We start from the raw sequence: 848,727 nt of genomic DNA, 5'->3' as shown, positions 1-848,727 counted from the left end.
TTTTTTAAAATATTTTTTATTTATAGATTCAGAATCCTCAATCCCATGACAAGTGAAGTACTGATAGCAGGGGAAAATGAAGTGGCATTTGACTTTTAGAAGCCAAGAGAGTTTTAAGAGGAAATGGTTAAACAGTAGTGTTGGAAGATATAGTTACAATGTAATTTGAGAGATAATAGGAATTGGTGTTCTCTAAACTGGAATTGTCCTTGTGTTGGTGTGATCTGAGGTGAGACGAAGTTCTTTACTAGGTGAAAAGGAATGAACACACATTTCTATTAAGGCAAAAAGTCTGAAGACTGAGAGTCTGAGGAACCTGAGGGGTTATTTTTATGCATTATTAAATTTAAAACATAAACCAGATGCTAAAATCATATTGTCTTTGATCTGGGAGAAGTGAAAGACAACAGCCTAGTTAAATTTTATAGCTACACTTCAAGTAACAGGAATCAGAAGATGGCAAATTAGTGTTCTAGAAATGATACTGGCAGGTTGAAAAACCCAGTGGGAAGATGGTAAATAAACGACTATCTGCAGAAGTGAGAAAAGGGATAATTAGAGTGGGAAGTTGGAAAGAAGAGGCGGGAAATAAGATACAAACAGACTAAGGCAGTCCATAGACAACATCTGACGTTAGAGTTAGTCCCATCTGGGTTTAGAATCATAGCACTGCCTCTTATCACATGGTTTTAAACAAGTGATTTGTGAAATGAGGATACTAATTCTTCCTTTGAAGTGTTGTTGGCGTGACTAGATGAAATAATGTATACGATAAGCGTTCTGTGCACATGTGTTGGAAAAACGCATGCTGAATGCATGTCTGTTATGTTTTCAATCCTGTGGCTGAGCTCAGTCTGGTTTGGTGCCAGACATATGAACAGATAATTATCAAATATCGGGCCTCTTGGAGAAGCCCCCAAAGCAAACATGAGCGCTTAGTATTAGTTCTCTTTCCTTTATTCTTTGAGGTGATGGCGGTGGGCCGATGCTGGTTTGGGAGAATGAGAGCAAGAGAGGGATGAGAGGAAGGCGGAGACTACAAGTGGGGGGTATTTACGCCCTAGTTGTAAGGCAAGGTGAAGTAGGAGCATGTGTTAAGAGTCTGGAGGTGTCAGATCAGGGAACAGTGAAGACAGAGAGTAAGTTGTTTCAGTGACAGGAGTAGGAGGGTAACACGCAGTAGAATTATATGAAACTGTGGATTCTGGCAGTGTTTCAGACTGAATGTTTTTGTGCATATAATTTCATAAAGTACCTCTTTCCCTAAATCACTTCAGTATTCAAGGGCCTGTATTTAAGTGGCATCAACCTGGGACAATAGAGTGGCAGGTCTTTTAGAATTCTATAGTTCAACGTTGGACAAAACACAACAATCTTCCTCTTCAAACCTCTCTAACACAAAACATACTCTTCCATCACACTTATGTTCCCTTTCGGTTTTGATATGAAGTGGGGGTGAAAGGAGAGGTTGAATTTAATAATTGTTGTTTGAAAAGGTATTTTTAAAAATTATTTTATTTTTTAAACTAGAGAAATAAAGCTATCTCTAATAGAGAAGATTCCAGTATCCTATCAGGAACTCTGGGAAAGTATTTCTCTCTTTGAGTGTCACTTTCCTCATAAAATAGGGGCTTCAGTGATCACTAGATAATCTCACAGGTCACCTGAGGCTCCGAAGTTACGCTTGTAGGGATGCATTTTTGACATGGATTTCCTCTCTGTTGCAACCTGGTAAGAAGAGGAAGTCTTCAGATTCTGGGCCCACTTGGTTTCCTGCAGGGGAAAGCCTTTTTCTTTCAAGAAAGCTCCTGGGGCTTCCCTGGTGGCGCAGTGGTTGAGAATCTGCCTGCTAATGCAGGGAACACGGGTTCGAGTCCTGGCCTGGGAGGATCCCACATGCCGTGGAGCAACTAGGCCCGTGAGCCACAACTACTGAGCCTGCGCGTCTGGAGCCTGTGCTCCTCAACAAGAGAGGCCGCGATAGCGAGAGGCCCACACACCGCGATGAAGAGTGGCCCCCGCTTGCCACAACTAGAGAAAGCCCTCGCACAGAAACGAAGACGCAACACAGCAAAAATAAATAAATTAATTAATAAACTCCTACCCCCAACATCTTCTTAAAAAAAAAAAAAAGAAAAAACAAGAAAGCTTCTGACCACAGTGATGTAAAATTCAGTTGTAGATACTAGTGGTGATGTCATGAGTTAAGTCCTGGGGGTGCTGCCAGTCACACCTGGGCACTCACCTTCCAGTACCTCTTCCCTAGAGAGTCTGAATGACCTCTTCCCAGCTCCTACCACCTCTCTTCAAATAATGACCATGGAAATTTCCCCATAAGCTCTGAACATACAGGAAACTTTTAAATCACGAATTACATATTGAATCTTTACTATGCAAAAACATCATCCCAGGCAATGTGGAAAACTGAAGACATATAACAAATACCATAAATGACTAAAATATGATAAACACAATGATGAATTGGTCAGGATAGGATAACTTCTGTAACAAATAACTTTGAAATCTCAGAGACTTGATACAATAAAATCTCGTTTTGCACTCATAATTTTCCAGTGTTTATCAGTTTCCATTAAGACATTTAGCACCCAAGGTCCTTCCACCTGGTGACTTTCCATACTCTAGAATCTTGGACACCCACTGAGATCCTCTGAACCCTACTAGCAGATGAGAAATGAGAAAGGCAAGGAGAATTATGTGAGAGGTCTTTTGGGACTAAGCTTCAAATTGGCATATATCCTTCGGTCCACATTCTACTGGTCAGAGCCCAATTATATGGACCCACCTAACTGAAACTGAGATGGAAAATGAGGTTTAGCTACATGCCCAAGAGGAAAAGGAAAAGAGGCTGATAAACACAGCATTCCCAACCACAACTAAGATGGAGGTAAGTCAAGTACCATGGAGAACTGTAATTGGGAGTCCACATCTTTTGAGAAGTGATAAGGAAAGCTTCAGGAAAGTGGCAGTTTCTCAACTGGGCCCTGAAAAGTCACAAATATTTCAACTGCTGCAGGTTTTATGTCTTAGTGGGAGACGACTAAGGATAGAACTGGAGAGTTCGGTCCTGATCAAGGATGGCTCTAATTTCTAAGTTAAAGGGTTTATTTAGCCATCTGTAGACAGGAATCCAAAAAGTTTCTTCCCCACATGATTTATTAATGAAGATATTATAAGTCAGACTAGGAAGGCCATTATCTTCATTTACCTGAGAATACTGTTATATTACCACTATCTTTAGTTGTAAACTCACAAAGCAAAACCTCTTTTGTTTTTCGGGTAGAATAAGAACAACCACATGGGTCAAGTTTATGTGGTTACTCTCAATGGTGCAAAATATATGCAAGATTGAAAAGAAAAGTCTGTGTGCAAGGTCAGATTCTTGCCTTAGGGCCCACACTGTCCTTGTGGACGAAAATGCTGCACTAGTGTAAGGTACGTGCATGTACACCTGATCATGTGTTATCCCACAAAGCCATGCAAACACAGAGCACTAATTTATACCAGGGTTAGCATCATGCGTCCTTTCACTTGTCTTTAGAACTTTACACCTCCCACTCATTATAATGAAAAACCAAAAGTTCCAACTACAGTTAGGCTCACGTCTTGTTCTTGATATGCTGGAGGAGTATGAAGAGAAATCCGAAAACTGTTTTGCAAGTTTTCTGCAATTTCTAATGCAATCAACATTTAAACTTGCTTAATTTCCTTTTAACGCAATTCCATTGCCTCTCTCCTAAACATTATGTGGAGTCACTTTTTGTACAAATCTACGGATTTCAATTTAAGACCACTGAAACTTTATGGGGTTTTAGTTCAATTAAAAAAAAAAAAGATTTTTCCCTTCCTTTGTAGTGGTTCTAAAACCACTCTAGGCTGCTGAATGGTGAGCTCAGGATTTGCAGAGGTCTGGGAATTGCATTAAAGGGTAGAAGGGACTTCCCTCAGGCACAGCATTTGTTCAATTTACACATGGAAATAAAATACCACAGTGAAAATCTTCGTTTTTCTACTTTTTCTTGTTTGATGTTTGCTTGAACAGATACATTCTATAGCCTTTAAATTTCTAGATGAACAAAACAGTCCAGATAGACTAAATCTTCCAGACTAAATGCTTATCATTTAAAAACAAATATTTATTTATTTATTTGGTTGCACCGGGTCTTAGTTGCAGCAGGTGGGCTCCTAAGTTGGGTCTCCAGGGCTCTTTGGTTACGGCTTGCCGGCTCCTCAGTTGCGGCACACAAACTCTTAGTTGCGGCATGCATGTGGGATCTAGTTCCCTGACCAGGGATCGAACCCAGGCCCCCTGCATTGGGAGCACGGAGTCTTATCCACTGCACCACCAAGGAAGTCCCTAAATGCTTATCATTTTAAATTGTCCACTAGACCAGTGTTTCCGAGCACATAAATCTCCTGCAGAGTCCATATGAGAACACTCGGTGCTGCCTTTCTGAAATGGGACGTACACTCGCCAGCTCTCCATAGTTCTTGACCAGTCACTCTACTTATTTTTCACAACTTTCTCTCTTCGTAAGCATTTTCAATTTGCTTGCACCAGTACCCAAAATTACTTTTATCATATTCCATGCTGTATTCTAGTTATCAGTGTACTTATATCTCTTTACAGTATAAACTGCTTTCTGACAGAAACTATTTTACTCATCTCCCTATTCTTGCAGTATCTATCAGTGTCTTCCTGCAAATGATTAAAAAATTCCCATTTGTAGAGGTCTATACATCATAAATTCAAATATTTTCCCATATTATTGCCATTTTTCCCACAAGAAATATTTCACATCTTGTTAACATTTAACCCAGTGCGGGTAATTTTGTTCCCCAGAGGGCATTTGGCATTGTCTACAGCCTTTTCTGGTTGTCACAACTTGTGGGCCCAGGAGGGATGCTAATGACATCTCGTGTGTAGATGCCAGGAATGCTGCTAAACATCCCACAATGCACACGACAGCAGCACCACAACAAAGAATCATCTGGCAGAAAATGTCAGTAGGGCTAACGTTGGGAAACTGAAGTTTAACCAAAGGAATAGTTTGTTGCACAATTTTTACATGTGGGTGCCAAAGATGGTCTGTTACTTAATTTAGAATAGTGAGTCCCTGAGCAGCTTGTGGCAATGACAGAATTAGCTTCACTGGGATTTTTAACCATTCCTTGAATGCGTAATTATACTGCTCCCCCAAACAAATGCAACTTGCGCATATTATTTCCTTTAAGCCTTCCAAATTTGCTTTTAAGGTTCGCATCCTCTACACAGGTAGAATGGTAAATATTTAATCCAATGAATTATACATCCCCAATGTTTTACTATTTTGAGATGTAAACTTACACCTTGGCATGGAGCCAGAATTCCTAATTTTTTTATCAATTAATACATAAAACATGAACAAATTCAATTTGTTATATCATAGTAGCAAATTATGTTCTTTACCTTAATTAGAAGTTTCATTCCTCTTCTCTGTAGATTGACAATATCATATTCCTTGGAAACCATAATACACTGAAAGAAATTTTCTCAAGATAGCCACATAATTTAGCTTGTTTTCTTTTAAAAAATGTAATCACAGTTCAATCATCCATTTTTATTTTCAGAAAACAAAAAGTATTTTGAAATTTTCCCAGCATTAAATTTTCTCCCTGAAAGACTGATGTGTGTGATGGGAGATGGGAAGGGGTAGGTTTGGTCTTATCACTCCAATGAAGACTGGCATTCATTTAGCCAATCTGAGTGGCTAAGAAGGAAACGTTCTTTGACAGAGTATGGTTCTTTGGTTACATGTATACCACATAAAGTCAAAAGACTACTTCTATATTTAAATCATATGCTAATATATGAGCTTTTTAATGTTTTGTTTTGTTTTGTTTTCAACAGATAAGGGAACTGTCAAACATTCATAAGTGGCAACCATTGGAAAAGTGAAGAAGCTTTTGGCGCACTTGGGAAACCCATGAAAAAAATTATCCTTATGATCAATGCCTCAAACTACTCAAGAAAACAATTATTTGTCATATTGAAGATAAATATATAAATGCTTCAAGGATACAAATAAAAAATTGATAAATTCTAATGGGACATACTGGGGAGGTCACATTAAAAGTTTCTACTAGGCTAATTATAATATTAGCAAAATCACTCCAATGAACTGACTCATATTTATGTTCAGGGTTATTTAGAAATATTTCTGCCTGGCCCCTTGTATTCCATTTGACCTCGACAGCTTTTTAAAGTAACTTGGTACCAATTATAATTATTCTTAACGTATTAGCATGGAGGGTCCCTCTACTGGAGTAGATTTAACAGTGCAAAATGAATTAAAATATGACCACTGTTTTTTCCTACAAGCAATATTAAACTTGTAAATGTTTTAAACTAGTTCATCATTAAGACTAGCAAGTATACACTTTCCTATGAAAAACTACTCTTCTTCACTAACAGGCCAGTAGAAGTGGGGAACAGGAATAAGCAACACACACACCTGTACACATTCCTCACCCTCACCTCCCACATTGGCTTCTGAATTTTCAATGAGCAGCAGAAAAATGAATGATTATAATGTTCTCTTTATAGTCTCCTTTGCCAGGAGTGAAGAAAAGTATATGGCTCTGAAGAATTTATTATTAAATCTCTTTCAAACAAACATTTTACTATGTCTAGGTTTCCAGGAATTTGTTAGCAAATAAAGTCATTTATCTTATTTATTAAGTTCAAATATTGACTTAAAAGATATACACGACTTACTACTTTAAAATGGAAATGGCCAGAAGGGGGTATATCTCTTCCTTATTATTAAACTTAAGTTAAACACAAAGCAACTTTCAAGTCATTTCATCTTTTAATCACTTTAAACTTTTTCTCTGCAGCAAAATCAAAACATGAATATTAAGATCCTGGTTCAGAAATTACAATCTGTTTCAATAATTTAGATTTTATCATCTAAATAGGGGAATCTAAAACTCTTGACTAGCAATTCTGATTTGTAGTTTCAAAAATTGGGAGAAAAGTTTCACCCTAAATTTAGAATTTTTAAGCAACTTCCAAGTTATAGACTAATTAATTTTTGCCATCTCTAGTTTATAATCTCAATAAGAAAAGTGCTATGATTTCGCTAAACTGTTAAATCATAAAGTATTTAACTGACAACATGTAAATGCTATCACTGCTCCTATTGACAAAAATTCCATGGCCCAGTGTAAAATGCCCACGAATAGACTCTCGCTTAGCTGTCCAGCTCCCTTCCCTGACAGCACATCTTCCTAACCCATGTCCACTCATTCTGGACTACTTTTAAATTCCCAGAATGTTTGCGGCTCTAGAACAATTTCACCTGCCTGGAAAACCTTCCCTGCTTCATCTGTCTTTAGGAATCAGTTCAAATGATACCTCCTATGTTAAACTTCCCAGTGTTCCTAGAATACTTTGTACATCCATCTATTACAGCACTTATCAAAATACAGCAATTACTTGTCAACATGTCCATCCTTTCCCACTTCCCCCACCAACATACACACACACTCTCACACACATACGCCCATATACACACGAATACCTTCATCTGTGTATTTTCAACATCTAAGTGCTTAACGTTTAATTACAAAAGTGAACATTTTTGAGGATATTCTTTTACTCGTAAAACCCATCTGTTGAAAGATTTTTTGTTAAATGTGAGAGTTGAAGGAAAACGCTACAACGTCTACAAAGAGACTCTTACTCCTGGCAGTATATTAAATATTTATTTTTCTAAGACTAAAATAATTAATTAATTAGATCAAGAAGACTATTTCTGAGGTCTAAGGGCAAAGAGCACTAACATTGCACAAAACAAAGATGGTTAAAAATCTAAAATATGTGGAATTTCTTTAAAGGAGAAAAGAGCAAAAAAATGAACTGCCCTTAAAAAGAATGACTGTATGTTTATCAAACACTCAGCTTCATTTAGGCATTTAATTAAGCCATTTATTGCTTCAAATGTGTCACCATGAACATTGTAATATACACTCCACAGCAGTAAGGCCTCAATTTTCACCACCTATAAACTGTGAACCCACATTTGGATTTTTTGTGCCACCAACTGTTACACAAGTTTTGTACAACAAAGATTTTGAATGTGTATATTATAATACCAGAAATGCTCATATACTCCTTGATGTAAATGTCACAAAGAATATTAATAGCTGGCCACATTTTTTTGTTTTTTGATGAGGTAGTTCCATGATTGGCCCATTGTATAGATCTCAGATATGAACAGGTTCTACCCATTACTAAATAACTGCACAAAATTTGGGTTTACTTCTTTATACACACTTCATAAAATATTACATGTCTGAGCTTAAAATTTGTCAAAATGTTTTTCTGAGTGATTTAGTTAAGTAGTGGAACTCACACACTGAAAGGGGCTATAGCAGCTGGAAATAGGGATGTTCCTGACTCTGACAAGGAACTTTCTCTTAAAATAAGGCTGTACATAAGGCTTTTTCCCTTTGACCAATTCCTATAAAACAAATGAGTTTGGAAAAGTCATTATATACAGATTAAACAATACCACTGAGCATCTCCAGGCAACATGCTAATAAGTTAACTGAATACTACATTATATATTATTTTTTAAAGGTTTATAAAATCTCCATGAAAATACTGAGTATCACGAAATCATGAGTACCCACAAATGAACCTAACTTAGTTTTATGGGCTGTCCAGTTATAAAATCAGACTGCAGCAGCTCAGAATGATGGAATCTAGAAGCTGCAAAGAGACCTCTGAAATCCCCTATCTAATCCATACCCTTTGGGTAGCATTGCATAGATTTCATAGTTTTCTGTATAACTTCTAAGAGGCTCATAAGTGGTTTTGATTAAAGCAGAAATCTGATGGGCCCAGTAACTTTCAATATAAAAGAAATACAACATAATAAGTATTTCTAACGTTTTAAGGATTTTTCTATCGACCAGACTCGATATTATACCTTAAATAAAACTTCCACTATGCAAAATTTATAATTTAAATAGCACCTATAGAATAAAACCTTAGGAGTGCTTTATAGACATCCTGAAGCCAGTGTCACCCTGGTTTAATAAGGCCCAGAGTGACTAAAGATGTGAATTAACTGTCATACCAACATGTGGTAGAATCAAAAAGAGAACTGAATTTTAAGCTCCAATCCAAGGGTTCTCTTTACTTACGCTGGCCACACTGCCACAAGTCAGAACAACTACAATCATTATTTTCATTTTATCTGCTGTAGTTAGACTTCTTTCATGTCCCTTAGACTGAAGGAAAAGTCAGGGAGATGTTCTAGAAAAATACATTTGCATTTCAAATTTGCATTAAAAATGTCTTTCCCTTATTTTCATATCACAAATTCCAAGCATTATCAAAGAAATAACAGATTACGCAGCATTCTGTGTCCTGGGTCTCTGTCTTTTTTAGATTATGAACATCGGAAGTTAGTTGGAATTAAGAAATTTTCATTATTAAGTGTGAAGTATAAATACAAGTAATTTTTTAAAAACTTTATTTTAACACCTAATACAATTCCAATCTTAAGGATTACTTGCACAAAAAAATAAACACATTTGGTATAAAAATGTATCACTTAAACACCCTTTCCCCTCAGCCCCTCCCCCTCCCACCCTCATGAACTGCACTCTATCTGGATGCAGAAACATATAAAGACTAATGGCACAGATTAGTTTTTACCTACAGGAATTTCTGTTTATGTACCCAGGTACTCTAGAGGACACCAGCCCACTTTATCACATGAACCATTTCCTTCAGCCCGCTGAATTTAGTTTCACAAAGAAACAAAGCTTATTATAAAGGCATTTAAAAAACCATTATCTTAAATTCTTTTTAGAAGCACTGACTTTTTTTTTGTTTTGCAACCATTTATATACAGTGTTACGTAACAGCTCTGGAGTACAGTACATGCAGCAGAACATACCTGTTGAATATAAAATCCTTTTCTTAAAATCTTCATCGTTGGAATTCTTTGAAGTCTAAATTATAGAATGCCCATTACTTGGAGAAAATGGTTGAGGAGTACAAACGTCTGCATATGTTGGCCACTGAAATAATCCAAGGCTGACTGGAATAATATTCAGAGCACAGCAGGAGTGCATAAATAATTTACTTACATTATTAAAATACAACCCATAAAATTCAAGTTCAAGATCTTATAGGATTGTCTATGTAAATCCTTTAAGTGGTTGCCTGGAAATGCATTGTCTCTTCTCTCTCTTTTTTTCCTTTTTTTAAAGTCCTATATAAAATGTTGGAGTTTTTTTCTTTCTCAAATGAAACGACCACCCTTATTTGTGCCGACTGCCTCTTCTTTTCATGGCAGCAGTGCACTGTGGACAGTACCATTTTCCTTTTGGTGCTTCTGTCAATCCAACACATCCATAATGGAACCATTCTATGGGGCACTAGAAAGCAAAAATGCAAAGAAATAGTTTTTAGTAAAAGATTAGGAAGTATGTTAAAATATGCCCAGCAGACTAAATATTAATAATTAGAGCCATGGAAACAGAACTTTGACATCTAGGAGCTGATTTGTTGTTCATTTAGTCCAACTGGTAAGTTTCAGAGATGAGGAAATGGAGACACAGAAAATTGTGCATCTTTGTTAACTCTGAGGTTCATGTAATCTACTCCCATAATCTTAAATAATGAACAAAATTCACTAATTTCCGTTAAGCTGGAGAGTACATTGATACCAACTCACAAGGACAAGAAGAAGTGAGATGGGTGTCTCACATAGGCGGTAAATGTATTTTAAAGATTTTATTTAATATTCAGCCTTATTCATTTCCTCATAAAGTAGAACAAGCTGCTTGTAATTAAGACATAAAGGATTGCCCTGGGTTTCCTTTCTGGTGTATCTATTCCTAGATATGCAGAGAAAAGGAGTTCCACTGTGCAATATACTAAGTGGTTCTACACTTTCACAGAAAATCTTAGCACTTAGAAGAGCTCAACTGGGAATGAGAGGGATCAGAGAGAGTATGACAGAACTATTCACAGAACTCTCATCCCTCATTTGCACTAAGCGCCCCAGAAGACAGTTTACAATGGTCTTCTTGAAATGGTTTTGCAATAATCACAAACAGCCCACAGTGGTTCTGCACAGGGAGTGGAAGGAAAGTCTTTCTCTATGTGAACGTGTTGTTGGGAACCTGGCAGGTCAGGAAAGCACACATTTTCATGAGCCAACCCTGATCAATTTTCAAATTGTTTTAAAAATTTAAAACTCTTATTATTAACCTTAGGATCTTGACATTACTGATTAGTCCTCTTTAGAATTCAGGGTTCAGTTACCCCTCTGGAGGAAAACATGGACAAGAGGGGGCTGAGCTGTGTGACAGTTAAGAAGGGAGTGGAAACTACTAGACAAAAATATTCTCAGCATTCAAAACATATCTCTAACCCAAATTAAGCTTCAAAGAAAATAAATAGGAATTCTTTTCTTTCAAACCTTCTTTATTTTTTAATATCAGAAGTGGCTCTTATCAGCTGACACTAGCAGAGTACCTTAGGAAATACTACACTAACAGGAGGAAAATAACCCCCGTTAGAGCCTTCACCTTAGCACCATGCTTCCTGAAAGAATGTACTGTTCTAAAGTTCCAATTCTTCACTGTGATAAGTGAACTGAATTCTAGCAAACACAGCACTCTTTGGCAAAAGGGGAGGAGGGTGTTTCTAATTTTCATACAACATAGCACCTTTTGAGAAGTATAATCTGCACATAAAACTGTAAAATTAGCTTTAAAAAAGTTAAAATAGGGAATATATTAAGGCATACTATCCTATTTGGGGGAGGAATACTCTAGCATTATTATAATTAACATAACTTCAAACCTGTTTTCTTATACTGAGAGACACAGTAAACAAAAAAGTATACATTCTAGCAATAATAATCTGTGATTATTTCATTCCTAAATAGAAAAATTTAATACTTACATCTTGGTTATCGCAGCCCACCATCTCACCATAGGATACCTAGTTAAAAGAAAATTAAGTATTTTTGTTATGACTATATAACAAGCACCTAAACCCAAATTAATTGTCTATGATACTGTTAAGAAAATAGAGGGAAATACACTGAATACAACTGCATTAAGAAACAGGGCATATAGTTTTACACAGTTTACAGTTTTTTTTTCTGGAAGGTTTTTTTGGGACTGGGATGTAGGGGGAGATACACAGAAATTATGTGCTCTTTGAAAGTCTGCAAGAATTTGTTCTGTAGACTACCTCGACAAAGGAGCCAACTTTTTGGGTGGTTCCTTTTATAAAGATTTTAAGTTTCTTTCTTGATTATTTACATACTTAAGTTTTTTTTTACTTTTTCTTGGGTCAGGTTAGGTCATTTATATTTTTGCAGTCAATAGCCCATTTCACTGAAACTTCTAAACTTATTAGCTATTTATTATATGTCCTTTCTCATTTTTCTTTTTGCTGTTCTTCACTAGCACTTTACAGCACGACTTCCTAATTCCTGAATTCATTTAAGTTCTCAATGAACTGAATACGTTTTCAGATAGAGTTTATATTACTAGATGGCGTACTTCCTGATTCTTTGCATGAGTGAAAATACCTGTTTGCGGTTCTATGCACATGATGAACAACTTCTCTGGGTAACAATTTGCGGGGGTGTGGGGTAGGGGCCGGGGGCGGGGGCACTTAGATCTCTCCCTCAAAGCTCTACAGACATATTTCATCAACTTCTAGTTTTTAGTGTTATAGAGGGGAAATCTAGGGTGAATCTGATTTTGTTCTTTTGTCGGTAATCTACCTCTACTGCCAGGATATTTATAGGATATTCTTAATCATTAACGTTAAAAAATGTTTATCAGGTGACAGCAGACCTAGCAAACTCTTAAATGGCATATTCTTAAAAATTAGACTGGCAACTCACACTGTTAAACACAATATACTGCAGACAGATTAAAGATTTAAATGTGAAGAAATTAAAGCATATCAACAGATGAAAACATTTAAAAATCAAGACACATTTATAAGGGGTAAAGGGGAAGAGGCCTTCCTAAGGATGTAATCCATGGCTGAATTCATAAAGAAAAAGACTGACAGTCATTACTACATAAAATTGGAATTTTAGAATTAAAAAACTAAACCAAGCAAAATATTTATATGTGACAAAAATGATAGAAAAAATCAGCCAACACATAAAAGAAGAAATCAAAATGGCCAAAAAAATCCAATCTTACTAAGGTAAATTGAAACAACTCTGTGATTCAAAACTATCAAAATTGGTACATGGTTTTTAAGAGAGAATAAAATGCAGTGCTGGACAGGGTTTAGGAAACAGGCATATTCATCAATTTATTAATTTTGGTAATAAATTTTAGAAGATAATTTGGTAGTTGGTATCAAATATTTATAACTTAATTTTAATTCTAAAGGACTGTCCTAAAAATTAGATGTATGAAATGGATTACATAAAAAATGCCTACCATAATGTTATTTGTAATTTTTAAAAAATAAAACCACTAAAATAATTTATAGCTAAATATTGACTAAATAAGTTACAGTACAGACTATAACAGATAACTGTGAGAAGAAAAAAATGACAAGAAAAATCATGTTCAGTACACATGATTTAGTGAAAAAAGCCAGTTACATAAAAGGACATACCATGATTCCAACTGTCAAATTCAAATACACATACACCTATGTGTGTATCTGTGTACATATGTATTATGAACTGAATGCTTGTGTCCCTTCCCAAAATTCATGTGTTAAAGTCTTAACCCCCAATGTGACTGCCTGTGAGGAGAGGATAAAGGTTAAATGAGGCCATAAGGGTGGAGTCCTAATTCAATCAAGTTGGTGTCCTTATACGAAAGGAAGAGATACCAAAGCTCTCTTTCTTCACCATGTGAGGACTCAACAAGAAGGGGGCCGTCTGCAAGCCAGGAAGAGAGCCCTCACCAGGAACACAATTGGCCAGCACCTTAATTTCAGACTAGCCAGCCTCCAAAACTGTGAGAAAACAAATTTCTGTTGTTTAAGCCACCCAGTCTGTTGTATTTTATTATGGCAGCCTGAGCAGGCTAAGACAACATCCATGTGGGGTACATAGTAGTAGTACATAGAAATGTTTAATTATAGGTTATATCTGAGGGCCGAGATTATGGATGACTTATATGTTTCTTTATACTGTTTGTATTTACAGCAAACACGTCATTTTTATAAGAAGCAGGAGAAAAATATATTAAAGAAGCAAAGATATTTTTAACTGGAGTAAAAAGAACTCTATAAAAATGGAGTAGCTCTTTTTCCTAATTTATTCAGATTATGCTTTTATAGACCTATGTCAGATTTTTACCTGATTACAAATGCAGTATCGTGGTTCATTTGGGTCATAAGTCCAATCAACCTGACTGTTCGAATCAGATTCTGGTACAACTGTTGTCTGTTGAGAGATTTCTTGTACAACAGTTGATGACGAAGAACATGATGATAAGGAAGAAGAGGAGGAGGAAGATGATGACTGCTGGCTTGAAGACTTGTTGTTGTTTCTGAAAAAAACAGTATCAGTTTTATTTGCTCAGCATCCATAAGAAGTTACCTGAAAATAACTTCTAAGTAAGTGGTATGATATGAAATAACATTAAATGTATAAATTAATATTTAACACTCAAATAATCTGATAAACAGATTTAAAAGCACAATTGTTTAGAGCAATAAAACATTTTTCATAACAGTTTATTTTTATCTGAGATTTTTGTTTTCTGGAGAGCAAATATATTTAAAGGAAATTCTTTCAAAATATTTCAAAGTTTTTAGAATAAATTTTTAATCAGTTACTACTTACCATTGATTTAAATTGTAGGTAATACTTTTAAGAATTAGTATTAGTTATGGCTACCTTACAGACATTCTTTGTATTTTTAAGCAAACTGAATACTCTTCATCAAAATCTAAAATACAAATACACAGAAGCATTTGATGAAAATAATCATGACCATCAACTGACATGTGAATACTTACCTGTGTAGGACAGGAAACAAAAAGTGTTAAAATTCACAAGAAATTTACCATTATCCATATGCTAATAAATTTTAAAAATGCAAAAATTTATCATCGGCAGTTATAAAAAGTTTGGGTCATTAATGAATTTTTAAGATATTTAGCACTTTTGTGGTAATTCTACATTGATCATTCTTTTAGAGATTTAGTCACAGAAAGTACAGGAACCCAGAAAATACAACATTTACTTGCAGAAAATACATTTAAAGAATAAATTATGATAAAATTATGATACAATTCTTTTGATCGAGCATTTGAACTTTCACTATGTATGAATACCTAACATATGCAGGTACTTTGGAAAGATGGTGCCAAATGCTGTTCGGTTTTTATATAATCATCTTAAGAGTCTCATCTACAAAATCTAGGGATATTTTCATAATTTCAATTTTGGGGATGTAATACCAAGAAGTAAGACAACTTGCTCTTAATCAAAATGAAGAATCTTATTTGAAAAAATTTCCAGGAAACACAGGACAAAATAAGGTGTTATAAGCAGAAAAAGTTTCATAAAATGCTTTATCTTAATGAACAAAAGAAAGTAAAAAGAAGTCATTTATTAATAAACCCAATTTAAGACTCTAGAAAAATTACGGTCTCTTAGCACTTTTTAAAGACTTCATCCCTTTCAAAGTAAGTCAGTGTGAAGGAAATGTCATGTCTTCCCACCTCCCCAAAGTTCACCCTGACCCATCATATCATGCTGCCTTTGTTTAATATATGGAAGCCCAGCTGGATGCCAGGTAGTCTGCATACTTAGTAAAGGTACGGGCTACTGTAGCAATAAAACTTACTTGCTCTTTCTCCCGCTCCGTGAATCTGCTGCGGATGAGCTGGCGTTCTGTGTCAATGTAGTCATGAGCGCTGAAGATGATGAATAGCCAGCTGCTTCCCTGGGCATGGAAAACTCTTTTCCCAGCTGAAAGTCATTATTCTTAAATGCTTCATAACTGGCTTTTAAACTTGATGTTCTTCGTCCCTCTTTCATCTTAGAAAGACATTCATTGGTAGTATTAATAAATATAAGTATGTATATTTTCTTTTTCAAGTCTTACTAGTTACAGCATTACTTTGGCTTATCCAATATTATTTTGTTTAAACCATTATTTTCATCATTGTAATTTAAGCTATTTTATGTAAAGATTTAAGATCAGTTTTTACCTAGTTCTGAAGTAACTACAGGATGGGTATCTTAAGGAATACAGATAACCAGTACAGAAGTGAACAAACTCAAGGCAACCTACGTTCTGAGGCTATAGAGAAAGCCCTGGAACTGGTAGAAAGAATAAAGTATAGTCCTAGCAGGTGCTGTGGCTTACAGTCAAGAATATGGGCGTCATGAGCAATTACTATGAGAAGGGATCTGCATGAGGTTGTATGAATCTATTTTTTACTTTTCATTATCAATCAGGGAATTTCTGCATATTCATTTCATTAAATAAAATGTCAGATATCATAAAACTATGATTTAAAAATGAAACTTTACAATGCAAGAAAACTCTTTTTGTTCCTATCTAGTTGTTTCTATTTGAGTTTGCCAAGGATCCAGACAAAATTTAACATTGTTTCCAAACCTTTTTCCTTTTTACCTGAGCTGTAGCTTGAACTGCTTGAGCTGCTGCCATGGTAATTGCCCCTGCACCAGTTCCTGAAGACAAGGAGCCAATATTATAGGATGCCAGAGGCTGGGAGGAATTCACATTGTAAGCATTGTTAGAAGAAGCTGTAGAATTATTATTTCGACAACCTGTATAGAATTAAAGAAGCAATAAAAATGGTTAGAGAGAACATAAAGTTAGTGAGCTTAAAATATATTAGTTCTCAGCACAGATATAATCACTAAATTTAAAATTTTCATGTCACATTTTTACTTCTTTTTTCCTATCGTATACTTTAACCAGGTAAAGAATCTGTATAATTAATCTTAATTGCTGTCATTTCCCTTTAGTTTAACGCAAACAAAAAAAGAAAACAATCATATTTAAGATAATAAACTTACCTAGCGTATTTTCCTTAGAGGCATCTGATGTTAGGGTAGATAAAAGAGCTTCAGATTTAAACTTCTTTTCAGGTATATGATCTGTTGTCGTATGGTGAGAAGTTGGATTATATTTCCTTTCTGAATATAAATAAAAAATTCAATTTTTTTAAATTTTAGAGAACTATAGACAAGGCATAATATTGTACTCCATCTGGTTATAAACTGATACAGTTATGATCTGAGTTCCTCATGGAATACAGAACATTATGTTTTCTGAGAAGACACGACAAACAGAACTCTCTGTGTCACCTGTTTTAGTAAGAGCAGACTGCTTGGACATTTAAAAAACTTTAATAGGAAAGTAGTGAAGACAACCCATGATACACCATGGTTTCACATATAACATGAGGAGAATTTTGTTTTCAAAACATTAACTACAATTTAAAATAATTTTCAATCAATCTTTCTTTCATATCAAATTGCTCTGTCAAAAAAAGGCACTGATACGGTCATCTAGCCAGCTAGCATCTGACTAACCATTCATTTACTCACTAACTCACCAACCATTTGAGACTTTATTATAAGCCAACAGTAAGCTAAAAAATTGAAAAGCAAGGATAAAAAAGACAAAGAGCCCACAATCAAGTAGTTCACTGTTTGGCTTAGTTCTAACACTCCCTGGAGAGAATCAGGTATCTGTATGTGGTCAGTATACACTGCTACTAGTACCACATGTTCTTCCGCAATGAATTCCAGGGAAAACAGACTACCTGTTCCCAAATCAAATATGCTCTTCCCAAATGAAGAAGATAAATCTGCCAGTAATTGCAATGAAAAAAAATACATCTCACAGAATAAAAGGGGAGGATATTCGTTTCTCAATTGGTTGTGTAAAGCTAGTGAAAGAGAATACATAGATAATATAATGAATTTTTAATTGTCTTTAAAATTTTAGCTGTCCTAAATCAAACTTACTTTCCACTGGAGTATGTGAGTGAGCATGGTGATTGTTCACTGGCTGTGAAGGAGTATCTAATTCCAGAGATCCTAAAAAAAAAAAAAGAGAGGCATAGAGATATACCACATGAGATATCGCCACAGAACTTCTTTACACATCAATCAAATACAGGCATTCTGTACCCTTAACCAGCAAAGAACTGGCAAGCTCTGATGCCTATCCCTGTATCATTTTAGCCAAACACATTAGAGAGTCACCACTGCCAATTTTACCCTGAGCCAATCTGATTCTCTTTCTAAACAATAAGTAACCTATTTTTCAATATTCACCTTAAGTACAAAATGGGTCAAAGCACGCTAATGTCTGAGTTAGGGAATTCACGACATTTGGTACAACATAAGTGGATGAATGGGTATTATAACTCCATTACTGATCTGAAAAACTCAACCTAGAGTTACTGAGCTGAAGACCTTTTAATGGGAGAGTCTAAAGTATTAGGCAATGGGACATTACTATATGAAAGAAAATCCTTTGATCATTAAAATGACATGCGATAGTAAAGACTTCCTAAAAGAAGTTAGGGATTTTGTTTGTGAAAAGTGATGCATAGAATCTCTACCGCCAAGCTTTAAAATACTTTTAAAGAAATTTCCTGGGTTTATCTTGATCCCTTGAGATGAAATTATGGCAGGGCACAGGGTGGAGCAATTTTTACAACTTGATCTAATTTACTTTCATATGTCTGCGTCCTTACAGAGGATGCTTCATTAACCTTCCTGCAGTACTGAATAGGCATGGCTTATTGCTACTCACAGCTACCATCAGCATTTCAAAAAAATAAAATAAAATATTTTATTTTGCCTCAAAATACTTATTATCTTCAGATAGGGTCCCCCTGGAATAAAAGTATCACAAATAAATAAGATGATCATCTAAAATGATGGATCTATTTTTGAATACAAACATGCAACTATGGGTACCAAGATGGATTCATGTGTGGTTGCTGCCCTGGTTGACATCTAGTGAGTATATAAACAGAGATATATGTAACCTAACACTCTAAAGAAACCTTTCATCTGTGTGTAGAAATAGGTACATGTTGCTGTACCTATTTCTTGCTGTTGAAATGCACCAAGAAAAGAGATGCTTGAATCCTTTAATTAAATTCTACTAGAAATCAGCCATAATACTCACTTGATTCAACTAACATTTAGTGAGTGCCTACTCTGGGCTTAGCACAGCACTATCTGATTTTATGGACGTTATCTATTTAGGCTGGAAGAGCTAAATTAGTTAAAGAATCAGAGCTCATGTCTCCATTTTGGGGAAGTCTCCTGAGTTAAACCCTAGAAGTGATAAGAGTAAATTATAGCAGGAGATCAAGTCGAGTCTTGCAGAGAAATATTAAAATGGTTTCTTGCTGATAAGAGAAAGTTTAGGAAAGACTTCTTGAGAAAAAGAGGAAGTGTTGAAGAACTCATTAAAATCTTTCTTAGTAACGCAGCTGAGGGAAAGCTTTAAGGCAGTCCTTAAGAAGAAAAAATAACAACCTTCCTCAACACTTAAGTGCATAAACTGGCAGGGCAAAGTCAGAACATGTAATGCCAGATGGCTGACTTGTTTCTAGATGGTTGTATTCCTTTAAATCTTTGTTCCTACCACTCATCTTACTAGCATATATCCATGTTAAAAAATGGAATGACTTAATATGTTATTTTCATACAGAGTGAGTGGATGATATATTATCTCTCCAAGTATCCGTGACCCAAACAGTCCAACTGCTGGGGACCAAGCTATCCCACCCAGGTGCCACCGTCCACCAAGGAGCAGCACCTGAGAAGCCTCTGCGGAACGTGTGTCTCCTCAATGATGTGCACATGTACTGTCCAACATTGATGCAAAACTGTAAAGTTTACTTACGCCTCTCTAATATTTCTGTAATTCCAGCATTATCAGCTTCCAGCTCCATTTTAAACTTAGCCAGTTCCTGATCCAGCTTTCTCAAGTGTCGATCTACCTGTTTCAAAGAAGATCAAAGATAACCACCACAATTTGGGACACTATTAAAGTGTCAGTTTAATGAGGAAACCTAAATCTTTATTTCTTTTAGCGCATCTGCTTTGTATCCTTGAGCAAGTCAATTAACCTACACTGCAGGTTTTTAATCTACAACATGAGGGTGCTAGGCTAAGTATCTCCGAAGTTTCCTTGAATAAATTTTAAGTTTTAAGAAACCAGAATCGCAATTTGTTAGAAAATGTTTGGAAGAAGTAGGATATGAAAAGTAAAGCAAAGATGGGCGGTGGGTGGTACAGGAGGGTTGGTAACAGTTCTTAGTATGCCCTACAATTACTTTTAGCCTAATCTCCTACTTATAACAAGGCCATCCACACTGCCAGACCATAATAACTGTCACAGTAAGGAATGAAAGATCCTCAGTCTACAAACAAAGAGGCTCCTATATTCTATACATACATTTCTCTAAGGCAGGAGAGTGGACCATTATACTTGTAAACATTTATGTAAAGAGTTGAAACAAAAGGGTTTTTAGCCAGAAAATGCCATTCCACAAAGAGCTTGGTCAAAAGGGTTTTATTGTGGGCTTCCCTGGTGGCGCAGTGGTTGGGAGTCCGCCTGCCGATGCAAGTGACGCGGGTTCGTGCCCCGGTCTGGGAGGATTCCACGTGCCACGGAGCGGCTGGGCCCGTGAGCCATGGCCGCTGGGCCTGCGCGTCCAGAGCCTGTGCTCCGCGGCGGGAGAGGCCACGGCAGTAAGAGGCCCGTGTACCGCAAAAAAAAAAAAAAAAAAAAAAAAAGAGTTTTATTGTAATACTGTTGCCCTTGGTTAAGGTGGCAAAATTGTATTTTCTCATTCACCTACAGATCTCTGGACTGATTTCAGAAAATTTTATGACACCTCAAACTAGCAACAAGTCAATGTATTTTTAAAGCTTAATATTAAATTTTTTCAATACTTATTCAAATTTACTACTTTGAAGTGAAACCGAAAAACACCAAGTCTTGAAAAGTATTCATGTCACATTATTGTCAACATCTTTCTTTTTCAAACTCTAGTTTCCCTCTTAATCACTGTTATATTTAAGAGTAACTTTCTCACAAATGTCAAAATGCTATGATACACCAGAGGGCAAAAAATTTAAATAAGACTTTCGATTAAATAATGTGTATCTAAATGAGGGAGTGGGGAAGAAGAGTAGCAAAAGACAATTTGCGGGTGTTAGATGCCACTAATGTGTTTGGTGCATTGGAAGGTTTATGTTTTCTAGTCCTTGCTCTAATCTTTTGAGATAGGTTATTACTGTCTCGATTTCATAAGTGAAGAAACTAAAGCTCAGAAGGGTTAAGCAACATGCCCAAATTCAATAACTAGTGCATTATAAAAATGAGACTTAACTCTGATCTATCTGTAATAGATTGTGCTTCACTGTTTATACCTAACATTGCCCTCTGAACTTCCGCATGCAGAAGCCAATTTTTTAACTCAAAGTAATAGAATTCAAATTGAAAAAAAATAAGACTATTGTCTTATTATTTGTATTTTGTATATTAACAGTAATCATTGGGATGCTGGTTTATGATTTTTCAATAATTCAAGGCCCAATTTTCCTTCCATCTTCACACATAATTTTTCAGAGCTTGGTAGAAGTTGTAATTACAATATTTAAAATTCTATAGGGTCACGTATTATAGACACATGCTACTATTCAAAGAACCTGCAGGTAACTGAGCATCCTTTTTAATGGAAACTCCCTTCCAATAATAAAGTGTGAACACAGACCTGTTATTCAAGAATATCTCTTACATTGTCAAAATTTAATCTCAAGGGAAATCAGAAAAAATACTCATATCTAAATTCCAAGTCTACTTAATGCAATGAAAATACTCCACCGCCTTTCTTATCTACAACTATATTACTAATAAATATTGAGTTCCTATCGTGTGCTTGGCACTGGGTAAACAGAGAATACCTGAAGAATGAGAGAATCCCTGCCTTCATAGGAATTAAAATTTAGCTGACAAATCAAGATTTATGTAAGATTTTTAACACAGTAAAGGTATAAACAAACAAATAAAAATCTCCTAGATGTAAAAAATAAAAAACAGCGAGAAAGGGTAAGAAGTAGCACATAAAGAAAAAATATAATATTGGGCTATTGTAGACAAAGGAATTATGAACGAGTTAGATAGTGAAGAATGGATTGTTTTCAAACAGGTGGAAAGGAGTGATAATTAAAGAACTAAAGAGTGTATAGAGACAAGAAGACAAACAGAATTCTCAGAGAAAAACAAAGTCTGGTGTGACCTGTCATAGGGGCAGACAGTATAGAGAGGAAGTGTTAGAATCTCGGTTGCGGGCGGGGGGGGGATCGAGGTGAGATGAAGAAACCATACATACCTCCCTAACTCATTCCACCCCTGAATTTAAGAATTGCTTAATTATCTTTTAAGATAGCACTAATAATGTTTATTATACCTGAAAACATGGAAATAATGATGGAATTCCCAATATCAGATAGTTCAGAAAAAGCAGTGGAACCCAAAGAGTTAATAACTCGAAAAACTGAATTCACAATTAAAATAAACAGATACAGAAAAGCCTTAACCACACTGTGGTGGGGAGTTTTGTAAGGGAGCTTTCAATCATTCCCACTGGTAGGTAAAAAAGATTATGAACTGATTAATATTATAAGCAATTATCAAACAATGAGAATTCTTTTTATTCGATTCACCACTGCTGTACTAAATCAAATTAGGAGTTGGAAAGAAGTTGACCACAAGATTTAACTTAAGCTATAAAGCAACAGGATACTTAAACAGTATTAAACAGCAATAGCAAGAGCTGCACTGAACGTATCTGAAACCTATTATTAAGTGCATTCCCTCTACCTACATGATTCTGAATGGGTAAAGCACCTATCCTAGCTGAGCTCCATAATGGCCCCCCAGATATCAGGTGAAGCAAGAACCCAAGTTACCGTACCGCTCTACAAACACCTGACCCTGTAAGACTGATTTATAGTGGTAAAGAGGGTACTGATCCAATTGAGAGATTTTCCATTAACCACAGATTTCTAACACAAGGCCGACCACAGAGTCTAATTATTGATCTGCTCCCCACTTAATGTCAATAAATGCTAGCCACAAAAGGTCCTTATTCTACAACCCTAAATCATATCCTACAACCCCAAATCATAACTTCTTTAAATTTAGTGTCCTTTTTCTGACCTTTACAGAGACAAAGGAAATTCTGTCAACATTATTTGTTAATATATTCATGATCATAAAATATTTAAGTCACCCTTGGCCCCTCTGCATGAAACAAACAAAAAATCCTGACCCTTTAATTATTTTTGCATAGAGCTGTAATCCTTTATTCTTTCTCTTTTGTCTCTCCCAGTTTTCCAATGTTCAAATTTTAAAATGTATCACTTGATGGACTCAAACTGAACTGAATAAAGCTTTTTAAAAGTTTTTCCATGATTTTATGGCTTCCAACACTGTCAAATTCTAAAAGTTAGATGTCAAGTTTGCCTTTTCACAATGAGCACTCTGTCTACAAGGTTCTAAGTGGAAATCCATGGTAATAAGAGAGAAATTTCTATCCATGAAAAGATCTAGTAATAGGGAATCAGGAGGGTAAACTGGGGAATAAAAAGGAAACATGATGGCAAATCATTTCTCTGATGGTAAGTCATGAAAATGATTCTTCACATCCTGAATTAAATTTAAACTAGATGAAAATTTGATCCATCTTTAGGGTGAATCAAATACTTAAGGCCTTAGCACATAAACTACATCTAATCATTCTCCTAAAAGACAATAAGGATAGGAGACAAATCAAAAGGTCAAGCTCACATAATATATTTCCTTAATTAGAGTATCGGATGAGGAATTCTCAAATTTATAGGTAAAATGTGGGCCTGAAATATAATCATCTCAGGAATAAACCAGGATATAAAAAAGAAGCAAGTTCAAGGGTATTTAGCGCTGTAAGAGGCTGCTAAAACCATTCAAGCATTAACCAAGAGCTCAAGCTTTATCAGCGTATATATAAATCACCTTTACTAGGTATTGTAATCTAATGTGGCCTTATGACAGTGACATCTGACTGAGGAACACCAAAAAGTGTTTAAAGCCTATGAACATCAGGATTCTGGAAGGAAATTATTTTAATAAGATAGATGTTTTTTTAGTCTGTTAGTCAAATTTCACTAAACCCTCTTAAATAAAGCGTCGGTTCGTTCCAATGAACCCCTAGTTCCACAAATTTCTTCATTTGTGGATATTTATGCAGTCTGATTTTTTTCCTTAATAAATGAGGTAGTCAGTACAGTGCTGGTCACAGGAATAGAAAGCTTACTATTGATTTTAAAAGTAAATAAAATATTTTAATGAAAAATAATACAATTAAATACTGTGCTATAGAAAACATTGAGGGGCAAAATCAAACACAATTATATACTCAATTGCTGTATCTCAAAACCTGTAATAATAATACCTGCTTACTTGACATTTCCATAATAATATAATGTTTAAGCAAAGCCATACATACAATGTCCTCTAAGGTGTGTCCCACTCCTCTGTTTAAAATCTTTCACTGGCCTCCTCCTGCTCTTAGACTAAAAACACTGCTTCATCGGCTTTTAGGCCTGCGCGTGCCGGCCTCTGCCTGCCCCGCTCACACCCTCTTCTTTCCCACAACACACCAAGCACACTGGCCTCTTTCCTAGTGCAACCTGTCAGTCTAACCAAGGAGACTCAGACACTGCACCTCAGACACTGCACTTGGTCCATCACCTGCCTGAAATGTTCTTCCTTAAGCCTGTCACATGGCTGTGCTCTTTCTCGCTTTCCAAGTACTGCCTCAGGTGTCACCTCCTTAGACTACACTCATCCTGACTAGTAGACTCTTAAAGCCTCCCCCAGTGACTCACTCTTTCCCCCTCTTTCCACAATGTTTACTTCCTTCACAGCACTTACCAAAATCTCCAATAATCTAGTTTGCCTATATTCATTGCCTGTCTGTATCATTACTGCCCATCCAGCACCAGTTACCACGCATAGTTGGAGATCTATAAATATTTGCTGTATGAGTGAAAGTTATACTCTCCCACTAGGTAGAACTGTATAAATACAAGTACCATTGTTTACTGGGTAAAGGATCTATAAATAAAAATTACTGTATTTTTACGCTTACACTATATCCTATCTATTCACCTCTGAAGTACAGGGCTTTCTAAGCTCTCACCTGTTAAATGTTATAGGAATTTAATGAGGGTGCATAATTGATTTTAACATTTTAACAATTATTTATTCATGAGAAGTGATGCTAGTCAAAGAAGTAAAACAAGAAGACTTAAGTCTTAATACAATGAGTTCCAGGGCCTAGGAATTCTCAGATAAGAACAGACTCAGAGGAGAAGTTTGAGCTTGAAGAATAATTATTGCATAATTGCTAAAACTAAGCATACACATGGAAAAGTAATGGAGAAATGTTTCTCGGCTTGGGTGGTGAGTGTGGCGGGGAGGGGGTAAAACTGGCATCACAACAATGCTTTACCGTGTGGCATTTGGTCTCATCAGCCTCTGGAGTTGGGGCTGAAGATGAGAAGAAAACTACCTTTACATGCGAACCACTGAACAGAGTAAGAAACAATGCAGGTCAAAGACAGAACCCTTCAGAACAGCAACCGCTCTGAGTGATACCCAAGGAGACTGAGAAAGGCCACAAAGGTGGGAAGATAATAAATTAACATAAAGTCTCAAGAAGAATGGATTTTATATTAAGGATATCGTGGTCACCTGGAATAGCAATGGAGTCTTTAAAAAGGAAGAAGGGGGGAGTAACAAAAAGAAAAGGGGAGGGAAAGAAAGGGACAGAGATAGGAAAGAGTAGAGAAAAGACAAAAGGCAGTCTTAGAAATAAATAATGGGGGACTATGGAAAAAAAAAACAGGTTTAACTTGGCAGAGCTGAAAGGGAAGCAGTGGCTTCAGGAAAGTAGAAAATTTGATAGAGAAATGAGATGAAGTGAGTTTTTTTAAAGAGCGAGTGCCTACTATCTGCCAAGCTACGAGCACTCTGTGTGTGTGTGCGTGTGTGTGTGTGTGCGCGCGCGCACGCGCAGATATAGATAAGAGATATACAGAGACAGATATAGACATATGTATATAGATGTATCTATATTTGTCTCTATATCTCTGTCAAAAAAGAGAGAGAGATTGATTCAAATCTTCCTTTAAGGCACAAATTAATACTGCTATTTTACAGATAAGGAAACCGAGGTTCCAGGATTAAATAACTTTTCCAAAGTCTTACTGTCAGTGAAGTAGCTGAACTCACGTCTGCAAGAATCCATTATGGGTCCTTGCTTTTTATTACATTCATTACGTTGTATTAAATTTAATACATCACCTGTTATTCCTTCAATCTCTAGCCTAAATAACCTATCTCCCTCAAAGAAGTTACTAATTTTTATTTTCATTCTGTGTTTATCCATTACCTCTGAGTGAAATGCTTTCCCCTCAATACAATACCTGAATCCAGGCCCCCGAGGCTCTGAATAAATTCTGTTCAAAACTCATCTCATACTCTCCAAGAAATCAACAGTAACTCTGCTTGACTTAGGTCAGTCTTTTACCAGATCCCCTTAATACCCAACTGTATTAATCTTTATTTGTTAACATGTTTCTATACAGGCTCTCCACTTTACTTATGGGCATGTCTCTGTGGGCATGTCTTCCCAACTAGTTAACAGACGCCTTGAGGACAGGAGCATTTATAGCATTTACTCTTCATTCCTCCATTGTACCCACATAAAACTCCATTACACCAAGTACACAGTGGATGAAGAGTGTGGTTTGTAAACAAGAGATGGATACACACACACATTTAAAAAGCATATATTCGTTATATATATTTTTTCTAAATGCATGAAGTACTTTTAATAAAGGTGTAAAAAGTAGTAAAGTAAAATATAAACAAAAGATTGGAACCAAAGAGCTATATGATTTAAAAAGCAGGTAGTTTCTAAATAAAGATTGACACCTAGTCACTACATATGAGAAAGAATGTTTTAAACAAATTAGTCCTGGATTCAAACATAAATATCTTTCTCTATGTTTATAGACCTAATTCAAGACCAAAACAATTTAGAACATTTTTTGGTTTTCATTCCACAGTAAATCAAGCCACCAGCCCACTCTACCCTCCTTTAGTCAGTATCTTTAATGAAACTGTTTTCAGACTAACTGTATGAGCAAAAGAGTCTAGGTCTTTATATCCATTAGAATATTTTCACTATGTAAAAACAATTAAGCATTTTCTGTGGTTTTACATGACAAATGCTTTCTAGTTTAGTATAGCATTCACAATGTATACCAAATGGGATATGTACCTTTTATCTGTGTCATGCACACCAATGACATTTATATTAACATGTATCTGTTCAGTAATAAAACTGTATCCACACAAGACTACAAAAATAAGATATGAATCCATATGCTAAAGTTAATCAAAAGTGAGCATTTGTCTTCAGCTTTAACTTGCTTTGAGAGAGAATCAGAAATGAGTATTTCCTAAAGTATATACTTTGGGAGAAGATGCTTTACATTAAAAAAAAAACATAATTATACCAATTTGAGAAATATTGCATATATCTGTCTTCTTGGTGATTTCAATCTTTAAGAAGTGCTGCTGCTACTGTAAAAAACCCTGTTTTTAAAGTTCATTTAATCATGTTTCCCAGTTTTGCCACCTGTGCCAGTTGCTGAGTGCTATCTACTGACGTCACTTAATAGACAGCTGAGTGCTATCCATTAACACAGATTGAAATAAGTCTCTTCTTCATTTTAATCAGACTACCAAGAACTATCAACATAGTACTCTTACGTGTATTTTGTCACAGAAACAATCTCAAGATGATTTATCAGGCAAGTAAGCACACTCCCTTAAGAAGATAAGGATTAGTATAATAAACACCCATTTTTGCTAAAAAAACAAAAAAAGCCTAACATCAGCTACAATCTTATAGCAACGTAGATTTGGCTAAAATATAAGGTTCTTGACCTACTACTGACTGTGGACTCTCTGGCTCTCTTCCACAAAGAAACCAAAAAGTAGACACTGAACTCTGAAATTAAATGGGATCAAGAGAGCAATAATTCAGTTTAGTCTGTTCTTCCTATTACATATAAGCCAACACCATTTAAAACATAATCCATAATTCAAATACAGCATAGCATGCACATTAATTTTACTTACCAAGTCATATATCTGGTTTGCCAACTGTACCTTCTCGTCTGCATCCTCCAAAGCTTTATAGTAATCCTGAATAAAAACATTCGTGTTTCAAGATTAATAATTTAAAAATATGTGTATGCAGGACATATAACTGCATTTTTCATTATCATAGCTTGTTATCACTGTCAGTCATTATACATTAGCAATAAAAATCCAGTTAGGGATAGGGTGGGAACGGGGTAAGATTAAAAATTTTAGACAACAGCCAAGGATTAAAGGAAGATGTTCAGAATTCCTAGAAAAGATATAAATAAAAAATAAATATCATCCAAGTCTAGCCTTTATACTAGTACAAGTTATGTGAGCCAATGAATAGTTCTTTTTCTTCAAAAATAAATGTTATTTAAGATGTAAGACTTATCTAACTTGTAAAGAGTATTTATGCTAACCATTTTTAAAACTTGTTATAAAAGCAACTATTGAAAGGATTCTGACCTGCATGTCCATTGTTTCCAACTGTTCTATAATTCTCATTTTAAGCTAGGTATCAATTCATATAATCAACCAATACTTTAGATTTCTCCCCTGTATAAAGCAAATTATTTTTTAAAAATTCTATGAAGTTCCGTTAAGTATCAGACTATTAGGGTATATCCAAGCCGTGCTACTCCAAAAACCTAATAGGATAAAGGTATGATGAATGACTTTAGGATGCATATATGTGAAGTCTATACTCACACACACCTGGGCCTCCAGATATCCTCCAAGTCAGGACTAATTCTATAAAAGATTCTGAAGTTTTTGCTCCTAACAGAAATAACATTCCCCCCATGTGGTAAAATAAACAACACAACTAGTTTTCAAATTTCTTTCTCAGTTGATTCTTGAACAATTCTATGAAGGTTGGGGGTAAGGGAGCCATTATTACTCAGAGGTATTAAAGGACCTGTCCCACGTCACACAGTCAAATGGCACAGTCATGACCAAACTGAGGGTTTGTGAGTAGTTCTTCCACCGTATCCCCAAATAAACTAAATCACACCTTTAAAGCAAACCTTGAGGGGAGAGCTGATACCCATTCTAAACTGGAAGAGAGCTCTGAGTACTATAAAACTAACAAAAACTCAAAGAATTCTGTATTTCTAGGACCAACTGATGTACAAATTAAGAGTTTTAAACTAAATATTTTTTAAAGATCTTTTCAATTCTTAGGATTCTGTTCTTCTATGATTCCACCAACCTAGGTACCTAGCAATATATAAAATATGCTTCAACGTTGCTAATTTTCACCCCAGTATGTGGCCCAAATTGGAAGACAATACACATTTAAAGACAAGGCAACTTTAATTACCTTAACTACAACAAAACAAATTAAAAGAAAAAATGTACTTTTTAAATGGTTTTGTGACTCTCTAATGAGTCACTAATTATTGAAATAATTTTCTAAATTACCAAGATGCTTCAATGATTAAAAATTCCTGGACTTCCTTGGTGGCGCAGTGGTGTGGAGGACACAGGTTCGAACCCTGGTCCGGGAAGATCCCACATGCCGCGGAGCAACTGGGCCCCTGTGCCACAAATACTGAGCCTGCGCTCTAGAGCCCGCAAGCCACAACTACTGAAGCCCGTGTGCCAAGAGCCCGTGCTCCACAACGAGAGACGCCACTGCAATGAGAAGCCCACACACCGCAACGAAGAGTAGCCCCGGCTCGCCGCAACTAGAGAAAGCCCGCGCGCAGCAACGAAGACCCATCACAGCCAAAAATAAACAAACAAATTTATATATAAAATAAATTCCTATACCTGAAGCTCTAACATTTAATACATCATTTTTAATTTTATAAGTCACGTTTAAATTCTAAAGAGCTATTGATAACTTTCCCTCATTTTGATATCCCCCAAACTATTTAATTTTAAAATAGCTTCCTCAGAGGGTCTCAAAAATTCACAGATAAATCATCCAGAGTGTTGAACATACCTTTTTAATGGATGCCATTTGCTCTTCTCTCCACTCCGGTTTATTTTTCTTTGCATTCATGAAGAATTCACTGACTCTTTGTTCTAGCTGATCCATTGCATCTAGGACATAACATTTCATACTTAGATGACCAAACTCATACACTGAATATACATGCTTTGATGTGAAGAAAGAAAAAAATATCTGAGCACATACACTGTTTTACTTGGTCTGTAACTTAAATATGTCATGTTTTAATAATGTAAATATATGGTGCCTTAATTACCTTAGTAAAAAAAAAGCTACAATTTTCCCTACTGACTATTTTTGTTGTTACTTCTAAACTTCCAATAGTCAAAGTAGTCAACAATGTAGATAGATTCTATACCATAGCTGTTGAATAGTATAGGCTTGGGGTCAAAAACTAACAGTATAAAGTCAGCCAAATATGCTGAAACACGATTTGTTATTGAAATCACTTGATAATCCTCTCATTTATTTCAATAAGAAAATGTGATAAAAAGGTTTCAACCTCTTGCTATATACCATTAAGCACCCCATCATCTCATATCATGACTGAACGTGGTAGGTACAATCATTTATTCACTTAACGCACATTATTATTTGTTCTAGATAAGTTTTTCCTGAAGTGTGTGCTAAGAATAGTCATTTCATTCTATGTCTGCTAAAAAAGGAAAAATAAATAAAAGGGATTTTGTTGCTATATAAATTGAGGAAAACTGTTTTACTATACTGTTTTGGAGATCTGCAGTGCATAATAGTGCATTTCCTAACTTATTTGACAAAGAGATATCTTTTGTTAATCCATAATACCTATTCACTTTAGATAATTCTAATTATTGTAAAAAATGCAAGTTTAAAAAACCTCTAACTTACATTATCAAGTCCAAATTGCTAGAGGACTTAACATTTGTAATGAAAGCATAAAATAACAACTTCCCTTTATTGAATGCCCACTTCGTATCAGGTACTAAACTTTCTAATTTATCTGTATTTCTTTTAATCCGCAAGACAATAAAAATCCCTCAGAAGTGGCGATGTGGTCAAGGCCAATGAATAAGTTAGTAAAGCCCTAAAATGAACTCAGATCTGTCTGATGATAAAATCTACGTTCAATCCTGTAGAAAACACTACTTTAGCAAATATTTAGCATTTCAACTACATTAAAGTTAAAATGAATTTCGTGAGCAAGCTGGAGAAACAACACACAATTCAGACTTCCACACTGCAATCCACTGAACAGAAGGTGATTTCCGTGATGTATCACCTTGTATTATGCACCACATAAAACCGACAGGAGGCTAAGAAAAGAATATTCACAAACACTGGGTATGGAAGTGTGTGTGGCATGGTGGGGCAGAGAAGCAGGGGCGGGGGGGCAGGTTCTTAGCTACCTCAAGACTCCCGCACTCTGGAATGTTGTTTTCTGATCGCTTTCCATGATACTCCTTTCTTCCCTATCATACCCCAAAACCCAGATCTTCCCCCACCCCTACTTTTCTAAGAAGAAAACCTGTCAGCACAAGAAACTTATCTCAATCCTAATTCTATGTATACTCCAAACATAGCTGGTACACATGGGATCAAGAAACATCTGCAGATACACCCCATGAAGGCCAGCCATTAATATTATTCAAACAATTAAGGAATACTTACATTTCTCCAAACAAAAGGAGTGACACAAAGCCAACAAAGTACACTTGATTATACATTTTAATTATGTATCGTATATTTCACATTTAAAATTTTTAATATAGTATCTCTACAAGATAGTTGGAACAGCTATATTATATTCATTTCACAAAGGGGGAAGGTGTGTGAGGTTCTTTCAGAGCATGATGGACATACATTTGGTACTCAGCACTGTTTTCTTGTTTCGAAATTTTGCTCTAAGTATTTACCTTGTTATCTCCAAAGGTATTTATTCTTTACCCTCTCTGAATCATAAACTCTTTAAAGAAACTTCACAGAAAAAAAAGATCAAATAAATTAAATACTATTCTATGAAAGAGCAAGGTTATTTTGGGGAACACGTCTCCGGACTACCAAGCTATAAATGAAAGAAGAAAAGTCAAAATTTTTGTTACAGCAGACAAGAAGCTTTACAGTGAAATTTTATTTACTTTCTTATTTTGACTGAGAAACTACCATATTGTTGACAGTTGAGAATGTATCCTTTAATGTGTAACTTTTCAAATGCGACATTCCAAGTTCACCAGGGTCTCTAAAGAACTACATATAACCTGTGCTTCTATGTGTTGTCCGCTCTTGAATTTTGATTAGCATGAACTTCAACAAAAATATAAATGCTGAAATCTATGTTCTATACATGAAGTCTCAAGTCAAAATCTTCGCAACATGTACGCCGATGTGCGCTAAAACATATCTACATTCTCAACGAAAGTATAGAAACTTTTATTGCACAGTCACAAATTCGAGAAAGGAGCACACGTGCTCTAATGCCACCTTCTCTTGTAAAAGCCAGGAGAAAATTAGCGTGGGAGACAGAAGAGGCAAGATTTGGCATTGCCGGTTCTTTTGGACAACTCCTTCTGTACTAGCGAGTGAGCCGGAGGAGAGCCAAAGAGCAGAGTCGCTGGTGTCGATGGCAAGTAAGTCTGGCACTGAACGCGCGCAGCGAACAAGGGCAAACGCGTCGACTTACTCTGCACCTGCAGGTCCATCTCGCGCATCTCGGTGAAGCGGTCCCGCAGGTCCATTGGTAGCTGCTCAATCACTGTCAATGGGAGAGTCCGTCAGAGGGGCGGGGCCAAAGGCGAAAGTACGCGCATACGTCGCTACGTGCGTGCGTGCGTGCGTGCGTCGGGGGGGGTCGAGGGAGCCGGCAGCCCACAGCGAGGCTGCCAGTTACCGTGAGAAAGAAACATCCCCCGCCTCCCCCTCCCTCCCGCCATCCCGCCAGCCCGTCCACTCCCGCCCTCGCCCGCCCGCAGGTCCCCAAGTCGGGCCCGCCAGTGCCGCCCACTCACTTTCCAGATAGTCCTCTAGGTACAACATCGCGGCCCTCAGAGCTGGGGGAGCGAGGGGGTCCAAGGGTTTATTTGTGTCACTCGCTGTCGCCGGAGTTTTGTCCCTTCCAATATGGCGCCTCCGCTAGCAGCGCCCGCTCGGCTTCGGCGGAAAAAAAAAAAAAAAAGAAAAAAAAAAACCACTTTGGCTCCTGACAGCGCTTGCCTCACCGCCGCCCGGAGCGGTCATTGGCTGGCTGAAGCATTGACGTAGGCCGACCGGAGTCCGCCTCCGCGTCTTTGTGGGAAGTGTAGTTTTAGCACCTCCCCAGCAAACTTGAACACGCTGGCAGTCCTCCACGTGGAAACTACAAAAACCAAGCGCCGTTGCGAACGGTGCGCAACAGAATCTGAAATGCGGTGCCTCTGTTTATTTGTTGATATTTACACGGGGAATGACGGGAGTTGTATGCGCCTGCAGAACACAACTAGGAACAAGTTTTCACCTGTTTTTTACTGCTGTGATTCCACGCCCCGGCGTTTGTGAGTCATGGATTTCAAGTAGTGCCAGGCAGACGGCAAAGGTTCTAACGCTAGAATTATCAGCAAAGTTCGGGCAATTGGGATTGTTTAAAACAGAGCTCATTGCTGGAATTTATCTTCCGTATCCACTCCTAAAGATGTAAGTGGGACGATAGATTGGCTGCCATCTAACAAATAGTTTACACTCAGAATATGGAGTAAATATGTATTTCCCTTATTAAAAGGTGAACAAATATTTCTCAATAGCCTCTTATACAGTCTATTTTGCGGTCCGTCTCGTCTTCATTCTAATGTAATTGATCTATACATATACCTGCACCAGAAAAAAAGTGAGCAAGCAGAAATAACGGATGAAACCTTACTATCTAATGGGCTATCTTAGCAATAACTAGATAAAGTTGAGTAAAAAGCCTGTATTAGACGTCTGTAGTCCCGGGAGTTGTCTTTTTTTTTTTTAATCTTTCGACTACTCCCAGCATTTGTTCAACCGTGCTATATTTAGCCTTTCACTGCTCAGTTTGTTTCCTTTTTCTTTCAAACGTTTGCACTCAGTAGAGATTGGGTATTATTATTTTACAACTGTCTTAACTTTTTTTCAGGGAAATGTGTCTTTAGTTCATAATTTAATGTTCTGTTTATGTTTTTCAGATTGGAGTTGAAACACTTCATGCAACACTTTATCCTTTCTTCCTCCTTTACTTTTGAAACACTTTATCCTTTCTCCCTCCTTTACTTTTTCTTGTACTCAAGACTTTTTCACAGCTCTTAATCAGGATACTTACCTGTCATATTGATGAATATCAAAGGAAACGTACCTCAATCCTAATAAGAATTACCTAGTTTATTTTCTGTACTTTTATCTAAAATCTAGTGCATTGTCTTATTTCCTCCCTCCCGTTCTTCTTCTGGCTGCTTTTAAGATCTTTTTGATATTTTTGCAATTCACAGTGATGAATCTAAGTATGAATTCCTTCCTTTCCTCCCTTCCTCTTTCTTTCCTTAAAAAAATTTTTTTAACCATGCTTAAGATTTGAGAGGATTTCTAAATCTCAGGAATAATGCCCTGCAACAATTGTAGAAAATTCTCAGCCCTTATCTCTTTAGAGTTGCTCATTTCTTATTTTTCTCCATTATTTCTTAGAACATCTATATGATATCCATAAAATTTTCTCACTTTAAACTCCATTTCACTTAGTCTTTCTTTTATATGGTCCATCTCAAATTTTTCAAATACTTTTTAATTTTAGGAGTTCTATTGGCTTCTCTTTTTGAGCCATTTTCTAATTTCTTATACAAATTAAACATAGTCTATACTCTGTTAAATCCAATACTGAAAATTTTATTGGTTTTTTGTGCTGTTTGCTGTTTCTTCTAGCTTTTGCACATGGTGCCTGTTTCCTTGTGGGTTGTTATTTTGGACTCTGCACTTGTGTTTCTGGGGTTGTAACTGGGAATTCTTTGAGGCCAGAGTTAAAACTGAGTTTTCCTAGAGATTTTTAGAATTTGCTTCTGCAAGTTGCTTGGAGACACCATCAATCCTAGTACCAGATTAAATTCTCCACTTGAAGTTTATTGGATTGCACAGATAGATTGAATTTGGGCCTCAAATCCAAGTGGCTTGTTATAGATTCTCAGGGGAGACTTTTTCTTCCTGGGCTCCAAGGTCAAGACAGGTATGAAGCCCACTTTGGTCTCAATTATTTCTCAGGATAGTCTCATTTTTCTTCCTTCCTTTTTTTTCCCTGTGAGAATTTCTTCATTTCCTACCAGTTCATCAATGTATTTGATTTTTTTTTAACTCTTCATTTTTTGTTGTTTTCAGCAGGTGGTTCATTCAGAGGGGGAATGCTGTCAGAAATAGAAAAAATAGAAATCCATCATTTCAGTGTAAACTGAGCTTCTTCAGGGAGTTTTCCATATTAAGGAAAAAGAGATAATATTTGGTTCCCAATTCAGTCAATATACATACATACTCCTGAAAACTAAAAAATAATAAAACCTACACTCTATATATTTTAATTAATGAATGTATCAATAATTCTGTTGTTTTTTTGTTTCTTTTTTGTTGAGGTATAATTGACATAAAACATATTAGTTTCAGGTGTACAATGTAATGATTTGATATTAAAAAAAATTTATACAGTTTTAAAGGTTACTTTCTATTTACAGTTATTACAAAATATTGGCTATATTCCTCATGCTGTACAAGACATCCTTGAGCCTATCTTACACCCAAGAGTTTGTAGTGAATGTAATTCTTATTCTTAGACCATGTATCAGCTGCAGAAAATTGTATATGTACACACATGTGATAGCTTCTTACATCATTAGGTCATATAGTAGATACTACTTGGAGTAGCTGCCCACTTACAACCACTACTGCATTTCTAGGCAATGCTCCTAATATATAGGGATGACTATACCTGTATTACATTACTGTGCTAGCTGACCAGAGCTCATCAACTTACCAGGGACAGACCAAAGCTGGGCCTATTAGTTGCATTCTCTTAGGATTTGAAATTGGGAATGAAGAAACTTGAAAACTGAAGTCAGGGTGGCAGAACTGCATTAATTCCAGCACAGTAAATAGGTGGTCCACAGGCTCCTGTTGCTCAGATACCCCAGAGACGCTCTGGTTTTCTCCTTGCCTTTTTTTTCCCTTTCTCTGTCACTTTATCTAACATGAGTTTTATGACCTTGAGAAAGTTATTTTAACACTCTGTGCCTCTGTTTCCTGATCTGTAAACTAAAATAGCAATAGTAGCTAAATAGTAACTAAATTATAGGAGTGTTAGATTGAAATAATATCATCCAAGCAAAGCAGTTAGGTTAATGCCTGATAAATGTTATGATACAATAAATGTCAGCTTCCATTATCATCATCATTAATAGTGTTAAGACCCTTTGTAAGTTTATCCATATTGCAGATATGCTCCTTTGTGCTACTGTTAGCTTTGCCTTGTATCCCTGCTTATTTTGAAGCTGGACCACCTAGGACTCGACTGTTATACTGCCACTGTCATACCAAATTTAGAGGAGAAGTGGTTCGGGTAAGGCTATGTAAGAGTACTGCATGAAGGCTAAGTAGAGGGAATTAGAATATAGGGAAGAGATTCAAAGCGGATGCAAAATATGACTGTTACCAGGAGTCCAAGAGAAAGGAAAATTTAAATCCTTCATATAGCATAACCTCAGGGGAACCTTTGCCTGTGTCTTAAGGTTCTGCTATGTCCCTATCTTGCAAAGAAAACTATCATCTTGAAAACTTGCTAGTAAAACTGAGGGCTTCCCTGGTGGCGCAGTGGTTGAGAGTCCGCCTGCCTGCCGATGCAGGGGATGCGGGTTCGTGCCCCGGTCCGCGAAGATCCCACATGCAGCGGAGCGGCTGAGCCCGTGAGCCATGGCCGCTGAGCCTGCACGTCCGGAGCCTGTGCTCCGCAACGGGAGAGGCCACAAGAGTGAAACTTTGAAATGAAATATTTTCTTAACTTTGTGCCAAGCAATATATCCTCCCTGACAGGGATATAATATGGGAAGAAAGCAGAGTAAAATGCTGTCTTTACATGACCTAATTTTACATCTTTAAAATTCATTGAGTCACTTAATAGATAAGTTATAAGCAGTAGGATAATAGTCTTACTTTGTATATCAATGGAAGTTTCCAGCCTTTTCCACTCTCAATACTCAACTAAAAAGATGGCTTTAAGGAAGGTTCTACTTTCCTGACCTGGTTCCTGGGTGTTTTTGATGGGAGAATCTGGAGAAGAGGAGAGAGAGGAAAAAGACAGCAAGTGACTAGTGGGACGAGAGTTAAGGAGACTTTGCAGAGGGGATTGCTCTCTGGAGGTTCAGCACATGGGAGGGGGACAATATTGAGAAGAATGATGGATAACTGGCTCTGAAGCTGTCACAAGACCATTCCCCCAAGACAAATGGAAATTCTGGATAAATACAATAAAAAAAAGCTTGAAACCCTCAGGTGCCAGAAAAGAAGAGTAAACTCAAAGTCAGAATAGTGAGTAAGAATTGGAGCTGAAAGACCTAGAGATTATTGTCTTAAGGTGGTGGGAAACCCATTTTGCAGTTCTCCAAATGGAGACGGTCCACATCATGAAGTGTTAAATAACTTTTTTTTTGCATCACCTAAATTGTCTTCTTTAATCATTTTTTAAAGACAAGCCTGAGGTCATAGATTTGTAGGGAGCTAAAGCTAACCATCTTGCAAAAAGCCAGTAATCTCAGAGGACTGCTCCTTCTGTGAAACTGGGAACACAGCAAAGAAGCTTGCCAACCATCTACCTAGAATCATAAGTGAAAAGGCAACCCAGAGGAATTTAGACCCCAGACCTGCACCCATGCATGAGTGTAGAGTCCAAATTCAGACTCCTTACAAGGCGCAGGGACCCTTTAACAAGGTAGTAAACATTGGTCAGGCCCAGTGAAACAGGAGAGAGCTTATATGGAGACAAATACACTAATACCCGTTAGGGTTGCTCCTCAGGCTGGGACACAAAGAAGAGGAACTTCTGCTGGAAATGAGCTTATGCTCAAATGTAACAAATCACTTAAGGAAATGAAGACTCTGAGAGACTGTAGCAGATAGAATAAATAGGGGAATTCTAAAAATGCAAGTTTCGGATGTCATGATTAATGAAATCAATACAGAAAGTAGAACAAACAAGAAAGAGAGAAAAGAGAAAAATTTGAGGGTTGGTCTTGAAGTTTGAAAACCTGTTGCTAGGAGTTCCAGAGAGAACAGAAAAAAAAATGGAGACACTAAAGGCTACATACTCTATGACTCATACTCATGGAGGTGAAGTTTCTGAATAGGTAAAACTAATCTCGGGTGATAGACATAGGAGAGTGGCCACCTTTGCGGAAAGTGAGGTGCTTGACTAATCTTAGAACCCTTTGCTGACAGGGTCTGTTTCTCATGCACTGCGCTATTCCCAGCTTGCAAAGGCACTCAATTCCTACTTTTTGCATGAATAAATGGAAGCAGTATTGGGTATAGTAGGACTTTTCAGTCAGACAGACCTACGTTTGAACACTGTTACTTGCTCATATGACCTGAACCAAGTTGCTCAATATCCCTAAGACTGTTTCTTCACCTTTGAAATAAGAATAAGGAAGGATACTTTGCCCTGTTAGATTGTGGCGAGGCCCAAAGGATTAACGTATGAGTACCTAGCCCAGTGCCTGGCACAGAAGTGTAATTATGAAACAGTATTATTTGTAGAAGTGACAGTACCGTTAGGTAAATGGTCCAGTAAGTGCTATTCTAAGGGCATTACAATGGGAGCAGGCAAATAAGAGGGAGCATTGTCTTTAGAGGATTAAAAATAATCCTCACAGTCTGCTTTTATTGTCACAATGTGCCAGTGATTCTAAACAGTGTCAGTGATAAAATATTTCTCCCTAAAAAAATATTTTGTTGGTCTAAGTTCTAAACAACCTCTGAAGTTATGATTGAATTTTAATAACTGTCACCACATACTCCTGTTAAATAGTGGGTTGGAAATAAACATTGAAAGCATGCTGATTTGTGAAGACAAAGACACAGAACTTGAGTTATTTCAATTATGTAATTCTATATGGTCACTTGGAGCTTTAATTTGTATTTTAAATTTAAAACAGTGAAACTGTCTATGAACTGCTGGGGTAATATTTTTGTTTGTTAAATGCAAATTTTAGCTCATACATGAAACATATTCCTAAATTTAAATACTATCTTCAAAATTGAAATGTATTCTTTAAAAATTGTTAGTTTTCTCGTTTGATATTTAATTGCTATTACATTTTAATGTAGTTTTTTTATTACTGCAACATGCCAATATGTTTTCCCTTTTCAAAAATTGCTTAAATGTAATTAAAAGGGATTAATCCATTATTTTTTTCCTTTTCACTGTAAAATTAATTATTCATTACAAGCATGACTATATAATGAAGTTCAATAAAAGAATGTATACTGTCTGAATTTCTTTTCTGGCTATTATCATTATTTATTTCATGTAATGATTATTTTTGAAAATAATTTTCTTAAATTATTAAGAGGAGTATACTAAGAAAATTATCTGCTCCAGGTGGTAGATACACTGAGATGCTTACCTAGGGGCTTCTCACAGAAGGCAAATGTAAATGTATTTATACACAGTGGCATCATGGTCTATAACTATTTTCTGTGTTCGATTTTGAAATCTTACTAACATTCATTTTCATGAGACCGGTAATGTAAAGATAAATTATCAAGCATCTTCTCTTTGTGATACAACATGAAAAATTTCAGCGACTGTAAGGACTTTTAACATTGCTGGAAAACCTTCAAAGATTCTCCTTTTCCTTTTCTCCTTTATCACTCAGGAACTCTATGATATTGACAAGAAGCAGTGTTTGGAAAATTCAAGGTTTTTTTTTCTTATTTTTATTTAAATCTTGTTTTTAATCGTTTAAGGCCTAGGAAGTCTTATTTTGCTAGTAGGGGCAAAACATTTTTCTAAGCTCGGTTAGGGTATTCCTACCACTGAAGAAATAGAATGTGGAAATATGACAATACAGTGCTTTCTTACACTCTGTACATAAATATCTTACGAAACTCACTACACTACTAAAAGCCTGCCTCCTCCACTAATCTGGAATTCCTCAAGGGCAAAGACCATGTTTTATTCATCTGCTGATCCACAGATCTGAAGGTAATATGAGTTTAATAAAGATGTAATGCATTTTTGAATGAATGAATACATGAGTATCAAGCACAAGTTCATAAGTTTCCAAGTTCAAACCAGAGAGGGCAAGATGAAGTTATCATGACTGCTAACCACTAAGCTCTGTGAAGAAAATGGGATTCCAGTGGTCATTCAAGTAACTGGAATGGAATGCTGACGAGAATTTTCTAAATAGAATGTTTTCCAAAAATTCTCAGATTCAGAAGTTGATTTACTTCCAAAGTAGCTTTTAATTAGGCTTGCCTAGAAGAGTAGGCAGAGGGAAAGTGAAAGTAATATGGTAATTCATGATGCTCTATCTTTTAAAAAAATCATTTGGAGTTCTAAATATTAATTTGATGAATAAGTAAGACTCCTAGAGAACATCAGAAAGAATATTATTACAGTTCATTTTAGTAAACATTTATTGAACAGCAAATACCACTAATACAAAATATGGCCAAAACACAGTTTCCACTTTTACGGTATGTACATCTTGGTAAGAGAAGCAGATAGTTAGGTAAATACAGTGTGGTAGGTGGTTTAATATGGTCAAATTTTGAGGATGCTACTAGGTCATTCAGCAAGAGTAATTCATAACATAAATTTGATTGAGAACTGATGGTTTCTTTGATGAATGGTGAAGGTGTAGATTCAGCAAAAGGAAAAAGTGCTGGAGACCAATATAAAGATGTAGTGGATAAAATATCCACAGATTCAGGTATTTTCCAGCCATTATATATCATAGTTTTATTACTATATAAGTATTCAGGAATGCTAATCAGCTGATTTACACGGGTACAATCCTAACCCGTTGTTAAAATATTGAGATAAGATGTGTCACATTATATGCCATCAGGAAAATGCAAATTAAAAAGAGATACCACTATTAAAATGGCCAGAATCTGGAACAATGACAACACGGTGCTGGTGAGAATGCTGAGCCACAGGAACTCTAATTTATTGCTAGTGGAAATGCAAAATAGTACAGGTATAGCCTCTTTGGAAGACAGTTTGGTGTTTTATTATAAAACTAAACATATTCTTAGCATACAGTCCAGTAATTGTGCTCCTTAGTATTTACCCAAAGGAGCTGAACACTTATATCCAAATAAAAACGTGCCCGTGGATGCTTATAGCAGTTTTATTTATAGTTGCCAAAAGCTGGAAGCAACCAAGATGTCTTTCAACAGGTGAATGGTTTAATAAACTGTGGCACATTCAGAAAATGGAGCATTATTCAGTGCTAAACAGAAATGAGCTATCAAGCCGTGAAAAGACATGGAGGAACCTTAAAGGCATTACTAAGAGAAGCCAATATGCAAAGGCTACATACTGTATGATTCAAACTATGACATTCTGGGAAAGCCAAAACTATTGAGACAGTAGAAAGATTGGCTGTTACCAGGAGTTATGAGGGGGATTGGAAAGATGAATAGGTAGAGCACAGAGGACTTTTAGGGCAGTGAAAATACTCTGTATAATATAATGATGGATATGTCATTATATGTGTAATTATGCATTTGTCCAAACCCACAGAATGTACAACACCAAGAGTTGTGAACCATATTTTTACACTATGGGCTTTGGGTGATCACAATGTGTCAATGTAGATTCATCAGTTGTGGCAAATGTACCACTTTGGTGGAGGATGTTGATAATGGCTGTACACGAGTGGAGGTAGGGAGTATGTGGGAAATCTCCGTACCTTCCCCTCAATTTTGCTGTGAACTGTTCTAAGAAATAAATAAAATCTTAATTAAAAAAATAAATAATTTAAATACTTCTACTGGTTGGTAAGTAGCAGCTGCTCTGAGCCACCAGAATGTCCCATACTACCCTGGCTACCCGGGCCCTTCCCATTAGACTCTCTGAGTCTCCCTTATTATGTAGCTATGATAGAGTTATCTCACTCAGGTGGGGCCAGCCTCTGCTATATGCGTTGTTAATTATATTGGAGATCACTCTTGATACATAACAAAGTGAAAAATTGGGTTACAAACACTGTGTGGAATATGATAGTACTTTTGTAAAAAAAAAAGTGTATGTGGATAGATCCATACACACTTACAGACATATATAGATTTAGACTTGAATTACATTAATTAGTTAACAATAGTTATTTCTGAACGATAGTGGAATTAGAAGTGACTGTATTTTCTATATATATTTCTGTATTTTCCAAACTTTAAAATTATTTTATAATCAGAAATATATATGAAGAGAGAGAATGAGAGGGAAATGAAAGCAATCAGATTGGTAACCTATGTAGTGTGTTGTGTCTGCATCCCCAAATTTTTCCAAGTTCTATAAAACTGAGCAAATATCTGTCAACTATTTTTAGAATAATCAGTTTTATTCTCTAAAAACTTTCATGCTGAGTTATATTGCTATCAGTGTCAAAGTGGTGTCCAAGAGTCAAAATACCAAGCCAAGTCATTAAGCAAAGGAAACATTCAGGATTTTGAGTCTCATTACCTAGTCTCATTATCAGCCTTGGGTCAGACACATAAAGGTCAGGATCTGGGGGAAGCAGATACACAAATAGGAAATGAGGTCAGAACACAAGGAGGAAAGGATTATTTGCCAAGTGAAATCCTGGAACACTGGACAACATGCAAAATGCTAAGTTAAGGTCAGCTGAGGTAGCAGAAAAAACATTGTTCAGGCTTTGGAACTAATTAATAATAGAATTCTCACACTGTGTTGATAGTGTGATGATGGCTGGAGGGTGTGACGATGAGAGGAAGAGCACCATCAATGAACGTCATGCTATCACTTGAGCTGCCTTCTCATCTAGCTCAACACATGTGTTTTAGGACTGAACTGATGGCGTAAACAGGTAAGTCTTTATGTCATCTAGATTATAAGTGGACCCTTGGGAACAGATAACATTGTTGGATGCCTAGGGCCTTGATTCATAATGAGACTACATTACAGATATGATTGCTAAACAGTAGACCAGTGGTTCTCAACCAGGAGTGATTTTGTCCCCCCGGGGTCACTTGGCAACATCTGGAGACATTTTACTTGTCACAACTTGGGGGTAGAACTACTGGCATCTACTGGGTAGAGGCCAGGGCTGCTGCTAAACATCCTGCAATGCACAGGACAGCCACTTGCAACAGTTAGTAGGTCCAAAATGTCAAGTTTGAGAAAACCTGCTGCAGACTGATGCTGTAGTTGAAGAGTTCCCGACCTTCTTGGGTCAATGTTCCATCCCTATCAGTAACATTGTGGTCTCCTTAACCAAATAGTGTTGGTTTGAGAAAATCATACAGTAGAGGGCAGTGATAAACAAATTTTTATATTATATTATCATTTGTCCTCCATAGTTTTCTTCCTTTTTCTACTTCTCTAATCCCTAAAACAAAATAATAGCAAAAGCAGAAAAATAAAAATAAAGAAAATAATTTTGTATTTTTGAATAAAAATATCACCTCATTTTACACAAAAGTGTAGTAAAAATTTTAGAAGTTCCACAGATATAGAAACAATGACTTATCTTCTTAGTATATATCTTGAGCACTGATACCTGCAACTCTTGACTCACTAAAAAACAAACAAAAAACAACCAGTGGCATCTAAATATTAAGAAAATGAAATGTATCACCTAATACTAATGTATAATTGATGATACTATTTTTTTTGGTAGACTATTCCAGTATTTAATAACTTATTGCTGGGAACTGTCAAGTCCAACACATTTTACCAAAGCATATGTTCTTTTGTAGTTGATTTAATGAAATTCAGAGACATTTATTTTCTTTCCACTGGACTCTACATGTTCAAGGAACTTTTAAAATATATCTTTGTTTTTTCCAAATTAATAAATAGTCATCAAAAAAACCAAAAAGTTAAAGAGAGCTTGAGATAGGCCATTTTGTATATTCAACTTTACCCTTCCCCTTGGTAAAAATAATAATAATATTACTTATTCTTACTATATTTATAATAATAAAAAATCATGATAAAAGACCAGGAATCTTCCCAGTCTGAATCAAATCTATCAATATTTTCCTTGTGGTTTCAGAATTTCATCAGGTTGCAATAAAATCCTTTCCTATTTTAAGATTTTTAATGCTCACCCAAGTTTCTTCTAGTTATTTTAGGATTTCTTTCTTTATTAATATTCTTAAACAATCTGAAATTTGGCTTTGAATTATTATATGAGAAAGTCAATCTAAAATAACTTTTTTCTAAATGATCATTCAATTGTCCCCAAATTTTATAGACAGAAATAGAGGGGATAGATAATAGATAATATGGATTTTTGTTTTGAGTAACACCTGCATGTGGTAACAAATTAATAGTATAAAATAGCTTATAACACAATGCAATGCCTTCCTCAGCCCCCTTCCTTTCTCTGGAGGTAATTACTGTTTCTGTTTTTAATTCTTCCAGTAGTTGCCTTCAGAACTCAAAATTTCATGTCTATAAAGTTCTTAAAGTATTAATTTTGGATAAGATCTATTGCCTCTTCAACACAAAAGATGAGAATATAGAACACTTACACTCCCTCCTTGCTTCCAGGGTTTGATAAATAATTGTGTCATTGGTTATATTTGTAATGTTAATTATATACACTTAAAGTATATAACTATAATCCTAACTCCAACATCTTGAGGAAGCACCTATTGACTTCTCCCTTGGAAGATGAAGTTACTAGAGTGCCCACCTTATTTTCTATCTTACCTCTTCCCCTTCAATTTCCCACCTTCTGTAGCTATATTGTTACACTGTCATATTTGTTAATACTCTGTTTTGCCTTGTAACCAGAGACTAATATTTCTTCCATTGTCTCTAGGATAATTCTAAATGATTAAAAATAGGAAACATTTACATCATTAGCACCATGAAAGTGTTTTTTAGTTCTTAGGCAAAGAAGCTTTTCTTCTTTAGGGGTCCAGTGTTACAACCTTGGGGACAGTTGAAAGAAAGTGTTTTCAACACCACTTTATACATTCCATTAGGTGCTCAAAGTCATGCCATTTTTTACTGTGTTTTATATTTGGACCATTGATTATTTCTCTCTCATCTGTCTCTCTCTCCCTGTAGTTTCCAGTTATTTTTCTATTTTTCTCATGCTAAACCCTCAACCGCCTTTAATTTGTCATCACACTATCTCTCTTTTTATATTCTACTCTAATTGGTACTGGTTGTTGTCTGTGCTTACTGCACAGTTGTCATCCTAGAACATTCCTTTATTCTTACTGGTATATGAAATATAATTAATTTTAAAATATTGACTGTTATCTTGCTAAATTTACTTAGTTTTAGTGGTTTTTGTCTTGTAAATTTCTTAATATTTTCTAGGTATATAATCATGTCATTTGTGAACAAAGACAAGGTTATGGCCTGAATTGTCTCCCCCAAATTCCTAAGTCCTAATCCCCTGAGAATGTGCCTGCATTTGGAGATAGGGTCTTTACAGAGGTAATTAATTTAAAATGAGGTTATTAGGGTGGGCCCTAATCCAATATAACTGGTATTCTTATAAGAAGAGGAAATTTGGCCACAGACACACATACAGAGAAGACTATGTGAAGACACAGAGAGAAGACAGCCCCCAGAAGGAACGAGCCCTATCAACGCTTTGATTTTGGTCTTCTAGCCTCTAGAACCATGAGAAAACAAATTTCTATTGTTTAAGCCACCCAGTCTTTGGAATTTTGTTATAGATGCCCTAGAAAACTAACACAGACAATTTACATCTTCTTTTCTATTTTGTCCTCAGTTACACTGGGTAGAACCTCTAGCATAATGTTGAAAAGTGTTAGTAAGGAAAATGTTCCTGCCTCATTTCTAGTTGTAAGGGGTAAGTGTTCAATAGCTCATCATTAAATATGATGATAGCTGTAGGATTTTTGAAGGTAGCATTTACCCAACTGAGGAAGTTCTTCCGTTTTATTCCTAGTGTGTTGAAAGTTGTTTTTCAAAACAATGAATTGGTGTTGAATTTTGTCAAATACTTTTCCTAAGTCTAGTTATATTATATATGATTTTCCTCCTTTGTTCTGATAAGATAGTGAATTTTGTTGATTGATTTTTTTGAAGATTAAACCAACTTTGCATTCCTGGGATAACCCCCACCTGATTATATACTGTAGTAATATTTTCTATATTTTGATAGATTTGATTTGTTAATATTTTGAGGGATTTTTGTGTCTAAGGTTATGAGGATTACTGGTTTGTAGTTTTCTTTTCTAGTCTTTTCCATGTATATTTTGGCATTAGGATTATGTTGGTCTCCAGTGGGAAGGTCATGAGGAACTCAAGAACAGTATGCTCTTTGCTTTAACATTGTGCTGGAGAAGTTAAAAAAAATAATAGAAAACTCCTAAATTATTTGCTTAAGGAATTCCAAAAAATTTATAACTGTGATAAAATAATTTTATTTTTCTGATCTGTAAACTTCAAATTTTATTCTGCAATTTATAGGGTTGTAGCATCAGAAATACACAATCCTACCAGATCTTGTGAGAGTACAATTTTTTTTTTTTTCAAGAAAGAGTATGGGATGAAGAATAGGAGTGGGGTCTTGTGGGAAGTTTTAGATGTCTCAGAGATCCCCAATTCCCGAATCTTTCTTAGCATCCACTGCCAGAAAAACCACACCCTCCTTCTGTGGTTAAATGAGGACATTCCTGCCTTACTTGAAAATCCCTTATTGAGAATTCCTGAGAGAGTTACCTCTCAAGGGAATCTAATTCTGCTCATTTCTCACTGTCATCTCCTCTGATTGTCTTCAAATTCACAACTAGAATCAAATTCCAGCCTGACTCAGAGGCGAAATACAAAGTCAGACTCTCTATGACAACCTAGATGGGTGGGATGGGGGTGTTAGAGGGAGGTCCAAGAGGGAGGGGTATAGGTATACATATAGCTGATTCATTTCGTTGTACAGCAGAAACTAACACAACATTGTAAAGCAATTATACTCCAATTAAAAAATAAAGTAAGGGCTTCCCTGGTGGCGCAGTGGTTGGGAGTCCGCCTGCCGATGCAGGGGACACGGGTTCGTGCCCCGGTCCGGGAAGATCCCACATGCCGCAGAGCGGCTGGGCCCGTGAGCCATGGCCGCTGAGCCTGCGCGTCCGGAGCCTGTGCTCCGCAATGGGAGAGGCCACGAGAGTGAGAGGCCCGCGTACCGCAAAAAAAAAAAAATTAATAAATTAAAATTTAAAAAAATAAAGTAAAATTTAAAAAAAGAAGAGAGGGCTAATGTGCCCACATTTGCAACATTGTGCTAATTTATTCTGGAGAAAAGGAGAACAGAATTAGAAATGGATCGTAAAGATGCTAAAGTAGGAAAGGAGAAACAGTTCTAGGTAGGGGTGGATTTATATATATGGGTGCCTATAGACAAGCAGTTGGGAGTAGTTCTCTGACTGGTTGGCTAAATGTGTATTTAACAGTGATCGACATTTAATGAAGTTGAAATGCCAGAATTCCTTGATGAGAAGAATCTAAACTGAAGGAGGCAGGAAAGCTGAAATGGACTTATCAAATGTGATTTTCTCACCCTCCCCTTAATCATGTCTGCTTTGTGGACTAGAAGACCTTCCTTTTACTATGACACTGAGAAACATATTTATGAGGAGAGCACCACTAACTTTGAAAAAATACTCTAGGGAAATATTCTGTAAGCCAGGAATGCCGGTAAAAGATGATGCAGTTGGCCTGAGCTCTTTGTTTGCAATGGGGATGCTAGGACCCAAAGCAGCATGAGCATTCAAATAGGGCATTTAACTACCAGGGGCAGAATGAGCTTGGTCTTAATAAACACTGGGGCCTGAATGGCAATGTGAATGATCTAACCTGCAAAGACCTCTGGTGATGGCTAATTGTTGGTCAGGTCCTGGTGAATTAAATAGTTGGGCAGCACACTAAGGTCCTATTTATCCTCTATAACTAAAAATGCGAGGTCTGGAGAACAGGAGCTTGATCTGAACCCCTGTATTACGTTCCAAGACCTGAGTGGAATCCCTAGAATCCATTTAATGAAGAGGAGGTTGGTACACTAGAGAAGGGACCTCGCATCATTATAAATCAATGCCATCCATTTTCTAACTTTCCCCAAAGAAACAATAGGCACTTAAGGGAATACACTTAAGTGTATTTTCTGGGACTTTGGATATTTCTCTCAACTAATTGTTAATCTTTGGGTACAAAGAATGCTATAGTCCACAAATGAAAATAAATGCTTATAGAATTCATGTAATTAGTAGAGTTTTCAACTGACTTTGCCTCACAGTGGGCCCCATGCTACTCTGAACTCAGTCTGGGATAATTTCCCCTGTTCCATAATATAATGTTGAAATAGATATATTGAGCAAGTGGGAAAATCCCCATTTGGTAACAGCAGTACAAAGGGTCAAGTGGAAACTTTATGTCGCACCCTAAAACTTCCAATTATCAAAAATGATATACATTTCAGGAATGTCAGAGAGATGAATCCTACCATTAAAAATTGAAAGATGTCTGCCTGGGAAAATTGACCATCATCTCTCTGTTTGGTTATTGGTTTGTAGTGTGTGTGTAATAGAATGCTAACTAGCCTCTATGCTTCCCTCCACCCCCTTCCTCTCTAGGGTCCATTCTCTACGTGACTGGCAGAGTTATCTTTAAGATAAGGCCAATGATTTTTCTCCTCCGCTCAGAATCCTCCGATGGTATACCATTTCAGTCACAGTAAAAGACAAAATCTTGGGCTCCCCTGGTGGCGCAGTGGTTGAGAGTCCGCCTGCCGATACAGAGGACACGGGTTCGTGCCCCGGTCCGGGAAGATCCTGCATGCCGCGGAGCGGCTGGGCCCGTGAGCCATGGCCGCTGAGCCTGCGTGTCCGGAGCCTGTGCTCCGCAACGGGAGAGGCCACAACAGTGACAGGCCCACGTACCACAAAAAAAAAAAAAAAAAAAAAAAAGACAAAGTTTTTACAATGGTCTACAAAGCCCAGAGTGATTGGTCCTGTTACCTTTGCAGTGTCATTTTCCTCTGCTTTCTCACTTCACTCACTACACTATAGTCATGAAGACTTCCTTACTGTTCCTCACACATACCTGTCATGCTACTGTTGTTTCAGATCTGGTCTATTTCCAGGAGAAAGTCAGCCCATCCTCCAGCCCCTGGTATGCAGCTCTTGATCTGTGAAATGCTTTTTCTATATTTCAAGCGAGAACATCAGAAGTTCTCTTTCATCTAGAGGGGATAGCAGTGCACCTCCACTATCTTGCTTCAGCTCCATGCCACAATATAATCCATAGGGACATTGATTATCTCAACATCTTACTAGATATTACGCTGGCTCACGATATTAATGAAATAATGCTGCCAAGAACTGAATATCAAGAACTTACAGATATTTTAGAGTCCTTGTATATCAGACACCGTTTATGAACACCTTCAGAGCCTCTGGTGTCACCTGTTTCTTGTTCTAAGCTGTCTGAGCTCTGGCTGACCTCACCAGGGCACAAACAGACAGGTGCCTTGCATCTTTCTCACACAATGTGCGTCTTCCCTTTCCCCCAGACCGTGCAGTTCTTACCTCCAGCCCATGCTGCATGCCTCTTACTTCTTCCTTCTGCTCTGAGATCTTGCCTATGCATGCACACCCTGGAACTGCAGAGCATTTAACACACTATGAGGACAATCTTTGACCACGGAAACATGGAAACCACTGGATTTTTTCCACCTCCCAACCCACCAAGTGACTATCTGGAAATGCACTTTATACACTTCTTGAGAACAAGCAGTGGCCAGGTCAAAAACTCATCCTCCTATTGGCTCTGCTTTCTGGGAAACCCAAGCTGAGACAGTTGGTACCAGAAGTAACTTTAAAGAGCATGCCATTAAAGTATAATTTTGGAATTGGTTATTAGCGGGTCAGAGGGTGATGAGCGGTGTGGTAATAAACCTATATGGAGTATCATTGTGCTACTGAGAATGTCTCCTGTGATAAAGTCAGATGGAAGGTGAGATATTAGGATGGGCTGTGGCTGTGGAGTCTGAAGAGCATGGAAGCAATGCTAATTAAAGAATTGTGCAGTGGGGTGACGAGGTAAGGAGTTAGATATATCAATTCATGATATGGTTAATTGTTTGACAAAATGATTTGTGACTTGAAGACAGTTTGGAAGATTGGTAACAAAGGGCTTGGGGTAATGATCCAACACGTGAGAATATTTGTGTCTCATACGAATGTTCACAAAAGACCCCCACTGCAAAATAAGCTTTCCATAATCAGATGAGAAAGATGCTCATTTCTGTGGATGTCAGTCAGTTACTTTGCAGGTTCAACTCCAAGGCTGGCTTAGTGGGCACTGGGGCAAGGACAGAGATTTTGTTTGGGCTCAACAGCAAAAACTTTTCTCATCAAGATTGAGTTGGTCACTGCCACAACTATGTGTCAAATTTGACAGCAACAGGAACCAGATCTTAGCCTATGAGGCCCAGGCAACTTTGTGATAGAGTGAATATGTTGGAGATCTTCCAAGTTTGAAGTGGCAATAATTTTTTTCCTTAGAGAATAAAGTCAGTTTTGATTCATAGGATTCACAAATCTTACCACATAACAATCCTAAAAGAATCTGTCCCTATGGATTGGTAGAATGGCCAATTGACGATCAGATTTCATGTACTATCTGATGGGATATACTATCTGCTCTAAACCAGGGACCCATATATAGTGTTACTTTTTCAAGTTGTGAGTCCTGGAATGTAATTCAAGTGAGAGTGACCCTCTTCTCAAATATTTGATTTCCAGCTTTCTGACTCTGCTGGTTTAGATGTAGAAATTTATAAGATTTTAGAGGGTCTCTTTTTAAGCAGAGGTTTTCACTTATATGAGGGGATAATGTAATTATGTTGCATTATTTTAGGCTGCCTTTACTGATGTAATTTTCAGAAGTTCAGCTTTGAAAAAAGAGTGTGTGTAATGTTAGGCAGCTAATGCATTGGGCTGTGGTGATATTTGTCATATTTTTGAGTGCTCATTGAATGTACTGCCTATGTTTGGGGAATTCTTTATCTTATGGGAATAAAAGCCATGGAGATGATTGCTTTCACAGATTTCCTTACAGTGTGTGATCTCAGCTCTGCCAATAAGATGAACCCATAGTGGATCAAATCAGAAATTAGAAACTGATGATGAAGCCAGCACTGTGAGGAATTCATTCTGATAAATGTGATGGTGTCCACATCCAGTGCTTGCAGCATGCAGAGCTGGTGGTACAGTCTGCACTTTCCATAGTTAGTGGTGACTGTATATGTATGTTCAATTCAGTGCTGTGATTTTTTTTTTATATTGTTCTTAGTTGTGAAGCTTCTAGGCCTGGTTCAGAGGTCCTGCCAGACAGTTGGGGAGCTACCCAATGTTTCCTCTGATTAATTCATTAACTACCTAAACTTATCAGACCTAGTATCTATTGGTTTCAACCAAAAACCTTACTGAAACAATTCTTTTTCATTTTATTTAATTGTTCCTTTTCAAATTCTTGAGATTAAAAGATTTATTTCTATTCATTCTTATGTAGTAATGTATATGCATAATACTAACATTTCCTTTAAGCATTGCTTTATTTTTTCATTGTTATTACTATACATGGCAAATATTATAAAAATGTTGATTTTGATATCCTTTTACTCCCAAAATTGTTTTACCAGAGAATTTTGAACGTCTAGATAGTTGTGAGGATTTTATGTTGCTACTGGTTCTATTTTTGTTGACTTCTAATTTTCCTGATTCTGTGTTCTACATTTTAGAATTTATTGAATTTTTATAGCTTAACGTGTGGTAAATTTTTGTAAATGCTTAAAGGAATTTTTGAAAAGTTGTGGTTGTGTTTTTGAGGATATTGATTTCAATATATATTCATACTTATAAGTTCTATGATATTGTTACTGAGGGTCTTTATAGTCTTACTCTTTTTCTATCTACTTAATCTGACATATGCTAAGTATTGTTATTGTCTTTATTTTTCTATGTCTTCTTATACTTCCTACAGCTTTGCCTTTTTTCATTTTGAAGCTGTTATTTGGTTCATAAAGATCCTTGAGAGGTATTTACTGTGGATTGCAGTCTTTATTATTTTAAAGTATTTTTTCTCTAATACTTTTTGCTTTGACTTAATAATTGCCTAATATTAATATTGCAAATCTTATTTTTCCCCATATGATTAGGATTTGTTTGCTTTTTTCTTTCAACCTTTCTTGAATCATTTTATTTTAACTATGTATCTTATATCTGGTTGGTTATAATTTTGCAGGCAATCTAATAGATTATTGTGTTCTATTTCACTTATTAAATATATGTCAAATTTTAGTTCTGATCACATTTTTTGTTTTCTGTTTTTAGTGTTTCCTTTTTTTTTTTAATGATTTGCCAAGAAAAAGATTTAGAGTCCAATTTTAAGAGATGAAAAAATGGTTTGCTCCCTCGTCATGAGTTGCAACAATTACAGCTTAACTCTGGCTTTCTCATTTACATTAAGATCACTAACCATGAGCCTTTCTTAGTGTCAAATCCCCAGAGTCATGTATAATGTCCCCAGCTTCCTAACTCCAACATTTGATTGAGCATTTTGGATGTATTTCTGCTGATATATCAAATATAAGACATTATTTTCCCTTATGAGTCCTCCAAATTAACCTCTTCATGGAAGGAACTGCTTTCTTTCTCTCTCCCATTCACAATGCTTTCCACTTTAATGCCATCTGGTAGAATAAGAGTTCATGATGACCTATGTGTGTCCAAAATGTTCAAAGTTATCTTTTCCTAGTTTTTGTCCTTTTTCTTAAAGAGTTATTTGCTCAAATGTATCATCCTTCTCATTCCTTTAAGGCTCAGAACTTTAAAATCAAGGTTCATTAAATTATTTAAGAAAATCTTTAACTTTTCTTAAAATCTTACCATTTACATAAACTTAATAGGACTCATGCCTCTCTTCTCTCCTCCCTCCTTCCCTTCCCAGCCTGCATTATAAACACACACATGCACAGCTTGGTTTTTTAGGATTATGCAATCATACATTCTTTTCTCAGTAGTAAGCATGAGTGTTAACCATCTTCATTGCAGACTCTTAGAGATAGCTATGTCGATGCATGCAATTTGATGATGATAAATACTGAATAAGTAGTTCTTTATCATTCTTATGAAAAAATTTACTTTAAACTATGCATCTATTTTTAACCCAAGAAATAATTTATGGGTGGCAACGTATCTATTTCAAAATCAAGATTATTCATTACTTGGTTCACCAACAGGAAAATGGAATTTCCGAATACCTTCAAATTTGACTTTCAGCCCAGATTTAGAGAAATACACACCTTATCTCTTAGTTCATTTCATTTAGAGCTGAATTAGTCATAATTTCCTTTTTGTTTCTTTACAGTCTGCAAAAACATCATCAGCTATTAACCATTTAATTTCTATTTTCTCAACAATTTGTTTTGAATTAACTTACATTATCCTTATCTACTCTTGTTAGCATAAAGATCTTTAAAAATGATCAACCCTTAGACAAGTGAAAGTTAAGAAGATCAATTTTAACTTAACATTTTATTTGTGTGTGCAGTAAAAACCACAAATTTTGAAGACTCATCTTTGTAATTGTTTTAAATGAATTAAAACATAATGCAATTTTGAATCCCATTCCTGGGTATATATCTAGAGAAAAACATGGTTCAAAAGGATACATGTACCCCAATGTTCACTGCAGTGCTATTTACAATAGCCAAGACATGGAAGCAACCTAAATGTCCATCAACAGAGGAATGGATAAAGAAGATGTGGTACATATATACAATGGAATATTACTCAGCCTTTAAAAAGAATGAAATAGGGCTTCCCTGGTGGTGCAGTGGTTGAGAGTTCTCCTGCTGATGCAGGGGACACGGGTTCATGCCCCGGTCCGGGAAGATCCCACATGCCACGGAGCGGCTAGGCCTGTGAGCCATGGCCGCTGAGCCTGCATGTCCGGAGCCTCTGCTCCACAACGGGAGAGGCCGCAACAGAAAGAGGCCCATGTACCACAAAAAAAAAAAAAAAAAAAAAGAATGAAATAATGCCATTTGCAGCAACATGAGTGGACCTGGAGATTATCATACTAAGTGAAGTAAGTCAGACAGAGAAAGACAAATATATGATATCACTTATATATGGACACTAAAAAAAATGATACAAATGAACTTATATACAAAACAGAAACATACAGGCTTAGAGAACAAATTTATGGTTACTGGGGTGGGGGGGGCGGGGAGGGATAGATTGGGAGTTTGGGATTGACATGTACACACTGCTATATTTAAAACAGATAACCAACAAGGACCTACTGTATAGCACAGGGAACTCTGCTCAATACTCTGGAGTAAGCTAAATGAGAAAATAATTTGAAAAAGAATAGATACATGATATGTATAACCAGATCACATTGCTGTACATCTGAAACTAACACAACATTGTTAACCAACTATACTCCAATATAAAATAAAAATTAAAAAAATTAAAAATAAAAAGATGCATTTGAACCTTTCAAAAAAATACAATGCAATTTTGAAAGGTTACTTTTAGATCATTAAAATATTGAAATGTCTCCAAAGCCTGATTCTTATTCAAAGCTGTTGATAAGATATTGTTTATTGCTTTTATTGTTATGGCAATAGATTTAGAGATAATTTTTAACTTTAATTTTTCTCAAAACCTTTTATATTGTAGTGTCTTCAAAATACACTGTGATTTTTTTTCTATAACTTTTGTTGATGTATTGGTTTGTAGTATGTGCTTAGGAGTTGGACAGTATGGAATCAAATGCCTTCTCCATAACTCATTGGCTATTACTTAATCTCTCCTTGTCTCTGTTTACTTAGCTGGAAAATAGGGATAATAATAGTTCCTACTTCATAAGGCTGTTGTGAAGAATCAAAGAGTAGCTGTATATAATGTTCTCAGAGGAAGCCCTGACATGTGTAAGCACTACAGTACAGCAGCTACATTACTCCGCAGTATATAGTGTAGTCATTAAAATCATGGCACTGGAGCTGGGCAGACCTGGGAACCAATCCCAGGGTTACCTTATATTGTCAGTGTGGCACTGGCAAGTCATTTATTTGCTCTCTCCTCCAAGCTCCTATTTCCCTATTTGTTAAGTGAGGGTAATAACACATACTTGGCTACATTAGATGAAAAGTTATCATAATACCTACCATGTGGTAAGCACTCAATTAATGGTACCCAGAGACTCCAAATATGTTTCAGACAGTCTTTTATATATATTTTTTGACAGAAACCAAAGAGCAAGTTTGTGTGTTAAAGTGAAGGGAGGTGAAAGAAAGAAAGAAGAAAGAAAGCATGAAAGAAAGAAAGAAAGAGAGAGAGAGAAATAAAGAATGAGAGGGAGAAAGAGAGAGAGAAAGGAAGGAAGAAAGAAAGGGAGAGAGAAAGACAAAGAAAAACAAAGAAAGAAAGAAAGGGAAAGAAAGAAAGAAAGGAAAAAGGAAGGAAGGAAGAAAGAAAAGAGATAGAAAGAAAGAAAGAAAGAAAGAAAGAAAGAAAGAAAGAAAGAAAGAAAGAAAAAGAAAGAAAGAAAAAAAGGGGGAGGGAGAAAGTAAGTAAGGAAGGAAGGAAGGAAGTTAGTTTATATTCCATTGTATTTTTAGGTGTATAAAGAGTATAATTTCCTTAAGTGCCAGTCTGTGGAGAAAGGTAGGCAGGAATGAGAATCTCTTTGACTTGAATTAACACAACTCTGTGTTACTCTTTCCTTACTCCAAAGTTTAACTGGTCTAAATGTCCTCCTTTGTCCAAATACTAGTTCCATGCTGATCCTCACACCCAAGCCTGAGTTCATGCAGGGCAGGCAAATGTCTATGTGGGAAGGCTTTCCTTCCAAAAGTAGTTTCTTCATAAACAAGCCACCATTAAAATTATTATTTTTTATAAAAATGCCTATTCCTTGGGAGTTGTCAGAAATGAGTGTATTTTGGGAATTGTTTTATTCATTAGCTCTTAACAGCTAAGTGAGAGTAGGGCACTATACAGTTTGAATGAGAAACAGAGTGAAGAGTATTTTAAAAATCCAAATGATTTTTGGCGGGTACAATCCATTTATCTGGTCTTGGGAAGCTCAGAAAGTAACAACTAATTTCCTTTAAATTTAAAAAGGAAATATGGGGATATATGTATACGTATAGCTGATTCACTTCGTTATAAAGCAGAAACCAGCACACCATTGTAAAGCAATTATACTCCAATAAAGATGTTAAAAAAAAAAGAAATAGTAAAATACAAAAGGAAATCATTGTTTTGGCAAATACTTATATTTTGCAGACACAGCAACATAAAAAGAATTGAACACAGAATTATTGTAAATTTGTGTTAATTTACAGATCAAGAAATTGCAAACTTTAAAATAGTTCCTGTTTTACAATGGCTAAAAATAACCTCTTGGAAAAAAAGCTCAAACTCAGGACTAGAGATCAGTATAAATAGGAGCATGACTCACAGAAATCACATTAAAGTTCCATCTGAAAAAGCAAGTGGAGTAATTTTTATTCATATTTGTACTATATACACATTAGAAGAATTCTTACGATCATGACTAATTCAGAGGCTTAGGCTTCTTAGATTTCTCTCCATAAATTACTAGTTTCTCATCTGTACTCCCCCTCCCCCTATAGTACTGTGGTCAAAGCACAACATTTCCAATAGGATGTATTTAGGCATTTTTTTCTCAAAGTTCTTGCTGCTGATGTAACTCTGAGCTTGTGCCACAGATCTGAGTCACTGTCATAGTGACGCTTGTGCTTTCAATACTGAATGTTCCTAATTCAACCTTATTGCTCTGTCTGCCTCTTTACTATCTTAATAATGATTACAATATACATTATTTAGCTATTGTTTCACAACAAGTTAAAATTTTGTGACTTAAAACACCAGTAAACATTTATTAGCTCTCACAGTTACTTTGTCAGGAATTCAGGAGCTGCTTGATGGGCAACAATTCTGGCTCAGGGTCTCTCATGAGGTTGCAGTCAAGATGTCTGCCAGGGATACAGTCATCTGAAGGCTTGACTGGGGCTGGAGGATGTGCTTCTGAGAAGGTTCTCTCACATGGATGGTAAATTGGTGCCAGTTTTTGACAGCGAATCTCAGTTTCTCTCCACATGAATCTTTCCAAGATCCATGGATTTGAGTGTCCCTGCTGCGTGATGGCTGGCTTCCCTCAGCACAAGCAACCCAAGAGAACAAAGCAGAAGCCACAGAGCCCTTTACGAACTAACCTCAGAAGTCACACACTCCCACCTCTACCTTTCTCTGTCTGTCATCCATAGCAGCCCTGATTCAATGGGGGAGGAGAGCACACAAGGGACTGACTACCAGGAGAGGAGAATCATTGGGGGCCATCTTGGAGGCTGCTTACCACACAGTATAAGTATATGATCTGTTGGCCAATACTAGACACTATTTTATGTCTCTTGAACTGGGCTTTTCTATTTTCCAATAACTGTAGATAAGCCTGGGCCTGTCTTTTCGGCCTTAGTGATTTATTATAAATCCAGATTCTGGCTACTCCTAGTTTTCACCATCCAGCTAAACTAGAACCCAAGAAATGCAAGTCCTACTAGAACATACTTCTCAATTACATCATCCAGGAATTAGTAACCAGTTTTGACTCTCAGTGAATCATTTGTTGGTGAACTTACAGTATCCCTTGCCCCTTTTCAAGCTTAATAACATTACACTGGTCAGTGTAAGCCTTTTCATAGTCAGTAGGAGTATTATAAACTTCTCTTGGATAAAATATGTATGGAAATAAGAGAAAGAATATTAACTTCATGGAAATGTATATTATATGGTTAACCATAATGATGGAAATTTTTGTTTTTGCAGGCTGTACTTCTCCACTTGTTTTCCTTAAAATTATTATTTATCTGGGTTATAGAATGTGACTCTCTACCCCAGGTTTACTCTAGAGAACAAGTTGTACATGGAGGAGGTTATTGTTTGTTTTTGTTAAAAGTAAGTTTCTGGTATTCTTATTGATTGAAGTGTAAGTTTTCCTTGATAAAAAGCAATTGTACATAACAGTGGACTAACCAATGGCACATAGCTCTATAAGCCAAAGTACTTATTCAAGAATGTGGTAAAATGATAATTATATAACTGATTTAACCAAAGAGTGTCATGATTAATGACACAGATTTCTATAAGCAGAGGTATTTACACAAAGAATATTGTAATTCATATAATACTTTCAGAACAAAACATTGTTTTTTAATTCTCTAAAACAAAAATTACAATGAAAGGCAAATTATGTAAATGAATTATTTTGGATTTTAATTTGCAGAATTATTGAGCAGTTATTAAATTTCAGAACCTGAATAAACAGTAATTAATGACCTAAAATTGTTCTAAATGTATATTTTAGAATAAATGTACTACAATAGCTAGTGTAAACTAATTGATTCTTACAGTTAATTTTATTTACTGTAATTTTAATTAAAATCTCTTAATACACATTAAAGCAGAGCAAAACAAATTTTTTAAGAAGTAGGTCCCTGCTTTAAAGTTGGAATCCTTAGAAGATATTATTAAACTATATATCAGTGACTCAGTGAAATTCACAGGAGATAGCATTTCCCATTTAAAATTCCTGTAACAGCTCATTGGGCAAGCTATATAAGTTTACTTTTGGTAATTTCTAGTAAAGTATTTTTTTAAATTAATTAATTAATTTATTTTTGGCTGCGTTAGGTCTTCATTGCTGCATGCGGGCTTTCTCTAGTTGTGGTGGGTGGGGGCTACTCTTTGTTGCGGTGTGCGGGCTTCTCATTGCGGTGGCTTCTCTTGTTGCGGATCATGGGCTCTAGGCTCATGGGCTTCAGTAGTTGTGACACGTGGGCTCAGCAGTTGTGGCTCACGGGCTCTAGAGCGCAGGCTCAGTAGTTGTGGCCCACGGGTTTAGTTGCTCCGCCGCATGTGGGATCTTCCCTGACCAGGGCTTGAACCCGTGTCCCCTGCATTGGCAGTCAGATTCTCAACCACTGTGCCACCAGGAAGCCCAGTATTCTTGAAGAACACAAAATTAAAAATTGAAAAGGCTGGGGGAAAGGAAGTGAAATACTTTCCCTTTCCTTTCCATTAGCTCTAAGCTTGCAGTCTGGATCCAGCTGGTCTTTTAACAATTTGCCCTTTAGAGTTAGGAAGGTGATAATCAAAGAAAAGATCATATGAGAAGGTGGCCAATAAGAAGAAGTGAAGAAGAAGAAGGCAGTAAGCTCACTTGGAGCAATTAAAACCTGCTTAGAAGTTGTGCTATAGACTGAATGTTTGTGTACCCCAAAATTTATATGTTGAAGCCCTGATCCCCAATATGATGGGATCTGGAGGTAAAGCTTTGGGGAGGCTTTAGTTGAGGGATCTGGAGGTAAGGCTGGAGGTAAGGCTTTGGGGAGGCTTTAGTTGAGGTCATGGGGGTGGGGGCCCCATGTTGGGATTAGTGTTTTTAGAAGAAGAGGAGGAGATGGGAGCACTCTTTCTCTCTATCACGTGAGAAAGTAGCTATCTACATATCAGGCAGAGAGTTCTCACCAGACACCAAATCTGTACCTGATCTCAGACTTCTCAGCTTCCGGAACTGTGAGAAATAAGTATCTATTGTTTAAGCCACCCAGTATATGGCACTTTATGTGTATAGCAGCCGAAGGTGACTAATATAGGCAGATATCTCTGGGAAGAAGGTTCTATGTAAAGGGAACAGATAGTAAAAAGCCCTGAGGGAGGAGGAGTGTGCCTGGTGTGTTATAGTAACAACGAGGAGCCTGGTACGGAAAGAAAGAGAGTACATCAACCAATAACATCTCCTTAAACTTGATCAATCAAAGTGGCATCATTTAATCTTCTGCTAACCCAATAGTTATTATAAACCTAGTAAGGGTGTGACTATCACTCAGGGAGCAGGAGAGTTGGGGATTATTAGGGAAACTCTGTCCTCTCCATTCCAGGACACTTTCTTTAGAGGCCATTATGTTTTAATAACAACCACAGCAATTTTACCCTTAAAAGTAGCTCTCTTTTGTATAATGTCTTGTTCATTCTAAGACTCAAACTCCTCTCTTTTCTCTAGAAGAAGAAATCAATCTCTATAATAGTCGAAACTACATAACCATGTATGTAGTTATGAGCTCAATGAACTGATGAAATCCTTGTGTTTTATTTCCCCTGGACAAACATACTGGGGCCACTTTTTTTTTTTTTTGCGGTATGTGGACCCCTCACCGCTGTGGGCTCTCCCGCTGCGGAGCACAGGCTCCGGACACGCAGGCGCAGCGGCCATGGCTCACGGGCCCAGCCACTCCGCGGCACGCAGGATCCTCCCGGACCGGGGCACGAACCCGCGTCCCCTGCATCGGCAGGCGGACCCCCAACCACTGCGCCACCAGGGAAGCCCCTGGGGCCACTTTTAAAATGCACTATCAGCACTCTTTTAAATAACTCTCCAAGTTTGCTAACCTATCATAAGTTAGCCTAAATGCCATGAACAGTTTGCTTTATGACTTAATGTACCTAAAGAAAATCCCTTGACTCTTTTTTGAATATAAATTGCACTTCTAGCAAGTCCAATTAAGGAAATGAGGTTTGGCCAGGAGTCACATTGAGTTTGTGTGTGCCTCTCTCATTTTTGCATCCTTGCGATTGACGAAGTCCAGCTATAAAATTGGAGCCTGTCATCTTATTTTCCATGACAATTTGGTGAAGACGTGGGAGGATCATGAGATCCTGAGAACAGCAGAGGAGACATCAGGGCATCAGAGGACCAGATGTGAAAGGTGAAACTCCCTACTGTCTTACTTTCATTTCTTTCTCCTCGTTTCCCTGTTCCTGTCCAGGGTTGTTGAGGTTATTTTCATCCTAGATCTGATTTTTATTCAAAGATTTTGTTATTTTAGTTAAATATTATAAATTAATTCCATGTATCCAGCTCTTGGGAGACTGGCTGATCCCTACTCCGTGGTCTTTAAGGATCAAGCAATTCTGCAATTCTCTGACACCAATCGGGTGTCTTACAATTCAATTCTATTCTGACGTTAACCACCCAAAGTTAGCATCAGACTCCACAGATTTAAGGATTCAGTCCCACAAGGCTGCCCTCACCTCAGATACCAGTCCCAAGTCTTAAGTCCCCAGGTTAACTGTAATTTTGTCTCATGTGGCTGCAAATTGTGAGACTGTCACAACTCCCTATCCCATTCAGGCTCAATAATTCATTAGAATGACTCTCAGAAATCAGGAAAAGACCTTTCTTACATTTAAAGGCTTATTATAAAGGATACAACTCAAGAACATCCATATGGAAGAGATCCATCAGGCAAGATGCAAGAGTTAGGGGTGGCAGGGAGCTTCCATGCCTTCTCAGGGCACATCACCCTCCCAGCACCTCGATGTGTTCACCAACCTGGAAGCTCTCCAAACCCTGTTGTTTAGTTTTGTGTTTTTTTTTAATTGAGATTTTATTACATAAATGTGACGGATTAAATTATTGACCATTGATGATTAAACTCAGTCTCCAGTCCCTCTCCCTTGCCTGGAGGTTAAAGGGTGATGCTGCAAGTCCTAACCCTCTCATTACCTGGTTGAGTTTTCTTGTGATTAGTCCCGATTATTTGGAAGCCATCTAGGGCCCTGCCAAGTCATCTCAGAAAAAATCAGGTATGGTTGAAAAGAGCTTGTTATGAAAAATAAAAGATATGCATATCACTCAGGAAGTCCAAGAGTTGTACTACCTCTGTGTCAGGAACTAAGGACAAAGATCAAATATGTTTTTTATTATACCACACCTATGCATCTCATGTCTTTCCTATTAGACACAATAAAAAGTTAATCTGTCCTTAGGAACCAGTTTAAAGGGGCTCTTGCTAGCCAAATCTGGGAATGATAAATGACTGAGGAGGCAAAGTTAAGTAGAAATGTCAACTGTTAAATGTTGAAGGAATAATGAAGTTTGAAAGTAACCATTTGGCAACAATCAGTTCGGGCAAAAATCATCAATGGATGCTAGAACAAATGGGTACCAGTGTGATGAGAAATAGGACATTTAAGTAGTCGCAAAGTATCGCTGCCCAAATGCTAATCAGTGAAAAGAGAAATATCATAATTTTGAGAAATCTGGTAGACACTACCTAAACACATGACTGATATTAATACCAACAGAAATGAAGCAAATTAATATCGTATGCTTCTTGACATAAGGCTTTGGAAAAACCCAACATTGCTTCTGTAGTACTCTTGCCAAAAATGTAGAACCTGAATCTAATTGTGAAAGAATATCAGACAAGCCCAAGTTGAGGATATTTTACAAAGTAAGTGGCCTATAGTCTTGAAAAATTGTCAAGATCATGCAAGACAAAACAAAACAACAAAACAAAAAACTGCAGAGGATCTATTCCAGATTAGTGGAAGACTAAGCCTCAAAACTACATGCTTCAGTGTCACCCACCCATAAAGATATGTTGAACAGATACTGAAATTTGAATATGTATAAATGTTTGCAGTACTGTTTTAACACAGGAAGTTATCTGTGATGTACAGATGCAGGACTTATTCTCTCAAAAGAGCCCCTAGCACTATGACTCATAAAAACATAGTTTTTACAATTAAAAGGATGTTCAGAATTCTTTTATTCTCTAATTGTGATTGTTTGAATAAGTGCTTGCTCTACAATCAAATAAATAAAAAGTACTTGATTTTACAAAATGAAGCACTTATTGGTAAAAATACAAAATATTTGATTTTGATTTTTTTTCCTGAATGACTATATGTATGTATTTGTATGTAGTTAAAACATACATGAACTAAGTGGCTTTGATCAAGAGCTATATTTTCTAGCATGGTCTGAGGCTCAAAATAAATGTAGTTTTTAGTTTGATAAGAACAGCCCACAGGCCAAATAATAAATAAGTAGCTTAATTGTCACAGGTACTTTTTTTTTTTTTTTTTTTTTGCTGTACGCGGGCCTCTCACTGTTGTGGCCTCTCCCGTTGCAGAGCACAGGCTCCAGATGCGCAGGCTCAGCGGCCATGGCTCACGGGACCAGCCGCTCTGCGGCATGTGGGATCTTCCCGGACCGGGGCACAAACCCATGTCCCCTGCATTGGCAGGTGGACTCTCAACCACTGCGCCACCAGGGAAGCCCCACAGGTACTTTTTTTGAATGGCAGTTTTAAATCCTGCCTAGTAGCAAAAGCCCTGGTTGTTAAACAATAAAAATTATGGGCAGAGGTGAGGGGGAAGATGGCGGAAGAGTAAGACACGAAGATCACCTTCCTCCCCACAGATACACCAGAAATACATCTACACGTGGAACAACTGCAGAACACTTACTGAACGCTGGCAGAAGACCTCAGACCTCCCAAAAGGCAAGAAACTCCCCACGTACCTGAGTAGGGCAAAAGAAAAAAGGAAAAACAGAGACAAAAGAATAGGGACGGGACCTGCACCAGTGGGAGGGAGCTGTGAAGGAGGAAAGGTTCCCGCACACTAAGAAGCCCCTTTGCGGGCGCCGGGCGGAGACTGCGGGTGTCGGAGGGGGGAAGCTTCAGAGCCGCGGAGGAGAGCACAGCCACAGGGGTGTGGAGGGCAAAGCGGAGAGATTCCCGCACAGAGGAACGGTGCCTGAGAGACTTGTCTGCTCACCCGCCAGGGCGGGCGGGGCTGGGAGCTGAGGCTCCGGCTTGGTCGGAGCACAGGGAGAGGACTGGGGTTGGCGGCGTGAACACAGCCTGCAGGGGGTTAGTGCGCCACGGCTAGCCGGGAGGGAGTCCGGGGGAAAAGTCTGAACCTGCCGAAGAGGCAGGAGACTTTTTCTTACCTCTTTGTTTCGTGGTGCGCGAGTAGAGCGGATTAAGAGCGCTGCTTAAAGGAGCTCCATAGACGGGCGCGAGCCGCGGCTAAAAGCGCGGGCCCCAGAGACGGGCATGAGACGCTAAGGCTGCCGCTGCCGCCACCAAGAAGCCTGTGTGCGAGCACAGGTCACTATCCACACCCCGCTTCCGGGGAGCTTGTGCAGCCCGCCGCTGCCAGGGTCCCGGGATCCAGGGACAACTTCCCTGGGCGAACGCACGGCGCGCCTCAGGCTGGTGCAACGACACGCCGGCCTCTGCCGCCGCAGGCCCGCCCCGCACTCCGTGCCGCTCCCGCCTGAGTGCGCCAGAGCTCCGGAATCAGCGGCTCCTTTAACCCCATCCTGTCTGAGCGTAGAGCAGACGCCCTCTGCTGACCTACACGCAGAGGCGGGGCCAATCCAAAGCTGAGCCCCAGGAGCTATGCGAACAAAGAAGAGAAAGGGAAATCTCTCCCAGCAGCCTCAGAAGCAGCGGATTAAAGCTCCACAATCAAATGATGTACCCTGCATCTGTGGAATACATGAATAGAAAACGAGTCATCCCAAATTGAGGAAGTGGACTTTGAGAGCAAGATTTATTATTTTTCCCCCTTTTCTCTTTTTGTGAGTGTGTATGTGTATGCTTCTGTGTGAGATTTTGTCTGTATAGCTTTGCTTTCACCATTTGTCCTAGGGTTCTATCCGTCCGTTTCTGTTTTTCCTTAAAAAAATTTTTTTTCTTAATAATTATTATTTATTTTAATTATTTTATTTAATCTTATTTTATTTAATCTTATTTTATTTTATCCTCTTTCTTTCCTCCTTTCTTTCTTTCTACTTTTTCTCCCTTTTATTCTGAGCTGTGTGGATGAAAGGCTCGTGGTGCTTCAGCCAGGAGTCAGTGCTGTGCCTCTGAGGTGAGAGAGCCAACTTTAGGACACTGGTCCACAAGAGACCTCCCAGCTCCACATAATATCAAACGGTGAAAATCTCCCAGAGATCTCCATCTCAACACCAGCACCCAGCTTCACTCAATGACCAGCAAGCTACAGTGCTGGACACCCTATGCCAAACAACTAGCAAGACAGGAACACAACCCCAGCCATTACCAGAGAGGCTGCCTAAAATCATAATAAGTCCACAGACACCCCAAAACACACCACCAGACGTGGACCTCCCCACCAGAAAGACAAGATCCAGCATTATCCACCAGAACACAGGCACTAATCCCCTCCACCGGGAAGCCTACACAACCCACTGAACTAACTTTAGCCACTGGGGACAGACACCAAAAACAATGGGAACTACGAACCTGCAGTCTGCAAAAGGAGACCCCAAACACAGAAAGATAAGCAAAATGAGAAGACAGAAAAACACACAGCAGATGAAGGAGCAGGATAAAAACCCACCAGGCCTAACAAATGAAGAGGAAATAGGCAGTCTGCCTGAAAAAGAATTCAGAATAATGATAGTAAAGATGATCCAAAAACTTGGAAATAGGATAGAGAAAATGCAATAAACATTTAACAAGGACCTAGAAGAACTAAAGATGAAACAAGCAATGATGAAGAGCACAATAAATGAAATTAAAAATCCTCGAGATGGGATCAAAGCAGAATAAATGAGGCAGAAGAATGGATAAGTGACCTGGAAGATAAAATAGTGGAAATAACTACTGCAGAGCAGAATAAAGAAAAAAGAATGAAAAGAATTGAGGACAGTCACAGAGACCTCTGGGACAACATTAAATGCACCAACATTCGAATTATAGGGGTTCCAGAAGAAGAAGAGAAAAAGAAAGGGACTGAGAAAATATTTGAAGAGGTTATAGTTGAAAACTTCCCTAATATGGGAAAAGAAATAGTTAATCAGTCCAGGAAGCACAGAGAGTCCCATACCGGATAAATCCAAGGAAACACACTAAGACACATATTAATGAAACTGTCAAAAATAAATACAAAGAAAACATATTAAAAGCAGCAAGGGAAAAACAGCAAATAACACACTGGGGACTCCCCATAAGGTTAACAGCTGATCTTTCAGCAGAAACTCTGCAAACCAGAAGGGACTGGCAGGACATATTTAAAGTGATGAAGGAGAAAACCCTACAACCAGGATTGCTCTACCCAGCAAGGATCTCATTCAGATTTGATGGAGAAATTAAAATCTTTACAGACAAGCAAAAGATGAGAGAGTTCAGCACCACCAAACCAGCTCTACAACAACTGCTAAAGGAACTTCTCTAGGCAAGAAACACAAAAGAAGGAAAAGACCTACAATAAAGAACCCAAAACAATTAAGAAAATGGGAATAGGAACATACATATTGATAATTACCTTAAATGTAAATGGATTAAATGCTCCCACCAAAAGACACAGACTGGCTGAATGGATACAAAAACAAGACCCATATATATGCTGTCTACAAGAGACCCAGTTCAGACCCAGAGACACATACAGACTGAAAGTAAGGGCATGGAAAAAGATATTCCATGCAAATGGAAACCAAAAGATGGAAACCAAAAGAAAGCTGGAGTAGCAATTCTCATATCAGACAAAATAGACTTTAAAATAAAGACTATTAGACGAGACAAAGAAGGACACTACATAATGATCAAGGTATTGATCCAAGAAGAAGATATAACAATTGTAAATATTTATGTACCCAACATAGGAGCACCTCAATACATAAGGCAAATACTAACAGCCATAAAAGGGGAAATCGATAGTAATACATTCATAGTAGGGGACTTTAACACCCCACTTTCACCAATGGAAAGATCATCCAAAATTAAAATAAATAAGGAAACACAAGCTTTAAAGGATACATTAAACAAGATAGACTTAATTGATATTTATGGGACATTCCACCCAAAAACAACAGAATACACATTTTTCTCAAGTGCTCATGGAACATTCTCCAGGATAGATCATATCTTGGGTCACAATCAAGCCTTGGTAAATTTAAGAAAATTGAAATCGTATCAAGTATCTTTTCTGACCACAACACTATGAGACTAGATATCAATTACAGGAGAAGATCTGTAAAACATACAAACACATGGAGGCTAAACAATACACTACTTAATAACGAAGTGATCACTGAAGAAATCAAAGAGGAAATAAAAAAATACCTAGAAACAAATGATAATGGAGACATGATGACCCAAAACCTATGGGATGCAGCAAAAACAGTTCTAAGAGGGAATTTTATAGCAATACAATCCTACCTTAAGAAACAGGAAACATCTCAAATAAACAACCTAACCTTGCACCTAAAGCAATTAGAGAAAGAAGAACAGAAAAAACCCCAAAGTTAGCAGTAAGAATGAAGTCATAAAGATAAGATCAGAAATAAATGAAAAAGAAATGAAGGAAACGATAGCAAAGATCAATAAAACTAAAAGCTGGTTCTTTGAGAAGATAAACAAAATTGATAAACGATTAGCCAAACTCATCAAGAAAAAAAGGGAGAAGACTCAAATCAATAGAATTAGAAATGAAAAAGTAGAAGTAACAGCTGAGACTGCAGAAATACAAAAGATCATAGGAGATTACTAGAAGCAACTCTATGCCAATAAAGTGGACATCCTGGAAGAAATGGGCAAATTCTTAGAAATACACAACCTGCCAAGACTGAATCAAAAAAAAATAGAAAATATGAACAGACCAATCGCAAGCACTGAGATTGAAACTGTGATTAAAAATCTTCTAGCAAACAAAAGCCCAGGACCAGGTGGCTTCACAGGTGAATTCTATCAAATATTTAGAGAAGAGCTAACACCTATCCTTCTCAAACTCTTCCAAAATATAGCAGAGGGAGGAACACACCCAAACTCATTCTACAAGGCCATCTTCACCCTGATACCGAAACAAGACAAGGGTGGCACAAAGAAAGAAAACTACAGGCCAATATCACTGATGAACATAGATGCAAAAATCCTCAACAAAATACTAGCAACAGAATCCAGCAGCACATTAAAAGGATCATACACCATGATCAAGTGGGGTTTATTCCAGGAATGCAAGGATTCTTCAATATATGCAAATCAATCAACGTGATACACCATATTAACAAATTGAAGGAGAAAACCATGTGATCATTTCAATAGATGCAGAGAAAGCTTTTGACAAAATTCAACACCCATTTATGATAAAAACCCTGCAGAAAGTAGGCATAGAGGGAACTTACCTCAACATAATAAAGGCCACGTATGACAAACTCAGAGCCAACATCGTCCTCAATGGTGAAAAACTGAAAGCATTTCCACTAAGATCAGGAATAAGACTAGGTTGCCCACTCTCATCACTCTTATTCAACATAGTTTTAGAAGTTTTAGCCACAGCAATCAGAGAAGAAAAAGAAATAAAAGGAATCGAAATCGGAAAAGAAGAAGTAAAGCTGTCACTGTTTGCAGATGACATGATACTATACATAGAGAATCCTAAAGATGCTACCAGAAAACTAGTAGAGCTAATCAATGAATTTGGTAAAGTAGCAGGATACAAAATCAATGCACAGAAATCTCTGGCATTCCTATACACTAATGATGAAAAATGTGCAAGTGAAATCAAGAAAACACTCCCATTTACCATTGCAACAAAAAGAATAAAATATCTAGTAATAAACCTATCTAAGGAGACAAAAGACCTGTATGCAGAAAATTATAAGACACTGATGACAGAAATTAAAGATGATACAAATAGATGGAGAGATATACCATGTTCTTGGATTGGAAGAATCAACATTGTGAAAATGACTATAATACCCAAAGCAGTCTACAGAGTCAATGCAACCCCTATCAAACTACCACTGGCATTTTTCACAGAACTAGAACAAAAAATTTCACAATTTGTATGGAAACACAAAAGACCCCAAATAGCCAAAGCAATCTTGAGAAGGAAAAACGGAGCTGGAGGAATCAGGCTCCCTGACTTCAGACTATACTACAAAGCTACAGTAATCAAGACAGTATGGTACTGGCACAAAATCAGAAAGATAGATCAATGGAACAGGATAGAAAGCCCAGAGATAAACCCCCGCACATATGGTCACCTTGTCTTTGATAAAGGAGGCAGGAATATACAGTGGAGAAAGGACAGCCTCTTCAGTAAGTGGTGCTGGGAAAACTGGACAGGCATATGTAAAAGAATGAGATTAGAACACTCCCTAACACCATACACAAAAATAAGCTCAAAATGGATTAAAGATCTAAATGTCAGGCCAGAAACTATCAAACTCTTAGAGGAAAACGTAGGCAGAACACCCTATGACATAAATCACAGCAAGATCCTTTTTGACCCACCTCCTAGAGAAATGGAAATAAAAACAAAAATAAACAAATGGGACCTAATGAAACTGCAAAGCTTTTGCACAGCAAAGGAGGCCATAAACAAGACCAAAAGACAACCCTCAGAATGGGAGAAAATATTTGCAAATGAAGCAGCTGACAAAGCATTAATCTCCAGAATTTATAAGCAGCTCATGCAGCTCAATAACAAACAAACAAACAACCCAATCCAAAAATGGGCAGAAGACCTAATTAGACATTTCTCCAAAGAAGATATACAGATTGCCAACAAACACATGAAAGAATGCTCAATATCATTAATCATTAGAGAAATGCAAATCAAAACTACAATGAGATATCATCTCACACCGGTCAGAATGGCCATCATCAAAAAATCTAGAAACAATAAATGCTGGAGAGGGTGTGGATAAAAAGGAACACTCTTGCACTGCTGGTGGGAATGTGAATTGATACAGCCACTATGGAGAACAGTATGGAGGTTCCTTAAAAATCTACAAATAGAACTACCATATGACCCAGCAATCCCACTACTGGGGATATACCCTGAGAAAACCATAATTCAAAAAGAGTCATGTACCAAAGTGTTCATTGAAGCTCTATTTACAATAGCCAGGAGTTGGAAACAACCTAAGTGTCCATTATCAGATGAATGGATAAAGAAGATGTGGCACATATATACAATGGAATATTACTCAGCCATAAAAAGGAATGAAATCGAGTTATTTGTAGTGAGGTGGATGGACCTAGAGTCTGTCATACAGAGTGAAGTTAGTCAGAAAGAGAAAGAGAAATACCATATGCTAACACATATATATGGAATCTAAGAAAAAAAAATGTCATGAAGAACCTAGGGGTAAGACGGGAATAAAGACGCAGACCTAGTAGAGAATGGACTTGAGGATATGGGGAGGGGGAAGGGTAAGATGTGACAAAGTGAGAGAGTGGCATGGACATATATACACTACCAAACGTAAAATAGATAGCTAGTGGGAAGCAGCCGCATAGCACAGGGAGATCAGCTCGGTGCTTTGTGACCACCTGGATGGGTGGGATAAGGAGGGTGGGAGGGAGGGAGATGCAAGAGGGAGGAGACATGGGAACATATGTATATGTATAACTGATTCAGTTTGTTATAAAGCAGAAACTAACACACCATTGTAAAGCAATTATACTCCAATAAAGATGTAAAAAAAAAAAAATTATGGGCAGGAGGTTATTCCAACCAACCTAGTTTGCTAGGTTGCAAACTTTAGTTTGCCCAATGTTTTGAATGCACTTAATACTACTGAATTGTATACTTAAAAAATGATTAAAATGGTAAATTTAGGTTATGCATATTTATCACAAAAATTTACAAGTAGCATGTAAATATTTCATTTTAAAAAGCTTTAGGTATTTTCCCAATTTCTTTATTATTTGGAAAAAAACTTTTCAAAAGTCATGATCACAGATGTTGCTATGATCAACATGCTTTGTGACATAAAATCCCTCACGTCTTTGATGGATATAAACCATAATCCCTAGGAAGGCCAGTCAAGGAACCTCAGCTTGTGGCTGGCTCCTTATTCCTTCCTACATGTAGCCTTAGTAAATGACAAAGTGTTTATTTGGACCTTGACTGTGTGGTCCCATTCTCCCTAATGCTTTGTCTCTACTACTTCTGCTGCACCAATGTCTGCTTCTATTGTTTTTTACTAACTGCAGCCTCCTTGTTGCATTCATATTCTCAGAAAGGGGGTCAGGTGATCTCAGAAAGGGGGTCTCTACCCAAACTATAGCTTCTCTGACTGGCAGAGTTCCTAGAAGTTGCCGGGCCCGGTCTTCTTTGGGTCAGGCATTGATACATGCAAGATGTAAAGTTTTGGCCAGGTTTTCAGGGACATATGACACAAAGCATGGAAACAATTATGAAAAAACAGGTTCAGTCTATTTCACTGAGCATTAAAACAACCATTTTGAAGGGTTAATGTAGCATATATTGAATCACTGATACATTGCATGCATTGTATCAGCCAAATTAGAATTAAGGCTATCACTACAGATATGCCTAGGCAGGAGATATTGTGAAATAGTGCACTAAGTGAAACATTTCGTCAGAACAGCTGTGCTGGAAGGCAGAGTAATCTGTGATATTGGCTTCAGATTCCTAACCAAACTAAAGGTCTAAAAGAACAGTGGTAGATTGTGACCTGTTGCATATTTGTAAAATCTCACTTGTCATAATTACTGTATCTTATACTTGAAATATATTTCATCACCATCGACTGAAGCCATACTTTATCTAAAATGACCAGATAATATCACCACTACCAAGATCCTGGACCACAGCCAGTATTCTGGCATTCAGTGATCCTTGATGCAACCTAACACTACTGTGAACAGGATGTTGAAGCAGCTGTTGCAGTAAGCTGAAAGGGGACATTTGCAATCAGGGAGCAGAAGAAACACGTAGCAAATTGTACAGGCCAAGGTCAAGTAATGCAATAATGCCTTGAACAAAACATGATCTTTTTGATTAAGAGTTTACTTGAATAAGTGAAGGCAGACTCGGAAATACAGCAGTCATTTCCCAATAAAAATTCTCCTTTGGCAAAATTTGAGCATTTTAAAATTTATTTATATATTTATGTAAATTACCCGATATGTGCTTTTTCAAATTACTCTTGTTGATAATTAGGGAATAAGCTCAGGCTGAGTAATATTTCATTATATTGAGTGTATCATGCTTGGTGAAATAAGTCAGACAGAGAAGACAAATACTCCATGTTATCACTTATATGTGGAATCTAAAATGAATGTATATAACAAAACAGAAACAGACTCACAGATATGGAGAACAAACTAGTGGTTAGTGGAGAGGGAAGGAAGGAGGCGTGAGATAAAGGTATGGGATTAAGAGACACAAACTGCTATGTATAAAATAAATAAGCAACAAGGATATATTGTACAGCACAGGGAAGTAGAGCCATTATTTTAAAATAATTTTAAATGGAGCATAATCTATAAAAATCTTGAATCACTATGTTGTAGACCTGAAACTAATATAGTAGTATAAATCAACTATGCTTCAATAAAAAATAGAGAATAAGGTTAGGAAGAGAAAAAGAAGTCAACCAAATAGTAGAGAAAGTACACTTTCTTTTGCAATTAAGACTTGGAAAAGATAAAGAATGTTAAAGGAAAGAAAACTTAGTCCGCAGAAGAGGCATGTACTGGGTCATGTACAAGAAAAAACTGATGGAGATGAACGAAGGATATGGGGACAGGAAAGCAGGAGGGAAGGGATTGGCATGTAGATGTCAGCATCTCTAAGCCATCAAATCAGAAAAGCATTAAGCATTTGGGTAAAAAAATGTCTTTTCAATGTGAGATGGCAAATGTATTAAACAATGAGTGATACTGGCCTTTCTCCTCCCTCTTATCTACAAAAATAAATTCTGGCTTTATCTAGTCAGTTCCCCATCCCCTCACCCTCCACCAGACTTCTACTGATCTCCAAAAATGGTCCTGTCTTGTTCCACTTGTCTTTGGCGCTTTCGTGATGAACTATTAAAAGAAGGAATGTGGGCTGAAAGAGAACAATTTGAGTACTAGAGTGGCTTGAGGCATAAAAGTTTCATGGAAGTTTTTCAGAGGAATTTTGGAAGGAGGGGCACAGAAGCTACCATATGAGAGAGTTGCTGATCGGGGAGGGCGGAGAATTTTAAGCACTGCTGTAGAAATATGCCGCCTTCATGGACTTTAAGAAATACATGTGAAGAGCTTAAATTACTTTAAAATGGTCTCTTTGGTTGTGACTGCATTGCTGATCTGATCCTGGACCTCATGGATTGATAGTGGTTTGGGTGGCAAATCAAAAAAAACCAGTACAGATCAAATTATTACTTGCTTTCATTCATTGTCATTGATCTTACCCCTAGGGATAATAGATTCTTTTCCACTCTGTGTCGTGAACATAAAAGTCTAACAGCTTTAATTGGTTAATTTCTGACTTTGCTTACTCTTTTCTATTTTTCTCAACTCTAAATTCTCCTACACAGGAATTTTCAAAGACATGGCCTCTACAGTTAGGGAGCTATTTTTGTAGTTTTTGAAAATTTTTTTTTTCATAAATTTTATTGGTCACCTCAACCATACAATTCTCTCTTTCCACACCTGGATTTCAGACACAGACACATCACCCTACAAATAACCAGACTTGTATGAAGATGTGCCCACCTGCCCCGGTCCCCCCACTCCCACCCATCTCTGTCTCCTTTTTTCTCTTTCTCTTATACATTCACACACACACACACACACACACACACACACACACACACACTTATTGGCACAACTAAAAAGGTGGCAATAAGAAAGATTAAGAACACATTTCCCTCTGCCAAAGCCAAAGAGTTGATGGCAGTTCTTATTTGAACCTTACAGTTTTAGCCATTATGAAAAGGATCATGTGGTTTAAAAAGCAATTAGTGAAGGCCTGGATGCCCCGGCACAATGCACCTTGAATACTGCCTGAACGGAGTAAGCTTGATAAGAGACCTAGCTATAGCGAAAGAGTCTAGCTTCCAATGGCTGTATTTATGACTAATTGGATCCCAAATATGTAAAGACTGTTTATGCCATAAATGCTGCAGGGGAAACACAGCATTGAATAACTATCATCTGAGCCCTGCTGGAGAAGCAACTATTTGGAAGAGTGCCTGATCAGGTCCAGCCCAGAGATATTTGCAAGGTCTCTTCTCCAACAGCAACATCTAGTGTGGAGCATCCTTCCCATTAACTAGGTGTTAAAGAAAAACCAGACCTGGACAGTAGCTAAGGCCATAAAAACAGATTTTATTCAGAAAAACTATTGCAACTGGGGAAAGAGACCTCCGTATAGAACTGGCTCAATTCTGAATATAACCAGGAAAAGTGGGAATTTTTATCCAGGGAGCAAGCTGGGGGTTGCTGGATGGAGAATTACTAAGAGGAAATATCAGGAGCAAAGGGGGATTCTGGCTAAACTGACTTAATACGGTTCTTGGTAAAGTCATGCCGGGGTGATCAGACATCTTGGAGGATGATTGAGGGTGATAAGATATAGAGGATGAGGAATTCTGGTTAAACCAATTTCGCAGGATTCTTGCTAAAATTGAACAATACAGGGATGAAAACAGAAGCCCCAAACTCGACTTCTAGTTGAAAAAGAGCTCACAGAAGAGCCTGACTAAAGTTCAATCATGGGGAGAATCTTTGTCAGTATAAACTGGACAAGTTATCTGTATGTGCACCCATGTTCTGTGACCCAAGTGTTCAGTTCAAAAAGAGTAAATATCAAGGGCAGCTCCAGAGTTTGCCCTTTGCATTAGTTCCAAATACAAAGTCAACCTCAATTAAGTTTCCTTTGGGATTTTGATAATGGATATAAAAGTTTCCACAAATTCTGTCTGTAATGTATTTTATGAACACACAATTTGCTATTGCAAATTTCTTCTCCTTTCAATTCTCTTATGCAATTAAACCTTTCTGAAGATGGTGAGATCAACTGATCTGCACTATGAGAAATACTAACAAAATCCTATTTCCCTAGGTTTTTGCTTTTCCACGCGTGTAGACTAGTCAACCAAGATGAACTCTTTACTCTCTCTGACAAGAGTTTTTCTTTACACTCAAATTCCTAATTCTCCCTGGAACTCCCACAGTAGCCCCATCAGAAAGTTTCCCTGAGGTATGCTTCACAAGTTCAGTTCAATTTTACTCATCCTACACCCTCAAAGATACAGCCTCAGTCTTGATTTTAATTAAAAATCACTTTCAGGAAGATGATTTTCTACTATGACAATTAAGAATTTGTGGAATAACTTTAGAGAGAGTTCTTGTTCTTTTCTCAGCCTTGGGCAGAGGCAGAGCACTGACCCCTGCATCTTGGCTAAGGTATCACTTCAGCACCATCACGGCTTTTGGAACCCTTGGTGAGGGAGAGATATAGTGTCACAAATTATCCTTTTCTTCCCTCTTGAGAGTAAGCAGTTCAAACCCCAGAGACTTTAGGTTCTCCCAAATGAACACTTGTGGGGTTGGGGACATCTTTGTTCATCTGGACCAGAAGCATAATCTCTCACTCTTTGGTCATTCTTTTAATAAGAGTGTGTCTGTCTAGTTTTGCTTCCCAAGGCAACTTACCTTTCCATTAGTCTTCCTGTTTCCCCCATTTCCAATTTCCTTGTGTATATGATTTTTCTGGAAAGAATAAATGCCACCATGACACTTAATTTTGACCTCTATACCTCTATTCAGTGGGGAGCCATGCCACTCAGAAGCGCATAGTGTTTTCTTACACTGAATTTTGCTGGCTCACGTCAATATTTTCCACCACTTGCAAGGGTATGAGACCATGTCATTCTATTTCAGTTGGGTGGGGTTTGAGTATGAGGGCTTAATCTGATAATGGGCATCTTCTCCTCACCTCCTGGGATGAGGTAAAGGTTTTCAGGCTGTTACTGCAGAAGTAGGACTTGCGAGCCCTGAGAGACAGACCTTCCACAGAGTCCACCTATGTGAGGGATCCATGAGTTACTCAGGTCTACATTTCAGTCATCACAGAATAAGAGACAACTCTCTCCTCCATGATTAACATGGCATTGATGAATCATTTGCATGTATCCAATTTTCACTACTTTGTTAAACTTAAACAGAATATATTAGCATATGCTCTTAATATCTTACATATGATGCTCTTTTTTCAATTAAAAGATTGCTACTAAGTAAAGATAACTAAATATAGGCTTAAAAAGTCATAAAATGAAAATTAGCATTCCTATAAATTCATTTTTAGAAAAACTGAAAATCTCATGGATTAGCTCAATTTTTATAAGAAACTTTATTTTATCACATATTTTAGATTTTGGTGAAGTTCCCTTGGAATCAGTTTGCTAATGGAAAAACAGATGCATGATAATTTAATTTGATTTGAAATAGATCGTAAAATTTTTAAGAATCACAAGTGGAAATAAACAATAAATAAATCCACATGCTAGCAATATTTTATTTTAGTTAACCAAGTTAATTCAGTGATACATTTTCTTAAAACATGCTCAGAAGAGAAAAAAGATTAATGCCTGCTTAGGTATTATAAGTGATATAATAATATCACTGTGAGAACTCATTAAAGTATTTTTAAGTGTGCTTTGCTAGAAAGAATCATGCAGGATAGAATTTGGTATTATCTGCTCTGTATGTGTATGGATTGGGGCCCTGGCTGGCAATGGATCACACAGTCAGTTTAAGAAGGAGAGAAAAGGGTCAAAAATTCCAGAAATCTAATAACTGTCTATTCCTGATGGCCTCATTCCATGTTATCGCTTCTTTTCTAAAGTGATATTTCCACTTTCCTAACAGATTTATACAACAAGTGCTTTTTTGGTATATGTCTTTTGTATCTTATAGCAATTATTTGTGTTTTATATTAGTTTCTCCTGAAAGATTCTATTTTTCTTTTACTAAAATTATCATGTATGTTTAATTTAAATACCATTGTTAATTACTTCCCTTATTTTAAAAACCATGACGTAGGTTTGTTTGGTCTTTCTAATTTGAAAAATATTTTTAAAACTAATTATTTAATAAAATTGGAAACTTTTTGCCACTCTGACAAGAGAAGAGATTTATTTCTCATTTCATCAAATAATGAAAACTGAACAAATGCTAAGAGCTGCCAAGCCATCAACTCACTGCTTATGTTGAAAAAAACATACAACGTTAAAGAGGCAGACATATGGGCTTTATATCATGTTTATGTAGGCATTTGTGGATTAAATTCCAAAAATGTTCTGTCCCAAACCATAGTTATATCTTTCACCTTAGGGCAATCCATAAAAATTAATACGTTACGTTTTGGTAGAGTTAGTATATTCCACTTAATGACAGTATGCTTTGTAATTACTAGAAAATATTTTCCTTTTTGGTGGTGGTGGTATTTGTTTTTTATTGAGGTATAATTTGCATACAAGGCAAGTCATTCTTTTTGCATTTTGAAAAATGCACCACAATCAAGACAGAGTACAGTTCTGTCCTCCTCTCAAATTAACTTATATCCCTTTTGTCATTATCCTCTTTTACCAGACTGAATCCCTGGTATACAAAGCTTTGTTTCTGTCCGTATAGTTTTGCCATTTTTAGAATGCCATATAAATAGAATCAGAAACTATGTAACGTTTTGAGTCAGATTCTTTTTATTTAGCATAACGCATTTGAGATTGATCCACGTTTTGTGTTTATCAGAAGTGTATTCCCTTGAATAACTGGGTGGTATTCCATTGATGGGTGTACCATAGGTTGTTAATTCCTTCATCAGCTGAAGGTGATGTAGCTTGTTTCCAATTTTTGGCAATTATATAAAACTTGTATAAACATTTAATGTATTTTTCTTATCTTCCTAAATCTCCAATTGGAGTGAGGATGAATTCATAGAAATGGTAATGGTATAACAAGTCACTCCTACCAAAGCATTACAGTACAGTTCTTTTGGAGATAGTTTCATCAAAATGCAATATATTACCTATGATCAAGGTATAGGTAAGTATTTCTTGTGTGATATCTCTGTCATCTAGGAATTCTTTACCACAGTGACTTAGGCCTGATCCATTTGGGACTCAGTTGTCCTCAGATTACATAACATGTATATAAACTATTAAAATCATTCTATGTTTGCTCTTTAAAAACAATCAAACAATATGATAGGAATCAGAAGACCTTTAGCTAGGCAAGAGAGAATTTAATGACAAAGTGATCAGAGATGCATAAAATAAAAGAAGGGTAGTATATTCTTTTTCTAAGAGCAGTTGACCAAGACCAAAATAAATCAGCACTATATGTGTATGGGACAGGGTCTATGTCTTCTCAGCTATGTAGTACACCATATCATCTAGCGCTTTGTGCATAATGGTTTCAGTGAATAGAAAAAATAATGCATTAATATGCATATGTATATATATACAGCGAGACTCCAAGGAAGAAACATCAGTGTACCATACTATCCTTCACTCCACTTCTTTTCCCACATTAAGAAGTCACACCTTTTGACTTACTAAATATTTTTCTATTTTCTTCTTTCTATTTTAATTTTCCATGCTCTAATTCTACAGACATATACTAAGTCCAGGAAAAAAAGTGATATATTTTATTGTCTAAGTTTACAAACCTTTAACATGCCTCCTGATGAGTAGATTATTTTGGAGTTCTTTCACAGTGAAAAAAAATACAATTAAAAGAATTACGGGAAAGAGATTTATAAATGAAAGTTACAAAAAATTAAGATGCTTTGTGATATTTAGGATATATAATATAAATTTTTCTTTTGAACCTAAAGTTGGTATTTAATTATCATTAGTTGATATTTTCTCCCACAAAATTAATATTGAAGAAATATTTAAGAAGGGGAGCCAAATGAGGCACTTACATGGTCTACCATGTGCCTCAATATGACTTTGTTTTAGACAAATTGATCATTAAGGGAAATGCTTATAAGCAAACCAGCTCTAGATGAGTTACTTAGAAAGTCATTGATTTCAGGACCTGAGATTAATATTGGAAGTATTTATTACAAAAAATAATTATTAGGCCAAAATCACCTTGAGGAATTTATTATATAGAAATAAAGATAATCAGTTTGTAAATATTTGCACATAAGAAAATTTATTGAAAGATTTTTTAATGGTCAAAAACTGTAAAAATTTAAGTGTTATTAATAGAAGAATGGGTAAGTAAATTTCAGTACATCTACACAATGTAGCTATTCAAAAGTATGAATTCTATTTATAGACTCAGAAGGATGTATTTTTAAAGGAAAAAATCAGATTGCATGTTAATGTAAATATATACAATAGTGTTACTCCACTTTTTGTAAAACAATAAACAAAACGTGAATGAAAAAGAGCGAGAGGGAGAGAGGGGAGAGAGAATGACAGAGCGAGAGAGAGGAGAGGGAGAGAGTGGCTGTGAGTATATGTGTTTACACTGGTTTGAGTGGTCATGTGGAAATGCAGGTTATCCCTGTTACGTGGGTGGAAGGGTATTTAAAACATGGGGTAGGGCTTCCCTGGTGGTGCAGTGGTTGAGAGTCCGCCTGCCGATGCTGGGGACACGGGTTTGTGCCCCGGTCCGGCAAGATCCCACATGCCGCGGAGCAGCTAGGCCCCTGAGCCATGGCCGCTGAGCCTGCGCGTCCGGAGCCTGTGCTCCGCAATGGGGGAGGCCACGACAGTGAAAGGCCCGTGCACCGCAAAAAAAAAAAAAAAAAAAAAACATGGGGTAATGTATCTTCCTTTATCTTTGTATAACTTTTGCTTGGTTCCGTGGCTATAATTAGAATGTGTTCCTGTTGTAATTTACCGACACTTAACAAAATTAAAATTTAAAATCGCTGTCTGAGGAAACATCAGCTTCCTTATCACTAGCTCTTTTCCCTGCAGCAAATTTATGGCTAATCAAGGAAAAGTTCTTAATAACTGTCTGCCTTTGGTAATTTAAAGACTCCCCTACCTAGAGGCATGGTATGAGCGAGATGTCCTCCCAAGTTCCTTCTGGCTTGGCACATACACTTACAGTCATGTGGATATTTATTCAACTCTATTATATGAAACTATATGGCACATTTTAGCCCCCAATATTTTTCTCCCATTTAACTCTGTTTGTCTCTGTAGAATTAGTATTTTACAACTGAATCGAGTGAATGATGGACTTTCAAGAAGTTTTCCATGAATCTAGAAAATTTCCATGAATACATATATGTACAAATTGAGGTAGAAATAAAGATGATGTGAGAAAATAAAGAAGCTAGTTGCCATTTGAAAGCAATATTGTTTGCTAATCTGAAAACAACATTTATAACTATTCATTTGCTCCTTGATTTTGTCCCTGTTCTCTCTCGGTTCATTTTATGTAATACTTTCTTTCTATTTCAAAACTTTCGAAGTGCTGTAAGCAGCCTCCTTACAATAAAAAATTAACGTTGAGGTTAGGAAGTATAAGGCACTAGAGATACTTTTCCATAGCAGTTTAAATTAACTTAACCATGGAATGAAATTGAAGTATTCTGCAAAGAAAACTAGAGCAGTATTACTCTCTTCCCCATCACACCAGGGGACAACAGCTACACAACAGCAAAAATCTAGTATATATTTCAACCATTTCCCCTTCTGAAACTGAGCTTTGAGAGACAAGGATCAGACTTCTGTTTCATAAATACTCATGATATTCATGAATTCATAAATAGTCATTCATAAATATCATTTATCTAACCATATCCAGTAATTCAATAAATATGGATTAAAAATAACTCCTTGTAAACAACCCAAGTACAATAAACAAATAATTGCTACTTCAGCCTTGGATGACAAAGAGAAAATAAAAGTACTCTCCTCTTGTTCCTCCCTCTGCTTTCCAGGAAATTTACAGACACAAATATTCTCTGTGTGTGATATTCCTGCATGTAGATGTAGGCATTCCATTTAGTATGGACGAACGTGGGATGTGGTGGAGTTATCAAGTGGTGCTTGGTATATAAGAAACCAATTTAGAATGGTCTGTTTCTGTACGCCTACAACCATATGGGTTGGTAACTTACAGAATGGCTTGTTGGGAGACTAATCATATGGACACCTGCTCCACTCAATACTACATTGAGATGTTGATGAGTTAGTTTCTCTAAGCTCAACTTCATCATTGTTGATTGCAGCGCCTACTTCATAGGATTGCAAAGAAGATTACATAAAGGGTGGCTTGCAAAATACTCAGCAAAGTTCCTGGCACAAAGTCAGTGGTCTACATATGCTGGCCATTAATGATATAAACTATGTTCAGGGCCATTTCTTGAATCCACTGAGCTAGAAAAATGGTTTTATTGTTTCTGTATGCTTCCATTTTCTAGGTCCAGTAGTAAATTTAAGAAAATCGATTTAAGACCAAGGCAATTTAAACAAAATGATAGCTAATGCTCAGACCAATTAGACAAAGGGAAATTGTGACCCTGAAGTAAACGTAATGGAAAATGCTCTTCAGAACTGCCATGGTTCTTAAGAAGTAATCAAAGGTGAGAGCATCAAAAAAGAAAATAATAACCCAGAGAGGACTACTCTTGCAGCTTCTGAAAGACAGAAATAGCAATTGCAGGTAATTTTAAGCAATCGTTATTTTTTTAAATAAATTTATTTATTTTATTTTATTATTTTATTTATTTATTGTTTTTGGCTGTATTGGGTCTTCGTTGCTGTGTGTGGGCTTTTCTCTGGTTGCAGCGAGCGGGGGCTACTCTTTGCTGTGGTGTGTGGGCTTCTCATTGCGGTGGCTTCTCTTGTTGCGGAGCACGGGCTCTAGGCACGTGGGCTTCAGTAGTTGTGGCACGTGGGCTCAGTATTTGTGGCTCATGGGCTCTAGAGCACAGGCTCAGTAGTTGTGGTGCACGGGCTTAGTTGCTCCGCGGCATGTGGGATCTTCCTGGACCAGGGGTTGAACCCGTGTCCCCTGCATTGGGAGGCAGATTCCCAACCACTGCACCACCAGGGAAGCCCTTAAACAATCTTTAAATTCTCTTTCTTGAAACTGCCACTATGAGGAGTGAGGAAATTGTTATGAAGTACTTTTTTTACCTCTGCCTCCAATGGCTGGTTGTTGTGAATCAGGGAAAAGAGGCAGGAGAGGTGATAAGGTAATAGGAAAACATGGAAGGGGTGAGGGGAAATCTTTAACTTTGTACTGTTTTAAATAAGTTTATAACAGCAGGCTCACTTTTCTAAAAGTGCACAAGATTGAAGAAAAAGAGAAGGAAAAGAAGCAGTGTTTTGTTTTTTTTTCTTAACATCCTTATTGGAATATAATTGCTTTACAATGGTGTGTTAGTTTCTGCTTTATAACAAAGTAAATCAGCTATACATATACTTATATCCCCATATCTCCTCCCTCTTGCGTTTCCCTCCACCCTCCTTATCTCACCCCTCTAGGTGGTCACAAAGCACTGAGCTAATCTCCCTGTGCTATGCGCCTGCTTCCCACTAGTTATCTATTTTACATTTGGTGGTTTATATAAGTCCATGTCACGCTCTCACTTCGTCTCAACTTACCTTCCCCCTCCCCGTGTCCTCAAGTCCATTCTCTACGTCTGTGTCTTTATTCCTGTCCTGCCCCTAGGTTCTTCATTACGATTTTTTTTTTTTTAGATTCCATATATATGTGTTAGCAAACGGTATTTGTTTTTCTTTCTGACTTACTTCACTCTATATGACAGACTCTAGGTCCATCCACCTCACTACAAATAACTCAATTTCATTTCTTTTTATGGCTGAGTAATATGCCATTGTATATATGTGCCACATCTTCTTTATCCATTCATCTGCCAATGGACACTTAGGTTGCTTCCATGTCCTGGCTACTGTAAATAGTGCTGCAATGAACGTTGCGGTACATGACTCTTTTGGAATTATGGTTTTCTCAGGGTATATGCCCAGTAGTGGGATTGCTGGGTCATATGGTAGTTCTATTTGTAGTTTTTTAAGGAACCTCCATACTGTTCTCCATAGTGGCTGTGTCAATTTACATTCCCACTAACAGTGCAAGAGGATTCCCTTTTCTCCACACCCTCTCCAGCATTTATTGTTTGTAGATTTTTTGTTGATGGCCATTCTGACTGGTGTGAGGTGACACCTCATTGTAGTTTTGATTTGCATTTCTCTAATGACTAGTGATGTTGAGCATTCTTTCATGTGTTTGTTGGCAATCTGTATATGTACTTTGGAGAAATGTCTATTTAGTTCTTCTACCCATTTTTGGACTGGGTTGTTTGTTTTTTTGATATTGAGCTGCTGTTCCATTGATCTATATTTCTGTTTTTATGCCAGTACCATACTGTCTTTTTTTTTTTTAAACATCTTTATTGGGGTATAATTGCTTTACAATGGCCATACTGTCTTGATTACTGTAGCTTTGTAGTATAGTCTGAAGTCAGAGAGCCTGATTCCTCTAGCTCTGTTTTTCTTTCTCAAGATTGCTTTGGCTATTCGGGGTCTTTTGTGTTTCCATACAAATTGTGAAATTTTTTCTTCTAGTTCTGTGAAAAATGCCATTGGTAGTTGATAGGGATTGCACTGAATCTGTAGATTGCTTTGGGTAGTATAGTCATTTTCACAATGTTTATTCTTCCAATCCAAGAACATGGTATATCTCTCCATCTGTTTGTATCATCTTTAATTCTTTCATCAGTGTCTTATAGTTTTCTGCATACAGGTCTTTTGTCTCCTTAGGTAGGTTTATTTCTAGGTAGTTTATTCTTTTTGTTGCAATGGTAAATGGGAGTGTCTCCTTAATTTCTCTTTCAGATTTTTCATCATTAATGTATAGGAATGCAAGAGATTTCTGTGCATTAATTTTGTATCCTGATACTTTACCAAATTCATTGATTAGCTCTAGTAATTTTCTGGTAGAGTCTTCAGGATTCTCTCTATATAATATCATGTCATCTGCAAACAGTGACAGCTTTAGTTCTTCTTTTCCAATTTGGATTCCTTTTATTTCCTTTTCTTCTCTGATTGCTGTGACTAAAACTTCCAAAACTATGTGGAATAAGAGTGGTGAGACTGGGAAACCTTGTCTTGTTCCTGATCTTAGTGGAAATGGTTTCAGTTTTTCACCATCGAGGACGATGTTGGCTCTGGGTTTGTCATATATGGGCTTTATTATATTGAGGTAAATTCCCTCTATGCCTACTTTCTGGAGGGTTTTTAATCATAAATGGGTGTTGAATTTTGTCAAAAGCTTTTTCTGCATCTATTGAGATGATCATATGGTTTTTATCCTTCAATTTGTTAATATGGTGTATCACATTGATTGATTTGAAGAATCATTGATATTGAAGAATCTTTGCATTCCTGGAATAAACCCCACTTGATCATGGTGTATGATCCTTTTAATGTGCTGTTGGATTCTGTTTGCTAGTATTTTGTTGAGGATTTTTGCATCTGTGTTCATCAGTGATATTGGCCTGTAGTTTTCTTTCTTTGTGACATCTTTGACTGGTTTTGGTATTAGGGTGATGGTGGTCTCATAGAATGAGTTTGGGTGTGTTCCTCCCTCTGCTATATTTTGGAAGAGTTTGAGAAGGATATGTGTTAGCTCTTCTCTAAATGTTTGATAGAATTCACCTGTGAAGCCATCTGGTCCTGGGCTTTTGTTGCAGTGTTTGTTAATCAAATAAAATGTGCTAAGCACTCAGCTAGGTGCTTTGTATATACATATAAAATTTACTTCATCCTTTCATTCATCTCACAAAGATGTTTAGTCAGGATAGGTTAGGTTATCCTATAATAACAACTCTCAGTGGCTTAAAACAGCCTAGATCTAGGTAATTGTCAAAGGCAGCTCCTTTCCCCGTGACTGCTCAGACTTGCAATTCCATATCATATCAATACATCCTTCCAAAATTGAAAACAAAGATACTTCTGTAAAGTCTCATAATGCCACTTAATGTTTCGTCCCAGAAATGACATGTTACTTCCACTCACATTTCACTGGTCAAAGCAAATTACAGCAGCATGTGTCACTTCAGTGGGGAACAGAATGTAACTTCCTCATCTGCCTCAAAGCAGGAAAGCCAGAAATTCTGGTGAGCAGCATTGATGTCTATCACAAAAAGGGACTTCCTATTTTGAACGTAAGGAATCTGAGATTCAGAGATATTAGCAACTTAGGCAAAATCACCCTCTACCTATGTGATATATTGGAATGCAAAATTCCTAAATCTATATTCTTTCCATTGTAACACCTTGCCTCACATATATTCACTATCACATTGGTATCAATGTCACACACAGAACAAACATATTTTCTACTTACATCAAAGTAGAAGTGGGCATTATAAGTTATCCCATAGCCAGATAACACAGAGAACTGTGCCAATTACTTTAAAAACTATTAATATCATAATCGTAGACTTTGGAAGGAGTTATTCTTATCCAGTTTTCATTTTGAGATCCAATATTTTCTATCTTGCAGTGTTGGTATATTTTTTATTTGTTCTAGTTTTTGTTTCCAAAAGGACTTTAGCCCTTGTGTGTCCTGAAGGAACCTCTGTTGTGCACTTACTGCCTGGTAAAATCAATGGCATGCAGTTCAAAGAAAGTGCACCAATTAGGCTAAGAACATTTTCCAGATTCAAGGAAGCCTTCTCCACATTTGAGCTTGGTCTATGGATCAGTGAAGATAGTAGTTCAAAGGGACTAGTCAGTGTAGTAAAATAAGTACCCTTGTTACCCATTAAAATTGCCTTTGTAAATAAAGTACAGTGAGTTTCCCTTTGATCTTAGGAAGATAGTCCAGCATGCTATACATAGCACAAAGATGAAAGTAGACAAGGCTGCTTAAAATGAAATATGCCACTGAGTGATGTAAAGCTTTCAAACTCTTTTGACCAGAAGCAGAAGTAATCTTATAAGTAATGTTCTTGCTTTGCAGTATTTTCATAGGGCATTTGGCACTAATTTCAGGTGATTTTTTATTAATATGAATAAACAATGGGTACTGCTGTGAAAATATTATAGAACATTAGGCATAAATATGATCAATGATTTATGATAGGCTGCATAAATTTATTTCCATTTCTTGAAAGTTATATCTAGCTTTTGTATTATTTCATCAAGAATTCCTTGTCACTCTTCTCTCTGGTCAGGACATTACATTTTTTTAATTTAATAAAAATTCCTGTATATTCTTACATTTTTATCATCCCCTGGGTGGTTGACATGACTTGTCTTATTAGTGGTAGAGGATGGTGCATTAAAAATTAGAAAATAGGTAAAGTTAGATCGTTGCATTTTCCTTTTTAATGACTCACTCCTATCTTCTAGTAGATTTCCTCTGGTTCACTTCTCTCCTCAAATGTCAATTTTTATACTAGTTTTTAACAAATCCAAGCCGAGGTTTTTGCTAATATTTAGCTTATATTCTTAGCACTGGCATTTTAATAGACGTTTTGAACCCAAAGGAATGAATCTCTCTTGGAGGAATTTTTGACACAGGTAACAGATGGGGTGTAAGAAGTGGTCTGAGTAGGGTGCAGCAGTTGGCTCTCACTGGCTTTCTTGTCACCCATTTGGAAAGCTAACCCTGGTTGAAGTATATATATAATATGTACAATAATTCTTACTTCAGCTTTGTGGCAGTTTTGTTATATCATCTTTTTAAAAGTTTGTTGAAGAAACCTTATTTTATTAAATCCCTAAATGATCTATAAAGTTTGGGCTTTCCGTAATTTTGTGACTGAATTTCTCTTTGGCAATTAAAAAAAGTACCTATTTTTCAACTGGGTCATTAGCATAAACAATGTTTTCCATTTTTTGTTTAGAAGTTATTTTGAATAAATTCAAATTAGGGTCACATTTGATGATGTGCTTTCTGAAGATTAAAAGAAATTTCTCAATATATCTTTTTAAAAGTTAGAGGAAAATTATATATGTATAAACGTAGAATGATCAGAATTACATTTCTGTATCTGCAAGCCCGCTACTCTAGGTGGAATTATGGCCACCTAAAGATGTCCCTGTTCTAATTCCTGGAACCTGTGACTATCTGTGTTATCTTACATGGATAAAGCCACTTTGAAGATATAGTTAATCTTAAGGACCTTGAGGTGGGGACAATACCTGGATTATCCATGTGGGCCCAACCTAATCATGTGAGAGCTTGTAAGACCCTCTCAGACTGAAGAGAGAATCAGAGGGCAAAATGGTTAGAGAGATGGAGGAAAGAGTCTATAGACCACCAAGCATGGATGGTCTTTAGAAGTTGAAAAAGACAAAGAAATGGATCCTCTTGTAGAGCCTCAAGAAAGGCATGCAGCCCTGCAAACCTCTTGATTTCAACCTCGTGAGACCTGTGTTGGACTTCTGAGTTTCAGTATTATAAGATAATAAACTGGTGCTGTTTTAAGTCATTTAGTTTGTAGTCACTTGTTACAGCAGCAGTAGAAAAACAATACAGATTTTGGTACCAAGAGTGAGGTTTGAACCCATGTAGCATACAATATACCAGATATTATTTTTTCCTTAACCTGAGAAAAATACATGTTTAGGAATACAATTTAATAATAAATGTGAAAAAAATGCTACATATACAATTTTATTTAATAATTTTTATGTGCAGGAGTTATATTTCTTCTTGGTTCACAATGAGAATTGTGCTTTATTGATTTTTCTAATTACTTTAATAAGAACAATTCAGAAAAAACCCTCCAAACATAAACAAACCAAAAACATCTGAAGTCTCACCATCTGGAGAGATCTTCTATTGATATTTTAATGATTGTTATTTTATACATCTCTATTTTTACACATACACACTCATACATAAAATTTTACATAAATGGAATCGTTACACTTACCATTTTTATTCAGTAAATTATTTTTAATTTTGAAATGTACTATTCATATATAAAATACTAAAACATATAACTAGTGTATACACAGTAACAATAAACACCTCTGTACCCACAACTCAGATTAAGGAACGTAACATTTAACTGTACTTGAAAGTCCCCTGTGTTCCTTACCAATTGCATTTCCCCTCCTCTATTCCCAGAAGTAACTACTTTCTTAACTTTTATATTAATCTTCCCTTTCTTAAAAAATAAACTCAGCACTCATGTATTTATTCCTAAGCAATTTTTTTTAGCTTTGAAAAACTGAGCAGCAAGCCAGATTTATCTGTAAAAAGAAAGCAATTACTGCTATTAAATGAAGGTTCCCAAGAGCATGTAAACAGAAAAGAACCTCTCCGTCTCGTGGTGGAGTTTTATCTCCACAGAGTCTATTCAGTACTTCTCTTATGATTTGGGGTGGTGGGAGACAGGGTCATCCTTCCTGAATTTGGAGTTGAGGGAATTAAGATTGAAATATAATAACAGATCAGAGCAGAGACATGCAGAGTATTTTGAAAGGCAGACTAGCTTTCAGGCCCATGAAGCTTGACATCAACCTGATTTTTTATATTAAAAGAACTTAAAAAAAAAAAACTACAGGTGAGAAAAGTGATTGATCTTCAGGAGAAGGATGGGAAAATGAGAATCTTTCTCATGGGCTGTGCCCAACCTGACTCCATCAGAGGTAGAAGCTGTCCTGATCCAGGTATACAACCCTTTCCTGGCCCTTCAGCAGAGCAGAGCAATCCCTCACATGGAGGTGGGTATTGCCAGGGCTTGTAGGGCACTTATCTCCTATTCTGTATGTAGAATTGAGAAGGATTCCCTAAGAGAAACCCTGTTGGCCCTTCTTTTCCTTGTTTACTTCTTCCCACAGGAGAAGAAATGTCTTACCTAATAAGTAAAATTTGGAAGAGAAAGATGTCTCTCTTTGTCCCTATCTCTCTCTCTTTCTATATCTCTCTTCCCTATATGGAAACCAACCTTCCCATAGTATACACGCAATTTTGGTCTGTCTGCTTCCTTGTAGTCAGACACCTGGCTGTGGTGGTACCTAGGATTGAGCAGCTGTACCAATGACAATGTCAGTTGGTCTAATTCAATGGAGAAATATTATCAAGTGCACTTAGTTGCATAGCTAAAGCTGTGTCTTCACTCTAGCCTTTATCAGTAACAGCTCCATCTGTTTGACTCCATATTTGCCTTTCAGTTGGTACCAAACTTACAGGGTAGAAAGGGATATTATCTATTAGGCTCCTTTAAACCCTGGCAGGTATATCAGATTGTCTTGTGCTGGTGTCCTTAGTTATCCAAATCATATATTTAATTCCTCTTGTTCTGATTCTGTACTCAGCAAGCAGCCTTCAGATAAAAGCTCACCTCTTTATGAGGCTTGTTTATAGGAAAATAATGTGTGCACCAGAGGATTTTATGTGCACGGCTTCCTTACCAGTTCTGTTTCTCCTTGTAAATTAATACATTGGCATTTTGTTTTGACACTTTACTTTTGTGAGCCTGGTTAATGTGCATCTGCCCTTAAGAGATGAGTCTGTCAATAGGATGACCTTGGAAATTGTGAGCAGTAGAGTCAGACAAGGCTCCAAGACATTTCAGAATTTAATTTAATGTGTTTTAATACTGGGAAGAGTTGGGTGGTTTGATTAATGTGAGAAAATGCAGGATTGCCTTACAATCCAATGTCATTATACCTAGACGTGAATACATTTACTTGTCTTAAGAACTCAGGAAAGTAAAATCCAATTAAGAGGTATGGCCACCTGGGTGGGAGTTGGAGACCCTAACCTGACTTGAAAATTAGATAACGATGTAATTCACTTCTAATGGATATGAGCCACATGAAGTTTTCTTCTTTCACAGTGGAAGTCCTTCTTATAGGCTGCTACAATCTACAGGGTTCGGTACATTCCAGCCCTGCACAGACAGGATCCAGGTTTATCCCAGGACTTGCCTGAGGTCACTGAGCAGATTAGAAGACAGCTCCAAAAGTCATATGGGGAAATAACCCCTAAAATTTTGTGAGATGATATGTTTCCTTCGTGGGAAAGAATTTTTCATATCTGAAAGATTTGGAATTAATTGTAGGAATATTCAAGAGAACCAAAATGAAATATTAATTTTTTACATTAATTAATGTGTGTATACTCGCTAAATTAAGTATCTGTAATGCCTAAGAGGCATTACGTGTTAGAAAAACAGCTCAAGCTTGTAATATTGTTTTAAAATGTCTAAATGAGAAGTGATATAGAATCATGTGTCTAGACTGAATATAATCAATTTTATAATATCGGGTCAGCCAAAAAGTTCGTTGGGGTTTTTCCATGTGGAAAAACCCCAGCGAACTTTTTGGCCAACCCAGTAGTATTTGAAGATTTAAGAAAACTTGAAACCATTTTAAAAGTTTCATTTATTAATTTCCTAAGTATTCCTCAAATACTTGATTAAGTTTGTTAGATAATTCATATATGCATAGAAAAAAAATTGAGCATATTAAATGCATTAGTGCAGTTGAAAATGTTTAAAAGGAGTTTAATTAACAAGACTTATAACTGGTTCCAGACAGTAACCAAAGACCTCCTTTAAATGGACTGTGAAAACGTGTTAGCTTTCTACATGGGATAATAGGTTTATAAAATAACTGAAAACTGAAAAGAAGAACTAATCCTTTTTTACATATAACTATACTAAACTGAATATTTTTTTAACTAATAATCTATTAATGAATTTTTTTCCACATGAAAACCAATCTGGAGGAACCCAAATTCTCATTTAGTAGGAATCACTTGTAGTATTAGACACAGATCAAAACTGTGATATCAAAAAGTCGATGTCAGTGTCTAGATTAGGTAAATTCACTAGAGAATGCCAACCTAGAATGGCCCGTTGAGAGTTAGGCAACTGACCTTGAATCTACTACATTCTGACCACATTATTGCCAATTCCCTTCCTTTTCTGGAACATTTATAACTTTTTTAGTGCTTTATTAAAATACGCTGTTTCCTTAAAGTACTGAATATTTAAAATATGACATATCCTTGTGATTAAAGCACACACTTTAAGTAATCATTGGTTTTTATGTTTCTCAAGCAAGTCAGCTCTGGTAATAATGAAGACAGACTTGTAACCTTAATAATGGAATTTACCTAACTTCCTAATGACTTTTCATGAGTTTGCACTTCAAAAGAGCTTTTGCCCCTTCTCTAGGTCCTATTGTGTGATGCATGAATAGATCTCTAGTTATCAATGGCAAGAGCGTTTGGGAACCAGACAGATCTTGGTTTGAATTACAGTTCAGCCTTACACTAGATCTGAGACCTTGGGAAAGATATTCAACCTCTTAGTCTTCTCATCTATAAATTGAAAATGATGATATCTATCTTATAGGGTTGTTGAAAAGCTCAGAGATATTATACGAAAAGAGTTGGTACACAACTGGCCCTCAATGGAATAACAGATGTGATTTTTATAGGTAGTGTAAAAACAAGGGTGTGTATGTGTTGTTAGGTGAGAAAGGGTTAATTTCTGCAGTGGGCTGTGTGTGTGTGTATATGTGTGTGCAGATCAAGGACCGGCTGCCTTGACAATATGCTGCTGCGGTGAATCATGGCTGGCTGCCAAACAGAGGCTCCAAAGACCCTTGTGCAAAGTTAGGCGATGATCTGCAGAGTGTAAATGATACCCTGCAAAAACTCGAACTTCAGACTTCGTGGGATTGAAGCTCTGCCCTCATACAATCTCCCAGAGATCACATACCCTATGCCCCATTGGAGTGAGAAAAATCCCTAAGCCCAGCAATTGTCCCTATAGATTTTGGGTTGCCTATTTAATTCCTTAAGGTCTCCTTCACTCACCAGCCACATGCCCTAGTGTTCATTTTTTTCATACAGCCAGTAGATGCTTGTTTTTTTTTTTTAAACCGCGCCCCCCCATGATTATTTGAGGCAAAAGGTCAGACTTTAAAACTTGTGGAAACTATAAAAAGGGTTGTCTTCTACGTACTGTTGTGGCTGCTGAAATTCTGAAAGAGGCATTTTATATCAGGCTCCAACTCTAAACAATGTTAAAAGAATCAAATAGGATGATCTGAGAGAGAGAGAGGGAGATAGGGCAAAGATGGTGACAACATTTGGATGCAAAAAGACTGAGGTTTTTAAAGAGAGCTCTATGAAAGGGAAAAGATCTCCAATGACAGTCTTACTGAAATTCACTCTTTTTCAATTAAGTCTTTGTCTAAAGCACCTTTTAAATTGAATAACAGAGATGTGTATATATATATATATATATATATATATATATATGTATATACGCATGTATGAGTTTTCTGGCCCATTTTAATTTCAAAGACATGAAAAGTATCCCTCTGGTCACTCTTCCTTTAAATATAGAGTAGCAATATAGTTTAGTAAAAAGAATTTAAAATCTGAACTAGCTAGATCCATTTTGTAGTTATATGGAATGGGATAAATTGCTGAGCTTCTGGCGTGATCCACCTGGCTTAAAATTCTAGCTCTATCCTTTATCGCCATGTAGCCTTGGGCAAATTTATTTACCATCGGGAACCTCACTTCCCCTTTCTGTCATAATAGGACAGTAATTCCTACTGTATTTTTATGGAGAATGGATTGAGGGGAGCAAATATTAATGTGCCAAAGGCTGAGGGAGTAGTCCAGTTGAGAGACTGCACTTTGTTTGACTAGGTTGGTGGCAATGGGGACAGAAAATGAGATGGATTTGCAGTATGCTTTGCAGTAGAATTGATAGAACTTTCCATTAGAGTGAATACAGTGTCGATATAAAAGAATGAATCAAGGATAAAATCTAGATTTCTGGTTGAAAAATGGTTCGAATCAATGGTGATCCCACTTACTACTTGTTCAGAAGTGGTGTAGTGTTCCATTGCTAAGAGTTCCATTTTGCACACATGAACTTGACATAACCTGTATCTGGTTGGATGCTAGAATCTGCAGTTCCCAGTAGAAGTGTTCTGGCCTAGAGATGTACTTATAGGAGTCGTCAAGATATCAATGTAATTTAAAGCTTGAGAACTAATTGAGATGGTACAAGGGTAGGGTGAGACTGGCGGGAAAGAAAAGGAAGAAAAATAACAAGAAGGGGCAAAGTGGGCTCAGGAAATGCAGCTGTTGCCCATTCCATCATCTCCCAGTGCCCTGCAGGGAGAAAGAACTCTTGAAACTAATCCTGCTGTCTCCTTCCAGGGTTAATTTAGAGGAGTAGGGAGGGGACAGTAGAGACATATATGAAAGCCTTAAATAGAAGCAGCTGCTGACTCTTCTGGGTAGTAATTTGATGACTATTTATTTAGCTTCAGTGGAATAATTTTGTGGAATAGATGAAACAGTTTAAAATATTCTTATGCTGACTGTATATACCTTTATGTCTTACCAATTTTTAAAAATTGCATGGGTAGATTTACAGAAGGGCATTTCCAGGTAGAATTGAGATATTTTAAGGGTATAAAAAACTTGGGTATGCCATATGTTCAGTTTGAGTTAGCCCAATCAGTAAATATTACTGTTAAAGTTCTAAAGCACTATATACCTGTTAATGATGGGTGATCATTTCTATTTGTGCTTTCCACATGATTATAAAATAAAATAAAATTATATTGGCAATTTGCATCTATTATGTCTGTGACAGTAAGTGCTTTTTTTGTTTGGTATTTAATGGAAAGCAATCATTTAATAAGCCAATGAAAGTTTTGAATGATTATTTTATGAACTAAGAATCTTTTTTTCATTCTCCTTATTCAGCCTGTAAGCTTGGGGATTTTTTTTCCTTTCTTTCTTTCTTCCCTAAGGAATGAAAGAGTTGAAAATCTGAAGCATCCCTATTGTGGTCTGCGCCGAAGTTACTACGTTAAAAAACAAGTTCAGCAAGTTTTAAAGAAAAGACCTGTTAGTTAAGTAGAAGGCAAATATTTTCATTAGTGCTGAGTGGAAAAGGGAAAGTTTCATGTGACACATCAATGTTCGATCACTTCTCACCCAAAGCCCTTTTACCTCAGAGAAGAGGGAGAAAACAAAATAATGAATTCGAAATGAGGAGAGTTTACATCAGCAAAAAATTTTTTTTTTCACAAAATGGAGAAAGAAGAGATGGTGCTATTTTATTCAGCACCTCAGTACTGTTTCATGTAAAATAGAAACTCAAACAATTATTTTGGATATGTTTTTGATTAGGATGGAACAATTAAGAATAATAATTGAGAAGATGCTAAAAGTAGTAAGGAAGATAGGGAAAGGAAGTACATTCCTGTAGCCTGACCCATTGTGTGCATGCGGTGGAGATGAAAACGGCTTTTCATCTCCTGAACACCATCTCACACCTAGATGGCGCCAAGAAGGCTTCATCTACCTTCTGGAAGCGATATGGTGCCCTGACATGGTGGAACTGAACCAAGGCCTTTGGGATGCACCTCTGGAGGAAGGAGGGGTTTCTCTCAACAGTGGTCCTCATCCCAGGGAACTCAATTTGAAAAGGGGAGAGAGCAAAGCTGTCCCATTTTAGACTTGTCAGTGTAATTATTGGTGAGGAGAGTTGATCTCTGTTAGAAGTGCTACCTTCAACCCAGCGCCAAAGGAAGCTTGCCTCAGGAAACTAAATAAAATATTCAAATGAATATTCAAATATGCAAATGAAAATTTGCACAGGAAAATACTGGGGTCACAAACCGCTCTGATCGCGAACCTCTTAAAAGAATTGTTACACTGGCTGGAGGAGGACTGGCTCAGCCCTCCACATGCATATCCTTCTACTTCAACCAAGGGAGTAGTGGACAAAACCGTGAGAAGGGAGGCACAATGACAGGGCAGTCATGCCTACATCACCAGGAGCAACAGCGTACCGAAATGGAGCACAGCATTGGCAATGGAAGTTGAGTCACCATATTGGTGCCTGTATATAGAACAAGTTCTAATGATATCCAGGGACAGGGTGAGATAGGCTGGCCCTCGTTGAAGGAAATAAGTGTGTAAAAGCTTGCAGTTTAAAAACAAACAAACAGAAGACTACGGTTATCATATCACTCCTTCCCCTGCAAACATATTCTCTCCTATTGATGAAAAATGGCAGCATGTATTCCATTCAGAGATTGCACTTAAAATATTTAATACCATTATGGTCCAGACGACAACAAACTAGAATGGCTGTTCCATAGTTCCTGGAGGGCAAGTGCTGCCCCAGCCTTAATGCTTTATTTTCTAGATGGTCAAAGATTGTGGGAGTGTGGGCCAGGTAGCTGGGGAGCCAAGGGCTCAGAGCAGCAGCTATTTCAGAAGCATTTCATATTTTACTGACCAGTAGAGCCATATCCATGCTTGCCAGATAAATATAAACTCTGATGAAATTAGATGAGTTCCCAAATGTTCCCTCCCTCTTGAAAACTTGAATCAATGGTGTGCAGCATATTTTTTTTAATATATTTTGGTTCAGTAATGAATCTGAGCATGATTCCTTGGTCATTCATCAGGTATTTATTTTACTACACATTAATTTCGGTGATAGAAAAGATTTTGGAGCCACTTATTTTGAGAGTTACTTTCTACCTCAGATCTCTAATCAACATTGAATTATTATCAAATGGTTTTTATAGATCCAAATCATGATTTCATTTGTATATAGAAACAATGTTTTAGTGTACGCATGCACTTGAACTATCTTGGGACCATTATACGTAAAGATTCGGGAAGAACTCATTTAGCACAGCTTTTCTAAGCATGGTTTTTAAAAAGGTAATCAGCAAATAAACTGCCGACCATAAGTTATTGTTTAAAGTACTAATAGGAAAGATTGATTTAAAAAATTTTTTTTTGCCATTGATGCGACCAGGGGAAGAAACTGATTTGGATACGAGTCAACTCTGCCTGCCTATCTAAATGGAGTGGATATCCAACAGAGAGTACACACGTTAAGTTGCTTTCCAGCACCCAGGTTGTTTGTTCCTACCCTCCTACTAGCCCTCTGTTGATTAAGGGCCACATTTCCAGAGGACAGCAAGAACTCATGATCCTGAGAAACAGGATAGACTCTCAGTCCAACTGGGTTGCCCGGACTTTCCTTGGTTATGGAAGGACAGAAAAAATTATTAGGGAACTTGGAGAATTTTCTGTTTTGGAGAATTATAAGCAGAATTTAGTCCTATCTTCAGGTGTTTTATCCCAGAGAAAAAAAGGATGACTAAAAAAGAAAAATCTGCTGCCAGGAACATAGATAGATAAGTAGATAGACAGATAATTTTAAAGCATAGGCTTGGCTCATGGATGAGTGATGTGAGTGCAAAACCATCTTTGTGTTTCTGCTCTCTCCAGTTCAGCCACCTCATTAACTCTTCCTTTTCTGATTCTTCTTTCTTTCTTTTTTATTTCAACCTCCTCGCCTCTCTCCCCTTCCCCCTCCTCCCATACCCTCCCTTCCCCTCTCCTTCTCTTCTTTCTCCCCTCAATATCTCTTCCTCTTCTCCCCCTCCCTCCTCGTGTCCCTCCCCCTTTCCTGCTTCCTTCCCTCCCTCATTCCCCTTCTGTTCTAACTCCAGTCACACAATGCTTCCTTAATCCTTTCCCTCTTTTGACGCTTCAGCACAAGTAACCAAGCACAATGTGGGAAATTGGTCTGGGGGAGTTTTGTGGGGATCGGAGCTAAGGGTGTAGAAGAAAGATTTTATGATGTGGGTATTGTAAAAGGTTTAAAGTGGTAAACTATTCAGATCGTCTATAGATCATTAGAACAGAGTATATAAAAAGGGCACAGATTAAATTAAATGTGCCTTAGTGCTGCTAACTAATTAGACTAAGTAAATACTCATGATTTGTTTTATCATTTTTACATTAAGAAGATTTCTCAAATGGAGGATAATTACAGCCAAAGCCTAATTTTAACCATACTCTTCTGTTCTGATGCATTAATGATTTCTTTTGTGTTATAATTGTTGTATTCATCAGGGCTCGTTAAGTGTTTCCTTTTCAGTATTCATGTAGAGGATGCAGAACACAAAGTGGGAAGTGTGTCTTAAGAATGAGCCAGTTATTGAAATGAGTTTGATATTTCTAGTCCAATCGCTGCAGTTTTATTATCTGCATGGCAAAAAATTCTAAAACATTTGGCACTACCATTCGTTTTAGCAGAAAACATATCTTTTGAAAATCAGAACTTTCCCTCATTCTGTTCAATTGAGAATCTCAAATGTACTTATACTGAACTATAATTGATTACTGGTGTACTAATTATTTTGTGACGATTAAGTCATAAAAATCATATAATATTGTCATTTTTATCCTGTAAATGAAAGAATAATGGGTTAAAATGAATCATGATTTATGGTCTTGAATCTGAATGAACAGAGGAAATTAGTAACTACATTAGCACAGATTAATAAACTACAATTTTGCCTTCTATGAATGTCCAATGTTCAAAAAAATTATAAGATTAAGTATGAATGTGGGTGCATAATACAATTGTATGTTTTAATTCACAGCCACCTGCAAACTTGAAAGATAAAAGAATAGAAAGAAAGCAAATTTAACACTTAAAATTCTAGATATACCTAGAGGAGATATAAGTATTTGATTTATGTAACACAAGGACCATTTTAAAGCCTCTGAGAAGCAGGAGATTGTTTTTTGTTTTTTTAACCAAAGATAACATGTAAACTAATGTTGTAACTTTGAACTTTAACAATTGAGATGTGATTTGTCATAATAATATCAAAACGCTGAACTATTGTTATCAATAGAATTGAAGGACATTCTCCATATCAGCACTTTGTGTTTAGATTTAAGTAAAGGATGTTAGGTCATGAATATTTTGCCTCTAAAACACCTACTGTTGCTAGTAATTTTTGTCAGAACTCAAAAGGACAGAATTTTAAAATATGTGGTCCAATCGCTTGATGTTGGAACTATAATATTAAAATGAAAGAAGTTAATAGAATGTTAGGGATGAAAAACTCTTTCCACGTCTCCAGGTAGAGAGCTATTAAACAACTCTAGGCTTTCTGGCTCAGAAAAAATCTGGATGAGAACCTCAGTCTTCTGCTTCCCAGTTCACTGGTCATTTCACTCACCAGATAGGCTTGAAGTAGCTCAGAACAAAATTAGATTTGAAATATCACAATCTGCGAAAAGTAAATTTTCCTTCAAATATTTTCTCAGAGACTTTTTTCAAAAGGTTAGTTCAGTAATACTTTCATGACATGACCAGAGTTACTGATTTTAGAACCTTCACTACACAGAACATAGATGGATAAAACACATACATGTGCACACGCACGCGCACACTCCTTATGCAAAAACAGACAACATGAAATCCTTACACTAAAACTCATGCATTTTTCTAGACTCCCATTAGAGTATATTTCCTCTGACTCTGAGTTCCATTCTATCATCTTGCTTCTCCTGATTTTCTGCTCAAAGCAGATTAGAAGATTTCTTCCTTTGCTTTTGACAGGAAAGAGAGCAAGGTATAGGCAAGGGGAGAGCTATGTAGCTTGTTGCAAGCCTGCTACAACCAGCAAAAATAACAAACAAACCAACAAAAACGAGCCTGACAGTAAGGAGACAGTTATGTCACAAACTCACTCAGGAGTGAAGCTAATAACCTGCTTACTTCCATAAGCTGTGAGATCAGTCCTGAAAAGAGACTTTAAAATATTCACTGTTAAACTCATGCAACTTTGGGCCAAACGCAGAGACACAGAAGCCATCAAATCTTTACAGGTCAATATCAGAAAGATCTGGGGACAGTGCCCCAGCTCTAGGGGTTGAGGTACATGTCTGAGGGGTCAAGGCAGACCCAGACTTGCTTCTTGCGGGTTTTAGTATCCAAGAAGGTCAAACAATGTGTGTGTGTGAGTGTGTGTATGTATGTGTGTTGGAGGGTGGTGATGGTGGTGGGGAGCTGATGGGTGGGGGGATCTTGAAGGACATCAAGAAAATTCCAATTTGAGCAGGTTGGAGCACTGTAGTGGTTTAAGGGTCCATTCCCAATGGGTCCCGGAAAAGTAAGAAAGCAAATGAAATATAGGGAGCTAGGTCTAGCCTCTAGAGAAAGAGATTAAGAATAGTATTAGGGCCTAGCCAAGAAGATAGGGTTTAGGGAAGGATTTCTGACTCTAAATAAGAATCCAAATTGGAATGTCAGGTGGGGAAAGTAGGCAGGAGCTCATAATTAGTACTGGACCAGCAGTGTCGGGACAATAGCGACAGGCCACAGCTGGGGGACAAAGGGAATCTCAGAAGCTCTGGTAGCAAATAGGCTTGGCCTTCCTGTTATACCGTCTGCACTGCGACTTCAGGCTTGTTTCAGCACCAGAGTGGGGTTGAGAACTCAGAAGGGCATCAGGAACTTAGCAAGTAACTGCTAAGGAAGATAGGGGCTGGTGTCAACATCTTTGATGAAGTAGACAGGGGAATCCCTTCCTCCCTTCCTTCTTTCCTTTCTATCTTATAAAATAATTACTTTATCACCTATAGTCATTTCCTTAGCCTGTTATAGTTTTGCTCCCACCCACCTCCTTCTGCTGTTATTGGCCAACATATTACAATAATATTTCTATATGTCATGGGACCAACAACACATTTCATGGATATAATGTGTTGTTTTATATATATATTTTTGTTTATATGAAATGTATTTATATGTATAAATATAAAATATATCATTGAGACTAGAGCACTTAAAAACATTTGGCTTTTATCATTTATATCTTTTGATTGATGTTATCTATATGATGTGACACTGCCGTCACTCCTTCCTGTACTTCTCTAGCCGTACTTCCTTTTGTGCTGTAAGCATATTTATAATGGCTACTTTGACATCTTTTTCTGTTAGACCCAACATCAGGTCACTGTCACAAGCAGTTTCTGTTGTCTGCTTTTCGTCCCTGGTGTATGAGTCACACTTTCCTGTTTCTTTTCAGGCCTCAACATTTTTTTTTTGTTGTTGGAAACTAGGTATTTTAGATAATTCACTGTGCAACTCTAGGTTCTGGTCACTCCCTCCCACTTTGGGGCTTGTTATTGTTATTTGCTTGTTTATTTGTTGAGGGATTGCCTGGGTCATTTGAGTGAAGTCCATTTCCCGGCATGGTGTTAAGCCTCTCATGTTGCTCCTCAGGATGGCACAGCTCTGGGTGTGCCCCCGCCAGCCTGGGGTGACAGTGGGACGGGTAGGGCTCTCTTCTACTCTGTCCTTGACCACAGACAGCCGGTAAACTCCACGAATTGGCTGCTGTTGCCTATACTGTTTTCAGTAATGCCACCAGGCAAATAGTCCTCTATAACCTAATCCAATCAAAATGTAGCTTCTTGGAAGGAAATTTCCAAGGTCAGGGTCTGCTATTTGTTCTGATCCCAGAATGACTCCTCCCAGCTTTTTTTTTTTTTAGCGGTACGTGGGCGCGGCGTGTGGGATCTTCCCGGACTGGGGTAAGAACCCGTGTCCCCTGCCTCGGCAGGCGGACTCTCAACCACTGCGCCATCAGGGACACCGTCCTCCCAGCTATCTTAATCCCAGGTTCTCTTCCGAAAACTAGCTGTCTATACTCTAGGCTGTATCTTAATCTGATCTGCTAATCTCTTGCTAATTTCCTTGCATCAGAATTTCTCTTAGGAAAAGAATTGTCTGAAAGCTGAGACCTCTAGAGCAGAGTTTGATAGAAGACTATAAGACAGAAAAGATAGCTATGTCGTCTGCATGGGAAATGACTAGGAATTTGTGGTTGGAGTATAAACAGAGGGAGAGCAGCATAGCGAAGAGGGAGTCAGTCAACATGGAAACTTCAGGAAAAGTCAACCAGGAAGAAATAAGTAGTACTAGAATAGCCACAGGATTTCTAATATTTGTTTCTGAGTTGTATGTGATGCTGCTACAAAAATCCTCTCAGATTCTTTGAGACTTCAAAGGCAGCTACGAATGGAGGCTTGCACTGGCGATACTTTGAGAGAGAAGGGATCTTTTTCTGAAGGTTGTCGCCCTTGAGAGAAAAGAATACATGGGGTGACAAGGTGACCTGTAAACTGATTCAGAACTCTAGAAGGACTGTTTCCCATTCTTTTCCCATCTCAAGAATCTGCAGAGGGATGACAAGGGGAAAACAAATTTACCCACTGCTTGCGGGAAAGGGGCTCAGCCATTCTACTTCAACCTCAAAGGACAGCGTGACCCCAGCTAAATTTAGGCCCCTCACCTATGACATAACACTCATGACCACTTTAGGAGGTAGGTATACAGATAAAGAAACTGAGACCTATGGAGGTGAGGTCATTTGCTCATTATCACATTACCAGCCCAGCGAGTGAGAAGCCAGCATTCCAATCCGGGTCTGACTCTAAACCCCTGCTGTTGTTGGTTATATTATTCTTCTTATCACGTCAAAACCCTTCAGTGGCTGCCACTGCCTCTGAATAAAGGGCCAACTCCTTAGCCCAGCATGTAAGATCTTCCTTAATCTGGAACCCAGAAACTTTTGTAATCTTAATATTATGACTCTTAAAAGTAGAAACTAGAGGAATTTCTCTGGGACGATGGTTCTTGTTCTTGAGTCATGGTTTTCTAGGAGCCTGCGTTCATCTCTGTGGACCAGCCTCACCGGCTGGGCCTTGGCAGAGAGGAGCTAAATCACCTTGATGTGTTGGGGGGAGGCAGGTCCTCTTCTTGTTCTGGGAAACTTTTCGTGTTTTTGCTGCCCAACTCCTGTGCCACTGGGTTCTGTCTGTCTGCCAGGGCACCTGCCTGTTACCATTTGCTGGACCTCTCTGATGCTGCCATCTGTCTTCCTGCTGAGATTTCCACCTCGCCCTTGCCAATGCATTCCCCTCATTCTTGGTTCCGCTTGGCCGCCTGAATTTACATTGCCCTTTGATGGTTCCTCACTCAAGTTCCAGTCACACCCTAATTGATTGGTCTAATTTTCAGGTTCTGGCCATCCCCATCCACTCCCATAACTGAATGAGGCACGTCTGTGAAACTTTGGATGTACAGCAAATACATTAAGTTCATGGGATAGTTGGCGACACCGGCCTGAATAGAGTGAAGTTTGTGGAGGGGAGGGAAGAGGAGAAATGATTATAGTGTTCTTAGTACATGTGCAAGTTGGGGACCGTAAAAGGAAGAAAAGATCGAGACAGAGAGTAAACTTAACTAACATAAGCTTTCAGTTGTTACATTCTCATTTTTATGTCTGATCTAAGGAATGGATCTTGGGACCTAGTTAATTAAGTTAACATATGGTCAGTCTTGCAGCCCATGCTGGCTGCTGCCACATTTGAAGCCACTTTCTCTGAAGTGAGAACCAACTCATTTCCACCTTGGCAGACTTAGAAGTTTCCTTTCTGTGACCCAATGCTAAGGTGACTGGGGATCATAAAACACCATCAGTATAAAACTCACAAGGAAAACACATAATTCAGTTCCTACTAGTCATTTTGGAAGATAGGTATACGTTTTCTAAAACAAGCATATTACATCCCAAGTCTTTTTTTCTAGTCAGTTACAGTGAGTAATATTCCTGATAAAGCTAAGAAATATATTAAGATAATAGAAATGCTTGCTAGTTATTAAAACTACCTGTATGAGTTATGTATGGTTGACTTATGTCCCTGTCATGATATCTTTTCCTTTATTACTGTGAATACTAACCCTCTGAGACTACTTTCTAAGAGAGAATAGTGACAATACAAAGATGGTAAAACATAATGACAATTGTCATTGTCCTAAAGAGCTCCTTGCTCTTCTCAAACTGTTTGGTAGAATTTGCCTGTGAAGCCATCTGGTCCTGGGCTGTTGTTTTTTGGAAGATTTTTAATCACAGTCTCAATTTCACTGCTTGTGATTTGTCTGTTTATATTTTCTATTTCTTCCTGGTTCATTCTCAGAAGGTTGTGCTTTTCTAAGAATTTGTCCATTTCTTGCAGGTTGTCCATTTTATTGGCATAGAGTTTCTTGTAGTAATCTCTCATGATCCTTTGAATTTCTGCAGTGTCAGTTGTTACTTCTCCTTTTTCATTTCTAATTCTATTGATTTGAGTCTTCTCCCTTTTTTTCTTAATTAGACTAGCTAATGGTTTATCAATTTTGTTAATCTTCCCAAAGAAACAGCTTTTAGTGTTATTGATCTTTGCTATCGTTTCCTTCATTTCTTTTTCATTTATTTCTGTCTGATCTTTATGATTTCTTTCCTTCTGCTAACTTTGGGTTTTTTTCTTCTTCTTTCTCTAATTGGTTTAGGTGTAAGGTTAGGTTGTTTATTTGAGATGTTTCTTGTTTGTTGAGGTAGGATTGTATTGCTATAAACTTCCCTCTTAGAACTGCTTCTGCTGCATCCCACAGGTTTTGGGTTGTTGTGTTTTCATTGTCATTTGTTTCTAGGTATTTTTTAATTTCCTCTTTGATTTGTTCAGTGATCTCTTGGTTATTAAGTAGTGTATTGTTTAGCCTCCATGTGTTTTTATTTTTTACAGATTTTTTTCCTGTAATTGATATCTAGTCTCATAGCGTTGTGGTTGGAAAAGATACTTGATACGATTTCAATTTTCTTAAATTTACCAAGGCTTGGAAAAGATACTTGATACATTTCAATTTTCTTAAATTTACCAAGGCTTGATTTGTGACCCAAGATATGATCTATCTATCTATGTATCTATCCTGGAGAATGTTCCTTGAGCACTTGAGAAGAAAGTGTATTCTGTTGTTTTTGGATTTACTGTCCTATAAATATCAATTAAGTCCATCTCGCTTAATGTGCCATTTAATGCTTGTGTTTCCTTATTTATTTACATTTTTGATGATCTGTCCACTGGTGAAAATGGGATGTTAAAGTCCTCTACTATGATTGTGTTACTGTCAATTTCCCCTTTTATGCCTGTTAGCATTTGCCTTAGGTACTGAGGTGCTCCTATGTTGGATGCATAAATTTTACAATTGTTATATCTTCTTCTTGGACTGATCCCTTGATTGTTATGCAGTGTCCTTCTTTGTCTCTTGTAATAGTCTTTATTTTAAAGTCTATTTTGTGTGATATGAGAATTGATACTCCAGCTTTCTTTTGATTTCCATTTGCATGGAATATCTTTTTCCATCCCCTCACTTTCAGTCTATGTCTATGTCTTAGGCCAGTCTAGGTCTTTTGGTTGGAGCATTTAATCCGTTTAAATTTAAGGTAATTATCGATATGTATGTTCCTATTACCATTTTCTTAATTGTTTTGGGTTTGTTATTGTAGGTCTTTTCCTTCTCTTGTGTTTCCTGCCTAGAGAAGTTCGTTTATCATTTGTGGTAAAGCTGGTTTGGTGGTGCTGAATTCTCTTAGTTTTGCTTATCTGTAAAGGTTTTAATTTCTCTGTCAAATCTGAATGAGATCCTTGCTGGGTAGAGTAATCTTTGTTGTAGGTTTTTCCCTTTCATCACTTCAAATATGTCCTGCCAGTCCCTTCTGGTTTGCAGAGTTTCTGCTGAAAGATCAGCTTTTTAACCTTATGGGCATTCCCTTGTATGTTATTTCTTGGTTTTCCCTTGCTGCTTTTAATATTTTTTCTTTGTTGTTAATTTTTATAGTTTGATTAATATGTGTCTTGCCGTGTTTCTCCTTGGATTTATCCTGTATGGGACTCTCTGTGCTTCCTGGACTTAACTATTTCCTTTCCCATATTAGGGAAATTTTCATCTATAATCTCTTCAAATATTTTCTCCTTCCCTTTCTTTTTCTCTTCTTCTTCTGGGACCCCTATAATTCGAATGTTGGTGTGTTTAATGTTTTCCCAGAGGTCTCTGAGACTATCCTCAATTCTTTTCATTCTTTTTTCTTTATTCTGCTCTGCAGTAGTTATTTCCACTATTTTATCTTCCAGGTCCCTTATCCGTCCTTCTGCCTCAGTTATTCTGCTATTGATGCCTTCTAGAGAATTTCTAATTTCATTTACTGTGTTGTTCATCATTTTTTGTTTGCTCTTTAGTTCTCTAGGTCCTTGTTAAACGTTTCTTGTATTTTTTCCATTCTATTTCCACGATTTCAGATCATCTTTAGTATCATTACTATGAATTTTTTTTTAGGTAGACTGACTATTTTCTCTTCATTTGTTTGGTCTGGTGGGTTTTTACCTTGCTCCTTCATCTGCTGTGTGTTTTTCTGTCTTCTCATTTTGCTTAACTTACTTTTTGCAGGCTGCAGGTTCATAGTTCCCATTGTTTTTGGTGTCTGTCCCCAGTGGCTAAGGTTGGTTCAGTGGGTTGTGTAGGCTTCTGGTGGAGGGGACTATTGCCTGTGTTCTGGTGGATGAGGCTGGATCTTGTCTTTCTGGTGTGCAGGACTGCATCCGGTGGTGTGTTGGGGGTGTCTGTGACCTTTTTTATGATTTTAGGCAGCATCTTGGCTAATAGGTGGTTTTGCATTCTGTCTTGCTAGTTGTTTGGCATGGGGTGTCCAGCACTGTAGCTTGCTGGTCGTTGAGTGGAGCTGGGTCTTAGTGTTGAGATGGAGATCTCTGGGAGAGTTTTCACTGTTGGATATTACGTGGAGCTGGGAGGTCTCTGGCGGAACCATGTCCTGAACTCGGCTTTCCTACCTCAGAGGCAGAAGCCTGACACCTGGCCAGAGCACCAAGACCCTGTCAGCCACACAGCTCAGAAGAAAAGGGAGAAAAACTAAATAAATAAATAAATAAAATAAAATAAAGTTATTAAAATAAAAGTTAAAAAATAATTTTTAAAAATAAAAAAAGTAATTTAAAAAAGAAAACATAAGAAGAAAGAAGAGAGCAAAGAAACCCAAAACAAATCCACCAATGATAACAAGCACTAAAAACTATATTAAAAAAAAAAACAAAACCAAAAACAAACCAAAACAAAACAACAAGAAAACGGACAGACAGAACCCTAGGACAAATGGTAAAAGCAAAGCTATACAGACAAAATCACACAAAGTAGCATACACATACACACTCACAAAAAGAGAAAAAGGAAAAAAAAATGTATATCATTGCTCCCAAAGTCCATCTCCTCAATTTGGGATGATTCGTTGTCTATTCAGGTATTCCACAGATGCAGGTTACATCAAGTTGATTGTGGAGATTTAATCCACTTCTCCTGAGGCTGCTGGGAGACATTTCCCTTTCTCTTCTTTTTCGCACAGCTCCTGGGGTTCAGCTTTGGATTTGGACCTGCCTCTGCATGTAGGTCGCCTGAGGGCATCTGTTCTTCGCTCAGACAGGATGGGGTTAAAGGAGCAGCTGATTCGGGGGCTCTGGCTCACTCAGGCCGGGGGGAGGGAGGGGTATGGTTGCGGGGTGAGCCTGTGGTGGCAGAGGCCGGTGTGACGTTGCACCAGCGTGAGGCACGCCGTGAGTTCTCCCGGGGAAGTTGTCCCTGGATCCTGGGACCCTGGCAGTGGCGGGCTGCCCGGGCTCCCCGGAAGTGGGGTGTGGATAGTGACCTGTGCTCGCACACAGGCTTCTTGGTGGCGGCAGCAGCAGCCTTAGCGTCTCATGCCTGTCTCTGGCGTCCGCATTGGTAGGCGCGGCTCGCGCCCGTCTCTGGAGCTCGTTTGTTCGGAGCTCTGAAACCCCTCTCCTTGCAAACCCTGAAACAATGGTCTGTTGCCTCTTAGGCAGCTCCAGACTTTTTCCCGGACTCCCTCCCAGCTAGCCGTGGCGCACTAGCCCCCTGCAGGCTGTGTTCATGCAGCCACCCCCAGTCCTCTCCTTGGGATCCGACCTCCAAAGCCCAAGCCTCAGCTCCCAGCCCCCACCCGCCCCAGCGGGTGAGCAGACAAGCCTCTCGGGCTGGTGAGTGCTGGTCGGCACTGATCCTCTGTGCGGGAATCTCTCCGCTTTGCCCTCCGCACCCCTGTTGCTGCGCTCTCCTCCCTGGCCCCGAAGCTTACCCCCTCCACCACCCGCAGTCTCCGCCCGTGAAGGGGCTTCCTAGTGTGTGGAAACCTTTCCTCCTTCACAGCTCCCTCCCACTGGTGCAGGTCCCGTCCCTATTCTTATGTCTCTGATTTTTCTTTTTTCTTTGGCCCTACCCAGGTACGTGGGGAGTTTCTTGCCTTTTGGGAGGTCTGAGGTCTTCTGCCAGCGTTCAGTAGGTGTTCTCTAGGAGCTGTTCCACATGTAGATGTATTTCTGATGTATTTGTGGGGAGGAACGCGATCTCCACGTCTTACTCTTCCACCATCTTGAAGGTCTGTCTCCATTTATATCTTGTATTTTTTAAAAAAAATGATCCTTACAATAGCCCTATAAGTCATACATCATTAAGCGTGAGTTCAAAGAGGCTACTAGAAAATAGTAGTTTGCAAATTCATGTCTTCTGACCCAAATCCACTGTCCCAGTCCCAGGGCTACACTCTTCCCAGCCGTGTTTCCTTCCCTGCTCAGCTTTGAGTGTTCGGGAGATGAAGGACTCCACGGAGTCGCCGGCAGAGCAGCAGCCTCCAAAGTGCCGGCGTGATGAGTTATTGGCCCCTGTGACTCCAACTTCAAAACCCTGGCGAGGGGCAGAAGAGCCCCCAGAAGGGCACTTCTCCACACCGGCCCGCAGAACCCGTGGGACGGGCTGGGCAGAGTGGGGCACCGCTGCCAGAACCTGCTTTCTCATTCAGATGCTCATGCTCGCTCCTGGACAGCTCTCTATTCAATCATATGGTGTACAAAGGCAAATGTGGGTATAGGATGTAAGCTGATGGCGTGGGATGGAAACGATGTGATCTGGGTTTTCTTAGGGTTCTTCGCTGTTGCCAGGAGGTTCCTGCTTCAGTGGTTCTCTCAGGAACTAAGGGCCTTTGCTGAGTCGTGCCACAGAAATTGTTGGGTGAGAGCTGGGTTGTTTCAGCAGTGAATGCGAGAGAAGACGGCAGCACCCAGTTTTTTCTCTACCCCGCAGTTCAAACAAAAATCTGATTATTTTCTATTATCTACCCTCCTCTGTTTGGCCGTGCGCTTCAGAGAAGCGTCACTCCAGGCACAAGGAAGGCATCTTGATTGCTTTAAACCAGTCATGGCTGACCCATAGCCTTGCCAATAATCCATGCATACATCAGTATGTGACAGGGTTCTAGCTAATGAATCATAACAGATAACCTGCTGCAAAACTTCTGGGAGAGGTTTCCTTGATCATAAGGGAGAGCCATAGGTGGGAAGAGTTTCTTCCTTCTCTAGAAGAAGTGATAACTGCACGTAGTGCCTGGATTTGCACAGTTATCTTGTGAGTATGAGAAGATGTAGCCCAAGGACGTTAGTTGACACACTGTATATATCAAAAAAGCAAGCTGGAAAAAGAACTGATGTCATTGCTGACTGGATAGATTGCTATTTTTGAACACACACTGTTATGTGAAATTATATATTTACTTATATCATTATTGTAGTACTTTGAGTTGAATTTTCTAGTTTGCATAGGATTGTCAGAATTAGCAAATAAAAATGTAGGATGCACATTAAATTTGAATTTCAGATAAACAATGAATAATTTTTTAGTATGTGTTTGTCCAATGTTATACTTGTCCCATGTAATATTTGGGACATCCTTATGCTGAAAAGTTATTTGTTGTTGATCTGAAATGCAAACCTAAATGGGCATCCTGCATTTTATATTTGCCAACCTTAAGCTTGTAGTGAGTGAAGTCTACGTAATTCAGTGCCGAAAGGCTTTTCTCAGGTCTGACTGGGTATACTCTTTCAGAAGTAAAAGGTGAGAGTAGATTCGCCAGTCATAGTTAGAGTATACATATTTGAAATTCAGCCTCATATGCGCAAGAAGTAATAATAATTGCCGAGAATATTTTTATTCTTGAAACTTGTCAGTGAATTCCCACCAAGATTTGAAATATTATTGTAATGCAGATTAACAGTGGAAAGAGTCAGACCGATCTTAGAATCTCACTTTCTTTTCACTACCAGTATGGCCCTGGAGAAATCAACTCTCCGAGTCTCAGTATCCAACTGTGTCGTTATGAGGAATTAATAAGACATTTTATGAGAAGCATCTATGATGTCAGACACATAATACTTCCCAAAACATAATACTTCTCAAAACATCTTTCCTGTATTGATTGTGAAGGACCGTTGCAGGTGTACTGTAAGGGTATTATACCAAGAAGCAACAGAAATTCAGTCATCCTACCAAATACCTATGCAGTTCCTTCCCTCTGCACAACTTGAGCAGAATGAGTGCAGTAAGATGTAGACAAATGAGCTGCCTTGTGGAGTGAAGAACTTGTATTACATTACTGCTTAGCTAGCTGAGTTTTGCTCCTGACTGTAGGAATGACACACATGAGACTGCTCGTAGATAGTAGCTGCTATTGTTTTCTAAACTGAAAAGAAGAGTTTTGCCTTTTCTTGAAGGACAGGGACCCATCTTATTCTTAGTATCTTCAGCATGTGGCCACACACTCAAAGGTACACGAGTGACGTATACATGGCCAGAGAACTGGGTTCCTACTTCACGGGCAATGAACAGACCATTCCGCCTTCCTAATGTGTTATTCTACATTCAAACTGTAATGCCCATTTTGGGATTTTTCTATCCTACCTTTGTGCACAAAAACGTTATTCTCACAGAGAAAAATGTAGAGCCGACAGAATGACAGCTGTGATGTCAAGTCTTACTGCGCTTCTATGATCCTAGAGAAGAGAAGACTTAGAGAGGAGGGGACTAGAAGCTGCCCTCAGGGAGTTGAAGGACTGTCATATGGGAGAAGGATTGCTCCTGCTGTGGATTCCAAAAGGCAGAAGAACTAGAGCTGAGTGGTACCAGTTATAGGGAGGTATGGTCAGGTTTAAGCTATTAAAACTACCCAGTTCTGCAATGCCTCAAATGTGGTGAGGTCTCCCCTGCTGAGATGTTGATCACAGACTTTGATATACCATTCTTCAGGAATATGAGAACAGTAACTGCAGCTCTGTTTTCTTCTTAACTTCTAACATAGGAATAATCCCAGGTATCAATTCACAGGTGAGGGATTTGATCCAACTAAACCTGAAGAAACTCCTTTGCTAGTTTTAAGGCATCTGTAAAGTGTTAGTTGCAGTGGTTTTCAAACTTTGCTGCAGATTAGAATTACCCTGCAAACTTTGAAAAATCTGGATGCCCAGGCCACATCTGCAGAGATTCCAATTTAATTAGTGTGGGCTATAGCCTGAGCATTAGGATTTGTCCAAAACTCCCTAAGTGGTTCTAATATACAGCAATTTTGAGAATCACTGAACTAGTTAGAGAGTATGATTCTGGATTTTCGCTTGGGATCTGATTTAACGAGAGGTGTAAATGAGCAACTTTGAAAACTTCTCGTGGCTCTATATTCCTCATTTACTAAAAGCGGGTGGGGGTGGTGGGAGATGTACTTCTAAAGCATCTTCCTCTAAAATTTTATTATTCTAGGGCCTTTCAAGGTTTATGACTTAAAAGGTACTTCACTGCTTTCTAGAAATAGAAGAGGATCTCTGTTCGGAGACCTGGGAATGATTTGCACTCTTTCTGTCAGTTTTAATGGCAGTCATAGACTGCCCTCAGTGTGGGGATTTTTCTATCACTTAGAGGAATGTGTGGCACCAACAGCATTCAGATGGTGGGTGGTTTCAGCAGCCCTCTGCTTGTAACTGGCGTACACCCTCATTTGAGCAGTAACTGAGGATTAAAGTGGGTTTCTTTGCTCTTCTCTGTGACTCCAGAAGATACTCTGTTGCCAGAGGTAGTGTTATTTGGTGGATGACTGGACATTTGGCTTGGTATTTGGAGTCGATGGCTTTCGTGCTCTTTAGAGCTTGCTGCCTTACACACAGCTTAGTGACTCGCTTGCCAAGACTTTTCCTCCCATAACCCAGGACATTCAAGTTCTCTTTAGGTCTTAATTTTACTTCTCTCCACATGAGAGTGTGTGTTTCTTCGTCACCCTGGTCTTGTAGCAACTGACTCTAGATAGGCAGTGATGGACACAGGACTCCATTTTATTCCCCACCCCCCAAGGAAATTGAAGGAGGACTCCTATTATTAGGTTTTCTCAAAGATGTTTATATTTCAAGTAATTCACATTTGTCAGGGAAGTTTTATTTGCCACACAATGCACACAGAAGTAGTCATAGATGTGGACTATCACAAGGCATAAAACATCAAAATTCCACCATATTTTATGTCTGAAATTTCTTACTTTCAAAAGGGAAGGTACTTTTAGAAGTATAGTCTCCTACTATGAATACTTCCTGAATTTTTTGTTAAAAAAATTCAAAACCCATTACCATATACACAATTCAAGATAAATTACCCTGTTAAAGCTCAAACAATCCTATTGCGAGAAAATTTTTGAAACTTTGCGTTACTTGTGAAAGAGTTAAACATGTTCTTCCTATTCTGGCCGTCAGATCTCCACATGTCTACCCTGGGGTGTAAGTAAATGCTATTAGTGCACCATGGAAGTGGGAAAGAACTGTTTTTTTTTTAATCAGGGAGGGCAACAAAGCAATAAGAAGGAGCACAGGGCACCATGTTAGTGACAAATCGCAGGAGGTGGTTCTAGAAAGGTTGTGAAAACTAGTTTCTCATTGCAGGAATCGGGTTGGGCCACTCCTTCACCCCCCTTCTCAAACACAAATATTTTCATATAATAAAAGCCTGTTCCCTATGGTTATAACCCAGCCTCCCCTCCTCCGACACCACCATTTTTAAGGGGCTTGCTGCGCGGACTTCTCCAAAGTCCCTAGGTTTTTTCTCCCTCTGGCCCTTGTAGACGTGAGGCGTCCCTTCGGGGGCTCACGCCGCGTGAGGGGACCAGAAACACCCATTAGGATCCAACCCGGGCAGCCGGCGGCCCGAGCATGCGCTGAGAGTTCGTGCAGCTGGCCCTGGCTGCCGCCGCTGCCTCGTCCGGACTTGGCGAGGACTTGGGAGGGACAGCGGCGCTGGGAGGTGGCTTAGCAGAGACTTTCCAGCAACTGCTGCCCAGGACTTTTTTTTTTTCCCCCTTTTCCCAGGAGGCGGCGACGGCGGCGGCGGGGGGAGAGGAAGAGAAGGAAGCTTCTCCAGTTTGAGTCAATGCAGCCCTGCGGCTTTCCAGGAGGAGCGTCGCTGCCCCGATGAGCCCCCGCAGTGCGTCCCCGACTGTCCCCCGGCGGGATCGGGGCGCGGAGCCCAGCGCCGACGGTGAGTGGCCGCGCGTCTCTCGTCCTTCCTGCCCGCTGTCCCGCCAGCCCGCCGGCGGCGGCTGCCCCCGGCGCTGTGTGCTAAACTACTTAGAGTGCTGGCTTCGGGGCTCCCCGCCGCCGGCGCTTCCCCGCGCGCCCTGCCGGGGGCGCGCGCCCGGGTGGCGGGGCGGCTGACCGCGCTCGGCTTTGTGCTCCTCGGGCGGCTGGGAGAGCCGGGTCGCGGCCGGGGCCGGGCCGGGGGAGGGGGACGTGAATGACTAACCCGGCGTCTGCACAGCTGCACCGGCCCTAATTCCCGTGCGCCCCTCCCCGCTCCCCGCCCGCCGCCCCCGGCTAATCCATCATTCCGGGGCCCAAACATCATTTCTTGTGTTCTCCCGGAGAAACCCTAGTCGCCGGGCGGAATCCCAGCTCAGCGCTGCGCCCCCTCCAGTGCCCCGCGTTCACACCCGAGCTGCGGGATGGCGAAGGGGGTGCGGAGGCGGGGGGCCCAGGAACTGTCCAAGTGAGAGGAACACTCTCACCTTCGGTGTCGCCCGCGGCGTCTGTGACATCTCCGGGGGGGTGGGGGGACGGGAGTGTGGTTTCCAACCTTCGGGACAGTTCGGAGCAGAGCTCTTCCCGAGGAGGGGCGTGGACTGAGGGAGGTTTTAAAGAGCGTCTCATCAGAATTCAGAGGACACCGCCGCGTGTCCCCTGAGAACCCGAGTTTACTGCGCGCCTTCATTCATCCGGGGAGACAATCTTTTCTCTTCCCAGCAGGTGTTATCTGAAGCCTGTTTGGAACTTTGGGGAGTTTAGGTTACTATTATAACTTTAACAAATGATTTTCGATGAAGCGATGTCTCGAATGAACTAGGCTTCGGACCAGACCTGCACCCAGCTGACGGCTGGCAGAGGAGGGATGGGCTGGGGGTGAGGAGCGCGGTGGTGAGAAGTCCCCTGTTATCCTCCGCCCTCTGCAGATCGCTGCTGTTTTGCCCGTGGGGGTAGGATGTGGTGAAAGGATGGGGCTTCTCCCTCCCGGGGCTCACAATGGCCAGAGAAGATTCTGTGAAGTGTTTGCGCTGCCTGCTCTACGCGCTCAATCTGCTCTTTTGGGTAAGTCAAGCAGTCCACTGCACCAACAGGTGGGGACGGCTGGACTCGGTTTCCTATAGCCACCACATAATGCGCCAAAGGGCATGGCTAAGCATTAATTAATTACATGGGATCACACCCTCTATTTTTCAGAGAAGTAAATTTTGACCTTAAAATGCCTTTGATCTAGCTCAAGTTCCATTTGTAATTAGAAAAAAGAAATCCACCGCTGGATACTAGTGGCAGTAAAATTAGACTTGAAGTTAATCTGGGGATATAAATAAATGCACGTGCTTGTGCTTGTAGATAAGAAAATTTTGACACACTACTTAGGGAACTGCTTGTTTTCAGGAATTTCAGATAACTGTGCAAGCCATAAATTGTTTCCTTACGTCATCCTATAAAATCTGGTGGGGGCAGAAGTCTTACTATGTTTTTGTAGGAATTCATACCCAGATATCCTATCAAAAGACTAAGTAGATTTTTCTGGGAGATTCCATATAGTCTGAAAAGGTGGTTTCCGTGTAACTATTTCTAAGTTGGCAAAGCTTTAAGGAATTTTGTGTATGCTTTTGGAAAATCCCGTAACCATTTAAGGAAATAAAATACATAAAATTTAACAAGCTCATGGAAATCTTTATGCCCTGTGAGTTAGTGACTTTTTATGCATTGCACCCAGGCATAAATTTTCATTAAGTGTTATTAATAATCACATTGTTATTTACAAAACTTTTGAGGAAACTGTAAAAATTTAAACGTTGAATGTTGCTTCAGGAAGCTGTCCTGCTTAAGCAGTTAGTTTTTTTCCCCCAAATTTGTGTTCTTTTAATAATTTATATTCAAAACGTTCTGTTACAGTTTTTAATGAGTAATTTATTTATTTGGCTGACTAGCTGGCATTTACCAGCTTTTTTTTTTGTAGGGTTATGACATGTGGTCTCTAGAGAATGACATTTTGGTTGAACTACTCCTTATGGATGGCTCCATTTTAAGGTGACAAATGAAGCCTTACGTCAGGAAGTAATCTGAAAGATATCTAAACTGGCAACTTTTTTTCTCAGCATGAAACTTAAAGCATTGAGTAGTTATATTCACCACTTGGAAATATAAAATACCTAACTGATCTTGTTGCAGTTTTTAATTCTAAAAATGTACAAATTAAATGTACATTTAATTTAAGGTACAAACTTAATTTAATTAAGGTCATTAAATTACCTGCTTAGCTATAGGGTATTAAGATTTTGAACTTTGTTCCTTTAAAATGTGTGATAATTGTCACTTCTGTTTATTAGTTTTTCACTTTTCTACTTTATTGTTTTTAATTACAGAATCAACACATTTTTATAACTAAAAGGGGATTTAAGATGATCTGGTCGAACTTCCTTACTTTGGGAATGAGAAAACTAAGTGTAGGTTAGTGACGGGAAGCCAAAGGTCAGATGGCCCAATGGTGACAGTGCCGGGAGCAGAACTCAGCTTTCTTGCCCCTAGACGGTGCCTTTACATGGACGATTACTGTGTTCGAACCTTGGAATTACTAGGACTTTTTTTGTGCAACATAGAACAATGTTTTGGAAATTTTCTCAATAACTTGTATTATGTGTGTGTGTGGAGGGGAACCCAAATCACTTAACAAAAATATTACTCTTCTGAGTAATGACATTTGCTTAAAAATGCCTATTCCTTAAACTCCTCCAGGGCTCTTTGTGTCCCCAAAGAATGTAAAATGTTATTTCTTTGTTGTTATCCTGTACTTCAACATTCTCACTTTCTGTGTGTTCTGATTTATTAAAATTGCTTCCCCCTTTCTCCAGCCCTCCTCTTCTCCAAATATCATCTCCCCACCAACAAAATAATCCGAGTTTACTGCCTACTCAGCATCCCTCTGTATTTTTCTTTATTTTATTATTATTATTATTTTTTTTTTTTTGCTGTACGCGGGCCTCTCACTGTTGTGGCCTCTCCCGTTGCGGAGCACAGGCTCCGGACGCGCAGGCTCAGCGCCCATGGCTCACGGGCCAGCCGCTCCGCAGCATGTGGGATCTTCCCGGACCGGGGCACGAACCCGTGTGCCCTGCATCGGCAGGTGGACTCTCAACCACTGCGCCACCAGGGAAGCCCTATTTTTTCTTTATTTCATACAAAGATGTATTTACTCATACCTGTCCACGTATACCCATTCATGTACATTCATATAGATATTCATGACATTTTTTGTTAGGTTGTTTTTCTCATTTGGTTAGAGTTACAGGAGCGGGATTGCTATGTCAGAGGATATGTAATGATGACAACAAAATAGCTAACATTTATGTAGTTCTTACTATGTGTGCCAGGCACGTTTAAGTGTCTCCGTTTCCTAGTCTGCAAAATAGGAATGGTTCCTATTTTTTAGAGTTTTTTAGAGTTGTTGGGGAATTAGACTCAATATATGTGAAGTGCTTGAACAGTGGCACTTAATAAGCACTATCTAGGTCGTAGCGGTAGCAGTAGTAGCTGTAGTACCCGCAGTCGTTACTACTACTACAATAATGATGCTCACGAATAGTTTACTGTAATAAGTAGATTACCGGGAGATGGATGGATGAGTCAAAGGAATCCTTGTAGTAGTAATGGTTATTGTTGTGATTAATACTGCTACTATTGCTACCGCTCCTCCATTCCTTTGACCCAGTAATCCTGTCCTGGGAATCTATCTCCTAGAAATAGAAGCACCAATATACCTCATTATATGTACATCATATACATATAATGTTGCTGCCATCTTATGAAACTTTAAAATTTTTACCAATCTAAGAGGCTTAAAGTGTTATTTCACTGTTACTTTATTCTTTACCTCCCCCACTATCAGTGAGCTTGAGCATCACTTTATATAAACAAATTTTTATATGTTTTTTCGGTAGAATTTTTCTCTAGAATTTTTTTTATTCTTCTGTTCTTTTAAAGCACCTGCCTTTCTTGTCTTGATTAAGGTTTCTTTTTCTTTGAGATGATTTTATACAATTAAAATACCTGTCAGGAGTTTTTTGGAATTATATGAAATGTATATGCTAACTTTGGGGACATTGGTGTTATTCTTTCAAAGTTAAAGCAATGTTTGCAGATCCTATATTTCCTTACTTGTGCCTCACACACTCCTGGGCATCCTTACACTACTCTTTCATCTAATTCTCATCTAATTCTCGTTTTCCGCCTGGAAAATGGCGGGTGGTGGTAAAGAGAAGTTACTCAGTGAAGCTCATTAACTTGCCAGTAAGTAGCAGAATAGGGATTCAAAGTCCAATTTTTTTTTTCTCTAAGTGCGGCAGAAGTTGTACTATTGGAAACGGTGCTGAATTTATTTGCAGCAGAGAAATAAACATCTTCAGTAGGAAGGGATTAGCTGTCCACCTGCTCATTCCAAGTCCCCTAGAGCAGTGCTTCTCAAACCTCCACGTGCATACAGATCACCTGGGCATCTCGTTAAAATGCAAATTCTGATTCAGTATGTCTGGGGCTGGGCCTGAGAGTCTGCATTTCTCAAAAGCCCCTCTGTGACACTGTTGCTGCTGACTGCCCCATCTGGAGGAGCAAGGCTTTAGTCCTTGCTTTTAGTTCTCATTGGAATTAGAAGGAGAACAAACTAGTGTGGCGTGAACCTGAGCTCATCCTGAGTGTGGAGAGGGCGACTGTACTGGCCTCTAGTTTTGTGGGATTGAGACACCTGCACTCATTAACTGCAGGATCAAAAGCTGTATCCTTTTACTCTTCTCCTAGCATCTGAAATAGACTTTTTCTTGTCTATTTCTACTATACTGGTACCCTCTCCCCTTCTCTACCCAACAAAGATTTTAGGGAAAGAAAAATAAATCTTATTTGGAAAAACACTGAGGACCTATACAATTTTGTTTTTCTGTTCTGGGGGTTGAATATCAAACAGTGAATTTTTTTTTTCAGTAAAAACGTGTATCTTGCATATTTAATTTTTTTAAGTGGGAGGTATAGACCTGTCTAAGAGGAAACAACCCACAGAATATTCAAGATCACAGATGCACTGCATTCTTTCATTGCTGTGGATCCGGTCACCTTGATTTGCCATCTGTTGAAGTGGCTCTTTCACTTGTAAAGAAGCATGATCCCGGTTCAGCTCTACTGGGGCTGGCAGACAGATACTGGACCTTCGAGGTTTGTCATGAGTTTTGTGGATTTGTAACGGGAAAAGGCACATGAGACACAGTGCACGTGAGTAAACTGCCCTGAGAGCTCTTTGGAGACCATGATTCACATTCTGGCCACGATAGAGCAAGGAAATGGGTTATTTTTACTTCAAATGTATCACACTTTTACTTTTTAAATGCCATACTATTTCATAAATGAAAGCTTTCCTCCATTTTAAAGACAACTTCTGTGGCTTTATGATGTGAGTGTTTGCCATTCTTAGATGATAATTTTCTGCTGTTGGAAAAATGGATACATATGGTTCTTTTTGGAAATTCTTGAAATTGGTGAACACTTAACATTCATCACGTTTGTTTATTATTTTCTAAAAGTATAATATCCCACCTGTAGTTTTAAACTCTCTTTTCTCACCAGCAGATAAGAGCCATTGTCTTTCACTTACCATTACCAAAGAGTAGCAAGAGAGAGGAACTACCCTCGACAAAATACGAAAAGAAGCTTATAAAAGAAAGCCTAAAAAGCAGACAGGAAATCTGGTTCACACTTTTGGGATATATGCAAGCTAGATGAAGAAAACAGAAGACTCAATGTTCTGTTTGTTTTTCTCCGGTTTTCTATAGTGAACCTTAGGTGTCTGACCCCCGTAGTCCCTAAAGAGATTCTGGGCAAGTGGGTATTTGCATTCACACAGCATTTATATACTCATGTTAAAATACTACTTTTTATTTTTTTATTTATTTTTTATTTATTTTTTTGCGGTACGCAGGCCTCTCACTATTGTGGCCTCTCCCGTAGCGGAGCACAGGCTCCGGACGTGCAGGCTCAGCGGCCATGGCTCACGGGCCCAGCCGCTCCGCGACATGTGGGATCTTCCCGGACCGGGACACGAACCTGCATCCCTTGCATCTGCAGGCAGACTCTCAACCACTGCGCCACCAGGGAAGCCCTACTACTTTTTGAATTGTTGCTCTCCACCCCCCCACAATTTTGTACTATGAAAGGCATTCCAGTTTACTTTAACTCTTCCTAAGGAATAAAGGAGAGCCCTTCGAGAAATGTTAGTGCTTTTTAAAAATAAACATTCAATAAGCTTTAGTCTCAGGGGCAAAGCTAATACACTTTTCTTAATGCGGTTGGCTCAGCTGAGCAAAGACAGGCCACTGCATGCTTCTTAAGGAAGCATTTCGAGAAGGAGAAGGGCGTGGAGTCTTCCTTGGGGCCCAGCCCTGCTGCCAACTGGACTCACAGGCCCCTCAGGCATCGTTCCCCACTCAGAACAGTCACAGGCTGGGCCATTGGGCTGCACAGAAACTACGGTGTAGAATGAGGCCTTTCACCCTTCTTTTGCCTGCATTGCCTATAGGGTGACCAGATCATTTATTGTGGAAATCAGGACAATTTTGAGAGTGAAGTTATAAGGGGTTGTCTCTATTAATAATGATGACAGGACAACAGAGGCTTAAAGTGGAACCATCCTGGTCAGAGCAGGATGTATGGTCACCCTATCTGCAGGGCAACATGATCTATAAAAACTATTAGTCAGCACAGCTCCAAGGTGCTATTGATTTATTCATCCTTAATTAGTAGATGTTCGTGCTTAAATGATACCCATAAGGAATCTTCGGAACTTGTTTCAGCCATCATTTACAGTGCCCGTGCTTTCAGGCAAATAGTCTGATCTGTTTGCTTTTTTCTGCTGCTCCCGGCTCCCCCCCAGACCCCCAGAAGGGAAGCTGGTTGAGGCATGAACTGATTAAAAGGTGGATGGGAGCAGGCTTGGGAACTGAGACAGACATGTTCCTGGGAAGTACTTGCCTTGGACTGCTAGCCTCCAAATTATCAAAAATTGATTTACCGGGCTTCCTTGGTGGCGCAGTGGTTGAGAGTCCGCCCGCCGATGCAGGGGACACGGGTCCATGCCCCGGTCCGGGAGGATCCTACATGCCGCGGAGCGGCTGGGCCCGTGAGCCATGGCTGCTGAGCCTGCGCGTCCGGAGCCTGTTGCTCCGCAACGGGAGAGGCCACGACAGTGAGAGGCCCGCGTGCCGCAAAAAAACAAAAACAAAACCAAAAAACATTGATTTACCTTTACATTTTAATAAATAATAATTGGAATCCTTTTGTTTTTAAGAAAAAAAGGGAATTTTAAAAGCATCTGGTTCAATTTTTCCATTTTCATCATGAGCGAAAAGAGTTTCTAAAAGTTTGAATTACTCGTCCAAGTTCTCTGTAGAGACAGAAATGTAACTAAGTTCCTGGTCTCTCTTCCACATTCTGCTCTTTGCTAACAGATTTGACATAAAAAGAAAAGTTTAGGTGGCTGGCTTTAGACATCTGTCCGCCTTGAGCAGAAATGATTAGTGTTACTGTCACCTTATATAAGAATATATATTATATATGCCAGACAGTTGAAGGATGTAAATGTCTATTTTTTGACTGCAACCTTACTTCCTGGAAACTATAGGTATACATTTCATAATAAATTCTGATATAGGAAACAACTTGATTCTTGTTATTTTTTTTACATGATTAAATTCAAGCAAAACCAGAATATATCTGCAACACAGCAAATTTCATTTTTATAAATATTTGTTGAGAGCTAGCATTTTCTGAACGTTTTTTGCAAGACAGAAGGTGGCAGAGGTCCTGCCAAGTAGTATATTAAATATATTTCTCTAAAGTAATCTTTGTGTTATTTTCTAAATATTTCCTTGAACTACAGATAATATTTTGCAATATTGGAGAAGATGTAAGGAGCTATAAACCTAGTTACATGTGATAACTACAGTGTCCTAATAATTTAATCATCATGAATGACAGTTGAAGAATTATTTTATTTTAATTTGGAAAGTTAGTAGAAAATACCATTATTTGTAAGGAGTCCTGAATTGGTTGCATAATTTGTCCTTCTAGATTTAATAGCATTAGGATTAGTTATTGAAGTGACCTTGTCTCATTTTAGCTTAGTTCCTTGCTATAGCATGCACTGTATTTGTTGTTACTGTTATTATTTTCTCAACAATAAGTAAAATCACTCTTTGAGAATTGAACTTTCTCAGCCATTTAATGCGGCTGGAAATAAGGTCATAATAAAAAGCAGTGTATTTTCAGAATTGCTTGTTTACTGTGAGATAAAGCTTTGTGTTGATATTATTTATTTCTACTGATGTTCTCTGCACAGCTACAAGGCTTCGGTGACTACAGTGAAAAAAACAGCGGGGCTAAGTAGAATGCAACATTTGTAGTTTAAACGACTTTTGAGAACACTTAAGCCAGCTTCTGACCTGATATATAAATTTTTCATCATGTAATTCAGCAAGCATCTCTCTACTGGAAAACTTCCAGTGATAGAAAGCTCAGTTCTACTTAAAGCATCTCCTAATTTTGCTAAAGTTCTCCAATAGTTAGCTTATCTGGCAAGTTGAAATCATCTTTCTTTAATTATTTTCTCGTTCATTCATCTAATATGTATCAGGTCTTACTACTGGGCCTGGTACTCTACTGTGAGATGGGGCTAGAGGCAGTGGTCTGTGTCCTCTAGTGGAATGAGATGGGTGGGTAAAAATAGGAGACGGTAGATAACTGCTCTGTGAAGTCTAGACAAGAGTGTTGACTCTGGGTAAGGAGGGAGCTGGGAGGAAAACTTTACATTCTAGCTGATGTTTGAGCTGGTCTTTAAGGATAAGGTTGCTCTGCTCATGATATGGAAAGGCTGGGGCAGGATTGCATTCCAGGCAGAGGGAACTGCATGGGCAAAGCCATAGGTTTGGGAGGTCTGTGTGGTGCATATCAGAGAAGCACAAGCAGGACTTTTTTCATCCAAGGACAGAATGTGTGTGGGAAGGAGTTGGCAGGAAATAAGTTGAAGAGATAGGTCAAAGGGTGACTGAAGAGGGCCTGTGTGTCCTGCTGTAGAGTTTAAACTTATTCTCTAAGAGAGAGTTGGGGGAAGTGGAAGTGAGAGATGGGGAGGGGCCCCAAGGGGCAGCTATTAGAGCTTTATAAGCAGAATCGCTCGATCTGTGTTTTATAAAGCTAACTGAAGGGTGAATTTGAGGTGGAATCTGTGAGCTGGAGAGTTCTATTATAAGGTGATTGTAATTGCCTGGCAAGAGACTGAGGGCTTGAACTAGCCAGAATGGCAGGAAAGGGGGAGGAATTTATCAGGTGTGTTGCAGGAACAATCCGTTGGGCTTGAAAGCAATTAGATGTAGGACTGAGGAAGAGGGAGAGGTTCAGGCTGCTTGCCAAGGTGCCAGTGGATGTGACTGAAGCATTGATTATACCGTTTACCGAGACAGGAAAAACAGTGGGAGGGACACACAGGTTTCGAGAAGAATGAAAATGAGTTCAGTTTTAGAGATGTCAAAAATAAGAATGGCTATGGAAGTCCAATAGACAGTTCTATCCAGAGCGGCCTTTCCCGTCCATTTGTTAGACCTTCAAATATCCGAAGGTTACATCTATGAACTGATTTAAGAGTTGTCTCCTAAACTGAGAAAGGTTAAGTGAAAGGCCGGAAGTCAAAAGGAATAGGTAATATGTATAAGATAGTAACAGGGAATATGTGTAAGAATCCTACGCTTTTTTCATCCTGTGAATGCTCTATGAAGTTGAACTTGCTATTATAACATTTTATATAGGAGGAAACTGAAGCTTAGGAAAGATTAAATGACATACCCAAAGTCATATAGATGAAAAGGAGCAGAGCTGGAATTCAAATTCAAACCAAGCTTTTTTTTTTTTGCGGTACGCGGGCCTCCCACTGCTGCGGCCTCTCCCGCTGCGGAGCACAGGCTCCGGACGCGCAGGCTCAGCGGCCATGGCCCACGGGCCCAGTCGCTCCGCGGCATGTGGGATCCTCCCGGACCGGGGCACGAACCCGCGTCCCCCGCATCGGCAGGCGGACTCCCAACCACTGCGCTACCAGGGAAGCCCAAACCAAGACTTTTTGATACAATGGCTTCTTATGGTCATTGTGGTCAAGACCATATGCCTCACGATGACCTCTAAGACCGTGTGCTCTGACCCCTGCCTGGCTTTCCATTCTTGCTCCCTGCCGGTTTCCCTTCCTTGCCCATATCATGCTGCCTTCCACCCCAGGACCTTTGCTGTTCTTTCTGACTGGAATGTTCTTTTCAACCTCCCTTTCCCTAATGAACTTGATAATTATCTTTCAGATCTTAGCTGTCTGGAGAAGTCCCCTTGACCCCATGGAATAGGTCAGTCACCCCAAAAGGATTTTTTTTTAATATATATATATATTTTTTTTTAATTTATTTACTTATTTGGCTGAGCTGGGTCTTAGTTGCAGCACACAGGGTCTTCATGGCACGTGTGGGATCTTCGTTGTGGCATGTGGGATCTTTTAGTTGCGTCATAAGGGATCTAGTTCCCTGACCAGGGATAGAACCTGGGCCCCCTGCAATGGGAGCATGGAGTCTTAGCCACTGGACCACCAGAGAAGTCCCCCAAAAGAAGTTCTTACAGCAACTTGTATTATTCCTTCCTAGTACTTATTACATTTTGCAGTTACACATTTGTGTCTCTGATGAGTTGACTAACACTTGACTAACACGTGATCTCTTCACTTAGTAAATTTCATCATAGAATTGAGCTGGTGCCTGTCATTGCTGATCAGTATATATCTCTAGCACATTGCACAGTACCTGACAAAGAGCAGCTGATCAATACATATTTTTTTGAAAGAAAGAATAACTTCAGAACCCATGCTCTTAACTGTTCTACAGTACTAGAAATGTTTTGGAATATGCCGTTTTAAAAAATGACATTTTTGTTAGGAATGGAAGTACTGTGTATATAATGACAACCGCTGATACTAAATCATGCAAAATGAAGAATCTGATAATTTATTGATAGCTGTCTTAGAGCTATGATATTGAAAACTGGCTAAACAGCCTGCGAGAAATTAAAGGATGGAGAAATCAAGATCGGTTATTATTTCGAAGAATGATAAAGAGAGGGGAGAATTATTTATAACTGCAAAAGAATTAAGGTAATTAAATAAAATAGCACATTAGTAGACTTTCCCGTTCCCCTGAAACATATAAGGTATTTGAAGACCCACATATAGCCAAGTAGAGGGAGGCCACTTAGCCTCAGATTTAATCAAGCAGTCCATGGTCCCCTGCTAGCCCTGTGTGTTGTAATAGGTACTGTGATTATTGAGGTTTGGTAAGATCGACAGATCAGGAGACAGCTGCCATTGAAAAGATAGTCCGTTACACTCACAGATCCTAAGAGATAGAGTACAGGTCTCCTCACGGTGGGGTCCATTGCGAGGCAGGGAGAGAGGGAGACTGAGCAAGTGCTTTCATTGGGGCTTCTTCAAGGAGGAACTGGCAAGGCAGGATAAGTAGGTTTTGGCTAGTTTGAATAATTTCAGCAGCCTCTGTCCCTAGTTGTCTGGCATCTGGACCTTGCAGTGATTCGGGCATGTGTAGAGCGGCCTGGAATGAGAGAGCTCATTAAAGGGGTGGTTGGGAGTGTGGGCTCTGGATTGGTTGGTTTGTATTTGAAAATGAAAACTGTGGGCCCTGAAGAAGGACTTCTCACAAGGGCGGGAGGAAGGTGGCCAAGGCAAGGTGACTCAGGCATATTATCAGTTTGTCCAGACCAAGGTGTGTCCAGCATACGCATGTAGAACAGATGTTAAAGCGTCAAGTTTACAGAAGCTGGAAGCATGTTTAATACACTGTGGCTGATCCGCTGGGTAACTTTTATGAGGTTTACAATCTGTTCTTCATTCCCAACAGGAATGAGGATAGTAATAAGTGGCCTAATTCTCCTCTGAACTGTGATCCCAGGGTTCTTAACCTGTTTGAAGCCATTGAGCCCTGAGCCCTCATTCAGCAAAGAAAGTAGTTCAGACATTCAGACTGAGCCTGACCCCTACAGAGGACCTCCCCCTGCAACCCCACCCCTCCCTTGTTTTAAGGAACCCTGCATGCTATGCAGGTGCATCTCCTCGCTGTTTGGGGAATATAAGGCTCGTTTGTAAACTTGGAAGGCATTTAGTGACTAACCCTGAAGCTTAAAGATGAAGGCCTGGATTTGAATCCAGCCCTGCCGTTGAATCTGCAAGACCTTGAACAGGTTACTTCACTTTTCCGTGCTTCATGTCACTTTTTACAGTCTGTCATTATCTGGTTTACGTATTTATTCCTTGTGTTCTGTAAGAAGCTCCACAGAGGCTGACATCTTGCTTCTTTTATGCATTGTTGGGTCTGTACTCTAGCACAGACAGTACAAGGCAGATGGTTGGGGCTGAGTAAATACAGTAGTTCCCCTTGTCCTCGGTTTCACTTTCTGTAGTTTCAGTTACCCACGGTCAACAGTGTTCCAAAAATATAAAATGGAAAATTCCAGAAATCAACAAGTCGTAAGTTTTATATTGTGTGCAGTTCTGAGAAGCGTGATGAAATCTCCTACTGTCAGGCCCAGGACGTGAATCATCCCTTTGTCCACTGTATCCAAGGTGTAGATGCTACCCGCCCATTATTATAGAAAAAAACATTAGTATATATAGGGTTTGGTACTCTCTAAGGTTTCAGGCTTCCAGTGGGGTTCGTGGAAAATATCCCCCTCGGATAAGGCGGGGATCTACTGTATTTGCAACTGGATGAAGGATGCGTGAATTCACTAGCTGCTTTTCCAGGCAGGTGGAGCTCCACGTGCTCTGCTGACCTAGGAGCCCTTATCCAGAAAGCATGTTTACAGCCACTCCTTGAGTCAGTAAAGACTCATTCCTATCTTGTACGTTCATTATTTCAGCATTTACAGAAAACCTGTGACGTAATGGTAATCAATGTCCATCAAGATGCCAGAAATTATTAAAAATCAAATTAAGCTGAAATTCATTATACTGCACTTAAGAAGATAAGTATAAGGCAATTTGAGAAAAATTTCCATCAAAATAGGAAAGGCCTTCAGAACTTAGAGTTAACCTTCAGCTTTTAGAAAAGCCTCCCAGGAAGACTGAATGTGTTCCAGATAGTTGCTGTTTAAAAAAAAAATCTTTTTTTTTAAAATTATGGACAATTAAAAACATACAGAAGTAGAAAGCACAGTATAATTAATCCCCAGTTACCAACACAGCCTCCACTTCTCACTTAATCCCCATGCATCGGGATTGTTTATTAAACCATTCAGCATGTATCTGTAAAAGGTAAGGATTCTTAAAAAAAATAATACTATTGTCATATCTAAAATAATAAACAATAATTTATTTTATGATGTCAATATTTTTTATTTTATTTATTTTTTTATACAGCAAGTTCTTATTAGTTATCTATTTTATACATATTAGTGTATATATGTCAATCCCTATCTCCCAATTCATTCCACCAGCCCCTCCCCTCCACTTTCCCCCTTTGGTGTCCATATGTTTGTTCTCAACATCTGTGTCTCTATTTCTGCCTTGCAAACCGGTTCATCTGTACCATTTTTCTAGATTCCACATATATACGTTAATGTATGATATTTGTTTTTCTCTTTCTGACTTACTTCACTCTGTATGACAGTCTCTATGTCCATCCACATCTCTACAAATGACCCATTTTTGTTCCTTTTTATGGCTGAGTAATATTCCATTGTATATATGTACCGCATCTTCTTTATCCATTCATCCGTCAATGGGCATTTAGGCTGCTTCCATGACCTGGCTATTGTAAATATTTTCAAATATCCAATATCGCCAGTCTTCTCATAAATGGCTTTTTGTGGTTGGTTCATTTAAATCAGGATCCAAACCAAGATCCTGACATTGCCTGGGACAATCTCTGAAATCTCTTTTAATTTATAACAGTTTCTCCTTCCTTCTTTTTGTTCCACCTGCCAGCTTTTTAAATTGAAGAAACCAGATCATTTGTTCTGTAAAATTTCTTATATTCTTGATTTTGTTGATTGCATCCGCATGGTGACATTTAACAAGTTTAAATCTGTTCCCTGTATTTCCTATAAACTGATAGAGCTGGAGGCTTGATTAGATTCAGGTTTGACTTTTTGGTTAAATTAACCTCAAAGGTATCTCTGAGTACTTCTGATTGCATCATATTGGGGACATTATTATATCCAGTTGCCTCTTTTTATGATACTAAGATTGATCAGGGCATCTGGTATTTTATGTCAACCTTATCTCTCCATTCTCAAAGTCCCCCATCAGCCTTTCACACTTAATGCAGTAGTTCTCAGCCCTTACTACCCATTAGAATATCTGTGGAGCCTTTATCCACTTTTGATGCCCAGACCCCACTTCCAAGAATTGATTCAGGGTGGATCTGGGCTCAGTAATTTTTTTAAGAGTCCTGGTTGATTCTGATGTACAGACGGGACTGAGAGCCACTGACTTGATAATTTTGGCAGTCGTTGAAGATCTTTGCCAAGAGAGCCATTATTTCAGAAAAGATTATCCAATAGTGACATTCTGTCATGCTTTCTGTACTTATTAGCAGACATTCTTCCATTAAAAACTTTCATTAAGTCTTTGGTTCTTTTCTTTAGTTCGTATAGGAAAGATTGGATAAATATTGGATTCTTATCAGTTTTCTGAATAATGAGTTGAATATCCAACATCCTCCAAAGCTGGCTAATGAGTTTTGTTTAACGATTATTGTGAATTCATAGATTTTAGCATATTGGATGTTTTAAACCGTTGCATTTATTATTATTATGATGACTATTATTTTCATGCTCAAATTGTCTAACTTTAGCCAATGGAAGTCCTTTGAAGTTAGCTCCTGTGACGTTTCTGGACAACATCAGTAGTGTTTGATTGCTCCCTTGCTTTTACATATGACGTGTTTTAGGCTTATGTTGTATATTGGATAATTTAGTTGTTCTGTACAATTCCTGTCCTGAACTACCGTATCTAATAGTTCCGCTATCTGTATACTGTTTAGTGACATTCTATTTAGTAGCTATGACATGATTACAAAACAGAATGGCAGATATTTATAGTAACAGTAAATTTCAACAGGTGGTAAATGGTAATTAGGAAAAAACATAATGATTATGTAAATAAAATCCTTAATTTTTTATTATGAGTCCTGCAGAGCATGGTGCATAAATCCTTCGTCACCAGTTTGTATTTTTTTCCCCCCCAGTTAATGTCCATCAGCGTGTTGGCAGTTTCCGCTTGGATGAGGGACTACCTAAATAATGTTCTGACTTTAACTGCAGAAACAAGGTAAGCTTTATGATTAATGATTGATTTCTAGGGCTTCCCTGGTGGCGCAGCAGTTGAGAGTCCACCTGCTGATGCAGGGGACACGGGTTCGTGCCCCGGTCTGGGAAAATCCCACATACCGTGGAGCGGCTGGGCCCATGAGCCGTGGCCGCTGAGCCTGCGCGTCCGGAGCCTGTGCTCCGCAACGGGAGAGGCCACAACAGTGAGAGGCCTGCGTACCGCAAAAAAAAAAAAAAAAAAGATTGATTTCTTTCATCAGGGTTTCCTCAGACACTAGTTTCTAAGTAACATTGCCCTAGGGTGTTTAGACGGTAGTGCTCATCCACGATCGTTTGGACAGTTTTTCCTGCCCATGGCAACACTTGCATTTTCCAGCATATCATTAAGGTGTGCCACTGGTTCTGGAGGACACTTCTGGTTATGGTAATACCACTTGCCTGTCCTTCTGACAGTGTGCCAGCCATGTCATATTTGTGTATAAAGGACGACACAGCTACATTTCCTTAAGAAAATGATCGCCAACTTCTTCTTGCCTTCATATTCCTGAGCTAATGAAAACCAAACCCCAAATGTCATTTTCTTACCCAGTTTCAAGGATTGACCCACTAACATCTCAAGGGGCAAATTACTTAACTTCTCTGAGCCTCGGTTTCTTCATTTCTGAATGGGGATTGTATTAAATGCCACTCTGAATTTTCCTAAGGATTAACTGAGATACATTTCTATAAAATCCTTAACACGATGGAGCTTAGTAAGCACTTTGTAACGGTCGTTTTTTGTTATCTTAATTATTACTCGTACTGTTATGGCTCTAGTTAATAATTTTTTCACAGTCTTAGCAGAAAGCATTTCCCTCCCTTCATTTTAATTCAGACCAATTTCCCTTCCATAGCAGTGTTTCACATCTTTGGGAAAGGTCATTTGTTGGGGAGAAAGTGCACACTGCATATGGAGTCCCAGACCAGAGAAGAGTAGGGAGAGTCTTCTCAGTTAAGAAATGTTGAAAAGGGTTTCCCTGGTGGTGCGGTGGTTAAGAATCTGCCTGCCAGTGCAGGGGCACGGGTTCAAGCCCTGGTCCAGGAAGATCCCACATGCCACGGAGCAACTAAGCCTGTGCGCCGCAACTACTGAAGCCCGCACGCCTAGAGCCCGTGCTCCACAACAAGAGAAGCCACCAAAATGAGAAGCCACCAAAATGAGAAGCCCGTGCACCGCAACGAAGAGTAGTCCCTGCTCGCCGCAACTAGAGAAAGCCCGTGCGCAACAACAAAGACCCAATGCAGCCAAAAATAAATAACTAGATAAATAAATAAATTTATAAACAAAAAAAGAAATAGTGAAAAGTCTCATGTGGTTTCCTCAGGTTAAGGCTTCAAAGCTAATATTAGATCGACTTTTTACTGACAACCCCTATCTTATATTTTAAATGAGCTGAGGTAGGAAGGCTACCACTTGTATAAAAAACTAAACCAAACAAGACAAAAAATAAAACAAGCAAGCAAATTGGTGATTGTTCAGTGATTCTGAAATAGAAATCCAGTCTTCAGCTTTGAGGCGTGATGATTTAAAGGATTATTAACACAAGTCAGTTGTGTCTTGTACTATGTCTTGGGTGCATTTTGGTTGTATTTTATTTATAATATGACATTACTGTTCTTCTTTCAGGGTAGAGGAGGCTGTCATCTTGACTTATTTTCCTGTGGTTCATCCGGTCATGATTGCTGTTTGCTGTTTCCTGATCATCGTGGGGATGTTAGGATACTGTGGAACAGTAAAAAGAAATCTCTTGCTTCTTGCATGGGTACGGTGTTTATATCTATTCTTTATTGTGGTTAAAAAGACCAACCAGTAATGTATAATTGGTTCATCAGTGCACAAGATTACATGCTTAGGGAACTGTGATAGCGGTTCCCTAATCTGTGCTCATTGTTCAACATCCTGTGAGAAGGGAAGTGTTCTTTCCATGAGAGACGATTTCAGTACAAGTATTTGCTGTACTCAGAAGATGAGGTGCGGAAATATGTACACTATTTAATTATTTCACTCAGGCCATGTGTTGACATTTTCATCTGAAAGTACGAATTTTTTCTAGTGTCACGGACCTTATTACCACTCCAACAGCCCCCTCGGGACTAGAACTGAGACGTCATAATGGAACTCTCTTTCTTTCTCTCTTTTCTTGTTTTAAGCAAACCCACCACTTAAACCCATGTGGAAATTCAGGTGGTGAGGTAGCAAACAGACATCATAATCCCGGCACTGCCTTTACATAGGTTAGTGGATATGAGTCTCAGTTTCTATAGTTTTAGTGTTTTGTTTTTTAAAAAATTCTGGAACAGTTGGACTAAATTACTTCTTAAATTCCCTTCAGCACTCAAGCTCTATGATTCCAAAATCTATGATTATGCCTTTAATTCAAAAATTAGCAAACCCTGTTTTAACATTAAAAACTTGAGTCAATTAAAAATACAGTTTACAGATGGAGTTTTGAAGCTCATTGATTGTATAAAATATTATATGTTAACGGCCCCAGGGGGTTGAGGCTGCTAACATGTAATTGCAGACATATCAGATTCCTAAAAAGTAATTCATTGAGTATATTCCTTTCTTTGCCATAGTTCTCAATGGTATCTGTGCACTCATTTCTTGTAGGGAACTTAAAAAAAGGTGTTTTTATGGTGTGCTGATAAGCTGGATATCTGAGCAGAAAAAAAGCCCTGATCTGTAGCATTTGAAGATTTCTGTGATGTAAATACTCCCAGCATGGTCGATTTCAGGCTACCAACTTGCCATTACTGAATGCAGAGCTGGGGAGAGATGAGTACAGATTGGCTCTCAGGAGACAGCTCCTGCACGCCAGGGCTTGACTAGCTCCCGTCCCAAGCCCATTAAAACAGACTCTTAGTGTGAAGCTGAACTAAAGCTTTGCATTTCACAAGAACAACCTGTGTTAATGTATTACTTGGCTTCGTGGAGGATAACTCTTTAGGTCCATGATTGGAAAACAGAAAATGCTGCAGAGAAAGGGGACATGCCCATTGCCTTACTTCTGTTCACTTTGGTATACAGTGTTTTTGGCTGTATTTTATTTATAATATGTCATTAATTTTCTTCTCTCAGGGGAGAGGAGGTGGAAGGGTTTGGAACCTATGTTGCAATTCAAGAAATTTGGACAATAATTTAAACAAACTAAAGTACTTACTTTATATGAGACTTACAGTTTAAGGGATGGATAAGGTATTGAAACTCAAAAAAAAAATCTCAGAATCCTTTTTTAAAACCACAATCTTACAACGATGTCCTATGTATACAACCAATTTAAATATAGCTGCTGTTCTTCCTCCTCCCAACTGGTATGATTCTGGATGGTCCCTGGACTGTGGAGGTGGGGTGGGGTAGCATAGCGTATTTCATGGAACTTCAAAGACTTTTAGGAACATATTTTGAAAACCATTTACGCATTCCATTAGATTGCTTGAGTGCAAGTAAAACAATTTGACAAATAACGAGGTAATTTGGGCTCTCCTTGGGGCAGGATGAGTCATAGAGACTTGTGCATGGGAGCTAGTTTGTGATGTTGGAAAGAACCTTATGCTGCACAGGTGACATGGAGGACTGAGGTTCTAAGGGCCAGAAACTTGTTCATTCATTCATTCTTCAAACATTTATGGAGAATATAGGCACTATTAGCCTTTGCCATCAGACCAGTGTATACACCGTGGATAGGCAATTTCACTACTGTCTGACAAGACCTCTAATAAGATTTACTCTGAGTACTGAGGCTAGAGAAGAGCTCCAAGCTCCGTCCCAAGGGGTCAGCCTCTCCTCCAGGAGAATGACTGGCATAGATGGATACTGCTTTATCCCATCCCGCCCCTTTTGGTGGATGTACTCTTTTCCGCAAAGCAGCTTTTGGTGCATCGCTGTTCCACGTGTCCCTGGCTGCCGTCAGCTCTTGGTTTTCCTTCTCGTTGACTCTCTGTGGCAGTTTGTTCCCCATTCCCATTGGGCTGCCTGTCTCCTCTTAGCAAGTTCCTAGATGTTACTCTGTCTAAACCCAGCACAGCCTTCCTTTGCTTGAAGAATGATTTGTGGTCTCAGCTCCCAATTACCTGTTGCTCGTAACTGATCTGCATCTGATCTGCTTCTCAGGCAGTTTTTTCTCTGCCTTTCTTTCCATAGCCTCCTTCTCTAAACAGTTGTCAAATCCTGTAGGTTCTAGTTTTACAATCTCGGGATCCCGTCCCTTCTTTTCTTATTTGGAACGCCCAGGTTCAGGCTCTCCTGACTTTTTTTTTTTTTCCCTTAATTTATTTTACTTATCTTTAAATTTTTGGCTACGTTGAGTCTTCGTTGCTGCGCACAGGGTTTCTCTAGTTGCCGTGAGCGGGGGCTACTCTTCATTGCAGTGCGCAAGGTTCTCATCGCGGTGGCTTCTCTTGTTGCGGAGCACGGGCTCTAGGTGCGCGGGCTTCAGAAGTTATGGCTCGCGGGCTCCAGAGCGCAGGCTCAGTAGTTGTTACACACGGGCTTAGTTGCTCTGCGGCATGTGGGATCTTCCTGGACCAGGGATTGAACCCGTGTCCCCGGCACTGGCAGGCGGATTCTTAACCATTGTGCCACCAGAGAGGTCCCTCTCCTGACTTCTTGCTGAAACAGTGCAGAGCCCCCTAACTAAACTTCCTGCCTCTGTTGTCTCCTAATTTACCCCAAACCAGTGCTGCCGGTTAATACAATGCAGCAGCGATCACATTACTCCTCTGTTCCAAAACCTTGAAAGACTTCTGGTTGGGTAATGAAGTGTTTAGAGACACTTCAATCTTGTGTCAAGCTCTTCTGCAATCAAACCTTCATCTGCCATTTTTAGCTTTCTTACCTACTTCATTTTCTGACTGTTCTTTCCTGCTCTTACTCCTGCTGTCCCTTAGCTGGGAATTTCTTCTTAATGCTTTTGTTTCAGTACTACCAGCCCATTACAATTTGCCTGAAATACTACCTCCTGAAATTGTAATAATGACAAAGATGATGATGATAATCAAAGTAGTTAACATTTCTCATGTGTTGACAAACTGTAATGCTTTCAGACTCGTAGAGGTTTAAATGAAATTTTTATATGAAGGGCTTTACATTAATTAATAAATTTTGAGATAGATACTATAATTATTCCCATAATATAGATGAGGAAAGGAAGCACAGGTTGGCTCAGTGATTTGCCTGTTTGCATAGCTAGTAAATGGAGTATATGGTATTCAGATCATCACAGTCTAGTTCGAACAACATGTTTGCAACAACTTCACTATTTTACTCTGTAATTGCTGCCTTTTCTTAAATGCTTAAGTATCTTAGTGTTATTTAATTATTAATACTTAGTATATCTTAAGGATTAGGCATCTCACATTGTATAAAACATTTTCCCTATGATCTTTCATTTTAAACTCAACAACAATCATCTGAGAGAGATGATTACAAATGAGGTTCAGAGAGGTTCAGTAATATGTCCAAGGTCACTCAGCACTAGCAGGTAGAGCTTTGATTCAGACCTCTGTGTTTCTGACTGCCAAGCCCATTCTCATTGGGCCTTTACCGATGTCTCCAACAGACATGTCTCAACTTTTGAAGTCCAGTGCATTTCTCCTATTATAAATTTCCCTTTTTTTATAACCAGCCCAAACTGCCGGACTACAAACAACTTGATAATATGAACCATTCATCTTGCCTATTGCTTTAATAACTTTTTATGAAATCGAGTAGTAGACAGGAAATTAGAACAGTGTGAGTCGAAGTGGCCAGCACATCAGATAGGGAGGATGGTGTCTGGAAGGCAGTGAAGAGGGTGAGATTTTAAGGGAGGAGCCTGGCTGTTACATAGGTTTTGACAACAGTGGCCTGTTAAAGGGGTGAGCACTAACGCAGGATATGACAGGATGTCAGGTCTTTGGCAAATGTTTGCAACGAAACTCACATGATTTCTTCCTTTATGTCCTTTAGCTTTTTTTTTTGTGGTATGCGGGCCTCTTATCCTTTAGCTTTTTATCCTAATTTTTTTTTTTAATTAGGAGGTTCCTTAATTTTGGATACAAATGTTTAAATAAGCCCAATGCATTCAATCCAACTTGTCCATTTCCTTGTACTCAAAATCGCGCTTCACTTTTAAGACCTGTAAACCAGATTAGAGAAGAAAGCTTTTTAAAAAAAAAAAAAAAAAAAAGACCACCAGTATCTCTGAGAGCTGCCACAGCTCTTGAATGATTACTAAGAAAAGGTCTGGCAACTGGGCTATGGTGCTGTTTAAGCAAAAGTCAAAATGCCATTATTCATCAGACTGATCAAGAAAAAGTGAGAGAGGCTCAAAACAGATCTTTATAACTGACCTGCCTTCCCACGCTCACCCCTCCAACAAAACAACTGCAGGCTAAGAGACCACCTGTAGGAAAACATTTCTGGTGAACCTTGGTCATGAAGTCGACCCTTTTATTGAATTATAGATGCAGATTGCTAAAACACCCTAATTTAAGTTTCCTAAATAAACTACAGGACATCCAATAAAACTTGTATTTCAGATAGACGACAAATAATAGTTTCGTATAAGTTTGTCCCATGCAATATGTCCCATGCATAATGTCCCATGCATCTACTAAAACATTATTTTTTATCTGAAACTCAGATTTAAATGAGCATCTTGTATTTTTACTTGCTGAATTTGGCAACCCTGCTCTAACCAGATTTGTTCTTAATAAATATGAAACTGTCACAGAACAGCAACTTTTATATACATATAGGAGGATATTACAAGTAATTAAATTCTAATTATATTGGGAAAACAAGCCAAAATGAATAGGAAGATAAGCTTGAATGTGCCATGACTTTCAAAGTAATTTTGGTAACAGAAATTCCTTTTCTCTTTACAAGAGAAATTAAAGCTAAATGGAAATTGGTTTCAAGCTTTAGATGGGTACTTCCCAAGGCTTTTAGCTGTAGACTAAATGAAATTCATTTGTTATTGCAGTTCTACCTTGCTATTAACAGAGGCATTAGGAAGGCAGTGCCAGCTCAGGGGGAATGTAAACAGATTGAACAGACATGTTTACAATATCGACAACAGCTGAACGTCACCGTCAGGAGATCGTCATTTGTCAGAGAGTGATGCTAATATATGCTCGGCTGCCAGCAAACCACAACTTGTCAGGCACTCGTCAGAAATTAAGTTGCCTGCGCCTTACATGTTTAAGATCAGTACCTTGTATTTAAAAGGGAAGGTTTTCTTTTCTTTTTTTTTCACTTTTATTATCCCAGAGAATTTGCACATAGCTAGTGATTGTGTGGAAGCACTTTTAAAGCTTTCTTAAAATATCCAGTGGTTGAATCAGATTTGAAATGATTCTCTTAAGAGAAATCAAGTACGTTTTTAATGGCCATGGAGAAATTAACCATCCTCAGTTTTCTGTTATTTAAAATCATAATGCAAAACAGGAATATCTTTAAATAGTAGTTAATTTTCTACTGACTCTGTTTAAGTCTTTCTTTTAACTAGTTATACATTTAATAATTATACAGCTCCTTATAACCCATTAAGTTAAAATTAAATTATTAAGTTAAATATCTTTATTATTTGCTATTTATAGTTTTGGTTGATAGCCTAGCACCTTTATTTCTAAATCAAAGTCCATCATATCATTGATTGCACGTTCAGCATCTACCCAGAGTTTCACTCTGTTTTCTCAGAAAATACTTATAGCAACTTTATATGGTTAGACTTATTTTACACCTGAGGGGAAGTAGGATGACTGAAGATACACACCTGCTAGCTGCTTTCATTAGCATTCAGATTCAACTTATACAAGTCTATATGTGTTTCATTCCAACGCCCAGTGACTGGAATACATTTAATTAATTAATGGCACTATTTCTATAAAACTTAAATATGCTTCATCTGTAATCCAAGGTATTCAGTAGTCATTCCGTTTTTAAAAATATAATCTTTTAATGTCCTTATTAAGGAAGGAACTCTAAAAATTCGACCATCGTTCTCCCTTATCCTGTCCAAGAATCAAACAACTTCTCTTTCCCTTTCTGCCCTCTGTCCTTCCCCTCTCTTTCCTTTTTCCCTCTGTAAACATATACTGAGTACTCAGTCTGTGATAGACATGAGATACAAAGATGAAATGGGCGACTGCAAAGAAAATATCACAACACGATACAGTATTAAGGTTATAAATAAATTAGTGTGGGAACCCTGAACAAGGAGCGGTTGGAGATTTCCAGTAGGTTGGGCAGGAGAGTCTTTATTTGAGCTGGATGTTGAAAATGTGTAAGAGTTTTCTGGTGGAGGAGGGAAGCCACATGAAGAGTATGTGCAAAGATACAGAAGAGTGAAAGAACATGGCAAGTTTAGGCAAAACTTAGAAGTTCCGTGTAACTATGGTGTCAGTGAAAAGCGCATGAAGTAGTCCAACCATGAAGGTCTTTGTAGGAGAGTCTGATGTTATCCCTTGGACTATAGAGAGTCAATGGGTGTTTCCAGCATTTAATGAAATGATAACATTAAGGGCTGGAGGCATTGGGAAGGCTGGTTAGTGGTTATACCCTAGTCTTTGGAAGCCATGCATGGGGTCTAGACTAAGACTAGAGTTTGAGGACTGAGTGGAAGGCAGCTGAATTCAGCAGACTTTGCTGAGATAGAATTTTTGCACATGATAGTAATGTTTGTATTACTTGACATGAGGAAACGGGGTATTACTCAATATGTATGCGTTTTTCATCTAATAGAAACATATCCCTTCAATATATGCGTTTTATTTTGACATGTTAACTAGAATTCTTTTAGAGCTATAGCTTTAAAATTTAGTTGTTAAACTCACAAAAATTTCAAGCAGAGGAAACTGAAGATGACGTAGGCATTTCTGCATCCGGAGGCTCAGCTTGCACATCTCGGTTTTGTATGCACACAAAGCCCAGGACAGAGTTCCATTAACCTTTCTGTTTCTTCAGTGATGTTGGTTTGACTGTCTCTAATTATACCCCAGAAAAGCACACAAGCAGACGTCTCTGAAAGGAAATGTCATGATATTCATGCCCTTAGTGGTGGGTCTTTGTGACAGGATCTTGAGGGTTCTTTGGACTTTTTGCTTACTTTAGGGTTTGAAGTATGAATGGCTCAAGGTTTTGTATTTCTGACTTTGGTATAATTTAGGTATACTCTGTCATGGTACGCATTTTAAGCTTTGTTATATACTGTTTCTTATTATATACATTTGCAATAGCTTTGGTTAAATATAAGCCATATAAATCTATACCCATTGATTTGGTGAATATCCCTAGTCTGTTCAGAGTTCAGTGACAGATATTTCTCAGGCAGCACGTGCTCTGAAGGGGTGATTCTGCTGTGGATGCTGGTTACAGGTTCAGCAAATGCTACCTTGAGGTTAATTCAGCAATTGTGTAGAGTTTTTGCTTTCACATCTGGGTCCAACATCTATTGACTTCCTTTGGCCAAGGTAAAACAGTAGCTATTCATTGAAAATCATATCAGTGTCTAGATGACTCAGGAAACAGAGTTAAATCAATAGACAAGCAAATGACACGTAAAAGACGAGAGAATTAAGTTGCTTAAGCTATAATGAGGAAAGTAGCTTTCAGAAAACCTGTATAGAAAAATGATGTTGAATATTTACTTAATATGCAATATCTGATGAATTTGATGACTAAATAATAGCTTATGAATTAAAGGTTTTTTTCATGAAATTTCCTAAGTTAAAAACACCTACTTTTTCAGAATTGTGATCCATGTATTTCCCCCTTTATTCATAGCAGGGATTTTTTTTTTTTTTTTTGGCCTCGCTGCGTGGCATGTGGGATCTTAGTTCCCTGACCAGGGATCGGACCTGTGCCCCCTGCAGTGGAAGCACGGAGTCTTAACCACTGGACCAACAGGGAAGTCCCCATTTCCCCCTTTATTCAGTTAAAGGGTTATTACAGGCTCCAATTATGTGCTCAGATTAAGATGAATCTTCTCAGCTCACATGACAGAAACACTAATTTAAATTTTATTTAAAATGTATAAACACTGTAGTTGTATCACTTAGTATTCCTCTTAAGCACTACATTTGAATTATTCGGAAATAAGTGATTATCCCTGAACTTTCTTTAGATTACCATTATTTTAGTTTTAAATCTTTAAAATTTGGAAACTACAAGTTTCCGCAATATGGTTACAACTATGAAGACATTTTAGAAACATCTTTAAGAAAGTTGGAATTTTATTAGATGATACGTGCCAATGTAAGAATTGTTGCTAGTTAAGTAAAAATATGAATCTTTTCAGTGCCTCTTCTAGGAAACAAGCATTTAAAATATTATAAATTTTCAGGTTCTGTGCAGGGTTTACACAGCCGAGTTGAAGACACAGACTGATAACTTTTGACAAGACTTGGAGAAGTTTGCCTTTTGTAATTAAAATATTTTAATTCTAAAAGTTCTCTTTTGTGTTATTAAAGTAGTTTAAAAGAACTGTAAGGAACAATAGATAGCCTTGTTCTACCAAGAGCATTTAATAAAAGGACATGAGGAATCATTTGAACTGAGATCTGAGGGGGAGGGCAGAATTTGGGAGGCTGGTGATTCATGGGCAGAGGTGGGAGAAGGGCCTCTGCAGGGGAAGCAAGGGACTTTGAGGAATTGAAAGGCTAGTGGAGGGAGCAGTTGTGAAAAGACTCAGAAGCTCATGGAGTGCTTGGCAAAGGGCATGTGTAGGTCATTGGATAGACGTGTGCCAGTCTTACAAGGCTGAGACTTGGCTGTGTGACCTAGGGCCAAATTATGGAGATGTCTTGAGTATATCTTGTGCACATGCTCTGCAGTGTGAAGTTTTGGGAGCTGCAGAGTGATGGGATATCTCTTTTGCTACATAACCCAGGAAGCAGTGTCTGTTCTTGCTTTCCTCGGGGCCTTTTTCTCATTTACCTGGGAGAAGATAGCTACCTGGTCCTGCCACTCTGGGCTAAGGGGCCTTCACATTTAGAGAACCCTTTTTAATGATGGAAGAGAGAATGGAAGACGTATTTTATTCTAACAATGTGCCTTTACTGATGAAGGAATAAAGGTTTCCAGGTGGGACGGTCTAGCTAATGCTTTAGAATTTTTTTCCCAGATGTACATTGTAAACAACATTTTATTAATCTGGATGTATTTAATTCAGGTTTAATAGCAAAATTATAGTTAGTAAGCTAAAGTAGGCACCAGGAAACTGGGTGTGGGGCTAGGATGCCCTTAGGGAGACCAGCCAGCCAAGGGCTCTTGTGGAATGGTTTGAACAGTAGTTCTTTGGAATGCTGCCACAATTTCCCAGGCTCAGGGGAAAAAAACGTTCCATAAACAATTGACTAGTAGCAGAGGATTGTTGTAGAACTGCTTAACTTGTTTGAGAACAAACTTTTTAAGCATGTTAGAAGCACTTACCTACAGATAATGGATATGCTCCTTTCAAATCATCATTAATCTGTTTATAAAAGCAGGTCTTTAAGGATCTGCTTATCAATTTTCAATATTCTTATAGCTAAAATATTTGTTGTAACAAGCATGCATTTCTCTAAAATTGATCTGTAATTCATGCTATTTAATTCAAATTGTTCCTTCTACCAATTAGACTGAATTACTGATGTTTGGGCAACTTTGGTGACAATTTAGTGATTTTATCATTATTCACATATGGTTTTCTTTCCCTGAACATTAAGCATGACTGTGGATCAGCTTGTGTTCTTCTACTTTATTATTTTAACAAAGAAAATACATATTTTTGGTTCAGGAAGAAAGTGTTTTTGCTGGAATAGATTTATCAAGAAGAAAAAAAAGAATGAACCTCTTATTCGTGGATTTATAAAATTTAATGGAAACATTTCCCTTTAATACTCTTTTAACAAATAGGTTTGAGGTTTTTCTGGAGAATGTACAAAGGTAAGTTAAAATGTATATCTTGTCTGAAAATAAAGGTAAAACAAAAGAAAGTGATTTAGAAGATACTTTCACAAATATAGAATGATTCAAAAGTTATTGCAGATATTAAAGTATGAACACTCTTCCTACCTAATAAAATTCTTTAAAATTTCCAATTTCCTAATCTGTTGTCTTGTAAATGATGTTGTCCTAAAGACGCCGGTGGTAATGGACTCACTCCTCTTGTGTTTGTGAGGTATCTGGCCGCGTTTGCGTCTGAGAGGCATGAGTTGGATCAGAATTGAGTCTGGTGTTCTTTAACTGTGTTGCTTAGGATACTTCCTCTGTACTTTCCTGCCCAGGTTCTGGTGATGGGGACTCCTGTCTTGCGTTCTGAGGAATAGCCCCGTAATACATAGAAACAACCTCTTCCGAGACCAGAAACACCCTGTAAATCTTTTGCAATGGGGCCGAGCATGCAGACTTTAGCTGACCTGGCTTACAAAGCAACAGAAGCTATATACATGGTGACCTGTCTAGCGTGTCCAGTTGCTTTATTGCCTTACCCTTAATGTGTTACCTGTCACAATATACATCACTGCCCCCGAGAACCCGTGGCCCCTGGCTAAGTCCCTCTGATTTTGGCATAATACGTTTCTCTGTCTCAGAGTTTGAACAGCGTGTGAAGCAAACGCTTATTAATCTGAACTTCACCAACATCTTCGATAGAGAAACTAGCTCAACAGATTACCAGTGTAAATAAAATGGAAAAGGGGAGTAAATTAACATACATTATTACAAAGATTCTTCTATGTATTTATTCAAATGTAAGCATGAACAAAGGACCACAGCATACCGATACTTTCTTACTTTAGCTCACCTTTCTGCATGGGCTCAGGAATGCCAAGACTTTGTTTCTTCAAAAACTGGTTTATAGTTCTAGCTTTCTCTAAATTAGACTGAACTCATCTCATTTATAATTCTTAAAAGAAAGGAAATTTAATGCTGCCTTTTCTTGGAAAATTTTGTAAAGACACACAGAACATGGTGAATAGTTGGCCTTCAGAAAGTACCAAGCCTGTGCCTGCTATGACATCGTTTTGAGACTTGGCTAAAACAGAGGCTTTGTGTGGACGTGTGTTCTAAGCACAAGTGCTCTTGGACTGTTAGTAGTTTAGTCCCGGTGGATTCTTAACAGAATGTCAGCCGTTCCATTATCTTGTACAAATATTTGGCACTGGAATTCTCTTATTTACTAACTTTAAGTAATATAATATTTTTAAACCTCCAATCACTGGGAAAGGAAAAATAAACAACTGACATAGAGATACTTAGCACTGAAAGCTTGCAGAGTTTAGCATTTGACAGGGTAGAGACTGGAGTTTATCATTTATCATTTAGTGAATGCAGGCCTTTCATCAAACTTTTTGTTTATTAAAAGAGTTGGTTATGTAGCACGTAGGTAGGAGTCAAAAGGCACCGTGTTTTTAAAATATTCAAATGTCCAGTAAAGTATGTTATATTTTGAAATAGTTTTTATTTGTGGAGAGGTGAGTCTCAGGTTGTATTAATGTTCCGAGATAAGCAAATCTGACTTTTGTGGTTTTAAATTATGTTGGATGTTACTTATGAGAAAACAATCTGAGTTTTTAGTTATGAATTAAGAGACTAGCAGATTAAAATAACTTTTACAGTGTTTATACTTTTTACTTCTCACCCAGTGAAATATATTCTCACTGAGGAGGTTCTGTGATATGTGGTTTATTATCTGCTTTGCTCACACAGAGAAATTTATATGTATAAGTGTTTCGTGGAAGACATTACAATTTTGTGTTAATGTAAAAATTCTTTTCCAGTTGGCATTTATACAGGAAAACAGTTTGGAGAATAACTGTTTTGTCTATTTATCGTAGGTTGGATATAGGATTTTTTGTTTCCTTTAGATAGTATATATCGCAGAGTCCTCTATCCATAAAACTGGATATGATGAGGATAAGTTTTATATCAATAGAACATAGTTCCTATTAAAAAGCTCTTAGTAATTGAAAGTATCTTTTCCTATACTTCTCAACTGCTTATAAAGTTTAATATTCTCAATAAATTGATTGGCTTTGTTAGGGCAGATTGCTTTCTTCTTTTCATTAGATTGATAGAAGTTAGAAAGGAAAAATTTTAAATAAATCTATTTTCCCCAAAGTGAAAATTATTTGAAATATTTTGTACAAAACAAACATTACTTTCTTTGAAATTTTATTAAATCAATTATTAACGTACATAAGTAATACTTATTTCATTTATTAGTGTTTTTATGAAAGTTCAATTTAATGAACTGTTAAGCACTCATTGGCTATATGACATTATATTTCATTATGAAAATTGTAAGATGAATAAGAACAAAAGTTAATTTTACTATTAACTTCAAAAGAAGCTGATCTGACTGATTTAATGTAAGGTCAAAACATAAAAAGAGATGGAATTACTGAGATAAAGTGTCAAGGAGTTTGATATAGTAGTTAAAGCAGCATTTGTGGCTTTAATTAGGCATTATTTGGAGGAGCGAAAAAGGAATTTTTTTGCCATCCTTAAAATTTTGATATTACTGGTAGTCTTTTTTTTTTTTTTTCCTACTGAAAAGGTCAGAGATGGGAATGTAGGTGTTTTAATTCAAAGACAAGAAAGGTTTTGTAAATACCCGTGTGAACATGTACTTGTGTGCATTTGTGTTCAGTAGTGGAGGGGTCTATAGATGATGGATCATGAGGTATTGCTAACACCACTGCCAACATCCGTGATATAATATGTACTATGTGCCAGCCACTACTGTATGTGCTTTATGTGTATTGGATCATTAAATTCTCCCAACTATACTACAAGGTTGCCACGATTGTTATCTCCACTTTATAGATGAAGACACAGAGACACAGAAAGGTTAAGTGATTTGCCCAACTACGAAGTGGTAGAGCTGGGATCTGAATCCAGGAACTGTGCTCTGAAAAACTTAGTGTTCTGTTGCCTCTCAATGTACCTCGCTCCATTTTCTCTTTTCAAACATACAGCTAATGATATTTTTGTAATATGTTTTGGGGAATAACTTACACAATGTATATATATACCTTTAACATAATAAATGTACATACATACATTTGCACATACACATATATACCTATAAGAATACTTTATTTTTTACATACTTTTTATATACTTTTAATTTTGTATACTCACAATACTTGATTATATATACAAACGTGTGTTTCTTGAGCAAATAAACTAAATCCAAGCCTCCCTCCTTGAACGAAATTGCCCATAACATAGAGTTCTAAACTTCAAAATTTTGTGACTGAAGTGAATTCTCCAAGTTGGAAAATAATCCAGCTCGCATTGATTTGAGCAGACTGCCTGTGTGGTTTTATGAGCAATATTGGAGGAGACATTCAAATTTCCAAATAAGGTCTAGTGAAAGAGACCTCTGGGGTGAGGGGGGCAGGTCTGTAAATCACATTTAAATATAAACTTTTTGCATTTTGTTACGGAATCCCTATTTTCAGCTACTGAAGGTACATTTAGGAAAAGGATGACAGCACCTGAGTATAAGTTTCCAATTGCCACCCCCCCTCCTTTACTCCCAATAACCATGAAGTGTAATTGGGCTACTTATAATTTTCAGCCTTTTTGAATAACCTTTTCTGTGTAAAAAATATAAAATCCTCCAGCTACCAGCGTCTTTCTCTTGATTGTCGAGTCTTCGGGGCAGGGCTATTATTTGTTTTAATTTTATTTTTACTTTTATCAGAGTGCTTCATACACAAAATGTAGAGTCAATTTAATTCCAAAATACTTCTTACGAAAAATAGTAGTCCTCTACTTTTATCATTTTCCACTGCTAAGAAAGAGACAACTGCTTTCAGTTTTTTTTTTTTTTTTGCAGATTCCCTTGGAATTTACTTCCATATCTCTAAATCACATATTTATCTAACTCTTCTCATTCTTTTAGTTTTAAGCCCTATCCATTGACATCTGTGCAAGATGAGGAACTGGTATCTTTTCCTGCCCTCAGTGCCGCACCACCCTCCAGCCCCGCCCCATGCATACTTCCTCTCTCAGCTCGACACAGATATATTATCATTTTGGTTAGAACAGTGTTTACATGCTCATGACTATGTAAATGTTATTCACAGATGGGCCAGGTAAATTACCAGGTTTACTTTTTTCTTTCTGGAATAGTACTTTGGGTTTTTTTTTTTTTGGAATTCGTAACTCTCCTTGTTTTCTATGTTTTTCTGTCTAAATCAACTCTAAACTTCCCCTGGTGTACGTTTTCTCTTCATATATTCAAATATTTGGAGTATTCTATCGATGATTTTTTTTTTTTAAGAAATCTCTCAGCACGTTCTAGACCCACTCCAGTCTAGACTGCTGAAGCTGCTGCCGTCACGCAATACCCCCTTTACTACCATTCTGAGATTTCCTTTGCCTCCCTTTTGTTTTAGATCCCTTGTTTCCTGGAATCCAAGTCATTGTCCTACTCTGTTTAGTCTCTCATTTGAGGTAACATATCTTCCAGTAGTTTCCTGAAAAACATACATAGGAAATACATTTTTTAAAAAGCCTGCATGCCTAAAAATGGCTTTAAATACCCTTACAGGTTAATTCCTTTTTTTGTAAATTTTAATCTTATTGGAGTATAGTTGATTTACAATGTTGTGTTCGTTTCAGGTGTACAGCAAAGTGATTCAGTTCTACATATACATATATTCATTCTTTTTCAGATTCTTTTCTCATACAGGTTATCACAGAATATTGAGTAGAGTTCCCTGTGCTATACAGTAAGTCCTTGTTGGTTAACTATCATATATAAGTAGTGTGTGTATTTTTTTAAAATTTTATTTTATTTATTTATTTTTTATACAGCAGGTTCTTATTAGTTATCTATTTTATACATATTAGTGTATATATGTGTATGTTAATCTCAAGCTCCTGATTTATCCCTTCACCCCACATTTCCCCTTTGGTAGCCATAAGCTTGTCTTCGATATCTGCACGTCTGTTTCTGTTTTCTAAATAAGTTCATTTGTATCATTTTTTAAAAATTAGATTCCACATAGGAGTGATATCATACATGTCTTTCTCTGTCTGACTTAACTTCACTTAGTAAGATAATCTCCAGGTCCATCCATGTTAATTCTAATGGCTATAGAATTATAGGTTGGAAATCATTTTTTTTCCTTAGAATTTTGAAGACATCCTCCTGCTGCCTCTAGCTTCCAATATTTTATTGAGAAATCCAATGCTCTTTTGGTTTTGAACCTCTGCGGAAAAGGTATTTAAATTTGAACTCCAGTTCTGTTTCCCGTATTCTGCTTTATCCTCGACTATACCTAGTGTCCCCAGTCCTGAGACTCTGTTTTACTGGTTCCACAGAATAACCCCTAACTTCTTTACTGGTAGGGGTGGATAGTACCCAGCTACATAGTGTAGGGGAGGGGACCTGAGGGCTCTAACTTCTTCCTAAACAAGTTTTCAGCAAATCATCCTCTTTTTAGCCCTACTTTCATCCACTTCTGCAAGTACCCAGGGCTTCCAGCACCTAAGCATTTGGAGGGACTCTGTATGTGAATCAGGTTGTTCCCTACTTTCTCCACTACTGATTAAGCATTCAGCTTTTGGGGGACTGCTGAGAAATTTGCTACTCAACTGTTTGTTTTGTACCTTCCCAAACATACTTGCTGTTGTCTTCTTTCCCTTTTCCTTTATCTCTGGGTTTATGTCTTTTAAAATATCCCTTTATTGTTTTAGTGAAGCTTCAACAGGGAGAAGGGATAAGGACGTGTGTTTAATCTACTTTGTTTAGTGGGAGATCCTGGGGAGTGGGGGAGGTGTCAGGGAAGCAGCTCATTTTCATAAATGAATGTTCCTTTAACAAAAGACCTCCTGGAGATTTTATTCTTTTGTCTGTACACATATAATGAGATGAAATAATCTTTAATACGAGAAATGAATCCCCTTTATTTCTACTGGAGGATGCATTGACTTACAGGTCACCAAGGGTTAAATAGGAAGGTGGGATTTCATGCCTTTACGTTCCTCCTCAAATACATCCAGGGGACAAAGGGACTAGTTAAACTGTGCCATTCTTGCCATTCTGTGGCCAACGCGTTATTTAAAATAACAGACGAATTGATTTCAGTATTTTTAAAAAAGAATTTGGTTTCCCACCCTCCACGCCCTTCCTGCCCTCGTTTCCTAATAAAGATCTTTTGAAAAATACCAGCTATTTTCTCACTAGACAGGGATTTTACTAAAGATTTTACCAAATAACTTGTGGGTTTAGAAGACCCTTTAGAGCGAGTGACACTAACGGTCTTTAGGAGGAAATGAACAGTTTTACTTGTTGTCATTCTGCAGTCATAGTTACATCCATTCAAGAAATATTCACTGAGTACATGTTCTATGCCAGGCAGTATGTTAAGTATTTAAAACATAATATCTCTTGTACTCATGGAGTTTATATTCTAATAGATACTACGATATGGTTAATAGTGGCTACCCTTTAGGTAATGCTTCCTGTGGGACAGCACTCTACCTGGTTGAATCCTTAGTGCAACACTGCAAGGCAATTTTAACACTCTCATTTGACAGATGAGGAAATTGAGGCTTAGTGGTTTGCCCAAGGTCATCCAACTGGTATGTAAAGGAGCCAGAATCTGAAGCCAGGTCTATTTTATTTCAAAGCTCATGTTCTTCCATTTGTATAGTTGAAAAAAGTCAACAAAGCAATTTCACCTACAGTGTTTTATCTAATCTTCTGTTATCTAAATCAGTAAGGACACTCATTTCTGAACTGAAAGGTAATTATTCTCGGCTTGAGAGATTTGGTGAAAAAAAATCACTAATTAATTGCACCATTTTGAGGGTATATCTTATTATCAGCTTGCCTTACTTGATGCAGTTTTTGCATGAACATATGTTTAGGGATAAAACTTATTCATAGAACACAAATTTTAGTTTAATTACAGTAGAAGAACTTAGCTGTTTTAAGAAAGTCTGTATCAACTAATTTTTAAAGCAAATAAAATAGTTTGTTAATGCAAATAATTGCATTCTAAGTCCCTTGTATAAACACTTTCTCAGGCTTTATTTATTTAAAATGTTCAGTTGATAGTAGCTCAGGAAAGATGGGGAGAGTCTGCATATGGTTCCTTAACTATGTAAATTGTCTTATATGTTTAAAGGCACCCTGGACTATCATACTATAATCCTCCAGAAAGATACACAGTAAAACAGAGAGGCAATGTAGTACAGAAATGTGTAAGCAAAGTCAAGGGGAGTCAAATGTTAACAAGAAACTCAGAGCTCAAATTAGTCAGAGAAATTCAAGGAAACCTGAAATTGGTTTTTTCAGTTGGTAAGCTGATCATTATTTCCACTGACATTTATTAAATACCTGCTGTGTGACAGGTCCTGCCTCGGCACTGGGAATAAAATAATGTTTACGAACAAGATCCCTGCCAGCCAGAACCGATGGTCTGGCAGGTTAGTAAGCGCAGTGAATTGTGGGTGAGGCAGCCGACTGGTTTAAAAGCTGAAGCCTCTGAAGCTTGATATACAGGAGACAGAGATACCCAGACACACAAGGGGAAGGAGAAGGGTAAAATGGTAAAGAACAAGAGATGAGATACTGGAAAACAATGATGAAGAAGAAACTGCGGCACACTGCAGGGAATGAAGGTCAAATCCAGGAGGAAAGGGCAAGTCCATAGTGGATTGTATTTCACAAACGAGTTCAGAATTGCATTTGTATAATGCTTTACAAATTCAAAATTTTAAATTTTCCAGAACAATTTCCCATGTGTCAAATCAGCCTTGATGATAACAGTGAAGAAGACTTTATTTTTATCTTCATCAGACAGATGAGCAAACTGAAGTCAGGGCAGTTTAATGATTTTTCCAGAGATCACAGAGTGTGTTACTTCAGTCTGCTGACTCCAAATTCAGAGCTCTTTCCACTGTTCTAGGACAGCACTCATGGAGGAGAGGGGTGAGTTGCCCTGCAGACTAGCTTGGTACAGACCATCTCAGCAAACCACGTGTGTTGGGAAAGTAAGGGCTTGACAGACACATACTGACGTCATTAGGAAAGATATACACGTGTTTCAGTAATGCTGAGGACAGCAGACGGTTTTGTAGTGAAATGTGATATGTATGTACCCTACCTGCCATAACAGAGCTCAACGGGAGTTGTTGCTTAATTCTTCGCTGGCTTTGTTTTATTTAAACTGTGGATTAACACCAAGTTTTATAGATGCCTCACTCAGATCCAGCTCTTAAACTAGTGACTGAGTGATTCTCTGTGCAGTGATCAACACAAGGGTGACTAGGACTCAGAGCTCCCTGAAAAAGAAAATGTAGGCGTAGGGCTTCCCTGGTGGCGCAGTGGTTGAGGGTCCGCCTGCCGATGCAGGGGACACGGGTTCGTGCCCCAGTCCGGGAAGATCCCACATGCCGCGGAGCAGCTGAGCCTACGTGTCCGGAGCCTGTGCTCTGCAACGGGAGAGGCCACAACAGTGAGAGGCCCGCGTACCGCACACACACACACACACACAAAAATGGAGCCCTTTCCTGATCACCCAGTCCAAGGCAGCTCCCAGTCTCTTTCCATTGTACCACTCTGCTTTTTTTTTAACTTTTATTTTTTAAATTTTTTATTGAAATATAGTTGATTTACAATGTTGTGTTAGTTTCAGGTGTACAGCAAAGTGATTCAGTTATACATATATATAGCTATTCTTTTTCAGATTCTTTTCCCTTATAGGTTATTACAAAATATTGAGTAGAGTTCCCTGTGCTATATAGTAGGTCCTTGTTGGTTACCTATTTTATATATAGTAGTATGTATATTTTAACCCCAAACTCCTAATTTATCCCTCCCTCCCTTTCCCCTTTGGTACCCATATGTTTGTTTTCTATGTCTCTAAGTCTAGTTCTGTTTTGCAAATAAGTTCATTTGTATCATTTTTTTTTTTAGAATCCACATATAAGCATATGATATTTGTCTTTAGACAAATACTTCACTTCTGACTTACTTCACTTAGTATGATAATCTCTAGGTCCACTCATGTTGCTGCAAATGTAATTATTTCATTCTTTTTTGTGGCTAATGTTCCCTTGTATGTATATATCACATTTCTTTATCCATTTATCTGTTGATGGCAGGTTAGGTTACTTCCATGTCTTGGCTGTTGTAAATAGTACTGCTATGAACTTTGGGGTGCATGTACCTTTTCAAATTATGATTTTCTCCAGATATGTGCCCAGGAATGGGATTGCAGGATCATATGGCAACTCTATTTTTAGTTTTTGAAGGAACCTCCATACTGTTCTCCATAGTGGCTGCACCAATTTACATTCCCACAGCAGTGTAGGAGGGTTCCTTTTTCTCCACACCACATTCTGATTTGTTTTCATATATTCTTATCTATTCATATATTATGTAAAAAAAATTTATTGAGCACCTACTTTGTGACAAGGAACACGGTAAATTTCTGCCCTTGATAGAGCTGTCATTCCAGTGAAGAGGAATAATCAATAATCATCACTACCCGATCCTTCCACCCTGACTGGCACCATAAATGGAGCGGAGGATTCATGACAGCAGTGGAGTTGTTTTAGTTCTGCTGGAATTAGTGAACTTTCAGAGAACCTCTTCTTTCTCACCCTTTTACTGTTTACTTCTGTAAAGTGACCTCCGCAACTGGAGAAGTGGCAAGGAAAAGCACAAAGAACATGGCTGCAGTGGTCCCTTTAGGGCTCCAAAATTTATTTTATGATGCACGTTCTTGAGCAAGTCCTATTGTATACTTTTCACATTAATTTCTTCATTTGTAAAATGAGGTAGTCTTATCCATTGAGTGAATTAATTATGAAAGCATTTGATAAATGAAGCACCATCCAAACGACCCACTTAGGTGAGTATTGAATGCTGTCTGCCGATATCTCAAAATTTGCTGAAATTTTCCCCATCTGCTCTCAAGGGAGGGAGCTTCTTGAATATGTGCCTCCGTTTTCTTGTCCTTTGAATAAACAACACTGAATAATATTTAGCTTGTCTCTGATGACCATATTTTACTTTGAGTCTATCCTAACAGCATTCATTTTCTGTTCTTCTACAGTATTTTGGAAGTTTACTTGTCATTTTCTGTGTAGAACTGGCTTGTGGTGTTTGGACATATGAGCAGGAAATTATGGTGAGTTCAAAATGGAATATAACCACAGTCTGAAACAATATTCGTTCAGCCTTTTAAATCAGATACTCTGGAGTTGTTAGGCACACGATTATTAATTTGAATGTTCATGCTATCTGGTAACAATGAATACTCCCAATACTTCTGAAATGTAGCATTTTCTTTTCTGTGTCTAAAGCATAGTTCCAAAGCATAATTTGTAATTTTTCATTTCCTCTATTCCTATATATATCTTTAATTCCACAGATTGCTTAAACATGGATATAATAGACTGAAAATTATATATGTTCTAAAATAATTTTACCATCTTCTGAGTGTATAATAGGAAATATTCACATTTGCAACAGGACTTGAGAAAAGTTGAAAAGCTACATGAAAACCTTATAAAATGCTGACTGCAGCTGTACACTGATGGCTAGGAAACATGTACCTTCTGTTTGCAGGAAGCCGAACCATCTTCCAAATTAAGAAGTGTGTGTTAGAATGAATGAGAATAAGAGTTTCTTAACCTTAAGATTTTACCAGTCATGTTCGGTATACCACTCCACTTCACCTCTGCTCTATTGGGCATTATTACTTATTTAATGTTTGCTCACTTCATTGGTGAAAATTGGTGCATTGATTATCAATGAGGTTGAGCACTTTTGCATGTCTGTGAAGTCTGGCTGTTTTTGTGGTGGCAGGTCAGATTCTTCCACTGTGAGCTTCGTAGAGTAATTCTGTTTCAGGAAGATGATTTTTTTTTCCCCCAACATGTAGTCTTTGGACTGTCTACAGCAGGAGTCCACCAGGGTGATTCTTTAAAATGCACATTATAGGGCTCTAGGCCAGAGCTGCTAGATCGGAATAGAGGAAAAGGCAGGGACTGAGTATCTGCATTTGTGGCAAGTTCCCCAGGTCAGTCTTCAACATTTTAAAATTTAAGAGCTCTTAAGAAGCGAAGCAGATTCTTTTTTTTTTTAATTTAATTTAATTTATTTTTTATACAGCAGGTTCTTATTAGTTATCTATTTTATACATATTAGTGTATATATGTCAATCAAAATCTCCCAGTTCATCACATCACCACCACCCATGAAGCAGATTCTTTTACATTTGTTTCTGAGAGGCATTTTGGCAGTTGTGTAAGAAAATTGAAGACATCTCTGGTACTGATGCAGTTATTAAAGATTCTATGGTAAATCTGCTACTGTACTGTGACACTGTTTTGAATACTAAGTGGTAATTACAGACTAGTGGGTACTCTACATACTTCAATTTACATGTAAACGATACTTTGGCACTGCTACACAGCTGAACCCCTCTGAAAACACTCATGCTTTCAATGTGTGACAACTCTCAGTAAGAAGAGAGAATTTATGGTTATTTTTTTCTCTATTAAAAATTGAAAAGTCAGGGCAGGTTCTAACTAGTTTAATATAAAGTTAAACACTATCTTCAAAACAAAATCTCCTCTTACAATAGGAATGCTCTTGTTGTCTTTGAGAATCATATTTTCACACCATCCCTAGAAACTTGGCATATTAAGGGAATGAAAAAGTGATGGATTCCAGGGACTCAGCTTTGGTGTCTTACTAATTTTTTCTAATTTCAAAAAACACATGGATCTCCTTAACATTCAAGCAATGAGTAGTAAATTGTATAATTAATTCTTGATCTCCTCATCTCAGCTTTTGTGTTCTTCTTGGTAATTAAAAGGTTTTTAAAAATGAGTTTACTTTCTAGTGGATTTAAAAAAATGGCTTGAACAGTGTTTATATCATACTAATATTTGATAAATTTCCTAAATTATAAAAAGTTTGAAATGAATTAATTTAAGGTATTTGAAAGGAAATATTTTGACTCTAGTATAATTCTAAGGAACTTGAGGAAACAGAAAGGAATTGATACTTTTTAGATACTTGCTTCTATTCTGTGAAGGGGCCATCTGCAAGTATTTTTTTAGTATCACAATGGTACTAGATGGGTGTACACTGCCGTGCCTGCTGAAGGCATACATCACTGTTTTGCTTGTGTAAATCTTCCCCCATTAAGTCACCAGGATAAAACAAGGGCTGTTTAAAAGTGAAATGTGGAAAGTAGTCCTTTAGGAAAAACGTTTGTCAGAATTTTTTTTTTTTTATTATTGCCTTTGCACTAATAGCAACGTGAATGAAAAGTGCCGTTAAAGTTTATGAGCTGCGAAATTTTGCAGAACCCAGACTTTGCGTAGAATGGGCTTTGTGCTCTTCTCTGTTCCATGCAAGGAGCCGATACATGTGTGTTTTCCTTTATGGCCAGAGCACTGTATTTTGTGCCCGAACCTCAGTGATCACCTGTGTTTCTTGCTATATTTGGTTTCAGATCAATCGTGGTCACAAGTGGGAAACAACTTAATTTATTTTGGAAAATAACTTAAAAATAAGACTGTTCTAATAACCAAATCAAGAGATTGAGCATCAGGCAGCCTATTTTCCCATTATTTCTGTTTTTTGTATACATGTTCACCTCCCATTCATCATTCCTTCACTAGATGAAATCTGTCAATCATGTTAACTGTTTCAGATTATAAATTTCTAGAGAATTTATTTCACTTCTATTTATTTTATGTTCAAAAGGATATGAGATAATAAGAATTTATACTGCATAGCTTGAACTTTGGTTAGTTCTCTGAACTTTGCTGGAACCAGATGAACACACAGTATACCCAGTCAGCCCATTATTTAGGGAACAAAGTTGTGTGCCCAGGTGTTGGGGTGTTTTCTTTTGTATTGTACATTTCCAAGTAATAAAAAAGAAAATTAACAAAGGAACAAAATGAAGACTTTCTGTGGCTAGGAATTTTTAAACTACTATTGATATTGCTTTTTTTTTTTTTTTTTGCGGTACGGTATGGGCCTAGCCGCTCCGCGGCATGTGGGATCCTCCCGGACCAGGGCATGAACCCACGTCCCCTGCATCAGCAGGCGGACTCTCAACCACTGCGCCGCCAGGAAAGGCCGATATTACTATTTTTAAAAATAAGATTTCAAAATATTATGAATATTGAGTTAGTGTCAAATTTGCTTGACTTAGCCTGGTCAGTATTGCTCCATAGATCAGGTGTGGATGTCTGTCTAGTTTCCCAAGAGTTACTTTAATAACACACGTGTGGAGAGACTAGGATTTTTGTGACCCTATTTCTCCTGTAGCACTGTACACAAAACATAACATGATATGCTAATTAGATTTCTTGCCAACTGTTGTGTTGTGTACCTGAAGCTGTGTCATGATTAAAAACTGTTCAGGGACATGGTGCTAGGTACCTTAAGAGGCAGAGCACAAAAAAATGCTTTAATTTCAGAACAATTTTTCTAGAATTCTAGCATGCCTCTAAAATCCAACTTTTTTTTTTTTTTTGCTGTACGCGGGCCTCTCACTGTTGTGGCCTCTCCTGTTGCGGAGCACAGGCTCCGGACGCGCAGGCTCAGCGGCCATGGCTCACGGGCCCAGCCGCTCCGCGGCATGTGGGATCTTCCCAGACCGGGGCACGAACCCGTGTCCCCTGCATCGGCAGGCAGACTCTCAACCACTGCGCTACCAGGGAAGCCCTAAAATCCACTTTTTGAAAAGTTTACAGACTTATTCTAGAGTGAGGCTTGGCTTGAGCTGAACTCGTTCCCTTAATTCTTCTCCCTTTATTTTAGTACCATAATCTGCAGTCACTTCAAAGAACCATTTCATAGCATTACGAAATCAAATGAAAGGGCATTTTGCAGCAGGGATCGCTTGTTATGAGGAGCTCGGGTGTATCTACAGAACATAGAGCTTTACTTCTTTGTGATTTCCTTGAACTTGATATCGGCATTAAGTGATTTCGCATTATTTTGCTTAATATGAAGTACTTCCTCATTTAGTACAAAAATCTACAAGTAGAGATTGTTTGATACGTATTTAATAACGCTGAGCTTAATTTAAGCCACAAACAAATACAAATTTAAGGCAGTGTTTGGCAATGGCAGTACATTCCAAGTAAGTGTGAGTATGTGGACGAGTCTATGAGTGAGTGTATTTGTGTGAATCTGTGAATGTATGTGTGTCTGAATGTGGCTGTTTGCATGTTACAGTTGTTGATACTTTGTCTTTTCTATCGCTAGGTTCCAGTACAGTGGTCAGACATGGTCACTTTGAAAGCCAGAATGACAAATTATGGCTTACCGAGATACCGGTGGCTTACTCATGCTTGGAACTTTTTTCAGAGAGAGGTAAGTGCTACCTTTTCTGAGGTAGAGGGTATGGAATAAATGACACACTTTCAAAACAAGTGTTCAAAGCTTTGGCTTTGGTCATTTTCCCTGTGCTGAAAAGTTAAGCCGATGATTCAGTTACCACTGGTGTAATTTTTTATTGAGAAATACTTTAAGTAGCTCTATGCCCTGCTTTTCTTCCACCATTTCCGCTTCATTTCCCACGGTTCACATATATTTTAGAATCTTTTAAAAGCCCTTTTGCTAAACTAAATTTTCCTTTTTTAATGAGAATTCCTTGATAATTACCCAAGCTCGATTTGAATGGATAATTTTTCGTGACTTTTAGAGCTATCTGTAATTTAAGCATCATTTGAAAATTTAAAATAATGGGTCTTATTTGGAAATTAGGACTCAGCATATCATTAAAAGCATGAACTTTCTAGTCAGAAAGAACTTCGTTCAAATTCTGGCTCTGCTGCTTACTATTACATGAGCTTCTGTAATTTACTTAACTTCCTTAAGCTTCAGTCTCCTCATCTATAAAATGGGGATAATAAAAGTACCTATCTCCTCCAGGTGTTGAGAAGATAAAATGGGATCATAAGTTATTGTTAACAATAACATTACAAAGTTACGTGCTTTTAGCTTTTCTTACCTACCTTCCATATAGCACTGCATCCCATTATCCTCTCAGACAGGAACTATATTTAGATGTTTAAAATCTGGTGACTTGAAGTTAACCATTGATTCAAACTAAGTTCTTCTCCCAAGCAGTTTCCTTGCGATTGGAGTGACATTCCCAGATGACCAAGTCTGTCTCTTTCTTTTACTGGCATTTAAAGCTGGGCTCCAAAGCATTTGAGAATCAGGGTCTTGCACAATAGAGTTCCTGCTCCCTGCTCAGTTACTCTGTCTTGGATACAGGCAGAGGTTCAAGTCCAGGATAATCTCCAAATCTGGCTCTTTGTGTTACAGTTGTTGAGATGGTGAAAATTATCACTGCAGCACAGATTTCCTGTTTATTTAACTGCTTCCTGACTTTGTTTGTTTACTCTTCATTTGTACTAAAAACAACGTGAAGGGAAAATAAGTGAAGCGTTAGGGAATTTATAATAAGCTGTGTTCAGCTACTGCCCGGAGTGGAAGCTTCCTAGAGCTCTTTATTTTCTGACAGTTGTGATGTGGACCATGATAATCCAGGTAAAAAAACAAAATGAGTTTTTTTTCTAATGGTACAAAGAGGGCGCCACCCTAGGTCGATAATGTACAGCGCTACAAATGATAGCGCACATATTTTTAGATTGGTTGTATGGTAAGTTTCCTCCTTTACATCATAGGCTTATTTCACTCCAGAGGAGGTGGTGAAGACCTCCGGGCCTCCTGAAAGAATTTTTAAAAGCCCCTAGTATTCGTTTGCTAGGGCTGCAGCCATAACAAAGTACCACAGGCTGGGTGGCTTAAACAACAGAAATTTATTGTCTCACAACTCTGGAGGCTGGAAGCCTGAGATCAAGGCATCGGCAGGATTGCTTTTTTCCTGAGGCCTCTCTCCTGGGCTTGTAGACAGCCGAAGTCATCTGCCTGTGTCTTCACGTCATCTTCCCTCTGTGTCTGTGTTTAAATTTCCTCTTCTTATAAGGGCATAGGTCAGATGGGATTAGGACCACCCTTATGACCTTATTTTAATGCCTTCTGTAAAGACCTTCCCAAATATGGTCACATTCTGGAGGTTAGAACCTCACCGTGAATTTTGGTGGTGGGGCGGAAGGACACAATTCAGCTAACCACCTTCTCCCAAAATAAATTGTAGAGCAACCTTGTCAGGCTGCAGTTTTCCTGACTCCTCATTCGGTGCAGGTCTGGGCATGTACTTCACTTTAGTGGACTCTCACTTAAGCCCTAGTGATGTTTATTTAATACCTTTAAAAAAACTGATGCTAAGAACTGTATTTATTGATTGATTCTAACATAGAAGTTGGAGTATAGGCTTGAGAACAAATAGACTCCACCGCTGGCTGGTCTGTGATCTTGGCAACCTACTTGTCCTGTTCCTTAGAGCCTCAGGTTCTGCTTATGTAAAATGGTGGTGGAATTTTCCGGTTTGACAGCATGTTAGAAGAGTGGCCCCATCTCACAATGTGGCTCTAAAAGAGGCAGCAAGACTCCAAGGAGACGTAGACTATAGTCATGTGTGGCTTAAGAATGGGTTTGCTTAAGGGAGTTTCCAGGAAAATTTTCAGTATCAATTCCGTATCTTCTATTGATGAAGAAAAACAACCATGTAAAAAGCAACAGTATCTCAGTGACTTATTAAAATAAAAAAAAGCATCTGGCACAGAACATGCTATGCATAAGTTATTTGGAAAAGTCATCTGTGTGGAGCACCTCACTTCCTGAGAAGGCCAGATAAATGGGCTGTTCTATTGTGGACGGAGTGAGCATGTTCCAAGAACCGTCCTCCTGTCAGCAACACAGAAACACACATGACATTAGGAAATGAGAAGTAGGTTTCTTCTGCATGCAAGGATTTAAAAAGACTGACTTGGAAAGGTAGTAGTTTATGATTTTTAGAAAGTGGTCGTTTTACTACATGTATTTTTTATGGATACTCAATGATTATGTAAAATACATGATGTTAACTTATGTTTGACTTAATTGGTGATGTTTGTGGTATATTTGTGGATTTTAGAACACATTTGTAAGAGGGAAATACTAAAATTATTTTTAAAGTTTCTTGGAAAATTTTAGTATTACTCATAGCATCAGTATTTCATCATTTATAGTACTCAAGATGATTTTTTTCTCTTTATTTATTTATTTTTATTTTTTAACATCTTTATTGGAGTATAATTGCTTTACAATGGTGTGTTAGTTTCTGCTTTATAACAAAGTGAATCAGTTATACATATACATGTGTTCCCATATCTCTTCCCTCTTGCATCTCCATCCCTCCCACCCTCCCTATCCCACCCCTCTAGGTGGTCACAAAGCACCAAGCTGATCTCCCTGTGCTATGCGGCTGCTTCCCACTAGCTATCTACTTTACGTTTGGTAGTGTATATAAGTCCATGCCACTCTCTCACTTCGTCTCAGCTCACCCTTCCCTCTCCCCGTATCCTCAAGTCTATTCTCTAGTAGGTCTCTTGATTCCCGTCTTGCCCCTAGGTTCTTCATGACCATTTTTTTTTTCTCTTTAAAATTAGATATTGGGCTTCCCTGGTGGCGCAGTGGTTGAGAGTCCACCTGCCGATGCAGGGGACACGGGTTCGTGCCCCAGTCCAGGAAGATCCCACATGCCGTGGAGCGGCTGGGCCCGTGAGCCATGGCCGCTGAGCCTGCGCGTCTGGAGCCTGTGCTCCGCAGCGGGAGAGGCCGCAACAGTGAGAGAGCCACGTACCACACACACACACACACACACACACAAATTAGATATTTAAGCAAGTGAAAAAATGTAAAATGATTTTTTGTATTTCCTTGTTTCATTTTACGTAAGAAATTCAGAATTCTTTAAAGTTTATTTTAGTTGAAATTTTGAAATGGTGGATTGTGATATTTTACAATACAGTGTTAATCCTGAGCACAGGGTGATTTGTTGGGCTACATAATTTTCAAAGCCAGTCACTCCTGGCAAAATTCTTTTCCGTGACTGCCTGTACATAACCCTTGTTTCTGACTATATGGAAGAGTAACTGCCCTCTACCCAAGGGCAGAAAGTTTTCATAGTTAATTACTCTGAATCTAATCTACATATGTCCTGAAGCAGGGTTTCTAAACTTTGACCAGAGAAGGTTTTTGTTAATAGTTGGTGAAATGAGACTAAAAAGAAACAAAGACAACATAGTTTGTCTTAAATCCAACTTTATTGACACTAAAGACACATCATTTCTTCTGAGATTATGGTGATAGAATATGACAGCTTTTTTCAAGAGTCTCACTCAGTTGAATAAAAATTTGTTGACCAAACCTATGCTTCCATCTCAGAAATTTTTGGAAATGTTCTGGTTAATGAATCGAGTTGGGTAATCTCTGTGACGTGGGCTGTTGGCCAAAAATCTTTCTACAGAGATTGCGGAAAGTTTTAATATAATATTTGAATTTGTTAAGCAGTTAAGTTGGTAACTAGGCAATATGCAAATAGATTGATCAACTTTTCCCTAGTAGCTAGAGGTTTAATGTTAAATATAAGATTTCAGCTATTTGTTTTGTTAGTGTGTATTAACTTTGCTGCTATGTGATCACTTGTAGAGGATTTTACATTTGGGGGGAGGTAAGACTCAGTCATGCCTGATCTGTCTTCATGTGTTACGGGCATTATTGTTCAGAATTGTTCCATTATGGAGTCCTCTATTACATTTCTGTTGTCAACATAAAATGTGCACATATCATTAGGTGATGACAGAAGTGACTTTAGCTCTGGGTGCAAATATTTAAGAAATCTAACGTTCAGTCTCCCATAAGTTAAGAAAATATTTTTGTTGTTTCTGAGCCTGACCAGTCATTCTTTTGCAGTTCAAGTGCTGTGGAGTTGTCTATTTCACCGACTGGCTGGAAATGACAGAAATGGACTGGCCCCCAGATTCCTGTTGTGTTAGGGAATTCCCAGGATGTTCCAAACAGGCCCACCAGGAAGATCTCAGTGACCTTTATCAAGAGGTAAGGCCATATGTCATTAACTTATCATGGAAGTAAAGAATCAACAACATGCCAATGCAATTTTCCTCTTCTGTCTAAATATGAGGGACCCGAAAATTGTTTTCCTCTGAAATGTGGAGAAAGAAGACAAAGCTAAAAGTTAATATAAAAATCTGAATACTAATCACATTTTAACAAAGTAAATTTGGAAAGACTAGGTTTTAGAATTAACTGGATTTTGAACTGTATTGTCTAGAACGAAGCTCTATTGCCACTTCCTAAGAGCGCTTTAAAAACAGACATGCAGAGTGTGTGACTAACTCCGGACATTGGGGAAGACAAGGTTTGTAGTTCTTGAGCATAATGTGTATTTAGGGCTTCCATATAGACTAAAACATGGGGGCAGGGGATGGACAAAAAAACCAAAACCCAAAAAACCCCCAAAAACCCTTCTACTCTCCAGAGAAAATGCTGTCCTCGACTCTTCAGGTCCCCCTGCTGGCTAATATCAGTGATGTTAGTTTTAGCTGATTTAATGAAGTTAGGTGCTCAGTGGGATTAAAGTCAGTTATCAAGTGGCTAAGAAACTTGCATCTTTATGTTTTCCGGGAGAATTCATCAGAATCATCTGTTATTCCTTTGTTAGCAGAAGCTTTCCTATTCCTTCATCTTTAATGGTGATTTTCAAACTTTGTTAGCGGAGAAATCCTATTTTCAAATTAAAATCTAGAACTACACCATTCCAGTATAGTAGCCAATAGCTACAAGTGGCTATTGGCTATTCAATTAAAATAAAATAAAATAAAAATTACATTTCCTCAGTTGCACTAGCCACATTTTAAGGGCTCAACAGCCACTTGGGACTAGCAGTTCCTGTGTAGGCCAACACAGATATAAGACAGTTCCATCTTTATAGAAGGCTTCATTGTAGTCTTGATCTAGAATGGAAGCTCAAAATGTGAATCAGGTGGAAGGGAAGCTGCTCAGGCTGATGGGCTGGGATCATTTCCCAGATACATCACCAGTCAAGTATCTGGGTACCACAAATCATATTAACATAAAGTAACAGTTTATATCATTCATAATATAATACACACACACACACACACATCTGATTTTCCCTGGAAATACTGTCATTGTTCAAAACATCTTTTAGGCTGTCTGCCAAAGTCAGTTGTAGAGATGCTCGAAAATCAGTTGTATTAATTTATAGTGTAAATTAATGAATTTGAAAATGATGCTGGATTACCCACACAAATGTTTCATTTCATTCATGTCTTAGAGATGAATAACTTTTGACTGTTAAATAGTTCATCTTAGAGGACAAGCCTTTGCCACATTTAAGGATACCCAAAATTAAGTGCTTTGGCCTCTGAAGGCAGGCCACAAAGAGGAGTGCCAAATATCTTTAAGAGATTCAGAATTGTGTTAGTCTTTCTAGGGCAGGAAAGTACCACAAAGTGAGTAACTTAACAGATATTTATTGTCTCACAGTTCTAAAGGCTGTAAGTCTGAGATCAAGTGTCAGCAAGGTTGGTTCCTTCTGAGGCGTGTGAGGAAGAATCTATGCCTCAGCTTCTGGCGGTTCGTTGGGAATCATTGGTGTTCCTTGGCTTGTAGAAGCATCACCCAGATCTCTGCCTTTGTGTTTACATGCCATTCTCCCTGTTTGCATCTGTCTACAAATTTCCCTTTTTCATAAGGACACCAGTCGTATTAGACTAGGGGCCCACCCTTCTCCTGTATGACCTCATCTTAACTAATTATATCTGCAAGGATTCTATTTCCAAATAAGATCACATTCTGAGGTACTGGAGATTAGGGACTTAACATATGAATTTAGAGGGGATGAAATTTATCTCATAACAAGAATTGTTGAAGCAACTGAATAACTCAGGTGTTTACTTTAAAAGATAATCAAAATACTTATAGTCGTGCCTCACACTACTGGGAAGTATTGTATTTGGATGTTATCATTTTAAACATATTATGCTTAGTAGCATTTTGGCTTTGAATGAAAAGGAATATACAAGATATTGTATATTAAACGAAGAATTATTGAGTCAGTGTCTCTGAGTTCTGCAGTGATTATGTTACACTTTTTTTCTGAGTGAAAGGTAAATATTGGTTGGTGACTGTAGTAGGGATGGTCACCTAACAAGTTCACCAGTTAAAGTCCTATTGATTTCATAAAACAGGAAACCAAGCTTAAGATTTCTAAGATAATATTAGATGCAGATGTAATTGTGGATATTCAAATACATAACTTACCACTAGGTTTTAAAAAACAGATGATTACAGACAGACATTTATTTATTAAGATGTAAGCCCCAGGGAGAGCCTCCTCCTGGGATAATAAACCATTTTGCAGAAAAATCCAAAACCAAAATACCCCAGAGGATTACAGTATAGATGTAAGTGTTGACATGTGAATTGAAACCTATCCACTTTCCTAGTGTGAACTTAATCCTTTGTTAGTTTTTAGGAGTAGCAAGTCAATATGGGGAATTATTGGGCTACATATGTAATAATTTCTACTTTCTTTAGTGATCAACACTGGTAACATGATTATAACCAATATTGATCCTGAGAATGACAAAACATGAATGAATTTACCATATCTTCCCACAAAGTCTGAGTATGGACAGATTCACTTCAGTTTTATTATTTAGTTGAAAGGCAGTCAATTAAACATTTAATAAAATTTTTTTGTTTAAAAATGCAATTCACTTTTGCTAGTAGTATTCATAATGAGACACTTTAATTTCAGGATGTCTAGAATTGCTTGTGACATGAATTTTAAGATTAAAAGAGACCACACTATTGTGCAAGTGCAAATTGATGGCCCATATTATTTTAAAAGTTTTCTCATATTTTCATCAAAAGACTTTGAAAAGCAAGCTGACATTATCAGTGACAAGATGTTCTTTAGACAAACTTCCAGCAGAGACAGAGGTTCATTATATGAGAGTAATCTGCTTTTGCATTTTACAGTTAATAACAGATGCTGAGATTGGTAACATAGTGCATAATTATATGCATAGCTGACTTACAAAAGTGGATCACTTAGTAGCTTTATGGCAAAAGTACAATTAAATCCATCATTAAAAATAAGACTTAATTCCACTTTGCCCAGGAGAACATACGTTTCCTCGTTGCAGTGTGCCCAGAGATCATCCACCTGAAAGATGAGGGGTCTGAAAGGGTGAACAAGTGAGGGACAGCTGTTGGTATTTGGGAAATTTATTCTGAAGTAGCAAGTACTGAAAGGAGATATTTTAGAGGTCTTCAAAGTTCATCATTCCGAACAGGAACTAGACTTATTCATTGTTGCTCCAAGGGCCAGAAGTTACAGGAAGGAAATTTTGAATCAATAGACGGAAAACCTTGCTCATCAAAATCCGTCCAGTTGTGAGAAAGGTTCTCTTGTAAAGTCGTGAGTGTCTCATCACTAAAAATATTAAAGTCAAGGTCAGATAACTATGTCATTGGTGGGTAGAATGGATTTTTAAATTAAGAGTGAATCTGGACTAGATGAACTTCAAGGTCCCTTTTATCTTTCATATTCTGTAAGCTTAGAGATAAGAACTGACTTTCTTCCTGTAGTCTTTCTTCAGTAGTCTGAAATCAAGGAAATAAATCATTCTCAACCATCTGGTGGCCTGCATGGTCCCTGACCCATATGTCATATTTTATGACATATTTGAAATCTGTGAAAAATGACAGAGCGGAAATATAGCAACAATCGCACATTTTAAAAACATTTCCATCAGTGGTATTGTTGGGTTTGGCACACAGCCCCTCAAACATCCATAATGAGCTATCCACTTGTATAAAAGTATAGATTTAAAAGTATAGATTGTATAAAATCTTGTATAGAAGTATAGATTTAAAAATCTATAAAACTATCTCTGACCCTCAATTTGGTTCTATCCCATTCATTCATTCAAACAGTTTTGAATGCCTCCTGGGCTCCAAGTGCTATTGTGAACGCTGAAGATACCATGGAAAATGTTTCAGACAAAAAACTCTCCTCCAATATAACTTATGTTCTAGTTAGGGATATAGACATTTAACAAGAAAAAAACAGCAATAAAAAATCATTTCAGGTGGCGGTAAGCACTTTGAAGACTCTGAACAGGGTCATGTGCTAAAGAATGGCTTTATTGGTGAGGGAATTATTTAAGACAGGATGTTTAGGAACAGGCTGTCTTAGGAGGTGGCATTTGAACCGAGACCAGTTGGTGAGAAGGATCCAGCCATGCAAAGATCCATTGAAGAGTATTTTTTTAGCCTAGGGAACTGCAGTGTATAAGCCCCCCTGGAGGTGGCCTGGACCAACGATTCCTGACTGCTTCCTACCCTGCAGTTTGGGACTGTTTGTGTAACCACACTGTCTAAACAGTGGGTGTGAGACTTGGCTTCAGCAAAACCTCAGACTCAGAGTTTAAGTTGGTAAAATACAAGACTGAGATGCGTCTTTTCCTTCTTTCACCTGCCGAGTTTTCCATCATACCAGTTACTAAAGTTCTAGACTTGATTGGAGAATAAGACGAGAGAGAGAATAAAGAAGGCTGGTAGAAAAAAAGTTTTGGTAGAACAGGGACTTCTAACCCCTTGCCCATGGACCTGTGCTCTTGGATGGGCTTCAAGAGAAAAGTGGTATTGTTGAAATTGTTTTTGATATTTTACATGCATTTTTCAGTGAGTAGGATCTATAGCTTTCATCAGCTTTTCTTGGGGCTCCATACCTAAAAGTGTGAAGAACCACAGTTGTAGGGAATAGTTGCAGTGTTTGCTCTCAGATAGGAAATGAAGAAAAAAAACACCTCCTCAAAGAAACTGAAATGCCACCTCAAGAAAAATAAATGGATGTAAACAAGCTCACAACAGGCCCTACTTCAAATGGACCAACTCAAAACGTAAAACCAAGAGGGAGAGAGTCAAGTAAAATATGCTTCCAAAACCACATTTCTTTGTTTTGTAGTTAGGAGAAAAACTACTGTTAACAGTAGTTTTTCTCCTAACTACAAAACGAGATTGACTGCTTCTTCAGAATAGTTATTCACAGAGGTTATGTAAGGGCCGGACAGAAAGATGGTTTCTACGAAGCTGTGTGCCTTTGGGACACTTGTTCTTTGGATGCTTAGTCTTGGTATGTTCCATGGCATATTGGGTTTGAATATCAAATACTCTTAATAATTTCCTTTGCGGCAAATGATTTTGCTCCACGCCATTTCTGCCTCTTTAGAAGGTTGTTTATTTCTTTTCTGAGTAACAGAAAACCTCTACATACAAATAAAGAGCTGGAAGAGGGCAGGGGTGTGAGTGTGAAGGGGATGTGATCTTTCTGAGTCCTGACTTGCCAGATGAAGAACCCAGATGGTGATGGTGTGTATAGGTCTCCAATGCTCACAGATAGTAAATGGACATGCAGGGGTGCTCCCCCAGGTTAAAGCTGGGGGCAGCTCATGGTGACCATGTGGGATGGCTTGTCTGAGGTTTTTATTCTCTCAGTTGTGTATTAACCTTTCTGTGAGCTGAGAGTTAAGAATTCAGCCCTCACCCAGATTGGAGGTCCTTCCTCACCCATCTCCTTTGCACACTGCTGTCCTTGGCAAACGGTATTTGTTTTATAATCCGTGTACAGTTTTGGGGAGAAGTATCTCAGCTCTCAACACTTTTTATTAACACTCTTCCCCTGTCATCATCTTTGTTAGAATTAGGAAGGTGAGTCAGTACTATATGTCTGCTTTGACTAATAGAAACAACTTTTATTTTATAATTTTCACACACAACATCCTACACATAGAAATATTATCTCAGCACTTCTGAGCCAGAGGAAGAAACATGACAGAGTACAGTGGGTACAAAAGGACATGGTGGGGAAATGGGGGTGTGGCCTTATGGCAATCTCTACCTAGTTGTGGGATGGATTATTTTTCTCCCAGGGAATCCAGCTCTTAAGCTGCTAGTGAGATTCTTCTTGGGACCAAGTAAATTTCCACACCCCAAACAAACAAAATTAGGGGCAAGTGTTGAAAGAGAAGCCCAAGGCAGGAAGCAAGAGGTAACAGCTTAGGCCCCTGGCCAGGTACCATCCAGTTGCACTGATGTGAGGTTGATCACATCTGCATAGAAATGATCCTCACATCAGTGGCTAAAAGAAGAGGTAGGAATGAGATGATCTTGATTGGGACACAGGAAGGAGCCTGACACTGGGTGGGCAGTCCTTCATTGCCACTGTCTTTGCGATTGAGATGTGCAGTGAGAGCCCACAGAGCGGGTAGTAGTTCACTGGGCCTCCAGTCTTAAGGCTAAGCAGGTGTTAGCCAGTTGCAGAAATCATTTGGGGGGTATGGGGCCCAAAAGGGCATTTCAGGCAGAGGCAATGGTGCAGCGTTAGAGCTGGAAGCAAGACAGCACAGCGGGAGCACAGGCGTGAGGAGGGCTGGACAGGGCAGACGCTGGCTCACGAAGAGCCCTGTATATCCTGCTAACGCATGCATTTTATCCCGAAGTCTGTGAGTAGTTGCCGAATGAAGTGGCAAACAGGTTCACAAATTTGAGACATTGTTAGGAAAGTAAAACTGAGATCAGAGTTGCCATGGGATTCTGATTGATTAATAATGAAGCTCCATTCTCAGCTAAACACTCAAAGAATCTCCTGCCCAGATAGTGAACCATAGGCAGCTTTCAAGCCCAGTGGTTATTTAGATGGAATATACCTAAGAAGTTCCATTCTCAGTTTTCTTTTGTATAAAGGCAAAGACCCTCCCTCGTGCCTCTCTGCTGACTTCATTATCTCCTCCGTAACTGCTGGCAGGGATCAGGTTGACTCGGACTTGGGGTGATATCTGTTTTATCATCTGAAGCCCTGTAGGACGAGTTTGGTCTTGGTGGAGGGGGGATGAATCCCTTTTCTATTCAAGCTTCACTTGATCTAATCAGGCCTTGAACTATTCTGCCAGTTTTGCTTCAGGTATACAAATGCCTTCTTCTTTTCTTTCATTCTCTTTCTCAGCAGAGTTCAGTTGTGAGCTTCCTGTTACCTATTCAGTATTCAAGCAACTTTTCCTCTTGTGCTTTATTAGTAGAGACTTGCAAACTTTGCCTTTAGAAGGTACTGATATGAAAGCCATTATAATATTTTGACCTGAAAAAGTACTGCACAAAGTAACAATTTTAGATATGTGCTTAAAACATCATTAGGTCGTTGGGCTTCCCTGGTGGCGCAGTGGTTGAGAGTCCGCCTGCCGATGCAGGGGACACGGGTTCGTGCCCCGGTCCGGCAAGATCCCACATGCCGCGGAGCGGCTGAGCCCGTGAGCCATGGCCGCTGAGCCTGTGCGTCCGGAGCCTGTGCTCCGCAACGAGGGAGGCCACAATAGTGAGAGGCCCGCATACCGCAAAAAAAAAAAAAAAAAAAAAAAAATCATTAGGTCGGCATTGTGGAGCAGAAGTTGAGGTGAGAATTGGGTCTTGACGGGGGGAAATCAGGTGGAAAACTGTGCAGGTAATTCACTGTGAGGGATTGTAAGGGCTGGAATTCAGGTGTGCCACTGAGGAGGGCAAGGAGATGAATATGAAAGATATTTAAGAGGGAGAATGAACTGAATGATGATTGGGGTGGGTGTGGGGAGTGAGTGACAGGGAAGGTGCAAGGACAAGGACACCTGACATTGACTTGGACCCTAGAGAGATGAGAAAGCTGTTCATTGAGGGGAGTGATAGGATTTGATTAGTTCCATTTTGAAAATGCTGGGTTTAAGCTTCCTGTCAAGTCCTCCATGTGCAGAAACCCAGTAGGAAGTATGAAGCTCAGGAGACGGAACTCAGCCAGAGATCTGGGATTTGTGTGCACTAATTAGGAAAGTGCTGACTCCAGATACAGTGGCTTGGATGAGGTAGGACTCGAATTTCTCTCTCATGCACCACTCAGCTGGTCCAGGCTGCCAGGCAGCCCTGCTGCACAAGTTCACCCAGGGACCCAGGGGTGAGATAGCATCACCTTTTATGACACCTGTCTTCCAAAGTTGCCCCTGTTTTCCTCCAGTTCCAGTCAATTGGGAGGAGGAGGAAGTAGGAAGGAGAACGTCCAGTGCATGAAGCTCTGCCCTCAGCACCTCTGCTCACATTCTCTTGGTTCACATGTCTGTGCTTAGCTGCAAGGGAAGCTGGGAAATGTGGTCTCTGGCTAGGAGGCTGTGTTCCCCTAGAAAAAGCCACCTACTGTGAAGAGTAGAGAACAGCCTAGAGCAGGTGGGGGGACTGTCAGTTTACAGGTGTTATCAGTGTGTATGAGGCAATACATGCACAGGAGGAGGTAAGACCACACAAAGAGATGGTGTAAGGTATGCAGCAGAGGACAGAAGTTGGGAAATGGAAACCCATAAGGGCAGTGGAGAAGGCACCTGTTGTAGGTAGAGAAGAAATGGAAAGCAGTGTCCTGAAAGTCAAAGAAGGAGAGGATTCTAAGAATGAGTTTTCCTTAGTGAGGAAACGTGGTTCAGATGTTAAGGCTAGGTTCCAAAACTAGACTCTTTGGGTTAAACCTTCCCTCTACTCCTTATTAGCTGTGTGACCTGGGGCAAGTTTTAAACGTCTCTGTGCTTCATTTTTATTACCTGTAAAGTGAGGATAACCAGAGTACCCATCTCAAGTTGTTTGGTGAGTGAATTAGCATGTTTACAACCCTTAGAATAGTGCGGGTTTGTAGTATCCACTACAGTAATAGCTGAGAGTTAAAGTAAATTAGGGATTGAAAAGTACACATTGGATTTTTCAAATAGGAGACACATACACAACTCTGTGAGCAAGCATTTTATATACATTACATCATTTCAGCCCTAAAACATTTCTGTGAAGGTACAGTATTATTATTTCCATTTTACAGATGAGAAATGTGGGGCACAAAGAGGCTCGGTGACCTAGTCCAATTTCATAGAGCTAGTAAGTGTCTAAACTCAGATCTATTTGATTCCAAAGCCCATACTTCAGTTAGGCACTAAAATTTCAAGATGTGGAGTACATGGTGAGGAGAAGGCTGAGTGTTTATAGATTTTTTTTCCACTTCTAAACCTCAATTTTCTTGTCTATTAAATGAGATAATAATAGTACCTACCTCATTATGGTTTTATAAAAATAAATAGAGCTACTTAAGAAACCCTTAGCAAACCACTAGGCACATAATAAACACAAATCTTCAATGCATGGTGGTAGCTAATGACAATAACAGGAACTTGTTAACATATTTATTAGAGTAAATAGAAAAATTAGTGATCTATGATTAGATGTTTAACTAACCAAATTGCCCAGAATTTTGCTAGTAATACAGGAAAATACTCATTTTCTAGTTCTATTTGTGTTGGTTGAAGGTAGAATTTAGGTCAGTGTTTTGGGGACTTCATGTGGTTTCCCACTTTGCTTGTTTTCACACCTTCCCACTTCTTAAGGACAAATATTTAGGGGACAGAAGGGCCCAGTGAGAGACGTCTGATGAGGGCTTTGTACATGTTCTGCTCAGTGAGGCAGGGAATGCCTGCCCCTGGACCTCACCTCCCTAGGGAGAATACCACCTTCTGAGTTTGCTGAAGCTAGTTTCTTTATAACCACATATCTGGTGAAAATGACAAATGTTCAATAAACACAGTCATTTAAACTTGAGGATTGTGCTTCTCTAATGGGGAACTTGTGAGGATTAAATGAGATGTGAGTTTTTTGAGATACGTGAAGACTTTTTCTGCTGCATTTCCTATGTATGGGTTTGGCTAACTTTATTCTTAAGAGAACAGAAAATCCTGTAGTAAATTTTATTACTTGCTGTTGAATTTTATTTTTTTAAGGAAGGATTTATTTCCCTGCAGAGCTTATGATTATCAGTGGAGAACTTTTGTTCCAACCTCTTTAAAGCTCATGAACTCATGAACTGCTATCACTCAGCTTTCAATTTTAAAATAAATAGATCTGAATATTATATATTTGTACCTGGTAATGAACACGTCATTTCAAACTTGGGAGTTATGTTTATGATGAAAACTCAACAACAGGAATATCAATACTGGCATGTATTGGCACCTAGATTTTATTTATACTTTATCTTCATAAGCACATTAGAGGTCTGCCTAATTTTTTGATGTGCCTTGTGAATATTGAGTACCGAAAAGCCACGGGGGTTCTTCTAATTTTAGAAACTCATTTTGGAGACAGATCAGAGAATAATTTCAAGTGTATAATTTCCTCAAGTGAAATGAGGCATCCTGACATGCCTTCAAATAGATTCCAGGAAATATGGGGTTTAGTGATTTTTCTCTGATAAAAAGGTAGTGTTGTTATTTACAGTCGACCAGAATTTTAATATTGCAGCAAGTAAAGTAGACTGGCTAACTTGTCTTATTCATACCTTTGAATTATCTGAGGTTATTAATGTGGCTTTATCTAGGAAGAAAACATATTCAGGATAAATCACCTCAGAGTATTTTATTTTGAGAAAAGCAAATAAATGCAATTCTGTTCCTTCCTATTTTGAATAAAAAAACCTTTGTGAAATGGAATGCAGTTTTGAACTCTAACATTTCTATTTCCCCTTTTGACCCACTCAACAGAAATGTTTGTTTATGCAACTAAATATCTATGAACAGTACAATAGATTACAGAGACGTATTTCCATGTTTTCTTCTCTAGACTTAGTGTCTTGCTTTTCAACAAAAACTTCCGAGTTTACACTGAAAAAGTGTAAACCTTATGCGTGATTATTTGACTGGCTCAGAATAAGCTCACAACTTGTGTTCAGACTGAATTACTTCAAAGAGGGTGATGCAGAATGGACAGTAAACCCTGGAGCTGCTTCTACGAAGAATTTAAAGAGTGGCTGAGGCAGGCAATTATTTTATACACAGAAATCTGGAAAAATACTGTCTTCTCAGGAAGAGGAATATTCTTGTGGAAAGTTAATCCTTAACTTTAAGTAATTGTGTAAATAGTTCATTGGAATTCAGCATGATACCTACCTAGTAGGCTGCAAGTTTCTACAATGCCTCCTAAGTTACCAAAGAAATATCAAATTGTGTGCCATGTAGAGAGATTTGTGCTTTTATTTGTATATTTATACTTTGTATCTGTTTTTATTAAAGGATTTAATGCAGCATACAACAAAAGGATACAATGGATGAATAATACAAATAAGTAGCATTGGATAAGATAAATAAGTACTAAGGATGTAATGTGATTAATATAATTAACGCTGCTGTGTGCTATATATGAAAGTTGTGAAGAGAGTAATCCTAAGGGTTCTCATCACAAGGAAAAAATGTTTCCTCTTTTTCTTTTATTTTGTATCTATATGAGATGATGGATGCTCACTAAACTTATTGTGATAATCATTTCATGATATATGTAAATCAGATTATTATGCTGTACACCCTAAACTTATACAGTGCTGTGTGTCAATTATAGCTTGATAAAACTGGAAGGGAAAGCTACATAAATAGCAATGGAAAGTCAGGATGAAGGAAAGAGTAGCTAGATATGCTTAACGTGAAGGCAAATGGGATAACTGTGGTTGACTTTCGTATTTGCCCCTGAGCTTTCTGAAAGCCCAGGTGAAATGGCACATAATCACCTGCATCATTTTAATGTTGGAGGGCAAGTATTCTAATGTTTCAAAGGGAGCAAAATCCAAAAGTATTTTTTTCAAGTCGATTTTATATCTACTACTCTAAGTTATCTAGGAAAATATCTTCAATATTATTTTTCACAAATTTTGTAGAGAAATTTCTTATGGTGTTCTTCAGTAACATTAAAATACACTTCAGTGGAAAATAATATGCAGGGGCACAGGTTAATACATTCCAGCGTGGCAGAATTTGGTGGTCTGGTTTGACATTTTAGAGTACCTAGAGACATCAATTGATTTCATTTATTTTAAATAATCTGTAGATAACACCTCTTTCTGAGGAGTTCCTGATAGAGAATAATAACATATAATGTAATGAATTCCGATAACAAACTTAGTACTAAACTAAATACTAAAATTCTGTCTTGTTTGGGGGTTATCTTTGTAAACTAAATGAGGAAGTAATAAGACTGACTTATTTATAAAAACTGAGGCGTCTCACTAGAACCTTTGCTTTGAATAAACGACCCTTGCCCACCTCAACAGGGAGACAATCTTCGGGCCCAGTGAACTCTAAGGAGGCCAGGTCCTGACCGAGCAATATTGATACAATCCCATGTCCACTCTTCTGGTGGAACTGAAAAGCTTTTTTCACTGGCATCCAAACCCATTCACAACAGCCTGGATTGTCTTAATATTTCATTGCATTTTCTAGCTTTTTAGAGTTAGAAATCAGTTTTATTTTCAAAGGAACATTGACAAAATCAACACCATCCAGAAAGAAATCATCAGGATGATGAAGTGTCTATATTTGGAAAACATGACAGAGCTATAGGAATATTTAGCCTAGGGAAGCGAGTGGTTAAAGGGAAAGTGATGACACTTCAAATATGGCTCTCTACCTTATGGAAAACAAGTCACAAGAGCAGAATTAGGACTACTGCATCCTTATTAGGAAGACAGTTTTCAACAGGGAAATGCTTGTTAAGAATTAGTGTTGTCCACGTGTGGAAAGGGCTGTCTAGTGAAGCAGGGAGTCCTTTTCTTTAGAAGAGCTTTTTTTTTTTTTTTGATGGCTTTTGTGTGTGTGTGTGTGTGTGTGTGTGTGCGCGCCATACATTTTTGTTTCTTTGCATGTGTTATAATTCTTGTTGTTGTTGATAACTGGACATTTAAAATAATATAATGTGGCAACTTTGGAAATCAGATTCTCCCCCCTTCCCAAAGTTTGTTGTTTGTGTTTGTTCATTAATTACTTTTCTGAACTAATTCTGTAAAGTCTGTACTCGCTGTCCTGTGTGGCCACTGAAATCTTGGCTCACTTAGCTTAGTGGTCACTTAATGAATGAACTGAAGTTTCCTTTAGATACCTGGAACCAGTAAGTCTCCCAGCCTTTGCCAAGGGTGTACAGAGCCTCAAGGTTAACCAGAAGTGAGATCTTAGGGCCTTTTTAGGTCTTTCCTGAGCTTGTGCACAGCCCTGGGCTTGAGCAGAGCTCTACTCACATGTGTAACTTTCTAGATCCCCACAAATATGTTAGAGCTCTGCCAAACTCCCTATGGATTTCACATTCTCCAGTTTTTCCTTTTAAACTTTTGACTAGCCCATTGTGTGCAACTGTTATCCACTACCTCAGGCAGCCTCAGTGTTGAACAGTTACCTCTAAATGCTTTTGACAACTATCCCCAGGGGAAAAGGCTGTCGCCCTGGTTGAGCTGCAAGTCGAGTCAAATAAAGACAGCCTTGCAAGTGAGCTCTTCCAGGGAACCCCCAGATAGGACAAATAATGACAATTCTCTGAGAATGGGGCTTTGAAGGAGCTCCAGCCCTATTCTGTTGCCTTTGGTGGCTGCCAGACCACGGTTTTTACCATAATCGTAGGCTGTTTGTTTTCAAGGCTCCTGCAGAGCTGGGGAGGGGAGATGGGAATAAGGCAAATTAAAGTGCCACAAAGCTTTTTGTTCTTACTGAGGTTCAGGTGCTTTTCTTGAATAAATGCTCCCCAGATTGCTGCAAGTGTTTGGTTAATTTCCAGAGTTCTAAAAAAGTTGATTCTCACAATTTTTGCTAGTGCTTTCATTGTTTATGTAGGGGAGAGACTATTCAGAGACTATTCTCTGCCAGTTTTGTGGATGGCACTGTAGAAGTGCTTTTTAACCATATTTTTACAAGTTAGAAAGTTGAATTATTGACTTCCAAGTTCCCCTCCCACTCTAGAACATTCGGTGTTATCTAATATATCACATTCCCAAACCATCCTAGATGATATAATTTGCTGTACCTTATTTCTGGGTAAATGTGATTGTTTAAAATAAAATTGAAAGAGACTTTACCTGATGCCAAAATATGAAACACAGTAGACTGTAGCTTAGTTATCAATCTCTGCTGTGTTTTAGTCACAGATTAAAAAAAAATATTACCTTTTCTGCACATTCAGCTTAGAGTGAATTAGTCTAAAGGGGTGGGAGATCTTATACCAACAGGAAGAACTATATGGGTAAAATTTAAGCACCAGGGACTACTGAAAAGGTAGAAATCAAACAATAATTGACTTACAGCATTTCACAAGGTTGAATCATCAGCATATGTATTTCATGAGTAGTTTAGCTTTAATTGTGGAATTTATTATTATTACCAACATATTGGTATCGCATGCTGATTCTTTATCCATTAAAGAACCATCTTTGTAATAAATACTGAAAACATAGTTAAGGAATCAACTGAACAATGCAAAGCCATTTTATATCAATTTCTTTAAAGATGGATTTGATGATCTGGTGCTGCATTACTTAGCAATGATGTTAAATGATAAGTTAATATAAATTAATTTCCCAAATGTCTGAAGCTAAACCCTCTTAATTAAGTATTTTTGGTTGTCTCTTTTCAAACTATGTTAAAGATTTCTCTGCTTCGTGACGAGGCTCATGATCCATCATCTCAGTGGCAAAAATCTTTTTGGATAGTTACATCGCTCTCTTGAGAAACAGTGGCCGCCACCTTGACTCTTGTGGGCAAGGACTGTTTCATTAATACTCGGTGGTGACACAATGCTGTACTTTTGGTACTTTATACTCTAAAAAGGTGTTGTACTCCTTCTTGTCCATTAATACCTGCTTTTCATAGATTTTGCATCTCTTTTAATTTGTGCTTTCTAATCTTCTGTGGGCTGACGTACCAGTTACATCTGATTCCTACTGAGCTCTTACCATATGTGAGATCACATTCTAAATGTTTAAATGTGCTTGTTCATTGAATTCTCCCAACATCCCAAACAGGTAGGCACTATTATCATTCATGTTTTCAGATGAGAAAACTGAAGCACAGAGAGATTAAGTAACATTCCCAAAGTCACATAGTTTATAAGTAGCAGAGGAGGGATCTGAATTCACAGTTCTGACTCTACAGGTCATGATCTATATGGTGTCCTATAAGGATGCTTGTTGGAATTACACATAAGCATAAGAGTGAATGGGCTCTGATAGACTACCTGAGTGGAACTCTTTGAAAAATATTTGAATTTCGGAGATTGTGACATCTATTTTGGTTTCCCACAGTGTGTGTGTGTGTGTGTGTGTGTGTGTGTGTGTGTGCGCGCGCACATGCGCATGTGCGCGTGCACCCATGCACACACCGTGTGTGTGTATTAAATAGGTATGAAGACCAGAGAAGTGATTTTACTAAACCAGTGTTAAGTAGTATTAATTATAAATATTTTAACTTCCTTTTTGGTGAAATTGATGAAACTTTGCTAACGTTTTGCTGTTAATTTGCATTACATAGTATACCAAAAATGGTAGTTATTGAAATGGGTCTGTGACTAATTCTACATGATTTTTATTTCTTGACAGCAATGGCTTATGAGGGTACACTTACTGATCAGTGTCTTTGGAAATCTAAGAATTACATATTATTCATTCCTCTCCTCCAGTATAATGCACAAATTAGCAACTGATTCAATAGTCTTGCTTTCCTTGATTTAGTTACTTATGGAATCTGGGGAATAAAACAAGGAGGCAGTTATTTTAATAATTATCAGTTTCCTTTTATTCATGTGACTGCCTCAGCAGGGTAAGCACTGAGTCACTTTTATCCCAAACTCAGAATAAAAGCTTCAAAAAGTCGAGTTCTTGTTGGGAGATAATTTTCCATGGGTCTCTTGCATTTCTGTGTGTCTTACAAGTAGAGACACTGGCTGCCTTTGTTCTGGACTGTCTTTTCAAGGGTGTTTGCATAGACTGTCTAGTATACAGTCTATGTTTACTTTTTGTTTACTGTCTAGTATAATGAAGATTTGTTTACTGTCTAGTATAATGAAGATAATGTCTCTCTCCAATATGAGGGGCAGGTGCACTTACTGCCCATTATAAAATATTAGGGTTCCCTAAGCTTGGGGTTCCTTTCCCATAATGTAATCCTCTGTGTGTGCAGGCATCATCTGGCCTTCTTCATGTTGCCCTTGGGACTTGAGGAACTGGCATGTACCCTGGCTATTGCTATTGCTATAAGTAATAAAGCCCTTTGTCTCTGTCTTCTGCAACATCCATGAAACTGGCAGGCTAATTTGTTATCATCCAAATAGAGAAAAATCTCAGAATCTTCAAAGTTCGTGAATTTTATTATAATTTTAACTTTTTCTAGATTTTTCACTTTAATTTAGAATCAGCTTCCCTTTTGAAGGGTAAATTATCTTTTCTATGCTGTGGGCTCACTAGAGACAGGGCCAAGTAGCCTATGCATTGATCACCTAATAGGTAACTTATGACAATTGTTAGACCCATTCTACCTTCTTTTCTTTGCTTCCTCCTGCCCCCCATTTTCCTCCGTCATGACTCTTCTTTCTCTTAACTTTTTTTCCCCTCCTCTCCTCTTCTTTCAGAAATCTCTTCTATATCTACGACAGGCACTCCTTAGCCTTTGTAGTTAAAACTAAGCACAAAGGGAAACCTTGCTAATCTTTTGAAGTCAGCTGTCTCTAGCCTGAAGGGGAGCTAAAGGTACCTTTCAAACCCCTACCTGGTAGAATTAAAACTTGGTGTCATGATAGAAATTCCCCCATGTGTACTTCTGCTACAGGCAGTGGACAGAAGTGTGTGCACACATGTGCAGTAGGAGGAAGGCAACAGATTGATTTCCACTCACTGGCAAGCTTCAGCAACAGACTGGGGAAACATTCTTGATCTTTAAGGAAAAATGTCTGACCAAATGAGCTATAATCAAACAGTGAATGCAAATAATAATAATAATGACACATTATTTTCAAAAATCTCAGATCAGTCTGTATCAGGGGGTCATCCATCTATATGGCCTAAGCCCCAAATCTGGCCTACCGTCTTTTTATCTGTGAAGTTTCATTGGAACCCAGGCACATCCATCGATTTACATACTGTCTATAGCTGTGTCCTGTTACAGTGGCAGAGACGAGTGATAGCAGTAGAGACCGTGTGACCTGCACAGCCTAAACGATTTTCTATCTGGCCCTTTACAAAAAGAATTTTGCTCACCCCTGCTCTAGATGTTGTATTTTATACCAGTCTCAATTTCAGATTGTGGGGAAGCCAGCAGAAGGAGTAGACTCTTCAGAATCACATGGGCAGGCTTTTCAAAGAGTGCGCACCTCTGTCTCTCCTCCAGCTGCTCATAGGGGCTCCCTGTTGAGAGTCACTGTCTTCAAGTTTATAACTCAAGTCGTTTGGTTCCACTAACTGATACAGATGACTTGTTTTCACTATTTTGACCCACTGTAACACATCCAAAGTAACATTGACTGTGTTATTTCTTTTACAGGGTTGTGGGAAGAAGATGTATTCTTTTTTGAGAGGAACCAAACAACTGCAGGTGCTCAGGTTTCTGGGGATCTCCATTGGAGTGACACAGATCCTGGCCATGATTCTCACCATTACTCTGCTCTGGGCTCTCTACTATGATAGAAGGGAGCCTGGGACAGACCAAATGACGGCCCTGAAGAATGACACCAATCAGCACCTGCCTTGTCACTCAGTGGAACTGTTGAAACCAAGCCTGTCAAGGATCTTTGAACACACGTCCATGGCAAACAGCTTCAACACACACTTTGAGATGGAGGAATTATAAAGACTGTCAAAGAAGAAAACCACAAATTTATTTTATTGGACTTGTGAATTTTTTGAGCACACACTTAACTGTTTCAGAAGTGTGTAGAAATAAAAATGTTGCCATAAAAGGATACCCAAGCACATAATGTTCCAGCCTTTAGAAGAAAGTGGGAAAAGTATGTATATTATAAGGCACCACCTGGACAATAGTTGATGCCCTTTATAATGCTAAGGACTGATCTAATACCCACTTTATAGCCTGTGTAAGATTTTTACTGGACACAGTTATGCTTTGAGGTTTATGCTTTGGCATAGTTCGACCAGCATTTCTGCATCCATGTAAATGAGCCATGCTATTGTGGGATTGGAGCTACAGTGAATTTGATTCACTTCCATAAGCTTGCTAGTATATAAAGTTCCAAATAACTGCTAACATAGGAAGTTAGACAGTACTAATGACTTTTATTACTTGGTGATATATTCTTTTGAGGGTAAATAGGCTATACATAAGTACACTCTGAAGATTGGTGACTACCTAAACATGATTTTTGCTGGTTAATAAAAATATTCTTACTACTTACAAGAGCAAACTTAAACATTGTCTTAAACTGATCAGGGATATATGTGTATATGAGTCTGTGTTAAGTCTGTATAATTCAGTAGATTTCAGTTCTTATAACTTTAAGCATAACAATTGTGAAATGGATACATTCGTCCTGTTATAGAAGCATTGTTTTTAACCTTCCCTGTTAATAGAGCTTTAAAATTCTGTCTTGGGTTTATATTACATACATAACTATTAATTTAAATACTTAACCACTAATTTTGAAAAATGACTAGTGTGATACAAAGGAATCATTATAATTCAGAATGTAGTCTGGTCTCTAGGAAGTATTAACAAAAAAGTTTACATATAACTTAGTTCATTCAGCAAAGACCTGGATATTATCTTTCTGCCAAACTGAGACTCTTTTTGACACTAAACACTTTGTAAAGGAACTTATCTTTGCTTTCTCCAAACAAGAAGTGGCAGTCTCCAAGTCTCAATATAATTCTACAGAGAATAGTTTTCCTTTTCCCCAGCAAAAAGTTGAGAGAATCATAAAAATAAGTGACAATTTAGCTAGAGATTTTCTTTGCCTTATTTCACTGATTAAGATACTGTGGTGAATTACACAGATTATTAAATTTTTTATAAGAGTAAACTATATTTATTTGAAATGGGAAAAGTGCATTTTACTGTATTTTGTGTATTATGTTTATTTCTCAGAAAATGGAAAGAAAATTAAAACGTGTCAATAAATATTTTCTAAAGAGTAAAAATTTGTGTCTAATTTTTATACATTGTAAGCACTTTCACCGTTCAAAAATATTAGCGGGGGGAAAAATATGAGAAGAAATGATTGAATAAAGTAATAATAACTATTTCCAAAATCCAAAAGTAATCTATAAGAGTATGTGCCTTGGGCTTCCCTGGTGGCGCAGTGGTTGAGAGTCCGCCTGCCGATGCAGGGGACACGGGTTCGTGCCCCGGCCCGGGAGGATCCTACATGCCGCGGAGTGGCTAGGCCCGTGAGCCATGGCCGCTGAGCCTGCACGTCCGCAACCTGTGCTCTGCAATGGGAGAGGCCACAACAGTGAGAGGCCCGCGTACAGGAAAAAAAAAAAAAAAAAAAAGAGTGTGTGCCTTCACTGAGAAATGACAAAGAAGTGCCCAGTTACATTTCAAGTTTGGCTTTTGAGCTAATTGATAATGTAGCTGGCTGATACAATACAAACATATGCCCATTTAGGTCAATTTATATTCTCAATGTTTTCATATCCCAGTTTCTTAAAGTAATTTTTAAAAGAAAATGAGTCTAAGGAATACAATATTTGAAATCAACTGCTAGATTTCATCTCTTCCATAATTTAAATAAAAATTGAGTAGATAACTTGCTCAGTCAGAACCAAAAGCATCTCTTTTTCTAATTTCCTTAACAACTCAACTTCCCATAATTTCACTAAAATGCCCAAGTAATTGACAGCTGTGAGTATTATTTGAATTATTTGAATAATTAGTCAACTTTGGCTGCTTCTCTTTTGACATATAGTCACAGAAAGAACAAGCATATATTGTATTGAGCTCAGTAAAAAAAAAAAAAAAAGCCCAAATTATAAATAATGTCTACATTTAAAAATTTTTATTTTATTTATTTTTTATACCACAGGTTCTTATTAGTTATCTATTTTATACATATTAGTGTATATATGTCAATCCCAATCTCCCAATTCATCCACACACACCCCACCACTTTCCCCCCTTGGTGTCCATACATTTGTTCTCTACATCTGTGTCTCTATTTCTGCCTTGCAAACCGGTTCATCTATACCATTTTTCTAGGTTCCACATATATGCTTTAATATACAATATTTGTTTTTCTCTTTCTGACTTACTTCACTCTGTATGACAGTCTCTAGATCCATCCACGTCTCAATAAATGAACCAATTTCGTTCCTTTTTGTTGCTGAGTAATATTCTATTGTGTATATGTACCACATCTTCTTTATCCATTCGTCTATCGATGGGCATTTAGGTTGCTTCCATGACCTGGCTATTGTAAATAGTGCTGCAATGAACATTGGGGTGCATGTGTCTTTTTGAATTATGGTTTTCTCTGGGTATATGCCCAGTAGTGGGATTGCTGGGTCATATGGTAGTTCTTTTTTTAGTTTTTTAAGGAACCTCCGTACGGTTCTGCATAGTGGCTGTATCAATTTACATTCCCACCAACAGTGCAAGAGTGTTCCCTTTTCTCCACACCCTCTCCAGCATTTGTTGTTTGTAGATTTTCTGGTGTTGCCTATAAATTTCTACACTTTTGATATATTACCTGACTTAATACTGTCTAAAACAGTTAACATTAATTTAGACAACCATCTCATACACTTATACGCCTGCTTAATGGGAACAAATGACATTTATAGCAGTGGACTACAAAGGCCTCTTATAGTATCAGTGCACCTGGAATAATAAAACTGCAAGGGACTTTAAAAAGTGTCTTTAATATAGTAGAGTTGAGGGAATTCACTTTTTGGGTACGTTGCAAACAAATAACTGTTTCTTTGATACTTTTAAAAGCTTTCTTTTGTAAAAATCACCATTTCTTAAAGTAATAAGTTATTTTCAGACTGGTGAGAATAACTGACTCAGTCAATTCAAAGGGCCTTGGAGATTGAGAGATGACAACAGGAGACGGTGTTTGTCCTCTAGCGCTGTAAAATCTGATTGAGAGACACTCGTGCTATCCACCGATGAGATTAGTATAGGAACACTCAGCCTAGGAATATGAGATGGAGGACAGTGGAATGAAGGTAGCTACATCGAGGAGACCTGAGTCAGGAAGAGCTTAGCTAGCTTGTACAGAGTATTCCATGAGCCACTGACTCTGAGGTTAAAAAGTTACATTATTTGGGGAGCAGGGCCTGCCATTCAATGTGGTTAGACAGAGCATAGAAGGCTTGAAGAGATACCATGGGAAAGGAAATGAGTGAAATTTGGCTTTGGGGACTTTGTTCTGTAAATTCAATGGTGAGTCATTGAAGTATTTTCAGAAAGGGAAGTGATTTGTGTTTCTGCAATTTAACTGGATTAGCCAAGTGAGAAGCTGGGGGCAGGGGGACAGGTACATCCATTACACAGCTCTTCAGGGTGGGCCATCCTTTGGCTAGTCTAGGTAAGGAGCACTCTGGAGTTGCAGGACATTGGATCTTCTGGAGGGGGACTGGCTAGATCGCTGTTGCTGTGGTCCGAGAGAGAGACGAATCCTCACTAGGGCAGCACAAGTCAAAAACACAGTGCAGAGCACAGATGAATCCACAAAAAATGATAGCAGATCGATCTTGGGGAGTGTCAGATGAAAAGCGAAAGAACTGAAATGTCTAGATTTTGTACCTGGGAAATTGGCGATGGCATTAACGTGGACAGAAGACTGGAGGGGGAGCGGGTGTGTGGGAGGGTAATTAATTTGGTTTGGGGCATGCTCGGTTGGACCTGACTGCAGGACGTGCAGACGGAGGTGTGTACAGGCGGCTGTAAATTCCAGTCTGGAGCTCAGGAGAGTTCACTGCCGAGCCTGAGAATTTTTATGCATTGCTTTCAGATCTCAGGAAGCCTGACAGAAAGTGGGCTGAGAACCAAATCTTACATGAAGGGAATCTTAAGCAGCATGCTATAAGAGCTTCTTTTCGTCTCAACTCCCACTCCTGGAGGTGAGTCAAGGGAGGTAAAGAGAAATGCATACACCACTGAAGCTTCTGTGGCAGAAGGAGCCTCCTCCTTTAGAAAACATACTGCCAACTGCCATGTTGCCTCACCCGACGCCCCTTCCTATCATCCCATGATTTACAAGTGGATTTGTCTTTCCTATTAACTGAGTTATTTTCTCACGTCCGAGCACCTCCTAGAACCACAATGGAGAGTCTTTGGTATCATCTTGGAAGCTCATTTATTTTCTATTATAATGTGTGATTACAACCATTCTTTTTTTTTTTTTTTTTTTTTTTTTGCGATACGCGGGCCTCTCACTGTTGTGGCCTCTCCTGTTGCAGAGCACAGGCTCCGGACGCACAGGCTCAGCAGTCATGGCTCACAGGCCCAGCATGTGGGATCTTCTCGGACCGGGGCACGAACCCATGTCTCCTGCATCGGCAGGCGGACTCTCAACCACTGCGCCACCAGGGAAGCCCTACAACCATTCTTTATCTCTTGCATTCAGGGTGCCTACTAGGTGCCAGGCCAGAGGGTGCTAGGTGTTTTCCACATTTTTTTCTATGTTCTTCACAACTTTTTTTTGCAATCTATAGGCGTCATTAACCTCATTTTACAAATGAAAAAGAGGGACTTGGAGAGACTGAGGAAGTATATTTAACTAGTGAGTGGGCTCAATCTTCCTCCCTCTCCGTTTTGTGATGTGGCATCTTCACCAGCCTGTGGGGAAGCTCAGCTCATGCCTTACACAGAAAAAAAAGCCAGATCCTCCCACATGTGAATCAATATTTCCAGGACAAATTTGTCTCCAAATTCTGCTACTTCTTCCCACAAAATGAGTCTTTTGTCTATTAATTTCAATCTTCCCACTATTTCCCCAGAACAAGTCTAAACAATCTAAAGGTTTGTTTGAAGTCATAAATTGTTCTCCCTACCTCTTGTCTCCTCCTATTGACCTATTTTGCACACACAGCCAACTTAAGGTCTTTAATAAATTTTATTGAGGTTATATATATTTATATACACACACATATATATAACCTATTTTAAGTATTAGTTAGTTTTGACAAATATATATATATATATATATATATATATATATATATATATATATATACTCATAACCAAAACCACAATCAAGATATAGGACATTTCATCATCTCAAAAAGTTCCATCATGCCCCTTTGCTATAAATTCTTCCAATCCCCACCTCTAGCCCCAGGGAACACTGATCTGCTATATGTTACTCAAATTAATTCTTGTAAAACACAATTTTTAGCAAGTCACTTCCTTACTCAGATTCTTCCAGGGGTTCCCTGTTTTAACTAAGACAGAGCTTCCCAATTCGTTAGTGTAGAAGTCTTTTCTATAACACACCGGGTACATGAAGGTCAGAGGTGACTGGCCAGCCTAGGTCTTGCCTGGCTAAGGGAGGACTACAGGGAAGCAATAGTTCAGCACACAGGGTTGGCTGTAATATACAGTGACTTACACGACATAGAAGTGACTTTATATGTGTGTGAGTAGCCCAAGTCTTGGTTGCCTGAGGGTGTCAAGGACTCAGACTCCTCTCTGGCCACTCGGCTGTTCCACAGTGTTCTCATTCACCTGGTCTCAGGTGGCACACTCTACTTTCACAGTTCAGGCAGCAGGCTGGAGAAAAGTGGAAAGTGAAAGGGGAAGAGGCATGCCTCTTCCCTTTGAGGACATACCCAGAAGCAGAAGCGTACGCGGCTTTCATTCACATCTCATAGGTGGAGGGGTGGGTGGGAAATAGTCTTTGTTCCAGATACCCATGTAACCCGTTAAACCAGGAAATTCGATGACAATAGAAAGAGAGGAAAGTGGGTATTTGTGTCAACCAGCCATCTCTGCTGCATTCCTAATTACCTGCAGGATAAAATCTTCCACTTGAACTTATTCTTTCAACCCTATACCCTAAAACTTTCCCACTTGTCACTATACACTGCCAGATGAACCAACCATGGTTCACCCATTGCCTCTATCATCCCACACATCCCGTGCCTCCTTGATTTTGCTTGCATTGTGGTGCTTCCCTGACATGCCTTCATCTCCACAAGTTTACCTTGCACCCAACATTTTAGGTCCTAGCTCAGCAGCTACTTCCTATGTGAAGCTTTCCTCTACCACTTCACCCCACACCAATCTGTCCTCCTCTGAGCTCAGTATTTATTTGTTGCTAGTCTGGTCCTTGCATTTTCTATTTTATATTATTTTTCATTTATAGTATTAGTATTTTATCTTTATACATCTGGTCTCTCTTGAGAGAAAATATTATGCCATTTCATATCCCACTCAGCATTTTGCATAAGCCTAGACAGTGTTTCTTAGGTATGTTATAAATCTATTCACTGTGTATCCGACTTAATATATGCATGAATTGCGAGTTGGTTAAATGAATCAAAAGCTAGTGTCCAAAATGATTCCAAGAAGGAGGAACTGCTCTAAAGGAGGTCATCTGTTCTTGAGTGAGATAGGACACTGGGTTATCAAAGGCTAAGTACTTTTTAGCTATAAATGGATGTAGCTTGGATATGCAGAATGCATTTAGAGCTTGGCCAAGTCTTATAAATGACTGAGTGAACTATTAAATTGTACCTGTGGCCTAATAATATAATAGTGTCTTAGATTTATAAAATGCTTTTATGCCTAACCCGCAATCCTTGAACTTTTAAATCTACATTTGTTTAACCGGGAGTGTACAGAGTAAAAGCTGAGTACACCTCCCTGAAGAAATCTCTGGAGAGTTGGAGATTGGAGCAGATCACTACTAACGTTGCAATTTCCATGCATATTCCAGGAAGTAACTTTAAAAAAATATGTGGTATCGAAAACATTTTTGCTGAGTGGGTCAAAGTGTTTCATTTAGTCTTCTTGTAATTCCAAGGAAGTCAGTTTTATAATAAAGGTAAGGTAAGTATGGATCAGCAATGTTAAGGAACATGCCCAGAATTATATTGGGTTGGCAAAAAAGTTTGTCTGGGTAAGATGTTACGGAAAAACCTGAACGACATTTTTGGCCAACCCAATATGACCAGTAAGTGATTGTTGAGATTTTAACAGGTTTGTTTAAATTCAGAGTCCATGCTCTTAACTACTTTACAAGAGAGCTATTGTATTAACAAATTTCCTAAATTATTTTTAATTTCTTGGTCATGACATATTGTCAGTTTAATATATTGCTGAATTTTACTAACTTGTACTTATTCCTGATTTTCTGTGTATATTCAAAAGTTATACTCATTTGTTTCATATATGTGTGACACATTCATTTTTAAAAAATTTTAATTTACTTTTGGCTGCATTGGGTCTTCAATGCTGTGCGCAGACTTTCTTTAGTTGCATCAAGTGGGGGCTACTCTTTGTTGTGGTGTGTGGGCTTCTCATTGTGGTGGCTTCTCTTGTTGCAGAGCATGAGCCTTAGCTCACAGACTTCAGTAGTTGTGGCATGGGGGCTCAGTAGTTGTGGCTTGCAGACTCTAGAGCACAGGCTCAGTAGTTGTGGTACACGGGCTTAGTTGCTCCGCGGCATGTGGGATCTTCCTGGACCAGGGATCGAACCCGTGTCCCCTACATTGGCAGGCGGATTCTTAACCACTGCACCACCAGGGAAGTCCTGACACATTCTTTTTTGATAGATATTATCTAAAGGACAAGCTAGAGTCCTTTAAATGTATTTAATTAAAATTTTATTTTAGTTTAAAAATTTGGAAGGTATACACACTGTCTTTGTTTCTATAAGAAAAGAGATTCTTTAGTCTAACCCTATCAACATTAAGAGTGCAAAATAAGACTTCCACTTCCAGCCAAGATAGAATAACAGGGACCAAATTTACCCTCCTGCCTGAAATAAATAGCAATAATGAAATATTTGAAACACCGTTTTTAAAACACTGGACATCAAGCAATAAAGGATAGTGATCTATAAGAGACTGGTAACAAATGAGGTGAGTCCTGTGGTTTTCCCAACTCGTTGCCTTGAGAGAGCTTCCAAGATGTGGTGAAAGAAGGGAGAATCTAAGTAGAGCCTAGAGAAGTCCATAATGAGAAAAGGTGGAGCTCAGAATACCAGGAGACCAGGGCAGTAAGAGTTTGGAGGACACAGTGGTGGAAGAGGGAGATGCACAAACAAAAAGCTCAGTGGATATGTAGACTGTCCCCTTTGAGTGTTCAGAAGAGTACTGCTTAGCATATTCAAAAGAGTTAGAGTAAATGGTGCCTGGTGCCCACATAGGACTGGGAATTGTGCTGTTTCACCAGCAGACTAGAAAGCCTCATAATTCACAGGGAAGTGGGTGGAGTACTCAGAAAGTCTCACCTCAGTAGTGGAGAATAATTAGCCTTCGAATAAATATGACTCTACTGGCACCAAACACAGCAAAAAAGTAAGACCCTGGATTATCATATTATTTCCACATAATATAACTACATCTAAAACAAAGCTCAAGAATATTTAAGGAAATATAAATGTTTCCTTGCTGGAGCACTCAACAAGGGAACATTCATAAAATCTGATATTCAATCAAAGATTATCAGCTAAAAACAAGAAAATGTGACCCTTGATGAGGAGAAAAACATAAATTGAAATATATCCAGAATATATGTTAAAGTTAGGAAAGATATTAAAAGAATAATTATTGTGGTAGTCCTTGTGTTAAAAAATTACATAGAGCTAGGGAAGATATTTTTAATAAAGACAAATTTATAGAGATGAAAACTATAAAGTGTGACATGAAAGATATGCTGGCTAGAACTAACAGCAGATTAGCCACTGCAGAAGAAAAGACTAATGCATTTCAAGACATAGCAATATAAATTACACCAAAAGGAAGCCAGAGATAGGGACAAAAAATTAAAGATAGTGAAAAGTGCATCATCGAGCTGTGACCGGTTCAAATGGTCTAACATACATGTAACTGGCATCCTCAAAGGAAAGGGGCAAAAGCAGGATTTGAAGAAATAATGTTAGAAAAATTCCCAAGTTTGATTTTAAAAGATCCAAGAATATCAAAGGACCCCAACCTTAATATTCAACCAAAACATGAAAAAAACTACACCAAGGCACAGTATAATCAATTTGCTCAAAACCAATGATACATAGGAAATCTTGAAAGGAGCCAGAGGTAAACAGTCTTATGTAGAGAAGAACAAGCATCAGCATGACAGTCAAGTTCTTGACAAAACAATGTATGCAAGATGGCAGTGGAACAATATCTGGTGTTGAAAGAAAACATCATCAAACTAGAACTCTCTACCCATACAAAATATCTTTTCAATGGTGATAAAATGAAGACTTTTTCAGACATACAAAAGCTGAAAAAATCTATTGCCTGAAGACCATACTACAAGAAATGTCAAAGGATAATAGAGGGCCTACTGCATGAGTAAATATATAAGAACTTTTTTTTATTATACAAGGCAAGAAAAAGAAATAAAAGGAATCCAGAGTTTATTTGATGACCACATGATTGTCTCTGTAGAAAATCCAATGGAATCTACAGAAGAACTACTAGAACTAATAAGCAATTTTAGTAAGAATGCAAAATACAAAGTCAATATGAAAAACTAAATTGTTTTCTATATACTGCTCACAGAAATTGAAATTTACAAGTACCATTTACAATTACATTAAAATACTAAAAGTTAAAGATATTTCTTGGAATAAAAAAAGATGTGAAAGACCTATACATTGAAAACTATAAAACATTTCTGAGAGAAATTAAGGAATACCTAAGGAAATGAAGATATATAGCACGTTCATGAATCAGAAGACTTATTATTATTGTTAAGATGATAATTTACCCTCAATTGATCTCTTGATTCAATATAATCTCCATCAATATCCTAGAAGGTGTTTTTGTAGAAATTGACAAGCTAATTCTCAAATTCATGTGAAAATGCAAAAGAATTAAAATATTTTTTAAAAGTTGAAACAGAAGAACAAAGTTCGAGGATGAATACTACCGGATTTCAAAAAATATTATAATGCTATTAAGACTATGTGGTACCCATGTCAAAACAGACAAATAGAGCAATGAAGCAGAATGAAAAGTCCAGAAATAAACCCTACATATAAGAACAGCTAATTTCTGACAAAAGTGCAAAGGCAATTCAGTGGCAAAGTGCAAAGACAACTTAGTTGTCAGACTTAGGGACACAATTTCGTAGATACGGTACCAAAGCATATTCCTTTTCCTATTGTGTACCTATGGATATTCAGAACAATATCGGTAATAATCAAAAGAATTATTCTGAGTGAAAGAGGCCAAACTATAAATAGTGCATACTATGAGATTCAATTTGTATAAAACTCTAGAAAATGCAGATTAATCTGTAGTGACAAAAGCAGATTGGTGGTTGCTTTTGAGAGGATATGGAGGGAGGGAATAAAAATGGCACGAGGAAACTGTCATGGGGATGCTAGGAAATTTAGGAGGTGTCTTAAGCTCTGACAGTGTTTGAACCCCATTCCCCATAGGCTAGGTCTCTACTGGCCTGTTTGGACTGTGGTTCACTTCTTACCTTTCTCCTACTTGAACTGGATGTTCTCAGTCCTGCCCTGAGTTTTGCTGACATTTTTTTTGTTAACCATCTGAGCAATTTATGAACCCTAGTGTCTAGTCATTAATAGTTTATTAGAACTTTGCATAATTTCTCCTGCTTTACCTCAAGGTAATTTTGCCTGGACAGAGCTGAAAAAATCAAATGTTGAGACTGCTCTTAAGCTTGGTCAGTTAGGACCTTGCAATGATTCAGCGACAAGCTAGGCAATCAGATGCAGCATCTCTTCCATTCCTCAGGGATTTCATTATGCTCCAGCCCAGAACATTTCTATGGTGCTCTCAGAATATATTCTTTTTCTTATTCTTAAAAGAAGGTTTAACAGAAATAGGCCTATAAATAAAGATCTTTGATTGATCTAGTAAAGAAAGACAGAAAGCATCTGTTACTTACTGAGGAAGGAGAAAGTTCCCCGTTTTAGAATTCATTGTTTAAATGCTTGTCAAAGGTCAGCGTCCTGTAGCTCGAACAGTTAGAGGGGAAAAAATAGATGCATTTTCCAGAATTAAAAATTAAGCCTTGGTCTATTACCTTTTATACATAATGGACTAAGTATGTGAGAATTTAACTGCCCTTGTGTTGTTAAGTTCTCCACACATGCATAGCTTAGAAATCTATTTCCCTCTGGAAAGCTGTGCTCTGGCAAAATTGAAGAAAATTGCTGTGATGAAGGTATAATGTGCTATTATCCTGCTTGAGGTTCAGTATGAATCAATCTGACAATCAGATGTCTAATGATGGTTCCTAATTTCCTTCTATTCTCTCCTTGTTTTCTTTGGAATTCATCTTCTCATTTTTCTCTTGCCAAGTTTGAGACCAATTCAATTCAATTGAGTGAGATCCATTGAACATCTGCTATGTAGAATAAGTTGCTCTGGACACTGTGAAGACCAGAAAAACAAAATAAGTTATAATCCCTGCCTCAAGGAGCGCACAGTTTAAGTGAGAGATAGGCAAATGGACATGGAATAGTTAACCAGTGCCTGGTACAGTTCCTGGCAACTGAAGGTACTCATTAATGTGTGAATTGAATTAAAAACACTGAAAAATAGTTTAAGGCTAAATGCAAAGTGTGTGGTACAGATACAGGATTTCAGAAATAGTAAGGCATCAAAGTAGGCTGAAGTTTTGGCACATCATGGAAAAATTGTACTTGTGATGAGGCAAATTTTAATGAGAAAAAAATGAGAAGGATATTTCAGGTTAGGGTCATTATAAGGAAATCAAAGAGATGGGTGTTAGCATCTTGTGTGTCCACAGCAGAGAGAAGCCCTTTATGACTGGAGAAGATAAAAACACAGAAGTAGTTTGGGGTCAGATAATGGAGGGCCTTGTACAAATTTTGGACTGTATTCTGAAGATTCTGTGGACATGGAGAACCCCACATGGGTATTTATCAGCAGAGCCTTATTTTTGAAATCTGCATTTATATAGCATGGAGGATAGATGGAAAGAAAAGTACTCTGAAGGGTGGGAGAACTGAATGTAGAAATATAGAAACTGGGTAATGACATCTTGCAGTATTATGTGTCCAGCATCGTTGAGAAAAAAGAAACCAGTCATGGAAAGTAGAAAACAATGAAACTCACAAATTGTGAAGAAGAAATAAAATTTGACTTCCTGACATGGAAGTCAAAAATTCAGGAGAATACAGTCCCAGAGACAGAAGAGAAAGCTCGAAGGTGGAACTGATGTAAAAAAGATTTTGTTTTGGATTCAAATTTGAGATTGTCATGGCAAAGTCAGGATGATACAGGTTCTTAAAGGAGAAGCTCCAATTAGAGATAGATGTTTATTAGTGATGAGCTTAGAGCCTTGGAAACAATTGGATTGTTTAGAGCCTTGTTTAGAGCCTTGTTTGGGGCCTTGGAAACAATTGGATTCTGTTAACTCAGCAGTGTCTCTGTTTCCTCATTCTCCTCTGTTTCATGGGAAATAAGTCTGGAGATCATTCCTCAAAATGTCCTTATATGGCTTCTGGGTAGATTATTTATGATGTTCAGAAAGCTCAGTCTTCACTTATTCCCGTGGCAGCTGTAGTCTGACTTCTCACTGGTGGCCTCATTGCTGCGAGCAATCGCTTCTAAACTTCTGGTCACCTTCTGGCGTTACTTCTGCTTCCTCTAGCTCTCAAGTTGGGTACGCTTCTAATTCCTTGTCTTAAATCCTTTTCTACTCAACATTTCTGGACTGGAGTCCTCTTTCCTCATAAATTCTGACACAAAAGCACACTCCACGTGAGGAGATTATGAGCGATGACAGAGACTGAGCAGTATTTGTGTGTGTGTTGGAGAAGCACAACCAGTGAAAGACACAGAGAAGCAATGGTCAGGAAGTTAAGAAAAAAATGAGCACATCTTGTAAGAGAGGCTACTTAAGGGAAAATTGTGAGGAGAGATGTGATTTTTTTTTTTTTTAATCAGGTAAAGGGAAAAAGTAAAGAAAAGGGATTGCACGCTGAGAAAATGGTGTCATATTTGTCAAGGTGAAGGACAACTTGCAGGAATTCAGTTTCCCTGTATTAGTATTCCCACACGTTTAATTACAGGGTTAATGAGAATGATATTACCCAGATAGCAGGCCAACATAATGTTTGGTTGGACAAACAGATGATCAAGATCCCTGGAACTTGATTACCACAGAGAAGCCAGAGTCTTCAAAGCCCTGAATTAAGAAATGGAATCTATAGTACTACCCTGCCATAGAAAAGCAAATTGCTTCTTTGGTCTTTACTAAGTGGTCTAGAGAAAAAGCATTTAGCAGATTTCATATCAACAGGCTATTAATCACAGTTTGACCCACAGTGCAAGAGGCAACACTACTTGATTATAAAAGTCCACGTAAGTCTACAAAATCCACGTGTCTTTGGCATAGACCACGTAGGTGAATTAAATGGAGAGGACACTATCAAATCTGATAGTGGCACTCATCTCTGACATATTATCGGTGATTTTTGAAGGGAGGGGGCTATTCCAACCACTGTCATTTGATCCTTCCTGCTTTACAGTCCTTACTCCTCGGATCAAAGAGCTACAGTGGATATATTTTCTGTTGTTGAAGCATGATTTACATTCAGAAGCTACATAGGTAAGCACAGGTGAGTTCACACACCCACTTGGTCCACTGTGAGATGGACTCTGACTTTTGCATTCCTTTCTCTGTATTATAACCCATTTAATGTAGGTCACTGGCTTCCATAAGTCCCTCCTCTGAGTACTGGGATGCACAGGATCTCCCCAGATTAGTGTTAGCTCAGAGCCAGTTCAATAATCTCTGAAGAGTCTGGTATTCCTCTTTCTCCAGTGCACAGCCACACTAGTAAATGACTGCAGGTAGCTTTGGGAAACTCAAGGAAGAAGATTTACACAACTTTCTCGTGGTAGTGTGGCAAGGGGGATCCTTAAGGGAATCTGGTTCTCCTTTCATTATGGGGCCACATTTACAAACTGGCTCAAATCTGCGAACTGAGTAACGAATTGTGATTCTCCATGGTGTCAGCAAAAGTCAAGACTCTGCTCACAAGAATTAAGGATTCAAAATGTTTTTCTTGTATTATACAGTGTCCAAATATATTTGGTCTAGGAACACCAAAGATCTCTGTGGGTTAAGCAGAGATCAATTAGCCACTATCAAAGATCTCTATGGGTTAAACTATTTTGATTACTGCTCTCTAATCCTGCTGCCCGTGTGGATCGTCACCTCCAGCTGCCCCTTAAGACTGTGAATCAGGGAGCCCGTTTCAGAGGGAGCATCTCTCAACATCATCGCTGGCTTAAAGCACCCTGAGCTTTATAGGATGTTGATCCTTTCCTTACCAGTATATTTCTCCATGCATTGGTAAATGTAGTATTTTCTGAACACTCCCTTGCACTAGACTTATTGGGTTGGTGAAAGGGACACACATGACAAATTCACTCCAAATTCCTGCTTCCCTAAGCATTTGAATGTGTCCATCTACAATATACCAAAGACATTCTGGCATCTCAACTTCATTTAATTTGTGTGTGTGTGTGTGTGTGTGTAGAAAAACTATTGATATGTAAAGGGACAGTGTAACTTACAAATCGCAGGTAAGGTTTGTGCCTGAAAAGGGAAGGAGGAAATTGGAATCTGAAATGCTTCACCTGTCGTTTTAATGCTTCATTTCTTAAAAATATCTGAACCAAACAAGGCAAAACATTAACATTTGTTGGGTCGTAGTGGTGAGAACACAAGTGTTTGTTTATTCTTCCTATTTTTCAGTGTTTTAAAAATATTTTATATTAAAAATAGTCTAAAATCTCAAACAATCAAGATGAAGCCAACGGTTGCAAGTAAACATGTTTGTAGCACAGATCACATCACAGGGGTTTTGGAAAACTGATTCTTAAAATAAAGGCCCTTAAAAAGAATTGATTACAAAAAATTAACTTCTAAGAAGACAAAGACAAAAATAGATGCAATTTACGTTCTACTTTAAAATGTTTTATGAAGAGACGCTAATTCTCCATGTTTCTTTGATTAGTTAGATGGATCAATCTTGCCATTATGATGGTCTTATTCATTCATTCTTGGAGATCAGCAGCTTCCGCTAGGAATGCCCTTTTCCTTTATATTAAAGGTTAGGAAAGGAAAAAGCTAATAAAAAAGAAAAATTGAAGTCCAACGCCACAGTTACCTCAATAACCAAGCATGAGCACATATATTTTGCTTATACACACTTCATCTCAAAGTGTGGGTTTTATGCGGAAGTGGCCTTTAATACAATCATCTGCTTACCACTGACTGCTATGATTACTGTGATTCTTTCTGATGATTTTAACAGAGAGAAATGGGAGTAGAAACTGACGCTGAAAACTCTAGTTAACCCGACTCAGAACCGACAGCCCTTCCCTGAGATTTTCTGTGTCTTTAATTCGATAAAAATAGTTCAGACCAAGAATTATCAAAGAGGAGAAAGAACAAAGCTTCTAATAATCATTTATAAAAGAAAAATAGAAGAATAGCTGCATCAGGTTTATGAAGCTACATGGACACATTTCGGTAGAAATGTGTGCTTTGGAGTAAAATGTGCTGAGCTCATACAATATATGAACAATTTGAAAGAGGAGCATTCAGGGTCACCTGACTAAATGTATTCTATCCTCAAACAAACCACTGACCTCTAATCAGCTATTTCTATCAACACACCACTAACAGAGGGAGTAGACAGGATCGCCCTAAAACCTCGTCATTTGAAAGGGCTTTGCACACATTTTATTTTATTTTTTTTAACCCTCTCATCTCTCTGGGGGATGGGCAGAAGTTCATTTCAGAGATGTACACACTGAGGCGCAAAGGCTGGATACATTTCCCAGGTCTCACAGCCGGGTGGTGGTAGAGCCTGGGCTTCTGGGTTTTTCCTTTCCATCTCCCCGACTCTTCATTCTCCTTACTCTTTCCGTGTTTTCTTCGTCTTGACCTTCCAATTTTAGGGAGATTGGGAAACGTTTAAAGCAATTCCTTTTGGGAATCCTTCATGAAACACAGTATATTGACCCTATGGGGTTGTGTTTTATCACCAAAAATACTGATTCAGGTAGGTAGTACTTTGACCAAAAATAGCTGAAGGTGGAAGATGTTGCCCACACATGGATTCATGCCACAAGGGTTCATTTCTGTGTGGATAAAAGATGCTGTCAATTCTGGTCTCTCCAAATACGCTTAGCAGATATGATTTTTTTTTTTCTCTTCAGAGTAAAGCAGGAAGAACAGTAGAGGGGGAGCTTATTACACACAGTTACACAGCATTTTCTGTCTTCTATGCTGAGGAATTAGTTAACTATTGTTTCTTAACATATTAAGCACAAAACTCAGTGGCTTAGTTACCAAAGGGGAAAGTGGGGGAGGGATAAATTAGGGGTTTGGGATTAACATATACACACTACTACATACAAAATAGATAACCAACAAGGACCTACTATATAGCACAGGGAACTCTATTCAATATTTTGTAATAACCTATAGGGGGAAAGAATCTGAAAAAGAATATATATAAAACTGAATCACTTTGCAGAAACTAAAACAAGATTGTAAATCAACTATACCTCAATTAAAAAAAAAATGTAGTGGCTTAAAACAACGAATATTTATTATCTCACAATTTCTGAGAGCTGCTCAACTGGGTGGATCTAACTCAGGGCGTCACATGAAGACATTGGATGACAAAGCAGTTATTTGGAGGTTCGACTGGGAACAAAGTATCTAATTCCAAGTAGGTTTACTTAAATGACTGGCAACTTGAGACCAGCTGTCCACTGTCCTCTCTACGTCGGTCACCTAACAGCACAACAGCCAGCTTGCTTCAGGGCAAGCGATCTGAGAGAGAGTGAGAATGAGTAAGAAAACTCACCCAAGATGAAACTCTCATCCTTCACTGAGAGTTTCTTCTACTTTCTTTGCTGCCCCTCCTTCTCTGTTTGCCTTCAAATGTTGGACAGTCCCCAGCTACTCAGAGCTCTTCTTTCCGCGCACGCTCACCTCCCCAACACCCTCTAGTACCATGCTCCAAACCCCATCCCTAGTCTCAAAATTCTTATGTTTCTATCTTCAGCCCTGACCTCTCCTGGTAGTTCAGGTTTTATATATCCAGCTGCTCCTTCACATTTCCAGAATGATCACAAGAGTTTAAAACGTACCATGGCTAACAGAACTCTTGCTTTCAGAGTTCTCTCCCAGCTTCCCCATTTTCAGTAAATCCACCCAGTTGTTTAAGCTTTTCCCTGTCTCATGTCTAATCCCTCAGCAAGTCCTGTCAGCACTTTCTTCAGGGTCTTTCCTGGATCTACCACTTTCTCCATCTCCACTGTTCCCACTCTAGTCTGAGATAGCTCTCTTCTCATCTGGACCACTGCAATTCCCTCCTAAGAGGTTTCCCTGCTTCTTCTCTGATCCTTGTAAGCATTCTCCGGAGTCCAGCCACGGTGGTATTTTGAAAATAAAATCAGTTCTTGTCACGCCTGCATTTAAAACTCTTATAATGGCTTTCTATTCCACTTAGAATGATAAACCCAAACTGTTTGCTCTGACTTAGAATTTTCTACATTTTCTTGTCTCTGCCTACTAGCCAGCCACACGGGTCTTCACCATACACAGTACATACACCATACACATACACAGGTATGTCAGCATACACTGTGGGCATCTGTATCTGTGTTTGTGTGTGTTTGTGTGTATATGCGTGTTTGTGTGCATGCTCTGTGGGTGTGTATAATGTATGTGTATCTCGATATGTTAGTGTGTGTCTGGGAATGTGTCTTAGTGTGTGTCTGAGTATATGTACATGTATGTCTGTGTGTGTGTGCGCCTTCACGTGGGTATGTGGTGTGTCTGGTGTATACAGGGCCATCTTGATTGATAGGCAGATTAGGCAGAATAGACGGCTCCCTTGAGAAAACTCAGGGATCACAGATATCTTCTCTCTCAGTATTAATATTTCTCTAGAGATACATTAAGCTTAAGTGGTTTCTTTTCAATTGCAAATATCCTGGGAGTTGCATCCATCATCTGTATCTTCTTGTGAGTTATGATTAATTAGACTGTGTTCCACCCAGCACTTGCTGACAACAGCCAGAGGTAAGACTGGGTGCAGGGGTCTCAGAAAAGGAGACCCAGGGACCCTTGGGTGGTGGGTGAGTGGTTTGCTGACTCAGGTGACACCTCCTGAATTTTCTCCCTGGATCACAGGGACTCCTTCTCATCTGTAGAACTGGGCAACTCTGGGGAATGAGAGAGAGCACAGAGAAGGAATATAGAAAAAAAAAAAAAGAACAATGAAAAAGTCAGTTGTTCCCCAATTTTTCTGAGTGCTATCCGTGCCTGGTATGGTTTTGTGCCTCAGAGACTTCTGGGTGCTCTTTAGAAAGTCATTCCTCCTTTTATTCAGAACAATGGAAGGGCAAGCTTGTTCCCACTAGACACAGCAATTCCTTGGGGTCCACAAGAAGAGGACAGCAGGGGAGCATTTTCCGTCACTATTCCGTGTCTGTCACACAAGGGCACCCAGGGAAACTTTCAGAGAGGTGCCCGTTGGTGCCCCAGAGGAAGCCGTCCTGCTCCGATCCAGGGCCTTGTCCTTCCCTTTCCTCACTCTTTACATTTCTCCTCTCTTTCCTGCAACTTCAACCTTTATTTTTCTATCTACTAGATATTTCTTACCAAGACTGGAACATGTATTATATCCATTTGAGCTGAGAAAATTTAAAAAACACCTCCTTTTACCCCATATTCCTCTTAGAAATCAACTTCCAAAATAAGTCTTTATGACTGTAGATTGTATTTTTTGCTTTGTCTTTTAGAGGTGGATATTAAACGTAATGATACTGAATTGAGACCAGAGTTTTCATCCTAAGTGCTTCCTTGACAATTAGGCTTTTGTCGAGTATGAAACCTGATTTGCTATTTTTCATCGATGGAGAGAGAAACTTTATGGTGGTGTGTCCAATGAAGTCTAATTCTGGTATGTAATTGTTTCCCAAAAATTTGACCTAAAGAATCTACAGTCTTTTCAAATACAATCCTTTCAAAATATATAATACTTGGTGATGTCTAACTTTATTAGGCAGAGGTCCCATGTAATCTGTTTCCTTGCCAAAGGTTTTTAAAAATGTAGATTGTCAATTTAGCCTCTTCTAAACATAAGAGAAGTACAGACTCCCCGTTTACATTGAAATTGAATAAAAAAATAAAGATTATACATTAAAAAAAAAAATGTCTACATCTCTGAGCTGTGCTTTGGAGCCAAGCAGCTCCAGAATGTTCTCTCCAGTTCCAGTCTCTAAAGCAGTCTACGTTTTGCTCTCACCACGTCACATCATGTACTTTTGTTCAGTTCAGTGATGCCCAGTGCGGTGCCAGATCGCCCAAACGCTTTCTCCTCTTACCTTCCTAGACATTCCAGCAGCATTCAGTGGGTTGAGCCTTCTCTTCTCCTTGAAATCCCTCTACACTCAGCCAGCTTCCTCCTGTCTCTCAGGCTGCACTTTCTCAGACTACTTTGTAGCTCCTCCTAGACCATTCCAGGGACCCCTCTCTTATTCTACACTTTGTTCCATCCCCTTGAATTTAAATACCTCCTCTGTGATGTTGATTCCCCAGTGAATAACTCTGCAGCGAATCCTCTTTTGTGCCGTGTCCTCTGCTATCTGACTGCTTACTTAAAGACCAAAGGGAGAGATCTCTGGAGTTGTTCAGGCTTCAGAGTCGGAGTCAGCAAGCTGGGGTTCAATCCCAATCTCGCAACTTATTTGCTGTGTGACTCTGCGTAAGTTTGCGACAACTCTGTGCCTCTGCTTTTTTTGTCTATATATACTTTATAGGGCTTTTCTGATGATAAGTAAATAAATACATTTAAAGCACTTAAAAACTGTGCCTGGCATATAGTAAACATTTAATATTTACCAATTCTCCTTCTGACTGCTCCTTACATGATTCATAACATGTTCAAAGCAAAACTCCTGATTGTCTCAGCAAATGACACTTTCTTCCACTCAGCTACTTACATCAGAAATTGACAGCTTTCTTAGAATTTTCTCATGCTGACACCAGTTATTTCCAAGTCTCCTTGACTTTTTTTTTAGAATTCTTTTTTTTTTGATGTGGACCATTTTTAAAGTCTTTATTGAATTTGTTACAATATTGCTTCTGTTTTGGTTTTTTGGCCTGGAGGCATGTGGGATCTTAGCTCCCCAACCAGGGATCGAACCCTGCACTGGAAGGCGAAGTCTTAACCACTGGACGACCAGGGAAGTCCCAGGTCTCTTTGACATTAACTCCAGAATGTTCCTTAAGTCGTCCAGTTCTCTGAGACACCACTCTAAACAAGCCACACCTCGTGTCTCACTTGAGTTACTGAAATGGGTTCCTAATTGGTCTTCCTGCTTCTTTCCTGCCTTCTTCTCCGAATGATTCTTCAGCACACAGCAACTAGAGTGAGCTGTAAAAAGCACAAATTGGATCCTGTCATTCTTCTGCTCAAAATTCTTCATGATTTCCCATTGGATGGAGGACAAAATCCAAAATCCTTAAGTGGAAGGGCCTATAAATTCAGACATGTCTTCTGCCATGTCCACTTGCCAGCCTGTGTTCACTCCCCCTGTCACTCACTGTGGCTCATCCACACAGCCCTTCTAACGGGTTTTCAAATGTTTCAAGAGCTTTACTCCCTTGTGCATTTCAAGTTTGCTTCTAGGGACTGCCTGGAATGTTTTTCTCCCCTTTTTTGGATAATTCCCACTTCTCTCTTTTGAGCCCCAGTAGATAGGTCCTCAAAGAGAACTTTTCTGGACCTTGAATCTTAACAATTTGCAATTATATATTATCTGTGTCTTTATTTGCTTAATGATACTGTGATGATGGGAATCGTATTTGTCTTGTCTGTTGTTTTATTTCAAGTGTCCAGCAGAGCAGTGCTTAATCAGTATCTGTTGAATTAATGAAGTGAATGAATGAACTGCGGCTGATGCAAGTACTTCTTCATTTCAGGGACGAAAACACAATGCAGAGATAAGCAAGACAAAAGCTGTTCCTAGATCTGTTGCCTTTAAGTGATGAAATCCAGAATTGTGTGTTACATGCAGATTTGATATTATTTAATTTTACTGTTAACAAAAGGAGAGACTCTGCTGGAGGGGGGACGTGCACGGGCTTTGTAGCCGACCTGGGTTTAGTTCCATCTTAATCATTCACTGGTGCTGTGGCCCAGGCCTAGTTAGTTTCCTCGCTTGGAAAATGTTCTTCCTAACTCCAACTCCAAAGCTGCTGCAGAGAGTTGAAAGGAAGTGAATGGCTCACGTTGCCGGCTTCATGAATAAATATTAGCTGTCATTTTCACTGAAAGACCTTTATTTTGGCACTTAACTATGAAAGGGAAAGAAATAGGAACCAAGAATGATAAACTGTTGATTTCTTCAAAATACCCAGAAAAATTTCACTCCCGGATCATATAAAGGCCTGAAATAACAGGTAGTAGAAGGGAAATATTAAAACCCATGAATTTTACTGAAATCAAATAGATAGGTTCTTGGGGCTTCCCTGGTGGCGCAGTGGTTGGGAGCCCGCCTGCCGATGCAGGGGACGCGGGTTCGTGCCCCGGTCCGGGAAGATCCCACATGCCGCGGAGCGGCTGGGCCCGTGAGCCATGGCCACTGAGCCTGCGTGTCCAGAGCCTGTGCTCCGCAACGGGAGAGGCCACAACAGTGAGAGGCCCGCGTACTGCAAAAAAAAAAAAAAAAAAAAAAAATAGATAGGCTCTTTACATTCCCAAGGCAAATGTATGTGTGCTTCCCAGGCCTGGAATGTTCTGTGCATGTCTGGCTCCTCCTTCTGCAGGTCTCACATGCCTTTTCCTACAGGCCATTTCTTCAACACCATGTTAAGTATCCCCCAACTCCTCCCCACACCACCATTGCATTGCTGATATGAGCACTTTATACTTTTTTCCTGGTATGTCACTATGAACTTAGGTTGCTTAACTATCTATATATGTCTGCCTATGTTGGGTGCAAGTCAATGAGTAGACTATAAGGACTGAAAGGTAGCAGGACATGCCACCCCGGGATATGACTGTAAGAGTTTAGAACTTGCCACTCCAAGATACGCTGCTTTGGTATATTGATTATTCGGCACTATAGGCACTTGAAACACAGCAAAGGCAGGAACAGGTGTTCTCTGAACTGCCCTTATCTGCATAAAGATAGAGCCTCCAAAAGCAACTCAATTGTCATCACTTCTCCTCCCCGGGCATTTCTTCAACCAGCGGGGACTGAGTCTTGTCACAGAAGAGGAGACTAGAAGTCTGCCCCACATCCAGACACACTTTGTCATAAATGATCACCACTTCCATCTATTCTTCAAAGGGCCCATTTATCTTTCCTAAAAATCGTCTACTGTCCCCTAAGAGGCCTACATCCCACTCCCCGCTTTCCCTATTAAGATGGTATTTAATCCTGAATTCTAGGCCACTTAGGGGGTTTACTCATTTTCTCTGAGTATCTCACATATATACATGAGGTATACTGTTAAGAAACATCTTTATTTTTCTTTGCTTACTTTTCTCTTGTTAGTCTATGTTTTGTTACAAGGCGTCTCAGCCAGGAACTCAGAAGGGTAGAGGGAAATGATTTTTCCTTCCCTACAATACCAACAAGAACAGGATCTTGTCATTGTTTTATCCCAGCACCTAACACGCTGCCTGGAACGTACAATGTGCTCACAAAGAAAATGAATGAATAGAATGGTTACCTCTATAGCCTGAGAGTCATTATACCCCTTTGCAGAACTGCTTTTGTCACAGCTGAAGTATAATGCAAGAATCATTCCTTAAAAAACCCACTTCTTTGTTAGAAAATCTCTTGTAATGTATATAATTTGAAGCTATGGCCATTAAACTATACATTAGGGGGGCTTCACACAACTTTCTTGAGTTGCATCTTCACTGCTTAATATTCAGGATGCATTAACATTCCCTTTGAGTGAGGGGACTTTTCTTCCTTCCTCTGGGTGTGTCCACAGTTCTCCACAGTGTCATATACAATGACTAACGTGGACTGGAGAATGTGGGCATGTGTGTACATCTGTGAACCTTATAAATTATAAAGCCCAGAGAAAGTGGCTTAGCCCCTTGAAAAGTAGGAAGAATAAGGCAGGAGCTCATAGATACTTTTTTTTTTTTTTTGCGGTATGCGGGCCTCTCACTGCCGTGGCCTCTCCCGTTGCGGAGCACAGGCTCTGGACGCGCAGGCTCAGCGGCCACGGCTCACGGGCCCAGCCGCTCCGCGGCATGTGGGATCTTCCCGGACCGGTGCACGAACCCGTGTCCCCTGCATCGGCAGGCGGACTCTCAACCACTGCGCCACCGGGGAAGCCCCTAATATTTTATATTACATGTTTCTATTATGGGAAATGCACTGGATGCTTAAGTTAACTTATCTGACTTTCCCTTATATTGTGAAAAACTGTTTGTTGAGGCTGTGCTCTAAAGTGTATTTTGGTCGTTGAATATATTTTTCTCTGTTATGAGAAGAAATAACATAATTTTTCTCTGTTAGGAGAAAGGAAGTACAGCTAATTAAAAATGAACGATAGCCACTCTGAAGTTCATTTGTATTTAAATTTTGACTATGGTTAGGGATTATTACAGAAACATAGTTAATCAGAATCAGAGACACCATAAACTGAAGCATTTATAACCTCACTTCTTGACTTATGGCCTTAACATTATTCTCCTAAATTGAGTTTATTATAATCATTTTATCATTCATTCTAAATTTCGGTTGAGATGGTTGAGGGAAATGTCTTGAATTAATTTCAAATAATCCTACATAATTGATAGTCTATATCTAATAGTAAATAACTGCAGTGTAATTGAACTAAATTCTCAGAATCTTTGCCAATGACCTGAATTCTAGGTAAGATAGTGAAAGAAACTGACATGACGTTGAATTCTTCTGGTCTTTCAAACTCTATGTCTTCCAAACCATATACAGTTTCAGGTTCCTTCAGTCACCCATGGCCCCATTTCTTTCTTAGTCTCTCATTAGTGGGCTCGCGCACACTTGGATGAATAAATGCATTTTGTTTTAGATACTAGTGGAGCTGTCTGATACTATATTTATGTCTCCTTTTCAAAATATAGCTTGATTTTTATAGTTGAGTTTACCTGCTATATATTCCTACTTTGGAAAAAACAGAAATGAGAATTTTTATCCTTCTGTAAGACAATTTGGAGAAATTTTACTATTTCATGGAAGCAAATTTTTATAATTTATCATCATGTTCAGTAGGATTTGAAAATCATAGGCCACATGTAATATTAATATTTCTATACTTTTCTTTTTAATAATAATTGCACCTTAATTTTTCATGTAAAGAAAGTTTTGGACACAACATTGATACTCCCAATGAGTAATATATTTACCTTTTGAGAAATAGGAAAGGAAAGATTGAAGTGGAAGGTAAAAATAAATTATTAATAGGCCAGTATTATTTTGGAACATAAAACATGCAAATGATGAAACCCAAAGAAGTTTTATGACAGTTATATCCCAAGTACCATTTTAAAAGGTACATTAAATTTTCTACAGTTCAATATAAATGTCCGTGTTTACACCTTTCCTAAAGCTTTCTATTTTATTAGGAGAAAATAAAAGCTATCCACTACCTACAGAAAAAGTTTGGAATTCTTTGTGAGGATGGAAAAATCCAAAAATATTTTTAATCGTATCATATTAACTTGGAATACTGATTTATGCCATCACTTCGCCTATCTGAATATTTCTGTGCCTTATTTTGTATGTGGTATTAAATGCCAATAGGCATTTCATTATCATCCTCCAGAATTTTTGTCTGCAGGAATTTGAGGAAGATACAAAAGAGAATGAAGGGTGGGAATTGTGGTTTTGATTTTAATGCTAAAATGTTCTGTTATTATAAGCCTCTAGGGTGTGGACTATGGGCCAATTAGATGCTGCACATGTAACTACAGCCCTGATCAACAACCTTGAGAATTTTGGCAAGCCTTGCTCAAGAAGGGGAGTGAGCAAGAGATGATGTATGCTCTAACACATAATTCTCTCTGTTCCTGAAAAATTAACTCAATATGTTTGATATGCTGATACGGAGTTGTTAGAAAATCTTTGTCAACTAGGACAGCACTATATTTCCCAGCTAGGTTCCATTTTTATTTTAATTCACCAATAGTCAATCAGGAATATTGACTAATAGCACATTTTTCAAGATAAGAAAAAAACTTAGATCAAAGAAAATGGAAAGAAAAATTGATCGTCTTTGATAACGACATTGTAACCATTAGAGCAGGGATATAATTAGACTTCCTCCTACCTCCCATTTAAAAAAATTTCTCTTTTACTCTAGGAAAAGAAATAGCATCAATATTTCTACAAAATAGAACTCTGTGATTTAGTTTAAAATTTTATATTATTTGAATTAGGAAAACCCAGACGCATCCATTTTCAGTGTTAAAGTTTTCTCAACCAGAATGTGGCCAATACAGAGCTTAGATTAATACATGTAATTAATGGATTGATGCATGGAAAGTGATTAGCACAGTGACTGGCATATAGTTGGGACTAAATAAAAATTATCAGTCATTATTATTGTTATCTTTTCATGGTTGTTATAATCATTGTTACTTAGTGCTCATTTTGAATCTACAGAAGAAAGAACCTGTATATTGAAAAGAATGAATTAGAATTTTTCCTCTATGGTTTGTACATTCATTTCTTACGAGGTTGGCTGAGAATAAAAATAAAGCACGTTCAGTCCAGATTAAGCCCTATGTAATATTGTGTGTGACATTTTTACTTTTGAAATTTTTATATCCAGTGCCTCTGATAAGGAAATCTAACAGATTCATCAACCCAAGGTCAAGATCCGTGCTTTGGCTCTTTTAGCTCTCCCATTTCTCAGTATCAGTTCCTTACTCTGCTATTTTAGGGTTTCATTCTCTGTTGTACAGGGAGCTTGGGAGATCTCTGAGCAATTTATCAATGTTTAAATATTAGAAACTGATAATAGGTTAAGATAAATACCTTTTGGTGTTGTAATGTGTAGCTCTAACAAAGGAATTAACTTGATCAAACCAAAAAAAATGTTGGATTGTCAATTAGAGTCAAAACCCAAGGATGCTGCTCTATCACCTTGTAGCCCTTTTTTTCTAGGGTTTTCTTTTTTTCTTTTCTTCTAGGGTTCCTCCAAATCTCTGTCTACATCTTTGGTCCCACCCTTTAATACCCTTCTTCAGCCAGCCCCATGTTTTGGAACTAACATAGACCACCTTGGCCCAACTTTTTGGTGAGTGCCACTAATTATAAACTTCCCTTTCTTTCTAGACTTACTGCTCTGTTGTGCCATTCTCGCACACGTCTCAGTGGGAATAGTCAGATGAACTAGTTTGAGGTGTGGTGTTAGGATTCACGGCAGCGCTGTGTGGTACTCTTCCCGTAAAACTGTTTTAATAGCTTTCTTCACATCTTTTGAAACTATGGTAGGAAGAGCAGAGTGGATACTTGGAAAAGGCTGTGTTTTTACAATGCTCAAATCATTAACGTGAAGTTCTACCTCCTTTTCTGTTTGCTTTGTCTTGCTTTCCATTCTTTAGAAATACTCATGCGCTCTTGTTCCGCTCCCCTTCCCCCCATATAAAGAGAACCATACCCTACAGAACGAGGATTTTAATGACATGATGGGAAGATTTTAGAAAGTACTTCAAAGAACACCATCTGATGTAAACTCTGTTGAAGAGATATCTTCAGGAGATTAAGTAAGAAAATGACTGTCAATATGACAGAAGGGAGGATACCTGTCATGTAGGATTCTGAAGAGCAAAGTGAAGCAGAGAGTACTCCAAGCTGTTTTCCCCTACATAAGTCCTTGAGGAGGATTTGGTCTGGATTCCTGAATGCTATTTCTCCAGCACCTATCACGATCTCTAGTCCATCCTATGCACTCAATAACTAGAGTTATAAATAGAATGAACATTAGTTACTTATTGGATTTCCATAGAAAAACCAGAAAGGAAAATGATTAGGGGAAGAGGGAGACTAATCTAGTAAAAGAATGATTAGTGCTTGGAGAGAAATAAGGGAAAAATAAGGTGGGCAGTAAAGAACACAGGATTAGAAGGTACATTACGGATCTAATATTATTTCCTCTAAAAGCTTTTTGCAATATATATATATATAATAATTGTCTTAAGCAAATGTGGTGTTCAAAAGTCACAATTCCTTATAAGTACAAAATCTTACTTTTTGGAGACTGTTTTACCACCCTAAACACAGCCAGCTCAGGTGGATAACTTAATAATTCAAAAAATTACAGTCGCCTACATGATTGTGTTGACAGTTCTGATGAAGTTTACACAGTGCCGACCAATAACCATTCTTGTACCTGTGAGTTAATCAAACACTTTAATAACACCCTAGGGAAGAGGAGTTGGCTTTCTTATAAAACTCAGAGGAGTCATCTATCAAGAACCCTTTTTATTCTCTTGAGCAATGTTGTCGGCAGTCATTGATATAACTCCCTGGAGGCTATTTTCAGGTCAACTCTATAACTAAGTTGAAGGAATAGGGAGGTGTGTTGAACCTTTTTAATGCAAGATTGGCATCTCAATAAATCAAGGACTGTAAAGAAAAATAATTAATAAGAAAAAAATGGAGACTATCCACTCAAGAGACTCACTAGTTATCACTAGTTAAAAGCACCCTCTGTACTAACTAAATGACTTACTCTTTCTCCTTCTTCTAATAATCTCTTAACATTTTCTTGCTTTTGGTCCCCTGTTGAAGAGAAACCATCAGTATGTGTATATTTTAAAAAAAAGAATAAAAAATCTGTGTTTGTGTATAAATATAGATAAATACACACACACACACACACACACACACACACACACAGCTAGACAAATAAATCACCTGTTTCCATAGATAGAAAAGAGTCTTTGACTAAGAATCTAATTGGGTTCTGACCAAAGTTATTACTCCAGAGCTTCTCTTTGCTTAACTCAAGCAGTGGTGATCAAGAAGTGTATAAGTTTCAGGTATCAGCCTTACTTCTCTCTGGTCGACACTGTGCAAGAGGCAAGCGGCGTTTAGGGAACAGGCTAATAACTGTGGGTCACACATTGTAGAAAGCATTCTACTTGAAAATATCGTATATAAAAAACAACTGATTTTAACCCGACTATCTTTTTTTAAAACCAGTAAAACCTTGCAATACACTTTACATTATCATAGTTAGTAGCTATGGAGGTGTAGTTGCCAAGATATTTCCAAAAATGACTATTTAAAGCAGTGGCACTCTTTTATCTTTAAATGATATTAACTTCTCTATTGAAGTCTCTGCCTAAATTCCCATTGTTGGCAGAAAATTATTATCTCCACCATTTAGAGTAGATTTGTGTCACACACGATCGATGGGTTCTTTGAGTTTGTCCATGTTACAGGCTTCTCCAAAATATGTATGAAGAGTGTAGTACACCCTAGATTTTGGAAAGGAAGGAAGTCTACAAAAAACAGGGCAACAGTCAACCATGTCCTGTTCAAGCATGCACATGTTTTATTTAAGTATTTTCCAAAGGTCTATTTTTTCCAGCATAATGCAGATATTATGCTATCCTTTGAAATAAGATACACGAATTTCAAACAAAATTGTCAAAAACAATGACCTTGGTTACTCCATATGGCACACAGAAATAATTACATTTCACTTACAATACAGATGCACTTAACACAGTCATCAATAGTCATTCACCACCAACACAGTATATTTTTAAATCACCTAAAACACCAAAAAATTTTTTTCTTTTCTGAAAGTCTAAAGAAATTAATAGTTTTGGATAAATGATAAGTTGAAAAGGAGGCAGAATTGCAACAGAAATAATCTAACTGCATTTTTAAATGTAATATTAAGAACATGAAAATAGAACTTTTCCTTGGGAATCAAAAGACCTAAGTATTCCTGATTGAGTTTTCTTTAGCCTACTTTTTAAAAAGCTTTTCAACAAATACCATCAAAGAAGTTTCACTATATATTTGCTCTAGAAGCATAAAGTGACATGAGGCAGGTGTTAATATAATTATTAATATTCACGCTTCAGGAAGATTAGTAACCTTTAAAAAGACATACTAGGAATAAAGCCAGTTCTTCCCGTGAGATAGCAGAGTTTATCTGACTTTCACTCAGCAAGTGTTTATAAATCTACTGTGTGCAGAGCATTGTTCTGGAAGCTAGTCTAGAAAGGGGAAGCAAGAATTTCTGGCTTTACTTGAAAATGGTTGGATTATTTCCTCTTTATGATAAATTATGATAAGCATTTTAAAATCTCTATAGTAGAGGGATAATTATTAACTCTTTCCATGTATTGAAGCTAAACTTATTCCTTACAGTGGTGGTTTGGAATGAACAAAACTTTTCACTGGACATAAAACTTTTTTACACTGTCACGTGCAGACATGTCTGCTGATATATTTTAAAGGTGAAAAGATATCAAGACTTTTCAGTTAAATGTACATAGAGCTCAATTTTGCATCATCAAACTCCCGTCCTCCTGATTTAGAGGAGAAAATTGCTCCTTGCAATATGCAGGAACCTTTCTGAGACAAATCTGTGCTGCCTTCCCCAGTGGCGTAGAAAGCATGCTTTCAACAAATATTGCTGCATAAAGCACTCCAGTTTATCTCTGCATTTCAATTCACGCTAGTTATTCTCAAAATGTATTCGAGATCTAAAGCAAAATAAATAATACATCAAGTGAGGTTCTGGGATCACTGATCCTGTGATGCTAATCCCAGCCAATTCTTTTCATGAAACATACAATGATATATCCAGTATCTGGGCTTTTCCATAACAGCAAAAAGGTTAGAGATAATTCATAGATGTCAACTCCTTTTTTTCCTGATTTTTGACAAGGGGATTGACGATGATGATAATCTACTTATAAGATAACTTGTTGGAGAATACAAAAGTAGGAAAGTCCTTTGAACTACAAAACATTAGTCCAGCTGATGATGATAAATCCAATAGAAAGGTGCTATAGAAATACAGGAACAAATAATGCACTGTCACAGGAATACAGTGGACCAAAGAATATTACAGAAAAACATTTACGGCACAAGGGTTTTGGATTAAAAAGTTATCTAAAACCTGGCGACACGAGAAGTTTTTCTATGGAATGTGGCTCTTACTGTATCTAAGAAGATCTGGAAATACAACAACAGAAAATCCTGATTCCTGATACAACAGGTGTACAATGAATTATTGCAGTTGTAACAGTATCTAGGTGCAAGGTAAAACAATAATTAATACTGAACTATCTGAACACTTCAGATTTACTAGTGAGCATCCCCATGAGAAATACTGCAGTTCTAAAAGGAGTTTATTTGCACAGCCCACCATGGAACATGAACGATCAGCTTGTTGTAAGTACACAGAAATTCCCTCTTTCTACAAGTATAGTTTATCATGCCGATCCTGAAGACAACGTAAGGAAACTGAGATCACGGCTCCAAAGAATTCTAGCATGCATTATGATGGTTTCCTTCAGTCAATACAAACGTGTTGTATGAGGTTTTTTTTTTTTTTAATGTGTAATAATAAGCTTCATCATAGCCAATGTTCATGGTTTTAACAGGAAAAATTTTTATCAAAATGTTTTCCGTATTTTTTTGTTTTGCATTCAACTGGAACATTATGTTCAAAGATTTATTTTATTTATTTTATTAAAAAAGAGTTCTGGTCATAAGAAGCATCAATAGGCGGCATTTCATTGTGCTCATTCACAAAGTCAAAGGGCCACAGACTATTTCTCAGTTTGACAGGTTAGACTCCATCTAGAAATGCCTTTTGGTGGTTTTATTTCCATCTTCAAGTTTGGAAACTTTGTCTTTGTTTCACTACCAACGTCCTTGCTTTGTCGTTTTCATCTGCGAAACGTTTATTGTTTCTTCTTTCTTCCACGTTGGGATTCTTTCCACAGCCAGGGCTCAAATTCTCTTGGACCTGATTCCAATTGTCTTAGAGAGCAGACACTCTGACAATGTTGCCTCCTGAGTACTCAGGAGACTCTGGCCTGTCATCTCCTTCGGGGGTGGTTACTGGAGGTGTTGGGATGCTTATTATTGCTGTAGTCACATAAGGTTGTTCACAGTTTAGTTTAACACACTCTTCCATTTTGGCATTTAAACTGGATCGGCTGATGAGGAAAACACAGATTTAAGAAAGTGAGTTGTTTACTTAAAATCTTCTTTCCAATAACGGAGGAATACATGTTTTCATGTTTATAAGTAACATTTTAAATGGCTAAGAACAATCACCAAGATTAAAAAAAATGAAACACCAAACCTTAAGATAAATTAACGTGAACATTAGGGCATTAGCATCGAACAAATGTCTAAAAGCCAGCTGAATTTGGTTCAATCAGTGTTTCTCAAAGTGTTTTCTACAAAAATGCAGAGCAGGTGAGTTTTGGAAAGCCTAAGTTGAGCAAAGTAAAATAGTTTTCTTTAAGACAGGACCTCTGAGAGGTTTGAGATACCATCATGAAAGGGACATACCCTGTGGATAAACCTCAATTCTTTTGCCCACAGAATCTCTTTACTACCTTGTCTCTATGGGATATATGAGGCCCTTAAGGCTCTCAACTTAGTGACAGCCAAATATTAAGAACTCAAGTTAGTCATTACTAATACTTAAACATTTTCCCAAGTGGTATTCTTGCATGAGTTATATACTCTGTGTAGGGAGGGGGAAAGAGGGTAGGAGTAAGGAGGGTAGACATAGGAGCTTTAAACTACTTTTTTTTCCATAGAAAACTTAATTAAAATGTTTGTCCTAAGATTTTCTTTATAAACACTTCTTCATTCTCTACTTTGTTTTGGAATAAATGTAAAACAAGATACAGGTAGAATATCTTAGAGACAGAAATCTTTCATTGCTCCAACATTTAATATTGGAGCAATGAAATAATAATGGAATAATAATATTCCATTTAATCCCAGAGACATCTGATTTTTTTCCACAAAGACTGTTGGATGCCAACAAAGAAGTAGCACTGAATTAATAGATTGTTAATCTGAAAAGATGAGCTTTTTAATTTGAAGAACAAAGGAAAATTCGTTGGACAGAAATTGATCTTTATAATGATTTATCAGTTGAAATGTACTATTGATACTTATTATTACACATGTATGATTTTGGTCAAAACAAGTAGCACGTAAACAGAAGCAAAGGGAAAATACCAATAGAAAAATTTCACTTAAATGGTCCACAAACTCACCAGAGGTAAACAATTTCAGCATTTTGCTTATCTTTTTTTGATATTGGATTGAGTTTTGTGTTTGTTGAGGCCCCAAATACCTTTATGATCAAAATTGTATACTGATTCAAAAGATTCCTTTGGGCATAGTTTTATTTTTCACTGTGACATTAACTATGTTGAATATTTTTGGGTGCTGTTGAATACCTTTCAATCATATCAATGTCAATTTAATTTGTCTCTTTTGCTTGTGTTGACTATCATTTCAGGCCATGTGTGTTGACTTAGGGGACTCCTGAGTGTAGAGGTATCTGCTCAAGAAAAAGTTGTGAGGTTGAAGAGGTACAAATACATTTGTGTGTGCCTGACCTTCTTATCTTCTTTCTATTCTTTTAGTACTGACTCAGCTACACCTTTGACTCTTAGTGAATATTACAGTAGCTTAATTTTCCTACTTGTTTCAGACCAGTTTTGTTTCATTCTAGACCCGAGGAACTAGGATTTAATTGCCACAGAGGTGGCAACATGACAGTAGGTGGAGATGTGCTCCGAGAAGCAGCACAGGTGTGTTAACGCATACAGATTAATCTCAGGTACCTGTTAGATAGCGGGGTTCTCTCCACACATCTAATCTGAATCGTGCTGAGTTCTTGCACACTGCCTCGGTGGCTTCCTGATATGTTGGCGTTTGGAATGCGGAAAGTTTTTTTGTGTCGTCTTGAACAGCAAGTGCTGGTGATGCCTTGTTGTGAAGAGACAGAGGGACTGTGACTTGAAGGACGATTAACTGTTGCAACTTCCATGCAGCTTTCTTCAAAGACTTGTTCATCCACAAACTCGTGATTCTGTTCCATAGTGGTAAGAAATGTGAAGAGAGCACAGGAACACATTTTTAACTTAAAAAAATGTATTTATTGTTTTTCCTGAAGTATGGTTGACTTACAGTATTATCACATTTTACCTCTGAAAAAAAGATTTGAATAGTTTTCTTTTTAGAAATGAAATATGCCCACGTACATTTACATTATCTTATGGGTAAAAAAAATATCATTTTCATGATAATTAGAATATCAAAGCTTCTTGTTGGCCTTTGTGTGAAAGTAATATCTCTCTAGTTAGACCCTGAGATTGATATACACAGACTGATTTAGTATCCGTTTATAGACTAACTTTACCTTGAAATATCATTTATTAAGTTAAATATAAAATCTGGAAGTTATCAACTAAATATTAGAAACCCTCAAAAATGAATATAGATAATACCCGTGGGGAATGTGTAAATTCACATGTACTTTATTTTTAAACAAATTGACAGACTGAAGTTATGAGAAAGAGACTATTTTAATAGCATGTTCCAAGTTAGATTGTCTGTTATATATTAGCAAATATTTTCACATGGGATTGAAAATATTTTTTAATTAGAAAATGAGATAACTAAGACAATTCCCATTCCTTTAGATGCTCCTCTAAAATTCCCAGTATATAGAAAAATATGACTTATGAAGTAAGTAAAATAAGACTTATTCAATAAGTAAAATAAATTTATCAGAATGCATCACTTTATATTTGACCCAGAAGGGGTTAGCACTGAACTTTTGAGGTCTCCATTCTTATCTTTGTGATACATCACTGGCTGGGCCCATGATCTCTGTCTATGTTCCTCTAACCCAGAAGCCAACAGTGATGGACATCATCTCACATACCACGCCTTAGTGAAACACAGTGTAAAATCTGCTTTTAAAATATTTAATAAAGAATTGCTTCCTAAATTGCCTATGCCATACTTTTACCTCAGAAACATAAGGGAAAACATTTTTGGTCTGAACTACTGAGAATATCTTCAATTACTTTTTTTTTTCTTTGTGTGGGTGGGAATAGCCTTATAATAGAAGGCTTTGTCCATGCCAAATTTCACTTAATCATCTCTCATCCTAAAATATTAGTAAAACAACTGAAGGAATTTACTGGCTAATAGGAAAAATATTGTTTTAGTTACTCATTTTGCCATTTCTTTGCTGAGACAAGCATTTTGAAGTAAATGAAGTTTAACATTCTGTTTAGAGTCCAGAGGATAATATGATCAGCTGAGACAGAATTTCATGTTAAATATTAAATTTTATAGAAAAAAATACAGCTCACAAAGGAGTCACAATCTGTTTTCTTCTATTACAATGCACATTTCACATACATAATACAAGTCATAAGGCGTGACATTCTAATTTATCTCATCAGTGATTGAAAGGGAAGAAGTCATTCTGTGGCTGGTTAAGGTATATTTTTGTAGGTAGCTCAATTTAAACTATATTAATTAGTATTGAATAATTTTTGATTAAAAAAGCCCTAAAAGGTAAAATAGTCAAAAAATGGAAATAGAAAGAAAAAGACAGGGATACATACATTTGATTATTGTTATCATTTAACTTTCAAAGAGTTATCCTAATAAAGTATAAATCTTTATTTAAGATACTAATATAATCTGTTTCAAGCCCTCAAATAATTTTCCATTTATTACGAGATAAATCAAAATTCTTTACGTGCCTCCAAAACACAAGGTTATCTGGCCACTGCCTTCCTCTCCTGCTCTACTTGTGCCATGGTACCCTGTTTCCTCTGACCACCCTCAAGTTCTTTTACTTCCTCTTAGGCCAAGTTCCAGTCTTCCTCAGGTGCTTACATCAACCTTTAGCCCCTTCATTTCTTTGCCTAACTAACTCATAATGGTCCTGTGGTTCTTAACTCAAGTTCCACCAGGAAGCTTTGCCTGATCTGGTACCCTCTGGCTCCACTCTCTTTGCCCCCAGTCCACTGGGGCCCCATTTTTGCTTCCCCTGCTAGTTGTCCTTCTCCAGTAACATCCATGTTTGGTCCCAAACCTGCAGGCTCAAGGGGGGCAGAGGCCATACCTGACTTCACGGTGTATCTTGGGTCTGGCTCACTGTCTGGCACATAATAGACAAGTAATACACGTTGGTTGAAAGACTATAGAAGTATATGAATAAGTGGATGGACAGTATGGCAGAATTGAGAATACAAATATGTGTCTCTGGTGAGTGAACAAGCAGACTTGATTCAAATACGGTGAAAGTTTTATTCTGCTCTGTGGTCACAGACTGTGATCCCTTTTGACAAGCTAGCTAGAAAACAGATGCCTTTGTTAAAGAGGCGGTCCAACTGGGAGCCTACAAGTGGAGAAATGCAGACTGAATCCTCAGCCCCAAGGGGTATGCCAGTAATTAACTGCGTCATTTTCTTATGAGAACAGATAGTTTTTATGATCAATCTCTGTTTATTATACCTGTGAATGAAAGAAATGCTTATATTCACTTATTCTCTATTTTGTTATTACTATTGCTATCCCCTTTATCCAGATGTCAGGAACACTTAAACTTCATTATTTTTATTTCTGTTTAATCAGCATTTTAAGAATCAGGAGAAGATATTCTATAGGACTTGCAGTCAGCTATTGGAAGACAGCTTTCCATCTGCATTAAACTGATATTTTAGCCTAGGGTTAAGATTACCACTAAGGATAAAAACATGTTAATAAGTCTCTAAAATACTTTCTAAGTTGAAATGTCACTACAGTCTTTCAAAGTAAGTTCAATTACTGTGGATTTTTTTGGTTTTTAGTATATTTTGCAGTAATGCAGATGGGGAAATTGTGCTTGGATGCATTGAATATTCACAAAAACCAATGGGATTACTGTCTGAGTTGCAGGGGCAGCCAGTCCTGCCTTTTCCTTACCGTGGTTTTTTCCAGGCAGTGAAGCAGGTGGTGGTGCTGGGTTTCAAAGCTGGAGCCGGATTTACTAACAAAGGCTTGCTCATCCTCAGAGGACTGTTAACAGGGAGAAGACAGAAGGGTTTTCTATTTTATTTGCAAACAATGAGAACCTCAGCCACATATTTCCACAGAGAGATCTGGCCTATTTCCTGAGATTAAATGGCAGCATTTTATTTATTTTTTTAACTAAAATGGATCAAATGTAGAGTTGCTTTTGAGTTTGATAATCAACATTTACGTTTTCATCAAATTAGCGGTCTGGCCTTTTAGACTTGCCTCCATGAGTTGAAAATTTAATTTTCTTTTACTCATTCATCTCCCAGCTACCTTTGAAAGCCTGGGATAATAATATTTAATCTAGTACTTAGATAATCCTGAAACCACCTTCATGCTTACGTACACAAAAGCTATTATGTTAGTAAAGATGATTGGAATCCTAAAAATTAAAAGAGAGTTTTGAGGTAAAAGTAAAGTTTCTCAAATTATATTTCATACCATGTGAACTTTATAACACAGAATGGTGTTCCCTCTTCAGTAAGAAGTAAAACAAGACAGATGTCAACTCTCCCGCCGTCGCATCGCCACTCAAATGAACTTTAAGGAGCGTACATAATTTTGAAATTAAAAAAAAACCAACCTAGGTATTTGAGTCGTTGAGAATTTTTGACTTTTCCCAAGTTTCTGTGAGATAGTGCAGAAATATTGCCCGACCATGAATGGGAATCATGATTCACTGGCAATATTTCATAGCCCAGCTTCTAGCCTCCAGCCAGTAAGGTCCAGGGCGACAGGCATGGAATTGGCTATATATCCAAGGAGTCCTGGTTTGTTTTTGTGCAAATATGGTATTATAAACCATAATCTGTATACTAAACATACACAGTCATTGTATTCCGCCTGGGATGCCATTGTTAGAAAACAATTTTCGTGGATAGTTCTAGTAAAGACACATTTCTTTCCTCTTAAAAAAAAAAGAGAAAAGATGGTACAGGGTGAGGTTATTAAAAGATGACACCTTTGTTGTTTCATAGCCATTTTCGCAACTACCCACAATAAAATTATATGGTTTAGTAGAACTAAATCAATATTGCACCAATAATTTGAACATTAAAGGAAACGAAATGCTTGACTCGTACCTGCAGTTGGTTACTGAGTAAGCCATTCCGTTTGCTCTGCATGTAAGCGTTTGCACTTCCGCTTTTAGCTGCCCGGATCCTGGCCAGTCTGGCTTTCTGTAAGAGAAGAAGAAGCAATGTCCTATTAAGATCTATGACTGGATTTCTTAAAGCACTGAGTGCATTCTTACATAATCCTACTGTCGGCACACATATTTTTAAAAGCATGCCAGCTTCTCACATGTAACTACTGAAGAGTAAACTTTCACCATTGAAGTGCTTTATTTTAGTTAACGTTTATCAGTGAGATGGATGAACTACTTCGGAGTTGGGTTATACGTTTAAGAATTGTAATTAAGTCTTTACACTAAGATCACGTTATTTCAGTGTTGTTTCTGTCAATTGTATCAAGAGAAAAATAGCAGTACGGCTTCTATTTTCACTTATCCCAATCTGAGTAACTTAATGAAATGAAGACCCAGCAAACCAACAGCCAACTTCTTTTCATTTAAACTAATGTTCTTTTAAATTTAGTAACTAAGTTCCAGGAAGCTACTGCCTTTCTTTTTTTTCTTTCCTTCTCTCTTCCCTACCCCGCCCCTCCCCTCTCCTCTCTATTTCTTACCTGCCTCCCTCCCGCTCTCCTTCCTTCCTTCCTCTCTCCCTTCCTTCAGTCCTTCCTTTAAAGAAAACTATTCAGTTGTATCTGCATCCTCAAATATCAAATTCTGTTTTTGCAATTCTTTTGTTAAATTGACCAGTGTAGACGCTGTACAACATGGGCTCTCTAAAAAACAAAAAAATTTACCACTACCCTAAATTTATCCACTTTGTCTACTGGTTGGACTTCTGATATTCTGTTCTACTTTAAAACTGCTGTTGTATATCTGCCCCAGACTCTCATGGTATGAGTCTGGTTTTCATTTCCTGGGAAGCACTATTTTGGTGACCATTCTTTTCGTGTGACACATATAACGAGTGTATGTAAGGAAGAAACTGGAGTGGCTTGGGTAAGAACTTACTTGTAATGACTCCGTCTTTTCCCTTTCTAAACAACCCTGAGGAAGACTATCTCAGTCTCTAGCCCTGGAATCTTCTTTTTAATAAAACAATTTTAATTATCTAGATTTTTTAAATGGAGAATGAATATATACATATGACAAAAATTTTGAGACTACAATAGTACATGAAAAACAAGTAAGTCTCTCTGGACTTACCTACTCCTGTTCTTCAGAGTCAACCACTGGCAATATTTCTAGAGAATCTTACCAGAAATATTCTAGACATATAAAAGCAAATATATATTCCTATGTATATACGCATACATTTTTTTTTTTTTTTTTTTTGCGGTATGCGGGCCTCTCACTGTTGTGGCCTCTCCCGTTGCGGAGCACAGGCTCCGGACGCGCAGGCTCAGCGGCCACGGCTCACGGGCCCAGCCGCTCCGCGGCATGTGGGATCTTCCCGGACCGGGGCACGAACCCGCGTCCCCTGCGTCGGCAGGCGGACTCCCAACCACTGCGCCACCAGGGAAGCCCTACGCATACATTTTTACTCGGGAGACTATGCTGCACACTCTTCTGCACTCAGCTGTTTTCATTTAGTACAAGTGGGACTCCTCCCATATCTACATAAAGCCACCTCATTTATTTATGGTTGTGTAATATGCCACTGTACGAATGAGAAGCATCATTTAGCTAGCAGGCCAACCACAATTAACTTTTAAGGCATTTTTTGCTAATATAAGAAATGTTGCCTGCTTGGAACATCATGATGAGCCGATCTGCAGACAAATTTCTAGAAGCAGCATTATTCCTGGATCTAAGGGTGTGTGTGTTTGTTTTGTTTGATAGGTTTTACCAAACTTCCCTCCACAGTTGTACCAAGGTGCCCTTTTACCCACACCCACAGCATTTGACAGCAGCACCGAGATGTTGGAAGCTCGCAGAATAGCATTAAGATATCATCTGGCTTCAACCCCATCCCTTCTCTCTTCCTCTGTGAATTTCTTCTTCGTGTGTGCTGATTCCAGGTTAAAATAAAACTGTACATAGATCATAGTTATAAGTGACGGGAAAAATAGACAAGTTTCACTCTTGGTTGGCACGATAGTGTTTAGATGACTCAAAATACTGAGATAGTACTAGAGAATGAAGTTGGAAGGTAGAAAATGCTTAACTTCAAGCTGTATGGTGCAGCCAGGATTTCAGAACAGACTCAATAAAACAACGGGAAGTGACAAGCACATTTGGAAATGACTTAGAATTGACGTAATAATTCAGAAATAAGTAATATAAATATACATTTGGTTTCCAGAAAGGGGTATTGTTGAAACTTCAGTCCTAAAGTCTCACTGGGCTCCTGGAACATTCAATGTTCCAGCAAATATATATTTGCCTTTTTTGGTTCCCTTCCTCCCTCAACCTTCCCCTCCTCTTTCTTTCTTTTTTTTTTTGCAACCACTGCATGCAATTATATTGCCTATATCATAGTTACTAGTCTCACCTATGTCATTCTCCAAGCATTTAGCCTCAGTATTAGGAAATATTACTTTCTTTCATAAATGAAACATGTACATTACCCAAAAATACTGTCCAACAAAGGAAAATGACATATTTTCCATAATGGAAAACCTACATATTATGGCAACCACTACCACAGAAGTAGTTCTAAGTTTAGGGAAAAAGAAACAGTTGTTTTAGAGACAGAATAGCTATTTAGCTAAGTCATGTACTGTGTTAGAAAAAGAACCTCCCATCTCAGTTTCATCCACGACTTTTCTTTCATTTTACTACAGTACTATATGACTTAATTGGTTTACTTGGTCTTGTGGTACACCATGCCAAATGTCTGCTGAATGCTGGCCTTCAACCAGAATACCAGAAATAGTAGATTAAAAAATGGAAATAAGTATAAGGCACTAAAATGCAAGACACGGTAATGCTCTCAAGATATATTAAGCTTTGGCTAAGAAGATAATACTCATAAAAAGATAAAAGTCAAAATAAAGTCAAACAGAATTGCCAAGTAGAGAATAGAGATAGCAAGTGACGTAGGATTTGGGAGGAAGAGAGAAATGCCTATGAGTTGGTCTGTCAAGGGGAAGTTACATTGAGAATGCAGGACTCAGGACATAAGATTCAGAAATTTGAAGAGAGTAAGAAAAGAGACCGAATGTCTCCACATTCTGCCATTATAGTCTGGGGGTGTGTGTGTGTGTGTGTGTGTGTGTGTGTGTGTGTGTGCGCGCGCATGTGTAGAAGAGGATTTTTCTTCAGATACTGAACACTTGCTATTTTAATTGAAAAGAGCAAATGCAGATATGCAAGACTATCTTATTTTAATTGTGTATAAGGTTTTGCTTGAGCTTGGTGCTGTCAATGGGACTAAACATAAACAATTCTGGTCTAAAAAAGCATTTTGTAACATTTATTATTCAGCTTGACTGACACTTTTACTGAATGGACATCTTGCTTGACTGAATCAGCTGGTTATTTTTGCATAACTCTGATATTTGTCAAATCACCCAGTTCCAGATAAATCAAAACTATCTTAGCCTAACGAATGTTTATGGTTTTTTAAAAAATTTCTTGGGAAGGAAAATAGAAAATATCCCTTGGTAAGTAACTTATTTATTTCCATATCCACCTTTCTTTCTTAGATGACTATGTTCAGTTTTTGGTCACAGACTATTTACTGGACATATCACATTAGGTTATTATATTTGACTTTCTATATACTAGTAGTCACAATATTAAAATTCATTGCATTATGGCAGAAACTTAGAATACAGGAGATACTTTAAAGATAAAAAATTCATAAATCATGCTTTTCAATTTAGTGTACTTTAAAATATCATATTTATTTATTTTTACATTCTAAATTTATTTAGATAAAAAAGCTTCTAAAACATTCTAAGATTTTCTATATTGATTTGCTTGTTTCAGATGACAAAATTTAAAAAAAGAACAGATATTTTGAAGACTGGTTTATTTGAAAATCAGATTTGTACTTTGAACAGTTTTCATGCAGGTAGCTCTTTTTTTTTTTTGGCATTGAGAAAATGAACGATAGGTGGCTATATTAAAGAAGTTGTTTCTAGACTGGAGATGGATGGATGCTGGAGAGCTATGCTTTTTGTAGGATTTCTGTTATTTTTAAACGATGCACTTGTGTGTACCCAGTAGAGAGACTGTAGTGTGTGGGCAGAGCCACAGCTGTGGTACATGACAAGCCCTGATGGAGGCCAACTGTGGCCAAAATTCCTCCATCTCTGCTTGTGAAAGTGTGCCCTGCCTGAGACTACAACTGCCCAGAGGGTGCCTTGTTTATTGGATTATCAGTTTTATTTATTACTATTCTCTATAATAATTCGTTAAAGGCTTGATACCTGTCCAAAAATGGGGGATTCCATAAAGCAAGAAACTACAAGGCTAAAAGAGTGATTCTTTGCTAAAGGAAGCAGACCTCTGACAATGGATGTCAACAAATTCTCTGGACAACATGCTGTGTGACCACGTTGGTTAACCTGAACTTCCCCAAGAGATACTTTACGAGGTTTTATATTTTATACTGTATGAAGTATAAAGCATACTTTTTGCTTTACTAAAGAGATCACATTGTTCGAAAGCACGTTTAAAATCCTGTCCTAGAACTACCTACAAAGCCAGTTATGAACTGCACCAAAATCTCTCATGATATTTTAGAGTTATAGCCAATACTGTACATCCACTTTAGTCATGGTTATGAAAGGTTTTTTTGATATTAAAAAAATAAATCTATTCTTAAAGGACATGATACAGTATCCATGAAGAATCCTGGAAATCTAGCACCATAGCCTCAAGGAAACTATAAAAGAGATTTCCATAATTATTTTTAAGTAACAAGGGCCCTGACTCTCAAGGTGATTATTTTGACAAAGAATGGGGAGGGGAAGTGTGCTAACATTTAGTCAGTTTTTCTTTTTTTTAACATCTTTATTGGAGTATAATTGCTTTACAATGGTGTGTTCGTTTCTGCTGTATAACAAAGTGAATCAGCTATACATGTACATATTTCCCCATATCCCCTCCCTCTTGTACTCAGTTTTTCTGAGAGGCATCTATCTTAGTGTTCAAGTGTATGAACCTGGAAGCCAGATCCCTTGGACTGAGTGAGAGTTCTCCAATTTTTTAGGTATGCAACCTTAGAATTTCTCAAATCCTGGGTAGTTTAGAATTCTCATCTACGAAATAGGAATAATAATGGTAACTAACTTCTAGACTTGTTGAGAAGACTATATAAATTGTTAAAAAAAAAACATCAAACCAATACCTGGCACATAGGAAGCCACCAGTAAATGTTAAATCTTGTTAATATTATGATATGCTTATATACATTTATATACATTTACATATAATCTTAATCTTATTGTGATGTAGGTATTGTTTTCCTGCTTTCACAAAGGAGTATGCAACCTGTTTACTCTGAAATCAGTTCATTGATGTGAAGTTCAGAGAAACAGTAAACTGCTGGGCCCAAAATAAAACTCAGCTACTAATGATCAAATTTCTCCTACTTCCTGTGTCAACTATGTTGGACATCCGAGACCTATTTCGGTGCCCTTTAATAGCCCCTGTCTACTGGAAGCAGCTTGATCCCTGATGGACAGAGACTAGATGAATCAGATCAAGAAATCTGATTCTCATAAAATTTGCCAAGAATCTCTCTTTGGTTTTACTACTATCATTAGTGCTGTTCACCAAATATTTCTTTCCTTTTGTCTCTGGTTGCACAGGAGGATTGTCTTTCCCTGCCTGTTTTGAAGTTACACACGGCTATGTGACTTACTTTGGTTAAGGCAGTAGAGATGGAAGTGATTTGGCCCACTTCCAGGAGGAGGTTTGAGGAGTCAGTGTGTGATTCATCGTGTCCTTTTACACCCTGCTTGAATGACTAGAGATGCACATTGTCAAGATGGAGTTTCTATCACCAGACCAATCTGTAGCATGATGAAGAAATACTCCTTGTTGCTTTAAGCCACTAAGATATGAAGGTTCTTTTTTACTATAGTATGATTTAGCTTGTGCTGACTGATGCAACTATCGACCAAATCCAGAACACTGAATAGCCAGTAGGGGATTTTAAAGCTTACTATACAAAATGGGAGACACTAAATCGTGGTTGCACAGAACTGAATACACACCTTTTGTGCCCTCCGTTTGTCTGCTCGTTGATTTTGGTGGTAGATTCGACTGAAGTTGGATACAATCACTGGGACAGGCAGAGCAATGACCAAGACCCCGCTCAGCGAACAGATGGATCCGAAAATCTTCCCTGCTATGGTTTTTGGTACCATGTCACCATACCTTGGGTTAGAGAAAAAAATATATTAAGTCATAGAAAGTTATTTCTATCTGCTACAAATAGTTTTCAGCTTTAACTCAAACGATTTTTTGGACCAATGTATCTCTACTTCATGGCTAAAATATACATGGCTTAAGACTTCAATAAACTAGACATTAGGAATATCTGAGTATAAAAATTACCTTTCAACTTTGCAGAAACTGACTCTAACATTTACAAATTGCTTTGACTGGAAAATATTTTAAGCCAGATGATGTAATGAGAACTGTTTAATTTGTCCTTTATATCACATGACACTTTTCTTTACATTTACTTATAGTCAACATTTCCATGCTGAATGTTATAGTCTAGATAACACTCTTTTCCACTTAATTTTTTTCAACATTGGACTGGTTATGAAATTTAAATAGAAAAAGTGGTACATCACATTCCTGTCATCAGATATAATATCTTAAAAAAGTGAACTTTCCAAGGTCCCATTAACCTTCACTTGTGAAATCCAATGGCCATTTCGCCATGATGATCTTACTCAATCTCTTATTTGTATTTGATTGGTTTTCTCTCTCCTTAAAATACTTTCTGTTGGCTTCAACGTTAGCAAATTTCCTTAGTGGCCTTCTACCTCATTGGTTGCTTCTTCTCCATCTTCTTTTCTGGCTCCTTTCCCTTATCTGATTTCTAAATGTTGGAGTAATTTAGGTCTCAGCCTCTTATCTTCTCCGTATAAACCCTCTCCCTATGTGATTTTATCCAGTCCCATAGCTTAGAACTATCTACATGCTGCGGATACACTAATTTACATCGACACCCTGATGTCTATCTTGAAAATCAGACAGTGGGTTCTGCTCTGATTATTCCTACCGCTAGATGTTTAAGAACCAATTAAGACTTAAATTAGCCAAAAAGGAACTCTTATTTCCCTAGCTTCCTCCAGCCCCCTCAAATCTGTTCCTCTCATCGTCTACCACCTCTAATTAAACGGAACCACAAACCACCCAGTTGCTCATATATCAACACAGAAAGAGCCACCCATCTTTCGTCCCTGCATCTCATTTCTCAGCTAGTCTTGCTGCCTCTGACCAAACCAAACTATATTCCATCCGGGTTTCTTTCCTCAACCTCCATCTTACAATAATCTAACCCATCATCATCGCTTCCCAGAGCCATGGATATTGCTTCTTACTTGAACTTTCGTTTCTACATTTACCTCGTTAGAATTCATACCAATATAACAGCCAGAGTTATAGTTTTTAAAATGGAGATTGGGCTCTTGCTACTTTGCTTAAACCTTCTAATAAACCTGAAACTAAAATAAATCCAAACTCCTCACTCTTGTCTCCACCGGCTTACATCCTTTAGTCTCTGGCTATATTTCACGCCATCTTCCACCAGGCTCCCCATCCTCTGGCCACACTGGCCATCTGAATTTCTATCACATGTGCAGCCCCTAGATCATCATTATTCAGGTTGAGACTTCATTGTCTCCATTCCAGAAGGTATTTTCTGGCCATCTTCCCCTTAGTGGTATTCTTTTCCCCCAGTCTTTCTCTATAACACCTTCCCATTTGACTATCTTCATGGTACTTATTAACACATGAAACTTCCTAATTTGTTCATGTGTTTATTCTTTAGCTCCCCACATGCCCTGCTGACATGAGAATATAACCTTGATAAAGCTGGAGCTGTTCTATTTTGTATCTCACTAGCACAAAGCAAGTTCTTAATAAATATTAGTTAAATGAATATATTTTCTCTACCTTATTGATATAGAGTTCTTCTAAGAGTTCATTCCTGGAGAGGGGGTCAAGGAGGAGGTCTTTTTTTATTGAAATATAAGTGACATATAACATTATATTAGTTTCAGGTGGACAACATATCGATTTGATATATGCATTTTTAATCGAGATATAAGTGACATATAACATTCTATTAGTTTCAAGAAGGAGATCTTCTGATCATAGTATTGCAGAAGTTGCCCAGCTGCACCTCTGGAGCTCCAGCTACTCCCTGCTTGCTTCAGGGCTCCAGGGTGCTCAGCGCACTGAGAGTTTAGTCCTTAGAAACAGGGCACAGATACTGGAATCCAGACTTAGGGAGTTTGACAGTACCTGGGGATACACTGTATCTTGAAGGGTGAGCTAGGAAACGATCATTCTAATTAACATTGTTTTTTGTGGGAACACATTTATGTGTCAATATGGAGATGGAAGTTGCAGAAGAATTGGCCCAGGAAAGGCTGCTGAGAGTGACAGCAGGTTGTACTGACTAGCACTTCATTCTGTGACCCCGTTCCAGGCTCTAGTCCTCTGCTTTGAAGGCTCAGTGACTCATTCTTGTCAGTGTTTGATCAGCAGTTGAGCTAATTCACTGTAACTAAAATTCCCACACGGTTCTGGCATCAGAACGACAGTATTAATTTACAGTAAAAGAAAAAAAACAACCCAAGAACTGGAATGCTGCATCCACATGAAACAGGGTCTCTTTCCATAGTCCATCGGGGAAGCTAAATCATAATCTGAAGATGATGTTAGCGAGGAAACAGTCAAAACTAAAGGAAATTACAAGGTGAGTGTAAAAGGCTTGAGGTCCTTCTTACCATAAGGATAGGCCAGTGGAAGATCAACTTTTTATACAATGCTGCGCACATGAGCCAATTACCATGTTCACCACAGTTCATGAGTGCCCGGCGATAATTTATAAATATCTTCTTTCCTTTTGCACTGACTATGCATGAGCTCTGAAGAAATCTATAACACACATACTCCCCATATGTACATGCATACTTAAAAACAGCTTTTCAAAAAGGAGATTTGATTTTAACGTTTAACAGTTAGGATCTACAAAGTGTCTCTCAAAAAGGAAAGTAAATAAAACTCAACTATTTGTTATAGCCAGAGAAGATAAGCATTAAGTCCATGTATCGATAATTAAAGTAAACCTTTTAAAATAAATTAAATAGCTAAATGAATCCATCATATAGTTTTTCCTGCCTCTTTCTAAGAGATTTTTAAAAATTACTATTTATTAACTACTTTTTGTATTTTAGGCTCACTATGTCATCCAGTGGGCAAGGTCAGCATACTTGTGATTATTAGAAAAAATTAAGGGCTAAACTGAACCCAAAGTTCAGTAAGACTTTAAGAAGAGAGATTGGTAAACTCAGATGGCAGGTGATGGTGGTGATAGGGAGGGGGTAATCATGCCCTTAGAAAGGCCACGCCTAAAAGAAGAAGGGAGAAAATAGATTCTGAGGGATTCAGTCAAAGGGATTCTGGGCCAACTGATAAAGCAAGTTTCCCTGAGAAAGCAATTTTTGATGAGGTGCCTGGAATTCAACTAGAAAAATAATCACTGTAAATCCTTTTTGAATATAAACAGAGATTATAATTTGAATAAAGCCGAAACTGAACTCATTACTCAGAGGGGGGAAAATGGGTAAAATGAAATATCTCGTTCGTGTTGTAACAAAAGGGGAGAAAGTAAGGATATAAACCAGCTTGCTGAAAGGCAGCAAATTCCCATCTAGAAGGATCCATAAGGGGAAAGAGATAACAGATACAAAAGGGGTGGTTTAATGTCATATAGCCATGCTAATCTGCATCAAATACAGTTATATCTGTTATTTACCTTTGTCATGTTTGTTTTGTAATCCAGATTTCCTTCACAATCAAGAAAGTGAACATTTGAGATGACTGACCAGTACCGCAATGATTACGGTGGGAAGAGGCAGTGAGAGTACAGTGCTCATTGGTGGGAATCTCTCTCATCTTTCTACTCTTGGGTGGAAAGACAGATCTTTCACACATTACAGGAAATTAGGATGGTAGCCAAAGCTGAGGGAGATGGTGAAAGTACAAGGGAGAGGAACCAGCAGGATACTAAGGTAGTCCAGGCTGCCCTGGGATCACTCATGCAAGGACAGCCCAAGGCTTGGGTGATTGCAAAGGAGCACCTGCTGCCCCCTTCCATACACCCCTTGATACTGAATCTACTACCCTCTCTGCTCTTCTCCTTGGCCCCCTGTCCTTATTAAGATTCAACTGCTGTTGATATTTGTAATATTTGAAGCACATTTCATTCATTTGACTCTGTTGGAGAATCATGGAAAATGCTCAGTGTGATTTGTATCTGTTCTTACATTGTCCATTTGGTCTCTCTTCTCACTTGGGAATGACCTTGAGAATCGAAATGGGTAATTTTTACCTGCAAACTTGTAACTGAGCACAGAATCTGCTAGGGATGGGAAATAGCTCTCTGGCAAACCAGGTGCTTTCCTTTGTTCAACAAAGGGTCTTTTGACTAGTATTCAAACTCCAACTCGTAGTAAGAAGCAAAATAGCCTTACAGACCTCAGGAATCATATCTCTGAAATTCAGTGGAGGAAAGGCCTAGCACAGAAAACTTCATAATGCAAAGTGACACTTATCGTGGCCACATGATCATTCTGAAGTTTACGTATTGCCTACAGTACCGCCACCTTTTAATGATTATTCTTATCCTAGGCAACTCGTTTGCCGGTTGGTATTTTATTTTTTATCTATCCTATAAAAACACACCTCACTTTTCCCAACTCCTTATTCTTAAATTTATGCTAAGCCCAGCAGTATTATATATGCTACTCTTGTTTTCTTCAGAATTTAATATTATGCCTCAAGTCTTCAAAAATCCATTTTCCAAAAAGAGTTACACTAGAAAGTTACGTAGATGTGGTTTTGTTTCCACAGAGACATCTTTTTCTATATTTAAATGAAATTGATTCAAAGAGTATGAGGGGCGTCTAAAGTCAAATAAGATAAATCTTGAATTCTTAAAATTTAGAAGAAAACAGTAGAGAGGATAGCGTGATATAAAAGAAAAACTACCAATTAGTTTTACGTAATGAAAAATGAGTAGACTTGAGCTTTGTTAATGGAAGGGAAGCTTTCCCCATACTTCTACTCTTCTATCTTTTCCTTCTTTCTCCCACATTCACCATATAGAGTCACTCCAGTTTCTTTCTGCTCCTTTTTCACCCTGAACATCTGCCAAACTTTATGTTTATTGCTCCCTTTCCTCCTTACATCAGTTAAAAGGTACAATATGGAGGTGTCATTCACATAAAAATGTTAATTCTAAACATGTACTTACTGCCCCAAAATACTTGGTTAAAATTACATATTTTGCCATATGTTAAAGATCATATTGAGTGGAAGACCAATTTCTCAAGAAGAGTTTCAATTGTTGATTCTAGAAGATTTTAATCTCTAATATTATCCAAAAGTTTCATGCTAAGTACTTGAATTCTGGCATGCATTCAATGCCCAAAAGTGGTAAATCTGGTTAATTCAGACAATCAGATAGAATGAATATATCATCTATCTATCAATCTAACTATCCATCTTCCCAATTTATCAAGTAATACTGAAATAGGATAGAAAGTCTAAATAATTTTTAAGCATAATATGGTGTAAACCAAATTTTACTAATATCTACTCAAATTTTCCATTTTTGGCATGTCTCCAGAAATCATATGGCTAAAAACATTTAGATCTCCAATGGAGAACAATTTCCTTGACTGTTTTAACACAGTGTGAACACAATACTTCTAGCTTCTTAGTCCTATTCACACAGTTCTATTTTTTCTTCTCTTTTTATTTGAAGAGTATAAACGTAGGCTCATTGGATAAAGGAGAAATGTTATATAAGGCAAACCTCCCCAGCTAAGGCATGACTTTCCATCTGTGAAACTATTTCCCATGGATACCAAGAAAGAAAACAAAACCCAGGAATTTTATGAATAATTATAAAGGTAGAAAAGATCTTCGTATAACAGGAAGGAAATGCTGATTTGAAAATAAACCTTGAGGCTTACTGTAATTCAATCTCTTGCTCTCCCTTTTTCTTTTTTACAATGAAAAAGTCTTAAATTGCTAGGTATAAGGGACAGAGTGAATGGATTCTGTGCAGTTGCACTGAAGTCCAGGACATCCTGTACGTTGTATCCAGCAGGTGCTAGTTCAATAAATACTATATTTCGGCTACTACATTAGTATTAAAAAAAAACCCAACAACTTTGTATGGAACATAAATCAGGATTTGGGGTTAGAAGTATTTGAAAACTAGGTATCTGCTACGATTATGATATGTTTACATGCTCCCTCAACCCCATACACAATTCATAAGTTGAAATCCTGATGCCCCCTGTGATGATGTTAGGAGGCGGTGGGGTCCGGGGGGTGGCCTTTGGGAGATGATTAGGTCATGAGGGTGGAGCGCTCGTGAACGGGCTTCATGCTTTTGTAAAAAGAGACCCAACAAAGCTCCCTAGCCCCTTCTGGCACGTGAAGGCACACAGAGAAGGGCCGTCTGTGAACCAGGAAATGGGCCTCACCCGCCACCACACAGCATCTGCTGGCGCCATAACCTTGGACTTCTTGGCCTCCAGGACTCTGAGAAATACATTTTTGTTGCTTATAAACTACCTAATCTGTGAAATTTTGTTATAACAGTCCAAATGGACTAAGACATCTAATTAAATAATTAGATAAAAGTAAGCGACATGTATAATAACATCCTGGTAAAAGCACTTAGCTGATTGTGTGGTTGTGTGTGTTTGTATGTGTGTTTTAATTACTGATTTTGCGTTTGAATATTTCTCCTAGACCTGACTGCTAGTCAGAGAAGTCCGAGAAATAATTTCTTCTGACGTGGAAGCTGGATCACTTCTCAACTAATAATTCTACCCCTTAGGGTCTCAGTAGCTATGTTATTCATGAATTTTTCTGCCATCAACTTAGTATTCTAGAAGGATCACAGTTTGATGGATAATTTTTATAGTAGCTGCAATGTGTGCAAATAGCAAACAGCTTTTTTAAAAGTGTTGCTATATGACACCTGCTTATGGTACAGAACTTGTTTGCCAGAGGGGCCCTGGTATTACTTTGACACGGTAAAATCAATGTTTGCCTAAAAAGCTGCCTTGATTTTGTTTCCACCTCTTTTCCTGCAGGATCAGTCACTATACTATCCTAGCTGTGTGGAAAATTTGACCATTGTTTTTGATTATCTAACACATATAGTTATTTAGAGTATTCTCTGTCTTCTCCTGTTTCTTTAAATCTAAACCAAATTTTGAGCTAATTTTTTTTTTTTTTTTTTTGTGGTACGCGGGCCTCTCATTGTTGTGGCCTCTCCCGTTGCGGAGCACAGGCTCCGGACGCGCAGGCTCAGCGGCCATGGCTCACAGGCCCAGGCGCTCTGCGGCATGTGGGATCCTCCCGGACCGGGGCACGAACCCGTGTCCCCTGCATCGGCAGGCGGACTCTCAACCACTGCGCCACCAGGGAAGCCCCTTGAACTAATTTTTTTAAGTGTATTTTTTGTTTTTACTTTTTCCACTGTTCACAACATTAATAATCTTAGCATCTACTAAATGAAAGGGGCAGCTAGAGTAAGCCCTTATTCCCATAATTAGAGGTTCCTAGCCAGGAGTCCATGGATTCTTAAGGAATTCATGAGTAAAATCCAGGTGGGTCACGGAACTCTATGATAGTTTCTGTCTTCACAGGCATTTTCCTGAAGGTTGTCAGACCTTTTATAAAATTATTGAAAGTGTAATAGTCAAAATAATGTTTAAAATGTATAGTTTGAATATTTAAGGACATATCACTTTGTCAGTATAAACAGTTTGAACACACTGCACAAAGGAAATGCTGTGAAAATCCCAGCATTATTTTACAACTGCAGAAATACCAAATGCCCACTAGGGGGCATAAAAACCTAAATGAAAGTTTGGAAATCAGCATCTCTTGGTTTTCACAAGCTGAGGGAGAGAGAGAACTATTTCCAGAAAATTGCCTGTACTGATTCCTTATCTTTGCCTACACACATTCAATATTTAGGCTATATTTTGGGCATCTTATTCCTCTGGAAAGCTGAACAGGACAAAACCTCACCAATGTCATAGATTATCTATGTTTAGGGTGTTTCCAAAAAGAGGGAACAGAATTCTGACAGCATTTTCTATTTCCTGTAGAAAGATACGTACATTTCTGTAATGTGAAATATCACTGAAGCATTATTTTCAGTAAGGAGCCCTTTAACCGAGGCTTTTAGTGTAAAAAATTAGGGGGAATTAAAGGATTGGGTTTGTGTATAGAAAAGGGGAAAACTGAGGAAAGGACAGATTCTTTCGGCACATTTACTCCCATTTGTACACTAAGCTCTCAACACAAGATTTCAGGGGCTCACTAACTTCCTCCAGCTTGTGCCCTTTTCAAACACAAATTCTTTTCTGTCTTCTATTTTTTCTCTTGATTTTAGCCTATTAAATGATCAAATGAGACTTTAAAGGCTGCAAATAAACCATACGACCCTGACCCAATATCCTAATAAAACATTTTTTACCCAAATAAATATCATCAGTAAAAGCCTTTATAGTCTTCTTTAAAGAATGCTTTGTTATTTTCAAAGTAGTCTTGTCAGAGCCCCCATTCTCACATTTACTTTATTCTTCGTTTTTAAAAAAGTTATGAAAATATATGTACAATTGATTATTGTGAGGCATGCATATTAAAAACAAAACGACCTGGAGCTGGCTTTCCCAGCTGTGGGACCACCGGAAATACTTTCCCTTGCTCTTGGATCCTAGTCTTTGTTGCCTGAAGCTATCCTTTCACCCTCACATATCTTAGAGTCTGATCATGTCATTCTCTTGCATGAAAGCCTTCATTGTCTCTCCATCACCTGCAGGAAAAAGCGCCAGCTTCTTAGCATGATTCACACAGCTCTTCATGACTTGGCCCCCAGCTTCCACTGCTCACCCCCATACCCCTCACGCTCTAACTGGAGCAAATAACTTTCTATTACTGAAATGTACTACCTCCCTCCATTCCTCTATGTCTTTGCATACACTTTCGTTCTAGAATACTCTCCTTTGCATAAATCGTTTGGGTGAACTAATTTACTGTGACAAAGATCAGGCATCAGTTCTTTCTTTATTTATTGTTTTAAAGGCATTGGTTCTTATTTGAAGAACTTCTTGACAATTTTCTCTCTGTCCAGTAAGAGTAAAGCCTCCTTCTTCAATGCCTCCCATGCTGCTTGCAACTAATAGAGCACAATTAGTTTTCTTACAGGTCTTTTTTTTTTTTTTTTGAGGTACGCGGGCCTCTCACTGTTGTGGCCTCTCTGGTTGCGGAGCACAGGCTCCGGACGCGCAGGCTCAGCGGCCATGGCTCACGGGCCCAGCCACTCCGCGGCATGTGGGATCTTCCCGGACCGGGGCACGAACCCGTGTCCCCTGCATCGGCAGGCGGACTCTCAACCACTGCGCCACCAGGGAAGCCCTTACAGGTCTTTTTTCTCCCACTAAACTAGGAGGTCCAGGAGGTCAAGGATCACGTCACCATTATAAACCCAAGTCTAGCACACACCTTGTCCAAGTGCTGAGCAAATAGTTGAAACTCAATAAATGTTTACTGCTTAAATAAATCCTGCAGGGAGAGGTTTGATGGTAAACAATAAATATGGGAGGGAGTGAAGGAGAGTACACATTTCCTGCTCTTTTTCTCTTCATCAGATTTCCTTTTCTTCTCCACACCCAGCACCATCTCATCTCCTCAATTTGTCTAAATTCCTCTTCGGATACTTAGATGATATGCCCAGAATAACCCAGTTCTACACTGTCAATTAACCTTACTTTTTATACCCAGAGAAATTATTTTTAACCTACATGATTTAAAATGAACAGAGAAGTCAAGAGACCTGACACTTTTCAGTTCCAACCGGCTTTCCATTGTCACATGCTTAACCAACATGTATCTGGCCGGAATTTCAAAATACAAATCCCTTCAAATTTGACAGGTTTCGCAATCCTCAAGTGCCCAGCAATTTGAACACATATGACTCATGCTTCTCTGAATCTCACATATCATCCTGGGAAATGGCTAAGTCCTTCCACATCTCTCTAGTCTTCTCGAGGATGCTGCTAATATTAGATAGTGAGCATCAGCAATTCTCTGAAAATGTCATTGTTTGGTACCCATTTTTTTAAACAAAGTCCTTTCTGGTTATGCCCTGGGAGTATATTGGAGGAGATATGCTTATCTTCCACCAGAAGAAAGTTAATCCGTCTAGCAAGTCAAGGTCCCTGCAAATACCTGGTCATCTTGGCTCTGGGCTGATGGTACCAATTTCCAAATTCTTGTGTGTTCAGGTTTTGCATCCCAAGGGGTTTCATCTTCAACGGTCAGAGCTGCTCTCACACTGGGAACTTTCTTCAGTTACCTGCTGCAGCTGTCCTTTGAAAGGTAACTCTGTGGGAGGAAGCTCCCCACTGTTCCTGGTTCTAAGTCACTGCTGCTGCACTGCGGGCTGTCACCCAGGGAGCCAAATCCCAGTGCCATTTTGACAGTTCTGCTCGTAAGTCTGTTTTCTTATAACCAGCCACTGATCTCCTCTGCTAACACCACCAAAATTATTCATTGTTTACAATGCATTCAGACTCTGAAGTGCCTTTACCACTGGAAGAAGGAGGAGTTGGTCCCCAGGATTTTGCCTGCAGTGCCAGTTTTAGAGGAGAATTCAGTTGGGCTAAATAAAAGCATGAAGTAGAGATGTTTATCATGAAAGTTTTAATATTTTTTTCCACCTGAGTTTACACAGTCTAAAAACCTGTTAGCTGTTATAGGCCTCATGAGACCTTTAAGATGTCTTCAAGTATTTACCTATTTTATTTTGAACTGTACTTTAAAAAATACGGATTATCCAGTAATGACCTAACACATCTTGTTTCTAATTCCACCCAGGAAGCCTTGATAATTTTGCCTCCTATTACCTACTCTTTAAATTTTACAAAAAGGAACGCACGCAATTCTAATTGTACTGGAGATAAGACTTGCTTGTCTTGCAGGCAATTAGGTTCTGACTTGGCAGCAGCAGTGTCTGAGGGAAAAGGTGGCGCAGCAAACACAAGTTGTGTCATTTCTGTAGATCTAGAGGCTGTGAAGTCCAAGGTCAAGATGCTGACACATTTAGTGTCTGGTGAGAACCCACCTCCTAGTTCACTGATGGCTGTCCTTTTGCATGTCCTCACATGGCAGCAGGAGGGAGGGAGCTATTTGGGGCCACTAATCCTATGCATGAGGGCTCCACCCTCATGACCTAATCACCTCCCAAAGGCCCCACCTCCAAATACCACCACAGTGAGTGTTAGGATTTAACATAGGAATTTGGGGGGGGGGCACATTCTGTCTATAGCGTGATCTAGTGGCAGTTCCATGAATGGCCTGGCACCCCTCACTCAGCTGACCACCCTGGGCAGGTGCTGGGCTCCTCCTGTCTTGTAGTGAAGGTGAGAACCCAGTTTGGAGCTCACTAGCACCGAACAGTTTCTCACGAGGCATACAGCCAGGTCAGATGTCTGCCTTGTAACCTCCCTATCTATGCATCATTCTGCCCAGTCACTGACCAGGAAAGTCACTTCTTTCCTGTTAAAAATTCCAAAATTCTTTAAGCAAAAATAATTTAATATGATTATGCCTCACACAAATAGTCACAGCTGTTTAAATATAGTAGGAAGTGAGATTGGAGAAGCTGTGATTTAACCTCCCAAAGACAGCCAGGCACTTCCACTAAAATTCTGGTCTTCAATTTAACCTAGAAAGTTTCTATATCCTTAAACAAACTTTGTTTTTGATGAGAATCCAATGGCCTATAGTTACATTAAAGATGCTTTTGGAGAACAATTCTATTCTGTTCAGTGTGAGGCAAAGTTATTTTCTAAAATTGAATGAAGATACTATATTCATTTTGTGTTTAGATTCTTTCACCCCTTCTTAGGAGATTAAAGCATTGATTGAATGATCATTTTTTCTATTACCTATGTAAGTTAAGGCATATCCTGAAAAAACATAAATGAAGAGGGTCTTAAATAAATATATGTCTCTACCTCTATAGTCCTAACTGGTCAGATTCCTATATGAAAATTCTCCTGTGATAGGATCTAGCTTCAAAAATTTACAGTGAAACAAAAAGCTGCACCCGTTAAAACATAAACCAACTAAAAAGAAACTTCTATAAAACATTATTTTCCTGAAGTTTTATTTTAAGGAAAAAGAGGAAACAAATTATGTAAAAATAAGTTGAAACTAGAAATTAAAATTTAAAAAAATTCCAGAATATATCTCACATTCCAAACACACTAATACTTTCTTACATCTTTTTGTATGTTCCTATGTACTTAATTTTTCTGGAAATGAGGTTAGATTATAGGCACAATACCTTACTTTTAAAATAGTATTGTTTGTATTCAAGGTCTAAGCAGGAAAACAGAAAGGACCTCAAGTATTTACAACAGAATGGACTTAATGAAGGGAATTCTTTTTGGGGGTGGCGGGGGCAGGGTGGAGGTGGATTTGCTGAGACAGGACTGGAGTCTAACCCAGGGGGTCACAGCAGCCCGAAGGCATTCCACCATGAGGTTGCAGGGGCAAAGGAGGAGGAAGCTTGCTGAGCTCAAGGGCAGAGACCCTGATGGAAGCTGGGTCCTTACCAGGCCTTTGGGAAGGAAGAAGAGCCACTGAAAAGGGTTAACTGCTGCCTTAGAAGATGCAGAGAAGGAAACCTGGTTCCTCCTCCATCCCCTTCCAATCTCCCTTTGGCCTGCTTGGCAAAAAATCAGCTCACAAGCCAGCCTGGGAAATGCAGACCACTAGGGTGTAGCTAGTAAAAGGCATGATCCAACTGGAACCCAGGGCTTTTTCCCCCCAAAGCAGGTCTCTGCCCACTTCACCACAGCTCACTGCTAAGGTCCGTTCTGATTCCAAGATGTTATGACCCAGACGCAGAGCTGTTATTTGGTTGATTGACTCCAGAGCTCCCCTAAAAAGCAGCAAATTACATTTTACCAGAATTAGAATCCTGGTAGTGAGACTGATAGGAACTCTCTGGGTAGCAGTGCCATGTGTCATGCCATCTTATTTTTGGAAACATCACAAGCACATCAGGCTTCCTACCCTAAGGACTAAGGGACAGCTGGACCTTCTTCTAGGGCAGTCTTGAGGTATTTCAGTTTCTATCAAATATGTGTGTTTCAATCCATCGTAAATTGAGAATAAGCTGAAGAACCAAAATATCTGTTTTGACGGAGTGAGAAAAAAAATGCCAAACATAAAGCAATCTTATAAAGATGTCCAATTAGATCAGATGATTGGAAAATGTTCTACTTGTATGAAATTGGGCACAATGTGTAATAAAAGCTGGTCCCTTGTGGCTTCCAAGTCTTGTGGTAAGTGCTGACAAGAGGCTCTTAATTAGAATAAATCATTTCAGAGTTTGTATCCTTCAACAGATCATTGAGAATGCCATTAGTAATAAATTAAAGCATATTTGAAGGGCAGGTGAATAGATGTGAAACCAAATTACTTTCCAAAATGAATAGAGTTCCACAATTAGTTTAGTTGCTTGTCAGCCTCTTTGTTGCAGAAGTATCTGCTTTGGTTGTTGTTATTTTTTTGTTGTTTTTTATTCTAGTAATGAAAGTCTATAGCTAAACATGTCAGAGCCTAGCTGTTAGTTATAAATTTAAGTACAGAAAATATATTCTTATGTTTAAAGGAAAATATAAGATTGTGGATGAGGGTTTTGGCAATAAAATAATAAACGATGTCTGCTTTAAATTAAAAAGTACATAGTGGTCCCCTTATAGATGTCAATAACATGGAAAGCTGGAATACTCTTAAAATTTGACAACCTGATGTTTCTACCACTAATGAGAGTTTATAATAACTGTTTATTTACGGCTATAGAGTAAAGCCTTTACAACACAGGGCCTTAACCTCTAAAAGCAGTCACTATGTGATCAATGGTGCTTGATTCTTCACTATGAGAAAACGAGGCTGAAACCTGAAACGGCAGAAGTAACATTTCTTGAAATATTCCTTGAAACATTTGCTTGTGGTTTTATACATACAAATAAAATTGTCTGCTTGGATAAAAGCACCTGAAGTGCTTTTTACTTAAAGTAGTGAACTTCCACATATAAAAAAGAAAAAATAAGTTAAAGTAAATGAAGAAAGCTAAAAGCAAATATTCCTCTTAAATACATTTTCTTCCTTTCTTTTCTCTCTCCCTTTCTTACTCAAAAATTTATCTAGTTCCTATAGTGAGTGAGGTACTTCGATACTGATAATAAATTCAACACTTGGTTTTTTTTTTCTTCCCCAAAGATCTCACGGTTAAGGAAGGAAGTTAGAGCAATAAACAAACAACTGAACTCTCATTATCTCAGGTTTCTAAATACTTATGTATATTTTCTCTTACCTTCAAGATGCCTAAGGTTATTGTTTGCATTGAGCTCTATCTGATCTAACTTCTGCTGGAAACATCGTTAATTATCTTGTTTAGACCTCTACTAGTCACACTAAGGAGGAACGCCCCAATGGTTTACTCTCTTCAACCCTAAGTGAATCTCCTTTTCTCATTCTCAGTTGTTTCTGAACTATTTTTAAATGAGAGGTAAATAATGTCATTAGGTTGCCTATGTTGTTCCTAACATGCTCATTCAGAGCACTCTTTCTGTAAAGGGCAAGATGGTGATATTTTAGGCTTTGCAGGACATATGGCTTCTGTCACAACTACTCAACTTTGTTGTTGTAGTGCAAAAACAGGCCTAGATAATCCGTAAATGAATGAGGGTAACTATAATCCAATAAAAATTTGTGCCCATAAATAAAAACTTTATTTATGGGCCCTGCAATTTGAATTTCATATAATTCTATGTGTCAAGAAATATTCTTCTTCTTTTGATTTTCTTCCCCTAACCATTTAAATATGTAAATGCTCTCCTAAAATCCCAAGTGGTACAAAAACAGGAGATGGGTTGTACTGGACGTGTGGGTCGTGTTCTATCAACCTCTGACTTAGAGGGGCCATTCTTTGTGTAATCAACTCACTGCGGAAAGGTTAAGTGTTGTTTTCCTGTAGAAGAGTTTGAAACCATTCAACTAAATGTTTCCTCAATACTGTTAGACATATTTCTTCAAACATCTTGTAATTTTTTTTTTTTTTTTTACGCGGGCCTCTCACTGTTGTGGCCTCTCCCGTTGCGGAGCACAGGCTCCGGACGCGCAGGCTCAGCGACCATGGCTCACGGGCCCAGCCGCTCCGCGACATGTGGGATCTCCCTGGACCGGGGTACGAACCTGTGTCCCCTGCATCGGCAGGCGGACTCCCAACCACTGCGCCACCAGGGGAGCCCCCATTTTGTAATTTTTGACTCTAAAAATGTACTTGTGGAGGGAAGAGAGTAGCGGAACCTCTGTATCCCAGCTCATCTGCCCCTTTCCCATCACAACCCCCTCCATCACTACTGGTGTCAATGAGTGTAAAGCAGATGAAAGGGGAAACAGGTTGATTGTTGACTTGCTGTCTACTCTTTCTTTTCTTTCTTGGCCGCACCGCATGGCTTGTGGGATCCTAGTTCCCCGACTAGGGATTGAACCTGGGTCCATGGCAATGAAAGCCCAAGTCTTAACCACTGGACTGCCAGGGAATTCCTGCTGTCTACTCTTTACATAATATTGCTACAGAGGGTGGGAGGAGGATGTACTATATTCCAAAACCTCTGCTAAGTGTGGGAAGGCAGAGCTAAAAGCAGCAGTCCTTGTCCTTAGTGACTTCTAGTAGGGAGAGAGCCTGCACAGGAAATAACAAGTGACTACCACCATAATAGAAATAACTGGGGAATTCCTCGGGAGTTGAGTGTACTTGGGAAATACTTCCACAAGTATTTGGAAAGGAGGCAGATTGGAACTGAGTCTAGAAGAATAAAAAGGAGTGAGCCAAACAATCAAAAGAAAGGATATACGTTGTTAAGAGGCTCCCAGGCAACTCCTAGCAGCAAGGATGGTCTTCTGAGGAGGTGGAATAAGTCCCTGCCTCTGATGATGCTGAGATACCTTCCTGACAACTTCCTGTCTCTCATGCTCTTGGAATTACTTAAATTCCAAGACGAGCAACCTATTTTGCCTAAGAATTCTTCTCTTTGCTAAAGTACAACTATTCTCGAGAGTGCTAACACATTAAGCCTTTGAACTCATTTGTATCTCTTTGGGATTAAATTTATATATCAAATTGTTTCTTGAAGGCAGATTTTAATGGGGAAAGAAAGGTTCAAAGAAGGAAATAGGGCCCAGCAATGAAGCCTGCAGCATTGAAGTCCAAACTTGGACTGTTTGAAAGTTCTACCCAGGGCTGGTTGTGTCTAGAAAAAGCTTTTTTCATGAACTGACTTTTAAAGGGGCATTTGTTTGTCTAGCAGGAGTGAAGGGAACCAGCCATCATGCCTTAGAGACCCTGTATTGATCTTTGCAGACAAACCACTGAATAGGACTTGACTGCTACACAATGGAGGATTAATCCTTCTGCATAAGCCTACAGTGGGCGTGTCAACATGCATTTATGAAACCTTGCTCTGTGCAAAGAAGAGAGCGGAGAACCCAATAAGCCAATTAATGTAGGGAAGTCAAAAAGGGAATGTGGCCAACATGTTTCATTTTTCTTCAGTGAAACTCGATTCAATGAAATCAGAAAAAAACAAGTTTTAATATAACTTCCTAACTCTATTCATGGTTTTTAATTTACATGGTTTATACACAGTTTGATGCTAATTATTTTATCATTTAGAAGGAATAAGATGTGAAAAAAATATTTTTATCACCTTAGTGAGGCTTTCTTGTTGAAACATCCCAAAGATTACAGAAGATTTGAAATAAGAATGAATCTAGGTAATTATAAACTCCTGCTAGCCTAGAAATATAATTTTGAGTAGAATTCTGCTTAGGCTTACTAAGTGAGTAGGCAAGGAGGAAATTTATTTGAGTGAAGTCAAACAAATTTCACATCTAAAATAAAATGAAGTAGTTTTTTTAAACCAAATTGATTAGGTAAGATATAAGTTTAACTCCCTAATCATTAATTAATCACAAAAGTCAAACAAGTACACAGGTGGTTTTCAGTAAAGATAGCAAGTAGAGAACACATGGAAAGCTACATGTTAGCTTTAATGTCAAGTCAGAGAAAATTTTGGTGCCTGTGAAGAGTCATCACTACATACCTACTGAAACATGGTACCATTAATGAAAGAGGACGTGGGGTCATGGGAGTATGTGTTAATTTTAAGCTCTATGATCTTTCTCATGATATACGCAATGTGCTGTTTTAACTTCCTCCCAACTTTTCTACTCAGAAACAAATGTAATCTTGCAGTAATTGCAATTCCAGCATCCTGACATAGCAAGTAAGGGAATTTGAGGATGATTTTGATGAGTTTGTTTTAGCTGTTTTCATGCCTTTGTGTACAGAACATCCACTCTTCATATGGTGATGTCTTCTTCTGAGAGTAGGAGCATCTCACTCTCATGGGGTAATGGATCCAGATAAGAAGAGTAGCCAGCAGTTAACTGGACACAAAGAGGTAAGTGTAGCAATATTTTCTATTCTTTCATTAACTGGATATGTGAAGTACAAGTAATTTCAGAGGGGCAGAACCAACCTTGAAGATTTTCTTACTTTACCTGCTTACACAACTACCAATTTTTTTTTTCCCCAAAACGAACCTTAACAACCCTAAAAAGCCCCGCATAAAACAAAACAGAACAAAAACACAAAAAGCAGGGCTTCCCTGGTGGTGCAGTGGTTGGGAGCCCGCCTGCGGATGCAGGGGACGCGGGTTCGTGCCCTGGTCTGGGAGGATCCCACATGCCCAAGAGCGGCTGGGCCCGTGAGCCATGGCCGCTGAGCCTGCGCATCCGGAGCCTGTGCTCCGCAACGGGAGAGGCCACAACAGTGAGAGGCCCGCGTACCACACACACACACAAAAAAATCCACACACACACACACAAAGCAAAAGAGAACTAACTTTGGGACAACAGAGATCACCTAACTTGGAACACTCTGCCAAATCCCTGCCATGTGTAAGCAGAGAGACATGACTCACCAACGGGACCCACCTCCACCAACCAAGATCCTCTTGAAACAGTCAAGCTAGCTCAGTTATGAGAGTGCTCTGTCTCTAATGCTCCAGAAGGTGGATGCCCAGGAAAGCCTCAGAAATGAGTCAGAGGTCTATGTTGTATAGTTGGTCTGCACCGTCTTCGGGCTCCAAGTTCTCGATTCACCATCATTGGTTCTACTATCTCAGTAAGTCTTTAATTATCTCAAGAGCTATTTGATGTTTCCAAAAAGCTTTTCTGTGATTTAATTTCTATTCCGTTCACTTGAAATTTTTATATATGGCATTCTGCTCTCTAAAAATGGTGCACGTTATAAACTCAGAACAAGAAGAGAAAGATGTCTCAATTCCCAAAGGTTAGGAATGGCTATCGTGATGAGATTTTCCATTTTTATCTTCTATTTCATGATAGAACACACTCCTCCTCCCCAGGGGAAGGTTAAGTACCATAAGTATTAAACGTGAGCAAACTGGATAATACAGAAAGAATAGGCGAAATGCGTCCAAATATTGCTAAGTTCTTATGATTCCAAATTAATATACAGTTCTGGAAGAAAAGAGTTCAAAGATGAGAAATAACAACCGGTAAGCTACATCAATGTGATTAGCTGTTTCCATGGATAGCTATTTGCAGGCACAATGTTGGCTCACCCTGGGTTGTAATACAAACAAATCTATGAATTATAACTGAACATCTTTTATATGTTAATTGCATTGTGTTTATAACAACACATGTTTTTACTTACCTAATCAGATAAAAACAGTAATTTATTTCTTTGTCAGAACTCCTTTATCATCTAAAGGAAGCTTTATCTGATTAACTTTAGCTGGTAGATTAAAATTCTCGATGCTTGAACATATATTCTCAATGGACGCATGTAGGAAGGAAACGACTTTTTAGGAAGAAAACAAAAGTGAGTTTGTTTAGGAAAACTGAATGATTATAGGACTCAGAACTATATATCGAACATTTGATTTTCTTGTATTCATTATCTATTAGCATTAGAGATTAAATAATAATCAGTGTGCTCAAGAAAGCACTGTAATGGATCTACTACTGTCCAGATATGAGCAAAAAGCTTTTTCATTTTATAGCTTTCCTGAAATAAGCCATTGCACAGAGGGAAATGCTTGCTATCGAGCCAGTATTGTTACTGGGCTTTTTCATATTTGCTATGTCTGAATTTGCTTCTGGTATTCCAGTAAAACTAAACCAAACCAAAACAAGAATAGTGTATCATCACAATCCAGACTTTCTAAAGTCCCTACCCTCACATTTTAGCTGTGCAGTTCACATAACTAATAACGTTACAACAAAACCTCCCAATGACAGCAGAGGTCAACGAGCCCCAGTTGGCACTTTAGTTTGTTTCAGGAAAAATTAGATGCATTTAAATTTCAGATTAGCAAGAGATGACAGGATCATTTGAATGAGGGTTTATTGCGGAGACACTTGTCAGAAATCATGGCCATCTCTGATGGCACATTGCCAAGATTTGTAACCTACATGGATTTTACAAAAAAAAAAAAGTGTCTACTGTTACTCGTTATCAAACACTAGCATATTATGCCTCTTATTACTCTTTCCCAGTTGATGGCATTTTATTTGAAGCAACAAGATTGGAGACATCTCATTTTAATCTTGACAAGACAGGGAGTCAGAACTGCTGTGGTCAAGTTCAGCCCTGTCTCCTAGCAGACTTGTGGACGTAGAGTGAATAATCTAACCTCTCTGAGACTGTATGATTATCTGCAATATGTGGGGATGAGCATATTCACTCTTTCTGCTTGCTTCCCAATGTGTGATGGGAGGTTATTACTCTAAACCATCTCATCCAGGGGGACTCTGCTGTTAGAGATGAGTTGGTGCGTTTCATAAATCATATTTATACAAAGTTCATAAGCCCATCATTGGGTAGGTATTATTATTTACCCTTATTTTACAGATAAAGGAAAGAAGGCTTAAAGGGGCTAAGTAACTGCAGGGACAATCACAGGAGAAGCAAGAAGGGCTAGATGGGCCTGAACTCACATTCTTCAAGGGGCTTTTGCATGTGGTCTTTTTCCCTTTTTTACAAATGATGCTTTGCCTGCAGATGACATGCATGCTTATCAATGGCAGAGCTGAAATCTGACCCCAGGCATTCTGGAACTTGCAGGTGGAATCAATGTCTTTCAAGAAGCAAATGGAGGTAGATCCTGAATCCGTTCAGGAAATTTAGGTTCAGCCATCACTTCAGGGACCTGTAGCTGGTTTGTGAACTTCCAATTTTAGAGGACTATTTCTTTTAGTTTCCCTCTATTTTAATCAAATAAAATTTATTTTCTCAGGTGGAAATGTATTGCACTTTTCATTATGGACTTCTGTTTGCTCTTCTATCTAATATTCTTTCGTTCACTTATATTCTTCCTAGACTATAAAGCTAAGTTAAAAAATAGATTTCAGAAATCCAAAATTCAAAGGAAAACCACAAAACTGAAGTTTTCAAAAGCTAAAGAGGCTCCACGGATGCAAGTACAAATTAGACCCACCGTACTAAAGAGAGAGCGCTTTCTATCTCAGTCCTTTCAAGATCCATGTTGACAAAAAGTAGAGCAAGAAGCCCCAGTTCTGCCTGATCTCATCAACTGTTAACCATTTAAATAGGGAGGAAGCACCTGAGACATCAGCTATCAACTCTAGAGCATAAATACTCAGTCTTCTTAATTTTCCTTAAGCTTATGTAGAGTCTTTATTACACAATCAGCTCTTTTACTGTCCACTTTAGCTTGTGTATTTTTATTTTTTCATTTCTTGTGTTGCCTGATTATAGCCTGAAACTCAATAGAATTAATTGTGCTCCTAACTTTAAAAACAGACGTTGGTGAACCTGCATATTAAAATGAACCAAAATAAAAAATGAACTCACACTGAAAAGTCTGTTATGAATTGCTTTTGCCCAGAAACCAAAGCCTCAAGGAATAGAACCAGAATATTCTCTGAACTAAAGCTGAACAGAACTTGTATAAAACACAAAAACCATTTAAAATCTTTCACTTATTCCTAAAGAAATAGAAAGAAGTCGTGTCAAATCCTCAGTGACAAGAAAGGCTATTTAATTTAGGGAACCCTATTGGGTCCCTTTTGCTGGCATGACCCTCTCCCACGGCCTATCTGGTTCTAGCTGCTTTCATAAGAAAAACATAATTTCCTTCATTATAGGCCTTTGGTATTTCTTAAATTAAGTTTGGAAAAGAACATCTTCATAGCTAACAGACACTGAACTGTTTTCGGCTTCCTGGTAAAGTAAATGAAAGTCATTCAAATACAGTGTTAAATTCATTGCTTTACATATGCTGACCTTCGGCTTTATTGAATAAAGAATAAATGTTATACAGCATGTGGAATATAAACTTACAGATCTAAATGTACATAGGCACCATACTGATGAAATCAGTATTTTTGAATCCTTAATCAAATGCTAAAATCAATATCTTTTTTTTTTTTTTTTTTGCAGTATGCGGGCTTTCACTGCTGTGGCCCGTTGTGGAGCACAGGCTCCAGACGCGCAGGCTCAGCGGCCATGGCTCACGGGCCCAGCCGCTCCGCGGCATGTGGGATCTTCCCGGACCGGGGCACGAACCCGTGTCCCCTGCATCGGCAGGCGGACTCCCAACCACTGTGCCACCAGGGAAGCCCTAAAATCAGTATTTTTGATGAGAGGATGTGACATCTCTAAGACAACTGATGATTTCTTTGTAATTTTTATATAAGCATTTGTATGTTATATACAATATATAAAAAAGTATATAAATGTAATATATAATCTACATTTTATATTTTTGTATCATATATATGAACCAGGAAATATTTAGTACAAAATTTTCTAATTGTAGTGTAGTTTAAGGAACTATACTGTGTATTTATATCTTCAGATAAGTAGTGGCAGAAAAGCAGAAAATATGTAAGCAACAGTGTCGACAGCCTAAAAATGTACAGAAGAACATAGCTAACTGACTAATGTGAATTAAAAAATCAGACCAAGGGGCGAAAAGTGTACAATAGCTCTAGTTTGGTAAGAGCATACAGATATTATCATTATTGTATCTCTTGCTTTAGTGAGCGTAGTGAGAATGGATCAGGTAGGAATGCATGTTCTGCCAGCCCTGAGTGAAAATCCTACTGCTGCCATGTAGCCTGTGTGTGAATTACTTAACCTTGACGAGACTAAGTTTTCTTATCTGTCAAACAGAGCTGAAAACCTCAGTTAGTTAATTTTCTTGATACAGTCTAAGTACCAATCTTAGAATGGCTCCTTACGCCAAGACAGTCTCAAGTTATGATGATAAATAAGAAAACTTGTGTTTGGTATGGTTACCAGACCATTTGCCCTCAGAACTGGGGTTCATGTCAGGAGAAACTGGGGGAAAATGCAAAATCAACCCAGGCTCAAAGAACTGAGATGATAGTCGACCTCCTTTATGACTATCTCTCTTTTCAAAGGGGCTGAAGTGTACAACGTCCTCCTGGCTAAAATATTTGCAATTGCATTATTGTACAATTAAACTTTTATTCAATTTTAATAATGAGACAGAGGAGAAAATATTGCTTCACTAAATTACCTGCTCCCCGCTCAGATTTGAATATTTAATAGCTCAGTCAATGGCAAAGCAATTATAAATGTCTGCAAATAAAAATAATTCCTTATTCCTGGTGTGCAAACATATGTATGTGCCTTCCTTATCAGTTACAATAGAAGTTTGAAAAAAGACTTGGGAACAATTTGTCGTTCTTTCTTGTCCTCACAGTGTATTGAAATTAGGGATCTTTACCTTATTATAATTTGATTCATTACTGTGAATTTGAAGTGTGATTAAACCATCAGGTACAAAGCAGCAACACACAGTAGATACAGACAGCGCACAGGGCTGGCTTCATGGGTGTGTGACGTTGCATTTACACACGGCCACGTGCTCAAAAAGGCCCCCTGCTGGGTTAAATGTTCTGCTGCTGCCATCTTGAAATTCTTAATAATTCTATCTTTGATGTTGTGTTTTGTAAGTGCAATTCTGTGGGACGACAGAGCACACACAAGAGCGGGGGAGATGCACACAGCATGGGCATCTGCTGTTCCTTGCTGCTCTATTTGCATATAACACGTCCCTTGAGCACAGAATCCTAGTGGATCCACACTCTGTGGGAGTTCAGCAAGACTCAAAGCAAGTACACGATGAGTGTTACATCCCCGCCTGAGGAAGTGGGGAGTGCTCACAGCCCTGAAAAGTCACGCTTTCCTCTTGAAGCAGAATGTGGTTCGAACACAGAAAGAAGAAATGGCATTCTAAGAACTGTGAACAAGAACTTCTACCACATCCCTTTTTCCTCCTGTTTTTTTGCCGACCACTTAGGCTGAAAAGGATGACCTAGAAGGAAAGGGGAAAGATAGGGCAACCTGTAGGAATCCAAAACTTTTCCTTTCAGCCTTTCCTCACTCATCAGCAAGCCAAAGGTTGACAATGTTGGTGTAATGGGAGCTAATCATTGAAGGTACATAAAAACAACTGAGTTAGTTTTGTGCAGCGTTTCCATTATTCTTATAAAACCAAAATACACATGTGTATTTGCGTTATGAAATGCGGACTGTGTGATTTTGGTGTTTCTGTATAGAAGGGGAATATTCACATTTGCATTTAACTCTGATATTGCCCAATGTAAAGATGAACTATAAAATTTACGGTAATAATTTAAAGTTGTAAGTTTTCTTTATTTAGAACCCCGTTAAGTAGCAAATAAAAATTATGACAAGTGAAGGGAAACTGTGGAAGAAGGGATAAAACTTTCCGTTTTAACACTTTTAAGGGACTTTATTTCATGCTTTTTGAACAGGGGCTCGCATTTTTATTCTGCTCTCAGTTCTGTGAATTACGTAGCCTACCTGGCATGAACAGGGTAACACAGTGGTTAAGTACAAAGGCTTTGAAGCCACCCAGAGCTAGATTTAAATCATGTTCTGCCACTTAGCCATGGCCTCATTTTTCTAAGCTTCAGTTTTCTCATCACTTAATTATTTAATCAACCTATATTTATTGAGCTTACTGGGTATACTGTGAGGTACACAAGTGAGTTTCTTTACCTTCATAGAGCTTACATGGTAAAGAGGAAGACAGAAATTCAACTGATAAACAAAAAATAAGTGCATAATTACACATTAAGATAAGGGCTATGAGGAAAGACAAGGATATTTTGAAAAAGAAAATTGGGGAGGGTGTTGAGACCTAATTTATTTTGGGTAGTGAAATACTTAAGTTGAGACATAGAAGATGAGTAGGAGATAACTGGGAAAAGAGTTGGGCAAGGGAAGACATGAAAATACCTAACTCATAAGGCATCTATGAAGACTGATACACATGAAAAATATTAGGACAGTCCTGGCAATAGTACACAGTGAACACAAGATAACTTTATTATTATTAGAAGGCTTATACTAGTTGGTCTAGAAGGTGATTTTTAGCCTTATCCTCACTATCCATTCATATTAGGCAATGTGTGTATAAATATTTTTCTAGAAAATTCCTTCTCAGCATAGTCACTCATTTAATGATATTTAGCTGAACTTTAAGTATGGAATAGGATTCCATTCTGTTAATTCTCTCTCCTTGGCAAAGCTCTTTCTTATACACACATATCAATTTCTAATGAATTTACTCGGGAGGCCCATAGTTCATGGTCTGAATCTACATGTTGTCTGACTCAGTTTTGTTTCACTGCATTGTGATAGCATGCTTCCCTTTGGGCACAAGAGCATTTCAATTAAAGAAAGCCAGTGAAGGCCTTTCCTTCCTGTCTTTAGTTTTCTTTTACTTGTCATTGATTTTAGCAACTGTCATGAAAATGATAAAAAAAAAAGTGTCTTTCTTCTCTTTGAGTTGTCACTTTTGTCTCTCCCTTTCTGCCAGTCACAGAATTAGCGTCTCCCTTATGACTCTTTTATCGGAAAACAGGCTCTGTGTCTTCTTCCCTGATGGAATCCCAGGTCTGAGGTCAAGTTAGCTAGTTTCTTGCCAAAGCAGAAACATCTGGGAAAGGCTGGCAAATGTAGAACTATCCCTGAGCAAAATACTGTGATATGTGAGGGTGGTATTTGCTGTCACTTTGCCCCCTCATCACTAGCTCTCTTACAGTCTTCTTTCCTCTACCACCCAGAGCCTTCAAGCTGATGGAGCAGTATCCTACTGCAGCCCGCCTTGTCCCTCAGCAGCATCCTGAGTTCTTGACAACCCCTTGTTCACCCCAACCAGAGGCAGATAACAAAGCATGAACTTCAGGGCTCTGAGAAGTGTCCTACCAATGTGTTCACAGTGTCAAGTCTATATTTGTTTAATTTTCCAGAGTAAATTATTGTACCCACTATAGACTGGTGCTGCTGTCTCTTTCTACTTGTACTTTACCATCTTCATATTTCCCCTTTGGTCAGAAAGTGTTGGAGCACTTTGGGATCTGGTTAAAGGATTAAGTTGAGCATACACGTAGTTTGAGTTTCATGGGCTACATTTATGTGATTCATAGCCAGTTCCATGAATAGTTACTATTGTCATAGCTGTCCTGGTGTAGGAATTATTTCCAGAAATATACCTACCACCTCTGTGCCAGTCTCCCTGTACCTGACCCAACGGCACAGGGCTAGAATCTGTATCAGTATAGAGATGTGTTCTACTACATCTGGCAATGGAAATAGGTGGGTTTCTTCTAGATTATCCAGAAGCTAGTCTGAGGAAAATTCTTCCAATCATTAGATGTGTCAAGTGGTAAGCAAAAGATTAAGTTCTCATTAATGTCAAGTTAAAAGACAAGTTTTCTCCTGTCAGGGATAGAATTGATAACTGAAGGTACATTGCATCATACACTTTTAATGGGAATTTTAATGTAGAATTGTACTTAGTTACATTTCTAGAAAGACAGAATTCTTGCCTTTTTAGGAAACAAACCTTTAATAGTACTACAAACTATAAATATGTCTGTTTTATGCATCCCAACTATCAGTTAAATAAAAACCATATTTTGATCAACTATGCTACAGCCCAGACTGAATTCTGTTTATATTCTCTATGTAGAAAATACTACAAATACTATTCTTATGCAAAGAGGTGAGCAACAAGTATGCGACCTAAAAATGTAAGGCAAAAGTAGTATAAATGTGTGGTAAACAATTAATTCGTAGAAATATTTTCTGGATTTTGTGACATTTATGTTACTATTCAACTTTCTTAAAATGTATAATTTTCTATATTTTCATAATTCTAAATAAATATTTTTCTATGAAATTTTGCATTCATTTTGCATGTTTGTCTTAAAGAGTCCTCAAAACTATATAAGCTTCAGGCCCCCTAAAAGCTGTTACCATCCTCACTTCAACCCTATACATCTTAATCATCAGAAAATTAATGTTACGGTGACAAGCATTTTCTGTTACCCTTAGTACAATTTTATGGTGGGGTACTAGCCTCTGTTATATACCCGTTCCAAAGGGTCTTCTAATCTAACTTTATAAAATGAACAGTGAACTGCACAATCCCACCCTCTGGATTTACACTCTGGTCCACAGCTGGAAGTGAAATAGAAGTTAGTCAATAAGGAACCCTTTATGGGGATAAGAGAGACAGAAGGGGATTCCAGGGAGCTGTGTAGACTAGGGTTGGAATGGGTAAAGAGAGCAGAGAGAAACTGAGCAATACATCATGTGAGCAGAGAGAAAGGGGAGAGAGCAAGACCTTTATTCCTTTTCAAGTCCTCATTCCAACATGCTCTGTCTTGAGATCCATGGATCTCTCTGTAACGTTATAACATTCCTGCTTCACATCTCTCATTTATTGGGATTTGAATGACTCTCTGCTCCTGGCAGGGAAAAAAGTCCTGAAAAATCATCCTTCTCAATGAATTTGCATTTTACTGGAGGACTCTGAAAAATAATAGTTATGATTAATTGAACGCCACCAAATTACTGAATACTGACACCATCTCTAATCTTCACAATGTTCCCAGCAGGTAGCTATCATCGACATTTTAAAAGTGAGAAAATGACCTCGAGCAGATGAGTAACTTGCTAAATAAAGATCATGTAACTGGAAAGCAAAGCTGGGCTGGAACTCACCTTTGTCTGACTCTAAACTGCGTTCTATCTGTTATACCACACTACCTACCCGTGTCTAAAGCCAAAGGAAGTAATTTCTGCTGATGGAATTTTATGTGACTTTGAACACATGACTGTTGGATGTTAGAAGCCATCATTAGAGATCATCCAATTAAGTCCCTCATTTTTACATTAAGGTCATTGACATCTTACAAGGGATGCAGATCAAAGTTCCCGAATAAGTGTTGGAGCAGAGCCAAGAACTTGGGTCTCCTGGTTTCCTTCCATTAAAATTTACTTATTCTGATAATGTACAAGAATCCCAGACATAGCCCAATACTCCTTGAATAAAAACTATTTACCTTTGGTAAATTCACATCTAATACGTCACAGTTTTATTCCAAAAGAATAGATTAATAGGCAATATTCAAGAAATTTAAATATGAATTCCTTTAAAAAGTGATTTAAATTTTATTCCACATGTTCATTCATTTTAAAGGATTTACACTTTACGTCATGTAGATTATTTAAAAACTAGAAAAAATGACAGTAATACTTGCTATCAGTAGCACCTGCTGTGTTTTACATATATTATTTCTAATCCATGCATAATGTAGTATGGTATATATAGGGACAATGAAACTTAGATAAATTAACTGACAAATGGCCACCCAAATGATAAGGGCCAGAATAGGATTTAACCCAGATCTTGGTTGACTACAAATAGTAAATATTTTACCAATTTTGTTGAAGTTAATATACATAAGATTCAAAATGTGGGCATTTAGACATGGCTTATGTTATGCCCTTATTATTTTGTGCTTCTTGCTATCTGTGAAATGATTATGGCTTGCCATTGAAATCAACAGTCTGGTTAATAGTTTTTAAATATTCCTTGAATAGAAACCTTGGTATATAAATATTCAAGACTGTGAATTTTCTCACTGAGAAGGAATAGCCTTTGAAGAAAAAATACATTATAAGAAAAACAGCGTACCTGACCAGGGCTTTAAGATTTAAGAATCATTTCTGTATTTCAAACTGAAGTTCAAGCATTTAGAAGATTTATTTAAGTCCCTAGGGAAAAAAACACCTTGGGAATTCTACTATCCTGAATAATGCATCATCCAAAAATAAACCGGAATTTATTATGAAATTCTGCTATTTTAGAAGTGCCTTTTTCTACAAATTGCTACTTGGCTACGGTTGATTACACTGATATTGATTTTTGCTCTTCTCGAATAAACAGACAGAGGTCATGAAAGGTAATATTCTTTACCTAGACTTTTTCATTCAGGATCCTATTAGAAGGATAGACAGGACTGGCTAGTATTTGGCCAATAGCCATTATTATGTGAGGTGAAATGAATATAAATTTAGCAGAGTGCCTTGCATACCCTAAAAGCTCAGTAAGTTAGCTATTGCTATTTTTATTATTGGCTATAGAAACATGCCAGGGAAACCATCAGTGATGTGGATGGCTCCCTAAAATGAACACAGCATTTTGTCAAATGTTTCATGAGACATCCAAGTGTGCTAGGCTAGTGGTGAAATAAAGCTGCTTTGCGTAGCTACAAGATGGGATTTCTGGGTTTGGTTTGCTCCTGGCTTTTTGCCATCCATGTCAGAGCCCTTGTCGATTGCCGTGGAAATTTGATCTGACCTGCTGATGTGACGTTGCTGACACCACAGTGCGGCCAGGGCCACCTGCAATGTATCAGCACTTTTCTGGATGCAAGTTCCACATACCTCTAACAAATACCCAATTTCTCACTCTGGGGATGCACTTCCTTTTCTCCTTCCTGAACTTAGGCCCCCAATTTAGGGCTGTGTGATAACTGTGCTTCTGAATGTTACAGTCAATGAACGGCCTCACGTCATTTTCCACTTATAGTCAACCGAAAGAAAAAACTGGCAACCAAACACTGTCAGCATAGCCACATTGCTCCCAATAATTTTAACTGTAAAGGGTGAAAAAAATCAGTTCAGTATCCAGGTAATTATTCTCCACTAGGGTTCACCACCTTTGAAAGGCAGTTTGCCAAGGTCCTGAATATCACCATCTGAAGGGTGATGGCTAAATGCTGACTCCTGTCATGAAGCAGTAAGAATGGAAGAACACTGGCCTTGGATAGTTCCTAAAGGAAGTTACTGATGAGGGGTAGAGGCAGCTATCATTTTGGTGTTAATTTAATAGGCAGGTGGTGGCAGTGATGGTTGTATCCAGCTCATGTTCCAGTGAAAAGTGGCATATGTGAAAATTTGACCCATGGTCAGATATTTTTTCTCTATGACAGCAGCCATTCCAGAGTTTCTCAATAATGCCAACTTAGCCCCCCACTCACTGGACCAATTAGGACATCTAGATTCCACATTCCACATTTGAGACAAAGTTTTCCACTCTTTTCCTGGATATATTAGAATTGTGTAAACTGAGCCAAGACAAGAATAATCACAGAGTGAACTAATATAACTTTCCAGGCAAATGACTTAGGAAGAGGAGCTCTCCTTTAGAACATGACCAATTAGCCATCCTAATTTCCATCCTAAATTCACCTAGTGTCTACTTCACTTCTTGTCTCCTTCCCTGCTGGGCAGGGAGGGAGCTCTGGAAGCTTTTAATTTTCATTGTGAGTGGAATTGTGTGGCAGAAATTTCTATAAAGTCAATATAGCTAGTATACATTTTCCTTAGTAATAGAACTAGAACCCAAATTTTTACAATTGAAGTATAGTTGATTTACAATGTTGTGTTAGTTTCTGGTGTACAGCAAAGTGATTCGGTTGCATATATATATATATATATATATACACACACATACATATATTCTTTTTCATATTCTTTTCCATTATGTTTTATTACAGGATTCTGAATATAGTTCCCTGTGCCATACAGTACACCTTGTTGTTTATCTGTTTTATATATAGTAGTTTATACCTGCTAATCTCAAACTCCGAATTTATCTCCCCCCAGCCCCACTTTCCCCTTTGGTAACCATAAGTTTGTCTTCTATGTCTCTGAGTCTGTTTCTGTTTTGTAAATAAGTTCACCTGTATCATATTTTAGATTGCACATATAACTGATATCATATGATATTTGTCTTTCTCTTTCTGACTTACTTCACTTAGTATGATAATCTCTAAGTCCATCCATGTTGCTGAAAATTGCATTATGCCATTCTTTTTTATGTCTGAGTTTTCCACTGTACATATATACTACATCTTCTTAATCCATTCACCTGTCAATGGACATTTAGGTTGCTTCCATGTCTTGGCTATTGTAAATAGTGCTGCTATGAACATTGGGGTGCATGTATCTTTTTGAATTTGAAGCGTTTTCTCCAAATATAGGCCCAGGAGTGGGATTGCTGGATCACGTGGCAACTCTATTTTTAGTTTTTTAAGGAACCTCCATACTGTTTTCCATAGTGGCTGCACCAATTTACATTCCCACCTACAATGAAGGAGGATAGAACCCTAATTTTTTTTGCTATGCGTTACAGCCATTCAACTAGATACTAATTCAGCTAGGTATTACCATGTGCTGGTATTACTAAGTGCTGGGCAGTGAAATAAATGCAAATACGTTGGAAAGAACTTTGGGGGAATTTTCCTTAAAAAGGAAAGGGAATATCTATATTTTTCCCCTTTCTACCTTCTACTGCCTGAAACATAAATGAAATAGATGGAACACCAGCAGCCCTTTTTGGCCATGAGGACAAGGGCACATCTTAAGGGTAAGATGTGATCTAGAAGGAGACTGTGTCTCTCTAGACTTTGTGGAGTCACTGTATCAGCCTTCTATGTCCTACCTTTATTCTTCTTATATGTAAGGGTCAAAGGTACCTGGTCAAAATGAATCTTGATACAGATCATAATGGACACGACAGAAGGTTTTTTTTTTTTAACATTACATTTATTAGCTATTGTCTTCCCCTCTATGACTCTGCACAACCCTATGTACTTTTGTGTTTACTAAATATTTAATGAGCAAATGAATCTTAACCATCATAGGATAGTTTTGTGCCACATCTGCAGAACTGAAAACATTGATTTCAAAATTTGTTTGCTTCATTAACGACCTTGCCAACTTGATTAAAATTGTTGTCAACTTTTGAAAAATTAATTTTTTTGTTCTTTAAGTGCTCTTTTAAAAGTTTGCATGTTGACAAGGGCCATAATGTATTAATTATGATTTATGTCATGGTTGTAAGATCATATCTAAATGGAATATTGACTTCAAAAAAAAAAAAAACTAAGAGATAGCTTATTTATCATGTCATAATTTCATATCATGGCCATAAATAAAAATGTGACTTTGTAAATTGAACAGGCTATCACTCTGGGATCATGTCCCCCACTGCTTCCACAAGGCACAGTCCTACTTAGTGGGAAAGAGTTAATATGGATACAGATAACTTTGTGAGTGTCCTTTTAAAAAGACTTTTTAAAGAAAAGTCATCTTTTCTCAAGTGTAATTAGCCTTATATCAATTAGCCTTATATCAATTAATTATATGTAATTAGCCTTATCCATATCATATGAAGCTTCTCCCTTTCTACTGGCTCATTATTTGCAGTAAATATACATGAACAAAAAAACAAACAAACAAAAACAACAAACACTTCTCACCACTCAGTGAGACACTAAAGGACCATTTACTTTAGTGTCCTTTCCTTTAGAGATAAACTTCATGAAAGATTAGTGTAAACTCACTCTCTATCCTCACTTTGATGAGACTTTACTAATGTAATTTATCTTGATCAACCTTTAGCATTTGCCACTCTTTTTAACATTATCCCTGAAGCTCTCTTAATTCTCAGCTTCTGTGGGAGTTCTTGTCCTGAATCTCCCAATTTAGCAGCCACCCCTTACTCTCATTCGCTGTCTTTTCTCCCACCATGCTTGAAACATTGTTTTTCTTAGTATTCTTTGAGTTTTTTTCTCTCTCACTTCACATGCCACCTATTTTCTGATGACTCATAATTGTACATTCTATTTCCTGAAATTTAGAGTTGTACTTCTGTAATCCTTAAAAAAATCTACAAACCTAAGGCTCATCTCACCCACCTAAAGCTGCCTCTATCCTCTCCTCCAACAGTGTTTTCTCTTTTGGGTGATGACATCCTTATTTTCCTTCTCTATTCCTCTTTGCTTTGGAAAACTCATTCATCCTTTAAGATTAATTTCAAGTTTCATTTCTGCCTGGAAATGTTCCTGACCTTAACGGGGGATTTTCCCTCTCAGGTGCTCCTGTTCTTTGCCCCATAACACCAAGGCCTTACTTCTGTTTAATATCTTCACTCTGTTGTATTATTAAATTACTTATAAATCATTCTCACTCCGCTGTCAGCTCCTTTTGAGCTGGGCTTCAGGTTGTTTATCTCTGTCTTTGGGATCTGCTACAGTGATTCATACAAATGAACTCAAGGAATCCTTTTGAATAAATAAGTGAATGTTTCCTTAACCTTTGCAAATAGAGCCATAGTTTGGATACATTATTCACGGATTTCATCCGTTTTTCATTTGCTAGACTTTAATCATCTCCTATCTCAACTCGTCTTTTTTCTAAGTAAATTCCTATTAAGTTTACAGACTTTTTTTCACCTTAAAGAAATACCTAAGTGTATAGGAAAGAACTACAGAATAATCATAGTAGTATTTTCTTGTTTCCCTATCTTTTGAACCCAAAACAGAACTATTTTCTTGGTGGTGAGGGAGAAATACATGTCAGATTCTAATACCAAATTCCTTTTATACGGTAATTGTGATTAGAAACCTGACCTACTTATTGGGTCTGACACTAGGATTTATTCTAAATTTAGTCAATTAATCTACAGCCTGGCTCCAGTAGGTACTCACTAAATATCTGTTGAGTGATTTTATGCACAAATGACTTCATCCATTATTTCAAGTTGAGATAGCATGTGGACTAGCTCATAACTCATGGTAGTCATGAATAGCTGACATTTACTGAGGGCACAAAATGTGCCAGGCTCTGTTTCTTACTGTTTTATATGTATTATCTCATTTAATCCTCATACCCACCTTATAAGGTAGATAATGAAGATGATGATGATAATGGTGATGATTATCATTTAACAAATTGGGAAACTGAGTCACAGAGAGGTTAAGGAAATTGTCTAGAATATCACCACTAGCAGGCAGTAGACCTGAAAGTTAAGTCCAGCAGTCTGGCTACAGGCTGCACGCTCTTAAGTAACCTGCAGTAGGTGCTCTGTGATAAACAAAGGGACTCTCCATATACTTCTAAAGTAAATTTATATAGACGAATATGCTTGCCTAAAATATGAGGGTTATGGGTAACCTTAAGAATTATTCCTTGACCTTTTATCAGAGTATAAATATAGTGATATTTAAAAATCCACAACCACAATTGGGTGAACTATAAACAAAAGCTCTTCATTATTTTCTAAAATGTCCAGTAATTTTATTTGAGAGCAGTTGATACACAATGTTAAATATATTTCTTCAGTCTCAGGCCCTGCTGACTATATTTTACTGTTTAGTGGCAGGCTACTTCCACTTTAACTATATTTCACAAATTTGTTGATTGCTGTTCTTACCATTATCCTGTCATTAGCCTCTCAGCTTCTACTTTTCATTTTCTTGCAGTGGGTCCGTGAGGGTAAATCTATTGCTTCCTCACTCTTTTGCATTTTACATGCTTTCACGTTTTTATGAAACCTCTCTAAAGGATAATCTGTATATCACCACATGCATGACTTACATATTAGAGTATATAGGAAAAATTTATACTCTGCAAAAGCTGTTAAAACCTGTTTAGCATATCAGACTAAGAACTCTTTATTATGAGGTATCTTGGTGCTCTTTTTAAATATCCTGGAGCTCTTCATAGCTTCTAAAACAAATAATTATAATAAAAATTCCTCTCGCACAAAGATAAATCTAAAGGGGGATTATTTTATTCATCTAGACGGAAAAAGTATTAACTTTTTAGAGCCTGGCATTCTAAAAATCAACACTGGAAAGATGCTTAGTTAAGTAATGCAAAAATTATCAGGTGCAGTATAAAAAGTTTTCCTCTGATGACTTTACCTCATGGCAATCTCATTTGGAAGGAGAAAACACATAAACTATACCTGTAATTAGAATGCAAACTCACTCATTTATCAGCACTTAGGGAAGATTGATCCCCTCAATACACTCTCTCCCTATGTGAAAATGATAACATTTATCCTGATTCAGCAGTTCAAAGCTCTACAAAATAGAATATCCTCAAGATTTACAAAAGGGATAATGTCACTATTTGCAAATGTATATAAATGTATTTTTCAAATATTTAAGTAATTATATTGATATTGATAATCTATAAGCATTTTACTTACTCAACAAGCAAGACAATTTAAGGTTTAGATTCAGTTCACACAGCTTTGTAACATGACCAACTTCAATATGGAAAAATGACCCAGGAGGTCCCCATACGCTTCCATTAAAGTATTACATGTTGGGTGGGGTCTTTGCAGGCCCCTCCTAATTAGCAATGAGAATGGTTAAATTCAACTTGGCCCTGGCACTCTTAACAAAATGGTAATTTATATTCTAGCTCAGCCAAAATTTTTTTCTGTTGAGGAAAAAAAACATATATAGCGAAATGATTTCCTTTTACTCATTCACTACTAACCAAGAATGTCTGCAACCCATATGGAAAAGAGCATCACACTGGGTTGTCTAGGAAAAATAAAACCAGGTTTTTCTAAAAGTAAATTACAGTTTGTGTTAGATAGCTTTATGCAATAGAAATGTTGCCTGGGATAATGACAATTCTGGCTGCATGCCTTGTTTGATGCTCCCAGAAGTGGTTTCCGTTGAGACTATTAAGTAAAAGGATTGATATGATATAGAACTCCAGTCAGTGATGCTCCTTGTATGAGGATTAGTTGACTCTTCGATTTATTTTGGCATTTCATTTTACACCTCTTTTTGAAATCAACTCATGGCCTTGTGGTCAATCAACTTACATCTGTAAACTACTCAGTGAACTTCTACTTTGAAAAACTTTATATGTATTCTGATTAGTCTTAACATTATCTCAAACTTTACTAAAAATAAATAAATAAAGGGCTTTAAATGCAGAGAGGAGAAAGCAGAGGGCTCTGCATGGATAAGAAGAAAATGAAATTTCCATTTTCACTGTTTTTGTCATCATCATCATCATCATCAATAAATGTATTTATTAGGTTCACACGTGCACTTGCCACTTCCTGCTTTTTCTTCATTATAATTTCACTTGAAGGCAAACACATTTGGGGATTATTAAAAACATGCTAATACAGACAGTTTCATCAGTAAATGTTATAGGGGAAATTGGATATTCACATGCAAAAGAATTAAATGAGACCCTTATCTTACACCACCCACAAAAATGAACACAAAATGAATTAAGAACTCAAATGTATGACCTGAAACTCCTAGAAGAAAACATAGGGAAAATCCTCCTTGACATGGGTCTTGACAATGACTTTTTGGATATGATGCCTAAAGTACAAGCAACAAAATAAACAATAAATGAGTGAGACTACATCAAACTAAAATGCTTCTACACGACAAAAGAAACAATCAACAAAATGAAATGGCAACCTTTGGAATGGGAGAAAATATTTGCAAACCACACATCTGATATGGGACTCATATCCAAACTATATAAGGAACCCATATAACTCAATAGCAAACAACAACAGTGATTTTACAGAGATTTTCTTACTTGGAACAGCAAGTCATGTGATTTCTGAGCTTGCCCAATGCTGAGGTTTAACTTCACAGTTTGCAAGGGCAAACATCTCAGAGCACCCCAGGCATCATGATGGGTAGTAATATCAACAAGAAACAGAATTGCAGTGGTCCTTCTAACTCATTTTAGTCTTATTCATAATTGGAGGCTGTAGGACATAATTATGGAAAAGCATTCTATCATTCTACTGGAACAGAGGGCAGCTGAGTTAGGACTTGACATTATCTCTGGCCTGGCTCATAAAAGAAGAGATAGTTGTCCACCAACTTGAGTGTATATCTGGCTATTTCCAGTAGAAGAAAGGATTTCAAAGTCATCCTTAGTTATTTATAGATTGTGTCTGACTTAATTAATCCCAGGTACCAGACTGTACAGTTCTTATGAACATAAAATACTTTGTAAAGACCACCTGTGATGACCCGACCTAGATCTAGGTGTCTAACATGAAGGGCTGTTCTCTAAAATATCAAGCTGGGATGGGCCTGTCCCACCAAAAGGTAGATAGGACAGAGAGACCAAGTTTTAAAGTTTGGGGAAATGTAGACAATAATTGCATCAAGCTGGAGGCACTGGCACAAATGGGCTTGGGAAACAAGGCACCAACATGGGTTGCCAAGAGTTGGTTCTGAGTCTAATTCCCAGTAAGTAGGCAGAGAAGATTATTCCTGTCAATTTTCAAATGTTTTGATGTTTCATCTCCTTTCTGGCCTTTCTCTGTCATATTGCTACCCATGTTGTCCCAGGAGAGTAGAAAGGAAAGACACAGATAGACGCATTGGGGATTTAGACAGGACACTGTTCTAGCTGTCACTTTCTAGTTGTGTGACCTTAACTCTCTGAGTCTCAGTTTTTTCTTCTGTAAAAGAAAGCTATTTTACTTCCCTACTTCTTTCCTTTCTCTCCTCTTCTCCCCTTTTTTATCTCTCCTTCTCCCTCTCCCTCCTTTCTTTGCCTTGGTCCTCTCATTCTTTTTTCATTATCTACTGAAAACTATTTTTAAATCACTTCCCATTTGCTAAGGACTATGTTTGTCACTGAGGATATAAGTTGGTGCCTCAAAGTGGGAAAATGATCCCGGCCCACATCAGCTTACTGTTTAATAAATAAAAGAGACAAACATTAATCAAAGTAGGACATAGTGAGTGTAAAGAATTATAACTATTAAGTATAAAGCAGAAGTAGATGGTGTTATGAGAGTGAATAATAGGGCTGCTACTATCTTTTCCTTTTCCCCTTTCTATAAGTATAAACAGAAAAACAGACTATGCTAGAATAGAACCCAAAAAGCTGATAGAAAACGTAAATGCTTATGTGTTGATGAATTGATCTTGAAAATGCATGACTGCTGGTATTTCTGTATTTTGAATTTCTGGAATCAGGAAGTTGAATAAGTTGAATAAGAAACATATTTCTATTTTATGTTTGTATCTTATACTTCTTTGGATCATTTTTCTGGGATAGTAGTTGTTTTAGTAGACTTTCATAGGTTTACTCTTCCTTTGAGTAAGCTGAGCAGAAACTCTATGCTAAATCACATTACAACCACTCAATAGAAAATAAAGCTTCTTCCCTCATAGGAGTTTCATTGCAATGAATAGAACTGAGGCAGCTTCACAGTATGGAGTGCCCTGTAGGGGCTGAATTCTCTCCCAGGCCCCATGGCTTGGACAGAATAGAGCACTCAAAGTCCCCACATAAAAACTCCTGCTACAAAGTGACAAAATTCAGCAGTCTCAAGCAGCAAGACACTCTCTTATTGGATAAAATTCTCTTCTAGTTAATCCTAGAAGAGATGGGTTCCTTGCAGGAGGTCTTGGACTCTGGGATAAAATTAACTTTTTATTAAAGGACTGTGCCTGGGAAATCTCTTTTCCTCACTCGTCCTGTCTGTCAAGTCTGGGGAATTTGAATTCTGTCAGTCACATAAACATAATCTAGTGTGACATTTACTCTCATTATAATAAGTGACTACTTTATGGACAAAACTGGGAGAGAAAAAGAAAAGATAGCTTCCAAAGACCTTTAATAGAAAATTTGGAGTTAAGTGATTCACAAAGCATCATAGTTAAGGACCATCATTTCAGAAGTTACCCTTGGAGTAGATTAACGAGTTGTGGCGCTCTTTGTTGCACTAGGAGTTGGCCTTCATGTAATATATCTCACACACACACACACACACACACTAACAGACTCGTTATCTCTTCTCCAACTACCCATCATCAAACAAAAGAAAAATCTCTCGACTCCACTTCCCTCTCTGGCTGCCTCTTCGTTTCTCTTCTTCCTTCCCTTATAGCAACATTCTTTGAAAGATGCCATCCCCAGGGCATCTCCTTTCATTATTAGACTTTCTTCCCTGCCACTTCACCAAAGTTGCTCCTTTGAATGTCTTCTGAGTGGCTAAATCTGAAGATCAATTCACAGTGTTGGTCTGACTCGGTCCATTCACAGCATTTGACACAGATGAACACACGCTCCTCCTTGAAACACTTCCTTCACTCGGCTTTAGGACCCCGAGTCCTGCTGGTTTCCCTCCTAGCTGACCTCTGCTTCTCAGCCTCCACCTTGCATGGACCCCTTTGCACTGGAGTCACCCAGCCCTCAGGACCAGCACCACCTCTCTTTTATATGCATACTCACTCCCTTGGTGATCGTAGAGTGACTGGCTTTCTAATATTTATACTCAGATGACGTCCAAACTAGATCCTGTCCTTACATTCCAGACTCACACATCCAACTGTTCAGGTGTCATGTCGATTTGACGTCCAGTAAGCATCTCAACATTAACATGTCCCAAACTCCACTCTTAATCTCCCCCTCTGGTTCTGTTACTCCCTGCCTCTCCCAGTTTAAAGGTAGCATCATTCCTCTAGCTGCTCAGGCCAAAAACCTTGGAGCCATCCTGGACATCTTTCTCCTACACTCACTGTGCAATCTGCTAGCAAACCACGTCAGCTCAACATCTGAAATATACCTACTGTCCCTTCTCTTCTTTACATGTTCTCTGCCAACACTCTGGTCAAGCCACCATCTTCTCTCTCCTGGATTATTGTGACAGCCTCCCGATTGGTCTCCCCACTTGTGCCTTGTCTCTCATAGACAAGTTTAGTCTAGTAACCAGAGATCCTGACAAAGCAGATGCTAGAAATGTCTGATAGACTTTACTGCTCTGCTTAAAACCCTGCATTGTCTTCTAACCTCACTGTGGATGAAACCAAAGTCATGGGGATGGTCTACATGGCATACATCATCTGACACCCAGGTAAAGCTTCCTGCCCTCTCTGTACTAGTGTTACTCCCTGGCCTCCATGCTATTCTTTACCAACAACATACATGCTCCTGCCTCTGGGCTTTTGCACTTGCCTGGAATTCTCTTTTCCTAGATATCCAAGGCCTTTAGGTCTTCATTTAAATGTCATCAATACCTCCTGGGAGTTATTTGTGAATTTCTTTCCTTCTTAAGAAGTATTACCTAAAAAGGTAATATAACCATCTTTGTGTGTCTGTGTGTTTTCATTTAAAAAAGAATAAAGCCAATTTAAAAGTCATCCTAAAGAGGGTATTTTTCTGCATGCCTCACACTTGCATAATACATTAGCTCTTCATGGACAAGGACCAGGGAGCACCCTTGTCTATTGAACGTCTGTCACTGAAAATAAATAATATTTTCATTTTTGATAAAAAATTATTGTTGAAAAAAGAAATATTTTCTAATGTCAGAAATACATTAAAAAATTTATACTGTGATTGACAGGGTGCCAAGGAGAAGATCAGGAAGTAGGTAGAAGTATCTAGAAGTGTTGTTGATTTGAATAGAACACATCCCTTGGCTGATGGTAAAAGGGTTTAAGAGATGGGCACTAGTATATAACCTTCAAAATCTTCCACTCCCCTACCCTGGTACAGAGGGTCAGGAATCTTGCTGCTTAGCTGAAGGATGCTCTGGGGAATTACTTAATGGAGACTATTCCCAAGATAAAAAAAGCTGTTTAGTTTCCTACCTCATTTATTTATTTGTCCCTAGGGAGAATTAAAAAGGGACTGCAAAATGAAGTTGACTTACACAAATTCCATGCTCCAAAGAAGCACCTTATTACCATCTTCAAGTACCTTATCCAAGTAGTTTTAGGGAGCAAGGATAGTGATGATTTATGACCAAGTTTTCATATAAATCATTATTAGTAAATCAGTATATTGATCCAAAAATAAAGTGAGGGGCAACCTGCATCATAAATTTTATGATTTGAGATTTATTATATATATTTCAAGTAAATATTAGGTCTGATTTATACAGATGGTGATTTTAGATTCATAGTCTTTATAAACAAAAATACAGCAAACTACAAAATTAGATTATTGAGCTGGAAATATTTTAGTTCAAAGACAAAATTAAGTACCTGTTTCAATGTATGTATCCAAGGTACAAACATTTATAAAAAGGGGAACTGAATTTTTTGCAGTATTATTCACTATGATTCAAAATTGGTGACAAGCAAAAAGAAAATAATACCAGTGTTTCATGGTATTCTGTACAGTGCTGTTGAATTTTTTGTGTCCTGCTTTGCATTTTTCTTGTCCAGAAACAGAAAATGCAATGTGAATATCTGAGTTAGGCCCATCTCTGTTCATTTTTCAGCTCATGGTCCCATTTCTCATGAAATAAGACTCTGCAATATAATGACGCTATGTGTGGGTGATAACCATGATAAGGTTCTCTCTAGCATCTGGAAAAATGGTAAAGCAGAGGGGGTACCATTCGGAAGAGAAGATTGACTATGAGTAGTCTGCTTTTGGATACATCACTGAGTTATCCCATCTGCAAATGACCCTCCCTTTTTTTTTTTCATATTCTGGATCTAGCTATTGGCATACAGGAGGTAAGACTTCCTTTCCTCATGCTCTGTCTTATAAAAGATCTTGTTTTGAGAGTGCTAACATTAGGAAAGACAGACAAAAGTATTTTCAGAGTGGTGCAGGTATTTCTATTTTTAAAATCCTAACCAGGCTTGAGTATTATTCTTTAAACATTTTTTTCTTCAGAGATTATGTTATGGAATGGAGATGGAGTCTCAAAATGAAACAAAGACTGAGAATAACAGACATAGTTTTCAGAAGCTCAAAGATAAGGACAATGAATTCTCATTGCTCTATGGAGGATCTTCAGGGACTGGGAAGACCTCCAACTATAGAGCAAGGTTTGTCAAATTACAGCCCATGGGCGAATTTGGTCTACCTCATGTTCTTGTACAGCCTGCAGGCTGAGAACAGTTCTTAAAATTTTAAATGGCTGAAAACAATAAAAGAATTTTCATGACACAAGGAAATAGTATGAAATTTAAATATCAGGGCCTATAAAGTTCTATTGGAGCTCACACATGTTCATTTGCGTGTTTTCTGTGATTGCTTTCATGCTACAATGGCAGAGTTGGGTAATTTCCACAAAGTGTGTATGGTCTGCAAAGCTGGAAATATTTACTCCCTGGTGCTTTACAGAAAAAGTTCAGAAATTCTTTACCCAAATTGCAGTAGGATTCAGCCTCATAGTCTAAACTAAATGCAGAATTCTTTCCATACCTGCAATATTGATTTATCTACCCTTATTTTATTATTATAAGTACAATTAAATAACTGAACTTCAATGACAAAAGAGATACTTTTGAAATAAGTAAACTGTTTTAAAAAGGTGAAGTATTTTAAAAGGTATATTTCAATCCCTATTTCACTAACTATAAGAATTATGTATCTTTTGCCCTTAATATTATGAGAATACCTTGATTAGAATATTGCTTATTATAACTCACCAGTTAATCTTATTTGGAATCGAGATATTCTTACGTGGGCCTTCAGAAATGCAAAATGCTTGATGTAAAGACCCTCTAAGCCAGGGGTCCCCAAACCCAAGGCTGCAGGCTAGTACCAGTCTGTGGCCTGTTTGGAACTGGGCCGCACAGCGTGGGGTGATCGGTGGGTGAGTGAACAAAGCTTCATCTGCCGCTCCCCATCGCTCCCCATAGCTCGCATTACCTCCTGAACCACCCCCTCCTCCCCACCCCTGTCTGTGGAAAAATTGTCTTCCATGAAACCGGTCCCTGGTGCCAAAAAGGTTGGGGACCACTGCTCTAGGCTATACCCCTCAGGGACTAATATCTTGACCTTTGCTAGAGAGAAACTTTTTGTTTGTTTGTTTTTTGTTTTGTTTTTTTGGTACGCGGGCCTCTCACTGTCGTGGTCTCTCCCTTTGCAGAGCACAGGCTCCGGACGCGCAGGCCCAGCAGCCATGGCTCATGGGCCCAGCTGCTCCGCAGCATGTGGGATCTTCTCGGACCGGGGCACGAACCCGTGTCCCCTGCATCGGCAGGTGGACTCTCAACCACTGCACCACCAGGGAAGCCCTGGTTTTTCTCCTTTAGAAACAGATTCTAATAGGACAACACCTGAGTAGCAGGGGTGGGGAAGAAAAGTTCTCTTCCTATCAGAATGGCATCACCTTTTACTTTTTCTTAGTAGTAGAGAAATTTTAAAAAATTGGCTTGTCAGAATGTTCCTTCAAAACCGTTTTTTGAAAGAGCTTTCTTCCTTATGTAGAACAAAACATATTTTATCAGGATTCAAACAAAGCTGTGGAGTAGAAATTTTACTGCTTTTGTGACAGCAGATACGGAGTTGATACTGCAATGCTGAATGAGACCAGATTCTGCAGCGAAAAATAGCTTGTAGAGCAGGAGTTGGCTACACTTGCGTTTGGATATTTCTGTGTTCAGCTCTGTGATCATGCATTTATCTCAGAGCTCCAAATTCTGCCAACTGACACTGTGGCATCTGATATCATATCCACTTCCTAGGGCTCCACGCATATTGTCAGATTATTGTCCCAGACACGTAATCTGATGTGAGGGAAGTGTTTGTGAGAACTTGAACAGACTCCTGCATCGATGTCTGTATTGGCCCAAGACAGGTCTCATGACACAGAAAAACCCTCAGAGCGTACACATTCTTAGTGCTTATTTAACTGCCCAATTTTTAACAACCAAATCGGTAAGGGTGATGTTCCTTACAGTGGAGTGGGAGAGAGTTTCACCTTTCTCCTAGTCTTGGTTTAGACACACACAGGGACTCTACCTTTCTCAGTGCTCATCTATGTTGCTGCCTCTGGGCCTTACTAGTAATTGTGTCTGAGACTTAAGATCTACCAGAAGATATACCAGAGTAATTACCCAGAGTCTACCCAGAATACGTACCTTCCTGTGTGGCTTAAAGTTGGCTTGAAGTGCAAAACCTCTTATTTCTTAATGGGAATAGGATGAAAACTACTAAGCCATCTGCTACAGCTCTCATTATCTACAAGGGAAATTCACATATCCTATTATGATATTCTAGGAGTGCTTCTTGTAATTTTTTTCTATTAATCTATGACTCCTTAAAAATGACTTCTACTTACATGTAGTTGCATAAGCCACGAGGCCCCAGGCACTGAAATGCAGTGTGCTAACTTGAACTTCATGAAACATATTTTAGCAAAGATGAACTTGCTATATTTGAAGGCCTCAGGTGTAAGGCGGCTTCACGCTAGCATGCACACAGAGTTCAATACTTTGTACAAAATTAGGCCTTGTCTTGACAGAAGCTTTCTAGTTAATCAGCAATATCCCTTTTGCTTTTAGGTGATGATAAAGTACTCCATTTTCTTATTACAACAATTTTACTAAATAAAGGCTCTATTTGGAGATGGTCCCTATTATCCCAATGGCCCAAATAAGAAGCCACAGAAACATAAAAAAAAAAAAAAAAGTACAAGGTTATTTTATACACGCTGCAATGAAATCATCTGTGTTTACTTCACCATTCCTACATTACTCCATCTGCATTTAAGGTTTCAACTCTCAAGTCTGCTGAATCTCTGGAGCGCTACTTCCACTTCTAATTTCTTTTTCTTCTTAAAGAAAAATCAAGGGGATTTAACTTTTTGATTATTCAGAATTCTCATCCCCTATTTTACTAAAGTTTCTGTACTAGAACTTGCTTTTGTCGTTAACTATGCTCATCTGATCTTGTCATTGAATACACTGCTACCCTCAAATTTTCAATCTCCTTAGTCATCTTTTTTCTCTGAGCATAGAATGTCCTGATTGTGTTATACATGTTCAAATTGTGCATATGTTAAATAAGTTATAATATTATTTAAATAGTTTAATTATTCCTTTTGCTAAGTATCTTAGAAAATAGAACTTTTCACATTCATTTTGAGTATATGCTTCTTGCACTGACTATAAAAATGCTATCAGTATCTTTCCAATTAGTTCTCTTGATGCTATCCCTTTTCACAGAGGATAAAGCACTTCTGAGTTCCACAGATATCTTTCAACACCATACCCTACAGAGTTTCTTGGCCACACATCATTATTAGTGTGTCTTCTTGCTGACCTGTTTAAGAAATGCCAACTAGTATGTCCATAGTAGACTAAAGTTCCTCCTCCATCTCCATTTGCAGTGTCATCAACAGAGAAAGCAAATCAACAACTGTAGGACTTTTTCATTTATTCATCAAACATGCACTGAATGACAGACACTCTGTTTGGTGTTTGATATAAAACTTGGCTCAGATTGCTAGGGGGAGGAAGTAATTTCCTCAGTCAGTGTCTCTACTTTCAAGACTGGCTAAAAGTCAGAATTTAATTACATTTTTCAGGTGAAAAATTGCACTCGTATTCAATTTCTGTGGCAGATACTGGTGTTTCCTTTTTCTTCAGCCATACCTCTTTTTTTCTTCCTTAAAGAAGTCCAATTTTACTCAGGTATGGGATAATGTTTTTCTCTGAAAAAGCGGCATCCAACCAGTGTTTCATGAGATAAACCAATAGGTTGTCTAAGCCAGCCATGGCAATCCCATTTGTCTCTACCAATAATGGGTTTTGAGACGGACAAGTGAAGCAGTTTTGGCCAACAGGATAGATGGGGAGTCTTCTGGAAGTCCCAGCACATGGGAAGACTGGCCTTTCTATTCATCTGGAAGTTGTTCTATGAAGACACGGTACTTACAGCTCCTATAGTTATCTTAAAACCCTAAGTAGGGAAATCACCAACACACCAAATGAAGACAGAGCAGAAAAGTGGAATAAACATTATTAAGCTACTAAATCAAACACGGAATGGCCTAATCCTAGAACTCTTGTTAAGAGAGAGACAATAAATGACTATTTCTTAAAGTACTTTTAGCTGGGCATTGTGTTACATATAGCTGAAAACCTTAACCCGATACAGTTACAACCACGTTCCGCATTAACATAATCCTGAGTCAATGCTTCATTTCTGAAGACTTCTCTCAGCTTTAGCTGTATGATGTTGTTATAAAAGAGAGTGCTGTGTCTTTCAATAATCATTAAGATGGCTAATCAGTAGGACCAGTTTTTATACCATTAGCGGAGAGCTGGGATCAGTTTTAGTTGGTTCCATGGAGTGTTTGCGCTTTTCGTGTATATTGGTGTTTTATAGAAGGAACAGCACATCATAGGAATTTTAACCCATTTTACATGTTATTTCACTTCACTGTCCTAGATTTTATTTTACTCTGTATTCTACTAATTAGGAAAGGTGACCATTATTGAAAATGCATCTGAAAGATTGCTAATTTTTAAGTGTCCTGATAATAAAATTTACCGTGTGCAGCAACAAATGTACTGTATTATGGAGTTCATATTTGTTAATATTATCTTTTATTCCTCCTCATATCTCTGAGGGAAATAACTGATGTAGTGATAATAACCTACACTTGGAGAAAACATACAGAAATCTTGTGAAATTATGTTTACGTTCCTTAACTTGGAAAAAGGAAAATAAGGGAAGGTTACTATTGCACTGATGAACTGAATTGCTTCCAGCTATGATAACTTCTGTTCTAGCAGAGTTTGAGATTATATTTTTGAAAATGAGACAATAAAGTGCAATTAAAGCTACTTTACATTCATTACATTACGTAGGATTTTATCACTTAAAAAACAGTATTTTTTCCATTGTACAGTTATCTACTTAAAGTTTAACTGTGCCTTTTTGGGAGTTTCATTTAATTATCTCTAAGTTAGTATTAGCTGCTTAGTTGGCTTAATTAGGTTATTATGAGATAAATAAAACCTTTCATATGAACATTCAGTAAAGGGTATTTCCATGTATGGTATTAAAAATAATCCCCTATCTCTGATATCAAAACTAGCATTCACATACTCTTCCTGTGTTTTCTTAGCAATGCTGCTGACAAATAGGCTTCTTGATATTCAACAATAAAAATGTAAATAGTGAGAACCAAAAGACAGAGAGAAATTATGTAGCCCCAAACTCATTTATAGGATAGTTTGATAAAAATTGAGTAGAAGGAAGTTTAGTGACTTTCTAGTAAAATCATAATGCTTATGCCTTCATTTTATAGAGGTAGATATAGAAATTATTTGTTACTGATGCATTTTAAATATTTCTAACAGAAATGTCACCAGATGTCGGCACAGGTGAAGAATTGTGCTTGCAGAGTGAATGTGTTCAGTTAGTCATCTTCCCCATTTCTCTATCAAAGCCTTCCTCACTGATGATAAAAGAATCTGGAAGCATTACAACTGAAGGGATTTTATAATCCAAGTATGCCACCTCTACACCCTCTACACCTCCATCCAGAGAGGAGAAAACTAAAACATAGAAATCTAAGGCTCCTCAATTATTTAGTAGCAACAGAGGTCCTGGCACTCCTAATTTCAGTCCAGTGCTCTGAAATGAACAGTCCTGGGCAGTGAACTCGTTAGGGGCCACGCGTGACATCCAAATGCCACTTTGAAGTAAGTCTCCTTTGGAGAACTGTATGTTTATATAGCCTGAGGTGCACTAGCCATGAATACGTTGTTCAAAATGTGAAACTAATTTCAGTCCTTGAATGTGAACTATGGGGTTTCATCGTAAAGCACTAACCAGCATCGTATACCATTACCGATAGTCCAACAGCTGTGCCAACACATGGTACCATGCTGGCATATCACTCAGGGGCCTCAAGACCAAAGGGGACTTGCTTTTTTTGATTTAGTGATTCAGAGTTTATTAACTGTATCTGGATGACTTGTGCCTGAAATCCGTTTTATCTAAAATTAAACTTAGGGCTTCCCTGGTGGCGCAGTGGTTGAGAGTCCACCTGCCGATGCAGGGGACATGGGTTTGTGCCCCGGTCCGGGAAGATCCCACATGCCGTGGAGCGGCTGGGCCCATGAGCCATGGCCGCGGAGCCTGTGCGTCCGGAGCCTGTGCTCCGCAACGGGAGAGGCCACGACAGTGAGAGGCCCGTGTACCGCAAAAAAAAAAATTAAATTAAATTAAACTACTTATTCCCTACCTTATTTCTTCATTTCTTTATTCAACAAATATTTACTGAATGCTTCTTTGTGTCAGGCAACGCTCTAGAATGAAGGGATTTTCACAGCAGTGGATAAAACAAATTCCCTTCTCCCAAGGAGCTAACGTAGTATTGGATTAGACTGAAAATAAATTAATATTTAATGAAATGAAAGGCAGCAATAAGAACTCTGCAAAGTTAGTGGTTAGAGAGATTGCACCTGGAGAAAAATATGGACTGGTGGCCAGAGAAGTCCTCTGTAATATGACATTTGGTCAAAGCTCCCATGTATGTGGCACTTAGCATGTGTTATTTTGCCTTGTAATTTGTTATAGTCATTCATTGAGTATTTGCTATGTGCCTTCTGTTGTAAGGTATGCCGTCTGGTATCATACGTGGATGAAACAGTCACAAGTCGTTGCCCTCATGGGGCTCACAGTCCAGGATCAGAGATACAACATGTATACATAGTAATAACTAAAACAAGGCAGATAGTGGTAAATGTGGAAGAGAAATATTGGTAATGTGCTGAGGAGTTTAGAAGATGGAAAGAAAATGAAGGAAATGCTCATTTCTATTAATCTTGCCTCTTCCCCAACACATAGTAAGGAGGTAGGAATGATGTATTTTTCTTTCCTTGTATTTCAACTTCCTCACACAGTACCTTCCCTGTTTGGGTCTTGTTTGTACTATGGAAGTTTGCTGTAGATGATGACTATTCTCTGCATGTTGTTTCTTCTATCAGTTAGTGACTGCTGTCCTTTAAACTGTACTGTAGGTGACAACTATTCACATGTAAATGAATCATGTCTAAAACAAAATGTAGCTTCCTCTTTTAATTCTCTTGTATATGTCTACCTACCCCAATTTAAGCCATCTCCCACTTCTTCCTCTCTCCTGATCTATCGGTAGCCACATTATGAAGAGACGACTCTGGGTCTTCGTATCAATCTATGTAGGTATCAGGGGCACTTGAGCGATGCATGTTTAGGTGAGCAAATGAATAAATGATAGGACCCCTTCTGTGTATTGAATTTGGCATTATTTAAATCACTTATGAAATGGACATTTTTTTCATGATTAAATGGAGCAGAGAAATGAAGAAAATTTTAAGTTTAAAAAAAAGCTTTTAAAAGGAATGTACAGCTTGGATTTCATGGTTATTTTATTTATTTATTTATTTATTTTGCGGTATGTGGGCCTCTCACCGTTGTGGCCTCTTCCGTTGCGGAGCACAGGCTCCGGACGCGCAGGCTCAGCGGCCATGGCTCACGGGCCTAGTTGCTCCGGGGCATGTGGGATCTTCCCGGACCGGGGCACGAACCCGTGTCCCCTGCATCGGCAGGCGGACTCTCAACCACTGCGCCACCAGGGAAGGCCCTCATGGTTATTCTTAGTGGAGCAATAGAACTTCTGCTTCTAGTGCTTGGTTAGGCAGCAATTTCTTTAAGCAGGTGAAAAAAAAATAAAGGAACTAAATTAATTATGTGCATAAAATATGCTGTCCATGCCTTTAAATACACGCAGGGCTGTCTTTTGTGAGCCTTTCAAACCCCAGATGTCTCATTTTAAAAGGAATTCTTTCAGTTTCTCTTTCAGTCAAAAGATTAAACCATTTAAATTTTCTGAGGGAAGAAGCTCCCAAAGCCACATAGAAGTTTTTAATCCTGCCCTAATAGAGGGTGAATTTTCCAAAATGCCTGCGTCTAAGGTAAACAAAATCCATTAAGAAGTAGTTATTAAGCCCTATGGACAGAAAACAATATTAGTAGCCTAAAAATCATAGCTTTGGGGCAATGAAACTCATTGGAAGTAGAATACAGAAGCAGGAACAGAAAAGGCAGAGGGCTCCTTTAGTATAAAAAAAATGATTATGATGAAAAATATAACTAATTGGCATTTTCATTGTTTCTTTCAATAAGAAAATCTCAAGAAACTTTACGGGGCAAGAAGGGTGATAAAATGAAGCCTCAGGATAGGCTATCCGATGGAACAGGATGGAAATATATACAAGTACAGAAACTTCACTGTTTACGTAAGTTGTGTAACGGCCTAGTCATATATATATATTCTGTCTGTATATACTCGCTACCAGATTTAGTACTTTTGAAGGGCTTAAGGTTTAAAAGCAATAAAATTCTTTTAGAAAGTACCGTTACCTTACAAGTGTAGTTCTAAAGTCAAGTACAACTGGATCAAGTCCCGAAAGGTTTTATGCTTTGAATTAATACACACACACACACACACACACACACAAACTAGACTGTTATATTCACAATATACCCTTATTGAGATGGAATATATATACATAAATATGAAAGATTTTAATATATGTATATATATGCATATGTATGTATACACATGTATGTATTTCATATCTATATCTATAGATATGTCTATATCTGTATCTGTAGTGATATCGATATCAATATCTATATGGTGTAAGAGTTCTAGGGAATTATAATTATTTTTTAAATTAATTAATTAATTAATTTTTGGCTGCGTTGTGTCTTTGTTGCTGCGTGAGGGCTTTCTCTAGTTGTGGCAAGCGGGGGCTACCCTTCATTGCGGTGCACAGGCTTTTCATTGTGGTGGCTTCTCTTGTTGTGGAGCACGGACTCAGTAGTCGTGGCTCATGGGCTCTAGAGCGCAGGCTCAGTATTTGTGGTGCCCGGGCTTAGTTGCCCCGCAGCATGTGGGATCTTCCCGGACCAAGGGTTGAACCTGTGTCCCCTGCATTGGCAGGTGGATTCTTAACAACTGTGCCACCAGGGAAGTCCAGTTCTAGGGAATTAAAAACTGTAAAACTAAGTCCTATTCAATAAAATCCAACAGGGAATTGGAAATGCACAATATCTATTTAGCTGCTGGTATAAATGTAAGTGATGTTCTTGCTAAGATCAGATTCCCTTAACCATCTTAGAATTAATATTTAAGAATCACAATGAAGTTTAAATGTAACCCATGCTAACACAGTACATGTGTTCTATTCAGATAAGGCGTATTTTCAATAAATGGAGTGAAGGATCAGCCTTGGTCTCAATTCATTAAAGCCATCTATTGCACTGACAATTCAACAAAACGGTTCAGAAATTAATGATTATGTTTCCAATAAAACATACAGATGGAACGCTGATTAAACTATATGGACTACTGATTAGTTTCATGAACCCTAAAATAACGCTTGCTATACATATTCTTACTGACCTAGAAATAAGCTTGAATCTCCTTTTAAAACATAAGCCTACGTTAGTCAACTCAGGAATTAAAGAACACATTCATATTGAAATCTTTTCCTACAGAAGCTAGTCTTTGTAATATCTCAGCACTTTGAAAATGAAAATGAAAGTACAAAAATCACATATAACAACTGGAGATGATGTCCCAAAGACTGACAAACCTCATCTAATTTATGCTCTTCATGTCTCTGGAAGTTCAGGTTCCTATATTCTATCTACTGGATATTCAAATTTCTGTAATTTAAAGTAACATTTAGATCAGCATTGGATCTTTCATATATACTTGAATTCTCATCACCAATTATAGATGGCCATGGAATCTCAACTCAAGAGTGGACCCATCTCTGTCCTTAACTATTTCACAAAAACTAGCTGGACAGGGAGTCTTTGGGACTCACAAGGGGCCTGTTTCATCATCCTTTCCTGGATCTTATCAGTTCTTGGTTTATTGGCTTATTCTTCCTTGGAACTGATTTTTTTCAAGGTGACTGGCTACTGGCAGACCCTCTGATGTCAGTCATGTAATGTATTACATTTGTATCATCTTACATTTGTATTAAATGTATCATCTTGTTAGCACTGTCTCTGTTTTCACTAAATATCAAGTTGTAAATAAATTTTTTGACCAGGCCCAGTAGCTGTGATTTCTGCCTTTATTCAGTTCCAAAGATTGTTATATAGTCATCCTCTGCTCTTAAATCCTGGCAGCCTGATCACTGTCAGGGTCTCTGTGGTAAGAATAGCAGTTTTCAACCCACTCTGATCATGCATTGCTTGATTTTTCCATATTTGATTACCCACTGGATTAACAGAATGCTTATTTAATCAGGACCCAACGTAATTAGTTATGACTTTATGATTTCGGGTTTCTGTCCTTCAACAACAGAGAAAATTTGATTACTACAGTTAAATCCTTTAAAAGAAGATACCATTCTTAGTTCTTATGTAGTTTGATCACCCAGATTCTTCTTTTCTAATTTCTATCTTGTATCATCGAACAGTTGGATTTGTAAGCATTTTAGTCATTGTATTTTGAAATAGCCAGAAACACAAGGGAAGGAAATGTTGGAAGAAAACTAGAAAACAAGCCTGGTTACCATGGCAAATATATGCACAGTATTTCCTAAGAGAAATGTAAATAATTGATCAGGAATTTTGCTCACTTTTTAACTCATCTCTCTCTATCTCAAAATATATTTATCTTCAAGTGAATCAGATTATAATATCCAAGGCATTATTAAAGAAATATGAGTCTGTGGCCAATGTAGAATCCGTATAATCTAAAATGAATGAATCTGGTGTTAAGCCAAACACAGAAAACGCTACAGGTAACTCTACAACTGAGAAAGACTAACAATCCACACAATTTAAAGACGTCTAGAAACCAAGTTGATCCGATGCAGAGCCGAGCACAGTGAGACTAAGCGATTCCCACACTGCATTTAAACAAAGTGAAATACATCCAAACTATGTTTTCAGTTAATGATAAAATTCCACTTAATTGCAAAAAAGAAAGGGAAGCTTTTAAAGACAAGACTTCACACACACACATACACACACACAGTCAAAGAAAATCGTTTCAACATTGGCAACAGAAAAGCAACTGGCCAAAACAGTTCAATACAACAACCCATTTATTGAGCATCTCTAAATGCTAGGTTGTTTTTGCTGCTGAGGATAGGAAAAAAAGGAAGTGGATGCTACACTTAGATAACTTACAAACTAGTCGAGGGGTTGGCAGCTATATAGCTCATTATAATACTATAATAAATGAGATCATTGAGAAATGATCTTTGAGGTCGTTCTTATTCCTGACATCTACAGTTCCAGCTGCATGCCGATAGGTCTGAGATAGAAATAGGTCTGTGGCAGATGGGAAGTCTCGCTACGATTCATTCTTATACATATTCCAGAGTCTTAGACATATGCTGCATATAAGCATGCAATCACCACAAACAGCAGCCACTCAATAAGGAATCATCAGGTTAAAAACCATTGGAGTTAGCAAGCTAAAGTAGTGTGAACAGAGTTTAAAATTTGTATTGATTCTAATTAACTAGATAGATGAAATAGTTCTGATTTGATGAAAGATTTGTAAGAAAAGAAAGTCTTATTTCCAAAGAAAGTTGTAGGTTGGAAAAGTTTTTTTTTTTTTAAATTTCTAATCAAGGCTGGGATAAGATCAAGTCAGTAAACATCATAGAAATTCTGTAAATATCAAGAAATTGCTTTTAAAAGTGATGTATATTGAAGACACATTTATTTTGAAATTAATTTTATTATAAAGACACACTTACTATTTTACTTTTTTGAGAAAAGAAAAGCCCTCCCCCCATATACAGACCCCAGGTAGAATATAAGTAAACTGCACTAATATTAAATTTGAGGGCCTTGGGCCTTGCAGGCACGTGTGGTTGGCCACGAAACTAGAAGTTTATGGAACTAGGAAGATATACCAATAAATTACCTTTAGGATTTACCTATTTTTTAATAGAAGAAGGGAAAATTTAATAACTGGAGGGATTATGTTGTTTATCTGAAAATATTTGTCTAAAAAATTCTCAGACACATAGAATATAACCAGGTCTACTAACAGCTTTCCCTCAGGAAATTCTAGATAAAATTTAACATGCCAAACCTGCACTCATATATTCATTCCTTAACTTACTATTCTATCAATTTATATTGATTGAACTCATATGAGACCCTAGGATACAAATTCTTTTTCAGACTTTAAATTGAGTGCCTTAGATTCGCAGGTAGAGTCTATTATGGGACTAATATAAATAAAATACTTTCGTCTGTCATTATAGGGACACCTAGATTAGGCTGGCCTGTGGCAGGTCATTTAAATAAGGTGTTTTACAGGTGTTATCTGTGTTGCCTTGAAGGAAAAATCAGAGTTAGGCAGGTAAAGAAGGGAAGGCTGTATAAAGGCAGGAGGAATGAGTAAGAAACATTCAAAAACTCACACAATTCAAAATGCCTGGAATATAGATTGGGAAATGCAGATGATGTTGAATGTTGTCCCTAGGTCATGGAAGGCATTTAATGCCATAATGAGGACTTAGACCTTATTTTATAGTCTATGAGGAACCACTGAAGGATTTATAGCAAGGGAATGACATAATAAGATCTGCATTTTGGTAGGCTCATTCTGGCTGCAGAGCAAAGAATTGGTTAGAGCAGGACAAGACAAGACAGGAGACCAGTAAGGAGGTTGATGATGCATTCAAGTGTGAAGTAATGATGTGGAGTCGGATGACTTTGAGATCTGTAGACTTAACACAAATAGGAATGGTGGCTGAAGAGGCTTAATGTCAATGACGACTCTCAGATTTCTCGTTGGGCAACTGGTTAGATGCAGATGCTTACCACCAGTATGGGAATAAAAGAAGAGATGCAGATTTTGTGGGAAATAAAGGGAATTTAATTTTGAACATGTTAGTTTTGAGGAAGTTACAAAATATCCAGTTTGAGACAACTGGAATGCTATATATGTATGGATCTTGTATTTGTTTGACTATACCAGACTGGTTACTATGGAAAAAGGATGATGCATGGGAATTTTAGTATAGTATAAAATCTGAAAGGTTTCTCCCAGGTTCTTATGAGTGAAGCCAACTTCACAATTCATGGAAGCCACCAGTGAGAAGACTCTGCCTCTGCCAGTTGCTGTTTCTATATTCTACAGCTATATAGAAAAGCTCAGAGTTTGGGAAATCATTAAATTTTTTCTTGCCCTTCTCAAGTTAGAGATAGGAAATCTAGACAGCCTTTCAGTGGATTCTCTCTTTGTATCTCCTTACCTGTGGAAAAGCCTAGTAACTGAGATATGTAGTCAGATAGCTTTTGTTTTCCTATAGCCAGAGCACCAAGTTAGCAAATGATGAAAACAGTGTTTCACCATATCCATTATTTTCTCTGCTAGTTGTATAAATTTATCTAAATTCCATTGGTTCTAGCGGGTTAGAGAAACTCATAGAGCAACTTCAGAAGCCAAGTAAATGTAAGCTCTATATTCCTGTTTGTATGATAATTTGAGTGACCTTGGAGAAGGACATGGCTGAAACTCAAAAGATTTATTTGTAGCCTACACAGAATTCTCCTCTTGTAAAATTCATTACTATCACCTCCATTTTACACATGGGAGATAATGAGGTTAGAGTATCATTATTTGTTTCCTCTAGGAAATAAAGAAAGCTTACTAACTCTGTTTATTAAATCCTATTTAGTTGGTTCTGCTAAGATCCATTTTGAATGTCTTAATATTTTACAATTATTATGGCTTCCCTAAAAGAAAAGAGCTTTACCAATCTATCTACATGACGAACTAGAAAGAATGGACTGCTAAAGGTTTTTGAGAAGAGCTGTTTAGAAACAGGATCATCTATAAAACACTTTTAAAAGGAACTAATCAAATTTTGCAACTGGTCCTAGATAATAAAGAAAAATGCCAATGTAGTGAAAGATAAAAATGCAATGATTTGGTAGCTCTATCATCATAAATATCAATGAGCTCTGTAATTTTAATGTTGCTGAAATTGGCACTAGGGCATTATTGATTTTCTGCATCATCTAGTGGTTTCCTGCAAATACCTTTTATAAAAGTGCCTTATACATCTTCTTCATAGTCTTTTCTTGGGTCATATACTATCAAATCCTGCAGAGTACTATTCATTCAGCAGTAAGTTAAAGTCATCGAACATATTTCTATTAAAATTTTATTAGACTTGAACTAATATCCTGAAGCTGATACAGTGTAATTTTCCTGTTCAACCAGCCACCTGATTGCTTTATGTTAAGAAACATTTTAAAAATCAGGAACACTTCCACAAAGGGCTATTAGAATTCATTAGAATTTTAGTTTTTGGCATTTTTAATGTAGACATAATTATTTTAAAGGCATATTGAAATAGTGACTTTCCTTTCTCATGAAATCCCTCCTCTTTTTTTCCCCCAGTTCTTTTCACTTGGGCGAAAAAAGACATTCTCAGATCATGACCTATGTGAAATGTGTGTTAATTTCTGTTCAAGTCCCAGCTGCTTTACATCTTGACATAGAATAATTACTGCACCACACCATGTTAGAAAGAGAGAAGATAGAAGATAATTACTGAACTTTATGTTACTGTTGATGTGTGAAACTTTTCAACGAAGAAAATCCATTCATTTTGATGATATAGGCACACTGGTTAAATGTGCAACTTTGTCCCATGAAAAATTTATTCTTAACACATTTTTCCCCTAGTAAGCCATTATCTAAGAGTGCTTCAGTGAATTTTGATTTTATTTTGGGGGATATGAGACACACATATTTTAATGTGTATATTCTTCCTCTGGGTCACTTGGGCATAGTAAAAAAAACCTTTTTAGTTACTGACATATTTAAAGGCACTTTCTGCTTCTATTTGGGGCTGTCAGTATATAATAAGTTTACTTTGGCATTACATGTCATCTTTGGTATTCTATGTCATCATCTCACACCTGAGAAGAGCATCTGTGTTTTTCGTCAGGGAAAGAAGCTAAGGTCAAAGTGGAGTGACACGTCTGGGTCAGCTGTTTCTTTGTTTCCTTTTTTATTTCTTTCTCCTTTTTCGAAGTTCAGTTAAAGAGACAAGTTCGGGCATGTTCATGTCTGCTGCACAGAGACAGAAACTGGATAACCATGAAAAGGTTAGAGATATTTGGCTGAAGGGTTCTAATAATTTACATAAAATGGGAATTATGAGGTATTTCTCATGCTCTCCAATCTTTTCTTAAGACCACTCTTAGAAACTGAATAAGGGGCTAGAGGCCCATTAATCTCACCCAGTGTGGTGTTCCTTAGATTCTTATTACATACATGCATTCATCTGACCCAGGATGTTACTTCTTAGATTTTTACATATATACAGTATGCAGTTCACTTTTTTCTTTCTTATTACTATAATTCATTAATTGGAAATGAAGCTAAGATAGATAACATATTAACCCAAACCTGGATCCATCGATGGCTGCATGGATTCTGAGACCACTTTGAAGCTATATGCAAAAGACTTTCTATGTATGTGGCATCTGCACTTTTCTGGAGAGATCCACAGCTTTTAGTAGAACCTAGATGTCCCTCAAAGTTGGGAATCTTTGTTAATGGACCACATTCCTCTAACTAGCCACCATATAGGTTTTTCTTATCCAATTAAAAATGAGAAATCAAAGCCTATGCTTTTTGCTATAGTAAGAGTCTTATTCTACTAGGGGAAAAAGAGGCTAAAAGCTTAAAATTAACCTGCCACTTTATGCCTAATTAGTAGACAGTTGATTGGAATTCAGCTTGTGATGTATATTCTCCTCATGAAGGGTTCTGCAGGATTACTTAGGCTTCTTTCTCTCTTTCTTTCTGTTTCTTCCTCTTTCTCCTCCTACTCTTTCCTCAATTTTTCTTTGTCTCTCCCTCTGTGTAGCTAAAAAGTACAAATTAGAGACCTATTGAATAAATTTGGTCCTAAAATTTCTCTACTGTTAATTTCCTAAGTATTGGTGCTTTTTTGCCCCCTTGTATTATCCAGAGAACTACATATAAGTGGTAAATAAAAAGAGACATGTTGAAGCATTATCCTTTGATGTAGTTTGTTCTTAGATAAAGTGGAGGGACCTAGTGGTTAAGAGTTAGACTAACTGTGCTGACTTAACCTAGCAACATAGGGTTGGGTCCAGATAGTAGGCACTGGAGATGCTCCTGCAAGGACTTACACATACCTCACATTGGACAACAAACAGGAAAATGGGGACATTCTCACTTGCACATATGCTAATTTACCCTTGAGTAAATAGGGAAATAAAATTCCAACCTGAAGTTCCCAAGGGTGACCTAAGGTATCATTTATATTTTGAGGCCCTGTTTTATCAGAATTGCACTGTTCTAGTAAGTACTAGATTGTACATTCCTCAAGGAAATTACCTGCATCTTTTATCTTAGTATTTTTAGACACTAATGGGGTACCTGGCACATAGTAGGTATTCAAAATTGACTAACTACAGTTCTCCATCCTAATTGGTAGGAATTCACTTTATCTCCTTGCTGATGGTGGTCTTTTTAATCATTTCTGCCTTTTAATGTCACAGATCACAATGTTCTTTAATGTTCCTTTCCCAACACCCCCCATGGCATATTTAGATGTATAACTAACAATTTATCAGATTGATTCAACGTTAAAAATATTTTGTGATGTAATGCTAGACTGGCATTATGCAGTTGCTTGTGAATAACTGTCAAACCTGCCTGGTCTTTTAAAGTAAAATCCTTTCAAATTTCTCAGAGACTTGTACCCCATAATAGTTTTCTTAATAATTCTGTCCTCCTCGCCAGTATTATTTTCTGGTTGATTTGAAATTTTACTTGTCTAATCAAGAACTTAATATTTAGCATATTCGGTTATTTGCAGAAATATGGACCATATTTGAAATACTATCTGTAATTACTAATAGAGCAATTGCAGTTTTATACTTGATTGGCTCTGTGTGCTTCTGGATGATTTTCCCATTTGTTATTTTAATAATTATGCTTGTAAAATAAGACATAACCACAGAAAGAGCTAATCTAGTTTGATCATTGCAGAACTATTTGAAGAAAAAGAGATGGGCTGTGTTAGTCAATGATCGTAAAGAGAATGAAAAGTAAATGACTCCAGTGATTTCTTTTAGATTAATAAAAGCACAGAAAAACCTCCCAATTGCCCTTCTTCTTCCTTAACTAATTTTATGTTGGCTTTATTGCTCGCAAGTCCACAGGCAAACACAACACCTTTCCTCCGTACCCTCAAGGAATAAAAGCTGTTGACAATATTTGGAAGAAAATAAGGGTCTTGAATCTGTTTTTGTGCTACATAGGCATGCAACTCAGTAAACTGGTTAATGAAGAATTAACTCAGTTTAAGATACTGAAAAGTGTACTGACACATCAAGTAAAGTTGTGTGTAAAACAAATCAAGTGTGGGTATTGCCTAGGAGAGAGGTAGATGCGTTAGTAACGTCCAACCTAAATATCTGGCATGTTTTTTTTTTTTTGGCATGTTTTTTTAAATGTAGAACTATAAAAAGACAAATAATTATCAACTCATCAACCAACCAACTCATAAACAAAATCAGATTATTTCAGTAATTACTCAATAGATTATCTTATTATGGTGATACTCAAGCTTATTTCCTTCTACTCCATCATCCCCTTAAATATCCACCTGTTTGCTCTATAACCTGAGTGGCAAAAAGGAATTAAGTTTATGAACTGGAGTGCCACTGCCATCCACATAAAACCCAACTTTTCTGGAAACATCAGCATTTGGGGTCCCTGTGCTTTCAATTCTGGTTAATTAAAACATGGCTTCAAGAATCTTTCAAATAAAAAGCGGTAATCCAGAACAAATGATAATTAAATATGATATATTCAGTATCTCTAAAGATAGATATATTTTTTCAGGGCATGAGGCATTTAAAATGCTAAATTGGTAATATTTTGCTACTATTTGGTTTGAAAGTTACTGCAGAGTTTACCTACCTCCAAATATCTCTCCTACAGAGTTCTCTGGCTTAGAATAATTACTGAATCACTAATGTGATAGCCAAGGCATCTGGAAAGTCATAGATGAAATGGAATCAAAGCTTTACGGCTGCAACCAGGGGCTCATGAGTTCTATTTTCTCACCAGCATAATCGTCCTTGGCACATGATGACTGTACTTCTACTTGAAAACCTACAGTGACAGCTTATAAATGGTGTTGCTAAATATGTATTTCTTACGGCTTATATCTTCCTCTCTCTTCTTTTCCTTTCTTCTCTCCCTCCCTCCTTTTCTCCCTTCCTCTCTTTGTTCTTTCAATAAGTTATTGCAGAAATCCTACCATGAGTCCAGCAGTGTATTAAATTCAAAATACAAAGATAAAAATTTGCACCAGTTTGGTGAAGACTTAAGACATTCATATGATGACTTCAGACAAAGCTCTGATGATTGGTTTATAAACAATTTTGATCAAGGCAGGAAAATAAATAGTATGTTGAAAAAAAAGTAAAGTAAAAGTAGTTGTTTTTAAAGCAAGACCATTCATGATGATAAGAAGGCTGAAGAACAAACAGCCAACTAACAAAAAACTAAGACACTAATGCAAAAACAAAAATTGTCTAAAATTACGTATCCAGGATTCAAAATGTGTGTGTGTGTGTGTACATGCATGCATGTATGCAAGTGTACATGTATATGCTTGCTTGCAGGTGCCTTTATCGCAAAGGTGTTTAGTATTGAAATGAAGGCCACTGAAATAGGTCATCAAAGGTCATAGAGACATTAACTCACTTTTGTTCTCCTACGCAAACACTCTAGAATTATAGTTGCATCACTGAGCACAAATGCTATGAAATGCTCTGGAAATTTAAATTGTGGTAGATAATGGTGAGAAAACTAGTTGCTGACTCTTGAAAGACAGAGAAGAGGCTGCTCCTGCAGGTGAAGAGATATTGCAAAGAGTGTGTTTTCATGACAACCTCTTTCATAGCTGCATTAGCTTGGAATTTTACCCATGATCCAGAATTAAGTGAGAAACACATGTCACATTACAGAGAATTAAGCATGTACTTGTAATCATATACATATATATGTAAACACATTTTTATGAGCACAGAGAAAAGTGACAAAATATAAATATAGATAGGTTAGTATTGGTTAACTCAGAAAGAAGAGACTGGAGAATAGTGGGGATAAATGACTAAATTTTTTCTTTACATTTTGTATATTTTTATTGTTATATCTAGCTGTTTTGCTCTATAGTTAAAAAATTTAGCAAATTTAAAAAGTAAAAGTTTAGAAAATTTTTGCTGTTGTTCTTAAAGTTTTTTTATTTATCATAGATTAGCAAAATCATCATAAAATTGGAGGACCGTCATGGGGTTGTCATTTTTTAATTATCCCATTTCATAAAATTAAAAAAAAACTAAAAGCAAGTAGGGAAGGCATAAAATCAGTTTATGAAAAATCAAAAAATTGTTATTTTGCTCTTTTTATTATTAGTGAAATTTGATTATAAAGTGATTTCATTTGTAACCTCTCCTTTTCGTTAATATGGTTAATTGACGTGAAGTAAAAGTGGATTCCAGTAGTAAAAGAAAAGAAAAGTAGTAAGTGATTATTTCTCTAAGATAAGTACTTAGAAAGTGCTCCAAGAAATAAGAAGAGGAAGATATTAAAGTACTTCTAATCCATCATGTTCTAGCACATGTTACAAATGTACCCTTCCAAGTCACATTATATATCAGATAGCGGTCTAGAGGAACATACTTTTTCCCAGGCTGGGGTCAGGCCTGAATGGTTTGGAGAGCTTCAGAAGACTCCTGATTATCAGTAAAATAGTTCTAGTTATATGTTTGGTTAGTCACCCTTATAAACAAGTTGGGGCACCTGTTAAAACTTCTTTCTAGCCTGAACGCATTCGGATGAATCAGTCGTTGCGTTGGCTGACCAAGTCATTTAGTAAGGTAAAAGTCTTTGGAGTCCACTGAAGAAAATAAATAGGTGTCAGAAATCAGGATCAGGTCCAAATCTTTATTGTACCCTTACCTTCTGGTTTTAAATTTCTTTTTGCAGTTCTTGTGTTTCAGTGGATAATTTGGTACATAGGTAAATTTTATTTAGGTGGTTGAGTTATTTGGAGTAAGAAAGGTTAAGAGAATTTGAAGGATAACTTCATCTTCATTTAGAAAGAAGAAAATGAAGAATAGATATTTTTACTTGATATGTAAACTCAGCTTGCCTCCCCTCACATGTTATAAATATCACACATTTTATTTTACTTTTTTTGGTAAAGTATGGCTATTATAGGAACAAGAAGTAGAAAAAGCCATTGTGTAGAACTGTGTTGTAAGGAAAGAAATATAATCAGGTCATTGAAACATTGCTTATTTGGGAAATATGCTGGGCTACAGATAGGGCTAGGTTATACAGAATTTTCTGATAATCAAAATGATAATTGTTATACCAAAACTTTTACCTGACTAAAAGCAACAGTATTCTAAATGCTTGGAGGTATTTAGAAGAAGATTATAATGCTTATTCAATTAAATTTTACAAAAAATGTATGGAATATCTAGCCATTTTCTCTACGGTAAACACTGTATAGTAACACAGGATGAACATTCTATAGGAACTGTTCAAACAATGGGTAAAAGCTTATTAAAGTCCAGCCACAGAGTAGGTCGTCATTAAAAAACTCTTCAACGTATTATTTCATTTACTCAGGTATTGTAAGTGTAATGATCTGAAACACCATTCACCAAAGTCTTGCGTCACAGGATCTCGTAGCCTGTGCTACTCTCCTTTCTTCTCTTACCTTGTGTCCCTCACTCTAAGCCTCAGGAGCCTGTGGCCATGAGTATCATGACTAACAGCACCGCAGCATATTTTTGTGTTCAAAAAAATAATAAACTGCTTCTTCACGGCCAGTTTTTAAACAAATAAAGGTGTTTTGTCTCTGCTTCTGGGAGCAATGCAGATCAGCCATTTTGTGGATTAGGAGAGTCAATCCTCTCTGCTCTCCACTCCCCCAAAGTGATCAGGTTCAGATCTTTTGAACACACTTGCCTTTATAAACTGTATTGAAATTAAAAAGCATGATCTAAATATCCTTTGAGAAAGTTTACCATATAAAATAGGACTGAAAGACAGTGGTACTGAACACTCCTTCTCTTCCCGTTTTCTAGAAAAAAGGCCTGTTGGATGGTTCATTTTTAAATGGTGGGTAGAAAAAAGCTACATGATAGGAATGCATTTTTTACAAATACTTCATTCAATCAAATCCAAGAATACTGTATTCTTGCTCGAAATTACAGAGCCATTACAACATGTTCTTGGCTATGCTAATACCATTGATACTTTTGTATGCAAGCAAGCCTCCGTTCATATTATAATGATCTATGTTTGCACATTAGCATATAATGGTTTTTCAAGGCCACGCTGGCAGCCCTATCCTAATCGATAATAATGGCATGGTTTGAGTTTCTATAGTAAATTAAATCTAAACAAACTTAACATAAAAGTTATTTCTATTGAAATCCAACCAACTGGAAAGAAATAGGAGGCATGATACATAGGGAAAAGAAATGATCCATTCTTAACTGAAGATTCCTTTTCATATCTACTTTTGTTTTATTTAGAGAAAAGACTTTCTTCTTGATTAAGAAGCTTTCTTCACATGATCAGTCATTGTTTCTCTTCTGAAAATTAAAAAAAAAGAATGTATGCATTTTAATCAGAAGACTTTATGTACAATGCTCACTGCTTTTAATTTGAAGAAACACTTCGGGACCAAGCAACTTAAAAACAAAATAGTAGAATTTGAATAACATAATTAAAAGTATGCCTTGCCCATATGTTGTAGTAGAGGGAAATGTCTATAACAAGAAGATGTTTACTTTGCAACATACTATATCAATCATGACCATTCATAATATCTCACCCACAAGGAACCTACAGAATCTCTAGGGGGTGATAATCTTTCCTACTGATCTCTGAGGCAACTAGAAAATCCAAAAGTAATCTTTTTTGCTATATTTGCCTTGCGGAAACTCGTTTGCTGTTTAACTATAAATGACTCATTGGATTGACGTACAAGGACAGTTGCTAATTTACTTACTATTTTCTCCCCATGGTATGCAATCAACACTACAACATCTTAATCAAAGAAAAGTTTCACAATCGCAATTTAAATGTAGGAGGCAACCGTGCATTTGCCAGTCATTTTCCACCCTTGTATATACAGAATTTAAATATGTCACATAATTCCACATACAAATACTGCTTTGCAGGTGGCGCCTTTTACTGCCATGCTTGTTGGATTAGGGTCTCTGATCAGGGAGTCCATGTGGTGTGTCATTTTACAGCTATAGTTATAACTCAGAGTTGAGTTAGTGAAGAGTTTCAAAGAGAGAGCTGTCTCCCATCAGCTCAATTATAGGATATGTAGAGCTCAGATCCCCTCATCCTAGAGGTATAGACAAACCTTTTACATACTTTTGCTCAGATGAAGGCATGGCAGGACCAAAGGGAAACCGGTCTCTCAAGTTTGAATAATCTTTCTTTGCTCCCTTCTCTCCATTGGTGGCATATTTGCTTCTTCTCCCTTTCCATCATCTACCTTTAGGCACCCAGCACTTTCCTGTTTTACAAATCCCTAGTCTTAGCAAAAATTACCGCTATTGACTGAATGTTTATGTCACCCCCTCAAAAAAAAACTCATTATGTTGAAACAATCTCCAATGTAATGGTATTTGGAAGTGGGGCTTTGGGGGGGGTGATTAGTTCATGTGGGCAGAACCTTCATGAATGGGATTAGAGCCTTTATATAAGAGGTCACAGAGAGCTCCCTTGCCCCTTCTGCCATGTGAGGACACAAGGAAAAGATGGTCATCTATGACCAGGCAGGAGCTCTCACCAGACACCGCATCTGCTAGTGCCTTGATCTTGGACTTCTCAGCGTCCAGAACTATAAGAGATACACTTCTGTTATTTATAAGCCACCCAGTTTTTTGTATTTTTTTTTATAGCAGCCCAAACGGACTAAGTCGTTACTCATTCTGTTAGTCATATACTGAGGATTATTTCATACAAAGTCACAAAGGTTCCAATCTCTGTATATATTTCACCTCTCTTATTGGTGTTTAAGTTTGAAGGAAGGATTCAGTTTTGTTCATTTTTGTATTTTTTCAGTATTCAACACATTCCTGCTGCTATAGGGCCATCCCACAATGCCTATCACGTACTGCACTGGACAACTGTTGAATGAATGTGTATGTAAGGAGAACACCTTCAGGTAAAGCATTTTAATGACTTGTTACATAGCATTTTAAATGTGAGGCAATAAGAGGATTATAAAATGATTAGGAGAGTGAATCCTGGAGCAAAGGAAACACTTTGGCGTGCTGGGGCTAGGGCTCTGTCAAATAATCCCTGGCTGTTTGAAGGTAAAGAAGATTGGGACTGATATATACACACTGCTATATATAAAATAGGTAACTAATGAGGACCTACTCTATAGCACAGGGAACTCTACTCAATACTCTGTAATGACCTATATTGGAAAAGAATCTAAAAAAGAGTAGATATATGTATATGTGTAACTGATTCACTTTGCTGTACAGCAGAAGCTAAACAACACTGTAAATCAACTCTACTCCAATCAGGACCTTTTCTTTTAAGGTTTAAATGTTGGAGTATATGTTGGTGCTGCTGATATAGATAATGACTTACTTTTCACATAATATCAGGGAAAACAGCCATGGTTGAAAATGAGCTCTGGAAAACTGATCCAATGAAGAGAGAATAACATTAAAAAAACAACTGATTTGGTTACTTTAAATAATGATAATTTCAATCACATACGTGATGAACTGCTTGTCATTTATGTCTAAACCCCATGTCACCTAGTAGACATTATGTGTCTCACAAATATTTGCCAGAATAACTTGGTTTGATTAAAACAATGAAATCACTCATCTGATTTCATGTTTTGGAGATTATTCTGCATAGCAGTCTGCCACTAAACCACAAAAGAATACAAATACGTGAGCTGTTTGAGATATTGGGGATATAGAAGGAACAAAGCAGACTCAATTTCTTGCTTGTTTGGGGCTTACAACCATCACTACTGATAGCTCTTCCTCTTGAAAAACATTGCCTTTTGTCTAAAATATCATATGAGTTTGATTAGGGGTATTGATCAAATTCTGGTGGAAAATGGATTTGGTATTAGGTTAACCAGTATCCAGGCCATAAGAAGCTGAAGCATGAGTCTTAGCAGGATCCTTGAGAATGTGTTTTACTGGTCAAGAGGAAAACCAGAATATATAAACCTACATAAATCTATCAAATATTGAAAAACAGCCACAAGGAAAAGTACGTGCCTAATGAATATAAACTAAGAGTAAAAGCTTCCCATCTACCAAGAGCCAGCAACAGGCTCAAATGGGGGCCAGTACCATAATCAGAGAAAATCTGGTATGCTGTATATCAACGCCTGTTTTCACATCTGTTATGGGCAAAAATAATCTGTTTCTAATCACATAAGCTCAAATTATTTTTTACTGTTTTTGACAGTACCCTATTCAATTTTGCAAAATGGCCTTTGTATACTGGAGATGAACAATCTTCCCAGAATGAGCAGTAAGAATGCATGGAACTGAATTCCATTTCTATGCGTATCTGGTCCAGTGAAAATATCTCCTCTTGTCACGTGGCTATAGCTGTTTATTTCTCCGACATGACAAACTTCCAGAAAACAGAAGGCTTTTCCCCTCTGTGCAAGCACTGTTAAAGAGGTACTTCCCTCCGCCTTTATGCAAAAAGTTTTCTTGGGATGTGAGTTTGCTGCATTTGCATGTGTGGCCCAGAGGCCTTGTACAGTCTCAGCTGGATACGTCCCTTGGAAAGGGAAGTAGCTAACATATCACATTTTATGATGAGGCTGCCAGATTGTCGCTCCCCCATATACACCTAGTTGTTCTGCACGAGGGACTCCCTAGGGTGAGTGGGAGAGATAAATGAGGTGCTGAGGGGAATAATAATTTTGCACAAGGTGAAAGGATAAAGGAAAAGTGAAAAACATTCCTGCCTAGCCACAGGATAAGTCATATTAATTAGCCTGCGTATGACACAACTCCATAAGTGGAAATGAAATTTATGAAAAGAGAACCATAAAATGGATACACCTCATAGATAAATATTACTTGAATGCTACACTTCACAGCTTTTCCACATTGTATCAAATTACTGCATTATTCATGACCTTATTAAAATACATTATAGGTACACTTGGATATGAATCCTAAATACTTAATTTCAGCATGCTCTGTGTATTTAAAAATATAAGGAAAGCTCCATTTCTACCATTTCAGATTTAGACATTTGCTTTACAGTGACAAATGATTAAAGCAAAGAGTTTTCTGTGGTTCATTTGGTTAAATACCTATGAGTCAAGTCTAGTCCACAGTAATGTAAAGGGTCAGTGATGTGCATAATCTAAAAAGCATGAACACACTTTGGCCTCTAGAATATAACCTTAAGTATTTTCCACATGCTCACCTTCTGAATTTTGTTTGGTTTAGGATATTAATAAAATTTGTATTTATACCGTGGGACAAAAATTGGTCATGAAATGTCTCCCAAACATTGGTCGAATTTTGGACCAAGAGGAGGAACTGAGAAATGGAATATTGCCTGCCATATCAGTAAACAAAGGATGCCACAGCGATCAGAGATTGCAGCCACCTCCTATGGTGAGCTGGTGAGCCCTGAGGAAACTCAGGATGTGAAAACACAGGATACTGGCCCCAGATAGCTGAGGTGCATATCAAAAGAATGATTCCAGTGAGCCCAGACTCTTACATCTTCCCATACATAGAAAAACAGTACTTTCCTTAACTTGAGATATCTAGTTTTCTTTTATTCACAGTAATCTTTTATTCCTACTACCTGCCGTTTGTTACAAAACTCCTATATATCCTAGCTCCCCCCTCACCTCCTTGGAGCAATTTTATCAGGGTTACTTGAGATGCTGTCTCCCAGGCTTGAAGTCCTCAGTATGTCTGCTGAATAAAACATAACTCTCAAGTTTAAAAAAAAAATTGTATTTATAAATATACCCCAACTGATGACCAGGAAAGCCGGATCAGCCATGAAAAGAGATACATGCTAGTATGGAACACCATTTAGGTTTTTTTTTTCTTTTTTTTTTTACAGTACGCGGGCCTCTCACTGTTGTGGCCTCTCCCGTTGTGGAGCACAGGCTCCGGACGCACAGGCTCAGTGGCCATGGCTCATGGGCCCAGCCGCTCCGCGGCATGTGGGATCTTCCTGGACCGGGGCACGAACCCGTGTCCCCTGCATCGGCAGGCGGACTCTCAACCACTGTGCCCCCAGGGAAGCCCCATCTTAATCATTTTTAAGTGTATGGTTCAGTAATGTTACTTTAACAAACATCTGTGAGAAAATTAGTAGGTCATGAACAATTAGAATCTAGTATTAAACTGACTTTATGTACTTTTTCTAGAAAAACTTGAGCACAAGAGTTTACTGGAAAGCTCAATGCTCCTTTAAGAAATGTGTTTTTTCTGTTAACATATTCCCCTTAAAATATTGTACATAAATAATTTTATCAACAGACTAGAGTTATATTTCTTTAACATGTGCCTATATCAGCACTGTTTCTCTTGTGTGATGAAAGAAGTAATCACTATAGTATAATGATTATCTTTTTTTCTCCAAGGAGTAATTAGGAATGCAACCCTGAATAAGTAATGGTATGTAAGTTACTGCTGGCGTCCCAAGGATCCAGTAGCTTACACATTCTTCTTTTCAAAAGGTTTTTTCCTTTGATTATTATGCCTCATTTATGCTATCAAATATAGGATTCATCCCTTTTTTATAGCTGATGCTGCTTGTTTTGGAGTAAAGTAATCGAAGTTTATTGACTTCCTGGGGGAAAAAGTAATTTAAAGAATTTTTAAAATATTCTCCCTCTAGAAAAAATTCAAACTTTCTTCTACATAAATATAAAAATGGATTAACATGTATAACTCTTGTGAATTTACAGAAAAACTTCCCACCATGATAATTTTTATAAATATGGTTGGGAAGACATTCTGTGTTTTAGGTATCTCTTTTGTTAACTCATTTAATGCTTTTTGAATAGGTAATACATACACGTAATATCATGTTCAAAGAGAACAAAAGTGTATATAATGATAAGTGAATATTTCAATTTTCTCCCTTTCCCCAGTAACCATTGTGACTGTTTTTTGTGTATCCTTTTAGGGATAGCTATTAATATATAAGAATATACAGATGCAATATGTGTTGATCCATATTGATATTCAAAGCTGTATCTATATTTATATCCATAAAGTGATATCTTTCTGCACTAATGATTTTATACTACACACACAATTGTGCACTTTGCCATTTTTCTTGACGTTATATCAGTACATATTGTGCCATCTGATTCTTTTTAACCATTGTATAGTATTACATTCTATAAAACTGTCTGAATATACATTCATACAATGTCTAACATTTATCTAATAATTCAATAATCCAGTCCACTACTGTGTTGAACATTTATGTGGTTTCAAATTTTTTGCTACTATAACCACTACAATAAATATTCTTATACATGTTACTTCACAAATGGCCAATATGTCTGCACAATACATTTTTAGAATTAGTACTGATGAATCAAATATTCTGTGAATTATAAATTATGATTGATATTTCCAAGTCACTCTCCATATAAACTGTACCATTTAACATGCCAACACTCAATGGATACAAGTATCTATTACTCCTCCCATTCATAGAGTATTTTATGTTAAAGTACCATATCTCCAGTCAATACCTGCTTAATTAAATATGATATTTTTCATTCTGTTAAAAAACATTTTTCTTCCTGAAAATATCAAATAACCCGCATTCTTGGGGTCATCCTAGGATTTGAAGAAAGAATCAAGCACAACTTGCTATTAAAACTGGCTGTAGAACCATGTGAGAGATTTCAATCACTCCTGCCTTCTCTGTAATAAAACAATACAACTTAATGGAAAAGGGTATTAAAATAATTGCTAATAATAAACATTTTTGAGTGCTAACCATATACGAACACTGTACAGAGAATTCAGAATTGGAAATGGTTTGAGTACATTTAAGGCACAGTTTAAAGTTAGATAAACAGGGCTTCTCTGGTGGTGCAGTGGTTAAAAATCTGCCTACCAATGCAGGGGGCACAGGTTCGAGCCCTGGTCCAGGGAAGATCCCACATGCTGCGTAGCAACTAAGCCCAGGCGCCACAACTACTGTGCCTGTGCTCTAGAGCCCGCGAGCCACGACAACCGAGCCTGCGAGACACAACTACTGAGCCCGTGAGCCACAACTACCGGAGCCTGCTCACCTAGAGCCCATGCTCCGCAGCAAGAGAAGCCGCTGCAATGAGAAGCCCGCACTGCAACGAAGAGTAGCCCCCACTCGCCGCAATTAGAGAAAGCCCGCGCGCAGCAATGAAGACCCAACGCAGCCGATAAATAAATAAATAAATGAAATCTAAAAATAAATGCATAAATAAAAAATAAAGTTGGGTAGACAGAATAGACATAAAAACACGCCTTTTTTCAAGTCTATTGCTTGTTAACTTTCCCCAAGCAAAGTTAGTGCTTCTCTCTTCCCATAGATAATTCCCACAGTCCTCTGTTTATATTGTGCCCCTTCTCACTGTGTGCCCTTCTCTTTGTGTTTATTTACTGACCTCTCAGCAACCTTTCTGGACTGTGAGACCTTCAGGTCAGGAACTCAAGTTTTTGTACAGCCTCAGTATTTAGCATAACACTGGCTACATTGTAAGTGTGTTAACTATTGCTTGTTTTATGAATAAGTGGATGCTGAGCAGTATCTTTTTTATCCTCACAACACATCCATGATGTAAATAATATTATTGTTTTAGATGAGCTAATTGGCATGTATAAGAGATAGCTCATTCTAGGTCGTATGGCTAGTTATTTGTAAAGGCAGAATTCATGTCTTAAGACGTTCCGACACCAAATTCAAGCTTTGGATGAAAGACAAGATGCTGCCTGCTAGGGAACAAATGAACTAATGAAGGCATCTCTCAGGCCCAACTGAGATCCAAGTCCTGCAGAATCACTGAGATTTGGTCTCAAATCTTTCCCTTATTGGGCTTTGACTATTCCACTGTCCCTGGGGGTTCTTCTCCATGAAGAATGATTGAAGAGAAAGTGAGTTTCTGCAATCATCTCTGTTCTTGTGGTCGCCAAAAACACATCTTCTATACACTAAAAGTTTTCCTGTTAATCACTAGGAGAAAGAAGATGGGGGTAAAAATTATAATAAGATGAGGAAATTACAAAGGTTCTGGAAAACTTAAAAGTTGTCTTTCTTTTGTGGTATGATACCTTAGTCTCTTCTTCTCTCCAAACTCAAGCTATGCCTAGTTTCCTCTCTCTAGCAGAAGGAAATGAAATTAGAGTTGAGATAGACAATGAAGTGGTGAGCCTCCACACACCAACATTACGAGGTAGCTCATGGAACCACATAGAGATAGTACACCGCCACTTACCCCAAATATGATTCAATTAAGATCATTTCCAGAAATGTCTTCTTAGTTCTCAAGGTCTATTCTCTTGGACTACATGAGGAAATCTGGGCTTCTGATTCATTATCTCTACTACCACAGTCTCTAAGTTATGAGTTAACAATGGGTTTTCCCAATGTTTTTTGGTTTTGTTTTTGTAATCACTGAGAAATATAGACAGCTAAAGTCAAGAGGCATGAGGGCATCTAGAGCAGAAGCATGTCTTTCTATCCTTCTAGTTCTTTCTTCTTCTTGCTCTGATCCATTTCTCATTAGATTGCATTATCTGTGACAGAAGGGCTTCTGGATAATTTGGGAGGTAGAGAGGAAATGTATCTTAACACTAAAATTAACAGATTTCCAACAGCTTTGTTAAACTGGATTGAAACATATTATTCACCAGAAATAGGCAGAATCACACGAAGATTGATAAAATCAGAAATGTGTAAGGTGTTCATGGGGACCAAATGTTTTCCTTTTGAGAAGACTCTAAAAAAGAAACTAATTTTAAGGCAATGAAAAGGTGCGTTGAATAACTGATTGCCTTAAAATAATTTATGAACTCAAATTTAAAATTTAGAGAAAGGAAACAGGATACCAGTGAGAAGCAGAATGATGTAGATTTATCACTCATTAGTTCAACATGAACTTTGCAATGTGCACAGCAGTTTGGTGGAAATACAAAATTTCTTGCCTTCTTGGGGCTTATCTTCTGGATGGAAGAGGCTCTAAGCTAGGAATTAGGAGAAATGGATTCCAATCATAACTTCAAAAAAGACTCACTATATTAATCTAGGCAAATCACTTCATCTACCTCTAACCTCACTTTCAAGCTGAGGTTTTTCCTACTTATTTTATACAGTGTTGTTATAAAAATAGTGAATGTGAAAGCACTATACAAAGCCTATCAAGCTATACCAAAATAACAGGATGATATTTATTTTGTATTATTCATTATAGGTCAGTAGGCACAGCTCTATGAGATTTCTGAATCAACTATTAATTCTGAATTCTTACCCACATTGGTAAACCTTGTTAACACAATTAGATAAATGTCTAGTTGAGTGACCATCAAAATAACCAAAAAACCAACTCCACTATGAATTATACTGGCATTCCTCTTTGCCCCCATAACAGTATGACATGGCTAGATAAACTAGACCAGAATATCACAGTTAGAAGAAATCCTGAATAATTTCTACAGAACAAGAAAGTTTTAAAAATATTTATGAGCCCCTCCCCAAAATTCTGATGGTTTTCATTACTCTTTTAAAAGTTCACACGCATATATATGAAACCTTAGTCAAATGGAATTCTGGTGATTCATTTTTCTTTATTTGACTTTTATGAATTCATAAATATGAGACAATTTAATCTAAGTCCAATGTTGATTAACTTCCTTTATTTCTCAATGAAATATCTTTGCCCTTTGGAGGAAAGATAATTTATTAGGACTCTCTGTCTTTCTCTTCCCCTCTACCCCATCCTCCCTACCCCTCTCTGTCTCTCTCCAACTATTTACTTAAAGTAAGCATTCTTGGAATATCCTATTGTTTATCCATTGAACATTACTGGCTTACTTATCTTAGAAGATTTTTCTTCTTCTTTGTAATGAATTCCAATTTTTGACTATCTTCATAGGACAAAAAAGGCCATAGGATTAAAAAAAATCTTATCAGTGCTAATGTGTAATGATGCATTTCTTAGATAATAACATAGCTCTACATAAAATAAATCACAAGACTATGTATCTTGATTATCACTGAGAAAAGAAGTCTAAGTTTGAGTTCTACTCAATTATTCTGTCACTAATTAGCTACATGTCCTTGGGAGAATCCCTTAACAACTGTAGGCTCACTTTCCTCAACATTTAAATGAGGGGTTAAGATTAGTCTGTCATTAAGATCTTTTCTTCCAGTGTCAAGGAGTCTATGAAACTTCTTGTATTTATAAGAGGTGCATTTCAATTTGCTAAGTAAAAGCTTCATTAATGTGATTATTAATTTTTAATTATATTACTATCATCTCTTAATAAGAATTTGCTTTTAAGAAATTAAAATACAATTTACAGTGACTTTGTAGTATTCCTAAGAGATATAAGTTAAGTTATAAAAAACACAGTAGCCATAAATAGAAAATGCTATTCTGGTTATAGAATACATAGGTAAATTACATCTTAGAGTCGCTGTAGTGAACTGTATACATAGTGCATACGAAAGTCTAATTTTTCAGGGCTTTTAGGCCTTCTAATCATCATGGATTTTGTTATTTTTAAAAGCTTGAGGAAGATATCAAATTTGAAATTTAAAGTCAACCCGAAGTCATAAATGTATATTGGAGGCACAGAGTTAACACAGTGGCCTAGTTCCTTTCCTCTCACACTGAGGTGTCCTTTGCATTTTTGCACTGTCTGAATTCCTCTCTGCTTGTGTCTGCTCACCTGTGTTGCTATGCCTTATCTGCTCCTTTCCACATCTCTCTTCTTTTTCCCTCCATCTTGCAGTGAGTGTGTTCTCGCTTTTATCCTTCTTGTCTGTCTCCCTACTCTTCTTCTCTATTTTCACGTCCTTCTAGTAAACTATATTCCTTAATATTTTTCCTTTTCTTCCTTCTACTTGCTACTCTGAATTTAGTTTTTACTTCCATTTCCATGGTAACCCCATAGTTGAGCCCCCATTTCTCTTTATTATCTTTTTAATCCCTCTTCTGTTTGATTTTTTGATCTGCACTACACATACTCATTCATCCCAATCTGTGATCATTATTACCTTTACTTATTCATTATTTTAATTGTAAATATTTATTGAGCCTCTACTATGGGCCATCAAGTTTTCTGCCTCTCTCCATGGAGACAAAATATTAGATAAAAAGACAGGTAATATAGAAGAGAAGAAAAAGATATTTTAGTCATATCCCTTGTTAGAAGTATGAAATCATTCATCCACTTATTTATTCAATAAAAAATAAAACATAACTAATAATAGTTTATAAGCCATTGCTAATATGACTCTACTTAGACATGATTGCATAAGCAAGGCAAGATTCCTGTACGCATCTCTCTGTATATACACAAAAGAACCATATGCATATTCATGAGCATATCTAAGTCTCTATATAGCATATATGTGTGAATAAAATCTATATATTCTGGTCAATGTTTCCACTAAATTTATTAAAAGTTGTGAGTAGATATCCATGTTAAGTGAACATAAAAGTATAAATACCAGATAGTATACACACATACACACACATATAGACAGAATTGAATATTAAAAGTAATGGAAACTTACAACAAAGTTAACCTGACAAATATTTGATGAAGTATATTAATAGTACTGTACTGAACAACAATTAGGCTTGAATGGTAAGCCCTTCATGTAAAAGAAAATAATTAGCCTTTATTTTTTCCACAGCCAAATCTTTCACCAAACTCTTGGCTTCTTAATTTGACTAGAAATAAAAACAGCTTTATTTTCAATATGAAAACAAACTGATTTAATTAGATAGCTTTCCTAACAAATCATTAATGTTTGTAAAGGGAGTGGGAAAGGTGAGAGGAATCTTGATGTGTAGGACACACAGAAGACAAATGGTTTTACCAGGCGTAAAATAAATATGGTGGCATGTGGTCCATGGGTTGTTGTGGAATAGTAGTATAGGCAGGGATTGTCTATGGTGATATATCCTCCTCTTTTCCTAAAAGCCATGGCAATTGTGATTTAAGTATTGTAGATTCAAGGTACTATCCTCACACCGGTAGCCAGCCACAGAGAACTGGGTTCAATGCAGTCAGGGCAGCCTGGGGCTGATACAGTGAAAGCAAACTCTATGCCCTGAAGGTTGACATGATGTTTAACTGAAGGAAAATTAAGATCACAAGTCTTTGAATTCAGATACACTCAGTCAATGGGGAGCATCACTGTATAAGGGTAGAGCTGGAAATGGAAAAACAAATCACAGGGGAAGTCAAGTTCAAAACCTAGCAGTATAGAGATTATTACTTCACAGTGCCTCAGATAAAAGAAATACTCCCAACCTAATATCTTCAGTGAATACTTTGTCATTTAGGCTATTTCTTAAAACTCTGTGTATCTGAGAAATGAATCTGAAAGTTTAATAAAAAAAAGGGTTCCATGAGCTGTCTTTCCATAAGATCAAACACACTTGAGTAAATAAAATCAAGAAGGAAAGTTCAAAAAGCAAAGTTAGGCTTGTATTTTGGTTATCAGAAAATGCACTTTTCTTACTGTTGTCTATAGGAATACGGTTTGCACTAATTCAGTCTTGAATCTTTTTGCTGAGATGAAAACAAAATGATTTAATTCTTTCCCCACTGGTAGGATATCTGTATATTCCCTTGCATTTTGCTTTAAATAGCTTCCGCATTTAGAAACTGAGCTCTAGTTTCTTCCTTCCTTTTTTTTTCCCCCATAAAATGGAAGCTATGCAGCTATTCATAGTCTTGGAGTGGGAAAAGTTTATTACTGCATCACAGCAAAACAAATCTAAAGATGAGAGTTGAGACAGAAAAGAAATCACAAGAAGCAAAATTGAGAGTCAAATACCCAATTTTAAATAAATCACAATCAACAAAATCACAAATAGAGAAATAATTTTTTAAAAAGATGTCTTTGGCCATGATTGCATCTAACAGTGAAATAATTCTGAGATATTGAGAAAAGGGAAAAGAAGGAGCTATCATTGTGGAAGGACAGGAACTAGGCAGGAGTCAGGCCATGGAGATCAAGGATACTAACGCCATAGGATGGTTGTTGTGGGGTGAATGATTTTCAAGTTTCTTTTCATCGCTTATTTGGAAAAAGAGTCACTTCCTGGGCTCTGTTAAATGTGTCACAAATGGCTGTAAGAAGAAAATCTTGGGTCAGACTGTTATGGGAAATGTCTGGCTTGCAAAATAATTCCAGCGGATCTCATTTTAATTTCCTACTGCCACAGAAGTGATTTCATGGTCCAGGTCTGCACAAAAGATAACAAAGCCACATCCTGGTGGTGGACGCTTACATGATGGTATCTATTTTCTCACCTCACTAAATGTGAGGGCTTCCAATTCTTCCTAAAAGAGAAGGAGAATGGACCTTGCTAAGTGTCCCTTGAGTTTATGGCTTTATACAAATCAATGTAAAATATCCAGCCATTGGACACAAAACCCTATATTAGCATGATATTTATCACGTGGCCAGCTGACAGGCAGACTTTTATAGCAATGAGGCCCGGGGCTACAGTTCTGTTCAATCTCTTTATTTAGTTGTAAGGACTGGAACTACTTCTGAACTTATGTCTGTTTTACTAAACCAATTTCCTGAGTCATTTAACAACATATAACAAATGTCCTCTTGAACGCAGATCACTGCAGTAGGCACAAAGAGATTGAAGGCAGATATAGGACATATAAGAAGTTTACAGAGAGACAGAACAACTTCACAGGGAAAAAGCAAACTAGCAACACATAAGCTGGTGTAACTGTGAATCCATTCAACAAATATTCATTGTCTATCATGGTCCACATACTGTTAACTGTCAAAACAAACGTGGCCTAAGTAGATTCTAACCCTAGCCTATATACTTAGGACCAAATCCCAGCCAGTAAACACAACCACTATGAGGGTTTAAAAGAATTATCAACGAAAGTCATTTCCAGTCTAGGATGCACTAGGAGAGGGAATAAACATTAGACACACAAACAATGTCTGTAGTTCTCACTCTAAGTAAATCTGCTCTTAATTAACTCCAAGGATAGGATCTGGCTTCTGACAGTAATGAACAATTTACCAGTAAACAGAACCTAAAGCCATCATGAAATTATAAAGTGAATTTTTGTGATGTGCACATCCCTATCTTTGTGTGAAAGACAAACATTTTCTGCTTACAAGGAACATTTAATCTAGTTGAGACAAAACTGGATGCTGCCATCTTGACCAGAAATAAAATCTTTGCTAATGATTTCTTTGCTTTGATATATTTGTGCTAACATTATTTAGTATTATAGAAACTAAATATGACCATTTCCTGGCACTTCGTGCGTTTTGGGGGGTCTGGAAATTGATTTTTAAGTCGTTTATCCTGGCAGTTTCCTTGGTAAAGCTAACAGGTCTACCATTTACAGTACCTACCTTTCTAGAATCACCAAATTTTATTTGTCAATAGAGCCTGGCTGGAATGTCTGAGCCTCAGAAATGGAACTAAGTTCTAGTATGTGACTAATATATTTTTCAGTAGAGCTGAAAACAGGAATGTTCCTAATACCCATCATATTATCTTTCTCTACATATAATATTCTGAAATTCCTGTCCTAGCCTTGAAATATTACTCTAAACTCAAACTTGGTAGGTTGTGTCCCTATGGAGATTTCATTCAGTTTCTTAAGAACTAGGGTATAAGTGAGTTAACATTTAAACATATCTCACTTTAAAAACATACATACTTTTGCCAAGTTCATTTTGAAATAGTTTTTAGTGCGATAACAGGGAGAAATAAGCCTAGATTACTTATGTTTTTCCTAATAATATGCCCTGAAAATAGCTAATAAAAATAATAACATAGAAAACTAATATTATCCTACTTTTACATTTTATTCTTATTATGTTAATGTCACTCATGAGATTAAAACTGTATTTCCCATGTCTAATATTCTTAGTTCCTTACTTTGGCACAAAAAAGTATTTATATGTGAAATACAGAAAGGCTTTAGAGGATGGTGCCTTATTCAGTAAAAAATTCCAATATACAGTAAGTCCCCTCCATACGAATGAGCTCTGTTGCGAGAGCGCGTTCGTAAGTCCAATTTGTTCGTAAGTCCAACAAAGCCTAGGTACGCAACTAACACAATCAGCTATGTAGTACTGTACTGTAATAGGTTTATAATACTTTTCACACAAATAATACATAACAAATACAAAAAATAAACATTTTTAATCTTACGGTACAGTATCTTGAAAAGTACAGTAGTACAGTACAACAGCTGGCATACAGGGGCTGGCATCAAGTGAACAGGCAAGAAGAGTTAGTGACTGTAAGAGGGAGAGGATATGGGAGATGGTAGAGCTGAAGGATCATCAGCAATAGGAGACGGAGGGCAAGCTGCAATTTCACTCACGCCTGACGCTGATGGCACAGGTTCTGGTTCCTTGCTGGATCCAATTCTATCTACCCTCTTGAAAAAACGATCCAGTGATGTCTGGGTAGTACTGTACCGGCTACATCACCGCTGCTTTTACGCTTGCTTCTGGACATCCTGAGCTTGAAATAAAGATACTGTACTACTGTACTCTATACAGTACTGTACAGTGAAGTACACAAAAGCACAACCGCTTGTAGAGGATGCACTCACGTGACAATGTACGCCAGACATGTGAACTAACTTTTGTGACTGGACATGCGAACACATGTTCGCATCTTTGAAAGTTCGCAGCTTGAAGGTTCGTATTGGCGACTTACTGTATACTGCTCTTAATTTGTCATTCTTTAATTAGCAAACATTTTTTCACACTTACTATGTGCAAAGCTTGAGACAGTTGTGTCTGGAAGGATTTTTATGACAGATATTATGGAATAACATGCTTTGAAAGCTGGAGTGTGCTATACAATGGAAGTTATCATCTTCATAGAGTTGAAAATTTTATTATAAAAATTCTGATACGTATTATGGAAAAACATGCTATTTTGGTATCACGTAACATGCTTAAAGTCTTAGTATTTTATTTTCTAGATGTGTAATCTTGGCAAACCACTTAACCTCTCTGAGAACCAGTTTTTTAATCTACAATGACTGCTTCATAGAGAGATAGTTAGATTTAAATAGATAATGTATGTGAAAGTGCTCTGTAAATTCTGAGGTAGTTTATAAATGTTGATTATTATAATAAAATATGGTTCCTGACTTAAAGAGGTGGAATATCTAACAGAAAAGAAAAAAGCCTGTTAAAATGCATTGAAAAATTTTTAATTCTCCTTAAAGGATTTAATGAAAGTCACATAGTATTTTTATATACTAAAAATGTATATACAAAGGCATTTAAAAAATAAGCATTTGACATACAAATATTATATATAAATTGTATATGGTTATATTATATGTATACTAAAATGTGTATGCAATAAAAATGGTATTTTTTATTATATGAATGGACAGATCTGGTTGCAGATTTCTCTTTGACGGCAAGATCAATATCTTTGATCCTGGGATGTTTTTGTGATACAAATAGGGAAAGGATAAAAAAAAACCTGGCAATAGTCAGCTCTCATAAATATATAGGAAAAATGAAGCCCATTAGAAAGATGCTCTCAAGAGCAAACATCCAGAAATACTTTAATTACATTCTGATTCAATAATATTTTTGTTATATGAATTTAAACTAGGCATCAAAATCCCAGCACCAATAAGGACAGGGAAATTCTACAAGCTCTTACCTTGTTAGTGAATGACAATGGCTGATTTTTCAGGCTACATGTTAGTACGTGAACACGCTTCTTTCTTTTTTTCCCCCCATTATCTTTTATCATTATGCTTCATAACACAGAACACTGGTTATTCTTTCCAGGAAATATTTATAATTGGACTTTTAAGTATCAAATGGAAAAAAAAAAGAAAAATGCTCAGAAAAGTTTTAATAAGCTTCTCACTTTACAAGGAATATCCAATTCAGTGATGTAATGACATTAATAATGTCATTTCATTTCATTGTGTGGATATTAAGCAATGCCACTTTGAAGTTTTATCTATCAGCCCATTGCATCTGGGGGGCATTTCTCCTGGGATGCCCCCTCACAAGTCCTATTAAAGTCAGTGGGACTCAGGTACCCAGTGGAAAGAAGAGGCAGATACTTGGAGAAAATGTCCATTATCAATGTGATTTACACAAGCTCACAGATGAGTTTGGTCTCTACAAGCATGCCAGTGGGGGAAAAGCTTGGCTGGAAATCTTGCTTGCTTGTCTCCAGGGAATCTAGAGGACTCAGGGCCTTTTGGAATAGCCATTCCAGAAAGACTATCTCGTTTTATTTTCCCCACGTGTTCTCCTTGGGTTCAACATTGCAGGATTAGCTGGGGGCTGCCAAATGACAGCCCCTGAACGAGCTGATGCCAGATCTACACAGAGACTAGGTAATTGGATCTGCTAGGTTAACTAAGCAGTTGGCCTAAACGAAGCCCTGAGGACTTCAATCAGATTCCATTTTAATTCTCTGGATAATCAGATATCCTACCTTGGTTGTAGAAGGAGCATTTCTCAGCTCACTCTCTTTCCCTTGCCTTTACTCTATAATCCTCCTATGAGAAATGTAGCCCACATAGCAAAAAATGCACATCATATCACCAACCTGGTCCTTGGCTCGATGGCTCCAATGACTGGGCGGTATCTTTCAGAGCAAGAAGCCAAATGAAGGATTTACACCATGACCTATTAGTACTAACCAAATTCACAACACAATGAACATAAAACTTTTCCTCCTGTGAGACGTGTTTTTGCATTATAACGTTAGTCTTTCCTCTATGGAAATATACATTTATACAAATATAAATCACTTAAATATGTGGAACTATATACCGTTGATAAATAAGGTTTACAACGCCTCTTACGTTTATGATGTATTTTTATGTAACACAACCATTTAATGCAAGAGTTCAAGGATCCTATTGACATTTATTTTTCTTCTTACCATATATTTATTAAGCCTGAATGTAACATTCCCATTAACATCAAACACACGTAAAATATGAAATTGCTAGAGAGGGATGATGACACGTTTTAGTACTTTGATGGCGGTGCCAACATTTCATTTAGGATATTTATGTATGTCAACTAAAAAGGACAATAAATTTCAGTGAAGGCTCAATATATTACAAGACTTTTCATCAACACACTCCACAGGGTAGGCTAAAACTACAGAGGGAAGGAAGAAATACTGCTGAATAATCAATCTTTGAAAGCATTCAATGTTATTAAAAAAGTTACCTTTAAAATATCCGTAAGTCTGAAAAATGAATGTGGCGGAAGTGGTATGACGCGTATACGTGGGTATGAGAATTATATGGAACATTTACCTCTCTTTCTAATTTTTAGAATTAAGATTATTAGTTAAACAAAAATATATTAAAAAATACTATGGGATATTAGTGATGCTAGGCCGTTGACACAAACTCCACCCCTGCAGGTAGAGAAATCTCTTTGTGCGAAGCATTTTTTAGTTTCCAGAAACCACGCTTGCTAACTGGCACAGAATAAGCCTCCCCATGTCTCAAACACATAACAAAACAGGCAGACACACTTTTCAGTTTTAAGGGTCGGTGAGTTGGATTAGATACATTCTTTACTTGTATCTGCTACTGAAGATTGGAGTAAAGTTTGCTTATCTTTCCGCTATCCTGAGTGTGAACTGAATTGATGTGTCTAATATTTCAGCATTATAGACAAGTATTAACATGAATCCTTAAAAAAAACACTATGCCCATTCTGTTGCAAATGATCAAAATAATGAGAAGAATGGGAGAAGCACAGTTTTTTATCCCCCAGGGGGTGGAGTTGCACTGCTCCCCACTAGAGCTGACAGTAGCATATTTTAAAGCGAAGGGACAGAGGTCCATAGTTGTGCTTCTTCTTCCTTTGGAAGGAATCATTTTATTCCCCATAAAAAGACCAGCATTCCTGTTTTTCAAGCTTTGTTCTCTGGTACTTAAAAATGTATCATATTGAAAGGAGACGTTTCCTAAGATCCCACCACAAAAGCAGGCCTCCTGATTCCGTGCTGTTCCAGAGTTATTCTTTTTCACTTGCATTTGCTCTGTGAATAAAGTCAGAAAAATTGACACAATTTTCTCTATCTTCTGTTGCCAAGAAGGAGATCTCTTCCCCAAATCAATGCCGTCAAAGCTGCTGTAGGGTCTCTTTCTCTAGGCCTTATTTAATAATACCAAGGTGTGTGTGCATGCTAGCATTTGAAGTTCTTTCAAGTATAAATGAGGCACCACAGGAAAACTGTTCTATAAAATTTATTCTGGGAAAATGAGCTTGAAAACACTCTCAGCAGAATCTCTCTACAGAGGAATCTGGCAAAGTGACAACCTATATATTTTTGTTTTTCACTTTGGTAAATCAATCTCTCTCTCCAGACACACACACACACACACACACACACACACACACACACACACTATAAGCCCTCTCTCTCAATGGGAGTCATGACTGTAAATAATCTATACGTTGTTGGCACTTTTAATGGTCTCTTTCATTTCTATACAAGCCTAGAGCATGTCTGAAGCACCTGCTGGGTGCAAGTACTCTTGATTTCCAGAGAGAACTTTCCATTTTGAAGGAGAGGGAGGTATGTAAGCCTCCTCAGTGTGAAGACTGTTTACAAATGAGACTTATCATTCTCAAAATCTTAGGGAGGAAATGATTTTGTCATCACACTGAGAACTATACATATATGATCTCTATCCCTCTCCTAAGGGGTAATATCATATTCTGTCCAAATGACCCTTTTAGCATTTACATGCAATTTAACACTCAAGAGAATAAACTTGAAACTTGTAAAGTAAATACCTAGTTATCAGTTACGTAGAGAATCCAAATCGCTCCCCAAATTTTAGGGAAAATTCTCCCTTTTGCAAATTAGTTTCCTATTGCATCTATTATGGAACTGGAATACTTAGATGTACACTTAGGAGTTATCTTAAATCTACCATCCCGACTATGTCTGTCCCTCAGTCGGCTTGCGGTTCAGTGTGTCTTACAGATCCCCAATCTCTGGAGGCTCAGATAGAGAGGCAGTCACGGAGAGTTTTCACTGGAGATGTTTTACAGCTCTCCATTCATTTGTTTTGAACTTAAACAGTAAAATGAGAAAGATAAAAACAGCCCGAGAGCTTGTAGGCAAGATCCTCTTTACCAATACATGTCTAAGAAATTCCGAGGGAAGACCCTAATCCTAAATGTACCTGTCAAAATTTTGCTATGACCTTAACTTCACTGAAGCCATTTTATTCTCCTCTGCCACTTAAGCCAATATGATCTAATATCTCTATTTTACTGTTTCCTGTATCAGTAGTGTTTGTATTTTTGAAGGATGGTTGTCTTCCAGTGTCTGCTTCTTTATGCTTTATTTTAGCTTTGGGGGAGGCAGGCATTCCACTGGGTCTTCATTTTCAAACTCTCAGCCAAAGCCACCCAGGAGCTAATGTCTTCCACCTAGGTCCCAGAACTCTGTGATGGCTATCATATTCTCCAGACTATTGATAGGGATAAAGACACTTCAAGCACTTTAATTATCTTAAGAAGTTTAGAGAACGTATTTTCCAATTCTAGTTTAGTAAAAAGTCACCATAGACGGACTTTTTTCACCTAAACAGTGATTACATCAAGTTAATTTACTTATCCACAAACAATATAGGCATTGAAATGGCTAGATAAATTGTGGCTTCAGGTTAATGCTTATATCAGAAATGGACAGAAAAAAAATCTTTTCTGTATTTGTATAGTATTATTGATGACCAATAAAGGAATCATACTAGAGTTGTTTCTTATTCCTTAGGTGGACGATTGCCTAGAAATAGTTGAGAAATGCAAAGATTTTAAAGAAAAAAATTGACTAAGAATACTACTTTTCAAAGAGAGAGACATAGGTGAGGATGATTAACAGGTAAAAACCTTCAGTTACAAAATAAATGAGTCACAGGCATAAAATGTACAATGTGGGGAATATAGCCAATAATTTTATAATATCTTTGTATGGTGTCAGATGACAACTAGATTTATCATGGTGATCAATTTGAAATGTACAGAAATATTAAATCACTATGTTGTGTACCAGGAACTACCATAGTATTGTAGGTCAATTATACTTCAAAAACAAACTCACAGAAAAAGAGATCAGATGTGTGGTTACCATAGGCTGGGGGTGGGGGAAGGGGAATTAGATGAAGAGAGTCGAAAAGTACTAACTTCCAATTATAAGATAAATAAGTACCAGGGATGTAATGTACAACGTGATAAAGATAACACTGCTACAGGTGATAAATGAAAGTTGTTGAGAGAGCAAACCCTAAGAGTTCTTATCACATGGGAAAGTAATTTATTTCTTTAATGTTGTGTCCATATGACATGATGGATGTTCACTAAACCTCTTGTGGTCATCATTTCATGAGGTATGTAAGTCAAATCATTATGCTACAAACCTTATGCTTATACATACAGCACTGTATGCCAATTATATCTCAATAAAACTGGAAGCAAAACAGTATCCATTTCAAATCTTTTATCTGAGTCTGGTTACAACCCCTTGTACTTTGGCAGGACAGGTAGTATTAGCACCCATGTATTTTGGACTCAGTGAGGTTTTGGATTTATGCAACAAGTAAGAAACAGAGAAGGAACTTGATTTTCAAACATAATGTTGGGACTCTTTTTACTATCCTCACCAGTTTCTTATTTAATTCAACTCTTCTTCTGAAGTCTATGGAAAGAGAAAAGAAGCTAGATGGCAAGTTATGGAGACTCAATTCGAGAAATGAGACTCATCAAAATTTAGCAAACATTTTTTGGCACTTATTATGTGTCTTGAAATGTGACTTAACTATGAAGCAAATCTGGTTACTCACTTGGTCTAGACTGTACGTTCTTCAAGGGCAGACACCACTTCTTACTCATCTTTGGCTCAGAGAGTGAAGTGCTGGCATGGAATGGTTCACAAGGAATGCCTGTTGAATGAAATTACAGGGCAGACCTTGATTCTGGATGAATTGTCTTCTCTCTCCAGTTAGTTTACATAGTGGAGCCACAAAAATAGAACTTATAAGTGCCAGTTCTCCTTATAGTTCTGCAAGTCCTTAACAGTAGAGTATTTGGTTGTCAATTTGCCAGAGGTTGTATAGGCACTGGGTAAAAGAATTGAAGAGCTGTGCTATTACTTGGTGGATTACAGGGGAGAAAGCTGCCAGTTTAGATATCTTGCAAAATGCTTATTCCTGAATATTTTTTAACCTAAATGATGTTCTTAGTAGTTTACTTCACAGATCTTCAGACAGCTCTTTAATACATTCTTTCATGTCATCAAGACATTTTGCTAAAACTCATCTAGTTGCATTATTATCCAGGCAAAGCTGCAGCTATGTGGGAACTCAATCTCTTCATAAGTGAGAAAAGTGCAGCTTCATTTGATAAAAAGGAGGATATTGGCAAACACAGCAAAAAATCTAGTTAATCACAAATTTTAACCACTATCTAGTTGACATGTGCCTGCTGTGCTAATTGCTTCATTACTTAATTATGCAAAAAAAAATAGCATCCACAGCAAACACAGCCCGTGAAGCATTAGTAAAATACAAAGAAACATGCTCTAGACTCTTTAGTGCAAGCATAAATATTTCATAATGAGGAAGAGTGCTTATTATATAAAAGTAATGAAGATTTTGCAGCTAGCTTGAGTTCTTCCTTTCACTAAACCTCCATAATGCTATGACGTGCCCTGACTTCTGCTGCCTGTGTTATAGTCTTGTCCTGACTCCCAACCCACAAAGTAAGATTCTTTTTAGGGCATTGTTACATATCCCTTATCTAACAGATAATTTCTGATCACTGTGTATTTGTTAAATAAAAGAATAAATAAATAAGGAAGTGAATAAATCAGTGAATAAATAAACCCATCAATCAAGAGAATAGCTGTGGAACTAGAAGTGAGGCCCAGAAACCACTTTACTCAGACAAAAGATAGTAGCTTCTAGAACAGAAAGACCACAGCTGTGTTTTCAAGCTTATCAATAAATGCCTTTAGTCCAGGGATTGATTTTTAAATAAACATACCCATCCCTGGGCAAGCAAACGAATATTGTCATTTGAAGTCTTCCTGTTCCATTGCCTTAAATGTTTTTGAAACTCTTTAAGAATTGTTCTTGGAGAGTTTAAGACTCATCCAAGAAATTCAGTTTCATTATTTTTCTACTTTTTTCCCTCAAACTCAAAAACAATATTTTGTCCTTGCAAATTAGAGCTCACCATTCATAGCGCTTAAATTTGTATGGTTAAAAAATTCAAAGATATACTTAAAGCTTAAATACTTATAATTGTTGCAGATATTATGAAGAAAGTTTTTATCATCCTGAATATAATTTTTTTAAAAAGAGTATCAAGTATCATAAAAAAGGGAGGCATCCCTGGAATAAACATATGTGCTCCAGGGTGTCTATTCTTTTTTTTTTTAACATCTTTATTGGAGTATAATTGCTTTACAATGGTGTGTTAGTTTCTGCTGTGTAACAAAGTGAATCAGCTATACATATACATATATCCCCATATCTCCTCCCTCTTGTGTCTCTCTCCCACTCTCCCTAACCCACCCCTCTAGGTGGTCACAAAGCACCAAGCTGATCTCCCTCTGCTATGTGGCTGCTTCCCACTAGCTATCTTACATTTGGTAGTGCATATATGTCCATGCCACTCTTTCACTTCGTCCCAGCTTACCCTTCCCCCTCCCCGTGTCCTCAAATCCATTCTCTATGTCTGCGTCTTTATTCCTGTCCTGCCCCTAGGTTCTTCAGAACCATTTTTTTTTTTAGATTCCATATATATGTGTTAGCATACGGTATTTATTTTTCTCTTTCTGACTTACTGCACTCTGTATGACAGACTCTAGGTCCATCCATCTCACTACAAATAACTCAATTTTGTTTCTTTTTATAGCCAAGTAATATTCCATTGTATATATGTGCCACATCTTCTTTATCCATTCATCTGTCGATGGACACTTAGGTTGCTTCCATGTCCTGGCTATTGTAAATAGAGCTGCAATGAATATTTTGGCACATGACTCTTTTTGAATTATGGTTTTCTCAGGGTGTATGACCAGTAGTGGGATTGCTGGGTCATATGGTAGTTCTATTTGTAGTTTTTTAAGGAACCTCCACATACTGTTCTCCATAGTGGCTGTATCAATTTACATTCCCACCAACAGTGCAAGAGGGTTCCCTTTTCTCCACACAGGGTGTCTATTCTGAGGGAGGTAACAAACACTCACCTGATTATATGATCTCTGTCATATTTTCTTTTTTTTTCATTTGGTCAACACTGTCTGTTGTATTTTCAATCTTTCACATTTTAGCAAACAAGCTCACCCCTTCCCTTATGCCTACCAATATTTGTGTAGTTCTTATAATGTTCTCAGCATTTTTCTGGCTCTCAGGATAAAGAGAATAAGGTACTATCCCTGCCCTCAAACTTTATAATGAGACACTAATATCTTGCCAAGTCAAGGTAGCACCCACAGCCAATACTTAGTCCTTCCAATGGGTCTCAAGATGAAATATGTTGATTCCTATACTAGCCAACTGAATGTTTAGTATTGTTATTTTAGCCATTCATTTCTCTATTACATCACACAGTCAGTTTTGAATATCGGTATATTTATGGATGACATGCTCTAGACTCTAGGGCTACAGATGTGAATGAGACAGGCAAGTTCATAAAACAAGAAACTTAAATGTCATGACTATTTTCAGCAGGGAAATAAAAGGTATTAGATTCCCAATAGCAGGAAGATCTAACCCGGTATGAGGGATTGGGAAAGTCCTTGCTAAGGAAACGATGTCAACAAATAGATTTTGAGGATCAACAGGAATCATCCGAGTAAATAAGAGGCAAGACTATTTCAGGAAGAGGGACCAGCATGACGTGGTTGACATGTGAGGAAGAGGACCTATGAGGTAGTTCTGCAGCAGTTCCAAAGTCGCTGACATCCAGACCTGGAGGTGGGGGAGTAGCCTGAGGTGAGGATGGATTGGGGGGCAGCAAGAGTCATGGGGATCTCAATATGGACCAGACTTTACCCTATGGCCAGTGAGAAGCTATTACAAGGCTTTAGATAGGGTGGTGACATGGTCACTTTTGTAATTTTAAAATTTCACTTTGGTGGCAAAGTGAATAGGAAGGAGGTGAGCAAGAAAAAACATGAGGAGTCTCTTAGGAGTTACCACAAGTGCCAGATGAGAAATGATGGTGGCAGTAAATTATGCCGGATGGCTTAGGGAGCTAACTGGAGTTCATTTAACAGACTAGGTGAGAAACAGGATGTGGCAAGTGAGTTGAGTGCGATCACAAATATAACACCCAGGGCTCTGGATTGAGTATCCAGTGTATGTAGTACCGATTCCTGTGCCAGGAAACATGGTGAATGGAGCAGTTCAGTGTTGGTCTTATTAAGGAAGAAATATGTTTGAGACATTTGAGTAGAGATGAAATAGACAAGTAATACTATCCGATCCTTGGATCGAATTTTAGTGTGTTTACAGCATGCTTTCTCACTTAAACCTATACACAAAATCTTAATGTAAAAAGGCATTGTAATACAAGTATTATTATTCAATTAATATTTGTGGCTTGTGTAATACCCCCATTTTGTAAATGAAGCAACTGAGGCTCAAAGAGTTGAAAAGTGTTTCTTACCCAAGGTTGATTACAAGCCTAGAATTTGTAGCTTCAAATTTTATAGTCAATTGATTAGATCAATATTACATTGTCTAAAAGGAAAAGATTCTACAAATGTCAAAGTTCATGGTGATATTAGATACTATTTAGAAAGCTGACCTTATCTTTATAACCATATATTTACATGCATTTATGATAATTTGTTTTCCTTATACTCAAATAGCTTCAAAATGCTTGCCCAATGCTCAGATTTGAAATCCTTGCTATCTTACCCAATATAAAACTTGACATATTCTCTAGACAACATAAGGTTGACGTAAGTTCAGGCTTAGAGATTTTCTTGACCATAATGCGGAAGTTGCCATTTTGTCAGAAGAGACTACTAAGCTTTTTCATTTATACACCATATGATGAATTCAGAGTAGCAAAATAGTTGAAAACATGGGCTACATAATTAAAATCTCTGGGTTCCAATCTTAGGCCCTTAGTCTTCCAGTAATTTTGATAAAGCACTTAAACTTTCTTAACTTCATCTGTAAAAGGAGAAATAATAATGCTCATGAGTTTTTTTGGGAGAATTAAATGAGATAATCCAGATAAACCTGTGCTTACTTAAGTTTGACTCTAATATTACAGTATTGTCCTAGGAAATAATATGTCTTTTTTCTTCCAAATGTTTATTGCCCTTTCTTTTTTTTTCGCACAGGCTGCGGACGCGCAGGCTCAGCGGCCATGGCTCACGGGCCCAGCCGCTACCAGGGCACGAACCTGTGTCCCCTGCATCGGCAGGCAGACTCGCAACCACTGCGCCACCAGGGAAGCCCTATTGCCCTTTCTTGACCATCGATTAAATGCCCGCATTAGAGTTGGTTTCTCTCTATATGAATACATTGCAGCTTCAGGCCTTGCTTCAATATGCTTGAAAAGTGATTTTCTTTGCATTGATAAATAGTTTCCCCTAATGGATGAGTCTCTTCGGACCTACCTGCCAAATTTGCCGAAAAACAGAAACTTTATAACCAGTAGCATTGTTCTCCTTTCCACAGCTCTAGTGAAAGAACAATAAGTTTTAAGAGCAAATTGCCAATTAATTTAAATTGAAAAACAGACACCTTTAACCCTACCACCTCTTAATTTCTTTTTTCTCTGAGAAAGAAAGAAGACATTTCTCTCAATACTTGAAATAGCAATAAATCAAGGTTGTGTGATTTACATAGGATAATCAAGCCTGGAAGTGTGCTGTTACCAATGGAATTATTTTTCTTGTAGCTTGACTAACAGTTTAAGAATCACTGCAGGTTTTAAAGTCTCTCATTATACCAAGGTTGGAGATTCACCCTAATACAGTGAAAGAAAGTGAGCCCTTATCAGTCATGGGAGAATCTTGGTGTCTCTGAAGACAGACTGTAGACAACCAATCAGATAGATGCCGGCCTGTCTAATGGGGAGTCCTTCTAAGTTCACAGGCTACCTCTAAAGTTAGCAGAGCAGAATATTAACCCCAGATCCTCAATGTGTGATCCGTAGCATGCCATCTAAATTTCCAGGCCCATTTCCTGATCTGTGAGATGGTAAATAACACTTAGTGATGTTGTAATGATTTAGTGGGTTAATTTACCTAGCACATATATTATACAGAGGGCAATAAATAAATCATGGTTATTATTATTTAGTAAAATCAAATGAATAAAATAGACATGGTATGGGAAATTTTGGTCAAGTATACTTTTTTTTTCTCATTTTGTAATGAGTAATATGACCTCCATATTTCAGTAGTAAAAAAAAAATATATATGTATTCAGAATGTTCCTCTCACTCTTCAAATAATCCAGACAGAGCCAGTTTCTTGTTCTGTATGTAACGTACTTCACCTCTCTAAAGAAAGTAGTAACTGTAAGTTACAGGTTGTTGTCTCTAGCTTTAAAATTTCATTTATTTTAACTACTTTCAATTTCTTAGATGCAAGGTGTATACAAGACAGAATTATTTGTTTTCTGGAAGTATGCCCTTGTTTCCCACTGTTCAGCATGCGTGCGTATATATTGCTGAAATTACATCCTAATGATAGCAAATTGCAGAGCTATGCAATATTCTGTACCATTTTTTTTTTAGAAATAGAAAATTGGGAGACTTTAATAGCAGATGCTGCATCATGAATACAATTTACTGGAACTGCTCTTCTCTAATCATATAGAAACCATGTTATGTCCTGGAGAGGTTATAAAAATATATAGGAATCCATTTATCCTCCAAGAAAATTGAGGCCTTAGAGTAATGACAAGAACCTGCAATTGAGTTGGGAGCCCTGACGTCATGAATTGAGACAGTGTCCTAATGATTTGATTTTGCAAGTCCACAACATACTGAATACATGAATAAAATGAGGACAATACTGACCACATAGGGTACCTATTATTTGAATCTTTCTCTGTTATTCCTTTGTACGAATTTTTCTAAAGAGAATTTATACATTTGTATAATGAAGAGTTTATAATCCCCATTTCTAGGTTAAATTGAAAATAACGAACTATTGGTACTTGATGCTTTTATTAGGAACAGATAAAATGAACTATGTGTACATAAAGTTACTTTTCCATATTTTCTATTTGTAGCTATAAACGGCAATCTATGCATAGTGATGTGTAGTCCAAACAATAGTCATTCCTTTCCAATATCATCCAGAAATCCAACTCCATAAAGTAGTTAAATATGCTGTTTTAGAAAGCACTGCATCAAGTAGACTATGCAATTTTATTTCCTGCCAGAGGAAAACTCTAATGCTGATTTCTCTGTGTATCCTCCTAAAAAGTGAAAAAGACTCATGTGAAAGCTTGCATTTTTAATATGGTCTTTCACATTTACATTATTTTAAGCCTTTGCAAAGTAATGAATTTCAATAACTTTAGACACTAGTTTTGATTTAAAAAATCACTGGGCCACAAATGCAAATGTTAAGACTATCTAAATGCTGGGCTACTTTTTAGTATATTCGTAGTTTTAAGTCTAGACAAATATATCAGCATCTCAGAAAACAAGAGTTGGATAGATAATGATTCAGTGGATAAAGATTGTGAGAATATATTATTTAAACTTGCAAAAGTGATATTTTATGATACCCTATGTTTGATTCAATGTCATCTGAATGAAAAAAGGATCAAAATATTACCATGAAAAAAATCTCAGACATTTTTCAAGGTAATAGGCATTCATTTCCTCTTCTATCAGTAGTTTTGGAAGCAGTTGTTAGAAATACATCTAGTCTCTTTTAAACTGCAGATCCTTAAGGCTGATATGATCACTAAACCAAAGATTTTCTAATTTACAGATTTAGTTAGCAGATGTAGTTAGCACTATTCTCAGAGCATTAGCAGGCACATATACCTAATTTCAATTTCGTCCTTAAAATACTGTTGTAGTCTGCTTCTGCCAGGAATAATTTTCATATTAACACAACAACAAATGAAAATGCAAAATTTTAACTTAAAGATTTAAAAATTCATGTCATTTATCCTAGAAAAACATATTGTGAAAAGTACATGTGACTCAATAGCCTTTAAGAGAGATACCATAATTCTTATTCTTCTAGTAGTTTGGGATTTCCCTAATGATATAAGCAACAAGAAGCAATTTTACTAGTATTACATGGATATTTTTATTTACTAGGCTTTCCTAATAGTTCCTTTATAAAAATATTTAAAACAAGTTCTTATGAAATAAAAAATGTCTGAATTTTTGGTGTAACAGTTTCTCTACCATTCATGTCTGAAGGAATGGACTTTGTTGAATCATAGCTGGATATTTCTATAACTAGAGCAATGGAAATTGACACCTAAAATTTTGGATAGTTTGGAAAAAAAGAAAACTTCTTGCACATTAAACAAATGCAACAGCAACTTTGACTCCTCACATCACTGTCTGTATCACGAAGATTTTGTATCATGTTTCTTTTTTTTAAGACACTATGGTGCCTTAATCATTTCCAAAATGTTAATGAATTTGTACTGGCCAAAGAGTAACTAGCTCAGTGTATTGGGGTCAGTAATGCCTCGGTGTTCCACGTCATTATGAAAGTGACTTGCTAATTGCCTATCTACACATGGTTCAGTGCCGAATATGGCAAAACAACTGGTTTACCATACTTTGAGATCATCCCCCTCAATAAGAGAAATGCCACGATCATATACTAATTGTCTTTATCTTCTTTAAATGACAGTGCTGGCATTTCTTTCCTTTGGTGCACACACTCCTATGTTAATTATTGTATGTATACTGATGACGCCCACATTTATAACTTCAGCCCCAACTTCTCCCTTGAACTCCAGACTCATATATCCAACAGCCTAATTAATTTCCATTTAGATGCTCAATTGACATCTCAAGCTTCATATGTTCAAAACCAAACTTAATTTCCACCCATCTGTTCCAACACAGCTCCATTATTCCAGTTGTTCAGACTAAAAGCTTTAGAATCATCCCTTACTCCTTCTCTTTCTCACACACACCACAGTCCATACAACAGCCTCCAAATATACCTAGAATCTTGTCTAGTCCAACCATGTCACCTACCTACCCAATGGAAGCCATATAGCTCTCATCTGTACTACTGTAATCATCTTCCAACTAACTTGCAGCTTCCATCTTGGACACTTACCCACTGTGCATCATTCAACAGGCAGAACAATTCATTTAAAATATGTCTGATTATTTAATTTTCACCTCACTCAAAGCACTGATAAAATCAAAAGTTCAATGCATGGTTTACAAGGTCTACATCACTTGCTTTGCATTGTCTCCTCCAGTCCCAGTTCATTCTGTTCTCTTTGCTTCCTCTAGACCAACCTGAGCACTCTTTCTCATACTCATACATGCTGAGCAGTTTCTTGCCTCAGGGCCCTTGAACTTATTTCTTCTGTCTTGAAAATTCTTCTCTCAGATACTGCGTGGCTCTTTCTGTTTATTTAAATTATTCCTGAAATGACACCTTATCAGACACTCTTCATGAGCTCCTATATCACTCACTCCCTTACTCCCCCCATTTTTCTTAACAGCTTCATCATATTCATTGCATATTTATAATCTTCATCCTTTAACTAGAATGTAAGTCCCTGAGTTCTGAGACTTTGCTTTTTCACGGTAGTTTCATCAGCACATAAGAACAATGCCTGGCACAATGCAGGAAAACAATACAAATTTACTGAATTAATACAGAAAAGCCAGATGAAGTGATGGTGTGGAGACTTCTGTAATTAAAGCCAGATTTACAGAAGTTTCCTGGGGTGCTGTCCATTTATGTGGTGGCTGGACCTGGGCACTTGGGCTTATGGAATATGCTCCTTCTATAGCCTCTAGAATTCCTAGGAACATAAGGGAAAGAATTTTTCCCCTATAGGGACATGGTTAGTTCTGATTTCATTGATGTATTCTTATTTATGACACATATACGCCAAGGGAAATGGCATTCTTAGTCCCTAATTATAGGTATGCAGGTATACTTTGCTTCAAAATCTGACTTACTTACCTGGAAAAACAGTCATTAAAAAATTGAAATTACCTCAGAGGAGATTTCTGGTGAGGACAGGCACAGTTGGTTAGCAGCACCATAGCTAACACTGCCTCAGTGTCTGGTGATGTACATATTCCCTTGAGCCTGTGGAATGTCTGTACTGATTTGCTCTCTTTGTGTTTGATGCAGTAACTCTAAGAGTACCTGGGCTCTCTCTTAGTACCTCTCAGGTGACCCTATTGTTCAGAAAATAGCATGGAGTTTTGGTTTGCCTATGTGTTTGGTTTTATACCCTTAGCTTTCTCATCAACTCATGAGAGGAGATGATCAAAATCTCTGTCTTATTATCTGTCTTTACTTCTTTATACTGCATCTGTGTCTTGTTATATGGTTTTTCTCCTTTCCATATATTTGTACATTTGCTGCCATCAGTGCTTCTTAGATTAAATATATATATATATATATATGCATTGTTATATCTACTCAGGGTCAAAGACTCCTGGAACCTTTCAGGCCTAACAAACTTTTTTTTTAAATTTCTCAAATTACTAATTATTGTAGATTAAATAAAGTTTTAACTTTGGATACCTTAAGGCCTTTCAGCAAAGGCGATTGAAGCAGCAATTACTAGGTGTCTGCAAATAAATGGATGGTTTCCTGGCCTACTTATAATAAATTAATAGATGGTCTTAATATTATACATAATCTCTTATAAATGCACCTGCACAGTGGGTATATACAATTCTATATGCATGAAAATCTTTGATTAAACTATTTGGGACATTGTCATAACGTCCCATCTTAAACTGTAGTATAGACCAAAACATATCACTTTAATTCAATAGAAGAGATGAGCTCTCTGAGAAGCTTATTAATGTGACTGCTAGAAGGACATTGTCAAGTGAATCAAATTAAAGAACAATTCTTTTAGAGCTGAAATATACTCTAGCGGTTAACATTTAATAGGAACTTTACTTTTCAAATAAGCATTTGTTTGAAAAACTAACATAAATCAACATTAAGAGTCCTGTTGTAACCTTTTAAATCAAATACCTCTTTGTTAAAATAAACATTTCTTCTTTATCCATTTTTAAAAATAATCATATTAAAAGTAGGATGTTATTCTATGTTCATTTGCTTTTCTCTTCAACTAGTTGAAAAGACCCAGAAAGGCAGGCAATGTCTTCTCTGTGTCCCCGTGACAAGCACAATGCTGGACACATTGCAGATATTAAATAAGGTTCATGGAAACAGTGGATTCAATTTCCAGTCCCGTTTAGGTTCCTGCTGTACTAAGTGCTTACTCGAAGTTATATCAGAATATAATAGCTTTGTGGTGTATGATGAAAATCGTACTGTGCACAGATGGGAGTCGATGTTGACCAGCTCTAGATAAAATATTAGACAAACTGAAAGAGACAGAGACTTTGCTTACTGCATATCACAGCACCAGATGGGAACTTGGGGATCCTGAGCTAACAAGCATGAGGTTTTCTGTAGGAGAATCTTACAGAGATATATTTCTTTCGTGTACCACATTTTTCAAAGCATATTTACTGTGAGCTTCATTGGAACTTCCAAACAACATTATGGGTTGCATAGGGCAAAGACTATAATCTCCTTTTTAAAAATAGGAAGAAAATCTCACAAATAGAAAGGCAATGACTTGCCCAAGGTCACACAATGAATCAGCTTTCAAATCTTAAAGACAATTGCATCTTAATCTGCAGTGGAGGCTACTGTAATATTTATTTTTAAGTAAATTCCAGTATTCCAGAAGAGATCGGTGCCATTAATTATGGACTGATTTGGAGATATGCCAGTTTTTGATACTATTGTTGGAAACAAATAGTGTTGGTTGATGACGGCACTTATACTACAACTAGCCAACCATGTACGCTTTGCAAAATTCATTAACCTCAGGATCACCTTGCTTAGAACCACCTAGCTATGATTACTCTTTTAACCTAAATTTCATTAGAAATATACACATTAATATACAGAATGATAATTGGCATTGACTTTTATGAATCCTTGTTACATCTCCAAAGGATTAGATGACACTTGAAAAAAGAGGCCATACTCTTTCTTTTATGGATTCTCCACTGTAATGCTTAATGGCAAAGTGGGCTTTTGATAAATTTTTTATTATACATATAGTACATAAACTTACTCTTCTTAGAGTTTTATGTAGATACAAAAATGGATCAGGCAAATTTATAAACTATTTATTTATCAAGCAATAAAACAGAAAATGTGAGAAAAGTAAATGATTAAATATTAATGTAGACCACACATTTTTAATAGTGATATTAAATTTAAAGCAAAAACTATAGGCTAAATATTTTACCAGACACAGTAAAACTCTTAGAGGAAAACATAGGCACAACACTCTTTGACATAAATCACAGCAAAATCTTTTTGACCCACCTCCTAGAGTAACGAAAATTAAAACAGAAATAAATAAATGGGACCTAATTAAACTTAAAAGCTTTTGCACAGCAAAGGAAACCATAAGCAAGACTAAAAGACAACCCTCAGAATGGGAGAAAATATTTGCTAATGAAGCAACTGACAAAGGATTAATCTCCAATATATACAAGCAGCTCATATGGCTCAATATCAAAAAAACAAACAACCCAATCAAAAAATGGGCAGAAGACCTAAATAGATACTTCTCCAAAGAAGCCATACAGATAGCCAACAAACACACGAAAAGATGCTCAACATCACTAATTAGAGAAATGCAAATCAAAACTACAGCGAGGTATCACCTCACACCAGTCAGAATGGCCATCATCAAAAAATCTACAAACAGTAAATAATGGAGAGGGTGTGGAGAAAAGGGAACCCTCATACACTGCTGATGGGAATGTAAGTTGATACAGCCACTATGGAAAACAGTACGGAGGTGCCTTAAAAAACTAAAAATAGAACTACTATATGATCCAGCAATCCCACTACTGGGCATATACCCAGAGAAAACCATAGTTAAAAAAACACATACACCCCAATGTTCACAGCAGCAGTATTTACGATAGCCAGGTCATGGATACAACCTAAATGTCCATTGACAGATGAATGGATAAAGAAGATGTGGGGGGAGAGCTGTGGGGGGAGAGCTTTAAGATGGCGGAAGAGTAAGTCGCGGAGATAACCTTCCTCCCCACATATACGTCAGAAATACCTCTACGTGTGGAACAACTCCTACAGAACACCTACTGAACGCTGGCAGAAGACCTCAGACCTCCCAAAAGGCAAGAAACTCCCCATATACCTGGGTAGGGCCAAAGAAAAAAGAATAAACAGAGACAAAGAATAGGGACGGAACCTGCACCAATGGGAGGGAGCTGTGAAGGAGGAAAGGTTTTCACACACTAGGAAGCCCCTTCGCGGGCAGGCAGAGACTGCGCGGGGCGGAGAGGGGAAGCTTCGGGGCCAGGGAGGAGAGCACAGCCACAGGGGTGCGGAGGGCAAAGCGGAGAGATTCCCGCACAGAGGATCAGGGCCGACCGGCACTCACCAGCCGGGGAGGCTTGTCTGCTCACCTGCCGAGACGGGTGGGGGCTGGGAGCTGAGGCTCGGGCTTCGGAGGTTGGATCCCAGGGAGAGGACTGGCGGCGTGAACACAGCCTGAAGGGGTTAGTGCGCCGCAGTTAGCCGGGAGGGAGTCCGGGAAAAAGTCTGGACCTGCCGAAAAGGCAAGAGACTTTGTCTTGCCTGTTTCCTGGTGCGTGAGGAGACGGGATTCAGAGCACCGCGTTAAGGAGCTCCAGAGACCGGCGTGAGACGCTAAGGCTGCTGCTGCCGCCACCAAGAAGCCTGTGTGCAAACACAGGTCACTATCCACAGCACCCCTCCCGGGAGCCTGTGCAGCCCGCCACTGCCAGAGTCCCCTGATCCAGGTACAGCTTCCCCGGGAGAACGCACGCACGGCGCGCCTCACGCTGGTGCAACGTCATGGTGGCCTCTGCTGCCGCAGGCCCGCCCCGCATCGAGACCCCTCCCTCCCCCCACCACCACCGCCCCCACCCCCCCGGCCTGAGTGAGCCAGAGCCCCCAAATCAGCTGCTCCTTTAACCCTGCATATCACAGCACCAGATGGGAACTTGGGGATCCTGAGCTAACAAGCATGAGGTTTTCTGTAGGAGAATCTTACAGAGATGTATTTCTTTCGTGTACCACATTTTTCAAAGCATATTTACTGTGAGCTTCATTTGAACTTCCAAACAACATTATGGGTTGCATAGGGCAAAGACTATAATCTCCTCTTTAAAGGAGATTCCTCTGAGCGAGGAACAGATGCTGTCAGGCGACCTACATGCAGAGGCGGGTCCAAATCCAAAGCTGAACCCTGGGAGCTGTGTGAACAAAAAAGAGAAAGGGAAATGTCTCCCAGAAGCCTCAGGAGCAGCGGATTAAATCTCTACAATCAACTTGATGTACCTGCATCCGTGGAATACCTGAATAGACAACAAATCAATCCAAAATTGAGGCGGTGGACTTCAGAAGCAACAATATATATATATATTTTCCCTTTTTCTCTCTTTGTGAGTGTGTATGCATATGCTTCTGTGTGTGATTTTGTCTGTATACCTTTGCTTTTACCATTTGTCCTAGGGTTCTGTCTGTCCGGTTTTTTGTTTGTTTTTTTACTTAAAACATTTTTTTCTTAATAATTATTTTTTATTCTAATAACTTTATTTTACTTTATTTTATTTTATCTTCTTCTTTCTTTCTTTATTTATTTCCTCCCTTTTATTCTGAGCTGTGTGGATGACAGGCTCTTCGTGCTCCAGCCAGGCGTCAGGGCTGTGCCACTGAGGTGGGAGAGCCAAGTTTAGGACACTGGTCCACAAGAAACCTCCCAGCTCCACGTAATATCAAACGGCGAAAGTCTGCCAGAGATCTCCATCTCAACACCAACACCCAGCTTCACTCAACGACCAGCAAGCTACAGTGCTGGACACCCTATGCCAAACAACTAGCAAGACAGGAACACAACCCCACCCATTAGCAGAGAGGCTGCCTAAAATCATAATAAGGCCACAGACACCCCAAAACACACCACCAGACGTGGACCTGCCCAACAGAAAGACAAGATCCAGCCTCATCCACCAGAGCACAGGCACTAGTCCCCTCCACCTGGAAGCCTACACAACCCACTGAACCAACCTTAGCCACTGGGGACAGACACCAAAAACAACGGGAACTACGAACCTGCAACCTGTGAAAAGGAGACCCCAAACACAGTAAGTTAAGCAAAATAAGAAGACAGAGAAACACACAGCAGATGAAGGACCAAGGCAAAAACCAACCAGACCTAACAAATGAAGAGGAAATAGGCAGTCTACCTGAAAAAGAATTCAGAATAATTATAGTAAAGATGATCCAAAATCTTGGAAATAGAATGGAGAAAATACAAGAAACTTTTCACAAGGACCTAGAAGAACTAAAGGGCAAACAAACAGTGATGAACAACACAATAAATGAAATTAAAAATTCTGTAGAAGGGATCAATAGCAGAATAACTGAGGCAGAACGGATAAGTGACCTGGAAGATAAAATAGTGGAAATAACTACTGCAGAGCAGAATAAAGAAAAAAGAATGAAAAGAATTAAGGACAGTCTCAGAGACCTCTGGGACAACATTAAACGCACCAACATTCGAATTATAGGGGTCCCAGAAGAAGAAAAGAAAGGGACTGAGAAAATATTTGAAGAGATTATAGTTGAAAACTTCCCTAATATGGGAAAGGAAATAGTTACTCAAGTCCAGGAAGCAGAGAGAGTCCCGTACAGGATAAATCCAAGGAGAAACATGCCAAGACACATATTAATCAAACTATCAAAAATTAAATACAAAGAACAAATATTAAGAGCAGCAAGGGAAAAACAATAAATAACACATAAGGGAATCCCCATAAGGTTAACAGCTGATCTTTCAGCAGAAACTCTGCAAGCCAGAAGGGACTGGCAGGACATATTTAAAGTGATGAAGGAGAAAAACCTACAACCAAGATTACTCTACCCAGCAAGGATCTCATTCAGATTTGACAGAGAAATTAAAATCTTTACGGACAAGCAAAAGCTAAGAGAATTCAGCACCACAAAACCAGCTTTACAACAAATGCTAAAGGAACTTCTCTAGCCAGGAAACACAAGAGAAGGAAAAGACATATAATAATGAACCCAAAACAATTAAGAAAATGGGAATAGGAACATACATATTGATAATTACCTTACATGTAAATGGATTAAATGCTCCAACCAAAAGACCTAGACTGGCCTAAGACATAGACATAGATTGAAAGTGAGGGGATGGAAAAAGATATTCCATGCAAATGGAAATCAAAAGAAAGCTGGAGTAGCAATTCTCATATCAGACAAAATACACTTTAAAACAAAGACTATTACAAGAGACAAAGAAGGACACTACATAATGACCAAGGGATCAATCCAAGAAGAAGATATAACAATTGTAAAAATTTATGCACCCAACATAGGAGCACCTTAAAACATAAGGCATATACTAACAGGCATAAAAGGGGAAATTGACAGTAACACAATCGTAGTAGGGGACTTTAACAGCCCACTTTCACCAATGGAAAGATCATCCAAAATGAAATGAAATAAGGAAACACAAGCTTTAAATGATACATTAAACAAGATGGATTTAATTGATATTTGTAGGACATTCCATCCAAAAACAGCAGAACACACATTCTTTGCAAGTGCTCATGGAACAATCTCCAGGCTAGATCATATCTTGGGTCACAAATCAAGCCTTGGTAAATTTAAAAAATTGAAATCGTATCAAGTTTCTTTTCCGACCACAACGCTATGAGACTAGATATCAATTACAGGAAAAAATCTGTAAGAAATACAAACACATGGAGGCGAAACAACACATTACTTAATAACCAAGAGATCACTGAAGAAATCGAAAAATACCTAGAAACAGATGACAATGAAAACCTGACAACCCAAACCTATGGGATGCAGCAAAAGCAGTTGTAAGAGGGACGTTTATAGCAATATAATCCTACCTTAAGAAAGAAGAAACATCTTAAATAAACAACCTAATCTTATACCTAAAGCAATTAGAGAAAGAAGAACAAAAAAAACCCAAAGTTAGCAGAAGGAAAGAAATCATAAAGATCAGATCAGAAATAAATGAAAAAGAAATGAAGGAAACAATAGCAAAGATCAATAAAACTAAAAGCTGGTTCTTTGAGAAGATAAACAAAATTGATAAACCATTAGCCAGACTTATCAAGATAAAAAGGGGGAACACTCAAATCAATAGAATTAGAAATGAAAAAGGAAAAGTAACAACTGACACTACAGAAATACATAGGATCATGAGAGATTACTACAAGCAACTGTATGCCAATAAAATGGACAACCTGGAAGAAATGGACAAATTCTTAGAAATGCAAAACTTTCCAAGACTGAACCAGGAAGAAATAGAAAATATGAACAGACCAATCACAAGCACTGAAGTTGAAACTGATTAAAAATCTTCCAACAAACCAAAATCCTGGACCAGATGCCTTCACAGGCGAATTCTATGAAACATTTAGAGAAGAGCTAACACCTATCCTTCTCAAACTCTTCCAAAATATAGCAGAGGGAGGAACACTCCCAAACTCATTCTATGAGGCCATCATCACCCTGATACCAAAACCAGACAAAGATGTCACAAAAAAAGAAAACTACAGGCCAATATCACTGATGAACAAAGATGCAAAAATCCTCAATGAAATACTAGCAAACAGAATCCAACAGCACATTAAAAGGATCATACACTATGATCAAGTGGGGTTTACCCCAGGAATGCAAGGATTCTTCAGTATAAGCAAATCAATCCACGTGATGCACCATATTAACGAATTGAAGGAGAAAAACCACATGATCATCTCAATAGATGCAGAGAAAGCTTTTGACAAAATTCAACACCCATTTATGATAAAAACCCTCCAGAAAGTGGGCATAGAGGGAACCTACCTCAACATAATAAAGGCCATATAAGACAAGCCCAGAGCCAATATTGTCCTGAATGGTAAAAAACTGAAAACATTTCCACCAAGATCAGGAACAAGACAAGGTTGCCCAGTCTCACCACTATTATTCAACATAGTTTTGGAAGTTTTAGCCACAGCAATCAGAGAAGAAAAGGAAATAAAAGGAATCCAAATCAGAAAAGAAGAAGTAATGCTGTCAATGTTTGCAAATGACATGATACTATACATAGAGAATCCTAAAGATGCTACCAGAAAACTAGTAGAGCTAATCAATGAATTTGGTAAAGTAGCAGGATACAAAATCAATGCACAGAAATCTCTTGCATTCCTATACACTAATGATGAAAAATGTGCAAGTGAAATCAAGAAAACACTCCCATTTACCATTGCAACAAAAAGAATAAAATATCTAGTAATAAACCTACTTAAGGAGACAAAAGACCTGTATGCAGAAAATTATAAGACACTGATGAAAGAAATTAAAGATGATACAAATAGATGGAGAGATATACCATGTTCTTGGATTGGAAGAATCAACATTGTGAAAATGACTCTACTACCCAAAGCAATCTACAGATTCAATGCAATCCCTATCAAAATACCACTGGCATTTTTCACAGAACTAGGAACAAAAAAATTTCACAATTTGTATGGAAACACAAAAGACCCCGAATAGCCAAAGCAATCTTGAGAAAGAAAAACAGAGCTGGAGGAATCAGGCTCCCTCACTTCAGACTATACTACAAAGCTACAGTAATCAAGACAGTATGGTACTGGCACAGAAACAGAAATATAGATCAATGGAACAGGATAGAAAGCCCAGAGATAAACCCATGCACATATGGTCACCTTATCTTTGATAAAGGAGGCAAGAATATACAGTGGAGGAAAGACAGCCTCTTCAATAAGTGGTGCTAGGAAAACTGGACAGCTACATGTAAAAGAATGAAATTAGAACACTCCCTAACACCACACACAAAAATAAACTCAAAATGGATTAAAGACCTAAATGTAAGGCCAGACACCATAAAACTCTTAGAGGAAAACATAGGCAGAACACTCTGTGACATAAATCACAGCAAGATCCTTTTTGACCCACCTCCTAGAGAAATGGAAATAAAAATAAACAAATGGGACCTAATGAAACTTAAAAGGTTTTGCACAGCAAAGGAAACCATAAACAAGACGAAAAGACAACCTTCAGAATGGGAGAAAATATTTGCAAATGAAGAAACTGACAAAGGATTAATCTCCAAAATTTACAAGCAGCTCATGCATGAGCTCAACATTAAAAAAACAAACAACCCAATCCAAAACTGGGCAGAAGACCTAAATAGACATTTCTCCAAAGAAGATATACAGATTGCCAACAGACACATGAAAGAATGCTCAACATCATTAATCATTAGAGAAATGCAAATGAAAACTACAATGAGATATCATCTCACACCGGTCAGAATGGCAATCATCAAAAAATCTAGAAACAATAAATGCTGGAGAGGGTGTGGAGAAAAGGGAACCCTCTTGTACTTTTGGTGAGAATGTAAATTGATACGGCCACTATGGAGAACAGTATGGAGGTTCCTTAAGCAACTAAAAATAGAATTGCCATAGGACCCAGCAATCCCACTAGTGGGCATATACCCTGAGAAAACCATAATTCAAAAGGAGTCATGTACCAAAATGTTCATTGCAGCTCTATTTACAATGGCCAGGACATGGAAGCCACTGAAGTGTCCATCAACAGATGAATGGATAAAGATGTGGCACATATATACAATGGAATATTACTCAGCAATAAAAAGGAACGAAACTGAGTTATTTGTAGTAGGTGGATGGACCTAGAGACTGTCATACAGAGTAAAGTAAGTCAGAAGGAGCAAAACAAATATTGTATGCTAACACATATATTTGGAATCTAAAAAGAAAAAAAAATGGTCATGAAGAACCTAGGGGCAAGATGGGAATAAAGATGAAGACCTACTAAAGAATGGACTTGAGGATATGGGGAGGGGGAAGGGTAAGCTGGGACAAAGTGAGAGAGTGGCATGGACATATATACACTACTAAATGTTAAATAGATAGCTAGTGGGAAGCAGCCGCATAGCACAGGGAGATCAGCTCCGTGCTTTGTTACCACCTAGAGGGGTGGGATAGGGAGTGTGCGGGGGAGGGCGATGCAAGAGGGAAGAGATATGGGGACATATGTATATGTATAACTGATTCACTTTGTTACAAATCAGAAACTAACACACCATCGTAAAGCAATTATACTCCAATAAAGATGTTAAAAAAAAGATGATGTGGTACATATATACGATGGAATATTACTCAGCCATAAAAAGGAATGAAATTGGGTCATTTGTAGAGATGTGGATGGACCCAGAGAGTGTCATAGAGAATGAAATAAGTCAGAAAGAGAAAAGCAAATATTGCATAATAACCCATATATGAGGAATATAAAATGGTATAGATGATCTTATTTGCAAAGCACAGAGACACAGACATAGAGAACAAATGTATGGATACCAAGGGGGAAAGGGGTGAGGTGGGAGGAATTGGGAGACTGAGATTGACACATATACATTACTGAAACTATGTATAAAAAAGACAACTGATGGAAACATACTGTATCGCACAGGGAACTCTACCTAATGCACTGTGGTAACGTAAATGGGAGGGAAGTCCAAAAGGGAGGGGATATCTATATGTGTATGGCTGATTCATTTTGCTGTGCAGTGGAGGCTAACACTACATTGTAAAGCAACCATACTCCAATAAAAATTAATTAAAATCCCATAGGAAGTATAAACATTGTTATAACAATTGAAAATAGGTTCTCATTTTAGATTAAAAATATCACAGAATTTAAAGTGTATCTTTGTCCTTTCATATGTCCTTACCTACATATTCAAAATTACATTCTCTCAAAGAAATTTTGTAAAGGTAGCTTAAAACTTCTCTTTTTCAATTTGCAGGTAGGACAAAATATTGAAGATTTATCATAATCAGTAATAAAATGTAGCAATGAATCCAAAATTTTCACGTTTCTTATATTTGTTCTTGCTTTTCTCTAACACATTCATGATTCCCTCAAGTTTTTCATAAGGAAGTTATTATCATGACTTTCTTAGATTTCACAGTTCGGAAAGCTTAGATATGCTTCTGAATATGCCTTATTCCAATAATCTTTGAATTTCTTCATGATTTCTATTGAGTTTTCCACAAGTGAACTGTGAACTTTATAAATTTGATCAAAACTTGTGTTGCTTCTTTTACAATATAATAAAGCTGCTTTCCCAAACATGACTACTCCTATCATTAAATATATTATCAGACAATGCCATGTTCTCTTTTTACATTTTAATTTTTTATGAAAGATATCTGATTGGCTTCCTCCCCCATGGGTTGTTAGTAATTCCACATACTAACTGTTTAATGACAATATTTTTAAATATGAGAGAATAATAAGAATTGTGCCAAATATGAGTCTCCCAGTAGAATGCAATAAATTATTTTTGTTGTTTTTCCTTTTTGGTGGTAAAGTTGCTGAAGATTTCAAAAGTCTGGAGATGCTCAAATTCCGGAAGGCTGCACCATAATTAACGTGTCCTATTTGGTAGAAGGATCCATGAAACAAATTTATCTTGAGTCCGAAATATACTGATACATCTATCTAATGTTGTTCAGGCTTAGTTATGTGATTTAACATAGCAAAGGGAATGATGTGTAAGGATGTCTTTTATTTGATGTCAAATTTAAATCCTGGAAGCTTAATTGAATTGACAGTTAGAAGCTAAAGTTAAGAGCTTGTTGAATCTCCCATCTTCCATTTTCTCTTGAACCATTTTACACACTACCACCAAGAATAACTTTCCTAAAAACATAATGATCACCTTACAGGCGGCTCAAAAACTCTACATTTGTTCATTGCTTATTAGTCAAACATTTGCATCAACCAACTTGTTTCAACTTATTTTCAACCTAAACTAAATCTTACGCTTTGGGCACATTGGCTGTACTGATCTCAGAACATTCCTTGTCCTTCGCCCCTCCACAATTCGACTCACCTTCTACAAGCCTAGAATTGCTTGTCTTCCACTCTGACCATTCATACTTTTGTAATTCTTCAGGACCTGAGTTAATACTCATAAAGCTTTCTGCAGTTCCTTCCTCTGAGCACCTTAAAAATGATTGTTTCTGTAATTAACTAGACAGTTTAAATCATGTGTTTCGTGGTATCTTTTTAATTCAAGAAATATTACTGAATGTCTTCCATATGCAAAGCAGTGGTGTGAGTGCTGTAGGACCTTGGTACTCAAAGTGTGGTCAGAGGAACCAGAAGCATTGTTGAAAATGCAGAATCTCAGAATCCGTCTGAGAACTACTGAGCCCTACTGAGCCAGGGTCGACTCTTCATGGTAACAGGATCCCTCTGTGATTAAAGTTGGAGGAGCACCATGGTGGAGGGAGCAAATCATACCTGCCCTCACACAGAGCACCAACTAATTGTGGACCACTAAATAATCCAGGCAGAGTGAAAGTCGGCAGAAAACTATAAACAAAGTTCCCAAGGTCGGGGGATGCTGAAGGGAGAGATCACAACCAATACAATAATAGCTATGCCATGGAGTACCACTAATAATAATAAACACTTATTTGCTGATTCTAATGCGTATACTTGGTCCAATGCTAGGCATTTAAGATGTCTTGTTTCCAATCCCCGCAATGATCATGCTATGTAGTTATTAGGACCCTCATTTCACACATGAGAAAAAAGTGGGTTTAAAAAGATTATATACTAGTCAGCTATTGTCCAGGTCAGGATTTAAATCCATGGCTGTTTTCTCTGTTCTTTTTGACATTCCCCTGCCTAAACTTGTCATTTATATCACTACTCATACATTACTTTTCCGTTGAATGTGTTATTTTTCTCGAACTTGATTTCAAAGACTTTTCTGACCATTTTTTTTTGGCCCTTTTGTGCTTGGCTTGTTGGATCTTTTTCCCCGACCAGGAATTGAACCCGGGCCCTCGGCAGTGTGAGCACCGAGTCCTAACCACTGGACTGCCAGGAAATTCCTCAAAGACTCTTCAAGTCTTCACCTTTATGCTTCTTTGATTCTGCTGTAGGACTGATTGAAGGTACTAAATAAATATTACATTGGTATCTGAAAATTAACAATTCTCCAAAGGAGAATTTTTTCAATTTTGACAATATAGGACATACACTGGTTTGGTTTAGTCACAAATGTCTCAGTATAAAGGAAGGGGGTCTAAAGTGTGCATGTGTGTGTGTATGTGTGTGGAAACAGAAGAGTTATTTGAAAACCTGAGAGAATAAAATAATGACATTAGCCTGAGTATTCCATGATTCCGCTATGATCTCCTGAATACAGTGGGAGAGTAGAATATGTTTTATTAATGTATTTATTTGTTTACTTATTAACAGAAATGATGAGACTGTATATTTAATATTTACATTAATTATTTTGTTATTAATTAATTAATTAAATTACCTAATAACCCTTGGTAAATAACCTTTGGGTAAAAACTCCCATTCAGTCATTCCACAGAAAACCTGTCATATCTATTGGGTTGGCGAAAAAGTTCGTTTGGGCTCAACATCAGGCTCCCTCTCTTAAAAAAGAATCCTGTAAATGCAAATATATTAGTTTTCATGATCTCTAAACTTTAAAGTTGATGTCTTAATAATTAAACCATTCTTCTAGAGAGGCTTAACATACGTTGAATTCTCTTAAAACGAACTCAGACACATCAGTTCTAGGTTGTTTAAAATCCAATATAACATGGCAATAAGCCATTTACTTAAGTAGAGGATTTTTATTTTGGAATAAGTGGCAATTTTCTTTTTCTTATAATCTAGTACAGCCCATAGAGTATATCGTAAGAGTTTCCTTTATAACTTGGTCAGATCATAACGAATTAATTAAATAAAGAAATAAGCCTTTGAGAAAGCTAGCTTCATTCTCCAAAACAAGATATTCCTTCATTTTTTAATATAGTTGAATGCCATTCCTCACAGAAGTATCAGAGGTAGCAGAACTCTTTCAGAAGAGATGAACAAAAAAAGGAAATAACTCCACTCATAGCACTCCTAGACTTTCTGCCTTCACAGTCAATGGCAATTGTAAATGGAGATACTGAAATTTACCCCTTTAATCTTGTTTTCTTCTCGCATAAAGCTATGCAACATTTTCTCTTTTGTTCTTTTTATTCTGTTTCAAAATGTATTTTTCAATCACCAGCTGCCTACATGTTTTGAATTATTTGTACTGGGTGACAACAAATTTTACCAACTTCATTATTTATTTTTTTTAGAAAAAACAACCCAACACTTATATCACCATTATTTTATAAAAGAAATTACATTTTATATTAAAGAGCAGGTTTTAAATTGAAAAAATACTTTAATGAAAAGCTCACTTCACTGTCCGTATTGTTTAATTTTGCTCCCATGAAAACTGAAATATTTATCACAGACTTCAGAATGTATTAACCTGTATTTGGGAGTCTCTGGGTTAAGCAACACAGGCAGGTGTTTCAGTGATTCCCAGAATCACTGAAAAAATTGGCACTTCATCCTTCAATGTGTTTAACAGAAGCACAAGTGAAAGGTTAGGGGGTGACTTGGCAGAATGAGAGAGAGGCTCAAGGTGACAAGATATCACAGGGGTATGTTAAAGATCTCTTTTTTAATTTTACCCAAGGTTTGCCCAGGATCTAAATCTTTGCAAAGACGGTTTTTACTTGTCCAATAACATTCAACTTATTTGGATCAAGACCGTATGACTTAGCATATCAATTTTCCCTTTTCCTATCAGTGGAGAGAAGTAGCCTAACTCTTAAAATCATGAGTTTTTACAAATTCCTGGACAAAAAAATTGATACAAATTCACTTAGTTTTCCCAAGAAATTTTAAGTCTTTTGTAATAGAATGTTTTGGCAAAAAATACCTTGTAGGAATCTTTTTCTTCTGTATTAAAACCACAAATAATTTTGTCATGTTTAGTTTTCCTAGATTTAGTTTTGTTCCTTCATTTATTCAAAATACGTGAACAAAATATATTAACTGAACTCTGACTACTAGGAACTGTGCTAGAGATATAGCAGTAAGCGAGATAAACATGGTCCCTGCCCTCAACATTTACCCTGATCTCCAGATTATATTCCTTCATGGATAAGACCTTATAGATTGTAAAGGAATGAAAATGACTGAATCCCTCTCAAGAGTAAGAGAGTTTTTTGCAGTTAGAATTCTGCCAGTTTTTCATATGACAGAATGAGTGATAGTATTTAAATGAAAAACTCAAGATACCAATTTTTAAATGTTACTTAATTATTGTTTTCTTTTCATAATTAATAAAATTATTTCTGTACTTAAAAAATTCTCAAGAATCTCATCATTTGAGGTAATATAAACTATTTTTTTCATGTAATTACACAGAAATGTTGATTTTCAAGACATTAGAAGAAGGATACTCATATTGCCTAAATATTAGCTTTATGAATAACTTCACAGCTTGGTACATTTATTTGCAAAACAAATCCATTTCAGCCTCCTCTCTCCCACACACTATCTTGAATAGGGCAGATATGAATCTTGCTTTTGTATTTCTGTTTCACAAATTCATATTTCGATGTTCAGTTTTCAAAAGACTACAACAAGCCACGAATCGTCATGACAATAAGAAAAATAAAATTAAGGCTTCCTGACTGGTGGGTTAATGCCCTTTAAGGAACCATGTCATGTGATCATATTCTGGTTGTTTAGTTTCCATTGCCATTGTTACAAATTCTATTTCATGCCTGTGAATTATATTTTCTAAGTTTGCATGCACAAAATAATATTTATTACACACTGGTTGGTTTTCTGATTTCTTAAATTCATGTACGAACAGGTAGCTGCTTTGTTTCAACTATTCCATAGGCCAGGTGATGTTAGGGTAAAAAGTTTAGTCATGTTTTCATCCCCTGATATAACTATTTCATCCTTCAGTCATACGACAAATATCTAAGAGAAGAAATAGTAAATAAGTAATGACTTTCAACTTCTGGGATTCCTCTGGCAAATCTTCCTAAAATCACTAACGTGAGAACAGAGGATATCAGAAATACTTCATGGGTTTTTTAACTGATGGCTCCAGCCTGAAATACAGCAAAATGTGCTGACTGAAGTTCATTTAGACCAGATTAAACTGTAACTGAAAAGGCCTATCCTAGTCCACTGTAAATCAATCATTAACGTGATAATTAGAAAAAATATATACTAGGAGGAAGACAGTAAAAGCTCGCATTTTTTTCTGAAATAACTTTATGTATCCCCTTGTGAAACAATTGCAGTCGTACAAATGCTAAATGTTAATTATATTAATAATTGATAAACTTCAACACCAAATAATACATGTTTATAATTAGGGACCATAAAGTTAATGTAGCCATAATTCAGTTTAGACTCACTGAGAAACTATCCTTTTTTATGAGATAATGTTTTAGGAAGAAGACAGATTAATGATCATTGAGACAGAGAGCTTAGATGATGTCATTTAACTACAAACTTTTTAGGCTTTTGTGAACACAATATTATCTATTTAATTCTAAAATTTAAATAGAAAATATTTTCAATGTCGAAATGGAATTATGTTTTACAGAAGAGTCACTTGACTCATATTTGACTCATAGTTTGATTCTGCTTCCAAGATGGGAAAGTGGATACACTGGCTTAAAGCAATTCATTACAAAAATCTAGAACACACATTCATTACAATTTCATTATAAGGTATCACGCTGTAGTACAATTTCACTATAAGGTATCACGCTGTGGCGTACAAATGGTGATTTGGATGTCACCCAGAAGAATATAGTTGCTGGAAGCATCTTGCTATACCCGTTTCATGTATAACATGCCCCCAGGTCAGAGCCTAAGGGCAGTATGACAGTGAAACTCTAGAATATAAGTCATCCACATGGCACACCTAGAATATACAGCATACATCTTATCTTCAGAACATGACATTTACGTTGCTGGTGGGGTTAATATACAATGATTAGTGTGATCACTGGGGTTAGGTAATTCATTTTTGAATGATTAACCCTATGGTCAGTAGCATGTGCATGTTGTGCTCAGATGTTTGGGAAGAAAGAGACAAGGTGGAACTAAAAGCAGAAAGGGCTGAGAATCAAGGACACTGGGTGGAGCTAAGAACAAGAAGGGCTAAGAAGGTGATTAGGCATTAGGGTCTGAAGGATGCTCAAGTCTGACTCACCTTGAGAAACGCAATTTACAGTATAACCTAACACACACACACCCCTGAAACAAAGTTTCATGAAACTTTTACCTTTGTTTCCCCTATTTAAATAAGAGCGAAGATATATCCTATTTTATTTATATTTTATTCTATTCTCTTTCATTAAAAAGTATTACTGGTCCTTACAAAATAAGTAGATTTGACTTCGCTAATGAGTCATGATGTAGAGCTGAAAAGAAGTGACTCATTTTAATGAATGGCTCTTAATATAAACTACATGGATAGGTTTGAAGAGCTTATTAAAGTCACAAAATTATTTGAGGAGATGGTCCATATCCACCAGATCCTGAAATGGATTCATGACATCCCCTCAAGATAAAAGGTAAAATACATAGAACTATTTACAGTTAGAATAGTACACAGTACACATGTATTATACTAACAACTTTATATGCGTTGTCTCATTTAATCCTTACAACAGCCTTTACAGATTGGTACAAATTGTATCCAAAAAATTTTGTTGCATAGCACTCAATGGGAGAAAATTATTTTTTCCTTAAATTACTTAGTTGTTAAACAGCAAATAGGATTTTAATACAGGCATTTTGACTCCAGGCCATAATTTTTTCAAGCCTGTGAAATCCAGTAAACTTAACTTCCTCCCTCCCTCCCTTCCTTCCTTCCCACAAAAAGATTTATTCATAACCTGCTCTGTGCCATACATTGAGAACATAAATGTAACAAAGACTACCCTGACACCCTGTATAGCCCAATGAAAGATAAACAGAAGTCAAGGCTGAGGGACATTTCAAAACCACAATAAGAGTCAAAGCAGAAATAGACATAAATTGACCTTGAAACTAGGGCAACTTCTTTTGACAGTCTTTTGTAAATTTCATTATCCAGTGGGAAACCATGCTAGATTTGGCAGGTCAAGATCTGTAACCTAGGAATCTGCCACACTTAGCATAGCTCAGATTCTTGGTAGTAGACTGGTACATGCACCCTGGAGGGTCCTTTATTGGGACGAAGGTACATTCCTTTGAATGTTCACATGTTAACTCTAGGGTGCTGTTTGCAGTATTGAGATTAAATGCTGGTTGTTACAACCCACTGAGAAATCTGCAGAGTCTCTAGTAGTATCTCAGTTGTGGGAAAAGGGCTCAGGTGGTACAGAGCTGCAATTCTTTACCATAAGATTAATTTTATCAAAGGTCAAATTCTCCAGGTCTGGGTGTAACTCATGAAATTCACAATATGCCTTTCAATTTCTCTGACAATATGTATAATAAAGATTCAGAATTATAGCAAAACAGAGAACTCTTTACAAAGAGTCATTCAAGGCTAAATTGCTTTTTACAAAGGCTAAGAGAAGTCAACCTATTAGCTAAGGGCTTAGTTCCTTTTTCCATTTCACACACATAAATTTAGATAGAAACATCTTTGCAGTAGATGGTGGCTAATGCTGGTTGTAATTATTAGGAATACGTGGAATGAAGGTGAAGCATCTCACAGTAATTGATTCTAGTTAGTGTTATCTGTTGAAATGTTTGGTGTGATTTTAAAGTCTTACGATTTTAAGAAAATGTCAAAATATTTTGTAGAAACCAAGAGTCAATATGGGAAGCTACAACTACTTTCAATTATTCTGTAATTCTTCTTTTGTAATTGTCTTTTCAGCCAGTTATGAGCCATATGGGAAAATATGTCCATTTGATTTATAGTCCCTTTATAGGGACTATAATTTTATTAGTCCCTTTGTCTAATTTTGATCCTTGTTTTATACACCATATTTTGCTTATTGAAACTTTAGCTGTTTCTGAAAATTAGTTAACCTTTAGAGAAGAAAACTTATCATCATTTAAAAATATTCTTTCTAAAAGCTCTGAAGGCAATTTCAAAGGAAGTTTCTAGAAATAATGTCAATAAAGCTAGCATTTCTAGAGAAGATATGCAGCCTCCTAAAGGGATTGCTTTGAAGGGAAAGAATTTGTTTGAATATGTATAAGTTCTGACAATGTTGATAAAATTTCTTCTATGACAACATTACATTGTAAAACACTTAAAAATATGCAAAGGAGAGAAAAAAACTCTTCATCTCCATTGGGATATATTCTTAATGCTGCTGTAATGTTCATTTTAGCATAGTTTATATGACTTTCAAAAGAGTGTCTAAACCTCCCCAGGGGTCTCCGGGTGAATGTTCCTGTCATACAAACAGAGGGACGAAGAGAATTGTTTGGGTGTAGAGTTTGATGAGGCTCTACAAACACTGAAATTGGGGCGATATCTCCTAGTTCCTTGGCCATCACATGAGTGATGATGCTTCTCTCATTCTGAGAATGTTTCCAGATATCTCAAGCTTAATATGGCCAAAATATCTTCAACTCGTCTTTCCCATTCTTTTTCTTCTCAATCAATATACCCAGTTGCTGAAGTCAGGTATCTGGAATTACTCCCTTTTTCTAAACATACAACTCTGAATCTTCAGCAATTTATCCACAATAGATGGTCTCAAATCCCACAACTTCTTTTCATGACTATCTTTATGAGCCTACTTCAGATCATTGTAACAGTTACCCCCTAACTTCCTTCTCCTTTTCCACCTCCTTTCCACAAAACTGTATTGACACAGCAGCAAAGGGATCCTCTTACCAGGTAAATCTTACATCTAAGCATGAGGTTCTCTTGGAATTATCCTTTCAATTGTAGTTTATTTCACTTAGAATGAAATCTCAAGTCTTTGCCATGTCCTAGATGGCTCTGAATGATGACTCCCCTCCCCTCCTGTTTTCCCCTCCAGAATCATTTGAGCTCCATTATTTATGTTTCCCCTAACATTTGAAATAAAGTCAGAGGTACTCAGATGAGAATGACACTCAAGACCCTCCAAAATTACCCAGGATTATCTCTGTTCTATCACACCTCTTCAACAATAATGCATCTTGTGTTCCAATCATGTTGCTCTATTGAACTAACTTGTTATCCAGTATAATAACATCCCAGATATTTCTCACCATCAACCCTGAAAATATGTTTACCTCAATTCACTGAAAAACTCAACCTATGTGATTGAGGTAGAACCAAATTCCAAGAAGTAAGAACTCCCTGAACTTTGCAAGTCAGTGCAATTCCAGTTATTTTAACATGTCATCCTTGAACATCGAGTAGCTTCAAGGCAAAGGATTCAGTCTTGAGAGAAGGAAATGGCTCCTTTGGAAAAAGGAGCCCATGTAGCCTGATGCAATTTCAGATCATGCCATGAATCTATAATACTAGGAAAGCCAAGCCCTGGAGAAGCAATTATTTGCCACATTTTACTCTCTCCTATTTTCTAGTACAATAGCAGGGCAGTTAAAAAGGTGATTTATATAGAACTACATTCTGGTAACCACAGGCAGGATTTACAGGAGAAATGCTAAAGGAACAACAATAAACCACATGGAGAAGATCTTGGCTATCGGGAAGAAACAGCAGCACTTTAGCATCCTGTCACTCTGAGTTGGCGCTGCCCCTTATCAAATAAGGATGCGCCCAGGAAAGCTACAAGTGTCAGCCCCCAGGAAGACAATGGGCATATTGCCTTGAAATATGGGAGAGTACTTCTCCTTTAAGACAATAATACATTGGACTTCATTACTATTACTTCCCCGGGCTAGGCTAGCAAACAATTTCTACATAAGAATATCTTATAATTAGACCCTTGGCCTTCAGAATGGAGCCACACTCTGTGGGGTTTACAAACTACCTGCCAATCCAAATTCTGTTTACAAATGATCTTGGAGCCAGATTTCAGTGAAGGACTGTCAATGGCAAGGCCACTTTCTGTCACTGCAAATGGTTGCAAGTTTTCTTTCTTGAGGTTTGCATTTTCCAGCTATCTGCAGGCAGAGAGTAGACCAATTGACCTTTTGAGGTGCTGTGGTATGCCATTTTTCTGAATCACTGTGTAACAGCTGGTAGGTGTCCCCCAAACCCAGAGCATGGCCCTAAAAAGGAATTGAAGATTAAGAGAAACATCCAGTTTTCTACTATACAATGTATTGAATTTCCTCTCAATGTCTATGGCTATCTTTGAGCTTTTCCTATCAATAGATTCGTATGTACACTATTCTATAAAGAGCAGCTTGTCTGAAATTTCATTTATTTTACAATTTGAATTTATAAAATGATTTGTGAAACAGGGTCTGGGAATAACATGCAACCCTTTTCCAATTTATCAGTGGAAATTCAATTATTTTAACATCCTACTTCAAATGTCTAAAGAAGTAACTGAGTGAGACACATGTGATTATAGTGTTCATGAGTTTATCAAGTTTCGTATAGATTAAAAAATTATAAAGGCTAGTAACCAAAACTCATTACATATACGATAAGAAGGGCCTCATTCTTCTAGGAACTAACCTCCATGATTGAAACTCAGGTTTCTTAGGACTTACCTTTAACCAGTGAATTATAAAGACCTGGAATCTTAATGTGTGCATGCAGTAATTAGTCGGACTATTCAATGCAACACTCTGAAAGGGGTAAGATTTAATTATTTGAAGAATAACGTGAAAAAGTTGTAAAACAAATATTCATGTCTCACATGAAATGCAGTAAAACAGACATGGCTGTTTTATATTTCTACATATTCCTTCATAATTTATTTAGTACCTTATTTAGTACCTCAGCAGCTCATCGTACGTGTTATTTCTTTCACTGCTGAATGACTCTTAATTACTTTATTTAATGGGAAACACTACTGTACACAAAATGAGTGTCATGAGGAGACAGGGCTATGGAACAAAGTGTAACATTCGCTCTTTATTTCATGCACTATAAGTTTAAGGGTTTGGGCAGAGGGGATTTGAGAGACGAATTGTGGTGCTTTGTTCTGATACAGCTGCTTGTTCAAATTCAGCCTGAGTTGTTTATCAATGCTTTATATATAAATTCAGGGACAAATTAGCAACGGAGCAATAGCTCTGTATCTGCTCATTAGTAGTCAGCAACTCACAAAAGACACATCTTGGGGAGAGAGAGCTACTGGCTAAATTTTCTATAGGGCGGATTGGGAAAGCTGTAAGAACCAAGTCGCTGCATTCATTTTGGATCAAGCGCATTTCAGTGTTTGGAGAACCCCCGATGGTTGTGTGTCTTTTTGGTAAGAGAAAATTCAACAGAGCTGTTACGGCAGAGCCCCACCCGTGTGGTATATAAACACCATGGGCCAAAGATATCTTCCTATGAAACATCCTTTTCTCTTCTAACCTCCGTTAGCGGTTTACTCAAGCAAGCACAGGCAAGAGCCCTGTGATGATTCCAAGGTTTTGTAACCTTTAGAGGATGTTTTAAATATCATTAAAAGGAAGTCTTAAAAGGTCATCTTATCAGGCGACTCATCTTGGAACAAAGTCTGTTTTTCACTTTATTGTGGAGAACAGAAAATTAAATCTTTTTATATTCTCTCTTTCAGGTTTTAATCTCTGCATCTTTATTCATCTGTTCCTTTCTAACCTGAACAATTCAATCGGAGTTTTCTGGACACAGACCAGAGTTTTAAGAACAATTCTTTCCACTGCCCTTTCACCCCAACTCTAACCAAATAAATATCCCAAACCCACTTACATCCTTTCATCAAAAATTCATTTCAATGTTAACCTACACCTCCTGAAAATAGAGGGCACCAAGTCACAAATCTTCCATGGCTGGGCCAGAGGAGGTCTATGAACTGCTGCAAGTGGCCTTGAAAGTTTATGGTTGACTACCCCAGTTTTCTTTAAGATTCTGTTCTTAACATGAAGTTTTGAATTTATAACAAAACTCTTTGAAGATTCACATTTTAGAACAGCACAAAAAGGTACAATGACAAATTATGTGTATAATCATGAAACACTCTCTGAAAACTGTTTGGAATTTTTTAAGTAACAAAGCATAGAGGAGCCCAGATATTCGTCATCAGGGCAACCTTGTCTCCCACCGGCTTTCATTTAATGGCACGGTTCCCTACTTCCAGAGGGCGGCTGTAGGCTGCAGGACATGGTACTTAGTAATCAATTATCCTCCCTTAATGATAGAAGTAAAACTTAGATCATGTGTGATTTCTTTGGGATGGCAAGATGGGCGTTTTCAGAAATGATGTGAGATATGGCTTTTGATAGATGGGAGCTTGGAGTTCTAAGAACAGCTGAGTGGGTGAAGAGAATAAAAGGGCAGGCTGGTTCATAGTCCTGAAAATACACATGTATCTACCTAAAAAAGCAATAAAAACAAGGTGAGCAGATGAAGAGCATGCTGTTATGCTCCCCTTTAGTATGAAGACATACGTTTTATAAAAAAGAGAGAATGCAGCTTCCTTAAAAATGACATAAGCTTGGAATGACTATACCAAGCTCTGAAAATAGTTAGTTTCCTCATGAATAGTGATTTCATAGAAGTATAGCTCTCCTGGGTTTATTGCAGGGCAGGTAATTGATTTGTTTCCTCCAGAGCCTTGCCTCTCGAGCACAGTCCAGGCCACCACCAGTACAGGCATCTCTGGAAACCTTGTAGGAAATTCAGAATCTCGGGTCCCACTCCACAATGGAATCAGGCTCTGCATCTTATCGATATCCACAGTGATTCATGTGCATATTAGAGTGGGACAAACACTAGTCCAGGAGATTCTCTATTTCTCTTGCATTTGGGGATGGAGGTAGTTAAACCCAGCTGCCCTGCATGGAACACTTGGTTCTAGCACTGTGAGCTTTTCAGTTATTGAGGAGGGATCCGGCTTCTCATTCTTAAAGCGTTTCCAAGATTGTTCCATAATCCTCAGGGAGACTAAGAAGTACAGCTGGTTCAGCTAAAAGGTGCTATCGAGGCCTGCTTCATACTTTCATTATCCTTTCTGTAACTTCAAGTTAAGGGCAGGATAGTCAGACAGACACCTTCTGTGGTTTAGTCACACATGCCACTGAGTATCTGGGGCTTTGTATAAAGTAAATATGATAATATATCTGAAAGCACCTAGCACACAGTAGGCACTCAAATAGATGTGTGTTATTTGTGGGATAATTACTGTACTCATTTTAAATTATTGCAAAACAGCATTTTATATTTAAACATTCAGCATTCCTATGAGCAGGATGTGGACTTCACAAGTCCAAGGTAGAGGATTTTTGTATTGCTCTTCATTTATAGTCAAAGGGTACATGGAAGAAGGGCAGACTTATGGGCGTGTGACCTGTACCATCATACAGGGTCCTGTGTTTACAATGGCCTTACACTTGTTTTAAAGCTCAGCTATGACTGTCTTGAAATTTAAAAATAATTTCTGTACAAGAGGCTCGGCATTTTCATTTTGAAAATTACATAGCTGGACCTGTGTGGAAGAGATCTAGTGGTAAGCAGATCTTTTAAAATTTAACCAGAAATCCTGGCCTTAACTTCTCCCGTTGCAAACACAACAGATGGGAGAATTCTTCAGAAATGGCTTGTACTACAAAATCCTCAGTGTCTTTAAGCTTCAAAAGTTCACGAAACTCAAACACAGAAGTTTGGGTTTTTTTCGCACAGCAATTATAGAAAAATAGCGGGTGATGTCAAGATATACATACTATACGCATTAGCCTTCCCCAGTGTTGGTTTGACCACATCAGTAGATCTGTTTCTGGCAAAGTCTGACTGCCAAGAAATATATTTAGTCAGTTCCCAAGACTACTCCAAATCATGTGAACAGTTGTGTCAGGGTTGACAGAGGGCTGTGCAACCCTCTCCTTCTCATCAATGAAAGTAAAAAATGTTAGTTAACAATTTCAGTCAATCTAATACGCTCTAAGACATCACAGGGGAAATGGAAGCTTTATTATAGAATCTGTTTCCCTCAACTTAATATGCTATGGACATTATCAAAGTCCTTAAGACAGTGATTCAGTAGCTGTTGTATTATTGCATTCTTAACCATGTAAGAAAAACATTCAGAATATTATGAACTGCTTTGCATGACCAGCATGGTGTTCTGAGATGATTAACCTGCTGAAAACCGAGGTCATATCTAAGCCTCAGTAGGAAAGCGTCCCACAAAGAGTCAGATTTCCTTTGTGTAACAGACAACTAGGCGGTGTACGTGTGACTCCTTAGAGGGTACACCAACTAACTGGTCAGTTACTTGTTTTTGTTTTTGCTGTTGTTCTTGTTTTGTTTCGTTTTTACGAAGGCAGTTTAATCGTGAAAGCCAACCAGACCTTTGGAAGTCTGGCAGATTGACGGTATCAGACACTAGTTCAAGCTGTGAAGGAATTTTTCCACTTGGTGTTTGGAGGAGTTGCTGGCCATATTTAATGTTAACTGTTAAATTTTCCTAGTCTTCCTGATGATGTGGCTGAGTGAATAAAGTACTGGAAACCATATAACTCTGGAGAGCTGGGAGTAAAGAATAGAAAATTGTGGGAAGCCCAAACAGCAGAAGTGAAATGACAGAAGAAAACAAAGCAAAAGGACTGTGAGGACTGCTGCAGCTCAGCTTTGGATTTCTGCAAACAAAAGACGAGAGGCAAATTAATCTCTTGTGCTGGGACCAGAGGTCCTATAAATTAGGTTGGAAAACTAGAAGTGCCATAACCAAGGACCCTGTAAGTAGACAATGTAGCAACACCATTAAAAACCTTTCTATGGGCTTCCCTGTTGGCGCAGTGGTTGAGAGTCCGCCTGCCGATGCAGGGGACACGGGTTCGTGCCCCGGTCTGGGAAGATCCCACATGCCGCGGGGCGGCTGGGCCCGTGAGCCATGGCCGCTGAGCCTGCGCGTCTGGAGCCTGTGCTCTGCAACGGGAGAGGCCACAACAGTGAGAGGCCCGCATACCGCAAAAAAAAAAAAAAAAAAAAAACCTTTCTATGTACTCACAAATGGCAGAAATGCCTGGATAATTTTATCTCTGTGTGGTATCCTGTTGCCTGGGACTTTCAGTTGTGCTTGCACATGTAATGAAAGATTGCTCGTTCTAAGAACCTCTGAAAAGCAAGTAAATCTAAAACAAGTAAGTTATAAAATCATCAGGAGGCTGGTGTCACCATCCCCTCTTCATCCTGCAGTCTATGCTATTTTAGATTTTATGTACAATTTTCCATCTTTCTATACTGCTTTCCTCTTGATTCTGAATTATACTTGATCACCGTGTATCCTTCAATTAAATTTCTCAGATATTATAGACATATGAACAATAAGTTTTCTGGAGTGTAGATCTAATCATGCAATCTTCAACAGCTCTATGCCTCCTACAGAAGAAAAAAAAAAATCTACATTGCTTAGACTGGTATTAAGTGAAGTCCTTAGTCTAGGCTTAATATTTCTTTAACCTTATTTGTCACTATTTTCTTTCAGATAGTCTAAGCAACAGTCAAGCAGACCTACTTCCCTTTTCCTGTCTGGGACTAGTGTTTTCTTAATGTCCATGCCATTGTTTCTACTGCTTCCTTTGTCTGAATCCCTCTTCCTCCATCTTACCCATTTCACCCCTACTCATGCTTTGTCCAAAACAAACAGTACAGCCTCTGTGGAACCTTGCCTATTTAGTCTCCGAGGTGAGAGCAATATTCCTTCACCCTTATTTTGAAATCCCATTATCTGTATCCCTTTTAAAAGATTTATCATGTTTGACTTATATTTTAGTCACACACATGCCTTATTAATCACACTGAGAGTAATCTTGTATACACTAAAAAGTGCCTTAAGCATAGAATTCACTGAATACATAATGAAAGAATGAATTTAATGAATGAATATTTACCTGGGATAAAGGGACAAACAGATAAATAATAACATGGTTTATGAGAGAGTGGATGGAACTAGAAAATAAAATTGGAAGTCTGTAGGTTTCTTACCCTATAGATATGTTACATTGAATATTCAGTAATATTCAATGAATACTCAGAAATATTCAATGTTATCCTTAAGATTGCATTAATGTCTCAGTAAAACTGGAAGAAACCATTTTCCTGAAAAAGATTGCATTAATGGAGTGATGGCAGTGGGAATGGCAAGGTAGAACTTCTGAAAACCTCACCTGCATAAAAGCAATGACAACACTGACAAAAATGATCAAAATACACTCTTACAGAAGTCTGGAAATTAACCAAAGGCTTGCGACAACGTGGAGAGCATTTATTCAAAGAAAAAAATGGTTGCATCTCCATAAGAAAAGTGAGGTTTACATGTTTTTAACTCACCTATTCCCATTCTGTTCTCCCCAGCTTCATAGGAGTCTTTAAAACCAACAGCCCTGTAATCACAGTGAAAGCTAGCAGCCTGACAGGAATGCAGGGTTAGTTTAACATTTGAAAATTAATCACTGTAATACATAATATCAGTAAATAAGGGAGCAGAACACATGATCATCTCAACAGATGAGGAAAAATATTTGGAAAAATCCAACACTCTTTCATGATGAAAATATCCTTCCAACTAGGAAGAGAAGGGAACTTGCTCAACCTAATAAATGGAATCTATGAAAAACCTATATCTAACATCATCCTTAATGGTGAAATACTGAATGCTTCCCCCTAAGATCAGGAAAAATATATTTTACTGGAGTTTCTAGTCAGGGCAATCAGATAAGAAAAAGAAATAAAAGGCATCTAGATTGGAAATGAAGAAGTAAATCTATCTGTATTTGAAGATGACATGATCCTGTATACAGAAAACCCTAAGGAATACACACACACACACACACACACACACACACACACACACAGAGCCAATAAATGAGTTCTGATGATTGAAGGAAATAAGATTAATATGTGAAAATCAATCATATTTCTATGTACTAGCAATAAACAATCCAAAAACAAAATTAGGAAAACAATTCCATTTATAATAGCTTCACAAAGAATAAAATATTTAGGAATAGATCTAACAAAAGAAGCATAAGACTTGTACACTGAAAACTCCAAGACACATAGAAAGAAATTAAACACCTAAGTGAATGGAAAGGCATCCTGTGTTTGCATGGCTAAAATGGCAAAATTCCCCAAATTAATCTACAGATTCAACACAATCTCTATCAGGATCCCAGCTGGCTGCTTTGCAGAAATTGACAAGCTGTCCTAAAATTCATACAGAAATTCAAGAGACCTAAGGTAGTAAAAACAATCTTGAAGAACTAGTTGTGACTCGCACTTTCTGATTTTAAAACTTACTACAAATCTACAATAATCAAGACAGTGAGGTACCGGCATAAAGATAGATAGATGTAGATCAATGGAACAGAATTAAGAGTCCAGAAATAAATAAACTCTCACATTTACAGTCAATTGATTTTCCACAAGAATGCCATGGCAATTCAACTGGGAAATAATGATCTTTTCGATGAGTAGTGGGACTACTGGATATCCACATGCAGATGAAGAATGAAGCTGGACCCCTATGCACATTATATACAAAAATTAACTCAATGTGGATCAAATATCTAAACAGAAGAGTTAAAACAGTACAACTCACATAAGAAAACACAGGTGTAAATCTTCATGATCTTAGATCAGGCAATGGTTTCTTAGATATAACACCAAAAGCACAGACAACAAAAGAAAAAAATAGATAAATTGGATTCATCAAAATTAAAAATTGTGTGCTTCAAAGGACCCTATCAAGGAAGTGAAAGACAGTCCATGGAATGGGAGAAAATATTTGCAAATCATATATCTAATAAGGAACTTGTATCTATAGTATGTAAATAATGCTCACAACACAATAAAGACAAAAAACTCAATTAAAAATGGGCAAAGGATTTGAATAATCATTTCTCCAAAGAAGATACACAAATGGCCAATAAGATGCTCAGCATCATTAACCATAAGGAAAATTAAAATCAATACCACTTCACACCTAGTATGATGGTTCTAAGAAAAGATAAATAATAAGTGCTGATGTGGATTTGTGGAATTGGAACGCTTATACTTGCTAGTAGAAATGTAAAATGTTGCAGTCAGTTTGAAAAACAATTTGGCAGTCCCTCAAAAAGCTTGACATTGAGTTACTATACGACACATCAATTCCGCTCTTAATTGTACACCCAGGAGAACAGAAAAGATATGTCCCCACAAAATCTTGTATATGAATGTTAATACCAGAATTAATCATAAGAGCCAAAAAGTGGAAACAAGCCAAATGTCTATCAATTGATGAATGGATAAACAAAATGTGGTATACTCATATAATGGAATATTATTCAGCCATAAAACTGACTGATGTACTAATATAGGCTACAACATGGATAAACCTTGACAACATTACGCTGGGTGCAAGATGCTAGATACTAAAGGCCACATATGGTATGACTCCATTTATATGAAATGTCCAGAATGGGCAAATCCATAGAGACAAAATAGAGTAGTGGTTGCCAGGACCTTGAGGGAGGCGAGAGTGAGGAGTGACAGATAATGGTCTAGAGTTTCTTTTGGGGGTAATAAAGACGTTCTGAAATTAGATAATGGCTGTGCTGCAACTGTTTCAGCCCTTGACAAAGGTCACGTGGGGGACAAAATTGCCCTGCTGAGAACCACTGATGAGACCTATAGGTACTGTAAAAGATCTCAAGGAAGTATTATTAAATGACTATAATAATAAAAAGGTAGAACAAAAAACTGCACTGATGTCATTTCAAAAATTGCTTGCAGTTCAGGAGAAGAGCAAATTTCAACTGGATAGAGTAGGAATCATCTGCAAAATAACTTTCCTATATGAATAATAGGTAGTAACATTCTACCTATGTCAAGGTATGCTAGAATGATTAAGAGGTCACTTTTATGAATGTTTTTTAATAATTGTTAGATGAAAGACGATGCACCATAAAAAGATATTTTTCCTGTTACATTCTGTACTTGACACAGTACTAAAAAGTATTCACTCTGTTTTCCACAATGATTAAAGCATAAATATATAAATAAAAACAAATCAAACTTTTTCATATTCCAGACAAGAAAATGCAAGGAGCACCTGTTTCTACTTTAATTGCCAGAGAGAACTTTGAATCTAAATTGGATCCTCTGAAAGAAGAGATACCACCTTAGTTTAAAAATACCAAGGTAAAGGGCTTCCCTGGTGGCGCAGCGGTTGAGAGTCCGCCTGCCGATGCCGGGAACAAGGGTTCGTGTCTCGGTCCGGGAAGATCCCACATGCCGCGGAACGGCTAGGCCCGTGAGCCATGGCCGCTGAGCCTGCGCGTCCGGAGCCTGTGCTCCGCAACGGGAGAGGCCACAACAATGAGAGGCCCGCGTACCGCAAAAAAAAAAACAACCAAAAAAAAAAACAAAAAAAATACCAAGGTAAAAAGACAAAGAGGTAAAGCATCCTTATCAAGTTTCACTTAATAAGAATAACAGTAATCAGAATAATAGCACATAATACTTACAGAATAATAGTAATCTTTTACATTTTAGAATTCATTAAATGTCAGGCCTTGCACTGCCCATTTTAAATTGCATTTAATTACATGATCCTATTAGGTGTGGCTCAAGGGATCACTCCCTTTTACAGCTATGGAAACTGGGTTTAATAAGATTCAGGACAAACAGGCAAGAAGTGGTAAGACTGGGTCCTGAATTCAGGTTTATTTAATTACAACGCCCATATATTATACCAGCTTCCCACTAAATTTTAAAAACTTTCTTAAATCGTAAGAATCAGTGTACGACAAAAGGTACGATTTATTTTGCATTTCTTATTACATAGAGCTGAATCTTCCACTCCATCTCTGCCAGTAGAGATAAAATTCCCTATGATGAACATTTTGCAAGTATGTTTTTACACGACAGGGACCAGAGAAACTTTCAACACCGGGATTTGTTGTGGGTCTGGAGAAGGCCAGGATATGATGTCTGGCTCTACCTAAAAAGTCAGCACAGGAGGTGAAAGCCAGGGAGGCTTAATAGGTGTGGAGCCAAGATTGAACCTATGCCTGTCTCACTGCTGACCACTTGTTCTTTCTATGGCATCGTGTTGCTCATCACAACCCTGCAAAACAGATAAAACACATCAACTACAGGACTGGGCACCAGCCTCAAACCCTAACTGTGCACTCAGATCGTGGTATGGAACTCAGGACCACACTCACCCTTAGAAACGCAGACAGCCTGACTCTTGGAAACGGTCTGGCCTGGGGCTTTGACACATGAGCAGTCAGTCCCCTTGGATATTTGAGAAGCTGTTCTTAGAAGGAACACCCATCATAGTCTCCTTCTGGGTTGGGGAGCTGTAAAAGGTGCTTCCATGTTTGCTATTATATTTGAACTTCAATAGGAACCCATTAAATAGTAATCCAGATTCTATTATGCTTTAATTTTGTAAATGAAGAGATGGAGATTCAAAGAATTTAAGTAAATTCAAATAGGTCACAAGTCAACGAGTGGGAAAACGCAGGTCTTCTAGTTCCATTTGTAGGTAGTGTTCTCTCTGTTATACCAAGCTCATATGTAGACTACATCATTTTTTTCCAGGAAATGTTTTGCTCTATTATTTCTTTGTAGGTTAATAATTGAATCTCTCACACAATTTGTGTTGAGTTCATTCTTATCTCTCTCTCAGGGGTACAGGGAACATTTCAATAGATTTCTAAGAGTAATATTTACTCTCGCAAACTGTTTCTGAATCTGAGTATTTATTTCTATCTGCTCTACTTTATTTCAAGAATTCCTCTAAAATGTTTCCATAGAAACAACTGGAGAAGAAAATGATGAGCTTTGTAACATTCTCAGTGGATGTCTTTCTGAATTTGGGGCATTCATTCCTCAAAAGATTTGAGATGTTTGTTCTTTGAGGCAGGATAAATTTCTAAAGGGGATTCTCTTTACATATCTACTAGTGTTTTAGGTTAGAAACTCATACTCTATAATTTTAATGAAATATTCCAAAGACTGGAAAATATTCAAGCTCCATATTGTAGCTTAAGAGGGGTGCCCTCACCTATGTTACCTGCATCAATCCCTCTCTCTGCTCAGCATTTTCACAATTTCCTAATGCTGAGGTTGGGTCATGGGGTCCAGATGATAGATGACTGCAGGAAGCACATGCATCTGAAGTGGGATGACGAAGAAGAAAACAAACAAGGAAAATGTACACAAAACCTTGGTGGTGTACTTGTAGGAGAAAAGAGGTAACAGAGAGATGAATCCCAACACCAGGAATTTTGACACATTTAGAGGATCATTGAGGTCCAATATTTTTCCATGATAATACATTTAACACCCATGAATTCTCTAAAATGAGGAAATCTGATAAATGTAGAGGATGTTGAAATTTCCCCTTATTGCTGTTTATATGACTTTATTATTTACATCTGTACCACAAAAGACTTGAAGTGGAGGCCATAATTCTGTCAGTAGGAATGGAGCTCTACAGCTTTTGTTCAGTGCATAGGGAACAGCAATAACTAATGCTGTCTGCTGTCGAGTGTCCTAAATTATATGCTCTTTTCTTCACTGGACAGTTTTATATTGGAAATTTTTTTTTATCTACCTCTTCAAGGTGAGCAAATTGCAAAAATCACTGAATGGATTTCTATATTGGCCTCGCACATGAGCAGATGGACCTGTAAATTAGCTAAGTGAGGAGGGGATATGTGCTCCAAGGGATACTAAGGTTCACTGCTGGTGAGAAGTTTTCTTTTTTTAACATCTTTATTGGAGTATAATTGCTTTACAATGGTGTGTTAGTTTTTGCTTTATAACAAAGTGAATCAGTTATACATATACATATGTTCCCATATCTCTTCCCTCTTGCGTCTCCCTCCCTCCCACCCTCCCTATCCCACCCCTCTAGGCGGTTACAAAGCACCGAGCTGATCTCCCTGTGCTATGCGGCCGCTTCCCACTAGCTATCTATTTTACATTTGGTAGTGTATATATGTCAGCACTACTCTCTCTTTTTTCCAGCTTACCCTTCCCCCTCCCCGTGTCCTCAAGTCCATTCTCTAGTAGGTCTGCGTCTTTATTCCCGTCCTGCCCCTAGTTTCTTCAGAACCTTTTTTTTGTTTGTTTTAGATTCCATATATGTGTTAGCATACGGTATTTGTTGTCTGTAAACTAAACTAAAATGTTAGTTTCTCTTTTAACATGTAACTTCCTACTACAAATAGGCATATTGATCCTTCATATTTTTGGAACCAGTGTATCTTTGCTTTATTGCTTTCTAAGCATATACTGGCCGGTATCATACTTTTCATATATGAATAACAATTTGGCAATAATTTGGCTAATATTTAATTCATTAAAAAGTCCCAAAGTTAACATAATTATAAAAGAGTTCTTCAGGGAAAATTAGATACACTTTGCCTAATACTGTTGAGACATAGTGAATCTAAGTAAATAAAAGAGAGACAGGTTGCACTTATCAAAGACTATCTGGAAAAATTCATTTAATATCATTATAATGAAGAGGGTGAGCATCTTTACCTTCTGGTTTCATAAAGATTATCAAAAAGGCAAACATAAGGTCAATGTTAACAAGTCATTCATACCTTCATTCATTCATTCACTCAGAGATTACTCCCACTTTCCCTTAGTTTCTCTACCTTTCTCTCTCCCTCCTCTTTGCCTCCTTCCCTTTCCTCTTTTCTCCCTCCCTTCCTCCCTTCCATCTTTCCTCCCTCCCTCCCTCCCTTTCTTCCAGATCATATTATTTGAGTGCCTTCTATCTGCTGGGTCCTATAGGTACAAAGCTCTACCTTTTGAGGAACTCACAGCGTGGTTTTAAGAGAAACTCACTTGATCATTTTAAAGCTCAACTGTTTTTATTCTATGGCCTCTCAAAAAGGGGATTAAAAAATATCATTGAGATTGTTTTGACTTGGCAGTCTCTAAGCCCCAATGTATTCTTTGAGATGTTAGCAAGGAGAGAACAATTTCTTTAAAATGGATTTTTAAAGTACTGATTTCTATTATGAGTTTAGTGGGAACTGAAGTGAGATTACGCTGCTTGGTATGCAGGAGTCTTAGGCAACATCTCTCCCTAGAGGTACACTGTGGACTTCCGACATACCAACCTCCAGTTTGTTATTGAATGTTTGAGGACTTCTTTAACTCTCCCTGTATGTTTGGGGCTTTGAAGTATCTGTTCCACCACAGGAAGAAAAGAGTTGTGCTGTAAACTGTGATTTCCAAAAACCAATCTGTATACTGGGTTGTACTATCTGCCGAAGAATTAATTCAACAACTATTTTTTGCACCTTTACCAAATGCCTTTACTGTGGGCAACTTGTCCCAAATCCAGATATCATGAGATCTACTTCTAGAGTTTCATGTTAGCTCGGTTGGAGGTGAGATCCCCAGACCCATTTTTAAAAGCGTTTATAAGATAATCCTGGTGTTCATTGAGATTTGGAGTCCCTTGGGAGAATACCCTTATGTATTACAGTTCTAAAACCTCTGCCCTTTGAATTATCTGGTTATGAAAAGTGGAAGATCCCCATGCATCACAGAGAAGAGTGACAAGGCTGGCCGTTGGGTGGAGGTTACAATTCTTGATTAAGCTTACAGTATTTTTCACAACACGTTCTGCTGTATTATTTTATTTATCCTAACCCAATCTCATGAGGTGTATAGATGTACTGGTGTTGTCTTCTACTCCTGGAGAGGATAAACTTCTGCCTGAAGTTGCAGAGGCTGAATTAGAATCAGTTTTCCAGCTCCATGAGTGTGGCCCTTCCCACTGAACCACATTGTCTCCCTCTATAGGCCAATCCATTCTTCTGCTACTTTGATATTCACTGGTCAATAATTCAGAATAATGTAAGCTACAAAAGAGTACACTTTAATATTGCTACATGTTTTGAACCTAAAGTCTCCAAATATCTCATGAGCATTCAACAAATTTGAAAAGAAATGTTTCATTTGTAATCATAACTATATGGGTGGAAATCTGAGGTATAACTTTACTGAAAGGCATTGAACGTGGTTGGTGATGGTATATACTGGGGAAATGGCTTCTCATTTTTGACTTTTTCAAAGAAAGTGCATGGGAAATCCAGATGAAGCAGTATCATGTTAGGAAAATAATCAATCCATAATTAATTTAACATGGAAAGCCTGTATACAAATTGCTGTGGAGATTTTCTAGCAGTCCAAGAAAAAAAATATTTACTTTTCTTATGATATAAACACAGACAGCTTTTCAGAACCTTTCCTGACACTGAGACATAAGTAAAATTTCTCTTATCAAGCCCTCATAACAAGATTATTGTGAAGGTTATCATAAAGGTCATCCTAAACAATGATCTACATAATAAGTATCATTAAAAAATAGGTGACAGTGATATAACACCAAAATTTAATTTGGTAAAAAATTCTACAAAAAACAAACAAACAAAAGGGCTTCCCTGGTGGCGCAGTGGTTGAGAGTCCGCCTGCCAATGCAGGGGACACGGGTTCGTGCCTCAGTCCGGGAAGATCCCACGTGCCGCGGAGTGGCTAGGCCCGTGAGCCATGGCCGCTGAGCCTGCGCGTCCGGAGCCCGTGCTCCGCAACGGGAAAAGCCACAACAGTGAGAGGCCCGCGTACCGCAAAAAAAATAAATAAATAAAATAAAAATTCTACAAAAGACAAAACCACTACAGGTGGATTTGGGGCCACCTATCCTGAGAATTAGATGAAAGTTGTGATTGGAACATCTCCCTCCAAAAATATAGACACAATATTACAGTTGCAACATATGTAATGAAAAAACTTCTATGTAAAATGAAGGATCTAGCAGCACCCTACGTTCCTCACATTCAGAATCCCTCCAATAAATGAATGGATAGTTTTAATGTCCCATTAATATTTGCCACAATCAGGCTTTTGATAAGGAATAAAATCAAGGCTTTGAAGGCTGAAATCTCTGGCAAGAGTCATATTTTTTTGGTAACTGATCAAAGGGAGAAACAATCCACTGGCAGAGGATGAAGTTAAGAGCCTTTAGGAAAATTAAGGAACACAACCAACAGGTAAACTTCAGAGGCCTCTCTCTGACTAGAAATAAACAAAATGGCAATAATAATAATAGTAATCATAATAATAAAACCATATATTGAGCTCTTAGATGTTCTCACTCAAGTTTCCACTCAACTCTAGGAAGTTACTACTATCATAATCCCCATTCTAAATAGGAATAAACTGGGGCACAGTGAGATCAAGTAACTTGCCCCAGTTCTGACTCCAGAAAAGACACCTGAATTAACAGAACTCACTTGTAAAGTTTTCAGTTCTCCACTGGGGAAAAAATGATGGCAGTTATTCTTCCCAGAGAATAAATTATTTTAAAATAAACTGAACTCATAAATAATTGAACTCATAAAAAGCAAACTTTTTGTATTAAATTGGATGTTAAAAGAGTAACAATCATAAACTTTACTGCCTGCTGCCTTGTCCTAGCATTTGAGGATTTTAGGCTCAGGGAGCTAGAAAGCACTTCAATAGTCACTGCCTGTCCTCTTGCAAATGCTTTCACTTGCAGCAAATGGTTGTCAAATGTTCTTGGTCTTATGGCTTAAAATATCTACAGTCTCAGCTGCCACAATAGTCTACTACATTCTTCAATATGTCTATGTATATTATGTTATATATTAAATGTATATTTTGGTAAGAGTGTTAACAATTAAGTTTTAAAGTCAAAATTTCTATTTATTCTTGTGTTATGCATATTCATCATTCACCTCTGATGTTTATTTCACACCATGAATTTATCATATCATAGTCCACAGTCTAACGTGCACTTAAAATCTATTATCCATTATTTATGTTAAGTTCTCATCTTAGAAAAAAAGAAGATTCTCAAGCTATTGCATGACCGAATTTAGCTTTGTGCAAATAAACATTGCCTAGGCATGTGAGCCAGCTCCTAATTTTACGGTTAAGTATTTATCAGCTTTGGCCTGTGTCTTCCGAAGAATGTTTCTGGGCTGGCTTATGAGAAGGTGTTTTTTTTTTTTTTGCGGTACGCGGGCCTCTCACTCTTGTGGCCTCTCCCGTTGCGGAGCACAGGCTCCGGAAGCGCAGGCTCAGCGGCCATGGCTCATGGGCCCAGCCGCTCCGCAGCATGTGGGATCTTCCCGGACCGGGACACGAACCCGTGTCCCCTGAATCGGCAGGCAGACTCTCAACCACTGAGCCACCAGGGAAGCCCGAGAAGGTGTTTTTGATGAATGTTGTTGCTTTGCTTTGTGACAACGCACACTTTGTTTTGCTTTATGACATTTTAATTTGGGTTTTTCAAACTTAGTGCAAGAGATAATACTCTGAAACTCCACAACATTGCTCTGTGAAACTTTATTGAAAAAAAATACTGCCAGATAGGCAGATAGATAAATGGTCCCAAACCTAAAGAAATTAGATAAGGGTAATTTAAAACTATACATTAGACGATGGTATAAAATTAATTCAGTTCTCTTCCTGTTTCTGTCTATTTTGCTATGCCTTTTAAAGTTTTCATCTTAAGTGGTGAGTGAATGTAGTTTTCTTCACAAGCTTGTGTTTCCGAGGCCCACAGATGTCAAGAGGAGGGGGGAGTGACTGCAGCTGTGAAGCAGAATCAAGTTCCTTCCTTCCTGGTAAATAGCGGGGTGAGTAGTATTCTGCTTTGCTTTCTATAGGTAGTTTCCTATTAGATTCAATTTTAAGATGATGGGCCCAAACTAAATGGTCTCTGAGGTTCTGATCCTAGATTCTACTCTGAGGGATCTAGATTCTAGTCTGAGGGACCCATTCAGGAAAAACAAGCTCATTACTGTTTCCTCAAGAGCCCTGGGTACAAATCCTGATATATCCTAGAACTAAACCAGCCCCTGAGGCCCTTTGCTCCTGATGGAAGAATTCAGTCTCCTACCTATTGGGTTTCATCTGGACCACTTCACTTTTGACATATTTGATAGAGTTAAGGAGTCCTGTGTGTGTGTGTGTGTGTGTGTGTGTGTGTGTGTGTGTGTGTATTATATATACATATACATACATATGTAATATAAAGTTTATATATTTATATATTATATATACATAATTTTTTACATAGTTACCTCCCTCTATTATTTCTAGCTATGATAAAAATCAATGGTTACTATACATGCCCTTCAAAAGGACACACTATCATTTACATCATTTTAATTCTGGAATTTAGGATTACAAATGCAAGCTACAGTGAGATAGGGACTCTAAATTACCTTCTGTACATCTTTTAGAATATAATGAAATAATAAGAAAAGCACTTAAAATCAGAAATGCCACTAACTCCTCACTTTCCTTCAGTAAAAGTCTCATTAAATTTCATGTGAGTTTTATGCACATAAGGTCACCTTATCTTTGATAAAGGAGGCAAGAATATACAATGGAGAAAAGACAGCCTCTTCAATAAATGGTGCTGGGAAAACTGGACAGCTACACGTAAAAGAATGAAAATAGAACACTTCCTACCACCAAACACAAAAAAAACCTCAAAATGGATTAAAGACCTAAATGTAAGGCCAAACACCATAAAACTCTTAGAGGAAAACATAGGCAGAACACTCTATGACATAAATCACAGCAAGATCCTTTTTGACCCACCTCCTAGAGAAATGGAAATAAAAACAAAAATAAACAAATGGGACCTAATGAAACTTAAAAGCTTTTGCACAGCAAATGAAACCATAAACAAGATGAAAAGACAACCCTCAAATGGGAGAAAATATTTGCAAATGAAGCAACTGACAAAGGATTAATCTCCAAAATATACAAGCAGCTCATGCAGCTCAGTATCAAAACAACAAACAACCCAATCCAAAAATGGGCAGAAGACCTAAACAAACATTTCTCCAAAGAAGATATACAGAGTGCCAACAAACACATGAAAGGATGCTCAACATCACTAATCATTAGAGAAATGCAAATCAAAACTACAATGAGGTATCACCTCATACTGGTCAGAATGGCTGTCATCAAAAAATCTACAAACAGTAAATGCTGGAGAGGGTGTGGAGAAAAGGGAACCCTCTTGCACTGTTGGTGGGAATGTAAACTGATACAGCCACTATGGAGAACAGTATGGAGGTTCCTTAAAAAACTAAAAATAGAACTACCAAATGACCCAGCAATCCCACTACTGGCATATACTCTGAGAAAACCATAATTCAAAAAGAGTCATGTACCACAATGTTCATTGCAGCACTATTTACAATAGCCAGGACATGGAAGCAACCTAACTGTCCATCAACAGATGAATGGATAAAGAAGATGCAGCACATATATACAATGGAGTATTACTCAGCCATAAAAGGGAACAAAACTGAGTTATTTGTAGTGAGGTGGGTGGACCTAGAGACTGTCATACAGAGTGAAGTAAGTCAGAAAGAGGAAAACAAATACCGTATGCTAACACATATGTATGGAATCTAAAAAAAAAAAAAAAAAAGGTTCTGATGAACCTAGGGGCAGGACAGGAATAAAGACGCAGGCATAGAGAATGGACTTGAGGACATGGGGAGGGGGAAGGGTAAGCTGGGACGAAGTGACGGAGTGACATGGACATATATACACTACCAAATGTTAAAATAGCTAGTGGGAAGCAGCCGCATAGCACAGGGAGATCAGCTCAGTGCTTTGTGACCACCTAGAGGGGTAGGATAGTAAGGGTGGGAGGGAGATGCAAGAGGGAGGGGATATGGGGATATATGTATACATATAGCTAATTCACTTTGTTATACAGCAGAAACTAACACACCATTGCAAAGCAACTACACTCCAAAAAAGATGTTAAAAAAATTTCATGTGAGTTTTTAATTACATTAAGAACCATAGAATTATGTCCTACAAATTATAACAGTATAAACATTCAGCTAAGGAGAGGAGCACATGTGTTAAAATAAAAAGAGATAGTTTTCTTATTTACTGGGTGAAGCGGGTATCCTTTCTCTGATATTTTACTATTCAGGAGTGAACATGAATACAAAGATATTTTTAAAGTACTTGTAAAACACCCTTGGCTTCTAAACACAGGTCTCAGACTTTAGGGGATCTTTGAGTCTACTGCAAAATCTATAGGAGCTGTCTGTAGATTAGCATTTGTGAATACTGCCACATTATTTTTTATGTTATTTGAAGCACTAAAAAATTAAAGTTATGAAAAGAAATGCAACAGCACACAGTAGGAACTGTAATATGGACTTCATGCATTATTATAAAAGCAGTGTAACACTTCATGAGACTGGGACATTGTGAAGATAGAAGATTTATAAACCTGAAAGTGGTTGTTCTTCATCATTATATGGAGAGAACAGAGTGACTGATGTTACAAAAGAAACGTTGAAGAGAAAGGTTATCTCATCTGTGATTCACTTGATTTTTTTTTCCTTCCCCAAAGATAGATATATCTGTTAGGAGCTCTATTCACCTGGAAAAAAAAATCCTGTAAATCATTATGATATGCATTCCCCTGTCACTTATGACCACATGAATAAACCATTCTTACTGATTGTAAAACAGATCAAGAAGAATAGTATATAGCTGCCTTGAGGCTAAAATTTTGAAAAATTATGACACCTTTAAAAAAATAGTATTCCTAGTATCTACTTGTCTAGGTTAGAAATGGAATTTGGGAAAGATTTCTATTTCCCACGTTCCCCTTTGAATCTGTGACTCAACACATGTCTCCGCTAGATTTGGTGCATTTTAGAGAAACAATTGTGGGCTGAATTAGAGGTCTTGGAAGCTTTAGAAATGCTTTAGAAATTTAGAAATGTTTAGAAACATTTAGAAAATGTTTGACTAAAATTGCAAAACAAGATACCAGAATTCTGTTTGCCTTTACGGAAAATGTTTACAGCATTTGGGCATCAAATGTGTTTGATTTATAGAGCTAAAATAGTGAATATATTAAAAATGTATATATTCAGAGATTGTCCCCTTCTATCCTTAAGAAAAAAAAAAAGACTAGCTAAAAAGCCATGTTTGGATTTCAAGTAGAAATCTGAAGGTAATTTAATAATATGGTATAATATTGGATCTATTCCAAAATCAAAGAAGTCATCTATATTTATTTTGGGGGCTTTTTAGGTAGTTGGACTTGATTCTTTAATGAAAACAAAGTGTTATTTCATCATGATAAAAGATGTTGAAGAGACTTGAAAAGTAAGGGTAGTCTCAGCCTAAATGAAACCATTCAAACAGGGCTATGAATGTGCCTTTGGCAGAGATCTATAACATCTACTTAAAATGCTACCCCGGTAGGAAATGAAAAGAAGAAAAAGAAAAAATCCTCTGAAAGTCAGGAAACCATTGAGGAAGCAGTGAAAATCTCAACAATAAAATACTGAAATCACGAATAATATATTTTCAGCTCTTTGACAGTCTACAAAATGCACAATTGTACAGACTTATACAGTAGAGAAAAGGGAGACTCAATTGCTTAAAAGTGGCAGAACATTCTTTATCTGTACCTGACAATTTCTGATACAGGTTCAATTTATAATGATTTTGATAACAACACCATATCTTACAAGTTTAATTATGAATAAAGATTTTGGTGAATGTTAAGTGTAACCAAATATCGCTTTTGTCCATTGACAAGAGCAAAGACAAAAAAATACAACGGTGAGCATTTCAGTATTTAAATAGAGAAAATGAGAATGGAAAAGCCTTCAGCAAGAAAAATAAATAAGAGCAGCAACACTAGTTTAACGTTGGAATATACAGGCGCGATTTTCATAAGAAGGTATAATGCCATTATTTTGCAATTACCTGTCTTTTATGTACACACACACGTTTGTGTGTGTTTATAATCACTGTATGTTTATATTGTATGCTGTCTAAGATATTTAGAATCTGATCACATAATATATTGCGGAAAAAAGCTCATATAGACATCAGAGAGTGTAGCCTGTTGTATTTTTCTTGAGAAAGGATTACACAAGTGAGCTCAGAATTTATAGACTGAGCTGGACTGAGCCACATGACTGTTAAAGGATCAGTCTTGAAAATCTGCCATTTCAACCCAGTGAAACCTGGGAATTTTCTCATTAATGTGGACTCAACGACTAGGCAGTGATGGCTCAGAGACATCAGGAAGGATCATCTGATTTACTAGCGGTGAACATTTAAGGGATTAAGATTCATTACCATTGCTATCAAATCTCACTTTTGGTGGAGGTCCCTGGTTCCAACAGCTAAGCATTGATCTGTATCACTGACTACGTTTTGTCTTTAGTCCCCTGGCCCAGCTTCTTGATTCCCTGCCCTGCCTCCTGGAGTTCATTCTTTACCTGCTTTTATAAGTGGCGCCTGCCTTCTACTTGTTTCCTACTGTCCTTTCTCTCCTTCTTGTCTGGTGTGTGATCTCTTACCTTTTTAACTATACGCTACAAACTAACCCTCTTCCAGTCTACCTGAATTTCGGACCCTGGCTTCCTCCACAGAGTCCTGGCGCAGTATGCTCTCTGCATTCTTTCCTCTATTTATTCTGTCTGCCCAAGTCGTGCCTATGTAGTGAGCACATTCACAAACCTCTCCTTTCCCATATATTTTAAGAAATTCAAATTGGACGACATTAAACCTTCGCCAACCTTGGTAATATTCCTTACTTTCCCCTGTCTTTCCCCCTTTCTCTGCCTATGTTCTTCCCTCCATGTTTCCTTGTGAGTCATCTAAGGGCTTGACATGTTTTCACTGAGGTGAATTTATATAACTCTAATATTTCTCAGCACCATGTGCACAAAAAAGCAAGCATTAGTAATGTCACTATTCTACTTGGTCATTCCCAAGAAAGAGAGGCACACTATGTATGTATCAGGAACTCTGAGTTTGAAAAAAGCCCTGCCCAGCCCAAGTGCTCTCCTATGCTGCCATCCTGAAAAGGGTGTGCTCAGCCAGGTGGAAAAAGTCAGCTCTAACTCACACAAATATACCAAAGAAATCCTAGCTACCTGTGGGTCCCTTCTTTTTCTGCCACTGAATTTTTTTTTTTCATTTCAATGCTGATCATGAGAACTAATATGGTATATTTTTTTAAATTATAGGTGATTTAAAAAAAAATTTGATTTATTTATTTATTTTTGGCTGTGTTGGGTCTTCGTTTCTGTGTGAGGGCTTTCTCTAGTTGCGGCGAGTGGGGGCCACTCTTTATCACGGTGCGCGGGCCTCTCTATCGCGGCCTCTCTTGTTGCGGAGCACAGGCTCCAGATGTGCAGGCTCAGCAGTTGTGGCTCACGGACCCAGGTGCTCCGCGGCATGTGGGATCTTCCCAGACCAGGGCTCGAACCCATGTCCCCTGCATTGGCAGGCAGACTCTCAACCACTGTGCCACCAGGGAAGCCCCTAATATGGTATTTTTTAATAAGCCCAATACAACTGCACATTTTCAGCTTTTATTTTGTTTTAGTGAATATTTCATCTTTCACCCAGTGTGCCTGCACTTGCAGAATGCCTTGTACAGCGATTGTACATGGTTCACGTCTTGCGGATGACCAGTAAGGATTGTTGAGAGTCCCATTGTGTTTCTGTGAGAGTTTGGGGGAGTTGGGGTGAGTCCTTCTGGCAGGAGAATGTTCTGCAGGAAGCTAATTCCTAAAAGGGGCGCCTTTAGATTGCTCCCAATGTACTTGTTTCAAATACTAACATGTTCAATTTTTTTCACTGATAGTTTAGAATGACATTGAACGTAAAATCCATCTTAGCCGAGTCAATGTATTTCTTCTTTCTGTTAAGAGAGTCAGTTTGCCAAATTACAACATGAGTCACCTAAGAAATAACAGCAGGGATATCAGCAAGGAGACTTTAAAATGCGCTGTAAGAGCCACCTGAAAGTGAAACTAACAACGATCAGTAAAAGCCACGACTGAACACAATCAATAAGCGACCCAGGTCTAGGGGAAGTTTTGGGAAATGGATCTGCATGGAAGGCTAAGCTGTTGATACACAAGGGCAGCATATGTGCTATGAGGTAATTCAAAATGTAACGTATGCCCCTGAAGAGGCTAGAAAGCATATTTATATGAGTAAAGCGTGTGCTCCATATGTCTCTGTCAACTGTGCATTCCAGATATTTACCTCAGTTTCATGAGAATTTCTCAAGGGAATAAAAATTGATATGATTAACACCCTCTGAAATTCCATTGGATCTATTAGCCACTTCCTTTCCTCACTGACCCAACACTGTTGAATCCGATGACCTCCATGATGTCCTGTGGTTGACGCCTTCCCAGCTGAATTCTTTAGACATTAGTCAGGATAGTTGATTACATTTTTGTTTGATATTTTTTTCCTTCAAAGCTTAATGTCTTCCTATACTTCCCTGTCTTAATTTTTTTTACTTGTGTTTCTTTCACCATACACACACACACACACACACACACACACCCCGTGGCTGAATTTGTTCCCCCCGAAATTCATATGTTGAAGTCCTAATCTCAGAATGTGACTATCTGGAGATAGGATCCCTAAAGAGGCAATTAAGTTAAAATGAAATCATTTTGGTGGTCCCTAATCCAATATGACTGATGTCCTTATAAGAAGAGGAAATGTGGACACAGCAAAGTACAGAGGGAAGACCATGGGAAAGCACGGAGAAGACTGTCATCTACAAACGAAGGACAGAGACTTCAGAAGACATCAACACTGCCGACACCTTGGTCTTAGATTTCTAGCCTCCAGAACTGTGAGAAAATAAATTTCTGGTATTTAAGTCACTCAGTCTGTGGTACTTTATTAGGGCAGCACTAGCAAAATAATACAAAATATAATAGACACACACTTACACACATACATATGTCTTCGTGTGTGCATGTATAAACATAACTATTTGTATGTACGTATTTGGTTCAATTCAACAGTTCATAGTTCAGTTTCAAAAACTATACAACCTTATACCAATAATATAAAACACATTAGAAAAAATCATATTTTTAAACATAAATTTGGGAAATAAATAAAAATAGTCATCAAGAAGAATGCACCCCGATGTCCACTGCAGCTCCATTTACAATAGCCAAGACATGGAAGCAACCTAAATGTCCATCGCCAGATGAATGGATAAAGATGTGATACATATATACACTAGAATATTACTCAGCCATAAAAAAGAATGAAATGATGCCATTTGCAGCAGCATAGATGGACCTAGAGATTATCATACTAAGTGAAGTAAGCCAGACAAAGACAAATATCATATGATATTGCTTATATGGGGAATCTAAAAAAAAGATACAAATGAACTTATGTACAAAACAGAAATAGACCCACAGACATAGGAAACAAACTTATGGTTGCCAAAGGTGAAAGGGGGGGAAAGGGATAAATTAGGAGGCTGGGATTAACATATACACACTACTATATATAAAATAGATAAACAACAAGGTCCTACTGTACAGCACAGAGAACTCTACTCAGTATTGTAATAACCAATAAGGAAAAAGAATCTGAAAAAGAACAGATATATATACATATACAAGTATAACTGAATCATTGTGATGTACACCTGAAACTAACACTACACTGTAAATCAACTATACTTCAACAAAATAAAAAGGAAAAAAAAGAATTAGAGACCATGGTGATGAACGTGGAGTGGTCCTGCGTGTGGAGCATACTGATCACAGTGGAGATCCGAAATAAGGGAGGGAAGGGTACAGGATACTCCTTATCCATGCTCCTAACAGTGACTGAGTTCTTATCAATTATCATCATGGTCACAGGTACCTATTCAATATTAACTATGAGTAAGACACTCTGCTAGTTCTATAGGTTATACTGCAAATAGATCCTATGCTTTCTACCCTCCAGCAGTTTACAGTGAAGTTGGAAAAGAAGATATACACACACAAAACACACTCACATATGCAGAAAGAGAGAGAGTGCAATGAAAACCAGATAGGACGAGAGACGACAGACCACAATTAAAAGCTAAGAAAACTGTTTGAAGCCATTCTGAAAGTTCTGTGGGTTATATAAGAGCTGAAAGTGAGCCTGGAAAGGAAGGAAAGAAGAAGAATAATAAAAATGAAACGCCTGCTGGGCCAGGATTGGGGCCAAGGATAAGACCAAAATTGACCAAAAGATGAAGAGATGTTTTTTTAGGGGAAATTTATGTATTTGCTTGTTTATTTATAATCCTCTAAAGATTTGCTGAGACATTGACTTAATCCTTGGAAGTTTAGGAGTGGATAAGATCTCTGAGGATGAAGACATAAAGAAAAAAATGAGCACAAAGCTAAATACCTTGAGGGAAAAGCACACTTTATAGAATGGTTGGATAGAGAATACCAGCAAAAGAGGTGGAGAAGGGTTAGTCAGAGGGCTTGGAAGAGGCTCAAGTCCTCGCAGTGTGACAGAATCTAGCCTGTGGGAGAAGCAGCGAGTGGCCAATAATAGAAAAGGCAGTAGAAAGGTGAAGGGAAACAGACTAATTTAATGAGCAGATGATCATTTGTGTCCTTAAAACAATATCAGTACAGGATGAGAACAGAAGCTTCACTGCATAATATTAGAATGAGGAGGATATATATGATGGCAAAACAAAAACCCTTCATTGAAAAGTTTAGATTTGCTAGAAATAATTTTTAAAACTTGAAGAGGAGCTAGTGGGAGAAGGGTCACATGATTTTTTTTTTATCTTGATGAGAAAGTGTTTGAATCTTTGGATCTTTGAGGGGTAGCGAGAAGGGAGTGATTAACTTTGCTGCAGTGTTGGGGCTGGGAGAGGTCATGGACCAGGTTCTGAAAAATCCAAGGAGAAAAGGTGGGGAGCAATTATACTGTTTTTTCTAGATGAAGAGTGATATGTATTATCCTTAAACATTAAGGGGATCGAGGGCTTTCTTTTCTTTTCCTTTTACATTTTGATAAATTTTTAATATCTGCCAATTTTGGATTCCAGGCAAATAGCTTGCTGCTTGTTCACCATGCCTACTCTCTATCTGAGCAGAAATAAAAGCCACTAGGCTAAAGTTACAGAAACTAAAGCTACAAGCCACATTTTTCTTCTGTGAGGAATAAATGTAGGTGGAGCATTGCTTCTCTCCACACAGAAAGGAACTGAACCGTTGCTACTTCTTCTCCTTATTGTTGTATTTTATCCCTCTTTTACAATCTAATTATATCCCCATCAGGATGCATATTTCTCTCTTCAGTTCAATCCACACACTTTTACATCGTCCCTACTGGGGGCAAGACTGTGTTAAGGGCCGCCTATGATAGAAACTCTATCAGACTCAGAAAATAGGCAAGTGAGAAACAAACGGTAAACTTGCTTGTAGAAAGAGGAACTTAAACTGACTCTAAAAACTACAATCTGTTGACACTGTCACACTTAGCAAATTTGTTCAGAACAGCATGAATAAGCTTAGAAAACTCTGCTTCGTGAACACTACTCGTTATTACACCTGCTAATAAGGCATTGCATTAGGAATCATTTATCTTGAGTTTTCAGAAGCTCAGTTTCAAATTCCAGTTTAGCAGACTCATAGTACATATTTTACTGTATGTCATCTCAAATAATTTTGGAAATAGGTATCATATATGAATTATTGCAGTTGACATATAATACAGAAATTCTTTAGGCCAGTCTTCCCCTGAATTTAGGATTCCCTGCTCAGCTCTCCTTACATGAAGGTCATTTGGCCTTTCTTCGAGTGCTTTTACAGGTGGCGGGCTCACTACCTTTTCAGGCTGATCATTGTGTCAGAATGAAAACAAGCCCATACACTAAAGATACGGAAGTTATCTTCAGATTCTGGCTGCAAATTACAAAGCAGACAGCGTAAGATATTAAAGTAGTTTGTCAAACACAAAAAATGGCTTCTTATAATGGAAAAGAAAATCATGTCTTTCTTATTAACAGAACACAAGTTCTAAGAAAAGGTGAATTGTGAATGTATTCAAGAATCAACAGAAAACATTAGACATTTGGAACAGGGGCAGGTGTTTGTAAACAAGGAGAGACTGTCTGAATAATTATCACTTAGAAGATGCAGTGTCCTAATTTGGATTAGTGGCTTCTGCTGGCTCTCAAGTTTCAGGTCTGCTTTGCTGACTGTTTGTCTGGGAGAAGAAGGAGGAGGGAGCCTAGAGGGGAGGGGGGAGAGGACTAAGAAGAAGACGAGGGACAGTACACCTGTTTTCTGGACTAACTCGCCTCCTCTGATTCTTTTTCTCTAGGTTTTCACTGCCCTACTGAGGATGGTTATGGTCTCCGGATAGGCAAACCCTGAAGGAAATAGTAAGACATTAATATTTGTGAGAAATGGGATGGAGACAGTGGGATTTTCATGGGAAATGTTATCTGTGGGTATGGATATAATCCAGGCAACACTGGGGGCTTCTAAGACTCAGTCTTCAACCACATGTTTCTCAGTATCAAGGATGTCCAGCCTTGGGCCACTAAGGGCATTCCCAGATTTGCTGGCATATCCCGCGTCTAGGTCCCCTCCATCATTCTTTCAATGCTTAACTTTTCTTCTGCTCTAGCATACTTAGCACAAAAGGAAATTGCCCAATTTTATGCTATACTCTTTCTATAGTTTATTTCTGGTTTATTTTGGTTAAAATAAATGCTCTTTAACTTGAAGCAAAATTAGCAATATGTGGACTCTGTACATCTTTGGAAAAACATCTTGGTGGGACGAAGTGAGAGAGTGGCATGGACATATATACACTACCAAATGTAAAAGCGATAGCTGGTGGGAAGCAGCCGCATAGCACAGGGAGATCAGCTCGGTGCTATGTGACCACCTAGAGGGGTGGGATAGGGAGGGTGGGAGGGAGGGAGACGCAAGAGGGAAGAGATATGGGAACATATGTGTATGTATAACTGATTCACTTTGTTATAAAGCAGAAACTAACACACCATTGTAAAGCAATTATACTCCAATAAAGATGTTAAAAAATAAAGTGTTCGTTCTGGAGTGGAATTCTAGGGAGGGATAGTTTTCATTTTATAAGAACAAATGTAGATTTCATAAACTTTATTTCTTGAATGGTATATCTTATTACTCACCTTGCTGAGGACAGAAAATAATTACAAAGCAATTATTGGCTAACTGTAGGCTCATGGAGCAACCATAAGTGATAAGATTTAATGTGCTAGATTAGCATTTTTTATGGCAATATAAAATGAGTAGAATTTTAAGTTGGTGTTTCATTGCTTCACAAGAGGATTTTTTCTGAATGAATAAAAACTTATCTGAAAGGCTTTTTTCTTAAGAATACTAAGGATTTTTTTTGTTTTTTTTTAAGCGTCCAGGAAGACATAGTTAACTAAGTGCTGCTCAGCATGGGCTGAAATGGAGGCGAGTAGGTCTTCATTCTTATCCTTGCAGCCAAGAGAAAGTCACTTCACAGAATTGTAGGAATGACGTGTGTTCCAGGAAAGGCATAGTTCACAACTGGCACATTCACAATAAGTTATGGACAAAAATTAAAAGGGAAGAATCAAAATGACCTTGCGGCTATATTATTACTGTTCTTTTCTCTCTTCCCAGATTTAATGTTCAGTTTTTCTTAAAACATGAAAGAGATCATTTAAAAATCTCATTGTTAAAATTTAAAAAATCATCATTACATGTTTATATATTCTTCATAAGGATATTGGCAACATGATCCATTTTTTTTTAACAGTAAAACATTACACAATTGTGCACATCAGTCTTTATCAGGCTGTCATCATCTGTGGATTCTTCTCACTTTCTACGACTGGCCTAAGGATGGAGTAGTCTATTTCTTAGGAGAATGAAGAAAACAGGTTTAGAGGTAAATCTTCCATTCACTTATACAACTGAACAAAAAAGATACTTCATTTTTGTGACAGGATGGTGCCTGGGGCTCTTTCACAAGCTGCTAGAGGAAATTTACATTTGCAAACAAATTTTTTTGACATCCAGTTTGGCAATATGAATAAAGAACTCCAAAATTATTCATACTCTTTGAACTTGCAGTCCCACAGAATCTAGCCCAAGGATATAATTAGAGGTAATTAAAGGCACAAAGTTTTTCCTCATAACATTACTTATGAACACAAAAACACTGGAAGCAACCTAAATGTTTAACAGTAGCGTAAGAGCTAACACGTTTGTAAGATGTAACACTGTGCAGTGATTAAAATATTGTACTTTAAAATTGCATGATATTTGAAAATAATTTTGTCCTTTCTCTGTGTGCCACAATAAGTATGATGTGTTCCAACCAGCCACGACATAAAATTGTGAGACAATTAGGATGTAAAACTTTGTATACATCATGATCCTATTTGAGTAGTAGAGCAATGTATATGTACATACAGAAAGGAAAAGAAATTCACTAAGATGTGAAAAAATGAAGTGTACAATCTAAGAACTGCTAAGAATTTTAGACATGACTTTGTCAAACTCATTTATTTTAGAGATGAGAAAGCTGAGGTAAGAGATGGAAAAAGATTCTTCCAAGGGCATGTGAGTTAGGAGTATGCTTGTCCATAATGTGATGCCAGAGTCACAGCTTGCTTCTAGTCCAAACACAGCTTGAGACTCAGGGCTGAATAAGAGCATAATCTCCTGATTGCAGGTTCCCCAAACTCTGAGCACCATATGGCCAGGTGTACAGATTTTAAATTGTCAGAATCATTTTATAAGGAGACTCTTGATAAGGAGTTATTTATTTATTGAATATATCTCTTCATAAGAGTGAAGAATGGGAGCCATTCTATAGTAAGGATCCGCTCTATTTATAAGTAAGGAAATTTTGGATACTTCAAAGAAAAACATCTCTAGAAAACCACCATAATAGTCCCCCCAAAGATCAAACTATTACTGTTTGTTTTGTTCAAGTTGCAAAAGCTGATTTGAACAGAAAGAGTGAGAATGAGAGAGAGAGGAGTGAGTGAGCATGCTTGAGAGAAACAGTCTAGCACAGCGGTTTCTAACCCTAGCACCACATTAGAATCACCTAGAAGCTATAAAAATCCCAATGCACAGGCTGCACCCCAGCTCAGTGAAAACAATTTCTGAGAGTAGGACTCGGGCTTTGGCATCTGGTATTTGTTAATGCTCCCCAGGTGATTTAAATGTGCAGCCAAGTCTGAGAGCCATCAGTCTAGATGGCTCTCAAACTCGGCTTATCATTATTTTTGATAATTTATTTTGGTTCTTTGATACTTTGTCCTTTGCTGCAATAGCCTTTTACTCAATGCCCGGGTTCTCCATTTCTTTTATTTTTTTATTTTATTTTATTTTTTTGCGGTATGCGGGCCTCTCACTGTTGTGGCCTCTCCCGTTGCGGAGCACAGGCTCTGGACGCGCAGGCTCAGCGGCCGTGGCTCACGGGGCCAGCCGCTCTGCGGCATGTGGGTTCTTCCCGGACCGGGGCACGAACCCACGTCCCCTGCATCGGCAGGCGGACTCTCAACCACTGCGCCACCAGGGAAGCCCTCCATTTCTTTTAAATGTTTGGGTCATTGATCAGATATTGTAACTAAAGGCCTTCTTGAGCACATTAAGTGCCATTTTTGTTGTCATTTGTTCCTTCTCAAGTATTGTCATTGCTATTTTTAATCACCTTTCATTTTTACTTTCATATATGATATGTGGAACTTGGCTGTTGTCGAGTATTTCTGTTCACTTGCACGGTCACAAGACAGTTGACTGTGATTGAGTTCAAGCTACCTTGGTCAACATGCACCTAAAATCAATTCCTTTTGGAGGCAATTAAAAGGAAGTCCTTCAGATTTTAAAACTGAATACATTTAACTGCATTATAAACAACTGTCAACAGTGTTATTTTTGTTCATATTCTAGGTTAACTTCTGTGATGGAAAAATATAAATATTATTCTCTAGTGAAAGAACAAGAAAAAGTCGAGGATCTTAAGCCTTAATGTTTTCTAGGATTTACTTAGTTTTATTTTTTCCTCATTCTAAGAGGATCTTTAACTTGGCCTCACTTTAAATGCCTAATACTAGCACAGGGACAAAATTGCTGAGATTAAAGCATTAAAGCAATGTAAAAATATTTTTTAATGCCCAAATTTAAGTTATTTAAAATGAGAATAGTATACAGAAAATTGAAGATAGAATTTCTCACAGGATTCTAAATTTTCTTTTCTTGATTTAATTTCAGAATAGCTTCTCAACTTTAATTTATTTAAGTAGACTTTTACAGAACTGGTATCTTGCTCAATATGTGGTATCTCACTTGACCACATATTAAGGTTTGGGCCTTGTGACTGTATCAGACATGCAAAAGGCTCTTTCTTCTTCTCACAGGGATATTTATTTATCCTTGCAGGCTTGCATTTACATTACTCTCAAGTTGATAGCACCCAAAAGATTTTTTTTAATGAATGAAACCTCTATCCAAATGCCAACTGAAGATGTATTTTCCAAATCCATTCCCTTCATTTGTTATGAAAAATGTCCTTAGGTGCCCTGGACTACTAGGAGAAGGAGGTGGGTAAGGACAGTAACTGTCAAAATAAATTTAAGGGGGAAAAACGCAAGTGGCAGAACAACTGTTTCAGGAAAAGTCTTCACTTCAATTTGCAGTGCTATGGGAACTTCAGATGAGCAAAGCTTGGAAATCTGTTTCTTCTTGCATTTCTGGTAGACTTTCAACGTTTCAGTCAAACCTTGAAAATGATACTTGAGGCTAGCTTCCAATGAGCATTTTACAATTGCATCTGAAGACTGATAATGTGTAATATAAAACAAAAATGGAAAAAAAAAGTGAAGCATTACAACATGAGTGACATAGTTATTTTTCTTGTACGTGTAAATTTACCTGTTGTGGGAGATTAAAGTAATCAAGCTTACTGCTTTATCAGAATTTTTAAAGATAGAATTTAAATTATCATAATTTGTCACATTGAATAAGGCAATGTATTGTCTGATGTATACATAAGCATTTGTACAAGTAATAAACCACATATAAACCACGTAAAGACATTTCTAAACACGGCATTTCGCTTCTACGGTGATCCAGAAAAAACTAAAAATAGAGCTACCATATGATCCAGCAATCCCACTCCTGGGCGTATATCTGGAGAAAACCATAATTAGAAAAGATACATGTACCCCAATGTTCATCACAGCACTATTTACAATAGCCAGGACATGGAAGCAACCTAAATGTCCATCGACGGAGGAATGGATAAAAAAGATGTAGTACGTATATACAATGGAATATTACTCAGCTATAAAAAAGAATGAAATAATGCCATTTGCAGTGACATAGATGGACCTAGAGATCGTCATACTGAGTGAAGTAAGTCAGACAGAGAAAGAGAAATATCATATGATATCGCTTCTATGTGGAATGTAAAAAAATGGTACAAATGAACCTATTTACAAAACAGAAATAGGGTCTTCCCTGGTGGCGCAGTGGGTAAGAATCTGCCTGCCAATGTAGGGGACACAGGTTCATGCCCTGGTCCGGGAAGACCCCACCTGCTGTGGAGCAAATAAGCCCGTGCACCACAACTACTGAGCCTGTGCTCTAGAGCCCACGAGCCACAACTACTGAAGCCTGCGTGCCTAGAGCCCGAGCTCCACAACAAGAGAAGCCACTGCGATGAGAAGCCCGTGTACTGCAAGGAAGAGTAGCCCCTGCTCGCCACAAGTAGAGAAAGCCTGCACACAGTAATGAAGACTCAACACAGCCAAAAATAAATAAATAAATTTAAATAGTTTACAAAAAATAAAATAAAGAACTTAAAAAGAAACAGAAATATAGTCACAGATGTAGAAAACAAACTTATGGTTACCAAGGGGAAAAGGGGTGGAAGGATAAATTGGAAGACTGGCATTGACATATACACACTACTATATATAAAATAGATAACTAATAAGACCCTACTGTATAGCACAAGGAACTCTACTCAATACTCTGTAATGACCTATATGGGAATAGAATCTAAAAAAGAGTAGATATATGTATATGTATAACTGATTCACTTTTCTGTGTAGCAGAAACTAACACAACACTGTAAATCAACTATACTCCAATAAAAATTAATTTTAAAAAAAGGCGCTCCTAGACTTACAAGGTTTTGACTTGTGATTTTTTCAACTTTGCGATGGTACAAAAGCAATACGAATTCAGCAATACAAAACTGAACTGCGAATTTTGAACTTTGATCTTTTCCCAGGCTAGCGATATGTAGTAAGATCCTCTCTCATGTGTTCTCATGAAGTCACAAGGGTAAGTAATTTGAAGAAGATCTATATGTAGAAACCATACACTTCTACATTGTCTTTGCAAATAGTGATCGTGTAGAATGAATTGCGCTTGAAATCCATTCTCCAGTCCAATACCACAACCTATGCACCTAGATATTTACTACTCTCATATGAATGTAAAAATATTTTTGAACAGATGGTCTTTGTACGTTGTTTAAGCAATCAATGAACTGTATTTTAATTTACTTGAAAAAAAAAGCAGGCATTGTACTGATGAGAAAAATCAAGCAATAGCTCCATTCTCAGCTTCTGCCTAAGCCTATATGGTAAGAATCAGGGAAATCATTCTTTTTATTTACCCAAGTGACACACAGATGAAGGAACGCAGATAAACACCACCAATAAGAAACCGGTCACAAAGATAAAGCTGGGAAAATCCAGGTTGGGAAGCTAAGCATTTCTGCTCACTGGTGTTCCCCTTTCGGTCACTATTCCTTAGTTTTACCATTCTAATCAGGTTTCTGGGAGTAGAGATTAAGAGTGAAATGATGTCAGAGAGAAGAAAGAGGAAAAATAGTTTTGGTGAAAAACATAAACAGCAAAGCCATACAATTGTGTCTGGAGTACAAATGCCTGCCTTTGAGGAAGACTAGGCTAGTGGATCTTAACGTTGGCAAATCCTGGTTTATTTTTAATAGTATAATTGGTTTTATTTAGCCAGATGTTTAGGTGCTGCATATCGTGGAAGATGGTTCATTGAGAAAGAGTTATGTAGCTTCTAAAGAGAAGACAGATGTTGAACATGCAAAGGAACCCTAAGGAGTAGTTCCTTGCCATGATACTTTACGGAAAATAAAAACCTAAACCTGAATTGTTTCCTGTCCATTTTTCCAGGTAGAGTGAGAGAGGCATGGAAAGCTAGTCTGTCCTCAATTCAGGAACTGATTGAAAGAACAGCCAGACTGCCTTACGTTTTGCCTTTTTCTTTCTCTCCCTCCTTCCTTCCCTCCCTCCCTTCCTTCCACAAACGCGCGTACTGAATCACTGCTCTGTGCTTTGCACAGGGCTTCAAGAACTGTACCCAAGTTGAGCCAAGATTTCATTTCATTTATCTGATTTCAGTCTTAATTCATTTATTAAACCTAATAATGTTGTCTTTCTAAATCCTTTTCTCTATTTTATTCGTATTTCAGCTTCTCTCTTCAATTCAAAGCTGTAAAGCTAGTAGATTTATTAGTCACAAATAAAGGGTCAATATAGTAAATGCTGAGCTAGGCAAAGATGCTTAGGTACACACAGTCCATATACCTACCATACCATAAATATCTGAATGTGAGTGGCAATGGAGAGGAACGTACAAGCTCTGTTTTGGTGAAGCTCTGAGGTGGGGTGCGGAGTGGGTGTCGGAGGAACGGGAGTGGGTGTGGTCACAGAAACGCTAAAGAAGCCTAGAAAGGAGCAATGGGGTGAAAGTCCTTAGATTCGGCAAAGTTACAGCAGTATTTGTATCACAGTGGCACTTTTATTTTTCAAACCTTTTAACATTACTAACACAAGACATATTTAAGAAATACCAACTGTTTATACCACTTTGGACATTAGCCAGGAAAGGAAAAGTTACACTCGCTGTTAAGAACAGGATAGGTGTTGTTATATTTGTGAAAGAAATGCTGCTAGGTGATTGGAATTTTAAGAAATCCGAAGATGAAGGTAACAACGTGAGCAAACTATAATAGAGGTAAAACTATAATGAATACAGGAATGGTCAAATACTTAACTGAGAAGCATCTGTAGTGAGAAAGGTAATATTTATACATGAATATAGAAGAAGATATTATGAGATTTAGTAATAAATTAATTGTTTTGAGAGAGCACAAGAGAAAATGCAAAGATCACACAAAGATTAGCTGAAATAGAGAAAAATTGAAGGAAAGGGAGAAACTTAAATATCACTAGAATTCAATCGCCAATTTCCAAACATCTAATTTCCTTATATTATGCAGATATTCTAAAATCATATTCTAACAAACACTAATTATTTACACAAACGTTAAGAGGTAGGAGGAACATCAATTAAAACAAGTATTTACACACAGAGGGTGTAAATACTCTAAACATCCTTGATTTATTACCTAACAGAGACAGAAGTGGGAGTGTTTCAGTGATCTTTTTTTCAACCATCATTAGCATTTGTCAAATAAAAATGAATCTGCCTTCTGAAAGGTCCCTTGTCTCCATTACAGCTCAATCAACCTGTCAGTCTCATGGCCCAGTGCAGGCTGCTCTCCAATTACACATCAACCTCCACTGTCCTCTATCTCAGAATCTCAATGTATAAACAAGAGTTTACAAAAATCACTTTAGAGAGATATTATACTGTGGTTTACTGGAAAGATCATTTAAGCTAAAAAAATCTTTCTTTTTTTATTCTCCAAACTAGATTTTCTTTAAGTAACACCTGCTAGTTATATAATTGGCAAACGTAGGAAAAATTTCCCATACGACAGTATTTTATATTTACTGATGCAGAGTCAGTTTGGTTTTTTAAAATATCGATTGTGTTTCTTTTTCATGATGCAGGAGCATTCTGTGTAGGGGGGTGGGCAAGGGGTGGTGAAAGGTGGTAAACAAGCAGAAAAAAAAAAGGCTTCATTACTCCAGTCTGAGTTCTTAATTTTGATTTGTACTAATAACAACATCCCCCAAAGTGAAATAAGTGATTTGGGTTATTAAGTTTTATTTATAAATAAGGGGATGCAATCAGGAAATAATTAGGTAAATAATTTTCAGAGGCAACAATGAACAATTAGAAATCGTACTCTTAGGTATACAGCACTGGAGGGTATTCTGCTTCTCTTATCATTAATCCAGGAACTAGATTAATCAAGGAATCAAGTCTAGAATTAGAGCATCCACTTATTTGTAAAGGTTCTTAAGTAATACTACAGTTAAGGAAGGTGCTAACTAGAGCATACAATGTGGTCACCTCAGAAATATCTTTATATGAAAGAGACGTGCATAGCACGAATAAATTGAGAAATAAATGTACTTATTAATGCAAACTTCCTTCTGGATCAACTCAGAACTATGCCACCAAATTAACATTTTATTTTTTACTCTATTTACACTTACCCTATGCACTTACCCTTTCTATGCACTTACCCTTTCTATCTGCTGATGGTGCTAGTGAGAAATAGAGTGACCAGAAGTGAATGATGCATTCACTCATTCAGCCAGTTATTGAACATCTAGGAAGTGCCAGGGGAACCAAAAATTTTTAAAAAAAAACAAAACCCAAAACCAGACATACCCTGCCTTTATGCAGTAGATGAATAATCAGCTCCTAAATACCAAATAATTCATAAAAAACCTCATCATCGTTACCATAGCAAACACATATAGCACTTACTAAATTAACTCATTTTTTTCTCGTAACAACTCGAAGGGGTAGGTCCTCTTACTAGCTCTATTTTATTGGTAAGGGGATTAAAGACGCAGAGACATTTAGTAACTTGCTGAAGATAAAAAATTAAAAAATGTTAGAAACCAGACAGCCTGGCCCAGAATTCATGCGCGAATCCACCTCTCAACACTAATTCTAGTTGTTAAAATCCTGACTGTTAATTGTACTTTAAAGCCATATTTCCATGACTGGGACGTTTGTCACATCTCTTAAGTAACTCTTTTGGAAGTCTTGGGGTTTGGTTTTGATAAAACCTTTGCCCTAAAGTAAGATACAAAAGTGTTTTGAAAGGAATTGCAATGTCTTAATTTCTCATTCCTCTATAGTCATTTGAATTATTTGAAGTTCAATAAGACTTTTCTTCTTGATTAGTCTTTATCCTAATAATGGGAATGAACATTTTGCTAAGGATAAATAAGAATTTGGTCAGTCTCTTTAGAAACTCAGTAGTTCTAGAGTCAAATGATTTTTAATTCATCACAGAATACTTACGGAGTTTTAAGCCTGAGATTTTTAGTTTAATATAGAGCAGTCTTCACGTAACCCCACTAAATTTTCTACGGTATTAATCTTCCGTGTTAGAAAAGGGTTTATCTGCTGCCTGCCTCAAAGTCATTACACTTAGTTCCTCTACTTATGTTGAAAAGGCTTATGTAAATGTTCCTGGATATTTTTTCAATGCTTTAAATTGGAAACTGATTTGTATCAACCATTTTTCATGTAGGTCTATTTCCAAGAACATACGTAGGGAAGTCCTAAATTAATCCTTTACTCATGCATTGGTTAAATTCAGGAGCACTACATGCACCATTGATACAACCTATGTATAACTGGAAAGATGAAAGAGGTGAGTGCTAACCTGGTTTGATCCTACAGATTGTGATCTTATCAACAAACATCTAATTTTCTTCCCTAAGCATTGGCATGATGGTACACGTGATGTCAGTGCGCAAGACTAAAATCTGCAACCAGCTTTTCAGGCAGCAATATAAATCTTAATGAAAATGTTATACTGCGTAATTATTGTGTCAGGAAGCAATTATAAGCAATGCTTTATACTGGGAGGAGAAAAGCATTTACTCATTTTAGATATTTGTGTCTCTCTGAAAATATTTGCATATAAAGACAAGTGATTGCAGAAGTTTATGGGTTGTCCTCACCCTGGTAGCTAAAATTCTGAAAGGGCTCTACCATATTCCTGTCTGAAATGCAAAACTATAGCTCAAGCTTTGTAGGTATACCTGAAAGAGAATCTACTTCTGAGTTCGAAATTGTGACAAATTTATTTTCTTTTCAGATTGCTGGCTATTTTTCAGATGACAGATACATGGATTTCAAAACAACGAATATACTTGAGGCAGTCATTTGTATCAAGTGGAGGGAATGATATAAAAATATAAACTGGATACCATTTCTATTGAAATTTTGGATCACTAAGGAATTACATTAAGTATATACAATTTTACGTGGGCCTCTCACTGTTGTGGCCTCTCCCATTGCGGAGCACAGGCTCTGGACACGCAGGCTCAGTGGCCATGGCTCACGGGCCCAGCCACTCCACAGCATGTGGGATCTTCCCGGACCGGGGCACGAACCCGTGTCCCCTGCATTGGCAGGCGGACTCTCAACCACTGCGCCACCAGGGAAGCCCAAGTATATACAATTATATATGGCTGTTCACGGATCAGGTAGCAGAGTATGGTTATACCTATTACAGAGCTTTTATAAAGAAGAACCTTCATATTCTATGCAAAAGCATAGCAATCATTGTGACTGCTGAAGAGATAATAAAAGGGTTGGTTGCAATGGTCTTTGAATACAGATAAGCATAACAGGAGCAAGAACATGAGGATTATTTTATTGGAGTTTTTATTCCTTCAGAGACATGTCTGATAAGAGATGCACTGATGAAAACTAATTTCCTATTTCTAAAAATGCAAAACAGGCTTATACACAAACAAAATGTTTAGCATTTTTCAATGCACTCATCAGTAAAGCATAATCATAAACTTCATATATGAGCCAAGATCTTAGCCCACTGTTAGAGGTTTAGGTAGGAATGTAAATGTATTTAAATATATTTGTATAAGGTTCTCTATGAAAATCATGTGTGAAAAAGATGAATAACTTGAACATTCAGAAGAAGCAATGTCAATAACAAAAAAGAAAAATATATGGAAATGAGATTTGGGAACCATAAGTTTGTGTGTTTATGTGTGTGTGTGTGTGTGTGTGTGTGTGTGTGTATGTATATATTCTGTTCTGTTCTGTTGATTTGTTAAACTTCCCTGAGCCTCAGTGAGTCTTATAAAATAGTAATGGAAATTCTTGCTAAAGAGGTGACAGAAATATTTTAAAAGACATATTAATATATAGGTTACATTACATCAAGTAATTTAGAACAATGAGGAAAACAATGTCTCTTTTCCCGATTAATTCTTTCCCTTTCCCCTAATCCATACAATGTTCTGCTATTTCAGAGTAGATGAATACAAATGCCAAAGTGACACCCTCAACATACACATGTCAGTAAGAGAAAAAAAATTACAAGTCCCTAAACAAGAGCATCTTTTCTTTTTTTAGCTTTAGAAGTTCGCAGGGGCTCTTACTATCCATGACAGCCATCAGCTAACCCCTATGGATGGGTATTATGGTCTGGGAGCCCTCAATATTAAGTCCTTTGGGTGTCCTTTGATGAATAGGATGGCTTGTATACTCAGGAATTAGAGAATGATTCTGTAATCCTTGTGTTAAATCACTGGAAAATTGACTAATCATTCTCATCTTGACAGAATTTCTGAAAGTTAAAAATACTTGTCAACAATGCAGACTTTGATTTCCTAAGTAGAACAGAAGCAGAGTCTTGCAAATTCCTTCTCAGGTATTCTGCAAGGATATACAGTCATAGTTTTATTATTCAAAGAAGGAACACTGTACGAAGAGAATCCCAAGCCTCTTTTTCCTTGACTTAACAGACATGCAGTTCATTATGAAAATCATGAAATCTCAGGAACTCTCATTCTTTTCTAGAAAATGATCTATGATTTCACACCTATGCAGAAAGATTCTTACAAACAGAATTCCCTAAACCAACTGTGTTAGAACTTACCAGATCCTAAACAGGCTTTTCACAGAAAAGCTGTCAACACAGCTATATTATGAACTGATAATTTTATTCATTGCTTGCCATCGTTCTCTTGACTGGAAATGCAACCAGAGGGGCTGTTACAGTCCTAGAATGTCTATTTTTACTAAGTTTTATTCCCTCTCTTTTCTGTGATGGGTAGACTATAAGTAACATAAAATATATAATGCAATGATGCTTTTGAAAATATCCCATATTTCCTCCTTAAATTCAGATTAGCAACCATTGTCAGATGTAAAAATCTTTTTCTTGTAAATTAAAATGAGAATGTCATAGCCTTCAATCTGAAAAGCATTTTAAAGAGTATTTATTAGTACAATCTCCTTGCCCAGATACGGATCTTGAGGTCTACAGCTATGAGGTGCCTCGGACAAGGTCACAGAAGTAGTGACAATGCAGATCTCCTCGTGTCCAGTTCAGGTCTTTCCACTCTAATACAGTGCCAATAACAGGATAATAGTCACAGGAAAACGATTTTATCTTTGATCTGTGGGTATCTATTCATAATATATAGTGTCCTACTTAAAATGTAAGAGAAATGTATTATTTATATTATTGGGACTTAAATTGAGCATGAGTGAATGCAAATTTTGAAAATGAGAACCTCACCTCCATTGCAAGCATCTAAAAATGTCACTCTACATGAGCAGGCATATTCGGTAATATATGAAGTATGATTAAAAATAAGAATGAAGTTGGGCACATTTTGTAGAGAGGATTCTAAAGGATGAACTGATTAAAACCTGTATCAGAATCATTCGAGGTTCTCATTAAAATGCAAATTCCTCAGCCCTGAACTCGAGTACCGAATCAGAATTTCCAGCAGTGGGAATATTAATTATATATTTTATTATAAATCTTAGGTAACAGACACAGAAAAATTGAGAATCAGATGTTTAAGGCCTTATATAACTACATAAGGATTATTAGAGACAATCTTGACACTTCTCATGCTTTATAAAAAATACATTTATTCCCTTGATTTTTACATATTTTTCCTAGAATGCATGTAAAACCTCCTGAGTTAAAACTTCTAAACCACAAGTAATTCTATGGAGAAAACCTCAAAGAGTTAAAGTAATTCTGATGTGTTTGAGCTTAAATCTAATTCTATTACACCCTATTAAGAAATGTATGGCAGAAGTATATGTATTTATATCTGTGTTGAGTAACATCTTTATTAATCAAACAGCTCTAATTTATTGATGCAAACTCTTAGTAACCAGTCATTAATCCATGGACTACTATTGTGGTTTCCTCCAGGAAATCCTTTGACTGATGGGCCGTCAAAATGTGGATGGGAGAGCCCAGACCTGCAATATGGAGAAGAACATAGGGTGCTGTCTCAAGCTGATCATAAAAGCAGTTGTATCTATGGCATCAATTTCAAAATTGAACAAAAATGACAATATAGCACACATTAGATATTGGCCTTATTACTATTAACGAGTTCTAGATTAATTATCCCTTTTGATCTTTTCAGTGCTCCTGTGCTTTTATGGATGAGCAAACAGAGGCTTGCAGAGACAAAGTTATTTGTTCACATATTTTCGTATAGTATTATAGAAATGAGGATTTTTAAAAAATTTATTTATTCACGTTTTTCCTGTTAGTATACTTCTAAAAATAAAGAAGACACACTGTTTATCCCTGAGTAGCTACAAGTAGAAACATAAATATATAGACCAAGTGAGAGTAGCATTGACAACAGAAACTAACACAGAATTGTGAAGCAATTATACTCCAATAAAGATGTATAAAATAAATATATAAATATATAGAAAGGTGATTTTTTTCTATATAATAACTTTTTTTAAACATCTTTATTGGAGTATAATTGTTTTACAGTGGTGTGTTAGTTTCTGCTGTATAACAAAGTGAATCAGCTATACATATACATATATCCCCATTTCTCCTCCCTCTTGTGTCTCCCTCCCACCCTCGCTATCCCATCCCTCTAGGTGGTCACAAAGCACTGAGCTGATCTTTCTGTGCGATGTGGCTCCTTCCCACTAGCTATCTATTTTACGTTTGGTAGTGTATATATGTCCATGTCACTCTGTCACTTCGTCCCAGCTTCCCTTTCCCCTTCCCCATGTCCTCAAGTCCATTCTCTATGTCTGCGTCTTTATTCCTGTCCTGTCCCAAGGTTCTTCAGAACCTTCTTTTTTTTTAGATTCCATATATATGTGTTAGCATACGGTACTTGTTTTCCTCTTTCTGATTTACTTCACTCTGTATGACAGACTCTAGGTCCATCCACCTCACTACAAATAACTCAATTCCGTTTCCTTTTATGGCTGAGTAATATTCCACTGTATATGTGTGCCACATCTTCTTTATCCATTCATCTGTCGATGGACACTTAGGTTGCTTCCATGTCCTGGCTATTGTAAATAGAGCTGCAATGAACACTGTGGTACATGATTCTTTTTGAATTATGGTTTTCTCAGGGTATATGTCCAGTAGTGGGATTGCTGGGTCATATGGTAGTTCTATTTTTAGTTTTTTAAGGAACCTCCATACTGTTCTCCATAGTGGCTGTATCAATTTACATTCCCACCAACAGTGCAAGAGGGTTCCCTTTTCTCCACACCCTCTCCAACATTTACTGTTTGTAGATTTTTTAATGATGGCCATGCTGACTGGTGTGAGGTGATGCCTCATTGTAGTTTTGATTTGCATTTCTCTAATGACTAGTGATGTTGAGCATCCTTTCATGTGTTTGTTGGCAATCTGTATATCTTCTTTGGAGAAATGTCTGTTTAGGTCTTCTGCCCATTTTTGGATTGCGTTGTTTGTTTTTTTGATATTGAGCTGCATGTGCTGCTTGTAAATTTTGGAGATTAATCCTTTGTCAGTTGCTTCATTTGCAAATATTTTCTCCCATTCTGAGGGTTGTCTTTTCGTCTTGTTTATGGTTTCCTTTGCTGTGCAAAAGCTTTTAAGTTTCATTAAGTCCCATTTGTTTATTTTTGTGTTTATTTCCATTTCTCTAGGAGGTGGGTCAGAAAGGATCTTGCTGTGATTTATGTCATAGAGTGTTCTGCCTATGTTTTCCTCTAAGAGTTTTACAGTGTCTGGCCTTACATTTAGGTCTTTAATCCATTGTGAGGTTTTTTTTTGTGTTTGGTGTTAGGAAATGTTCTAATTTCATTCTTTTACACATAGCTGTCCAGTTTTCCCAGCACCACTTATTGAAGAGGCTGTCTTTTCTCCATTGTATATTCTTGCCTCCTTTATCAAAGATAAGGTGACCATATGTGCGTGGGTTTATCTCTGGGCTTTCTATGCTATTCCATTGATCTATATTTCTAGACAGGCTATTTTAATGTGGTTTTATAAATGTTCCAATGGGCTAAGTACAGGCTATATGGGGAGCATGTAAGAGATACCTAACTCAACTTTGGGACATTGTGGGGGGATTCCTGAAGGGGAAGACACTTAGGTGGACAAATTAAAGAACAGTAGTTATCCAGGTTAAGAAGTGGGAAAGGTGCAGTTAGAGTATTCCATGCAGAGGGAAGAGTTTCTGCAAAGGCTTGGATTTAGGAGTGTGCCTGGACTATCTGAAGTGGTACAGGTGGTTAAGTTTGGACCTGAATGTAGAGGTGAAAGAAAACAGAAAGCAGATCATTACGGATTTTGTACATCATGCTGAAGAATTTGGACTTCAGTCTTTTGGTGATGGCAAGACACTGAAGGAATTACATTTACATTTTAGAACGATCCCTACCCGTGCGGAGAATGAATTGGGGAGGAGCAGAATTGAAGGCAGTGTGACCAGTCTGAAGGCTTAAAAAATGATAATTCAAGTCTAGGTAGGGACAGTGGAGAAACAGATGATAGATTGGTGTAGCCTATAGAAAAGGAACAGAATTGAAAGGATTTAGTGATTGATGTGGGTGATGGGGAAACAAAGAGTAGAGAAGGGTATCTCAGATGCTGGGCAATTAAGTGAACAGGGTTGTAACCTGAGGCAGGAAATTCAGGAGGAAAGGCTTTTACAGTAAGAGAAAAGCCCTTCACTACTTTGGTATTTTTCTTCTAAATTATTCTTAAATTTACTCACTGCACATCCTTTGTAATAGTGGAAAGGGAAGAATGTTTAATATTTCTGAGAGTGATCTGCCTGTAACATGTCATAGTATTTTTCAGCCAGCTATTCATGAGCTCATGGAGCTTGACAGGCACTCCTTTTATTTCCTTCTTTATCACAGTACATGTATCCTTACAGAATTTTCAGCTTTTAAGACATAGCATTTTCTCAGAAAGGATAATTCTTTGATTACCAGGGAAAATAATTACATTGAGCTTTCCTCTAACAGGTATGTTAAGGTTCTATTTTAGAGAAACACTTGTAATATTAGAACCTCTAACTGTGGTAAACAATAAATGGCTTGGTTGAGATCTAAGGTAAACCAAGAATATACACATTTCACGTTGCCTGACATTTCAAATTTGTTCATATTGCAGATAGGCTGAAGTTTTTTTCCTGAATATTAGTACAGTTTCCAAATACTTTTTCACAAAGATACTTCATCTCATTGACTCTATTACTGGCATATAGTATATTTCATTACCTTGTAGTAATTTGACATATTTACTTTTGTTCACCAAATCATTCCTGATTGTGCCCATATTTGCTCAGTACAGATCTTCAGAGTCAAGTGCAGTTCCTGTTAATGTACATTTGTTAAAAGGTATCTGTTTTACTTTATGGTATTAGAGTTTGCATTTCATTTTGTTAATGTTTCAAATGATGCCAAATGTCCTTTAAGAGACTGTTTTATTTTGAATGTAGTTAAAAGCCTGTTTTTTATAAGTGAGAGAACAACTCACATCTTTTTATATAAAAATCAGGATGTTATTATCTACGAGAAAAAATCCTTTTGGGCTTACCTCAACCCCAACTATTTCTCCACTTCACAATAAATTTTTTTCAGCAAGAAGTCCGTCTCATCACTAATTCCTGACCACTGAAAATTCATGGTTCAACATACCACACAATGGCTTTTTAGTCTTTCACTCCGTACCTCCTTGTTATCAATTTCAGTGGATATATTTTCACCCTTCGATTCTATGGCTTGCCTTTGAAGCCGACACTGTGGAACGTGTTCTAATCTTTGAATTTTTAATACAATATTCTTACGTTTTATCTTTTCTTTTTGACTTTTCCATCTCAATCAATGTTGCTGGTTTATTTTCTGCTCTATTTCCTTAAATGTGGGTGTCTGTACTTCAGAGAATCTCACTTATCACTCAGTGCACCCTTTCTGAACAATCTTGGCATATCCATATTATCAGCTACCTTTGCGCTGATAACTCCCAGAGAGATAAATGCAGCCCTGACCACTATGTAAAAACATCTGACTCCATAACAGTTCCCTGAGTCTGTCCAAATAAAAAAAAAATGGCCATCTTTCTCCCTTCTTCATAAACCTATTTGTACTTCTTCACATCCAATTTACTTTAGAAATGCTTCCATCTGCTTAGGTACTCGAGGCATCGAAACCATCCTAAAATAGCTTAGTGATTAAGAATGTGGACTCTATAGCTGAACTGCTGGGGTTCATATCCCAGCTCTGTGACTTTGGGGAAGTTCATTATTTCTGAGTCTCAGTTTCCTCATCTGTAAAATAAAGATGAGAACAGTTATATGTTGGTTTCAGGATTAATTTTCATAAATCCTTGGAACAGTGCCTGATACAGTATACGTAAGTTACTATTAACCTTCACCCTCTCCACCTTCCTTGTGTGCCTTAAATCCAATCAATCTTCGAATTTTATTAACTGTGCTTCCTACTCATGTCTCCTTTTGTCCATCTTCACTTCTACTGCTGTCCTTAAGAAAAAGGACATAGCGGCTTTTAACTCTTTATTTATGGTGCCCAATGCATAGTAGGCTCTCAGTCACTGTTAAGAACTAACTGAATAAATGCATAAATGTTGGAAGATCTGGCTCTAAAAAGGGGTCTCCAAAACTCTTTTTTTTTGGCAATCACTGGAATATTTGTATATCCTCTAAAGGTAATCATTTTGAAAGATTGATCACTTGTACACAAACATATTGGTATATTTGTTAATCAGCCTTACTCTTTGTAAAGCTGCTGTGATATGACAGTACTAATGGCTGGCTTATAGGCTAATCAACATTTGACATAATAATTGACCATGTTGCTCCCTACTATTTTTGTAGCGTTGGGCAGGTCATATACAGTTTCTCTGATCCATTTTCTCCTCCACTAAAATTAGTAAGGTGGACAAGAATTATCCCAATGATCCTTTAACATTTATGACTTCAATAGATTTGAGCAACTATTCAACATTTCAAATATGAGACACTGAGAGAAACACATCATGTAGAAAATTTCAGGCAGGGGGATATTAAAATAATGATCTTGATTTCTCAGCCTGTTGCTTAGTTCAGTGAGACAGGCTGGTAGACAGAATTTTCTAAAACACAGCTTTTTAAATTTAATTCTGCAAGATTTCCCCTGTCTTAACATTCATTTGCACCTATTTCAAACACCAAACCCTTCTCTCTCACAAATGCAAAAGATTTTAGCTTAAGCCAGTTACCACATTAAAGTTTTGACCTTGAGCCCAGGAAGTGCTCTTTAGAAACGGAATCCCTATCATTTAAGATGATATTGGCTTTTAAAAATGACTAGTTCCAATATTTTATTGTCACTTTTCCCACTGGTTATTTGATTGGAGATTTTTTAAAAGGCATATATTTTGAATCAAATCTGATTCACCATTCCACTTCAAGTAGCAAGTCTTTTAAATGTAACCTTTTAAAACTACTGAATACCTAAAATTTCTTCTGCTGATTAATCTATGGCAAGCTTTTGTGTAGTAAAAATGGACTGCAAAAATGATTTCTGGGAACTGGGAAAAAGATTTTCCTGTGGAAATCAGGAGTGTTTATATCAATGATGAATTATTTATGAGTCAACCATATTAATGCTGAATTTTACCTGAGATCGACCCAACGATTTTGGCCCACATGCACTGTTTGCTTAAAATTATTATTTTGTGAAAGACAGTCACGTTATGATTTCAGTAGAGGAATAGGAAAGTCATTGCAGCTGTATCATGGTCCACAGAAAGCTGTTTTGAATGCAACATTAAATTGTTTATGCTAGCATTGTCCTTTATCTGAGAACTTTCTACTCAAAAGGACTGTGAATATTTCACAATACCTCCTTTGGCGATCAGAGTTACTATGTATTAAGGTGTTGATTCATCTTCTGATGAATATCATTAGACACTTAATTCATAAACTCAGATTTGGATGTGGAAGATTAGCACGTCGAGTTTCAAAGATCACAATTAACTAAAGCCAAATGCTAGTGCACAGCAACTTACTGTATCGCAGACTGGATTCCACCAAGCGCTCCAAATCACAGTTATCCCACGGTCATAACTGTCCATCAAAGTCTCAGTTCCAAGCACACTGTCCCACTTTGTCATGAGTATACTTTTTTGTTCCTAACAGACCATTTGCCTAATTTTTTTCGTTTAGAAAATACTGTCATAACGACCTATAAAATAATGAACTGGTAGTCCCTAGGGTAAATCTTGTCTTTAAGGGTGGCGGCTGATACTTAGTCCTGACTCCCTGGTCTACTCCTTTCTAGCTGTATGAGCTTGAGGAGACTTTCTAATCTGCCTAAGTCTTTGGTTTGTCATCTGTAGAATGGGAAGAGTACTCTTCAGGAGTAGTGCTGACCACTTGAAATTGCCAGATCGAAAGGGAGATGGCGTGCGCACGATGCCTGGCATATAGAAAGCACTCTGCTAACTGTAGTGATTATCAGTAGCAGTAGTAGTGTAGTAATAGTAGTAGTAGTTAGTAGTAGTCCTAGTGTGGTTATCATCATAAAATGGAATTCAAAGTTCTTTACATAATTTTTACTTAATTTTGCTTATGATAGCACGATGACTATCACTTCACCAAGGAATAAAGTTATGTGCTGAAAGCTAATTGTATTCTCATAAAAGTGACTCAATTTCTGAGGGATGTAGTAACATGTTAATGTTTTTTAACCAATATTTAGGTTTACGTGTCAGTAATGTAAAAGAAAAAAGAAGTATTTACTCTGTGACCTCTGGCTATATCACTTATCAATCATTTATCTATTCAGATAATTTATAAACCAAAGGGTCTTGGCATGATGTTTTGGACTACCTCCCTCCTTTTATATTATTGTGCCCTGTTGGATGCAATGATTTCCTAAATATTTGCTTTTGCTTCTCATCAGACGAGGCTGAGTCTACACAGACAAAGGGGATAGAGATTTTGAGGGAATGGACAGTTATAAAAAAAAATAGAAATTTAAGGCCCAAATTATCCTGCCAATAATGGACACATTCATCAGCTCATCACTTGAAAAACTCAGGGAACAGCTGACTCAATCTGTTTCACCATAGGACAAAAGACAATTATTTTCAATGAGAGAATCATTCAAGTGAAGATATTGTAAAAAACAGAGTGGCTAATTAGTTGTTCACATATATCCGACAGATCCTATTTAGTTCTTCCTAGAATTCCAAGTGATGTACAGCTAGATAAAATTAATTTACTTCTGAGCTGAAAATAAGGTGTTAATGTCCCCCTCCATTCTGGGAGTGAACAGTTAGGATGAGGATGCGTATGTGTGTAGGAGGAAAAGGTTTTCAGAACTGTGAATGTCACCAAGCACGCTATAATTTAAGGGTGTGATAGTTGTCCTTCTCCGACTGTCTTGTCCCGTTACCTATGATTGCAACGCCTCTCCTTTTGTGATTCATCAGGGCCATTTATATTCTCTCCCTTGCCAGTTTTCTAGTTATTTTGATTATTTAATCCTGCAATAAAATCTTACCTTATAATAATCAGATCATAACTTTTTGGAGGTGCACCCTTTGGTTGAGTTCTAAACTATATGAAAACGTAATGAAACATGCCATGAAAATCTATATGATAATTTTCCAAAAGCCTCTGAATACTTTGTAGAGCTAGGGAAAAATATTAATAGTAAAAGCATCAGGGGGAAACATTAATAAAAATTTAAGAGGCCTATATTGTTAATTTTCTCAGCCAGGACGCAGGAAGTTAGCCAATTAGGACAACTGCAGATATTCAATTCTTATATTTCTTCAGGAGTTTGGTACTTATAAACCACAGAACAAGAATTATTCTTTTTTAATTGCTCATTATTTCTTAGCTGCCTCTACAACTGCCGCAAAAACTAGGATTAGGCTGGGTCTTGACATGAAATTTAACGCAAAGGATTTTTACTGAGCACTTATTGTATTAATGGTCTGTTGGAATTCAGGAATAACAGAAAACAAAGTTCTGAACCTCTCAAGGAGCTTGGGCTATAGAGGTAGAGAGACATGCAAATCAATTAAAAATATGGGTGTACTCTAGTAGGAAAGTTGTAAGTATGTTATTAGTACAGTAAGTCGGTTATTAGGAATAAAAACAAGAAAAATGTAGGCATTGAGAGTTTTAGGAGTATTCCTTGGAGAAGACGGACTTTGTATTGGAAGAGGGAAACGAAGGGACATTTCAAGCAAGACCAACAGCATGATTAAAGGCATGGCAGAGAACCTGAGCTATTACTTATACAAATTGTTTTATTTCACCATTTTATATACGGTTTTAAAGATATCTATAAACATTTTTTTTTAAATGACACAAAATATTCTGGAAAGTATTTCTCATTGGTAGGAACAAGCAATGTGTTACCTCAAAGACAGGAAAATGAAACACTCGCAGCCAGCAAGTGCAAGATTCAGAAATAAAACCCTGGGTTACAAACTTCAAGAGCTGGGAACTTTTATAGATTAACACACTCATTGATTTAACAATATGCACAGTAACACCTGTAACATGTTAGTGAACAACAGTGCAAAATCTCCAACTGGGACGAAGATAACAGAGACACAGACCTCTACCCAAGGAAAGTCGGTTTTACGCAAAACTCCTTCCAGTGACTTATATTTCGTGTCTAGTATACAGGTAAATCTGTTTTATTAAATATTGTAAGTCTAGGTCATTTTCCAGCTCATATTTTTTCAGGTAATACTGTTTCTCTCTGCATTTGTGCAATAAATCCTCTCTCTTCCAAATCTGTGCTTTAGTAGCAAGTCCTCATTCTGCATCCCAATAAGGTAAAATGTCATAGTGAATAAAGCACTATAGCTACATATCTGATGAGATCCTAAAAGAACCTGCCAGAAAAAGACTTTGAAACAGTGATAAAACAGAAGCAAATTCCTGGGTAGCGATCCAGCTGTTCTAAGGGGAGAGCCTTCAAGGTGGCAACGGTGTCCACGTAGTCAGACCCCTCTGCTTTCCCCAGCACACGTCTCCATGCTCCCCGAGAACAGCCTCCTCGCCAGCTTCTGTTCTCTTCTCCTTTCTAACAATACACATAGAATCATGGGTCACCTTAACCTGGTTGAAATCAGAGGCTCCCTGTGTGTGTGCTCCGGCACAGTCAAGCCAACCCTTGATTTACAGATTATTCTTTGTAAAGAAGATTCCTCCTCTGCGGCTCACCAAGAAAATATATTCATTTTAGTGTTCATTATGCCCCTTCACTTTTGAGGCGTGGAGAGATAGGAGGACAACAAATAGTGTTGGGAGATTATTTTGGTCACTCTTTTTCATTTAATATCGATCTCTTTGAAGTCATATACAGTAAGTCCCCTACATACGAACCTTCAAGTTGTCAATGTCCAGTCACGTAAGTTAGTTCACGTGCCTGGCGTACATTGTCACGTGTGTGCATCCTCTACAAGCGGTTGTGCTTTTGTGTACTTCACTGTACAGTACTGTATAGAGTACAGTACTACAGTATCTTTATTTCAAGCCCAGGATGTCCAGAAGCAAGCGTAAAAGCAGCGGTGATGTAGCCGGTACAGTACTACCCAGACATCACTGGATCGTTTTTTCAAGAGGGTAGATGGAATTGGATCCAGCAAGGAACCAGAACCTGTGCCATCAGTGTCAGGTGTGAGTGAAATTGCAGCTTGCCCTCCGTCTCCTATTGCTGACAGTCCTTCAGCTCTACCATCTGCCATCTCCTCTCCCTCCTCCAGTCACTAACTCTTCTTGCCTGTTCACGCGATGCCAGCTCCTGGATGCCAGCTGTTGTACTGTACTACTGTACTTTTCAAGATACTATACTGTAAGATTAAAAATGTTTTCCTTATTTTTTGTGTTTGTCTTTTATGTACTATTTGTGTGAAAAGTATTATGAACAAATTGGACTTATGAACGTGCTCTTAGAACGGAACTTGTTCGGATGTAGGGGAACTTAGCGTACAAGATGATGGTATGAAGGAGTTTGTATAAGTAGTCAGCACTCTCTTGTACCTCACATATGTCCATTCAAGTTTGCCTTTAGTTCAATAACTGCTCAAGTGCCAGTCATTTCCAATGCTGTTCTTTTCAGTTTTAAACTTTCCCCTTGTTTAAACACTAGAAGTTATAATTCCTTAGTACTAACAAGATAGAATGTTAGTGCATTTTAAGCTATTTTCTTTGTCCATAAGGAAAACTATCTCTTTTTTTTGTTGTTTATGGGTATACTCATTTAACAACTATGTACTATACTAAAAGCCGCACGTTTTATGGCAGATATGCTCATATTCAGGAATACTGAGCAACTCAACTGGAAACTTAATCTGACTTAAGTGTTCCCTGAAACAAGTGTCATTATCTTCACAGTTGATTCACATTTTACACCTATTTAAATATGCCTTTAAATTTCATTTCTTTGCAACCACACAAAACCTCCTTTTCACTCAGATTTTAATCTCTACAGTTAAAAGAAGCTAAATCCTGAGCAAACAGTTGGATTTTGTAGAAAGCTCACTGTCTTGAATTTGTAAGAAGTTGACCTGTCAGATTTCATTTTTATGGAGCAGAAGACTTTGTCAATCATTGTTATTTTCCACTAAGAAAATATAAAGCAGGAAAAAATAATTAACATGTCCATGTTTTTTCCCCAAATTGCAAATGATTGGGCAATGTTATTACCATCACCCCAACCATGATCCTCCCCTAGTTTGTGAAAACCAATATAGGAAAGGGGATGGCATCACGAGCCACTAGGGGTCAGCAGACACCAGGAACGTGTGGAACCATTGTCCCTGTGAGGAGATATCAGGAGATAAAAGACCTGCAGATCTCTGGGTGGGTGTACAGCAATGTGGTTCCCTGGCACACACTTACCTTTAAATTCAGATTATAGTGAAAGAAAAGCACCATACCTCTAAATGTGGGACCAATCAGGACTTTGTAGATTCTTAGGGTTTTGTTCTTAGATCCACTGCTGCCTTTGAGTATGTAAATGAATGGATGGAGGAAGGAGATTAGGAGAAATCAAGAAAGTCAGGCAACTGCGAAGGAGAGAGGGCAACGCCTGTCATGTAAGAAGCAGCAGCTAGCTATGTTTCATTCTGCGTCTAACTCCAAAGATCCATGAGAACTTCTTTCTTCTGCTTTCTGTAATGCAGGGGCTCTCAATGTGTCCCAAGACTGGCAGCATCAGCATCTCCTGGGAATGTCAGAAATGTAAATTCTTGGCATCATCCCAGAACTACTAAACCAAAAGCTCGAGAGGTAGATGCCAGCCATCTTTTATAAATCCTCCAGGTGATTCTGATGCCAGTTGATGTTTGAGAACTGTGGCTCTGCCTGATAGTGGAGATGATGTGAAACTAGCCAGGAGTAGTGTAACTGAGCAGGATCCTATGGGGATCAGGGACAGACCGCCCCAGCCATGCTCTCTGCCTGCCTCTTGTCTGTAGAAAAGCTGTAGTCTCCCAGGCTTCCCCTGAGTCACAAAAGCCTGGCTCAACAATCAAGGACTGAAAGGACATGAACATGTAGGGATGAAAGTAGCAATTGGGCCAGGAGAACTGGTAACAATTTAAACAGTAAATCAGTCATACGGCAGTCACAGAATCTTTAGTTCCTCCCTGAAGTACACAGATGACAGTATCTAATGTCCATGCTTGAGTTGTTTTACAGATGTTAAAACCCCCAGCAAATGGAAGAAGTTAACTACATGATGACTATGAGTCCACGGCCACAAGACTGGCTGGAGCCTAAGAAGTGATAATGTTCATTTCTTAACACTGCCCTGTTACCTCACCATCAACCAATCAGAGAATTGCGCACAAGCTGATCGCACACTGCCACTCCCGTCCCTCACCTTGCCCTTAAAGACTCTTCCCCATAACCCATCGGGGAGTTCAGGTTTTTTTGAGCATTAGCTGCCCCGTACTCCTTGTCTGGTACCTACAATAAACACTGTACTTTCCTTCACCACAACCCAGTGTCAGTAGATTGGCTTTACTGTGCACGGGTAAGTGGACCCAAGTATGGTTTGATAGCAGTAGCAGGAAGGACATATTGTATTTACTCTAGAAGATCTAATTGAGTTAATTCTCTGAACTACAGTTACCTTAGCTTTGGGTCCAAAGCTACCTTTTACTCTTTGGTGTGTCCTTGTGGTCAAAACTGATTTTTGAATCCTTTCCATCTCAGCAGGAAAGTAGGCTAACTCTGTTGGGAGTAATAACAAAACACTAGTAATTCCCACATGAAGCACATTAAATGTTAAGGCCTGTGAGGGTGTGAGCTGCTTATCAAGGTCACAGGATGAGATGACCCAGAAGACCTCCAGTGTTTGCCTAAGCAATCCGCATAATAAACTTTTATTAAGGGAGAGAAGGAAAATTTGCAATGTCCAGGATGGGAGCTCCCATTCACACCGTTCTCTGAGCCATATAATGTGGGTGTAAAAAGCTGCTAGAATCTCCTTTTCTCCTCTACTTAATTCCAGCCCATCTCTTTAAAAATATCCCTTCAGCCAATAAATACTATGAGAATCATTTTCCTTTGCTGAGTGATCTAATCTCTGTGCTACAGGATGGTCTAAAATCATCCCCGACAGATGCAGGCCGTTTCTCTATTTAGAGATTGATTGAGATGATGATTTATCAACCTCATCAACAGCTGTAGCAGCAGAAACGGCATATTGAGTACCCAGTGGGCACAGTACATTGTAGTAGGTGCAGGAGCTGCACGGTCAAGGGACCTATAACTCAGTTGTGAAAGCAAAGCAGAGCTCTAAAAAATTTATAGACAAAAGGGTAAGGTGTTCAGAGGGGTTAATGGCAGGAATAGGTAATATGAGTTGTAAAAAATGTGGATTTTAAAATGTCCTCTCATAATTAGCTAACCCTCTATATCCAATGAATAAACACACTGCCCATTCTCTTAATCCAACAGAAAGTAACTTTCGTGAATTCTTTTGGTGCAGTAAAACTGAAATTTTAATATACTTGGATCTCACTATAATTTACATATGTGGGATTATAAGGAAACATTCCATTCTAGGATTTGCATATACTTATATAAGACTTTTATTTCCCTTGAGGGTAGAGAGTGATTGCAGTCTATTTTCTCAGAGTCTATTTCTCATTGGGTTTATTGTATCCTGTGTCAACCCAAGCTGTTATGATCCCCAAAGAAGGTCAAAGAGAAATGCATTGTAACCAGCACTAACATTCTGTCTCCTGGTTATCTGATGTCCTCTTGGAAGTGCTATAACTCCAGAGGCTACTTGAGGGCAAGGATTTTGTTTCATTCATCTTCACTTCTTCAGTATCTGAGCACAGCAAGTGCCTGGCACATAATAAACATCCAATGAATATCAGATGAATGAATGACTGGGTACACAGATTACAGGCTACAGCGAACAGACATTGCTATCCTTTATAGCTTAGACACAGTTTGAGAGGAGGAAAAGCAAGAGTGCCTTAAAAAATCTAGACCTCTCCTGGTTTAGCTAATAAGAAATCGTGTGGCTTTTACAATGGTATTCTGTGGCAATTTTTTTTTAAGTGCGAAAGCTAACTTACAATGAAACAAATGTGATGGTGTGTCTTCCTGTGCACTGAGAAAATTTGATGAGTTCTATCTCATAAAAAACCCTGACTCACAGGTACAATGTTATTAACAGATAGAAATACAATTTCAAATTTTCTCCACAATGTTACATCTCCAATACCTAGTACAGGGCCTGGCAAAACTGATCAATGAATGAGTAAATATATATGAACAAATAAAGGAAATTTAGGGGATAGGCAGCCATATGTTGAGCTTTTCACTACTAGGGGTTTTTAGGGATCTGCTTTGATAGATATGAATGGTTTATAATTGCACAGAATTTATTTTAGAAGAAAATTTTTATATGCCTACTGATGGTGGAAATCGTTCTTTCTTAAATTGTTCAAATATTTCCAAGTAACTATTCTGTCCCCTTTCCTTCCTAGAGTCTCCCTCTTGAACATAGCATAAAGAGGAACTTTATTAGAGTCCTGCCAGTTTATTAAAAATTCTGAATGGCTAGAAAAGAAACTTACAAGCTTTTATTGTACTTGAATATTGATTGGCATTTTTCAATCTTTGGTTCTCTAGAATAAATAATTGCAAATTCTCTTTATTCTTTACTCCTTCTTCCTTGTGGGCTTCCAACACAACACAATTCTGTCTTTAGAGCTGGTCTGCTGCTGATCATAAAACCCTAATTTAATCTTTTAAAAGGAGGTATTTCCATTTGAGAAGTGCTATTTCAAGGTTGTTTTTCCAACTCCATTCATGTGTTGGACTGGGAAAGTCCATAGGAAAGTGACTTATTACTTTGCCTCCCTCCTCAGAATTTGCTTTCTCTCAAACTGATAGGAAGAGTCCGCAAACATAAAAGGCAAATTGGTCTTACTCTACAGGCAGAGAGTTATGAAGGCATGTGTTATCCTGAAATGGCTCCCTAGAGACCTTGAAGAGCATGTGTGAATGCAAACGTGCGAGCTTCCTGTGGTTGACGACAAAGTGCTTGGTTGCAAAACCATTTCCTGTTTCTTAACATAAAATGGAATCAAGTACAGTCAAATACCATATGGCAAATCTGCAGATATATCAGCCCACAATGAGATCTGACCAATTGAATATTATTCATTCTGTCTCTTTAGTTTGGCCATATCTTGTGGGTCTCCCTGCTTCAAGCAAAATATGAAATGAAGTGATGGGACAATTCTAATCATTTTGTTCTGATCACCGGGCTAAGAGATAATCATCTCTGGCCAATTTCTGAAATGTCACTGAATCTTGTGTTACCTCATTTTTCTCCATTTGTAAAATGAGAATAGTCCTATTCACTGCATACCTTACTAAGCCAGCTGGTAATATACTTCGCTTTTTAGGGTATTTAAACTTTAAAAAAGAGAAGAAAATTCACTCCAATTTTAATACCATTCCCCCAAAAGGCAAGAGAACAGGTAGAACCAGTGAGAGCTGGTTATGGGTGGGTGGGGGGGATTTAAGAAGATGGGTGTCTTGCAATCCAAAAAATCCCTCCACAGAGGCACCTTCTAAGTCCAGCTCTGTGTGAGATTGGCTGTGCCCTTGGGGGAGATTGCTAAATTATCCATGCTTCCAACTACTCTTCCAACTCTCCTTTATTATCTTTATGCCCTTTATTATAATCCTTTTTGATATAGCTCTATGTTATTTGCCAACACTATAGAAAAAAACAAAACCTGACAGGACAAGAAAGGATGTCACACTTAGAATAGCTGAGGTGAAGAAAATAATTCACTGAAAGAAAGCATCTCCCTAGAAAGCATCCTGAGAAGATAATACTTTCACTTCTTCATGAAGCAGTTGCTCAGGCAACTCCCATTAATGGTAATGGGAGCTAATCGGTGAGAGGATAAACACCTTATAACACATTACATCTAAAACTCAGCAGGAACCGAAACACAGCTATTTTACTCAGTTAGCAGGATGGACTTTTAGAGTAAAGGGAAAACCTGCTGTTGAGTTCGCAATTCCTCCAGGTATAAAGGAAAGAAATTATTTTAAATGGTATTTGTATCTGTAACCCACTACAGTGCTCTAGCTATAATTTGCAGCAACATGTCAGTTAAGTAATAACAGATACACTATACTGGTGTTAATCAACACACAAACACCAAGTGTGCAAAGGTGCAGCCTTGGCGGCAGAAGTGTGCTGGGATGCTTAGAGAAAATGACTCTTCTCATCTCTCTGCTTTCTCTTCGTCCTCTTCCCATTTAACTTTCCTACATATTCCCCCTGTGTCCTCAATAGAAAATGGCTAATTTCTGTAAATGGTGACTGATCTATAGAACAGAAAGAGTTGTTTTATTAAATCAGATCATCAGGATAGAGGTCCTCTTAAAAATGGCATGCTTTTAATTTCCAGCATGGCTCGATTACAGTATAGTGTGAATGTGCCCTCCCTTTAGAGTCTCCACATCTAAAGCTGATGTGCTCCTTCTGCTTTCACTTCAAAAGGGTCAGCCCTTGTTTCTGTGGCTTTTGGCATCTTAATGGATGTAGGGTCAGTTTTCCCTGAGATACCAACCCTGTTAAAGTGCAATTACTGCAACTGAGTGCTTCTTTTGAATCCAAAGTCGAGTAAAATAGACGACATCTGAATGCCACAACCAAACAGAAACGGTGACTGAAACGAAACACTGCCATGTTGTCAATGAGCTAGACATCCGTCTGTGGTCAGTCCTCCCAGGTATGTCCCTTGATTTGCTTCCTGTCCAGTGCTTTCCACCTCCTTTGCCAGCCTTTCTGGTCCAGCCCTTTTTACAGTCTTCATCAGCATCATGTAGCCATGAGGCTTGCCACTGGTAACATCACCCTCCTTCTTTCTCACTGAAATATAACTTCTATATCAGTTCCCCTTCAGCAGGCTCTGGTAAAATGACTGAATCTGACAGCATACTTCCCAAGGGAAAGCCACAAGAGCCTCATTCCTTCATTTCTTTTTAATTCATTCATTCAACAAATATTTAATGAGCATGTACTGCTAAGGTACTGATGTGGAACCTTCCTTTCCCACTAAGAGCGTTATGGAGGCAAGACCTCCCTTGTTTGATCTCAAAGAAATCAGTCTCTTTGGGGAATACATGCTGGCTAGAAGGAGGAAGGTAGGCTGGACAGGAAGCCGTTTTGGAGGAGGCTGGGCTTGCAGATTCTCCTAACTCACTCCACACAGAAACTGACAACATCCACTTAAACTAAGTAAGACTGCTCACCTCCCTAGTAGTGGTGCTTTTAATTAGTTCATCTAGTCAAAAATAAGTTTCTACCTCCTCCTTCCATTCCTTCCCCCGCACCTAACAATTTGATTTGGGACAATTTCATTCTTTTTATTAAAAATTAATTTTTGGCTGCATTGGGTCTTCCCTGCTGCGTACGGGCTTTCTCTAGTTGCGGCGAGCAGGGGCTACTCTTCGTTGTGGTGCGTGGGCTTCTCATTGCGGTGGTTTCTCTTGTTGCAGAGCACGAGCTCTAGGTGCGTGGGCTTCAGTAGTTGTGGCTCGTGGGCTCAGAGGCTGTGGCTCACGGCTTCAGTAGTTGTGGCACAGGGGCTTAGTTGCTCCGTGGCATGTGGGATCTTCTCGGACCAGGGATCGAACTGTGTCCCCTGTAATGGCAGGTGGATTCTTAACCACTGCACCCCCAGGTAAGTCCTGGGACAATTTCATTCTGACACAAAATTTCACACTAGTAAAAAGTCACAAGCAAAGCAGACTTCCGCAAAAGCGAGAACTTGGTTATTTTTAATGAGTCTCCAGACTCCTCCTCTGGCTCCTGAACTGGGTGGTGATTACCCAGGTAAATGCACGCCCTGTTGGAAATCCTACCAGCCATTTCTCTCGGCCAGTTCTCTGGAGCACCCAGTTGCTGGCTAGAGAAACATCTTTTCTTTACAGAACTGAGAAAGCTGGAAAACGTTTTTAAGGTCATAAAGTTGCAACAGCTGCTTCCATACAGAAATGTGGAAACTGAGTCCCCATGAGCTTGGGCCTCCAGGCCACTGTCACACTTGTTTGTCACACAGTCTGAGGCCAGAGCTCTGTCTGAAATACTGCTGCTTCACTCCATCCTTGAAAAGCCTGTATCTAAAAATCCGTAGGACAAATGAAGGTGAACAAAGCTGACTGCCTCACATTCTTAATATATTACTCAAGTCTCAAGTCAGTATTCACATAGCGTCAATCATGTGATGACATTCTATACCACTGACAATACAAAGAACATTCAGGAAGCACCTGTTAGTCTTTTTTTGCACTTAAAATTAAACATAGAAGAACAGCATAATTCTTAGTTGCCTAGAGTTATTTTAAGTAAAGTGCTTTTTTAAGATGAGTGAATAATTTATCCACATCCTCAGGCTGACTTTGAAATCCACATCACCCCTAGATGTACTGGACCCTTTAATAGCAACAACAGAAAGAAAAAGCAGAGCCAACTGAGAGTTCTAATAGCTTCTATGGGTCTGCAACAAGCATATCCCTCAGTCTCTGCTTGTCATTTTGCCAGAGCAAAGAAAAAGGGAAGATTCTTTTGCAGTAAAAACTGAAAAGAAAATGGAGGCTCAGGGACAGTAAGACCCACAAAAATCCACTTTCCTAGAAAGTGAACTCACAGGCAGAACTTCTTCAGATACCATTAGAGTAGAATAGACAATGATTTCAATCATTCAGCTCTTACTGAAGTTCATGGTGAAAGCCCAAGAGATTTTGGCCAACTCCAATGCTGGCTAAAATTGATTCATTCACAATCTGCCTGTCTATCTTTGACATTTTAAGTCTCACTTTCATTTAACAGAATGAAGACTTACATATAAATAACTACTGAGCATTCAGATGGAGTTCTTGTAACTTCGTGTATATTACTAACTTAATTTTCAAATAATTGTTTTTACTCTAGTAGTGCCAGTGCTTACAGTTTATAAGTAACCAGTTTATAAGTTACTGAAGAACACTGGTTATAAGATGACTTATCATTTCTGACTCTGATAACAGATCTAGATTTCATGGGAAGAATGAAATAGAAGACAAAAATTTAAAAAATTATGAAGATTATTTTATATTGACTGAAAATCCACAACATGAGAGCATAAACAATGTTTAAGGACATAAGATTTGTATTTAAGATTACATTGTAGGGACTTCCCTGGTGGTGCAGTGGTTAAGAATCCACCTGCCGATGCAGGGGACACGGGTTCGAGCCCTGGTCCGGGAAGATCCCACACACCATAACTTCTCAAGCCCTCGTGCCTAGAGCCTGTGCTCTGCAACAAGAGAAGCCACCACAATAAGAAGTCCGCACCCCACAAGGAAGAGTAGCCCCTGCTTGCCGCAACTAGAGAAAGCCCGCACGCAGCAACAGAGACCCAACGCAGCCAAAGATAAATAAATAAGATATAGATAAATTTATAAAAATAAGATTACATTGTAGACAGCATGAAATACACATTATACTAGACACTAATGTAAAATGGATAAATTCTTTTATTGTGCTAAATATAAGTCTGTATTGTGTATTGTATTCCTATCCACGTACACAATTCTCTTTTGAGTACTCAATGAACTATTTATTGCCCAAGAGTTTATCAACCCAGCTGTCCAACTCACAATTTGGATACTGTCAGGGTGAACTTGTGGAAGGACATGTTTTCCAGGTGTCAGAAGGATTTAAAAGAGGACTTGAACTTAACAGTCAGAAGGACCTGGTGGCTTCTACTTTTGCATCTATGACTTAGCAGTCATGTGATTTGGGAAAATAAATGTTTTGAGTCTTGGATTTCCAATTTCAAATAGAGAAATAGGGAAACCATCCTTCTCTTAATTCCCAGGGTTAATAAGAGGACCAAGTGAAGTAATGGATGTGAATCACTTTGAAAAGTGCATATGAAATGATTTCTCTCTCACACATTGCTAAGTAGATCATCTCTAAAATTCAAGGAAAGAAGAGTATTGCTGCTGATGTCCCTATTTCACCCATCTCCTCCTTCCCAACCCATTTACACTGTTGCATTAACAGGATTAGAACTGTGCTCAATAAACAAGTCTTGAGACCCACTAATAAATTTGATTTTCAAAATAGAGATCATTACTTTCCGGAATTGTTGGATCCTACTGGGAGGCAGAGACAGAGGCCAGATAATTGCCATTTGATATTTATCTTGCCAAAATCTGGGGAAGAAAATTAAACATTTATATATATTGTGAATAAGTTATTGTATATTTTAGTTTTGTAGGTTTTATTTAAATTTCTTGAGCGAACTCTCCTGGTAGATTACGATTTTTCCCCTCTCTAAGCATATTTTTCAGTATATGGTCAGCTCAGAGAGTCAAGAAGCTAATAACCCTGGATTCTAAAAACAATGACTTTTGAGCTCTAATGGCTTGCTAGTTGAAGGAAGATTTATTTCAAATTTGATTTTTTTTCTTGGTAATAGCAGTTGCTGAATGAGAGGTTAGAACGTGTTCTTCATTTATTTCAGAATGACTTTTTTTTTTTCTGTAACTCTGAGTATTTTTTTTAAACTGCTTCAACACCAATAACTTCCATCTTGTTTTCAAAGTCATGCTTGCTAAAAACCCACATTTCATTTGTTAGTGTATCAATCCTATACTGGCTGACCTGTTACTCAAATGTTCAAATAATTCTGTATCAGTCGAGGCTCTCCAATCTTTTCTCTGAGATCTGGCTTAACTTCAATGAGGGCGGACTAGCAAGATGGCTATCTGCCTTGTTGTTCAATTCTACTATCTCATTCTCAGTGCCTAACTACTGCAGGGGTAGGTACCTAGAAATGCAGAGATTGATGGGTGGGAAGTAGAGGTAATTTCTGCACATAATGACAGCATGAATCAAGTTACTTTTGCAAGACATTTTTCCTTTCAAAGACATGTCTAGGATTAGAATCTAAATATTTAGTTTACACCCATGGCCATGTTTGATTGGATAGGAGAGAGGGAAGTTTATAGAAATGTGAAAAAATCTCTAGCTTTCAGAACCATGAAGGAACTACTAGTATTGAATATTCTCAGAGGCTTTCTATAAGTAAGCGTTATCTCTATTTTTTGATATTCAGACTTGTTCTTATTTCCAAGATAACTTAGGGAATTCCCAGCAGACTTATACAGAACAGCTCTAATCATCTCTTATCACTTGACTTCCCAAGAAAATCAGGTGATTTTGAACTCCAACTTTTTCAGTCACTGAGGAATTAAGAAATGAGCAAAAGTCATTGAGAATGAGTTTGTGGGAACATGTGTAATTATTATCAAGGACAGAAATGCAGAAGAGCAAAATTTGTCCTGGGAATTTGATCCTGACATTGTTAAATTGATATTGCAGATGGAGCCATGATTCACAGATTTTTTTTTTTTTTTAAGGATTAACCAATTACAAAGCCAAGGTCAAGAGGCCACTGCTAGTTTTAGGTTGATGTCCATCCTTTATGAAAATATTTCCAGTATCTTGTGGCTGCATAGGGATTATTAATTTATAAATGGCTACTAATTTAAAAATAGTTCCTTAGATAAAATTTAATTTAGAATAAAACAAATAAGATATTTTAACGATGATATTGCTTTTTTTGTAATTCCATTGTTGGAAAAATATTAAAGAATACATTTGGAAAAATATTAAATACATTGATGTTAAATGACATCCTTGCTCAAAATTGTGTGTAAGAGAAGGTTGTATCTATTACATGATAGAATCCAAGCATGAACCAATCCTTAGAATTTCTGCTAATCTTCCCAGCTGCAGTATTTTTGCTTTCCTGTTTCCTACTGCTCCTAACCTGTTATCATTTGCCTTAACATAGAATATTATCCCTTTAAGAAATTTATTTTTCACAATATGTTACTATCTCCATCAAAACTAATTTTTTGGAGGTGGCTAGTTCAGAGAGGACTAAACATTACCATATGAATGCTAATGTTTTTTACCTATGGAAACCCATAATTCAAATTGGTCATGGAGGTAGACAGCAATCACTAATATTTGCTTTCTCAGGAGTCATGTGTTCATCACTTCCTTGTCTATTGACTCAGTTTTTCAGATTAGCTGGTTAGAATGATGGTCTATCCCAACTACACATGCCACCAAAAAGCTCATACAAAGTCACACCTTTTTAAGAGATAATAATTGTCTAAAATGCAGGTTCTCATCAGAAATGAATAAGAGTCAGTTGTATTCAGTGATGTCTATCATTCAGAAGGCAGAATGGCTGAGAAAAAATTCCGAGGATTCTTTTCAAATTAAACACTTAAATGGGTTATGCAACCTTGACTTAAAAAGAAAGAAAAAATAAAAGGGACTGACAGATTTTTGAGAATCACAGGAGTTTCCTACATCCTATATACCAGACACCTATCTTTGGTTTTTAAAGTCCATACATTTGGACATAATTTCTACCACAATAAACAGTGTTATGTAGTGGAAAAAACATAAATTTAAAAAATCTAAACACTTTCTTTAAATTCTTGTTAAAATACTTAGCAGTATTTTGACGACTTAAGCAGCTGAACAAGTTACTTATCAGAATCTCATTTTTCCCATCTGAGAAATGCGAATGTGACAAAGAATTCTAGAATTTAAGGGTTTACACGCGCTCCTTCTTTCCCTATCTCCTAAAGCAGAAACGTGCTAGTCTTGTGTTGAACTGGAAAAGGATATGTAATAAGAGGACAACTGGAGAAGACAAAGAAAGGCTTGCCCTACTAGAGAAGAATGAAGAAATCCTAGGGGGCATGACACTGGACTGAGGAGGAGACCAGAGAAGTGGCCGGAGAGGGGAGTGGTTAGAGCAGAGCAAGGCCAGAGGGACTGATGTTGGAAGAAAAAAGAAAGAGATTGGAAGTTTTGGAATAACATAGCTTATAGAAAGAAGAATTTCTATAATGTATGCAATGGACACCACCTATAGTCTGCAAGAAAACTTTAACTATAGCTGTGATATTTTTCAATACCTTTAAAGACCAGTTTGAGTGCAGCGTGTGTGTGTGTGTGTGTGTGGTGTGTCCCTGTGAGTCATCTTTTTCTGGATGCAAATTTATCAAAATTGACTTTGGTTATGAGCAAGTAGGGTCAAATGGACAGGTTAACAGGGATACTCCTCCCCTTGCTGGACTGCTATAACAGCTAGAATTATTTATTACATGGCCTGACCCATAGCAAGTGAGCAATAAATAGAAGTCATTTGCTGCATCCTAATGCGAAGAGTTGTTACAATAGACAATATTTCAACATCGAGTCATGCTTCCCAAGCCACGTGCTCAGGCTTCCAAATTGTATCAGATGCTATCAATAGATTACTGGAAAAGGTAAAGATCTCTCTAATGTTATTTAGGAATAAAAGTATTCACTGGCTCCCAGAGGGGTCAGACACTGACAGGACACATTTCATTAAACAATCTGGAAACACGCTGAAGTGAACCGAAAAGAACATGGAGGGTTGGTTAGGGCATTTTACTTAGAACAATGTTAGAATTAGGTCTTAATCACTTAATGCTGTTGCTGTGTTAGAAGTTGGGACACTTACCAGGGTAATTTTACTATTTTTCTCACAGTTATGGAGAATCAACACCTTAGAAATCCTGTGCTATTTAGAGGGGAATAAAATGAGTCAATTTCTTTTAAAACTGCTTCACTCTCATAATACATGATAATCAGCTAAGTGAATAGTGTCAAGTGTTGTGAGTGTTTCTCCCAAAGCCAGTTATAAAACTGATTTTAAAACACTTAAAAGGTGTTGACACTTGAAAATGAAATAAAATTACCCAATGTATGAAAAGTGCTTACTGTAATGAATTGAAATCTAATCCAATATATTGATATTATTGTTTGATGGTTGACACTGACACTGTCTTTGATTTACTCATTGCCTTTCAAATTGGAGCGCTGAATCCTGAGAATCTGAAATTTTGGGTTCTATTTCTAACTCCATTAATGTATCAGGTTGTAATAAGCAAATAATTGACTCGTGTTCCTGATATCAAAGCATTTAAAATATTTAATAAAATAGGTCACAGAAACATCTCATTAAACCAAAAATGATTGTAAAATGATATGTGTTTAAGGTAAACATTTGGAATATTATCATGATCTTTCACCATAAAGAAAAATGCTAAATAGAAGACCCAATATGACATTGGTTATAAAATACTTTCAAATGAATTAGCCCAGATGCCTGTGAATTTATTATCGAATATATACATGGACATGCAATTTTGATGACTAATGACATAATATGGCCCATTTCTCTTTCCTCCTGACCAGAAGAATTATCACATCATGTTTATGCAAACCACCGAGGCCAAGATCCACCTGCTCTCAGATCATCTGGTGCTTCCAGGCTGTGGCCAGAGGCAGCTGGAAAGTAAGCTGACTATGGCCTGTCCTGGTGGCCGACAGCTGAAGGGTTTTATGAGCTTAGAGCATGCAAGCCTCATGCATGAGCTCAGAAAATCCTCCTCCAGTCTAAGGATTCTCAAATTTGAACTTGTAAGCTCTCCGGTTTTTCTATATTTCATGAGGTGCTGTGGCAGCTGGCTTTTGTGTGAGTAGATGATGCATTCCACACTCTTATCTAAACGGGAAATACTCTCACCTCCTCCATCATCTGAATAAATGCACTCAATCAGGACATCTCTCTTTTATAGAGCTTTCCCAGTGGTGGTTCTAATGATCAGCCAGGTTTGTTAACAACAGTTCTATCCTATAGCAGAGGTATGCAAAGGAGCTAGGGTTCTTCCCTTCCCCCACATTTAAGTTGAGATAAGGACAGAAATTGAGAGTACAGGTTTAGAAATTTAATAGCAATTTGATGAGTACTCATAACTTTTGAATCTACTATTAGGTAGTGTTTTATAGGTCTTTATTTTTCTATTAATCCTTTTAACTACATTTGAAAAAAGTATTGGGGGAAAAAGTGAAATAGAGCATAAGCTGGGGTGGAGAGAGAATAAATGAGCAATACTATTTTGAGTTCTACCATCTCTCAAGTCAGTAAGTTAACTATTTTGTTGTTATGAAATATGTTTTAGCTATATAGACAGACACTAACCAATTCAGTCATTGACCAATGAAAGCCGTTACATTTCTAGTTTTAGTGAAGCAGTGTCAATCCCATTCAAGGAAATCAGTTAAGAAAGTCGACACATTATTTTTTTAATTTAATTAATTAATTTATTTTTAACATCTTTATTGGAGTATAATTGCTTACAACCCAATCCAAAAATGGACACATTATTTTGATGAATTTGATTCTTATTTTGATTGACTTGCCTACTACAGTGGTTGAAAGTTGCCTGTGTAGACACAGACATCCTCCTAGGAGGCAGCTTTATCGGGTACCACTTCTCTTGTAGTTGGCATGCTAACGAAGTGTGTGAAATCTGAGCATTACTCCATATATGAATATTTATCTAAGCCTTTGGCATCATCCAAATGTCTGAGGCTCTAATTAAGAAAAACTGTAATGTCACTCCCAAATTTTGACATGTTTTGAAAACACAGACAAAACTAATATATCAACAAGGTATGACAAAAAGTTGCTATATATGGGTCTTCTCAAACCAGCTGGGGAATATTTAAGTAGTTATATTAGGACATGAAGCTTAAAGGCTATATGAAAAGTGCATCATTAATGTGTAGATCTATCAATGCCTATATACTCACATTAAAATAGCACAATTTATAAAAATAGCCTTAAAGAGATTTTGAGAATTTTGTATCACAAGGTAAGCTTAAATAGCATTTTACTTGTTACATAACACCTACTGCTGAAACATTTTACAAGTATATCATTTCACGTGATGCCTCAGCTATTTTGTTTTCTAACTCCCATTCTGTAAGCTTCACTATGGTGGACGCTTGCTCTTCTCGTCGAAGACATTTTCTTATTTTCATCTCTGGATGTGCCACACGTCTTCGAGTTGTGCTATTAAGACTTCAGGGCTAATAGGGATGCCTAGCTGTGCTATAGGACAGCTCAGGTCAAGGCTTAACAGACAAAGCTTGTTTCTGGGACCCCATCAGTGGGCTCCATTTTTGGTGACGCCTGAGCTGTATCCTCAGGCATTACATGGGGGACGCCAGTCAGCGCCTCTGAGAGCCTTATTTTCCCGTCTTCCTTCCTTGGTTCTGCTGCCCTGTGCTTAGTGTTCTTTGGCAGGATTTTCTATCAGATGCATCACAGACACCGGTACCCTTGTAAGGAATCATCACACCGATCATAAGCCCCAAAGCTCTCTTCAGAGGTGACTTTGGGCTCATAAGGCTAGAGGCTTCTGGCAACCAAATCCAGAGAGCTACCACAGATGGTCCTGAGCTCCCAAGGCAAATATACAAATTAACTGCTTATGAGAAAGAATGCAGTTAAAGATATGTGTATATGCATTCTGTAATATCTAGCTATCAATTGATAATCTATTTATTTGACTTTTAATAATAATCTCCCCCTTTGTTCTTGCCTATAAGATATGTATGGATTTATCTACCTATAATATATATAATTGATATATATATTACTTATAATTATTACATATTACTTATAATTAATATATTATATATAATTATTGTCTGTTTCACAAAATAATTTCAATGGATAACTAGCTTAACTAGTGGCTACATTGCCTGGAGCTCTCTAGCACATGAATGCATAAAAGACAAAAAATAGGGGACTGTATTTTCTTTTAAATTATCTTTCAGCTGTGCCACATACACACACAAAACCCAAGTAATTCAGCATTACGGACCATGCTAAAGTCTTCTGAGGATCACGGACTATCTCCAGCGGGATCCTTCATCCTGCTGTGGGTGGCACATTCATTTATATCCTATTATCATCCACAAACGATACAGTACGATTTTAGAATGGTTGCTCCATTTGTCAAAAATATGAGTATCAACATATTCTGTAAGAAACTGTGATGACTAAAAATTTAAATAACTTTATTAAAATCCAAAATGTTGGGAAAATAACTGTCGTGAATATTAGTTTGTGGGAAGTATTTTAGAACAGTAGGAGTCAGATTTCCAGTACATGTTTTGCAATAAACTATGTACCCTTAGGTAAATGATTTACCCTTCTCTGCCTCAATTTCTTCCTTTAAAGAATAAAGGTTTTGTAGCAAGTGAACTCTGTTACCTTCCAGCTCCAAAATAAACTCTGCTAGAAATAAATGACATGTCCTCATCTAACTATTGCACAAAACACCTATTAAGTAAAGGTTTTTAAGATAGACTACCAATAATTACCTTTGTTCAAAGAAGCCAGAAATCGTAATGGAACAGCAGAGAGGAAAATACTATTAAACCATTTATGACTCAAAGTATACAAATCATCAGAATAAGCCTGCATTCTGGAACTACGTATGCCAGATGAGACAAGCACATAGCATGTGTGCGTATTGTTATCTGTGAAAGGGAATAATGATGGAAGTAAGTCATGCTTTAGCTGCAGCAGAATGGAGACATCCAAAGGATGCAGAACAACCCATACTTCTCCAGAAGATTCCTGTAATAGTAAGGTTTTACTAGGATTCATCCACTTTCCCTCTTATTTATTGAGACATGTATTTCAACTGTATTTGTAGCAGTTACAACTCTTTAAAACCAAAGACTATACATAAAACACAGTCTTGCTGGAGTGATAGAATGACTTTCTAGGATACATTCTTCTTTAATCAGAACCCTTTTCATTTAAAGAATATTACATACCAAAGATAAAAAATAATTTCTTTTATCACTCTACTTGATCTGGTATGTTCCTGTGAACATTAAATGCTATTTTATAGTGGATAGTACAAGAGACATTTTAAAATTTAAACCACCTTTTTATTTTAGAATAGATTTAGATTTATACCCCTATTTACTCCTCCCCGTTTCGACAATTGCTCTTGCTAACAACTTGCATTACTACAGTACGTTGTCACAATTAAGAAACCCACACTGGTTAAGTGCTATTAACTAAAGTCCACACTTTGCTCGGATTTAATTGTTTTTTTCCCTGTCTATTTTCTGTTCCAGGGTCCCATCCAGGATACCACCTTACATTCAGTCATCGTGTATCCTTAGGCTCCTCTAGACAGGGGCGGTTTCTCAGATTTTCCTTGTTTAGATCACCTTGAAAGTTTTGAGGAATACTAATTGGTATTTTGTAGCGTGCCCTTCAATTTGGATTTGTCTGTTATTTTTGTTGTGGTTAGACTGAAGTTAGGGTTTTGGGGAGGAAGACTACAGACTACAGTAAAATGCCATTCCTATTATATCTTATAATGGTACATTCTATCAGTAGGACTTATACTGATGATGTGAACCTTGATCACATGCCTGAGGTAGTGCTTTCCATATTTCTTAAATGTAAGTTATTCCCTGCTCCTTCCATACTCTACTATTATGAAGGAAGTCACCAAGCACAGCCTATAAGGGGAAGGAATTACACTTCACCTCCTTGAGTGGCGTGTGTCTACATAAATTATTTGGACATCTTCTGTATAGGAGATTCATACAAGAGACATTTTAATATCCATTTTCTAGACTACCATGGAATGTTGTAAAACAAAACAAAGATTTTTTTTTCAAAATCTTTGAGCTACGAATGACATAGTGCATCAGGGAGATGGAGAATTTTTCTTGGCCTTACCATTCCAATTTTATGACGGGGATTTTTCAATCCTTTTTCAAACTAGTCACTTTCAAAAGGAGACCATTAATTATTCTGCATCAATTATTATTTAACTAGAGTTATACTATGGAATTGATATTCAAGCTATTAACTCCCCATACTTACAGTGGCTGAAGGACTGCAATGAGAGATCTGTGGAAACATTTATACGTCAGGATGGGGGGGACCATGGACAGATCTGGACAAGAGGAGTAAGAAGGGGATGTTGTAGACCCACTTATCCAATTACTATGACCTATCCTAGTTTTGCATAAAACCAGCATGTTTCACACTTATCTGAGGTTAAACAAATACATGTCTTGGTTTAATAGAAATTATTTTCAAACATTAGTAATGGATTTATGTGAGTTCATTTTATCCTTTAGAACAATACCAAAATTTCTTAAGGGCCTTTGTAGGTAGAGTTCTGAGCTTGATGCAGGGTATCTACTTTGTTTCTTTAGTAGTATCTAATACTTAGGGAACATAATTACTGAAAATTTAAAAACTATGCCAGAAATCCATTGTCAAATGTCAGATGAAAAAATGGTCTGAGAATCTGTGGTGAGAATAATCTCCAAAGGTTATGATGGTCTCAAATGGTTCATGAAGGAACTAAAATGTGAGCTGGACCTTGAAGGCATTACAACTTTGGCTGAAGGTGAAAACTTGCACAGTGCTTGAAGATCAGAAGGTAGACCTCTTTAGTTGGAGCAGTTTTAGCATAATAGATCAGAGAGATGACTGGAAAGTTGGTAAGTGCAGTAGACTTTGGAAGTCCTTGAATTCAAGGTGGAATACTTTGTAAATGGGTGGAGACTAAAGGTTTTAAAGATGAGCTGTGATTTATTTAAATAATGTATTGATATTAACCTTTGCTGATATGAAAATAATGAATATTTACCAACAAAAATATAAAACACAGGGAAGTAAAAAGAAGAGAGTAATATCATTTGTCAACTTTTCATCTGCAAACTACTGTAAACATGTACTTCATATCTTTCCAGGGGAATGTGGTGTGTGTGTGTGTGTGTGTGTGTGTGTGTGTGTGTGTGTGTGTGTGTTATGTTTGCATATGCATTTATTCTTAAGACATTATTATATATGACTATATAACAGCTTATCCTATATCTTCATTTTATATTGCCTGTGAGCATTTTCCTCTTTCATGACTATTCATAATTATTTTAGTGTTATTTTGCTTTAGAGGTGACATATAAAAAGCACATATATATATATATATAAAAATATTCAAATGTGCATTCTGTTCCATTTGTTTATCTTCATAACTGATATATTACATCTAACTTTTAATCATATTTTTCGTATTATTTTATACTTCTTTTCTGCATCATCCTCCCACTAAATTTCAGTAGTCTTCCATATCTTTTGTTTTTGTAGTAATTTGAAAGGACTATATGATCTTTTTATTTCAGCTAGTGGGCACTTTCATTTTTTGTTGATATGTCACAACTAGCTTTGTGACGTGGCTTTTTATTGAAAGAATACAGGATTTTACAACGAGGATATTATAACAATTTTAATGTTACATCATCAATTGTATTAGGATGTTAAAAATAACTATTTAGCTTACGTTTAAGTGATTTAAAGGCTTATTGTCTGTACTTTACAACTTACTTGGATGTGAGCCTATATGTTTTATTTATTTCTCTGTAGCCATGTTACATGTCCACAGGTATGGATATTTGATATATTTAAAGAATGTGGACATAGCTTTTATTTTTTACCTTAAAAGAAATAATGATGCATTGAAATCATAGAGAAAATTTCAGAAATATAATTGATGTTGGTACAATTACTGCATAGATTTAGCAAGAATCACCATTTTCCTTGCCTTCCCTCTGGTTTTTAAATATGAACTTAAAAAAATATGACTTAATTCCCACATCACATACATCAAGTGTTCTGTTTGATATGCCCATCGGACAGTTAAGCGGAATTCAGAGGAGAATTTTCAGCCTAAGGCTGGGAGTTTGTGCAACATTTAAAGCAATAACACTGGATAAGATCACCTGGAAAGTGAATACAGATTAAAGAGAGATGAGGCCCAGGGTCAGATAGCTGCACAACTCCAGCATTTCTTAGAAAGGGAAAGAAGACCCAAGAAATGAGATTAAAAGAGGCGCTAGTCAAATAGGCTAAAAACCAGAAAAGTGTCGTGGCATGGGAACCAAGTACAGAAAGCCTTTAGTAAGGAGGTAGTAAGTTAATGTGTCAAAAGCAACTATCAAATAAAATGAAGGCTGAGAATTGACTGAAGTACGCAGGGTTGATGTTACTGGGGACCCAGGAAAGAGAACTTGCAGGAGCAAAGTGGGCTTAAAAGCCGGCCTGTAGCCCATTGTAAAGCAATTATACTCTAAGAAAGATGTTAAAAATATATATATCAAGAGAGAAAGTAATAGAAACAAACATTTTGAGGAGTTTTTCTATAAAGGGTGACAGCTGGAGAGGGACTTTTGATCAAAGAAGCTTTTTCCCTAAGGTGGGAATATTTCAGAACGTTTGTATGCTGATGGGAACGATCAATTAACTGGTGCAGGAGAAAAGTGAGCAAGGACTTTGAGTGCATGAGAAGAGGTGGCATACAGATTAAATTGCTGGACTTCAGTAGTGTCAGGGACAGTTCACCCATTGAAACAGGAGTAAACAGAAGTATATGGGTATATGGGTAAAGTGAAGAAAGGCTGGTAGATTTGTGGTGGAATAATGAGAAAGTTATCATCTGATAACTTTTCTTTAAAGGATATAAAAGTCAAGGTAATCAGCTGAAAGAGTTAGGATGGGGGAGGAGACACTTGAGGTTTGAGGAGAGAAGAGAAGTTATCAAACAGTCATTTCACAGTGTGGGAGCATGGATTGACAACAGAAATGCAGGAGGATTTCTTGGCAATGCTGAGTCATAAATCTGTGGCCATAAATTTAACATCAATCAGTACAGCTGTTGGTTTTCTTCAACCATGTTCACTGCTCACTGTAGGCTGGCAGTAGGAGGAGAGATGGATTTTTAACTAAAGCTCAAGTTTGACAGGTGAGGTTGATAAGAGAAAAAAAACAGGCAAAGAACATGAGGGAGTAGGCAAGGGAGTGACAATTATAATAGTGAGTCATGTAATCTAAGCTATGTATAAGGGCAGTAAGGTTAAGTGGGGGTGAGGGACAGTAAAACATTAATAGTGTCAATGAATTGCAGGTTCCTATGAGACTGAATAATGGCTAAAATTGAGCTCATAGAAGGAAGATGGAGAGGTAATAAGCAGTGCTCAGACAGTGAAATATTTGAAATTGAGATTTTAGAGATGTTGCCTATGATGATTGAGATTGACCAGGTCTAGGAAGACCCTGGAAATGGGTTCATAAGGTGGGAGAGAAGAGCTATTCATTAGAAGACATGACCAAGGCTCTCAGTGTTAGATGGAAGACCCTCCTGGACTCACCAAGAATGATGAAAGAGTAGCGTAGTTGATTTCAACCAGTGATGACTTTGGGAGTGAAGACAATGTTACTTAGCACTACAAAGAAGGATGGTGGATGTAATCAACAAAAACCACATGCTTTGATTCGTTTGTTTCAGAAGAGAAAGGAATGGGTTGTTTATAGAAGCTGAGGTTATTGAGGATGTATGACATGGTAGACTTGGTCCTGATTGCTTTTTAGGGGAAGACGGATGGCCTCCCTTTTGAGGCCAGTCTCTGGCATTTTACAGTGGCGACTGGGGTAGTGTTGGTCATACTGGTAGCACAATAAGTGAACTCAAGTACTGCCATGAGCTGTGTTCAGTCCAAGGAGATAGGCAGCTCCTTTAAACTGAGTTCATCAATGGATAGCCCTGCACAAGAAAATGACTGCCTTTATTAAAACTGACAATGAAATAATCTTGATGGCATGGTGTCTCTTCTCAAATTTGGGGGTCAGTAGTCTATTTACTTAGGAAAGGCACTTTTGCTGCTAGCTTGATTTGCTCTTTGGGATTTTACTGACATAGTTGAAATTTAGCCAAGGTAATGGAGCATTTCAAATTCAACTGGAAGGAAAGCAGCTGGAGGGCTGCCATGAAAAGCTTTCTAGAAGAGAAGAACAGGGTGAAGGTGAAATAGCCTGGTGTCTTTTACATTCCAGTAATTCAGATACTCTGTTTCATTATTGAATAAGCTACTAGGAGAACCTCTTTCTCACTTAAGCTCAAAAGTAGACACCATCGAATCACAAATTTTAATATAACTAGCGCTTGTGGGAACCTAAGAGGGGCACATAAGAAAGGAGACAGAAAGCATGGCCCAGACTTAGTTTCAAAATGGGTCCATGTGCTCCCAGATAATCATTCATAGCACACATTGGCTGGACACCACCTTCACTGAAGTTCCTTGTTTGTGAAAGCTACCAACAGCCAAGGAGGAAAACTATTAAGCAGAGAATTTGCCCAAATATTGTTTTTAGGAGACATCGACTCATAATATTTACCTTTCCTGAATTGAATTCTGTATTAGTTGCTAGTAGAAAAAAAAATTATAGGAAGGGATTAGTTACAGAGGTTTATAAAGATGTTTGTCAATTTGAAGGTCCCCTGAATCCTATAGCTTTATTCTCTCATGTGCCACATAGGTCAATGTTAAGGGACACTGAAGTTGAGAACAGTAGTCAAACTGAAACAGGGGTTATCATTATGTAGAAATACATAATACTACCAAAGAGTTGGCAACAGAAGAGTGGAAAAATTTTGTAATACTGTAGCCATGGTTGCATAGAAGACAGCTATCATTTCAGGGCAGTTTGCATCCTCTTTCTGTTTCATTTACTTGTTGTGGGTTATCTCATTAAGGTGAGCCAATTTCTGTTCCATGTTCTGGAAGGTGCTGGCTAGTGTGAGTATATTAAGATGGAGAGAGTCCAAAAAAATAGAAGATATAGACTCCTATGACAATTTCGTTTCTTTTTAAATGACATATAATACCTTACATGACTACGAATTAATGTTTTGCCCAAATTGTACATTTAGATTGATTCAAGGACCCCAACTAAAATAGCTCATTGCTAAGGACCTTCTAAAATGGCATCAATTTGTTTTTCTTATAATGAATCACTTTTAAAACCTCTTCTACATATGTAACAAGTTTTCCTTTCCAATCTAACCTCTAAATCATTCTCCACAGCTAGGAAAAACTGAAACTTTAATTTTATATTGCAATTGAGTGTCTAAATTCTATGACTGCTGTCGTTTATAAAGAAGCTTTACTGATCCAATTTAAAGAGCTGTGTTTGTATAAACTACTGTGAAAATCATTCTTCCTTCCCTGAGGGTCTGAGAGTATTGGAACAATGTTTGTCTTTTAGCAGAAAAGTAATAAAATCACAGAGAAAAGTAAGTGTATCTGAATTGTTGTAATATGTTATTGTGTAGCACAATAGTAAAAGCCAGAGCTACATTTAAAAAATGTATTTATTTTATCACTTTCCACAGTTAGGTCACAGCAATTCTCTGTGATCAAAACAGATGGATAAATATCGCTTTACTACAAACCTGTCTGCCCCTTAGCATCCATTACTTGCCCTATTTCACAGATATGCCATACATTCATTCATTTATTCATTTAATAAATATGCCCTTATATTTCCTGCGAGTGTGGCAGTTAATGTAAAGATGTATTAGGCATTGTCCTGATGTTTACTTAATTAAGGGTCTCTGTGGAAGAAAGACACGTACACATAACTATAATAAGACAATGCAGAGTGCAATTAATGCTGCAGTAGAAGTTTAAGCAAAGAACTATAGGAATATAAAAAAAGAAGTCAATTTGACCAGGGGGAAGATGGAAAAAATGGTTTAGGGTCAGGTGGCTCCCTGAACTGGGCCCTGAAACGTGCATAGAGATTTAAAAAATTTAAAACATATTCGACTTATTTCTAGAAGAACACATACTAGACTGTAAACAGCAATTACCTGAGAGGCTAGTGGTAGAATTGAAAATGGAGGTACGGGAAGCAGGAAGCAGTGAAGAAGACATGCACATATTTGCATTTCTGCTCTGTTTCAAATATGCTTGAATTTATTTATTTACTTTGTAAGGGCACTTTAAAATACATAGGTATTTTAGAAAAGTTGAAAAAAACACATAAAGGTATAAAGAGGCAATAGAAAGCATCGCCACTCCCACAGTCATGAAAGAGGAGTGGGATCTGAATAGGTACAAATGGATGAAAACCATATCTGGTCAAGGAAACCTTGAGTTTTGAGGGAAAACAAAAATCTCATGAGTTCCACCTTTCTGGCATGTGTTTCCTACCAACGTTAAATTCACGTATCACTTGCTGTGACGCTTTCACAGGCCCAGTTCCATACGTAGGGCTAATGCACACCTAGTAACCTCGTTAGAAATGCGGTGTCGCTGAAGTCAGGAGTCTTGTTTTTGGCAGTTTTCGGGATGCCCTTGAGGCGAGTCCAACTAACATGCAAGAAGAAGTTATAAAAATACGACCCTTGAAATGTTTTATTGATTTCCAGGAATGAGGCCCCTAATGACCACTATACTTTGCTTGCAACATGTTTTATAGATGTTTTTATTAAAGTTGATTTAATTTCCCCCAGTTCACGTGTTCTTGCTAATTGGATCATTTCCCTCAGTTCCCAGAAGGCCATAAACTAGAGAATTTATCGCATACTGCGTAACAATATATATTCGAGTAAATATATCGATGTACCTTCTCTGCCAGCACGTTGTGCAGAGCTGATAAAGTACCATCATAATAACTCAGTGAATCTGATGTACTTCATCATATTATCACGAGCTCTATTGGTTACGAAAGTTAAAATGGTCCGTTGCTGTTATTATTGAGTTAAAGTCAAATATTTTATGTGCTCTTAGGTATCGAAAAGAGACATTACCTTCTAAAAATTGATTCTGGAGGGTTCAGCTTATTGTTCTTCTGACAGCGAATAAGATGTCAATAGAAATTGAAAGACAAAAACACTCAGATCCCTATTTTGAAAGAAAGAAGCATGTCCAGCATGAATGTCGTGGCATTTAAAAAACAAGAAGTAGGACAATTATAAATTTAGGTGAACATTTTTCTACAATAAATAATTATCAAAACATGATATTTAAGGGTTTAATTAAATCTTTCCCCGCTACAATAAGCTTCATTTCTAAGTCATTTATTTTATTGGTTTATAGGACACATGATATTTTCAAAAATAGAAAAAAATCGAAATTTGAGACTGTTTTTATCAAGTTTCTCAAACTAATTAAATCAGTTTTCTTTTGGGGTGCATGGGGATACTGAGCACTGTATTTGGATTCCTTTGTTAGGTACAATCAGAACAAAAGAAGGTAATAAGATATTTTCTTTAAATTTTTACTGTAAGGTAATGTTTACATCCTTGCATTTTTACTTTCAAGTATAATCTTCCTTCTGTATATGAGAAGACAACTTCAGGAGAGTTTAAGGGAATTATTTTCTGCCAAAGCCACATAACATTTATAGTTGGGATTCATTTCAAACATTTTTATTTAAGATCCATTTTTTCTTTTATACCGTGTTTCTAAAATGTGCAGTCAATATTGATTAGTTGAATTCTGAAGTGAATCAGAATCAGAAAGTAATGTTGGGTGCATTGTACATAAAAATTCATAAAAGACAATGAATAGATCACACTCATATGTCAGCATGGTAAGATGCATGATCTAGTGAGAATCTGTTGGGTCAAGAAAAGGCAGTGACTTCTGTTCTGTGGAGAAGGCTTTAGAGACCTTGGGAAATCCCAGGATTATGAGGGGAGATTATCATTTGTTAAAGGAGAAGAAAGGACAGAGAAGAGGACGCAAACATGCTTGTCTAGACTATGAGTATTAGAATAACACAGTAAACACAATTATGTTATAATGAGGTTATTAGCATGGGAAAATTGAAAACATTTCTAAAGGAGAAATCAAACAGGATTGTGTGCATAGAAACAAATGTAAGAAGTCTCAATATGGTTTTGCTGAGGTAGTATGGGTCAACAGGGCATTTATGATAGGTTTTCTTTTTTCACTCACTCATTTAGAAAATGATTACTGAATGGATAAATGGCATTACACAAGGCACATGGTGTTTACTTTCATTAGTAAGTAAAGACTGTATAATGTTAATGTTGGAAAATTATATGAAGGGTGTAGAGAGATTTGTGAGTCAATTCAAATCTTGCAAAAGTATGAATTCTCCAAGTGTGTGTGTGTGTGTGTGTGTGTGTGTGTGGTCCCCTGGGGAAAAGACTGGGATTTCCTGCCAGATACTTAATTGTGTCCTCAGAATTGTAAGCAGGAATTTTGAATTTATTTCACTTACACCAGCTTCTATTATGCTGATTTAAGATTATACAGTCATAGAATTCTGAATAAAAGTTAGTGCCCTGAAATAAAATAAAAACATTCCCAGAAAGTAAGGTAAGAATTCAGAAACTAATTAAAATTCTGGAGACTCAAAGGGGGTAAGTCTCATGCCTTGGTTCATTTTATGACTTAAGCCCAGAATCAAAAAATCTCAATTTCTATTCTGGTGCTCTAAATTTTAAAAGTTATTCCCCAAACCATAGTTTACACATATAATTTTAAAGTTTTTTTCAAGGGATAGCTTGAATTTGTACAGAATAGCAAAGAAACATCTAGGGAAAGATTTAGGAGGTGTCACAGAGTCTGGGAATTTATCCTATGTAAAACTAACAGTAATACCAATAGTAACTAACAAAAGATAAATGCCCTTTAGCCTAAAACATAGTTCAAGATAAATTATAATTATACCTCATTAATTTAGAATGACTAAAGAAGGAAATCAGGAATAAATGAAGGTTGTTAAGTATTTAAAAAAAAAATACAAGTTCCAAGTCATACTAGAGTGTGAGGTCCTCAAAGACAGGTATAGTATAAAACAGCTTTGAATACACTCCCCCCAAAATGTTGAATACACTCCCAAAAATGGGGATACATTGTATGCAGTCCCCAAAAAGGTAAACTTTATTAATTATCTCAGGATAATTTGGTACCCTAAGCTGGCTAACCCAAGCAATCTGTTGGCAAGAAAGCATCTCTTATATTTTAAGTTTCATAGAATACACATCAGGATATTGACTGGTCCTAGTATTATCAGAATAATTAAGAACTATACTAAAATTGTCAAAATAAATAAATAAACTACATCCTGAAATGAAATATCCATTTTTTTTTAATATTTGTTTACTTACTTAGTAACTTGCAAAAATTCAGCAATTGTCTCCCTGTCATTAGTGTGAATTAACAAAGCCCTACTGGAATAGCAGTTAGGATGGTAATTATGGAAAATGAAGTTACATTTCTAAACAAATGGAGGTTATGTACATATTTAGTACAGCCTGAAAACTAAGTTTCAAAGTAAAAGCATTTTAATATGTATTTTAAAAGCTAACATGGAACTGAAGCAAAAACTTTTAAAAGCAATGTAATTGTTGCCTATTTTATTTCACTACCAGGCTATACTCCTACTTCTCAGCTCTTGCTGCCTTATTATTTTTAGTACGTTTTGTTAGTTCCTTCTGACTTTGGCCTTTGAGGACATTAGCTGACTTTCTAAGTTTTGTAATTTCAAACAATACTGATTTTCAAAATTTTTCTGATGAAACTTCTATACTTTTCATATTTCACTCTTCCTGATGCAACACCTTTTTTTGGCTTACTAAGAATAGCAGTATTTTTACTTCTCATTGAGATGTTTCAAAATGTTGAATTGGTAACTCTGGCTTATGATTACTTTTATGTAAAAATCATGTCAGCTTAAAAAAATCTGTATATATCTATATCTTAAATTGCTTGTCCATGTAAAGATACACAAACGTACATACACAGACTACTACCTAATCAGATAAAATCATTAGTATTTTAAATATTTAGTTACTCAACAAAATAAGACTAATTTGTTCTGAAATGTCTGGAAATCTGCTTCATTATTCAAAGCACACATAAAATTTTGTCTCGCTGGATTTCTGCACAATACTCTTTAATGGCAGAAACCAAGCACAGTTATAATAGAACATAAAGAACATAGCTTCCAGTAACTGAAGTTACTATCTAACGTCAATAGCACAATCACAATACGGTTTACCATACCTGAAGTGTTATGGGCTCAATTTAAAGGACAGACGGTGACTTACAAGTATTTCACTGCTTCTCTTTTAACAATTTATTAAACATTATGGGTGAGTCAGGCTGTAAATGTCATGCCCTGGTCACCTTAAAGATATAAAATTCAAAGCCAGATTTGATGCCATGTGATTTTATTTTCTCGTTTTATATTCAGACCAGAATGTAATATTTGGGTCCAGTTTGGATTATAATTAATTTTTTAAAAATAAATCTTTCTCAAAACACTATAATTAATGATATACTTATAATAAGTCAAAAACTCTTTGGGGGCATTAAAAAACAATGAAGATGATCAGAATCTGCACACAGTCCTACAGGGCTGATGGTCTTTCTGGGACCTGAAAAAAGGATTACAGAGAACTGCCATTTCAGCTGAGTCTTCTGCAGAGGTTTGGACATGCGAGAGAACATCGCATCTGTGGGGCATTGCAAACAATTTAGCATGGCTATAGTTCAGAGTGCGTATGAGAGCATGATGGAGAATCAGTCTGGAAATCAAGGCAATGTCCAAATCATGAAGAACTGTGTAAGTACAGCGGCCATACATCTCAATTTTCTCAGGACAATAGCACTTTATACTTATTATCACAAAAGTAATGAGTAGCAATTCCTCCTTTCACTCAAAAAGATGAGATAAATGCTACGTCCACTCTACTTATAAGCTATAGTAAAGGTTTGGTGGTTATCCTATACGCAGTAGGAAGCGTATATTAATTCTTTAGAGAAAAAATTCTGTTTTCTCTGAAGAATTAATAAATCAGAGCCTTGAACTTTTAGAACTTTATAGACTAGTGGGAGAGATCAGATATGTAGACATACCTGTAAAATGAGATGGGAAGTAGTTTGCTTCCTAGAAGAACTATGGCAGTTCCAGGTTAGCCATTTCTTCCCCCTACATGAATCAGGGAAGACTATGCAAGATCTGTCATTTGAGGAGACCTTGAATGAAAGCTAGGGATTTGGACCTACATTTTCTTTGTATCTAGTGGTCCAGACAGCTCAAATTTACATATAGGAATAATTCACTAGTCTGGTTAACTATTATAAGAGCTATATATAACTATTATAAGAATTTAAAAACCAGTATTATATTAGCAAGCACACAATAAATTGGTGTCTTTAAAGATGTAAGTGCTGAAAACGAAGATCCATGGAGATTGTAAAGCTACAGTTTACACCATAGTGTCCCTAATTAGACAGTCAGATTGGTGAAATCCATACATACTCAAATCACTTCCTGTGTCAAGTCTTAGAAAAGTGCAGCTGTGCAGGCAGGAGAAATAAATTAGCATCAGTGATTAGGTTTATGATCCTACCAGCATTGCTGATGAAGAGGGGAGAAACAGACGGTAGTAAACCTTCTGAACTGTGTATCTGTTGCAAAATTTACAAGTGTTCTTGGCAATCAGGGTTGTTCTCCACCCTTCGAATTGTCCCTGACAATAAATTATTTTTTCATGGTCCAGTCTAATATAATAATTCGTGAAAACATGCCATGTCTAGCTGATGGTTTGTAGCACCAGAACTCTACGCCTTGCCAGTTTAGGATAAGGGCTATTTGGCTTCCCTCAGCTTTGCATTTGGCTTTGTGTTTTAAATCCATTTAAACACACAGCCTGCATTTAAAAGGCACTTCCTGGTACTCTAGAATCCAATGAATTGGAGACTGTTTTATCCTCCTCATCTGTATGGTTCACCTACATAGGCTCTGGTTTTTTTCTGTCTCTGGTTGCTTCAATTTAGGCACAATCTAGTGAAAAGTAGTATGAATTCGGAATAAAAATAGAAAAGACACGTATGTCTAAGTAACGAAGGCAAGAAGCATTACTGAAAATAGCAGAATACAAGGAATCCCTTTATTATTTAGTATGTCCACTAAATGAGCACTTTATAGAGATTTGCTTTATTATTCATGAAACCAGCAGTAAATTTACCAGATTTGAGAGACACAGAACCTGAGACTTAACCCAATGTGAGTTCTCTAACGTTACAAAGCAGCTCTATCAAATTGGGATTTAGAACATAATGAACCTGAATATTCATCACTTTTATTTACCCTCTCTGGTCCAGCACAGATGATTCTTAGTACCGTTATTCTAACTTACGCGGAACAACCACCTTTGCTAGGATTTGCAGCAGTGTTTGAAAGTGAACCACTTACATGGCGATCGTAACAAAGCACATTAGAGCAATTCATTTCTAAAAGCAGAAGAGGATGCGAAGAAGTCTTGTTTACCCTTCTGCTTCTTTCCAAAGATCACTTTACATATCTTATCCCATTGATCTTTCAATTTCTGTATCCTGGAGTGAGTAACTAAGGTAATTCCCTTAGCTAAAGCCTGACGAGATTAAGTGATCCACTCATGGTCATGCCATAAGTCCTGGGTTGAGGATTCAGTCTTTGTGCATTCTAATTCTGTACCCTACCCTGTGTCCAATTGGGTAGATTAACTTGGATTTTAGAATAGTGCTTAAACAAGGCCTTTTCTGAAAAGTCCAAATGAAAGCGAACATAGAGGACTACAGCAGAAAATAATTTCACTTCCTAACAACAGGCTGGGGACAAGAAGGGCAAATGGAGCTACAGAAGAGAGTGATCAGGAAAAGTGACAGGTGGAGTCCCAGACGAAAGCTGAAATAAATCAGAGTGGAGGCTGAAACTAGAAAGGGTGAGTTGTAACTTTGTGAAATGCAATTCCATTATCGTTACGATTTTACTTTTTCATAGAATAATAGAGGTGGACAGCACCCTGACAGATCGAACTTGCCTCCAGGCAGCTAATTAGCTGATGATACAGGACAGAGGGATGTCAAGATGCATCTCAGAAAATAGGCCTTTCTTCCAATTTACCTAATAGATTATTCTGCTGTTCTACTACCCCATTAGAAGTACACTTCAGGTGTCCTTATGTGTGTATACATATACAAACTACACACCTACACACATAGACAGATAGATATTATATTTATAAATTACTTTTAATGTTCTAAGAACTTTCACATCCTTTTCATTTGACTCTTGTAACAGTTCTATGAGGTATCTGAGGCATATATTATTATGCTCAATTTAGACACTGGGAAATTAATGTCCCAAAACATTAATTGAATATATTTAAAAATTCAATTTTATCTATTCCTTTGCTGCATGTGATCAATATCTAAATACTTTCACTATTTAATCAAAAACAGTGCATTAAAAATTTTGAAAGTCCAAGAAGGATAAAAATATTCTACAAATTTAAGATTATCTAATCATGCTTATAAAATAAATCTGATACAGGTAAAAGAGGCATGCTCAATTGATTTAGTAATCATTTCTTCCTTCTGTAATTCACAATTACGAGTGAAAATTAAAGGAAACATTTGGAATATAATCCTAGAAATGATTTATTGAAACTGACCACCTAACATTGTACTCTAAGGGAGAGTTTTTAGGTTTCATGCTTTCCAGAAACTGATAAAATATATTTTGGGGTGACGTTATTTAAATTAGAATGTATTCATTTTCCTTTCACTGCATTTATAGTATTCTTATGTTAGGGTGCTAAGAGTATAGATTTTGCTTTCATGTGCCTCAACATAAATTTCACAGAGCTTAATTGGTAGAAAACTATTGTCATTTAATGACCCTCTTTCCATACTGTCATCTGTAGACTACATTTCCCAGTCAGTCTACCTTGCAGCCAAGCTCGACCCTGTGACTAGTTACCACCAATGGAATATGTACAGATTATTCAGGAAGTGCGCATGCCTTTTCCATTCTCTTTATCTTTAGCTAACTAAATGCAGAAGAGGATGGTAGAATTAAAAGATAGATGGAACCTGGGTTCCTGAATCACTATATGGAGGAAAGCCACCCACCTTGACATGTGAGGGCCAAATAAACTTCTATAATATTCATCCATTAAAAACCGGAGATTATTACAGTTACCTTAACTAGTATACATATCCAAACTCTCTCTTTTTCTTCTTCTTTTTTTTTTAAAAACTGCTCTGAATTCTACATTTTCATCTTTCCTTCATTTACTAGCATCTTGTCACCAATAAAAAAATTAAATGTATAGTTGGTTCAGCTGATCATTTTCTAATACAATAAAATAACTTTAGCTTCATGTCTGTCTCATTATCTAGTTACTATCACACTATCACACTTCTTCATTCAGAAATTATCTATTCTCTATTCTTTTTCAGAAGCTTCCTTGAGCATATATGCTATTGTTGTTGTTTTTGTTTACTGCATTTTCTTTTATTTCACTGATTCATGTCTATTTCCTCTAACCTTCACAAGGTCAAGAACTCTCTTCATCTCTCTATCCTATTTAGGAAATGTCTGTTAAATGAAAACTTCTATTTTCATACATATAGATACATAGAGGTTTTTTTTTCATCTTGCATAGAAGCCAATGAATATTGGCATATTAAATTAAAAGCCACATTATAAATGACTGTACATGGTTTGGAAAAGGCCAGTTGACATCATTCAATGAGAAATTACAAAGTACCTGTGTTCAGTAAATTTTTCACAGTTCAGGGTTAGAGCTAAACCCAGCAAATCCCACAACTTAATTCTGTCACCACATTGAAAGAGCCCCACTTCTTAGGGCCATAGACACATCTATAAAATTTTATATAAAATCAGAATACTAAACTTAGTAATTTACATGAGCAAAACTGACAACTGAGCCAGCATATTCATGCTTTATTGCCATCACATTTCTTCCCGTAAACTTAATCACTTCAAAAGCCAACTTGGAATCAAAAGGTTTATTGGAAAAAGAACATAAAGACTTAACAACTTGTTGATTCAAATGTTTGATGGATTAGACTAAGCTACACTGATGCATTCATGCTAACAATAATTTATTTATGCAATAATGCTAACCTTGCCAATGAAACTATAATACTTGACGTCCAATGGCACCTTCATTTGCCATATTGTACCAGCAATTTGATTTTTACTTAAAGGTGCTTTTGATTTTATATTGAGCTAATTTATAGTATCACTTCCGTACCCATTCATTCATACATTCAAAAATATTTATTGAGCACCTATTACGTGTCATTGTTCTAAGCACCAGGTAACAAAGAGACCTAATCCTAGTGTTTCCATTATGTTGACAGAGACAGGTAATCAAATAATCACAAAAATGAAAGTATACTTACAAATTGATTTAAATGAGCACTGCAAAGGAATGAGTATTAGGTAAGTGCATATACAACACAAATAGGTCCTGAACTATAACGAAGATGTTGGAGCTGATATCTGAAGGGTAACTGGGTATTAACATCACAAACAGATTGGGAAGTAGTGCAGAGGGAAAATGCTGAGCAAAGGCCTGCCGTGTTTGGGACACTGTCTGAAGAACGATACAGTTGAAGAGCAGAGAGTGAGAATATGAGGGCCTTGGAAAAGAGCTGGAAAGTCTGGTGGGGGCAGGCTCTGCTCAGCTTTGTTATCCAAGTTTAGAATTTTATCCTTTAACCTCAGAGATAAGGAGAGCTATTAGAAAGTTTAAGCAAGGTGATGTGAGCAGATCTACTGAAATCCATCATTCTGACTGCACTGGGATGTGAGAAATGATTGAAGGAAGATGAGGTGACTGATGCTGTAGCCTGGACCAGTACTGGTAAAGATGAGCAGAAAAGAATGACTCTCTTATTGATTTCTGTGAGCAAAATGTCAAGGGTCAGTTTTTCTCCCTCATTTTCAAGATTTTTTTTTGATACTTCACTGTAAGCATAATGCAACAGCCATTGCTGTCCAAGCTCAGACTCCATTAAGCTATGGAATTATGTGAGAAGAAAGACTTCAATCAGACTCATAGGGTTTAAGAAATAGGTATGATGTCTATTTTTAATGCATTTAAATAAAATCGTACAAATTATATAACCATAAATTATTTGAAAATACAAAAGAAACTATTATTATAATTCCATTATTCAAAAAGCTATTAATATTTGTATGTATTCTCTTCCTTTTCAAATACTAAAGGTTTTAAGTTATTATAATAGCATGGGTTTTTGTGTATTTTCACTTAAAATCATAATCTTATGAGTTTCTATATACTTATAACTATCTTTCATACAGGTACATCATTTCTTATTGAGTTTGTATCCCAGAATTTGGGTGACCATATCGCTATTGCCTAGTTCACTTCAGAATCATAAATTGAAGTTACCATAAATGACACTGCAATAATACCCTTATGCATAACTTTTTCATATTTAGAAGTATTTCATTAAAATATATTCTAAGAATTGGGATTATTGAAATGACAATATTTGTTAAATACCATATCCTCTGCTAACTCTGCATAAATGGCAGAAAAAAACATTTAAACAAGGACTTTCCATTCATGTTGTAATTATTTTTATTCTTACATGGTTATTATTACTTATTCATCATAAAGAACTCTTGTTAATATGTTCATTGTGAAAGTGCACTTGCAAAATTAATAAGAATAACTATGACTTTTGAAAAAATATGTTCACCAGGAAAATATTATGATCTTAAATAATTATGATAATTTGTAATTTATATTCATGGCTTACCTGATAAAATCATTATATGTCTTAATGTTAACTTTGATTGCATAAATATTACATTAACTTCAATCACATAAGAATTTTAGAAACTATTTTAAATAAATATGAAGGTAATGAATCAGGCTTGAGTGTAAAAACTCTACATGTAAAAGAATACATTTTATTATTTAAAAAAATTTTATTTTGTCTGATAGCTCTGTTACAGAAATAACACTTTCATGTGAAAGAGAACTGGGGAAAAATATATACCAGTTTTCTACTGTTGCCTTAACAAATTACCATGAAGTTAGTGGCTTAAAACAACATAAATTTATTGTCTCAGTTCTCTTAGGTCTGAAGTCCAGGCAGGGTCAGCTGGTTTCTCTTCTCCTAATCTCACAAAACTGAAATCAAGGTGTTAGTCTGGCCTAGACTCTTACGTGGAATTATGAGGTATAATTCTGGAGAAGAATCTATTTCCAAGCTCATCCAGGTTATGGGCAGAATTCAGCTCCTTGTTGTAGGGCTAAGGTCCCTCTTTCCCTGCTGGCAGTCAGCCAAGAGCTGCTCTCAGCTGCTTAAGGCCACCTGGGCTCCCTGCCATGTTGGCCACACCCTTTTCAGACTCGCAACAGTCTGTCCAGTCAGTCTCAAGCTTCCAATCTCTCAGACTTCCTCTTCTGTGGCATTCCTTCTTCTTCCAGCCAGAGAAAGTACTCTGCCTCTCAAAGCTCATGTGATTAGGCTGGGCCTCCCTGGAAAATTCACGATAATATCTTTAATTTGAACAACAGCTGCAGTCTCTTTTGCTCCAAAAAGTGCCATATCCACAAGGTCCAAAAATTAGAGCACGAACATCTTTGGAGGCCATGATCTATCCTATGGCAAAGTGCTATTGTACTGAAACAAACTGTTGTTTTAATTCTTCAGCTCTTATTTACCTCAGATTCCACGTTTCTTATCTATATATTGATAACAAATATAATAAAATTTAGATTCACTATAACAATATTTTTCTACTTCATATCCACATGTTTGTAGAGTGAATGAATATAATCTGTACATATAACTTCATTCCTGAACTTTATTCTAGCAGATGGTTTAGTGTATTGATGAATTTTAGGGAAAATCTACTGAATTGAATTGAAATGCAGTTAAGAACTGTGATCATTTTCCAGAAGATACAAGGAAAGAAATTATAAGAAACTGTTGATTTAACATCTTATTCTTGGAATGAAGCCTAAGTTATTGGCTTCATTTTTTTCCTTTTAGCTACTTTAGTTTTAAGTAGTGAGCATTCACCTCAATGTCTCAACTGAATTTTTAAAATTCTTTCATTTATAATGAAAGAATAAATTCTTTCATTTATAATGAAATTTATTGAGACAACACTATGTATTCAGTCAATTTCCTATTCCTGAGAAAGAATCCTTGGATGGAAAGGGTAGTGTGGATTTGCCTTAGAAACATGTTACAGCAGAATAACAAATTCTGATCATGAGATAACACACACACACACACACACACACACACACACACACACAAGGTCTAGTATAATGCTATGAGATAAGGAAAATTCCCTGTCCATTTTTTAATCCCCAGACCTGATGCTCTTCTTTTGAAGAGAGAGGGCTACAGATTCCTAGTTAACAAACTCTTTCTTTAAGCATAGATGATTGTATGGTCTTGAGCCATGAAGACAGAGCCCAGAGAACATGCAACTAATAAATGGCTGAAAGCAGTATGCCCAAGGAGAAGTGTATAGAGAGGAAGGGAACAAAACATATGCTTGAACCTTCCGAGAAGACCTATAGCTCATACTAGTGTAAAATTATATATTTTAAAATTTTATTTATTTATTTATTTATGGCTGTGTTGGGTCTTCGTTTCTGTGCGAGGGCTTTCTCTAGTTGTGGCAAGCGGGGGTCACTCTTCATCGCGCTGTGCGGGCCTCTCACCATCGCGGCCTCTCTTGTTGCGGAGCACAGGCTCCAGACGCGCAGGCTCAGTAATTGTGGCTCACGGGCCCCGTTGCTCCACAGCATGTGGGATCCTCCCAGACCAGGGCTCGAACCCGTGTCCGCTGCATTGGCAGGCAGATTCTCAACCACTGCGCCACCAGGGAAGCCCTAAAATATTTTTAAATGAGCTATTTGACCAGCACATTAAGGTTTCAGGTAAGGAGAGCTGTATAATATTGAAAACTGATTGTGAAATACAAGAAGATTTATATTTAAATGCACTCCTGAGATGAATATCTTATAAGTTGTTCATGTTTAAATATGCAATGAAGACAGATAAAAAATGGTTAAATTTGACAATAGCAATGTATTCATAACAGCCACCCTTTATTGAAGTTATGTGTTAAATACTTGGGCTCCTAAATTTTTTTAATCTGAATAACAAATTTAAGAAATTTTGTACATTGAGAGGTTCAAATAAATAATTTGCCTAAGGTAACATAGCTAGTAAGTGAAGGAGACTGTATTTTAACCCAAATCCTGTACTTTTTTACTGTTATGCTGCACTGCTTCTTTTAGAAATCAGATACTAAATAATGATTTTGCTGACACTTCACAACTTACTGATATTAATTATAACTTGAACTTCAGCTATGGATAATTTGTGAACAACAGTTACAGAAATAGTTATAGAAGATGCAATTCTGACTCAACAACTATACTGAGAATAACATTTTCCTTATTTTCTTCAAAGAGGATACTGAGTATGTAATTAACAGGGTCTAACTCTCATCAGATTTAACTATGATTGTGCCTCCTGCAATACAGATCAATTCACAAAAATCATTACCTGAAAAATTGTGTGCAAATCCAATTTTGATAAATGGAATTGCTTTTTTAATATGCCACGAGGTTACATTAATAAAAGTAATTGTGTAGTCAATAATTTGTAAGATGAATAATCAATTCCTAGTTTACCATTGTTTTGTAGATTAGAACCTGACATACTAGACATAAAATTATTTCACTGGAACAAATGGCTTCCTTTGGAGCAGATAAAATTTTGACAGCTGATAATGCTGATTTCATACCTCTCAGACTAACATCAGAACCTCTTGAGTTTTATGTAGAATTTTATGCAACACTTCTTTAGTTGATGAGGAAAGATCTCATTGTAAAACCTTTCTCTCCATTAAAAAGCCTTCCTGAAGCTCTGAAGTGTAACATGTAACGGCCCACATGTTTGAGTGTATGTATGTGTATTTTGTATTAGTGGATGTGTATTTGTGGGTCAACAGCAGAGTTCCCATTTTTCTGTCAAGTTAAATACAGACTATTTATATTAATAGAGTTCAGCTGATTCACCCTCGTGAGCTCAATTTACAGTACTTGGAGAGTCAGGCAGTATATACTTAGGCTTCTAGCAGTAAATCATTTCTGGATGTGAGAAGCATAAAGATCATCACCTTGAACCTCAGTTTCTCCCCCAATGCTTCTATGCCTTATCCTATACAACCTCCTCCTTCAGCTGGCTCAGCTTTGGAACACCATCAGGGTTTCTTTCTTGGACTCTGCTCTCTCTCTTGGTAGAGACAGGAGAATGGGGTGAGGCTGGACTGAGAAACAATACATCTCTTGAGAAACTGAAGCAATGTTTGCATAATTATATAAACTACTAAAAGATTAATTTTAAAAAGAACACTTCTTGTCTGCTTTTGTTTGGATACATGTATTACCAGAAGCATACTCAATAAAATCCTAGAAAAATTATTTCAAGTGTCAAGGAAAAGAAAAACTAATTTTCTCTGATCTTCTTCTATAAAGAAACATTCAGTACTTACAATTGAAAAGGAAAAGGCTTTGATTTGGGGGAATTCACATATTCACTTATTCAACAATATTAATTGAAATGTGGAAGATCAAAACATGAATCATAGACAGATACCATTCTCAAGGATCTTAGGAGATAATACAGAACACTACATTAGAAAGAAGAAAATGCTAAGTATTTGAAAGAGGTATAATTAAAATGCTAAGATGCATTACTATCTCTCAGTGTCAAATTCACCCTCTATGCTATTTTGTGATGCTGAAGTTGGCTTCTCCTTTGCCAGATGGCTCCCTGATAGTTTCCTCCAATCAAAAGAGTAGACGGTTGAAGGAGGGAGAAGAAAGGTGCCACTTTACTGTTTTGCTTCCTGCTCCTACCAGCATCACCTCAGCAGTCGACTCAGAGCATCAATTTGTTCAGTAATCCATTTCCCTCTCAATCTGTGAAGCCAGCTGTGATGCCTCATTCTCAGAATTCCAAGTCCTCATTCTGTGGAGGGACCTCCTTTGAGTTCTTGAAGCATCAGCAGTAGCAGAACATGTCGCGTCCTGAAGGTGTGGGTCCCAGCCCCCTGGGGACTCCCTCCAAAATTCTAGGTTCTCATAATCCCAACCTCTAGAGCTAGGTTCGCCCAGCCCTAAGGGTGATATCTTCTCCTACAATTACTGTCTCTTTATAAACTCAGGGTTCCCCTCTCCATTTGCCCTCCCATACCTGTTTAAACAAATTCTTGATTAAATTCTCTCTGGTAAAATAACTGTAATGGATTGTTTTTCTGACTGGATCCCGACTGATACAGCAATAAAAACTGACAGAAAGGAGTAAACACTTCCAGATGCAGTGATCAGGGGAGGCTCCACAAAACATATATGTATTTCCACTGTGCCATGAATGAGAACTTTGATATGAGTTGAGATTGATGGTCAGGAAAATATAAGAGGGAGTGGCAGAGGCAGGAAATCAGGAGCCTATAAGGGGAAGACCATTAGGTCATTTTGGCTGGTGGGGAGGGTAAGCAAACAGGAAGAGTGAGAACAACTCAGAACTACCTGTCTCTTTTGCTGTGCAAAAAACACAAAGTACTGGCTGGAGGCCTTTTGCTCGTATAATATAATATAACAAGAGAACAATAGATTTTAAAAAATGGAACAAGAGTACATTTTCAGTAGAAGTGAACTTCCTGACTTCAATAACTCATGTGGAAGCACACATTCATTACCTAATTTGTTGCAATAAAGGTAAATTGTAAATAAGTTAAAATTTTTTATATGATTGGGTACTGGAATGTCCTATTTAAACACTTAATAAATATTTATATTAGATAGGACTATACATTATAGTTGACTTAAGTAATGCTTGATTTAATTCATAAGAATGAGGTTATCAGTCTCCTGGGCACAGTGTGACATGTATTAGTGGGGTGCTTATAACTTGGACATTTGCAATTTATATGTTGTCTTTGAGAAAACTGAACCATAACTTCTGCTTCACAACTGATTTCATGTTCTTTTGACATTTTTTTCATATTTTTGACAGTTACAAAGCGTTCTTCGCCTTCTGGGCTTTTGGTGTGGACAGGTAAGAAAATGAGCAGGTCACTGGTCATGAGCAAAACCATCAATCATACCAGGTTTTGACTGTGAAAATCAGATATAACTTATATTGTTCATATGTGCAACATCTTTTCAAAGGAACTACACCCCCATAAGTATAAGTATGCTATAGATAAAAAATATATCCTTTTATCAGTTGCTCAGTCCTTCCAGCATAAATCCCACCTCAAACGAAGCAACACGTGAGTACCCAAGGGCAGAGTTTGGGCCAGTATTATTAATGAATTCACATTTAAACGCTCATTAGTGAATTTAAATTGTTAGCAACAATACATTAAACGTTAGTCTCGGTGTTTTGCTAGAGTAACGGTATGGTTTAAATCAAACTGTCTTCAAAACAATTCCTGATGTATAGAGTAATTTTAATTTGTAGGACCTTTGGTTGGATATTTTCAATCACTTTATTGGTTTCCTAAAATAAAAATGTCCACATTAAATGTGATTTTTATCTTAAGGATGCATTTTCCTATACTTACATGTGCAAATATATCAACAAAGAGCTGGCAATTAGGAAAAAACGACACCCAAGTGTTATTATTAATTAAACTAGAACTAGGTTTCTCTGTATCTTTATACTCATCTACCTACATTGTATTCATCAAGCAAAGCAACTGGTTGATTCCATTAATGAAACTGGAGGGTCACTTCAGTGAAATAAATTAGTCTAATAACTTGTTTTTGCAGACATAGAGAACGGACCTGTGGACACGGAGGGGAGGGGAGGGTGGGGTGAACTGGGAGATTAGGTTTCACATAAATATACTACCATGTGTAACATAGATAGCTAGTGGGAACCTGCTGTATCGCACAGGGAGCTCAGCTCAGTGCTCTGTGATGACCTAGATGGGTGGGATGGGGTGGGGCGGGGAGGTCCAAGAGGGAGGGGATATATGTATACATATAGCTGAGACACTTCATTGTACAGCAGAAACTAACACAACATTGTAAAGCAATTATACTCCAATAAAAAAAAAATGAAAACCAGGCAAAACAACCAAAAAAACTGGAGTATCTGAGTCTATAAAAATGTTAAATTATTTAACCTCACATGGATACAACCTAAATCTGAATCATAAGTGGCAAAAAGAGTTTAAAAGTTAAATGAATTAAGATAATAAAAATGAATGTGTGTGTGTGTGCGCGCGTGGTGTGCGTATGTATGAAGAAAAATATTGATGCAATGTCACTACTGATTGCCTGCATTGGTTGGCTTCAAAGTCTTCCACAGTTAAAACCTTCCAAATGTGCATTTCTCAACACATGCTTCAGAATGTGTGTGCACAATCATTAGAATTTTGTGAGCTTCTAATAGATTAAGATATAAAAACCGGGTTTCACTAGAAAATTGCTCCATTCACCCACTTTAAAGAAACTTCAACAACATCTCAAAACTGTAATTCATAGTTGATTTAGACAGTCTCTGTCCTTCCGGCCTTTAAAAAAGGGAGAGAGAAAACCCTCACTAATTTGTTAAATTGATCCTAACATGCATGTATCATCTACAAATAACCTCATCAACATTCAGAAAGAATTACCTAAATGAACCTGTCTACATATTGCTCCTTATAATGAGCCCCTACAAGACTAATGACTTATTAGTGCCATGGGCAATGAATAATTAATTGGTTGATTCTAAAGCAAATTGTTAAGAGTATAATTGCTACCTTTTCCTAATTTCTGAAGGTTAGAAGAAGTTAATGTGATGCTAATGTAGCCCAATAGACTCAATAAATTTTTTCTGTTTATTAACAAATTTAAAAAATTTTTTAAACTAAACATAATATACACTAAAATGTTTAATATTTATATCTAATTAATCTTTAAAATCTAATATTTGTAACAAAATAAGCAACTACATACATCACAGATCTTTCTTACTGTTCTATCAGTCTTTATCTTCAATCTATATTATTCATCAATATCACTACCAATTTTCAATGTAAATAAAAATTTTGCACTTGCATTGTTTTTGAAATGCATTAATTCTTCTTTATCCTTTTGAAGGTTGGCGAATTCTCTGCTTTGAAAACTGAACTGTACTATGGGGTTGTTGATCTTCCTAAACACAATCAACTCTCAATTATTCAATGTCAATGAAGGGAGGTATTGGTATGAATAAATAATGGTAGTTGGTAATTCACACATCTGGGTTAGGGCGAAGGCAATTTATCTCAGGTTGCTCCAATCATCTGAATGAAAAGGAAGCATAACTGAAGAAATTCCACTGATGTCATGTTTGGGAAGCAGTGGGGAGGTGGGGCTGTTATCATATACAAATGGGCTGGTATGGGATCCTCTTCTGTTAGGGACATAAATGTTCTCAATGCTGAACAGCTGTATAGTAGCCTGACATTTCCATAAAACCCTAATTTAATATCTTTTAGGTATTATCTCCTCACTGAAATCTGCAAGATTGGTGTTATTATCCCCACATTACAGTTGAGGGCACAATCTCAAGAAGGTCAAAAACCTCACACACAGCCCCACTAATAGAAATGGCAATATCAGAACTTAAAGCCATATGTCTCCGTTGTGCAGAAATCGAGATATAACAATTTATTGTATTCAAATAATGTAGAAATCATTCTTAGGATGTATAAATCACCAAGGAAGAAAATAAAATACTGATGTGTATCCCACTGCATGCTGCATAAGGTATATAACACTTTTTAGATTCATTCATTCATTTATTCACTCAACAAATATCTATTGAACACCCATGATGGACCAAGTATATCTAGTAAACAAAAAGAACCTCTGCCTTCAAGAAGATGACATACTTGGAGGACAGGACAAATAAAAATCAAATAAAATATTAAGTGTATAATGATGTTGGATGGTGATAAGTCTTTTGGGGAAAAGCGAAGCATAGTAACAAAGATTTGCATGCATAGGATGAGGGAGGATTTGGTAAAGTCTAGGATGAGGGAGGATATGGTAAAGTCTCCTTGATAAAGATGATTTTTTGAGAAGAGATGTGGAAAAAGTGAGAATGAGACACAGGGCTCTCTGGGTGAAAAAATGCTCCAGAGAGAGGAACTACAATTCTCTGAGTTGCAGTGTTCTCAACACGTTAAGAAACAGCGAGGAGATGAGAGTGGTTGGTAAGGAGTGTGCAAGGGAATCAGTAGTTAGAAAAAGCTTTGAGAAGTTTGTGTGTGTGTGTGTGTGTGTGTGTGTGTGTGTGTGTGTGCGTGTGCGTGTGTGTACGCACGCACTCACGTGAGGGGGGCAGATAATAAATTATGTGAGGGCTTATAGACCATTTTAGGATTTGGGTATTTTTTTTTTTTTCCTGAAAATGGGAAGGAAGCCTTTGGAAAGTGTGGGTAGAGGAGTGATTCAGGTCTGCAAAGACTTCCTGGCTGCTTTGTGGAGAATTGATATAGGGGGGCAGAGGGTAAAGTAGGGAAAACTGGTTAGGATGACTATATCTGTAATTTGTGAATGGTATGCCCAACATCTTAAAATGTTCTAAAAATTAATACATTTCAAGCTACAGTTGTCAGCTAATTTTGAATGTGGGAAAGAATTTAGTGCTTACTAAATAGAGAATTTTCAAAATTCACGGAGAGGGCTGTTAAAAGATATGACATCAAATATTCCCCTCCCCCAACCAGTCTTTGGGAAATTGGCATCTAGTTAAATTGCATATATTTATCAATGAATAAATTGAGATAAAGTGCTTTAAGGACCCTTGGATTTATGTCCTTGAGTTCCCCAAACAATGTTTCCTTCAATAGTTTCATGCACTGACAAGATTCCGGAAGGTGGTGTAGGATGAGAATTTGGATCCAGGCTACCTGGATTGAAAACCTGGTTCCAATACTAAATAGTTCATGATCTTGGGCAAGTGAATTGAAAATTTCTGGCCTCAGCTCCCTCTTCCTCTAAAATTAAGAATAGTGCCAACCTCAAAGAGTTTGTTAAACGTGAACTTGAATACATGTAGAGTGCTTAGACCATTGCCTAGTTGTCTCTGGCAGCTAGAACATGCCATATTTCATATGCTAACATCAACCTATTTTGCTGAAAAGGGCATCTTTGAGGCCAGGAAATCAAGGCCTCTTAGCCCAAACGTTGGCGCTAGTGATGTATATACTAGGGAATTTCTTGTCACATAGGAAAACATAAACGTTAACCTTCAAACACTGAAGCACAAGACATGATAGAGGAGAAACAGACTGACAACCTGTAGGGTTTTATAACTAGATGGTCATAAATGATGTAAGAGATGTAAGAGAGAAAGTATTTTCACCACAACAGCTACCTCACCAGTCCCTGCTCCTGGGCAAGCGCTTGGTTAGAAGAAAGAACCAAAGGCTATCCAAAGGTTAACATATTGAGTCCTAGGTAGGTATTGTATACCTTACTGCAAGAATTGTAGGAATTATTTCCTGAACGAGAGGCAAAATCCATTTTAACTACATGAACATAAGTTGGCAAATAGTTTTGCAACTGGAAATTGTTTTTACATTGCATTGACATAACACAGAAAATGCCATTGCAGCCACTTATTAATATGTTGGGTGCACCTGACATTCTATGCACAAATATAATAAATGCCAATACACAACATCCAAAAAATTAAGATGCTATTTGATCTCCAACAAGCCATATGACCTCTCTAGTGTGTTGCCAAAAGAGGTAAAACATTCGATCTTTGTGAAGCTTGTAAACTGAAGTGAGAATTCCAGCCTAAATAAGATTCGTTTTGAATGCCTATCTCTAGACCACATAATATATATATATATATATATATATATATATTTTTGTGATACGCGGGCCTCTCACTGTTGTGGCCTCTCCTGTTGCGGAGCACAGGCCCTGGACACACAGGCTCAGCGGCCATGGCTAACGGGCCTAGCCGCTCCGCGGCATGTGGGATCTTCCCGGACCGGGGCACAAACCCGTGTCCCCTGCATCGGCAGGCGGACTCTCAACCACTGCGCCACCAGGGAAGCCCGACCACATAATATTTTAATGTATTTTTTTAAATGCACTTTTTATTTTAGAACTGTTTTACATTTACAGAAAAATTGCAGAGTATAGAGAGTTCCCATATATATTCCACACTCAATTTCCCCTATTCTTAGCATCTTACATTAGTGTGGCACATTTATTATAATTAATAAAGCTATATTGATACATTGTTATTAAATAAAGCCCATAATTTATTCAGATTTCCTTAGTTTTTACCTAATGTCCCCTTTCTGTTCCAGGATCCCACTTAGGATACCCCATTATATTTAGTAGTCATTTTTTTCTTGGACTTGTCTTGGCTGTGACAGTGACCCTAATATTTTTACATTATAAGTATAATTACAAGTGAAATAAAAGTTTTAATTGATTCATCCTTATGCTGATTTGAAAACTTCTTGGCAGAAACATTTCTTTCATGTTTTGCCAGTTTATGTCACATGCATATTCACAAATATGTTTTGTTTCTAATATTTTATCAATGGCTAGTATTTTATTAGTATCCAATATTTCAGCTAATCTTTAATTAGTGCCAGTCTCTGGAAACAGTAGGCTGGGGAAAAAGCACAGCTTGTTCCCTAATTTCTTTAAAAGGGACTATTGAAGGAAAAAATAAGTCATAGAAGGTAACTTGCAACCTGAAAGTGTGTATCTGGAAGAGGATAAAAGTGGATTCATCTAGTTTGCCTTGGTAATAACATTGGCGGATGCCACAAAATTGGCAGAAAATATATACAATTCTTGTGGCACAACAAACTTTCTATAGTTTGGATCAATGATTTTATAGACTGTTCGGAACAATTTTTAAAGTAACTTACAGAATTTTGGGAACAGCTAAGATGGGCATTTTTGGAACTTGAAGCATTTGTGATTTTTCACATTGATTATGGCTTCCTTTTACTTATTTTTTAATTCTTTTTATTTATTTATTTATTTTTTTGCGGTACGCGGGCCTCTCACTGTTGTGGCCTCTCCCGTTGCAGAGCACAGGCTCTGGAAACTCAGGCTCAGCAGCCATGGCTCACGGGCCCAGCCGCTCCGCGGCATGTGGGATCTTCCCGGACCGGGGCACGAACCCGTGTCCCCTGCATCGGCAGGCGGACTCTCAACCACTGTGCCACCAGGGAATCCCTAATTCATTTTTTAATTGAGGTATAATTAACATGTAACATTATATTCATTTCAGGTGTACAGCATAATGATTCACTGTATACATTGCAAAATGATCACCACAGTAAGTCTAGTTGACATCTATCACCTTGACCTCCTTTAAGACCAGTAGTGAAAGACTATTAGAAAAAGACTGTTAGAGCAATCATTTTGGGAGATATAATTTAATTTTTTAAACACAGCTTTTCTTTTCTTTCTACCTTACTAGAAATAAGTAGTGTATGGCAGCCAGAGGGCAGAATGAATGGGAGAATTATATCTACTGCTACTTTCCTTGAGACCATCTTTCTAGCAACTTCCTTTGAGTATGAAATCTTCAAAATCTATCAGTTCATTTTGGGTGTTATAAAAAATAATAGAGTTCTTGTTTAGAGTTTCAGATAATGTTAAATACTCGTTTCTGATTGGAAATCTCAGATCCCCAGAGAACAGAAATATATTACAATTGATTTTTTAAACAAGCTTTCTAATAGAATGTAAAACTGTGGATATCAGCAAAGGATATAATATTAATAATAGAAAAAGTGATATTTTAATTATAAGAAACAATTTTGATTTGTTCTAGAAACTACTTAGAAATTTTTTTAAAAAGGGAAAAAATCAACCAATTCTTTCTGTTGATGATTTTTATTTTTTAAAATAAAAGACTAATTAAAATCTTATAAATGTGCCTTGGTTTGCATTGTGGCTAATAAGGAAACAAAACTCTGAATTTCATTAAAATAATCAAAGTACCAATATAGACTCAATACCTCTTAAGAATTCTAAAGAGAACAAGCTTATCATTAAATTAAGGGTAATGTAGTTTTAAAATAAAATTTCAAATATTTGACACTTACCCCCAAGGAGCTTAGGTTGATGAAATGCTATTATGAAAATCAACTTCAACGTATTATATAATAATAATGCTCTGTTATGTCAAAAATGCTTTTTTTATATGTTAAGTATAACTAGTTTGGAATGCAAGTAAAAAAAAAAATCTAAAAAAGAAACCCAACAACAACAGTGCCTTATGTAACATAAGAATATATTTCTTTCTCACCCAAAAGTCCACAACTAAGAGGTATAGAGCTAAAAGGAGCTTCATGATAAAAGGGATGCAGACACATTCTATCCTGACATTCCATAACGCGTAGGCTCCCCTTCTCAGGTCACCTCACATTTCAAGATAACTGTTGAAGTATTAGTCATCAGGTGCACATTCCAACCAACAGAGAGGTGGAAGCGGAAGGGACATATGGGGAACTTTCTTATAAATTGCACATTTAAGACTTCTGCTTACAACCCATTAGCCAGAACTTCATCTCTTGGTCCCACCTAACTGCAGGAAGGCTGAAAGATGTGGTCTTTATTCCATGTGGTCATAAGTCTAGCTAAAAATCAGGGCTTATTAGTAAGGAAGAAGAAAAGGACTGACATGCAGGGTAACCAGCAAGTCTCTGCCCTGTATGTGGGTACAGAAAAATCAACAGATGTCCCCATTCAGCACAAATCTGGTAAATAAGTAGAAATCCTATTCATAAAAGGGTTTGTTATAGATCCAACATCTAAATCTTGCTCTCCTTTCCAAGTCCCTGCACTGGAAGAACAAGACTAAGAAAAACTATTTTCTTAAAATGTTTAATACATTTTATTAAAAGGTGAAGAATAAGGTCCATGATCATATGTGGTCTTACTAAATAATGTCAAATAACCATTTGAAAAAATGTTTAACTGAACTAATTAAGCCAACTGGTTAATTTATTACTATAAAACAATGTATACATAATATGTAACATATATAACTGCATAGATATAGCCTCTGATATTTGTCAGAAATTCCATCCTTACTTTCTTCTTATTTGTGGGATTCCTCAGAAAATGAATAAAATTATGATTATTATGATTCCTACAACAATGAAAGACTTATGCAAATAATATAGAAATTAATTAAATAAGAAAATTAAAAAGGACTAACCGATAATTCTATTGCGAAAAATTTGTTTACAGATAGTCTAGCTACAACTAAGAAATCTCTCATTCTGCATATTATTATCTTTGGGTATTTGTATCTGTTATCCTTAATCTAGAGTCTATATTTAAGGCTTGGTTTATAATAAATGAATTAGGGAATTGTTAAATTTCTTTATTAAAATATTTCACAGTTTTAAATATTTTCCAGATTACTGAATTAATAAGTACATTTCGGTTTCAATGTGTTTCATAGGCTAAAATAGAAATAAATTTTTTGTACATTTGAATAGCCTTATGAAATACGGTCTCAAAAAACATTTTCTATTATCTTCCACAGAGTTTCTGTACTCTATATATCTTTGCTGGATGCTCTTTCAAGTTCTTTTTGGCAAGAAATAGAGTACAAATGCACAAACCCATGAAAGTATCTAGTCTGTATGCAATCTATGGCCATAGAACAAAGATGAGCTAATTGGTCCATAAGTGGAATCTATGATCTTGGCATCATTTAGTACACTGCTCTAATCCAATTAACTAGCCACTGCCCTTGCCTATATGCTGCTCAAGGGCAGGAATCATATTTATTTTGTACCCAGAATCTAGCACATTTCCTGGCACATGAATTGAGCTTGATATTTATTGAATAAAACTATAATCCCATAATCTTCACTTTAAAAAATATCTGCTTCCTTTATGTATTTCTTCTTACTTCCAAATTTTGTGGGGAAAAAAACAATTAAAAAAAAGAATTTTGAAAGAGAAGGCAAGATTGCCATTTTTCCTTTTCAGGGATTCAAATCAACAATTAGTTTAAATTATTGGAAGCAAATATACTGTAGAAAAAACTTAAAATTCTTGTATTAAATTTAAAGAATAAAAACATTAAAAGGAAATTATCTACATGTTTTGATGAGAAAATAGATTTTAATGCCAAATGTGCTTTTTCCATACAAGGTCAAACAAGAAATTAGACGTTAGAAGAGCAAGTAGCACCCAGACAATGAATGGTGAGTAAAATTATACATGAGTAAGCAGGTCGGTCCTTATGACCCTACTCCAGTAGTATGTTTTTCTCATTTATCTATTATATCAACTCTGAGTCCAGAATTCTTACCACTATGCTAGCTATTCATATATCATGCAAATAGCTCCTTGGTTTTAGGTTGGCCTGGAGGAGGAACTGTCAAAGCAGGAGAGTGTGTAAGCTGACATAGGGCCAGGGGCAAGAGACTTTACTGAAACTTAGATTTTTGATTGACATGATAAAATTCCATTTTAGAAAAAACCAAAAATATGTTTTTTGTTATTTTATTACAAACATGCAGTTTCTCTATATCTTCCTAAGTTTTACAGTAAAAGAATAATGTTTTGGCATAATACTAAAATAAAAGCAATTGATTGAGATTTTCAGAGTTGTATTTGCAGCTCACTGCTTTACTTCAGCAAACCCAAGTTCTGTTTCTGTGTCTTGTTTTGTTTCTTTTGCTCTCTGCCCTGAGATTTGTTTTTGAAGATTCCTCAGATAGATGTCAAGAGGAAGAAGGAGCGGAAAGACATGTCTTTTATTTTAAAATAGTGCCTAGTGCTTGTTTTTCTTTCTTTCTTTTTTTTTTTTTGCTGTACGCGGGCCTCTCACTGTTGTGGCCTCTCCCATTGCGGGGCACAGGCTCCGGACGCGCAGGCTCAGCGGCCATGGCTCACGGGCCCAGCCACTCCGCAGCATGTGGGATCTTCCCAGACTGGGGCACGAACCCGTGTCCCCTGCCTTGGCAGGCGGACTCTCAACCACTGCGCCACCAAGGAAGCCCGCCTAGTGCTTTTATCTTCAGCCAGCTCATGCTAGTCTCTGCCTGACACATTTTTACTGAGTTACAAAAATAAAATAACGTTTAATGATGCTATTCAATGGTAGCTAGCAGAGCAGTTGTTTTAAAATTCGTGAGAATAAATTTATGACACTAAATACTGCCTGAGCATTTTTACTATTTTTTTTAATTGGGTAAAATGTTATCTTTAACAAATATTAACCAGAATTTGGGCGCTTTATTTTAAAAAGCTAAAGTGCTCTATATTTTATAATGGGACAAGATTTCTTAGTGTCTTATCCAATATCAGATGCTAACAATATTTACCTACTCACCTGCTAAAAAAGAATATATCAATACTTATGAGTGATCCAAAATTCTACCAGCAGAAGCAGTGATCATCAAAGTCTTACCACAAGTACAAGAAGTACATCTGTGTATTGTAATGATATTTAGAAATTAGGCCTTTGGCTGAACTCAAACCTTCTTAATACTTTGCTGAGCTTTCCGTAATTTATAGAACCACCCCCTAATCCTTAATTCAAACATGTATACCAATATTTTTTTTAATTTTAATGACAATTGTACCACATGGTCTTTAGTATGGCAGCCTGCCTAGAAACCGTTTCAGTAAATTACACACCAAGATGATCTACTCTTTGGATTGTCTCCAGAACAAAGACTGTGACGTATAATTAAAACCAACTAACAATTAACTGCCATCAAATATAACACAAGGGACAAGCATTGTAAATTTAGTTATTTACAATAAGAAGCAACATGAAGGCTTTTTTCAATGAGTGATAAAAATAGATCCATATTCTTGAGGTTATATTTTAAGGTTTATGCAAAATAATAGTTAAACAAGAGAAAGCGAACACGTTCCATATTTCATGGGGTTGAAGTAATCTTGTTAGCATAATAAGGAACTGTCTAAGAACTCAAAAATCATTCTGTTTATTGCACGTTTTGAACTAAAGAATTATTTTAAGAGACATAGTAATATTATTTTGGCATCATTACTAGTTATATAAGTGTGAGGGTGTTGAATGAGCTAAAATTATGTTTTTGTACACTATATTTGTGTATACCAAAAAGAGTTACCTAATTACTGTGATGTATCTTTCATATTTAATACCCACGTAAGAATCAGATCTTGAAGAGCTGAAAGAACAAGTGTTTTTCATTATTTATTCTTATATAACCTAGGGGAAAGACATAGGGAAGCAGCTATCTAATTACGACTGTTTTAGAAAGACAGAAGGAAGGAGCAAAAGAGTTTTCAAGGCTTTTTATATATGGATGCAGAGGCGGACTGCTGCGAAGCTAATGAAGCTTCAGGGCCCTTTCCTTGCAAGGGTCTTTTCCAAGGTCCCGAACTTAATTTATATGCCTTATTTTGTATTTTATTTCTATCGCTTACCATGGTTTCCTCCCTACCCCAAACTGTATAAGGCTGCAGGCTTCATAAAAAAGATACACCTGTGTGTAAATATGAACATCTGGACGTCTTTTCAGTTTTAACTAGCTGGGGACCTCAGGATCGAGAAGGGACTAAATGTAGAGGAAACTGAAGAATTATGAGCTGAACGAACGTGGACAAGTTTTCATCATCTTCACAAGCAAATATTGAGGAGGAGCAAAGGACAGCACGCAGAAAGGTGAAGAAAAGTGGGGTAGGAAAGGTGGACGAAAGGAAGAGAGTATAAGGGAGGGATGTAGAAGAAAGAGCAGAAAGCTTAAAAAACTTATGTGGAAAATCATTTGAGTCTTAGGGACTGAAAAGAGGACACACGAGTCTCACGTGTGTTCTTGGCCACAGCTTTCAACCCTCTCACTTTAGTTCCATCTTTTTTTTGGCCACGCCTCATGGCATGTGGCGTCTTATATCCCGACCAGGGATCGAACCTGTTCCCCCTGCACTGGAAGCACAGAGTCTTAACCGCTGGACCGCCAGGAAAGTCCCTCAACCCTCTTACTTTAGAAATGAATTTGTAATCTCAGGTTTTAAAACATCAACTCTGCAATATTTGTATGGATTATTGTTACTTTTATCTTGGATATGCCATTGAATTTTTATTTCATAAAATATGAATTGGAGAAAAATCTCACAATATTCATTCAACATGGGAACTTCCTCTTCCTCCTCTATTTTCCTCTTTGAATTCGATCCACTTTAGGATGCTTGCAAAGGAACTGCTAAGTGGCTGTAGTGCAGGAGATTACATTTGCAAGATGTTAAAATGGATTTCAGCGTAGACCCTAAGGCAATAGGTAGCAGATAAGTTAAGAGGATGTACCCTGCAAAAAAATTCAAAACAGATAAGTAAAAACTGAAAAACCAGTTTCGCCTTACCTACTTCAAGCACATGACATGGTTAGGAAAGGAGATATGAAGTGGTAGGTTTACAGAGCAGATTTCCTGGAGAGAGGGACTGTGCATGTCAGGACAGACAGCATTTAATGAGACCACTTAGAAAACCTTTATATGTTTCCCTGTAGATGGGAGATACAAAGAACCAGAGTCTGACTTCCAGCCAGGAGACCTAACAGGATAGAAGCTCGCTAACTGCTTTGGTGCTGGACTGAAGGAGAACGGCTGCTGTGTTGGAATTAACTTGAATTCCTACAGTTTGTTCAAGAAAAGGAACACAGAATCCTGTTTTGATAGGACCTCCTCAGCCAACCAAAGCCGGAAGTGGATTGGTGAATTCCTAGTTGCTGCTGAAGCAAGAAGCAACCAGCTGGAATAGAGAAACATTCGTCCAGACTGAGGGAACTTTAGATGACAGACCCCAGGTCAAGTGGCCCATGAGAGAATCTAAACACCTGCTAGGCTCAGGCAAGGTGAAGCCATGGTACCAGTCAGGAGCTCTACCTCTCCTCTCTGTTTGCCTCTCTCCATTCTTCTGCAACTCTGCTGAGGTCAGAAAATTTAGTTCACAAGATGGTGGAAAAAGGAGTGAAAGCTTGGGAGGAGGGAAGGAGATAAGAAAGGCAATATCTTACATTCTCTAAGCCAGTAGCCAACCATTATCAGGCCTCAGCTTTGGGAGATGAAAAACTTTACAGTTAAATCAGTGTTTTGATTATCATATAGAACTGATTGTTATATGGGACTCAGTTTGCTATTAAACAAGGTAGCAGTTAATGGGCTCCTTACATTACATTTCAACCACTGGCTAGAGACCTCCCCCCATGGAGTAAATTTTAAAATGATAGTAAAGTAAAAATAAAGATGCTTTTTGATTATATCACATTCATCCGGCTCATTCAAAGCACTGCTTACAAACATTTTATAAATTTTACAGATTGTTTTTCTGTGAATATCCTTTGTTTAATTAATTAACTGAAACATTTTTAAGGTACATGTTCTGAAAAACTTTAATTCTGTCAAACATTTTTCTTCTAGTCACCTGAAGTAAGTATTTCATGGAAAATTAAAATTTAAAAGTGAAGATTTAAAAAAATCTGAAACACCCAGGGAAATACAGAAAGCCACAGATGGAAATACATGATCTCATGTACAACAGTTGGAATTCCCTAAACAAAGCAGAATTGTCAGCATAGGCTGAATTTCTTATGTTTGTGTGTCTGTGTCTGTCTGCAGTTCCCAGCCTAGAAATGTATCAGAGAGCATGTTGACTTTAGAAGCTAAATAATTCAAGTAGATTTTGATTTTACATAAGTTCTTCACCTAACAAATAATTTTGTTGTTTTCTTCAAAATCCTAATTTTTTTTTTACAAAGATGATGCTCTGAAAGGGCAGAGGGCGTTTATTTACATGCCACTTATTTCTACTACACTGGCAGATGTTCAGTTTTTAGACTGGGCGTGGAAGAAATATGATAATTAAGTGCATTGTTCAAGAACTGAATCACACCTCATTCCTTTTCTGTATGCAGTTATTCTCTACTATAATGTACAAAACCTTAAGGGACCTGTCATATAAATATTTCTAAAGATCAGTCAATACCTGCAGCATTGCCATCCATCATTACTGAACAAGTTCTGTTTTATACAGTAATCACATAAATCGACTAACAAGAGATTATAATTCTTTAAGACACACCTCTTGGTCCTTGACAAGGTCATTACTGTGCTGTGAGGCTGTTCCCCAAGATGACATATGTCAAAGCAGAAAGACTCGTGCAACTAAGAAACAAAGAACACGGACTAACAGATTCTGGGGTAACTAATCTTACTTGAAAAACATACTGAAAACATGGCTTTAGGTTTTAGCTAAAATTTGATGAGTTCTCACAAAGCCTAGTGAATTTAGCATTGCATTTTTTTTTCCACACAAAAAGAACGAATTCTAGCCAGAAGTCAAATACAAATCTAACCATTATTTGTGGTACAAGAGAATGAAAAAGTGAACCAAAAGTCACATTATTTATTCACGTTTTGGCATTAGAGGAGGAATGTTCTCAGTAATAATACTTACACCACATTCATCATAACTCACAGATGCATATGTTTTAAAAAAATAAAGTTTATGAAATGAGGCAAAATTTTAAGTTATGTAATGATGAAATTCTGTTTTCCTTTGGAAAGTTGCATAACCTAGAGTTTTGGTTTTATTTTGCTATTGCTGTTGTCTGTTAGATTCTTTGGTGTAATCAGTTTGGGGTTTTTTACTGAATTACTTTAGGATATTTAAAGGTTTTTTTAACATCTTATCCAGAAAAATGTTTCTTTGGAAGCATTTCAAAGAAGTACAAGCACCTGGGAACTTCTAACACTGGGAATTGTGACATTCCTCACGAAATTTGCAACAGTGTTCCCAGAGTGAGGGCTTAGCACCAAGTCAGATATGCCAGAAAACACACTGTACTTTATAACTCGATAGGAGAAGTAATAAGCACTGATACTATAGCTACGGAAAAGCGAAGTGTTTAAGTACAAGAACACTGACTTAATGTTTAAGATGATTGGTGGAGATGATGGGTTAAATAGAGGCTGTACCTAGCAGGGCCCTTCCTTGCTAGCATTTGGTGAAGCACAGAATAATCAGTCATTTCCCACCTCTGGACTTTGTTGTCAGTTCGAATAAAATCTTCTTAACTCACACCAAAAACTGCCAGAAATGGTCAGAAACCTTCTCTGATCTCTGAGAACAGTATCTAATTTAGTAAAACAATTATCAGGAAACAGAGCGAATCAGCTCTTTGGAACTAAAAAAGTCCATGTACGAAACATAATGTAATGAAAATGCCAATATAATCCAGTGTTTATTTAAGTGTTGCTATATCTTACATCCACAACTACTGTATTTTTTGAGCATTCACTATGTGCCGGATACCCTGTGCTACATGGGGGCAAGTGGTGGTACCAGAATTAATCAGATAGGGATCTGGTGCTCAAAAAATGAGGCATCTAATAGAAGAGACAAGGTGAAGTCAGGATTCTATACCATAGAAGTATGTGCTGTATGATACACCAGACAAGTACATGTGGAAGGCAAAAGAGTTAGGCATGGATTTTAGGTGGAGACAGCATAAAATATTTTCATAATAGCATGTAAACTGGGTCTTAAAAGTAGGACTTGCTCTAACAGAAGGGTGTGTGATGGGGAGGGAACACGGGCAGAGGGGATTGGAGCAAATTGAAGGACATTCTAGATAAAGAGAACAATATGATGAAAAGTGCCACGCTACTTATAAGAACTTCTGTGATGAAAATTATTACTTGAAAATGGCTTTATGTTCTTAAAAAGTAAGGCTGCAATTTTTAAAATATACATTGTACAGATCCCAAATATGGCATATAAAATCAGAAATAAAATGTCTTTTTGCTACTGATGATAAAAATATGGAAATACGGTTTCTCCTTTGTTATGGAACTTTAAATATAAAATTAACAGGATAATATAGATTATTATTTGTTTTTAATTGAGTTGTAATGTACTTATGATAAAATACATGAATATATTTTGAACATTCATTAATTTCCATAAGTCTGAGCAGACTTTGTAAAATTTCCCTTATCAGAGAATCCATTTAAATACAGCTCAGTATATAATGAGGTTTTCCTCCCTTTGCTTCAGCTGAATATTTATTAGTATAGAAACTTGACATGTTAGGCAATTAGAATATAATTTATGATACATGGCTCACGTGGATGAACTGCTTCCTGCCCATAATTTTAAATGCAAGTCAAATCACAGATTTCTTGTGTTAGTCCCAAAGAAAAATTTTCCTATGAAGTGAATAGTATATTAATATTTTTACTCATATCTTCAAGTGATCATGCTGGAAAATCGTATCTAGAGCAATTCATTCGGCCTCCTTAAAAGCAATTAAAAAACACAAAAACTTTTTACACTGATCAGCCTAGGCCTTTTGAACAAAATTTATTTCCTGTAGGTAGACACTAACATGCTCGGGTTTCCAGGGTGCCTTTTAATATATTGTTCTCATCTGGTTTATTGAATGCTCTTTTAATAGCCCCTAGAAGCTACCGTGCCTTATAAGGTATCTATCTCAATGAAAGTGGTACCTGATCCTTACAAAATGTTGGTAAATGGACATCTCTTCAAAGTGATTATTCAATAAGAGTCTTCATGGCAAATTGCAAACATTATGAAGACCTTGTTTCTTCCTCTACTCTTGTTTCATTCATTTATTTCTCTAAAAACCTTCTTTTTAATGGATACTGTTTTGTGGCAGAGGTTGCTAGGTGACCTCTGCTACCCATACTAGTCTTCTCCCACTAAAGTCAAACCCCTGACTTTTACTTGAGTGAATATTTGAAGTAAAACTACTTTCCTGGGTTCTTCTGTATTAAGTTTGACTACGTAATAAATTCACGTCAATAAAATGCAGCTGGAAACGTCCTGTGCTTCTGGGCTTCTGGCTTCTGGGATCATTCCTTAAAACATGGTAGTGCTACAACCTTTGCCACTTTTCCCACTGTCCATGGATATTGAGTGTAATGGATGAAGCGACACTTGCCATCTTGGAAAGTGAGAAGGATGGTTACACCTGGGATGGCTGGCAGGTGCCTGAGTCCCTGCAGACTTTGTGGAGCAGAGCCACATTTACCTCCTGACACAAAGGAAATATAAATCTCGATCTGCTGAAAACCTATTAACATGATCCTAACTTAAATAAACACGTGAACCTAACCTTAGGGAATACAACTTGTTAACTCTGATCTTTTAAACATTCTGAGGATTCACCTTTTTCAGAAAGTTTTCCAAGACCGAGCAGTATCCTGCCCTTATGAATAATTTCATTTTCCAATTGTGGCCATATTGACCCTCCAAAGGGACCATAAGGGCAAGATGATCTCTTAAAATATACATCACATGAAGGGAACTGTGGGAGCTTGCTGGAAATTAATAACAATGCAATTAAAGAGATCTTGATAGAATTGGATGCTCTTATGTGCTTATTATTTTATCTCTAAATGTTAGCAGTATCCTTTATTTTCACTTCACATTTCAGTCTAGTTAACAAAGAGAATAATTAATCAGTATTTTTACATGCTACACATAACACTTAGCAGAGAAAGGATATTATCATAGTCTCAAATATATGACAGTTCTTGTAAATTATCTTTATCTTTAAAAGAACCTGGACAAATTCAAATGCCATCATCATCATCATTAAGCCAGATTAATAGCTTTTCATGAGGTTGGATAATGAATTTTCTTCGGCTTAACAAGTGATTGTACTAGGTAGTACAGGGTGTGTATACAAATTACCTGTAATTCCAAATGTTAGGGAGGCTAGCATCTTATAGGGTAGGTAAGACAAAAATAATTAAAACACAAACCAGAGTACAAAACCTGCTACAAAGTACAACAGAGATTTGGAGAAAAGAAAGGTAAGGGCCAGTGGGCAGGGATTAGGAAAAGCTTCAAGAAGCAGGTAGCAGTTAACACATCCACCTGCTGCGAGACAGTTTAGAACACGTGGCCTTCTCATCTGATGCCAACTGTGGCCTCAACTCGGACCAAGAGTGACACTATCAAGTAAGTCTGAGATTAGCGATCCAAGTCCTCCAACATCTATCTACCAAGGAAACTTCTCAGGGAGAGTGATGTTTATAGAACAGCTTTTGCCCAGGGAGGTCTCTAAGCCAGAGAAGATCTCTTTTCTTCTAACAGCCACTGGTCTTGCCTTCTTGATTCCCACAACCTTTGAAAATGACTCCTCTTACTTGTATTTAGTCCTGAAGCGACCTGTCTATATTGACCTTTTCTTTATTTGATTTTGCCTGCCTCTTGTGTTAATTCATCCCCTTCTAGCATTTCTTTGGCTATGTCACATACCTGCTGCCTGTCCCTGGTATACTGCCTGTTAAACAACCATAGGGTAGAATATTATACTTTCTCAAAGCCTAAGAAGTTCTTGTCCTTCTTGCTGCCTTAAAGACAGAGTTACTGATTGAGACTGAGGAAGACACTTCTCCTAAGGTGGGTGGAGCAGGACATGGGTAGAGTACTTAGGACTGTTGTCTTCACTTTTCTTTCTAGTAATCCACCTACCAATCTTGACCTCAGCCAGAAGTGAAGGTTTATGAGTGACTCTGAGCCTATGAAATTCAGGAAAAAGAGGATCTCAACCGAAAATCTACCCATGACAAATCTAAAATTGTAGCTATCTACCTTTCTTCTCCTTCCTGGGGATGGGGAAAAGTTAATGGCATTAAAATGCATTTGGTTGATCAGCCATCATGCTAATGAACGATCTGCATAGTTCTGGGTCAGTAACACTACAGCCCCAACTTTCCTGATTGAAAGGGACACAAGGACCTGGGCAAATTGGTTTGACAGGCTTGTTTCTTATCTCATAATGATAAAGAAGGTCTCATCGAGGAGCTGGATCATATTGAATTGGTTAAAATACAGTTATCATTCTGTCCTGCTTTAAAATATCCAAGAGTGGGTTGCTAATATTTTTGTTTTTGAAATGGAATGTTTGATCTCATGAATTTTCAAAACAACACTGTGCTTAAAAACAGCCCGCATTTTTCTACTGCTTGTAGAATAGGTCTGAATGTTAGCTTTTATAAAATGTAAACATGAAGGGTTTCCAGGTTAGTATACTAGGGAGAAAAAAAAAAAAAAAACTAACACGTTTTAAAGATTTGATTATATTTCCAAAGCATCCACTTATTTCGGCAGCTTTATTATTACTAATGCACATGATTTCAGGGGAGTAGAGAGAAGCTGAATTTAAATAACTACTTGTGGCAAGGCAGCACCAATTATACACTCCAGGGCTATTTATGTCCTCTGGTGATCAACTAGCAGTGGGAAGTCAAATTGACAACACAGTGGCGTAATCACAATTATGGGTCAAACTTCAACAAGCCTGTTTAAATGGTTCCATTAGGTTCTACTTGAAATACTGATTTACATATATTTTGACTATTTTCAGACATGTGATACACTTTAACGTGCAGTGATATAATCATTGCCTGTAAGAATGCATTAGTCTAGAGCACCGAAAAATAAAATGGCATGCCATGCACACAAATTCCTGCAGAATTTAAATTGCATTAGAATACATCCCCAACCATATTTTAGAAGATTAAAATATCATTTGGCTTCCACAGCAGGGCGATTTAGTGAGGAAATTTGGATATTTTTAGAATTGTTTAAATGCACTTTTCTTTGGAGCATTAATGTATTTTTAAGGTAAACAAAAACTGTCCATAAGCCATGAGATACTTTCCTATACAGACCCGTGCCTTATCGAATTTTTACTTTTTATGCTAGTCTGACCTAAATATAGCTTTTCCAGGTGATTTCTCTCTCCACTGCAACTGCAGCTCCTCTGCAATGCTTTCTAAATGTTGCTCTTTTTAGAGACACGTTTTCACGTGACATAAATATCTTATTTAAATTCTTTCCTTTTAAACATGTTGTCATAATATATAGAAAAAAAAGCATATGTAATGCATACTAAACTAAAGGGCATAATGATAATGTACACCTGAAAACTCATCAGTTAACTTAATGTCCAGACGTTATTGCTTCTTGATGCTACCTGACTGCTCCTTCTGGGTGTCATCTTCCATCTTCCCCACCAAAAGAAACAGCTATGCTAAGCTTTATTTTATGATTTTACTGCTTTAAGATGTAGCTTTTTCTCCACATATATGTGTCTCTAATTGTTTTGTTTGCTGATTTTTAAACTGTCAAAAAACTACACTGTTCTCTACATAATCAAATGATACCTTTTACTTATCTATGTTTCTACTATTTTATGATCCATTCCTTTTGAACGTAATTACCTGTAGGTCAGTAATTTTTATGGCTTATTTAAGATACTATTGTATAAATATATTGTGATTTATTTACCAACTGTATATTTGAGATGTTTCTTGTTTAACACTATTCTGACTACACTCCTATGAGTACAGGAGTATACTCTGGATCATATGTCCTGATACAAATATTCAAGAGTTTCATAATTGATGGTATCAGTTTCTACTCCCATGCAACATATATGAGTTTGCAAAGTTTCATATCTTCACTAAAATCTTGCCCTTGTTAAAATTCTTAATTTTCACAAATAATAGTAGGTGTCGAATGTTATTTTGTTATGGTCTTAATTTGTATTCTCTTATTTTTGATAGTATTGAGAATCTTTTTATAGGTTTATGGTGTTTCTGTGTTTGCTCTTCTGTGAAAAGAAAATGCCTGTTTATGATTTTTGCTAATTTTTCTATTTGCCTTTTTTCTTCTGCATTTGCATTAATTCTTTATGAAATCACATGTTGTCTCTTCAGATGTCTGTCTCCAGCCTATTAAACTCTAAATTCCTTGAAAGGAAGGATTGTACCTTCTTTGTTGTTATATCCCCAATGATCATCATCGTGGTTCAATTATATATTTCTCTCTTTTGCAGAGAACATGTTTCTTTTGCTAAAATTTCTTCTTAAATCATTAAGAAAAATACTAATCATTGTTCTATGGGATGCTTATAAGATGATGGGATAGGAAGGGTTTGGAAAGGAAACAGAAGCTTCCTTCTAAGCATATATATATGTTTGTATATATATACACATTATATACATATGTCAATGTGCATATATATATATATATAAAACAATGTATTAGTAGAGAGATGCTAACAAATTTTGGTGTGGAACACACCAGCTTATCTATAAAGTGACTTCAAGAAATCCATCTACCTTAAGACTTTCCTTCTAAATCACACATTATGTTATGATTTTGTTACTACAGAGAATATATAATTTTCTGTCTGCATGTGTATCTTACTTTTTAGTAGATCCTCATTCCACAAGAATAAGTAGAGATGGGAATTGAAATGTTCCAAGATCTAGAGAAATAAATTGCTTCTTATTTGATTGATGGCCCTGAAATAGTGTGGTCAGGAAAATACTGATGTCTGGAATAGACTTATACAAGGCATAAAGAAGACATTTCTCCATTTGAAAACATGAAATTGTAACTGTTATTTTGCACAGCACTATTAATAAAATTTTTGATTAGACATGATTCAAAAGGCCAAAGATTTAAATTAAAATTCCGACTGTTATATGAAGTTTCTTAGCATTATAGATATTTCATTAAAACATAATAAGCTATAATTGCTAGGTTGTAATTATTTACATTAATTACATAATTGCACTAATCACATAAATAGTGCCAATAGTAGTAGCACTTTCAAACATTTCCTAATTGCTTCTAAAATTTTAAATACATGAAATGAGAATTAAAACTAAAATTAAAATGAAAAGATGACAGAATTCTGAGATTTCATTTTTTAAGTGAGTTAGAGTGTTCATAGGACTTAAAATAAATCCACAGGTATTCTGCTAAGATTTTATATTATTCCTATGCATTTAACACTTAAAGATATGATTACTTGCTGTGAATCTTCACAGAACTTGCTCTGTTATATACTAGGAATCTAGACTATTATTCCCATATGCCTGAGGTGAGCCTTTTTACTATAGCTCCATGAAACATAAAAAGAAGTTACCTTTAATTATGAATATAGGCTAACAACCATAGTATTCTACCTCTTCAAAAGAAAGAGAAACCTTTCTATAATACTAGAAAAGCTTTCTTTAAGTTGCTAGAATGTCTGATATCATATGTCTGTCCTATTGCTGTAGGAATGACACATTAGTGCCTAGCCCACAGTGGGCACCCCATTGCTACTTGTCCCATGATTAACTGATACATTTACATTTCAGGGAACACAGTATTACCCAATAAGGAAGTTTTCTTGCTCCTCCGTGGTATCTTCAACCCAGTGAACTCAACACTTGGAATGTGATATGTGTTCATGTTTCTTAAACATGATTCAGAATCTTATTGTGATGAACGCATGTGAAAGTCTCTGCTTATTTTTTGATGATTTGGAGGTATTTTGTTAATCCTATATTAGAAGCCTGGGTGGCAGGTCTTCTCTCCTACGTCCTATCAGTGTGAAAGCATAAAAGAAGCTCTTTGGTCATTTGGTCTTTACTAGTCACTAAGCATCCACTAAGTCCCTCGCTCTGGTTTGTAGATGTGGCCTGCGTACTTCGTCCAATCATTCTCGGAACCTCAGTATAACTTCAGCAATGAGATGACAGATTTACTTGCTTTAGCAGTTTTATGCCAGATGGTGATGACTAATGCTGAACATGGAGAGAAATTTTATTTCCTGAGCTATCCATATTTGTTTTTTGTAAATAATTCTTCCATCCAATCACTCCAAATCTCTTTGTGGCTATTTAGCATTTTTGCAATCTCCTAGGGAGTGCTTAAGGTACAGACTAGAGCCACAGAGTTATGGCATAAAAATCACTCAACATCTTAGACTTGATGTGATCTGATACTGCTGCTTAACTCGTGGTCTGTATTTTGAGCATCTTCATTGTTTATGTGTCATGCACGCCTTTGGAATTTTGATGAAATATATGGGTTCCTTTTCTGAATAGAGTTCTAAAATGCATAAAATAAATACATGGGATTAAAACAAAAACCATTAATACCGAAGTTCGGTTATAAATGTATTAGAAACTAAATCATGATATGCTTTGTTATCAACAAATCAGATAAGATAATATCTAGGATTGCATTCTAATCACTACCTAAATCACAAAGTAGAGATGAGTTGAAACTCTATATGAGTGCAACTACCATAATGCAATATGATATGATGACACAGCAGGATAGTGATACTATTGTGTTTGTTGCTTACAAATATTTGACGGAAATGCTAAATTTGAGGAAAATTCACATTTGAGGAAATGATAAATATCAATGAGATTGGGAAAAAATGAAATAATTTTGTTTCCACCCAAGTTTCCAGACACTAGAGTATTACTGAAATCTCTGATTCTTGTTCTCCAAACCCTATTGTCCTCTGCCCAGGGGAGATGTGGAGACAGAGCATTCTGGTAACCCTCCTAGGGTTTAGGCTTCCAGATTGCCCTGACAAAGCCTAGGTTTTAAGTGTAGTTTAATGAAGGTGCTTCTTTGTTTACAGAATGACAGGATGAGTCGCCTCATTGCCCATTTTTTTTGCTCATCTGGCTGGCCCACCTATAAAGGTGGATGTTAGATTGAGTTGCCATCTAAAATGCTTTCAGGTATCTTCTGTATGTCTGCCAAAATTATCATAGAGCACACATAATGGAAATTTAGGTAATCTTTAATAATTTCTTAACTTTACAGGATCCACAATGTTTACTGCTTTAAATCTGATACTCCTTCTATGTCCCTTTGGGATGGGACAAGAAGCCTAGTGCTTTCTTTAACTACAAAAAATACCACCACTTTTCAGATTAGCACTGAGTCTGATAACGGTGTGATTGAGTGAATAACAGCAACTGAAATGAAAGCACTTTCATCTCTATTGAAATCGCTCTTAATGCAACATGGAAAAATAACTTTATAGAATATGCCTCGTCAGCAAGTCAGACGATCCATCAGGGATAGGGGGAGGAGATCTTTGTAGTGGATGTGGAATTTCTGTGAAAGTTACTTATTTAGAGCATGTGAGGATGACTTTTATTTCAGTTGGAAGTTTGTACCTTAACTTGTATAACTGTGTTAATTGTATAAATGCCTGTCTTTCAAAAGAAAAACAAGAAAGTGGGCCTCCCTGGTGGCGCAGTGGTTGAGAATCTGCCTGCTAATGCAGGGGACACGGGTTCGAGTCCTGGTCTGGGAGGATCCCACATGCCGCGGAGCGGCTGGGCCCGTGAGCCACAACTACTGAGCCTGCGCGTCTGGAGCCTCTGCTCCGCAACAAGAGAGGCCGCGATAGGGAGAGGCCCGCGCACTGCGATGAAGAGTGGCCCCTGCTTGCCACAACTAGAGAAAGCCCTCGCACAGAAACAAAGACCCAACACAGCAAAAATAAATAAATAAATTAATAAACTCCTACCCCCAACATCTTCTTTAAAAAAAAAAAAAAAAAAAGGAAAAACAAGAAAGAAATTCACTAATCAAATAGAACTATTATTCTATTAAGGTTATTAATCTTTAATTTGTATACTGTGTACATATAATATATAAATAATATTAACATATATAATTTATACCCATATCTGACTCATTCATATATCAATTAAAGAGAACTAACTTATAATATAGTTATAACAATAATAAAATGATCTACAGATATAAAGGTCCTTTTTATTATGCATGAATTAATTCCTATTTACGCTAAGTGTTTAGATATGATGTATTAGTTACACAAATACAAACTATTCTAGATGGGAGTATAGGATTATTTTGGCTTATGTTTAATATACAGAATATTAATATATATGCAGAAAGACAGAATTTATTTCCAGCAGAATGGTAATTTTAATCAGGATACTTGTTAACATTTAGCTGTAATTGTTGATTTATCCTAATGATCTAACATTCTATACTTTCAAATGGTTAGGGAAAATTGGACAGATTATTTAGAGTCACTTATTGAATTCGTGCTTATTTTTTTAAAATCTGGAAAATATACTTTGGCTTTAATTAGCATGTTGGATACCTAAAATAAGTCACAAGTGATTAAGTTGACTTTCCTATTAATATTACTTCTATTTAAAGGACAATAATGTTTTTTTAAATTTAATTTTTTTCAAATACAGAATAATGGACTGAAAAGACAATTCATAAATGGGAATACAGAATTAGTAAATAAACATGAAATAAGTTAAATAAAAAGCATGAGGATAACATTTTTTCCCAAATAAAGAAACCTATTTTATTTTACATTAACATACATTATTTTAAATAACATAATCTTCTACAAACAATATTTTTAAAGTATTAATACATAATTACAGAAAATACTTAAATAAAAGATTTACAAATATTTTAAACAATATACCCTTAGTCCTTCTATGAAAATAAAGCCACTGGTAGTACCACCCTGGCCCCCCTTTTTAATTGCACATTTTTTGTATCAGTGTCTGCATAATGGATAACTATTTTGATTCTGTTTTTGTACTTGATATGTAAAATCTTCAGATCTTTTTCATATTATTTGAAAAAAGGTCTTAGCTGAGGTGAAGTCTGGGCAGTTGAGGTGAGATGCGGTTTCAGTATTTTATTACCTTGCCTTTCCAAGAATTTCAAGCATAATGATGGTGATGCTGTCCCAACAGAGCTTTTATACACCACCTCATAGATGGGGAAGGCTTGGGGGGACTGTGCATGTCCCATGCACTTGGAACTGTTGTTTAGACTCTGTGAAGTTTAGTGACTTTGGAGATAGCTGAAGACATTCTATTTTTCTCCCTCTCTTTTTAAAATTCTATCTCATATCTTCCAGGTCCTTCATTTTTCCTGATATTCCATTTTTCAAATAGTTGTTCATTTTTCTCCTATTTGGACTTTGGTGCTTAGTTGTACATAGACGAGTGATTTACCTCAGTTTCTGATACTGAGAGCTAAATTGTTGCTTGCTCTAATATTAAGGGTATCCTTTTTTCTCCTTAACTTAAAAAACATGCCTTATTTCTAGTAAGATGTGTAGGCCTATGTGGCAAGAAAGCTAAACCTGTTAAAATGTAACTTATAGAATGGATACCAGTTTTGGTGGGAGCGAGGCTGATCGCCAGAGTTTTCCTGGACCATGCTTTTCACATTGGATTCCAGCAGCTTAGCGCATTGAGTTTTACAATTTATGGCTTTCAAAGCCGTTTGCAGCCCTGATCCTTCATATAGTTCCAATTTGCTTACATCAGTCAAAAACATTGAAATTGTTCTGTGGTAGCATGTTTCCTTTGTGGCTCTGATTTTTCAATAGTTCAATTCATTTAAATTGGGATTGAAAGTTAACATTGATTTTGCTTTTTAATGTCTAGCATTCCTCAAGGTCTAGTCAAATATATTTGGGCTTATTATATATATATTTAAAAGGACAGCATTGGTAGGCAGTAGTATTTTACAATTTCCCTTTGCATTGTCTCAATTACTGTAACTGATTCACATAATTTGTGGGTTAGCCAAACCAGAAAGAAGACAAGAAGCGAGCCAGACACAGAAAGAAGCCTGCCGTTTCTCACCATTCAGCATGGAAATGTTTACTCATTCTCTTTGTGTTCATTTCGTTGATCTATCTGCATCTGGAGTCCATGAATCTACATACAGGTTTTCTGATTCCATTTTGTGGAATGGAAACCTCTGGTCCTTTCCTAGTACCGCTGTTGGCTGGCTAACTCCTGCGCATCTTAACTTGTAATCAATCTGTCTTACCTAACTCTTCTACCTTCAGAAGAATTTGGTACCTGCAATTTCTGAGTGTTTCTTCTAGAGTTCTGCAGCATTAATCACCTTACACCCTCTGGCTTCTTCCTGTAGGCTTAGGTTTCCTGTTTTCTGGTCTTCTGAGTCAACTACCATTCCTCTCCTCCACTGCTGGGCTTTCAAAATTTCTAAGATATTTTTCATTCATCATTTCTCTTCATATTCTCTTCGACTTCCCTAGTTTTTTGCCTTTTTATTTTATATTATTATAACCTTGGTAGGCCTCCTGGATGGGGGAGAGCTAAACATATATCTTCACTTACACCAAACATATCTAAGTGTTAATTTCCAACAAAAATTTTCCCCAGAAATACAACTCAAAGGTTGTGTTAATAGCATTCAAACATATTAGATATAGTTTTCATTATCATATAGCTTATAATTAGCTTGTCACAAATTATTATATTAATATTTTGTACATCAAAAATACATTAACTCATGGGTGAATGAATTCAAATCATTCAGATCTGTTCATTCGTTCATTTATGCATTTAAAATATTTACTGAACACATTATATATATTAGGGGCTGGTAATACAACAATGAATAACACAAGGTCCCTTCTCTCTTGTAGCTTATTTTCTAGAGAACAAAGAAACATAGTGTGTGGTCGTAACACATGCTAGGAAAAATAATAAAATATTGTGAAGGGTCTTCAAGTTACTATTTCACAAAGAAGAACAGATAGCATCTTTGATGAGGTGGCAATTGTTATCAATTTTCTATTTTATATTTCCTAGTTGATTCAAAAAATTCTCTAGTGTCTTCCACACACAGAGCACATCTTTTGTCCATAGGGAATCCAGTCGAGGCAAGTCTTCTGTGGAACACCTCGAGGTCACTCTTCTGTCTGACCAAATCAAGGACTACTGTTCTCTTCTTTTGTGCTTTATGAAAAGCTATGGTCACATGTCATTGTTCAGATTCCGGTTCAGGCACTGTATTTCCATTCCCATACCTTGATATTTCATGTTGCCATGCAGTCAATTCTTTCTTGGCATTATTTGAAGGGACAATGGAGATTTTATTACTCTCGGATAATTAACCCTGGGCATTTTAGGATTTGAGATGTAGATGAGAGTTTTACAAGCTGAAGAAGTAATGTCCAGAATACAACAGAAATTTCATCATTAATACAATACAAAACTCCAGTTATTGTAACAAAATGTTGATGGGTGCAAGTATTACATTAAATGAAAGATTATTTTCTAGTTCATACAAAAATAAAAACATAAAAGCATAAACATTAAAGGTTTTCACAATGTTTCCTAAAATGCCTCCAAAGCATTTTTGTTTTAATTTTTCTTTACATATATATGTATATGAAAATGTGTGTATGTGTGTGTGTCTGTGTACACACATATACATACAACGTAGGTAAGCCTGGATCTTAGAAATAGGGTATGTTTGTGTATTTTATTTTACTATGAAGAAAAAAACCCCAAAGGTATAAAATTCTCATATTGATAGCTTTTTTTAAACAATACAACCTTGACAAGTTCGTAAAATAAAATGAGGGGGTCACATAAATGGTAGATCTATCTCTCAACTGGAGACTGCAAGAGCTTTATATTATATATTTGATATGTTCTATAAAATACATTAGAAAAAACATGAAACCACTTAGAATGGAAAAAGCATTAAAAGGTATAGTAAGCAAGTTCAACTGGGAATGTTGAAAAGGACCATTTTAATTTTAGGGAAAAAAGTATTTGTTGGAACGTATTTCAACAGAAATGCATTCCATATTAGAAATGTGTTGTGTTTTGGCGATGTCTGTTTCTCCTCCTATGTAATAAGCTAGATTCCATAGCTACATAAAAGAAAGTAGGTGTAAACCCTTTATAGAATTATGGAAAATAACTCCACAATTGGTGACCTCAAGAGGACAAGGGACACCTGTCCAACCCGCTGAAATCTTAGGATAGCTATGAGACCTTTCCAAATCTAGAAGCAGAAATGAAGGATTAGCCGATAATAAAAACTCATAATGAAATAGATTAATAATAGTCACATCAGAGTGTCCTTTGTCCACACCTGCCTTGCCCTCACTTCCTATCTCCAATAAATTACCTTGCTCCTCATAAATTTCTGTTTTGTCTTTTTTTAATCTTCACATTAAAACACTTTAACCATTGTTTTCAGCTATCACAAATTCAAACTGCTCCATGCTAAAAGAAATTTTCAAACAAGACAATAACAACAAAAGCATCTTCTTTGGATTCTTCTCCCCACTCAGATACCTGATCATACCCATTCTTCCCTCTTGTCAAACGTCTAGAAACAATATTCTATACTTGGTGTGTCTAATTCTTCAACGGATATTTACTTATCAGTAACACAAACAGCCTATATCATTTTACAAGTTGGCTGAAATTGCTTTCTTCAAGGTTACGAGTACCCTTCTAATTTTCAACTCTTGAGTCCCTGCCCTATTGAATGTATCTGTAACATTTTCTACCACTGTTTCTTTCTTTCACTGTTTCTTCTCTCCTTGGCTACTTTGACAGTGATGTTCCTAACTGGCTTCCTCTCACCTCTCCGAATCCTCTCAGTTGCCATTGCTACATTCTTCATTTCCCTTTCTCTAAATGCAGATATTTTCAAGAATCCTTCACCAATTTTTTGTTTTTAGCTTTCTGCTGTTCCTTTCAGATAATCTCAGATATTTCTATTGAAAAATATCACTTCTAAGCAAATAACTCTCATACCTATATGTATAGCTCTGACCTTTTAAAAAGCTGAGGGATACAGATTCATATTCTAGTTGCCTGTTGATTACTTCCACGTCTTTATCATTCAGCATCTCAAACTCAATCTGAACAAATTCTAAATCATCATGTTTCCTTTTCTTGAGATTTTCTCCTCAGCATTCCCCTTGTTGAAAGTCACACACTTTTCAAGATCTGATGCAAATACTACGTTCTTCTTAAAGTCTCTGATTGTGTCAGTAAAAAAGGCTAATTGAAATTTTTTTAAAAGTCAATTCCTAAATGAAATATAAAGGCTTTATTTCAAAAAGCCCTATAGCACAGTGGTTAAGAACCTAAACGTTCAAGTCAGACAGCCTCGGATTTAAATCTCAGCTGTACCTCATAGTGATGCTGTCAACTTTCTCAAACCATTTAACCTTGCTAAGCCTTGGTTTTCTCACATGTTAAATGAAGATAATAATAGAACCTAATTTAAAGGGTTATCAGTAATGTGACACTGTTAATCATAAGCAATTTATCACTGTTCTCAGAACACAAATACTCAATAAATGCCAGTGATGATGATGATGATGATGATGGTGGTGGTGATGATGATTAAAAATACAATGCAACTATTAGAGTATAGGGTATGCTCCCAAATGGCAGTTTGAGCTAGAGGAGAGCACCAGTAAAATAATAAAGAATAAAATAATAAAGGGTACGCTTTCTCTCTTTAAAAAGATTTCCTGGAAGTTGCCTAATTTTTGTTTCTCAAAATATAGCTGCAAGAAAGTCTGTGAAATATCTCCTTTTGTTGAGTGCAGGGCCATTGTGAATAAGGTAAGGAGAAAAATGAGTGGATCTTCAGGTAGGCAACTAAGCTTCACTGCCCCAAAGACTATGGTAGTTTCAGGTTCAGCAAGATTAGCCAATTAGACTTGATTATATCAGCTGTAGAGCTTACTTAATGCAATTAAGTTACCCTGTGATTACTTCTAGGACAAGAGCACTTATAGATAAGTTTACAGGTTAAACTCAAGAAATATGATGAGAGTCTTGTTTCACCGCTCCTTAGATTCACATTTAGAACTAATTTGAGTAGTGTATGGACTGCAACTTTACATGCTAAGTGAAATGGGAAATGTATGAGAATGTGAAAAAAAATCAATTTGGCCTTTAGAAGTAAGAAGAAAAGATTCTGACTTACAGATTTCTAAGAGCTTTCTGGACATAATTTTTTAGATATCTAAAAAATGCCACAAAAATTTTATTTTAATGACCCAAAAGAATTCAAGACATATTTTCCCCATATATTTCTAAAGTTAGGAATGTTAAAATTAGCACAGAAATAAGATAATTAAATCTGATTTCAAATATGACAAATGCCTGCATATTATAAATTTATGATTTTTTTTTTTTTGCGGTACGCGGGCCTCTCACTGTTGTGGCCTCTTCCGTTGTGGAGCACAGGCTCCGGACGCGCAGGCTCAGCGGCCATGGCTCATGGGCCCAGCCGCTCCGCGGCATGTGGGATCTTCCCGGACCAGGGCACGAACCCGTGTCCCTGCATCGGCAGGTGGACTCTCAACTACTGCGCCACCAGGGAAGCCATAAATTTATGAGTTTTAATGGTCAAAAGATATCTTTTAAAAACTTTATGAAAAAATTAAACATAGGAATCTAGAGTTAAAAATAAACCAAATCCTCATAAAATCATCAGATTCAACAGTTTTCATGATTTTGCCCCATTCGCTTCAACTACTCTCTCTACAATTTCCTGAAGTATTTTAAAACAAATTCCTATATCATGTCATTTTACCAAAATGATACCTTTTAGAAAATAATATTCAATCATTAATTGACAATGTGTCTCTACCATGTGTCTTCTAGCGGTTTGGCAACATGTATGTCAAAAGTTTTCAAATGATGCCTTATCAAAAAGGAAGAACACTTTGCAAATGCTTTGTCGTTTCTATTATGTATTCTTCCTTTATTGCAGGCATCCACCGACCTAAGTGTTAAAACACCTTCCTTCTGAATGGTGAAAGAAAATTTAGCATATGCACAGACCTAATTACAAACAATATTAAATGCACTCATTTAATCACCACATGAAAGCTGATATATATGGTCAAAAAATAGTCAACAATAAGACATGGTAATCTTATCAGTTTAAACCTTAAAGTCTTTTATGAATAAAGTTCTTGATAATTGAGCACAGAAATTTATGTTTTGGGCAGGTATCAGCCTTCATCACCATCCCAATACTACCATGTAATAATGGTTTATATATACTCCTTCTCTATTTGAGTACTGTATTCTGATTCTCTCTCCTTTTAGAGGGATAGTTATACAAACCAAATAGAAAATTCATGCTGAGAATTACCAGAATAAACATTTTAGAAATCCCTTGAAATACATCAGAATATATTTTAAAAATATTTTTTGAAATAACTCTTCCATAAAAAGTAACTACTAAAAAAAAGAAATAGTAACTACTGTTGAAAATAATGATATATGTTTTGAGGTTCGTTACAGGAACGCTTTAAGGAATAAAAAGTCCTTTGTAGTTAAACACATTTTTTCTAGTTCTTTTCTAACTTTATATGCTTATACTTCTTTCTTGTCTTTAAAGTTCACTAACTCACTAAATTAAAAAGTATTTCAAAATCAAGTCAAAGAAAATACCATTTTATTTCCATGGGTTGATAAAAACAGATTTTAATGTTTGATAATATACCTCTTTTTAAAATATTAGGTTAATTTTGTTATACAAGAAAGCTGAAATTTTATAAACACCCAGTATAATTTTCATCTTAACTTATTGTTATACAGATATGTATGATCAATGTTCTACTAGAATACATATAATGGCGAAATCTGAGTGGATAAGAGTGATCTACTAAATCTGTAATTAAAGTTGAAATATTACTTTAACTCTATGTTCTGTATGTGAAATGAAAACAAACAGAAATCTGTAATATGTACTCAGAATTTTTCTGATAAACAAACACCAATGTAGCTGGCACTAAAAGAATGTATTTTAAGCTTCTTAGGAAAAAAATTATGAGGTTTTGCTGTTCCTTTGCCTCTCGTTGATGAACTTGTATGTATGAAGCCTCACAACACATCTGTAACACTACAACTTTGAATTTTAAGTTGATATTGTCTGTAGTCAAGTGTGAGTCATGAATTTCAATGCATTTGTTTAAACTGTTCCCTATAGCAAAGATGCAGAAAATACTTATTTCCCTGGTTAGTATCAAATTCAAATGAATTATATCATTTGAAACAAGAAGAAGACTCTAAGGTACTATCCTTCCTATAAAAATGCATAATGAGGGAGAAAAATATTAATGGTTTAATACATTATTAAATTAGAGAGGATCAAGTTTCCTTCTATTTTACATGGATATAATTATAGAAGCCTCGTATGGTTATTTTCCCGGATTGTCTAAGAAAGAGATAAAAGATCCTGTCTCTGGAGTCTGATAGAAAACATTATAGCTAGAGGCCAGTACAAGAAATTGTTATAGAGTTGGAAATATGAATTGTTAGTAGGGCTTTTTCTCCAACTCAATTTTTTTCTTATGGCTGTAATTATACTATTCAAAAATATTTAAGCAATTCTTTACCCAGATCATAAGAGATTTAAAAATTTTTTAAGTTCTTTATTTTTCATATTACATCAGGAAAAGAAATCTTTTTTCACGATTCATTATCTAAGTTGAGGCTAAATTAATTTCCACTCTTTCCATGGGCCTCTGGTATAAAGAAAAAATGAGGACAGTAGCAGAATTTGGTGCCAGTACCATCCCTATAGTAAAGTGAAAATCTTAGTTCATTGACAAGGTTTTTTTTTCTTACCCGAAAATGAGCAGCCCTTACTTGTTGATATCAGTGGGGTAGCTAGTATGACTAAGTGATAATTTATAGGTGATATAAGGTAAATTTCAATGTATGACATACTGAAAATTTATGAGTGATAAAAGCACCATTTAAGAGTATCATATATAATATTACAGCACAGAATTTTTATGCTTGAAGAATGCTTTAACAAGTGCAAGTGTTTTAGGACAGATTTCTCATTTGGGCTACATTTAGGGGCAATTTTAAGAGCATAAGGATTATAAATGTAATTGACTTTATACAGTCTATTTCTTTTTTATTTTTGCTACAAATTGTTGATGAATTAATTGTAGTAAAGATAAACAAATGATTAAAATAACTATTATAATAATTATTATTATATTCTTAGCATTCACATAAAAGGGACAGAATCCACTTTAAGCATTTTGAAGAGAAAAGCTAGTGATGAGAGATAAATGGACAGGTCTGTGAGCAGAATTTTGAAAAAGAAAGCAATTCTTACTACTAGTTTTGACTCCAATTTATGTGTCTTCTAATAATTAAAGATACTCACGCTGATCTCACCTTACAAGTAGGGAGTCCAAATGAGGAATATCCAACAATGTTGCTGAAATACTCAGTAGGTCCTATATTATTCTAATTTACTCGGTGCTAGATAAATGCCATCCCAATTTGTCCCGCATGCTTGACTGCAGTGCCTTACTCAGACCAACTGCCTTAGTAAATAGTTTCATGCAATTCTTTCTCTCTTCTCTTAAAATTAAATTTTAATGTTCAGAATACCTCTCTAAGCTACTTAATACATAGCAAGATAGTTAGCATACAGTAAGATAGATAGCTTATAGTAAAGCAGTAGTATAGAGTGAGGTACTTCTAAACAAATTCAAGCTATCCTGTAGCTACTCTCTTACATATCTGTATCTAAACATTCATACACTGACGTTAGGTCAAAGGGAGAAATATGCTGGTGTTATAGAACAATCTAACTACTTCTCAAAAATGTCCTGTGGTAATAGCTACCTAACATACCGCTTTAGTCATGAGATGAGGCCAGCCCTGCTGGATGGTATTTGTGAAGGTTAAGGGCTGTGCAAGTGTTTCAAGTCCATTGTGATGCTCAAACACAGCAATGGCTCTCACTGTTTAGATATTTCTTTCTTTTCCTTTTATTGATTGAAAGTTTCCTCTTTCTACTTTATTAGGTTGTGTTGTACTCTAACGTAAGTCAGACAAATTTCTTTTAAAAAGAGAAAGAGTATAATGGATATTTTGAAAGGAGGAGTAAGGGTGCAATTAGTAAGGATATGTATAAAAGCACTATTTCTCACCTACCCCGCTTCACCCTTCCCACAGAGACACCTATATGCAAACCATGTACCAGAAAAGCAACAATTCAATATGAGGAAGGGTGAGTCAAGTCTAAAGTGTTAATTGACTTAAAGGGTTCATGGTATGAATAGAATGGGATGGGCTGGTTAGCTTCACATTGTCTAGTTTGCCTATTTGATGAAATAAAAAGTGTTCAATTAATTGCCACAAATTTGAAAGTATCTTTCTAGGTTAAGTACTGTTATAGACACTGAAATTATAGTAGTGAAGAAATCAGACAAGAATTTCTGCTTTCAGGAGCTTACACTCTAGTGACAGCTAAACACTTCTTGCTCTGCGCCAGGCACTGCTAAAGTTGGTTTACGTGTTTTAAATCTCACGACAAACTCATCAGATAGGAACTATTAACACAGATGAGAAAACTGAGTCACTGGGATTATTTCTCCCTAGGTTGTATGCACTCAACCACTTATATAGCTGAGGTCACACAGAAATAAAGATTAACATTCATAAAGCCACTGTTTTCTGAAACCTCATACATTCTTTTCTAATGGAATTACGTAGCACTTCTTAGGTTGGTTATAATGATGAACATTCACCTTTGAAACCTGTTACATTTTGCATCCTCCCATAACCATTTTCTGGCAGTTGTCAGTATATAATTTGAGGTACCAGGATTTGATTTGGTGGGAACTCTATAATATTTTGTCTCTTCTGTCTTTAATTTTAACCAAATTTAGGAAAATTGGTCAGATCTGTGTTAAGATGAACATTCAGCAATGTTATATCGGCACAATGTTACACAACGTATATAACGCCATATTAAACATTCTGTTGCTTACTATAATGCTATAAAAACATGAGGAAACTTGGAAGAGAAGAGCAAAATGACACTCATTCCGTCCATGCATTCCATTCCTCGTCCACCATGCTCTGTTATTTGACATTGGAACCAGTCATGTAAAGTCTGGGAACCTCAGGTTCTCCCTCTGAAACAGAGCTACCAGCAACCTTCTTCCACAGCAACAGAGCTGGTGTGAGGATCTCACAGGAAAAATGTAAATAAAAAGGCTTTGACATTTTTAGAAAGTATTCACATTTTCAGTTACAAATAATTTTAAAGAAAGGGATGGAGCATTTAGCCTATTCTGTAGCAAGCAGTATGCGAGATCATTACAAAGATCCTACTTAAGGGAGGAGGGAAGGAAATGACAGAGCAGCACCCTGTGCATATCAGTCCCTCAACAAATGTTAGTTCACTTTATCTTTTCCACTGATATACACTAGAATGTATTCCTATGTATTTATGTACAACTTTAAGAACCAAACTGAAGAAAACAGAGAGAAATATAATTACCTCTTGTTTCTTAAGGGCATAATGTTTAGAAACTCTTAATCCCTTTTTTCTCTTTTGCCTTTCTGAACGTAAGACTTTTCTGAGTAAAAATGTCTGGAAGGAATCAGCATTTCTCACAGCAAAATTTCTCAAAGAGTGAAACGGACAATGCTCACTTTGGGTGAGCAAGGTACATTTCACTGTATCTAAAACCAGGTCCTATAGGGTCAAAAGTGAATGCCCTGAGGAGAGAAGATGACAGAGGTCCTGATTGGCAAGGGCTAGAACGAGAATACGTAGAGAAGCAAATGACCTTGACATCCCCTGCCCTCCTTCCCTGGAGAAACTAGATGAAGATCACCAGTGTTGAGGTGGGGAGATGGTGGTTAGGGGATATTACATAGTTGAGAGAAGCAGCAAAGGGCAGAGAATGCTCTCGCTTTTATTCCTCATTAAGGACTCTGAAAAGAAGCCACCGCTCAGGTGACCCCACACGCCCCTCTGATGCTTTCACATGAACTTGGCAGAGCAGAATGGTCAGGCACTGGCAGACCTCCGTGTCCATGTGGCATCCACAACACCTAATTAGAAGCTGTGGCTAGGGAATTTGTGGGTGGAGGATGCCATAGAAAATAGTTGGGACAGTGCCTTTGTGGAAAGGACTGGGCATCACCGAAGCTGGGGCTGACAACAAGAGCAGCAAGACCATGGAGTGCCATCGTGAAGGGACCACTGAGATTAATGAGATATGGGGAAGGCGCATCATTAAACCACATCAAAATTACATGACTACAGACTTCAGTCAAGGATGACCACAGGAGGAGCATCAACTAGTTGAATAAAGAACACCACCTTGAGTCCCAAGGACCTGAGATCTCCTCCCAGGGATACTGAATCTCCCTTCTCATGATATGGTCACAAACCCTCCTCCTTCCCCCGATATACCCAGTGACTAGAGAAGGGAAGCAGAGTTACGGGAGAATAGCTAAAAGACTGAGCATTTCTATCCATAAAAGCTGAATGTTCCTCCACACTGTTAAAATTATTGAATTAAAAAAATACTTTTGGTTGGATTAGAAGCTTTTTTTTCTTATTAACCACTGCATAGGTTAAGCATAAAGGAAGCTAGGTTAATCATACACATAAAAAGAAATTACATTACCTCTAAGCATGAGTTGGTGTTGAGTGACATTTACTATCCTGATACAAAAATAACTGAGGGTGGAGGAAGAAGAACTATTATGTGTGGTGAGGCCCTTTGAAGGAGATGGCACTGGAGCAGCACACTGAATGGTTAAAAGACTGAGCTGAATGATCACAGTGGAGAGTCTTTCAGTCACAGAAAGTGCAGAGCCCCCAAGTCATGAAACCTGACCTGGATGCCTTCCAAAAATGTGCTTTTTGTTGTTGTCACCAGACACATTATTCTCTGTGAGAGTGGCCATGCAAGGTTCAGTCCTCTAAATTCAGCATAACCCATTGTTGCTTCAGATCACGTTCCATCAACCACCAGCTCAATCACAAGCTCCACACCCAGCTCTCACACGTTCCTCAGAGCTCAGTTTCCTCCACCCCTGAGGGCTGCATCTGAGCCTCAGCATTGCCTCCATGCAAACCTGGGGCTGTGTGCTGGCCCCATGCAGGCCCCAGGGCTGGTTGTGGCTGGAAAGCTCCACATTCCGGGTCCGCCTCCAGCCATCCTTGCCATCAGGGCACTCCTAACTGTCATGGTCTATATTTTCACAGATGGATTTATTTTTGGTTTTGCTTCCTAGTTTTATTAACTGCTAACAATCCTTTGTCAACTCTTACTGACTCCTTGTGGATTTCAGCCACATGCTGATTCCCAGGTTCACAGCTGTACCTTTTCCTGCGCGTCTTCCCTAGTGTTACCATTTGCCTTCACAAACTTACAATTATAGTCAGTTTTGGATTTTCTATTGTTCATAGCATTCTGTATCCTTGTGATTCCTAAGTTTTAAGAGTCTAGTTCACAGAGTCTAGTTATGGTTGTTCTAAAGCTTGAACTTTTCACAATACTCCAAGCTTCCTCCAGAAAGTTGAAACAAAAACACAACCTACCAACCAACCAACCAAGAACTGAAAAACAAACTATGTGTGTGTCTGTCTGTGTCCGTGCGAGTCTATGTGTATATGTATTTCAAGCCTCACAACAATCTTATGAGAAAATATATTATTATCACTATTTTACAAGAACTTGAGGCTTGAAGGTAAATTGCCCATGATCACAAGCTGATGACAGGGATTTGCTATTAGTGCAATGTTATTCTAAAGCCTACGCACTTTCCACTGTGACACAATGGACTTTTACTCCAGGTGCTATCTCTTCTGGCATTTTTCCTGGCCTGCTTTTCACTCATTCCTGAGGTCACACTATCCTGGCATATTCCTTTTAGCAAGACTCCCACCCACTTGCCACTTGGTAGCAATACAACCTCAGGTAAATTATATCACTTTCCTGAATTTTGTTTTCCTTATTTCTAAAATGGGGATAATAATTATAGTAATACACTGAGGGTTAACTGAGGTAATACTCGATGCATGATAAATGCTTATTCTTCTAGTCTAATTGTTGTTTTGTTATTGGCCACATGTTCTTTGAAGATTTTACCATTAATGATCCTCAACCCCACGGAAGGTATGTGATTCCTTTCCCTACATTTTGCTTTACTGAATATTACCATATTATTACAACTTTGCTCCAACACTTTACATTAGTCAATTTTAAAGAATATTTGACATACACTCTGATATTTTGTAACTGAGAGTAGAATTCAGTATCCTATCCAATAAGTTTAATTTTCAAAAGAATAATGTTCTCTTGTCATCATTAGTCTCCTCACGGCATAGTCCCTGAGGACAGTGCTTGTGAGGTTATAGTGAATTAAAGTCTCAGAGAGATTGAATAGCTTGGCTATGAGTGAAGTGGACAGATAGTGACAGTAAAGAGCTCAAATTTCTGGACACTCATTATTAGAATGCTACCCAAGTCAAAGAAGGTATACCCTGCAGTATCAAACGTAAGCGATTCCATTTCTGTGGTGTCAATATTTCATGCATGTGTTTTCTATTTAGGGATAATTTGGAGATATTTTTAAAAGAATTGTTTCTTCCAGTTAAACATTTAGAGGAATGTATAATTCCAGTCAAGACAACCATAAGTTGCTATTATTTGTACACCTGCCACAATAATTTATCTTTATTTTGAGGATTTATACTATGAAAAAAATAATGATGTCTTCAATTTGAGGACAGGTAGGCAAAAAAGATAATAACTTTCCAGTAGATTCTTAAGAAGTACTGCTAATAAATGAAGCTATGTAGTCTTTCCTATCATATTAAAACATAGTAGATCACTTAAAAGGTTCTTCATTTACGTGATTGAGAGATATATATATATACATATATAATGTGTGTATATATATATAGTTAAGTATGCTTTGCCTATAATTCAGTGTGACAGTTAATTACATGGAATTTTGATCAGCATATTAACCAATTCCAGTATCTTCCATGTAGGTTAATTGATGGTTTACTTGTAATTTCTAATGGTTTTAATGTTATACACACACACATTTTTCTTTTTTCTTATTTAAGTTAATAAAATGTATATGGGAAGTTATTAAGCCCTGTCACCAATTCACACATTGGCCTGTGAGGTATTACCAAGAACATTAATTCAATCCATAAATGAAGACTGGATGCATTTTAACTACATTCTATGTTACATATATAGTGTCATATAATACTACATGCATGATATTCTAACAAATGCATTGAGTTACCATGACATCCATCCCTCTCTATTCCCCCTTGTCCACTATGATGGTTCCATTCTATACCTTTTCTAGACAAGTTATCAATTCTTATAGAATCATAAACCCCTAAACTCTCTTAGCTTCGGAAGGGAAGTTAAAGGTCACCTAGTTCCTTCTCATCTCTACTTACCATTTTCTCTGAAAGCAAAAAAAAAAAAAGTAACCACCACCAGCCAAAAAAACCACATTCTCTATTTAAAAAGTTTACGGAAGTTGGATGAGAACTGAGGGAGGAATAGCCTATGAGGGGAAGAATAGCCTTTGCATGGTTAAGTTTGAAAAAAATGTTACTATGGTGTTAGATCTAGGACATAAACCCTCAATCTGTATTAAAAAAGCTGACACTAGCTCACCTAGGGAAGAGACAAATAGGCAAGGCACACACAATGCACTTATGTTAAAGTCCTTGTGCGTTGAGTGGAAAAGGAACTGGGGGCTTTCAGGGATAAATATCCCAGACTTCGGGATATTCCTAGTTGGCAAAAATTTAATTCATTTAATAATGTAAGTAAATTTTATCTCTTCCTTTTGAGTAGATGCAGCTGGTAGTGGTAGTGGTGAAATGGTGCTATGCGAGGTTTGAGTTTTATTATTTTGTGATTGCATGAGTGTTTCTCAGGAAGAGAGGTACTGTGTATACCAATTATCATACACGAGTATGGAAGGACTATTAATCTTGTTATTAATAAAAGGAAAACAATTTCAGATATCATGTCACCCTAGGAATCTATGTTCAACACTCAGTAAGAAAGTGAAGTGAAATATTACTACATCTCCTATCATGAGAGATCAATGACTAGTCATAATCTCAGATCTCAGAGTAATGCTCAACCAATATCTGTAATCTGTATAACGAACCAAAATGGCAAGTGTGATATTTTTACACTACTAATAGGACATAAAAATTCAGTGTTCTTACTTTTTCTTTCTTCATGAACCAGAGACAGATTTTTCAGCCTCTGATTGGAGTAATACCGATGCTCGTATCATGCAGTTATTTTGGTAGTTTTCAATTTAACAGACTCAGATCAGATTTATAAGTGTTTCCATCAGAAAAACACTCACAATTGGTCTAACAGAGAAGATGAGAGACATTTGTGCTGATCTATATTTCACCCCAGTTCATGGCCACCGTCCAGGGTCGCTAATTTGGTTTTTGACTCTGTCATATTCCACTGAACCTTTCTGGGGAAATAGCCTATGCATCTGGCAGTTAAAAACAGACAGAAACGGAAATGGGACTTGAGCTCCCCAATCCTCTTCTACTGAAATACAGCACTGACTAATGATGATTTCCCTAACAATATTAGTGTTGTTAGACTCTCCCATATCCTTTTGTTGAAGTTTTCTGGCACCGGGGAGCTAAGAATGAACACGCAGGACATACTTAATGCTAAAAAGCTATGCATCCACTAAAGGCATTTAGAATTCCAAAGTGAAAGTATATGTAGCACTTTACTGTGAACAGAATTTAAACATGCCACTCGTGGATGAAAACATGAATTCCATTTTAATTTCAAATACACATCTTTATAAGATTATATTCAGCTAATAACTAAACCTATTCCATTAGAGAGGTATGACAAAGATGAAGTGTCAAGCTTCACAAATGAGAGGATCTAATTCATCTATGTTTTGTGAATTACTCATGCTTGACATTTGAGGAATCTATACCAATGAAATGTATAATGGATCAAAAGTTAGTAAGTTTTCAATTTAATTTTCAAATATAGGGACTTAAGGTGTGGAGGGGAACTTTGAGGATAAGAGGCACTTCATGTGTGTGTCTGTGTATCTACATGCCATATACATAAGGATCTTTCCAGAATCTGCCATTATCATCCAGAGGCCATGTTTCCTAAGTAGGTTCTAATACGGAAACAAGTGGGATTTCATGGTCAGCAGTATCCCTGCTTTCAGTCGGGGATCAATGAAGAATAAGCCTGAAGCTGGGCCTATATCCTGTGCAATCTCATTATGACAGGTTTCTAGGAAATCAATCTGTCTGCTGTTTACTGCACATTTCTCAGATAGATCACATTGAAATTCAGCCCTAAAGTTCTTCAACTTTCATCCCGTAGAAGACAGCAACAGTGGAACCAATTCAATGTTAAAAAATACATAAATATGTAAATAAAATCGTGGCATATAGATAGGCTTGTTGCTGCTATGGCCTTTTAAATATCCATAAAAGAATACAATTTTCTAAAAATATCCTATAGAAAATTAAGTTTCCAAGTAGAAGTCACTTGATTTTTTTCTGGAAAGGAATGTTACAAGTATAAATTATGGAATATTCATGCAAATAATCAGTGGAAAGAGCCATTATTACAGTACTGTCTGGGGGGTGCTACAGATGTGTATCATGAATAAGGTAATGACATTAAAAGAAGGACACTCCTTAAACAGTGTTCAGACAAAGCCATCCTCATTTCCCTATCTGCTTTAGAGAAAATCATATTATAGCAGGGAGATTCCATTTGTTATTTACTTTAAAGCTGCAAATAAATTACTAATTGTCTTTCTCTTAGTCATCTAGCTGTGAAATGAGAATGTAAGAGAGAATTAAGTAAAGTACTTAGTTAATATTTGTGAGGGATTTAAATGGGAAAACAAAGAGAAAAATCCTAATAGACAAATGCTGCTTTCTGTACTTAGACGGAATTAAAATTTTTCACACCCTGGTTACTAAACCAGCTGCATGCATTCTCCCAGAGACCAATTAGTTTACAACACACTTTTTCTTTAACAGAGGTCCAAAGCTTCCAGATCGTACCTTGATGAATGTTTATATATATATATGCATAATTATCATTTATCAACACTAATGTTAACAGTGAGCTTTGTAAGTGGCCATTAAAAATTCTCAGTAAGGCCCGATTTTTCATTACAAAAATACTATAGAAGTACCTTTATGGATTTATGTTCCAGATGGTAGTACCATCTGGGAGCTAACTTTCATTGTCTAATGTTTTTTTGCTACATTTACATGTATTAGGCATCAACACCCACTTCTGGTTACAATCGTTTTTTCTTTCCTGAGTCAGTGCTTAGTAGAATGTGTTCTGTGTAGCTTATTATGAAATTGATCTCAGGTGTCAAAACAAAGTAAACAGATTGGGAATTTCATATTGCTAATAATAGAACAGCAATAACACAACCTCCATTGACCATTTCAGACGTGAGACCAGTAGCATCTGTGCTCTAACACATTGGCCTGGAATGTGTATCCTAAGCAGGTTGGGTCTGCCACTTGGTTCCCTTGTGAATGCAGACCTTCCAGATGGTGCTGATGAAACTTTATTTTCTTGAGAGGCTGCATTCAAAGAACACCTGATGGCCTCCAAATGCACCAGAAATTAAACTGCTAAATTTTCTAGTAGACTGATAAAAATGAGAATGACACGGAATGAACATTAACAACCACCACGCATTACCCTTTCCTTAGGGACACAGGTCCTAGTCTAACTCAGTCTTGAGAATCAAGCGACAGACGGATAGGCCCATCTCTTTTATTCCACATATTATGACCAAGGTTTGACTTATTTTCAGCCAAAATGTCTTCTAGATGTAATTCTTCCTCCTCCATCCCATGTAACTAACCTACATAATTCTCATCATGTTGTCATAGTCTTCCTTTCACCAAACAGTAGTAGGCCCCCCAAATATGCCCACATCCCAATCCTTGCTACCTCTTAGTATGTTACCTTACATGGCAAAAGGGAATTTGGAGAATTTTTTTTTTTTTTTTTTTTTTTGCGGTACGCGGGCCTCTCACTGTTGTGGCCTCTCCCGTTGCGGAGCACAGGCTCCGGACGCGCAGGCTCAGCAGCCACGGCTCATGGGCCTAGCCGCTCCGCGGCATGTGGGATCTTCCTGGACCGGGGCACGAACCCGTGTCCCCTGCATCGGCAGGCGGACTCTCAACCACTGCGCCACCAGGGAAGCCCTGGAGATGTTTTAAAGATCTTGAGATGGGAAGATTATCCTGGAATGTCCATGTGGGCCCAATGTAATCCCAAATATCCTTCTAAGATAGAGGCAAAAAAGTCAAAATCATAAGAAAGAGATGGGATGATGGAAGCAGAGGTTGAAATGATGCACGTTAAAGACAGACGCGGGATCGTGAGTGGAGAGATGCAGGCAGACTCTAGGAGGTGGAAAAGACAAGGGAACGGATCCTGCCCTGGAGTCTTCAGAAGAACACAGTACCAACAGGCACCTTGATTTTAACCCCATAATGCTCATTTCAGACTTTTGGACTCGAAAACTGTAAGCAAGTAAATTTGCATTGTTTTAAACACTAAGTTTGGGGTAATTTGTTACGGCAGCAACAAGAAAGTAATGCACATAATCTTTCCTGTCTGTGGGGTCAAGAGCTCTTTTCACAGAATCTTGAATTATTTTTACCACAGAAATAATCTGTAGAGAGGGACAATTTATTACTGAGGAAGAGTAAGGGAGCATTGCTTGAGCAATGTTCTCGAGAAGGTGAGAATGGCTGGAATCCAGGACACAAGTGGGAGGACTGTCTTCAGGTAGGAACAGAGACAATTGGCTTCCTTTTAAAACTATCGAATGATAAGAATATCACAGGCTATGATAGCATTGTCTGGCAGCCTCTCTCAGTTTTTCTCCAAACCCTGTGAACAGTATTACTCTTCATATTTTCCTCCTTCTTTCCTCTCTTCTTCCCAGTGATCCCATCAACAGACTGCTTCTCTTTCCCCACTGGATCTTTCAATATTCAGTCTTATCCTCTTCTAACTGCATTTATGCTTATTGATTATTTATTTAAAATGAACTCCTTCTAGAACAATGGTGCTCAACTGGGGATGAATTTGCCCCCAGAAGGCATTTGGTAATGATTGGAGATATTCTGGCTGTCACAGCTTGCAGGGGCTATACTGCTGGCATCCAGTGGGTAGAGCTCAGGGATGGCTGCTAAATACTTTATAATGCACAGAACAGCCCCCCGTAGTAAAGTTATGCATCCTTAAATGTCTATTGGCTGTTAAGAAACCCTGTTTGAGAAGACACATCATTCTTTAACTAACGTTATTAACACTCATTTTCCTCTAAGCCAACCCTCTTGAAAGAGTAGCCTCCACTCATATTTTCTACTCTATTTATTTCCCGTTAATCCTTTACTACTGCATGTTGATTTCTACTCCTATACCCTTATGCTCTCCTTTGGGATGACTTTCTCAAACCCCTGACTTTAAATACTCCCAATACACAAGTGTTGCTCACATCTTTATATTTAACCAGTTCCACCTCCAAACCTCAGACAAGTAGGTCTAAGGGACAGCTGGCTAGGCATTTCCTTTCTTCGTTTCAAACACCTCTAACTGAACACACACAAACTGATCTCATCAGTTTAACACTGAAATGTACTCTTCCTCTTGCACATACCACTTTCTTCCCCTCTTTGATATTTTATTTCTCTCTTCATGGTCCACTCATTATTCCCACCCACTTACCTGGCATATACGCTTATTTTTAAAAATTCAGTTCAAGTTTCTTCATGGAAATCTTTCTGGATACCTCCAGCTGCCCAGAGCTGAGTAAGATGCCCTTCCTCTGTGCTCATTCTTTATGTCTCATTGTATCCTTCTCTTGATACATCAGTTATACAGTTTGCCATATGGTATTTGCACTTAGCTGCATAGGAATTAAAGTCTATGACATCGCATAATATTTTCCCCTAAGAATCCAAGATGGGTATTACTTGAGGGTTTGGATACAACCACACTGGACTTTCCCAGCTGCCTTCACAATATGACCTTAACTTTAATGTCCCATTTCTCTGTCCTTTCTCTCCCAAATACTGGGGTTCAACCTTAGATCTGTAAAAAGACTTCTCTAACTTAGTGTTCAGAATTCTAGACTGGCCCCCATGACCTCTGCTCCCTGATGTTACTCTAGTGATTATGTGACCTCACGTGGCAAATGGGATTTGCCCTTCTAATTAAGATCACTCATCAGTTAATTTTAAAATAAGAGATTGTTGGACTTCCCAGGTGGCGCAGTGGTTAAGAATCCGCCTGCCAATGCAGGGGACACGGGTTCGAGCCCTGGTCCGGGAAGATCCCACATGCCGCTGAGGAACTAAGCCCGTGCACCACAACTACTGAGCCTGCGCTCTAGGGCCTGTGAGCCACAACTACTGAGCCCGCGCACCTAGAGCCCGTGCTCCGCAACAAAGAGAAGCCACTGTAACGAGAAGCCTGCGCACCGCAACCAAGAGTAGCCCCCGCTCGCTGTAACTAGAGAAAGCCCGTGCGCAGCAACGGAGACCCAACGCAGCCAAAACTAAATAAATAAAAATAATAAAATAAAATATGAGATTGCCTAGGTAGGTTTATTCTAATTATATGAGCCCTTAAAAAGTTATGAGTTTTTTTCTGGCTGGTAGCAAAAGGGAAAAGTCAGAGACATAAGAGGTATGAGGGCTTCAAATGCCATTGCTAGATTTGAAGATGAAGGGGACCCCATGAAAAAGAAGGCAGGTGGCCTCCAGGAGCAGATGGTGACCCCCAGGCCCACAGCCATCAAGGAAACCAGAAGCTCAGACCTACAGCCCCAAAGAACGGGACTCAGCCAACAACCTGAGTGGGATTGGAAACAGATTCTCCCCCAGAGCCTCTAGGTAAGAGCTGAACTTAGCTGACATCTTGACTTCAGCCTTGTGAGACCCAGAGCAGAAAATCCAGGCAAACCCCCTGGAACTTCAAACCTAGAGAACTGTGAGATAATAAATGACTGTTGTTTTAAGCTGCTAATTTTGTGGTGATTTTCTAGGTGGCAATAAAAAACAAATACCCTAAGCAAGCCCCAGCTCTCCCTTTATCTCAGTGAATGAATCACTCCTTATTCTACACCACAGTTCAAACAGCTAGTAGGATTCCTACATGTACCTGCTCCCTCAGCCACTAGCTTTTGTGTCCTAAAGATAGGTGGGCATTGTATATTATTCACATAATATCTAAGGAATAAATAAACAAAGGAGGTAAAAAATTTCATGTGACAGATAATTAGTTATACTATTAGTTTGGCTCTGTGGAAATAAACATTTATAACCTTAAAGAGGCAAATCAAACTATCTAACTAGCTTGTAAGGATAGACTCAGCCAGAGCCAGGATCCCTGACAACCCAATCTGATATAGCAGTAGAGCCTAAATGACAGCCTGGGGAAAACCAGGCAGTGCCGTGATATGCTTTGGGGTGGCTCAGTACACGCTCTTCTTGAAAAAACAGGCTCAGCTGCAAGAGGAAGAAATGAGAAACCTTTGCACTATCCAATGCATTCAGTCAGGATATTCCACTGCAATATCCATGCCTCAATTCTTACCCTTCAAGAATAGACTGGCATTATTTTCTATACACAAAGATTTCACGTGTGTGGTTAAAAGTTCAATCCATGACCAGCAGTCCTTTTCTTGGAGTAATATAATCAGCAATGTCACCTTCAATTCTGATAAACCAAGATATAAATGGTAAAAGAGGTTGCAACCAAAGATGCCTCCTTTGTTTCCTTCTGTAAATCAAATACTGTGGATCCTGGTAAATTCAACCTATAATTTACAACCCAGGAGTAAAGAGAGAAGACTGACAGCTGAATGATTTTGTTTAAACTATACAGATTAGCCACTTGAAAGAATGTGTCTCTCATTTTAGACTAGGTCATATCAAAATGGAAAAGAACAAGACAGAGTAACCCAAAGGCATAGAGGAATTCTGCTTATCACACTGTGTTGCCTGTAATACTTTGCAATACAAACTAATTTGAAGAATAAAAGAAACACTTAATGCTCATTTACACACCTATGGATCTGACTTCAGAGATTACAAATGTGAAAAATAAAACCCTCAAGTAACTTTAAAAGACAGCACTTTAAGGATATTATCAGTTACATTTACTATGAGAGATTTAAGAGAGATTTAATTAATATATTCTTCTAGATTATATTATTACAATTGAAAAGACATAATTCTTCTGTCTTGAAGGACACACTATATTGCCAACGTTTAAAATTAAGTCATGATTTAATTATCCTAGCTTGTATGGGAAAGATTCCGTTAAAAAAAATAGATACCAGAACAAACTAGTAAATTATAGGCTACTTTCACTGATCTCCACAAGACTTCAAAGGGGAACAAATAAGCTTATGCTGTGCTAAACTTTGAGATTTTGTGATTGGTAACTAGTAGTAGGTGCATGACCTGTCTTAGTCTGACATACAGATGGTAAGAAAATAAGTATGGGTGAATATATAAACAGAAAACAGGATTAAAGCAGAGCAACAAACTAGTGTACTCACTTTTTTTATATTCAGTATTTGTACACTCCACTGAGAATCAATTATAGTGATATGGTTTTTGTATTGTGGTTCTTATTTGAAAAGTTCATTTGTTTTTCCTTTCTTGTGCCTTTCTACTAGTTATATTCCTGTTTCATTTCTTTTCATGGAAAGAGCTGTATGATAAAATAGGGATTATGATTACTTAATACAGAATGAAGTAATAAGATAGATGATTATTGAAGCCAACCAGAGAAAGGACTCAGGGCAGAAAGTATTTACTCTTCTATTTCCTATAATGATATATTTTCAAAAGCATTTTAGGGGCTTATATAATCATAAGTATTATTCTATTACAACAGCACTATTAGAAATGGTAATATTTCTCCCTGACCGGAGACCCATTACAGTTAGGGTTTTCACTATCTACACTCTTTACAATGCTCATTTACCTGCAAATTTATTCTAAACAAGGCAAAGCTGACTGAATCGCAGAATCTAGACTTTATACCAGTGTCAAACGGTGAGTATTCATGTTGGACTTTCCTCTTTTAAAAGGTTGATACTCTATTTGTATTAATGTTATCATGTTTAATAAACTTGTTTATAGGATTTCATTTCAGATAACAAATTTTAAGTATCTGCTGAAGGCCTTAACTTTGTAGCCCACTGCACACCAAAAAAATCCACTTTTTGGGGGGGATTTTTTTTTTCTTTTTTTTTTTTTTTTGTGGTACGCGGGCCTCTCACTGTTGTGGCCTCTCCCGTTGCGGAGCACAGGCTCCAGACGCGCAGGCTCAGCAGCCATGGCTCACGGGCCCAGCCGCTCCGCGGCATGTGGGATTATCCCAGACCAGGGCACGAACCCGTGTACCCTGCATCGGCAGGCGTACTCTCAACCACTGCGCCACCAGGGAAGCCCTTGGGGGGATTTTTTTGTACAATACGTTTTGAAGTGTGCTAAGGAAACATCAGTGAAATTATGTGTAGAGAGATTAATCAATACTAAAAATTTGTCAGCATCTTCTTACACATCTCAGGCCACTGTGTGAAGAACTTAATCGTATTACTTTATTTCTGACATTTTTAATATCCTAAGTGCCTTAATTTCCATTTAGATTGATGAAAATAATTGTCTTTTTGGTTACTGTTAAAGAGGAATGCAAGTAAGGATCCAACTTTCTCTAGTACATTTTAAAATTTTGTGAATTTACTAAGCATGATTTGTTAGACCTGCAATGGAAAACTACAAGTACAGGAGTGGGAAGATTATGATTTTATAAAGGTGACAAAAGCAAAAGTAAATGAGGGCAGAAATCTGTTGGTTTTTTTTTTCAAAAAAAAAACAAAAAGGGCTTCCCCGGTGGCGCAGTGGTTGAGAGTCTGCCTGCCGATTCAGGGGACGCAGGTTCGTGCCCCGGTCTGGGAAGATCCCACATGCCACAGAGCGGCTGGGCCCGTGAGCCATGGCCGCTGGGCCTGCACGTCCGGAGCCTGTGCTCCGCAACGGGAGAGCCCACAATAGTGAGAGGCCCGCGTACCGCAAAAAAAAAAATAGCATTCTATATCACAAAAATAACAATTTCCATTAATCTACATACATATTTATAGTTTGCTTTGAAAAAGCATCCTGCTCCTCTTAGAAAACTGACAGTTAGTAGAAGTCTCTGTCAATTATATAACTTCAAATAGTAGCTCAAATATTTAGCAACCTCCCCAAATATCTAAAACTATACATGTGGTGAAAAGAATAACATCAATGAAAAGGAAACTAAGAGACAGAGCCAAGTAGGTTTTAACTGGGCATTGATGAAAGAATCTGTGTGTCTTAAAAATGAACCAGGAGGGGCTTCCCTGGTGGCGCAGTGGTTGGGAGTCCGCCTGCTGATGGAGGGGACGCGGGTTCGTGTCCCGATCCGCGAGGGTCCCGCGTGGCGCGGAGCGTCTGGGCCCGTGAGCCGTGGCCGCTGGGCCTGCGCGTCCGGGGACTGTGCTCCGCGACGGGAGGGGCCGCAGCGGTGGGGGGCCCGCGTGCCATTAAAAAAAAAAAAAAAAATGAACCAGGAGTGGCAGGTCGGGGCGAGGCATGGTAGCAAAATACCTGAAATACCCAGCTGCTTGAAGATAACAGCAGTGATGGAAGAAATATTGTTTCTTTCAATCTGAGAAAACAATGTAATTATAATTTACTCTAGGAGTCTTAGTGGAAAAGCACCTGCTTTCAGGAATATTTTCCACAAAAAGGACAGAAGAGAGTGACCTCAGTGGCAGCTGACCAACCACCAAGGCTAATTAGCTGCTATCCTGTCAGTGGTACAAATCATTGTAAGAGCTGCAGGAGTTCTTTAAACAGGGGTGCCTGGGGCAGAAGGTGCTAATGACACCATAACCACAAACAAGGAGGCTTGAGGCAGCACATTGTCTCCTACGACTTTTGGCATCCAGGAACAAGGAAGGTGCTGGGTGACAGCAGAACAAAAGTCAGACTTTAGGTTTAACAATAAAGCATGAAGTAGAACTTTTTTTCCAAGCAATGTATCAAAGCAGTAAAACAAACATGTCTCAATTATCTGGGAAGGTATTAATTTTTTTCCAATAGTCTATAAAAAAAGAACTGCTTGTCTTGGTTGAATTTGTAAAGAAAAGTGTCAAGCCTCTTAAATCTTTTTGTATTCTTTGTGCTTCTTTTTGTTTAGATTGAAAGAAAGTGGTCAGGGGCAAACTGAACCCCCAACTTAGGGTGATCGCCTCTAGTTTCTGGTTAGCCTGTAAAATACAATCAGCATCAGTATATAAATGCCTCTGATACTTCCACAGGCTGTTTTTAGCTTTTTTGGTAACTTACTTCCCTTCATGTGTTCAAAATGGATAATTGCTTCTGTGGTTTATATTCTAGATTCTAATTACAAATGTTAAAATGAAAAAAAAAAAAAGGTCTTGGTGTTGAAACAAATTCTCTTAAGTTTTTTAGTAACTTAAGGATGTCTTTGGGGGCTGAGAATAAAACTGGAATGATGAAACAGGAGAGAGGATGCATGAAGAGACGTCTGCAATCAGGATACAAGAAAGTGGAAAAAGAACCATTTCTGGAGTCAGGCTGACGTGAGTCTGGATGTAAGCTCCATCACTAGATAGCTGACTGTGGGCACACTGCCTATTTTTGTCCAACTTCAGTTTTTTAAACTGTAGTATGGGGATAATAATTTAGAGCTCTAATATTGTTCTTGGAATTAAATTATATTACAGCTTTGAAAGCTCCTAAAGGGTGCCTGGTCTATAGTCCTCATTTACTAAAATTCTCTAAGGAGAGCTCAACTAAGTCTGCACAGAGATAATAATGTTATGCTTAGTTATGGAGGAAGCTGGTGGCCTAGGACACACTTAGGAAAAGAATTTCCCTCACCTAAGTTTGAACAAGGAAAACATTCTCTTCTGCCTAGATTAAATTCTAGGATGAGAATCATTACCAGAGAGAAGCAAAAGGAAGGAGGCATTGAAAAAGAAACAAATAGAAGATGCAGTCTCAGTTTATTAATTGTGCTATTTCCGTGTTCTTTTATCTCTGATATTCGGAGGACAAGAAAAGAGGGTATTTATCTGGAACACAAGGAGGATTCCTGGACTGTGGGTTCATAGGGGTGAGGATGTAAATATGATGTTCAAATAAAAGATTCTAAAGTTAAATTACTATGAAAATAAATTCCAAGGCACAAGGAGAAAATGTTATGGCAGAAAGGGAAATCTGTATGTGTTTTTATCCTTCATTTGGGGTCTTTATTCAATCATGTACTGGACAAATATTTTTGAGTGTTTACCATATGCCAAGAACTTACTGGGTTTTAGGCACTGCAGATGGAGAACTAATCAGACAGACAGAAATCCTTGCTCTCATGGAGCTTACATTCTAGGGGAGGAGTATATAAGCAGCACACAAAATAAACAAGTGATGTAAAACACTAGACAGCGATAACTGCTATGGAAAAATGTAAAGCAAGGAAGTGGGATGGGGAGTGCCATGTTGGGGGTGGGAATAGTCACTGAAATTTTATATAGGGTGTTCAGAGAAAGGTATATGTGAGTAAAGCCTAAAGGAAGTGAAGGACCATGCTATGCAGATAATTTGGGGAAGAACATTGTAAGAAGAAGGAACAAACAAGAACCGAGTGAGATCAAGCACCCTAGGTAGGAACGTATCTTCTGTGCCGGGAGAACAGTCAGGAGGCAAGTGTGGTCAGACCACAGGAATGAGGGAGGACGTGGCCAGCGCAGCAGTGGTGGAGATGACAGGCCAAGTCTTGCAGGGCTTTGCAGGCTACTCTAACTACTGGGGATTTTCTTCTGGGAGAGACTGAGGGCCATTGGAAGGTTCTGAGGGCCATGCTCTTCCACTTTAATTGGTTCACATTGGCTGCTTTGTTTTGCAAAGACAGTAGGCTTTAGGAAATAATAATAATACTTTTCAGGGTACAAACTGAAGGAAGAGTCAACAGGATTTGCTGGTGGATCAGATATAAGGTGTGAGAAAAAGAGCACAGTTAAGGATGAAAATCCAAGGATTTTTCTATGTAGAAAGAATGCTCCATTCATTTTCTTGATTTAAAGTTAATAACTGGACAATTCTCAAATAATTCTGGTATATATTTTCATCTTGTCAGTCAGGGGTTCTCATTTTATGGTCCCATAGACCCTATCACATAAGATTTAAATTTTCCATTTGCCCATCACTCTCATTAGACACTGTTTCTCTTGGAAACAAGGAACATGAATTATTCATTTTCATTTTCTCAGGGCTGGTACAGGGCCTGACACACACTGTCTGGTTATGGTGAATAATAAGTGCATGAATAATAATAATTATTATCATTATATAATTATAATATTATATAATCACATATTATATTTTATATATTATATAATATAATTATATTATTATTACAATAATTATTATTATTCTGATAATAATAATAGAATAATAAACACTTTTATTCATTTTGGCCTTCTGGCATCTGAAACCATTTCTAAGTTGTGGGAAGACTCATCAATGAGTCTTGGTTGATAATCAAAGACTGTCTGACTTGCAGAAGGTAAACGTGTTAAATATTTGCTTCCCCAGCTTCCTTTGTGTCCTGGGCCCAGATTTGTGATCTGGGGTCCTCCTTGCAGAGACAGCCGTAGAGAACGCAGCCTGGAGAGTTAGTACACATGATGCAGGGGACGGTTAGCATGTCCTTTTCTTAGCTGCTCTTTCCTTATCAGATTAGTTCTGAGGTATGGCTTTGGGTGAAATTCTTGCTTGCTGAGTCCTATGCTTCGTTCTGTAAACCTCTCAACTGCACTATGAGTTACCCAATATCCTTTCATAACTTATTTCTCCTTAAATAGCCAAACTTGGCTTTGTTACTTGGAATGAAGAATCCTCACCAATGCAGTGCTCAATAAATAACCATTTAATGAAATAATAAATGTCACATCCCACTTTTCAAAATGTATATGCATTACCCTGAGATGGAATAGAAGATAGTGGTTTGCAAATCCCCACTTCTGTCTTCCTATTTGTTACTTGCAAAAATATGGAGGAGCATATTGAAGGGAAAGAATGCAGCTCAGGTGGGATTTGATAGGAAGTAGATGAGAAGTAATGGAAATAGTTTCTGATTTTGGGGTCACTGACAATTTGAAAACCTGATAAATTGTATGGATTCTTGCCACACAAAATTGCACATAAGCAAAAGCACAGACTTTTTTCATGCAGTTTTAATGAGATCAAATCCTTTGGCATCCTCTCTCTTTGATAAAATTTTATATAGCTTTCAATAACACATTTTAAAAGGTGAAATAAATACTAGACTAAATCTGTTCTTACAATGCTGCTTTACACACATAATTAACATGACAATAATTTCAAATTTATAGCTAATACGATAATCAGTTTCATAGTAATGAAATTGCATTTACTTATTGTGATATTCCCAGAGAGAAAGTAAACCAGGAAAACAGAAATAAATAGTTGAATTTCTCTAGGTACTATATTGATATAAAGATATTAATATTGTGAAAACTAAAGATAAGGGTACATGAATTAAAGTTTGAAGTGCTAAATCAATGCTAAAAATTAATACCAACTAAAGAATAGATTCTGAGATTTGTACAGATTATTAAAGATCATCCAAACCAATGCCATTATTTTATAATAATGGGTTTCAGAGAAGCTAGGTCAATTGCACAATGTCACCCAACCAGTCATTACTTATAAAGGAAATCCTTTCATTAGACCAGTCATTTTAAGACAAAAACATCATATTACTATTTGTTCAAATGAAATTTTATAGCCAAACCCATGCATGTGAATCAGATAAAAGCAGAGTTGAAGAGGAAGACACTGACGGGCCTGCCAGTCTTCTCCATGAGGAGCATGGTTTGAAGGCTCTGCACTCTTATCAACTCTGTCTTCTGGCATTAATATGCAATAATAGTTAAAAAATAATTGCCCTAGAGATACCATACTAAGTGAAGTAAGTCAGACAGAGAAAGACAAATATCATATGATATCACTTATAAGTGGAATCTAAAATATGATACAAATGAACTTATTTAAAAAGCAGACTCACAGACATAGAAAACAAACCTATGGTTACCAAAGGGGAAAGGGGGGAGGGATAAATTCGGAGTTTGGGATTAGCAGATACAAATTACTATGTATAAAACAGATAACAAGGTCCTACTGTTGGACCTTGTTAATATAGTACAGGGAACTATATTCAATACCTTGTAATAACCCATCACGAAAAAGAATATATAGATATATAGATATATGTATAACTGAATTACTTCTGCTGTACACCAGAAACTAACACAACATTATAAATCAACTATACTTCAATTAAAAATAATAATAATGGCCTATATGTGTGAAGGCTCCATGCTAAGTGCGTTCAAAAATCTCATCTCACTCATCTTTCCATCAAACCTATACAATGAGTACAAATCAAGGAGTAGAGCTATTAAGAACCTGCACAGGGAAATAGAGTGACAGAGCTGGAACCTGAACCCAGAGATATTTGACACCAAAGCCTGTTCTCTAAGTCACTAGGCTGCAAAGACCTTCAATTTAAAAATGTTATGCATTTTAATAGACTTTATTGTTCTGTTCTATATTCATATTTTTCTTGCCTCTCAAAGTCTGTAAAATGTGCTCTTAAATAGGAAGAAAATGATAAGATTAGAAAGTATTTTATCAGTAAAAAATCTTTTATTGATTTCTGTTGTAGTTTAGATAATCACAGACATAGATTATTATCCAGACAGTTCACAAAACAGGAAGAGTACTGGAAATGATTCCTTTGATTCATCAGTACATGTGGGCCTAGCCTATGACTTGCTATTTGGAACATTCTTCTAAGCCATTGATATTTCTAGAATTCTAAGTGACAACTAAGCATAGGAAATCAAGAGTTTAGACCCTTCTGGGGTTATGACAGCACCATGATGGCAAAGACATTTCATCTCTCTGAGTCAGTACAGATTGATTGGTAGTGATTATGTTGTGATTGATTAGCAAAGTCTGAAATGGTCTTGGAAGGAGAGGTGACATCACCAGAGCCATGTGTCTAGCTATTCTGTATAAACCTTATGTCATTCATTTGGGCTTTACCAGTCTACAGAGACACTGTAGTCGTTATTATTTAGTATTAGGAGTTTGTCAGTCTGTACTTGGAAGCTGTCAGGAATAACTGATATAAGCCTATAACAATATATTCAATCAATTATACCTATTATTATTTTTATTATTTTATTTTTTGTAAGAAACATCTAAATAAGCTACAAAACTTTTATCGATGTCTTACTTCTGCACAGAATCATATAACAAAAGTGCCTGTCATTCAAATTCCCCACTCTGTCCCCAGAGTTCTCCTAAATACATTTTTTTTCTTGAGAGCTGATGCTCCCTAGGATTTAGTGATTTATTGGACATCAAGGTCAGCCAAGCAGTCGACCCGTTTCCTCCTGTAAATTCCAACCAACTGCTAGCAGACACAGACAGCCACATGACAAGCCGATACAGCACTGGCTTTGCTATTGTCACATGCAACAACAGAAAACTCAGGCCTGCTACCTCAAACCAAATGGACCATTGTGATGAAAAAGTTCTGCCTGAGCTACAGGCACATAGGAAGCAAAGGGGATGGGAAATGCTTTGCTTGAGAAAAAGGCAAGAGAGAGAAGGAGAGAGGGAGTGAGAAGGAAGAGGAGTGAGAATGAGAGTGAGAATTGCAGACGATTGCTTTCTACTTTTAGTTAAAGGAAATTCAGTCCATTCTTGGGGCACGGCCCAGTGGATGTTAGGTTCCTCAATCTCACCAACAGGTAAGTCCCCCCATCTCCTCTTCAGGGAAGGCTAAGTAGGGAGATGTATCATAAACGTTCACTTTAATATCTTCTCTCCTGGACAGTGGATGAGAAGTCTCAATCTCTTTATGAAAATATGAGATGAAGGACATGTGCTCTATTCCAAACATGACCCCCAGCCTATGACTTCAGATGATTGTATACTCACTCTCAGACAAATTGTATGTCCTCTGTCTCTTCTCCTAGTACCTCAAAATCAGACCATGCATTCAAACCAGTAAACGTATATTGAACCCCTGTTATGTACTTAGGTGGAGAATGGTAGTTTCTTCACATAAACCAAACACATGTATTAAAGTAATTCATGCAATGGAATCTTCAGAGGACACTATTATGATGTCTCACTGTAGGAATTCTTAACTGATTTGCTTTTTCAAAATTTCATACTATAGAGAGTGACTGCAGTGATATATCTAAACCTCTGAATTTTGCTCAATGATCTTATTCACAAAAGGCTGAAACTGGCACTTCGTCATTACAATTTCAGACTTGAAATGAGCAGAGCAGGCTGCGGTGCTATGTACTCTGACATCACAGTTGTCAGGCACTGCAACTAAATTATAGAGTGAATGGCACGCTTATCTAAGGACTTTATTTTTTTTTTTTTTTTTTTGCTTCTTCAGTTGAAATACTCCCTAAGGGATGATTTTCTTATCTTAATGGTTTAAACATGCATTTGCTTCTATTAATGCTAATAAATCTAAGTCTTCACATCCTAGCCTATCACAATGAAGTTAAACTCGTAGCTTTAAATGAAGATGTATTTTTCAAATATTAAAAATGTTTAGCTGCTAATGAACCAATGTTTTATAAAAACAAGCAAAAAACTAAAACAAACCGGGAATATATTACCTTCTCTTACAGAGAATCTAAAATCTTCTTAAATGGTGATTGATTCTTACCTTCAATCTGTCCTGGGAAAGGCAGAGGGGCAATGTGACCAAATTTTTCAATTTGAAGGAAAGATTTACAGTTCTTCATGTATGATTGTTGATTTAGGTGAGAGGGGCCTGGTGAAGGTCGTATGACAGATGCTAACATATTAATACAAGTTTCAGTTCAATTTAAATATAAAGAAGGGAATGAAACTGAAATATACTTTCATTTTTCTAACAGTGACTATTATCTGATATGAAAAGGGCAAATAATTCAAATGAATCCACATTTCAAAAATTAAGGCTTTCTTTGCCAAATTTGCCAGTGCAATTTAGAACATTTTTTAAAACTAGTAATTCATGAATCAAGGTGGTGATCTAATAATTAGTAAAAAGTAAACTGGAAAAGATAAAAGTATTGTATCTATTTCATGTCGGGCCAAGAATAAAAAGTAGCTATACACTGGAAAAAAAAACAGTCTTATAAATACAATCATACCCATATGAAAACCTGAAATAACGTAAGATGCTCATAAATATTCAGATGGGAATACTAATCCTGCTAATTAGAAGTAAAATGTCATATTTTATGACAAGGTCTAAGAGTAGAAGAAATGATAGAGATTTATAGTTTCATCTTTTAGGAGGTTTTGAACTGCAGGTAACAATATCCAACAAAAAGTAACTTAAGCAAAAATATATATATATATATTATTCTCGCAGTACAAGACATTCATAAGAATGGAGATACAGGGTTGGTACACAAGCCTAAATATTTATAGCCACTGAGTGATTCTGTAATTCTCTTGACCTTCTTGTCAGTTGCAAGATGGCTACAGAAGCACTAAGCATTGCATCATCACATATCAATATCTAAAATTAGGGGAAAAACTGGGCCTCCTTTAACACATCTTTTTATTTATTTATTTATTTATTTATTTATTTTTGCCAGTGTAGAAAATTAAAGACCCAGAAGGCATTTCTTCTAATCCTGTTGGCCAGAACTAGGTTATATAATCCATCCTTGCCTTCAGGGAGACCAGGAAAGTGACTATCACACAGAAGGGCTCTCAGAAAGGAAGTGGGTGGGAGAGGCTTTGTGTAAGCAACCTACGGGGTATGGTATGGTAGCTATGATGTGGGCTGTGGTGCCAGACTTCCTAGCTTTGAATCCCAGCTCATCCATTTCCAACCTGTGTGATCTTGAGTAATTATTTAACCTCTTGGAGTTTCAATTTCCTCATCTATATAAATGGGGATAAAACAGTATCAAACTCGGGCTTCCCTGGTGGCGCAGTGGTTGAGAGTCCGCCTGCCGATGCAGGGGACGCGGGTTTTTGATCCGGTCCGGGAAGATCCCACATGCCGCGGAGCGGCTGGGCCCGTGAGCCATGGCCGCTGAGCCTGCGCGTCCGGAGCCTGTGCTCCGCAACGGGAGAGGCCACAACAGTGACAGGCCCGTGTACCGCAAAAAAACAAAACAAAAACAAAAAAAACAACAACAAAAAAATAGTATCAAACTCAATTAAGGAGAGCTATTACTTATAAAATATATGCTTACAATTTATATAGTGAAACACTGCATTATTTGATTAACTGCCCTATAACTTTGAATCTCTTTGAGTCTTTACAGAATTAGAACCAGGTACATCAAATTTTGAGAGATGCAGAATACATTAGAAAGGCATGTGAAATTATATTAATTCAATTTCAATGGTCTCTGATTAATAGCTGTATTAGACTCCTAGTAAACTCCAAGATATTTGCTTTGCCATCCCCCATCTCCCATAACAGTAGAAACTGAGTACAGAGCCAATTCATAGTTGGCCTATGAGTATAAGTGAGTTAGAAGCTAGAATCCTGCCCTAACTCCCCAACTTCATATGATAATATATTTGTATCTATAAATATGTAATATACAAATGCAATATTGCAACTCTTCCTTGCTTTAACATTGGAACAATTACACTCTAACCAAACTGAGATATTACAAAAAAGTATCAAATTCATCTCTGCCCTTAAAATGCCTATGATCTAGTTGAAGAGTCAAATTCAACATGAAACTAAATAAATGTAGCGCTAAATTCTATTGCACTGAATCTGGTTGTGAGAGAGTTGAGACAGCGATTAGGGTGGACTAAAAGCAGTATATAAGAATCAGGAGGTGATGGAGCTTAAACTGCTCCTCAGATGGGAAAGACAAAAGATCAAAGCCCCCAGGGCATGATGAAGGATGGCTGGGCATACTGACTAGATGGAGAATTGTAGAAATAAAATGAAATACTTATTTTGAAAAAGATTGAATTAATATTTACTGAATGCTTACTATGTGCCAAGCCAGAGTTAAATGATAAAAATGAAGAATCCAGTGGAAATGGTCAAGCAATTAGACTGAATGGCTGTGTTGGATTAAGAGAGGGAGAAGTAGATAAAAAACTGTATATGGATTAGTTAATGAGTCCCATTCTTGGTTATTCACTGATATTTAGGCATTAAGAGTCCTCTAAAATAATTATATAACATATGTGTTACACTGATATCCTTTTCCCTAATATACAACAAAATAGAATAATCATAGCAAATATATTTTGAAAGAGCATAATAATAAAACAAATGTGAGAACTGATTTATGTTTCTTCCAATACAATATCTACCATATTTATAATAAGATAATATCGATAATGAACATTTACTGGACATCTCCATGAGCTAAGTACTCTTAAAAGTGCTTTAAAGTTATTAATCTTATGAGGTAGAAATTCTAATATTCTCAATTAATCAGTAAGGAAACTGAGGCCCAGGAATGTTAAATTACTCACCCAAGATGACAAAACTGATAACCAGTAGAGCCAATCTGTGAACAGTCTGGTTCCAGAGACTGTCCTTTTAACCACTACTCCATATTTGATTTATGAAATTTAAAATGAACACAGAATCCAAGTATTGAAAATTTGCCAATATATAGTTCATCCCGAAATTTTACAGTAAGACAAATATATATTATTGTTCTTCAATAATGGATTTTCTTATTTGTTCACACAAAAAATTTGTTTTTAAAATTTCAAATTCCTACTAAGATGTTCTCCAAGTATGACTGTAATTTGTGTCCAAATTCTGATTTTCAAAGGGGAGTATCTGTTAAAGAGTATCGCAGTTTTTGCTTTTTATTTGGTGTTATCAAGGATAACAGAATCAATTTTACTGTAAATATAATGTATGAAGAAAGATGTTCAACATCAGTGCTCTAGTCATTCAGCCTGACATTTCTTTGTGAAGTGGGCAGAAAATTAAATTGCCTCAAATTAGAGGAGGAAATCACACACCACGAAAAGTAACATGTCCAATGACAGTTGAGGTCATGCTTCCACTGCAGTATGTGTGAATTTTACCATATGAGTTTCATTGATGGTAATGGGAATTGTGCAATCGCCCTTCTTAATGTGCTCTGAATGGTTACCCATTAACATCCTTAAAATACCAAATTTTTCCCGGCATTTTATGTTGGTTTTATAGTATGACATCGTTATTATGTATTTGTTTGAAAGGCTGAAGTTTACTTCCGGAAGTTTCCTTGGTTTTAATTTTTTAAGCTGTTCTCACCCAACCACCCCCAACCCCAACCAGCAGCCCGATATTCTAGATCTTGACTCTTTTGAACTGCTCCGGGCTTTAAAATAAGCACTGAAAATTAGAATCCATTAGTCATTTTTTCAGTGTCCAGATTTTTACAGCAAACATTTTCTGAGACCTATTGGAGACCCCAGTGTACTCTGCAGGGGTCCTTAGTAAATAAGAAAAATCAGATGCCTTTACTTTAAAGGGCTACTGTCTGGTAGAGAAGGTAAGATATGAAAATGGCAAGTCTAGGCAATAACTAAGTCAATATATTGCCTTTATGAAAATTAGTAAAAGGTGCTTCATACCTAGGATAGAAACTGCTAAATGTTAAAGGTCTAATAAGATTAGAGAGCTTAGATTTAACCTCTACCTTGACCTCTGGTGGGAAGAAGATGGGAGAGGTAGGGAGGGGTGACCTCCGGGAAGCGAGTAAGTTTCAATATCATTCATTGTGAGCCAGGAAGGACAAAGTTAAGTGGAAATAATGCATATAAAGCAATTAGCAAGCCTGCCTGGCATGTGTAGATATTCGATGAATATGAATTGCCTTGGGAATTCAAAAGGAAGGGGAGATCTCTTTGAACTAGGGATTGCGGTAATTTCATTAAGGCATCGTGAGTCAGTGTATGAAGACATAAGGGACATTTCAAGCCAAGGAAACAGCATGAATAAGGAATGAAGGCAGGAAGGCAAGTGAAGTTCAAGAACAGGTCTCACCTTGAAAGGGAGTAAAGCACTCCCACTGAAGGTTCAGAAATGGGTGGGGCATTTTCCTTTGTCACTATGACTGACAGGCGCTGTTGGCATGGACCGCACTAAAGCCAAGGAGGCTAAAGGTTCTTTAATTAGTGCCGTACAACAAAACCCCCTGCAAGAATGCCAGAAGCAATCCAGTTGAGGAAAACTGAAGGATACAGTCTATGAAACGAAGCAGTAAGAAATGAAGTTGGAAAGCAGGCTCCAATTTCATGCTGGACATCAGATGCCATGCAAATAAGTGTGTCTTAATTAGCAGACTTTTTGTCTTTTTCAACGGGGTGTCTTTGAAAGTTTTGTAATTGAGGAATGATATGATGAGTCTTTGAAAGCATTGAGAATAAGAAATATTATGATTCAACAGGAGGAATTTGGCACTCATCAGCAAGGTGAGTGAGTTGGGAAAAACTGGCAAAGGGAAGGTGAGTCAGGTGGAGTTTATAGGCAGTGAGAAGGAACAGGAGAGGAATAGCGGCAAAGCCAATTTCTCCATGGAAAGAGGCTGTGGCCCCAATCTCTTACTCATATTCTTTTCCTCTGTAGGAGAACTCATCTTCCCCCCACCCACCCACCCTTGGAAATTGTTAACCAGTGAGACATTCAAGTTTTTCTGAGGGCTTAGGACCTGAGAAGGGGAGGAAAATCCCATCTAATCTTTCAAAGCCAGAATTTCTTCTACCTAACTCTTTAGTCTGTCACAGTAACATTGCCTTGAGAGAGATAGTGGGAAAGCAAGCATCAGAAACGCAATTTCAGCAGCACGCCTCACCCTGATTAGCTGTTAAAAGCAAGCACAGGAGCTGCTGCTCTGGGGCTACACACCTGAGGTTGTCTGTCAAACCTGACACAGCTCCAGTGCTTCATGACTAAGAGCTACTAGCCCAGAAATACTTGGAAGTGATAGAGTGAGTCACACACACACAAGCATGCACACATCTGTATGCACAGTCTTATATACCCTTTCTCTCCCAGACCGAAATAAAGGTGGCCAATTAATAATCCTGAAAACATTTATGGACCTTAAATTTCTTCTTTTACTTTATCTTTAAAAATTCAAATAGCCTTAGACTATTTCTTCCTGAGTTTGCTTTAAAGCAAAAGGTGGAAATGATGGACACACACGGCCAGCCACACCAGCCAGCTCTGTACAGAGGGCACTGACGGCTATGTACAGTGTGCTCTTAGAACAAGTCACAAGACCATTTTGTGTTCTAGAAAATGTTCTGTGACTTCTTAGATGTGTGTCTATAAAAATTACTTGATGTGTGTTATATTAACACACCCAGCAATTAATTCCTTTCCAGCTATGCAAATCATGATATTCCATAGGTTAATTACATGTTGCTTCAAAAAAGATTTGCTGTTTTCTTTTTTCACTCTGCTGACTTTTAGGTTCCCACTTATTTTTTTGCATAGCATTTGGCATTTTATAAAATTCTTTAAAGTCTCTACTTATTATTTGCCTTCTCAATTAAAGAAAGGTTTAATTATTTAATCCAATAAAAGGAGGAGCTGAGTTTGCAACTCTTGGTTCTATATCAAGAGTTGCAAACTCAGATCCACAAATTTAAGACAACAGGTTGCAGAGGGAATGGTAGTAGACTAGGAAAAGCACACTGAACTAAAGGTATTGGCATTCAGTGCTATTAACCATCACCATGCTGGAGACACACAATGTATGTACTGACTGCATTAGATCCACGGACTGCAAGCCTGAGATCCCAGACCATAATGCTTCCTTCCTTCATTTCTTTAATTGCTAATGGGGGATCCACATAGTACAGTCCGTGGAAGATTCTCTTTTTTAGTAATAGGCAGCGTGCCCTGATGCTGGAACTTCTGAACTTCCTCTGTGGAATCTGGAAAAGAGCTGTGGTGTGCAGTCTCTGTTTCAATTGCAAGAAAGTATATGCCAGGGTCTGTGGTACTTTTTAACCAAGAACTAGGACTTTCCTTGATTCTGAATGAGTTTCCCTGGATGTCAGTTAACCAAAGGGAAAAGATAAGAAGTGGAAACTAGGAAGAACTTGCTTGGATATCATCTGGCTGCCAACCTGCTGGTAGTTTACACAAACTCACAACAATAGTCAAGGTGCCAGAAAGAAATTTACAGCCATGGGCAAAGTGTAGTAACCATAAATCTTGAGCACATACATTATTTTCTGATAAGCTGATTCCCTGAAGCACCATGAGATTTCCCCTAATTAATTTCAGTTCCATAACTAACCATTTGTTAAACTCACTCAGCAATTAGTTGTTGCCTAACTAGGTGTAGGAAGAATGTCTACAGGTTAATTACATGTTGCACAAAAGATAATTTTTTGTCCCATTTTCTCTGGGTTGCCTGTTAGATACCCATTTATTTTTACAAGTCATTTATTATTTTATAGACTATTATAGAGTTCATGTTTGCTCTTTACATAAAGAAAAAGTAAACAAAGCCCACCCTGCCATTTGTTTCCAGAATTAAAAGTAAACCCCTACTTGGATAAATGAGCCTCAAAGTCAAAGAGCTACTTCCTGAAGAACAAAATGAATAGGATTGTGCCCACTTGTTGTGCAACAAATAAAAGAAATATGTATTAAGGTCCTACTGTGTGCCACATACTCATATACCTCTGATGTTAATCATAATACTAAATTTCACACTAATTTCATTCTCCTAACAGCTTTTAGGCATATTTTATTAAAATAGGTGAACAATTTGTGTAACAGAGAAGTTACATAACTTGGACAATTTCACAAAACTACAAAGAAAAGACTCAAGATTCAAATGCAGGTCCCTCTGGTACTACGGAACATTGTTTAATTTCAAAATATCTGTGAAATTATCCTTTTATTCACTAACTAGTTTTGTCTTTCCAAAGCCAGGCAATTGGTTTGATGTATTTTGTCTTCCATGAAATTGCTAGTTGTAGTGTAATGTGAGGTGCTCTTGTATTATTTTATTTCCATGTGCCATCAGTGTGCATAATGGAAGTTGAATCAACAGCACAAAGGTTCTGACTACTTCTCACTCAACTGAAAGATTACTACAGACACAGAAAAAAGACACCCTCAAAATTTGAGCATTTTTGGTTACTTGCTTATTGAAAAACTGTCCTTGATGTTAAAGATATTTCTTTTTTGCAAAGATAGAAAAATTAGAGATATCTTCAGAGAATCCCGGAAAATGTAACCCAGGAAAGATGTAACCCGGAATATATTAATCCCGGAAAGATGTAACCCAGGAATATATTAAAGCTCACCAGGATCACAGAAACCCTGAGATTCAGAAAATATTTCTGCACTCATTTCAGGAGGATGCGTAGGCAAGCACAATTCAGTGTGCGAGAGGTCAGGGAGGGAGCTGGTTATACAGGGAGCTCTGGAAGCGCCTCTCTGGGATGAATATGAATGAAAATAAATGAGAGACAGAAGTTCTAAGTACACATTTGGGGTTAACTACTCTCCTTTTAAAACATTTTGTTAGTATTTTGTTACCTGCCTTCATTCCCTCAATTTCTGTACAGCAAAGTGAATTCAGAAACCTACAAGTAACTAAAGAAAACCTTGCTTTCTACCTGGATGAATAAAATGAAATAAATTCTTGCATTTTTGAAAATTGTTCACCACCTCTCATCTGAAATCACTAGCCATCTGTTTTAATTTTGTAAACAGCCTCATCTAAAAGTCAAATATTAAATTGTATTTTATTCCTGTTACTCTTCCTTCCCTAGAACATGAGTACAAAATATAATATTTGTTTTCAACAATTCTTTAAGGAGGACTGACCAAGATCACTGAGCTAGCTTAAGAATTTCTTTTTCTATACTGAGTCCCAACGAATATAATCCTATACTGAAAGTAAACATGATTCCAGGAAACCTAGAATTCAATTACAATTTGGTATGGTTTATTTGATGATATACCAAATGGAATTCCTTACTATCCAACACTCAGTACGTTTACAGGAGATTGAAAAATAATGTTACATAATGATGAAGGCATCACTATAAAATCCTCTGTGCCTTCTGAATCTTCAAAGATTGGATTATGTTTAAAATAGTATGAATTACGAATGTTATTTGTGCCATTCTAACTTCTGGTTTGAGTAGAGATTCTAAGAGGTAAATAAAAGCACCCCGACGGGCACACACACATTCTTTTTTGGCAAGGTAGCATGAAAGAGAGAACCTGGAAGAGGCTATGTAGGAAATAAGCACATTCAACCTCATTATCAGGTTTGTATTTTCCCTGAAAATCCGTATATAGGAAATACCTGGAGAATCAATGAGGAAGGTAAATTTTTATAATATAATTTCAGGAGTCAGGTTGTGGGAAAAACAGGTGAATGCATAAACCAAGATTTTAAATTCTAAAGAGGAGGCCTTGTCAGTACTTTTATACCCAGGTCTACCATGCCGACCAACACAGAACAGGGATTCAGTTAATATTTAGCATTTATTTGATAATGATGTATAAATGATTGAACTGATGTTGAAGAATGGAAATTCAAGTATTTCTCAGAATTTCATGTTAATGCACCTACTTTTATAGAGCCAAGATGCACCTGAGTTTGGAACTCAATTGTTCCTCCCACAATTGTTCCTTCCACAACTACCTATTGTAATTGGTAGGCTCTAGATCCTGAGAAAAATTTATTTCAATTATTTCCTTAAACATGGCACCTGCAACATATATTTGAAGCACAGTATACACTAACTTCCCCTAAAAGGCAATTCAAAGTTCAATGTCTTTCAAAACGTAATGTCTGCTTTCTTAATTAAGTGGAGGTTTGATTCTGTCAACCCGATATTTCATGTATGGGGCAAAGCAGTATCAGGTACGGCTATTCTGCTACTGACCTTCTTGAACTAAGACCCAGCCACCCTGAACATGATTTAAGTTTCTAGAACAGGGTTCTGACATGAATAAGAAGGTAAATAAACATCTGTGAATTGAGTAGTGCATGAATGTTATGGGGGAAAAAAAAGCTGCTTAAAACAATATAATGTGGTTTATAATTTCAATAACTATATATAAATAAACTGAAAATGAACAAAAACAAGCTATGAGTCAGGCTGAATGTATACAATAAAATCTGATTTTTTGTTTGATTGTTTCTCTAAGGAATTTATAACACTTTCACTTATAAGAGCACTAAATAAAAAAGTTGATTAACATGTCATATTTTTCCAGTGTAAAAATTAGGCATATGGAACTTCTCATTGTTCATTGTTAGTTTCACTATTTTGCAAAATATAATGATATAACACACAAGAAAATGTAATATAATCATAAATTCAAATCTCAGGATTGTAAGGACCTTAAGTATATTATTTATATTTGAAGCTATATATTCTCTTTTTTTTTTAAACATCTTTATTGGAGTATAATTGCTTTATAACGGTGTGTTAGTTTCTGCTTTATAACAAAGTGAATCAGCTATACATATACATATATCCCCATATCTCCTCCCTCCCTATCCCACCCCTCTAGGTGGTCACAAAGCACCGAGCTGATCTCCCTGTGCTATGCGGCTGCTTCCCACTAGCTATTTTACATTTGGTAGTGTATATATGTCAATGCCACTCTCTCAGTTCGTCCCAGCTTACCCTTCCCACTCTCCATGTCCTCAAGTCCATTCTCTATGTCTACGTCATTATTTCTGTCCTGCCCCTAGGCAGAACCTTGTTTTTTTCAGAACCTTTTTTTTTTTTTTTAGATTCCATATATATGTGATAGCATATGGTATTTGTTTTTCTCTGACTTACTTCACTCTGTATGACAGACTCTAGGTCCATCCACCTCACTACAAATAACTCAATTTCGTTGCTTTTTATGGCTGAGTAATATTCCATTGCATATATGTGCCACATCTTCTTTATCCATTCATCTGTAGATGGACACTTAGGTTGCTTCCTGGTTATTGTAAATAGAGCTGCAATGAGCATTGTGGTACATGACTCTTTTTGAATTATGGTTTTCTCAGGGTATATGCCCAGTAGTGGGATTGCTGGGCCGTATGGTAGTTCTATTTTTAAGGAACCTCCATACAGAGGTTCCATTTTTAAGGAACCTCCCTCACCTGGCAATTTGTAGACACAGTCCTGCAGGAGAGTCGGTGAAAGCTCATTGAGATTGAGTTTCTGCCACTTGATGGAACTGGGGCCCAGAATACAAATTAAGTTCAGCTAGAGAAAAATACAGAAAACGGTGTTTTTTGCATGCTTGAACACCTGAGCTTATACACTGAGACTTCTCTCTGCTACGAGTCTATGAATGACACACAGGACAACTCTTATTAATCAAATATTGCATTCTAATTCTTGTATTTACATAATCTACCTAATTATTTTTAACTTCTAATCTCTATTTCCTAACTAAACTACATATTATCATTATTTTATGTACAGATTACCCTTCATCTCTGAATCTTAGTACATATTAATATCTACCATGAAACTATTTGTCTACCCAGGGTTTCCTCTCTACCTTTTTTTTTTTCTTATACTCCCCTTAAGCTTGTCAAAGTGACGAAGGCCAATTTTTACTGGAAATAATGTAATCTTTTTATATGTAACAATAGTTTATCCATCTTAGAAGTATAATAAAGTTTGATGGTCTTCCCTTCTTTTATTGTTTGTGTGTCTCTTTATTTTAGTTTCAAGCACTGTAATTTTCCAGTCTGTGGTCATATGGTAATTTGTTATGGTCAACATTGCAGCCTTCATATTCCAGTCTTAGACCAATTTCCTAACATTTGCATCTGATTAGACCAGGTATCACAGGGCTGCAGATCTAAATCCTGGATCTTAATTTTCCTCAGTACAGTGCACAGTGCCTTAATGGGGCAGCAAACTCTGCTAGGGGAGCTGAGAAAACACTTCCACTGCCCAAATATTCAGATCGGCATACTCCACTGAGAAAGGGAAAAATGGGAAAGGGCAGAGATGATGGGCTCCATTGAGGCCAGCTATAACATGCGTACAAGGGAACTGTAGTTCAGTTTAGTGATTTAGGTCCCCTTTGAATTCTGTTGTTATTGTTGTTAATGTTATTATTAATGTCCAATTTAAGTTTCAATTGGTTCTAAATTGTATGAATGCACAATTCATTTTTCCTAAGGTTCTTCATTTGTTACAACCATCATTACCCTGCGCTTTATAATATTTCCTATAAAAATGAGATGATTTCCTTACTGTGTATCCAGTTACTTTTAAAGTTTAAGAAACACAGGTTTTCTAAAACATAATGTAAACTAGAAGGAATGGGAGGGTAGCTAGTCTAAAGTTTATTTTTTCTATTCTATATATGAATTTTAATATTCACGAGATAAATTATTCATGTTTTCTCCCTACAGATTAGATGTGAATAGTTCTCTACTATGCAAATATATCACATTTCTTTCTTTTTTTTTTAAATCCCCTAGTCCTATGAGTCTTAAATAGAAGACAATGTGTCCTCTGACATCTACTAATGGACAGTGATTACAGACTAGTGCAGGTGGGAAATGCTATTTCAGTGTAATAGCTCACACCTGGAAAGGTCTATTTTTTCTCTAAGATCTTTTTACACAGCAGTGAAAATAAACTAATTAGGTCAAAGCGTCACATTGGGACCCATGAGCTTTGACGGTCTCTCTAGTTTGTGTCCCCACAAGAGGCCACTGTCCAAAGGCAAACAAGCAATAAACTCCAGCCAGAATAGGAGCTCTTGGTTTAACCATTTCTTCTTTTAGTGTAGTTTCTCCTTCAATTCATTGCACGTGAATTCCTGCCTTGTTCACAGAGGAGAAAATTGGTATAGAGGGATAAATAAGATGCAAGAAAGGAAAGAGAAACAAGCAAGAAATGGTATTTTCTAGACCAATAGCCTCTGCTCAGACACAAGTACCATAAGGCCCTGCTTATGAGAGACAGTGCTCACAACCAGGGGTCAGGAGCATGATTCTTCAGCTGCCCCAGGCTTCTCTGGAAACTACACTGGCAGCACTGAAAGAGATAGAAATTCCAGGCTTGGACACACCTGCTTTTATTCCTTTGATAATTTCATCCACTGCACGAAAGGAAAAAAAAAAGACAAAAAGTAAAACTAACAAGAACTTGCCATCTTTTCTCTGGTAGATCCCTCCTGTGGTTTAGTCAAACTCTCCCAGGAAGCTTGGCTTCACCACCACCTTAAGGATACAGGTAGGGGATCTGAGGGAGTCAGACCCCCAACAGTATTGGACCCATTTTTATTTGTTTCACCAGTGCTTCTTCCAAACGCAATGAAGCAAGTTTAGCTTTGACTCACTGGAATCCCTTAACAAAATATTTTCTAGCCATTACTTCCCTTACCTATCTTTTGGGCACTTAAATTTCCCATTTGTTTAACTAATGGTTGTTGGTCATCTATATATAACACACCTGCATTATGAAAATTTATGGCGATGCAAAGATTTAAAGCATTCTAGGCCCTCAACAGTAAGCAAATAGTATGTCACACACCAAATCTGCATTTAACCCAAGCTTAAAAATGCATTTCTTTTAAAAATATTAAGTAAAAAACCATAATTTTTAAAGTAGAAAAATAATTATAACCTCATCACTTATCCTAACACTTCCTGCTTCTTTTCAAATTTTGTCTACTTGCATAAACCATCTTCTATAGTATTTTAATCCTGTCGTTATACTATAAGTATTAGTGCATGTTTGCTCATGTTCTCAATGCTGAACAATTTTGATGATCATAAAACGTCATATTTCTTCTACTGTTGAGTATTAGGTTAAAAGTTTTTTTTTACTAATCATCATTTTATTCAATACTCATTTACTGAGCATTTACTACATGCCAGGCAATAGTGCTGGTTATCAGGGATACAGTGTGATTTCTAAGCTCCAGAGGTAACAGTCTAAGTGGTAGACAGACTTATTTATAAACGAAGGATTAAATGCTGTGAGATATGTGCTCAGAGATCTGCTAGTAGATTGAACCATATTACAGTGAGTTTCCTGAGGGCCAAAAATAACCAAATAATACTCGGTTGTCCTAGTTCAACTGAATACAATATGTATAGAACCCCTGATGATAGGAGACAGACAGGGCTTCAGAGTAGAGGTAATAATTTGAACAGAGTTCTGAAGAAAGATTTGGATTTTACATAGCACACAGATAGGGAGAGCAGTGCTGCTGCGTCTTTTATCTTTTCTGATTCAGCTAGAGGACATGACACTCTCTCATTGTTAACAATGGCTTATCACTACAGCCACACTCAACAAGGGGTCCCACCTCTGGTTGGGGGATGTGAATATCTGAGAAGTGGGAGAGGGGCATGTACAGATTCCAGATGATACTGATTATTATTCCCTTCTCACCCTTCCCAAATCCCCTTCCTGCATCTTCCAAGAAGTCACAGCTGGAGATGCAAGACCCATCCAGCCTATGTGATTGAAGCTTGGAGGCACAGTTGAGGAGTAGCAGGAGATGGAAGTGGAAACAGGCAGGATCCAGATTGTGAAAGGCCATGGAAATCAGATTAGGGGATCTGGCCTTGCAACTGATGGGGAACCATGAAGGGTTCTGAAGTAGCGCCATGAAATGACTAAATTGGGACTTAGAATAATACGTCTGGGAATGATGTAGTGGACAGACTGACAAGGAAGGGACTGCAGATGAGACGAATGATTCTCCAGCAGAGACACAATGATGTTCAAGCTCACGCAACTGCAGAGGGGTTCTCCTTTTCAAAAATTATTGCTATAAAATTAATTATCAGGAATGGTGCTACTCAGTAAAATGTTACAACTATTTTCATTTCTCTTAAAAGCTATTTTCAAGTTGCTTTCTAAAAATGGTGACTGTATACACATACACATATATGTGTATGATGTGTACTCATGCATATATAAAAAGTATGAATGGTATTATTCTATTTTAAACACATCTCTACAAAACTGAGCATTATCCTTGCCACGCTAGACAAGTACATGTACATTGATATGATGTTTTCTTAAGTTATTAAGAAAAATGTAGTGTCTATGTCAAGAAGTGCAATAGTTCCAATGTACGTACATAACTGTAAACACACCTAAGGAAACACAGTATGCAATCCTGAGCAATCTTTATAGAGGCATTAATATGCCAAAATAAGTCTTGAGGGGACCTATCAGGATGGATGGAATAATAAAAATCTTGTCATCTGAGAACTGCTTCAAAGAATTGGTGATATTTACATTGGGGAACAAAATACTAAAGGAATAAGTAATGACTGTCTTTAAATATCTGAACTTCTGTAATAGTGAAAATATTAATGTTTTGATTGATTCAGAAGATGTTTTCTAGGATTCCTCCAGGATGGATGAGCATACATTTAGTGGAGTTAAATGTAGATTCATCCTGAGGCCATGTGCTTTAGGAATTAGAACTGATCAACAGGGGTTTATGTTTTGCATGAAGTGATAACCCTCCTACCACTGCATACTAATCTAAGTTCTCAGGAACAGTTCCAAATGGAAGGCTGTGTGTGTGTGTGTGTGTGTGTGTGTGTGTGTGTGAGAGAGAGAGAGAGAGAGAGAGAGAGAGAGAGAGAGAGAGGGAGGTGGTTATACTGAGAGAAACTTAGGGTTATGGGAACCAAACAATGATGATGAGGCTGAGTAACCCAGAAGCTTTCCTTCCCTCAAAGACTCTGGACAATTCTCCTTTCTCATCTGAGACAGGACTGGAAGATGACCCCTAAATTTTCCTTAAGTGCTGAAAAGGCAGAAGCCTCCAGATCTTACACCCATTCCTCACCCACTGACTCTGCTTTCAACAAGCTCACCAAAACCAACCCCCTTGATTCCACAGGGAGTACCTTTCTGCCCTTAGCTAACTGAATTCTCTGTTGTCATTGACACTGACCTCTCCCTCCTTGAAACTAGTTTTCCTGGCCCTTCAAAGAAAAGGTGTTTCTGCCTTTTTTCCACTGAACTATAAGCCCAGTGAAAGCATGGGCCATGTTTGTTTTGCTTATTTCTGTGTACCTAGATCTCAGCATAGCACCTAACAAAAAGTAGGTCTTCCTTGTCATTCTTCTTTGCCAGCTCATTTTTCTCTACGTGACCCTTAAATACAGGTATTTCTCAGGCATTTTTTAAAATCAGTTACTTGGGCTTCCCTGGTGGCGCAGTGGTTGAGAGTCTGCCTGCCGATGCAGGGGACACGGGTTCGTGCCCCGGTCCGGGAAGATCCCACATGCCGCGGAGCGGCTGGGCCCGTGAGCCATGGCCGCTGAGCCTGCGCGTCCGGAGCCTGTGTTCCGCAACAGGAGTAGGCCACAACAGTGAGAGGCCCGCGTACCGCAAAAAAAAATAAATAAATAAAATCAATTACTGATTTCTTCGTACTTGTTCTTTGACTTTGATGAATCATCTTCAGGATAACCGCAAGTTCTAAACTCACATAGCTAACATCTATGCTGATATTCTTAAGCAGTAGATGTTAAACTTTTTGGTCTAAGTAACCCTTTGGACACTTAGAAAGTAATGAGGACCCTAAAGAGCTTTTGTTTATGTGTGTTGTATTTATTGATATTGACCATGTTAGATTAAGATAAAAATTTATTGATTCACTAAAAATAATAGCAAAAATTCCACTGTGTATTTTAAAAGCATGTTTTTATGATAAATATCTTTGAAAGTAAAAATTTAGTGGAAGAGTGGCATTGTTGTACGTTTTGCAAACGTGTGGCTTAATACAGGCAGCTGGATGCAAGCATTCAGTCTTTTATGATACTCTGTCTTGGTTGAAGTACGTGAAGAAAATCTGGCTTCACAAAAATATCTATTTGAGAAAGGGAGTAGTAGTTCAACACCCTTATCAGGTAATTATGGATATTCTTCAGTACTACACCAAAACTTGGGAAGTGACAGATGCTTAAAAGTTGATTTCAGGGCTTCCCTGGTGGCGCAGTGGTTGAGAGTCCGCCTGCCGATGCAGGGGACATGGGTTCGTGCCCCGGTCCAGGAAGATCCCACATGCCGCGGAGTGGCTGGGCCCATGAGCCATGGCCGCTGAGCCTACGCGTCTGGAGCCTGTGCTCCGCAGCGGGAGAGGCCACAGCAGTGAGAGGCCCGCATACCGAAAAAAAAAAAAAAAAAAAAAGTTGATTTCAATGTGGAATCTGAAAACAGATTATTATGTAGTGAATTATGTCCCCCCCAATTTATGTTTGAAGCCCTAACCCCCAGCGTGCCTGTTTATGGAGATAGGGCTTTCAAAGAAGCAGCTAAGATTAAATGGGGTTATAAGTGTGAGGCCCTAATATAAAATGACTGGTACCCTTATAAGAAGAGGAGAGACATGAGGGATGGAGAAGTCCATGTGAGGACAGAGCAAGAGGACAGCCATCTGCCAGCCTAGGAAAGAGGCCTCAGGAGAAATCAAACCTGCTGGCACCTTGATCTTCAACATATAGCCCTCAGAACAGTGAGAAAACAAATTTCTGTTGTTATGCCACCCTGCTTGTGCTACTTTGTCATGGCAGCCCTAGCAAACTAATACACAGATCAGTGAAACTTCAGGACTCTGTAACACTAAAATCCATTGGTCCAGCTTTCACTTTGAATGGATCTGTTAGCTACGCATAATTTTGTAAAATCATAGACAGGTCATTTGGAAAATACTAATTCATTGAGGTACACAGATTTTCCAAATGTTGACATATTTCATTATACCAAATAAAAAAGTCATATTAAAAAGATATTCCAATCCCATCAAGAATGTCTTTATTAGATGTTAAGCTTACATTGACAGACACTAGTTTTGCAACTTTCTGATTTTTACCAGAATACATGAATTTTATTCTTGACAACAAATACTGTCAGTAGTTTTTCTTTAAGTGAAGGGCTCATTTTATTCAATTTTGATATGTCAGCCAGATGACCAAATCTGAACAATCAGTCTGTCTATCAATTGTTCTTTCAGGTAAAAATGGTGCTCCAAGAAAAAACTGGCTACTTCAGCTCAAATTGAGACAATCACACAAGGGTTTCTTTGCCTTCCCCCCTTCCCCCTCAAGACAATCTATATGCAGTGCAAGTTCTCCTTGCACACCTCCCATTAGGTAGCAATATTATTAAAAAATGAGTACCGAGGGGTTGACATTTATTAAAATTAGTAATTTACTGGCTTTTAAAGGTTTTTTTTGCAAGTGAGGAATATAATGACTACAACAGACTATTACAAAACTATCAAGAGTTTTACCCACCACTGCTTTTGCACCGTTAGTAAACCAACACAGTGAGAAAAAAGAAAATAACATCTTAATAATGTTATGAAATTAGATTTGATCTTGTGAATTCCCAGAAACATCCTGGGGAACCCTAGAGGTCAATGAATCTCACCTTGAGCTAGTCTCTTCCCTGGAAACCTAACATTCAAAAGATTCCACACTGAGCTAATTTTCCTCCCTCTAGGACTGAGCCTCTCCCTGCTTCCCCTCTCACTGGTAGGCACCGCCATGTACATGTTTCCTTAAGACTGCCATCTAGAATCATTTCAATTCCCTGTTCTTGGTTTTGTGATGGAGAATCAGAAGAATAGAGGTTAACAAATTTAGAGGCAAAATAGAGGACTTTTAAGAAATGTTACAGAGTCTTATGTGTGTTTTTTTGTTTGTTTGTTTGTTTGTTTTGCGGTACGCGGGCCTCTCACTGTTGTGGCCTCTCCCGTTGCAGAACACAGGCTCCGGACGCGCAGGCTCAGCGGCCATGGCTCACGGGTCCAGCCGCTCCACGGCATGTGGGATCTTCGCAGACCGGGGCACGAATGCACGTCCCCTGCATCGGCAGGCAGACTCTCAACCACCGTGCCACCAGGGAAGCCTTGTGTTCTTTTTGTAGTCCAGAATTAAAGGCAAGAAACCGAGTAAGTTATAAATTAATTTTGATTTTTTCTTTTGATTGAAAAATCCATCACCAATGCTCTTACTTAGTTCAGAAAACATCTCTCAATCAAATTATTTCAATATTATTTCAATGTTATGCACTGCACCAATCTATTCCTCCTTGTAGAGTCAGAGTTCATTGATTCACTTACAACTCTTTAATGGTTCTCCATTTCCCTCAATAAAAAGTCCCAAATGCTTTCTCATAGTTTAATACTTTCTAATTTGACCCTGCTTAACTGTTTCCTCTTTTGTCATTTACCACATCTACATCAAGCTTCATGATAAAGTCAAACACATCTTCAGTTTCTTCAATATGATATTCTTTCTTCCCAGATTCCTAGTCATCACATATGTTATCCTCTTTGAGTGGAACATTCTTTCTTTTCTCCTGATATTCACTTCCTATTCTTGCCCCTTTAATGCTATGGTTTCAACACTTCATCATTGTTCAATTCTGCTCCCACAGCGTCTGTACCTCTTTTATCACAGCATTTACTACAGTATATTGGAACTGATTGCTTTACTGTATGCAGCCCCTGTTAGATATTAAGCAATATGAGAACAAGTACTCTTAGTAGTCATCACACAATCAACTAAGGCAGTTGCCTGTTGACTTGGTTTTATAGAATTTTAATTGTAGAGCAGACGTTTAAAAAATGGGTTGATATCCATAATATAAAACATCAAGTTCAACCTGATAAATGTGCTTTGTTTTAATGCCCTAGGTTCAAGTGTTTATAATAGTCAAATTGAAAAATATAGCTCTGAGAATTTTATGATAATACAGAAGGATACTATTGGTACAAAAATGTATAATCTTGAAAGATTTTCAGACATGTCAAAGACTTAAAGGAGGGAGAGACTGATATAGGCGTCTTTTTCAATGATTAGATAACTGTGTTACCTCTATTGAGAAAAGAGTCACAGCAGCAATGGAGTTAAAAAAAATAGTAGCGAACGAAACAAGAATCTCAATTTTTTAAATAAAATATATCAGCATTATCTTTTTACTAGAGTTAAAGAATTCCTTGATACAAAGGTTCTTATAAAAATAAAAATGGATAAACATTTTCTCACATATTTTTATATTCTTAGATTTTTATGTTTGTTTCACATGTAAAAAAAATACACATTTGTTGCCAGCTTTTAATAATCCATTCACAACTCATTGTACTCGATACCAGAGCCTTGGCATTGCTAGAGTAGTGGGTGAAATGTTCATATGCCCAGCTCAGTCCTTCCCATTTGTGGATGTTAACGGTCTGAAGAGATTTCTCACGTGGAGACCAAAAATGGTCAGTCCAAGGTTCCAGCTAAAATTCGTCAAGATTGTCTGGTCTGCTGAATGATGTTTGAGTGTGTGGTGCAGACCACAGGGGCAGAGTGACAAGACTGCTTACAACAGGGTGTTCCTGAGCAGTGGCAGGGGATACGGGAAAAGGGCTGCGAGAAAGAACTATGTGCTATGCCCTAGGAATTTGGGATCTTTATGTAATTTAAATTTGTGTGAAATACTGGCAGATGCTGGTTTATGATCAAAACAGTAAAATGACACTAACTTAGGGAAAGTAAACATGAAACAAACAGTGACAAAGGCACTGGGAAACACTGGGGGGTTTGCTCTGAGACCACTCTCTACATCAAAGCAAACTTGAGAGAACATGACTAGCTTAAAATGCCAGTCTGGGATTTTTCTGTATTCACCACATACACTTGACAATGAAGACATTTCCCGTGGAGATTCTTCCACTTATCAGAAGTAATATTATAAATGCAAGGGAGACCTGCATATAAAGAGTACATTGCTCCTATGTTATTCTCCAAAGAGAGCAGTGTATTCTAAGGCTGCAGGAAATATGATTACAACATTTGAATTTAGTTTGGTTATTTAACTTTTAAGAGTGAAGCCCAAAATTAAATTGGTCATCAGCGTCTTGAAAATACAAAAATGTAAATCACTTTTCAATGTTATAGAAGTCTCTTAGAACACAGAGAAATCCTGAATTCTTTCTTCCATTTGATTTCTACTAAATGAATATCCTTGTCTTTATGACATAAAAGAGTGTTATGAAAATTAAATTTGGATAGGATTTTATATTTTGGGGAGGTTAACATATAGAAAATAATTCCAGTTTAAGGGAATATTATATGTATAAGAAATAGAATTTTTTATTTCTTCCCTTCATTTAGTGAAGCATTATAATTGCATACAAACCTAATTATGTGCTCTTTTCATTTTAGACCTGGGAGATATTTTCTCATTCATTTTTAAAAATACGATCAATTAGTGATACACCTAAGATAATTTACATATAAATAGAGAAGTTAGTACTATTTTCAGGTAATTCCCTTCCAAAATAAAATTGGCAAGTTATAAAAAATAAAAATGAGACAGGAATGGGGGAAGACTGTAAGGGAGAGAGAGAGGGACAAAAGAAAACCTGCTGAAATTTAGGAGGGAATTTAAAAAAAACACAAAAGAATGGTGTAGCAGATGAGGTGATTGAGAAGGTTGATTTGCTTCTCCCCACAAGCCAGGGGGAAGCATGATTCAGCACGGCAACAGGGCCAGGATTAATGTGCTTCCAGTACATCTCTGAAAAGAATGATGTGACTTCGGTGGATGGTGCAGTCTAGAATCAGAGGAAGGGGCTTTGCAGCACGCTCACAGCAAGATGCTGCTATGCTAAATAACAAAGGGAGAATCTGAGTAGAGTTGAGTTACAGAGAAAACCCTGTGACAGAGAATGGAAAATGTCTACAGTATAAAAGTAGCTAGAATGTACAGCAGTGGTAGGTGCAGATTAAATAGGTGATGCTGGCACTGGGGTCATCATGAAGGCAGAATTCATGTGTCTACTTCAGCTATTTCATCACTGTATGTCATGTCCCTTAGCATATTAATCCCCCCCAAAAAATAGCTGTTGACTGAATAAATGTTGAGAAGCACTGTCTCATGCAAGCATTACATATCTGTGGCCTTGGCAATGGTGTGTGTGTGTGTGTGTGTGTGTGTGTGAGTGTGTGTTATATCCCGTGTGTTCATTCCAATATCCTTTGCAAAGTGGCAAAATGTTCTATATAATGAGAGTGGATAGAGCAAGATGCATTTCTAACAACCTAGATCGAGGGGATGTGCCAAGATGTCACTGTTTATTACTGCTTTTCTCACTCCATTTGACGCTCAGTTTGCACCTGTTATATAAATATAAACATAGCAGAGCATAAGGAAAGGAAAAAGAATATACAAATATGCAATACAAAGAAAACTAATTATATACACCTTTGAAAAAGAACAGGGAGAGAGTAACGATTCTGAAGTTTCACTAGAAAAATTGAATCAATCTGTTCCCCCTTTTAGTAAACGCTGCCTTGAAATGTTTTTTTTTTTTTTCAAGACAAATCTATGATAACAGCAGATATTAACTGTGGAAATAAACTAGCAAAATGCATGTCACACTAAAGCACAAATATACTTAGCTCTGTCTTAAAGCTGTGGAAAACAAAGAAAGTCCTTCCCTAATTTGCCTTTAGATTAAGGGGTAGATTAAACCTGACTTCACAGATATCATCCCATAAGCCGGCAATTTATTTGTAACTTCATTTACTTTTAAACCTCTTATTATTTTCTTTAGTAGCTAGGTTCAGATTTCTTACACGGGTCTGATTTCTGGTCTCTACTTATGAAGTGGAGGATGAGGTCAAATCCAGCTGTAGGAATGCACTGTTTATTAAACAGGGGAACTATTTCCGAAGACATTGCAAAAATCTCCCGAGCAACTACATCTTTCTTCCTGTGGCATCTGTTGTTGGCGTCCAGAGCTAGGCTCATGACCATTAATAGAAGTGATTGTGACCAAAATATCCCACCGCTTTTATTCCTTGTGATTGTTTTGCATGGCAATGCCGATATCACCATCTTAATTAGTTGCCCTAAATTGTATGTGACAAACCACTAGATAACATATTTACTCCTTTCATACAGGTCTTACGCTGAGCCAGACTCTTTACATACTTTATCTCATGTAGGCATCATTCAGTTCTGTCAAGTATTTAACATCACCTGCAATTTGGAGATGACAACCTTAGAGACATTATTAACATGCACAGGGTCACAAATCCAATGGTGGCTGTGCTAGGACTTGAACTCCCAAGGTTCTGATCCCAAAGTTTCGTAGCTACTAAGCTCCACCAACTTGAGAGTCAAGTCCTGTTGAAATAACGTTAACTTTGTCATCAATATTAACATAAGCTGTAACAGTTTGTCAATGGCACAGCTATCGCCAGAACTTAAAGGAAATACAGAATAATTAATCATTTCCTCAGAAGCCTATAGGATAACCTACCATTTTAATATTTTTATCAAATGAGAAGAATTAAGAAAAGTGCCTTATTGTTAAACCTAGTATGAAACAAGCAAATCTATCTTAAAGGGCTGTGGGAATTAATATATCCAAAATTAGTATATCTTATTTTGCTCAAGTTGAGTTAAAACAATCTGACAGAAAATAAAGAGTAAAATACTAAAAGAAGCAGTTTGGTTTTGATAGCCAAATTTTAAAATGCCAGCAGTGTGTACCAGAACAGGAAGGGTTAGTAAACAAGGCAATAAAATGTAACATTTTGTTATAAAAGCCAGCAATGCAGCATGAGTGTAATGGGTTCTTCCAGAGAGAGAAATATTTCCTGTCTGTCATAGAGAGTAAAGGAAGACAAGTCAGCCCAGTTTCAACTGTGTCCCGTCTTCAATGGGGTAGATTCTTGTGCTCAGACCATACGGAGACTCTGTAAGCAGCTTTATGAGAGAAAAACAAACCAACCAACCAACCCAAGCATCAATTTAGGTGTGATCTGTAAGGCACATTTAAGAACACAGGATGCTCTTACTTTTGGGGTTAAGCTGAAGGTTTAGCCTGACAATTTACTTCTGATATATCCAAAGAACTGCCTCCGTCAGATTCTAGTGTCAAATCTAATGTAAAAGGAAAACCTTTCAAATAGCATTGAGCTGAATGATGAATAAATCATATTCACCAGCAACCCTTCCAACCATATGACCCCAGGTTAGAAAGAAAGGCACGTGCTACTTTTAGAGGAGGCAACGTGACTAAAAGGGAGAATTTTGTGAAACAGGAGGGTAAGTAAATGAATGTCCTCTGGTCTAAGGGAGGTAGTTGCGGGCAGAGAAGAGGTCAAGTCAGAGCTTGGACACCAAGGTCTCCATTTAAGGTCAAAACAATAGAGCAGATAGTTTGGGAAAGTCCCATGGCAGGAGATTTGCATCTTTCTTCTCAGGGTGTAGCCCATAATGATCACAAGCTTCTGAGAGAAGGCCTGTGTTCAGCAGGACACTGCAGCTACATACATGGCAGCAGTTCAGAAGTGTCTGTGGGAAGGATCAATGCAGACTGAGGGCTGGGACAGACTGCCTTGTAGCATGCTCCCTTGCAAACATGGAGTACCCTGAGCAGACACAAAACGGCATGAGGTGAACTGACTCTGCTACTCTGACTCTTGGAGTATAAGAAATTCCCCAAATCACACAGGGTCACAATGTGTACAGGGGGAAAACTGCTGAGTTGAGGGCCAGAGGGCTGCCATGAAGCTAGATTCACAGCGAGTGGAGTAACCAAGTAGCTAAGCCTACAGACTAGGGAACCCAAAGCAGGGGATTGGATGGAGGAAGGGTCTGAGCCTCAGGTTTTACGGCATCTGTGAAAGAAGTAGAGTCCAGAGAACCAGGTGGGAAGAATCAGAACATCATGGTTATCTCCAGTGGATAGTCTCAGCAACAGAGGCTACTAACAGGGAACACATGAGAACCAAAGAGGGCTCGAGATGCCTCAGTAGTCGCCAAAGGCCAGAGACCCACAGAAATGGGTACCCCATGCCACAGACCCACCATACCACATGAAGGTAGGACCAGAACCAACCCAGAAGCTAGCCCAAGGAAAATGGATCCTTTTCCAATTTCATAAGGATAACTGCACTGAGGAAGGAGGGAGAAGAGGGAAAAACAGCACTGAGTGGGATTTGGGATTTGAATTGATCACATATTTTCTTGAGATGCTTCAAAATGTTTTGAAGAACAACAAAAGGTTTTAAATAAGGAAAGCTTGAGAACCTTATATTTATTTTCTACCAGCCAGAATGGTAAGGCCCCTGAGGATATTTAGATCCTCACAGAACATAAAGAAGGTACAGATTTTGGCATATCTGCATCAGAGTGTGCAAAATTTCAACCATGGTACATATGTCAGGCCCAGATGAGAGGATCCACCCCTTCACTCTTTTTCTACATTTAGCATTTCATGAACTTAGTAATTTTCCTAAAGACTGTGCAAGGAGAATGTACTGAACAGCCTTCTGCCATGCTGCCGTCCTGCTGCATCTCCACAAGGAATTTCCCAGAAGCCATGCTTCTGACATGTGATGCCTCCACAGTGCACAACTCCTTAAAAAGCGGCTGCAAGTCCGTGGTTCCCACCACTTTCCTTGTGAGGAGTAGTTGTGTTGGGCTGGCTGGTACTGAGATTGTGGATGGAGGGGTTCTACCTTGCTATCTAGGTTGTAAGTAGACTAGCCTAGCAATTCAGAGTGTGGTACCTCAATAAAGAGGGAGCAGCTTGAAATGATGACTGGTATTCATATGGTCCTAACTAAAAACGGGAATGCTCTATAAATTGAGATCAAGGAGTAGGTGAGATTGAATGGTTCATGCCAGATTCTCATCAGGGTGTTTCCAAATGGTAAGCTCTAAACCTGGCTGAAAATTAACAATCACTCATGGAGCTCTGGAAAAAGACTCCTAGTCTCGTCATGGTCAGACCCAACAATATGGTAAAATGTTTAAAACACTTTCACATTGCTTTTTTGTGATGAACACGTCCAGTTCTCCAATATTCAAAATAGAAACCTGAGTTTCAGCACGGATGTCATGTGTGCAGGTCACTTCATAGGAAAGGCTGAAGTGTCCTGGCCACAGACAAGGGCTCTACCCTGTACTTCTATCTCAGAGTAAATTGTCTAAGCTTTCTGAGCCAAAGTTTCATCATCTCTAGAATAGAGGTAATTATCTACATTTACAATTACTATGACAATATGATAACAGTGCTCAATTCACACATAAAGGACATTGACATTATTGTTGTTGATGACTGAGCATCACCCCTGTTACCCACACCTGTCACTAACTAAAGTGGCAATACTTGAACTGCAAGTACTATGATTAGGAAATCTAACAGTGTCAAGTATAATATCATAACTTAAAATATATTTTGGTCATATCTTATTGTTATGTATTATTATTGATATATTTTATTTTTTATAGGATTGAATACTTGCCACAATATTAACAGCCATAATTATGATTGTTATTGTAAAAAGTATAGTATATTGTTACTGTTATAACAATATCACTCAGCACTCCAATTTATTCTCATAAATTTCTGTCTCACATAGCTCATGATTTTATGTATGCCAAATTATATAAATGCTTGATTCCTATGTTAATAGTTTTCAGAGGATATATTTGCCAGCCATCATTCTGAAGATGTTGTTCTCTTCCTTTGGTCTTTATAGTTTTTATTTTTTTAGTTTGAATTTGGGGTTTTTTTTTCCTTCTTACCTATACAGTACTCAGATAATGAAGATGTATCCCACCTCCTTAGTCATCAAGAGACAAGATGACAAGATTATGGATTTTGTTTCACCTGTCTACTTGCAGGCTGATCAGATGCCTTTTTTAGACACTTCTCTCTCCACTCCAGATGGATATAAACCTCTTCTACTGAAGCTGTCCTTGACTATTGAACATGCAGTTGTAGGTACGATTGTCTCCCAACTACTTACCTGAAGCTCATCTCATTAAGTACCTGGGAAACTGCTCTTTTAAGAGGCACCATCACCAAACTCTTCCTTTCCCCTTCTCCCCCATCAAGACCTATTTTCATTAATTCTGCAAATAATTGTTGAGCACCTTCAACCAAACAGGCAATCTTACCCTGAGTCTCTTCTATTGACCCACTAACTGCATGAGGTAGTGGGTTCCTGTATATAAATTCTTTGTGTCTCTGTTTTCTGTAATTTTAAATCTCTGAATATTTGTAAAAGTAAAATGGGTATGATGTCCACGTGTAAAAATATCTTTCTTGGAATGCAATATTAATCATTACTAATTATAGAGAACTTATTCGATGCTGGCACTAACTAACGACTTTACATGGATTAATTGTATATAGTACTCATAGCAACACTAAGGTAGATCTCTTTCGTTATAAATTTTTAAAAAGAAACAGATACATAGCTAGATTAGAAAATTTCTTAAGGCCAAACTGCAACAACCTGGCAAAGCCAGCACTCAAATTCAGAGAACTGTACTTTTACCATTATGCAAAACTGATGACCTTCAGTTCTTGATTATCTGCCCAGAGATCAGTTAGTAGGGGTCAGGAAGGAAAAAAAAAAGTACCTTTCTACGATTTTTTTTTTGTTGCTCAGGCAGTGAGGGTCACTGGGAGTGAAGTTTATTTAGGCCAGCCATGTTTATTTTTCCTAATCCAGTTTTAAAAACCTGACGATAGTGGAATTAATTCTTAGATCATGACTATAGGTTGTGGCCATCAGCTTTTGATAGTGTTTTTGATTTTAACTTTTTCTATGTCCTTACATACGTGTGTATATATATATACACACACACATATGTATGTGTTTATATGCATGTGTGTACATATATGCATGTGTGTAAAAATGTGTGTAAATATACACACATACACACACACACATATAGCTGACACTTGAACAGTGAAGGGGTGAGGGGAGCCTTCCCTCACACAGAGAAAAATCCACGTACTGTGGTTCCTCTGTAACCGAGGTTCAGCTTCGAGATTCAAACAATGGCAGATGTGTAGTACTGTTGTATTTACTATTTTAAAAAATCCACATATAAATGGACCCATGCAGTTGAAACCCATGTTGTTCAAGGGTCAACTGTATGTACACAACCTCCCACCACTGCCACTTCCTGCCTTGTCAATTGAGGTGTTACCAGTAGCCAAGAACACACTTTGGATCAGCTCCAAGAGAGGCTTCATATCGGATCCCACTGTTTAGTCAACTGCATTAAAAGGAGATTCCTTTGTATATACAAATGCCGGTAACACGTTGCCAGGTCAAATGGGATTCATCTGTGTTCTAAATATACTTAAATTTAACAGAAATCACTTATAACTAAAGGGTTTTCTTTTCTTTGACCAATCATTTTAATTCTGCTTCCTAAAAATGCAGAAGCTATGGAAAAGGCATTAGCAGCCCCTTCGGCAAATGCATAGCAGATGGGAATTCGAAGCTTAAGAGATGCAGGAGGAAAAAGTTGCCCCTCCCTTGTAGTAGACCTTTTATTTCAGGATAGACAGTGATCCAGGTTTAAAAATGACTTGTGGGTGATATATATAGGAAGTAAAATATGTTCCGATTTGACAATAGGAACAGTACTTTTTTAGAGGAAAATATAATGCAGGGAGTCACTCATATTCAATTATATATTTTTAAAAAGGCAGAAGGATTCAGTAGTACAGTGATAAATTATTTCACCAACAGAGGACTTGGGGAAGGGCTATCTGACTAAATATTCAGCAGAGAGCAAGTGTCAATTTAGCTAAGCAAGTGATTTAACTCATGATTTTGTTTTTCACTGAACGACCTGCCTTCCTGAATAAAGTAATGCCTCGTTTTAGCAATGGTTAGGATATTAAAGCAATGGATCTGTTTGGTGGAAAAATTAAGTGAAAAAAATAGTCCAACTCCTTGTGGGTGGTATGGGTGGGAGGCCAGATGGCATTCTCAGAGTTGAGTTTCAGTTACTCAAAGTTGTTTCTTTAACCTGATCGCTGCTGCTCAATTAATTGAGAGAGGTAAGCTGGGGTCAAGCATCTAGCCAGTGATTCTCAAGCCTGGATGAATATAGGCATCACATGGTAAACTAATCAAAGATTACCCATGACAGAGCCCCATCTGAGACCAATTTCATTAGAATCTCTGTGTGTCAGGCATCTGGGGAATGGGTATTTCTGAAAGCCATCCACTTCCTGTACAGGGTGCTTCTAATAAGCTGCTTGGGTTGAGATCAGTTGGTGTCTTGGATCTATATTAAGTCCAGTTCAAGGCAGACCTTTGTTGCTGAAAGTAGTTGGTTCCTGAGGTGTATCTTTTTATCACAAGATAAATTTTCCTTCACTTTTCTTGCTTATCAGGTTGGGAAAATAATAAAAGGTGCTTATGAATCTTAACTAAACACTACATTTTGTGAAATCATGGTAATTAATGTATGAGCCCCTTTCTTCATTATCACAGTGAGAATATAACCTTCTGAAAGGCATCCTTGTTTATAGCTAGATAAATGCTGCTGAGATCTTGGCATTAAGATGATAAAGTTAAGCTTCTACTCTCTCTTAATAGGATTTAGAGCAAAAACCAGAGATGAATATCACAACTGAGGAAGAAAGTAAAATTGACCTTTTGTATTAAATGAAGGACAATCTAAAAACAGTTGTTCTATCTTAAAACAAGTAAAATACTTCATAATCCAAATGAAATCTTTTCTTGGATCAGTTTTTACCAAGTGGCTATTTAGTGATTTCTTTTAAGTGAATATTTTATTATATTTCTGAAATTTATAAAAGGCCATTAAAAGAAGTCTTAGAATGCCCAGTGTTAAAGCTACACAGCAGGGCCTGGATACCTGGTTCAAAGGAATTAAGTTTATATTCACCATAAGCCAGATATTTTTCTTTCTTTGAACTTTGGATTCTGTGCTGTGCTGTTCCCACTGACACTGTAAATTAAAGGATAAAATGGTGACTTTCCACTCTGCTTCCCATAATGATGTATTCTTAGCTGAGCTTAGGTGAGAAATTTGAATGTTTCAGAAAATCAGATTGCTTTTTTTCCTGCCTGAGGGACTAAAGTGGCACAACACAGGATTGTATATCATTCCAAAAAATTTATACTTGCTTACAGTATTCGATTTTGTTTTAGCCTTTTATTTCTTCTCAACAGATTTTTCACAGCCACAATACTGGAGGCTGTTTCTGAAAACTGCTAATTTTTAGAAATAGACCAGTCAACCAAATTAGCAGGATGACTGAGGGAGAACTTTATTAGGGAGTGAACAGCCGTAAGGTCTCAATAAATCTCTTCAGTCATCTGAAAAAATGAAAAGCTTGGAGGGGTGAGGGGGATGGGACATGATTAGCTCAGATTTATTCTAACAACCAAGGAAACCAAATGTATGATTTTGTATAAGTCCCTTTGAAATTTCATTTCCACAGACTAAAATGTTTCTTGCCTGGGGGGGGGGCACAGTCATTTCCTGTGATTAACATGGATTTAAGGACTAGATGTCCTACTAGCAGAGTTTTTTTAATTTTTATTTTATTATTATTATTTTTTTGCGGTACGCTGGCCTCTCACTGCTGTGGACTCTCCCGTTGCGGAGCACAAGCTCCGGACGCGCAGGCTCAGCGGCCATGGCTCACGGGCCCAGCCGCTCCGCGGCACGTGGGATCTTCCCGGACCGGGGCACGAACCCGCGTCCCCTGCATCGGCAGGCGGACTCTCAACCACTGCGCCACCAGGGAAGCCCCAACTAGCAGGGTATTTACTTTAAAATACTTATCAGGCTTGCCCAACCTTTTCCTCATCAGAAAACTTCCTTAATATCTGCATTATCTATAGCTCATTATATTATTATTTTTTAAAATATTTTCCCTGATAGTCTAAGTCCCTTTAGTGCCAGGTTTATGTTTTTCCTTTGTGCCTGGCATAAGGTAGTTACTTGGAAAACGTTCATTCAATTGAAATAACGGCTGCATTATTCTTTGAAAGTATCATTTCACTTATTTTTTTAAAAATGTGGGTGACTTCTCTGATTATGAGATTTTCAAGAGCATAGACTGGGTCTGGTGTTAGACACTCAGTAAACGTTTGCTGAATTGGACTGATTGTTTCTCATGAAATTGATCATTATTTCAATACATACTTAGAGTTGTTAAACCAGATTTTATGGCAAACAGTTATAAGATACTGTGAAAGCCAACTGCAGGAAACTAATATTATCTAGAGTGTCAAAGGAGACTTCTTTGAAGAAGTGATATCTGAGCCAAGACCATAAAAACAAGTAGGTAAGGGTGGTGGTGGGATGGAGGGAGAAAGGCAAGGCAGGGAGTGGGGGGTACCTTTGAAATAGAGGCAAGAGTATGTGAAAGGCCCTGAGATAGATAGGGGGTTGACACATTAAATAAAAGCCAATGTTGCTGGAGCACAAAGTGGGGTAGAATAGTTTTAAGCCAAGGAAGATTAATAATTCAAACTATTTCTGGCTGTTATAGAAAAAAGAGAGAGATCTGAGAAAAGATATGAGCAGGCCAGACAGGATACTATTGAAGCAGTTCAGGCAAGAGAAGATGTACTTGGGTGTGATAATGATGGTGATGTTGAGAAGAGTGACTCAAACATATTTGGAGCCTAAATCAACAAGGCTTGCTAATGAATTGAATAAGAGGTGAAAGAAAAAAAGATGTTCAGAATGACTCTCAAGTTTCTGGTTCTGTAAACAGGAAGATGGCTGTCCGTTCCATTAAGGGATGGAACATAGGAGGAAGGCTGTATAACTTGTATAACTGAGTATGTATAACTTGGAACATGTTGAATTTGATGTGCTTTTTTGAACATCTAACTGGTAATATCTAGAAGACAGCTGATATACTCCTCTGGAGGTCAGGAGAGAAATGCGATGGAAATATAATCAGAGTCACTGGTATGAATGACTGGTTTTGAGCTGAAGCCATTCACTGGGTTAACTAGCCTAGGATGAAATATAGAATGGAGGGGGAAGGGCAGGCCTCAGACTGAGCCTATAATATCCCAGGATTTAAAAGAAAGTAGAGGAAAGTGGGCAAGCAAAGGTCATTGAGAAGGTGGGAACAGAGAGGTAGGAGGAAAACAACACAAAAAATTATGTTGGTATAGGAAAAAAAAAAACAAGAAGGAAGGTGTGATCCCATAAGCCGAAGACCCAAAAATTTTGACTGGATTTAAAAACATGCCGGGATAAAAAGTGGACAGTGTAAATGCAGGTGGGGTGTCATAGCAAGGTTTGAGAAAGTTGCTATCAAGAGGGTTTTGTTTCATTTTGTTTTTTCTTGTTTTGGCTAGGTTATGTACAGGGAATGAACGGAGTAATAGGGATGTTGGAGTTTTGTAGAGCATAGAGCAGGCTTGAAATAATCTTTTCAGAAGGTGGGAATGACAAAATGTAGTAGGATTACATGGCAATGATAGTCCCGTTGAGGTTAATCAACACACACTAATTATAGTGGCATTAATTTGACGTGCACTGTTATTGTATCTGGCTGAGCCCAGCTATACAGATACAGGCCAGATAAAACAAGTAGTTGCCTTCATCAGGGTTTGAGGATTTTCATGATCAAAAGGTGAAAGCCAGTGGAGCAACGGAACCTGGGGTATTGACATGAACATAGTGACATGATGATCCATGCAATTCAACCTAGTTAAGAAGAAAAATGAAACTAGTGGGAAAGAGTGGGAGCAGCTAAGGAAGAAAGAGAGGCCTCTGATAATGACAAGGTGTCAGAGGCCTCTCCTTCAGATGGGGTGAAAGAATGATCATACGGGGGTACTTCAACAATCAAGCTGATGAATGAAGAGAGGACAATTACAGTAACATCAAGGAAACTGAGGTGACGATGAAGTGGAAAATCGTCCTATGGGGTATACTTCAATATTAAAGGTGTACTCACAAAGTAAGAAGCTTAAATTAGTGGAGGTGATATGGTTTTGAGGGGTAAATATACAGCACGGTTGTGAGACTGACTGCCTGAATCATAGCAGAAACGTTTGTGGGAGATGAGGAGGTCAAAATGAGGCACTAGACTCTAGCAACTAGGGTATCACACCAACATGCACCAACCCATCACTGCAAGCATTGGGTTGCAAAACACCTGAAAGGATGCTCAACATCACTAATCATTAGAGAAATGCAAATCAAAACTACTGGCTTCCCTGGTGGTGCGTGGTTGAGAGTCCGCCTGCCAATGCAGGGGACACGGGTTCATGCCCCGGTCCGGGAGGATCCCACATGCCGCGGAGCGGCTAGGCCCATGAGCCATGGCCGCTGAGCCTGCGTGTCCGGAGCCTGTGCTCCGCAACGGGAGAGGCCACAACAGTGAGAGGCCCCAGTAACGCAAAAAAAAAAAAACAAAAACAAAAAACTACAGTGAGGTATCACCTCACACCGGTCAGAATGGCCATCATCAAAATATCAACAAACAATAAATGCTGGAGAGGGTGTGGAGAAAAGGGAACCCTCTTGCACTGTTGGTGGGAATGGAAATTGATACAGCCACTGCGGAGAACAGGATGGAGGTTCCTTAAAAACAGAACTAGCATACAACCCAGCAATCCCACTACTGGGTATATACCCTGAGAAAACCATAATTCAAAAAGACACATGCACCCCAATGCTCATTGCAGCACTATTTACAATAGCCAGGACATGGAAGCAACCTAAATGCACATCAACAGACAAATGGATAAACAAGATGTAGCACATATATGCAATGGAATATTACTCAGACATAAAAAGAAACGAAATTGAGTTATGTAGTGAGGTGGATGGACCTAGAGTCTGTCATACAGAGTGAAGTAAATCAGAAAGAGAAAAACAAATACTGTATGCTAACACACATATATGGAATCTAAAAAAAAAAAAAAAAGGTTCTGAAGAACCTAGGGGCAGGACAGGAATAAAGACACAGACCTACTAGAGAATGGACTTGAGGACACGGGGAGTGGGAAAGGTAAGCTGGGACGAAGTGAGAGAGTGGCATTGATATATATACACTACCAAACTTAAAATAGTTAGTGGGAAGCAGCTGCATAGCACAGGGAGATCAGTTCGGTGCTTTGTGACCACCTAGAAGGGTGGGATAGGGAGGTTGGGAGGGAAACGCAAGAGGGAGGAGATCTGGGGATATATGTATATGTATAGCTGATTCACTTTGTTATACAGCAGAAACTAACACAACATTGTAAAGCAATTATACTCCAATAAAGACGTTAAAGAAAAAAAAGAATTGGGTTGCAGAAGAAAACTGAAATAAGTGTGCTCAATAAATATTAATTAAATGATCCACAGTAGCAAAATAGTCAAATGGAGATAATGGTAACCAGAAAATTGGTGATTATTTTGTGACTGTTTGTGGGAAACTTTCTGGAATAATCCCAAATGGCTTTTAATCTAAGTGAAAGTAGAATAATCTGTTTCAACTATTTTAAAATGCAGTGTCTTAAGTTTCTGCCTCTGGAACCATATTTTCTATATAAATTAAGTATTAGAGTGAGTCTTTGTTATTGTTATTTTTAAAGCATGACACAATTAGACTCTTCTCAATATGAAATAAAAAAATATGAAGAATGAGAAAGGATGAAGAAGTTTTCCAAATAGATGATTTAATTCTGTATTTTCTATTTTTTTTTCCTAGCAGGAGAGAATTATAACCTCATCATCAGATTTAGTACAAGAGGAAAAAATTGAACTTCAGTCTAATAGACTAACTTACTGTACATGTTCTGAAAAAAGGAAATTGCCTTAGGAATTATCTGAAACATAATAAATCAGTTTAAGGAATAAAACAGTACTATATATTGTAATGCCAAAAAATCATCCTGGAAGCACTGATTTATCTAAGTCTTCCACAGAGAAAAACCCCTAGCTAGCCAATGTTAGTCACCTGACATGAAGCATTTATTTAAAATATTCAGATAGGGAATGTCAACTAACAGGTAGTAACGTGAATTTCTCTTTTCCTATCAAGTTGAAGAACTTTTCCTTGGTGTTTTATTGTAAACTGTAGTATAATGCTTCTTCAGAATTTCAAGGATAACTTACACGAAAAGGATCAAATTGCTACTAAAATATAATTTCAGTATGTTGTATTTTTTTTAAATTTGTATTTATTTATTTTTGGCTGTGTTGGGTCTTCGTTTCTGCGCGAGGGCTTTCTCCAGTTGCGGCGAGCGGAGGCCACTCTTCATCGAGGTGCGCGGGCCTCTCACTGTCGCGGCCTCTCTTGTTGTGGAGCACAAGCTCCAGACGCGCAGGCTCAGTAGTTGTGGCTCACGGGCTTAGTTGCTCCGCGGCATGTGGGATCTTCCCAGACCAGGGCTCGAACCCTTGTCTCCTGCATTGGCAGGCAGATTCTCAACCACTGCGCCACCAGGGAAGCCCCAGTATGTTGTATTTAATAGTTTGAGATTATTCTTTCTCTAGATATATGAGTGTATATGTATACATGTGTATATACATACTTGGGAGAGTTGAACAGTTACTGCTATTATACATCAAAGAAATGTCAAAAATTAAACACACATTTTTCTCTAATAAAATGCAAATGTAGAGACATCTGGACAAATAAACCCAGGAGAAGTTATGGTTTATTTAGTACCTGAAAATTCTTCTACTGTTAGTTATTTCCTAGTTGAAAAATTAATTTATCTAAATGAAATATTAATGTTTGATGCTATAGATAACAGTCTTCAATAATTCTTGAAATTTTTATTTTACTCAAATGGTACTTTACCATGTCACTGGATTGTTCAGCAGATTTCCATTAACTAGCCACTATCAACATGGTCAACATTGATGTGAATGTTGAATCTTCCTTTAAATATCCTACTTCTTAAATAAAGTCTTCTTAATTACAGTATTGGGAGGATGGTGCTACTAGTCACAATTCCTACTCTATCCATATCATATCAAACTTCTACTGCAGGAAATTTTCAAGCTTTTTCATGGGTTAGGATTTCAATAGAAGTAACCAAAAGCAGGGAATTTATATTTAACATGCGAATGCAGAATACTTGATCTGGTATAAAGAAGTACTGCCAGAGCTTCTACAGAAGTTGTAGATTTCAAAGGGCTGCTGTTTTAATGTTGCCTGAAGAATCTTAAAATGAAAGCATCAGGATGTTGGGTGACAATCCAGGATGATACTCTACTAGAAAGCAAACCTGCCAGAGTTTCCTGAAGAAATTAATAGCTCAGAAGGCATTTAGAATATATTTCAAACTACTATAGCTTCAGTGAATGCACTGTCTTAGAAAAAGCTAGCAATACAAAGATCCTTGGTGATCAAACAGAGTGGGGAGCTCAGGATAGAGTGACATCAGCCACATAGTTATTTTCAGGCTTAGAGGTGAAAAACAGAAACTACAGAAAAATAAACTATATAGGAGACCACAAGGAGTGGTGTAGTGCATGTACTATTCGTAAATTTTTCAAAAGGAGTAAGAAAAGATGAAGAACCAAGGTGAATCCAAATAAAAAAGTAAAGTCTTGGTAACAGATTACCTGCAAGCCTAGTAAAGTATAGTGAGATTCTTAAGCTCTCCCTGCAACCTACATGATAAGGAAATGGCACATCAAGACTTTGAAAACAGAAGAACAGAACTGAGCAGAACTTATGATAACCCAATCACAAGACAACCATTGCTGATTTCCTAGAGAGAGAGATGATATTAAAACTATGCTCATGACAATTCAGTAATTCTGAATTTAATTTTTAGTTATCTGTTTTATTAAACATGTAACTTCTCAGTGACTCAGTTATCCAGTTTATCCATAATTGGATTAACTATTGTAAATCAACCTCTTTTTGCTTGTCTCCTGATTGAGCAACCCCAGCGAAGCCTTCTCTTTAAGATTCTTTTGGACCAGGAAGAACATAAATTAAAAAAATAAAATGTAGTATGATATTGTTAGAAGTAAAATACATGAACCCAGCTTTACCTACTGACCATCTGGCTGCTAGATGGTACTCAGGCAGGGATAATTATGCCTATGTATAGTTCTTGAAAGATGCAATTGTTATATGAGTTGCAAAAGCCCTAAACTAGGTAACTGAAGAAAATAGTACAATCAAAAGAGATTCACAAGGCCCAAGTACTGCTACATCATTTGCTACTTACCATTTCCATAATACTGCGAGACACTATATTTCCAATCCTCAATCTCTTCTTCTGTAAATAATTAGTAATATAACCTATACATTATATGATGTTTGAGCATTCACTATGAAAATATAGAAGTAAAAAACAGGTATTACATGTTCTTTTCTTGCTAGTATATTTTCAAATACTTCTTCGGTGTCTGGTGCTCTTTCTTCCTCTTTTCTTTTATGTATACCTATGTATCCAGGGTCTTTTCTTTCTATGTATACCTCCCTCTCTTTCTTTTATTCACACATACATATAGTCACACCCAAAGAGTGGATCCGACCGGGCTAACTTGATAGATAACTGTAGTTAGAACAGAAATATTTCTTCTTTTTAACTTCTTTTAGCATTGTTAAATTTGAACCGTAAAGAATTTATTGGGGTCACCAATATCTGTATCTGAGGCTAAGTTCTTGAAAATAGTGATTGCAAGAAAATAAGTCAAGCTGGTCAACATACAACCAGGTATAAAGTAAGAGTAAAAACATGTGTGCTTTTCCCCGTAGGTACTGTCTCAACAATCTTCAAGGATAATGGACAAGTAAAAATTTAAATTAAAAAAAATACCATTTATGGTAGTATCTAAAAGCATGAAATGCATAGGAATAAACTTATAAAAATATGCTCAGGATATTTACCTTGAAAACTACAGAACATTGCTAAGAGAAAGTAAAAAAGACGTAAGTATTGGACATACCATGGTCATGGAATAGATGACACAATACTATTAAGTTGCCAATATTTACCAAATTAATCTACACATTTAATGCAATGTCAATTAAAATTTCAGAAGGGATTTTTGTAGAAAGTGACAAACTTAATCTAAATTTACACAGAATTACAAAGGGCCTATCATAGCCAAAAGAATTCTAATGAACATAATTGGAGGAATTGCACTATTTCATTTAAAGACTCAGTATAATCCTATAAGTGTAGTGGTATAGAAATAAGTGTCATATTAGCATAAAGACAGGCATATTCATTAATGGAATAGAATATGGAGTCCAAAAACTGACTCCTACACACGTGGTCAGATGATTTTCAATGAGCAAAGGTAAGCAATGAGAAAGGGTAGTATTCTCAACCAACAGCACTGTCACAACTAGATATCCACATTTAAATAAATAAATAAGAGGGAAAAAAGAGAATAATCTATATCTGATTCTGCTCCTCAGTGAATAAGAGCCCCAAACTCCCTGTGGGGTGTGTGTGTGTGTGTGTGTGTGGAGAGAGGTCATTGGTCACAACTAACTCATGAAGTAATAGGGAGTCCCATTTTGAGCTGAATACTAATGGAGTATAAAACAATTTCTAATACTGTGTTTGGATAATGCTAATCTTAATCTCTTTTGTTGTATATTATTCATTTATCTCAGACGATGTCTTTGGTGATCTTACTATCTTCACTATATGGTCTGTGTATCATCTCCCATGTCTTCACATGTTGTATCATGGCATGCAGTCACTTGCAAACCTTTACTCTAGATCAGATCTCTCTCCTGGGTTCCAGATATGTAAATTTGAATATCTCTTTGATAGAATCCTCTGGATACACTACTGGGACCTCAAGCCCAACACCCACCACAGATTCATCTCACTGTTTGTCTTCCTTCATTATGCCTGCCCTTCACCCCATTCTGCTCTTCTTTTGTTCCCTGAATTGATGACTGATACTGCTTTTCACTCAGTTTCCAGAGTTACAAGCTCAACACTCATTGTTAATTCCTTCCTGACTTTCACATCCCTTCAGTCATCAGGAGTTTAGGATTATATTCCTAAGATTTTTTTTTTAACATCTTTATTGGAGTATAATTGCTTTACAATGGTGTGTTAGTTTCTGCTTTATAACGAAGTGAATAAGCTATACATATACATATATCCCCATATCTCCTCCCTCTTGCATCTCCTTCCCTCCTACCCTCCCTATCCCACCCCTCTAGGTGGTCACAAAGCACCGAGCTGATCTCCATGTGCTATGCGGCTGCTTCCAACTAGCTATCTATTTTATGTTTGGTAGTGTATATATGTCCATGCCACTCTCTCACTTTATCACAGCTTACCCTTCCCCCTCCCCATATCCTCAAGTCCATTCTCTAGTAGGTCTGTGTCTTTATTCCCGTCTTGCTCCTAGGTTCTTCATGACCATTTTTTTCTTTTCTTAGATTCCACACATACGTGATAGCATACAGTATTTGTTTTTCTCTTTCTGACTTACTTCACTCTGTATGACAGACTCTAGGTCCATCCACCTCACTACAAATAACTCAATTTCATTTCTTTTTATGGACAAGTAATATTCCATTGTATATATGTGCCACATCTTCTTTATCCATTCATCTGTTGATGGACACTTCGGTTGCTTCCATGTCCTGGCTACTGTAAATACAGCTGCAGTGAACATTTTGGTACATGACTGTATTTGAATTATGGTTTTCTCAGGGTATATGCCCAGTAGTGGGATTGCTGTGTCGTATGGTAGTTCTATTTTTAGTTTTTTAAGGAACCTCCATACTGTTCTCCATAGTGGCTGTATCAATTTCCATTCCCACCAACAGTGCAAGAGGGTTCCCTTTTCTCCACACCCTCTCCAGCATTTACTGTTGGTAGATTTTTTGATGATGGCCATTCTAACCTGTGTGAGATGACATCTCATTGTAGTTTTGATTTGCATTTCTTTAGTGATTAATGATGTTGAGCATCCTTTCATGTGTTTGTTGGCAATCTGTATATCTTCTTTGGAGAAATGTCTATTTAGGTCTTCTGCCCGTTTTTGGATTGGGTTGTTTGTTTTTTTGACATTGAGCTGCATGAGCTGCTTGTAAATTTTGGAGATTAATCCTTTATCAGTTGCTTCATTTGCAAATATTTTCTCCCAAAAGACCCTGAATAGCCAAAGCAATCTTGAGAAAGAAAAACGGAGCTGGAGGAATCAGGCTCCCGGACTTCAGACTATACTACAAAGCTACAGTAATCAAGACAGTATGGTACTGGCACAAAAACAGAAATATAGATCAATGGTACTGGCACAAAAACACAACAGGATAGAAAGCCCAGAGATAAACCCACGCACATATGGTCACCTTGTCTTTGATAAAGGAGGCAAGAATATACAGTGGAGAAAAGACAGCCTCTTCAATAAGTGGTGCTGGGAAAACTGGACAGGTATATGTAAAAGTATGAACTTAGAATACTCCCTAACACCATACACAAAAGTAAATTCAAAATGGATTAAAGACCTAAATGTAAGGCCAGACACTATCAAACTCTTAGAGGAAAACATAGGCAGAACACTCTATGACATAAATCACAGCAAGATCCTTTTTACCCCACCTCCTAGAGAAATGGAAATAAAAACAAAAATAAACAAATGGGACCTAATGAAACTTCAAAGCTTTTGCACAGCAAAGGAAACCATAAACAAGACAAAAAGACAATCCTTAGATATTTTTGAACTAGACCTTTCTTGTCCATTTCTGCTGCCACTGCCTTGGTTCAGGTCCCCATTTCTTTTTTTTTTTTTTTGCGGTATGCGGGCCTCTCACTGTTTTGGCCTCTCCCGTTGCGGAGCACAGGATCCGGACGCACAGGCTCAGCGGCCATGGCTCATGGGCCTAGCCGCTCCGCGGCATGTGGGACCTTCCCAGACCGGGCACAAACCCGTGTCCCCTGCATCGGCATGCAGACTCTTAACCACTGCGCCACCAGGGAAGCCCCCCCCCCCATTTCTTAAATGAGTGATTATAGGAGCCTCTTGGTTTGTCACCAGGATGACCTTTCAAAACTGTAAACCTGAATATGACAATCTTCCTATAACCTTTCCTTGACTCCCATCACCTACTTAATCAAGAACCTGCACAATCAAGTGAAAACTCTTCAGTATGACTCTCCAGCCTCACCTTTCACCTCTTACCTATTCATATAGTACTGTTCAGTAATATCAAATTATTTTAAATTTCTAGCATATATGAAGGTGTATCTCTTATAGTTTCACAATGGACATTAATATATTAAGGGCTCTGTGAAGACCTGTTATATGGGAACTTGCTTACTTTTTTTTTTAATTGAGAAGTTCCCAAATATATTGAACTTCTAAATTTCACTCCTACCTTTACTCCTTCCCCAGGAGTAGCAATCACATCTCATAGGACTTTCTGAAGTTTTGATGACTATGATCTAGAAAATACTTATTTAATGGATGAAATCAAAATCACTTAGCCAGAGGATATGGGGAGGGGGAAAGGTAAGCTGTAACAAAGTGAGAGAGTGGCATGGACATATATACACTACCGAATGTAAAACAGATAGCTAGTGGGAAGCAGCCGCATAGCACAGGGAGATCAGCTCGGTGCTTTGTGACCACCTGGATGGGTGGGATAGGGAGGGTGGGAGGGAGGGAGATGCAAGAGGGAGGAGATATAGGAACATATGTATATATATAACTGATTCACTTTGTTATAAAGCAGAAACTAACACACCATTGTAAAGCAATTATACTCCAATAAAACTGTAAAAAAAAAAAATCACTTAGCCAGACATTCAAAAGACATTATTCCCCAACTCTCAGCTAATTTTCCAGCCTTTCCACTCCATACAGAAGCTCTTCATATATCCATACTCACTCTTATCTAAAAAAATCATTTTACTTTCTCATCTCTCTGTCTGAGCTCTGGGCATTTATCAGCCTAGAATGCCTCTCTGGCCCTGACCCATCCTTCATTATTCAGCTCAATTCCTCTCCTTGGTTTAATGTGTGGCTCACCTCTTCAATGAAGTGATCTTTTTCTATGAACCCCTTTAGCAATTATTGCCTAAGCCATTACTTTGCAATTAATCATGTACTACTTTGTCACATATTTCTGCTATTGACTAGAAAGTTATTTAAATTTTTAGCATGCATCTGTTTTGCTTTTCAAAAAATGTCTTTAAACTCTTTGACCTATACCTGGATTCTCTTACTGTTCACCCAGGGCAACTATATATAGCAGGCACACCATAAATGGCTGATCTTTTGTTGCTGCTTCTAAACCAGCAGAAGGGATTTACTAAAATCATAAGCTTTTATATTAATGCAGTGAAAGAGAATTTCAAATGATGGGGAATTTACATATTTTATGTTGTGCAAACGAGGCTGACTTTGAGATTCCTAGAAGAAATAATGCATATCTTAAAGACAGTGCTTTGAATTTTATTTGAGATAATTATTCTTTGACAGGGAAAAATAACCGTATTCAAGAAGTAAAGACAAATTTCATCCATTATGATTAAATATTGATGCATCATAGTTACTTCATCAGATATTTTATACCTCTCCTATTCCACTGGAGAACAAATCAATTACATTAAAATATTTTTCCTGTGATTAGAATTGAATTCTAAAGTAGCACCTTTCTGCCTCCTACACAAGACAAATACACCTACCAGAAAGCACACAACTGAAAAATGAAAGCTGCAAACAAATGAATTTTCCTTCATTTTTATCACTAACCAATACCTACCATAGCATGACAGAAACCAATAAACACTCAATGCAATTTACAGTTGCACTAGCATATGGTATTTCCCCAATAGCTTTCCTGATGTCTAAACCACTACCTTGAAAAGTACTGAATCCTCCTACCTTCATTCTACATTTAATATCTGTCACGATTCTGCCTTTAGAAAGACAATTTAGTCATATGATGATAGGTAGTTCGGTAACTACCTGACAAATCAGACTTTTAAAAACTCTGTTGTTCTCTTAATTTTGATTTGGAGATGACATTTATTGTTATGAACTTGTCAGATATAACCTTGTAATGGTGTGCATGTAGCTGATATATTTTAGTGCTTATTTACTCATTTTACTTGAAATATTTATGTAAATATACATGGAAATGTGTTCTTTATAAATCTCACATGAAAAATTATTCTGTATTTTTGGCAAGTCATCAGAATAAGATGCCATCTTTGAGTAAGATGTATTTTCCATTACTCTTCCTTGTTTCTAAACCCCAGTTGTAGCCATATCAGTCCTCACCACTCAGTACACCTGGACCTGCCCAACTATCAGTCACCCTTGAGGAAGGTCGGGACACCCCTGGGATTTGCCACACAAGGTACTAGCCGTGATAGACTTTGTAAAGTCGGCTTGAAGTAGCACATGGTAAATGTTAACTTAAAAACTGAAAATAACAAATGATGTACTGGACTTACTTTAACACAATCTTTATTACATGTTTTGGCCTTTAAAATGCTAAAGCTAAACTGGATATTTTTATTTCTGGTCCTTTTGAAAAAATGTGGATCCTCTGCTTTCTCAAGATAAGTTGTGAAATTTAGATGGAGGCATTTAAATCCCAAATCCAGCAGCTTCTCTCCATCATCTTGTTAACTGCAAATAAACAGCATTCAAACTTTGTTAAATTTGTTCCCAAAAGGGTTTTCATACAGTCAAATATGAATTTGGGGGGGGGGGTGAATGAATCCACTTACATATTACAATCTTATTTCAACTTTACCTATATAGAATGAAGTCCCTGATTTTATCTGCGGTGCCTATCACTATGCCTGGCATTTGTTATTTGATCCATCCATGGAGAGAGGGGGATACAAGAGGAAACATTCACAAAGAGCGCTGAAAAAAAACAAGTGTAATAAAAAACAATCCTATAGCTCTTTTCCTATATCACGCATTTCAAAAATGAATCTAAGAGAGGTTAAGAGAAACTCAAGTTATTGCTGGCAGAGCTGGGTCTAGAACCCTAGCCTGAAGCACAGGCTCTAGCCCCTATGGGATGCTGCCTCCCTGGGATATAAGGACTGACAGGAAATAAGCACCTCTTCCGACTCAGTGTATTAGCATACCTTTTTTTTTTTTCACAAAATCTAAGGGTTTTTCTCATTTTCCTTGCTTTATGCCATTTCCGCATCTTTAAAACATGTTTAGAAAATTCAACAAGCTATAAACAGTATTTTTTTATTAAGAGATGTGACATTAAGAGGTGTCACAAATGTAGAGAGATTCAGTGTTCGCTGTATTCTACCAGCCATGCTGTAAAGGTTAGAAAAGTGACATGTACTAATAAGACCCATGGCACTAATGAGAGGATCTGGTGCCACATAGTATCTTAAAATCCTCCCCAGGGTTCATTACTATGCCATGTTGATCATGTCATTTTTAGTAAATTCAAGAGTGACTCATTCCTGGCTGACAGCTAAGTGCAGATACCGTTATGTTACCTCTAAAGCTCTGTCAGTGAACTTGTCAGAAAATAAAGCAGAGCCTCCTTACTAGGAAAACATAAACGTCCAAACTTCCCAGTTTTTTGTCTTAACATGCTGAAATTTCCTGTATGCTCTCTACTGAAATATTAATTTTCAAGCATGGTCTGAACAAACATGCTTTACAGAAAAAACTCATCATTGTGCCTTCACACAAAGGCTGTATTATCCTTTTTGTCTTGGAAATAGATTTCTATTTTTACATTAGTTTCAACAATGTGCAAAAACCCTTAGCAATTGTTTTTCAAATATCCTGATATTTTTATTTATTTATTTATATGCAGAAGAAAAATTAAATGTCTATTTCCCTAAACAGAAAAGACATTTTTGTCACACACCTATGGTCACAAATATATAGTTCAGTTTGGGTTAATCTCTGAAAAGCAGAGCTTATAAACTCTTGGGAGCTTTGGTTCAGCCATCTTGTCATGTGGACAGTGCATGCGAGAAAGCCAGCCTGCCGAAAAAAAGAGAATCATGGAAATAGGGAGGAGACAGAGACAGAAGAAGGATGCATACATTCCCTGAGGTCCTGACCACTTCCCAGTTCTTGCATGCAATCCTGAGGTCATTCTGCACGCTTTGATTTTTCTGAGACAACTTATACTTAATCAGTTAACCATTTATTTCTTGTTTGCTTCGCATTGCTTTTCTACTTAAGCTTTCTCGGTTTGGTTTCTGTTACTTGTAAATAGAGTCTTATTTGGTACCCAGGCCTCAACTGTTGTTGGTGGTGGTGGTGTATGTGTGAAAATGACATGAGGATAGATTTGTTTTTTTAAAATAAATTAGACTGCCAGAAATAAGGCTCTGGTAGAATGGGACAAACTACAGATTAATGGGATGAAAAAATTATAGGTATCCATCAGGCTGGGTCCATCAGGGAAGATGCCTCCAGAAGTCAATGTACAAAATCTGGCAGGGTAGAATATTTTATCAGAGAGGTTTTACAGATAGATAGTTCATGGTAAAAGAGCAGGGAGGAAGGATATTGTGCAATCTCATAGCTGAGAATATGACTGCTCGTGGTGACTGAGATCTAGGGAGAATACAGTATTTAAATTTGGGGCTGTTCCATTTGTGGCTATAAATACAGATACCTTGAAAGGTGCTGTTACAACAGAGCTCATCTACTAAAAGTGGGTTATAAAATGGAGTCTGGTTGCAGAAAAAAAGGTTAAGTGCTTGAGTACAGAAACCCCATGGTTCTCGACCAGAGGCGATTTTGCCCCTTTGGGGATATTTGGCAACATCTGGAGACCTTGTTGGCCGTTACAACCAGAGTAGGAGATTGTTAGTGACATCCAGTGGGCAGAGGCCCCGGATACTTCTCAACATCCTGCACTTCCCAGGATGGCCCTGCACAATAAAGGATTATCTGATCCAGACATCAATAGCGCCGAGGCTGAGAAACCCTACTTAACCAATAAATAAAAACAAGTGGAATCTTTCGATACTTCAGAGTGAATCTCCAAATTCCAGAGTCCTGCTGATTCTCATCTGTGGAGTTAAATCAGTTTCAGATATTGAATAAGGGTTGTGGGGAGAGGAGCTTATCCTTGATTGAGTCCAGGTCCATTCCCAACTGGCACATTTAGTCACTGCCGTTATTTTGTGTGTGTGTGTGTTGTTTTTATTTTTATTAAAAAAAATTTTTTTCCAGTCATTAAAAAAAAATTTTTATTGGAGTATAGTTGCTTTACAATATTGTGTTAGTTTATACTGTACAGCAAAGTGAATCAGCTCTACGGATACATATATCCCTTCTTTTTGGATTTCCTTCTCATTTAGGTCACCACAGAGCAGTGGGTAGAGTTCCCTGTGCTATACAGTTGCAGTTATTTTTATATATTATATTTCTCAGCCTATGGCTAGCCTGCAGATACAGGATCCAACCTAACTGTACCTCAGTCGCCTCAGAGGCTTGTCAGTACTGGGTTCTCGAAGGCTTAAAGCAACTGCATCCTGACACACTAAGCCGAAACACAGAACTGGCACAGTGGCCTATTTCATTGTATGCCATAGCAGAAATGCTAAGCTGGGAGCACCATACTATAACAAGAATATTACAGAAAGAGAAAACATTTATAAGACTTCTAATTTGATGTCTAATAACTTGAAAAGTCAATGTAAACTGAAATAAGAAGATGATTCTATAATTTTCTTTTAAAAAGAAATACAGGAAAATGTTGGTGTGTCAGTGCAGAGGTATTTCATCTACCCTGGCTCTGCATTAGGCCTAGGAATGTGTATCTATTTGTGCTGTACAAAGATTCTGAACGATGCAAATTTCAGAGAAACATCCTTACACACAATCACCAAAACATGCGAATTCAGCAATTTTGTTTGACTGACTCTCCAGGAAACAGCATAAGAATGCTCCTACCTTTGACTCGAATACCCACTGTTTTAGTTTCCTATTGCCGCTGTAACAAATTACCAAGCCCTAGTGGCTTAAAACAACACAAGTTTATCATCTTACACTTTTGGAGGTCAGAAATCTGAAATGGGTCTCACTGGGCTACTTTCCTTCCTGGGGCTCTACAAGAGAAACCATTTTCTTTCACTTTCCGGGTTCTACAGGCTTCCCCTATTCCTTGGGCCACGTCCCGCTTCTAGCATCAAAACCAGCGATGATCTGAGCCCTTCTCAGGATGACGTCCCTCCGGTTCTTACTCTTCCGCCTCACTCTTCCCTCTGTAGGGAGCCTTGGTCCAACAGGACAATACAGATAATCTACTTATCTTAAGGTCAGCCCTTTGCCATGTAACATAACATTTTGATAGATTCTGAGGATTAGAATGTAGGCATCTTTGTGGGAGACCATTACTATTGCTACCACATTCGCTAAAAAAAGCATTTTACAAATAAGTAGATACAGCTTACTAAGCTGTATTAGTCACAGAATCAAGCTTTGGCATTTGAAATGGGATAATTACATCAGACATTTAAAAAAAGATAGCAAGCAAAACCTTGAGGCTTTAAAAGAATTTCATGATCTTGTAGAAAACTCATTTCTTAATACAGTCTAACTTCTGGAATGTTCACAAAACAAATGTAATTTAGGAATGAAGGATTCTCAGGATAACATGACATTATCAAATAGTTATTAACTTTATTATTGCCATAACATTAAGCATGGGATTTCTAATTTTATTAACCTTTTGATATGTCACAAAAATCCTGCCCACACTCCAGCTCTCCATCCCTAAAAATGTAATTCTCTTTAAAAAACTACAGAAGTTAAAAATACTCCTCCTTCCTACATTGGGAGTAAAATCAAAGCAAGTGCTATAGAGGACAGGGTGAATACTGCAGTCTTGTAGATGATCCTTCACATTGGTGATGAGGAACTCTGAGATGACATTTCAAAGATACTGACAAACTCAGGATCATTGATATCAATAATAGAGTTGATAGTTTTCTACAGAATGAAACTACCCCTTGGAAGAAGTATGCTTTAGCCTTTGATTCACTTATTAAATTTAGTAGTAATTTAGTAGAAGGAGTGCAGGAAATCACCTAACTGCCTCACACATTTTTAGGAGAAAAAATAAAAATGACATAAAGGTAGATCAATAATGCATTTTTCCGGGAAACCAAGAGATTTCCATCATTTCCATTCTATAGTGACAATTTCCCTTTCAATGATCACAAACCTGATGAACATAATGATGCCTCTAAATAGAAAAAAAAAAAAAAATACTCGATTTTTTTCTTTTTAAGACATCAAGGAAATAAACAGTGCATTTAAAAATGCTTACATCCTATAATAACAAAATGATAATGAGGACGACAATGAACACTTTAGCACTTAACAGGGCTTTCCTTTATCCACAATACCTAAGTTATTCTAGAAAACAAATACAAAAAACCAAGCAAATGTATCTTCTCTAAGGTACAAAAAGTTCATGAATTTAAATAACTATTTAAAGCTACAGAATAGGAGAGGCTATATGGTATAGATAATTGTCAGCTGAGTTGCATGAAAAATAAGGAGTGTGAGATGTGTGTTACTGAAAACAAATGCCATATATCTTACCTATCCTTTTATCTATCTATCTATCTATCTATTCTATCTCTCTATCTCTCCATCTATCCACTTACCTATCTATCTATCTGTCCCTCAAATGCATTTTGAGGTCCTGGAAGGCTGAGAACATGTCTGTATTTCTTACATCCCATACAGTGCCCAGCAGTAACTTGATCTTAGTAGGCAACATTGTTTTTGCTTACTGCATTCTGCAGTACTGAATACTGACATTATCAGATATAGTACAGTGATTAAATGACAAAGAGCTTTAATATAAATTTTTAAATTGCCAATTCATTGTTATCTAAGTTAAGTATATTCTATATTTCAAGTAATGCTTCCCAATTTTATTTATCACACTGATCTAATTAAACACCATTGGCCCAGAGTAGTGAGTACTGACTGGTTCCCTAACTCAACTGTAATATCATGGGAAGGTTTAGCACTTCATTAAAATTATAACCTCATCCACTGCTAGCTCAATCATCTAATAATTTAAAAAATGTAGACTGTGTAAGTAAACAATATAAAAAGATAATCTGTATAAAATTTTAAAAATTGCAGGTACATTTTAAGTCCATGGGAACATAAAAAAATGCTGGAATTTATTTATCAGAGTTTCCCCTGCTAAGCAACAAAATGAAGCATCTTTGGATGGTAATGAAAAATTTCACTCTCAGGTACAGTAGTATGTGATAATAATAACCTTAAAATAGCAACCAGCTTGCAATAACTGAAGAAAGAAACTACTGTGCCATTAATCCACATAATGTAACTGATTTGATATTGCCTTTTCCAATCTCTCTCACAGCTTAAGACAAAATACCATGTTCCAATTGAGAAAAAAATATTTAGGCCTTCCCTCGTGGCGCAGTGGTTGACAGTCCGCCTGCCGATGCAGGGGACACGGGCTCGTGCCCCAGTCCGGGAAGATCCCACATGCCGCAGAGCGGCTGGGCCCGTGAGCCATGGCCGCTGAGCCTGCGCGTCCGGAGCCTGTGCTCCGCAACGGGAGAGGCCACAACAGTGAGAGGCCACAACAGTGAGAGGCCCGCGTAACACACACACACAAAAAAATATTTATTAAAAAAAAACTTTCAGTACATAGAAAAGAAGCATTCATGGTTCTCAAAAGGTGGACTATACTGGGTTGTAAGATTACTACACTGTTCTTTGCTTTCTGTGTTTTAGTCAGCATCCATCTTGTGGGAAAGGGATGAACAGGGGAAGCTTCCTTAATTTAGTTCCTTTCATCTGAAGATTTCAAAAGCTTTGCTGATGGCTATTATTTACAGTCGCTGAATAAATGGGAGCACTGAGCCAATGCGAGGCTATAACCATTCTGTAAATGAATTACAAAGCAGTAGAATCTTGTTAAAACAAGTCGGAATGTAAAATGTCTTAGGCGTCCTGCTCAATTGTGAACTCATCTTCCATTTTTCTAAGCAACTTTCTCCATTTTAGAACTTTATTCTGACATTTTAAGATTAATAATGACCTTGCTCACTTGTTCACACAGAGTCATCGGCCCCTGATTGTTTTTAGAAATGTAAGCCAGCTAACGTGCTACCTATGTGCGTATGCATGAAAAAGTGGGTGGGGAGAGGGTGTATGACATTATGACATGAAATCTGAATGTGCTTTAGGATATAAATTGTGCAGAGGAAATAAAACGAGAGAAAAATAAGTCTTTAGACTGAAAATTGATGGAAAAGGAATGGAGGAAATTAATATTAAGTGTAGAGGGTTAGAATACCTAAAAAAGCAAGTCTACGACAAAGTAATTTTGGACAGGAGGCTACTAAGAGACATATGAGGACAGGAGTTGTGTGCAAGAGGCAGAAATGTGTGGGGCTAAAGATGGGGGGCAGAAAGATATGACTCCTAATAAATACAATACAAATTTTTCATTAATGAAATATCTATGAAGGCTTTTTCAAGTTATGGCTCCCACACCAGGCCAATCATCTGAACCACCTAAAGAATGCTCATAGATCAATTCCCATCGTGTGCTCCCCGGAGATACTGATTTATTAGATCTGGCTTAGAGTCCAAGAATTTGACCAATATTTTTCAAAGGTTCTGGGGAATCTGAAAGTATAAACACTTTAGATGATCTAACCTTCCACTATGACCAATACCTAAGAAGCCTATCCAACTCTGGGAGCAGCAGATACTTTGCTAGCTCCCATCAGCTAACACTGAGAAACTTAAAATAGGAACTGAGGAAGGATGGGTTTGTCCAGGTATCCAAAGCCACACTCAGAGTTTTCTGGTGTCAGTATGCTTGCATGATCTGTATCTTGAGATGCTCTTCTGTTACCTGGCCTAGATTTTTTCTCCCTGCTTATTTCTTGGACAGTGACCCCAGTGCAGCCCAACTGGAAGACCAGACTTTATTTGGATCCTTAGGCTGTCCTGCAGTCTGCCCGCATTGTCAAGTTTGTCTTTAGCTTTACCTGCTATTCATGCAAACCTCACAAATCTAACAGACACAGAATCAGGGAAAGTTTGAGCAAAGCCTTTCACCAGCGTGCCCCATGAGCCCCTCAGGACTTTTCTTACACTGTTCAGTCCTCACTCACTCTGACCCTCTCAATTCAGAATCAGTGAACAACAGCCCAATGATTTTGCAGAAGTTTACCTAAATCAAGAAGAGTTCTTAATCACATGAATGATATTCTATCAATGTTTTTAAAGAGTGATCTTTGCTCCTGAAGCAGAAACACTGGTGGCCTTGTTAAGATGCATGTTCTCAGGCTGCATAACCTATGGAATTAGAATCCATGTGTGCAGAAGTTATCGCTTTACATTTTAAAACTAAATTTGCAGGTAATTTTTCTGCACATGGAAGTTTGAAAATTGTTAGAAAACACAGAGGTCATTTAATTAATTAGATAATTATTTACTTTGTTAATTGATTCCATAAACAACAATTTATTGCCTTCCACGTGCCAGGTACTAGATAGGGTCTGGGAATGTAAAGATGGTTTGAAAAGAAAGTAATGCCTTCCAGTGTGGAAGACAGACAAGTCAATAGATGATGGAAATAGAGCGATTGGTGCTATGATGAATAAGCACAGGGCCGTCTAAGCATGTGGAAGGTTTAGATGTTTTGGAACGTGGTTGTCTGACAGCTGTGCACTATGATTACATGAGTTTGCTTTAATGGGGTGCCAGTTGTTTTCTGTCTACTTTATACACTTAAAAAAATCACAAAATGTTTAAAATTTTTCCAGTGAGACCGCAGTGTTTTTCCTTATTGTACAGCCCTTTTGCATTTAGACATTTTAAAATGGCATCATTGTTGATATAAAAAATTGTGTTCAGATGTAACTTTAAAAAAATCAAAACAGAAGAGCCACACTGAGACAACCAAAATGCTTTGACCTCTATTTTTGCTACTCAGTGAGGTGATTATAATGTTTTGAGATAATATAACTGAGTTGTTAGTGTTTCATAGCCTTCCTGAAATTTTAATTTACATAATTAGTTTGGGATAAATTACTTACCGGAAAAATACATACAGAAATTATTATGTGAAGGATGACAGTATCAAAACCAAATCTGAACTATCGATACATTATTTGTTACTAGGTTTTTCCAGATGTTTGAGTTACATGAGGTTTTAGAAAATATGGGACATTTTAATACAATACTTCCAACACTATATAAAGATTTAAGGTTTTATATCATATCACGTAAGTGACAGGACATCTAATATTTATTTTTTAAAGAGTAAAAGTAAAAGCCAAGTTTTTTCAAGTGCAAGAAGCCCATGATCAAACTTTTCTTTCTCTAATGCAATGTAAGCACCATGAATACACAACAGACTCTGCCCACAGAATCCACTGTGTTGTCAGGGAGACAATCTGGTGTGACAAGTGCTCTGATAGGTGCCACTGAACCAAATATACTGTGAAAATATTAAATATTGTGTTGTATACAAAATATTTAACTTTTGTGCCTCACCTGTGTAGAATGTACGATCGCCACCACTAAAGGGAATACAAGATGAATAAAGCCCTAATATCTAGTAAACTGGACGAGACGAAGACATATACACTATAATCTCAGTAAAAGTAAGGTAGATCTCAAGAGGAAGTACAAGCAAAGAGCTCAGAAAAGGGTGAGATTGACTTTAGATGGGGTGATAAATGAAGGCTTCATAGAGGGGAGAGAACTGAGATGAGCCTCAGCCTGGCTATCTAATAAATGTAAAAACAGTGTTCATTATTGCCACCTCTTATTGAATGCCTTCTATTGACCAGCCACTCAACTAAATGCTGGGCTAATAAGTTCTTATGAATAGCCCCATATTTGAACTAGATGTTACTCTCTTCATTTTATAAATGAAGAAACTGCAGTTATTAGAGTTTAAGCAATTCTGCCTAGGTCACGCAGCATTATTGAAGAGCCTGGATGCCATCCCAGGTATCTCTGACTTAAACCCATGTATTTTACGCCACACTGCCCTGCATCCCTGTCCTAACAACTGGACCTAAATACAAAGAAAAATCTGTGAAAAAATAAAAGGGTATTCAGATAGATCAGTGGTCTTCAGCTGTTTGGTGTTATAATCTACTAAAAGGAACTGATGAAAAACATGGAGTCTCTCCCTAGCAAAGTACCTATTAAACACATCGACTTACAATTTTTAAAAGTTTTCCCCTTGAATCTGAGATGAGAATCTGATGAAGACTATGGATCTTCATGTCTCCAAATTGTTGCCCATAAATTCAGTGCATTCACTGGCCCTCTCATGTCTCTGGGATCCCTGTACCTCAGGATTGGGATCCCAGGAGAGGATGGTACCCTAGAACACAGGCAGTAGAATGGTAAAGGAGCTTATTCTGTAATAAGGTTTCTTTGCAACCTCAGATCTTTACTTCTTCCCTTCTGTTCAACCAACACACCCAGTAGGTACGATAATCTAGCTTCTCTCCATTGCCACCACCGCTAAGCCATGGCCTCGATCAGGGGGCCTATTCTAACAGTTTCCTCATTATTTTCTTACTACAAGTTTCTCCTCCACTCTGGTCTATTCTCTACATTGCTTTATGGTATTTTTCTTATATGAACAGTTTGTCACTCTCTTATTTAAAAACCTCTTTTGCTAGCACAAATGACAAAAGTAAAAAATCAACAAATGGGACAACATCAAATTCAAAAGCTTCTACACGGCCAAAAAAAAAAAAAGTCAACAAAATGAAACGGCAGCCTATAGAATAAAAAATTTTGCAAACCATATTTTGAATAAGGGGTTAATATCCAAAATATATAAAGAATTAACATATATGAATAACAAAAAACCCAAACAAAATCTGATATTAACATGGGCAGACGAACTAATTAGACATTTTTCCAGAGAGAACATCGAAATGGCCAACAGGTACATGAAAAAAATGTTCAACATCACTAATCATCACGGAAACGCAAATCAAAACTAGAGTGAGATATCACCTCACACCTATTAGGACGGCTATTGTCAAAAAGACAAACAGATGCTGGTGAGGATGTGGTGAAAAGGGAACCCTTATACACTGTTGGTAGGAATGTAAATTAGTCCAACCACTAGGAAAAACTATATGGAGGTTCCTCAAATATTAAAATTATATCTACCATATGATCCAGCAATTCCATTTCTGGGTAAAAATCCAAAGGAAATGAAAACAGGGTTTTGATGAGATATATGCACACCCATATTTATTGCAGCATTATTCACAACAGGCAAGATATGGAAACAGCCCAAATGCCCACCAATGGATAAATGGCTGAAAAAGATGTGGTACATATATACACAACTGAATACTATTCAGCCATGAGAAAGGAAGATATCCTGTCATTTACGACAAGGATGGACCTTGAGCACATTGTGCTAAACAAGGTAAGTCAGACAGAGAAAGACAAATACTGTACAATATCACTTATATGTAGAATCTAAAAAAGTCTAATCTGTACAAAAGAGAGTAAAATGATGGTTACCAGGGGATGGGGGGTGGGGGAAATTAGATTGATGGTGTTTAAGGGTACAAACTTGTAACTAGCAGTAAATAATAAGCCATAGGGATCTAATGCACAGTATAAGAAACATAGTCAATAATACTGTACTATAATAATGTAATGTGATAAATATTGCCTCAGTGGCAATCATACTACAATATACAAATGTATCAAAGTAAAAAAACCTATTTCGCTTGCTTTTTACACTAATTATGGAACTTCTTATCAAGGTATGGGCCACTCAGTATTCCACAATGTGGGCCCAAATCATATTTCTCTTTCATTTAAAAACCAACCAGACCTGTGTGGGCCGCTGCCACCTCCCAGGCGCAGACATGGCGCTCGACCCCGCAGAGCCGCATCTCAGACGAGTCGAAAAAGATGTTTTGATCCCTAAAATAATGAGAGAAAAGGCCCGAGAGAGATGTTCTGAACAAGTTCAAGATTTCACTAAATGTTGCAAGGACTCTGGAATCCTTGGGGTAGTAAAATGCCAGAAAGAAAATTCTGCATTGAAAGAATGTCTAACTGCTTACTATAATGATCCAGACTTTCATGAAGAATGCAAAATGGAATACCTGAAGCAAAGGGAAGAATTCAGAAAAACTGGAATTCCTACCAGGAAAAGGCTGAGGAAGCTTCCCACAAGCATGTAGGCAACTATTCAAATGATACTCAGGAACGCCAATGTTCATGGAAATCACAGTCACCTGAAATGAGGGACTCAAGGAAGTGTGTTTGCTTTATCCTTAATAATGGAAATAATTTTATCTGAAATAAAGTTTTTTTTTAAACTTAAAAAAAAATAAAAATCAACCAAGAAAATACTTATTCATTATTTGAACTATATACATTTGTTTGTGCTTACTTTTCTTACTTTTTCCTTTACTTTTTGATAAACTCCTACTTATACTATTAGAGCTAGCTCAAGTAGCTTCTCTGTGAAGCCTCTACCAACTTCCCCACCCACCCACTCACTCACTCACTCACAGGACACTTTGTTCAGGTATCTCTTGCAGCCATGTTTTACAGTAATGGATCTATTTTATGTAAGTATACTCTGCAGAGGTGTAAGGCTAAGGGCCGTGGCCCACTGATCTTTGTATCCCAGTCATCCAGCACAGTGCCTGGAATATAGTGTGTGTTCAGTAAATAATTTTTTATATACAAAAGTGAATGAAAGATGAATGAATGAATAATCATTGAACAGAAGTTTCATATTATATCCAGGATAGTTCTCAATGTACATTTTTTCCTAGTTTGCTTTTACAAAATTTATTAGTGTTACTTTCAATTATCACTTCTACTAGGACAATGTCATTATTTTGTTGTTAAAGGAAGTTGCGCATGCGCGTGCGCGCGTGCGCGCGCACACACACACACACACACACACACATTTATCCCAGTACTGCTGCTATGCATTCAGAAAATGGCCAATTTTACAACCAGCTGGTTGACATATAATTGCTTATAATATATCTGGCAGGCAAAAGAGCAATATATATATATATATGTGTGTGTGTGTGTGTGTGTGTGTGTATATATATATATATAAATAAATTGTTCAAGCTATTGGAAGCAGTGATTCAGTTTTTAGAAAGTTGTTCACCATAAATAATTGTATTTAATCATTTAACTCTAATCTTGTTTAGTACAGCAATATTTTTAAACAGAAAAAACCTTGAGATATCTGAAATTTCTAACATGATAATATAGAAGAATATTTAATCATCTGGGGAAATGTTAATTACATACTGTTAAGTGAACAATGAGTTACAAAACAGGATAGATACTAGGATGAAAGACACTTGAGTAAAATATACATTGTGGAGTCTAGGAAGACATTTAAGAGAAAACAACACTGGAAAACAAATTTATTATTTTCCCAAGCACTAGCTGTAGAATCATGTGTTTGTGCGTGTGTGTGTATAAAACTTTAATAAAAACATGCCCCACGTGCCATAAAATGATTACAGATGTATGATAAATGCTAATTTTTATGAGAGCCCCCAGGGAACTTTAAATTATTAGTAAAAATACAATGATACCTCTTTATTCCTCCCTTCATTTTTTTCATTTATTCCTTCAGTAACCTATGGATGAGAGTCTAATAGGTGTCAATACTGTGCTAAATTCGTAATGACCAAAATGTTTTACTACCCTCATGAATCCCAAGTTCTAGCTACTAAGCAGTGCCTAAGAAAATAACCTATGTATTTACAAGGTATTATGGAAATTTACGGAGGTAGGAGGGGAAAGGGTTAGAAAATTGAGATGAATTGGAGTTTAAAGTTTGAATTAGGCTGAGTTGATGGAGAAGAAAACCAGTGCCTCAAAAGAAGCGGCAAGAGCAGAGGCAATGGAGGTTCAAAGGAAGTTTTGGGTGAGAAAAGTGAAGTGTCCTCTGTGTCTGGTTTTGTATTGACCCTAAGAACGACAGGAGATAACTCTGGAAAAGAAAAATGGGCAAAAGTGAACAAAACACACACTAACGGATTTTCATTTCATCCTATATAATAAAGAGCTAGAGAATGTTTTCATTTGTTAGTTTGTTTACCGCAGGATGTCTTTATTTGTTGTTTGCTTATGCAGTAGGTAGGTAGGTAGAAAGAAGGCAGGTAGGCTCGTTGCCTGGCTGCTTGGTTGGTGATTTTAGTAGAGAAATAAAACAATCAGAAATTTAAGAAAGGACCAACAGCAATAAAGATGAACTGACCAAAATCACCATGATAATCACTATGAACATCAATTAAATACTTAGGTAATAATGTTTATTCTGCTTTGCCTGTTTGGAATATACTGAGGACTTTGGGTGTCATATCAATTGTCATGATTACTTGAACACGCTATTAAGATATTCTCTGCATGTGTCTTTCACTGCCAATAAATTTTCCCTTTGTAAACAAAAGTTTTCAAACTCAGTTTATAATGATACAGCTGCCTCTAATATTGAAATTGGTTATTATTTTATCCTTAATGACATTTCTCCAACTTCAAAGCGGTTTTTAAATGACTGAATCTATATGTCTTTTTTCCGTTTCTATTTTTCTATAAACCACCTTAGTTTGTTCATATCGAGTTAAACAACAACAAACAAAAAAAGAAGCAATAGCTACAGAGCACTTTATACTTATTTGAAACCCTTACACATACAAATTACCAGGACATTATGATTATTTAAGTAAATCCATCTAACAGAAAGGCTAAAACTATAACCTGAATATGTTCATTCCATTGCTTGTCATTAGATTTTGGTCTCAGTCACCAAGTAAATAGATTAACCGAAGTTATGATTTAGTTGTTAAATAGCAAAATTTAAAGAAAATGAGGAGCACTGCGCAAATGTAGAAACTATTTATAGTACTACAACTGACAGCTTTAAAGTCCATGACTTGGCAGGACAATGATACAAGAAAAAGAAACACATCCTTTAGAATTTCTAACTTTTTATTCTGTATTGTAGTTGTAGTCGAGGGACCTTATATATAACAGTGGAATAAGGGAAAGAAATACCAACTACTGATTGGATAAGTGGAGAATCTGTTCAAAATATGTAGTCATACATGCCAGGTACTTTACTAATATTCATGGATATGTTTTGAATCTTATTAAAATGATATTTTCTACTTTGGTGAACTAGCTTAATGAAAAGACTCCAAATTTAACTTGAATTTTGCTAATTTTAGCTGTTAAAATAGGCACTTTTATATTGGCTGCTACGTAATCTCTCTCAACCAAGTGAAGAGTTAAGGTAATACCTCATTATTTATTCTATGGAGAATGAAATGTGTGCATAGATACAGGGCCTTCATTCCTAGGAACACGCAGATAGACTAAGAAAGAAAATCAGATAAGCAACGCAGGAACAACTCAGAAAGATTAACTTAAGGAAAATGGAAAATAATTAAATGTGGATAGCTTGGCTTTCCAAAGCCTAGAGGGACATGCTAAATACTGACAAAATACAACAGTAAAGTCATTTAGCAAGACAGGTCATTTGGTAAAATAACAACAATAACAAAAACCCATTAATGTCTGGTCTGTTTTATAATATGGTCATGGTATTCTGTGGCGTGTCAGAGATGAATCTGAAAGGTTCTTGCCCTTGCCATTTACTCTCCCTATGACTAATGGCTCACATTCGTTAAACATACAGAAATTATTAGAGTTATACTTAGACACACATACACATATGCACACACAAAAGCTAAATTAAACTCAGGAATACTGAACACTTACCTTCTAATTAACTGAGTTGCCTGGAAGTACCCTGTTTCCTGATGTTAATAAGAACTCACAAATAATAATCAATGCAGCCAGTTAAAAATACAAACTCAGGGCTTCCCTGGTGGCACAGTGGTTGAGAGCCCGCCTGCCAATGCAGGGGACACGGGTTCGTGCCCCGGTCCAGGAAGATCCCACATGCCGCAGAGCGGCTGGGCCCGTGAGCCATGGCCGCTGAGCCTGCGCCTCCGGAGCCTGTGCTCCGCAACAGAAGAGGCCACAACAGTGAGAGGCCTGCGTACCGCAAAAAAAAAAAACAACCAAAAAAAACCAAACTCAGTGAAAAATATAATTTCAAGTTAGGTGACTAATGTTCTATTGAATATATAATAATATAGATAATATAATAAAGTCTTATTATTAATGTTAAAATATAACTATTATAGCCATCCCAAAGAATAAATCATTTGGAGTTGTTCCAGGCTAAGTCAGCAGAGTGTCATGGACATTTAACATAAAAAACACTTCTTGACCCTGAGGATATAAATCAGAAAACTATTAGCTGAGGCACACTAGTTGATTCTGCGAAGCTCTACACACAGCCTCACATAATGTCCTCAACAATAAGGAGGAAAACTAATTGATCTTATAATTAATTTGACCAACACAGAATGTACATTTAGGTCAAAGAGTGAATATTGGGTTTGACATTGACCAACTTAGCTATCTACATGGATCAAATTAAACAAGTAATTGCTGGCATGTGGCCAGGTCAGACTATGGACTTGTACCTATTAATCTGACTGTATTTGGAAGTTCAGCTATTAATTTGGGTAATCTATTTACCTCAGTGTATGGCTGAACTTCTGGGATTTGCTCTGTTGGAAGTTGTAGGTGAACATAAAGGGTAGCCCCAAGTAAAATAGGCAATTTACATACGCGGAAAGTAGAAAATTTTGTGTAACTGTGGTTAGGGAGGAAAAAAATGTGATTTCTATGTCACTGGAAAAATTACTTATTCAATACTCCAAGCCAATGTTAACATTCCTACCTTGAAAATTAAATAAGAAGTCAAAGAACTGGAGCCGTTTTACTAGTTAACATTCACTTATATTGAGCTATATTGAGTTTGAAATTAAATATTAGAATAGTTACTGGAAACTGTCTCAAATACGTTTACTACGTACAATGTAAAATTGTACCTAAAGAATGTGGAATAATCTTTTAGAGTTCACCATACATTGAAGATTAAAAAAAAAAATACAAAGAAAGCCAAATTCTTTGCAGAAATAATGTCACCTCCATTGATATGTGAAACTAGAAAATCTTCAGAAATAAACTCCCGCATAGCTAAGCATCAAGTATATAAAGGTTAGAGGAGTTTTTAAAGTAAGAGAGTTTCAATAATAAGGAATCTAAACTTAGCGTCATTAATTTGAATGGCATAGAACAGCATGTTTCTGACAACCAAGTAGCCAAAGAACAATCTGCTTCTTTGCAGATAAAGCTAAAAGAAACTACTTCTCTTCTCATTCAGCCAAAGGCAGGTAAAAGCAACTTTTATCTTAAGACGTATATGAACATCTCATTTGATTTAGATGGTTTAAGTGGTGACTTGACAGCAGGAAGAGCTAACAGATAGTCACTAGAAGTCCCTTCCATTCCTGGTTATTTTTCCTCCTACAAGTTCATTATAGCACATAGTTAGAACAATTATTTATGCCCTAAAATAGAATATATTATCTGCCTATATTAATTTATCACACATCTCTCCCTTATGAAGTCATATGTTTTTTAAAGTAGTGTGAAAAGTTGCTCTCCTTCCAAAAATTTCACCATTTGAGATTTATGGTGATTAGAGAATTTTATATCTTTGGATTACTAAACACAACAGAATTGCAAGAAATTTCTAAGAATACATTTCAAGCATTAAAAACAGAAAGGAATGCGCCTGTTCACCATGTTGCCTGATGGCTTTATCTGGAGACATTTCAGTGAGGTGCTGAGGAAATCATCACATGAAAAATTTTTTAAGTAACCTAAGCACCAAAACAAAGTAATCGCCTGAAATTTCTGAATCTTAAATCTTCACAAATTTCCATAATCAAACGTCATAGGATATATGGTGTTTAAACAAACTATACGTTAGCAAGGTTATATTGATATATGATAAAGAGGAAAGAAAGTACATCAAACATTGCAAACATCACATAAAACTTCTGAGCAGTACACGTGTGCATTTCACCTGCTTAAAGAGATGTGAGAAGTCAATGCATTTCTTTGATACTAAGAAATTTCTCTCTGTGAAGGTATCTAAGATTAAGAGTTAAAGAATTTTGAATGATTTTTCAGTGCTTATTAGGTAAAAGTAACTAATATTCACAGTCTCTCTCTGAGCCTGGTACTATGCTAGGTAATTAACATACTGGTATCTGATTTATTTCTCCCAAGTCTGATAGTTGTGTACTCCTATTCCTATTTTTTATATATATTTATCTTAAGGCTCAAAGAAATTAAATATTTTTCAAGGTCACATAGTAAATTCCATTAGATTGGAAATGAACTCAAAGTCCATTAATTCAAAAGGTCTGGGTATTTTGGACAATTCAGAAAACAAAAGAAAATAAATTGAGGCTATCAAACTTCATTCTATTAACTTTCATTTTTCATATTGAGTATCAAACATCTCCATTACAGTGTTTGGAGGAAAAAAGTGAAAGCAACGTAGTATGTTAATAAATATGAATTTTATGTGATAAATAATATTTGCTTTAAATATGTATTCTTACCACTGAAATTGATATAGGAGAGGGAAGCCAGATTGGTAAATAGTTTAGGATTAATAAAATATCTCTGAATTCTATGATATTTGTATTCGTCAATTTTAATATCCTATATACAGTAGTTATGTTAAATGACAACATCAGCTCTGTGCCTGTGAACTAACTAATTGTAACATAAACATTACAAGAGGAAGAATGGTGCTTATGACAGTTCTGATGGAGCAATTCTAGAATAGCAAAAAAATCACCCCAGTAAGGAGATCATTTTCAAGGTCATTAACATCGGCTTTGTTGTGCTAAATATCTTTCTACATAAAATAGCCTGGAGAACAAATTAGATATAAGGACAAAATTAGTCATAATATTCATACAATAAATCTGGAAACTATTAATAGGTCTAACTTTGAAGAGATATTCTCTTTCAAAACATTCTAAACATTTTAAAAACCAAGTTTTTTGATATTTGATATTTTGGATATTTGATATTTGAATGAATGGAGAAGAAAGGGCAACATCATCCACTTCTAATCTATACAAATTTTAAATGTGAATTATCCAGGGAATGATGAATGACATATAAGTTTCATATGTAGCTATTATTGAACAAGTAAAAAAATTAGGAACAAAGACGTATTTATTGATACACAAAGTGAAGAAGACTAAAACTCATAACTATCTTTTGATTACTCAAATTATCTTACTTAAATTATCTTTTGATTACTACATTATTTAATATTGTATCTTAAACATAAAAATACTTTAATATCACTTTTGAGGGGAACTATGTAGCTTAGAGATTAAATTGAACCCCATCCAGTTCTACTTTGCAAGAACTGTGTGACCTTAGCTCAATTATCTAAGCTCTCAAAGACTCAGTTTTTGTTACCTGTAAAACAGGAATAATAACTGTATCTTTCTCATGAGGTTACCGTGAGGATTAAATTAGATAAAATATACAAGTGCCGACCATATAACATAAACCATACCACTAGCAAGTGGTAAGTTCCCCTTAAGTGATAGAAATTATTATCATTGTGATCAGAGTCATCATCACAAAATGTATCCCTATAAACAAGGAATATGTCACTTTTTAAACTCTGTGTCATGCATTTTTATATTTTCATTAGTAGGTAGTGAGACATCTTATATTTATGAAATCAAATCAAAGAAAAGTAATACAAAAAGTATTTGATTGGGGGGGAGGGATAAATTGTGAGGCTGAGATTGACATATACACACTACTATATATAAAATAGATAACTAATAAGGACCTACTATATAGCACAGGGAACTCTACTCAATACTCTGCAATGGCTTCTATGGGAAACGAATCTAAAAAAGAGTGGATATATGTATACGTATCACTGATTCACTTTGCTGTACACCTGAAACTAACACAACATTGTGAATCAATTATACTCCAATCAAAAAAAAAAAGGAAGTATTTGGTTTGAGATATTGCTAATGTGCTCACTTTTCCCTCATTAGTTAATGTAATCTTAAAGACTGTAATAGGAAATAATAATTTCCATCCATTTAATCAATAAGGACCATGAACATGAATTTATAATGAGATTTAAAAGTCCAAACCAGCTCTCTCTCCTTAATAGCTGACCAAAGGAATTTCTCTTGACTCCACTTCTTGAACTGAAACTTGAGAAATGCCAAGGGCTCCATATAAAGGTTTCAACAACCCAGGAGAGGTTTGTTTCTATACTGCACAACCATATAAATATAAATCTATGTTAAACATTTCTTATGCTTATAATTGTCATAAGCCTAAAATAACTAAAATGCTACAATTTAAACACAACAGAACGTAAAACCAATACAAATCAGGTTAATTCTAAATTACATTAACAAGTTAATGTGAAGGATGATTTTTAAATTTTATAATTTTTAGCACATAGCAAGTTAAGTAACTGCTACTTTATGGACCTTTTGAATTCACTAAGCCCATCCTATTGAACATGCTATGTGAAAATCATTCTCCCCTCACTTTCCCTACTGGACAATGTAAATTCATCTTTCTACTGTGTGGATTAAGGTCATTTGACCTCCCTTTAATGAAAATGTATTATTTATGTATTGTCTACTTCTATCTTTTCTCAGTAGCCCTAGACAATTAAATAGAACAACATAGAAGCAAAATGTTTGTACATAAAAATTTTAAAGTGAAGAGTAAAATCTAGCAGCAGAATATATATATTCAACAAGAAAGAGGCTTATATTAATTTATTTTAGATTATCAGCAAAGAGGTATCACTCATTCTAAAGCAGAATTATTGTAGAGAACACTCACATGTCTGAGAATATGCCCATGGAAGCCCATGGAAGCAGCTTTGCTTTAGTCCATCTGGATTGATTTCTATGGCAGAACCTTCACTGGGGTGGTTTTTGCTTTTAGTCAGCTCCCAAGGATTTAAAGTTTGCCAACTATCCTTTTATTTCCAAACTTCCTGGCTTGGTAATTTAATTCTGGTTCCGTTGTTCCCCCTCTCTGAAACTACAAACAGGTTTTACTCCCCACCCCATCACATCCCTCTCTTACCCCAATCTGAGTCAGAAACCCAGGCCTCTGCCTTGCTGAGAAAAGAGGATTTAACCAAGCACTCATTCATTCATTCAGCACATACTTATTGGGCACCTACTCTGCACACTAATACCCTATGTCGGCACTGGGGAGAGGGCGATGGATTATGCTGATGACAATAGGCCAGAATATTTCTTGCTAAACTCTCATCTGTATCAGCAGTTATATTTCACTGATCATAGAGAACTCTACACAGCTGAATTTAAAAGTTGGCTTTTATTCAATTCTATAAAAATACTTTTCCTGGGGGCAGGGGTTAATTTCTACATCACCATAAAGTTTTCTACTTTACCAATAATTTGATCGATTCCAGATGCTTTAAACTTCTATTTTTCCCAGAAATAATTAGTAAACACTTAAACAATAACCCATTCAATTAAAACAATTAAATATATCAAAACTTTAAAAATATAAACACATTTACAATAATCTAGTTCTACGGAAAACAGGCAATGGCCAGTTAACACAAATATATCAGAATTTTAGCCTAAGAATCTCATATACTTTCTTTGATTATATAAATGTATGCTGATGACTGTTATTCAGCTGTCATGATGGCCAAAAGACATTGCAAAATCCTCACTAGTGATAGTAATAATAATATTTGTAAAAATAATAATGTACTATCACCAGTATCCTATTAAGAAAGGATAGGCACTATTGGAGGAGGTTTATTTTTGTACCATAAAATTAAAACAAATAGAAGTTGCACTGCTTACTGAAAAAATAAATCCTCAACTGTTAAAGGATAAAAGTTAAAAGAGAATATTCATTTAGTCCAACCTTCTGGTGATCAAGGTTTCCCTATCTTTGTCATTCACAAAAGGACATTTTGAAGAATTATATTCCTAATCAATTTATAAAATACAATTGGGATTTCATGCTGCTTTCTTAATAGCTTGAATAATGATAAGACCCAGGGGAGAGGGGTACAGATACCATGTGCTTAGAAATTTAGAGCAAAAGTCCCCATTTGGCTTATGCAGTGACATATACGTAAAAATAAGCCACTCAAATGTAAAAATGATTAAAAAATAAAAACTCTTCATTAAATTGTCCATTAGAAAAGAAAACAATCATAATTTTTAGCATTTGTGGCAATTTTCCCAAGTCACCATCTTTACTTCCTTTAAGAGGCAAAATAAAGTTACATAAACATCAATTAATACCAAAATTCTTTGACAATAACTTGGAGAATCTCACAAATAACATGGAATTTTAAGGAAATATCACATGTATATTCATTCAATGTGTCACTCAATTATTCATATAACAAATATTTACTGAGAGTCTGCTATGTGGCAGACACTGTTTTAGCAGCTGGGAATCTAGCAGTAATCAAAATAGAATAAAAGTCTGTACTTTCAAGGAGCTTACATTCTAGTGGCGGAAGGGAGATGACAAACAAGACAACAAACAAAGTATATAGTAAATTAGACAGTGACAAGTGCCCAGAAGAAAAATAAAGCAAGTGGTGATGGACATGGTGATGTAGTTTAGTTAGAATGACCTTGCTGGAAAAATTACATTGAATAAAGAACTGAAGTTGGTAAAGACAGAAACATCCTTTAATTACTGTCATACTTTGATTGTAGATACTTATGAAAATGTTAAGTAGAATATAATTCCTCAATATTTTCCCCTCAATTTCCTTCAAGGAAATTTCTGAAAAGTAGCTTCAATAACGAGCAATGTTAAGACAGTGTTAAGAATGCTAAGACACTTCTTTATGAGGAGGTAAGAATGACCAGATGTTTCATTCAACAGTGAAATTTCTGGAAATGTCAGCATTTGTCAGTAGAATATAAATGTAAATGGTTTGTACTTCTTAGGTTAAAAAAAACTAAAAAAAGAAGACAGATCCCATAAAGATTTCTGAATTCCTAAATATAAAAGAAAGGGATGCCTTAATTCTAACTCTTTTGCCTTTTTAATAAGTATTGGTAACTGATTACCAAGGCATATTTGGAACTATATTTACTCTTTCTATTTGGGCCCTTTGCACGGACTGTTCAGGGCCACCTCCTGTGGTTTCCAGCTAGCCCTGAAATACCTGGAGACATCCTCGGTAACCCTGTGCTCTAAAGAGCTACTGGGAAGGGAGAGGCAAGAAGGTAGCAAACGCCAGAGGAGAAAGGTGTTGGCAAGAGAAACTAATCACCTGTGATGCATCAATTACACACGATCATATAAAACAGATCTCACAGGTGGATGTGGAACAAACATAAAAATAAATACGTTTAACTCTTGAGAAATATTTCTATATCCTGAACTATTCTAGTGTCCTCTTCCAAGTTGAAATCTGAGTGCAACGACTCCTGACGTAAACAATGTACAAATGCTTCTGACTTTGCCTGTCCTACCGTCAAACCTACATTTTAATGGCTGTGTCATTCTGACAGACTCCTGGGGCTAGACAAAAAAAAAAAAAAAAAAGGAAAGGCTTGCACTGAATTCTCAGGATCAATACAAAGCAGTGTCAAACCAAAAATAATGTGTGCTCCGTCTTGGAATACAAAGAAGGTTAGATGGAATCAGTATCATCAGGTGGTCACTGCACTTATTTCCAGGTGAGACCGAAAATAACTATGTGCTAGAATGAAAATAGCTCAATGCAGAACGACTGGAAACCAGTGCATAGGCCAACTGAGCTATAATTGTAAAGAAAAGGAGAAACATATGAAAATACTGGTATAGGACTGATGAAACTGTGTATATCAAGAACATTTTTCTTTCCTCAAAACCTTTAATGTTGTCTTTGGCTAGGCATGGCTCACAGTTCAGCTATTTCTAGAACAGTAAAGAGTCTACAAATGAAAACATCATATCCCTTGAAACTGTGCATTTTTTTCCTGTCTGAATTATTGGCTTTGATAGCGGTTTTTTACTGACTAAGAATTTGGAAGAATTGAGTAGTCTTTTTCTATGCCAAATTAGAAGTTAAATTTGCCCCTTTTCAGTATTCATCTATTTGCTAATTCTCCTTACATTGGGGTAGGTAAATATGACTGGTGACAACGTGGACGTTTTTGCAAAATTCATCCATTCAACTAATATTTACTAAGCACCTACTTTTTTTGGCCAGGCATGGATCTAGGCATGGGATATTCAGAGATACACAGGGAATTCCTGCATTCAAAAAACTCATCCTTACAAAATGGCAGGATCCATGCTTTACGTGAAGTTATGTACAAATATCTTTGTTTACACAAAGGGAAGAATAACTAAACAGTCTGCGAAGTTATGAAAGACTGCTAGTTTTCACTAAATACTCATTCTTTCTTCTATAAGAATAGAGTTTTGGTTAGGCATAAGGTCCCCTTGCTCAAGACTACACTACCAGCCTTCTCTGCAGCTAGGATGGCCATGTGATTAAGTTCTGACCACTTGAATGTGAGTGGCAGTGATATGAACCAGTTCTGAATTTTGCTCTCAAAATATCTGGGAGTGTTATTTTTAAGCAAAGATTCACTTAGCCTGCTACCTATATCGTGCCTAACATCTTCTAGGCAGGAAAATCAAAAGTCCTAAAAAGATTTTGTATGCCCGTGTAAAAGAGATTTAGATCAAGTCATCTAGTGGACGGTTTCAACTGGTATGCAGTATTCTGCATACCTCAACCAGCCCACCCACCACATAAGTGCACCATCTTGGACATGGCTCCTTCAGCCCCTAGTGGAGATGCCCCAGGTGATGCAGCACGGCATAAACCAGTTGTGACTGTTGAATCCTGCCCAAATAGAAGATTCATGAACAAAAAGAATGACTGTTGTTGTTCTGAGCTATGAAGTTTTGGGGATGGTTCATTATGCAGCAATAGATAACTGACACACATGTCCAATTTCAAAAAAAATAGTCCCACAAAAATTCACTGTAAAACTATAGAGCATGTTATTCAGGCATAGGAGTATCAGATGCACGCTGAAATTATGCGTCATGGATGGAGGGAAGGGGAGCCATTTGTGCTGATGGAGCTAGTAGTGACTAATACTGTAGCACTTTTTAAATATTTACTTTGTTGACAGTCTTTTGCTTCCTGTTAATATATTCATAAAAGTTATCAATAGACATATAACTGAGAAGACAGAATGCAATACAGATGGTTCCCGACTTCTGATGGTTTAACTTATGAGTTTTCAACTTTATGACAGTGTGAAAGCAATTAGGTAGAAACCATACTTCGAATTTTGAATTTTGATCTTTTCCCAGGCTAGCAATATGTGGTATGATACTCTTGTGATGCTGGGCAGCAGCAGTGAGCCGCAGCTCCTAGTCGATCATGAGGATAAACAACTGATACACTTACAACCATTCCGTACCCAGACAACCCTTCTGTTTTTCACTTTCAGTACAGTATTCAATAAATTACATGAGCTATTCAACACTTTATTCTGAAATAAGCTTTGTGTTAGATGATTTGGTCCAACTGTAGTCTAACGTAAGCGTTCGAGCACTTTTTTTTTTTTTTCTTTTGCGGTACGCGGGTCTCTCACTGTTGTGGCCTCTCCTGTTGTCGAGCACAGGCTCGCGGCGAAGGTTCACGGGCCCAGCTGCTCCGCGGCATGTGGGATCTTCCCGGACCGGGGCACGAACCCGTGTCCGCTGCATCGGCAGGCGGACTCTCAACCACTGCGCCACCAGGGAAGCCCGCGTTCGAGCACTTTTAAAGTAGACTAGACTATGATGTTCAGGAGGTTAGGTGTACTAAATGCATTTTCAACTTATATTTTCAACTTAAAAAGAAAGATGATCTAAAATGTAATTAAAGAGTAATCCTTGGAAAGCCTCCATAGAATCTTTTTAGTAAATATCCCCAAAGTCTTCACAATACTACAATATAATTCAATTTGACTATTGCTTAGCTGCTACTTTTTAGTTATATGAAAGTTAGGATGAATGATAACTAGACATATGGTGATCATTTTGAAATGTATACAAATATCAAATCACTCCTTTGTGTACGAAGAACTAACATAGTGTTGTGGGTCAATTATACTTCAAAAACAAACAAACACACAATCTCATAGAAAAAGAGATCAGATTTGTGGTTACCAGAGACAACTGTGCGGGAAGGAGGAGGGGGAAGAGTGAATGAAGGTAGTTGAAAGGTACAAACTTCCACTTACAAGATAAATAAGTACTAGGGATATAATGTACAACATGATAAATACAATGAACACTGCTGTAAGTTATATATGAAAGTTAAGAGAGTAAATCCTAAAAGTCCTCATCGCGAGGAAATATGTTTTTATTTCTTTAATTTTATATCTATATGAGATGATGAATGTTCACTAAACTACTGTGGTAATCACTTCATGATGTCTGTAAGTCAAATCACATACACCTTAAACTTATACAGTGCTGTATGTCAATTATATCTCAATAAAAGTGGAAGAAGAAAAGAGAAAAATACACTCAAGGAAAGAAACTTAAGTTTGCCTGTTAATGTTAATCATTAACTCAGAGTAGCAAAAGGTAAGAAGTTAACAGGAATTATCGGAGCAGATACTTCTGTTTCAAAGTGAAATTTTAGCAACATGTAGGACTTAAAAAAAAAAAATCACTAAGTCATTATGTTTGTATTTCAGTTTTATTAATGGTAAACATTATTATTTCATTTGGGACAGAAAATGTACTATAAATATTCTAAAATGAATAGAATGCTTTCTATGCTTGTACTCTCCCAGTAGCTTAACAAATTTACCATGTTCTTGTTCCCAGCATGGAAATTTATGCTATATAAAATTTTCATCTGTGTTCTTAAATGACCCAATCAATATCTAACCGATTAGGACTGGTCTCATATTCATTCTTTACACAATGAGAAGATTATCTGGGGAGAGGAAAAGAAGGTTGGATATTTTTAGACTCTAAAACATTTCCCTATTTTCTTGAATTAAAATAGAAAGAAAAAATGCTTTCTCCTAGTTGGAATATGCTTCATAATCAGCTACATATTCTTTGAACTCCTTAAGGAAAAATAAAAATGTGTTCAGCATGACAAAGTTGATTGGATTCTAGACGAACTATAAAGTCAAGTAAATAAATCATATAAAACCACTGACTATACTCTTATCTCTATAAATACAAAAATTATGCATTTGACTTTTGAGTTTTACCATTGTTTAGTTTTCCATTAAACCTAATAAGAAAGTGCTAGCTCCCTCCTTTCTCATTCTTAAAAGTTAACGGCATAGTCACATTTAAATATAAATTGTTTTTACCTACCTAAAAATACTTTCTAGCAGAAATAAAATTTAAATCTAATCAAACCTTACAATTACACATTCATAGAAACCATTTACTCATAATTTTGACATTCCTTGTTTCTTCATAATATTTGGGAGTATCTTATAGAGATAAGGGTAATTGAATCTTCCTCAGTTATATTTGAAATTATAAACAACACTTCTATGTATTATTCTATCCCCATTAATTTACTACTTATTTTTCCATCTAGCACTAAAAAAAGGCTTTCTTTCATCCCTCTCATTATATCAAATTAAGAAGACAATAAAGAATTTGGCAGAATGTAGCCACAAATAAATCTGCCATGTCTTATTTTCATTGTGTATCATATTAACAATAAAACTTGAAATCACTTCCCTTGAGCAAAAACGAATTACCGTATATAATTACCTTCATGAAATAAAAATTGTATTATGTGTAATATTTTGTTACCTGATTTCTTTAGCAATATATTCCGAAAATTTTTCATATCTTCAAACTTTCTGTGAGTAACACCTTTAAATTTTTGGTGTTTTTGACAACTCCTTTAGAAACCATTTTGTGAATTTAAAATAATCTAATTAACCCACTATTGTTGGTAAATTGTCAGTGCTCTTGAGATAATTACATCTAAAAAATTTTTAATAATATATACATATGCATACTTAAATTCCCCAAACCTGGTTATATACTGTAGGGCAGAATGCTGTCTCAGTTTGGATCTAGGGAAAGGACTTACCCTATTTTTCTGTGTCAGCATTTTCTATATATTGTGGCCATGATTTGTCCCTAAAGTAGTCAATACCTATATAAAACTGAATAGGTTCCTTACAAAAATATTTAATGTGATATCATTAGTAAGTCTGTAGCTCTAAAATTTGCTCATAGCAAAACCACAAAAGGAGTAAAATTTATTAAATATTTTCCATCTGATGATGAGTTAGGTTTGAAAACGTATTAATTGATTCTTTTTTTGTTTTCTTGGTCATTTCCCAAAGTCATACTACTTAGGAATTTGTGCTGCACCAGAAGCCACCACAGATCTTTAGCTGTCAGGCACCAATTCTCCATCCACACACTCCCCCGACCTAGAGATCCTACTCACTTCAGAACAAATACAGTCCTTTATAAACAGGAAGAGAAAAGACATAGATGAATGGGCAAAGACAATGCTATCCTGCAATACACCAATTAGCCACATAACTGCAGTCCCTATTGGTACTGTTTCTAGTATTATTAATGATGATGTTGGTAAAGCAATTCTGGTAAGGTTTTATAATATTCCCGTATAAAATACTCAAAACCACTGATGTCCTTTTCTTTGTGCAGTAAGTATTTCTAAAGGCTATCTACAATTTGAACTGGCATTATGATGCTTGCCATACTTTTCTCATAAATTCATATTTTCACATAGTAGATAAATACATTTATTGCAGATATCATATGTCATATTTCCTTCAGAAGAAAAAGATATATATCAGGATAGTATAGGTTATGTTGTGGGAACAAACAAACTCCAAAGCTCAGTATCTTATCATAATATCATAACTAGCGTCAATGAAAAATTGATATCTCATTGATACAAAGTTGGTATCTGCAGTACTCCAGGGCTATTGTACATGTGATACACCTAGTGATCCAGGACAGCTGGACTTTGTGCATCCCCCTTCTGGACAAGAGGCTTGGGTAGTGGTGTTTCCCTGCCCCTGCCCAGACGTCACACATATTTCCCCAAAATTACGTTTTATTGGGCAGAACATTATATAGTCTGACTAACTCAAGACATTTGGAAAGTCTACTTTCATGTGTACTCAACAAGAAGGAATAAGAAACAAATCTTTTAGAAAGGTTTCTAGGCCACAGACAGAAATGGATTGTGTGTGCGGGGATTTTAAGGATGACTTCAAGAAAGGCCAATTTGAAATTCCTTTGGAAGTCACCCAAAGACTTTTGAGTGTATTTTATTTCATTGAAATAAACAATATTTAACATATCATTTTTCAAAGCAGTATAGTCAACTGGCAAGGAAGCTAGGGTCATGAAATTTAAGTTGAAATTGATCAATTGTGACCCTAAAATCTAACACCTTACCTAATTTTTCTGTGCCATCATTCCATCAACCAAATAAGAGTAATAATAATAATTCAGTAATCATTTCTATTTCCCTGACATATGTTATTACATATGGATGAAGGACTTCTTCCATGGCTGCATGCCAGTAACCAAAATATTATCAGTGATATTTTCAAATTTAACTGCATTACCAAGATTGGAAATTCCATGGTTCATAGAAAATACACTGTCTTGCTTTCCTGGACTATGCTATATGTCAGAATCATCTTTCTTATTCCATTCTTAAGAAAGAGCTAACCTTGAAGAAAAAGCACATTAAACATTTCTTGTATCAAATATATGCATGGGCAGAGATCTGCCTGCTTTTAAACAACTATTAAAATTTCCTGGCCACTTATTTCCATTTTATTGTATTTTCAGTAACAAATGAGTTCTCCTCTTAAACATGCATATAAATTTCCCACATAGATTACAGAAGACATTTGCCATTTGCTACTGAGAAAAGGAATATTACAACTAAGATTTTATCACCCTTTTAATCCTTACAATAGTTCTAGTATATGATATTCCATATTCTTTAAAAAGTAAGAGTCAAACAAAAAAAAGCAAATTATTCAAGGAAACTTTCTATATTTCTTGCCACATTTTTGAGATGTTGGCATTTTTGAGCTGGTACTTAACAATGAGCTCTTAAAGTTATGTTGAAAGCAGAAATTATCCCAAAAGATTTATATGGCTAGGTAATGCAGTAAAAAAAAAAAAAAAAAAATCACATTTTTGTGGACCTGCTTTGCATGTAGTTTTTTTTTATAACAATACCTATTATTTCAAACATATTTTAGAGTTAACACAAGACTTTTATACAATTATTATTGTATTGTATTCAGTTAAGTTACTGTACTTACTTAAAATCCTGTGTTTGAGTCACTAGAGAAAATAGAGGGTCACTAAAGAAATTTCTAATTTAGATATATAATTTATTGAGATACCTTAATTAAGTAGTTTATTCCTTAATTCCCACAAAATACTGCATGGGAAAAAACTTCCATTTCAGCTGGTGTGAGTTTAATCAAAGGAGATCTACAAACTTTGTGATTGCTGGTCTAAGTTTATATTCCAAATGTCTTTGTCAAAATTTGTACTTACTGAAAGAAAGCCACATAATACATGTTTTTTGATGTATTTCTGCACCTTTAACAAGTCATCTTTTTATTCCTCAAAATGCTAATCATGGCGTGTGGTAATCATAAGGTAAATTTTTAACTATTGCATATATAAATTATTTTAAAGTCTTATTTTAAAGTTAAAATTATATACACACATATATATACATATGTGTATATAATTTTGACCACAGATATAAGGTATATATATAAACCATTTTTTTTTTAAATAAAGGGGAGGGAAATGTTAAGCTAACACTTTTTATTTGCCTTAAATGTTAGGCTTAGGTGTTTCCTATGTTCATTCACTTATTAGGTAATTATCTAGTACTTCTTACACATCATTCTCTTTCCTCTAAAAGTACACAGTCTAGCTGGGAAAGGGTAGGCCAAAAAAAAAGCAATGAACCAATAATTTAACAGCTCTACTGGGGGTCACATTTCATATGTAGGGTGAGCACATGAAGAGGCACACCTAAGCTGTCTGACTGCACTCCAGGAAGCATTGCTGAGGACATCACACCTTTTGAGATAAAATGTAAAGGATATACAGAGGCTTTCTACGTGGACAGATTGGGTAAGAGCATTCCAGGTAGGACAGCATGTGCAAAACCATGGAAATATGATAGAATATTGTAAGTTCCTAGAATATGTGTCATTTAAAAATATAGTACAAAATAAGTATATTGGCTCCCATTCTCACAAATAAAGACAGAGAGTTTAAGACTCTTAGTGAGACGCCTGAATATACACTTATGTTTGACTCCTTAATATACTGCCTTGACCCTATATATTCTTTTCTTAAGATATTTGTTTGTTGATTTATTTGGTTGCGCCGGGTTTTAGTTGCAGCAGGTGGACTCCTTAGTTGTGGCATGCGAACTCTTAGTGGCGGCACGTGGGAATCTAGTTTCCTGACCAGGGATAGAATTTGGGCCCCCTGAATTGGGAATGTGGAGTCTAAACCACTGTGCTACGGTGAAGCCCCTCTTTTCTTTATTAAGGTCAGGGCGTAGGGAATGACAGGTATACAAAATTGGTATCTTTAAAAATTCTGTCATATCTAGGAAAACTACTAACATACTACTCACTGATTTTGGAAATTAAATAGGATATATTTTAGAAAGCCAGTCAAGGGGTGAAAAAATCAAACTTTAAAAATCCTAACATAAACTCTTCCTGGCTTTGGAACCTTGAGTCCACCACATTTCTAGTTGTTTGCCTTCTACGGATGTATTTTCCTGCAACAAATTAAGGAATGAATTATAATGTTCTGTGATAAATGCTTCACCTACATAACATAATTTGCTTTTAAAATTAAATCTATACCCCATATATTAAATCTATACCCCATATCTCTGATCCTTCTAAAAATTCCCAGAGGGAATTAAGTCAAGATGATTACTTTCAGGTTTAGAAGGACAAAGTTAACTTTTATAGAAGTTAAGTGTCTAAAATCTCACAGCTGATATATGGCTGAGACAGAATTTGGACCCAGTTCTTCAGAGTTCAATCTCAGCACTTTCTTCAATACCACATCTACTGTTAACCAAAAACCCTAATTCTAATTTGAAAACATTTTCCCTTAAGTCAAAACGTTAAGAGACACTGTTAATAGAAGACATACACAAAAAAGCCCATCTCCTATGTGAGAGAAAAAACCTGACCTATAGATTCTGCCAATACTACCAGAAGAGCTGAACAAAAATAAAAAATTTAGAGTCATCTAAATGTTTTAAAAGAGACATGTAGAAATTTTTTAAAATCTCAGTATGGAAGAATTTTTTATGTTGTCATTATAGCATCCAGTTGAGCTAAAACTGATAGAGCCTCAAGTTTTTCATGATTCTTGAAAGGCAGTATTAGCTAATGAATTGAAATAAATGGTGTCAATAGGCTAAAAATATTTCAAAGAGGGTGAGTTCAGGTCGAGGGATTCTAATAGAATGAATATATATAAATACATATAATGTCTTATTTTATATTTACATTCATGTTATAAAATATTTTGTATTTAAATGTATTTATTTTTATATAAAAAGAAAATAAGAGAAAGTTTTTAAAAAATAACAATAGGGAAATGTCAATTACCATTAAGTGAACATAAATGATGTTTTTCAATAACTTACTCTCTTAATAAGGAAAAGAAAATCTGAAATTATTTCCTCAAAAGTTGCTAAGAGGTTTTTGCAAGGATTGTCTATTTGTAACTGGGTTCTTGGTTCACAATGTAAGTGTGACTTCCCCCCATTCAACTGCCTTCTTTTGATATCTGAAATTCAACTAAAATTCAATGGAATTTCAAGACGAGGGAGCAGAATACAGATAAAAACTCACTGGGAATTTTATGTGATACTTTTAAAAAAAATACTTGCTTGTTTAAGAGACAAGAAAGTCTCAATAGTTGCTTGTTTGACAGACAAGAAAGTCTACTTACAGTAGAAGTATATCAAGCGCATTGCAGTGTGTGTGCTTCATTGGGATTTGACCGATTAGGGAAAGAAAATGAAAACAAAAACTTTGCTTTAAACCAAATACTCAGATTTCAATAAGATATATTTGCTATGACAATTAATTTTCCTTATAGGATTATCTGCCCCCCTTAAAGCCCTACATAACTTGTTTTGATTAAATAAATGACTTGTTACTTTTTGTATATCATGCCAGCCTGAGCTGGGAGCAAAAAGGGGTTATTTCATAACGTTGAGAAATAATTCCACGATCATTACAACGACCACACAAACAGACTTAATTCATTTATAAACTTGAGCTTCGGCAAGAAAACTCTACGTTAACTGGCTTTTCAAATGCCGGAGAATGGTTCATTAGCTTTAACCGTAATATTGTGAAGACAATTCATGTAACAGAATGGAGAACCATATCTTTTTTTTTTTTTTGCGGTACGCGGGGCTCTCACTGTTGTGGCCTCTCCCATTGCGGAGCACAGGCTCCGGACGCGCAGGCTCAGCGGCCATGGCTCACAGGCCCAGCCGCTCCGCGGCATGTGGGATCCTCCCGGACCAGGGCACGAACCCGTGTCCCCTGCATCGGCAGGCGGACTCTCAACCACTGCGCCACCAGGGAAGCCCTAGAACCATATCTTTTTATCTACATAAAAATAATGCAGTCTCTGATGAATTTAGGATTTCTGACAGTTCAGTCATCAAGCCTTGATAGAAATTCATGTAGCATATTGAAAAGGCATATTTCCATTGTTATGGTACATTTAAACTGACAAGGAATAGAAGTGAACAGTGATTCTTCCTTCTAAAAAGACGTTCTATCCTATGTGATAAGCATTATGCCACACAGCATTCACATACAGGAGCTTGAAGGAATCTGAATTTCCAAGTATACTGATTCGAAGTGGCATGGACAGAAGTCCTCAGTTAATAATTCGGAATAAGCTGTTATTTTTAATAGTGTTTTGTGAAGAAAAAGATAGCTGTTTTACTTATTCCTTCAAAAATGTATGTTCCACTGAAAACAAACAATATCTACACAAATCATAAATACCACAGTCTAAGAGACTTTCAAGATTTTAAGTCAGAGTTTGTGGAATACTCATTAAACAACAACAAAATAAAAACTGAAAAACAAAACAAAACCGTGCATTGTGCACCTAATACGTTCCCAGCACTTTGCCAACGTTGAGCACGAGGCAAGTGACTACTCTTCTAAAGAAGCTTAGGTTCCAATGTGAGAAATGATTAAAAGGCAGGGATATACGTTTCTTTTCCAGAAAGGTGCAAGGTCTGTAAACACTGAAAAGAGCTAGTATTTCGGTCTGAATAGATGAGGATTGGTGAAGCTCATCAGAACATATACAGTTGAGGAGCGGATTGGTTCCTGGACCCCCATGTTGTATTCCAGGACCCCCATGGATACCAAAATCTGCGGCTGCTCCAGTCCCTTGTATAAAAAGGCACAGCACAGTCGGCCCTCCTTATCTGTGGTTTCCGCCTCTGGGGCTGTGGAGGGCAGATATCAGACATATCTTAAAGGACTATTAAAATATAGTAGGGCAGGTGAAGGGGGAGATGTTCACTCAGGCAAAAGAAATACAATTTTAAAGGTACGGAAATACCAAAGGGCAAAGTGCTTTTGGGAGAAGTGCTTTAGCAATTTAGAACATGCCCTACAAGGGTTTGCGGATGAAAGAAAAAGTAGGGCCATACGACAAAGGACTGAGGTTGCCCATTACACATTCTAAATTTTATCTGAAAAGCCATGTGTGATCTTTAAACAGGGCAAGGCAGAGAGAGAACTTGCAGTAATTCAGCTAAGGAACATCTTAAAATAGTAATAGAAAATATAACTGTGCTAGCCTTTAGTCTAAATCTACCTTCTTTTTCATCCCCCCCCCAAACTGTATTGTATAAGGAAGTAAACCAGCTAAGAAGAATTATAAAATGCTCATTAATAATGCAATATCTTTGATCACAAATACCTTTTGGTTCCCTTTAAAATTTTGTTTAAAGATTTGTTACTTGAATATCTACTAACGAGTAACCACTGTAATAAGAATAAACAAATGTAAAGGTCAAACAATTATATGATGATCATGAACATAACTGCCAAAAATTACATTTAATCAAAATATAACTAACCTAATCTCAGGCTAGAATAGACAAGCTTCTCCTTAGGACAGATGAAATAAGGTAAAAACTTACTCAAAAAGGCAATTTTAAGCAATTTAAAACAATAGTTTCAATCTGCACTTTCAACAAAATTATGCTAATTATGAATCCCACTTTTTTAACCATAAATAAGCTAGTAGTAGGATCAACTATTTTAACTGTTTCTATTTCTGGGCTTATTAACCAGCCAGAAGATATAGAACTATAGAATATAAAATTACTGTCTAATTTTCATGATATTTCAAATCTTTCTGACATTTTCATAATAGAGATCGAGAAACTTCGGGTTTGTTTAATTTGAATGACATTGCCTTCATTCTTTAACAGTGGAGAGGAAAACTTGTCAGCAAATTTCCTGTGGTATTTTTCTGAGTGCAAATTTGATACTGAAGGTGAGCAGAATTTGCCACCCCAAAATACGTCTCTTTTGCGTAGGGATTATCTTGAGCTGGTTATTTTTTTAAGAAACAGAAGACACAGGACTCAAGCAAAAGCTACCTTTTTGTAAAAGACATTTACATTTATAAGGGAAACTTCCATGTGTAAGGGTGTCTTCCTTTCTGTACCATAAGAGGAAGATGACAATCTCTAGAAACTCTTATCAATGGAGAAGACACAGACTTAAACCTACATAACAACCATACCTGTGTTTACTGTGCTGTTGCCTGAAAACCTCCCATAACTGGATCCCTGGCTCACAACATCCTCTTCTGTCTTTAGTTGGAGAAGGTATTTAAGCAGTTGGTTTAGGCCATTTCGGGAGTTACTCAGTTTTCCTGGGTATCTCCCATGTATACCCGAGTATGCATGTTATTAAACTTCTGTGGGTTTTTCTCCTGTTAATCTGTCTTTTATTACAGGGGTAGAGGGGTGGGGGGGTGCCTCAGTCAAGAACCTAGAAGTATAGAGGGAAAATATTTTTTTCTCCCTTACAATACCCACACAAATAAAGAAATGTTTAAAGGAAAAGCCAGTCTAACAAGTCTTGTTAACATATAGATTTTTAAATTTTGTCTACTATCCATAGATCTAAATGTTCATATTCTGAAGGTATTAGATATTTAAAGCTTTAAGTGTTTATACTCATGACCACTTCTTTCCTGTGTGGAGACACCTCTTGACCAAACCCCAAAACTATGGAATGTCCCTCCTTACAGTAGCACAGACAGGCCTGAAGAACAATTAAGTTTATTACCACTTTCAAAACTGAAGAAGCAAGTGAAAGCTGAGTCAATTGTAAGGAGGAGGTAAAGAGCTTCTTAGACCTGCGTACGAATCATTTCTTATAAAAGAGTTTCCTGCTTTCTAATTCGAGATGATAAATGTACACTAGTTATTCTGGATTGAAATATGCCAGTTAATACTAGTCAGAAGTGAGATCAGGACCTAGGTACAAGTTCTGCTCTCCACCTAGCAAAAGGATCAGGTTACTGTATTTTTCTACCTTCTTTATAGGAGGAAAAAAGAAGTAAATCAATGTTATATTTTTAAAAAAATATAGTACTAGATCAGAGGAAGGCAAAAATAAGATGAAAAACTCCCAGGGTAGAAATAATCTCTATAAAAATCAAGTAAATTACATCCTGAATTTAAAAATTAATTAGATATGGAAGGAAAAAAGTACTAGGGCATTGGCAACTAATATTAAAATTCCAACAGGACTCAGGCACAAGTCACTGAAAGGTATCATTTTTTTCAGAGAAAATTCTAGTGAAGTTACAGGATCCCTGAGGGGAAATGAAGCTAAGGGCACCTAACTGGAGTAAAACTTTATAAATGGAATTCAGCTGACAGACTTCTAACTTGCGTCCAAAATGTCCAAGTTCATAAAGACTTATAGTTGAAAGACTGGTGGCAGCTATTCCATTTTGGAGACTGAGCAGAGGCTTTGATCCTGGAGTATTTGACAGTGCCAAACTTAGCAGTCCTGTTTCTCTATGGGAAAACGCACCTATCTCGAAAGAAGTTTACCAGAAAACCAAAAAGATAACTTTCTACCCATAGTTTTGACCATTTGGGCAAAAGCTCTATAATTATAATTTCAAAAAAGGAAAGAAACGAGAGTTGTTATGAAATGGGTCTACAATTCAATAAGACAGTTTTTTCTTTGTAAAAAATTGAACATCATTCCAAATTTTGTGATATTTTTTCCCTAGATCTACAAAAAGGACATTTTCATCTTCAAAAACACAGCAAAATAAAACAAAGCAAACCTATTTAGTTCATATATATACATATATATAGAAGTAAATTATTTTACAAAAATAAAATAAATTCAGATTTTAAAATATTAACCTTTAGTCATTGCATAGTAGAATAATAATAGTGATATTAAATTTTGAAAGTATTTCTTCATGAGAGAATTCCACATTTTTCCCTTTTCAGATCAGTTTGATTTAGAGCAATTCTAGATGTATACGAAATGGCGGGGGGCGGGGGAGCATGAGGTTTATGGAGAAATTAGACTGAATATGTGGACACTGGAGAATCTTCAGCAAAACAAGTACTTCAAGAAATAACCAGGGTAAATTACTCTCATAAAAGTATCATAAAATTATCCTAAATCTCTTATCCTAAATCTGTGTGGTAGAAAATTTCTACCACAGTTTGTAACTCGTATCTAAAACAATACCAGAGACTCTGAGAGGACAGAGCAAAACTAACAAACAAAAAACATGTTCTCTGACATATAAAAGACCATTTTTATGACATTCAAGAGTGTCTACTTCCCCTTGAGCAGCCCATTCCTAAGGAAGGCTTTCTAGCACACAGTCCAACTCTGTGGAGAAAAATCAATCCTGCAGATCCATTCATAATTTCATGGAGTGGCCATCTGCATGTCCTCTTTGGAAAAAATGGCTATTCAGTTCTTCTGCCCGTTTCTTAATTGGGTTGTTTATTTTTTGATGTTGAGTTGTATGCTCAACATCACTAATCATCAGGGAAATGCAAATTAAAACCACAATGAAGTATCACCTCACACCTGTCAGAATAGCTATCATCAAAAAGAACACAAATGACAAATGTTGATGAGGAACTTCAGAAAAGGAAACCCTCCTACACTGTTGGTGAGATTGTAAATTGGTGCAGCCCCTGTGGAAAACATTATGGAGGTTTCTCAAAAAACTAAAAATAGAACTACCATATGACCCAGCAATTCCACTCCTTGGTATATATCCCTCGAAATCCAAAAACACTAATTCTAAAAGATACATGCAGCTCAATGTTCATAGCAGCATTATTTACAATAGCCAAGACATGGAAGGCAGCCTAAATGTTCATCAGCAGAGGAATGGATAAAGAAGGTGTGAGATAATTGAAGGCTAGCTTATTTACAATGTTCTGTTAGTTTCAGGTGTACAGCAAAGTGAATCAGTTTTTACACACATATATATTTTTTCAAATTCTTTTCTATTATACATTATTACAAGATATTGAGTATCGTTCCCTATGCTATATAGTAGGTCCTTGTTTATCTATTTTATATATACTAGTGTGTATCTATTAATCCCAAACTCCTAATTTATTTCTCCCTGCCCCACCTTTTGCCTTTGGTAACTATAAGATTGCTTTTTTATGTCTGTGAGTCTGTTTCTGTTTTGTAAATAAGTTCATTTGTGTGTATATATACATATATATATGTATACACACACACACACACAGTGGAATACTACTCAGCCATAAACAATAATGAAATTTTGTCATTTGCAACAACATGAATGGACTTGGAGGGCATTGCACTAAGTGAAATAATTCAGACAGAGAAAGACAAATACTGTATGATATCATATCAGTTATATGTGGAATCTAAAAAAATACAACAAACTAGTGAATAAAACGAAAAAGCAGCAGACTCAACAGATATAGAGAACAAACTAGTGGTTATAAGTGGAGAGAGGGAAGGAGGGAAGGGCAATACAGGGGTAGGGGCAAAAAGGGTTATTATGGGATTATACGAAATCATGTGTGTGAAGCTTTTGAAAATTGTAATGTACTATAGAATTTAAAGAATCTTGCATTCAATAAAAAAAAATTTTAAAAAGATTTCATGAAGTGAAGCACAAAGAGCAAATATTAAATTATTAGAACCGCTGGCATACCACTTGCTTTCAGGATAACTCTGATCAAATAAAGTCACCTGGTTTTGAGTTAGCCATTTCATTCATCATTCACTTATTCATTCCATGAATTCTGACTATTCTCTATTTGCTAAGTACTAGGCCAGACAGTACACAAAGCTTTTTCTCTTTAGAGAGAAAGCTGACAATATACAGGCTTTGTTTTCAAGGAGCTCACATTGCATGGGAGAAATGTGCAAACAGATACATTATGAGATTACATATGTCTTCTAATAAAAGGAAGAAGATGTGATAGTGAAATAATAGTTTACTTAGCTCCTATTAATTCTCTCCCTTCATGAGATATGTATGGCTGGCTGAAGTTCAGATTACCACCGAGCATTTTAGGGTATGGTATTTTTATTTTCCTTCAGGAGAAACGGTTTTCACGGAATCTTAAAATCCATTTGCTGAGAAAAATACAGAAGAACACTCCTCCTCTCCGTTCCCCCACTGAGCCCCAATCAGGAAACCTGCCACAGTTCTTCACAAGCGTTCTCTGCCTAGGCACTGATTTAAATAGTCTAAGAGATCTTCCAACCTAAGGAATCCATTAGCTGTGCTGTGTGTTGCTTTATTTATAGGTTTGGTCCAGCCTTGGAAAATGCCAGGACATTGGGAGCTGCAAAGTAGGCTTAAACTGAAGCCAGTGCCACTGTGGTAGATTACAATCTACTCATAATTTCATGTCCCTCTCTATGGGGCCTGTCCCTGTGGGATGTGTGTATAGCACTGCTCTGTTGAGCTTAGGAGTGGTCACGTGACTTGCTTTGGCCAACGAAAGGTGGGCAGAGGCCACGTGTGTCTCCTGACAGATTTAAGAGGGAGCCTGTGGCCTGGCACATTCTCTACCATCATTTATGATACGGACCTGTCCCAGATAAGGGCTGTTCGTTCCACCTGAGTCCAAGAATGAAGATAGTAAGAAGTGAAGCTGCAGCTGGCTCTTGAGAGACGTGTCACACCAGGGAGAAATAAACCTTCATTCAGAAACTGTGGTTGTCCCCTCAACATAAACATAAGATATCACCATCTGATGTAATATAGTCACTCCCCCCAGCGTCGTCAATACTTCCCAGCTTTGTAATCTTTTCCTTGTAAAGAAGCAAAATAAGATCCATTCTAAATTAAGAGGAATTCATTACCTTTTCCTATTTGGGGCTTTTCCTATAAATAATCTTTGCTTCAACATATAAAAAGTTCAGGTTATGATCAGGGAACCCTGTAATGCTGGATTTAAATTCAACTCTGTCCCTTTTCCACTGTGTGATCTTGGACTAGGAACTTAATTTTCTGTGCCTCACATTCTTCTTCTGTAAAATAGGAATAATAATGGTTTACCTCCATGAGTATGTTGTGAGGATTGATGAAGTTTGCACATGTAAAACAGAGGAAGTATCTGACATACGACAATGCTTTGGATATTAATATTTACTGTGACTATTACTATTATTATTTGCTATGAAGATTAGTTACCAAGATATCTCTGCTTTCCACAGGTAATACATGTAATTGTGCATCTTCCTGAACTCAGTTCTAATCCAGCAGAAATTCCTGTTGACTCAATTTTCAGAAAGTATCCAGAATTCAAATAAATCAGATGATATCACTCTGCGCTCAAACCTTTGTAGTAGCTTCCCAGTTTTTTCAGAGGAATCACTGGGTCCTCGCATAGTCACTCATGCCCGCTGAGGCCTGCACAGGGCCACACCCTCTGGTCCCTCGCTAATCTCGTCTCCTGCCACCCCCTTGCTCAGTCTCCTCCAGGCAAACTGTCTTGTGCTGGCCCTTAAACAGTCCAGGAAATGCTTTTGATCTTGAGTCTTTGCTCTAGCTTCTCCCTCTGCTTGGAATATTCTTCCTCGAGGTATTCCCACTGCTAAGTCCCTCACTTCCTTCAAGTCTCTGTCCAAATGCCACCTTCCTAACAAGGCAAACAGGTCATCCTTTTTAAAACTGTAACTGTCCTCCCCACCACACGTGCAATCGGCCCTCGTGACTCCCTTTACTTGTCTACGTTTTCTTTTCTAGTTTTGTCACAGCACTTATCACCATGTAATTTGCTTATGATATATGCTTAATATTCATATATTTTAGCTTCCATAACAATGAAAGCTTCAGGAGGCTAGGGTTCTTTGCTGTGTTCACTGATTCCAAGCAATTCGAGTAGCGTCTGGCACAGGATAGGGGGAAAATAAATATTGTCAGCTGAGTGAACCAACAACAAAGTGAGCATGATGTGAAAGCCTCCTTTTTATAAACAAAATCTTTATTTAGCAGTGAACTATGCCATCATGGAAAGTTAACTGCTAAGAAACTGTGCCCATTAAGAGAGGAAGTGCTAACAGGTAAATAAAGCCCAAATGATGAGGTATAGAGACAGAATGAGAGATTTCATATTCATGCAGATTCTACATTTAGAATGAGGAAGGTCAGTTATTTCAGGCTAATAAGAAAATCATGCTCTCAGAAGCCCTGAGAGTGTAGCACTGTTTAGATCTCTACTTTAATATTTAATTTCATACATTTCCTGAAGGAAACGGATTAATAATTGCAACCAGTGAAGCATATACTTTAAAAGATTGACCCCCCCGCAAGCTGTTGTGTTTTGAAGGTTAAAATAGTGCCTTTTTTCTTTTTCTTTTTGCTTCTTCACAAGTCACTGATGTGACATCTTTCTAACTTCACAGAGCTGAAAATAAACTGAAGCAAAATACGAGATAACTAATTAGCCACATGCCTTGCAGGTTGTTTGTGGGGTCTGTGGGGTTTTTTTGTTTGTTTTTCTTTTTTTGAGACAACAACAAAGCAGGTTGGTGCACATTTGGATAGTTTGAGTGGATCCTAGTGAAATATTAATTGAAGCTATTATACTTTTCAAAATTCCTTTCTACTTTAACCAATTCACCTCAACCCCCAAAACACTGTCAACTCTCAAACTCTAGCTCATGTACATTGATCAAAGAAGAAGGAGCAAAAATAATAAAACCAATACCAAAGACCACCTCTACTGCAGTGCCCATCAACATACTCAGGTGTGTCCAAACAGTAACTCCAGTTTTATTTGGGAAATGAGCAGCTGTAGATTATCCTCAGAATTAAGGACAATGAATAACTGAAATCTGATGAAGTAAAAATATCTGAGGAGAAACTTAGTGGTTCAATTTCTCCGCAATGCCCTGTTTAATTTAGTTCTGTCCTTCATTTTCCAGGAAAGCATTCTGTCTCCATTATAGCCTTCTTCCCTTTTCAGTTTTCAATGGAAACTAATAATTACATCCAAGAGATCTGACTTACAGTCAAATTTCCTGTAAACACCGTCATATTACTAACCAAACTAAAAATGATAAAGGAGAATTAGTAAAAATGATTGCTCTTGAAAATTTAAATAGAATGTATAGAGAGCTTATACACTTTGGGATAAATCCGTACATTTTATTAGAAATAAAAATGCTGTCAAATGCTCTTAAGTTACAATCAGATTTCCTCTAGCAGGCAAAATTAGCTTTTAGAATAACAAAGATAATTTGGTCATTACCGTGTTTACTAAGAAGCACTTTAAGTAGACTTTAAAAATTTACATCAAGGATACATCAATGGGTTTCTTTCAGTGTAGTAGCTTGGCTTCCACACAAAAAAATACTTAATTGTTAAGAAATACGTTGAAACCCAAGGAAGTTACACTAAAAATAAAAACTCTCTATTCTATTCTCAACAATTAGCAGTTTCACCACTAAGGAGAAAATTATCTCAAGATCTGCAAGAAGATTCTGAACCGTAATATAATAAAATTATCAAAGGTTAAGAAATCTTCGACCTTTACATTCTGGAAATTTCTTTCATTGGAGCCAGCGAGAGGTAAAAGCTAAAGCTGAAGTGCTTTGGATCAAATGAACCTTGACACAGGACTATAATCTGAGACCAATCACGGTGGAAGATGAGCTGTGTGTTCAGACATTTAGATGTGACACTCCTGGTTATGGCTTGCCCGGCTGAATTAATATCAAATAAAACAACTATCCCAGGTCTTTTTACACTCCGGCAAGAAAGATCCCAAAGGAACTTAAACCTTTAAAGCAGATATTTGTCAGGATTGATGCAGCCCTTGCCTGGTCACCTTGATAGGACAATGAAAGAGAAAGATTTGCTATTAACAGCTGTGTCCTCATTGGTATGTGTTCCTTTTGAAAATGATTATGAAATTAATTGATCACTATTTTCTGAAACTAATTGACCCTACAAGCTGAGTCTCTGGGCTTTCTTCTGAAAAGCAAACCCACAGCTATTTAGTAATCAGAATGACACTTCTAAAATTTGCCAAGGACCTCTCCCCACCCTCCACTTTTTTTTTAAATGCTTTAAACCATAGAATAGATGTTCTCATTGGAAGGAAGGTCTGTTTAAATCACCTATGGGGATTTTTAAAGTTATTCATGTCCTGAAATTCCCCATAGAGGCACTTCCTCTTCAACAGTGACTTTAGAACAATTATTAAAACTTCAAGATGCTAGTGATGAGATACTGCAGTGATGCTAATATCACAAGGGAAAGAAACACTATTTCCAAAATTATCTCCCAGCTCTACCCCATAGAAGAAGCTATTCAGACCCCCTTTATCTTTTTTCAAAGAAAACAGAAGAGTAGTCATTATATTCTGTCAGAACAGTACAGAACAAGAAAACCCCAGACGGCTTGATCCCTCTGGTTCACCTCATGAATCTGCCTCTCTAAAAACCACAGGAAACAAGCTTGGGAGAATGGCATCAGGCACACCAGGGTCTGAATCCTAAATTCTGCTATTTATCTTTTGACCTTAAACATATCCCTTCACATCCATGAATGCCAGCCAGCAAAGGTATAATAAGCACCTTGTCAATTTACTAAGCCTGTATGAGATAAGACATTATAAATTATACACTATAATATGCAATATTATAAACCCATGCATTATAAACACATGTCATGTGCCTGACACATAACATGCATTCAACAGCTGTTAACCTATAGAAACTGAAATAACGCCTTGAGGTTATATAACACATTTTGAATTCTTAAAATGCTCTCCCATGTATTGTCTCATTGACTTCTTAGAATAAAGAAAGAAGGAAGGAAAGGAGGGAGAGATGTGTGAGGCTGACAACTATTATCCCACTTAATTGAACAGATGAGGAAACAACAGACCAAAAAGTTGGTAAACTACCCAAGGTCACACAGTAATGATAACGATTCAGATTCTGGAAATAATTTGGCTCAATCTGTGCTTTTGACAACTGAATAGATAAAAGTTCAGAGAACTTCAAGTGAGAAAGTTAGAACCAGACTGGTGTGCTGTTTTCTAGGACAGCTGTCTTCTAACTACACCTAGTTTCCTCACATGTTGGGTTCCAGGCAAAGAGCAGGGATAGAGCAAGCATATAGTGAATGTACTGCGCCCGGAGCTTAGGAGAAAAAGGTCTGTACGTTATTCTGGAGCAGTCAGGAGATTCTCCCCAAATCCCAAGCCCTGTTTACTTTCCATGTCCATACCCAGGGCTGTATTACCAGCCCTAAGAATTGAAAAAGTGATTATATGAATAATGCCCCCCACACATAATTATGTTGCACAATTTAACATTAACAAAAGAGTACTAAACCCTAAACTAAGGCCGAGAAGACCAACATAGAACTCTACCCAGCGCGACCATTTTAACACTTGTTTAGAAATTTTAAACACAAAGTTAATTTAATTTTTAAAATAATCTCAGCTTTATTGGTACCCTTATCACACACCCAGTTGGCCAAGTGGACAGCCCAGAACTGCCCACATATTTGTCTGCAGGGCCTGAACACTGACTACACAGTCGGGACTAGGGCTGAGTCCCTTCTCTTATGCCGTTTCTTTCTTTGGTCCCACTATTTGTTCCATTCACACTTTCTGCCTCTGATTCCATTAAGACTCCCAACCTTTCCAATCCCAGGACATATCCAGATTGATGGACTTGTTGCCTCATAGAAACAGGATTTCAAAAGATAAAATCGTGAAGGCATGAAGGCGTGAAGACTATCTATAGTGCATCAAAATACTGTGTCCAGTTGTAGTTATTACATTGTAAATCCTCAGTAGCAAAGTTTAACTTCAGGACACCAAGTGACTTCTTGGTTTTGGAAGTTTGGATTCAGAAAATTCCATGGGAAAGGAATATAAAAGTCAGCTAGCCGGAGATACATTTCCTAGATCACCATCCCTTGGCCTTCCTCCCTCAAAAATTGTAGTGAACTCTACATGAAAATCTCCTTGACTCCTACCCTACTGTTCCTTCTACACATTGCCCTGCTTGTGTTTAATCATCACAACTCAAGGTTTTCTCAGTTTATTTCTCAGTAAATCAGTTTACTTTTCATGGGCCTATGTGATTCACTGTGATGCTGTTTGCTAATTGGAATCATCTCTACTTTAATTAACAGTTGTCTAAAATCACTTACGAGTAAGGGCACAGTTGTCAACCCCTACAAGCCCTTTTAGATTTGACTTTCTCCATTTGAATATTTTAAATAAACTCTGGAATAATAATTTTAAACTTCTATTAAACATTGTTATTTTACTCCTATTTAAATTAGTACAAAGTGCTATATTTTATTTTTCAATTATATTTACAAGCTTTTTTTTTAACTTGGTCTTTTTTTTATTGGACTAAAATATACATAAAATTGACAATGTTAACCATGTTTAAGTATACAGTTTAGTGGTACTAGGAACATTCACAGTGTTGTGCCACTGTCACCACCATCACCACCACCAGGACTTTTTTCACCTTCTCAGCTGACAGGGTTTGGTATTAACCCTGGCTCCAGAGACCCTCACAATCTTGCTGTGCCTCAGTTTCCCTCCTCTGCACACTGGTTTTGCCATCAGATGCCCTCTCCACTCAGGCAATCCTTCTGCTGCTGTTTCTTGTTATTTTTTGGTTTAATTCTCTTGGTTCAGCCAATGAGCTTCTGTGAGACTCCCCTCCTCTGGACTGGGCTCTGAGCTAAGCCGTTTATGCAGCACCTCATATATTTCTCCCAAAGGTCCTATAAGGCAGTTCTTATCAACCACCCTTTCCAGATGAGGGAGCAACATCAGAGATGTACCATACTCCAGGTCATAGTTATTTCAGAGCCAGGGTTTGATTCTGGACTCTCTGATCTAGCCTCCTTCATCTCGTTGGGAATGTCATATAGAATCAAGTACAGCCAGCCCTGACTCTTACGCGAGTGTCTGCTCTAGGAGGTTTCTAGAATCTGCATGGATTTGGGTATGTATTCTACGAACCATCTTCCATCAGGATTCTCAACTGGAGCCTTTAGCCCAAAAGAATTTGCTTGAAAATGGCTTCATTTCATACCCTAGATAAACTGCTAATGGAATTTACCAAACTGCTAAATTAAGCTTTTCCACTAATTACACACATATTCTAAAAGTGTGAGTTTAACTTTGACCATGGGTCCCTCCCCAGGGAGAGAATCTTCCCCGGACAGCAGGGGATTGGTCGCCGTGTCATTTCTTGCTCTTGATCATAATCGATTATGCTTTTCTGTGCTCTCTTGGTGTCTTGCTGTAGGCTGACTCTACATTTACTCAGGACAAAATAGTTTATTCCTAGGGTGTGGTTGTCCTGACCTCAAATATGGTCAAGTGTATTTACCACTTCTCCAGCAGGCATTCTTATCTTTTGCAATGCGTCTCTCTGGCATATTTCTTGTTGCTCTTCATTAACCCTCTCTGTGGTCTGCACTAGCTCCTGCTGTGTTGCCCTGTACTCAGATTTGGGGACTTTGTCTTTGCTCAGAGCTCGGGGGTTCTGGCTTTGGTAGATATGGCTTAACTCTTGGAATGAAGTCAGCTGAAGAAGCAGCAAGGCACCCAATGATGTCCACATGGTCTCCATGCACAATAAGATAATTAATTGAGTGCCTGCCACGTGCCAGGTGCAGTTTCTAATCTAGGACTTAGCATCCCCATTTTAAAGATGAGGAAACTGTGGCTTAGAGAGGTTAAATTATCTGAGTTCACACCTCTAGTTCTGGTATAGACACCTACATCACAGACACCTCACCCATGCTGTTGATCCCTCTGCACCAGACTGTCTCCCTACAGAGGGCTGACCCCTTGCGGCAGGGCGGCGGGGAGGGGGGTGGTCTGTTTGATAACAGAGCTTTATTAACCCACCTGTAAAATGGGAGATGAATCCACTGACTCCAAACTACCTGCCCCAGGCACAGGCCAGTCTGAAATACAGGGGTGGGGAATGCCAGTTTAAAAGTCTGCTACAGAACTTCTTTTAAAGGAATGCCATTTTAATAAATTGAACGACAGCTTGAATCAGAAACAAAGACACAGAAAGGAACTGCTAAGTGAAATGAATATTAATGGAAAAAAAATTACTAGGCCTCCATTATGTAATCACACATTGCAAACTAAAAACATATATTTTTAAACTCACAAGCCCTATTTACTGGAGTTAGAATAAAAAGCTCTAATTTGTGCTGAATAGCAATCACTTTATACCACAAACCACATCTAAATTTTCTGACACTTTAGGGGCTAAATCAATGTGGTATTATTGACTGTTAATGCAAAAGCCGAAAATACCCATGAAAACAAAAACAAAACAGATCAACGGATACTAACTGAGCACCTACTATGTGCAGTGCATTGTACTGGGAGAAAAAACAAAGGCCATAATACTTCTTTTGAAAGCATATGTGACTATTGCCAAGGGCGTGGGACAGGCAGAATCTCCTCTAGAAGCAAATATTTGGAGAAGCCTTCACTAGGTAGGTGAGAACTGAGTGGGGCCTTCACGGAGGGTAGAATTCAGCAGACAGGTGATGGCAGGGAGTCCTAGGAGGAACATTCCATGAGGGTCCTTCGGTCCATCTCATTAGAAAGTGTCTGAGAACCAGTCTGCCTGGAAATTAAACCAATGAAGTTCTGCCCAGAACTTCATGTGCCTTAAACCTACCAATATTTCTAAGGGTTACCCCCTCGTCCTGCCGGCCTTCACTCAGTTTACCATCTAAAAGATGTGAGGAGGCAGGATGTGATTCTGGATTCTCTGATATTTCCTCTTTCATGTAGACACAATGTCATATAGCATCAAGCACAGTGGTCCTGCCTGGACACACATATGGTGTATTCTGGGAGGTTTCTAGAATCTGCATGGATGTGGGTGTGTGGCCTATGTTCCATTAGGCTGGAGAAGGTGTTCAGAACCCTGTAGAAGGGTCGGTGTGGCTGTAGAGTGGAAGCAGGTGGGGTCACCCTCAGCGACTCATCCTCTTCACACAAAGTTATCTGCCAGTAAAGCCAACCAAAACAGACCAAGGGAAGCCCAGGTGATAACTCTTAACAATAGGCCCACTATTGAATTGTCTCAGTTCTGCTGCCTGATTTCTTTTCAGCCCTGGTTATAGGGCCAAAGGCAGCCTTTTGCAGTTTACCACGTCTGAGGCTTGGTAATGGTGGTTAGTTCAATCCTCTCTACCAATCCCTGCCCAGGTTCCTGACTTGTCACTCACCTTGCAGCCGTGCCATGCTCCGTGTGCAGCCTGCAAAGTCTCCTGGGCTGGGCTGTCCCAGAGGCACTTTAGAAGGAGATGTTAACTATCACAGTGATGATCACCGTAACTGTCTTATTTACAAGTTGTTTTTAACACATATATGATTCTTCACCTAAACACCTGTTTGTCATACTTAAAGAAATTTACATTAATACTGTGCATAGAGCTTCTATTTAGAACAAGAGCATTCAGTTTGAAAAAAACCTCATTTTTCTTTTCTTGCAGGTACATTTTCCATTTCCTTCTTTTTCTGTAGCCTAAACCACGCCTATCAAAAAGTATTAAGTAATTGCACAATTGACATGCCAGTATTTTTCTCATCTCTGCATTCATCCCCTACAGGCCTAGCACCTCCGTCCTTACCTTCCTCAGGTGAAGGTAGGATTGTTAGGGGCACTGACTAAACCCACGGCCACAATAAAGGCAAACACACTCTTCTGAGCTCTCTGAGTAGAGACTGAAAAGAGGAACAGGATCTCCAGCTGATACACTGACCTTCGGCCTATGTTGGACCAGGCCTTTCAGTCTTCTTAGTCTCTAGGGTCTTGACCCATCGTGAAACCTGCTGGATCGCTACAGTCTGAAATGATACCTGGTCTTGACTTGTCTACCTAGCCTTGAACTCTTGCTGCCCACGTCTAAAAGTGATTCCGTGGCTCGGGATACATCTCAAAAGCAGGCTTTGTCAGTTAGTACTCTTGAACTAGCACCTACTTTCCTTCCTTCCTTCATTCCTTTCTTCCTATCTCAAAGCTGAATATGAGGAGATAAGCAACAGCTGTGAATTTCACCTTAGCTTTGTCATAGCATCACCATCTTGTTATATCTTTAAGTGCCTAGTTTTACACCTTTGTCAACAATATCAATTGTGCATGCCAATATGTTCTTTGTGATAGTTTGTAACTTTTCTCTTTTGCTTCTTACAATCTCTGTTCTCCTCCTGTCATCGCCTCAACTTATCCAAGCCGTAAGGTGCGTCTCCTAGTCTGTGGATGGTTTTACTTTGAAAGCTGATCTCTTTTCTCATTGCTTTACTCCAGAGAAACCTGAATATCAAAAATGCCCCCATTTACTAAACCAAGCTTCCTTCTGGAGAACATTTAGTACATCGTGGTAGATAGCACACTGGGCAATGGTGAAGTCCCCCTTAAAGAACCTGGCAAAACAAAGTACGAAGCTGATATCAGGGTTGAATTTATAAACTAGACACACCGTGGATGAGATTAGCAACTAAGAAAGTAAGACAAGTTCCAGTGGTAGAAATACAGCACCTAAGATTAATACATTCAACACATATTCCCTGAGTATCTACTCTGTGCCAGGAACTGTTCTAGATGCTTGGGATGCATCAGTGAACCAGACCAAGCTGCAGGATTCAGTAACATGATAATCATGATAACATGATAATTCAGTAACATGATAACATGATAATGCAGAATCTTGAAGGAGGTGATGCAGTTAGCCAAGTGGATATCTGGGAAAAAGTGTTCCAGGCAAAGGAACAGTGAGTACAAAGGCCCCTCACGTGCTCCAGGAATAAGAAAAGCAGTAAAAAGGCCAATGAGGCTGAGGCAAAGTGAAAAAGAGGAACAGCTGGAGGAGACATATCAGAAGGGCAGAAAAGTAGGGAGATGTCAGGGAAGACTGCCAGGATGGGAGAAGACCATGTAAGGCCACACTGACTATTATAAAGACTTTGGATTTTACTCTGTTTCAAATGGGAAGCTATGACACATCTCTGAGTAGAGAAGTAACATGATCAAACTCAGGTTTTGACAAGAAAACTCTGGCCACTGAATGCGGGAAGGGTTGAGCAGAGATTCCGGTTAAGTGGAGGGTGGGATGATTGAGGTAAGTGACGACAATGGCTCTGGCCAGTGCAGTAGCGATGTGAAGCGGCTGCTTTCTGGATAAATTTAGAACATAAAGTCTTAGATAACATGTGGGATGTGAGAAAGAGCTTGGAATCAAGGACGCTCCAAGATGTTTCACCTGGAAATTGGAAGGACATGGTTTTCCATTAACCGAGATAGCGAAGATGTAGCTAGAGGAGATTTTGTGCAAAAGATCATTAGTTTAAGTTTGCGCATATGTAGTCTGAGAGATTTACTAGGCACTCAAGGATTTATATCAGAGTCACCCTAAAAAATAACTCTCGGGGGCTTCCCTGGTGGCGCAGTGGTTGAGAGTCCGCCTGCCGATGCAGGGGACACGGGTTCGTGCCCCAGTCTGGGAAGATCCCACATGCTGCGGAGCGGCTGGGCCCGTGAGCCATGGCCGCTGAGCCTGCGCGTCCGGAGCCTGTGCTCCGCAACGGGAGAGGCCACAACAGTGAGAGGCCCGCGTACCGCAAAACAAAACAAAACAAAACAAAAAAATCTCTCTTCTCCCCTTTCACTCCTCCCCCTCCCTATCTCCCAATTCATAATTTATTGGGAAAAGATTCTGCTGGAATCTTTCCTGCTTCTGTTCACCATTGGTCCAACCTACAGTAGTGTTCAGTAGAAAAGCAGAAAATATATTGTGTAATTTCCAAAGATAAAATATATTTCGTTGTTGAACGGATTCTGATAGGAAGCCATATAATATATAGCCTATGTCAGAGAATTAATGACTTTTAGGAAACTTATGCAGAATAAGTTATTAGGCAACCTCTTATTTTATACTTGAGGAAGCTGAAGCCCAGGGAGGATAAATGACTTTCAAAAGGTCAGTCGTCTAGTTATTACAGAGCTAGAGCTAGAACCCAGAGATCCTGTAAGCTATTAGAGCACATGGGCTCTCAATTGATTTCCTGCTTTTGCCATTATTCATATGCTGCAGCATTCACAGTCTATTTACATACTTTTACTTGGAAATATAATTAAATACCAGACCATTAGCATAGGGTCACCACTTTCCTGGCCTTGAAAACAAAACTTTTTCTTTTCCTTCTTTTTCTATGCCTGTTCAGACCTTCAGTTAACCTCAAGATGAATAGGACTATGGATTGTAAAACGTCAAGCAAATAAATGATTTGCACCAATAAGATGGTCTGGGATTGAAACCAGAAAAAAATGTAACTTTTAACTTTGAAAGACATTTAAATGAGTAGAGTTGGGCTATATAAAAACCATGACATTACAATAGTTCCAAAAAAATTATTTATGGAGAGAGTGCCGGACTATCATAATTCAGAAAAAAAATTTCTTAAGATTTTACAGCAGCACTTTCTTCTACTACAGGTTTAGTTATAATTTCATCCGGAAGAATCTGGGATCAAATGAAAATAAATGACATTAAATACCACGCAGTTAGGTAATACTGTGTAGCTTTAATTATAACCTCCTATAGTTATATAAAATGGAAGGTTATTGGTTTGGCTATTTTTTCAGCTGTACTTTCTATATCTTTTTCAGGAAATCCTCACACAGCCATAATGTTTACTGGATTTGCAAAGAGGCTACTAGATTCTTCGGGAACTGTCCATCCTATTTTGCTCCGACAGTGTAGAAATAGACTAGACTCCCTTAAGGTAATTAAATAGACAGCCACACAAAAATCTTTAAAAGGGAATTAGAACTTACTTTGAAACTTCCTTTCAACCAGGTTCTCTCATTACATTAATGAGCCAAATAGGGATTAATGCGATTATAGCAAATCAGTATGTGCAAATGTCAAAGCTGTGTTTTCAACCACTTCTGATTTTGCCTTTCTGCTTTTCAGTCTTCGATCATGGCTCTCTCCTTTTCACACACATACTTAACATGCAACTCACTCACCGTGTGGTAGTGTTTCTCATTCTTCTCATCTGTCCTGAACACCTCAAATCCCAAGTCTCCACCCCGAATCAATGGCTTTTACAAATTGTCCTTTTTAATAAGCACAGGAAGGTGATTTATTGGAAATTTAATGCAGGCAGATAATCTACTGAGAGATTAACTTATGTATTATTTCTAAGCTATATTCATTAGGGAACAAAAGGGAATCTGTCTCATCTTCCAGAATGCAATAAGAAATTATTTCTAGGGACTGAGCTCTGCTTATATGAAGGAGTGAGAAAGAGATTTTTATTTTGTTTTCCAGAGCAAGACAGGAAAATGTTTAGGATAGGATGGGCTAAAGGCAACTCATTAAGCAGCCCTTGGTTTCAAGGTTTAATTCAGGCATTCACTGTACACTTGGGTTACAGTAACTTTCAGCCTGTAGGAATAAAGGCTACTGTGCAAGTCAAAACAGAGGGACCACTTTGGGGATTCATGTAAGCACCACCAAACCCGTACGTAGTCACACAGACAAGCGTGGATTCTCCTGCCACAATAAATGTCCAATATTGAAAGTCCTACCAATACGTGTGTCTATAGAAAAAGAGTATTTGAGGTGAACTTAATTTTATTTAAACAAAGACATATGACATTGTCTGCACAAATGTTTTAAAAGAATTTTACCTGTTGCTTACAGACAGTAGGCTCATAAATAACACAAAGTGGGGGAAAAAAAAGAAAAACAAAATGAACACATCATTTTAAGGCTTTGATGAAGTAAAATGGACTAAAAGCCATTTCCATTTTTTGAAAATTGTGAATTTTATTTGTGTCCCATTTATTGTTTTCTTGTACCTAAAATTTAAGTTTTAAGTGAAATATATGCAATAATAGCATCAATATTGAGAGGTAAGCACCAAATCACATTTCCTTTAATGAAGAAAGGATATGGAAAAAGGGTTAATGAGACAGGGAAAAGAAATTAAGCTTCACTCTGTCCCAAATCATCTAAATCAGATGCTTAATTAAAAATTTATTTAGAGCCACTCAGTCTACTTTCAAAGTGAATGCCATATAAAGCCAAATAATGGTTTTACATTTAAAGCACAAAGGCATCATCTTTATACAGGGCTTGGGTATATTCTGTTAAATTCTTGTAACTTTTAAATCTGATGATTTTCAAAAGCTTCCAGATCAGAGATTAAAGTATGAGATAATGTGACAAGAGGATAGCACACACAGTAAAATGAAGGGTAGGTGGAGATGACTTTGATAAACTTTATCTCTATTAGAAGGTCCTTGGAAATCTTTGGTCAGAAAAATTATTAGACCAAAAGATAACCTTATATAGCTCTTTGAGATCAAGACAGGTACCTCTTTGCCCTCTCCCTGCAAAACCTATCGGAGATTTGATACATAATAAAGGTCAGTAAAATGTATTGAATTGACATAGTGAAAATGAGCTGGTGGGAGTAATCATTACCATCTTTCTCAGTAGCCTACCTGGAATTCTGCATGGAGAGTTATACTGCCCCCAAAGCAAAAGGCCATATTTACATAATTTTCACACGTAGATTCTCTGGTTAAAAGCTTTTATGATGCAGGACTTGTTCCCAAACTAAGCACTTTTCATTATCAAAGAAGATGTTCTTAAAGTCTCCCTCCCGGGCTTCCCTGGTGGCGCAGTGCTTGAGAGCCTGCCTGCCGATGCAGGGGACGTGGGTTCGTGCCCCAGTCCGGGAGGATCCCACATGCTGCGGAGCGGCTGGGCCCGTGAGCCATGGCCGCTGAGCCTGAGCGTCTGGACCCTGTGCTCCGCAACATGAGAGGCCACAACAGTAAGAGGTCTGCGTGCCGCAAAAAAAAAAAAAAAAATACAACTACCATTAAAGTCTCCCTCCCTTATTTATACTGGCACTTATTTTTACAGAAAAGATAAGGGAACAATGAGAATTAAAATTTACCTTGCTATTTATACAAAATAGATGTAACTTGTTATATTTTTTAATTTGTACGGGTACTTAACATTGTGAAGATACATAAGATCTTAAAATATCATGAGGTCTCATAATATCTGAAACGCTCGGAGACGTCAAACACTTTGTGGCCTACGCTGGTGGTGGTACAAGCCACAGTATGTTCAGAAGGTCACGAGAGAGGCAAATATAAAACAATTTCCCCTCCTCCCACATATTGTCTAAACAACTTTACTTTTAATGCGCAGAATGTGTGCTGTTAGAAGAGAGGAAGGGCGCCTTTATTGGCAGAAAATTCAAGAAATTTCTTAAGCAAAGGGTATAGAATCTTTTCCAAAGTTGCCATTCATAAGGTAGGCTTCAGACAGAGCTCAATATGTTCCATTATCGGAAGCACTGAATATCATAACCTGATTATTTATTCCAGTTTGTAAAATACCACTACTACTAACCCCTCATGAAGCATAATGGGAAGGATGAAACACTAAGGAGCAATGAATGAATGCCACCTGTGGCTAGTGAGGGTCTCTTTCTCTCTTTAAGTATCTGACCTATGCCACAAGAGTAGACCCTGCTGTTGTAGTCAAAAAAGTTTACAATGTATATGCTGTATGCACAATGCAATGCAGAGGCCCCAAATGAGATCCTTGCTTATAACAGTGAGACGAAATTTACCTGCACGGAATATCCAAAGTTACATGCAAGATAGCTAGCATATTATCAAATGCTTCCTTAAACATAGTTTAGGAATTCACTGATTACAAACCTCAAGCAAGGCTTACACCTATGCAAGCTGAACTTAAAGACAGCCTTTACAAAACAATTAAAATAATGAAGAGTAGTTAGGTGGAACGCTTCAAGTAAGATAAACTGATGAGCAAAGGCATAAGGACAGACTTAGATACAGGGTCTATAAATGAAGGCTACTGCTGATATTGAGCTAGTAGAAACTCAGGGTTCTTGAGGGGGAAAGAATGAGACAATGCAGGAAAGAGAAAATGAAACCTTAAATTGCAAGCATTACAGCACTAAAATGAAAAGTTTGAACTCAGTGCAACGATGGTAATTATTTACCTCATCTACCACCAACAGATCATTTTAGCTTTGAATCAATACAATTTGGATTATGTATTGATATTTTCTTTTTTTTTTTTTCTTTTTTTCCTTGTGGCACGCGGGCCTCTCACTGTTGTGGCCTCTCCTGTTGCGGAGCACAGGCTCCGGACGCGCAGGCTCAGCGGCCATGGCTCACGGGCCCAGCTGCTCCGCGGCACGTGGGATCCTCCAGGACCGGGGCACGAACCCACGTCCCCTGCATCAGCAGGCGGACTCCCAACCACTGCGCCACCAGGGAAGCCCCTATGTATTGATATTTGAAACAAAACACCCGAAGTCTGCTAGATTATGCTATGGATGAAGAAGGACTACCCTAATGCCAACTCTGAGAGGATTTTTCAAAGCCATCACCATCTGTATTGGCATATCTTCTAAAGCCTGTTGTATACACCAGTTATACATACCTCACTAATTCCTAGAGAAGTAACTTTGCTCTTACAGTCAGTTTCCATCATAAGAAGTACTGTTTCTCCTGTGTCAAATTTTCTTCAGATTATAATTAGCCACTTAAGTTCTAGTTTGTATCTCCTTTTCTCCAGCATATGTGTCACGATCACCTCCATCCGTACTATACTTAGCTCTCAATTTTCTAAACGTCCATGGTATTTTTTTAAAATCTGGAATGAGATTTTAAAAAAATTATATTTGCTGCCTGTTATACACTGCCTGTTATTATATTTGCTGCCTGTTATTATATTTGCTGCCTGTTATACACTGAATTATGTCTTCCCAAAATTCATCTGCTGAAGCCCAACTTCTCTCTCCCCAACAATGCGACCGTATTTAGAGATAAAGCCTTTAAAAAAAGGTAATTAAAGTTAAATGAGGTCAACGGGTGGGGCCCTAATCCTAGAACTGGCATCCTTATAAGAGTGGGAGATACCAGGAGCACACACATGGGGGAAAGCCCATGTGAGAACACTGGCAAAGAGGCAGCTGTCTGCAAGCTGAGGAGACAGGCCTCAGGAGAAACCAAACCTGCACACACCTTGATCTTGGACGGACAGCCTACGGAACTGTGAGAGATACATTTCTTTTGTTTAAGGCACCCAGTTTGTGGTATTTTGTTATGGCAGCCCTGGAAAACTAATACACTACCTGCATTTACTGAATACTTTTCATATCTCCCTTATTTGACTTCGATACTCTGCAGGGCAGGAAATAAAATTATCCAATTTTTACAAAATCTCTTATACTGCTCAGGATATTTGATTTGTTGCAATAATGTTAGTTGATTAAATGTTTGTATACACGAATGAGTGAATTTCAGATTCTTATAGAGGAAAGTACTCTTTAAGGAAGATTTAAACTACTGCTAGTATAGGAGAGTTAAAATCACTTAAGAATCCCAGTATAAAACAGGAAGAGCGCATTGTAATGGAAATGATTTTGACTTAGGAATCATAAAACCCTGACTTTGAATCCTGGCTCCTCCAATTAATAACTGTGTAGGTTGGCCTTCAGTTTAATCATTTAAAAATTGGATAATAATAACACTTAACTTTCAGTATTATTAGAATTAAAAGAAATTGTTAAGCACTGACTAATTTCTGGTGACACTTGCTTAATAAACATTGGCTATTTTGACAATTTTACATAGTACAATTAGAAAAAGAATAAGTTAGGGAAAAACCTGACAAAAGGCGGTAAATGTATTATGAGAGGTCTGATAGATGCAGGTGAAGTACAGAAGACAAAAAAAATAAAGAGCTTACTAGGGACAAGGCAGTACTGAAAAGCACAGCGCGGTCTGTTACCCCAACTTTTTATAGCTATCCACAGGGGCACATAGTTCTTTCCAGCACTGCTAACTAGCCTGGAAATAAAAGAGAGTGACTGGATTCACAGGGAGCTTGAGACCAGTCTGGAGAGTGTGGCCAAAATAAAAGAATATACAGAGAGAATGAGAAATATTAGATTCTTAGTCTATGCTGGATAAGAAAATATGGCAAGCCAGAAAGGACCTGACAGCAAGGGAGGATGTGGGAATGAAAATCATGATTTTTTTTCTTGCTTCCATTTCAGTTATTTCTTGACTTTAACAAAACTATGGCTTTTCAATATTCCACACCTGGTTATACCCAGACAGTGAGCCACACTGGAGGGGCGGGGGGTGGGGGTGTGGGTGTGTGTGTGTGGCGGGGGGGGGGGGGGGGGGGGGCCTCTACTCTGATCACCTGCTTTCAATTAAGTCATGGCAACAGAATTGCAATTTTATGACCATCTCATTTCTTACCTACTGTCATGATTCACTACTGTAGGACCTGTAGTCATTCAAAATATTCATCTAGGATGTAGGATTGCCATTACAATGTCTTAAGATGTTATGTTTATAAAGATAGAGCCTACTACTTGCTGTTATCCTTAAAGTAGGTACTCTCAGCAGTGTAATTATAGTTTGTATGATGTTAATGGCATACCTCTGGAAGCACACATTATTTCATGGCTTTGTAAAAAATGTTATAATTATCTAATCACCAGGGATGGCATTCCGTCTGCTCAGGGAGCATATAACATCTCAGCGGTTTTCCATTAGAGCATCACTGATATGGAGTTGGCATAAAGAATTAGGTGCCCTCCCTCAGTTCAAGGTTAACACATAGGAATCACAGAATTCATACTCCCATTGAGACTGGTTTGCCCTTTCTCATAACGTTTCCTCATCTAAATGAGTTATTTGATATCCTAGGAGCTCTTACCTCTAAAATATAACATTTTAAAAGCTCCTTACTGTAAGAATTTAGGAAAAACAAAAACACAATGTTCTCCAAGTAGCTAAGTACAAATTAATTGTGCAAATTTGCTGAAGTGATAGAGACATTTTCATTTATTGTAAGAAATTTTCATGGAGGATTTAGAAATACTATTAAGTACAAGTTCCTCAGAAATTACAAATAATGATAAAAATTGATAAAATGTGGTTTCTGTTGCATGAATTTCCTACTAGAAGATACATGTATGCCAGTGAGCTTCAATAAACAAGAAAGCAAGGCAGAGAGGGTCACTTCTTGGTTTTATTACTTTAAAAAAGCAATAATAAATGCATTATTTGTTCACATAAATAACATCTTTATCATTAAAAATAACTATACTTTCTAAAATGAATTGAAAGAGTGCCTTTTTGTTTAGCAGTTTTGCGAATCTCTTTAATGGCCAGTTTAACAGAAAAGAGCTGGATTCTCCTACCTGCTTTTGTATTCAATCTGTTAAGGTATGTTCTTTTGGTTGAAGCATATGAAGACAATTCCGCCTAACAAAGATATATATTTGGGAAAGGGTGGTGCATTTTAATAGCATTCTCAGATAACTGTGGATATTCTTCTTTGACTATACCAAATCTCGACTAGCGGCAGTTTCTAAAAGTAGTTGCAAGGTGGAATCTGAAAGCCCATCGATGAAGTTTCCATATTCTCTTACATTAAAATCCATCCCTCTGTTTTGCGCTGTGAATGGATCTTTTGCCCATGCATAATTTTGTAACACCCTGAACTGAACATTTGTGAACTGAGTTATACTCACTTTTCAAATGTTGCCACATTATATACCAAATATATAAAAAAACACATATTCAACATAGACCCCACCTTATCATAAAAGTCTCTAAGTATTAGGAAGCTGGAAAACTCATAGTAGTGGCTATGACAGGCTCACCTCATTCATTTTTGAGCAAAATGTCTACCAAACACCCACATCTCAATAATCATAGGAGGCATGTCAATTGTTCTTTCAAAAACAATGGTATTACATTGAGAAAAGTGGCTACTTCAGTTTGCCACCTGAGCAAGTGCACAAGTGTTTCTTCTTGAGACAACCAAGAGTATTTTGTTTGAAGCAGAAGTGCTCTGTGAATACTTACCATTTCATCACACAAAATATTTAAATATTAAAACCCTCAAAGGTTGAAATTTAATAAGATTAATAACTTTTACCACTTCCACATTCTTAACTGAAACTGGTTCTTTATTTTTATTTTTTTTTTGCGGTACGCGGGCCTCTCACTGTTGTGGCCTCTCCCGTTGCGGAGCACAGGCTCTGGACGCGCAGGCTCAGCGGCCATGGCTCACGGGCCCAGCCGCTCCGCGGCATGTGGGATCTTCCCGGACCGGGGCACGAACCCGTGTCCCCTGCATCGGCAGGCGGACTCTCAACCACTGCGCCACCAGGGAAGCCCGGCTGTTTATTTTTAAACAGTGAAAATGTGGTGATGAAGAATATGAAAATTTGGTATCCCTGCCTTCATTTGTGCTAAGGCATCTCTATTCAGTATTGCTTTTGCAGCAACAGTGCAAATATCAATACTGTGAAAAAGGCAAATAAAGTCTTTGAATGGTGTTTAGAAGGTTTGACCCCATGGATTTCCTAAGAGTATCTAAGAGACCCCCAGCGGGGTATGGAGCACACTTTGAGCACCCTGCACAAGCTCAAAACCCTTTCTTGAGCTCTAGACCCATATGTTCAAGGGTCCAGTAGATGTCTTATAGGCACTGCTCTTTCAAGGATCTTAACTGATTATTGGTCGTATTTCTTCCTTTCCCCTCAAGCTGTTCCTCTTTCATTTCCTGTCTCTGACACCATCATTACACAAATCACTCAAGCTAAAGACCTGGGAGTCACTCTTGATTGTTTTTCTCTGTAACCCTTTATATCTAATTAGTCACCAAGTCTGATCTCTTACATTTATTCATTTCTGTCCAACACTATTAAGATTGAGTTAGTTCAAGCCTTTAGCATCTCAAAAAACTGCCCTATAACCAGTTTTCTTCCCCTAATCTCCTTCTCCTCCTATGCATCCTCTACTCTCCTACTAAAGTTAGCCTTTGAAAAAGCAAATTCTGATGATGCAATATGGAGAAACAGAGGCTCTGCGTCACACATACTGACCTTAATTCCTCCTCTGCCACTTCTCAGCTGAGTGACCTTGGCAAATTACTCAAGCTGCCTCTGTTATACTTTTGCCTTTGTAAAAGACAAAATTAGTAAAAGTATTTATCACATATGGTTGCAAAGACAGAATGAGATAATTCACACAGAGTGTTATCTAGATGAATTCATAGAGAGTGTTATCACATAGCCTGACATCTAGCGAGTTAGCAATAAATGTTAAGGATTATTATTTTGTCAATTCCCTCCTTAAAATTCTCCCAATTTTATTGTAAACATTATCCGACATGTCTTTCTCACTTCTAGACTATGATCTCCTTGAAGTTAGAAACTTTACCTTATCTTCACTTTATCCCAGGGCATAGCACAGCGTTTGAAACATAGTTGATGCTTAATAACTATCAGTTAATGACTGCAAAGTGTTCTCTGAATTATCCACAAGTGTAGACTTTGAATTTTTTGTCTTATGTCTCAACTCTTGAAGATTCTACCTAATTACCAGATGAAAATATACTGTAATATATAAACACATACAAGCTAAGTTATATACTAGGATTGACCTGCTGACATACTGTCCTCAATTGGCAAAATCCTAAGCCATTTTTAAAACACGTCTTCTAAAAACGTGTAAAAGCAAGTCTTAACATGTCCATTGATGGGCTTGAGGAAGAGTAGGGTGGGTCTATAAAACTCATTAAATTATATGTAATTTTTAGAGAATATCATGTATGCATGTTGGAGGGAAGAATGCATTTTGCTTTCTTCACATTCTCAAATGAGGTCTGTTATCCAGACAAGGTGAATAACCACTGACATAAAAGATGACAGAGAATATGGTACCAGGAGTTGGCTGGGTTCATGGAAGACAGGTGGAGATATATTTTTCAGCATGAAACTTTTTGGAATATGTCAGATCATACAATGAAGACAACTACCTACCAAGTGTATATTTATCTAAACTTTGAAAATAAAAGTCATGAAATCCACAACCCTGAATGCAAGTACCTGACCTCTAACCAATAAATAAGATCATTAAATCACAGTGTCAATCTTGCTACATGCTTCACGGTCTACCTTGTGTTTGTTGCCAACACTGCAGGGGGCTTAGAGAGAGTCTGTGATAATCATAATCTTGGATTTTGTTTGTTTGTGTGTGTGTATGTGTATATGCATCCTCCCAATTTTTTAGGTAATCCAATTTAAACTAATGAGTAAATTTTTAAAAGTACACATATGATACATAATATATATAATATGATATGTACTATGAATATACATTAAAAACATATGTAACACAAAATGTAAACTGTAATATGCAATATAAAATAAAGTTTATATGATATGTAATGTATAATACAGAAAAATGTTTTCTACAAAATTATGGCTTTTCCATCATAATAGAATAATTTGCATATTTGTAGCTAATTCACAAGATTTTTATATAAAATATAATTTGAAGCCATTACTCTCTAAAATAATGAAAAGCCATTTTTTAAAATAACTACATTTAAATATCTTTACAACAACATTTACTAGGGACATACCAGTTTAAGATAGATTTTTCTTTGATTCATTTTGGCAGTGTTACAAATTTATGTGATTTAACAGTTAAATACACAGAGTGGACCTGGGTGTATTTGCTTAAACCAGTATTTGTCAAAATATAAGTATGATTGGGACCACAATTTAGGACTTGACAATTAATTTTACTTGCAGTATATGTTAAAAAGGTGTTCAGCTACAGGCTATCATGTGAATAGAAATCTGTCCCTAAGTTGAAATTTCCGAAGGAGTTGAGGTAAGAAATAACATGGACATATTATAAGCATAAACATTCTGAAGTCAAACACACTGATTAAAAATTCACAGGATTGTCTCTAAATTATCTAATAAAATACTCATCATGCTGAAATAATCATTATCAACTTTTCTACCTTTATTATCTGTTCTTGTCTGCTTCAGAAAAATTAGAAAATTAAATGCAAAATCTTTCCATTACTGCACTGTTAAAGCTGTAAATTTAAAAACAAATCAGACTTTCACCAATGAACAGATCATCCAAACTGAAAATAAATAAGGAAACACAAGCTTTAAATGATACATTAAACAAGATGGACTTAGTTGATATTTATAGGACATTCCATCCAAAAACAACAGAATACACATTCTTCTCAAGTGCTCATGGAACATTCTCCAGGATAGATCATATGTTGGGTCACAAATCAAGCCTTGGTAAATTTAAGAAAATTGAAATCGTATCAAGTATCTTTTCCGACCACAACGCTCTGAGACTAGATATCAATTACAGGAAAAAATCTGTAAGAAATTTAACACGTGGAGGCTAAACAACACATTACTTAATAACCAAGAGATCACTGAGGAAATCAAAAAATACCTAGAAACAAATGACAATGAAAACATGATGACCCAAAACCTATGGGATGTAGCAAAAGCAGTTCTAAGAGGGAAGTATACAGCAATACAATCCTACCTTAAGAAACAAGAAACGTCTCAAATAAACAACCTAACCTTATACCTAAAGCAATTAGAGAAAGAAGAACAAAAAAACCCCAAAGTTAGCAGAAGGAAAGAAATCATAAAGATCAGATCAGAAATACATGAAAAAGAAATGAAGGAAACGATAGCAAAGATCAATAAAACTAAAAGCTGGTTCTTTGAGAAGATAAACAAAATTGATAAACCATTAGCCAGACTTATCAAGGAAAAAAGGGAGAAGACTCAAATCAATAGAATTAGAAATGAAAAAGGAGAAGTAACAACTGACACTGCAGAAATACAAAGGATTATGAGAGATTACTACAAGCAACTCTATGCCAATAAAATGGACAAACTGGAAGAAATGGACAAATTCTTAGAAATGCACAACCTTCTGAGACTGAACCAGGAAGAAATAGAAAATATGAACAGACCAATCACAAGCACTGAAATGGAAACTGTGATTAAAAATCTTCCAACAAACAAAAGCCCAGGACCAGATGGCTTCACAGGCGAATTCTACCAAACAAACAACTATTCTTCTCAAACTCTTCCAAAATATAGCAGATGGAGGAACACTCCCAAACTCATTCTATGAGGCCACCATCACCCTGATACCAAAACCAGACAAAGATGTCACAAAGAAAGAAAACTATAGGCCAGTATCACTGATAAACATAGATGTGAAAATCCTCAACAAAATACTAGCAAACAGAATCCAACAGCATATTAAAAGGATCATACACTATGATCAAGTGGGGTTTTTATCCCAGGAATGCAAGGATTCTTCAATATACGCAAATCAATCAACATGATACACCATATTAACAAATTGAAGGAGAAAAACCATATGATCATCTCAATAGATGCAGAGAAAGCTTTTGACAAAATTCAACACCCAATTATGATAAAAAAAAAACCTTCAGAAAGTGGGCATAGAGGGAACTTTCCTCAACATAATAAAGGCCATATACAACAAACCCACAGCCAACATCCTTCCGAATGGTGAAAAAGTGAAACCATTTCCACTAAGATCAGGAACAAGACAAGGTTGCCCACTCTCACCACTATTATTCAAAATAGTTTGGAAGTTTTAGCCACAGCAATCAGAGAAGAAAAAGAAATAAAAGGAATCCAAATCAGAAAAGAAGAAGTAAAGCTGTCATGTTTGCAGATGACATGATACCATGCATAGAGAATCTTAAAGATGCTACCAGAAAACTAGTAGAGCTAATCAATGAATTTGGTAAAGTAGCAGGATACAAAATTAATGCACAGAAATCTCTTGCATTCCTAAACACCAATGATGAAAAATCTGAAAGTGAAATTAAGGAAACACTCCCGTTTACCACTGCAACAAAAAGAATAAAATATCTAGGAATAAACCTACCTAAGGAGACAAAAGACCTGTATGCAGAAAATTATAAGACACTGATGAAAGAAATTAAAGATGATATAAATAGATGGAGAGATATACCATGTTCTTGGATTGGAAGAATCAACATTGTGAAAAGGACTCTACTACTCAAAGCAATCTACAGATTCAGTGCAATCCCTATCAAACTATCACTGGCATTTTTCACAGAACTAGAACAAAAAATTTCACAATTTGTATGGAAACACAAAAGACCCCGAATAGCCAAAGCAATCTTGAGAAAGAAAAACGGAGTTGGAGGAATCAGGGTCCCTCACTTCAGACTATACTACAAATCTACAGTAATCAAGACAGTATGGTACTGGCACAGAAACAGAAATATAGATCAATGGAACAGGATAGAAAGCCCAGAGATAAACCCACGCACATATGGTCACCTTATCTTTGATAAAGGAGGCAAGAATATACAATGGAGAAAAGACAGTCTCTTCAATAAGTGGTGCTGGGAAAACTGGACAGTACATGTAAAAGAATGAAATTAGAACACTCCCTAACACCACACACAAAAATAAACTCAAAATGGATTAAAGACCTAAATGTAAGGCCAGACACCATAAAACTCTTAGAGGAAAACATAGGCAGAACACTCTGTGACATAAATCACAGCATGATCCTTTTTGACCCACCTCCTGGAGAAATGGAAATAAAAACAAAAATAAACAAATGGGACCTAATGAAACTTAAAAGCTTTCGCACAGCAAAGGAAACCATAAACAAGATGAAAAGACAACCCTCAGAATGGGAGAAAATATTTGCAAATGAAGCAACTGACAAAGGATTAATCTCCAAAATTTATAAGCAGTTCATACAGCTCAATATCAAAAAAACAAAAAACCCAGTCCAAAAATGGGCAGAAGACCTAAATAGACATTTCTCCAAAGAAGATATACAGATTGCCAACAAACACATGAAAGGATGCTCAACATCACTAATCATTAGGGAAATGCAAATCAAAACTACAATGAGGTATCATCTCACACTGGTCAGAATGGCCATCATCAGAAAATCTACAAACAAGGGCTTCCCTGGTGGTGCAGTGGTTGAGAGTCCGCCTGGCAATGCAGGGGACATGGGTTCGTGCCCCGGTCCGGGAAGATCCCACATGCGGAGCGGCTGGGCCCGTGAACCATAGCCGCTGAGCCTGCGCGTCTGGAGCCTGTGCTCCGCAGTGGGAGAGGCCACAACAGTGAGAGGCCCGCGTACCGCAAAAAAGTAAAATAAAATAAATCTAGAAACAATAAATGCTGGAGAGGGTGTGGAGAAAAGAGAACTCTCTTGCACTGTTGGTGGGAATGGAAACTGATACAGCCACTATAGAGAACAGTATGGAGGTTCCTTAAAAAAATTAAAAATAGAACTGCCATAGACACAGCAATCCCACTACTGGGCGTATACCCTGAGAAAACCATAATTCAAAAACAGTCAAGTACCAAAATGTTCATTGCAGCTCTATTTACAATAGCCAGGACATGGAAGCAACCGAAGTGTCCATCAACAGATGAATGGATAAAGATGTGGCACATATATACAATGGAATATTACTCAGTCATAAAAGGGAACGAAACTGAGTTATTTGTAGTGAGGTGGATGGACCTAGAGACTGTCATTCAGAGTTAAGTAAGTCAGAAAGAGAAAAACAAATACTGTATGCTAACACATATACATGGAATCTAAAAAAAAAAGTGGCCATGAAGAACCTAGGGGCAAGACGGGAATAAAGACACAGACCTACTAGAGAATGGACTTGAGGATAGGGGCAGGGGGAAGGGTAGGCTGTGACAAAGTGAGAGAGTGGCATGGACATATATACACTACCAAACGTAAAATAGATAACTAGTGGGAAGCAGCCACATAGCACAGGGAGGGAGATCAGCTCGGTGCTTTGTGACCACCTAGAGGGGTGGGATAGAGAGGGTGGGAGGGAGGGAGATGCAAGAGCGAAGATATATGGGGACATATGTATATGTATAACTGATTCACTTTATTATAAAGCAGAAACTAACACACCATTGTAAAACAATTATACTCCAATAAAGATGTTAAAAAAAAAAGATAAAAACAAATCAGAGAATATGAAAGTTAAGATCCTCTTAGTAACATTAACTTGTCCGACATTGATTATATATAATTCCACTATTGCTGGTTAGTGTTCTAAGTGTACACTTTATTATAAGGCATAAGAAATGTAAAGAAATTAATGCTGTTATTAAAACTCTGACTTTTCACTCCCTTGAGTTATGAAGGTTGAAATCTGCAATCTTAACATTGTATTAGCATAAGATTCTGCAATTTAATGAAATAAACTGGTTGAGAAAATGAACTATGCTCACTCAATGAAAATGCTGTCTGTTTTCTTGAATGGAACACTTAGAGCACCTCACTTAATGGTAACAGATGAAAACTTTAATAACTTAGTAGTTTTTATAAACACTGATAAAGTTACCTCATAAAATGATATTATTGTACATACCTACAAAATCTGTAAAATAATGTTATATGAAGTTATCAAAATTCTTATCCATTAAATAATGGAGACAAATTCATATACAGTATAGTGTTATCTACCTGTCAAATATATAATTAATTCAATTACTGTTATTGCATTTGTAAAGGAACTAAAAAAAGCACTTGATAGAAGGAATAATAAATAACATTAAGATCCCATTGTTCTTATGAAGTTTGTAAAGAACTACAGACTAAAAGGAATGAAAGATAGAAAAACAAACATAAATGATAAGTAAACTTTAAAATAAAAAAAATAATAAAATAAAGTTAAACCCCCCAAGAGGGCCAGAGTCTTTGCAGGGTTTGTTCAGTGATACATAAAGTGTATAGAACAGTATCTGGGCTATAATAGCTGCACAGAAACATTTGTTGAATAAATTAACTTGGATGGTATCTTCAATAATACAGAAGTTCAAAAGCTCCTCTTTATAGGTAATAAGAGTCCTTGAGAAAGGTTTAACAGCAGGGCAAATTTGAGTAACCAGCATAGCAACTATGCACTCCAAAAAAAAAAAAAAGACCAGCAAAGTCAAGTATTTCCACAATGAAAATCCATCCAAGGATATTATCTGAGACTAGCGGCTGCACTTCAGGCTATTTTACTCATAGTTACCTCATGGGGATAAACATCGAAGGTAGGTGCATTAAATTCAGAAAGACACTATTAAAATGATCACATTCCCTTGGAAAGCATCATGTGTGTGGGGTGGGGGAGTAGCTCATACATGATATGGTGATGGTGGTGTTGGTGATGATGGTGGTGATGATGATGGTCTCATATTTCTCACATCACTTGAGACGTTCATCTAATTAATCCCTGAGAAGCAACAGGAAAGCGTGGTGAGTCTTCCTTAGGTGGATGCAAAAGGACAAAATTAAATATCTTAAGAGGATGGAGAAAGAGGTAATGGCAAGTAGTATAAGCCTCCCATAAATGGGAGACATGGTGAGATGTTAACAGAGTGGAATGATACCCATTCTAGAGTGGGTCAATTAAAATTATTCTTTGGAACCTATAGCACAAATATATATGTCAACTTGTTTATTCACATATTCAACAAATATTTATTGAGTATCTGGTATATTATTATGGGCCCTCTAGGAAGGCGACACATGTTCAAGTCCTGTGATATGCCGATAGGCCAGTGATATGCCGATGAGTAAGGCATAGCATCTGCCTTCTAAGGATATTATAATAAACTACAGGAATTAAGAAGCAACAGTTAAAACACATAAAGTTAGAAATATACAATCTTATATTTCTAAAAAGTACAGATACGATTAATCCCTAAACATACCTTTAATAATGGCTAAAGCACATCTATTAAGGTGCAGCAAGATAGGACCCTTTCACTTTGGTCTTTCATATTCTTTGTTAGAAAGAATGCTGGATCTAGGAGACTGCATTTACTCACCATGAGCTTGTGAGGTATGTTTTGATCAGGTTTTATGGAGGATAGAGCAGGCTGGCTGCTCTGATCTCTGTTTATTTCAGAGGAACTATGTCTCAGCTACCTTGCATGTACAAAAATGGTTAGTGCTAAACTCCCGACTCAGATAAGACCTGACCTTTGTCTCGCAAGATATATATTATCTTTGTCAAGGCACATGAGCCCACTTTGTTTGGTTCTAAATTGATAGCCTTTTCAATCTTTTAATATCATTTGAACAACAAAATAATCATTAGAGGCTTTAGTAACACAATCAGCAATGGCTTCTTAAAGTTCGATTCAGAAAGACCTCCAAGAGCTGCCAGCATCCCCAGAAGCCATGCCTCTGTTAGCCCTTTTAGGGAGGTGTCTTAGTCTGTTCAGGCTGCTATAACAAAATACCACAGACTGGGTGGCTTATTACAACAAAAATTTATTTCTCACAGTTCACTCGTTATCTGGTGAGAGCCTGCCTTCTGGTTCAGAGAGGGCACCTTCTAGATGTAACCTCACGTGGTGGAAGGGGCAAACTAGTTTTTTGGGGTATCTTTTTATAAGGGCTCTACCATCAAGACCTAATCACCTTCCAAATGCCCCACCTCCTAATATCAATCCCCTTGAGAGTTAGGATTCCAACAAAGGAATTCTGTGAGGGGACACAAACATTCAGTCCATAACAGGAGGAAAACTGTGGCCAGACTCATCTGTAACAATCAGTTCATTCTGTAGAATGGTGGTTTGTAGGACACCTAAGAGAAATCTTCACCATATTTGAAATCAAAGAGGCCGCATTATAGTGTTCAATAATTTCCTATTTATCTTCATCTAGAAAATGTACTTTTTAGTGTCAAACATGAGCGCTTCCTTCTTGAGCTTACTCAGCTCCTTAATGCAGTTGCTGCTGAGTTTGCAAATCCACATAAGTGAAGGGCCCAGATGCAGAAGTTAAAAAGCTGGGTAAGAATGAGGCCTGTTTGTCTTCATAACTGTATATACACAGCCCAAAACCTGTTAGGACTACTTGAGTATTTTAAGGGCTGGAAGACCCTGATAATGAGTTTAAGACCTATTTACTGGAAGACCAAAAAAAGGCTTGGAAAATCTTCAAAGCAACAGATCATATAGATGCTAGTTAACATTTTTTAGTTTAAACCCTCTTAGAAACAACTTATTCAGAACAACATAAAGATCTGGACTTAACTACTTGGGTAAATGTCGCTCATACTACAGTTTCAATGAAAAATAGTTATGGGACACTGAAGGCCACAAACATATTTCATCCAGTTTTATTTCCTCACATTTCCCCATTGAACTATGTCTTTGAGGGAAAGAACTATGTGGGAAATAACCTCTCATATCCTCCTCTTTTCCAGAGCAGAGCAAAAATAGCACTTAGCATGTACAACAGAAATGACAGCTCTTATTAATAATGCTCATATCAGTCACTGAAATATCTAAAAGAAGTTTCTCTCACATTTTCATCAAGACAGTGTGCTAGATTACATAATAGAGAGACCAAGGCACCAGTCAGGCAGGAGAAGTATAAAGAAATTTAGAAAGAGAAAGACAGAAACAGAGAAGAAGAGAGACTGAGGAAGAGAGATGAGAAAAAGAGAGATAAAGGCAGAAAATTCTGAAGAAACTACTTATTTTCATAATAAATATACATTTTTCTCATATTTGGAAAAGTTAAAATTTTACAGTTGAAATTGTCTTTTCATTTTTATTAGATATGGCGTGGGACAACATAGTCTGTTCTGGGTTTATGGACTTGAAAGCCATAATCTCAGTCTTGTCAAGATAAGCATTAACAACTAATATTTTAAAATAGAATTAATTAGTGACTCACACTCTCATTTTCCTTCCAGGACAAAGACTCTTCTTCCCTATTCCACTAACATCTCAGCTACTGGATTTCCTCTGATTTTTTTCAAAAAACGTTTTGAGTGACACAATCAACAGAGTGAAAAGGCAACCTAAAGAATGGTGGAAAATATTTGCAAATCATATATCTAAAAGCTGTTAATATTTAGAATATATAGAGAACTAAAACCAACAACAAAAACCCTAAATAACTCAATTAAAAAATGGGCAAAGAACTTGAATAGACATTTTTTTCACCGAATATTATAAATATGAAAACATGGAGCGTATGAAAACATGCTCAACATCACTAATTGTTGGAAAAATGCAAATCAAAACCACAATGAGATACCACTTATACCCATCAGGATGGTTACGATCAGAAAAACATAAAATAATCAATGTTAGGGAGAATGTGGAGAAATTGGAACTCTTCTGCACTGCTGGTGGAAATGTAAAATGGTGCAGCCACTATGGAAAACAGTATAGTGATTCTTCAAAAAATTAAAAATAGAATTACCATATATTCAGCAATTCCATTTCTGGGTGTATATCCAAATGAACTGAAAGTAGGGTCTCTAAGAGATATCTGTACACTTATGTTCATAGCAGCAATATTCATAACAGTTAAAAGGTAGAAATGTCCATGGATGTATGAATGGTTATATAAAATGTGGTATATACATACAATAGAATATTATTCAGCCTTTAAAGGAAGGAGATTCTGACCACATGGCTGAACTTTGAGGACATCATGCTAAGAGAAATAAGCCAATTAAAAAATATTTTATGGGGCTTCCCTGGTGGCACAGCGGTTGAGAGTCCGCCTGCCGAAGCAGGGGACACAGGTTCGTGCCCCGGTCCGGGAAGATCCCACATGCCGCGGAGCGGCTGGGCCCGTGAGCCATGGCCACTGAGCCTGCGCGTCCAGAGCCTGTGCTCCGCAACGGGAGAGGCCACAACAGTGAGAGGCCCGTGTACTGCAAAAAAAAAAAAAAAAAAAAAAAAAAAAATTGTACGATTCCACTAACACAAGAGACCTAGAATAGTCAAATTCATAGAAAGTAGAATGGTGGTTACTACGGAACGGAGGAGAGGAAAACTGGGAGTTGTTGTTGTTTAAATTTTTTTAATTTAATTTATTTTTTTATACAGCAGGTTCTTATTAGTTATCTGTTTTATACATATTAGTGTATATACATCAATCCCAATCTCCCAATTCATCCCACCACCACCACCCCCCTGCCACTTTCCCCCACTGGTGTCCATAAGTTTGTTCTCTATGTGTGTCTCTATTTCTGCCCTGCAAACTGGTTCATCTGTACAATTTTTCTAGATTCCACATATACGTGTTAATATACATTTGTTTTTCTCTTTCTGACTTACATCACTCTGTATGACAGTCTCTAGATCCATCCACATCTCTACAAATGACCCAATTTCATTCCTTTTTTATGGCTGAGTAATATTCCATTGTATATATGTACCACATCTTCTTTACCCATTCGTCTATCGATGGGCATTTAGGGGGAGTTATTTAATAGATATAGAGTTTGTTTTGCAAGATGAAAAGGTTCTGGAGATTGGCTGCACAATAATTTAAATATATTTAACAATACTGAATTACACACTTAAAAATGGTTAAGATGATAAATGTAATGTAATATGTATTCTACCACAATTAAAAATAATCCAGACTTTAGTAAAAAAAAAATTTGTAATGTCTCAATCTTACAACTTATGTGGCAGAAAAGCATACTGCCAGGTGAAAAATATATGACCAATTATGTTCAAATAGGGTCGAAGGGATCAATCAAATGCTCATTCCTCAAATTTTAGTACTTTTTATCCAGCCAGTTATCCTAAGTTTTAAGCATCTGAACTATACTGTTTTGGTTCTCCAAAGATTCTCTCAGAAATATCTGCATAAAATTATGCATTTTTAAAGAGAAAGTTCTGCTCATTTCTCTTTTAATCTTTGATCTATTCATACTTTAAGATCAATTCAACATTTCTTACCCTGTGGGGGGTCTTCTCTCTACGACTGTGCTGAACACTCTTTCCTGTGGGCTACCATTATGGCTTACAAGTAACTCATTTATTGAATTTACTGCCCAATTACCTTTTTCCTATCTGTGAGCTCCTTAAGGGTAAGCATGCTTCCTCTTCATCTATGTGTCCCAAGAACTCAGCAGAGAGCCAGGCAAGAAATAAAAGTTTAGTATTTATTTATGGGATAATGGTGAAGCTAACTCTTGTAAAACCATCTTATTAAATAATTGAGAAATTAGTTCCTCTTAGAGATCAGAACTATGGGGGGATAAAAGCCCACTTGCTCCTTCATCTTACTAAATATTATTTTACCAAAAAATAAAATATAATTTTGTTTTTCTTTTTTGATTTGAATATCAAGAAACTAAACGCCAAAAGTTTGTCCTAAATAAAAGTTTACCCCTAGCATTAGTAACCTAGTATGAGTAATCTGGTATTATTACACCAATACCCCATCCTCTCTTATCCTTGCATCCATGCTACTGTAACATTATCTTGTTATAAACTATCTCAAGTCTATTTCGGAAGGAAGTGAGATATGATTAAAATATGTAAAATATGCAATATAAAGCTAAATATGAAGGTGCTGCTTCAAAGTTGTCTTTAGTTTCTTTTCTTTGTTCCATGAATAATGTCTCCCACATTTCCGTAGAATCCTAAACAGCTGCACTCTCATTACTGCAATATCTGTTCTTATATGCTTTATCTTGTCTGGTTCAGTTCTGAGTAGGCGGTATAGTCTGTTCTCCATAATTTGTTTTCTAATGTATATCCATCCACTTGTGTGTCACATTAGTTATTCTAGTTTTCCTTAAACTGCAGCTAAATTAAGCTATTTTTCAAAGTAATATGACAACCTAATGAAGACCCTTTCTATGTAAGATATGCACACTTTAGTTGGTATAATTAAGACAACAGAAAATATGATTTCCTTCATAACAATCTTAAACTGTAGAATTTAGGAGATCTGTATCTAGATTTAGATTTAGGATAAACTGTGATGCTTTAGAAAAGTCTTTTGACGCCTTAGGACTCGACTACCTCAAAAGTTCTTTCCAAGTCTAAAATTATGGATCTATCAGTAATGTCTAGAATGATAGTTGAGGTTCTAAGCCCTTGCCTGGAAATAAGCATAAGTACTCATCAGTTTATACAACGCTTTCTACAAAAAGAAGCTACCCTGAATATCATGTTAAAATACTTCTTTATTCAGATTAACATAAAATAAAAAATTCGAACTGTAGAATGCCAGATTATGCTTGCATTTGCTATGAACTTCTTAAGTAAGTATATTGTCAACATTATACTACTTTCAATACAACATAGTTGCAAATATGGCTTCTCAATAATCATATAATTTCTCATCTTGGTATCCAGTACGGACATTAGTCTGGTCCAACTTACATATCCAATCAATATATGAGGATATCTTATGCCTTAGTAATTAAAGCCAATTTCCCCCTCAGACTAATTTCATCGCTGAAATATACTGCAAGTTTATTCCTACTCTCACTGTTATTTGCTCCTTGAAAAACATATCAGACCCTTTCCTGACAAACCAAATACCCTGAGTTTTGCAAGGCCTACCTGGATCGTTCATCTCTTCTGTGAAGCATTATCGGGCTATCTAGTACTCAGACAGCTTAAAATGACCTATCCATTTTCTACATTTTTGTAGTACCACAGAATTCATCCCTAACTTCTAATTTAACACCTAGTAATACATCAACTCCAGAATAGAGCAGCTAGTTCATCCATAAGCACACATTCTCCTTCTTGCCACACGTTTAGACTGCACTGCCCAACCTCTTTGCATCTGGGTGAACCTTATGACTAGTTCCGGCCAATGCCATGTGGGCAAATACGACATTCAACTACTCTGATGCCTGGCCTATGAAACTTTGAAAATCTTTCATGCACTTTCCTCCTTTGTACGTTTCTTCTGGCTGTACACAGAGGATTCAATAAGGACTATAAGCTTCTAGGTGATCACAAAGGTCCTAAGTACCTCCACGAATGAAGGGATGGAATGAAGCTCCTCCCTCTGCCCCAATATACAACTTTATATGGTACCCTTGTTTTTCTTGGGTCGTTTTTTACTTCCCTCATTGACCATAAATGACTGAGAATATACCTCAATGCTTTTTGGAATTCTGTATATAAGCAAATACAATTATTTAGTAACATTCATTCAACATAAGCATTTTTTTTTTTTTTTTTGCGGTATGCGGGCCTCTCACTGTTGTGGCCTCTCGCGTTGTGGAGCACAGGCTCCGGACGCGCAGGCTCAGTGGCCATGGCTCACGGGCCGCTCCACGGCATGTGGGATCTTCCCGGACCGGGGCACAAACCCGTGTCCCCTGCATCAGCAGGCGGACTCTCAACCACTGCACCACCAGGGAAGCCCAACATGAGCATATTTTAATAGAAAATGCATATTGTCTTTAGATTTATACTCTCATCACTCAATAATATGCATTCCATATTCATAAAATATTCTAAATATTTAATTATTTTTAAAAATTGCATACTATTCAATGATCATGCTAATCATATATCTGTATAATTTTAAAAAGTAAAACAAAAAATTAACGCTTTAGTATTCACTATGAAAGAGAATAATGGCCAGATTTTCTTCTGATTGGTGTTCTCTGTAGGTGCTATAATAAGTAATATAAAGCTAGAAATTGAAAAAAGAAAATCTGTAAGAGTCCATGAACACATTCTCAAGTCACTGAAATAACACACAGTTGGTGTATGAATGAGTTCATGAATCATTTATCAGTGGTGACAGAAATAGAAATTATTTCCCTCAGAAGTCTATCTTTATTACAGTACCCTGTAAATATGTTCAATATTTGAATCTCTACTTTTAGGGAGGGAACTAACATTAATTGAAGGCTTATTCTGTGCCAGGTGCTTTACATAAATCATTGTACTTACCCCTCACAACAACTCCTTGAGGTAGTTATTTTTATCCCCATTGCAGAGATGAAATACCTTAATGAAGAAAGAACGCAGCTCACAAATGGCAGAGCCCTGACTGGAACCCACACCTGCCTTATTCTTTCATACTTTTTCTCTCTAACACAGAATTCTCTCTAGCATCTCTCATCTATGTACTTTTTCATGACACTTTGTGTTTAAAGTACTTTACTTCTCTATTCTAAATATCAACATAAAAGTTCAACCAGTTATAATTATTTAGTGAGCGTCAACACTATGCTAGACAGAATAAAGTTTTAAAACTCATGTAAGAGTTTGCCGTTTATGAAAGGTCACATTGAAAGATGTCCACTTCCATTATAGATGATCCTTTCTATACCATTTTTCTCCTCTCCTCCCTGTAAATCCTGTTTTTTAATCTCCTGTCACCAGATTATATTGCTCATTTTCTTCATTGTTGAAGTCACTTAATAACCTTGCAATTAACTCCTCCAAGTTTCCCAAATATTTTAGCTCTGGCCTAACGGTCACTCTTTCCAACATGACTCTTTTTTTCTTTTTTTTCTTTTCCTTTTTTTTTTTTTTTAGGCAAGTCAGCTGACAGCTTTACTGCATTGGGGAAGTGGATAGATCGCTCAGGAGCTCTTGGTGGGGCGAGTCCGCTTCCTCTTCGCCATCACAGGCTTCTGGCGCGCAGGCCTGCCGGATGGCGGCCACGCGCAAACCCGGGCGGTACTTGTTCTTTCGGATCACGTGCCGGATGCTGCCGAGGGCGGCCCGGGCATTCTTGTTGATGGTGGTCCGCATGTTGGAAGTGGCTGCCTTTCGCTGACTGGATCTCCGCTTCATGACCACCACGACCCCTTTGCCGTCTGCCGCCAGCTCCATGCCCACAGTTCGGCGGTGAATGAACCTGTTGTACCGGAAGGAGCTGCAGGCCTTCAGGTTATTGGGCTCGGTGCTATACGTCTGCTTGTTCCTCTTGATCAAGAAGCTGGAGCAGTTCAGCATGATCATCCATTGCAGATGTGCTGACACGGCGGCAGCTCCTCTCGTGGCGGCTGCCGGATACGCTCCAACATGACTCTTGATTTAATTGACAACTTCAATATATACATATATGATCCTTCCTGACATGTGGCCTATTGATTGCTTAATCTTCTTCCCTCTAAATATCTTGTCTTCCCTATTATCTCAGCCAATTAACTGCCTGGCCATTTCTAGACCTATTCATTGTTAGTAATGCCCATACTTTCACAATTCTGTTTCATGCAGCCTCAGTTCTCCGACCATCATCTCCTCTTTTTCCAGCTCATTTGCTGCAGTATCTCAACCTTAACAGTCATATGCCCACTGGGACCTTCAATCTATTGAAGGACACACATCTCAGTCCATCAACTCCCTTCACTAGGCAAAATTACAATTCTGCTTAGATTTAAATCTCTTCAACACCTACACTTGTACAGCTAAATATGCATGTAGAAACACACAGCAACTCTGAATGATCTCACTTCAAAAATTCAATTTGAAAAAGTGTTGGAGGACTCTGAAGGCTGCCCACAATCATACTATATTTCACTAGTACATGTACTTTCCACTCTCCTTGAGGACGATTTCATACCTTCTCCTTTCTTCTTAAATTTCTAACACCTCCATCCTAATACTCCCAGTTGATGGCTTTGCTTTGTCTCCACTGAGAAAACTGAAGCAACTAGAAGGAATCTCCAGAAACTCTCACAGCGACATGTATTCACCCACAATTGAACCCGTATACTTTGCTTTCTCTCAAGTTTCTGGATAATGATTATTTACTCCTCTCTAAAACCTTCCCTTGTGCACTAAATACAATTTCCATCACCTATCCAAGAACTGCACAATGGAATTGATTCCCTTTTCTCTGCATTATTAATTTTTTATTATGTAGTAGAGAAAATCACCACCAGCAAAAATGTTATTTTTCTCCCATTTTAAAAGAATCATCTATTAAACCCCGTTTCACCTACCAGCTATAACTGATTATCTTCTCCCTTCTGCAGCAAAATATCTTCAGATATTTGACTATACCCAGTAATATCAATTCCATTTCTCCTAATGCTCCTTAATCCTCGCCAGTCAGATTTGCCCCCTGATCATTACACCAAAACTATTCATGTCAAGATCACCAATTACCTCCAAATTGCTAAATCCAATGGTCACTTTTCAGTTCTTATCAACATCAAGTATATTGTCCTTGACATATTTTCTTCACTTTGCTTCCATGATACCACACTCTTGATTCTCTTCTAACAATATTATTTTTACATCTCAACCTTCTTTGTTGGTTTCTCCTCCTCTTCCAGACCTCTTAATGCTGGAGTTCCCTAGATCTCAGTCCTGTATTCTCTCCCTCTCCTCTGTCTGCATCCACTACACCGTGGCCTCAATCAGCGTATACATTTTAATAACAGCAGCCATGTCACCCGAATTTAAACTTCTTTCCCAGACATGTTTTCTGAACTTCAAACTCCTATACACAACTGCCTACCTGCCAGATGCATTGAGTTGCCAAATAGATATCTCCCACTGACTTGGCCAAAACTGAACGTCTCATTCCCTTCCTCCTGCAAACCTATTCCACTCAGTCTGTTTTGTTTTTTCATTTAAATGGATGACCCATCCTTTCAGTTGCTTTCAGACAAAAATCTCGGCTTCATTCCAGATTTTTCCCTTCTCACATCCATATCCAATTTTTGGGAAATCCTGTTGTAATATCTTAAAATATATCCAGTACCTAATCATTTCTCACAATTCTCATTGCTACCAACTTGATACCAAGCCATGATTATTATTATCCCAGTGATTACTGAAATCATCTCTTAACTGATTTTCCTGCTTCCACCTATGTGCAAATGATTTCAACACAACAGCCAGTGATCCTTGTCAAATCTAAATCATATCAAATCTCTCCTCTGCTCCAAACCCTCTACCAGTTCCTCTTCTTAGAGTGAAACTCAAGTCATTACAAGCACCAACAAGGTACTATAGTAACTGCAAGATCAGGCTCCACTTCCTTTCTGATCTAATTGTTCCCTCACTCATTCACCTCCAGCCACCTGAACTCCTTACTGAACACACCAGACATACTTATGCTCTAAAGGCTTTCACTAGCATAACTCTTTCTTGGGATGTTGTCCTCCAGATATGTGCTTGCCTATGGCCCTGAACTACATCAAGTCTTTGTTCAGATAACATCTTCTCAATGACCTCAATTTTCACCATTTAAGTGAAAAATGCAACTCAACCCCCTTCTCCTTAGCTCTGCTTTGTTTTCTATAGCATTTATTACTTTCTCTTATCTAAATATTTTGTGTGTCTGTGTGTATGTGTGTTCCCCTAATGTAACCCTAGCGCCTAGAATAGTAGACACATGGTATGTGCTCAATTAATATATAAAATAATAAATGGATCAAATAATGAAGTATAAGCTTATCAAACCTACACCCTACACACACACACACAGCTCTAAAGAGAACTGGAAATTTATCCTTTATAATTGAAATATGATGATAATATACATCTAAATGATAATTAATAATTCTATATACAGAATAATAGAGTCTCAAAATTGTGAAGAACCTTAAAGCTCATATAATCCAGTCATGTATGCGATGTTTATGTTTCTTCTACATGTTTTCCCATAATAATTTTCTAGTCTATTCCTGAATACTGCAGTAATGGAGGACCTTTTGCATAATTGGCAATGAGACAACTGAAATTCAAGGTTGGTTAATGTTGCTTGATATTTTACAGCAGTTAAAGACAGTAGGAATGACAGAATCTGAAACCAGGTCTCTTGCCTGCTAGTACCCTTCATTACACTCAACTCTGTATAGAAAACCTTTAGTGCATTTAAACATATGTTTACTGAATCAACCAAATGACTTCTTTAAAACTGGCAGTTACAAAAGTTTTATATAATTGCAGTCAATTTAAAAACATTATCAAGAGTCTACAGATGTAGATAACCCTCAAAAAAAAACCTTGAAAAACACTCACTCATTTTAAAATTGAAACTCTTTTGTAAGTTTTCTCATTATCGGGCAATGAGGTTGATAAAATAGTAGCATCAACTGATACTACGCCTAGGGAAAGAGAATTCACAAAATATCTGAGGTAGAGAATTCCACTGGTAACTTCAAAACACCACTATACTACGCTCTAAGAAATCTGCCTTCACGTTAGAAAGAAGACAAAAATGAAAGCAAGAACAGAAATAATGTAGATAAAACAAAGCCCTTTAAAGTTTCCCTCCCAAAATAACTCAAGCAAAGACTGACTCTATCACTTAGAAAAGTCACTGTACGTTCTACTACTAGGTGACTAGAAAGAGGTACTAAAAAGAAACAAAACCCACAGAGTATGTCTGAATTGTGAGTTTTTCATATTTTAATTATGTTTTGGAACTCTGCTCACCATAGCATGCTGTGATACAAAGGAAGAAAAAACTAATAAATTACAAGAGTCAATGAAATGGTCATAATTAGGGTGTCTAAAGACAACACAGCCATCACGAATAACAAAGTGCTCAGTGGTGTCATTAAACTGCTTAAATTTCTAAAGATCTTCCTGTCAGAGTTCTTCTGTAAAGGTGTTATATTTAACGGATAAAAGGACAATTTTTATTACTGTGAGACTCTGAAATGTAAAACAGCTTGACATTTTTGATGCACCATGTCACAGCATATCATGCTCAAACAGACTTTATTCTGTGCAGCTCAATTATATATACTACCAAATGTAAAATAGATAGGTAGTGGGAAGCAGCCGCATAGCACAGGGAGATCAGCTCGGTGCTTTGTGACCTCCTAGAGGGGTGGGATAGGGAGAGTGGGAGGGAGACACAAGAGGGAGGAGATATGGGGATATATGTATATGTATAGCTGATTCACTTTGTTATACAGCAGAAACTAACACACCATTGTAAAGCAATTATACTCCAATAAAGACGTTTAAAAAAAAACTTTTAAAACTTCAAAAGAACACAGTGTCTTAGAATCATTTCTCAGAAGGAGCAAATTCTTGTTACCATGTTAGAAAACGGAAAAACTTTGTTTTAAAACAAAAACCACACCACATTAAAATATTTGTAAACTGATTCTCGAGTACTTTTCCTCCAAAGACTCTCTATATCTACTTGTGCTCTTGTTTTGTCATTATATACATATTATATACATATATAATATATATATATGCATTTGCTTATATATACATTATACAAATGTATATATTAGTTTCTTGGGTCTAGAAAGTTAAAGTTACGGGAATAGGACTTTAGAATTGTAAGGAAATTTACTGGGAATCTACTCCAACCTCCAGATTTTACCAACAGAGGAACAGAAGTGAACAAAATTTAAAAACAAACACATCAACAGAATCCAGGTTAAATAGAATCTCTGATGGACCCTTATATTTTATGTCATATACATATTAGGTTTGAAGATCTTTGTTTGAATAGATTAAAAAATGACTTCAACTGCAAAGATTACTACCTGCATGGAAAGTCATTCACAATATCCTTCATGTTTTAAATTACTTACCTGCAAAGGTTAAATAAATGTAAGAACCACAGTTGATTTGCCAGGTAAAGAGAAATAATATTATATGCTTGCTCTTATTTCAAAGCTAAAAAAGATACTGTCTTAAAGATATGGGTCACACCCTGAAGTATGGTAAGTATGTACATTCGTGAGGACATCTATTATTTTTCTTTCTTTTCCTTATTATATAGTTCTACAAAGAAAACAAAAACTACAACAAAAAAGCAGACCAAACCAGTGCTGACAAAATTACTTGCGGTGCATAGTCAGTTGTGACTGTTCATGTGGGAACAGAGTTTGGGATTGTAAACAAATCCTTGCTGGAGAAAAGATAATTTCTTAGACCAGTGTTTGTTTTGTTTTTTCTATTTTAGTGTTTATGAGAATTGCCTAGTAATCCTTTTCAAAATACAGATCTAGGCTCTCCTGTCAATGCAACCCCAACCTCCACCTACTTGGAGATTTTAATAAGCATCCTACTTGATACTAAGGCACTGGGTGTATCTGTAAGGTTAAGGGAAACATTTTTCTCATCCTGTCTGCCCTCGACCTTTAGTATACTGATTGTTTCACAAAAGTACTTAATTCGAGAACTGGAATAACTCTAACTGCCTCGACATATAGAGAATTATTTTGGCTTGAGCACAACTCAGAATCTGAAAGATTTGTGTAATTATTTAGCCATTTTTAAGAGGAATATTATTGCCACTAAGTATATCCCTATGCTACTAAACTGCAGGAAATAGATATAAACATTTTTACCATTCATGGAACCTGATTTCAAAGGTCTTCCTAGGGAAGAAGTTACATAGGCAAGCACATGACAGAATTTGTCAAGGGATCTGGAAATAACTCAAGCTAATATATTAACCACACACAAAAAAGTAGGTGGAACTTTCATCTTGGATGACAATATAGCCAATTTAGGGGCAGTTTCAAGGTTAGGAGACTGAAGTGAAAAAGCAGGGTGACTATTAACAGAATCAAAGACTCTCAGATTTGGAGATAGCTAAAGACATTATCCAATATAGTTACCCACCCTATCCTAATGATATAATATTCTTGACAAGGCCTTGATAGTTTCTGATTAAATACTTCCTGCGACAGGAATGAGACAGGAAATTTTTTTTAAATGTAACTATGTTTATCCCATTTTAAACAACAGGGTTAGCAAAAAATAATTAGAATATATGGCTTTGAGTTTTTACACTAGGATAAGTTTTTACTTCTTAGCAATATTGATTGTGATATTGCTTCTTTGTGCTTCCCTAAGTTTGATTAAGTATTTGAGCCACATAGGAAAAACCCATGATTAAAATGAATGTAGCAATTAAACTGTGCTACTAATGCAGTAACTTTGGGGAAGTTTTACTATAAATGGCAATCCCCATTCTATTGCTGCCAGGCAAGGCAAGGAAGAAGTAAATTAAAGAAAAATAAAAGACATGGACACACCTTGACTTGCTAGCAGGGTCATTTATATGTCTCCTATCTGTACTACTTCTTGAAACCCAATCCTACTCTCCCTACCCTCACCTCATCAGTGGGAGGAGGGGTGTGACTTGATGGGGACTTAGCACAGTCAGGCTGTAGTCTTCAAGGAGTCATCTCCAGATGACTTGTCACATCCATCTTGGAGAATAGGTTCTTAAACTGTGACAGTATCCTACTGTGTGGAAAAGAATTGGGTAAAAAAAAGGAAAAGCTAGTTTTTCTTTATTTACTGCATCACAGATTAAAATCTTATGTCTAAAAAACTTACATACTAGGAAGACCCATGATACTTTAGCATGGTGGGTCCTGGGAGTGACACAAATAAACAGTTTCTACTGCTGACCCCAGGACCTGTTAGAATTTAAAGATGAAGTGACACGCATATTCCCTTCTCCCTATCAGAGGGCAAGTTTTCGAAGTGGAGCCTCTGCATACCTTTTACCCATGAGCCAAGTTGCCTAGACTCTTAGGACAAACACTAAAATACGGAAAGTAAGGTTTTGCTGAATGTCATTGATTGGTTTGTTTGTAGGCTCTCAGACGGTTAACTTTTACTCCAGACCTGGATTGAAATGTATGTTCTTCAAGTCAGAAATAATTATCATCTCTCTAGTAAGGACACATAAGTTACTGCAGAAACATAGTGAACCTAGCCCAAACAAATGAGAATGATCAAAAGAAGAAAGCAACTAATTCTATAGATATGTGATGAAAATGATTAGAAAATCGAACATTTTTCCAAAGAGACAAGATGAAATGAGTGACCCTGAAATCACCACTGACTGCCATTAGTTCTAGCCTTTGTAAATAGGTAGAATACTTATCATCAGTCTTCAGAATGTCATCCATTCAACTATTTTGAAATTTCTGTTTTGTTGCTTAAATATTCTATTCTGTAGGCTAATCTGCCACGGCTATTTTACCAATTTTGATGCTCCCATGACAGGGATTTAAGACTTCATCTTCTTCTAAACCTAGAGTTTCCTCTGCTCCTCTTAAAGAACTGGCCACTGCAACAGAAAACCAAGATAAAGTAGCTTAAAATGTCAAACAGATATATTATCTCAAGAACCTAGTATCTCTCCACCCTGACACTGACAAAATTCTGATTATGACTAATTTATATGAAATAAAAATTACATTTACATGATATTTAAAAGTAAAAAATTTTAAACTTACTAACAAGTTGTAAAGATCTAAGGCACCGAGAGATGTTTTGAAAAGTATTTTGGAAGATGGTCCTCAAAGACTGCCTACAAATACATGAAATGGAGTAGAATTCTGGCAACAATAATTTATTTTTATTAACGCTAATAGCTATTCTACTGAATCCAGTACCAAAGTGTTATCATGGATGGAACTGGCTAGTTAAAATATCTGTATTGATCAAAATGAAAGAATACTTATAATATAATCAGTTAAATTTCAGAGAGTCAAAATTAATGCAACAAGTGGATTGCATTCTAGAAAATATATACATTTAAATTCTTTGCACAACTTTCAAATTTTATTTTTCTTACCCTGCCAACTGTGCCATTGTGGCAAAGGTCCTGAAGTGCTTCATTAGAAACTGAGTTTGCTAGTTTGAGTACAGTTTAGGTTACTTTTCAACAAATGGGGTTGAATTGCTAAGAATCTGTCCATCTTTTTCTTCTGGTGATTGACAGCAACCATCTGCAGGGTGGCTGATCTGACTGGAAAAAGAAACTCAGCCTTCGTAAAACCCACTCAACTAGTAAAAATACATTGGAACATAATGACATCAACTAATCTGTAGTTATAATAATCTCTGATCACTATAAGCTCTTTATAATTTGAAAACAAACATCATTTCCATTAATTCTGGCAATAAACCTATGAAGAATTCAAGAAATGAATTATTAGCCCTCTTTTACAGATAATCTTGCTGAACCTCAATTTTCTTAACACATCAGAATAACAAGATAAGTAAGTGACTGAAACAGAATCAGACTCAGGTATTTGTTCTCCAGCCCCATGCTCTTCCAATTGTCAGACAATTCTGTAAGGAATACCTGTTATGAAGATAAAGTCTAGAAGATACCCAAAACACCAAAGACTGTCCACAGCAAATCTGGATGCATTTATTGATTTACATAATTTATAATAGCATGTGAAGTGAAATGATTTTGAATCTGCTAAATAAGTTGTCTTTATTGTGTTGGCCAAATTTCTGATTGCTTAATTTCAAAAGGCTTGTCTAGTTCTTTTTTCACTTATTATAAAATGATTTTATGTGAACCTTTATATAAAATTGTCAAATTTAGGCTCCATAAGCTAAAGTAGGTCAGTGATTAATATCAATATATTCTGTAAAACGAAAGAGGGAGAAAGGGGGAAGAGGAAAGACACATTTTAAACAACCAAGTAACACTGAGCTTTTATAATTTGTTGCTCTTTTGTAAAACTCTCCATGTGGTCATCTAGAGCAGGTTTCTGTCCCAAGTTTTCTGAAAGACTCCTTTAAAAGAAGCTCCAAACTGGGATGCCGGGGTATTAAAATTTCAGTGAAGCATTTAAGAAGAAGTATGGGATATAAAGGCATCAACAGCCATTCATTTGTACTGGAAACACTACTTGATTAAATGAAAATCTAACTGCATTGGGTTTCTTACATTTTGTAAAGAACCTTCCAAAAAATGTCACCCACATCTACCTACTTTTCCTTACTCGACATAATTACTCCCCTCAAACTTGTTTTGTAAATGTATCACTAATTTTTAAGCATGAATAAAATATATGTGGAGCCCCATCCACCAGAGGGAAGACAGCAGAAGCAAGAAGAACTACAATGCTGCACCCTGTGGAATGAAAACCACATTCACAGAAAGACAGACAAAATGAAAAGGGAGAGGACTATATACCAGATGAAGGAACAAGATAAAACCCCAGAAAAAAAACTAAATGAAGTGGAGATAGGCAACCTTCCAGAAAAAGAATTCAGAATAATGATAGTGAAGATGATCCTGGACCTCAGAAAAAAATGGAGGCAAAGGTAGAGAAGATGCAAGAAATGTTTAACAAAGACCTGGAAGAATTAAAGAACAAACAAATAGAGATGAACAATACAATAACTGAAATGAAAAATACACTAGAAGGAATCAATAGCAGAATAACTGAGGCAGAAGAACTGATAAGTGACCCGGAAAACAGAAAGGTGGAATTCACTGCTGCAGAACAGAATAAGGAAAAAGAATGAGAAGAAATGAAGACAGCCTAAGAGACCTCTGGGACAACATTAAACGCACCAACATTCGCATTATAGGGGTCCCAGAAGGAGAAGAGAGAGAGAAAGGACCCAAGAAAATACTTGAAGAGATTATAGTCGAAAACTTCCCTAACATGGGAAAAGAAATAGGTATCCAAGTTCAGGAATTGCAGAGTCCCAGGCAGGATAAACCCAAGGAAAAACATGCCAAGACCCAGAGTAATAAAATTGACAAAAATTAATGACAAAGAAAAATTATTAAAAGCAACAAGGGAAAAACAACAAATAACATACAAGAGAACCCCCATAAGATTAACAGCTGATTTCTCAGCAGAAACTCTACAAGCCAGAAGGAAGTGGCACAATATATTTAAAGTGATGAAAATGAAGAACCTAAAACCAAGATTACTCTACCCAGCAAGGATCTCATTCAGATTCGATGGAGAAATCAAAAGCTTTACAGACAAGCTAAAGCTAAGAGAATTCAGCACCACCAAACCAGCTCTAAAACAAATGCTGAAGGAAGTTCTCTAAGTGGGAAACACAAGAGAAGAAAAGGACCTACAGAAACAAACCCAAAACAATTAGAAAGTGGTCATAGGAACATACATATTGATGGATACCTTAAATGTGAACAGATTAAATGCTCCAACCAAAAGACACAAGCTCACTGAATGGATACAAAAACAAGACCCATATATATGCTGTCTACAAGACACCCACTTCAGACCTAGGGACACATACAGACTTAAAGTGAGGGGAAGGAAAAAGATATTCCATACAAATGGAAATCAAAAGAAAGCTGGAGTAGCAGTACTCATATCAGATAAAATAGACTTTAAAGAATATTACAAGAGACAAGGAAGGACACTACATAATGATCAAGGGATCAATCCAAGAAGAAGATATAACAATTATAAATGTATATGCACCCAACTTAGGAGCACCTCGATACATAAAGCAAATGCTAACAACTATAAAAGAGAAAATCGACAGTAATACAATAATAGTGGGGGACTTTAACACCTCACTTACACCTATGGACAGATCATCCAGACAGAAAATGAATAGGGAAATACAAGCTTTAAATGACATAATAGACCAGATAGATTTAATTGATATTTATAGGACATTCCATCCAGAAACAGCACACTACACTTTCTTCTCAAGTGCACACAGAGCATTCTTCAGGACAGATCACATCCTGGATCACAAATCAAGCTTTGGTAAATTTAAGAAAATTGAAATCATACCAAGCATCTTTTCCGACCACAACACTGTGAGGTTAGAAATCAATTACAGGTAAGAAATATGTAAAAAACACAAACACACAGAGGCTAAACAATACGTTACTAAATAACCAAGAGCTCACTGAAGAAATCAAAGAGGAAAGCAAAGAATACCTAGAGAAAAATGACAATGAAAACATCATGATCCAAAACCTATGGGATGAAGCAAAAGCAGTTCTAACAGGGAAGTTTATAGCAATACAATCCTACCTCAAGAAACATGAAACATCTCAAATAAACAATCTAACCTTACACCTAAAGAAACTAGAGAAAGAAGAACAAATAGTAAAAGGAAAGAAACCATAAACATCAGAGAAGAAATAAATGAAATAGAAACCAAGAAAACAGTAGCAAAGATCAATTAAACTAAAAGCTGGTTCTTTGAGAAGATAAACAAAAATGATAAAGCTTTAGCCAGACTCATCAAGAAAAAGAGGAAGAGAGCTCAAATCAATAAAATTAAAAATGAAAAAGGAGAAGTTACAATGGACACTGCAGAAATACAAAGCATCCTAAGAGACTACTACAAACAACTCTATGCCAATAAAATGGACAACCTGAAAGAAATGGACACATTCTTAGAAAGGTATAACTTCCAAGACTGAACCAGGAAGAAATAGAAAATATGAACAGATGAATCACAAGTAATGAAATTGAAACTGTGATTAAAAATCTTCCAACAAACAAAAGTCCAGGACCAGATGGCTTCACAGGTGAATTCTATCAAACATTTAGCAAAGAGCTAACACCCATTCTTCTCAAACTCTTCCAAGAAACTTCATAGGAAGAAACACTCCCAAACTCATTCTACAAGGCCACCATCATCCTGATACCAAAACCAGACAAAGATACCACAAAAAGCGAAAATTACAGACCAATATCACTGATGAACATAGATGCAAAACTCCTCAACAAAATACTAGCAAACTGAATCCAACAACATATTAAAAGGATCATACACCATGATCAAGTGGGATTTATCCCAGGGATGCAAGGATTCTTCAATATACACAAATCAATCAATCTGATACACCATATTAACAAATTGAGGAATAAAAACCATATGATCATCTCAACAGATGCAGAAAAGGCTTTTGACAAAATTCAACATCTATTTATGATAAAAACTTTCCAGAAAGTGGGCATAGAGGGAACCTACCTCAACATAATAAAGGCCATATACAAAGATCGGGAACAAGACAAGGATGTCCACTCTCACCAGTATTATTCAACACAGTTTTGGAACTCCTAGCCATGGCAATCAGAGAAGAAAAAGAAATAAAAGGAATACAAACCTCAAAAGAAGGAGTAAAACTGTCACTGTTTGCAGATGACATGATACTATACATAGAGAATACTAAAGATGCCACCAGAAGAGTATTAGAGCTTATCAATGAATTTGGTAATGTTGCAGGATACAAACCTAATGCACAGAAATCTCTTGCATTCCTATACACTAACAATGAAAGATCAGAAAGAGAAAATAAGAAAAAAATCCCATTCACAACTGCAACAAAAAGAATAAAATACCTAGGAATAAACCTACCTAAGGAGGTAAAAGACCTGTACTCAGAAAATTATAAGACACTGATGAAAGAAATCAAAGATGACACAAACAGATGGAGAGATATTCTATGTTCTTGGATTGGAAGAATCAATATTGTGAAAATGCCTCTACTACCCAAAGCAATCTACAGATTCAGTGCAATCCCTAACAAATTACCAATGGCATTTTTTACAGAACTAGAACAAAAAATCTTAAAATTTGTATGGAAACACAAAAGACCCCAAACAGCCAAAGCAATCTTAAGAAAGAAAAACAGAGCTGGAGAAATCAGACTCCCTGACTTCAGACTATACTACAAACCTACAGTAATCAAGACAATATGGTACTGGCACAAAAACAGAAATATAGATCAATGGAACAGGATAGAAAGCCCAGAGATAAACCCATGCACCTATGGTCAACTAATCTATGACAAAGGAGGCAAGAATATAAAATGAAGAAAAGATATTCTCTTCAATAAGTGGTGCTGGGAAAACTGGACAGCTACATGTAAAAAAATGAAATTAGAACACTCCCTAACACCATACACAAAAATAAACTAAAAATGGAGTAAAGACTAAATGTAAGACCAGACACTATAAAACTCTTAGAGGAAAACATAGAAAGTACACTGTTTGATATAAATCACAGCAAGCTCTTTTTTGACCCACCTCCTAGAGTAATGGAAATAAAAACAAAAATAAACAAATGGGACCTAATGAGGCTTAAAAGCTTTTGCAAAGCAAAGGAAACTATAAACAAGACCAAAAGAGAACCCTCAGAATGGGAGAAAATATTTGCAATCAAATCAACGGATAAAGGATTAATCTCCAAAATATATAAACAGCCCATGCAGCTCAACACTGAAAAAACAAACAACCCAATCAAAAAATGGGCAGAAGATCTAAATAGACATTGCTCCAAAGAAGACATACAGATGGCCAAGAGGCACATGAAAAGTTGCTCAACTTCACTAATTATTAGAGAAATGTAAATCAAAACTACAATGGGGTATCACCTTGCACCAGTTAGAATAGGCATCATCAGAAAATCTGCAAACAACAAATGCTGGAGAGGGTGTGGAGAAAAGGGAACCCTCTTGCAGCATTGGTGGGAATGTAAATTGATACAGCCACTATGGAGAACAGTATGGAGGTTCCTTAAAAAACGAAAAATAGAATTACCATATGACCCAGCAATCCCACTCCTGGGCATATACCCAGAGAAAACCATAATTCAAAAAGATACATGCACCCCAATGTTGACAGCAGCACTATTTACAATAGCCAGGTCATGGAAGCAACCTAAATGCCCACTGACAGATGAATGGTTAAAGAAGATGTGGTACATATATACAATGGAATATTACTCAGCCATAAAAAGGAACAAAATCAGGTCATTTGTAGAGGCACGGATGGACCTAGAGACTGTCATACAGATTGAAGTAAGTCAGAAAGAGAAAAACAAATATCGCATATTAACACAAATATTGGAATCTAGAGGAGTGGTAAAGATAAACCCATTTGCAAGGCAGAAATACAGACATAGATGTTGAGAACAAATGTATGGACACCAAGGTGGGAAAGCGGGGGGGCGGGGATGAATTGGGAGATTGGGATTGACATGTATACATTAATATGTATAAAATAGATAACTAATAAGAACCTGCTGTATAAAAAAAATAAAATTCAAAAAAATGTGTATGTGGCAAATTGCCTTATGTCTCACGTTAGGCAGCGCTGAAAAGTCAGTTTTGATATGCTGCAATAGGAATTGATAATTGGCTTAAAGTTATGAACACTTAAAATGATTCAACAAGTGGATATTTGCCTTTCTCTGATATTTTTAAGGGTAATTATTTCATTATTGTTTTTGTTGGGTGGAAGGTACAGAGCTGCTTCTGATACTAACTCGCTTACTACTTTACATTTCACTAATACCACTGCAGTAGGTATTGGCTATAATGGGGTAAAGACACTGAAAGTAGAGCTGGAGAATGGGACACAAATGAAATTTTAAAAGGAGAATCAAAAAGCAAAAGAGAGACCTTTGGCTAGAGAGAATGGGATAAAATCAAGGTAGTCTAAAGTCTTAGAATATGGTACTTAGACGTGCGGCCAAAGCATCAGGGTGATTTTTGAGTCCTTTGGATTCTTTCACTTACCTCAGAAGAACCACAAGACAATTTATTATGGTGGCATTTTTCTTTTAATATGACATATTCTTACATGTTTTTCCAGAAAATAAATTATAAGCGTAGTGACTACTTTATAACCATTGTTAATTTATTCAATTACTTGTGGTATTATAAAAGCGAAAGCAAAGCAAAAACACTTTTCTGTTACTTCTGTTAATAGGGTTAAAACCAGCAAAATCTACCTTTCTAATCCCTCCTCGACTACACACGTATTTTTCTCCTTCTGTCTCTATTTCTTTCTTTTTTCATAATGAAAAACCACTCCTGAGAGCCCAGGCCAAGGACAAAACAATTTTGAAAACTATCAAGATCAAAATATTCAACTATTAAAAATAGAATTTTTTTTAAAAAAAGGATAAGGTAAAAAAAGGAAAAGCAAAGGTTCTTTACCTTGATCCTTTTTCATTACAAATTTGAATCATAGTGACTAAATTATAATTAAAGCATATTAATTTACTTGAATATTACTATCTAATACTAAAATGAGTACATTCAATAAGACATATGTTTAAAATTTAAATCTGGAAAAATGTTATTTCCTTAAATGTTTCATGCTATATGGCTGTTAACTCCAGTAGTGTGAAAAGCTAAAACACAGGAAAACAATATTGTTTTGAAATCTTAAAAAATTGATTAAGAAAGAAATTGATTACAAAGTCACACTATGCAGTTTTCATTAAAAGGTTATTTTCCACTTAATATTCTTGTTTTTTTAATCCTCAAATCAGTTCGGAACCTGTTTCATTCCTCATTTCAATTTCACTTAGGTTCGTATGTGAATTTTACATAGTTAACAACGTTGATGCTTAATAATCTACTTTTAAAATCCTTTCTGAGGTATTGAAAGCATCATGCTTTATTTAGAAACAGTAGCATAAAAATAATGAAATAGCCAAATATTTACATATATTAATTTCTCTGCACATGCATGATTGTTCTATCATTTTTCACATTCTGAAGTGGAACTCATCCATCATTTTTGATATCAGTGTACGACCAGTTTCTCGTGCCTTTTTCTTATTTCAGCAGCTTTTGTGTTTGAGTTTGATGAAAAAGTCTATATTGAGAATAGTAATGTTAGCAAATGCCAACTGATTTTTTTTTTAATATGCCAGGCACTCTTTTGCATATTTAAAATAGATGGACTCATTTTGTCCTTTCAACATCCATCTAGAGGAGGTATTTTGTGATTCTCATTTTAAAGAAGAAGAAACTAACACATAAAAAGTTTAAGCAACTTGCCCAAGGTTTACCTATCTAGTGAATGGGAGCTAGGGTTTCAACCCAGGCTATACAGTTCTAGAGACTGGATCAATATACTCCCTCTATAGATCTTGTTTTATTTATAGTAAAACAAAAGAAACTAACAAATGGAAAACACTTCTCAGTTGTGAATATTAACAGAGCATTTTCTTTAATCATTTGGGATGTAAAATAAAATGTAATATACGTGAATTTTCAAGTCATGAATAACCTGGACAAATCTGTAGCACAATCAACAAGCATTTTCTACATTTTCTGAAATTCTGAAATTTACTGGACTCTTAAATTAAAACAAAAACAGGGCTTCCCTGGTGGCGCAGTGGTTGAGAGTCCGCCTGCCAATGCAGGGGACACGGGTTCGTGCCCCGGTCCAGGAAGATCCCACATGCCGCGGAGCGGCTGGGCCCGTGAGCCATGGCCGCTGAGCCTGCGCGTCCGGAGCCTATGCTCCGCAACGGGAGAGGCCACAACAGTGAGAGGCCCGCGAACCGCAAAAAGAAAAAACAAAACTCTTAATTGTGTGGATAATAGCAGAGAGAACCTCCTTCACTCCCTATACAGAATCAGTTATTTGGCACCCAGAGTGCCCAGTTTAAGAATAAACTGAAAAATTCTTATCAAATCATTGCAAATTCTGAAGCTCAGAATAGTTCATTGTCAAAAAGGACTTGAGCATGCAGGAGGTCAGTTCAGAAAAGACAACATGACAATTAAAAGATATATGTCCTCACTTTATTGAACAAAAATCCATCATTTTCTGCTGGGAAAAGCAAGAATTCTTTCCTTTAAAATTCATTAAATTTTGAAATTTTCATGAAAACAGCATCAGAATGAACTCTTGGGAGATGTAACTTAATTTTGAAATAGCAAGGAAAATTCATATTAAGGTTCTGAATCAGAAAGTATGCGTGAGTATAAATACATACTAAGCTAGTTATATTTTCATTATCTTGTAGTTTCATCTTACCACATGGTATTATTTTATTTCCATGACAATAGATTGCAGTAGCTGCCCATTAGCTAGATTAAGGGGATTCATAACTGAATTAAGACAGGGCAAATAAGTAACCAATTGAACAATTTATAGTGAGATATTTTTATGGTATTTCTCAGATGACTTCAGTGAGATAAAAACATGATGGTTAAAGTACTGAAAGCTGAGTTTCACAAACATTAAATGCATACTTATTGAAATATCATCTGTTAACTCACATAATTTATATATAAAGAATATGTAACTAAAACAAATTTGAATGTATATGTAGACTCAATACTTGAGGAAAATTAAGGCTGTAGTATGCCTATGCATCTTATATATAAGCTCAGAAAATTATTTTCCTATTTTGAAGTTCAGAACCAAAACCTGAAAATGATAGATAAGCAACCTATAGATTAAAATTTTGCTACATTTCTTAATAATATTTTCCTGCCTTTCTTTAGTGTTGAGACACGTTTTATGTACTAATTTACTCACTCACTGATTCATTTGTTCATTCATTCATTATTTAAGATAAAATGTCTCCTCTTGATGTTATAATTGAACAGATCCATCTATTCACAGCACAGTCCTTAAGTATGCTTACTTAGGAAACAGATAATCCTAGATTCCCAGCCTTGTTATTTACTAGTTATGGCTGTTGGCAAATTACTTTCTCTAAGCATCAGCTTCCTCATGTATAAAGTGAGAATAATAATAGCATCTACTCAATAGGGTGGTTCTAAAATTTAAAGGAGATAATGTACAGAGCCTAGCACAAAGTTAATATTCAAAAAATATTATCAAATATTGAGTAAAAAATTAATAATGACTTTGACTACTGAAGCACTTAGGAAATCTTTCTGTAACACCTCATAAGAGCTGTGTAGTGTTCTATGGAAATAAACAATGAAACCTCTATCAATAAAGACTGAGCTATTGCAAGATGCTACCAGAAGGTCCAGTTGGGAATGCCATGACAGTACATCATGAAATACAAATAAAATACAAGAACTGTAGCAGGCAGAAAAAATACAGGAAGTAATTGAGCAAAATTAAGATATGTGTCTTAGTGGGTGATTATGTGTTATAGATCTTAGCAGGTGCTCAACGAGATCTGGGACAACATTGAACCTGAAGACTTAGGAACCTAATTGCTGTGGCATGCTCTGAAACTCACCCAAGGAAGAAAGGACTCAGTGGGAATTTGATCATGTTATATAATAGATATTTTCACAAATGTTATATAACTTAATTTAAAAATAAATGCCAAAAATTCTTGATGACCTGGGACAGTTTGCTTTTTAAAAGGTTATGTTGCCAGTTACAAGATAATTAAAAATCCTACATTATAATAATAACAAGTATAAATAATTAGGAAATAGGAACACATGTTGCTATTAGGAAATAGCAACATACGCCTAGCTCTTATTTTTTTTACATGAAATCTATAAACTTTATTCAGAATAATAAAGACTTGAATAAGTGAAGCGTTATACCACATTTGTGGATACGAAGATTCAATTAAAAAAAAAAAAACCTAAAAAGTTTTGTTTAAAACTTTCTAAAAGAGGACGTATTCTACACCAAGAGCGACCATCTCTGTAACGTACTTTCCAAAAACCTGAGTTTATATATTTTCCATTCCTTTATGATGAAACAGAGTTGAATAAGTGCAACGAGGACAAAGAATGTCTGTCGCCTGCCATATCAGTAAACAAAGCATGTTGTGACCATCAAGCAGTCTGTCACTGCAGCCACACCCACCTGTATAACCTGAGGGGATTCAGGATGGAGAAAAATGGGATACAGGCCCTAGGTAGTTAAGGTGCATATCAAAGGAATGATTTCAATAAGCCCAGACCTTTGCACCTTCCCATACATAGAAAAGTGCTAAATACATTAACTAGAGAGATCTGATTTTTCTTTAATTACCAGTCATCTTTTGATGTTCTGACTATCTGGGGTTGTTTGTTGTGAAACTCCTATATATCCTGGCTCCTCCCTTACCTCTTCAGAATAGTCCCTCAGAGCTATCTGAGAGACTGTCTCCTTGGCTTAAGTTCTCAGCAAGTCCACCAAATGAAACAGAATTCTCAGCCTTTAGGTTGTGCTTTTTTTTTTTCAGTCAATTTCAAGGAAGGCTATAAAGGTGTCGAACAGTGTATTATGTGCCTCATATTAAAATTAATTATTTCCTGGGCTTCCCTGGTGGCGCGGTGGTTGGGAGTCCGCCTGCCGATGCAGGGGACGCGGGTTTGTGCCCCGGTCCGGGAAGATGCCACATGCCGCGGAGCGGCTGGGCCCGTGAGCCATGGCCGCTGAGCCTGCGCATCCGGAGCCTGTGCTCCGCAACGGGAGAGGCCACAAGAGTGAGAGGCCCGTGTACCACAAAAAAAAAAAAAAAAAAAAAAAAAAAAAAATTAATTATTTCCTGTAATCTAATTAATTCATAAATTTATTTAGGTTCTGTAATTTGGGACCGATTCTAGCAAACAAAGCTTTGTCTATAGTCTTGAAATAGTAAATCCTCCTATTTACACTTTTGGGGGAGTAATTCTTGATACAGGAAGAGAGGGAGATGGAATTCTAAACGTTAACTAGTCTATATAAGAAATATTTTAGATAAATGTAGAGATAAAAACATTTACAAACACATTCTGAATTTAGTGATCATTAACCTTTCCTCCTAGGGTGTGTGAAAATTCATGTTGGGACATCTGTATCTTCAAGTTTTGACATAGTTCCTGCATAATACCACCTGCACTCTCTAAAGACCTTTTATGCTAATAGGTCACCATGGGTAACAATATTCAAATTCATGCCCTTAGTTCTAGAATGCAAACTGCCAGAAAAGTCATAGATTTTACTCTTTTTCTTTTCTCCTTGTGAGTCTAAACTTAAGTAACTTAGCAAGCCTTGTAGATTGCATATTTTATGACAATATAGAAGATAAATTTATTATCAACAAACTAACATTTTCAAATCTGAAAAAAATGTCATTTTTTCCATAGTGTTTAACACAATTGTCACTAAATATTTATTGATGTAAGTATTTGATTTTTTCATCCTATCTCACTTCCTCAGCTAGACATTAAGGCAGCTGGCTAGGCCTATTTTGGTCACCAGCATACACCTATCATTCATTAACAGGCATTCATTCATTCATCTATGTTTATTGAATGTCTATTACTGTCTAGGCACAGTTAGGGGTGCAGGGTATAATGCAGTAATCAAGGCAGACCATATCACTGCTTTCCTGTGGTTTATATTCTTGTGGGCAAGATAGAAGATAAACAAATAGACTCTGAATACATATTTGTAGAACATGTGAAAGAACAAAATGAATAAATATTTATTTTGATTTATTACTTTATATTCCTATTCTGAGGGAATCTGATTGTAATTATCTGTAAAACATTCTAGAAGAGTTCTTCTAATTCTCCATTTTTTTTTTTTTTTCGGTACGTGGGCCTCTCACTGTCGTGGCTCTCCCGTTGCGGAGCACAGGCTCCGGATGTGCAGGCTCAGCGTCCATGGCTCACGGGCCCAGCCGCTCTGAGGCCTGTGGTATCTTCCCGGACCGGGGCACGAACCCATGTCCCCTGCATCGGCAGGCGGACTCTCAACCACTGTGCCACCAGGGAAGCCCCCAATTCTCCATTTTAAAGACAAATTGAAATAAATTTTTCCTACAATAGTAGGTTACCAATTATTCTTGATTTTACTTCCGTATCTATAAATATGCATGGATGTTTATGCACATTTATGCATATTGCTGTGACTGAACAAGTCACTTAAAGAAATAGATTAATGAGAATATTCAATGTAATCACTTTCCTTTTGAACCTTTTGCTTTAAGTCAGAAGTTTCCACTCTTTTTTTTGACCAGATGTCCATGATCAAAGTATAAAACAAGTGTCATTTTTCTATTCCACTCTGTCATAAAGTAATGAAACATTTATTAATGAACTGTACTAAAATGGCTACATTCAATTTATCAGAGTGCTCCTCTCAGGTAGCTCAAAAGAAGAGTAGGCAGCATCTGTGCGTGGATATATTCTATATCAGTCTTTCCCAATCAAGGAAATGCATATTTAACATATGAATAAAGAGTCATATATTTACTAAATATAAATATTTAAATGTATATACAAATAATATTTTCATAATCTATTAAGGGGCTTCCCTGGTGGCGCAGTGGTTGAGAGTCCGCCTGCCGATGCAGGGGACGCGGGTTCGTGCCCCGGTCCGGGAAGATCCCACATGCCACGGAGCGGCTGGGCCCGTGAGCCATGGCTGCTGAGCCTGCGTGTCCGGAGCCTGTGCTCCGCAACGGGAGAGGCCACAACAGTGAGAGGCCCGCGTACCACAAAAAAAAAAAAAAATCTATTAAGAAAATAGAATGTGCCCAGAGAGGCTTTCATTTATAAGTTTTGGGGTTTTTTTAATTTTTTTTTTTTTTACATTTATAAGTTTTTATGTGGGCCCAACCCCATGTCATTTATCAAACTCATCAAACTCGCGTCTTTAAAGAAATCCATTTATGCAATTAAGAAAAACTTTGAAAACCAGGGTTCGTAATTTCACTGGTTATTGAACTATTATTCTACTGCTTTCCCTTTGATGTCAGTTGTCTTTTCCTGCTGTGGGTACTGGGCTCCTTTATGACCAAAGGTCGACCCCACGTGGCATTACAGGTCAATGTCACCTCGTTGATATGAATCACCAGTCATCTCACACCCAGCTGACACTGTTATTCTCAAATGGCTGATTCTATTTTTAAATACTAACAGTTTTTTTTCCAGGTCATTATTTGAATCCAGTAATTAAAGCCATTGTGTTGATCAATGACTTTGTTTCAGAACTGTGTTTTGTTTTTGTTTTTTTTAAATAAATCAGAAAATTGGGACTTCTCTGGCTGTCCAGTGGTTAAGACTCCACATTTCCACTGCAGGAGGTGAGGGTTCAATCCCTGGTTGGGGAACTAGGATCCCATATGCCACATGGTGCGGCCAAAATTAATCAGAAAATTACATTTATACTAAAAAACTATTTTTAGTAATATCTAGGATTTAGTTTAAAACTTTCAGCTTAATGGCACAAGATAAAAAGCCAAGTATTCATTGATCCAACACCTAAAAGTCATTTATCGGAACAAATTGTTATCAAAAGACAGCCATTACCTATCTTGCCAATAATACTACTTACTGAGTTTTACTCAAATCATAGACAATATTAACAGCTAACTAGCTAACAAAGAGAGGAGTGCCATCTTTCATTCTTACAGTGATGTAACACCCAGGGAACAGTATACAGACATTTTCTAAATGTTAGATGATGTCAGTGGCAAAATTAAAAATAAATATTTTCTTCCTTAAATGGATAAGTTGTTTGAAGTACGCATAACATCTTATTTAAGCTATGCAAGACTAGAACAACAATCTCAAGACACATAAGTTACATTATAATAATTAGAAATAATTTTGTTTACTTTATGACCCGTTTCCTTTAAAATACCCTGAACTTTAATATATGACATAACATGTCCTTGCTGCGTGGCAGAAAGAGCCAAGGACAAGGGAAGGGAGTTGGATTTTCTCCAAATCCTGTCACTGACTGGAAATGCTACCTCACGTGAGGTATTTAGTACCCCTTGGTCTTAGTTTCCCCACTTGCAAAGTATGGAATCTAGAACAATTCAGTTTTCCCCACTTGCAAAGTATGGAATCTAGAACAATTCAGTGTTGAATTTTCTTATACTTCTAAAACTTAAAAGCCTATAAAGGTAGCTTATATTTGACGTAAAAAGTGTTATGAACTAGACTAATTTATATACCCCATTGATTTCAAGTATGCATTTTTTTTTTTTTTTCCTGCAGCCTCTCCCGTTGCGGAGCACCGGCTCCGGATGTGCAGGCTCAGCAGCCATGGATCACGGGCCCAGCCGCTCCGCGGCATGTGGGATCTTCCCGGACCGGGGCACGAACCCGCGTCCCCTGCATCGGCAGGCGGACTCTCAACCACTGCGCCACCAGGGAAGTCCTCAAGTATGCTTTTTTAAAAGAATTCTTTCACTGCAATACTGATTCATTTCACCTGAAATTAAGTTTTCTTTACTCTGTAACAAAAACTAATTAATGGTAAAATGGAGATTATAGATTGCTTCTCACCCAGGTTTACGATAAAAGTTGGAGTTGGTTCCTAGAGAAGTAAAGACTCTTTGCCAAGTTACTATGTTGAAGAATTTAGGAATGACCAAATAAATAAAATAGGTGCAATTAATCTGAGCCATCAGCCTTAACCATGAACTACCTCCTCCTACGTCTAGTTCCTTTTCCAGTAAATGATTACTTCACAGATATTCAAGATGTTTTATGATAGCTTCTCTTTAGGACCTTTTAGAAATGCCATGTAATAAATTAGATCCCCAAATCTTTATAGTGTGTGATTAAACTAATCCATCAGCCTTATTATTTTCCTGTTTCATTGTCCAAATTGCCTTTTTCTATTTCTTAATCTCTTACTCCATATTTGTAGCTTCTGCAGCTCAAAAGATACTCTTTAAATGGTCCTTATACTCACTTGCTCAAACTCAATTGGTCATTTATAGATCTGAAAATATAAAATCTCACAAAAAGTATATTTGGCATGCCCACAATGAAAACATAAAACCCTACCACTGTGTTGCTCGACAAATACTTGCTTTTGTTTTATTTTAATGTTATTGTTAATTCTCAGATCAATAGCTAGTGTGCACTTTATTAATTCCAGTATGTTTTCAATTTTTAAAACATACATTTCAGTGACTATGTCTATGTTAACTCCTTTAACACAAACTTCTCCCTGTTACTAGTAATTATCTTTTGACAGTACTGATAATAATGAAAAAAATAAAACAAAACATGGTTGTTAGAATCAAGGATAGAATTTTAGAGCTGAAAAATGACTCTAATCTTCCCATTCCTCTCCAGTAGATGTCCCGGTCTCAATACTCAACAATCATTTTTCATCAGCACAGGCATTAAACTGTCTAAATTCGATATACTTTCTATAAAAGTTCTGCATCTTTACCATATACCCTCTATCCCTCCCTACCAAACATGCATACTCAACATGCATTTTTCAGAAATCAGACACAAGCACATACACACACACATAACACAGGCACAAACAAAATAGTTAAAAACTCCATCTAGCAGTAAATCAGTATGTATTAATATGTTCAGCATCTCTCCTCTTCCGTCATCCCCTCGAATATGAAAAGAGGCACCTTTTAACATTTAATGTGTGTCTATATCATTCTCCTGATTTAAATGCTTGGCATCTCTCAATGTCTAACAAACAAACAAAAATCCAAAAGAACCTTAAAGTTTCTTAGTAAGGCACAACAAACCCTTCACAATCTGACCTAGGCTACCTTTCCCACCCTGCATGACTTTCTCCTATGTGTGCAGTTCTCCAGCCAAACTGAACCATCTTTTGCCTCCAATATACTTATCATTTAATGCCTAGTAATCTTTGAACCTATTCTTTCTACTTGTAATATCCTTACTCTTTCTCTGGGTATTTTGGGGGCAATTTCCTACTCATCTTTTCTCATTACTGTAAATGTCACCTCTTCTGAGCTTCTATAATGCACTTTAGGCATATTTTATGTATGTTAACATCTCCAGAATGCTATACTCAATAAATGCTTATTGTGTGAGTGATTAATTGTGATAGGGATTGGTGAGCACAGAAAGATATCCAAATTTTGGTTTCCTCTTTCCAAGATATATTTCTGAAGCATGGAAGAGAGAGTGTGTTGGACATAACTAGAACATTAGCCAGTATATGGGAAGAAAGGGACTAGAAAGAAAAGTCAAAGAATGGAAGAATAAAGTGTTGATGTGTATATTCTCTGTGAGGCACAATGCAATGCATTTCACACATGTAGTCTTCATCTCTACCTGAGATATCTTTAAATTTAAAGTGTAAACACATGCTTGTAGTTTTAATAGTAGAATAAAATCAACCAATTATCAAATATAAAGGTGGACAATACAATTTTCAATAAACAAAGCTTATTATTATTACAAAAAATAATCATTTGCCTTAGACAAATGATGTTTTAAACTCATTACTTTTTAACAAAGAGATGGTCCAAAGATATACACAGAAAAACCATAGACAGAAACACAACTATTGATTTAAATGTTTGTCCTAATAATCACATACATGCAAATTAAACAACAAACTACCATTTCCAATGGAGTAAGTCACACAGTACTGTAATTGTTAGTTTATCTGTTAGTATTTCCTGCTAAATTAAAATAGTAGAAGGCTGGACTGTGGTCTTTAATGATGCAGCAACATGCCTACACAGCAAAATCTTCGACTATCTCTTGAATGAACTAACTAATGAATGCATGAATAGTGAATGGAAATGATAGCACTTAACACTAGAAGATATTGTGAATTGGACACTCTCAAACACTACACTTTGGATATAGATTCTAAGCACAGCAACACAGGCTTACTGAACAATCCTTAATTCATTTATAAAGTATTTTGTTATGGGTACCAAGCATCTCCACAAACCCTTTAGTTTTAATATATCCAAAACTGAACTTCTCTTCTTCAACAGGCCTGCTGTTCTTGCATTCTTTGTCTTGTTCTACCCCACCAGGTCAGAGGCACAGTAATCACCTTCCTCCCTCCAACTCCCATTTTCAGGTTGTCACTATATTCATTCCTTTGTTTCTACTTTCTAACCGTGTCTCTCTCCTTTATAACAATCTTCCCTCTCATTTTCTTCCTTTTCAGCCATTATGATAAACTCTTAATTGGCTTTTCTGCTTTAAATTTCAACCCACTTTACTCAATTTTCCAAAGTGCAGCCACATCGTACTTCTTGACTTGAAATTCCTTAGTAAGCTCCTGTCTTTGAAGTCCTTTTGTTGAGCACAGAGGCATCTCCCTTATTTGCAGCCTACATGACTTCACCCCGACTGCATTATATGCTTCACATAGACACACTGAACCATACAGACATACCAAATTCTCATACTTCTAGGTTTTGTATCTGATAGTCCTTGGATGTTCTTTCCAATCTTGAACACCTGGCAGGGTCATAGTCACTCTACCTGGCCAGACTGAAGTGACACTTCCTTTGTGAAGTTTTCCTTAAGTCCCCTCTACAGATATGATTACTCTTTCCTTTTTAATACCCCTGTATCTCTATATAATCCATTGTACACTTCTCTATGTTATGGGTCTGTGAACTACTCAACTTCTGTGTACTTCTAGTGCCTGGCACATACAGTTCTAAAACTATTCAGTGTTTGTTATTATGCGGGTAGTACCAACTGACAAAAGAGCTCTAGGTGGGACAGAATCACTCAGGCAGGCTAACTGACTAGACAGACTTTAATTTCAGTATATTTCCTGTTAAAATTTAAAAAATGATTTTCTTACTTTTGTATTTTTATAGCCTAAAGTAATATATGTACTTTAATATTTAATACTGTGATATTGTGACTCATAAGAAAAATACATATTTGTTCATTCAGATGACCAAAGTATATTCCTTGTATATATTTGGTCTTCCTCCATGGTTTCTTGCTCACAACTCCCAAAACCCTTGGAATCTCCTAAGTGTTGAGAGAAATAAAGGTATCTTTTGTTTGTTATGTTAATGAGGTGACTTTGGAAAGTGCCCAAGGATGGGGGCTAGTTGCCAGTGGAGTCAGTCATGTGATTAAAGGGTTGGAACTTTCAGTCCCACCCTCTGAATTCCGAGGAGGGGAGAGTGGCTGGAGACTGAGAGAGTTCAGTCGCTAAGGGCCAGTGATTTAATCAATCATCTTTGTAATGAAACCTCCATAAAATTCCCAAAAGGACTAGGTTTGGAGAGTTTCTGGGTTGGTGAACACGTGGAGATGTAGGGAGAGTAGTGCACATGCAGAGGGCATGGAAGCTCAGTACCCTTTCCCCATATCTTGCCCTATGCATCTCTTCCCTCTGGCTGTTCCTGAATTACATTCTTTCATAATAAACCGATGATCTAGTAAGAAAAATGTTCTCTAAGTTCTGTGAGCCACTTCATCAAATTAATCAAACCTAAAGAGGGGGGCGTGGGAACCTCTGATTTACAGCCAGTTGGTCATAAATACAGGTGATGCCAAGCATGCACCTGGCATCAAAAAAGTAGGGGAAGGGGCTGGTCTTGTACTGTTTCTCCCTTAACCTGTGGCTGGTGTCCGTAGCATTGTTTGATGTATGTGTGGGGAAAACCCCTCTCTTCACACATTGGAATTCGTGTCAGGACCTTTTAAATGCTGACCAGCTAAAATCTGAATGTTAGGAAAATACTTCATTGCTTAAAAGATAACATGATGCTAATTAGAATATATAGCAAGAAACATGAAGTATAATATTGATTATATGACTTCTACATTAAATGGAGAGCAAAAATGTTTATATAGTAAGACTTCATGGAATAAAGAATATAATTATATTAAATCTTATCTCTAGTTTCTTGAAATATTTAAAGTATTGATTTAGCAATACAGTTATCTAAAGGATATTTTTAAATAATTCCAAAGTGATTTTGACATGATTTTGTTTCTTCAATGGCTTAAAGCAAGAAGGTTTAAAAACATGGCACATTTAGGTGAATTAACTATAGTGTTATTTATTGTGACTTACCTTTAGAAGCAGAAAAGAATTTGCTTCTATATTCCACTTGCCTTCAATTTCATAACCAACATTTTGAAAAGCTTTTCTACCTTACAAAGAAGTTTAAATGCCCAGAACCTGTGCCTTTCGTTAATAATAAAGTCTACTATAACGTATGAAGCTTATGGAACAGAATATAGAATGTAAGGTCTGTGTCCTATTTTTGGGTTAGATTTTTGTTTAAGAAAAGCATAATTTGGTACAGTGTATTACTATTCTACAGTTTTTCTTTTAAAACTAAAAATAGCTCTATAGCTAGTCCCTCGTTGTTCCATGGTGATTTTGGAGGAATGCCAGAGATTATATTTAGAGCCCTATAAGAAATAAGAAAAAGACCAAACAGCAAATTTAGGGTTCATTCAGGAAGAAAGGTATTAGAATCATCTCTATTAACTAGGTTAATGGAAGGGAACCATAGCTCAGAAAATATAAAACTAAATGCTCTGATGCTTCCATGTAGTAATGTTATAGGGAACAAGAAGGGTAAAAAATACTGAGTGAAAGGAAAACTACCTAATAGGGATGATAACAATAGCATCAAACTGTCCCTAAATTATAGGTGAATAATTTAAAATACAAATAATCTTTACACAATGAGAAGTCTACCATATGTCGACATAGGTTATTTTGTTTAATTTCCAGATTGCTATGAAATATAGTAATGATGATCAATACAATACAAATTTTTGAAAGCCATCTTTTGAATCTGGCATGCTAGTATTCACTATGAATTTTATTTGTTTAGATTGATAAAAAATATTTCCTTGGGCTTCCCTGGTGGTGCAGTGGTTGAGAGTCCGCCTGCCGATGCAGGGGCGCAGGTTCGTGCCCCGGTCCGGGAAGATCCCACATGCTGCGGAGCAGCTGGGCCCGTGAGCCATGGCCGCTGAGCCTGCGCATCCGGAGCCTGTGCTCCGCAGCGGGAGAGGCCACAGCAGTGAGAGGCCCACGTACTGCAAAAAAAAAACCAAAAAAAACCAAAAAAGTATTTCCTTGTTCTTCATGATGTGAGGCCTGGAAGAGAGCCTTGAAGCCCTAAAAATGTTACATACACCACTGAAGGAAAAACTTTCTCATCAGTTTTTATTTGATTCCCAACCTCTGGATTTAGACCACTAGGGAGTTTTTTCAAGGTATCGGTATTTTGAAGCCACATGAGCAGCAAGCATTGCCGTTAGAGCAAACAGATATGCTGCACAAACATGTAAGAGTTCTGTTAATGTTACAATTAAATTTAAAGTATTATGAAAGTGTTAATTAATTCACCACATGTTTTGGTCATTATGAATTAATCAACAGAGAATTCATCTTTCACATGGAATCAGTGATAGTTGATTGCATTTGAAAAATATAAGGTCTATGATCTAGATATAACAATAAAATAGATATAACAATAAAATAGAATTTTATATTTAATCATTCCTTGACCTTCCCTCCTATGGCATCACTCTTGGGCCTAGCCGCTGCGCCGCATGTGGGATCTTCCTGGACCGGGGCACGAACCCGTGTCCGCTGCATCGGCAGGCAGACTCTCAAGCACTGCGCCACCAGGGAAGCCCAGCATCACTCTTTTATTCGAACAGTTACACTTTACTATCTTTAGTCAACCCAACACCTACTCTGCGTTCTTAGGTTCACTTGCTTAACTGTGTTTTCTCTTGTGCATTCTAATTTTAGTACCGACACTAATTTTAGATATGAGAGCTTAAGTCACTAACATTTTCTAGGTCTCAACAATAAAGTAAAAAAATTGGACCAAGATTTTCTCTAAAGTTCTTCCCAAATCTAACATTCCCTAACTCTTACATCTTTCATAACAGCCTTCACACCCTAGCGTACACAGTGGCAAATACCTAGCAGGTGCTAAGTAAATGCTTATTTAATTAACATGGCATAGCTTTTACTACTTTATCCATCTAGGCTGACTGCAGGAAGATTGTGTTTCTTAAAGTTTTTCACAAAACTAATGGTTGGAACATCTCAAAACTCTCTCCAACTGATTTGATTTGAAATCATTGGTTTTACACTCTTCCCATAAAACTGCAGGTTTGTACAGCTTTATAGACAATAACGAGAACACTTAATTACACATGCACGGTAGCAATAATCTCCAAAGGCAATTTAATTTCTAAGCTATGTACTGTAATCTCAGCCAAATCATAGATTCGCACAAATCAAAGTGGGATGAAGTTGGAGGATGAAAACCAATCTGTCTCCCTTTGCAGGACTCTAAACCTATCTTTAAATCTTTGGTAACTTGTAACTTGCAAGTCATATTAGGACCAAATATTGTAAATGAGCATTTTTAATTAGTGAGATGTTCTCATTGAAAGATATGTAATTCAGGCTGTGCACATCTGAATGCAGAAAGCATAACGCATTCCTTTTTTTAGAGAAGGATGTAATTACAAGTAAGGACACAAACTTGCTATGTGTCAACGTAGGTATGACAAATATACAATGTGGTTGAAATATCTTAAAGGTTAATGAAATATTAATGTAAAAATATTCTAATTTACAATTAATGCATTTTTTAGAGGATGTGATGCCATGTTTTAATGGCTTTATTTTTCTCAGAACATTTACCATTCATCATAAAATAGATTGATATAAAAGTAGTCCTAACAGTTTCTTTCAGAAGTTTGAGATATATAATATTTCTGCTCAATAAAGCACTGAATATATAAATGATTTACAAAAATGATCTGCAAGTAGTATGTCACGATTTGATTTTTTTTAATCTTGAACATAAAGCACAATACTTTAGTACAATAAAAAGCTATACCATTTCTTTGCCAAATATAAGGCTTTACACTTACTTTTTTTCCTGCTAGGAACAATTAACTAAATATTTACTCTCTTAACAAGTTTTTAACTGTGCAATACAGTATCGTTAACTATAAGTACGATATTGTAAAACAGATCTCGAGAACCTGTTTATCACATATAATGGAAATTTTACTGTTTTGAAGTTTGGTTAGTCCTTCTTCATAGTAACCAGAATAAGTAGTCAATACATCAACATGATTTGAAAATATCCCGTAAAATGTAAACCTAAAATTCACGTTAATGACTTTGGCTGTAGCTCAAATAAACCAACTGGAAGAAAAAGAAAATCTTTATACCAAACTTCACATGTAGAAGCAGGAACTTCATACAAGTACGATGCTGAAAGCTTCAAAAGTCTAGGAGAAATAAGTTATTTCAAAAAGGAGTTTTGATTTAAACATAAGCTTGAGGTAGTTATGAAAAACATTAGGGGAAATTGGAAAGATCTTGTTAAAATAATTGAGCTTACAGAGCAGTGATAAGAATGTAAATCTGAAAACAGTCTTTGCATCACTTAGCTAGCTAAATAATCCTAGAAATGGAATCATTTTTCTTTCTCTCAAAGCAAAATTGGAATTTTAATAGGTGCAAGGAAAAGTGGTATGGAAACCAGAAGCACCTGGATTTTCATATTTTATGAAACAAATTAAAGCAGATGAAAAAGAATATGGTTTTAGCTTTTAAATTTCTAAAACTGGAGATACTTTTATTCTTCTTTCATAATGTACTATGACTTTATCAGCCGTGGATATATTTAAATTTTTGGAATAAACAAATAATATTTCCAACGTTCCTCCCTCAGAATGACATAAACTGATTATTGATGTATTTATGCATTTATTTCTTTATACTTTTCTTTTTTTGTTTCAAGCTATGCCTACTCCTTCCAGATGCCTGGAATTTTGATGCATCTATAAAAACTCTGCTTTGGCAATGTTACCAATGATTTAATCATCTTCAATTTTCATCAGTTTGCAATGGATAGATTTCTTAGTCTGATGCTGAATACCCAGGTTCACTAACTATAATAACTGTGACAGCAATGGCAAAACGGACACAAAAATACCAGCAAGGCTGTGTGATAGCTGCTAGGTTTCCTTGGGTTTGAGAAAGCTAATATAAGCATCAAGTATTGTCATAGGCGCTTAGGTGAAAAGTGCTTAAGAAAAATAGACACAGAGAGTAGTGGATTAAAAAAATTGGATATGTTTGTGCCATTAAGTACACATGCATCATGCATGACGAACTGAAAGACTAAGTCTTAGAGGGTTCAAGTAGGAGACAGAATTCTGCACAGTTCTAGGAAAAAAACTATGTTGCTGTTATTTCTTCCAAACTATTCTAGGAGATGATTTTAGCAGATTCTGTGCTCTGTACTTAGTCTGCTGCACTTCCTACGATGAACCTGCCCAGGATTGGGTGAGTGCACACATTCTCTTCTGATTAATAGTTTGCCAGGAAGTCCTATTGCTGATGAAATCTGTTCACACCATGCACTTTCTTACTCCTTGTTTATCAAGCAGTCTGTTGACTTCTCTAGTTGGTTTTCTTCATCTCACCTACTATTAATTTGGCAGTCCTAAATCTTACTAATTTTCCAGGTCTTGTTGAACCATCTAATTTCCAATATGTTGAGGAATGCTTCAGAAACCCATGCCAAATATAATAAAATCCCAACATTTTCACATCTATCAGCCTTCTAGACTCGACATTAACAGGTAGAGCTGAGCAAACACTACTGCTGAAGTTCCCCTAAGGGAAAAAAAATAGCTACATAAATATTTTAAGCATGACACTAATTCAAATAATTCATTTCCTCCAAGTATGAGAGATGAAAGTTCATCTATGCTATGGTCACTTCTCAGTAATGAATAGCTAGTCTTCAGCCTAGCTAGTTCAGTCCAAATAGTGAAGTAAAAATGTCTTGAGTGCTGACACACTTTTTGCAGTCCCTTGAAACCACTTCTTATAACATCAAAAGACAAAAATAGATCAAAATTGTTACCATTATAAAGAAGTACAATGACGTAACATCAAGAGAAAGTAACTTATCTGTGTTTTATTTTTAAAACTATATTTGTCCTGATAACTTCTCTTTCTCCTAGTGGTTTGATTTGTACTTTTAGGGAAAGAAGTCTTATCTAAGAATATGTGTCAGCATTAGTTATCTCCATATTCATTCTTCTTGGATATGAAAGCCCAGATAACAAAAAACAATTCTAAGAATCTTTTTCACCCAATTATTAGGGAGAGAGCATCATGAAACTCAATTGGTCATAGGGATCCCAGTAAGAGTTACTTTGTAGCTCTTCACCAATATTTGCTGTTTCTCAGTCAGCTACAAATTAGAATAGTCTATTATTGGTCATAAATGCCACTTGATAGTGGTAAAAAACTCAAAGATAGATATATGAATGCTAAAAGTCTGGAAAATTTTTAAAAATTAGTTTCAATTGATGAATCCGTCTGTTTTCCATTTGAGTACTACATCACATAATTCAGTATTGTGAACTTATTGCTATACTTCCCAAATTGTGGAGTGTCATAACCCACATGTTACTTCTGATAATAAAACTTAACAGGTATTATTTTGGAAGAAAACTGAGGTTCTATTCGTTCATTATTTTCATCACTACTGAAACATAATTTTTAAGCAATCTAAATAAGATCATTTAGTCTTGGAAATTCACCCCAAAGATTTTAGTTTAAATTTGTTTATTCACCTAAAAAACCTAGTAAGATAATAACTATCTAATTTTTAAGGTGAATATAATATAATTTGAAAATTTACCTAACAGGGTAATTTATATGAATATGTAAGGGGAAAGGGGAATTATAAATATTATGCTAAATATAGTCATTGTTTTTTAAAATATCAAAATTGTATCTTATAACTGGATCTTCATGTCTAGAAACACTCCTTCAAGAGTTAAACACAATGTGTGTAAACACTTACATATCAAATATGCAAAAGCCATTTGTTCAATATAAACCAAACAGCTAAGAGATGCCAAAGACGCACAGTTTATTGCACATACTTTCCTTTGATCTAAAGATCTGTGCACTCTAAAATGTATACCATCATTGGATTTAGTAATCCGCTTACTCCCAAGTTGAAGCTAGTCACTAATTCTAAAAATACTAAGTATTAAAAAAGGACAAAAAACAGGTCAAGGAAAAACCACAAGGCACTCAATACCTCACTGCTTGACTTTCCCTACATTTGTAATAGTGGTTGAGAACCAGGAAATTTACAACATGCTGATCTAGGGGACATTATCAGAGTCAGAGTGACCCCCACATCTGGGGCTTCAGGGACCACTCCAGAATAGAATGTGGCAGAAGAGTGGCACCAAAATGTGTCAAATATTTCGTAGTCAATAAATGTGCTATTTTCTATGCCTAGCTAAGTAAGAGATACTGAGTTTCATTGCAGGAGTAGACAGTTTTAGGTACCATTCTGCTTCTGAGTCTTCCACTTTGCTTTGAAAAACTCAAGTACCACAGGGTTCCACTCTTTCTAGTTTTGCTGTGTCACTGTAAAATAACCTGTAAAGGCTTATACTCCTAGAGACCCTGAGAAGCATCCCATACTATGAGTAACCAGGATTTTTCAGATTAAAGTATGATAATTATTAACTCGAACACTGTTTCCTATGAATGCATCAATTTCCACAGAAAATTCTGGGTCTGCTCAAACTCTGCTTTTGTGAGTGTGAGTCACATGTATATGTGGTGGTGGAGGGGAGAGGAGAAAGTAGCAGAAGCTCTAATGAAATGCTGAGCGAGGTTCAATTCCTTCAAGGTTGCATGGGTCTGAAATAAATCTTATTAATGTTTTTTCCCCCTTTACAAAGCAATTCACAGTGGACTAAGCTTTGATCAATTAATAAATTGATAATTTACTTCAATATATCTTTCAATCATTGTACTTTTCATATTCTCTGTAGATCGTGTGTGTGTGTGTGTGTGTGTGTGTGTGTGTGTTTCCCTTAAAGTGATGATTATCAGTGATGATAATGTAGGTATTTCAGCAAAGAAACAGCTCTATGACATAAGCTTCCAATGTAGCTAATGGGAAGAGGCAATTTTAACACACTTAACTTTTTATAATAACATTTGATTATTTTTTCATGTTTCGTGTAGATTTCTCTGCTCATGTTGTATGTAGAGATTATTATGAATTGCAAGCTACATACATATATCTTGGTGATTGGCTATAATTATGTACTGGTTTGCATTGCAATGTATACAGGCAACAAATCTGTAATTACTCTGGCATTCTTTATGTTGTTTATAGATCCATTGCTTATCCCAGCTCTGACACACATTTACTGAATGAATGACCAGTCAAGCTTCTAAAATCTGGTTCCCTATGCATAAAAGGGGATTTATAATTTCTTTTTTATGGTACTGTGGGATAATCAGAATAAAATATATGAAATGCCAAAGAATTACTAAGTACTAATTTGATTATGCATTTACTCTTTCATACTGTCTATAAATTATTCATCTTACTAATTAGCCTTTTAAGCCAAGAGTTAGAGAAAAAGAAGAGGTCCATATGGTCTTTGATCTTGTTTGTTTGACCTTAAACAATCAAGTAACACACACAAAAAAATGCATTTGGAAAATAATAAATATATCTCCCACGTTATACATAACCTTTCACAAAAGTAATTTCAAAAAATAGGAAATATGTTCACTCAATCTGAATAGTGCTCTTTCCACCTGCACTTGTTCATTTTTCTACCCTAGTATAAGGCTATTTTTGAAGTGAGTCAAAGATCAGACTCTGCTTTTTTTGAATTTATACAAAAGAAATGAGAGTATCCTTAAGGAGGCTTAAAATAGAGGTTTAAATTCCCAGGATTACTTATTATTCAGCTTCCTGGACAGGGATGTGTAAACTGCTGGCTTATGTCTTACAGTATAATATCACAGGATTCTAAAAATATTGCATGTTTCCAAAGAAGGACATTGTTCTTAAATTTACAAAAAATTCCCTGTAGACATCTTGAGCAGAGTTTTCTAAAAAACGACAAAGCTTAGGTACTCCACCAGCAGGGACAGACCTAGAAGAAATTTAGAAACCAACAGGCATTCAACAAAGACTCAGCTGCTACAACTTCAAGTAGTCTTCCTATCTCTGTCATCCAATTCTTGTAATTACTACTGAAAGGAAAAACAGAAGGGACAGAAAATGTGGTTGGAGTTCAATTAACTACAGTTATGCTTTCTATACTTAATATTGTTATAATGTATTTTTTAAATTTTAGTAATGTTTCTTTTCACAAGAAAACATTTAACAACAAATGTTCTCAGTCCCCCGAAAGTCCTTACCTTAACAATGAAACAAGCCATCCGCTATCTAATTTTCATGCATACATGTATACACATATACAATAGAAATACCATATCTCTTAGAATAATAAGATGAAAAACTATCTTTATCAATTCATTTAAGATAATTTCCTAATCAGCAGTAACAGAGGGTAAATTTCTATTCCACAAGCATCTCTATGTATGTTTACTTCAAACTGACCTTTTGCTGAACCAGATAGAATACTTCCAGAGAAGTTTGCATGTGCACACAAAGAAAAATGGAAATGTGTGAGTAAACAGACAATTCTTGGCTTCCAGGGTGCAGAGTTGGTTAATAAAGTTCCAAATGATCAAAAGAACTACCGTAAGTAAATTCACTTTTTCAAATTTCTGCAATGGAAAAGCCCTTAGAATGTCTTTAACTGTGCCATGCCCTGTGCCATGTTAGATCCTTCTAGATCAGGTAATGCCATCAGAGCTAGAAGCCCAAGATTTGTGAAAATGTTGGGAAGGATCCCATCAGACCAAAAAAAAAAAAAAAACAGCTCCTTTTGGATCTTTTTGAAATAGTTGATGGAGACCCATCCACCTACCCATTTACCATTCATATATCCATTTATTCAACTTTATTTTGTGGTTATTATCCTTACTACTATCAATATCCATTCATTTGTGTTTATTTTCTGTAATTCCAATGATGATAATGCTTCTTCTTGCTCATCCATTCAAGACTAAGCTAGAACTATCATTTACTGATCTAGGAAATGAATAAAACCTGGGAAAATTAGTTAAGCCTTTACGTAATACTCTGAGGCTGTACTTAAAGATGTTCATTGCCATACCCATGAATGTCAATGTTTAAATACCCACAACTGAATCAAATATCCCTTCTAAATATCTTCTACACAATCATCTTCTACCTGCATGAACTTAGCAATTACTTTACAATTCTGTATCAGTTTACCCATCTAAAAACTGTGGGTAAAAGAAGTCCCTGTCACTTAAGAGTTCTAAGGATATAAGGAGATAATCCATTCAGGATAGTTCCTCTAATATCGTAGGTGTAATACTGTGTGTACTAATAGCAGTCATTGCTATTACTAAAAGGAGGCAGTTTAGAAACTTTGGGCTCATTCCCAAGTCTTCTTCAAATGAAAAGGTCCCACTCTATCCCAATTATTCTGTAATTAATTAAAATCCCTACTATCATTGTAATGGGAAATTCTGACATAAAATATTTACATTGTTCTAATTTTTTTCTTTATAACAAAGGCCACTTTAATAATTATCTACAAAACCCTTAAAAGATCTTTAAAATGTGCATTGTTATCTCAGCTTCTTGAAACTTCCACTAAGAATTATGGATATGTTGGCAAAAATTCCCAAAGAGCACAGTTCTGCTAACAAGAGGATGGGGCACACCTCTATGCTCTTTATCAAGAACCTAAATAAAGAAAAGGAAAAAGAAAAAACTGTATATGTTATGAAAGGAAGAATACAATGAGTCTAAGGTACCCACCAACCCAGCAAAATATAAACTGCAATATATACTTTAACTTTCTATAATATATATTAGCTTTTCTTTAATCACATTACTTAAACACAATTATATACACTAATAGTAATTCTATAGGGGGAAATAAAGGAATAAAAACAGACTCAATACTCTGTGTCAATCCGCATGTTTTAAGCCAGAGATCAATGTGAGATTTCTGCAAATAATAGCTGACAGGTGTCAATTATCTATGTATTGGAAAATTTTTCTTTTAAAGAAAATATAAGGGAGGATAAATCAAGTTCAATTGTTCTTCAATGTCCTTAGAAACTGTAATATATGGTGTGCTACTAACTGAAAGATAATTACAAGTTCTATGAACTTATTTATTTGTTATTATGAAAGATATGCAATTTTTTTTAATTTAGGTTAATACAAGTGACTTAGCTTCTGATAAATCATTATTCTTTATTTACACAGTTTAAAGCTCTTCTTAATCCTATAATTAACATTGTGTGTTGTTAATGTTATTCTCTTTCTCATTTTCTCTCTCTCCCTTTCTCTGAAATGTTCCATGTGCTCTGCAAACATGAAAAAAAAAAAAAACAGTTCCTTTGGGTAAGTCAAAAGGAGTCACAGAAAAGTAACAATTGAAATAAGATTTGAAGAAATTGTAGAAAATCCTTCAAGTACACAAGAGTTTAAAGAGTGTAAAGCAGAAGGGATAGAATGCATAAAGGCAAAAACGTATGAGAGAAATTTGCTTGTGTCAAAGAATCCCCCATGATTGGTATGTAGACAATAAAGAGACTTTCTTGAAGGCCAAAATAAAAAGTTTGGATTTTTGTATACAGAGAGTTGTTACTGAACAGTTTTAAGTTAGAGAATGACAAGATCAGAGATTTGATAGAGGGGCTAGGTTAATCTAAAGGCAGGAGATGAATCAGTAACACCACCTCACATGGATGAATTGGGCATTACGTGGATAGTTAGACCTCCTTCCCAGTGTTTCACCTGTTGCATCCAAGCAACTACTCTTCCCTGACCCTGGCAAATGGTAAGAGAATTATTCTTCATGGAAATTCAACCAGAAAACTTTTATAGAAAGAGAAGCTTCGTGCAACAGAGAATAGAGGTGAGACACCATATTAATAAGAGAAGGTTGACATTTACAGAAGGTCAACATACTATTTTATATGTAACTGGATAGATCCCTAGAGAAAAAAGAAAGTAACATGCATAAGAATAAGAGAGTTTCTCTAGGGAATAAATAAAATATAATATTAAGTATTTGTTTGTTTGTTTTTTAGACAGCTATGTCTCCAGCTCTGTTCTAAGTACTTCACAACTATTCCCAAAAAAGACCTTTAACTCATTCCCCACTCATTTCCTTCAAAATACCAAGTCTTTCCACTTCTTGAGCTGCATGGTTTCCTGCAGCACACCACATTGCATTGTTTTATGTTGGTGTTCCCTGTAGAAAACATTTAGGTCTTAGCATATCTGATCTACTGAGTCATTTACCACTGTCCACACATTTCCCATTCCTTAAAAACTTATGGTAAACATTCATTTGTCGTCACCTCCTCTCCTAGTCTTTGCTCTCAGTTTAATGAGGTCTCAGAAAGGAGTAGAGATAAGTATGTTCAAGTTAATTTGTAAACTAGAAACATTTATTTTTTTGTATTCAGGTAGGGAAACTGAGTCTCAGAGAAGTAACTTGTCATTTACACAGCTGATAACTGGTCAAAGACAAAATTAATTCTAGATGTATCTGCCTCCAAGGCCATTTTTCTCCTGCCCCCTGAACTTCTTTAGACAAAACAAATATGACTTCTTGATAAGGAAACCAAAACGATCATATCTAAGACATGTTTCAGTTATCAGTAATAACTGAAAACAATGTTTGAATCAACAAAGTATATTGACCAATAGAATTTGAGATAATTTTGATAATAAGAAATACAATGCCTAGGCCCCTTGAAATCTTAATTCTCCAATTTTATCTCTACTTGAGTTTTTGTTCACTTACTGTTAAAAAATAATTGTAAAATCCTACTAAGCCCTCAAAAGACAAACCAAAAGAGCTCTCATGATAGCAGTAAGAATGGTAATGTATCATCTCGGCATGGTACTGCTTGGAACTATTTCAGTAAACAGGATAAAGCTATGTTAGACCAGAGGAGCTGGTGCCCTCCTATCACCTTTATAGGAGCCACACAGTGATTATGAGAAGCATGGACATAAAACCACCTTTATAATCATAAAAGGTTTTACATCATTTGAAGTTGGACTATAGATAAGGCTAAGAGATAACTTTTTTTTTTCTCTTTAGTAAAGCGCTTCAGTAAGTGGTATTCCAGGAAGAAGTATAAGAAGTTCTGAGTTTAAGATAGTTGCATTTCAGCTGCTGTAATGTTAAATTGGTAATTGCCCACATAAACAGCTCAAATATATCTGTTTACTTTACATGTACTCATGAAGGAAAAAAAAAGCCTGCATCATAAAATTCTAAAACCCACAAGTTTAAGCTCTTCTGTCACATCTCAGTGCATTTAATATCCTTCTGTCATATTATTTACGACTTCACAAAGAAAGTAGTTGTTTCCTATTATCTGTTCAATAAATAAGTAGAGAAATGCAGGCTGCAGAGATACAATTTGTTAATGAAATAGCCCAGAGAATCTTCATGGTGTCTGGTCTCAGAAGCTTGCGCAGCATCTATTAAAGCCTGCTTCCGTTCTACAGAGTGACTCCGATTTTTACACACTGATATGCCGCACTCAGGTGGCTGAGGCATGCTTCCAGGGTAGATTATGCAACATGAGTAATGCATGCCGTGATACAACCGATATCTGACCACACAGGCATGTTTAAACACTTCTCTCTACTTGTTCAACCTCCTTATACTACTGGGAAGATTGTCTCACTTCAGAAATGAGGTAAATGTCAAATTTCCAGTTCTTGAAACCATTTTCAAGAAGAAGAAGAGAAAGAAATCATGCTTGTCATAGTTTTTACCCAAATATCATGACATTATGAATGCACTATGTTCAAGAGATAAGACTGTATTGGTACAATAGGAAACCTGTATAGGAAACCTGTAAGAGAGGCACTGAGTAGGTAGGTACATCACTATCCCCATATTTGTATACTTTTGCCACCTTGTAAAAGAACAATCACAAAAATTCTCACATGCTATTTCTAAAAACATTCACCTTTTGCTGACAATTCCCACTGTTGAAAGAAATCAGTACAAGGAAAAGACTAGTCATAATAATATATGCTCCCCTTAATTGCTATGAAAGTTTTATTTTTCCTGTACAAGTGAAGCTCCCCAAAAGGATATATGCCTCTTATCTGATGACATGAGATTTTGAAAAAAAACCTAGTAAAGAAACATATCATATAAGACATGAAAACTTGCTCCTAATCTTAAACACAGCGTGGATTTCAAAAGTGAACCTATGAATAAACTTTGACTTTAATCAAAACCATAGAGTGACTGGATGATGCTTACGTCTGCATATTGTTCACTATTTAAAGTGCAGTTTAATTTCCTCTAAGAATAAATATCTTATTTTTTGCCAGGGTTGGGGTAGGGTATTGGCTCAGATTCACAATTTGTATGAAAGACTACAGTGCAGAACTCTGAGGGATGTTTAGTACATACACGTTTCAGTAATTTTGACGCTGAGTAATATTTATGAACTAATAATATTCCCTTGGATTTTTCTTAAATATTTAATTGTATTAACAAGTAGTTAGGTAATGTTCAAACCCCTAAAATGTTTTTAAGTCAGTTATATAAGAAATGCATATTTATCACCTTTATTTTATTTTAATAGTTGTAAACATACATTTAGGCAATTGTAAAAAATATGTATTTCTTATCATCGGATATAATAATAGCCATTAACATAAAGGTTGTTTTGATTAAGACTTTCATCAGGGTGGTAATTAATATTTCTGTATAGCTTCTACCATAGAAATGTTAGTAACATTTTACCTAACTCATTTCAAAAATCAGCTAGATCGCCTAACAACTTAATAGAGAATGGTTTTATGTATTACAGCATATTATGTTATGTTCTTCAGAGTCCCCAATTTAAATTTAAATAATTGACAGTTAACCATGATTAAATTCCCTTAATTCATTTTAAAAGTATTTTTGAAATTGTTGTTTTAAAAAATTCTCTTCTGTGTACTCCATCTCAGATATCTCGAAATATCAAGAGCCATAAGGTCTTAGTTTAAGGTAGAATAACCTGAGAGGTATTCCAAGCCCCCAGATAGTCCAGCGTGCACTTATCTGGGAGGAAGATTTGTGCTTTTCTATTATGACAGTTTGGTCTTCCCCATTTACTGGCGTTACGACCAATTTGACAAAAAAAAACAAGTTCATGAAATAGGATTATTTAAAATGTATGTATATATATTATATATATATATATATATATATATATCCCTGATTGTAATAGCTGCTAATCATATATGATTTGTGACTTACTATTTTTATCAATCTGTGACATTTTCACTTTCTAGTCACTTTTATTCAGCTGAAGATTACGCTGTGATAATACAATGTCCTGGAAGGTAAAGTGTTAAGCTACCAGTCTAAAAAGTGGTATAAATACTCTCTATTTTTCTGCTTTATCCTACTCCTAGAGGTATTTCTTCTCTTCTTTCCCCTGTCTCTAGCTATCCCTGATGATTTTTCATGCCTCACCATATTTTTTTAAGTTATTGGAAATATAAAATATTTGGGTGGAAGAAGAGAGGAAAAAAGCAGAAGGTGTAGAAGTCAACATGTGAAAAAGTTCTATACACACAACTCCCTCCTCCACTTACACACAGAGAAACCTGTTGTTTTATAGAGGTTTTGGAGTAATCTGGCAATTGTAAGTTGATGAAGAACACGGCCTCACAAAGTTAGGGATACTTCTTGCAAAAACATTTGTTTTTTACAATGGTAGTAAGAAACATAAGCAATGGACTTCTGTTAAATATTATTTATGTACAGTGTGACAAGTAATATTTCAACTTGTCTCACCCTCTTCTAAACTTTGCTATTTCATTTTTACTTTTTTAAGTTTAAAACTAAATTCATCAGAAACTATTGAATATTTTCCATAAACAGGGCATCATAAAGAGCTCAAAACAATGACTAAACAACTGTTCAAAAATACTAATGTTTAACAAAAAATCATGTTTGGGTTTAAGAAAAGAAGATAGTTGCCTATTAACAAATAGAATGAAGTATGGTTATAAAATATATGTAAATTTTGTGAGTAACGTCTAAGTGATGCTTTATGGATGAGGCCCTGGAGAGAGACTGTAAAGCAACACAGGATTTCCGATGCTAAGAGAAGAGCCACAAAATTCTAGGTGAAGGAACAAGTCTGGGTCCACTACACACTAGCCACTTTACATATGTCATTTCAACAAATCCTCAAACTTCTCTACCCTAAACGCATTTCTGCCCACATCTTAAGATTAGTACCATTCTTATACATGTTAAAGATGAAAGCCAGGTGAAAGCCTTGGCAAAGATGAAAGCCAGGTAAATTTGAATATTCTCACAAAATGATCTGCTACCAGTGGCCGGGCCCTTGAAAAGCATTCAAATTTAAGACCCTGCTCACGAAATTAAAATTAAGTAAGTAGGGACTTCCCTGGTGACGCAGTGGTTAAGAATCCTCCTGCCAATGAGGAGACACAGGTTTGATCCCTGGTCCAGGAAGATCCCACATGCCACGGAGCAACTAAGGCTGTGCACCACAACTACTGAGCCTGCACTCTATAACCCATGAGCCACAACTACGGAGCCCGTGTGCCACAACTACTGAAGCCCATGTACCTAGAGCCCATGCTCCACAACAAGAGAAGCCACAGCAACGGGAAGCCCACGCACCACAACAAAGAGTAGCCCCCCGCTCGCCACAACTAGAGAGAGCCCACGTGCAGCAATGAAGACCCAACGTACCCAAAATTAAATATTAAAAAAATGAATTTATAAAAAAATAGAATCTATAAAAAAAATTTTAAGTTAGCAGTAAGAAAGTTTATTACTAAGAGCTTATAATGACTTTAATTCTACAGGATGCCTCCAAGAAAACCTGGGCTAAACTCAGTACAGACAAGTTTGGCTTCATTTAGGGGAATAGAACTTAAAGGTAGAAATCGAGGGAGGAAATATTTGGAGTGTTGAGGAAAGAGCAATGAACCCATAGACTCTGCAAAGCCACTGAGGAGCAGGAAAATGCAAGTGGAACGGTTTGGAGAACAATGAGTTCATGGTTGAGGATAAAGGAGACTGAAGTTGGAAGCAGAGAATCAGGTAAGGCTTTATCATTGCTTCATTAAGATATAAGAAAAAAAATCCCTTATTACCTCTGGGTTGAAGATGTCACCTACTTAATTTCCTTTATTACAGGTTGTCTACTTTTTTACTTATCTAGCCATCTCTTCATGATGCCTTCGGGGTAAGATAAAATGTCATAGCAACGTAGAAGGGCCACAAGAAAAGAAAAAGAAAGAATATAAATTTATGTCTGGCTTAACTTGGACACATTTTCAACTGAACGGTTTGAACCTACAGCCTCATAATTTTCATGCTCTTGAAAAAGACACTTGTAAAATTATTTTCTTACTACTTTTCCAAGCTCTGGTTCAGAAAATTACTACCCTTTTGATGTGAAGGCTGATGTAACTAGTTATAGCTAGGACACAATTCCTCCTTTAATAATAAAGAAATAGCAATCTTTCACCTAGAATATAGCGCAGTGTCTGGATCTGAAGCATGAAAGATTAAATCAGTAAGCTTTGAAATTCTATTATATTCAGGGAGACAGTGTCTCTGAGGACAATAATATTGACAATAGAAGGAGGTTTCTTCAAGAGCATTGCAACCTATTAGCAGACTGTGGCATAGTGAAAAGAATGTCAGGCTGAAGGCAAGGAGACAGGCATTCCTATCAGGCTCATTTAATCATCAGCTGAGTATTTAGGTCAAACTAGTCAACTTCTCTAGTTTCACAATAATTCACTGCCTACTTTCGACCACCTATTCACAGTAGAGGGAGGATAGGAGGAACAGAAAGGGAAGACTGGGGAGAGAAAGAGGGAGATGAATGAGAGAGAGAGGAAGAGATGGTGGTAAAGGGAAGGAAGACTGAAAGGGAGACATGGAAAGAGGAAGAGGGTGAGAGAGGCCTTTCGTATATATTAGTGGTTCTTCACTTTAACGGGCATCAGAATAAGCTGGAGGGCTTTTTAAAACACAGATTGATGGGTCTCACACCCAGAGTTCTTAACGCAGACTGCCTTGGGTGGGGCATGTGAGTTTGCATATCTAAAAAGTTCCCAGGTGACACTAGTGCTGCTGGTCTGGGGACCACACTTTGAGAACACTGTTATAGGCCTCCACCTATATGGAATCTTACCAAGAAAAGAACAGGTGTCATTCAGTTTGCTCCTTACCTTATTAAGAAAATTTGTCTCAATAACCATATTTCTAAAAGTCATTATTCTTTCTATGTGCTGTGTTGTTTTAAGACATTGAACTTTTCCTACCTATTCCTAGGATAGAATCATTATTACTTCTATTTCTGCTATGATTAAATGGATTTATTTTATATTTCACTACATATCAGAGGTGCAAAAAAAAAAGAAACAAGAAAGCAGTACACATTTATGCTGATGGGGTAGTGACAGAAAAATGGGCATTCTCATTCATTGCTGGTGCAAGTATGATTTGCCCCAGCTGTTTCAGAACATCTTTTGGTGCTATATGAAAAAAGCCTTACCAACTCAACAGCTAAAGGTACCATCGCACCCACAATTAATAACAGTAATTGAGCACTTACTCTGTGCCAGACATTTGACTAAGTGCTTTATTTTACATGTGTTACAATATTTAATTCTCCCAACAGCCCTAAGAGAAAAAAAGGATCCCACTGTGCTTTTTCTTGGACAGATCAATTTTTTAGTTATTCACTTGTGCAGACACTATTTTAAAAGAGACATTGACACACAGAAGAAAGATGTGTGTACACATATATATGTATGCACACACACACACATATATATATTCAGAATGAGAGTAGAAAGGCACATTCTCTATTTCACCCACCTCAGGATGCTTAGCAAGACAGTCTGAACTTATTTTTTCCTGCTCCAGATGAATATCCATGAAAGTTAGTTCTAAATCTTGCCACGTCCAAAAAGAGGTTGAAGTCATAAAAGGCATTTCCCCTAATTCTGCCAAAATCAAAACTTTGTCCTTGGTAGAATATCAAGAAGCAATAAGCAAACATATTCAGTATCCTCGGGGAATTGGTTCCAGGACCCCGGTGGATACCAAAATCCAAGAATGTTCAAGTCCCTTATATAAAATGGCATAGTACAATCAGATGTGGAACCCATGGGTATGAAAACCTGACTGTAATGCCTTTTCTGAGTTTTCAAGGACAAGTATTTAATGATCTGATCTTTAACCTCTAAAACCTCTTATTCCAAAAAAGTAAATAGTAGCTCTGTTTGGAAATGCAATTCTCAACTTCTGTGGGAAAAGATCCCCAATTTTGTTGTTTCATAATCGACAGAGGAAGACTAGCTGTGTTTTTCACAATTATAGGTGAGTCTGTTCATAGATCTCTGGGAATAAACCTCATCTACTATTTCTCAAAAACTATAGTATCTTCTTTCATGAAGTAATTGCTTCATCTCTCCCTGCTATAATCTATGGAAATTTTATTGCCAAAAGACAGCTCTCAAGTCATTTTGACTTGTAATATACATCTCCCATCTTTTCTTTATCACATGTGTTTGCCAAACAATGTAAAATATATTAGCAACAGAACTTTGAATTGTACTACACGTAACACAGGTAGCAAAGTGTATTGTAAAGGATAGTAATGAGGAGACTGAGGTTCTAATATCTTGTTTTTTATTTCTACTCTACCTCTGCTTCTAAACAGCTGAGCAACCTTGTAAAGATCACTTCACCTTTGTGCATCTCATTTTTCTCATATGTAAAATGAGAGCATTAGATGAGGTACCCTCTAAAATCTACTCAAGCTCTCCAAATACATGATTTATTCTGATAAACTGTCTATGGTCCTGGGATGGTTTCTGGTTAAAAGACATTCCATATTTCTTAGTTCAGAAATATGCTTTTAAATACAGTTTGTGCATGAGTTCTAACAAAAAGACGTTATATTCTCCGGTAGAATAAAATTAATAAGCTGTTTTTTTATCACTCTTTTAGATCCAAACATTTCAACTATATATGAAACATTTAAGACCCTTTTTAATAGCATGCTTAGTGTATTAATTAATATTATTTAAAGTGCATAGAATATGCAATAATTCATTTTATTACAGTAATAATATAGCTAGAGTTGTTAGAGAGAACTGGTTTGAACATATAGGAAGTCTTCACTAGTGATACTGGTTATTGCAGATAAATTAACTAGGCAAATAGTTCTCTGTATTATATATATATCATATATATAAATACATAAGATAGAAAGAATCTAATAGCAACATGTCAAAATACTAGCTTGTGTGTAGTTTGTTCTAACTTCCAACAAGTAAATTAAAGCCATATTTAGCAATGAAACAAGTAATGCAAGAATACAGAAATTATACATACAATTCTAGCAAACATGCATTTTAGTAAGAAATAGTCATCTAGTTACCTGTTTCAGTTTGCCCTGTTCCCTTATTCAAGTAAGCACTGGTGGGGTTATGCAAAACATGACGGCAGCACAATTTCTGTCATTTTTGTTGATTAATTAATATACTTTCAATTTATAGTCCGTATTTGAATCTCAGCTTATAGAAATGCTGCCTTTATGTGCATAACTCAAGCAAAATTTCTAAGTTGGAAAAACTCATATTCTATTGCCAGCAAAGATAACATTGAAATAATATAATTTCAGAGGTTGCCACATTTTATTCCTCTGAAGAAACTGAGCTGCCATGGAATTGGAGCCAACATGGTGGTAGTTTTTGTAGTTCTTATTTATAAAGAAAGTAAGTGATTCCAGGATTTAATAAATTGGCAGAAATCATTCTAACATTTCATTAAGCTCAGAAACAACTATGGCAGCAGAAAAAAACCCTTTAAAGCCTGTTTAAGCTCTTGGATGGAAATGCACCCCCCAAATAAGGAGATCTTTGGTAAATGTGGCGGGAGAAACTCAACGTTCACTTCATGACTAATTCTACTTCATTGCTTTACTAAGCAGATAATAATGCAGTGGCTGTACCATTTTTATGTTTGCTGCTCAGAAGCAGATATTTCCAGATCTTGCCTAGAAGTGAAAGAGTGGCATCGACCACATAAAAATGGGAATGTTTATAATAACAATACTTGCCTCAGAAGCTTGCTGTAAGGATTCAATGAATTAATTAATATAAAACACAAGAGCATTGGCTCCACAGTTAATACTATAGAAGCTTAAGTTACTGTTTGTTATGTGTTATTGTGTGATTGTTATATGCAATTCTTCATGTCCAATGGAGGTATTTCTTCAGATTCTTATTGGCTATCCAAGGGGACATTATAACTTTTGTGGGGCCTTCCTCCCTTAAAGAATTAAAAATGATATTTTACAACTGTGTTGGTATAAATATGAATACATTAATATTAAATATTAAAATATTTTTACCTAAAAGTTCATTTTTTCCTGTTACTTTAAAAGTAAGTAAACCATTCTCATGGACCCTCAAAAAGTAATGGCCATAGAAACTGTGCCTAATGTGAAGTTCACTTGTGGATATCGGAAGCTTAGTGAACTTGGAGTATATGGGGGAGAACAGTTCTTAGCTGTTAAGTTCCTGGATGATAATGAAGAGTTTCATTTAACCATAATTAATCTGTTTTGTTAAATTTGTGAGAATATTTCACAATGCATCAGTCACTATACAAATAACTTAATCAAAAAGAAAATATAATCTTAGCATATGTTCACCACTCAGTGTTTTTTTACCTGAGTAATATCCATGTTCATTATATATTTTAAAGATAAACAATATGATTCAGCATCAGAATGCAAATCCAGTACTCAAGGACATTATACGAATTTATGATTCCTTGTTGTGGAAACACCATTTAGTTATTATACTTGTTGGTTGTGAGGAGTTCATTATGAGTTTTATCACTTGCCTCTTATTTTCTGGACAAAATACAATGGAATTATAAAATCATAAATGTCCTACTAACATGAATTAGTCCATTCTAAGTTAATTCAATCTAGTGAAGTGAATCTTTTCCAAACTGTTCTAAAAGAAGTTTGTCACTTATCAAGTATATCTTTATTAGGGCCTGGGACCGCTAATGTTTCCCTCAACGGGACCAACCCCTTTTACTGTGGATCTTCCTTAATGCCAACTTTGCTGCAACAGAGAACCAGTTCTGGATTTTCATTTGCAGAGCTTTGAATGTATCATAGTTCTAGTATGTGCCAAAATAATTGTCTATTTCTACAATAAGGCAGGAAAGTCATCTACTGACTGTCAATACTTCAGCATTAATCTTCAAAAGGAAATCTTACTACTGGAACCTAAATGTTTCATCTCTTCTGTCAAAAACCCCTGGATGAGCTACCTCACAGGGAGACATGGTCATATCAGGCCTGGAATTGCCTATGGCAACTACTAAGAAATCTCTCGAAAGACATCTAATATAAAGACTTTGCCTGCTTTTTTTCCTTTTCTTCTTCTTACTATATGGAATGCAGATGTGATAACTAGAACTCAATTAACCACCTTGACCCTAAGGTAGAAGCCATGTGTTGAACTTGGTAGAGAACCTGATAAAAGAAGCCTGTGTCTCTGATGAAGAAATGGCCAAAACAGCTCTGGAATACTGACTTCATTTATTTAAGAAATAAAGAAATGTCTCTCTTGTTTAAGCCATTTTAATTTCAGGTTTTCTGTTACTCATAGCTAAATCTAAGTCTAAACTACATTAAGTGTGGTGTTTAAAAATGAGTGAATATTAATAAAATAACAAGATAGTGAAAACCTCAGATATCCAGGAGAATTTTCTCATGCAAGTTTCTCTTTCTCTCTCTCTCACACACATACACACACACACACACACACACACACAAGGACAAAAGTATAAAAGCTATGACAATCTCCTTATGAAACTCTTAACTCACTGATTGTAACTCATTTATTTACTTTTGTTTATGAATGGCATTTGCCTATTTCTTTTACTGACAGTACAAAGTATTACTAAGAAAACGAGATGAAACAGAACCAAACAGTAATAACAAGTAAGGCTAAACGATATATGTTGCATTAACCAGAGAATCTGTCCTCAACCCTTTTACTTGGATCAAGAGCCAGTAGCCCTATTGGACATAGCTTAAGAGCTATACTTTCTAATAGCAGTGCTCAATTATTATTACTGTGCATGAGCTGAATAAAAATGGATCTTAATCCTCTGTGTGTTTTCTCCAAGATTAGGCTTTAGAAACATTCCCTACTTTGCTCTGACATATATTGTTTTGAATTCATCAAAGCAGAAATGAAAAGAAATGCTTAAATCAACATCCTTCTCTCAGAAAACTTTTTTGTGCTGGTTCTCTACACTTATTTTTAGAGTTTATTAGCAGGAGCACCAGAAATGTATGGCTGGATAAGGAAGTACTCTCAATCATCCATCATCTGAATCACACTGAGTATTCAATTTAAAATCACGAACTCATCAATCACTAAATAGCTAGACTGAAAAGTATCAGTGGCCAGGAAGTTTTTGTTTTTTTTGGGTTTTTTTTGTTTTTCCTTTTCTTTTTGCGGTATGCGGGCCTCTCACTGTTGTGGCCTCTCCCGTTGTGGAGCACAGGCTCCAGACGCGCAGGCCCAGCGGCCATGGCTCACTGGCCCAGCCGCTCCGCGGCATGTGTGGGATCTTCCCGGACCGGGGCACGAACCCGCGTCCCCTGCATCGGCAGGCGGACTCTCAACCACTGAGCCACCAGGGAAGCCCCGGCCAGAAAATTTTAGTCAGTGGACTGGTATAGTTCATATTTCCAGTTGTTCTCAATGTGAAGACTTATTTTTGTTTTCAACAACATCGTAGCACAGTAGCATGGTCGAGGTGCCCTAGTTAAATGAGTTTCCCATTTTTGGTGATTGTTCTAATTTTACGATAAAATTACCTAGGGAGAAGACAGTCCTTGTAGAAGCCTGGGATACCTGTGTATAGAGACGTTTTTACGATGTGCTTGCCTTTCTAAATTAATACCTCAATTATACATCTTTAGTAATACAAAAGTTTACTAGCCACACACTTAAAATATAGTAACTAGAATTGCTCTACATGACAAGGTAGCTACTAGCCACGTGTGACTTATTAAATTTTAAATAATTAATATTAAATAATATTAAAAATGCAATTCCTCAGTCATCCTAGCCACATTGCATGTGCTCAACAGACACACTTGGCTAGTGGCTACTCTTTTGAATAAAAAAGACATAGAACATTTCCACCATCACAGAAAGTTCTACTGGATAACACTGAACTAGATTTTCGTGTATCAACACACTTTGAAAGAGTATTAATTTAAAAATGTTTACTCAACAGAACAAATTTAGAAAATACAAAAAGAAAAATGTCCAAAAGATTTCAGTTAGAGACCAGGAGGCTTGAAACACCATGGGAAATGATAGCTATTCATAAAATAGCCATGACTAGAAATGTTTAAAAAAAATAGAGTTTCTGAAAAATAAGATTAATGCAGAGAAGCTATTTAAAAATAATCTGATTTAAAAGAGGCATCATGGAAATATAAATGTCAAGTAAGAGTGTTCAACTAATAAAAAACAATGGAATCAGTCTCCTTATCATACCAAAGTTATAATTCTTTAAAAACCAATAGCTTAAACAATTCTTAGAAAATAATTGCTAACTGGATGGAAGGTTTAGTGTTTGGGAACTCTAATTGTTCTTTCTTGGCTCTTTTTTTGTTTGTTTGTTTTGTTTTGTTTTGCGGTACGCGCGCCTCTCACCGCTGCGGCCTCTCCCGTTGAGGAGCGCAGGCTCCGGACGCGCAGGCCCAGCCGCTCTGCGGTATGTGGGATCTTCCCGGACCGGGGCACGAACTCGTGTCCCCTGCATCGGCAGGCGGACTCTCAACCACTGCGCCACCAGGGAAGCCCAGCTGGCTCTTTGTAATGATGTCTCTTTTCCAGCTCTGTCTCTGGTTTCTTCTGACCTAGCCAGAAGATCCAAAGACTACTTCAAATGTTTGATTCTTCATTTCTCTAAGTATTGGAATACTGCTTCTCTCAGTAACTATGTATAGTACAGTATCGCATTTAAAGTATTCTTCCAAATTTATATGATGAGCATCACCCAGATAATTAGGATGACTATAAAGAATTCACTCTTAGACTACTTCACTATGGACTAAAAGAGGCTTTTTCAAAAAAATAATCAATATTCCCGTATGATCACACTATAGGCACATATTCAGTTCTGCCTTTCTAAAAGTGAAGGATAATATGGAGCTAGTCATTAGGATGAAGTGTTTCTCAGAAAAATTATCTGAAATCAGGAATCCACTTTTAAGAGATTAAACTGAAATAGAGATTTCCTTTCTCCATGGTCCTAGGAATTAAACTTGATGAGATCCAGCACTTTGAAACTTTTTGAAAATGTTGTGGGACAAGTCACCACATTTGAAGCATGACCTCAAACACGTCAGTTGGAACAAAACAGTCTGTTTTAAACACAGCTTTCAGGAATTGGAAGACATGTCAACTTCAGATGCAACACTTACACTTCTTGATACTGTACACGAATGCAATCCTGACCTGTCAAAAGAATACTGAATGACTACAGATAAATTCTCCAGCACTAGAAGAGTTATGCCAACCTTTTCAATGTGTGAAAAACAGAATTAAGTCTTTAGTACTGCACATGAAAAAGAAGTCCAATTGTTTTAGGTTATACTTGAGTATTCAGTGTTTACCTCAAAAATTTCCATGAACTCTCACGGTAGGGAGTCCAGCCCAATTGTTGTGAATCCTTCTTTGGGGAGCAGTTTATAGCCACTCTAAAGCATTGAGAGTATCGCAACCCAAAAGTCAAGACTGTATAAAGGTGCTTGCTAGCAGAGATTTTGGAGTCAGGATGCCTGCACTTGAATCCTAACTTGCCCATATTTGGACTCTTGAGTTTGTACTAACTCATCTGCAAAATATTGATAGAAATTGCAAATTTCTATAAAGTTATAGTACGACAAAAACTAGAGGATCCATGTAAAACCATTAGCACAATTACTAATACACAGTAAATACTAACACATAATATCTAATATTCATATTATTGCTAAAATACCCTACTTAGACCTTTGCTTTTGTTATTCCCTCCATTCTCATTTCTTTTAAGAGCCCATACTCATCCTTAAGTAGTTCATTCAAGACTCACTATCAGCAAGCCCTCTATGAGACTCCCAGCTAGATTAGGTGTCCCTCTCCAAGGCTCCTATAATTCCCTGGCATAACTTTATTACTGTACCCTTCACATTGTAATGTGCATGTGTGTGTGAGTGTGTGTGTGTGTGTGTGTGTGTGTGTGTGTGTGTATTGTGAGAGAGAGAGACTACACTGTGGCACATGCCTTCAAGGCAGAAACTATGCCTCATTCATCTTTGTATCCCTAACACTTAGCAAGAGCATGCCCAGAGTAGGAATGCAAATATTTTCTGAATAAAGAATAGAATCTTGATATTTTCTAATAGCTACTGAAACAGAACATTTTAATATTCTTGCAGCCAAAGCTGAACTAAACTGATGTTTTATTGAGTTTGCTTCCTTGTTTTCAATATGAATTCTGAGTGCTACATATTGAAAATCATTATCTCCAAGCTGAGATAATTTCCCTTTATAAACAGTATACTGCATATTTTAATCAAAACCAACATAAAAATCAGCAAAATAATGTATTCAATGCCCAGAGTGTTAGATCAAATTAAGTTAGATACAGTTCCTGACCTCTAAAAGTTTTTAATACAAGAGAGAAAGTACAAGATAAATAAACATAGATGCCTCTCCAATATATTCTGTATGTATGTATGTGTACATATCTATGTACATAGCTACAATATACATAATAGAAATGTAGAGAAGTTAAATGCACAATAACAGGCCATAGTGTTTACCTAACAAGCATAGTTTCCTTGGAAATCTTCACCACATTAATGATTTTTATAAATTTTTCATCACAGGAATGGCTTTCAGTCAAGTCCTAATTAATTTTTAGTAAACTATGAAACCATTCTAAGATGCTCATTATAACCTAAATGTATGTTGTCTCTAAATTTTAAGTTACATGAAAATGTCTTTATAAATATATACTTTGTAATCATACCTGTTTATTTTTTAAGGCACTAATAATCTAGTGATTTTATAAATCAGAGATAATGTAATAAGTTACTTCCAGGAAGAAACAAAGAGATTAAGATTGTTGAAAATATTGTTTGTCCATTTATCAAGTGTAAGCTGGCATCATTTTCTGACTTAATATATGTTCATTACCACTGACATACTAATAAGCAAGTCAGATGAAAGTCTACAACTAACTTTTTTTTTTTTTTTTTTTTTTTGCCGTACACGGGCCTCTCACTGTTGTGGCCTCTCCCGTTGCGGAGCACAGGCTCCGTATGCGCAGGCTCAGCGGCCATGGCTCACGGGCCCAGCCACTCCGCGGCATGTGGGATCTTCCCGGACCGGGGCACGAACCCGTGTCCCCTGCATCGGCAAGCGGACTCTCAACCACTGCGCCACCAGGGAAGCCCCTACAACTAACTTCTTGTAGCCAATATGAAGTCTATTTCTAAAGTAGTGACACAATCAATCCTCTCTGCTGTACTGAATGTGTATTTTATCCAGTCATGTATCATTTCAAAGATGCTTGGATAACTTCAAACAGAAGATGTTAGAAAACATCCTAGAGGTTCATTTTCCCTCTGCAATAAGATAAAATAAACAAGGCTCCACAACCTGCCCACCTTTTCACTAAACTATTTTAGAATGACTGTGTTAAGGATTAGGTTTCGTCTTGAACGACTTCAATTAGGAACGGTGCAAATCACAAACAACACATGCTAGAACAGTCTATTATAATAGTCTTTCTAAATACACTTCAAGAGCAGGAAATCTAGTTTTGTCATTGCTGGTCTTGACACACTTTGAACCAAGCCTTTTTCTACAGCATTTCTACCTCTAGAAAAGCAGTTTACAGTCCTACTACTAGTTACTTGACAAATATAAATAATTTCTAGACTTACGTGTTTCTGAGGATAGTGTACATGTTTTGGAGACAGAACTAATCAATTCTTTCTAAGTCACATTTTGTTTACCTGTGAAATAAAAGCAAAGCCTATATTGCAGAATCACATGTTATAAGAAACAATGTATGTAAAGCAGAGCTTAGTGTAGTGCCTGACCCAGGGTAATTACTCATTAAATGAGAGCTCCTGTTATAATGATGATGATGACCATGATCATCATCATCTCCATTTTTTATGTCATGGAATTAATCTGATCAAATAAGGAGGAACAGGAAAGCTGCATGTCTGACCCTTTTCCTCTCTCCATCCCAGTTATCTTAATAGGCTCATTATTAATGATCTTCCTAGGGAGTGATGGGAAAAATCATCAGAAACCTGAATGAACCTCAGCCTCTGGTCAAACAGAACCAGACTAGCCTGTGGGTGCTAGAACAATTCAATTAGGATTTTTAATATACTCTCTCCTTCTCTTCTCCCTTCCCTACTGGATTTTAAATGTCTGTTTGCACTGGGTAGATGCTTTCAGGTACAATGATATGGATAAACACTTCCATTGATGAGAAGGACTCCTACATAGCTTTTCCAGAAGAACATTGTCTATTGTGTGTTCTGTTTCATTTTTATAATACAATTAAACAGATGCATGGAGAAATCTGAGCCATGTAGCTAGGTTAACATTCAAACAATGCACTTTTATTAGCTCACAGAATGAAATTTCGCAAGGATTTAAAAAATCTGATAGAATTTATGCTCAAGTAGTAAACAGTATAAGGAAAGAGAAGAAAGAAAGGTTTTATAGCACTTCAAGTAAAAATAAAAGACCTGTTATTTTACCGCAAGATCGGTAGAAGTCATTGCATTTAGGCCCTATTCAGAGATACACAGTATTAGTGTCACTGTAGGTCATGACCTCAATGTACTTTCTTCCAGTCAGATCAACTTCAGATATCTGAGATCAAGGCAATGAGGAGAGTCCAGAAATCACACTACATGACAAAGTTTGAATGACTTAAGAAAGTCACCCTAGCAGAGAAAAGCCTAAGGAGGGCCATGATATCTCTCTTCAAGTACAGCCCTGGAAAAGATGTGAAAAAGAAAACATTCTGTTCTGTCGCTAAAACCTAATCTGGATAAACCAGTGATAGAGAAAAGTGTTCCATGTCAGCTCAACGTTTTAAAACTTGATAAAAACGTGAGTTGTGCTGCCTTAAACTTCCAATTACACAGATTATTCAGAAAAGTTCATAGAAGGCCATATAAATATAGAGAATACATTAGAAAGAGGGGCTTTCAACTGGTAGAAGTTTGAGCCAGGTGATCTACAAGAAGTTTTTAGTTTCAAGATTCTATGATTCTAAGAATATAAAGAACTACTGTTTGAAAAATCTCACTTAAATGTCTGTATCTATGAACATGTTACTGAATTTATGTAAGTCTCATGGAGTATGATGGCTTAAGCAAATAACATGAAATCAAATGGGATTTGGATATCGCTGCAAATAAGTAAAAGTTAATTAGAACAAAGGAAGCAAAAGCACTAAGAAAATTGAGAGGTAATATTTAAATTAATTGCTTTCTTATTATAGAAATGGGTCTTTCAAAATATAGAACACGTAAAGACTTAATATATTTCAGTGTACTTATCTCTGAATCAACATATTTATATTAAAGAGCAAATATTATAATATTTTCAATGGTAATACTAAACTATTTATAAATTGATGTTTTGAATCATTTGAAACTACAATGGATATAGGCACTCTTAAACCATTTGGAAAAAAGCAAATACCAATTATATTTTACCCACAAAAAAATTAAGAGAAAACCAACAGCTACAGAACTCAAAAGTTAGCTCACATGCATCCTAGCCATTCTTTCCTATTTACTAGGACAGGCCTCAAAGGAGGAAAGGAGGCCCCGATAGGAGAATAACCCTGTTCAAATATCCTTGTAATTTCATTTGCTCCACAGTCTCTAACTTGACTACAAGAATTGATGATTGACTCTTGTTCTTTCCAACCCAGGCAAACAATCACTCATTTCAGAGCGTTAAAAAGTTCTTCACACATCTTATACAGTGCAAACACAAATATATCTTTAAACTGCATCCAGGCTCTGTAGAGTCAGCCAGTGAGAAGAGCCAGGATTTAAAATTCCAGTTCTGCATAGAAATTATTCTTTCATACTTATATCTTTTCTTCATAGTGCCAAGCATATATTGGCTGGCACATAGGGATAGTCAATAAATTGAGTTAAATGAAATCTGGATTCTATGTTTATTTGTTAGGTTTTGCATATGACCGTGCATTTATTTTTCTGTTTTTCTGGGCATCATATTTTTTTCTGTTAAACAGTAATGTTCCAGCATGTTCAACTGAATGCAACACCTGATGTACATCAATTTCATAGATTATTAATAAATACCAATTCTAAGGTGATGGTGAGAGACAGTTACAGAGAACAATGTTATAGAGAGGTAAAGTCATATGTCATGTATCACAGATTATTTAGGGTGCTCAAGTGTTAAGACCATAAAACAAGATTCAAATGTCATCTAATTCAATCTCTATTCCATCCTCCTGCTAGAACTGTTTCTCTAATTTCACAAATATGAATTGAATTTTTTTGTATTCAGAAAGACATTTTTAATTTACTTTCATTTATTCCAAGGATATTTATTGATCACTTATGAGGGTCAAAACACATGAGAAAAGTAAAACATACACATGTGAGAACAAATATAACTTATAAGTGAAGGTATTATTATTTGTGTGACAATAATTACTTTCAAATTAATTCAGAGCAGAATTTATTAAGATTTAAAACGTGACAAGTAATTCCAGATTTTTGTTCAGTCAACATTCGACAGATATTTGAATGCCAAAGGAATCTATGCACTGTGCCCAGAATACACTCTGCATTTTTCTGCCACTGAGGCTGCTTATGCCAGGTAACAAAAGCCTCCTCTATGCCCCACCATGGCTGACATCACTAATTGGCCATGCCATCCATTACTGGTGACCCTAGACATGCCTGAAAATTCTTCTCACCAGTCACACAGGAAACTTCTAAATTCTAATGGAGTTAGCATACAAGAAAAAAAAATACATATACACTTCCATAGCTCTTAGTACATGGGATAGTGAGTAACATGCTAGCTAGACAATAGTCTATGTCTAATGGTTTTGCATTAGATTTGGAAATATTCTCTAAATGGCCATTTCTTACGCTGATTGTCTATAAAAGCCAAGGCCATAATATTTCCTGATGACATAAATCTGGAAATTTTTGTTGAAGCTCAGAACAATGGCCCAGGATAGATATGTATAGCTATGAGCCAACAGCACAGAGATGAGAGAAATAATACAGAAATGTAGAGGATTTCTTTACAAGGTTAAGGAAAGTGAATAAGGATTTTGAGAACAGTTTTACAGAGGAATAAAATCAGCATGTCAAAACTCTAGACATTTATTTCATGTGTAATTTTTTAATGTACGTTGAGCTGAAGACTTTGCATCTGCGGGAATTTTATTTCTGTATGCAGATATCTGTGCGTCAGAGAATGTGTGTAGCTGAGAGAGAAGTAGCTACAAAGTATTATGAGTGATATAAGTACCTAAAGTGGGTTGGACACTTAACTCTCCAGTAAAAAGGAAAAAAAAAATCTTTATTAAGCATCCATGATCCACAAAGCAATGTTCTAGGCATTGTTATAAAACCTGCAGGAGAGATTTCAACTAAAGTCTGAGGTTCTCTGAAGAGAGAACTTTTGTCAGCAGGCATATTGAGGCACCTTAAACACAACAAGGCTACAGGTAGATCATTTTTGATCCAGGGATTGTTTTTCTTAATTGGTTCCTAGGGATACTGCAAATGAACAGAAATACAATATGAGCTCAGAAACAAATTATTAAAAATAAATTGCATGTGTAGCTCTTCAATAAAAGATTCTTCTAAATCAACTAAAATAAAAGTGAACAAAAATTATAGACCCAATTAAAATATATTCTGGATTAAAATTTTTAAATCCATTTTTTTAAATATTGCAGATTTCAGTAGCAGGTCAGAACTTTGAAGCACGGTGCGAGTGGTATTTGTCTGATGTTTCTGTCTGGCTCCAATCTTTGGTAGAAGCCTAAGATTCTTTTACTGGGGTACCTGATCAGGATCATGAATTTCTGTTGAATATTCTCTGATATTCTCCTAGAAGAACTTCATATCCAAATTCAGACTTGTTTCTCAAACATGTTCTATTGTTTTTGGTTACAGCTTCCTATTTTAACTAAAAGAATTTGCTTGATTTTTTTAAATAACAGTTCTAGCTGTGTGAACTAAAACATGTTTCTGAAGGAGAGGCCGTATTTTGGTTTGCTCCCATTTTATTGAATAATTATTTAATTTATTTTCATTGATCATTCTTGACAATGGGAATGTAAATGTGGCAAAGCAAGGACAGCCCATGCATGGTATGAAAAAATATCACTGCTATGTCTATGGAGGTGGTGCCTGCCAGAAAGTATGGGCCCAATAAATCTAGACTCTTCCTTGCCCTATTGTAAGTCAGATTATCTCCTTACACACATACACATTCATTCATTCATTCATATTCTCCCTCCCTCTCCTTCCCTCCTTCCCTTTTTCTCTCTCCCCAAATATATTTTGTTCAGCAAAAGTGGCATTACAGAGGGTTGATAAAACTGTCTTTCCTATTTATCTGACTTGGAATAAACCTGCATCATCTAACTAATCTCACTTCAAACCAAGATTTCGAAATGTCATGGCAGGTCTCTTGATCTTGACACTAAGAGACATTTAAGTTTCCATGAGATTACATTTATCAGGACTTTTATGACTGAATCATAACTTTTGACCAAAAGTTTCCTACTTTTACCAAAGTTAATAACCAGAAATCCTGTAGCCACAGCTAATCAGACAGCATCCTTCAAGGCAGGAAGTGAATTTCAATTCCTGGCCATAGGAATCTTCAATCAACCTTTCCCAAGACCCTTCTCTTTGCACCTAGACCTCACGGGAAAACGTTCATTACATTCTTCCCTATATTTACCAGGAAAGACTATGAAGTCATTTTGGACAGGCTAGCAGCCATGAAAAGCCAATTAAAAAGCTCAACATCAAATCAGCCATTCTGTGGATTTTTACACAAAACTTCCCTTATGCTCAATTATAATCTAAGAATGCACTAGTAATTTGTTTTCTATATTTAGGTCCTCCACAGTTGAAATCCCTGACATGTGATTAAAAATTATCCTCTTTGAAAAGTAAATCCTTTTGAATCAATTTTCTGCTTGTATAGAAGAAAAAAAAAGAGGAAAAAGAGAAAAAAATATACTCTAAGAAAATTCTGGTCTCATGAGATTTAGATTGACTTTACACTGGGTGCTGTCTTGGCTTCTCATAAGCTTTTCCCTAACTCACAGACCCCGATCTAAGACTCCATATTCCTTATGTTCATTATGATCAGTTGGCCAGTTAGCTTCTGCCCCCACTGAGGAAAGCTCAGCCCACCCATGCCTGACAGTTTAGGAAATCAGTAAGTTTAAAAGCTCACAATCCCCAACTCCCGAAAGGAAGCAGTTGTATCGTCTTTATTCTAGTTGCTCTGCAGAAGAGTAGTACTAATGTCCATTATCCACATCACCTTGTTCCTTGGCACAAGATAAGATGGGGCTTTTGCAAAAAAGAATCCATTTATCACCTACACTGAAGATTATTCAATTTCTATCTATCTTCCTACATATATATTCATTAGGTAATATTAAAAACTAGCACTTTTGCTACTTCGTCTAGATCATTGTTTTGGTTTTGGTTTTTTTTTCATCTCCAGCTCTAGTTTTTATTGTCCCTCACAGGTCTCTCTCAATGCAAATTCCACAGCCCAAATCCCAGCCAGAAGGAATGACAAATAATTAAGGACAAAAGATGAAAATAATTCACATGAGACTGTATGATGAACTTTGCATACTCACGAATATATGCCAACTATCTGTTATCAAGGAAATGGAATAAAGCTCTTCAGACCAATGAAAAGTTAGTTTTCTCTTAAGAGAGAAAGGTGGAATATGTATATAATGCCTAAGGGATGTCAAGTACTTGCCATAGGAGGCCAGTACAATAAACAAACAAGTACCAAAGTGTCATTTTTCAGTGTTCCCTTATTTACAGACAAATTACAAAATTATATAGAAATTAAAGCCACTTGCATATTAGAAATGCACTTCAATTCACCCATGGATCAAAGAGTCATTGTTTTAAACAGTGTATTTTAACCTCCTTTCAAAAGATTACTAGCTCAAGATCAAAAATATTCCCAGATTAGAATATCAGAGCTATCCTCAACATACAATCTTCCAGATCACTGGAAATTTTAAGAATCACTGGTTCTTAAAATTTTATGAGAGAAGTGAAAATGCAGTTGTCATGGTTCCCACCTCCAGACATTATTTCAATTGTTTTAGGTGGCTGCTAAGGGTCTACATTTTTGTAAGTGTCCCAGGTGGTCCTAATCTGATGGCCTTTCCATCCACACTAAGAAACATCACCCAGAATTTTCTCAACTCTACAAATGAATCTTGTAATATAGAAACGATATCCCATCCCTACCATGCTCACAACTCTCTAATGTCTATTATGTCTCAAATGAAACCAAAGATCTTTGTTGTGGTCCACAATGTCCTACATCATCTCATCCCAACAATCTTTCAGACAGTATTTGCTACGAAGCCCCTCCCCTGCTTTACTTCAATTACAGTGGCCTTAGGGAGAATACACCTTGTGGTCTTGGTACTTTTCTCTCTTCTTCTAAACTCTTCATCCAGATATTCACAGGACTCCCTTCATCCCTTCAGAAAGCCATCAGCTCAGATATTCCCCTAGGAAAGGCTTTGTCTGTCCCCTATACAAAACAGCACACTTCTTACCCTGATTTATTTTATTAATAGCACCCACCACTGCCTGGAATTATATATCTGTGTTCACTTTCTGCCTCTCCTACTAGAATACACAGTTCTTAAGGTCTGGAAGTTAGCAGTTATGCTTACTGCCTTGGTCAATGACAGGCAGTAAATGATCAACCAAAGTCTGTTAAATGGAATTGAACACTATGAGTCACATTTTGATTTCCTAAGAGCATAAGTTACTGGTGAGACTTTGGGTTTCCCAAAGCACTATTACTGGTATTTTTAAAAGTGAGGAAAGTGAGGAAGATGGAAGAATCAGGCCCACATAAGAGCAAAAAAGACAAGATCTTTTACTTTTAGAACAAAACCTTCCCATTCTATTTGACATTATTTCAACTGTCTTCCTACTCTTTTACATTATTTTTTTCTCATTATTAACTTCTGATAACTCACTTATTCTCTGCACACTTTTTATGATTATGATCTTCTTTACATAACAGACTTGTCAAAACTTCCAATGCAAAATGCATTGCACCATGCCAGGATATGTATCTACATGTATACTTACATTTTGTAAAACTGCCTTTTAATCGCTTAGAATGAAAACTTCTTCCTGAACAGAGAATACATTTATCTCATGTGTCATTTACAGACAATAGTTCTCTATTTTTAAACAATTCCATTCTATGCAGAAATGAGTGCACCTGAATAAAGGAAAAAAGTGCCAATTTGTGTTTACTGGGTAAGAAAGAGAACACCTTTCTAGTGACTGTCACCCAGGTATCTTTTTGACCCATGTGTCGCTTGGGCTACTTGTATTTAGATAGGGGACTGAACTTGAAAGAGAAGGCAGTACATTTCTGTGCAGATTCACTTACATTATAAGTGAGGCACCTGCTTCCCAGAGGCACCTGCTTCCATATGCTTCCCAGAGGCACCTGCAATCTACCCAGCCTTCACCAGAAAGCAAACTGATTAAGGAAATAGCCATCGACAGCCATTAATTCTAACCTTTGCAGAGAAGAATGAGTTACAGTCCTCCCTAGTTAAAAGAGAAAAATAAAAAGGATGGATTGTAGTGCATTCAAAGACAAAGTGTTCAAATAAAAAAAAAAACTTGAAATTTGTTAACCCTGAACAAAGCATGTGATTAGATTCGTCGATTCTTGCTAATGTTGAGATGGCACTGGTCCATGGCTAAGGAGCTCTCCATGGTGTGCATGTATCATCTCACAGCATGACCAGCAACACAGTAACCAGGTAATAAGTCTCCAAAAGGTATAGACCCAAACCTCAAAAGCCTTTCAATGTAGTTAGGCAGGCAAGAAGTAAAACCATAAATTATATAAAAAAATAGCACTTACTAATGTCAAGTGTAATTCCAACTATAGAAGATGTAGGCTTGGGAGGTTGAGAAGGCTTCATGGAGAAGGTCAGTGTAAAGACTGGCTCTCAAAGGAGAAAATTAAAGGGCAAAAAAATCCAGTGGAATCTACTAATGCAAGGAGATATGCAAATGTACACAGAAATGTAGAGATGGTGTTTCACCCTGGGTTTCTTTTCAATACCAGATCATAACTCACACCGTCAAATCTATCTGCTGAAGTTAGTGGGAGAACAATGCCTATTTCTATATATATACTCATGCTCGGAAAACAATATAAGACACATGGAGAGTCGGGAAAAAAAAGAGTGAAATCATTCTTACAGCTCTGCAGGAAGAATCATACCTCCTTTTCAGGGAAAGTTCTTTTCACCTTTCCCCTTCTTTCAATGAAAGAGAAGTTAAATTGTACAGTTTTTAACAATCTACAGGCCAACTCCTTTATAGATAATTCAGACAAAGTAACTGATTTATTTTCTTCTCCATCAGGCCAGGTAAAATTTCACCATTAAGTAGTTTTCCCCCAAATGACCTAAGAGTTCACCAGATGAGAAACACAGGGTTGCGTGATATCAACTGGGCACCTCATGATAAACTCCAGTACTGTATGAATAAATGCAGAGCTAGCAGTGATACTGAGGGATGTGGAAAGAGTGAGTCACAGAGAGTAGAACTAGGAGAGAAATGCATTAAAATAATAGAATAAAGAACATACTTATTCCTTTCTTATCCCTGAGCGTCTGCAGTAACCCCCAGCTAATTAGTACTGCACATTTCTAGATAATGTTTTAAGGTCTTCAGGGGAAAAAAAAGAGTGGAGAATTGAAATTTCAAAAAGTACTACTGCTATTTAATTGTGTAACTATGGGCAGGCCAAAAACACTTGTGTATGTGTAAAATGACGGATTTTAAATAGACAACAGCTAAGTTTCCTTCCCCCAGGAATTCAGAAATTAGGGAATAAGAAATTTGAATTTCATGAACTCGTTTTTAAAGATGAGTATAATTGGGAGAAAAGTTTAAACAAATACATGACATCAGAATTAAATGAAGTAATTACACAAATAAAATATATATAAGATCAAGTCTATCTGTACTCTAAAGGGAAATACTGAAAAGAAAAAAAAATCATAACAGACCCACTGAAAATTAGAAACCGGTCCCTTTTCTAGGATGCCGTGCCAGGAGAACACATCTCATCTCCTCCTGACATACCTCTGTCTTGCAACCAAGCAAAGGCTTATAGAAAAAGACATAGAAAGCTGGGTGAATACACACTTTCAAAAAATACATACGTCACGTCAAATATTATCTCTAATTCAAATGGTGACTAAAACAAAATGAAGACACTTAAGATTTGGTTCCCTGTAATGCTAAAGGAGGAATACATATCACATTTTCTACATCTCTCTAAAAGTTCATTTTCAGCTCTCATCAATTAACATGCTCTATAAAGAACTCTGTAAAAAATGTGGTATAGTATGCCAAAATAAAAATGGATGTTACTCATAGAATGGCTCTTCACCCAAAAGATAAATTTTGGTCCCCCTGCCGCCCCCCCGGCCCGGCACCTCGTGAAGATGTATTTGATTAACACGTTAGCAATATTCATGCATAGGTGCTGGCACAGGAGAAACTATAATTCCACCCATTTTCAGTATTGCTGGGTAAACCAGAAGTCTCTACATAAATGATTCCACAAGATACACTCCCAACATTCCCTAAAGCTATGTAGTCAGAATAGTGATGAATAGAAGGAAGATATTTCAAAGTTTCTTCTTCTTTTTAATAATATATACTCTATAACATGTACTATATAAAGTATATAACATACACAACACAGTTAATATGTGTATATATTGTATGGGATATATAGCATACTTGTATGTTATATGAAATAGAACATATATGACATACATAACATATTTTATATAAATATATAATCCCCCTACAATTATGCCATTCTAAAAAGAGGAATTTTCCTCATACATTGTTAGGAAAATTACAGTAAAAGTATTTTGCTTTTTTGTTTCTTAAAACAGCAATTTACCAACTATATCAAAATTAAAATATTATAGATTTAGTTTTGATAGTCTTATAAATAGATAACTACACTAAGTTTTCTAGGAGCATAGTTGTAATTCTACCATATTTGTTTCTGATGAATGTACCCTATAAATGAAATTTTTGTTTTCCCAGGTTTGCAGGGAAACCAAGAATGCAGGTATTGCCTAAAATAATAGCTCCCCAAATATTTAATGTGCCACCTGGTACCTCTTCTAATTCACAAGTCATGAGCCTAAGGTTCAATGGTAAACTGAACTTAAATATATGTTTGTAAAATCGTTTTTCATTACGGGTGAATATTTGGAAATTTCCTAAATTTGACACCATTTAAGTACTACCACCTAAATGAAAAATAACAACACGATGTTACTGCCCAGAGGTCATTAAGACAAAAGAGGACTTCCAGGTTCTTATTCTCCCAAGGCAGTTTAGGGTAGTAACTAGAGGTTACATTGCAGAAAAGAGGGAGGCCGGAAGTAAAAGGGTCATCAGGGCCCAGTGCAGGTCAACAAGTATGCTCAGAAAGAAAGGACTGAATGGAGGAAGAAATATACAGGGCCACCCAATTTAAACATTGTTTTAAAAAAACCTTTCTGACATTCTTTCATTGACTTCTAAAATTGTGCTCTTGATGTTTCATACTTTAATTCATAGGAAATGGGTAGACTTCAAATTATATTTTAAAGCATTCACTTTACTAGCAAATTAAATAATTACTTATGTAACGAGCATGGTTAAAATATGGAATAATGATATATATGCTATTTCAAGGAGCACAAAAATGATTAGATGAATACACAATAGACCCACTCATTTCTTCAGACCGAAAAACCAACTGAATATTGTCTAAAATGACCTGAGAGGTAGCAGATAATTCTGCCAGTCCTGAATTACAAAATTCTTGGCCCTTTCTTTTCATGTAGATAATGTTTGTATGAGCTGGAACTTTCAAACACCACTGTCTAGGATTGCATTTTCACTTCTATTATCATTAATTGATGAATATTAGCTCCATTAAAAATAACAGCCACATAAAAAGAGTTCATTGACTGTAATGGGAAATTCCTGGTCATCTATCAGACACGGATTGATTTTAGCTGCAACTACTGAGTATTTTCCAAAAAGTTTGTATCTTACACTTCATCGTATAAGACTACAGTGTAAAAAATAAATTCAAGCAATGGCTTTTGTTAATACTTCCTATTCTTAAATGAAGCTATTGAGTCACAATGCAACCAAAGTTAAGACACCAAAAAGGCAGGATTTTTTTCATCTATTTTTTCAGAAAAGTATAATACATTTAAAATATATTTTGATGAGAAACAGAAGACATTTTTTGAGAAAACTTTGCTACATTATAAAGCATATGCTTTGTTAAATGTTCGTATATATTCTCCAATAAATGGGTTGTATCTTGATTGCAACATTTCTACATCTTAAAAGCATGACTGCTATATTACACCAGGATCATTAATTACCTTAATTTCCTGAAAATTAAAATTTTCATCTATAGTGGAACTTAAGTCTTAGAAGTAACTCCCATTTTACTTCCAAGTTCTGAGAAAGTGTGTGTATTTAATTTTTCTTACATACTACCATTCAGAACACGTGAACTAAAACCATTTCATAGATTTTACTCAGGTATTGTGATTTAGTTTCTTAATTCATTTCAAAAAGTAGATGCTTCTAAGCATTTTATTTATATAATAAAAATTGTTATCAGTGGTTAACAATTCCTCATCTTTTCCTGAAAACAAAAATAGATTTCATAATAAAATAAAAATTTGAAAGTCATTTCAGAAAACAAGTTTTAAAATAATACTAACTTCTCAAGTCTAGAATAGAAATTTTTAGCCAGATGAAATTAGCATCTCATCAACATTCATTGTAACAATGCTTAAATTCAATCAGATAGAGGGCATATAGTATTAAAATGACTTACTGATACTTCATGAAAAACACTGTCACAGACACCTAATTTTTAAAAATATATTTCCTTTTAATACTTCTTTCATTTCCTCTTAACATAGAGTCCTCTTTTTATTCATAGGTACTTCTAATTTGAAGTCCTGATAGTGATTTATACTATCCAACTGTCCTTAATAAAGACTTCAAATGACATAAAGACAACAAGACACAAACCTCTTGGTTACAACTAAGCACCTGCACTACTAAGGTATTCTGCATCTTCTTCAAAATGTGTCACAAAATTACCAACAGGATAAAAGGGAAATATGAGCAGTAGGTTATAGAATTTTCACTGATTCATTTTTGAAAATCCACTAGTAGGCCTTCAAAAATATGTGAGACTAAATCAAAATCATAAGTCATTATATTTTACTTTAACATAATTTCTTGACTTAGCCCAAAATTCTTCACATATAAAATATTCCATTAGTTAGCCATAGGACAACATGAGAATTCTGTTCAACACAATATGTCTAATAAAATTAAGTTGACTTTAACCACATTGTCATTTAAAGAAGGCAATTAAATTAGGCTGAAACACAAAATTTAAAAAGCAGCCTTGGGAATAACTTTTTCTCTTACAGCCATTACCAAATCCTATTGAACTGATTAACCATGCAAGAAAAGCAGCATAAAGCTGAAGAAAGGGCACTAACATCACTACTTGGCTTATCTAAGAACTCATAAAAGTAAAAGGCTCTTACCATTTTATTTTACTATATACTCTAATATATAAATGCTGCTACTTTTCTGCAGTTTAACATTATTAGTAATGTCATATCTTTCTTCAATCATCTAAAAATCTTAATTCTAGCTTAAATTTTATTTTAAAGAACAATATTAATTCAGAATATGTCCCTTTGGTGGCAAAACACGATTACCACCAAATAAAGTAATAAAGAAAAGAATTCTAAAAGGAAATTGGGGCCCAAAATTCTCTAATGCAACCAGCCCTTGGTGACCATCAATCTCATCAGATACTGCTCTACCCTCTATGTGTATTTAATGAATATGCGCCCATTGCCTGATGGGATCTGTAGTTTCTTAAAGTGTGGTAAGAGTCACTTGCTTCTTTATTTGAAACTATGAACGTAGAAACTTAAATATGTTGCAAGTATCATTCCACTGCATTTTGTAGAGTTGATCAGTTTCAGCCCTGATATTCTAAAACACTGCATAACTTATCGGCCATAATGAAAATGCATATATATGAATATGTGCATACATATTACAAAATCCTTTGATAATATCTATAATCTATGTCTTAAAATGCTGTAAAATGAGAATTATGGTTCTGAGAGGGAAAATGCATGCCAGAAGTATTCACATGAAAATAATATCTCAAATATACGTGGAAACTTTTCAGTTCAATACACTGAAGCACTTTCTAGGCATTTCAATATACAGTGTGTATTTTCATACCTTTACTTGAACACAAATTTTGTGTTTTTCATTGTCATTATATTTTTATGTCTTCATACATATAATACTGATGATCTTTATATTCAGGAATTCCTAAATTTCTTTCTGGATTTATCACTTTCAGGCATCAATACTCAACACTGGCCAACAACTTCCTAAATACTTCAATCACTACATCATACTCATATCATAGATCAAAAGAGTTCTTCAGAACCATTTAGATAATATTTTCCTGAACCCATATAAGAAAGAGAAAGATTATCTGCTCTTAGTAAGCATATAACTTAAATGGGTGCACAACCACCACACACATATTCCACCTCCATCCCATTTCCCTTGATGGCACCTACCCTAGTGTTGTCATGGTGACGATGGTGTACCAGAAGGCAGCAGGGATGCTGGTGAACTTGCTAGCGGAAGACCCCTTCTCTGCGTAGAACATAACCGTAGCGAAGATGATGATAGCCATGGTGAGCGAGAAGAGCAAGAAGCCCAATTCAGAGGCACAGCTCTTCAGTGTGTACCCCAGGATGCGCAGGCCTTGAGAGTGGCGGGAAAACTTAAAGATCCGGAAGACCCGGAAGACGCGGAGTGTGACAAAGGCTCCACTGACATCCTCATTGTCTGTCATCACCAGCCCAATGTAATAAGGCAGGATGGCCACCACATCGATGATACTCATGACGCTACGCACAAAACGGTAACGACTAGGAGCTGCTGCCAGGCGAAGCAAGTACTCAACTGTGAAGATCATGACACAGGCTGTATCCAAGCAAAAGAAGGCCACGGCGTACCGCTCCCCACAGGGCAGTTCTTTAATGTGACCTGGGCTAGACCCACAGGGCACTGTTTCTACCACATTAGCGATGACTGAGACGGCAATGAAGAAGCCGGTAACATAGTAGAACACCAGGGCCATTGTGCTGGTGTGAGGGTTCTCAAAAGCCCGCCAGACCCTCTGCCGAGCCGTCATAGTGGGCAGCGCGCTCTCTCCGGTGTTGTCGGTATCAACATCGTCCTGAAGACGCTCCGCGTTCTCTCGCCGGCGATCCTTGTACTCCTCATAACAGCAGTCGCCAATAATTTCTGGGATGAGGCCAAAGAAGGCTAATTCTTCATCATAAGCGGAGATGCACTCATGGCGAGGGTAGTGGAGTTTCCCAGTGCGGTAGAAATTCAGGATGTGGCGGAAGATGTCTGGGTCACGGTCAAAAAAATACTGCTGAGTCTCTGGATGGTAGAAAAAGTCCCTCTCCGAACTGCCCAGCAGAGTGTCTGGGTACCGTTCCAGGGTGTCCTGCCATGTCTGGAAACGAGTGCCACTCACATTCAGCACAATTAGAGCATCCTGAGTCCTTTTCCTCTCCTGCCTCGGGGGAGCTGGCATGGGCCCCGAGGCCACAGGCATCCACCCAATGGCCGCTGCCCTTGCAAAGGGCAGCCACGCTGCTACCCCCGCCGCCATGGTTCCTTCAAGTGCAGGCCAGAAGGGCAACCAAGTCTCTACAATGGGTCACTCAAAGTAGCCACAATCACCCACTTCCTCCCGTCAAACAAATACTACTGAGAAATGTGGTCCAGAGGTATCAGCCTTACTCCAAGGTAGGCCTCCTGGTGAAGTCACAGTTCTCAGAGGGCAAGTTTCCCTCAAAGACAGGTATTTGGAGTAACGGGGGGAAAATACAATGTCCTAACAATCACACCCAACAAAACCTAATCAAACCTCTTCCTGCAGTCGGACCAGGCTAGCCCCGGCACAAATAAGTACACAGGTGACTTTTGATGCCTCAATTTCTTCAAACAGGTGGCTTTGATTTCTCCCTTAACACAGTCTGGAGTGTGTGTCGTGTAGGATAGAGGAGACGAAGGACAGACACTCAGTGGTATTCTTTTGAAGAATTAGGGAACCCTTCCACCTTCCTTTTCAGCTCTTTCAAACCTTCCCTTTTCAAGTGGCCCTTCCCGCCAAAGGAATCTCAAGAAGGAGACCTGTTGTTGTAGCTTCCGAGGTTCGGTCACAGCCGCTGCCCCACGTCTCTTTGGGAGTCCGGTCGCCACCTCTACTCCTCGGGACGTATTTGCAGAGACGGAAGTGCTGTGCGTTGGACGCGGCTAGAGGGCATTAATATAGATCCTCCTCTCTCACGTCTACGAGCACCCGCCGTGTCTGCCAAAAGCATTCGCCCAATCTCCCCTTTACTCTCTTGTCAAGTTCAGCTCAGGTGCAGTGTGACAGCTACAGAGCCCGGGAGCTGGCAGCCGCCACTGCCGCCGCGGCAGCAACATCTGCTTCCGCGCACAACGCGCCTCGGCCGCGGTACATACCTGGCGAAGTGCGCGCCGGAGCTGAGTTGCGGAGACTTTCTCCTCGCGGTGCACCCGGAACGGGAAAAGCTGAGAAAGCAGCTCGCGAGCAGCCGAATCCGATGCGCCGAGGGAGCATAAATAAAGCTCAAGCGAGCTCTTCTCCCCCTTCCCCCATTCCTCCGTGCCTCCCTCCTCCTTTTCACCTTCCAAAAGCCAGGCGCAGGCGAGCCGAGCAGCAGCAACAAGTTCAAAAGGTGCGGGGGAGTCGAGAACGGAGGGGACTCGCTCCTGCCAACTTACTGCGCCGCGGCGGTTGCCGGGGCCCGAGCGGCGCGGTGCGGGGCTGCGGGGCTGCGGGGCTGCGGGGCGGCCGAGCGAGCGGTGGCGGCGGCGGCGGCGGCGGCGCGGCGGGGCCGGGGCCGGCGCGGGCAAACGCCGGAGCGCGGAGGCAAGAGGCGCTCAGCAGCGCGGGGGCGCGGGAGGGCTGCTTGCTGCTTCCCCGCCAGTGGGTGGTCCTGCATCTCCCCGGGCTCCCCGCTCCGCTCTTGCTCGTGCGATCAATAAATGAGGAGAAAATAAATAAATAACCGCGCGCACGCCCCACCACGCAGGTTATGCAAGGCGTCTCCTGCCTTTCCCTCGACTTGACCTTTCTCTGCCCCCGCCCCCTCGGGCTCCTCTCGCTCCACCCCAGCCACGCACCAGCCCCGGCGCAAAATGTCACCGAGGGAGAGCATCCAGGTGGATCTGCTGGGGAGGAGTGCGAGCCTCGTTGAACAAAGGGAAGCTTCACGCGCTCGCCTGCGGCGGTTTGGTGGAGGAGAGGAGGAAGGGGACCGATGCCTTGCTTCTGCCTCCCTGGGTCCCGGTTCAAGGCGAGCGTGAGGGCGTGGGGGGGGCGGGGGGGGCGGGGAGGCGGGAGTGAAGGAAAAAGAGAGAGAGAGAAGCTGGGTAGGAGGGTGAGCAGAGCGGAAAACGCAGGAATTGGCTGTCTTCTGAGGGCTCTTGGGTAGCAAGACCTGCAAAGCCCCGCGGCGGAATTTTTAAGCGCTTTTTCCTCTTTCTCGGTCTTTCGGTTTGTTCGAACCAGATGTTAACGTTGCAAGAGTTAATATGTCATCTGTCCCACTTGCTGAAAAGTCAGACAGCCTCCTTGGTCGGGGTCTTGCCACAACTCCTTTTCCTGTCCTTTGCAAATGACAGGAAGGATTTAGAACCCTTTTCTAAATGTCAGCGTCGAGGGGCGTGCGTCTCCGTGAGTGTGCCTTCCCGTTCATTTTCTCTGCGCATCCATGCGCACACCTAAAATGATTAAAGTAAAGGGGTCCCTGTGAGGGGTAAGTAATGTGGGAGACTAGGAAATTGTCGCTTTCAACGGTTTTGTTTTTCGGGTACCCCGCCCCCAAGTCATTAGGAATCTTCCTTAAAACCAAGCATCTAACATTTATAACCACTAGGTGGCGTGAATGGTGAGAAGTTAAATCCACACCTCAGGTCTGGATGCTTTAGAAAGGTGAAGGATCAAAATGAACTGACCCAACAGAGCATCAGATCACATAAATATCCTCAAATCCAGCCCCCACCCACCTTTTTAGTCTTTATAGGAGATATGCTACTCAGGTCTACGCCTGCATTTTGATGGATATGGGATGTAATGTGGAGAGTTTCTGTTGAAATGCCTTTCAAAATTAAATGTAGATTACTGAGTAATAACAAGAACAACAACAACAACAATAATAAGAGTGTTTGGAAACAGTGAAGCTTCATCTATGTTGACTAAGGACAGAAGCCCAATTTCTACCTGAAAATTACCTTTTCAAGATCTAGTTGGACTCTTCTTGGTTTGTAAAGTAAGTGGACTGTGATGTATAGCCTTAAATTGAATCAACTTTCAGGCCCTAGAGATCTTAGGCATGATGTGTCAACCTTAAAATTTTGAAATAGAATACCTCAAAGAAAAGACATGAACTGAAAAACAGAGTATAGAAAGTCACCAGAGAAGCAGAAAAACAAACCTTATAATGCACAGGATTTTCTGTAGAGATGGAAAGGTATTTTTGGTTTGTTTACTTGTTTACTGGTGTAGAGGCTTAGGGAATCCCAAGTTAGTAATTAATGAAGTCATAGCTAACGCATCGTGTAAGTTTGGGATCACAGAACTGAAGATATCTGCTGTTCATCTGTTTGTCTTAGTTGAGCAGAAAGATACTTGTTAAAGAATCTGTATAGCCTGTATACCTGAAAACAACAGCAACGACCTGACCTGTTAACTGGAAAATAAAAAGAAGGGGACTACTTAGCAATTAGTATAAGAAAGTTAACCCCTTCCTAACGCAGACATGCAGGTGCATCCAGGGAATGGAAAGCCATGAATGATCAGTTGATGCCAAACTGGCATGCCATCCTGTAGAGATGAGACAAGTGACCTAAACAGAACCTTTAAAATTTGCCTGTAGGGAACTGAACGCTTACAAATCTAAACGCATATGTTTAACCCTACAAAACATCTAAATAAGCAATAATATAGAGCCTGCATTTTTAAGAAGGTTTTATGGTCTGCTCTCCCCGACTCTCCACAGGCTTCTTGAGATAGTGGAAAGATGTAGGCTTAGAAGTTAAACACAGCTAGATTCAAATTCTAGCCCAATAAGTTACTCATTGCCTTTGTTTCATTTGGCAAATTACTTAACTTCTCTGTTTAGAAATTATAGATAATAAAACTTAACTTTTGAGGCCTATCATGAAGATTAAGCAGAAAAATACTTCTGAACACCAATGTAGAACTTGACACACATGGAGGGTAACTCAGTTCCTTTTCACTTTAATGCATAATGGAAATGCAATTCATTTGATTCAGCTATTTTAGTATATTTACTCTTGCCTCTGAGTTCAAAAATTCCTGTGCCATGATATGCAGGTAACTGATATTTTAATATTCATTCAGGTGTTGAAATGCTATATGAAGAGTATGCAAACAGAATCCAGCAGAACACTATATTCTTCCCTTGTCCAGAAATTCCTGGTTTTCTTTCTTGTATTATCATTTTACATACTCTGCTTGGCTGATTGAAAATAAACTCAGCAAAATCAAAATTGAATTCATCACTTCTCTTCTCCAGTCAGCTACTCCTTCTGTTTCCTCTCCTTGGGATGAATAAAGCCCAAGGAAGAAACCTGGCAGGCGTCATAGTCCATGTCCTGTTTTTCAGTACTTCCCCCAACAAATACACACACTCATCCAATGATCCTTGTGTATTCCACCCTCATTACCGTTCTATCCTTATACTGTACCTAGAGTGATTTTTTTAAACTATTTTGAGATAATTATAGATTCATATAGATTCTATATAGATATGAATCTATATAGATTCATACAGAAATAATAGGAATCCCTTATACCTATTACCTAGTTTCCCCCAAAAGTGAACTGTTGCATATTATAGTACAATTTCACAACCAGGATATTGACATTGATAGAATCCATGGACCTTATTAAGATTTCACCAGTTTTACATACACTAATTTTTATGTGTTTATACTTAGGTCTGTTTAATTTTATCATACATGTAGATTTATGTGACCACCATCACAGTGAACATATAGAAGATTTCCATTACAAGGATCCCCTTTAATAGCCATAACCATCTCCTTCACTGCCCCCTATCTCTTGTCAACCACTAATCTGTTCTCCTCTATAATGTATCAATTCAAGTATGTTATATGTAGGAAATCATGCAATATGTAACCATTAGAGAGTGTCTTTTTTCACTCAGTCCAGTTATATTGAGATCCATCCAAATTGTTGCATGTACCAATAGCTCATTCCTTTTTATTGATGACAAGTACCACACTATGGTTAAACATTCACCCACTGGAGGACATTTGGGTTGATTCCAGTTTGGGGCTATTATGAATAAAGCTGCTATGAACATTCATGTACAAGTTATTGTGTGAACATAAGTTTTCATTTCTTTGGGATATATAACCAAGAGTTACAATTGCTGCGTTGTATGATAAGTATCTGTTTAGGGTGGTTTTTTTTAGCATCTTTATTGGAGTATAATTGCTTTACAATGGTCTGTTAATTTCTGCTTTATAACAAAGTGAATCAGCTATACATATGCATATATCCCCTTATCTCCTCCCTCTTGTGTCTCCCTCCCACCCTCCCTATCCCACCCCTCTAGGTGGTCACAAAGCACCAAGCTGATCTCCCTGTGCTATGCGGCTGCTTCCCACTAGCTATCTATTTTACATTTGGCACTATATATAAGTCCATGCCACTCTCTCACTTCGTCCCAGCTTACCCTTCCCCCTCCCTGTGTCCTCAAGTCCATTCTCTACGTCTGCGTCTTTATTGGACCTAGAGTCTGTCATACAGAGTGAAGTAAGTCAGAAAGAGAAAAACAAATACCGTATGCTAACACATATATATGGAATCTAAAAAAAAATTGGTTATGAAGAACCTAGGGGCAGGATAGTATATGTTTAGTTTTGTGAGAAGCTGCCATAATCTTTTCCAGAGTGGCTGCATCATTTTATATACCACCAGTTAAGGTTTTTCAGCGTCCTCACCAATATTTGGCATCAGCACTAATTTTTGTTTTAGCCATTCTGACAGTGTATAATGACATCTTATTGTGGTTTTAATTTGCATTTCTCTAATGGCTAATTTTGTTGAACATATTTTTATGTGCGTACTTGCCATCTGTATACTCTTCAGCAAAATGTATGTTCCTTTTTTTGCCCATTTTTTAATTGGATTGTTTGTTTTGGTTTTGGGTTTTTTTACTGTTGACTTAGGAGAGCTCTTTATATATTCTATCAATTGTTCTTTGTCAGATATGTTGTCTGCAAATATTTTCTCCTAATACATAGCTTGTCTTTTCATCCTCCTCAAAAAAGATGTTTTGCAAAGCAAAAGATTTTTTAACTCTGTTGAAGTCCAGTCTATCAAATTTTCCTCTTTATAAAACAAACAGCAGGCTTCCCTGGTGGCGCAGTGGTTGAGAGTCCACCTGCCGATGCAGGGGACACGGGTTCGTGCCCCAGTCCGGAAAGATCCCACATGCCGCGGAGCGGCTGGGCCAGTGAGCCATGGCTGCTGAGCCTGCGCATCCGGAGCCTGTGCTCCGCAACAGGGAGAGGACACAATAGTGAGTGGCCCGCGTACCGCAAAAAAAAAAAAAACAGCAAAAACTTATTATGGAAAGTTGTGAATATACATAAAAACAGAAAGAAGAGTATAATGAATTTTTCCCTTTCTTAATTTTTTTTTTATGGATCATGCTGTTGGTGTCAAGTCTAACAATTCTGCCTAGTTCTAGGTTCCAAAGATGTTCTCTATTTTTTCTAAATGTTTTATAGTTTTACACTTTAAATTTAAGTCCATCTAGTTTTGACTTAAGTTTTTGTATAAGATATAAAGTTTAGGGCAAGATTCTTTTTCTTTTTCTTTTTTTTTTTTTTGCCTATGGATAGCTGGTTGCTTCAACAACATCTCTTGAAAAGCCTATCCTTTCTGTATCAAATTGCTTTTGCAACTTGGTCAAAAATCAGTTGGGTATAGTTTTGTGGTCCATTTTTAGGTTCTCTATTTTATTCCATTGATATGTGTTATCCCCTCACTAACACCACTCTTTCCTGATTACTGTAATTGTATCTTAACTCTTAATGTGAAGCAGTTATTCCTTCCACCTAATTATACTTTTGCAAAATTTATTTAGCTATTCTAGGTCCTTGTCTTTCTATATAAATTTTAGAATTAACTTGTCTAAGTTTACAAAACACCTTTCTGGGATTTTAATAGGCACTGCATTACAACTATAAATCTATTTAATAGAATGTACATGTTCACTATGTTGAGTCTTCCAGTCCATAAGCACAGTATGTCTCTCTGTTTATTTAGGTCTCTTTTTTTAAAATTTCTTTCATCAGCATTTGCAGATCCTGTACATGTTTTATTATATCTATAACTAAGTGTTTCATTTTCTTTGGCACAATTGTAAATAGTATTGTACGTTTTTAAATTTTCGGTTTCTATATGTTCATTGTTAGTACATAGAAATGTAATTGGTTGTTGTGTATTGATCTTGTACTGCAATTTTTAAAAAAATTTTTTTAACATCTTTATTAGAGTATAATTGCTTTACAGTGGTATGTTAGTTTCTGCTTTGTAACAAAGTGAATCAGCTATACATATATCCCTATATCTCCTCCCTCTTGTGTCTCCCTCCTACCCTCCCTATTCCACCCCTCTAGGTGGTCAGAAAGCACCGAGCTGATCTCCCTGTGCTATGTGGCTGCTTCCTACTAGCTATCTCTTTTACATTTGGTAGTGTATATACGTCCATGCCATTCTCTCACATCATCCCATGTAGCTGCAATTTTGTTGCACTTCCTTATTAGTTCTTGGGTTTTCTGTGTGGAAAAATCATGTTACCTGAAGACAGGGTCAATATTATTTCTTCCTTCGCAGTCTGTATGTCTTTTTGTTTCGGGTTTTTTTTTTTGCGGTACACGGGCCTCTCACTGTTGTGGCCTCTCCCGTTGCGGAGCACAGGCTCCGGACGCGCAGGCTCAGCGGCCATGGCTCATGGGCCCAGCCGCTCCGCAGCATGTGGGATCTTCCCGGACCGGGGCACGAACCCGTGTCCCCTGCATCGGCAGGCGGACTCTCAACCACTGCACCACGAGGGAAGCCCCTGTATGTCTTTTATTCAGTGTTTTTTTTTTGTTTGTTTGTTTTTTTAATGCACTTGTAATCATGTCACTACCCCTTTCAGTATTCTTCCATCTTTTTTCAGAAATCAGTCCTTAGCAGAGAATATAGAACCCTTCAGGGTCTCAACTTCTTCTAACTGTTAAGTCTCATCTCATGATATCTTAATATTAGCTTAGTCACAGTCTTGGTCAGCTGTTTTTAGTTTTCACAATTGGGTGTATTTTATCTTGATTCTGGGTCTTGATTCATGAGTCTCTTTCCCACATCTCAAGTACTCAGCTCAAGAGCCAGGAACCATTTTCTAACCTCTTTAAAATGATGTCCACCTCAAGTGCTCTATCAGAGGCTGTAATACATTAGATGAGATTTGTCTTTCCTTCTTGTTCTTAGCCACTAGACTGTAACCTCTTTAAGAGAAGGCAGTGGTCTTTTATCTCTGTAACCTCTGTATCTACCATTGTACTTGGCACACGGTAGAAACAGAGTGAATGTTTGTTGAGTGAATGAATGAGTAATTAGATGGTTAATATGTACTTTTTTCCATTATAGATTATTATGATAACTCTCTAAAAGACTCATAGAGAATCAAGCTGATCTAATGCCAAGATGAACAGTGGAAAACAAATTAACAATGAGACAAATGATGCACATGTGTATAGCTGTTTAAAAAAGTGCTTTCTCAATGTACCTACTACAGTTGATTCTCAAAAAGGCCTTGTGAGGTGGGTGTTATTCTTACGTTTACTTTAGCCAATAGGAAACAAAGCTCAAGGAGGTTATATGGTTTTCCAAGATTATATTGTACATCTGAGTCACAAAAACTTTCTCATTCCCAGGTCTTCTGACCCTAAATCACATATCCCTTTAGGTCTATAAACACACCAATATCTGCAATAGTTAATTTTCTTTGCCAGTTTGTTGTTTTTTGTACTGATGATGCATTTGCACAGACAGGTATTCAATACATACTGTCTTACTCATCCCCCATGGCACATCTCTGGGAGGTCTCTGGCCAGGGCAGGGAGTCAGTCTATGACCATGGAGAAGGGGAGCACTTCATATATTCAACCCATATTTTAATCACTTATGCTAACTTTTCACAGTTATAAGCAAATTTTAGTATCTAGATTTTATATATATGTATATATATTAGTATATCTAACTATATTCTTAGAATCTCTTCTCAGACAACTCTGTCTAAGAGTTTGTATTAGGTTATTTTATTTATTTTTATGTTTTTATTGAGATATAATTGACATATAACATTGTATTAGTTTTAGGTATACAATGTGATTGATATATGATATGATAGATGTATATATTGTGAATTTATCTCCACAATAAAATTTTAAGTTTAGTTAGCATCCATCACCATACATTGTTACAATTCTTTTCTTGTGATGAGAACATTTAAGACGTACTCTCAAATATACAATATTTGTATTTTTGCAGCTTTCAAATGTATGATACAATATTGTTAACTGTAGTCATCATGCTGTACCTTACATCCCCAGGACTTATTTATCTTATAATTGGAAGTTTGTACCTTTTGACCACCTTCACCCATTTCCTAAATACGCTGTATTAAGTTATTTTAACATAGTATACTCTTATTAGGAAAAAAAAAAGTCCTGAATTAAGAAAGAAATTCAATCAACTGGAAAAATAAGCAAAACCTTTAGCCAGTAATTGAAATTTTGTGAGTTACACCTTAAGGTCTAGCAACTTCAAATTTTATATATCATATTTTTTCTCAAAACAACACATTTGTTTTAGTGTTAAATGTTAAGAAAAAATCAACATTTTTACCTTCAAATATTTGATCATAAATTACAAACATTTCACAAAAACTATGATTCCATAGAAAAATATACAGTTTATTTTTATTAACTTTCTAGGTTCCATATTATTTTGTGTTTAGCAAATGTACTTTTCCAATGGTAATTTTGGTTTGGATTCTTTATTCTTTGGAAGATGTACAGAAGCCATCTCTCTCTCTCTCTCTCTCTCTCTCTCTCTCTCTCTCTCTGTCTGTCTCTTTTCGGCCTTTGTTCCTCAGAGAAATAAAATCTGACATACTAGAAAGGTATAGGGGCCATGAGAAAGTAACAGCATTGGTAAGGCTAGTTAAATGCCTAAAACATATTTGAGATTTCAGATACCTCAATGTCCCTAGAATATGGTCATCAAGGAGAGGGCAATGACCCTGTGTCTTTTTTTAGACCACTATTAAAAAGATAAGTTGGCAACCTGAGCTTAACTTCTTTTTCCCTTTATTAATACTGTCAAAGTCCTTTTCAAAATCCTCTTCAAAGGATTGTCCCTTCTTTAGCTTTCAGACTTTGAACATCTCCTATTAAAAATAACCCATTTTCAGAAGCTTTATTCCTCATATACAGAAAATCTTAAATATATTTTATATAATAAAATGGACTAGACTTTCAAAGTTCCCACAATGCTGTCCTGAGACCCTGTCACATTCTATGTGATTGGAACTCCGAAAGGCTAATAAATTTTGTAAATAGATGTACAAAGTCTAACCCTCATGTTATAGCTTCAATTCTGCCTCATGGGATGGCTGTCATGAAGGAACACAGTGGTTGTTTTAATATAAAGAATATACTTTTGTTGTTAAAATATTCATGATCTCATAAATGGTGATGCACATGTTGTTCCTATGATAGAAGAAGAGGGGGAAAAAATCAGTTTTTAACACATTGTTATTACTGATCCCTTAAGATGTGCAAGACCAAGTTGGACATTAGCATGAACCAAGCTGTTCAAGGTCAACCTGCCGTCAGGGAGCTTGATATCTGGGATGAGGAAAAAGAGCATGGAAATCTCTTTCAATTCGAAGATAGCATTGCTTGTCAGTTTCACTTCAGAATATTTTCCCTAAGTGTTTTATTCTGAGCAACTGTTTATTTGTTAAAGATGGGAAAAGAGGGAAGATAAGAAGGACCGTATAAATTTGCTTCTTGGACTCATTATCATACTTATAACTTTGGATTAATTGCCATGGAATAATTCCAGTGCTATAAACTGAGAATTGTGACTACAAATGAGAAAGAAGCAGTGCGAGTTCTGAAGAAACAAAAGCCTTATTTTTCTGAAACCTGAGGAAGGTAAATTCTTGCATATGTTACTAACATTGGCAAAGCAGGTAAATTACTCTTCAATAGTTTACGGTTGTTGAAAATCTTAAAGAAGTCTTATAAGGTTTTCATCATTTAAGAAGCCACATTCTGTGAGAAAATTGGCAATTAATTTATTTACTTTCTTTAAAAGTACTTGATGTGCTCTAGCAAGCCACTTTGCTACACAAAGTATGTTTGCTTCATTATTTCTATACACAATTATGTAGTTGGCTTTAATAAACCATTCAAAATAGTAGAGTGAAAAGAAAAGCAGAACAATGTAGTACTTAAAAATATTTGGTTAATAGAAGATCCCTGTATTACCTTACTTTTAGAAATTGATATTATGTAAATCTTGTTTGTTTACAACTTAGCTTGCATTGGATTTTAATTTAAACAAAGAAAACTATTTAATAGAGGGTTATTAAACAGGTTTTTACATTGCAGCTGTTCTAGTCCCTCAGGTAAATACTCATTGAGAGAGAGCTTATTAAAATCTGTTCTACTTATTTATGTTTAAATTCTTTTTCTTTTCCCCTTGGGTGAAGTCTTTGTTGGGACAGAACTCCTACTGACTTTAAAAAGAGTTCTGTGCATATAGATTTGGGGAGGGCAGCAAGCTTGGAATGCTAATTAAGTAATTGCCTTTGATGTTTTGACCTATAGGCGTCTAATTTTCAATACCATTTTTTGGAAATATGAATTGTACTCCGAATAGAACATTTTGGAAAGCTCAGCTTTTCTACCCTAGCAAAAGATTTCATAGTAAAAAGGAGGTGTAAAGAATGACCTAAGTATTTAAAACATATTTTACGATATATAAACACATTTAAAACATAAACTATGAAAAAAGAAGTTGGGATAATGCATGATGTGAGGTGAAGGTCCTGTAGGGGAAACAGGTATTGCTTGCATGGAAAAGAAATTGTGAAGTTAGAGGAGAAAGGAGTTTGAAAAGATTTTCCAACACTTTTTGTCTATGTCTAGTTCCCTAATTGATTTAAAGAGAAAATAACAAATATGTTTATAATTATAGCTGCATGTAGGAGAAAGCTAAAAGAGAAAAGACTAAAAGAAAAAAAACCCCAGCTATTTCAAGTAAAGTGTACAAAAAAAGGTAAATGAAGGGTGAACTTAAGACAAATTATGAGAAAAAAATGTAGCACGTATGATTATTTGCTGAGCATAGAAAGCTAAGGCGAAAAAGATAACGTGCCACCAATTGTGAGCCCAGTGACTGGGAGAATAAGTATGAGAAACAGGGAAATAGAAGGAAAACTTATTTAGGGAAAGAAGGCGCTACCTTCCACAATGGCATATTATTAAGGCAGAGGTTGCAGTAAGCATTATGTGCACAAGATAGTATGGCTTTAATGGAAGCCCTAAGTTTATGGTTCCAGTCCTTCTACAAATTTATATTTTCATATTAAACATTTGGACACTAGTATCCTGTTCTAGATCTGTAATTTCACTTCTAGTTCTCTTAGATGCAGTGACTTACTCCTGAAAGAGGGAAAATAAAAATCTGTAAGAACCTGTTAGCGGTCAAGAGCCGTAATACATTTCACTGGTGCTCATATTCTATTTCCTTAATAACTTCTCTCTCCCTAACAGAGGAATATATTTTCATCAAAATAGCCAATGGACTATTTGGTTAAAGAGCATTAAAAAAAATTTTCAGATTCTCTTGTACTCATAAAGTAGGACCACAGAGAATAGCAACATACGTGTTGCCTATTGTTATAAATAATTTAAATAGATACATGTAAATCTTTCTCTTTCCCTCTGTCTCTCTGTGTCTGTCTCTCTGCATCATAAAAAACACGAGTTCATTCCAATACTCCCAATCCAACCTTCTTGTTATCTTCCTTTCCATGGTTGGAGTGCCTTTCTCTGACAATGAGAGTCCTATCTCTCATTATCCTAGGTAGGTTTATTTGTTTTATTGATCTTCCTTTACGAAGCCAATCACTCATTTCTGGCACTCTTCCCCATTTAACTTCCAATACTCTCTACCAGTTCCCCCCATCCCCCGCTCCTGCCCCAAGATCCCAAATCCTCCCTTGGGCCTCCCCCTGCTTGGCTGCCCTCCTCACGCCTCTAGGCTGGGACACTGCATGTTAGGTTACCTCCCCACTGGGACACCTTCCTCATCATACTTGGACTCCAACATCCTATACAGGTTCCCCTACCCTGTGGAATCCCTCCTTTCCTCATGCATCCCTAACACCCTGTGTGGGAGCACCACAGCTCAACCAGCCTCCTTTCCACCTGACACATGGACATATATTTGTTCAGCCTTACTTACCGATATTAGGGATGAATTGTTCAGGATAGAAAGGGGATGGGAGAGGGGATGAACTGCACAGACTTTAAACCTTCAAGTAAAGGAACTTGATGCTCTATTATTTAGATTTTCATCAAAGTTTCATGAGAAAAAGTATCAGGAGTAATGTGGGAGAGAGGGCTAGAAGTACAAGTAATGGTGCTCCAAAGTAGGAAATACTGAGAGATATCCAGGCCTGGAGCACTGAGGATCAGTGTCTCCCTCTCCAGGAATCAGAGTTAAATCCTTCGCAGGTTACTTCATGTGCAGACAAGAGTTATCACAGCAGGCTGGAGGCAGCGACCTTTAGAAAGGCCTGCTTGAAAGATTGGCCCTTGACTGGTACCTGGAAACTCGGCCCCGAGTCAGTAGCTAAGAGATGAAGGTTCACTCTGCCTAGACAGTGCAAACCGTATGGTTTACGCTGAACACTTTATTTTTCCGTTCTGGGAGTCTGGAATGTTAGTACATGCTAGGCAGAGGGTGCCTGCATGACCAGCCCACAGCTAGGTCTCTCATGGGCTTCTCTGGGTAGAAACATCACACAAATGTAGCTGCATTTTGTTACTGAAGGAAGAGTACACTCTGTGTGACACCTCATGTGATGGAGAGACGTAGGAAATTGGACTCCTCCAGAGACGGTACCTTTCTCCCATATGATCCAGCCATTAGTCTTACTCCATTGCTGTAATAAATCTTAGTGGTGAGTACACCTATCTGCTGACTGCTATGAGTCTTTCCAGCCAATCTCTGATAGTGGGGGCGGTCTTGGGGACACCCAACACACCTCTGAACTGAGTTTTAAGTTCTCTGAGCCAAATTTCATCAAGTGAAGATGGCATTGAGAGCATTTCTGGCCAGAAGATACAGCAGGAAAAAAAAAAAAAAAAGAAAAAAAAGTATGGAAGTAGGAATCAAATGGGGATCTACAACTCATTCATTGTTTCCTAAGCAGTAAGTTTAAGGAAAGCAGTGTCAGAAGATACAAGCAGAAGGTGGATCTCAGAAGCCCTTCTATCTAGTATCACTTCTTAATACTTTAGGAAGTATTCAAGATGAGGAATAAATAAAATTGAAGGATTCAATGGATATTTGGGAAAGTGAATGAATAAGATAGGTTTTTATCCTTATTATTCATACTTTTGAGTAAAATTATTTGTTATTATTAGTAACTTATTAGTCTGGAAAATTACTAACCAATTAGCTATTTGGTATTCTACATTTTCGAAAGAAAATCACGTTAAAATTCTCTTCAACTTAACAGTTCCTTGCAATAGACACTTTTATCCTATTCATAAATTCGGATAAATATTAGAAGAGGCGATAAATTTTGTATTCTTTATTCAGTGATATTAGCATTTTGTTTTATATGTTTAGGGGTGTTTGTCAGCTTAAGAACTACCCTATACATTTCAAAATATAATGCATCTACAAAATGAAAAATATCACTTATGTATTGTATGCAATATGAAATACTGTGTCAACAGCTTAAAATATAGTATCATATTTTTGAGATATTAAATAAATTCCTGTACTTCAGGTAATAGTAAAATTAAATGAACAAATACAGACAGCTAAGTCAAAAATTTGTTTGCTAAATTAGCAGTAGTGTTGAAGGTCAACCTATGTAACGCATATTTGAAACAAAACAAGAATTGAATGTGAAAAAAAGGTATGTAATACATTGGTTTCTTATAGCTCTAAATGTACAAAAAAATTTTTTTTTGCTAATTCTTAAGTATACTAATATTTTCATAAATTTGGGGAACATTTTGACAAATTTCACTTTGCAAACATTTTTGATTGCATATGTTTTTCAAAAGCCATTATTATCCTTGATTTATATGGAGCTCATCATAAATTTATTATTATTTTATGTACTGAATACTCTGGGCTAAGTCCTGTTCTAAGCACCAGGAATACAGAAGCCAACCAAACAGAGCAAGCACTGCTGTTCTGGAGGTGACATTCACATTCACATTACAAGGAAATACTCTATAAAGCAAGATGTACCTCTTACAAATGCTTTATTTACTTTTGCTCATGTGACTATTGCTTTTTGACAATCCTGCATGCCCTCAAACAACAGTCATTTTCTTTTGCTCATCAATCTGTAACGTGGTTAGGGCTTGGCAACGAAGGCTTGTGTCTAAGGCATGTGACCTACACTCATGCAGCTGACGTTTGGTGCTAGTTGTTGGGTCGGGGCTCAGACACGCAGACTTCCCCATGTAGCCAGGTCTTCCTCACAGCATGATGGCTGCATTCCCAGGGAAGGCATCAGAACAAGACCCAGACAGAAGCTTTACTGCTTTCATGTCTAAACTTGGCTGTCACATAGCGCCACTCTATTATTGCCTCCACAGGCTCTTCCAAGGTAAAGGGAAGAGGACATAGACTCCAACCTCTGATGGAAGAGGGGCAAGATTCTAGATCATGTGGGGCTAGAAATATTGTTGCCGCCATTTTTGAAAAGTACCATCTATCGTAACTGTAATGTCTGGGGAAATATTATCATACTTTTGAGGTATAAAGTATTGTAGTGTTTGTGAAATTATGGATGACCACATGTTAAAGACTTGAATTTTTTTAAGAATCAAGGTCTCACATCAAAGTACCCTAATAATGGAGGTACAGTGAGAATAACTCGTCAGAACTCATAACTCAGTCTTATCAATAAACTACAGGCCAATAAAGTATAAACTTCATTCTAGTGTTCTATTTTAGTCACTGAGATGACGTTATTTAAATGTAATCAAACTCTCTGTGACCAGTAGTTTGCTATTAGTAGTAATGAATAACTTGAATAAATCAACCTAGAAGTTAGATGTTATGATAAAACTCTTCATAATCAAAATTACAATAAAATAAATGTGAAATATTGTACACGAATATATTTGAGAATAAGAATTATCTCTCACATTTATAGATGGAATTCAAAGGCATGCTTATCTTTTGTATATAAACATAAATAAAGATGAATATACCCGTAAAAAACCATAGACTAGGGATTCTGTGTTATGTTATGACAGGTATCACATGGCAGTTTCTTATCACTTGAAGATAAAATTACGAAATTATGGTTGAGTTTGAGTCAATTATTTTTCTTTTCAACATACATTTATCCAGTGTCATGATCAAAGAAATCTGTCACGGATGGTCAAATACAGCATCATCCCCACCCTCAAGGATTCTATAAGATAGTAAAGGCAGCAAAGAAAATAAGAGCTAGAACAGAAGGTATAAGTAATACAACACAGAGCAAAGAAGGAGAAGTAACTTCTGACCTAGGTGGGAAAATGAAGAGAAGCATAATGATGTATTAGAGTGAGAGTGATCCTAACAAGATGAGTCATTTTTAGAAAACGAGGTGGAAAGCTTGGATCAGAAAAAAATGGCATTGCTTCCTGAGGTAACAATGTAGCCCTTGGCTGTATGAGAAAATGTAATTGCATAAGGCAAAATAAGAATTTGAATTGAAATACTTGTAGTGTCTCTGTATTGAGTCATTGAAAAGTTTACTAGCTACTTTTGTGAGTAAAGTGCTTGTAACAAGGTATAAAATTACTCTCAAATCTTTGCACGCATTCCTTTCATTCCTATTCTTTCTATAAACTCTTTTCATCTGTTGGCCCAAGGCCATAGACTCCTAACTGACCTATAGAATCCGTGCCCGCTGTAGTGGAAGCCTGGAGTCTTAACCACTGGACTGCCAGGGAGGCCCCAACTAGTTTTCTTTCCACCCAAAGTCTACAGTGCACAGTGATATATTGGAAATTAGAAATTAAAAACAAAACGTGTATTTCACTCCTCTGCTGAACTTTGAAGAGCTCATCATTATCTGGAGCATAAAGTTACCATGGTCCTGCAATGGTTCCATTTCATTTCCTGCAATCTACGCACGTCCCTCCCCTCCCCATAACCCCAAACAATCACCTACACAGACATATGTCAGAATACTTGCCATTTCCAGATTTTTTTGTATTTCTTTGTTGTTGTTTCCTTATCCTCTGATGTAAATGCCATTCCTCCCGGTCTCTATCTGGTAACTTCTTACTCAAGTATGTCCTACTCTTTAAAAGTTTTCTTCAAAACCATAAGCTGCATGCTTCCTCCTCTTTACTCTCATAGAACCTTATACCTGTGTGACAGTATTTACCCTGTTTTAAATTCTGCAAGGATGGAGTAGGATTCAATTTATCTTTGCATCTCACTTGATCGACCCATAGTAGGTGCTGTCTTCAGCCCCTAAATACAGTGTTTTTTACTGTTCCATTACTCATTACTCTTGAGAAAAGAAAAACAGGAGAAGCACTTATCAAGTGAACATAATTTAAAACAAGCTGAGTTACAAAAAGATAATAAAATTCCATCTTAGAAGAACTTTGAGTTTATCCATCATTTTAAAGACATGTTTGTAGGCATAGATATTAACAAAACATTTCAGAATTGATTGAGGAGCCTAAATGACACTATGAAAATAGTTTACCAGTATATATTTAAAACATTGCTTGTATGGATTTCTGCTATATAAGTAGCTATATTACTTGGAATTGGAATTAGGGATGGTAAGTGGTGTTGCTATACTTTTCCAAATTCATTAGACTGTTAGGTACTTCTCTTTCCTCACCATTCTGGTGGCATTATTCTAGTGCATGCATAGAATATTGTTGGTGGATTGACACTTATAGTCAAGAAATATACTTTATGAAAGGAAAGAGAATTTGACTTCAAGTAACAAGCTGCAAAGTATCTAGACTCTACGTGGATTTATTCTCTCATCAATTTCAGTTTATAAAACATGTTCATTATTGAATTTTTATGTCTAGGCAAAGTCTTATCATTTTTAGAGCAATTACAGTAAGCTGTTGAGCCTGTTCATATGTACAGTCAATAGGGATATCTCCAGCTACTTACACTTATTTGAGTAAAATAAAAATTCTGCAGACAACTTACAACACCCAAAATGGCAATGTTGGAGTTTGAATAATTGAACAAATGGATATTATGCTAAGTCATAAATGTAAATTTTAAAAATATGTGACAAGAAAAACATGATTAATACTTAATTTACCAAAGGTTTTATTTTGTTTTGTTTTAGTTTTTATTGGAGTATAGTTGATTTACAGTGTTGTGTTAGTTTCAGGTGTACAGCAAAGTGACTCAGTTATACATATACATATATCCACTCTTTTTTTAGATTCTTTTCCCATATAGGCCATTACAGAGTATTGAGTAGAGTTCCCTGTGCTATACAGGTTCGTATTAGTTTTCTATTTTATATATAGTAGTGTGGATATGTCAATCCCGATCTCCCAATTCATCCCTCCCCCACTTTCCCTAAATTTACCAAAGGTTTTTAATTGGATATATAAACAAATACAGTAGATTGTAAGCTAACCAGTCTAACAAGGTCACTTTAATATGTGTATCATTTAGCTGGGCACCACAATGAATTGTCTAGATAATATGTTAAAGAGTAGAGTCAGCCAGTCTCACATATCATGTAGTTCTCACTTTTATGGGATGTAAAACTGGATACATTCTACTTTAATCCCAGCATCATTTTCCGATGGAGTATCCGTAAGACTTACCTGAGTTTTGACTTTTACAGTAAAGTACAAACACTTCTAATAAGGGCAAACGTGATCATTAAAAAAAATAATACTATAATGTCTTCGACTTGATGGAAATAAAAGTAAACTTTAGTGTTTTATACAGGAAATCGATCAGTAATTGTGTAAATTGTCTAGTCTAGACTATATTGCCATAGTTACTGCCTCATGATTAATTCTATGCTTATGGACCCAGCAGAGAAGGTAATTTCTGGGAACAGAAAAGAGGAGGGGCAAACATTTGAAAATAATTTAAATTTATATTTTTGATATAATTTCTTTATAAATCTCTCTAAATCCTCTTGAAACATACTTCAGGTTGTATAGAATATAATCATAGGTTATTTCTAGAATTCAAAGCATTTCAATTTTTTACATATTCAATTATATAATTCTCACTTGAAATATAGTAGAGTCATGAATAGCTTAAACAGAGTATATTTTCTAAATACAAACTTTAATATCAGCAGAGTTATTTCCAGAAGAAATGACAGCAGAAGTGCTGCTACATGTGAGGACAGGATTTTTTTTCCTCCACAGATTTGAGGCTTCCATTACGAGGCATCTTGGAATTTTAGTAAAGAGAAGGATTGCTTGAGAATGGGGCTAAGATGACTATTTCAGCTTCAGGACTTGCCTAGGTAGAGTTCACACCACAGGATATGGAAGGATGTGATAAATTCGGAGATGATTAGTGGACTGATCATCTAAAACACACCCTGAAATCTTTTTGAAATATAATTAATTCAGTTTGATTTACATACAATAAATTTTCCCCACATAAGTGTGTATTTTAATGAGTAGCCACAGTCAAACTATGGAATACTTGTAGCACCCAAAAATGTTTCCCATGTACACTTGCAGTCAATTCAAGCCCCTATAATCAACCCCAGAAAACCACTGATCTGCTTTTCTTCATTATAAATTAAATTTCTCTTTTCTAAAGTTTCAAGTAAAAGCAATCATAGGGCATGTCCTTGATGTCTGAATAAACGTCCTAGGAAGATTTGTTCACAAGTATTTTGGGGACATATATCTTCATTTCTCTTACATAAATACCTAGGATAGGAATTGCTAGGTTTTATGATACGTGTTTAGTTACTTAATAAACTGCCACAAACATTTCACAAAGTAGTTGTAGAATTTATATTCCCTTCAATTCTAATTGCTCCACAACCTCACCAACAGTTGGCATGGTAAATCTTTTCAGTTTTAGCCATTTTAATGAATATGTATTGGTATCTAATTGTGGATTTAATTTGCATTTCCCTAATAACAAATGATGTAGAGTATTTTCATGTACCTTTTGTCCACTTAGATAACTTTTTTGTCAGGTGTCTGTTTAAATCTCTTGCCTAGTTTGATTGGGTTAGTTACTCAATTTTCAATTGTAACATTTTAAAAAATATTCATTATGCAAATTCAAAGTTTGATACATGTATCGTGTATACCAGTGGTAATGCGAATGATGGGGAGCGATGGGGAGTGGCAGATGAAGCTTTGTTCTCCTTCCCGCCGCTCACCTCCTGCTGTGCCACCCAGTTCCTCACAGGCCTTGGACTGCCAAGCCTGGGGGTTAAGGACCCCTGGTGTATACCTTCTCCTACTCTATGGCTTGCCTTTTCAGTTTCTTTGTAGACTCTTTTGAAGAGTTTGTCATTTTGTTGAAGTTCAATCTGTCAATTATTTTTCATGTTAATGATTTTTCTGTCCTAAGAAAGTTTTGCCTATCCCAAACCTTGTAGTTTTTCTCCTATATTTTGTTCTAAAGTTTTATTTTAGTTTAGTTTTATCTTTTACATTTAGGTCTGTGACTCATTTTGAGTCATTTGTATGTATTACAAGAGATGAGGGTCAAAGTTTATTATTTTCTATATGAATATGTAGTTTGCTTGAGGACCCTTTTATTGAAGACTCGTTTTTCCCCATTGAAGCACCTTGGTAACTTTTGAAAATTAATTGCCCATATATATGTGTCTATCTCTGGATTCTCTGTTCTGCTCCACTCATCTATAGCTGTATCCTTACATCAGTACTATACTTCTTTGACTACACTAGTAGCTTTATAATAGATAGTTTATAAGTCTCAAAAGCAGGTAGTCATAGTCCTCCTACTGTGTTCATAATTTCAAAATTGTTTTTTCTACACCTGATCTGTTGTACGTCTATACACATTTTAGAATCATCTTATTAATTTGTACATAAAAAGCCTGTAGAAGTTTTGTTGAAATTGCAATGAATTTATAGATCAGTTGAGAATAATTGCCAGTTTATGATGAATGAATGTAGTATAGCTTTCCACTGCTTTGTTTCCTTCATTTTCTCGCAGCAGTGTTTCGTAACTTGCAGAGTATTTTGTGAATTCATGCCTAATTACTTTATATCTTTGAATGCTATTGTACAGTGCTTTTAAAATATTTTTTCATTTTCAGTTGTTCCTTGCTAGTATATAGAAACACAATCTAATTTGTTTTGACCTTGTGTCATGCAACCTTGGTAAGCTAAGTAGCCTAGTAGCTTTTTTGTAGCTTGATTGTTTGCTTATTTGACTGGTTGATTGATTGATTTAGGTTTTCAATGTTGCTGTGGTCTGCGTGTGAAGATGACTTGAATTCTTTTCCAATTTTTAAAACTTTTATTTATTTTTCTTACCTTACTGCAGTGGTTTGAGTCTCTAACACAATATTCAGTTGAAGTGGTGAAAATGGATATCTTACCTTGTCACTGGTCTTAGAGAAAAAGCATTCAGTCTTTTACTCTTATGTATAATGTTAGCAGTGTATTTTTCCTATATTACCATTACCAGATTGAAGAAATTCCTTTTTATTCTTAATAGGCTGGGTATTTTATTTAGCATGAATGAATATTCAATTTTTGAAATTATTTTTCTATATCTTTTGAAGTAATATGATTTTTCTCCTTTGTATTGATAAGATAATGAAATACACTATTTAATTTGTGAATACTAAACCTGCCATACCAAAATACACTTGTTCATGGTTTATTTTCCTGTCTACATAATGCTGGATTAGATTTACTAATGTTTTAATAAAGATTTTATGTACCCATGACCATAAAAGATATTAATCTTTAGTTTTCTTTTCTTATACTGACTATGTCTGGTTTTGCTATCAGGGTAAGGCTGGCCTCATAAAATGAGGTTTCTCTTCCTCTGTTTTCTATAAGAGTTGTATAAGATTTTTATTACTTCTTCCTTAAATGTTGATAAAATTCACCAGTGATGCCATCTCGGTATGGAGTTTTCTCTATGAGACGGTATTTAATTAAAAATTCACTTTTTAAAAAGATATAGTGCTGTCACTTCTCTCTCATATTGAGTGAACTTTTGTTGTGTAGTAGTGTATGTCTTTCAAGGAAATTATCTATAGTGTCAAAGTGAATCAAATGTTTGTTGGGCATAAATGTGTTTGTGTTTATTTCATTCAATGTCAGTAAGCTCTGTAGTGATCTTCTTTCACTCATGATATTGAAATGTGTCTTACCTCTTTTTATCTTGATAATTCTAGCTACAGGTTTATAAACTTCGTGGATTTTTCAAGAAAATGAGTTTCATTGTCCTTTTCTATTACTTGTTCATTTGCATTTTTTTGATTTCTGCTTTTACTGTTTCTTTCCTTATGGTTATTTTGGATTTAATTTTCTTTTTAAAAAAATCTTATTAAGGTAGATGGTATCTATGAAATGTCTCTGAAATGTTAATTAAATTTTTCTACCTCTTTTGTCTATCTCTTTGTTCTACAGCTCTAGTGACTATAGACTATATTACTTCATACCTTTTTTTCATGCCTCCAAATATTTATTGACCATATACTACATGGTGGTATAGTATACTGTGATAAGGCAATAGATAAATAAAGTATAAAAAGTAATGATAAATGCTACAAAGGAGATGAAGCAAGAAGGAGTGGAGAGTGACAGAGACAGAGAAAGAGGGAGAGAAGGAAAGACAGATTTTTTTGTTAGGAGTGTCAGAGAGGTACCCTCTAATATGTGCCGGTTAATCAGAGAACTTCAAGAAATAAGAGAAAAGTAAGCGAATGGATCATGTGGACATTTGGGGAAAAATTCCAGGCCAATATAAGATAAAATGCTAAGGCAAGGAGACAAGAGGTTGATTAACATTTTTTAGCAACAGAAATGAACCTAGCGTGCTTGGAATAGAGTGAAATAGGGAGAAATGGTATGGCTTGAGGACAGAGTGGTAGAACGGGTCCAGATCAGCAGAGTGTTTTAACCATTTCAAAAACTTAGATTTTTACCCAGATATGTTGGGGAACCACTGAACAGTGGAGGAGTTACATGATGAATTTAATATGCTAGATGCTAGGTTTAATTTTATATCTTTTTTCCCTTTAAATTATCATTGATAACACAAGGCCCTGGCAACATTAGAGCAATAGATAGGTTTGATTTTACATTATGGAGTAGAGAATACCTTAATCAGCTCCCTCCCTCTCCATTCCCTGTGTCCCCTCCCTGTCTTTCTCTCCAACTCTGGGTCTCGCTCTCTCTTGGTTTCTCTCTCTGTCTTTCTCAGCTATAAACTCATCTTTCTGGGAGTCTCACCTATACAGATCTGCAGATTTTGATTCTCTGGTTTAATGATCTGCTGTAACTGTTTTGAAATTCTTAATTTTATCTTTGAATTGGTGCTTTTTCAGTGAAATCTGATGCAACACTGGTGCATATGCATGAACAGAGGAGGTATGAAGAAGAAAGAAAAAGGTTTATAGTTTAGCAGCTTTTTATGTTTTTGAACAAGGGTCCCGTATTTGCATTTTGTATAAGGACCCACAAATTATGTAGCTGGTTCTGTTCACTTAATCTTATTTCCCAGCTTTTCCTCACTTACAGGGATGAAGGATCAGATGAAGGCACTTTATTAGATGCTATAAGGGACACAAAGAAATCAGTGCCCCAGTCAAGGCTTTTATTTATTTATTTATTTTTTTTTTTTGTGGCAAAGGAGTTAGGATTCCATACTCCTTCATCAGACATCTAAGAAGAATGAACATGTGTGCTACAGAGTAAGAGAAGACAAGATTTCACTTCACGGTTTTCTACACTTGCAAAAGAGCAGTAGTTTATCTGTCCTGTATCTTACCAATTCTTTTTGCAGGGGATGGGCTGGGTGTCACTGGGAATGTAAATATCTTAAGTAATAATTTATCATCTATTGGACAATTACTCTGTGCCAAGTCCTCTTCTAAACACTTTAAAATCATTAACCTATTTCAGCCTCTTTATGAGGTAGGTAGTATTGGAATCCCCATAAATAGGTGAGGAAACAAACAGAGAGATTAAAGAAACTTTTCAAGATCATACAGCTAAGTGGCAAAACTGGATCATAAAACCAGGCAGTCTGGCACCAGAACCTACCCTCTAAATCTTATTCTACACTAAACCTTGAGAGAGCTAGAAATACAATTCTATGGGAGTTCAGAAGGGAGACAAGTTGGCTTCTGTGCTGACCTTAGAAACAAAGGTCAAACCTTGCCAGACACAATTATGAAGAAATAGAGGCAAGGGAAATTGTCCGTTTGTCATTTTACTGACATGTATAACTTAGAAGCTGAAAAGAAACATAGTTGTTATCTAGTGCAAGTCACTCTTTAAATTAAGAACATGGGACACAGAAAGGATAATTGATTCTAAAAAGGTCACACAGCTAATTAGAGGGAAGTCTGGGAATAGAACCTAGGTTTCTTGATTTCTGGTTCAGAGCTCTTTTTACAAAGCCTCCTACTTTGCATGCCTACATACAGATTGTTCTATTATGTGCCATTTGCATGAGTCTCAGTCATTTTCAACAGGGATATTCATCATTTGGAAGGAGGGAACTACAGTATGTAAAGCATAGTTCCAAGAGCAAAGATAAATTATACCTATCAAAAACCCAAGGGCATTACCCTGTAGTATATGTATTTTTTTAATTAACATGTATGGTGTGTCCATTTAAATTAATAGAACGTAATAAATTTTCAAAAACATGTTAATGAGTACATAGTATGAGCTATGATCTATCCCAGGTGTTAGAAATACAAAGATGACTTGTGAAAAGATAATTAATACACAGCTGCTTAAACATGTCCTTCTGCCTCTTTGATGTCTTTGCTTGGAATGTCCTCCCCCATAACAACCCATACCCATTTCAAGTGCTTCCTCCTCTGAGAAGCCTTCCTTAACAGCAGGACATGGTTGGATGGAGTTGAAAATTACTCTTTCTATCCCCATCTGCCTTGTCCCTACCTCTATTTTAGCACTTATCACATCCTGTTGTAGAAAAGCTTGCCATCCTGCTTGGCTTGGAACATTGGGAAGTCACATTCTCATTTCATTATTTAAATTTGTATCCTTATCCAAGCACAACCAAACCCCAGCACAATAACTGACACATAGTAGGTGCTGAATAAACTAAACAATGTTGAATAAATATTAATATGCTTTTACCTTAATAGATATTGGGGAAAGTGTTTTCCAAAGTCCATATGAATTAAGTCGATGATGTAATAATGAAACACTGACTATTTATTCACTTGGTTCTTGTTTCTTCTTTCACTTTCAGATATCAATAACGTGTGATACTTATGTAGATTAAATTAATAGAAGCAGGTTTTACCTTAATTTGAGGTTGAAACATTTCCAACATTCATCTTGGATTATTGTGTGTGCAAAATCTATCATTTGGACAATCTAACACAAATTTATTAAATGGCCTCATGTTTACCGAGTGGGATTTCAGTGGCAAGAAGATGAACTAGAAAAGAGATACCAAGAGAGCAGAGGAAGTGGAAATCTTGAGATTATTTAAAGAAAGATATGGTAGGATTGATTGGCATGTTAGATGAAGCAAAATGATGAAGCAGACAGGAAAAGGTCTACTGTCTAACCTCAGTAATCAGAAGAATGATAGTTTCTTAAAGGAAAATTGAGGAATAGGGAAAAGATACATACCCTGGGAGGGAAGAAGAGTTAATATATGGACATGCTTACTCTGAAATAGCATATTCAATAGCTTATTTTGAATATGGAAACACCATGTAAGCCTTGTGAATATGAAGTTGAATGACCAATGAGAGGGCCGGGATATAAATGTGATGACATTATCCGTACTTAAGTGAAAATCAAACACAAAGAAGTGACAAGTTTTCAAAGAAATAATTATAGTGAGGCCAAAAAACTGAGACCCTGGAAAGCAGAGGTCAGAGTAAAAGTATATTGTTGAGGAGGGAAAGATGAGGGTATTAGAAAAAAGAACTGAGTCACAGTTTACTAAGTTTCAGGTTAGTAATTCTGAATAATTTGGCTACGTTATCAGGAAATATGAGTTGGTCCATATTAGGAATGAAGTAAGAAAAAGACGCAGGATGAACTCGAGAGCATTTTAAACCCCTTTTTTAAAGAAGGTCTTTGTTACATTAGTAACAGAATAAAACGTTGATGGTAGTTGCTGAGTGGACTGCAATATTGTTTTAGCATTTTTGCTAACTATGAATTTATTTAGTTCTTAAGAAAACAGAAAGAAAAAATATTGGACATTCAGTTAAAGTTGGCAGACTTTGCTTTCTCTGGAAGACCCACTAAAACAATAGAAGGATGTATTTAGTAAGACACAGATTCACAAAGTCAGGAGAAAAGGAAAAGAAACTTGAGCAACACAGTTTTCAAAGCTGAAATGCAAAGATAAGTGGTAAATTATTCAACATATTGTCAAAAGTGAGAATTAATCCAGCAATGGGGAATACCAAAAGTAATCAAATTTATCACATGATCCCCCGAACTCTCAGGAATTGTCACAACCAGCTATCTCTTAAAGTGGAAGGAATTTGAAAGAAGGAGGATTTCTTTTTTTTTTTTTTTAACATCTTTATTGGGGTATAATTGCTTTACAATGGTGTGTTAGTTTCTGCTTTATAACAAAGTGAATCAGTTATACATATACATATGTTCCCATATCTCTTCCCTCTTGCATCTCCCTCCCTCCCACCCTCCCTATCCCACCCCTCCAGGCGGTCACAAAGCACCGAGCTGATTTCCCTGTGCTATGCGGCTGCTTCCCACTAGCTATCTACCTTATGTTTGGTAGTGTATATATGTCCATGCGCCTCTCTCGCTTTGTCACAGCTCACCCTTCCCTCTCCCCATATCCTCAAGTCCGTTCTCCAGTAGGTCTGTGTCTTTATTCCTGTCTTACCCCTAGGTTCTTCATGACTTTTTTTTTTCTTAAATCCCATATATATGTGTTAGCATACGGTATTTGTCTTTCTCTTTCTGACTTACTTCACTCTGTATGACAGACTCTAGGTCTATCCACCTCATTACAAATAGCTCAATTTCGTTTCTTTTTATGGCTGAGTAATATTCCATTCTTTAAGACTGTTTCACAAGCAGTCAGATCCATAGATCTCTACTCATCACAGTTGGCGTGACTTCCCAGACCCCCAGAAGAGCAGGTATAATAGCAGGAATTTTGGAAGGAGCACACGAGGATAAGTGAGGGTTGTTATACTGTACTGAGAGCAAGAGAGCTAAGGAAATACACACATAACAAATTTCAGTCCTCGTCCCCTCATCCCCCGACTTGTCTCCTAGAACCCCGACAGTCAGGCTCTGTCTTTTGGACTGCGAGAAAATAAATTTCTGTTGTTTAAGCTACCAGGTCTGTGACATTTTGTTACAGCAGTGCTAGAAAACTAATAAATGAATACCTGAAATTGAACAATCAAAAAGTCACATTACAAGAATGTCCCATAGAGCAAAGAAGATAAATAAATTCTAAAAGAGAGGGATAATTGAGGAGTGTGGAGGTGGGAACTATTATTTTTCACAGCAAACTTTATATAACTGACTTATTAACATGAATAATTTTGACAGCAATTAAAACTGAACCTTAAAAATACAGATTTTTCTTCACTGGTTAAACAAATGTAACATATAAAGCAATTTATTTTCTGACTTCACTCTTGGAAATCTAGGAGACTTTGAATTGGTGAGCCCCTAGAAAATTAAATTCCATTCTGGATATCATATCACATTGTAATGGATGAAGAAATCATAAAAAAGCTAGTCCGAACTCTCTAAACATACATATAGATTAACTAAAGACCTACCCAAATATAAGCTGTTATTATTATTGTTATTATCATTATATTTTTATGTTCAAGTTGAAGGAGAAAAAGTTCACTGATCGTGTGGAATGTTTTCTTTTTGTCCCTGCAGATGCACATTTCATGCTCTCCCCCTGCTCTCTGCCCTGACAAACTGAACTTTATAGATTGTATCTATGAGCTTTCTTGCCTTCTGTATCAGGTTGGATTTTGAAAATGGGCAAACAAAGCAGGAAGTCAGAGGGAAGGAGGAGACTGAGATCAGGGGATTTGATGTGGCTTTGCTCCTGCTAGGATGCCTTGGATTGGTTGTGCCTCTCAATGGAAGATTACTCTTCCTCCCAAGGCTATTGATTCTGTAGGACGTTTTCCTCCCAGATTCTAGGAACTAGTCTTTCTCCACCCTTTGACCTCCAAGCTCACTACTAACTCCAGGTTACTGCACTATCCTTGGTTCCCCAACTCTCACTCTTTGTAAATAACCCCTATATAAACAGTCCTTGAAGTATATCCTATTTTGAGTGTGCTAATGGAATTTCTGTTGAGCATCCAATCATATAAAATATGGTGAAATATATTAGAAATTAAACAACCACTTCCTTGCCTTCTGATTATATGGCTTATTTTCACATGGGTAGTAATTTCAAAGCTATTTTGAAGTTTAATGTGACTAGGTAACAAACAGTATTTACTAGTATATCAAGATTTGTTAGCTATACAAATGGGCAAAGAAATTGCAATAATTTACTGCACATAAGAGGTGAGGTAAAACAGGGAATGATTGGGCTCTTTAATGTAGCTACCGTGAAGTATCATTGCATGAAAAGAGGAGGCATACAATTATCACGCATCATGTCCAATGTATTATTTATTTATACCAATTGTTTAAAATTGGAGGGAATGGTTTTGTCTTCAGTGTAGCTGTATCACTTGGGTAGAACACAGACAGAAAGGTGTAGACTAAGGTGGCTTTCTAAGTAATAAATTGCCTGATTTAAGTCCTTATTTCTTTCTCATATGTATCAGGGTGGAGCTTTAATTCTTAATTGAGGAAGAGTGTGACAAATATTCATTTCCACTTCACTGGTAAACTAATATAGAAGAATTAGGAGGAGTGAGATTGAAAGAGGCAACATCAGGCCTTAGAAGCAATTTCTGCTTACATTTGACCTAGTGTACTAACTTGTGTGTTTCTTCTAAATCCTAATGGACCCTGCCTTTTCTTCAAGCAAATTTTGTTCCCTGGAGAACAACTTTGCTAGCATTCATTTAGGCGAAATGTTATTTACTTCAATTCACTTAGAGATTATTGAAATATGCTCAACAAAGAAACACCACTTCTAAAAACGTCTTTAAAATGTTTCAAATCAGGTACACAAGAGATTTGGGGTAGGGCTTTATATCGTTAACTTGTTTTTTTGCGTTCTTTCTTGCTTACTTTTCCTTATTTTTGTCTTAATATAGCTCATTTTTAGATTATAAAACTGTAAAATTATTTGAAAACTATAAGAAGGAAATAATATTGTATGGTCAGGCCACGCAAGAAGGCTATTCTCTTGCTCTCTGTACATCCCCTGCCTGACAAGTGCCTGCTTCACCTACACCCTAAGCACATGACTGACCTTCCTCTGTACTTGCCCCAGGCCCAGCTAGTGATCGTTCTTATCAAAGGAGCAGTGAGGGGCGGGCCCCTCTGCTGGTTTCCCTGGTAACCAATGAGCCCACCTGATGTCAATTCCCCTATAACTGGTAATTACACACCCCCACCCCCACCCCGGCCCCACAGCAAAGACTGCTATCATGTCCTGCCAGTCAACTGTTGCATACGGTGGGGTGTCGCTCCAGGACCTTGCTTCAGACGTGTAAGCTCCCCCGTCCATTAAACCATTGATATCTCTATTGCTGACACTGGGCTCTTTCATCAGTCTTGAAGCTGGGCAATCACAGGGCTTGTAGGCCTCTGGGGTGCAGCCCAACAAATATACACCAAATTTTATCATATTATGGTTAATACCCAATGTTTATAAATGAGACCATGCTTACACGTTTTATGTTTATTCTGATTTTTTACATAATGTTATATAATGATAATTATGCCATTATGTACTTTAAAAAACAAGATAAAAATGTATTTGTTTCTAATAATGGTAGATATGAAACTTATTTGTGAATTATAGGCACATATAGGGATTACTAATCAGGACTTGATTACATCTTTCAACATAAAGTACATAATTTGGAAGGACAGGTAATGGATTGAGGATGGGAGAGCGATGGTGCTAGTGTGTTATATCTAAGGAGATTAAGACCAATCCAATAGTATATGGTCAATAGCTCATTGAATTAGACATTAAACATCCTGTGTTGTAGGCTAGGTGCTACCAGTAACTAACTATAATGTGGGTAAATCAATCAATAGAAAAATAAGATTTTAAATGGTTGCGTGCTCATCCATCCTGTATATATACCATAATTTATTTAAGTAATTCCCTATTAGATGATTTAGGTTGATTTCAGTTTGTCAATATTGAAACAAATAAGAACATGATGTATATAAATGAGTCCCTAACATGCAATCTTGGTCACCTACTTCTGAGAGACAGTTTACTGCTGTTGATACCAAGCAAAGTCTTGCTGCCTGAAGCCTATAGAAGCCAGTACTATGGCACTGGCTTTTGAGAAAAGAAAGAGCTTTATTTCGAGGTTGATAGGGCAAGCAAGGAGACAGGGGGAAGGGCTCAACTCTGTCTCCTCCATCCAGGGTTGGGGTAAAATTTAAGCGGTTAGGGGAATTTCAAACTTGGCAGAAGATGATTGGCTAGTCTCTAATCAGTCCATATATGGTAATCCAGCTACTCAGGTTGCTGGAAGCTAGATTTTTCTTATTGAAGGACTTTTTGCTTTGTAAAGAGGTCAGGTTGCAACGTTTCTATTCTTTGAGTTTCATATCTTTTTTTTTTAAGGGTTTCTTTTTTTAATTAAGTGTAACAGGCAAAATTATTTAAGTCAATAAATTTTTAAGGAATTTCACATGTTCTGATTCTTTCCACTGCTCCGGGGTCATCCTGGAGACGTGGGTTCCCATCTCGCACATGCGCAGGGCTGTCTCTGTAAAACAACTCCAGGTTTGATTAATCAACAACGCGTTTTAGGGAAACAAAACCAGTTTAAGCTGGTCAATGTTTTACGTGTAGTTTCACTGCTGTTCTTCTGCCTCTTTTTTCAGTCCTTCGATTTTGGTGCAAATATGGAAAGGCAGTGATGCATAGTGGACAAAAGGTAAGTCAAAGAGTTCAATGTCGAAATTCTCACTTTTCTTTCTAGGTGTTTCCACATTGGGAATTGTACTTAATCTTTCTTAAAGTAATAATGTAAGCATTTGACGAGATTAGGTAGAGTTCTTTTTTTGTTTTTTTACTCCTTCCATGCATGGCTGCTAGATGTATATATTCTACCCCTTGAAAACACACCAGGTCAAGAGCTGCTGGGAGGCGTGATATCTGATAAGACTGGGGGATTCAGTGGTCATGTGCGTACTGTTGCACCCCTTTGCTGTGACCGGGTTCCTTAGTCCAAGTGCAAGGCAGTGTTATGCTGGGTCTGTCAGTGGATTAAATGCTTTTTATGTTTTTAAATAGCGGTGCAGAAAAGGCAAACCTATGCCCTAGATTCGTATTCTTTCTATTCAAAATTAATTGTTGGCTTTTACAAGGTGGAAGGAGTTGAATGTAATCAACGTGCCACTGAAACCGTGGGTTAAATCCATTTCACCTGCCTTCACTAATCAAGATCCTGTTAAGACTTGCATGTCCTCCAAACAGCAGGTAGCCTAGACAATAAGATGTTTGCCTGAGTTGTTTTCTATGAACTTGGAATCAGCTGCATCTAGTTCCAGTTGAACTGGTTAAGACAGGCTCGGACCACGGACCCTTCCACTGGGCATGCGCAAGCGTCCATATTCAGCGACCTTTAAAAAGAGCAGAGCCTGTAGCTTAGTTACGCCTGCGCAGAAAGACATCACCGCACCGTTTTTCCGATCACCTTTCCCCATGCTCCCCGTGTTCCCCACGCCTGAGCCTGCTCTGCTTCGTTGTTATGCCTACAGACACCCAGTCTCCTTGCCTTCAAGGAGGTGGATCTGAGATTTGTTCTGCGGTCTCCTCGCTTGGCTGACTCCTGAGTAAACCCTCACTTCGCTGCAAACCTTGATGTCTCGGTGTTTTCGCTCACTGTGCTCGAGCAGGAGGAACCTGGTTCGGTAACACCAAGGGGCGGATTTACCTCCTCCAGGTAGGATGCCATATCAGGACATAGTGTTGGTGTTTGTGGCTAGGAGTTGGATGTTTAGCAACGGCAGTGGCTAAATCAGCTTTGTGGAGTGGGAACTTACACAGTTGGCCCTATGGGTATCTTTCATCCTTATCACCATGAGTCTTTGTGAACCTAACCGTGCCTGCTGTGGGGCAGACAATGACAAGAGGCCAGCTGATCAAATCAGAATTACTGGTCAAGTAATTCTGTCACCTTTGTTGTTTAGTGCTCCTTCTGTGGTGGATACTCTGTTGGGGGTTAATAAGGAATACAGAGAACCTCACCCACTGTGCTCACCTCAGTGGTGGTGTCACCATGCCTCTCCCCTGCACCCTTAGCCCTGATCTTTAGGATTTTCTCTTTCCAGGCCTGGCGCAATCAGCCAAGTCTTTTTTTTTTTTTTTTTTTTTTTTTTTTGCGGTACGCGGGCCTCTCACTGTTGTGGCCTCTCCCGTTGCAGAGCACAGGCTCCGGACGCGCAGGCTCAGCGTTCACGTCTCACGGGCCCAGCCGCTCCGCGGCATGTGGGGTCTTCCTGGACCGGGGCACGAACCCGTGTCCCCTGCATCGGCAGGCGGACTCTCAACCACTGCGCCACCAGGGAAGCCCCAGCCCAGTCTTTTGTCACTGCCTGTGTCTTAAGTGATTTTCTGTTGGGCCCCAGCACAAAGTGGTGACTAAGCATACTGTCTGAAGCTTTGCTCAATAAGAGAACTCCCCCTACGGCTGCCTTCAGTGGGGCACAAGTACAGCAGCAGAACATTTTAGCCTGCTTCCACCTACCGAGCCAACCTACCTCTGAGCAAAGCTTGCTACTTTCCTTCCTCTGTCATTTGCTGATAGAGACTGCACTCTACCCCCATGTGCCCTAGGTGAAAGGTAGAGACATGAGTGCAGCAGTGGTAAATGCCATGGAGATCTGGGCCACATGCTTTTGATGTGGTGTGTTGCAGGGTTCTTCCTTCGTTAGCTGTCCAACTTTCTTGATCCTAGAGACGCTGTATCCTATTAACTACATCCACACCTCTTTTCAATCAGGCTTTCTTGGCCTTTACTCCAACCTTGTCTCATTAATATAATGGTAACTCTACTTCTGCTGGTTAAATACTTCCACCTGGCCTCTGTTATAAGGGGAGAGGGAGCGTGCAATCCTCATTACTATCAGTGAGCTTAATTCTATGACAGTATTACCATTGTCCCTGTTACAAGGGACAGCAACCATTGAGGTTTACAGTAATGCGTGTGTTCCTCTAACTAGTGCATTCTCTACCATTTTGGTACATAGGGTACCCATCAGGTCCTTGTGCAGAACATAGGTAGCTAGTGGATTTTCCAGCCTTACACAGCATAGCCACTCTAACATGCCTGCTTCTGAGCCTTTTGATCCTTTCCGCATCTACCACAGGCATTTCTATTTAACTTAGTGTGGACCATTACTTTCTCTATACTTCAGGAGTAGCATGTTAATATTGTTTCCTGAGATCCCTGCCAAAGTATTATATCCTGTAACTTAGGAGAATGCCCAGAGCTTCCCCAGGCATGTTGTGACTTGGCTTTGGTGGCTGGCCATGAGATGAAATGTGAAAGGGTACACGTGTCATCTTGAAAGCAGAGGCGTCTGCTATAGCTTTAGTAGTTCTACCCTGTAACAGTAAGGAGTGGGCCGCTTTGGCAGGTCCAGAGAGACTTCAGTGGACTCCGGAGTCTCAAGGATTTTGACTGCAGTGAAACATCTGTCCTCAAGCCAGGTCTTAATACTCCATTTTTCCCAACCACATTTGGCATAGCAAATGTGGGTTACGTAGACGGGGCTAAGAGTTAACCTTCCCTGAACTTTGCTACTTATATTGAGTTACATTGAATTGCTGGTCCAATTCATTAGCTATCCTGTCTTCCCTGGAACTCTACTACTCTTCAGAATTAAGTTGTGGGTTTCTTCCTTAGCTTTACTGCCCTCTGGCTATAGGAGATGAGTCTTTTTGTGCTACCAAGCAGGACTTCTGCCTTGCACACTTACTTTTATTCAGTGATTAGTCACCTGCTTTTTAATGTCTTCCTCCAGTACGTAAATGGCACTTAGCAAGAATTATCAAGACAGGATTGTTCTTATAACTTGCTCTTCCAAGGGACTTAAGATATATATACTGGCAGGTATAATATTTGTTTTATCTCAAAAATAAGACATTAACTATTGGCAAAATTTAACAGTTGCATTGCAACAGTCTGCAACCAATGGGCTCTTATTTTGCACCTGGTTGTCAGGTGGTCCAGCTCCAAAATTCTGTTTTAGAGCCTGCTTCCTTGGACCCCTCCAGGTACCAACAGTTTTATGGTGGTTTGCCTGGAAAACAGATTATGAGGCAGAAATTTTTATGCTGAAAATTTATAAGGGACTACCTTCAGGGTCAACATCTGTGGAAGAGTAAAGGAAACAAGATTAAACAGGGAAGAACTCAACTGTGATGTAGACCAATAGGTCTCAGTCTCTCCTTTGGGAGCTCTAGGGATGGAACAATACTTGAGATTGCTCCATCTTGAGGCAAGGACACCAGCTGTTAATATCACAGTATCACCCAGGCCCTGGATGCACACTGACCTTTAGGAGGGAGATGTGACCTCAGATAAGTATATTCTTTTCAGCTGAGAACAACTACCTGAGACAGAATCAGCTAAGAGCCATCAGTAGCCAACACTCCCAGCAGCTGGGAGAAGGTGTGCTTAGGTTAGAAGGTTAGAAGGGGAATAGGGGAAGGGGAATCTAGGTGGCACATACTACGCTCCAGAAAATGTATTTTAAGTGAGATTGACATAAGATCTGTCTTAAATACTTTGTCAAATATTCCTAGTACATATTGCTAGTATTAGTATATAATGTCATCAACATGTGAATGCACCATTATATATAAATTTATGTATGTACAGATATATTCATAAATTTACATGGGTCTTATGTTTACATAGTTCCAGGCCATCTGAAAAATATAATTATCACAAATCATACTATTGTCATTAGTGTTTTATAAAAATCTGATTATGGTTCTTTTTAACATAATAAAAGCTGATACTGAAAATGGAGAAAAGGAAAAGAAGAAACTTAAAGACACGTTACATTATTTGTAGTTTTCAGTATGAGGAAAAGGCAGAAATAATTCATGGTAGCCAAAGGGTTTAAAGAGCATAGAATTTTACAAATACTTGAGAGAGAAAAGGGAGCAAAAGATGTAAGGAAGGAACATTAATAAAGGCTGGTAAGTTAATGATGATTCTGAAGGTTCTGAGCTATTGAGATCATTTTAAAAAATTCATACTGGAAAGAAATAAAGGAATGGGAAGCTTTGGATTATTTATCAATAATCAAGGAAAATTGATCTTGGAAAATTACTTCTTAAATGCTAAGAAAATATGGTGAATATCTCCTTTAGAGAAATGAGAGTTAAATAAAAATATTAATAACTGGTCTTAAGTTTCTCTCTCTTTCTCTCTCTCTGTTTTAAATAATTTGTAAAGTTATAGCCTCTACCTCTCACCTCCTCCTTATCTGGCTCTGGATTTTGATCCTAATGCTGTTTCAACAGTGATTTCCATTTCTCTGAGCTGGAGGATACACTCTTCTCTTCAGACAAGGGACTCCTTCTGGCTGGTAGCCAGCCCACTAGCTGACTCTCCCACTCCCAAAATGTGAGAGATCCTCTCTTTGGCCTGTGTTTGCCCAGCCCTGGCACTGCCTTCAGGCAGCAGTTACAGGCAAGCATAACACTAAGCTCTCTAGAATTATGACATGGTACGTATGATATTAGGATATATATGTAAACAAAATAATCTCGATCTCGTCATTTTCTTTCTAGTAATCATATCTGTTTGCAAGAGCTCTACATTTTATAAAGTAAACACCATCTCTGTAAGGGTTCAGTCTATTTTCCACTCTGAATTTGAAATTAAATGAAACAAAACCTTGCCTGAGGAAAAGGTGAAGTAGTCATACTGTCTTCAACTAATAATCTCAGGTTCACAGAGTACGTTTTCTTTCAGCTCTCCCTCACATCTCTGGTAAGATGACCACTGCCTGCTGTATCATATTTTACTACTACCAGTGTTGAATCTCAATGAGATGTTTTACTATAAGATCTATTTTTAACATGCTTTTTAATTATAAAATGCAACAGAAAAAATGTTAATTCATGACCATTCATATTACTCACTCTCACCTGCCCCAGAAGTACCCAGTAGAGTTTTCCTTTGCCCGAGAGGTTCCTGGGCCATTTTTACACACATCACAATAAAGAGTGACAAGCAATGTCATGAAGCCAGAAAGGCCAATAGGCTTTACGTTGGAAAGAACCGTGTGTCTGGTAAACGTTAGCTACAAGCCAAGTGAATGTATTAAGGCCAAACTTGTGTTTTTCTCCCCCAATTCAGATGTTGAAATCCTAACCCTGGTACCTCAGAATGTGACCATATTTGGAGATAGGGCCTTTAAGAAGGTCATTAATTAAAATGAGGTAATTAGGGTGGTCCCTAATCTAATATGACTGGTGTCCTTACACGAAAAGGCAAGATTAGGATACAGATGTCTCAGAAGGAAGACCATATGAAGGAATGTAGAAGACAACCATCTGTGAGCCAAGAAGAGAGGCTTCAGAAGAAAGCAACCCTGGCAACACATTGATATCAGACTTCCAGCCTCCAGAATTGTGAGAAGACACATTTTTGTCAAGCCACGCAGCTTGTGGTACTTTTTTATGGTAGCCCTTGCAAACGAATACAAAAGGAAAAATTCAAAATGCTCAAATAATTATTGTGTTCTGGAAGGTAGATTGGAGTATTTTAGAAGGAAGAATGCCTGAAACCTTAGGGCAAGCTACTAGCAGTTTCAAGTTTAGGACAGAGTTTAAGAATGAAGATTGTAAGGCAGTTTGACATTTATTATGTAGGTAACCTCTATCGGCCTTTTTTTGTTTTTTTTTGAGAGAGACTGCAGCAAAATTTTAAATTATTTTTGTATATCGAATAAATGTTCTCTGGATTAGCAGAGATTAGAAAAGCTACCAAGTACTTGATTTTATATGTACGTGTTAACAATTATTAGCTACTTAGTACCTAGTATATTACCTCTAGTCATGATGAAAGTTCCTAGGCCAATAGATGAGAAATGACTTGTTCAAGTTGACCCAGAGATTCCAGAGCTGGAGTTTAACCTAGATTAATCTGATTGGAACAATCGAGTTCTTTCTAGCCTATGTTGTGCAGTTTAAGTGTGTTTGGGAAGCAGCTGCTCCTTGTAGTAGACGGTTGTTGCCTTGCCAGGATTCCCTTTACTGATCTGAGGTCACCCGTCTCCCAGGTTCTGTGAGTGTGGGCTACTAACAGTTGAAGCTAAACCATTCTTCCTAAAATTCCCCTTAGAGTGTGGGAGATAGTTTGCTTCAGGGTAGGATGGCTCTGTGGACGTTCCTCTGCTTAGAACTCCCCATAGGATTAGGCTGAGGCTGGATTTCATCTGCATGCACATGTTGTAGGCTTCTGCCCCTTTCCTGTCTTTCTCACCCCCTTAAATGTTTTCACCTGAGAATAATATTTTAGTCACTGCCTCAAGAATCCCTGTCCAGGGACTAAGCTTCTCGAGCATCTAAGACAAGGTTGTAGTAACTGGTTGAATAGTAGTATGAATCAAGCTTATAGGTAAATATAATACAAAAAAAAAAGAACCTAGCAGCTTTTTGACATGTAGTTAAATATACATCACATCACAGGGAAACAATAGTTGAAAACACATAATCTGGAAAAAATGCTTACTGCAATCTACAATATTATGAAGAAAATTAAAAGCATTTTTTAGCATAGACTGCAGTTTTTGCCAAAGTGCATTGGTTGATACATAAATTTTATAGTTCTTTGTGTCAGGACTAGATGATTACAAGCATAGAATCGCAATTCAAATTTTCTTAGTCCAAATGAAAATTCATTGTCATTTGTGTCTGGAATTCAAGGGTCAAGTTTACTTTAGACATACGTGGACCTAGAGGTTTCAGTTACTTACTTTCTATATCTTTGGCTTTATTTGCTTTATTCTATACACATATAAAGCTACCTCTGTAAAGGTAACTTTTCTAATGCCTAGGCAAGATTGGAATTGGCCTTGCCTAGGTCATTTGCTAGTGGTGAAGTAATCACTGTGTCCCACAGTATGTGGTACTCTCATTGAACAACCTGGGTAGTGCATATACCACTGCAGTGCAAAGAGGCAGGTATTGACAGCACAACTGTGGCCACACAGAGAAAGAAATTCCTAGTGAAGCCCTGAAAAGGGGCATGTGAATGTATATTAGGTAGACAAAAATACTTTTATAATAGTCTACTAGTAATGCTATTAGCAGAACATGATAAAAGATAGATTCAATGTGTTAGGAAAATGCTGGGTTAATCAAATTGGAAAGCATTTGTTAAGGTAGGACTATTCAGTTCCTTCAAATACTAATGAAAACTTTGAATTTCCAAGATGGATATGCTATAGATTATTTTCCTAAATTTATGTGAACTTGGAACCTATTTTTAATGAAGTCTTTTATGGAATCCAGATATACTTGGGTCCAAAAACAGATGCCTCTACTTATTAGCTATATAACTTTGGAAAATCAGTTAAATTCTCTGGGCCTCAGTTTCTTCAGTTGTAAAACTGGAATAACTAAGTATACTTAACATGTATATTATGAGGATTAGAGAAAATGCATTACAAATGCTTGACTCTATAAAAGTAGTTTGTATTGGGCAAGGTAGTGTTAACTTGGAGACCCTTGAATACCTCCCAGGAGTGTTAAATTAACAAAAAAGTACTTTAATCTCATTTTAACAAGCTGAGAGGTGAATGAGGTATTTATGAGGATTAATTTATAAGTTGGGTATAGGTTGACTTGCATTTGGGGTGACAAAGAGCCAGGGACCTGAAGGACAGTTGAGAGGTTATTGTAATCAATTGTGAATTGATAGGTATCTGAACCAAGGAAACATAAGGCAGTAATGTACAACTAATAAGAACAAAGCATAAAAATGATTAGAAGACTTTCAGAATGGCCCAATTCAGCAGCTTACCGTGAGCATTTTATTTTTCAAATAGTCTGTTTAATTGAATAATGATGGATGGGTGCTAAAAGATGTGCAAAGTGTCCTCTTTTTCCCAGGTTAATAAAACAATACACTGTGAAATACAATACAATTTCAGAAGTTTAATCATCAGTAAAATCTTCCTTTATATACAATTACTCATTTTGTACAGTTCACATTTCTGCTAATAGAATGTGGTGTAAAATAGGGATTTTACTTTATTCAGTGATTATTTAAGAACAGTCTTATTTTAGAGTATGTACTCAGATAAAAACCCATATGCAATCATCATATCAGAGTATTGTAAAATTAAGTAGCCTGTTTTCAAATATTTTAGAGCAATAACCATAAAAAACAGAAGAGTCTTCAAATACAGAAATGCATTTCTAGGATTAGTGGTAGAAATTAAGAAAAGAGAAATTGAATTTAATATCTGAAAAACCTTGTCATTTGTGATTTTAATAGGCTTTACAAGGATATAATTTTACCTGTATTTGGATCATTAGTATTTATTATAAAAATACACTAGAGGGCTCCCCTGGTGGCGCAGTGGTTGAGAGTCTGCCTGCCGATGCAGGGGACGCGGTTTCGTGCCTCGGTCCGGGAGGATCCCGCGTGCCGCGGAGCGGCTGGGCCCATGGGCCGTGGCTGCTGGGCCTGCACGTCCGGAGCCTGTGCTCTGCAACGGGAGGGGTCACAGCGGTGAGAGGCCCGCGTACCGCGAAAAAAAAAAAAAAAAACCACTAGAAACAAATTAAGAAAATTCTTAAACTTGGGTATTTGACTTACTGTAAACTGTAATAGTAATTAAGTATTTTTCTTAAGCTCATTAATAAGGGAGGATAAAAAGAAAAAGCACCCTGAATTATAGAACACAACTGCTTCCACAAGTAGTTTTTTTTTTAATTACTGCTCATAGGTAAGATATTGTTTGTTGCAAAAGAGGAAAAACAAAAGCTAGAACTACCTTAAACAATAAAAATGAATGCCAAGGAGTCAAAGGAAATATTGAAAATAAGTTTCAGAATGAGAAGAAACCTGGGAAGTTTTGTAGTTTGTGTAGCTACACTATTAATGTGACTCAGATTCAGCTTGATGTACCTAACTGTAGTGATGGTGGCTCGTGTGTGTGTGTGTGGAAGGTAATGAAATTGGCCCAACTTGGGTTAGGTGTCAACCTTAATCAGCTGTGGCAGGATTCAGGGTCCTGTCTTAGAAGGATCCATTGCCTTTCTCATAGAAAAACTGGTGTGCAGACCCCCAGTAGGACACCTGCTAAATCTAATAAATTAACTCAACTACAACTTGATCTTTAAACAAGATTAGCAGAGAAAATACATACATAAATTTGTTAGCCTTAAGAATATCCTTATCTTTCAATTCCTGTGTTTCTCTAGGTAAACTTAGAGCTGCCATCTTGGTGTAGCCAGCAGTGCATCGGTCTCACAACCTGAAGGTCTTGAGTTCTAGGTAAGCTTGTTAGATGAACTTTTTACCTAGGAATCACTTTGAGCAGTCCTTATTTGGAAAAAGAAACATGACATAGTACAATATTTTGTGCTAAAAACTTTAGTTATTGCAATTATGACTTTTAAAAAATTTTCAAGTGTAATCTTAATATCAAATCCCAATTTAAACAATAGACATGGGGTTGCTTTGATTGAATTAAGAGAAGATGCTATTGGCATTCCCACTTGCTTGGATTCTATGCTTTCCCCTTACGGCAATCCTTAAAGTTCCATTCCAGAGAGCCATATCACTCACTGCAGAACACAATCTGAAAAAAATCACTAGTGTAGTAAAAAGAGAGCGTGCTTAAGATTTTGAATCACAGGAACAGTTTTATAAAATGCTGACTCTAGCACATCCTAACTTGAAGATGGGCTAAATCACTTAAATTCTCCAAATCTTCATTTCTTCAGCTGAAAAGTGTAGAGAATACCTATGCCATCTAACTTACAGGTTTCACTTATTGAATGTCATCCACAGGAATGTCTACAATGCTATACACTGTTAATTGACATTGTAATTGGCATCTATTTCCCCACCTTCTGAGGAAAACATCCAAACTGCTAGTTCATTTAAGGGCATCTCTGGTCCCCATTGACCACATGCCCATCAGTTTCAACAGTTCCTTCTCCTTTACAATAATGATGTTGGCCTCCAAGGGTATATTAACCAGTGACAATCTATATCCTAACAAAACATCAGCTATTCAATTATTTTGACATCATATAGCTTACTCTAAACGTACTAGTGGCTGTTTATCTTCTTCTGTGGTCCTAGAAGAGGGAGAAGAATGAGCATGAACAGAGAGAAAGGCTCCTAAATCAATGATTTGACCCCATCCCAGGAGCCTGTGCCATCAAATGTGAATAGCAAACCCAGTCTTCCTCTAAGGCTCCTCTGAGGATTGTTCATGGAGGTACAGAAGGGTATACCCAGGGGAGAGGGAGACAAAAGCACCTTCTTGATAATATTCACTTGAGAATGATTATAAACCATGAAATGAGTGACAGACTAAAACTGCTTCAGTTGAGGCATACATTTTCACTCTATTTTGGACGCTGGTACTCTGACAATGTATTTTAAGCTCAGCACTTGCTTTTTTTTAAAAAACTAAAATTCTTATTCAATTGTGTGAAAGGCACTCTTCTCAAGACCGAAGCTTTTCTGTAGTAATGTTGTCTGTTTAGATTTGAAGCCACTAGGGCCCTGGCACATACAGCTGGAACACTATTTTTAAAGATATATTGTGTCTGTTAATACAGAGGTCATGATGTAGATTTTTGCACTTAGAATCAGCATGAGAACGTGGGACTGTTCTTGCAGATCTTGGCTCCATCAGCAAATAAATTAAAATAAACTGGAGGCTTGAAATAGAAATAATCCTCCTTCCAAGTGTTTCATTTAGAGAATGACATCCTGTTTTCTTCAGAATATCATGGGTAATTCTGCATATGAATGAATTCTGGAACAGAAAAGGCCCAGCAAATGAAATACGCAAAGTAACTTTTAGAATTTCAGGATTCAGTAATAAAAATAAGTGATGATGCTTTTCCGTTCAAAGTGTGAAGGGAACAAGGAAACCTGAAACTGTGAGTTAGATACAAAGTTTTAAAATTTTATAACAATTTGTGATAGCATGGTAAGCTGAATTCTCCCTATAAGAGAATATAGTATATCTTTAGTACAATTTACCATTTATCTGATAAGGAAAATTTTGACACAGTTTGGCTATCAGCTATTGAAGTCAGACCAACGTTCTGATTATAGTCGTAAGTAGAAAGGTATATTTCAAAAACAACTGGACCCAAGCATCATTTACCTGGAAATACTCTGATTAGGCTCCCAACTGAGCCTGGAGGGGCTTTAACTGAAGTCCAAGGTAACTACTGTCAAAGTCGTAGAACCCCATTGCTATTAAAAAAAAAAAAAAGTACAGTGGTATAATATATTAAAAAATAAACTTCAATTTATAATCTTACAGGTATGTCTTCCATTATGTCACTGCTAAAACTGACCCAGCAGTTGCAGTAGTCTTGACCCTTGTCTATCCCTAGTGCCCTTATGTTGGATTTTTACTACTACTCTCCATTTGAAAGGAATTGGGACCTTAGCTGACTTCCTGTCTTGAGTATAAAAAAGATCAGTAGGATCTTTTTATATATTTTAATTGCCTAGAGTTTTTTCAGACTTAACATCCTTTCAGGAAGTAGTGAAAGCTTGCACTGGAAATGTCATGGCAGTTTTTGTATCAAGATGATAGTGATAAAAAATAATTATTTTGAACAAGTTGAATCTGTAAGATCCATGAGTTTATGTGAAATTTGTGTCAAAGATTGGTCAGATGCTTATTAGGTTTTTTCCTTTCTCTTGAGTACAAACTATTTTCTAGTTCTTTTGATTCTAAGTGGAGTCATAAGACTGGTTGGTTGCCTCCAATGAAGTGTGAGCAGAAGTGACCCCTTACCACTTCTGGGGAAGGCAGTTAAGAATTGCTCCACAATCTGTTTCTTTCCCTGTTCTGTTGACTGGATGTGAATTTGAAGCCATATATTAGAAATGGCCAAGAGTCAGTCGTACTGGCTCTCTGAAATTCTGCACGCATTAGAACCTTTTCTTCCCACAGTTGGGGGACCATTTTGTACTTTGGCACAAGTCAACAGCCACCAATTAACATTTATATTATCAGTCCTCCAAGATTTGAGGGTTGTTTATTACACAGCTAACATTACTTACCCTGACTAATAATACTCAGATAGAAAGAGGTAGTAGTACTTGTGATTACAGAAGGCAACTGTGATACAAAAAACATAGGATGTAGGCAAGAACCAGTAAAGACTGGGAACTGAGTTATAACACTAGGTATTTCAGAAGCAATCATAACTGATTCAGGTAAGTAGTGGTAATATCAATTAGACAGGACAAATTATACTGGGGTTGAACAGTTAATTGCATTGGTCGTCACAGTGGTTGTGAGCAACTACAAAAAAGTTTAAATATTGTGATTAAATTGTTTCCTAGGTCAGATGTTTCAAAAAAGAATTGATAAGACACAAAAGTCCTCATCTCCTAGGAGACGAATTTTCTAAATGATACTATTAATTATCATAAAATACGAATGAGGCATGCATACAATTTTAATAGTGCTAGCAGAACAGGTCAACATACCCTGATATTAGGGCAGTGGATCTTGTAATGCAGGTAAAACAAAATTGGGAATGGATGATCTCAATGTATTTTGAGATTCAAACTAGGTTTCAAAAAGCAAAACTTATATCGTTGAACAAAAGCTAATAAATTTAACAAATACTTGTTATTGAACACTCACTGATCTTCAGACTTTGTTCTCCATGTTTGGGATATGGGTGCCTACATTCTACATTTCATTAAGTTTAACTATTAAAATAAATGTCAGGGCCGGACCTTCAAGATGGAGGAGGAATAAGATGGGCAGATCACATTCCTCCCCATGAATACCTCAAAAACACATCTACATGTGGAACAACTCCTACAGAACACCTACTGACTGATGGCAGGATACCTCAGACTTCCTAAAAGGCAAGAAAATCCCCATGTGCCTGGGTAGGGCAAAAGAGAAAAGAAAAACAGAGACAAAAGAATAGAGACAGGACCTGCACCTCTGTGGGGGAGCTGTGAAGGAGGAAAAGTTTCCACACACTAGGAAGCCCCTTCACTGGCGGAGACTGGGGGTGGTGGAGCGGGGGAGCTTCAGGGCCACGGGGGAGGGCGCAGCAACAGGGGCGCGGAGGGCAAAGCGGAGAGATTCCCGCCCAAAGGATCAGTGCCGGCCAGCACTCACCAGCCCAAGAGGCTTGTCCGCTCACCCGCTGGGACGGGCGGGGCTGGGAGCTGAGCCTCGGGCTTCGGAGGTCAGATCCCAGGGAGAGGACTGGGGTTGGCTGCGTGAACACAGCCTGAAGGGGGCTAGTGCGCAAAAGCTAGCCAGGAGGGAGCCTGGGAAAAAGTCTGGAACTTCCTAAGAGGCAACAGACCATTGTTTTGAGTGCGTGAGGAGAGGGGATTCAGAGTACTGCCTAAACAAGCTCCAGAGACAGGTACGAGCTGCAGCTATCAGCGTGGACACCAGAGATAGGCATGAAAGGCTAAGGCTGCTGTTGCAGCCACCAAGAATCATGTGCGCAAGCACAGGTCACTATCCACACTCCCCCCCAGGAGCCTGTGTAGCACGCCACTGCCAGGGTCCCGTGATCTTGGGACAAGTTCCCTGGAAGAACACACGGTGTACCTCACTGTTGAAATGTCATGCTGGCCTCTGCTACCTACAGTAGCAAACCCAAAACAGTTAAAAAAAAAAAAAAAAAAAATGGTAATAGGAACATACATAGCATACATTAAATGTAAATGGACTAAGTGCTCCAACCGAAGGACATAGACTGGCTGAATGGATACAAAAAGAAGACCCATATATATATATGTATATGTATATATATCACGACTCTTTTATCCATTTATCTGTTGATGGACACTAAGGTTACTTCCATTTCTTGGGTATTGTAAATAATGCTGCTGTGAATATTGTGGTGCATGTATCTTTTCGAATTAATGTTTTATTTTCTTCAGATATATACTCAGGAGTGGCATTGCTGGATTGTATGGTAGTTCTATTTTCATTTTTTTGAGGAAACACCATACTGTTTTCCACAGTGGCTGCATCAGTTTACATTCCCATCAACAGTGCACAAGTGTTCACTTTTCTCCAGGTCCTCACAAATATTTGTTATTTGTGGTCTTTTTGATGACAGCCATTCTGACTGGTGTGAGGTGGTATCTCGTGGTTTTGATTTGCGTTTCTCTGATTAATGATGTTGAGCATTTTTTCATGTGCCTGTTGGTCATCTGTATGTCGTCTTTGGAAAAATGTCTATTCAGGTCTTCCATCCATTTTTTTAAATCGGGTTGTTTATTTTTTTGATGTTGAGTTGTATGAGCTGTTTATAGTTGTTGGTTATAACCAGCAACTGATCGGTCGTATCATTTGCAAATTTTTCTCCCATTCAGTAGGTTGTCTTTTCATTTTGTTGATGGTTTCCTTTGTGATGCGAAAGCTTCTAAGTTTAATTAGGTCCATTTGTTTATTTTTGTTCTTGTTTCCTTTGCCTTAGATCCAAAAAAAATTATGATTATGTCAAAGAGTGTTCTATGTTTTATTCTAAGGGTCTTATGGTTTCCAGTTTTACATTTAGGCATTTAATCCATTTTGAGTTTATTTTTATATATGGTATGAGAAAATGTTCTAATTTCATTTTTACATGTAGCTGTTCAATTTTCCCAGCACCACTTATTGAAAAGACTGTCTTTCCCTATGGTTTATTCTTGCATCCTTTGTCATACATTAATTGAACATAAGTGGTGTATTTATTTCTAGGCTTTCTATACTGTTCCATTCACCTACATGCCTGTTTTTGTGCCACTACTGTACTGTTTTGATTATTGGGGCTTTCAAGTATAGTCTAAATTCAGGGGGCATGATACTTCCAGCTCTGTTTTTCTTTCTCAAGATGTTTTTGCTATTAAGAATCTTATGCGGTTCCATACAAATTTTAGAATTACTTGTTCCAGTTCTATGAAAAATGCTATTGATATTTTGATAGGGATTTCATTGACTCTCTAGATTGCCTTGGGAAGTGTGATCATTTTAATAATAATCTTCCAGTCCATGAACATGGTATGTCATTCCATCTCTTTGTGTCATCTCATCTTCGATTTCTTTCATCAGTGTCTTATAGTTTTCTGAGTACAGGTCTTTTATCTCCTTAGATTTATTCTTAGGTAATTTATTCTTTCTAATGAGATTATAAATGGGTTTTTTTTCTTAATTTCACTTTCTGTTAGTTTATTATTGTATAGAAACAACAGATTTCTGTATATTAATTTTGTAACATGCAACTTTACTAAATTCACTGATAAGTTCTAGTAGTAGTTTTTTGGTGGTGTCTTTAGGATTTTCTATGTATAGTATCATGTCATCTGCAAACAGTGATAGTTTTATTTCTTCCTTTCCAATTTGGATTCCTTTAATTTCTTTTTCTTACCTGATTGCTGTGGCTGGGACTTCCAATACTAAGTTGAATAAAAGTGATGAGAGTGGGCATCCTTGTCTTGTTCCTGATCTTAGAGGGAATGCTTTTAGCCTTTCACCCTTAAGTATGATGGTAACTGTGGGCTTATCATATATGGCCTTTATTATTTTGAGGTATGTTCCCTCTATACTGGCTTTTTGGAGAATTTTTATCATAAATGGATGTTGAATTTTGTCAAAAGCCTTATCTGCACATATTGAGATGATCATAAGATTTTTATTCATTTTGTTAATGTGGTATATCACATTGATTTGCGGATATTGAATCATCCTTGCACTACTGGGATAAATCCCACTTGATCATGGTGTATGATCCTTTTAACATGTTGTGGATTTAGTTTGCTAATATTTTGTTGAGGATTTTTGCATCTGTGTTCATCAGTGATATTAGCCTGTGAATTTCTTTTTTGTGATACCTTTGTCTGGTTTTGGTATCAGGGTGATGTTGGCCTCATAGAATGAATTTGGAAGTGTTTCTTCCTCTACAAGTTTCTGGAATAGTTTGAAAAGGATAGGCTGTTACCCTTCTCTAAATTTGTTGGAATTCACCTGTGAAGAATATGTTAGAATTCACCTGTGAAGCCATCTTGTCCTGGACTTTTGTTTGTTGGGAGTTTTTAAGTTATGGATTCAATTTCATTCTTAGCAATTGGTCTGTTCTAATTTTCTATCTCTTCCTGTTTCAGTCTTGGGAGATTGTACACTTCTACGAAATTTGTCCGTTTCTTCAAGGTTGTCCATTTTATTAGCCCATGGTTGTTCATAGCAATCTCTTATGATCCTTTGCATTTCTGTGGTGTCAGTTATAACTTCTCCTTTTTCATTTCTGATTTTATTGATTTGGGCCCCCTTTTTTTGTGATGAGTCTGGCTCAAGGTTTATCAGTTGTTTTTTTTTTAATCTTTTCAAAGACCCAGCTCTTAGTTTCATACATCTTTTCTAGCTTCTTTAGTCCCTATTTTATTTATTTCTGCTCTGATCTTTATGATTTTTTTCTTCTACTACTTTTGGGTTTTGTTCTTTTTCTAGTTCCTTTAGGTGTAAGTTGGGTTGTTTATCTGAGACTTTTCTTGTTTCCTGTTGTAAGCTTGTATGGCTCCAAGTTTCCCTCTTAGAACTGCTTTTGCTGTATCCCATAGATTTTGGATTGTTGTGTTTTCATTTTAATTTGTCTCCAGGTGCTTTTTAATTTCTTCTTTGATTTCTTCAGTGATCCATTGATAAGTAGCATATATTTTTTAGCCTCCACATGTTTGTGTTTTTTGCAGTTTTTTCCTTGTACTTGATTTCTACTCTCATAGTGTTGTGATCGGAAAAGATACTTGATACGATTTCAGCTTTCTTAAATTTAACAATGCTTGTTTTGTGGCCTAGCATGTAACAATCCTGGAGAATGTTCCATGTGCACTTGAAAAGAATGTGTATTCTGCTGCTTTTGGATGGAATGTTCCACATATATCCTTTAAGTCCATTTCATCTAATGCATCATTTAAGGCCAATGTTTCCTTATTGATTTTCTGTCTGAATGATCTGTCCATTGATGTAAGTGGGGTTTTAAAGTCCCCTACTATTATTGTGTTACTGTTGATATCTCCCTTTATGTCTGTTAATGTTTGCTTTGTGTATTTAGGTACTTCTATCTTGGGTGCATTTACAATTGTTTATCTTCTTGGATTGATCCCTTGATCATTATGTAATGTCCTTCTTTGTCACTTGTTACAGTCTATGTTTTAAAGTCTATTTTGTCTGATATACATATTGCTTTTACTTTGATTTCCATTTGCATGAAATACCTTTTTCCATACCCTCACTTTCAGTCTTGGTCTTTCTTTAGATCTGAAGTGAGTCTCTTGTAGGCAGAATGTATATGGATTTTGCTTTTTTATCTATTCAGCCACTGTGTCTTTTGATTGGGGCATTTAGTCCACTTGCACTTAAAGTAATTATTAATAGGTATGTACTTATTGTTATTTTGTTAATTATTTTGAGGTTATTTTTGTAGTTCTTTTTTGATCTTCTTTTGTTCTCTTCCCTTGTTATTTAATGACTATCTTTAGTGTGATGTTTGGATTTCTTTTCTTTTGTATGTGTATCTTTTATAGATTTTTGTTTTGTAGTTACCATGAGGTTTATATATAGCAATGTGTATGTGTGTGTGTTTATGATTTTAAGTTTGATATATGTGTGTGTATATACATATATATGATTATTTTAAGTTGCTGATCTCTTAATTTCAAATGTATTTAAAAAACCCTGCGTTTTTACTCCCTCACCCCCCATTTACTCTTTCTGACATTGTATTTCACATCTTTTGTGTATCTTTTAGCTACTTATTGCAGATACAGATGATTTTCCTACTTTTGTCTTTTAACCTTTCAGCTAGCTTTGTATGTAGTTGATTTACTACCATTACTGTATTTTTGCCATTACCAGTGAGTTTTTTTCCTTTCCTAATATTCATGTTTCTAGTTGTGGCTTTTTCTTTTTCACTTAGAGAAGTCCCCTTAACATATCTTGTAAAGCGGATTTGGTGGTGCTGAATCTTTTAGCTTTTGCTTGTCAGTAAATCTTTTGATCTCTCCATTAAATCTGAATGAAAGCCTTGCTGTGTAGAGTATTCTTTGTTGTAGGTTTTCCCTTTCATCACTTTAAATATATCATGCTGCTATCTTCTGTACTGCAGAGTTTCTGCTGAAAAGTCAGCTGATTGCCTTATGGGAGTTCCCTTATATGTAACTTATTGCTTTTCTATTGCTGCTTTTAATATTCTTTCTTTAGCTTTAATTTTTGCCATTTCAATTAAAATGTGTGTTTCTTGGTGTGGTCCTCTTTGGGTTGATCCTATTTGGGACTCATCCTGGACCTGGATGTTTGTTTCTTTTCCCAGGTTAGGGAAGTTTTCAGCTATCATGTGTTCAGATGTGTTCTCTGCCTCTTTCTCTTTCTTCTTCTGGATCCCCTATAAAGTGAGGTCTCTTAAACTGTCCCCATATCTTTTTATTCTTTATTATTTTTTTTTGTTCAGCTTCTTTGGTTTCCACCATTCTGTCTTCCAGCTCACTGATCCATTCCTCTGTATCATTTAATCTACTATTGATTTCTTCTAGTGTATTTTTCATTTCAGTTATTGTATTCCTCTCTGGTTGTTCTTTGTATTTTCTAACTCTTTGTTGAAAACTTCTGACTTCCTGTTCTTTGCATCCATTCTTCTCCCAAGTTCTTTGATCACCTATATGATTTTTATTTTGAGCTCTTTATTGGGTAGATTGCCTGTCTCCATTTCACTTAATTTTTCTTCTAGGGTTGTATCCTGTTTCTTTACTGGAACATGTTACTCTGTCACCTCATTTTTCCTAATTTGCTGCTTTTATTTCTGTGTATCTTGTAGGTTGGTTACGTTTCTTGACCTTGGAGAAATTGCCTTTTATAGAAGCCCTATGTGTCCCAGCAGCACACTCCCTTCTGGTCACCAGAGCTATATGCTCTAGTGGTGTCACTTTTGTGGGCTGGGTGGGTCTGTCTGTTGTTGTAGGCTGACTACTATGGGTTCTCTGGTAGGTGTAGCTGGCCCCTGTCCAGTTGGTTGCCAGGCCCTGCCTTGTATGGAGGCTGGTGGCCAGTGTTTGGTAGGGCTGGGTCACAAGGCATATGGCTGTGGAAACCTGGGGTTCCTGGGGCTAGAGCTAGCTCACTGGCAGGAAAAGCTGGGTTCTGGGGTGGGTGATTGTGGGGGGGGGGGGCAGTGTTCCCAGATCTAGTATTGGCCTGGTCTTGTGTGGGGCTGGTTTTTGACATGACTGGCTTTGAATTCTGGGGTGTCCCAAAGCTTGTGTTGGCCCACTGGTTAGTGGGGTTGGATCCCAGGATGGCTGGCTGGAGAGTCAAAGGTATTTCAGAGCTGGAGTTGGCATGGTGGTGGGCAGAGCCAAGTCCTAGGGTCTCTGGCTGCAGGGCCCTGGGGGTACCAAAGCTGGTGTCAGTATGCTGTTTGGTAGGGCTGGATCCAGGGCCTACTGGCTGAGAAGCCCAAAGTGTCTCAGAGCTGGAGTTGGCCTGCTGGTGAGCAGGGCTGGAACCTGGGAGTCCCAGGGCTGGGGCTGGTCTGCTGGTGTGCTGGCTGGATCTTGAGAAGGCAGGCTGGAGGACGGCTGTGGTCCTGGGGCTGGTGTGTGCCCAGTGGTGGGTGGGGTCATCTTCTAGGAGATCCCAGGCCTGGTGCCCCCACCCACCAGTGTATAAAGCTGAGTCCTGTGGTCCTGGGGTTGGTGCCTGTCCACTGGTGGGTAGTACTGAGTCCCAGGGTCTCTGGCAGCAGGGCCTTTTGGGTCCTGGGTCTATGCCTGTGTGCTGGTGTGTGGCGCTGGGTGCTGGGCCATCTGGTGGATAGGGACATGTCTGGGGGTGGCTGTGGGCTCAGGGGGTCCTAAGGCAGCCTTCCTTCTGGTAAGTGGGGCTGTGTCCTCGCCCAGTAGTTGCTTGGCCTGAGGCATCCCAGTAACAACCCTACAGGCTGGTTGGTGGGGCTGTGTCCTGAGGTTAATAAGCTCAAGGGAGGATTCCAAATTAGTGCTTTCCAGTGCCAGTGTCCACATGGTAGAATGAGCTCTCCAAAATAGCAGCTGCTAGTGTCTTTGCCCCCACAGTGAGTTCCAGTTGTCTTTTGCCTCTCTGGGAGATTCTCCAGTATCAGCAGGTGCATTTGACCTAGGCTCCTTTCACATTACTTCTTCTATCCCGGGTGCTGGAATGTATGAGATTTTGTGTGCACCCTTTGAGAATAGGATCTGTACTTCACACAGCCCTCTGGGTCTCCCCTAAGTAAGCCCTGCTCTCCTTCAAAGCCAAACATTCTCAGGGCTTGCCTTCCCGGAGCAGGACACCTGGGTTGGGGAGTCTGATGTGGGGCTAAGTCTCCTTACTCCTTGGGAAGAACCTCTGCAATTGTAATTACTCTCCCATTTGTAAGGCACCCACCAGGGGTATGGGTCTTGACTATACTGTGACTCTGCCCCTCCTACCTGTCTCCTTGTGGTTCCTTTTTTATATCTTTAGTTTTTAGAAGATCTTTTCTGGTAGACTGTATTTCTCATCAGTAGTTTCTCTGTAAATAGTTGTAATTTTGGTGTGCCCATGAGATGAAGTGAGCTCAGGATCTTCTTACTCTGCCATCTTGTATTAAGTCAATCCGTTTGCAACTGTTGAACCATCTTTGCATTGCAGGAATAAATCTCACTTGATCATGGTATATGATCCTTTTAATGTGCAGTATAAATCAGTTTGCTAATACTTTATTGAGGATTTTTGCATCTAAGTTCATCAGGGATATTGGCCTGTAATTTTCTTTTGTTGTAGTGTCCTTGTTTGGGTTCGGTATTAGGGTAGTGCTGGCTAGTAAAATGAGTTTGGATGTGTTTCCTATCCTTCAATTTTTGGAAGAGTTTGAAAATGATTGGCATTAGTTATTCTTTAAATATTTGATAGAATTCACCAGTGAGCCCATCTAGTCCTGGACTTCTCTTTGTTTGGAGGTATTTGATTATTAATTCAACCTCCTTACTCTTTTCAGATTTTCTATTTCTTCATAATTCAGTTTGGATAGGTTGTATGTTTCTAGGGATTTATTATGATTCTTCCTGAGAAATATCTATAATTATTTGGAAATACTTTTTGTTTGATCTATTTTCTCTGGCATCCTTCCATTTATCTTATTTTTCATTTTCCTTTCCATGCTGGAGAAATCCACAGATTTGTCCTTCAAGACAGCTGCCGACTCAAGTAAAACTTTTGTTAATATTGCCAGTGTGGATTTCCGATGTAGTGCATATAAAATAGGACACTGTGTGCATGTGTGTGAGTGTATGTATGTGAATGTTTTCAAAGAAATGACTGTCTTATAGTCTAGACAACATATAGCTCTCTGTTCCAGTGTTAGCTCAGACTAAAGATTATCATCCACTTTTATGTTAATATAGTACTTTAATCTTGATGTCAGCAGTAGCTAATAAGGAAGAGGAATCATACCTCCTTTTTGATAGCTAGTTGACCATAATAGGGTTTTGCTTCTATGGTATTTTATTTTCCCTCTAAAGTATCTATGAAGATTCATCAAAGTCAAAACGCTTAAAGTTAAAGATTGAATTCCAAACTATTGCCAAATTTTCAACAAAATTGCCATCTTATGCAATTGACATGAAAACTGCAATCTGGAGCTAATGTAGACTCATGTCAATTCCAGAAATCTTGATTGCTAGCCATACATCATATAAAACTGAAATCTGTCTAGCCTTCTGTTGCCCTAATGTTATATAATAGGAATACACACAAATCCTGGACAATTTATTCTCTCTTGTATTCGTTAAGTACACTATGCAAGGATACCAGAGCCTAAGTATCAAGTCAGATTGCTTAGAGAGAGGTGCCTAGAAAAGAAAGTCACTGTGCTGTTCCCTCCATCAGAAGTGTCGCAGATGTGCTGGGGGTGCACAATGGGGCAGGATGGAAGTGCAGTATAGAGATGATAGATGGTTGGGCTCTTTTCTGATGCTATTAACAATTAAAATGCTAAAACCATGTAGGCAGCACTGAGGACATTATTTTATGTAATGGCAAGAGGGCAAGCATCCAACACACTTAAAATATATATCTTAATATAATTGCTTGGTCAAATAAGACAAAGTGATAATTCAGCCCTAAACTACACAATTTGAAATTGGAATTTCATTTACCAGAAACTATCTTCTCTTTACTCTTATTCTTGAAATAACATCAAAATACTGAGCAGAAAGGTAAATCAATAACATGATGTATGAGTCATCTTGCTTAACTGATAGACATTCCTGACAATTTAATTAAGGGCTATGAATCTTGGATCAAAAAATTGTAATGAAATCTTACATTGTTTACAGCAATTTTCTTATACAAACAAAGCAGTACACACACACACACAAACACACACACACATATAAAATATTAGCATAATGGTTGTACCTAAACACTTTTAACCCTCAGTCAATCTAAAAAATGAGATTTGCAGAATCTATGAGGAGAAAATAAAGCATAGCATTTTGAACAAATATCAAACAACCTAAAATGTCTATATTTTAGAGAAATAGACAGTTGCTCCTCTTGGTAACCTTTCAAACAACCCTTTTATATAGATTCTGGGGGTACTATACGTGAATATTTAAGACTCAAACAAATTTAGGTCATAATTAAATAAAAGTTGATTTTTATACATGTATTTTATTGGTTAGGGTTACAATATTGCAGTTAGATGCTTTGAGAGGAACCCTTTAGGAAAATAGTTTTAGGTCTTTAAACCCATAGATATTTCCCTAAATGGAAAAGTTTGCTTCCCAAATTCCTTTTACTAAACATATTGTATTAATTATATACATTATTGTACTATATATCAATTGTTTTATTCAGTTGTACTAATTATGTTTGTATTAGTACAAAATATACTGTATGCAAATATATTCTATTAATTACACATTAACCATAAAATTAACATACAATTAATGTTCCAGCCAATATGTTTTATGAAATCCAGTTTATTCTTGCTACCTTACACGTAAGATATTTAACATTAGTAAAGTGTCTTTTGACTTAGAGTCTACTTGCTGACATTTTGTTTTTTAATAAATGGCCTATAAATATTTGAAGGAGACATGTGAAGTACTATGTGAGCAACTTAAGTTGCTCCCTTTCCTCTTAAGGTAAGGGTTTCAGATGCTTAGGTGTGGAGTAAGGAAATTTGAGTTCAGCCTGTCTTAATTCTATTTCTATGGTTAGTGAGGAAAGCTTTCTCAAAAGTGCCGTTAGAGTGGTTGTTATACCGAGGGCGTGCTTCCTTTTGCCCTTCATAATTTAACAATTCCACCTACCCAGTTATATTGACTCACACTCAAGGACGAAAAATATAATTAAAATAAATGTAAAGGTGAAGTTTTCACTTTTAACACAATTGAAGGCAACTTTTTCATTATAAAGATATTAAGTGGCTAATGTTAAAATATTCAATTACACTGATCTCAGGATTAACAATCCTGAGTTATGAATGAAATAATTTTTAAATCCCCTCATGATACTGCTATATTCATGTAACAATATTTAAGATTTAGTAAGGGTGAACAAAGAAGGTTTGGAGAAGATGCTAACAGTCTCCATTACAAAGTTTGCAAAGGCCATCTAAAGGCATGAAGACTAAAGAAGTTGAGGTGATAGTATATCTCAACTTGGATATATTTTGCAACAAATTTATGTAAAATATTTACTCTGTGCATCCTGGGATGAAAATCCCAATTGTCATTATCACCAAACTTTGTTTTCAATTTCTCTACTTTATAATATATATATTAGAGAACCAAAAATGCTCGTATCTGCAAAGAGGAGAATAGTATATCCAGTCTATGTAAGGGGTCCATGAAAGTTGTATTTCATACTGAGAATTCTAGATATTATCTTTTTCTTCAGTGCTATTAGAAGAAAACTTTTTCTCCAAGAAGAAGAAGAAAAATTATTATAGAAATATAATTTTGGCCATTATATATTTCATATTTTCTGTAGTTTTCCAATTGTATTTTAAATCAAATTTATAAAGATTCTTTTTTCAATCACCACTAATACAATATTTTAAACTTATATAAAATACATCAAAATAATTAAAAATATAATCTGTGAAATTTAGATTATAGAGTGGCATAGGTAATATACAAAGCATGCATTATTTTGAATCGTGTACTGTAAAGAGGTGGGATGGATGTGTCATCTTTTTTTTTCCTAAAGGATCTGAATACTAGAGTGATTGGTCCAATAGTAAATCTAGCAGGAATGGTTTTATAGATTGTGAAATTGGGGTCCAACAGTGTCAAGACAGAAGGTCGTAGAGCAAATCAGTGGATCAGAAAGGACAGGAACTGGGAAATTTCTTTTACCCTCACTATTACTCAATGAAAATATGTTGAAAAATGAGGTTAAAATCTGACCTGTTGTCTTGTGTGTTAAGGTTGTGCAGATGGTCAATATATGATTTTGGACATGTGCTTTTATATATTTTTTAATTTGGCAGCTTTTCTTCATTATATATTTATATTTAGTTCTATTTGACAATTATCCATTTTCTTCAATTGTTCAAAATAGTCTTAGGCTCATAGATACCTTTGAGTTGGATTTGTAAAAAAAAAAAAAAAAAAAGGAAATAAATGATAAGCAGAGGCAATTACCATGAAGCAGGAAAACAGGCCAATATGCAGAGCTTGATGTCGTATTTGTTGCAATTTAGCTGGAATTATTGGCATTTTATGTTTTAATGATAAACATTTTTATGTTAAGGAATCACATTTCTGTATTTAAGTCACAATGCAGTCTGCTCCTTTAGCTACCAAAGAGACTTTTTTTCCCATAAGAGTCTCTGTATCTGTGTTTGGTTTATAAATTTTATTTCCTAGTACACTTATAAAATATTAAAGTTTGAAACTGCAAAAATAGGGAAGTAATTGAAACACCAGGTCTTCTTGCAAATATATTTCTACTTCTGAATGTTTTATTTCATCCTTTTACCTTGACGTTTCTGGACACCCTCAAAAAAGGGTCAGCTTACTATTTGCTTGCTCTTTAGTGAAGTCCACTCAGATACAACAAGCAAACATCCAAACTAAGAATCAGAGTGGAATAGAAGGTATTTCATTTTCAACCTTGGAGAGGAAATTGAAAGGGAGTACAATTGACAATAAAATATATAAGCAAATTCAACTTAACATAGCATTTTAGAAGTATTGCTAGCAATCTGGAGGGGGAAAAATGGTTTGCATTAAAAAATGGAACCCAAAGTACTTAAAGTAGGGAAAAAAACAGATGGATTCCATTTAATATGGATTCCATGTTGTCTATAAGATTTTAAGGAAAGGATATTCTCTTTCTCTGCAAAGATTTCAAAGAGATACATAATATAAGAAATGGCTGTTGAGGCATGAAAAATACAGCCTAAAAGCCCAGCTCACTCAGTATATTTTAACATTATAGGTAAGCAGGCTGATTTGGGGAGAGAAGAAAGCAGATCTGTGGCCCTACCCTGAGTGAGACATTAGATGGAAAATTAGATAAGGTCAGAATCTTGGACAGAAAGAATGATTTGTATATGTAAATTGCAGCCTGTGCATTTGGGAACTTCTGGGTACTCTAAACCTCTTTTCTCTCACTGGCATGGAGGCTGGTAAGCTTAATGTTTTTCAGTGTTAGCAGATTCACATTGCTTTGTCTGCTACCTTATCTGTATCACTGCAAGGACAGGGTTTGTGCTGGAAGGCACTAGAGTCCATGCCTTTGGGTGTGCTTATCAGCTGAATCAAGACTGTAGTACTCAACAGCCCAGTGCTGACTTATGTAGCCTCTGAGAAGGGACCATACAGTGAGGGTGGAGAGAGAGATATCTATAGTTGGCCAGGTTCACTCAAGTGACAGGATGCATTATAAGATTTTAAAGTATGCAAGGAATCAGAAAACAGTATATATGTCTCTTGTAATTCCCTCTTTTAGAAAAGACAGGAGAATATGCTAAGAAAGAAACATAAAAGAGATAGCATTCATGAAACAAGAGACTCCCAAAGGTGAATCATGGAAGCAGTTCCCAATATTGACAGCTGTCCAGGTGAAATTAGAAAGATAGCTATGGAAGGGTGGTGTTCAAGGGGAAAAAAGGAACCTGAGGTACCTGGGCATTTGGAACAATTATTGTGCTTTTACAGATCTGTTGGAGCATATTAAAAATTAGCTACAGAGACATAGATAAACAAAATGAGTAATAACCCTAGGCAAAATTTTACAAGAATGGAAACTTAATACTAGTATATTACATAGTCAACAGTAATGCAATTTTGATAGGATGGATAGGGTAAGGGTTTTGGAATACAGGGTAGAGCAGAAGATCCAAAAAAGCTAAGTGACTCATGACAGAATATCAATATTCTGTGACTCTAAATATGGAAATAATTATATAAGCATATTTAGAAATATGGAGATTAATGGCAGAAGAAATACTTAAGAGTACTGCAGGTGGCTGATAGGGGAAGTAAGACTAAGGGATAGAGAAGTGTGGAGAAGGAGATTATTATTTTTGACTTTTTTTTTTAACACTAGGGAATTTTTTAAAACTACGTGCTTGATTTTTTTAAAATAAAACAATTTAAAGTAAAATATCTACATTTTAAGGATGCATTTATTTCATATTGCTTTCTTAATATCCTGTGTAATTCTAATAACACAGTTATTAGTCCATAAAGTTCGGTAGGGAATATCTTCTTATTCAGAGTTTTCAGATAAAAGTTTGAGGCTCAAAGAGGTTAAATAACTTGCCTCGGGTTACATTTTCATAAGTGGTGCAAGGAGTATAACCTGAGTTGTCTTCTGGGTTAGTGTTCTATTTAAATACATTGCTATTAATTAAGATTTTGGTTGCGAGTCTAATATGCTTTCTATACAAGGATATATTTTACTGGAAATGTGTATATACAATACTTTATTTCCATTATGGAAGTACTTGTAAAATATGTCAAAACAGATGAAAAAAATTTACCCACTTAGTAATTCTTATTTAAATTGTCAAAAACACTGAGACTCTTGAGAGGGTCTAATCAAGTTCAGTAAATTTATAAGCAGTGTTTTTATTAATTTTTAACTGTGGACAACTTAATCTTTTCTTTAAACACAAAGTTGTAGGAAAAAAATGTGTTTTACAGCAAGTTAGAGAGCAAAAGGAAATGAGTTGTCCCCATGGAGATCCACACTGTGCCTAAGGATAGATCTCTCTTGTCCTGCGTTGTTAACGTCAAGGAGGCTCTGAACACCTGCGAAATGTGATGTCAGCCACGCTCAGCAACTTCTAGGACTCAGCTTCTAGGATTCAGAGAAGCTATGGAAACAAGAGGGCCAAACAAAAGGCAGCTTAGACTCTTGGATCATATGTCCAGTTATATCACAGTCTTTTTGTTCCAACTTGATTAAAAGCGCTAAATTGTTGGGTGCAGAGCTGATGGCTACTGCATAAGTTCAATAGATGAAGAGAGGATTTTTCTTTTTTCACAAAGCATAAGTAGTAGATTTAGCCAATCTCTTCTTCCTGTTTTGAAGATTGTGAGCTTTATTTTCTCTTGCCTGGTGAGAAAAGAGTTTTACTGACCACAGAAAAGACGTGTGAAAGACACAAAGTTTAAACAGATGACTTAAACATAAATATGAAAGTCAAAAAAAATACAGCATATAGATAGATCTAAAGGTGTGGTTGTGGAATTAATTACCGAACCAAGGGCAATGGAGACCTATCTTGGTCTAGAGCTCCTTTTTTATTATTCTTGAATTTGGCTTCTCTTCTAAGAAGCCAGTTCAAATCAGTTCACATTTTTCCATGTAGATTCTTGGATGAGGATAACTTCATAATTGCAAAGTGTTTTTTTTTTTTTGCAGTTGTTTAAAGTGTAGGTATTAATATACAGAAACTTTATCAACTTGTACTGAATAGCTTTAGTTTTCCAGTTTTTATTGTTACTGAGATTTTTGGTGGTGCTGGAGACATGACTCCTGTGTGCAGAAATTTCTGGTAAAATTTCTCTTTTACTGAGATGGGACAATCTGAGAGTTATTTTTCTCAAACCATATATTCTGTTCTTACTTTGTCCAACATTTTGGCAAGTGTTCTTTCAAATGGCAGTAGCTGTGAGTAAAAATGATAGAGTTTAGTTCTTTAGCCATTTCATCATCTTTATATGTTTTTTGTATACGGAAGAGAAAAGTCAGTTACATAGGTCCCATATTTGCTTTGAATGTTTTTTGTTTTTGCGGTACGCGGGCCTCTCACTGTTGTGGCCTCTCCCATTGCGGAGCACAGGCTCCGGACGTGCAGGCTCAGCAGCCATGGCTCACGGGCCCAGCCGCTCCGCGGCATGTGGGATTTTCCCGGACCGGGGCATGAACCCGTGTCCCCTGCATCGGCAGGCGGACTCTCAACCACTGTGCCACCAGGGAAGTCCCTGCTTTGAATGTTTTGCCAAAATTTTTATTAGGACTTTCAACTAGTCAGCTTTTCCATACATGTACTCTGGGAGTTTCAATGATGAATCCTGCTAACCTTTCATTAAATCATTTCTCCGACAAATACTTGAGCACTGAGAATATGCTGGGTTGAATGCTTGGGTTTGGCTCTACAGAGGGAACATTGTAGTCAAATTAGGCAATAGGCAATAAACAAATTTTTTAAAAAACCCAGAAAATTGTGATGGATGATTAATGATTTTAATTATGATTTTGAGGAAGTACTAGGTTCTAAAGCCTCCTCTACGTTATTAATTAAAGAACATTTATTTCTAGTAGCACTGTGACAAGCAAGTCATACCTTCTTTATTAATTGGCCTTTGTATTAGTTCACTAGGGCTGCCTACAAAATACCACAAACTTGGTGGCTTAAGATAACAAATTTATTCTCTTATGATCAAGGCACTGGTGAGACCATGCTTCATTTGAAAGCTAAAGGGAAGAATCCTTCTTTATTCCTAGCTTCTGGGGGTTGTTGGGAATCTTTGGCATGCCTTGGATTGTACCTGCATCACACCAATTTCTGCCTCTGTTTTCTCATGGCCTTCTTCCCTCTGTGCTGTGTGTCTGTGTCTCTGTGTCTTCACAAGACCTTCTTATAAGGATATCAGAATTTGTATTTAGGGCCAACTCTGATCCATAATGATCTCATCTTCAGAATTTGTATTTAGGGCCAACTCTGATCCATAATGATCTCATCTTAAGTAATTACATCTGCAAAGGCCCTATTTCCAAATAAGGTCACATTATGAGATTCTGGGTGGATGTGGATTTTTATGGGACACTATTCAATCCAGTAAAACATTTTTTATAGCTTGGAGTACTAAATTCAATGCCTTATTTTATTATAAATTGTAACTTATTAGTGGAACTTTGGAATCAGATAGACCTGGATTAAAATTCCTTCCTTCTCTTTGACCTTGGGCCAGTTAGTGATCCAGTGTCCTTCATAAAATCTGGAGAAAAACTATCTCAGGTGATATCAGATACATGATTCATTTAAAACCAAGCAATGCCAAACTCATTCTATGAAGGCACCATCATCCTGATACAAAATCAGAGAAAGATACCACAAAAAAAGAAAATTACAGACCAGTATCACTGATGAATATAGATGCAAAAATCCTCACAAAATACTAGCAAACAGAATCCAACAACACATTAAAAGGATCATACACCATGACCAAGTGGGATTTATCCCAGAGATGCAAGGATTCTTCAATATATGTAAATCAATCAATGTGATACACCATATTAAAAAATTGAAAAATAAAAACCATATGATCATCTCAATAGATGCAGAAAAAGCTTTTGACAAAATTTAAAACCTATTTATGATAAAAATTCTCCAGAAAGTGGGCACAGAGTGAGCTTACCTCTGCATAATAAAGCCCATATATGACAAACCCACAGCCAACATGATTCTCAATGGTGAAAAACTGAAAGCATTTTCTCTAAGATCAGGAACAAGACAAGGATGCCCATTCTCACCACTGTTATTCCACATAGCTTTGGAAGTCCTAGCCCTGGCAATCAGGGAAGAAAAAGAAGTAAAAGGAACTGGAAAAGAAGAAGTAACACTGTCACTGTTTGCAGATGACATGATACTATACATAGAGAATCCTAAAGATGCCACCAGAAAACTACTAGAGCTAATCAATGAATTTGGTAAAGTTTCAGGATACAAAATTAATGCAAAGAAATCTCTCGCATTCCTATACACTGACAACGAAAGATCAGAAAGAAATAGAGGAAACAATCCCATTCATCATTGCAACAAAAAGAATAAAATACCTAGGAATAAAGCTACCTAAGGAGGTAAACTCCTATACTCAGAAAACTGTAAGACCCTGTTGAAAGAACTCAAAGATGACACAAAGAGATGGAGACATATACCATGCTCTTGGATTGGAAGAATCAATATTGTGAAAATGACTATACTACCCAAAGCAATCTACAGATTCAATGCAATCCCTATCAAATTACCAATGGCATTTTTTACAGAACTAGAACAAAAAATCTTAAAATTTGTATATAGATAAAAAAGACCCCGAATAGCTAAAGTAGTCTTGAGGGCAAAAAACGGAGCTGGAGGAATCAGACTCCCTGACTTCAGACTATACTACAAAGCTACAGTAATCAAGACAATATGGTATTGGCAGAAAAACAGAAACATAGATCAATGGAACAAGATAGAAAGCCCAGAGATAAACCCACATACCTATGGTCAACTAATCTATGACAAAGGAGGCAAGGATATACAATGGAGAAAAGACAGTCTCTTCAATAAGTGGTGCTGGGAAAACTGGACAGCTACATGTAAAAGGATGAAATTAGAACACTTCCTAACACCATAGATAAAAATAATCTCAAAATGGATTAAAGATCTCAATGTAAGACTGGACACTGTAAAACTCTTAGAGGAAAACATAGGAACAACACTCTTTGACATAAATCACAGCAAGATGTTTTTTGATCCACCTCCTAGAGTAATGGAAATAAAACCAAAAAATAAACAAATGGGACCTAATGAAACTTCAAAGCTTTTGTAAATCAAAGGAAAGCATAAACATGACGAAAACACAACCCTCAGAATGGGAGAAAATATTTGCAAACGAATCCATGGACAAAGGATTAATCTCCAAAATGTACAAACAGCTCATGCAGCTCAATATTAAACAAACAACCCAATCAAAAAATGGGCAGATGACCTTAATAGACATCTCTCCAAAGAAGACATACAGTTGGCCAAAAGGCACATGAAAAGCTGCTCAATATCACTAATTATTAGAGAAATGCAAATCAAAACTACAATGAGGTATCACCTTACACCGGTTAGAATGGGCATCATCAGAAATTCTACAAATAACAAATACTGGAGAGGGTGTGGAGAAAAGGGAACCCTCTTGCACTGTTGGTGGGAATGTAAATTGATACAGCCACTATGGAGAACAGTATGGAGGTTCCTTAAAAAATGAAAAATAGAATTAGCATATGACCGAGCATTCCCACTACTGGGCATATACCCAGAGAAAACCATAATTCCAAAAGACACATGCACCCCAGTGTTCCTTGCAGCACTATTTACAATAGCCAAGTCATGGAAGCAACCTCAGTGCCTGCACTCTAGGACCCACGAGCCACACTACTGAGCCTGTACGCCACAACTGCTGAAGCCCACATGCCTAGAGCCTGTGCTCCGCAACAAGAGAAGCCACCACAATGAGAAGCCCGTGTGCCACAACTAAGAGTAGCCCCTGCTCACCCCAACTAGAGAAAGCCCGCACACAGCAATGATGACCCAACGCAGCCAAAAATAAAATAAAATATATTAATTAAGAAAATAAAATTTTAAAAAAACACGGTGAAATTCCGTTTCATACCCACTAGGATGACTATAATAAAAAAAAAAGACAATAACGTGCTGGTGAAAATGTAGAGAAATTAGAACCCTCATTCCCTTCTGGTGGGAATGTAAAATGGTACAGCCACTTTGGAAAACCATCTGACAGTTACTGAAATAATAAACATATAGTTACCATCTGACTCAGCAACTAAAATCAAAGAAAATTAAAAACATGTGTCCATACACAAACATTCATTACAGCATTATTCATAATAGGCAGAAAGTAGAAAAAATCCACATATCTATCAACTGATGAATGGATATTATGTAGTCTTTTATATTGTTCATTTTCCTTAGCCAGGAACCAAAAAGCCACATGGATAGAATGATTAATGGCAAGAATTATCTTATCTTGGCTCTAGTACAATTACTATATTTGTTTTTCTAAAATTTAAATTCTTTTATTAAAGCAGTATATGTATAAAGTATCCTTTTAATTTTTAAAAAACTACAGATAATATAAAGATTCTCCTTAAAGCTTACACTAATCCCAGATGGCTACCAAAGGTATCTCTTTAGTTATTGTTCCAAAACTTACCTCCTGGTGCATTTATACTATACTTCTTTAGGTTCTGAAATATGAAATCAAATATTTTAAATGCCAATGAATGCTTCCAAATTGCCTTTAGAGGAACTGCAACAATTTATACAGCAACATTCATCCATTTATTAATTCATAATATGTATATATATATATATTTTAAAAATGTGTATTTTCTTGAGTGCTATACAAGTTATAACATCATTTTGCTTTCCCAGATCATTATATATCCTTTTTTGTGCCCTGTTCTTTGCCCTAGGAGGGTCACCTATTTATCCATATGAATGGACTTCCCACTTTTTGGTTTCCAATTGAGTTCAAGCTCAAAGATGTGACAAAAAGCAGAAGGATGGAGGAAAGTAAAGTTGAGGCTCCCTCTCTGTTTGGTTTGTTTGGGCTGAGTGTATCCCTTAAAAGGAGGGCATACCTCTTCTCTTCTCCCAGATTCCAGTAATCACTATTCCCTTGATCCTTTGGGTATCAGTATTGTATCAGTGCTGCTAGACCCAGGGAACTAAAATATCCCTTATGATCTCTCCTACCTGGTCACATCTGTTAAGTTTGCCCTTCATTAAACATTCCTTGAATTATCCCAAATTGAGTGTGCCACCCAATTCCTGCTGGGAAACTAATCCAATAGCATTTTAATTGCTAAACTTTGCTTTAACTGCTGGGAATACAGTGGGGGGCGGGGAGGGGAATCTAACACAATAGAAGAGTGATTCCTCCTAAAAAGAAAAGTCCAGGCCCAGATGGCTTCACTGGTGAATTCTAGCAAATATTTAAAGAGGAAAAACAAAATATAAATAGACTTTTAACAAGTAAAGAGATAGTTTTATAAAAGGTGGTTGAAAACAATCATTTGTTTAGCTTGTAATTCTGTGAGTAAACAATTTGTGCTGGGCTCGGATGGGTGCTTTTTTTGGTCTTGGCTGAGCTCACACATGCATTTGTAGTCAGCTGCTGAGTGGGTGAAGTTGGGCTGGTCTAGGAGGGCCTAAAGTGAGAAAGGTCATCTCTTCTTATGTTCTCTTAATCCTCAACAGGTGTGCTTGGGCGTGTTTGCATGGAAAGTAGGTAAAGTTATTGGGTTGGCCAAAAGGTTCCTTCAGTTTTCTTCCATAAGATGGCTCTAGTAGCACTTACTTGTCTTTAACTTCATTTGAAACAATTTTGTTAGATTGTACGTGACAGCTGTCACATCAGTGTGCATTTAAAAAAAGACATCAAAATTGATGAATTTTTGTGTAGCCATTTTAATATTGAAGACAGAGGGGAAGAAAGGTAAGAACACAACTGAAACACAAAAAAAGATTTGTACAGTGTATGCAGAAGGTGCTGTGACTGATCAAACGTGTCTAAAGTGGTTTGAGAAGTTTCATGCTGGAGATTTCTCACTGGACCATGCTCCACGGTCGGGTAGACCAGTTGAAGTTGATAGTGATCAAATTCAGACATTAACTGAGAACAATCAATGTTATACCACATGGGAGATAGCCCACATACTCAGAATATCCAAATCAAGCATTGAAAATCATTAGCACCAACTTGGTTATTTATGTTAATCGCTTTGATGTGTGGGTTCCACATAAGTTAAGTGAAATCAACCTTCTTGACCATATTTCTGCATGCAATTCTCTACTGAAATGTAATGAAAATATTCCATTTTTAAAACAAATTGTAATGGGAGATGAAAAGTGGATACTGTACAATAATGTGGAATGGAAGAGATTGTGGGGCAAGCGAAATGAACCACCACCAACCACACCAAATGCCAGTCTCCATCCAAAGACAGTGATGTTGTGTATATGGTGGGATTGGAAGGGAGTCCTCTGTTATGAGCTCCTTCCAGAAAACCGAACAATTAATTCCAACAAGTACTGCTCCCACTTAGACCAACTGAAAGAAGCACTCGACCAAAGGTGTCTGAAATCAGTAAACAGAAAACATGTAATCTTCCATCAGAATGCCACAAGACCGCATGTTTCTTTGATGACCAGGCAAAAACTGTTTCAGCTTGGCTGGGAAGTTCTGATTCATCTGCCTTATTCACCAGACATTGCACCTTCGGATTTCCATTTATTTTGGTCTTTACAAAATTCTCTTAGTGGAAAAAATTTCTATTCCCTGGAAGACTGTAAAAGGCACCTGGAACAGTTCTCTGCTCAAAAAGATAAAAAGTTTTGGGAAGATGGAATTATTAAGTTGCCTGAAAAATGGCAGAATGTACTGGAACAAAAGGGTGAATATGTTGTTCAATAAATTTCTTGGTGAAAATGAAAAATGTGTCTTTTATTTTTCTTAAAAAGGCACTTTTTGGCCAACCCGATATATAAGAGAGAAGAACCATGTAAGGTTCCCTGGTGCATGAGCCTGGAAATGGCCCATCATGATTACCCTGCTTTTTACTGGCCCATGGAAGTCACAGTGCCAGCCCCCCTCAGTGGGAGGAGTTCTGAAGTCATATTGCAAAGGATAGGGTAAGATTGAACACTATTTATGAAATCTAGAATTACCCAAATTTAATTTATACTTAATTGTAAGTCAACACGGAATTTTACCTGTTAAAATGGCCCCAAACTTATTTTTTTCTTAAGTTATAGGGTTGTTTAAATATATTCTGCATACAAGTTGGTTGTCAGACATGTGAGTTAGGAGATTTTTCTCTTAATCTGTGGCTTTCTCATTTCTTAATGGTTTATTTTGATAAGCAGAAATTTTTAATTTTGATGAGGTCATATTTATTATTTTTTATATAGTCATTGCTTTTTGTGCTCTCAGAATTCTTTGCATACCTCAGGTTTGCAGATAATCTTTGCTTTCTTCTAAAACATTATTTTATCTTTTACATTTGGGTCTATGATACTGCTGAAATTAATTTTTGTTATGGTATGAGGTTTCATTTATTTCCTATACATCTATTTCAACACCATCTTGAAAAAACCTTCCTTTCCCTATCAAATTGCTTTGAGTCAAAAAGCAGTTGACTGTTTATGTGTGGATCTATTTCTAGTGATTCTGTTCTTGGCATTGATCTATTTGTCTATGTCTACACTATTTCCACACTATCTTGATTTTATAGGAAGTACTGAGATCAGTGCACATCCTCCAAATTTGTTCTTCTTTTTCAAGTTAATTTTTTGTTCTTCTTTTTCAAGTTAATTTTGGCTATTCTATGTCCCATGAATTTTCATATAAATTTTAGAAATTGCTTAACATTTATACCAAAAAAACTGCTGAGAGAGTGACATCATAAAGATGGTGGCATAGGAGTTTCTAACACTCATCGCATCCCAGAAACAGCCATTTGAACATAGGGAGGAACCTCCTTGACATCAGTCTTGGCAATAATTTTTTGGATTGGACACTAAAAGCACAAGCAACAAAAGCAAAAGTAAATAAGTGGGACTACATCAAATAAAAGCTTCTACATAACAAAAACAAAAAAAAAAACAAAATTAAAAGGCGACATACAGAGTAAGAAAAAATATTTGCAAATCATATCTGATAAGGGTTTTAACGAAATATGAAAAAAAAAACCCTCAGTAGCAGAAATGAAAAAATCTGATTAAAAATTGGCAGTGGAAATGAATAGACATTTTTCCAAAGAAGATATTCAAATGACCTACAGGCATATGAAAAGTTGTTCAACATCACTAATCATCAGGGAAATGCAAATCAAAACCACAGTGACATATCACCTCACACCTATCAGAATGGCTGTTACTAAAAAATCAAGATAACATGCTGGTAAGGATGTGGAAAAATGGACCCCTTGTACTCTTGGTGGGAATTTAGATTGGTGCAGCTACTATGGAAAACAATTTCGAAATTTCTCAAAAGATTACAAATAGAACTACCATATGATTCAGCAATCCCACATCTGAGTATATACATGAAGAAAATGAAATCATTATCTTGAAGAGGTATCTATACCTCCATGTTCCCTGCAGTATTATACACAATAGCCAAGGAATGGAAACAGCCTAAGTGACCATTGATGGATGAATGGATAAAGAAAATGTGGTGTATATATATAACACATACATATAGAGGTATGTTATTCAACCATAAAAAAGAAAGAAATCCTGTCATTTGTGACAACATGTGTGGACCTTGAGGGCATTATAATAAGTGAAATAAGTCAGACAGAGAAAGACAAATATTGTATGATCTGTTTTATATGTGGAATTTAAAAAATTCCAGCTCATAGAATCAAGAGTAGAATTGTGGTTGCCAAGGGCTGGGGGACGGAGAAAACGGGGGGACAGTGATCAAATGGTATACACTTCCAGTTATAAGATGAATAATGTCTGGGGATCTAATGATGACTATAGTTAATAATATATACATGAAAGTGTCTCACCAGAAAAAGTAATTATGTAAGGTGATGGATATCTTGAGATTTGAGTTTATACTCTTTGGGAGCTTAAATTTATATTATTCATTTGAGGAATGCTGGACTCCGACTCTAGAAGCCTAGAGGTTGTTTGGAAGTGAGTAATGAAATAAATGTGCTTTCCTTGGCCAATAAAGTGCCTTAGAGACATCATCACAATATCTTCAGGGAACGTATCAAGACCCTCATAAAATAGGAGTTTTTATGTTGCTTTACAGGCCCTTTTCTTTTCACATGTGAGTCTGCTCAAAGCTGTGAATTCAGCTGATATTATAATTTGGTTAAATGTAGGTTAAATGCAATGGCTACAATTCTTTTTTTTTTTTAATTTAACATCTGTATTGGGGTATAATTGCTTTACAATGGTGTGTTAGTTTCTGCTTTATAACAAAGTGAATCAGTCATACATAAACATATGTTCCCATATGTCTTCCCTCTTGCGTCTCCCTCCCTCCCACCCTCCCGAATCCCACCCCTCCAGGCTGTCACAAAGCACCGAGCCAATATCCCTGTGCCATGTGGCTGCTTCCCACTAGCTATCTACCTTACTACGTTTCTTAGTGTGTATATGTCCATGCCTCTCTCTCGCCCTGTCACAGCTCACCCTTCCCCCTCCCCATAACCTCAAGTCTGTTCTCTAGGAGGTCTGCGTCTTTATTCCTGCCTTACCCCTAGGTTCTTCATGACATTTTTTTTTTCTTAAATTCCATATATATGTGTTAGCATACGGTATTTGTCTTTTTCTTTCTGACTAACTTCACTCTGTATGACAGACTCTAGGTCTATCCACCTCATTACAAATAGCTCAATTTCGTTTCTTTTTATGGCTGAGTAATATTCCATTGTATATATGTGCCACATCTTCTTTATCCATTCATCCGATCATGGGCACTTAGGTTGTTTCCATCTCCGGGCTATTGTAAATAGAGCTGCAATGAACATTTTGGTACATGACTCTTTTTGAATTTTGGTTTTCTCAGGGTATATGCCCAGTAGTGGGATTGCTGGGTCATATGGTAGTTCTATTTGTAGTTTTTTAAGGAACCTCCATACTGTTCTTCATAGTGGCTGAACCAATTCACATTCCTACCAGCAGTGCAAGAGTGTTCCCTTTTCTCCACACCCTCTCCAGCATTTATTGTTTCTAGTTTTTTTGGTGATGGCCATTCTGACTGGTGTGAGATGATATCTCATTGTAGTTTTGATTTGCATTTCTCTAATGATTAATGATGTTGAGCATTCTTTCATGTGTTTGTTGGCAGTCTGTATATCTTCTTTGGAGAAATGTCTATTTAGGTCTTCTGCCCATTTTTGGATTGGGTTGTTTGTTTTTTTGTTATTGAGCTGCATGAGCTGCTTGTAAATTTTGGAGATTAATCCTTTGTCAGTTGCTTCATTTGCAAATATTTTCTCCTATTCTGAGGGTTGTCTTTTGGTCTTGTTTATGGTTTCCTTTGCTGTGCAAAAGCTTTGAAGTTTCATTAGGTCCCATTTGTTTATTTTTGTTTTTATTTCCATTACTGTAGGAGGTGGGTCAGAAAGGATCTTGCTGTGATTTATGTCATAGAGTGTTCTGCCTATGTTTTCCTCTAAGAGTTTGATAGTTTCTGGCCTTACATTTAGGTCTTTAATCCATTTTGAGCTTATTTTTGTGTATGGTGTTAGGGAGTGATCTAATCTCATACTTTTACATGTACCTGTCCAGTTTTCCCAGCACCACTTATTGAAGAGGCTGTCCTTTCTCCACTGTACATTCCTGCCACCTTTATCAAAGATAAGGTGTCCATATGTGCATGGGTTTATCTCTGGGCTTTCTATCCTGTTCCATTGATCTTTCTGTTTTTGTGCCAGTACCATACCGTCTTGATAACTGTAGCTTTGTAGTATAGTCTGAAGTCAGGGAGCCTGATTCCTCCAGTTCGTTTTTTCGTTCTCAAGATTGCTTTGGCTATTCGGGGTCTTTTGTGTTTCCATACAAATTGCGAAATTTTTTGTTCTAGTTCTGTGAAAAATGCCAGTGGTAGTTTGATAGGGATTGCATTGAATCTGTAGATTGCTTTGGGTAGTAGAGTCATTTTCACAATGTTGATTCTTCCAATCCAAGAACATGGTATATCTCTCCATCTATTTGTATCATCTTTAATTTCTGTCATCAGTGTCTTATAATTTTCTGCATACAGGTCTTTTGTCTCCTTAGGTAGGTTTATTCCTAGATATTTTATTCTTTTTGTTGCAATGGTAAATGGGAGTGTTTTCTTGATTTCACTTTCAGATTTTTCATCATTAGTGTATAGGAATGCCAGAGATTTCTGTGCATTAATTTTGTATCCTGCCACTTTACCAAATTCATTGATTAGCTCTAGTAGTTTTCTGGTAGCATCTTTAGGATTCTCTATGTATAGGATCATGTCATCTGCAAACAGTGACAGCTTTACTTCTTCTTTTCCGATTTGGATTCCTTTTATTTCCTTTTCTTCTCTGATTGCTGTGGCTAAAACTTCCAAAACTATGTTGAATAAGAGTGGTGAAAGTGGGCAGCCTTGTCTTGTTCCTGATCTTAGTGGAAATGCTTTCAGTTTTTCACCATTGAGGATGATGTTTGCTGTGGGCTTGTCATATATGGCCTTTATTATGTTGAGGAAAGTTCCCTCTATGCCTACTTTCTGCAGGGTTTTTATCATAAATGGGTGTTGAATTTTGTCAAAAGCTTTCTCTGCATCTATTGAGATGATCATATGGTTTTTCTCCTTCAATTTGTTAATATGGTTTATCACATTGATAGATTTGCGTATATTGAAGAATCCTTGCATTCCTAGAATAAACCCCACTTGATCATGGTGTATGATCCTTTTAATGTGCTGTTGGATTCTGTTTGCTAGTATTTTGTTGAGGATTTTTGCATCTATGTTCATCAGTGATATTGGCCTGTAGTTTTCTTTCTTTGTGACATCCTTGTCTGGTTTTGGTATCAAGGTGATGGTGGCCTCGTAGAAGGAGTTTGGGAGTGTTCCTCCCTCTGCTATATTTTGGAAGAGTTTGAGAAGGATAGGTATTAGCTCTTCTCTAAATGTTTGATAGAATTCGCCTGTGAAGCCGTCTGGTCCTGGGCTTTTCTTTGTTGGAAGATTTTTAATCACAGTTTCAATTTCAGTGCTTGTGATTGGTCTGTTCATATTTTCTATTTCTTCCTGATTCAGTCTTGGCAGGTTGTGCATTTCTAAGAATTTGTCCATTTCTTCCAGATTGTCCTTTTTATTGGCATAGAGTTGCTTGTAGTAATCTCTCATGATCTCTTTTATTTCTGCAGTGTCAGTTGTTACCTCTCCTTTTTCATTTCTAATTCTATTGATTTGAGTCTTCTCCCTTTTTTTCTTGATGAGTCTGGCTAGTGGTTTATCTATTTTGTTTATCTTCTCAAAGAACCAGCTTTTAGTTTCATTGATCTTTGCTATTGTTTCCTTCATTTCTTTTTCATTTATTTCTGATCTGATTTTTATGATTTCTTTCCTTCTGCTAGCTTTGGGGTTTTTTTGTTCTTCTTTCTCTAATTGCTTGAGGTGCAAGGTTAGGTTGTTTATTTGAGATGTTTCCTGCTTCTTAAGGTGGGCTTGTATTGCTATAAACTTCCCCCTTAGAACTGCTTTTGCTGCATCCCACAGGTTTTGGGTCGTTATGTCTCCATTGTCATTTGTTTCTAGGTATTTTTTGATTTCCTCTTTGATTTCTTCAGTGATCATTTCATTATTAAGTAGTGTATTGTTTAGCCTCCATGTGTTTGTATTTTTTACAGCTCTTTTCCTGTAATTGATATCTAGTCTCATGGCGTTGTGGTCAGAAAAGATACTTGATACAATTTCAATTTTCTTAAATTTACCAAGGCTTGATTTGTGACCCAAGATATGATCTATCCTGGAGAATGTTCCATGAGCACTTGAGAAAAATGTGTATTCCGTTGTTTTTGGATGGAGTGTCCTATAAATATCAATTAAGTCCATCTTGTTTAATGTATCATTTAAAGCTTGTGTTTCCTTATTTATTTTCATTTTGGATGATCTGTCCATGGGTGAAAGTGGGGTGTTAAAGTCCCCTACTATGAATGTGTTACTGTCGATTTCCCCTTTCATGACTGTTAGTATTTGCCTTATGTATTGAGGTGCTCCTATGTTGGGTGCATAAATATTTACAATTGTTATATCTTTGTATATAACAATCCTGTATGGGACTCTCTGTGCTTCCTGGACTTGATTAACTATTTCCTTTCCCATATTAGGGAAGTTTTCAACTATAATCTCTTCAAATATTTTCTCAGTCCCTTTCTTTTTCTCTTCTTCTTCTGGAACCCCTATAATTCGAATGTTGGTGTGTTTAATGTTGTCCCAGAGGTCTCTGAGACTGTCCTCAGTTCTTTTCATTCTTTTTTCTTTATTCTGCTCTGCAGTAGTTATTTCCACTATTTTATCTTCCAGGTCACTTATCCGTTCTTCTGCCTCAGTTATTCTGCTATTGATCCCATCTAGAGTACTTCTAATTTTATTTATTGTGTTGTTCATCGTCGCTTGTTTCATCTTTATTTCTTCTAGGTCCTTGTTAACTGTTTCTTGCATTTTGTCCATTCTATTTCAAAGATGTCGGATCATCCTTACTATCATTATTCTGAATTCTTTTTCAGGTAGACTGGCTATTTCCTCTTCATTTGTTAGGTCTGGTGCATTTTTATCTTGCTCGTTTATCTGCTGTGTGTTTTTCTGTCTTCTCATTTTGCTTATCTTACTGTGTTTGGGGTCTCCTTTTTGCAGACTGCAGGTTCGTAGTTCCCGCTGTTTTTGATGTCTGTCTCCAGTGGCTAAGGTTGGTTCAGTGGGTTGTGTAGGCTTCCTGGTGGAGGGGACTAGTGCCTGTGTTGTGGTGGATGAGGCTGGATCTTGTCTCTCTAGTGGGCAGGTTCACGTCTGGTGGTGTGTTTTGGGGTGTCTGTGGCCTTATTATGATTTTAGGCAGCCTCTCTGCTAATGGGTGGGGTTGTGTTCCTGTTTTGCTAGTTGTTTGTCATAGGTTTTCCAGCACTGTGGCTTGCTAGTCGTTGAGTGAAGCTGGGTGCTGGTGTTAAGATGGAGGTCTCTGGGAGATTTTCGCCGTTTGATATTACGTAGAGCTGGGAGGTCTCTTGTGGACCAGTGTCCTGAAGTTGGCTCTGCTACCTGAGAGGCAGAGCCCTGACTCCTGGCTGGAGCACCAAAAGCCTTTCATCCACACAGCTCAGAATAAAAGGGAGAAAAAGTAGAGGCAATTAGTAGAAGTATGAGGAAAGAAAGAAGGAAAGGAGGGAAGAAAGGAAGAAAGAAGGAAAGAAGGCAAGAAGGAAAGAAGGGAGGGAGGGAGGAAGGAAGGAAGGAGGGAAAGAAGGAAAAAAGACAGAAAGAAAGAAGATACAGTAAAAATAAAATAAAGTATAATAAAGTTATTGAATTAAAAAATTCTTATTTAGAGGAAAAAAAAAGAAAAGGGACAGATAGAACCTTAGGACAAATGTTGGAAGCAAAGCTATACAGACAAAATCTTACACAGAAGCATACACATACACCCTCACTAAAAGAGGTAAAGGGGGAAAAATCATAAATCTTGCTGTCAGAGACCACCTCCTCAATTTGGGATGATTCGTTGTCTAAAGGAGGGAAGGAAGGAAGGAAAGAAAGAACGAAGGTAAAGTATAATAACGTTATTAAAATTAAAATTGATTATTAAGAAAAAAATTTAAAAAAAAAAACCATGGATGGATAGAACCCTAGGACAAATGGTGGAAGCAAGACTATACAGACAAGATCTCACACAGAAGCATACACATACACACTCACAAAAAGAGGAATAGGGAAAAAAATCATAGATCTTGCTCCTAAAGTCCACTTCCTTAATTTGGGATGATTGGTTGTCTATTCAGGTATTCCATAGATGCAGGGTATATCAAGTTGATTGTGGAGCTTTAATCCGCTGCTTCTGAGGCTGCTGGGAGAGATTTCCCTTTTTCTTCTTTGTTCTCACAGCTCACAGGGGCTCAGCTTTGAATTTGGCCCTTCCTCTGCGTGTAGGTCGCTGGAGGGCGTCTGTTTTTTGCTCAGACAGGACGGGGTTAAAGGAGCTGCTGATTCGGGGGCTCTGGCGCACTCAGGCTGGCGGGGAGGGAGGGGCACGGCGTGCGGGGCGAGCCTGCGGCGGCAAAGTCCGGCGTGACTTTGCACCAGCCTGAGGCGCGCTGTGCGTTCTCCGGGGGAAGTTGTCCCTGGATCCCGGGAACCTGGCAGTGGCGGGCTGCACAGGCTCCGCGGAAGAGGGGTGTGGAGAGTGACCTGTGCTCGCACACAGGCCCCTTCGTGGCGGCAGCAGCAGCCTTAATGTCTCCCACCCGCCTCAGGGGTCCGCGCTTTCAGCCGCGGCTCGCGCCCGTCTCTGGATTCCGCGCTTTCAGCCGCGGCTCGCGCCCGTCTCTGGGGTCCGCGCTTTTAGCCGCGGCTCGCGCCCGTCTCTGGAGTTCCTTTAAGCAGCGTTCTTAAATCCCTCTCCTCAGGCACCAGGAAACAAAGAGGGAAGAAAAAGTCTCTTGCCTCTTCGGCAGGTGCAGACTTTTCCCCGGACTCCCTCCCGGCTAGCCGTGGTGCACTAACCCCTTCAGGCTATGTTCAAGCCGCCAACCCCAGTCCTCTCCCTGCGCTCCGTCCGAAACCGAACCCGAGCCTCAGAGCCTCAGCTCGCAGCCCCGCCCGCCCCGGCGGGTGAGCAGACAAGCCTCTCGGGCTGGTGAGTGCTGGTCGGCACCGATCCTCTGTGCGGGAATCTCCCCGCTTTGCCCTCCGCACCCGTTGCTGTGCACTCCTCCGCGGCTTCGAAGCTCCCCCCCTCCGCCTCCCGCAGCCTCCGCCCGCGAAGGGGTTTCCTAGTGTGTGGAAACTTTTCCTCCTTCACAGCTCCCTCCCACTGGTGCAGGTGCTGTCCCTATTCTTTTGTCTCTGTTTTTTTTTTTTTTTTTCTTTTGCCCTACCCAGGTAAGTGGGGAGTTTCTTGCCTTTTGGGAGGTCTGAGGTCTTCTGCCAGCCTTCAGTAGGTGTTCTGTAGTTGTTGTTCCACGTGTAGATGTATTTCTGGTGTATCTGTGGGGAGGAAGGTGATCTCTGCGTCTTACTCTTCCGCCATCTTCAAGGTCCCCCCTACAATTAATTCTTACATAGAATCAGAGAAATCCCTCATCTCCTGGTTAGATTTTGAAGCAAGAATTTTGGACTTCAAATTTTTTTTTTTAAAGAAACTTTATTTATTTATGGCTGTGTTGGGTCTTCGTTTCTGTGTGAGGGCTTTCTCTAGTTGCAGCAAGCAGGGGCCACTCTTCATCGCAGTGCGCGGGCCTTTCACTGTCGCAGCCTCTCATTGCAGGGCACAGGCTCCAGACATGCAGGCTCGGTAGTTGTGGCTCACGGGCCTAGTTGCTCCGCAGCATGTGGGATCTTCCCAGACCAGGGCTCGAACCCGTGTCCCCTGCATTGGCAGGCAGATTCTCAACCACTGCGCCACCAGGGAAGCCTGGACTTCAAATTTATAATCCATTTTCCTTAAAAAAATTCAGTGTTTAGAAACAACTAACAAACCAACACCTTGGCTTACTTATTACTCATTACATATTTTTCTACGATAGTGGCTTTACTGGTCCTTCAAAGCCTTGCCTTCAATAAGTCCTTCATTCCAGATGACCAAAAGTTATTACCTAAGAGGCCGAGATGTAATGGAGGTCAGACTTACATTGGTAAAAACCAATGAAAGCTTTATTATTATATTTTACTGTGAGACAGGTAGGAATATATTAGTTGGTTTTGAGCACAAAAGGAAATAAAATGATTGAATTTTTAATAGGTTCTTTCTCAGCGCTCTGCTGAGAGTAGACTATAGGAACAAAGATAAAAGCAGAGAGGCCAGTAAGAAGTCATTGGAATGATACAGTTGACAGATAATAGTGGCTTGTACAAGCTACAAATGGAGATGGATATCTTTTAAAGATAGAATGAACGGGATTTGATGAGTAACTGCAGATATGACAGCAAGGAGCCAATGGAAAAGATAATGTTGCCAATTACTAATATGGGGAAGACTGGATGAGCAGTAGGATGTGAAAAGGGGAGTGGGGTGGGATGTGGTATCAGGAGTTCCACTGTTGACATGTTAAGTTTAAGACGTCTATTAGTTATTCACATTTAGATGTCTAAGAAGTGGCTGAATATTTGAGTCTAGAATTCAGGGACAGGTTTAGGCTGGATACAAAATTTTAAAATTGACAGTATATAGATGCTGTCAGTTCATTTTGTATATTGAGAAAATTATGTATGATCCCCAAAGAAGTCAGTATAGACAGAGAAGTTGTTTAAGGACATAACCTAGGAACACTATAACTTTTACAACTGCTAGTATGAGAAAGATTAATTGAAATGTTAAAAAGCTGTAGGCCATGAGGTCGAAGAAAAATCAGGACATACTCTGATATCCTGTATAAAGAAAGTAAGTCTTGCCAGAAGAAGTGTGTAATCCAAGTGTCAAATGATGCACATAGGGCAGATAAGATGTGGGCTGAGAAACAGCCATGGTGTATGACAACATGGAGTTCGTTGGCGACGTTAACAAAAGCAGTTTCTATGGGGTAGTGGGAGTGAAGGACTAGATTGTATCAGGTTCAGAAGAGAAAACACATTTTCAGAGGTTTGCTCTAATGGGTTTGGGATATGTTGAAATAATTTCATCTTAAACTCTTTCTATTTTCTAATATTAATGTGTTATTTCTTTATAATAATTCCATTTTATATTTCTATTGTAATAATTTTTTTAATTAACTTCCTACTATGAGAGATGAAGATATTATCACTATAACTTTCACTCCAATTTCTCCCTCCCTACAACTTTTGTGTTTTTTTTAGAATACATTCGGACCTGGTTAGAGTTTGTAGCACTTACATTTCTGGTCTGTCTCTTCAGTTCTCCATGTTTCAAAATCTTAGTTCTGTATTTATATGATTTCAGTAAACATCAGCAGTTCCTCTAAATGGCATCTCCATTTTCGAATTGTATCTTTTCACTGTCTCTTGGTTAGCTAAATTTCATTAAGTAGTTTTCCCAAAAGGACTCATGAATGCTGTCTTTGAGTTTATTCATATTTGAGAATATATTCCTTTTGTTTTTATACTTGAATGAAAATTAGGGTGAATATAATTTTCTTCATAACAATATTTCCTCATTGCTTTCAAAAATTTGCTTTACTCTTTCTGGTTTTGCAAATAAGCCTGAGTCGAGCCTGATTTTCCCTTTGCTGATGACTTCCTTTTTTCTACCTAGATGAAATATACTTTTAAAATATTTGACCTTTTTAACATCCAGTATGTAACTCAATGTTGATTTTTATCTTTTAATTCATTTTGGTATAATTGGCATGTTTAATCTACTTATGCAGTTTTTCATTTCAGGGAAGTTTTGCTGTGTCATTTCTCTGAATTCATTTTTAAGATTTCCACTGATGCGTTCTCCATTTTAGGATATTTCTTTTGGATCGTCAGTCTCTTTGTACCTATTATCTCATTCTTATCACACTAATCTTTGTCCTTTTCCTCAGTGTTTAAAGTGAGAATACAGATTTCAGCAATAACTATTCTTCCTTGCTGTTTCTAATTTTATTTTATTAGATAAGGTATTCTATCATTTGAGATTGTAACATGTTTTCTTTTCTCTCTTTGTAATATGTCCAAGAAAGTTTGTATTATAGGAGATTTTTTTCTTTTGGATTCCTTTTATTTCTTTCTCTGATTGCTGTGGTAGGACTTCCAAACGTATATTGAATAGAAGTGTAAAGAGTGGACATCCTTGTCTTTTTCCTGATCTTAGAGGAAATGATTTCAGCTTTTCACTGTTGAGTATGATGTTAGCTGTGGGTTTGTCATATATGGCCTTTATTATGTTGAAGTATGTTCCCTCTTTGCCCACTTTCTGGAGAGTTTTTATCACAAACCGGTGTTGAATTTTGTCAGAAGGTTTTTCTGCATCTATTGAGATGATCATATGGTTTTTATTCTTGAATTTATTGATGAGGTGTATCATAATTTGTGGATACTGAAAAATCCTTGCATCCCTGGGATAAATCCCACTGGATCATGGTGTATGATCCTTTTAATGTACTGCTGGATTCAATTTGCTAGTATTTTGTTGAGGAATTTTTGCATCTATGTTCGTCAGTGATATTGGCCTATAATTTTCTTTTTGTGTGGTATCTTTGCCTGGTTTTGGTATCCAGGTGATGGTGGCCTCGTAGAATGAGTTTGGGAGGGTTCCTTCCCGTGTGATTTTTTGTAAGAGTTTCAGAAGGATAGGTGTTAACTCTTCTGTAAATGTTTGATAGAATTTGCCTGTGAAGCCATCTGGTCCTGGACTTCTGTTTGCTGGGAGTTTTTAAATCACAGTTTGTTTCAGTACTAGAAATTGGTCTCTTCATATTTTCTGTTTCTTCCTGATTCAGTCTTGGAAGGTTTTACATTTCTAAGAATTTGTCCATTTCTTCTAGGGTGGCTGTTTTATTGGCATATATTGATGTTTGCTTGTAGTAGTCTCTTATGATCCTTTGTATTTCTGTGGTGTCTGTTGTAACTTCTCCTTTTTCATTTCTAATTCAATTGCTTTGAGCCCTCTCCATTTTTTTCTTGATGAGTCTGGTTAAAGCTTTCTAAATTTTATCTTTTCAAAGAACCATCTTCTAGTTTCACTGATCTTTTCTATTGTTTTGACTATTTCATTTATTTCTGTTCTGATCTTAATGATTTCTTTCCTTCTAACTTTGGGTTTTGTTTGTTCTTCTTTCTCTAGTTGCTTTAGGTGTAAGGTTAGGTTGTTTGAGATTTTTCTTGTTTCCTGAGGTTAGATTGTATTGCTATAAACTTCCCTCTTAGAACTGCTTTTGCTGCATCCCATACGTTTTGAATCACAGTGTTTTCATTTTCATTTGTCTCTAGGTATTTTTTTTGATTTCCTCTTTGATTTCTTCAGTGATCCACTGGTTGTTTAGTAGCATACTGTTTAGCCTCCACGTGTTTGTGTTCATAGTTTTTTTCTTGTAGTTGATTTCTAATCTCATAGCATTGGAAAAGATGCTTGATATGATTTCAATTTTCTTAAATTTACCTAGGCTCCCTTTGTGTCCCATCATGTAGTCAATCCTAGAGAATGTTCCATGTGCACTTGAGAAGAATGTGTATTCTGCTGCTTTTGTGTGGGAATGCTTTATAAATATCAATTAAGTCCATTTGTTCCAATGTGTCTTTTAAGGCCTGTTTTTCTTTATTTATTTTCTGTCTGGATGATCTGTCCATTGATGAAAGTGTGGTGTTAAAGTCCCCCACTACTATTGTGTTACTGTTGATTTCTCCATTTATAGCTGTTAGTATCTGCCTGATATGTTGAGGTGCTCCTGTGTTGGGTGCATAAATATTTACAATTGTTACATTTTCTTCTTGGATTGATCCCTTGATCATCATGTAGTGTCCTTCTTTGTCTCTTGTAATAGTCTTTATTTTAAAGTCTATTTTGTCTGATATGAGAATTGCTACTCCAGCTTTCTTCTGATTTCCATTTGCATGGAATATCTTTTTCCATCTTCTCCGTTTCAGTATATATGTGTCCCTAGCTCTGAAGTGGGTCTCTTTTAGACAGTATATATATATATATAATATATATATATGTCTTGTTTTTGTATCCATTTAGCCGGTTTATGTCTTTTTTTCGGAGCATTTAATCCATTTACGTTTAAGGCAATTATTGATACGTATATTCTTACTGCCATTTTGTTAATTGTTTCAGATTTGTTTTCCTAGGTGTTTTCTTCTTCCCTTCCTCTTGTGATTTGGTAATTAACTTTAGTGTTGTGTTGGATTCCTTTTTCTTTTTTGTGTGTGTACCTATTGTAGATTTTCTGTTTGCATTTACCATGAGGTTTTGATATAGCAGTCTATCTATAAACAAGATTGTTTTAGGTTGCTGGTCTTTTAATTTCAAATGTATTTCCAATATCCTGCATCTGTACCCTCATCTTCTCATGACTGTTAGTTTTGATATCACATTTGTGTGTGAATGATTTCATACCTTCACTGTATGTTTTCCTTTACTGGTGAGCTTTTCCATTCATAATTTTCTTGTTTCTAGTTGTAGCCTTTTCTTTTCTGCCTAGATAAGCTCCTTTAGCATATGTTGTAAAGGTGGTTTGGTGGTGAATTCTCTTATGTTTTGTTTGTCTGTAAAGATTTTTTCTCCATCAAATCTGAATGAGAGCCTTGCTGGATATTCTTGGTTGTAGGATTTTCCCTTTCATCACTTTAAATATATCATGCCATTTCCTTCTGCCCTGCTGAGTTTCTGCTGAAAAATCAGCTGATAACCTTATGGGGACTCCCTTGTATGTTATTTGTTGCTTTTCCCTTGTTGCTTTTAATATTTTCTCTTAGTAATCAAACTGACAAAAATTAAAGACTGTATCTTGGCATGTTCCTCCTTGGTTTATACTGCCTGGGACTCTCAGTGCTTCCTGGACTTGGGTGACTGTTTCCTTTCCCATGTTAGGGAAGTTTTCAGTTATTGTCTCTTCAGATATTTTCTCAGGCCCTTTCTCTCTTCTCCTTCTGGGACCCCTATAATGTGAATGTTGGTGCATTTAAAGTTTTCCCAGAGATCTCTTAGACTGTCCTCATTTCTTTTCATTCTCTTTTCTTTATTCTGTTTCATGGCAGTGATTCCACCAGTGTTTCAGCTCACTTATCCGTTCTTCTGCCTCATTTATTCTGCTATTAATTCCTTCTGTTGTATTTTTCATTTGTTATTGTACGGTTCATCTCTGTTCTTTAGATCTTCTAGCTCTTTGTTAAACATCTCTTGTAACTTTTTGGTCTGTGCCTCCATTCTTTTTCTGAGATCTTGGATCATCTTTACTATCATTACTCTGAATTATTTTGGGGGAAGATTGCCTATTTCCACTATACTTAGTTGTTCTTTGGGGTTTTATCTTGTTCCTTAACCGGAACGTATTCCTCTGCCATCTCATTTGGTCTGACTTTGTGTTTGCAACTTCCATTCAGCAGGCTGCAGGATTGTAGTTCTTCTTGCTTCTGAAGTCTGTCCCTGGTGGATAAAGCTGATCTAAGAGGCTTCTGCAGGCTTCCTTTTGGGAGGGATTGGTACCCTGCCCACTGGTGGGTGGAGCTGGGTCTTGTCCCTCTGGTGGGCATGGCTGTATAAAGGGGTGTGTTTATCAGGTGGCTGTGGGCTCAGGAAGACTTTAGGCAGACTGTCTGCTGATGGGCGGGGCCGTGTTCCTGTCCTATTGGTTGTTTGGCCTGAGGCATTCAGGCACTGGGCCTACAGGCTATTGTGTGAGGCCAGTTCTTGGTGAGAAAATAGTGGCCGACAGGCAGGCTCATGCCAACGAGTACTCCCCAGAGCTACCACCACCAGTGCCTTCGTCCCTACAGTGAACCACAGCCTTCCCCCCTGCCACCTTCCCAAGGGACCCTCAAAGACCATCAGGTAGGTCTGGCCCAGGCTACTATCAAGTCAGTGCTTTTTCCCTGGGTTGCAGTGTGCATGAGACCTTGTGTGCACCCTCCAAGTGTGGAGTTTCTTTTTCTCCCAGTCCTGTGGAATTCCTGTGATCAAACCCCACTGGCCTTCAAATGCTCTGGGGGCTCTTCCTCCCAATGCCAGACCCCCAGGCTGGGGAGCCTGAAATGGAGTTCAGAACTCTCACTCCTGTGGGAGAACATCTGTGACATAATTATTTTCTAGTTTGTAGGTCGTCCACCTGGCAGGTAGGGGATTTGATTTTATCACAATTGTGCTACCCCTACCTCTCGTTGTGGCTTGTCTTTAGATGTAGAATACCTTTTTGGTAGTTTCCAGGGTTTTTTTTGTCAATGGTTGTTCAGCAGATAGTTGTGATTTTGGTGTTTTCATGAGAGGAGTGAGGTCATGTCTTTCTACTCGGCCATCTTCTGGTTAGCCCTGATTCTGGTTTATTATAAATCTAATATTCTTTTGTCTGAAAGCATTCAGATTATTTTTTTATTGAAGTATAGTTGATTTGTAATGTTGTTAATTTCTTCTGTACAGCAAAGTGATTCAGTTATATAAATGTGTATATATTTTCTTATATTGTTTTCCATTATGATTTATCACAAGATACTGACTACATTTCCTTGTGCTATATATAGTAGGACCTTGCTGTTTATCCATTCCATATATCATAGTTTGCATCTGCTAATTCCAAACTCCCAATCTATCCCTCCCCAACCACCCCTCCCTGCTGGTAACCACAAGTCTGTTCTCTACGTCTGTGAGTCTGTTTGTTTTGAAGATAGGTTCATTTGTGCCATATTTTAGATTCCACATATAAGTGATATCATACTGTATTTGTCTTTTTCTTTGACTTACTTCACTTGGTATGATAATCTCTAGTTGCATCCATGTTTCTGCAAGTGGCATTATTTCATTGTTTTTTATGGCTGAGTGATAGTCCGTTGTATATATGTACTACACCTTCTTTATACATTCATCTGTCATTGAAACAACCTAATGTTTCAACCTAAATGTTGAAACAACCTAAATTTAGCTTGTTTAGGTTGTTTCCACGTCTTGACTATTGTGAATAGTGCTGCTATGAACATAAGGATGTATTTTTTTTTAATTATAGTTTTGTGCAGATATATGCCCAGGAGTGGTATTGCTGAATCATATGGCAGCTATTATTTTTAGTTTGAGGAACCTCCATACTGTTTACCATAGTGGCTGTACCAACTTACATTCCTACCAACAGTATAGGAGAGGGTTCCCTCTTCTCCATACCCTCTCCAGTGTTATTTGTAGAATTTTTAATGATGGCCATGGTTCAGAATTATTTTGATGTTAATAATTCTACTGCATATATTTATTTACATGTATTTTTCTGCCCAGCAATTCCTGGACTTTTCAATCTGTGTATACACATCTTTCCTCAGTTTTGGAGTATTCTATTTCTTTAAAGAGAACCTTTCTTCCATTCTCTTTTCTCCTTCATTTACCTTTACAGGGATTTAGAATGTCTGTTTTCTGTTTACTACCTCGTTTGTCTTTTTTTTTTCCCCCCACACTTTTCACTGCCAGTCCCTTTGTGCTGCATTCTGTATAAATTCCATGGCTATATCTTTTAGAAAAGTAATATGCTATTTAGCTCCTAAAAATAAATAAGCAGCATAACTACCATTTTAATATTTTAAAAATACTTCAGCAACCATTTAAAATTTTCAATTGTTTATATTTTCTTTGATTAGCTATTTCTTTTTTTTTTTTTTTTTTTTTTTTTTGGCGTACTCAGGCCTCTCACTGTTGTGGCCTCTCCTGTTGCGGAGCACAGGCTCCGGACGCGCAGGCTCAGCGGCCATGGCTCACGGGCCCAGCTGCTCCGCGGCATGTGGGATCTTCCTGGACCGGGGCACGAACCCGTGTCCCCTGCCTCAGCAGACGCACTCTCAACCACTGCGCCACCAGGGAAGCCCAAGCTATTTCTTTTGTCTTATTATACTGTCATATTTCATTTAAAATTGCATTCATTTTAGAATACCACAAGTCACTTTTATTTCAGACTTCAAAATTATGAACACTTATTAAATATCAAAACTTATCTAAGCCTCTGAAGAGGCAAAGTAAAATGCTCTGCCTCTGTTCTGGAAGACAGAAGTAGGTATAATATGGAAAAATAATGAAAAACTGTAGCAAAGTTCTAAAGTAGAGTCAGCATAAAAGGTCCAAATTGAAACTTTGAGATTATAATATGCAGGGATTGATTTAACTGTTTGCTCATAATATTTTATGCATTTGTAAATACTTGCAGGACTTAGGTCTGCTCACCCAACATGCAGCAAAGCCAATCCACTCACACCAGGTTGTGACGAAGGAAGGCACAACATTTACTGCAGGGCACCAAGCAAGAAGAACAAGGAGTTAGTGCTCAAAAGACCCAAACTACCACTGGCTTTCAGGCAAGGGTATTTAAAAGACAATGTTACGGGAAATGGGTCATAGGATGTGTCATCAGCTTGTGGACAGTTTTTTGATTGGTTGGTGGTGAGGTAGCAGGGTGGTGTTTCAGGAATCAACCTTCTGACTCCAACCAGTCTATGGTCTACATGTTTGAGGTCAGCAGTTTCCACCTGGTGGGGGTCTGGTTTCTGTAAAAACAACTTGAGAATGTGTGTCAGACATTGTTATCTGTTTTCCTAAAGGAGAGTTAAGGTCCTGTGAACCCATCTCAGTTTGATACTGCTTAAGGTATTATCTCCTTCCTTGCTCAACTGCCTCTTCTTTTTCCCATTCCTGTCCCTTCTTAACTGGTTAACTGCTTGAGCCTGATCTTTGGAACTCAGGGATGCCTAGGAGATAAAGCTTTTCCCACAAAGAAGAGGTAGGGGACACAGGGGAATTGTGCTGCAAGGCTTCACAAGGTTCTGCTTGATTTCAGTCATCCCTTTTCTTTGATACTCCTCAATCCTAAGAACAGGATAACCGGAAATAAAGTTTTGGATAGAGGTTAATTTTAAACTTGGCAGGAGAACATTTTTTGTGGGGGGAAACTTCCATTTCAGTTCCTACTCTCGTTTTAACTTTCTCCAAATCTTTGAGAAAATGGGGGTGATGACTGCTCTGGGTACTTCCTGCTGAAACAGGGCATAACCCTGCCTCAATTTGGGAATGGACACAGAGCTGGAAATACTCCCAAGTCCCAGGTCTTGGATCTGAGTCTTGCATGCTTAGGATCTTAGTCCCTTGGTCTACTGTTTTGGTAGAAGTAGTAGGAGGAGTGACAATCTGAACATTTAAACCTTGGAGAATGTATCTCATTCCCTGAGGAATTCAGGAGAATAAGCCTGAAAAGCAGTCTGGACTTGGCATTTCTGAGGAGACCTGTAGTAAGGTATCCAGTTTCAAATTTTATCTAAGGTGTTAACTTCTGATGTGGTATTTACATATACATAACAAGAGCTATTGGCCACTACATATATGTCTCCTTTTTCTCCTAAAATCTACTCTAAAGCAATTTTATTGTCTAGTACCATTCTGGCTGAAGAATCTAGTGCCTTCTGCTAGGAGGCTAAGATTTGAGCTGTCTCATTTGCCACTACTATTCCTAAAGTAAGAGAAAGATTTCCTAGTTATAAGAGGAGACCTTGAGATCATAAGGTTGCAGTTGGCATTTACTAGTAGATATTGTTTGGAGAGAGACTGGTGGTGTCCTTGAGTCTGATACAGTTCAGAAAATTCAAGTTCTCAGTAAGATGCCTGAACCAGTTACTCTATTTTGATTTTTAAATTCTTTTCCTTAATAGTTAAAGCAGATGTACAATGCATGTTTGATAGCCACGGAATAGGCTGTTCTAGTTTAAGTTAAATCATGTATAAGCCAGAATGACTTCCCCATACTACAGTATGTGAAAAGTTCTTCTATCATCATATACCCAATTTGTTTGCAAATCTTTTGATGATCAAAATATTTCTCTCTCAATGCCAGGGTGGTTGTTCCCTGTCCTGGGTCCATCGTGTTCCTTGGTGCTAGGTCCAAGTTGTCTGTGTGTATACACACACACACATACATACTTGCTTAGTTACTAACATTGGGGGAAAACTAATTAGACATAGTGGACAAACTCAAGTATGCTAATGGGGAAACATTATAGGCTATATATTTTATCATTTATACCAAATTGTTACACAAACATTGTACACGTGCTTTTACCAGTAGACTTAAGGCAAGCAGTGATACATGTCATGAGTAGTTATACTCTGACAACTTCACTAGAGACTTTCCTTTCTATCCTGAACACTGGGGGTAACAATATGGTTAGAAGTAACACAGTAAATTTCAATTTTGTTAGGGAGACAAACATTTGCTAAGCAGTTCACTTGAATTAGTAGGATGGGTCTTACAGGCCTGGTCTGGATTCTTTAGTCAGCTGCCTAGCACTGCTGTCATCTTCTTTACATCCTGGTGTGGGTGTCATTTGAGGTCAGCAGTCCTTTTTATAGACCAGTCCAGTGCAAACGTCCTTCTTAAGTGGGAAATATGAACTCAAGAGTCAGTTCCCTTCTCTTTCACTGTAAGAGTACCTGAAAGGGGTCCTTTTTTCTAGGTTGGAGACAGTCCTTTAAATGATGCCTCTTCTAGTATGCATAATCTCCTGGTTGCAGGTCATGGGGAATTTGATCTTCATCCAAAGACAGATTGCTAGGATAAACTTCAGAAACAAACTTAGAGTGTCCTTTTAATAATTCAATTAAAATTTACAATAATAGAACATAGCAACAAAGTGCTATCTGGGAAGTGAGTCTTAGGCAGTAAGTATAGACCTCAATTAAGAAAACTAGAATTTATACACAGTCTTTTTGCCTCTAAAATTACCCTCATTTCTATCAGATATATCCAAATTAAGACTAATTTGTTTGAAAAATAATTTTGGTTAATTGATCACATAGGCTGTGCTGGAACTTTTCATAAGAAATCTCAGGCTGAACTTTTAAAAGGCCTCTCAAGGCCAAGAAAGGCATGCCAAGGGCTTGTCACAGATTCTGCCTGTGTTATCTATAGATTTGAGGGAATTCTTCTCTTCTTAAGGGCCCCAAAATATCTTGAGATTCCTGCACCTGCCAGGAGGTGACCTTCCTTATTCACATGATAATGCTGCTGGGGACCTAAGAGTTTCCAATTTCTGGAGGGATCAGGTAGAGATAAAAGATAAATGTTTCAATTCTGCTTCCAAAGTATAACTTACCAAGTTGCTCTAAGTCATAATTAGTGTGAGGGGAAAGGTTTCCTTATATCTGGAAAACACAGATTAAGACACAGTATTTCAGACAAAAACCATAAAAATTATAATCACATTCACCAGTTCACTCAGTCCTATGTAACTAATCCATTTTAAGTTGTTCAGAAGCCTGTACTTGTCAAAAAGTACTTTCTGTGAGTCTTCTTGAAGATGAAGCATTTCTGCAAAAGCATCAGAGTAAAATATTAACTGCCTATAAATGACAAAAGACTTAAAAAGGCATGGTTAAATATTCGATTATAATGGAATTGATAAAGAAACTTGGTTACTGTTATGACCACAACATTTTAAGATAATAACTAGAATTATGACATAACATTTTATTAGGACATACCCAATTTTCAGGAATTCCCTTTAATTTCCAGAACATTTATATTAATGACATGCACCCCTATAGGATAACCTAGGAAGCTTTCTTACCACTCATTTGACAACACTTTCCCATGTAACTTAACATAATCTCAATTGGTTTAATCTCTCTGTTGGAGATGCTTCAGAGGCCCTTTGGAAAACTCAAAGTGAGCTATAAGTCAAATGAAATTTAATTGGAATTTGGGAAGTTGGTCAAAAATAACCAAAAGTTTCAAAACACTTGGGCAAACAGGATTATAAGTCTCTGTGAAATAATACTTACCTACTAAACAAAAGTAACAATAAAAGACTTTAGAGGCAAATACAGAAAGCTACGACAGATCACTTAAAAGGCAAAAAAACTCAATTAACAGGGAGAGAAAAACCAAATTCCAATCCTGCACCAGCCTACTTTCAGTAATCTATTTACCTAATTAAATTTAATCCATGTGTAGCCTAACCATGCACAAAACACTTTTCTTAGGGTTCCTTTTCCATAAATCTTCTATATCTATGCCTGTTTATCCCCTATTTCTTTTCTATTTAGAAATAACCAGCTTTAGGACAAAATCACTTTCCCTTCCCTTAACAAAATGTATTTGTTTCTTATATTTTTTCCTTGCATACAATGATGTTTTCATGTGTAACTTTTAGTTTCAATTATATATTTAATTAGAATTCTTAACTCATAAAACCTTCATTTCTAGTGAAAACTAAGAAATAAGCAATTACAAATTGTCTTTTATATTAGCATCCTGTAGCTTGGCAAGCTTATAAATACTATTCATAATTTCTAAAATCATGTGCTTCCTTATAGAAAATATCTTTGTAGCACCAAACTTACTAATAGTCCTAAATATCTTTTGTTTCTCTGTAAAAGGAAGCCTGTATTTGTAATAAAGGAAGGCTGTATTTGTAATTAATGCTTCAACATCTTATTTGGGAATGATCTAGATAGTTTATAACCTTCCATCATTTACCTTAATTTAGTAGAACTCTACAGTTTCAAGTTACAAAAATTGGGAGAGACTGAGTAGACATTCCTAAAAAATAATCATTCCCAAAGTGTTGACCCAATAACTTATTTATAAGATCTTATTTGACTCCTAATAACCCTAAGTACAGTTAAAATTGTGCTTAATGTTGATGACCTTAAAGACATGTCTATATGAATTAAACCAACAAGCTTAAACTAACTTTAATACCAGACATTAATACTAAATATTTCCCAGATCACATGAACCTAAAATTCATCTGAGTTAGTTTCTTTTATGTTTCTGAAAATTTACATAGGTGTTTCATTTCCTTTCAGCGAATTAAATCAAGCTTATTTACAAAGTAATTTTGATAATACCATCTGAAGGGAAAGACATGTCATATCTATACTGTTCACATAACACATGCATATAGACACAAAGATCTAATAGTTTTTCAGCTTGAGTTTAAAAAGGCATCTTTTCCACCTTTTTCTCTTCTGTCTCAGGAATTAGGTGCTCAGATTAACGTTCCTGAGAGCCCAGGTAAATAGTTACATCTCAAAAGCATAGGGAGAGAAATGCAAGTTCCTTGTAGAAGGATTTGTTTCCTTAGGGTCAGAATCCTGAAGATTTTTATCAAGCTGGATTTCTTTAACCGCATGAAAAACCAGCTTTAGAATGTCAAAAGAGCTCCATCTTGGCCATTCTTTTCTGGAATCTAAAGAATGTTATAGCCACATGGTTTTATGAAAAAATTATCTTTCTGGCTTTAGTCATGGAACCAGAACTAAAGGTGGTCCAGTTTTGTAGGACATGTCCTAAAGGACTATCTTTAGAAACTGAATGTTTGTTTCCCATGCCTTCCAATTAAAATAGTGCACCTTTAATGTAAATATACACTCTCACACACATGATCAAAGCCAAACCAATTCCAAAAGGCTCACTTTGATATAACAGCATAAAAGCCTACACATACGGTATTTCATCCCATTCAAAATCCCATTTTTTTAAATAGGAGAATAACAAAATTTCCCAAAATACACTCTAAGGGACTACAAGCTGAAATAAGGCTCTGATTACCCATTATTAATTATTCACTTCCAGTGTTGTTAGACAGCAAACAAATCAATGCAACGCATATTGGTCTCTCAGGGTCACAGTTCTCTAACTTGAGAACAGGAAATTCCCAACCACTACCACGGATACTGCCAAATATCCAAGAGTCTCCTCAGTCTAAAAGAGAAAATCAGTCAATGCAATTCTCCACTTTAGGGACGGAGTCAAATGACAAGGTGTCCAACCAAAATCCCAATCCCAATCAATGCTATGCAATAGAGTATACCCTTTTGTCCTCACACATGAGGTCTTACCAGAGACATCTCAACCAGCCAATGCCTTCTCTCTTTTACCACAAAATTGAAAGTGCCACTGACTCTACTCTAGAGTCAGCATAAAAGGTCCCATATGTTTTGGATCATTGTACTTTCATTTGTCTCTAGGCATTTTTTTTGATTTCCTTTTCAATTTCTTCAGTGATCCATTGGCTATTTAGTAGGATATTGTTTAGCCTCCACATGCTTATTTTTTTCTTTTTACAGTTTTTTCTCGTAGTTGACTTCTGATTTTGTGTGGTCATGGTCAGAAAAGATGCTTGATATGATTTCAGTTTTCTTAAATTTACCAAAGCTCCCTATGTGGCCCAGAATGTGATTCTGGAGAATGTTCCATGTGCACTTGAGAAGAATGTGCATTCTTCTGCTTTTGGATTGAATGCTCTGTAAATATCAATTAAGTCCATCTGATCTAATGTGTCATTTAAGGTCCATGTTTCTTTATTGATTTTCTGTCTGGATGATCTGTCCACTGATGAAAGTGGGGTGTTAAAGATTTTGATTTCTCCATCAAATCTGAATTAGAGCCTGGCTGGGTAGAGTATTCTTGGTTGTAGGTTTTTTCCCTTTCATCACTTTATATATATTGTGCCACTCCCTTATGGCCTGCTGAGTTTCTGCTGAAAAACCAGCTGATAAGCTTAGGGGGATTCCTTTGTATATTATTTGTTGCTTTTCCATTGTTGCTTTTAATTTTTTTTTCTTTGTCTTTAATTTTTGTCAATTTGATTAGTATGTGTTCCTCCTTGGCCTTATCCTGTGTGGAACTCTGAATTTCCTGGACTTGGGTGACTGTTTCCTTCCCCATGTTGGGCAAGTTTTCAGTTAATTTCTCTTCAAATATTTTCTCAGGCCTTTTCTCTCTTCTCCTTCTGGGACCCCTGTAATATGAATGTTGATGCATTTAAAGTTGTCCCAGAGATCTCTTAGGCTTTCCTTTTCTTTTTTCATTCTCTTTTCTTTATTCTCTTTGACACCAGTGATTTCCACCATTCTGTCTTTCAGCTCACTTATCTGTTCTTCTGCCTCATTTATTCTGCTATTGATTCTGTGTCAGGGGGTGTGTTTATCGGGTAGCCATGTACTCAGGATGACTTTAAGCAGCCTGTCAGCTTATGGGTGGGGCTGTGTTCCTTCCCTGTTGGTTGTTTGCCCCGAGGCGTCCCAGCACTGGAGCCTATAGGCTGTTGGGTGGGGCCAGGTCTTGGTTAGAGAATGGCAGCCTCCAAGAGGGCTCATGCCAGTGAGTATTCACCAGAGCTACCACCACCAGTGTCCCACACAGTGAGCCATAGCCACTCCCCTGCCTCTTCAGGGGCAACACTAGCAGGTAAGTCTGGTCCAAATCTCTTACGAGGTCTCCCTGGGTCCTGGTATGCATGAGATCCTGTGAGTGCCCTCCAAGAGTGGAGTTTCTGTTTCTCTCAGTCCTGTGAAATTCCTGTGATCAAACCTTGCTGGCCTTCAAAGCCAGATTCTCTGGGGGCTCTTCCTTCCATTGCCAGACCCCCAGGCTGGGAATCCTGACATGGGGCTCAGAACTCTCCCTGCTGTGGGAGAACTTATGTGGTATAATTATTTTCCAGTTTGTGGGTCGCCCACCTGGCACGTATGGGATTTGATTTTATCATGATTGTGCTCCTCCTACCATCTCACTGTGGCTTCTTCTTTGTCTTTGCATGTAGGGTATCTTTTTTGGTAGGTTCCAGCATTTTTTTGGTCAATGGTTCTTTAGCAGTTATTTGTGATTTTCATGTTTCTGTAAGAAGAGGTGAGCTTCTGTCCTTCTACTCCACCATTCTGTCTGTATGAAAGTCACATTTTAGGTGAGACTATAGATAGTGACTTCAAAAAAGTATACTGTGAAAATAGAATAGTAACCAAAATAAATTTGATGTAACTATACTATATAACATAAAAAACTTTGATATAGGAAATATTAGGGGCAAGGAAAGACATTTTATATGGATAAAATGGTCTTTATATAAATGGAGATATAACAATCCTAATTTCCTTCAAAATGCAAAAAGCCAAAATTTAAAGATATAAGAAGATAAACAGACAAATTCACAATCACACTTGGATATATGAACACAAATCTTGGCAACTATTAGGAAAGGCTAACACAAAACTGTAAAGAATATATAATGTTTGAACAACACAATTAACAATTCTGTCCTATTTGACGTTTATGAGTCCTACACTTAAGAGGAGGAAAATGTACATCATTTGTAGTAACGATGGGGTACTTTCCAAAATGAATTTATATGCTAGACACTTAAGCAAGTATAAACAAATTGCAAAGTATTCAAATAATACAGAGGAATTTTTCTTATCAAAGGGGAATTAAACTAGAAAGCAACAACAGAATAATTAGGAACTCTTCAAATGTTTGGAAATTAAGCATAAACTTCAATGAGTCAAAAAAAATTGGAATGACAATTATAAAATACTTTGCATTGAAAAGAAATAACATGGCTTATCAAAACTTGTGCAATGCACCTGCAACAAAGCATATATAGAGACATTTACAGCTTTAAATGCATATACTGGAACAGAAAAAAGAATGAAATATTTCAAGGAGCTACAAGTTGAATAGTCATAAAATACCCTGTGCTACATGTAGGATGGCAGTTCTCTGTGCAAGAATCATAATTTTATTTATAATTTATATGCTTTTGTTGTCACAGTCTTAAAATGAAAACATATATACTCACAGGAAAGTTTAATGAGAAGTACAAAATAAGTATATAACATAAAAAATCACATATGAAAGTAATTTTTTCAGTGAAGTTTATTTTTCAGTACTAAATTAAACCTTCTATACTCTGCTCTGATTCTATTGTTGGGATTCATTTCATTGTTAGCTGGCTTTAATTTAGGTCAGACAATATCAACTAGAGAAAGCTTGGAATGTGGGAGTTGAGAAGAAGGTATTTACTACTTCCTGTTTTCCCTGGATCAGTGCTGCTGTAGAAGCAGCAACAAACTTTAATCTCCATATTTCTGGGGTTTTTTGTTTGTTTTTTCATTTTCAGAGCCAGTCTGACTGTATTCCACCCCAGGTAGCAGAAGCATTGAGAAGTACTCACTTTACAGATGTCTGAGCACCAGCTCTGTGAGGCCCCTTCTGAGCTATTAGGTTCTTATGACTCCACCTCTTCCTCTTTTCCCCTAGACTTAGAAGTGGTAGCTGCTTCCAGTAATTATTAATTCTTCATTTTCTCTGAGAAAGTCCCATGTTTGCTCTTTTGGTCTTCCAACAATGATGCAACCAATTCCCTATGAGAAATGATTAAACTGGTTTCCAATTTCTAGATGGATCCTGACTGATCCAATTCGTGTTAAAGGAAGAAAACCAAGACTAATCTAAAAACATCCCTAGAAATGTTCAGAATTAATAAAAATATTTTTAAAGTCCCTAAGTTTGCTACATAACAAAAAGTAAAAATCCTCAGCGAATCTGATACTATTAAATAAGGCCCACAGATGGGGTAAATTAAAGAAACAGTACACAATTTGAGCAGGTGAAAATTCTAGCAAAATGGTGACAAACACCAAAGGCAGATGCACAAGGGACAATAACTAGGTGGTACTTCAGTTAACAGAGAAGTTCTCTTCCAATATTTTGAAAACTGAGTTAAAAAAATTAAAGATGGCATACTACAATTATGTATTATTTATTCAATAATAGTGATAACGTATTAAAGTATTCTTGTTAATATTATATCATACACTGTGGGTAAACAGAAAGTGAACAAAATAAAGTCTATGGCCTCTGGATTAGATACCATGTTAAAATGATGCCCAGGAGAGGCATCTATTTTAACACATTTATAAAAAATAAATATAACACAACTTATACAAAGTAATTTGGAATTTAATGTAATGATTAATATGCATCAAACCACCACACAAAATCCAAATAAAGACTTAGAGCAGGAACTATAGGGTGGAGTTTGGCTCTTGCTTTGGTATCACTGAATGTGGGCATGACTCCATTGCTCCATGTGATATTTCTTTCTATCTTGTTACCAGCTGGCTTATTTTCTGCTCTAATATCTTTTCTCAGTTTCATAACAGTATATGCATAGTTTCTGATTTTTGCTTCTTCAAAACTCAGTGGAAAGGTGATAAACTGTGACTGTGGCTTTTGATCCTATTGCTACCTACTCACTCTTTTTGTGTTTTCCAGTTCCCATTACTAAGTTATTTCATTCTGCAATATAGGTCACCATCAGTTTGAGTCAGGTACCCAACACTGTTTCAACTCATAACGGCTAGGGTTATTTTTCAGGTAGCTTTTGTAAAGTTTTAGACTCCAAGGTGGGTTATTTTTCAGGTAGCTTTTGTAAAGTTTTAGACTCCAAGGTGGATAACACTCAACAAAAAGCTTGATTGAGAGATTTGCTGTTTTGCTCCCAAACTGATAACTGTCTCTTAAGTAAGGTTTATGAATACCTGAATCAGAATATTCTGTCCTTCTTGTTAAAGATATACTGGATTACACTCCAGCTCTATTTTATCTGGAATCTGTGGTAAGAGTTGGGAAATATGCATTTTCGCTCTTTCTCCAGTAAACCTAAGTACCAAAACACCTAGAAACACTTCCAAAGAAATACTAACCAAAGTGCTACTCTAACCAAAGTGCTACTCTAGACTTTAAGTGCAATGTATACCACCCATCCTACATTCTTTGAATACTCCAAAATTCATCCCAGTGAGAGACTGTGTGTGTTCTTTTTGGGGTACAATTTTACCCCTACTACTACTACAAATTTTTGAAGATCTGAAGTATACAAACATCAAATTGGCATCAAAATATCAATTTTCTTTCTGGGAAAAGTAGATTAGATAAGAAGCTGCAAAAATAAAGATTTCTGCCACGTTTTCCAAAATCCAGATCTAAGACCCATGCAAAAGGAGATTTGGTCTGCAGTTGAATATTTTCTCAGGCGGCCTAAGAAAAAGTCACTGTTTTATACTCATCTTGTCCTGTGGGGCTGGGGTGGAAATTAGGCTCCCATTCAAACCTGCTTCTAAAAGGCAGACCCAGACGTGCTTATTTTATGAAACCTGGATTCCATGAGGAATGGTCTGTTGCTATAAGCTAGCCTAAAAGTGAAAATAACATAGAAACTGTCGTCTTTAACACCTCAACCCTTAATAACAAAGGAAGGAGTCCTTAATAACCAAGGAAGGAGTAAGGAGTACCAATAGCTGTGAGATTCTTGTCATTCCACCAATCAGATAAATCATTCCTCCTGAGAAGAAATAGTTACAAGGGTGAAGGGAGAGGCAAAAATAGTTTTCCCAATAATCCCCAAAGAGATCAAGTTTCCATTGTAATAACTCAAAGAATTTAAGAAAATTATCCACAGCCTAACCCTTCAAGGTGTCTACCTGGATAATACATACTTTTGAAAACCTTTAAACTATATTTAATATTATGTTTGGACTATGTAGAGGAATATATAAGACATGACCTAAGAAATCCTGTATGTTATTTATTATAAAGATGGTGTTGAGAAAGTTGTTCACTGTGTTTCACTGTCTTCTCTTGAAGAAGACCCATGGGGAAAAATTCACTGTCCTTAGTTCCAGAAATAGTTCTACTTCTCCTAAGCAGCCTCAAACCTTGTCCAAAATGAAACTCATCTCTACTTGCTCAGAACACACTCCTCCTCCTGTTTCTTAATCTTAGAAAATGGTGCACTCAACCAAAGATATGGTGCTATTCCTTCTTGGTTCCTCCTATTTTTTCATGTTCCATATACAAGCAATCACTGAATTTTGTAAATTTCCACTTCTTTTATCTCTCTCTCTCTATTCCCACTACAACTACCTTAGTTGCCTGGGTTACTAGAACATCATTCCAATGTGTGTCATTGCTGTCTATCCTGTACTACACTAGGCCACATGTTTTGACCAATTTATCATAATTGGTTTCCATAAGGCAGTGGATTGAAACTGGATATTTGTTTCATAGATTGGACTGTAAGCACTGAGAAGGTAGGTACTATGTCATGGACACTATAATTATTCTTCCTTATGTTAGACATTTGTGAATGCATCCTAGTTTTTATATCAATTCCTACAGTGATGTAGGACTTCCTGTATTATTTTAAGTAATGACATCTCCATGGATGTATCATACTTTGGATCTTAGCTAATTTACTCCATTTTCCTCTAGTATGTATTTTAAATCCAAATCACCTTTGGAATTAGGCAGGATATAAATAAATAATATAAACATTAATTCAACAGACCTGGGCTGGCAGGCAACCAGCAATGTCCTTGGGGACAGCCAGTTTCCTGTAAATCACATCTGGAGAGCTATTAATCTTGTTCAGTGCATGTCTGTGAGCTTCTATGTCTTTATTTACCTGTAGTTTCAGTAATAGCTTCAAGCCAACTCAGCTCTTAGCTGTAAGGTATTAATAGATCTACCCCTAGAATGCTATTTTATTTCATGCTTCACATGCTCAATGGTTTTGACCTTTTAAACATCATTAATAAATGTCATAACTCTCTTTGACCTCATCACCTTTAAGAGACACTTCTAAAAGCACTGCTGAGAGACATAATACTAAAAAAATAATTTTGAAAAACTGCTGCAGATAAGCTTATAATCTTTGGGTTATTTGGAGATAATTCTGGGGCTACTTCAAGGGGAAAATGAGCAGATAATTAGCTGGAAGGATATTCCTCCCTTCCTTGATTTTCTGCTTCAGCCATAGCATTCCACTTTTTTGAGATTTGTGTGGGCAGTTTAAAAAATACTTTTAAAACTGACTATAAGATTTCAGATCTATGTAATTGTTAGAAGCATTCTCATTTAATCAAATATATATTCTTCCCAATTCTCTTTTCCTTAGAGATCTTACCCACAACACCCAACTTGCTGATTTGTTTTTATCTCTGCCTAAAGCCCTCAGTGTATCCTGATGCTTTAGTGAATCATAAATGGGACTCAGTTTTTATCTAGAGTTTAGTAGGATTAATAACACCATTCAAAAATGTGTTATTCGTCTACAGCAGAAGAGCCAGAATCTTGAAATGTAATTCTTTAAAAGAGTTATAGATTCTTATGTCACCAGCTTTATATATGCTGAATAGAATTGCATCAGATTAAAACCAAGTTACAAAGGGAAAGTATTAGGTACACAAAAATTTGAAAAAGAAAGGATGAAAATGAAAATTTTTAACAGTTAACAGTAATTCGTGTTGCAGATCAATATGGAACTGAGAGGAGTATAAATTTCATTCTATGTACTTCTGATTCACTTAATCAGGAAAACTTCAAGAAGCAAATATCTCAGGATAAATTGCACTACAGACAGTTGTTACCAAGCATCTGTCAAAATACCTAAAGAGGATTATTCTCATTAACAAGATTTTTAAAAATCTACATTTTAAAACCATTAAATGAACTTAATGGAGTAGCAGTGATCATGCAGACTAAGATTATCTATTTAAGAAAATAAAAATACAAGAACCAGTGTTTCCTAGATGAACCAGAACATTTCCAGAATGATGAAAAATATTCCAGCCTACTGTGTATAAAATTAGATTGCTGGATGACTGTGGCTGGCTCAGATTCTGAGGTCATGATGACTCTTCCTTATGCTAAACAGATGAAATGTCAGAATAAAATCATAGCCTGGCTTTAGTTATGAATCTTAAATTAGGTGAGAGAAAAAACGTTTTCAAGTATCATGTACTATGATTTAAGTTTTATCTCCTTATTCTTATCCAGGGTACCAGAAATCTTATTATATACCATGAAGACAACTTGCTAACTAAGCTGACTTTAAATGAACTTGTACTCACCTTTCGGGACCAAGTGAAGCATCTTCTCAATGCAGTTAGTTTACAATCATAAGCAAGCTACTGGATTCACAGTGTATTTTACTTTCACGGTTAATACTGTAATTGGTAGGAGGCAAACCACACAAAGCCTGCTATATCATTTCTCCTCCAATGGCAAAATACATTTAATTTGGGTGGGTGGCGGGGGCGTCAAAGATCAATGAGAAGTGAAAAATTTGAACTGAAATTTGGAGAAGGAGAAACTACTGTTATTTTGCTATTTTTGACACTTGGCTGTGTTGTATCTTAACTACCTAATTTGAGGAATATTGACTAGGAAATAGTTCAATGTATTAGCACCAGTACACTTTGCTTATGTTTTAGGCACTCTGTATAGGGCATAAATCTCTAAATGTTTTAGTTAAGGCTGCTACCATTATATCCTTATTTGGAATAATAAGTTACTGGCTAAGTTTTTTAATAGATTGTGGCCGAGTGACATCTCTTGCTCAGGCTTCTGAAACTTGGAGTATTAGTATTTTAGTAGCACAGAACTTTGATTTAAAATTTTTCCTTATCCATATCAAAGTTTTGGGAGAGATAACGTGCTCTGCAGGACTAAAACCTTCAGGGCTCAAAGGAACAGCACCCTCCAGGTTAATCTTTTCCATTAAAAATCTAGACTTCGCACATACATGGCTTTCTAGTTCTCTCAGTCTCTCCAAATCTTCCATAACTTTAATCTTGTGAGAGAATATGTCAACATATACATAAATATACACATATTGCTTATAGCAATAAATAAAACTTGCATCAAAATTATGAGCCTTGATTTTGAGATAATAAATTTTTCATCAAACAAACACTCCAGTGCTCAGTTTTGCACTATGTAGTGACAGGTCAAGGGTGTTCTTGGATCTGAATTAATTCTTTTATTAATAGAACATTAAACATGCCCCCAACTTCACTTTACATATAAAATTTTCCAGCCCCGCAATTATATCTTCCTAATTTTAATCATTTTCTACTACAAAATTTTAAATGTGTCTTTGGGTATTCCCTTCCTGTCAATGATTTGAATGGACTGCTCTATCATTTAAGGAAACTGATTAATACTTCCATGTATCATCTTTTGAGGGCTTTCTAGAATTTTAATGGATACTTGATTCCAATCAAGTTTGAGACATATTGATGATAACCAACAGTTTGATTATTGTATTTTGTGGGACCAGATTCTTGAAGGAAAATGGTAAATAGACTATGTAAGATCATAGTAACTGCTTTAAAATAAGTTAAGCTGTAGGTCAGACATTTAAAAGAGGTGAAAAACAGAATAATGAATTGCTAGCTCTAGCCAAAAATAACCTTTATTTTTGAGAACATTAGTTTCTATAACCTGGTTGTACAGAAGAATCACTAAGTGTAGTTTTTAATAATACTGGTGTCTGGATCCCAAAAATTGCTGAAACAAAATCTCTAGGGATCTGTTTTTCTAAGAATTTCCTGAATGGTGCTTACACAGCCATTTCAATAAAAGAAAAATAAACCAGGCATCTGGGAACCACTAGTTAAGAATTTTATGCTTAAAAGCACTTAATTACACTTTACATCTCATTTCTTACATGTAAAAAGCTTGGAAATCATGACACTATCCTTACATCAAAAAAAGCTAGAAAAACAGAAATTGAATGATTTTTAAGACACATCTCAGAACTGAGGTTGCATAGCCCAAATCTTTAGAAACAGGTGTAGCCAGAGAGCTCTAACAACTGGGATCTGCTTACCTGGAGTAGATGGCACTGGAGCCCTAAAGTGGTAGGAACACTTACCAAATAATTTTGATGGATTGCTGAATGTGACTAGTGCAAGAATGAGAAAGTCCTCAGGATCATAGTCTTGGGAGACTCCAATATCTCTAGAAATCCCACCAATTTCTCACAGTGAGGATCCAAGAAAGATGCTTCATGGCTCTGGTAGGGAGAAGATAGGAGTAACAAAATGCAGTATGTCCAGACCTTCACCATAATAAAGGTATACTCTCCAGGGGAAAGAACTTTAGTTCTGAGCCTAATCTCAGCCCCATATAGCCTCCTGTTTTAACTAAGAGGGGTGAAAAACTGTTCTGGAATGCTGTTTTATACTAGAAATAGGCAGCAGAGGAAGAAAAACTATACCACTGGAGAAACACATGTGAAGGTCACACCCCTAAAAAACAGGCCACTAAAAAATACGGAGATTTAAGTTGGAAGATTAGAGAATGCTCACTCTCCTCACACCTTAGAATGCTCACTCTCCTCACACCTTATAACACAACAAAGTGAAACACACACAAAGAATGAGGAAAGAGAATAGAATATCCAAGAACTTTGGGACAATTTCAAAAGTGTAAAATGTGTAATGAATGCTAGAGTAGAGAAGAGAGAAAGGATCAGAAGAATATTTGAAGTAATAATGGCAGAGAAGTTTCCAAAACTGATGATAGACATTGAACCACAGAACCAAAAAGCTCAGACAACACTAAACAGAACAACACTGAAAACAACATGAACAAACAATAACCAAAAAACAAAACCCCCCAAAACCTCACTACAGCTAAATATATTATTTTCAAACTGCAAAGATAAATGTTAAAATAAGCCTAAGAAAAAAATCATCTTACCTATTTATGAACAAATTTAACATTACAGTGGATTTCTTGTCAGAAACTGTAAGAGAGAGAATAGAATGGAGTAAATATATTTATAGATATATATATATAGATTTGAAAAATGCCCACATCTATTGAAACCATCCTTCAAAAATGAAGAAATATTTTTCTCATAAAAACAAAAACTGAGGGAATTTATTGCTAAACAGACTTGCCCTGCAAATCTTAGAAGTTCTCCAAGCAGAAAGAAAAGATAGATCAGAAACTTGGATCAATATAAAGTGAAAGAAAACAAAGAAGGAGTAAATAAAGTCTTTTACTATGAATTGATCTTAAAGGTACGTGCTTACTTTAATATCAGTAACAATGTTTTGGGGATTATATCATATGGATAAGTAAAATGACAGTGATGTTACAAGGAATGAGAGGAAAGAATTGGGAATTCTCTATTTTTATCTGTACTACATATAAAGCAGTATAATGTTAATTGAAGGTGGACTTAGAACAGTTAAAAATTTGTATTGAAAATTCTAGAGCAACTACTAAAATTTTTAAAAAAGCAGTGTAATTGATGTAGTAAGAGAGACAATCTTATAAAACGCTCAATGAAAAAAAAGCAGAAAAGGCAAAGGAACAAATGAAACAAAGAACAAATATGACAAATAGAAAACAGTTATACATGTGTCATATTTATCCAACTATAGCAATAATTACTTTAAATACAAATGGTCTAAATGATTAAAATAAACACAAAGGTCCAACTGTATCTTGTCTAAAAGTAACTCACTTTCAATACAAAGAAACAGACATAAGGACAGCAAGGGGATGGAGAAAAATATACTAACAGTAATCAAAATTAAATCTGAATTAGCTAATGTCAGATAAAGCCCACTATGAATAAGAAAGATTATCGGGTTAAAGGGATGTGTTAAATAATCAAGGGCTCACTCCTTCAAGAAAATAAACAACCCAAAATGTAGATGCACTCAAAAATAGAGTGTAAAATGTATGAGAAAGAAAAACTGACAGAATTAAAAAGAAAATAGGCAAATCTACTATTTTAGTTGGAGACTTCAGCACCTTTCATTTGGGAACTGATAGAGCAAACAGAAAAGAAAATCAGTAGGATATAGTTGACCTGAACAGTAATACAAATGTATTTGTTCTAAGTGACATTTATAGAATGCTCCATCCAACAATAGCAGAATATACAATATTCACATTATTTTCAAGTTCACATGTATTCATTAAGATTTACTACGATCAGAGTCATAAAACATACTTAAACAAATTTTAAAATAGAAATTATAAAAATGATGTTCTCAGGACAAAATGGAATTAAACTAGAGCTAAAAAACAGAAGGATAACTGGAAAATCTCTAACTGGGAATTAATATACTAGTAATATATGAGACAAAAAAGGTATAATATAAAATATTCTCAAGTATGTGAATGTGAAAATACAATGTATAAAAATGTGTGGGATGCAGCAAGAGGAGTGGTTAAAAGGAATTTTATAGGATGAAATGAATATATTGGAAAAGAAGGTTGATCTAAAATCAATAATGTAAGCTATCACCTTAGGAAAAGCAGCAATAAAAATCAGAGTAGAAATCAATGAAATGTAAAATAAAATAGAAAACATTAACAAACCCTAAAGCTAGCTCTTTGAAAATTTCAATAAAATCAATAAACTAGCTAGGCTAACAAGAATTTTTTCATCTAGAAAAAAAATTAATTTTAGAATAGACTTACAGGAAAGTTTTGAAGATAGTACTATTTCCATATGCCCTGTGCCCAGTTAACATCTTACATAGTACCATATATTTATCATAATTAGTGAAACAATATAGACCCATTATTATTAACTAAAGTTTGAGACCCTACTAGATTTAAGCATTTTAAGTACTCAAGTACTTTAAGTACTTGTTTTATTAAAAATTACATTTGATTTTGAAATTCAACTTTAAAAAAATAAGGTATTGAATACTTATAATCGAGAACTTAATTAACCCAGAGATTGTCCTTAGAAATTACACTCTAAGCTCCTTATTTTAGAGCCAGTAAGAATGAAGACACAATGAGTACAACGACTCTCCAGGATAACAGAGCTAGTTAGTGTCAGAGCTCAGATTGCAATACAGATCTCTGGATGCTAAGTTCTGTGCTTTTCCCTCTTCCCAACACTGCTAATTTTCCATCTTCTTCTCTGGTCTCGTTCCTCCAGCCTCGGGAATAAATTAGGATAATTCCTCCAGTTTTATTCCCACATAACTGGGAATAAATTAGAATAGCATTTGAATAATCTATAAATATATACTTTTCTAAAAAATTTACAGCCGCATAATTTTTTGAAATATTTAAAAAAAATGTTTAGAAATTAAATTTTTTTCAAACATCTCAAGTTTTTTTTGGAAAACGTTATGTATTTCAGTTTTTTGGCATCTTTTATAGTAAATCATTGTAATACAGGCTGATATTTTTATCTCTGAAATATTATAAGCCGTTTTAACCAAGAGATGGCCCATACAGAGCACCTGTACTGACCTAATAGACAGTAATGGCTCATTTGTAAGTTTTATAACCTAAGGGTTTAATATTTCACTGGGAAGACTCTAATAGGCTTTGACATAAGGAAAATCTATGGTGGAATTAGATGACTTTTTATAGATTAAGTAAATAACACTCATTTAAAACATACACTTCAGTACCAGACAATTATGTAAATATTAAAGATAACTGTTTTCAACCAACTGCTTGAATTTCTACCACAGTTATAGTTTTCTATCACAGTTCTGGCCTACAAGAGGTTGATATGCATATTGCAAATGACTGTTGAGCACATTTGCTTAAGAGAAAGAAAACTGAGATTATTTCAGCTCCATTACCTCATCAGTGTCTCCATTTCTTTTAAATTACACTCATTATAACAAACATTTCATACAAAACATACAATGGGTGATTTCAAATATTGGTTTTATAATTAGCATATTATTACAAAGTGCTTACTTAATTTTGAATAAATTCTTTTTCTGATTACTTATTCTGCCCCCTGCAGTTTATCAACACATTTTCCCCAAACTTTTATATATTTAGCACCTAGTTAGGCTATTTATTAAAAATATAATTTTTTCAAGAATTTTTACTTTAGAATGCTTTTTAGAAAATTACTCTTATTAGAGTAATATCAAGTGATTCTAATGTAAATAAGTGGCCTTGCCTGACAAAACTCTGAAATATCTGACTAACCACAGTGTATTGATCTACTTACCACTGTGGATGTAGGGCAATCCTGTAGCCAGCAGGATCCTCCATATTCTGAAAAGTGGAGTATACCTTCTCTGAAAAACCTACCATGTATTACTTGAAACAATAGCTATATCAGTGCATGGTCTGGGGTGATTCTAAAGATAAGCAAAGGAGGTGATGTTTACTGAGGAATTACACAGACAAGGAATTTTGAAGGAAGCAATATCTCAGTGAGGCAGAAATGCAGGGGTGATGAAACAGACTGTAGGGGAGCAGCCAGACAGTCGCTGCTGTTGGTTGGCTTGAGGAAAGCAAAGAATAAAGAAACTCACTCATACAGAAAATTTCTGCTATCTGAAAAAAACACTTATGGAAAGCATGACCCAACAAATAGCAAAGTACACATTATTCTCAAGTTCACATGGAACATTTGCCAGGAGAGACCACCTTCTGCACCACAAAAGATAGCTTGATGAATATAAAAGAATAGAAATCATACAAAGCATGTTCTCAGAACACATGGATTTAACCTAGAAACAAATAACAGCTGAGAAATCCTCAAATATTTAGACATTAAACAACACAATTTTAATATAATACATGACTCAAATTCTCAAGAGAAAAACATTTTGAATGTAATGGAAATATAAATACAACTTATAAACATTTGTGGGATGCAGCAAAAGCAGTGTTTAGAGGGAAAGTTATATTATTGAATGCATATGTGAGAAAAGAAGAAAGAGCCAAAATCAATAATGTACATTTCCACTTTAGGAAATTAGAGCAATAAGAGCAATTTTAAGTCTAAAGCAAGCAGAAAGACATAATAAATACTGCAGAACACATGAAATTGAAAGCAAGAAAACAGTGGAGAAAATCAACACCACCAAAAGCTAGTTCTTTGAAAAGGTGAATAAAATTGAAAAACTCACAGCTGGTCTAACCAAGGAAACAGAAGAGAAGACACAAATGACTAACATCAGAAATGAGAGAGGGTCATCACTTCTGACCCCATGAAACTATAATCTTATAAAAGGATTATAACAGAATAATACAGACAGCTCCATGCCTACAAATTTAATAACTTAGATGAAATAGAACGATTAATTAAAAAGCACAGACTCCCAAATCTCACACAAGGAGAAATCAATGATATGACTAGACCTATATCTACTAAATAATTTGATTCAGTAATACCTATGCAGGGCTTCCCTGGTGGCGCAGTGGTTGAGAGTCCGCTTGCCGATGCAGGGGACACGGGTTCGTGCCCCGGTCCAGGAGGATCCCACATGCTGCGGAGCCTGCGTGTCCGGAGCCTGTGCTCCGCAACGGGAGAGGCCGCGACAGTGAGAGGCCCACGTACCGCAAAAACAAAACAAAACAAAAAACCTATGCAGATAAATTCAGTACAAAAAAGAAAACTACAGATCATTATCTATCTTTAATAGAGATGCAGATACTCTCAACAAAATATGGCAAATAAAATCCAACAATGTATTAAGGTATTATACTCTTCAATGAATCTACAATTATCTCAACTACAGAAACAACATAATATGATATCCTGGGACACAAATTATGTAAACAAACAGAAAAACATGCCACATTTCTTGACAGGACTATTAAACATCCTAAAGAGTTTAATTTTTCCTAAGTTTACATGTAAATTTTTTAAGGGTTTAATAAAATACACAAAATTTTTTGGATTTAGAAACTTAAAAAAAACATAAGCTAGTAAATAAACTTCAAAACAAATAAGAATTATGTGGGCTTACCAAAGTTTGAAATAAAATAGATACTGAAATTATTTAAAAAGTGCTATATGGCTGAATAAATAGATAGACTAGAAAGTCTAGAAAAAATACACATTTGAGTTTAATGTATTATATCAGTAGGTTAAAATTATGCAATTCATGATGTTGGGACAACTGGGACAACAGATTGTCATCATAAAAATGCAAAGTTCCATCCTTTTCTACCACATTATACATTTCAAATTTCTACATGAATCTGAAACTTAAACATGAGAAATTGAAACATAAAGGTTTCAAAAATATTGGATAATTTTATAATAATATTGGAGTGAATAAATCTGACACAATATTTAGACATCATAAAATTGATGATTTCAAATGCATTTAAAATATATGCATGAAGAAGAAATACATAAAATGACAAGTGGAAGAATGGGAATATATTTGCAACTTATATCACATAAAAAGGGCTAAGTTCTCTAATTCTTAAAGATTTTCTTTTTTGATATGGACCACTTCTTTTTTTATGTCTTTATTGAATTTTTTCCAATACTGCTTCTGTTTATGCCCTGGTCCCTTGGTTGCAAGGCATGTGGGATCCTAGCTCCCCGACCAGGGATTGAACACACACCCCCTGCATTGGAAGGCAAAGTCCCAACCACTGACCACCAGGGAAGTCCCCAGTTCTTTAATTTTTAAATACACTTGAAAAGTCAACATGATATATCCAGTAACATTATGAAAACACAAAGGACGTAGACAGATAATTCAACTGAAAGTCAATATAAATAGCTTTCAAATATATGAATATTTGATCTCATAAAATAAATACTAAAATCATGAGATGCTATTTTTCACAGTTTCTTTAGGCACAATCGCATTCTGATAACATACTCTGAGTGAAAGTGAGACAACAGGCACTGTTGTACTTTCATATTTTGGAGTTCAACTCTAAGACAGTTAGAAATATTTATTAAAATTAAGATTTCACATATTCTCTGACATAGCAATTGTATTATTTGATTTATTATAAGGCTGACAATAACTAATTATAGTACAGCTACACACAGTTGTGCATATATATGCCTACATATGTAGCTATTAAGAATACAGAAGCTACATATCTACTTATATAAAAATTTCAAGATATATTTCTAATTAAATATGCATATGTGGATAACTGTATATGATATATGCTAATATATACCTAAAATATCTTTGAGACTATCTTTGAAAGCACAAACAAGGACTGACAACAGTGACTGCCTCTGAAAGGATGACGAGAAGCCAGGGGCAGGGTTAAGGTAGAGGTTTAGTTTTTCCATATCGCAGGTATTACTGTTACCAATGGAAAAATAGATAAAATATATAAATAAAACATTAAAAAGAATTCTACACATTAATTACTATCATTAGTATCTCATCTATTCCATTTACTGCCATATAAATTATTGATGCTTTATTTTCTCTCTTCATAAATGCAAAATATATCTTAAAGATGTCCCTCTATTTTTTTTTTTTTTTTTTGCGGTACGCGGGCCTCTCACTGTTGTGGCCTCTCCCGTTGTGGAGCACAGGCTCCGGACGCGCAGGCTCAGCGGCCATGGCTCACGGGCCCAGCCGCTCCACGGCATGTGGGATCTTCCCGGACCGGGGCACAAACCCGTGTTCCCTGCATCAGCAGGCGGACTCTCAACCACTGCACCACCAGGGAAGCCCTGTCCCTCTATTTTGTATTCTAGAAGTATATCTTTGAAGTACCTTTATCCTGATTGTTCTTCTATTTCCATGTTAGCAGATTTAAATTTCACATTATTATGTAGCTCTGAGTTTAGACGGTTTTTGTTCTTTTTCCTATTCTCTACATACATGTAGAAAATACAAATGGAATAATTCCTGAAAGTGGCACTGAGATTTCCTGGACTCATTTACCTTTTGAACTTGCTTTCCTGAGAACAGTTCTATCTATTATCATTAGAAGAAATCAATTTCTTGAAGCTTATTTCTTTAACAAAATAATTTCCTTTTCCCCCTCTGTTTATATTTAGGAAATCTTCACTCAAACTTGCCTCTCTCTCCACCCCTGAATAAAACACTGTGGGTGTCTTTAATTAATCCCTTGTTATATATACAACTTCTGTTCTATAGCTAATGTTTTTATCCTTATTTGATTCGGAGAGAAGGGTATCATTAGCCATTTCTAAACAACTTATTTGTTATTTATTATTCATCTAAAAAGTCAGGATTGTATATGAAGATGTTGGCTCAGCAGTAAAGAAACGATTTCTTTGTTCTATTTGAAGGTTTTTTTTTTTTTTCTGTTTCCTTGATATCTGGAGGAAGATTAGTTAGATAAACATAACCCCTAATTCACAGTTTTTAAAAATGCAGTGGAAGTATTTTAAGAGATGATTTATACTGTATTTTTCTTTTCCTTGGGGGGGGGGATGTCACCTTCATTGTATTTCATTATTACTTCTCAAGCCGACTTCATATTTTGAGTTTTCTACACATTTACCGTAAAGTAACTGGTTTCTTGAACATTCTTTTTGATGTCATTAAAATTCTAGGATAAAGGTTATTTGATGAATAGTTTTTCTTTCTCATTCTTAAATACAGTTCCTAACTAATATAGAAAGTTAGTTTCCTAACTAATATAGAAAGTGACTTTTTGAAGTAGGGTTCTGCCTTAGCAAAACCCAAAAATATGTGGCATCGACTTAGCCATTGGATGGCAGAAGTGAGGAAACTAATATTGGAGATATAAAAAATGGCAATCCATATTTGTAACTGCAAAAGATTTACTAAGTCGTCACCTGCAGTAATAAAGAAAAACGCATGTATTTGCTGCGTCAGCCACTTGAGGGGAAAAGTCTAGAAAGCAGGACTTAGAACATAAAACCTTGTTAGGGTGTGTTGGCTTCTATGGGATGGATTTAAAAAACACGTTCTAAGGGATAGGTTAACACATGAACAAACCGGCCAGTTTATGGTCAGAAATGAAGGGATAAAAGGGTCTTCCAGGTTGAAAAGCCACTGGTTTCTAACTCCAAACAATGGGATATGGGAACCAAAGTTTTGGTAAAATATCTTAGATGAACAATGTATAAGAAAGAAAGGGGGTGGGGGGGGAGGGAGAAAGGAGCAGAGACCACCTTAAGGACCAAGTTGAGGTGGGATACATGAGAGCAAAGTGGCAGAAAAATAATGCAGATTTGAGACGTATGAATTAAGAAGGAACTTCTGGTGTGGTTAGCAGTGAATGCAATGCCTAGTCAATGTGTGAAGGCATCTTATTAGTAAAGAAACCATACGGCTGAACTAAAAATACCTTTGACTTTTGGAATCATTGAGACCCCCTAGTCTTACATGAGCAGTAAGCTTTAAAGTCAGTGCAGTCCTGAGGATGGCATGCTCCAAAATCTTCACTTCAGATATGGTCAAGGAGAACAGTGGATAAAGGGGAGCTTCCAAAACTGCAGAGCCACGGGTCACGGCAAACAATGGGCAGAGAAAAGATTCAGGGCCTAAAAGTGTCGGTACTCGTTTTTATTGTTGTAGCTCAATAAATGGGCGTTCGTTAAGAACCAGAACTTTAATTATAGACAAATTAAAATTTTTGATTTTGTTCACTTACATTTGGGAAGGAAAGTCATTTCAAAAATGAATCAAAGCTACACATTATTACTGCTGTTTATCATTTGTACTCTAACAGAGCCTGTCTTATCTATTAAAAAGCATATCCTTTTCCCTCTTTCACAATATGTTGATAAATAAACGCACACACATACACACACACATACCCATACACACACACCCACGTACACATCCATATACATTTCTCTAAGAATACAACTGCATACATACGTGTTGAGAATTGTGACCTATATGTATACAAATACATACTGGTCTGCTTTGTACGATGGAGCACCAGAATATTTTGTCTACTCTTCATAGGCAGTGCTAAGTATGAAGATAAAATTATTTTTACTAATAAGATTTCTGGAAACAATGTTGGTGATCACATATGGGTGAAATGAGAATTTCCCAGTGAAATGGAAATGCACAAACATTTACATGATAATTATATACTACATACTCTCCTGGGTATAAGTAATTTTACTCATAATAACTAAATGAGTGATATTATTGTCCACATTTAAATGAAGCAATAGAGACAAAAATGAATTTCTTTCACTTCGCACAAGTGATAATAGATGGAGATTTAAATCTCATATTCTGAGTGGAAGAGTTACTGAATTGATCCAATATAAAGATGACACAGGAACAAAACCACCTACAGGAAAACCAGGTTACTCAAAACGGATACATAAGTTATTTAGGAATCATTTTACAAGAAAGAGTTGAACTATTATTATATTTTCATCTCCTTATTACCAACATCTTTTGTAGCCTGAAGTTTAGATTAAAATACTGCAAAATAGCTACTAAGAACATTCATTTTTGAAACACTTACCTTTTTAAGTATCATGAAAAGTGTGACTTAGTATACGATATTTTGTTTGGAAAGATACTGAGGCATATGCCTGATAGGTTTTAAAACCTTGTAATTACTAATATAAAATCTGAAATCAGGCAAAAAAATATTGAAGGAATCTTTTATAGATGAGGATGATTTGTGAATGATTTTGTAATTCATAAAACTCTTTTAAACACTGCCTGCTAAAATATTATCCCTAGGTAAGTTATTGATGTATGCCTTTAATGAGAATATTAGAATATATGCAATTCAAACACCAGCTAACTTAGCAGAATTTTTTTTTTTAATTGGCTCAACCACTAATTGAAACCAGCAACTAATTTTTTTCCTCACAGGAGTCTAAAGTGATATCCCAGACACATACCTCTATTAGGTGAAAGAGTACTTAAATAAAAAAGATTTATTTATCTATATCAAGACTCTAGGGCTTCCCTGGTGGCGCAGTGGTTGGGAGTCCGCCTGCCGATGCAGGGGACACGGGTTCGTGTCCCGGTCCGGGAGGATCCCACATGCCGCGGAGCGGCTGGGCCCGTGAGCCATGGCCGCTGAGCCTGCGTGTCCGGAGCCTGTGCTCCACAACGGGAGAGACCACAACATTGAGAGGCCCGCGTACCACACACACACACAAAAAGACTCTAAGATATAGGGCAGCAATATAAAGACAAAATTATAATAGGATAAACATTTAAATGGATTACAAATACAATCATTTCATAAATTTAAAAATATTATTGAAGTAAAAAAATTGTTTTCAAAATATTTTAGTAACAAAATTAATACATTTTTGTCAGTGAAAGTGAAATTTTAATTATCTGATTATATCTGTCATGTCATATCTGTGTAATAAAATTTCTATAATGGTGGTAAGTTTTGAGTTGAAGGTAAACCTGTTTTTTTTCTAGATTTGTGTGTACTGCTATGGTCCAAGACTGCATGAGGCAGTGCTCTGATTCTTTACAAAGTGGTACAGTAGATCTGTTCTCTTATACACAATGTATAATACACTGTATTTCCTTGTGGCCAAAAATGATCATGAGGTCATTCAAAGATTTCCAGTCTAACCAAGAATGATAAAGGTTAAATTGTTTGTCAAATAAACAAAAAGCCAAACTGTTTTCTTATATATAGGTTACCTTTTAGATTTCAAGTAAATTACTCATTGCACAGATTTTACTAAAGTTACTTAATATTCTAGGATATCTAATTAGGTTTAGAAAAAAAATCTCTACACTATAACATGTTTCTCAGCTTGCCTTGTGTATTATTTTATATTTATGATAACTTTGTAAACAAAATCAGGTTTCTGATCTTTTTGAGAAGGTAACTGGAAAGATTGAGTATTTAAATTTATCCATTAAATCATTAAAGAAATTTAAACGTACAATTAGAACACCCAAGAATACTTAATGCACACTGAAGATCACTTGAGATTATACTTTAAGAAAAATTTTATATTCAACCAAGAAACTATTAAGAACTATAATGGATGCATATAAAGTAGAATTCATCCTACTTGCAAATAACTTCTATTTCTGTTGAACGGCATTGCCCATAAAAAATATGTGCAGTTGTTTTTGTATAACAGTAAATACTGTCAGGAAACAATGTACTTTCTAAGAAAAAATGGTCAAAATAAAGTAAAAGTGATGACTAAGGGGTAAGCAAGGAAGAAGGAGTGAGTGGTAACCTGTGCAGTTGCTGACCCGCAGTGCACCATCAAAGGGATTCAGGATGACAAACAGGATGAGGCATTCTGTGCTTTAGAAAAACAGGCCCCACAAATAGTGAGATGTGTATCTCAGGGAGAATTTAATGAACCCACATACTTGCATCTTCCCATACACTAAAAAGCACCAACTTGAGATACCTGTTCTTTGTGACTAGTGGTAATCTTTTACTAAGAACGTGTATGCTAATTTACTAATACGTGTATGCTTGGATACACGTATTCCTCAGCCAGAAACCATACATCAGCGGTCCTCTCCCCTGCCTTTTCAGAGCAGTTCTCTCAGAGCTACTGAGAGGCTGTCTCCCTGGCTACAGTCCTCAGCAAGACCCTGAATAAAATTGAAACTCACAACTCACGTTGTTTATTTTTCTTTAAGTTCACAAAGCTGATAATGACAAACAAGTAAACTAGGGACTGCATTTTAGGATAATTCATCAGGTTTTGCTGTGATAGTGCTGATTAATAAAGAAGCTTGAAACTCAGTGGGTTACGGGCAACTTTCATTTGTTAATTGCACATTAGAGCTATGCATTTTTTGACTGCTTCTTTACTTAGATACATTTACTGGGATTTGCTGAGATTACCTCTGCTAGATTCTGCTGAGATGGGCCACAGGGTGAGTATTAGGATTAAGTCTGTTCCACATGCCTCCTCACTGTGGGACACAAACTAAGGGAGTACCTCTCATGTGGGACATGCGGTTTTCCTGAAAGTGTCAGTGTTATGTTATGTTATGTCAGTGCCACATACTTTGTTTTGTTGTGGCAGCATTCTACATCTGGTATCAATTTCTGTATTAGTTTGGTTTTGTTATAATCGTGCATAACATTCAGCTGACAACACTGACATTTACAATGCCTTGCATTTCTATCCTGCTTTCGTGTTTAACAATTTGTCATGACTCCTCCTGAGAGCTCTATGGGGCTTCTCTGCTAGACTTGGATGTAGGATGCAAGTTGGGTGAACTACTGCTTCACATGTCTCCTTGCTTTGAGAACCAGGATGAAGGAGTGTATCTTATATAAGACATGTTCTCATAGTAGAAGACAGAAAAACTGGAGTGGTGAAAGAAAACACAAAACGTCTCTGAAAACCTCTGCTTGGTACTGGCGAACTCTGTTCTATCCACCTTCTACTGGTGGAAAAAAAATTACCTGGCCAAGGCAAAAGTCAGTGGAAAAATATTTTTTTTCCATATTAAACCATGGCATGAGGAAGCAGAATCATGATTAAATAATACAATCTACATACCTAGTAAATCTACATACATACCTAGTAAACTAGATAAATACCCTTGCATTTTTATGTCCTGGCCATTAGCCTACTTTCTTTCAAAAATAAGTACTATTGAAATGTATTTCACTAAGCTAGATGAAACTATTATGAAGTTGACTCATTTGGGCCTTGTTTTGTAAAATTAATGCTAATGGTTTTGTACATAAATCATCAATTTTATATAGTTTTCAATCTCCACATAATAGAACAGTGCAAAGAAGCTTGTTTCTGAAACTCTGAAAGGCTGAGACAATTATTATTAAATAATAATCATAATTATACTGATAGATATTTAAAGTTTATGATAATATCCAGATCAGGTAAATGTTTCTAACAATATTGTTTGTTTGGCTAATCAATTTCACCAACTTTATATTATGCTGTGTTGAAAGATGAAATTACTAGGCATTTTCATCTCTCTAAGGAGCAGTAATAGGAGAGGGTTTGGGATTTTTATTTGTTATGTTATTAATGTACACATAAGATCACTGAAAAATGAAGCTGTCTTTGCTGAGCATGGGCTCAGTGCCATTAATTTTATAACCAGGGAGGAATGTGTGCAATAATTGCAATTTCTAAATCTCAGCTTTTGCAAAAAAAAAAAAATCTAGCAATGGTTATGAATCAGAATGATTCTGTAATAATTCTGAAGTAAATATATGTTCAAGCAGTTATACATGCCTCCATGAGATGTTGTGCTTCTAAACTTCCTTGAATGTGACAGGTTACTGATTACTTTACATCAATATTATATTAAATTATGTCATAAACTAGATTTGAGTTGTATATTAGAAATTAAAATTCTTGTTCATAAGAACTGGTCAAACATCACTTGTTAAGCAAACCCAGTGGGGATGAATACAATATATATTGTCTTTTAAACTTATACCAATCTCAAGAATTCTAATTATATGAAATGGTTTTATACTTATAAGCGACTAAGCCCTAACCATTTCCTTAGGGAATAGTGAGTGGTCCTCCAAAAACTGTCCTCCCTTCTTTCTGGTAACATGGTTAAACTCTATGTCTCACTTCCGTTGAGGTGAAGTGTGTCTGTATGACTAAGTGATTGTCAGTGGAATGTGAGCAGAAGAGATGTTTCTACTTCTGTGTTTAGTCCTCAAGAAGGACATAATAATTAGAACCAACGGTGATACAGCTTTGAGACATGAAAATGGTTTGCGGGATGTGGCTGCAAAATGATGGAAGATATCTGAGTCTCCGAATATCCGTGTAGAACAGAATTGTCTTTAGAACTAGTACAGAAAAATAGACTTTGTTTTTTTCAGACACTGTATTATGGGGCTTGAACCCATTATGGTCATTTGATTTAGCAACAAGGCATAGTCATTTTAATAGTACCTTCTTACGTAGCATATACATAAAGAAATGTTAAGATAGAATCTGTCACCAAATGTAGAATCCCTCTTCACTTTTCATCACGTGGGTTAGTTAATAATATGTTTTTGATAATGGAAAAGACAGATCTCATTATACATTATTTTACAAAATCACACAAAATAAACACACCAAATAGCAATAAGTACCACTAAGTTATATATATGCAAAAACATGTCAGTTTTGATGTTCCTCATTTTAAGTTAAAATGAGTTACTCCACATCACTTTTTTAAAGTTTATCTTTTCAAGAAGAGATATTTCAAAAATCAAACATAGTTGAACTCACTGAAAACAACTAATATTCAAAATGATATTTGTAATGTTTATACACAAAGTCTGGAAATCCTTGTTGATAAGAAATATACAAGATTAAAGATTTCATTGTTTTAACTGTGTTGAAATATAATTATTTAAGCTTTGGGAAAGATAACTGTTAAATATGAAATGATAACTCTATGTTTTGTATAAGATGCCTTCTTCTCTACAATTTAAACCCAAAAGGGCACTTAGGAATGGCAGGGTGACAGGCACTGACATAAAGTCTAAAGATGATGCACGTTGCTGCACAAAACATACCTGAAATCTATTAGTACTTTTTGTTTAAGTACTGAACAAGTTATTTTAATGTAGCATTTTGATGACTCCCAAATTTGTTCTCTTCCTAATTCAGGACAACTAAGGCTCAATCAATCCTCCCGGGGTGTGGGGAAGGTCTGAAAACTATTGTGGAAAAACTCCCAGAATTGTTTTGCCCGAGGGAAGGTAGACTCTAGCATTTATCTACTAACTCTCATCCTGCATTGGTGGAGCACTGCTCTCAAGGGTGATAAATCCACCACACTACAGAATTCATCTGAGGGTGGGGAGTAAGCTCCCTTGGTTCTGGAGAAAGCCCTCAGGCAGTGAAGGGAGACAGATGCGGTCAGCATGTTGGAAAAAGTCTGTAGCAACAGGTGAACTCACATGGCCCAAGGCAATGTGCTGCTTCTTCAACAGCATCTGCCACATTCTACTTTATACTTGTGATACTGTATCTGTTTATCTATTCATCTATTATTTATGGAACACCTTTAGTGGGAAAGATCTGTTCTAAATGTTTGGAAAACAGCAGTCAACAAAAGAAAATCCTTACTCTTGTGGAAATTATATTCCAGTGGGAAAGAAAGATGTTAAAATAAAAAGCAAATGATTATATACTTAAGAGATATAGATAATAAAATATTTAGGATTTAGATAGTTAAGTTGTCTACACTCCCCTCCCCCACGAACCTGGGAATGACAACCAGCAGGTTTTTGTTCATTTTAAGTAAGAACTTTCCCCTATAGGTAGCCAAAAAAAAAAAAAAAAAAAAGAAAGACTGCTCTTGAATTAAACAGTTGAATTTTTATGTGTCAAGGATAATGTAGAATGATTAGTGGATTATATCTTCGATTAAGTGATAATTAAACTCTTCTGACTTTGAGAGGAGTAGTGATTTAATTTTACCATTTGTTTTGATTCTTGATGTAACCTGCAAAAACTATTACTCTTTTAGAATTAAAGAATAATATTAGAAATAGTTCATGTCACCAAAGAATATACTTTGATTCAACTTGGATATATCTTTTCTCTTAGGAAATCTCATAAACTGCGTACAGAGCATATGTATAATTATTAAATCTCCAGCACGTACCATAACACCAGATACGAAATATGCACTACCTTATCTGTCCAAAGTGTATATGCATGGACTTAATTTAAGCATTAATTTAAATATCTTGAAGTTATTATATTAGTACTTTAATTTTCATATTTGCTATCAAGCCATTTCTGCATACATTTTTCTCCCACATATTTAAATTTTGATAGTGAGTTAGCTGCAGAGTTTAGGGGAGAAAAAAAGGTATTTGAATTTTTCTCAAATTTAATCGAGAATGTTCTGCAATTGAAACTGGTTGAGGAAAGCTTTAAATACAGTGATAATTCTGTTGAAGTTGGTGCTTGGTAGGGGTAAGCATGCCCAAAACACACAGTTTCAGAAATACCCTATATAAAGTGTATTTCTTATATACAAATAATAGGGAATTTTGGAGAAGATACATTTATGAGAAGTATGTATAATAAGTTAAAGAAATTTCTGTCTTCTTTTGCTTTTCTCTGAAACAATAAATATTGAAAAATCATAAATTTCTAAATAAATAGTAGAGACCCTTCCTTCCAGGAATAGCTTTACTAGAACAACAGTGCTATATAAATATAGTCTTTCTTGTTTCTTCTTCTTTGAAATATATGATGCAGATTGCCTTGGATAAACATTTTGAACCACTGATAAGGTGTATAATATTATAGCACTAATAAACCCTGAGGCATTCCAAGGAAATTACTACATATACTACACACACACACACATACACACACTCACACACGAGAAGTAGAGGCTCTAGTTAAATTCTATAGTAAATAGTGTTTCTATAAAGCCCTTATAACTTGATAGTTTCACATGAAGATTATTTAAAATATTTATATACAACTGATTCCAGAAACTGACAAAACAAGTACAAAATCATGGTCATATAAACAAGATAACTATTTGCCAGGAATCATTTCTATTAGACATATAATTTCACACTAATACTTGTCAAGCTACATTCTTAGGTTTGCATAAGATTTTGATGTGTATGTTCCTAAAATTTATATATTTATATGATACATTATAAAAGAGAAATAATGTATAATTAGAGGTGATGTATTTCTTAATCTACACTCACAAGGTGTTCTTTATGTTCAGCTGAAGATGCCTTTGGAATCCCAAAACAAATCTGTGTAGATTTGTTTTTAATGACCTGAGATTCTTAGAATAGCCTTTCTTAAGATGGCAACCTCACTCTAGATTCCTAAGAGAGGCCTGAAAACAAGTCACAATTTTGCTACAGTAATGGGTAGTGTTATGCCACAGGGCAATGATGGTTTTGTGTATGTCATAGGCATTGTGATGAATATGGGAAACTGTGCATTATGGGAAAAAAAAGACTAGTTCTAAATATAAGTGTGATGTTCATTAGATATATGCTAATACTTACCTTCCCATCTTAGACATATCCTTAACCAAGTTTGCAAGTTTTTATCAAGGAAGTGAAAAGGACCTTTTATCTAGTTATTAGGATGAAATATCTAGTTATTAAGACAAAATATCTAATTGCTTTAATATTCTTTTCATTGCTTTACTTTGATATCTACAAAGGTGATATAAAGTGGTACATTTAATGTAATAATAAAGCCAATACCTGTGATCCATTCATTATATCCCAACCTGGGCATATGTTTAGATTGAATTATCTTTCTTTCATGTAACCTGGCTTTAATATGTACACAATTCCTAACATTATGTCAAGTACTTGAAAGGCCATGAAGTAAACAAAGCAATTCTTCCCTTTTAGTAGTTAATAAGCAGCTTAAAATAATTTACCTGGGGATAGCCGTCATGGCAGCAAAGCGTATTTTGTGTTGGTGGATACTCGGCAGGACACAAATTATTTGTATCTGAGATGAAGAAAGTATCTAGGAGAAGTGTTTCCTTTCTCTACCTCTTCTTTAGAGAAGTGTTTCCTTCTCTACCTCTTTTCCCTTTTTGTATTTTTCCTCTCCTCCGCTTGCTTTCATCCTTCTCTTTCACGTTTCCCTCCCTCTTTTTTTCCTTTGAATAATTCTATTCTATTATAGTCAGGTAGACAAGAATACTCTATTTTCTTCTTTTTATCATGATTTACCACTTTCCACTTTACTAGCTCTCGTTTTGCAGCCTTCACCACCAATGTCTTTGCCTAAAGATAGAGCAGATGATGAGCTCAGAGAAGTTATGCCTCGGTTCATCAACCACTGGCAATTTGATTTTCATTTATAATTTTAAAATAACACGTGATTAACCCACCCACTGCTGAATGTACGGTGCTTATGACATATTGTTCCCTAGAGAGAAATGATCTTCTTTGACTGTTATTGCATACCACTTTAAAATGCTTTGGAACTCAGTCTAGCTGCCTCAAATTTACTCTGTACCATAGATGATTGCGGGGGGGAGGGGAGACTTGCTTGCATGTGTGTGCACACACACAGTACAGAGTGACTGTACTGAAATGTGAATTCCTGTCTGTCACCTGCAGCACTGCATTAACAAGCACTGAACTGAGCCTAGTGTACACATGGGGAACTAACCTGAAGGACACTAACTATTCCATATATTATTATTAAGCCCTGAAAATATATGGTGTCCTGAGATGGTAACAGGATGCCACAAATTCTTTAATTCCCCTTTTGTTGAGAGCTGCAGTATATTCTTATTTTCCTTGAATCTGGGCTGGCTCAAGACTGCTTTGATGAATAAGGGTGACACTCTGTGCTTAAGCTCTAAAACATGTAGCAAGTACTATCTTAGTCTCTTGGAAGTCTGAGTCACCATGGATGATGTCCAACTACTTGGCTGGGGAGATCACTTGGAGAGGCCCTACGACTACATCACAGAGGGGTCTAGCTGAGCTCAGCCTTCAGCCTTTCCTTCCTTCCCAAGGTTGCCAGACAGATGAGTAAAATCATCTCAGACCATCCAGATCAATCTAGGTGCCAGAAAAATATGATTACTGAGGAGCTGATGCCCAATGGAACAGAAGAATCACCTGTGTGCCTGTGCCCATAGTTATGCCTCACAAAACATAAAGTGGTGGTTACTTAAAGCCCTGTGTGCTCAGCTTCCTGTTGCTTATCAGTAGATAAAAAAGATCATGCTCTATGGGCATGAAAACAAATCTACTTCATCTTCTGTTTATTTATATGGCTACTGTATATTTTCCAGGTGGTTAATAACATTTCATGTCTATATCCTGTGGTTGTGACTTGGACTGGGTATGAGTTGAGCAAAGAGAAGGAGAGAGCACTGAATGGTTCCTCCCATCAAAAATCCTGATATATTTCCTTTTTCCCTTCCTTTGTTTGTGATTTTAGAGAGAGGAGCAGGGCTAAGACAGGAGTGCATGATATAAATAAGAGGTCTGTCTTAGAGGAAAGGGTCAAAAGCTAGCCAAGTGGATGCCAAATACTGGCAGTGCTGCACTGAAGGAGAGACACTTCTTTGACTGGGGTTCAAAGCTGTGATTTAGTGAATGCATCGCTGCTTATAAGTCTCCAAAGGAGTTACTGGAGGAGTCGTGGTCCATGCAGGCAGCTCTCCATAAGCCTGAGTACATTTCTGTCTTTCAGCAGCTCCCAGTGCTGTGACAGTTTCAAATCATGCTTTACTGTTTCTTTGAAGCATTTTTTCTCTCTCTCTCTTTTTTTTACCCAGTCTGCTTTTTTTAAAGGCTCTCATTCAGCTTTTAAAAAGATGAAAGGAGGCATGAAAGTCAATTATCTTCAAAAGAATAAGATAGAAAAACAATAATAGGAACTGAGAAATTGGGAGAGAAATATCTTTGTGACTTACTTAAAACAGGTCAGAACATTTGAGACTTTCTTGATGTCAGCTGTTCAAAATGAGTTTAATAACATGTAGTCTCCTAGTCGGCATACATATAGAATTTTATTATGTGGTTGCATTGCACTGGAAAAACATCACCAAAATAAGACACAGCCTGTGGACATTCATATCATTATCCATCAAGTTATGTTGGTTGGGGCTTCCCTGGTGGCGCAGTGGTTGAGAATCTGCCTGCTAATGCAGGGGACACGGGTTCGAGCCCTGGTCTGGGAGGATCCCACATGCTGCGGAGCAACCAGGCCCGTGAGCCACAACTACTGAGCCTGCGCGTCTGGAGCCTGTGCTCCGCAACAAGAGAGGCCGCGATAGCGAGAGGCCCGCGCACTGTGATGAAGAGTGGCCCCCGCTTGCCACAACTAGAGAAAGCCCTCGCACAGAAATGAAGACGCAACACAGCAAAAATAAATAAATTAATAAACTCCTACCCCGAACATCTTAAAAAAAAAAAAGTTACGCTGGTTTATTACTGACACATAACACATAAAGGACTTCTCTCCTGAAAACTATGACTAAACATGGCAGTATGTCAAAAATATCTTCTTTTTGTGAACAAATAATTTGAAAATAGATGGAAGGATGAGTTACCTTAAATTCTGAATTTCAGTTTCATTTTTCTTATTCATCACATTTTCGTTTTTATGATTATCAAATAAGCTGCTACCAAACACTGCATTGCCCAGTTTTCATAAAATATTTCAAATACTTTAAAGATACAAAATAGTACCCCAAATTTCAGCCTCACAAGGAAAGACCAGCAGTCAATCTATTGCCAAAATCTCACATGATTTTCTGCTAACTACCGTTTGATGAAACATATAGCAAAAACAAAGAAAAATTTGAGTACAATTTGAAATAACGACTGCTAGTTGAGGCTACGAAATTCCCATTGAAATGCCCATGAAAACACAGCAAGAGATACAAAGTTATAACACTAAAAACTGTGAACACTGGTCAAGGATTTGCCAGGTCCCTAAAGAAACAGTTCTGAACCATAACAGAGATGAGACCCTAAAGCAAAAAATGAAAAGCTTTAAGAAGATGATGGCAGATTTCCAACCAATCGCAAAGCAAACAAATCTTCCCAGACTAGAAGGGGGAAATATCTATTCCTTTATCTACCCAAAATATACATGAATACACCTTATAGGAGTAGCTTTCTGTTTTCTTCCCCAAGAGTGTGACTACACTAACTGCTCTTGTTCTCATTTATTTCCATTTCAGGGCTGAGTTTGACATCCAGTGACCTGTTACACCCTAGGATGAGAAGTCCATCATAGGGCAGGACAGAGACGGAAAAAGCTGGAGTGTTGGTATGTTATGGGTTACAGTGGCTCATGTACTGTTTCTGAAAAGGAAAGGATCGCATCCTGCTTCAAATATTCCAGTAATAAATTCCTATCATTGAAAAAATGAAAGCCCTTTAATTTCAGAAGAATCATGTGAGATGTGAAATGTTAAACAGCAGGCAGTTGGGTACACATATTTTACAATCCAGATTATTTTCTGACTCAAAGAATTAGGAGAGCAGAAATAATTTACCCATGCTATTTATATCAAAACCTAAGCCACCCTGGAGCCCTTTCCATTTAAGATTGGGAAACAAAGAACACCTGAATTTTGTAATTAAACCGATAAAAAGTCAACATAAAAAGTAAAATAGCAATGAAGATAAATATGAAAAATATAATTGTGTATTCTTTAAAATTCAAGAAAATGCTGACCATAAAGAGTAGATAAAAGATGAGATAACACAATGAAATCAAAAGTTTTGATAAAAATGAAGAACAGAGTGAGAGAAAGGGAGGAAGAGGAATCTCATTGGGATATGAAAATATTATAAGGAAAACTAAAAAGTTCCTAAAACTTGATTTATTTTTGAATGAAAACTATATAAATTAGAATCAGTATTATAGAGGAAAACTGTAGGACTGTCACTTATAATCTAGAGAATAAAGACATATTTAGAATGAGAGAGCATTAGTATATTAAATATGGGGTATTAACAATATGACAGCAATAAATAACAGATACAAAAAAGAGAATGAAATGAAACAAAATATAACATGTATCCTTGAAAATGAAAGGAAAGCTGACTTCAGGTAATATAAACATGGATATCAGAGTGAGAGAAACAGCAAAAGTAATTCTTGAGAAAGCAGAAACATACTAAGCATATAACAATCTGGTTATAAAATATATGATTTTATCAGTAAAAATGTATTGATAGACTCAAATGTATACATGTAATAGAAATTCCAATGGTGATTTAAATTTGACAGAATGAGGAAGGATAAATGAATGAGAATATCCAAGGACATATTTTAAAAGAAAAATAATATCAGTAATTTTATACCAGATATTAATATGTATTATAACACTATAATAAATAAGATCTGATCTGAGTGAATGAAATAATATAGGTGTAGCTTAATAACAGTCAGAATTTACATATCACTTAATACCAGCTAGGTATTATTATTAGCATTTTACACAAATGAACTCATTTAACATGCATAGTAATTCTTTCATGTATGCACTGGTATTAGTTTTCTGTTGCTGCCATGACAGATTACCTCAAATTTAGTGGCTTAAAACAACAAAGATGTGTTATCCACAGTTTCTATATGTCAGATGTCAAACAAGACTTTTGCCAGCCTAAAATCAAGGTGTCTTGGGGCTGTGTTCCTTACTGGTGGTTCTGGAGAAGAATCCACCTCCAAATTCATTCGGATTGTTGGCCAAATTAATTTCCTTGTGGTTGTAGGACTGAGGTCTCCATTTCCTTGCTGGCTCTCAGCCAGGTATCATTTTCAGCTTCTAGAGGCTGCCCACATTCCATAACATGTGTGTGGCCTCTTTTCCCATTTTCAGAGCCAGCAAGCATGGAATGAGTCCTTCTTATACCCAGAATCTCTCTGACTTTCCCTGAAACTGCATCTCTCTTCTGCTGCTTCTTTAGCCAAATATCTTTGACCACCTTCCTCCTCCTTTCTTCCTTTTCTGCTTTTAAGGGCTCTGGTAATTACATTAACCCCACCTGGATAATTCAGGATAATCTCTCTGTAACCTTAATTCATCTGCAAAGTCCCTTCAGAGCAGTATCTAGGTTAGCATTTGATGGAATAACTGGGAGGTGAGAATCCTTGGGGAACATCTTTAGAATTTTCCCTGCCATACTTCTATTCTTACCTCAACTTTACAGATGAGTAAACTAGGCACTAAGGGGTTAAATATCCACCAGAGACACAAAGGCAAAGGTAGAGCAGCTAGATCCTGAACCTGAGTATTCAGGCTCCACAGTATGATATCCACCATTGTATTATAAAGAATTGTGTCAAGAAACAAATCATAACAGCACATGTTCTAGATAATTCTAATGATGTCACATATAAGGAAAATTACTAGAGCACTATGGCACAGCATTCACCAACATTAATTCCAGAGGCACTAAATATTTATAAGTAAAAGATAACATTTAAAAATTACTTGAAGCATCAGTGAATTTCTATTTCATCTCCAAATAAAAAATATATAAATAGCTAAAAGAAAAAAAGCATAGAGAACAAAAACATTGCTAACTTTAAACATATTAAATTTATAAATATTTCCAAACCTACGAAAATGGGAGCAAATCCCTTTGTAAAAGTAATCTCTAGGTAAAAGCTCTTAATAAAATAAAAATATAAAGGTATTGTCTTCTTCAGTAGAATGCTACCAAATACCTTACATCAGATTTCATTCTTAAAGGTGAGATATTAGTAGCATTCTCTTTAAAGTCAGGCATAAGAAAAGAATGCCTTCCATCACTGCATATATTGAACATCATAAGGGAGGCGCTGGTAAGCACAGAAAGTAAAAAATCAAATGAAAAAAGAAATATTTGAAGACAAAAAGAAAAAAAAAAAAGAAATATTAATCTCAAATAAGGAAAACTGTCATAATTTGCTGGCAAGATAATTACCTACGAAACCCAAGAGACTTGATTAGAAACAATTTAAAAAAAAGAGGTCCATATGTTTCCTGGACTAATACAAAGGCAATTTACACAAATCAGTTTTATTTCTAAACACCAGCATAAACAATTAGAAAAAGTTACAAATGAAAAAGGGATTTTCCTATTGTCTTTAAATTTTGGCTAAGGCAAAAGAAAGGGAAGAGCAACGTGCACCCCCTGAGCAAGATGGCCTTAATCTCCCCCTCAGCTCGATTAAATTTTAGACAAGTTTCTTCCTGACTCAAGGCCCTGACCTCCCTTCACTTAAAACATTTACTTTAGTAAAAGTGTACTTGTAAATTCTTCCCCTGCCACGTTGACATGTAAATCTTTTTAAAAGCCTCTTGCCAGTTTTACAACCTAAACTGTCTTTCTCAAGGATCTGGGAGCCAACCTTCAAAATGTAATCATCAAGGAAGATAGAGCAACTATCTCCCGGTCTCTCTGTGGGAGGACGGAGCCTGACTTCAGTGGGAGCCTTGCTCCAAGTTGTAAAACTCTTTCCTCTTATGAAGAGAAGAGAAAGTTTACTCTTCCCTTGGGCAAAGCCAATTAGCAAACACAGGTGGCCTAAGACTCCCCAACTCCAGGTCTTAAAAACTCTCCAGCCCTTTATTTTAGACTGGGCTCTGGCCTCTCTTCCCTATTGCAATAGTCTTGAATAAATCTTCCTTGCCTGTTTAACTTTGTCCAATGAAATCTTTGCTTTGACACCACCCTTACTTTGGAGAGGGAAGGGAAACCCAGAAGTTGCAGAGAGGTTGGGAAAGTAATGAACAAGGAAGGAACAGTAAAAGAATCTTCTATTCCAGGTCTCCAAGGCATAAGTCAGCCCTGAGGTAGGGGAAGGGAAAATCTATGACCTGAGAGATTTAAATTTTCAATTGAACTATTAGAACCATCATTTTAATACTGAATAGTGAGTTGTAATTACTGAGATAAAATTTGTTTTGTAATTGTCACTGAAAGTGTTCTGAAAGGGATGGCTTTTGTCTCAGGAGCTATTCAAGGGGCGGGGGAGGAGGGAAGGAGATTAAACAGTTTAAGGGCAGCTGTTGGATGAAAATATAGATGCTTCCTGATTTATTCTTCCAAGGTCAGTACTTTAAGCAGATACTTAAATAACTTTTAAAAAGTATACTACCTACTGTACTAACACAGACAATTAAGTACCTAAAATAACTAACAACATATGTGTAGGACTTTATTAAAAGAAAATAAACCACAATAAATGAAACGGCATAATGTATTATTATGAGACAGTATTTGTATATTATCCCCCAAACACATTTTTAGTATTTAAAATTCAAATTAGATTACTAACGTTTCTTCTACCTTTTATACTTATTAATCTAAAAGTGCAATCCAGGTAGATTAAAGAATTAAATGTAAAAAGCAAAATTTATGGAATAAAGTGCAGTTGATCCTTGAACAACAAACATGGGGGGTGGTTAGGGGAGCTGATGTCCTGTGCCACCGAAAATCCATGTAGATTTTTACAGTCGGCTCTCTGCATCTGTGGTTCCACATCCACAGATTCAACCAACTGTGGATGTTGTAGTCCTACAGTATATATTTACTGAAAAAAAAAATCGGCATATAATTAGATCCATGCTCTTCAGACCTGTGTTGTTCAAGGGTGAACTGTATAGGAATATATCTTAATCATATCGAGTAAGGGAAGATGTTTTAATGAAAGATGTGAAAACTGCAAATCCTATAAGAAAAGATTAGTAAGATTCAATATATCAAAAATTAGAATGTTCACTCAAGAAAAAACATGAACAAGGAATAAGGATCAGACACTGTGAGAACACAATTTCCACAGACTCCCATTACCATTTCTACACACCTACAGCATTTGCCCCGACTTCATGGCTCAAAGGGCGTTATTCTTATTCCTATGTAAAACCAAATTCTATACATCTGCGCTAAATTTCATACTGCCATTTTTTTAACACCTTTATTAGAGTATAATTGCTTTACAGTGGTGTGTTAGTTTCTGCTGTATAACAAAGTGAATCAGCTATACATATAAATATATCCCCATATCTCCTCTCTCTTGCGTCTCCCTCCCACCCTCCCTATCCCACTCCACTAGGTGGTCACAGAGCACCGAGCTGATCTCCCTGTGCTATGCAGCTGATCTCCCTGTGCTCCCACTAGCTATCTATTTTATATTTAGTAGTGTATATATGTCCATGCTACTCTCTCACTTCGTCCCAGCTTACCCTTCCCCCTCCCCGTGTCCTCAAGTCCATTCTCTACGTCTACGTCTTTATTCCTGTCCTGCCCCTAGGTTCTTCAGAACCACGTTTTTTTCTTTAGATTCCATATATATGGAATCTTGCTTTTTTAATTGACACATTCAAATGCCTGCTCTCTACTAGGTACTTCTCATTAGCTTATGGGTAGACTGTATTGCTCCCATTCTAGGTATGAAATAAAATATAAAGTTTCACTTGAACCCACTTTCCCTGCCTGCTATTTACCCATTGTTTCCCTCCCATTTTACAGTAAAAATAACTTGTCTACCCTCCTTTCCTCCACTCCAATTCTCACTTAAACCCAGTGCAATTAGGCTTTTGCTCCACAGACACCGTGGTCATGGCATCCACATTGTTAAATCAGTGGCACACCTGACATGCGATTAGTATTTGTCACAGCTGCCCAAGCTCTTCTCTTTGACTCACCTTCTTCCATTTTTCCTGACTTTCCTCATACCTCACTTTTCACCCCTTTTACAGCTTCCTTTGCTGTCTCTTCCCTCCTTTCTTTCCTTTCAGCGTTAAAGTGGCCCAAAGCTCACTGCATGTTCTCCTATGTTCCCTTTGGGATCTCATTCATTCCCAGCGCTTTAAGTACTACTTCTGTGCCGGCAATTCTAAGATTTACATCTCCAACTCAGATTTTTCTCCTGAAATCCAGACTTGTATATATAATCGCCAACATCACATCAGAATAAACGTCTAATCAATGATCCTTTCAGCAATACCTTTAAAATATTTCCAGAACCTGATTTTTTCTGACCACCTTCACTACTTCTCTCGTAGTCTAAAAGGTTACATTATCTCTCCTCTGATTTCTATAATATTTCCTAACTTGTCTTTCTGTTTTTACTTTGCCTCCTTCACAAGCTATTCTCAAGACAGTAGCCAAACAGATAACTAATAAAGACCTACTGTATAGCACAGGGAACTCTACTCAATACTCTGTAATGGCTTCTATGGGAAAAGAAGCTAAAAAAGAGTGGATATATGTGCATGTATCACTGATTCACTTTGCTGTACACCTGAAACTAACTCAACATTGTAAATCAGCTATACTCCAATAAAAATTACAAAAAAAAAAAGACAGTAGCCAGAGTCAAGTCATGTTTTAAAAAGCTAAGTGACTCCTCTCCTCAAAACCCTGCAATAGCTCCCCGTTTTACTTCAAGTTAATGCTAATGATCTTACATTTCCTGCAAGGCCCATATGCCCTCAGTCCCCCACTTCAGACATCATGTTTTAAAATTATCTGCTTCATTCCTTTCCACTCAAGTGGCCGCTTTCCTCTCCCTCTAACACTCTGGGGATGTTCCTGCCTAAGCAATTTTGTTCCAAGTGGGAAAATATATGACAAATAATTAATGTTTTTATTACACAAAAAGCATGTTCTACATTTTACATATAATTCATTATAAACCGAATAAAAAGCATCAAGCACAACACTAAAATGGGCAAAGAATATGGACATATATGTCAGAAAGTATGAACTATAAACAAGCAATAAGCTTAAGTACGAGGGAACTGCTGAGGGCAGTGTAATTTTTACACTCTTGAGGGCTATTGCACATTTTGTATCAGAACATTAAATTATTATTAATGCTCTTTTAAACAAAAATTCATCAATTGATCTATGTTCAGGAAATAAAAAGCTATGGTTGTGAAGTTTTACACATATGCATTTTATCACACTATTATTTATTTTAATTAAACACTGGAGAGATGATAAACTATTAATTTTTAAACAAATAGTAATATATATTTAGTAGCCACTCAAAATAATATTTTGAGGAATATTTAATGATTCAGAACAGGAAATGAAAATGCAGCATGCATGCGTTTATGTATTTACATGTGTCTGTGAGTGTGTGTATGTGTGTGCACCAGAGTAAAGAAAAATGCCAGTGATTATCTTCTCCAAGTAGTCGTACTAGAGTTTATTTAAAATGTATTCTTTACCCTTTGCTATATTTTCCATGTCTTATAAGATAAATATTAGTGGATTTCAGAATTTTATAATTGATGTTTTATAAATTAATCTGTGTTGTTTCATGTTTTGTGGTGTCAGGAACATAGGGTATGGCTGGTTCTAGACTTGAGTTAAAACTGAAAGGAGGAAATTTAAAGTAGAGAGGGTAAATAAAAAACATCCTTATCTAAGTCAGCAGATTTGTTTATTTTTAATCCTATGGAGATGTTATATAAAAAGGTTTAGAACAATAGACTATTTTATTAATATTTATGTCCTATTATACTTACAAAGCATTTATATCTATTATCCAAGTTAATTTTCATAATGCTTTGTAGTAAAGATTTGCATTATAACGTCTTACCCAAAGTCATGCACACATTTATTCATTTACAAATAGATTTTGAGTCCCTAATAAGTGCCGAATAAGTTTTATCTGCAGGAATGCAGGAGTGAAGAAGACAGATCTATTCTGTGTGTCAAGCAGCTTCAACATTGACAGACCCTGGATTCAAGCCCATCTTCTTGACCATAGGCTCATACTCTTTCACTACATTAAGTGTTTTTTGGTGATTTAATTTGAAACTTTTTTTTTCCTTACAGGTTTCTATTTGTCATCTCACAAAGTAATTGATCTAAATCTCCACTTTGCAAATGAAATCCAGACTTTGTATACTTTGTAAATAATTCAATTAAAATCTAAATTATCTGGGTGAAATATTTCTCTTCTATGTATCAGTTTGCTGGTGGCCACCTGCTTACACTGTACTCAGAAAGCTGCCAAACAAATATATCCTTTGCATTTGCTAAGACGAAATAATTTCCAGGCCATGACCTTCCACATTATGTTTCATCCTGGCATTAATTTTAATGAAATAATAATGTACTTGGCACCAGAATATCATCTAACATCCAAGAATCTCCAAGTATGTAACAAACATTAATTCAGTAGCACAATGGCTCCGTAAGAGAAAACACCATTGTCACAATCCTGGAATTGAACAGATTGTTGAACAGGGAAAATAATGATGGGGAACGCATTTTGAACTAATCAGAAGGGAGTAAGCTGCGAACTTGAATACTTTCATTACCTTACTCGAAGTAGAAGAGGGTGGGGATGAGCTGGGACCGCTCAGAAGAAACCCCAAATTCTGAGGTTGGGGTAAAACATCTCACCTCTTCACCTAGTTTAATATATGAATGCTCTGTGATAATAAATTTAAAAATATTTATGTTTGGTTGACAAGTTCCTTTACCTGAAAGCACTAGATTTAAAATCACAAAAAAGCCTCTAACTCAAACCTAGTCCATAAAAGAAAGATGTTTCTAACTGAGGTGACTAGATGGAAGTTTTGCATACACAAATCAACTAATAAAAAATCATTATGGATCCTGAAAATGACTCAAAACTGTCTTCTGAAATGACTTGCATTTGCTCATGATATATATTAAAATGTAATGTAAAGAACAAAGTTAACATTGCCATCGAAGGATGTCGTTATCTATAAATGAAAAATATCAAACAGGTTTTTTTCATTCCAGTAAAATGTTTTTGTGTTAAATGAGGCTATTAATTGCTGGATAAGGAGATCATTTTGATCATTTGGCATGGTAACATTTGATCCTTCAGTATCCCAAAGTTAGTGATGCTCTTTATTCCAAACAGAAAGGGCCAAAAAATTAATTTCAATATGTTATCTGCACCCAATAAATGTACTTATAAAAAAGATATCTCATTCTGTTTTTCACACAGCTTTGTTGTATTTAATTTTATCTAACTTTAATAATTGTTAAACTTGGTGCACTTCCACTGAGAAAGATTTCACACAGTTTGCTGATTTGCAATTGGCAGTACCTTTCAAAGGTAAAGCTGTGAAGAAATATCAGAAGTAAGGGACTAATGTTTTGCTCAGGAAATGTATTACATTTGCATTTCCTACAGCTCTTCTGCTTTGTAGAGGTATATACTGTGTTTGTATGAAAGATGATTTTAGAACTACTTCTATCCTTTTAAGCATAAGTAGTTGAAAAATGGTGAATGAAGATGAGACTGGTCATTAAACTCTAGAATATGCAGAGAACGTCCTAGTGCATTTCAGCATTTGGATTATGTCATCCATAAAAATTAGTTTCTCAGTTATTTTGATTGCCGTTTCAAAAAATACTTGACAGCTGCACACTCTGTTAATATTAAGAGTTCTTGGGAATGTGCATCTTTGCTTAGTTATAATGTAATAAAGTTAAGATCATTCTATTAAATAGTAATTAGTTTACAGGGAATTCTAAATGCTTATTATGAGTTAATCTAATCCTTTAAAAAGAGAACTGTTAATGTTTTAAGTGTTACACTTAAAAACAGAAAAGTAAATTGATTTTTGCTTAAAAGTGAAATTACTTAAAATACATCATATAACTGCTCTTGAAATTTTTTTACCTGAAATTTTACTTTGCCTATATTTTTATTTCATCATTAATTTAGCTAAAACATTTGCACATATAAATCTGTTATTTAAGAGACTATCACTTAGTACTCAGGAGTATGAGTTTTGTGGAAAGAATACTAGTAAAGAGGAATTAATATATTTTTCATGTTTAAAATATTAATACTTAAAATTTATTAATCAGTAAGCTCTTATTAGGCATGTGGTAAATGCTTTCTAAGTATGTGCTTATTTAATCCTCAGAATTCTGTGATATAGGCACTGTACTACAGTTAACATTATATTTTATTATATTTATATATTATTATATTTACCCAAAGCTACAACAAGTAAGTGGCAGATTTGTGCTGTGAGCACAGTACTGTATTGTGTCTTACTAAGTAAACGGAGTCCATGAGGCATTTCAGTCACGAGAACAGATTAGGGACCATGGATAGTTCCACTCCCCTGCAGCCAATGGATTTGAAACTGTGAAAATATTACTCTGGTTTTCAATATTTGATATAGAAATCTTAGGTCTGGACTGTAAGACACAGGTGATAGTGTCTGTACTGTAAAATGGCTGATAAATTTGGGGAATATAATATTGATATTTTATCTTAGTAATTATATTTTCCAATGTTATTTATACACTATTAAGCCAAATATCTCTCTGTTCCTAGGTTCTCAGGAAGAAACATTTTCCGAATTTACAGTATAAAATCCACCCCCCCCCCGCCATGATCAGCTATTTCTTTCATAAGCAGACCTGGATAAATTGATCACAATGGTGGCATGCTGTGGAATAATTATAATTGGTCATCTAGACTAAAAAATATAGCCAGAATGATATTCTACACAGTGTAGCCAGGCTACAGATGCTAAGTTTAAAGGAATGTTGCAATTGACTTTAGGGTTATAATTACAATAGCCAAATTCTATGCAATACATATAAATCCTACAGGAAAACTCTAGAGCATTCAAAATAATATTAAATGCTTCCACAGAATAGTGCTACATACAATCATAAATAAACTAAGAGGCAATATTTTGACAATCGGCAAATTATGTCACTGGCCCATGTGTCAGCACAGTAGAACAGAGCCACTCTGCTGTGACCCGTGTCCAAAGCTGGCTCATTCTGCCTGCAACATAGTCTTTTAATTCTTACACACATCATCTCACACATGACATTTTCTGGTTGGTACTAAGAGTGGCTTTTCTTACATGCTGCCTAATTTTTTTTCCCTTTCATTTTTAAAAGATTCTTTGAATAATATTATATTTTGTAAGTAGTGTCTACAGGTTTGATTCAAGTAGAATGGATCAGCATTTATCAGGAAAAACCTAAATTGCACAAAGCAAAATGTTGCTTGGTGATACAATTTTCTTAATTTGAGATACTAAAGCTATGATTGGATATAATTAGTATTTTTCAACATTACTCCATTTGAGAATAAGAACATAGTCTTGATGAACTATCTCAGGCTTAAGTTTTAGTTTCTATAGGGTAGCTTTTAAAAATAATACAGTCATGGTATTGGTTTAAGCTTTGCAGTATATACAACCATTACTTGAGTGTAATCTAACAAAAATAGTATTGAATTTATAAGTCAGTAGAGTTCTTATTTCGATGGCCGATTGACTACACAATTTCAGAAATCATGTTCTGTTGATGCTTCCCAAACTAAATAATATTTCTGTACAATTCTTCTGAAAATTAATAAGCAAATGAAAAAGGAGGAATTGGAGAAGGAACAAAGTATGTATGATATAATCTATATAAAAGATATTATTTGCATTCCTTTTTACCACCAGTGAGGAAGTAGGTACACAGAGAAGCTACATAACTCCCCCAAAGTCACACAGGCAATGGAACTGAGATTTGAACCTTCATGATCTGATTCTAGAATCTATGTTCTTAACTACTATGATATGTCACACCCTTCTGTAACTTTGGAAAATACTGCTATCCTAACACCTTACCTTTATGGTTCTGTGAAATCTTTTGAACACACGAATCTACTGATCCAGAGATGGAATATTTGTTTTAAATTACTTTGTTTTGCTTATAGGGATGGACCTGCAATGTCCATTCACATGCTTGTAACCCTTTATGGTGAAAACATACACTAGCAAGATAATCTACGGTGTGCTACAATCTTGACCAGGCAGGTGCTTGGTCAACTGAAATAAACACAGGAAACACTTGATTTCAGAATGAAGTAGGATATCTTCAATTCTGAGCCCTAACAATTTTCTGGAATTAGTGTAGGGACTCTAAGGTTAAAATAATTGCTTCAGTTATGTGAATGGTCTATGATAAGGGTTGACTGATATATGGTACGTATTGGAAGATACATAATAAAACATTTTTCACCCTATTTACTGGCACCTACAAATGCCAAGGGCTGTGCTCTGCCCTGGGTGGTGTAACGTGGATACTCCTCGTCCACAGGGAGTTTACAGTTTAATAGGGCGAGGCAAGCATTTAACAGATCAACAGACGTGCAGCATCTGTCTAAAAGGGGAAGTACAGATTGCTAAGGGAGTAACCCCAACTTGGGAGAGCTAATTCAGTCTAGGATGTTCAGGGAGTCAAGGGCACTGGGATCTGAAGAAAACAATTATCAGCTGAATAGATTTGTGAGTGTGGTAGAGGTAGAAAAAGGAGAGTGTTCCGAACATGTGGTATAATACTTCCAAGGACTGCAAAACAGAATACGGAAGGAAGATTCTTCAAAGTGCACACTACCAAATGTAAGGTAGATAGCTAGTGGGAAGCAGCCGCATAGCACAGGGAGATCAGCTCGGTCCTTTGTGACCACCTAGAGGGGTGGGATATGGAGGGTGGGAGGGAGGGAGACGCAAGAGGGAAGAGATATGGGAACATATGTATATGTATAACTGATTCACTTTGTTATAAAGCAGAAACTAACACACCATTGTAAAGCAATTATACTCTAATAAAGATGTAAACAAAAAAAAGTGTGAGGATTCTTGAAAGATAATCCAGGAGTAGATGGTTAAGTGCTTGAAATCTAACTATGCTCAGTCAGAAACCTTGGTGCCTCGTACAGTACACCCTTCTGCAAAGGACGGAGAAGCTCTAGAAGCAGGCCTGAAGGCGGCCATGGCTGTAAGATGATGGAAGTCCTCTTGCCTGCTTTTACTCTGTCTTGGGCTCCTAATTGCCCAGAAGTCCCTTGTTTCTACTGTTTGGCAGCACCCTTTTTCACAAGAGGGGAAACCAGTCTGAGCTGTGACTGCACTTATAGCACAAGTGATTGAGTAATGGGCTACTCCTTTCCGCTGTCGCATCCTGCAGCCTCTCCCACTCCTGCGACCTTCCCTGTCTTCATGTCTTTACCTGGCATGATGTAGCACAGCTGATTGTTCAAGAGGAAACCAAACCGCTACCCTAGGGTCAGAAAATTTACCTTTCAAATACCGCTTTTGGCTTGTTCCAAGTACAGAATCAATCTACGTGTGCATACGCACACGTGTAAGAGCTAAAAGGCCTGTTGTATAGTATTCTAAAAAGAAGGAGAACAGATCATGTTTATGAGGAAACTAAATAGTCTCTCTTCAAGTATTTAGGATCCATGGACATAAAGAAAGCAAACGTGCATCCAGAAATTAGTCATGCATATTGTTTTTTCTTGTTTTTGCTTTTCTGTGTTTCTCCTGTTTTTCACCTGGGCACACTACAAACACTACCATCCTGACCTTTACTGCAGCTAGATGTGGCTACAAAACTCAGTTACAATCAAAGTAATGGGAAGGGAGTGGTATGTGCCTACCTCTAGAACAGACCTTTAAAATCTGTGAGCACTCTTACATGTTCTAAACCCTCCTTCTTTTTTCGTTGTTGTTGCCGTTACCTAGAATAGAGAGGCCATGTGTTGAAGACTGAAGAGTTTCTATTAGTCTGGGACTCGAAATGAATGCAAAAATGCAAGAACCCCCATCCCAACACTACAACTGCTACAAATACACATCTTTTCTCACTGACTTGGAACATCAGCCTTCTACTATTAGATAAGAGAGAAATACACTGTCTTTTGCTTAAGTCTGTAACATTTTTTGTATATTTGTTACTGTAGCTTACCTTACCCTACCTGGCACAGAATCTCTAAATTCTCATTCTGTGTTTATGAAACATATTATATTACAGGTAAACACAACTTTGTAGCCTGTTAGTATGATTCACTTACTTCTTGATCAAATAAACTCATTTGATAAGATCAAAAATTAACCCATTGTATATTTTTCCTTTATAGCTAATAACATTTTACACATTACAAGCAAAACCTAAAAGTATTAGTAATACCATTATTAACCTCCAAAGAATGTTTCATTTTAATGGAGAGTTCTTTTTTTTTTTTTGCAGTATGCAGGCCTTTCACTGTTGTGGCCTCTCCCGTTGCAGAGCACAGGCTCCGGACGCACAGGCTCAGTGGCCATGGCTCACGGGCCCAGCCGCTCCGTGGCATATGGGATCTTCCCGAACCGGGGCACGAACCCGTGTCCCCTGCATCGGCAGGCGGACTCTCAACCACTGCGCCACCAAGGAAGCCCCTAATGGAGAGTTCTTTTAAAGTACCACGTCTTGGTTGAAGTGCCCTAACATTCTTAGTCATGTAGTTCAAATATGTGAAAATCAAGTTCTTATAATACTTCTCCTTAACTTAAGATAATGAGTCAAAATGATAAAACCCTAATTTGGACCTGAAATTTTCTCTATTTCAACACATATAAGTATGCCAAACTTTAGGGCATTCTTGTGAAGCACAGTTATCAAAGTTTTTCACATAAGATTTTAAACATTTTAAAAATGTAAAACCTATTAATGAACCATAGTCCTGTATATTATTAAAATATCTTTGCACCTAATTGGAAAAGTATTAATAAGGGTCATGATTCTAAAGTTACTAAAATTTCCCAAGATGTTCTGGAAGAGCTCCGATTTATCAAACTGTATATATTATGCCAGGAACATTCAAGGTCAAGGTCCCTGGCAGCCTTTGGTCTAAAGCTATGCATATGAAGGAGTCCTGTGGGGTTCAGGGCAAATTTCTTCTCATTTCATTATCTTACTTTTTGTGTAGATAATAAAAAAACCAAAACAAAACAAAAAACGTCCCCCAAATTCTTTTTTGGTTAGCCATGACCAAAATACTAAAATACTTAGAGGGATCTTCTATCAAAGCAGACCTTTATAAATGTCACTTTCCTGCAAAAAGTTTGTGCCCTAGTTAGACTCACATACAATTTAAAAATTGGAACTAGGCCTTCTTATACACTAAATTCCATTGCTTTTCTCTTAAGTCAGTGGTTTCTTGTGCTTTTAGTGTAACTTGTTACAACTCATCTAAGCCAATTTTTTTAATGCCATCCAATTTCTTCTCATATCTTGAACTGAGATTAGGACCAGAAGTGTCTTGGTGCCTACAAATTTTGAGAATCTATTTTATTTTTTTAATTCAGAAAAAGGTAGTTATAGGAATCACAGAAAAGTAGAGAAGGCAGCGTGAGTTCTCATGACCTGTTTATGGAATCAAGCACCCATTATCCATTCTTCAGCAATAACTCTTGAGTCAAGGATTATCTCAGTTTGAAACTACCCCCTGAACTCCAGCAAATACATATCCATCCACAGATGCATGCATATACAAACAACCAGAAATGCTCAGATAGCAGTAATAAACCAATACTAGCAAAGAGTTTAAATCAAATAGTTATTTTTTTCTTTTAATATTTGTCTCCTTTTTGTGTTAAAGATAAAGAACAGTGAACAACACAGTATCATGATTATTAGCTTCAGGAAGAGAATAAAAATGTGAGGAGATATTACTTCTATACTATGGGTTGATGACAGTCATGGAAACTGTGTGAGTTGTGATTACTGGAAGCAAAAGAGGGATTCTACTCGCAGGTGGCAGATGGGACACACGCATTTACTACTCCCTTCTACCTACGTTCAATTCAATTCCTTTGAATTATCAGAAAGGATATTTATTTTAAATATGTAATAGCAATAAAACAAGAAATGGTAAAGGTAACAAAAACTAGAAGAAAAACAGATGAGATCATATTTGGAAAATAAAAAGCAACTATAAGCCATAAAAGGCACAAAACAGAACTGTTCCATAGGTAATAACAGCCTTTGCCATGGAATCTACTGAAAAACTCTAAGTTTAGAAACAACTAAAAGTCAGCTGAGTACAAGTACTTAATGGAAGGACTGCATGAGAAACAGATCAACCACTCATGGCTATAGAAATAGCTGTACTGTTATGTTTACCTCTAGATAAACTCCTAAACTCAAAGTGGTGGGGACTTCTTCCATGGTTATTGGGGCCAGAGAGAGAAAGAGCAGCAAAGCTTAATATAAATTTGCATTCTCACAATAAATATGGAGTAATAATGAGTGAGAAGGAGAAAGGTCAGCTCCACTGCTGAAACACACTACAATGTTCACGGTCCAATGTAAAGCCCTGCCTAACTTGGTCATTATAGGGGTCACCATCTGGATCCCTATTTCCACAATCTGAAGGAAAACTGGCAAGCCATCTAAAACAATATAAAGTAATTTGGAAGTATTATTACAAGTAAACAGATACATGTGCCTTGTCTATACTTCTGGGTATCTACCCTGGAGACATTTTATACATGTGCACAGATATATATGCACATGGATATTGATTTTAAATTTAATAGTGGAGGAAATGGAAACAGCAGAAATGTTTATCAATAGGACACCGACAAACATACATACATCCATACAAACGAAAACCACCCAGTCATTAAAAATCATGGTGCATGGAGATGGAAATAAGAACAGTGAAAAAAAAAAGAAAAAAAAAAACAACAGTGAAAATACATACATATATATATATATATATTGGCAGTACGTGGGCCTCTCACCGTTGTGGCCTCTCCCGTTGCGGAGCACAGGCTCCAGACGAGCAGGCTCAGCGGCCATGGCCCACGGGCCCAGCCGCTCCGCGGCATGTAGGATCCTCCCGGACCGCGGCACGAACCCGTGTCCCCTGCATCGGCAGGCGGACTCTCAACCGATGCGCCACCAGGGAAGCCCGAAAATACATATCTTGAAGGGTTCCTTACATGGGTGTATACATTTGTCAAAGGTCATCAAACTGTTCTCTCTACATTTTAGTGAATGTAATTATATGCCTCTAACTCTTAAAGCTAACAGAGAAGCCATCATGAGTTTTGTTGAGATGTGTTAGGACACAGAAATAGGAAATCTGAAACAAAAATATTTTGTAAATATTTAGACTTTACCATTAATAGGGGTGCTTGGGCTTCCCTGGTGGCTCAGAGGCTAAGAGAGTGGCTCTATCTTAGCCTCTCTTGGATTGTCTACTCTGGCACAAAGATACTGACAGGGACATGAACTGGAGCAGAGAATATGGGTTTTTAGACTCTACTTCCAGGTATACCATTCTGGATCACATATCATGACTGAACTATGCAAATGGAAGAGAAGAATGACTGCTGACCATCTCTGAAACCTTCCTTTGATAACCTCACACTCACACTAACATCTAACTATGAGGAACCTCTGAGCATCCGTTTGCAGTGTTCTGGCTGTTGATTGGGTCTTCTTCACAGAAGCACTATTAAGAAACAGTCTTCCATCCCCAGGGACCAGTTAACAATGAGAAGATATGCAGACAAGCATGTTTGATGACCAACTCTAGATCTTTTCTAGAAGGAATGAGGGCAGATTCCAATTACTGAGCCAGAATGAGCCCTATTCTTGCCTGTTCTCTAGCCAACAACTCTGTGTGCCCAATCACAGCGATTTATATCCATGATGGAAGGACTAAACTCACAGGGGAAAGATAATCTTACCGAGTCAAAGCCAAATGTAGATAAGCTGATTATCACGGAAGGTTTGAAGCAAGAGAAACTGGATACAGAACTCTAAACATTTCTTATTATCAGCAAATGTGCACAGCAGCTGCTGGTAATCACCAATCACAATAAGCAGATAGACAGAAAAGGGGAAAATATTGTGGATGCACCCAAATTCCAAATCTTGGCACCTAACTGAATTTAGTGCAGAGCATCAGCATGAATTCAAATATGTGTGAATCATGGTAATCATGCGAAGTGCTAAATCACACATTTCCTGATTTATCCAAGCTTCCAAAAACACTATATTCTCTGTGCCACAATTTGTACTAAGCTTTTTAGGGTCAAACTTCTAGCGTCACACCACACACACACACACACACACACACACACACACACACACTCTTCCCAACAATGTGCTTTGCTACAGCATTATATAGCAATTATCATATTAAAAGAAATAAAGCATTTGGATGTGTGAATCAAAGATACTGACAAGAACTTTCATCAACGTCAATTTAACAAAAAAAATTCAAAGAACTATATATGTATGTTTGTGCTTGTATATGTATGTTTATCTATCCATCCATTCACACACACACACAAGCATCCAACCAGAAAATATCCAATATTTATTTTATTAAACAGCAATAGGCCCAATCTCATGGAGTTTATCTTGCAGTTAGGACAGGTTAAAACACAGAGGGGAAATTAAGCACATGAAGGTAAACCTGAGGAATCCCTGTGGTGTTGGAACTGTTCTGTATTTTGACTGTGGGGGTGATACACAAACCTACACTTGTGCTAAAATTGCATAGGACCAAATACACACACACACACACACACACACACAGTCCAATAAATCTGAGTAGATCTGAGTAATATCAGTAGATTACATCAATGTTAGTAACCTGGTTGTAATATTATGCTTTGCAAGACATTACCATGGGGGGAAACTGGATAAAGGGCACACAGGTCTCTCTGTATTATTTCTTACCGCTGCCTATGAACCTACAATGATCTCCAACTAAAAGGTTTACTTGAGAGAAAACTGAAATGCAAAGTGATAAGTGCTAAGATAAAAAAAAAGCACAAGTTGTTATGGGGGCACATAATAGGGCTATATAATCTAGATTGGTAGCTTAAAGAGATTGAGTAGAATGAAATTAAGCAATTGCAAGTTAAAGAAGTCCAGGAATAAAGATTAGTTTATGCAAACAATGTAGTTTAGTCTAAAACATTATTTCTGAGTATTGTTAGGTAATTTTAAATATTTTCCAGGTGAGAGAAAGGAGATTCTATTGGAGAGGGGGTTAGTCGCCAATTCTTTAAGGAATATGTGATTATATTAATGTTTATGGGTCCAAACTGTAAAAGATATGTGAATCCCTTTATATCTTGTATCTAGAGACACTAAAATGATCTAACAGCAGGGTAGTGAAGGTCATGGATGAGGCTAACCTAGAGGCATGAGCAACATAAATAGGTGCAAAAATTCAAGACAGAGTGCCTGTCACAAACTGAGAACTGGACAAATATGGGCTGAATGTAAAAGGAGACAGTGGTAGTAGAGACAGTAAGGAGGGGAAGCATAGCCTTGACTATCCATTGGATATAGATGGTGTAGGAGACAGTTATCAAACTCAGGAAGGGATCACTCCAGGGTTACAGGTATGAGTTTTAAGTGTTTAATTGTACCATTTATTTCCACATGAATACAAATAAGTGTCAGCTTGTAACTCCTTTTCTTCTTTCTCCTTCTCCTTTCTTTAATGAAACAGTGTAATCTACCTTGTATTTTACACTGGAAAAATGCGTTGGAAAAATTGAGTGGATGTCAAAGGTTACCAGGGGACAAGATAAGCAATTCCAGTTCTTTTTGTTTACAGCATCTCAAACCATGCTGTGTCCTCCCCAAATAGTGAAACTGTATTACATTTTTATTTCACTTTGGAAAGAGATGCACACTACACTTTTTATTGCAAATATTCAAATAATATTCTCGAACTGGGAGTCAATATTGTTTAATAGTCACCTGGACTATATAAGCAGTGACCCTCAATAATTTGCAATGCTTTGAAGGCTGCCAAATAGGTGGCAAAAACACTACTTTTAACTTCAGGATAACAGATTGTATTTCTTTTATGATATCCCTGCAGTGGTGAAAATGGAAATTATTGACTCTGGGAACTCAGCCTACAGTGCTGTTAATCACTGTATTGCTATTAATTGATTTCCTTAAGAATGAGCCAGAGCCAGCAGGACACTACTTATTAGACCTCTCTCCCACTTGCAATGCAGTGCTTTTAATACTGCATGCAGAGTTTTCGGAGTGAAATGTTTGGTTTTCAGAACAGAGGTACCTTTGTATGGAACAAATAAGAACCAGTCAGTTTAAGCTATATAGTAATACATTGATCCTTTGAAAGGGAGAGACTTGAATTGTTCTTTCCTCTGTCTGCATTATCATAGGTAAATAATTTGAAACTATGTATTCAAATATTCAGTTCAGTCATGTTGCTTGTATTGCAATATGTGCAGAAACCTCAAGATCTTTTATTATTTTGAAATAATACCTAGGGACCCCACTACTTTGTCCAACATACCTAGAACAATCATTTTGTCCAAAAAGGCACCCCAAGTTTCTAGAAACTAGAAGCTAAAAGTTACTTCCTTTTTTTTTCCCCAATATCCATAACCGGCAGTCGAGAGCATGAGGTTAGATATTAAATAAAACTAAAATTCAGAAGGAAAAATTTATAATCTATATTCAAAATAATAGAACACTATGCTGACATGAATATATTTATGGGTATATTTAAACAATGAACATACGTCTATCTTAACTAGGCAAAGTTGAGGACTATTATCTAATACATTAGAAAGTTTGATTGATCGATCATTTTGCCCTTTTTCTTAATAGACTATTACAGCAGTAGACGAAGGAAGAAATAAAGTGCCCAGCTAATCGATCTGTATCATACTGGAAAGGTCAAAATAGAATTGTACATTACTACTGTCAGAAATATATAAAACATTAACGTTTCCATACCATAGTCTCATCACAAAAATTGTAATGGAGACTGAAAAAGACACAATATTCGTCCATTCTTATGACTAAAATAGCTATTAAGTTGGAAATGGAATGGCAAAAATCTAATCTCAGGAGAGGTGCTGACTGGAAGAAAATATTACGGATCCATTCCTTTCTTCTGTAGGATCTTGAGTTCTCACTAAAGCCATCCTATATGTACTCAGATATTTTTTCCACAAGAAACCCTCTAAGTGACATATGTGTACTCACGACTTACAATACAACATCTGTTAGAAATAGGCAAAGGCATACATCAAAAGCAAATAACACATTTAGTAAGTAATAAAATATAGAAATAATAAATATAACTATTAAGAAGGTCAATTAAGAATTACATTTTGCATCTTGTTAAATTAATGCAGTATAGGAACTTGAGAAGAATTATACATAAATGGGAATATTCTGTGAATAGCTTCAAGTTTAATAGATTATGATATTTTTAAACATACCTTCTGGGCTTCCCTGGTGGTGCAGTGGTTGAGAGTCCGCCTGCTGATGCAGGGGACACGGGTTCATGCCCCAGTCCGGGAAGATCCCACGTGCCGCGGAGCGCCTGGGCCTGTGAGCCATGGCCGCTGAGCCCACGCGTCTGGAGCCTGTACTCCGCAATGGGAGAGGCCACAGCAGTGAGAGGCCTGCGTACTGCAAAAAAAAAAAAAAAAAAAAAGGTGAGGCTCTTCTTAGCTTTGAAGACAATCTGTGTTTTTTTTCTGCTTCCTGGCAGTTCAGCTTAAGTTGAAATTTATACAGCAAACATCTTATCATAATTCCTACCTCTGAAGAAACTCAGTAATGATACTTGCACTGGAGGCTTGATTGTTATTTTAAAACACTCTTACTTTGGAAAAAATTAGATGTTAAACTCAGCATAATTGCTGAAGACACAATATTTATGAAAAATAAAACTTTCAGAAAAGTTTTTGTTTTGGGGGAAAAAGATTATATTATCAACTTGGCATTAAAAATCAAATGTAAGTCAACAAATATTTGAACACCTATTAAATACAGCACAGTTTGTTATGAAAGACACATTAATAAGCAAAAGGGAATCCTCAAGTAGTTTATAATCCAGTACAGACATAATAAAAAGCTGAATATCATAAATACTACAAAAGACATTAAATTATGCAATGAGGGAAGTTTGTGGAAAAAAGGATAATACGGGAAAAATATCAGAAAATGCTTCAATGAGGATATAAATAGGGCTTCACAAGCAGAAATGTCAGAGGAAAAAACTGAGGGTAGATACTCGAAATGAGGAAATAAAAAAGAGACTATAACCAAAAAAAGAGGGGGGGGCTAGTGTTTGAAGAAACTATGAGCAATCCAGATACATTAGAAAATAGTTTAAGCACCTAAATAGGTACTGGGATATGAAGGCTGAAAGTATGATTGGCTCATATTGTCAACAGGCTGAATATCAAGCTGAATATGCTAGATTTTACTTGATAGGAAATGAAGAAACTGAAACTTTTTGAATAAGTATGTGTATGAATAAGAAAGTTTAATTTAGTAATTGTCTACAGAATGACTTGACACTTTTCCAACTCATTTGTTTATTTATCTGTGGAAGTAAATTTTTAATGGTTGGTTAATTATATCACTACATTTTTATTGCAAATAGTACTCATTTAAGCACTTAAAAATGGAAGGTGTACAAAGATTAAATTAAGACACAGTAAACTGACTAAATATTTGGTTTTTATATAAATAAAGGTCATGACCACACTGTTGACATGTAATACTGCTATAGTATAACAATTAAACTTGTGAGTCTACAACAGAAGTCATCTGTAGTTAAACAGGAAACAAAGTTGAAAAAGACCATGTTAAAACAAAACTACTGGGATTTACAGGTCGGGATTGTAAGTAGCAACAAACAGATTCACTCAGTTCCTGAGTATTTCAAGTTTTACAGTACACATTAAAAATGATTTCTTCCATCAACACTATAAATTCAAACTGTCAGATGTTTATGCATTTTGTAAGTTACACTGATTGAATTGCTTACACGGGAGCGGGGGTCAGAACACCTCCCAATTTGAAGTTTACATCACCCATATGCTAACACAAATACAACTTGTTCCCTTTCCTTCCCTCCTCTCTCCCCACAACAAAGAAGGCAGGATTTTTTGTTTCTTTTAGGAAATTGTTTTAAGGGATTTGTGACGATCAATCTGAACGTCTGAAATTCAGTAATATTTAACTCTTAGACAGCTAAGAGGTTAAAGATGGAAAATAATTTCTCCTAACACTAAGTTAGAAAATCATTTGCATCATACTGTAAACAAGGAAGCAATGTAAAGCAACAAAAACCTGTCCCCAGTACAAAACTGAAAAAATCTAAATTTCAAATCAGCAGAACTGGTCTACTTCCATGTTGACTATATGCCACAGTATAAGTGTGAGCTCCATAAATGCATAGCTAATGTAGGTAGTCTCCCACCGTGGCAAAAGCACAGCATCCAATTCCTGATTGAGCCATCAGTCCTAGATACTGTGTGGCCTGTCCCGTGGCTAGGGCAAGTGGAGGTTGCTCTGGCAGACTGTGGGTTTCTAATATTGCACTGTTAAGAGCTGAGCACACAGGAAAAATGACACTTTTCCAACTCTATTTTTCAAAGGCTTTTATGTAGATTACAGAGTACTGACTCCTAAAATTGAGTTTATCACTTTATCCATACACCTCACACGGCACCACCAATGCACTCATTTACAGAGGCTGGTATACTGTTGGACACAGCAAAAAATGCTTTCTGAATGACTGAAAGAATTGTATGTATAGAGATGACTAAACTAGTGTGAAGACTAATTTTCTAATCAAGTAGAAATTAAGGCATGAAATAGGACAGGGCACTGGTAATGAAAACAATGAGTTTTAAGAAAATCAAAGTTGATTCTAAGGTTTTAATCGTGAGAACTTTAAAGAATGGAGAACAAGTCATCAACCTACAAGTGTTAAAGGCAAAGAGTTTAAAAATAGTGGGGGCATTGGTGTTTGGGGACATGTTAAATTTCAACAGCAAATGGAAGACTGAGGTGAAGTTAGGTAGAATAAAGTCATAATCATAGGACAGGATTTCTAGAAACAGGTAATATCTAGAGGTGAGGTTCTGTCAATACTCAACAATATAGAGATGATTAAAACAATGGAAGTATCAAAGTTTAGAAACTATAAAGAGAAATTCAAAGATGTTCACATTTAGAAAGCCTACATTTAAATGAAAAATGGTAAGCAAGGTAAATAGAGAAGTGAGACTGCAGAAAGTTATTTGGACTGATATGAAAAAGATTCAGACGATGTTGCTGCTGCTGAAAATGGAAACAATAATATGACATTTAGCTTCTACTATATGCTAACCACTCTGCCAGTTATTTTTAATGGTTTTCAGATTTAATCCCTAGAACACGTGTATGATGTCTATATTATAATTTTTCCTTTTTTTTTGTTTAAATATAGGGAGAGTGTTGCCCAGAAAGTTTAGAGGAAGGGATGACATCAGGATTCAAAAAAGATTTTGTTTTGAATTTTATTTTTTTTATACAGCAGGTTCTTATTAGTTATCTATTGTATGCCTATTAGTGTATATATGGAAATCCCAATCTTGCAATTCATACCACCACCACCACGCCCTCCCCACCACTTCCCCCCCTTGGTGTCCATACTTCTGTTCTCTACATTTGCGTCTCCATTTCTGCCCTGTAAACTTGTTTATCTCTACCATTTTTCTAGGTTCCACATACACGCGTTAGTATATGATATTTGTTTTTCTTTTTCTGACTTACTTCACTGTGTATGACAGTCTCTAGATCCATCCACGTCTCTACAAATGACCCAATTTCATTCCTTTTTTATGGCTGAGTAATATTCCATTGTATATACGTACCACTTCTTCTTCTTTATTCATTCGTCTGTTGATGGGCATTTAGGTTGCTTCCATGATCTGGCTATTGTAAATAATGCTTCAATAAACATTGGGGTGCATGTGTCTTTTTGAATTATGGTTTTCTCTGGGTATATGCCCATTAGTGGGATTGCTGGGTCATACAGTAGTTCTATTTTTAGTTTTTTAAGGAACCTCCATACTGTTATCCATGGTGGCTGTATCAATTTACATTCCCACCAACAGTGCAAGAGGGTTCCCTTTTCTCCACACCCTCTCCAGCATTTGTTGTTTGTAGATTTTCTGATGATGCCCACTCTAACTGGTGTGAAGTGATACCTCATTGTAGTTTTGATTTTCATTTCTCTAATAATTAGTGATGTTGATCAGCTTTTAAAGTGCTTCTTGGCCATCTGTATGCCTTCTTTGGAGAAACGCCTATTTAGGTCTTCTGTCCATTTTTGGCTTGGGTTGTTTTTTTAATATTGAGCTGCATGAGCTGTTTATATATTTTGGAGATTAATCCTTTATCTGTTGATCTGTTTGCATATATTTTCTCCCATTCTGAGGGTTGTCTTTTCATCTTGTTTGTAGTTTCCTTTGCTTTGCAAAAGCTTTTAAGTTTCATTAGGTCCCATTTGTTTGTTTTTATTTCCATTACTCTAGGAGGTGGATCAAAAAAGATCTTGCTGTGATTTATGACAAAAAGTGTTCTGCCTATGTTTTCCTCTAAGAGTTTTATAGTGTCTGGTCTTACATTTAAGTCTCTAATCCATTCTGAGTTTATTTTTGTGTATGGTGTTAGTAATTTCATTCTTTCATTTCATTCTTTTACATGTAGCTGTCCAGTTTTCCCAGCACCACTTATTGAAGAGACTGTCTTTTCTCTATTGTATATCCTTGCCTGCTTTGTCATAGATTAGTTGACCACAGGTGTGTGGGTTTGTCTCTGGGCTTTCTATACTGTTCCATTTATCTATATTTCTTTTTTTGTGCCAGTACCATATTGTCTGATTACTGTAGCTTTGTAGTATAGTCTGAAGTCAGGAAGTCTGATTCCTCCAGCTCCACTTTTTTCCCTCAAGACTTCTTTGGCTATTCGGGGTCTTTTGTGTCTATACAGATTTTAAGATTTTTTATTCTAGTTCTGTAAAAAATGCCAATGGTAATTTGATAGGGATTGCATTGAATCTGTAGATTGCTTTGGGTAGTATAGTCATTTTCACAATATTGATTCTTCCAATCCAAGAACATGGTATATCACTCCACCTGTTGGTATCATCTTTGATTTCTTTCATCAGTGTCTTATAGTTTTCTGAGTACAGGTCTTTTAACCTCCCTAGGTATTTTATTCTTTATGTTGCAATGGTGAATGGGATTGTTTCCTTAATTTCTCTTTTTGATCTTTCATTGTTAGTGTACAGGAATGCAAGAGATTTCTGTGCATTAACTTTGTATCCTGCAACTTTACCAAATTCATTGATTAGCTCTAGTAGTTTTCTGATGGCATCTTTAGGATTCTCTATGTATAGTATCATGTCATCTGCAAACAATGAGTTTTACCTCTTCTGTTCCAATTTGTATTCCTTTCATTTCTTTGTCTTCTGTGATTGTCGTGGCTAGGACTTGCAAAACTATGTTGAATAATACTGGTGAGAGTGGACAACCTTCTCTTGTTCCTGATCTTAGAGGAAATGCTTTCAGTTTTTCACCATTGAGAATGATGTTGGCTGTGGGTTTGTCGTATATGGCCTTTATTATGTTGAGTTAGGTTCCCTCTATGCCCACTTTCTGGAGAGTTTTTATCATAAACGGGTGTTGAATTTTGTCAAAAGTTTTTTCTGCACCTATTGAGAAGGTCATATGGTTTTTATTCTTCAATTTGTTAATATGGTGTATCACATTGATTGATTTGTATATATTGAAGAATCCTTACATCCCTGAGATGAATCCCACTTGATTATGGTGTATGATCCTTTTAATGTTTTGTTGGATTCTGTTTGCTAGTATTTTGTTGAGGACTTTTGCATCTAGAGTCATCACTGATATTGGTCCGTAATTTTCCTTTTTTTGTAGTATCTTTATCTGGTTTTGGTATCAGGGTGATAGTGGCCTCATAGAATGAGTTTGGGAGTGTTCCTCTTCATTTTTTTGGAAGAGTTTAAGAAGGACGGGTGTTGGCTCTTCTCTAAATGTTTGATAGAATTCACCTGTGAAGCTATCTGGTCCTGGACTTTTGTGTGTTGGAAGATTTTTAATTATAGTTTAAATTTCATTACTTGTGATTCATCTCTTTATGTTTTCTATTTCTTCCTGGTTCAGTCTTGGAAGGTTATACCTTTCTAAGAATTTGTCCGTTTCTTCCAAGTTGTCCATTTTATTGGCATAGAGTTGCTTGTAGTAGTCTCTTAGGATGCTTTGTATTTCTACAGTGTCTGTTGTAACTTCTTTTTCATTTCTAATTTTATTGATTTGAGTCCTCTCCCTCCTTTTCTTGATGAGTCTGGCTAAAGGTTTATCAATTTTGTTTATCTTCTCAAAGAACCAGCTTTAGTTTTATTGATCTTTGTATTGTTTTGTTTCTATTTCTTTTATTTCTGCTCTGATCTTTATGATTTCTTTCCTTCTAGTAACTTTGGGTTTTGTTTGTTCTTCTTTCTCTAGTTTCTTTAGGTGTAAGGTTAGATTGTTTGAGATTTTTCTTGTTTCTTGAGGTAGGCTGGTATTGCTATAAACTTCCCTCTTAGAACTGCTTTTGCTGCATCCCATAGGTTTTCGATCATCACGTTTTCATTGTAATTTGTCTCTAAGTATTTTTTGATTTCCCCTTTAATTTCTTCAGTGATCTCTTGGTTATTTAGTAATGTATTGTTTAGACTCCATGTGTTTGTGTTTTTTACATTTTTTTCCTCTGTAATTGATTTCTAATCTCATAGAATTGTGGTCAGAAAAGATGCTTGATATGATTTCAGTGTTCTTAACTTTACCGTGGCTTGATTTGTGACCCAAAATGTGATCTATCCTGGAGAATGTTCCATGCACACTTGAGAAAAAGTGTAATCTGCTGTTTTTAGATGGAATGTCCTATAAGTATCAATTAAATATACTTTGTCTATGATGTCATTTAAAGCTTGTGTTTCCTTGTTAATTTTCTGTCTGGAGGATCTGTCCATTGGTGTGAGGTGTTAAAGTCCCCCACTATTATTGTGTTACTGTCAATTTCCTCTTTTATAGCTGTTAGCAGTTGCCTTATGTATTGAGGTGCTCCTATGTTGGGTACATATATACTTATAATCGTTATATCTTGTTGGATTGATTGCTTGATCATTATGTAGTGTCCTTCCTTGTTTCTTGTAATGTTCTTTATTTTAAAGTCTACTTTATCTGATATGAGTATGGCTACTCCAGCTTTCTTTTGATTTCCATTTGCAAGAAATATCTTTTTCCATCCCCTCACTTTAAGCCTGTATGTGTCCCTGGGTCTGAAGTGGGTCTCTTGTAGACAGCATATATATGGGTATTGTATTTGTATCCATTGAGCGAGCCTGTGTCTTTTGGTTGGAGCATTTAATGCATTCAAGTTTAAGGTAGTTATCGATATGTATGTTCCTATTACCATTTTCTTCATAGTTATGGGTTTATTTTTGTAGGTCCTTTTCTTCTCTTGTGTTTCCCACTTAGAGATGTTCTTTTAGCATTTGTTGTAGAGCTGGTTTGGTTATGCTGAATTCTCTTAGCTTTTGCTTGTCTGTAAAGCATCGAATCTGAATGAGATCCTTGCTGGGTAGAGTAATCTAGGTTGTAGGTTCTTCCCTTTCATCACTTTAAATATATCATGCCACTCCCTTCTGGCTTGTAGAGTTTCTGCTGAGAAATCAGCTGTTAACCTTATGGGAGTTCCCGTGTATGTTTTTTGTCATTTTTCCCTTGTTGCCTTCAATAATTTTTCTTTGTCTTTAATTTTTGTCAGTTTGATTACTATGTGTCTTGGTGTGTTTCTCCTTGGGTTTATCCTGCCTGGAACTCTCTGGGCTTCCTGGACTTGGGTGGCTATTTCCTTTCCCTTGTTAGGAAAGTTTTCGACTATAATCTCTTCAAATATTTTCTCGGGTCCTTTCTCTCTCTCTCCTCCTTCTGGGACCCCTATAATGCGAATGTTGTTGTGTTTAATGTTGTCCCTGAGGTCTCTTGAGATTGTCCTCACTTCTTTTCATTCTTTCTTTAGTCTGTTCCGAAGCAGTGAATTCCACCTTTCTGTTTTCCGGGTCACTTATCAGTTCTTCTGCCTCAGTTATTCTGCTATTGATTCCTTCTAGTGTAGTTTTCACTTCAGTTATTGTATTGTTCATCTCTGTTTCTTTGTTCTTTAATTTTTCCAGGTGTTTGTTCTTTAATTCTTCTAGGTCTTTGTTAAACATTTCTTGCATCTTCTTGATCTTTGCCTCCATTCTTTTTCTGAGGTCCTGGATCATCTTCACTATCATTATTCTGAATTATTTTTCTGGAAGGTTGCCTATCTCCACTTCATTTAGTTGTTTTTCTGGGATTTTATCTTGTTCCTTCATCTGGTACATAGCCTTCTGCCTTTTCATTTTGTCTATCTTTCTGTGAATGTCTCAAAAAAGGTATCTTTGAGCTTTAGTACCCTTGATCTTAACCTTAAGAATATTTCCCTTAATAATAAGAAAATCAAAAAAGGAGAAAAATTCAAGACTATACACCCCAGAATCCATTTTCAATGGGAGTAGGATAAATCTGCAAACCTGTCCCACAGTATTTGCATATGTGAGGCAGAAGAATAAATGATGAAAAACTGAGCAGAGAGGAAGAAGTCATACGTAACTGCCTTCAAGTTGGAGTGGGAGTGAAGGAATGGGAAGGCTAATGGAAAAGCCAGCATAACCTTTGGAAAGCTTCAGGATCTGACATACTCGATACTGCTTGAGTGTGGGTACAGGTGCAAAAACTGAGAGCCTGGTGGGAAGTTGACTAAAAGTAGGGGTGGGGAAAGTCTATACTTTTCTCCAGGATTTATACCCAATGTAGGTGCACAGCGTGGAATGTATTTTGTGCATTAAGTTCATCTTGGACTACCTGACCTTTTGCCTAAGTAGATCCAGAAAAACTGCAGCCAGATTTATTGCACCCAGGCAGGACAGCTGACTGCTTTACAGTAAATTCAATGCACACAGAGCTTCCAATAAATTTTTAGTACCTCATTTGTAAATATAAATGAGCTGCCAACATTTAAGGATGAATGATTTAGACAAAGCAAGCAAATGGAAAAAAGGAAATGGTGACAATGATGAAAGAAAAAATATATATTAATAATGCCTTCAGAGATACTGGAGAAGTATTAAACAATACTAAAATATCATTTAGAGAAAAAGAAAGGGGTCTTGGAAATGTAAATATAATAGCTATAAAAATAGAAAAATATTTGGAAGAAAAGTCAAGTCTTATCTCTCAGGAAAATAAAAAGAAGACAAGATGATGTTCAATAGGAGGAAACAGATTAGAAAATTAGTAGAGAAATTGAAGTAATCAAAAATCTGGCTATGAGAACTTCAACAAAAGGAGAAAAGTGAAACTAAAGGAAACGAACTTCTGAAACCAATCATTAAAATAAAAATCTCAGAAATAGGTACATGGTTTTTCAGAGAGATAGGGTCCAAAAAATGCTTGGTACAGGGAATGAAAATGACTCTCTTATTAAAACATTCTACCATGAAATTTTAGAACATAGAAAGTAAGAGGAAATTCCTAAATGGGGTGTAAGTCCCCAATTTAATGTTATTCACTGCCTTAATATTCGGTAAAATCTGGACTGTGTCAATGGCCTGCTCCCCACCCCACTCTGCTCCTGCAGAGAAGGTTCCCTAGCCAAACAACGCTCCTTATCAAAGAGATCGGGCAGAGTTCCTACCTATCCCTGGGGATCAGTTCCCTGTCAGCCCAGGGGATTTAGACAAGCCAATCACATCCTCCCACAGGTGTGAAGTGCAGCCCAACCCCTTGGTATTACAAAGCCTGCCTCCCCTGGCCCCCTGCCCTTTACCCAAGTGCACCTCCCTGAAGTATCCTCCTCCCCTGGACAGTAAGTACACGTGACTAATAAAACCCTGTTAATATCCTCTGCTCAGTGTCAGGGTCATATGTTCAGACATCCCTGTAGCCATAGAGTGTGAGACCCTCCCTCATTAACGGGGTGAATAGGAGACAAACACTAAAATACTTGAAAGAATAGGCAGGTCCAGTACAAAGGATGGTGAATCAGAATGACAGATTCTCAAATGAAGCAGTAGAAACAAGAAGAATTTTGAATAATGTTTTCAAAATTCTGAGGAAAAATCTATTTACAACTTCAAACGCTCCATCCCTTCAGATTACCTAATAAATATCAGAGAAGAATAAAAGTACTTTTAGACTTTCAAAGTATAGAAAATTTGACTCTCCTGTACCCTTTTCAGGAAGCTATCTAAGGATGATTTCTGTCAAAACAAGGAAATAAACCAAGAGAGAAGAGAACTGTGATCCAGGCAACAGGAGATCTAACACAGCAGAAAGGTGAAAAAAATCCCAGGATCATGGCAAAAAGGAAGTATCCATATGAGAGCTGTATAGTAGGCCTAGAGTACATATTTTAGCAGGAGGTCAAATGTCTCCGCTAGGCAGGTATTCAGAAAAATAAAATATGCTTGAAAATGAGATAAAGGCTATGATCATATGAAAAAATGAGGCATTTCACAGAGCTTTTCTGGGGTGACAGTCATAGGCTGAAAGTAAACCAAGTCAAAAGGGGGCAATTTTTAACTCCAGTAAAAAAAAAAAAAAAAAAAAAAAAAGAAGTAGAGGAAGTAAATGTAATCAGATGCATTTTCTTGGCTCAGCAGTGAACAATATTTAAAAAGTCATCATGGAAACACAATGTTTTTAAGCAAAAATTGAGGCATAATTATATTGAGAGGAAAATAGAGGGTAAAATTGAGTCAAAATGATTAAATCTTACAATAGAAGTTGTCAGGTAAGATTAAATTGATTAAGCAAGATATAACACTACATTGATATTCTTTTGACCTATGGAGATAATTACCAAATAAAATAGCTAAATTTTAAATGTGTTTGTTTCTGAGGTGTAGGACAGGTCTTAAAGTGTCAAGGAATAATTTCTAAAAACTAATCATTTCAGGGATAGTTTTTTTTTTTAACCAGTTTTATCTGACAACACATTTATTTCAAATAAATAATTTAAAAAAGCAATTTGGCTTATATTTCTGATTATTAAAAATGTGTTCCATAGTCATGCCCCCTAACAAGTCACTTGAGGTTTTCTAATATTTTTCTGTTGAAAATATAAGTGTAATTGCTTGCAGTATGACAATTTTTGCTATATTAATTCTTTTTTTTTTTTTTGCTTCATGTTAGTGCAGTTCATTCCCCTTCAGCTCACATGGTAAATTAATTGGAATCTTCTTAAGAATCCTTTTGATACTCTCATTAAGATTACCCATTTGAGATCAAATTACGTTAAAAGTAAAATGGTTTCTGAGTTCCAATTTATCTCTAGTTTATGGCAATTGGGAACCTAATTTATCTAATGATGATCATCCTAAACTGCTAGGCCATGGGTGGTAATGGGTACTCAATCATTTCTTAGAATATTGTATTTCTAAAGATTCTAGTTATAAATCAAGATGTAAAAAAATAAGTTGATTCATTAAAAGTCTATAGCAAAGTTAAAAAGCTACTCTTATAATAAGGTTTTTAAATGTCTGCTAATTCACTTTGAGTCTAACTGATATAATGATGTAATGAAAGATCATTTTGGAATTGAGTTTGAATTTCTACATTTGGAAACTAAATATTACCCAGATTGGACCCTGGGACCTAATTTGCATCCAATCTAATATTCAAATCCATTGTCTTCTGGCTTTTCAAAAATAATCCTTATATTAAATATGTTTTTACTTATCCAAAAATCATCTTTATATTTGTAAGAACACAGATATTGCTGTTTGGTTCTAAAGTTATGGTCACATGAAGATATACATAAAGGTGCATTTAGTATTGTGCTTAAATCCAATATAAATCTTCAGTTTGGCACCATGGTTAAGGAATGAGGGGGTCTATATATAGCAGCAGCCATAGCAATAACTGTTGGGGAGAATATAAATCATGGGAAACTTCAGAGAGCTATGCCACCTGAGAGTATAATAAAAAGAGGAAAAGGGGAGCCGTTAAACAGGTATACCAAGGGGTATAAAACACCAGTGACATACTTGAGGGTAAAGAATATTTCAAAAATGTATCCCTAAACTAACATCTCATTTTATGCACAAGAAATATCACAATGTTCACATCAAGTATCAATAGAAGATAAATACACATCAAACAATTTCCAATTTAAAAAACAGTCAATTAAAAACAAACACACTGAGAAGGGATAGCAAATAGTGCATGCATTTTATCACTATATCAAATTGTTTCAAGAGTCACAGGACTGAATGAAATAATTTCAGTGGTTTCTGTAAACTGTATGGCAATTCTCATCACTTCAAATAAGATATGTAGGCAAATAAACTTACTTTTATAACTGTCTAGTATGCTTTTCTTAAAACATACTCATAAGCCACATAAATCCTCATTTCTCCTTGTGTAGTTTCATCTATACTTAAGGTTTACTAAATTCTAACAAGCTATAGTACAAAATAATTGGCACTCTGCTGTAACAGCTAGAAATAATGTGTACATGGAAGCGAGGTAAAATAAAATTGACAGCTGAAATCTGAAGTTAACATAGGAATCACCATAAAACCTAGCAACTCTAAATCAACGAAATTGATAGAGGTGATATCCCCTCTATGTTATCACATATATACCTCTGCGATTTGTTAACTAATTGAATAAGGGTATTTGTCATATTCTTGTCTAAGAACATGACAGTGTCCAAATGTAAGGAAGAGTAGAAGAAAGTCTCCCTGATGAAGGAAAAAAACCAAACAAAACCTTTTTAACAAAGCATCCAATGCTATATTTAACCAGATAAAAGAAAGTGAAGGGAGGTCACTATCTGGATAACTTACTGATACATCTTGTTACTGGAAATTGATAGTAACACATGTATCATTCACGCTGCCTCAATTGGTCCTCTGCTTTGTGTGTGTCTGTGTGCGTGTGTGTGTGTGTGTGTCGGGGGGGTGTGTAGGGTGAAGCTTTAGAAAGTTAATTTTGACCTGCACGTGTTTATGACTATGACTAACAGATGATTTGTCTTTTCCTTGAAAAAAAAAAAACTGAGTTCACTATTTCTAAAACTGTAGAACTAACTCAGTTCTCTGCTAGTGCTCATGCCTGTACTGGCTGTTATCTCACTGCAGGAAGATTCCAGTTTAGCTGCCTGAAGGGCTGAACAGAGTACCTTGGTTTGTCCTACTGATGCATCAATCGCTATCACTCAGAACACAGGGGACAGGAAATTGACAGAAAACACCACAATGGCAAATTGACACATACTTATACTAAACATTTCCCAGTGAAATTAAATATTAATTTTCTATAGATGGGAAATTGTCTACAAAATAAAAATGTCCTGAATTATCATTCCATGATAATATGGAGTTTATTCATAGTTTAAATTGATGTGGCCTGTAGAGTTTCTGTAAAGCAAATATAACAGGAAAGAATAGTATGTAACAGCATGTTACATTTCACAGAGTAGACTTGTTCATTTCAGCAAAGAGCCTGCAGAAGAAAATTTGTGGAGAGAGAGATGGCAGGACCCTGACAAAAAATGTGTCCACAGACAGGCAAGATTTTGAGCCCAATAACATCCTCGTGCTGATGAGATTAGTTTGCTTTATAATCTACTGCTAGCAAACTAACTTTGACACTCTCAGAGAAGAACACTGGGGAGATGCTGAAAATAAAGACGAGAGGAAACTTGTATTATTAATGCAGGTGCGAGAGAAAAAGATACCATTTATTGTAAAGAGAATTTATTGTAAAGAGAATCTTACCAGACTTACGTTCTTAAAATGTGTAAAAATAATGATTTTTCTAAAAGTATAGAACAGAATCCCATTGTGCAACTACTAAAAATTACAAGCTAAATTACTTTGTTTTGTGTGTTACTAATTTAATAAGCACTTCAGGAGTAAAAATCTGTCTTGATAATGGATTGCACTGAACCAGTAGAGCTAAAGATCTAATGTATCCTTTTTCTTAGTGATTCATGCTATCATCTTGTTGGGGAACTAAACCTGGAAGATTTATCTTATTCCTCAGAAAGGTATACATATTCATATCGCAAAGGGAACTTAAATATGCTTAATTGAAATTTCTAATTTCTCAAATGAGATAATTGTAGCCCATATGGTTGATGCTCATGCCCAACGGCATAGAATAAACCATTAATATGAGCCTTCTTACTCTTATGAGCCACTCTGTTCTGCTGTATCACACGTTGTCCATGCTTGTGTGAAGCTGAAAAAAGTCTAACTTGATATGTGACCTGGTAATGTTGGATATAAATATTTTAAAATCTTCGAGGAAATCTCATGTTTACTTTTATCTATCTGATGCAGAAACCTTTAAGTTTGTCCAATGCACACAGAAATTGGTTATTTATCAAATATGATATTCCTATTCTCATCCTAGTGATTTTGCTTACATGAAATATTTGGGTGAAGAAGATAAAAAGGCCACCATTTCAAAACAGTACAGTAGGCAATTGTGGTGATAAATAGTTTTTCAAATACATGATGACAGATGCCATTAAGAGGCACAAGCTGTTAAATCTTGAATCTCATATGTGCTTTGTTCTTGATTTCTAAATTTATCCCAGGTTGTTTTCAGAACTTAAAACACAGTCATGGGAGGTTGGTGATTAGAGAAACTATTTGAAGTTTCACAATCAGAACAGCTGGTCCAGAGATGACAGAAGATGATGCTGAGTCTTATGAAGAAAATGCAAAGTAGTAATTGGGGAATGTTTTGGCAAGTAATAAGAGAAACCATCAAGAGACTTATTGCAGGTGTCAAATCACATTTAGGTTATATATGTTTTCCTGATCCAGTGTTTCAATTGGCCCTCTTACATCTAAGTGAAAAAACTGTATGATTATCTGAAAAATATAGAAAGGAATAGAGTTTGATTTCAAAACAGGCATAAAACTAATACATGGAAGGAGTACTGAAAGAACAGGTCACAAGTTCTAGGGCATAAAATCATTCATCTTTCATGTAAACTACTACAATCACTTCCTAACTAGTCTCCCTGAATAAATCTTCCTCCCTTAGACTATTCTTTCTAGAGAATACAGAGTGACTATTTTTTTTATTTTGACTCAGGTCATCTTATTATTCTACTCCAAATTCCCCCATATTTAGAATAAAATTCAAACTCTTTATCTTTGCCTAAATAGCTCTATATGTTTGGCTCCTGACTACTTCTCTATCAATCCCTTGTTTCTCTCCCATGCTTAGAATACAGTGGACACCTCGCTGTTTATCAAACATGCCAATTATCAATCCATCTCAAGATCTTTGCCCTTGATGTGTCCTTCATCTGGAATATTCTTCCCCAGATATTTGCATAACTGGCTCTCAGACTTAATTCAAGTTCATGTTCAAATGTCAGCTTGTTGCCACATTATCTGAAGTAGAATTTCCAGTGACTTTATATCCTTAGCCTACTTTATTTTTCTTCCTATTACATATCATTACTTGTATTCTATTTTTTTTTTTTTTTTTTAGCAGTACACGGGCCTCTCACTGTTGTGGCCTCTCCCGCTGTGGAGCACAGGCTCCGGACGCGCAGGCTCAGCGGCCATGGCTCACGGGCCCAGCCGCTCCGCGGCATATGGGATCCTCCCAGACCGGGGCACGAACCCTTGTCCCCTGCATCGGCAGGCGGACTCTCAACCACTGCGCCACCAGGGAAGCCCCTTAAGAATTTTTTTTATAGTTCTAGAGAAATGTCACTCTAGAGCCTTTCCAAAAAATGCTGTATTTAAAAATGAAAGTAGCTTTTCAAATCCTGAGACTTTCCCAAAATGCTGAATTTAAAAATGAAAGTAGTTCTTCAAATCTCAGCATCTGTCTCCAGATTCTTTTAACTGTAGGTATAGGATGAACAGCATCCTTGGTCTCCCTTCCATTCTCTGTGCTTCTTGTTCTTTAATTTTACATCCCCAGGGCATGTTTCCTCAAGATCATCTTCAGATTATGCTCCTGTTCTACTCTAACTTACAGTTTGTACTTTCTCCTTCCTCTCAAGAAAGATCACTTGACTGGTGATAGTGATTATGATAATTTTTAATTTGTGGTAATTTGTGTTTTCACTGGGGACTTACTACTTACCAGAAACTTATTACAAACAGTAGTTTAGTTCCTATTCCTAAATTATACAGGGGGAAATTTAAGCTTAGCCAAGTTGAATAACTTTGTCCATGGTCCATACCACCTTTCTTGTCACCACAAATCCCAACCCATGAAAGACCAATTGCCATGGGTGATAAGACAGAAGAATGCTGTGTTCAGTTCCACAGATTCTTAGAGGCAAAACTCTCACTTGACTCCCTAAAGTGCTGCATCGTTGACTATGGTGTTTCATAAGGTTCTCTGTTTCTGCTTGGGGAATAAGGGACCTCCCTTGGTTTTCAGTCCCAGATAGCCACAGTAAGTTGTCTCTAGTTCACAGCAAAGGAACCAATCCCATACACAGGCCCCACAAATAAGATGAGCTCCACGTATCAGTCTCCATTAGGCCTGATGAGCTAGTTTTTGGGAAAATGTAAGTTATAAGGTACATAAATATTTTCTCTGAAATACAATAACTGTGTTTTGCATGCTATGCAAATTAAGCTCATATATCCATATATATGCTATGTAAATATAGACTGATAGGTATATACAAGCATAGATATAGATATAGAAATAAGACACAGTACAAAGCAGTGGTTCAGAGCCTGGCTTCTGAATCAGACTGCCTGGATTTGAATCTCAGCTCTGTGAACACTTTCTTCATGTATAAATTGATTTGATATCTGAAGTGCAGTCTAAAGGCAGAAATAATCACAACACTACAAACAAAACAAAAAGGAAGAAAGAAAAAGAAATAACCTTTGAAGCCTAATAACTTAGATTCAAATCAGAGCCCCGCTACTTACCGGATATATGATCTTGGCTGACTTATTTCACTTCTTTCTTCCTCACTTTCCTAATCTATAAAATGAGAATAAAATTCCAGTCACCTCATACAGTTCTGAGGAATAAAGAAGAGTGTAACTTAGACTCTCATCTGGTACATTACAAAAACTGTAAAAATGTTAGCTATTATCACCATTCAGTCTATTCAGAAACCAGGGAACAGAAAGGGCTACTATTCATTAAGGGCTTCTCAGGGTTAGCATATGGTTTGCAAAAAATATGGATTGCAACCTCCACTAGAAATGCTTTCTCTCTACTTGAATATGAAAGAACATACAAGGGCTTAACGTTCTTTGACAATTATCGTTCTTTAAAATTCCAGTAGTGAATGATACAGCTGCTCATAAAACAAAAAGACAAAAAAAAAAACATATGCAATTTAATTATATTAAATCACATTCTGTAGCTTAAGAATGTAGCTTAGTCATTGGGAAAATGTTTGGGGTTGTTTCATTTGCTATTAGCTCTCACTTTATGTTCGTTACCATTCCTGAGGTCTTCCCATTTTAGTTTTCTAGGATTGAAAGGCTTATTTTATAAATTATTCATGTGTGTTGTCATATTTGACTTTCCTACATCCTTAAACTTCACTGTCAAATTTTTATACTGTTGGGGGTGTCTGTATGGTTTCTTTAGTGTATCTTTAAACCTGTATTTGTAAAACATAACTTGGGCTTGATGATCATTAGGGCAGCTTGTGTAAGTATGCAACTTACTTTTCCACCGAAGAACTGTCAACAGCTGCCGGCTTTTCTCTGATGCACCTGAAAACAAAAGAATAAGTATCAGTAGAAACAAGTTACATAAGTGACAAACTAAGGCACTGTTTCTGTGTAGTAGTAGAGCCAAACCCTAAAGGCAGATGAAGATTTATGTCCAATTCCTATACCAGTTAGGCTGGCTTTGAAGATCATGGTTAACTCAGTATCCTCAGTATCAGTGGAAAATCATAGTCTACTCCCTTAAATGTGACACCCTTTGGAAGAGTAATTTGGGTTCCACTTGATAAGTTACTGTCAGAAATAAAGGTTATCTGATAAGAATGTGATTATCAGAAATGACCTATGAGTTTATCTGGTTTTTGCTAAATGATCACAGGACCCCATGGGGCCCCAATCAACTACCACTGATAAGAATTAATATGTAAATAGCTCATACAGCTCAACATCAAAAATATAAACAACCTGATTTAGAAATGGACATTTTTCCATAGAGGAAATGCAGATGGCCAACTGGCCCATGAAAAGATGCTCAATATTCTTAATAATCAGGAAAATGCAAATCAAAACCACAATGAGGTATCACTTCACACCTATTAGAATGGCTATCATCAAAGAGAACACAAATAACAAATGTTGGTGAGGATGGGGGAAAGAAAGAAACCTTTGTACAATGTTCCACAGCCACTGTGGAAAACAGTATGAAAGTTTCTCAAAAAACTAAAAACAGAACTACCATATGACCCAGCAATGCCACTCTTGGGTACGTATCCAAAAAAACCCAAAACACTGATTTGAAAAGATACATGCACCTCAATGTTCACAGCAGCATTATTTACAATTGCCAAGATATGGAAGTAACCTAAGTATCCATCAACAGGTGAATAGCTAAAGAAGATGTAGAATATATATACAACAGAATACTACTTAGCCATAAAAAATGAAGTTTTTTACTTGCAGCAACACGGATGGACTTAGAGAGCATTACGCTAAGTGAAATAAGTCAGAGGAAAACAAATATTGTATGGTATCCGTTATATGTGGAACCTAAAAACTACAACAAACTAGGGAATATAACAAAAAAGAAGCAGACTCACAGATATAGAGAACAAACTAGTGGTTATCAGTGGGGAGAGGGAAGGGGGAAGAGGCAATATAGGGGTAAGGAATTAAGAGGTACAAACTATTACATATTAAAAGAAAAGTGCAAAGACATCCTGTACAACACAGGGAATATTGCCAATATTTTACAATAACAATAAATGGAACAGAACCTTTACAAATTGTCAATTACTATATTGTACACCTATAATTTATATAATATTGTCCACGAACTATACTTCAAAAAAGAAAAGAATTCATAGTAAACTCTAATGCCTCTTTTGATCATTTCACCTAAAGTAATGAATTCAGGATAATTTTTTTTTAATTTATATATTCACAGTATGAAAATTATAAAAGTGTAATATTACTTTATGAAGAAATGGCATGTCTAAATAACAAAAATTGCTAAAATAACCAGCTGAGCTTCCCCGTGCAGCTGTAACCAGAGTAGTCATCCATCCACCAGCTCTAGTTTGTCTAAGGGGAGGCTAGATGCTCAGGAGAATTCCTGTAATTAAGAAATCTAGGAAGAGGAACCAAGATGGCAGAGTAGAAGGAGGTGCTCTCACTCCCTCTTGTGAGAACACCAGAATCACAACTAGCTGCTGGACAATAATTGACAGGAAGACACTGGAACTCACCAAAAAAATACCCCACATCCAAAGACGAAGGAGAAGCCACAATGAGACAGTAGGAGGGGTGCAATCACAGCAAAATCAAATCCCATAACTGCTGGGTGGGTGACTCACAGACTGGAGAACACTTACACCACAGAAGTCCACCCACTGGAGTGAAGGTTCTGAGCCCCATGTCAGGCTTCCCAACCTGGTGGTCTGGCAAAGGGAGGAGGAATTCCTAGAGAATCAGACTTTGAAGCCTAGTGGGAATTGATTGCAGGACTTCGAGAGGACTGGGGGAAACAGAGACTACACTCTTGGAGGGCACACACAAAGTAGTGTGCGCATGGGGACCCAGGTGAAGGAGCAGTGACCCCATAGGAGACTGAACCAGACCTACCTGCTAGTGTTGGAGGGTCTCCTGCAGAGGCGAGGGGTGCTGTGGCTCACCAAGGAGACAAGGACATTGGCAGCAGAAGTTCTGGGAAGTACTCCCTTGCATGAGCCCTCCCAGAGTCTGTCATTAGCCCTGCCAAAGAGCCCAGGTAGGCTCCAGTGTTGGGTTGCCTTCAGGCCAAACAACCAACAGGGAGGGAACCCAGCCCCACCCATGAACATTCAAGCAGGTTAAAGTTTTACTGAGCTCCGCCCACCTGAGCAACAGTCAGGACTACCCACCACCAGTCCCTCCCATCAGGAAACTTACACAAGACTCTTAGATAGCCTCATCCACCAGAGGGCAGAGAGCAGAAGCAAGAACTATAATCCTGCAGCCTGTGGAACAAAAAGCACACTCACAGAAAGACAAGATGAAAAGGCAGAGGGCTCTGTACCAGATGAAGGAACAAGATAAAACCCCAGAAAAACAACTAAATGAAGTGGAAATAGGCAACCTTCTAGAAAAAGAATTCAGAATAATGATAGTGAAGATGATCCAGGACCTCGGAAAAAGAATGGAGGCAAAGATCGAGAAGATGCAAGAAATGTTTAACAAAGAGCTAGAAGAACTAAAGAACAAACAAACAGAGATGAACAATACAATAACTGAAATGAAAACTACACTAGAAGGAATCAATAGCAAAATAACTGAGGCAGAAGAATGGATAAGTGACCTGGAAAACAGAAAGGTGGAATTCACTGCTGCGGAACAGACTAAAGAAAAAAGAATGAAAAGAAATGAAGACAGCCTAAGAGACCTCTAGGGCAACATTAAACACAACAACATTTGCATTACAGGGGTCTCAGAAGGAGAAGAGAGAGAGAGAAAGGACCAGAGAAAATATTCGAAGAGATTATAGTTGAAAACTTTCCTAACAAGGGAAAGGAAACAGCCACCCAAGTCCAGGAAGTGCAGCGAGTCCCATACAGGATAAACCCAAGGAGAAACACGCCGAGACACATAGTAATCAAACTGACAAAAATTAAAGACAAAGAAAAATTATTGAAGGCAACAAGGGAAAAATGACAAAAAACATACAAGGGAACTCCCATAAGGTTAACAGCTGATTTCTCAGCAGAAACTCTACAAGCCAGAAGGGAGTGGCATGATATATTTAAAGTGATGAAAGGGAAGAACCTACAACCTAGATTACTCTACCCAGCAAGGATCTCATTCAGATTCGATGCTTTACAGACAAGCAAAAGCTAAGAGAATTCAGCATAACCAAACCACCTCTACAACAAATGCTAAAGGAACTTCTCGAAGCGGGAAACACAAGAGTAGAAAATGACCTAAAAAAACAAACCCATAACGATTAAGAAAATGGTAGTAGGAACATACATAACGATAATTACCTTAAACTTGAATGGATTAAATGCTCCAACCAAAAGACACAGGCTCGCTGAATGGATACAAAAACAAGACCCATTTAGATGCTCTCTACAAGAGACCCACTTCAGACCTGGGGACACATACAGACTTAAAGTGAGAGGATGGAAAAAGATACTTCTTGCAAATGGAAATCAAAAGAAAGCTGGAGTAGTAATACTCATATCAGATAGAGCAGACTTTAAAATAAAGAATGTTACAAGAGACAAGGAAGGACACTAAAGCGATCAATCCAAGAAGAAAATATAACAATTATAAATATAAATGCACCCAACATAGGAGCACCTCAATACATAAGGCAACTGCTAACAGTTTTAAAAGAGGAAATTGACAATAACACAATAACAGTGGGGGACTTTAACACCTCACTTACACCAATGGACAGATCATCCAAAATGAAAATAAATAAGGAAACAGAAGCTTTAAATGACACAACAGACCAGATAGATTTAATGTACATTTATATGACATTCCATCCAAAAACAGCAGATTACACTTTCTTCTCAAGTGTGCATGGAACATTCTCCAGGATAGATCACATTTTGGGTCACAAATCAAGCCGCAGTAAATTTAAGAAAACAGCATCTTTTCTGACCATAATGCTATGAGATTAGAAATCAATTACAGGGGAAAAAAACGTAAAAAACAAAAACACATGGAGGCTAAACAATACGTTACTAAATAATCAAGAGATCACTTAAGAAATTAAAGAGGAAATCAAAAAATACCTAGAGACAAATGACAATGAAAACACGACGATCCAAAACCTACTGGATGCACCAAAAGCAGTTCTAAGAGGGAAGTTTGCAGCAATACAAGCCTACCTCAAGAAACAAGAAAAATCTCAAATAAACAATCTAACCTTACACCTAAAGGAATTAGAGAAAGAAGAACAAACAAAACCCAACGTTAGCAGAAGGAAAGAAATAATAAAGAGCAGAGCAGAAATAAATGAAATAGAAACAAAGAAACCAATAGCAATGATCAATAAAACTAAAAGCTGGTTCTTTGAGAAGTTAAACAAAATTGATAAACCATTAGCCAAACTCATCAAGAAAAAGAGGGAGAGGACTCAAATCAATAAAATTAGAAATGAAAAAGGAGAAGTTACAAGAGACACCACAGAAATACAAAGCATACTAAGAGACTACTACAGGCAACTCTATGCCAATAAAATGGACAACCTGGAAGAAATGGACAAATTCTTAGAAAGGTATAACCTTCCAAGACTGAACCAGGAAGAAACAGAAAATATAAACAGACCAATCACTTCAATTTCAAGTAATGAAACTGAAACTGTGATTAAAAATTTTCCAACAAACAAAAGCCCAGGACCAGATGGCTTCACAGGTGAATTCTATCAAACATTTAGAGAGCAGCTAACACCCATGCTTCTCAGACTCTTCCAAAAAATTGCAGAGGAAGTAACACTCCCAAACTCATTCTATGAGGCCACCATCACCCTGAAACCCAAAGCAGACAAAGATACTGCAAAAAAGAAAAATTACCAATACCACTGATGAATACAGATGCAAAAATCCTCAACAAAATACTAGCAAACAGAATCCAACAAAACATTAAAAGCGTCATAAACCATGATCAAGTGGGATTTATCCCAGGGATGCAACGATTCTTCAATATATGCAAATCAATCAATGTGATACACCATATTAATAAATTGAAGAATAAAAACCATATGATCATCCCAATAGATGCAGAAAAAGCTTTTGACAAAATTCAACATGCGTTTATGATAAAAACTCTCCAGAAAGTGGGCATAGAGGGAACCTAACTCAACATAATAAAGGCCATATACTACAAACCCACAGCAAACATCATTCTCAATGGTGAAAAACTGAAAGCATTTACTCTAAGATCAGGAACAAGACAAGGATGTCCACTCTCACCAGTATTATTCAAAATAGTTTTGGAAGTCCTAGCCACAGCAATCAGAGAAGAACAAGAAATAAAATGAATACAAATTGGAAAAGAAGAAATAACAGTCACTGTTTGCAGATGACATGATACTATACATAGAGAGTCCTAAAAATGCCACCAGAAAACTACTAGAGCTAATCAATGAATGTGGTAAAGTTGCAGTATACAAAATTAATGCACAGAAATCTCTTGCATTCCTATACACTAATGATGAAAAATCTGAAAGAGAAATTAAGGAAACACTCCCATTGCAACAAAAAGAATAAAATACCTAGGAATAAACCTACCTAGGGGGACAAAAGACCTGTATGCAGAAAAGTATAAGACACTGATGAAAGAAATTAAAGATGATACCAACAGATGGAGAGATATACCATGTTCTTGGATTGGAAGAATCAATATTGTGAAAGTGACTATACTACCCAAAGCAATCTACAGATTCAATATAATCCCTATCAAATTACCAATGGCATTTTTTATGGAACTAGAACAAAAAAATCTTAAAATTTGTATGGAGACACAATTGATCCCAAATAGCCAAAGCAGTCTTGAGTGGAAAAAAATGGAGCGGGAGGAATCAGACTCCCTGACTTCAGACTATACTACAAAGCTACAGTAATCAATACGGTACTGGCACAAAAACAGAAACAGATCAATGGAACAAGATAGAAAGCCCAGAGATAAACCAACGCACCCATGGTCAACTAATCTACGACAAAGGAGGCAAGGATATACAATGGAGAAAAGACAGTCTCTTCAATAAGTGGTGCTGGGAAACGCTCCCTAACACCATACACAAAAATAAACTCAAAATGGATTCGAGATCTCAGTGTAAGACTGGACACTATAAAACTCTAAGAGGAAAACATAGGAAGAGCACTCTTTGACATAAATCACAGCAAGATGTTTTCTGATCCACCTCCTAGAGTAATGGAAATAAAAACAAAAATAAACAAATGGGATCTAATGAAACTTCAAAGCTTTTGCACAGCAAAGGAAACCATAAACAAAACGAAAAGACAACCCTCAGAATGGGAGAAAATTTTGCAAATGAATCAATGGAGAAAGGATTAATCTCCAAAATATATAAACAGCTCATGCAGCTCAATATCAGAGAAACAAACAACCCAATCCAAAAATGGGCAGAAGGCCTAAACAGACATTGCTCCAAAGAAGACATACAGATGGCCAAGAGGCACATGAAAATCTGCTCAACATCACTAATTAATAGAGAAATGCAAATTAAAACTACAATGAAGTATCACCTCACACAAGTTAGAATGGGCATCCTCAAGAAATCTACAAACAACAAATGCTGCCGAGGGTGTGGAGAAAAGAGAACTGTCGTGCACTGTTGGTGGGAATGTAAATTGATACAGCCACCGTGGAGAACAGTATGGAGGTTCCTTAAAAACCTAAAAATAGGGCTTCCCTGGTGGCGCAGTGGTTGGGAGTCTGCCTGCCGATGCAGGGGACACGGGTTCGTGGCCCGGTCCAGGAGGATCCCACATGCCGCGGAGCGGCTGGGCCTGTGGGCCATGGCTGCTGGGCCTGCATGTCCGGGGCCTGTGCTCCACAAAGGGAGAGGCCGCAACAGTGAGAGGCCGCGTACCGCAAAAACAAAAACAAAACAAAACCCTAAAAATAAAATTACATATGATCCAGCAATCCCAATACTGGGCATATACCCAGAGAAATCCATAATTCAAAAAGATGCATGCACCCCAATGTTCACTGCTGCACTATTTACAATAGCCAGGTCATGGAAGCAACCTAAATGCCCATCAACAGACAAATGGATAAAGAAGTTGTGGTACATATATACAATGGAATATTACTCAACCATAAAAAGGAATGAAATTGGGTCATTTGTTGAGACGTGGATGGATCTAGAGACTGTCATACAGAGTGAAGTAAGTCAGAAAGAGAAAAACAAATATCGTATATAAACGCATGTATGTGGAACCTAGAAAAATGGTACAGATGAACCGGTTTTCAGGGCAGAAGTTGAGACACAGATGTAGAGAACAAACGTATGGACACCAAGGGGGGAAAGCCGCGGCGGGGTGGGGATGGTGGTGTGATGAATTGGGCGATTGGGATTGACCTGTATGCACTGATGTGTATAAAAGTGATGACTAATAAGAACCTGCTGTATAAAAAAATAAAATTAAATTAAAAAATTAAAAAAAAACAACTAATACTAAACTTTCGTTGGGTTATTTGTATGGAAGTATGTTAATATAAATGTTTCAGACATTACATGAAATTCCTAAAAATCTTATATGTTCTGGTATAATGTTATAAGTAATAATTCTAGTTATTATTTTTATTTTTTTTGTGGTACACGGGCCTCTCACTGTTGTGGCCTCTCCTGTTGTGGAGCACAGGCTCCGGACGCGCAGGCTCAGCGGCCATGGTTCACGGGCCCAGCCGCTCTGCGGCATGTGGGATTTTCCCGGACCGGGGCACGAACCTGTGTCCTCTGCATCGGCAGGCGGACTCTCAACCACTGCGCCACCGGGGAAGCCCTAGTTATTATTTTAAAATGTATATCTCAGAAATAACTAAATTTCCTTGTCAATTGCATTATTATGAACTTTCATCAAATCTTTAACCGTGGTCATTTTTAAGTCTTTTGTCATTTACAGACAGTTCTGGGTGTACTCTGATGCTTTTGCAAAAATGTTCCTATAAAAGGGTTTCATCTTCAGTAAATTCATGGAAAAGACTCTGACAAGCACAGGTTTCTGGTAACTGACTATATTGCTGAACTGAATGAATAAGCATTTTCAGGACTGTAATGGAAAACTGATGAATTCATAAAAGTGCTAACAAAAGATCAAGATGAAAAAAAACAATTGCATGGGATTGAGTGAACTGATGAGGATGATTATAATTTTTGTGACTTTGAATAAAAAAAGAATTTCTTAGTAATAAAACACTAAACAAAACAACAAAAATAACAAAAATTCAATACATTTATTTACCCATCATTGAATTTTTAAAATATAGCTTTATGGAAATTTTCACTCCAGGTAAAACTTTTCTAAAATAATTAAAATTTGGAATAATTTTGATATCAAACCGTTTATATTTTATCTCTTTCAGAACTAAAAAATGTAAGAAAACTAGTAGCACATCAATGTATTCTCATGTAAAAAGAATACATAGTAGTTAAAAACTAAAGCAGCAAACATGATAAAAAAGTAAAAGTTCTGCTTTAATTCTCCAATCTCTCAACGACCCATAGGTGACAATCAGGAAAAATTTGATATGAATATGCAAAATATTTTTGTGCGTTTATGTGTGTGTAGACACAAACATAATTGTTTTTAACACATATGGAATAAAATGTACTTTCTTGTACATAATTTTGCAACTTGCGATTTTGCTTCTGTTAAAATCTCTTTTCCTAGAACATTATGTTAGATCTCTTTGCTCTTGCTAATTATATATAATGATTTTGTAATTTTCTTTTATATGAGTGTATCAGTTTATTTAATCATTCCCTCATAAGTGGACATTTATGTTATTAGTAATATGTGGTCATTATAGCAATGCTGCAGTAAACATTCATATACATGCAAGATATTTGGATTATTTCTGTAGAAATCAACATTTTCGGTAAAATGATATCACTAATATCAATAGTACTGTATATTAACAATCTTACATTTTAAATAATCTGATAGATGAACAATTTTTTGTTTTGATTTTTATTAAAATTTGTGGTTTTGTTGAGCATCTTTCTTTTTTTTTTTTTTTTACAAAATAGTTTATTTTTTAAAAAATAAATTGCTTCATCTTTCCTTTGTCTACTAATTTTATATGCTTATTTTAGGAAATCTTTAATCTTTTGCCTTCTATATATGTTGAGAATATCTTCCCTAATTGTTGTTTGTCTATTGACTGTATTTATGATATTTTTAATACAGAAGATCTTCATTTTATGTAGGCAAATCTGGTCTTTTTCCTGTTAGCTTCTGATTTTCCTCTTACCATCTTTCCGAACCAAAATCAAGTTAAGTGGCAGGAACTCTGGATGAAATAATTCAGCTCAGAGAATATTTTTTATAAAGCAACTGTAAATTAGTGAATGTGATTATAATTATTGTAACATTAGTCTTATATCAAAGGCCTATCACACAACCAGGAAGGATATGTAGACTGAAGGTGTGTTGTCACTGCTGATCATACAGTGCCATTTGATGATGTCTATGCAAATCTCATAACAACTCTGCTTTACCATTTAGAATGATGATAAATAAGCATATGTTTTTTATATAAATCTTGCTGTGTTCTTTCTTATTTAAATTGATTCATCTTTAGATTTGCTAATGTTTGCCAGAACTACAGTCAAACTACATTAAGAAAATATTGTACTTTTCTCTAAGGTACCGATTTAAAAAATATGTAAAAATAATGTTCAGACCTAATTTAATCATGCTCCTGATTAATTATTCATACACTGTGCCATCACTAAGTCTATCCACTAGAAGGAAAACAAAAATGAATCTGGTAATGGTAAATAAGTATAAGGCCTTTAAGGCCTTTAGTCCATTTGGGCTCCTGCAACAGAAATAGCAAAAACTGGGTGGGTGGCTTATAAACAACGGAAATGTATTTCTCACAGTTCTGGTGGAGGGGGAAGTCCAAGATTAAGGCACCAGCAGATTCAGCATCCACTGAGAGCCCACTTCCTGGTTCACAGACACTGTCTTCTTCCTGTGCGAGAACGGATGGGGTCTCTTTTATAAGGGCACTGATCCCAGTCACAAGGACTCTACCCTTGTGACCTAATTACTCACCAAAGATCCCACCTCCAAATACCATCACTTGGAAGATTAGGTTTCAACATTTGATTTTGGGGGGGACATAAATATCCAGCACATAGCAAGTGTTAGTAAAAAATATGTATCCCATCTTTACATTAGTGTGTTGCTAATGTTTACTTGGTGATTACAGAAAAATTATGACCTATATATCCTTTAATAATTTGCAAATGGAGGAAATGGACTCAAATCCAGATTATGTTATTCAAGGTCAGATATTTTATTTTGCTCTGTTTCCCACTGTGAAACTAAATAAGCTAAGTTAAAGGTCCCTTCAAAAATTACTAAAATAACTTGAACCTTGAGTCTACACTGAACAGGACAAAGTTAATCAGGCAGTGAAGGCATTCAAGACTACTGCAATAGGGGACAGAGGCTAGAACTAAGTTCAAACTCAACTCCTGTGTAGTACAGGATGGTAGGCTTTCTCAAGGCTGGAATGAGCTAGTGGAAATTTACTGGAGGATGTGATAGGTCATGACTTGAAAGTTGAAATGACTTCTTGGTCCATGCAGAATGGATGTTGTGTTAGCAAGCATGAAAACCAACATTAATCTCATTGTACATTTCCATCAAATCTCTTAGGTGACCAGGTACATTGCCAATGAGCAGTAACAGTTCTGAAAGAATCTATTTTTCTGAGCAGTAGGTCTCAACAGTGGGCTTAAAATATACAGTAGATCATGTTATTAAGAGATGTGCTGTCATCAAGGCTTTGTTGTTCCATTTACAGAGAACAGGTAGAGTAGATTTAGCATAATTTATAAGGGCCCAAGGATTTTCAGAGTGGTAAATGAGCATCAGCTTTGACTTAAAGTGACCAGCTGCGTTAGCCCCTAACAGGAGAGTCAGCTGTCCTTTGAAGCCAGGCATTGACTTCTCCTCTCTAGCTATGAGAGTCCTAGATGGCATCTTCTTCCAATAGAAGGCTGTTTAGTCTACATTGAAAAACTGTTGCTTAGTGTAGCCACCTTCATTATCTTAGCTAGATCTTCTGGATAACTTGTTTAAGCTTCTACATCAGCACTTGCTGCTTCACTTTGCACCGTTATGTTATGGAAATGGCTTCTTTCCTTAAATTTCATGACCCAGCCTCTGCTAGCTTCAGACTTTTCTTCTGCAGCTTCCTCACCTTTCTCAGTCTTCACTGAATTGAAGAGAGTTAGGGCTTTGCACTCGATTGGGCTTTGGCTTAAGGGAATGTTGTGGCTGGTTTGATCTTCTATCCAGATCACTAAAACTTTCTCCATATCACAGCAATAAGGCCATTTCACTTTCTTACCATAATTGTGTTCACTGGAGTAGCAAGTTTAATTTCCTCCAAAAACGTTTCCTTTACATTCACAACTTGGCTAACTGGCACAAGAGGCCTACCTTTCAGCCTGTCTGTGCTTTTGATAAACCTTCCTTACTAAGCTTAATCATTTCTAGCTTTTGGGTTAAAGTTAAAGACTTGGGATTCTTTCTTTCACTTGAACACTTAGAGGCCATTGTAGGGTTACTAACTGGCCTAATTTCAATGTTGCTGTGTCTCAGGGAATAGGGAGGCCCAAGGAGAGCGGGAGAGAGGAGAGGGGAAGGCTGGTTGGTGGAGCAGTCAGAACACACACAACTTTCACTGATGAAGTTTGCCACCTTATATGGGTGTGGTTCATGACACCCCAAAACAATTACAATAATAACATCAAAGTTCGGTACGGTAATCACAGATACGGTAATCACAGATTACCGTAACAAATATAATAGCAATGAAAAAGTTTGAAATATTGCAAGAAGTACAAAACTGTGACACAGAGAAGTGAAGTGAGCCAATACTGTTGGAAAATGGTGCTGATAAGCTTTCCCGGATGCAGGTTTACAAACCTTCAATTTGTAAAACAAAAAACACAGTATCTGCAAAGCACAATAAAGTGAAGTACAATAAAATTAGGGAGGTATGCCTGTACTATCACCCTTGATGATTATACTTCAAATAAGTGGTTCTCAATTCCTTGAGAAAAACATTCCTAGGTTGTAAAACTCGCAAGAGGCTTTTAAAAAGTTTTACATCTCACAAGGGCAGAGGAAGAATTTACAATTACAAGTTTTCTAAAGTAAATGCTCTAAGTAAAGGGAGGTCAGAGGCCTATAGTTAGTATTAAGAAGCTTATCTAAAGTTTAGTAAAGCTGGGGTGGGGGGAACATTAAGGCCATCTTGATCAATACCAACTGAAAATCTCAAACTAAAAGCAGATCTTCCAAATGATGCCACTTGTAACCTCGGCATGAGACTCAAACCCCTCTGAGTGATGTTCAACTATCACCTACATTCAGAGATACACGTATTGAATTTCAGTAACTAGAAGAGTATAGATTTTTTGGATTGAGTAAATTTATTTTGTTACAATTCACCTTACACAGAGTGTGAAACTAAACAGTAAAAAACATAATTTATCCTTCTCAATTAAATAATTTATCTTTCTAAAGATAATTTATACTAAATTATGTTTATCCTTTACTAAACTGTAAAAAAAAATGATTTATCCTTCATTAAGGCATTTGGTTTTTAAAACTATGCAAGCGCCATCATTTGTATTTACTTTAAAAAACCAGGTGGCTGTGGTATTGTAGTTTTAATAATCTTACCCTTAAAATTGTTTTTTAACCAAGTAAAATTCTTTGATTTTATTTTAAGCTATTTTATAGCCACAGATATTAAAATCTAATTCTTCATACTTTTAACTAGATTGTAGATGAGATCTGTGTTTTGGAATGATAACTTTTTCATTGATTATGGATGATTTAATACATAATTGTAGAAATATATACTCAGTGATAAATTTGGCATTTGCTGGCAAATGTCTAAGAGATGCCATATCAAAAATAATGTGTTAGAAATGACACCTCTCTAGAGCATTGATTAAATAATATATTGAAAGTTCACAGCATGCAATGCAGCAATTACCGTAATGACTGTGCCTTTAAATGTGTCTTCACTTGTAAATCTTTGGGCAATTAGCTTTAACAATGCTGACATGTTTTCACCTATCAAACACCTCCACATTTTCATAAGCTCTTATAAAATTCAAGTACCTTACAGTGAAAAAATATATTATATATTAAACTGGAAAGAAAGAACAATAGCTGGATATATTCATATCCTGTAATATAAAAGAGGTAGAGATAGAGATGGTTAAGGGGGCAAAATAATATTATTGGACAAGGAAGCCAAGAATACCCAGTGGAGGAAAGACAATCTCTTTAATTTAAAAAATGGGATATTCATACGCAAAAGAATGAAAATAGAATAAGAAAGAAAACAGAAAAATATATAAAAAAAGAATAAAAACATTGTGCACCACTCACAAAAAATGAACTCAAAATGGATTAAAGACTTAAATATAAGACTATGAAGGTCCTAGAAGAAAATGGAGAAAAAGTTTCTTGACATAGATCTTGGCAATGGATCCAAGATCCATTTTTATATGACAGCTAAGACATGAAAACCCAAATAAAAAACAAACAAGTGGGATGACCAAACTAAAAAGCTTCTGCACAGCAAAAGAAACAGTCACAAAATGAAAAGGCAACCTGTGGAATGGGACTACACATTCCAAACTACACATCTGATAAGGGGTTAATAACCAAAATGTATAAGGAATTCATACAACTCTATAGCAAAAAAACAAATAATTTAATTAAATAGTGGGCAAATGACCTGAATAGACAATTTTCCAGAGGATATTCAAATGGCCAACAGGTACATGAGGAGGTGCTCAACATCCTTAAATACTGGGCAAATGCAATCAAACACACAATGAGATATCACCTCACACCTCCTGTAGAAAGGCTATCATCAAAAAAACCAATGATAACAAATGTGATGAGGATGTAGATTCTGGTTATGTAGAAGTCCTGAGATTGCTCTCTGATACAAAAAATATGACCCACCACCTAGCAATTTTCTTACAGATCCTAATAGAACATGGCAAAGATGTGGAGAACACCATATTGTTAAAAGTGTTTAAGGTGAAGGGCACATTTTTAAAAAAGATTTAATTGCTTTCAAAAAATAGTTTAGAAGGTGAAGAAATTAATTTAAAATTTAAAATATTGGCAAATTTTAGGAAGTGCCTTTGTTCCTGAACTTTAAAAAGAAGTGTATAAATCAAATTCTTAAATAAATTCTTAATCTTCAATGTGAATAATATTAATAGGCAATAAAGAAAATATTATCAGAGGCATAACACCAGACTAACCATCTAGAATGTATCATATATTAAATATCTGTTAAGTATGCATGGATAAAACTAACTTACACATAAGGTCATAATGTTGAGAGGTGATAGTGTGAAAGAATACCAGAGTACATATTATTGCTTTAGAGACCTTGGCCGAAACTTGAGTCTGAACAGATCATGTAAAAATGCCAGAACTGAACTGCATCACATTATCATTTACTTTAATTAAAATAATTAGACATTATAAAGAAAACCCTTAAAAAATGTCCACTAAGCAAATTAACATATGATTTTAGAAATTGGAAAAACTGCCAAGAGTATTGGCAGTCAAGATTATTGAAGCCTATATACCCAGAGGGACATAGGCTAGGCAAAAAGAGGACAGAAAATTCTTAATATTAGCCTCAAATACGAAGAATAAAAATCTGAGACTGTGTCTTTATCTTACATTTATTAAAACTGGTAAGAAAGGACCGCCTACATGAAAGGAATGGAACAATATTAAGGTCCACTGTATTTTTGTTCCTGAACATTTATTCGCTTCACGTGAAGTATCCACCCTCTTCCCACTGGTATTTTTAGTGCCTCCCTAAGGATGGCAGATATATTTTTCCCCCAATATCAGGCCAACCGTGTAGCTTGCTTGGGCTAATAAATTATGAATGAATGCAACAGTGTATCAATTCCAGTTTTACCTAGCATTGCATGAGTCTGCTAATTCTAATTGAAGTGTGAATTTCAAATATAATGAATAGGGACAATAATCTGTAGCAGAAGGGTAATAACCATCCAATTACATGACAGGTGTTTTGGTGTAAGATATTTACTCCTTCTTTCAGTCAATAATCATTTACTGAGCATCTACAATGTGCCAGATTCCATGGCAGGCACTGAGGACAAAGTGTATGAGCATTCAACATTATTGCAGAAACCAAAACAGAACTTGGGTTTTCTAACAAGGATGGCACATGCTCACTTGAGCTTTCTCCTTTACCTGCCATGCTCTCGGGCTACAGAAATGTGGTTAAAACAGGAAATAACTTAGTATTAAACAGTAAGAAAGCAGGAAAAACAAACAATATAGATATGGTGAGATCACAGTGAAGACATGTCAAAGAGCAAAGAAAAGATCAGGACAAGCAAGAAAAAAGTAAAGAGAAACAGAATGGTAGCAATGCAAACTAATTCATGTAAATAAAGGTAAGCATCATATTATGCACAATGTAGACTAGTTTGTATGGTGCTGAAAGAGAAGAAAATTTCTGATAAATGATTTAAACACTTAAAATAGTGTATTAATGTTTTAATTAAAAAACAATACCTCTAAGACAATGTAAAGGGAAAAAAATGGGATACAAATGTAGCTTTGCAGACTTAAGTCAGATCAAGGGCAAAAATAGCATTTGGGAAAATAAAATTCAAAATAGCAAGAAACAGAATGTACAAGGTAGAAATGACATAATGATATAGACTCTTTATGATCCTTATAATAAAGAGAAACGTTACAGAACTTGAAGTATGAGGAAAGAGTTATTTTAGCCACCAAATGGGTAAAAACCTTTTATAAAGGAGAACCAGTCAGCACAGAATCAAACGTCCCTAATACCATAAAATGCTTAAAAACAGAGCTGAAAAGCTCTGAATGATGGGAAGTGTAACCTAAGAATACTGTATTCAATTTAGATTTTTTCCAAGTGTAGGATATAAACTAATAGGCAGTGTCAACTATGGAAGAACGCTGGGATGACAACATACATGAACCTTCCTTTGAAGACAAAATTCAACCAATTAAGAAATGGCCTAAGTAAAGAATTCAAGAAGAAAAAGGCTTGGAATACGAGTTCATTTAAAATATAACTAATATAAATGTTTACCTAACAGACTGAAGATGTTATAAGTTGTTATGATGTAATAATAATAATATTACTAACAAAAATTTAAAAATGAAAAAAGAATTTAAAAGATGTTTAAGTCTTAATGACTTAGTAAAGTGGTGAATTTTAGAATAAAAACAGTTAAAAATTACCTAGGATTCCAGTCTTAACATGTTCCATAATTGCTTTTCTTATCCATAGAATAATCTTTTAGAGATCCACATGTTTTGTAGTGAATTTTTTAAAATTAGAACATCCACAGTGTTTTTATTTTACTTTATTTTCTGATGTTATATTAAAGATTAATGAGTTTCTTTAAGTATAGCATAGGAATCTTGAACTATTTTAATATTAATTTATATAAATCAATCTTTTGATCAACAAACATGCATAAAGTATACCAGGGCTGATGTTTTTAAAAATTAATAATGAAATATTAGCAAACTGAATCTATCAATATACAAAAAATTATACATCCCAAACAACTGAGATTTACTGAAGGTGCTCAACACTGGTTCAACATTTGAAAATGAAATAAGGTAATCCATCCACCTTTTATGAACAGTATAAAGAATAATAACCAAGTGATCGCACCAATTAAAGCAGAAAAAGTATTTGCCAAAATAAATATCCATGAGTACATACTGATGTATATAAATGACTTAATTTAAAAAATGGTGAAGAGAAAAATTTCCCCTGCAGAATTCTAAGTAATTTATATCCACTCTACTTCTTCAAAGAGTTGTAGCATAACTCTCTACCTCTTAGATGTGGGCTTCCTAGAGTAACTTTCTTCTCAAGAATGTACTATGTAAAGGGGGAACAATAGTAACTTAACAGTGGAGAAACCTGACATACACCACCTCAGCAAGGTGATCGAGATCAATATTAACAGTTATAATTAACGTCAATGGTGTGTGCCCTTAAAGTGATATAATGAAAACGGCACTTTACCTCTGTGATCTTGCTTCCCAAAAACAATCATAGTCCAGTAAGGAGACAGATCCCAACAGATGGATATTATATGAAATATATGATCAGTAATGACTAAAACGGTCTCATTTTATTATATTGTCTCATTTTCTGTAAATCTAAAACTGTTCTAAACAAGTCTATTTAGAAGAAAATTAATGGGTATAGCTATGTGGTAGATTTGGAGAAATGTTTCTCCATTAATGCTTTAGTAAGACAATTTAACTTACCTAAAAATGTTTTTTTAATAAAGACCCAAATTTAGAAATAGAAATTCCATGATATTGTGTGCAACTGTTTTCCTGAGTCTATATTACATTGCTAAAATCAATTTTATTTTATTTTATGAAACGTTCAAATGTATGTTATCAGTGACTACAAACTGACAAATCTTTTCTG

General features: G+C 37.0%; 3 protein-coding genes, 1 long non-coding RNA gene and 2 pseudogenes across 13 annotated transcripts; 3 read left to right on the top strand and 3 right to left on the bottom strand.

Annotated features, from left to right (window-relative positions):
• Window positions 1-7,968: 7,968 nt before the first annotated feature.
• On the bottom strand, window positions 7,969-33,439 carry ING3 (inhibitor of growth family member 3). 2 transcript variants are annotated; one of them, XM_067746828.1, is made up of 12 exons: window positions 33,259-33,438; window positions 32,934-33,005; window positions 30,269-30,369; window positions 28,312-28,377; window positions 19,948-20,044; window positions 18,045-18,116; window positions 17,088-17,207; window positions 16,678-16,835; window positions 15,883-16,076; window positions 14,385-14,577; window positions 11,996-12,034; window positions 7,969-10,458 (listed from the first exon to the last, which is right to left on the bottom strand). In XM_067746828.1, the coding sequence occupies exons 1-12, from the start codon at window positions 33,284-33,286 to the stop codon at window positions 10,342-10,344; spliced, it is 1,257 nt and encodes a 418-aa protein (XP_067602929.1). In that variant the 5' UTR covers window positions 33,287-33,438; the 3' UTR covers window positions 7,969-10,341. The 2 variants fall into 2 exon arrangements, 1 of the variants encoding a protein (XP_067602929.1); XR_010945606.1 differs by lacking the exons at window positions 7,969-10,458; window positions 11,996-12,034; window positions 14,385-14,577; ... (1 more) ...; window positions 16,678-16,835; window positions 19,948-20,044 and having other exon boundaries at window positions 33,259-33,439.
• Window positions 33,440-111,731: 78,292 nt separating this feature from the next.
• TSPAN12 (tetraspanin 12) lies at window positions 111,732-177,726 on the top strand. Of its 3 annotated transcripts, XM_067746825.1 has the most exons (9): window positions 111,732-111,856; window positions 112,099-112,267; window positions 113,235-113,370; window positions 127,629-127,711; window positions 129,377-129,512; window positions 149,806-149,880; window positions 153,993-154,100; window positions 158,595-158,738; window positions 176,117-177,726. In XM_067746825.1, exons 3-9 carry the CDS (start codon window positions 113,305-113,307, stop codon window positions 176,420-176,422), a joined length of 918 nt encoding a protein of 305 aa, XP_067602926.1. In that variant the 5' UTR covers window positions 111,732-111,856; window positions 112,099-112,267; window positions 113,235-113,304; the 3' UTR covers window positions 176,423-177,726. The 3 variants fall into 3 exon arrangements, with proteins under 3 accessions (XP_067602926.1, XP_067602928.1, XP_067602927.1); XM_067746827.1 differs by lacking the exons at window positions 111,732-111,856; window positions 112,099-112,267 and adding an exon at window positions 112,656-112,774; XM_067746826.1 differs by lacking the exons at window positions 111,732-111,856; window positions 112,099-112,267 and adding an exon at window positions 112,867-113,070.
• A 27,578-nt stretch (window positions 177,727-205,304) lies between these two features.
• KCND2 (potassium voltage-gated channel subfamily D member 2) lies at window positions 205,305-672,505 on the bottom strand. The gene is made up of 6 exons (XM_067746823.1): window positions 670,648-672,505; window positions 220,108-220,270; window positions 213,945-214,040; window positions 212,770-212,862; window positions 209,622-209,869; window positions 205,305-207,962 (listed from the first exon to the last, which is right to left on the bottom strand). Exons 1-6 carry the CDS (start codon window positions 671,760-671,762, stop codon window positions 207,785-207,787), a joined length of 1,893 nt encoding a protein of 630 aa, XP_067602924.1. The 5' UTR covers window positions 671,763-672,505; the 3' UTR covers window positions 205,305-207,784.
• Window positions 537,749-538,202, top strand: LOC137228625 (COX assembly mitochondrial protein homolog pseudogene; annotated as a pseudogene).
• Window positions 597,586-606,028, bottom strand: LOC137229233 (large ribosomal subunit protein eL28 pseudogene; annotated as a pseudogene).
• A 213-nt stretch (window positions 672,506-672,718) lies between the features above and the next one.
• Window positions 672,719-806,332, top strand: LOC137229235 (uncharacterized). Of its 7 annotated transcripts, XR_010945601.1 has the most exons (7): window positions 673,534-674,454; window positions 679,878-680,050; window positions 702,761-702,813; window positions 703,664-703,824; window positions 712,341-712,413; window positions 792,719-792,807; window positions 802,831-806,332. It is a non-coding gene; the product is annotated as an uncharacterized lncRNA (long non-coding RNA). The 7 variants fall into 7 exon arrangements; XR_010945600.1 differs by lacking the exons at window positions 673,534-674,454; window positions 679,878-680,050 and adding an exon at window positions 672,719-672,858 and having other exon boundaries at window positions 802,831-806,310; XR_010945602.1 differs by lacking the exons at window positions 673,534-674,454; window positions 679,878-680,050 and adding an exon at window positions 673,096-673,479 and having other exon boundaries at window positions 802,831-806,311.
• Window positions 806,333-848,727: the final 42,395 nt, after the last annotated feature.

Source organism: Pseudorca crassidens, chromosome 8 (genome assembly GCF_039906515.1).
Source record: "Pseudorca crassidens isolate mPseCra1 chromosome 8, mPseCra1.hap1, whole genome shotgun sequence".
NCBI classification, from domain to species: Eukaryota; Metazoa; Chordata; class Mammalia; order Artiodactyla; family Delphinidae; genus Pseudorca; species Pseudorca crassidens.
The sequence above is the reverse complement of the archived record's forward strand: the minus strand, read 5'-3'. Positions and strand labels throughout refer to the sequence as shown.

Excerpts from the sequence above, each read along its gene's own strand:
- ING3 (XM_067746828.1), bottom strand. The coding sequence starts at position 33,286 with ATGTTGTACCTAGAGGACTATCTGGAAA. Across the intron at positions 30,370-32,933 it reads GATGGACCTGCAGGTGCAGA|ATGCAATGGATCAGCTAGAA; the intron begins GTAAGTCGACGC and ends GTTATGTCCTAG. Across the intron at positions 16,836-17,087 it reads CTCTAAGGAAAATACGCTAG|GTTGTCGAAATAATAATTCT; the intron begins GTAAGTTTATTA and ends AATTCTATACAG.
- TSPAN12 (XM_067746825.1), top strand. The coding sequence starts at position 113,305 with ATGGCCAGAGAAGATTCTGTGAAGTGTTTGCGCTGCCTGCTCTACGCG. Across the intron at positions 113,371-127,628 it reads CGCTCAATCTGCTCTTTTGG|TTAATGTCCATCAGCGTGTT; the intron begins GTAAGTCAAGCA and ends TTTCCCCCCCAG. Across the intron at positions 154,101-158,594 it reads GGAACTTTTTTCAGAGAGAG|TTCAAGTGCTGTGGAGTTGT; the intron begins GTAAGTGCTACC and ends ATTCTTTTGCAG.
- KCND2 (XM_067746823.1), bottom strand. The coding sequence starts at position 671,762 with ATGGCGGCGGGGGTAGCAGCGTGGCTGCCCTTTGCAAGGGCAGCGGCC. Across the intron at positions 214,041-220,107 it reads ACAAACGGAGGGCACAAAAG|AAAGCCAGACTGGCCAGGAT; the intron begins GTGTGTATTCAG and ends CTTCTCTTACAG. Across the intron at positions 209,870-212,769 it reads ACTGCCTGGAAAAAACCACG|AATCACGAGTTTGTGGATGA; the intron begins GTAAGGAAAAGG and ends ACTATGGAACAG.